A 1,120,603-nucleotide genomic window follows, 5' to 3' on the forward strand; every position below is an offset into this window, starting at 1 on the left:
CACTCAAAGACTTATATAGTTGTAGCATGGAGAGCATTCTGACAGGCTGTATCACTGTCTGGAATGGGGGGGGGGGGGGGGGAGGTGCGGTGTTACTGCACAGGACCAAAAGAAACTGCAGAAAGTTGTAAATCTAGTCAGCTCTATTTTGGGTACTAGCCTACAAAGTATCCAGGACATCTTTAAGGAGCAGTGCCTTAGAAAGACAACATCCATTATTAAGGTCCTCCAGCACCCAGGGCATGCCCTTTTCTCACTGTTACATTCAGTTTGGAGGTATAGAAGCTTGAAGGCACACACTCACCGATTCAGGAACAGCTTCTTCCCCTCTGCTATCCAATTCTTAAATGGACATTGAACTCTTGAACACTACCTCACTATTTTAATATATATTATTTAGAACCATAGAACACTACAGCACAGAAAACAGGCCATTCAGCCCTTCTAGTCTGTGCTGACACTTTATTCTGCTAGTCCCATTGACCTGCACCCAGTCCATAACCCTCCAGACCTCTCCCATCAATGTATCTATCTAATTTATTCTTAAAACTTAAGAGTGAGCCCACATTTACCACGTCAGATGGCTGCTCGTTCCACACTCCCACCACTCTGAGTGAAGAAGTTCCCCCTAATGCTCCCCTAAATCTTTCCCCTTTCACCCTAAAGCCATGTCCTCTTGTATTTATCTCTCCTAATCTAAGTGGAAAGAGCCTACTTGCATTTACTCTGTCTATACCCCTCATAATTTTGTAAACATCTATCAAATCCCCCCTCATTCTTCTATGCGCCAAGGAATAAAGTCTTAACCTATTCAATCTTTCCCTGTAACGCAACTCCTGAAGACCCAGCAACATCCTAATAAATCTTCTCTGCACTCTTTCAATCTTACTAATATCCTTCCTATAGTTAGGTGACCAGACTATTCCAAATTTGGCCTCACCAATGTCTTATACAACCTCACCATAACATCCCAACTCCTATACTCAATACTTTGATTTACGAATGCCAGGGTGCCAAAAGCCTTCTTTACAACCCTGTCTACCTATGACGCTACTTTCAGGGAATTATGTATCTGAACTCCCAGATCCCTTTGTTCCTCCGCACTCCTCAGTGCCCTACCATTTACTGTGTATGTCCTACCTTGATTTGTCCTTCCAAAATGTAACACTTCACACTTGTCTGCATTAAATTCCATCTGCCATTTTCTGGCCCATTTTTCCAATTGGTCCAGATCCCTCTGCAAGCTTTGAAAGCTTTCCTCACTGTCCACAACACCTCCAATCTTCGTGTCATCAGCAAACTTGCTGATCCAATTTACCACATTATCATCTAGATCATTGATGTAGACAACAAACAACAATGGTCTCAGCACAGATCCCTGAGGCACACCACTAGTCACAGGCCTCCAGTCTGAGAAGCAATCATCCACTACCACTCTCTGTCTTCTCCCACACAGCCAATTTTGAATCCAGTTTACAACCTCTCCATGGATACCTAGTGTCTGAACCTTCTGAACTAACCTCCCATGTGGGACATTGTCAAAGGCCTTACTAAAGTCCATGTAGACAACATCCACAGCCTTTCCTTCATCTACTTTCTTGGTAACCTCCTCAAAAAAATCTACAAGATTTGTTAAACATGATCTACCACACACAAAGTCATGCTGACTATCCTTAATCAGCCCTTGGCTGTCCAAATACTGGTATATCTGATCTCTCAGAACACCTTCCAATAATTTACCTACTGGTGATGTCAGGCTCACCAGCCCGAAATTACCTGGTTTACTTTTAGAGCCTTTTTTAAACAACGGAACAACATGGCTAAGGGCATTTTAAATATTCCTGCCAGGGCCCCTGTGATTTCTACACTAGTCTCTCTCAAGGTCTGAGGAAATATCACGTTAGGCCCGGGGGATTTAGCTGCCTTTATTCACTGTAAGGCAGCAAGCACCTCCTCCTCTTTAATCTCTATATGTTCCATGGCAATACTGCTTGCTTCCCTTCCTTCCATATACGCTATGCCAGTTTCCTGGGTAAATACTGATGCAAAAAGCTGTTTAGAATCTCCCCCATCTCGTGAGGCTCCACATGTAGATGACCACTCTGATCTAAGGGACCAATTTTGTCCCTTACTATCCTTTTAATATACTTGTAGAAACCCTTTGTGTTTATCTTCACATTATCTGCCAAAGCAACCTCATGTCTTCTTTCCGCCTTCCTGATTTCCTTCTTTAGTATTTTCTTACATTTTCTATACTCTTCAAGTACCTCATTTGTTCCCAGTTGCCTATACCTGCTAAACACATCTCTCTTTTTCTTAACCAGATCACAAATATCCCTTGAAAACCAAGGTTCCTTATGCCTGTTAAGTTTGCCTTTAATCCTGGCAGGGACATACAAACTCTGCACTCTCAGAGTTTCTGCTTTTTGCACTGTTTCTGTTTTTAATCTATTCAATATGTATATTGTAATCTATTTATTTATCTTCTTCTATATTATGTATTGCATTGAACTGCTACTGCTAAGTTAACAAATTTCTTGACACATGCCGGTGATAATAAACCTGATTCTGATTCACATAAGGGAAGGAAACCAGTTGGAGAGTAGTAGTGATTAGCAGATTGCATGGGTTGTGGAGGGGAAAGAAGCAAGGTATTGGGGACTAGGAAGTGCTTATGAAAATTTGGATGAGACCAAGACAGACATCTTGGTTGGCATGGAAGTATTGGATTGAAGGGCTGTTTCCTTGCTGAATACCTCTATTAATCCACAAGCATTGATTCTATTGTGTTGCTTTGTTTTTAATTCAAGTTCAATTATTATTCAACAAGTATGAATATGGCCAAATGAAACAGTTTTCTTCTGGGGGCAAGGTGAAAAACACATTGCCAACAGTAAATAACACATCCAGTTATGATCGCAGAAAACACACAATCACCAAAAAAATAATATAGCCCAACTCCTTGAATGGTATGATCTGTAGATTGATGGTGCATGGGATATTGTCTTCTTCCACTGTGAATACCCACAAGAAAATGAATTTTAGGGCAGTACATGGTGATATATATGTACTTTGATATTAAAATATATTTAGAAGTACAAAACTGAATTTTTGAACATCTACCCTGTGGAGCGTCCCTTGGTATTTTACACATCTGGTTACATCTCTCACTTTTCTGAAACTCCGAGGAATACAATCCTAGAGCTGTGGAATGGGGCTGAATGGCCTGCGAGTCTGGTCTGTGGGCGTGTTTGCTCTTGCTGAAAAGGGCGGGCACGTTTCCGCCCTCGGCTGCGTTTGCCGTTGTTGGTGCTGCGCTGGAAATCGCCACTGCCGCTTTGCGGCCCAGATCCCGGCTCTTCCCTCGGTGAGTGTCCGTCACCCCCGGGCAACGGGGCCGAGTAGTTCCAGGCGTGGGGGGACTAAAATCTGCGCCGGTCTCAGGCCGGAACCGGAGCGGCGGGATGTTTGGTCGTTAGGGGGAGGGGATCGGTTTGACTGTCACCCTATGCCTTCGCCCGGACGGTGAGGGCGAGGGAATGGGGCTGTTACCGGCCAGGTTCGGGTTCGGGTTCGGGAGTGGTGGTTGGGGGTGGTCTTCCCTTCCGCTGAAACTTACGAGTGCCCCGCTTGCCTGTACTTTTACTTTCGGTTTCGTTTTCCCTCCTTTCCGGGTTTTTTGGTTCCTGCTTCGTGTTTCATCGGTACCGAACTGGAGCCTGGGCTCACCCTCTCCTGGGTGGGAGGAGAGACGGTGTGGGGGGGGGGGGGGGGGGGAGAAGGAGCGATGAAGTGGAAGATATAGATATAGGGGAGGAGCAAGGGATAAGGTGAAGTGTTGGGGTAGAGGAGTAGGTGGAGGAGTAATAAGGCAGGAGAATGGGGTTGAGAGGGATTCTGGCAGACCAGACTGGCATAATTCTCCTATGTCTTATGATCTTTACCATTCACCCTCACCACTTCGTGTTCCTAGTCCAGTGCCTCTAATCCCTATGTTTATTATGGATTTATCTGCTGCCAAAAGAAAGTTATCCTCCCTGATTGTAAACACGAGATTTTGCAGATGCTGGAAACACAGATCAGTGCACACACAAAATGCTGAAGGAACTCAGCAGGTTAGGCAGCATCTATGTAGATAGGTGGGCTGAGATTTGTCCTGATGAAGGGTGTTGGTCTGAAACATGGACTGTTCATTCCCCTCCATAGACACTACCTGACCTGCTGAGATCTCGCAGCATTTATTGTGTTCCTCTCAGATCATGGTTACTCTCCAGGTAACTCATTTTATGAGGCTTGATTACATCTTTAAAGAAAACAATTCAAATCAACCCAATCTTTGCTCATAATTGAAATTCTTCTGCTTTGGCAGCATCTTTACTAATCAGAGCCCCCCTAGTGCTGTAAAATCCTTGTATGTTAGTTTGGTCTAAGAAATGAAATCTCCTTGTCGCCTGAGTTAGCAAGGTAAATAAATACAACAGGCCGTCGGTTAATCACTTACCTGGGACAATTCTTGAAGAATAAATGCTAACTGAGAAAATAGCCAGGATTCCCTTCATTTATTTGGGAGCTATGCTGCTTAATTGGTGTAGGAAACTGTTGCCATCCTATTGCAGTCCTGTCGACCTTTTTCCTGTACTTGGGTGTCCAGAACTGCACACGGTACTCTAGCATCATCTACAACTTCAGCATAACATTCCAGCTCCTGTACTCAGTACTCTGATTAAATTTTTTTTTAAATGTGCCAAAAGCTTTCCTTATGATTTTATCTACCTGTGATGTCACTTTCAAGGAAATATGGATGTGTTCTCTAAAGGCCTGCCTTTAAACCCCAGAGGCAGAGTTTTAATTCCCATAAGACTGTCTGGTCCAGATCCCACTATAAAGTTTCATAGCCTTTCTCACTGTCCACTACACCCCAAATCTTGGTGGTATAGTGGACGGCGATAAGTCCCTGCAAATTTTCTCTATGCTCTTTCAACCTTCTTGATATCCACTTACAGTTCTAGGTACAAAGTGACTGTAGTCATGTTGACAAGGCTGTGGGGACCTAGTCATGAAATAAGTACTGGCCTTGTGGCTCTTTGAAATAGAGGGTGTAGAGAGGAGATTTAATGCACAAAGTGATTAGTGACTGTAATTTTAGACATTTGACACAAAATATTATATATTTACATCCAAAAATCTAAAACACGAGTAATATTCTTCTGAATAGCTGTACATTTGAAAACACTTCTGTTTTCTGTGCAAATGCCATCTTGTCTAGGCACTAAGCTTATGACGGATTTTCACTTAACACTAAATGTTTCAAGGCAAGTTTTGCCTATTGATATTCAGAAAATAATAATGCTCTCTTATGAGATATTTCTTTCCCCACCCCGAATCCCCTTGTTCTTCAATTGATTGGAGGGCTGTGTGGGAGGGAAGGGCGAGATTGACGTCAGAGCAGGTTACAGGTCAGTACAACATTGGGACTGAAGAGTCTGTACTGTTCTTTATTTTATGATTACACATTTAATACACTGGAGTTCTGTGTTTACTTCAATGCGTTTTTCTGGCTATACTCTCATTTAGTGAATCTCAGGCTTGTTTATAGTCATATATACATACTTTAATAATGTTTACTTTGACTTTGATTTAATCATTAGCGCCACATTTACAAAATGCCACTCTGGCTTTTATCCAATTGTGGAAGTTACCAGTTTGGTGACAAGGGATGGAAATTGTAATTATGCTTTTGATTGCAGTTTAACATAAGGATGTGCTTTTTAAAGAATACATTTTAAAAAACCGGAAAAACCCTGAGACTTTAAAGTAGCCAAAGTAAATTTGTTTTCAAAGTACATATGTCACCATATGTATGCCACCATGAGATTCATTTTCTTTCAGGCACTTACAGGAACATAAGGAATTAACGAAAAACAATACATAAAGATTGACAACCAACCAATGTGCAAAAGAAGGCAAATTGTGTAAATGAAAAATAAATAATACTGAGAAAATGGTGGCGTGGGGCCTAAAACTCCTGAATCTCCTTCCTGATGGTAGTAACTTGTTTATGAGGGCAAGTTCGTAAGTGCGGGTGTTGGGAATTTCCCACTTTGCTGCTGGCTTAGCAAGAAGTCCAATGTCATCACAGCTCTGAAATAGCTCCAAAGTTCAGCTAGTGACCTCGGGAGTTCCACTTTCAGTCTTGCTGCACCTGTTGCTATGAAGGTACGTGCTAAACAAATGGGACTTCCCAGCAATGTGCATTCCTGTACCCAGTCCATTTCAGGCAAAGCCCTCCCCACCACTGAACAGATTTAAAATGAGCACTACCACAAGAAAGCAGCATCCAACATAAGGACCCCCCCCCCACCCAGGCCATGCCCTCTTCTTGCTGTCATTATCGGTGGGGGGTGGGGGGGAAATGTATAGGAGCCTTGGGTCATTTTAGTAAGCAGATACTCTCAGTATTATTTTTTATTATTTGCACAATTTGTCTTCTTTTGCACATAGTCTTGTGTATAGTTTTTCACACATTGTATTTATTTGTTTTTCATAAGTGCCTGCAAGAAGTTAAATCTCAAGGTAGTAACATGTGTTCCGGTTAATTGGGACATGACGGGACCAGTACATTTTGCCCAACTAAACAGCTGCCCCAATTAGCCAGTTTCACGAAAGTAGTTTAAAAAGGTATAGATTATCTCCAAAAATCTAAAAAAGAGGGTGGCATGGCTTTACCTAACTTTTGTTTATATTATTGGGCAGCCAATATACGTTGTGCTACCTTTTGGTCTTTTTTCCATGGCCAACCCAAGTGCCCTAATTGGGTGGCAATGGAGTTGAATTCCACTAAAGATTTATCTATCTCTGCACTTCTTGGCTCTGTACTCCCTAGTAGCTTGTCCAGATTAATTGTTAATCCTCTTGTTAGACACACTTTGCGTATATGGGCTCAGTTTAGGAAATGTTATGGTTTCCATGGTTTTTCCTTTTCTAGCCCTATCTTACATAATCACCTTTTTTTTTACCTACTACCTATGATTCAGCATTCCATGATTGGTATAGGAAGGGCATTAGACATTTTGAAGATCTTTTTATTGACAATTGTTTTGCATCTTTTCAACAGCTCTCTGCTAAGTTCAATCTGCCCAATGCTCATTTTTTTAGATATCTCCAAATTAGACACTTTATTAATCCTTTAATTCCTAACTTCCCTGAAATGCCTGAGAAAAATGTTATGGATTTCTTTCCTTCTATTAATCCACTAGGTAAAGGTTTAATATCATTTATTCGTGATAAATTAGCATCCTTATGTGCCCCTGTGGATAAAATTAGAATGGCTTGGGAGCATGATTTAAATATCTCCTTGTCTGATGAGACTTGGGACTCGATTCTCAAATCGGTTAATTAAACCTCTCTTTGTGCTCGCCATTGCCTTTTACAGTTTAAGATCATTCATAGAGCCCATATGTCTAAATCTAAGCTATCTCGATTTTACCCTAATATTAGTACTCTTTGTGAAAATGCAAAAGGGGCGTGGCCTCTCTCATCCATATGTACTGGTTTTGTCCTAGCTTGGAGAAATTTTGGAAAGATGTCTTCACAACGTTATCCTATATTCTGAATCACCTAGAACCTAACCCTTTAATTGCTTTGTTCGGTTTTTTGGGTGAGACAGATTTACGTAGGAGTTCGACCAAGTGTCGAATATTATCTTTTGCCTCTCTCCTGGCTAGACGTTTAATCCTCCTTAGATGGAGAGATGTTGCCCCGCCCACGCATGCTCAATGGCTTAATGATATTATGTCCTGCCTAGACCTTGAAAAAATTCATTATTTAGTTCTTAATTCAGATACAAAGTTCCATAAGGTCTGGGGACCTTTTATTGAGTACTTTCATAACCTTCCTCTTAACTAAGGATTTTTTTTCCGGTCCCTTGCTTTCAGCTCCTTTTTTTTTGGTAGTAGGCATCAATATCTTCTGTTGCTAAGTGTATTTACAGTTTTGGGGGTTTGATTGTCCTGATTTATACTCTCTATATTGTGTTGTGGTTGGTCTGGAGTTCTTTTTTGTTGCGGGTCTTGGGGAGGATACTAATTTTACATGTCTTCAACTTGGGTGCTTTCTCAATTATTTTCTTTTGTATTATATTATTATTGTTTGTTTATTTTTGCACTGTATTAATGCTCTTCATTTCGATCTGGGGTTTTTTTTATCTGTAGCGATGTAGAAAATGTATAAAAAAAAACTAATTAAAAAAAGTATAGAAAAGACAAACTAAGTTACAAATTATGTAAATTATGACGAAGGATCTCGGCCCGAAACATCGACAGCACTTCTCCCTATAGATGCTGCCTGGCCTGCTGTGTTCCACCAGCATTTTGTGTGTGTTGTTACAAATTATGTATCTAAAATGAGATACAGAACAAATTAGAACACTGTTATACTACTACAGTACTATAAAACTGTGCATTTGTTCCTGATACATAACGAGAGGAATTTATCTGCGTCATGTTCTTTTGACTGCAACTGAGCAAGATCAGCGCAGACATCGTCATGCAAAGCTGTCAATGACTACATGCTCAAATCTTTGTTTCCATTGTAATATTCAATATGATTGCCAGTACCTTCAAACTCTTTGTAGTTTTTAACTTATTAAGGTAGTGAAATAATTTCATTTTCACTTCTGGTCATTTCTGGCATCTGCAGGTCTGAGTGCTTGAAACTGAAGTAAGCAAGACAGTTCTAAATTGTCTTACTGCTTATTTCTTGCCAACTATCAGTGATAAAGATCGCTGCTTTTTGAACACAAACATGTTTAACTGATGCTATTTAGAAGCTGTTTGCTCACAGCATTATGTAGTGTCTAATGGCTGCACAAGTGCATGTGATTGATACTAGTGGGTATTTTCTCAATTCATTTTTATTCTTTGAACTGTCCCAGATAAGCAGCTGCCACTGATTAATTGACGGCCCAATTAACCAGAATCAACTATCCAGTCCATCTCAGCCTTTCAATATTCATATGATTTTGCATTTTGTCTTTTACCTGCACTACACTCTTTTGGTAGGTTTTACACTCTATTCTGCCCTGATATTGTTTTCCAGCCTATATAGGCCTTTCAGTATTATTGTGTTCTTTAGCTGTATTATGCTTTCTATCTTCAACAGACAATATTGGGATTTCAAACGGTGGCAAAGAGAGCCTTTTGACTAATCTCTCACCACCCTTAGTGTCACAGGAAGCCAAGATGGGGGAGCAACGTTCGAGTGATGATCGGGTGTTGGAAGTGTGCGGCACCAAGGACATACCCAACGACATTCTCGCCTTGTACTTTGAGTGCAACCGACGCTCAGGGGGAGGACCCATTTCACACATAACTTGGGAAGAAGACCGCGCTGTGATCACCTTCGAGAACCCAGCAGGTGAAATGCCTAGGAGAGGATTTCAGGGAGGGGAGGGGGGAAGAGGGTTGTTGGATAGTAGGCAAAAATGGTGTACGTATGGGAGAAGTGAGATCAGAGTAAAAAGTCAAGCTGTGGTCAAATATCAGTTCTTGAATGTGGAGACAGACTTGAGGGACTGACTCAGAAACACAAAAGGATTCTGCAAATGTTGAAAATCTTGAGCTGGAGGAACTCAGCAGAGCAGGAAGAATCGTCTTAAAATTATGCTCCCTGGTATTAGTCATTTCTACCCTGGGGGAGAAGGGTGCTGGCTGGCTGTTCTATGTTTCCCCAGGCAGGAATGGCTAATATGAGGGGACATAATTTTAAGGTGATTAGAGGGGCATGCTTTGGTGCCAACATAGTAAGTTGAGGGCATGCTAACACCTATTAATGTACATCTTCGGAATATGGCAGGAAACTGGAGCACGGGATGACCATACAAAAGTTGAGATTATTATCACATACATAAGTACACGTATGCACATCATATCTTCACAGGCACATGGCATCAGATAAGCAGCATTTGCAACCAAAGCATATTACATACAGTTTTTACAAGAAAGAACATGAGGGCTGTACTGTAGTATAATAGTGTAAAACTTCACAATGTCAATTTCTGCTGCTGTCTGTAATGAGTTAGCATGTTTTCTCTAGGTGCTCCAGTTTCTTCCCACTTTTCAAAAAGATGTATCATTAAAGTTAGTAAATTGTGGGCATGCTACGTTGGCATTGGAAGCATGGCGACACTTGCAGGCTGCCCACAGCACATGTTTGACACAAGCAAAGCTTTTCACTGTATGTATCCATGTAGCTCAGTTAAATAAAGATGATCTTAATTAGAACAAAAAAATCTAAGTCCATTTGAAGGCAAAGCGGTCATAGTGCTGCTAAACTGTAGTGATTAGGGTTGTGCTGGATGGTTCATGGGTAGGTGTAGGGGGTTATGAGGTTAATGTAGACAAATGGGTTTGTTGAAGGTGGATATTGCAGTCAGCATGGCTGAAAGGATTTGTTTACATGCTGTACAATTCTGATTCTCCATTCCATTCTGAGGCATCCCCTCTTCCTACTGGTTACAGATGCTCAGCAAGTTTTGTCCAGGTCAGAGCACACATTCCAAGACGTCAGGCTCATTGTGAAGAAAGCTGCGCCGCGTGATCCGAGAGCCATACTGATCCGTGACCTGGCCACCGAGATTTCAGATGACATGCTGTTGCTCTTCGTGGAGTTTATCACAGGACTGGACTCTGCACAGTTCACAGTGCACTTAAGCCCGGACAGGACACAAGCGCTTGTTCACCTCCAGGAAGCATTGTGTACAGAGGGTAAGTGTATCAATAAGAGTGGACTCCAGTAATGATGAAGGCCTGCCTATAAACCCCAGGGGCAGAGATCAATTCCCCTAAGACCAGACATGAAATTTGAATTCTGTTCTTAAAAAAAAAAAAGGGGCCCTGGAAAATTGGAGTCACCGTGTACTTGCTGAACTGTTTTCCTGCCAAGGCCCATCAACCCACACCCCTCCCATCTCCTGAATACTTTGTCATCCACACAGAACCGAACAGCTTTCATCACATCAGAATCATTCCAATACATCAGTACATGGAATTGGTATTGGAATTGCTTTATTATTGTCACTGTACAAAGATATAATAAAAAGCTTATCTTACACACTGTTCATACAGATAAAATATTACACGTTGCATTGAGGTAGAACAAGGTAAAACAATAATGCAGAATAAAGTTTAACACTTACAGAGAAAGTGCAGTTCAGGAACAAGGTCATAATCAGCTCGACTGTGAGGTCAGGATGCATTGTATCATACAATACAGGTGTCCCCCGCTTTACAAATGTTTGCTTTACGGCACTTCGCTTTTACAAAAGACCTACATCAGTAACCTGTTCTCGCATTACAAAGAGGATTTTGAAAAATTTTCCCATATAAGTTAATGGTTCTTCACTTTATGCCATTTCGGCTTAAGAAAGTTTTCATAGGAAAGCTCTACCTCTGTGGGGGTGGGGGGGGGGAGACACCTGTAGGTCCATTCAGTAGCCTTGTAACAGTGGGATTGAAGCTGTCCTTGAGCCTTGTGTGTGCTTTTCAGGCCTTTATATCTTCTACCTGATGGAAGAGGGAAGAGAAGAAAAAATTGTCTGGGTTGAAGGGATCTTTGATTATGGTGGCTGCTTTACTGAAGCAGCACAAAATGTAGTCAGATATGATTGAGGCATGGCTGGTTCCTGTGACATGCAGAGCTCAGTCCACAACTCTCTGCAGTTGATTGTGGTCTTGGGCAGAGCAGTTGCCTTGATGCATCTGGACAGATGAGAAAAGCTGCAGATGCTGGAAATCCAAGCCACACACTCAAGATGCTAGAGGAACTCAGCAGGCCAGGCAGCGTCTATGGAAAAGAGTACAGTCGACATTTCAGGCCGAGACCTGGAGAGAAAAAGATGACTAGATTTAAATCTGCTCCTCACCTTTTCTCTGCAGCCTTGCTGAAGGGTCTCGACCCGAAACACCAGATGCATCTGGACGTCTGTGGTGTGTTTGTTTAAAAAAAAATGGTGAGGTTCAATGGGGAAATGCCAAATTTCTCCCTCCGCCTGAGAAGGTAGAGGCTCGGGCACTTTCTTGGCCATAGCATCTATGTTGCTAGGCCAAAGCAGGCTATTGGTGATGCTCACACCTAATCTGAAGTAAGCTGATGATGATAACAGTGATTACAATGACATTGAAATGATTTAGCTGTGACACATGTCCGTCACCCTAGTCTTGGTCATGTGTGATTTGAGTCCCGGTTACTAAGTGCTCTTCAACTTACCCAGCAAGCTCCTCAGTCACATCTGCCAAAACACGTCACCATTGATGTGGTCAATAGACAATAGGTGCAGAAGTAGACCATTAGGTCCTTCGAGCCTGCACCGCCATTTTGAGATCATGGCTGATCATCTACTATCAATACCCGGTTCCTGCCTTGTCCCCATATCCCTTGATTCCCCTATCCATAAGATACCTATCTAGCTCCTTCTTGAAAGCATCCAGACAATTGGCCTCCACTGCCTTCTGAGGCTGTGCATTCCAGACCCCCACAACTCTCTGGGAGAAGAAGTTTTTCCTTAACTCTGTCCTAAATGACCTACCCCTTATTCTCAAACTATGCCCTCTGGTACTGGACTCTCCCAGCATCTGGAACATATTTCCTGCCTCTATCTTGTCCAATCCCTTAATAATCTTATATGTTGCAATCAGATCCCCTCTCAACCTCCTTAATTCCAGCGTGTACAAGCCCAGTCTCTCTAACCTCTCTGCGTAAGACAGTCCTGACATCCCAGGAATTAACCTTGTGAATCTACGCTGCACTTCCTCTACAGCCAGGATGTCCTTCCTTAACCCTGGAGACCAAAACTGTACACAATACTCCAGGTGTGGTCTCACCAGGGCCCTGTACAAATGCAAAAGGATTTCCTTGCTCTTATACTCAATTCCCTTTGTAATAAAGGCCAACATTCCATTAGCCTTCTTCACTGCCTGCTGCACTTGCTCATTCACCTTCAGTGACTGATGAACAAGGACTCCTAGATCTCTTTGTATTTCTTCCTTACCTAACTTTACACCGTTCAGATAATAATCTGCCCTCCTGTTCTTACTCCCAAGGTGGATAACCTCACACTTATTCACATTAAACGTCATTTGCCAAGTATCTGCCCACTCACCCAGCCTATCCAAGTCACCCTGAATTCTTCTAACATCCTCATCACGTCACACTGCCACCCAGCTTAGTATCATCAGCAAACTTGCTGATGTTATTCTCAATGCCTTCATCTAAATCGTTGACGTAAATCGTAAACAGCTGTGGTCCCAATACCGAACCCTGTGGCACCCCACTAGTCACCACCTGCCATTCCGAGAAACACCCATTCACTACTACCCTTTGCTTTCTATCTGCCAACCAGTTTTCTATCCATGTCAATGTCTTCCCCCAATGCCATGGGGGCTTGGTTCTGCACTGTGTGACTGTATGACGAGGAGTTAGCAGTGATTGTTGGGGGGCGGGAGTTGGTGTGTGTGTCTATCTTCAGACTTTTGTACCTCTTCATTGATGCTGGCAATGAGAAGCGAGCATGTCATGAGTGGTGACGGTTCTTGATGATGGATGCTGCCTTCTTGAGATGCCACCTTTTGAAGATGTACTTGTTGGTTAGGGGGTGGGGGGGAGGCTAGTGCCCGTGATGGAGCTGGCTAATCTTTATAGGTTAATGGAAGGAGGACGTCAGAGAGGGGTCTAAGGAAGGACTGTTTCACCCAGAGAGTGATTGGAATCTGGAGCACACTGCAGAGAGCCTCATACAAGAAGTATCTGAATCAGAATGTGAGCTGCCAAAGTAGAGAAGCTTATGGACACATGGAACGCTAGGGGATCTCAGCAAGTCAGGCAGCATCTATGGAGAGAAATAAACATTTTGGGTCGAGACCCTTCATCGGGTTATAGACTAAATGGTAGTAAATGTTATTAGTATTGGTGGGTAAACACAAGGAAATCTGCAGATGCTGGAAATCCAAGCAACACACAGGAGGAATCTTTTTTCTCTCTCTCTGCCCATCACTCTGCCTGTTCTCCATCTCCCTCTGGTGCTCCCCTCCCCCTTTCTTTCTCCCTAGTCCTCCTGTCCCATGATCCTCCCCCTTCTCCAGCTGTGTATCCCTTTTGCCAATCACCTTTCCAGCTCTTAGCTTTACCCCACCCCCTCCAGTCTTCTCCTATCATTTCAGACTTCCCCTCCCCCTCCTACTTTCAAATCTCTTACTATCTTTCCTTTCAGCTCGTCCTGACGAAAGGTCTCAGCCTGAAACATAGACAGTGCTTCTTCCTATAGATGCTGCCTGGCCTGCTGCGTTCCACCAGCATTTTGTGTGTGTTGCTTAGTATAGGTGGGTATTTGATGGTCACCATAGTCAGGTTGGACTGAATGGCCTATTCCTGTGCTATTGGTCTCTATGACATTGGGAGCTTTGGAACATGTGTCAACCCCTTATGCTAGATTTAGAACAGCTACCAGCATGTATGCCTATATCACAGGTGCTGCTATGTGTATTGTACCACACCCATACTTCACATAGGGTACTTTATCATGTATCTAATAAAGTGGCCACTGAGTTTATGTTCCTGATCTGCTGCTGCAGCCCATTCATTTCAAGGTTCAATACGTTGTACATTCAGAAATGTTTTTCTGCACTCCACTATTGTTACGTGTGGTTATCTGAGTTACTGTCAGCTTGAGTCAATCTGCCTATTCTCCTCTGACCTTTCTCATTAACAAGGTATTTCACCCACAAAACTGCCGCTCACTGGAGGTTTTCTGTCTTTTGTACCGTTCTCTCTAGACTGTTGTGTGTAAAAATCCCTGGAGATTGGCAGTTTCTGAGATAGTCAAGCCAGCCCGTCTGGTACCAACAATCATTCCAAGGTCAAAGTCACTTAGATCTCATTTTTTTTTCCCCATTCTGTTGTTGGGTCTGACCAACAACTGAATCTAGTGACCTTGTCTACATGCTTTTATGCTTTGTGTTGCTGCCACATGATTGGCTGATTAGACATTTTCATTGATGAGCAGGTGTATCTGATAAAGTAGCCATTGAGTGTATTTTCAAACGACTGCACTACATGCTATTGGAAAACTTCCAACCAACTTTTAATGTTTCAGCGTTTGAAGAAGTGAAGAAAAAAACTAGCACCAAACGTCTGCAAGGTGCCCTGGTACAAGTGGATCAGCTTCCCCATACAGACCGCATCCTGGTGGAAAATCTCGGCCCCATCGATGATGAGGAGCTTATGCGCCTGTACTTTGAGAGCCGACGGAGCAGTGGGGGAACCGTGCTGAATGCCACCATGATTACAGGAGGAAAAGCCATCGTTGAATTCCAGGATTGGGAAGGTGGGAATTATAGAACTTGGAACATAGAACAGTATAGTCCAGCCCTTCAGCCCATAATGCTGGTGCTGAACCTTCAACCTACTCCAAGATCAATCTTACCCTTCCCTCTCACATTGCCTTCCATTATTCTTTCATCCATGCGTCTCTCTGAAAGTCCCTTTAAATGTCCCTGATTTATCTGTCTCTAACACCACCCCGGCAGAACATTCCATAAACCACTGTGGGGGAAAAAATCTACTTCTGATGTCCCTCCCAACACCTTAACATTATGTCCCCTTGTACTAACTATTTCCACCCTGGGGAAAAAGTCTCCAGCTGTCCACTGTCTCTATGCCTCTGAGTAACACACACAAAATGCTGGTGGAACGCAGCAGGCCAGGCAGCACCTATAGGAAGAAACACTGTCAATGTTTAGGACCGAGACCCTTCGTCAGTCCTGACGAAGGGTCCCGGCCCGAAATGTCGACAGTACTTCTTCCTATAGGTGCTGCCTGGCCTGCTGCGTTCCACCAGCATTTTGTGTGTGTTCTTGGTTTCCAGCATCTATAGATTTCCTTGTGTTTGCTCTCTATGCCTCTTATCATTTTGTACACCTCTATCAAGTTGCCTCTCATTCTCCTTCACTCCAAAGAGAAAAGCACTAGCTCTCTCAACCTATCTTCATAAGACATGCTGTCTATTCCCAGGCAGTATCCTGGTAAATCTCCTCTCAAAAGTTGTGTGAAAGGATTTTTAAATGACTTTCACTTCTGGGCTGGGTCCTTCACCTTGCACTGTACGCTGTTGTGTATTTTTAAGTATTCACTTAGTTCTCTGCCTGTCTTGCAGTTGTGGACAGAGTTCTGCAGAAGGAGCACACACTTCAACAACAGAAGCTGACCGTACGCCCTTATTACAGCTTCCTCCACTCCCTCAATGCTGTTCAGCAGAGTGACAAAAGCGGGGAGGATGTCAGACCCGAGGCGTCGGCCAACGGACGTTCGAGCATGATAAATGTCCCCGATGCTCTGAAGATGAAAGCCCTACATTCAGGTAGGTTGCTGCAGGATCTGATGAAGGACTACCAGGACCTGTCCATGGAGGCAGACAACAATAATGTCATCCGTGTAAGCGGAACGGACTCTCAGCAGGTCCAGGAAGCGGAGAGCCGAATTGTGGAATTCCTCAACAATGTGGCACACGTGGATGTCCATATCAGCCAGGACCTGTCGGAATTCCTTTCCCGAACTGACATTCAGGATTATTTGCAGGGCTTGCTGGCTACAAGGGAACCTTGGTCTTGTTTCTGTGTCTGTGACTGCACGCTGTCAGTGGCTGGTCCGTCAGTCCCAGCTGCCCGTGAGACTGCCTGTCTGCTCGAACAGCAGGTGTCCCAGTTCAGCATCTCGGTCAAGGACCAGCAGCTCTACGTGCTGACCTCTGTGGAGTGGGAGAGTCTGCTGTCGTCACTGAAGTACTGTAGTACCCGGCTGACTGATGCTGGCGACCAAGTGTGGTTCATATCCCTTGCCAGCTTCAGAGTGGAGAATGAGAGACGGGTGGAAAACCTGCTGAACGAGGCGCTGCTCCAGGAATCGGTGATAGCAATGGAGCCTGGCAAGCTGAGATACCTGCAGGATTACAACCAAGACCTGCTCACTGGAGACGGGCAGGTCTCCATCCTCCCACTGGAAGGTGACGTCACTGGACTACGGGTAGGCTTTCATTAAGCTGATCATCTTTCTTTGAATTTCTTTTTTTGAGGTTACAGTTGTTTTAATGAATTTGGTCCTCTTTTAGATCCACCCCTTGTCTATTTTTCATCCCATTACACTTGTGCACCATCATTTCTTATTTATGTAGAGATGCAGTGTCTTCTGGCCCAATGACCAGTGGCACCCAGCAACCCATCTATTTAGCCCTTGCCTATTCAGGAAACAATGAATACTGATAAATTAACCAACTAACTCTTCGGTTATTGCACGGTGGGAGGAAACCTGGAGCTCCCAGAGAATACACCCATGCACACAGGAAGAACGTACAAACTTCCTACCAGTAGCGCTGGAATTGAACTCCGAACTCTGGAATGCCTCGAACTGTAATAGCATTGAGCTAACTGCTGCACTACCACGTTCTTTTGTTCTTATCTCTCCCGGCTCCCACCTGGTCTCGCGCCTTCCTCTCCTCTTCCATCATTTCCGGTTCTGGGAAATCTCCAGAACACTGCGGTCATCAGAGATGGAGCAGTGCTCTCCACCTCAAAGTTGTCAGCCCTAACGCCATTGGAAAGCAGGGAGACCATGACCGCACAACGGAACCCCTCCCACCCTTCATGTCATGACAATTTGATAACTGGGCGTGACCCCTCCCACCTCGAGCACCATGGCAGCCCTGGCTGACCCCTCGTACCTGTGGCAGATCCTCCTCCCAGCTTATGTTTAGCAACAGTGTCACAAATAACACTAGTACTCTGCATACAAGGAAGAGACTTGAGCCTCCTCTGACCTGCACAACTGAGAAGCTGATTTCTGACTGTGCTGATGTCCCTAACCCTGTAACCTGCACCAGATCTACAAAGCTCGCCCGGCCTCCGTTTACATAGGAAGTTCTGCAGATACCAGCAGTTGACCTACTGAGTTCCCCCAGAATTTCCTGTGCGTCCTTGTTCCTCCAATTCTGGCCTTTTGTACTTCCCCTATATCTTTGAATTCCAGATCCCAAGCCCTAAAAAGACTCCATTATAATTCCTTCAGGTGCCCCGAAGCCAATCGTTAGTGCCTACATTAACAATATCTGTTTTTGTGCGCTTGAGATATTTTACATTAGTGTAATTCGTAATTTGTTTACCCGGAGGTTTAGGAGAGAATTTGCCCTGTACAGATCATGCCAGTGGTGAATTGAACAAGTTCCTCTCGCACCCTTTGACAGGTGACCGGTCAGGCCAGTGCCTGTCAGACGATGGACGAGCTTCTCCGCAGCATCATCTCCACCATCTGCTCTAGAACTGTAACCCTGCAGGAACCCGGCGTCTCTCGCTTCCTACTTGAGAGAACCGGAGCTGACATCCTCAGGCAGCTGGAGGGGAAGCATCGATGCACGATTGGGCTGGAAAGAGCTTGCTGGATAAAGCCACAGTCGGAGGTAGAGTATTTTAGAGAAACAGTACTGTAACAGGCCCTTCTGACCCAAAGAGCCCACTCCATTCAGCTAACCTACCAGAGTCATAGGGCATTACAGCACAGAAACAGGCTTTTTGGCTCATCTAGTCCATGCTGTACTGTTACCCTGCCTAGACCTATCGACCTGCACCCGATCATTACTCTCCATAAGCTTCCAACTTCTCTTAAGCATCGTCAGCAAACCCATGTCCACCACTTCTGTTGGTAACTCATTCCACACATGTACCACCCTCTGAGTGAAGCAGTTCCCCTTGAAATATTTCACCTTTCACCTCTGACCTTGGTTCTAGCCTCACCCAGCCATGCAGCCAGATGGGATTAAGTGGAAGACCAGGCCAGCACAGTATAGATGGGCCCAAGGGCCAGTTTCTGTGCTGTGATACTCTTGACTATCCAGTCTCTCCTTTAAATGTTGAGAGGGATAATAAATCAGCCATGATGGAATAGCAGAGCTTACTTGACGGTCTAATTCTGTTCCTATGTCTGATGGTGTGACTTAAGCTGTATAGTCCGGTCTCTGAGAGTTTTCACTAGTGCTGGACAATGAGCTCCACAGCAGCTGTGCTGGGGCTGGGACTACGATGGCCTGGACCCAACCCTGTCACCTCACCATCTCTAACCCTGAATCTGCCTTTCTCCACCAGCATCCTCTGGAAACCCAACGGAACCAGGGAACGCCGAGGTTCGAGAGAAATGCTCCCATTTCTACAGAGTTCACAGTGTTCCAACAGCAAGCGAATGCTATCAAGCTGAATGAGAACCTTCCAGACCTCAGTGAGCACAAAAGTTACTTGTATGAGATGCTCAGATTTTATTGATGAAACATGAAGCAATAATCCAGCATGTGCTTATGATCTTATGGTTTTGGGACATTAAACAATGGTGCTAATAATTGCAGAGAACGTATCACAAAACTAATTTCTTTGCCCATGTTTTTCAGATGAGATCCGAAGTTTGCTTGCATCAGTCAAAGACACTGATCAGAAACGAGGTGAAGATGCAACCACTTTGAATTCTCAAAGAATAGCAGATGTTGGTGAAAATGTTTTGGATGACGAGGATATCTACACTGACCAGACTTCTAACATACTTCCTTTGGTAGATAATGACATTGAGGAACCTGGCGTTGACAATGGCAACAGAAAATTCCAGGATGGAGATGATAATAATAATGGCGCTTGCGGCTTTGGTCCTGAGATGGTGGATGCCGAGGATGATCCACAATTGTACCTCGCGCTGCAGTATTCCATGGACAGCAGGTTACAGCAGACCAAGGAAGATGAGGATCTTCAGAGGGTCCTAGAGCTGTCAAAGATCGATGAAAGAGACCTGGAACTTGCAATTCGTGCATCCAAAATTGAGTCCACTGAAGCTGGGCTCGAAGAGGCTATCAAAATGTCTATGGCCGATGCCCTACGAGCTTCCAATTCTGCCCACTTAACAATCTATGGCAGTGTTGAATTGGATTTCAACCAGATGGTGGACGAACTGGAGAGGAAAATCCGATCTTTTACATGTGAGCAGTCGGTTCAACACTCCTGCCTCCAGAACCTGCCCAGTGAATACAAGAGTTACTTAGAGTATCTTCAGCGCAAGCATGCTGTCTCCATCGTTGGGCAAGGGAATGAAGTCACAGTCCGCGGATTTGTGGAGTATGTCGTGCCCGCCAAGGAGAACATTACTCAACTTGTGCAGTGGATCATCGAAGATGAGGTGGCCAGAGTGGAAGAAGCTTCCTTAGCCAAATCAGTCCAGTGGGTCAGGCATAACTGGCAAGGTGTTGCTATTCCTTACACGTTGAAAGCCAATGCTTTCATTGAGAAAGCCTTTCAATGCAAGCAGAAGAAGATTGATGTGATATTTGACAACCAGCCGTTCACCATTGACTTCGAACAAATGACGGAATACAGTGTTGGGGCAACAGAGACTCTTAAAGTTGAGAGGAAATCTCTGACTAGTTCTTCTGGTAATTATGATTTCTGTGTCTCTCTAAATCAGTTTTGACTTCTTCTCCATAGACAACTGCCTGACCTGCTGAGTTCCTCCAGCATTTTGTGTGTGTTGCTCTGGATTTCCAGTATCTGCAATCTCTTGTGTACAGATCCATAATTCCTTGAAAGTGTTGTCACAGGTAGATAGGGTCATAAATAAATCTTTTGGCACAATTGCGTTCATAAGTCAGAGTTTTTAGTACTCTGTTGGGATGTTATGCCGAAATTGTACAAGACATTGCTTATTTACTTGAGTCCAGACATCCTTGTTGGGGCATAGGCTGCTGGCAGCAACTTTCCAGGGTCCTCATTCCTGAGCCAGTCTTTCAAATTGTCGTCCATCTTCTAAGATCCTTCCTCTCCCAGGGTTGAGATCTTTGGAGCTCCTGCTGGCATGTCTGTAGCTCTGGGTTTTCACACGATGGGTTTGCTAGCCCCATGCCTACTCCTACTCTCACAGCCGGGCTTGAAGGGCTTGGAGTTGTACAAGCTGTTGGTGAGGCCGCATTTGGATTATTCTGTGTAGTTCTGGTCACCTACCTACAGGAAAGATATCAAATCAGATTGCAAAAGTTCCACCTACTTTTCACCACCTTTTGTGCCATGCTAGAGAATTCTGGATAAACTGAACAAGTCAAGCAATATCTATACAGAGAGGAATAGCTGATGTTGCTGGAAAAGTAATTTTTGTAGGCGTGCAAATTACTTTCTCTCGAGTGCTTGTCCATCTCCATCAAGAACCTGAATGCCACCATCATCGCTGCTCTCTGAGGAACATAGTTTACCCAGCTTTTCCACCTATCACCTCCTAGCTTCTTACTTCATACTCCCTCCCTCCTGTTCCCCATGCACCTAACTTCACTTATCATTCTTTCCCCTCCCACCTGCTTATTCTGGCTTCTTCTCCCTTCCTGGCCAGTCCTGATGAAGGGCCTTAGCCCAAAACGTTTACTCACTTCTGTAGATGCTGCCTGACCTGCTGAACTCCTCCAGCATTTTGTGTGTGTTACCCTCCTATCCTGTTTTGCATCACTTGGCCATCGCTTCAAATCAGTGGCCTCTGGTTTGGAAACAGGTTGTTTCCATTAACAAATCGCTCAAGGACCAGTCTTCAAAGTAAATTTATTACCAAAGTACATATGTCACTAAGATTCATTTTCTTTTGGGCATTCACAGTAAATACAAGAAACACAATAGAATCAATGAAAGACGGCACCCAACAGGACCGACACCAACCACTGTGCAAACTGTCCAAATACAAAAAGAAAGAAAGAATAATAATAAATAAATAAAGCAATAAATATTCGAAACATAAGATGAAAAGCCCTTGAAAGTGGATCTGTAGGTTGAGGTCATGCTTGTAGACATGCTTCAAGTCTCCCTTAGTCACCTTGTTCTGGCTTCCTCCAATGAGTCTCTGGTTGAATTATTTCATCCCTGGAGCCATTTCAGTAATTTATTTTTCACTGCCTTTGCATCCGTAAGAGTAGTGTTTAGAATTGTTTTTCAGGTTTCTTTTGGTTTACTATTGCCACGTGTACCAAGATTTGGTGAAAAGTTTGCCTTGCATACTGTCCATACTGATCAAATCGCTACACAGTGCATTGAGGTAGAACAAAGTAAAACAATAACAAAGTGTAAAAGCTACCAAAAAAGTGCTGTGTTGGTAAATGATAAAGTGCAAGATCATAACGAGATAGATTGTGAGGCTAAGAGTCCATCTTACCATACAAGAGATCTGTTCAAGAGTCTGATAACAGTGGGGTAGAAGCTGTCTTTGAGCCTGGTGGTACATGCTTTCAGGCTTTTGTATCTTCTGCCCAGTGGGAGTGGGGAGAAGTGAGATAGGGTGGTGATACTTTTTGGCATGCTGGACTTCATTGGTCAGGGCACTTGAGTGTGTAAGTTGGGATGCTATGTTGCAGTTGAACAAGACATTAGTGAGGCTGCATTAATGTGTTCAGTTTTAATCAGTAAATTGTTTTTATTTAGAGAGCATGTTAACAGGCTCCTCCAGCCCAATGAGGCAACATTGCCTATTTACATCCATTGTAATCAATTAACCAACTAACCTTTGCAATGTGTGAGGAAACTGGAGCACCCAGAGGAAACCCATGCATTCGTGGGGAGAATGTACAAATTCCTTACAGACAGCAGCTGAAATTGAAGCCAGATTGCTGGCACTGTGGTAGTGTTATGCTAACCGCTATACTACCATGCTGCGTGTTATTAGGAAAGGTGCTGTTTAAGGATGGCAAGGTGGAGATACATCTCTAACAAAGGAGGTGTTAGGCACTCTTCCCTTCACTAGCCTGCAGGCCACCCTTGGGCAAAGTGGTAGAACCTGCTTAGCTGCTTCCCCCCCCCCCCATCCCCCCCACTGGAATGAGCTGCCAGGGGAAGTGGATGAGGCAAGTGTATTAACAACATTTCAAAGGTACTTGGACAGGGAGGTGAATAGAAAAGGTTTAGAACGGGTTCCTTAGATGCAGAAAAAGCCTTCGATAGGATTGAGTGGAACTATCTTTTTAAGACCTTAAAGTTTAATTTTGGGCGTAATTTTATTCGTTGGGTTAAATTAATTTACTTGTCTCCTACCACTCAGGTTATTACTAACTCTCAAATTTCTAAGCCCTTTAAATTACAGCGGGGAACTAGACAAGGTTGCCCTCTTAGTCCTTTACTTTTTGCTTTAGCTATAGAACCCTCAGCAATAGCATTTCGAGAATCTGAGGACATTTCTGGTATACTAAGGGAAGGTATGACTCATAAAATTTCATTATACACTAATGATATTTTACTTTTTATCTCTAACACTGAAACTTCTTTACTTTCGGTTCTTTCTTTAATTTCCCAGTTTAGTTTTTTTTTTCAGGATATAAGCTGAACTTACATAAAAGTGAGCTATTTCCTTTAAATGACCTAATGTCATCAAGTGCCAAATTTCCATTCCAAGTTGTTACAAGTCAATTTCATATCTAGGTGTATCAATTACTTAAAAACTTCAAGAATTTATTTAAAGAAAACTTAAACCCCTTATTGAATTATGTGAAAAAGACGCTTTCCAAATGGTCTCCTCTTTCTTTATCCCTAATTGGCCGAATTAATTCGATTAAAATGAAGATTCTTCCTAAATTTTTATATCTTTTTCAGGCTTATTTTTATTCCTAAGACCTACTTTGATTCTTTAGATTCAATTTTAACATCTTATATTTGGAATAATAAACAAGCTCATTTAAGTAAAGTTTACCTACAAAGAAATAGAGATGGGTAGATTAGCCCTACCCAATTTTAGGTTTTACTATTGGGCTGCCAATACAAGGAATATTACTTTCTGGTCCTTTTATATTTATCATAAAGATTGCCCATCATGGGTCTCCTTAGAAGTTAATTCTGTAAAAAAAAAATTCCTCTATTGTCTCTCTTCTTGGATCATACTCTTTCAGCAAATAAAACAACAGATAACATAATTGTTAAGCAAACTTTAAGGATCTGGTCTCAATTTAGAAAATTTTTTGGTTTAGCGAATTTTTCATTATCATCTCCCATTCTCATTAATTATTTTTTTATCCCTTCCATGACTGACAAAGTCTTTAAGGATTGGGATGAACTAGGTATTAAGTGTTTTTGGGACCTGTTTATCTCAGGATCTCTTGCTTCATTTGACCAATTGTCAACTAAATTTGCACTCCCAAAAACACATTTTTACAGATGCCTTCAAATTAGAGATTTCTTACGTTTCCAATTAACTACTTTTCCTATAGGTCCTAATAAAAATTTACTGGACGATCTTTTAAATTTAAAACCTTTTGTTAATGGTTCTATTACTGGTATCTATAACTTGTTGATTGATTCTAGACTAGACTTTTTAGATAAACTTAAAAAAAGCTTGGGAGGATGACCTAAATTGTCAGATTTCTGATGAAAGATGGGATAAAATTCTTAAACGGGTTAGAATGGGTTCCTAGCCTGGGGTCCACAGACCCCTCAGTTAATGGTAGTGGTTCATGGCAAAAAAAAAGGTTGGGAACCCCGGGTTTAGAGGGATATGGGTTAAATAGGACTAATTAGATGGAATCTTGGTCAGCACGGACAAGTGGGCTGAAGGACCTATTTCCGTGCTGTTTCACTGTATGCAATTAGTGGCCTACCAGTATTATCAGGATTAAACACAACCTCTTTGGAAAGATGAGATATGGACCATGTGCAGGTAGATAGGGTAAACTTAAATTGATATCATGGTCGGCACAGATATCATGGACCAAGGGGCCTGAAGTAGAATCAAGATTCAAGTTTCTTTAATATCATTTCCAGTACTCAAGTAGGAAGGAGAGCAAAATAATTGCTACTGTGGATCCAATGCAGCACGGAAAAAAGCATGGAATAAGATAAAGAACATAATAATAGTAAAAAACACAATAAATATAAATACATAAAGTAGCCTCTATACATAGATTAATGTATGTCCATAAAGTGACACCAGGCACAGGGTGTCTGTACATAAGATGTCTGACGGGAAATGATAAAATAGTTGGGTGGGTGGAGGTGTTGATCAGCCTTACTGCTTGGGGAAAGTCACTGGTTTTGAGTCTGACAGTTGAAGAACACTGCAGCTTAGAAACAGGCCCTTCGGCTCTGCTAACCTGGTTTCTGCCTAGTCCCATCTACGTTCATCCAGACCAAAATCCTCCAGACCCCTCCCATCCCTGTACCTATCCAAACTTCCTTTAATTGAACTTCCATCCACCACGCTTCTGCTGCTTTGTGTTCTATGTCTTGTTAACAGCTTTGCCTGAGGGACTGAGGTTGTGTATTTGTTTACTGAAACAGCAATGTCATTTTCCCCACAGTTGCAGACTCGCTGCCTCTGGCTGGATGCGTTAAACTTGTCCAACTGAATGAATCCACTGAGGAATACACCAAAATGACGTCCCACTTCTTCAAAACCCTGAAGGACCTGCATGACAAGATCAGAATTATAAAGGTCAGATAAGTTCCCTGTTAGAACACACTTGGAGTATTGTGTTCAGTTCTGGTCACCTCATAATGGGAAGGATATGGGAACTTTGGGGAGAGTACAGAGGAAATTTACCAGAGTGCTGCCTGGATTAGAGAGCATGTTACATGAGGAAAGTTTGAGTGAACTAGGGTTAAGAGGGGTTAAAACATTGGGTCAATATCGTGGGCCAAAGGGCCTGTTCTGTTCTGTAATGCTCTGTAAGTCTGCTGCCACTGAAGAACAGGCTAGGGCAAATGTTGGCTTGAGGTGGAGTGGTATGATAGTGTGCTGGTTAGTGTAACACTCCACAGTGCCAGCAACCCGGATTCAATTCCCACCACTATGTACATACTCCCCATGACCGTGTGGGTTTCCTCCGGGTGATCTCATGTTCCAAAGATGAACAGGTTAGGGTTAGCAAGTTGCGAACATACTATGTTGTTATGGTGACTTGTGGGCTGTGTCCAGCACATCCTCGGATTGTGTTGGCCATTGAAGCATTTGACATATTTCACTGTATGTTTCAATGTACACGTGACAAATAAAGCTAATTTTTATCTTTTTAAAAAAATTTTCACTTCTAGGATGTGGGCTTGAATCTGGCCACGACTCAGATATCTGATTAAAACTTATTGAATATTGAAAATCCTAAATAGAGTGGATGTGGAGAGATGCTTCCTATAGTGGGGGAGTATAGGGTAATGGATGACAGATGACACATATTGTTCATACATAATTCACAAATGCAGTAATTGAGTTGTGTTCATTTTAAGAGACTGCTTCTGACGTAATGGTCATATTGGAAGCTCGTATTGGAAGTGAAAGGCTGTGGCTTTCATTAAGCACATAAAACAACTCTGCATGTTTATTCACAAAATTCTACAGGAGTCAAGGAACAGAGGGCCCCACCTCAGAATACAAAGACGTCCCTTTAGAACAGAGATGAGGAGGAATTTCTTTAGCCAAGAGGGTAGTGAATCTGTAGAATTCTTTGCCACACATGGCTGTGGAGGCCAAGTCATTGGGTGTATTGAAAGCAGAGGTTGGTAAGTTCTTGATTAGTAAGGGTGTCGAAAGTTACAGGGAGAAGGCAGGAGAATGGTGTTGAGAGGGAAAATAAATCAGCCATGTTGAAATGTTGGAGCAGACTCAGTGGGCCAAATGACCCAGTTCTGCTCCTGTGTCTTATGGACATATGGTCTTATATAAAACTTCAGCCATACAGCATTTGGAGCATTGTGTGCATTTCTAGCCTCCCCATTATAGGAAGGATGTGGGGAGGGTTCAAAAGAGGTTCTCCAGGATGCTTCCTGGTTTAGAGGGCATGAGTTATAAAGAAAGATTGGACAAACTTGGGTTGATTTTCCTAGTGTTAGAGGCTGAGTGGAGACCTAATGAAAGTTTTTAAAATATCATTGACATAGGTAAACAGTTAGAATCTGTTCCTCAGGAATCAGGATCACTGTGGAGGGGCATTAACGGAAGTTAAAGAAATCAGTGTTCATCCCATCAGGTTGGAAAACAACACCTTGTATTCCGACTGGGTCGCCTCTAACCTGATGGCATGAACATTGATTTCTCTTTTTCAATCTTTTTATTGATTTTCACATATACACAAAAAAAATAACATAGTAATAAGTAAATTATAAATACAATAGACTTGAAATCACATTGATAATAAGATAATAATATCCTACTAAACATCAACAAAAGAAAATACCTTAATCAAGTCCACATGATTATATGAAAAAAAAAACAAATAACCATTAAAAAAGAAAAAAAAATATTAAAAAATATGTGAGAAAAAAAAATATATTAAAAAAAATAAAACACTAAACTAAACTAACATAGGCAATAATAACAGTTTACAAGTATAAGATAGTGTCAAAGAACTCCGGAACTCCAACCTGAACATGAATAAGCAGAAAGGTCTGGAGAAGGCCAAATTAATTCATATGAAAATGTCGAATAAACGGTCTCCAAGTTTCTTCAAATTTAATTGATGAGTCAAAAATAGTGCTTCTAATTTTTTCCAAACTCAGACAAGAAATAGTTTGAGAAAGCCATTGAAATGTAGTAGGAGGATTTACTTCTTTCCAATTTTGTAGTATAGACCTTCTGGCCATTAATGTTACAAAAGCAATCATTCGTCTGATTGAGGGGGAAAACTGATTGCCATCTTCACTTGGTATGCCAAAAATTGCAGTAATAAAATGAGGTTGTAAATCTATATTCCAAATTGAGGAAATAGTAGTAAATATATCCTTCCAATAATTATGTAAAGTGGGACATGACCAAAACATATGGGTCAATGAGGCCACTGCTAAATGACATCTGTCACATAGAGGGTTAATATGAGAATAGAATCGAGCAAGTTTATCTTTAGACATATGAGCTCTATGTACAATTTTAAATTGTATTAAAGCATGTTTAGCACATATAGAAGAAGAATTAACCATTTGCAAAATTTTTTCCCATTTATCTGTTGATATGTTGTATTGAAGTTCTTTTTCCCATTCTTGTTTAATTCTAACTGATATTTCTGGTTGTATCTTCATAATCATATTATAAATAAAAGCTACTAATCCCTTCTGACAAGGATTTAAGATAAAGATCAAATCTGTAGTGTCCATCAAAGTTGAATTAGGAAAAGATGGTAAAACTTTATGTAAAAAATTTCTAATTTGTAAATATCTGAAAAAATTAGATTTAGGTAATTCAAATTTATTAGAAAGTTGATCAAATGACATCAAAGTATCTTCAAAAAAGAGATCACGAAAACATTTTATACCTTTCCTTTTCCATATGTTAAAAGCTTGATCTGTCCAGGAGGGTTTGAAAAAGAAATTAAATAAGATAGGGCTATCAAGAACAAAGTTTTTCAAAATAAAAAACTTACGAAATTGAAACCAAATTCGTAATGTATGTTTAATAACAGGATTAAATATTTGTTTATTAAATTTAACTAAATCCGCAGGAAGACAAGAACCAAGAACAGAGAATAGAGAATATCCCTTTACCTCATTACATTCCAAATTTACCCACTGTGGGCACAGTGGTGAATCCAAATCTAATTTCCAATACAATAAATTACGAATATTATTTGCCCAATAATAAAATCTAAAATTAGGTAAAGCTAAACCACCATCTTTTTTTGATTTTTGTAATTGCTTTTTACTTAACCTAGGGTTTTTATTTTGCCACACAAATGAAGAAATTTTTGAATCAATGCTATCAAAAAAAGACTTAGGAATAAAAACTGGTAGGGCTTGAAATAAATATAAAAATTTTGGTAAAATCATCATTTTGACAGCATTAATCCGACCAATTAATGATAAAAACAAGGGAGACCATCTTGTAGTAAGTTGATGAATTTGATGAAGCATAGGTAAAAAATTCATTCTAAATAAATCTTTATATTTCTTGGTAATTTTTATACCTAGATAAGTGAAGTTATCAGTAACAACTTTAAATGGTGTCCTATTAGTCAATAAAGTTTGTGCATTTAAAGGAAATAATTCACTCTTATCTAAATTAAGTTTATAACCAGAAAAAGTACCAAATTGAACCAACAAGGATAAAATAGCAGGAATAGACCTATCAGGATCAGAAATATATAACAGCAAATCATCAGCATAAAGAGATAATTTATATAACTTCTCATTACGGGTAATACCAAAAATATTAGGAGATTCACGAATAGCAATAGCTAAAGGTTCTAATGCAATATTAAATAATAAAGGACTTAAGGGACAACCTTGTCTCGTACCACGAGATAATTGAAAAAAAGAGGATCTGTGGTTATTCATAAAAACAGAAGCAACAGGTTTATGATATATTAATTTAATCCATGATATAAAATTAGGACTAAAATTAAAATTTCTCAATGTATTAAATAAATATATCCATTCAACTCTATCAAAAGCTTTTTCAGCATCTAATGAAATAACACATTCTGGGATTGTGGGTGGTGAAGTATGAATTATATTAATCAATTTTCTAACATTAAAAAAGGAATACCGATTCCTCATAAAACCAGTTTGATCTTCTGAAATAATCTGAGACAGTACTTTTTCTAATCTAATAGCTAAAATTTTTGTAAGAATCTTAGAATCTACATTTAATAATGATATAGGGCGATAAGATGTACATAAAGTAGGATCTTTATCTTTTTTAAGAATTAGAGAAATATTAGCTTCATAAAAAGATTGAGGTAATCTCTTCTTAGCAAACGCATCATTAAAAATTTCACATAACCAAGGAGAAAGCAAAGAAGAAAAAGTTTTAAAAAATTCTACTATATAACCATCAGGACCAGGAGCTTTCCCTGAGTTCATTGATGAAATAGCCTCTCCTATTTCCACTATAGAAATAGGAGCATCTAACAGACTATGATCTTCATCAATCAGTTTAGGAATATTCAAATTGTTAAAAAAATTATCTATCATGGACTGGTCACCATCAAATTCTGAATGATATAAAGATTTATGAACATTGATTTCTCTAACTTCTGTTAATGTCCCTCCTCCCCTTCTTGCCCCATCCCTTATTTATTTATTATCCCCCCTTCTCTTTTTTTCTCTCTCTGTCCCTCTCACAATCACTCCTTGCCTGCTCTCCATCTTCCTCTGGTGCTGCCCTCCCCCTTTCTTTCTCCCTAGGCCTCCTGTCCCATGATCCTCTCCCTTCTCTATCTCTATCCCTTTTGCCAATCAACTTTCCAGCTCTTAGCTTCATCCCTCCCCTTCCTGTCTTCTGCTATCATTTCAGATCTCCCCCTCCCCTTCCCCTTTTCAAATCTCTTACTATCTCTTCTTTCAGTTAGTCCTGACGAAGGGTCTTGTCCCGAAGCATCGACTGTACTTCTTCCTATAGATGCTGCCTGGCCTGCTGTGTTCCACCAGCATTTTGTGTGTGTTGCTTGAATTTCCAGCATCTGCAGATTTTCTCGTGTTTGCGTTTAATATTACTGGCATACATCGTGAAATTTGTTGTTTTGTGGCAGCAGTACATTGCAATACAAAATATTTTTAAAAAGCTGTAAGTTATAATAAGTAGTGCATAAAGAGCACTATCATTTCAGAGGACCTGGCCTAGGGCCAGTACCTAAGGGTAATTACCAGAAAAGCATGGCAGTGTCTTCACATCCTTAGGAACTTGTGAAGATTTGACATATCTAAAACTTTGACAAACTTCAAAGTATGTGGTGCATCACAGTCTGGTATGGAAACAACGATGTCCTTTAATGGAAAATCTTCCAAAAAATAGTGGATATGGCCCAGTCCATCACAGGTAAAGCCTCACCAGCATTGTCACAGGAAAGCAGCATCCATCGTCAGGGACACCCACCACCCAGACCATGCTCTCTTCTCACTGCTGACATCAGGAAGAAGGTACAGGAGCCTCAAGACTCACCTACTAAGAGGTTCAAGAACAGTTATTACCCCTCAGTAATTAGGCTTTTGAACCAGTGGAGATAACTTCATTTGCCCCATCACTGAAATATTCCCACAAGCTATGGACTCACATTCAAGAACTTCTCATGTTCTCGATATTTATTGCTTATTTATTTATTATTCTTTCTTATTTTTGTATTAGCACTATTTGTTGTGCACACTGGTTGTCCACCCAGTTGGTGTGGTCTTTTATTGATTCTGTTGTTATTGGATTTATTGAGTATGCCCACAAGAAAATGAATTTCAGGGTTGTACATGGCGACATATATGTACTTACAATAGATAATAAATTTTCTTTAAGCTTTGAGGTGGGGGTGAAGAGGGACTGATGGCTCAGTGAAATTCACCTTAATGAAATAGTACTGGAGGACTGAGTTGAAGTCCAAAAGATTAATAAGATTTATTTACCCTGTGCTTGTCACCCAGGTGGAAAAGGTGCATAATTCATTGCTGTACCAACAGTACATGCTGAAGAAGACCAGCATGGAAGCCACCCAGACCGACGTTGAGCGAGTCCTGTACCATGGAACAAGCGAGGAGAGCGCCAAAGAGATCTATATGCATGGCTTTAACAGGAGCTTTTGTGGGAAGAATGGTAAGGATTAAAGAACTTGACAGAGCAAGGCCACTCCAGGGAAGGGAGGGGAGGAAGTGGGGTGCTGAAGGGAATCTAGTTGTTCCTAATGTTACAGAATTTTCCCTGTGCCATGTTTGGTTTCCTGCACTGGTATCAAAGATGATCTGCTGCTGTGAACCCACCTGGTTTGCCAATGGCCTTTAGAAAGAGATCACCAGAACATGACCACTGGTGGTAGTGTGATCACTCAAGACAGTATAATGTTCTTCTAAGGGGTTACTCCCCATAATGGAGAACTGCTTTGTGTGATTTTGTTTAACATGGGGAGGCTGATGCATGGGCAACTACCTTGACAAATCGGGGTTAGTGTCCAGTGGCATTGAATGCAAGACAACTGTGGACCTTTCATGGCCACAGCCTTTCACTGGCCTCACAACTGTTGTGATGTGTCATCATGTTCCACCAGCTCTACCATTGAAGTCTAGGACCACTGTCCATCAGTATTTGGTTAAGTTGGCGCAATTAGGGATGAAAGTAATTGCGATCTATATGGTATTCACCAGACTTGTCAGTTGACCACAGGAAGAAGACAGTAGCCTATTCCAAAAGACCATAAGATATAGGAGCAGAAGTAGGCCATTTAGCCTATCGAGTCAGCTTCACCATTTCATCATGGTTGAACCAATTTTCGTCTCAGCCCAAATCCTCCTGCCTTCTCCCTGTATCCCTTCATACATGACCAATCAAGGATCAACCTCTGTCTGAAATGTACATAAAGACTTGGCCTCCACAGCTGCCTTTGGTATAGAACTTCACAGGTTAACTACTCTCTGGCTAAAGAAATTGCTCCTCATCTCCATCCTAAAAAGACACCCTTCCATAGGAAACATCCTTTCCACATCCACTCTATCAGCCCTTTCACCATTCGATAGGTTTCAATGGGGTCACCCCTCATTCTTCTGAATTCTAGTGAGTACAGGCCCCAAGCCATCAAATGCTCTTCACATGACAAGCTATTCAAATAATGGAATCATTTTTGTGAACCTCATTTGAATTGGTCCCAACACAGAACCCCTGTGGAACACCACTAGTCACTGGCAGCTAACCAGAAAAGGCTCCCTTTATTCCCACTCTTTGCCTCATGTCAGTCAGCCACTGCTGTATCCATGCTGAAATCTTTCCTGTAATATCACGAGCTTATAGCTTGTTAAGTAGCCTTGTGTGGCACCTTGTCAAAGGCCTTCTGAAAATTCAAGTACACAACATCAGCTGATTCTCCTTTGTCTATCCTGCTTGTTATTTCTTCAAAGAATTCCAACAAGTTTGTCGGCAAGATTTTCCCTTGAGGAAACCATGCTGACTATTTTTATGATTTTTGATCCCAGTGATACAAAAATCTTAAGTATTCCCTCCCACACCAACTCCTTAGCCATGTATTTAACTGTATAATTTTCCTAGTTCTGGCCTCACTAGCACGTGGCACGGGTAGCAATCCTGAGATCACAACCCTGGAGATCCTGTCATTTAACTTAGCACCTAACTCCCTGAACTCTCTATGCAGAACCTCGTCACACATCCTACCCACATCATTGGTACCTACATGGAGCACAACTTCTGGCTGTTCACCCTCCCTCTTCAGAATGTTGAGGACTGGATCTGAGCTATCCCGGACCCTAGCAGCCAGAAGGCAAAATATCATCCAGGAATCTCATTCTTGCCCACAGGATCTCCTTTCTTTATCTCTAATGAATCCCCTATCATCACAGCATGCCTCTTCTGCCCGCTTCCCTTCTTCTGAGTTATAGAGGCAGGCTCCATGCCAGAGAGCTATCCATTGTGACTTTCCTCTCTTAGGTCATCCCTTTTCCCGCCCTGACAGTTTCCAAAGTGATATACCTGTTGTTGAGGGGAATCGCCACAAGGGCACACTGCACTGGCTCCTTCCTGACTGTTGCCCAGTCTCCGTGTCCTACACCTTGGGTGTAACCACCTCTCTATATGTCCTATCTATCACCCCTCAGCCTCCCGAATGATCCAAAATTCCTCCACTTCCAGCTCCAGCTCCATAACACAGATTGTTAGAAGGTGTAGCTGGATGCACTTCTTGCAGTTGTAGTTGTCAGTGACACTGGAGGTCTCCCTGGCTTCCCACGTCCACAAGAGGAACATTCAACTATCCTGCCTGGCATCTCTACTGTTCTAGCTGAGCAGATTTTTTAAAAAAACCTAACCTTGAGCTTTTCTTTTCTTTGCTTTCTCCGACTGAAGCCTCGAAGAGCTGAAGCCTCAAGATCACCACTCTGACTCTGTCCAATCAGACAATGGCCGCTGCACTAACCCCTGCTTTCCTTTAATTTGCTCTTGCTAATCAATCCCAAATGCCAACTGGTCACAGGTCAAAGCTCTTTTTCACTGTAGTGACCTGCTGTTACCTTTGGTACTCAGGCAGTGGACCTGATTGCAGTCCCCTCCTCTCAAAACTTCTGAATGACCAGATTGGTTGCTGGTCAAAGCTCTTTATTCAATCCTCTGAGCTGATCTGTCATACAGTTGAACCTTGGCTGGGTCCCTTCTACCTACTGCCTCACCTATTCCTTATTCTCTCGGTAAACTAAACTCACTTGTCTTAGAAATTTGAATACATTCAGCAGCTCAGCCTGGAAGTTGCTCCCGTTTGACCCAAGCAATTCCCGAATTGTCTTCTTTGCCTCTTTCCGAGAATGTTTTCCTGCCTCCTTCATTTGCACCTAAGATCCTAGAACAAAGAACATCACAGCACAGTATTTGAAATATTGTGTTCAGTTCTGATCACCTCATAAGAAGGATTTGTAAGTTTTTGAGTGGGTAAAGAGGAGATTTACCAGGATGCTACAAGGCTTTTATCTTAAGAGGATAGGTTGAGTGAGCCAGGGCTTTTCTCTTTGGAGCAAAGGAGAACGCAATATTCCAAGATCATTAAAACGTAGAACTGTACAGCACAGTACAGGCCCTTCAGCCCACTATGTTGTGCTGACCTTTAATCTACTTCAGATCAGTCTAACCCTTCCCTTCCCCACAGCCTTCACTTTTCTTTCATCCACATTGCCTGAGTCTCTTAACTGTGTCTGTCTCTACCACTACACCTGATAGTGTGTTCAGCACACTCACTGTGGGGCAAAAAACCTACTTCTGATATCACCCCCCCCCCCCTATATTTTCCTCCAGTTATAGCTTAAAGTTAGTGGATTGATGTAACTGTGTGTGGATTAGTCATAGGATTATACAGCACAGAAGCAGGTCCTTCGGCCCGACTCATCCATGCCAGCTAATTTGCCTTCCTTAGTTAGTCTAGTTTGCCTTAACCCTCAAAACCTTTCCTGTCCAGGTACCCGTCCAAATGTCTTTTGAACATTGTAGTTGTACCCACCACTACCACTTCCTCTGGCAGCATGTTCCAACTGGATTCTGGCTCTACGCCCCTAATTTGGTCTACCCTCAACTTCCAAGATCCTAACCATGAAGCCGTTTGACACAATCCTTTCCTCACAATCTGTCCTGTGGTTGCCAATATCACTCTAATTAGAGTGATGGTTAGCATGGAAACAGGCCCTCAGCCCCATTCATCTGTGCTGACCAGGATGTCCATCGAAGCTAGTCCCATTTGCCCACGTTTGACTGATATTCCTCCAAACTCTTCTCACCTATGCACTGGGCTCTTCCTGTCCTGGTGTCTTTCCAATGTTGTTATTGTAACTGCTTCTACCAGTGATGGACTGGGCAAGTTGCCAGAGGAAGTGATTAAGTCCTCCACATCATTAAGCACATCTGCACAGAGCACAGGAAAGCGCCATCCATCATAAAGGACCTCCACCACCCTGGTCATGCTGCTGCCATCAGGAAGAAGGCACAGGAGCCTCAGCCCCCCCACCACCAGCTTATTACCCCTCAACCATCAGGCTTCTGAATCAGAGAGGATAAGTTGACTCACCCTAAGGGGGTGGGTGGGGTTTTTGATTATGCTGGCAGTGAGAAGAGTAGACAAGAGTCCGTAGAGGATAGGCTGGTTTCCATGTTGTGTGCACAACTTTGCAGTTTATCACAGTCACGGGCAGCGCGGTTGCCGTACCAAGCTGTGACGCTGCCTTCAATAAAAATGTGGTGAGTCAAAGCAGACGTTCCATTATAGTGACCAAAGCTGTACACAATACTCCAGGGTGGCCTCACCAATGTCTTGTACCATTAATTAACTTGATTCTCACCTCTCCACAGCCAAGTGTCCTCCTTGACCCTGTGCAGAGCCCCTGCCCATACTGAGGAGGGAGGGAACTGACAGGGGAGTGAGAACAGGAAGTGTCTGAATGAATTTCTGTGCTTAACTTTCAGCGGCCGTCTACGGGCAAGGTGTTTATTTTGCAGCAAGCTCTATTGTCTCAGTGGACAACCAGTATTCCCCACCCAACCCCGATGGGTATAAATTTGTGTTTGTGGTGAATGTCCTGATCGGATCCTACACAAAGGGGGATGTCAAGATGAAGACACCACCGCTGAAAGAGAACGGCAATACACTGCTCAGGTACGACTCCCTGGTAGACAACTGTGACAATCCCAAGATATTCGTTATTTTCCATGACACTCAGGCCTATCCTCAGTACCTCATAACATGCCAGTGGAAATGACCCACATCTCTGCCTGAATCGTCCGTGAAGATTGCAGAAACGAATGTGCCTGCCCTGTGAATCAAGATTATCCTGCTGCTGTTTTAGCCCCAGCTGTCCAGGCCTTATCAGGTCCCTGGAGAACTTCATCTAGCCTTAATCAGCTGCCCTGTAAGGGTGAAGAGCAGAATATGATGTTGCTGGGAGCCCACCGATCCTTGGACTTGGTTAACTTTCCCCACCACAAGCCCCGACCTTGTGTGAAGCTGAACCCTCTGCCTCACGGGGAAAGCAAATGGTAGATTGTCACAGGGCTGGGACACTTGACAGAATTCAAAGCTCCTGCCTTACTGCTGTTTTTTCTGTTCATTTTGGAAGTTTATGAAATAGAATACCTGCAAATATTTGTGTTTTTAGAATTGAAGTTGGGCTTTTCGTGGTGGGGTTTGACGGTGAGGTTGTTCTGCTTCTCTGGCACATCTCGGGTCCCTGTTGTATCTTCGCCAATTTCATAAAACATAGAACAGTACAGCAGAGTATGGGTCCTTCAGTCCATGCTGCTGTGCCAACCATTATCATTCTACACCATCATTTCACCTTCTCCAGCCCTTGCCTTTTCCACCTATCACCTCCCAGCTCCTTATGTCATCCCCTCCCCCATTCACCTGGCTTCACCAGTTCGTACTGCTTTCTATCCACCCCCCACCTCCTTATTCAGGCATCTCCCCCCCCTTCCTTTCCAGTTCTAATGAAGGGTCTTGGCCCAAAATGTCGACTGTTTATTCATTTCCATAAATGCTGCCTGACCTGCTGAGTTCCTCCAGCATTTGGTGTGTGTTGCTTTGGATTTCCAGCATCTGCACAATCTCTTGTTTATAATCCTACACCATGATCAATCTAACAGGCTGTAACCTTCCATTTTTCTTTCATCCATGAACCTATCTAACAGTCTATCCACATACCCATCACTCTGTGTTTAAAAACAAAACTACCTCTAACATCTCCCCTAAAATCATCATCCACTCACCTTAGAAGGATGCCCCCTGATATTAGCCATGCTGTCCTGGGAAAAGGCGTTGGCTGCCTACTTGATCTGTGCCTCTCATAATCTTATAAACATCTATCGAGTTGCTTCTCATCCTCCTTCGCTCCAAAGAGAAAAGCTCACCCTTGCCTCATAAGACATGCTTTCTAATCCAGGCAACATCCTGGTAACTCTCCAAAAGATACAGGAGCAGAAGCAGGCCATTTGGCCCATCAAGTCTGCTCCACCATTCAATCATGGTCTGATCCAATTCTTCCAAATCTCATCAGCACCTTCTCTTGATTTTCCACATCCTTCCTAAATGAAGTGACCAGAACTGAATACAAAACTCCCAAGTGTGGTCTAACCAGGATTTTGTAGAACTGTAACATCACCTGGTGGCTCTGGAGGATTGGAGGATTTGAGGATTTACACTATTTGCCACCTTGACAATCATCTTATGCGAAAACTTTGAGGGATCTATGAATGTTGGTTTTGCGATCCCTCTGATCCTCCACACTGCCATTAACCTTGTATCCCCTTCGGGTTTGGTCTTCCAAAGTGTATCCTTACACTTTTCTGTATTGAACTCCATTTGCCATGTTTCTGCCAGTTGTAACCTACAACCCTCCACACTGTCCTCAACATCACCAACCTTCATGTCATCTGCAAGCTTACTAACCCACCCTTCTACTTCCTCATCCAAGTCATTTATAAAAATCACTAAGAGCAGGAATCCCAGAACAGATCCCTGTAGAACATCATGGACGACCGATCTCCAGACAAAATTGATTCCTCTACTACCAAACTTTGCCTTCTGTGGGCAAGCCAATTCCACATTCATACAGCCAGGTTTCCCTGGATTAGCCTTCCAAAGGGAACCTTGTCAAATACATACACACCACATCCACTGTTCTACCTTCATCAATGTGCTTTGTCATGTTCTCAAAGAATTCAGTCATGCTTGTAAATCCTGACCCTGAGAATCCTGTCCATTAGTAGTTGTAAGATTCACTGTTATGTAATTCCTAGGATTATCCCTATTATCTTTCTTAAACAGGACAACATTTGCCAATGGTGTACTTCTCGTGTACTTTCTTCCATTCAATTTTTAAGTATGGCCCTAGTATTAGCCATTTTCACTCTCGGAAAAAGGTGCCACTCTCTACGTTACCCTTGCCTTTTATCATCTTGTACACGTCTATCAAGTTGTCTCATCCTCCCTCATTCCAAAGAGAAACGCCCCAGCTCGCTCAATCTTTCCTCAAGACATTCTCTCTAATCCAGGCAGCATCCTGGTAAAACTCCTCTGTACTCTCTGTAAAGCCTCCACATCTTCTGAACAACATACTCCAGAGTTCTACAGAGCTGCAATGTTATCTCACAGCTTGAATTCAGTCCCTGACTAATGAAGGTGAAAACAGCGTACGTTTTTATTTTACCAATCCTATACTGGTGAGTCACACGTATGAACTTTAGCTTCTGATATCTATGACTCAAAGGCTTGACCCTACTGTATTACATTTAAGTTTAGCCACACAACCTCTACTTCTGGAATCTGTATCAAATCAAGTTTAATTGTCATTCAAACCATACATGGATACAGTCAAATGAGACAGCAGAGCCAAGGTGCAAAAACATACATGCATATTTAAAATAGCGAGGGAGAGAAAAAAGAACATTTTAGAAAAAAGAAAACACATTTTAGTTCAAGACCCTGAGCAACCTCCCGCAAATTAATGGTTCCTGGCAGTCCAGCTTGTAATTCCACTGATCTACTCTGGAGGGCAGCACTGACAGGAGTGGCCACCTCTAGTCAAATCTACAACTACAACATGCTACAACTGTGGTGACCCTGCTTCCTCTCTGTCTGACCCTCACTAAACGAGGGAAGCAAGCCCTCGGCAATGAATGTCCAGCAGGGTCTTGCGATCACAAAAGAAGCATTCACAGTTGAACCACACGCCACCTGCGTGCACCAACACTGGTGCCTTTGAGTAATAGGCAGCACCACGGTCTCCACACAGGTCAGCTTCGGCTCTTCCTGCTGCTCAATGGCCTGACTTGCCTCGCTCAACCCAATGCCCGACTCACCTACTCTGAACTGCCAGCTGGCTCTTACAACAGACACCCTGGCCGACTGCTCTGAATGAGCAGATCACTGGTGTGGTAGATCTGCTGCGCCTGTTGTTCTTGGAATCCAGTATAGTCTTACAATCGTAAAAAAACACATTTTAAAAAGAAAAGTGCACCTATGGTTACCCCCGAGAGGCCGCTGTGTTCGAACGTGCTGCCATCTTACTGGAAGTTATGTGACTGGATCACTACAGTAAGACCCTACACTGTGATGAAAACAAATGAAAAAGCGTAAGTAATAACCAGACATTCATATGTAATTGGTGAAATACTCTCAGCTAATCTTCTTAAAATAAACTAAAAGCCATATGCTTGAAGATACTGAACAGTCAAGCTTGATTCTAACTCTTAGAAAACAGAACAGTACCGTACAGGAACAGGCCAAGCCAAATAAATTAATGGCTAACCATATTCATGTGCCTATCGAAATGTCTCTTAAAAGTCCCTAATGTATCTGCCTCTACCTCCACCCAGGCTCCCACCACTGTAAAAAAGAACGTGTCCCTCACATCTCCTTTTAAATTACCCTCTCTCACCTTCAATGCATGCCCTCTGGTATGAGACATTGAAAAAAGTACTGTTGTCTACTCTATCTATGCCTCTCATAATTCTATGAACTTCTATCAGATGTGCCCTTGGCTTCTGCTGCTCCATAGAGTAGGTAAAAGGTGGAGAGATGGTATGGAAAGCTGATAGAGAAATGGCAGCTGTAAGTGGTTTCAAGGAATTCTCTCAAGGCTTTCTGTATGCAGCAAGTTTGATCATTGGAGCCATTCTAACCTAACTGATACATTAAAGATTTATTTTCAAACTGGATTGTGAATGTTTTTGTGGAGTTTTGTTTCTCCGTGCCTGGGTTGATAATAAGGTTCAAAGTTTTACTTACCGTGGAAGTGACCCTTCAAGAGATTCACCTTGACCTTCCGCATTGCAGCCTCTAGCAAGGCATGGACTTCCTCCTGTGTATTGCCAGCCAGTGGCACAGTTGTGTTGAGGTTATTACAGGGTTTAATTCCCATGCATGTCTGAAAGGAGTTTCAACCCTTTCCCCCTTTATTGCAAGGGTTTCCTCGAAATGCTCTAATTTCCTCCCATGTCCCAGAGACATATGGATTATGTTCAGTAAATTAATGGCATGCTATGTTGGTGCTAGAAGCATGGTGATACTTGTGGGCTGCCCCCAGTAATCCTCAGCATTATAAGAACATTGTACCATGAAGGAACTTCCCTTCAGCCCACAATGTCTGTATCATGATGTCAATCTAACTAATCCCCTCTCCCTGAACATCTTGTATATCCTATTTACTATGTGTTCACAAGAAAAGCAAAGATTATTTGATTTAAATGTTCATTCCTGGCTCCTGTCCATAGTCTGAGCTGCTGGACGGAAATGGGGGAGACAGTGGGTTCACAGACTTCCACAGACACAGCCGGGCTTGATAAAACTAGTAGAGTATTAAGGCCCTCCATTGGTTGGGGTCAACCATGGATGCTGCATCCGAGCTGTCAATGTATGCAAGCCAGAGCAGTACGATATGAAGAGCAAGCTGTTGCCTGTGCAGCAGGTTCTCTCTCTCTAAGCAATTGATGAATCCAAAGGAACAGCAGAGACCGATACAGTTTGGCACCAGCGGCATTACAGGAGTTGCCAGTCAGTGTTGAACTTATTATAGGGTTGTCTCGGGGAGCCCAGGTCTGGATTTTTCCTCTCAGTTTACTCCCAAAGCCTTCCTGTGAGTGGATATAGCTGCAAGGCACAGGGGTTAGAAACTAGCTTTTCTTCTCCTAGATGAGCTGCCACCCATTGCTGATAAGCCCCACTAGATTTACAGGAGGATGGGAACTGAAGTGAAGAGGCAGAAGATGGGGTGGTTGGCACATGTAGAGACAGCCTATAGGGGGTTTGTGAGGAAGGATAAGCATAAGATAGAGCAAAGATGCACTCAGCTAGATGGTTTGAGATGCGTCTATTTTAATGCAAAGAGCATCATAAACAAGGCGGATGAACTTAAGAGCATGTATCAATATGTGGAATTAAGTTGTGGTCATTACAGAGACTTGGATGTCTCAAGGACAGGAATGGCTGCTGAGTGTACCAGGCTTTAGATGCTTCAAAAGCAACAGAGAGGGAGCAGAAGAGGTGGGGAAATGGCATTGCTAATTAGGGATAGTATCACGGCTGCAGAACAGGAGGAAGTCATGGAGGGATAGTCTACTGAGTCAGTGTGGGTGGAAATCAGAAACAGGAACGAAGCAATGAGTAACAGGGACATCAAGGAGCAGATAGGGAGGCAGATTCTGGAATGGTGCAACAATAATGGGTGGTTGTGATGGGAGATTTTAACTTTCCTAATATTGACTGGCAACTCCTTAGAGCCAGGGGTTTACATGGGGTGGAGTTTGTTAGGTGTGTTCAGGAAGGTTTCCTGATGCAATATGTAGATAAGCCAACTAGAGGAGAGGCTGTACTTGATCTGGTATTGGGAAATGAACCTCGTCAAGTATCAGATCTCTTGGTGGCAGAGCATTTTGGAAGTAGTGATCACAACTCCATCTCCATTACTTACCATAGTGCTGGAGCGTGATGGTAGTAGACAATTTGGGAAAACATTTAATTGGGGTAGAGGGAAATATGCTATTAGGCAGAAACTGGGAACATAAATTGGGAGCCTAAGTTCTTGGAAATGCACGGCAGAAATATTGGGAAATTCAGGGAACATTGCATGGTGCTCTGCATAGGTATGTTCCATTGAGGCATGGAAAGGAGGGTAGGGTAAAAGAACCATAGTGTACAAAGGATGTAGAAAATCTAGTTAAGAAGAAAATAAAAGCTGATGAAAGATTCAAGAAACTAGGTACTGTTAAAGCTCTAGAAAATTACTAGGGTGCCAGAAGGAGCTGAAGAATGAAATTAGCAGAGGTAGAAGCAGCTACGAGAAGGCCTTGGTAAGCAGGATTAAGAAAAAGAGGAGCTGAAGATAGCCGGTCAGCTAACACACTATAAAAAAAGATTCGTCTAGTAAAGCGGCCATCAACGGAGTGGACTGAGTCAAAGAGGGACAGTTTTGGCTCAACAGGCAGAGGCAAGGGTAGGTTCTGGTAAGTTGTTATTTTCCTCATTCCATTTCTTTTTTAACTAGTAAGTTTAGAAAGAGTGCCAGGCAGGATGTTGGAATGCTCCTCTTGCAGGATGTGGGAAGTCGTTGTCCAATGTCCCTGACGGCACCTGCAAGAAGTGCATCCAGCTGCAGTTCTTAATACAACCACGTTAGGGAACTGGATGACCTCCGGATCACTCAGGAGAATGAGGAGATTATGGATAGTAGTTTCAGGGAGGTAGCTACGTCAAAGGAGCAGGGCACAGGTAATTGGGTTACCATCGGGCGAGGGAAAGGGAAAGGGCAGGCAGAGCAGGGTTCCACTGTGGCCATTCCCCTCAACAAGTATGCCAATTTGGATACTGTTGGGGGGAGGGGGGATGACTTATCTGGGACAAGCTGTGGCAGCCAGATCTCTGGCACTGAGTCTGGATCTGCAGTGCAGAAGGGAGGGTGGAAGAAGAGGAGAGTGGTAGTGATAGGGGACTCGATCATTAGAGGTACAGGCAGGAGGTTCTGTGGTCGTGACAGAGACTCCCGGATGGTTTGTTGCCTCCTGGGTGCCAGGGTCACGGATGTCTCTGATCGCGTGCACAGCATTCTTTAGTGGGAGGGTGAGCAGCCAGATGTCATGGTACACATTGGTACCAATGATGTAGGAAGAGTGAGGAGGTCCTGAAGAATGAGTATGGAGAGTTTGGTAGGAAGTTAAAAAGCAGGACCTCGAGGGTAGTAATCTCAGGATTACTACCTGTGCCACGTGCCAGTGAGGGTAAGTGTAGGATGCTCTGGAGGATGAACATGTGGCTGAGGAACTGGTGTAGGGGGTAGAGTTTCAGATTTTTGGATCACTGGGACCTCTTCTGGGGCAGGTAGGACCTGTAAAAGACAGGTTACACCTGAACTACAGGGGGACCAATATCCTTGCAGGGAGGTTTGTTAGTGCTATTTGGGGGGGGGGGGGGAACTAGATTTGCAGGGGGATGGGAACCAGAGTGCCAGAGCAGATAGTGGAGCAGGGGTGAAAATAAATGATGTTAAAAGTTTATGCAAAGTCACAAATAGAAGGGTTGTGTGTGGTGGTAATAATCTTCTGAGGTGTGTCTATTTCAATGCGAAGATACTTGGCTACAGGAGGTGCAGGACTGGCAGCTTAATATTCCAGGGTTCCAATGTTTCAGACGTGATAGAGGCAGAGGGGTGGGGGGGGGGGGTGGCATTGCTAGTCAGGGAAAATGCTACAGCAGTGCTCAGGCAGGACAGATTAGAGGGCTTGTCTACCGAGGCCATATGGGTGGAGCTGAGAAACAGGAAAGGTATGACCACATTAATGGGGTTGTATTATAGACCACCCAATAGTCAGCAAGAATTGGACGAGCAAATCTGCAGAGAGATAGCAGACAACTACAGGAAACATAAAGTTGTGATTGTAGGGGATTTTAATTTTCCACATGTTGATTGGGACTCCCATACTGTTAAAGGTTTAGATGGGTTAGAGTTTGTAAAATGTGTTCAGGAAAGTTTTCTAGATCAATATATATATATATATATATATATATAAGTACTGACTAGAGAGGATGCAATATTAGATCTCCTATTGGGAAACGAGTTAGGACAGGTGACGGAATTGGGTGTAGGGGAAAACTTTGGGTCTAGTGATCATAATGCCATTAGTTTCAACTTGGTCATGGATAGAGATAGATCTGGTCTTCAGGTTGAGGTACTAAACTGGAAAGAGGCCAAATTTGAAGAAATGAGAAAGGATCTAAAAAGCGTGGATTGAGACAGGTTGTTCTCGGGCAAGGATGTGATTGGTAAGTGGGAGGCGTTCAAAGGAGAAATTTTGAGAGTGCAGAGCTTGTATGTTCTTGTCACGATTAAAGGCAAAGTGAATAAGAATAAGGAACCTTGGTTCTTGAGGGATATTGGAACTCTGATGAAGAAGAGAGAGATGCATGACAGGGATAGGCAACAAAGAGCAAATAAGGTGCTTGAGGAGCATAAAAAGTGCAAAAAAATACTTAAAGAAATCAGGAGGGCTAAAAGAAGACGAGGTAGCTTTGGCAGTCAAGGTGAAGGATATTCCAAAGAGGTTCTGCAGGTATATTAGGAGCAAAAGGATAGTAAAGGATAAAAATTGGTCCTCTTGAAGATCAGAGTGGTCAACTATGTATGGAACCAGAAGTAATGGGGGAGATCTTAAATGTTTTTTTTTGCATCTGTATTTACTGAGGAAACTGGCAAGGAGTCTATGGAAATAAGGCAAACAAGTTGTGAGGTCACGGAACCTATACAGATTAAAGAGGAGATGCTTGCTGTCTTGAGGCAAATCAGAGTAGATAAATCCCCAGGACCTGACAGAGTATTCCCTCAGAAACTTGAAGGAGGCTAGTGTTGAAATTGCAGGGGCCCTGGCAGATATATTTAAAATGTCGGTATCCATGGGTGCGGTGCCGGAGGATTGGAGGATAGCTCATGTTATTCCATTGTTTAAAAAAAGGCTCTAAAAGTAATCCGGGAAATTATAGGCCAGTAAATTTGACGTCAATAGTAAGTAAATTATTGGAAGGAGTACTAAGAGATAGGATCTACAAGTATTTGGATAGACAGGGACTTATTAGGGAGTCAACATGGCCTTGTGCATGGTAGGTCATGTTTAACCAATCTATTAGATTTTTTTGAGGAGGTTACCAGGAAAGTGGATGAAGGGAGGCAGTTGATATTGTCTACATGGACTTCAGTAAGGTCTTTGACAAGGTCCTGCATGGGAGGTTAATTAGGAAGATTCAGTCGCTAGGTATATGTGGTGAGGTAGTAAATTGGATTAGACATTGGCTTAATGGGAGAAGCTAGAGAGTGGTAGTGGAGGATTGCTTCTCTGAGTGGAGGCCTGTGACTCGTGGTGTGCCACAGGGATCAGTGCTGGGTCCATTGTTATGTCATTCATATCAATGATCTGGGTGATAATGTGGTAAATTGGATCAGCAAATTTGCTGATGATACAAAGATTGGAGGTGTAGTGAACAGTGAAAAAGGTTTTCAAAGCTTGCAGAGGGATTTGGACCTGCTGGAAAAATGGGCTGACAAATGGCAGATGGAGTTTAATGCAGACAAGTGTGAGGTATTGCACTTTGGAAGGACAAACCAAGGTAGAACATACAAGGTAAATGGTAGAACACGGAGGAGTGCAGTAGAACAGAGGGATCTGGGAATACAGATACAAAATTCCCTAAAAATGGCATCACAGGTAGATAGGGTCATAAAGAGAGCTTTCGGCACATTTGCCTTTATAAATCAAAGTATTGAGTATAAGAGTTGGAATGTTATGGTGAGGTTGTACAAGACATTGGTGAGGCCGAATTTGGAGTATTGTGTGCAGTTTTGGTCACCTAGAAACTGAGTTACAGAGAAAGGTTGAATAGGTTGGGACTTTATTCCCTGGAGCGTAGAAGAATGAGGGGAGATTTGATCGAGTTGTATAAAATTATGATGGGTATAGATAGAATGAATGCAAGCAGACTTTTTCCAGTGAGGCTAGGGGAGAAATAAACCAGAAGACATGGGTTAAGGGTGAAGGGGGAAAAGTTTAAAGTGAACATTGGGGAAGGGGCTTCTTCACACGGAGAGTAGTGGGAGTGTGGAATGAGCTGCTAGTTAAGCGTTGAATGCAGGCTCACTTTTAACATTTAAGAAAAACTTGGACAGGTACATGGATGAAAGGTGTATGGAGGGATATGGTCCAGGTGCAGGTCAGTGAGACTAGGCAGAAAAATGGTTTGGCACAGCCAAGAAGGGCTAAAAGGCCTGTTTCTGTGCTGTAATGTCTATGGTTCTAAAACCCATGTGAAAAGGATGAGCCGTAACAGTACAAGCCATCCAGGACAAGGGGCCACAGTCTCAGAATTAGAGGGTACCCATTTAAAACAGAGGTGAGGAGAAGTTTTTTTAGCCAGAGGGTCGTGGATTTATGGAATTCATTGCTACATACAGCTGTGGAGGCCCGATCATTGAGGGTGTTTAAGGAGGAGATTGATAGATATCTAATTAGTCAGGGTATCAAGGGATATGGGGCAAAAGACGGAAATTGAAACTAGATAGAATAGTTTAGCTCATGGTGGAGTGGCAGAGCAGACTTGATGGGCCGAATGGTCTACTTCTGCTCCTTTGTCCTGTGATCTTGTGTGAGAATAGGATCGATGAGGTGCAATAGTGGAAACGTGCATGGAGCAGGAGGAACTTTGCTTCAGTATTCAGCAGTAAAAAAAAACCTCAGTAATTGTGAGGATGACTTACAGCGGACTGAAATGCTTGAACGTTTAGACATTGAGATAGGATGTGCTGCAGCTTTTGAAAGGTATTAAGTTAGTTAAGTCGCTGGACCAGATGTGATATACTCTGGGCTACTATGGGAACCTGGGAGTAAATTGCTGAGCCTCTGGCGATGATCTTTGCATCATTAATAAAGATAGAAGTACCAGAGGATTGGAAGGTTGCAATCATTCCCTTGTTCAAGAAAAGGAGAAGAGATAACCCAGGAAATTATAGACCAGTGGGTCTTACTTCAGTGGTGAGCAAGTTGATGGAGAAGATCCTGAGAACCAGGATTTGATTAGGGATAACATGGGTTTGTCAAGGGTGTAGCATTAATGTGACTCGGACACCGCAGTATATTAAACACACACGTTTATTCACCAGACTTCCATTTTACAAAACCCGCACTCTGACCTACGAATACTCACATAATACATTACATCCCCCTTCTCAAGTTTTTTTTTTACAGTACTGTGAATTACCAAAACAAACTAATAAAAATCTTAACTTCTTATACTGTATTCTACATCGTATCTTACAATACTAACAGCAGTATATTTTCTTTTACTAACAGACTAATAAGCCTTTTATTTTACACCTTGGTGTTTGTCTCAAACTGTGCAAGACTGTAGGTAGATCTAGTCTCTGTATCTAGCTGGAAGTGCGATAGAACTGTGACTGTACTTGTCCTTCAGAGTCCGTCTCTTGAGTAACCACTGTGTCTGCATTTCCACCTCGGTCTGTCTGCGCCGAACTTTCACCGTCATTGTGTCGTGGGGTTTCATCACGCCCCTCACTGTTGGTGTCGTTTGTTTCCATGTCTGTATCTCACCTGTCTTCAGCAGATGCTTCCTGTTCCCCCTGCAGACTCTACCATCCGGCATGCGAACTATGAAGGGTCTTGGTTGCTGATGCCTGTTCACAACCACAGCTGGTTGCCAAGTGTCTCCTCTCTGTATTCTGACATTTTCACCTATATGCAGATCTGGTAACTGTCTTGTATGTCTGTCATAGTAGCTCTTTTGCTTTATTTGCTTGTACTTTAGCTTGTCATGTACTTGAGCATTACTTTCAGGGGTCAGTAGAGTTGTGGATGTTGGCAGCTTGGACTTAAGACGATGTCCCATCAACAGCTGCGCAGGAGAGAATCCCACACCCTCAACCGGTGTGTTGCGGTATTCAAGCAGAGCAATGTACGGGTCACTGTTGCTGCTTTGTGCCTTCTTGAGCATGTTCTTCACAGCTTGTACAGTTCTCTCTGCTTGTCCATTAGACTGAGTGTGCCCAGGACTGGAATTAACATGTTGAAATTCCCAGCTTTCTGAAAACTCTCTAAACTCACCGCTGGCATACTGTGGACCATTGTCACTGATGACAATATCTGGAATACCACGTCTTGCAAATGTCGACTTCATTGTGGTAATGACACCTTGACTGGACGTGTCACTTAACTTGGTGATTTCCGGATATTTTGGATAGTAGTCCACACAAAGCAGATATTCTGCACTATTGTAGTGAAAGAGATCTGTGCCAATCTTCTCCCATGGTCTTCCTGGTAGTGGATGGGGAAGCAAAAGCTCTCTTGGATTGCTGTTTTTATTTTCATTACAGACAGCACACTGAGACACAATGTCCTCTATCTGAGTGAACATACCTGGCCAATAGAGAATGTCCCTTGCTCTTTCTTTACATTTCACTATCCCCAGGTGTGACTCATGAATTCTGTTGAGCATTTCCTGTCTCATTTGATTTGGTACGATGAGTTTTGCCACTTTGAACATTAGTCCTGATGCATAGCTAATTTCTTCTTTAAATGTCCAGTATTTCTGTATTTCTTTTGGAACATCTTTTCTTTCTGTTGGCCATCCATTCATTGTAATGTCTCTTAGCATTTGCATTTCAGGATCTTCTGCAGTCGCTTTCCTGAACATGTTCAACTTCTCCTCAGAAATAGGTAGCTGAGGTGTAACCCAGTTGACCTCCAGCTCTCTTCCTAGCAACTCTTCCTTTTGCTCTTTGAGGTAAAGGCTCAAAGCTTCAGTGATGTGCAGTTCTTTTCCTGGCTTATAGGTGCCTGTGAGAGTGTACCTCTGTAGCCTGAGAAGCATCCTTTGCAGCCTCGTAGGAGCTTGATGAAGTGGCTTTTTGAAGATGCTCTCAAGTGGTTTGTGATCACTCTCAACCTGGATTTCTTTGTCATATACATACTGGTGGAACTTCTCACACCCATAAACTATGGTGAGTAATTTCTTCTTGATTTGAGCATATTGGCGTTAACAGTCCATAAGTGCTCGTGATCCATACGCCACAGGCCTCCCATCCTGCAGTATAACAGCTCCTATTCCTTCCGAACTGGCATCCACAGCCATTGTCACTGGTTTATTGACATCATAGAACTTGAGTGCTGGTGCATAGGTAACCAACTGCTTCAATGTGTCAAAACTTTTGTTCATCTTCCCAATGCCATTCAGTGTTGCTCTCTAGTAGCTTTCGAAGTGGAGCACTGACCTCCACTAAGTTGGGAATGAACTTGGCAAGATACTGTATCATGCCCATGAACCTCAAAAGTCCTTGCATGTCTTCAGGTGGTGGTAGCTGTGCCACAGCCCTGACCTTTTCATTATCTGATTTTAGCCCATCAGCGCTGAGTACATGACCTATGTATTTGATCTCTGTAGTTCTGATCCTACATTTACTTTTGTTCGGTTTTAGGTTGTACTCACGTGCTCTCTCCAGAAGCTTCCTTAATCTCCGATCATATTCCTCAATGGTGTCACCCCATATCAGCAAATCATCAAAGATACTGACCACTCCATCCAGGCCTTCAATCATTTGTGCCACTGACCTCTGGAATACCTCTAATGCAGAAGAAATCCCAAAGGGTAGACGCAGAAAACGATATCTCCCTATGGGCGTGTTGAAAGTGCATAATTTGGAACTTCCTTCATCCAGCTTGATCAGCCAGAAACTTTGATTTGCATCCAACACTGAAAAGTATTTTGCATTAGGCATGCGGGAGATTCTTCCTTGATCTTTAAGTTTTTGAGCCTGTAGCGCTTTATATAGCTAGCCAGCAATCCCTTACGAGACAAACTCCTTCCTCTTGCTCACAACACAAGTAGCGAACGAACAAGACGCGAGGTGAACAATGTTGTTGGTTGAATCCGCACATGCGGAACCTGTGATTAAGGAGGGCCGACTGTACACTACATCCACTGCTCTACCTTCATCAATGTGTTTTGTTACATCCTCAAAGAATTCAATCAGGTTTGTAAGGAATGACCTGCTCTTCGTAATGTATTATGTGAGTATTCGTAGATCGAGTGCGTATGACGTCAGAACATGGGTTTTGTAAAATGGAAGTCTGGTGAATAAACGTGTCTGTTTCATACTGCGATGTCCAAGTCACATTAACGTTACATGGTGTCAGAAGAAAGCGAAAAGGAAAAGAAGAGAAGATTAAGCCTACGAGGTAGTGTTGCTGAGAATTGGAAGTTGTGGCTCCAGCAGTTTGAGCTGTTTTGCACCGCTCGTGGCGTAGATGACAAGACGGAGAAAGTGCAATGTGCTACGTTTCTGCATGTGGCTGGGAGCAGAGGCAATACAGGTTTGCAACACGTTTGTCTTCCAAGAGGGTGAGCGAGATAAAATTGAAGTGTTGAAAAAAAAGTTTCAAGATCACTGCGAACCATGAAAAAACCTACCGTACATTCGACACATTTTTTACGAGGGATCAAGGACCGACAGAGATTGTAGACGCCTACGTAACAGATTTGAAGAACAAGGCAAAAAGCTGTGAGTTTGGACAACTGCATGATTCTTCAATACGCGACAGGATTGTATGCGGCATACGAGATGATCATGTGAGGGGCAGGCTGTTGAGAGAGGCGGAGCTTACATTGGAAAAAGCGATTGATATGTGCTGTGCTAGCGAGATCACGTCGAGTCAGGTTAAAATCTGTTCTGAGACCCCTTCTCTTTATGATTTTTATAAATGACATGGATGAGGAGGAAAGAGTGGGTTAGTAAGTTTGCTGATTACACAAAAGTTGGGGAGGGGTGTTGTGAATAGTCTGGAGGGTAGTTAGAGGTTACAGCGGGTCATCAATAGGATGTAGAACTGGGCTGAGAAGTGGCAGATGGAGTTCAAACCAGATAAGTGTGAAGTGGTTCATTTCGGTAGGTCAAATTTGAAGACAGAATATAATATTAATGATAAGACTCTTGGCAGTGTAGAGGATCAGCACAATCTTGGGGTCCATATCCATAAGACACTCAAAGCTGCTGTGCAGGTTGACTGTGTTATTAAGAAGGCGTATGGTGTGCTGGCATTCATCAACCGTGGGATTGAGTTCAAGAGCCGTGAGGTAATGTTACAGCTATATAAAACCTTAGTTGGACCGCACTTGTAATACTGTGTTCAGTTCTGGTCACATCACTACAGGAAGGATGTGGAAGCCATAGAAAGAGTGCAGAGGAGATTTACAAGGATGTTGCCTGGATTGGAGAGCATGCCTTATGAGAATAGGTTGAGTGAACTTGACCTTGGTGTATAAGCTAACAGGCATTCATCATGTGGATAGCCAGAGGCTTTCTCCCCAGGGCTGAAATGGCTAACACATGGGGGCATAGTTTTGAGGTGCTTGGAAGGAGGTACAAGGTAGATGTCAGAGGTAAGATTTTCATACAGAGAGTTGTGGATGCGTGGAATGCACTGCCAGCGATGGTGGTAGAGGCAGATACAATAGGGTCTTTTAAGAGACTCTTAGATAGCTTAGAAAGATAGAGGGACATGTGATTGGGTGACTCTAGGCAGTTTCTAGAGTGAGTTACATGGTCGGCACAACATTGTGGGCTTACGGGCCTGCAATGTGCTGTAGATTTCTATGTTCTATCTGCCTGAAGTCAGTACTATAGCCCAGAATTTTAATACTATATAAAATATATTCAGTCTCTCAGGTATTCTGAGAGTCACCACCCTCTGACTAAAGATATTCCTCCTCATCTATGCTCTGAAGAGGCTGTGCTCTCTGGTCTTGGGCTCTCCCAATATAGGAAACAAGGTTCACAAAGATCCACGAGGTTAATTCCTGGGATGTCTGGACTGTCTTACACAGAGAGGTTAGAGAGACTGGGCTTGTACACGCTGGAATTAAGGAGATTGAGAGGGGATCTGATTGCAACATATAAGATTATTAAGGGATTGGACAAGATAGAGGCAGGAAATATGTTCCAGATGCTGGGAGAGTCCAGTACCAGAGGGCATAGTTTGAGAATAAGGGGTAGGTCATTTAGGACAGAGTTAAGGAAAAACTTCTTCTCCTATAGAGTTATGGGGGTGTGGAATGCACTGCCTCGGAAGGTAGTGGAGGCCAATTGTCTGGATGCTTTCAAGAAGGAGCTAGATAGGTATCTTATGAATAGGGGAATCAAGGGATATGGGGACAAGGCAGGAACCGGGTATTGATAGTAGATGATCAGCCATGATCTCAGAATGGCAGTGCAGGCTTGAAGGGCCGAATGGTCTACTTCTGCACCTATTGTCTATTGAAACCATCCTCTCCACATCCACTCAATCCAAGCCTTTCTATATTCTATAGATTTCAATGATATTCCCCCTCATTCTTCTATACAGGCCCAGAGGCTTCAAACACTTCAATTGTTGGGGGCAAACAGGATTGGGTAAGCCACAGGCTTGGAAGGTGGAATTAGTCAATTCTAAAATTCCAGAAGGGAAGCACTGTAAGCTACTGACACAAAGACCAAGAGCACTATTGCTGAAAGAGAGAAAACAATCATAGCAAAATTTATTTAAAAAGCTACAAAAAGTTTCTTTTGAGAGATATCTTACCAAAGGCGTAAGAGCTTTGTAGATAAAGAAGGACATAGAGTGTGACTGTAATAGCTGACAGTCCACTGTAACACAAGCTGTCTTCAGACACTGCTGTTTCTTCTATTCACATACAGGCTCTCTGCTACCACAGTGAAGGAGGCAACTGAATAACCAAAGTTGCGAGAGATCAGGAGGCTTTTTAAAACTCTTTATTCTTAAATATGTCACTGTGATCAAAGGAGATTATTAAAAATAACTTTGTCCAAATTGAGAAAAGTAAAATATTTCTACATGTAGAATGTTTTTTTTTGATGTTTTTGATTTGAATCTGTACTTCAGATGGAAGATCTGTTCGCAGTAAAATTAGCTTGCATTTCCTTGTGTTTTCCTCTTTTTAATAGTTCCTGCCTATTACACAGTGATAGCAGGTTTCACCATTACAACACACATTTTGATCAGATGCTGGGAGCTGTTGCTGGACGCTTCCCCTAAACTCTGTGCTGATGTTACCATATTAGCTTTACCCCTCAGCTCCCGATCTGAACCACATCTCACTGGTTACCATCAGTCAGGAGGCCAGGATGGAACCAGTCTCATTGACAATTTCTACTCTGTGAGGATCCCTCCTCCTGCTCCATCGTGACTAAATAGGGCCTTGCTTCCACTGATGTTCCTTTGTCTTTTTTGTGGGTGGATAGACTGAAGTGAACAGGAGCCACTGTCGCAATTCGTTAGTTACCACAAAGTAGGGGCAAGGAAGTGTCCACCTCTCCAATTTCACCTCTGTCGACTGCTGCCAAACCCCTCACCAAACTTGCAGAACATTTACATTTAGACACTCACTGCAGCTGCCTGTAATGGTGTTAGACATTGCAGAATCCTTTGCAATGGGCATCCCTCAACATTTCATCGCAATTATTTCCTCTGTTGCAATCTGTATTATTTGATTGAAGTCAAATTTGAGATACTTTCGCCAGAATCTTCGATCCCGTCCATAAACCTTAGCTGGATAGCAGGGACTCTCTGTGGAGGAATGTGGTCAGGAAAGACTTAATAAAATAGTACTAGTACAACATGGAGCAGGCCCTTCAGCCCACAATGTTGTGCTGGTCCAATTAAATGAGTAATCAAATAGCCAACTAATCTCTTCTGCTCACACAATATGCATATCTTTCCACTCCCCTCACATTCATGTGCCGATCTAAGCATCTCTTAAATCAATGATCATGGCTGAAAGATTAGAGCTGGGAGCTTAATGCCCAAAGATACACATTGTATTGAAAGACAGGAAGACCAAGGGGGTGGCGTTGCTCATTTTAAAAAAAATCAAATCAAATCATTAGAAAGCGGTGAATCATTGTGGATAGAGCAAAGGAACTGCAGGGGTAAAAAGACCCTGATGGGAGTTGCATGCCAAACAGGCAATGTTACGTATAGTCATAGGGGACTTCAATATGCAGGTAGATTGGGAAAATCAGGTTAGTGCATGATTAAAGGAGGGGGACTTTCCAGAGTGGCTACAAGATGGCCTTTTGGAGCAGCTCGTGGTTGAGACCACTAGAGGATCAGGTCTGGATTGGGTGTTGTGCGATGAACCAGAATCTGGTCCCTCTGACCATGTATGTTTCCTCTGGCTGCTTCGGTTTCCTTGCACATTCCAAAGCTACCACCCAAACTAGAGCCCTGACTATTCGCCTACCGACACAACCGATCTACACTGCTCTATGTACCATCCTCACACATCTGGAGAAGAAGGACGCTTATGTGAGAATGTTGTTCTTGGACTACAGTTCAGCATTCAACACCATAATTCCCTCCAGGCTTGACAGGAAGCTCAGAGACCTCGGCCATGACCCTGCCTTGTGCAGCTGGATCCTGGACTTCCTGTCAGATCGCCGGTAGTGGTAAGAGTGGGCTCCCTCACTTCTGCCCCTCAACACAGGTGCCCCTCAGGGCTGTGTACTAAGCCCCCTCCCTTACTCCCTGTCTACCCATGAGTGTATCGCCACTCACAGCTCTAATCTGCTAATTAGATTTGCCGAGGACACTACATTGATTGGCCTAATCTCAAACAAGAACAACGTGGCCTACAGGGAAGAAGTAATCTTTCTGACACACGTGTCAAGAAAACAACCTCTCCCTCAATGTTACAAAAACAAAGGAGCTGGTTGTGGATTACAGGAGGAATGGAGACCAGCTAACCCCCATTGATATCGATGGATCTGTGATTGAGAAGGTAAACAGCATTAAGTTCCTTAGCACCCACTTCACTGAGGATCTCATTTGGTTTATACACACCAGCTGTGTGGTGGAAAAGGCAAATTGCCTCTTTCACCTCAGACGGTTGAGGAAGGTATGGGTGAGAGCATCCTGACTGGCTGCATCATTGCCTGATATGGGAACTGTACCTCCCTTAATCGCAGGACTCTGCAGAGAGTGGTGTGGACAGCCCAGTGCATCTGTAGTTGTGAACTTTCTATGATTCAGGACATTTACAAAGATAGGTGTGAAAAAAGGGCCCGTAGGATCATCAGGGACCCAAGTCACCCCAACCACAAACTATTCCAACTATTACCACAGCATAAAAGCCAAGACCAACAGGCTCCCGGACAGCTTCTTCCACCAGGCCATCAGACTGATTAATTCACGCTGATACAACTGTATTTCTATGTTACATTGACTGTTCTATTTATTATAAATTACTATGATTGCACATTTAGTGGAGACGTAAGGTAAAGATTTTTACTCCTCACATATGTGAAGGATGTAAAAATTAAAGTCAATTCAGATCAAGATGTATAGGTTAGGGTTAGTGCGTTGTGGGTATGTTATGTCAACACCCGAAGTGTGGAGACACTTGCAGGATGCCCCCAGCACAAGCCTTGGACTGTGTTCACTGTTGATGGAAACGACACATTTCACTGTATGTTTTGAGGAATATGTGACAAATAAAGCTCATCTAATCTTGATAAGAGAGGAATGGAAATCAATTATTTTTACCAATCCCATGAAATATCCTCGCGATGGCTCTGCCCGAGAACTTCTCGTCGAGGCGAAGCGACAGCAACAGGCGGATGTCAGCACGGATGTGAGTCTCCCAGTCGCTGAACTGAAAGATAAACACACTTCCATCGTTCAACACTTCCATCCTGTGTGAGCCCAAGTCCAGCCCACCTCTCCTCGTGGCACCTACGGAAGGAAACTGCAGTGTGGAGCCAAAAGAAAAGGAGGGGGGGAGATCATAATGGATATTTTGCACTCGGGATGCTGACACAGAGACTATGGAAGTGAGGCAAAGCAGCAGTTTAGGGATCATGGTCCCTATACAGTTTATACATGAGGAGGTCTTTGCTTTCCTGAGGCAAATCAGGGTGGACAAATCCTCACAGAATGACAAGGTGTTCCTTCAGACCCTGTGGGAGGCAAGTGCAAAAATTGCAGGGACCCTAGCAGAGATAATTAAATCATCCTTAGCAACCGGTGAGGATTCAAAGGATTGGAGGACAGCTAATGTTGTTTAAGAAAGGCTCCGAGAATAAACCAGGAAATTATAGGCCAAGAGGCCTGACATTAGTTGTGGGAAAGTTATTGGAAGGTATTCTAAGGGACCAGATATATGAGTATTTAGATACACAGACTGATTAGAGATAGTCAGTATGGCTTTGTGCATAGCAGGTCATGTCTAACCAATCTTATAGCACTTTTCAAGGAAGTTACCAGGAAAATTGATGAAGGCAAGGCAGTGGATATTGTTTGCATGGAGATCAGTAAAGTACTTTAGAAGGTCTAGCAAGGGAGGTTGGTCAAGAAGGTTCAATCACTCACCATTCAAGATGAGGGAGTAAATCGGATTAGATATTGTCTTTGCGGGAGAAGCCAGAGAGTGGTAGTAGATGTTGCCTCTTTTTTACTGGAGGCCTGGAACTAGTGGATTGCCCCAGGGATTGGTGCTGGGTCCATCTTTGTTTGCCATCTATATCAACAATCTGGATGATAATGTGGTTAATTGGATCGGCAAATTTGCAGATGACACCAAGACTGGGGGTGTAGTGGACTGTGAGGAAGTTTGCAGTGGGATCTGGACCAACTACAAAAATGTGCTGCAAAATAGGACAAGTGTGAGATGCTGCACTTTGGGAGGGCCACCTGGGGTAGTGAGAAATAGAGCTCTGAGGAGTGCAGTAGAACAAAGAAATCTGGGAATACGGGTCCATAGTTAATTGAAAATGCTATCACAGGTAAGAGAGGGTTGTAAAGAAAGCTTTTGACACATTGGCCTCCACAGATCAAAGCACTGAGCACGGAGCTGGGATGTTATGTTGAAGTTATACAAGACGCTGGTGAGGCCTAACTTGGAGTTTTGGTCACCTATCCACAGGAAAAATGTAAATAAGCTTGAAAGGGTGCAGAGAAAATTTAAAAGGATGTTGCCGGGACTAGAGGACCTGAGTTACAGAGAAAGGTTGAAAAGATAATGACTTTATTCCCTAGAACGTGGAAGACTGAGGGGAGATTATTCAGAGGTTTACAAATTTATGAGGGGTATAGAGATGTGAGTTTGAGGTGTGCTTTCTTTGTTGCTCCAGATTCCAATATAACTTGTGTCCCAAATCTTCCCTGGTGACATCCATGGAGGGAAACAACAGTTGAGATGAAGGGCATTGACCTGAAACATTGAGTGTCCATTTTCCTCCATAGATACTGCCTGACCTGTTAAGATCCTCCAGCAATTTGTTCCAAATTCTTGTCTCTGCAGTTGCTGGTGTCTCCATTCTTTCCTGGTAAAGATTTAGGCTTAGCCACATCCTCTACTTGCAAACCCTTGGTGTAATATGGTGACTAGAACTGTACACAGTATACCAATGAGATGTAACCTATGTCAGCACACTTTTAGCCAAGGCAACACCCAAAAGCTAGAATAGGCACTAACCTTCACCCTGTCCAGGTCATTGTCCTCCTCCAGTTCTGGGTAGGCAGCCAGTTGACCCTGGTTGTTTTGGTCAAAGTAATCCTTCAGCAACTGCTTTAACTGTGCACTCTTCTCCAAGTCAATGGCATCGGCACACATACCGCAGTTCCTACAGGCCACACTGGAAAACAGAGATGGTGTGATAGACACAAAGAAGTGGAGAGGCCCAGGCATGAACTAGAACACTTCAGTGACCATATCTCACCAACAGAGAGAATTCTCTCCAAGCTACAAGCAGATGGGGAACGAGGAGCATGACTAACCACGGCATAAAGTGTCCATGAACTCAATGTCTTTAAGGGTGGTGTGGTAGGATAGTGGTTAGCACAACACCTTACAGCAGCAGGGATCTGGATTCAGTTCTCTCTGCTGTCTGTAAAGAGTTTGTATGTTCTCCCCGTGTGACCATGAGTTTCTAATGGATGCCCCGTGTCCTCCCACATTCCAAGACATACAGTTAGGGTTATGAAGTTGTGGGCGTGCTACAGCAACACGTATGGGCTGCCCCCAGCACAATACTTGACTGTGTTGGTCATTGACGGATTTTACTCTATATTTCAATGTACTCGTGACAAATAAAGCTAATCTTTATATTTTCACTTCACTGAATGTCAGTTTCTACCGTCATCCTCGAGAACCCTCAGGCAAGTGGGGAGTGAAGAGCATGACTCGCCATAGTCCATTAACTCATCCTCATTGTTATAACAGACAGAGTGGCACACTGCCGCAGCGGACAGAGCTGCTGTCGTACAGCTCCAGAGACCCAGGGCTGATCCTGTCGAGTTTGTACACTCACCCTGTGACCTGTGGGCTTTCTCCTGATGCTCTGATTTCTTCCCACATCCCAAAGATGTGCAGGTTGGTAAGGTAGTTGGCCAATGGAAATTTCACCCCGCCTCTCCCCTGCATGTAGGTGAGCGGTAGAATCTGGGGGTGGGGAGTTGACAGTAATAGGGGTCTGGTGTAAATGGAGGCTTGATGGTCAGCATAAACTCAATGGGCCGGAAGGCTTGTCACAGCGCTGTGCAACTTCATGACAGCCCCTCCACTTCCTTAATGACCTCAAACAAAAACAGAATATTTCACCTTTCAAGATTCTAGATTGTTTAATGTCATTTCCAGTACACAAGTGTAAAGGAGAATGAAATAATTGTTACTCTGGATCCGATGCAGGAGGAAAAATCACAATGAGATAAAGAACACAATAATAAAAAGCACAATAAATATAAATACATAAGATAACATATATATAGAAAGATAGATTGATTGTATGCCCATAAAGTAACACTAGGCACAGGAGTGTCTGTACATAAGGTGACTGACAGGAAATGATAAAGTAGTGGTGGTTGGGGGTGTGGAGGGGTGGGTTAGTGGGTGGAAATGTTGATCAGCATTACTGCTTGGGGAAAGTAACTGTTTATATCCATGAACAGGGTGGGTGGGATCCTTCATGATGTTCCTGGCCCATTCCAAAACCTTTCTGTATATTTTTCCTTGACTCCGGGCAGGCTAGTGCTGATGACGTTTTGACTGCCTGTTGTTGAAGCCTTCCTGTCCGCCACAGTGCAGTTTACATACCATGCAGTGATGCAGCTTGCTAGGATACTGCTGTGGCCCATCCACTTCAAGGTTTGATGTGCTGTGCATTCAAAGATGCTCTTCTGCACACCACTGTTGTAACTCGTGGTTATTTGAGTTACTGTTGCCTTCCTGTCAGCTTGATCCTGTCTGGCCATTCTCCCCTCACCTCTGTTATTAAAAAGGCATTTTTGCCCACAGAACTGCTGTTCACTGGATGCTTTTTGCTTTTGGCACCATTCACTGTAAACTCTAGAGACTGTTGTGCATGAAAATCCCAGGAGATCAGCAGTTTCTGAGATACTCAAACCACCCCGTCTGGCACCAACAATCATTCCATAGTCAAAGTCACTTAGATCTCATTTCCTCCCCATTCTGATGTTTGCTCTGAAAAATTGGACCTCTTGACCATGTCTGCTTGCCTTTATGCATTGAACTGCTGCCACCTGACTGGCTAATTTGATACTTGCATTAACGAGCAGATGTATCAGGTGTATCTAATAAAGTGGCCACTATTTGTATGTGCTCTAAGCTTAATGTTCTGCTCCAGCAATGTGTTGTTCTGTGCCAACTTCAACAGAGAAAGTCATACAGTTGCACTGACACCCATACATCACACTAACCCCACAAAAAGCTACATTTATCTCCGCAGCACCCAGCTTCCTCTGTAGCCTCTCACTCGCAGCCAGCACTCACCCTGCATCCCTCTCAGAGGAGCTGTCAAGTCAAGTCACTTTTATTGTCATTTCGACCATAACTGCTGGTACAGTACACAGTACATGACACAGTACAAAAACTAGACTGAACTACGCAAAAAACAACACAGAGGAAAAAAAACAGCTACACTAGACTACAGACTTACCCAGGACTGCATAAAGTGCACAAAACAGTGCAGGCATTACAATAAAAAATAAACAGGACAATAGGGCAGTAAGGTGTCAGTCCAGGCTCTGGGTAATGAGGAGTCTGATAGCTTGGGGGAAGAAACTGTTGTTACATAGTCTAGTCGTGAGAGCCCAAATTCTTTGGAGCCTTTTCCCAGACCACAGGAGGGAGAAGAGATTGTATGAGGGGTGCGTAGAGTCCTTCATAATGCTGTTTGCTTTGCGGATGCAGCGTATGGTGTAAATGTACCACCCTCACCTGTGGAAAGACTTGAAGGAAGCCTTGAGGCAGAGCAGGGCAGACTTCTCGTGGGACAGAACCCGCTGGTGCAGGAATTCACAGATCCTATCCAGTTCTTGGTGGTTGAGATCTCCGTAGGACCGGAAGTGGAAGGCAAGGTCGCTGAACTCCACCAGTACTCCACTCTTCCCAGTGCCCGGAATTCCTAGAAAAAAAGTCAGGGCAGGAGGAATAGCAGATGCCCGAGTGAACAAAAGGTGACCCCAGGATGGGGCAGTTCTGAGATTTTGCCAAAGGGGCAAAGGCTTTACCGTGAGGAAGCCCAGAATCAGGGGGCCTGACTGAATTTGATGGATCTCCTGGAGAAACACGTGACCGACAGCTCAGAGACCACAACTGGGACCAATTCCTGGAAAAGATGATTTACACTCTGATGATGAGTGTTTAGCCTACACCCACTGGAAGAATGACTAGAGATCTCTGATAGGTGTAAGACAATGAAGGGTGAAACTACAGAAAAGTATGTCTTCCCTGGAGTTGAGAAAAGATTAAAAAGGGACCCAAGGGGCAGCTTCTTCACACATATGGTGGTGCTCATATGGATATATATATATAAAACATATTTTATAACGTAGTTTAGCGGTTAGCGTAATGCTATTACACTGCCAGCAACCCGAGTCTGTGACTGCCTCTGTGTCCCAAGTGGGAGGATGTACCACAGTAAAAGGACTTTGTGGCGTCAGCTGGAAATAAATAGTAAGGACAAACAATAGGTTAGTGGTTGTAGAAGAATCACAAGGAAAGGTCAGAAGTCCACAGAGAGAACATACTGAGTTATTTCACAGCCTGATATATGGATATTATGGAAAGTAATCTCAGAGATATGACAAATGGACACTGGCTGAACCCTGGGTATTCACCTTTCCTGCAATCAGTCATCCACTGTAGTTGCCTCAGTTCCCGTTTGACTGTGAGCAGCTCCCATCCCATTGAATCCGCCAGCTCCACCACATCAAACTCTATTGAACTGGAGTGGGAATGATCGATGCCGGACAACTGGGCTTTGGCAAGGGCCGCGGCCACAGCAGGACACCTTCAAAGAAAGATGTGAATTGTCACCTGGGCCATCAAACCATCAATGTTATTTCACAAGCAACAAATAAAAGATTAATTTCTCATGGGACAAAAGAACATAAAATAGACAAATTACCTTAGAATACATAAGTTCATCTTGTGGACCAACCTAATATCTTCCACGACTATTTAAAAACTAACAGAATTATGGTTTACAATTCACAATACCCAGCTCTGCAGGTCTTTCCCATCACCTCCTAACAGAGCAGGGACAACGTCATAAACACATGAGATTCTGCAAATGCTAGAAGGCCAAGAGTAGCACTCACAACATTTTGGAGAAACTCATTAGATGAGGGAGCACCTTCGAAGAGGAATAAATAGTCTACATTTCAGGCCGGGACCCCGATGAAGGAACAACGCCTACCTTCTTGCCACGGCTCTGAGCTGTAAGGGTCCATTGTAACAGGTGAGGCGACAGTGTGAATAGGTTGGGTAGATCAATTCCAGCCAGCGTTGGGGGTGAAGCTCCAAGTAGCAGAGCAAAGTCTCAATCCCTGCAAGAACAGAGTGCACAGGAGTCACCACAGCACTGAAAAACCGCACATTCCACCAAACACCACCCTCCCTGACAACACACACAAGATGCTGGAGGAACCCAGCATCTATGCAAGTAAATAGCCAAGGTTTTGTGTGGAGGAGACCCTTCTTCAGGGCTGAGAAGGGGGAAGATGCCCGAATTAAAAGGTGGAGGGAAGGGAAGGAGGCTAACTGGAAGGTGATAGGTGAAACCAGGTTGGTGGGAAAAATCAAGGGCTGGAGAAGAAGGAATTTGATAGGAGAGGAGAGTGGATCACAGGAGAAAAGGAAGGAGAAGGGAACCCAGGGGGAAATAACAGACATGAGAAGAAGTAAAAAGTCAGAGTGAGTAATAGAGGAAGGTGAGAGGGAGTTAAATTTGTTTACTGGAAGGAGAAATTAGTATTCATGCCATCAGGTGGGAGGCTACCAGGACAGACTGTAAGGTGCTGCTCTTCCGCTTTGATGGACAGTTCATCCTGGCACACGAGCAGGCCGTGGATCAACTCTTTGGAACAGGAATGGGAATTGGAATTAAAATTACACTCTCCTTCGTGGGTAAATCTCACAGCAGGAGTACATCAGAAAGCGGATCGTAATCAGGTCGGTTTTCTTTAGTTCACATTTATATTGAATATAAGTTGTTTAAATGCAGAAATTTGACCCCAGGAAAACTGATGTGGAATAATTAATGAACATTGTTTTAAAAGGCCAACTTCATTTGTCACAGGTACATAAAAACATAGAGCAAAATGCATTGTTTGTGTTAATAACAATCCATGGATATGCTGAGGCAACCTGCAAATGTCACCATGCTGTGACCAGTGGTGTGCTATAGGGATCAGTGCTGGGACCTCTGAGGCTGTGTCTCTGGTCTTACATTCTCCCATCACAGGAAACATCCTCTCCACATCCACTCTCAAGGCCTTTTACCATACGATAGGTTTCAATGAGGTCACCCACACCTCATTCTTCTGAATACAGGCCCAGAGTCATCAGACACCCTTCATATGACAAGCCAATCAATACTGTAGTAGATACATTTTCATGAACCTTCTTTGAACCCTCTTTATCCTCTGTAATTCTTGTTACTCCACTGTAATACTGATACATCTGACTTTAGTTTCTCCTCAAATTTGAGGGTGAATTCAATCATCTTATGATCACTTTCCCCCAAGGGTTCTTTGACCTTGGGCTGTCTAATCAATTCTGGCTCAGTACAGAACACCCAAGCTGATCCTTGAGTGGGCTTAACCATGAGTGGCTCTAAAAGTCCCGTGGGCATTCTAGAAAATCCCCCTCCTGGAATCCAGCACCAACCCGATGTTCCCAATATACCTGCATCTTGAAATCCCCATGACTATTGCAACATGGCCCTTTTGGCATGCATTTTCTATCTCCTATTGTAATTCATAGGCCACATCCTTACTACTGTTTGGGGGTCTATATACAACTCCCATAAGGGTCTTTTTATCCTTACAGTTCCTTAGCCCTATCCACAATGATTTAATACTTCCCAAACCTATGTCACCTCCTTAAAATGATTTGATTTCATTTTTTTTTACCAACAGAGCAATGTCGTCTCCTCTGCCTTCCTATCTGTCATTCAGATGCAACATACACCTTTGGATGTTAAGGTCTCAGCTATAATCTTTCAGCCATGATTCAGTGATGCTTATAACATCATACCTGCTAACTTTCAACTGTACTGCAAGTTCACTTACCTTACTCTGTGCATTCAAACACAACACTTTCAGTTTTGTATTCACCCTTTACAATTTTGTCTGCCTTTTAATTGCAACTTTTGCCCTATCAACAGCCTCTCCTCACTACACATTGCCTTTGTTTGTAAACCATCTTCAGCACTATAGTCCGCCTTTCCTACGATACTTATTGCATTGAAATATATTAATGACTTAGACACAAATAGTCATTTAATTATTAAGTCTGTAGATGATATGAAAATTGATGAAAGTCAGATGTAATTCCTAAATATTAAGTCCAGCTGCTTACCTTCTTCCCGGATATCCAACATTTCCACTGTTTTCTGAATCGGCAATGCTCTCTCGTGCTTGGGGCAGATCCTTGGAAGAGTCCTGTCATCTTCTTTGAAAGGCTTACTTTCCTCAGGGAACACCTCATCAGATGGGTCAGGGATGTCCATCATCTCATCGTCTGCAATTTCCCCACACTGTTGGGAGAAAATATGGGCACAATCTCTTTCCCAGGGTACCAGAGTCTAAAATTAGAGGACTTAAGTTTGTTAAAGGGGGTAAAGATTAAAAGGGGACTTGAGGGGCAGGTTTTGCACATACAAGGTGATGGGTACATGAAACAAGCTGCCATTGGCCACCATGGACATGATGGGCCGAATGGCTTGTATCCATGCTGTATGACTCTGACTGCTGTGTTTGAGTCACACACTGACCAGATTTGGGAATGTTGGTAGATTATCACCAATGAATAAAGATTTAAAGATTAAAGATTAGCTTTATTTGTCACACATACATCAAAACATAGTGTGAAATGCATGGTTTGCATTAACGACCAACACAGTCCTGACGACTGTGCTGGGAGACAGCCCATGGGTGTCATCATGCTTCCAGCGACAACACAGAACGCCCACAACTTTAACCCGTACATCCTTGGAATGTGAGAAGAAAACCAGAAAATCCTGAGAAAACGCAAACGATCATAGGGAGAATGTACAACTTCCTTACAGGCAGCGGTGAGAATTGAACACCGATTAGTGGTCACTGGCACTGTAAAGAGTTGGGCTAACTGCTATGCTACCATACTGCCTTTTTGTTTTAGCAATGCTAACTTTTGTTTTGGATTTATTTAATTATGGGAATTTGTTTTCCAGCCTTGGTGGTGGGATTTGAATTCAGTCTCAGATAAGTAACTACAGTCTTTAGTTACTAATCCAGTAATTTAAACATAATACAAATATTTTACCATTAAACTAATCTGATAGTGTTTCATGATCGTATAGACCTATATCACATTTAGAGCTGTAAATGATATAAAAAACTCGGCGGATATAAACCAGAAAATTAAGGATTGTTCCTTCATAGGGTCACTAAGATCAGCAGCAAACTCTTATCATTCTCAAAGGTCAATGTAAATTTATTATCGAAGTATGCATCTTTACACACCCTATAAAAATATTGCACGTGAACAAAGCCAAATCTTTGAGTATATTTCAAGCCGAAGTTGATAGGGTCTTGGTTAGTAAAGGCCTCAAAGGTTATGGGAGAAACCTGGAGAATGGGGTTGAGAGTGATAATAAATCAGCCCTGATTGAATGGTGAAGCTTACTCATTTGAGCTCAATGACCTAATTCTGTTTCTATGTCATATGGTCTCGCATGTGCAGTGGGATTTTATTTCAAATGTTATATAAAAATGAACATGCAAGCTGAACTAAATTTTAAAAATAAACATAAATATATTAAGATGTACAAAAAAGCTGGATGAACTCAGCAGGTCCGGCAGCATCCGTTGACTGCTTCTTTCAACAGATGCTGCCCGACCTGCTGAGTTCATCCAGCTTTTCTGTATGTCTTGATTTGACCACAGGATCTGCAGTGTACTTTGTGTTAACATAAATATATTAATCAGAAAGATTTATTTATAATCGAAAATCAAAGGGAAATGCTTCCTATTAGCTTGTTTGACTTACGCTGTTGATATCCTGCAGTTTCTGGTGGATGTCACGGCACTTGCAGGGAGGGAATACTTTCTGGACCAGTTTTTTGACAGTATAATAATCCACGGTGTCAGCATAGATATGCCGTCTGAGCTCATTCATATCCCCGCCCTGTGCACAAGGTAATGAACAGTGTGATTCCATTGTTGAAATATCAAAACAAAAATTTAAAGGCCTAGATAGAGTGGATGTGGGGAGGATGTTACCAATAGTGGTGGAGTTTAGAACCACAGCTCACAGCCTCATTATACATTCGTTTAGAACAGAGATGAGGAGGAATTTCTTTAGCCAGAGAGCAGTGAATCTGTGCAATTCATTTCCACAAATAACTGTTGTTGCCAAGTCATTGGGCATATTTAAGGCAGAGGTTGATAGGTTCTTGTCAGAGAAAGCAGGAGAATGAGATTGAGAGGGGTGATAAACCAGCCATGATTGTATGGCAGAGGCGGCTTAGTGGGCCAAATGCTTCTATGTCATGTGGTTGACAGTTCAATGGTGAAAATGCACATGTGAACAAAAATAAAACTAAATCCTTCTTTACTTTTCCACAGTACCACACACATTTTACTGACTTTACTGGACAATTCTACTGCCAAATTTTTTAACCATGGTCATCAGTAGAGTTACCATCTTCTCCACCAGTCAACAGCAGTCTGGTTTCTTTTTTTTTAAATTGTTTTTTTAATGCATTTTCTACAACACTACAAATAAAAAAAAAACCCAAACCAAAATAAAAAAAATAATACAGTGCAAAAATAAACATACAAGCAGTCTGGTTTCTCGTCCAACTGGAAGACATTTCATTGAGTCAAACAGCCCAGAAATAGTCCATTCAGCCCTATTCACCCCTGCTGACCAGTGAGCACCCTTCTATACATATCCCAATCACCAAACATGTGGTCCATTTCCCTCTGTGCTTTTATGTTGAGTGATTTAGGGCTTTTCCCTTTGAAGTGAAGGCAGATGAGAGATGACTTGATAGAGGTGTACAAGATGATAAGAAGCATAGACAGAGTGGAAAGCCAGAGACATTTTCCCAGGACGGCAATGACAAATAAAAGAGGGCATAATTTTAAGGTGATTGGAGAGTATTGGGAGAATGTCAGAGGGAGACATAGAGATTGGTGGGTACATAGAACGCAGTAGTAGTGGCATTGCAGACATTTAAAAGACTCTTAGATAAGCTCATGATGAAAGAAAAATGGAGGACTATGAGGGAGGGAAGGAAATTACTTAGAGGCCTCACATTCCAGCTCACTCCCATTACCAGCTTTGCTATTTAGAAAAATAGAGGTCTATGACAGAGGGAAGAAACACATTTTTAAATTAAGGATCGGTAGGGGTTAGGTGTGGTGGTAGAAGCAGATATATTAGGGACATTTAAGCGACTCTTAGATAGGTACATGGGTGAAAGGAAAAATGGAGGGCTGTGTGGAAAGAAGGATTAGATTGAACAGAGTAGGTTTAAAGGTTGGCATAACATTGTGGGCCGAAGGGCCTGTGCTGCGGTGTACTATTCTATGTTCTATAATAAACTAGATTTTGATATTCCAGGAAGGATGCTGAACAAGTCAGAGAGTTCAGAGTTTTTGGTATTGAGAGTCAGTTCCCCACCTCTGGCTCAAGGAAAAGGTGGCAATGGGCTGGTTTTCCATCTCTCCCAGCCCGGCCGATCTCCTGCACGTAGCTCTCAAAGCTCTTTGGCATGTTGTAGTGAATGATCCCTCGGACATCGGACTTATCCAAGCCCATGCCAAATGCCACTGTTGCCACGACAATCCGTAGCTGCCCGCTCATGAAGTTGTTCTGGATTCTCCTTCGCTCACTTGCAGACATTCCAGCGTGATAGCAATCGACAATCCACTTTAAAGGTTGTCTCACCTTCCTCCTGGCTTAGTAGTTTTACAAAAAGAAAGATTAAACAAGGAAATCTCTCCATTTATAACCTTCATTGAAAAAAAAGAGGAATGCCATGTAATGCCATTAATATCTAAAAAACAGAAACACAAAGCCAAAGTTCTCTGAACCTCTTCTGCCATAAGATATGATACAACAACATAATACAGTAGAGACACTTTGGTCCAAGATGTTGTGCCGACCCTTTATCCTACTCCAGATCAATCTAACCTTTCCCTTCCACACAGGCACGTGGATGAAGGAAAAATCGGAGCCTATTTCAGAGACTCTTAAATGTCCCAAATGTATCTGTCTCTACCACCACTCTTGGCAGTGAATTCCATGCACTCACCATTCTGTGTAAAAAACCTGCCTCTGACATCTCCCCTATACCTTCCTCCTATCACCTTAAAATGATTCCCCCTTGTGTTAGCCATTTCTGCCCTGGTGAAAAGTCTCTGGCTGTCTACTCAATCTGTCTCTCGTCATCTTATACACCTCTATCAAGTCACCTCTCACCCTCTTTCACTCCAAAGAGAAAAGCTCTTGCTCGCTCAACCTATCCTCACAGACATGTTTTCTAATCCAGACAGCATCCTGGTAAATCTCCTCTGGACCCTCTATAAAGCTTTCATGTGCTTCCAAAATGAGGGACCCTGACTGAACACTATACTCCGAAGAGTGGTCTAACCAGACTTAAACTCAACCGCAGACTAATTAAGACTAACCCAGTTAACCATCCACTCAGCTACCGCTGCAACTCTGAGGGATCTATGGATCCCTCTGTTCCTCCACACTTTCAGAATTCTGCCTTGAGGTTTAACCTTCCAAGCTGTATCACTTCACACTTTTTCAGCTGCATGCTTTGCAGAGGCTCAGGACCATCTTCCAGGCAATGTATTCTACAGCTGAAGCAGCCGGGAGGCCGGAATGCTTTCCTCACAAAACTCTGATAGGTCTCAACCTACTGGATGCAGAAAGGATACTTCCTCTGGCTGGCAGGGTGGGCGATACAGGATAAAGCATTTATCACCCAGAAGAACCTGTGGCACTGTCCACCAACTGGCCTGTACTATGCCGCACTGTTCTATGCAAAGTTCACTCTGCATCTGGAACTGGTTTACGTGGGAATTAACAACTGAGGCTTGCAATTAAAAGATAAAAATTAGCTTTATTTGTCACATGCACATCAAAACTCTGCAACTCATCTCAGCATTATTAATTTATTATTATTACTTTTTATTTGCAGTTTGTCTTTTTGCAGTTTTTTTGTCAATCTTTGTTTATAGATAATAGGTGCAGAAGTAAACCATTCGGCCCTTCGAGCCTGCACCGCCATTTTGAGATCATGGCTGATCAACTACTATCAATACCCGGTTCCTGCCTTGTCCCCATATCCCTTGATTCCCCTATCCATAAGATACCTATCTATCTCCTTCTTGAAAGCATCCAGACAATTGGCCTCCACTACCTTCTGAGGCAGTGCATTCCAGATCCCCACAACTCTCTGGGAGAAGAAGTTTTTCCTTAACTCTGTCCTAAATGACCTACCCCTTATTCTCAAACCATGCCCTCTGGTACTGGACTCTCCCAGCATCTGGAACATATTTCCTGCCTCTATCTTGTCCACTCCCTTAATAATCTTATATGTTGCAATCAGATCCCCTCTCAATCTCCTTAATTCCAGCGTGTACAAGCCCAGTCTCTATAACCTCTCTGCGCAAGACAGTCCAGACATCCCAGGAATTAACCTCGTGAATCTACGCTGCACTTCCTCTACAGCCAGGATGTCCTTCCTTTACCCTGGAGACCAAAACTGTACACAATACTCCAGGTGTGGTCTCACCAGGGCTCTGTACAAATGCAAGAGGATTTCCTTGCTCTTGTACTCAATTCCCTTTGTAATAAAGGCCAACATTCCATTAGCCTTCTTCACTGCCTGCTGCACTTGCTCATTCATCTTCAGTGACTGATGAATAAGGACTCCTAGATTTTGTATTTCTCCCTTACCTAACTCTACACCGTTCAGATAATAATCTGCCTTCCTGTTCTTACTCCCAAAGTGGATAACCTCACACTTATTCACATTAAACATCATCTGCCAAGTATCTGCTCACTCACCCAGCCTATCCAAGTCACCCGGAATTCTCCTAACATCCTCATCACATGTCACACTGCCACCCAGCTTAGTATCATCAGCAAATTTGCTGATGTTATTTTCAATGCCTTCATCCAAATCGTTGACGTAAATTGTAAACAGCTGTGGTCCCAATACCGAGCCCTGTGGCACCCCACCAGTCACCACCTGCCATTCCGAGAAACACCCATTCACCGCTACTCATAGCTTTCTATCTGCCAACCAGTTTTCTATCCATGTCAATATCTTCCCCCCGATGCCCTGATTTTACCCACCAATCTCCTATGTGGGACCTTACCAAATGCCTTCTGAAAATCGAGGTACACTACATCCACTGGATCTCCCCCGTCTAAGTTCCTGGTTACATCCTCGAAAAACTCCAACAGGTTAGTCAAGCAATTTATGTTCAATGTTTCATACATTCTATTATATTTCTTTTTTTTCCTGTAAATGCTTGCAAGAAAATTAATCAGTGTCGTATATGGTGACATATACAGTATATACTTTGATAATAAATTTACTTTGACCTTTGAAACATACAATGAAATCCATCGTTTGTGTCAATGACCAACACAGTCCAACTGCTCCATAGTTCGATAAGGTGTTTGCTGAATTTCAATACCAACTTACCTGCGCTATTAGCACCCTAAAATTGATTGATCTTTGAATTAAGAGATACCAGACCATAGTATCTACCCAGTTTTCTCTCTCCTTCCTTTCAGCGTCTATTTATTACCTTACAGTCCATGAACTCAATACTGTAGCAGGATTCCAACATCTGAGTAGTGCTCATTGCTCATTCTACCGGTTTACTGCAAAATGAGTACAAAGCCCATTCAGCTAATCACATTCTCCTTTCCCTTTACAGCAGCAACTGCCCCAATATGTATTCCAACTACATCGGGAATGAAAGGGTTAACAACGTATGAGAAGCATTTGGGAGCTTTAGGCCTGTACTTACTGGAATTTAGAAGAATGCAAAGGGATTTCATTGCAGCCTACCGAATAGTGAAAGGACTCGATAAGGTGGATGTGGAGAGGATGTTTCCCATGGTGGGAGTGTCCAGAACTAGAGGGCATAGCCTCAGAATACAAGGACATCCCTGTAGAACAGAGATGAGGTGGAATGATGAATCAGTGGAAGGCCAAATCGTGGCATATACTTAAAGCGGAGGTTGATAGGTTTTTGATTAGCAATGGCATCAAAGGTTACAGAGAGAAGGCAGGAGAATGGGGTTGAGAGGGATAGTAAATCAGCCATGATGGAATGCCAGGGTAGACTCAATGGATCAAATGGCCTAATGTACTCCTATGTTTTATGGTCTTATTTTTGAATGGTCCATGAACCTATGAACACTACCTCACTCTTTTTGCTCTCTCCCTTGCACTACTTATTAAACTGGAGTCTGATTCTTTCCTCGGTATCTCCTGCTCCAGGGGTTTGATGGACTTACCCATTGCTTTCTTCCTTTCTGCTATGAGTTCTTCAGGCATCCTACCCTTCTTATTCAGTTCTGAGGATGGCTCCTTCAGAGTTACTCCCTGAAGGCAGGTCCGAAGCAGAGCAGCAATGCGAGACGTCTCCTCCCGCCGAGTACAGTAGATAATAATGGAGTCCAAGGAGGCAAACCGTTCACCTCGGATCAAAGTCACCAGGGCCTAGGGAAGGAATCAAGTATTTACTGAAAGCCAGCACATCAACAGACAACGCAGCACAGGAACAGCAGTGGACCAGATTCCTACTCTAGACCAATCCACATGTGACCTAACTCCTTAAATCTACGGCCCTGGAAATGTCATAACTTTAGTTAATATTTATTAATATATAAAGTTATATAGTAATATAGTTAATATTTCCGGAACATCAGAGGTGTCCTCCTCTGTCAAAGGGCAGAGTTTCTATTCCTCCACCACTGATGCTGCCCTCACCCAAATCTCTGTTATTTCCCAGACATCCACCTTCACCCAATCTTCCTGCTGCCTTAGCAGGGATAGATAAGAGTTTCTCTTGTCCTTACCTACCACCCCATGAGCCTCCGCACCCAGCAGACCCTCTGCGACTTCCACCATCAGATCCTGCCCCCAAACACATCTTTACCACCGCTCCCTTCCTACTTCATCCCCCTTCAGAAGTGGTGGACACAGCCCAGTCCATCACAGCCAAAGCCCTCAACATCACTCAGCACAGTTACATGGAGCGTTGCCGCACGAAAGCAGTGTCCATCATCAAAGATCTCCACCGTCCAGCTTCGTAAGCTTCTTTAATTTTCCTGAGTGCTTATCTAACTTCTACCACTGTAACTCCTGATCTTATTTAACTTGGCTTTTAACACTACAATGTACCTCCTCCAACATCCTTTTAAACAGTCCACTCAAAGTGCCCACATCAAATAGAGGGCATTAATATGCTTTTGAATTTGCTTTATGGATACCTACACAGAGAAATAAATCAATTTTACACCCGGTAGACTGTCAGTATCAGTGCACTAGGGATGCAGAATCAAAAAGGGGAGCAAATACAACACTTAAAGTGTTTTATCTCATTGCATGGAGTATAAGAAATAAAGTAGATGATCTTGCTGCACTATTACAGATTGTCAGGTATGATGTTGTGGCCATCACTGAATCATGGCTGAAGGATGGTTGTAGTTGGGAGCTGAATGTCTAAGGTTACACGTTGTATTGGAGGGACAGGAAGGTAGGCAGAGGGGGTGGCATGGCTCTGCTGGTAAAGAATGGACTCAAATCAGTAGAAAGATATGACATAAAATCAGAAGATATTGAATCCTTGTAGGCTGAGTTAAGAGACTGCAAGGGTAAAAGGACGCTGATGGCCTCCCAACAGTAGTTGGGTTGTCGACCACAGATTACACCAGGGTATAGAAAAGGTGTGTCAAAAAGACAATGTTATGATAGTCATGAGAGATTTCAGCATGCACATTGATTGGGAAAATCAGGTTGATCTCAAGACAGTGAGTTTGTTGAATGCCTACGAGATGGCTTTTTAGAGCTGTTTGTCGTTGGACCTACAAGGGGATCATTTATACTGGATTGGGTGTTATGTAATGAACCAGAAGTGATTAGGAAGCTTAAAGTTAAAGAACCCTAGGAGACAGACAGTGATCACAGTGTTTCAATGGAGTAAAGGAAATTACAGAAATATGAGAGAGCAGTTGACCAAAGTAAAATGGAAAGAGATGCTGGCAGGGATGACAGCAGAGCAGCAATGGTGTGAGTTTCTGGGAAAAATGAGGAAAGTGCAAGATAGATGTATTCCCAGAACAAAGAAATACTCAAATGGCAAAACTGTACAACTGTGGCCAACAAGGGAAGTCAAAGCTAATGTAAAAGCAAAAATTAGTGGGAAGATAGAGGATTGGGAAGTTTTTAAAAACAAAGAGCAGCTAAAAGAATCATTAGGAGGAAGAAGTAAAATATGAAAGCAAGCTAGCAAACAATATCAAAGTGGATAGTAAAAGGATGTTCAAGTATGTAAAAAATAAAGAGAGATGAGAGTGGATATGGGACCACCAGAAAAATAATAATGGGGAACAAGGAGACTGCAGATGAACTAAACGAGTATTTTGCATCAGTCCACTGTGGAAGATACGAGCAATGTGCCAGATGTTGAAGGATGTGTGGGAAGAGAAGTGGGTGCAATTATTACAACAAAGGAGAAGGTGCTCAAGAAGCTTAAAGATCTAAGGGTACATAAGTCACCCGAACCAGATTAACTGCACCCTAGGGTTCTGGAAGAGGTAGCGGTAGAGATTGTGGAGGCTTTAGTAAAGATCTTTCAAAAATCATTGGACTCGGCATGGTGCCAGAGGACTGGAAAATCACAAATGTCACTCCACTCTTTAAGAAAGGAGGAAGCAGCAGAAAGGAAATTATAGACCAGTTAGCCTGACCTCAGTGGTTGGGAAGATGTTGGAGTCAGTTGTTAAGGATGGGGTTATGGAGTACTTGGTGAACCAGAGGTGATTAGGAAGTTTAAAGTTAAAGAACCCTAGGAGACAGACAGTGATCACAGTGTGATTGAGATCAATTTGAAATTTGATTTGGAGAAAGTAAAGTCTGATGTAGCAGTATTTTTGGATCAAATCTCAAACTTTTGGATTTTCTCCCTGTTTAGAAAATAGTCTTGCACATTTATTTCTACTACCAAAGTGCATGACAGCATTTTCCAACACTGTATTTCATTTGCCACTTTTTTGTCCATTCTCTTCATCTGTTTAAGTCCTTCTGCAGTCTACCTGTTTCCTCAACACTACCTGCCTCTCCAGCAATAAAAGGTATGCTGGCATTGGAGAGGGTTCAGAGGAAGTTTGCAAGGATGATCCGGAAATGAAATGGTGATCATACGAGAAATGTTCCTATAACCACTGGAATTTAGAAGGGTTCATAACATTTCGAATGTTGAAAGGCCTAGACAGAGCAGATGTGGAATTGATGTTTCTCATGGTGGGGAATCTAGAACAAGAGGCACAGCATCAGGATGGAGGGGTGCCCATTTAAAGCAGAGATGTAAAGAAATCTCTTTAGCCAGAGGGCGGTGAGTTTGTGGAATTTGTTACCACAGGCAGCTGTGGAGGCCAGGTCGTTGGATGTATTTAAGGCAGAGCTTAATAAGCTCTTGATTGAACATGTCCTCAAAGGTTACAGGAGAAGACCAGGGAGTGAAGCTGAGGAGGGGATAAAAGGATCAGCCATGATTGAATGGTGGAGCAGACTCGTTGGGCAAGATGGCCTATTCTGCTCCTATGTCTTACGGTCTTTCATTTCACAGTGGAACTACTGCACTCAAAAATCCGTTTGATTATCCCTTTTTTCCACCCCAGTGTGAACAGAAGCCTGTACCTGGTCTCTGTCCCGGTCCGTAGACACGCTGAGGAAAAGATTGGCTGGTACATCAGCAGAGCGTACAGCTAACCCTTCTGCCTCCTGGATCCCGAGGTGATGAGCTACGCTCCGGGCTGTTGCTTGTGTGGCCGTAGCTGTCAGTCCCAGGAGGCACCTCACCCCTAAACGTTCCTTCAGTACCTATTTACCACAGAAAAAAATATATATCTTGTGATGAAATTACAGAGAATTCAGCAAACACTGGTCACAATTCAAACTTTTAAGGCAATAGCTGGAGATCTTTCATTAATTACTGAAATTAATATTAATTAGTCTGCAGGCTAACAGCATCAGCTATGAGTTGGTGGGTCACACTCTCCCACTTCCACGCAATACGCACAAACTGCTGGAGGAATTCAGCAGGTCAGGGAGCATTTATGGAGGGAAATAAACAGTCGATGTTTTGAGTTGAGAGCCTTCATCATTGACTGTTTACTTGAGGGCAAAAATCCATCTCAGCATATACAAGTTCTGTTCAGGAACCCAATCAGTGGGATAGAAGCCATTCTTGAGCCAGGTACTACGTATTTTCAAGCTTTTGTATATTCTGGGAGAGAAGAAAGTACATGCAGAGTGGAAGGAATGTTTGGTTATGCTGGCTGCTTTAGTGGGCCAGTGAGAAGTACAGAGTACTTGCGCATACAATGATTTTGACTCAAATTGTAAAGAGAGGGGCAGATCTAATGAAAATCAAAATAAACAGCAGATGCTGGCAATCCTAAACAAACTTAAATACCACCAATACTACAACGGGTCTACCACATATCAACTGGACTGGGTAAGGAAGGCAGAGTTTGTTCTCTGAGGGGACATGAATGAACCAGATGGGTTTTCCTAACTGACTGGTTATTTCATGATGACTATTCATTCTTAGCTCCAGATACCAGCTCTGTGATTCATTCGGATCAATCATTCACACACGGTTCACCTTCAAGATGGTTACACCAAGCTGACCTCTCTTACCTTACAGAGACGCAGGTAGCATGGCCTGAAGTTATGCGACCACTCAGAGACACAGTGTGCCTCATCAATACAAGCAAAAGCCACTGGGGGAAGATCACGTGCAGGTGGAAGACAGCTTGAGCCAGCTTGGCCGCCCCCAACAAGCGCTTCAGGGGAGAGCAACAGAATGTGGACCTTTCCCTCTTTCACCTGTGGGTCAAAAGTAAATATTGGTGTAATTCCATGGTTAAGATTTTACTGCCAATGTTATGGGGTATTTCACATCATAGCTTTCTGTAGAAGCAGTGTTCTGCAGGTAGTATTTGGGTTAACCTTAACAATAAGGGGTTGTGACGCTCATGCTTAGGAATGTAGTGTCGTCCAATCAGGATGGTGAAATTGGGAGAAGTTTCTAGAGAGGTTTTGTGATGGACACTGGGGTGGGTTGAAGTCTTTTTGGCAGATGGAGAGAGAAGAAGCTCAAGAGAACCTGCTATAGGATTTGATACAACGGGAATGCGCGATTCAATGGAGTCCAAGTGGGGAAGTCCTACCGGTGATCAGTGAACATCAGTTGGTGCTGTGAGTACATTGGACACATCAGCTTTTGGAAAATTTGAGCTCCAACCTGTGCACATTTGACTGTTTTAAATTATGATGGGCCCTTTTAATTTTTTTTCCTTTTTTCTCTTCTTCTTTAATAAGTGTTTGGTAACATTCATAAATATACCTTCTTTATAATTGCACGCAGTGCACTGTCTGTTATTTCTTGCCAATGGGCAATTGCATGGGGGCAGTAATTACACAGTATTCACAAAGATCGGGGTTTGGGTGGGCGAGACACCCCAAACTCCCGAGTTTGGTGGACTCACATTATATCGACCCTAGATGTGGGGATCTGAGAAAGGTGGTTTTCTCATTGCTGATTCCAGTCGCTGTTGGCAAGGGGCTAACAAGCCACATCTCTAGAGATGCCTGGTAAAAAGAGGGTTTCATAGGAATTAGAGGAGAATTAAAAGTTGTCAGTTGACCAACCTCGCAAAGAGAACTCAGCTTTGCGCAGACGCTGGTGACTACAGAGGGCTTTATGAAGTGGTGTACGGCCCTTCGCAGCAGGTCCGGAGTCCCTTGCGCAGTGCAGAAGGCCAGGCGCTCTTCGCAGACAAGGCGTCCATCCTGAACCGGTGGTCAGAACATTTCCAGACTCGCTTCAGCGCCAACTACATGGTCCAAGTCTCAGCAATTCATCGCATCCCACAACAGCCAGAGAAAACAGAACTGAACAAGATTCCAACCCTAAAGGAGACTGTCAAGGCAACAGAGCAGTGGAAAATTGGCAAGGCAGCAGGAGTTGATGGATGGAGTCCCACCAAAGATTTGGAAGCATGGGGGCCCAGCGTTACACACCAAACTCCATGAGTTCTTTGTCTGCTGCTGGGAACAAGGCAAACTACCACAGAACCTCCATGATGCAGTCATCATCACCCTGTATAGGAACAAGGGGGAAAAGTCCGACTGCTCCCACTATCGGGAGATAACTCTGCTCTCCATCGCAGAAAAAATCCTCACAAGAGTACTCCTGAACAGATTGGTACCCGTCATTGCAGAAGGACACCTCCCAGAGAGCCAGTGTGGCTTCAGAGCCAACAGGAGCACCACCGACATGGTATTTGTTCTCAGGCAGCTCCAAGAAAAATGTAGGGAACAGAACAAGGGGCTGTACGTGATGTTTGTCGACCTTACCAAAGCGTTCGACACTGTGAGCAGGGAAGGTCTGTGGCAAATCATGGAATGACTGGGATGCCCCCCAAAGTTCCTCAGCATGGTCATCCAGCTACATGAAGATCAGCGTGGCCAAGTCAGACACAGCAACGACCACTCAGAGCCCTTCCCAACAGGCAATGTTGTAAAGCAAGGCTGTGTCCTCGCACCGACTCTCTTCACCATCTTCTTCAGCATGATGCTCAGAAGAGCCACAAAAGACTTTGACGACGAGGACATCCGACAATCTGAGGTGAATACAGTCCCACAGCAAGACACTGGAGCAACTCATCCGAGAGCTCCTCTTCACCGACAATGCTGCCCTTGTTGCCCACACAGAGACAGCCCTGCGGCGTATAACATCCTGCTTTGCAGAGGCTGCCGAGCTCTTTGGACTGGAAGTCACCTCGAAGAAGACAGAAGTTCTCCATCAGCCTGCACCTCAGGAAGATTATCACCCTCCCCGCATCACCATCGGCAAGGCAGAGCTGAAGACAGTCCACCAGCTCAGCTACCTGGGGTGCACCATCTCGTCAGATGCCAAGATAAACAAAGAGATTGACAACTGACTGGCAAAGGCAAACAGCGCATTTGGCAGGCTGTACAAAAGAGTCTGAAACAACAAGCATCTGAAAAAAGGCTCAAAGATCAGCGTGTACAGAGCCGTTGTACTGACCACCCTCCTGTCCAGCTCCGAGTTGTGGGTCACCTACCATCACCACCTACGACTCCTCGAGTATTTTCACCAGCACTGTCTCTGCACCATCCTTAACATCCACTGGAGTGACTTCGTCACCAACATTGAAGTCCTCAAACAGGCGGAGGTCACCAGCGTCAAGGCCATGCTGGGCAGGGCACGTCTCCAGGATGGAGGATCATCACCTGCCCAAGATTGTGCTGTATGGTGAACTCTCCACTGGCCACCATGACAGGGGGCACCAAAGAAGAGGTACAAGGACTCTCTGAAGGAATCCCTTGGTGCCTGTCAGGTTGACCGTCGCCAGTGGTCTACCCTAGTCTCTGATCACGAGGTCTGGTGACACACCATTCACCAGTCTGTCTCCTCCTTTAAGAATGCAAGCAGGGCTGGCATTGAGGACAAAAGGAGTAGGAAGAAGGACTATGACACAGCAGCACCAAAACCAGAACAGATTTTCCCCTGGAGTTGCTGCAGCCAGATCTGCCTGTCCCGTATTGGCCTCATCAACCACCAGCAAGCCTGCAGCAGACTTGGGCAGCCAGCCCTCTTCCTAAATCTTTGTTCGTGAAGCCAAGCCATGAAAGGGTGTCAATTTTATTGACTGCCGATTTATTCCATGTAGAGATGAATGGTAACAGAAGCTTCCAGTCCAGTGAGCCTGCACCATCTAATTATACCTATGTAACCCACACGTCTTTGGAATGTCGAGGAAACCAGAGCACCCAGTGGAAATCCACATGGTCATGGGGAGAATCTACCAACTCCGAAGCAGTAAGTCCATGAGCCAGTTATCATGAGGGGATCAGCAGCTTTAAGTTCCTGTATCAAAGGACCTGTTCTGCACCAGCACACAAGTGCCATCACAAAAAAAGATATGACTTTCTTAGAAGTTTGCGCAGATTCATCACGTCATCAAAAACTTCCAGGATGCAAAGTGAAGAGTATCCTGACTGGTTGGATCACAGTCTGGTATGGAAACAGGAACAGACAAGGCTACGGAAAATGGCGGGCACAGACCAGTCCATCACTAAGCACTGCCACAAGAAAGTAACTTCCATCATCAAGGGTTCCCACCGTCCAGGCCATGCCCTCTGCTCACTGCTACCAGCAGGTACAGAAGCCTTAGGTCTACACCACCAGGTTCAGGAACAGTTAATACCCTACAGCCATTAGGCTTCTGAACTAAGGTGAATAACTTCACTTACCATAACCCCGAACTAATTCTAAAACCTACAGATTCATTTTCAAAGGCTCTGTAGTATTTCATAAATATTACTGCATTTCTTTATTTTCCTGCAAATGCCTGCAAGAAAATGAATTTCAAGGTAACATATGGTGATACCTACATTCTTTGATAATATATTTTACTTTGACTTTGATAAAACTACTTGATACTCCTGGTAGATGTAGTTTCCACAGGGGATTAATTACATAATTGAATAGTATAAATAAGAGCTTATGGGCATTGATTCAGGGAGAGAGACTAATTAAACAGCTCCTTCAACGTGCTGTCACCACTGTGAAAGACTTGTCACTTGTCTTCTATATGCAATAACTATTAAAAGGGCAAAATACATCTGCAATAATGGTAAACCGCATTAAAGAATCACTATTAACAACTAAATCTCCAGCTGACCTTTTCCACAGCTGCATCTCTCTGTGTTCTTGTCATACCGGAGTGAATGCAAACCGCCTTTAATTTGGAAGGGAGCCCGGATATCTGTTGTAAAGATACAAAGTGTTGCAAATTAGCAGCTCTTTGTCAACCAGAATAACACAAATTTTGACAACTTAAGTTTTTGTGGATACTTCCTAGAGAAATACAAAGTCAAAGTCAAGTTTATTGTCAAATGCACAAGTACATATCTGCATAGGTGCAATGAAAAACTTGCTTGCAGTAGCTAGCACTATTCACAATAATTAAACATATTCCATACACAAGTTTTACAAGAAAAAACACAATTAGAAAATGTAGTTAATAAAATGATAAACTGGTAAATTGGTTTACTTTTGTTATATGTATTGGGATAAAGTGAAAAACTTTACCTGAAAAAGTTGTATACCATCCATTACATTTAAACTGGTACAAGTAAAGCAATAACAGAATGCAGAAGAGCTACAGTTGCTGAAAGTGCAGTACAGGTAGACAAGAAGATGCAAGGCCTTAACAATAAGGTGATTGTGAGGTCAACATTCCATCTTATCATACAAGGGGAATGTTCTGTAGTCTTATAAAAGCTGTCCTTGAGCCTAGTGGTATGTTTTTTCAGGTTTATATATAACTGCAAAAAAAAGTTTGTGAGCCCTTTACAATAACCTGGTTTTCTGCATTAATTACTCATAAAATAGAACCATAGAACACTACAGCACAGTACAGGCCCTTCAGCCCTCCATGTTGTGCTGACCCATATAATCCTTTAAAAAAAAGTACTAAACCAACACTACCCCATACCCTCCATTTTTCTTTCATCCATGTGCCTGTCCAAGGGGCTCTCAAATACCCCTAATGTTTTAGCCTCCACCACCATCCCTGGCAAGTCATTCCAGGCACTCACAACCCTCTGTGTAAAAAACTTACCCCTGATGTCTCCCCTAAACTTCCCTCCCTTAATTTTGTACATATGCCCTCTGGTGTTTGCTATTGGTGTCCTGGGAAACAGGTGCTGACTATCCACCCTATCTATGCCTCTCATAATCTTGTAGACCTCTATCAAGTCCCCTCTCATTCTTCTACGCTCCAAAGAGAAAAGTCCCAGCTCTGCTAACCTTGCTTCATATGACTTGTTCTCCAATCCAGGCAACATCCTGGTAAATCTCCTCTGCACCCTCTTCATAGCTTCCACATCCTTCCTATAATGAGGTGACCAGAATTGAACACAATTCTCTAAGTGTGGTCTCACCAGAGATTTGTAGAGTTGCAACATGACCTCTCTATTCTTGAACTCAATCCCCCTGTTAATGAAACCTAGCGTCCCACAGGCCTTCTTAACTACCCTATCAACCCGTCCAGCGACCTTGAGGGATGTATGGATTTGAACTCCAAGGTCCCTCTGTTCATCCACACCCTTAAGTAACTGACCATTAATCCTGTACTCAGTCTTCTGGTTTGTCCTTCCAAAATGCATCACCTCACACTTGTCCGGATTGAACTCCATCTGCCATTTTTCTGCCCAACTCTGCAGCCTGTCTATATCCTCATGTAACCTTCAACTCCTCCAATCTTCGTGTCATCCGCAAACTTACTCACCCATCCTTCCGCCTCTACATCCAGGTCATTTATAAAAAAATCACAAATAGCAGGGATCCCAGGACAGATCCCTGCGGCACTCCACTAGTCACTGACCTCCAGGCAGAATATTTTCCTTCTACAACTACCCTCTGCTTTCTTCCTTTAAGCCAATTTTTTATCCAAACAGCCAAGGTTCCACTTATCCCATGCCTCATGACTTTCTGGATGAGTCTCTCATGAGGAACCTTGTCAAATGCTTTGCTAAAGTTCATGTAGACCACATCCACTGCCCTACCCTCATCAATTTCTTTTGTCACCTCTTCAAAAAACTCAATCAGGCTCGTGAGGCACGATCTTCCCTTCACAAAGCCATGTTGACTATCCATGTTGACTGTACTTCTCCAAATGCTCGTAGATCCTATCCTTAAGAATCCTTTCCAGTAGTTTGCATACCTCCAACGTAAGATCACCGGTCTATAGTTCCCAAGTTTCTCCCTATTGCCCTTTTTAAACAAGGGAACTACATTTGCCATTCTCCAGTCCTCTGGCACTTCCCCTGCAACCAAAGAGGATTCAAAGATCATGGCTAATGCTCCTGTGACCTCTTCTCTCAATTCCCACAACAACCTGGGGTGTATCATATCTGGCCCTGGGGATTTATCAATCTTAATGTTTTTAAGAAGATCCAGCACTTCTTCCTTATTCTCCACATTGTCCAGCACACAGGCCGGCTCTACTTCAATCTCATCCTGATCAAGATCCTTTTCACTTGTGAATACTGAAGCAAAGTATTAATTTAGGACCTCCCCAACTTCCTCCACTTCCAGGCACGTTGCCCTCTTTATCCTTTAGCAGTCCCACCTTCGTTTTCGTCATCCTCCTATTCTTTACATATGCACAGAACGCCTTGGGGTTCTCCTTAATCCTACATGCCAAGGCCTTCTCATGCCCCCTTCAAACTCTCCTAAGTCCTTTCTTTAGCTCCTTCCTGGCTACCCTATATTTCTCATGAGCCCCTCCTACTTTCTGCTTCTTATATCTAACATATGCTTCCTTTTTCCTCTTGATGAGTTGCCTCACATGTTTCGTCAGGCACGGCTCCCTTTTTCTACCATTTTTTCCTTGCCTCAGTGGGACAAACCTATCCTGAACCCAGCTCAAGTGGTCCCTAAACTTCTCCCACATTACTTCTGTGCTTTCCCCTTTGAACATCTGCTTCCAATTTATTCTTGCTAGTTCCTGCCTCATCCCTGCAAAGTTAGCCCTTCCCCAGATAAGCACTTTACCATTTTGTCTGATTTTATCCCTTTCCATAGATATGCTGAAGCGAAGGGAGCTGTGGTCACTCTCACCAAAATGCTAACCAGATTCATTATCCAGAACTAGAGCCAGTATAGCCTCTCCTCTCGTCAGCCGGTCCACATACTGTGTCAGGAATCCTTCTTGAACACACCTGACAAATTCAGCCAGCTACCTGAAGAGGGCTGGTTCTCCCCAATGAAGGGGCAGGGGTGTGAGGGTGGGTAGGAAGGAGTTTGATTTACTGTTTTTGTGTCTGTCTTGCTGTATGTTGTTCTGCTGAACATTTCAGGCATGCTATGTTGGTGCCAGAATAGGCAGTGACATTTGCCAATTGCTTCCAGCACTTTCTCCGATTGTGATGGTTGTTAATGCAAACAACACATTTCACCGTGTGTACGTGTGACTAACAAACCTAATCTAATCTTTGATCTCACAATCTTCCATGTCTTTCTGATGGCACGGAGAATTCAGATCGCAGCCTGAGTTGCTTGTTTAAAAAGGTATACAAAAGTGGAAGTGAACAAAATCTTTACCTGGTCATCCATAAGTGAGACAAGAGGTGAAATTACCAAGGTGATGCACCTTGACCTCTTGGCATACAGGTATGCAGGTAGCTGGTAGCAAAGTGATTTCCCCATTCCAGTGGAAAGTACAACCAAAGTGGAAAGACCTGGTTTGTAGTAAAAAAAAATCAAATGGTTGGCTTGAAATGTATCCCCGAATTTATATTTAAGTATAACTTAGGCTTTTAATTACCTGGTAGGTTTGAAGTACGTTCAAGTACTATAGGTATTACTCAATGTAAGATATACAGAATTAGGAGCAGTTTAGAATTCACAATCCTCATCGAGCATAGTCCTTCTCAGTTTGTTCACAGAAAGAATTCATCATTTGGCTCCTAGTACCAAGCCAATTCTCCCATATCGCAATAAAAGTTCAAAATAGATTTATTATCTAAGTACATATACGTCATCTTCTTGCAGGCATTCATAGTAAATACAACAAACACGACAGAATCCATGAAAGACCACATCACCAACAGGGCAGACAGCCACTGTGCAAATACAAAAGAAATAAGTAAGAATAATAACAAATAAATTAATGATAAATATCGAGAACATGAGATGAAGAGTCCTTGAAAGTAAGCCTGCAGTTTGTGGGTATAGTTCAGTGATGGGGCAAGTGAAGTTGAATGAAGTTATCCCCTCTGGTTCAAAAGCCTGATGGTTGAGGAGTAGTAACTGTTCCTGAATCTGGTGGTGTGGCAGCACAAAACATAACAGCCCTTCAGCCCACATTGTGTCGATCTTTTAACCTACTCTAAGATCAATCTAAATATTCCCTACTACATAGCCCTCCTTTTTTCTATCATCCATGTGACTCTCCAAGAGTTTCTTAAATGTCCCTAATCTATCTACCTCTACCACCAGAAATCAAGCTTGCCGACTCCCAAAGCTTTCAGACCTTAGAATTCCCCTTCCACAATTCTGTAAGTAGCTTTTTCCCAATGCTTGGGCACTGCCTATTCTCCTTCATCCACATTCATTGACCCCAGATCGCCATTAAACCCCACACACTCCGCCCAGCACACATCATCAACATCACCCACCACCCTGGCCATGCTCTCTTGTTGCTACTGCAATCGGGAAGGAGGTACAGGAGGTCCCACACCACCAGGTTCAGGAACAGTTATTACCCTACAACCATCAGGCTCCTGAACGTACATGGACCCACTTTCAAGAACTCATCTTCTCAGTATTATATGGTGATATGCAGTACACAGATCCAGGCAACAACACAACAGTATGCAATAAGTCCAGCTCCATCGCTATCAAGCAGCCTGCTGATGGGATTGTTCTGCAATACTTGATATGCTTAGTATCCAGTAATAACTTCTGATCATAAGAAGATGTACAAGATGAACAAATACATCTTTCATTGGGCCCGCAGTGGCTGCTGCATCCAAGCACACTGCCTTCTTACCAGTAGTTCTCAGACATATATGTACTTAGAAATTTATTTTCAAAATATCTATATTGTATGTCAACTTCCAGATCTTTACCTCATCCCTCCTCCTCCCAGTTTCACCTATCACCTTGTGCTTCTCTCTCCCCTCCCCTACCTTTTAGATCAACTCCTCATCTTTTTTCCTCCAGTCCTGCCAAAGGGTCTAGGCCTGATACGTTGACTGTACTTTTTTTCCCATAGGTGCCGCCTGGCCTGCTGAGTTCCTCCAGCATTTTGTGTGAGTTGCAACAATAATTTGCTTGACATGCCGAGTTTCTCCAACAGGTTATCTGTGGACTTTTATTTTAAATTCATGTACACTTTCAAATTTAATTGTATTCAACCATAGACATATATCCAACTAAATAAAATAGTGTTCCTCTGGGACCAAGACACAAAACATATAGTCACACACATCATATATAGTTACAAACTCTGTCCATTTTTTACCACAGATGCCAACTGATTGGCAGAGTTCCTCCAAGTCAAAAACACAAGTACATGCATGCAGAGTTGCAATGGAAAACCTATTTGCCACAGCTTCACAGGCGCATTCGTAATGAGTACAGGAGTTGGGATATTGTGGTGAAATTGTATAAGGTATCGATGAGGCCAAATTTGGAGTACAGATATCCCCTGCTTTTCAAAAGTTCGCTTTACGCCACTTCGCTTTTACGAAAGACCTACATTAGTACCTGTTTTCGCTAACCGAAAGAGATCCAGAGGATTTTTGTTTTTATGAAAAAAGTCAAAAAGTGAAAACAGCGTTCAGTGTTGGTTTTGCAGTGAGCCGTTATAGAGACAGCGCACACCCCGAGCAGCGAGAGTGGCGCCACCAAGCTCCTTCACTCAGCATCAAGCTGCCATAGCTTTGAACAGTGCCTGTGAGTACCTGAGCTTTATCTCAATGTGTTGTGTGCATACATTAACAAGATGTGTCCTAAGGTATCAGAAAAGCCTAAGAGAGCTCGTAAGGGTATTATGCTTAGTGTAAAACTGGACGTAATTAAGTGTTTTGATCGTGGTGAATGAAATAAAGACATCGTGCGTGCATTGAACTTGCCTGCATCCACCATTTGTACTACTTACACACAGAGAGAAAGAAAGAATCTTGAAGGCTGCCGATGTTACTATTGGTTCTGCTAGTAGCAAAGTGGTCTCTTTTAGTTGGCATCCAGTAATGTCTTCCTGATTCTGGTAGGTGAAACTACACTGTACATACATTATTTCTACTTAATATAGGCTGTGTATTTATCATATCATTCCTGCTTTTACTAAATATTAGTGTTATTTTAGTTTTTATGTGTTATTTGCTTTGATTTGGTAGGTTATTGTTTGGGTCTGGGAACACTCAAAAAATTTTCCCATATAAATCAATGGTAATTGCTTCTTCGCTTTACACTTTGGATTACAAACAATTTCATAGGAACGCTCTACCTTCAGATAGCAGGGGAAACCTGTACTATGTGTACTTCTGGTCACCTACCTACAAAAATGATATCAATAAGGTTAAGCGAATACAGAGAAAATTTACAAGGATATTGCCAGGACTTGAGAACCTGAGTTATACGGAAAGGTTGAAAAGGTTAGGACTTTTTTCCCTGGAGTGCAAGAATAAGGGGAGATTTAATAAAGGGGCTAAGTGATGAAAATTACAGAATTATTAAGTGCTAAATGCTCATTCCACTCATCTTAATGCCAAACTGTCTCTACAACCTGTAGTCTCACTCTCAAGGACTTTACAATCCAGGTTTTCAGTGTTAGTTAGTTATTATATGCCCATTGGTTGTTTGTCAGTCATTATTATTTACAGCTTTTCATAAGTTCTATTGTATTTTTTAATTTTACTGTAAATGCCTGCAAGAAAACAAACCTCAGGGTGGTTTATGTGTGTGTGTGTATATATACATCAACAATAAATTTACTTTGAACTTTGAACTGAAATGCAAGCAGGATTGTCCCACTGAGGTTTGTTGAGACTAGAACTAGAGGTCAGAGCTTTAGGGTTAAAAGCAAAACATTTAAGGGAAACCTGAGGGGGAATTTCTTCACTCAGGGTGGTGAGAGTGTGGAACAAGCTGCCAGTAGAAGTGGTGGATGCAGGTTCAATTGCAACGTAAGAGAATTCTGGATAAGTGCACAGATGGTGGGGGGGGGGGGGGGGTATGGATGACTAAGATCCATGTATGAGTGGGTGGGACCACCAGAAAAACAGTTTGGCATGGACCAGCTGGGCCAAACAGCCAATTTCTGTGCTGGAATGCATTAGCATCAGAGACACAACACTCACAAGAAAGGGAGAAGGGGGAAGGTGGGAGAGGAGTTCAGAGGTTTAGCAAATAAGGAGCATGCTGAAGAAGTGAACCTGGGATTGGAAGAACCAGGAGTGGTCGATGGGAGTGTGAATGATCAGGTAGGAGGATGACGAAGGAGCATGGGGATCAGTCCCAAGAGCAGGTGCACGCGCCTGAGAGAGGCCACATAGGCACACCAGAGTGTACAAGTATGTGTTAACAGTGCCTTCATACACACCTACCTACATGTAGGCATTAATATCCATGCAGCAGAGTCTGGTCTCCACAGTTTTTAGAACTGCTTGCTGGTGGATCAATCCCGTGAGATAGCTGGTGTGCAACGGCTGACTCAAGTTAACCAGAAATCATTCACAGGCTCCACTCCCACGACTCAGAAATGGAAATGCACAGAGCAAAAAACTTCTTTACTCACATACCTGACAAAATTCTCATCACGGTTAATTCCTGGCCTGGTCTGAAAGACTGGTACCCAAGCTCCAAAAGGGCATCCTGAACCTCTGGCAGAGAAGCTGACAGGGAGAGTAAGAAACATCATTAAACTCTTAACACAGTGGCTACTGGTTAATTGGGACACATCAGGACTGGTCCATTTGGCCCAATTAATTGGCTGCCCCAATTAGCTAAAGTTTCATGGAAATAGTTAAAGATATATAAAAAAGACAAACTACCATTTAACTGAGTAACAAATTATGTATTTAAATGAAATACATAATGAATTAGAACACTACCAATACTACTGGTGGTAGTCCATTGTATCTAATGATGACTGGAAACCTGTGCTAGAGAGTTTTTAAATTGTAAAAGCCATTAGGGAAATTTCATTCTCTACACCTCAGAAGTCCAGGTCCAGTGTTACAAGTGTCACAACTCGGGTCTTCCCTGGTCGCAGTGAATGACCATGATTTCTTCTGAGCCTTGTCATGCCCCTCACTCTCCACAGAGCATTGCAAATCCACCTTCCTGGCTATCGGATCTCATGTAGATCTCATCTACCTAGTCTTATGGAACTGACTTCACATGCTAGGACAAGCATGTTCCTATGTGGTTCAAGACCTGCCAGCTACTCTCACCTGGTTTAGCCCACCTGTCGAAGCAGTATACCGGACTGTGGCCACTGTCTCATGCAAACAACTACTTGCAGCCACAGGTGAGAACTGAAAGTTCAGTGGGAACTAAAGGTAGCATTCAAGATGATTGTCGATACCTTCAAATTCTTCAGAGTTCTTAACTTCTTGAAGTACAGAAATCATTTCATTTTCACTCTCAGCCGTTTCTGGCATCTCCAAACCTCAATACTTGAAACCACAGTGAGCAAAACAGTTCTGAGTTGTCTTCCTGCCTATTTCTCACCAACTATCAGTGACAAAAATCACTGCTTTTTGAACACAAACACATGCAACTGACGCTATTTAAAAAACTGTTAACTTCAAGCACAGTATAGCTTCTAAACGCTACACAAATGTGGGCAACTGACACTAGTCAGAACCTGTTATGCAGATCTCTTGCCCCAATTAAGCAGCATAGTGTCAAAAAATAAATGAAGGAATCCTGGCAATTTTCTTGATTTGTTTTTGTTATGAGTTGTACCAAATGAGCGGCTGTCCCAATTAATCAATGGCCTAATAAACTGGAATCCACTGAATTAGACCATAAGGCTATAAGATATAGGATCAGATGTAGGCTATTCGGCCCCGAGTCTACTCTGCCATTCAATCATTCAATTCTTCCAGTCATTCCCCCTACCCTGCTTTCACCCTATGCCCTTTGATGCCCTGGCTAACCAAGAACCTATCTATCTCTGCCCTAAGTACACCCAATGATTTGGCTTCCACAGCTGCTCGTGGCAACAAATTCCACAGATCTACCACCCTCTGACTGAAGTAATTTCTCCGCACCTCCGTTCTAAATGGACGTCTTTCAAACCTGAAGTCATGCCCTCTTGTCCTAGAATTCCCTACCATGGGAAATAACTGTCAGCTGTCACTCAAGCTAGTAGGTTTCAGTCAACACACACCAAACCTAACTTGATATCTGTGTTGAGAGATGCCAGTTATAAAGATATAAATTAAAACGTCAGTAATTACAAAGTGTGGTCAAGGCTTGTAACATTGTGTAGCAGGTGTTCCTCAGACATTCTGGACAGTAAGTTTAGTATATGATTCATGCACTGATTCTCAACATGGGCCATATGGTCGTTTGGGCGGGGCGGGGGTGGTGGTGGTGGTGGGTGTGTGTGAGAGAGAGAGAGAGAGAGAGAGAGATCTCTCCCCCTCTCTGCTCCTGCTTGACCACGCACATATCACTGTGCGCATCCTGCAAGGCGACCCGCTGAACCCCGCTCTACATCCACCCCTAAATCACAAACTGCAGACTGGGTGAGGCTGTCTGCAGCAAGGCCAATTAGTGAGTATGCAGTATGCAGGAGGTTGTTTACCTTCCACTGACCTGTGCATATTATATTTATAAAACGTGATATGAAGGCTGCAGTTACTGCAGCGGGTCATCTGCCAGAAATGGCAAAACTACAGAGAGGTGAGAACGTATGACATCTACCACGAAAACCTCCATTAAATCCCTGATATTTATAAAACCTAAAGAAACAAAATACCTGATACATATTTTGAAAGGAAGTTCAATTTGCTTTTCTTGGTGAACTGGATAATTAGTGAAGTTCAAAGTTAGTTTCCTCAGCTCTGGGAGAAAGCAAAGTTGTTTTTAATTGGATTTCCCACCTCATATCTAGTTGAATGTAGTTTTAGTCAAGCTCTTCACCTTCTGAAGTTGTGAAAAGAGGTCATCTTTGATTATCTTTAACCAGTTTGCAACCAGATATTCAAAGATTTGCTAGTTTGCATCAGTTGCAAGGATTTCACTAAATACTCAGAGTAACAATATTAAGCACTTTTTCATTACTGGTTCGAAGAATATTATATATATTATAAATAAAGTATCCTACTCAGAGGTTCAAAATAGCTTTATTTTGCATATACACCTGCAATATTATATTTAACATATAATACCTATAATCAGTATCAACATAAATATTGACTAATAATTAGCACAGTTGACAAAAGCAGAACTTCAGCAACTAACAAAGACTATGGAGGCCACAGAGATAAATATCCAGTGCCTATAAAAATTATTCACCCATTCTCCTCTGAAAGTTTTCATGCTTTATTGTTTTACAACATTGAACCACAGTGGATCTAATTTGGCTTTTTTGACCCTGATCAACAGAAGGACTCTTTTGTGTCAAAGTGAAAACAGATTTCTACAAAGCGATCTAATTACAAGTATAAAACACAAAATAATTAATTGCATAAGTATTCATCCCCCCACACACCAAATCGTCACTAGTGCAGCCAATTGGTTTTATATTTCACATAATTAGTTAAATGGAGATCTGTTTTCAGAGACCTGTGTGCAGTCAAAGAGATACATTCGATTGTAGTAAAGATACACCTGTATCTGGAAGATCCAGCTGCTGGTGAGTCAGTATCCCAGCAAACCTACACCACGAAGACAAAATAATTCCGCGGAAAGGTTATTGAGAAGCACAGGTTTTGAGACGGATACAAAAAAGTTTCCAAGTCACTGAATATCCCTTGGAGTACAGTTAAGTCAGTTATTGAGAAATGGAAAGAATATGGCACAGCTGTAAGTCTGCCCAGAGCAAGTTGTCCTCAAAAACTGAGTGAATGTGCAAGAAGGGGACTAGTGAAGGAGGCCACAAGAGACCGTTGACTGCTCTGGAAGAGTTACAAGCTTCAGTAGCTGAGATGGAAGAGACTGCACATACAATGGTTGCCTGGGTGGTTCACCAGTTGTAGCTTGATGGGAGAGTGGCAAAGAGAAAGCCACTGTTGAAAAAAACTCACATGAACTCTTGGTTAGAATTTGCCTGAAGGCATGTGGGAAACTCTGAAGTCAACTGGAAGAAGGTTCTATGGTCTGATGAAACCAAAATTGAGCATTTTAGCCATCAGATTAAACACAACATTTGGCATAAGCCAAACACCACACATCATCCCTACCATGAAGCATGGTGGTGACTGCATCATGCTGTGGGGACGCTTCACTGCAGCAGGCTTTGGAAGGCTTGTAAAGGTGAATGCAGCAAAATACAGGGAAATCCTGAAGAAAAACCTGATGCAGTCCGCAAGAGAACTGTGTCTTGGTTAAAGATCTGTTTTCCAGCAAGACAATGATCCCCAGCATAAAGTCAAAGCTACTCAGTAATGGCTTAAAAACAACAAAGTTGTTAGCCTGGAGTGGCCAAATCAGAGTCCAAAACTCAATCCAATTGCAAATTTGAGGGCTGTTCACTCACAATCCCCATGCAATCTGACATAGCTTGAGCAGTTTTATAAAGAATGGGGAAAATTGCAGTGTCCAGATGTGCAAAGCTAATAAAGACCTATCCACACAGACTCAAGGCTGTAATTGCAGCCAAAAGTGCATCTACTAAATAATGACTTGAAGGGGTTGAATACTTACGCAGTCATTTATTTTGTGTTTTGTATTTGTAATTTAGATCACTTTGTAGAGATTTCTGTTTTCACTTTGACCACAAAAGTCTTTTTCTATTGATCAGTGTCAAAAAAAAAGCCAAATTAAATCCACTGTGATTCAATGTTACAAAACAATAAAACATGTAAAGGGGGTGAATACTTCTTAAAGGCTCTGTAAGTCACTTGGACCATGAGCAGAAAAAATATTGAGAACCACTAGTTTAATGTCATTTCCAGTGCACAAGTGTAAAGGAGAATGAAATAATTGTTACTCCTAATCTGATGCAGCACAAAATGAAAAAAAAACAGTAAGATAAAGAACACAATATTAAAAACACAACAAATATAAATACATAAGACAGTGTATATACAAGTGGATCTTATGTTCATAAAGTGATGCTAAACATAACAGTGCCTGTCCATGAGTGACTTTCACAGAAAATGATAAAATAGTGTGGTGGGATGGGTTAGTGGGTGGAAGTGTCAATTAGCCTTACTGCTTCGGGAAAGTAACTGGTTTTCAGTCTGGTTTAAAGTTCTCAGGCTGTTTCCAAGATACCTATACGTTTTCAAATATTTAATAAAAACATCAAACATCTTGCTCCTTACGTGAAAATTATAGAGACTCCATGTAATGACATAGTTACAGGATATAAAATGCATGGGGAATTAACAGACGACTAATAATAGACAATAGACAATAGGTGCAGAAGTAGACCATTCGGCCCCTCGAGTCTGCACAGCCATTCTGAGATCATGGCTGATCATTCACTATCAATACCCAGTCCCTGCCTTGTCCCCATATCCCTTGATTCCCCTATCCATCAGATATCTATCCAGCTCCTTCTTGAAAGCATAATGAAAGGGAATTTCTGCAACTTGGCCCTTAGGCCCACCAAGACTGCGCCAATTATAACTAATCATTAAGACCATAACACCATGGCATAGTAGCAGTATTAGGCCATTCAGCCCATTGAGTCTGCTCTGTCATTCCACCATAGCTGATTTATTATCCCCCTCAACCACATTCTCCTGCTTTCTTCCTGTAACTTTTGACTCCCAACTAATCAAGAACATATCAACCTCCATTTTAAGTTTACCAATGACTTGGCCTCCACTGCTGTCTACAGCAATGAATTCCACAGATTCGCACCCTCTAGCTAATGAAATTCCTCCCCAGATCTGTTCTAAATGGACATCCCTCTATTCTGAGACTCTAGGCCCCCACTACAGGAAACATCTTCTCCACGTCCATTCTATTTAGGCCTTTCAATATTCAATAGGTTTTAATAAGATCCCCCCTCATTCTTCTAAACTGCAGCAAGTACAGGCCCAGACACTCCAAACACTCCTCATACATTAACCCTTTCATTCCTAGGATCATTTCGTGAACATTCTCTGGACTCCCTCCAAGTACCTCCAGTACTTTTTTTTTAAAGGGCCCAAGGCTGCTCATAATACTCCGTGTATTTATTCCATCACACTAATCCCATTGATCCTTCTCACATTCTCATCAATTCCTCCCAGACTCTAATACTCACCTACACACCGGAGGTAATTCACAGCACCCAATTAACCTACCTATGGGGGGTGGGAAGAGTGCATGCAAGGCAGCTAGTGGCTAACATAATGATTTACGGTGTCAGTGATCAGCAATCCAGGTTCAATTCCAAATGCTGTCTTTAAGGAGTCTGTATATTTTCCCCATTTCCTCTGGTTTGATTCCACATTCCAAAGACATACAGGTTAAGGTTAGTAAGTTGTGGGCATGCTATGTTGGTTCTGGAAGCAAGGTGATACTTTCAGGCTGCCCCAAGCACATCTTGGACTGTACACATGTGACAAAAAAATCTAATCTTTACCAACCTGTCCATCTTTGGGATGTGGCAACAAACCACAGCATTTGAAAAAAACACATACAGTCAGAAAGTGAATGTGTAAAGTTCACACAGACAGTTCAAAATGACAATTGATCCCATGTCTCTGGCACTGTGAAGTCGTGGTTTTATTAGCTGTGCCATTGTACTGCCCAATCTTAACAGCTCCTGAGGTGGGATTGGCCAGCACTGCAGTTACTTCTCATTAAAGCCTCCATTTATAAAACCAAGCTGAAGAGAAGACAGCTGGGGTGTGCTGTGTAGCTAATATTTCAGTATTAGTTCAGTAATCTTGCAATTGTCTTCTCCAGGAAACAGAGTCCACCTCTGCACTTAAGCTGCTGTTGTTAGTGGAACAAGTCAGACTCACATTCCCAGCCCTGCTGTTTTTCTTCCAATTACGCTAGTGTTCTGAAGTTACTAAATATAACAGTGGCAATAAGGTATTTTTAAAACAAGCCTGAGATGGCTATTGGCCAGTTGAAGATCAGCGAAGTTCGAGTGTCGTGTGATCACACTGCAGTGCAATGACGCGTGCAATTCACACATTAACCCATAATGAATTATTTAAATGAACAAGAATGCTTAATCAACCAAAAAATATATAAACATACATACAAGATAACTCAAATATTACAGAGGCAGTGGATACAACGACACTGAGTTATGGTCTGTAGGGTGGGAAGGGTTGGAAAGAGAACTGCAGCAACTGGAAGCTGACACTCTCCATATTTCTGATTGAGGAAGTGAGACCATCTATTTCTCCCAGCACAGTCTGCTTACAAACTCCAGACTAATCTTTCAGAGCAAATCTACTACTTAACCTCATTCAGTCAGTGACGACACCAGGATTTAGTCCCTGAGCTTCCTGTGCTTTAGGAAGTGGATTTTGAATTTAAAATAAACATAATTAATGAGACAGAAGTGTGTTTGAAACAATTGCACTTGAATAATAAACACAGGATTTTGGAAATCCACAGTAACACAAACAAACTGCTAGAGGAACTTCACAGGTCAGGCAGCATCGATGGAAGGGAATGAACAGCTGATGTTTCGGGCTGAGGGCCCTATCAGGTGAGCTAGGGGTGTGTACAGCTATTAAAGCGTCAGCTGTAAGATCAGGGTTCAATTCCTGCTGCCGTCTGTACACAGTCTGTACATTTTCCTCCTGGTGCTCCAGTTTCTTTTCACATTCCAAAGAACATAATAACATAAGCAATAGGAGCAGGAGTAGGCCATTCGGCCGATCGAGCCTGCCCTGCCATTCGATAAGATCATGTCTGATCTGTCTGTAAACTCAGCTCCATCTACCTGCCTTTTCCCCATCACCCTTAATTCCCTATGTAAAAATCTATCTAACTGTATCTTACATATATTTAGTGAAGAAGCCTCAACTGCTTTCCTGGGCAGAGAATTCCACAGATTCACCACTCTCTGGGAAAAGGTTTCTCCTCATCTCCATCCTAAATCTTCTCCCCTGAATCTTGAGGCAATGTCCCTTATTTTTAGTCTCACCTAGCAATGGAAACAACTTTCCTACTTCTATCTTACCTATCCCTTTCAAAATTTGTATGTTTCTATAAGATCCCCTCTCATTCTTCTGAACTCCAGAGTACAGTCACAGGCAACTCAATCTCTCCTCATAGGTTAACCCCTTCATCCCTGGAATCAACCTGGTGAACCTCCTCTGCACTGCCTCCAAAGCCAGTATATCCTTTCTCAAGTATGGAGACCAGAACTGCACACAGTACTCTAGGTGCGGCCTCACCAGTGCCCTGTATAGTAGCAGTATGACCTCCCTGCTCTTGAATTCAATCCCTCTAGTAAAGAAGGCCAACATTCCATTTCCCTTCTTAATAACCTGTTGTAACTGCAAGCCAACTTTTTGCAATTCATGCACAAGCACTCCCAAGTCCCTCTGCACAACAGCATGCTGCAATCTTTCACTATTTATATAATAATCTGCTCTTCTATTATTCCTTCCAAAGTGGATGATCTCGCATTTACCAATGTTATATTCCATCTGCCAGACCTTGGCCCACTCACTTAACCTATCTATATCCCTCTGCAGGCTCTCCACATCCTCTGTACAATTTGCTTTTCCACTCAGTTTAGTGTCATCAGCAAATTTTGCTGTGCTACACTCAGTCCCCTCTTCCAAATCATCAATGTAAATGGTAAACAGCTGTGAGTCCAGCACTGACCCCTGCAGCACCCCACTCACCACTGACTGCCAACCAGAGAAACACCCATTTATACCAACTCTCTGCCTTCCAATGGTTAATCAATCCCCTATCCATACCAATACACTTCCTCCGACTCCATGCATCCGTATCTTATTTATAAGTCTCTTGAGCGGCACCTTATCGAACACCTTCTGGAAATCCAAGTATATGACATCCACCTGTTCCCCTCAATCCATTGCACTCATGTCCTCAAAGAACTCCAGTAAGTTTGTGAAACAGGACCTGCTCTTTTTGAATCCATGCTGCATCTGTCTAATGGAACCACTCCTTTCTAGATGCTTCACTATTTCTTCCTTAATGACAACTTCAAGCATTTTCCCGTCTACAGATGTTAAGCTAACTGGCCTATAGATGCCCATCTTTTGCCTACATCCTTTTTTAAAAAGTGGCATGACATTTGCTGTCTTCCAGTCTGCTGGGACCATATAACAATATAACAATTACAGCACGGAAACAAGCCATCTCGGCCCTTCTAGTCCATGCCAAGCGCTTAATCTCACCAAGTCCCACTGACCCGCACTCAGCCCATAACCCTCCATTCCTTTCCTGTCCATATACCTATCCAATTTTTTTTTTTTTTAAATGACAATATTGAACCTGCATCTACCACTTCTACTGGAAACTTGTTCCACACAGCTACTACTCTCTGAGTAAAGTTCTCCCTTGTGTTACCCCTAAACTTTTGCCCCTTAACTCTCAACTCATGTCCTCTTGTTTGAATCTCTCTTACTCTCAATGGAAAAAGCCTATCCACGTCAACTCGATCTATTTTAAATACTTCTATCAAGTCCCCCCTCAACCTTCTACACTCCAAAGAATAAAGACCTAACTTGTTCAACTTAGGTGCTGAAACCCAGATAACATTCTAGTAAATCTTCTCTGTACTCTCTCTATTTTGTTGACATCTTTCCTATAATTCGGTGACCAGAACTGTACACAATACTCCAAATTCGGCCTTACCAATGCCTTGTACAATTTTAACATTACATCCCAACTCCTATACTCAATGCTTTGATTTATAAAGGCCAGCATACCAAAAGCTTTCTTCACCACCCTATCCACATGAGATTCCACCTTCAGGGAACTATGTACCATTATTCCTAAATGACTCTGTTCTACTGCATTCCCCAATACCCTACCATTTACCATGTATGTACTATTTTGATCAGTCCTACCAAAATGTAGCACCTCACACTTATCAGCATTAAAATCCATCTGCCATTTTTCAGCCCACTCTTCTAACTGGCCTGGCCTAATCTCTCTGCAAGCTTTGAAAACCTCCTTCATTATCCACAACACCACCTATCTTAGTATCAGCTGCATACTTACTAATCCAATTTACCACCCCATCATCCAGATCATTAGTGTATATGACTAACAACATTGGACCCAGTACAGATCCCTGAGGCACACCACTAGTTACCAGCCTCCAACCTGACAAAGTTATCCACCACCACTCTCTGGCATCTCTCACCCAGCCACTGTTGAATTCATTTTACTACTTCAATATTAATACCTAATGATTGAACCTTCCTAACTAACCTTCCGTGCAGAACCTCGTCAAAGGCCTTACTGAAGTCCACATAGACAACATCCACTGCTTTACCCTCATCAACTTTCCTAGTAACCTCTTCAAAAAATTCAATAAGATTTGTCAAACATGACCTTCCACGCACAAATCCATGCTGACTGTTCCTAATCAGACCCTGTCTATCCAGATAATTATATATACCATCTCTAAGAATACTTTCCATTAATTTACTCACCACTGACGTCAAACTTACAGACCGATAATTGCTAGGTTTACTCTTAGAACTCTTTTTAAACAATGGAACCACATGAGCAATACAGCAATCCTCCGGCACCATCCTCATTTCTAATGACATTTGAAATACTTCTGTCAGAGCACCTGCTATTTCTACACTAACTTCCCTCAAGGTCTCAGGCAATATCCTGTCAGAACCCGGAGCCTTATCCACTTTTATATTCTTTAAAAGTGCCAGTACTTCCTCTTCTTTAATCACCATAGTTTCCATAAGTACCTTACGTTTCCCTTACCTTACACAATTCAATATCCTTCTCATTAGTGAATACCGATGAAAATAAATCGTTCAAAATCTCCTCCAAGTCTTCTGGCTCCACACATAGCTGTCCTCTCTGATTTTCTAAGGAACTAATTTTATCCCTCACTATCCTTTCGCTATTAATATAACTGTAGAAACCCTTTGGATTTATTTTCACCTTACTTGTCAAAGCAACCTCATATCTTCTTTTAGCTTTTCTAATTTCTTTCTTAAGATTCTTTTTACATTCTTTATATTCCTTGAGCACCTCATTTACTCCATGCTGCCTATATTTATTGTAGATCTCTCTCTTTTTCTGAACCAAGTTTCCAATATCCCTTGAAAACCTTGGCTCTCTCCAACTTTTAACCTTTCCTTTTAACCTAACATGAACATTAAGATTCTGTACCATCAAAATTTCACCTTTAAATGACCTCCATTTCTCTATTACATCCTTCCCATAAAACAAATTGTCCCAATCCACTCCATTCGCATCTCCTCAAAGTTAGCCTTTCTCCAATCAAAAATCTCAACCCTGGGTCCAGACCTATCCTTCTCCATAATTATATTTAAACTAATGGCATTGTGATCACTGGACCTAAATTGCTCCCCAACATAATCGATATGTGGAAAATTAAAATCTCCCACATAACCCTGTGCTTACTACAAATATCTGCTATCTCCTTACAAATTTGCTCCTCCAATTCTCGCTCCCATTAGATGATCTATAATACACTCCTATAACTGTTACTACGCCTTTCCCATTCCTCAATTCTCCCCAAATATTCTCCCTAGACGAGCCCTCTAATCTATCCTGACAAAGCACCGCTGTAATATTTTCTCTGACAAGCAATGCAACACCTCCCCCTCTTGCCCCTCCATTTCTATCATACCTGAAGCAACAAAATCCAGGAATATTTAGTTGCCAATCACACCCCTCCTGCAACCATGTTTCACTAATAGTTACAACATCATATTTCCAGGTATCAATCCATGCTCTAAACTCATCCACCTTTCTTACAATGCTCCTAGCATTAAAATAAATGCATTTAATAAATTCTCCATCTCTTACTCTCTTTTATTCCTAACGGTGCAAAGAACTTTACTATCTTCTTTTTCTTCCTTCTCCCCTACATCTTCGGTCTGAGTGCTCCCCTTCTCTATCACCTGCCTATCCTCCCTCACACACTGTCTACAAGCTTTCTCTATTTGTGAATTAACCTCCTCTCTCCTAGTCTCTTCAATTTGATTCCCACCCCCCAACCATTCTAGTTTAAAGTCTCCCCAGTAGCTTTAGCAAATCTCCCCGCCAGGATATTGGTCCCCCTAGGATTCAAGTGCAACCCGTCCTTTTTGTACAGGTCACACCTGCCCCAAAAGAGGTCCCAATGATCCAGAAACTTGAATCCCTGCCCCTTGCTCCAATCCCTTAGCCACGCATTTATCCTCGACCTCATTCCATTCCTACTCTCACTGTCATGTGGCACAGGCAGTAATCCCGAGATTAATACCTTTGCGGTCCTTCTTCTCAACTCCCTTCCTAACACCCTATATTCTCCTTTCAGGACCTCTTCCCTACCAATGTCATCGGTACCTATATGTACCATGACCTCTGGCTCCTCACCATCCCGTTTCAGGATATCTTGGACGCAATCAGAAACATCCTGGACCCTGGCACCAAGGAGGCAAACTACCATCTGGGTCTCCTGACTGCGTCCACAGAATCACCTGTCTGACCCCCTAACTATAGAGTCACCTATTACCACTGCCTTCCTCTTCCTTTCCCTACCCTTCCGAGCTGCAGGGCCGGACTCTGTGCCAGAGACACGTGACCTGCCTAGAGTCTAGAGAATTTTGGTAAATGATTACCAACTCGTCTACTATAACCTCTGTCAATTCCCTCAGCACCCTGGGATGCACCCCATCAGAACCAGGGGACTTCGCTACCTTCAGGCATTACTATCTCTTTAGTGACAGTGATTTTATCAAGGTCCTCACCTCCCATTTCGTCCATAACATTGTTCTTTGGTATATTAGACGTGTCCTCCACCGTGTAGACTGACACAAAACAGTCATTCAATGCCTCAGCCATTTCCTTATCACCCAATATCAATTTTCCCTTCTCGTCTTCCAAGGGACCTACGTTGACTTTAGCCACCCTCTTCCGCTTTATATATATGCTTTCTGTGCTAATTTACTTCCATACTCTATCTCCCCTTTCCTTATTTGTTTAGTTGTTCTTTGTTGCTTTTTAAAGTTTTCCCAATCCTCTAGTCTCCCACCACTCTTCGCAACTTTGTACACATGAGCTTTTAATTTGATACTATCTTTTATTTCCTTAGTTATCCAAGGCTGGTTCTCCCCACACATACAGTCCTTACTTTTGACTGGGATATACTTTTTATGAGCACTGTGAAAAATCTCTGTGAAAGTATTCCACTGTTCCTCAACTGTCATACCAATGGGAGCCTGTGCTCCCAATCCACATTAACCAACTCCTCTCTCATCTTGTTGAGGTCTTCCTTGTTCAAGCATAATACACTAGTTTTAGATCTATTTCATCCTCCATCTGTATACAATATTCAATTATACTATGATCATTCTTTCAAAGAGGATCCCTGACTGCAAGATCGTTAATTTACCTGTCTAATTGCACAGGACTCGATCCAAGATAGTATTTTCCCTTGTAGGTTCACTAACATACTGCTCAAGAAAGCCATCACAGATGCATTCTATGAAGTCCTCCTCAAGACCTCCTTGACCAACCTGATTCACCCAATCTATGAGGAAGTTAAAATCCCCCAAGACAACTGCCGTTCTGCTTTTACAAGCTTCAGTTATTTCTTGATTATATAATCACCTCTACCACTGCAATATTTTGTGGCCTGTTGACAATTCCCACCAGTGATTTTTTTCCCTTTACTATTCTTAATCTCTATTCAAATGCACTCAACATTCTGCTCCGTAGATCTTGTATCGTCTCTCACAATCGCCCTGATCTCATCCTTAATTAAGAGCGCCACCCCACCTCCTTTGCGTTCCTGTCTATCTTTCTGTATTACCTGATACCTTTGGATATTTAATTCCAGTCATCTCCACTTTGCAACCAGGTTTCTGTAATGGCCACTAAATCATATGCCTTTGTACTGATCTGTGCCACAAGTTCACTAACCTTGCTTTTAATAGTACGGGCATTTAGATAAAGTGCCCTTGTACTCACTGTCCTTTGAGAATCTAGGGACCCATGTGATTTTTGTGTTTTACTTTTATGCACTCTACTCTTACCTTATTCTTCACTAACTCTAGCTTTGGTCTCTGCATCACTTCCCTCTTCTTTTCTGTGTTGGTTCCCATCCCCCTGCCATATTAATTTAAAACTTTCCCAACAGCACCAACAAACAATCTCCCTAGGACATTGATCCCGGCCCTGCCCAGATGTAGACTGTCGGATGATACTGGTCCCACCTCCCCCAGAAATGTTTCCAATGCCCCAAGAATCTAAAACCCTCCCTGCTGCACCACCTCTCAAGCCACATATTCATTCTCGTTATCCCGCTATTCCAAATTTGGCTATCATGTGGCACCAGTAATAATCCTGAGATTATTACCTTTGAGGTCCTACTCTTTATCTCCTAGCTCCCTAAATTCAGCTTGTAGAACCTCATCTCGCTTTCTTCCTATATATTTAGTATCTACGTGCACCACGACAAGCTGGCTGCTCACTCTCCCCTTTCAGAATACCCTTCAGCCTCTCTGAGATATCTCTGACCCTTGTACCCGGGAGGCAATACACCATATAGGAGTCCCATTTGCAGCCAGAGAAACTCCTCTCTATTCCCCTTACCATGGAATCCCCTACCACAACTTCTCCGCCACTCTTTTCCTTGCCCTCATGCACAGTAGAGCCACCCATGGTGCCATGACCCTGGCTACTGCTGCCTTCACCTGATGAGCCATCTCCCCCAACAGACTCCAAAGTGGTATATCTGTTTTGGAAGGAGATGACCACAGAAGACTCCTGTACTACTTTCCTGCTACTACTCTTCCTGTTGGTCACCCATTCCCTACCTTTCCTTAGATCCTTAAACTGCGGTGTGACCAACTCACTAAATGTGCTATCCACAACATTTTCAGGATCTCGGATATAGTTAGGGTTAGTGAGTTCTGGGCATTGGCAAGTGAAGAATTGCAAACCTTGCAAGCTGCCCAGCACAATCCTCATTGATTTGATTAAATGCAAACAATGCATTTCAGTGTTTCGACATACTTGTGACAAAATAAAGCCTTTTGCCTATAAATCAAAAGGTAGTTTTATCAAAGCCTGTTGATGCTTTGGAAGGAGCTGAGGAAAGATTCCCTCATCATAATTTAACCAGTATCTTCATTAAATGATACAGCATTTGCTGTAGTCTGAATTACTATTGCATAACTATTGAATGTAATATCCTGGCCACATTTAAACCAACACTAACCATCACACAAATACTGTAAATCAGCCAGATTGTACAATTCAGAGTTAGGATTTTCCACATTTGCACAAGGTTCATAGGCACCATCTGGGAAGGAATTTACAGGGTAGGGCTTGAACAATGAATGGAAGGTCCTTGGAGAATGTTATGGAACAGAGGAACCAAGATGTACAAGTGCATAGTTCACTGAAAACAGCATCAGAGGTAGAAGGGGTAGTCTGGTACATTGGCCTTCATCAGTCTGGGCAATGAGAATAGGAGCTGGAAAATTATGTTGCAGCTGCACAACACACTGATGAGGCTGCACTTGGAACACAGTGTACATTTTCAGCCTGTTATAGGTAAAATGTTATCAAATCAGAAAGATGCTGAAAAGGGAGCTAGGGCTTTACTCTCTGGAGAGAAGAAGGATGAGAGGAGACATGATAGAAATATACAAGATATTAAGAGGAATAGATAGAGTGGACAGCCAGCGCCTCTTCCCCAGGGCACCACTGCTCAATACAAGAGGACATGGCTTTAAGGTAAGGGGAGGGAAGTTCAAGGGGGATATTAGAGGAAGGTTTTTCACTCAGAGAGTGGTTGGTGCATGGAATGCACTGCCTGAGTCAGTGGTGGAGGCAGATACACTAGTGAAATTTAAGAGACTACTAGACAGGTACATGTTAGAATTTAAGGTGGAGGGGTATATGGGAGGAAGGGTTTAAGGGTCAGCACAACATTGTGGGCCAAAGGGCCTGTACTGTGCTGTAGTGTTCTATGTTCTAGATCTACATGGATATTGTCTGAACTTGGGAGCCTAAGTTACAAGGAGAGGTTGAGTAGACCAGAACCTGGAACTTGGAAGACTGAAGGGTGAACTGAAAGATTGTGAGGGACACAGGTAGGGTGACAGCACAGTCTTTTTCAAGAGAAAGTGGCAGGGTGCTAAACACAAGAGGGCATAGGTTTAAGATTAGAGGCAAGGGATTTAAAAGGGACATCAGGGCCAGCTTCTTCACGCAAAGGGTGGTGCCTATATGGAATGAGCTACCAGCAATAACAGTTGAGGCAGGTACATTAGCAATGTTTAAAAGCCATTGAGATAAGTATAGGAATTTAGAGGGCTATGGGCCAAACCTTGACTGCTTCCAAGCCATACGACTCTATACTTCATTTAGATGTCATACCTATAACATTTCCATCGTCTCCTCGACTGTACAAAGGTTCCACAGCTGGTGGAGCTTCTGACTGTTCAAATGAGGGACAAATGGTGTTCAAGATCACCTCAGCAGCTGGCTCCTCTAGAGCAGAGATACCTGCAATGAAAATATAACTTATACTCATGCCCGTGTCACAGCTTTATGACAAAGATTCTACATTATGCAAGAACTGAATATGCTGGAAACACACAGCAGGTCTGGTAGCACCTGTGGAAAGGGAGACGAGGTTAAAATGGAAACACAAGAGACTGCAGATGCTGGAATCTGGAGCAACAAACAGAACATTCCAGCACAGTACAGGCCCTTCAGACCACAATATCATGCTGACCCTTTAATCTACGCTAGATAAAGCTAATCCTTCCCTCCTATCTATTCCTTCAAAAGTGTTGCTCCTCCAACTTGAGTGCGGCCTCATCGTGGTAGTAGAGGAGGCCTTGGACTGACATGTCGGAGTGGGAATAGGAAGGAATTAAAATGGGTGGTCACTTTTTCTGGCAGATAGAATGTGGGTGCTCGGCAAAGTGGTCTCCCAATCTCCGTCAGGTCTCACCAATACACAGGAGGCCACACCAGGGCACCAGATACAGTCGATGACCCAAAAAGACACACAGGAGAAGTGTTGTCTCACCTGGAAAGACTGCTTGATATCTAACTATTTATATAAACCTTTTTTTTTATTGGTGTGGAATGCCGTTTCAAGAATACAGAATAATCACCTTTAATGTGAAAGAGTTACAGAAACCAATCAAAAGGAGTAAGGCTATAGCTAAAATGAAGAGAGAAAAGCAAGATATAATTTTTTGGCAAGAAACTCACCTTTTAAAGATAAACATGAGAAGTTACGCAAAATGGGATTTAAAAATTGTTATTACTCTTCTTTTGAGAGGGGAAACACTATATTAATCTCAAATAAAGTAAATTTCTGGTTTTCCTCACAGATTACAGACAAAGAAGGGCATTATTTACTGGTGAAGGATTTTATTGATCATAATGAAGTTACTCTACTGAATGTTTACAGACCACCAGGAAATGATAAAACAGCTGATTAAGAAGGTTTTTAATGATAGCTATGGAAACATCTGGTGCAGTGATGTGGGGGGCGGGGACTGGAATATTCAATTACATCCTTCCCTGGACTCCTCCAATAGAACAAAAAAGATAAACCAGAAACATTACATGTCAAGAAACCGCTCAAAGAAATAGACATGACAGATATATGGTGAGAGTTACATCCACTTGATAGATGGTTCACCTTTTTTTCTCACCCCCACTCTGTGTACTCGAGAATAGATTTTTTTTAATGTTTAGTTCAGAGAAACACAGGATTATAAAATGCGATATAGGGGTATCCGATATCTCTGACCACGCAGGGGTTTACTTAACATTACATTTAGACAACAAACCCAAAGGTACCTTGTCTTTTGAATGCCAGTCTTACCAGTCTTTTGAATGATCCTCTATGTTTAAAATAACTAAAGAAAGAGTTTGAAGATTATATGATATATAATGATAATGGAATGGTGTCCCCAGCACTCTGTGGGATGCTGTTATTAGGGGTAAACTCATGAAGTGGTCAGCTCAGAAGAAAAAGGAAAAAGAGGAACAAATCACGGATCTGATTGAAAACTTAGTTTTTGGAGAGTAAGCATATGGAGTATAATGACAGTAATGTCTTGAATCAAATTTTGGATACAAAACAAATTCTAAATAATATTTATCAAAGTGAAGTTGAGAAGAGAGTCAAGTTTGTTAAACAAAATTTCTATGAGAATGGTCCCAAATCTATTAAATTATTTGCATGGAGAATACGTGAACAACAGGCTGAGAGATCTATACAGAAGGTGAAAGACCCCCAGACTAATAAGATGCTTCATAAATTGGAAGACATTCAAAAATCTTTCGACGTGTACTACACAATGTTATACACTCAGCCCAAAGCTGCAGAGTTAGCAGACATATCTAATTTCTTAACGTCTTTAGATTTACCATCAGTAGGAACAGAGCAAAATAGATGAATAACTCAGGAGATAGCAGAGGAAGAAATAGGTAAGGCTATATCAGCATTAAAAACAAATAAAATCTCAGGTGCTGATGGCTATCCAGCAGAATGGTACAAAACTTTCAGAGAGATAATAATACCAATACTTAAGAAATGTTTTAATTATGTTCTCGGAGGAGGGGAGACTCCATTATCCTGGAATCAAGAAATAATTTCAGTAATTCCTCAAAGTGGTAAGGATTGGACTGAATGCAGTTCCTATAGGCCCATATCGGTTCTAAAAATAGTTTATAGATTATTTGCATCAATATTAGTAAAAAGATTGGAAAATATAATTCCAGATCTAACTGACACAGATCAAACCGGTTTTGTAAAAAGTAGGCAAATCCAGGACAATGTGAGACGGGCCCTTCATCTCATTGACCATATGAGCAATGATAACCTGGAATCTGTCGTTATTAGCCTTGATGCTAAAAAGGCCTTTGACTTGGTACGATGGGAATATCTCTTCTTGGTACTTAAGCTGTTTGGGCTTTAATAATCAGGTAGTTGGATGTCTGAAATCTTTATATTCTTCCCCTACAGCCAGAATTAAAATAAATGGGAATTTATCTAAAACAATATTTTTTGAAAGGGGATGTCGACAAGAGTGCCCTTTAAGCCCCACGCTTCTCGCTCTTTTTATCGAGCGATTGGCCCAGGCAATCAGAGAAGACAAGATTATAACAGGCGTACTGACCAGAGATACAGAATATAAGATTTGTTTATATGCGGGTGACATTCTCGTGACTCTTACCAATCCCAATGCAGGTTTGCCTAAATGATTATCCCTGCTGAAAGGATTTGGTTCCTACTCTGGCTATAAATTAAACTTACATAAAACCCAAACTTTAAATTTTAATTACGAACCACAAGAAAACATTTACAGAATGAGTAAATTCAAACGCAAAGGTAATATTATTAAATACTTAGGAGTGCAAATACCTGAAGACTTGTCTACTATCTATGAACATAATTATATTCCCATAACATTTGATATTAAGGCAGACTTAAATAGATGGTCATTGCTGCAATGAATATGTATAATCAAATAGAAGCCATAAAGATGAATTTATTGCCTAGATTGCTCCTTCGTTTTCAATCATTGCCTGTTGAAGTACCTTTTAAGCAATTTAATGAATGGAAAAGAGTGATTTCAACATTTATTTAGGGAAAACAGAAACCAAGAATTAGATTTCAGACATTACAGCTGCCTAAGGATATAAGAGGATTTGCGGTGCCTTGCTTTGAAGACTTATAGAGCAACAGAGCTGTGCAGTCTGGTCTGTTGGTGTGACCCTAATTGTGAGGCAAAGGGGAAGGATTTAGAACAAAGTCTAATAAATATCCCTCTCCAATTTTTACTGGGGGATAAAACACTCCCAAAGAAGCATTTAAATAAACTGACTAAGTGGACAACAGTCCCTCTAAACATCTGGTATGAAGAATTTAAAGACCTAAAATTGGAAAGAAATATAAGAATACTACGCTGGGTGGCACATGACACAGAATTCCTTCCAGCACAATTGGATGGTAGATTTACACATTGGACAAGTAAGGGAATCACCTCATACTGTACAATATCCTCCATTAAGGGTTTGGAGTCCTTTCAGCAACTCACAGAAACATATCACTTAGAGAAACAACACTTTTTTAGATATCTTCAACTAAGACAATATTTTAATGATAATATTAAAACTATTGGAGAGAAAGGGTTAAGTCTGATTAATATATTCATTGATGTGTATAAAGGAAATATTAAAAAGAAACTGATAACCAGGATTTACTCGATTTTACAATCCAACAGGGGTCTCTCCACAATATATGTTAAATCAAAATGGGAGAAAGAAGCCAACATAACACTGACAGATTGGCTAAACCGGGGGTCGGCAACCCGCGGCTCCGGAGCCACATGTGGCTCTTTTACATCTGTGCTGCGGCTCCCTGTTGCTTTGGGAAATAATTGGTTGTGGCGACCCTTTTCCTGGCACATCCGAACCGACTCACAATTAGATAGCCTACGGGGGTTTGCGAGCACAGAGCTTTGGAGCCTCTGCGCCATGGGCGGCAGGTTGAGGGAGGCTTAAAAGTGAGGCTGAAGATTTCGAATAAAGTTTTTTCCTTTGACTGCAGTTACCGACTCCGTGTCGTAATTTTAGCGCTGTGTGTAGCACACCGCTACATGGTCAGTATTTAATTAAAATGTATTTTATGTTAGTTTGTTAGTTTTTGAAATGTAATTCTAAATTTGAAGATTATGGTGATCTTGTACAATCTAAATAAGACGTTGTGGCGACCCATTTCCTGACACATCCGAACCGGCTCACAATTAGCCAGCGTTCAGGCTAAGGGAGATAGCCTACGGGGTTTTGTGAGTACGTGTCTTTTGCAGCATCTGCGCCCATGGGGGGCGGGTTGAGGGAGGCTTAAAAGCAAGGCTGTTTAGTTCGAATAAAGCTATCTTTGACTGCAGTTTACTGACTGCGTGTAGCACACTGCTACAACGTGTTTTTATCGCTGGCTGTCCAGAGGGGAGGTGCTGAAACGCTTTGTCGCGTGTCTGGAAGAAGTGAAAACTTTCCTGGGCAGCAAAGGGCTCAACTTTCCTGAGCTGGAACAGCCAGAGTGACTGGAAAAGCTACACTTCATGGTAGACATGACAGCGCACCTGAACACAGCTCTTCAACGGGGTAAGGACGTACAGCCCTGCACATGTTGGAGGATGTTTTGGCATTCGAGCGCAAGTTGACGTTGCTTGCCAGAGATTTACAGAAAGGCACGTTGTCTCACTTTCCCAATTTGAGAGAGTTCAAACAAGGTTGCGACATGATAAATTCGGAGTATTTACATTCTGCAATCATCGCAATGCAAACATCGTTTGGGAAACGCTTCTGTGAGTTCAGAGAGGAAAAAAACACATTATCCTTCCCGGTCACTCCCCTAAGCATCGATCCATCCCTACTGAATACGACTGCATTGTCAGGTGTGAGTCAACCTGAACAAGTATGATAAATATTTTAATTGCCTATTATTTTACGTATATTCATATGTTTTCATTGTTCAGTGAAATAGTCCTTTCATTTTTCAGGTTGACAGCTGGCTGACGTTATTTTTGGTTTGCTGCTGGCGGCAAATTTAAGTTTGGCGTTTTTCATAAGTACAAGAAGGACTCAAATAGACGTTGAGTATTTTACTTAAAAGTAACCTTCAACCCAACGTCTTTTTTTCGGAGTTCAAAATGTTTTTGTTGCATGCAGAAATGTAATTTCGTTTTCTCTGCAGGAGTTCATCAATTTCATAAATGCAACACATTATAGTTTGTTTATACATAGCATAAAGGCAAAACAAAACGTTGTATGCAGTGTTATTTCATTATAAATGTCAAACGGGTTTTGCGGCTCCCAGTGTTTTCTTTTCTGTGGGAAACGGGTTCAAGTGGCTCTTTCAGTGGTAAAGGTTGCTGACCCCTGGGCTAAACATATGCAAAACACATTCGACTACTTCAAGCTCAGGCCTGTGGAGGGAATTCACCTGGAAGAATACCTTAAGATTTTTCAAAACGCCAAAAATAAAGAAGTTACAAAGTAACAGACCTGAACAAGGTCAATGTTGGAGAATGTGTGATAATATGTTGGCTGATCATTTTCATATTTTCTGGGAGTGTCCAAAGATTTTATCTTATTGCTTAGATGTAGTAACAGAGATAAGGTCAATAATCAGCCCAGAGATTAATTTTGACTTTAACATTATTTATTCGGGTAATGTACCAAATGGACTCAAAAAACATGAAAGATATTTGTTACAAATACTACTAGCAGCTAGTAAGAAAGCGATTACCAGGAAATGGCTATGCAAAGAGTCTCCTACAGTCCTGGAATGGATAGAAATAGTTCAAGAAATTTATGTTATGGAGCAATTGACTTTCTCACTGAGACATGCTACTAAAAATCTGAAAGATACTGGGAAAATTGGACATTTTATTTGAGCCTGAAATGACTTCTTCACTGTACATTTATTTGGTTTGAAGAACTTTGTTTTATTTTTTCTTATGAGGGAACCTGCAGAATGGTCTTTAAAGTTATGGATCTTAAAGTCCCATGAGACTTTGAAGGACAATTATGGACGTATCAGCTTGGTTGTCCTTGATACAGCAATGTAACCCATTTCGCTATTCATTTTTTTCTATTATAAGATATGAATTTTACTTCACCTATGATGACCCTTTGTTTTTAATCCTGTTTGTTCTGTTATTGGCAAAGCAATAAAAATAAAGTTTAAAAAAACGAAAGCAAAATGGCTGAGGTTGTGGGAGACAATCATCAAAAGCGTAGAAACTAATTCATCAATATTTTTAACTTATCCAGGCTGCAACATGAAGACTATTGCTAAAATAGCTAGTCAGAGGAAGGAGTTATCCTTCCCGAAACCTTTCCGAGCCAGGAGTTTAACAGACTACTTACAATTTGCTTTGATTGGCATAGTTCCAATAATACTCAAGCACTTAGCACTCTTTCAGACAAAGCAGCTGTCTTGAATGATATGATATCAACAGCTTCCACAAGTAGTGGGCACCAGTTTTAGTATTTACTACCTGCCATGTGAAACTTTGATGCCTCATATCATGTAGCATCTCTCATCCACAATCTCTGCTAGCAAGCAACAGAACAGTCTCAGATGTTTTAGAATATCATGACCTGCTATTTTCGTCAAATACCACAAGCCTTCTTTGGCTGAAAATAGTTGCCATTCTAACCCTGCAATTCTTCACTCAATAGCACTCTGCCCATACTTTATGAGAAAGACTGCAGTGTTACAAGAAATGCCTCGCCACGTTTCTCTTTCACATTGGCTGGATAGATTGAATATTTCTTTAGGTACTTTGTCCACTTCATAAATCAAAAGGGATGTGCCTGGAGAAATGGAAAACAAGGACATTTTTCTGCAACTTGCACAATTCAGCACAGTGAACCAGCAAGCAACGTTTGCTGAACTGAAGTGGGCAAGATTACAAAGTATAGTATTCAGCTTGAACCAGCAAAAAGGTTAAAAGACTCAAAATTTTTAAAACAAGAATTCACCAGATTTATATCTACCTCAATAACTTTTATAATTTCATAAATCTTAAGGTTGTATATAATTAAATTAGGTTCATTAAAATAAATTTATTAGCTTTGATTAACGATTAATAAAAATATTTTAATTTGCTTTATTACAGCAAATGTACATTTTCAGCACACAGCAGAGCTGATACAACACTTGATGAAAGTTGAAAGAAACTACACTATGCAGGTATCATGTTTATAATGTATACTTTTATTAGGAGAATAACGTTCAATAGTTTTAAGTCACTGAACAGAGTAATCCTTTTAAATATTGATCTGGAATATCAACTTATTGCTCTTGGAGCCCTTAGACAATGATGTTTTGTCATTTCATTTTATTTTCTTACTTAGTCTGACTTCAGTGGGTGGAAAGACGTTAGAGTTTATTATTAAGGATGAGGTTTCAGGGCATTTAGTAAACTGTCTGAGTAGCCTCCAAACTGATGGCATGAACATCAATTTCTCGAATTTCCGGTAATGACCCACCATTCCCCATTTCCCTGTCTCACCTTATCTCCTCACCTACCGGTCACCTCCCTCTGGTGCTCTGCCCCCTTCCCTTTCCTCCATGGCTTTCTATCCTCTCCTGTCAGATTCCCCTTTTTCCAGCCCCTATTTCATTCACCAATCGACTTCCCAATTCTCTGCTTCAGCACCTCACCTTCCCGGTTTATCTGGGTAGAAAGCTTACCGCTGACATGCTCCCCACACGTCGTTCCAATCACCTTAAAACTGTTCCCCCTTTTATTGCCCAGTTCTGCCCAACAATCTGGAGGAACCCGGGCAAAAAAAATAAGTGTTTCAACCCCAAATGTTGACAAGTCCTTTCCCCGCCTCACACAAATGCTGCTTGACCCACTGAATTCCTCCAGCAGACTGTTAACAGTTCAGGTTTACTGAGTGTATCTAACATCTTATGCTTTAAATTTAGATTTTATTTCTGCACCTGTCTTGTCTTGATATTCTAGATTTGGGTCAATTTTAACTGTTTCAGCCTGACAAGAAATATGCTCCCAATTTTTCATTTGAATGATATCAGTATACAAGCTGATCCAAATGTATTTTATGTCATCTCCCTGACAATATATGAAAAATTACAACACAAAGACCAGAAACAGAAGTGGATTGGTGGGAAATTGGGAGATTTCCAGAACATCCCCATAAAATGTTCAGTAGCAGAATTCCTGTGGGATTTGTATAACCAGTCTGGCTGTGAATCCTACTGAATCCACTTTTCAGAAGGATGACGGGGAACCTCATAGAAACTTCAGGCCTACAAGTTTGCAAACTTGTGGGCCTGAAGCCAGGCAAGTCCTTTGGTCTTGACAGAATGCATCCCAGACTACTGAAAGAAATGGCAGAAGTTATAGCAGAGCCTTTGGTGATGATTAACCAAAATTCTCTGGACTCTGGGCATGTCCTGGTGGATTGAAAGATGGCGAATGTCATGCCACGGTTTAAAAAGGCTGTAGGTAAAAGGCAGGTAACTATAGGCCAGTTAGTTTAACATCTGTAGTTGGGAAAATGCTTGAAGTTATCATTAAAGAAATAGCGAGGCACCTGGAAAGAAATGAATCCATCAGGCAGACAAAGCATGGATTCAGCAAAGGCAGGTCCTGGTTAACAAACTTATGGGAGTTCTTTGAGGATATAATGAGGGCAGTGGATAGAGGGGAACAGATGGACGTTACTTACTTGGATTTCCAGAAAGCATTCGATAAGGTGCCACATAGAAGACTTATTCAGAAGTTATGGATGCATAAAGTTGGGGGTGATGCATTAGCATGGATAGAGGATTGGTTAACTAACAGAAAACAGAGAGTTGGGATACATGAGTGGCAATCAGTGATGAGCGGTGTGCCGCAAGGGGTCGATGCTGGGCTCACAACTGTTCACAATATACTGTATATTAACGATCTGGAGGAGGGGACCAAGTGTAGTGTGTCTAAACCTGCTGATGATACTAAATTGAGTGGAAAAGCAAATAGTGCAGATGACAGGGAGGGGTTGCAGACAGATATAGATAGGTTAAGTGAGTGGGCAAGGGTCTGGCAGATGGAGTACAATGTTAGTAAATGTGAGGTCATCCACGTGGAAGGAAAAATGGAAGAGCAGATTATTATATAAACGGTAAAAAATTGCAGCGTGCTGCTGTGCAGAGGGAATTGGGAGTGCTTATGCATGAATCATGAAAGGTTGGTTTACAGGTGCAGCAGGCTTTCAAAAAGGAAAATGGAATGTTGGCCTTCTTTGCTAGAGGGATTGAATTTAAGAGCAGAGAGGTTATGCTGCAACTATACAGGGTACTGGTGAGGCCACACCTGGAGTACTGTGTGCAGTTCTGGTCTCCTTACTTGAGGAAGGATATACTGGCTTTGGAGGTGGTACACAGGAGGTTCACTAGGTTGATTCCAGAGATGAGGGGGTTAGATTATGAGGAGAGGTTGAGTCACCTGGGACTGCACTCGCTGGAATACATAAGAATGAGAGGAGGTCTTATAGAAATATAAAATTATGAAATTATGATAGATAAGATAAAAGCAGTAAAGTTGTTTCCACTGATTCGTGAGGCTAGAACTAGGAGACATAGTCTCAGGATTTGCAGGAGTAGATTTAGGCCAGACATGAGGAGGAACTGATTTTCCCAGAGAGTGGTGAATCTGTGGAATTCTCTGCCCAATGAAGCGTTCACCATGAGGGTTCATTTCCCGTCAGTCTGTAAGGAGTTTGTAATTTCTCCCCATGACAGTGTATGTTTCATCCCACGTTAGGGTTAGTGAGTTGTGGGCACATGATTGTGGCACCAGAAGCGTGGCAACACTGGCAGGCTGTCCCCAGCACAATCCTCAGACTGTGTTTGTCATTGACACAAATAATGCATTTCAGTTTTGATGTACATGTCACAAATAAAACGAATCTTAATAAATACTTAGCAGATACTGGAAGTCCTGGAGTTGTTTCCATTAGGATGGATGAAAGTCTAAGATCCGAGAGCACAGCATTGAAATTAAGGGACTAAAATGAAAAGGAATTTCTTCAGCTGTGGAGACCAAGTCATTGGGTGTAATTAAGGCAGAGATTGATAGGTTTTTGATTGGTAAGGTGGATAAGTGATACAGGGGGAAGGCATGAGAATGAATTTGAAAAAAATATCAGCTATGATTGAATGGCAGACCAGACTTGACAGGTCAAATAGCCTGATCTGCTCCTATAGCTAATGGATCTTATTAATATTACCAAAGCTTACCTGCCCTCTCCATAAATGGAACCTACCTTGGATTTTTGATTAAATAGAAATATCAACCATTTTTCAGAAGAATGCGGGGCATCTCACTGAAACTCACCGAGCATTGAAAAGACTAGATAGGGTGGATGTGGAGAGGATGTTTCCTGTGTTGGGGTTATCCAGAACTCGAGGGCACAGCCTCAAAATTGAGGAGCAACCTTTTAGAACAAAGGTAAGAAGGAATTTTTTTTTTAGTCAGTGAGTAGTGAAGCTGTGGAATGCTCTGCCACAGACTGCAGTGGAGGCCAAGTCTACAGGTATATTTAATGCAGAAATTGATAGTTTCCCAATCAATCCGGGCATCAAAGGATATGGCGTGAAGGCTGTTGTGTAGGGTTGAGTAGGACCTGGGATCAGCCATGATGAAATAACTGAGCAGACTTGATGGTGTGTCTTATGGTCTTTTACAGGATAACCAACCTTATACTTCATCAAGTATAAGCAATTAATGTGTGCCGTTGATAAATGGTTAGCTGATTAAAAATTAGCTTTATTTGTCACCCATACATCAAAACAGACAATAAAATGTGCTGTTTGCGTCAATGGACAATGTAGTCCGAGGACTGTGCTGGAGACAGCCTGCAAGTGTCGCCGCACTTCCAGCATCAACATAACACGCTCAAAACTTACTAACCTGAACCCATACATCTTTGGAATGTGGGAGGATTGAGAGCACCCAGAGAAACCCAGGCAGTCATGGAGAGTATGTACAGAGAGCAGCAGGAATTGAAACCACATCACTGGCGCTGTAAAGCATTAAGCTAACAAGGCGGTCCACTTTCATATCAGTGAATTAGTTCATCTCTTTCCATTCAATGCACAGCTATAATGTAGTCTCCTAAGCTGTTATGTCTTTTCCTTCATAATTGCTTATTCAAATTAACAAAAAAGTCATTTTACTGAACAAAAGAATAGCAAAGCACTCTTGCCTTCTGTTGTGGATGTCATACGAGCCACTTCCTCGAGAGTTGGCAGTGGAGAACTGTCCTCATCCAGTACGTCAGAGGTCTCCACCTTCTCCTTGGATGTTGCTCTCAACCCAGTGTTACGCCCTGAGGGAACAAGTGATGTAACTAAGGTCATTCGGCTGTAACCATGTTGGCCTGGGGATTCGAAGGCACTTTCAACCCAATCCAGAGCAACGCTCACAAAATGCTGGTGGGACTCAGCAGGTCAGGTAGCATCTATGCAAAAACAAACTGTCAATGTTTCAGGCCGAAACTTTTCAACAGAACTGGAAAGGAAGAGGGAAGATATCAGAATAAGGTGGTGGTGGTGAAGGAGTATAAGGTGGTAAGTGATGAATGAGAGAGGGGTGAGAAAGTGAGAAGCCGGGAGGGTAAAGGACTGAAGATAGAATATGATAGCAAGTTAGTAGACTATGGGAGAAAGGAAAGGAGGAGGGGCATCAGAGGGAAGTGACGGGGAACCAGAATGAGAAATGGGAAAAAAGGGAGAAGAGGGAAAAATGAGAAATTACCAAAAGTTACAGAAACTGATGTTCATGCTGTCAGGTTGGAGGTAACCCAGCCAGAATAGGTGGTGTTGCTCTTCCAACCTAAGAATGCCTCGTCATGGTAGTACAGGAGATCATGGAGCAACATATCATAATGAGAATGGTAAGCAGAATTAAAATAAGTGGCCAACACGAAATTCCACCTTTTGTGTCAAAGTGAAAGTGCATCTGCGTAATCATGTGCTCAACTCAATACAAGCAGTCTCAAAATGAAACTATGCACAAGTTAATATTAAATTTAGATTCTCATTCAGAAATGTCATTCACCTCCCCACTTTCGAGAACATCCTCAACAAGGCGGCATCCATTATTACAGACCCTCACCATCCGACACAACCCCTCTTCTTATCACTACCATCATGGACATACAAGACCCAGAAGACCCGCACTCAATATTTTAGCAACAGCCTCTCCTCTCTGCAATCAAATGACTGAATGGAACACGAAAAATTCTGCAGATGCTGGAAATGCAAAGCTACACACGCAAAATGCTGGATTAACTCAGTAGGTCAGGCAGCATCGATGGAAAAGAATAAACAGTCGACGTTTCGGGCCAACACCCTTCATCAGGCCTTACGGTTACTCAACAATCAGTGAACACTACCTAGCTATTCCTCTTTTGTGCTGTTTGTTTTTTATTGTAGCTTATTTTAAATTCTTATGTCTTCCACTGTACTGCTACCACAAAACAAAACATATCACAACATATGTCAGTTATACTAATTCCAATTCTGATTCCCTTAACCACCAGAAGAGCCACCTCATCGGCGACTGGTGTGTGAAATAGGACCAAAACAAGTTACAGGAACAATCAACATGTTTATTAACAAGTGGTTTCGAGGGAGAAACACTAGATCACATTTTAACTGCTGTCGCTTGGCAGAATTCAAGTCTGACTAATGGAAGAGTTGCAAGGAGAAGGGGAAAATAGTAACATTTTCTTTAACCAATCCCTCTTCCTCCTCCCTGTACCAGGCAGGAAGGAATCAGATCCCATTTTATATTTTGCAGATCACCTTTGATGATATTATGAACATTACTACACCAAAGCAGGCACTTTGGCCCATGATGTCTATGCCAACCATTATGCCAAACTAAACTAATCCCATCTGCCTTCACATTTATGAGGATGTTGCCAGGACTAGAGGGCTTGAGTTATATGGAGAGGATGGCCAGACTGGGTCTTGGAAGGTAGGAGAATGAGGGTGACATTGATAAGGTGATGGTAACAACCTTTTCCTCAGAGTAGGGGAGACCAAAACTAGGGGGCAGACTAAGAACGAGAGAGAAAAGATTTAAAAAGTGGTCACAGGGGCTCTTATTTACACAGAAGGTGGTGAGTATATGGAATGAGCTGTCAAAGGAAGTGATTGAGGGAGGTACAGTAGAATTACTTAAGCAGCACAGGTCCAAGGAGGAGTGCAGCTTCAAGGGTTACAGGCCGAATGCAAGAAACTGGGAGTAACTGGGTAGTCACCATGTCCTGATTGGGCTGAGAGGCCTGTATCAGTGCTGTATTGTTCTCTGACTAGACATGATCCATATTCTTCTGTTCTCTGCCTATTCTTGTGCTTGCCTAAAATCCTCTTAATCGTTGTATGCCTCCACTCCATCCCCTGGCAGCTAAACCTGAGGATTAGCAGGAACAGGGAGGGGAGTTCCAGAATCGAGTAAAATACACTCAATGTTTAATGTCTGTTACATCCTCCTGCCATTTCCTTGAATCCCTGCTGCAGATTGTGGTCTTCCCACACCCTCTTGAATAATGGAGGCACAAGAAATACTGCAGATGCTGGAAATCTCAAGCAACATACACAAAATACTGGAGGAGCTCAGCAGGTCAGGAAGCTGCTATGGAAGAAAGGGAAGGGTCTTGGCAGCGAACACAGTAAATTACCTCTACAGACTCACAGGTGAAATGACAGTGAAGCGGTTGTGGTCTTTCACTGATTCCATTATGGTTTTTGTATTTACTGAGTATGTCTGGAAGAAACCAAACTTCAGGATTGTATCTGGTGACATATATCTACTTCCGTAATAAATTTACTTTGAAGATTGTAGTTTTTATACGATTGCTTTTATACGTATGATGTTATTTAAACTGTGTTCTTTATGCTTTTTGTGTTTTTAGACCGCATCGGATCTGCAGTAATGATCACTTGTTCTCCCCTACACTTGTATACTGAGGCATGACAAGGAACAATCTTGAATCTAGTACTCGTAGTGAAGTCAAAAATTCTAAAATGGAAAAATGTAATCAGTGCGTCTACCCACCCTGAGCCCTGCAGTCCTTTGCCCAATGGCCTGTTGCTCCACAGCGGAAACACGTGTCCCCATTCCGATTTAATCGTCTGCCACCACCAAAACGTTCTCCTTTCATCTGAAATTTCTGCTTCCAGGCCTATGGAAGTCCACAGCATGCACAAAGTGTTAGTGGGTGAATTACAGAGGAACACAAAACTCTCTCACATAGAATTCTGCTCCTATGGTCTTAAATGGAATATATTTAAAGCAGAGGAGGGCTTTCTTTAGCTAGAGGGTGGTGAATCTGTGGAATTCATTGCCACAGATGATTGTGGAGGGCAAGTCACTAGGTATATTTAAAACAGAGGTTGTTAGGGTCTTGATTAGTCAGGGTGTTAAAAGTTACTGGGAGAAAGCAGGAGAATGGGGTTGAGAGGGATAATAAATCAACCAAGATGGAATGGCAGAGCAGCCTCAATGAGCCAAATGAACTAATTCTACTCCGATGTCGTGTGGTCTTGATTAGTGTAACTGAATGGCTGATTGTCGGCATGGATTCAGTGGGCAGAAGGGCTGTTTCTGTGCTGCATTTCTCTATGACTAATACAAATGGCAAAACGGTTCATTTAAAGCCAAACAACAACACACACAAAATGCTGGTGGAACACAGGACCAAGGGGCTCGGCCCGAAACGTCGACAACACTTCTCCCTATAGATGCTGCCTGGCCTGTGTTCCACCAGCATTTTGTGTGTGTTGTTGTTTGAATTTCCAGCATCTGCAGATTTCCTCGTGTTTGCTCATTTAAAGCCAATCATTTATGTATCTGATTAACAGCTGCTGTATACAATATTTCAATAATGTAATTCACCAAATCTCACCTTACCCATAGAAAGACAGACCCGATTAGTCTATTGGGACATTTAAAAAACACTGTCCTGCACAACAGCATGGACGCAAAGGGAGACAGAGCATAAATCAAGTCCACCCTGGCAGAGAGTATCAATTTTTCAAAATTCCAGTAGTGTTTCTCCTCTACCCCATTCTACAGTCTGGCTCCCTTCTTATCTCTTCTCACCTGCCTATCACCACCCCCTGATGCCCCTTCTCCTTCCCATTCTCGCATGATCCACTCTCCACTCTCTCCTATTAGATTCCTTCATCTCCATCCCTTTACCGCCATCATTCCAGCGACCCAATCAGCGGAGGGAGCAGCGCACAGCGAGGAGGTTTCTCGCAGGTTGCTGGTGCTCATATAAAAGGAAAGCTTTGCGGTAGCTGGGTGTCATTCCAGTGGCTCAATCTGCAGAGTAAGAAGCTTTGGAGTGTCAGGGGTGCCTAGTATAGTTTAATCGGCAGTTGTGTGTTCTTCATGTTGGATGTTGGGACTACATCTGCATGAAATGCATCCGGCTGCAGCTCCTTAGAGACCATGTTAGGGATCTGGAGCAGCAACTGGATGATCTTCGGCGTTGTTCGGAGTTACAGGGAAGTAGTCACCCCTAAGTTGCAGGAGGCAGGTAGCTGGGTGACTGGTCAGGAGAGGAATAGGAAATCAGTGCAGAGGACCCCTTTGGCCATTCCCTTTCAATAATAAGTATGCTGTTTTGGATACTGTTATGGGGGATGGAAGGTCATCGAGACCTGGTCACTGGCACTGAGCACGAGTCCATGGTGCAGAAGGGAAAGAAAGAGGGGAGCAGTAGTGATAGGGGACTGAATAGTCAGCGGAACAGACAGGAGATTATGTGGATGTGAATGGGACAGCCGGATGGTTGTTGCCCCCCAGATGCCAGGGTCAGGGATGTCTCAGATCACGATCACAGAATTTTGAACGGGAAGGGAAAGCAGGCAAGATGTCTTGGTACAGATTGGTACCAATAACCTCGGAAGGAAAAACAAAGAGGTCCTGAAGAGAGAATTTGGAGGGCTAGGCAGAAAGTTGAGAAGCAGGGCCCCCAGGGTAGCAATTTTCTGGATTGCTGCCTATGTCACACGCCAGAGAGGATAGAAACGGGATGATTTGGTAGATAAGTGTGTGGCTGAGAAGCTGGTGCAGGGGGCAGGGCTTAAGGTTCTGGGGGAGCTACGACCTGTACTAAAGGAACGGGTTGCATCTGAACCTGGGGGGGGGGGGGCCGGGGGAACCAATATTTTAGTGGGCAGGTTTGAAAGAGCTGTTCAGGAGGATTTAAACTAATTTGGCAGGGTGATGGGAACCAGTGTGAAAGGACACAGGATAGGATGGATGGTAAAAAAGCAAAGATAGCGTGCAGTCACACTGTCAGGAAGGGCAGGCAGATGATAAGATAAAACTGAAGTCTGCAGAGTGAGTATCAGTGCATTAGGGATGCAGAGTCAAAAACAGTAGCATGTACAGTACTCAAAGTGTTATCTCAATGCACAGAGTATAAGAAATAAGGTAGATGATCTTATTGCACTTTTACAGATTGTCAGGTATGACATTGTGGCCATCAATGATTTGTGGCTGAAGGATGAATGTAGCTGGGAACTGAATATCCAAGGCCACACATTGTACCTCACAGCTTCTCACTTCATGCCCCTCTCCATCGACCTGGCTTCACCTACCACCTGTCAGCTTGTACTCCTCCAACCCACCCCAGCTTCTCATTCTGCTTTCTGTCCCATTCCTTTCCAGTGTAATGAAGGGCCATGGCCCAAAATGTCAATTGCTTATTCCCCTCTATAAATGCTGCCTGACTTGTTGAGTTCCTCCAACATTTTATGCTCAAGATTTCTAACATCTGCAGAACTTCTTGTGTTTATCAAGTCCACACCGACCATTTAATGGAATTCTATTTATTAATCTCTGCATGTGTCCATCAACTTCCTTTAAATTGTACAACTCATCTAAGTTCCCTTGGACAATGCCAGCCATATACACACGAGGGGCAATTTACAACAGCCAATTAACCCACCAACCTGCAAGTCTTTGGAATATGGGAAGGAAACCAGAGTATCCAGAGGAAGCCTAAACAGTCACAGGGAGAACTTGCAAACTCCACATGGACAGAACCAAAGGTAGGATTAAACTAGAGTGTCTAGTGCAATGAGGCAGCTGTTACACTATTTGTGTAAGTGTATTCTGCAGCTCTCCAAAGGAAGGTAACATTTTAGACTTGCAAGCTAGAAAAGCAGAACAAAAAATGCATTTCTAAATTGTATTATTTCCAATTTATGTAAAGAAATTATCCATAAGAGCCATTTCAAGATTAAACAACTAAAGTATTTGACTTGTGCATATTAAACAATATACTGATTCCACAACCCATGGACTCAATTTCAAGAACTCTGCAACTCAAGTTCTCAGCACTGTTTATTTGTTGACTGATTGATTGATTGATTGTACTTGCACAGTTTTGTCTTTTTATGCACATTGGTTGTTTGCAGCCTTTGCATGTAGTTTTTCACTGACCCTATTGTATTTCTTTATTTTACCGTGAATGCCCACAAGAAAGTGAACCTCAGGACAGTATGTATATGGTGACGTATACAGGATGTACTTTGATAAGAAATTTATTTGGAACTTTGAACTCTTCTGCCTCAACACTCACTAAAGCACTGTACCTGTTTGCGAAGAAATGCTCCTCTTAACACCCCACCCCTGATGTGTGATTTCTTCTTTAAGTTGATCTTCACAAAGTTTCCATCCTTTTTAGGAGGTGTGACCCTGGATAAACATAAACAATACCATAAAATTAGGTTCTAGGAACATAAATTGGGCAAAACGTTATGCCTGTTCATAATTCAGTTGTATGTTAACATTCAAGATAAAACATTGAAGCTAGTATCACTACTTTTTAAAAAAAAAGAGATACAGCACAATAACAGGTCCGAGCCACTGAATTACACCCATGTGACTAATTAGCCTACTAACTTGTATTTGTTTGAAATATGGGAGGAAACCCATGCAGTCACAGGGAGAACATACAGACCTGAGTTGGTATTGAACTCAGGTCACTAATGCTGTAATAGTGTTATGCTAACCACTACACTACTGTGCTGACTGATACAATGTCAGATATTTCCAGAATCTAGATTTCAAGTTTCCACTGAGTGAAACACAGGATGATGTCTTACTTGTGAAACCATCAGCTCAAAAGGATACAGATTTCATCACCAATGCTCTTGTTCCCTTCTATTGATGTTAATGGTTCTACAAGTTCATAAAATCTAGGGCACTCTAGAAATGAGAAACACAAATAATCTGCAGATGCTAGAAATCTTGAGCAACGCAGAAAAAAATGCTGGAGAAACCCAGCAGATCAGGCAGTGTCGATGGAGGTAAATAAATAGTTGACATTTCAGGAATAAAGCTGGTTTCTCCTCCCCTCCTCCACCCACCCAACTTCCTCCTCACCTGGTCTCGTTTATCACCTATCAGCCTATGTTCCTTCCCCACCTTCATATTCCACCTTTCTAGTCCTGATGAAAGATCTCATCCAAAAATGTCAACTATTTATTCCCCTCCATAGATGTTGTCTGACCATTTGAGTTTCTCCAGTATTTTGTGTGTGTTGCTATAGAACTGAACATTCTATAGGAAGCAAAGCACAAAAAGTAATGGTTTAGCTGTGCTGGGAAACCTCACTCACGTGCCTGATCTATCCATTCCTCCATAGATAATCCCTTAGTCATCAAGTAAATCTAATCCAAGGAGCTGGTCGGATCTTCTGGATTCAAATCACTTGTTTCCTCCAAAATTAACAGCAAAATAACCTTCTTAAAGGCACCAGGGCTGTATTTTTAACAGACCTAATTTTTATTTTCATAAGGGAAGAGTCACAAATGTCAGTAACTTGAATCCAGACAATTCTAAGAACACATCAATGAATTTGGGAAAATAATTAAAAAATAGGATTAGGATAGATATGAACAATCCACTAGAGGAACTCAGCGGGTCAAGTACATCTGTGGATGCGGTGGGGGGGGGGGGGGGGGGAAGATGGGTTGGATGGGAAGGAACTGTCAATATTTTTGTGTCAAACCCTGCACCAGGAGGACCCTCTGGGATTAAAGTAGATTTAATATAAACAGTTCTTTGAGTTTGATAATAGCCAGGAGTGGTGACAGGGACAAGCTCGCACTACCTATTAAATGCTCCCAATGGTGTGCAGCTCAAATAGTCTCTGACAACCAAGTCCAGCTCCTGGCCTTCACATGTGGCTTAGCTACTAAGCCCAGCGGAACTGTTTCTACTGACAAGCGAAGGGGCAAAGGCAGGTTACTGGTGCTCTAAGATCAGTCGTTTCAGGCAGATGGGGCTCATCAGCTGCGGTTGACAGCTCATCTATGAATAGGAAAACTCTGATCTCAAATCTCCGCTACCTTGCGACTATACCCATTCATAGGGAGGACTTTGTGAAGTAAACTCTCGAGGGAAAAATCCAGAGCTGGAGTCCCTAAGACAGTCCTATATTGAGTTCAATGTTGACTGGCAACTCCTGCGATACTGCTGGTACCGAACTGTATCGGTCTTGGCCATTCCTCTGGGGTCTTCAGATGTGTGGAGAGGGGGAGATTGCTACACGGGCAACAACTTGATCTCCATATCGCACTGCCCAGGCTTGCATATCGAGAGAGCTAGGATGCAATATCCATGCTTAACTCTGACCAACAGAGGCCTCAGTGTATAAATGGGTGTTAGATGGTCAGTGTAGACTCAATGAGCTAAAAGACCTGGTTCCGTGATGTATACTTCTATGAAATATAAATAGAGTGGACAGCCAGCAACTTTTTATAAGGTGCTTATGGTTAATACCAAGGGGTGTCATTTTAAGGTGACTGAAAGAAACTATGTGGGGATATGAAAGGTAGCTTCTTTTCTTCCCCCACAGAGAGTAGTGGGTGCATGGAATGCCCTCCCGGGGTGGTGGTAGAGGCAGATACATTAGTGACATTTAAGGGACTCTTAGATAGACACATGGATGACAGAAAAATTGAGGTCTATGTGGGAGGGCAGGGTTAGATTGATCTTGGAGTAGGTTAAAGGGTTGACATAACATCGTGGGCTGTAATGTCCTGTGCTGTTCTATATTCTGTAATAAACCTGATTCTGTTACCCCAGGCAGGATGTTGAACAAATTAAAGATGGCCTTCAAGAACTGACTGTTCGACACAGTGCATGCTCTTACACCAAAATGTTCCATCACTGAATAGCCTTGCCTCTGCCTTTGTGATTTGTTATATGAAGTCTTTAAGAAATGCAGAGAATGCTTCCAGAAATCCAAGTGAGAAGCAAGTTATTCTGAGAACTCTTTGTAACCCAGTGCCAGTGATTTTGGAAATTTGTTTAATGACATCTGATGGGAGAAAGCTGATTCAATAATCCCAAGGGGCCTTAAGTGTAACACACATAATATGCCGGAGAAACTCCGCAGGCCAGGCAGTGTCTGTGGAAAGGAATAAAGAGCCGACATTTTGGCCGAGACCCTTCGTCAGGACTGCCTTAAGTGTGCTAACTTCAGATTGAACCAAGGGTAAAAATTGCAGACAGGAATGATGGAAATAAACATTAAATGAATATCCTCTACCCTGCAATTCATTTCCACTGCAACTCCTCTCAACCACAGTAAAACAATTGGTTGCATTTAAACAAAGTGATATAAGTACAAGAAATCCTGCAGATGCTGGAAATCCGGAGCAACACACACAAAATACTGGAAGAACTCAGTACATCAGGCAGCATTTAAGAAGAAGAATAAACATCTGATGTTTCATGCCAAAGCTCTCCATCAGGATCACTCTGCTCTCCAATCAGATTCCTTCTTCAGCCTTTTAACACCTCCCATCTTCTGATTTCATTCATCACACACAATTTCTCCTCACCTCATCCCACCTATCACCTACCAGTATGTTCTCCTTCCCCCTCCTCTCCAACCTTCTTATTCTGGCTTCTGCCCCCTTCCTTTCCTGATTAAGAGTCTCAACCCAAAACGTCGACTCTTTTCCTCCAACTGTTTGTGTGTGCGCTGCTCTACAATTATACTATGACGTTATTTCTTTGAATAATTAGAAAAAAAGCACAACAAATATCCTTCATGTTTCCTGATGTGTCAGTGCAAAGCCACAGAGTTATTACGTACCTTGCTGCATTGCTCCTTCGAGATTCTGAATGGAGGATCCCCTCTTCTACGTCCCCGAAAAGATTCTCCTGGGGAATCCCAGATTTTGGTTTACTTTTGCCATCGTCCTCGGCACAAGGGCTTTCATCTGTCTCGGGCTTGGAACCAACTTTGAGTGCTTGCCTCTTCTCTATTGTCAGAGCTGAGCAAGTGCCTGAACGCTTGGCTGTCCTTCTACCTTTCTTGATCTCACCCTGACAAGCTCCAGCACTCTGTTTCGCCTCTGTTCTCTGTCTCTTTTTGCCTCTTGTTTTTATATTGTTCAGTTCACTCTCACAGCCAGTCTGTAACTCTTTTAACTCAGTGCCTGAGTCACTGATGTCCTGGGGGCAATTTCGGGCATAAGAAGTTCTCTGCCCCATGGTCACTGAATCGTCGTTTAATGGGCACTCCAGCCCACTTTCTATTGGCTTTTGGATTTTCACTTCAGGAAGCTTTCTTTGGTGAGAAGCAGCATCCATTAAATAGTCATTTCCTGATCCTGCAGGTTTTTGAAGACCAGTTACATGAGGCCCAGAGTCAATGGCATCTTTGAAAGGGTCTTTGCTCAATAACTTAGCGGCTCCATCAACAACTGTAGAAAAGTAGCTCACTGGATTTGATTGTCTATTAACTGGAGGAAATTCATCATTTTGATGCACTCCATTAGCCAAATGATTGCTGTCATTGACGTCCAGAGGTGTGTCACTGGCTTCTGCTGTGGAGTCACTTAAGAAAAGGGACTTGCTGTTGGCTGATGTCTTCTTGTGACCCAAAACAGGATAACACCCCCCACTGTTTGTCCCACTGGCTTGTGACGAAATGGGCAACCCTGCATCCAGTTGTGTTCTCTCCTGGCACCTGTCTAACCAGTCAATGTCAAGCGAGGACATTCTTCTCGATACACTCTGCTGCAATTGTCGTAATTTATTCACTGGCTGAGGGAACTGTGTCTGAGTTAGGAGAATTTTTGAAGGAGCAATCATCTTCATGGCTGGGAGCAGTAATTCAAGCTTTTCAGGCACATCAGGAGAATCTTTGCTTGCAGTCTGCAGACTTGGTGACACCTCAAATGTGGCAGCTTCTGTTCCAACAACCTGATCAATTTTGTTGTCCTTAATCTCTGTGGACATGCGAGGTCTTCTTGGAACTATTGACTTACGTAGGGAGACTGGCCTCTCCTTTCAAAAGGTAACATTTAAAGTCAGAGTTGTAGAGCACAGAAACAGGCCCTTTGGCCCAACTCATCCAAGCCCTCCACGTTTTCAAGCAAGTCCCATTTGCGTGCTTTGGCCCATATTCCTACAAACGTTTCCTTTTTATTAACCTGTCTAAATGATTTTTAAATGCTGTAATTACATCTACTACCTATCAGCTTTATTAACTCATTTGACAGCTCTGTCACCTCCTCTGGCAGCCTGTTCCAACCACTCATAACTCTGTGTGAAAATATCCCTCGGGTCCCTTTTAAATCTTCCCCATCTCAACTTAAACCTACGGCCTATAGTTCTGGAGCTCACGAGCTCTGGGGAAAAGACTGTGGCTATTCACCGTATTGATGCTCCTTATAATCACTAAAAAGGTCACTCAAAAGCCTCGAAAGGAAAAAAAATAGCCAGAAGACCATAAGCCATACGAGTAGAATCAGGCCATTTGGCCCATCAAATCTGCTCCACCATTCCATCATGGCTGACCCAACATCCCTTTCAACCCCCTTCTCCTGCCTTCTCCCGATAACCTTACTAATTAAGAACCTACCAATATTCACTTTAAATATTCCCAATAGCTTGGCCTCCACAGCCATCTGTGGCGATGAATTCCACAGTTCAACACCTCTGGCTAAAGAAGTTCCTCCTCATCTCTGTTCTAAAGGGGCATCCTTCTATTCTGAGGCTGTGCCCTTTGGCCCCAGACACTTCCACTACTGGAAACATCATCTTCCTATCCACTCATTCTGGCCTTTCCCAATATTCTGTAGGTTTCAATAAGTTCCCTTTTAAACTCCAGTGAATATAGGCACAGAGCCATTTAAAGATTGCTCATATTAATTCTTTCCCACCCAGAATAATTCGCATGCGCATCTTTTCTTAGATAAGGGGCCTAAAACTGTTCACAATACACCAGATGTGATCTGACCAATGCCTTATAAAGCCTCAGTATTACTTCCAGCCCATCCAGTTCCTCTTTATATTTTATATATCTCAGTAAGGCTAAGTGTTTTTGGAACAACCCTACTGATTTATTTTCATATTAGGGCAGCTGTAACACATTATTAAGATTGTGAAATAGCAGACTGCTCTGTTATGAGTGACGAGCAGACCTGATGGACAATGGGGTGCAGAGTTAACCATTCCCAACCCCCCTCCTGAGAACTACGAACTATTGCTGTTGCTATGCTGCTGATGAGAGAGAGAGATAAAACACAGGCAAGAACATCTGCTACAGATAAGAGGGGGGAGAGAGACTGGTGATTTACTGTATTTTGACTCTTACTGGATTATTTACCTTCCACTACAAGGACTTTACTTTGCTGGTTAACATTCCTCAGGAGATAGCAGGAGTGGCCTGATTTGATGGACACAGTCATTCATAGTTGATGACCCCGTGAGTAGGGATAAAAGACAGGTCTGGAGAGACACCCTTCAGACACACCAGTGGACACCGACTAAGTGTTGGGAACCCACAGAAAGGTGGGGGCTTCGGAGACCGAACCAGGAGATTGGTCAGTAAAGCTCAATGTTACAGCAAGGAAAGGTAGGGACTTGTGTGTGTGTCCACTCGTGCCAGAGTGACGAGTCCACCACAGAAGAACGATCTAGCTGAAGACCAGAGGGGTCATAACTGAATGGCCACAACGATACAATGGATTAAGAAAGCCACAAAAGGTTTGCCTGCCGCAGCTGTTGCTGTTACATCTCGCTCGCGCTCTCTCTCTCGCTCTCTCTCTCTCTCTCCAACGATATCAATACAACAACCATAACTACCTCAGCATTTATGAACTGAACTCTATACTTTCCTATGGCAATTCATTTACCCCTAGATATCGATAGAGCTTGTTTATTATTATTATTATTCCTACACTTTTAGGTTTATTACTGCTAACTTGTTTTATATGTATATTTGCATTTTTGATATTGTATTGTGTAGTTTACTAATAAACACCTTTAGTTTGGTACCACCAGACTCCAACCGATTCTTCTTTCTCTGCTGGTCAGACACCTAGTTATGGGGTACGTAACACTGTACAAACACACTACTGGGCCAGCAATCATCAATCAGGGTTTGATCCCACCACTGTCTATAAGGAGCTTACACATTTGCTCTCAGTCTCAACGCTTAAGGGCTAATGTTAGGGTTAGCAAGAGTATGTCGGTGCTGGAAACATGGAGACCCTTATGAGCTACCGCTAGTGCAATCCTCGCCTATTTGACAAAACGACACATCTCACCGTATTCTTCACTGTTTATCTGACAATTATATTAATCTTTTAATCTTTATTAACAATTTACACGTGGCTGCCATAAACTCAATTGGGCTGTGATAAGGTTCGTAGGATGGTACCATGAAATCACATCACTGTAAGAAGCTGGGGATGAGAAGGAAAACAAGAAAGAGGAAATAAAAGACTTACTTTTCCTGATGTTCCAAGCTTCTCCTTCAGTTTCATTCCATAATATTGGGCTGATGTGGCAATGGTTATGTGCTCCTTTAGCGTAAGCTCCTGAACACGGTTGTTCTGCCGATTTAGGTGTGATCCCCAGACAGTAGATCCACCAGTCTAGAAATTGAAATCAGCTGACTATAGTCATAAAGATGAAACACTGAACCTGCCATTCAGCCCAATGAGTCTATGGTATCCATCAGCCATCTATTTACACTAATCCCACAAAAAACCCTTCTCTTTAAGCTCTCCTTCAAGTCCCTGTGCTCCTCCCTCCAGGTTCTATCACATTTATACATTAAAAGCACTTCATAGTGAGTAACTCATCCTCCTGTGGAAGAAAACTGGAGCACCCTAAGGAAAGCCATAAACTTCACTCAGACAGCACAGAGGTCAGTATTGAACCTGGGTCTCCAGCGCTACAAGACATTGACTTGTAGCACCGGAGAGGTGGACAGGTACATGGATGAGAGGTGCATGGAGGGATATGGGCCAGGTGCAGGTCAGTGGGACCAGGCAGGAAAATGGTTCGGCACAGCCAGAAGGGCCAAAAGGCCTGTTTCTGTGCTGTAATGTTCTATAGTTCTATGACTGAATGACAATTAAACTTGAACTTATGTCACCTCTGTACCCTCCCTAAAGTTACCACATCCTTTTTCATTTTCTATCCACGGCTGTAGCAGCTCTTAGAACTGGTGGGTAGCCAGGAAAGAACTAAAGAGACTATAAAACTTCACACCCCCTTGGAAGTTTTCATGTTTCGTTATTTTACAAAATTGAATCACAAGATTTAATTTGGCTATTTTGACACTGATCAACAGAAAAAGACTCTTTCATGTCAGTGAAAAAAGATCTCTACAAAGTGATCTAAATTAGTTAAAAATATAAAACACAAAACAATTGATTGCATAAGTATTCACCCCCCCCCCACCTCTAAAATGACACGCCAAATCATCACTGGTGCAACAAACTGGTTTTAGAAGTCACATTATTAGTTATATGGGGATCTGTTTTTGGAGAACATTGTGCAATCAAGGTGTTTCAATTGACTGTAGTAAAAATACACCTGTATCTGGAAGGTCCAACTGCTGGTGAGTAGGTATCCTGGCAAAAACTACACCATGAAGACAAAAGGACTCTCCAAGCAACTCTATAAAAAGGTTATTGAAAAGCACAAGTCAGGAGATGGATACAAGAACATTTCCAAGACACTGAATATCCCTTAGAGTAGTTAAGTCAATCATCAAGAAATGGAAAGAATATGGCACAGCTGTAAATCTGCCAAGAGCAGGCCGTCCTCAAAAACTGAGTGAACGGGCAAGAAGTGGACTAGTGAGGGAGGCCACCAAGAGACCTATGACAACTCTGGGGGAGTTACAAGCTTCAGTGGCTGAGATGGGAGAGACTGCGCATACAACAACTGTTGCCCAGGTGCTTCACCAGCCCCAGCTTTATGGGAGAGTGGCAAAGAGAAAGCCATTGTTAAAAAAAACTCACTTGAAGTCTTGGCTAGAATTTGCCAGAAGGCATGTGGGAGACTCTGAAGACAGCTGGTAGGAGGTTCTGTGGTCTGATAAAACCAAAATTGAGCCAAACACTGCACATCACCAAAAACACACCATCCCTACCATGAAGCATGGTGGTGGCTGCATCATACTTTGTGGGGATGCTTCCCCTGGAAGCCTTGACAAGGTGGAGAGTAAAATCAATGCAGCAAAACACAGGGAAATCCTGGAGGAAAACCTGATGCAGTCTGTGACTTGGGAAATGTATTTTCCAGCAAGACAATGATCCCAAGCATAGAGCCAAATGTACACAGGATTAGCTTAAAAACAACAAAGTTAATGTCCTGGAGTGGCCAAGTCAGAGTCCAGACCTTAATCCAATTGAGAAATTGAGGCTGGACTTGAAAACGGATGTTCACTCACGATCCCCTTGCAATCTGACAGAGCTTCTGCAATTCTGTAACAAAGAATGAGGAAAAACTGTGGTGTCCAGATGTGCAAAGCTGATACAGACCTAGCCACATAGACTCAAGGCTGTAACTGATGCCAAAGGTGCATATGTTAAATACTGATTTGAAGAGAGTGAATACTTCTGCAATTATTTTGTGTTTTATATTTGTAATTAATTTAGATCACTTTGTAGAGATCTGTTTTAACTTTGACACAAAAGGGTCATTTTCTGTTGATCAGTGTCAAAAAAAGCCAAATTAAATCCACTGTGATTCAATGTTATAAATAATAAAACGTGAAAACTTCCTGGGGTGTGGGAATATTGTTTATAGGCACTGTAGCTCACATTAACTACTATTGTTGTGTCAGTTTTCATAGCCCAGTCTGCTACTTAGTTACAATAATGAATCATCATTTATCTGGATAAAGAGGGATCAGGATCAATATTGCTGTGCATTCAGTAAGAGTAATTCTGAATGAGAAAATGTTACAGAATAACACAGACATGATATACGACTGGGAAAACCAGCTTTACCTTTTCTTTCTTCTCATCTTGGCTACTGCCCTGTGAGAGCTTACTCACAGATTCCGAGTGTACGTTTTGATGGTTTTCTGTAGCAAGACTCTCTCTACTTTTCTTTATAGCCCTGTACTCGCTGTATAATTCTGTGGATTCAAAAAGTTTAAGTTATCACTGTGGTTTAGTGTACAAAGTTTTAATTTAACACAGAACTAACTTGGAATGTAGAACAGTACAGCACAGTATGGGCCCTTCAGCCCATAATGTTATGCTGACATATAAACATACTCCATGATCAATCTAACCCTTCCCTCCAACACAGCTCATAACTCCGGTTTGTCTTACTGTAACTCTACGTGCCTAGAAGTCTTTTAAATGGCCCTAATGTATGGTTCTCCCTCACCAGCCTCGTCAGTTCACTCCAGGCACCCACAAAATTTCTCTGTAACATATCTCCTAAATTTTCCACCATTCACTTTCAACGAATATCCTCTTTTATTGTCCATTACTGCCTCGGGAAAAGATGTTGGCTGTTGAATCGATCTATGCCTCTTGTAATCTTATACATCTCTAACAAGTCGTCTATCATCCTCTGTCGCTGCAACAGAGAGAAAGGCCCTCCTAGCTCGCTTAAGCTATCCTTGTAAGATGTGCTCTCTAATCCAGGTACCTATCTGAACACTTTATAAATTCTACGGTTCTATTTAATGTACTGCTTCCACCTCCTCATTCTATATACCCACCACTCTCAGTGAGAAAAACCTGCCCCTCAGATTTCCTGTAATTTTTTTTCCCCTTCAGCCTATAACATTCATAGCCCTTTCACAGAGACACTTCCAAAGATTTGAAAGACATTCTTCATTAGTATCCTGAGGTGAAACATCAATGTTAGAACATAGAACAGTACAGGCCCTTTAGCCCACCATGTTGCGTCGTCCTTTTAACCTACTCTAAGATCAATCTATCCCTTCCCTCCCACACAGACTCCATTTTTCTTTCATCCATGTGCCTATCTAACAGTCTCCTAAATGTCCTTAATATACCTGCTTGTACCACCACCCCTGACTTGTGTTCCTAACTCCTCTCACTGGATTAGAAGCAGCCCTTTCAACAACGTGAATGTTATATTTAGAGACTAACAAATGCTTGTAAACATGGCAATGCATTAACAAGGAAATCTGGTTTCTGTGATCGTTTAATAAGAATAGGACGTCGGAGAAATAGAATGCTGTTTAATTTTCACTCCAGATCTTTCCTGCATGCATCCACTATGTATCTATAAAACACAAACAATATCCTGTTCTACAGAATCAATATTTGTTTTGGAAAGAAAGAGATTCCCTTCACTCACCCTTATTAACCCTTATTAACTCATTAACCCTCAGTTTAATAAAAGACTCAAAAGTATGAATACTTGTCTTTCATTTATTACTTACCTTGTGTCTCTTCTGAAGCTCTGGCCACATCCACCTAAACAAGAGAAAAACAGGGGAACATAATCTTTCCGTGAAGATGTTGTGTGTAGAAGTATCCTCATTATACGTGCATCAGAAAATAGAAATTGACACCCTTGTGCTATCACACATTATTTAATCTTCACAGATACTTGAACACTCTTACCAAGTTTTATACCGTATTGTATAATCTTTTCAAATCACAATAATGCAGATAAATTTTGATAGATAATGGACAACTATGGAAAACAGACTTTAAATAATATGAAATGTACTATTGGGGGGGGGGGGGGAGAGGAATGTAATTATTTTATAGGTTATAATGGTCAGATCACAGCTCAAAATGAGCTGTGTGAGAAGGGTAAAACCACCCTACAAGGAAGCAGTCTTTTTTGCATCACCATCTGGTATAGAGGGGCCACTGCACAGGATTGGAAAAAGCTACAGAGGGATATAGACTAAGCCAGCTTCCATCATGGGCACAATCCTCCCCACTATCGAGGATATCTTCAAGAGGCAATGTCTCAAGAATCCATCATGAAGGACCCGCACCACGCAGAACATGCCCTCTTCTCATTACTATCTTCAAGGAGGAAGAACAGGAGCCTGAAGACCCACATTCAATGTTTTAGGAACAGCTAATTCCCCTCTACCATCACATCTCTGAACAATCTATGAACCCATGAACACTACTTTTGCTCTCTTTTTGCACTACAGTATATTTTAAGTATTGCGCAGTCCTGCAGCCGCAAAACAACAAAATTTATGACATACGTCAGAGATAATAAACCTGATTCTGATTCCAAAATTAGAGCAAAAAACTGCAAATGATGGAAATCCAAAGCAAAAGTAAAATGATGGAAGCACTCAGCAGTTTAAGGCAGCATCCACGGGGATAGAAACAGGGTCTCAGTAGCCCTGATAAAACTGTAGGCAGAGTTCTGAACGAGTATTCATATCTCTGACCATCACAGCTAAATCTCACAACTATCAATGCAGAGACATGAACTTGAATCCCATGACGTATACCAGAGGGAAGTAAAGTTCAAGTAATTAAATAAAATCAACACTAAAATAATAATCACGATAACCATTAGATCTCCTGCATTATTGTAAAAACTTACTTGGCTCGTTGCTGTCCTTCAGAAGAGGAAATCTGCGGTCCCTATCTAGTCAGGCCTCTATGTGGCTCCAGATCCATACTCTTTGTCTACCTCTACAGCTCAGGGCAATACATACCAATCACATCCACATCCAAAGAATGAACAATGTTATTATGCCTCAACTTTTCCCTCACTCAAGAGTTTGAAAAGAGCATGAGAAATAGGTTTTGCTTATGCCAATTGGACTGACAGGACCAAGCTTAAGGAGACATTTTTTATTTGTTTTAGTGATACAGCTCAGTAACAGGCCCTCCAACCCAATGAGCCCACACTGCCAATGTAATCAATTAACCTACTAACCCATACATCTTTGGAATGTGGGAGAAAACTGGAACACCCGGAGGAAACCCAGGTGGTCACGGGGAGAAAGTACAAACTCATCACAGAGTGTGGCGGAATTGAATCTGGGTCGCTGGCACTGCAACAATATTACACAAGCCAGTACTCCTGCTCCTGTTATCTTACCATTATATAAAAAAGTATAAGCTTATATTCTGTAAAATCCCCAACTACATTTGCAGGGTCTGACCTTATCTGGTGTAAAAGGATTCCAAGATGAAAAAAAGCAGGAGATGTATAGTTATACAGCATAGAAGAATGCCAACTTGTCCTCCTGGGGAAGTCCAATCTGCCTGCATCTGGCCCATCTCTCTGAAGCTTTCATATCCATGAAACTGCCTAAATGTCTTTTAAATGTTATTAATTGCATTTCTACCACCACCTCTGGTAGCTTACTTCACATACTCAACAAATTTTCTACGAAAACGTCACGCCTCAGGTCTCTCTTAAATCTTTTGCTTCTCATCTTAACTCTATGTTCTAGTTTTAGATTCTGTATTATAGCCATAGACTATTACAGCAGTCCTTTCAGCCCATCTAGTCCATGCCAAACTATTATTCTGCCTAATTCCATCAACCTGCACCTAGACCATAGCTTTGGGAAAAGGATGTGACCATCCAATTCATATGTGCCCCTAATGATCTTATAAACCTCTATAAGGTCACCGCTCAGCCTCCTACGCTCTAGAGAAAAAGCCCCAGCCCACTCAGTACCTCCCTATAGCTCAAGCCCTCCAGTCTTGGAAACTACCCTGTGCATCTTTTCTACACCCTTTCCCGCTTAATGACATCCTTCCTAGATCTAGGTGACCAATGCTTCACACAATGCTCCAAAATGCTGGCTCACCAACATCTTGTAAAGCTGTCTTAATTCCTGTGCTCGCTAACCTGGGGAGTGAATGCAAACAGGTTAAATGCCTTCAACATTACACTGTCTGCCTGTATTGCTACTTTCAGAGAACTATGTATTTGTACCTGTTGTGGCAATTATTTATTATTATAATACTCAATTTTTAAATTATTGTATTTGCACAATTGGCATTCTTTTGCACATTGTTTGTCTGTGTGTAGTTTTTTCACTTATTTTATTGTAAAGTAAATTCTGATGAATTGGAACACATTGAGACTAGCACATTTTGGCCTAATTAAGGGGTTGCCGGAATTAGCCAGTTTTAAGGAAATAGTTAAAAACATATTTTAAAAAAACCTACTGCTTAACTGAGTTATAAATTATAGAAACATAGAAAACCTACAGCACAATACAGGCCCTTTGGCCCACAAAGTTATACCTAACATGCCCCTAACTTAGAAATAACTAGGTTAACCCATAGCCCTCTATTTTTCTAAGCTCCCTGTACCTATCCAATAGTATTTTAAAAGACCCTATTGTATCCGCCTCCACCACCGTTGCCAGCAGCCCATTCCACGTACTCACTACTCTCTGTGTAAAAAATTTACCCCTGACATCTCTTCTGTACCTACTCCCCGGTACCTTAAACCTGTGTCCTCTTGTGGTAACTATTTCAGCCCAGGGAAAAAGCCTCTGACTATCCACACGATCAATGCCTCTCATCATCTTATACACCTCTATCAAGTCACCTCTCATCCTCCATCACTCCAAAGGAGAAAAGGCCGAGTTCACTCAATCTGTTTTCATAAGGCGCACTCCCCAATCCAGGCAACATCCTTGTAAATCTCCTCTGCACCCTTTCTATGGCTTCCACATCCTTCCTGTAGTGAAGTGACCAGAACTGAGCACAGTACTCCAAGTGGGGTCTGACCAGGGTCTTATTTAGCTGCAACATTACCTCTCAGCTCCTAACTTCAATTCCACGATTAATGAAGGCCAATACGCTGTATGCCTTATTGACCACAGAGTCAACCTGCGCAGCTGCTTTGAGTGTCCTATGGGCTCGGACCCCAAGATCCCTCTGATCCTCCACACTGCCAAGAGTCTTACTATTAATACCATATTCTGCCATCATACTTGACCTACTAAAATGAACCACTTCACATGTATCTGGGTTGAACTTCATCTGCCACTTCTCAGCCCAGTTTTGCATCCTATCTATGTCCTGCTGTAACCTCTGACAGCCCTCCACACTATCCACAACACAAGTTTGTCATCAGCAAACTTACTAATCCATTCCTCTACTTCCTCATTTATAAAAATTATGTAGTTAAACAAAACACAGAACAAATTAGAACACCGCCAGTACTATTACAGTGCTATAAAACTGAATTAGTTTCTAATAATTATTGAAAGTGAAATTCATTCAGTGTGGCTGCCATGTTCTTTTTATGGACTGTAAATGAACAAAATCAGCACATGCAACGGTCTACCTTCATACAATGCTTTTGACGAGAGCTGAATATCCAAGGTTACACGTTATATTGGAGAGATAGGAAGGTAGGCAGAAAGGGTAGCATGGTTCTACTGGTAAAGAACGGCATCAAAACAGCAGAAAGATGTGACATAGGATCAGATGTTGAATCCTTGTGGGTTGAGTTAAGAGACTGCAAGGGTAAAAGGACCCTGATGGCAGTTATACACAGGCCTAACAAAAGGGGCTGGGAGGTGGACTACAATTAACAACAGGACATAGAAAAGGCGTATCAAAAGGGCAATGTTATGATAGTCATGGGAGATTTTAACATGCAGGTCCTCTCCCTCTTCAGTCCTGATGAAGGGTCTCGGCCCGAAACATTGACTGTTCATTTCCACGGATGCTGCCCGACCTGCCGAGTTCCTTCAGCGTGTTCTACATGTTGCTTTAACATGCAGGTCAGTTGGGAAAATCAGGCTGATAATAGATCTCGAGAGAGTGAGTTTGTTGAATGCCTAAGAGATAGCTTTTTAGAGCAGTTTGTCGTTAAGCCTACTAGGGAATCAGCTATACCGTGATGGTTGTTATGTGATGAACCAGAGACGATTAGGGAGCATAAGGTAAAAGAACCCTGAGGAACCAGTGATCACAATATGACTGAGTTGAACTTGAAATCTGATCGGGAGAAAGTAAAGTCTGACGTAGCAGTATTTCAGTGGAGTAAGGGAGATTAAGATGGTATGAGAGAGGAGATGGCCAAAGTAAACTGGAAGGAGCTGCTGGCAGGGATGTCAGCAGAGCAGCAATGGCGTGAGTTTCTGGGGAAAATGAGGAAGGTGCAAGACGTGTATTCCAAAAATGAAGAAATACTCAAATGGCAAAAGAGCACAACCATGGCTGACAAGGGTAGTCAAAGCTAATATAAAAACAAAAGAGAGGGCACACGAAGCAAAAATCATTAGTGGGAAGATAGTGGATTGGGAAGTTTTATAAAACCTACATAGAGCAACTAAAAGAATCAGCAGAAGGGAAAAGATGAAATATGAAAGCAAGCTAGCAAATAATATAAAAATAGATAGTAAAAGTTTCTTCAAGTATGCAAAAAAAAGAGATGAGGGTGGATATAGGACTACTAGAAAATGAGGCAGGAGAAATAATAATGGGGACAAGGAGATGGCAGATGAAGTAAATGAGTATTTTGCATCAGTCTTCACTGTGGAAGACATGAGCAGTAAGCCAGTTGTTGTAGTGTGTAAAGGAAGAGAAGTGGGTGTAGTTTCTTTTACAAGGGAGAACGTGCTCAAAAAGCTTAAAAACTTAAAGGTACGTTAAGTCACCCAGACCAGATGAACTGTACCCTAGGGTTCTGAAGGAGGGAGCAGTAGAGACTGTGGTGGCATTAGAAATGATCTTTCAAAAATCAGTGGACCGTGGCATGATGCCAGAGGACTGGAAAATTGCAAATGTCACTCCACTCTTTAAGAAAGGAGGAAGGCAGCAGAAAGGAAACTATAGTCCCACTTCTTATTTCTCGAACACAAACACACGCAACTGATGCTATATAAAAACTGTTAGTTCTAAGCACTGTGTAGTGGTCTAACAGCTACACAAGTGCATATGACCGACACCGGTTAAAAACCGTCCAGCAAGTTTCCTGTTCCAATTAAACAGCAGAGTGTCCCATTTTCTTGATTAGTTTTTGTTCTTTAAGAGTTGTCCCAAATAAGCGGCTACCCTGATTAATCGATGGCCCTATTATTCGGAATCCACTGCACCCTTTGTTCCACTGTGAATGTCCGCAAGAACATAAATCTCAAGGTATCATATGGTGACATATAAGTACTTTGATAATAAATTTATTGATCTTTGTACCTAGTTCTGGAGGATGGTGTGACCTCTACATAACAGGAGGACATCTGGGACCAATGTCTTCATACAACGGTCTGTTACTGCTAGCAGAGGCGGTTCAAAATTCACTTTACAGTGGCAGCAATCACGGACTGGGATTATATTCCCGCTGCTGTGTGTAAGGAATCTGTACGTTCTCCCCATAACTGCGGGGGTTTCCTTCACATGCTCAGGTTTCCACCCACATTCTAAAGACATACTGTACAAGTTAGGGTTAGTAAATTGTGGGCCTGCTGTGTTAGCACTGCAAATGTGGCGACAGTTGTGGACTGGCTCCAGCACCACTCTCACTGATTTATTCTGACACAAAATGACACATTTCACTGTGTTTTAATAAAACCAATCTTTACCTTATTTGGCTTACGCTTATGTTCCTCAAAGAATAAAGTCTCCCACTTCTTCAGTAGAAGTTTCAGCTCATTGTATCGATCCATCTCCCAGCAACCATCTGTACAGGTCTCTCCTGCACCATGTGACATATCTCTGCAGAGGAAAAAAAATGTTTCATTTCAAATATCATTATGCTATTTTCAGAAAGTTTAGGTCTGGGAGTTTGAAAATTTATCAGATGGTTCAAAAGCTATTTTCCAATTTTGATAAACATTCCCCTACAGGTGCACCAATGAGTGTATCTGCATGTGGAACGCAGAGCTTATCATATGAATTCAAGGCCAGGGCAGCAGCAACATCTCTAAACCAGGACTCAGCAACCTTCAGCAGAAAAGCTGCAGGAGGAACTCAGCATCTGTGGAGGAAAATGGACAGTCAACACGTCAGATCGAGACAAAGCCCAAGCACTGACTGTCCATTCCCTTGCACATATGCTGCCCGACCCACCGAGGTCCTCCACCACTACTCTTGCGCCACATTCCAAAACTGCAGTCTTGCCCCAGCAACCTTCAGCCGGGAACAACACAAATAAAACTAGAACGTGAAAGACAAAGTGCTGCAGATGCTGTAAATAAAAACACAAAATGCAGTGGAACATTCAGGTTTCAAGAGCAGAGTTAAACATGCATTGAAATGTGTCATTTATGTCAACAACCAACACAACCAAAGGATGACCCTGGGGCAGCCCGCTAGTGTTACCACACTTCCTGTCACCTACAAGCATGGCCATAATGTTCAGCAGAACACGAGCAACAGCAAAACAATCACCTTCCCTCTCTCTCGCATCCATACACACACACATCTCTCCAACCTCCAGTCCCTGGCCCAGACTCACAGATATCAGACATCCAACTTTCAGACATGCTGACCCAGTGACCTTCAGTTATCATTTCAGGTCGAAGAAATTTTAAGCCATTTCCAACAGCAATATCATCAGTTGCATACCCCATTTTCCTGTAGCTTTTTTTTGCTTACTTGCGTATCCACTGACCCAATCCGCTAAGCATCTACTTACACCAAGGATAATTTACAGTGACAATTAACGAGTATGCCTTTGGGTCACAGGGCATCACAGAGAAAGCAGACAGTGCTTAATCTGGGTCCCTGAAGCTTCTCAAAGGATAAACCTACCATTCTACATATTAAATTAGCAAACTTTTGCAGTGTTGCTTGCAAGTATATTGTTCCATTAATAGGGTAAGGGGTCAAGATATACACAATATCCCAGATAAAAATTCATGACTTATAGAGGTCATATTTCCACACAACACTCACCAATTATCAAGGCAATGTCAGCATATGGCTGGATTACAGTGTTTCTTTCCAGGGAAAAGTCCCAGCCTGTTTGCTTTCTCCTTCTCACTGCAATCCCAACATCTCTGTGAATCTTTTCTGCTCCTTCTCTACCATAATCACTTTTTTTTTCCTATAATAGAAAACAAAACTGTATACAATATTCCAGGTGCAGTTTCACCAACATATAATATAATGTCCCTTCTCTTGTACTCAATGCTCAGTCTGATGAAGGCAAGCTTGCCATGATGTCCTTTCACTACCACACCTACCTCTGACACGATCGTCGGGGAATTCTGTAATTGTATCCCTGGGTCCTTCTGTTCTACAACAGTGTCCTTTATCTCTCTCATATAGTTCTGTGCAAGTGTCCTATGAACGTGTTAAAAAAAAAAGTCTGTAAAGCAAAGATGCTTTCAAAAATAATGAAAAGTTTGTAAATATCAGAAAATTTACTATAAAGAGCAGTAAAGAGTAAAAAAAAACTAATTAAAAAATTCCTCTAAACTTCCACAGTTTCTGGAAGGATCGTCAGGATCCTGAAGAAATACCAGATTAAGAGCACCCACAAACCCACAAGGAAGCTCAGGTCACAGCTTATGTGGGTCAAAGGTTGGCTAGTGTTTACAGGATTCCCTGTGAATGCAGAGCAGCATATATCAGCCAGACAGGACACATGGTGGAAACCTGCATCAAAGAGCATAGGAGATGTATCTACTTGGATTACCTGCAGAAATCAGTGGTAGCAGAACATTGCTTTTGCGATGGCCATAGGATTGACTTTAATGGCACAAAACTACTATGTGCTTTTAAGACCACCTGATGAATGAAGCCATTGATATAAAACTAGAGAAAAAGAATTTTAACAAAGACAAAGGTCTCGCTCTAAGTAAGAACTGGAATTAACAAGATGAGAGAGCGGAAACCTGATTGGATGAGGACTAACCAATCCGGAAGGACAGACAGCAGGATATACCACCAGTCCAGACATGCCCAGGCATCATCTGTGATGAAGATGGCAGAGTTTGTCATCGAAACATCAGTTAAAATCAATACCTGTACCTGAATGGAAGTCCGAGAAGTGTTTATTCGTTAAAAAATAGTAAATCAAATCGATATTTGGTATGACCACCCTCTGCCTTTAAAACTGCATCTATTTGCTTAGGTAGACTGCCATGTAGTTTTATAAGAAAATCTGATAGAGTGTTCCAAACATCTCAAAGAACTTGCCACAGTTCCTCTTCAGACTTGGGCTGTCTCACTTGCTTCTGTCTCTCCTGGTAACCCCAGACAGCCTCGATGATGTTGAGATCAGGGCTCTGTGGAGGCCACACCATCTGAAACCATTTAAAAATCTAGGGCAGGGGTCCCCAATCCTTTTTGCACCGTGGATCAGTTTAAAATTGACAATATTCTTGCTGACCGGCTGACCGGTTGGGGGGGGGGGGGGGTGTTAACCACAACCGGAATATAGGTGATAAGTCAACTAAGTCACTTATAAGTGGCTAATACACTCAATTTCATTTCTAAAAGGGTTTATCTAATGAATTTAATATTAAACACACAGCACATATTTTCCCCGCATGAACATATAAAATTATTGCAACACACCAATATCGCTGAATCAATGGGAGCCCTGGGCTTGTTTCCCTGCAACAAGACAGTCCCATCGAGGTGTGATGGGAGACAGTGATACTCGAAGGGGGTTCCTTATGTCCAGTCTATTCAGCAATTTAGTTTTCATTGCATTCAGTGTAGAAAAGCCTGCTTCAACAGAGATATGATGTTGGAAATGGAAGCAATGTTTTCAATGCTTTCGTGGCTATCTCAGGATATTCAGTCTTGACTTTGATCCAGAATGCCGGCAGAGATGTTATGTCAAACATACTTCTCAGCCCACGTCATGTGCAAGCTCGAGGAGTTCCCGCGCTGACATGGATGACACATGGGTAATGACCTCACGTGCGTTCAAGTTCCAACAGTGGGTGTGACAGGGAATGAGGAAAGGTGCAGCTGACTCATATCGTTTCATATCGCCAAATCAAGTCGTTTCCTCGCGGCCCGGTAGCACACGCTTTGCTACCACCAAGCTAGGGTGCCTAAGACTTTTGCACAACACTGTATGCATCGAAACACCAAAAGATACAGTGAAATGCGTCACTTGTGTTAACAACGAACACAATCCGCATGTGTTGCCATTCTTCCAGCACCAACATAGCACGCCCACAACTTACTAACCAGAAAGTGAAACTCTTCGGAATGTGGGACCAGGACCACCTACAGGCAACATCACTTCACACTCGCCCGAGTTAAATTCCACTGGACATTCCCTTGCCCACCTTCTCAGATTTAGAACCTTCACTTTATGGCACCCTACCCTAACTTACTAATCACTTCAACATATACAAAATGCTCAGCAGGTCAGGCAACTTCCATGGAAACAAATAAAGGCTAAGACCCTTCATCAGGATTGGAAGGAAAGGGGAAGAAGCCAGAATAAGAAGGTGGGGGAAGGGGAAGGAGGAAAAGCTAGAAAGTGGTCAGTGAAGCATGGTAGGTGGGTGTGGTAAACTATGTATACCCGTCTGGACACGCCCCTCTGCTGACTGCTCCTGTGGCTCTTCCCACAGACCCCTGTATAAAGGCTGTTGGAGGCACTGCTCCCCCCCTCAGTCTCCGAGATGTTGTACTCCGTTTTGCTGCTAATAAAAGCCTATTGTTCGTCTCCCGTCTCCGAGAGTTATTGATAGTGCATCAATTTTAAAACATGGAGAGCATTCTATGACCCGACAGATTGGATATTGACCCTCAATCTCCGGAAGCTAGCATCGCTTCTGAACTCTGGCTTGCATGCTTTGAATCATACCTGGAGATTTGAGTGACCGAGCCTGCCACGATGCACAGAGTTCTCCTCGCCAGGGTCAGACTGTGGGTCTACTCCCTGATCAGAGACCTGCCGACCTACCAAGGGGCACTGGGCGCCCTCAAAAGACAATAACTGCGGCCGGTGAACATCCTCTATGCAAGACATTGCTTAGCGACACGGCGGCAGCGGGCTGGAGAGTCGAGTGCTGAGTTTCTCTGGGCTCTACAGACACTCGTGTGGGCCTGCGACTGCAGGGGACTGATGGTGGAACAGCATACTGAGCTGCAGGTAAGAGATGCCTTCGTTACGGGGATCAGGTCAGTATACATGCGCCTGCGGCTGCTGGAACACACCGATCTTACCTTACATTCGGTGACAGAGCTGGCCGACACGCTGGAGGCCGCTCTGCACGATGCTGACGCTGTCCAGGTGCGCAATATCCTGCCGGCCTCGTGGAGCAGCAGACCCCGCAACCCGCTAGCAAATCAACCTCGGCTGCTGCCAGTCGCGAGTCCGTGAAGTCCCCGCAACCCGCCGGCGAATCGACCACAGCTGCTGCCAGTCGCGAGTCCGTGGTCCCCGCAACCCGCCGGCGAGACAACCACAGCTGCTGCCAGTCGCGAGTCCGTGGTCCCCGCAACCCGCCGGCGAGTCGACCACAGCTGCTGCCAGTCGCGAGTCCGTGGTCCCCGCAACCCGCCGGCGAGTCGACCACAGCTGCTGCCAGTCGCGAGTCCGTGGTCCCCGCAACCCGCGGGCGAGTCGACCACAGCTGCTGCCAGTCGCAAGTCCGTGGTCCCCGCAACCCGCGGGCGAATCGACCACAGCTGCTGCCAGTCGCGAGTCCGTGGTCCCCGCAACCCGCCGGCGAATCGACCACAGCTGCTGCCAGTCGCGAGTCCGTGGTCCCCGCAACCCGCCGGCGAGTCGACCACAGCTGCTGCCAGTCGCGAGTCCGTGGTCCCCGCAACCCGCCGGCGAATCGACCACAGCTGCTGCCAGTCGCGAGTCCGTGGTCCCCGCAACCCGCCGGCGAGACGACCACAGCTGCTGCCAGTCGCGAGTCTGTGGTCCCCGCAACCCGCCGGCGAATCGACCACAGCTGCTGCCAGTCGCGAGTCCGTGGTCCCCACAACCCACCGGCGAGTCGACCACAGCTGCTGCCAGTCGCGAGTCCGTGGTCCCCGCAACCCGCCGGCGAATCGACCACAGCTGCTGCCAGTCGCGAGTCCGTGAAGTCCCCGCAACCCGCCGGCGAATCGACCACAGCTGCTGCCAGTCGCGAGTCCGTGGTCCCCGCAACCCGCCGGCGAATCGACCACAGCTGCTGCCAGTCGCGAGTCCGTGGTCCCCGCAACCCGCCGGCGAGACAACCACAGCTGCTGCCAGTCGCGAGTCCGTGGTCCCCGCAACCCGCCGGCGAGTCGACCACAGCTGCTGCCAGTCGCGAGTCCGTGGTCCCCGCAACCCGCCGGCGAGTCGACCACAGCTGCTGCCAGTCGCGAGTCCGTGGTCCCCGCAACCCGCCGGCGAGTCGACCACAGCTGCTGCCAGTCGCGAGTCCGTGAAGTCCCCGCAACCCGCCGGCGAATCGACCACAGCTGCTGCCAGTCGCGAGTCCGTGGTCCCCGCAACCCGCCGGCGAGACGACCACAGCTGCTGCCAGTCGCGAGTCCGTGGTCCCCGCAACCCGCCGGCGAGTCGACCACAGCTGCTGCCAGTCGCGAGTCCGTGGTCCCCGCAACCCGCCGGCGAATCGACCACAGCTGCTGCCAGTCGCGAGTCCGTGGTCCCCGCAACCCGCCGGCGAGTCGACCACAGCTGCTGCCAGTCGCGAGTCCGTGGTCCCCGCAACCCGCCGGCGAGACGACCACAGCTGCTGCCAGTCGCGAGTCCGTGGTCCCCGCAACCCGCCGGCGAGACAACCACAGCTGCTGCCAGTCGCGAGTCCGTGGTCCCCGCAACCCACCGGCGAATCGACCACAGCTGCTGCCAGTCGCGAGTCCGTGGTCCCCGCAACCCGCCGGCGAGACAACCACAGCTGCTGCCAGTCGCGAGTCCGTGGTCCCCGCAACCCACCGGCGAATCGACCACAGCTGCTGCCAGTCGCGAGTCCGTGGTCCCCGCAACCCGCCGGCGAGTCGACCACAGCTGCTGCCAGTCGCGAGTCCGTGAAGTCCCCGCAACCCGCCGGCGAGTCGACCACAGCTGCTGCCAGTCGCGAGTCCGTGGTCCCCGCAACCCGCCGGCGAGACGACCACAGCTGCTGCCAGTCGCGAGTCCGTGGTCCCCGCAACCCGCCGGCGAGTCGACCACAGCTGCTGCCAGTCGCGAGTCCGTGGTCCCCGCAACCCGCCGGCGAGTCGACCACAGCTGCTGCCAGTCGCGAGTCCGTGGTCCCCGCAACCCGCCGGCGAGTCGACCACAGCTGCTGCCAGTCGCGAGTCCGTGGTCCCCGCAACCCGCCGGCGAATCGACCACAGCTGCTGCCAGTCGCGAGTCCGTGGTCCCCGCAACCCGCCGGCGAGACGACCACAGCTGCTGCCAGTCGCGAGTCCGTGGTCCCCGCAACCCGCCGGCGAGTCGACCACAGCTGCTGCCAGTCGCGAGTCCGTGGTCCCCGCAACCTGCCGGCGAATCGACCACAGCTGCTGCCAGTCGCGAGTCCGTGGTCCCCGCAACCCGCCGGCGAGTCGACCACAGCTGCTGCCAGTCGCGAGTCCGTGGTCCCCGCAACCCGCCGGCGAGTCGACCACAGCTGCTGCCAGTCGCGAGTCCGTGGTCCCCGCAACCCGCCGGCGAGACGACCACAGCTGCTGCCAGTCGCGAGTCCGTGGTCCCCGCAACCCGCCGGCGAGTCGACCACAGCTGCTGCCAGTCGCGAGTCCGTGGTCCCCGCAACCCGCCGGCGAATCGACCACAGCTGCTGCCAGTCGCGAGTCCGTGGTCCCCGCAACCCGCCGGCGAGTCGACCACAGCTGCTGCTTGTCGCAAGTCTGCGCAGCATTACTTCTGCGGACTCTAAAAGCACCCCCGAAAATGCTGCCCAGCCCAAGAAGCTACCTGCTCCAGCTGTGGATAGAAGGGCCACTTCGCCAAGGCCTGTAAGTCCAAACCACGAGCAGGGTCAAGCAGCGCCTCGTGTGAGGCATGAGGGCAGCCATCTTGGTCGCCGCCATCTTGCCTGCCCGCCGCGTGCGAGGCGAGGGGCGGCCATCGTTGTCGGCGCCACCTCGCCCTGCCTCCGACCCACAGGTGCTTACCGGGCACCAAGACGGCAATGCAACTCTGGCCTCTGTGACCCTCGACCAAAGCACTCCACACCAGCTCGCAAGGTCAATGTTGGACATCCTGGTGGAGGGGCACAGGACTAGCTGCCTGTCTGACACGGGCAGCACTGAGAGTTTTATTCACCCGGACACGGTGCAACGCTGTGGACTTGTGACAGAGCCGGTAAGCCAGAGGGTCGCCATGGCTTCTGGGTCTCATACAACAGACATCCTGGGGGGGGGGGGGGGGCGGTTGTGTAGCGACATTGGTGGTGCAGGGCACAGAATATCGGGACTTTGCGTTACTGGTCATGCCTCATCTGTGTGCCCCTGTGCTATTGGGGCTCAACTTCCAGAGCCACCTAGAAAGTGTGGCAATACGGGCCCCTCCCACCAATGATTGTCAGAAATCCTCATTTTTGTGGGACTTCGTCATATACCCCGCTACTGACCACACACACCTCACCCAACACCATGCCAAAGGCCACGCTACTGACACCACTTGCAGCCTCTCCACCCTCAAGATCCCTCCCCCACCGCTGTTCGCCAACCTGACCCCCGTCTGTAAACCTGTGGCAACTAAAAGCAGGAGGTACAGCACAGGGGACAGGGCCTTCATTAAGTCGGAGGTGCAGCGGCTGCTCAGGGAGGGGATCATTGAGCCAAGCACAAGTCCTTGGAGGGCCCAGGTGGTCGTTGTTCGGACCAGGCAGAAAAATAGGATGGTCGTGGACTATAGCCAGACCATCAATAGGTTCACGCAGCGACGCTTACCCCCTACCCCGCATCACAGATATGGTCAACCAGGTAGCTCGGTACAAGGTGTACTCGACAAAAGACCTGAAATCCGCTTACCATCAGCTACCCATCCACCCAGAGGACCGCTCCTACATCGCCTTTGAGGTGGGCGGCAGGCTCAATCACTTCCAGCGCGTCCCCTTCGATGTCATGAATGATGTCTCTGTCTTCTAGAGGGAAATGGACTGGATGGTGGACCAGTGCCAACTAAAGGCCACGTTCCCATATCTGGATAACATCACCATCTGCGGTCACGACTGGCAGGATCACCCAAGGCCCGCGTGGCCTTCAGCCGCATTAAAGGGGACATTGCCAAAGCAAAGATGTATGCGGTGGACGAGACCATTCCCTTCCAAGTAGAGAGTGATGCCTCCGACTTCACGCTGGCTGCTACCCTCAATCAGGCAGGCAGGCCAGTAGCATTCTTCTCTCGTACCCTTCAGGGCCCTGAAATTCAGCACTCCGCGGTGGACAAAGCCCAGGCCATAGTGGAAGCTATTAGGCACTGGAGGCCCTATCTCGCCGGCAAAAGATTCACCTTGCTGACCGACCAGTGCTCAGTTGCGTTCATGTTCAGCAACCAACAGCGGGGCAAAATCAAAAATGATAGAGTGTTTAGGTGGAGAATAGAACTCTCCACCTAAAACTATGACATCCTGTACCGGCCTTGAAGGCTCAATGAGCCCCCTGATGCCCTATCACGGGGAGCGTGTGTCAACTTGCAGCTTGACCGGCTATACGCCCTCCTTGCAGATCCTTGCCCCCAGGGGTCACCCGACTTTACCATTTCGTGAAAGCCCGGAACCTGCCTTACTCTCTTGAGGAAATCAGGACTATGACCAGGGACTGTCAAGTCTGCGCTGAGTGCAAACCGCACTTTTACCATCCTGAAAAGGCACAACTTATCAAGGCCACCCACCCCTTTGAGCGACTGAGTGTTGACTTTAAGGGCCCCCTTCCCTCCACCGACCGCAATGTCTACTTTCTCAACATAATTGACCAGTACTCGCGGTTCCCCTTTGTCATCCCCTGCCCTGATACCACTGCCACATCTGTCATAAAAGCCCTGCGCCAGCTCTTCACTCTGTTCGGATATCCCTGCTATATCCACAGTGATAGAAGGTCCTCAATTATGAGTGACAAGCTGCGCCAGTACCTGCTGGCTAGGGGTATTGCTACTAGTAGGACCATGAGCTATAATCCCTGGGGGAACGGACAGGTAGAGGGAGAATGCCACTGTGTGGAAGACCACACTCTTAGCCCTTAGGTCAAAGGGATTGCCAGTCTCTCGCTGGCAGGAGATCCTCCCCGAGGCACTCCACTCCATCCGCTCCCTGCTATGCACGTCCACCAATGCCACCCCTCATGAGCGACTCTTTTCTTTTCCCAGGAAGTCTGCCACTGGGACACTCTACCAGCTTGGCTGACGTCCCCAGGGCCAGTGCTGTTCCGGAAACATGCGAGGAGCAATAAATACTCCCCAATGGTCGAGAGGGTTCACCTACTTCATGCCAGTATGTCTACGTGGTCTTACCTGATGGGCAGGAGGTCACAGTCTCCGTCTGCGACCTGGCACCCGCAGGAGCACCAGACCCCTACCCCGAACATCCACGGTGACTATGAACCCCGTACCCACAGATGTATATACCCACGAGACACTGCACACACCAAGCCCTACACAGACTCCTCATGACACTCCCAGGCGCCATGCACACGTATGAGGGATTACTGACGCCTAATGGGCTGGCACTTCAAGTCAGGCCGGAGCCAGCACAACCACCGTCACCGGTGCAATCACCACCGGTGCTACGTAGATCGCAGCGACAGACTCGACCGCCTGATAGACTTAACCTGTAAATATACTTGTAAGAAACTTCGCCCCATGGGGACTCTCTTTTAAAACAAAGGGGGGGGTGAATGAGGTAAACTATGTCTACCTGTCTGGACATGCCCCTCTGCTGACTGCTCCTGTAGCTCCTCTCACAGACCCCTGTATAAAGGCGATTGGAGGCACTGCTCCCCCCCTCAGTCTCCGAGATGTTGTGCTCCGTTTTGCTGCTAATAAAAGCCTATCGTTCGCCTCCCGTCTCTGAGAGTTATTGATGGTGCATCAGTGGGCGAGGGGGGATTGAAATAAGACGGGATGTGAAGAGTGGAAAAAGGTAGAGTGCTGAAGAAGTAGGTATCTGTTACGAGAGTAGATCTTGGGAGATAGGGAAGGAAGAGGGGCCCCGGGGAGGTGACAGGCAGGTGATGAGAAGAGGTAAGAAGCCAGAGTGGAAAATTGAAAAAGAGGGAAAAATGCAGCAAGTTGGAGAAACTTCCATAGTTGCTGCCTGACCTGCTGAGTTCTTTCAGCATTTTGTGTGAGTTGTTCTGAATTTACAGCACCTGCAGAATCTGTTGTGTTCCTAATCACTCACATACATTTTCATCTATATCAAGACAAACTACAGTAGGCTCAGCAGATCCCTGTGGCACACCACTGATCAGAAAAACAACCCTCTAACTCCTGAGGCCAATTCTGCCCACCCTAGACACCATTTAATCTCATCTTCTGGACAACTTCACCCATCCAACTCTCAACTGATTTTACAAATGACAGGCTCATTTTCAAGGTTCTTTGCAACTCTTGTTCATTATAAGTATCATTTTATTTTATTTGTACAATTTGATTTCTCTTGCACATTGGTTACTTACTTGTCAGTCTTCATGTTTAGTCTTGTTTGTAAATTATATTGTATTCAATTTTCCTGTAAATGCCTTTAAGGAAATGAATCTCAAGATAGTATATGGTGACACACGGTAACACTTTGACAAAAATAAATCTGACTTTGAACTTTGAGCCTAAACCTAAACACAGAAACTTACAGCAGAATACAGGCCCTTTGGCCCACAATGTTGTACAGACTATGTAACCTACTCTAGAAACTGCCTAGAATTTCCCTAGCAGATAGTCTTCTATTTTTCTCAGCTTTTTAAAATAAACTTGTCAAGAGCTTTATTAGTGACGAGGAGGGTGATGTTTGCTACATAATGTCACGTTATTTGAGAAGCATGTTGCACTTCATTTTAAAAGTATTTTAATACAAAGATTAAATATGGTTATAAATTGATAAAAATTAAACTATTACTTTTAATAAGACTGACAGCAAGATACCAGACATAAGAAAATGATTTAAGTTCACAAATCAAGTACAGTATACGAGAAACAAAATTTTCTGTTTTGCATTTATTGGAGTATAAAATTTGCATTGTTTGCTGTGTAACCAAAACTATGTAGTCAGCTTTGAGGTTGCTATTTGCTATGCATGTATCCAATTTAGTAGGAGAATGAAATCTTACGAATGTAGAAGACAATGGTGGGTTAATGAGAGGTAGCTAAGAGATGTAGATTAGAACATGATTAAGTCAATGGGTAGAAACAATAGTGGCGGATGTACTTGTGATACGCAACTGTAGACAGATTGGATATGCTAATACAACTAAACCAGGAGATTGCTATAAAAAATGCTATGTACAAGGATCCGTGGGCAATCGGCGACTAGCTCAATGACTGTCTCAGCTTTGATTTGCAAATTAAAGTTTAATACTTCTTGAAGAATCTTCTGCGTCTCCTGGTCATTTGTGGGGCACGAGAAACCACGACACATTCTGTTATTGGAAATTATTTTAAAACAAGACCTAGCCAAGGTATTCAGAGGCAATATGGGAAACTTCCCTGTACCGTCCGCGCGTCACCTGTCACTCGTCGGCATGGTAACGGCCCGGTCGGGTTGGCAACACGCATGCGCAACAACTTTTTCCCTCACTTCTCTTCCCCTCCCTCCCCATCGACCGCAGACAGCGGGCAAGCGATGGTCGAGAAGGCCGGAGGAGCCAGCGTGAGGACTGAGAAGTTATGGCCGTTTTTTTAACTTAACATGCAAGCACTTGCTCCGTAAAAGTCTCGCCTGTCAGTGAAAACGCGGCGATGCGTACACAGAACGCCGGACGGACGCAGCAGGTGAGGCAGCACAAGTCCGAGGCCGAGCCCCTTGGTCAGGACACTTACCGCCACGCCAGCGCTCGAGCTTCCCGCCGTCCGCGTCACGTGAGCCTGCCGCGCTTTGGGTCACGTGACGTGAATCCGCTTGTCCATCATTCGAGCCAGGAACTCCCCGGAAGCGGCGCGCATCAGTTACCGATCATCATACTATGTACATTGGCAAAAAATAATACCGTTTTATAAATACACATTTGTAATGGTGCCTTCAAATTAACCACGTAGTTTGCAAAAAATAGTTTTATTTTTATAAATAACCATAATAGTCTTCATACTGTTTCTGAAATTCATGTACACTGCAGCCTCCATCAGTCACAAGGCCTTGGGCGTTCCTTGTTTCCTATACTTCAATTTTGTTCTGAGTCTTCTATAGTTGGTTTCTGTCCTATGTGTTCCTTTAGACACATGAACTTTTTAAATCCTCCCACTGTAGCCCTACAGTCCTGGAGGCAGATTTCTAACCCACCTTCCCCAAGAAGATGTTTTTTTAATTCCTTGGATTTGGAGGGTGGGTACAGTATCTTAGTGGTTAGCACAATGCTTTACAGTACCAGCAACCTGGGTTCAATTCCCACCACTGCTTGTAAGGAGTTCTCCCCATGACCACATGGGATTCCTCCAGCTGCTCCAGTTTCCTCCCATGTTCTAAACATGTGCCGGTTGGTAGGATAATTGGCATTATAAATCGTCCTGTGATTAGGCTAGGATTAAAACGAGATTGCTGGGTAGCGTAACTCAAAGGGTCAATTCTGTGCTGTATCTCAATAAATTAAAAATAAAAAATAAAAAAATAATTTGTAAAGCATCCTTGTTTCCTGACTTCTAACAACTGTTCTTGTTCGTATATGGAATAAAATACATCATCTTTTGGACAAACTTTTGCAGGAGGTAGGAAGAAATTTACAGATAAATCAAGTAGAGAAATAACATTATTATGGAAACTTTTAACTATGTCAGTTGACCAAACTCCTGATGAAGGGTTTCGGCCCGAAACGTCGTCACTACCTCCTCCCATAGATGCTGTCTGGCCTGAAGAGTTCTGCCAGCATTTTGTGTTTTTATTTATTTCCAGCATCTGCAGATTCACTCATTTGACCGGAATTGCTTTTCAAACTATCAAGTTCCGGTTCATTGTCATTCATCCATATGTATGTATATTGCTTAAAAAGAAGCATTCCTCCAGGCAAAGGTGCAAAGCCCAATACATACAGCCACACACAGCACATATAACAATTACAGCACAGAAACAGGCCATCTCAGCCCTTCTAGTCCATGCCGAACGCTTACTCTCACTTAGTCCCACCAACCTGCACTCAGCCCATAACCCCCTATTCCTTTCCTGCCCATATAGCACATAGTCACAAAATAACATCAGCACAAGTAAAATTTATTATCAGGGTACATACATGTCACCACACAACCCTGAGATTCCTTTTCTGTGGGCATACTTAGCAAATCTGTAGAACAGTAACTGTTAACAAAATGAACTGTGCAAATGCAGATATAAATAAAAAGCATGAAATAACAATATTAGAGTCCTTAAATGAGTTTAGCTATCCCCTTTTGTTGAAGAGCCTGATGGTTGAGGGGTAGTAACTGTTATTGAACCTGGTGGTGAGAGTCCTGAGGTGCCTGTACCTTTTACCTGATGACAGCAGGCCAGAGTGGTGAGGATCTTTGATGATAGATGCTGCTTTTCTACGGCAGCATTTCATGTAGATGTACTCCATGGTTGGGAGGGCTTTACCTGTGATGTATTGGGCCAAATCCACTACCTTTTGTAGGATTTTCTTCTCATAAGGTATTGGTTTTCCCATACCAGGCCATAAGTCAGTCAGTCAGCTCACTTTCCACCACACATCTATAGAACTTTGCCAAGGTTTTCGATGACATGCCAAATCTCTGCAGACTCCTGAGGGAGTAGAGGAGCTGTCATGCTTTCTTTACAATTATATGATGGATCCACGACAGGTCCTCTGAGATAGTGACACCCAGAAATTTAAAGTTACTACCCTCTGCTCCTCTGATGATTACTGATATTATTTATTTTGTGACTGTATGTGTTATTGTAACTATATGGGCTAAATGAATCTCAGCATGATGGTAAATTTAATTTAACTTTGTATGTCGTGTTTTCAGATTATTGAAAAGGCAGCTGTTGAGGTCAATGAATTTCTGTGGAATGTTCTGTTTTACTGTTGATCAGAATCAGAATCAGGTTTATTATCACCGGCATGTGATGTGAAATTTGTTAACTTAGCAGCAGCAGTTCAATGCAATACATAATCCAGCAGAGAGAGAAAAGATAATAAATAAAATAAAATATGATAATAAATAAACAAGTAAATCAATTATGTATATTGAATAGATTATAAAAATGAGCAAAAACAGAAATACTGTATATTAAAAAAGATGAGGTAGTGTCCAAAGCTTCAAAGTCCATTCAGGAATCGAATGGCCGAGGGGAAGAAGCTGTTCCTGAATCTCTGAGTGATTCTTTCACATGTATTCTTTCCACACATGCCTCTCCAGTTCTACATGAGGATTTCTCTGTACCACCAGTGATATCAGAGTAGTCACAATTTCATAAAACCTTGAGAAACTAGGGTTAATCTGTTCATTTCTCCTTCACCCTTCCCCCACTGCCTCTGACTAGCTCCACCACTTGTTCCAATATTGTCTGAGTTGTAAGTGTCACTTTGGCCACTCCTGGAACGTCTAAGTTGAATTGGTCAGATAGCTGGTAACTGAGACAGAAATAGCAGACTACCAACTGGACCTGCATGCTCACCAGGCTAAGGAATGTCCTTGAGCACTGTTTTGATTGCTGTACCTGACTCCACCGTCCTCAGTCTACCGTGATCCTGCATTGGCAACAGCTTTCCCATAGTGTTTTAAATTTTTCACTGACTTTTTCAAATTTGTTTGTATTTTTTTTCCGTTTTCATTCTTTGCGCATGTTGTGATTAGTTAATGTGGTGCTGTGTGATCTGTGTGTCATCTGCATCAGAATCAGGTTTAATATCACTGGCATTTGTCCTGAAATTTGTTGATCTGCGGCAGCACTACATTACAATACAAAGTATTTATTAAAAAGCTATAAATTACAATCAGAAATATAAAATTTACAAAGTAGGGGCACAGAGAAATACAGCACAGAAACAGGCCCTTCAGCCCATCTAGTCTAGGCAAAATCCACTTATTCTCATCAACCTGCACCAGGACCATAGCCTCCATTTCCCTATTATCCATGTTCCTATCCAAACTTATCTTAAATGCTGAAATTGAGCTTGCATGCACCGTTTGTGCTGGCGGCTCATTCCACACTCTCATGGCCCACTGAGTGAAGAAGTTTCCCCTCATGTTCCCCTTAAACTTCTGACTTTTCACCCTTAACTCATAACCTGTGGTTGTACTTCCACCCAACCTTGGTGGAAAAAGCCTGTTTGCATTTACCCTATCTATACCCCTCATAATTTTGTATCCTTCTATCAAATCTCCTCTCGGTCTATGTTTTAAAGAACAGTGCAAAATGAGAGAGAACAAAAATACTCAGGTAGTGTTCATGGGTTCATTGTCCGTTCAGAAATCTGATGGTGGAGGGGAAGAAGCTGTTCCTGAAATGTTGAGTGGGTGTCTTCAGGCTCCTGTCCCTGCTGCTTGATGATAGCAAAGAGAAGAGGGCATGTCCTGGGTGATGGGAGTCCTTAATGACGGATGCTTCCTCCTTGAAGCATAGCTTGTTGAACGTGTGCTGGATGCTGGGGAAACTGGTGCTCATGATGGAGATAGCTGAGTTTACAACTTTCTGCAGCTTTTTCCAATCCTGGGCAGTAGTATGACTAGTTAGAATACTCTCCATCGGGTCATCTATCTGCAAAGCTGACTTGATCTGATTATCCATTGAACAGTTGGTTTAGATGAAAGCTTTTTGTATACTATATTTAAATAATGTTTGCCACGATTTGAATTTAGAATGGACTTAGTCATTCACTGGAATCCAATCTGAAAGGGTGGGCAAGGAGTGGGAAACCAAAGGTTCACAATCTTTTTATAAAATCTGAAACCTGCCTTGCTAAATGAGCTTTTCTATCTCTTAAGCAAGTACATAATGCTTATGTAATGGTTGTCTGTCATATCCGACGATGACAGGAAACCTGTCTGGGAGATTCTTTAAAGTGAAAAAGCTGTTGTACTTGGACAATTCCACTGTCTGAACCTCAGAAGCTCAGATTCAGTGGTACAAACTGTGGTTTTCCTTGGATGAGTGGATCCACTTCAGTGGATGACGATGACTTCTCTGTGCCTTGTCATGCCCTTCACTCTCCATAGAGCATTACAGAAACTCCTTACGGCCCGGAGGATCTCACTGTAGATCCCATCTGTTCAGTCTGGCAAGCCATGACCTATGACCCTATCTCACTGGAATATGGGAACTACCGGCTACCCTTACCTGGTTCAGCTTGCCTGTTGACACAATGTACCAGGGTGTGGCCACTGTCACAGGCAAATGGGTAACTGGAGCCACAAGTGAGAGAGCTACAAAGAAACATAGAAAACCTACAGCTCAATACAGGCCCTTCGGCCCACAAAGTTGTGCCGACATATCCCTACTAGGCTTACCCATAGCCCATGTACCTATCCAAAAGTCTCTTAAAAGACCCTATCGTATCTGCCTCCAACACCATTGCCAGCAGCCCATTCCACGCACTCACCACTCTCTGCGTAAAAAAAACTTACCCCTGACATCTCCTCTGTATCCATCAAACTTTACAACTCCTCCCTTGGAGTATCAGACACCCTGAGCCAATAGGCTGGTCATGGACTTATTTCCACTTGGCATGATCAACTTATTATTAATTAATTAATTAATTATGGTTTTATATTGCTATATTTCTTCACCGTTCTTGGTTGGTGCGGCTGTAACGAAACCCAATTTCCCTCAGGATCAATAAAGTATGTCTGTCTGTATCTACTCTACAGCACCTTAAACCTGTGTCCTCTTGTTGCAACCATTCCAGCCCTGGGAAAAAGCCTCTGACCATCTGCACGATCAGTGCCTCTCATCATCTTATACACCTCCATCAGGTCACCTCTCATCCTCCATCACTCCAAGAAAAAAAGGCCAAGTTCACTCAACCTGATTTCATAAAGGCATGCTCCCCAATCCAGGCAACATCCTTGTAAATCTCCTCTGCACCCTTTCTATGGCTTCCACATCCTTCCTGTAGTCAGGCGACCAGAACTGAGCACAGTACTCCAAGTGGGGTCTGACCAGGGTCTTATTTAGCTGCAACATTACCTCTCAGCTCCTAAATTCAATTCCACAAATAATGAAGGCCAATACACTGTATGCCTTCCTAACCACAGAGTCAACCTGCGCAGCTGCTTTGAGTGTCCTATGGACTCAGACCCCAAGATCCCTCTAATCCTCCACACTGCCAAGAGTCTTACCATTAATACTATATTCTGCCATCATATCTGACCTACCAAAATGAACCATTTCACACTTACCAGGGTTGAACTCCATCTGCCACCTCTCAGCCCAGTTTTGCATCCTATCAATTCCAATCAATGTCCCGCTGTAACCTCTGACAGCCCTCCACACTATCCACAACACCCCCAACCTTTGTGTCATCAGCAAACTTACTAACCCATCCCTCCACTTCCTCATCCAGGTCATTTATAAAAATCATGAAGAGTAAGGGTCCCAGATCAGATCCTTGAGGCACACGACTGGTCACCGGCCTGAATGCAGAATATGACCCATCTACAACCACTCTTTGCCTTCTGTGGGCAAGTCAGTTCTGGATCCACAAAGCAATGTCCCCTTGGATCCCATGCCTCCTTACTTTCTCAATAAGCTTTGCACGGGTACCTGAATGTCGAATGGGGACCAAAGCGGAGTAAATTGCCCCAGAATGGACACGACAAGCCCTTTCACCAAAGTTGCTACCCCTCCCTGGACACCCCATACACTGGTGGAGCAAAAATAAAAGCAAAAATTGCTTTTATTTTGTAAGTCATGCTTTTCCTAGGATATGTTTTCTGTTTGGTGTTGGTTTATTGTGATTCCTCCTTGGTATAGACTGAAATAAAATGGAAGTCTGTAAGACAAAATGGTGTTAACTTGGACGGGTTGTTTTGGAAAGTACAACAGAGCAAGTGCACAACAACATTTTAAGAATGTTAAGGGAATACAAGTTTACAGCCTTAACAGTGGAAGATAGTGAAATATGTTTTTCAGGGGAAGACAAGGTCATTATGCAGAGCTAGGGCCAAATGCATGAACAAGTACCGCTGTAAGGGGTTTTGAAGGATACTAAAGAGTAAGGAGGGAAGAGGTTTGTCCTTAGCTAGGTCACAGCTGGTGACTGATAGGGAACAACAAGGTGAGAGAGTAGAGTTTGTCAAGTTGGATTAGACTGAGAAAGACCAAGGAGAGTCTGGATGGAAGCATTCCGCAGATCTGCTCACTTAGAGAATGATAAGTATTATTTTGATTTCTGTTCTGCTACTACTTACTGCTAGAGATTTGTTTTTCCTTTTGTATCATGTTTGTGCTAGTCGGAATTGTGTTTTCTTGTGGCCTTGAACATGTGTGATGTCTCCTTTTGTTTGTGAATACATACTGTATGCGAACACTCAGAGCTGATCCAGGAAAGAACAGTAACAGATTTTAAAATAATTTTCCTTCACAACTGGCGGAGCAGATGGGCCAAATGGTCTAATTCTGTTCCTATGTCTTATGGTCTAACTTGGCACTGCGACCTGGGCCAGCATAATGGGTGCTGTTACAAACAGCAGGACAAATCTGAGGGTGAAACTGAGATTAAGGTACCAGATCGGATGGACATCACCCATGGGTTTGGTGCAGTGGCCAGCATGTTGTCTGAGGGTTGTCCTCCCTCATGTTGGAGAGCTGAAATGGAGAACAGTGGGTGTGACGTTCTGGGCATGGTAGCCACTCTGCTAAATAAGGTAGGGTTTCCCAAATGGGAAGCGACCATTGGGAATGTGGCCTGTTGGATTTTGTTATACCCTATTCTTGGAAAACTGTATTCGACATGTATAGGGTGGCAGAGCAAATGTTTCCTGCTGCTAGTGACAGAATTGGAATCATAGATCAGCTAAATCTTACCTTAGTTGAATCAGCAAGATCGGCCCGCGAACGAGCTGACAAAGTCGAAATCCAGCAAACCAACCTAGTGGGTAAATTGCTTAGAGAACGGCAGGGGTACTGGGTGAACATGAGCGCGTTAATGGCTAAGGGGTGGGACCCTGATATCTGCTAGGGCGCTCAGACCCGGTGTGGTGACGGCCCCGACCCCGACCCCGACCCCGAGACCTGTGCAGAACGTTATACGCGAGGAGCCGGCGGTATAGTGAGGAGTCATGAGGCTACACGGACGCCAGGGGCTGGTCAAACAAAACGGGAGGAAATAATGACTAGGGCATGGAGGACCGAGGTCTCCGAGATTTGTATGTGCAGAAGAACGTCTTGCTGTATGCTTAGCTCGGTTGTGGGATACGGGTGCTGGCACGGTGCACGGAGGAGGCTAACGATTTGCTCCCGTTCTCCACATTAAGTGGTATTAATAACCAGAAGTGGAATGACAATGGCAGCCCCGCAGATTTATAATTGCGGGTCCGCCGCGCGGTTTTCAGACTTGTCGTGAATCAGCGGACAGCTCCGTCCGCCAAAAGCAGGTCAAACATTATAATTCGGATTCCCATTCCCGTTCCGACATGTCGGTCCATGACCCCCTCTTGAGCCAAGATGAGAGGCCACCCTCAGGATGAAGGAACAACATCTTATTTTCAGTCCAGGTTGCCTCCAACTTGATGGCTTGAACATCGATTTCTTTGGTTTAAAAAAAACCTCTCTTCTCCTATTTCCCACTCTGGCCTCTTACCTCTTCTCACCTGCCTATCACCTCCTCCTGAATCCCTCCCCCCCCCCCCTTCTCCTATGGTCCACTCTCCTCTCCTTTCAGATTCCTTCCTGTCCAGCCCTTTACCTTTCCTCCCAAGCTTTTTATTCTGACATCTTCCCCTTTCCTTTCCAGTCCTGAAGAAGGGTCTCGGTGCAAAACGTCGACTATTCATTCATTTCCATAGACGCTGACTGACTCGCGCTGTTCCTCCAGCATTGTGTGTTTTGCTTTGGATTTCCGGCATCTGCAGACTTTCTCGTGATTAAGGATTTATCTTTCTGCAGTTGGCTGGGGACCTCTGCAGGATGCGCCTTGGCACTGTAGACGAAGGGATTGTGATGCTTCCTGCTGTACTATAGTTAAAGATACAGTTTACCACCGATTGGGGTGGGATGGCCGGTATGAGGAGAGATTGAATGAGGGACATGTGTACAGAGTGTCTCAATATGCACACTCATATTTAAAGGGAAATCCGGTGTACCTCTTGGGGATGCAAGTTGAACACCCTGTGGGTGATGCTCTAGACAGGATGGAGGTTGACGAGGGGAAAATGTTTTTAAATCAAAGAAGGGGGCAGAAAGCATTAAAATAACGCGGTCTATAGCTCCATTCAACTCGCAAAAAATGTTCCAAGCACCGTTAAAGACGAGTGGATAAGACGAAGATTGATGGTATGCCCACGGGTGGCATATGCCTTGTGAAAAACCCTCAATGGTGTGCCTGGGCAGTCCATCTCCAGGGCTGAGCTGCAGACGCTGATAGAGGGGGAGAGCGCGAATGACAGGAGTTCGGAGTGGCTCGATCCCCTCCCGAACTCTCATATAGGGGTGGCGCCAGGGTCCCCACGCAGTCAGAGTAATAGAAACATAGAAAAACTACAGCACAATACACAATGCTGTGCTGAATGTAGCCTTTTATTGAGGGGGACATGGTTGGGATGTGGGAACAGACAAAAGGTTTAACTGGATACGTACGGGTGAGGAACATTCCGTTATAAACAGAAAACCTGACAATCATCTGGTGTGAGTCGAGGGAGGAATATAATAAAAGCTCGGGAAACAGCAGTTCGATTGGCTATTGAGGAGCGACCGTCGGTGGAAGCCCGAGTACTGATCGCAAACGAGAAAATCTGCAGATGCTGGAAATCCAAGCAACACTCACAAAACGTTGGAGGAATTCAGCAGGCCAGGCAGCATCTATGGAAAAGAGTACAATCGATGTTTCGGACCTAGACCCTTCAGCCGAGTACTGATAGCCGCCTTACCTGGAAATGTGTGGCAGAGACAGGCAGTGCAGATTAAATTGGAGAAGTTCTCATTTGGTAGCTTAAAAGCAACTGTTTTAGTAGACCTCTTACAATGCAATTAACCATAAAACCATAAAATATAGGAGCAGAATTAGACTATTTGGTCCATCACATCTGCTCTGCCAATCATTACTGATCCATTTCCCTCTCAGCCATATCTCCTACCCTCTCCCCATATTGCCCTGATCAATTAAAATCAGAAAATGCTGTAAACACTCAGTGAGTCAGGCAGTGTCCATGGTAGAGGAGCTGAGACAGAGCTTCAGAAAACAGGCTTAATCATTGGGTGGGTGGGAGGGAGAAAAGGGATTTGTTTTGCAGTTGTTGTGGGCATGCTATGTTGGCACCAGAATGTGTGGTCACACTTGTGGGCTGTCCCTGTGCATCCTTAGGCTGTGTTGGTTGTTAATGCAAACAAGGCATTGCACTGTATGTTTCCATGTACATGTGACAAATAAATCTGAATCTAGGTAACATCATGTTGAGCCTTTGTCCCTGGACTTAGAACTAAAATGCCTATCATGCTCCACACTAAGTTTAGAGTCATAGAGAAGTACAGTAAAGAGGCCATTTGCTCCATCTAGACTATTTAAACTGCCTACTCCCATTGACCTGCACAGGGACCATAGCCCTCCATATCCCTTCCATCCACGTACCTATTTAAACTTCTCCTAAAGGTTGGAATCAAGTTCGCATGCACCACTTGTGCTGGCAGCTCATTCCACACTCTCACAATCCTCTGGGTGAGAAAGTTATCTCTCATATCTCCACTAAACTTACCCACCTTTAACCCATGACCTTTGACCTCTGGTTCTAGTCCCAACCAAACTCAGTGGGAAAAGCTTGCTTGCATTTACTCTATCTATACCCATCAAAATTTTGTACGCCTCTATCATATCTCCTCTCAATATGCTACGTTCTAAAGAATACAGTCCTAACCTATTCAATCTTTCCTTATAACTCAGGATCTTCAGACCAAGCAACATCCTTGTAAATTTGTCTGTGCTCTTTCAATCTTTACATTTTTCCTGTAGGTAGGTGACCAAAACTGCACACAATACTCCAAGTTAGGCCTCACCAACATCTTATACAGCTTCAATATAGCATCCCATCTCCTGCACTCAGTACATTGATTTATGAATGCCAAAGGGCCAAAAGCTTTCTTTACCTCCTTAATCTACTTGTAACAGCACTTAGGGACCTACATTCCCAAATCCCTTTGTTCTACCACACTCCTCAGTGCTCTACCATTCACTCTGTAAGACCTACCCTGGTTTGTCCTACAAAATTGCACCTTACACTTGTCTGCATTAAATTCCATCTGTCAATTTTCAACACATTTTTCCAGCTGATCCAGATCCTACTGCAAGCTCCGAAAGTCTTCCTCGCTGTCCACTACACCCCCACTCTTGGTGTCACCTGCAAATTTGCTGATCCAGTTAACCATGTTATCATCTAGATCCTTGATATGGATGACAAATAAGAGACCCAGCACTGATCCCAGTGGCAATTCACTAGTTACAGGCCTCCGGTCAAAGAGGTCACCTACCCCACTCTCTGGCTTTTCCTACAAAGCCAATGTCTAATTCAATTTACTACCTCATCTTCAATGCCAAGCGACCAAACCTTTCTGACCAATCTCCCATGCAGGATCTTGCCAAATGCTTTGCTAAAGTCCACACAGACAACATGTACTGCCTTACTTTCATCAGCTTTCCTGGTAACTTCCTGGAAAAGCTCTATAGGATTGGTTAGGCACAACTTAACATCCACAAAGCCATGCTGACTATCTCTAATCAGTCTCTGTCTATCCATATACTCATATATCCAGTCCCTTAGAACTTTTCCGAAAGTGATGTCAGATTCACTGGGTTATAATTTCTGGGTTTATTTTTTAAGAGCCTTTCTTAAACAAAGGAGCAACAGTAGCCATCCTCCAGTACCTCACCTGTTGCTAAGGATGATTTAAATATATCTGTTAGGGCCCCTGCAATTTTTGCACTTGCCTCCCACAGGGTCCGAGGAACACCTCGTCAGGCCCTGGGGATTTATCCACCCTAATTTGCCTCAAGGCAGCAAATACCTCTTCCTATGTAATCTGTATAGGGTCCATGAAATCCATGTTACTTTGCCTCACTTTTACAGATCCTGTGTCAGTCTTGTGAGTTAATACAGATGCAAAAACCCATTTAAATCATCCCATCTCTCCTAGCTCCACATTAGAGGACCACTTCTGTCCCTTGCAATCCTTTTGCTCTTAAGAGCTTCCTGTAGAAGTAGTAGAGGCCAGTTCAGTTGTGTCATTTAGGGTAAAATTGGATAGGTGTATGGACAGGAAAGGAGTGGAGGGTTATGGGCTGAGTGCGGGTAGGTGGGACTAGGTGAGATTAAGAGTTTGGCACGGACTAGGAGGGCCGAGATGGCCTGTTTCCGTGCTGTGATTGTTATATGGTTATATGGTTAAGATGTCTGTAGAATCCCTCCCTTCACCTTGTCTGTTAGGGCAAACTCATGCCTTCTTTAGTCCTCCTGATACCTTTATGTGTCCTTTTGTACTTTTTATACATATACTCCACAAGTAACTCATTTGTTCCTCCCTGCCTATACCTGATATGCAGCTCTTTTTTTTTCTTAACCAGGACCTCAATATCACTTGAAAACCAAGTTTCCTTACCTGTTATCTTTACCTTTTATTCTGACAGACACATACAAGCTTTGTACTCTCAGAATTTCACTTCTGAAGGCCTCCCACTTACCAAGTACACATTTGCCAGACAACAGCCTGTTGTAATCCACACTTGCCATAATGTAACAGCAACAGTTCAATGAAAAAAATGATATAAAAGAAAAATAAAAAAGAATCACAATATACATATAATGAATAGATAAAAATTGTGCAAAATCAGAAATTATATATATATATGTTTAAACTTAAAAAGTGAGGTAGTGTTCACGGATCAATGTCCATTTAGGAATCAGATGGCAGAGAGGAAGAAGCTGTTCCTGAATTGCTGAGTGTGTGCCTCCTACCTGATGGTAACAGTGAGAAAGGGGCATGCCCTGGGTGCTGGAGATCCTTAATAATGGACGCTGCCTTTCTGAGACACTGCTCCTTGAAGATACCCAGGGTACTTGATGGAACCAACTAAATTTATGACCCTCTGCAGCTTCTTTTGATCCTGTGCAGTAGCCCCCACCCCACCCATACCAGGCAGTGATGAAGCCTGTCAGAATGCTCTCCACAGTACACCTATAGACGATTTCCTTTTTTTTTGTAATTTATTTTTTATTGAAGTTCATCATCAAACATTTCCATAAGATGTATTTCAGATACTGTACATACATATCATATATTCATATTTGCCACAAATCTCCACATAATATTTATCTGAGGTATACACATAGAAAAGAGAGGAAAGAAAGAATAATCAAAAGGAGAAAACTATGTACAAGTAGGGAGTGATTTTTTTTACAAAATATTCATTAATTTGTGAGGATAAATTCAGGTCAATGAGGTGTTATGTAGTTAAACCATTTTCCCAGTATGAATCAAATTGTTGCAACTTATGATCAACAGATGCTGTTATCTTCTCCATTTTGTAAATGTCCATTGTAATTTCCATCCTTGCGTTTAAGGTTGGGCTCTCCTGTGATAACCATTTCCTAGTAAGAGTCTTTTACCAGCCACCAGCAGTAAATTCATTAAATATTTATCTTTTCAACCATTCTTGAGGTATATACCCAAAATATATGGTCTTACTTTCTAAGGGTATTTCACATTTAAAAATGTCTTGTAGGGCCTTGTGTATCCCACTACAATAGCCTTTGATAAATGGACAATCCCAGAAAATATGGTAATAGTTTGCATTTTGATTTCCACAATTTCTCCAGCAAACAGGGAGGTCACTATCATAATGGGATTTCTGAGAGGATGTAATAAAATATCTTACCAAGTTTTTCATCCGAACTCCCTCCATTTCTGTGAACTGGTATACTTCCATTGATACCTCCATATTATTGTCCATTCTTCCTCAGATATAATTATCCCTCCTTCTTTCTCCCATTTTGTTTTAATGTATGAAGTTGAATATATTTTAAATTTTGACAAACCCTTATACACCCTTATATTCTGCCATTATTTGAATTATGTGCTTTTCTAAATAGCTCTATGGACATGTACTTGCCTTAGTTACATTTATAACCCTCCTATTAACATACTGTCGCATCTGCAAATACCGATAAAAGTCTTGATTTGATAATAAGTGTTTCTCTTTAAGCATTTCAAAACTGAAGTGTTCCTTCTTTCATTATATTGCAAAGAACTGTTATTCCTTTAGTTGTCCAGTCCTTAAATCTAGCATCCAGTTTATTCAGTTTAAAATCTGAGTCATATGCACACCATTTAAGAATTGCAATACCTTCCTCTAGTTTATATTCTTTTATAATAGTTCTCCATATTTTAAGAGTCCATTTCACCCATGGGTTATCAATAGAATTTATGTAACTTTGTAGGTTGCTATCAGCCAAAATTGCCTGTCTGGGAATGGAAAGTATCCTCTCCTCAATGTTTTTCCATTGAGCGTCATATGATGGGTTGCACCAGCATATTACAGCTCTCAACTGTGCTGCAAAATAATAATCTCTAAGAGAAGGTAGGCCCCATTCTTTCCTTTTCCTTGGCTAATTGCAAGTTTTGAGATGAACCCTAGGCTTTTACCTTGCCAAATATATCTTGATAACAACTTGTTCCATTCATTGAATTGATTTTGGTTAATCTCTATTGGTAGGGTCTGACAGAGATAATAGTCTGGGCAATATATTTATTTTAATGGATTCAATCCTTGAACTGAGACTGAAAAAAGGAATTAGGTTCCATCTTGTTATATATTCCTTTTTTTATATATATATATAGGTGGATAATTGCATTCTGATAATTTTGCCAAATCTTTTGGCATAATGATGCCCAAATATTTTAAAGATTCTGATTGCCATGCCCAGGGATATCTACTTTGAATTTCTCTTGGTGGGCTATAGTTACATGAAAGTAATTGGATTTTATTTATGTTGATCTTGTATCCTGATAACTGACCATATTGTTCAAACGATTGCATCAATTTAAGTAAAAAGTATGTTGGTTGCCCTAGGCAGGCAACCACGAAATGTCATCCACGTAACAGGCCAATTTATGCTCTGACCCTTTAATAGCAGTTCATTTCTTCATTTTGTCTGATGTATTGAGCTAGTGGTTCCAAATATAATGCTAAAGAGTAGCAGTGACCATGCACAACCCTGTCTCATGCCACTTTCTAGGGTAAAACTATTTGATAAATATCCATTGATTTTAATCCTAGCAGTAGGATTGTCAAATAGTGCCTGTATAGTTTTAATACAAGGAGCAATTGATAGGTTCATGGCCTAAGGTAGAAGGAGTCAATTTTAGCAAACCTAGCACATTTATTTTTCAACATAGACCCCTCCTACACTTACGCATTTAGTCCAGCAGTCATGTGGATCCTTCTTTGTAAAAATTGGCATCTTGAACCTCCAGAAGTGGTCCATAGCAGGGGTGATTGATAAGCTTGTGGCCTAAGGTAGAAGGACATGAGTTATTAAATTCAAACTTTCTGCATAATCACTCAGAGTTGTACTGCATGTGCATGTAATAAGAGCTGTATAACTCATCTCCCTCTACCTTAGGCCACAAACTTATCAATAACCCCTACTGTGGACCACTTCTGGAGGTCCAAGATGCCGACTTCTTTAAAGAAGGGATCCGTATGCTCCATGATGCTGGACTAAGTGTGTCAATGTAGGAGGTTGTTGAAAAATAAATGTGCTAAGTTTTCTAAAATGGACTCCTTCTACCTTAGGCCACAAACTTATCAATCACCCCCCCATAATTGTCATGTAAATCTATGTAAAACTCTGTAAATTCCAATTAATCAAAACAAATGCCTTTTCAGCGTCCACACTTATCACTATTGCTTCAATTTAATTTTTTTGTACATGGTCCATAATGTGAAGTGTCCTTCTTATATTGTCTTGTGTTTGGTATTGTTGTATAAAACCTGTCTGATCATTATGTATCAGCGTGGGTAGAAATTCTTCTAATCATTTGGCCATGATGGAGGTAAATAATCTATAATCTACATTAAGAACAGATATTGGTCTAAATGACTCGCATTCCATTTTATCCTTGCCTTCTTTCGGTATAGCTGAGATTATCGCCTCCTTCCAGCTGGGTGGCATATGTGCCTTTTTTAGAGCTCAGTTCAGTGTGGGAAGTAAAACAGGAATTAATTCACTTTTAAATTCTTTATACCACTCTGCTGTATATCCATCTGATCCTGGTGACTTGCTTGATTTAAGCCTACTAATTGCAGTTTTTAGTTCAGGTTCAGTTATGTCAGCAGTCATCGTTCTATTTTGTTCTTTGCTTAAAGTAGGTAACTAGAGAATTCAGGATGGTGTCAATTTGGGTTATGCTTCCCCTGGAACTTTGGAATGTAGAGTTTTGTAAAACACTTAAAAAACTTATTGAATTTCACTTAACTTTCTTTTTATCACTTTTGTTCTTGGATCCCTAATTCTATAAATTGTATTTTCTGCTATCTTTTTTTTCCAAGTTTCCACGCCAGTATTTTCATAGATTTAGATCCACTTTCATAGTGTCTCTGTTTCAGAAACATTAGATTTTTCCTCATTTCTTGTGTAGCCAAACTATTAATTTCATTCCTGATTTTTAAAATTTCCTCTAATGTATCCTGTGCCAAACTCAATTTGTTTTTTTTTCTAGATTCTTTCTTATTTTGTAATTCCTCTGTTTTATTCCTTGTTTTCTTCTTTGATGAAGATATCGCTATAATTTTCCCTCTTAAGACAGCCTTCAGAGTATCCCATAGAAGGGGAGCTGAAACCTCTCCATTATCATTGAATTCTAAGTAAAGACCAATTTCTTTTTTAATTTGTTTCTTAAAATAGGGAACATTGAGTAGACTTGAACTTAGTTTCCAAATAGTATTCTTTGGCTGTAGGTCAAAATCAACAGATAAATATATAGATGCATGGCCACTTACATCTATCATCCCAATTCCACAGGTGTTTATTTTGTCTTTATCTTTTCCAAATTTTATGAAATAGTCTATTCTCGTATATAAAGAATGGGGGGGGGGGGAGAATCATGAGTGCAATCCCTTTTGTCGGGGAAAGAGTCCCTCCATATATCATTTAGACCAACATCTTCAGAAAGTGTGTTAACTTTCTTATGTAATTACTTTGTTTCATAGGTTTTTCTACTGAAAGAGTCTAACTTTGTTGTAATTGTAAATTTAAGTCTCCCCCACATATCAAGAGGCCTTCTGTTTCCTGGGGGTGCATATATATTCAAGATTAACTGAATTTCCGTCTATATTCCCCCTTACTAGGATATACCTGCCCTCCTTATCTCCCATTTCAAATGCTTTTTCAAAATTTAGCTTGTTTGAGATGAGAATAGCAACTCCTCTCCTATGTCCTGGTTTATATGAGAAAAACAAATTAGTGAAGACCATTCTGTTTGGTTTTCCATGCTCATTATCAGGTGAGTTTCCTGTAAATATACTACATGGGCTTGTCCTGTCTTAATTTATGATAGAATTTTACTGCGTTTGATTGGATTTAACAGCCCAGTGACATTAAAAGAAATGAATTTTACTTTGTCCTTAGCCACATGAATTTATCTGTCAGTATATCATTAAAATTAGCAAAATAGAACTGAATCAATCTACTCCCTGAACAAATAAGAACCAAGAAACGCAAATGAATAAAAAGGTACTGATGATGTGATTCCAAGGCTGAGGTCTCTAGTACATTACCCTGGGTTGAACTAGGGAAAACGTCTAGCTGTGGGGGGATAGCCTCTCCTACCTGTGAGTTGAGGGCCCCCACTTCAGTACTGATAAAAGTGAGTGAACAAATCTATGTCCATTACACAGAAAAAAACCTCCCTGTGTATTCCTCCCATGTATAGATTCTCATTTAGGTGGGTAAAAAGGAGTGAATGAATGAATAAAAAACAATTGAGTAATATAAAATCCACATTATAATATGTACTTCTAGAGATAAGTATAGCATCGTCTATTTTTCCTTCTGTTTAGTTTATCAACACTTTTGAAATTAGTCGGACCTTAGGGCGCTTCTCAAGTGGATGAGGGCTGTCTTCTGAAAACTCAGTCTCTTCCTGATATTCTTCTCTCACCCGCCTTCCATCCCCTGCTTGCTCGATTCTCTCACTATTTCCCAAGCAAAGCAGGATAGCTGCTCAGCCAAGCTTTCCTTCGGTGTAATCACGCTGACAGGCAACCCTCTGCTATAGAAGGTTTTCAGTGTTTTTGTTGACATTCCAAATCTCTTCAAACTCCTAATGTAAGTATAGATGCTGTTTTGCCTTCTTTGTAGGTTTGTACCATATCTTATATGGGCTCCATGTCTCAGAAAGCATGTTGTTATTGGAGAGAGTCCAGAGGAGGTTTAGGAGATCTGGGAATGGGGTTAACAGATGAGGAGCATTTGGCAGCTTTGGCCTGTATTCACTGGAATTTAGAAGAATGTTTTGTAAAGGGCCATTATTCCTTTTCTAATGTTCGGAGACTGTTAAATGTTATATATTCATCCTTTTCTAAGTCTCCCCAATGTGACGTCTCTCTTGATACTGAAAAGGTATTTGACAGAGTTAAATAGAAATACTTATTTAATGTTTTAGAGAAATTCGGCTTTGGTATTAATTTTAATAAGTGGATTAGAATGATATGTAAAAGCCCTATTGCTACTGTTATTACTAACAATTGCAGATCTCCTTTTTTTCGACTTTCACGGGTACGAGACAAGGATGTCCGTTAAGTCAATAGACAGTAGGTGCAGGAGTAGGCCATTTGGCCCTTCTAGCCAGCACTGCTATTCACTGTGATCATGGCTGACCATACACAATCAGTACCCTGTTCCTGCCCTCTCCCCATATCCCTTGACCCCACTATCTATAAGAGCTCTATCTAACTCTCTCTTGAATGCATCCAGAGACTGCCTTCTGGGGCAGAGCATTCCACATATCCACTACTCTCTGAGTGAAAAAGTTTTTCCGCATCTCTGTTCTAAATGGCCTACCCCTTATTCTTAAACTGTGGCCTCTAGTTCTGGACTCACCCATCAGCAGGAACATGCTTCCTGCCTCCAGGGTGTCCAATCCCTTAATAATCTTATATGTTTCAATCAGATCCCCTCTCATCCTTCTAAATTCCAGTGTATACAAGCCCAGTCGCTCCAATCTTTCAACATATGACAGTCCCGCCATTCCACGAATTAACCTTGTGAACCTACGCTGCACTCCCTCAGTAGCAAGAATGTCCTTCCTCAAATTTGGAGACCAAAACTGCACACAATACTCCAGGTGGGGTCTCACCAGGGCCCTGTACAGCTGCAGAAGGACCTCTTTACTCCTATACTCAATTCCTCTTGTTATAAAAGCCAGCATGCCATTAGCTTTCTTCACTGCCTGCTGTACCTGCATGTTCACTTTCATTGACTGATGTACAAGAACACCTAGATCTCGTTGTACTTCCCCTTTTCCTAACTGGACTCCATTTAGATAGTAATCTGCCTTCCTGTTCTTGCCACCAAAGTGGATAACCTCACATTTATCCACATTAAACTATATCTGCCATACATTTGCCCACTCACCCAACCTGTCCAAGTCACCCTGCATTCTCATAACATCCTCCTGACATTTCACATTGCCACCCAGCTTTGTGTCATCAGCAAATTTGCTAATATTACTTTTAATCCCTTCATCTAAATCATTAATGTATATTGTAAACAGCTGTGGTCCCAGCACCGAACCTTGCAGTACCCCACTGGTCACAGCCTGCCATTCCAAAAGGGACCCGTTAATCACTACTCTTTGTTTCCGGTCATCCAGCCAATTTTCAATCCACGTCAGTACTCTGCCCCCTTTGTTATTTAATTTGGTGCTGGAACCCTTGGCTATTGCACTTTGTGAAGCTAAAGATATTCATGGAATTTTTATAAATGGGACTGTTCATAAGATCTCTCTTTATGCTGACGATCTTTTAGTTTATATTTCGAATCCTGAAGAATTCATTCCTAGTTTATTGAAACTATTAAATAATTTTGGGAAGTTTTTGGGATGTAAACTAAACCTTCATAAAAGTGAATTATTTCCCCTAAATGATTCTGCTTTGCTGCTATATATGATGACATTCCTTTTAGAGTTACCAACTCATTAAGTATTTAGGTATTATCACTAAAAATCATAAAGATCTTTATAAAGCTAATTTGGTTCCTTTAGTGGATTTTATGAAGCAATTATTTTGTAGATGGAATCCACTTAACACTTTTGTTAGTCGGCTGAATTCATGCAGTTAAAATGGTGATTTTACCAAAATTTTTACATGTATTTCAAAATATTCCTTTTTTTTAAACTAAGAAATTCTTTGATCAGGTTGACTCCATTATTTCATCTTTTGTTTGGAATAATAAAAGACCAAGAATTGCTAAATATCATTTACAAAAAGTTTAAAAAGGAACTCTTGCTTTGCCTAATTTAAGAATGTATTATTGGGCCGTTGATATACGTTATGTGTTTTTGGTTATATTGGGCTGATAGAGATGAATGACCACCTTGTGCTGATTTGGAATTGAATGCTATGAAACAGTTTCACGACCTCATTATTAGGAGCTTCTCTGCCTGTAAACTGGCCAAAATTACTAATTTAAATTTATATCCTGTGATTAAGCAGTCTTTACAAATTTGGTTCCAGTTTCATAATTTTTTTTAATCTTAAAAAATTTAAACTTTTTAGTTTAATTTATCGAAATTATTTATTTAAATCTTCATTAGTGATCCTACTTTTCTTCTTTGGAGGAATAAAGGGGTTCATTCCTTCACGGATTTGTTCCAAGATGGCCGACTGATGTCTTTTGAGAAATTAGTAACTAAATAGCCTCTCTCATATTCACATTTCCTGCAATTTCTTCAGGTCAGACACTTCTTACAAAAATACTTAAGTAATTTTCCATATATACAAGATTCTGACCTGTTAGATATTATTTTAAAAATAAATCCTTTAGTGAAGGGTTTCATTGGGAAAATTTATAATTTATTGTTACAGCAGCACAATTACCCTTCACTTAAGATTAAGCAAGATTAGGAGAGAGAGTTCAACATGACTTTGATAACAAAAAATTGGTTGCGGATTTTGAAGTTGGTCAATTCTTCTTCGATTTGTGCCAATCACTCTTTAATTCAATTTTAAATTGTACATCGTTACTATTTGACAAAGGACAGACTGTCTAACATGTTTCCTAATGTTGACAGTCAGTCTGACAGATGTAAAACCGAGAAGAATGCTTGAGAGGGGGCATCTCATTGAAACCTACCAAATGCTGGAAGGACTAGATAGGGTGGACATGGAGAGGATGTGCCCTATGGTGGATGTATCCAGAACTAACAGCCTTAAAATTGAGGGGTGACCCTTTAGAAAAAAAGGAGGAATTTTTTTTTGCCAGAGTAGTAAATCTGTTGAAACCTCTGCCTCAGACTGCAGTGGAGGCCACAGTAGCGTGGTGATTTGCACAATGTTTTACTATACCAGTGACCCAGTTCAATTCCTGCTGCTGTCTGGAAGGAGTTTGTAAGTTCTCTCTGTGACTGTATGGGTTTCCTCCCAACTTACCAGTTGGTAGGTTAATTAGTCATTGTAAATGACTAGGATACGGTTAAATTGGGGGGGGTGAGGTTTGCTGGGCAGTGTGGCTTGAACCAGCCGGGTGGACCAATTCTATGCTGTAGCTCAATAAATCTGTGATAGGTGGAAGCTAGGGTTGACCTGGAAAAGAGCTGTACATGGGGATATAAAAACACAAAATATGGACCACACAGCCCTTCAGCCCACCCTGTTGCTCTAATCTTTTAACCTACTTCCAGATCAATATAACCCTTCCCTCTCACAAAGCCCTCCACTTTTCAAAACGTTTCTAGTTTTCACAGAATAATATTTATTTTTTATCTATCACATCCATAATCTCACCCCTCTTCTTCCTGGCCATAGCAAGGAGAGTGTTTCCCTAGTACTTAGCTCTATAAGCCATATAATGCAAGAAAAACACAAAGGCAAAAAAAAAGGAAATTTACCACCAGTACATTTACACTGAAGCACTGAATGAAAGAAAAAGATCTAAAATATGAGAATAAGGTGATACCTTGATCAGCTGGTGCAGAGATTACTCAGAATATGCAGTAATGAACGAATTCTATTCAAAACTGGCAATTATTCTCAGTTGATTTAATGTATCACGGTGATCAGGTCTTTCTTGCCGTGTGTAAAATTACTGATTCCTCAATAATAACCAGCAGTAATACACCACCAAATCAGAATTTCTAGTACAATAACTAAATGGAATAAAAATAAAAATTAAATAACAAAACAGAATAAAAGTTCATTTTTAATAGATACATTTCTGAAGTGGTACAACATGAATGGACAAGGACACTTAAGGAAAAGGGCTCAAATCTAACACACATTTCTTTATACAGCTAAATGCTTTTGGCCCATTTAAACAGAAACATGCACTATATGCAAACAAGATGATTAATCTGAAATAAAAACAGCAGATGCTAGAAATACTCAGTAGGTCTGGTCCCATCAGTGGAACAGGGCTGAAGTTTCAGGTCAAAGACAGAAAACCTACAGCACAAAACAGGCCCTTCGGCCCACAATGCAGTGCCAAACATGTCCCCACCTTATATATTACTAGACTTCCTCATAGCCTTCTATTTTTCTAAGCTCCATGTACCTATCCAAAAGTCTTTACAACTCTTCTGTTTTTATTTCAGATTTCCAGCATCCATATTTTTTATTTTCACTTACAACATGAACCTCCCCATTAAATTCAAGATTCTAATTCAGATGGTTCACCACTACAGTGGGTTTTATTCTACAGCTAATATAAAATTACAAACTGCTGGAAAATCACAGAAGGTCACATAGCATCTAACATTTCAGATCAAAGCCCTGGAAAAGTTGGGGGATACAGTTTAGCAAGTGAGATGCAGGGACGGGGTAACAGGTAAAGTCACAATGACAACATTTGAAACGTCAGCTGTTTCTCTTGCCATGTTTGCTCCTGAACATTTCCAACATATTCCAGCATCAGCTTACTTTGACATCCAAGGTGGGGGATTAAGTACTTCCCCAATGGTGCTTGACATTCAAGTGGCAGAACGTCATCCTTGCTTCAGGTCTTCTTTTAAACCATGGGATGATTTGGGTGGCTATGTCACCTTTAACCGACTTTCAAAGAAAGAGCAGTGGCTTTATTTCTGGGCAATTGTGACCCAGTTCTCATGCCCTTCTGAGTAGATGCAAGAGCATGTATTTAACCTGCAAATCTGACCCATTTGATGAACTTTGCATTCAACTGTTGAAGAATAGTAAACACCAACCCAGAGCCCTGGTGATGAAGAAATAGTATTAGCTCTTTATGTTAGAATAAGTCTCAGTTGAGTAGTCTGGCTAATTTTTTTTAAATGGATGAATAGTCAACAGTTAAAATACCCTGCCAGGATTCCACAGCTGATTACAGAATTTCTATATTCCTTCTGGGCCTCACTACTTTCTCTGAAACTGTGTTTGTATTTAAAACTTTGTGTCCAGAACTTCCAACTGAGTAAATTCCAGGTTGGATTGGGGTCTCGGAAATCCCAGTTGCTACCTCCTTCTGTAAACTGCATGAACCAGCTGCAAGGCAGAGCATTGTGTTGTCACTGGAGGCCAACCTCTGTTCTAAACATTCCACACTACTACCACTACCACTAGGAAATACTGACATATTCCACTCTGAGCAGATGCAATGACTCTTCCCCTAAATAATTACAACTCAGTACCTCTTGAGATGAACAAGGATCAACCGTAGCACTAGCTACTTAAAAGCATTTGTCAGCAACAAGGCCAACTGTCACCAGAACATAAAATTCACCGGGCAGAAATGCACGGTTTATCAAAGCACCTAATAAAGAGGCTCTTCTCATTATTCTCCTCAAAATACCTGAGGCCCTCCGTTGGTCACAGTTGATCATGGATATTGCACCCCAGCTGTCTTACCTGACATGCAAGTCAGGGAGGCAAATAGCAAGCTGCTACTTAACATCCAGCTGATTCCTCTAACTGGGCGAAGAACAAACAGGTTGTCAGCAACAGTTTAGCAGCTTCAGTTGTAAATAGTTGTGCAGCAAATCGAAAAATGGATTAGGGGCACCAGTAAGCTTCTTCTCCGAGCTGGTGAACCACTGTGGACATTTGAGATTTTTTTTTACACTTTTAGTATCTCAAAATGCACAGATTGTTCAGATGTTCTGCAAAATATTGACCCGGAGATGTCAAGCAGGGGTTCCCAATCTTTTATGATACCACAGATCATAATCATTGAGCAAGGGGTCCGTGGACCCCAGGTTGGGAACCCCTGGAATGTTGGAAACACAAATTTAATCACTTCCACATCTATCCAAAATGACAGAAACAGGCATATTTCTTGCTCAATCAGCTCGAGAGGAAATTCACTGCAAAGAGATCTGTTTAAAAACATGCTACACTTCCCCATCTTACAAAACATGTCAGTGCTCTCGTTTGGACTTCAACATGATGCCTACTCCTGTAGTAGGCACTTCACATCTTTGAGCCAAACCCACTACTTAATAGCCCATCTAGATGGGGAGTGAAAAACAAGATACTTTAGCGTCAAGCATTACGTGCAGGCTAAGCTGGGGAAGGCATTAAGTAAGTTAGTTCAACTTTACGAACTCCTTTAAAAGGTGTCAATGAGATTATTTTTTTAAAACTTTAAGCAGACATCTGTGAATATATAAATATTCATGTAAATGGCATTGTCTCAAACGCATTTAATACAAGCTGTTCCAGTTGTTAAAAATGAAGATGGGTTTGCTTCAGTACAATTGCAACATGTCGAGTGAGAAGTCATTGTATAGCTCAACTGTGGTTACGATATCTGTCCTCACTGCCTTTAAACGTATCTCGTTCAGCTCTGCATCGACCCTACTGAGCTTCTGTTGATCAATACTGTAGTCAATAAGGTCATATGTAGATGGTGGCCAAGGAAGTCCTTCTTCATAGCAGTCAACCGGGATAGGGTGCACGACAATTTTAAGAGATGGCAACTGCACGGCAGTATGCAGCAACGTCTTGAGGCCCTGACTGGAGATTGGGTTGCAAAAACAGCTCAGGTACTGAAGCTGAGAGCAGTGCTTGAGGGCGGGCAGGAAAGAGGTGAGCTGCTGGTCCATCACCCTGCACTCCATGATATCCAGGTACACCAGTGAGTTAGAGGCCTGCTGCAAAATCTGGCAAAAAGGGCCCAGGAGAACATCAGACAAGTTGTTGCCACTCAAATCCAGCTTTCTCAGGAAAGGGGCATGATGGCTGTTGGCCAGATAGGTTGCATCTGCTGGAAGGAGGAAGCAGTAGGGCAGCTCCAAGCTTTCCAATGGCTTCTGCAAAACACTATTTGCACCAAATCATTTCAATTTCACCAATACAATTAATATGAGACAATAATTCTGCACCATATGCAAATCAAACAATAGCTGGAAGTAAATTTCAAACAAAAATGTTTCCTATAATGGGGGAAATCTAGGCCTAGAGGGCACAGCCTGAGAATAGAGGGACATCCATTTAGAACAGAGATGTGAAGTAATTTCTTTAGCCATTCAGTCTGTGGAATTCATCGCACACACAGCTGTGGAGGCTAAGTCGTTGGTGTATTTAAGTTGATGGGTTTTTGATTAGTACCGGTGTCAAAGGATACAGGGAGTAGGCAGAGTAGGGGTGGAGAGGGATAATAAATCAGCCATGATGGAATGGCGGAACAGACTCAATGGGCTGAATGGCCCAATTCTGCTCCTTTGTCTGATGGTCTAAATTTTTACTGCTGATTTGATCTTTCCCCTGTTTTCTTTGTACCTGCAAATTTTTCTTTCAAATACTGATCCTCCTTCTAGGTTGTTATTGCATCTACTTCTCTACCTTTTCAAGCAGAACATACAAGGTGACAGTGTACGAAAGTCTCTCCAAACTAGTTCCTTTGCAAAGTTACTGTCATGAGGAAAAACAAAACAATGCAACATAGGTCCCAATGAAGGGTCTCAGACCAAAACGACGACATCTCATCTTTATTAAAAGCCAAGATATTTTCATATCTGAAGAAGGATAATGACAGAGTTCACTCTTGGGTGGCAGGGTGGAGGTCCATCTCTACCAAAGGAGGTGTAAGGGGTCCTTCCCTCCATTAGCCTGCAGGTCACCCTTCTGCAAGGTCTAGCATCTGCCTAGAGGTCTCTCCCACCCAACCAGGGTTGTATGGGAGCAGCTGGTGCATATCACAAATCCTGAGTACACTCCAATTCACCAATGTGTCAGTCAAGATTAAGGGCCTTTATCACCAAGCTATTTAGAACATAGAACATTACAGAATAGTACAGGACCTTCATCCCACAATGTTATGCTGGCCTTTACACTACTCCAAGATTAATATAAAGCTTCTCTGCCACATAGCACTCCACTTTTCTAAGAGTGCCTATCTGCAAGTCTCTTAAATGTGCTTAATGTATCTATCTCTACTACCACACCTACCAGCACATTCCAAGCATCTACCACTCTAAAAAACTCAGCCTCTGACACCCCACCGATACTTACTTCCAATCATCTTAAGACTTAGCCTCTTGTATTAAGGCAATGCTTCCCTGAGATAAAGTCTCTGGCTGTCCACTCTATCACTGCCTATCATCTTGTACACCTCTATCAAGCCACCTCTATCTTTTTGCTCCAAAAAGAAAATCCCTAGCACACTCAACCTAGAAGCTTTTCCATCCAAAACTCATTCTGAAAACTAAATAGGGAAACTCGTGGAAGAAACGAGAAATGTAATAATGTTTTATTATACCAATTATACCAATTTCCACGGCTATCTTGACTATACCTCTACTCACCATTTCCTGTAAAAATGCTATTCCCTTTTCCCTGTTCCTTCATCTCTGCTGCAATGGTTCCTAGGATGAAGCTTTCCTTTCCAGGACATTAGATATGTCCTCATTCTTCAAAGAATGGGGTTTCTCTTCCTTCACCATTGATGCTGCCCTCACCTGCACCTCTTCCCCATTTTCCAGACATCTGCGCTCAGACCATCTTCCCACGGCCTTAATTAACAGTGATAGAGTTCCTCTAGTACTTTCCTACCACCCCATGAGACTCTGCATTCAACATATTGTTCTCTACAACTTCCACCATCTCCAAAGGGACCCTACCACCAAGCATATCTTTACCCCCCACTTCTCTCTGCTTTTTGCAAGGATCACTCCCTCCATGATTCCCTCGTCCATTCGTCCCTCCTCACAAATCTCCTTACTGGCACTCAACTCTGCAAGTGGCCAAAATGCTTCACCTGCTTATTGACCTCCATTCACAACCTCAAACATTCCTTACAGGCAAGGCAACACTCTACCTGTAAATCTGCTGGGGTTTCATATTGTATCTGGTGCTCCTGATGGAGCCTCCTTTACATTGGTAAGACCCAAGGTAAATTGGGGACTGCTTTGTTCTGCTCCATCCACCAAAAGCAGAATTTCCCAGTGGCCAATTTTAATGTGATTCGCATTCCAACTCCTTTGTTGCCACGTTGAAGCTGCTCTCAGGATGGAGGAGCAACACCTCATATTCCATCTGGGTAGCCTCCAACCTGATAGCATGAACAATGACTTCTCCTGGTAATTTTTTCTCCTTCCCCCTTCGTCTATTCCCACTCTGGCCTCTTATCTCTTCTTCTCACCTATCACCTCCCTCTGGTGCTCTGCCCTTTCTCTCATTGTCCACTCTCCTGTTAATAGATTTCTTCTCCAGACCTAGCTTCACCTACTACCTTCTAGCTAGACCTCCGTCCCATTCCCCTAGATTTTATTCTGGCATCTTTCCCCTTCTTTTCCAGTCCCGATGAAGGGTCTCAGCTCGAAACGTTGACTGTTTATTCACTACCATAGATGCTGCCTGACTTGCTGAATTCCACCAGCATTCTGTGTGTCTTCACTGTTGAGTTGATTTGGAAAAAGGAGCTCCCACCTACAAATTCTTGAATTCTATTCATTATTATCCACTATAAGGTGCAGTTGTAGTTGCCTCATTAGAGAGCCCTGTTCTTTATTAGAAAAATTATGATTTATTTATTTCATTTGGAGATACAGGGCATAAACCCAGCAACCCCAATTTAACCCTAACTTAATCATGCAACAATTTAGAATGACCAATCTACCTACCCAGTATGTCTTTAGAATGCGGGAGGAAACTGGAGCACCCAGAGAAAACTGATGCATTTCACGAGGAGGACAGAGTCTCCTTACAAAGAACACCGGGATTGAACTGATGCCCTAAGCCGTAATGTTATCGCTCCACTGTGACGCCACTGTTACATTTAATGTGGTTACCGTGGTCAACCAGAGGCACTCAATATAAGGAAGTGGGAGGAAACAACATCAAATATTACCTCAGCAGCTCACTGATTCTTCCTGACAGTCTGCAGGATGCCAAATTTAACTCCTTCACATTAGGCAGCTGACTGAACACGGAAACCATGCTTTGGAAGGATTCCTCTATTTCTGGAGTCATGTTTCTTACGTCAATATTACTGTAGGGGAGCTTCAGACTGATCAGATTCTCAAACATGGGCAAGGAAGGGAAGACTGTACTCAGACAGCAAAGACCAAGATTGTTATAGCGTAGCTCAATCTTCCTGAGAACCACGGTGTCCAAAAGCTCCAAGATACTGATGGTTTTCTTGGCAGATAATTCTTCCGCTCGAAGGTCACGACATTTCAGACACAAGGGTGAGGTCTTCCCCACCTGCAGTGCATCCTTCACTGTCCCATAAGAGTTACTTGTGACAAAGAGATTGGCATGTATCTCCACACAGATCGGATTTTCACATGCACCTTCCAAAGGAGCCCCACTCCTCCCCTTCCTCCGTTTAGATGAACTTAATTCATCCCTCCTGCTAGTCCGGGATACTTCAATGCAGGCTTTAGCCAGAGCCACTGTTCGGGACCACTGTCCGATGCTATCTGCAACTTGCTTGTCCCCGTCATCTTGCAGACCAGTGAGATCCACAACACGGAGCGATCGATGTTTCCTGTGGATTAAGGACGAAAGCCATGAGACTTAAGTTAAGGCTCAACATAACCCTATTGTAGCAATTCATCAAATTAGTCATAATCACACTCTACGAATGAGCACGAGAAAATGATATTCTGCACTTAAGTTTGTAAGACATAAACAGTTAAAGGCTCCTTCAAGTTGAATTGTCATTCAATCATATATGAGTACCCATGAATACAGCCAAACAAAACAGTATTCCTCCAGGGCCAAAGTGCAAATACAGTACTAACAGTCACACACAGTACAAGATACATACAACATATAAGACAGCAGTAAAAATAGACACACACAGGAAGTAGAGGCCTAGTCTCTGAGTAACGTGTCCTGCAGATAGATGGTGCATGGATGTTGTTGGCAAGAACGAGCCTGCAGTGATCTGCGGACTGGTGAGGGAGAGAACAGGTGTGTGGTGGGTGTGCTGGAATCCATGCTAGGTTGGGCACTAGCACTTCATTAGTGCTGCGTTGCAGTGTTTGCTCCCAGAAAACAAACTGGATTGCCTTCATCTGTGGCTGACCCAACGCAAAACAGTCTGATGCTTGTTCCTGCAGAAACGTGGCTCCAGGACATCATCACATGCACCATCAACCTTCAGGCCTTGCCACTCAGGAACTTCTTGTGATTGTATGAGTTATCGTAGCTATACATGCTGGATGCTGTGTTACTCTGTATGGACTATGCTTTGCATTTTCAACCCAGAGGAAGGATGTTTTGTTTAACTGTATACATGTGTAGGTTGAATGACAATTAAACTTGAACTTAGACCATGAGAATTAGATAATTTAGCCCATCGAGTCTGCTCCATCATTTCATCATGGCTGATCCATTTTCCCTCTCAGCCAAAATCTCCTGCCTTCTCCCCATATCCCTCTCAGCCAAAATCTCCTGCCTTCTCCCCATATCCCTTCATGCCCTGAATAATCTATAAACCTCTGCCTTAAATATACCCAATGATCTGCCTGTGGTAACTTGAACTAACAAGGTAGTGTTCATGGGTTTATGGACTATTCTGAAATCTGATGAAAGTGTGGAAAGTTTCAACAGTATAATGGACAGCCAGCACAAAGGCATTGCACTAAAGGCATTATCTTCCTGAAGTGAGAGAAAGGCAAAGGGAATGTAGTAAATGAAGTCTCAATATCCAGAAAACATTTGACAAAATTCTACACCAAAGGCTGGCTATCACAATTTAACCCCATGGTATACAAGGGGTTGTGACAATGTTAATGAAAAGATTTCCCCCGAAATCTGAAAGAAAATGATGGTAAACTGGAAGGCGATAGCCGTTACTGCAGCATTGTTTTTACTTGGCTATGGACATGAAGGGCAAAGGTCAAAATTTGCTGACAACACCATAGATGTATGTGAGGATTAACATAGGGGGGTACAAGACCATAAGGCCTAGGAGTAGAATTAGAACATTCGGCCCATCAAGCCTGCCTCACCATTCCATCAGGGGAGCAGACAGGAGATTCTGTGGATGTGAACAAGATACCCGGATGGTATGTTGCCTCCCAGGTGCCAGGGTCGGGGCATCTCTGATCACGCCCACATCATTTTGGAGGGGGAGGAAGAGCAGCCAAATGTCTTGGTACATATTGCTATCAATGACATAGGAAGGAAAAGCAAAGAAGGTCCTGAAAAGAGAATTTAGACAGCTAGGCAGAAAGCTGAAAAGCAGGATCTCCAGGGTTGTAATTTTTGAATTGCTGCCTGTGCCATGTGCGAGTGAGATTAGAAACAAGATGATTTTGGTAGATAAATGCATGACTGAGAAGCTGGTGCAGGGGCAGAGCTTCAGGCTTTTAGAACACTGGGATCTCTTCTGGGGGATTGCAAGACTTGTACAAAAGTACAGGGTTGCCACCTGAGCCCGAAGGGGGCCAATATTCTCACAAGCAGGTTTGTTAGAGCTGTTGATGAGGATTTAAACTAATTTGGCAGGGGGCGGAAACCGGAGTGAGGGGACTCAGGATAGGATAGATGGTAAGAAAACAAAGATAGCATGCAGTCAGACTGTCAGGCAGGGCAGGTAGATGAAAGGGTAAAATTGCAGCCTGCAATTTGACTAACTGCATTAGGGATGCAGAATCAAAATGGGTAAAATACTGTACTTTGTGTTATATCTCACAGCACAGAGAATAAGAAATAAGGTGGATGATCTTGATGCACTATTACAGATTACCAGGTACGATGTTGTGGCCATCACTGAATCGTGGCTGAAGGATGGTTGTAGTTGGGAGCTGAATATTATCCAAGGTTACACATTGTATCAGAGGGATAGGAAGGTAGGCAGAGGGGGTGGTGTGGCTCTGCTGGAAAAGAATGGCATCAAATCAGTAGAAAGATGTGACATGATAGGGAAAAGTTATCATGGTTTCCTTCAGGGAAAATCTTGCCTGACGAACCTGTTGGAATTCTTTGAGGAGATTACAAGTAGGATAGATAAAGGGGATGCAGTGGATGTTATATATTTGGACTTTCAGAAGGCCTTTGACAAGGTGCCACACATGAAGCTGCTTACCAAGAGCCCAGGATATTACAGCAAAGTTACTGGCATGGTTAGAGCATTGGCTGATTGGTAGGTGGGAGCAAGTGAAATTAAAAGGATCCTTTTCTGGTTGGCTGCCAGTGACTAGTGGCATTCCACAGGGGTCGGTGTTGGGACTGCTTCTTTTTATGCTGTATACCAATGATTTAGTTGATAGAATAGATGGCTTTGTTGCAAAGTTTGCAGAGGATACAAAGATTGTTAGAGGGGCAGGTAGTGTTGAGGAAACAGGTAGGCTGCTAAAGGACAAATAGATTAAGAAAATGGGCAAGAAAGTGGCAAATGAAATATACTGTTGGAAAATGCATGGTCATGCAACTTTGGTGATAGAAATAAATCCACAGACTATTTTTTAAACTGAGAAAATTCAAAAATCTGAGATGCAAAGGGACTTGGGAGTCCCTGTGCAGAACACCTTAAAGGTTAACTTGCAGATGAGGAAGGCAAATGCAATGTTAGCATTCATTTCAAGAGGTCTAGAATGCAAGAGCAGGGATGTGATGCTGAGGCTTCATAAGGCACTGGTGAGGCCTCACCTTGAGTACTGTGAAAAACTTTGGGCTCCTCATTGAAGAAAAGATGTGCTGGCATTGGAAAGGGTTCAGAGGAGAGGAAGAAAGGATCAGCTATGATAAAATGGTGGAGCATATTCGATGAGCCAGATGGTCTAATTCTGCTGCTATGTCGTATGGTCTTATAGTCTTTTGAAAAGTTAGTCAAGCATACAAGCTCCTGGTCTTCGAAAGTGCAAGGGAAGATTATACTGAGTTTTTGTAAACCAATTACAGCATCTTAATCTACTGGAATGAAAAAGAAATGCAGATGTTAACAATATGAAATAAAAACAAAGGAATGAAGATACTCAGCAAGTCGGGCAGTGTCTGTAGAGAGAGAAAAATCAAATTCACATTTCAGGTCAGTGACCATTTATCTGATGCCTCATCTGCTGAGTACATAGAACTTGAAAAGCAAGGCAAATGGAAAATTCTGGAATAAGGGAGGATGCTCCAGCCACAGAGAGCAGCAGTGGGTCAGGGCAGTGAATCCACAAAATATCACAGCACATTATGGGCCATTCGGCCCACAATATTATGCTGACCCTTTAACCTACTCTACGATGAATCCAGCATCCCACTTCCAAGTAGTCATCCAGTTTTCTTTCATCCATGTGACCAAGTGTCTCTTAGATGCCCCTAATGTATCTGCCTCAACCACCACCCCTGACCACGTATTCTATATAGTACTTCAGTATCGGTATTCTCTAATACTCAAGTCAATACTCCTTGAGAAGGTTTCAGCGAGGGTTCCGAATGAGGATCTTCAGTTAAAAGGTTAGGTTACAGAAACTGAGTGTGGGAAAGACCAAGTGGAAAAATTGGTAGAGGTTTATAAGATCAATGAGTTTGAGGGTGAGCTAGAAGGAACCTTTCACATTAATGTACAGGGGATAGAGTCAAAGCAATGGGCAAAGACAAGAAATATCATCTACTTGTGAAGTCACAAAAGTGGCAAACGAACAGAGAGATCCGTTCAGGCTTAGTTAGAATGGCGTAAGGATCATCAAGAAAATTGATAGAACTAGAATCTATTTCACCAACTTTGGTTTCTGCAATGGACAACTTTTTGGTCATTTTAGTTTTTACACTGTAACTGTTTTGGAAATCATTAATTCTTTGTTTGAGAAATGCTTTGTACTTTGAAAATGGTTTGTAATTGGGAAATGTTTAAGATAGAATCCTCTGAGTTTTAAATACATTTTAACAATGTGTGGATTTAAATGTGTATCACTGAAAATAAACAAACTGTGATTTAAAGTACTTCGTTAGCTGGAAGTATCTTCTCCTTGGTAGGGAGAAGGGACCCAAGGATTGAATAGTGGGTCCTGGCAACTAAACTCACCATGGAGAATAAACAGGGAAGAAAACGAGTCTTTGAAGGTTGTCTAGTTATGGTATAACCTCCCTTTAGTGAGAGTACTACTTACTTACTGCCCATTACACTACTGGTATTTAGGGTAGCAATGAAGATCCTCCATCTGTGTGTCCATACACACACACACACACACACACACACACACACACACACACACACACACACACACAGATATAGAAAAGGATTTGTCATTGCTGCTTCCGGAACAATTTTGTTTAACCAGTCAAGGCTGTTAACTCTGAGCTGAACCCCTTAACCTGGAAGACTGGTAACCTCTCTTAGTCTGGCCTTTACTCTTTGACCTGTTTAACATGGGTAACCCTACCAAGAGCCAAAGCACCAGGCCTTGATTCCAGCCAACATAGCTCTTTGGGTCATTGAAACACACAAGCCCCCAAACCCTATGATAAGGTTGTGGTCCTCTTGAAGGTTTAGTGTGAGAACTTGTGTTATTTATATCAATAGGGCTTAAGGTCTTCATCTGAGTTTAGAACTTCACGATCAGCAAACCGCGACAATAAGAATAGTGAAAAGAGTCAATTGTAACTTTCAAGTGTGAATGGATAGGTATAAGCAGAAACAATGTGTAAGGCCATGGGTAAAATAGAGAAGTGGCAGATCCAGATGCCTACAAGGTGCTCACAGAGACGCAATGTCTTTTGTGCCATTATTACACACAAATAATGATCAAAGAAATATATTTAAAGAGGACTTTAAAAAAAATTGAAGTGGCAAGGGAGAATAGTTTAACTTAAAGAGGATACTGATGTGGTTGGATGAAGTAGGAGCTTCCTATTGTGTAAAAAGACTAGTCGAACAATCTGCTCCTGCGGATATTCTGTGCAGTTTTAGTAAACAAAAGTGCATTAAGTTCCTTTACAAACTTCTGCTTATTAATTAATGCCTCAAACTTTAAGTAGAAAATGTAGTCAACATCTGAAGAAAAAGCATCAGATCTACAACTATATGACAACCTCAAGGCTCATGTATAACTACCTCATTCTGTGGTAGGCAACTTCAGGGGTGAAAATTTCTCTGCTAGTATTATTTATAAATGGTAAACTCCATGTCCCAAGGTAGTGACCAACGTTTCTCAACTAACCAATCACTAGAAACATCCTCCTTGAATCTATTCAGTCCTGTCAGATTTTTAAAGGGTTCTATGGAGATCATCTCTCGTTTAACAGTCATACATCACGGGGTGCACCCTTACAATCATTTTATTGACCTTACCAATGATGCCCCACTCCCAGGTATTTAATATTTCATCCTTTTAGACCCATTTTCTTCAATCCATTTGTGATTGCAGAGGGAGATAAGTGACACAAATTGAAACAGGTTGGTAAGGTTAACGGGGCATGAAACAACCAAAGTACACTAGCCCAAAGCATGACATTGCAGAGGAGTTGTGATGTGATGTTGAAGTTGTATAAGATGGTGAGGTCATTGTGCACAGTTTTGGTCATCTACCTACAGGAAAGATGTGTCAATAAGATTGAAGGAGTGCAGAGAAAACTTACAAGGATATTGCCAGGATTTTTAGGACCTGAGTTATAGGAAAAGGTTGAATAGGTTAACTCTTCATTCAATGAAGTGTAGGAGAATAAGGGTAAGTTTCATGGAGATAAACACAATTGTGAGGGGTGTACATAGGGAAAATGCAAGCAGGCATTTTCCACTGAGGTTGGGTGAGACTAGAACTAGAGGTCAGAGGTTAAAGATGGAAGGGGAAATACTTAAGGGGAACAAGATGGGGAATTTATTCCCTCTAGGGGAGGGGAGAGTGTCAACAGAAGTGCTGGATGTGGGTTTGATTTCAACATTTAAGAGAAGTTTGGACAGGAACATGGATGGGAGGGGTATGGAGGACTGGGGTCCAGGTGCAGGTCAAATGAACTAAGCAGATTAATAGTTTAGCACAGACTAGATGGGCCAAAAGGCCTGTTTCTGTGCTGAAAGGATCACAATTCTCTCCTTGACCCCTATTGGGATGGAGAAGTGGTGTCACTCTCTCACAAGGATGTGTGGAGGCCTGTGTGCAAAACGAAGACCCCTGAGCCTTCCAAGTGGCTGCAGAGAAAGAGATGTTAGGCACATAATGGGGTGGCACAGTAGCATAGGGCTCTAACAACACCAGCGACATGGGTTCAATTGCTCCCATGGGTGTAATCGAGTGGCATGGGTTTGTCAACTCAGAAGGAACTGTTACCATGCTGTAACTCTATATAAAAACGAACTAATATACCCAGACCCATCAGGCACCCATTTCCCACTGAATCAGCCCTGGCCATCAGACACCCATTTCCTCTATCAATCCCACCTTAACCCCACTCCCTATTTTATGATCGACTCCTCCAGAATGCACCAGTCAGTTGTACATTACGGGAAATTTACAGTGGCCAATTAACCTCCCAACCTGCACATCCTTGGGATGTGGGAGGAAACCAGAGCACGGAGAGAAACCCACACCGTCATGGGGTAGTACTTGAAGGTGGGACTGAGCCCAGATTGACAGCGCTACGAGGGAGCAACTCTATCTATCGCACCATTAAACTGTCCAAGCAGAAAAGTCTCTTTTGCAGAGTGGTTTCAAGGGTCCTTGTGTCGAACACCAACTCTCTCTAGCAATCCAGATCCACAACTCACATATTTATCTTTACAGTGGTTCTTGGGTTGGAGCAGGGGGAAAGAACCATAATTCTCCATCTAGGCTTACCGGAGGCCCAGGTATTGAGGGAACGGCTGTCACTCTTCAACAGGGCTATGTTGGAGAATCCAGGGATGCAGGAATGGGTCTAGAGCAAGGCCAATACCATTAAGCAAAAGGTCAGTGGGGCACAGGTTGGGAATTCCTGGTCTAGAGGGTCCAGCTGGAATGAATGGATGGTCCAGTTATTATGGGAATGGAGGAGAGTGTCTAGAGAATGCAGCTGGGATGAATGGATAGGGCCAGGTGTTGAGGGAATGAAGGAGAGGGCCCAGCTGGGATGAATGGAGACCTAGGTGTTGAGAAAATGGAGGAAAGGGTTGAGAGGATCCTGCTGGAATAAATGGAGGGCAAGGTATTTTAAGTAATATCTGTTACTCTCCCACAGGCCTACTCTGGAGAATACAGGGATGAAGGAGAGGGTCTAGAACAATCCTGTAGTGAGGATTCAAAGGTTTTATGACTCTTGCAATAGGAAAGAGCGGGACCTTTGACTCTCCCAGGCAGAATACAGAGAATGGAGTATCCAGTCAAAGAACCAAAGGATCTCCTCAATAAAAAAAACAACTGGCAGGAACGAGGCATGCAAAAATCATTCTGTGCCTTCTTTCTCGTGCAGATTTTAAGAACATTTGCTGTACCTAAGCTTGAAATCTTTCTGAGACGTTGATGCTTTTGTTTTTCTGCAAGATAATAAAAATAAAATTAACAATTCTAGCTCATCACTTTTGCTCTCCACAATTCCTCCCCTAAATTCAGCAACACACCCTAAGCTCCCTCCACCACACCCATCTCCCAACACCAGCTTCTACACTCTGGCCAAATATACAATAAATAATCACTATGCTAGTGCGTCACCCTGGAGAGCCAGAGATAACAAGGGTGAGACAGTACAGTAGTGGTTAGCGAACCACTCTGCAGGACAACAATCCAGCTGTTGTCTGTGAGGACTTTGTCCGTTCTCCCTGTGATCATGTGGGTTTCCTCCGGGTGCTCCGGTTACCTCCCACAGTCCAAAGATGTACAGGTTAGGGTTAGTAAACTGTGGGCATGCTATGCTGGCATCAGAACACTTACAGACACATCCTTGGTTTGCACTGGTTGCTGAATCTGCACATACACAACTAATCTTTCATCCTTAGATCAATAATGAATGTATGCAACATTAAACTCAGAAATATGTAAGTTATTTTAGGAGAAAGAGTCAGAACTTTTGATATATTACACCCCACCCATTAACTTCCTCACATTGGAAAGTGAGAGCAGCTGAACCCATTAGGTCGCACACTTGTAATTTCAGGGCTAGGTACCTTCTACATTTCTTTCTCTCCTTCCCACATCATTTCCCCACAACAGCATGGTCAAGCTGGAGGACTTCAGCTGAGTCATTAGGCAATGACCAAGACAAGAGGGAATTCGTTTACATCAGACCATGACTGGGGGAGCGTTAAGGAGCAATAGCAGCTCATACTATGCCTGAATGAGAGGCAAAGAGAAAATGGCCTGACCATGGCCAGTAACAGAACCCTTACCTAAGAGAAAGGATGTGCTGGCATTGGATGGGTCCAGAGGTTAACGGAATGAAAAGGTTAACCTATAAGGAGCGTTTGAAGTCTCTGGGCCTGTATTCATTGTTTAGAAGATTGAGAGAGGATCTCATTAAAACATATCAAATATTGAAATAGCTAGATAGAGTGTACATGAAAAGGATGTTTCTTATAGTGGGGAAGTCAAAGACCATAGGACACACCCTCAGAATACAAGGATGTCCATTTAGAACAGAGATTTAGCCAGAGGGAGAGGAATCTGTGAAATTCAGTGACACAAGCAGCTGTGGAGGCCCTTTCGTTGGGTATATTTAACGAACAGGTTGATAGGTTCTTGATTAGAAGGGTGTCAAAGATTACAAGGAGAAGGCTGGAGAGGGATGATAAATAAGGAATGATTAAATGTAGAGCAGACTTGATGGGCTGAATGGCCTAATTCTGCTCATGGACTTGGAACATACTGCAATTCAACTGATACTTGAAAATTCATCTGCTTCCATCATGACTGGTTGCAAGGGGAGCGCAGGTCAAAACATAATTCCAACCCAAGTCTATACTTGTCTGTACTATTTCTAGTGCTAATAGTCCTATTAAGCTGCTTGCCACGATACAAGTTCACAGAACTGTGGCAGCAAAAGTCATTTCAACCAAGACACCTCATGTGTAAGCAGAGAGTAAAGGTCCCTTGTTCATCCACCATTATCGGGGTTTCTGAGAAAAGATGTGGTGGCTTCACAGTTCATGTACACTCTCAGGCAATTTCAGCACAACACACACAAAATGATGGAGGAACTCAGAAGGTCAGGCAGCATGTACGCAGAGGAATAAACAGTCAATGTTTTGGACCGAGACCCGTCATCAGGCCTGGATAGGAAGGGGGAAGATGCCAGATTATGGTAGGGGTAGGGGAAGGAGTACAATTTAGAAGGTGATAAGTAAAGCCAGGTAGGTGGGGGAGGGAAGAATGAAGAAAGAAGCTGGGAGGTGAAAGGTTGAAAAGGCAAAGGACTGGAGAAGGAATCTAATTTCAGAGTGGATCATGCAAGAAAATGATGGAGCAGAGGCAGCAAAGGGAGGTGATAGACAAGTGCAGAGAAGAGGTTAGTGGGGAACTGAAGAAGAGGAAAGGAGGGGAAAATTTCAACAGCAGGTAAGTTTAGTGATGTGTGACTGCACACAGTCTTTCCCCGTGCCCCCAGCAATAGTCATTCAAGAACCAGAGGTCAAAATTTTAAAGTGAGAGGGAGATACTTAATAGAAACCTGAGGGGCAACCTTTTCACCCAGAGGGTGGCCAGCACTTGTGACAAGCAGCCAGCTGAAGTGGTTTAGTCGGTACCAAATAACCATATAACAATTACAGCACGGAAACAGGCTATCTCGGCCCTTCTAGTCCGTGCCGAACGCTTACTCTCACCTAGTCCCACCGACCTGCACTCAGCCCAATACCCTCCATTCCTTTCCTGTCTATATACCTATCCAATTTTACTTTAAGTGACAATATTAAACCTGCCTCTACCACTTCTACTGAAAGCTCGTTCCACACAGCTACCACTCTGAGTAAAGAAATTCCCTCGTGTTACCCCTAAACTTTTGCCCCCAACTCTCAACTCATGTCCTCATCTCCCCTACTCTCAATGGAAAGCCTATCCATTTCAACTCTATCTATCCCCCTCATAATTTTTAATACCTCTATCAAGTCCCCCCTCAACTTTCTACGCTTCAAAGAATAAAGACCTAACTTGTTCAACCTTTCTCTGTAACCTAGGTGCTGAAACCCAGGTAACATTCTAGTAAATCTAGTAAATCAACAAATTTGTTGTTGATTTGTTGTTGATTTTTGTCTAATTTGTTGATATCTTTCTTATAATTTGGTGACCAGAACTGTACACAATACTCCAAATTCGGCCTTACCAATGCCTTGTTCAATTTTAACATTACATCCCAACCCTTATACTCAATGCTCTGATTTATAAAGGCCAGCATACCAAAAGCTTCCTTCACCACCCTATCCACATGAGATTCCACCTTCAGAGAACTATGCACCATTATTCCTAGATCACATTAACAACATTTACAGACACGTAGATAGAGGAGGTTTGGAGGGCAGATGGGATTGGCTGAGGCGGGAACCTTGGTTAGACTGTCCATTTGTGACAAAGAGCCTGTTTCCATGCTGTATGAACATTAGTCAGTGGCCTCACTAAATAACTCCTGAACTCAGGGATCATTGATAGCAAGGCAGGATAGAAAACCATAAAACAAGGGAGCATTGTCGCAGTGGTCCGTGGCAATGAATTCCACAGATTCATCAGTCCCTGGCTAAGAAATTCCATATCATCGGTGTTCTAAATGGACATCCCTCCATTCTGAAGCTGTGCTCTCTGGTCCTACACTGCCACAGTCTAGGAAATGATAGAAGGGAAAGGGATGGGTGATCGGGTAACAGTGATTAAGAGCTAGGCCTTTACTCTTTGGAGAGAAGGAGGATGAGAAGAGACATGATAGAAGTATACAAGATATTAAGAGGAAAAGATAGAGTGGACAGCCAACACCTCTTTCCCAGGACACCACTGCTCAATACAAGAGGACATGGCTTTAAGGTAAGGGGAGGAAAGTCAAGGGGTATACTAAAGGATGGTTTCTTAACTTAGAAAGTGGTTGGTGCATGGAATGCACTGCCTGAGTCAGTGTTGGAGGCAGATACACTACTGAAATTTAAGGGACTACACTAACAGGTATATGGAGGAATTTAAGGTGGGGGGTTATATGGGAGGCAGGGTTTAAGGGTCAGCACAACATTGTGGGCTGAAGGGCCTGTACTGTGCTATACTATGCTATGTTCTATATAGTTCACCTGCTTGGAGAAACAAGCTAAATGGTTTTGATTTTTAAAAAGATAATTTTTGCTTTGTGTAAATTAATAATAGATCATAACATTCCTGCTTTAGTAACACAGAAATCTAGTCTAGACATACAGATTTAAGATTGGTTAATGTCATTTCTTGTACACAAGTATAAAGCAGATGCAATAATTGTTATTCCAGATCTGATGCAACACAATATATACATAAGACAGTTTATATACATTGATAGTATGTCCATAAAGTGACATTAGACACAGGAGTGTCTGTACAGGAAATGATAAAATAGTGGTGGTTGGGTGTGTGGAGGGGTAGGTTAGTGGGTGGAGGTGTTGATCAGCCTTGCTGCTTGGGGGGAAAAAAAATTTGTCTGGTGGTCCTGATGTGGATGCTACATAGCCTCCTCCCTGATGGGAGTGGGAGGAACAGTCCATAAGCAGGGTAGGTGGGATCCTTCATGATGTTATTGGCCCTTTTCCAATACCTTCTGGAACTATGTCCTTTCCATTCACTTCCTCCCTCACCTCCACTCAGGGCTCCAAATAGTCCTTTCAAATGAGGCAACACTTCACCTGCAAATCTGCTAGGGTCGTCCACTGTATCTGATGCTTTCAATATAGCCTCCTCCTCCTCTTTCTGTTTAATTTTTTCCCTCCCTTTCCTTCTTATTCTATTCTTCACTCTGGCTTCCTACCTCTTCTCATCTGCCTGTCACCTCTCCCTGGTGCTCTACCTCCTTTTTCTCTATGGTCCATTCTCCTCTCCTATCAGATTCCTTCCTCTCCAACCCTTTACCTGTCCCATCTACCTGGCTTCACTTCTCACCTTCTAGCTATCCTCCTTCCCCTCCCAGCACTTTTTTATTCTGGTGTCTTATGCTGCCTGACCTGCTGAGTTCCTCCAGCATTTTGTCAGTGTTGCTGAAGTTAAATAAAACGGGAATAAAAAGCAATCATTCGGGATGGTGAGGCTGATCCTTACTATCCTTATGCAGTCTGCTTATATCCAGCTTCAGATCCTTAGCATTGTGGTCAACTCTGAACCTCCCCGCACCCCACCCCCCTCAACACAGGTTCTCAGATCACTCTGTTTAAAGGTTACTAAAAACAGGCGATAAACACCAGCTTTGCCAGCAGTGGCCCAATTTCATAAATAAATAAAATCAAGTACCTGCTGCCAAGGCTTCTGCTCTGTCGTAACTCACTTGTGAGATAGTCCTTCACTCCCATTATTACTGCCTGTAAGCACTGCTTGTTGGGCTTTTCCCGGATCACATCGCGGTCGCAGTGCTTGCAGCTCCTCAGGATGGTGGAGAAGTTGAGGACGCTGAAGGGCCACCTCTGTACCAAGTCGCGCACCACCAGTGTGCGTAGGTCCAGGAATGCTGCTTTGAACAATACCGGGTAGATTTCATTAGGTATGTAGTCCAGGGCTTTGCGAGTCGAGACATGGTCTGAGATCACTTTCTGCGCGCAGAAGAAGACTAGAGAATGCATTCTTCCAAACCAATAGTCCAGGTCACACTGGAGTCACCTTCAAGGGATGGCTGCAGCAAGGGTATAAGTGGAAGGTGGAAAAAAATCACGGTCAGACCACAGATAAAACTCATTTTTATACTACTGTCACCATTTACTTTTTCCAAAGTCATAAGTAAACACAATTAAAAACAAAAACACTCAGTTAAAGTAAAAATCACAGTTAAAGTACAAGTACTAAGTTTCATCACTAAGGACTCCCACCACCCAGGACATGCCCTCATCTCATTGCTATCATCAGGGAGAAAGTACAGGAGCCTGAAGACACACACTCAACGATTCAGGAACAATTCCTTCCCCTCTGGAATCAGATTTCTGAACAGTACCTCAACATCACCTCAGTATTTTCCCTCTCTTTTTGCACTACTTATTTATATTTCTGTTTGTAGCCTACAGTAATTTTTAACACATGCACTGCTCTACTGCCACAGAACAAATTTCACACCATAATAAACCTGATTCTGAAGCGATCAAGACATTAAAGTGCTGCTAAACTGTAGTGATTAGGGTTGTTTTAAGGAACCAAACAGTAAAAGGGAAATAAGTTCTTGAACCTGGTGGTGTGGGACTTCAGGCTTCTATAACTCCTGCCCAGTGGTAGCTGCAAGAAGATGGATGGTGGGATCTTTGACAAACACTCTTGACAAACTTTTACAGATGTGCTGTTGAAAGTATCCTGACTGATTGCGAGTACAACTCTCTTCAGCTTCTTACGTTCCTGTGCCTTTGAACTACCTTACCAGTCAGGATACTTTCAACAGCACATCCGTAAAAGTTTGTTAAGAGCGTTTGGTCTCAATCTCCCGAGAAAGTAAGTGCACTGACACACTTCCCTTGGATCCTGTACTTGTATTGCATACAGGCAAGAAGAAACCATACAGCCAACTAGAGGACATTGTTAATAATATATTACTTGTTTTAAAGAGGTCTTCTGTATTGACTAAAACAGCAACTTCTCTTGAGCTGTAAAAAATCTGCTGTACATAGAATAGTACAGGACAGAAATAGGCCCTTCTGCCCATAAAGTTGTGCTGACCCAATTAGTATTCAAATGATCCCAAAGGAAGTTATGTCACATTACAAATGCACAGATATACAAATATTAGAAAAGAATAAATGAATTTTTTAAAAGTTTAAAATGATCAAGAAATCTCTTCTGCCTATATAATGTCCTTCCAATTTCCTTACATTTACCTGGCCATCTAAATGCATCTTAAAAGTATCAAATGTTTCTGCTTCTACCACCACCCCAGGCAATGCATTCCAGGAACCTGCTGCATGCCTCTGCTATTAGACATTTCAACTCTTGTAAAATGATATTCTCTGTCTACTCTATCTATGCTCCACAGAATGTTATAAACCTCTATCAGATCTCCCCTCAGCCTCCAGAGAAAACAACCCAAGTTTATTTAAGCTCTTGTTATAGCACATGCCCTCTAATCCAGGCAGCATCCTGGTAAACCTCTTCCAGTAGGCAACTAAAATATAAAATCCAACCCATATCAAACATTTCACCTCTTCATTGGTGGCTGATGTAATGGTCTTGAGTAACTGCATCATCACAGTCAAAGGTTTATCCAAAAGTAATTCTCAACCTAGGGGTGTTAACTACACAAAACTCATGCTCAACCTTCTTACTAACTTTCAGGTGAAGTGTTAAACAGTTATATTTGACTGGCTGATGTTCCATGTCAGTAATGGTGAGATTGCAAAGAACAAAAGTTCAAGTTTAATGTCATTCAACCATAAATGAATACCAAACAAAAGTGTTACTCTGGGCCAAAGGGGCAAAACACAGCACCAACAGTCATACACAGCAAAAGGCACATGTAACAGTAAAATACAGTCAGACAAAATAATCCATGATCTTGGATCCTGAGTTGTAGAGTCCTTGAAAGTTCAACTGATTCTATAACTGATGGCCAAAGTTCATAACTCCTTGAAAATGGCTACAAAGGTTGATAAGGTGGTTAAGGCAGCTTCTGGAATTCTTGTTTTTATTAGTCGAGGCAGTGAGTTCAAAAGTCAAGAGGCTGTGTTGCAACTTTATAAACTAGTTAGGCCACATCTAGAGTATTGCGTACAGTTCTGATTACCTCACTATAGGAAGGATGTTGATGCTTAGGAGAGAATGCAAAAGAGGTTTATTGAAATGCTGCCTGGTTTAGAGTGCATGCACTATCACGAGAGTTTGGACAAACTTGGGATTTTTTTCTTTGGAGTGGCAGAAGCCGAGGGGAGACCTAATAGAGGTTTATAAGATGAGAGATGGGGAGTATGCATCCAAGAGTAGAAGTGTCTAATACCAGAGGGCATGCATTGAAAGTGATAGAAGGTAGATTCAAGGGGCACTTTAATTATTTTTTCTGTAATATGCAAACTATGATAATTTAGAATGAAAATTGAAAAATCACATACCTTTAATTTTAATTATTAATTGAAGGGTATAATGAAATACAGTACAAAGAAAATATTTCACATTTTATAAACTTTTAAACTTAGATGGCATCAGCGTTCAGTAAGCCAGGGGTTATTGACAATGAGCTAGTGACTTCCATTCTGTGTTTACTGTTACAATTTATAAGAGTTGTAACTTGAAACACTGACAATATAAATACACTGAAGCTCTAAAGTGTTTCAAAGTAAAGCTTGTGGTACATTTATTATTTATGGATTATGGATTATATTCATTAACGCAATTAATAAGAGGGTATTTCACAATTACATTAACAATTTTCAAAATTATATTAACATATGAACAGTGCAGATGGCTGAGGGGTAATAACTGATTATTTCTACATCACCATAGGCCATATTCCAGGAATTCCCAACCAACCATCAACATCACCTCCAAAATGGTGCATGTACAAAGCCCTCCACTATCTTGGGGAATTCAGGGAATACCATTAAACACTGCATTCAACCAGAAAGTAGTGTTTAGCACAATGCCAGCAATCACTGCTCAGGGTTCAATTCCCACCACCGTCTGTAAGGAGATTGTACGATCTCCCCGTGACCACATGGATTTCCTTTCACATTCTAAAAGATCTAAGGATTTGGGCTAGTAATTTGTGGGCATGCATCACTGGTGCCAGAAGCATAGTGATACTTGTGGGCTGCCTCCAGCACAATCCTCAGATTGTGTTGGTTGTTGATACAAATGACACATTATTTTTAAGCACAACTGACAAATAAAGCAGATGTTAAAAAATATCTTAGCCTGACAATTGGATAACTTAACATAGTAACTTACTTGGAGTACTGTGTTCAGTTCGGGTCACCTCACTACAGGAAGGATGTGGATACTATAGAGAGAGTGCAGAGATCTAAAGGATGTTGCCTGGATTGGGGAGCATGCCCTATGAGAATAGGTCGAGTGAACTTGGGCTTTTCTCCTTTGAGCAACAGAGGATGAGAGTTGTATAAGATGATGAAGACGTTGATTGTGTGGATAGCCAGAGGATGAAATAGCTAACACGAGGGGGCATAGTTTTAAGGTGCTTGGAAATAGGTACCGAGTGGATGTCAGGTTTAAGTTTTTCACACAGAGTAGTGGGAGCGTGGAATGCCCTGCCACTGCCGGCGGAAGCAGAATCAATAGGGTCTTTTAAGGGCACCTTAGATAGGTAAATGGAGTTTAGAAAAATATAGGGCTATGCAGTAGGGAAATTCTAAGCAGTTTCTAGAGCAGGCTACCTGGTCAGCACAACATTGTGGGTTGAAGGACCTGTAACGTGCTGTAGATTTCTATGTTCTATGGTATGTTAATACTGGATAACTCAATGCAGGGAGGCTGGCATCCATGATGTGTACCGTGTTCATACAGAAAACAAACTCCATTCGTGCCAACTCCTTGCAAAACAACCTTGCCAATCGTTCTCTATTGATAAAATATGTACCTTTAATTCCTTCTACTGAAGTGCATGCATTTCCCTACATTTAACTTCCTCTTGCTCAACCTATATATATTCCTTTGCAGATTTCAAATATCTTCATCACAGCTTGCTCTCCCAGCTGCTCATGTCATCACCAATGCTGACACTCTAGCATCAGATTTCTGAATGGACAAAGAATTGTCCAATGAAAATGGACAATAGCTCACTTTCTTCTTTTCTTGCTCTGTTTTTGCACTAATTCAATTTTATTATTCTTTCAATATATATTTTACTGTAATTTATAGATTTTTAATTATAAGCTATGTATTTATATTTATTGTTTCTATTATTGTGTTATCTTACTGTGTTTTGTGCTGCATCAGAACCACAGAAACAATTATTTATTTCTCCTTTACACTCGTGCACTGGAAATGACATTAAACAATCTTGAATTTTTAGTCCTCCCAAAACACATCGGCTCACACTTCACAGAATTAAAATCCACAGGCCATTGTCGTAACCATCAATATCATCCTCACTATCAGCACCCCCAGTAATTTTTAAATATTCTGTAAACATCAATCCTCCGACAATCACTTCCAATTTTTTAATGGAACAATTGATAATTATCAGTTAACAATAACGAATACCGAATATCCACTCCACCCCCACCGTCCACTAGTCCCACCCGCCCCACACGTACCCCAGATCCCTCCTCCAGACCTGGGCCTGGGGCCTGTCCAACCAATCTCTCCCCCCCCCCCCCCCCGTCTCGCCCCCACCCCCACTCCGCACCCGCCATACTCCCCCCCCCCAACCCTAGGCCTCAACTCTGCACCTCCCTCCCCAACCCCGCTGAAGCTGCCCCCAGCTGAGTGACCGTCCATCCGCCTCACAAGCCTCCCCTGCTAGCAGGCCCCACCTTGCCTGTTGTAGGGCCGCGATTGAAACTCGGAATCGGGCGGGTCAGCGCTGAGACTGCTTGGAGACTGACCATAGCCATGTCCCGCAGCAGACGCGCCTGCGCACGCACGGGCCTCTCCTTCCCGTCCTGCTCTCCGCATTGTGACGTCACCAGCCGCGGGCGGCCGGTTGTCCGTCTTCCCCGGTCGGAGGCGCGAGCGTCCGTGAAATGCGCCCTTCAGCAGCCGCAGTGCAGTGCAAGACAATGTTACAATAAATAAATGGTGCAAAAGAGGAGCCTATGCTTCGAAATCGCTGGATTTTAAAATCTTCATTTCTTCCACCCTCACGGGTCACGGGTAAATCCCTCCCACTATTGTGCACGGAGAAATCAGCGTCCATACTCTCTTCTCGCTGCATCAGGAAGAAAGTACAGAGACCCCCAGGACTCACACCGCCAGGTTCAGGAACAGTCACGACCCCTCAAACATCAGACTCTTGAATCATAAGCTATATGAGCAGAATTACGCCATTTGGCCCATCGAGCCATCTCCGCCATTACATCACGATGGATTCATTTTTTTCTCAGCTCTAATCTATTCGTGCCCTGACTAATGAAGAATCTATCAACCTCTGGCTTAACCATACCCAGTGACTTGGCCTCTACAGCTGCTTGTGGCAATGAATTCCACAGACACTCCATTCTCCAGCTACCGAAATTCCTTCCCATCTCTGTTCTAAAAGGAAGTCCCTCTATTCTGAGGCTAAGTCTGGTCTTAGACTTCCCCACCATAGGAAACATCCTCTCCACATCCACTCAATCAACATTCGATAGGTTTTAGTGGGATCCTCCCTCATTCTTTGAATTCCAGTCCCAGAACCATCAAATACTCCTCAATATTATAAGCCTTTCAATCCTAGAACAATTTTTTCACAAACCTTCTTTTAACCCTCTCAAATGTCAGCACATCCTTTCTTAGAAAAGGGGCCCAGTACTGCTCAAAGTACTCCAAATAAGGCTTCAACATTACATCCTGGTTTTTGTATTCTAATCCTCTCAAAATGAATGCTAACATAGTACTTACCTTCCTCACCACAGACTCAACCTGCAAATTTACCTTCAGGAAATCCTGCTTGAGGACTCCAAGTCCCTCTGCACCTCAGATTTTTGAATTTTCTCTCTATTTAAAATATAGTTCAGGCTTTTATTTATAATACTAAAGCACATGATCAGACACTTCTCGAAACTATTCCATTTGTCACTTATTTGCCCATTAATCTGGCTAAGCCTCACCATCACCTGATCTTCCACTATCTTTGTATTGTCCACAAACTTAGCCACAAAGCTATCAATTCCATTATCTTGTTAACTTAAGCAATCTCACGTGTGACAACTTGTCAAAAGCCTTCTGAAGGTCCAAATACACAATATTAATAATTTCTCTTTGTCCTCCTTGTTATTTTTTCAAAGAATTCCAACAGATTTGTCAGTCAAGATTTCCCCTTAAGGAAACCATGCTAACTTTGACCTGTTTTTTCATGTGACTCCAAGTATACCAAAACCAAATATGTAATCCCCAATTACATAGAACATAAGACATAGAAATCTACAGCACATTACATGTCATTCGACCACGATGTTGTGCCGACGATATAACCCACTCTGGAAACTGCCTAGAACTTCCCTAACGCATTATAGGCATCCGTTAGTCTCGTGAGACCATGGATTGGCACCTTGGAAGGTTTCCAGGGCACAGGCCTGGGCAGGGTTGTATGGGAGGCCGGCAGTTGCCCAAGCTGCAAGCCTTCCCATCTCCACACCACTGATGTTGTCCAAGGGAAGGGCACTAGGACCCAAGCAGCTTGGCACTGGTGTCATCACAGAGTAATGTGTGGTTAAGTGCCTTGCTCAAGAACACAACACGTTGCCTCAGCTGAGGCTCGAACTAGTGACTTTCAGATCACTAGACCAATGCCTTATCCACTAGGCCATGCGCCAACACAACCATTCCGCATAGCCCTCTATTTTTCTAAGCTCCATGTACCCATATCTCTTAAAAGGCCCTATTGTATCCACCTCTACCACCACCATCGGCAGTGCACCCACCACGCTCTGTGTAAAAAACTTACTTCTGATATCCCCCTTGTACCTACTTCCAAGCACCTTAAAACTATGCCTCCTCGTGTTAGCCACTTAGGCCTGGGAAAAAGCCTCTGGCTATCCACACAATCAATACCTCTCATCATCTTACACACCTCTATCAGGTCACCTCTCATCCTCCTTCGTTCCAAGGAGAAAAGACCAAGTTCACTCAACCTATTCTCATAAGGCATGCTCCCTAATCCAGGCAAAATCCTTGTAAATCTCCTCTGCACTCTTTCTATAGTACCCACACCCTTCCTGTAGTGATGTGACCAGAAATGAACACAGTACTCCAAGTGGGGTCTAACTAAGGTCTTATATAGCTGTAATATTACTTCACGGCTCCAACATCTTCCCTGAGGTCTATAATTTCCTTTCTTCTGCCTCTCTCCCTTAGAACCATAGAACTACAGAACATTACAGCACAGAAACAGGCCTTTTGGTCCTTCTTGGCTGTGCTGAACCATTTTTCTGCCTAGTCCCACTGACCTGCACCTGGCCCATATCCCTCCATACACTTCTCATCCATGTACCTGTCCAGGTTTTTCTTAAATGTTTAAAGTGAGCCCACATTTACGACTTCATCTGGCAGCTCATTCCACACTCCCACCACTCTCTGTGTGAAGAAGCCCCCACCCCAATGTTCCCTTTAAACTTTTCCCCCTTCACTCATGTCCTCTGGTTTCAATGAGATCCCCCCCCCACCTCACCCTTCTGAAGTTCAGTGAGTACAGACCCAGAGCCATCAAATATTCCTCATATGATAACCTTTTTCATTCCTGGAATCATCCTTGAGAACCTCCTCTGGACCCTTTCCAGTGCCAGCACATCTTCTCTAAGATGAGGGGACCAAAACTGTTCACAATACTCAAGGTGAGACCTCACCAGTGCTTTATAAAGCCTCAGCATCACATCCTTGCTCTTGTATTCTAGATCTCTTGAGGTGATTGCTAATATAGCATTTGCCTTCCTCACCACCAACTCAACCTGCAAATTAACCTTCAGAGTGTTCTGTGCAAGGACTCCCAAGATTCCTGGATTTTCTCCTTGTTTAGAAAGTAGTCCACAAATAGTTACCAAAGTGTATGACCTTGCATTTTCCAACATTGTATTTCATTTGCCACTTTCTTGCCCAGTCTCCTAATTTTTCTAAGTCCTTCTGCATCCTATTTATTTCCTCAACACTACCTGCCCCTCCACCAGTCTTCGAATCATCTGCAATCTTGGCACCAAAGCCATCTGTTCCATCATCTAATTCATTTATATACAGCAGAAAAAGAAGTGATCCCAACATCAACCCCTGTGGAACACCACTAGTCACTGACAGCCAACTAGAAAAGGATCCTTTTATTCCCACTCGCTGCCTCCTACCAATCATCCAATGCTTTAACTATATTAGTAACTGTCCTGTAATACCTGTAACTTGGTAAAAGCACTATCAAAGGCCTTCTGAAAGTCCAGATACACAACATCCACAACATTCCCTTTATGTATCCTACTTGTAATCTCATCAAAGAATTCCAACAGGTTCGTCAGGCATGATTTTCCCTGAAGGAAACCATACTGACTTTGTATTATCTTGTCCTGTGCCACCAAGTACTCCTTCACCTCATCCTTAACAATCGACTCTAACTTCTTCCCAACCACTGAGGTCAGATTAACTGGTCTATAATTTCCTTTCTGCTGCCTTTTTCCTTTCTTAAAGAGTGGAGTAACATTTTCAATTTTACAATCCTCTGGCATCATGCCAGAGTCCAATGATTTTTGAAAAATCATTTCTAATGCTATCACAATCTCCAACATTACCTCTTTCAGAAGCCAAAGGTGCAGTTCCTCAGTACCTTTATGTCTTTCAGCTTTTTGAGCACCTTCTCTCTTGTAACAGTAACTGCACCCACTTCTCTTCCTTCACACACTACAACATCAGGCATACTGCTAGTGTCTTTCACAGTGAAGAATGATGTAAAATACTCATTTAGTTCATCAGCCATCTCCTTATCCCCTATTATTATTTCTCCTAACTCATTTTATAGCAGACCTATATCCTCTCTCATTTCTAACATACGTGAAAAAACTTTTACCATCTAAACATAGAAAACCTACAGCACAACACAGGCTCTTTGGCCCACAAAGCTGTGCTGAACATGTTCTTAACTTAGAACTACCTAGGCTTACCCAGAGTCCTCTATTTTTCTAAGCTCCAAGTATCCATCTAGGAGTCTCTTAAAAAACCCTATTGTTTCTGCCTCCACCACTGCCGCCAGCAGCCCATTTCATGCACTCAACACTCTCTTAACAGCAACAACAACTTACCCCTGATATCTCTCTACCTACTTCCAAGCACCTTAAAAATATGCCCTCTCGTGCTAGCCATTTCAGCCCTGGGAAAAAGCCTCTGACTATCCACATGATCAATGCCTCTCATTATCTTGTAGACTTCTATCAGGTCACCTCTCATCCTCCGTCACTATAAGGAGAAAAGGCTGAGTTCAATCAACATATTCTCATAAGGCATGCTCTTCGATATTATTTGCTAGCTTGCTTTCATATTCCTTTTCCCTTTTAATGATTTCTAGTTGCTCTCTGTAGGTTTTTAAAAACTTCTCAATCTTCTTTCTTCCCACTAATTTTTGCTTTGTTGTATGCCCTTTTACAACAGCTCTCTGGGAGAAGCTTTTACAATAGCTTTGACTTGAGAATGAGAATAACATCAGCAAGTTTGCTGATGATACTAAGCTGGGTGGCAGTGTGACATGTGATGAGGATGTTAGGAGAATTCAGGGTGACTTGGATAGGCTGGGTGAGTGGGCAGATACTTGGCAGATGACGTTTAATGTGAATAAGTGTGAGGTTATCCACTTTGGGAGGAAGAACAGGAAGGCAGATTATTATCTGAACGGTGTAGAGTTAGGTAAGGGAGAAATACAAAGAGATCTAGGAGTCCTTGTTCATCAGTCACTGAAGGTGAATGAACAAGTGCTGCAGGCAGTGAAGAAGGCTAATGGAATGTTGGCCTTTATTACAAAGTACAAGAGAAAGGAAATCCTCTTGCATTTGTACAGAGCCCTGGTGAGACCACACCTGGAGTATTGTGCACAGTTTTGGTCTCCAGGGTTAAGGAAGGACATCCTGGCTGTAGAGGAAGTGCAGCGTAGATTCACAAGGTTAGTTCCTGGAATGTCCGGACTGTCTTACGCAGAGAGGTTAGAGAGACTGGGCTTGTACACGCTGGAATTAAGGAGATTGAGAGGGGATCTGATTGCAACATATAAGATTATTAAGGGATTGGACAAGATAGAGGCAGGAAATATGTTCCAGATGCTGGCTGAGTCCAGTACCAGAGGGCATGGTTTGAGAATAAGGGGTAGGTCATTTAGGACAGAGTTAAGGAAAAACCTTCTCCCAGAGAGTTGTGGGGGTCTGGAATGCCTCAGGAGGCCAATTCTCTGGATACTTTCAAGAAGGAGCTAGATAGGTATCTTATGGATAGGGGAATCAAGGGATATGGGGACAAGGCAGGAACCGGGTATTGATAGTAGATGATCAGCCATGATCTCAGAATGGCGGTGCAGGCTCAAAGGGCCAAATGGTCTACTTCTGCACCTATTGTCTATTATCTAATATCTGTATCATCAGCAAATTTGCTGATCCAATTTACCACATTTATCATCCAGATCATTGATATAGATGACAAATAATAATGGACTCAGCACTTATCCCTGTGGCACACCACTAGTCACAGGCCTCCACTCAGAGAAGCAATCCTCCACTACCGCTCTCTGGCTGCTCCCATTGAGCCAATGTCTAATCCAATTTACTACCTCACCATGTATACTTAGCAACTGAATCTTCCTAATTAACCTCCCATGCAGGACCTTGTCAAAAGCCTTACTGAAGTCCATATAGACAACATCCACTGCCTTCCCTTCATCCACTTTCCTTGTAACCTCCTCGAAAAACTCTAATTGATTTGTTAAACATGACCTACCATGCACAAAGCCATGTTGACTCTCCCTAATAGGTCCCTGTCTATTTAGATACTTGTAGATCCTATCTCTTAGTACCCTTTCCAATAATTTACCTATTACCGACATCAAACTTACGTGCCTATAATTTCCCGGATTACTTTTTGAGCCTTTTTTAAACAACGGAACAATGTGAGCTATTCTCCAATCCTCTGGCACGTTACCCGTAGATAGTGACATTTTGAATATATCTGCCAGGGCCCCTTCAATTTCAACACTAGTCTCCTTCAAGGTCCGAGGGAATACCCTGTCAGGTCCTGGGGATACCTACTCTGATTTTCCTCAAGATAGCAAGCACCTCCTCCTCTTCAATCTGTATATGTTCCATGACCTCACTACCTGTTTGCCTTACTTCCATTGACTCCATGCCAGTTTCCTTAGTAAATACAGACACAAAAAAACCATTTAAGATCTCTCCCATTTCTTTTGGTTCCATACATAGCCAACCACTCTGATCTTCAAGAGGATCAATTTTATTCCTTACTATCCTTTTGCTATTAATATACCTGTAGAAGCTCTTTGGATTATCATTCACCTTGACTAGCAAAGCTACCTCATGCCTTCTTTTAGCCCACCTGATTTCTTTCTGAAGTATTTCTTTGCACTTTTTATACTCCTGAAGTACCTTATTTGCTCCCTGTTTCCTATACATGTCATACATCTCTCTCTTCTTCTTTATCAGAGTTCCAATATCCCTCAAGAACCAAGGTTCCTTATTCTTATTCACTTTGCCTTCAATCCTGACAGGAACATTTAAACTCTGCACTCTCAAAATTTCTCCTTTGAAGGCCTCCCACTTACCAACGACATCCTTGCCAGAGAACAACCTGTCCCAATCTACGCTTTTTAAATCCTTTCTCATTTCTTCAAATTCGGCCTTTTTCCAGTTCAGAATCTCAACCCGAGGACCAGATCTATCTTTATCCATGATCAAGTTGAAACTAATGGTGTTATGATCACTAGATCCAAAGTGTTCCCCTACACACAATTCCGTCACCTGTCCTAACTAGTTTCCTAATAGGAGATCTAATATTGCATCCGCTGTAGTCGGTACCTCTCTATATTGATTTAGAAAACTTTCCTGAACACATTTTACAAACTCTAACCCATCTAGACCTTTAACAGTATGGGAGCCCAAATCAATATGTGGAAAATTAAAATCCCCTACTATCACAACTTTATGTTTCCTGTAGTTGTCTGCTATCTCTCTGCAGATTTGCTCCTCCAATTCTCGCTGACCATTGGGTGGTCTATAATACAACCCCATTAATGTGGTCATACCTTTCCTGTTTCTCAGCTCCACCCATATGGCCTCAGTAGACAAGCCCTCTAATCTGTCCTGCCTGAGCACTGCTGTAACATTTTCCCTGACTAGCAAAGCCACTCCCCCACCCTTCATCCCTCTGCCACTATCACGTCTGAAACATCAGAACCCTGGAACATTAAGCTACCAGTCCTGCCCCTCCTGTAACCAAGTTTCACTAATGGCTACAATGTCATAATTCCATGTGTCAATCCATGCCCTCAGCTCGTCAGCCTTCCCCACAATACTCCTCGCATTGAAATAGGCACACCTCAGCAGATTATTATCACCACACACAGCCCTTCTATTTGTGAATTTGCATGAAACTTTAACATCATTTATTCCCCCCCACCTCCCCCACCGCCGCTCCACTATCTGCTCCGGCACTCTGGTTTCCATCCCCCTGCAAATCTAGTTTAACCGTCCCCCAAATAGCACTAACAAACCTCCCTGCAAGGATATTGGTCCCCCTGTAGTTCAGGTGTAACCCATCTCTCATGTACAGGTCCCACCTGCCCCAGAAGAGCTCCCAATGATCCTGAAATCTGAAACCCTGCCCCCTACACCAGTTCCTCAGCTACGTGTTCATCCTCCACAGCATCCTATTCTTACCCTCACTGGCATGTGGCACAGGTAGCAATCCTGAGATTACCACCCTCGAGGTCCTGCTTTTTAACTTCCTACCAAACTCTCTGTGCTCACTCTTCAGGACCTTCTCACTCTTTCTTCCTATGTCATTGGCACCGATGTGTGCCATGACATCTGGCTGCTCACCCTCCATTTCAGAATACTGTGCACGCGATCAGAGACATCCCTGACCCTGGCACCCAGGAGGCAACAAACCATCTGGGAGTCTCTGTCATGACCACAGAACCTCCTGCCTGTACCTCTAACTATCAAGTCCCCTATCACTACCGCTCTCCTCTTCTTCCTCCCTCCCTTCTACACTACAGAACCAGGCTCAGTGCCAGAGATCTGGCTGCCGCAGCTTGTTCCAGATAAGTCAGCCCCCCAACAGTATCCAAATTGGTATACTTGTTGTTGAGGGGAATGGCCACAGGGGAATCCTGCTCTGCCTGCCCTTTCTCCTTCCCTCGCCTGACGGTAACCCAATTACCTGTGCACTGCTCCTTTGGTGTAACCGCTTCCCTGTAGCTACTATCTATAAACACCTCATTCTCCCAAATGATCCAGAGATTATCCAGTTCCAGCTCCAGTTCCCTAACATGGTTTTTTAGGAGCTGCAACTGGATGCACTTCTTGCAAGCATCGTTGTCAGGGAGACTGGAGGTCTCCCTGACTTCCCACATCCTGCAAGAGGAGCATTCCAACATCCTGCCTGGCATTCTCTCTACTCTAAACGAACAAAAACAAAACTTACTGGGGACCTACCATCGCCTCTGCCTGTTCACGCCAAAGCCGTCTCACTCTGCCTCAATCCACTCCAACGATGGCCGCTACAACAGCCACTGTATATGGCAGTCTTTGGTGCGCTATATCACATGCCTGCGCAGTCTAGCCTCTTTTCCCTGATCAGTTTTAAAAAATGGCTTCTCTCCGAGATGCCTTTACCTCTTCACTCTCCGCCTCTTGCTTCTGCTCTTTTTGAAGAGCAGAGTGACATTTGCAAATTTTAATTCTTCTGTAAACATACCAGAGTCCATTGATTCTTAAAAGATCATTATTAATGCCTCCACAATCTCTGCAGCCAGCTCTTTCAGAACCCTGGCGTGTACATCACTTAGTCCAGGTGACCTATCAACCTATGGACCATTCAGTTTCCCAAGCACTTTCTCCCTAGTAAAGGAAACTTCAGTCACTTCTGCTCCCTGACATTCTCAAACTTCCAGCATACTTCCGCAGTGAAGATAGATGCAAAATACTTATTCAGTTTGTTCACCATTTCCTTGTCCCCTAGTATTACCTTTCCAGCATCATTTTTTCCAGCAGTCCAATATCCACTCTCTTTTACACTCTGTGTCTGAAGAATCTTTTAGTATCCTCTTTAATATTATTGGCTAGCTTAATTTTGTATTCCATCTTTACATTCTTGATGATTTTTTTCATTGCCTTCTGTTGATTTTTTAAAGCTTCCCAATCCTCTAACTTGCCACTCACTAATTTTTGCTCTATTACATGCCCTCTATTTGGCTCTTATGTTGGCTTTGACTTCTCTTGTTAGCCAAGGTTGTGTCATCTTGCCTTCAGAATACTTCTTCCTCTTTGGGGTGCATATATTCTGTGTCTTCCAAATTGCTTGTAGAAATTCCAACCATTGCTGCTCTGCTGTCATCTGTTCCTTTCCAATCAATTCTAGTCAACTGGCCTCTCATGTCTCTGTAATTCCCTTTACTCCACTGAAATACTGATATGTCTGACTTTAGCTTCTTCTCAGATTTAAGGGTGAATTTGATCATATTAGGATCACTTTTCCATGACAGTTCTTTTACCTTGAGCTGTCTAATCAATTCCAGTTCATTGCACAACACCGAATCCAGAATAGCTGATCCCCTAATGGGCTCAACCACGAGCTGCTCTTTAGAAATTCCCCCTCCTGGAATTCAGTACCAACCTGATTTTCCCAATCTACCTGCATAATGAAACCTCCATGACTATTATAACATTGCTCTTTTAGCATGCATTATAATTTGTAGACCATATTCTTACTACTGCTCGGGGTTTGTATACAACTCCCATCAGGGTCCTTTTAGCCTTGCAGTTCCTTAGCTCTATCCGGAATGATTCAACACTTCCTGACCCTATGTCACCTCTTTCTAATGATCTGATTTCATTTTTTACCAACTGCTGCCCCCTCTGCCTTCCTACCCGTCCTTCTCTCTCTCTCGCTCTCCTTTGACATTAAGCTCCCAGCTATAACCTTCTTTCAGCCATGATTCAGTGATGCCTACAACATCATACCTGCCAATCTGCAACTGTGCTACAAGTTCATCTACCTTATTCTGTATACTGTGTGCATTCAAATATAAAACCTTCAGTCTTGTATTCACCCTTTTCATTTTTTTTGCCTTTCATTCTGTTGACTGCAATTTTGCCCTGTCATCAGCCTCTCCTCACTACATATTGCCTTGGATTGTAAACCAACTACCTCATCTTCAGCACTATCATCTGCCTTTCCTACAATATTTCTTGCATTGAAATATACACAGCTCAAGACACTAGTCGCACCATGCTCAACCTTTTGATTCCTAACTTTGTCTGAGGTTTTATCCACATCTGCCTCCACAAACTCTCCAATAACTGTTCTGGCACTCTGGTTCCCATCTCCTGCAATTCTAGTTGAAACCCCACTGTGCAGCGTTAACAAACTTTCCCACTAGGATGTTAGTCCCCCTCCAGTTCAGGTGCAAACTGTCCCTTCTGTACAGGTCTCATCTTTCCTGGAAGTGAGCCCAATGATCCAAAAATGTTATGCCTTTCCTCTTACACTAAATCCTTAGCCATGTATTGAACTGTATTATCTGGCCTAGCCCATGGCATGAGTAGTAACCCTGAGATCACAACCCTGGAGGTACTGCCCTTTTTTATAGCACCCAACTCCTTGAACTCCCCATGTAGAACCTCATCACTCACCCTACCCATATCATTGGTACCTACATGGACCACGACATCTGCTGTTCACTCTGCCACTAAGAATGCTGGAGACTCAATCTGAGAAATCCTGGCCCCTGGCCCCCAGGAGGCAACATACCATCTAGGAATCGCATTTTCATCCACAGAACCTCCTGTCCATTCCTCTAATTAATCCCCTATCACCACAGCGTGCCTCTTCCCTCCCCTTTTATTCTGAGTCCCAGAGCCAGACTCTGTGCCAGAGACCCAACCACTATGACTCTCCTCTGGTTAGATCAACCCCCCCCCCCCAACAGTATCCTGTTGTTGAGGGGATGGCCACAGGTATACACTGCACTGGCTCCTTAACCCCTTTCCACTGTGTCCTGCACCTTGGGTGTAACTATCTCTCTATTTGTTCTATCTATCATCCCCTCAGCCTCCCAAATGATCTGGGAGTTCATCCAGTTCCAGCTCCAACTCCTTATCGTGAATTGTTAGAAGCTGCAACTGGATGCACTTCTCGCGGTTGTAGTTGTCAGGAACAATTGAGATCTTCCTGCCTTCCCACATCCCACAAGAGGAGATTTCCACTGTTCTGCCTGGCATCTCTACTGTCCTGGCTGAGCAGATATAAAGAAGGGAAGGGGGTTAAAGACTTATCCTTGAGCTTTTCCTTCCTTTGCGTTTTCTGACTGAAGCCTCAAAGAGCTAAAGCCTCAAGGTCACCATTCTGACTCCAACCATAGACAACAGTCATTGTGCTTGCCCTGTCTTCCTTTAATTTGCTATTCCAAACCATGATTGGTTGCTGGTCAAATCTCTTTTTCCACTGTAGTGATCTGCTGTTGCCTTTTCTACATGGGCAATAGACCTGAGTGAAATCCCCTCCATTACTACCTCTCCAGCATCCTTTTCTGGCAATATGATATCTACTCTCACCTCTTTTATACTTAAAATGTCCGAAGAAATTTTTGAATCTTAGTATTATTGGCTAGCATACCTTCATATTTGACCTCTTCCTTCTTTATGACTTTTTTAGTTGCCTTTTGTTGGTTTTTAAAAGCTTCCCAATCCTCGAACTTCCCACTAATTTTTGCTCCATTGTATGCCCTCCCTTTGACTTTTATATTGGCTTGTCAGCCAAGGTTGCATCATCCTGCCTTAGAATAATGCTACTTCTTAGGTACATATTTATCCTGTACCTTCCGAATTGCTCCCAGAAATTCCAGCCATTGCTGCTCTGCTGCCTTCCCTGCTAGTGTTCCCTTCCAATCAATTTTGAACAGCTCCCCTCTCATGGCTCTGTAATTCCTTTTATTCCACTGTAATACAGATGCATCTGACTTTAGCTTCTCCTTCTGAAATTGCAGTGTGAGTTCTATCATAGTATGATCACTGGTCCCCTAAGGTTTCCTTTATCTTAAGCTCTCTGATCAATTTCAGTTCATTGCACAACACCCAAATCAGAATACCTGATCAAGTGGGCTCAACCACAAGCTGCTCAAAAAGTCATCCCTCAGCCATTCTACAAATTCCCCCACCCCCTTGGGATCCTGCATCAACCTGATTTCCCCAATCGACCTGCATATTGAAATCCCCCATGACTAATGTAACATTGCCCTTTTGACATGTGTTTTCTATCTCCCATTTTAATTTGTAGACCACATCTTTGCTACTGTTTAGAGTTCTGTACTGTATATATTTCAGGGTGGTTTTATCCTTGCAGATTCTTAGTTTTACCCACAAAGATTCTACACCTTTTGATCCTATGTCATGTCTTTTTAATGATTTGAGTTCATTTTTTTTTAACCAGCAGAGCTATGCTATCCTTTACCTATCTGCCTGCCCTTTTGATACAATCTGTATCCTTGGATGTTAAGCTATAATTTTCTTTCATCCACAATTCAGTGATGGCCACAATGTCAAACATTACAGTCTGTAACTGTGCTACGAGTTTGACTACCTTATTCTGCATACTGCATGCATTTACGTATAACATCTTCAGTCCTGTATTATCATACTTTTTGATTTTGTCCCCCTTTTTACATTGCAACATGTAATTGACACCAATTTTGCTCTTTCATCAGCCTCTCCTTACTAGCAGTCTTACTACACACAGCCTCTATTTATAAACCAGCTACCCTCAGCCCTATCACTCTGGTTCCCATCTCCCTGTCAAATTAGTTTAAATGGTCCTGAACAGCTCTAGCAAACCTGCCCAAAAGGATAATGGTCACCCTTGGTTCAGACGTAATCCATCTAATTTGTACAGGTCATATCTTCCCCAGAAGAGATCCCAATGATCCAGAAATCTGAACCCCTGCCCCCTGAACCAGTTCCTCAGCCAGCATTCATTTGCCAAATCATCTTATTCTTGCCTTCACTGGTGCACGGCATGGGCACCAAACCAGAGATTACAACCTTGGAGAGCTTTCTACCAAGCTCCCTAATATCTCTCTTCAGGCCTTGCCCACCTTTCTTACCCATGTCATTGGTGCCAATATGTACCAAGACTTCTTGCTGCTCACCAACACCCTTTAGAATGCCAGGGACCAAATCTGAGGCATTCCTGGCCCTTGCCTGACGAGCTACTCCAACACTGGCAGACTCACACAATGGCGGCTCCACTTTGCCTTTTTTATATTTGCCTGTTCACTGACTGGGTGCAGTCCAACTCTGAAAACTGCTGCGAAGCACTGACATTTTAATCTTCAGCCACGGACCTAAGCACAATCATCACTTCTACTCGTGCTCCCACTCATTGATTGGGTGAAGTCCAACTAGAAGGGGTAACTTCACTCAACGTCATCACCCCATCACTGAACCCTTCCCACAATCTATGAAATCACTTTCCAAGATTCTTCATCTCACCTTCTCTATATTTATTTATGTACCCCCAGGGTTAATTTTTTTCTGTGGACTGTCACTTTAAAACGCTGAGAGAATGAGACTGACTTTTGGACACTGTTAGAGCTGCTTGAGAGAGGTGGAGTTATTTGATTGACAATTGATGTGGTTTCTCTGCAGCTTGTTTTGAATTTACAAGGACAGTTACAGACACAGAAGCACATAGAGTCAAGATGGATTCGGTCAGTGGAACACACCAGTGAGTTGGTTGCTGGTTTAAACTTCCAGTAGCCCAAAGGTATGAGTTGAGGTCGATCCAGAGTATTGATAAATGACTCTCACAAGCGCTGCAACTAGAAGCAGTTTGCAGAGAAGAGAGGAGAGGAGAGGAAGGTTTGAAACAGAAGAGACCTAGTGACAAAGAGATCACTGTTTGGACTCTCGCTCCAAGTAGTCCATAAGGGTGAGCTTGTTTCCATTCGGCTATGAAAGTGTGATTGTCACTTAGTTAATCTGCAGGGGTGGGTTCTCTGGTGAGGGGGAAAACCTTTGTGAATACCACGTGTGTGTTTACCCTTTGTCTGGGTGTGGTAGTTCATTGAAGAAAGGCACCCCTGTGGTAAATCACTTTTGGAGTTATTTCATATGTCGTGGAACTGGATAAATGGCTATCATGTTGTGTGTGTTTAGGGTAACCTTGTGGAATCTACCAGTGTGTCAACCCTTGCCTGGGTGGTAGTTTCCTTGAAGATGGTCCCCTTTGTGATAAGCTACTGTTGGTGATAATCCATACGTGGATTCTGTTTGAGTATCCTGTGGCCACCACTTTGGGATGTCCTGTAGCTGAATTTGGGTGTGTTACCACTTTTGTTGAAAGGATATTCACTGAAGATCACTGTTGGTGTGGAGTGGAACGACTTTGGAGATAAAATCTACTGCTAATGTTATTTGTATTGCTGTCGTGGAGTATCAACGTAATTTGCCTTCTCACAACGTTCACCTTTGGGTTACAAACATCTCACATTAATTAACCTGTGCACCTGAACTGAACTTTTCTTACATACCATCATAAGACTGTATCACTTACCACCTGAGCTTGAATAAGTTTGGGAACTTTATTTACACCTATATATGCATAACACTGTTAACTCTTGATTTACCTGGTTTAAGTTACTATATTACATAGTTACTAATAAAATGGTGTTTTGTTAACAGCAAAACCAGACTCCAGGTGTGTTCTCTTGCTGCTGGTACTTTTACAGGGTTGCATGTACGTGACATATGTACTTATATATTTTTATTAGTTTTTTTTTGTATTTGCACAGTTTGTTGGGTTTTCTTTTGCATATTGGTTGTTGCCCTCTCTGTTGTGTGTGGTCTTTCATTGATTCTATTGTGTTTCTTGTATTTAATGTGAATGCCTGCAAGAAAATAAATCTCAGGCTAACATATAGGCACTTTGATAATACATGTACTTTGAAAGCCATCAAGTACCTCAAGTACATATTCTTGAGAATGATCCAGGAATTGGTGGCTCTAGGCCTGTACCCACTGGAGTTTAGAAGTATGAGGGGGTATCTCACTGAAGTTCAAGTTTAATTGTCATTCAACCATACATGAATACCACCAAGTGAAACAGTGTTACTTCAGGGTGATCGTATCAACAGTCATACACAGCACAGTACTTGTAAGGTAACAAGAGTCACACAAAAGAATGTACTCCAAGCCCCTGAGTCCATGAATGTGGCAGCAGTGTGCATGCAGTTTGTCTTCCACCATGTGAACACAGGAGGGCAGCACCGATGCCACACTGCGCCACACCACCTCCAGCAGCAACTCTGACGCCTCTCTCCTGGGCAGCTTGAGGTCTAGTCTTCCACTAAACGAACATTGAAGGGCAGCACTGACGCCAGCATGGACACCAATTATAATGCCTCTCTCCTGGGCAGCTACAAACAGGCAACACTGAGCCTTTCAATATTTGTTATGCATAGCAAGGATATCAACAAGTTTTATGCAGATCTTAACAGTGCGTATGAGCAATGTAAATCTCAAGATATAAAACTAGTCATGGGAGGTTTTAACTCCAAAGTTGGACAGGAAAGGGTTGATAACATCATAGGACTTTTTGGATTAGGGGAGAAAAATGAAAATGGAGGAAGGTTTACTGATTGGTGTGTCAGAAACAACCAAGTGATCACCGATACTCGGTATAAAAACCATCCACGTAGATCGTGTACCTGGATTAGCCCTGAACAAGGAATAGAACAAGATAGAACAAGGAATCAAATAGATTTCATTACCATCAATGAATGCTTTAGAAATAATATCACAAATTCTAAAGCCTAACCAGGAGCAGACTGTGGTTCAGATCACCATCCAGTAATAGCTACCATTAAAACAAAACTAAAGAAACTGAAACATGGAAAAAAAGAGAAAGAAGTATATGTTGGGAGAACTAAAAATGATAGCATACTTAAGCAACAATTAAAAACAGCTGTAGAAGAACACCTCAATGAAAACGAAACAACACCTATTTGGGACAGATTTAAATATGCTATACAATAATGATCAGAGGAGGTAATCCCAGTACAAGAAATCCAACACACCAACAAGGGGTGGATAACCCAAGAAATTCTAGATCTGATGGAACAAAGAAAGTTAGTGAAGAATAATGAATGGCAATACAGAGAGCTAGACAGACAGACCAGACAATTGTGCAATATTGCAAAGGAAGAATGGCTGAATCAAAAAATGCAATGAAGTAGAAGGCCTTATTAACAACAGCAAAGAAATGCACAAGAAAATTAGGGAAATTACTGGAATTGAGAAAACCTCCTACAGGATGCATAAGATCAGCAGACGGATCCATACTAACAGATCCAGATAAAGTATGTGCGAGGTGGATTCAGTATATAGAGCAGCTTTTTGAAGATAATAGAGGGGAACCCCCAGATATTAAACACCCTAATTCTGACCCAGCTATTATCAGAGAAGAAATAACTAAAGCAATGAAAAGCATGAAACATGGTAAAGCCACTGGACCTGATGAAATTTCAGTGGAAATGATACAAGCCCTAGAAGATCTGTGCATAGATATTCTTTTTGAACTGTTTAATGGCATATATGAGTCTGGTGTATTGCCTGACAATTTCTTGAAATCAATATTTATAACTCTGCCAAAAATTCCTGGAACTATTGATTGTGAAAATTATAGAACAATCAGTCTTATGAGTCACATAATAAAGATTTTGTTAAGAATTGTTCTGAGTCGAATTAAAAACAAGTTAAGGCCAGAAACTTCTGAACTGCAATATGGCTTTATTGAGGATAGAGGAACTAGGAACACAATTTTCATACTACGAATGCTTTCAGAAAGGGCAATTGAATATCAAAATAATGTCTTTTAATGTTTTATTGATTTCACTAAAGCATTCAACAAAGTGCAACATGAAAAATTATTTCAAATTCTCACTAAACTAAACATTGATGGAAGGGACCAACAACTGCTTCAAAATTTATGTTGGAATCAAACGGTGGTGGTAAAAATTGAAGATAATATAAGCAATTGGACTAAAATTCAAAGAGGAGTTAGACAGGGATGTGTTGCCTCACTGGATTTATTTAATATCTATAGTGAAATGATTCTCAGTGAAATAGAAGACCTAGATGGGATAAAAATTGGAGGTGCTAACATCAACAATAAGATATGCAGACGATACCACCCTAATAGCAAGTGCTACAAATCCTCCTAGACAAACTAGTACAAACAAGTGTAGAATTTGGTCTAACCATCAACTGTAAAAAAAAATGAAATGTATGGTAATATCAAGACAACAGGATACTCCCAATTGCCAATTGTACATCGGTAACCAAGAGATTGAACAAAAGACCAGCTTTAATTACCTTGGTGGCTTTATATCACAAGATGCTAGAAATAAAGTAGAAATAAAAAGAAGAATTGCCATTACCAAAACCAACTTCCAAAAAATGAAACCCATTTTACCAACAGACATATTTCTGTGACAATAAGGATTAGGCTACTAAAATGTTACATCTGGTCAATCTTGCTGTATGCTTCCAAAACATGGACTATAACACCAAAAGTCCAAAGAAACTTAGAAATGTGGTTTCTTAGAAGGATGCTGAAAATATCATACAGAGATAAGGTAACTAATGAGACACTACTCCAATGTGCCCATACAAAAAGATCTTTAATGAGAACATAAAATGAGAGAAAACTTAAATTCCTGGGCCATGTCATCAGAAAGGAAGTAATAGAATGCCTTACATTACAAGGCCGTATGCCTGGGAAAGGCTGAAGAGGAAGGCAAAGGAGAAAATATATGGACATTGTGAAAGAACTAACAGATCTAAGTGTGCAAGTTATCATTGACGCTGCGAGGGATCATTCGATGTGGAGAGCCACGATCGCCTAAGCATGTAACATGCAAGGCACATGAACAAGAAGAAGCCTGGCCTAAGTGGTTTGGAAGATGTTAGAATCAATTGTTAAGGATGAGGTGATGAAGTACTTGGTGACACAGGACAAGATAGTGCAAAGTCAGCATGGTTTCCTTCAGGGAAAATCATGTCTGACAAACCTGTTGGAATTTTTTGAGGAGATTACAAGTAGGATAGATAAAGGGAATGCAGTGGATTTTGTATATTTGGACTTTCAGAAGGCCTTTGACAAGGTGCCACACATGAGACTGCTTACCAAGTTAACAGCCTCTGGTATTACAGGAAAGTTACTAACATGGTTAGAGCATTGGCTGATTGGTGGGAGGCAACAAAAAGGAATAAAAGGATCCTTTTCTGGTTGGCTGCCAGTGACTAGTGGTGTTCCACAAGGGTTGGTGTTGGGACTTCTTTTTGTGCTGTATATAAATGATTTAGATGATGGGATAGATGGCTTTGTTGCCATATTTACAGATGATACAAAGATTGGTAGTAGGGCAGGTAGTGTCGAGGAAACAGGTAGGATGCAGAAAGACTTAGACAGTTTGGGAGAATGGGCAAGGAAGTGGCAAATTAAATACAATGTTAGAAAATTCATGTCATGCACTTTGGTAGTAGAAATAAATATGTGGACTATTTTCTAAATGGGGAGAAAATCCAAAAATCTGAGATGCAAAGGGACTTGGGAGTCCTTGGGCAGAATACCCTAAAGGTTGAGTCAGCAGTGAGGAAGGCAAATGCCACATTAGCATTCATTTCAAGAGGAGCAGGGATGTGATGCTGAGGCTTTATAAGGCACTGGTGAGGTGTCACCTTGAGTATTGTGAACAGTTTTGAGCCTGTCATCTGAGAAAAGATGTGCTGGCATTGGAGAGGGTCCAGAGGAGGTTCACAAGGATGATTCCAGGAACCTCATAGGAGGAACATTTGATGGCTCCGGGTCTGTACTCACTGTAATTCAGAAGGATGGTGGGGGGGGGGGGGGATCTTATTGAAACCTTTCAAATGTTGAAAGAACTAGACAGAGTAGATGTGGAAAGGAGGTTTGCCATAGTGAGAGAGGCTAGGACAAGAGAAAACAACCTCAGGATAGTGGGGCGCCCTTTCAAAACAGAGATGCAGAGAAATTTATTTAACCAAAGGGTAGTGAATTTGTGGAATTTGTTGCCACATGCAACTGTGGAGGCCAGATCATTGGGTGTATTTAAGGCAGAGATTGATAGGTTCTTGATTGGACATAGCATCAAGGGTTACAGGGAGAAGGCTGGGAACTGGGGTTGAGGAGGAGGTAGAAAAAAAAAGGATCAGCCATGATTGAACAGTGGAGCAGACTTGATGGGCCAGATGGCCTAATTCTGCTCCTATATAACCATATAACAATCACAGCACGGAAACAGGCCATCTTGGCCCTCCTAGTCCGTGCCGAACCCTTAATCTCACCTAGTCCCACCTACCCGCACTCAGCCCATAACCCTCCACTCCTTTCCTGCCCATATACCTATCCAATTGTACCTTAAATGACACAACTGAACTGGCCTCTACTACTTCTACAGGATATCTTATGGTTTTGTGGTCTTAAGAAGCTACGTAACATCCACACCAGGACCACCAAGCTCAAAAACAGTTTCTTTCCCCAAGCAGTAAGGCTGATCAACATCCCCACTCACTAACCCACTCGCTGCCTCCCAATGCTTTAACCACCTCCCTCACCAGCAATCCAAGGATTTTGGGTGGATCCCTGAAATTAACAGATTTCTGATGAAGGGCCTTGAAACGTCATCTGCCCTTTTTCCACAGATGCTGAGTGTTTCCAGCAATTATTGGTTTTGTCTGGGATGATCAAAAGATTTTCCATTCAGCAGGAGAAACAATGTAAGCAGGCCAATGAAGCGAAGATTCAAGGTGATGCAGCTGGTTAGGATTCTGACTGGTTGTATCACCATCTGGTGCAGAGGGATCGGAAATGAAGCCACAGACAATTGTAAACTCAGCCAGCTCCATCACGGGCACAACCCTCGCCATTGTTGAGGACACCTTCAAAATGAGGTGCCACAAAAAGTTGCCATCGGCCATTAAGGACCCCATCACCCAGGACGTGCCTGTTCTCAGTGCTATCACCAGCAAGGAAGTACAGGAGCCTGAAGGCACACTTTCAATGTTCTAGGATCAACTTCTTGGCCTCCACCAGATTTCTGAAAGGACAATGAACCCTTGAGCACTACCTTACTACTTCCGCTCTCTTTTTGTATCACTTATTTTATATATACTTATTGTAATTTATAGTATTTTCGCCTTACACACAATAGACAATAGGTGCAGAAGTAGACCATTCGGCCCCTCGAGTCTGCACCGCCATTCTGAGATCATGGCTGATCATTCACTATCAATACCCAGTCCCTGCCTTGTCCCCATATCCCTTGATTCCCCTATCCATCAGATATCTATCCAGCTCCTTCTTGAAAGCATCCAGAGAATTGGCCTCCACCGTCTTCCGAGGCAGTGCATTCCACACCTCCACAACTCTCTGGGAGAAGAAGCTCTTCCTCAACTCTGTTTTAAATAACTGACCTCTTATTCTCAATCCATGCCCTCTGGTACTGGACTCTCCCAACATCTGGAACATATTTCCTGCCTCAATCCTATCAAATCCTTTAATTATCTTAAACGTTTCAAAACAGTATATTTCATGGCATATGCCAATGATATTACACCTGATTCTGATTCAGGGAAAAAACTGGTGCTTCACAGAACCAATGTGACATAGTTCGATTCCGTCCTCCGCTGCTGTCCGCACGTTCTCCCAACGACTGCAGGGAGTTCCAGTATTCTACCACACCCCAAGGACAGCTCTACATTTGGCTGTACTGACTCACTCTGTGGTATAGGTTTAAGAGATGAGGGGAAAGATTTAGATTGAGAGATTTGGGGAGTTATGAAATACAGAAATAGGCCATTCAGCCTAACTTCTCCATACCATAAGACCCCAAGACATAGGAGAATTAGGCCATTCAGCCCAAGGCTGTTCCACCTCTCCATCATGGCTGATTTATTATCCCTCTCAACTCTATTCTCCATAACTTTTTAAATGTCCTAACTAATCAAAAACCTATCAAACTCTACTTTAAATATTCCCAATGAACCTTCACAGCCATCTATGGTGATGAATTCTACAGATTTGTAACTAATTTCTGTTCTAAGGAGATTTTCTTCTGTTCTGACGCTCTGCCCTCTGGACCTAGGCTCCCCCACAATAAGAAACATTCTCTCCAAATCCACTCTATTTAGGCCTTTCAATATTCGATAGGTTTCAATGAGATCCCTTCTCATTCTTCTAAACTCCAGTGAGTACAGACCCAGAGCCATGAAACACCGTTCATATCTTAATCCTTTCATTCCTTGGACAATTCTTGTGAATCTCCCCAGGACCCTCCCCATTTTTTCTTACATATGGGGCCCTAAACTGCTCACAATACTTCAAGTCTATCTGACCAATGCCTTATAAAGCCTCAGATTAATATATAAATGAATCTAAGGGCAGTATATGGTGACATATATGCAGTTCGATAATAAATTTACTTTGAACGTTGACCTTTCTGATCCAAATGATTTTTGTATATTATAATTGCAGCCACCTCTACCACTTCCTCTATCAGTTCATTCCACTCACCTACCACACTCTGCATGAAAACATTGCCCTGAGATCCCTTTTAAACCTTTCTTACTCACCTGAAAGCTACGCCCTCCAGCTTTTGACTGACTGTCTTGGGTAAGACACATTGTGCCCATCTGAGGCAGACTAGCCCAGCAGAAAAGGGAGTGACTGGATTGCCGACTTGCCAAGATGATTATGTTCCTGGATCACATTGGCGGAAATAGGACGGTGTGCTAAGGAATAGGACATGAATGAAAGGGTTACCGTGTGAGGAACTTGGGCTGTATTCCCTGGAGTTCAGAAGAACAAGGGGGGGATCTCATAGAAACATTCCGAAAGTCAAAGGGCCTGAACAGATCAGATATGACAATTATTTCCCATGTTAGGGGAGTCTAGGACAAGAGGTCGTGACTTCAGGATTGAAGGACATCCATTTAGAATGGAGATGCAGAGAAATTACTTTAGTCAGAGGGTGGTGAATCTGCGGAATTTGTTGCCACGAGCGGCAGTGGAGGCCAAGTCATTGGGTGTATTTAAGCCAGGGATAGACAGGTTCTTAATTAGCCAGGGCATCAAATGGTATGGGGAGAAGGCAGGTGACTGGGGATGACCGGAAAAATTGGATCAGCCCATGATTGAATGCTGGAGCAGACTCGATGGGCCGAATGGCCTATTTCTGTTCCTATATCTTATGGTCTAATGGTAACCTAGTGTAATGTTCTATGTTGATGCTGGAATGTGTAGTGACACTTGCAGGCTGCCCGCACCATATTGTTATATCCTGTGAGGAGCTGGGAGTGGTGGTGGGGGGGGGGGGGGGTCGTGTTGGTTGATAACACAAACAATAATTTCACCGTACATGTCAGCGATAAATGAATTTGAATCTGAATCTCGAACAGGGCTCAGTTCTCACTGCTGTCTGTAAGGGAATTTGTATGTTCTCTCCGTGACTGTGTGGGATTCCTCCGGGCGCTCCAGCTTCCTCCCACAGTCCAAAACAAATGCACTGGTAAGGGTTAGTAAGTTGTGGGCAGGCTGTTTTGGTGCTGGAAGCATGGTGACACCTGTGGGCTGCCCCCAGAACATGGCTGATGGCTGTTGATGCAAAACTACGCATTATTTCACTGTATGTTTTGACGTACACGTGATAAAGCTAATCTTAAAATCTTACAATATCTGCCTTAAATTTGAACCGAGGGGCAACCTCATGGAGTGAGGGCTCAGTATATGGGAATACACTGCCAGAGAAAGTGGTTGAGGCAGGTTCAGTATCAATACTGAAAAGACACTTGGGCCGGTACATGGATTGGAGTCATAGGTCAAGTGGGACAGTGGTGGGAATTGAACCTGGATTGTGGACACTGTAAACGTATTGTGTGGCATGGCAGTATGGCAGTTAATATAATGCTTCACAGCAGCCAGCTGTAAGATTGAGGTTCGATTCCTGCCACTGTCTGCAAGGAGATTGTATGTTCTCCTCATAACTGCATGGGTTTCCTCCCACGTTCCAAAGGCGTACAGGTTGGAGTGAGTAAACTGTGGGCATGTGACACTGACACCGGAAGCAGAACAGCACTTGCAGGCTGTCCAGCACAATCCTCACTGATTTAATTTGATGCATTTCACTGTATGTTTCAACGTATATGACAAATAAAGCTAATCATTAATCTTTATCTTTCCACAGAGTGCCACTCTACCATGCTGGCATGGTCCACAGTTCCATTCCATCAGATTCATCTTCCTTAGGCTTTGTCACTTCCCAGCTTCTTCCAACATTTCCACTCTCCCACTCCCTCAGCTGGAACCGCCCATCACCATCAGCTCATGATCCACTTCGTCCCCTCACCTCTTTATACTTGCACCTTTGCGTGTTTTAGTGGATAACCCCTGATCTTTTTGAATGGGGCAGTAGGGATGAAGGGCCAAATGGCCAACACCTATAACTACTTCTTTTATAATGCTGGGGTTAGAATACAGAAAAAGAAAATTGTACATGGAGGGAGGGGAATAAAATAATCACTGACACAAAGTAAAATGTATTGCTAGTGCATTACATAAAGTATACTATAAATTAGAGTAAGAAATATTTTAAACATTATATACTATAGTGCAAAAAGAGAGCAAAAGAGTAAGGTAGGGCTCATTCATTGACCATTCAGAAATTTGATGGCCCAGGGGAAGAAGATGTTCCTAAAATGTTGAGTGTGTGTCTTCAGGCTCCTGTATCTCCCCCGGATGGTAACAATGAGAAGGGGGCATTTAATGGGTGGAGAGGGTCCTTGGTGATGGATGCTGCCTTTTTGACACATTTAAGTATCAGAATGGAAGGCTGAGAGACAATCTCAGGCTCTTCATATGACAACAACAGTCCTTGAAAGCTTCACTGTCCCACATAAACTAACAGACTAATCAGCACAAGACAACCTTCTCTTTGGTTCTTCAACTTTTCCCAAATACACAAATAACTCTTTTCCTCGCTGGGAAAAAATTCCACAAGGCAATGGCACCTTGGTTGCAGAAGTCCCTCCTGAATTGCCTTTTGGTTAGATGGAACATTTCAGATGCTGACAATGAAATAAAACAAATCAGAAAGTTTATGAAAAAAAAAACACTATTTTATTAGCAACCAAATTTACTTTAGGAAGAGCCTATTATAGTGCATTCAGTGTAAGACCATAAGACATAGGAGCAGAATGAGGCCACTTGCCCCATTGCATCTGCTCCACCATTCCATCATGGCTGATTTATTATCCCTCTCAACCCCATTCTCCTACTTTTTCCCTGTAACCTTTGATGCCCTGATTCATCAAGAACCTATCAACTTCTACTTTGAATATACCCAACGACTTAGTCTCCAAAGTTCAAATCCTCTCCACATCCATTCTTATCTTGGCCTTTCAATATTCAGTAGGTCATCTTTCTTTATGAAATGTTTTACATAAATTCCCTTGTATTTCTTTATTTTCCTGTAAATGCCAGCAAGAAAATGAATCTCAAGGAATCTCGTATATGTACTTGGATAATAAATTTGCTTTGATTTTCTGGCCCAGCTCTAGAAAGATGTGGCCTCTTGTTTTGAGACACGGTAGACTGCAGATAGAAGACAGAACATCAAACAAAACAGCACTGTGCAGGCCTTTTGGGCCCATAATGTTGTACCAACTCTTTAACCTACTCCAAGATCAACCCTTCCCTCCCACATAACCCTCCATTTTTATTTCATCCATGTGCCTATCTACGAGGCTCTTAAATATCCATAATATATCTGCCTCTACCACCATCCTCTGGCAGGACATTTCACACACCCCACCCCCACTCTCTGTGTAAAGAACTTGCCTTTGACATCCCTCCTATACTTTTATGCAATCAAATTATGCCCGCTCAAATTTCCTCACTGGAAAAATGTCTATCCATTCTATCTATGCCTCTTATCAAATTGTAACCCTCTCTTAAGTCAACTCTCATCCTGCTTCGCTCCAAAAGAGAAAAGCCCCAGCTCACTCAAGCTTTCCTCATAAGATATGCTCTCTTTTCGAGGCAACATCCTGGTAAATCTCCTCGGCACCTTCTCTAAAGATGCTGGAATCCAGAGCAACACTCAAGATGCTGGAGGAATTCAGTGGGCTGGGTGGTAGCTGTGGAGGGAGATGGGGTCCAGATAAAGGGTCTTGACCCCAATTGTTAACCGTCCAATTCCCTCTGCAGATGTTGTTGACCCGCCGAGTTCCTCCAGCACATTATCTGTCCCTCCGTAGATGCTGCAAAAACAGCCCAGGTCGTCCAGCAGATTGTGCATGGCTCTCACCCCGTTTCTCCTGGACGCTGGACGTTTCAGGATCTTCAACAACTGACCAAGCACTCGCAAGGCCAGACTAGGGGGTGAGGGTTGCAGCTAGCTAGAGCACAGCAAGATCCGGTAGTGAGCTAACGACAAATAACTTGTCCGTAATGCTGTTTAAAGAGTTTTAAAAAGGGATAAACATTGGCTCGGTCCACCTTGCTCTCTGTGTGCCCTGTGTGAGCACACAGAGAGGCCTCACTCCTTGGACTCCAGCAAAACAATTTAGCCCCCGGAGGTCGAGCTCAGCAATGGATCTCATACTCAATCTCCTCCTTGAACACCGCCCCGCGGTTCTCGAAGACATCAGCCTGCTGTGGCTTCCGGACCTCGGCCTCAGCCGTCTGTGTGGCCCGGTCTTGAGGTGGCGATTGCTGCAGTAACCTGCCTGGCTCGGCAGCGTCCTTGTAGGTGCGGATGTCCCTCTTGCTGCGGTCGATGACGAACATCTCCCGGCCAGCGTCATCTCGGTACTCCTCCAGCTGGGCGAAGGTGCTGGGCCCGTCCGAGTAGTCATTGAGGTAAAGGCCACCCACCGCTCCCGGGCCCTCGGCACCAGCCCACTCCGCCTTGTCCCGCCAGCCGCGCCTCCGCCAGATCACAGCCAGCAGCAGCAATAGGGCGGTGAGAGCCAGCAGGCCAATGCCAGCTGCAATGCCGGTCTGGCTGGCGGTGCCCAGAGCACCAAAGTCCACACCCTCTGACAGTGGCTGCCGGCTGAGGCCCGGTGGCAGAGCGGGCCTGAGCGGCCCTGACGTGTTGACCAGCAGGGTGAAGGTGGCGGCAGCCCGCCCGCCGGCGTTGTGGGCCTCACACATGTAGCTGCCAGCCTGCGGGGCCGTCACGTTGCGCAACACCAGCTGAGCCGAGTTTCCGCTGGAGCGAGGAGGAGGAGCCATCGCCACCGCCCGAGCCTCACCTGGGCTCCTCCAGCCCAGCACAGGTGGTGGGTAACCGGAGGCCCGGCAGGTGACGTGAAGTTCATCCCCTGGCCGGGCCACCGCCTCACTGCGGTCCAGCTGAATTGACGGCGGGATGCAGATGAGGCTGGTGCCGGGGACGTCCGGCAAGCTATGGCCGGCCAGCCGTGGTGGCTCGGCACACACCAGGGCCTTGCCCAGCAACAGCCTGTGGCCTTCCCTGACGATCCAGGCCCTGAGCCAGTGCAGGCTGCAGTCACACCGCCAGTGGTTGCCTGTAGCAGGAAGGAGAAAGGAAAAGGGTTAGACTGTCATAGACCCTCTCGAGCTCCTATCAATGGTGCTGAGGAGGGGAGGTTCAAGTACCCAGGAGTTGAATGTCACCAGTAGCCTGTCATACTGTAGATTTAAAAAAAATATATATTTTTTTTATATAAAGAGATTTAGCACAGTAACAGGTCGTTCTGGCACAAGAAGTCTAATCATACCCATGTGACCAATTAAGCTACTAACCCGGAGGAAACACGTGCAGTCACAGGGAGAACATACAAACACCTTACAGACAGCGGCAGTATTGAACCCAGGTTAGCGTCACACTAAACACTACCCTAGTTAGACAGTGTGACTCTCTCTCACCATTACACTGCGGAGTCAGATGGAAAATAAATTCACAGCCAAGAATGACTCTACTTCATGAGAAGGCTAAAGAAATTTGGCATGGAAGCCAATGCACCAAACCTCTCTTGACCACACTCTGTTTACCTGTGACACCATTCCCAAGGAAATATGGATCTGTATTCCCAGGGCCTCTTGCTCTACAGCACACTCTACCGTTCCTCTGCTAGTCAGACATCGGTTTGTCCTTTTTAAACTTTTTTTAGGTGTTGAAGTTTGGGAGGACAAACCATACCTGCTCCACTATGTTTAAAGTTCAAAGGAAATTTATTATCAAAGTTCATATATGCCACCAAATAACCCTGAGAATCATTTTCTTGCAGACATACTCATTAAATCCACAACAGAATAACCATTATAGAAATAATGTAAGACCGCACCCACTGATGCATTCAATAAATGTGCAAAAGACAACAAACTATCCAAATACAAAAAAGAAATAATAATAATAAATAAATGAGCACTAATATTGAGAACATGGAATAAAGAACCCTTGAAATTGAGTCCATAGGTTTGCGAACATTTCAATAATGAGGCAAGTGAAATTGAGTGAAGTTATCTTGGTGGTTGAGGGGTAATAACTATTCCTGAACCTGTTTTAGTGAATCATGAATCACCTGTACCAGCAACGAGAAGGGAGCATGGATACTGCTTTCCTGCAACCACACTTCTTGCTCAATGATGGGGGGGGCTTTACTCATGATGTACTGGGCCATATCCACTACGCTTTGTAGTACTTTCCATTCAAGGGCTTTGGTGTTTCTGTACCAGGCTGTAACACAGCCTGTCAATATACTCTCCACTCTCATCTATAGAAGCTGCTGGCAGTAACAAAACTCTAGGAAACTCATTACCATTGACTTCTTCTTATTTTTAAGTTCCACACATATGATCCCTTTGGAAGAAATTTCCTAAGCCATCCCTCCGAAGACCTATTATATTTTCCCTGATCAATATCTGATGCAACACATAAAAAGCACAATGATAAAAAACAATAAATATAAATGCACAAGATAGCTTATATACATAGATTGATTGTATGTCCATAAAGTAACACTGGCACAGAGTGTCTATAAATAAGGTGACTGACAGGAAATGATAAAGTAGTGGTGGTTGGGAGTGTGAAGGGATGGGTTAACGAGTGAAGGTGTTGATCAGCCTTACTGCTCGGGGAAAGAAACTGCTTTTGAGCTTGGTGGTCCTGGTGTGGATACTACGCAGCCTCTTAAAGACCACAAGACCATAAGATATAGAAGCAGAATTAAGCCATCTGGCCCATCGAGTCTGGTCCACCATTCAATCATGGATGATCCTTTTTTTCTCTCCTCAACCCCAGTTCCCAGCCTTCTCCCTGTAACGTTTGATGCCATGTCCAATCAAGAACATATCAATCTCTGCCTTAAATACACCCAACAACATGGCCTTCACAGCCGCATGTGGCAACAAATTCCACAAATTCACCACCCTTTGGCTAAAGAAATTTCTCCGCATCTCTGTTTTGAAAGTGTGCCCCTCTATCCTGAGGCTGTGCCCTATTGTCCTGGACTCTCCCACCATGGGAAACATCCTTTTCACATCTACTCTGTCTAGGCTTTTCAGCGTTCCAAAGGTTTCAATGAGATCCCCCCCTCATCCTTCTGAATTCCAGCGAGTATAGACCCAAAGCCATTAAACGTTCCTCATATGATAACCCTTTTATTATTGGAATCATCCTTGTGAACCTCCTCCGGACCCTCTCCAATGCCAGCACATCTTTTCTAAGATGAGGGGCCCAAAACTGTTCACAATATTCAAGGTGAGGCCTCACCAGTGCCTTATAAAGCCTCAGCATCACATTCTTGCTCTTGTATTCTAGATCCTTTGAAATGAATACTAGTATGACATTTGCATTCCTCACCATCGGTTCAGCCTGCAAGTTAACTTCCAGTGTGTTCTGCAGAAGGACTCCCAAGTCCCTCTGCATCTCAGATTCCTGGATTTTCTCCGTTTAGAAAATAGTCCGCACATTTATTTCTAATACCAAGGTGCATGACCATGCATTTTCCAACATTGTATTTCATTTGCCACTTTCTTACCCATTCTCCTAAACTGTCTAAGTCCTGCATCCTACCTGTGTCCTCAACACTATCTGCCCCTCCACCAATCTTCAGATCATCTGCAAACTTGGCAACAAAGCCATCTATTCCATTATCTAAATAATTGATGATATATAGAATAAAAAGAAGTGGTCCCAACACCGACCCCTGCGGAACACCACTAGTCACTGGCAGCCAACCAGAAAAAGATCCCACTCTCTGCCTCCTACCAATCAGCCAATGTTCTAACCACATGAGCAAATTTCATGTAAGACCATGGGCTCTTAACTTGGTAAGCAGCCTCATGTGTGGCACCTTGTCAAAGGCCTTCTGAAAGTCCAAATATATAGTGGTATGCAAATGTTTGGGCACCTCTGGTCAAAATTTCTGTTACTGTGAATAGTTAAGTAAGTAGAAGATGAATTGATCTCCAAAAGGCATAAAGTTAAAGATGAAACATTCTTTTCAACATTTTAAGCAAGATTAGTGTATTATTTTTGTTTTGTACAATTTTAGAGTGAAAAAAAAAAGGGAAGGAGCACGATGCAAAAGTTTGGGCACTCCAAGAGATTTGAGCTCTCATAACTTTTACTAAGGTCTTAGACCTTAATTAGCTTGTTAGGGCTATGACTTGTTCACAATCATTGTTGGGAAAGACCAGGTGATGCAAATTTCAAAGTTTTATAAATACCCTGACCCCTCATACCTTGTCCCAACAAACAGCAGCCTTGGGCTCCTCTAAGCAGCTGCCTTGCACTCTGAAAATTAAAATAATTGATGCCTACAAAGCAGGAGAAGGCTACAAGAAGATAGCAAACCAAAACCCCCGTTTGACTGAAAAAGACCTTCAGGAAGATTTAGCAGACTCTGGAGTGGTGGTGCACTGTTCTACTGTGCAGCGACACCTGCACAAATATGACCTTCATGGAAGAGTCATCAGAAGAAAACCTTTCCTGCATCCTCAAAATTCAGCATCAGAAGATTGCAAAGGAACATTTAAACCAGCCTGATACATTTTGGAAACAAGTCCTGTGGACTGATGAAAGTTAAAATAGAACTTCTTGGCCACAATGAGCAAAGGTATGTTTGGAAAAAAAAGGGTGCAAAATTTCATGAAAAGGACACCTCTCCAACTGTTAAGCACAGGGGTGGATTGATCATGCTTTGGGCTTGTGTTGCAGCCAGTGGCACGGGGAACATTTCACTGGTAGAGGGAAGAATGAATTCAATTAAATACCAGCAAATTCTGGAAGCAAACATCACACCGTCTGTAAAGAAAAAGCTGAAGATGAAAAGAGGATGGCTTGTACAACAGGATAATGATCCTAAACACACCTCAAAATCCACAATGGACTACCTCAAGAGGCACAAGCTGAAGGTTTTGCCATGGCCCTCACAGTCCCCCGACCTATACACCATCGAAAATCTGTGGATAGACCTCAAAAGAGCAGTGCATACAAGACAGCCCGAGAATCTCACAGAACTAGAAGTCTTTTGCAAGGAAGAATGGATGAAAATCCCCCAAACAAGAATTGAAAGACTCTTAGCTGGCTATAGAAAACGTTTACAAGCTGTGGTACTTGCCAAAGGGGGTGTTACTAAGTACTGACCATGCAGGGCACCCAAACTTTTACTTCGAGCCCTTTTCCTTATTGTTATTTTGAAACTGTAAAAGATGGAAATTACAAAAAAACTAAAGAAATGTGTCATCTTTAACTTTATGCCTATTGGAAATCAGGCATGATTGTGTGGATAGTCAGAGGCTTTTTCCCAGGGCTGAAATAGTTGCCACAATAGGACACAGGTTTAAGATGCTGTGGAGCAGGTACAGAGGAGATGTTAGGGGTAAGTTTTTTTACTCAGAGTGGTGAGTGCGTGGAATGGGCTGAAAACAACGGTGGTGGAGGCGGATATGATAGGGTCTTTTAAGAAACTTTTGGATAGGTACATGGAGCTTAGAAAAATAGAAGGCTATAGGTAAGCCTAGTAATTTCTAAGGTTGGGACACATTCGGCACAACTTTGTGGGCTGAAGGGCCTGTATTGTGCTGTAGGTTTTCTATGTTTCTATCAGGTCATCTTTTACTTGCTTAGCTATTCAAAGTAACAGAAATTTTGACCAGGGGTGCCCAAACTTCTGCATGCCACTGTGCAACATCTACTGCATCCCCTTTATCTATCCTACTCATAATCTCCTCAAAGAATTCCAACAGGTTCGTTGGGCAAGATTTTCCCTGAAGGAAACCATGCTGACTTTGTACTATCTTGTCCTGTGTCACCGAGTACTCCATAATCTCATCCTTAACAATTGACTCTAACAATTTTCCCGACCACTGAGGTCAGGCTAACTGATCTATAATTTCCTTTCTGCTGCCTTAAAGAGTGGAGCAATGTTTTCAGTTTTCCAGTCCTCTGGAACCATGCCAAAGTCCAATGATATTTGAAAGATCATTTCAAGTGCCACCACAATCTCTAATGCTACCTCTTTCAAGATCCTAGGATGCAGTTTATCTGGTCCGGATGACTTATGTACCTTTAGGTCTTTCAGCTTTTTGAACCACCTTCTCTCTTGTAATAGTAACTGCACCCATTTCTCTTCCTTCACACATTACAACATCAGGCATACTGCTAGTGCCCTCCACAGTGAAGAATCTTCCCTGAAGGGAGTGGGACAAACAGTCCATGAGCAGGGTGGGTAAAATCCTTCATGATGGTACTGGCCCTTTTCCAGCACCTTTCTGTCTACATGTCCTTGATGGTGGGTCGGCGTGTTTCCCAATTTCGTGTGTTTCAAAAAAACCTCTGACACCCAAATCCAGCTCCTGGCCTCCAGATGTGGCTCAGCTACTACACCTGGCAGAACCGTTTCTACTGAAAGGAGATGGTGCTCATCCGCCGTGGTTGCAGTTCATCTGGAAGGAAACTCTGATCTCAAATCTCTACTGCCTTGAAGCTATACCCACTGACGGGGACGGCTTTGGGAGTAAACCCTGAGGAAAAATCCAGAGCCGCAGCCCCTAAGACAGACAGGCAACTCCTGCAACACCACTGGTGCCAAACTGTATCGGTCTCTGCTGTTCCTTTGGATTCATCAGGGGGAACCCACTGCACAGGCAGGTTTGTCATCCATATCGTACTGACCTAGTTGTGCATTATGTAGACAACTAGGACGTCCACGGCTGACCCTGACCAAAGACGGGCCTCATAAAAGTCAAGCCTTCTTCAGCTTCCTCAGAGGGTAGAGGTGTTGGTGAGCTCTTACCTACTTCCATGTTAGAAACCTCTATTCCCTGGAATACTGTTCTGCCGACCCTGCCCCTCTTTCAACCACGTTTCAGTGATAGTGAATAATACTGAATTTTTATCTGGAATCATAGAGTCTTACAATAGCACAGCCCAAAAACAGGCCCTTCAGCCCATGTAGTCCATGCTGAACCATTTAAACTGACTACTCCTGTTGACCTGCACTGGGACCATCGCCATCTATACCTTTACCGTCCATGTACTTGCTGGCAGCTCATTCCACACTCTCACCACCCACTAAGTAAAGACATTTCCCCTCATGTTCCCCTTAAACTTTTCACCTTTCACTCTTGACTCATGACCTCTAGTTGTAGTCCCACCAAACCCAAGTCTGCTTGCATTTACTCTATAATTCCTTCTGCCATTTTTCCAGCTGGTCCAGCTCCTGCTGCAAGCCATGATCTACTGAACAGTTCATCATTATACCCACTACTTGACCTATCCTTTATATCTGACCTCATCTCTCACCACTACTCTACATCCCATCCCGCTGTCAATCGGTTTAATTCCTCCTCCTCCCCCCCCCACCCCACCATTGCAACAGCACAAGCAAACCCCTCCATTGGGATATCGGACCCCTTCCAGTTCAACTGCAATGCGTCCTGCTGCACAGATCCAGCCCAGCCCCACCTCACAACTGGTCCCAGTGATCCGAGTACGTAGAGGTTAGCACAATTCAATTACAGCAGCAGTGCCGCGGGTTCAATTCCCAGCACGGTTTTAATGCTGTCTCTGTGACCATGTGAGTTTCCCCCAGCTGCTCCAGCTCCCTCCCGCACTGCAAAGGCGTACGGTTAGGAAGCTGGGGGCACACCAGAAGCACAGCAGCACTTGTGGGCTGCCCCCAGCAGAATCGTTGCTGATTTGATTTGACGCAAATGACACATTCCACTGTATGTATTGATATAAATATGACAAATAAAGACAATCTGTATCTTATATAACCATATATAACAATCACAGCACGGAAACAGGCCACCTTGGCCCTCCTAGTCCGTGCCGAAAAAATCTTTAAATACTAGAAGCCCTTTCTCCTACACCATCCTATAGCTGTGACCTGCCCTGCCCTGCTTGTGTGGAGCTCTGTGACTCTTTATCTCCTCCTATTTCAACACTCACTAGCTCACGGCACAAAAAGTAACCCAGAGTTTGCAGCCCTTGGTGGTCTTGCTCTTTAACCTTCTACCTGACCCCCCCACCCCCCACCAAGTTCACTCTTCAGGGTCTCATCCCTGCTCATGCCAAGGTCATTGGTACAAACATGGACTACCATCCTCTCCCTTCCCAAGCGTTCAGCAGCCACTCCAAGACATCCCTGCTCCCGCAGCCGGGCAGGCAATGTGACATTTGGATAGTCTCGTGTGAGGCCACTGAAATGCCTGTGTTGGGCAGCGCAGGAGCTTAGCAGTCAAAGTGATGCTTTACAGCACCAGCGATCCAGGTTCAACTTCCACTGCTGTCTGTAAGGAGTTTGTACGTTCTCCCCATGGGTCTCCTCCAAGTGCTCCAGTTCCCTCCAAAGACCTGCGGGTTAGTTGGTCAATAGATTACATGGGTGTAATTGGACAGCGTGAAATCGCCGGGCCAGAGAGGACTGTTACCATGCTGTATCACTAAATTCTCCACTTGCCACCACTATAGATTATATACCACCATACACCTACTATAGCTTGCACTGTATACACCACCATAGGTGACGGGGAGGAGGGAACTGGGGAGGGGAGGGGAGGGGAGATGAAGAAAGAAGCTGGAGGTGGGAGAGGTGAAAGGCTGAAGAAGAAAAAGTTTGATAGGAGAGGACAGTGGACTGGAAGAAAGAGAAGGAAGAGGGAGGTGAGGGTAGGCGAGAAGGAGTGAGGGGGCAGGCAAAATGGGGAAATCGAAAATGAGGGAAGGGGTGGAGGGAGAAATAACCAGAGGCAGTAGAAATCAGTGTTCATGCCATCAGGTTGGAGGCTACCCAGACAGAATATGAGGTGTTGCTCCTCCAACCTGAGTGTGGCATTTTTGTGATAGGACGGTGAAGGTGTTCGGCGTTCGGCTTCATGTGTCAGGGTACCGCGTACAGGAGTTGGGGCACCACATTACAACCGGGCAACTCGTCGGCGAGACTACACCAGGAGCATTGCTGCTGCATGTGCAGGGGATGGGGAGAGAGGCGGGGCTTGGGAGTTCTAACACTGTTCGGGGTTCTTCCGTTTCTCGTGAAGGTTTGTGAAGCCAAGTATTTGAGGTTGTATACTGTATTCATTCTCTGACAATCAATGGAACCACTGGAACCACTTGTGTTCTGGTCACCCATTATGTCATTAAGCTGGAGAGATTCACGAGGATGTTACTGAGACTGGAGGGCTTGAGCTACAAGAAGGAGCTGGATGGGCTGGGTTTTTTCCCTCCTGAAGTGAAGGAGATGCAGGGTGACCAAATAGAGGTGTATAAAATCCTGAGGGAAGAAAATATGTGACCTCTGGCAGCCTTTTTCCCCAGGGCAGGGATGTCTAAAACGAGAGAGCATAGGTTTAAAATGAGACAGAAAGACTTAAATATTGTTTCGATGTGCATGTGATAAATGAATCTGAATCTCATCACCCGGGACATGGAAAACAGGGTGCAGAGGAAATTTACCAGGGTGCTGCCTTGACTAGAGAGCATGTCTTATGAAGATTGGTTAAGTGAGCTAGGGCTTTTCTCTTTGAGTGAAGGAGGATGAGGGGTAACTTGATAGAGGAGTACAAAATGATAAGAGTCAGAGACAGAGTGGACAGCTGGAGACTTTTTCCCCAGTACCGATATGGATAATACAAGGTAACATAATTTTAAGGTGATTGGAGGAAAGTATAGGGGATGTCAGAGATGAATTCTTTACAGAGAGTGGTGGGTGCTTGGAACATCCTGCCAGGGGTGGTGGTAGAGACAGATACATTAGGGGCATTTAAGACACTCTTGGATTGGTACATGGATGATAGAAAAATGGGGGGCTAAGTGAGAGGGAAGGGTTAGATTGATCTTCGAGCAGGTTAAAAGTTGGGCACAACATTGTAATGTTCTATGTTCACTCCACACCCCCATCTAGGGACCATATTCTCACCGATCAGTCGCAGCTCCTGCAGGCTCCTCAGGGGTTGCAGGGATGCATGGTGCAGTGTATGCAAGCAGTTGTCACTCAGGTCCAGCAAGGCCAACGAGGAGAGCCCCACAAAAGCCTGTTCGTCTAAGGACTGCAGGTTGTTTTGCTGGAGATGCAGCTCCTGTAGCCTCTAAAAGCCAAAAACAGACTCTGTTGAGAAAAAAAAATTATCTTCTGGCTTCAATAAAGCAAACTGGACGTAACTCTGTGTAGGGTCTCGTCACTGATGCTGGAGGGAAGTTCACATCCAACTAGTGTGACTGAGTTTCTTTTGGGAGGGTAACAAGGAGGGTCAATAAGAGTAGCATGGTAGAAGTAGTTTACATGGAATTTGTCAAGGAATCACATCATGGGCAGATAGGGAATATACAGCACATCCAGAATTCTTTGTAAGTGGCGTCACAAGGAGATAGGGTCATAAAGAGAGCTTTTGGCACAATGGCCTTCATAAATTAGGGCACCAAGTACAGGAGATGGGATGTAGTGTTGAAGTTGTATGAGATGTTGGTGAAGCTGAATCTGGTGTATTGTATGCAGTTCTTGTCATCTACCTACAGGAAAGATATCAATAAAATTTAAGGTGGTACATAGAGCTCATATGACTAAAGGATGTTATCTCGTTTTTATTCGGATACATCTCCCTACTGTGACAGACGTAATAATGGAGGAGCTTCATTAATTCATCTGTTTTGGACTTGTTTGAATCTTGAAAAAAATATTGGAAGGAAAATTTTCAAACTTTTTCCTTACTTTTTAAAGTCAATTTTAAGCCTAACCCTCTGACAATATTGTTGCAGGACAAGATATTAAGCTGAAGGCATCTGTTTTACATATTTTGGCCTTTAGCTCTTATAGCTGGGAGGCCACTTTTGTTTAAATGGAAAGATGTTTTTCCTCCTACTCGTGCTCAATGGTTATGCGACATTATGTCATGTTTAGATTTAGAGAAGATTTGTCGTTTAATTTCTGAATCTTGTCAAGACTTTCAAACATTATGGGGACCTTTTCTGAATTACCTTCAAAACCTTCAACTCGTTTAAATTCAGATGTTGGCTATTGTTAATTTTTATTATATGAGAAGGTACTTTACCTTTTTTTCTCCTTAATAAACAGCTTCTGTTTCAGTAAGGGTTAGATCCTTTTTTTTGTAATAAATTAGTATATTTCAATATAACTATTGAATAACTTACATGAATATGGGGTAATGAGATTATCATGAACAGATATAATCTAATTGGTAGGTTTTAAAAAATCTTTTTTCACCTTTTTATATATACTTTCTTGTACTCTGTATTCTTCTATGTAGAAACTAATAAAAAATATTGGAAAGAAGGAGTGTGAGGAGGTAGTTAGCGTAATGCTCCACAGGGTCATCAGTCAGGGTTCACTTCCCACCGCCATCTGCAGGAGTTTGTATGTTCTCCCCAGAACTGAGTGTGTTTTCTACAGGTACTTCAATTATTCTCTCATATTCCAAAGAATATATTCCAGGTTAGGTCAGTGGGTTCTGGGCATGATCCCAGCCGTGTGAATTGCTTCTCTCTCTCCCCCTCCCACCTTTCCTGTGCTCTTATTTTGCCTCACTCTCCCACCCTTCTTTACCCTGGCTCATTGCTCCCGCACACCCACATTCTCCCTTGACTTCCTCTCTCCCACAATTCACACTCCCTCCCCAAACGCCTCTCTCCACTGACCCCTCTTTCCCACACCTATGCTCTCCCCTGACCCACACTCTCCTCACACCAATCTCTCCCCGACCCCTTCTCGCTCCTGACACTCAATCTCCACCTCCTCCCCACCCGCAATGTACCTGAAGTTCGTGGAAGGTGAAGCCTGCCAGCCGGCTGATTTGATTGGCTGCCAAGTACAGGACCCGAAGGTGCCCCAGCCCCTGGAAGATGCTGCGGTCGAGCTGCTGGATCCGGTTGCCATTGAGGGCAAGCTCCACCAGGGAGCACTGCTGAGTCAGGGCTCCTGCCTCAATGGTGTCCAGGCTGTTGTTCTGGATGTAGAGGTTCTGGAGCTTGGTAAGATGGGAAAAGTCCTTCCGGCTGATGCGAGTGATATTATTGTCTTGCAAGAATATGGTCTGAAGAAATCGAAGTAGATAAAATGTTCCTTTTAATTATTTGTTCACGGGAGTAGGCCATTGTTAGCTATTGACCATGCCAGTGACCCTGGACTGAGAGGCTGATCTGCTATCAAACCAAATACATTTCTGTGTAACACACACAAAGTGCTGCAGGAACTCAGCACTGGTAGAGTCACACGATAGCACAGGGTTAATATTATATCTTACAGCACCAGCCATCAGAAAACTGCGGTTCAATTCCTGCCACTGCCAGTAAGGAGCTTATATGCTCTCTCCACAGCTGCTTAGGTCTCCGCCGGATGCTCCAGTATCCTCCCACATTCCAAAGGCTCAGGGTTAGGAGGAGGGAGGGGCACAAGGCTAGAAACCCATCTCATAAAAACCCAGAGATAGAGAAATGGCAACAGACTTCATCCCAGCAAGAGGAAGGATACACTAGGCTGAGAAATGGCAGATGGAGTTCAACCCAGATAAGTGTAAAGAGGTTCATTTTGGTAGGTCAGATATGATGGCAGAATATACTATTAATGGTAAGACTCTTGGCAGTGTGGAGGATCACAGAGATCTTGGGGTCTGAGTCCATAGGACACTCAAAGCAGCTGTGTAGGTTGACTCAGTGGTTAAGAAGGCGTAGGGTGTGCTGGCCTTCATCAATCACGGAATTGAATTTAGGAGCTGAGATGTAATGTTGCAGCTATATAGGACCCTGGTCAGACCCCACTTGGGAGTACTGTGCTCAGTTCTGGTTGCCTCACTGCAGGAAGGATGTGGAAGCCATAGAAAGGGTGCAGAGGAGATTTACAAGGATGTTGCCTGGATTGGGGAGCATGCCTTATGAGAATAGGTTGAGTGAACTCGGCCTTTTCTTCTTGGAGCGAAGGAGGATGAGAGGTGACCTGATAGAGGTGCATAAGATGATGGGAGGCAATGATCGTGTGGATGGTCAGAGGCTTTTTCCCAGGGCTGAAATGGTTGCCACAGGAGGACACAGGTTTAAGGTGCTGGGGAGTAGGTACAGAGGAGATGTCAGGGGTAAGTTTTTTACTCAGAGAGTGGTGAGTGTGTGAAATGGGCTGCCAGCAACGGTGGTGGAGGTGGAAATGATAGGGTCTTTTAAGAGACTTTTGGATAGGTACGTGGAGCTTAGAAAAATAGGGGACTATAGGTAAGCCTGGTAATTTCTAAGGTAGGGACTTATTTGGCACAGCTTTGTGGGCCAAAAGGCCTGTACTGTGCTGTGGGTTTTCTATGTTTCTAAGAAGGAGAAGAAAATCACTCAGTCCCCTACGCTCCAATGGAAAGTTGTCCCAACCTGACCAAGCTCTCTCCCTTGAGTCCTGGCAAATCTCTGCACTCTTTCCACCCTAATAAGAACATAAGAAATAGCAGCAGGAGTCGGCCATCTGGCCCATTGATCCTGCTCTACATCATGGCTGAACTGCCCATGGACTCATCTCCACCTACTTGTCTTTTCCCAATCACCCTTAACCCCTCTACTATGCAAAAATCTATCCAACGTCTGAAATATAGTTACTGAGGTTGCCTCAACTGCTTCATTGGGCAGAGAATTCACCAGGTTCACCAGCCTCTGGGAAAAGCAGTTCCTCCTCATCTCCATCCTAAATCTACTCCCCTGAACCTTGAGGCTATGTCCCATTGTTTTTGTCTTATCTATCAGAAGAAACAACTTTCCTGCCTCTATCTTATCTATCCCTTTCATAATTTTATATGTTTCTCCAAGATCTCCTCTCATTCTTCTGAATTCCAGTGAGTACAGTCCAGATGACTTAATCTCTCCTCATAGTCTAATCCCCTCATCTCTGGAATCAACCTGGTGAACCTCCTCTGCACCACCTCCAAAGCCAGTATATCCTTCCTCAAGTAAGGAGACCAAAACTGCACACAGTACTCCAGGTGTGGCTTCACCAGTACCCTGTATAGTTGCAGCATAACCTCTCTGCTCTTAAATTCAATCCCTCTAGCAAAGAAGGCCAACATTCCACTTGCCTCTTAATAGCCTGCTGTACCTGCAAACCAACCTTTTGTGATTCAGGCACATGCAGTCCCAAGTCCCTCTGCACAGCAGCATACTGCAACTTTTTTTTAAATAATAATCTGCTCTTTCATTTTTCCTTCCAAAGTGGATGACCTTGCATTTACCAGCATTGTACTCCATCTGCCAGACCCTTGCCCACTCACTTAACCTATCTATATCTCTCTGCAGATTCTCTGTATCTCCTGCACAATTTGCTTTTCCACACAATTTAGTGTCATCAACAAATTTAGATACACTACACTCAGTCTGCTCTTCCAGGTCATTAATGGCAGGGCGCATCACTCACCTCAGGACCTTACCTGGGTAAAAGCAGGGATATTGGTTGGAACTGCCGTCAAACCCAGAGATCCACATTCCACTGTGGTACTGTAGCAGCGGCATCCCGCGAGGCAGCCCCAGGACCCGAAGACCTGGACACCGAGTAATACAAGTGTGGTGACGAAATCCATTCAGTCAGAGTATTGAGCCTGAGTGAAAAATTAACAGCTGAGTTCTCCAACTTCCATGTAGATAGAGGTGAACAACAGGACTAGAGGGATCGATTGAGTGGATAGCCAGAAATCTTTCTCCCAAGGGTGCAAATGGCATTATTTTAAGGTGCTTACAGGGGTATGGGGGGGGGGGTTGTCATCAGAGCTAGTATTTTTTTAAAAAAACAACAAAAGTGGTGGGTGCGTGGAACACCTCGCCAGGGGTTATGGAGGAGGCAGACACTTCAGAGGCCTTTAAAACAAAAACTTCTTAGATAGGCACACTGGTGATAGAAAAACGGAGAGCTACGTGGGAGGGAAGCATTAGATTGATCTTCAAGTAGGTTACAAGCACAACATTGTGGGCCAAAGGGCCTGTACTGTGCTGTACTGCCCTATCTTTCTATAATAAACCTGATTCTGACACCCCAGGCCCTCCAAGGCGACCAGAACTTTGTCATGGTTTGCAGGCTTGCGAGCCTCAGTGACCCTGACAGCTATGCTGGCTGGAATCGTGGCTTTATACTTTGGCTCTTGGTAGGGTCACCCCTGCCAAACATGTCAAAGGGCAGAGGCCAGAGTAAGAGTGATCCACTTGTCCTCTAGGTTTGGGGGTTCAGCTCAGGGCTAACAACCCTGATGGGTAAAACAAAACTGTTATGGAAACAGCAATGAAAAACCCTTCTACATCTGACTGTGACAGTATTCCTGAGTCTGCACCTGGGACTTGCATGGCTGACAGGAGTGAAAACCGAGAGGAAGCTACAGACTCAATGAAGGAAGCCCTGAACACTGCCAGAGACGGAGGACCTACATTGCCTCCGTCTCTGGCAGTGGAGAATGAACGCCAGCTGTGTAATGGGCAGTAGGTAAGTAAGTGATATCCCAGGCAGGACGCTGAGAAAGTTGGAGATTGCCTTCAGGAGGGTTTGGAGATTTTGGTATCCCCAGTCAATTCCCCATCTCTGGGTCTCTGGCAATGGGCTGACTTTCCATCTCTCCTGCACATTGCTCTCAACGCCCTTCGTTACAGCGTGTGACCAATTAACCTGGACATCTTTGGAACGTGGGAGGAAACCGGAGCACCTGGAGGAGGACTGTGCAGATTTCTCCTTACAGATTGCTGTTGAATTGAACTTGACACTGTTATAGCATCACACTAACTGCTGCACGCTGTGCCACCCAAAGATAAAACTCAGTCAAAATTAAATAGAAAAATGAATCTCTCTGCAGATTTTCTTTCAAAGGAACTTTCACCTTTCCATGTATCCAGCTCCTGACTTGAAGGAAGCATTACAAAAATTGGTACATTGGATTATTAACTTTGACATCTTGAGCAGAAACTTATGTTGTTCTTTCCATCCTCCACTAGATTAATTTATCGAATACACTCACGATCATGTTACCCTTTGGTATTCTCTCTGATGGGGATGAGGTGATTTACACTTCTAATTCTGTCTGCTGGTTTCACACATTTTTGTTCCTGCATGTCCAAACTGTCACTGCAACACCCTCTTTCTGAATGTCAGATTTAATAAGCAGTGTTATCACACAAACCATCACCAGGTTTGATAAGTTTCTCACGTAGTGCAAATCAATTTTATTTCGTCGGACAGCATAAACATTGATTTCTCCAACTTCCTGTAATTTCTCCCCCTCCCCCCTCTCTTTCTCCATTCCTCATTCTGGTTCCCCTCTCACCATTTCTCTTCTCCTCACCTCCCTCTGGTTCCCCTCCTCCTTCATTACCTCCCATGGTCCACTCTCCTCTCCTATCAGGTTTCTTCTTGTTCAGCTCTTTATCTTTTCCACCTATCACCTCCCAGCTTCTTACATCATCCCCCCCTCCTCCTCTCTCACCTAAACACTTTCCCCTTCACTTGGTCTCACCTATCACCTGGCAGGTTGTCCTGCTTCCTCTCCCTCCACCCCCTTATTCTGGCTGCTTTCTTTCTGATCGTGATGAAGGGTCTCAGCCTGAAATATCGGCTGTTTATTCCCAGCACTGATGCTGCCTGACCTGCTGAGTTCCTCCAGCATTTTGTGCATGGATATCCTTCTCTGTATATCCAAGTCTCCAAAATGCTCCAATGCCATCTGCCCTTAACACCGTATCCGGCAGTGCATTCCAGGAACCCACCACTCAAGTTCAAGTTTATTCAACATCATACAGTGAAAACGAAACAATGTTCCTCTAGGACCAAGGTGGTGCAAAACACAACACCTAGATCTCTCACATAGAGCACTTAAAATAATATTAACAGGTAATACTGTGGATGTGCAAGTTGACATAAAGTACGTTTGACATTTTGCTAAATGTACAACAGTATAATGCTACAGGCACTGTCATTAAAATGTGTACAGAGTGATAGCAGGGTGTTCGGAAGCCTCACTGCCTGGGGGAAGACGTTTTTAACCCAGCCTGACAGTCCTTGTTCTAATTCTGTGGTACCTTCTGCCTGATAGTAGGAGATTGAAGAGGTTGTGTGTCCCTGACAATGTACTCTCTGTTTTAAAAAAAACCTGTCCCACACATCTCCTTTGTACTTTCCCCCTCTCACCTTAAATACACGCCTGCTAGCTTTCAACAGTTTAATCCTGGGGAAGAGATACAGGCCGTCTACTCTAGTTATGCCTTTCATAATTATATAAACCTCTATTGAATTTTCCCTCAGCCTCTGCCACTCAGGAGAGGCAACCTCTCCTCCAAATGTCCTTCAAACCAGGCAGCCTCCTTGTAAACATCATCTCCACATCCTTCCTATAATGAGACAACCAGAAATAAAGCCAATATTCTAAATGGAGCAGAACCAGAGTATTTTTAAAGTTATAACATTGACTTTTGAACTCAATGACTTGACTAATGAAGGCACTGAGTCAGCGGTGAGAAAGGTAAATGCAATGTTAGCATTCACTTCAAGAGGACTAGAATACAAGAGGATGTAATGCTGAGGCTTTAAAAAGGCATTGGTTCGACCACACTCAGAGTATGCAAGCAGTTTTGGGCCCCTTATCTAAGAAAAAGATGTGTGAGTATTGGAAAGGGTCCAGAGGAGGTTTACAAGAATGATCCCATGAATGGTAGGATTAATGAGGAGCATTTGATAGCACTGGGCCTGTACTCAGTGGAGTAAGAAAAATGAGGAGGGGGGGAAAATCTACCGAATATCAAAAGGCCCAGATAGAGTGGATGTGGAGAGGGTGTATACAATAGTGAGAAAGTAGGGCCACAAGGCACAGCCTCAGAATTCAAGGACATCCCTTTAGAACAGAGACAAGGAGGAATTTTTTTTAGCCAAAGGATGGTGAATCTGTGGAATTCATTGCCACAGATGGATGTGGAGGCCAAGTCATTGGGAAAGCAGAGGTTGATAGCTTCTTGATTAGTAAGGATGTCAAAGGATACAGGGAGAAAACAGGAAAATGTGGGGGGAAGAGGGTAGTAGATCAGTCATGATGGAACAGATGTAACGGGCCGAATGGCTTAATTTTGAAGTTTTAAGCATGCCGCTTTTAGGGGGCACATACCTGGAGCATAAGATCCCTCAGTCCATTAACATTCAAGGATTCCACCATCAACTCGCTTTCCACTGGGTTTCCCAAAGTGCACTGTTGGTTCACCGGGGATTAATATGAAGTGCACAATGGGTCAGTGAATGCGTTGGCTGAATGGCCTGTTCTCTTGCCGTGCAATTCAAAGACAAAAATAAACCTTATGTCATTCCAGGCACTACCACTCTCTGTGCAAAAGCAAGGCCTATATTAACCACACTCCTCTCACGAGAATTGGATTCATACTGCACAGAAATCGTACGGTGTGTTGGCCTTCATTAGTCAAAGGGATCGAGAGGTAATGTTTCAGCTCTATAAAACTCCGGTTAGACCACATTTGGATTATTATGTTCAGTTCTGCTTGCCTCCCTATAGGAAGGATAAGGAAGCTTTAGAGAGGTGCAGAGGAGATACAGCAGGATACTTGCTGCCTGGATTGGAGAGCAGGGCTTATGAGGACTGACTGAATGAGCGAGGGCTTTTCTCTTTGGAGTGAAGGAGGCTGAGAGTTGACTTGATAGAGGTGTACAAGATGATAAAAGGCATAGAGAGAGTGGGCAGCTGGAGACTTTTACCCAATGCAGAAATGGCTAATATGAGAGGGCATAATTTTTAAGATGATTGGAGGAAATTATAGGGAGCAGGGGAACGATAGAGGTTGGATTATGTTCTTTTTACATGGAGAGTGGTTGGTGTGTGGATCTCACTGCCAGAGGTGATGGTAGAGGCAGATACATTAGGGACATTTAAGAAATTTAGACACATGGATGATAGAAAAATGGAGGCTATGTGGGAAGGGAGGGGATAGCTTGATCTTGGAGTAGGTTAAAAAGATAGCATAACATTGCGGGTCGAAGGGCTGTGCTTTACTGCTCAATGTTACTATAGGACCATCCACTCTACCCTCATTTTTTGGCTGCAAAACGACATTACATTTCATATAAAACAGTGAAATTAATCCAGATTCTGATTTGTTTTGGTGTGTAGCCTTGCCTACCCCAGCAATTGAAGTGTCTGACTCGGACTGAACCAACCCACACTACAAAGGGTATGTGTACCAAAGCGAGCTGACAGATTGGCCCCTGATCCATTTTCTGTAAATCCACGACTGTGCCTATCTCTGCCTCCTTCACCCATGTCCCCACTCCCCACCCCACCATCAGAGACCCTTGAAACTTGCCTGGACCTCCCTCCTCTGGGAGAGTCTGACACCTCTCCCTGTACTGGCCCTTCTTGAAACACCCTGAACTTTGATCAATTGCTCCCTCACACCCAATAATGAAAGATCAGCTTTATTTGTCACATGTACTTTAAAAACACACAGTGAAATGCATTGATTTTGTTAATGACCAATGCAGTCTGAGGATGTGCTGGGGGCAGTCTGCAAGTGTCACCACACTTCCAGCACCAACATAGCATGCCCACGACTTACTAACCATGACCTGAAGCCTGTGGACTGAGGGAGGAAAGCGGAGCTCCCAGAGGAAATCCACACGGTCACGGGGAGTATGTACAAACCTTGTTACAGATAGCAGCTGGAATTGAACCCCAAATTTCTGATCACTGGCACAGTACAGCTTTATGCTAACAGATTTGGAACTGTGCAGCACGTACCACGAGGAGAAAAATTTTTAAAAAGTATAGTCTGCTTGCCTGTTCCTTGTGGGAGAACTTTCCCCTCTCGCCCAGCCCTATGGATTGTCTGGATATTGATGGTTTTGTTCTGGCAGGCTCTGCCAGCAGTACAGCACCTCGCCCTGTCTCAAAGTCCAGGCCCGTCACACCATGCAGTGCTGAGACAGAGGGCTCAGTGTCTGCTCAGTTCCACAGGGACTCGTCTGATCTCAGTGTTCAGTGTTACTGACAAACAACCGGCAGGATCGAATGGCAGCTCACGTCTCTCACCCACCTCTCCTCTCCACATTTGCCCTGCCCTCCCCCCACTCAACAATCGTGCTCCCCCTCCCCAATCACCCGCCACACCCTTCCCCTCCTCAATCGCCCGTCCCTATCGCCCTACCCTACCCTCCTCAATCACCCTCCCCTATCGCCCTACCCTCCTCTTCACTATCCCCCTCTCCCTCCCCTACCCTCCACAGTCTCTGAAGACCAATGCTAAACAATCTAGAACAGCTTCTTCACCACACCTTGTTCCAATTCCAACCTCACTCCTTCCGAACGCTCTGCTCTCCGCTCCCTCTGCACCAATCCCAACCCCACTATAAAACATGCTGATAAGGGGGGGAGCTGTTGTAGTCTGGCGTACTTACCTCTATCTGGCTGAGGCACAGCGACAACTCTCTAATACCTCCTCTTATTTACCCCTTGATCATGACCCCATTAAGGAGCACCAGGTCACTGTCTCCTATACCATCACCAACCTCATCAGTTCTGGGGATCTCCCATCCACTGCCACCAACCTCATAGTTCCCACACCTCGCACTTCCCATTTCTACCTCCAACCCAAGATCCACAAACCTGCCTGTCCAGGTAGACCCATTGTCTCAGCTTGCTCCTACCTCATCGAAATCATTTCTGCATACCTTGACACTGTTTTATCCCCCCTTGTTCAATCCCTTCCCACCTATGTTCATGACACTTCTCACGCTTTGAATTTTTAAAATGATTTTAAGTTCCCTGGTCCCCACCGCCTTATTTTCACCATGGACATCCAGTCCCTATATACCTCCATCCCCCGCCCAGACGGTCGCAAATCTCTTCGCTTCTTTTTTGATTTCATACCTAACCAATTCCTCTCTATCACCACTCTCCTCCGTCTAGCGGAATTAGTTCTTACTCTCAATAATTTCTCCTTTGGCTCCTCCCACTTCCTCCAAACCAAGGGTGTAGCAATGGGCACCCGTGTGGGTCCCAGTTATGCCTGCTATTTTGTTGGCTTTGTGGAATAGTCCATGTTCCAAGCCTATACGGGTATCCGTCCCTCTCTTTTCCTTCGCTACATCAATGACTGCACGCATGCTGAGCTCATTGACTTCATTAACTTTGCCTCCAACTTTCACCCTGCCCTCAAATTTACCTGGTCTATTTCTGACACTTCCCTCCCCTTTCTTGATCTTTCTGTCTCCATCTCTGGAGACGGCATATCTACTGTAAGCCTACAGTCTCTCACAGCTACCTGGACTATTCCTCTTCCTACCCTGTCTCTTGCAAAAATGCTATCCCCTTCTCACAATTCCTCCATCTCCACCGCATCTGCTCTCAGGATGAGGCTTTTCATTCCAGGTCGGAGGAGATGTCTTCCTTTTTTAAACAAAGGGGCTTCCCTTCGTCCACCATCAACTCTGCTCTCAAACGCATCTCTCCCATTTCCCGCACATCTGCCCTCTCCCCATCCGCCCACCACCCCACTCGGGATAGGGTTCCCCTTGTCCTCACCTAACACCCCACCAGCCTCCGGATCCAACGTATAATTCTCCATAACTTCCACCACCTCCAACGGGATCCCACTACCAAGCACATCTTTCCCTCACCCCCTCTTTCTGCTTTCCACAGGGATCGCTCCCTATGCGACTCCCTTGTCCATTCATTTCCCCCCCCCCCCCCCATCTCTTCCCACCGATCTCCCTCCTGGAACTTATCCTTGCAAGTGGAACAAGTGCTACACCTGCCCTTACACTTCCTCCCTCACCACCATTCAGGGCACCAGACAGTCCTTCCAGGTGAGGTGACATTTCACCTGTGAGTCGGCTGGTGTGGTATACTGCGTCCAGTGCTCCCGGTATGGCCTTTTATATATTGGTGAGACCTGACACTGACTGGGAGACTGTTTCGCTGAACACCTACGCTCTGTCCGCCAGAGAAAGCAGGATCTCGCAGTGGCCACACATTTTAATTCCACGTCCCATTCCCATTCTGATATGTCTATCCATGGCTTCTTCTACTGTCAAGATGAAGCCACACTCAGGTTGGAGGAACAACACCTTATATACCGGCTGGGTAGCCTCTAACCTGATGGCATGAACATTGACTTCTCTAACTTCCGTTAATGCCCCTCCCCTTCTTACCCCATCCCTGACAATATTTAGTTTTTTTCTCTCTATCTGCCCATCACTCTGCCTGTTCTCCATCTCCTTCTGGTGTTCCCCTCCCCCTTTCTTTCTCCCGAGGCCTCCCGTCCCATGATCCTCCCCCTTCTCCAGCTCTGTATCACTTTCACCAATCACCTGTCTGGCTCTCAGCTTCACCCCACCCCCTCCGGTCTTCTCCTATCATTTTGCATTTCCCCCTCCCCCTCCTACTTTCAAATCTCTTACTATCTTTCCTTTCAGTTAATCCTGATGAAGGGTCTCGGAGCTATAGATGCTGCCTGGCCTGTTCCACCAGCATTTTGTGTGTGTTGCTTGAATTTCCAGCATCTGTAAATTTCCTCCTGTTTGCCTTAGAACAGCTTCTTTCCCTCTGGCATCAGATTTCTGAACATTTGAACACTCCCTCCCTATTTCTCCTTTGCCGTGTTAGTTACTTTCGTAAATACTGTCATTTTTATTTCTTTGCACTGTACTGCTATCACACGAAAAACAAGCTTAATGACAGAGGTGATAAATGACAGTAAATGATAGTAACCCTGACCAAGCATCGCATCCATCCCCCCCCTTCCCTTAACCTGTTCACTCTTCCCCATATATCCGCTACCCTCACCCTTGCCTCTTCTGTTCCTCTCCTTCCTCTCCTCTCTTATGCTGCATCAGTCATAGAAAAGTACAACATAGAAACAGGCCCTTTGTCCCATCTAGTCCATGCTGAACCATTTAAACACCCTACTCCCATTGACCTGCACTCATACTCCAACCATCCATGTACCAAACTTCTCTAAAACGTTGAAATCAAGCTCACATGCACCACTTGTGCTGGCAGCTCATTCCACACTCTCACCACCCTCCGAGTGAAAACTTCCCTTCATGTTCCCCTTTGACATTTCACCTTTCACCCATGACCTCTAGCTGCAGTCCCACCCAAACTCAGTGGAAAAAGGCTGCTTGCATTTACTCTGTCTATACCTTCATAATTTTCTATATCTTTATCAAATCACCTCTCAATTTTCTACATTTGAAGGAATAAAGTCCTATTCAATCTTTCCTTATAACTCAGGTCCTCCAGTCCCAGCAACATCTTTGCAAATTTTCTTAGAGCTTTATCAACCTTATTTACATCTTTTCTGTCGGTATGTGACCATAAATGCACATAATTCTCCAAATTAGGCCTCCACACCTGTTCTCCTTCTTCCCTGCTTCTCTATCCCCTTTCCCTCCGTCCCACCCAACACACAAAACATTTCCCCCCGCTCTCCCTATCTATCTAACTTAAACATTAGTTTTATTTGTTACATGTACATTGAACATACAGCAAAAATACACTGTTTGTGTCAATAACCAACAGTCCAAGAATGTGCTGGGGGCAGCCGGCAAGACTCGCCTTGCTTCTGGGTCAACGTGACATGCCCACAATGCACTGACCCTAACCTGTACATCTTTGGGAGGAAACTGGAGCACCCATAAATGTTGTAATGTGAGTATTATTAAAAGTAAGTTAATACTAATTGGGGAGCTGTTGGTAGTAAGAGGCGGGATCTGGGGTTGGCGGGGTCTTTACTTACGCTTTTTTTACTCCCAGTATGCATTGTATATAGTTCCTCCACCCAGGCCGCACGAGGTACCGGGAAGCCTCTGTATTGTAAATATCGTTTGCCGTCCCAGATAAAGATGCTCTTTTGGCCATCAAGTTGTCGAGTGGTCTTTTTGTAAAGTAGAAGCTACCACAAGAAGGAATCCATATGGCCTTGGGGGAATCTACAAACTTCTTATAGATTGAACCTGGGTCGGCTGTGCAGTCAAGTGTTGTGCTAACTGCTACCATGCCACCCCAAGGTGCCACTCCCTCCCTACTCCACTACCAGCCCACACCCATTTACCACTCTCTTGCTCTCTCTCCCACTCCCTATTTCCAGTCATAGAACATTCTACAACCCTTTCCCTTTATTTCTCCCACTTCTACTGAACCCAACCACTCTCCTTTCTCTGCTGAATATTAAAATGTCCAGATGGAGCTAACGTTTCCAATCGTGGAAGAGTCAAGGACCAAAGGGCACAGCATCAGAATAGAGGGACGTCCCTCAAGAACAGAGATGAGGAGGAATTTATTTTGCCAGAGGGTGGTGAATCTGTGGAATTCGTTTCCACAGACAGCTGTTGAGGCCAAGTTATTTGGTGTATTTAAAGCAGAGGTTGATGGGTTCTTCATTAGTAAGAGTGTCAAAGATTACAGGGTGAAGGCTGGATAATGGGGCTGTGAGGGATAATAAGTAAATACAGAGTAAATAACTGTCCAGACTGCTCAGTAAAGCAGCCAACATAATCAAAGACTCTCCCCACAGCTAATATTCTCTCTCCTACTTCCTCCCATCAGACAGGAGAGTTCAGTGCTGGGACAAGTGAAGTTGAGTGAAGCTATCCACTTTGGTTCAAGAGCCTGATGGTTGAGGGATGAAAACTGTTCCTGAAGCTGGTGGTGTGAGCCCTGAGGTTCCTGTGCCACCTTCCTGATGGCAGCAGCAAGAAGAGAGCATGACCTGGGCTGTGGGGCTCCTCATCCTAAACTGGATTCTTCATCTCACAATCTACCTCATAATGATCTTGCATTTGATCGTTCACCAAACAGTGCCGATAGCTTCAACACTTCATTCTGCTACTCTTCTGCCTCAAAGCAGTGTGAAATAATCTGATCTGTATGAACAATATGCAAGAAACATAGAAAATAGGTGCAGGAGTAGGCCATTTGGCCCTTCGAGCCTGCACCGCCATTCAGTATGATCATGGCTGATCATCCAACTCAGAACCTTGTACCTGCTTTTTCTCCATACCCCCTGATCAAGCTTCTGACCGCATCTAAGTACATGCGACAATAATAGACCAATTCCAATAATTTCATGTGTTACCACAGCCGGGGTGCTCTGAATGTCAATAGGCAGTTGATGAACAAGGAGATTGAAAGTGCCGGTCCCAGAGCAAAGTCCCAGAAGGACCCGTCAAAGGAAAACACTCGTAGGTTTGAGTTGACAGGCTGAGACTCCCCTTTCAAACGGCTCATGTACAGAAGAGTAGAGCAGTTTTCCTGTGACAGGCTCCATTGGGAGCTGAATGTTATCAGCACCAGCTGGGAGAGTGTGTCTAATAAATTCAAGATTGTTTAATATCATTTCCAGTAGAAAAGAACAAAATCATTACTCCAGGTCCAAAGCAGTAGAAAAAAAAGTAAGATAGGAACTCAATAATCATAATAAAAACAATAAATATTATATATTAGTCTGCCCATAAAGTAACTCTAGGCACAGGAGTGTCTATACATAAGGCAACAGACAGGAAGTGATAAAGTAGAGGTGGATTGGTGGGTGGAGGTGTTGATCGGCCTTACTGATTGGGAAAGTAACTGTTTTGAGTCTGGAGGTCCTGGTGTGGATGCTGCATAGGCTCTTCCCTGATGGACGTAGGACAAACAGTCCATAAGCAGGGTGTTACCGGCCCTTTTCCTGCACCTGTGTGTATACATGTTCTTGATGGCGGGCAGGCAGCTAGATCAACGCCTTTCCCTCAAGACTGCTCTGATGGTTCTTTAACTACCTCACCCGCCACTCTAGAGCTCTGCTCCCTTCACCTTCCAGTCTTTCTTTAACATTAACTTTATTCATCATTGAATAATAGAGAAATGTAATACTTCCATCAATCACCAACACGTAGAGACTCTAAACTGCACTGAGAAGCAGTGGGATCTTTGTATAAAACACAAAGGACCCTGGAGGTGGCAGCACAGATAGATAAAACCTTCATTAGCCAGGCATACCTGAGGACCTCCTTTTAAGGATGGTTTAGAGATGTCTAAGGATTGTCAAAGGTAGGTGTTTTTTTTTTAAAAAAAACACAGAGTGGTGGGAGCCTGGAATGCACAGTCAGGGCTGGTGGTCGAGGCAGATAGATTAGGGACATTTAAGAAACTCAGAATCAGAATCAGGTTTATTATCACCGGCACGTGACATAAAATTTGTTAACTTGGCAACAGCAGATCAATGCAATACATAATCCAGCAGAGAAAAATAATAAATAAACAAGCAAATCAATTACAGTATACATATATTGAATAGATTTGAATAAACACGCAAAACAAAAATACTGTATATTTAAAAAAAGTGAGGTAGTGTCCAAAGATTCAATGTCCATTTAGGGATTGGCTGGCAGAGGGGAAGAAGCTGTTCCTGAATCGTTGAGTGTGTGCCTTCAGGCTTCTGTACCTCCTACTGATGGTAACAGTGAGAAAACGGCATCCCCTGGGGGCTGCAGATTCTTAATAATGGATGATGTCTTTCTGAGACACCACTCCCTGAAAATGTCATGGATACTTTGTAGGCTAGTGCCCAAGATGGAGCTGACTAGATTTACAACCCTCTGCAGCTTCTTTTAGTCCTGTGGAGTAGCCCCTCCATACCGGACAATGCTGCAGCCTGTCAGAATGCTCTCCATGGTACAACTATAGAAGTTTTTGAATGTATTTGCTGGCATGCCATATCTCTTCAAATTCCTAATAAAGTATAGCTGCTGTCTTGCCTTCTTTATAACTACATTGATATGATGGGACCAGGTTAGATCCTCAGCGATCTTGACACCCAGAAACTTGAAACTGCTCACTCTCTCCACTTCTGATCCCTCTATGAGGATTGGTATGCATTCCTTCGTCTTACCCTTCCTGAAGTCCACAATCAGCTCTTTCATCTTACTAACGTTGAGTGCCAGGTTGTTGCTGTGACACCACTCCACTAGTTGGCATATCTCACTCCTGTACACCCTCTCATCACCACCTAAGATTCTACCAACAATGGTTATATTGTCAGCAAATTTATAGATGGTATTTGAGCTATGCCTATCCACACAGTCATGTGTATACAGAGAGTAGAGCAGTGGGTGAAGCACACACCCCTGAGGTGCGCCAGTGTTGATCATCAGCAAGGAGGATACATTATCACCAATATGTACAGACTGTGATCTTCCAGTTAAGAAGTTGAGGATCCAATTGCAGAAGAAGGTCCAAAGACTCAGGTTCTGCAACCTCTCAATCAGGATTGTGGGAATGATGGTATTAAATGCTGAGCTATAGTCGATAAGTTGAGCTGATTATTGACTTCAGGAGGAGGAAACCAGAAGTTCATGAGCCAGTCCTCATCAGGGGATAAGAGGTGGAGAGGGTTAGCAACTTTAAATTCCTTGGTGTTATCATTTCAGAGGATCTGTTCAGGGTTCAGAATGTGCATGCCATTACAAAGAAATCACAGCGCCTCTACTTATAAGTTAGTAAAGATTTAATATGTCATCTAAAACTTTGACAAACTTTTATGGAAGTGCAGTGGAGAGGATACTGACTGGTTACATTGTGGTCTGGTGTGGAAACATCAATGCCCTTGAATGGAAAATCCTACAAATAGTAGTGGATGCGGCCCAGTCCATCACGGTAAAGGCCTCCCCACCGAGCACATCGACATGGAGCATTGTTGCAGGAAAGCAGCATCCATCATCAGGAACCCCCACCACCCAGCCCATGCTTCTCCTGTCACTGTTGCCATCAGGAAGGAGGTACAGAAGCCTCAAGTCTTACACCACCAGGTTCAGGACCAATTATCACTCTACAACCATCAGGCACTCAAACTGGAGGTGATAACTTCACTCAAGTTCACTTGCCCTATCATTGAAATGGCCCCACAAACAATGGACTCACTTTCAAGGACAAGACATTCACTGCTTATTTGGTATTATTATTGTTTCTTTGTGTTAACTGTGAATGTCCACAAGAAAATGCATCTCAGGCTGTATATCGTGACAAATATGTGCTTAGATAATAAATTTACTTTGAGCTTTGGTACTTGGAATTTCCGGTCCTTGTGCATAAAATAATTCCACACCCTGTACTTGTCGCATTCCCACTGTCTGCAAACTGCGTATTCCGTCTCCTCAGCAGTGACAATCCATACACTCCGGGTTTGGAACGCCCCATGTGTTACATGGAGACAGCTCCCATCACCTGCTCACATATTGTCAATAATCCCTATACCAGGAATTTTTCCATATTCTGTACACAGCACATTGTCATGTCCTAAATCTGGGGCATTCCCACTACCTGTACAGGGAATGTTCAAAAGATTTCCCTGAGATATTCCTACACAAAACCCTGTGCACCCCTCATACAAACTCTTCTCCCTCCTGCCATCTGGGAAAAGGCTCCAAAGCATTCGGGCTCTCATGACCAGACTATGTAACACTTTCTTCCCCCAAGCTATCAGACTCAATACCCAGAGCCTGGACTGACACCTTGCCCTATTGTCCTGTTTATTATTTATTGTAATGCCTGCACTGTTTTGTGCACTTTATGCAGTCCAGTGTAGGTCTGTAGACTAGTGTAGCTTTCTCTGTTTTTTTATTATTACATAGTTCAGTCTAAGTTTTTGTACAGTGTCATGTAACACCATGGTCCTGAAAAACGCTGTCTCATTTTTACTATGTACTGTACCAGCAGTTATGGTCGAAATGACAATGAAGTTGACGACTTGAAATACACTCACCGGCCACTTTATTAGATACACCTGTTCATTAATACAAATATATCTCATCAACCAATCATGTGGCAGCAACTCAATGCATTAAACCATGCAGACATGGTCAAGAGGTTCAGTTGTTCAGACCAACCATCAGAATAGGGGGAAGAAATGTGATCCAAGTGAATCTGACGGTGAAATGAGTGGTGTAAGTATCTCAGAAACTGCTGATCTCCCGTGATTTTCACACGACAGTCTCTAGGGTTCACAGAGAATGTTGCGAAGAAACATCCAGTGAGCGTCAGCTCTAAGGTAATGAAAGAGTTCAGAGGAGAGTGGCCAGACTGGTTCAAGCTGACGGGAAGGCGATAGAAACTAAAATAACCTGCCGTTACAACAGTGGAGCATCTCTGAACGCACGACACTTCGAACCTTGAAGTGGATGGGCTACAGCAGCATCACAGGAGGTACCTAACAGTGGTCACTGAGTGTATAACACAGCGTGGAATATTCCCACACCCAACACATGGAAAATTCCCTGCGCCCAGTGCAGGAAGTTTTACCATGGGATACACCCTCGCCCCGTACACGAAGCGGTCCACAGTTACATCTACCAGCCGCAGAGCCGGTCCCCTGTGCAGAACACACGCATAGCGCGCCCGAATCAGACGCACTCTCGGTGTGTGAACAGTTTATTTGTAATTCAGCCTAAACACACCGTGGACGTCGGTGGGTGACTGCACTGCTGTGGGGCCTTTGAACCAAACAAGAGTTGCATGCAGTTAAACGCACTGCCCGATGTCCCGGACCCTGGGTGTGAACTGCCAGGCTGCATTGTGTTAGCATGCGAAGCGCGCACAGCCCTTACCTGAACCGCTGTCCGGGGCTCTGCCTTCTCGTTAATCAGCTGCAGCGCCCATTATGTCTCGGGGCCGGTCACTGGCTCCATTCTCTCCGTCCATCGCATTAACTCTCCCTACCGCACCAACACCCCCCCCCCCCCTCTCTTCATGCCACCAAACATCCCGCCTCCCCCTCTCTGTGATTGGCGGACGCCCGTGGCAATCTCCTTCGTCGCTGCCTACTGTAGGCTCCCGCGCTGACGTCACACAGCCCGCACCTCGCGAAGAAGGTGACGGTTGCCAAGCAACCCCTCTGCGACCGAGGAAGGGAGATGGCTTCCGGCAAGTTTCATCCCTCTTCATTTATCTATTGCCCATGGGCTATGTCCTTACCCATAGCACTGAAACAGCTGTCGGACTCTGTGGCTGTCAACAAAACCTCTCTCTCAATGTCGCAAAAACAAAGGAGCTGGTTGTGGATTGCAGGAGGAATGGAGACAGGCTCACCCCTATTGACATCAATGGTTCTGGGGTTGAGAGGGTGAACAGCTTTAAGTTCCTCGGCATAAACATCACCGAGGACCTCATCTGGTCTGTACAACAGCACCTCTGTTACCTCAGACAGGTGAAGAGTTTGGTCCCCAAATCCCAAAAAATTTCTACAGGGGCACGATTGAGAGCAACCTGACTGGCTGCATCATTGCCTGGTATGGAAACTGTACCTCCCTCAGTCGCAGGACTCTGCAGAGAGTGGTGCGGACAGCTCAGTGCATCTGTAGTTGTGAACTTCCCACTATTAAGGTTAACTTGCAGGTTGAGTTGGTGGTGAGGAAGGCAAATGCCATGTTAGCATTCACCTCAAAAGATCTAGAATACAAGAGCAAGGATGTGATGCTGAAGCTTTATAAGGCACTGGTGAGGCCTCACCTTGAGTATTGTGAAAGTTTTGGGCCCGCCAGCTTAGAAAAGATGTGCTGGCGTTGGAGAGGGTCCAGAAGAAGTTCACAATGATGATTCCAGGAATGAAAGGGTTATCATACAAGGAACATTTGATGATTCTGGGTCTGTACTCGCTAGAATTCAGAAGGATGAGGGGGGATCTCATTGAAACCTTTTGAATGTTGAAAGGCCTAGACAGAGTAGATGTGGAAAGGATGTTTCCCATGGTGGGAGAGTCCAGGACAAGAGGACACAGCCTCAGGAAAGAGGGGCGCCCTTTCAAACAGAGATGCGGAGAAATTTCTGGAGCCAAAGGGTGGTGCCTTTGTGGAATTTGTTGCCGCATGCAGCTGTGGAGGCCAGGCCATTTGGTGTATTTAAGGCAGATATTGACAGGTTCTTGATTGGACATGGCATCAAAGGTTACGGGGAGAAGGCCGGGAACTGGGGTTGAGGAGGAGATAGAAAAAAGGATCAACCACGATTGAATGGTGGACCAGACTCGATTGGCTAGATGGCCTAATTCTGCTCTATGTCTTATGTTCTTTACAAAGGCAGGTGTGTGAAAAGGGTCTGAAGGATCATTGGTGACCTGTCACCCCAACCACAAACTGCTCCAGCCACTACCATCTGGGAATCAGTACCACAGCATGAAAGCCAGGACCAACAGGCTCCAGGACAGCTTCTTCCACCAGGCCATCAGACTGATTAACTCACGCTGATGCCACTATATTTCTATGTTATATTGTCTATCCTGTTGTACATAATATTTATTATAAATTGTGTTTGCACATTTAGACGGAGATGTAACATAAAGATATTTACTCATGTAAGTAATGAAATCAATTCATTTCAATTTATTGTCATCATACATGTATGTTTAAAGTTCAAAGTGAATTTATTATCAAAGTACATTTACATTACTATAGACAACCCTGAGATTCATTTTCATGCGGACATTCACAGTAAAAACAAGAAACACAGTAGAAACAACAGGGCGGACAACAACCAATGTGCAAAAAAATCCCAGCAAACTGCAAATACAAAAACAGAGGAAGTAAAAAAGAAATAATAATGATAACCACTCACTTAGATAACCACAATGTAGTTACAGAGGAGTAGAAAGGATGTCTCAAGGACATGCAAGGATGTCAAGAACAGCTGATAATAGATTCTGTAACTAAATCAAGTCTGGAGGAAAATCAGAGATCTATCATGTTGTTATATTGACTACCAAAAGGCATTTGACTCTGTCCAACTCTATGGTTAATAGAGTTAATATATACAATGCCTATAAAAAGTATTCACACACACCCCCGCATTGGAAGTTTTCATGTTCCAGTGTTTTTCACATTGAATCACAATGGATTTAATTTGGCTTTTTTGACACTGATTAACAGAAAAAGATTTTTGTGTCAAAGTGAAAGATTTCTACAAAATTAGCAGATTTCTAAATTCTTTACGAATATAAAACACAAAATAATTGATTGCATAAGTATTCACCCCCTTCAAGTCAATATTTAGTAGATGCACCTTTGGCAGCAATTACAGCCATGAGTTTGTGTAGTTAGGTCTCTATCAGCTTTGCAATTCTGGACACTACATTTTTCCCCATTCTTTACAAAAATGCTCAAGCTCTGTCAGATCACATAGGGATTGTGAGTGAACAGTCCTTTCAAATCCAGACACAAATTCTCAATTGGATTGAGGTCTGGACTCTGACGTGGCCACTCCTAGAAATTATCTTTCTTGTCTTTAAGCTTTGGCTTTATGCTTGGGGTCATTGTCTTGCTGAAAAACAAATCTTCTCCCAAGTTGCAATTCTTTTGCAGACTGCATCAGATTTTCCTCCAGGGTTTCCCTATATTTTGTTGAATTCATTTGAACTTCGACCTTCACAAGCCTCCCAGGGTCTGCTGCAGTGAAGCATCCTCACTGCATGATGCAGGCACCACCGTGCTTCACGGTAGGAACGGTGTGTTTTTTTTTTGTTTGTTAGTTATATTTATTTATTTATTTATTTTTAGAATTACAAAGAATAAATGTAATGATAAAATAGTAAGGGAGAGAAAAAATTATATTAACCCTCCCCCCTCCCCTTAACCCTTGTCTAAAGAAAGAAAGAAGAGAAAGATTGCCTGGATATCGGAGGATCCCCACAAGCTCCATGGAGTTCAAAATAATTTTAATTTTAATTTTTACTTTCCCCAATTACTTTATAATTTTAACTTCAAAGGACCTATGTATTTAATCCTATCTTTTGTAGGTATGGGAGCCAAATTTTCAAAAATATATCATATTCATTTCTTAGGTTGTATGTAATTTTTCCAAGTGAAATACAACTATATATTTCATTATTCTAACGATCCATAGTTAAATATAAATCAGATTTCCAAGTAACTGTGATTACTATTTTGGCTACTGCCAATGCAAATTTTATAATTTTTTTCTGATACTTATTCAATTTAAGTTTTGGTATTGTCCCTTCAATGTCTCCTAATAAAAATAATATTGGACTATGTGGGAGTTGTACTCCAGTAATTTGTTTCAATAAAAGTCTTAGATTTATCCAAAATGATTGAATTTTAAAACAAGACCAAGTAGAATGTAAAAAAGTACCAATTTCTTGATTACATCGAAAACATTGGTCAGACATATTTGAACTTAATCTATTAACGGTGTGTTTTTGATGATGTGCGGTGTTTGGCTTACATCAAACATAGCATTTAGTCTGATGGCCAAAAAACTCAATTGTGGTTTCATCAGACCATAAAACCTTTTTCTGTTTGACTTTAGAGTCTTCCACATGGCTTTTGGCAAACTAGCTGAGATTTCATGTAAGTTTGTTTCAACAGTGACTTTGTCACTCTCCCATAAAGCTGGGGCTGGTGAAGCACCCGGGCAACAGTTGTTGTATGCACAGTCTCTCCCATCTCAGCCACTGAAGCTTGTAACTCCCCCAGAGTTGTCATAGGTCTCTTGATGGCCTCCCTCACTAAACCTGTGCCATATTCTTTCCATTTCTTGATGACTGACTTAACTGTACTCCAAGGCATATTCAGTGACTTGGAAATTTTCATGTATCCACTTCTTGACTTGTGCTTTTCAATAAACTTTTTGCAGAGTTGCTTGGAGTGTTCATCTTCATGGTGTAGTGTTTGCCAGGATACTGACTCACCAGTAGTTGGGCCTTCCAGATACAGGTGTATTTTTACTACAATCATTCAAAACATCTTGACTGCACACGATGATCTCCATTTAATTAATTATGTAACTTCTAAAACCAATCGGAGGCACCATTGATGATTTGGTGTGTCATATTAAAGAGGGGTGAATACTTATGCAATTATTTTGTGTTTTATATTTGTAATTAACATGAAAGAGCCTTTTTCTGTTGATCAGTGTCAAAAAAGCAAAATTAAATCTACTGTGATTCAATGTTCTAAAATAAAACATGAAAACTTCCAATGGAGGGGGGGTGACTTTTATCAGCACTGTATATAAACTACACCCAATACTTGTGAAATTCCTGCAATATCTGATGAAGTATTGGCGTACTATAATCACCCTATCTATAAATAATCAAAAAAAGAACAACCACCATTAAAAAAATAAACCGAGACACTTTCCAGAGCCACTCTCTAAGCCCACTATGGTTCTGTCTAGCTTTAAACCTGCTCTCTAATTTACTGAATCTGATGAAAATCGATTATCAAACCAGAGACAGCCAGACGAATTACATCTTGACACACTTACCATATATAAGTGAATGATTTCAAATTATATATGCCTTCATCAGTAAAGCTAGAGCAATTAATTCAAATAGTAGAACTATTTTTTAAAGATGTAAGCACGAACTTTGGACTGGATAAATGCAGAACATTAAGCATAAAGAAAGGTGCAATAGAGTACTAGAATACAAAATGGAGCAGCAGAATACAATACAACCAATGGATGAATTATGAATCATAAATGTATTTGGGATATCAACAAGCAAAGAAAATAGATCACAGTGCACAGGAAAGCTTTCCACAGAATTTCCTTTAAGGCTTAAGAAAATCTGACAAAGCTCAATGATTAAAATATATCAGATGGTAAACATTTTCTCTTTATCCATAATTAACACTTTTTTGGCATAATATCTTGGTTTGAAACTGATCTGGAAATAATTACACAGAAGAACAAGAACCGAAATGACCAATTTTAGAAAACACTGTATTTACTCAAATGCACTTAGATTAACACTACTTTGGACAGAAGGAGGAAGAGGAATAATATCGACATAAAAAATTTACACAACAGTCAGATATAACTTATAAGGATATATTTTCATCAACGAAAACAGAATTCAGCACTCCACATGAGCATGTGCAATTCTCTTAAGAACTTAAATGAAAGCACAACCCAGAAAAATGAAGAAATTATCACTATAGAAGAAAAAGTTAACAAATGGAAGAGCATGACCCTCCCCACAATCTGAGCAGACTGGATGTTGATGAGGAAGCATTGAGCCCCTGGCTCAGTGTTGGTGTGGGAGACTTCTTCTATGTTACTAAACACCACAACAATAGTTTGAGAGTTCCCAGCAATTGAGAAATGCCCATACCTCAGGTTTTAACTGAGAAAGGTCAAATATATAATAAAAATAAATATTGAGAACATGAGATGAAGAGACTTTAAAGGTGAGTACATAGGTTGTGGGAACAGTTCAGTGATGGGGTAAGTGAAGTTATCCCCTCTGGTTCAAGAGTCTGATGCTTGAGGGGTAATACCTGATTCTGAACCTGGTGATATGGGTCTTGAGGCTCCTGCACCTTCTTCCCGATGGCAGCAACGAGAAGAGAGCATGGCTGGCATGGTGGGGCTCCCTGGTGGCAGCAGCAATGAAAAAATGAATAGCAGGCACAATGAAAAACACTTGCAGCAATGTCACAGGGACATGAGCAACATTTACCAGAAAAAAAACATGTATACACAATATTTACCAAAAATACCCAAATCCATTTGGGTGCAAATGTTCGTGGGGTGAGAGGGTTAAGAGCTTCAAATTCCTAGTTTCCTGGTCCAACCACATTGATGCCACCAACATCTACTTCCTCAGGAGATTAGCGATATTTGTCATGCCCCCATTGATCCTCACCGATTTTTATTGATGCACTCTATCTGGATGCTTAACAGATTGGTATGGCAACTGCTTTGTATGTGACCACATGAAACTGCAGAGACTTGTGGACACAGCTCAACGCATCACAGAAGTCAGCCTCCCCTCCATGGACTCTGTCTGCACTTCTTGCTGCATCAGTAAAGCAGTCAACATAATTGAAGAACCTACCCAACCCAGACTTTCTCTCTTTTCCCTTCTTCTTTTGGGCAGAAGATACAAAAGCCTGAAAGCATGTACCAGCAGACTCAAGGACAGCTTCTACCCTGCTATTATATAGAATGGTGCCTCAAACAATAAGGTGGACTCTTAACCTCATCATTGACCTTGTTATGATCTTTCTCTTTATCATTACTTGCACTGCACCTTTTTTTTGGGTAGATTTTACGCTGAATTCTGCATTCTGTTATTGCTTTACCTTATTCTACCTCAATGCACTGTGTAATGATCTGATCTGTATGAACAGTATGCATGATGAGTTTTTTGCTGTATCGTGGTACATGTGGCTATAATAAACCAGATCCAATACCAATAAACTGTAGTGAGATAGGGTTGTGCCAGCTAGTTCAAAAATAGAATAGTTGCAGGAAGATACCTATGCTTGGATGCAGTGGTTCAGGCTTCAGGCTTCTGTACTTCCTGCCCGATGACGGCTGCAAGAATTTATCATGACCTAGTTCTCCCCAGAATGTATTGTGCAATTCTACTCTGCCATCATAGAGAGCTCCCTCACATCAGCCATTATTGTCTGGTTTGGTGCAGCATCCTCTCACAATGTACAAGAACCGTCAGGTCAGCAGAAAAGGTCATTGGCTGCAGTCTATCGTCAGTGCAGGGCTTGTATGTGTCCAGGATAAAGAAGCGGGCAGGAAAAGTCATTAGGGACACTGCCCACCCTGCAGCAGCCTTTTGCAAAAGCTCCCTTCTTTGTAAGTGCTGTAGGACTATTAAAACAAAAACTTAATTCCATCTTAAACGTTTCTTCCCCAAGCAGTTAATGTGATCAATCCGAGTTAGCCCACACCCTCCTCTATCAATTACCCCCGTTTCTGCACAGTAAAATACTTTAAATCACTTTTCATAGTAAATACTGTACATGCTGGCATTTATGTATTTATGCACACTTTATTCTGAATAACCCCTAAACTTACATAATTCTTTATTCTTCATAGCTGTTGAATGTTGTTGCATGTTGTGCCCTGACCAGCAAATTCCTAATACACGTAAATGTACTGTAAAGGGCAAATAAGGTTGATCCTTGATCTTTCTGATGATGGATGTTGAGTCATATCTCCTGTGGATGCTTACTGCTGGTGGAGAGGGATGTGTCTGTGATATACTTGGCTGAGACCAATGACGGTAGCAATGAGAACAAGGCACATCCTAAGTGATGGGTTTCTTAATGATGGATGCCGCCTTTTTGAGACATCACTCCTTGATACTATGGAAGCTGATACCCATGATGGAGTTGACTGAGTTTACAACTCTCTGCAGTTTATTTATTTATTTTGATTCTATGCAGTAGCTCCCTACCCCCAAAATCAGACAGTGATGCAACCAGTAAAAATGCTGTCCATGGTTATGACGGACAGACAGACAGACAGACATACTTTATTGATCCCGAGGGAAATTGGGTTTCATTACAGTCGCACCAAGAATAGTGTAGAAATATAGCAATATAAAACCATAAATAATTAAATAATAATAAGTAAATTATGCCAAGTGGAAATAAGTCCAGGACCAGCCTATTGGCTCAGGGTGCCCGACACTCCGAGGGAGGAGTTGTAAAGTTTGATGGCCATAGGCAGGAATGACTTCCTATTACACTCAGTGTTGCATCTCAGTGGAATGAGTCTCTGGCTGAATGTACTCTTGTGCCTAACCAGTACATTATGGAGTGGATGGGAGATATTGTCCAAGATGGCATGCAAATCGGACAGCATCCTAGACATCCTAGACCATTTCAGACACCACCGTCAGAGAGCCCAGTTCCACCCCCACAACATCACTGGCTTTACGAATGAGTTTGTTGATTCTGTTGGTGTCTGCTGCCCTCAGCCTGCTGCCCCAGCACACAACAGCAAACATGATAGCACTGGCCACCACAGAGTTATAGAACATCCTCAGCATCGTCTGGCAGATGTCAAAGGACCTCAGTCTCCTCAGGAAGTAGAGACGGCTCTGACCCTTCTTGTAGACAGCCTCAGTGTTCTTTGACCAGTCCAGTTTATTGTCCATTCATATCCCCAGGTATTTGTAATTCTCCACTATGTCCACACTGACCCCTTGGATGGAAACAGGGGTCACCGGTGCCTTAGCCCTCTGCAGGTAGTAGTTTGTGAGTGTCCTCAAACTCCTAATGAAATAGAACCGCTGTTATGCCTTCTTTGTAGTTGCATTGACATGTTGAGTCCAGTTCTAAAACGTTGAGTGTGCATAATCAGGCTCCTGTACTTGGTGGCCATGATGAGCTGGCAGAGTCTATAACCCTCTGCAGCCTCTTCCAGTCCTACACAATGGAACCTCCATACCCGGCATACAGCCTGCCAGAGTTCACTGTGCAGCTGCAGAAATTTGTAAAGAGTCTTTGGTGACATACTGAATCTCCTCAAACTCCCAGTGAAGTGTAATCAATGAGGTACATGGATAGGAACGGTTTAGAAGGGGCATGATCAGAAAATGGACAAGATTGGAAAAAGCTGCAGAGGGTTGCAAACTCAGCCAGCTCCATCATGCACACATGACTCCCCACCATCGAGGCAATCTTCAAAAGGTAATGCCTCAAGAAGGTGGCATCCATTATTAAGGACCCTCACCATCACGTGCCCTCTTCTCATTACTACCATCTGAGAGAAGTTGCAGAAACCCGAACACCCACACTTAATAATTTAGGAACAACTTCTTCCCCTTTTTCTTTTTCTTAAACCCATCACTCCTTTATTCTGAGGCAAAGGCCACTGACAGAGTCTTCTAGGTCAAGATCCTTCCTCTCCCAGGGATGAGGTCTTTGGACCTCTGAGTTTTTATGGGATGGAGTTGCTAGCCCCAGGCCCAACCCTCCTCCTTTCACAGCCAGGCTTGGGACCGTCCATGGTGGTTCTACCAGTCTGCCACCATGAACCAACAAACATTAACTTGCTAAAGATTAACATTATCAGTCACATAATTTCACTCGCCCCATCACTGAACTGTTCCCACAAGCTAGGGACTCACTTTGAAGGATTCTTCATCTTATGTTCTCGCTATTTATTGCTTATTTATTATTATTATTATTTCCGTTTGTATTTGCAGCCCAAATTGGCATGGTCTTTCATTGATTCTACTACGGTCATTAATCTAATATGGATTTATTGAGTATGTCTGCAAGAAAATGAAACTCAGGGTTGTATATGGTGCCATATATGTGCTTTGATAATAAATTTACTTTGAACATGAAATATTGAAACATACAGTGAAATGTATGGTTTGCATCGAAAATATGGAGAGGGCGGACCGCAATTATCACATTTCTGGCACCAATATAGCATGTCCACAACTCACTAGCACTACGGTAATTGTACATCTTTAGAATGTGGGAGAAAACTGGAGCACTCAGAGGAAACTCATACAGTCACAGGGAGAACGTTAAAATCCCCTTTATAGACAGCGGCAGGAATTGAACCCCGATCTTACAGCTGGCACTCTAGTTTTTATATATTTTACATTGCATCTATCTCCTTTTTATTTATTTGCTAACTTATAGTCAATTTTATGTCCTGCACTGTACTGCTGCCACAAAACAACAAATTTCATGACCTATATTAGAGATAATAAAGCTGATTCTAATTTGATATATCCAAGTGCTGTTACTGAATCAGCCCCAAATACTTTCTCTGGAAGCTCAGTCCACACTCCTCGAACACCCATTGTTCATCAGCCTGAATGAGAAGTGGAACAAGTACGGAACTGTGCACAAATCTGACGCATATATATATAGCTGGGATGCCCAAGACCTTTGCACAGCACTGTGGTAATTTTATGTGTTGCACTGTACTCCTGCCACACAAAAAAACAAATTTCATGTGTTGGGAAAGAGAGAGAGAGAGAGAGAGAGATACCGCTTCTACCTCTTCCAACGATTCTGAGTGAGGCACAGAGAGATCGGTATTTACTGACAATTATTATTGTTCAAACTAACAAATACATGAATTCATACATTAAATACCTTGTGCGTGATGCACCATCAATAACTCTCAGAGATGTGAGGAGAGATATAGGCTTTTATTGTCTGGAAGAAAGAACAAGCAGCAAATGACCACCACACTACATCCTGGAGACTGAGGCCGGGGCTGTGTCTCCAATCGCCTTTATACCGGGGTCTGTGGGAGGAGCCACAGGAGCAGTCAGCGGGGGGGGGGCATGTCCAGACAGGTATATGTAGTTCACCACATTTACCCCCCCTTTGTTTTAAAAGAGAGTCCCCATGGGGCGAAGTTTCTTACAAGTATATTTACAGGTTAAGTCTATCAGGTGGTCGAATCTGTCGCTGCGATCTATGTAGCACCAGCTGTGATTGCACAGGTGCCGGTGGTGATTGCACTGGAGACGGTGGTTGTGCTGGTTCCGGCCTAACTGGAGGTGTCAGCCCACTAGGCATCAGTGATCCCTCATGCGTGTGCGAGGCGCCTGGTATATGCGCGCATGCGAGACGCCCAGCATAGGAGTGTCATGAGGAGTCTGTGTAGGGCTCGGAGTGCGCGGTGTCACCTTGGGTACAGGGTTCATAGTTACCGTGGAGTGTTCGGGATAGTGGTCTGCTGCTCCCGCGAGCGCCAGGTCGCGGATGGAGACCATGTCCTCCCGCCCATCAGGTAAGACCACGTAAGCATACTGGGGGTTCACATGTAGTAGGTGAACCCTCTCGACCAGCGGGGAGTATTTATTACTCCTCACATGTTTCCGTAGCAGCACTGGCCCTGGGGACATCAGCCAAGCTGGTAGGGTGGTCTCAGTGGCAGACTTCCTGGGAAAAGAAAAGAGGCGCTCATGAGGGATGGCATTAGTGGACGTACATAACAGGGAGCGGATAGAGTGGAGTGCCTCGGGGAGGACCTCCTGCCATCGAGAGACCGGCAACCCTTTTGACTTAAGGGGTAAAAGAGTGGCCTTCCACACTGTGGCATTCTCCCTCCCCACCTGTCCATTTCCCCGAGGGTTATAGCTCGTGGTCCTACTAGTAGCAATACCCCTAGCCAGTAGGTATTGGCGCAGCACGTCACTCATAAAGGAGGACCCTCTATCACTGTGGATATAGCAGGGATATCCAAACAGAGTGAAGAGCTGGCGCAGGGCTTTTATGACGGGCGTGGCAGTGGTGTCGGGGCAGGGGATGGCAAAGGGGAACCGCGAGTACTCGTCGATAATGTTAAGAAAGTAGACATTGCGGTCGGTGGAGGGAAGGGGGCCCTTAAAGTCAATACTCAGTCGCTCAAAGGGGTGGGTGGCCTCGATAAGTTGCGCCTTTTCAGGACGGTAGAAGTGCGGTTTGCACTCAGCGCAGACTTGGCAGTCCCTGGTCATCGTCCTGATGTCCTCAAGGGAGTACGGCAGGTTCCAGGCTTTCACTAAATGGTAAAGTCGGGTGACCCCCAGGTGGCAAAGATGTGCATGGAGGGTGTATAGCTGGTCGAGCTGTGCGCTGGCACATGTTCCCCGGGATAGGGCATCAGGGGGCTCATTGAGCCTTCCAGGCTGGTACAGGATGTCATAGTTGTAGGTGGAGAGTTCTATTCTCCACCGCAAAATTTTATCATTTTTGATTTTGCCCCACTGTTGGTTGCTGAACATGAACGCGACTGAGCGCTGGTCGGTCAGCAAGGTGAACCTTTTGCTGGCGAGATAGTGCCTCCAGTGCCTAATAGCTTCCACTATGGCCTGGGCTTCTTTCTCCACCGCAGAGTGCCGAATTTCAGGGCCTTGAAGGGTACAAGAGAAGAATGCTACTGGCCTGCCTGCCTGATTGAGGGTAGCAACCAGCGCAAAGTCGGAGGCGTCACTCTCTACTTGGAAGGGAATGGTCTCGTCCACCGCATGCATCGTTGCTTTGGCAATGTCCCCTTTAATGCGGCTGAAGGCCACGTGGGCCTTGGCAGAGAGGGGAAATGTGGTGGACTTGACCAGGGGGTGGGCCTTGTCTGCGTAATGGGGGACCCATTGGGCGTAATAGGAAAAGAAGCCCAGGCACCGTCTGAGGGCTTCGAGGGTGGTGGGAAGAGGGAGTTCTAACAGGGGGCGCATATGGTCGGGATCAGGGCCAATGACCCCGTTCTCCACAACATACCCAAGGATAGCGAGTCGGATGGTTCCGAACACACGCTTGTCCCTGTTATAAGTAAGGTTCAGGGCTTTGGCCACTTGGAAAAATCGTTGGAGGTTGGCGTTGTGAATCGGCCAGTCACGACCACAGATGGTGATGTTATCCAGATAGGGAAATGTGGCCTTCAGTTGGCACTGGTCCACCATCCAGTCCATTTCCCTCTGGAAGACAGAGACACCATTTGTGACACTGAAGGGGACATACAGGAAGTGATAGAGCCTGCCGCCCGCCTCGAAGGCGGTGTAGGGGCGGTCCTCTGGGCAGATGGGGAACTGGTGATAAGTGGATTTCAGATCTATGGTCGAGTACCCCTTGTACTAAGCTACCTGGTTGACCATATCTGCGATGCGGGTTAGAGGGTATGCGTCAAGCTGTGTGAACCTATTGATGGTCTGGCTATAGTCCATGACCATCCTATTTTTCTGCCCGGTCCGAACAACGACCACCTGGGCCCTCCGAGGGCTTGTGCTTGGCTCAATGATCCCCTCCCTGAGCAGCTGCTGCACCTCTGACTGAATGAAGGCCCTGTCCTCCGCGCTGTACCTCCTGCTTTTAGTTGCCACAGGTTTACAGTCGGGGTCAGGTTGGCGAACAGCGGTGGGGGAGGGATCTTGAAGGTGGAGAGGCTGCAAGTGGTGTCAGTAGCGCAGCTGTCGGCATGGTGCTGGGTGGGATGTGTGGATCGGTGTGTGTGTGTGTGGTCAGTAGCGGGGTATATGACGAAGTCCCACAAAACTGAGGATTCCTGACAGTGAGTGGTGGGAGGGGCCCGTCATATGCCATAGTCACACTTTTGAGATGGCTCTGGAAGTCCAGCCCCAATAGCACAGGTGCGCACAGTTGAGGCATGACCAATAGCGCAAAGTTCCGATATTCTGTGCCCTGCACCACCAATGTCGCTACACAACCCACCCGGATGTCTGTGGAATACGACCCAGAAGCCATGGTGACCCTCTGGCTTACCAGCCGTGTCACGAGTCCGCAGCGTTGCACCGTGTCCAGGTCAATAAAACTCTCAGTGCTGCCCGTGTCAAACAGGCAGCTAGTCCTGTGCCCCTCCACCAGGATGTCCATCATTGACCTTGCAAACTGGTGTGGGGCGCTTTAGCCGAGGGTTACGGAGGCCAGAGTTGAACCGTCGTCTTGGTGCCCGGTAAGCACCGGTGGGTCGGGGGCGGGGCAATGTGGCGCCAACAAAGATGGCAGCCCCCATCCGGGCAGGCAAGATGGCGGCCCTCATGCCTCACACGCAGCACTGCCCGACCCCACTCGTGGTTCAGATTTACAGAGCTTGGCAAAATGGCCCTTCTTTCCGCAGCTGGAGCAGGTCGCTTCTCGGGCCGGGCAGCATTTTCGGGGGTGCTTTTCGAGTCTGCAGAAGTAACACTACGTGTACTTGCGACTGGCAGCAGCTGTAGTCGGTTTCGGGGAGTTCGTGGACTCGCGACTGGCAGCGGCGGTGGTGGATTTGCTCGCGGGTGGCGGGGTCTGCAGTGTCCACGAAACCGACAGGGGATCGCGCAGCTGGACAGCGTCAGCGTTGTGCAGAGCAGCCTCCAGCGTGTCGGCCGTCTTGATCGCTGAGCATAAGGTAAGATCGGCATTTTCCAGCAGCTGCTGGTGCACGTACACGGACCCGATCCCTGTAACGAAGGCGTCTCGTACTAGGAGCTCCACATGTTGTTCCGCCGTCAGTCCCTTGCAGTCGCAGGCCCGCACGAGTGTCTGTAGGGCTCGGAGAAACTCCCTGCTCGACTCGCCAGTTCGCTGTCACCACATCGCTAAGCAATGTCTTGCGTAGATGGTGTTCACCAGCCGCAGGTACTGTCTTTTGAGGGCGTCCAGTGCCCCTTGGTAGGTCGGCAGGTCTCTGATAAGGGAGAATACTTTTGGGCTGACTCTGGATAGGAGGATTTTGTACATTGTGGCAGCCTCAGTCACGGGAATGACTTCCAGGTATGATTGGAAGCATACAAGCCAGGGTTCAAAGGCAAGACCTGCTTCTGGAGCTTGGGGGTCCAAGTCTAATTTTTCCGGACGTAAAATACTTTCCATGTTTTAAAACTTCCAGCCAATAAAATTGATGCACCATCAATAACTCTCAGAGACGTGAGGCAAGATATAGGCTTTTATTGGCTGGAAGAAAGAACAAGCAGCAAATGACCACCACACTACATCCTGGAGACTGAGGCCGGGGCTGTGTCTCCAATCGCCTTTATACCGGGGTCTGTGGGAGGAGCCAAAGGAGCAGTCGGGGGGGGTGGGGGCGTGTCCAGACAGGTATATGTAGTTCACCACAGTGCGCTCACCTGCTGAGTACCCCTGACTCTCTTGGATAGTCAAAGAATAGCAAAGGTATTACCCGGGCGGAGGAATTTATGCTGGCCAGGCGCTCCTTGTTCCTCGTGGTCCTGACTCACGCTCCACATGTTCACACAGGGTTCTTCTCGCTTGTGTCTGCGATGGTTATTCTTTGAAGTTACCGCACACAAAGCATCCACTTTTATATCCATTGCTTATCAATTCAAATGTCGCATTCCCGGGTCATTGGTTGCAGGTCATGTGTCTGGCCTTTAACACCTGGTCATTGGCTCTGGTCCAAGCAGCCTCCATCTATTGTCCTCTTCCCATCAAGGGACAGTTGCTGACTCATGGCTCTTTGTTCTCAGTCAGCAATGAGTTTGAGTCACCTCAGGCATTCACAAGTCAACCAAAGCAAAGAACACCTCACAAACAACTCCCTATTTGGAAATGTCCTCCAGTCCAGCAGATTACCTGGTCTTTGCGTCTTCTTCAAAACACTAATCAAGTCCAGCATGTCAAGCTCACAAAATGGAGAATTGAGTGTCTTCACAAAATGGCAGCCTCCATCCCCCATCCCCCCCCCCCCCCAAGCACACAGCAAGAACAAAGACCGTTTTCACTGTCCTTGATTCATTTGAATTCACTGATTTGAAGATTGTCATTCTTTCTGGCCAACACATGACACATGTGAGTGATGATAAACCTGATTATAGACAATAGACAATAGGTGCAGAAGTAGACTATTCAGCCCTTTGAGCCTGCTCTGATATGAATCTCTATTGTGGACTGTGAGTGTGAAGGATGCAGGGAGAGGGGAAGGGAGTGAGAAGCACCAGACGTTATGTAATGACCAATTGTTTGGAATCAAATTACCTTGCTTGGTGTCTCAGGGCTGGGTGTGTCTGCACCCATGCCACCCTCCAACCCTGGCACTCTTTCTCTGCCACCTGTCCCACCCCCTCCTTTGGCACTCCACCCTCGCCATTCCCAACATACTTCGCTTCCACCAGATTTACAAACTCACCCTCTGCTCCACATTGACTAATGCAGTACTGTGCAAAAGTTTTAGGCACCCTAGCCAAGACTTTTTTGCACAGTTCTGTATTTCACAAAACACCACTTCAAAGCTCAGTAAATGATGAAACATAACCCAATACCCTTGGTGCAAGTATGGTCTCTCGTAACCGGCTCACAAAGGTCTGCATTGAGTGATTCTCTCTCCTTGCTCCTTCATTATGCATACGTACCCTGCCTTGTGTCTCTCTCTGATCCATCTGTCATCCGCCCCACCCCCCACTTCATTAATCCAGATCCTTTGAAATCCTATTAGTCTCATTCGGTGACAGTGTAGCAGATGTAGAGAGCGTCTTCTTATCATTCACTGTGCGTGAGACTGGCTTGTCTCCCAAGACACACATCACCAGTCTCTGGCTCCACAGTAACGGTGCTCTTCTCCCACTAATCATTACATTTCCACCATCAAGCTCAGCCAGATGATTTGTTGTTATTTCAACAAGCCTTTCATCTTCCTGCCAATCCCCTATTGCTTTTTGGAAACTCAAGTTAACTTAATCAGAATCCAATCCACTATCATTGACACATGACATGAAACGTGTTGTTTTGTGGCTGCAGTGCAGCACAGATCATAAAAACCCATAAATTACAACAAAAAGAATAAATAGTGAAAAAAACAACAGATTAGCTTTACTTTCAGTTGTATATTGAAACATACAGTCAAATGCATCAAATCAAACCAGCAAGGATTATGCTGGGACAGCTTGCAACTTCCACCATGCTTATTAAGCATTCCCACAATCTACTAACCCTGCCCTGTATGTTTATGTGAGACGAAACTGGAGGAAACCCACAGGGTCACAGAGAGAACATACAAACATGAGGGTCCAGTCTCCTCACACATCCCAACAACATATGCCGATGATATTAAACCTTATTCTAATTCTGATTCCGAACTCTTTACAGACAGCAGTGGGAATCGAACTCCGATCTTACATCTGCCACTGTGAAGCCTTGCGCTAATTGCTACACCACTGTGTTGCCTACCTATGCTGGCGTGCTGCCCAGGTTGTGCTCATGGGTTAATGGACCATTCATAAATCTGATGGTGGAGAGGACAAGTTGTTCCTGAATCACTGAGTGTAGATCGTCAGGCTCCTGTACCTTATCTCCGATGGTGGTAAAAGAAGAGAATATCTCCTAGATGGTGAGGGTCTGGTTTCCTCCCACACCCCAATGACAACCCAGTTAGTAGGTCCCTATAAATTGCCCCAATGTGTGGGTGAAAGGATCTAGGAGGAAGCTTGTAGGAACATGGAGGGAACAAAATGCATTGGGGAGGATCAGTTGATGGTCAGTGTGGACTCAATGGGCTGAAGGATCTGCTTACGTGCTATATAGCTCTGACTCTAGGACTAATGTAAAGGGAGGATGAAATGGGTCTTGTGGACAAGTTGAGCTCGGCGAGAGTACCTAAGACATAGAACATTACAGCACAGTACAGGACCTTCCCTCCCACATAGCTCTCCATTTTTCTATCATCCATGCGCCTATCTAAGAGTTTCTTAAATGTCCCTAATGTATCCGCCTCTACCACCACCCCCTGGCAGTGCACTTCACATATTCACCACTCTGTGTAAAAACCTTACTTCTGACATCCCTCCCCCCCAATACTTTCCTCCAATCAACTTAAAATTATTTCCCTTTATATTAGCTATTTCAGTCCTGCGATAAGTCTCTGGTTGTCCACTTGACTCCGTCTATACCTCTTATCATCTTGTACACCTCTACCAAGTCACATCTCACTCTCCTTCACTCCAGAGAGAAAAGCCCTAGCGTGCTCCAACTATCTTCAGAAGACATGCTCTCTAATCCAGGGAGCATCCTGGCAAATCTCCTCTGCACTCTCTCTAAAGCTTCCACATCCTTCCTATAATGAGGTGATCAGAACTGAACACAATATTCCAAATGTGGTCTGACCTACTGAACGGCAACATCACTTTGCAATATGGTGGAAGGTTTATAATCTTGGGGGGTGGGGGGAAGAAGGGAGGGTATTGATGAACATGTTAGGAAATTTTAAAAAAGTGGGGTTAATGTAGGATTGGTGTGAAAGGGCAGTTGATGGTCAGCATGGTGTCAGAAGGAGCTGTTTCCATACTGTGTCTCTCTACCACTCTCCGACTCCTCTACAAATTCAGATTTATTTATGACATGTATGTCAAAACAAACACTTCTTGGTCACCTCATCAGGCTGTGTGTGCAGAGATGCTCTTCTGCACATCACTGCTGTAACACCTGGTTATTTGAGTCCCTGTCACTTCCCTGTCAGGTGTCAACTTCCAGTAAAATGGTAGTGTGCATACACATGGTGACCTCTTGGGGCCAACCAAAGGTGTTTTTTTTTCCTTTGTTAAATGTGTTTTATACAGAGCAGGACTATTCTTGACTCCAATAATTATGTGTACAGCAGGTCTACTGCATCAGTGGACCGCTCATTGTTCGAAGCAGACAGCTGGAGTGTTGAAACAGCCGGCCAGTGGTACAGAGAAGATGAGTTGGACTGAGAGAGCTGGGTCAGGCCGCTGGGCTGAGGGATTCGGGCTACAGGAGGAGCTGGATTGGGTTTGGAAGAACTGACCTGGGTGCAGGCAGTGTTGCTGCCTGCTGCTTGGAGCTACCAGCAAAGGCGGTGGGTAGTGAAACTGTGAGTGACTGTCTTTTGTGATCACAAGACCCTGTTGGACATTGATTACTGCAGGCCTGCTTCCCTTGTTTGGTGGTGAGACAGGCGGTGAGGCAACAGCGCTGCCTCGGTTGTACTGAGGACTAGGCCTCAAGCTGTGGGCTTGCATTGACTCTGCGTCTGGGCTCGGTTGGAGGTAGCCTCGCCTATTGGTGCTGCCATCCAGTGTTGGATTGGCAGAATTACAGGTTGGATTGCTGGGAACCAATATGTGTGTCTTGGCGCCCAGGATCTTGGATTAAAATGTGTTTTCTTTTGTGACTATTCTTCTTTCTTTTTATTTTGAATGCGCGTGCATGTTTTTGCACCTTGGCCCCAGTGGAACATGTCTCGTTTGGCTGTATCCATGTATAGTTTGAATAACAATTAAGCTTGATTTGATTTTGAACCAGACTGTCCATTTTCCTCTAACCTCTTTCACTTACAAGGGATTTTCAACCTCAGAACTGCTACTCAATGGATGTTTTTTTTTGTTTTTCACACCATTCTCTGTAAGCTCTAGAGACTTCTTTAGAAGTTTGTGAAGATTCTGTGTGGCATTAAAACTTTGACAAACTTCTAACAGATGTGTGGTTGAGAGTATATAGACTGGTTACATCATGGAAGCACCAATGTCCTTGAATGGAAATCCTATAAAAGCAAGTGGACATGACCCAGTCGTTAATGGGTAATGCCCTCCTCACTGTGCACATCTACACGGAAGGTACAGGAGCCACATTCAGGGACAGTTATTACTCCTTCAACTACTAGGCTCTTGAACCAGAGGGGATGACTCCACTCTACTTACCCCATCACTGAACTGTTTCCACAACCTATGGATTCACTTTCAAGGACTGATGTTCTTAATATTTATTGCTTATTTATTTATTACTTTTTGTATTTGCAGTTTGTTGTCTTTTACACGTTAGCTGTTTGTCTTACTGGGTTCGCTCTTTCATTAATTCTATTGTGGTTCTCGGATTTACTGAGTATGTCTGCAAGAAAACCAATCTCAGAGTTTATAAAAAAATATACACAGTGCTTATAAAAAGTATTCAACACCCCCCAGAAGTTTCATGTTTTATTGTTTTACAACATTGAGTCACAGTGGATTTAATTTGGTTTTTTTGACACTGGTCAACAGAAAAAGACTCTTTTATGTCAAAGTGAAAACATATTTCTACAAAGTGAATTAAATTAATTGCAAAAAATAATTGATTGCCCAAGTATTCACCAACCCCACCCCCCAACTTTAATATGGCACACCAAATCACCACTGGTGCAGCCAATTGCTTTTAAAAGTCACATAATTAATTAATTGGAGATCACTGGCGTTGTAGTAAAAAAACACGTGTATCTGGAAGGTCCAACTGCCTGTGAGTCAGTATCCTGACAAAAACTACACCATGAAGACAGAAGAACTCAACAAGCAACTCCGTAAAAATATTATTGAACAGCACAATCCGGAGATGGGTACAAAAACATTTCCAAGTCACTGAATATCCCTTGGAGCACAGTTAAGTCAATCATCAATGTTAAGAATAACCCACAGCTGTAAATTTCCCCAGAGCAGGCCGTCCTCAAAAACAGTGATTGTGTAAGAAGGGGACTAGTGAGGGAGGCCACCAGAAGATCTATGGTTACTCTGAAGGAGTTACAAACTTCAGTGGCTGAGTTGGGATAGACCAGTGGTCCCCAACCACTGGGCCGCAAAGCATATGCTACCGGGCTGAAAGGAAACAATATGATCTGGCGATATGAAACGCTGAGTCAGCTGCACCTTTCCTCATTCCGTCATGCCCACTATCAAACTTGAACACACGCGAGGCCATCAGTCACCTAAGCGCAGTGATTCCCTTGCGCCAGGGATCACTGGTTGGCCTCGAGCAACCGTGGCGGTGGGAAGTGCCGATGTTACCGGCCTGGAGTGTGGACAGATGGGCGCCACCTCTAAACCTGTTTAGCACACGAAATGTTCTTGAGGAACCCGGTACTAAAATATTCACAGACGACCTAATTTGGGCTCAAGGTTTCGGTATAAACAGAACAGTCTGCACCTGGGCTGGACTGGAACCAATGTCCTAGGGGGAGCGTTTGCTACTGCTTTAAACCTTAAACTTTAAACTAATGTGGCGGGGGGATGGGAACAAGTGCAGAGAGACAGAGGGGTGTAAAATGAGGGTAGAAGCAAAAAGTAGTAAGGTGAAAAGTAAAAGTGGCAGGCAGGCAAATCCCGGGCAAAAAGCAAAAAGAACCACCTTTCAACATAATTGTATAAGGGCTAAGAGTGTTGTAAAAACAAGCCTGAAGGCTTTGTGTGTCAATGCGAGGAGCATTCATAACGAGGTGGATGAATTGAATGTGCAGATAGTTATTAATGAATATGATATAGTTGGGATCACAGAGACGTGGCTCCAGGGTGACCAAGGATGGGAGCTCAACATCCAGGGATATTCAATATTCAGGAGGGATAGACAGGAAAGGAGGTGGGGTAGTATTGCTGGTTAGAGAGGAGATTAACGCAATAGAAAAGAAGGACATTAGCCTGGAGGATGTGAAATCGATATGGGTAGAGCTGCATAACACTAAGGGACAGAAAACGCTGGTGGAAGTTGTGTACAGGCCACCTAACAGTAGTAGTGAGGTTGGGGATGGCATTAAACAGGAAATTAGAAATGTGTGCAATAAAGAAACAGTAGTTATAATGGGTGACTTCAATCTACATATAGATTGGGTGAACCAAATTGGTAAGGGTGCTGAGGACGAGGATTTCTTGGAATGTATGTGGGATGGTTTTCTGAACCAACATGTCGAGGAACCAACTAGAGAGCAGGCCATTCTAGATTGGGTATTGAGCAATGAGGAAGGGTTAGTTAGCAGTCTTGTCGTGTGAGGCCCCTTGAGTAAGAGTGACCATAATATCGTGGAATTCTTCATTAAGATGGAGAGTGACATAGTTAATTCAGAAACAAAGGTTCTGAACTTAAAGAAGGGTAACTTTGAAGGTATGAGACGTGAATTAGCTAAGATAAGACTGGCAAATGATACTTAAAGGGTTGACGGTGGATATGCAATGGCAAGCATTTAAAGATTGCATGGATGAACTACAACAATTGTTCATCCCAGTTTGGCAAAAGAATAAACCAGGGAAGGTAGTGCACCCGTGGCTGACAAGGGAAATTAGGGATAGTATCAAGTCCAAAGAAGAAACATATAAATTAGCAAAAAAAAGCGGCACACCTGAGGACTGGGAGAAATTCAGAGACCAGCAGAGGAGGACAAAGGGCATAATTAGGAAAGGGAAAAAAGATTATGAGAGAAAGCTGGCAGGGAACATAAAAACTGACTGTAAAAGCTTTTATAAATACGTGAGAAGAAAAAGATTGGTCAAGACAAATGTAGGTTCTTTACAGTCAGAAACAGGTGAATTGATCATAGGGAACAAAGACATGGCAGACCAATTGAATAACTACTTTGGTTCTGTCTTCACTAAGGAGGACATAAATAATCTTCCGGAAATAGTAAGGGACTGAGGGTCTAGTGAGATGGAGGAACTGAGGGAAATACATGTTAGTAGGGAAGTGGTGTTAGGTAAATTGAAGGGATTAAAGGCAGATAAATCCCCAGGGCCAGATGGTCTGCATCCCAGAGTGCTTAAGGAAGTAGCCCAAGAAATAGTGTATGTTTTTCAAAACTCCTTAGATTCTGGATTAGTTCCTGAGAATTGGAGGGTGGTAACCCCACTTTTTATAAAAGGAGAGAGAGAGAAACCGGGGAATTATAGACCGGTTAGTCTGACATCAGTGGTGGGGAAAATGCTAGAGTTGGTTATCAAAGATGTGATAACAGCACATTTGGAAAGAGGTGAAATCATCAGACAAAGTCAGCATGGATTTGTGAAAGGAAAGTCATGTCTGACGAACCTTATAGAATTTTTTGAAGATGTAACTAGTAGAGTGGATAGAGGAGAGCCAGTGGATGTGGTATATTTAGATTTTCAAAAGGCTTTTGACAAAGTCCCACACAGGAGATTAGTGTGCAAACTTAAAGCACATGGTATTGGGGGTATGGCATTGATGTGGATAGAGAGGAATTGGTTGGCAGAGAGGAAGCAAAAAGTGGGAGTAAACGGGACCTTTTCAGAATGGCAGGCAGTGACTAGTGGGGTACCACAAGGCTCAGTGCTGGGACCCCAGTTGTTTACAATATATATTAATGATTTAGACGAGGGAATTAAATGCAGCATCTCCAAGTTTGCGGATGACACGAAGCTGGGCGGCGGTGTTAACTGTGAGGAGGATGCTAAGAGAATGCAGGGTGACTTGGATAGGTTAGGTGAGTGGGCAAATTCATGGCAGATGCAATTTAATGTGGATAAATGTGAGGTTATCCACTTTGGTTGAAAGAACAGGAAAGCAGATTATTATCTGAACAGTGGCCGATTAGGAAAAGGGGAGATACAACGAGACCTGGGTGTCATTGTACACCAGTCATTGAAGGTGGGCATGCAGGTACAGCAGGCGGTGAAAAAGGCAAATGGTATGTTGGCATTCATAGCAAAAGGATTTGAGTACAGGAGCAGGGAGGTTCTACTGCAGTTGTACAAGGCCTTGGTGAGACCACACCTAGAATATTGTGTGCAGTTTTGGTCCCCTAATCTGAGGAAAGACATTCTTGCCATAGAGGGAGTACAAAGAAGGTTCACCAGATTGATTCCTGGGATGGCAGAACCTTCATATGAAGAAAGACTGGATCGACTAGGCTTATACTCACTGGAATTTAGAAGATTGAGGGGGGATCTTACTGAAACGTATAAAATTCTAAAGGGATTGGACAGGCTGGATGCAGGAAGATTGTTTCTGATGTTGGGGAAGTCCAGAATGAGGGATCACAGTTTAAGGATAAAGGGGAAGCCTTTTAGGACCGAGATGAGGAAAAACTTCTTCACACAGAGAGTGGTGAATCTGTGGAATTTTCTGCCACAGGAAACAGTTGAGGTTGGTTCATTTGCTATATTTAAGAGGGAGTTAGATATGGCCCTTGTGGCTAAAGGGATCGGGGGGTATGGAGAGAAGGCAGGTACAGGGTTCTGAGTTGGATGATCAGCCATGATCATACTGAATGGCGGTGCAGGCTTGAAAGGCCGAATGGCCTACTCCTGCACCTATTTTCTATGTAAGTAGCAGAGCAGCTACCTCGCTGCGATCTACTGAGAGTCATCCCTCGAGCCAAACTTTTGTCGGTCGATAGATCCTACCTACCTACGGGGGGGGGGGGGGGTGCGTGCCCTGTTGCACTCCTCACATGGTCGGTCACTCTCTCTGGACTGCGACCGCCGCGGCTGAGTAGGGGACCTCCGGCCCTTACCTTGTCCTCTCACTGGTGTGTTGCAATGATTTTATATGTTCATACAAGGAAAATATGCGCTGTGAATAGTATCCAAACGTTACTCAAAATGTTACGATGCTATTGACTTCTAAGTGAGTTATAATTGACTTATCACTATGTCCATGCGAGGAAAATATGCGCTGTATTTAATATTATGTTCGTTAGATAAACCCTTTCAGAAATGAAATTGAGTGTATTAGCCATTTAGAAGTGACTTAGAGTTAACTTATCACCTATATTCTGGTCGATATTAACACACACACCGCCCCCCCGCAAGAATATTGTCAATAATAAACTGGTCCGCAGTGCAAAAAAGGTTGGTGACCCCTGGGATAGACTGCCCATACAATAACTGTTGCCTGGGTGCTTCACCAGTCACAGCTTTTTGGAAGGGAGCAAAGAAAAAGCCACTGTTGGAAAAAACTCACATGAAATCTCAGCTAGAGTTTGCAGAAGGCATGTGGGAGACTCTGAAGTCAGCTGGAAGAAGGTTCTATGGTCTGAATTGAGCTTTTTGACCATTAGACTAAACACTGAACATCATTAAAAACACACCATCCCTACCGTGAAGCACGGTGGTGGCTGCATCACGCTGTGGGGATGCTTCACTGCAGCAGGCCCTGGAAGGCTTGTAAGGGTAGAGAGTCAAATGAATTCAACAAAATACAGGGAAGTGCTGAGGAAAACCTGATGCAGATTGCACAAGAATTGACACTTGGGAGATTTGTTTTCCAGAGAGACCCAAGAATAAAGCCAGAGCTACACAGGAATGGCTTAAAAACAAAATTAATTTCCTGGAGTGGCCAAGTCAGTGTCCAGACTTCAATCCAACTGAGAATTTGGGGCTGGACTTGAAAAGGGCTGTTCACTCACGATCCCCATGCAATCTGACAGAGCTTGAGCACTTCTGTAAAGAATGGGGGAAAATTGCAGTGTCCAGATGTGAACAGCTGATAGAGACCTATCCACACAGACTCAAGGCTGTAATTGCTGCCAAAATTGTATCTACTCAATACTGACTTGAAGGGGTAGATAATTATGCAAGCAATTATCTTGTGTTTAATAATTGTAAAAAAAAAATTTGTAGAAATTTGCTTTCAGTTTGACACAAAAGTCTTCTCTGTTGACCAGTTTTAAAAAAAGTCAAATTAATTCCACTGTGATTTAATATTGTAAAACAATAAAACATGAAAACTTCCGGGGGGGGGGGGTGAATACTTTTTATAAGCACTGTACGTAATTTGATAATAAATTTACTTTGTGCTTTGTTTTGTGTGAAAAGCCCAGAAGATCAGCAGCTTTTGAGATACTTGGCCACCTCTATGACAGGTGTACAGGTGTACCTAATAATAGGCATCTGTTAGTCTCGTGAGACGATGGATTTGCGCCTTGGAAGGTTTCCAGGGCACAGACCTGGGCAGGGTTGTATGGGAGACCAGTAGTTGCCCAAGCTGGGGGCCTTCCCCTCTCCACACCACCGACGTTGTCCAAGGGAAGGGCACTAGGACCCAAGCAGCTTGGCACTGGTGTCGTCGCAGAGCAATGTGTGGTTAAGGACACAAACACGCTGCCTCAGCTCAGGCTCGAACCAGTGACCTTCAGGTTACTAGTCTGATGCCTTGTCCACTAGGACATGTGCCAACACACAGCTATACACACCCTACAGGTGTACCTAATAAAGTGATCATTTGTGTTACAATCAACACAACCGAAGGACATGCTGGGGCAGCCCGTAAAGAGTCGCCACACGCGCTGGTGCCAACACAACAATGTTCAGTAGACATACCAACCGACACAGCAACAACAGCGAAACAAGCCGTTTCTCTCTCCCCACACACCGCTGTAAACCCAGGATCGGCCGTTTCTGGCCTCCATCCTCCAGCAGCCGTGGATTCACACGCACTGGTGCTCTGGCAGAGAACTGCAGAAGCGGGCTAGTACAAGTTAATCACCCCCATCCAAAATTCCAAAACCTCCAAAATCTGAAATTATTTTGATCGCTGACGTGACGAGACAAATGACAAACTCCACAAGGTGCTGGGAAAGTTCCCAAGCGATGTGCAGGTCTCTGTGCACCACAGATAGTTCTGAGAAGTGACCTCACAGATATAGTAGAGAAACAATAATAAAAAATAGAAAAACACTGCATAAAAATAATATCGTGATCGGGTATTGGAAGTGGATTCGTTAGCACCAGAGTGAACATAACGGTGTATCGATCATGAAACAAAGAAAGATCTATCACGATGAACTGAAAACTGAAGGTAACTGAATATTCAGCAAGCTAATTGAGGAACTGAAGAAAAGGCACAGTATTAAATTTATAAAGATTTGTGGTGATTATGCATCCGCTAATTACCAAGTAGCAGAGAAATTCATTGATGAGTTTGCCAAATTCTAACACATTGAAGGACTGCATCAGTACCTATGTGTGATGAACAAGTGCAAGATAAAGACTGCCTACTGGGAACACATAAATTCAGAGCTGGGAATGACGACAATGCCAAACAGCCTCTGACTGTCCACTTGGGCAGCCGAGGTAGTGATAGCTTACCTTTCTGATGGTTCAATGTGCACATTATTGTTTCATGCAAAAAATTATTAGAAATATATAAAACTACCTTCAATGTATTTGTATAAGCCATATACGTAACATAAATGGTGTAACCCCCTGGGTCGCCTCAGGCTCGCTCAGCTTATTCTCGTCTAGGGGGAGCAGCCTTTGGCCCCGCCAAACTGGGTAATCAGCTGGTGTGGATGCTGTGTGATGTCCCCGCCTCGCCCAAAACCAGACAGTACACCATAAGCGATTAAATGAGTACAATTTATAAAGGTTACTATAACTAAATGATTAATAACGATACAGTATGTATGAAGAAAAAATAAAGAAAAGGCGCCAAACTTATCAAAGTCCAAACCACTTCGTGCACAGCCGTTGGAGCTCAATTACTGAAGTCTTCTGGCCACCATTCGATCCCCTCCGAACTCCTCGACTCGCAGCTCAGGACCCTCCGAACTCCTCGACTCGCAGCTCAGGACCCTCCGAACTCCTCGACTCGCAGCTCAGGACCCTCCGAACTCCTCGACTCGCAGCTCAGGACCCTCCGAACTCCTCGACTCGCAGCTCAGGACCCTCCGAACTCCTCGACTCGCAGCTCAGGACCCTCCGAACTCCTCGACTCGCAGCTCAGGACCCTCCGAGTGGTCAACCAAGCACATCTAGCTTCATCCCCCCCCCTCGGAGAACCGTCCGGCCTCGGACCCCCCTTTGGGGTCCGATCCTCACCCAGCTTAGAGCATTGCGTCCTCTCTCTCGACCCCCTCGCGCCGATCTGCCCAAAAGCCCGTCAACAAAAGCTTACAGACTCAGAAGAAAGAACATTAATCCCCATTTGGTTTACAAAGGAATACCATTCTCATTATCAGTAAATTAGCATTCCTGCTAGTTAACAAAAAGAAACCCTTTCCCAACAGTAACAAAGAAAAAAGAAGAAACCCCCTTTACAATGGATTTTGTGTTTAGAGTTGGGTCCCATCCCAAAAGGTCTCATTATATAGATGCAAATAATCCAAAAAAAATCTGATATCCAAAACACTTCCAGCCCTGCCCAAACATTTCAGATAAGGGGCTGTCAACCTATACTACCAACTTGATTAATCCCATCTACATATATGTTAAAATTACCCTTATTGTACCACCTCCAATTCCCTGTTTAATCCCATCATCAATGTCATCACAGTTTGGGGTCAATGTGTGTTTTCTGTCCCTTGGTCCCGCTTAACTCTACCCACACAGATACCACACCATCCAATCTAAACACCGTCCCTCAGATACCGGATTAATCAACAACACTCTCCCACCTTCTTGCCTGTCCTTCCAAAATATTGCATTCCTGCTACTGGTCTCCTGGCAACCACATCTCCATAAACTTAATTATATCACATCTTTCTATGATTAATTTATCCACCTTGCTGTGAGTGTTCCGCATACTGAGACACACATTGTTTAGGCCTGACGTTTTAACATTTGTTGGTTCCCTGATCACCATTTCTCAGGTTCCAACAGACAGTGCAAATAACCCTGGCTTGATGAAACCTGTTTGAAGTCCTTGAGGATTCTGAACTGGGATTCTCAAAGATTATGAGGAGTGTGAAAAGTTACAAGAGAAATGGGTAGGTGTGAGCATCGATTTCTCTAATTTTCAGAAGTCTCTCCACAATCCCTCTTACTTCCTTTTCCATTCTGAAAGCCCTTCCTCCAGTTCCCCATCTCCTTTGGTCCACTGTCCTCTCCTATCAGATTCCTCCTTTCTTTCACTCACACTGTTCCCACATCCTAAGGACTCTTCATCTCATGTTCTCTGTATTTATTGTTTATTATTTCCTTTTTTTCTTTGTATTTGCACAGTTGGTCTTTTGACGTTGGTTGTTTGTCCATCCTGTTCAGTGTGGCCTTTCACTGATTCTATTACGTTTCTTGACTTACTGAATATGCCTGCAAGGAAATAAATCTCAGGGTTGTATTGGGTGATATATACAGTATTTACTTCAAACTGTATTTATTTATTTTTTATTTAGAAATACAGCATGATGACAAACCCTTCTAGTCCACAAGCTCGTGCCTCCGATTTACTGCCGTGAAACCTGCTAACCCATACCTTTCGGAATGTGGGAGGGAACTGAAACACCCAGGTGGCCACGAGGAGACCACACAAGCTCCTCGCAGGCAGCAGGGGGAACTGAACCCCGGTCACCCGTACTGTACAGCATTGTGCTAAATAACCACCACGCTACCTTGCCGCCCATTCAAAATTTGGAAGGCTCATTTTCACAGAACATCGAACACTACAGCACAGTACAGGCACATCGGCCCAGTGTTGTGCCAACCTTTTAGCCCACTCCAAGATCAATACAACCTTTTCCTCACACATAGCCCTCATTCTTCTATTGCCCACATGCAGCACGGTACCGTAGTGGTTAGTGATAGCTGTAAGACCAGGGTTCGATTCCTCTGCTGCCTGTCAGGTGTTTGTACGTTCTCCACGTGGGTTTCCTCTGGGTGCTCCGGTTTCCTCTCACGTTCCAAAGACAAACAGATTAGGATTCGTGAGCTGTGGGCATGCTACGCTGGTGCCAGCACTGTGGTGACCCCTTGTTGTTCAATGATGTATTTCACTATATATCTTACAAAATGATGTATTTCATTGTATATTTTGATGTACTTGCTACAATTAAGCTACTCTTTATCTACATTTTAGTAGTTTCAATCCAGGTTCAATATTGTCGTCTGCTGCTGTCTGTGTGGAGTTTGCACGTTCTCCTTGTCACCATAAGGGTTTTCCACAGGTGTTCTAGTTTCATCTCAACCTGAGAGACATGCAGGTTGTTAAATTAACTGCTGCTGCTGTGGCATGGACAGATGACAGAAGAAATGGTATGGGGAGAGAATGAAGAGGCAGAATGGGGTTAATGGAAAACCCTTGAAGGGCCAAATGGTCTTTTTCTGGGAAGGAAAATATGGCAAATTAAGAGGGAATTTAAATAAGGAAATATGGCAAATTAAGAGGGAATTTAAATAAGGGCATACAATTTCAAGCACTGCTTTTAAGATGAAATCAAAAAAGATGTGAAAAGGCACACTGGGATCACAGAGATTGGAGGATGGTCTGGAGAAATCAATATTTTCCCACTGGAGCTAAGGAGATTAAAGAGAGACCTGATACAGGGTTTTAAACTGATTATGATGCAGAAAAGAGAGATGGGACAGGGCTCTGCCTGTATAAGATCGCCACAAATGGAATTGGTCACAGAAAATATCTCAATACCGAGTGCAACTGGACTAAGCAATTTCATGTTCCACTTCACTGGCGGAGGGGGATGCGATTATCTCCTGGCTCGAAGGAGACAATACCTTGGAGAAAGGGGAGGGACTGCAGGGAGTGTGATTACAATAGCTCATGGACTGGAGAAGGAAGGCAAGCCTTGGAGGAAGGGGAGGGACTGCAGGGAGTGTGATTACAATAGCTCATGGACTGGAGAAGGAAGGCAAGCCTTGGAGAAAGGGGAGGGACTGCAGGGAGTGTGATTACAATAGCTCATGGACTGGAGAAGGAAGGCAAGCCTTGGAGAAAGGGGAGGGACTTCAGGGAGTGTGATTACAATAGCTCATGGACTGGAGAAGGAAGGCAAGCCTTGGAGAAAGGGGAGGGACTGCAGGGAGTGTGATTACAATAGCTCATGGACTGGAGAAGGAAGGCAAGCCTTGCCAGAGCTCGTTTATTTATTTATTGTTGTTTACTTATTTGTACTTTTGTGGCGACCCATTTCCTGGCACATCCGAACCGGCTCACAATTAGCCAGCGTTCCGGCTAAGGGAGATAGCCTACGGGGGTTTGCGAGCACAGAGCTTTGGAGCCTCTGCGCCATGGGGGGCCGGTTGACAGAGGCTTAAAAGTGAGGCTGAGGATTTCGAATAAAGTTTTTCCTTTGACTGCAGTTACCGACTCCGTGTCGTAATTTTAGCGCTGCGTGTAGCACACTGCTACAATTGGTGACCCCGACGGTCCAAACGATTTTTGGACCAGAAATGACCGACACCGCCTCTGTTCATGCGGTTTCATTGAAACTGCCGGGTTTCTGGACACAGCGACCGAACCTATAGTTCCAGCAAGCCGAAGCCCAATTCCACGTTCGCCGGATCACCTCAGAAGACACCCGCTACTACTACGTGGTGAGCTCCCTCGACCAGGACACAGCGGCCCAGGTCGCGGAGTTCGTGCAGTCGCCCCCGGCAGACGGCAAGTACAAGGAATTCAAAGCCCTGCTCCTCAGGACTTTCGGACTCTCACGGTGCGAGCGGGCTGCACGTTTACTGCACCTGGATGGCTTGGGCGACAGACCTCCATCGGCTTTAATGAATGAGATGTTGTCTCTCGCCGACAGACACACACCCTGCCTCATGTTTGAGCAGGCATTCCTGGAGCAGCTGCCCGAGGACATACGCCTGCTGCTGTCCGACGCGGATTTCAGTGACCCCCAGAAGGTGGCAGCCCGGGGGGACTTGCTGTGGAACGCCAAAAAGGTGAGCGGGGCGTCCATCGCACAGATCTCCCAGCCACGCTCCCGGCAGCAAACCAGTCCAGGCCCGGCCACAGAGTCCGCCAACCCCCGGCCCAATGAACACTGGTGCTTCTACCACCAGCAGTGGGGCGCAGAAGCCCGCCGTTGCCGCCCGCCCTGCAAGTTCCCGGGATACCCCAGGGCCAGCCGCCGCTGATGGCTACGGCGGCTGGCCATCAGGATAGCCTCCTGTATGTGTGGGATAGAAGGTCGGGACGCCGGTTTTTGGTCGATACTGGGGCTGAGATCAGCGTTTTACCCCCGACGAGTTACGACACCCGCAGCAGGGCACCGGGTCCCCCCCTGAGGGCCGTGAATGGCAGCACAGTAAGGACCTATGGCACCCGTCAGGTGCAGCTACAGTTCGGCTCCAGCCAGTTCACGTGGGACTTCACACTGGCCGCCGTAGCCCAACCGCTTCTGGGTGCGGATTTTTTGCGAGCTCACAGCCTGCTGGTTGACCTGCCCAGGAAGAGACTGGTACACGCCGAGACCTTTCAGACGTTCTCCCTGGGTGCAGCCCAGTTGCCAGCCCCTCACCTCGGCTCCATCACGCTGTTTGACAACGACTTCACCAGGGTCCTGGCGGAGTTCCCATCGGTTCTGGCACCGCAGTTCACAGCGGCCATGCCCCGACACGGCGTACAGCACCACATCCCGACCCAGGGACCACCCCTCCATGCCCGTGCTCGGCGGCTTCCCCCGGACAAGCTCCGACTGGCGAAGGAGGAGTTCCAGAGGATGGAGGAATTGGGGATCATCCGGCGGTCCGACAGCCCATGGGCCTCCCCCCTGCACATGGTGCCCAAAGCGACGGGGGGCTGGAGACCGTGCGGCGACTACCGCAGGCTGAACGAGGCTACCACACCGGACCGCTACCTTGTGCCGCACATTCAGGACTTTGCAGCAAACCTGCATGGCGCATGGATCTTCTCCAAGGTAGACCTCGTCCGAGGGTACCATCAAATCCCGATGCATCCTGAGGACGTCCCCAAAACGGCTCTCATCACCCCGTTTGGCCTTTTCGAGTTCCTCCGCATGCTGTTCGGCCTGAAGAATGCCGCACAGACGTTCCAGCGGTTAATGGACGCGGTGGGATGGGACCTGGACTTCGCGTTCATCTATTTGGACGACTTCCTCATAGCCAGCAGCAGTCGTCAGGAGCATCTGTCCCACCTCCGTCAACTCTGCGCCCGACTGAGTGAGTACGGTCTTACAATCAACCCCGCCAAATGCCAGTTCGGACTCGATACCATTGACTTCCTGGGCCACAGGATTACTAAAGACGGGGCAACCCCTCTGCCCGCTAAGGTAGATGCGGTCCGCCACTTCCCCCGACCCACCACGATCAAAGGCCTTCAGGAATTCGTAGGTATGGTCAATTTCTACCACCGCTTCCTCCCTTCAGCTGCCCGGATCATGCACCCCCTGTTCGCCCTGCTGTCCGGTCCGGGCAAGGACATTACCTGGGATGAGGAGTCCGCCACCGCTTTCGTTCAAACGAAGGAAGCTTTGGCGAACGCCGCAATGCTAGTACATCCCAGAATGGACGCCCCTACCGCCCTCACAGTGGACGCATCAAACACGGCAGTCGGTGGGGTGCTGGAGCAACTCATCGCAGGTCGCTGGCAACCCCTGGCGTTTTTCAGCAAACACCTGCGGCCACCCGAGCTCAAATACAGTGCTTTCGACTGGGAACTGTTGGCGCTCTACCTGGCAATCCGGCATTTCAGGTACTTCCTAGAAGGTCGGCCCTTCACCGCGTTCACGGACCACAAACCGCTTACCTTTGAGTTTACGAAAGCGTCCGACCCCTGGTCGTCCCGCCAGCAACGCCACCTGTCCTACATCTCTGAATACACAACGGATGTCCGGCACGTCTCGGGTAAGGACAATGTCGTGGCCGATGCGCTCTCTCGCCCTACCGTTCATGCCCTTTCCCAAGGGGTAGACTTTGAGGCGCTGGCAGAGGCGCAGCAGGCGGATGAGGAGATTCCGAGTTACAGGACCGCAGTCTCCGGTTTGCAGCTCCAGGACCTCCCCGTGGGCCCGGGTGAGAGGACCCTACTCTGTGATGTCGCCACAGACCAGCCCCGTCCAGTCGTCCCGACAGCATGGCGGCGCCACGTTTTCGACTCCATTCATAACTTGGCGCATCCCTCCATCCGGACGACTGTCCGGATGGTTTCCAGCAGGTTCGTTTGGCACGGACTCCGCAAACAGGTCAGTGAATGGGCCAAAACGTGCATGCACTGCCAGACGGCCAAGGTGCAGCGGCACACCAAAGCCCCACCGCAGCAGTTCCATCCCGCCCACCGGCGTTTCGACCACATTCATGTGGATATCGTGGGCCCCCTGCCAGTGTCGCGAGGAGCTCGGCACCTCCTGACTATCGTGGACCGGTTCACAAGAAGGCCAGAGGCGGTCCCGCTCACCGACACCACCTCCGAATCTTGCGCCCGAGCCCTGATCGCCACCTGGATATCCCGCTTTGGTGTACCAGCCCACATTACCTCCGACAGAGGCGCCCAGTTCACCTCCAGCCTGTGGTCAGCTATGGCCAGCCTTTTGGGGACTCAGCTGCACCACACCACTGCCTACCACCCACAGTCGAACGGGCTAGTGGAGCGTTTCCACCGTCACCTGAAGTCGGCTCTCATGGCCCGCCTGCGAGGAGCCAACTGGGCGGACGAGCTTCCCTGGGTCCTTCTCGGCATCCGCACAGCGCCCAAGGATGACCTGCACGCCTCGTCGGCCGAGTTGGTATACGGCGCGCCCCTGGCCGTCCCCGGGGAGTTCCTACCAGCCCCAAGGGGGCAAGAGGAAGATCCCGCAGCAGTCCTGGGCAGACTTCGCGAGAAGCTCGGTAACCTGGCCCCCATACCCACTTCACAGCACGGGCGGCACCCGACCTGCGTACCCAAAGACCTACAGAACTGTAAGTTTGTGTTTGTACAAAGGGGTGGGCATCGGCCACCGCTGCAGCGGCCATACGAGGGGCCGTTTATGGTGCTCCGGAACAACGGGTCCACGTTCGTGCTGGACGTTTGGGGGAAAGAGGAGGTTTTCACGGTGGACCGACTCAAAGCGGCCCATGTGGACCTGGTGCAACCGGTCGAGTTTCCGGCACCTCGGCGCAGAGGCCGACCTCCTAAGCAGGTTCCGGCCCAGGCTGTGGACATTGGGGGGTGTATCGCCGGTTCTGGGGGGGGGGGGGGTTATGTGGCGACCCATTTCCTGGCACATCCGAACCGGCTCACAATTAGCCAGCTAAGGGAGATAGCCTACGGGGGTTTGCGAGCACAGAGCTTTGGAACCTCTGCGCCACGGGGGGCAGGTTGAGGGAGGCTTAAAAGTGAGGCTGAGGATTTCGAATAAACTTTTTCCTTCGACTGCAGTTACCGACTCCGTGTCGTAATTTTAGCGCTGCATGTAGCACACCGCTACACTTCTGTATTTGCAGTTTGCCCTCTTTTCCACATTGGCCGTCAGCATTTGAGCGTAGATTTTCATTGATTCCATTGTACTGCTTGGTCCTACTCTGAATGCCTGCAAGAATCTCCGGGTAGTATATGGTGATAACATCGTAATAAAGTTTCTTTGAACTTTGAAATAATTCAGGGTCAGTGCCACAGACTATCAGTAACCCTGTCTGTTTGTCTTGGAGTTCTCTGACTTGGAGCATTAGGTGCTGAAGGGAGCCCTGACAGAAGTCCACTGGGGCACTCAGAACCTTGCACCTGCAAATCCACATCTGCTGGAGACTGAAGACTAAAGACAGCTTGTCCCTAGCATTAGAGGACTACATGTGTAGGCGGGTGGGTAAGAGGGGAAAACGTTCGTTGCTCCTTTGCTTCTTGGGGTATGTTCTGTGTTGCTCTGCCAAGCATCGTGGGCATGCTGTGTTGGCACCAGAATGTCATAAATTCATAGAACATACAGCACAGAAACTGGCCCTTCAGCCCATCTAATCTATGCCAAGCTATTATTCAGCATAGCTCCACCGACCTGCACCTGGACTGTAGCCCCCCACTCCTCCCCCATCCAGAGAGCGATGTGGTGACAGTTGTTGGTTGCCCCCAGCACACGTTTGGGTGTGTTAGTTATTAACACAAACAACACACTTCTCTGTATGATTTGTTGTACATGTGATAAATAAATCTGAATCTGGAAATGATGAGAGACATAGGTAGGATAGACAGTATAATTCTCACAGGGCAGAATGTTGAATAATGTAGGATATCGCTTTAAGGTGAGCGGGGGAAAGTTTAAGGGAGCCATCAGGACACAGTGTGTGGTAAGCAGCTGTGGCTCCAAGTTGCTGTTTGCCCGCAACAGCGGCCACACTCTGGTACATGCTGTGATAGGCGGGCCTCACATCCAGGTGAGATAGGGACATGCCTGTCCGAGCTCCGGCAGACTGGGGAGATGAGATCCGTGAGATTCAACAGTCAGGAAGGCAGTTCTGCAACGCTCCATGGAATTCGAAGGGCAGGACGGGGCACAGAAGTCATGGTCGTCCACTGCAACAGGGAAGATCCCAGTTGTGACGACTGGACCCAGACTTCTGAAGCCAAGAGAGGCACAACACAACTGCTTTTCCACTTCAAAAACACTGCCCGACAGGTTTCCTGTCATTGCCGGATATGATGGACATCCTGACACGCCAATGTGATCATACTACCACAAGCAGGGGTACACATGAGGTTGAGAGGGAAAATAATACAATCGAATGGTGGGGTAGACTCGATGCCCTAACTCCAGAGGAGAATACAAACGTACTTCATGTTTGCTTACACAATCATGTGCATACACACTCAGATACCTACTTTCACAACTGTATATTCATGCTTCTCCAAAGTTTGTCACCTTGTCATGGTGAGCTCCTGAGATCACGAGAGTATTGCCATCTAGAACTTAGCTCCTGGTGGGTTCATCCATGGTCGTCAGGTCAAGGGGTGGGGTTCCAGACAAAGAGCGATCCAACCACGACCTCAATGGTGGAGCTGTCAGAGGATGACGACGCATCGCAACAGCAGTGATACTACTGTTGTAGATTAAACCTGTTGATGATACTACACTTCTCAAATAATAATGAGGCAGCCTACAGAGAAGAAGTCATCACCCTGACACAGTGGTGTCAAGTAAACAATCTCTTCCTCAATGTTGCAGAAACAAAGGAGCTGGTTGTGGATTACAGGAGGAATGGAGACAGGCTTACCCCTATTGACATCAATGGATTCAGAGTTGACAGGGTGAACAGCTTCAAGTTCCTCAGTATACACATCACCGAGGTCTGTACATACCGGCTGTGTGGTGAAAAAACCAAAAATGCCTCTTTCACCTCAGACGGTTGAAGAAGTTTGGCTTGAGTCCCCAAATCCTACGGACTTTCTACAAGGGCACAATTGAAATCATCCTGACTGGTTGTACCACTGCCTGGTGTGGGAACTGTACTTCCCTCAATCGCAGGACTCTGCAGAGAGTGGTGTGGACAGCCCAGCACATCTGTAGATATGAGCTTCCCACTATTCAGGAGATTTACAGTGACAGGTGTATGAAAAAGGCCTGGAGGATCATTGGGGACCCGAGTCACCCCAACCACAAACTGTTCAGGCTGCTACCATCTGGGAAACAGTACCACAGCATAAAAGCCAGGACCAACAGGCTCCGGGACAGCTTCTTCCACCAGGCCATCAGACTGATTAATTCACATTGATACAATTGTATTTCTAATCTATATTGACTGTTATGCTGTATATCTTGCTGTATATATTTTTTATTACATATTACTATAATTTGTACATTGCACATTCAGACAGAAATGTAAAGATTTTTACTCCTCATGAAGGGTGTAAGAAATAAAGACAAATCGATTCAGTGAAGGCGGAGGGTCTCCAGTCACCTTGCAGGCCATGCCACTGGACCCTGACCCTGCTCTGTCCAGTACTCTGCATCAGCCTCCTCACGTTAAACAAAGTCACGCACAGAAATTCTCCATCAAGGGAATCCACCTTAACATTCCACCCACCAACAGACAACCATTTAGGATATCATTTTCGACTTGAGTGACACCCAACCAGAAGCAGGGGCAGACACATGCACAAACACAGAGACATATCACACCAGCGTTTTGTGTGTTGGTCTAGATTTCCAGCATCTCTGGTTACTTGCACCTTCAGGGTCAAATAAGTCTGGTATTATTCCAATGAAGCATACTTGGGATTATATGTACAGGTTCAAAAAAATTATTTATTGAGATACATGTTGAGGCAAGCAGCCCAGCTACTCAGTGATTTAAACCTAGCCCTAATCACGAGACAACTTACAATGATCAATTAACCTACCAACTGGTACATCTTTGGACTGCAGGAGGAAACCTGCACAGTCACAGGCAGCGGCAGAATTGAGCCTGTGTCGCTGGTATGGTGAAGTGCTGAGCTAACCACTAGATGCTGCTCTTATATTGAAGCTGGTGTGCAGTGAGACATCGACAAGCTTACACTTCTCAAACACACACACAAAATACTGGAAGAACTCAACAGGTCAAGCAGCACCTGTGGAGCGAACCAAACAGTCAATGCTTTGAGCTGAGGCCGTTTAGCAGGACTGGAAAGGAAGGAGGAAGATGCCAGAATAAGAAGTTACATCCAAGGACGTCTGTTGCATCAGCAAAAAGTGGAATTTCTTTGTGGCAACCATTTTAATTCCCATCCCCATTCCCGTTCCAACATGTCAGGTCATGGCTTCCTCCTCTGCCGTGATGAGGTCACTCTCAGGCTGGAGAAGAACACCACGTATTCCTCCAACCTGATGACATGAACATCAAATTCTGAAACTTACGGTAATTGTTTCCCTCTCCCCCTTCCTGCTCCTGCAATTCTCCACTTTGACCTCTTGCCTCTTCTTCTCACTTTCCTATCACCTCACCTGGTGCCCCTCCTCCTTCCCTTTCTCCCATGGTCCACTCCCCTCTCCTATCGGATTCCTCCCTCTCCACAAAATGCCTGAGGAACTCAGCAGGTCTGCAGCATCTATGGAGATGAATAGTTTTGGGCTGAAACCCTTCCTCATGAGTTTGTGACTGCTCATTGTCTGTGTCTTGACTGACTGCTTTGCTGCACACTTGAGTGCCCAGTGGGGGCGCCGATGCGGTTTTGCTGGTGGGGGATCGTTGCCTCACTGTTGCTTCTGCATGGGGGGGGGGCTTTGGGGTTCTAATGTTTAACTGTCATTCATTCTTTGGGGCACTCTGTTTTTGTGGATGTTTGGGAAGAAAAAGAATTTCAGGATGTGTATTGAAGACATTTCTCTGACATTAAGTGTACCTATTGAAAGATCACAGAATCAGGTTCATTATCACCATCTTATGTGACGTGATATTAAGTATTGCGGCAGCAGTACAGTACAAAATTTACTATAAATCACTAAAATAAATAAACAGTGAAAAAAGCAGAGTGACAAGATAATTACTGTTCATGGATTATTCAGAAATCTGATGACAGAGGGATACAAGCTTTTCCAAATACTTTGGGCCTGTAATGCGCTCTGCCTATATTGAACCATTGAGTGTTGGTCCTGAGGCTCCTATGCCTCCTTTTCGATGGTAGCACAAGAAGAGGGCTTTGTCCCGATGGTGAGGGTCCTTAGTGAGGGATGCCGCCTTCTTGAGGCTCTGCTTCTTGATGGCAGTGAGGGTTGTGACCATGATGGAGCTGACTGAGTCTATAAAACTCAGCAGCCATTTGCAATCCTGTGTACTGGAACCTCCACACCAGGCTGCGACAAAGCCAGTCAGAATGCTCTCCACTCTACTTTGACAGAAACTCCAAAGAGCCTTTGGTGCCCTAACACAGTAGAGCTGCTGGTGTGTTTACCTCTTCTGTTCTGATCTATCAGGTTACGAAAAGAATGGAGATGATCTGATAGTCTACAATAACAGGCTTCCAACAGATCTTACAAAATAACCAATAACTAACTGATTGGAAGATCGTGGTCCAATTCCCACTGCTATCTGCCACCAGATTTCTAAATGCACTATGTACACTAACTCGCAATTCCACATTTGCACTTTCCTTTGTAACTGACAGTAATATTTTATGCCTGGCACTATACTGCTGCTACGAATGTCTTGGCCTGCGTCAGTGCTAATAAACATGAATCTGACACTGGAGTGATGGGGGTTACACGAGAGGAGGGTCATCTGCCAGGTTAATGAGATGCAATGTAGCAGCCAGGATTCACAGTTATCTATGTCCTCTGAGCTATGCTCTTTCACATATTAATATATTTTAATGTAATGCCTGTTTTCCCTTATCTGAGAACGCTTTTTCTTAAGGAGAAATGAAAACATGCACAGTGATTTTAAAACAAACTGTTTCTAAATCGTACTTCACTGAAGAGTGACAGATGTTTGGAAATTAGGTCATTGGAAGCAGTAACACCAGGAACGAGCAAAGATGAGATGATAATGGGGGGAGGGGAGGGTAAGGGGTGAGGAGAGGGGGGGAGGAGGGGAGGAGAGGACAGAGAAGCCATCCAGATAAATAATTGATCTGACAGACATTGCGCTTGTAAATAAGTGGGAGTGGGACCGGTCCACCCTGGTGCAGCGGTGGGGGGTGGGGGGAGTGGGATCATGCCCCACTGGTGAAGGGGGTTCCACTCCCTCCACTTGTTTTTGATTAATTTATCTGCCTAAGTTTCAGAGGTTGTTTTGTTCCCAGTGATGTTTCCCAGCAGAAACCTTAGTCTCTGAATAAGTCAAGGGGTAAATATTAGAGACCATGGCTGGGACAGGACCCTAATGGGTGCGCCAACAGAAGTTTATAGAAAACTCCATTCCAAACTGCAGATTGGCTCAAGAAAGCAGTGTACCTCACTAAGGACTCTCAATATCCAGGACATTACTACCACTAGAGAGGAGGTACAGGAGCCTGAAGACCACCCCCCCCCCCCACACACTCTCAGTGATTCAGGAACAGCTTCTTCCCCTCTGCCATCAAATTTCTGAATGATCTATCAACAGCACCTTGTAATTGATTACTTTTTCACTATGCATTTAGCTTTGTAATTGATAGTAATGTTACCTCTTTGTACAGTACAGATGCTGCAAAACAACAAATTTCACATCGTATGTCAGTGATACATTCAATGTGTCCGTTTGTGGTCTGCTGCTGTAACTATCCACTTTGAGGTCTGGCATGCCTGCTCTGAGATGCTATTCTGTACACCACTGTTGTAATACATGATTATCTGAGTTCCTGTCAGCTTGAACCAGTCTGGTTATTCTCCTCTCACCTCTCTCATTAACAGAACTGCCACTCACTGATTGTTTTCTGTTTCTTCTACAGAGACTGTTGTGTGTGAAAATCCCAGGAGATTAGCAGTTTCTGAGATCCTCAAACCACCCCATCTGGCACCAACAATCATTCCAAGGTCAAAGTCACTTGGATCACAATTCGTCCCCCATTCTCTTGTTTGGTCTGCATTCTGTAATTGTTTTACCTTATCCTAGCTCAAAGCACTGTGTAATGATCTAATTATTCTGCATGAGTAGTCTGCAAGAACAGCTTTTCACTGTTCAAAAATACCAATAATAAATAAACCTGAGTAACACACACAAAATGCTGGAAGAACTCAGCAGGTCAGGCAGAACCTATGAAGGGGAACAATAAGTCAACATCTCAGGCCGAGACCCTTCATCAGGACTGGAGAGGAAGTGGACAGAAGCCAGAATAAGGTGATGGGGGAGGGGGGGATGAAGTGAGGAGGTGGGAGGTGATGGGTGAGACCAGGTGAGGGGGAGATGGTGAGGTGGGAGGTGATGGGTGAGGGGCGATGAAGTGAGGAGGTGGGAGGTGATGGGTGAGGGGCGATGAAGTGAGGAGGTGGGAGGTGATGGGTGAGACCAGGTGAGGGGGGGATGAAGTGAGGAGGTGGGAGGTGATGGGTGAGACCAGGTGAGGGGGGAAAGGTGGGTGAGGGGGATGAAGTGAGGAGGTGGGAGGTGATGGGTGAGACCAGGTGAGGGGGGAAGGTGGGTGAGGGGGGGATGAAGTGAGGAGGTGGGAGGTGATGGCTGAGACCGGGTGAGGGGGGGATGAAGTGAGGAGGTGGGAGGTGATGGGTGAGACCAAGTGAGGGGGAAGGTGGGTGAGGGAGGAATGAAGTGAGGAGGTGGGAGGTGATGGTGGAAAAGACAAAGGGTTGGAGAAGGAAACTGACAGGAGAGGAGGGTGGGCCAAAGGAGAAAGGGGAGGGGGAGAAAGAGGGGCAGAGGGGCACCTGATGGAGGTGATGGGCAGGTGAGGTGAAGAGAAGGGGTAAAAGAGCAGCCAGATTGGGGAAGAGGCAACAATAAGACTGTTCCAATTCCACCAACTTTGCTTCAGAATAGGTTATACACACAGCGCTCCAGCCACAGCTGTGCTGATCACTTAATTACTCAGCTGCTAATTAGCATAACTTTTATGCAAATATTCACTTTCTGCATCACTAAATAAACAAATTAGTGTTGCATTCAATATTAAAATGATTTCCTTTATTACACCAATGAAGCACTAACCAGGGCTGTCTGAACAGGCAGCTACTGTTGTGAGAAAATAGTTTCATCTCCTGTCTGCTGCATGCTTGAGGGATCATCTCCGGGGAGTGACATCAATATGTCAATCAGGAACACAGAAATCAGCCAAAATAAATCCACTGTGAGCTGGAACCATTCCTCCAGAGTAACATCCGCAGCTGAAATTAGTCGTGGTAGACTCGGTCTGGATCACCGTCAGGAGACCTGCAATCAATAACCAGGCAAAGTGTCTGCAGACTGAACACAGTACAGGGCAGGCTCTTCAGCCCACGTCATGCTGACCTTCTGATCTACTCTAAAATGACAGGAGGATGATGCACAGTATTCTGGCAGGTTTGAGTATGGTCTGGTATGGAAATCACCAACGCCCAGGAACAGAAAGGCTTACAAAAAGTGGATACAGCCCAGTTTGTCACTGGAAAAGCCCTCCCCACCACTGAGCACATCTTCAAGAGACATTGCCACAAGAAAGCAGTGTCCATCAAAATAGATCTCCACCTTCCAGGCCATGCTCTCTCCTCACTGCTACCATAAGAAAGGAGGTACCATGTTCAGAAACGGTTATTACTCAACAACCTTCAGGCTCCTGAACCAGGACTCACCACAACCCTGAACGGATTCCACGACCTACAAAATAACATGATCTACTGATTCCACTCACCTTCAAGGACTCTACAACTCATGTTCTCAGTATTATTTATTAACTTATTATTTTTAGTTTCTTTTTCTTGTATTTGCACAGTTTGTCTTCTTTTGCACATTGCTCGTTTGTCAGTCTTCGCTTGGGCGCAGTTTTTCTTTGATTCTATTGTATTTCCTTGTCCTACTGTGAATGCCCACAAGAAAATAAATCTCAGGGTAGTAGAGGGTGACATACATGCACCTTATTAATGAATTTGTTTGGAACTTTAAACTGATGTGGGAAATCAGAAGGTCACTAATTGTGGTAAACATAGTCCAGTGGTACGCACACCAGAGGGTGCCGGCTGCCTTTCACCACATGCTAGCCAAGGTATAGCACATCCCGTTCACACGAGAGAACAAGGTGCTGACACTGCTGTGGTGGTCATAGGGGGTCTTGAAGGGTAATAAAGGGGAGCAGATCCATCACTCGAAGTTGCAGCACAAGTTGAATTACAAATTATCATGCAAATTGACAGGATGGTTAAGAAGGTATATGGTGTGTTGGTCTTCATTAGTCAGGGGATTGAGCTCAAGAGCTGCAAAGTAATATTGCAGCTCTATAAAACCTGTCTCTGAATGTGGACAAAGGAGATGGTTGTCGACTACAGGAGAGCACCGACAACCACTCTCCGCTGAACATCGACAGCTCCTCCGTACAGCACCAAATTTCTTGGTGTTCACCTGGCGGGGAATCTCACCGGGTCCCTCAACACCAGCTCCATAGCACTTTATGTAGTCCCGTGTAGGTCTGAAGTCTAATGTAGTTTTGTGTTGCTTCACATAGTCTCGTGTAGTTTTGTGTTGTTTCATGTAACATCAGAGTCCTGGAGGAACGTTTTTTCGTTTTTACAGTGTACTGTACCAGCAGTTATGGTTGAAATGACAATAAAAGTGACTTGACTTGACTGAGACCACATTTGGAGTATTGTGTTCAGTTCTGGTCGCCTCATTATGGGAAGGATGTGGAAGCTTTAGAGAGGGTGCAGAGGAGATTTACCAGGATGCTGCCTGAATTAGAGAGCATTCCTTATGAGCAAGCTGGGGCTTTTCTATTCGGAGAGATGACTTGATAGAGGTGTACAAGATGATAAGAGGGAGTGGTCGAGAGGACAGGGTGGAAATGGCTGATATGACGGGCATCATTTTAAGGATAGTATGGAGGGATGTCAGAGGTAAGTTTATTGGTAGGGGTGTAGAACTCACTGCCAGGGGTGGTGGTAGAGGCAGATACATTAGGGACATTTAAGAGATTCTGAGATAGGCAAGTGGATGAAAAATGGAGGGATACGTGGGAGGAAAGGATTTGATTGATCTTAGAGTAGATTTAAAACATTAGTAAAACACCATCGGCCGAAGAGCCAGTACTGTTAAAGTTCTATGTTTTAAGAGGCAGGATCTCACTGAAACCTACCAGAGACTGAAAGGAAATGAAAGAGTTAATGTATCAGGAGCACTTGCAGGGCTCTGGACCTGTACTCCTGGAGTTCAAAAGAAAAAGGGGAGATCTCACTGAAATACTGCCAGGCTGTGACAGAGTTAACACAGAGAGGATTATTGTGGGGGAGTCCAGGACCAGAGGGCACAGCCTCAGAATAGGATGTCCCTTTAGAACAGAGATGAGGAGGAATTTCTTTAGCCAGAGGGTGGTGAATCTGTGGAATTCACTACCACAAACAGCTGTGGAGGCCAAGTCAGTGAGTACATTTAAAGTGGAGGTTGATAGGTTCTTGATTAGTAAGGGCGCCAGGGAGAAGACAGGAGAATGGAGTTGAGAGGGAATACATCAGTTAGGATGGAATGTGGAGCAGGCTCAATGGCCTAATTCTGCTCTTGTAGTCATTTAGAGAATGGGGCTGCATTAGGGATTCAGACATGGGCGGCATCTTGACCCATCACTGATTCCCTTAGATGGATGGGTCTTTGTTCAGGTAGATCAATTGGGCTTAATTTCAGCATCCCCCTCTCCTCCTTGAACCTTACTCCCACTCAACGTACTGCCCTCCACTCTGTCCAAACCAATCCCAACCTTCCCGTCAAACCTGCAGACAAAGGGGGTGCTGCTTTAGGGTGGCAGAATGACCTCTACTTTGAGGTCAGGTGGCAACTCCCAGACTCCTCCTCCTAATTAACCCTTGAAAAGGACCCTACTCCAGATCATCAGAAAATTGTCTCCAAAACCATTACTAACCTCATCAACAATGAAGATCTCCCTCTACTGCCACCAGACTCACTGCTCTCTTACCCTACACTGCTCGTTTCTACTTCCTACCCAAAATCCACAAACCTGTCTGCCTGGGTAGGCCCACGAATCTGTGCTGAGTTTGTCCATTTCATCAACTTTGCCTCCAACTTCCACCCTGCCCTTAAATTCACTTGGTCCATTTCTGACACCCCCCTTTCTTTATCTCTCTCTCTCTCCATCTCAAAACAAACCATCAACCTACGTCTTTTATAAACCGAGTTACATGGCTATCTTGACTATATATAAAAACTGGAAAAAAACAAGAGCTTTGGGCAGCAACCAATCCAGACGTCGGAAGCTTTGAGAGGAGGGGATTTCACTCCAGTCCACAGCCCATGTTGAGAAGGTAGCAGCAGGTCGCTATGGTGAAAGAAAGCTTTGACCAGCCACCAGCTGCAAGAGCAAATTAAACGAGGGCAGGGCAAGCACAGTGGCCATCATCTGAGTGGACAGAGTCAGAGTGGTGATCTTGAGGCTTCAATCAAGAGAAAGCAAAGAAACACTCCAGGTGAAGTTTTTTCCCCTTCCCTTCTTTATATCTGCTCAACCAGGACAGTAGAGATGTCAGGCAGGATAGCGGGATGCTCCTCTTGTGGGATGTGTGGAAGACAGACAGACCTCCAGAGTCCCTGACCACTACAACTGCCAGAAGTTCGTCCAGCTGCAGCTTCCAACAATCCACATTAAGGAGTTGGAGCTGGAAATGGATGAACTCCAGATTATTCGGGAGGCTGAGCCGGGGGGGGGGGGGGGGGGAGGAACAGATAGGACATTCTGTAGAGAGGTAGTTACACCCAATGTGCATGACACAGGAACTAGTGACAGGAAAGAGAAAGGGAGTAAGGAGCCAGGACAGAGTGCCTGAGGCCATTCCTCTCCTCAACAACAGGTTGCTACATTTTGCTTGCTACTGGGGGTTGGGGCTGGAATGACCTAACAGATGAAAGTTACCTTGGTCGGGTCTCAAGCACTGAGTCTGGTTCTGTGATCCGGTGACTCACAATTCAGAGAAGGAGCAGGGTAGGGTAAGGGAACAGTGAGTTTGGGGGATCTGGGTAGGGGGTAGAAACAAGCGGTGTAGGGTAAGGGAGAGAAGAGGCATGCTGTGGTGATAGGGGATTCATTAGTTAGGGGAATGGACAGGAGGGTCTGTGGACAAGAACAAAATTCCCAGACAGTACATTTCTTCCTGGGTGCCAGGTTCCAGGATATTTCGGATTGAGTCCTCAACATTCTTAAGTGGGAAGGTGAACAGCCAGAAGTTGTGGTCCATGTTAGTAACAATGACACGAGTAGGATATGATGAGGTTCTGCATTGGGAGTTCAGGGAGTTTAGATGTTAAATGGCAGGACCTCCAGGGTTGTGATCTCAGGATTGCTACCCGTGCCGTGTGCTAGTGAGACCAGAACTAGGAAGATTTACAGTTTATTACAGTTGGCCCTCCTTATCCGCAGGTTCCGCAAACGCAGATTCAACCAACCATGGATCGGGAAGACCCGGAAGTTCTCTCTCCAGCATTTGTTGTTCAAGCATGTAGATTTTTTTTCTTGTCATTATTCCCTGAACAATACAGTATAACAACTATTTACGTAGCATTTACATTGTATTAGGTATTATAAGCAATCTCGAGATGATTTAAAGTAGTGGTCGCCAACCAGTCGATCGTGATCGACAAGTTGATATTTGAGACTTTCCCAGTAGATCCTGAAAAAAAAAGAAAAATGTGCATCAGGCAGAAAAGACTGGAAGCAAAACCCCGCAACCCGGAAACAACCTCTCTTTACAAACAGCTCTCCGCAACAGGAACACCATTACATCACCATTATCCTAATCGGCATCAACCTATCTTTATAATGCTCACATTACAACACTTCTCCCCCTTTAAATTCCATCATTCCCCAAATGTAAAGGAACTAGGAAACAAAAACCAATGGTGTCATTAGCTTGCGTACCTCTGAAACCTATGCTAGTGTCTCAGTAACAGTTTACCAATACAAAACACCTGAAAAACGTGGCAGATTCAACATTCAGTTTAACAAAGGAAACTGTCCATTCAAATATTCAGTCTGTCAGGAGGTTTGCGAGGACACTGTGCTGCAACAGATGAGAATTATTAAATCTAAGTCCAGGAGCTGTCTTACTGATAGACACCTCACAGACTGTCTCAGACTGGCTGTCTGTAGTTATGAGCCAAATTTCGGGGAACTAGCAGAAAGTATTCAGCCCCAGTCATCACACTGAGCGCAACAGTCAATTTTTATTCATTTATTTTTTGTGTTGAAATACAATTAAATAATGAAACATAGAATTAAAGGTGTTGTAATGTGAGCATTATAAAAATAAATACCAATTAATAGTAACATAGCAACATTCCTGCTATGGAAAGCTGCCTGCAGAGAGAGACTGCTTCCAGGGCTGTGGAGCTCCACTGCCCAGTGCGCATGCGTGCGTTTAAATGATTTAGTAGGTTGATCTTGCCTTTCACTAAAGCCGAGGTAGGGGATCTTGGGCTTAAAAAGGTTGCCGACCATTAATTTAAAGTATACGGGAAGATGTGCATAGGTTACCACGGATCGGGAATGGGAAAAAAAATGGAAGTTCTCTAAGTCAGTATTATTTAGCCTCAGTTAGTCAAACATTTGATTTGGTATATAGTATATATTATACCTTTCTATGCATATAAAACACTTAAGAAATGTATGTATTTCAATAATTAAACTACTGCGTTGCCTAGTAGCTTGTACCATTCATCCGGGCAGGGCCTTCACATGCTCCATTATTCTCACTTTATCCTTTAAAATTGTTCCAATCATTGACCAACTGTAGCCTAGTGCTTTCCCAATGACCGATGGCGTTTCATCTCTTTCCGTTCGCTTTGTTATTTCCACTTTATTTTCAATCGTGATCGTTTTCCAGAACAGAAACACTGTGGGCGGTGGGTCCCAAAGTCCACCGCATTGAGACAGGATAAATAAGCTCTGGAGCTCCGCCAGGTCCTAAAGTCCACCAACTTGAGCATCTGTGTTTTTTGGTATCCGGGGGGGGGATTGGTTCCAGGACCCCCACAGATAAGGAGAGCGACTGTTGAAGTTGATGTATGAGGGAAGGCATAAGATATTTGAATCATTGGGCTCTCTTCCAGAGAAGATGTGACCTGTTCAGTAGGGAAGGTTTGCACCTAAAATAGAGGGGACCTAATATCCTAGCGGAAAGGTTTGTTAATGCTGCACGGTGGAGTTTAAACTAGAGTTTCAGGGAGATGGGGACCAGAGTGCCAGACAGTTAGTGGAGCATTTTTGCTTTCTGAGATACAGCACAGTAACAGGCCTTTCAGGCCCAAAGGGAAGGCACCAGCCAAATACACCTACGTGACCAATTAACCTGCTCACCCACACAACTTTGGAATGCTGGAATTTTGAAATTCAGAAAGCGATGCCTCGGAAAGGCAGCATCTATCACCCAGGGCACGCCCTCTTCTCTTTGCTACCACTAAGGAGGCGGTAGAGGAGACTGAAGGCACAAACTCAATGATTTAGGAATAACTTCTTCCCCTCTGTCATCAGGTTTCTGAATGAACATTGAACCCATGAACACTACTTCACTATTTTGCTTTTTTTATTCTCTTGTTGCATTACTTATTTATCTTTTAAAATATGTTTCCTATCATCATTTATGGCTTTTTATTAGTTTTTACAATACACTGCTGTCACAAAACAATAAATTTCATGACCTATGCTAGTGACATTAAACCTGATTGTGTGGGAGGAAACCCTCAGGGTCACAGGGAGAACGTACAGTACAAACTCCTTACACCACAGCAGGAACTGAACCCGGACGACTAGCACTGTAAGCAACACAGTAGATTGTAACACAGAAGCAGTGAGCTGTCGGTCTCCCATCTCGTTACTGCAGGAGCAGCATCTCTCTCTCTCTCTCCCTCCCTTGCTCGCGTGACAGAGAGCCTGGGTGAGACGTCAAAGTGTTGGGAGGGACTTTGGTTTTCAATGGACTCCAGATCATGGTCTGTTTCAGGACTTTGCTATTGCTTGCATGGAGGGTGGCGGTGGGGGGGGCTGATGTTTTTGTTTGAGCAAGTAGGGAGAGGGAAGGGGGGGTTGACACTTTTGTTGCTGCTTGAGCACAGGAGAGGGGCCTTTGGGGGGGGTTCTAAAGTTTTCTGTCATTCATTCTTTGGGGTCTTTTTCCTGCTTTGTGGATGTGTGCAGAGAGTAAGAATTTCAGGTTCTGTATACATTCTTTGATATTAAATGGAACCATCGAACACTGTTACACTAACTGCTGCACTAACCCTGACTCATTCTAGTTATAATTTTGGTTGGTATGGATGAGTTGAACCAAGGGGCCTGTTCCTGTGTTGTATAAAACTCTACAAAGTAACAACACGTTCCCAATCTTACCACCAGCTGACCGTAACCTCCCTGGAGAGATGGTCCTAAGTGGGTTTTTCGATCTGAACGTAGGCAGCCAGTTCATTGGTCAACGTGTGTCGCCGCCCGTTCCATTGGAAATGGGATGGTGGTCCACTCTCAGGGCTGCCGCTGGCATACTCAAAATGGCCACTGAGCTCAAAGGCCAGAGAAGACTTGACCAGCCCCACGCTGCCTGCCCTCTCTGGGGCTGGATGGTACACTCTCCCATTCACCGGCATGAACAACCTCTCAGGTTCAAACCTCACCGCCAACTTGTCACCCCCGCCACAGTAGGACAGGAGCTCCCCCTCTGGACCCTCGCCTCCGACCAGGTGGGTGAAGACAATCGGCAGATCCTCACAGCGAATGAAATTCCGCTCCCTCCCACAGAGAGAGAGGTACGGGAACTCCTGGTAGCGTCCCGTGACGTTCTTCCTGAGTTGCTTGAAGAAAAAAATCAGAAACTCTTTATCTAATGACCAACAGAGAGACAGAAGTTTAAGTGAAGGTGGTGCCGTCAACAGACAGACAGATTTATGGTGGAGAACATTCTGAATGGTTGCATGATGTGGAGGCTCCAATGCAAAGATTTGCAAGGAGCTGCAGAGGGTTGTAGGCTCAACCCCCCCCCCCACCCCACCATCAAAGACTCTCCAAGAACAAGTGTCTCAAAAAAGTCCCAGATGTCACCATCTGGGACATTCCCTCTTCTCATTGCTACTGTCAGGGAGGAGGTACAGAAGCCTGAAGACCCACACTCAATGATTCAGTAACAACTTCTTCCTCTCTGCCATCTGATTTCTGAATGGACATTATATCCATGAACATTTGAACATTACTTCACTTTATTTTTATTTTTGCAATACTTATTTAACATGTATATACACACACACTTACTGTAATTAACATTTTTTCTCTATTATTATATACTGCACTGTATTGCTGCTGCAAAGACAACAAATTTCACAACAAATGTCAGAGACAACAAACCTGATTTTGGTTCTAATTTCCAGTTGCCACCATAAGGCAGCTCATTTGATTCCGCTGTCAACAAATGCAATGACCAAATGAGGAGGAACGGAGGTGGAGGTACACAAGATCAGAGGGCAGTTGTTCCAGTACTGGATCAGATACTGCCAGGGTCTTTTTCTCACTTTGTACCTCCAGGTGACCTGCACTGTTTGTTTTAATCCCAGCAGGTTAATCGTTGCTTTATGCATATAAACAGGTTCAAAGGGCACTGGAGCACAGAGACAGGCCCTTTGGCCCATCTAATCCATGCCAAACTGATATTCTGTGTATTCCCATCGACCATTGCTCTCCTGTCAGTCTACCTATCCAAACATCTCTTAATTGTTGAAATCAAACTCACATCCACCACCTCTACTGACAGCTCATTCCACATTCGCACCACCCTCTGAGTGAAAAAGTTACCTCAATTTCCTCAATATTTCATCTTTCACCTTTGACCCTTGACTTCTAGTTCTAGTTTCACCCAACCTCAGTGGAAAAGACTGATTCAATTTACCCTATCTATACCCCTCATAATTTTGTATACCTCCATCAAATCTCCCCTCATCTTCCTACGCTCCTGAGAATAAAGTGCTAACCTATTCAATCTTTCCCTGTAACTCAGGTCCCCAAGTCCCAGCAACATCCTTGTAAATTATCTGTGTACTCTTTCAATCATATTGGTATCTTTCCTGCAGATAGGTGACTGGAACTGGACACAAAACTTCAAAATTGGCCTCAAACAACGTCATTGGCCTTCAACAAAACATACCAACTCCTGCAACCAATACTTTGATTTATGAAGGCCAATGTGCAAAAGCTCTCTAACTCTTGATCTCACAGACTGTTAGTCTGATTCGTTAAACATGTGAAATCTTAGGATGTCTGTTCATGTTTTTCAATTCTGGTATAAAACCTTTCTCTTTGGTACTCTGATTCAGGTCTCGTGTGGGGTCAGCCGACTGAGGGAACGCTCACCTTTAAAGCAGGTGATGAAATTCTTCACCTTCGTGTCATCGAGAAAGAGCTGCAAGAGAGAAGTCAGGAAGTCACACCATATCTCGCACAGACTGAACATCAGGACACATGCAGCCAGCTGTTGGTTCTGACACATCTCCACACTCTGACATTCAAACAGACTCCCTACAACCCCAAAGCTCTTCATGCTTAGAGAATAAAAGGCTATTCAGCACACCAATTCTGGTTCGTGAATCGATGAGAGTGGAGTTTGAGGCCTAGTATTCGGAGTCCCATCACTGCTAAGAACAGTGTTTGGTGATCGACATGCCCTGGGATCGATGCTGAGGATTGAAGCCCAAGGATGAATCGGAGTTGCGGAAATTCAGGCAGGAGCTGAGGGTGGGTCTGCAAATCTCTGCAAGCCCCTTGATCCTGGTGTCTGCAGCCCAAGTCACCTCCACAAGACAGGGTGGAGGCCTGTTGTGTGGGTGAGTAGGAGGAAGGAATGGGGCTTGTTTTGCTGACGTTGTGTTGTTGCTTGTTGTGTTCTCTGTTGTTCTGCTTGACATTGTGGGCATGCGATGTTGGTGCTGGAATTTTGCCCTCAGCACACCCTCAGATGGGGTAAAAGGAATTGTTGGCATTTCAGCTGAAACCCTGCATCAGCAGCCTGAGAGATCACTGCCTGGTATGGGAATTACGAAACATCTGACCAGAGGATCCACAAAGGATTGTGAGAACTGCTAAGAGGATCACTGAGGTCTTTCTTCCACCCATCAGAAGTGCAGCGTAGACAGGGCCCTTAGCAACGATCCCTCCCATCCTTTCAACAATCTCTCTGACCCCTTACCATCAGGCAGGAGGTATCACAGCATTAGGACAAGAAGACAAGAACTGATGGAAGGGAAACAGCTTCTTTCTCAGGTCATGAGACTGCTGAACTCCCTGCCACGTTTGAGATCACATCATGCATGAAGCCCAAGTAGCGTTATACTGTTTATTTTTTAAATTTGTGTCATAAATGCACCTATTTGTTAATTTATTTGTGGTAACATTACTTTATGTGTTGTGGGTGTGAGTTATATGTACTGTGTTGCACATTGGTCTGGAGGAATGTTGTTTGTTTGGCAATATACATGTTCACGGTTGAAATGACAATAAACTTGAGCTTGAAATACAGTGTAAACCATTGATAGTGCAGTGGTTTATCATTAACTCAGTGACATTCACTGTCTGGTTAATGATAGACGACGGCCCTACTCCTGTTGGCTACAGCACCACAGCTCCCTCTACTGGCCATGCATGAAATACACTGTCACTCTGCATGCCAGTTTCAGCCATGCATTAACAGTTTAACACACGGCGGAAGAACTCAGCAGGTCAGGCAGCAGCTGTCAAGAGGAATACAGTCAATGCTTTGGGCCAAGACCCTTTATCAGGACTCCTCTGTAACTGGTGAGAGGGACCCTATCCGAGATCTAACAGGAATCATCTCAGGAGAGGGAAGAAACACAAATGATTTCCTCTATTCTGGTCTTGGAAGAGATCATTTAACTTTGTACAGACTGGTTTTCAATTTTACATTCCATGTGCTGACTATGCCTACGTGCCAGCAATGCTGCAGCAAGCAATTTAAAAAGTATATCTGTACTTCACTGTACTTGTGCACAGGACAATAATTGATTTTATTGAGAGATTTATTTATTATTTGTTGAGATACAGCAAGGAATAGACTCCCAGCCCTCCGCATCGCACTCTGATTTAACCTCAGAGTGCCTCAGGGATCTGTTCTGGGACCTTTACTCTTTGTGATTTTTATAAACGACCTGGATGAGGAAGTGGAAGGATGGGTTAGTAAGTTTGCTGATGACACAAAGGTCAGAGGTGTTGTGGATAGTGTGGAGGGCTGTCAGAGGTTACAGCGGGACATTGATTGGAATTGATAGGATGCAAAACTGGGCTGAGAAGTGGCAGATGGAGTTCAACCCTGGTAAGTGTGAAGTGGTTCATTTTGGTAGGTCAAATATGATGGCAGAATATAGTATTAATGGTAAGACTCTTGACAGTATGGAGGATCACAGAGATCTTGGGGTCCGAGTCCATAGGACACTCAAAGCAGCAGCGCAGGTTGACTCTGTGGTTAAGAAGACATACAGTGCATTGGCCTTCATCAATTATAGAATTGAATTTAAGAGCCGAGAGGTAATGTTACAGCTATACAGGACCCTGGTCAGACCCCACTTGGGAGCACTGTGCTCAGTTCTGGTCACCTCACTACAGGAAGGATGTGGAAACTATAGAAAGGGTGCGGAGGAGATTTACAAGGATGTTGCCTGGATTGGGGAGCATGCCTTATGCAAATAGGTTCAGTGAACTCAGCCTTTTCTCCTTGGAGCGATGGAGGATGAAAGGGATGGTCGTCGGCTCGGAGGTTCGACGGACTCAGGTCACTTTTGGTGTGCGCTGCGTCTGCGAGGCTGAGTCGGGCGGCGCTTCCATTGTGTGCTGCTTCTGCGAGGCTGAGTCGGGCGCCGCCTTGGAAGTTCATAGCGGGGGTACTCCCTTCTGCCGCCGGCGTGGAATGGCGAGTCTGTCGGGACCCTGGGGACCTGTGGAAACTGTGCTGATTTCTTTTGAACTTCCAGTCCTTTAACATCTTGGACTATTTTTACTGTGCCCATAGTCTGTTTTTTTTATCAATTATGCTATTGTTTGCACTGTTGTAACTATATGTTGTAATTATGTGGCTTTGTGCAGGTCTTGTAGCTTTAGTTTTTGGTCTTGTTTTTGTCTAGTGGATTTGAAGCTCCTTTCTAGGGAACATGCTAGACAGTAGCGCGATATTAATACACAGCAGCCTCTCCGGATTCTGGATTGGGGATTGCCAAATGTTACATGGATTTTCTGGTGTAGTCTGTTTTGTCATATACTTTTGTGATATCATTCTGCAGGAATGTTGTCTCGTTTTTTAACTGTATTGCATTTGTGGTTTCTAAATGACAATAAACTGAATCTGAAGGTGACCTGATAGAGGTGTATAAGATGTTCAGAGGCATTGATTGCGTGGATAGTCAGAGGCTTTTTCCCAGGGCTGAAATGGTTGCCACAAGAGGACACAGGTTTAAGGTGCTGGAGAGTAGGTACAGAGGAGATGTTGGGGTAAGTTTTTTTTTTACGCAGAGAGTGGTGAATGCGTGGAATGGGCTGCTGGCAGAGGTGGTGGAGGCGGATATGATAGGGTCTTTTAAGAGACTTTTGGATGGGTACATGGAGCTTAGAAAAATAGAGTGCAATGGGTAAGCCTAGTAATTTCTAGAGGAGGGACATGTTCGGCACAACTTTGTGGGCCAAAGGGCCTGCATTGTGCTGTAGGTTTTCTATGTTTCTAACACCAGCCTAACTGGAGTTCAATTTAGTGCTGTTTATAAAGAATTTGTATGTTCTCCCTGTGACTGTGTGGAATTCCTCCGGGTGCTCCGGTTTCCTCCCACAGTCCAGAGATGTACTGGTTAACTGGTCATTGTAAATTGAACTGTGATTAGGCTCGGGTTAAATAGGTGGGTTGCTGGGAGGAGTGGCTCATTGGGCCAGAAAGGTACGTTCCACACTGTATCTTGAAATAAATAAAACGGTGGAGGAACTCAGCAGGTCAGTCAGAATCAATGGAGCGAAATAAAGAGGCATGCAGTCTTAGCCCGAAACATTGACTGTTTATTCCTCTGCATAAACACTGTATGATCTGTTGAGTTCCTCCAGCTTCAAGAGCTATATTTGTCACATAGATCGAAACATACAGTGAAATGGGTTGTTTGCAGCAAATCAGCGAGGACTGTGCTTCTGCCATCAACACAGCATGTCCACAACTCACTGTACGTCTTTGGAAAGTGAGAGGAAAATGGAGCACCCAAAGAAAGAGCACGTGATGGGGAGAATTCCTTACAGGGAACAGCAGGAGTCGAGCCCATGTCTCGGTGCTGTAACAGTGTTACTCTAAACACTGCGCTACCGTGCCACCAGTTTGAATAATCTTCCTTAGCTACTTCTGTACAACAGAACTATTTTCAAACATACTTCATGCCAATGTGTGCCACTACTTTCCATTTCAAACCAGAGCCACAGCACAGGAGCCCACTTGCTCCGTACCATTCCTGAGAGTCATTTTCTAGAACAGCTTCCAACTAATTCCACTTCCCCAAATCCTCTTGCATTTTCTCTGCTCTCACTGTTTATTTAATTCTGCCTGAAAGGATGCAACGACCTCTGCCTCAAACACACCAGGAATGTTCCACAGTACAACAACTCGATGTGGAAAATTTTAAGCTGATAATGTCGAACCTAGAGATGACTGGTTGTGCTCGTCACGGCTGACAATGACAGGAAACCAGTGCAGGAGGGTTTTTAAAGTGGAAACCCTAGCACTGGGGCAGTTCCACTGTCTTGACCTCGTCACTACTGGGAACTTCCTTGGTTGCAGTGCTTGACCATGACTTTTTCCGTGCCTTGTCATGTCCTTCACTCCCCATGAAATGTTGCAGAACTGCCCTCCTGGCTGTTGGATTCCACTGTTGATCTTGGATGCCAGAGCTGACTTCACAAGTTGGGAAAGGCATGACCCTACCTCACGGGGGTGTGAGGCCCGCCAGCTACCCTCACCCAGTTTAGCCTGTCAAAGCAGTGTACTGGGCTGCAGCCGCCATCACACACAAGCAGCTATTTGATGAGAATGATACCAGAACTGAATGGCTTGTCATGTGAAGAGTGTTTGATGGCTCTGGGCCTGGAATTCAGAAGAATGAGGGGTTTTCTGTGGTGGGAGAGTCTAAGACCAGAGGACACGGCCTCAGAATAGAGGAGCATCCTTTTAGAATAGAGATGAGGAGGAATTTATTTAGTGAGAGAGTGGTAAATCTGTGTAATTCATTGCCTTAGGTAGCTGTGGAGGCCAAGTCTTTATGTATATTTAAGGCAGAAGTTGATAGATTTGTGACTGGTCAGGGCATAAAGGGGAAAAGGCAGGAGATTAGGGCTGAGAGGAAAATTGGATCAGCTACGAGTAAATGGCGGAGGAGACATGATGGGCCAAATGGCCTAATTCTGCCCCTGTATCTTATGGTCTTATAGGAGCCATAGTTGAGAGCTGAGTGCCCAGAATGGGCAAAAACCCCTTCACCACAGGTGCTACCCCTCCCTGGGCACCCTATGCACCCCACAGATGACTACAGAGTTTAAACCTTACTTTAGGTTTGAACTGATGCCAGCTACTCTCTCACTTGTAATCCAGCTGGCACCCCGCTTGGGCTGCCTTACGACCAATAGCACTACAGCACAGTGCAGGCTCTTCGGCCCACGATGTTGTGCTGACCTTTTCACCCACTCTGAGGACAATGCCTCCCTCCCATAGAGCCCTCCAATTTTCCATCATCCATATGACTATCTAAGTGTCTCTTAAGGTTTCCAATCAACCCCAAACCTGGCAGTGGGTTCCATGTATCCCCCATTCTCATCTCTGTGGTATTTTTGTCACTAATGCACATCGTTATAGACGTGTGTGGCTCATTATACCTGTCAATCGGCACTCCTCCCTGAGGCATACTCCTAAATAAAAAAGCTTCCGTAAGTAACCATGATGTTCAATTTCACCGGGGGGGGGGGGGGGGGGGTAGATTTGGAAACAGGAGGACAAGACCTGCTGCCCTCTTGAACCTTCCTCGGATCATCCAGCCACCAGCATTAGGTACCCCAGGGTTCCACAGTGAGAATTGTACTCTTTCACTGTACATAACCAACCTGACCGAGCTTTTCAAGATTGCTACCAGAAAAGCTGATGAAGACGAGGCAGTGGATGTCATCTACATGGACTTCAGCAAGGCAGTTGAAAAGTTGGCATGCAGTTGACATCTTCCAGTCAACTTGGTGCCAGTGAACAATGAATCTTCGGGTGACGTCTTACAGATAGCAAATCTTTCACTTCTTCTCCGCCTTCTGCTTGTTCCTTTTGTCTGGTTTGTGTTATGGAAACTGGTGGAGCCTGTGATGTACAGTTTGGAACTCCATCGAAGGATCCAGTGTGAGTCTGTGTCCGGAGAGCTGCCACGCAGAGATCAGACGGGGGGGGGGGGGGGGGGGGGGCCGAAAAGACCAAAAACACAAAAACAAAAGACCCGTAGGCGCAGGGTCATGAACGACTCCCTCTCCCAGCGGCGAGGGAAACCGAAGCATCAAGGTGAATGCAGAGGGGGTCAGCGATGGCTCGGCACAAGGTGGCCAGCAGACAGATCGGCCCCATGTTGGCAGCATTCGGACTCAGGTCAGCAGTCACTCCTTATGGGAGGATTTTGTGCAGACAAAAATACATTTCCCATATTCTGAGATTTATGTGATTGTGTGACTGTACTTTATATTGGTTTCCTTCAGTTTTGTCTTTCTTGCGTGTGGGTGATGTGTTATTTTTTGTGTGGGGGGGTTGGAGGTTTGGTGTCACTGCTCTTTTCTACAAGTGAGGGGTCAGTGATTGTTATTGTGGCTGTTTTTTTGCTGCAGAGGAAGGGGGATTTTTGGGGTCTGTGAGATTTGTTTCTTTCCTTTTTCATGTTGGTTGGGGGGGAATTGATGTCTTTTCTTTCATCAACACCCGTGGTCTTTCTGTATTCAGTGGCTATCTGGAGAAGACAAGTATCAGGGTTGTATCATACGTGCCTACTTTGACAATAAAACAAACCTTTAAAGGCCCTGCATGGGAGGTTGGTCAAGAAGGTTCAATAATGTTGGTACTTTATAAATAACTCACTTGGAGTACTGGGAGCAGTTCTGGGCTCTTTATCTTAGAAAGGATGTGCTAAAACTGGGGAGGGTTCAAAGGAGGTTCATGAAAATTATTCCAGGATTAAACAGCTTGTTATATGAAGAACATTTGATAACTCTGGGCTTGTATTCACCGGAATTTATAAGAATGAAGGGTGATCTCATTGAAACCTATCAAATGGTGAAAGGCCTTGACAGAGTGGATGCGGAGAGGATGTTTCCTATGGTGAGAGTGTCTAAGACCAGAGGACACAGCCTCAGAATAAAGAGATGTTCTATTAAAACAAAGATGAGGAGGAATTTCTTTAGCCAGAGAGTGGTGAATCTATGAAATTCGTTGTCACAGGCAGCTGTGGAGGCCAACTGTTTTTGTATATTTGATGCAGAAGTTGATAGATTCTTGATTGGTCAGAGCATGAAGGATTTGCAGAGAAGGCAGGAGATCGGGGCTGAGAGGATCGGCCAAGAGACCCAAGATCTTTGGGCACAGAACTTGGAAAAAACAATGCAACGCCTTTTAACACCGTAATCCAGCGAACTGTTTGTTATGTTTCCCCTCTCGCTATGAAACGGGAGACAGAGAGAGAGAGAGCCTGTGGTCTGTCGAATACTGGGTGAATGAGTAGTCTTTGGGGTACTGCAAGTCAGTGTCTTTGCTGCACGCTTGAGTGGTCGGTGGTGGGTGTCAATGCTTTATTTTGCTGGTGGGAGGGGGGATCGTTGTCTTGCTGCTGCTTACGCATGGGAGTGGGGAGCTTGGGGGGCTATGGAGCTCTAACATTTAACTGTCATTTATTCTTTGAGGGCACTCCTCTCTTTTCATGGATGGGTGCAAAGAAAAAGTATTTCAGGATGTATATTGTATACATTTGTCTGACATGAAATGGCAGAGCAGGCTCGATGGGCCGAGCCGCCAGATTCTGCTCCTATACCTCATAATGGTTAGTCACTTGGCATTTAAGATGACATAGTTAACTGGATTAGACATTGGTTTTGCAGTAGCAGGTGGTTGCCTCTCTGACCAGACGCCTGTGACTAGTGGAGTGCTGCTGGGATCGGTGTTGGATCTCTTGTTGTTTGTCATCTATATCAATGATCTGGATGATAATGTGGTTAACTGGATCAGCTATGACACCTAAATTGGGGGTGTAGTCGACAGTAAGGAAGGCTATCACGGCTTGCAGTGGGATCTGGACCAGCTGGGAAAATAGCAGTGGAATTTAATGCAGACAAGTGTGAGTCTTTGCACTTTGGAAGGATCAGTTAGGGTTGGTCTTACAGAGTGAAGTGGGGCACTGAGGAGTGTGGAAGAACAACGGGATCAGGGAATACAGGTCCATAATTCATTGAGAGTGGCATCACAGGTAAAGAAAGCTTTTGGCACGTTGGCCTTGATAAATCACAGTGTTGAGTACAGAAGATGGGACATTGTGTTGAAGATGTACAAGGTGTTGGTGAGGCCTGATTTGGTCACCTATCTACAGGAAGGATGTAAACAAGGTTTAAATAATGCAGAGAAAATTTACAAGGATGTTGCCAGGTCTGGAGGTTCTGAGTCATAATGTAAGATTGAATAGGGTAGGACTGTATTCACTAGAACATAGAAGGTTGAGAGAAGATTCGATAGAGATATTGAAAATTATGTGGGGTATAAATAGGGTAAATACAAGCAGGCTTATTCCACTGAGGTGGGGTGGGACTAAGACTAGAGGTCATGGGTTAAGGGTGGAAGGTGAAATGCTTAAGGGGAAGATGAGGGGAAACTTCTTTACTCAGAGTGCTGAGGATATGGAATGAGCTGCCAGCACAAGTGGTGGATGTGATTTCAATCTTCTCAAAGTTTAGGAGAAATTTGCATAGGTACATGGATGAGAGGTCCCATTGCAGGTTGATGGGACTAGGCAGATTAAATGATTCAGCATGAACTGGGTGAGCCAAACGGCACATAACCCTTACCCAGTGTGAGAGAGATTAGGGTAGGGTTAAATCAGGGTTGTCACGGGTTGCTGTGTGGCATGGCTTGAATAACCTATTCTGCACTGTATCTGCAATGTTGGTATTTACTTTCTCCCTTGTGTCAATGTGAGTATTTATCCTTCCTGATGCATAAGTGAGTATTTAACCCCTCCCTCCAGTATAACATCCATGTGAACACTCTCCCCCTCCCCCAGAGTTTGTCTATTTAATCCCTCTCCCCAAAGGCAAGTCAGTATATAACTCCTGTCCCCAGTGTATACGTTGGTTTTTAATCCCCTCCCTAGTGTAAACACCAGAATTTACCCCTCCCTGGTGTACAAGTCGATATTTACCCCCCTCCAGTGTATACATCCATATGAACACCCTCCCCCCCAAGGGTTAATGTCTACTTAACCCTTCTCGCTGAGAGCATATGTCAGTGTACAAGTCCTCTCCTGTGGTGTATGTACGAATTCCCTTTCCCCAGGGATATATATCTATTTACCTCCTCTCTCTAGGGATAGCTTTCGGTACATAAACATTCTTCCCTAATGTAAACACATTAGGGAGGCACATTTGCCCCCTCCCCCTGCAGTTCTCCCGGCCTCAGAAAAGTCCGGCACAGAAACAGGTGCTTCGGCCCATCTAGTCCATGCAGAAACATTGAGACTGCCTACGCCCATCGACCTGCACGCTCTGGGTGGAAAAGCTCCCCACTCTGCCGGTCCATACCCCCCTCGTTGTGCTTGCCGTATGTCACACCTCTCCGCGGGTGTATATGGCGGTTTACCTGGCCCTGGTGGTCAATGTAGTAGAAGTATTCGCGGATGCGGGGTTCCGGGCTCTGGCCCTGGCGGTAACTCGCCCACCGACACAGAGCGGGCCGCAATGCGCGGCCGCCCACCTTCCCCAGCAGCGCCATGGCCCCGACCTCTGGCCTTGGTCCTGGCCCCGCCCCCGCCCCGGCCCGCTGACGTCACCGCACCTGCGCGTCATCCCGGCCGAGGCTCCTGATTGGCGGCTCCCTCCCGCCCAGGACCCTGTCACTGCAGCCCCGTTGTCCGAGCAGAGTCCCGGAAAACCAGTTTCTTTCCTCACAGAATGGCGACGGTTTAAACACTGACTAACATGTCATCGTAGATACAATAAAGGATGATTTGTTCACATTGTCATCTTACACGAGATGAAGTCTGAACAAAACTGTTATGTCCTTATATCACACATCACTCCACTCTTTCAGAAAGGAGGGAAGCAGCAGGAAGGAAATTATAGACCAGTTAGCCTGGCCTCAGTGGTTGGGAAGATGTTAGAGTCAAGGCTGAGGCGATGCAGTACTTGGTGACACAGGACAAAATGGGACAGAGTCACCATGGTTTCCTTCAGGGAAAATCTTGCCTGACGACCCTGTAGGAATTCTCTGAGGAGATTAGAAGTAGGATAGAAAAAAGGTTGTCACACAAGGTGCCACACATAAGGCTGCTTACCAAGTTAAAAGCCCATGGTATTACAGGACAGTTACTAACATGGTTATAGTGCTGGCTGATTGGTAGGAGGCAATGAGTGGGAATAAAAGAATCCTTTTCTGGTTGGCTGCCAGTGACTAATGGTGTTCCGCAGGGGTCGGTGTTGGGACCACTTCTTTTTATGCTATATATCAGTGATTTAGATGATGAAATAGATGGTTTTGTTGCTACGTTTGCAGATGATATGAAGATTAGTGGAGGGGCAGGTAGTGTTGGGGGGATCAGGTATAGGGGCAGGCTGGTGATCTGCCACTGGCGTAAACTTTTGTCTGTAGAGGTAGTGGTGGAACTTTATTCCCCACACTAGACCAAGGGCCTCTCAGTCAACCTGTGCAAAATTACATTCTGCACTCGTCAGTGATCTTGAAGCAAATGCAATTGGATGTTCAGATCCATCTTTTATAGTGTGTGACAAAATGGCACCAATACCATAACGGGATGCATTGTACATCAGTCTTATGGGCAGGGATGAGTCAAAATAGGTGAGCAGTTCATCTGATGTTATTAGTCTCTTTGTTTCCTTGAATGCTCTTCCACATCTTACTGACCATTCCCACTTTGCTCCTGTCTGTAAAAGTGCATTCACTGGGTGCAGCACCGTAGCAATATTTGGGAGAAACTGATGCTAGTAGTTTTGTCTTTTTTCCGGGTGCCTCTAGAAATGCAGCTCGTTAGCCCCTTGCAAACAACCATCGAACTCCGCGGTGAGAAAACCACCTTTCCCAGATCCTGTACGTCTGGAGTCGGTATGACTTAGGTCCCAAAAAACCCAGGAAGTTGGGTTGTCTCGACCAACCAAACCCCGATCTGTGTGAATACAGTGTAATTACAGCCCCCATGCAAATTACCGTTGGCAAGAAATAACAAATCGTACACTGCAAACAATGATAAAGAAAATATATTTCCAAGTTTTAGCTTTATCAAACAGTACGTAGGAATAAGAAAAGGAAAAGCAAATAAAAAGGGCCCATTACAGTTAACCCAGCCCAAATACGCACTTAAGTGGGAGCTCATCTTGAACTTGTCTGTCACTCACGCGCTGAACTCTCTGTGTGAAAGCACACACCACTGTCTGAATATCGCTCGAAATCCATCTCGAGCAAATGGGTCTCCCATGGGAGGATTGGTTCTTCTTCCTTGAAGCCATTCATCTGCACAACAGGGACGGCATCCTGAGCCAACTTTCCCCCGTCTTCTCCCAGCTCCCGCTAAAAATACCTCAACCCACACCCGCGTCCATCACAAAAACCTCTCTGCCCAGCGTTCTCTAGAACCTTCTCCCAATTCCACTAGCGTGGTTGGCTGACACATCATTCCTAAGTTGAACAGCATAGCCCCTTATTAGACCATAGAGCATAAGACATAGGCGCAGAATTAGGCCATCTGGCCCATTGAGTCTACTCCTCCATTCAATCATGGTTGATCCTTTTTTTTCTATCTCCTCCTGGCCTTCTCCCCATAACCTTTGATGAGAACCTATCAATCTCTGCCTTAAATACACCCAACGACCCAGCCTCCACAGCTGCGTGTGGCAACAAATTCCGCAGATTCACCACCCTTTGGCTAAAGAAATTTCTCTGCATCTCTGTTTTGAAAGGACACCCCTCTAATCTCTGCCGAATTACCTCCCTCCAAGTTCCCCTTACGCGCTGCCGACTGATGTAAGGAAGCAAACAAACTCTATCAGTGTGGTAGAAAATTGGAGGGAGATTTTTATTCTGAAGGAGGAATTTTTACACGCCATGACTCGGCTGCTGGCCTTCCACTATGCTGTAGTTGTAAACATTGCAAAAGGTGGATTGCATAGGTTGGAAGTGAATTGTGTTGTGAAGTTTTTGTGTTTTTTTTGCAGTTTTTCATTTAGTTACTTATAATGCCATTCTTATCATGCAACAACGGATACAAAAAAAAGTCTGTCTTTACAATGACAGCTACTTATCAATGGGTTTTACATGGACTGGTGATCCAAGTTGTCCTGTTCCATTGTGCCCAGTCTGTGCAAAAACTTACAAATGTACCAATGGCTCCAGCAGAATTGAAATGACATTTAGCTACAAATCACAGCCATATGACATGTAAAAGTGATGAATATTTTAAACAACTATTGGAATCTCAAAACAAACAGAATAAAGCTTTTGTTAATAAAGTTACATTAAAAGAATTCAGAAAGCAAATTATTTAGTATCAGAACTTATTACCCAGAAAAGGAAAAGTCACACAGTTGGAGAGAACCTAATGATGCCAGTATGTTAAATTATAGTGGGTAAAATGCTAGGAAAGATGCAGTACAAGAAATTAAAAAGGTTTCACCCTCAAACAGTACGATAAGTCAATGTATTGATGACATGTCACGATGCTGAAGAGGCTTTGTGTGATAAACTGAAAAACAACAGCTTCTCTATCCAGGATGACAAGCCAACAGATTCCACCAATAAATGTCATGTTGTAGCATTTGCAAGATTTATAAAAGATGGTGAAATTCAAGAAAACTTTTTCTGTTGTAAAGAGCAGTCCAAAACAAGTAAAGGCCAAGATATGTTTAGTGTGTATTCATATCTGGAAAACAAAAGTTCCTCCTTGGAGGAACTGTGTTGGCATCTGTATTGATGGTGCCCCATGAGGGATTTCGTTTCTCTTGTAAGACAAAACTCTGACGTTGTCAGAATACACTGCTTCAACATTGTCATTAAATTTTCATGTTGCATATAACATTAATTAAAATCAATTTACAACCTTCATTTGAGTTAGATTTACCAAGCCTACATTAAAAAAAATTAAATCCCATTTTGGCTTAAGTCAGTTATTTAACAGAAATTTATTCAGTTTGCCTTATGAGTTTTTAAAATTTATGAAGGGGAAAGGAAGGGATTAATTTCAAGAAAGGTAAGCTAAGCTTAACTACCTGTTTACTTTCAAGAAAGGTTGGCTAAAAGTTCATTCCGTACTCAGAAGAGCTTTGGATTATTATATCTACAATTCACTGATCTTGCTAACATACCTTGAGCTGCAGATTTAGCTCAGGTTCCTTGAGACCTGAAAATTATTTCAAGGTTCCTCCAGGGCAAGACGGTAGGGAGAGGCTGAACAAAGCTGAGCCTGTATTCAGCTCCATTTTCAGTTTTACACCAGACGTATTGTGATCCAACTGACTGTGTGATCTGCTTCAGTAATACAGTGCAGTTCTCAGCATGACAGCACACCTTCATCAGACTGGGTCTGGTCTGTTTCACATTCGGTCTTTATGCATTTGCTTAGTTTTGTGTGAGAAACTCTTCACTCAGTGGGGCTTTTCTCTTTGGTTGTGCCTTTTCTCTGACTTGCACACTCTCTCTATGTAATCTTGCCTGTGACACTCTCTGCAAACCTTTCCCTGAACCAAAAGCCATTTGCATCATGGGAGGATTTGCCACATCGATAACAGTTTTGGGTTTTTGCTCCATTCAGGGACGTTTTGTGCGTTTCACATTTTTAACTTTTCTGTAGTTCTGCTACAATCTCTAACGATATTGCAATGGTCAATGCCCATTCTAAGGTTAGGTTTCTTTCTACCAGTGGCCTTGTATGAGAGTTTTGACTATGCGTGCCACATAACCATATATATATCATATATCAATTACAGCACGGAAGCAGGCCATCTCAGCCCTTCTAGTCCGTGCCAAACACTTACTCTCACCTAGTACGATCGATCTGCACTCAGCCCATAACCCTCCATTCCTTTCCTATCCATATACCTATCCAATTTTACTTTAAATTACAATACCGAACCTGCCTCTACCACTTCTACTGGAAGCTCATTCCACACAGCTATCACTCTCTGAGTAATGAAATTCCCCCTCGTGTTACCCTTAAACTTTTGCCCCCTAACTCTCAACTCACGTCCTCTTGTTTGAATCTCCCCTACTCTCAATGGAAAAAGCCTATCCACATCAACTCTATCTATCCCCCTCATAATTTTAAATACCTCTATCAAGTCCCCCTTCAACCTTCTAAGCTCCAAAGAATAAAGACCTAACTTGTTCAACCTTTCCCTGTAACTTAGGTGCTGAAACCCAGGTAACATTCTAGTAAATCTTCTCTGTACCCTCTCTATTTTGTTGACATATTTCCTATAATTTGGCGACCAGAACTGTACACAATACTCCAAATTTGGCTTTACCAATGCCTTGTACAATTTTAACATTACATCCCAACTTCCATACTCAATGCTCTGATTTATAAAAGCCAGCATACCAAAAGCTTTCTTCACCACTCTATCCACATGAGATTCCACCTTCAGGGAACTATGCACCATTATTCCTAGATCACTCTGTTCTACTGCATTCCTCAATGCCCTACCATTTACCATGTATGTCCTATTTGGATTATTCCTACCAAAATGTAGCACCTCACACTTATCAGCATTAAACTCCATCTGCCATCTTTCAGCCCACTCTTCCAACTGGCCTAAATCTCTCTGCAAGCTTTGAATCTCACATACAAGCCTGTCTCGTAATACATCAGAAAGTCCATCTAGAAAGCAACAGTACTGTAAATGTTTGTGCAGTTCTCCAATGTGTCAGAAATGCTTTCATCCTTTGACTGGTTTCTTTTATAAAATCTAAATCTCCCAACTATTACCAGCAGTTTAAGGCTCAAGTGGTTTTGTAAATTTGTAACAATTTTCTCATGCTGGCTTTGCAGGGATTACTAAGTTGCGTAAGAGACTGTACGTTCTTGCACCCCTTAAGTTAAGAAGTGTGGGGGCTTTCTTTCACTCAACCACATCATTGGCCTTACGGTTCAGCCCTCTCAACAGGCGACTCCCAGCAAATTCATCAGCTTTCCCAACTGAAGCCACTGGCATGTCATTTTCACTCGTCACCAACTTGTGGTGTCTTTGCAACTACATAACAATTAAATAAAAGCATGTACGTGGGAGAGGCTTTAACTGGTGTGTTCACATTGTAGCGGGAAGGAGAGAGAGAGAGAGAGAGAGAGGGAGGGGAAACACAGACAACAGATCAATACATTGTGCTAAGGGAGTCATTGCACTAAAAGAAATAGATCCATACATTACATGTTATGTTTTGTAACTCAAAAACGTAAATCTGATTGAAAATAAAGGGAGCCCGAGAGCTGTGCGTAAACTTTGATGTTACTTTTAGTCAGGTGCACGCTTATAGTGTAGTTGCATACTTTTACGTATAACCGGTAAGAAATTATATAAACAAAGAATGTTTAATCAAACAACACATTTACAATATTGCTCAAGTATTGCTGAAATATTAAAGACACAATATTCCTCCCTGCTTAGCTATATAATCCAACTCAGCATAGAATACATTTCAGTATAGTTAAGTACACACATATATTACTATATACAGTATGCTATATAATAAAACCACAATATAGAACTCACAGCATAGTAAATTTTAAATTGTCTCATTCAGGCCAAAGATTAATCACTGAGGAGAATTTCTTCCTCTTGTGGGTTGCAGTCCTTCTTGACGAGTAGGGGAGAAGGCTCCTCTGCCTGGAAAGTGAGACTTGTGGCCGTGAAACGATCTCAGGTTCTGGGGCCTCCTCCGCGGTTAGTGGTAGGAGTTGACTCTGGGGCTGCAGGAAGTGGTTCTGACAGCTCTCTACTTTCTACTTGAACAGTTGACCCTGCTCTCCTCAGCAGATCGATGTGTCGTCTCCAGATAACATCAGACTCAATCTCCACTGTGTAGGAGAGTGGTCCGATTCTGTCTTCAATCTTTCCAAGTACCCACTTCCGATCACCGCTGTCGTCCCTCGCCAGGAGTGAAACATCAAACCTCCTTGTTTGAGGAGCCCTCAACTTGTCTCCGTGGTTTGCCTTGCAAACTCCTCCTGAGAGTGGGTTTGAGAAGATCCAAGTCTGAATGAGAAGAACAACCCAGGTGCTGGATAGCCGGTGAGCTGTTGGTTGTGGAGTGTGCTGGATCGCAGTATGTAAGGAGGAAATTGGTGAGTTTCTGATTCAGGGTCAGTGTAGCATGTTACACTCACATTGCCCGCAGTTTGTTATTTAGACTCTGAACAAACCTTTCTGTCAAGCCTTTTGTAGCTGGGTGGCATGGTGCAGATGTAATATGTCTCATTCCATTCATTTTCAGGAACAACCGAAACTGTTCCGTAACAAACTGTGCTCCATTGCCACTGACTAAGTGATCTGGAACACCTGTCCCTGAGAGGAGGCTTCTCCACACATCAGCAGCGGGCGAGGCTGGAGTGGAATCTATTGGGATCACCTCGGGCCACTTCGTAGCTGCATCCACTACCACCAAGGAACTTGTGTCCACGAGTGGTCCGGTGAAATCCACATCAATCCTCCGCCAGGGTGATGCTGCCCTTCCCCAGGGATGGAGAGGAGCTGCTCTGGGCATTTTCTGGACATGTCGGCATCCTGAAAATTGTATGGCAAGCTGCTCAGTCTGCAGATCTATTCCCGGCTACCAGGCAAAGCTTCGAGCCAATGCCTTTATTTTGACCACGTCTAGATGACCAGCAAGTAGCTCCTCCAACACTTTGGCTCTCAGCTCTCAATCCCCACAGAAGGCAACCCCTGTCAAGGGCAAGTTCATCCCAGCACTGATAAAAATGGGGGAACTGGGATTTCTGCTGCACACTCCAGTCATTTTGGGTGGCCATGTAGACCTGAGACAGTTTCTGTTTCCCTTTGGATCATCTCTGCCGTAACAGGGAGACCTTTGATCAGTGTTAGGGAGAATAGGTCAAGAGAAGTACCCTCTTTTGTAAAATTTTCAGGTATTCCCTTTACCAAGGGAGAATGGGACAACCCATCAGCATTTCCATGATTAGCATTCCTCTTGTATTTGATCTTGTAACTGCATCCTCCAAGAAACAGAGGCCATCTCTGCACTTGTGCTGTTGTAAGTGGATTGAAGATGGACACCAGTGGTTGATAATCAGTAATGAGGGTAGACTCTCTCCTGTACAGTACTAGTTAAAATGTTTTACACCACAAACCAGACTCGAGGCCTCTCTGTCAATCTGTGCATGATTTTTTTCTCAGCAGCAGTAAGGGAACGTGATGCAAGGGCTCATTTCCATCACTCATCAGGTGTGACATGACTACACCTACACCATAAGGCAAGGCACCACAGGGAAGCTTCTCTAGACAATCTGGATCAGAATGTGAGAGTACAGAGTCTGCTATCACCATTTCCTTCACCTTTTGGAAAGCCACCTCACACTCCTTTGTCCATTGTAATTTCTTCCCGATCTGAGTTCGGGGGGGGGGGGGGACACAGGAGCCGGGTTTGGCTGCAACCTGTTGTAGTCATTGACAAATCCTTAAAAGGACCAAAACTGTGACACATCCTTTGACCTTGAGGTATCCACCACTGCTTGAATTTTCTCAGCACACTTGTGCATTAATGGTGTGACCATAGTGAGCGATGCTTGGTTTGAAGAATTCACACTTGTTGCATTGTGCTCTGAGCCCATAATCTTCTAATATTTTTTACACTGTCTTGAGATTTTGGAGATGCTCCTTGTCCTCCTCACTGGTAACATTGAGTGCCTGGGCAGCATTTCAGCACCTGATCCACAGCTTTCTGCCAGAGGGTAGGTGTAGATGCTACTCCAAAAATAAGCCTATTATAGTGATAAAACTCTTTGTGAATACTTAGGGTGAGAAATACTTTGGACTCATCTTCCATCTGTAAGTAAGCCTCAGCTAGGTCCTCTTTTCTGAAATCTTTTCCTCAAAAACGGTTTTCAAAGACGTCCTCTATCCTGGGCAGAGGGTGTAGATCTATTTTCAGTACCACAGTACATCGTCTATCCTGGGCAGAGGGTGTAGATCTATTTTCAGTACCACAGTACATCGTCTATCCTGGGCAGAGGGTGTAGATCTATCTTCAGTACCAAAGTACATCCTCTATCCTGGGCAGAGGGTGTAGATCTATTTTCAGTACCACAGTACATCCTCTATCCTGGGCAGAGGGTGTAGATCTATTTTCAGTACTACAGTACATCCTCTATCCTGGGCAGAGGGTGTAGATCTATTTTCAGTACTACAGTACATCGTCTATCCTGGGCAGAGGGTGTAGATCTATTTTCAGTACTACAGTACATCCTCTATCCTGGGCAGAGGGTGTAGATCTATTTTCAGTACTACAGTACATCCTGACAGACCCATTCTTCTTGGCTACTGGGGCCACTGGCATTGCACATGGGCTCCACTCAGCCTTGGAACGAACTCCTTCACCCTCCAAGCGATCTAACTCACCGGCTACTTTATCACGGATGGCATAGGGAATTAGGTGTACTTTGTAAAACTTAGTATGGCATTTTCATTGAACACTCTTTTACCCTTGGTATGCTTGAGTTTTCTAGTGTCGTCCTCGAACACCACTGTGGCATTGTCCAGAACTTTTCTTAGTTTGATTTTCATTGGCTCTGTTACAGGGATGTTGCATGTGAATGGTGGATGGATCTCCAATCGTTGTAGCTGTCTCAGCCAATTATGGTCCTACAATGCTGGCTCTTCTGTTTTTTTTTACCATGTACAAGCCAAATATGACCTGTTGGTTGTTGTATTTCACTGTTACAGACGTCATTCCCCCAGGAAACATCTTTTCTTCAATTTAAGTTCTTAGTTGGATGTCTGCAGGCATCAGTTCTGTATCTTTGAAATGCCATTCACTCATTTTGTGGAGTGGCTGAAACAGCCCAGTCAGTGTCCTATTGAATTTTATTTAATTTGCCATTCACTTCTGGTGTAAGCCATATTGCTTGTCTATTGTTAGTGTTTACAAGGCTACCCAGTCCCATGTCGCTCTCATTATCAGATTTTTCACCAGCAGCATGCAGACTAGTGTTACTGTTGAAACTACAACTTGACTTTTCATCTTTCTCTTTTCCCTGTGTAGTCCATTTATTTAGTCTGCTTGACATGTAAGTTTTGCCTTTAAACCTTCGTCGGTCTGATGTATGTGAGCCCCTGCCATAATGGTATCACTATTTGTTCAGCCAGGCAGGCTTCTGTTTAAATGTTGCCATTTTGTTCACGCGCACTTTCATTCCTCAGTGGCATCTCTGTTTACAGTTTCCATTGATACAGCGATTTCAACTGCTCTTTTAAATATGTGCTGTACTTCAGTTGGAAGCCATTTTTCAATGTTTCCTTCTAAGATTCCACAAACTAAACGATCTCCCAGTGTACCATTCAGCCCATCACTGAAATGACAATGTTCAGCCAACCTCTTCAATTCAGCTATACACGTTGAAATGGACTCCCCTTCCTTTTGATTCTGCTTATGAAACTCAAAGTGTTCTGCAATCAGCAATGGTTTTGGCTCTAAATGTTCATGCATTACTTTCATGATTATCATTAATTTCATTTTGGTGGGTTTGGTTGGAGTGGTTAAATTTCTAAGCAAACTGTGTGTTTTCCCACCTTTTACACTCAGTAAAGCTGGCATTCGTTTCTCATTGGCTATTTCATTTGTTTCAAATTTTTACTCAATGTGTTCTATATACATCAGCCAGTTATCCATTGAGCAATCAACTGCGTCTGTCTTTCCAACATAGCTAGGTATCCCTACTCTTTTTTTATTTATGATTATTATCACCTGGTACTCATTGTTTACGAACCTGTGAATTTAGTCCTTTTTCTGCCTTTATTTAAACTGAACCATCACTTGCGAAGAAAAGAAAGTGCCATGATCTTTTTGAATGGTGGAGCCAGATGGCCTGTTTCTTGTGTTCTTTTTGTTAACTTGACCATTTTGCTTTTTTCTTTTAGCTTAAACATCTTGCTAAACTTCAACAGATAGGTAGTCACCTCGGGTTTATTTAACACTTCCTCGTAGCCACTGTCATGTTTTGTAACTCCAAAACATAAAACTAATTGAAATAAAAACAAGGAAGCCCGAGAGATATGTGTAAACTTCATTTTTACTTTTAGTGAGGTGTGACGTGTTGGCATGATGACATATGCCATTCACATACTTTTACATATAACCCACAATGAATTATGTAAAGAAACAAAACATGCTTCATCAAACTATATTTACAATCTTACTCAAATATGACTGAAATATTAAATACACAACAAACTGCATGACCTCCATCACCGTCTGATATGGGGCTGGGGTGGGGGGGGGGGTACACTGCACAAATTCGAAAGAAGTTGCAGAATGGTGTGAACTCAGTCAGCTCCATCGTGGGTACAAGCACCAGGATTTCTTTAAGGAGTGAGGCCTCAAAAACGTGGCATCCATCATTAAGAACCCCCATCACAGGACATGCCCCGTTCTCATTGCTACCACATGTTGTCCACGGAGACAGAGACAGAGTTAACGACCCAGGTCCAGGACCCCTCAGCACAACGGAGAAAGAGAGGAACAAGCTGTTCAAAATGCATCGAGGAAAGCCATTCAGCCAGCTGATCTGGGTTCATACGGAACCAGAATCAGGTTTATTTCACTGTCTTATATTTCAAACAAGGGAAATCTGCAGTGCAAAGACATAAAATTACTATAAATGACAAGGTAACTACATTTTGCAAAAAAGAACAGAATAACAATTCATGGGTTCACAGGCTATTCATATATCTGACAGCAGATGGGAAGCTGAATCATTAAGTGTGCATCTTCAGACTCCCGTACCTCCTCCCTGATGGAAATGATGAGAAGAGGGCATGTCCTGGATGGTGAGGGTCCCTAATGGTGGATGCTACCTTCTCGAGGCAGTTTCTGTTGAAGATGTCCTTGATGGTGGGGTGGGTTGTGCCCGTGATGGAGCTGAGTTTGTAGCCTTTTCTGATCCTGTGCATGGGAGCCTGCACACCAGACCAGTTACCTGTCAGAATACTCTCCACGGTACATCTGTAGAAATTCATAAGAGTCTTTAATCTCATACTCCTAATGACAGGGATGTCAGAGGGGTAAAAGCTGTTCCTCAAACGTCAGTTGTGGTTCTTCAAGCTCCTTTACACACCCACTCTAACAAGAAGAAGGCACGTCTCGGATGGTGAGAATGATGGATGCTGCCCTCTCGAGACACCTTGGTGAAATGCAAGGCTGCAGCTCCAGGAGCCTGAAGACCCACACTCAATGATTGAGAAACAACTTCTCCCCCTCTGCCACCAGATTTCTGAACGGTCCACGGACCCGCGAGCATTGCTCCATTACTTCTTCAGTAACACACAGAAAATGCTGGAGGAACTCGGCAGATCAAGCAGCTTCTATGGAGAGGAATAAACAAGTCAACATTTCGGACTGAGACCATTCATCATTGCTTCTGTTCTTTTTACACTGTTTATATGTTAGTAGTTTGCAGTAAGTTTATGTCTTTGTACTGCTGCAAAAGCCACAAATTTCACCATATATGTCAGTAATAATAAACCTGATTCTGATTTCCTAAAAGGGCCCATTATACATTGGTCAGGAACAGTCGCGGTACATAATGCTTTAGAGTGCCAGCAATCCCAATCAGGGTTCAATTCCCATCACTGTCTGAAAGGAATTTATGCATTCTCCCCGTGACTGAAGTGGGTTTCCTCCAGGTCCCCTGGTTTCCAAAGATGTACGGGCTAGGGTTAATGAGTTGTGGGCATGCTGTGTTGGCATTGGAGGCATGGTGACACTTGTGGGCTGTCCCTAGACATCCTTGGACTGTGTTGGTTGTTGCCACAAATGACACATTTCACTGTAGCAATCTACACGTGGCAACAAAGCTAACTGTAATCAATACAGACCCAACCCACCAGAGGGCAGCAGAGTTCCAAACAGCAGAAGCCCCTGCCTCCGTGAAAAGGGAGGCAGGGATATGGTAAGGTATCTTGTAGGCAGTGTGAGATGAGTGTGAATGAAAATGATACCTTGGGTATCTTTCAAACCTTTCCCCTTTCAGTTTAAACCTATGTCCAATTATTTTTGGACTCCCCTATCCAGGGAAGAAGACTGTCACCTTACACCCTATCTACACTTTGCAATTTTGAACTCTTCTTTAAGGTCACCCCTTGTTCTCCTACAATGTGGGGGGGGGGGAAAGGAGGAGGAAGGAAAGGGAGAAGGAGAGGGGGAAGAGGAGGAGAGGGAGAGAGGGAGAGGGCGAAGGCAAGAGAGAGCAGAGGGAAAAAGAGAAAGGGAGAGAGAAGAGGGGGAGAGAAAGAAATGGGGTGTTGTTGATGTGCTTTTGGATTTAATTGGGAGAAAAACACACAGCAGCCGCTGTTGTAACTGGTGCATTCATTAATTGTCTTTGACAGCTGGGAAGATATTTTCTTTGCTAAAGCTCACACGCCTAATATTTCAGTGTGAATTCCTATTAAGGCTGGTGCAGAGAAGAGGACAATTTAGATGCAAATGAGTTCCTCATTTAGCATGGGGTAGGCAGCTCAGGTGCACCACGGCTCTCGTTATAGGCCAATTAAACTGGCAACTAGGTTAATTGGGAATGGGACTGACACAGGGGCAGCAAGGTGACTGGGGAGGGCGAGGGAGGAGGGGGAGGAAGGGAAGCAGGAGGGTCATAGAATTATACAACATGAAAACAGGTCAGTTGGTCTACCTCATCCATCGGACACCCATCTGTATTAATACCATCTCCCAGCACTTGGACTGTCAGCTCCTGTACCTGGGTGACTCAGTGATCCTAGAAACCTCCTAAATGCTGTTAGCATCTCTGTTTCCACTGGTCTCTCAGGCAGTGTCTTCCACGTTCCCTCCCCTCTCTGGGTGAGGAGAGCTCCCCCTCAGATCATCTCTGAATCTCTTCCCTTTTACCCTGAATTTATTCAGAGTTACAGCACGGTAACAAGTCCTCCCATCCCAATGAGCCCCTGCCACCCAGTTAACGTACTAACCTGGACGTCCTGGCCATGTGGGAGGAAACCCGAGCACCTGGAGGAAACCCCCACAGTCATGGGGAGGACAAGCAAACTCCTCACAGACAGCAGTGGGAATTGAACCTGGGTCGCTGGCACTGAAATAGTGTCACGCTGACCGCTATAGTATCCTGCTGCCCTGTCTCAAAGGTAGTTTTATCTCCCTCTGACACGGGGGAAAGTTTCCAGTAGTTTGCCCTATCTAATTCTGTATTTCTCAGTCATGTCTCCTCTTAACGTCCTCTGCTCCAGAAAGAACAGACTTGACCTCTCTGATCTCTCTTCATAACTGAACTGCTCCGTCCCAGGCAACAGAAGACCATAAGACCACAAGATTTAGGAGAAGAATTAGGTCATTTGGCCAGTTGAGTCTGTTCTGCCATTTCATCATGGCTGATCCAGAGATCCTGGCGAATCTTCTCTATGCCGTCTCTCGAGCTATCACATTCCCAAAGTCCAAAGTAAATTTATTATGGAAGCACTGTACATATACGTCAGCATGTACAGCCCAGAGATTTGTTTTCTTGCAAGTGATGGGGAGGGAAGGAAGGTGAATGTGGAAGTGTGGGAATGGGTTTCGGTGCACTCTTTGGCAGAGACCCACATGCAAGGCTGATACCAAAGGTCAGAGCCAAGGCAGGTTAGAATCAAATTTGGTTTGGTCATCAGAGACAGGGAGTGATTGTGGCGAGTTGCTTTTGTGATTGGAAGTCTGTGACCGTGGTGTACAACAAGAAACCAGTATTGGGGACCTTGCTGTCTGTTGTATGCATGAATGATTTGGGTGTGAATGTAGGAGGCATGATTTGTAAGTTTTAAACTCAAGAAAGACCGCAGATTCTGGAAATCCAGAGCCTCACACTCAAAATGCAGAGGAACTCAGCAGCTCAGGCAGCGTCTATGGAAATGAATAAACAGTCAGTACTTTGGGCCAAGACTCTTCTTCAGGAATGGAAGGGGAGGGGGAAGGTGACGAAATAGAACGGTGGGCGGAGGTGAAGGTGACAGGTGAAGCCTGGTGGGTAGGAAAGATAAAGGGCTGGAGAGGAAGGAATCTGACAGGCGAGGAGAGTCGGGCCACAGGAGAAAGGGAAGAAGAGGGGACGCAGGGGGAGGTAATAGGCCAGTGAGGGGAGGCCAGACTGGGAAATAGAAGAAGAGGGGAGTGGGAGTGAGAGTGGAGAAATCAATGTTCATGCCGTCAGGTTGGAGGCTACCCAGACGGAACATGTGGTGTTGCTCCTCCACCCTGAGAGTGGCCACATCCTGATTTGTAAGTTCATGGATGACGTGAACATTGGTAACTTTGTAGGTAGTGAGGAGGACCATTGTGAAGGATGATACTGATCATTTGATAACATGGGCAGACCAATGGCAGATGGAGTTCAATCCTGATTGTTTTTGGGAGAATTAATAAGGGTAGGACATACACCATACACAATGAATGGTGAGGATCTTGGTCTACAAGTTTAAGAATCCCCAAAGGGGACAATGTTCTTTGTCCTATGTAATGCCCAGGTTCATATTTTTAATGTTATGCTGTATGTATTTCATTTTCTGCTGTTCTGTGAGAGCTAATTGTTTTCAGCTGATGTTTAGGTTACTGCTGAAGATAAGTGTGGTGAACTATGTGCCTGTCTGGACACGCCCCTGCTGACTGTTCCTGTGGCTCCTCCCACAGACCCCTGTGGACACGCCCCTGCTGACTGTTCCTGTGGCTCCTCCCACAGACCCCTGTGGACACGCCCCTGCTGACTGTTCCTGTGGCTCCTCCCACAGACCCCTGTGGACACGCCCCTGCTGACTGTTCCTGTGGCTCCTCCCACAGACCCCTGTGGACACGCCCCTGCTGACTGTTCCTGTGGCTCCTCCCACAGACCCCTGTGGACACGCCCCTGCTGACTGCTGACTCCCACAGACCCCTGTATAAAGGAGATCTGCGGTCTGACGCTCGGCCTCAGTCTCCAGGACATTGTATGATAGACACTCACTCCTGGTTCCTTCTTCCAGTCAATAAAAGCCGATATCTCACCTTACGTCTCAGTGTGAGTTATTGATGGTGCATCAATAAGAGATGAGGAGAAATGTCTGCCATCCGATTAGGGTGGTCGGATTAAGGGGAGGTTTCTCAGGTGAGGGACACTAAGGTTGGGCTTGGGGTTTTTGTTCGAGAGGAGATGAAGAGAGAAGTCACTGGGGAGAACCGGTTGTAGTGTACGATCCGGTGGGAGGACCGTTTGTTCGAGATGGATTGCGAGTGACATTTGGAAGGTGGTGTGTGCTTTCACGTTGACCGAGGGCCCAGTGTGTGAGTGACAGAGAAGTTCAAGATGAGCTTCAACTTGTGCACACTCGACAGTTTAATTAGAATTGGCCCTTTTTCATTTTGTTATTCTTTACTAACCCTTTAGTTAAGATTCATAAATATAATTCCTTTAATCATTTGCAGTGTACTGTCTGTTATTTCATGGTATTAGTTTGTAACAGGGTAGCAAGTGACACAGCGTCCACACAAACCGAGGATTTGAGGGGAGCTTGCGCCTCAATCTCACAAGTTTGGCGGGGCAAAGATTGTCTCCCCTAAACTGAGGAAACCAGGGTGTTTCACTAGTACTATGAATGGAGACTTTACACCAGGACTTCGACCCATTTCCATGGTTCCATCAACCTGTGTTGATGATGTCACCTCTCTCATGAGATACAAGGAAGGAACTGTATGGGGAGTTGTGACAGGATGTCAAATTACACAGCCTCATCCCACCTTGTCCATACAACTTCCCATTCTCCCAGACCCCCTCTTCCATTTCTCCTGTCACTGTGGCAACCTCATCTCCATGGTAGCACACCAAATATGGATGCAGCCCAATTCCTCATCTACAGTTTCCATAGAAGATCGTGAGTACTTGCAACAGAGTTGTACACTTACCCTCCCCCTCCCTCAGCTAATTTATTAAAAGACTTATTTGAAGTATATCTTGCTAGGAGTGACTTTGAATTATATGATCAGATTTTCTATGCTTATGATTTGTACTCAGTAGTCGGTAATATGTATGAGTCTGGAATTGAAGGAATGCAGAGGGCCGAGGGCTGGTGATTGGATGGAGGTGGGGGGGGGGGGCACAACAGATTGGAAAGCAAGACTGATAATTTCAAAACCTAATCTCCCAACTATCAAGTTGAAGTTCAAGTTTATTGTCATCTGACTGTACATATATACAAACAAAGGAAACAATGTTCCCCCGGATCACAGTGCGCCCACACGACATATATCAAACACAGCATACAAAACAAAATATTACCACAAATAAGTTTAAAAAAAATCATCCAAAGTGTGCAGCCCAGGTAAACAGTAAGTAGCTCGCTGTCCTGGTGACGAGACCTCGGAGTTGGCAGGGTGGTCATTAGCCTCACATCCCAAGGGAAGAAGCTGTGGCCCACCTCCTTCCTGACAGTAGTGGGTTAAAGAGACTGTGGGATGGGTCGTAGGGATCGTCAGTGATGCTTTGGGCAAAATATCTCTGAAATACTCCAGTTACTGACATCAGACTTCAAGCACTGATCTCAAAATTAGAGTTACAGCTCAGTTCAGGGGGGTGAGCCTGGGATCTTTAATCACATGTGGGCTTTCACCGGTTTACAGGTTGAATGGGAGACAGTTTCAGGTTGTGGTGTCTCTCAGTGCCGAATCCAGTTGTCAGCCTGCTCTGTGCGGTTGTGGCATGGGAGGACGATAATGATCCTGACAACATCATTAAGGAGCTAATTTCTAGCTTATTGCTGGCAAACGGCGGCTCCGGTGATTGTTGCAACTCATCAGAATGTAAAGCTGCGTTCCCTGGTTAGCAGAGGACTGAGAATAATTAGACGACAGCACACACACTCAGTGGGTTCCCGCTGGGTAGGTGCCCTGGCACTCGGTTACTGCACACAGTGAACATTGATCACAATTTGGGATTAGTGTCGATGATTACTTGATAGTCAGCTTTCTTTTTCAAAGCTTGGTGGAAAGTTCCCGAGATTGATGCTATAGGGAGCTTAGCTCCTGGGAGGGCCACCCACGGTGATAAGGCCAAATTTATTTTTTTTATTTTTATTTTTATTGAGATTCTGGCCCTGTGAGCCACACTGCCTGGCACCCTCTGATTTAACCCCAGCCTAATCACGGGACAATTTACAATGACCAACTAACCTACCAAACGGTACGTCTTGGGAGAAAACTGAAGCACTGTGGTCACGGAAAGAATGTACAAACTCCTTATGGACAGCAGCAGGGATTGAACCTGGTTAGCGTTATGCTAACCATTACGCTACCGTGCTGCCCCAAAGGGAAGGTTCCAGACAAAGAGAGATCCAACCAAACCTCACCGGTGAACCTGGCAGATGACGATGACACATCACAACAGAAGTGAACGCAGAGAAAGGTTGCAGGTGAATAAGTCACCTGGACCAGACGGACAACATCCCAGAGTCCTGAGAGAGGTGGCTGAGGACATAATGGATGCATTGCTCATGATTTTTCAATAATCATTTGATTGTGGCATGGTCTCAGAGGACTGGAAAATTGCAAATGTCACTTTACTCTTTAACAAGGGAGGAAGGCAAAAGAAAGGAAATTATAGATCAGTTTCCTAATCCCAGTGGCTGGGGAAGTGTTGGAGTTTATTATTAAGGATGAGGTTTTGGGGTATTTGGAGACTAATGATAAAATAGGTCAAAGTCAGCATGATTTCTGCAAAGGGATATCTTGCCTGACAAATCTGTTAGAGTTCTTCGAGGAAGTAACAGGCAGGATGGACAAAGGAGAGGCAGTGGATGTCATTTACTTGGATTTTCAGAAGGTGTTTGATAAGGTGCCACATGAGGCTACTTAACAAGATAAGATCCTGTGAATTTACAGGAAAGATACTGGCATGGAGAGAGTAATGGCCGACAGACAGGAGGCAGCGAGTGGGAATAAAAGGGGCCTTTTCTGATTTGCTGCCAGTGACTAGTGGTGTCCCTCAGGGGTCAGTATCAGGACCGTTACTTTTCACATTGTTTATCAATGATTTGGATAATGGAATTGATGGCTTCGTGCAATGTTTGTGGATGATCTGAAGATAGGTGGAGGGGTAGGTAGTGCATATAAATGGGGAGAAGGTTCAAACATCAGAGGTGCAGAGGGACTTAGGAGTCCTCGTGCAAGACTCCCGGAAAGTTAATTTACAGGTTGAGTCTGTGGTAAAGGATGTAAATACTAGGTTGGAATTTATTTCAAGCGGAATGGAATATAAAAGCAAGGAAATAATGCTGACACTTTATTAGCCAGGCTGCAGTTGGAGAATTGTCAACAGTTTTGAGCCCCATATCTCAGAAAAGATGTGTTGTAATCGGAGAGAGTCCAGAGGAGCTTCACGAGGATGATTCCAGGAATGAAGGGGTTAACATATGAGGCGTGTTTGGCAGCTTTGAGCCTGCACTCACTGGAATTTAGAAGAATCGGGGGGATTGGGGGGATTTCATTGAAACTTACTGAATGTTGAAAGGATCCAATAGGGTGGATGTGGAGCAGATGTTTCCTATGGTGGGGGTGTCCAGAACTAGAGGGCACAGTCTCAAAATTGAAGGGCAATCTTTTAGAACGGAGGTAAGGAGGAATTTTTTTTAGCCAGAGTGTAGTAAATCTGTGGAAAGCTCTGCCACAGACTGCAGTGGAGGCCGAGTCCCTGGGTATATTTAAGGTGGAAGTTGGTCATTTATTGACCAGTTGGGGCATCAAAGGATATGGTGAGAAAGCAGGTGTATAGGGTTGAGTGGGATCTGGGATCAGCCATGATGGAATGGCAGAGCAGACTTGATGGGCTGAATGGCCTAGTTCTGCTCCTCTGACTTATGTTCTTAAAATGTCAGATTGAGATTTAGATTCGTTTATTTATCACATGTACATGGAAACGTGCGTACTGTACAGTGAAATGCATTGTTTGAGTTAACAACATAACCGCGGATGTGCAGACGGTAGCCAGCCAGTGTTGCCACACATTCCAGCACCGAATATTTATTGTTAATAATCATTATAAATCACCAACTGTAATTGTTATGCCTGATCTGCTGAGAGTTCCTCCAGTCTTGTGTGTCTTCCATTACGTTACCCTGAGAAACAGCATTTGCAATCCCTTTTATCTCCAGTTGGTGGGGCTGCTGACTCACAGATCCAACTGTCCTGGGGTTAAAGGACTGTGCAGGCGTGTGTAGGTGGGAAGAATGGGGCTTGTTTTGCTGCTGTTGTTTTGTTGCTTGTTGTGTTCTCTGTTGTTCTGCTTGACACTGTGGGCATCTTATGTTGGTGCTGGAATGTGTGGCGACATTTGTGGGCTGCCCCCCAGCACATCTTAGGGCTGTGCTGGTTATTAAATGCAAATAGTGAATCTTACTGTGTGTTTTGACGTAAATCTGAATCTTTCCACTATTTCCAAGAGAGATCTCCTCATCTGTTTTTGCTAATTTCATTGTTTGACAGATGTTTTGATAATTCACAATTCCACTTCCCCTTTCCTTATCAATGGAGTTAATTACACTGGTGCTCCACAAGGTTCCATCCTCAGCCTCTGTACTTTCATTGTGCCTTTATGCTGATTGTGTCTTTTTGTGCTGTGTTGGATCCCGAGCAACAATCATTTCGTTCTCCTTTACACTCCTGTACTGAAATGAGAATGAACTATTTTGAATCTGAAATGGCGGACACCATCTCCCTGGCCCTGCACTGATTTCTGGAGCGTTGGGACAGTGAAGGCATCTATGTCAGGCTACTGTTTACTGACTGCAGCTCTGCCTTCAATTCTATTACTCCGAGCAAACTCATCACCAAACTCCAGGCCCTGGGAGTCAACACCTCCCTTTGTGACTGGATCCTTGACTTCCTGACCAACAGACCACAATCAGTAAGAACAGGCAGCAACACCTCTGCTACAGTTATTCTCAACACTGGTGCTCCACCAGGTTGTGTCCTCACCCCACTTCTCTACTCCCTGTATACTCAGGACAGGTCCTGCTCTAACTCCATCTACATGTTTGCTAATGATACCCCTACAGTGGACCGTGTCTCATAACGATGAGTCAGAGTACAGGACAGAGATAGAGAGCTTAGAGACATGTTGTCATGACAACAACCTTTCCTTCAATGTCAACAGGAGAAAATAGTCGGTCATTGACTTCAGAGAGGGGTGGGGGTGCACATGCTCCTGTCTACATCAACGACGTTGAGACTGAGAGTGTTGAAAGGTTCAAGTCCTGAGTAGTAAACCACCAATTGCTTGTCTTGGTCCAACCAGGGCCAGGAAAACTCACCAACACCTCTACTTCCTCAAGCGACTATATCAATTCAGCATGTCCCCATTGATCCTTACCAATTGTTATTGATGCACCAGAGAAAGCAATTTGTCTGGATGCATGATGGTTACTACGGCAACTGCTCTGTGTATGACTGTAAGAAACTGCAGAGAGTCATGGACACAGTTCAGCACGTCACAGAAACTAGCCTCCCCTCCACGAACTCTGTCTATACTTCTTGTCGACCCAGTACAATTAAAGACCACAATTCTTTCTTCTTCCCTACCCCATCGAGGAGAAGATACAAAAGTCTGAAAGCACATACCACCAGGCTCAATGACAAATTCTACCAGATTCTTGAACAGACCTCCTGTACAATAAGAAGGACTCTCGGCCTGAAAGTCTACCTCATTATGATCTTGCACATAATTATTTACCTGCACTGCGCTTTCTCTGTCACTTTTACTTGTGTTCTCAACATTATTTCTTACTTATTTATTAACCAGTAATATTATTTATTTTTGTAATTGCACAACTTGTCTCCTTTTGCACATTGATTGTTTGTCCATCTTTGTGTGTAATTTTTCATTCATTTTATTGTGTTTCTTTGTATCCACCATGAATGCGTGTAAGAAAATAAATCCCAGGGTTGTATATGGTGACATATACATAGTTTGATAATGAAATTTACTGCGACTTTGACTTTATTCTGCATTGCTATTGTTTTACCTTGTTCTACCTCAGTGCGTTCAGTGTGATGATCTGATCTGTATGAACGGTGTGCAAGACAAACCTTTCACTGTATCTTGGTACATTTGACAATAATAAATCAATACCAAATAATGATTTCATTCTTCTTTGTAGAATTGTGAAACTTTCCCAAAGCTTTGGTTTGTTGCTCATGTTCAACATTGTTTAATGTCATTTCCAGAACACGAAATAATAAAGCACAAAATAATTGTTACTCCAGATCCGATACAGCACAAAAAAAACATAATGAGATAAAGACAAAAAAAAAACCCAAATATAAAGAATTAAGATAGCATATGTACATGGATTGATTGAATTTCCATAAAGTGACACTAGGCACAGGAGTGTCTGTACATAAGGTATGAGGAGAAGGCTGCAGAACTGAGTTGAGAGGGAAAATGGAGATGGAATAGAGAAGCAGACTTGATGGGCCAAATGGCCTAATTCTGATCCTATCTCATGAGGGGTTGTAAGGGATGGCACTGGGAATTGGCTGTAAGATATAATTCTATGAGTACAACTATTTTTCAAACTGTTGCATGATACCTGTGAAACCTCTCTCCCATTCTGATGCCAGTCCTCCATTGTTGCTGAAAATAACTTTGCAACATGAACTGAACTGGAAGCAGCTCTGCTAAAGTTTGTCAAAGGTTATGGGGAGAAGGCAGGAGAGTGGAGTTGAGAGAGAAAACCAGCTGTGATGGAATGAGGAGCAGACTCGATGGGCTGAATGGCTTAATTCTTCTCCAACATCTTAAGGTCACATTTGGATACAAATCAGAATCAGATTTAATATCACCCTCGTATATAATGTGAAATTTACTTTGAGGGTCTTCAGGCTCTTGTACCTTTCCCCTGATAAGTGGTAATGAAAAGAAGGCATGTCTCCGATTGTGAGGATCTTCAGTGACTAACTTCTTGAGGTACCCTCCAGAGCGGGGGGGAGGGGAGGGTTGTGTCCGTGACGGAGCTGGCTGAGTCTAGAACCCTCTTCGGCCACCGCAGCAGGCGGTGATGCGACCAGACAGAAACCGCTCCTCCATACATTGACAGAAATTTGCAAATCTTGGGTGTTCACCCATCAGTAAAATTCCCAGAGTTCCTACACATCAGAAAGTTACAGAGTAATTCAGCTTGGAAATAGGCCCTTCGGCCCAACTGATCCATGCTAACCAAGATTCTCATCTAAACAAGTTCCATTTGCCATGTCCCCCTAAACCAGGGGTTCATGGTCCACTTGCTTAATGGTATTGGTCCATGAAATAAGAAAGGTTGGGAACCCTTTCTCTAAACCTTTCCTTTCCATTGTACTTGCCTAATGTGTCTTTTAAATGCTGTTAACGTACCTGTTGTTTGATGTATCGTCGGTACAGAGTCCAGGTCTCACATCGATATAGGAGAGAAGGGATGACCACAGCTCTGTAGACTTCCAGCTTTGTGGAGAAGCGGACGTTGTGTTGATTGAGCACTCTGGTACGCAGCCTCCCCAGAGCCTGGCTGGCCTTGCTGACGCTGGAGTCAATTTCTTTGTCCAAAGAACCATCACTTGAGATGATGATTCCCAAGTATTTGAAGCTGTTTACACTTGTCAGCTGGTCTTTGGTTCTATGGGGTTGGTGTTTGGCACAGGCTGGCAACTGGAGAGATTCCACATGCACACTCTCTGCTCCATCCTTGGCATTCGTTGGCAAGACCGTGCGGTGGGTGGGACACGTCATCAGAATGGGCGACCACCATATGCTTCGCCAGCTGCTCTGTGGTGAACTGGAGACCGGAAAGAGACCTCAAGATCACCCACGCAAGCGCTACAAAGACACCGTGAAGGAAACCCTACACTACTGTGACATCCAGCCAAGGGAACTAGAAGCTGACAGAACCTGCTGGTGAGCCCTGTGCTATGAAGCTTACAGCAGTTTTGAAGACAGGTGCTGCTAAAAACTGACAGAAAACTGTGAGCGGTGTCACAGAACAGCAGCCACAATTATTACAACAATGGACTTCCAGTGCCCCCATTGTGCTAGACTCTGCGCTTCCAGACTGGGACCGCAGAGCCACCTCCACGTTCACAGATAAACTGCACAGCAGCATATTGTCTTTGAATCCAAAGGACTACCACTAAGTGTACCTGGCTCATTTCTTCTCGCAGCTCGACACAGACACTGACTACCCTCTGGGTGGAAAAGTTATCTCTCCAGTTCTCATTTAACCTCTCCCCTCTCATCTTAAACCTATGACCTCTAGCTTTTGATTCCCAACCTGGGAAAGGGGACTTCTCATCAGAAACACAAGAGATTCTGCAGATGCTGGAAGGGCCTGTTGCCATTCTGAATCTCTACATAGCATAAATAAATGAAGTGAGATCACTCCCCATTCTAACACATAAGAACATAAACCCAACCTGTTTAGCTTCACTTTATAGGCCAACTCCATTGACACAAGATTTGCAGATGCTGGAATTCTTGAGCAACAACACAAAATGCTCCAGGAACTTGGCAGGACAGGCAGCATCTATGGAGAGGAATAAATAAATGACGTTTCAGGCCAAGACCCTTCCTCAGGATTCCACAGATTCTCCTGACGTCAGTATTTCTGTTTTCTCATCAGATTTCCTGGGCCCGCTGATGAAGTAACTCCTTCACCTCACCACCTGGTCCTGTTAAGATGTTTGATAATCTTCTCCATAGACACTGCCTGACCTGCTGGCTTTCTCCAGCATTTGGTGTGCTTTGCTCATTCACCCTATCTACACCTCTCACAGTTTTATAATTGTGGGGCACAAGGACCATGGCCGTTGAAGATGACCCACCATGTGCTCATTGCAAACACAAAGAGACAACTTACATTATCTGTAACAGAATAATTTTATGGCTTTCTGCACCAAATGCAGCCCTTCTCTTCTCCCTTCAATACAGGTTCCATCTCAGAATACATCAATAACTTACCTTTTTGTCCCTCTGGCAACCAATTTTCTTTGAAGGTTTTGATTGGTATCTAACTGATTGCATCCTTGTCTTACACTGGATTTGAAATTGCATCAGAGGGTTGTTAATTCAGCCCATGGAGCTGCATCATGGATACACGACTCCCCACTATTGAGGATGTTGAACCCATCATACTGATGCGGCTACAAAGAAGGCGTAACAGCGGTTATATTTCATTAGGAATTTGAGGAGATTGGGTTTGTCACCAAAAACACTCGCAAATTTCTACAAATGTAGTGTGGAGAGCTTTCTAACTGGCTGCATCACTGTCTGGTATGGAGGGGGGGGGAGCTGCTACATAGATCGAAGTAAGCTGCGGAGAGTTGTAAAATTAGTCAGCTTCATCATGGTATTAGTCTCCATAGCATCCATGACATCTTCAAGGAGCAGTGCCTCAAAAAGGCAGCATCCATCATTCAGGGCCCCCATCACCCAGGACATGCCCTCTTCTCATTGCTTCTATCAGGAAGGAGGTACAGGGGTCTGTACAGAAGGCACACACTCAGTCATTCAGAAATACCTCTTCCCCTCTGCCTTCAGATTTCTGAATGGACTTTGAACGCATGAAAACTACCTCACTACTTTTTAATTTTTTTTGCACTACTTACTTATTTACTATGACTATTTCACACACACACACACACACACACACACACACACACACACACACACACAGACACACACACACACACACACACACACACACACACACACACACACACACCACACCACACCACACCACACCACACCACACCACACCACACCACACCACACCACACCACACCAAATAAATGCTGGAGGAATTTAGCAGGCCAGGCACTATCAATGGAAAAGAGTACAGTCGACATTTCAGGCCCAGACCCTTATGACCAATGTCAGTCCTGCTAAAGGGTTTCAGCCTGAAATATCGACTGTTTATAGACGCTGCCTGGCCTGCTGAGTTCCTCCAAAATTTTGTGTATGTTGCTTGGATTTCCAGCATATGCAGTTTTTCTCTTGTTTAACATATGTGTGTGTGTGTGTGTGTGTATATATATATATATATAAATCTATATATATAGTTACATATATATATATAGTAATTTAGACTTTTTCTTTCTCTATTATTATGTGTTACATTGTACTGCTGCCACAAAGTTAACAAATTCCATGACATATGTGGATGATAATAAACCTGATTCTGATCTTCAAAAGGCAACGTGTCAAAAAGGTGCCATTCTTTGTTCAGGACCCTCACCACCCAGGACATGCCCGCTTCTCATTGCTACTATCAGAGAGGAGAGGAGGCACGGGGCCCTGAAGACACACACTCAGCATTTTAGGAACAGTTTCTTCCCTTCCACCATTGGGTTTCTGAATGGACAATGAACCCATGAACATGCCTCACTATTTATGCACTACTTATTTAATTTATATATAGCTTACAGTAATTCATTGTATACTTTATGGACTGCACTATACTGCTGCCACAAAACAATAAATTTCATGCCAGATGTTGGTGGTAATAACCCTGATTCTGTATCGCCACAAGTTTTGGATTCAATTGGTGATGAAAGAAAGGAATAAAGATTGGATTTATTTGTCACAGTGAAATGCTTCATTCATGTTACAACCAAAGCAGCCTGAGGATGTGCTGGGGACAGCCCGCAAGTGTTGCCACACTTGCCCATAACTTACTGATCCTAACTCATGTGTGGTGATGGTTGCAACTGTGGTTTATTTCAGATCAAACCTAGATGTCTTATTGCAGGGGTGGAGAACTTTTCTGGGAGAATGTACCCAACTGTAATGCAAAAATGCACCCGGGATATCCTCTCTTCTCGCTTCAGGAGCCTCAGGTCCCACACCACCAGGTTCAGGAACAGTTATCACCCCTCAACCATCAGGTCCCACACCACCAGGTTCAGGAACAGTTATCACCCCTCAACCATCAGGCTCTTGAACCAAAGGGGATAACTTCACTCAAATTCACTTGCCCCATCACTGAACTGCTCCCACAACATTCAAGGACTCATCTTCAAGGACTTTTCACTTCATGTCCTTGAAATTTATCTATCTATCTATCTATTTATTTATTTATTATCATTCTTTCTTTTTTGTATCTGCACAGTTCGTTATCTTTAGCACTCTGGTTGGTGCAGTCTTTCATTGATTGTATTATGGTTATTCTATTATGGATTGTTTGAGTATGCCCACAAGAAAATGAACCTCAGGGTTTTATATGGTGACATATATGTACTCCAATAATAAATTTACTTTGAACTCTGAATTTGAACAGAGATTATCATTGATTAACAACAACTGTGGACTTTTGTTTTAGGAAAAAAGGATGAGTTCTTTTTGTTTATTTATGTGTTTTCATGTTTTACCATTAATATAAGTTTAATCAAGACAGATTAAATAAGGAACATTTTAAAAAACCTGTTCAAAACTTATTAATATTATTTTTTATAAAATACATTCAAAAATAATATAATTTCCAAATAGGATTGCTATTGTAACCATTTACTACTGAAACACCGATGTGTACACCATGTCTGTGAGGATTTCAAAACAAATCATCCAACATCACTTTTTTCACAACTGTCTGGCACGAGACATTTCCTATGAAAATATGGCTCTGCTTTTATGTTGTAAAAAATCATCTGCTGCTTCATTTGGCAGTAAAGATAATCATAATGTATCTTTTTATTAAGGGTGGATTTTAAGGAATTGAGGGGCAGCACTGAGTGCTTACAAAATTTTTGAGCGTGTCATCTTGGGTATGTGTGTCATAGTTCACCACCCCTGCCTTGGTGTTAAAGGCTTAGTGGGGCTGGAATGTTTGAGGTGTGCGTGGGAGAGCTTTTGGACGCAGTATGTAGATAGACCAACAAGGAAAGGAACATTTTTGGAGCCAGTTAGGTGGAAGAAGTGTCAGTGGGGGAGATTTTTGGAAATAGTGATCATAACTCTGTATATTTCAAAGTGGTTATGAAAAAAGGTAAGGATAGACTGGGAGAATCTTCTCACAGATATACAGATATGTCCACATTTGCACATTGGGAAGTATTAGAAGAGGAAATAGCAAGAGTTCAACATGTTCTTTTAAGGATAACAAGTGCAAGGATCCTCAACATCAAAGGGGCATATTGAGGGTTAAGTGAAGAGAAATAAGGATGTATCAAAAATTCCTTCCCCTCTCCTCTTCCATTCCCACTCTGGCCTCTTACCTCTTCTCATCTGCATCTTATCTCCCCCTGGGTCCCCTCCTCCTGCCTGCCTTCACCTATCATCATTTAGCTATCCTCCTTCCCCTTCCTTCCACCTTTTTATTCTGGCGTCTTCCCACATCCTTTCCAGTCCTGATGAAGGGTCTTGGCTAGAAGCGTTGACTGCTTATTCATTCCCATTGATGCAGCCTGACCTGCTGAGTTCCACCAACAATTTGTATGTATTGCTAAGGACATACACGCCTGGTATACAGAACCGATGACGGGGAGTCCTGTACAGTGTGTAACAAGTGTAGGAAAATGACCTAGGATGTCAAAGATAGATAACAAACTATTTTTTTTCCAGACAGGGTTAAAGTAAATCGAAAGATATTTTATAAATATATTAAGGATTAAAGAATAACCTGGGAAAGAATGGGTCCTCCTACAAACAGCAGGGACAATCTGGAGCCAGAAGTTATCGGCGAGGTCCGCAAAGACGATGTTGTATTGGTATTCCGAGGGAAGCGACGGGGAAAGTGATGTTCTGGAGAGAGTCTACATTAATAAAGAAGAATTACTTAGCGGTTATTAAGTTGGCTAAATTCTCAGGGCCGGTTGGGACTAATCTAGGAAACGGGAAGAGATCGGTGGAGCTGTGATTGAGATTTTTACATACTCGCTGAGGTAGCAGAAAACAACAAAAATGCGGTTCCCCTTTCCCAAGAAAGGCAGTAGGGATAACCACAGAGGTGTGAGTGACTCCCTGCCTACCTCATACTCGCTCCCTGCTGAGTTAAAATTTCTGGAGGTCCGAGGACTACAACTCCCAGAATACTATGCCGGAAAGCGCTTGCGGACATACGACGGGCGAGCCGGGCAGGGCGGGGCCCGGAGCCGCGTGCCGACGTCGGGCGGGGCTGTGAGCAGCGTGCTGACGTCAGGTTGTTGTAGGGACGGTTGTAAACGCGGCTCTAATATTAATGATGCTCGAGCCGGTGGCTGAGGAGAGTGGCGTCTCGGATGGATCCGTTCCTTGCTGTCTCTGAACTTTACGTGCGCTGATGTGAAGATGGCAGAGAGGTCGGTTGATTTTTAAATGCAAATGTATCCGACTTTTATTCCATTTGAGGTGATTTAATATTTTTCGTCCGGGTTTTCTGTGACTTTTCCCGTTAACCCCTCAGATGCGCTGTTTGTGAAACTGGCACGTTTGCAGGTGGCGAGCCGGTCCTTGGTGAAGGCTGTGGGCGTTGGGGTGGAGGAGGTGAAGGGAACGGGCTCGGTCGCCGATCCGGTCGGTGATGCCGAGCGCGCTTGACACCGAGCATCAGCCCTGCTTCCCTGGCGGGAGCGACTGCGCATGCGTAGGCGCCAGCCTCCCACTGGGCCTGTGCGACTCTCGGACAGGTGCAACGGTATGCGCATGCCCAGCACTACTGCTGATGGATTTCAAGCATCCCGTTTTACCCGTTAGAGCCCGTGTCTGCGAACCGCCTACACGTGAGCTAGTTGAGCCTAAGACCAGTCTGCATATCAGTTACTCAGTCCCGTCTTGGAACGAATATCTATTGCTTGAGCAGCGATTTGTGTTGTTGAATTGGGGAATTGCAGCATGGTGCATCAGTAACAGGGTTGATAGGTAATCCAGCCAAACACTCAATCCATTAGTCTGCAGAAGACACAGGCAGAAGGGATACAGGGTGTGGGAATCACATCCATCGTGCCCTATTTCTCCCTAGCATGTTTCATCTGTCTCAAATTGTGTAAGAAAAATATAGGTATGCCTAATTTGCATTTGAATGAAATGATACTAATTACCACCGTCTTCAGCTTTTCTTATTTGCGCTCTAATGAAATATTGCTTCTAAAGATAAGCTTTGAAATATGAACTATGGCTCCTCTACCGTAGCATCCTCCAATTCTACTGCCCGATCCTCTTAAGAATCTAAAACAGCAAAATCATATCACAATGTAATCTCTCTTCCATTGGCTTGCATAATCACTCCTGCTTAGGTACCACCCTACACACTCAACACATTCTGATCAAAAGTATATATTAAAAAAATCTAACTTGAGTTTCTGATGTCTTCAATTTGGGTATTTTATTTATTTTTCTATTTTATTGAGATACGTCATAGAGCAGGCCGCCCAGCAACCCCTGATTTAATCCTAGCCTAATCACAGGACAATTTACATGAACAAATAACCTACTAAACAGTACATCTTTAGATTGTGGGGGGAAAACCAGAGCACCTGGAGAAAATGCATGTTCCATGGGGAGGATGTACAGACTCCTGACAGATGACAGAGTTGGAATTGAACGCTGAACTCTGATGCCCTGAGTGGTAGTGTTGTGCTAACTGCTACATTACTGTAGCACTATTTATATTGATCAATGTAAATAATATATCATGATTTAGTTGATGTATAATCCTTCATGCTTGCAAATCCCTCTATGGAGTTCTGCTTTAAAGCTTTTCTGTTCAGTGTGGGTAGGAGTAAGTCTTAATTCTTGAGTCTTTGCTGTTGATTCTTCTTATCATTGGTCAGATGCTAGTCAATCTACCCTGGGGCTTTTCTTCCTCTACTGTAATGTTATCAAATATAAAACACACTGGGCCTGCAACCTATTGAATATAACCTTTTGTTTAAGCATTCTGTGTCTTGAGTCATGAAACCAAAGGTACATGTGAATGATGCCATTGTCTCTTTTGAATATTAAGTTGTAATCACAAATTGTAGCATATCATGCATACCCATTTTGTAATCTGCTTAGTGTCAAAAAGTATAGAAATATTGCCCTTAGGAAATAGGTTTTATCTTGTGCCAGACAGTGTCACTCTAAAATCTCAAAGTAATTCACAAGGAATGCAACATAATGACTGTTACATTGGCAAAGATGGAAAATGTTGTTCATAATGGTATTCCGAGGAAAGATCTATGGAACCGAATAATTGGCTATACGGGGAATGCCAAGGCATCTTGATCGCAAGACCTCACAAAGGATTGTAAGGACTGCTGAGAGGATCATTGGATCTTTCTTCCACCCATTCAAGATATTTATCAGGAGTGCTGCATTTGCAGGACTATTAGCATTGTTAATGATCTCTCACATCAGTCCAACAATCTCTCTGACTGTCTATCATCAGGCAGGAGGTACCATTACATTAGGACAAGAACTGTTAGGATTGGAAGCAGCTTCATCCCCCAGGCCGTGAGACTACGGAACCCTCTGCCATCAGCCATGTCTCATGATGTATGAAGAATCAGAGGTGTTATACAGTTTACTTTTAACTTGTGTTGTAAATGCACTTTATGATTTGTTAACTTACTAGTGGTAATATTACTTTGTGTTGTGTGTGAGTTGTATGTACTGTGTTGTGCACCTTGGTCCAAAGGAATGTTGTTTTACTTGGTAGTATGCATATGTATGGCTGAATGACTATAAACTGAACTTGAACAAATAGAGAATATTCTGATGCCATTCCTTGACTGCAAGACTCTCTCATTCTGTACTCTGCACCTCACCCTTTCCAGGTCTTGGCCTGCCATATATATCAGTGGTAAGATGGCTGACAAGCTCTCCCTCACCCACCAACTCCATAATTTATTTAAACCTAATTTGCTTTTAAAGCTGTCACAGCAGGAAAGGCTTTGTTTTACTGAGAAAAGAAATGCTTGTTGTTCTTGCATCCATGTCTGGGATCAAATGATATAGCCTATTGTGATAATACTACTTTGAACACTTACTGGATGCCTCTGGTACAAAACTGTTCCTGTTCCAATATTTACTGAGAACTTCAGTTTAGTTATTGTTGTTCTTTCCGCGCATTGGGCAGCAACCCTGCCATTTCTTTAGCACATTTGTTTTTTTTTATGAGGCTGAGTTGCTAGCTTGACGCTCAACCCAACACGGATGGAAAGTGTGCAGAGGGCCAGCTGGATTCAAATCTGAGACCACTCACCTTGAAGTCCAATGTGGATGCCACCACACCCCCAGCTGGCTTAGGGTTAGTTACCCGATTCCATAATGCAGCAGTCCAACTAATGCACCAGAACATCTGAGCTATTGGTTTCTGTTCTAGAGTAATTTATTTGTTTTAAGAGACTTTTAGATAAGGACATTTGTGGAAGGATATGAACATTGTGTAGGCAGAAGGGATTAGTTAAGTTGCCCATTTGATTGGATTGGCACAACTCTCTGGACCGAAGGGCCTGTTCCCTTAGTAGCAACCTCTCTGAATTGATTTTATTTTGTGACAATGACAACATGATTGTCTTCTAAGCAGTCTTGTATTTGGAGCTGAGTTAGTTACTTTAGTTATGGGTGAAAGTGTTGAAATATTGTGATTATTATGATATCCCACTATTTCGATGGTTGGTTTATTGTTGTACATTGTAATTTATGGATGAGTTTATTGCCATTTCCTTAATCTCAGTCCTGTTGATCTTTTGCAGTTCTTTTCTTTATTGTTTCATGTGTAATCAATTTAGTAGGAAGATTCTGACCTCATTTCAGCAAGTGATTGAGCAATTAATTTTCAGAGGATTATTAGATTTTTTGCAGATATTGTGCTTAACGCATAATGCTTAACAGCTGTGGTGAACCATTCCTCATTCTGCTGACCTTTTTAAAATTAACGTGATGCAAGGTTATAGTCTTTTGAGAAGAAAATATTTGGCATTCTGTGCATGTCCTTTGATAGTCTGTAAATTTTTATCACTGTTTATTAGTAAATCAATTACTGCATTTCCTGGCTACCCCTCCATTTGGAAATGATAGAAGACAGCAAGAAAATGTATTTTTAAAGACCTAAGTGATTATTATTTTGCAGTGATGTTCTTTCTAGTACAAACCATGGCATAACTTTGAATAGGTCTGATTAAAGATAGAAGGGGAAAAGTCCAACTGGGTGTGTAAGCAAAATTTCAGACCAGAATCATGGCTCTGTGTAGACTTATTCTTCCATCGTTCTTGGTTATTGACAACTTTTCTGTTCAGATGTGAAACTAATTAACAAACTTAGCAACTTATGGATGAGTTGAAAGCAGGTGTTGGAGGGTGAGACTCTGCTCCAACTGGCTTTTAAGCAGTTGTATTTACCTGAAGTTTCTCATTTCACTCTACTTCCCCCAAAAGATGGGAAACTTTCCAATCTTTTGGTAAAACCAACTGACCAGGTTAAACCAGAAGCTTAATAAAATATTAAAATTGTCAACCTTCTTGGTAGTTGGTTAGCCATTCCTCGTTGGGATTGTATTTTTGCTTTCTGTAAGAACATAAAAATAGTGAACTGCAAAGCCCAAACAAGAGTACATTTGGTGCTGGGATATATGGTGACACTCTCAGCACATCTTTGAATGTGTTGGTTGTTAATACATTTTCCTGAATGTTTTAATGTGCATGCAATAAATAGATTTGAATAAATCAATTAATGTTATGGTAACATCCAGGTAGTTCTGTATCTACTGGTGTATAGAAAGTACCATAGATTCTGGGTTTCTCCATGAGGACATTGGAAAAAAAAAGTGTATTATGTAGAAGTAATTAAAATAAAATGTCAAGAGCAGGGGTTCCCATCTTTTTTTTTTAATGCCATGGATCAATGCTATTAAGCAAGGAGTCCGTGGACCCTGGGTTGGGAACGGAATGGCTTGAAAATATAGAGTGTCTATAGAGTATAGGAAGCCAGTGACATGCTTTTGAAATGATTGTGCATACCATTGCATCTGACTAATCGTTATTTTTTTTAATAATAATTATCTGCTGTTTAGTATGTTTCCTAGTGGTTACATTTGTATGATGCTGGAAAGCTCTCAAAGCTTCACTTTGAATTGCGTTATTCGAATAGGAGTGGCTGACTCTTATCTGTGAACTTAAATGGAATTTTTCTTATCAATGGAGTATAAGAAGATCTGCTCGTGATGCAAAGTCTCTGTTCTACCTTCTGCTACTGGCTTCTGTTGTTACTGTCAGCTTTAAAGTTTTCTTTGTTCTATTAACACTTAATAAAATGATTGTGAAACAACAAATTTTGTGTCTCTTTCCTGACTTCTGAAAGAACCTTGGATTTTAAAAACATCAGAATCCAATAATTTGTAGAAGTGTTTGTGAACTGTTTCACAACAAACTCCTATAACGGTAGTGAGCCACATCCAGGCACTTTGGTTTGGGTATTGAAACTTTCAACATTACTTTGAATGCTGCAGCATCCTTTACATACACCTGTGATGGAGCTGAGTTTTTGATCTAACATCTCAGATCAAAGGGCCCACTGCTGAGCCAAGACTAACATTCTCAGTTCAAGCTACACTGCATGTATCAGAAGTTCAAGTTTAATTGTTGTTTAACCATACACATGAATAGGCAAGTTCCTCTGGGGGCAGAGAGCAAAACACAGAACCAACAGTCACACACAGCACAAAGCACATTAGCATATATAATTATGATAGCAGAAAAATATACAGGTTAAAAAAAGAAGTAATAATGTAGCCCATGTCATGGCCTGTAGATTGGTGCACGGATGTTGTCCTGGAGCCATGTTTCCTGAAGAACAAGCCTACAACAGTTCCTCATCTTGCACAAGTGCAGCCACAGACAAAGGCAATCCAGCTTGTCTTCTTGAAAGCAAACACTGGAGGGTAGCACTGACATGAGTGGCCACATTACAGGAAGGATGTCTGATCCAGTGAAAGAATATTGGAAGGGTTCAGATGAACTGCATGTGGTTGTTATGACAAAGTTTTTGCTGGAATGTAGTCAAGTGAAATTTAGGTTTTTGTGATTAGAAAGAATGAAAACAGGTTATTTCAATTGGTTACAAAGAAGCACTAAACAAGAATTATCTCCAGGTGACTGAACACCACCTCATGGGTTATTAGAATTCTTTTCTAGTATCTGTTGAATTTGAGATTATAATAACTTTCAAAATGGAATTGGTTAAATATTTAACAGTGAGAAGCATTAAAGAGTTAACAATGGACAAGGAAACATTGCTGGAAATTTAAAGATCAGGATTGCTTGAACTATCAGGTGAAGTCTTTGCAGTAAATATTATTGGTTGTGGTTTTTGGTGGACAGTGTCAGCTAAATCCTGCGTATTTCATATTTCCTTTTGATTTGGGAAGGGTCCGTTTGGCCTTTCAAATTGATGATAGTTCTTGGAACGATTCTAGCAACTAATTATCCCAGTAATAGTGCACATGCACATTAACATCGCTTGTTTCTACCACCATTCACCTGTACTGGGGCTAATTTTACTATAAACAGTTAACGTACCAAGCACAAACAAGATAAAATCTGCAGATGCTGGAGGAACTCATCAGTCCTCTGGTCAGTAGAGCTGTGAGGTAGCATCACTGATCCTTAAATGCATCTCTATTTCTGGAATTGCTTCCCTTTGCTAAATGTACATTGACAGTATAGATCAAGAGAAAATCTGTGCATACTGGAAATCCAAGTAACACACAAAATGCTGGAGGAACTCAGCAAGCCAGACAGCATCTATTGGGGGGCGGCGGGGGTGGGGGGAAGTACAGTCAACGATTTGGGCTGAGACCCTTTTGCAGGACTGAAGAAAAAAGATGAGTAGATTTAAAAGATAGGGGAGGGAAGAGAGAAAAACACAAGGTAGGTGAAACCGGGAGGGGTAGGGATGAAATTAATAGCTGGGAAGTTGATTGGAGAAATAGATACAGAGCTGGAGAAGAGGAAGTCTGATAGGTAGGAATAGAACGCCATGGAAGAAGGAAAAGGGGGGAGGAGCACTAGAAGGAGGTGATTGGCAGGCAAGGAGATAAGGTGAGTGAAGGAAAAGAGAATGTGGACTGGTGAAGGGACATTACTGGAAGTTTGAGAAATCAATGCTTCTGCCATCAAGTTGGAGGCCACCCAAATGGAATATAAGGTGTTGTTTCTCCAAACTGAGTGCGGCCTCATTGTCACAGTAGAGGAGGCCATGGATTGACATATCGGAATGGGAAGTGGAATTAAAATGGGTGGTCAGTGGGAGATCCCACTTCTTCTGGTGGACAGAGCACAGGTGCTGGGCAAAACAGTCTCCCAATCTACGTCGGGTCTCACTGATGTACAGGAAGCCACATTAGGGGCATTGGACACAGTATATGATCCTAACAGACTCATAGGTGAAGTGTTGCCTCACCTAGAAGGACTGTTTAGGGGGCACTGAATGGTAGTGAGGGAGGTGGTATAGGGCAGGTGAGGAGAGACAAAGGAATCGTGTAGGGAGTGACAGAAAGTGGGGTGGGAGGGAAGATATGTTTGGGATCCCGTTGGAGAAGGTGGAAGTTCTGGAGATATATGCACTGGACGCAGAGGCTGGTGGTGTGTTTGGTGAGGACAAGAGGAACCCTATCCCTGGTAGGATGGTGGGAAGATGGGGGTAAGAGTAGATATATGTGAAGTGGAAGAGATGAGATTGAGGGCAGTGTTAATGGTGGAGGAAGGGAACCCCCTTTTTGAAGGAGGACATCTCACGAGTTCTGGAATGAGAAGTCTCATCCTGAGAGCAGATACGGAGAAGATGTAGGAACTGAGAGAAGGGGTGGCATTTTTACACGTAACAGGTTAGGAAGATGTATAGTCCAGGTAACTGTGAGAGTCTGTGGGTTTATAGTAGACATCAGTAGATATTCTGTGTCCAGAGATAGAATGGTTGCCTTCAACCAGTTGGTTTTTGAACCAACCAGTAAAACCCTTTTTACTACAGTTTAGCATTGCTGTTAGTACTATAACCATAAAACAATTACAGCATGGAAACGGCCATCTTGGTTCTTCTAGTCTGTACTGAATGCTTACTCTCACCTAGTCCCACTGACCCGCACTGAGCCCATAATCCTCCATTCCTTTCCTGTCCATATACCTATCCAATTTTACTTTAAATGACAATACCGAACCTGCCTGTACCACTTTTACTGGAAGCTCATTCCACACAGCTACCACTCTTTGAGTAAAGAAGTTCCCCCTCGTGTTTCCCTTAAATTTTTGCCCCCAACTCTCAACTCATGTCTTCTTGTTTGAATCTCCCCTACTCTCAATGGAAAAAGCCTATCCACATCAACTCTATCTATCCCCCTCATAATTTTAAATACCTCTATCAAGTCGTCCCCCCCCCCCCCAACCTTCTATGCTCCAAAGAATAAAGACCTAACTTGTTCAACTTTTCCCTGTAACTTAGGTGCTGAAACCCAGGTAACATTTCAGTAAATCTTCTCTGTACTCTCTATTTAGTTGACACTAAATAGGGCAAATCTGGGCGTAGAAACAATGTTATTGTTCTAATTGTGTTCTTTCTTGTAAAAATGTGTGTAATTTATGTTATTCTTTTGAATGCTACTTGATCTGATGCAGTGTGCCTGTGATGCTGCTACAAGTAAGTTTTTCACTGCACTTGTACGTACCTGTACTGTACTTATGCATGTCAATAAACTTGACCTGATGTTTCTGATTCAAGAACACAAGAGCAAAATACTGCAGATACAAGAAGTCAGAAATAAATCCAAATGCTGGACTATTTCAAGTCAGAGGACTTCTTTGGAGAGAAAATGACATTAATTCCTTGAAAGGTCATTGATCTGAATTTCTTCTCTCTCCATAGATGTTGCCTGACTTGCTGAGTATTGAGCATTTTCTGTTGTTATCTCAAATTCAATATTTGCCAATCTGATAGACCTCTTTTTTTTCTTCCACACTGGGATATTTTTGCTTTGCAGATTGAGAAATGTTAACAAGTTAGGATGAAAGTAACACTTGTAAATTCAGGTTCCACTTCACAGGTGTGTATGTAATGTGAATTGGCACTCTAATGCAGAGTTAAGATTATAAAAGCCACTGTTAATTTTATACAAATGATTTGGGACCTGTGAAGTGAAGATTCAGATTTATTTAACCAGTGTACGTCAAACCATGAAGTGAAATGCATCTTTTAAGAATCACCCAAGGATGTACTGGGGGCAGCTTACAAGCGTTGCCACATTCCGGTGGCAACATTGCATGCCGGCAATCTTCAGCAGAATAATGTAAACGCAGCAGCAAACAGCAGAACAAAAGAAGCCTCTTTCCCACACACCACCTCCAACCCCGGTACTGGGCTTCCAGTCCTTGGCTTTGCAGTCTCAGACTTGCAGACCTTGTACTTCCATCCTCCAGTCCCTGATCCACACTCTTAGACTTGTCCTTTTGTGTTTTCTACCTCTGGACTCACTGACTTCTACCTATGACCTTTTGGGCTTTCTACCTCCAGACTTGTGAGCTTTGAACTTTGACTTATGGCTTTGCCCTCTGGACTTCGCTGACCTCTAAGCCTTGAACAGAGGATGCAAATAATCCTCTGATCCTGAAGGCCTGGGTGGCGGAGGGGGGGTCCAGGGGGCCTTGTGACTCATGCACATATGGACCTCCCATTCAGGATTTACAGACATACTTCATTGATCCCAAGGGAAATTGGGTTTCGTTATAGCCACACCAACCAAGAATAGTGAAGAAATAGTGAAGAATCACTGGTCTCGTCTAGACTAGAAACAACATCCAGGAACAGTGACATTCTACTGCAGACCTTTCAAACTAGACTCTGCACACAAGCCGGAGGGCTTGTCATCTCCCTTATCCTGATCCTTAAGCCCTAATCTGTCCCCTAAAGTATCTACACACCTAAAGAAAATAACTAAGAGTGAACCATTACATCGATGAATGTTGCAACTCGGCACCATCTTGATCCGAAAACCAGCTCTAGCCCCTAACTCTTTATTTACTGCCCCTGACCTTGAGCTCTCTTTGTCCCTGAACCCTAACCTGCCTCCTAACTCCCGTTGCTGTCCTCAAAACCATACCTAAAAACCTAAGAAAAACTATGTCTGATACATGATATCAATGGACATCCTAGCTCTTGATTGGCAGAGTTTGTATAAATGCATGTTCTTCAGTAAAAAACAGTGTACTAATTTACTGAGCTTTTCATTTCCCAATGAAGGCATGAAGGCTGCCTTGTACTATATAACATGTGTAGTACTTTAAATGCCTGAAACCAGAATGTGTAATGGGTGTGTCTACTTTTGGGATGCCATTTAGTCAGCTTGCTCATATAAGGATACATCAGGCCAATGAAGTTAGTCAGTTTTGAAACCTTTACTCAGAAATCTTTTCTCAATTTTTTTATTGAGGCAAGATATGGACTTCAAATTGCTAGAGTTTCTTTTAATTATGGTGTATCATTATTTTAATTGAACATGGCACTAAAAAATCACTCTTTACTTAAAAATCCTTGGAGTCTGTTGCTGGGCTGCTACTGCAAACTTGGTATCTAATTAAATGTCCTACTCTCCAGATTAAGGTAATATATCCCTGAATTTATGTCATTACTTTAATGTCTTTGCGATATTACTTTTAGAATGTCCCATAAGGTGTTCATTTCAATTTTCCCGGTTGGCTTTGTAATTTGTGTAACACTAAATCCACTAATTAGACTGTGAGATTAAATTGCTAATTAAAAGTTGGTTCTCCTTTTATGAAAAAAATCTTCAACAAATCTCTTGTTCTTTGACTGCACTGTGCACTTAATTTTGGGTCATTCCTCACTTGCTTCGATTTTACGCTTAACAGTAACTTGCATTACGTGTAAATAGTTCATTATTGTCATGTACCCAGGTACAGTGAAAAACTTTGTTTTGCATGCCATCCATATAGATAATTTTGTTACAACAGGGCTTTGAGGTAGTACAAGGGAAAGCAACAATGTGGGATATGTTACAGAAAAAGTGCAGTGCCTCTAGACAGTAAGTTGCAAGGCTAAGAGTCCAATTACTAGGGACTATTCAATAGTCTTATTCCAGAATCTGTCCTGGAGCCTGGTGGTATGAGTTTTTGGACTTCTGTGTCTTCTGCCTGACAGTAGGGTGCAGAAGAGAGAAAAGTGCCCAGGGTGGATTGCATCTTTGATTCTGTTGTTTGCTTTACTGAAGCAGCAGGAAGTATAGGCTGAGTCCATGGAGATGAGGTTAGTTTCTGTGGTGAGCTAAATCGTCTTCACAATTCTGTTTTCTTGTTGTCATGGACAGTATAGTTGATATACTAAGCAAAGAAATATCTAGATAGGATGCTGTCTATGGTGTGTTGATTAAAAATTGGTAAGGGTCAGCAGAGGCATGCCAAATTTCTTTAGCCTCATTTAGGCATTGGTGAGGTTCCTTGACCATATGAGCTAACTAAATGAACCCATAGAATTAATAGTGAGCTACATATTGGCCTTTGTACATTTCTTTTCCTAGTAAACTGCATCTTTACAGACAAAAAAGAAGCAACAAATAATTACTTGTCCTGCTCCCCATTATATTCAGTTTTTAAAATCATTTCTTTTCTTTCAACTAAATTATCCCTCTAGATTTGAAAAAAAATATTTAGAGTTAAGTGCGGAATAGGCCCCATTGGGCCTTCAAGCTGAGCTTCCAGCAACCCTGACTTAACCCTAGCCTAATTACAAGACAATGTATAATGACCAATTAACCTACTAACCAGTACCTCTTTGGACTGTGGGAGGAAACTAGAGCACCAAGAAGAAACCCATGTGTTCATGGGGAGAACATACAAACTTCTTTCAGAGGATGCTGGGATTAAACTCTGACCTCCACTCTGAGCTGTAATAGAGTCTTGCTAACTCCTGTGTTATGTAAATAAAAGTCTGAAGGGTCACTAAACAATGATTCCCTATTTCTTTACAATAGTTTGCAAATCTTTCGTATTCTCTATTTTGGAGAAATGTGGAGGTCGGGATATTTAATATCATGGTTATTAGGCTAAAATATAACTTTGGACCAATGAGGAGTTGATTGTTATGGAGATTGGGCATGAAAGTGGTACCAGTTTATGATCAATCCTGATTTTATTGAATGACTAGGTGGCTTTAGCCAGAGGGTGGTGAATCAGTGGAATTCATTGCCACAGACAGCTCTGGAGGCTATGTCATTGGGTAGGAAGGAGAATGGGGCAGAGAGGGGTAATAAATAAGTCATGATGGTATGGCAGAGCAAATTCGATAGGCCAAATGGCCTAATTTTGCTCCTATGTCTAACGGTCTTGTGTATGGTTCACTCCAATTCCTGTGTAAATATAATATGTTGATTAGAAAAAGCAACCTGTGAAGTACGAGCCAATGCAAATGATGATTAAACATCTATATTCAGCAAAGTTTGCAAATAAAAGGCTGGGAAAACAGTTCTTTCCATTGTTATGTACCCCAAGGGTTCATTTTGTCTGTGGACTGTCACTTTAAGCCAGAGAGAGAATGAGAGTGTTTGAGGTGCTCCATAGAGAGAGAGAGGTGGAGTTATTTGATGGACAATCAATGTTATGGTTTCTCTGCAGTTTGTTTTGAATATATAAGGACAGTCACAGACACACAGCTCAGAGTCAAGATGGATTTGGTCAAAAGAAGACACCAGTGAGTCAGTCGCTGGTTTAAACTTTCAGTAGCCCAAAGGGGTGAGTTGAGATCGATCCTGAACATTGATAAATGATTCTTTCTCCAAGTAGTCTGAGGGTGAGTTTGTTTCCATTCGGTTGCAAAAGTGTGATTGTCACTTAGTTAATCCACAGGACTGGGTTCTCTGGTGAGGGGAAGACCTTTGTGAATACCACGTGTATGTTTACCCTTTGTCTGGGTGTGGTAGTTCACTGAAGAAAGGCACCCCTGTGGTAAATCACTGTTGGAGTTATTTTGTATGTCGTGGAACTGGATAAGTGGCTTCATGTTGTGTGTGATTGGGGTAACCTTGTAGAATCTACCAGTGTGTCTACCCTTGCCTGGGTGGTAGTTCCCTTGAAGATGGTCCCCTTTGTGATAAGCTACTGTTGGTGATAATCCATACGTGGATTCTGTTTGAGTATCCTGTGACCACCACTTTGGGATGTCCCGTAGCTGAATTCGGGTGTGATACCACTTTTGTTGAAAGGATATTTATTGAAGATCATTGTCGGTGATATTTTGTGTGTGGAGTGGAACAACTTCAGAGGTAAAACCTACTGCTATTGTTATTTTGTATTGTTGTTGTGGAATCTGTGGAATATCGACGTAATTGTCTTCTCACAACATTCGCCTTTGGATTACAAATACCTCACAGTAGTTAACCTGTGCATTTGAACTGAACTTTTCTTACACATCATCGTAAGACTGTATCACTTACCACCTGAGCTTGAAGAAGTTTGGGGATTTTATTTATACACCTGTATAGACAAAACACCGTTAACTCTTGATTTACCTGGTTTAAGTTACTATATTATGTAGTTACTAATAAAATAGTGTTTTGTTAACAGCAAAACCGGACTCCAGGTGTGTTCTGTTGTTGCTGATACTTTACAGGGTTGTATGTACCATTCTTTAATTGCCATTTTGCTTTCTCCCAAAGGTGGAATTGCTAGCAATTGAAATGAGGTTTCCACTGAATAGCAGTAACTTACAAAATCAACTGGAAAGTTTTAAAAATCATCTACTCACAACAATTTTTAATTTGTTTAAAACATACTCAAATATAGAACACAGAACAAAATGGTACGGTACTGTACTGGTACTTCAGCAAATAATGATTTACCTTATTCCATGATCAACCTAACATTGCCCTCTCACATACTGCTCCATTTTTTTTTCTTTCATCCATGTGCTTATGTAAGAGTCTTTCAAATGTCTTTTAATATATCTGCCTCTACCTCCACCCCTGGCGCGTGTGTGTGTGTGTGTGTCACCGGCTTGTGACATCAAATTTGTCTACTTAGCAGCAGCAGTTCAATGCAATACATAATCTAGCAAAGAAAAAAAAACAAGTAAATCAATTACGTATATTGAATAGATTTTTAAAAATGTGCACAAACAGAAACACTGTATATTTTTTTAAAAAAACAGTGAGGTAGTGTCCAAGGGTTCAATGTCCATTTAGGAATCAGATGGCAGAGGGGAAGAAGCTGTTCCTGAATCGCCGAGTGTGTGCCTTCAGGCTTCTGTACTTCCTACCTGAGAAAAGGGCACCCCCCCCCCCCGGGGTGCTGGAGGTCCTTAATAATGGACCCTGCCTTTACACCACTCTCTGAAGATGTCCTGGGTACTTTGTAGGCTAGTATCCAAGATGGAGCCAAGATGGAGTATCCTAGATTTACAGCCTTCTGCAGCTTCTTTCAGTCCTGTGCAGTAGCCCCTCCATACCAGGCAGTGATGCAGCCTGTCAGAATGCTCTCCACAGTATATGTTTGTATTTGTTGATGTGCCAAGTCTCTTCAAACTCCTGATAAAGTATAGCCGCTGTCTTGCTTTCTTTATAACTACATCGATATGTTGGGACCAGGTTCGATCCTCAGAGATCTTGAAATCCAGGAACTTGAAACTGCTCACTCTCTCCACTTCTGATTCCTCTATGAGGGTTGGAATGTGTTCCTTCGTCTTACCTTTCCTGAAGTCCACAATCAGCTCTTTCGTCTTATTGACGTTGAGTGCCAGGTTGTTGCTGTGACACCGCTCCACTAGTTGGCATATCTCACTCCTGTACACCCTCTCGTCACCAACTGAGATTCTACCAACAATGGTTGTGTCGTCAGCAAATGTATAGATGGTATTTGAGCTATGCCTAGTCACACAGTCATGTGAATATAGAGAGTAGAGCAGTGGGCTAAGCACACACCCCTGAGGTGTGCCAGTGTTGATCATCAGCAAGGAGGACATGTTATCACCAATCCACACAGATTGTGGTCTTCCAGTTGGGAAGTTGAGGATTCAATTGCAGATGGAGGTCCAGAGGCCTAGGTTCTGCAACTTCTCAATCAGGATTGTTTTAAAAAAACAGTGAGGTAGTGTCCAAGGGTTCAATGTCCATTTAGGAATCAGATGGCAGAGGGGAAGAAGCAATCAGGATTGTGGGACCGATGGTATTAAATGCTGAGCTATAGTTGATGAACAGCATCCTGACATAGGAGTTTGTTATTGTCCAGGTGGTCTAAAGCCGTGTGGACAGCCATTGAGATTGGATGTGCTATTGACCTATTGTGGCAATAGGCAAATTGCAATGGGACCAGGTCCTTGCTGAGGCAGGAGTTCAGTCTAGTCATGACCAGCCTCTCAAAGCATTTCATCACTGTCGATGTGAGTGCTACCGGGCGGTAGTCATTAAGGCAGCCCACATTATTCTTTTTAAGCACTGGTATAATTGATGCCTTTTTGAAGCAAGTGGGAACTTGCACCTGTAGCAGTAAGAGGTTGAAAATGTCCTTGAATACTCCTGCTAGTTGGTTTGCACAGGTTTTCAGAGCCTTACCAGGTACTCTATCGGGACCTTTCACCTTGCGAGGGTTCACTGTCTTTAAAGTCAGCCTAACATTGGCCTCTGAGACAGAGATCACAGGGTCATTAGGTGCAGCAGGGATCTTCACAACTGTAGTTGTGTTCTCCCTTTCAAAGCGTGCATAGAAGGCATTGAGTTCATCTGGTAGTGAAGCATCGCTGCCATTCATACTATTGAGTTTTGCTTTGTAGGAAGTAATGTCTTGCGGACCCTGCTGGAGTTGCCGTGCATCTGATGTCACCTCCAATCTCGTTCGAAATTGTCTTTTGGCTCTTGAAATAGCCCTCCGCAGATCATACTTGGTTTTCTGGTACAGACCTGGGTTGCCAGACATGAATGCCATAGATCTAGCCTTCAGTAGATGACGTACCTCCTGGTTCATCCACGGCTTTTGGTTTGGAAATGTACAGTAAGTCTTTGTGGGCACACGCTCATCCACACAGGCTTTAATGGAGTTGGTAATAATTGCAGCATCTCATCCAGGTTTGAAGATGAATCCCTGAGTACAGTCCAGTCCACCGATTCAAAGCAATCCTGTAGGAGCTCCTGTGCTTCCCTTGTCCATACCTTCTTGGTCCTCACTGCTGGTGCTACAGTCTTCAGTATCTGCCTATACTCGGAGTAGAAATACAGCCGGGTGATCAGACTTACCGAAGTGAGGGCGTGGAATAGCACGGTAGGCATTCTTGCTGGTGGTGTAGCTATGGTCCAGTGTGTTGTTTCTTCTGGTATTGCAAGTGATCTGTTGATGGTGGTTGCTTAGTGATTTTTTTTTCAGACTGTCTTGTTAAAGTCTCCCAAAACGATGGTGAAGGCATTAGGGTGTGCTGTTTAGTGCATGTTGATCCCATTACTCCGTTCATCAAAAGCCTGCTTGACATTGACCTGAGGTGGAATGTAAACTGCTACCAGAGTGACCCCAGAGAACTCCCGGGGTAGGTAAAAAGGACGACATTTAACTGCTAGATATTCTGTGTCTGGTGAGCAGAATTGGGACAACACTGATATATTTGTGCACCAAGAAGAGTTGATCACGAGGCATACTCCTCCATCTCTGCTTTTGAGAGACTCTATAAATCTATCCTGATGGTGTATAGTAAACCCATCGATATGAATTGCTGCATCTGGTACGGAACGGGTTAACCAGGATTCCGTGAAACAAAGGACACACGAGGTTCTAATGTCCCTCTGATTTAGCACCAAGCTCTGAGATTATCGATTTTATTCATGTTTGCCAGCAAGTTAGTAGGTGTAGGGAGTTTAAAACCCCATTTCCTTAAAAAATAACACACACACACACACACACACACACACACACACACACACACACACACACACACACACACACACACAATATTTTATTTACAGATGCAGCACCGTAGCAGGCCCTTCTGCCCCAACGAGCCTGTGCTGCCCAATTACACTGATGTGTCTAACTAACTTACTAATCCAAATGTGTTTTGGATATGGGAGGAAACTGGAGCACCCGAAAGAAAACACGCAGTCACGGGGAGAATGTACAAAACTCCTTATAGACGATGGTGGGAATTGAACCCAAATCGCTGGTGTTATAAAGTATTATATTATTTGCTACTTTTCTTCAATCATGTTAAAATTATGTCCACTCATATTAGCCATTTCCGCCCTGGAAAAAAATCTCATTGGCTGCCAGTCAATGCATGCTTTGCATCTTGTATGGCTCTGTCAAGTCAGTTCACTTGAATCTCAAAGGTTTCAGAGATTTCTAACGTCAGAGAAATGTGTATAATATACATCCTGAAATGGGTTTTCTTCGGAACCATCCACAAAAACAGGAGTGCCCCCAAAGAATGAATGAGAATTAAATGTTAGAACCCCACAGCATCCCCCCAGCTCCCCCTCCCACATGTAAGCAGCAGCAAAGCAATGATTTCCCCCTCTGCCACCAGCAAATAAAACATTGGCACCCACCACCAAGCGCTCAAGCGTGCAGCAAAGACACTGACTTGCAGTACCTTGAAGACTACTCATTCACTGGTATTCAACATATCACAGGCCCTCCCCCCTCCTAAGGGAGAAAGAGGTGTCTCTGTTTCACAGTGAGAGGGGAGACGTAGCAAACAACTCACTGATTTATGATGTTAAAAGTCCGTTGCGTCACTTTTTCCAAGCTCTATGCCCAAAGATCTCGGATCTCTGGCCAGAGGTCTTCTGTCTCCCACAACACACCAATTTCCTGCTGGGACACTGACCTTTAGTCTGCCCATCTCCAGAGCCACGATATCCCAGAACTCCAAAGGCAGGCTAATCTCCTAGGCCGCATTCTTGGCGTATTGAATAATGGCCAGTCATGAAACCCTGAGAGCGAGTCCCAGTACCACAAAGAACCAAAGTCAGCCTGTAACTCCAGGTCAGGGTTTTCAAAAGGATCCTGAAAGGGAAAAATAGAGATATTAAAGATGAAATAGAGCTGTTTCCGAAGATGCAAGCAGAAGAGTCGCTGTTAGGGTCATTGTCTCCTTCTAAGTTCTACCCTATCTTGTCATTAACCATTAATCCCTTGAGCAGCTTTGAAATTTTCGATGTCTTTCCTCCTGTATGTGCAACCTCAAGTTTTTGCTAGGCGAGAAATCCTGGAAAAGGGTTGTAGACACCTGAAAAGCTGTCTTGAATTCTTGTCTCCAGTCTACATACAGTATGTTAATTCATCTGAAACAGCACACACAAAATGCTGGAGGAACTCAGCAGGCCAGATAGCTTTGGTGGAGGGGAATGAACAGTTAATGTTTCAAGCAGACACCCTTGATCCATCGATTGTTCATTTCCCTCCAAAGATGCTGCCTGGTCTGCTGAGCTTCTCTGGCATTTTTGTGTGTGTTACTCAAGATTTCTAGCATCTGCGGAATCTCTCACATCTTCATCTGAAGCAGTTTGTGTTTAATTGGTACATCTTTGGAGAGGAGAGAATGGGACAAGAAATTAATTTATTGTTGTTGCGTGCCCTGAAGTACTTTGTTTTTATGCCATTAGTACAGATACTTCATCATATCAGTACATTAATAAAGCAATAACAGAATAAAGCATTATAGTTAAAGAAAAATTGCATTCAGGAAATAAGGTGCAAGGTCTTGGTGAGGTAGATTTTGAGGTCAAGGGTCCATTTTATCTACAGGTAGTCCCTGAGTTACGAATGTCTGACTTATGAACGACTTGTATTTACGAAACGAGGAAGGAGTACGCCGTTCACCATTTTAAGTCAGATTGCGATGCTGTCTGCCATTTTAAGTCGTTGCCGTTGACACTGTGTTGAGTGTGTAACTTTGTATTTGGCTTAAAATTTTCTTAGCAAGATTCACCCTGGCCCCGCCCCCCACCGTTCCGGTCAGCTGGTGGCACAGTCCACTTCTGTGCCAGGTTGATGTTGATCCAGTGACTCCCGTACCATCCGTGCCAGGTTGATGTTGAGCTCGCAACTCGACATCGTAAAAAAACACTGTCACCTCTGGTTTAAATTCCCATGCAGAATATTGAGGAGGATCAAATACCCAAACCCAGTACAGCCCCCACTTGTCCCATTTAACCTGTCTCAGTGCAGTGGAGTTTAGGACCCAGGGAATTCAGTGCGGTGGTCCTTAGGACCCAGTGGACCTCGGGAGCTGGCGGAGGTTGGGACCCGCGGCTCGCACTGTTTCTGTTCCATTGACAGGAAGTGATCATGATTGAAAATAAAGTGGAAATAATAAAGCGTTTGGAAAGAGGTGAAATGCCATCGGTCATTGGGAAAGCATTAGGCTACAGTTGGTCAACGATCGGAACAATTTTAAAGGATAAAGAATAAAGTGAGAATAATGGAGCGTGTGAAAGGCCCTGCCCCGATGAAAGCTACAGTTATTACTAAGCAACGCAGTGGTTTAATTATTAGAATACAGATGTTTCTTGTGTTTTATATGCATAGAAAGGTAAAATATATACTATATACTAAGACAAACGTTTGACTAACTGACGCTAAATAATACCGGATGTACTTGTTCCGATTTACGTACAAATCCGACTTAAAGACAGACTCAGGGACGGAATTCGTTTGTAACCCAGGGACTGCCTGTACAAGGAGACCATTCCTAATTTAATTGTGAGATAGAAGCTGTCTTTGATCCTGATGATACATGCTTTCAGATTTTTGATCTGACTGATTGGGGAAGGGGAGAGAAGGGAAAATGTCTCGATTGGATCCTTGATTATGTTGGCTGCTTTAAGACAGCATGAAGCAGCCTTGGTAAAGCATCAACATGACTGAGCCAATGATTTTGGAATCTGGAGCAACATACAAACTGCTGGAGCAACTCAGTGGGTTGAACATCTGTTTGGGGAGGGGGTGGAGGATTGAAGGAATTGATGCTTTGGATTTTTTCATCGGAGCTTGTACTGCTTTTATGTTTCTGCTATAGAAACCTTATACAGCAGGAATATTTTATATTCTGTGATACAGTTGCCTGAGGTAGTGGGGTGTAGAGAAATGAATTGCAAAATTCAGAGTTGTTAATTTGAAGTGTTTAATATTTTAGAGGTGAAATTTAGCACTTTTGAAATATGATGATTTAATCTTGTAAACATTGTTATTGGTTGCAACACACACAAGATGCTTGAGGAACTCAGCAGGTCAGGTAGTATTTATGAAAATGAACAGACAGTCGATGTTTTGGGCTGAGGTCCTTCATCAGGACTGGAAAGAAGGGAAGATGCTCGAATAAATAGGTGAAGGGAAGAAGGACAAGCTAGAATGTGATAGGTGAATGTAAACACGAGGAAATCTGCAGATGCTGGAAATTCAAGTAACACACAAATGCTGGTAGAATGCAGCAGGCCAGGCAGCATCTATAGGAAGAAGTACAGTCAACTTTCCAGCTCTTAGCTTCATCCCTCCCCCTCCTGTCTTCTCTTATTATTTCAGACCTCCCCCTCCCCTTCCCATTTTCAAATCTCTTACCACCCCTTCTTTCAGTTAGTCCTGACGAAGGGTCTCGGCCAGAAAAATCAACTTTACTTGTTCCTGTAAATGCTGCCTGGCCTGCTGCGTTCCATCAGCATTTTGTATGTGATAGTTGAACTCAGGTTGGGTGGGAAAGGTGAAGCGCTGGAGAAGAATGAATCTGATTGGAGAGTAGACCATAGCGGAAAGGGAAGGAAAGGCATTAGGGATAGGTGAGTAGAAGAGGTGAAGAGTTATTATTGTTATATTATTGTGTCCTAAAGATGCCAGTGCATATTTTAAGCCTGTGTTTTAGGGAAAGAAATTCTGTGTTAAGAAAGATGTAAGCTTATGTAAAGTCTGTAACATTATGCCTGTCAGGAGAAAAATTGTGAGTACAGGTTCTGAATGTACAATTTCTTAGTTAATCTAAATAACCAAAATCTTTTGTATTTCTTGACATTATCCATTCTTATTTCTTGTGTTAAAGTCAAGTATGGACATTTGTGATAGCAGCCCCTCACAATCAAAAAAATAAAAGTGACCAGTTCACTCCTGTTGCTTGATGATTATGGTTAGTTGAACGTGAAGTAAAGCTGTTTTTTGTTTCTTCTTAAGACATAGGGAATCTGGCCATTTAGTCCATCTACCCTGCTCCACCATTCCATCATGACCGATTTTATTATCCCTCTCAACCCCATTTTCCTTCCTTCTCCCTGTATTATTTGAAACCCTGACTAATCAAGAACCTATTAACCTCTGCTTTAATTATACCCAATGATTTGAGCTCCACAGCTGTCTGTGGCAGTGAATTCCACAGACTTGCCATTCTCTATTTAAAAAATTCTCTTCATTTCTGTTCTAAAGAGATGTCCTTCTATTCTGAAGCTGTTCCCTCTGGCCCTCAACTCCCCACTATAGGAAGCATCCTCTCCACATCTAAGTCTTTCATCCACTGTTACAATGAGTTTTTTTTTAACTTGCTGAACAGAGCTTTGCCTCGATCTCATTGAAAGAGTCACCAACTATGAGCATTCCTCACTGGATGTGCCAGAGAGATTTCAGTGCTGGAATTACTGCAGTAAGGTTTGTACCTACAGCCCTCTAACTGAGTGCTGAGAATAGTTGTGATGTGAGATTTGTTTACTTAAGGGAGGAAATCTAGCCTGTATTTAATGTTTAAATATTATGTTCATATAATGAATATTAGTGGTTTGATCCTGATTTAATATTTGGGTCTGAGGAAAAATTTGACGTAAAATCAGTGTTGGGTGCATTAAAAAAAATGTTCAAAGGCCTTTGACAAATCTTATTGAATTTTTTTGATGAGGTTACTGGGAAAGTTGATGAGGGTAAAGCAGTGGATGTTGTCTATATGGACTTCAGTAAGACCTTTGACAAGGTTCCGCATGGAAGGTTAGTTAGGAAGGTTCAATCTTTAGGTGTTAATATTGAAGTAGTAAAATGGATTCAACAGTGGCTGGATGGAAGATGCCAGAGAGTAGTGGTGGATAACTGTTTGTCAGGTTGGAGGCCGGTGACTAGTGGTGTGCCTCAGGGATCTGTACTGGGTCCAATGTTGTTTGTCATATACATTAATGATCTGGATGATGAGATGGTAAATTGGATTAGTAAGTATGCAGATGATATGAAGATAAGTGGCATTGTGGATAATGAAATAGAAATAGGTTTTCAAAGCTTGCAGAGAGATTTAGGCCAGTTAGAAGAGTGGGCTGAAAGAAGGCAGATGGAGTTTAATGCTGATAAGTGTGAGGTGCGACATTTTGGTAGGAATAATCCAAATAGGACATACATGGTAAATGGTAGGGCATTGAAGAATGCAGTAGAACAGAGTGATCTAGGAATAATGGTGCATTGTTCCCTGAAGGTGGAATCTCATGTGGATAGGGTGGTGAAGAAAGCTTTTGGTATGCTGGCCTTTATAAATCAGAGCATTGAGTATAAGGGTTGGGATGTAATGTTAAAATTGTACAAGGCATTGGTGAGGCCAAATTTGGAGTTTTGTGTACAGTTCTGGTCACCGAGTTATAGGAAGGATGTCAACAAAATAGAGAGAGTACAGAGGAGATTTACTAGAATGTTACCTGGGTTTCAGCACCTAAGTTACAGGGAAAGATTGAACAAGTTAGGTCTTTATTCTTTGGAGCGTAGAAGGTTGAGGGGGGACTTGATAGAGGTATTTAAAATTATGAGGGGGATAGATCGAGTTGACGTGGATAGGCTTTTTTCATTGAGAGTAGGGGAGATTCTAGCAAGAGGACATGAGTTGAACGTTAGAGGGCAATAGTTTAGGTGTAACATGAGGGGGGAACTTCTTTACTCAGAGAATGGTAGCTGTGTGGAATGAGCTTCCAGTAGAAGTGGTAGAGGCAGGTTCGATATTGTCATTTAAAGTAAAATTGGATAGGTATATGGACAGGAAAGGAATGGAGGGTTATGGGCTAAGTGCAGGTCGGTGGGACTAGGTGAGATTAAGAGTTCGGCACAGACTAGAAGGGCCGAGGTGGCCTGTTTTCATGCTGTAATTGTTATATGGTTATATGGCCTTCTTGTTTCATGCCCTCCACAGTAACAAGTCTTGTCGTCAGTCAGATAGAACATATCATTGCAAATGCCTGTTAAAACCAGGTCAGTTAATGACATCTTAAAAGAGGACCAGTTGCTTTCTAGTAGGATGTCTGGAACATAGCTGTGATATTTATCTACTAATATAAAGCTTTTCCTTATGAAAGTTCACTCTGAGATCTGTGTGTCTAGGGACTGATTAACTGTGGAAATCCAGGACATTCCCTCTTCTCATTACTATCATCAGAAAAGAGGAACAGGACCCTGAGGATGCACACTCAATGTTTTAGGAACCACTTCTTCTCCTCCACTATCGGATTTCTGGACTTTGAACACTACCTCACCATTTTGCTCTCCTTCTGCACTATTTATTTTTATATATTGAAGCTTACAACAAGTTTCACAAAATGCTATATATGATAATAAACCTGATTCTGATTACTTTAATTGCAAATCCTTTGGCTCAACATTAGTGGAAAAAAACCCAGTTTGAAGTTCATTGGGAATGGCTGACTTCTAGCTTTTATTTGCTTTTTGAATTATGGAAGTTTGTCATTCTCATTAAATGTTAGACATGGAATTTTGAGAGGAATTGAAAAGATTGGGATTACAGCAGATTTTTGGTGTCACAAGTATTGCCTCAGCAGACCAAAGGCTAACTAGTGAATCAGTATCCAGTAAAACATTGGAGCAAAATTAAGTCATTTGGCTCATTAAGTCTGCTTTGCCACTCTATCATGGTTGATTTATTTTGCCTCTCAACCCCATTCACCTAACTTCTCTGCAGAACCTATAAATCAAGAACCTATCAACCTCTACCTTAAATATATCCAGTGACAGGCTGTATCATTGTCTGGTGTGGGAAGGAGGGCTACTGCACAGGACTGGAAGAACTGTGGAGGGTTGTAAATTTAGTCAGCTCCATCTTGTACAAAGCCTACAAAGTACTCAGGATGTTCTCAAAGAGTGGTGGCTCAGAAAGGCAGTGTCCATTATTAAGGACCTCCAGCACCCAGGGTATGTTCTTTTCTCATCAGGTAGGAGGTACAGAGGCTTGAAGGGATGCACTCAATGATACAGGAACAGCTTCTTCCTCTCTGCCATCTGATGCCTAAATGGACATTGAACCTGTGGATACTACTTCACTTTTTAAATATGTATTATTTCTGTTCTTTGCACGATTTTTAATTTATTCAATATATGTGTGCTGTAATTGATTTATTTACAGTACTACTATTATCTTCTTGGCTGCTGCTAAGTTAACAAATTTCATGATACATGCTGGTGATAATAAATCTGATTCTGACTTGATTTTCACATGTGTCTGTGGCAATGAATTCCACAGATTCACCACCCTCTAGCTAAAGAAATTCCTCCTCATTTCTGTTTTAAGGGGGCATCCTTCTATTCCGAGGCAGTGCCTTTTGGACCAAGACTCTTGTTCTAGTTGAAATATCCACTCTATCATGGCCTTTAACTCTAGAGTTAATGTTGCAACTCTGTAAAACTCTGGTTAGACCATATTTGGAGTCGTGTGTTCAGGTTTGGTTGCAATATTATCGGAAGGATGTGGAAGCATTTAAAGAGGGTCCAGAGGAGATTTAGCAGGATGCTCCCTGGATGAGAGAACTTGACTTATGAAGAAAGTTTGAGGGAGCCAGGGCTTTTCTCTTTGGAGTGAAGGAATATGTGAGGCAACTTGATAGAGGCATTTAAGATGGGAAGCATAGGCAGAGTGGATGGCCAGCACCTTTTCTCCAGAACAGCACACACAAAATGCTGGAGAAACTCAGCAAGTCAGGTAGTATTAATGGAAGTGAATAAACAGTCAACGTTCCAGGATGAGACTCTTCTAGACTGGCAAGGAAGAGGGAAGATGCCGGAGTAAGGTGGTGCGAGCAGAACCCGAAGTACAAGCTAGAAGGTGACAGGTGAAGCCTGGTAGATGGGAGAGGGGGAAAGAAGTAAGAAGCTGGGAGGTGGTAGGTCAAAAAGACAAAGGGCTGGAGAAGAAGGAATCTGAGAGGAAAGTGGACCATGAGAGGAAGGAAAGGAGGAAGGGCACCAGGGGACGGTGATACGCAGGTGAAGAGAAGAAGTAGGAGGCCAGAGTGAGGATTGAAGAGGGAAGGGGGAGGGTGAAAATAATTACCGGAAGTTGGATAAATCAATGTCCATGATACAGGTTGGAGGCTACCTAGATAGAACATGAAATGCTGCTCCTCCAACCTGAGAGCGGACTCAATATGACAGAAAATGAGCCTACGAACCGACATTTCAGAAGGGGAATGGAGATAAGAATTAAAATGTTGGCCGCTGAGAAATCCTTTTTTTTTTGCGGATGGTTGTGGATCTGTGGATCTGAGTGGATAGATTGTTGGGGATCTTTTCCTCAAGCAGCAATGGCGAATACCAGAGGACATCCTTTTAAGGTAAGTAATTGAAAACTTAGGGGGAATGTTAGAGGTAGATTTTTTTAAAGCAGGCAATGTAAAATTGCTTAGTTGCAGCCTGGAGCCTCCTAAAAAGAACAGTTATACACTCTGTGGTGCACCAGTGTGAAATGTTCATTGTCAAATTTCTATGCAGCCAGTTGGGACATGGGGAGCCTCAAATGTATCAGCACTGAACTAGAAACATGAAAGAACGAGTGTCCAATTTTCACATGGCACTCCACAAAATTAAATTTAGCCATTTTGGCTGTCTTGAGCCAGTGTATTACTGGTTCTGCCTGCCTTTGTGATCTGTGAACATCAGTATGGTACCAAGGGAGATGTTGTACTGCTGGCAATGCTGAAGGTTTATTTAAAATATTTTTCACAAGTTAATTAGTGGAGTCTTCTATCCGAGGAAAATATTTGTTCATTATTTAGAATATTTCCTTGCATTTGTCAGTTCATAATATCCCTGACTGGGAAGATGCAAAATATTAGAGACTGGGAAACATTTTTGTAAATAGCCCGCCCTTTTGTTTTGGCAGATACAGAAAAATTCCTGCTGATGCTTATGTCTCTTGACCTCTGCATGCTCAAGGTACATTAATTAAAACTTGTGACAAAATAATTATTTTTGACTATCCTCATGAGTGACAATTTTCCCACGATTATGTGTTACATTTTCTAAATTGTTGCACGTTTGTTGATTAGGTCAGAGATTATCCGCAGTGTGTAACTGTGCATGTTTCAACATGACCTAGGATGTAAAAAATCAATTTTTCCAATGGATGTGTATGCGATGTATGTGCTGTACTTTACGGTACTCGATAAGCACACAGGTTCTTGGATTGTGCAGTTCCAACCACCTTTTGTGTGAATGCCGGCAGTGTGTGTGCCTGCTGCCTGGAAGAGCTCCATGCAGTCACCACCCTGCAAATGAGATGTGGCATCTCAGCTGTGCACCTTGGTAAAGTATTTTCAATCTGTAAATACTGTAAATGGGAAACTGATTAGCTGTTGATGGATTTTTGTTTTTTCAAGATTGTTCTAATCAGTCTTGGGTAGATGTAGCAGATTGCAATAGTGTGGCGTTGATTTCACTACTGAATATTGAATAGCGATGTGACTGCAGATGCTGCTTTTAGTGCTGTATCAATTTTCAAATCTTTTAAAATGCAATTCTTTAAAATATTTCTGAATTATTTTATGCCAATGGCTAAAAAACAATTGCAGCATGGTTGAATGTTATTTAACTCTTTTTTTCCATGATGTATTTAGATCTTGGAAAATTGATGGCAGGGTGTGGGGTGATGAAATGGATATATGAATGTGGATTTGGTGTGGAGCTATGCTGTGTTGTGGTGTGGCCGGTGTTGCACTTGAAGTCAGGTGAATGTATGTCTGGTTTTCCTTTACCTTTTCACAAAGGGCACCATGGAAGTGTAGCAGTTAGCGCAATGCTATTACAGCTTGGGGCGTTGGAGTTCAGAGTTAGATTCTGGTGTTCTCTGTAAACAAGTTTGTACATTCCTTCCCGTGTGTGCGTGGGTTTGCTCTGGATGCTCTGGTTTCCTCCCACATTCCAAAGACGTACCGGTTAGGAGGTTAATTGGTCATTGTAAATTGTTCAGTGATTGGGCTAGGGTTAAATAGGTGGGTTGCTGGGTCATAAGGGCCCATTCTGAGCTGCATCTCAAAATAAATAATAAATAAATCTGAGGGGAAGTCATTCAGGTTAAGATTATAAAATGCACATTGAGTATAGTTGATGGATGTTAGAATATTGCCTGTAGTCTTGGTGTCAATATCACTCTTGATCTGAGTGAGAGGGCCTTAGAGAAAGGAATACATTTGAGTCTTAAATAGCAGCGATTTAAAAATTTGATTTGGTGTTGCGTTGAGGCATTCTAAACCATCTCTCCTTTCCTTCTGCCATCAATACATCCACTCCAGCAGTTCTACCTCTGCAACACTTTTCTCTCGTCTCTTACTGAATGAAAACCATTGCAACTCTGTGTCTGTTCCAAATTGAATCATATTCTAGTGAGAGCAAGGAGATAAGAAATGTATGTGATCTGTGGAAGGAGTCAGGTTGATGGATTATCTGGTCTATTTTTATATTTTACCCGCAATTGTGCAACCACAGCCATGTCGATGGCTTTCTCAAATAATTATTGAGCTGAACCAGTTTTGTATCCTCTGAGAATAGGGTTGAGGTATGCCACACTTGCATTTCTTTCCCCTTTGGATTTTGACCCTGTCCCCTTTTTTTTGAAAGTTACGAATGAATCTGCTTCCATAGCACATTTCTTGTTGCATTGCATTTTTTAAACAACATGGCATTTAATTCATATTAATGTCCTTCTACAAAATTGCTTCACACATCTATGCTCATCTCCCACATATCTAATCATTTTATCAGTTTGATGATCTCTTAAGTCTTGAGTATTTCTCTTGCTCTGGACTTCATATCTGACCTTATTGTCATTTGTAGCTTTTGTTAAGGTACCCTAGTGTAGATTCAGATTTAATTATCACATTGAAACATATAGTGAAATGCATCATTTGTGAGAACAACAGCACACCCAAGAGTGTGCTGGGGGCAGCCTGCAAGTGTTGTCACACATTCCAGCACCACATAACATGTCCACAATGCTTGGCAGCACAACTTAGAACAAGGACTCCCAAGTTTCTGCAGCCTTTCATTGATTCTGCTATGGTTATTTTTCTATAGATTTATTGAGTATGCCCACAAGAAAATGAATCTCAGGGTTGTATATGGTGACGTGTATGTACTTTGATAATAAATTTACTTTGAACTTTGGACAACAAAGCAACACAACCAGTGATAGTGATACAAGTCCCATTCCTCTCTCCTACACACATAAATAGTATTCTAACTCCAGGGCAAGCCGTCTTCATTGATTCACAGACACTGGACCCTGACTGTTAATATCTATTAGAGAGCAATAGTCCCAACACTAACCTTTGGGGCTTCTATTTTCTTCGAGTCAGTAAAATAATCTCTTAATTTTTCCATTTTGTTTTCTTTTCTCATCTATGCTGCTACTACCCCTTATAATCTAGTAAATTTCAATGTTGTTGATGTCTATTTGGAATTCCTTTATCAAACACCTTTGCGTGCATATGCAAAATATCAACTGTATCCCATTCACTGTTACTTTATCAAAATGCTGAGCTATTTGGAAAACTGTGATTCCCCTTAACAAATCAGTGTTGATATCTTGAATGGGGGGGGGGGGGTGGCGGTGAAATGTGCTACCAGAAGAAGGGTTGCATTGGGGGAGAATGGTTTCTCAGTGAAGCCTGTCAAATATTGAGAGTGGATGTGAAGCGGATGTTTCAATACTGGGAGAGTCCAGAACTATAAGGCACAACCTCAATATGAGGGTGTCCCTTTAGAAAACAGATGAGTCAGGGCTCCAAAGGTTATGGGGAGAAGGCAGGAGAATGGTGTTGAGAGAGAAAATAAAGCAGCCATTATTGAATGGCAGAGCAGTTTCGATGGGCTGAATGGTCTAATTCTGATTCTATGTCTTGTGTACTATACTAATACACAGTTTTACAAATGCTGTTTAATATTTGCTCATGTTATTATCATTGAAGGTTTTACCACTATTGAGAGACATTAGCCTGACTGTTCCACACTTGCTGGATCAAAGCCTCCCCTCTTTGCTTTGTGTAAATATTTAAAGGAATAGTAAGTCAAGAAATTGATTAGAAAGAAATGTCAAAAGGTTGGTGGTGGACAGAGATGAATCATCAGGTACAAGTGGAATAATTCCACAACCTTTTTGTATTTTTACCCTTACTGCTCAGTTTAAAACATTCTTTTTAAAGATCATTCCCAAGCAGAACTCAATTTGAAAACAGAAAATGATCTAAATAAATGAACATTAATATTTGGAATTCTAGTTCTATTAGAGAAAACGCTGTCTCATTTGGCTGTACTCATGAGTATTCATATATTCAAATCTGAATTTTAAATCTTACACCCGTTCCACAACTTGAAGGAGTGAAAACCTTTGCGTTCTGACTCTGTCGCAGTGTACAGACATGTGAATTTATAAGTCTAATGACTTGTAGAAAGAAGCCTGTTGGTCCTGGTTTTAATGCTGTGGTGCCACTTGCCAGACAGAAGAGCTGAAACAATTTATGGTTGGAGTGACTGGCGTCTCGTATGGTTTGCCAGGCCTCCTTTACACACCTGTTGCTGTGAATATCCTCAATAGAGGAGTTCACATCCACAGATGTCTGGGCTGTCTGCACCACTTTCTGTTGTGTCCAGTGATAAAGGTTGGTGCAGTTCTCGTACCAGGAGGTGATACAGCCAGTCTGTATGCTCTCAATGGTGCCCTTGTAGAAGGTCTTGAGGATCTGGGGGCTCATGCTTCAATCGCCTGATGTGGAAGAGATGTGCTTTTTTTTTGACACACAGCCGGTGTGTACAGTCCAGGTGAGATCTTCAATGATGTGTATACTGAGAAATTTGAAACTACTTACCCCTTCAACTGCATTCCATTGATGTTGATTGGGGCGTGCTGGTCTCTGTTCCTCCTGTATTCACAATCGGCTCTTTTGTTTTTTGGACATTGAAGGAGAGATTGTTACCTTGGCATCACTGTGTCAGGGTGTTAACCTCTCCTTTGTAGGCTGCCTCGTCACTGCTAGAAATAAGGCCAATCAATGTAGTGTCATCTGCAAATTTGATCGGCAGATTGGAGCTGTGTGTGGCAGCACAGTTGTGGGTATAAAGGGAGTAGAGGAGGGGAGTCCAAACGCAACCCTGGGGGTGTTGAGGGGCAGAGATGAGGGAGCCCATCCCTCACCACTTGTCAGTGATCCAATAGGAAGTCTAGGATCCTGCTGTACAAGGTGGGGAGCGGGCCAAGGTCTCTGAGCTATCTGTCAAGTCTAGAGAGAATTATGGTGTTGAATGCTGAACTGTATTCCAGGAACAGCATTCTAACGTACATATCCCCCATAAGGATGATGTGTAGTGCTGTGGCTATGGTGTCATTGGTTCCGTCAGTAGGTGATCCTCATTCATGGTTAAGTAGCACTTAAGCTTGAATTGAATTGAATAATTTTCAATCCTTTGGCAATACCATTGTTCTTGAGGAGGATTGGAAGGATATATCCAGAGTGTTTGGAACTTCCACTTCTCAGTCTCTTAGTACTGTCTGATACTGGGTAACTGTTATACTTTGAATGTTCTGTTAAATCATTTGGGTAGTCTTATCCAATCCATTTCTGTCACTGCCCTTTTCTGATATCAGTAGCATCTTGCTTATTATTGAAGTTGTGCAATTCATTCTACTTCAGTGAGACCTTTTTATTGTGTGAACACTGCACACAAGAGTTAGAGGGTACAGGAGCTGACAGCATGGAAACAGACCCTCTGGAACTCAATCATGCCACCCAAGGTGTCTTCTTGGGATAGTCCCATTTAACCCACATCCCTCTAAACTAGGGGTTCCTAACCATAGACCCCTTGGTTTAATGGTAGGGGTCAGTGGCATAAGAGTTTGAGAACCCTTGCTTTAAACCCTTTCTTTCCATGAATCTATCTAAATATCTTGTAACCATTGAAAATGTGCCCACCTTTACCACTTGCTCTGGCAGCTTGTTCCAAATACCCTTTCACCTTAAACCTATACCTGGTTTTAGACATTCCTGCCTGGGGAAAAAAGACTGTCCATCTATCTTATTAATACCTCTCAGATCTCCCCACCGGTTACACCTCCGCCACACTGGCTCTAGGGAATATGGTCCCAGCCTATTGAATCTATTGTTTCAAGTTCCTGGATGTTAAGATTTCTGAGGACCTAACCTGGTCCCTATATATCGATGCCATTATAAAGAAAGCAAGGCAGTGTCTATACTTCGTTAGGAGTTTGAAGAGATTTGATATGACAGCAAATACACTCAAACACTTCTATTGATGTACCTTGGAGAGCATTCTGACAGGCTGCATCATTGTCTGGTATGGAAGGTGAGTGGCTACTGCTCAGGACCAAAAGAGGCTGCAGAGGGTTGTAAATTTAGTTGGCTCCATCTCGGATATTAGCCTACAAAGTACTCAGGACATCTTCAAGGAGAGGTGCCTCAGAAAGGCAGCGTCCATTATTAGAGACCTTCAGCACCCCAGGGGATGCCCTTTTTTCTCACTGTTACCATCAGGTAGGAGGTACAGAAGCCTGAAGGCACACACTTAGCAATTCAGGAACAGCTTCTTCCCCTCTGCCATCTGATTCCTAAATGGACATTGAACCCGTGAACACTACCTCATTTTTAATATATATTATTTTTGTTTTTTAGCACCATTTTCAATAAATTCAATATATGTATACTGTAATTGATTTATTATTATTTTTTTCTATATTATGTATTGCATTGAACTGCTGCTGCTAAGTTAACAAATTTCACGACACATGCCGGTGATAATAAACCTGATTCTAAACTCAAGCATTTCAGTCTCAGCAACATCCTCGTAGATCTTTTTGTGGTGACATGGTAGCGTAGCAATTAGTATAACGTTGTTCCAGCATCAGTGATCAGGGTTCATTCCCATTGCTGTCTTTAAGGAGTTTGTAGCTTTTCCATATGACCATATGGATTTACTCTGTGCGCTGCAGTTTTTGCACAGATTCCAAGCACGTATGGGTTAGGGCTAGTAAGCTGTGGCCAAGCTATATTTGTGTCAGAAGCATAGCAACAGTTGCGGGCTGACTCCAGCACATATTTGGACTGTGTTGGTCGTTGACACACATAATGTATTTTCACTATGTTTTAATGTACGTGTGACAAATAAAGTTTAACTTTATCTTTACCCTCTCTAGCTTAATCACATCCATCCTATAGCGTAGCAACTTTTTCTTTAATGTTTACAAATTACCTTTTTTGGATTATCCTTTAATAACACCATCTATCCTACTTTTTTTATAGCTGGATATTTGAAGTACCTCATTATCTCTGCTCTCATTTCTTGCATCCACCTACAATTTAAAGTTCAAAGAAAATTTATTATCCAAGTACATATATGTTACCATTTTCAACCCTGAAATTTGTTTTCTTATGGGCAATCTCAATAACTCCAATAACCATAATAGAATCCATGAAAGAGCACACCAATCAGTGTGCAAAAAACAACAAAATGTGCAAATACAAAAAGAAATAAATAATAATAAATAAGGAATAAATATCAAGAACATTAGATGGAAGAGTGCTTGAAAGTTGTTCCACAGGTTGCAGGAACAATTCATGATGGGGCAAGTGAAGTTATCCCCTCAGGTTCAAGAGCCTGATGACTGAGGGTGTTAACTGTTCCCAGACCTGGTGATGTGAGTCCCGAGGCTTCTGTACTTCCTTTCTGAAGAAAGCATAAACTGTGTGGTTGAGGTCCCTTGTGATTGATGCTGCTATCCTGCGACAGCATTCCGTCTAGATGTGTTTAATGGTGGGAAGGGCTTTACTCATGATGGACCCGGTGGTATCCACTACATTTTGTAGGATTTTTGGTTCAGGACCATTGGTGTTTCCTTAACAGGCTGTGACGCGACCAATCAATTTACTCTTATTGTTATATATATATATAGATACGGATATAAATATTGCTTTTCTATATCCTTCCCTTTACATCATAGCCAATCTTGTATCCCATGATACCGCTATTGTTTCTTTGAACGCTCAACTATATAATTCCTTTTATTGGTCAGAAGGTAAGGATGTTCTGCGGAATTTGCTGACTCCATTGGTGGGCGGGTGATACTTGGTGAGGCAGCCAAGTGGATTGGTTGTTTGGGACATAATGTACTGCATCTGCTGTTTGTGCTGAGCCTCCATTTGCAGAGACTGAAGGTGTTCAGTGCCTTCCTAGATGTTTCTTCACCACTGAGTGTGCATGAGCCAGGAATTCCCATGAGATTGTCACTTGATTCCAAGGGGACTTCGGGAATGCCCTTGAATCACTTTCTCCGTTCTCCCTGAAATTACCTGTGGTGAAAAAGCTCTTGTTTCAGGAGGATGGTATCCTTTCAGCATACACAACATGCTGGAGGAACTCAGCAGGCCAGGTAGTCAACATTTCAGCGTGAAATATCGACTGTACTCTTTTCCTAGATGCTGTCTGGTCTGCTGAGGGGGGGGGGGGGTGTGTGTGTGTGTGTGTGTCTGTCTTTTCCAGCATCTGCAAGTTTTCTCTTGTTAGTCACTGGTTTCCTATGCTCTTTATGTTGCCTTGCAAGCACAAGCAGATCATAATTTGTTCTGGCAATGGATATCAAAATCAGGTCTATTATCATGGTTGTATGTCATTAAATTTGTTGTTTTGTGGCAGTAGTACCATGTCATACATAAAAAAACTTACAATAATAAATATTAAAAAAAAAGTGCAGAAAGTGAGCAAAGTATTGAAGTAGTGTTCATGGATTGATGGACTGTTCAGAAAACTGATGGCAGAGGGGAAGAAGCTGTTCCTGTATCATTGAGCGTATGTCTTCAGACACCTGTAGTAATGTGAAGAAGGGATGTCCTGGGCGGTGGAGGTTTTTAAACGATGGATGCCATCTTTTTGAGGCATTACCATTTGAAGTTGCCCTCGATAATGATAATGATGAGGTACAGAGGGTTTTACAGAGATCATATTGATGCACTGTCCGTGTATCCGAAGTGTCCAGGAGAGTGTAGATCACTGCTTGCCTTGGTGTAAGGTCTTTAGTCTTTAATGTTCAAGTGCTGTACTGGAGAATTAGGAACTACCTTGATGATATAAAGCTGAAAGATACTGCTGACCTAGAGAAGTGATTCAATTTTTCCAGGGTTTGTTCTGGATGTTTAGGGTAAGGCCTATCCTCTCAATGGAGTTATTGTAAGTTGGCTTGTGAAAGGGCATTGCACATGTCATCAGCATGCTGCAATTTGATCATCTTGGTTTGGATGGTAAAAATATCCCCAATTGTTCAGTAAATGAACCAACATCACTAGGAAGTTTGTTGGAAATACAGTAGAAAATTGGAGTTAGAAAAATATGAGAATGTGGCGACCCATTTCCTGGCACATCCGAACTGGCTCACAATTAGCCAGCGTTCCGGCTAAGGGAGATAGCCTACGGGGGTTTGCGAACACAGAGCTTTGGAGCCTCTGCGCCACGGGGGGGCAGGTTGAGGGAGGCTTAAAAGCAAGGTATTTCGAATAAAGTTTTTCTTCGACTGCAATTACCGACTCCGTGTCATAATTTTAGCGCTGCATGTAGCACACCACTACAAGAAGCAGATTCAAACTTGGTGCCAGTCTGGGCTGGAATGATGGGATTCATTGGTTAGGATATTGGTTTGTGTGTGAATAGATTGGTAATAGATGTCTAAAGATAGCTATTATTAGCTTTTGTGAGGTGAAAAAGGTAATAGTTGATGGTTAGTCATGTGTACCTTTTTTTTGCACTATATTATAACCTGACATAGTTACTTATGATGACGCAAGTAGACAAATTGGTGGGGAGGGGAGTGCATGGAGTGCTTGCTTTCATCTGCCAAAGAGTTGGAGTGTCATGTTACAGTAATGTAAAATTTTGGTTAGGCTGGAGTATTGTGTGCATTTCTGGTTGACACACTACAGGAAAGATGTGATTTAGCAAGAGAGGGTGCAGAAAAAGATTCATACATATGTTACCTGGACTGGAGGGCTTGAGTCATTGGGAGAGATTTGATATACTGGCTCAGTTTTCCCTGGAGTGAGATAGATTTATAGCCAGAATCTGTTTCCCATGATCAAGGGTTCAAAACTACTGGTCTTAAATTTAAGATGAGAGGGTGGAGGTTTAAATGGGACTTGAGGGGTAAATTTGTGACACATGGAGTAGTTGGTACCTGGAGTTGATTGCCAGAGGCAGTGGTGAAAGCAGGAACAGTAAGAACACTTAACAAGTATCTGGACAGGTGCTTGGATAAGCAGGGCACAGAAAGATTTGGAATGAATGCCGGTAAGTTTGATTGGCATCAATGGGCCTGATAGCATAGGGTTGGAAAGGGCATGTTTCTGTACTGTACGCTTCTATAGACATTTATACAGCATGCTTCAGCAGGTACATTTGTACTAAACCCATCTTGCATTGCCCCCCTCTCCACTGGCATTCATACTTATTTCTTAACTATTCTTTTGTGAGATCATGGTCATTCTGCACCCTTGGCCCATGTACTTTACTTTAATTAGTACTTTCACAGGAAGGGGAAGAATGCAGAAGCTATTTGCATTTTAATAGTGTCACCATAACTACCTAAAAGATCTGTTCTACCCAGTTGTGTAGCTCTAAGCCTGGGAATAGGAAATCTGGGTAGAATTTAAATGAGGAGAAAGGTTTATATCTTTATAACTCCTTTTAGTAAAGTCAGGATATCTGAAAGCCAATGAAATGATTTTAATGTATAATCACTGCTGTAATATAGGAAATAAAGGAGCCAATTTATGCACAGAAAACTCCCATTGACAATAGTATGATGGTGCCAAAATAGATGAACAAAAGATTCTGCAGATGCTGGAAATCCAAATTCTGCAGATCTTGGAGAATCTAGGGAGAGGAATGAGCACTCAGCGTTGTGGGCCTCCTGATGAAGGATCTCGGCCCAAAGCATCAACTGTTTATAACAGCCATAGATGTTGCCTGACTTGCTGAGTTCCTCCATGATTTTGTGTGCATTACCAAAATAAATAATTTAGTTACTCTTGACTGAAGGGTGTACATTGGCCAAGACACGAATGAGTAATTCTGTCCTCCCTCAACTGATGAATCAGTATTTCTCCATGTCGAGCAGCACTTGGAGGAGGCATTGAGGGTGATAAGGGCACAGAATGTACTTTGGGTTCCAAGAGCACTCATCACACTATCTGGGTGACTGAGGACACCCTATTTAGAGAGATGTCATGGAGACTGGCCCTTACAAAGGTAGAAGACATTTGGCAGCATTTGTGTAAGTTGAAGGAAGCTGGGATCATCACTGAGTTCTGACGCCCCTATGCATCCTCAATAGTAGTGGTCGGAAAGAAGAATGGGAAGGTATGGATGTGTGTGGACTATAGGACCCTGAATAGGTGCTCTGTCCCTGACCAATATACGCTCCTGAGGATCAAAGGCGCACTGACCTGTCTGAGTGGTGCAAAGTGGTTCATTGTGCCGGACTTGAGTGTTTTCAGTTCGAAAGGATGCCCCAGGACATATCGGGAGCCCCAGCAACCTTACAGTGGGTCATGGAGAAGACGGTGGGGGATATAAACTTGCTTGAGGTATTGGTGTATCTAGATGACCTCATAGTGTTTGGATCCACCTTGGAAGACCATGAAGTGAGGCTACTGAAGGTGCTGGGCCACCTGAAAACTGAAGGATTAAAACTTTCCCTGGACAAGTGCCAGTTCTGCCAAATGTCTGTTAGCTATGTGAGTTATGTAGTCTCAGCGGATGGAATAGTTACAGATCTGGCTAAGATAGAGATGGTTACCACTTGGCCAAGACCCCAGATTGTGAGCGCTCTGTGCTTGTTTCTCGGATTCTGTGGTTACTATCGGAGGTTCGTGAAAAGCTAGGCGATAGTGAGTCACCTGTTGAATAAGCTTCTGTGCGGTTACTCTCCCTTGGGGAAGAAAGAGAGGGGGAGAAAAGGACAAGAGGGTGGAGAGTATTTTAGCCCGTCAGAGCCCTTTGGACTGAGGTGGGATGCAAAATGTGAGGAGGCTTTTCAGTCGCTGAAGGAGCTGCTGACCCAGGCACCGGAGATGGCTTTTGCGAACCCCTGATTGCTATATGTACTGGACATGAATGTCAGTCGACAGGGCTTAGGGGGTGTCCTTTATCAGGATCAGGACACCAGGTTGAGACCCATTGCGTTTGCCAGCTGGAGTCTGTTGCCCTCCGAGGAGAAACTATCCCATGCACAGGTTGGAATTTCTGGCGTTGATATGGGCGATGGTGGATAAACTGAGTGATTACCTTTACAGGGTGAAGTTTGAGGTGAGGATGGACAACAACCCCCTAACTTGTATCCTGACCTCAGTGAAACTGGATGCCTTAGGCCGGGGGTCGGCAACCCGCGGCTCCGGAGCCACATGTGGCTCTTTTATGTCTGTGCTGCGGCTCCCTGTTGCTTTGGGAAATAATTGGTTGTGGCGACCCTTTTCCTGGCACATCCGAACCAACTCACAATTAGATAGCCTACGGGGGTTTGCGAGCACAGAGCTTTGGAGCCTCTGCGCCATGGGGGGCAGGTTGAGCGAGGCTTAAAAGTGAGGCTGAAGATTTCGAATAAAGTTTTTTCCTTCGACTGCAGTTACCAACTCCGTGTCGTAATTTTAGCGCTGTGTGTAGCACACCGCTACATGGTCAGTATTTAATTAAAATGTATTTTATGTTAGTTTGTTAGTTTTTGAAATGTAAATCTAAATTTGAAGATTATGGTGATCTTGTACAATCTAAATAAGACGTTGTGGAGACCCATTTCCTGACACATCCGAACCGGCTCACAATTAGCCAGCGTTCAGGCTTACGGGGGTTTGTGAGTACGTGTCTTTTGGAGCATCCGCGCCCATGGGGGGCGGGTTGAGGGAGGTTTAAAAGCAAGGCTGTTTAGTTCAAATAAAGCTATCTTTGACTGCAGTTTACTGACTGCATGTAGCACACCGCTACAACGTGTTTTTATCTGTCCAGAGGGGAGGTGCTGAAACGCTTTGTCACGTGTCTGGAAGAAGTGAAAACTTTCCTGGGCAGCAAAGGGCTCACCTTTCCTGAGCTGGAACAGCCAGAGTGGCTGGAAAAGCTACACTTCATGGTAGACATGACAGCGCACCTGAACACGCTGAACACAGCTCTTCAGGGGTAAGGACGTACAGCCCTGCACATGTTGGAGGATGTTTTGGCATTCGAGCGCAAGTTGACGTTGCTTGCCAGAGATTTACAGAAAGGCACTTTGTCTCACTTCCCCAATTTGAGAGAGTTCAAACAAGGTCACGACATGATAAATTCGGGGTATTTACATTCTGCAATCATCGCAATGCAAACATCGTTTGGGAAACGCTTCTGTGAGTTCAGAGAGGAAAAAAACACATTATCCTTCCCGGTCACTCCCCTAAGCATCGATCCATCCCTACTGAATACGACTGCATTGTCAGGTGTGAGTCAACCTGAACAAGTATGATAAATATTTTAATTGCCTATTATTTTACGTATATTCATATGTTTTCATTGTTCAGTGAAATAGTCCTTTTATTTTTCAGGTTGACAGCTGGCTGACGTTATTTTTGGTTTGCTGCTGGCGGCAAATTTAAGTTTGGCGTTTTTCATAAATACAAGAAGGACTCAAATAGACGTTGAGTATTTTACTTAAAAGTAACCTTCAACCCAAAGTCTTTTTTTCGGAGTTCAAAATGTTTTTGTTGCATGCAGAAATGTAATTTCATTTTCTCTGCAGGAGTTCATCAACTTCATAAATGCAACACATTATAGTTTGTTTATACATAGCATAAAGGCAAAACAAAACGTTGTATGCAGTGTTATTTCATTTTAAATGTCAAACGGGTTTTGCGGCTCCCAGTGTTTTCTTTTCTGTGGGAAACGGGTCCAAGTGGCTCTTTCAGTGGTAAAGGTTGCTGACCCCTGCCTTAGGCCATCGGTGGTTGGCGGTGTTGTCTACCTATGATTTCAGCCTGAAGTACCGGCTGGGAAGCAGGAACATTGGTGCCAATGCTTTGTCCTGACGGGCGCATGAGGGACCGGACAGGGACAAGGAGTGGGAGAGTGTTCCCGCCCCGGGGATGAGGCCATGTGTCAGTTTGCCATCACCGTGAAGGCAGAGGGAAAGAAGGGGCAGGATCAAGCCGTAGATCAATTGGGAGCTTCTGATGATGCCATTCCCCAAGCTTACTGTAACCTAACTGCTCTAAAGACAATTCAGCTGCCAGAATTGAGTTCTGGGGAAGTGGCAGCCACTCAGCGAGTGAACCCAGGCATTGGTATCATTTGGTCTGTGGTCGAAAGGGGAGACATGGCTCAGGCGGAGAAGACAAAATATTCGGCGGTACCTCCACTAGTGAGAAAATGACCTTGGTTGGAGTTGCAGAGCTAGATCCCATACCGGGTCACGCCACTCCTGGACTGACCTTGGTGTTGCCAGCTGCTTCTGTCGGAGAAGTGTATCAGAGGATTGCATTGAAATCACTTCATGATGATTCTGGGCACGTGGGGGTTGAAAAGACCTATGGATTGCTCAGAGACTGGTTTTACTGGCCCTGAATGAAGTTGGAGGTTGAAGAATACTTCAAGTCATGCATTCGATGCATATGGCGGAAGATGCTGCCTACGCGGGCAGCTGCCTTGTCCCACTTGCAGAGTGCGGGGCCCCTGAACCTGGTGTGTATGGATTTCCTGTCAATAGAACCCGATGCCAGCAACATGGCGAATGTCTTAGTCATCACGGCCCACTACACCAGATATGCGCAGGCTTTTCCTACCAAGGACCAGAGGGCGTCCACAGTGGCCAAATTGTTATGGGAGAAGTATGTCATTTATTATGGCCTCTCCAGGCAGATACATAGTGATCGGGCATGGGATTTTGAGAGCAGACTCATCCATGAGTTACTGAGTGTGCTTGGAGTCGAGAAGTCGAGAGCTACGCCCTATCATCTGCGGGGTGCTCCCCAGCCCAAGAGGTTTAATCAGACCTTGCTAGACATGCTCAGAACCTTGGAGATCAGCAAGAAGAGCAGGTGGAGTCAACATATTGGACATCTGGTTCACAGTTACACCTGTACTCGAAATGAAGCTACTGGGTACTCGCCGTGTTATCTGATGTTTGGGCACGAAGCAAAAGGTTGCCCATTGACCTTTGTTTTGGGACTGATGAGGGTGACTTACTACTGAAGACTTATCTGAAGTATGTGTCTAACATGAGAAGAGAACTGAAAAAGGCTTATGAATTAGCTGTGGTTGTGGCTGCCAAGCAGAATCAAGGAAAAGTGAGGTTCTTCCAACTCCTGCTGGGAGACTGAGTCCTCATAAGGAATTTGGGGCTACCTGGGAAACATAAATTGGCAGACCGCTGGGAAGCTAAGCCCTATGTGGTGGAGAGTGAAATGCCAAACCTACAAGTTTTCTGGGTGAAACCAGAGGATGGGAATGGGCTTGTCAAGATTCTCCATCGGAACCACCTGCTGCCTCTGGGACAAGAGATGCAGGTAGGCCCAGAGCCCGACTTGGAGCCTGCACCTAGTAAGAGGACTCTGTGGAAATGCAGGGTAACTGCAGGGCCCACAGCAGGAGAGGTTAGGCTGGCCCCACCCATGAGAGGGATCCTCATTCAGAGGATGAGGACCTGGATGTGTGGTATTTGCTCCCTTTTGCTAACTCTCCATTGATTGAGAAGACTCCCAGTCCTTCTCCCACTGAGTCAGGTGACGTGGGGGGGGGGGCTGTGGGCAGCCTGGGTTGCAGTGGGACTCTACAAAGAATGAAGTGGGTCTTGGCCATGGGACAGAGGGGCCCAAGTTGCAGGTGAGCACGAGTGATAGATCGGGGGAGACATCGCCAGGTAGACCGGAAGTATCCACAGTAATGTCTGAACATGAAGAGTTGGGTGAGGGGATATGGTGATCTCAGAGAATTAGGAGACCCCTGGATAGGCTGGCCTATGTGGCACCAGGGGAATAAAGTGTGACCCTTACTATTTTGGAGAGCTATGTCACTGCCTTTTACACCTCGATTGGACTTCGTGTTTTGCAGGAAGGGTTGGCGAATTATCTCAACGTCATGAAGACATGACTAAATTTGGTGAGGGGAGGAGAGTGTAATGCACTGTAAGGTTTCACTGCTAATGTAATAGCCTCTCTGTACTGTTTCACTGGTAAGGTAATGGTTTCTCTGTAGCAGCAACGTTTGGGTTATGACTAGAGATAATAGGGCTTTGGAATGTGGGCTATCCAATGAGAGGCATGTTGTTCTTTCTTGTGGGTCAGGAAGCAGAGATTTCACGGTCTTTGGTCAGTGAGAGATGACGAGAGAAGATGCAAATGGAACGAGTTGGTAGACTGGCTGATGGAGTGGACTCGGAGTGAGAGTCTGACGGTCAGCAACACTTGGAGGAGGTCGATGGGGAAGGAATGGAGTAATCTGTGGGCTCCAACGTGCACATTAGACTGTTTCATTAAAATGGGTTCTTTTTCTTTTTCTTTTCTTTACTAACCCTATAGTCAGATTAAGATTTATAAAGTTCAGTTGTTAAATCGCATATGATGTACTGTCTGATATTTTGCAGTTTGGATTTGTAACCGGGCAACCCTTGTGCACCACCCACACAAATGAAATTTCTCAGTTTGGCTGGGCCAGAGGCTGTCTTCCCTGAGACAAATGCATGCTGGCTGAACCTGAGGGTTACACTGCACAATGTTCTGCACCTTTCGTGACTCCTCAGATAGTGAAGCAGTTCATACGCAATTGCAGCAGGACCTGGACAATATCCAGGCTTGGGCTGACAAGTGGCAAGTAACATTCAAGCCACGCAAGTGCTGGACAATGACCATATCCAACAAGAGAGGCTCTAACCATTATCCTTTGACATACAGTAACATCACAATCACTGAATCCCCTACTATCATTATCCTGGAGCTTGCCATTGGCAGGAAACTGAACTGGTCTAGCCATATAAAAATCATGGCTACCAGAGCAGATCAAAGGCTATGAATCCTGTGGCATCTAACTCACCTCCCAACTCCCCAAAGCCTGTCCACCATCTACATTGATCAGGAGTGTGATAGAATTCTTGCCATTCACCTGGATGAGTGCAGCTCTATCAACACTCAAGAAGCTTGACACCATCTAGTACAAGGCAGCTCACTTGATTGGTATCTCTTCCACAAGCATCCAATCCCTCGACTGGCAATGAACCGTTGCAGCATTGTGTACTATACTGTCTACAAGATGCACTGCAACAACACACCAAAGTTCCTAAACCAGCACCTTCCAGATACTTGGCAACACCACCACTTGGAAATCCCCCTCCAAGTCACTCACCATCCTGACTTAGAAACATATCACCGTTCCTTCATTGTTGCTGTGTCAAAATCATGGAATTCCCTTCCTAACAGCACTGTGGGTGTACTTACACCTCAGGGTCTGCAGCGGTTGAAGAAGGGAGCTCATCACCACTTTCTCAAGGGCTGCTAGGGGTGGGCAATAAATGCTGGCTTAGCTGGTGATTTCCACATCCTGTAAATGAATAAGTTAAAAATATTCTTATAAAGGTTCATTAGTGCAGCACTACAAAATATGTAAATAAAAACTGCCTTTGGAAGATGAACAAATCACAAAGGAGCTGGAGGAACTCAGCAGGTTAGACAGCCTCTGTGGAAAGAAATGAACAGTTGACGGTTTGGGTCAAGACCGTTCTTCAGAAAGATGAATTGTGTCTATTATTGAACAAACACATTTTTTCAAACTGTATTGCTAGGTCAAACAATGAACATTTGAGCAGTTTGTTGAGCTTTCAGAGTAGCTTCTCAGCAGTCAGACAAATATTATGCTAAGCAAAATTTTAAAAAAGCCTTCAATTGTTGGAAATTTGAAATGTAAACTGAAAATGCTAGTTGGGCTGCATCTGAGGAAAGAGAAACGATTAATGCTTCAGATCTTTGTTTCAGAAATCATACATAATCTTTCATAATCATTGGGGAATAGGATGGTTGTAACTAATTTCTGAAAAACACAAGATTTGAATTTTAGGATTATTCATTTCTGTAAAATCTTCTCCAGCTAGTTCCCTTAAAGCTGTGATACCAAAGAGTTGTTGAAGAATCAATAGCTGCTTAAGTTTATAGCCCTGGTGAAACTCGTATTTGGATTTAAAATGTTCAACATCATAAAACTGCCTTGGGTAATTCTCAGGTATGTCAATTTGAGCTGTATTTTTATTAAGTATGATTAAAACGAGTGCTACCAGATTCTCAAAAATGAGGTGATCAGAAAAGTGACACAGGGTAATGATTTAAGGGTGATTTGAAATTCCAGATTCTTTAGCCCTTTAAGTGGGATATTCATTTTTTGTTTGCCTTACTGTTTGAGGAAGGATTTTTCAAAAATTATCTCAATGTAGATGATACCAGAAAGATTACATTAAGTAATAACTCTGTTTATTGTTAATTTGGGAAGTTGTGCTTCTTCCAGGTTAAACCTTTGCAAATGGCGACTCTTCCTCAAATGTTGGAAAATAATTCCAGGATTTTGATTCAGCATGCCTAGAATGGACTGATGTTTACTTTGAAGGTAATGATAATGTCTTGAGACCATTTCTGTCTTTGATTCAAAGAGGGTTGTGTTGTTGAAGTGAGTTCATTGTCTTGGATAACAAGTTGCAGTCATGGTAGTCTTTGATGGAATAGAGTGCAAAGTCCAGAATAGGAGAGTTGATCAACATTTGGCCTAAATGGTGTTGCGTAGAACTCAGTTGGGAGTGTCTTGACCAGCTGCATCACCATCTGATTCAGGAACTGCAAGACATCTGACAGCAAGACCCTTTGAACCATTGCAAGGACTGCTGAGATGATCCTTGGGGTCCCTCTTCTACCCATCCAAGATATTTATTAGGAGTGCTGCACACACACAGGGTCTTTAGCATTGTTAGTGATCACTCCCATCCAGTATTCTCTTTGACTCCTTACCATCAGGCAGGAGGTACCTTCATTAGGGGAACTATTAGGATGGGAAACAGCTTCTTTCCCCAGACTGGGAGACTACTGTACTTCCTGCCACCACCCAGGTCAAATCACTTATGTAGCACCAACTGCTAAATTTTTGACTTGTTTTGTAAATGCACCTTATTTGTTCCTTTAGTTGTAATATTACCATAAATGTGTGAGTTATTTGTATTGTGTTGCACACCTTAGTCCAAAGGAACATTGTTTTGTTTGGCGGTATATCTATATGGTAGAATGACAAAATTTATCTTGAACAGTTGTTGGAACTGCATTCAGACAAAGGGATGTTATTTCATCGTGCCTTTACGTGATTGGCCAAATAATTAATGCAAGAGATTCTTCAAATGCTGAAATCTGGAGCAACACGCACAAAATACTGGAGGAACTATGAAAATGTACAGTCAATGTTTCAGGCCTAGACCGTTCATCAGGATTGGAAAGGAAGATGGAAGATGCAGAGTAAAAAGGTGGAGGGAGAGGAAGGAGGACAAGCTAGAAGGTGATAGGTGAAGCCAGGTGGACAGGGATTAACATGAGACAATAAGAAATGGGAGCAGGAGTAGGCCATATGGCCTGGTGAACCTGCTTTGCCATTCAATAGGATTACGGCTGATATGGCCATGGACTCATCTTCACCTGCCTGCCTTTTCCCCATAACCCTTAATTCCCCTACTATGCAAAAATCTATCTAACCTTGTCTTAAACCTTGTCTTCACTGCTTCATTGGGCAGAGAATTCCGCAAACTCAACAGCGTCTGGGAAAAGCAGTTCCTCCTCATCTCCACCCTAAATCTACTCCTGCGAATCTTGAGGCCATGGCCTCTAATTCTAGTCTCACTTACAACTTTCCTGCCTCTATCTTATCTATCCCTTTCATAATTTTATATGTTTCTATATATGATTGTAAAGGGCTGGAGAAAAAGGAATGTGATAGGAGAGGAGAGTGGATCATGGAAGAAAGGGGAGAAGGAAGGACACCAAGGAGAGGTGATAGGGAGGTGAGGACAAGAGGTAAGAGACCTGTGGGGAAAAGAGGTAAGGGGGAGGAGGAAAAGAAGAAAAAAAAATGATCAAGAGAAATCGACATTCATGCATTAGGTTAGAGGCTACCTAGACAGAATATGAGGTGTTGCTCCTCTCCCTGAGGATGACAGCATCATGGCAGAAGAGGAGACTATGGACTGCCATGTCAGAACGGGACTGGGGTTAGGAATTAAATTAGTTGACAACTGGGTAATTCTACTTTTGGTGGATGGAGCTGAGGTGCTCAACAAAGGAATCCCCAATTTATGTCATGGAGGCTACATCGGGAGCACCAGATATAGTAGACAGCTCTAACAGATTTGCATGTGAAGTGTCGCCTCACCTGGAAAGCCTGGGGCCCTGAATGGAGCTGAGAGAGGAGATGAATGGGCAGGTGTAATATTTCTGTTGTTTGCAGGGTTATGTGCATGGAATATGAGATGTTGATCAAATAATTAATGATTTATGTAGGCACTATAGTGAAGATGTTACCCAGTGCAGTATCATACCATTCAGACAAGAAAGTCATTTTACTCCTTGATCCATGTAGATATTAATAGAAGTAGTTATGGCTGTACTAATGCCCCTCCGTTCTGAGTTTTGGCTGGAAACTGTCCATATAACATTGCTATCCCACCCCTTTAGAAATTGATCAAAGAACAAACTGCTGGAGAAACTCAGTAGGTTAAGCAGTAACTGTAGAGGGAAAGGGATAGTCACGTTTTGGTTTGAGAGGTCTTGATTATTTCTGTGCCTTGATCTACAGATTCCCACTCCAGGTTCCAGAAACTATATTCTCTTGTTTCCACTGAAATAGGTTTGGACTCAGAAGCAAATCAAGTTAGTCTTTATGACTAAGTAGTTTGTCAATTTGCGTATGTGAATTATGGACATTTCTTTGGGGTGATTTTCATTGTGTGCAGAGTTAAGTATCATTACAGCGAGATAGAGGAAGAATGTGTATATGTGACACTACTATTTATATCCTAGCAAAACAAACAAAATGTTGGAGGATCTCAGCAGCAAGGCTGCATCTATGGAAAAGAGTACAGTCAGTGTTTCAGGCAGAGACATCTGTACTCTTTTCCATCGATGTTGCCTGACCTGAGTTCCTCCAGCATTGTGTGTGTGTGTGTGTGTGTGTGTGTGTGTGCAGATTTTCTCTTGTTTATTTATATCCTTGTTGTTTATCATCCCTTGGATCAATCTGGAACTTGGTAGAGCAAAGCCAATATTAAAATGCAGATTTTGGTATTTGCTTCACATCCTCATCAAAGCTTGCATTTATAGAACTACTTACTTTACTCTGAATGAGTCTTCTTTCTCCCATTACTGGTGGCTGTGTCTTCAGATAGCTAGGGCCAAATCTTGGGGATTTCCTCTACTTTTTAACGGGTCTCCACTCCTTAATACACATATAACACCTAACTGTTTGGTTAAGACTTTGGTTATTTCTACTGACATTCTCTTTAGTTTGCTGTCAAACTGTTATTTATTTCGTCTCATTTTATCCCTCAGTGTTTCCTTTTATTAAAGGACAGTATAAATACAAGTCATTGTTAACTCCGTACACTGTTTCGGACTTGTATTGGAAATGCAGTGTTGTAGATGTATAAACTGAGCATGTTTGAAGCAGTCTGTAATTACTGTTTAGTATGGGCTTAAATATTGTTAATGGTATCCAGTCACTTACTATCTCATTGAACACAAATATGGGACTTAAGCTGACTTAGATATCAATACACATTCTGGGCTCTGATTTTGAAGAAGTGTACAGATAGGTGACAAAATAAAGTTTGTAAATATATAATTAGTTACCTTTTAATAATATATAATTACCTATGGACTCACTTTCAAGGACTCTACAATTCACGTTGTCAGTGTTATTTAGAGTCATAGAAAAGTACAGCATAGAAGCAGGCCCTTTAACCCATCTAGTCCATGCTGAATCATTTAACCTGCCTACTCCCATCAGCCTGCACCACGATCATAGCCCTCTAAACCCCTACCTTTCATGTACCTATACAAACTTCTCTTAAATGTTGAAATTAAGCTCACATGCACCACTTGAGCTGGCAGCTCGTTCCACACTCTCACAATCCTCTGACTGAAGACATTTCCCTTCATCTTCCCCTTAAACATTTCACCTTTCACCTTAATGAATGACCTCTAGTTGTAATCCCAGTGGAAAAAGCCTGCTTGCATTTACCCTATCTATACCCCTCACAATTTTGTACAAATCTACTAAATGTCCCCTCAGTCTTCTATGTTTCAAGGAATAAAGTCCTAACCTATTCAACCTTTCCTTATAACTCAGATCCTCTAGTCCTGGCAAATTCCTTCTAATTTTCCTGTTATTTATTTATCTATCTATCTATCTATTTATTTATTATTAGTTTTGTATTTGCAGTTTGCCTCTTGCATGTTGGTTGTCAGTCTTTGTGTGTAGTTTTTCACTGATTATATTGTGTTTATTTGTTTCCTGTGAATGCTTGCAAGAAAATGAAGCTTGGGATAGTATATGGTGACATGTATGTACCTTGATAATAAATTTACTTTGAATTTGAACTTCTTTACCTTGTACCTGAAGGTATAGCAGGAAGTTCCACCCTTGCTAGTCGGCTCAGGAAGTTCCTCCCTTGCTAGTCGGCTCAGGAAGTTCCTCCCTTGCTAGTCGGCTGATGATATAACAGGTTATATGTACCTGCCAATGAAAGCAGTACTGCTGTGGTCCTACTGTGGTGTTTTGTAAGATTAAATTGTCTGATGCAGTTACCTCTTCTCTCAATCCCACTAATCAAAACATTGCAGCTTTAGTAAGTGAAAGGGTGAAAAGAAAACTCCAGAGTAACATCACAGATAAAAATAACAAAAAGTGGAAGACGAGTCTGAAATTTGTCATAAGTACAAAATATCCTGTAAAATTATATATCCAGCACGTGGTATGTTTTTAAAATTAACAGTACTGCTTAAACACTACCATGTAACAACTGATATAGTAATCAGGAAATGCTGTTGTTTTAGGTTTATTTGATATTAAACTTCAATCAGAGTGAAACAGATTTAACAGGCTTGATTTTTTTTTAGTCTTTCATTACATTTGGGGTGGGGGGGAGGAATGATGCTCTTTTAGACCTTAACAATTTTTGTGCACAGTAGATCACTGTTCTGAAACATGTTTTGTGTTTGAGATTTTATATAGTAGAGGCACAATTGAAAACTCTGTCAGTAATGTTTTTCGCTGTATTTATCTTTCTTCTAAAGAGGGTCAGAATCTGTTTGACTCTATATATTCTTGATAATATATTACCTGAACTCTACATCTTTTTATTTTCTATCCTGGTGATGATACTGACACATAGTTGAACAGTCTTTCATTGCAAGGTTATACAAAATTAGGAACTAATCCTATACAAGATGAGGTTTATAAATCTGTAATTTATCAACTCTATTTGTTTAGGAATTGGAGTAGCTTCTGCAATCAACATTTCCTTGTGGTGGGGTTTAGTGGGAATAAATTGTTAACAGCTATTGCATTTGAAGCCAGTTGTTTTGTCTGAGATATTCTGTCTGGATACCCTCCAACTTGAAAGAGTGAATATTGATTTTTCCTTCTGGTAAATAAATTACCCTCTCCCAATTCCCCACTTTGACCTTTCACTTCTCACCTGCTTATTACTTCTGCCTGGGTCCCGTCCTTCTTTTTCTCCCATGATTCGCTCTCCTCTCCTATCAGATTCTTTCTTCTCCAGCCCGTGGCCTTTCCCACTCACCAGGCTTCACCCACCACATTCCAGCTAGCCTTTTCCACTCCCCTCACCTTTTTCTTATTCTGGCATTTTCCCCCTTCCTTCTCAATCTCGAAGAAGGGTCTCAGCCCGGAACATCAACATTCATTTCCATAGAACCTGTCTGATTTGCTGAGTTCCTCTAGAATTTTGTGTGTGTTTGTCTGAAATCTTTTTTGTAAAATGAATAATATTTCTTGGAAAAATTTCATCATCTCTGTTCTGATGGGGTGTTCTCATAATCTGAGGCTGTACCCTCTGGTCCTAGACATTCTCACTAGAGGAAAAGTCCTCACCACATCTACTCTATCTAGGCCTTCTAATATTCAATAGGTTTCAATGAGATTCCTCTTCAATCTCCTAACACCCGTCCCATTTTATACTCTATTACTGTTCAGACAATGAAATTACTTCCAGTTTTTTGCAGATATATCTGCTGTGTTTTTTTTTAACCATGGGTCCCTATCATTAACTGAGGGGTTTGTGGACCTCAGGTTGGGAATCCCTGTTGGAGATCATTTGAAGCTTCTCTGTTAGCTCATAGTGCCCAACCAGTCATTTTTATGCTGAACTATGTTACCATCATTCTTTGAGGATGCACTGATGATTTTTCTATATATTTGGAAGTATCTGCATTAAACTTAATCAAATCTTTATCTTTTACATTCTGTACTTGTCCTCAGTTTTGTAAAGCTTTGTAAGGGTACCATTTTCAAACAGATTCTACTTTACATTATCTATATTCCTGCAATCAGCAGCAGTCTCATCAACAATACTGGCAAACGTTTTTTCCCCCTATCCTCACTCACCATTATTTGTCTTCTCTAACAAATCAGAATCTGGTTTATTATCACTGACAATTGTTGTGAAATTGTTGTTTTGCCACAAAGGTACAGTGCAGTAAATGGAAATATATAATCAATTACAAAAAGAAATATATAAAAAATTAAATGTAGTGCAAAAAGCAAGCAAAAATAGTGAGGTAGTGTTCATCCGTTCATTGACAGTTCAGAAATCTGACAGCGGAGGGGAAGAAACTGTTTCCAAACATTATGTTTGTGTCTTCAGGCTCCTGTAGCTCCTCCCTGATGGTAGTAATGCAATGAGGGCCTATCCTGGGGTGGGGGGGGGGGGGTCTAACAAATCTCTGCCTTCTACCCTTGCATCAGTTCTTTTCCAGTCCCAGGACTTTCAGTTTAATCAATAGTCAACAGTGATTTGAAACCTCTTCTTGTCCAGCCATATGGAAATACTGGTTACAACAGCTGGTCTGAGGCTGTGCTGTACCAACCCTTTCCATTGTCTACATGATATGAGAAAGGAAATACTCTTTATATACCTAAATTAGTTTAACTCAGAACTATCAGGTAGTTGCACACGATCGAGGCAAAGCAGCCTACTTAGTTGTTTTATTTATCATTCTAAGCAGAGTACAGTGCATCATAGTTACTCCCATACACACTCTGATTGCACTTCCAAACTCTCAGAGTTTTGGCCGGCAGGTCGCATGGTGATTAGCATAACACTATTGCAGTGCCAACGATCACTGATTGGAATTCAATTCCATTCCCACTGCTGCCTGTAAGAATTTTGTACATTCTCCTGTGACTGCATGGATTTCCTTTGGGTGCTCTGGTTTCCTGAAGATGAGCTGTGGGCATGTTATGTTGGCAGCAGAAGCATGGCATAACCCTTAGTGAATTGAATTGACACAAAAGACACATTTCACTGTATGTTTTGATAACAGTGTGACAGAAAAGCTAATCTTTTAAAACCATGACTTCAAGCCTCAAAAGGACAAGGCAATTGGGAAAAACTACCACTTACACATTATCACAGTCATGAGCCTGCCCAACTTGAAAATTAATGATAAATTGGGTTATTACTGTTACATGTACTGTTCATACAGTACATTAGGTAGTTCAAGGTAAAACCAGTAACACTGTTACAGTTACAGAGAAAGTGCAGTAGGTAAAGGCCGTAAGGTGCAAGGGCGCAATGAGGTAAATAGTGAAGTCAAGAGTAAATCCTTTCATACTAGGGAACTATTCCGTAGTTTTATAATAGCAAGATAGAATCTGTTCTTGGACCTTGTGATGTGTGCTTGTAAATTTTTGTATCTGTTGACTTATGTTACGGGGAGATGAGAAAATATCCAAGGTGGGTTGGGGCAAAGCAAATGGGATGCATTCTAAAAAGAAAAGTAACATGTTAAAGTTTAAATTTCTAGCAACTTAAAAAGCAATGAAGCCATGGATTTAGAGCAACTGTCAAAGAAGATGAGAATTTTTGTAACTTTCGACAGAAATGTTGCAGGGCAAGTATCAATATTTGATATCAATTCACTGGATCTTTCATCTCCTGGTTCAGGTAATTAATTACTAGAGGTTAAGTTAAATAACGTCCTTTTAAAATCACTGATTACTTTGTTTTTGAATTCTACTCAATTAGTTTATAACTAAATGGGAAGGATTTGGAGGGCCATGCTCTAGGTGCAAGTCAATGGGACTATCAGGATAACAGTTTGGCTTGGACTAGATGGGCCAAAGGGCCTATTTCTGTGGCTGTAGTGGTCTATGACTTTAGAATGCCTCTATTATTGTAACCTGAACAATAAGTGGAAGAAACATTCACTTACAGAGGGATCTTGGTAAGGGCAGAATATTGGCTTCATTGGTCAAGGTATTGAGTTAATACTTCAGAAGTCATGTTGAAACTGTATTACATTTAGGTGAGGCCACATTTCCAGTATTGCCTGTAGTTCCAATTACTGCATTACTAGATGGATGTGGAGACTGTGGAGAGGGTCCAGAAGAGGTTCAGCTGGATGATGCCTGCATTGGAGAGCATTAGGAGAGGTTGTTTTCTCTGGAGCTTTGGAGAAGTATATCAAATTAAGTGCCAGAGATGGGGTAGATGGTCAGAGTGTTTGACTCAAAACTAACAACTAAATATGCCAGGGATGGGGTAAGAAGGGGAGGAGGGGCATTAACGGAAGTTAGAGAAGTCAATGTTCATGCCATCAGGTTGGAGGCTACCCAGCCAGTATATAAGGTGTTGTTCCTCCAACCTGAGTTTGGATTCATTTTGACAGTAGAGGAGGCCACGGATAGACATATCAGAATGGGAATGGGACGTGGAATTAAAATGTGTGGCCACTGGGAGATCCTGCTTACTCTGGCAGACAGAGCACAGGTGTTCAGCGAAACGGTCTCCTAGTCTGCATCAGGTCTCACCAATATATAAAAGGCCACACCGGGAGCACAGTGAGAGCACCGGACGCAGTCTACAAGGATAAATGTCAGGAGGAGATCGGTGGGAAGGGATGGTGGGGGGGGGGGGGATGAGTGGACAAGGGAGTCGCGTAGGGAGCGATCTCTGTCCCACTTGGGATAGGGTTCCCCTTGTCCTCACCTGCCACCCCACCAGCCTCCAGATCCAACGTATAATTCTCCATAACTTCCGCCACCTCCAACGGGATCCCACTACCAAGCACATTTCCCCCCCCCCCCACTTTCTGCTTTCCGCAGGGATCGCTCCCTAGGCAACTCCCTTGTCCACTCGTCCCCCCCATCCCTTCCCACTGATCTCCCTCTTGGCACTCATCCTTGTAAGCGGAACAAGTGCTACACCTGCCCTTACACTTCCTCCCTCACCACCATTCAGGGCCCCAGACAGTCCTTCCAGGTGAGGCAACACTTCACCTGTGAGTCGGCTGGTGTGGTATACTGCGTCTGGTGCTCCCGGTGTGGCCTTTTATATATTGGTGAGACCCGACGCAGATTGGGAGACCGTTTCGCTGAACACCTACGCTCTGTCCACCAGAGAAAGCAGGATCTCCCAGTGGCCACACATTTTAATTCCACGTCCCATTCCCATTCTGATATGTCTATCCATGGCCTCCTCTACTGTCAAAATGAATCCAAACTCAGGTTGGAGGAACAACACCTTGTATACTGGCTGGGTAGCCTCCAACCTGATGGCATGAACATTGACTTCTCTAACTTCCATTAGTGCCCCTCCTCCCCTTCTTACCCCATCCCTGACATATTTAGTTGTTTGTTTTTTTTCTCTCTCTCTGCCCATCTCCATCTCCCTCTGGTGCTTCCCCCCCCCCCACCTCCCTTTCTTTCTCCCGAGGCCTCCCGTCTCATGATTCTTTCCCTTCTCTAGCTCTGTATCACTTTTGCCAATCACCTTTCCAGCTCTCAGCTCCATCGCACCCCCTCCGGTCTTCTCCTATCATTTTGCATTTCCCTCTTCTCCCCACTGCTTTCAAATCTCTTTGTATCTTTCCTTTCAGTTAGTCCTGACGAAGTGTCTCAGCCCGAAACGTCGACAGTGCTTCTCCTTATAGATGCTGCCTGGCATTTTGTGTGTGTTGTTTGAATTTCCAGCATCTGCAGATTTCCTCGAGTTTGCTCTAAGCAAAAATAAACAGTATTTTTCTTTTTAGAATGCATCCTATTTGTTTTACGTTATAGATTTAAAAAAATTGTTTCCTAAATCCCCAGTGCATCATGTAGAAGAAGGCAAATGTATAAAAGATGTACAAAACAGGATGGAAATGTCATAGACTAGTAGACATAACTTTTAAGATGAAATGGTGTATTTTCAAGAGAGTGGTAATTGCCTTGAACACACTAACAGCAGAGGTGATGGAAGAAGATATAATAACAATGTTTAAGAGGCATTTAGAAATGTTCATGAATAGGCAGGGATGTAGACTGTGGCATTTTGGTCAGCACAGATATTGTGGACTGAGGGGCCTTTTCTGTTGCTGTACTGCTCTAGGCTCCAATTCATCAAAGGCAGGATCCTCAGTTTCCTTCAATTACATTTCCAAAGTCTCATAAAGCCCAGTGTAGTGTATGACAAGGAAATTGTAGCATTCTTCCCATGTGTTGCACACATCAAATGGTTTACACCAACAATGTCATGGATATTTGAGCATAATGATCTTAAGTAAAGATACTAGCCTCAGCAGAGAGGGGAAAAGAGGTAGACTTGACCAGGGGGCGGGCCTTGTCTGCATAATGGGGGACCCATTGGGTGCAATAGGAAAAAAGACCCAGGCACCGTCTGAGGGCTTTGAGAGTGGTGGGAAGAGGGAGTTCTAACAGGGGGCGCATATGGTCGGGATCAGGGCCAATGACCCCGTTTTCCACGACATACCCAAGGATAGCGAGGCGGGTGGTTCCGAACACACACTTGTCCCTGTTATAAGTCAGGTTCAGAGCTTCGGCCACTTGGAGAAATCGTTGGAGGTTGGCGTTGTGAATCGGCCAGTCGCGACCACAGATGGTGATGTTATCCAGATAGGGAAATGTGGCCTTCAGTTGGTACTGGTCCACTATCCGGTCCATTTCACTCTGGAAGACAGAGACACCATTCGTGACACCGAAGGGGACGCGCAGGAAGTGATAGAGCCTGCTGCTCGCATCGAAGTTGGTGTAGGGGCGGTCCTCTGGGCGGATGGGGAGCTGGTGATAAGCGGATTTCAGATCTATTGTCGAGTACCCCTTGTATTGAGCTATCTGGTTGACCATATCCGCGATGCGGGGTAGGGGGTACGCGTCAAGCTGCGTGAACCTATTGATGGTTTGACTATAGTCCATGACCATCCTATCTTTCTGCCCAGTCCAAACAACAACCATCTGGGCCCTCCAAGGACTTGTGCTTGGCTCAATGATCCCCTCCCTGAGCAGCCGCTGCACCTCTGACTGAATGAAGGCCCTGTCCCCTGTGCTGTACCTCCTGCTTTTAGTTGCCACAGGTTTACAGTCGGGGGTCAGGTTGGCGAACAGCGGTGGGGGAGGGACCTTGAGGGTGGAGAGACTGCAAGTGGTGTCAGTAGCGCAGCTGTCGGCATGGTGCTGGGTGGGATGTGTGGGCCGGTGTGTGTGTGTGGTCAGTAGTGATGAAGTCCCACCAAACTGAGGATTCCTGACAGTGAGTGGTGGGAGGGGCCCGTCATATGCCATAGTCACACTTTTGAGATGGCTCTGGAAGTCCAGCCCCAATAGCACAGGTGCGCACAGTTTAGGCATGACCAGTAGTGCAAAGTTCTGATATTCTGTGCCTTGCACCACCAATGTCGCTACACAACCCGCCCGGGTGTCTGTGGAATGCGACCCAGAAGCCAAATTGATTCTCTGACTTACCGGCTGTGTCATGAGTCCACAGCGTTGCACTGTGTCCAGGTCAATAAAACTCTCAGTGCTGCCCGTGTCAAACAGGCATCTAGTCCTGTGCCCCTCCACCAGGATGTCCATCATTGACCTTGCAAGCTGGTGTGGGGCGCTTTGGTCGAGGGTTACGGTGGCCAGAGTTGAGCCGTCTTGGTGCCCGATAAACACCAGCGGGTCGGGGGCGGGGCATGCTGACGCCGTCAAAGATGGCCGTCCACATCCGGGCATGCAAGATGGCGGCCCCCATGTCTCACCGTAGCACTGCACTCTGCTCGTAGTTTAGACTTACAGACCTTGGCGAAATGGCCCCGCTTTCCGCAGCTGGAGCAGGTCGGGCAGCGTTTTCGAGGATGTTTTCCGACTTCACAGAAATAACACAGCACGGGCTTTTGACGGGCCGCAGCCGTGGTCGGGTTCGGGGAGTTCGTGGAATCGCGACTGGCAGCAGCGTTGGCAAATTCACCGGCGGTGGCGGGGTCTGAGGCGTCCACGGAACCGGCGGGGAATCGCGCGGCTGGACAGCATCAGCGCTGTGCAGAGCAGGTTCCAGCATGTCGGCCATCTCAATCGCCGAGCGTAAGGTAAGATCGGCATTTTCCAGCAACCTCTGATGCACGTACACTGACCTCAGTCCTGTAACAAAGGCGTCTCGTACTAGCAGCTCTGCATGCTGTTCTGCCGTGAGCGTCTTGCAGTCACAAGTTCGGACGAGTGTTTGTAGTGCTTGGAGAAACTCGGCGCTCGATTCTCCAGGCCGCTGTCGCCGGGTAGCTAAACGATGTCTTGCGTAGACGGTGTTCACCGGCCGCAGGTACTGTCTTTTGAGGGCGTCCAGTGCCCCTTCGTAGGTCGGCAGGTCTCTGATGAATGAATAAACTTTTGGGGTGACCCTTGAGAGGAGAATTCTGTGCATAACAGTGGGTTCAGTTGCACGAACCTCCTCCAAGTATGATTGGAAGCATGCAAGCCAGAGTTCAAAAGCAAGAGCTGCTTCAGGGTCTTGGGGGTCCAAATCCAATCTTTCCGGATGTAAAACAGTTTCCATGTTTTAAAACTTCCAGTCAATAAAATTGATGCACCATTAATAACTCACTCTGAGACGTAAGGCGAGATATCAGCTTTTATTGACTGCAAGAAGGAACAAACAGTGAGTGACACCATACTACATCCTGGAGACTGAGAGGCTGAGCTCAGGCCTTGATTGCCTTTATACCGGGGTCTGTGGGAGGAGCCACAGGAGCAGTCAGCAGGGGGCGTGTCCAGACAGGTATATGTAGTTCACCACAAATCATAGAGGAATGGTTGATTGACAAGAGGCAAAGAGTTTGATAAAGGGGGCCTCATCTGGTTGGCTGCCGGTGACAAGTGGTGTTCTGCAGTGGCCGGTACTGGATTGCTTCTTTTCATGTTACATGTCAACGATTTGGATGACAGAATTCATGGTTTTGTGGCCAGGTTTGCAGATGATACAAAAATAGGTGGAGGGGCAAGTTGAGGAAGCAGTGAGTCTGCAGAAGGACTTGAACAGATTGGGAGAATGGGCAAATAAGTGGTAGATGGAATATAATGTGGGGAAGTGTATGGTTATGTAGTTTGGTAGAAGGAATAAAGGCGTGGCTGTTTTCTAAACAAAGAGAAAATCCAAAATTCAGAGGTGCAAATGGACTTGGAAGTCCTTTTGTAGGATTCCCTAAAAGTTGCCCTGAAGGCTGAATAGGTGGTAAGGAAGGCAAGTGCAATGTTAGCATTCATTTAGAGAGGACTAGAATATATGTAAGAGCAAGGCTGTGATGCTGAGGCTTTATAAGGCATTGGTCAGACTGCACTTGGAGAATTATATGCAGTTTTAGGTCCGTTTTTGTAAGAAAGTATGTGCTGGTGTTGGAGAAAGTTCAGAAGAGGTTGATGAGAATGATCCTGGGAATGAAAGGGTTAACGTATGAAGCATATGATTAATGAGTGTGTATGATTAATCTGGGCCTGTACTCACTGGAGTTTAGAAGAATGAGAGGTGATCATGTTGTAAGGCATAGATAGAGTGGATGTGGAGAGGATGTTTAATCACAAACGAGAGAAAATCGGTAGATGCTGGAAATCCGAGCAACACATACAAAATGCTTGAGGAACTCAGCAGGCCAAGCAGCATCTTTGGAAAAGAGTACAGTCAATGTTTCAGGCCGAAACCCTTCAGCAGACCATCTGTTCTATCGATGGTGTGAGAATTTAAGACCGGAGGACATGGCCTCAGATTATAAGAACATCTCTTCAGAACAGTGATGAGGAGGAATTTCTTTAGCCAGAGAGTGGTGAATGTGGATTTCAATGCCACAGATGGCTTTGGAGGACAACTCATTGGGTATATTTAGAGTGAAGGTTGACAGTTTCTTCACTTGTAAGGGTGTCAAAGGTTACAAGAGAAGGTAGAAGTATGGGATTGAAAGTATCTGTGCTGCAGTGTTCTACCTCTGAGAAGGATAATAAACCAGCCAGGTAGGTAATTTAGAAAGTGGTGTGTTGACCTTCATTGCAAGAAGAATTAAAATACATATATACAGAGATGTCTTGCTGCAATTATACAAAACATTGGTGAGACCACTCTTATGAATATTGTTTGTCCCTATATTTGAGGAAGTATGTTCTAGTTATGTAGGGAGTTCCACAGAGAACTCCCATAGAGTGGATCAGTTTCTGAGATGGCAGGACCAAAATGAGAAGACAGAGTGGGACAATTGGGTTTACTTTGACTAGAGGGGATCTCATTGAAACTTAAATTTTGACAGGACTTGGCTGATTAGATGCAGGAAAGAAAAACCGAAATTAAACAATTATACTCAGTTTTTACAAGAAAGGGCGCAACAGAATCAAAGTCATTTTAGTGATTAAAGTGTTATAAACTTTAGTGATTAAGGTTGTGCAAGTTGGTTTAGGAACTGAATGGTTGAAAAGTAGTAGTTGTTCTTGATCCTTGTGATGTGGTAGTTCAAGCATCTGCCTGATGGTAGCTGCAAAAAGATGGTGTGGCCTGGATGGTTGGGATATTTGATGGATGTTGTTGCCTTGAGGCAGGGCCTCCTGTAGATACTACCAGTGGTGTGGAAGAATGGCCTTGTGATGTACTGTGTAGAGTCAACTACCCTCTGCAGCTTCTTTGGAACTGTATCCTTGAATATATTTACTAGCTGAAGAAATCAAGGGATTTCGTGAGAAAGCAGAAACAATGTGAATTGGTGGTGATTAGCCTTATCATTACTAAATAGTGGTACAGGCTTGTAAGGCCAGAGTGGCCTTCTCCAAATTTCCATGCGGTTGAGTGTGCAATCCACATTGCTGAAACTTTAATCCTAACCACTGCTTGTCAATGATGTGACAATATTTTGAGTATCTTGTCCTCTAAGGCTTTGCCAAGATACTTGAGTGCTGGGTGGAAAGACTGCAGTAAGAGTTACCAGGCTGATTCTTTGTTCTGGAGATTTAACATTTAAACTTCCTGTAGAGGAAGTATATGTTGAAAGTAAATTTATTATCGAAGTATATATGTGTCACCATATACAAGATTCCATTTCTTGTGAGCATTCAAAGTAAATAAAAAGAAACACAAAAATCAACAAAAAGATAAACAAACTGTGACACTACAACACAAAAACACTAATAATAATAAATAAGCAATATTGCGAGCATGAGTTTTAGAGTCCTTAAAAGTGAGTCCATCAGTTGTGGAAACACTTCATTGTTGAGGTCAGTGAAGTTATCCATGCTAGTTTAGGAGCCTAATGGTTGAAGAGTAATAAGTGTTCCTGAATCTGTTGGTATGAGTCTTGAGGCTCCTGTACCACCTCCTCAATGGCAGCAGAGAGAAGAAAGCATAGTCTGAATGGTGGGAATATTGATGGATGCTGTTTACTAGTGACAGCACTCCTTGTAGATGTGCTCAATGGTGGGGAGGCCTTTCCTGCGATGAACTGGATTGTATCCACTACTTTTTTTTTGGTAGATATTTGTGTTACTGGGGATTGTGAAGTGACTTGACCACTGAATGGGAAAAAATAAATCCACAGAACCACTCTGCATTGAAATATGAGGAGACTCAGAGCTGCTCTTTTTTGGTTCCTGTGTCACGTATCTAATTGTATTTCTGGCAAGAATACCATTTGTGACCACACAACAATGCGTCCTGAGAGGTGTCAGGATAAATCCATGTCATCTTCTATTGGTGTCATTATTCAGAAATGGGGAGGGAGAGGTAGGCTCCAAAATTGTCTTCCTGTTTTTTTCTCTCTGAACCTCCTCTTTGTACCTCTATGCTCGACTGATTGTTTAACAATCTGATGCACCATCAATAACTCACACTGAGACGTAAGGCGAGATATCGGCTTTGGAGTGAGTGTCCATCATACTATGTCCTGGAGACTGAGGCCGAGCGTCAGGCCTCAGATCGCCTTTATACAGGGGCCTGTGGGAGGAGCCACAGGAGCAGTCAGCAGGGGGCGTGTCCAGACAGGCACATAGTTCACCACATTCACCCCCCCTTTGTTTGAAAGAGTCCCATGTGGCGAAGTTTCTTACAAGTCAAGCCTATCAGGTGGTCGAATCTGTCGCTGCGACCTACGTAGCACCGGCTGTGATCGCATGGATGCCGGCGACATTGGTGATTGCACAGGGGACGGAGGTTGCGCTTGTTCCTGCCCACTAGGCGCCGGTGATCCCTCACGCATGTGCAAGGCGCCTGGTATAAATGCGTACGAAACGCCCGGTATACAAGTGTCGTGAGGAGTCTGTGTAGGGCCTGGTGAGCACGGTGTCAACTCTGGTGCAGGGTTCATAGTTACCGGAGAGCCTTCAGGGTAGCGGTCTGCTGCACCTGCGGGTGCCAGGTCGCGGATGGAGACCGTGTCCTCCCGCCCATCAGGTAAGACCACGTAAGCATACTGGGGGTTCGCATGTAGAAGGTGAACCCTCTCTACCAGCGGGGAGTATTTATTGCTCCTCACATGTTTCCGGAGCAGCACTGGCCCCGGGGACGTCAGCCAAACTGGTAGGGTGGTCCCAGTGACAGACTTCCTGGGAAAAGAGAATAGGCGTTCGTGAGGGGTGGCATTGGTGGACGTACATAACAGAGAGCGGATAGAGTGCAGTGCCTCAGGGAGGACCTCCTGCCATCGAGAGACCGGCAACCCTTTTGACTTAAGGGCTAAAAGTGTGGCCTTCCACACTGTGGCATTCTCCCGCTCCACCTGGCCATTACCCCGGGGATTATAACTCGTGGTCCGACTGGTAGCAATGCCCCTAGCTAGCAAGTACTGGCGCAGCTCCTCACTCATAAAGGAGGACCCTCTATCGCTGTGGATATAGCAGGGATACCCGAACAGAGTGAAGAGCTGGTGCAGGGCTTTTATGACGGACGTGGCAGTGGTGTCGGGGCAGGGGATGGCAAAGGGGAACCGTGAGTACTCGTCGATAACACTGAGAAAATAGACATTGCGGTCAGTGGAGGGAAGGGGGCCCTTAAAGTCAACACTCAGTCGTTCAAAAGGGCGGGTGGCCTTGACAAGTTGTCAAGTCAATAAAATTGATGCACCATCAATAACTCACACTGAGACGTAAGGCGAGATATCGGCTTTTATTGACTGGAAGAAGGAACCAGGAGTGAGTGTCCATCATACTATGTCCTGGAGACTGAGGACGAGCGTCAGGCCTCAGATCGCCTTTATACAGGGGCCTGTGGGAGGAGCCACAGGAGCAGTCAGCAGGGGGCGTGTCCCGACAGGCACATAGTTCACCACACAATCCAAGCTAGAAAAGCCACAGCCACTGACACTGAAATATGGGATGGCAAAGTCGATGGTGTTTGGCAGCTCTCCCAAATGATCACTGTCATCATTTTATCTTGTGTCATCATCATGGTACTATTTCCATCTCCCTCTCTGAATATCATTTTGGATTGAGCCATATTGTTCACAAGAACAAACTAATGAATACCTGCCACCACTGAGATCTCATCACTTGGTCAGGGATCTAAACACTACATGAACTTTGAAAAAATATATATATTTGTGCTGTGTGTGATGTGTTTTCTGGGTGTAACATGGTCTGGAGGAATATTGTTTTGTTTGGTTGTACAATCAAATAGCAATAAACTTGAAGATTGGGGGCCTAGTCATGAGGCAATGTAAAGGCAGGTTGTGAAAGTGCCTGAGTGTTTGGAATCCTGGGCTTTATATATGAAGGCGTTAAGAGTGGCACTCAGTAGCAGTTGGTGTAATGATTTACAGCACCAGCAATCAGAGTTTAAGTCCCGCTGCTGTCTGTAAGGAGTTTGTTCATTCTCCCCATGAATGTGTGGGTTCCCTCCAGGTGCTCAGATTTCCTCCCATACTCCAAAGATGTGCAGGTTAGGATTAGTAAATTGTGGGCATGCTCTGTTGGTGCCTGAAGCATGGTGATACTTGTGTAATGTGCTGGTTGTTGAGGCAAACTGCACACTTCACTGCATGTTTCAGGATACATGTGACAAATAAAGTTGATCTTTATCTTTAAAACAAAGAATACAAGAGCAAAAAAGTGGTGTTGAATCTTTTTAAAACAATAGTGTAGCTATAACGGAAGTATTGTGTCCAGTTTTGAACACAATAGCATAGAAAAGCTGGAAAGGGTGCTGAAGAGATTTATCAAAAAGATTTCAGAGATGAGATACTTCCATGTGAATATCCAGGAGAAACTGGAACAAAGGAATCTGTGCAGAAATCTGACTGGTATGTTTGAAGTCACGGGGTGTAGGTGGAGAGAAACTATTCCATTGATTGAAGGATTGAATCTGGAGACAGAATAAATAATGAGTGTGACATGAGAAATGTTGTTTTGCAAGTGTGGTTCAGGTCTAGAAAATGCTGCCAGAAGTAGTGATGGAAGCAGATTCAACTAACCAGAGAGCTGGATAAGTATGTGAAAAGAAAGAATTTGTAAGGCTGTGAGAAAGGGTGGGGAAATAGTGTGAGCTGAAATGCTCTTGCATAGAGCTGGTATGCATTTGGTCAAATGGTCTGCTTCCTTGCTGTTACCAGTTTGTGAAACAAAAGTGTCAGACTTAATCATTCCTGAATATTTAAATCGCTTGAAATGTCTGGGACTGACACCAGGATTTGGGAAGATGCCAGTATGTGCCGCTATGACACGCTACTTGCATATGGCCATGTATTTCTGTTTTGTACTCCTCTTTTGTTAATAGACTACTCCAACAACAGATATCTTTGAGATGCACATTGTTTAATAAGAAAAATGAGTATTTTTCCTCCAATTGTAAGCAGCCTTCTTTCTATGCCTGCAAAACTTTTGAGATTCTGAGCACTCAAACCATTTTATACCTTTGTACATTTAAAGAGGAGTTGAGGAGTCTGGTGAAATTTTGTTTATGGCTTGCTTAGTGGGTGTTTTTTGCTTGTGGAATTCATATTTGAGACCAATGCACAGCATCCTACTGAGATCAGAATCAGGTTTAATATCAGTGACACATGTCATGAAATTTGTTGTTTTGCAGCAATGAGTATATAGATATCCCTTTCCCCCATATATATGTATATTGAATGTAATTAATTAATTTTTTTCTCTATATTTGTAATGTATTGCAGTGAACTGCTGCTGGTAAGTTAACAAACTTCATGACAGATGGCAGTGATATTAAACCTGATTCTGATTCTGAAATGTCTAATTCCCAGAGAAGTTTAATTCCTATTAATTGGAAAATAAACATCTATATTTCTTATCGTTGTTTCCATCTTTAGAACTGCCTTAGTGAATTTTCTCTTTCATCGCATGCATGGCTTTGGGGTTCTGGAATCATTCTTTCCCTAACATTAATCAGAAATCAATTATTCAAAGTTCAAATCTTCAAAGTAAATTTATTATTAAAGTATATATATGACACCATATACAACCCTGAGATTCAATTTCTTGGCATACTTAATAAATCTATGGATTAATAACCAGACAGAATCAATGAAAGACCATCTGACTTGAGCATTCAACCAGTGTACAGAAGACAAAAAACTGCAACTACAAAAGTTCCCTCTCAGTCCTGAAGAAGGGTTACTGCCTGTAACCTCGACTGTTTACTATTTTCCCCAATGCTATCTGACCTGCTGAGTTCCTCCAGAATTTTGCATGTGTTGCTTTAGAAATTTGTCAAAGGTTTAGATATCATGCTGAATCTCCACAACTCCTAAGGAAGTAGAGGCAGTGCTGTGCTTTCTTCGTAATTGCACTTGCATGCTGAGCCCATGACAGCTTCTCCAAAATAGTGACACTGAGGAATTTAGTTGCTTATCTTCTTTTCCTGTGATCCTCGGATAAGAACTGGCTCATGGACTTGCTGTTTTTTTCTCCTGAAGTCAATAATCAGCTAGTTGGTCCTGCTGACACTGAGTGAAAGGTTGTTGTTATGGAACTGCACAGCCAGTTTTTCAATCTTCCTCCTATATGCTGATTCATCACCACCTTTGATATGGCCTGTGACAATGGTGTCATCAGCAAACATGAAAATGGCATTGGCTCTGTGCTTGTCCCTCAAGCTACTGACGTCTCTGGTGCTTGACTTGGTCTTGCATTATATAGTGCAACTGACCACAGACTTCTTTGGAAAGCTCGAGGAGAAAAAAGTAAAGACAAATTTCTATTTATACAGGACTATGTGAAAGGCTTTTAAATTAAAAACTACTTTCAAAAATATACTTGCTGTTGTAAAATAGGAAATACAACACCCATGGAGTGCCACAGTGATGTAGCTAGTAGAATCTGCTGCTCCAGCGACTGGTGTCATTCCTGACTTCTATTGTTGTCTGTGTGGGGTCTGCATGTGGTTCCCATGATTTTATGGGATTTTCTCAGTGCTCTGGTGTTGTCTGACATACAGTAGACATAAGGGTTACTTTGCTACTAGGTGTGTATGTGTGTGGAAGATTTGTTGGGAATGTGCAAGATAGAATAGATGGGCCAAGTGGTCCCCTCCAAATGATGCAAGAAAATTTGAGGGCAAAGAATAAGGTATGTTTTAATACATTGACCTAAACTGGAATTGAATGCATATTTTATAATCAACATAAAGAATGTGTTAATAATCAGAAAGAATAATCTATACTTTAGAGGTGGAAATTGAGGGTGAAGGAGAAGGAAATCAGAATTCCCATCATGAATTACTCTGCAGCGAGTCCTGCTGGGATTAGACGTCTGAATTGGCTGAGAGTAGGATCAGTACTGTCAAACAAGTCTAGGATCAGAATCTGTTCAATGGCTCATTGACTGACATTGGAATAATACTCCAGTGAGGGTCTGTGTCTTTGGGTGATGGTTAAGCAGTGACTGAGGTTGCCAGGACAGCTACGACTGAGCCTTTTTATGTGTGAAGTGATGGTAAAGTGAGGCTGTTAGGCTTTATTTTCACGGTACCATTCTCATCTGTCTTTCATCCAAAATTTTCTTGAGCACCAAAGAAAATAATAAATGTCTAACAGTTTAAGCTTCTTAAACACTGTACTCTAATGGTTGTAAAATTTTCTACTTGAGTGCTTTGTGCCTGTTCAAAGCTGGCAATGTATATGGATCGAATAGCCTGGGGTGATAATTACCCCATTTAACAGCAAAATATTGCACTTGAAATTGCATAGTATCCTTGCCATGTCACTTGTCAATCTGAAAGGTGAAAAAATAACACACTTAAAACCTGAGCACTGTTAATTCCAGTTATTTACTAATGAAGAATCTATACTACCAAATTAATGCTGCATGTTACGATAATGGTCAGCAGAAGCTGCTTGCAGATGTTTCTTTTTATTCCTCTTGCATCTCAGTCTTTAAGTAGACCAAACCAGTAAAATGTCTTTTCCTGGGTGAACTTGAAGATTCCTGTTTTATTCCTTGAATTAAAGTACATTTTCCGGTGAGGTAGAACAATGGTAAATATTGTCATATACGGAGGTACAGGGAAAAACCTGACTTGTATACTGTTCATACAGATCAGAATCACATTTGTTGTCACTGTCTTGTATGATATGAAATCATAAACACATGAAATTCTGCAGATGCTGGAAATCCATAGAAACACATACGAAATACTGGAGGAACTCAGTAGGTCAGGCAGCATACATGGAAATGAACAGGTCTGAAGAAGAGCATCAGTCAGAAACATTGACTATTTATTCATTTCATGGATGCTGCCTGACCTGCTGAGTTCCTTCAGCAATTTGTGTGTGTTGACGTTGAATTATTTGTTCTGCAAAGACATAGTTTACCATTAATTAACAATAAATTGTGCAAAAAAGTCAGCGAGGTAATGCTTACAAATTATTCAGGAATCTATTGGCAGAAGGGAAGAAATGGTTTCTGAATCATTGAATGTGGGTCTTCAGGCTCCTGTACCACTTCTGCGATGGTGGTAATGAGAAGAGGGCATGCCCTCTTTAGTGATGGGTGCCACCTTCTTGAGACACTGCATCTTAAAGATGTCCTCGATAGTGAGTAGGGCTAGTTGCATCCTCTTGTGATTCTATGTATTGAAGCCTCCATACCAGGCAGTGGTGCAGATAGTCAGAATGCTGGTAATGTGGCAAATCTGCTTAAATTCCTAAAGGAGTAGAGCTACTTGCCTGCTTTCTTCATGATTACATCAATGTGTTAGGCCCAGGATAAATCTTTTGAGATGTTGACATCCAGGAATTTGAAGCTGCTCATCCTTTTCACCACTGACCCTCAATGAGGGCAGGAGTTTTCCCGTTTTCCTCTTCCTGATGTCCACAATCAATTCTTTGCTCTTGCTGAGGTTGACTGTAAGTTTGTTGTTGTGACTTCACTTAACCAGCTGATCTATCTCACTCCTGTACACCTCTTTGTTACCATGTGAGATTTTGTCAGCAACAGTGGTCTCATCTGCAAATTTATAGATGGTGTTTGAGCTGTACAGTCAGGAGTTCATTAAATCAGTATATTGAGGTAGTATCAAGGAAAACAATAATGCAGAATAAAATGATACAGTTACAGAGAAAGTGCAGTCATTTAGTAAGGTGCAAGATTAGAGCAAGGTAGATTGTGAGGTCAAGAGCCAATCCTATTGTACTGTGGGACAGCTCAGTAGTCTTATAACAGTGGGGTAAAAGTATTCCTTGAGTCTGGTGGTACATGCTTTCAGCTTTTGAATCTTCTGCATAATGGAACAGAGAAGAGATGATGTCCAGGGTGGATGGATGAAGTCTTTGATTATGCTGGCTGCTTTGTGGAGATAGCAATAGGTGTAGTTGGAGTTCATGGATGGGAGGTTAGTTTCTATGATGTGCTGAACTACGTCCACTCCAGTTTCTTTCATTCACAAGCAGAGCAGTTGCCATAGCAACTGTGATACATTCAGATAGGTTCTTTCCCTGGTGCATCAATTTAAAAATATTGGTCTGATTCAAATTGGATGTGGCAAATTCCTGAGGAAGTAGATGCACAGGTGAGCTTTCTTGGCCCTATATTTTGCCCACACATTTGCCATGTTCCTGAGCATATCCATGCCAGATGTCAGGACGACTGATTGTTGAATGAATTCTGTGCTTTACACTACTAATTTCCTTGAAGTTGGAATGTTGATCAATCCTGATCAAAGGAACAGCAACTCCAGTTCATGGTGTTGAATTACTGTCATGAAACTGTTGTGGATTGTTTGAGAAGTTGTTTATAAGTTCAACAAGTTCAAGTTTATTGTCATCTTGACTGCACATATATACAAACAAATGAATCAATGTTTCTGTGGACCATGGTGCACCAATAATACACAAAACCATAAGCTATAAGAGCAGAATTAGGCCATTTGGCCCATCAAGTCTGCTCTGCCATTTCATCATGGCTGATCTATTTTCTCTTTCAACCCCAATCTTCTGTCTTCTCCCCATATCCCTTCATGCCCTGACTAATCAAGAATCTATCAACCTCTACCTTAAAAATACATAAAGACTTGGCCTCCACAGCTGCTGGTAGCAACAAATTTCACAGATCTCCATTCTAAAAGGACGTCCCTCTATTCTGAGCCTCTGTCCTCTGGTCTTGGACTCCCCCACTATAGGAAACATCTTCTCCAAATGCACTCAACTGGGAAACACAAGAAAATTTGTAGATGCTGGAAATCCAAAACAACACACACAAAATGCTGGAGGAACGGAGCATTTATGCAGGCAGCATCTATGGGAAAGAGTAAACAGTCGACTTTTCAGGTTGTGATCCTTCATCAGCGCTTCAAAGGAAAGGGAGAGAGTCAGACTAAGAAGGTGGGGGGAGGGGAGGAAGAAGAAGTACAAGGTAGCAAGTGACAGGTGAAACTAGGGGAGGGTGAAAAAAGAGGTGGGAAGTTGATTGGTAAAAGAGATAAAGGGCTAGAAAAGGAGAAATCAGTTAGGAGAGGACAGAAGACTGTGGAAGAAAGGGAAGGGGGAGGAGCACCAGAGGGAGGTGATGGGTAGGTAAGGAGGCAAGGTGAGCGAGGGAAACAATAATGGTGAAGGAATGGGGATAATTACTGGAAGTTCGAGAAATTAATGTTCATGCCATCAGGTTGGAGGCTACTCAGACACAGTATAAGGTGTGAGCTCCTCCAAGCTGAGCATTGCCTCATTGTGGCAGTAGAGGAGGCCATGGATTGACATCTCAAAATGAGAATGGAAGTGGAATTGAAATGAGTGACCAGAAGAAAATACCAATTTTTGTGGTGCATAGAGCGAAGGCACTCAATAAAATGGTCTCCCAATATATGTCGGGTCTCTCCAATATACACGAAGCCACAGACAGCAGGAGCACTGGATATAATAGATGACCTCAATAGACTCACAGGTGAAGTGATGCCTTACCTCTAGGGACAATTTGGGGCCCTGAATGGAAATGAGGGAAGGGGTGTAGGGGTATCTGTGGCACTTGTTCTACTTGCAAGAATAAATGCTAGGAGGGGAGATACAAGTGGACAAGGGAGTCACGTGGGGAGTGATTTCCTGTAGAAAGTAGAGGGGAGGGAAAGATGTGTTTGATGGTGAGATGCCATTAGAGATGCTGGAAGATACTGAGAATTATGTACTGGCCGCAGAGGCTTTTGGGGTGGTAGGTGAGGACAAGGGGAGCCCTATCCCTGGGGTAGCAGTGGGAGGATGGTGATGAGGGCAGCATTGATGGTGGAGAAAGGGAAGCTCCTTTCTTTGAAGGAGGAGGACATCTTAATTGTTTCGGAATGAAAAGCCTCATCCTGAGAGCAGATGCAGCAGATACAGCGGAACTGAGGGGAGGGGAATGGATCTTTACAAGTGGCAGGGTGGGAAGAGGTATATAGTCCAGATAGCTGTGAAAGTCAATAGGTTTATAAAAGATATCAGTATCTGTCTGTTGAGGCCTTTAAACATTCAAAGGGTTTCAATGAGGTCACCCTCATTCTTCTGAGTACCTGGGAGCGGAGAGCCAAAGCCATCAAACACTCCTCGAATGACAAGATTTCAATCCCTGAATTATTTTTGTGAGCTCTTTTGAACCCTTTACAATGTCAGTGCATCCTTTCTTGGAAGGAGGGCTCAAAATTGCTCAGTACTCCAAGAGAGGCCTCAACATTAGTTCCTTGTATTTCACAATCAGCTTTTAAAACAATATATTTCCACAATAAATAAAATACAGTTCAAAGTTAATAAAATATAATTCAAAATGCACAGGACAGGTAAACATTACAGTAAACAGCTGGCTGTCCAAGTGAAGAGACCTTGGTGGTGGCCAGATATCCATTAGTCTCACAGCCTGAAGAAAGAAGTTGTTACCAAGTCTGTCAGTTCTAATCTTGATGCTCCTGTACCATCTCCCTGATGGTGGTGGGTCAAAGAGATTGTGGGATGGGTGGTGTGAATCCTCAACAATGCTTTCTGGCATCTGATATAACTTTGATTCACATTAAACTATACTGAATAATCTAATTCCCACTTGCATCAAAGAACTTGCTATTTCTGAGTAAATTACTACCCTGAACAGTCATATTTAATCCTAAAAAGAAATGGGATTAATTACAATTATTTTTTTAAAAAAAGGCAAGGTGTATAAACTAGGTGAGAGTACTGTTCCCACTCCTCTTCTTCAATTTCCCTACTCTGGCCTCTTAACACTTCTTGTCTGCCTCACAACTACCCCTAATGCTTCCCTTTCTTCTCTTTCTCCCATGCCCTACTCTTCTCCCATCAGATTCCTTCTTCAGCCGTTTACGTTTCCCACCTGGCTTCACCTATCACCTTCTAGTTCCTCCCCATCTTCCTCCCCATCCCCTACCTTTTTATTCTGGCATCTTCCCCCTTCCTTTCCAGTCCTAATGAAGGGTCTTTGCCTGAAACATTGACTGTTTATTAATTTCATAGATGATGCCTGACCTGCTAAGTTCCTCCAGCATTTTGTGTTCGTTGCTTTGAGTTTATCATACTGGTTTTCCTGGTGCAAGGAAAGTAAAGAAGTCTCAGAAAGGATAAATGCTGGAAATGGGGAAAGATAACTAAAGTGAATCATAACTCTAGGTGATCTTTTTAAAAGCTAGCTCTTAATGCAGTTATTATCACTCACCCAACAGGCTGTTGAACCAGAGGGAATAACTTAACTCACCCCAGCACTGAATACACTTTCAAGAACTCTTCATCTCATGTTCTTGATATTTATTTAATATTATTATCATTTTTTTTGTATATACACTTTGTCTTCTGCATATTGGTTCTTTGTCTTGTGTAGTTTTTCACTGATTCTATTGTGTTTCTTTGTATTTACTGTGAATGTCTGCAAGAAAATGAATCTCGGGGTAGTATATGGTGACAGACGTACTTTGATAATACATTTACTTTGAACTTTGAAAACCACATTTTATCGGTTATAGCTTTACAAGAATGTAAAGTCAAGCATTACTTTTCTCTAAGACCAGTATGTTTTTCCCCAAGTTTCAAAAAATGACTCACTAAGATGATGTTAAGATGAAGGCAAAAAAATATAATGAATAAGGGTAGGTTTTATTTTGGGTGTTACCTAATTTGAAGTGTTTAAAATTTTATTGGGCATTGATGTGAAATGACATATTGAAGTTAAGCTGGGTAGTAATAAACTGAAGAAATAATAATCTAGCACTTAAGCTTGTGAAAATTTACGGGCACAGTTCCAAAAGGCTATTGAGGCTCCCAAGTAGGTGTAAGAGGCAGGTACCTTGGTAACTGTCGAGAGTGAAAGGAAATAGGCAGCCAGTGCAAAGTACCCTTGTGGCCGTTCCTCTCAATAAAAAGTATACTGCTTTGGATACAGTTGTGTAGGGGGGCACCTATGAGGGGGAAGCTGCAACGACCAGGTCTTGGGCACTCTGTCTGGCTCTGTAGCTCAGAAACAAAGGGAGGGGGGAAGAAGAGGAGTGTACTAGTGATGGGGTATTCCATAATTAGAGGAGCAGAAAGCAGATTCTGTGGACATGAAGGAGACCCTGGATGGTATGTTACCCGCCAGGTGCCAGGTCAGGGATATGGTAAATTAGAATGCACTGCACCCAAACAGGGAGAGTGAACAGCTGGAAGTCATGGTGCATATTGGTTCCAATAACATGGGTTGGAAAAGGGAGGAGGGCCTGAAGAGCAAATGTAGGGAGTTAGGCAGAAAGCTGAAAAGCAGGACCCCAGAGTAGTAATCTCTGGCTTGCTGTCAGTCACATGCCAGTGAGGGTAGGAATAGGATGATTTGGCAGATAAATGCCTAAGAATTGGTGCAGGGAAAGGGTTTCAGATTTCTGGATCACCGGGATCTCTTCTGGGGAAGGTATGACCTGTACAAAATGATGGGTTACACCAGAATCTGAGGGGTATCAGTATCCTTGCTGACAGTTTTGCTGGAGCTGTTTGTGATTGTTTAAACAAATTTGACGTGGAGGGGGGGAATTTGAGAAGAGTAATAGGGCTGAGGATTGGGTAGGTGGTATTCAAGTAGATGCAAAGTGTTGTTAGACTGTGAGGAAAGACAGGGACATGATGGGGCTAAATCACAATGAGTGGGATAACAGGAGGCCTAAGTCAAAAAGGGTGATGAATATAGGACTGAAGGTGTTGTATTTGAATGGACACAGTATCGAGAATAAGGAAGGTGATCTTGTAGAGCAGTTGGAAATTGGCAGGTATGATGTGGGCATCACTGAGTTAAGGCTGAAGGAAGATTATAATTGGGAGCTTAAAGTTCAAGGATACATATTGTATTGAGAGGACAGGCAGGTAGGCAGAGGGGATGGGGTGACTCCGTTGGTTAAAAAAATGAAATCACATCCAAAAGAGATGACATAGGATCAGAAGGTGTAGAATCCTTGTGGTAGGATTAAAGAACTACAAGAGCAAAAAGAACCTGATGGGAATTGTATACAAGCCTCTGAATAGTAGCTAAGATGTGGGCTGCAAACTCCAACGGGAGACGGAAAAGGCATGTAAGAAGGGCAATGATACAATAATCACAGGGGATTTCAATATGGAAGTAGAATGGAGAAATCTGGTTGGTGCTGAATCCCAAGAGAGGAATTTCTTTTGGCATGCCTATGTTACATACCCTGTGGGTATCTTGTGACTGTCTTATGACCATGATGTAATTGAGTATCTAGTGAGCATGATGCAATGGTCTTGTGATGGTGGGGTGATGTAAATTCCCACCAGTGTGAGGTCTCATGATGAAATTTTCCCACCAGAGAGAGGTCATGTGATGGCCTGTTTCAACAGGTATAAAACAGGAAAGCCCTGCGGTTACGAAGGTCAGTTCGTTGTTTAATTCATCAGTTTTTCCGTTAGGCTGCGTATTCGTCTCATGACACAGTTTTGTTTTAAAGTGGAGTTTTAATTTCTATCTTAAGTCACAAAGGTTATTGTCGGCAGTTTCATCACAACGCTGCCAGTTTTAGTCCAGTCGGAGAGTGAAAAATTTATTGAAGTGCAGGAAAACCCGAAGGATCAAGTAAAGTTGGTATCATCAGCGGTAATACAGGATCGACCTTATTTAATCTTCGTTCAAGGAAGTAGTAACCTGCATCCGAAATAGCCCCTGCATTGTGAAAGTAGAAAGGGCTGGGCGCAGTGTTATTCACCAAGGATAATGTCAGTTTCTTTAAGCTGTTTTTATTTCCTTCATCGTAAATCCTTCGGGCAAGGCATATTTCGGCTGGGATCAACAGTAACTTCATGTCGTTGAGGAATTCGTTACTTCAGGGAAGTCTCTCCTAATTGACCGTGTAAATCATTTGGACTTTCACATTCACCATTTTTAAGAATTGGGTTTGCATTTATCGCTTTAAGAACTGTTCGAATGGCCGTATAGCAGTTAACTTCTGGTTAAGTTAGTCATTTGTTTACTTTTCATTTGTTGTTGAGCTGAGTTTTAAATAAATGTTTCTTTGTTTATAAAAACCTGTCTTAATTCTATATTCATTGTTGCCGTATCATAACACCTATAAGGTGGCTTTTTTTTAGAGCAGCTTGTAATTGATTCCATTAGGGGAATGACAATTCTAGATTGGGTGTTATGTAATGATCCAGATTTGATTAGGAAGCTTAAGGTAAAGGAACCCTTAGGAGACAGTGATCATAATATGAGAGAATTCACCCTGCAGTTTGAGAGGGAGAAGCTAAAATCTGATGTATCAGTATTACAGTGGAGTAAATGGAATTACAGAGGCATGAAAGAGGAGCTTGACCAAAGTTGATTGGAAGGGGATGCTAGCAAGGATGAGGGCAGAATAGCAATGGCTGGATTTTCTGGGGGAAATTCGGAAGGTGCACGATGGATACGTCCCAAAGATAAAGAGGATGAGGAGAGTAAATGAGAGGTATGAGTGGATATTGGACTGCTAAAAAATTGTTCTGGAGAGTTAGTAATGGGAGACAAAGAAATGATGGACTTTCCCATCAGTCTTTGCTGTGGAAGATACTGAGAGTGCCAGAAATGCAAGAACGTCTGGGCAAAAGTGAATGTTGTTGCTATTACTAAGGAGAAGGAGCTTGGGAAATTACAAAACCTGAAGGTAGATAAATCACCTGGACCAGATGGAATACAAATTCTGAAAGAGGTAGTTGAAAAGATTATGGAGGCATTACTCATAATCTTTTGAGTCATTAGATTCTGGAATGATTCTGAAGGACTGGAAGATTGCAGATGTCACTTCACTCTCCAAGAAAGGAGAGAGGCTTAAGAAAGGTAGTTATAGACCAGTTGGCCTGACTTCAGTGGTTGGTAAAATGTTGGAGTCTACTATTTGGGATGAGGCTTTGGGGTGCTCAGAGGCACATGATTAAATAAGCCAAAGTCAGTATGGTTGGGAAATGGACAAAAGTGGCAGATGGAATATAATGTTGGGAAGTGTTTTGCCTTGCATTTTGGTACAAGAAATAAAGGACTATTTTCTAAATGGAGAGAAAATTCAAAGATCAGACTTGCAAGAGACCCTTGTACAGGATTTCTTAACTTGCAGGTTGAGTCAGCAGTAAGGAAGACAAATGCAATGTTAACATTCTGAGAGGACTAGAATGCAAAAGCAAGGATGCAATACTTAGGCTCTATAAGACATTGGTCAAACTGCGCTTGGAATATTGTGAGCAGTTTTGGGCCCTCCTTGTCTAAGAAAAGATGAACTGGCATTGGAGAGGATCCAGGGGAGGTTCATGAGAATGATCCCAGGAATGCAAAGGTTAACATTTGAGGAGCATTTGATGGTTCTGGTCTTGTAGTTACTGGTATTTAGAAGAATGAGTGGGTGCATCTCATTTTAACCTATTGAATATTGAAACATCTGGATTGAATGAATGTGGAGAGGATGTTATCTAGAGTGGGGGATACTTGAGTTTCCTCTGGGTATTCCAATTCCCCTCCCCCACATTTTTTAGACATGCAGGTTAACAGGTTAATTGGTCACATGGGTTGTAATTGGATTGTGCAGGCTGATTGGCTTGTTACCGTTCTGTATCTCTAAATTAAAAAAAAATTAAAAAGGGAATAAAATAAGATCAATTCTCACTCTTCTAAACACCAAAAAATATTATCCCAACCTATTTAGCTTCACTTGATAGGACAACCCTCTCATACATTGACAGAACATTTGCAGATGCGGAAAATCTTACACAATAGCACAAAATATTGGAGGAGCTCAGCAGGCTTCTATGGAAGGGAATAAACAGTCAATTTAAAGTTGAGGAACTGCTATCTACTCTATTTATTCCTCTTATAATCTTATACACTTCTATCAAATTGCCTCTCATCCTACACGCACAAAATGTTGGTGGAACACAGCAGGCCAGGCAGCATCTATAAGGAGAAGCACTGTCGACACTTCGGGCCGAGACCTGACAGTTGACAGTGCTTCTCCTTATAGATGCTGCCTGGCCTGCTGTGTTCCACCAGCATTTTGTGTGTGTGTTGTTTGAATTTCCAGCATCTGCAGATTTCCTCGTGTTGCCTCTCATCCTCCTCCTTTGCTCCAAAGAGAAAAACATTTCTTCATAAGACATGTTCTCTAATCCAGGCAGAATCCTGATAAATCTCCTCTGCACCCTCTTTAATGCTTCCACATCCTTCCTATAATGAAGCAACCAGATCTGAACACACTACTCCAATTGTGGTCTAACTAGAGTTTAATAGAGTTGCAGCATCAACTCTAGAGTTAAAGGACAAGATAGAGTAGATGTTTCAAATAGTGTGAGAGTCTTGGTCCAAAGGGCACAGCCTCAGAGTAGAAGGATGCCCCTTTAGAACAGAGATGAGGAGGGATTTATTTGGCTAGAGGGTGGTGAGTCTGTGGAATTCATTGCCACAGACAGTATATTTACAGTGGGGTTGATAGGTTCTTGTTAGTGAGGACATCAAAGGTTCCAGAGAGAATGAGGATGAGAGAGATCATAACTTGATGGGCTGGATGGCCTAATTCTGTTTCTATATCATATGGTCTTGTATGTGATTTTAGATGTATTAATACATCTAGAATCCTTGATGCTTTCTGAAATGGCCCACTGAACCACTGATAGGGATGGGCAATAAATACTACCCTTGCCAACAGTTCCTGGATTATATAAAGATAGTTTTATGTACTGCTGATACTTAAATGCTCACTTCAGCCATAAGCTATCTTGATTTCCACCCCCTTAAATTGTTTCATTTTATGTGTTATGATTATTGCCTAGAAACCTATAAACTCTGTGATACCACTTTGGAATTTCCTATTTGCAAGCTGTGCATTGAAGGTTTTTTGTCCCGTTATAATTAATGGGGATAATTTAATTAAGGCAGCAAAAATCAACCTTTACTTAACAAAATCATTTGAATTATTTATAAGAGTTTATTTGAGTTAGTCCTGACGAAGGGTCTCAGCCCGAAACGTTGACAGTGCTTCTTCCTATAGATGCTGCCTGGCCTGTTACATTCCACTAGCATTTTGTCAGTGTTGCTTGAGTTATTTATTGCTCTGTTTGCACACTTCACATTTTTGCAATGAAGTATAGCTTGCATTTTGAGTAGGCTGCTGAGAGTCTGATATATCCTTGCAGGAAAGTTTTAAAACTTATTAACACATACAAAATGATGGAGGAACTGAGCAAGCCAGGCAGCATCTGTGGAAAAGGGTACAGATGATGTTTCTGCAGGACTGGAGGTAAAAAAGCTGAGGAGAAGATTTTAAAAAGTGGGGGAAGGGGAGAGAGAACACAAGGTAATAGGTGAAACCTGGAGGAGGAGGGATGAAGTGAAGAGCTGGGAAATTGATTGGTGAAAGAGTCAAAGGCCATGGAAAAAAGAAAAGGGGAGAGGAGCACCAGAGGGAAGCGATAGGTCAGCCTGGAGATAAGTTGAGAGGAAAAGGGAGGGGAAATGCTGAAGAACAGCGGACGGTGGGGGTTATTACTGGAAGTTTGTGAAATTGATGTTCATACCACCAGGTTGGAGGCTACCTAAATAGAATATAAAGTAGTGTTCCTCCAATCTAAGTGTGGCCTCATCACGGCAGTGGAGGAGGCCATGGGTGGACGTATTGGAATGAGAATGGGAAATTAAAGTAAAATGGGCAGCCAATGGGAGATCCTGCTTTTTCTGGTGGATGGGAGTGTAGGTGCTTGGCGAAGCTGTCTTCCAGTTTACGTTAGGTCTCACCAGTTTACAGGAGGCCACACCAGGAGCACCAGACACAATAGACGACCTCAACAGACTCACAGGTGAAGTGTCGCCTCATCTGGAAGGACTGATTAGGACCCTGAATGGTAGTGAGGGAGGACGTGTAGGGGTGGGTGTAGCACTTGTTCTGCTTGCAAGGATAATGCCAGGAGGGAGATCAGTGGAGAGGGACAAATGGACAAGGGAGTTTCTTAGGGAGCTATCCCTGCGGAAATCGGAAAGTGGGGGGTAGGGAAAGATGTGCAAGGTGGTAGGATCCCATTAGAAATGGTGCAAGCTTTGGTGAGTTATGTGCTGGACCCAGAGCCTGGTGTGGTGGTAGATGAGGACAAAAGGAACCCTTTCCCTGGTAGGGTGGCAGGAGGATGGGGTAAGAGCAGACGTGCGTGAAATGAAAGAGATGCAGTTGAGGGTAGCGTTAATGGTGGAGGAAGAGAAGCCCCTTTGTTCTAGAATGGAAGAAGCCTCATCCTGAGAGTAGATGCAGCGTAGACAGAAGAATTGAGAGAAGGCGGTGGCATTTGTACAAGTAACAGGGTGGGAAGAGGTATAGTTCAGGTAGCTGTGAGAGTTCATGGGATTATAATGGACATTCCAGAACGAAGGAGGTGTCTTCCTAGTCTGCATTTAACCCATCCTTCCACCACCCTACCAGGGATAGGGATTGAATTGACTTTATTTCTTATATCCTTCACATACATGAGGAGTAAAAATCTTTATGTTATGTCTCTGTCTAAATGTGCAATTTATAGTAATTTGTAATAATTTATAATAAATAGAGCAGTCAATGTAACATAGAAATATACTCAGATCAGCGTGAGTTAATCAGTCTGATGGCCTGGTGGAAGAAGCTGTCCTGGAACGTGTTGGTCCTGGCTTTCATGTTGCGGTACTGTTTCCCGAATAGTAGTAGCTGGAATAGATTGTGGTTGGGGTGACTCGGGTCCCCAATGATCCTACTGGCCCTTCTTACACACCTGTCTTTGTAAATGTCCTGAATCATGGGAAGTTCACAACTACAAATGCGCTGGGCTGCCCACACCACTCTCTGTTGTTGTGTGATTAAGGGAGGTACAGTTCCCATACCAGGCAGTGATGCAGCCAGTTAGGATGCTCACAATTGTGCTCCTGTAGAAATTCCTTAGGATTTGGGGGCCCATACCAAACTTCCTCAACTGTCTGCTGTGAAAGAGGCACTATTGTGCCTTTTTCACCACACAGCTGTTGGGTACAGACCATGTGAGGTTCTCAGTGATGTGGATGTCGAGGTACTTAAAAATGTTTATCCTCTCAACCCCAGATCCATTGATGTCAATAGGGATTAGCCCGTCTCCATTCCTCCTGTAATCTATAACCAGCTCCTTTGTTTTTGTGACATTGAGGGAGAGGTTTTTTTGACACCACTGTGTCAGAGAGATGACTTCTTCCCTGTAGGCCACTCGTTATTGTTTGAGATTAGGCCAATCAATGTATTATCGTGGGCAAATTTAATCAGCAGATTTGAGCTGTGGGTGGCGACATAATCATGGGTATACAGGGAGTAAAAGAGGGGACTTAGTACACAGCCCTGAGGGGCTCCTGTATTGACTGTCAGAGGGGTGGAGGGCCCACTCTTACCATCTGCTGGTGATCTGACAGGAAGTCCAGGATCTAGCTGCAGAAGGCAGGGTCACGGGGTTCCTTATCCTCACCTACCACTCTACCAGCCTCTGTATCCAGCACATAATTTTCCCAAACTTCTGCCATCTCCAACAGATCCCATCATCAAGCACATCTTTCTCTTACCCCATTTTCTGCTTTCTGCAGGGATTACTCCCTACACGACTCCCTTGTCAATTTGTCCCTCCCCACTGATCTCCCTGCTGGTTCTCATCCTTGCAAACAGAACTGGTGCCACACCTGCCCTTACACCTCCCTCATTCAGGGTCCTAAGCAGTCCTTCCAGGTGAGGTGACACTTCAGCTGTGAGTCTGATGGGTTCATATACTGCATCCGCGGCTGCTGGTGTGGCCTCTTGTATATTGGTGAGACCTGACATAGATAGGGAAACCACTTCTCTGAGGTCCTACACGCTACCTGCCAGAACAAGTGGGATCTCCCAGTGGCTGCTCATTTTAATTACACTTCTCATTCCCATTCCAATATTTCCATCCATGATCTCCTCCACTGTCATGGCACTTAGGTCGGAGGAACAGGACCTTGTATTTGTTTGGGTAGCCTCCAACCTGATGGCATGAACAATGATTTCTCAAATTTCCACTAATGCCCACCAATCCCACTCCGTCTCCATTTCCCATCCCCTTTTTTCTCTCTCACCTTATCTTCTTGCTGGCCCATCACCTCCCTCTGGTGCTCCTCTCCCCTTTTTCTTTCTTCCATGGTCTCTTTCACCAATCAACTTCCCAGCTCTTTACTTCATCCCTCTTCCTCCAGGTTTCACCTATCACCTCGTGTTTTTCTCTCTCTCTCCCTCCCCTTCCCCCACCTTTTAAATCTACTCCTCAGCTTTTTCTCTCCAGTTCTGCTGAAGGGTTTCGCTCCGAAACGTGACTGTACTCTTTTCCATAGATGCTGCCTGGCCTGCTGAGTTCCTCCAGGATTTGGTGTGTGTTGCTTGGATTTCCAGCGTCTGCACATTTTCTCTTGTTTATGATTTTAAAACCTGTGTCTTTTTCATATTTTACAAATGCATTTTACATTGCTAGTATTGTTTTAGTATAAAATAATTGTTACAGATTGTTCCAGTCAAGATTCCAGATGAGTTGAACTTGAATTCTGGGGGACCAATATCCTGGTGGTAAGGTTTGCTAAGGCTTTTGGGGAGAGTTTAAACTAGGATTGCTGGGGGGTTGGTGGGAACCAAACTGAAGAGGCAGAGCAAGAGATGGTTGGCTCATAAATAGAGAAAGCTTGGAGACAGTGCAAGAGGGAGGATAAGCAGATGATAGATGGTTTGAGATGTGTCTACTTTAATGCAAGGAGTGTTGTGAACAAAGCAGATGAGCTTAGAGCATGGATCAGTACTTGGAACTATGATGTTGTGACCATTACAGAGACTTGGATGGCTCAGGGGCAGGAATGGTTACTTCGAGTGCCAGCTTTAGATGTTTCAGAAAGGACAGGGAGAGAGGCAAAAGAGGTGGGGGCGTGGCAGTGTTTATCATGGGTAGAGATCTGCTGCAGAAGAGGAGAAAACATGGAGGGATTGTCTATGGAGTCTCTGTGGGTGGAAGTTAGAAACAGGAAGGGGTCAATAACGCTACTGGATGCTTTTTATAGACCACCCAATAGTAACAGGGACATTGAGGAGCAGATAGGGAGACAGATTCTGGAAAGGAGTAATAATGACAGGATTACCATGGTGGGAGATTTTAATTTCCCAAATATCAATTGGCATGTCCCTAGAGTGTGGGGTTTAGATGGGGTGGAGCTTGTTAGATGTGTTTAGGAAGGTTTCTTGACACAATATGTAGATAAGCCTACAAGTGGAGAGGCTGTACTTGATCTGGTATTGGGAAATGAACCTAGTCAGGTGTCAGATCTTTCAGTGGGAGAGCATTTTGGAGATAGTAATCTCAATTCTATCTCCTTTACCATAGCATTGGAGAGGAATAGGAACAGACAAGTTAGGAAAGTGTTAAATTGGGGTAAGGAGAAATATGAGGCAGAAACTTGGAAGCATAAATTGGGAACAGATGATCTCAAGGAAATGTACGGAAGAAATGTGGCAAATGTTCAGGGGATATTTGCATGGAGTTCTGCATAGGTATGTTCCAATGAGACAGGGAAAGAATGGTAGGGTACAGGAACCATGGTGGACAAAGGCTGTTGTAAATCTAGTCAAAGAGAAAAGAAGTGCTCACGAGAGGTTCAAAAAACTAGGTAATGATAGCGATCTAGTAAGTTATAAGGCTAGCAGGAAGGAGCTTAAGAATGAAATTAGGAGAAGCAGAAGGGGCCATGAGAAGGCCTTGGCAGACAGGATTAAAGAAAACCCCAAGGCATTCTATAAGTTTGTGAAGAGCAAGAGGATAATACATATAAGAATAGGACCAGTCAAATGTGACAGTGGAAAAGTGTGTATGGAACCAGGAGAGATAACAGAGGTACTTAATGAGTACTTTGCTTGAGTATTCACTATGGAAAAGGATCTTGGCGATTGTAAGGATGACTTGCAGTGGACTGAAAAGCTTGAGCATGTAGATATTAAGAAAGAGGATGTGCAGGAGCTTTTGGAAAGCATTGAGTTCGATAAGTCACTGGGACCGGACAAGATGTAACACAGGCTATTGTGGGAGATAAGGGAGGAGATTGTTGAACCTCTGGCGATGATCTTTGCATCATCAATGAGAACGGGAGAGGTTCCAGAGGGTTGCAGATGATGTTCCTTTATTCAAGAAAGGGAGTAGAGATAGTCCAAGAAATTATAGACCAATGAGTCTTACTTCAGTGGTTGATGAGTTAATGAAGAAGATCCTGAGAGGCAGGATTTATGAACATTTGGAGAGGCATAATATGATTAGGAATAGTCAGCATGGCTGTGTGAAAGGCAGGCCGTGCCTTACAAGCCTGGTCGAATTTTTTTGAGGATATGACTATTCACAAAGGTAGAGCTGTAGATATAGTGTATATGGATTTCAGCAAGGCTTATTGAGAAAGTAAGGAGACATGGGATCCAAGGGTACATTGCATCCAGAATTGGCTTGGCGACAGAAGACAAAGAGTGGTTGTAGATGGGTCATACTCTACCTGGAGACTGGTGACCAGTGTTGTGCCTCAGGGATCTGTTCTGGGACCCCTACTCTTTGTGATTTTTATAAATGATCTGGTTGAGAAAGTGGAGAGATGGGGTTGGTAAGTTTGCTGATGATGCAAAGGTTGAGGGTGTTGTGGATAGTATGGAGGGCTGACAGAGGTTACAGCAGGACATTGATAGGATGCAAGAGAACTCTACTGGCTGTCAATGGAGTAGCTGTGTTTTTATAACTGCTCCTACTCTACTTAATTTACTGTTTCCAACTTGTTTTGATAAGTTACTTATAAACGCAATATTGTTTTACGATGAGGGTTTCCAAAGCTGCTACAAAAGAAGAGGACCCTCCTATAACTTTGGAATCTATTATGGAGGCATCTCGGAAGCATAAAAATGAACTTTCAGAGGAGTTCCAGCAGAAATTCAAGCAACTCAGTGCTGAATTTAAACAATTGGATGTAAAATTGGATTCTATTTCAAAAAACTTTGTGAACACGATAAATGGATAATAAAGAATGAAGACACTTTGACGATGTTGGATGTGAAGATTGATGACCTGGAAATGATCTGTGATAAACACTCAAAGGTTAATGAAAAATTAAGACAGAAGATTATCGACTTAGAAATAGAAGCAGAAGAAATAATTTATGAATTCTGGGTTTTAAAAAGTTAATGGAAGGCAATCAGCCTTCAGAATTTTTTACAAACCGTTTGGCTAACTTATTTCCGAATATTTTAAAATCGCCACCCAAAATATACCCAGCTCATAGACCGCCATTACCGAGACCTCCTCCAGAAGAACAACCCCATTCAATGATAATCTGTCTTCACGACTTTCAAACAAAGGAACTTTTAATTTGTGAATCTTGTCGGAAATGTATGATTGATTATGAGGGCCAGAAGATCAGAATTGTGGAGGATTTTTCACCCGAGGTGTTGAATGAAGGCTTCAAGTTTAAAAAGATAATGTCTGAATTGTATAATAAAGGTTTTAAACCTACTCTTTGTTACCCCGCTCATCTTAGAATCATTTTGAAAAATGCCTCTCCGAAATGGTTCTGTTTGACTCAAGAAGTGCAGGATTTTTAAATTTCTGAATTAGTATCAGAAATTTAACTGTTCAGTCATTCCCTACATAAATCATGTTGCGTCTGCCTGATGGATCCACTGTTCATTACTTTCTTTTCTGAATAATTGTGTTTTTTTTACTTTTGGTATACCTTCATATCTAATTTTTTTGTACTTTTATTTCTTTGCTTATAAAATTAAGGATTTAACATTGGTAAGTTTTCTTTGAGTTAATAATTTCCAAGTTAATATGTTCTGAATTTTCTTAGTTCTTTCTAATATTTTATACTATATTTTTTCATGTGTTTTTTTAAATAAGTTTAATTTTGTTCTATTTTTTATTGTGCCTTGTTGGAATGCAGTTAGCCTTGAAAATTTTTTGGAGCTCAGCCAGCAGATTGTTTTGGGAGGGTAATGTGGGTAGATTTAGCTGTGGACTGCCCTTTGGTCGGCTTTCTGTCTTTGGGTGGGGGTGGGGGGGTGAATTTCTTCTTTTCTATCAGCTGTTTGATTCTTTTAGCTTCATTTGTTGCTTGGTTACTTTATCTTAAAGCTCATTGTTTGGATTTAATATATATTCCAGCGGTTTTTATTCTAGACTCTCTTTTAAGTAATATTTAAAATGGATCATGCTACTAATTTACTTAGTTTTAATGTGAAAGGATTAAACCACCCTGTGAAACATAATAAGATATTTAATTAAGAAATTGAATGTCTCAATTATTTTTTTACACTAGAAACACGTGTTTGTAAATGTGATAATTTACATCTTTTCAGCCGTTGGAAGGGCTTATTTTTTCATTCCTCCTTTCAGGCTAAGGCCAGAGGAGTTTCAATTCTTACAGACAGTTCAGTTACTTTTGTTCAACATAATGTAATGTCTGACACCAATGGGCATTTTGTTATAGTCTCAGGGAAATTAGATAATAAATTAATGGTTTTTGCTAATTTGTATACCCCGAATATAGATGATCCAGGCTTTTTTGAACTTTTTTTTCACTTTTACCAGACTTAAGTTTATATTTTTTGGTTTTAGGAAGAGACTTCCACTGCTGTTTAGATCCTGTTTTAGATCTCTCATCTTTTAAATGATTGACTTTTAGCAGATCTGCCTTCTTTATCCAATCTTTTCTAATGAAATGTGATAGTGTTGATATTTGGCACTTTTTGCATCCAACAGATAAAGTGTATCATCTTTTTCTCATGTTCATCATACGTATTCCAGGATTGATTATTTTTTCTGTTGAGTCAATTGATTCCATTGGTTTCTTTTCTTTTTACAATATCTTTATTCAGAATTAAAAAACAAGATTTACAGAGTGCAGCACATAGATACATTTCAACATAACTTGTGTACATTCATATATTGTAATGAAATTGATCAAAATGTTATAGCATAACACATAAAGGTATACCACTCTGTAATCAAAAATTTAAAGATAGGTCATACATCATAAAAGAAATTTTTATATAAAAAATGTCAACCCCCTACCAACTACCAAAGAAAAAAGCTGATGGATGATAATGGATAATTAGAAAAAAGAACATATTCGCTTAAGAAGAGAAGATAAAAATATACATAAAAGTCTGTGCACTGTTAAACTTTATAAATTGGAAAAGTAATTTAGGAAGGGTCCCCAGATATCATAAAAAGATTGTTTCGAATTTAAGACTGAGCGGCGGATCTTTTCTAAATTTAAATAAGACATAATATCATGTAGCCATTGAAGATGTATAGGAGGGATAGACTCCTTCCATTTAAGCAAGATTGCTCTTCTTGCTAAAAGAGAGGTAAAAACCAAAACCTGCAGGTTAGGAGTATTTAAAGTTATATCTTCACTTGCAATAATACCAAACAAGGCAGTAAGGGGATTTAGGTCAAATTGGACCCTAACAAGTTGGTTTGATCCTATGAGTATAAAGAAATTGTTGCTTCAGATCATGCCCCTATGTTTTTATTTTTAAATCTTCCGGGTGTCTCCAAAATAAACAGATTTGGCGTTTTAATCCAACTCTGTTATCTGATAAGGATTTAAAAATTTTTTTGGAGAGACAAATTACTCTTTTTATTTTGAAGAGAATATACTGAGAGAAAAGCTAATAAGGAGAAAATTGAATTAGCCAATCAATTGAAACAATTAGACCAAAAATATGCTTTGGCTCCAGATCCTGTTTTATAGAAAAGACATGTTGAAATTAAAAATAAATATGATCTGCTTTTAACTTATCCAATTGACACTCAACTTTTAAAAGATAAAAGTCAGTTTTACGTTCATGGAGATAATACAGGTAAACTATTGGCTAACCAATTAAAGACCTTTATAGTTAAACGCCAAATTAAAGAAATTTGTAAAACTAATGGTGTTAAACATCTGATCATTTAGAAATAAACGATACTTTTAGAGAGTTCTATTCTAAACTTTATAGTTCTGATCCTCCTAAAGATAATACTGTCATGAATAATTTCTTAGGTCGATTAAACATTCCTACACTTTCTGATGATAATCAAAAATTGCTGGATCAACCCATTTCTTATGAGGAAATTGCCGAGGTTGTTCACTCTTTGCACTCAGGGAAGGCTCTGGATCCTGATGGATTTTCTGGAGAGTTTTATAAGGCATTTGTCTCTTTGCTTAGACCTCATTTATATTCAGTCCCTTCAGACTCTTTTAAATTAGGTAGGTTGCCACAATCTTTTTATAAAGCCTCTATTTTGCTTATTCATAAAAATAATAAAGATCCAACTGAATTTTCTTTTTACAGATTCCTAATTTTTAAAATTTCCCTGAATGTATTCTGTGCCAAATTTAATTTGTTTTTTCTCTAGTTCCTTCAGCCTATTTTGTAGTTCCTTTAATGTTTTATTCCTTTTTTTTTCTTATATGAAGATATCACTATAATTTTCCCTCTTAAGACAGCCTTCAGAGTATCCCATAAAATGGGAGGTGAAACCTCTCCATTATCAATAAATTCTAAGTAGAGACCAATTTATTTTTTTAACTTGTTCCTTAAAGTACGGATCATTGAGTAGACTTAAATTTGGTTTCCAAATAGTATTCTTTGGTTGTAGGTCAAAATCAACAGATAAATACATAGGTGCATGGTCACTTACATCTATTGTCCCAATTCCACATCTTTATTTTGTCTTTGTCTTTTCCAAATGTTATGAAATAGTCTATTCTTGTATATACAGAATGGGGAGCAGAATAATGAGTGTAATCCCTTCTGTCAGGGAAAAGGTCCCTCTATATATCAATTAAACCAACATCTTCAAAAAGAGTATTAACTTTCTTATGTAAGGATTTTGTTTCATAGGTTTTTTTTTATTGGAAGAGTCTAAGTTTGGTTGTAATTGTAAATTTAAGTCTCCCCCACATATCAGGAGACCTTCTGTTTCCACTACCATAACATCAGTAATTTTCTGAAAGAAACCAGTATCACTTCCCAGGGATGCGTATATATTCAATAAAGTAACCGAATTTCCATCTATATTCCCCCTTACCAGAATATATCTGCCCTCTTTATCTCCCATTTCGAATACTTCTTCAAAATTTAGCTTACTTGAGATAAGAATAGCAGCTCCTCTCCTATGTCCTGATTTATATGAGGAGAAAAACAAATTAGTGAAGCCCATTCTCTTTAGTTTTCTATGCTCATTATCACTTAAATGAGTTTCCTGTAAATATACTACATTGACTACATTGGCTTGTTCTTTTTTCATTTTGGATAAAATTCTATTATGTTTGATTGGATTTAATAGCCCATTGACATTAAAAGAAATTAATTTTACCTTGTCCTTAGCCGTCTGTATTTATCTGTCAATGTATCATTGAAATTAGAATAAAACTTCGATCTACTCCCTGAACAAATAAGAACCAAGAAACGCAAATAATCACAAAAATGGCAACGAACATGTGATTCCAAGGCTGAGGTCTCTGGTAGATGACCCTGTGTTGAGCTAGAGGAAATGTCTAGCTGTGGGGGATAACCCCTCCTACTTGTAAGTTGAGAGCCCCCATTGCAGTATTCATAAGAGTCAGTGAACAAATCCATTACACAGAAAAGGTTTCCATGTGTACTCCTCATATACATACATACATACATACATACACACACACACACCACACACCACACACTCACACCACACACTCACACCACACACTCACACCACACACTCACACCACACACTCACACCACACACTCACACCACACACTCACACCACACACTCACACCACACACTCACACCACACACTCACACCACACACTCACACCACACACTCACACCACACACTCACACCACACACTCACACCACACTCACACCACACACACACTCACACCCATTTTGGTGGGGCAAAAGAAGTAAGTGAGCAAATAAAGAAGAACAACTAAGTAATATAAAATCCACATTATAATAAGTATTTCTCGAGATAGGTATATAACCGTCTACTTTTGCTTCCGCTTAGCTTCTCAACATTTTTAAAGTTAACCAAACCTTATGGCTCTTCTGGAGGGGGTGAGGACTGTCTTTGGAAAACACCCGGTCTCTTCCTGATATACTTCTCTCGGCCTCCTCCCGTCTCCTGCCTTCTCGATTCTCGCACTATTTCCCAAGCGGAGCGGGATAATTCCTCTGCCAGGCTTTCCCTCAGTTTGATCACGCTGATGGGCAACCCTCTGGCCTTTGAGTCTGTAGTCGCCTCTTCCACTGTCTGGTACAACCATGTACCATCTTCATAAAACACTCAAAGTTTAGCAGGGTATGGAGTTTGAAATCTAATCCTTTCTTGCATTAGTACTCGCTTTACTTCAGAGTATTCTTTAAGTTTCTGCAGGACCGCGGGGGGAGGGGGGTAATCTTGATCGAATTATATTAATTTATCATCTAAAAACATCCTCTTCTTAACCCAGGCTCTTCATAGAATTTCCACCTTGGTACTGTACTGAAGGAATTATTAATGAATGTGGCTTATCTCTGGTAAGCTTCAGGACGAGCACGTGATGCACTCTCTTGATTTCCAGCTCCATAGTCGAGGGAAGCTCCAGTGTGTCCTGCAGCAAGTTTCCGACAAACTCTGTCATAGACAAGCCCTCTGCTCCTTTGGGAACGTTGTATATTCTGATATTTTTCCGCCGTGATCTTCCCTCCAGGTCAAGCAGTTTACCTTCTTGGTGATTTAATATTTTTATTGTCTTACTCAGTATTCGTTCCACGTTTTGAATGCGATCTTCCACCTTCTCAATTCGAGTCTTTGCCACCGCTATTTTTTGATTGATGTTGGCGAGTTCTGACTTAATATCATGTAGCTGCTGCTTTATATCTTTCTGGAACTCTCTTATCTCTTTCAGAATTTCGATCATATTCACCGCTTTGCCTGAACGAGGCCCAGCGTCCACCTCGCTAGCACGCAGTCGAGTAGGAGAGCCGCTCGCTGCACTCCTCTTGGCCGCAGGCTCCGCAGTGTCGCTTTTTTAATTTCCATTCTTTTTCCCCATTCTTGCTCCTCTTTTCAGTTCAAATATTTTTAGAAAAATACTATATTTGATGGGTTAACAGGGCTTAATACGTGTTTTTCTGGAGGAGCTGGTGACTTAAGCTGCCATTCTTGACGATGACATCACTGGAAACCCTCACCTGTTTTTATTCCTAAATCCTTTTTTGATTCTCTGGATTCTATTATATCTTCTTATATATATGGAAAAATAAAATTTCTCGATTAAATAAAGTTCATCTTCAAAAAGCTAAAAAGAATGGAGGTTTAGCCTTACCCAATTTTAAGTTTTATTACTGGGCAGTCAATATATAGAATCTTACGTTTTGGTTTCATTATATTAATCGAGAGGACTTGTCTGGTCTGGGTTTCTTTAGAAGCTAATTCTGTTAATATATTTTCTATCATTTCTCTTCTTGGATCCTTAATTCCTTTATCTTTAAGTAACTTAACTGATAATTTTGTACTTAAACACACTTTGAGCATTTGGGTAAAATTTAGAAAATATTTTGGTTTATTGAGTTTTTCACTTTCAAGTCCCTTTTTTTTCTTTTTTTTAAACCTTCTATGATTGATGTAGTTTTTAAAGAGTGGAATAGATTGGGTATTAAATGTTTTCAGGATTTGTTTGTTGGAGATAGTCTCTCTTCATTTGAACAACTGTCAGCTAAGTATAGCCGACCCAAAACCCACTTTTTTCAATATTTACAAATTAGAGACTTTTTGCATTCTCAAGTACATACATTTTCTAAAAGTCCAGATAAGAATTTACTTGATACAATTTTTAATTTGAAACCCTTCCATAATAGATCTATATCTAATATTTATGGTATGTTGGGAATGAGAAATATTCCTTAAGACAAAATTAAAAATATCTGGGAACAAGATTTACAGATTCTAATTTCTGAGGATACTTAGAATGAAATTTTTAAATTGGTTAATACCTCAGCATTTTGTCCCTGTCATTCCATTCTACAATTTAAAGTGGTTCATAGGGCCCACATGACTAAAGATAAGCTGTCTCGTTTTTATTCTGATACATCTCCCTATTGTGATAGATGTAACAATGGAGAAGCTTCGCTAATTCATATATTTTGGACTTGTCCGAGTCTTGAAAAATACTGGAAAGGAGTATTCAGTGCTTTTTAAGGTAAATTTTAAACCTAATCCTTTGACTGCCTTATTTGGTATTGTTGGAGGAAATTATATTATTTTGAAGACACATGATTCGCACATTTTGGCTTTTATTTCTCTTACAGCTAGGAGGGCATTGTTGCTTAAGTGGAAGGATGTCACTCTGCCTAATCACACTCATTGGTTAAATGACGTAATGTCATGTTTAAATTTAGAGAAGATTAGCTGTTCAATTTCTGAACCTAGACAAGATATTTTAACATTGTGGGGACCTTTTTTTTTGAATTATTTTCAAAATCTTTGATTTGCTATTAAGCACAGATGTTGACTAATAATATGTTTTACTATATGTTAAGGATTTTTTTTCCCTTTTTTAACCAAACAGCTGTTTTTTTTCTGGTAGTGGGTTTAGATTCTTTTGTATAATAAAATTATCTTTTTTCAGTATTATGTTTAAATTTAATTTATACATTACATGAAGTAATGAGACTATATTTGTGATTCCAATATATTGTAATCAATATTATATATCCTACTGTACTCTGTATTCTTTATGTAAGAAATCAATAAAAATATTGAAAAAGAAAAAAGGATGCAAAACTGGGTTGAGAAGTGGCAGATGGAGTTCAACCCAGATATGTGTGAGATGGTTCATTTTGGTAGGTCAAATATGATGGCAGGATATAGCATTAATGGTAAGACACTTGGCAGTGTGGAGGATCAGATGGATATTGGGGTCAGAGTCCATAGGACGCTCAAAGCAGCTGAGCAGGTTGACTCTGTTGTTAAGAAGGCATAAGGTGTATTGGCCTTTATCAATCGAGTGATTGAGTTTAAGAGATAATGTTGCAGCAATAGAAGGACCCTGGTCAGACCCCACTTGGCGTACTGTGCTCAGTTCTGGTCGCCTCACTCCAGGAAGGATGTAGAAGCCATAGACAGGGTGCAGAGGAGATTTACAAGGATGTTGCCTGGATTGGGAGCATGCCTTATGAGAATAGGTTGCGTGAACTTCGCCTTTTCTCCTTGGAGTGATGGAGGGTGAGAGGTGACTTGACAGAAGTGTATAAGATGATGAGTGGTATTGATTGTGTGGATTGTCAGAGGCTTTTTCCCAGGGCTGAAATGGCTAGCATGGGAGGGCACAGTTTTAAGATGCTTAGAAGTAGGTACAGAGGAGATGTCGGGCAAGTTTTTTAGTAGAGAGTGGTGAGTGCATGGAATGGGCTGCCAGTGATGGTGGTGGAGGCAGATACGATAGGGTCTTTTAAGAGGCACCTGATAAGTACATGCAGCTCAGAAAAATAGAGGGCTATGGGTAACTTCAGGTAATATCTTGGGTAAGGACATGTTCAGCACAGCTTTGTGGGCCGAAGGGCCTGTATTGTGCTGTAGGTTTTCTATGTTTCTAAGATGCTACCCAGCTGCAGTTTCTGTTGGTGTCATGGCTCAGACTTGGTGTCTCTTGTAGGGATGGTTTTGAGGACAGAACAGTGAATTAATGGTCAGATTAGGGTTGAGGAACAGCAAGTGTGTGATAGTTCATACCGGAGTCCACGTCTGAATCCTTCATGATCTCTGTGGATGGATATCAGGATGGTAAGTGCTATGATGAAGACCATTGAGCTCAAAGGCTGATGACCCCCAGGTCAGCAGGCCCTGGGATCTGAGGTCTGTGTAGACAGGAGGCATGAGGCCAACTGATCCCCTAAGTCAGTAAGTCTGGAGATCAGGCTCCCATTAGTGGTGAGTCCTAGAGTCTGTACTGAAAATTGAAGCCTGAAGTCAACGAGTTTTTAAGTCGAGGCCTGAAGGCAAATTCCTATGTGAGAGTCCACTGGGAACGTCAGATTTGCCCTCTTGAAGAAGAGGCTTATTTTGCAGTACTTGTTTTGTTGTTCTGCTCAACATTGTGGGGATGCTGTGTTGGCAACAGAATGAGTGGCAACACTTGTGTGGCTGCCTCCAGCACATCCTTGGTGTGATGGTTGTCAACACAAATGGTGCATCTCACTCTATGTCTTGGATGTATATGTGATAAATACTGTAAATGAATCTGAAATCATTTCAATTGACTATCTACAGGTAGGACTTGTTCAAGGGATAGGTTTTCAGCTGTTAATCACAGTGAGTCACAAGACTATTGTCAAAATTCATGACAGCGCAATATTTCAGGTTATGTCCACATCTGTCAGAAATGGAGCCCTTTTGATACCTCTGCATCTCCACTGCCTCTGCAGACTCTGATTCTGTCTCCAAGTGCTCATCCATTCTCATCAGTTGATATGTCGCTGATTGAGTGACCCAGGAATGTGGCAGAGATCCAGTTAAAGTACCTTTGAGACAGTCTGCTTTCAGAAAATGTTGAATAGTAGTTACAGAGTCATTAATTTCCATGTCTCTATGATGGTGTTTATGTTCTAAGCAAGCCTTTGTTTTGTGGTTGCAGATTGTATGCATGCTTAGATAATAAATATACTTTAAATTTTGAACTTTTTCCATTTATTATCTAGAATAACCTGTACTGGACAGATTAATTGAGGAAATATAATGATGTGGCTGCTGCTTTAATATAAAAGTAATTAGACCTGCAACCAGTTTTTTATCTGGATGATTTGTGGGGTTTTTTTGGCAGATGAATAGTTGAATTGAGTTGTGTAGGTAACCTATAATTCTTTACTTTGTTCCTGTCCAGGTTATCAGCCATTCTTGGGTTGAGTTTTTAATTTTGCAATGCAGGTCCACAATCCCTTATCTGAAATCCTTGGGGCCAGTTGCATTTCGGAATTCAGAATTTTTCAGATTTTAGAAAATTTATAATTGTGTTGATAATTAATCTTTCTCAGTGTGGGTGGACTTTAGGACCCGGGGGAGCTCCGGACCTACGCACATCTTCCTGTGTACTTTAAATCATCTCTAGATTACCTATAATACCTAATACAATGTAAATGCTATGTAAGTAGTTGTTATACTGTATTGTTTAGGGAATAATGACAAGAAAAAAAGTGTTCATGCTCAAACAACGAGTGCTGGAGAAAGAACTTCCGGTTTTCCCGATCTGCGCTCTTTTACAAATACTGTTACAGTCTATTTATGGAGTAATATACTGATAAATGAAATAGTGGGATAATTATAGACCATAAATACACTAGTACATTTTATTTCCAACAAAAACATTCAATAAAACATAGAAATATACAGCTTCAAATGAACCAAATCAAACACATGGTAAATGACTTATTGGAATAATTGGAGAACGTAAATACTCTAGGATGTATACAGGTTCAAACTAAGCTAAATACATAGAGATATCTGCAGCTCTTTTTGACATTTTCACAGTGAAATTAAACACAAAGTCAACAATGAACACAAAATATCAGTGAACAGCAAATGTACGTGTAACCAGTACGAGAGCTGAGCCACAACTGATATCTGGCGGCCTCTGCTAGTGCTGCCATGTCACACCTGAGTGGTGTCAGCTGTTGGATTGCCAAACAAGGTATGTTATGACATGCTCCACACTCCACGAAGAAAACTTAGGTTTCTGAAGCTTTTTGGATTTCAGAATTTTGGATAAGGGATTGTGGACCTGTACCTGTAAGTCTGCTCCTGGCAGCATTGTGAGCTTGGATGTTCAGCATCAACCTTGACCCATTTGTTTATTTCCCCACCCTTCCTTTATTGTCATTTCAAAATGTGCACAAGGCTGATGTTTATGCCTCATCTGCTCTTGAGTAGGTGTGAAGGGGGGGAACATTGTCGTCCTGTTCAGTTTTGAAGGGAGTACCACAATGAACTAAGGAGGGAGTTCTCAGATTTTCCCAGCAACGGCAAAGCAATCTCAGGATGTTTTGACACATGACGTAATGTCCAACAGAGGAGAATCACAGCCTTCATCCATCAGGAACCAGCACTGCCGACTTCACTCACCTCAACTCTGAACCGATACCATGACCTATGGACTCACTTTCAAGGACTCAACAGAAGTGTTCTCGGTATTATTTGTTTGTTTATTTTTGTGTTTGTACAGTCTGTATTTGCTTGGACATTGGTCTATTTAACCTATCCTAACATATAGATGCAATTATGAAGAAAGCACAAGCAGTTATATTTCATTGGGTGTTTGAGATTTGATTGGTCAGTAAAGACTCCAGCAAATTTCTATAGCTGTACTGTGGTGAGCATTCTAACAGGTTGTATCACTGCGTGTTGTGGAGGCCCACTGCACAGGATCAGAAAAGCTGCAAAGGGTTGTAAACTCAACCAGCCCCATCACTGGCACTCGCCTCCCTTCCATCAAGGACATCTTCAAAAGGTGATGCATCAAGAAGATTACATCTATTTTTAAGGGACCTCACCCATGCAGGACATGCCTTCTTCTCATTACTGCTATTAGGGAGGACATGCACACAATGTTTCAGGAACAGCTATTTCCCCTTCCCATCAGATTTCTGAACAGCCCATGAACATGACCTCACTTTTTTAAATGTAGATAGATAGATAGATACTGTATTTCATTGTACTACTGCTGCAGGGCAACACATTTCACGGCATATACCAGTGATAATAAACCTGATTCTGATTCTGAGGGTGGGATATGTGCAGTATATTTATGATTGTTCTTGATGGATATGCAAGCGTCTTCCCTCGAACTAGTGCTGTGTCTTTTAAATTGGAGAAGTGTGTCTAGTAGTTAGGGAACAGGATAGAATCAAATTGAGCTTTCTTTTGGGATTTAAAAAAAACAATTTTGAGGTAGAAGTAAATATATTACAGTTTTATGATCCTATTAAGAATAAATCAGTATAACAGGCTGTGTAAAGACATTGCAATAATGCTACATTTCAGCATTAAATGAGGTAGTGGCAAATGCATTTAAAATAGAGGAAAATATGTATCACTTAGTAGAAATGGTTGTTAACACCATCACCTCTGGTTCAACAGGTTGTGTAATTAAATGTCTTGACAAACCACAGAACACACCTGATGTATTTTGTAACAGTTTTAATCTTCTTGTGTTAAAGGGAGTATACTTGCTATATACAGTACTTGCAAAGATTCGCCAGACCAATTCCTGGGGTTAATAGGTTGTTGTAGGAGAGATTGAGTAGGGACGTAATTTCGATTTGATCTCTTGAATTTAGAAAAAAATAACTAACAAGGTTAGTTGTATTATTGTTTATGGTTTGAGTCAGTTCACAATTCTTTGAAAAAAGGTACATTAATTTTTTATAAATTTGAAATTGCTAGATATTTCTAAAGGAATTTGTATAGCAACTTAGTTTGATTCAAAATGGTTCTGGGATATTTTTGAAGTTCAGGCACCCTTGTCAGAGAAGAATACAGCATGAAACAAGTCCTTTGGCTCAAATAGCCCATGCTGAACAAGATGCTAACCCCAATTAAGTGTGTTTGGCCCATCTCCCTCTCAGCATTTCCTATCTGTGTATTTGCAATTGCCTTTTAAATGTTGTTAATGTACCTGCCTCAACCACTTCCTCTGACCATATACCGATCACACACTGGGTGAAATTGTAGCCCAAAGGTTCCTATTAAATCTCTCCACATTCACCCCCAAACTTTTGTCTTCTAGTGCTTTGCACCTATCTAAAGTTGGGAAGGCAGCATATGTGTATGTGAAGCTCCTGCAAACATATAATTGCAGAATCATTAAACCTTTATGCCACAGAAGAAGGCTCTTCAGCAATCATTTTCATGCTGGCTGACAGTGGACTCCAGTGTAACTTCTCTTCCCAACTCTCCGGTCAAGAGAGCTTACAGGTTCTGGCTCTCTTCTAGGTACAGTGTTTAAGAAAAGTGTGTGACAGGGGATTCTGCCTCTTCCTCTTTGTTAGTTAGTGACTTCAAGATCCCGCTATTCATTGAGTGAAACATTTTTTTTCTTTAATCTTCCCAATTAACTGCACTCCCCACCCATTTCTGACTTTTCTGTTGAGGGAAATAGGTCCCTTTCATAATTTTATATACATGAATGAAATCTCCCATGTTCCCAAGGGGAAAATGCCTCTGTTACTATTTCTTCAACTTTAATTCTTCAACCCTGGCATCATCTTTGGAAATCTCTTTTCCACCTTTTCTAATGCTATTACCGTTTCTCATGATATTTTCCTAGATCAGCATTCAGGATTCAAGCTGTGGCCCAAGTGATGTTTTGTACAATTAGGGTTTTGGCCTAAAACATCGACTGTACTCTTCCACAGATACTGGCTGGCTTGCTGAGTTCCTCCAGCATTTTATGTGCGTTGCTTGGATCTCCAGCATCAGCAGATTTTCTCTTGTTTGTTACTAAATATACTTTATACTCTTGTAGGACTTAGAACAGTTCAGCTCTGGACAGGTCATTTAGCCAATTTTGACGTCAGTTCTCCCTCCCACCCTCCTCTTCATATTCACATGCCTTTACAAAAGCATCTTAAACTCCACTAAACTGCCTGCCTCCCTCTCTCCTTTCCTCCTCACTGTAACTCATTCTATGCACCTGTCTTTCTGCAATCAAAGAAGCAACAAAAAACTTGGCCCCATGCTGCCTTTAAATTTACACCCCCAACCTTCAAAGAATGACTTCTGGTGTTTCAACCTGGAGGAATTCATTTTGACTGTCATAATTCTAAAGTAACAAAAATCCATTAGATCTCCTTGCAGCCTTCAGCTCTAGAAAGAACAACCCAAGTTTGTCCAACCTCATACCCTTTAAAGAACTTGCCTATGTGCCTTACTACATTTAGGAATTAATGATCATGCACCCTAAATCCTTCTGTTCCTGCACACTTGGGCTCTAATGTTTATCCTGTACTCCCTTGCCCAAAGCCTGGTTCTTAGCTTCTCATCATTAATTTACACTGCCAAATTTGGTATTGTTGGTAGACTTTTTGTGACTTTTTCCAAAATAAATCCAAATGCCATAAACAGGAGTCTATCGTATTGATCTCTACCTTGCTGAGGTACAGCGCCAACTCCCAGATACCACCTCTTAATTAGCCCTCGAACAGGACCTCACCAAGGAACACCGGGCCATTGTCTCCCACACTATCACCAACCTTAATGACTCTGGGGATCGCGCATCCACACCAACAACTTCATAGTTTCTGCACCCTGCACCTTCCGTTTCTACCTCCTACCCAAGATCCACAAACCCGCTTTGTCAGATTGTTCTTGCCCCACTGAACTCGAATCTGCATACTTTGACTCTGTTTGATTCCCCTCTAGTTCAGTCCCTTCCTATCTACACCTGTGACACTTAACATACTTCGGATCTTTTCAAGGATTTCAGGTTCCCTGGCCCCATAATCTTATTTTCACTATGGATGTCCATTCCCTATACACCCCCATCCCCCAGGAAGGCCTCAAGGTTGGTTCATTTTGGTAGCTCAAGTTTGAAGACAGAATATAATATTAATGTTAAGACTCTTGGCAGTGAGGAGGATCTGAGACATCTTGGAGTCCATGTCCAAAGGACACTCAAAGCTGCTGTGCAGGTTGACAGTGTTGTTAAGAAGGCATATGGTGTGTTGGCATTCATCAACCATGGGATTAAGTTCAGTAGCCGTGATGTAATGTTAAGCTATTTAAGACCTTGGCCAGACCCCATTTGGAGTATTGCGTTCAGTTCTGGTCATCTCGTAGAGAAAGGATGTGGATACTATAGAGAGATTGCAGAGGAGATTTACAAGGACATTGCCTGGATTGGAGGGCGTACTTTATGAGAATGGGCTGAGTGAACTTAGCCTTTTCACCTTGGAGTGATGGGGGATGAGAGGTGACCTGATAGAGATGTATAAGATGATGGGGGCATTGATCATGTGGATAGCCAGAGGCTTTTTCCCTGGGCTGAATTGGCTAACATGAGGAGGTATGGTTTTAAGTTGCTTGGAAATGGGTACCGGGAGGATATCAGGGGTAAGCTGAGGAAATTCTAGGCAGTTTCTAGAGTAGGTTACATGGTTGGCACAACATTGTGGGCTGAAGGGCCTGTAGTGTGCTGTAGACTTCTACGTCCTATAAAGTTCTGTTTTTTTTCTGGACACCAGACCTAACCAGTTTTCCTTCACCACCACTCCTCTGCCTAGTGGAACTGGTCCTCACTCTAAATAATTTCTTCTTTGGCTTCTCCCATTTCCTTCAAATAAAATAGGTAGCCATGGGCACTCACATGTGATCCAGCTATGCCTGCCTGTTTGTTGACTATTTGAAACAGTCTGTGTTCCAAGCCTACACTGGTGACTGTCTTGCAATTTTCATACAGTACATTAACGACTACATGGGTGCTGCTTCCTGCCACATGCGGAACTCATCGACTTCATCCACTTCGTCACTAACTTTCACCTTATCCTCTGGTCCATGTCCGACACCTCCCTCCCCTTTTTTGATCTGACTGTCTCTACAGAGACAGCTTATCCACTGGTCTATTATAAACCAATGGACTCTCACAGCTACTTGGACAGTACCTCTTCCCACCCGGATACTTGTAAAAATGCCATCCCTGTCTCTCAATTCCTCTGTCTCCGCTGCATCTGTTCTCAGGATGAGACTTCTCATTCTGGAACGAAGGAGGTGCCCTCCTTTTTCAAAGAAAGGGGCTTCTCTTCCTCGACAATCAACACTGCCTTCAACTGCATCTCTTCTATTTTATGCACGTCTGCTCTTACCCCATCCTTCTGCTACCCTACCAGGGATAGGGTTCCTCTTGTCCTCATCTACCACTCCACCAGCCTGAAGAGCACATAATTCTCCAAAACTTCTGCCATCTTTCACAGGATCCCACCACCAAGCACATCTTTCTCTCCACCCACCTCCCCACTTCCTGCTTTCCGCAGGGATTGCTCCCTATGCGACTCTCTTGTCCATTCATCCCTCCCCACTGATCTCCCTCCTTGCAAGTGGAACAAGTGTTCCACCTGCCCCTACACCACCTCCCTCACTATCATTCAGAGCCCTAAACAGTCCTTCCAGGTGAGGCAACACTTCACCTCTGAGTCTGTTGGGGTCATATACTGTGTCTGGTGCTCCCAAGTGTGGCCTCCTGTATATTGGTGAGACCTGATGTAGATTGAGAGTCTGCTTCGCTGAGCACCTATGCTCCGTCTGCCAGAAAAAGCACCACCCATTTTAATTCCAATTCCCATTCCTATTCTGATATGTCTATCTATGGCCTTCTGCACCGTTGCGATAGCCATGCTTGGGTTGGATGAACAACCCTCCACACACCCACTGCTCCAATCTGCTAATTAAATTTGCTGACGACACTACATTGATTGGCCTTATCTCAAACAATAACAAGGTGGCCTACAGGGAAGAAGTCATCTCTCTGACACAGTGGTGTCAAGAAAACAACCTTTCCCTGATTGTCACCAAAACAAAGGAGCTGGTTGTGGATTACAGGAGGAATGGAGACAGGCTCACCCCTATTGACATCAATGGTTCTGGGGTTGAGAGGGTGAACAGCTTTAAGTTCTTCAGCATCGGCATCACCGAGGACCTCACGTGGTTTGTACACAACAGCTGCGTGGTGAAAAAGGTACAACAGCGTCTCTTCCACCTCAAGACGGTTGAGGAAGTTTGGTATGTGCCTCCAAATCCTAAGAACTTTCTACAGGGGCACAATTGTGAGCTTCCTCACTGGCTGCATCACTACCTGGTTTGGGAACTGTACCTCCCTTAATTGCAGGACTCTGCAAAGAGTGGTGTGGACAGTCCAGAGCATCTGTAGCATTGATTTTTACTCCTCATGTATGTGAATGATGTAAGAAATAAAGTCAATTCAATTCAACTAATTGTGTTGAATTGCAATTCCAACCTTACCCCTTATCTCTAATTGCCGTCGGGATGTTAATCGTCTCGACTTCACCACCCCTTGCTCCAATTCCAACCTTACCCCCTCCTGATGAAGGGTTTTGGCCCGAAACATCGTCACTACCTCCTCCCATAGATGCTGTCTGTCCTGCTGTTCTGCCAGCATTCTGTGTCTTTAATTGTGTTCTATTTGGGTAGCCTCCAACTTGATGGCACGAACATCGAGTTCTTGAACTTCCTGTAATGCTCCCCCCCACCCCCTCCTTCAACATTTCCCATCCCCTTTTCCCTCTCTCCCCTTATCTCCTTGCCCACCCACCCCTCCCTCTAGTGCTCCTTTCACTTCCCCCTTTACTTCCTTCCATGGTCTTCTGTCTCTTTCACTAATCAACTTCCCAGCCCTTTACAGGTAGTCCCTGAGTTACGAACGTCCAACTTACAGCCGACTCGTACTTACAAATCGAGAAAGGAGAACGCCATCTGCCATTTTAAGTTGTTGCCGTTGACACTGTGTTGAGTGTTTAACTTTGTATTTGGCTTAAATTTTTCTTAGTAAGATTCACCCTGGACACCCTCCCTCCCCCCCCCCCCCCCCCCCCCGGTTTGGGGTTGGCTGGTGGTGCAGTGAGATCAGCGAGTTTGATAAAGTAACAGACCGCTCCCGTGCCGGGTTGATGTTGATCCAGTGACTCCCATACCATCCATGCCGGGTTGATGTCGAGCTTGCAACTCGACCTTGTTTAAAAAAAACCCACTGCCACCTCCAGTTTAAATTCCCACGTGGAATATTGTGGATGATCAAATACCCAAACCCAGCACAGCCCCTACTTGTTCCATTTAGCCTGTCTCAGTGCGGTGGTCAGCAGACCTCGGGAGCTGGCGGAGATCGGGACCCGTCGCCTGCAGTGTTTCTGCTCCATTGATGGGAAGTGATCGTGAGTGAAAATAAAGTGGAAGTAATAAAGCGTTTGGAAAGAGGTGAAACGCCATCGGTCATTAGAAAAGCGTTAGGCTACAGTTGGTCAATGATCGGAACAATTTTAAAGGTTAACGGATAAAGTGAGAATAATGGAGCATGTGAAAGGCCCTGCCCTGATGAAAGCTACAATTATTACTACGCAACGCAGTGGTTTAATTATTGGAATACATATGTTTCTTAAGTGTTTTATATGCATAGAAAGGTAAAATATATACTATATACTAAGACAAACGTTTGACTAACTGACGCTAAATAATACCAGATATACTTGTTCTGACTTAAAGTACAAATCTGAGTTAAAGATGGACTCAGGAATGAAACTCGTATGTAACCCGGGGACTGCCTGTACTTCATCCCTCCCCTTCAGGTTTCATGTATCACCTTGTGTTTCTCTCTCCCCTACCCCCACCTTTTAAATCTGCTCCTCAGCATTTTTTTCTGTTGTCCTGCAGAAGGGTTTTGGCCCAAAACACTGACTGTACTCTTTTCCTTGGTGCTGCCTGGTCTGCTGAGTTCCTCCAGAATTTTGTATGTGTTGCTTGGATTTCCAGTATCTGCAGATTTTGTCTTGTTAGCAGCACTAGAGGGTATAGATGTGCTTTCTGCAACTGAAGCTATTTTAATTCCAAGTTGCCACATGCTTCACAACAATGTCATTCAAGAGCATAAAATCAGAATGTGACAGATGATGGAAATTTACATGAAATTTTTTTTTAAATGCAGAAGCTGGAAATCTGAAATAAAACCGAATTGGTGGGTCAGGCAGCAAAGTGAAACAAAAGTCAGATCTTTCTAAAGTTTTCTATTTTTATTTCTGGAAACATTGCCATAGATGGCTGTGGAGGGAGTCACTGGTATGTTTAAAGCAGAGGTTGTTAAGTTCTTGATTATTGAGGGCATCAGAGATTACAGGGAGAAGGCATGAGAATGGAGTTGAGACAGGTAATAAATCAGCCATGATGCAATGGGGGAGCAAACTTAGTGGTCCAAATAGCGTAATTCTGCTTCTATATCTTGTGGTCTTATACAGACTTTCACTTTGCATGGAAAGAAACCATTTGGCTGATTGAGTGGCTCTGCATTCCCTTATGGACATGTGTATGTATATATGTATGTGTTTATATGCACGTGTGTATGTGTATGTGTGTATATATATATATTGATAAGACCATAATATATCGGAGCAGAAGTAGGCCATTCAGCCCTTAGAGTCTGCTCCGCCATTCAATCATGGCTAATCTAATTCTTCCAGTCATCCCAATTCCCCTGCATTTTCCCCATACCCTTTGATGCCTTGGCTAATCAAGAACCTATCTATCTCTGCCTTTAATGCACCAAATGACGTGGCCTCCACAGCCACTCATGGCAACAAATTCCACAGATTTATCACCCTCTGACTGAAATAATTTCTCCACAACTCTGTTCTAAATAAAGGTCCTTCAATCCTGAAGTCCTGCCCTCTTGTCCTGGAATCCCCAACCATGGGAAATAATTTTGCCATATCTAACCTGTTCAGGCCTTTTAATACTCGCAATGTTTCTATGAGATCCCCCCCCCCCCCCCCCCATTTTCCTGAACTCCAGGGAATACAGCCAAAGAGCTCTCAGATGTTCCTCATACAGTAACCCTTTCATTCCTGGAATCTTTTTCGTGAATCTTCTGAACCCTCTCCAATGTGAGTATATCCTTTCTAAAATAAGGAGCCCAAAACTCCACACAATACTCCAAATGTGGTCTCATGAGTACCTTGTAGAGCCTCAACATCATATCCCTGCATTTATAATCTATACCTCTAGAAATGAATGGCAACATTGCATTTGCCTTCTTCACGACTGACTCAACCTGGAGGTTAACCTTTAGGGAATCCTGCACAAGGACTCCTAAGTCCTTTTGCATCTCTGCACTTTGAATTCTCTCTCCATCTAAATAATAGTGTCCCCATTTATTTCTTCCATCAAAGTGCATGACCATACACTTTGTATTTCATTGGCTCCTTCTTTGCTGATTCTCCTAAACTTTCTAAGTCTCTCTGCCGCTCTGTTTCCTCTACCTGCTCCTCCACCTATCTTTGTATCTTTGGCAAATTTAGCCATGAATCCATTAATCCCATAGTGCAAATCATTGACATACATTGTTAAAAAGCGGCGGTCCCAACACTGACCCTTATGGAACTCCACTGGTAACCGACAGCCAGCCAGAATAGGATCCCTTTATTCCTACTCTCTGTTTTCTGCCAGTCAACCATTGCTCCACCCATACTAGTAACTTCCTTGTAATTCTATCTGCTGTTATCTTGCTCAGCAGCCTCATGTGTGGCACCTTGTCAAAGGCCTTCTGAAAATCCAAGTACACCACATCCACTGCAACTCCTTTGTCTACCCTGCTTGCAGTTTCCTCAAAAAATTGCAGTAGGTTAGTCAAGCAGGATTTTCCTTTCAGGAAACAATGCTGGCTTTGGCCTGTCTTGTCATGTGCCTTCAGGTATTCCATAATCTCATCCCTAACAATTGATTCCAACAACTTTCCAACCACTGATGTCAGGCTAACAGGTCTATAGTTTCCTTTCTGCTGCTTCCCACCCTTCTTAAATAGTGGAGTAACATTTCCAATCTTCCAGTCACCCAGTACAATGCCATAATCTATCGGTTCTTGAAAGATCATTGTTAATGCCTTTGCAATATCTCCAGCTACTTCCTTCAGAACCCCAGGGTGCATTCCATCAGGTCCAGGAGATTTATCCACCTTCAGATCATTAAGCTTCCTAAGCACCTTTTCAGTCTTAATTTTCACTGTGCATACTTCTCTGACACTCCTGAATGTCCGGTATACTGCAGATGTCTTCCACTGTGAAGACTGATGCAAAATATGCATTCAGTTCCTCAGCCATCTCTGTGTCTCTTATTACGATATTTCCAGCGTTAATTTCTATTGGCCATATATCTATCTCTAACTCTCTTTTACCCTTTCTATACTTAAAAAAGCTTTTAGTATCTTCTTTGATATTAGTCACCAGCTTCCTTTCATAATCCATCTTTTCCTTCCTAATGACTTTTTTAGTTTCTTTCTGCAAGTTTTTAAAAGCTTCCCAATCCTCTATCTTCCCACTAGCTCTGGCTTCCTTGGATGCCCTCTCTTCTGCTCTTAATTTGGCTCTGACTTCACTTGTCAGCCACGGTAGTGTCCTTCTTCCATTTGAAAATTTCTTCTTATTTGGAATATATCTGTCTTGCACTTCTCTCATTTTTTTTGCAGAAATTCCATCCATTGCTGCTCTGCTGTCCTTCTTGCTAGTGTTCCTTTTCAGTCAAACTCAGCCAGTTCCCCTCTCATGTGATTGTAATTTCCTTTATTCCACTGAAATACTGACATATTGGAATTTAGTTTCTCCTCAAATTTCAAAGCGAACTCAATCATATTGTGATCACTGTTCCCTAAGGGCTCCTTAGCCTTAAGCTCTCTTATCACCTCTGGATCATTCCACAACATCCAATCCAGCGCAGCTGATCCCCTAGTGGGCTCAACAACAAGCTGTTCTAAAAAGCTATCCCTTAGACATTCTACAAATTCTCTCTCTTAAGGTCCAGTACTGGTCTAGTTTTCCCAATCCACTTTCATGTTAAAATCCCCAACAATTATCATGACATTGCCCTTCTGACAAGCCTTTTTTATCTCTTGCTGTAATTTGTAATCCACGTCTCGGCTGGGATGTATGTATTTATATTTATTGTGTTCTTTCTCTTGTGTTTTTTTTGCACTGCATTGGATCCGTTGTAACAATTATTGCATTCTCCTTTACACAGTGTACTCGAAATGAGATTAACCGATCTTGAATTCATGTGGAATACTTTTGGTAATGTAAAGTGTTTTTTTGCATTGTTTCTTTATTTAAAAAATCATGAATAAAATTTTTATCTGAAAACATTCCTCCTCCTCTTAGACCTTGAGCTTTAAAGTACTCAAATGATTATAAATGTCAACTCATACCCAACTATTAGAGCATATACACATAGTCCATCATCTCGAGATTCTTAAAAAAAATTCCCATTGCACCATTTTCGAAATTAGTAGGGGAATGCACTACATTTGTCCTTCAACCAACTCCCCTTAAAAATTACTGACATTCTATTATCTTATTGCTTTTTCTGCGATTTTGGTGGCTATAATTCAAGAGCACATTATTTCAAAAGCATTTCATTAACCATAAAGGCATTTTAAGGTTGTAAAAGGTGCAAGAAATTTTTGTTCTTTCCGGGGGATGGGGGTTAGCTAGATTCAGTTTATTAAGGAAAGAAAAGTGGTCTGTACATATGAAAAAGCCATATGTACATTAAAAAAGACCATCTGTCTCAAACACACTGCAGAAATCCTGCGGAAGAATAAAGCTTAGCAACCACAAAGCTTGCTCTATTCATCCTACCGATAGACTGTTAACACTTACATACTTGGAAACTGGCCCACAACCAAAAGACATGTCTGGCCACCAAAGTTCTTAAGTAAGTTTAAGTCTGGTTGTACTTAGGGAAAGAAAGCTAATTGAAAAGACTGGATACTAAAACTTGCACGGTGGTGGGAGGTGACAGGAACAAGAACCTTTTATTTTATTCCCCGCTCAATAATTTTTCTGTCGACATCTGCAAGAGACTGGTACAAACAGCACAAGTCATCTTGCTGTGTCTCTCCTGCGTCCCAAAGATGTATTGGATGATTGCTTAATTGGCTATTGTAAATTGCCTCTAATGTGGGTGGGTAGTAGGAATACCAAGGAGTTGATGGGTATGTGAGAGGGAATAACTGCTGGCAAATAGGACTGATAGGGTTGTTCTGAGAGCCATCATACATTCAATAAGGCAAATGGCCACTTTTTATGCAATGCGATTGTCTGGATAAGACTATGAGGCAAGGGGCAGAATTCTGGCCCTTTTGGCCTATTGAGTCTGCTCTGCCATTTGAGCATGGCTGATTTATTATCCCTCTCCACCCCATTCTCTTGCCTTCTCCCCTTAACCTTTAGTGTCCTGACTAATCAAGAACCTATCAAACTCCACTTTAAGTATACCCAATGACTCAACCTTCACAACCATCTGTGGCAATGAATTCCACAGATCACCACCGTCTGGCTAAAAAAATTCCTTCTCATCTCTGTTCTAAAGGAATGTCCTTGTATTCTGCTTCCTGGTTCTCAGTTATGCTTTTTTCAAATATGGAAGATGATCAATAAGTCAGTGTTACTATATCTCCTTATTGTTCACCGATGATCGTTGCTCGATGCTCACATTCAGATACAATACTACGTGGCTCAATTTCCTGTTGCTGCTTTCCAGGATTGTGGGAAGGCTGAAAGTGCCTATAAATGTTTCCTGCAGCAAGAGAATGTAGGCAGTTTCCCGCCTGTTATGGCTGTTTGAATGATGGAAATTTACCCTTGTAGAATGTACAGATCGCTACACAAAAATATCAAAATAAAATTCACTCTTTTGGAATTATGTACATTATTTTTATTTACAACTCATTTTTCTTGATACATGTACAGTTGACATGACTTTGTGTTATGGAAAGTCAAAATGTACATAGTTTTCTGAGACCACAGTTCCTTCCCTCATTTCCTCCCCCCCCCCCCCCCACCAATAATAGAAATCTAAGAAGAGTAGCTCATAAAAATTGCTGGAGGAACTCAACAGGTAGGGCAACATTTTGTGTGTTGCTCTGGATTTCTGGCATTTGCAGAATCTCTTCTGTTAAGAAAAGTAGACTTTTAGTCTTTTTATATTATTATTGATTCTGCTGGACGTGTTGAGCCTTTCCCACATTACTGTCTTTATTCAGGTGATTAAAGGACTAAGTAAACATGATTAGATGTGGAGCTCCTTTTATTTTACTGTCAGTTCTTGTGGACCAGTAGAATGCAATTTTGAGTTGTGCACATGCTATCTATCAGGCAAAAGCTTGCAGGCACCCAGCACTGATCACCTCACTGATTTGATTTGACAACATCAGGAAGATGAAAGAGCTGATTGTAGACTTCAGGAAGGTAAGACGAAGGAACACATACCAATCCTCATAGAGGCATCAGAAGCGGAGAGAGTGAGCAGTTTCAAGTTCCTGGGTGTCAAGATCTCAGAGGACCTAACCTGGTCCCAACATATCGATGCAGCTACAAAGAAGGTAAGACAGCTATTATACTTCATTAGGAGTTTGAAGAGATTTGGTATGTCAACAAATACACTCAAAAACTTCTATAGATGTACTGTGGAGATCATTTTGACAAGCTGCATCACTGTCTGGTCTGGGTGGGAGGGTGGAGTTACTGCACAGGACTGAAAGAAGCTGCAGAGTATCTTCAATTTAGTCAGCTCTATCTTGGGTACTAACCTACAAAGGAGCAGTGTCTCAGAAGGACAAAGACCATTATTAAGGGCCCCCAGCACCCAGGGGATGCCCTTTTCTCACTGTTACCATTTGGTAGGAGGTACAGAAGCCTGAAGGCACACACTCAGCAATTCAGGAACAGCTTCTTCCCCTCTGCCATCCGATTCTGAAATGGACATTGATCCCGTGAACACTACCTCACTTCTTTAATATGTATTATTATTTCTGTTTTTGCACGATTTAAAAAAATCTACTCATTATACATATACTGTAAATGGTTTATTTATTATTTTTTCTATGCCAGATTATGTATTGCATTGAACTGCTGCTGCTAAGTTAACAAATTTCATAACACATGCTGTTGATAATGAACCTGATTCTGATTATAACTTGTTTCACTGTATGTTTCGATATACATGTGCCAAATAAAGCAAATCTTTATCTTTCTCTTTTTTTATATAATTATGGCAATGATCTTGGCACTGTCAAGTCTTCTAATGTTAGACACAAACCAGTCACAGAAAGTACTATGAAAGTGATATTTTGTGTGCCACAGTCCTGAAGGTGCATTGGATTGTAGATAATTAGGCACGGAGAAGACCAATTAAGTGGTGAATTGAGGATTTAGTTCATTGAGACTTTGATGAGGAGAGGCTAGGCCATAGGTAGGTAATTATTTTTTCATTATTTGTTCTTTCTTTATTTCTTACTGCACATTTAGAACAGTGGGAATTCCAGACAGGATGCTGGAATGCTTCTCTTGCGGGATGTGGGAAGGTAGGGTGACCTCCAGTGCCCCCGATGACAATACCTGTAAGAACTACATCCAGCTGCAGCTTCTAACTGACAATGTTAAGAAGTTGGAGCTGGAACTGTATGAACTCCGGATCTTTGGGAGGATGAGGGGTAGATAGAACATATTGTGAGGTAATTACACCCAAGGTGCAGGACACGGATAACTGGGTGACCGTCAGAAAATGGAAAGAGGTTAGGCAGCCAGTCCAGAGTACCCCTGTGGTTATTCCCCTCAACAACAGGTATACTGCTTTGGATACTGTGGGGGGTGGGGGAATGACATGGCAGGGGAAAGCCACAGTGTCTGGCTCTGCGGCTGAGCAGGGAAGGAGGAAGAAGATACGAGCTGTAATGATAGGGATTTGTTGGCTTGGGAAACGGAAAGGAAGTTCTGTGGACAAGAACAAGATTGAGATTCCCGGATGGTTTGTCGCCTCCTGAGTGTCAGAGTTAGGGCCATCTTATATAGAGTCCATGGAATTCTTAAGAGGGAGGATGAGCAGACAGAGGGTGTGGTCCATGTCCGTACCAATAACATGGAAAGGAAGGGTGAAGAGGTTTGGCAAAATGAGTTCAAGGAGTTGGGTGATAAATTAAAGGACAGGGCCACCAGAGTTGTGATTTTAGGATTGCTACCCATGCCACATGATAGTGATGCCAGAAATAGAAAAATCACATAGCTTAACACATGGCTAAAGAGTTGGTGCAGGAGGGAGATCTTCAGATTTTTGGATCATTGGGCTCTCTTTCAGGGATGATTTGTGCCTGAACTAGAGGGAGACTAGTATCCTTGAGGCAGGTTTGCTAGTGCTGCATGGTGGGGGGGGGGCGGTGTTTAAACTAGATTTGCAGGGGGAAACCAGAGTGCTGGAACAGTTAGTGAAGTGGTGTGGAGAAAGATGTCCTCTAGAACACATCCTCAGGGTAGAGGGGCACCCTTTCAAAACAGAGATGCGGAGAAATTTCTTTAGCCAAAGGGTGGTGAATTTGTGGAATTTGTCGCCACATGCAGCTGTGGAGGTCAGGTCTTTAGGTGTACTTAAGGCAGAAATTGATAGGTTCCTGATTGGACACGGCATCAAAGGTAATGGGGAGAAGACTGGGAACTGGGGTTGAGGAGGAGATTAACAAAAAAGGATCAGCCGTGATTGAATGGGGGAACAGACTCGATAGGCCAGATGGCCTAATTGTGCTGCTGTGTCTTATGGTCTTGTTAAGCCTACATATAAGGTCAGAAATTGAAAGGTGGAACATGTTGGGACTAATATTCTGAGCTGCAGTTACTGTATTTCCATACAAGGAGTATTGTAGGAAAGCTTAGGGCATGGATCAGCATGTGGAATTACAACATTGTAGCCATTAGTGTGACTTGGTTGCAGGAAAGCCAGTCCTGCCCCTCCATGTTCTGGGAATTCTGTTGTTTTAGATGTGATAGAGTGGGAGGGAATAAAGAATAAATGTTGCATTTTTTGTCAGGAAAAGTATCACAGTAGTGCTCAGTTTGAACTGACTGGAGAGGGCTTGTCTAGTGAGGCTTTATGGATAGAACTGAGGAATAAGAAAGATAAGGCCACGTTAATGGGATTACCTTATAGACCACCCAACTGTCCATGGAATTTGGAGGAACAAATTTGTAGAGAGAGAAACTTTCCACATATTAGAACATAGAAAAATACAGCACAGTACAGGCCATTCAGCCCACAGTGTTGTGCCGACCCTTAAACCCTGCCTCCCATATAACCCTCCACCTTAAGTTCCTTCATATACCTGTCTAGTATTCTCTTAAATTTCACTGGTGTATCTACCTCCACCACTGTCTCAGGCAGTGCATTCCATGCACCAACCACTCTCTGAGTAAAAAAACCTTCCTCTAATATCTCCCTTGAACTTTTCTCCCCTTCCCTTAAAGCCATGTCCTCTTGTATTGAGCAGTGGTGCCCTGGGGAAGAGGTGCTGGCTGTCCACTCTATCTATTCCTCTTAATATCTTGTATACTTCTATCACGTCTCTTCTCATCTTCCTTCTTTCCAAAGTGTAAAGCCCTAGCTCCCTTAATCTCTGATCATAATGCATACTCTCTAAACCAGGCATCATCCTGGTAAATCTCCTCAGTACCCTTTCCAATGCTTCCACATCCTCCCTATACTGAGGTGACCAGAGCTGGATACAATACTCCAAGTGTGGCCTAACCAGAGTTTTATAGAGCTGCATCATTACCCCACGACTCTTAAACTCTATGCCTCGACATATGAAAGCCAACACCCCATTAGCTTTCTTAACTACCCTATCTACCTGTGAGGCAACTTTCAGGGATCTGTGGACATGTACCCCCAGATCCCTCTGCTCCTCCACACTGCCAAGTATCCTGCCATTTACTGTCTACTCTGCCTTGGAGTTTGTTCTTCCAAAGTGTACCACCACATACTTCTTTGCAACTGCTAAACTATAGACGTTTACCATTCAAATTGGTTACGGACCATTTTACTTATCTGGGTGTTAAAATTACTAAAAAGCATAAGGATTTATTTAACGCCTTTTGATCAATGTGTATATGTGGACATTAAGCTCCCAGCTACAATCTTCTTTCACCCATGATTCAGTGATGCCTACAACATCATACCTGCCAATCTGCAACTGTGAAGCAAGTTCATCTACCTTATATTGTATGCATTCCAATGCAACAACTTTGGTCCCGTTTTGATTTTGACTGCCTTTTATGTTGCAACATATCTTGTTGACTGCAATTTTGCTCTCAATAGCCTCTTCTCACTACACATTGTCTCTGTTTGTAAACCAACTACCTCATCTTCAGCACTATTATCTGCCTAAAAGCCCAAGAGATGGCTTTTTAGAGCAGTTTGTTGTTGAGCCTACTAAGGGATCAGCTATACTGGATTGAGTGTTGCGTAATGAACCGGAGGCGATTAGAGAACTTAAGGTAAAAGAACCCTTAGGAACCAGTGGTTGCAATATGATAGAGTTCAACTTGAAATTTGAAAAGGAGAAAGTAAAGTTTGATGTGGTAGTATTTCAGTGGAGTAAGGGAAATGACAGTGGATGAGAGAGGAGTTGGTCAAAGTAAATTGGAAGGAGCTGCTGGCAAGGATGTCAGCAGAGCAGCAATGGTGTGCGTTTCTGGGAAAAATGAGGAAGGTACAGGACATACGTATTCCAAAAATGAAGAAATACTTCTATGGTAAAATAGCACAATCATGGCTGACAAGAGAAGTCAAAGCTATTGTAAAAGCAAAAGAAAGGGCATAGAACAAAGCAAAAATTAGTGGGGAAAATAGACGATTGGGGAGTTTTTAAAAACCTACAGAGAGCAACTAAAAGGATCATTAGGAGGGAAAAGATGAAATATAAAATCAAGTTAGCAAATAATATCAAAGTGGATAGTAAAAGTTTTTTTCAAATATGTTAAAAATAAAAGGGAAATAAGAGTGGCTATAGGACCGCTAGAAAATGAGGCAGGAGAAATGATAACTGGACAAGGAGATGGCTGATGAACTAAATGAGTATTTTGCATCAGTCTTCACTATGGAAGACACTAGCAGTATGCCTGATGTAGTATGTGAAGGAAGAGAAGTGGGTGCAGTTACTGTTACATGAGAGAAGGTGCTCAAAAAGCTGAAAGACCCAAAGACCTAAAGGTACATAAGTCACCCAGACCAGATGAACTGCACCCTAGGATTCTGAAAGAGGTAGCAGCAGAGATCGAAGTGGCATCTTTCAAAAATCTTTGGACTCTGGCATTGTGCCAGAGGGCTGGAAAATTGCAAATGTCACTCCAGTCTTTAAGAAAGAAGGAAGGCAGCACAAAAAAATTAAACAAAATATATATATAATAGACCAGTTAGCTGACCTCAGTGGCTGGGAAGATGTTAGACACAATTGTTAAGGATGAGGTGATGGAGTACTTGGTGACATAGGACAAGATAGTGCAAAGTCAGAATGGTTTCCTCCAAGGAAAATCCTGCCTGATGAACCTGTTGGAATTCTTTGAGGAGATTACAAGTAGGATAGATAAAGGCGATGTAGTGGATATTGTAAATTTGGACTTTCAGAAGGGCTTTGACAAGGTGCCACACATGATGCTGCTTACCAAGTTAAGAGTCCATGGTATTACAGGAAAGTTACTAATGTGGTTAGAACATTGGCTGATTGGTCGGAGGCAGTGAGTGGGAATAAAAGGATCCTTTTCTGGTTTATCTACTGATACATTTTACAAACCCACAGATTCACACAGCTACCTGGACTATACCTCTTCCCACCCTCTCACTTGTAAAAATACCATCCCCTTCTCTCAGTTCCTCCATCTTATCCGCATCTGCTTTCAGGATGAGGCTTTTCATTCCAGAATTCATGAGATGTCCTCCTTCAAAGTAAGGGACTTTCCTTCCTCCACCATCAACGTTGCCCTCAATAGCTTCCCATTTTGCGCACGTCTGCCCTCACCCATCCTCCTGCCACTCCAATAGGGTTCCTCTTCTCCTCGCCTACCACCCCAGCAGCCTCACATCCAGCAACATCCCCCATCTTCAACAGGATCCCATCACCAAGAACATCTTGCCCCCTCCAACCCAACTTTCTGTTTTCTGTAGGGATCACTCTCAGTGATTCCTTTGTCCATTCATCCCTCCCTACTGATCTCCCTATTGATACTTATCCTTGCAAGCGGAACAAGTGCCTGCCCCTGCATCTCCTCCCTCACTACCATTTAGGCGACACTTCACCAGTAATCCTGTTGGGGTTGTCTGCAATATCTGGTGCTCCTAGTGTGGCCTCCTATATATTGGTAAACCCCAATGTAGATTGAGAGACCACTTTGCTGAGCACCTACGCTCCACCCACCAGGAAAAGTGGGATCTCTCAGTGGACACCCACTTCAATTCTACTTCCCATTCTCATTCTAATCTGTCAGTTCATGGCCTCCTCTACTGCCAGGATGAGGCCACACTTGGGTTGGAGGACCAACACCTTATATTCCATCTGGGTAGCCTGCAACCTGATGGCATGAACATCGATTTCTTGAACTTCTGGCAATTGCCCCCTCAAGTTCACCATTCCCATTCCCGTTTTCCTCTCTCACCTCATCTCCTTACCTGCTCACCACCTCCTTCAGTTGCTCCACTTCCTTTTTTTGCATGGTATTCTACCCTCTCCTATCAGCTTCTCCCTTTATCGATTTTGCCTATCAGCTTCCAGCCCTTTACATCACCCCTCCCCCTCACGTTTCACCCATTACCTACAACCTTGTACTACTCCTCTCCTCTCCCCTCCCCACCTTCTTGCTGTAACTTCTCACTTTTTCCCAGTCCTGATGAAGGGTCTTGGCCAGAAATGTCAATCATTACTTTCTTACATAGATATTGCCTGGTCTGCTGAGTTACTCCAGCATTGCATGTGTGTTGCAGATGGGACATCATATTGAAATTGTATAAGAAATTGATGAGGCTTAATTTGGAGTATTGTGTCAAGTTTTGGTTACCTACCTACAGGAAAGATGCAAGTAAGATTGAAAGAATGCAGAAAAAAATTATGAGGATGTTCCTGGGATTGGAGGACCTGAGTTATAGGGAAAGGTTGAATGGGTTAGGACTTTATTCACTGAAACGTAGAAGATTGAGGAGAGATTTGTTAGATATATACAAAATTGTGAGGGGTAGCGATAGGGTAAATGTATGCAGGCTTTTCCCACTGAGGTTGGGTGAAGCTACAATTAGAGGTCGTGGGTTAAAAGTGAAAAGTGAAATGTTTAAGGGGAACATGAGGGGATATTTTTTTCACTCAGAGGGTCGTGAGAGTCTGATATGAGCTGCTAGTGCAATTGGTGCGTACAGGGTCGATTTCAAAATTTAGCAGATATTTGGATAACTAAATGGATGGGAGGGGTATGGAGGGCAATGGTCCGGGTGCAGGTCGATGGGTCTAGGTGGATTAATGGTTCGGTAATGGTGGACTGAAATGCAGTTTTCTGTGCTGTCATGTTCTGTGACTACTGCATCAGTGGAAGGCATGACGAATGACATGCTATGGGCCTTTACAATTTATCCACTTCCTTTTTTATTTTTATTCCTTTTTAAAAAGAGCATTGACTATAATTTTCAGCGTTTAAGAATTTTGCCCAAGTGGACCTTTCATTATCAATAATTGGTCTCGAGGCACGTGGAAAGCTTATTTTGTTCTCTCTCTTGTCAGAGGTATGCACAGCTTATAATTTGATGCATCTTGCCTTGTTAGAATTAATGGGTAGTCTGCTGTCCTGTAATTCAGTGGAAGTGGAGAGACTCAGTCTGTGGAAGGCACCTTGACTATTTTACTTGAATAATGCATCAAACTAAATGTCGGCCCAAGTTCTCGTGCAGATAGCCTGGATTTGCTGTATTCAGCATGTGAGTTGAATCATTTATTAAACAAACCACATCTTTTCTTTTATTTCTTGATGTAGGTAGCATGGCCTTTTTTTATGACACAGTTTCCTTAAAGTCATCATGAAGAATGGCAGGTAAAGAATAAATGATGACTTAGTGGGTGTTTAATTATATTTCCAGAGACATCAAGTTGGATATAAATGACTCCTTTTTTATTTTAGACCATCTTAGTTGTCATCTCTTTCTTTCCTTCTCTCATCTGAAGCTGTGCTCTCCTTTCCTGATGTTCTCTTATATTGAAATAAGGATTTGGAAGTCGGTCTGTGCCTGCTGATATTAAACACTGAGTGAATCCAATTTCTCCAACTGATGAAAGTAAACATGCATTTTATTTTGCAATCTGACTTTGAGTTCCTCCAGCACATGCATGTGTTTCCAGCATCTATAGGTTCTCTTGTGTTCAAGTATTTGTTTTAGAGCTTTTGTAGATTACAAACATGTACCTCAGGTACATTCCAGATCTGCTGAAGGTTTTTGCGCAGTGAGTTTTAGATCATCTAATAACAAGCTTTCGCATTTAGAAAGTTCCCCCATTCCTTTTTAATACTTCTACTAGTATGTTCAGTTCAACACACAGTGACTTATTTAGATATAAATTAGGTGTCTTTGTCATTTTCATTCTTTCATCTTATTTCAATGCTTTCAAGTCTCGTGCTTCTCTCCTCTTCCTCAACACTATCTGCCTCTCCGCCTATCTTCGTATCATTCACAAACCTGTCCACAAAGCCATCAATTCTGTCATCTGAATCATTGATCTATAACAGGAAAAGAAACAGTTCCAACACAGACCCCTGTGGAACACCACACGGTACCAACAGCCAACTAGAAAAGACCCCCTTTATTCTTTTCGTCCTGCCAGTCAGCCAATCTCCTATCCATGCTAGTATCTTTCCTGTAATACCATAGGCTCTTAGCTTGTTAAGCAGCCTCATATGTGGCAGCTTGCCAGAGGCTTTCTGAAAATCCAAATAAATAATATTTACTGACTCTCCTTTATCTATCCTGCCTGTTATTTTCTCAAAGAATTCCAACAGATTTGTCAGACAATAACTCCGCTTAAGGAAATCATGCTTAACCTATTATTATAAATACTACCTCATTACTCCATTTTCACATGATTTATTTATACTGTAATTTATAGTGATTTTTATGTCTTTGCTCTGAACTGTTGCTGCAAAACAGCAAGTTTCACATCATATGTCAGTGATAATAAGCGTGATTCTGATTCTGTCCCTGTCCCCACACACACAGTCTCTGGCAAATCGAAATGAGGGACAAACATATTTAAACTTGTCTTTACCATTCTACCTGTTCTACCTATGGTGGAAGAAGTCAAACTGCTGTTATTGCACTGAGGATGTCTTTTCTTGCTTTATGTTGCACGAACATGTGAAATTGGATAGATTCAGCATAGGTGTGGTTGCCTTGTACAACTTCGGTGAGTATTGTAGAAGCAGTGTCCAGTACTGCACTTTTGCCAGAAAATGAGGAAAAAAATGAAGCATTTGAGGTGGTGAATTTGTGCAGTTCCCTACTGCTAAGGTTGTGGAGGCTAGATCACTGGGGTATTTAAGGAGAATCTAGATAAATTGTTGATAGAGTGGGGAATTGAGGTGTATGTGAAATTGACGCAGAGTGCAAGGAGAGGAACGTAGCAGGTCAGGCAGCGTCTGTGGAAGGAAATGGACTGTTATCATTTCAGATCAGGACCCTTCATCAGTTCAAAATGTTAGCTGTCCATTTCTCTCCACATTTGCTTACTTGACTCATAGTTCCTCCAGCTATGTGTTTGTTCCTGATTCCAGCATCTGTAGTCCCTTATATTTCTACAGAAGAGGTTTGGGGTAAATTGGGTATTATCATTTTAAATGGAAGGGCAAACTTGTGGGTGATCTATACCTGCTGCTATTTTCTCATGTTCTTGTGTTCATTGGAAAAGATTTTAAAGCATTCAGATGCACTAGCTCAATCAAATCCCTCTGTGTGGTTTTGCACTTAAAACAAGGAACTGGGAAAGCTAACAGAACACTACTAGCGGTGCTGAATACAAAAGAATGGAGGTTGTGCTTCAGTAATATAAGGCACTGGTGACATCACATCTGGAACACCTATATACAGTATTGCTTTGTTCAAGGAATGATAATAGTGCATTGGAAGCAATTTCGAGAAGGTTTGTTTCACAGATTCCTGGAGCAGACAGGTTATCTTAAAAATGAAAGGTGGAGGAGACAAGGCTTTAATCCCTGGACTTTAGAAGAGTGAGGGGGAACTTAATCGAAATGCATTGTCCTATGATACCTTAGCAGTGCTGTTAAGTGGCTGCTGTTTGTGGAAGAATCTGTAACTAGGCGTCACTGTTTCAAAGGGTCGCCCATTTACTACAGAAAGGTGGTTTTTTTTCTGAATATTACCTGGAATTCTCTTCCACAAACAGCACTGAAAACAGGGTCTTTGAATATTTTAAATTAAGGGGGAAGGGTGAGAAAGGTTACCAGGACTAGGTGGGAATGTAGAGTTGAGGTTACGATCAGATCCACCAATGAGATTTACAGGAACATGTTTCCCGCTTGGCAATGCTGCCTGCCAGACCTCCAGTAGTGCCCTTTGGTCAGCTGTAGGGTCATCAGCCAGGGCACACCATTTATTAATGTTTCACTTTCAAGGCTCTGGTACGTCTGGTGCAGAGCAGTGGCCCTGCCACACCCTGCAGCTTTCAATGGGGTTGGTCAGTCCCTCAATTTCTGTCCTTCTTCATCAGCCACAGCCAAAAGCTGTCCTTTTCTGTCATCTCTACGGTGGCCCTTTTGAGCCTCACTCCATTCACTGCCATATCACAGAGTAACCTTGTTGTTAATGTACTGGCGAAGCCTCGGCATCCTACCTCCACAGGGTAAATGATGGTCCTCCAGCCAGCTTTCTTACACTCAGTTGCCAGGTCTGAGTACTTCAGCCTCTTTTGCATGTGGGCAGCCTCCACTCCTTCCTCCCTTGGGACCTTATTAAGTGAAAGAGCAATCTTGAGGGACCAAATATCTTTTTTCTTTACCTACTGGTGAATGAGGTTCCAAAGTGAATATGCTGGCATTGCTAATTTTGATAAAATTCTGTCACCTGGAATGGACAGAAGTGTTAGTTCCTCTCTGTTTGTACTTGTTCTTTAAATGTACTGGCCCTGAAAACTTTGGTGATTCTCCTGTCTCAAATACTGTAATGGAGTTGCACTAGTGTGAGAACACTCTTATTTTGCATTGAATAAGCGCTCACTGCATGGTACTAGCTGAGATGTCTACTGTATTGCATTGACGGGTGAGGGCAAATCAAAAGCCATGGCTTACTGCAGAGGTCCATGACAAGCTGAGGGATCGTGATAAGTCCTTTAGATTTGTGGTTGTGTTAGCTCTCAGGGAAGCAAGAACTGTGCTTTTCTGCTCCATCAGGAAGGTGAAATGGGCGCATTCCCGGAGAATTTACAGCCACTTCTGTGATACCACTCTGTGAGACATGAGGTGTATGTGGCAAGGAATTCAGAGGATTGCAGACTACAAGTCTACCCTGTGTGTCAGTGACCAGGATGCTTCACTCCATGAGAGGCTGGACGTCTTCTACGCATGGTTTGATGCGCAGACCTCTCCGCACCCCCCAGGGAGCAGACCCTCCATCTGGCTGAAGCTGAGGTGAGGAAGACCCTGACCAGAATCAACCCACGCAAAGCTGTAGGGCTTGAAAATATACCAGGTCAGGTTCTGAAATTCTGCTCAGCCCAGCTGACAGATATATTCAACATCTCTGCAAGGTGGCAACCATCATTCCAGTGTCAAAGAAGGTGACAGTAACCTGCCTAAATGACGATTGAATGGTGGCATTAACATCAACCATTATGAAGTGTTTTGAGCAGCTGGTCATGGAACACATTAAAGCCTTTCTCCCAGCTATATTGGACCTTTTCCAGTTTGTTTCATCTCTCCAATTGATCCACTAATGATGCAACAACCTCTGCCCTCCACTCTGTCCTGTCCCATATACCATTCTGCTGTTTATAGACTTCAGTATGTTGTTCAACAAACCCCAGAAACTGCTAGGGAAACTGTCATTGGGTCTCAACACATCCTTCTGCAGTTGGATACTGGACTTCTTAACAGGAAGGCCACTGTCAGTCCACATGGGCAGCCATGTCTCATGTCCCACTATACTGAGCACTGGTCCTGCCCAAGGCTGTGTGCCTCAGCCCATTGCTGTTCACACTGCTGCCTCATGACTGTGTTGCAGGATCCAGCTCAAAATATGTCATTATGTTTGTGAATGACACAACAGTGGTTGGCCTTATCAAGAACAATGACGAGACAGCGTATAGAAAGAAAGTGAAGTGACTGGTGTGAGAAGGACAACCAGAGCGTGAATGTAGATAAGACCAAGGAAATTGACTTCAGGAAGCTGCAGGCTAATCATCTGCCTCTGCGATTACATGGCTCCTCCATAGTGCAAGTTACGTGCATCAAGTTCGTGGGAGATCACATCAAAGATGACTTCACTTGGTCCCTTAATATCATTGCTAGGCACAGCAGCACCTCCACTTAAGAAGATTGAAGCAAGCAAGGCTCCCACACACCCCCTCCCCCATCTTAACAGCATTTTACAAGACCGTACAAAGAACTGTGAGAACAACTGAGGGAATCATAGGGATCTCCCTACCATCCATCCGGGACATTTATCAGGAGCACTGCGTAAGCAGGACCCTTAGTATTAGGGATCCAACCCATCCATCCATCCATCCATCAGGCAGGAGACTACAATGCATAAAAACAAGAACAGTTAGAATGAGAAACAGTTTCTTCCTCCAGGACATTAGGCCACTGAACTCCTTGCTGCATTGTATTCGAAGTGTCATTGGTTAATTTATTCCATAACTTGCAATATTTAATATTAATGCACTTTAGTTTGTTATTTATGTGTGATTCATCTGTAGGTTTTATCCTTGCATTCATAAGATATTGGATGCTATGTGTGTTAATACTACTGTACCTGGTTCAAAGAAATGTCTGGTTTCTATGTGTATTATATGGTTGTATGCAGTTAAATTACAATAAACTTGACTTGATTTGACTTTCAGAGTGGGAATCATTGTTGTCTTGGTATCTAGAAAGGACTGGATGACAATGAGAAGGTTTGACTCCAGTGAAAATCCATGCTAACTGTCTTCTCTGGCTCGAACATAATCTCTTTTGCCATGTATCTGGCTATAGTTCCAGTACGTCTGTTGTACCAAGTGTGAGTTGTAAGGGGGAGTAAACGAGAAAGAAGGAATCTAGCTATGTAAATTATTAGGAAACTGTCACAATGTAAAGCAGGTAGAAAAATTCAACTCATTTTGAATTTAATCTTAGCTTTATTTGTAAACAAGACGTTCATTGAAAACTTGAAAACGTTTTAATTGGTAGGAACCACCAGGCTATAAAAAGTCATAAATGGTCAAATGTAGCAGAATGGTTAGCACAATTGCTTTATAGCCCCAGTGATCACCAATCGGGATTCAATCTGAATCTGAATTCTGTCAGTCAGAGGTTGGTATTTTCTCCTTGTGACCGGTTTACTACCATGTTGCAAAGATGTATATGTTAGGGTTAGCAAGTTGTGGGTATGCTATGCTAGTCCTGGAAGCATTGTGGCAACTGCGGGCTGCCCCCTGCAAATTCCTGCTGGCTTAATGCAAACGATGCATTTCACTATATGTTTCGATGTACATGTGATCTTTATCTTTTTACTGGCTTTTTACTGGCTTTAATAAAAGGAAGCAAGCTGAAACTGAATATCCATTGTCTGTATTTTTGGTCCACATGGAGGTGTGCCCATACCAGCTGTATGTTTGACCTTGTATTTCATATCATGTTTTTGGCCAAAATCTAGCTACTTAAACAATCAACAAGCCATACAGCAAGGGAACAGGCCCTTTGCTGCAACCACTATTAAAAGGACGCTATGGTAGTGTAGCAGTTAGCACTACACTATAACAGCTTGGGGTGTTCCAGAGTCAGCATTCACTTCCAACAATGTCTGCAAGGGTTTTTGTGCATTCTCCTGTGACTGCATGCGATTTCTCTGGGTGCTCCTGTTTCCTGTGATTAGGTTAGTGTTAAATACTGCAGGTAGATTGCTGGGTAGTGTGGCTCATTGTGCCAGAAAGGCCTGTTTCACACTGCACCTCTAAATAAATAAATTACTTTCCAATATTTTATTAATTTCTACATAGAAGAATACAGAATACAGGAAAGTGTACAGGTAGTCCTCTGGTTACGTATGAGCTCCATTCCTGAGTCCGTCTTTAAGTTGGATTTGTAATTAAGTCGGAACAAGTACATCCGGTATTATTTAGTGTCAGTTAGTCAAACGTTTGCCTTAGTATATAGTATATATTTTACCTTTCTATGCATATAAAACACTTAAGAAACGTATGTATTCCAATAATTAAACTACTGTGTTGCTTCATCGGGGCAGGGCCTTTCACATGCTCCATTATTCTCACTTTATCCGTTATCCTTTAAAACTGTTCCGATTGTCGACCGACTGTAGCCTAACGCTTTTCCAATGACAGATGGCATTTCACCTCTTCGCAAACTCTTTATTATTTCCACTTTATTTTCAATCGCGATTGCTTCCTGTCAGTGGGTGGTGGGTCCCGACCTCTTCCGGCTCCCGGCTCCTGAATTCCCCGGGTCCTAAACTCCACCACACTGAGACAGGTTAAATGGGACAAGTGGGGGCTGTGCTGGGTTTGGGTATTTGATCCTCCACAATATTCCACATGGGAATTTAAACTGGAGGTGGCAGTGTTTTTTTTCACGAGGTTGAGTTGCGAGCTCGACATCAACCTGGCACAGATGGTACGGGAGTCACTGGATCGACATCAACCCAGCACGAGAGTGGTCTGTCACTAAATCGAACTCGGAAACTTCCGTTCTCCAGCCCGGCGCTGATCTCACTGCGCCACCAGCTGACTGGAATGGGGTGGGGCGGGGTCAGGGTGAATCTTAATCAGAAAGTTTTAAGCCAAATACAAAGTTAAACACTCAACACAGTGTCAATGGCAATGACTTAAAATGGCGGACGGCGTTGCGATCTGACTTAAAATGGCAGATAGCGATCTCCTTCCTCAGTTCGTAAGTATGAGTTGTCTGTAAGTCGGACGTTCGTAACTCGGGGACTACCTGTATATAAAAGGTCAGAAAAGATTAAAAGAAAAGTTCCTTGAGACAGAATTAAGAATCTCTAGAAACAAGATTCACAGACATCAATATCTGAGGAAACTTGGAATGAAATTTTTAAACTGGTTAATACTTCATTGCTATGTGCTCGTCATTCCCTCATACAATTTAAGGTGGTACATAGAGCTCAGGTGACTAAGGATAAGCTATCTCATTTTTATTCGGACATACCTCCCTACTGTGACAGATGTAATAATGGAGAAGCTTCATTAATTCATATGTTTTGGACTTGTGTGAATCTTAATCTTGAAAAATATTGGAAGGAATTTTTTCAGACTTTATCCTTACTTTTTAAAGTCAATTTTAAGCCGAACCCTCTGACAGCCCTATTTGGTATTGTTGCAGGACAAGATATTAAGTTGAAGGCATCTGATTTACATATTTTGGCCCTTAGCTCTCTTAAAGCTGGGAGGCCACTTTTGTTTAAATGGAAAGATGTTTTTCCTCCTACTCATGCTGAATGGTTATGCGACATTATGTCATGTTTAGATTTAGAGAAGATTCGTTGTTCAACTTTTGAATCTCGTCAAGACTTTCAAACATTGTGGGGACCTTTTCTGAATTATTTTCAAAACCTTCAGTTCGTTGTTTAAGGTCGGATTTTGGCTATTATTAATTTTTATTATATAAAAAGGCATTTTACCTTCTTTTATCCTTAATGAACAGCTTCGATCGTGGTAGGGGTTAGATTCTTTTTTCTTTTGTAATAAATTAGTACAGTTCAATATAACTATTGATTAACTTAAATGAATATGGGGTAATGTAATTGTTATTATGAACAGATATAATGTAACTGGTAGTTTTTTTAAAATAAATAAATTAAATCCTTCTCAAGGTACAATATTCTACAAACCAAAGCATTGAACGCCTTCATAAATTGCTTCTGGGTTTGGGTGGAGCTGCAGTGATCTGCCTGTGTTTTGCAGTTTTTACATTGGAGCCAGAGTAAAAACAAACCTGTGAAGGAAGGGGAAGCAGTTGGCAAGGTGTAAAGCAACACTCAGTGGGCACTTTATTAGATACACCTATATACCTTGTTAATGCAAAATCTAATCAGCCAATCATGTGACAGTTATTCATTTCATAAAAGCATGTAGACATGGTCAAGAGGTTCAGTTGTTGTTTGGACCAAACATCAGAATGGGGAGGAAATGTGATCTAAGTGACATTGACATGGAATGATTGTTGGTGCCAGACGGGGTGGTTTGAGTATCTCAGAAACTGCTGATCTTCTGGGATTTTCATGTACAACAGTTTCTAGAGTTTACAGAGAATCGTGTGAGAAACAAACAACTAGTGAGAGGCATTTCTGTCGGCAGAAATACCTTGTTAATGAGAGGAGGATGGCTAGATTGGTTCAAGTTGACAGGAAGGTGACAGTAACACAAATAACCACGAGTTAGAACAGTGGTGTGCGGAAGAGTATCTCTGAAAGTACAATATGTCAAACTTGAAGTGGATAGTCTACAACAGCAGCCAAAGACCACACTGGCTTCCACTTCTGTACCTAATAAAGTGCTCAGTGAGTCTATATTCTACCAAACAACCTCAGGAGATTTGTGGCAATTCCACTGGATTGGCAAGGAAATACTCAGTGACAGAATTTTTGAATGGCCCTTTTTGAGTTGATTGTAGAGTAGTGGTCGCCAACCCGTCGATCGCAATCAACTGGTCGATCTTTGAGACTTTCCCAGAAGATCCTGAAAATTTAAAAAAAAATACACAAATACTGTGGAGAGATTGTTTCCGGGTTGCGGGGTTTTAGTTTCGTTCTTTCTGCCCAGTGTGCATGCGTGTAGCTCCCCCGCCACGCACCACACAGTGTACTTCAGTGGTCCCCAACCACCGGGCCGCGAGGAAACAATACGAGTCAGCTGCACCTTTCCTCATTCCCTGTCATGCCCACAGTTGAAATTGAACCCACGTGAGGTCATCAGTTGCCTAAATGCAGTGATACCCTTGCGGCAGGGATCACTGGTTGGCCTTGGGCGGCCGGTGGGAAGTGCCGTTGCTACTGGCCTGGAGCGCGGACAGATGGGCGCCACCTCTAAACCTGTTTAGCACACCGTGGGGAACCCAGAGCTATTCGCAGAGGACCTAATTCGGGCTCAGCGTTTCATAAGTATCAGAGCAGCTACCGCGCTGCGATCTACCGAAACAAACTTTTGTTGGCAGATAGATCCTACGGGGGAGGGGGGGGGGGAGAGATCCTCTTACCCCACCCACAACCAGCCGCACCTGGCCAAGGCAGCTGGCGGCGGGCGGGTGGGAAGCTGGAGTTCAGGCCCGGAGGCTGTCCAATGAGGCAATGAAGTCCTCAAAACTGCTTCGGCACCCTACGTCCAAGCACCCTGCACTTAAAGACAAACCCGCAGAGTTTTTTTCAGCGGAAAAAAACATGAGCAAGCGGGACAGCAGCCGAGAGCCGAGAGCTGCGAAAACTAAATTGCGGAATAGACTGGACATAAGGAACCTGCTTTGAGTATCGCTGTATTCTGGTCGTGTTTAACACCCCCTCCCCCCGTTGGCCGGTCTGCAAGAATATTGTCAATATTAAACTGGTCCGCTGTGCAAAAAAGGATGGGTACCCCTGGTGCTTATACATTATTTCTGCTTCCGGGTTGCGGGGTTTTACTTACGTTTTTTTTCTGCCCCAGTGCGCATGCGTGTAACTAATCGATCTGGGGTTGATCTTGCCTTTCACTAAGGCCAAGGTAGGGGATCTTGGGCTTAAAAAGGTTAGTGACCACTGTTGTAGAGGGTGGTGGTAGCAAAGTGATTTGATGCTAGTTGTGTAGCTGTGAGAAAGCTGAACTGATAAATTGAGTGCTCCACAACACATTGCTCAGTATTGCTGTGGATTAGTTCAAGTGTAATTTCTCCAAGAACATATTGTCTGCAAGCTAAAAGGGACAATGACAACACCAAGGTATTCTAAGAACAAAACGAGAAACTAGGAAGAAAAAACTAGAGGTCTGGATTAATTTATTTGTGTTTTTCTTGTGTAATTCCAACCCCATGTGTATCCGTCTCTCCCCCACACACTGAATTGTCTTTGTCAATTCAGACTCAGTAAGAAGCTGGGAGAGGATAGGTGGAAGTGTCAAAAGGCAGAAAAAGATGTTACCTAACAGGAGTGGACAGTGCAGTTAAGTGAAGGAAGTGAGGAGGGGAACTGGAGTGAGGAATGTATGAGTGATGGGCAGAACGAGCAGGTAGGAGAGGGGAAACAGAAAGAGTGATGGGCCATTGAAGTAAGATAAACAAGGGGAGAAGAGAAGACAGGGCAGTGCTTACTGGAATTTAAAGAAATCGATGTTCACGCCATTAGGTTGGAATCGACAAAGGCGGAATATAGAACATAGAAATTTACAGCACATTACAGGCCCTTCAGCCTACAATGTTGTGCCAACCATGTAACCTACTCTAGTGACTGTCTAGAAGTTCTCTGGTGCATAGCACTCTATTTTTCTAAGCTCCATGTACCTATCTAAGATGCTCTTAAAAGACCCTATTTTATCTGCTTCCACCGGCGCCGGCAGCAGTGCATTCCATGCACCCACCGCTCTCTGTGTGAAAAACTTACCCCCAACATACCCTTGGTACCTGTTTCCAAGCAGCTTAAAACTTTACCCCCTCATGTTAGCCATTTCAGCCCTGGGAAGAAGCCTCTGGCTATCCACACGACCAATGCCTTTCATCATCTTATATGCCTCTATCATCTCTCATCTCTGTCACTTCAAGGAGAAAAATGCCAAGTACACTCAATCTATTCTCACAAGGTACACCCAATCTATTCTCACAAGGTACGCCCTCCAATTCAGGCAACGTCCTTGTAAATCTCCTCTGCACTCTCTCTATTGTATCCACATCCTTCCTGTCGTGAGATAATCAGAACCCAGAACTGAACGCAGTACTCCAAGGGAAGTCTGACCAAGCTCTTGTATCGCTGCAACATTATTTCATGGCTCTTGAACTCAGCACACCATATGCCTTCTTAACAACTCTGTCAACCTGCGCAGCAACTTTGAGTGTTCTATTGACACGGACCCCAAGTTCTCTCAGATCCTCCACACTGCCAAGAGTCTTACCATTTATATTATATTCTGGCTTTAAATTGGACCTACCAAAATGACCCACTTCACACTTATCTGGGTTGGAGTCCATCTGCCACTTCTCAGCCCACCATGAGGTGCTCTTTCTCTATTCTGCATCTGGCCTCAACTCAGCAGTAGAGGAAGCCACAGACAGATGAGTTGGTGTGGAGCTGGAAGTGGAATTAAAATAGCTGCCCCCCTCAGTTTCCTTGTAACCATATCCTCTTGTTTGTGACTTTTCCACTGGTGAAAACACCTCAACATTTATCCTGTCATGACCCTGAAGGAACTTGTGTGTTTGAATAAAGTTATTTATTTTTTTAAATCAAAGGAATAATACAGACCCAAATTATATGGCTTCTCTTCATTGGACAGCCTATTCATCCCAGGAGTTAGACTTAAGAATCTCCTTTGATCTCCGGTGACAAGTTCCATCAAGCAATATTTGCTCGCCAATAACTTGATCTTTGATTTTCCCTGGCTTTTTGTCCAAATATTGTCCAAATATGGATCAAAGAGTTGAATTCCAGAGGTATAGTAGGAGAGACAGCTTTTAACAGCGAGCCCTGTGACTGGAGAGGTACCACAGGGGTAAGTGCTTATGCTCCAGTTAGTCAAGATCCATTTAAGGTAGGGGTCCATGGCATAAAAATAGTTGAGAACCCCTGATTTAAAGGGACCAAGTCACCAAATGTCATATTTCGAAGTTGGCTGATTATAACAAGATAGAGGCTTTAAGAATACAGATAATCTGAATATATTGTGCCATGTTCTTACCAATCCATGAGACACTGGAACAGAATTAGGGAATTTGGCCTATTGAATCTGTATTGCATTTGATCATCCCTGATTTACTATCCCTCTCTACCTCATTCACATGCCTTCTTCCCATAACCTTTGACATCCTTATTAAGTCAGACCCTAACAACCTCTGCTTTAAATATACCCAATGACTTGGTCTCCACGGCCATCTGTAGCAATAAATTCCACAGATTCACCACCCTTGGGTTAATTAAATTCCTCCTCCATCTCTGTTGTAAAGAGATGTTCTTTTATTCTGAGGCTGTGCCCTCTGGTCCTCAATCCACCCACCATTGGAAACATCCTCTCCATGTCTACTCCATCTAGGCCTTTTACTATTATAGGTTATCGAGGGCTTGGTGAGGCTGCCAGGAAGGGAGTATTGTCAACTGCTTAGGTCTTCTTATCTATCATGAAATTAGTTGCTATAAAGAGATTGTTTCAGGGGTAGTGGGTTTGTTGAATGAGGAGAATTTGACCAGGCTTGACTGGTGTTCTCTAGATATCCCACTGAAGCATAGAAAATTCTCACAGAGCTTGATAGGGTAGCTGTAGAGGAAATATTTCCCATGTCTGGAACCAAATTTGTAGGCTTAGAATAAGGGAAGTGGCTTTAGGGCCATGAGACATGCAGCAGAATTAGGCCATTAGGCCCATCAAGTCTGCTTTGGCATTCCATCATGGCTGATTCATTATCCCTCTCAACCCTATTCTCCTACCTTCTCCCTTTAACACTCAAATCACTACAAATGTACTATGCAGAACATTCTGACTGGCTGTATCACCATCTGGTATGAAGGGTGCTACTGCACAAGATCAAAGTAAGTTGCAGAAACTTGTAAAGTTAGTCAGCAGTGTCATGGATACCAGCCTCTGCAGCATCCAAGATGTCTTCAATGAGCGGTGCCTTAGGAAGGTGGCATCCATCATTAAGGATTCCCACCATCTAGTATATACTCTCTTCACACTGTTACCATTGGGAAGGAGGTATAGAAGCTTGAAGGAACACATTCAGCAATTCAAGAACAGCTTCTCCCCCTCTACCATCTGATTTCTAAATGGGCATTGAACCCATGAACACTACCTCACTACTTGTTTATTTCTGTTATTTTGCACTGCTTATTTTAACTTAACTGTTTAATAGGCACATATAACATAACTCAGGTTTTCCCTTCTATATTTATTTATCATGTATTTCATTGTGCTGCCACTGTAAAAATTACCAAATTTCACGACATTTACCAGTAATATTTATTCTGATTCTGATTAACCTTTGATGCCTTCACTAATCAAGAGCCTATCAACATCGGCTTTAAATATACTCAATGACTTATCCTCCACAGCCGTCTGTGGCAATGAATTCCACATACTACCATCTGGCTAAAGAAATTCCTCTACATTTTAAAAAACAAAGGAAATGAAAGCCCATCCTGAGTGAGGGGAGGGAATAATTGAGAGCTGAACTCAGATGGGAATCTAAATACAGAAAGTTGTACTTTGGAATTCTCTATACCAGAGGGCTGTCGAGTCTTTGTCTTTGAGCTGATTTGAAACTCAGATCAATAGAATTTTGTGTATTGAAGGAAGTGAGGAATATGGGATGAGGCAAGAAACTGGCATTACAGTAGGAGATCAGCAATGGTCTTGATAGATGATAGAGTTGACTTAAAGGCCTATATCATTTGTACAATATTTAACAGTGAGCAAGAAAGATGAAGAGGAGGAGTCCAGGTAAAATTGGAAAAAAGGAACAGAATCCAATTGCTGGAGTCACACACAAAGATTGTTGAAGGTCATTTATCTCAGCTCAGGGCAACACTACAAGTGATCTTCAGGACAGTTTCCTAAGGCCAACAGTGTTCAGCAACTTTGCTAATAACCTTTTTTCCATAATACAAAGTGGAGCTGTTCATCAGTGTTCAATACCATTCACATCTCCTCAGGAAACAACAGTCCCATGCCTACATGCAGCAAGACTCCGAAAATTTTCAGCATGGCTGATAATTGAAAGACAGTGACTATCTTCAACAAGAGAAATTGAGAGAACCATTATTTATTTACTTAGATATACAGTGCAGAACTTGCCATTCTAGCCTGTGCTGTCCAGCAACTGACCTACTTAATAGCCTAATCACAGGACAATGTACCTTCTAGCTAGTCCATCTTTGGAATGTGAGAGAAAACCAGAGCACCTGGAGGAAATCCATGTGGTTGCAGAGAGAATGTATTGCAAAAACTCCATGTAGACAGTGCCGGAATGGAACTCCAGAATAATATCCAAGAGCATTAACCAGTATGCTACTGTGGTGACCAAGTGAAGATAAGTGATGACTAACATTTTATGAATGAATGCAGGAACTGTGTCAGTTTTACATTTTGAGAGCAGAAACATAGAAGGAAAAGCAACCCAACCAAGGCACTCAAAAGTAGTTAAAGATTGTGTTCAATCCAAAGAGGAACCTTTTATAAAGTTGCAGGCCTGACGATTTGGAGGACTTCAGAATTAAGGACCATGGATTTGATTGAGAGAGGAAAGGTAGAATATGAGAGCAAATTTGCAAGGGATATGAAATAGATAGTAAAGCTTCTACGAATAGATTCTCTTTGACCCACTGCTATCAGGAAGGAGATACAGGAGCATCAGGACTAGGACTACCAGACTTCTTGCCCCAGGCTGTGAGACTAACAAATGTCCCGCCACTACCGAGGTCTCATCATTAGGATAGCGAGTTTCCTGTTTATTCGTGTTACACACTTCACAAGCATTTTGAATTATATTTTATTAATTTACTGGTTGTAATATTTAGTTTTATGTGTTTCACTGTGGCCTAGAGGAACATTGCCTCACAGACTCATAAGGGAGCTTCCTGTCACAGCTTATTGAGGGTCAAAGATGATCTGAGACTTAGTACACCTGGTGTTTACGGGATTTCTCGTGAATGCAGAGCAGTGTATATTGGCAGACAGGATGCCCAGTGGAAACCTGCATCAAGGGGCCTTGGGGGTGTATCTGTTTGGGTTACTTGGAGAAATCAACGGTGGCAGAACATTCCATTTGCAATGGCCATAGGATTGACTTTAATGGCACAAAACTACTGTTCTGGTGAAGGAAGCTGTTAAACTAAAATGAGAGGAATAGAATTTTAACAAAAACTGGAATTTGATTGTAAAAGGTGGGTGAGCGGAAATCTGATTGGATGAAGACTAACCAAACAGGAGGGACAGACGATGAGAGTCTATATACCACTGGACTAGACATGCCCAGGCATCATCCCTGATAAAGGTGGCAGAGTTTGTCATCGAAGTATTGGTTAAAATCCATACCTGTACCCAGCTAGAAGCTTGAGAATAGTTTATTCATCTAATACACCAGTAAAGCACCAGATCCTTTTTTATTGTTTTGTTTGGTTGTATATATTACAGTCAGATGACAATAAACTTGAACTTGAAATAGATAAAAAGAAAATGATTAGTAAAACTCACAAAGACAAGAAAATCTGCGTTGCTGGAAATCCAAAACAACGCACACAAGATGCTGGAGGAACTTAGCAGGTTAGGCAGCATCTATGGAAAAGAGTAAATGTTTCAGGCTGAGACCCTTAATCAGATCTGCAAAGAAAGAGAAGTCTGAGAATGTATAATGCAAAACAGAGAACAAGATTTCTTAAACAAATATTTCAGTCCTTCTTTTCAGAACAAGATACAAATAGCTTCCAGAAGTGCTAGGGAGTCAATGGTCTAATGAAAAGAATAAATTATAGGACACTTAGTATCTTAATAAGAGTAAGTAGTGCTGGAGAAACTAATAGCACTGAAATGGAATGAATCTCTACAGGACCTGATAATCTATATATCAGTATTTTTAAAAAGAGTAGCCATGGGAAATCATGGATACATTGGTTGCTTTTTCCAAACTTCTTTAGATTATAGCACCATTCCTAGACCTGTACTGTATAACTAAGCAGAGTAAAAAAGATCTCATAGAAATGTACAAAGTTCTGACAGGAAGAGATTGACTAGATGTGGGGAAGATTTTCCCCATGACTGGGAATGTGAAAACTAGAACAAATGGCTGTCGCCTCTGGTTACAGGGTAGTTGCATCACGGCCTGGTCTGGAAAATGCCAATGATCAAGAATGGATTAGCCTACAAGAAGTGGTGAATACAACCCATTCCATCGCAGGAGAAACCATTCCTGCCACTAGGTACATCTACAAGCAGTTTTGCCATAAGAAATGGACATCCATCGTCAAAGAGTCCCAACATGCAGGCCATGCTCTCTTTGCACTATTATCTTTGGGCAAGAGGTACAGAAGCCTTGGGACCTCCACCACCCAATTCAGAAAGGTATTACCCTTCAACTGTCAGACTCCTAAACCAGCATGGATAACTTCATACACCTCAACACAGAACTGATTCCACAACTTACGGTCTCACTTTCAAGGACTCTACACCTCCTGTTCTCACTGCTATTTATTTATTTGTTGATATTTTCATTTTTATTACATTTGCAAAGTTTGTCTTCAAATTACAAATACTTTATTGTCACCAAACAATTGATACTAGAGCGTACAATCATCACAGTGATATTTGTTTCTGTGCTTCGCGCTCCCTGAAGTACATATCAAAGTAAATATAATAAAAATTTGAATTATAAATCATAGTTAGAAAATAGAAAAGGGAAAGTATGGTAGTGCAAGTCAGGTCCGGATATTTGGAAGGTACGGCCTAGATCCGGGTGAGGAACTGTTCAGCAGTCTTACCACAGTTAGAAAGAAGCTGTTCCCAAATCTGGCTGTACGTATCTTCATGCTCCTGAACCTTCTCCTGGAGGGAAGTGGGACAAAAAGTGTGTTGGCTAGCTCGCTTGCACAGGCCTGGAGAACCCGTCCTGGGATGCCATCTGGGCCCATCGCCTTCCTTGGATATATCTTCAGGAAGGTTCTTCTAACGTCTTCCTCGGTGACGATGAATCTTGATGCCACCAGGTCCAGTTCATCCAGAGGGGGTGGGATGCTCCTCTTCTGTTCAAATCTTGTGTAGAATACGTTAAGTTCATCAGGAAGAGAAGTGCTACAGTTTTTGATATTCCCAGCCTTTTCTTTGCGCCCAGTGATCTCATTTAGACCCTGCCATAGTCTACTGGCATCCCTCTGGTTAGCCTGGGCTTATTAAATTCAAAGTTCAATGTAAACTTATTATCAAAGTATATATATGTCACCTTATACAATCCTGAGATTCATTTTTTTGTGGACATGCTCAATAAATCCATAATAGAATAATAACCATAATAGAGATAATGAAAGACTGTGCCCAACAGGACAAACAACTAATGTGTAAAGATACAAACTGCAAATACAAAAGGAAAGAATAATAATAAATAAATGAGCAAACATACTGAGAACAGATGAACAGTCCTTAGAAAGTTAGTCCATAGGTTGTGGGAACAGTTCAGTGATAGGGCAAGTAAAGTAATGCCCTTGGTTAAGAGCCTGCTGGCTAAGGGGTACTAACTGTTCCTGAACTTGGTGGCTTGATTCCTGAAGCTCCTGTTGCTTTGTTTTGATGGCAGCAGCAAGAAGAGAGCATGACCTGGATTGGGGGGGGGGGGGAAGGGATCCTGATGATAGATGCTGCTTTCCTGCAGCAGTACTGCATGTAGATTTGTTCGATGGTGGGGAGGGTTTAATTGTGATGAAGTGGGCCGTATCCACTATTGTTTTGGAGGATTTTCCATTCAAGGGTGTTGGTGTTTCCATACCAGGCAGTGATGCAGCCAGTCAATATACTCTCCATATACATCTGTAGAAGTTTGTCAAAGTTTTAGATGTCATGCTGAATCTTTGCAATCTCTTGAGGAAGAAGAGGTGCTGCCGTGCTTTCTTTGTAATTGCACTCCTTTTGCACATTGTTTGTTCGAAAGTCTTTGTAGTTAATTTATTCTATTATATTTCTTCTACTGTGAATGCCCACAAGAAAATGAATCTTAGTGTAGTATATGCTGACAAACATATTTTGACAATAAGTTTACTTTGAACTTTGGATGAAGTCCTAAATGTCCTTAAAGTTCAGTCTGACAAACCTGAGGCATTCTGTGCCATTGTAGAGCCACTGAATTTATTTCAGAAGGAGACAGATCTCTAGACTTAAAAGGTCCCTAGGAGTGAGGGAAGACAGCAGGAATTTTGTTTTGAGATTCAGGATCAGCTATGAATAACAGTGCGGGCTTGAAGGGAGAGTGACATGCTCCTATCCCTATTTCTATATTTCTAAATGTAGTGAGCACATTAGAGAAGTCTGCTCATGATGTAAAACAAAATATCTTTGTTCTTGATGGGCAAGAGAAAAACTGCAGGAACATCTTAATAATCTGAATTAAATTCCATTTTCTCTCACCATCTGAGCAGCGAGGTTCAAGGTGATGCATTTAAGGAGGTGAAGTGGCTGGAGGTAATGTTCCTGAGGAACGATATTGTCTGGAGCGCACAAAAGGATTTGGAATTCATTAAAACAGCGGGATGGGTCGATAAAGTGGCTAAGAAAACAGGTACTTTCTTTAGTAAGCCAGCTCGAGGAACGTAACAGTAGAGTGGTTCTGTTTAAACTGTATACAGCATTAGTTTGACTGCAGCTTCAGTCCTGTGTGCAGCATAATTGCACTTAAGTCCGCACGGAGAGGGTTTATAAAGGGATTGCCAGGAGTGGAAAGTTTTTGCTGTGAGGGAAGAATGGATAAGCTAGGGTTGTTTTCTTTGCAGCCCGAGAGGAGACTTAACTGAGGAGTATAGAATTCAAGGACAAAGCAGAAGTATAAGATAGATTTAAAATGTTTGGCACATGAATTTTCCATTATTCTTTGAAGCATACTGGGATGATTTTCTGCTTTTGAATGTATATTATATAAATACTTCCACGGCCCTGGAGGTACTAAATGAAGAGGCTTCAACAACATATACACTCAGTGGTCGCTTTATTAGGTACAGGAGGTACCAGATAAAGCGTACACTCGTAGTCTTCTGCTGCTATAGCCCATCCGTTTAAAGGTTTGACATGTTATGCAATCAGGGATGCTCTTCCACACACCACGGTTGCAACACATAGTTACTTGATTTACTGTTTCCTTTCTGTCAGTTTGAACCAGTCTGGCCGTTCTCCTTTGACCTCTCTTGTTAACAAACCATTTTCACACTTTTTTTCTCACCTTTCTCTGTAAACGCTAGAGACTATTGTGCATGTAAACTGCAGGAGATCAGTGGTTTCGGATATCCTCAAACCCACCCTGTCTGGCACCAGCAATTATTCCATGTTAAAATCACTTGGATCACATTTCTTCCCCATGCTGGTATTTCATTCTGGTATACAACAACTGATCCTCTTGACTATGTCTGCATGCTGTTATGCATTGAGTTGTTGCACATGATTGGATATTTAAATATTTGCATTAATGAGCAGGTTACAGGTATACCTAATAAAGTGGCCTCTGAGTGTAGAGTGGCTGGGGGATAGGTAAGGGTGTGGCGGATGGAATATAATGTTGAAAATTTTAAGTTAATTCAGTTTGAAAGATGGAGCATTTTTTAAATGGTCAGTGAATGAAAGGTGTGTTCAGAGAGACCCTGTGATCTGGTACAGAATCATTGAAAACTTAATGTGCAGTAACTGCAAACAATTAGAAAAGTAAACAGAGGATTTGTTTCAATTATGCAGAGCCCTCATGGAATATTATCTGGTTTGGGCTCCCTACCTATGGATAGGTAGACTTGCTGTTAAGAGAGTGCAGAGAGGATTCATTGGATTGATTCCTGGAATGGTTGATTTGTCTTATGAGGAGACATTAGGCTAGGCCTAAAATCTCTTGAGCTTAGAATAATGAATAGCAGAGGGCATGCATTTAATTTCAAAGATATGTGAGAGGGAAGTTTTTTTTTGCACAGAGTGGTGTGTACTAGTTAAGATGAAAGTTGATCTTGCTAAAATGTAAAATATTAATAAGGGGCCTAACAGGCAAGACAGAGAGTTGTTGTTTTTCTCAGGTTGGGGTGTCTGGGATCAGGAGTCGCAATCTCAGGATGAGAGGTTCTCCATTCAGCACTGAGGTGTGGAGAAATTTCTTCATGCAGTTGGTGGAGAATCTTTGGAATTTTCTGCCTCCTTTAAGAAAACTGCCATCATCCCAGTGCCAAAGACAAATAAGGCAATGTGCTTTAATGACTACACCCTGGTGGTTCTGACATCCACTGTCATGAAGTGCTTCAGGAGGCTGGTTATGGTACATATTGACTCAGTTTTCCCAGAAAACTTCAACCCATTGCAATTTACTTACTACCAAGGGAGGACTATGGTTGATGAACTCTACCTGAGCCTACATTCATCTCTGGAGCTTTTGGTCAGTAAAGGTACCCATGTTAGACTATTGCTTAACAGCTACAGCTGTGCATTCATTACTAAAAATCCAAGGAAACTCGAGTCCAAACTTCTACACCTGGGAGTCAGCACCTCCTTTTGCAACTGAACTTTGAATTCCTGACCAACAGACTGCAATCAGCTAAGGATGGGCAGCAATACCTCTGGCACATCAAAGAGGCTGAGGTTAACAGGGTTGAGAACTTCAAGTTCCCAGGAGTGAACATCATCAATAGCCTGTTCTGGTTCAACCATGTTGACACCATGGCCAAAAAAAGCTCACCAGTACCTCTACTTCTTCAGGAGGCTAAAGAAATTTGGTATGACCCCCTTGACCCTCACTAATTTTTATCAATACACTATAGAAATCATCCTATCTCGATGCATCACAGCTTGATATGGCAACTGCTGTGCATGTGACTGTAAGAAACAGCAGAGAGTTTCTTTGCCTACACTCGTTGCCTCAGTAAAGCAGGCAGCATAATCAAAGACCATATGCAACTCAGGCATCTTCTCTTCTCCCCCACCCCCCAATCCCAATTCCATTGAGCAGCGCATACGAAAACCTGAATGCACATACCACCAGGCTCAAGCACAGCTTCTATCCCACTGTTACTTGACTATTGGATGGTGCCCTAGTATGGTAGGATGGACTATTTGCCTCACAATCAACCTTGTTATTACCTTGCATTTTATTGTCTGCCTGCACTGCTCTTTCCACTACCAAGCACATCTTTCCTTCCCCCCCTCTTTCTGCAGGGATCGCTCCCTACGTGACTCCCTTGTCCACTCGTCCCCCCCCCCCACCATCCCTTCCCACCGATCTCCCTCCTGGCACGTATCCTTGTAAGCGGAATAAGTGCTATACCTGCCGTTACACTTCTTCCCTCACCACCATTCAGGACCTCAGACTGTTCTTCCAGGTGAGGCGACACTTCACCTGTGAATCGGCTGGTGTGGTATACTGCATCTGGTGCTCCCGGTGTGGCCTTTTATATATTGGAGAGACCCGATGCAGTCTGGGAGACCGTTTTGCTGAACACCTACGCTCGGTCCGCCAGAAAAAGCAGGATCTCCCAGTGGCCACACATTTTAACACCACGTCCCATTTCCATTCTGATATATCTATCCATGGCCTCTTCTATTGTCAAAATGAATCCATACTCAGGTTGGAGGAACAACACCTTAAATACCGACTGGGTAGCCTCCAACCTGATGGCATAAACATTGACTTCTCTAACTTCCATTAATGCCCCTCCTTCCCTTCTTACCCCATCCCTGACATATTTAATTGTTTGCCTGTTCTCCATCTTCCTCTGGTGCTTCCTTCCCCCCCCCCCACCTTTCTTTCTCCCATGATCCTTTCCCTTCTCCAGCTCAATATCACTTTCACCAATCACCTTTCCTGCTCTTAGCTTCATCCCACCCCTTCCGGTCCTCTCCTATCATTTTGCAATTCCCCCTCCCCCCACTACTTTCAAATCTCTTACTATCTTTCCTTTCAGTTAGTCCTGATGAAGGGTCTCGGCCTGAAGCGTTGACAGTGCTTCTCCTTATAGATGCTGCCTGGCCTGCTATGTTCCACCAGCATTTTGTGTGTGTTGTGATTGCAGTGAGATTATTTGTACGGATGGTATGCAAGACAAGTTTTCCACTGTACCTCGATATATGTGACATTAAACCAGGCAGCTCAATCACTTAGTACATTCATGGAATCATAAAAACTTGCAGCACAGAAACAGGCCCTTAGAGTCCACCTCATCTATGCCAACTGTAGTATATCTATTTCTGCTAATCTTATTTGTCTGTGTTAGGCCTTCATTCCTCAGGCTTTTTTTTAATCCAAGGACCTGTCTGAATGATTCCTGAAGGTTGTCATAGCTGTGGGTGGAGTAGATAGTGGCGATGAATCCAACTACCTATTAAATGCTCCCAGTGGTGTGTGTCTCAAACCTCCGCTGCCTTGTGGCAATACTCATAGGGAAGGTTTTGGGAGTAAGCCCTGAGGAAAATTCCAGAACTGGACCCAGGGTTGAGATTTTTGATTGGAGAAAGGCTAACTTTGAGGGGATGCGAAAGGACTTAGAAGGAGAGGATTGGGACAATTTGTTTTATGGGAAAGATGTAATAGAGAAAGGGAGGTCATTTAAAGTTTTGAGGGTACAGAATCTTTATGTTCTTGTTAGGTTGAAAGGAAAGGTTAAAAGTTTGAGAGAGCCATGGTTTTCCAGGGATATTGGAAACTTGGTTCGGAAAAAGAGGGAGATCTATAATAAATATAGGCAGCATGGAGTAAATGAGGTGCTCGAGGAATATAAAGAATGCAAAAAGAATCTTAAGAAAGAAATTAGAAAAGCTAAAAGAAGATATGAGGTTGCTATGGCAAGTAAAGTGAAAATAAATCCAAAGGGTTTCTACAGTTATATTAATAGCAAAAGGATAGTGAGGGATAAAATTGGTCCCTTAGAGAATCAGAGTGGACAGCTATGTGTGGAGCCGGAAGAGATGGGGGAGATTTTGAACAATTTCTTTTCTTCGGTATTCACTAAGGAGAAGGATATTGAATTGTGTAAGGTAAGGGAAACAAGTAGGGAAGTTATGGAAACTATGACGATTAAAGAGGAAGAAGTACTGACGCTTTTAAGGAATATAAAAGTGGATAAATCTCCGTGTCCTGACAGGATATCCCCAGGACCTTGAGTGAAGTTGGTGTAGAAATAGCAGGGGCTCTGACAGAAATATTTCAAATGTCATTAGAAACGGGGATGGTGCAGGAGGATTGGTGTATTGCTCATGTGGTTCCATTGTTTAAAAAGGGTTCTAAGAGTAAACCTAAAATTATCGGCCTGTCAGTTTGACGTCAATGGTGGGTAAATTAATGGAAAGTATTCTTAGAGATGGTATATATAATTATCTGGATAGACAGGGTCTGATTAGGAATAATCAGCATGGATTTGTGCGTGGAAGGTCATGTTTGACAAATCTTACTGAATTTTTTGAAGAGGTTACGAGGAAAGTTGACAAGGGTAAAGCAGTGGATGTTGTCTATATGGACTAAACCCATGCTACCCCATAACCCTCTATTTTTCTTTCATCCATGTGCCTGTTCAAGAGGCTGTTAAATACCCCTAATGTTTTACCCCTGAATACAGTCCAGTCCACCCGATTCAAAGCAATCCTGTAGGCACTCCTGTGCTTCCCTTGTTCCAACCTTCTTGGTCCTCACTGCTGGTGCTACAGTCTTCAGTATCTGCCTATACTCAGGGAGTAGAAGTACAGCTGGGTGATCAGACTTACCGAAGTGAGGGCGTGGAATAGCATGGTAGGCATTCTTGATGGTGGTGTAGTAATGGTCCAGTGTGTGGTTACCTCTGGTATTGCAAGTGATCTGTTAATGGTAATTGCTTAGTGATTTTTTTCAGACAATGCTTATAAAATCTCCCAAAACAATGGTGAAGGCATTAAGGTGTGCTGTTTCATGCATGTTGATCCCATTGAGCCTTCCAATCAATGATACTTAGATCATCTAAAGCCTGCTTGACTTTGGCCTGAGTTGGAATGTAAACTGCTACCAGAGTGACCCCAGAGAACTCCCGTGGTAGGTAAAAAGGACGACACTTAACTGCTAGATATTCCAGGTCTGATGAGAGGAATTAGGACAGCACTGATATATTTGTGCACCAAGAAGAGTTGATCATGAGGCATACTCCTCCATCTCTGCTTTTGAGAGACTCTATAGATCTATCCTGACGGCATATAGTAAACCCGTTGATCTGAATTGCTGTGTTCGATGCAGATTCTTCCCCTTCCGGTATGGAAGGTGGACGAGAATATACTGTTTCTGAAATGTTGAGTGTGTGTCTTCAAGTTCTTATACCTCCTCTTTGATGGTAGCAATGAGAAGAGGGCAAGTTGTTGGTGATGGATGTTGCCTTTTTGAGGCATCACATTTTGAATGTGTCCTGGATGCTTGGCAGTGGGTGGGGGGGGGGGGTGCAGAGTGGGTGGAGGCTAGTGTCCATGATTGCAGAGTTTACAATTTTTTGCAGTGTTTTCTTCTGATCCTGTGCAGTGACCCCTCCATACCAGATGATGGTGCAACCAACTAGAATGCTCTACACAGTACATCTGTAGAAATTTATGTGTCTTTCCTGACATAGTAATTCTCCTCAAACTCCTAATGAAATGTAGCTGCTGCTGTGCCTTCTTTGTAAATTGCATCAATATATTTCCCCAGGATAGATCCTCAGACTTGTTGACACCCAGGAGCTTGAAACTGCTCACACTTTCCACTGCTAATCTGTTAATGAGGACTGGTATGTGTTTCCTTGACTTCCCCTTCCAGAAGCCTTCCAATCAATTCCTTGGTCTTACTGACATTGACTGTAAGGTTGTTGAGGGTAAGAGGTTAGAGGAGATTTGAGGAACAGCTTTTTTTAACCAAGGTAGATTTCACTCTCTGTTTGGTGAAGGCTGGTGCTCTCACAACATTTTAAAAGTATTTGGGTGAGCACTTCAATTGACGGGATAAAAGGCTATAGGCTAAATACTGATAAACTGGATCACTCTGGTTGACGTGAACACAGTCAAAGAGCTGCATGACTCGACTCCATGAGAATACTTTATTTGTTTGAATATGGATTTTATGTGAAACACTGTGTTGGTAATTCTGTAGGTAAGAGTAAATGGAATGTGATGGTCCATTGGATTTGTGGAACTGCTATAAAATGATTTTTAAGTCTGATGGAGCTGATCTAATTGCTTTTCCTTCAAAAATTCTAAAAGAACTACTCAAAATCAAAGCACTCCAAACTCACACAGCCAAGATGTTTGCACTCATTTTAATGGAAGCTATCCCATGGGAATGTAGTGCCCTACAAAACATCTCTTCATACTTGTACCTAATAGGCTTTAATCTGACTATACTGTTTCATTTTTAATGTGCGGTATAAACAATTGTGTTGTGATATAATTTATATCCCACTTACAGTACTTACTAGAACCTGACTTCAATTTCTTATAAGCTATCATGTTGAAATATATTAATCATAGCGTACACATCTTATTTTTCTTGCTAGTTTCTTTTGTCTGGTCCCAATAGTGGTGATTTTGTTGAAATACAATTCTGTTGCTTCTTTACCTTATTAGTGCTTCTAATCTGCATGTACCAGTAAGATATTTGAGTGCGGAGGGCATCTTGTGTGATTTGGAGTCCATTAACACCAGGTGTACTCATGAGCCCAATGATTTGAAGGTGACTGGGGATAAATTTTTGACTTTTTATTTCCCATGTTTATACTACACATTTTACATCAAACAGTGGAAATTGTTCAAAAATGGCTCAGCTTTTCCTTCTCCATGAGCACAGCCTGAAAACTTGGCCTACCACTGCAATTCTTATTTTCCTTTGCATGTAATTTCACTCTCACACTGCTTCCACAAATTCAGTCAAGGTTCAAAGTATATATATGTCACCATATACAATTCATTTTTTTGCAAGCGTTCACAGGAAGTACAAGAAACACAATAGAATCAGCGAAAGACCGCACCCAACAAGACAGACAAACAACCAGTATGCAAAAAAAAACAACAAACTGTGCAAATACAAAAAGAAAGTGAAGAAAAGGGTAGTAGTAGTAATAATAATAAATAAATAAGCAATAAGTACTGGAGGACCCTAGATGAAAAGTCCTTGAATGTGAGTCCCAAATTGTTTTCATGATCTCTACAGCTTAAGTCTAGTTTGTTTTCTTCCTTTCCTGATTTTGATGAAATATAATTAACCTGAAACATTAACAGTGCTTCTTTCCACAGATGCTGTCTGACCTATTCTGTGTTCCCTGCTCTTTGTTTTGGTTCTAAAGTTGGCCTAATGATAGGAGTCAGAGGGTACAGTTGAGGGTCGTGTTGTGATTGGAAGCCTATTGTTCCATTGGGACCAGTACTAAGGTCCTTGCTTTTTAATGCAGGAGGTATTATTAGTTTATTTATTTCATTTTAATTCAAGATTTAATGTGGATCAGGCGCTTCTGGCCAAATGTGTCACACTGCCCAGCATCTGACCTATTTAACCGTAGCCTAATTGCAGGAGAATTTACAATGACCAATTACCTACCAGGCTGTATGTCTTTGGATAGTGAGAGGAAACTGGAGTACCCAGAGTAAACCCACGTAGTCACGGGAAGAACATTCAAATTCTTTACAGATGGTGCCAGAATTGAATTACGAACTCTGGAAGCCTCAAATAGCAGTAGTGTTATCCTAATTGCTGCCCCACTGTGGCACCCATTTGCATGTTTGCAGATATTATGGAAAAATTATGGTTATTGAGAGTGAGGAAGGTAGTTGTACGTTACAGAATGAATTCATAAAATGTGCAGAGCAATGAAATATGGAATTGAATCTTAAAATGTGAGATGGTGCATTCGGAGATGATGTATAAGTCTAGAAAATTTAAAGTGAATGGTAGGACCCTAGAAAAGAATGAGGAACAGAGGAATCGTGGTGCATGTGTCCAAGGATCCCTGAAAACAAAAATGCAGTTAGACAAAATGGTTAAGAAGGTATGTTGGTTAGTTGTAGCAGATTTAAAGGAGATCTGGGGAAAAATCACCCAGATTATGGTTGAGATGGAATGTCTGAGCAGGTTGTCTCGCAGCAGTGTTCTTTGTTTCAGTAAACGCTTGGCATAGAAAGCTGTAAGTTGAGTGCTGTGAAATGGTGTTGGTATAGATAGGTGGGCTGACATGACAAGGGTTTGAGGTTGGTAGCTCCCTGTTTTCTCTCTCCCAATAGTGGAGTCATATTAACTGCTCTTTAATCTGCAATTACAATTTCTCTTTCTTTCCTTGTATTTTTTCAGATAATGCAGGAGGCCATTTACCCATTGAATCAATGCCAGTTTCTACATCAAATCCATATGCCAGTTTATCTTCTCTGTATTTGTTCTCTTTTTCATGCTCATCAGCTTCGCTCAGATTCTCCTGCCACCTTCCTACATTAGGGGTAATTTCTAATAACTAATCAGCAAATGTTTGGGATGTTGGAGGAAACTACAGAACCAAAGGATGGTGACGACAATCCGAGACAGCACTGAATATGGACTGCTGGCATTGAGGCAGCTACAGTACCTGGCTAATGAATCATAGAACACAGGAAACTACAACACAGTACAGGCCCCTCGGCCCATGATTTTGTGTTGATCTTTTAACCTACTCCAAGATCAATCAAATCATTCCCTCATACATAGCCCTCTATTTTTCCTTCATCCATGTGCTTATCGAAGAGTTTCTTAAATGCCTCAAATGTATCTGCCTCTGCCACCACACCTGGTAGAGCATTTCATGCAATCACCACTCTCTCTGTGAAGAATTTAATCATCTGACATCCCCCCCCCCCCCCCATTGTACTTTCCTCCAGTTACCCTAATGTTATGCCCCCTGGTATTCACCATTTCTGTGCTGGGAAGAAAGTCTCTGGCTGACCATTCTTTCTATACCTCTGATCATTTTGTACACCCTTTCAATCACCTCTCATCCTTCTTCACTCTAGAGAGAAAAACCTTAGCTTGCCTAACCTGTCATTACAAGATTGGTCCTCTACTCCAGGTGGCATCCTGGTAAATCTCCTATGCACCCCATCTTATGCTTGCAAGAATTCAGGAATCATTTTTGTAGCAGGTGGTGATGTGAGTGTGGGTCGTAGGACAAAACCAAAGCAGCTTTAATTTTGAAAAAACATTTCCACCTTGTCTTTGTTCTGTGTGGCCAGGTGTTTGAACTCTCATCCATACTTGATGTCAGTTCTTTTCTCTCCAGGCTCTACAATTGCAATTTTTAGGACATACAGAAGCAGATAAAGAATGTAAGCTTCCTTGTACCATTCTTTTCTCCAAAGCTGGTGAATCAAGAACTAGAGGGTGTAGGTTTAAGGTGAGAGGTGGGATATTTAATAGAAGCCTGAAGGGCAACCTTTTTTTACACGAAGGGTGGTATCAATGTGGAATGGACTGCTGGAGGAAGTTGTTGAGGTGGGTACATTAACATTAAAAATCCTGAAGTGTCCTGATGAAGGATCTCGACCCAAAACATCGACTGCTTATTCCTCTCCTGGCCTGCTGAGTTCCTCCAGCATTTTGTATGTTACATTAAAAGGTACATGGATAGGAAAGGTATGGGTGAATATGTGCAAATTGGACTTAATTTTGGTGGGAATCTTGGTCAGTATGGATCAGTTGGGCTGAAGGGCTTGTTTCTGTGATGTTTGTCTCCATGATATGCAGATTCTGAGATTTGAATAGGTTTATTCTAAACTTATTTTTTTCAGTGCCTTAAATGGGGAAAGATAAATCTGAAGCTAATGAATATTTTTGCTAGTGCAGAAATCATCAAACTCAATTTGGGTAATGCCTCTATCCAGTTATGGAGATTATCCAGCAATGTCCCTCAGTTAAATCAATAATAACAATTGACAATCTGAATTTTATAATTATGACAAAATAAAATGGTAAACTTCACAATTATACCATTTTAACTTGTGTTGGAGGCAAAGAGCTTTATGGAAGATTGAGTGGATTTCACATTATAACACTGATTACAAATGTTCTCCATGGTTATCAGTTGTACTGAGTAGTACACACCATATTAAACAATGAGAGCACAATATATAGAGGCACAGTATATTAATGTATGTTCACATCTCCTCATGTGGCTCAGATTGAAGCAATGTTTCACAAAGTGCTGTCGTTAAAATTTCAGAATGAGTTAAGCAATTTGATATTGGTATTTTACACTTGATCAATATGTATATTAAATATAATCAATCCTTTTAGGTTTGGAAGTGAGAGAAATGTTTTTAAAACACTGGTTTAAAAAAGATAATAAGTCCCTGATTATTGAAAATATTTGCATAAGGGGAAGTAACACGTTAGAGTTTCTTTATACTATGTTTATTGAACAAAAACCTTCCATGGGGTGATCGGGTAATGAATTGTACCATAGGAAATAATGAGGCAGGAGTAAGATGCTATGTTGTGGAGTGATTAGTGATTGCTTAGAATCTTGCCCTACACAATATCTTTCTTTAATGTATATATAAAACAAACACAAATGCAAACACACACACCTTCAGCTGGTCCACGCCGATCAAGCTAGTCCCATTTGCCAGTGATTGGTCCATAACCTTCTAAATCTTCCTAATTCATGTCCTTGTCCAACTCTCTCTGAAAGATGATTGAACCAGCCTTAACTCTTCTTCTGACAGCTCTTTTCACATAAATACCACCCTTTGTGTTAAACAAAATGTGCCCCTCAAGTTCATCAAAAATCTTTTCTCTCTCACCTCAAGATGATGTCTGTAATTCTTGATTTGCCAACTCTGGGGAGAAAAAAAGATATTCTTTCACCTAGTTGGAGGAGATGACTACCAGGAAGACTACCTTGATGAATGTGCTAGTGACGAGAGCATGATGAATAGAGGTTGAATGATTAGTTTTGTGTCTTCAGCAATTTTTCTTCATTTCAAAAGCATTTATGCAAATTTAGCAAAAGGTACAGAGCTACACTGCCTTGCATTAACTACACAGTACTTGCACATTTAGATGGCTGCGTAAGTTCCTCCTGACAGGAAAGTGCATGCTTGATTTCTGTCGTTTACTGAGTCATTTGACTTCTGTGAAACTGCCACTTAAAAGGCCATAGTTATCTTTAGTATCTAGTTCTAGGGAAAAGCAAGCAATTGTCCAAGTTTTCTGATTCAGATTCATTTATTTATCACATGTACATTGAAACATACAATGAAATGCATCATTTGCATTAACAACCAACACAACAACAACATCAGAACACCACAAAACAAAATACGACAAGTAATAAAACAACAGCAGCAAAACTACTCCCTTTCCTCCCTCCCAATTACCTCCCCACAGACAGTTCTTTATCCCCCCCCCCCCCCCCCCCAGCATAGGTCTCCAGGTTTCCAGGCTCCAGTAGACTTGTGAATTTGCAGAGAACAGGCCTCTGACTTCCCCTGTAGATTTACAGTCTCGTAGACTCAGGAGGTCAACCATTGGGCTTGAACTTCCAGACTTCCAATCGACTTTTGGGCTTCAATCTTTGTTATTGACCCCAGGATTAACTAATGAAGGGATCCGGAACCCCAGGCCTTGAATTCTAGATTTATCGACACACATTACTGAGTAGATAGCCTGCGGCACTCACTGCTATAATTCACCAATGGAGCACAGCCACTTGTGAATGATATTGAAGGTCTCCTTGGTTCTATGCAGTAAGAGCACAGCACTGTTGATGCCTTCAGGAGAGGTGGGAAGAAGATCCTCGATGTTCTAATTTCAGAGGACTTGCCTTTGACCGGAAGTCAATGAGCCAGCCTTCATCAGTGGATCAGAGGTGGAGAGGGTCAGCAGATTTAAATTCTTTGATGTTATCATTTCAGAAGACCTGCCCTGGGCCCAGCACATCAGTACAATAATGAAGAAAGCCCAGCAGTGGCTCTACTTCCTTAGAAATTTATGAACATTTGGCATGACATCTAAAGCTTTGACTAATTTCTATGGAGGTGTAATGGAGAGTATATTGACTGGCTGCATCACAGCCTAGTATGGAAACACCAATGCCATTGAACATAATATTCTACAAAATGTAGTGGATATGGCCCAGTCCATCATGGGTAACGCTCTCCCTAGCATTGAGCACATCAACACGGAATGTTGTTGCAAGAAAGCAGCATCCATCATCTAGGACCCCCACCACCCAGTGTGGAAGTCAAATCTGAATAAAGTCACTCAGAGACCGTATAAGTACAAACTCTTTATTCAATGCACCCAGGGCTTACTCAGTTAGTTGCTCAAACAGGAACAGTCTGTGACTGTTCCTATCCGATCCACCAACTAACTCACAATTCCCCTTACGAATGGATATATTCATTCAGATACCCCCACACAAAACAGGCTGGAGCCAAAGTTATCTACTACATGACAGTCCAAAAAGATAAATTACAGAATAGGCATAATGGCCTCAAATACACGAAACAGACTGGAACTGTTCTAGTTCTACGCATGACTACACAAGGAGATCAGCATCCTGAAACCCTAACATGAGGAAATCTGCAGATGCCTAGCTGGCTATCTTCGAAAAGAAATATTGCTCAGCATTGAATAACAAAATCAACACATCTGTTGATCATCAGTGGTTTCTTTCAGAAAAACAGGCTGCTTTGATTAATGAAGTGGTAACCCTTTTACATACTTTATCACCAGGACAGGCTCTCTTCTTGTGGTTGGCATCAGAAACAAGGTATAAGGGCCTCAGGACCTAAGACCAAGTTCAAAACAGTTATTACCCCTCAACCATCAGGCTCTTGAACCGGGGGATACCTTCACTAAACTTCACTTGCCCCATCACTGAACTGTTCTTACAACCTATGGATTCACTTTCAAGGACTCTCATGACTTTATGTTTATTGCTTTTTTTTCTTTTTGTATTGCACAGATTGTTGTCTTTTGTCTTTTGTACACTGGTTCTCTGTTCTTTTGGTGCCATCTTTCATTAATTGCTTCTATTATGGTTTATGGATTTTTGAGTATAGCTGTAAGAAAATGGTGACATATATGTACTAAGGTAATAAATTTACCTTTGAACTTTGAGTGTACAAAGAAAGAAAATAAGAGAAGATTTTTGTATGCCATGCATCAGTTTATTCCGAAGGGTGAGAGAGAGAGCCGAATGCTTAATGTGCGCTTGTGTCCTTGGCCTTTAGACCATGTAACACACACATAATGCTGGAGGAACTCAGCAGGTCAGGCAGCATCTAGAGAGGGGAATAAAAAGCCAAACATTTTGGGCCAAGACCTTTCATCAGGACTGATTTTGTGTGTTGCTCTGGATTTCCTGCATCTGCGGAATCTCTTGTGTTTATAATGTTATAAAGAGAGATAGAAAGTGCATGTTAAAAGGGCAATGTTACAATAGTCAGGGGGGCATTTCAGTATGCAAGTAGATTGTGAAAAATCAGATTGTTGTAGGATCCCAAGAGAAAGATGGCTTTTTAGGGCAGCTTGTTGTAGAGCCCTCTCGGGGAAAGGCTATTCTGGGATTGAGTTTTGTGTAATGAACCAGATTTGATTAGGGAGCTTAAGGTGAAGGAACCCTTAAGAGACAGTGATAATATGATAGAATTTACCCTGCAGTTTGAGAGGGAGAAGCTAAAGTTGGATTTATCAGGATTATATTGGAGTAAAGGCATGAGAGAGAAGCTGCTAAATGTGATTGGTAAGGTACACCAGCAGGGATGACAGCAATGGCTGGAGGTAGCTTCTGAGGGAAGTTTGGAAGATGCAGGATACGTACATCCCAAAGAAGTAATATTTTGAAAGCTGGATGACAATGCCTTGGGTGATGAGGAAAGTCAAAAACAGAAAGCAAAGGAGAGCAAATAAAAGCAAAAAGCAAAAAGAGAGTATAATAGAGCAAAAAATTAGCAGGGAGTTAGAGGACTGGGAAACTAAAAATAAACATCAGTAGACATTAGTAAGGCATTTGACAAAGTTCCACACAGTAGACTTATTCAGAAAGCATGGGATCCAGGGAAGTTTGGCCAGGTGGATTCAGAATTGGCTTGCCTGCAGAAGGCAGACGACCGTGGTGGAGGGAATACATTCAGATTGGAGGGTTGTGACTAGTGGTGTCCCACAAGAATCTGTTCTGGGACCTCTACTTTTCATGATTTTTATTAACGACTTGGACGTGGGGGTAGAAGGGTGGGTTGGCAAGTTTGCAGACGACACAAAGGTTAGTGGTGTTGTGGGTAGTGTAGAGGATTGTCGAAGATTGCAGAGAGACATTGATAGGATGCAGAAGTGGGCGGAAAAGTGGCAGATGGAGTTCAACCCAGAGAAGTGTGAGGTGGTACACTTTGGAAGGACAAACTCCAAGGCAAAGTACAAAGTAAATGGCAGGATGCTTGATAGTGTGGAGCAGCAGAGGGATCTGGGGGTACATGTGCACAGATCCCCGAAAGCTGCCTCACAGGTAGATGGCGTATTTAAGAAAGCTTATGGGGTGTTAACTTTCATAAGTCGAAGTATAGAGCTTTAGAGATGCGAGGTAATGATTCAGCTCTATAAAACTCTGGTTAGGCCACACTTGGAGTACTGTGTCCAGTTCTGGTCGCCTCACTATAGGAAGGATGTGGAAACATTGGAAAGGGTACTGAGGAGATTTGCCAGGATGCTGCCTGGTTTAGAGAGTATGGATTATGATCAGAGATTAAGGGAGCTAGGGCTTTACTCTCTGGAGAGAAGGAGGATGAGAGGAGACATGATAGAGGTGTACAAGATATTAAGAGGAACAGACAGAGTGGACAGCCAGCACCTCTTCCCCAGGGCACCACTGCTCAATACAAGAGGACATGGCTTTAAGGTAAGGGGAGGAAAGTTCAAGGGGGATATTAGAGGAAGGTTTTTCACTCAGAGAGTGGTTGGTGCATGGAATGCATTGCCTGAGTCAGTGGTGGAGGCAGATACACTAGTGAAGTTTAAGAGACTACCAGACAGGTATATGGAGGAATTTAAGGTGGAGGGTTATATGGGAGGCAGGGTTTAAGGGTCAGCAGAACATTGTGGGCCAAAGGGCCTGTACTGTGCTGTACTATTCTATGTTCTAAGGCAAGTAAGAAAGCCATAAGGAGGGAAAAGATGAAATATGATGAAAAGATGAAATAACCAATAATATGAATGAGAATATCATACCAAAAGTTTTTTCAGATATATAAAGAGTAAAAGAGAGGCAAGAGTAGATATCAGATTGCTGGAAAATAATGCTGGAGAGGTAGTAATTGGGGACAAGGAAATGGCGGGTGAACTAAATAAGTATTTTTCATCCATCTTCACCATGGAAGATAGCAACAGTTTGCTGGAATTTTAAGAGTGTCAGAGGGCAGAAGTGAATGTAATTGCTATTAAGAGGGAGAAGATCTAGATAGTGGACATGGAGATGATGTTTCTGATAGTGAGTGAGTTCTGAGGCCAGAGGGCATAGCTCAAAACAGTTGGGTGTCCCTTTAAAACAAAGATGAGGAGGAATTTCTTTAGCTAGAGAGTAGTGAATCTGTGGAATTCATTGCCACAGGAGGCCGTGGAAGACAAGTTCTGTGAAGCAGACATTCAGAAGTTCTCAAAATCCCCATTAGTAGATTGAGTTGGTTAGGTTCTAATCCTGAACAAAAATGAAAAGAGCAGTTTGATAACTGCTTTATGCATTATAGAGTCCTCATCATGCTGGATATTACATTGTTGGATACTTCTTTTCAGGTAATAGATTCTAAGGTGTGAGCAAGTGACACAAAGTAAATGTGTGCAGTGAGCTGCAAAACAGCCTTCTTATTGTGTGCAGAATAGTGTGTGTGATGTCTACTCTTCGAACTGTCAGTTCTTCCAGCTGTAGCTCTGACTGCCTCCGACATGCATACAAATTACACAAATCTTCCAGCAAATTACTGCAGCTGAAACAGCTATTTAGTTGTTGAGTATTTGGACTGGAAAATCCATATTGATGCGGTTTATATGAAAGCAGAGCTTGCTGGAAAGGTATCATTAATATTGAAATAATTCAACTATGCTTATACTTGCATGTGTCCCTTAATCCATTTACAGCTTTTCTACTTTGTAGCTTATTGAATTGCATCAACAATACAGTTTATCTTGCTGAATATCTTTGAGTTATTGGCATGAGAGGGGGACTGGCTGAAGTTGACTGGAAAACGACATTTGCAGGAAGGACAGCAGAGCAGCAATGGCTGAAGTTTCTGTGAAAAATGAGGGAAGTGCAAAACAGATATATTTCAAATAAGAAGAAATTTTCAAAGGGAAGAAGGACACTACCGTGGCTGACAAGTGAAGTCAGAGCCAAAGTAAAAGCAAGAGAGAGGGCATACAAGGAAGTCAGAGCTAGTGGGAAGATAGAGGATTGGGAAGCTTTTAAAAACTTGCAGAAGGAAACTAATAAGGTTATTAGGGAGGAAAAGATGAATTATAAGAAGAAGGTGGCGACTAATATCAAAAAAGATACTAAAAGCTTTTTTAAGTATATAAAGGGTAGAAGAGAGTTGAGGGTAGATATAGGACCAATACAAAATGACACTGGAGATACTGTAATGAGAGATGCAGAGATAGCAGAGGAACTGAATGCATATTTTGCATCAGTCTCCACAGTGGAAGACATCTGCAGTATACCAGACATTCAACAGTGTCAGGGAAGTGAAGTATGCACAGTGAAAATTACGACTGAGAAGGTGCTCAGGAAGCTTAATGGTCTGAAGTGGATAAATCTTCTGGACCTGATGGAATGCACCCTCGGGTTCTGAAGGAAGTAGCTGGAGAAATTGTAGAGGCATTAATGATGACCTTTCAAGAATCGATAGGCTCTGGCATTGTACCGGATGATGGGAAAATCGCAAATGTTACTCCGCTATTTAAGAAGGGTGGGAGGCAGCAGAAAGGAAACTATAGACCTGTTAGCCTGACATCAGTGGTTGGGAAGTTGTTGGAAGGGATGAGATTATGGAATATCTGGAGGGACATAACAAGATAGGCCAAAGCCAGCAAAGGAAGATTCCTGTTTGAGAAATCTACTGCAATTCTTTGAGGAAATTACAAGCAGGGTACAGGAGATGTAGTAGATGTGGTGTACTTGGATTTTCAGAAGGCCTTTGACAAGGTGCCGGACATGAAACTGCTTAGCAAGATAAGAGCCCATGAAATTACACGGTAGTTACTAGCACGGGTGGAGCATTGGCTGGTTGGCAGAAAACAGAGAGTGGGAATAAAGGGATCCTACTCTAGCTGGCTGCCAGTTACCAGTGGAGCTCCACAGGGGTTGGTGTTGGGACCACTGCTTTTTACGATGTGTGGCAATAATTTAGGCTACTGTTGTAATGGATTTGTGGCTAAATTTGCTGATGATACAAAGGTGGATGGAGGAACAGGTAGTGTTGAGGAAACAGAGCCTGCAGAGAGACTTAGATAGTTTAGGGAAGTGGACAAAGAAGTGGCAAATGAAATACAATGTTGGAAATTGTATGGTCATGCACTTTGGTGGAAGAAATAAACAGGCAGACTATTATTTCAATGGGGAGAGAATTCAAAATGCAGAGATGCAAAGGGACTTAGGACTCCTTGTTCAAGGCACCCTAAAGGTTAACCTCTTGGTTGAGTTGGTTGTGTAGAAGGTGAATGCAATGTTGGCATTCATATCTAGAAGTATAGAATGTAAGTGCAGGGATGTGATGTTAAGACTTTATAAGGCACTCGTGAGACCACACTTGGATTATTGTGTGCAGTTTTGAGCTCCTTATTTTAGAAAGGATACACTGACATTGGAGAAGGTTCGGAGAAGGTTCAGAGAAGATTCACGAGAATAATTCCAGGAATGAAATGGTTACCATTTGAGGAATGTCTGGCAACTCTTGGGCTCTATTCCCTGGAGTTCAGGAGAATGAGGGGGAATCTCATAGAAACATTCTAAATATTAAAAGGCCTAAACAGATTAGATATGTCAAAGTTATTTCCCATGGTAGGGGATTCTAGAGCAAGAGGGCACGTCTTCAGAATTGAAGAATGTCCATTTAGAACTGAGATGCGGAGAAATTACTTTAGTCAGATGGTGGTAAATCTGTGGAACTTGTTGCCACGAGCAGCTGTGGAGGCCAAGTCATTGGGTGCATTTAAGGCAGAGATAGATAGGTTCTTGATTAGCCAGGGCATCAAATGGAATGGGGTGAAGGTAGGAGAGTGGGGATGACTGGAAGAATTGGATCAGCCCATGATTGAATGGCGGAGCAGACTCGATGGGCCGAATGCCTACTTCTGCTCCTATACCTTATGGTCTTATGGAGTTAAGAGACAGGACAGAGTCATCAGAGTAAAATCATAGAATGGCTCCTAAACGTCTGTGGTAACTTTACTCACCTCAACTCGGTACTAATTTTGCAACCTGCAGGCTCACTTTCAAGGAATCTGCAACTCGTATTCTCCGTATTATTTATTTATTGTTTATATGTTTATGTATTTGCAGTTTGTCTTTTGCACATAGGTTGTTTCTGCAATTATGTGTACTTTTTCATTGATTCTATTGTGTTTCTTTGTTCTACGATTACATTCAAAAACTTTTAAAAATGTACCATGGAGAGCATTCTGACAGGCTGCATCGCTGTCTGGTATGGGGGGTGGGGGATACTGCACAGGTCCGAAAGAAGCTGCAGAGGGTTGTAAGTTTAGTCAGCTTCATCTTGGGTACTAGCCTACAAAGTACTCAGGACATCTTCAAGGAGCAATGTCTCAGAAAGGCAGCATCCATTATTAAAGATCTCCAGCTCCCAGGGCATGCCCTTTTCTCACTGTTACCATCCGAAAGGAGGTACAGAAGCCTGAAGGCACACACTCAGCAATTCAGAAACAGTTTCTTTCCTTCTGCTGTCCGATTCCTAAATAGACATTGAACCCTTGGACATTATATCACTTTTAAAAATATATAGTATTCTTTTTTTTGCATTATTTTTAATCTATTCAATATGCCTACAGTGGTATGCAAAAGTTTGGGCACCCCGGTCAAAATTTCTGTTACAGTGAATAGTTATGTGGGTAGAAGATGAACTGCTTTCCAAAAGTCATAAAGATGAAACATTCTTTTCAACATTTTAAGCAAAATTAGTGTATTTTTGTTTTGTACAATATTAGAGTGAAAAAAGGAAAGGAGCACCATGCAAAAGTTTGGGCACCCCAAATAGATTTGAGCTCTCAGAAAACTTTTACCAAGGTCTCAGATCTTAATTGGCTTGTTAGGGCTATAGCTTGTTCACAGTCATTGTTAAGAAAGGCTTGGTGATGCAAATTTCAAAGCCTTATAAATACATTGACTCCTCAAACCTTATGTCCCAACAATCAGCAGCCATCGGCTCCTCTAAGCAGCTGCCTAGCACTCTGAAAATTAAAACAAATGATGCCCACAAAGCAGGAGAAGGCTATAAGAAGATAGCAAAGTGTTTTCAGGTAGCAGTTTCCTCAGTTTGCAATGTAATTAAGAAATGGCAGTTAACAGGAAAGGTGGAGGTCAAGTTGAGGTCTGGAAGACCAAGAAAACTTTCTGAGAGAACTGCTCGCAGGATTGCTGGAAAGGCAAATCAGAACCCCCATTTGATGGAAAAAGACCTTCAGGAAGATTTAGCAGACTCTGGAGTGGTGGTGCACTGTTCTACTGTGCAGCGACACCTGCACAAAGATGACCTTCATGGAGGAGTCATCAGAAGAAAACCTTTCCTGAGTCCTCACCAGAAAATTTAGTACCAAAAGTTTGCAAAGGACCATCTAAACAAGCGTGATGCATTTTGGAAACAAGTCCTGTGGACTGATGAAGTTAAAATAGAACTTTTTTGCCGCAATGAGCAAAGGTATGCTTGGAGAAGAAAGGTATCCTTTTTCTCCAAACATACCTTTGCTCATTGCGGCCAAAAAGTTACCATCTGTAAAAAAGCTGAATATGAAAAGAGGATGGCTTCTACAACAGGATAATGATCCTAAACATCTCAAATTCCACAATGGACTACTTCAAGAGGTACAATCTGAAGGTTTTGCCATGGCCCTCACAGTCCCCTGACCTAAACATCATCGAAAATCTGTAGATAGACCTCAAAAGAGCAGTGCATGCAAGACTGCCCAAGAATCTCACAGAACTAGAAGCCTTTTGCAAGGAAGAATGAGCGAAAATCCCCCAAACAAGAATTGAAAGACTCTTAGCTGGCTACTGAAAGTATTTACAATCTGTGATACTTGCCAAAGGGGGTGTTACTAAATACTGACCACGCAGGGTGCCCAAACTTTTGCTTCGGGCCCTTTTCCTTTTTTGTTATTTTGAAACTGTAGAAGATGGAAATAAAAAAGTAATCTTGCTTAAAATATTAAAGAAATGTGTCATCTTTAACTTTATGCCTTTTGGAAATCAGGTCATCCCATCTCCTTAAGTCCATATTCTAGTTCTTGATTTCCCTGAACCTAGGAAAAAGACTGGTGTGCATTCATTCTAACTCTGCTCCTCGTGATTTATACACTTCTAGAAAAGCACCCCTCAATCTCCAACATACCCAGTAAATAAAGTAATATAGCTGTTAAACGTCTCCCCATAACTCAGGCTCTCAAGCCCTGACAATATCTTCATAAATATTCTCTGCACTCTCCAGTTTAGTGATGTCTTCCCTGTAATTGGATGACAAAAACTGCACACAATACTCCAGGTATAGTCACAATAACGTCTTATACTGCACCACTACAATATAACATATTACCATATAACCACATAACAATTACAGCATGGAAACAGGCTGCCTCGGCCCTTCTAGTCTGTGCCAAACGCTTAATCTCACCTAGTCCCACCTACCCACACTCAGCCCATAACCCTCCATTCCTTTCCTGTCCATATACCTATGTAATTTTTAAAAAATGACAATATTGAACCTGCCTCTACTACTTCTACTGGAAGCTTGTTTCACACAGCTACCACTCTCTGAGTAAAGAAGTTCCCCCTCATGTTACCCCTAAACTTTTGCCCCTTAACTCTCAACTGATGTACTCTTGTTTGAATTTCCCCTACTCTCAATAGAAAAAGCCTATCCACGTCAACTCTATCTATCCCCCTCATAATTTTAAATACCTCTATCAAGTCCCCCCTCAACTTTCTATGCTCCAAGGAATAAAGACCTAACTTGTTCAACTTTTCTCTGTAACTTAGGTGCTGAAACCCAGGTAACATTCTTGTAAATCTCCTCTGTACTTTCTCTATTTTGTTGACATCTTTCCTATAATTTGGTGACCAGAACTGTACACAATACTCTAAATTTGGCCTCACCAATGCCTTGTACAATTTTAACATTACATCCCAACTCCTATACTCCAATGCTCTGATTTATAAAGGCCAGCATACCAAAAGCTTTCTTCACCACCCTATCCACATGAGATTCCACCTTCAGGGAACTATGCACCATTATTCCTAGATCACTCTGTTCTACTGCATTTCTCAATGCCCTACCATTTACCATGTATGTCCTATTTGATTAGTCCTACCAAAATGTAGCACCTCACACTTATCAGCATTAAACTCCATCTGCCATCTTTCAGCCCACTCTTCTAACTGGCCTAAATCTCTCTGCAAGCTATGAAAACCTACTTCATTATCCACAACACCACCTTATCTCAGTATCATCTGCATACTTACTAATCCAATTTATCAGCCCATCATCCAGATCATTAATGTATATGACAAACAACATTGGACCCAGTACAGATCTCTGAGGTACACCACTAGTCACCGGCCTCAAATCTGACAAACAGTTATCCACCACTACTCTCTGGCATCTTCCATCCAGCCACTGTTGAATCCATTTTACTACTTCAATATTAATACCTAATGATTGAACCTTCCTAACTAACCTTCTGTGTGGAACTTTGTCAAAGGCCTTACTGAGGTCCAGAAAGACAACATCCACTGCTTTACCCTTGTCAACTTTCCTCATAACCTCTTCAAAAAGTTCAATAAGATTTGTCAAACATGATCTTCCACACACAAATCCATGTTGACTGTTCTTAATCAGACCCTGTCTATCCAGATAATTATATATACCATCTCTAAGAATACTTTAAATTAATTTACCCACTACTGACGTCAAACTGACAGGCCGATAATTGCTAGGTTAACTCTTAGAATCCTTTTTTAACAATGGAACCACATGAGCAATACGCCAATCCTCCGGCACCATCCCCGTTTCTAATGACATTTGAAATATTTCTGTCAGAGCCCCTGCTATTTCTACACCAACTTCCCTCAAGGTCCCAGGGGATATCCTGTCAGGACCCGGAGATTTATCCACTTTAATATTCCATAAAAGCACCAGTACTTCTTCCTCTTTAATCGTCATAGTTTCCATAACTTCCCTACTTGTTTCCCTTACCTTACACAATTCAATATCCTTCTCCTTAGTGAATACTGAAGAAAAGAAATTGTTTAAAATCTCCCCCATCTCTTTCGGCTCCACACATAGCTGTGCACTCTGATTCTCTAAGGGACCAATTTTATCTCTCACTATCCTTTTGCTATTAATATAACTGTAGAAACCCTACGGATTTATTTTCACTTTACTTGCCAAAGCAACCTCGTATCTTCTTTTAGCTTTTCTAATTTCTTTCGTAAGATTCTTTTTACATTCTTTATATTCCTCGAGCACCTCAACTACTCCATGTTGCCCATATTTATTGTAGATATCTTTCTTTTTCCTAACCAAGTTTCCAATATCCCTTGAAAACCATGGCTCTCTCAAACTTTTAACCTTTCTGTTCAACCTAACAAGAACATAAAGATTTTGTACCCTCAAAATTTTACCTTCAAATGACCTCCATTTCTCTATTACATCCTTCCCATAAAACAAATTATCCCAATCCACTCCTTCTAAATCCTTTCACATCTCCTCAAAGTTAGCTCCAATCAAAAATCTCAACCCTTGGTCCAGTCCTATCCTTCTCCATAATTATATTGAAACTAATGACATTGTGATCACTGGACCCAAAGTGCTCCCCAATACATACCTCCGTCACCTGACCTATCTCATTCCCTAACATGAGATCCAATACTTCCCCTTTTCTAGATGGTAGCTCTATGTATTGCTGCAAAACACTATCCTGTACACATTTTACCAACTCCAAACCATCCAGCCCTTTTATAGAATGGGCTTCCCAGTCTATGTGTAAAAATTAAAATTTCCCTCAATCACAACCTTGTATATACTACAAATATCTGCTATCTCCTTACAAATTTGCTCCTCCAATTCTTGCTCGCCATTAGGTGGTCTATAATACACCCCCTATAAGTGTTACTACACCTTTTTCATTCCTCAATTCTCCTCAAATAGTCTCCCTAGACAAGCTATCTAATCTATCCTGCCAAAGCACCGCTGTAATATTTTCTCTGACAAGCAATGCAACACCTCCCCCTTTGCTCCTCCAATTCTATCACACCTGAAGCAATGAAATCCAGGAATATTTTGTTGCCAATCACACCCCTTCTGTAACCATGTTTCACTAATAGATACAACATCATATTTCCAGGTATCAATCCATGCTCTATGCTCCTCCGCCTCTCTTACAATGCTCCTAGCATTAAAATAGATGCATTTAAGAAATTCTCTATCTCTTACTCTCTGTTTATCCCTAACGGTGCAAACAACTTTACTATCTTTTTTTTTCTTGTCCCCTACATCTTCGGTCTGAGCGCACCTCTTTTTTTTATCACCTGCCTATCCTCCCTCACACACTGTCTACTAGCTTTCTCTATTTGTGAACTAACCTCCTCTCTCCTAGTCTCTTCAATTTGATTCCCACCCCCCAACCATTCTCGTTTAAAGTCTCCCCAGTAGCCTTAGCAAATCTCCCCGCCAGGATATTGGTCCTACTAGGATTCAAGTGTAACCTGTCCTTTTTGTACATGTCACACCTGCCCCAAAAGAGGTCCCAATGATCCAGAAACCTGAATCCCTGTCCCCTCCTCCAATCCCTCAGCCAAGCATTTATCCTCCACCTCATTCCATTCCTACTCTCACTTGTCACGTGGCACAGGCAGTAATCCCGAATTTACTACCTTTGTGGTCCTTCTTCTCAACTCCTTCCTAACTCCCTATATTCTCCTTTCAGGACCTCCTCCCTTTTCCTACCTATGTTATTGGTACCTATATATACCACGACCTCTGGCTCCTCACCCTCCCACTTCAGGATATCTTGGATGTGATTAGAAACATCCCGGACCCTGGCACCAGAGAGGCAAACTACCATCCGGGCCTCCAGACTGCGTCCACAGACCACCTATCTGACCCCCTAACTACTGAGTCCCCTATTACTACTGCCTTCCTCTTCCTTTCCCTTCCCTTCTGAGCCACAGGGCTGGACTGTGCCGGAGGCACGGCCACTGTTGCTTCTCCCAGGTAGGCTGTACCCCCCAACAATACTCAAACAGGAGGACTTATTGTCAAGGGGTACAGCCACTGGTGTACTCTCTAGTACCTGACTCTTCTCCTTCCCTCTCCTAACCATGACCCACTTGTCTGCCTCCCATGGCTCCTGTGTGACCACCTGCCTGTAGCTCCTCTCTATCAACTCTTCACTCTCCCTGACCAGACGAAGGTCATCAAGCTGCAGCTCCAGTTCCCTAACACGGTCCCTTAGGAGCTTCAGCTCGACACACCTGGTGCAGATGTGGACGTCCGGGAGGCTAGGAGACTTCAGGACCTCCCACATCCGACACTGAGAACAAAAAGCTGCCCTCACTCTCATAATTCCCCCTTTCCTCAAATAATAGGAAAAACTGAAACCTTAACCTAAACCTACCTTGCCTCGCCTGTTTCCGCCTAAGCCCGTTGAGCCAAAGCCCTTAAGCCTTCACTCTGTTCAAATGATGCTGCCTGCTGTATGAGGCTGTGTTCCTTTTAAATTTATCGTGCTTCACTGCCCGACATCACATGCCTGCGTAGTCCCGCCTCTCTTAACTCTTAAAAAAAATCAAAATGGCTCCCACTGCTCTCCCGTTCTGATTCTCAGACTTCCTTCTCCAAGTTAAACATCTTAGCCTGCGTACTCAACGCACTGACTGAAGAAGGCTAGCATGCACTGTCTACCTGTGAAGTCACTTCAGTGAACTAAGTACTTGTACTTCAAGATCCCTCTGTTCCACATCAATCATCAGGGCCTGACCATTCACTGTACAAATCCTACCTTTGCTGTTTGACAATCTTCGCTCCATTTACCTAGATGATCAAGATCCTCCTTTAATTTTTAATTATATTTCACTGTTTAAAATACCACTTATTTTATTATGATCTACAACCTTACTGTACCTTGTACATGTATGTCCAAATCATTTATATAAATAAGAAGCAAAACTTCTGGACCAAACTTGAATCAAAGAGGCATGCTTGACAGTTGTGGCAGGACTTGAATGCTATCATCTCCTACAAAGATAAGTCAGACAACCTGGGAGACAGCAGGGCTTTGCTTCCAGGTAAGCTCAATGTTTTCTAGGCTCACTTTGACAGTAGAACATGGAGAAACCATCAGAAACCCCTACATCTCCCAATGATCCTTTGATCTCAGTACCTGAAGCTTCAGGAGGGTGAATCCAAGGAAGGCATCCTGATCAAACAAGGTACCTAGTCACATACTGTAGACCTGTGCTGACCATCTGGCTGGTGTGTTCACTGAGATCTTTAACATCTCACTCTGGTGGTATGTGGCACCCACTTGCTTCAGCAGGGTTCAGTTATACCGGTGCTCAAGAAGAGCTGGTGACGTGCCTCAATGACTATCACCCAGTTGCACTTACATTCACAGTGATGAAGTGTTTTGAGAGGCTGTTGACCAAAGCAGTTTGCCTACAGGAGTAACATATCCACAGCAGATGCCATCTTATTGGCTCTTCACTCAATCCTGGAACATCTGGACAGCATAGGTTTCTCAGAAACATCAGGTTTCTCCTTATCAACTACAGCTCAGCATTCAGTACCATAATCCCCTGAAAACTGATCAATAAGGTCCAAGAACTTGGCCTCAATACCTCCTTGAGCAATTAGATTTCCACACTTGGAGTTCAGATTCAGTCAGTTCAGATGGGCAACAACATCTCCATGATCTCCATCAGCATAGGTGCACCACAAGGTTGTGTGTTTAGCCTCCTGCTTTACACCCATGACTATTTGGCTAAGCACAGCTCCAATACCATGTTCAAGTATGCTGTTGACACCACTGGTGCAGGCTGAATTAAAGGTGAAGCAGCAAACAGGAGGGAAATTGTCTATTTGGCTGAATGGTGTCATAACAACAGCCACTCACTCAATGTCAGCATGAGCAAGAAACTGATTGTAGACTTCAGGAGAGGGAAACCAGAGGTCCATGAACCAGCCCTCATCAGAGATTAAAGTTGGAGAAGGTTATCAACTTTAAATTCCTGGGTGTTCATATTTCTGAGGATCTGTCCTGGACATAGCACATAAGTGCAATTGAGAAGAAAGTACAGCAGCACCTCTACTTCCTTAGGAGCCTGTGGAGATGTGGCATGACATCTAAAATTTTGAAAAACTTCTGTAGATATGTAGTGGAGAGTGTAATAACTGGTTGCATCACGACCTGATATGGAAACATGAATGCCTTTGAATGGAAAATCCTACAAAAGGTAATGGATTTGGCCCAGTACATCACAAGTAAAGCCCTCCCAACAACTGAGCACATCTGCATGAAATGCTGTCATAGGAAAGCAGCATCCATCATCAGAGATTCTCACTATCCAGGCCATGGTCTTTTCTCACTGCTGCCAGCAGGTAGAAAGTAGAAGAGCCTCAGAACTCTCACCAACAGGTTCAAGGACATTTACTACCCCTCAACCACTAGGCTGTTGAATAAAAGGGGATAATTACTCTTACTTGCCCACCCATTGAGATGTTCTCACAACCAATGATCTCACTTTAAGGACTATTCATCTTGTTACCTAATGTTCTTGTTATTTATTGCTATATATTTACATTTGCCTTTGCACAATTTGTTTTCTTCTTACTCTGATCTTTTATTAATTCTGTTATAGGTACTTTTCTATAGATTTGCAGAGTATGCATGCAGGAAAATGAACCTCAAGGTTGTATTTGGTGACATGTATGTATTTCTATGACGAAATTTACTTTGAACTTTGTACAACAAAGGTTCCAGTATGGCTATTGTGGCGAACCACTATTCACAGGCCTCTAATCTGAGAAGCAATCTCTCTGTAGAATTTCTGCTTCCTGTGATTGAGCCAATTATGAATCCAATTAGCTTCCTCTCCCTGGATCTCATATGATCTAACCTGCCAGACGAGCCTACCATTTGGGATTTGTCTAAGGCTTTGCTGAAGTCCATATATATTATGTCTATTGTCTGACCCTCACTATCCCCTTGGTTACATCTTCATGTCTAACAAATCTCTAAAGCTGTGCTGATTATCCCTAATACCTTGCCAATCCAAATTTTGATTGATCCTGTCCCTCAGAATCCCCCTCAGTAACTTACCCACTACTGAGGTCAGACCCATTGGTCTGTATTTGCTGCCCTCCTTAAGAATTGATACAGCATTAGCCACCCTCTCTGGAGCTTTAATGCTAGCTAATGATGAAGCAAATATTTCTCCAAGGACCTCTACAGTTCTTTTCCCTAGCGTTCCATGAGGTGTGAGGATGCACTTGATCGGGCCCCGAGGCCCTTAGTACACTTTAAAGCCACCAGTACTTCCTCCCTGGTAATTCATATGTGGCCAAGATATCATTTCCCTCATTTCTTTAGCATCCATCATTTTTTCCCCCACAGTAAAAACTGATGAGAAATAGTCACAAAAAATCTCCATACATAGATGCCCTTGTTGATCTCTAAGTGGGCCTTTTCTCTTCCTAGCAAATCTTTTACTGTTCATGTAATCAAATCTCTTGTAACCTTCCTTAATCCTGTATGTCAGATCTGTCTCATAATCTCTCTTTGCCGTCTGGGTTTTCCTCTTAAATCTATTCCTACATTTCTTGCAATCATTGAGGGATTCACTTGTTCTCTAGTCCCCAAGTATGTTGCCTAATCAGGTTTCTGATTGCTTCTGTAAATCCACAGAGTCTTGATGAGAATCCTATTGTTTCTTCTGGGGCAGTCTCTGAGTCTATCATAACCTGCTTCCACTCCATTTGTTTTGATTTGTGTAGATTCATAGAGCACTACTGCACAGAAACAGGCCTTTCCATCCATCTCAATGTGCCACCCTAGTCTTTTGCCTAGTCTCATCTCCCTGCACTCAGACCATAGCCCTCCAAACACCTCCCATTCATTTATTTATCAAAACTTTTCTTAAATGTTGAAATTGAACCTGTGTTCACCACTTCCACTGGCAGCTTGTTCCACACTCTCATCACCCTCTGAGTGAAGAAGTTCCCCCTCATGTTCCCTTAAATATTTCACCTTTCACCCTAAAACTATAACCTCTAGTTCTATTTTCACTCAACCCAAGTGGACGAAGCCTGATTGCATTTACCCTAGCTATATGCTCATAATTTTGCATACAGTGCAATGCTTCTCTTGTGGGATGTGGGAAGGCAGGGAGATTTCCAGTACCCCTGAGAAGAAGTGTGTGTAGCTACAGCTTCTAATAAACCACATTAAGAAGTTGGAGCTGGAACTGGATGAACTGATCATTTGGGAGGCTGAAGGGGTGATAGATAGGACTTATAGAGAGGTAGTTACATCTAGGGTGCAGGTCCGCAGGAAACTGGGAGGTAAGGAACCAATGCAGAGTACCCCTGTGGCCATCCCCCTCAACAATAGGTATATCACTCAATAACAGGTATAGAGGGATCAGATAGGGGGACAGATTCTGGAAAGGTGTAATAATAGCCAGGTGGAGTTTGTTCAGTGTGTTCAGGAAGGTTTCCTGACACAATATGTAGATAAGCCTACAAGGGGAGAGGCTGTATTTGATCTGGTATTGGGAAATGAACCTGGTCAGATGTCAGGTCTCTCAGTGAGAGAGCATTTTGGAGATAGTTATCATAATTCCATCTCCTTCACCATAGCATTGGAGAGGGATAGGAACAGACAAGTTAGGAAAGCGCTTAATTGGAGTAAGGGGAAGTATGAAGCTACCAGGCAGGAACATGGAAGCATAAATTGGGAACAGGTGTTCTCAGGGAAATGTATGGTAGAAATGCGGCAAAAGTACAGAGGATATTTGAGTGACGTTCTGCATAGGTATGTTCCAATGAGACAGGGAAAAGACGGTAGGGTACAGGAACTGTGGTGTACAAAGGCTGTTGAAAATCTAGTCAAGAAGAAAAGAAAAGCTTACAACAAGTTCAAAAAGTTAGGTAATGATATAGATCTAGAAAATTATAAGGCTAGCAGGAAGGAGTTTAAGAATAAAATTAGGAGAGCCAGAAGGGGCCATGAGAAGGCCTTGGCGAGCAGGATTAAGAAAAACCCCAAGGAATTCTACAAGTGTGTGCAGAGCAAGAGGATAAGACATGAGAAAAAGACCAATCAAGTGTGACAGTGGAAAAGTCTGTATGGAAACGGAAGAGATAGTGGAGGTACTTACTGAATACTTTGTTTCAGTATTCACTTTGGAAAAGGACTTTGGCCAATATAAGGATGACTTACAGCGGACTGAAAAGCTTGAGCATATAGACATTAAGAAAGAAGATGTGCTGGAGCTTTTGGAAAGCTTCGTTGGATAAGTCACCAGGACTGGACGAGATGCACCCCAGTATACTGTGGGAGGTAAGAGTGGAGATTGCTGATCTTCTGGCAATGATCTCTGCATTGAGAGGCAGGATTTATGAACATTTGGAGAGGCATAATATGATTAGGAATAGTCAGCATGGCTTTGTCAAAGGCAGGTCATGCCTTACAAGCCTGATTGAATTTTTTTAGGACGTGACTAAACATATTGATGAAGGTAGAGCAGGAGATGTAGTGTATATGGATTTCAGCAAGACATTTGACAAGGTACCCCATACAAGGCTTATTGAGAAAGTTAGGAGGCATAAAATCTAAGGGGACCTTGCTTTGTGGTTCCTGAATTGACTTGCCCACAGAAGGCAAAAGGTGGTTGTAAACGGGCCATAGTCTGCATGGAGGTTGGTGACCAGTTCTGTGCCTCAGGGATCTGTTCTGGGGCCCCTTCTCTTTGTGAATTTTATAAATGTCCTAGATGAGGAAGTGGAGGGATGGGTTAGGAAATTTGCTGACGACACAAAGATTGGGAGTGTTGCTGATAGTGTGGAGGGCTGTCAGAGGTTACATTGGGACATCGATATGATGCAGAACTGGACTGAGAGTTGGCCGATGGAGTTCAACCCAGATAAGTGTGAGGTGGTTCATTTTGGTAGGTCAAATATGATGGCAGAATATAGTATTAATGGTAAGACTCTTGGCAGTGTGGAGGGTCTGAGGGTCTTGGGGTTCATGACCATAGGATATTCAAAGCTGCTGCGCAGGTTGAATTTGTGGTTAAGAAGGTGCATTGGCCTTCATCAACTGTGCAATTGCATTTAAGAGCCAAGAGGTAATGTTACAGCTATATAGGAATCTGATCAGACCCCACTTGGAGCAGTGTGTTCAGTTCTGGTCACTTCACTACAGGAAGGATGTGGAAACTATAGAAAAGGTGCAGAGGAGATTTACAAGGATGTTGCCTGGATTGGGGAGCATGCCCTATGAGAAGAGGTTGAATGAACTTGGCCTTTTCTCCCTGGAGTGACAGAGGATGAGAGGTGACGTGATAGAGGTGTATAAGTTGATGAGAGGCATTGATCATGTGGATAGTCAGAGGCTTTTTCCCAGGGCTGAAATGGCTAATACGAGAGGGCATAGTTGTAAGTTGCTTGGAAGTAGATACAGAGGAGATGTCAGAGGCAAGTTTTTTGCACAGATGGTGGTGAGTGCATGGACTGGGCTGCCGGTGATGGTGGTGGAGGTGGATACGATAGGGTCTTTTAAGAGACTCTTAGATAGGTACATGAGCTTAGAAAAATAGAGAGCTATGGGCAACCCTAGGTAATTTCTAAAATGAGTATATGTTCAGCACAGCGTCGTGGGCCAAAGGGCATGTATTGTGCTGTAGGTTTTCCATGTTTCTATGTTCTATTTTTCTAAGTATTCCTGAACCTGGTGGTATTGGACTTAAGGTTCCTGTACCTCCTGTCCAATGGCAGCAATGAGAAGAGAGCATGGCCTGCCTGGATGGTGGGGGTCCTTGATGATCTTTGATTACTTCTTGTGGTATGCCTGTTTGATAGAATAGTTGCATGTCATAGTGTTGCAGATGCAAAATAGACAAGAATTCCTGAGATTGGTTAAATTGAAAAAGGTTTTTTGATCATCTCTCAGACCATTTAAGTGGTTGGTGCTAAAGACAACGAACAGTCAAAGATATTGCAAAAAAAAATCTGCTGGAGGAACTCTGAGTTGAGCAGCATCTATGGAAGGAAAGAAGTTATTGACACAAGAGATTCTGCAGATGCTGAAAACTTATAGTACCACACACAAAATCTTGGATGAACTCAGCAGGTCAGGCAGCGTCTATGGAGGGGAAAAAAGAAACCTTGAGATCTTTATTCCCCTCTATAGATGCTGCTTGACCTGCCGAGTTCCTCCAGAAAGAATCAGTTGGTCATGTTTCGATGATGGCATTCTCCTTTGATTTGCATTTCCAGAAGGAGCATCAGCCAAGTTATTCTTTGAGCTATCCTTCTGCTCAACACATCTCATACAAGGTAGTGAAATGGTGGTTAACGCATCAGTGCTTCTGAATTTCAGAGAGTTGAGCTTGCCTGTGTATGATTTTCATTGTGATTGCACACCAGTTATCCATGTTTGTCTTGGCAGGGCAAAATCTTGGTTCAATGGCAGGAACATCTGAAACAAAAAACAAAAGATTCTGTTAATGCTGGAAATCCAGAGCAACACACAAAATGCTGAAGGAACTCAGCAGGACAGACTGCATCTATGGAAAGGAATAAACAGTCAATGTTTTAGGTTGAGACCCGTCTTTAGCACCTGATCAGGTCCTGATGAAGAGTCTTGACTCAAAATGTCAATTGTTTATTCCTCCCTATGGATACTGACTGACCTGCAGAGGTCTAAAACAATGGCTCTCTGTCTGGAGTTAATTCACTGACATACTTGGGCATGCAGTTAGTTGACATTTTCTTTCACATTCCTCACCCTATTGCTGTTACCCCTTTACTCCCTCTCTTCTTTCACATAATCACCTTTCCTGAACTTATTCTACCTCCCTCAATCCCCTCATCCTTAATTTAAAGTATCATTTTGCAATACATGCTGACATTTTTGCTCTTTAAAAGGCTAGATGATTAGATTAAAGTGTTGTTAATTTCTCCACATATCCTGGTGCTGACTTTGAGATTCCATTGTTTGTACAGATGTGAAGTTGGGTCTTGATCTGAGATCCTGGATCTTGGCTTAAAGAAAGAGCACTGAAGTATCTGACTGTTCAATCATTCCTCTGGGCAAATAACCAGACAAAGCATTTCAAGATTGTTTAATGTAATTTCCAGTACAGAAGTATAAAGAGAATGAAACATTTGTTACTCTGGATCTGATGGACCACAAACAAACACAGTAAGATAAATAACATAATAATAAAAAGCAATATATATAAATACATAAGATAGCTTATATGCATTAATTGATTGAATGTCCATAATGTGTTGCTAGCACAGGAGTGTCTGTACGTAAGGTGACGCTGACAGGAATTGATAAAGTAGTGGTGGTCGGGGGTATGGAGGGGTGGGTTAGTGGGTGGAGGTGTGATCAGCCTTACTGCTTGGGGAAAGTAACTGGATTTGAATCTAGTGGTCCTTGCGTGGATGTTACGTAGCCTCCTCCCTGATGGGAGTGGGATAAACTATAAAGTTGTTATGTCGTGACGAAGGGTCTTGGCCCGATACGTCAACTTTTCTTCTCCCTATAGATGCTGCCTGGCCCGCTGTGTTCCACCAGCATTTTGTGTGTGTTGCTTGAATTTCCAGCATCTGCAGATTTCCTCGTGTTTGAAGTTGTTATGGTTTTTTCTTTTTTCTTTGGTAGATGTAATTATAACCTATTATTGATAATATAGTCCTAGCCAGCAATCTAATACTGGATGCAATTCAGAGACTGATAATAGCTGATTAATTCTTCTGCACTAGCATTAAACTATTTGATTGTCTTTTTCAAACAAGAGAAATTGACTTCTGTTTTCCAAAGATGTCCCTTTGACTGCTTTTATTGTGTGTGTATTTGGTGCTGTTCTACTGTAAATAGCATTGAATGTTTGTCTCGAGCATTTATTTATTTGGTGGAACTGATGTCAAATCATAAAGGAAAACTCATTGGTTTGTCAGATCTTCTTGCAAGATGTTAATTAACACTTCCAAATTCCTCTCACCAATGTTCTCACCTCCTGAATCTCACTTTGGTGCTGTGCAGATCTCAATATCCTCTACCAACGCAGCTCCGATTTGGCAGGTTAAAATCTACAGCATGGTCTGAGAATATTTAGAACAGTTTAAATGAGTAGTGATATGGATGTTTCATTTGATGGCTTTAAAGCTTTCTGGGGTCATAAAAGGAAAAGTTGAATGTTTAGTCATCAAAAGAGCCAACATCATTTGCCAAACAAAGATTAAAAGATGTGTTAGGAGATGTTGAAGAAGGAAAGAGCATGAGGGTATTCTAATAATGGGAGGGCTTTAAACAAAGTGATACAGACTAAATAAACATTGAGTTACAGATTGGCATGTATGATGTTGGCATCACTGAATCATGGCTGAAAGAAAATTACAGCTGGGAGCTTTATGTCCAAGGGTACACGTTGTATCAAATGGACTGGTAGGTAGGCAGGGGGTAATGAGGCTCTGTTGATTTAAAAATGAAATCAAATCATTAGAAAGTGGTGACATAGGGTCAGAAGTTATTGAATCGTTGTGAGTAGAGCTAAGAAACTCTACTTAGGTAAAAAGACAGTGATGAGAATTGTACATAGACCCCCCCAAACATTAGCAAGGAGGTGGTCTAAAAACAGGAGATAGAAAATGCATGGCAAAAGACCGATGTTACAATAGTCATGGAGGATTTCAATATACAGTCAATTGGGAAAATCAGGTTTGTGCTGGATCTCAAGAGAAGGAATTTTTAGAATGACTGCAAGATGGCTTTTTACAGCAGCTCGTGGTTGAGCACACTAGGAGATCAGCTATTCTGGATTGGGTGTTTTGCAATGAACAGGAATTGAATAGAGAGCTTAAGGTAAAAGAAGCCTTAGGGGAAAGTGATCATAATATGATCAAATTCACCCTGAAATTTGAAAAGGAGAAGCTAAAGCCAGATGTATGAGTATTACAGTGGAGTAAAGGGAATTATAGAGGCATGAGAGAAGAGTTAGCCAAAATTGTTTGGAAAAGAACACTGGTTGGGATGGTGGCAGAACAGCAGCGGCTGGAATTTCTGGAAGCAATTCAGAAGGCACAGGATATATACATCCCAAAGAGGACTAAGAATTCTAAAGGCAAGATGACATGAGAGAAGTATCATCTTGCCTTTATGGCTAACAAGAGAAGTCAAAGCCAATATAAAAGTCAAAGAGGGGGCATATAATACAGCAAAAATTAGTGAGAGGTTAGAGGATTGAGAAGCTTTTTAAAAACCAATAGAAGGCAGCTTAAAAACATTAAGGCAAAGCTGGAATATGATAGTATGCTAGCCAATAATATTAAAGAGGATGCCAAAAGTTTCTTCATAGCCATAAATTGTAAATGAGAGGCAAGACTGGATCTTAGACTACTGGAAAACTATGTTGGAGAGGCAGTAATAGGGGACAAGGATATGGCAGACAAACTGAATAAGTATTTTGCATCAGTCTTCACTGTGGAAGTTGCTAGCAGTATGGTGGAAGTTCCAGGTCTTGGGGGTCATGAAGTGTGTGAAGTTACCATTACTAGAGAGAAGGTTCTTGAGAAGATCAGTGGTTAGGAAGATAGAGTCAATTGGTAAGGATGTGGTTTCAGGGTACTTGGAGGCACATGATAAAGTTGGCCATAGCATGGTTTCCTCAAAGGGAAACCTAGCCTGACAAAACTGTTAGAGTTCTTTGGCTTCTGGTAACTAGCGATGTTCCACAGGGTTCTATTTTGGGACCAGTTCTTTTTATGTTATATGTTTTGGATGATGGAATTGCTGGCTTTGTTTTCAAGTTTGCAGATGATATGAAGATAGGTAATACTGTATTGTAGGTTTTCTGTGTTTCTAGGTTTCTATATAAAGATAGTTTTGAGGAAGTAGAAAGGCAATAGAAGGACTTAAACAGGTTGAGAATGGGCAAAGAAGTGGTAGATGGAGTACTGTGTCGGGAAGTGTATGGTCATCTTCTTTGGTAGAGGAAATAAAAGGGTAGTCTATTTTCTAAGTGGAAAGAAAATACAAAAATCTTAGGTGCAAAGGGACTTGGCAGTCCTTGTGCAGGATTCCCTAAATGTTAATTTGCAGGTTGTCTGTGGTGAGGAAGGCAAATATGATGTTGAGGCCTCACGTGGAGTATTGTGAGCAGTTTTGGGCTCCTTATCTTGGAAAGGCAATGCTGAAACTGGAGAGGGTTCAGAGGAGGTTCACAAAAATGATTCCAGGATTGAATAGCTTGTCACATGAAGAGCATTTGATTGCTCTGTGCCTGTGTTCACTAGAATTCAGAAGAATGAGGGGTTACCTAATTGAAACCTATTGAAAGGTGAAAGGGTTTGATAAAGTGGATGTGGAGAGGATGTTTTCTGTGGTGGGAGAGTCTAAGACCAGAGGACACAGCCTCAGAAATAGAGGGGTGTCCTTTTAGAATGGAAATAAGGAGGAATTTCTTTAGCTAGAGAGTGGTGAATCGATGGAATTCTTTTGTCGGTTGTGGAGGCCACGTCTTTATGTATATTTACATAAGAACATAAGAAATAGGAGGAGGAGTAGGCCATCCAGCCCAATGAGCCCTCCACACTATTCAATAAGATCATGGCTGAGCTGTCCGAAAACTGAGCTCCATCTACCTGCCTTTTCCCCCATCACTCTTAATTCCCCACTATGTAAAAATCTAACTGTATCTTAAGTATATTTAGTGAAGAAGCCTCAACTGCTTCCCTAGGTAAAGAATTCCACAGATTCACCACTATCTGGGAAAAACAGTTTCTCCTCATCTCTGTCCTAAATCTTTTCCCCTGAATCTTGACTAGTCTCACCTACCAATGGAAACAACTTTCATATTTCCATCTTGCCTATCCCTTTCAAAATTTTGTATGTTTCTATAAGATCCCCTCTCATTCTTCTGAATTCCAAAGAGTATAGTCCCAGGTGACTCAATCTCTCCTCATAGGTTAACCCCTTCATCTCTGGAATCAACCTGGTGAATCTCCTCTGCACAGCCTCCAAAGCCAGTATATCCTTCCTCAAGTATGGAGACCAAACCTGCACACAGTACTCCAGGTGCAGCCTCATCAGTGCCCTGTATAGTTGCAGCATGACCTCCCTGCTCTTGAATCAATCCCTCTAAGGCCGACATTCTGTTTGCCTTCCTAATCACCTGTTGTACCTGCAAGCCAACTTTTTGTGATTAATGCACAAGCACTCCCAAGTCCCTCTACACAACAGCATGCTGCAATCTTTCACCATTTAAATAATAATCTGCTCTTCTATTATTCCTTCCAAAGTGGATGACCTCACATTTACCAACATTGTATTCCATCTGCCAGACCTTGGCCCACTCACTTAACCTATCTCCATCCCTCTGCAGACTCTCCACATCCTCTGTACAATTTGCTTTTCCACTCACTGTGGTGTCATCAGGAAATTTTGATGCGCTACACTCAGTCCCCTGTTCCAAATCATCAATGTAATGGTAAACAGCTGCGGGCCCAGCACCAACCCCTGCAGCACCCCACTCACCACTGACTGCCAAATGGAGAAACACCCATTTATACCAACTCTCTGCCTTCTGTTGGCTAACCAATCCACTATCCATACCAATACACTTCCTCCGACTCCGAGGCTGAGGTTGATTAGATTATTGATTGGTCAGGGCATGAAGGGATACAGGGAGAAGACAGGAGATTGGGGCTGAGAGGAAAATTGGATCAGCCATGATAGAATGGCAGAATAGACTCGATGGGCCAAATAATCTAATTCTGCTTCTATACCTTATGGTCTCATGGGCTTATGTTTCCAGCATCTACAATTGTTGGTTGTGGATTGTTGTAGTGACATTTAAATCTAGATTTATTGGTGCAAAGAAAGATTAGCAACATCATCAGATCAACCAAATGAGGTTGAAATGAAGTCTTAAAGGTTTTCCATTTTACAACATCACTGCATAAAAAGAATAAAATGGTTGTGCTTTTTGTATATCACATTTTAGTATGCTGAAGTTTGCTCTGAAGCTTTTGAAGTTTCTTGAAAGTTTGTGTGGATTCAGTATGTCACCTAAAACTTCAGCAAACTTTTAGAGATGCACAGTGGTGTGTTTCTTAACTGATTGTATCATGGTCTGGTATGAAAACACCAATGCTCAGGAACGGAAAAGTCAGAAAGTGGTGATATAGCCAGTCCATCACATGAAAATCCCTCCCCACCATTGAGCACATTTATAAAAAGCACTGCCACAAGAAAAATGCATCCATCATCAAGGACCCCGCCATTCCAGGCTATGCCCTTGTGTTGCTACTACCCTTGGGTAGGAGGTATAGGAGCCTAGGATCCCTCACCACTAGGTCCAGGACCAGTTATTACCCTTCAACCATCAGGCTCATGAACCAGCATGGATGACTTCACTTACCATAACAATGAACTGATTCCACAATCAACGACTCTGCAACTCATGTTCTCAGTATTATTTATTTTTATTTGCATAATTTGTCACATTGGTTGTCAGTTTTTGTTCATGTATAGTTTTTCATAAATTCTGTTGCATTTTTTCCTGTAAATGTTTGCAAGAAAACGAATCCTATGGTAACATATATATACCTTGATAATAAATTTACTTTGACTTTGAAGTGAACCAGAAGGCCATCATGTTATGATCTATCCTTGCAGCTGACCAAAAGCTAGATTGATTTCAAAAAACACCTTAAGAGCTAAAAGGCAGTAGAAGGGTTTTAGCTGAAGGCATGGCAGCCTGTGGAACAACTAAAATGGGGGATGTATGAAGCCAGAAGGGAGAAGCCCAGAAACCATAGGAGGAGTGAGACCACAGAGTGATTTGAAAATAGGCATCAGAATTTTAAATTGGAGGCATTGCATCTACATAGCATCCACACCAGAACCAACAGACTTTCCCCAAGCATTAAGACTGATGAACACCTTCAGCCACGAATGCACTCCTCCACTCACCCACCACTGCTTTATCATTTCCTGTCACGGTCACCATATGTACAGATGTCCTGTGCCTAGCATTCCTTTATGGACATACAATCTGTATCGTAAGTTATCTTATGTATTTATTCATTATTGTGTTTTTAGTCTCATGTTCTTTATCTCGTGTGTTTTTTTTTCTCTGGATCAGATTTGGAGTAACAATTATTTTGTTTTCCTTTACACTTGCGTGCTGGAAATTAAACAATCTTGAATCTTGCCCATCAAGAGCCAGTATAGATTGGCAAACTGCATTGATGAGGAGATGATTGAGTCATACTTGGAATGAACTAAGATGTTTCAACAGTGTTTTGGATGCTTTATCGAGTGTAGAATGTGAGAGGTAGGTCAAGCACCTCCTGAAATAGTCATTTCTAGATGCAGCAGGAATATGGACGAGATGGTGATTGGAAATTCATGTGATAGTCCAAGTGGGTCCTAACCTGTGTTTTTTAATGTTGCGACGTAATGTCCCAACAGGCGCACCTGATGAAGGGTCTCTGTTCAAAATGTTGATTGTTTATTCCTCTCCATCGATTATTACTTGCCCTGCTGAGTTCCTCCAGCACATTGTGCATTGCTGCTCTGGATTTTCAGCATCTATAGATTCTCTGGTGATTATGTCTCAACTTATGAAGGCAAGCATGTTATGTGCCGACTTTACCACCCCATCAATCTATGTTGCCACTCTCAGGGAACTATGGATCTCAGGCCTCTGTTCATCAGCATTCCTTAGTGCCCTACCATTTAGAATCAGTGGTGGCATTCGTCAGTCCCGAGAGACCATGGATCTGCGCCTGGAGTCCAGGGTGCAGGCCTGGGCAGGGTTGTATGCGAAACCAGCAGTTGTCCAAGCTACAGGCCTTCCCCTCTCCACGCCACCAATGTTGTCCAAGGGAAGGGCACTAGGACCCATGCAGCTTGGCACCGGTGACGTCGCAGAGCAATGTGTGGTTAAGTGCCTTGCTCAAGGACACAAACACGCTGCCTCAGCTGAGGTTCGAACCAGTGACCTTCAGGTTACTAGTCTGATGCCTTGCCCACTAGGCCACGCGCCAACACAAATTAGAATCAGTATCTGATTTATTATCACTGTCTTATAACATGAAATGTGTTGTATATGGCAGCAGTATAGTTGCAAAGACTTAAAATTACTATAAACTAAATAAATATTTCAAAAAATGAGGAATAATGAATTAATTAGCCTTTGTGGTTCATGAATCATTTTTAGCCTTTGTGGTTCTGATGGCAGAGGAGAAGAAGCTGTTCCTAATATGTTGCATCTGGGACTTACCTGATGGGAGTAATGTGAAGAGAGCATGTCCTGTGTAATGGGGGTCTATAATGATGGATGGCACCTTTTGAAGATGTCCTTGAATCTGGGGAAGCTCTGTCGGGTACGCTGTATACAGGCGGTTCCTGTTAATTGGACCATCAGTTAATTGGAGCAGCCACTGATTTGGGATAACCCTTTAAGTTCAAAAACTAATCAAGAAAATAGCTGGGATTTCCTTTGTTTATTTGGGACACTATTCTGTTTAATTGGACAGCTGACTATTACCGATCAGTTTCTAATTAGCATCAGTTGCATATGCACTTGTGTAGCTGTTAGACACTATGCCATACTTGGAGAGAACAGTTTTAAATAATGTCAGTTGTGTGTGTGTGTGTGTTTGTAAAGCAGTGATTTTTGTCACTGATTTGAGAAATAAGCACTAAGACAATTCAGAACTGTTTTGCTCATTGTGATTTTAAATATTCAGGCTTGGAGATGTTGGAAATGGCTGGGAGTGAAAATTAAATGATTTCACTGCTACAACAAGTTAGGACCTACAAAGATTTTGACGGTATTGACAATCATCTTGAATGTTTCAATGAAAATAAAGATTTGGAGGTGCAATCATCAAAAGCATTGTATGAAGGCAGGCTATTTATTTGCACTCAGTATCTGTACTGATTTTGTTCATTTATGGTCAATCAGAAGAACAGTAGTGTACACTGGGTGAATTTGTCCATTGATAACTATTAGGAACTAATACAGTTTTATGGTACTGTAATAGTATTGGTAGTGTTCTAATTTGTTCTGTATTTTGTTTAAATATATAATTTGTTACTCTTATATCTTTTAAAATATTTACATGAAACTTTGGCTAATTGAGGCAGTTACTTAATTGGATCAAAATGTACTAGTCCCAATGTGTCTGTATTAACCAGAATTAACTTGCATTTGTTGAAATTAATTTCCATCCGTTAATACTCCACCCAGCTTTGCATCTGATGAATGGGCTAATTGTAACTTTAGATAACCTTTCTCCACACAAAATGCTGGTGGAACACAGCAGGCCAGGCAGCACCTATAAGGAGAAGCACTATCAACGTTTTGGGCCGAGACCCTTCGTCAGGACTAACTGAAAGGAAAGATACTAAGAGATTTGAAAGTAGTGGGGGGGGGGGGGTGGGAAATGTGAAATGATAGGAGAAGATCGGAGGGGGTGGGATGAAGCTAAGAGCTGGAAAGGTGATTGGCGAAAGTGATATAGAGGTGGAGAAGGGAAAGGATCATGGGACGGGAGGCCTCGAGAGAAAGAAAGGGGTGGGGACCACCAGAGGGAGATGGAGAACAGGGAAACAACTAAATATGTCAGGGATGGGGTAAGAAGGGGAGGAGGGGCATTAACGGAAGTTAGTGAAGTCAATGTTCATGCCATCAGGTTGGAGGCTACCCAGCCAGTATATAAGGTGTTGTTCCTCTAACCTGAGTTTGGATTCATTTTGACAATAGAGGAGACCATGGATAGACATATCAGAATGGGAATGGAACGTGGAATTAAAATGTGTGGCCACTAGGAGATCCTGCTTTTTCTGGAGGACCGAGTGTAGGTGTTCAGCAAAACGGTCTCCCAATCTGCGTCGAGTCTCACCAATATATAAAAGGCCACACCGGGAGCATCGGACGAAGTATACCACACCAGCCGACTCATAGGTGAAGTGTCGCCTCACCTGGAAGGACTGTCTGGGGCCCTGAATGATGGTGAGGGAGGAAATGTAAGGGCAGGTGTAGCACTTGTTCCATTTACAAGGATAAGTGCTAGGAGGGAGATTGGTGGGAAGGGATAGGGGGGACAAGTGGACAAGGGAGTCGCGTAGGGAGTGATCCCTGTGAAAAGCAGAAAGAGGGGGCAAGGGAAAAATGCATTTGCTAATGGGATCCCGTTGGAGGTGACGGAAGTTACAGAGAATTATACGTTGGAGCTGGAGGCTGGTGGGGTGGTAGGTAAGGACAAGGGGAACCCTATCCCGAGTGGTGTGGCGGGTGGATGGGGTGAGGGCAGATGTGCGGGAAATGGGAGAGATGCGTTTGAGAGCAGAGTTGATGGTGGACGAAGGGAAGCCCCTTTGTTTAAAAAAGGAAGGCATCTCCTTCGTCCTGGATTGAAAAGCCTCATCCTGAGAGTAGTTGCGGCGGAGACGGAGGAATTGTGAGAAGTGGATAGCATTTTTGCAAGAGACAGGGTGGGAAGAGGAATAGTCCAGGTAGCTGTGAGAGTCTGTAGGCTTATAGTAGGTATCAGTAGATAGGCTGTCTCCAGAGATGGAGACAGAAAGATCAAGAAAGGGGAGGGAGGTGTTGGAAATGGACCAGGTAAATTTGAGGGCAGGGTGAAAGTTGGAGGCAAAGTTAATGAAATCGACGAGCTCAGCATGTGTGCAGGAGGCAGTGCCAATGCAGTCGTCACTGTAGCGAAGGAAAAGAGGAGGACGGATACCCGTATAGACTTGGAACATGGACTATTCCACAAAGCCAACAAAAAGGCAGGCATAACTGGGACCCATATGGGTGCCCATGGCTACACCCTTAGTTTGGAGGAAGTGGGAGGAGCCAAAGGAGAAATTATTGAGAGTAAGAACTAATTCCGCTAGACGGAGGAGAGTGGTGTTAGAGGGGAATTGGTTAGGTCTGGAAAATTCCTGAACGCATGCTGAGCTCGTCCTGACGAAGGGTCTCGGTCTGAAATGTCGACAGTGCTTCTCCTTATAGATGCTGCCTGGCCTGCTGTGTTCCACCGGAATTTTGTGTGTGTTGTTTGATTTTCCAGCATCTGCAGATTTCCTCGTGTTTAACCTTCCTCCCTATCTGCCCACCTCTAGTTTTCATGACATCTGTAAACTTACTATGCGCTTCTCTTGCACTAACATTCAAGTCACAAATAATAAACATCACAGCACCAATCCTTGTGATACACCACTAGTAGCAGATTTTTAATCATAGAAACTTCTTTTATTTCTACCCTTTGCCTCCCATCACCAAGCAAATTTTGGATTAAATTAGTTAACTTGCCTGGATGCTATGTGCCTTAACCTTCTAGACCAGCAGACTATATGGGAACTTGCAAAATGCTTTATTATAGTTAATATGGACAGTATCTACCACTGTCTCTTCAAACTCCTATGTTATCTCCTCAAAAAAAATTCAATTAAGTTTGTGACACCAGAATCAAATTCGTGAGACAAGCAACCAGTTAGATTTTCATTTTGATAAGAACAGAGGTCAAATAAGATCTGTTACTGAGGTTCTTTCAACTCAGGACTATTCCCGGTCCTTCAAATCTATTATCATTGTTACAGATGAAAACAGATGCTCAAAAATGAGGATATTGGTTTGGGCTTGGTGGAATTCAAAAATGGAATTCATATATTTTAGGCATGACAGCAGCTTTAACACATTTGAGGAGGGATTAGGAGTTTTTTTTTTCCAAGTGGTTATTTTTTAGATTTGAGGAAAGCATTAGAGTCGATGGTTATATAGGAGCTAGGAAGTGAGGTTGTACAGTTGACCCCCCTTATCTGCGAGGGATTGGTTCCTGGACCCCTCGTGGATACCAAAATTCGTGGATGCTCAAGTCCCTTATTCAACCTGTCTCAGTACGGTGGACATTAGGGCCCAGTGGCAGAGATCTGAATCCGCAGTGTTTCAGTTCACGAAAATAATCACGATCACAATTGAAAATAAAGTGGAAATAATAAAGCAATCGGAAAGGGGTGAAATCGGTCATTGGAAAAGCGTTAGGCTACGTCGGTCAACGATTGAAACAATTTTAAAGGTTAAAGTGAGAAAGGCTCTGCCCCGATGAAAATTACAACTATTACTAAGCAACGCAGTGCTTTAATTATTGGGTTTTGGGCTTTTGATCCTCCACATCAACCCGGCACGGTGCAGAGCGCACTCAGGAGCGATCTGTTCCGAGTCCCGAGAACTTCCGTTCCTGAGCCCAGCGCTGAAACGTACGTTCTTAAGTGTTTTATATGCATAGAAAGGTAAAATATATACTATAAACAAAGGCAAACGTTAGACTAACTGACGCTAAATAATACCGGATGTACCTGTTCTGACTTACTGAGTAGAAACTTCCGACATTTTTCGATCCCGATCCATGATAACCCACGCACATCCTCCCGTATACTTTGAATCATCTCTGGATTACTTATAATACCTAATACAATGTAAATGCTATGTAAAATAGTTGTTAGACTGCATTGTTTAGGGAATAATGACAAGAAAATAGAGTCTGTACATGCTCACAAAATGCTGGTGGAACACAGCAGGCCAGGCAGCATCAATAGGGAGAAGCACTGTCGACGTTTTGGGCCGAGACCCTTCGTCAGGACTAACTGAAAGGAAAGATACTAAGAGATTTGAAAGTAGTGGGGGAAGGGGGAAATGCGAAATGATAGGAGAAGACTGGAGGGGGTGGGATGAAGCTAAGAGCTGGAAAGGTGATTGGCGAAAGTAATACATAGCTGGAGAAGAGAAAGAATCATGGGACGGGAGGCCTCAGGAGAAAGAAAGGGATGGGGGGAGCACCAGAGGGAGATGGAGAATGGGTAAACAACTAAATATGTCAGGGATGGGTTAAGAAGGGGAGGAGGGGCATTAACGGAAGTTAGAGAAGTCAATGTTCATGCCATCAGGTTGGAGGCTACCCAGCTGCTATATAAGGTGTTGTTCCTCCAACCTGAGTTTGGGTTCATTTTGACAATAGAGGAGGCCATGGATAGACATATCAGAATGGGAATGGGACGTGGAATTAAAATGTGTGGGCACTGGGTGATCCTGCTTTTTCTGGCGGACCGAGCGTAGGTGTTCAGCAAAATGGTCTCCCAATCTGCATCGAGTCTCACCAATATATAAAAGGCCACACCGGGAGCACTGGATGAAGTATACCACACCAGCTGACTCACAGGTGAAGTGTCGCCTCACCTGGAAGGACTGTCTGGGGCACCTGAATGGTGGTGAGGGAGGGAGTGTAAGGGCAGGTGTAGCACTTGTTCTGTTTCCAAGGATAAGTGCCAGGAGGGGGTTCGATGGGAAGGGATGGGGGGGACGAGTGGACAAGGGAGTCGTGTAGGGAGTGATCCCTGCGAAAAGCAGAAAGGGGGGGGGGAGGGAAAAATGTGTTTGGTAGTGGGATCTCGTTGGAGGTGGCAGAAGTTACGGAGAATTATACGTTGGATCTGGAGGCTGGTGGGGTGGTAGGTAAGGACAAGGGGAACCCTATCCCGAGTGGTGTGGCGGGTGGATGGGGTGTGGGCAGATGTGCGGGAAATGGGAGAGATGCGTTTGACAGCAGAGTTGATGGTGGACGAAGGGAAGCCCCTTTGTTTAAAAAAGGAAGACATCTCCTTCGTCCTGGAATGAAAAGCCTCATCCTGAGAGCAGATGCGGCGGAGACAGAGAAATTGTGAGAAGGGGATAGCCTTTTTGCAAGAGACAGGGTGGGAAGAGGAATAGTCCAGGTAGCTGTGAGAGTCTGTAGGCTTATAGTAGATATCAGTAGATAGGCCGTCTCCAGAGATGGAGACAGAAAGATCAAGAAAGGGGAGAGAGGTTTTGGAAATGGACCAGGTAAATTTGAGGGCAGGGTGAAAGTTGGAGGCAAAGTTAATGAAGTCGACGAGCTCAGCATGCATGCAAGAGGCAGCGTCAATGCACCTCTTTTCCTTCGCTACATCGACGACCTTGACTTCACCACACCCTGTTCCAATGCCTGCCTTTTTGTTGGCTGTGTGGAACAGTCCATGTTCCAAGTCTATACGGGTATCCATCCCCCTCTTTTCCTTTGCTACATCGACGACTGCATTGGCGCTGCCTCTTGCATGCATGCTGAGCTCGTCGACTTCATTAACTTTGCCTCCAACTTTCACCCTGCCCTCAAATTTACCTGGTCCATTTCCAACACCTCCCTCCCCTTTCTTGATCTTTCTGTCTCCATCTCTGGAGACGGCATATCTACTGATACCTACTATAAGCCTACAGACTCTCACAGCTACCTGGACTATTCTTCTTCCCACCCTGTCTCTTGCAAAAAGGCTATCCCCTTCTCACAATTCCTCTGTCTCCGCCACATATGCTCTCAGGATGAGGCTTTTCATTCCAGGACGAAGGAGATGTCTTCCTTTTTTAAACAAAGGGGCTTCCCTTCGTCCACCATCAACTCTGCTCTTAAACACATCTCTCCCATTTCCCGCACATCTGCCCTCACCCCATCCACCTGCCACCCCACTCGGGATAGGGTTCCCCTTGTCCTTACCTACCACCCCACCAGCCTCCAGCTCCAACATATAATTCTCTGTAACTTCCGCCACCTCTAAAGGGATCCCATTAGCAAACGTATTTTTCCCTTACCCCCCTTTCTGCTTTTTGCAGGGATCGTTCCCTACGCGACTCCCTTGTCCACTCGTCCCCCCATCCCTTCCCACCGATCTCCCTCCTGGCACTTATCCTTGTAAATGGAACAAGTACTACACCTGCCCTTACACTTCCTCCCTCACCACCATTCAGGGCCCCAGACAGTCCTTCCAGGTGAGGCGACACTTCACCTATGAGTCGGCTGGTGTGGTATACTGCGTCCAGTGCTCCCGGTGTGGCCTCTTATATATTGGTGAGACTCGACGCAGACTGGGAGACCGTTTTGCTGAACACCTACGCTCGGTCTGCCAGAAAAAGCAGGATCACCCAGTGGCCACACATTTTAATACCACGTCCCATTCCCATTCTGATATGTCTATCCGTGGCCTCCTCTATTGTCAGAATGAATCCAAACTCAGGTTGGAGGAACAACACCTTATATACCAACTGGGTAGCCTCCAACCTGATGGCATGAACATTGACTTCTCTAACTTCCGTTAATGCCCCTCCTCCCCTTCTTAACCCATCCCTGACATATTTAGTTGTTTACCCATTCTCCATCTCCCTCTGGTGCTCCCCCCATCCCTTTCTTTCTCCTGAGGCCTCCCGTCCCATGATTCTTTCTCTTCTCCAGCTCTGTATTACTTTCGCCAATCACCTTTCCAGCTCTTAGCTTCATCCCACCCCGTCCAGTCTTCTCCTATCATTTCCCATTTCCCCCTTCCCCCACTACTTTCAAATCTCTTAGTATCTTTCCTTTCGGTTAGTCCTGATGAAGGGTCTCGGCGCGAAACATCGACAGCGCTTCTCCCTATTGATGCTGCCTGGCCTGCTGTGTTCCACCAGCATTTTGTGTGTGTTGTTGTTTGAATTTCCAGCATCTGCAGATTTCCTCGTGTTTGCTCTGTACATGCTCGAACAACAAGCGCTGGAAGAACACTTCCGGGTTTTTGCAATTCGTGGTTGGTTGAATTTGTGCATGTGGAACTCGTGGATAAGGAGGGCTGACTGTATATAATGAAGTACGTTGACTATGTGAGAGGGTGGAAGTGGTTTCTGTGACAAGTCATGCTCAAAGGGGCTTTAAGGGAAGATATGAAAGAAGCTAGAAGATGATATGATTCAGGTCTAGGTCAGTAATTCATTACTTACTTGTCAATTAATTAATTCTTTGTGATTTTTGTAATTTGTATAAGATTTCCCAAGTGTTGCTCAGCAAGTAAGTAGCTGATGAATCTGAGGATTTGTGAATAATTCTGAAATTTATCATGTTAACAAACCATAATTTTGCTTACACACTGAGGAGCTGAAGCCTTATTAGGAGGTGCTTTGTGTTGAATACAGTTTCCGGAATAAAATTCTACTTGCTTTCTAGCTGTGAAGTGCTTGTTAAATGCATGTAAGAAGGCTAAGCACAATACAGAATAATGATCAACGGGGTATTGCCCATAATTGCCACAGTAATTGTCTTCTGCACAAAGAGGTCATGGTTAACTGGTCTAGCAAATGCAAATGTTGCTGGTACAGTGTGGGGCATCACGTTGCGATAAATTGTGTACAGATTGCTATAGTCGACAGCTACTCTGTGTGATGCCAGCCAAAGTGGCAAAAATTAGAAAAATGTTCTGTACTTAAATTTAGTGTCATCATTATGACAGCAAAGAGTAAAACCAATTCCAAAAATAGAGCGGTGTTTATAGTGACCATCAGGCTGTACATTATCTGGGCAGCATTAATTGGCTAAAATGCTTTGTTTCCTTCTCAAGAGAGAATCCTGGAAGGTGACAGTTCGTTTTGGGTTTACTAAAGACTGGTTTTAATTAATTAGAATCCATACCCACTGCAGTCAGAATGGAGCCAACCTTTCAGCAGTTAAACTGTCCAAATTCCTTTTAAAACTCAGAGGAATATTGGACTTTTTTTCTAGGTTTTATTCACACAGCTAACTAACCCACTTTCACACATAATTAACTTGTGTGTTGGTTTAAGGTGTTGTATAATTTTGGGCAAAGAGTTACCTTTGTACTCCAGCACATGTCAACTTCACTTTTTCATTCAATGTTATCCACTGAGACCATAGAATAAATAGTAGTTGTATGGTCTGGTAGTTATAGGTAGTTCTTTTTAAAGAAACATAAATGATTTACACACTCCCATGTTATAGAGTTTATAAATTGAGATTGTTTTTGGCCACCTAATTTGAAAGCATAGTAACCTCTTCTGTCAGCCCCTTTGGGTCCGGCAGAGAGCCGCTATCAGGCTGACATGTTTTTGAGGAATAAAATGTTCTCTGAAATGGAATTGTTATTTGTTTATTATTGTCACATGTACCAAAATACAATGGAAAGTTTGTCTTGCATACTGTTCATACAGATCAAACCATTACACAATGCATTGAGCTAGAATAAGGTAAAACAATAAAAGAATGCAGAATAAAGTGTAACAGCTACAGGTAGAGTGCAGTGCAGGTAAAAGATAAAGTGCAAGATCATAACAGGGTAGCTCTTATACAAGAGGTCTGTTCAAGAGTCTAATAACAGTGGGATAGAATCTGTCCTTGAGCCTAGCAGTACATGCTATTAAGCTTTTGTATCCTCTGCCTGATGGGAGTGGGGAGAAAAGAGAATGTCCGGGGTGGGTGGGGTCTCTAATTATGCTGACTGTTTTACCGAGGTAGTGTGAAGTGTAGACAGAATCCCTGAAGGGAAGGCTAGTTCCTGTGACGTGCTGAGCTTTGTCCTACTCTGCAGTTTCTTGAGATCATGTGCAGAGCAGTTGCCGTACCAAGCCATGATGCATCCAGGGAGATTGCTTTCTGTGGTATATTGAGAAAAATTGGTAAGGCTTGTCAGGAATGTTAGAAGTAATTTATTATCAAAGTACATTTATGTCCCCATATACAACCCTGAGATTAATTTTCTTGGGGCATACTCAATAAATCAATAATAGAATAATAACCATAATAAAATCAATGAAAGACCACACCAACTTGGGCATTAACCAGTGTGCAAAAGACAACAAACTGCAAATATAAAAAGAGAATAATTTAAAAAAGGATTAAATATTGAATTCATGAGATGATGAGTTGTAGAAAATGAGTCCATATGTGGTGGGAACAGTTCAGAATCAGGTTTTATATCACTGGCATATGTCGTGAAATTTGTTAATTTCTGTCAGCGATGGGGCAAGTGAAGTTGACTGAAGTCAGCCCCATCAGTTCAAGAGCCTGATCATTGAGGAGTAATAAATATTCCCGAATTTGGTGGTGAGAGTCCTGAGGCTCCTGTATCACCTTCCTGTTGGCAGCAGTGAGAAGAGAGCATGTCCTGGGTGGTGGGTTCTTGATGGTGGATGCTGCTTTTCTGCAACAGCACTTCGTGTGGATTGCTCAGTGGTGGGGAGGGCTTCATCCATGATGGACTAGGCCATATCCACTACTTTTTGTAGAATTTTATGTTCAAGGGCATTGGTGCTTCCATACCAGGCTTTAATGCAGCTAGTCGATATACTTTTTGCAAACTTCTAAAGAAATAGGAAGCACGCTGCCCTGCTCTCTTCGTAATTGCATTTATGTGCTGGGCCCAGGACAGGTCTTCTGAAATATTAACACCAAGGGATTTAAAGTTGCTGACCCTCTACATTTTTGATCCCTTGATGAGGAATGGCTCATGGTCCTCTAGTTTCCTCCTCCTTAAGTCAATAATCAGCTTCCTGGTATTGGTGCCATTGAGTGAGAGGTTGTTGTTATGGCACCGTGCAGCCAGATTTTCAATCACCCTCCTGTGTGCTGATTTGTCATCATCTCTGATTCGGCCAACAACAGCGGTGCTGTCAGCCAACTTAATTATGGCATTGGAGTTGTGCTTAGCCATACAGTCATAAGTGTAAAGTGAGCAGTACTGATGGAGATTCTGTAAGTGATATTGTTGCTAATTCAAACTGACTGGGACAAATTTCTTTAGTCCCCCTGAGGAAGTTGAGGCGTTGGTAAGCTCTCCTGGCCAGGACAGGCTATTGGTGATGTTCTCACCAGACGCTTGAAGCTTGCAACTTCAACTCTGCTAATGTAGACAGAAATATGTGCACTGCCCCCCTTCCTGAAGTCAGTGACCAGCTCTGGTTTAGTTGACCTTGGCAGAAAGGTTGTTGTCATGACAACATGTCTCTAAGCTCTCTATCTCTGTCCTGTACTCTGACTCATCGTTATGAGACACGGTCCACTGTAGGGGTATCATTAGCAAACATGCAGATGGAGTTAGAGCAGGACCTGTCCTGAGTATACAGGGAGTAGAGAAGTGGGGTGAGGACACAACCTGGTGGAGCACCAGTGTTGAGAATAACTGTAGCAGAGGTGTTGCTGCCTGTTCTTACTGATTGTGGTCTGTTGGTCAGGAAGTCAAGGATACATTTGCAGAGGGAGGTGTTGACTCCCAGTGTCTACAATTTGTTGATGAGTTTTCTTGGAATAATAATATTGAGGGCAGAGCTGTAGTCAATAAATGATAGTCTGATGTAGGTGTTTTTACAGTTCAGATTCTCCAGGGTTGAGTGTAGGGCCAGAGAGATGGACCTGTTCTGGTGGTAGACAAATTGCAATGAGTCAGGGTTGTCTGGAAAGCTGAAACTGATGTGTGCCATGACCTGATTCTTGAAACATTTCATGTTAGAGCTAGTGCGCTGTAGTTAAGGTACATTATCTTGTTTCTCTTGGGTACTGCATGATAGTGGTCTTCTTAAAGCAGAAGGGAACCACTGATTAAAATAGGGAGAGGTTAGAACTGTCTACAAATACCCCTGCCAGTTGATCCACATAGGATATAAGGATATGGCCAGGGACAGCATTTTATCATGTTGTTGAGTCTGTGGTCCTTCAGTAAATATATAGTGGCCCTTGTTGAAGAACAGGATGGATTTTAGTGATGCTTTCACTGGAGAAGATGCTGAAGAGAATTGGAATGTAAGTACTTGTGTTCCTATTTTTTACTTGCCTGTCTTTGTTCTACTTCAAGCCTGCAGCTCTGTGGTATCTCAGCAGGATTTTGACAATAGCTATAAATTTACCTTCTACCCTACCTCTTTCCCGTTCTCTTTTCCATAGTGGGATGGTAGTGTGTTGATATTGCAAGGGTGAAGTGTGAAGGAGAGGAATAATTTTGGTTTTTGTGTGGGGAAAAATGATCCACACTTTTTTGTTTGCTCTATCCCATCTATGTTGAGTGGGGTGGGGGAAGCAGAATGACTGAATGTGATTTTTGATATGAACAAGTGTGTAACGGGAAAACAACTGTTATGAGTTTGCTATTTGTTAAACCTCAAATGTATCCACTTTTGTTTGGTTCAGGAGTATTTTAATGGTCTGATTACTTTGATGTTGGTTCTTTTTCCTTCAAATGTTCATATTTTAAAGCTGTTAATTAGAATTCCTCAAAAAAATTGATGAATTTGGATAGTAGTACTATCCTCACAGCTTAAGTGGCCCTACTTTCAAGTCTACTTAGAGGATTGTGTACAGCTTTGATCACCCTATTATGGACAATATTAAACAGAAAGGAGTGAAAAGGGATCCCTGGAATCCACTGTAGAATTGGGGGAGTTGATGTAATTTGGGGAGCACAAACTCAGTGGGCTGAATAGCCTGTTTTCCTGCAGCCCAACTTGACCTGTGGAGATTTGAGAATGTTGCCAAGATTTGAGACCGAGTTGAAGGGAAAGGTTGGACAGGCTAGAGCTTTATTCCTTGGCGTGTAGGAGACTGAGGGGTGACCTTGGAGTACAAGTATGTACTTTGCTGAAAGCGACTTCAGAGGTAGATGGGGGGGGGGGTGGGGAGGCGAAGAAAGTGTTTGGCATGTTGGCCTTCTTCAATCAGCAAATTGAGTAGAGTTATATTGCAATTGTGTCAGACATTAGTGAGACTGTACTTGGAGTATGGTGTATAGTTTTGGTTGTCCCATATTTGGAAAGACATCATTAAATTGCGGCGATTGCAGAGCAGATTTATGAGGATGCTGCCATGATTTGAGGGCCTAAGTTATAGCGAGAGGTTTGGCAGGCTGAGGCTTTATTGCTGGGAATATAGGAGATTGAGGGCTGCCCTAATAGAGATGTGTAAAATAATAAGGTGAATGCACACAGTCTGTTTCCCCAGGGAAGGGGATCTAAAATCTGAAGGCATAGGTTTAAGGTGAGAGGTGAAAGATATAAAAGGAACCTAAGGGATAAAAGCAAATTCTCATGGACAAAAACCCTCCAACGACACTGCCAAAATATAGACTAATGTTAATCATATCACTGCCATTTGTGTGATTCTGATTTTGTAAAACAATTGCTGTCTGCACATTTTTCATTTTCTCATGACACCACAGTTCCTTTTGAAGTTCTAGGATTATTTCTGAGAGGTTCAATGTAAGCCACCTCACTTTAAGTTGTGAGATCAAGATTTAGATATTTCAAGTGACTTGGGGTTATTACTTCAGACTTAATTTTTGGCAGTAATCTTAGGAAATCTGGGAAGAAAAATTCTCTTTCTCTTTGCCAATTTCCTTTTCCTATATTTCAATTTCAGAGAAGAATTTAATTTTCCATTTGATATTTAAAGTCTGAGTATCACAGTAAATGTTGTTCAGTCTAATTGGCAATTTCTGCCCTTGCCTGCCTATTCACACATGTCCCAAATCTCCTTTGAATGGTACCATGGTGTTTAATCGTTACTCACTGTACAGTGCCTATAAAAAAGTATTCACCGCCCCCCCCCCCCAACTTGGAAGTTCTCATATTTTATTGTTTTACAATATTGAATCACAGTTTAATTTGGCTTTTTTTTTTGACACCAATAGTTCCCTTGTTTAAAAAAGGTAATAGGGAGAAACCTGGGAACTATAGACCGGTGAGTCTTACATCAGTGGTATGCAAACTACTGGAAAGGATTCTTAAGGATAGGATCTGTGAGCATTTGGAGAAGTACAGTCTACTCATGGATAGTCAACATGGCTTTGTGAAGGGAAGATAGTGCCTCACGAGCCTGATTGAGTTTTTTGAAGAGGTAGCAAAAGAAATTGATAAGGGTAGGGCAGTGGATGTGGTCTACATGGACTTTAGCAAAGCATTTGACAAGGAGAAACACATCCAGAAAGTCATGAGGCATGGGATAAGTGGAACCTTGGCTGTTTGGATAAAAAATTGGCTTAAAGGAAGAAAGCAGAGGGTAGTTGTGGAAGGAAAGTATTCTGCCTGGAGGTCGGTGACTAGTGGAGTGCCGCAGGGATCTGTCCTAGGAGCCCTGCTATTTGTGATTTTTATAAATGACCTGGATGTAGAGGCAGAAGGATGGGTGAGTAAGTTTGTGGATGGCATGAAGATTAGAGGAGTTGTGGATAGAGCTGTAGGTTGTAGAAGGTTACAAGAGGATAAAGACAGGCTGCAGAGTTGGGCAGAAAAATGGCATATGGAGTTCAATCTGGACAAGTGTAAGGTGATGCATTTTGGAAGGACAAACCAGAAGACTGAGTACAGGATTAATGGTCAGTTACTTAAGAGTGTGGATGAACAAAGGGACCTTGGGGTTCAAATCCATATATCCCTCAAGGTCGCTGCACAGGTTGATAGGGTAGTTAAGAAGGCCGAAGGGATGCTAGGCTTCAATAACAGGGGGATTGAGTTCAAGAGTAGAGAAGTCATGTTGCAACTACAAATCTCTGGTGAGACCACACTTAGAGAATTGTGTTCAATTCTGGTCACCTCATTATAGGAAGGATGTGGAAGCTATGGAGAGGGTGCAGAGGAGATTTACCAGGATGTTGCCTGGATTGGAGAACAAGTCATATGAAGCAAGGTTAGCAGAGCTGGGACTTTTCTCCTTGGAGTGTAGAGGAATGAGAGGGGACCTGATAGAGGTCTACAAGATTATGAGAGGCATAGATAGGGTGGATAGTCAGTACCTGTTTCCCAGGGCACCAATAGCAAACACCAGAGGGCATATGTACAAAATTAAGGGAGGGAAGTTTAGGGGAGACATCAGGGGTAAGTTTTTTACACAGAGGGTTGTGAGTGCCTGGAATGACTTGCCAGGGATGGTGGTGGAGGCTAAAACATTAGGGGTATTTAAGAGCCTCTTGTACAGGCACATGGATGAAAGAAAAATGGAGGGTTATGGGGTAGTGTGGGTTTAGTACTTTTTTTAAAGGATTATATGGGTCAGCACAACATGGTGGGCTGAAGGGCCTGTACTGTGCTGTAGTGTTCTATGGTTTTTCTATGGTTAAACAGAAATAGTCTTTTGTGTCAAAGTGAAAACAGATCTCTACAAAGTGATCTAAATTAATTACAAATATAAAACACAAAATAATTAATTGCATAAGTATTTACACACCAAATCACCACTGGTGCAGCCAGTTGTTTTTAGAATTCACATAATTAGTTAAATGGAGATCTGCTTTTGGAGACCTGTGTGTAGTTAGGGTGATTCAGTTGATTGTAGTAAATACACTTGTATCTGCAAGGTGCTGCTGAGTCAGTATCCTGGCAAAGACTACACCATGAAGGTAAAAGAACACTCCAAGCAACTCTGCAGAAAGGTTATGTTATTGAAAAGCACAAGTTAGGAGATGGATACAAGAAAATTTCCAAGTCACTGATTATCTTTTGGAGTATAATGTGCCAAGAAATGGAAAGAGTATAGCACAGCTGTAAATCTGCCTAGAGCAGGCCATCCTAAAAAACTTGAGTGACTGTGCAAGAAGAGGACTAGTGATGGAGGTCAAGGGACCTATGTCAACTCTGGAGGAGTTGCAAGCTTCAGTGGCCAAGATGGGAAGGACTGCATATACAAAAACTGTTGCCCAGATGCTTCACCAGTAACAGCTTCATGGGAGAGTGGCAAAGAGAAAGACACTGTTGAAATAAGCTCACATAAAATCTCGGCTAGAGTTTGTCAGAAGGCATGTGGGAAACTGAAGTCAGCTGGAAGAGGGTTCTATGGTCTGATGAAACCAAAATTGAACTCTTTGGCTTGATTAAATGCTATATTTGGCATAAACCAACACTGCATGTCATCAAAAACACACCATCCCTTATGTGAAGAATGGTGTTGGCTGCATCATGCTGTGGGGATGCTTCTCTGCAGCAGGCCCTGAAAGGCTTGTGAAGGTAGAGGGTAAAAGATACAACAAATTGTAGAGAAATTCTGAAGGAAAACCTGATGCAGTCTGCAAGAGAATTGGACTTGGGAGAAAATTTGTTTCCCAGCAATATGATGACCTCGAGCATAAAGCCAAAGCTACACAGGAATGGCTTAAAGAAAACGTTAATGTCCTGGAGTGGCCAAGTCCTCAATCCAATTGAGAATTTGTGGCTGGACTCGAAAAGAGCTCACAGTGAAAAAGGGCTGTTCACTCACAATCTCGGTGCAATCTGACAGAGCTTCAGCAGTTTTGTAATGAAGAAAGAAGAAAAATTGCAGTGTCCAGATGTGCAAAGCTGATAGAGACCTATCCATTGAGACTCAAGGCTGTAATTACTGCCAAAGGTGCATCTACTAAATACTGACTTGAAGGGGGGAGAATAATTATGCAATCAATTATTTTGTGTATTATATTTGTGATTAATTTAGATCACTTTGTAGAGATCTTTTTTTACTTTGACACGAAAGAGTCTTTTTTCTTTGATCAGTTTCAAAAAAGCCAAATTAAATCCACTGTGATTCAATGTTGTAAAACAATAAAACATGAAAACTTCTGGGGTGGGGGGAATACTTTTTCTAGGCATTGTAAATCATGGTGCCTGTGGGTAAGCAAGAGTATACTGGATAGCTCACACTTCTTGTTCACTGCTGACCCTGGTTGTCACTGTTTCATCCGAACTGGGAGACAGGCCATCAAGTCCTTCACGTCTCTTTCACCATTCACCAAGATTGTGGCTAATATTTGACCTCAGCATCCTTTTTATCAAGCACTCAACAAATCTGTCAGTGTCTGCTTTGAATGGATTTAATGGCTGAGCCTCCAGTGCTTTCTGTTGCATTGAAGGCTGTCCTCGGTTTAATGGCATAAAGTACTTGGAATATCAGAAGGGAAAGTTACAAGGGTAATGCAGGCCATTCTTTTCTATGTCTGGTGCTGAAGAGGAGTGCTGAGCCAATAACTTTAAAGATCAACCTTGTCCTGATAACAGCGAACCGAAGATCAGCAGAAAAAGTCTACAGTCACTGCAGAATTTGTATGTGTCCAGAACAAAACACAGGCAGGAAACATCATTGCTGACACTACCCAGTTTGCAAATTGCCTTTTCCAAATGCTCCCTTCTGGAAAGTGCCATAGGGCTATTAAAACGAAAACTTCATGCCTTCATAAAACTTTTTTCCTACCAGGTAGTTAATCTGATCAACCATTTTAGTTATCCCCCACCCCTTTTATCTATTCACTGCACTGTAAACACTTAGACTATTTCATAATACTGTTTAAATTGTAAACATATGCAATTACTTATGTATTTATGCACATTTATTCCATATTAACATTTTAACCTTTAACTTATTTTAATATAATTCTTTATTTTTTTATAATTATTGAGGTGTGTTAGTGCAACTTGCAATAAAACAAAGTCCAGTAAATTCATAATGTGTGTAAATGAATATGGCAAATAAAGTTGTCCTTGATCCTTGATTTGGGGAATATTTGTGTGAAATAATTCCTGAAAATGACATTTAAGAAACCTATTCACTAACATTGAATACAATGCACTTTTTTACAAAGCAATTGTATAACAAGAACAATGAATTCAGTTTTTTCCATTCCCTTCCAGCACTCCCATTCCATATCTGGACAGCACTGACCAATCTGCATATGTAGCCATCAATAGAAGAGATAAAGATTTGGTTTATTTATCACATATATATTAAAACATACTGTGAAATGTGTCGTTTGTGTGACGCACAATATGGTCCAAAGATGTGCGGGGGCAGCCTGCAAGTGTCACCGTACTTCAGTGCCAATATAGTAAGCCCACAATTTACTAAGTTGAACCAGATGAGAAAACCAGAGAATCTAGGGCAGAGGTTCCCAACCTGATGTCCACAAACCCTTCAATTAATAGTAGGGGTCTATGGCATGAAAAAAAAACGTTAGGAACCTGTTGTCTAGAGGAAACACACATGGTCATGGGGAGAACATATAAACTCCTTACAGACAGCAATAAGAATTGAACCCCAATTGCTTGCACTGCATTAACGTTATGCTACTGTGTGCTCCTAAACAATGTGACAGGAACTTTCCTAGATTAGTCATGAATAATAAAACCATTGCCAGCTTTGGTTGTATACAGAGTAATTGGATTTGGCAAGTTGAAATAAGAAGTAGTTAAGTAAAAATATACCCAATTCTGATCTGTTTAGCAGCTCGGATGTCTTAGTTTGTAATTTTATTTTGTTGGTCAGGGTGCAGAGTATTCAGAAAATTAGCCCATGGTTAAGACAAAATCCATTTACAATTCATTATTCTAGTGCATCGATGGAAAAGAGAATATTTTTCTCTCATCACTGCTGCAGCTGAATTTTATTCTTGAGTGCAGTATCCACAGAATAGAGGTTGGTGATGACCGTCTTCCACCCTGAAATTAATTTTCTTGCAGGCATTCATAGTAAATACAAAGCAACAAAAGTTTTTTTTATTGATTCTATGTGATTCATTGTGTTTACTGTGAATGCTTGCAAGAAAATATGGTGACATACATGTACTTTACTTTAAACTTTTGAACTTTACAGCATCTTCATTTATTGGAAATTATAATTACCCACTGACATTTTAATTTAATTTAAAATTGTTTTTGCTTACTTTTTGTTTCCTTAAATTTTATTGTTGTGTTCTCTGAACTTTTTAAGCTTTAAACTGAAGTGGTAGTTTCTCAGTTAATCAGTAGGTACATGTAGCTGGAACTGGTTAATTGAAGTCAAGTGATTCAAGTATACTCCCACCAAAACCCACTGCATCTTGTGAGTGCACCCTCCATGATATGTGGGTTTCAAGTAAGGGGCCTTGGTGAGATAAGGCCAAAAGTGACAGAATTAAATAAATTAATTGAATTAAATGTTTGGAGCAGACTTTGCAGGTTATGTAATGTAGCATAATCAAATATGTGGGAGGTGATGATAACCATTGGGATCCATTGCAACTATTTCTATAGCTAAGGAACTTTGAGCTGATGAGCTGGAGTCTAAGATTCAGATACTGGGGTACATCAGGGATGAGCAGAATCACTAAGGTAACTCCCAGCAGACAATCACACCTATTTGATCAAACGTAGAGTTAGTCAGTCAGGTATGTATATGTGTATGTGTATATGTATGTGTGTGTCTGTGTGTATATATAAAATACACACACAAAACAAAATATACATTTTGTGTATAGTTTTTCATAAATTCTATTATATTTCTTTATTTTCCCATGAATGCCTGCAAATAAATGAATCTAAAGGTAGCATACAGTGACATAAACATTGTTTGGTAAGAAATTTACCTTGACATCAAGGATATACAAAACAGAAAGGTGATGGAAAAGGGCCAGTAGCATCATAAAGAATTCCACCCACTCAGTTCATGGACTGTTTGTCCCACTCCCATCAAGGAGGAGGCTACATAGCGTCTACAAAGGACCGTCAGACTAAAAAAGTTACTTTCGCCAAGCAGTGTTGCAAATCAATACCTCCACCTACTAACTCACCCCTCCACACCCCCAACTACCACTACTTTATCATTTCCCGTTAATCGCTTTATGTACAGATGCTCCTGTGCCTAGTGTCACTTCATGGACATGCATTCAATTTATGTATATAACTATTTTATGAATTTATATTTGTTTTTATTACTATTGTGTTCTTTATCTTATTGTGTATTTGTGCTAGATTGGTTCCAGAGTAACAATTATTTTATTTTCCTTTACACTTGTGTCCAAGAAATGACATTAAATAATCTTGAATCTTGACTTTGAAATGGGAAAGTTTGGCTGCAAGTGAAGCAGGTATAGGGATCCAAAAACAAGCACAAAATGCTAGAAGAAATCAACAAGTGAGGCAGTAACGGCAAAAAGAAACAGTTTAACATTTCAGATTGAGGACCCGACACCAGAATTCTGGTCAGTTTCTGATGAAGCATCTCCATCAGCTTCTATGTTTTTGCAGACTGTGAATGAGGCTGCAGGGTGGGAGCACACTGACCACAAACTGGGAAGGTGGATGCATTTCAATTCGGTGAAAAAAATGCAATATTGCAGTAATAGTAGTGGTCTGGTAGTAATAGGCATGTGTTGTAGGTTACAATGGGTCATAGACAGGATACAGAGCTGGGCTCTGAAATGGCAGATCAAGTTCAATCTGGGAAAGTATGAAGGGATACACTTAGGAAGGTCGAACTTGAAGGCGCAGTACAAAGCTAATGGCAGGATTCTTTGCAGTTTGGAGGAACAGAGGGATTTTCAGGTCCAAGTCTATAGATCCATTAAAGTTGCCATGCAAGTTGATAGGGTGGTTAAGAAGGCATATTGTGTTTTGGCTTTTGCTACATGGGGGATTGAATTCAAGAGCCACGAAGTAATATTGCACCTCTATAAAACCCTAATGGAACCACGCTTGGAGAGTCCTGTTTAGTTCTGGTTGCCTCATTGTAGGAAGGTGCAGAGGAGATTTACCAGAACACAGCCTGTATTAGAGAGCATGCCTGATGAGGAAAGCTTGAGCAAGCATGGGCTTTTCTCTTTGCAGTGAAAGAGGATGAGAGGCAACTTGATAGATGCGTATAACATTGAGAGGCATAGATAGAGTTCACTCCTTGGCAGTAATAGCTAATGCCAGAGGGCATCCTTTTAAGGTGAGTGGAGGAAAGTGTTGGGGAGATAAGAGAGGTAGGTTCTTTACACAGAGAGTGGTGGGTACATGGAATGCCATCCCAAAGATGGTGGTAGAAACTGATACATTAGGGACGTTTAAGAGACTCTTAGAAAGGCACATTGATGAAAGGAAAATGGAAGGTTATCGGCTGTGTAAGAGTTAAATTGATCATGGATTTGGTAAAAGATTGGCACAACATCATGGGCTGAAGGGCCCATTCTGTGCTGTACTGTTCTATGTTCTATTCTTCTGAATATACTTGAAACAAGGTCAAGAGAAATTAATGGAAATGGTGGATTTAAGATTAGTGCAGGAATGTGATTCTGAGCTAAAAGGTAAACCATATTAATGCAAAGCTAAAGAGCCTATTCCTGCTTTTATTTATGTAATACTATCAAAGTATCAGTCCAAATTGGATATGGCTCAGTCACCACGGATCTGAAGATATGAGCCTGTGAAGCTTCAGAACACTTGTTTTATTCCCAGCCCTGTTGAGGAGTTTGGCATGCATATCCTGATTGTTATTCATGATTTATTGGTTCACCACAGGAAGAAAATGAGTGCATGGCATGATTCAAGGCTTTCACTGTATGACAGTTCCTATTCATTTCTCTTTCCCACCTCCTTTCTAAACTTGAAAAGATTGCTTTCATTGTTGGTATAAATATGTTAACAATTTTATGTTTTGGCATGGAGATGACATGAAGTTCCACTGAAGTTCCCACCATTACATCCCTGACCTTCAGCTTATTTCAGTACAAGTGGGTCTGTAACTTAATCTGGTTCTTTCCCTCTCCCCCTCCCCATATCTATCTTTTATCAATAGCACAATTGTGACTTTAAAGTGGATGGATGTGCTAACACAATATTTATGGGTATTAAATGCCAAGATACTTTTGCCACTCTGCTGCTACCTTGCCCAATGACAGAGTTCTCCAAATACCAGAAACAAGTTGATGTCTTTTGATGATCTTGAATACGGATGGAAAAAGATAGGTGTCTGTCACATGAACATTGAAATGTCAAACCGTGCAAAAGTCTTAAGCAAATATATATAGCTAAGGTGCCTAAGACTTTTGCACAGTACTGTATTTGTCAATGTGGAGCAGAGAGCGAGTTTGTAAATCTGGTAGGAACAAAAGATGTTGGGAATGGCAAGTGTGGATCGCCACGGGTGGGGTGTTGGGCAGATGGCAGAGAAGTGCTGCCAGAGAGAAGATCCTAGCTTTTATATTCTAATCCTGTCAAGTGCTAACATTGCATTTGCCTTGCATTGTATTTACCAATCTGAAATCTGATGACAGAGAGGAAGAAAAGCTGTTCCTGAGTATGGGTTTCCAGGTTTCTGTACTTCCTCCCTCCCTGATTGCATCTCCCAGGAGGTGGGGATCATTAGTGATTTGTGCTGCCTTCTTGATGCATCACCATTCAAGTATGTCCTCAAGGGTGGTCAATAAGCAACAGGGGACTAAGCACTGATCCCTGTGGCATGCAATGGATCATAGGCCTTCGATCCCTTCCACTACCACAAAACCAGTTCTGTATACATTTTGGCTTGGATACCATGTAATCTAACAATCCAGACCAGCCTACCATGTAGCACCTTGTCCATTTAGATAACATCTATCACCCTGCCCTTATCAATCCTCTTTGTCATAACTCAGTTAAATTCAAGAGGCATGATTTCCCATGCACAAAGCAGTGCATACTATCCCTAGCCAGTCTTTTGCCTTTACAAATAAAATAATTCTTACCTCTCAAAATATTAGGGTGCCATGGTAGCATCACAGTTAGCACAACACTATTACAGCTCAGGTCATTGGAGTTCAAAGTTCAATCTTGGCATCCTCTGTAAGCAAGTGACTGCATGGTTTCCTTTGGGTGCTCCAGTTTCTTCCCACAGTCCAAAGGTGTACTGATTAGTAGGTTAAATAGTCATTCTAAATTAGAGTCATAGAAAAGTACTGCACAGGAATAGGCCCATTTAAATTGCCTACTCCCATTGACCCGTACTGGGACCATAGGCCTCCAAGTCCCTACCATCCATGTACCTATCCCAATTTCTCTTAAACATTTAAATCAAGTCCACATGCACCACTTGTGCAGGCAGCTCATTCCACCGTCTCATGACCCTTTGAGTGAAGAAGTTTCCCCTCATGTTCCCCTTAAACTTTTTACCTTTCACCCTTAACCCATTACCTCTTATTGTAGTCCCACCCAACCTCAGTGGAAAAGCCTGCTTGCATTTACCCTATCTATACCCTCATAATTTTTTATACTTCTATTAAATCTCCTCTCAATCTTCTATGTTCTAAGGAATAAAATCCTAACATATTCAATCTTTACTTTTAACTCAGTTCTTCCAGACCCAGCAACATCCATAAATTTTATCTGTACTCTTTCAACCTTATTTTCATCTTTCCTGTAGGTAGGTGACCAAAACTGCACACAATACTCCAAATTAGGCCTCAGCAATGTTTTATACAACTTCAGCATAACATCCCATCTCCTGTACTCAATATATTGATTTATGAAGGCTAATGTGCCAAAAGCTTTCTTTATGACCCTATCTACCCATGACACCATTTTCAATGAATTATGGACCTGTATTCCAGATCCCTTTGTTCTACCACACTCCTCAGTGCTCTACTGTTCACTGTGTAAGACCTACCCTGATTGGTCCTACTGAAGTGCAAAACCTCGTACTTGTCTGGATTAAATACCATCTGCCATTTTCCAGCCCATTTTTTTTTTTAGCTGATGCAGATCTCTCTGCAAGCCGTGATAGCCTCCCTCTACACCCCTAATCTTCGTGCCATCCACAAATTTGCTGATCCAGTTAACCATATTATCATCCAGGTCATTGATGTAGATGACAAACAACAAAGGAGCCAGCACTGATCCCTGTGGTACACCACTAGTCACAGGTCTCCAGTCTGAGAGGCAACCATCTACTACCACTCTCTGGCTCTGTGGGAGAAGCCAATGTCTAATCCAATTTACTACCTCATCTTGAATGCCGAGTGAGTGAACCTTCCTGACCAACCTCCCATGTAGACAACATCCACTGCCTTGCCTTCATCTGCTTTCCTCAAAACTCTGTAAGATTAGTTAGACGTGACCTACCATGCATGAAGCCACACTGACTATCCTTAATCAGTCAATGTCGATCCAAATACTTATATATCTGGCCCCTTTAGTAGAATACCGTCCAATAACACTGATGTCAGACTCACTGGCCTTCAATTTCCTGGTTTATATTCAGAGCCTTTTTAAAACAGTGGAGCAACTTTGGCTATTCTCCAATCCCTGGTACCTCTCCTGTCACTAAGGATAATTTAATTATCTTTGGTAGGAACCTGACAATTTCTGCATTTGCCTCCTATAGGGTCCGAGGGAACACCTTGTCAGGTCCTGGGGATTCATCCGCCTGATTTACCTCAGGATAGCCGACACCTCCTCCTCTGTAATCTATACAGGGTCCATGAAATTGAAGCTGCTTTGCCACACTTCTGTAGACTCTTTGTCCACCTCCTGAGTAAATACAGATGCAAAAAAATTATATAAGATCTCCCCCCATCAGTTTTGACTCCACACATGGATTTGTGGTCACTAGATGCAAAATGTTCCCCTAGACAAACTTCTGTCTCCTGCCCTGTCTCATTCCCTCATAGCAGATCCACTATTGTGTGCTGTCTTGTTCGGATTTCTATGTACTGATGAAGGAAACTTTAGAAACATAGAAAACCTACAGCACAATACAGGCCCTTTGGCCCACAAAGTTGTGCCAAACATGTCTCTACCTTAGAAATTACTAGGCTTACCCATAGCCCTCTAATTTACTAAGCTCCATGTACCTATCTAAAAGTCTCTTAAAAGACCCTATCATATCCGCCTCCACCACTGTTGTTGGTAGCCCATTCCACACACTCACTGCTCTCTGAATAAAAAAACTTACCCCTGACATCTCTTCTGTACCTACTCCCAGCACCTTAAACCTGTGTCCTCCTGTGGCAACCATTTCAGCCCTGGGAAAAAGTCTCTGACTATCCACATAATCAGTGCCTCTCATCATTTTAGACACTTCTATCAGGTCACCTCTCATCCTCCCTCGCTCCAAGGAGAAAAGGCAGAGTTCACTCAACCTGTTTTCATAAGGCATGCTCCCCAATCTAGGCATCATCCTTGTAAATCTCCTCTGCACCCTTTCTGTGGCTTCCACATCCTTCCTGTAGTGAGGCAGCCAGAACTGAGCACAGTACTCCATGCAGGGTCTGACCAGAGTCCTATATTGCTATAACATTAGCTCTTGGCTCTTGTTCAATTCCATGATTGATGAAGGCCAATACACCGTACACCTCCTTAACCACAGAGTCAACCTGCACAGCAGCTTTGAGTGTCCTATGGACTCAGACTCCAAGATCCCTCTGATCCTCCACACTGCCAAGGGTTTTACCATTAATACTATATTCTGCCATCATATTTGACCTACCAAAATGAACCACTTCACACTTATCTGGGTTGAACTCCATCTGCCACTTCTTAGCCCAGTTTTGCATCCTATCAATGTCCTACTGTAACCTCTGACAGCCCTCCACACTATCCACAACACCCCCAACCTTTGTGTCATCAGCAAACTTACTAACCCATCACTCCACTTCCTCATCCAGGTCATTTATAAAAATCACAAAGGGTAAGGGTCCTAGAACAGATCCCTGAGGCATTCCACTGGTGACTGACCTCCATGCAGAGTATGATCCGTCTACAACCACTCTTTGCCTTCTGTGGGCAAGCCAGTTCTGGATCCACAAAGCAATGTCCCCTTGGATCCCATGCCTCCTTACTTTCTCAATAAGCCTTGCATGGGGTACCTTATCAAATGCTTTGCTGAAATCCATATACATGACATCTACTTCTCTTCCTACATCAATGTGTTTAGTCACATCCTCAAAAAATTCAATCGGGCTCGAAAGGCATGACCTGCCCTTGACAAAGCCATGTTGACCATATTATACCTCCCCAAATGTTCATAAATCCTGTCTCTCAGGATCTTCTCTATCAACTTACCAACTACTGAGATAAGACTGACTGGTCTATAATTTCCTGGGCAATCTCTACTCCCTTTCTTGAATAAAGGAACAACATCTGCAACTTTCCAATCCTCCGGAACCTCTCCCGTCCCCATCGATGATGCAAAGATCATTGCCAGAGGCTCAGCAATCTCCTCCCTCACCTCCCACAGTAGCCTGGGGTATATCTCATCTGGTCCCGGTGACTTATCCAACTTGATGCTTTCCAAAAACTCCAGCACATCCTCTTTCTTAATATCTACATTTTATCTGTACAGTTGGCCCTCCTTATCCCCGGGTTCCGTATGCACGGATTCAACCAACCGCAGATCAGGAAAACACAAAGTTCTCTCTCCAGCACAAGTTGTTTGAGCATTTACAGACTTTTTCTGTCATTATTCCCTAAACAATATAGTATAACAACTATTAGCATTTACATTGTATTAGGTATTATAAGTAGTCTAGAGATTATTTAAATTATACAGAAGGATGTACATAGGTTACTGCGGATCAGGAATTGAAAAAAACCAGAAGTTCACTAAGTCGGAACTGGTACATCCGGTATTTTTTAGTGTCAGTTAGTCAAACGTTTGTCTTAGTGTATAGTATATATTTTACCTTTCTATGCACTTAGGAAACGTATATATTTCAATAATTAAACCACTACATTGCTTAGTAATAATTGTAGCTTTCATTGGGGCAGGGCCTTCACATGCTCCATTATTCTCACTTTATCTTTCAAAATTGTTCTGATCGTTGACCGATGATTGTAGCCTAACGCTTTTCCAATGACCGATGGCATTTCATCTCTTTCCGATCGCTTTATTATTTCCACTTTTTTTTTCAATTGTGATCGTTTTCCAGAACAGAAACACTGTAGGCGGCGGGTCCCAAGCTCCACCAGGTCCTAAAGTCCACCACGTTGAGACAGGTTAAATAAGGTCCAGAGCTCCACAGGGCTCGTAAGGTCCAGAGCAACGCCAGGTCCTAAAGTCTACTGAATTGAGCATCTGTGTTTTTTGGTATAAGCAGGAGGGGGGGGGGGGGGGTCCTGGAAACAATCCCCCACAGATAAGGAGGGCCAACTGTATCTTAATATCTAATGTCTACTTTCCTGAACATATTTTACAAACTCTGTGTCTTCTTGTTCTTTTACTATATGGGATTTCCAGTCAATATGTGGAAAATTACAATCATCTATTATAACAACCATAAGTTTCTTTCAACATTCTGTAAACACGAGGAAATCTGCAGATGCTGGAAATTCAAACAACAACACACACAAAATGCTGGTGGAACACAGCAGGCCAGGCAGCATCTATAAGGAGAAGCACTGTCGATGTTTCAGGTCGAGACCCTTTGTCAGGACTAACTGAAAGGAAAGATACTAAGAGATTTGAAAGTAGTGGGGCAAGGGGGAAATGCGAAATGATAGGAGAAGACCGGAGGGGGTGGGATGAAGCTAAGAGCTGGAAAGGTGATTGGCAAAAGTGATACAGAGATGGAGAAGGGAAAGGATCATGGGATGGGAGGCCTAGGGAAAAAGGGGGAGGGGAGCACCAGAGGGAGATGGAGAACAGGCAGAGTGATGGGCAGAGAGAGAGAGAGAGAGAAAAAGACAACTAAATATTGTCAGGGATAGGGTAAGAAGGGGAGGAGGGGCATTAACGGAAGTTAGAGAAGTCAATGTTCATGCCATCAGGTTGGAGGATACCCAGCCGGTGTATAAGGTGGTGTTCCTCTAACCTGAGTGTGGCTTCACCTTGACAGTAGAGGAGGCCATGGATAGACATATCAGATTGGGAATGGGACGTGGAATTAAAATGTGTAGCCTCTGGGAGATCCTGCTTTTTCTGGCAGACTGAGCGTAGGTGTTCAGCGAAACGGTCTCCCAGTCTGCGTCGGGTCTCACCAATATATGAAAGGCCATACTGGGAACACCGGACGCAGTATACCACACCAGCCGACTCACAGGTGAAGTGTCGCCTCACCTGGAAGGTCTGTCTGGGGCACCTGAATGGTGGTGAGGGAGGAAGTGTAAGGGCAGGTGTAGCACTTGTTCCACTTACAAGGATAAGTGCCAGGAGGGAGATCGGTGGGAAGGGATGGAGGGGACGAGCGGACAAGGGAATCAACGTATAATTCTCCGTAACTTCCGCCACCTCCAACGGGATCCCACTACCAAGCACATTTTTCCCTCCCCCCCTTTCTGCTTTTCGCAGGGATCGCTCCCTACGCACTCGTTCCCCCCCCCCCCCATCCCTTCCCACCGATCTTCCTCCTGGCACTTATCCTTGTAAATGGAACAAGTGCTACACTTGCCCTTACACTTCCTCCCTCACCACCATTCAGGGCCCCAGACAGTCCTTCCAGGAGAGGCGACACTTCACCTGTGAGTCGGCTGGTGTGGTATACTGCGTCCGGTGCTCCTGGTGTGGCCTTTCATATATTGGTGAGACCCGATGCAGACTGGGAGACCGTTTCGCTGAACACCTATGCTCAGTCCGCCAGAGAAAGCAGGATCTCCCAGTGGCCACACATTTTAATTCCCATTCCCATTCTGATATGTCTATCCATGGCCGCCTCTACTGTCAAGATAAAGTCACACTCAGGTTGGAGAACAACACCTTGTATACCAGCTGGGTAGTCTGCAACCTGATGGCATGAACATTGACTTCGCTAACTTCCGTTAATGCCCCTCCTCCCCTTCTTACCATCCCTGACAATATTTAGTTGTTTGTTTTTTTTTTCTCTCTCTTTGCCCATCACTCTGCCTGTTCTCCATCTCCCTCTGGTGCTTCCCCCCTCACCCTTTCTTTCTCCTGAGACCTCCCATCCCATGATCCTTTCCCTACTCCAGCTCTTTATCACTTTTGCCAATCACCTTTCCAGCTCTTAGCTTCATCCCACCCTTTCTGGTCTTCTCCTATCATTTTGCATTTTCCCGCTTGCCCCACTACTTTCAAATCTCTTAGTATCTTTCCTTTCAGTTAGTCCTGACGAAGGGTCTCGGCCCGAAATGTCGACAGTGCTTCTCCTTATAGATGCTGCCTGGCCTGCTGTGTTCCACCAGCATTTTGTGTGTGTTGTTTCAACATACTGTGATCTCTTTACAAATTTGTTCTGTAAATCCCTGGGACTGTTGGGTGGTTTGTAATGTAACCTCATTAACATGGTCATACCTTCCTTATTTCTCAGTTCCACCCATAATGTCTCACTGGACGCATTCTCTAGTCTGTCCCCCCGTGACATTTTCCCTGACTAGTAACACCAACCCCCTGAATATTGAACTGCCAGTCCTGTCCCTCCTGCCACCAATTCTCACGAGAGGCTACAATGTCATAATTCCAGGTATTGATCCATGCCTGGAGCTCATCTGCCTTTACTATGATACTTCTTGCATTGAAATATCCACAGCTCAGAACTTTAGTTGCACTATGCTCAACCTTTTGATTCTTGATCTTGCCTGAAGTCTTTTCAACACCTGTCTCCACAACCTCCTCATTAATTGTTCTGGCGCTCTGGTTTCCATCCCCCTGCACCTCTAGTCTAAACCCCACCGTGCAGTATTAGCAAACCTTCCTGCTGGGATATTAGTTCCTCTCCAGTTCAGGTGCAAGTTGTCTTTTCTGTACAGGTCCCACCTTCCCTGGAAGAGTGGCCAATGATCCAAAAATCTGATACCCTCCTTCCTACACCAATTCCTTAGCCACCTGTTAAACTGTCTAATCTTCCTAGTTCCGGCCTCACTAGCATATGGCATAGGTAGCAATCCTGAGATCAAAACCCTAGAGGTTCTGCCCTTTAGCTTAGCACCTAACTCCCTATGCAGAGCCTCATTACTTATCCTACCCATGTCATTAGTACCTACATGGAGCACGATCTCTGACCGTTCACCTTCCCACTTGACAATGCTGAGGACTCAATCTGAAATGTCTCAAACCATGGCACACAGGAGGCAACATACCATCTGGAAATCTCATTCCCGCCCACAGAATTGTCCAATAATTAGGCTTGGGTTAAAATTGGTGGTTTGCTGGGTGGTGTGGCTTGTTCCATGCTGTATCTCTAAATACTAACATTTTAAAAATACTACTCCACAGCAGGGGTTCCTGACCTTTTTTTATGCCATGGATCCCTATCTTTAACCGTTGGGAATCCCTGCTGTACAGCAACCTTCCCACCACTGATGTAAGACTCACTAGAAGTAGTCATTGTTTGGTACTTTTACATTATAAAATTATACTTGGCAGGACTGAATTTTGTCTAGATATCATTGAGTGCAGCCATGGGTCACTTCATTTGCTGAGGAGTTGTGAATGGAACTGAATGTTGAACATCAGAGGATATCCCCAGTTTCTGGCTTTATACAGGAAGGACAATCCTTAATGGTGGGCCTGTGATGTGCAACTGAGGTTTTCTGCAGGATGTGCTGGGGCTGGGATTATTGACTCTGACATTTTTCCTTTGGATATGGCTCCCATCTCTAGGATGTTCTATATCCTTGACTCATTTTTCCCAGGTTGCCTGCATGCTATAATTGGTCAAAGGAAGCCTCAATATTAAGGGCAGTCACTCTAACCTCACCTCTGGAATTCAAAGCCAAAATCCATATTTTTTGTGGGATATCAGTGTTTCTAATTGGCTGGAGGTGCAGCTATTTCTTGAGTGCAGATCTGAAGTACTATAGGTGGGATGTTTTCTGGTCCAGTAAACTTCCAGTTTCCAGTGCTGCCAGCCATTTCTTGATATTATGTGTAATTAATTGAATTATCTGAAGGTTGGTTTCCGTGAAATCTTGGGAGTAAGTTGAGATGGATAGAGAATTCTGACTAAACATAGCTGAGAATGCTCCAGCCTTTAGAACTGACATGCCAAGCCCTGCCATTGTGATGGGGATGCTCTTAGAGTCCCCCATAGGCTGTTTCCTGACTAAATGTAGAGCTTTGATTTCATCTGCTGGTTGTGTGATTACTTTACTCTGTCTATTGTATGCTGGTTTTACCGTTTTGCTCATAAACTGTACTTTATTGCAGCCTTGCCAGGCTGGCAGCTCATTATTTTTATGTGCGGCTGGTACTGCTCCCGGCATGCCCTCCTACACTCTTTATTGATCTGGACTTCTTTAAATAATTATAATAAATTACTCAAGCTTCTTTTCCCTTTTTCACAAAAAAATCATTGACCTTGCTTGATTACCATAATTTTTGTTTTAGAGTCTTGCTATAATAGCTTCCAACATTTTTCCCATGATTGATGTTAAACTAGCTAGCCTGTGATTTCTTATCGGCTGTAAGGCGTAGGGAGTGATCTGGCGATCACAGTACATATTAAAAATCTGCTTGTACGACCTCATCCCTTTCTTTTACTGAAGTCATTGGTTTTGAGATGGAAATGGAAAGGCACTGTAATCTGGATGGAGCAACACACACAAAATGCTGGAGGAACTCAGCAGGTCAGGCAGCATCTATGGAAATGAACAAATAGTCAATGTTTTGAGCCAAGACCCTTCATTGGGATTGGAAAGGAAGGGGGAAGAAGCCAGAAGAAGAATGTAGAGGGAGGGGAAGAAGTACAAACTAGAAGGTGAAGCCAGATGGGTGGGGGAGAAGGAAAGAAGCTGGAAGGTGATAGATCTCTACTGACTGTGGCAGTAGGGAGGCCTTAGGCCACTCTCAGGTTAGAGGAACAACACCTTGTATTCTGTCTGGGTAGCCACCAACCTGTATTCATGAACATCACATACTCTGACTTCGAGTGTTTATTCCCACACGCCTTCCTTCTTTCACTCCCCACTTTGGTTCCATCCCACTCACCTCTCCTCCTCCTCACCTGCCTATTCCCCTCTACCTTTCCTTTCTCCCATGGTCCACTCTTCTCTCCTATAAGATTCATTCTTCTCCAGCACCTTTATCTTTTCCAACTATCTGGATTCTTACTTCCTCCCATCTGCCCTCCCCCACCTCCACCTATTACCTGCCAGCTTGTACTCTTTCCTTCACCCCAGCTTCTTATTCTGGCTTCTTCCGCCTTCCTTTACAGTCCTAATGAAGGGTCTTGGCCTGAAATGTCAGCTGTTTGTTCATTTTCGTAGATGCTGCCTGGTGTGATTAGTTCATCTAGCATTTTGTGTGCATTGCTCTGGATTTCCAGCATCTGTAGAATCTCTTGTGTTTATAAAACAAAATCTGTTTTGGGGACTCAGGAAAGGTCACAAACATGAGAAAATCTGCAGGTGCTGGAAATCCAAAGCAACACACACAAAATGCTGGAGGAACTCAGCAGATCAGGGAATGTAGTGAAGATTCACCAGCATCCATGGGATTGCATCTGCGTTACTGACCACTTCCTTAGGAGCAGCAGATGGAAACTGAGAAGTAACAGAGAGAAAAAACTTAACCTGAGGTTTTAACATTATTATTGTACTGCTGTTGTAAGACCAGAAGTGAGATCAGGAATAGGCAATTGTGCTCCTTGTGCCTGGCTTACTTTTCAAGACAATCCTGATTGATCTGATATTCCTCAAATCTACTTTCCAGCCCTTTCTCAGAACTTGCACTGACTAGAAATCCATCTATCTCTGTGGGAAAGGCTTTGAATGTGATGGGCTGCTGAATACTTGTTTCTAAACTGAGAAGAAGTCATAAGACACAGGAGTAGAAATAGGGCATTCAGTTTATTCTGATCTGCCATTCCGTCAAGGCTGATTTATCATCCCCCTCAACCCCATTCTGCTGCCTTTTGTCTGTAACCTTTGATGTTCTTACTAATCAAGAACCTATTAATCTCCACATTAAATATATCCAATTACTTGGCCTCCACAGCCATCTGTGACAATGAATTGCGTAGATTCACCACCCTTTTGCCTAAGGAAATTCTTCCACATTTCTGTTCTAAACAACCTTATGTGCTGTTTTCCATCCACCTGTCCATAGATGCCGAAAGTGTTTGTTCTTCCTGTTTGTAACTTGCAACAACTTTCCACAATGCTTGGTTCACTGATGCAACAGTGAAAATGATCGGCTTGCTGCGGAGTCAGACTGATTTCTATAGACAGTTTAATCCAGTCCTATATACAATAAAACAAATTATCTTTTATATATCTGTAGTTGTGAACTCTGCCAAATGTTAAAAAGATATGTGTGGGAACATGTGTGTTAAGCATATCAAAGGACAGATGAACACTATTGATTAACAGAACAATGACGTGTATAGTTACATTATGTAAAACCATACAGAACTCTATTGTTATATACCTGTACTTTACACTATGCAAAAAAAGCTAATAAGATCTACTATCTTAGCTGCTGAAATGATTTTCTTTGTAGTTCTATCAATTGTTTGTTATGTCTGCTGTGCATGCATTCCTATGTCTGAGAGTTGTGTGGTTGACTGTGGGGCAATTGCACTGATCTCTTAGAATGATCTATTTGTGCTGAGTGATTGGTACAAGATATTGAGAGATGTGGATATATATAAAAATGAAAGTTTGTAAACTCTCCATTTCATATCTTCTTAAGTATATCTTATTCTTATGGGTGGTTGGCAGGGTGGCAATACATCTCTACCAAAGGAGGTTTAAGGTGTGCCTTCCCTTTGTTAGCCTGCAGGCCACCCTTGGGCAAGGTGTAGTACCTGCTCATCCACCAACCCCCCTCCCCCTGCAAAGATGGTCACAAGAAGCCATGTGAGCAGGTGGTGGATGGTTGTATGAGCCGCTGGTACATATCACAATTCCTGGTTATGCAACCACTGACACCAGGCGGACAATCTCTGAAGTGTATTGATAATGGCTGGGGTCACCCATCTCGTAAAGACACTACACAGAAGAAGGCAATCGGAAACAATTTCTGTAGAAAAATTTCCCAAGAACAGTCATGGTCATGGAAAGACCATGATTCTCCACATCATACGACACGGCACATAATGAACAAATATACATGGATGATAGAGGTATGGAGGGATATGGTCTGGGTGCGGATAGATGGGACTAGGCAGACAACCAAACTAGCATGGACTGGATAGGCCAAAGAGCCTGTTTCAGTGCTGTAGTGCTCAATGACTCTGACTCTTGTTGACAGAAGGATGGTCCTGTGAGTCAGTCCTTAACTTTGGTACTTGACCAGATCCAGGTCGAGTTCACAGGCCCTTCTTTGGAATAACATCACTATTTTAATTGAAGATGGAAAAGTGACAAAGTAGGTCAGCATCCTAGTGGCAATGCCATTCTTCTTCTTGGGAAAATCTTTAGGCTTGAGGGTAACTTCTCTCCTGTACTGTGAGTTCTCATGCAAACAGTGAGGCCAATGTGGGCAAAAGATAATCTCCTGGAGGAACACATAAAAAATAATGCTAGAGGAATTTAGCGGGTCAGGCAGTATCTCGGGATAGAAATGGAGATTAAATTTTTTTAGGTTGTGACCCTTCATCAGGACTGGAAAAAAAGACGGCAGAATAAAAGATTTGGAGGAGGGGGAGGAGCATGCGCTGGCAGGTGATGGGTGAAATGGAGAGAAAATACAAAAAACTGAGGTGCAAAGGGACTTGAGAGTCCTTGTGCAGGATTCCCTAAAGTTTAATTTGCAGGTTGAGTCTGTGATGAAGAAGGGAAATGATATTTCAAGAGGACTAGACTATGAAAGCAAGTGTGTAATGTTGAGATATTATAAAGCACTGGTGAGGCCTCACTTGTGAGCAGTTTTGGGCCCTTTATCTTAGAAAGGATGTGCTGAAACTGGAGAGGGTTCAAAGCAAGTTCACAACAATAATTCCAAGATTCAATGGCTTGCCATATGGTGTTTGATGGCTCTGGGCCTGTATTTGCTGGAACTCAGAAGAATGAGGGGTGACCTTTTTGAAACCTATTGAATGATGGAAGGCCTTGATAAAAAGTGGATGTGGAGAGGATATTTTGTATAGTGGGAGAGTCTAAGACCAGAGGGGATAGCCTCAGAATAGAGTGGTGTCATTTTAGAATGGAGATGAGAAGGAATTCCTTTTGCCAGAGGGTGGTGAATCTGTGGAATTCTTTGCCACAGGCAGCTGTGGAGGTCAAGTCTTTATGTACATTTCAGGCAGAAGTTGATAGATTCTTGATTGATCAGGGCATGAGGGGATATGGGGAAAAGGCAGGAGACTGGGGCTGAGGGAAAATTGGATCAGCCATGATGTAATGGTGGAGCAGACTCGATGGGCTAAATGGACTAATTCTGCTCCTATATGTTATGGTCTAGTGGTATCTAGGTGGGGAAGGGTAAATCCGAATGATATAAGAAAATGGGAGGCACTACTCGGAGGAGGTAAAGGGTTGACCAAGATGGTGTAAAGGGAAAAAGGTGTGTGTGATAGGCAGGTTGTGAGGGCGGGAGATAGCAAAGAAAAAGGGTGTTAGGACCAGAGAGATAAGAGAAAACAAAGAGTGTTGGAGTGGTGGGGCGGTGGTAGCGGACTTGAGAAGACAAAGAGGAGTGTTTACTAGAAGATCAAGATATCATTGGTGATGCCACTAGGCTGAAGATTACCAAGGCAGAGTATGAGTTGTTTTTCCTCTAGTATGTGTCTAGTACATAAAAGAACCATACAGGATCCAGGACTGGTCTATAGTTAGACTAATTTATTATTTATTCAGCGATCCAACGTGGAACAGGCCCTTTCTGCTCAGTGAGCCATACCACCTACACCAACCTACCTGTTTAATAGTATTTAATCACAAGATCGTTTACAATGACCAATTAATCTACTAGCTGGTATATCTTTGGAATGTGGAATGAAGCTGGAGTACCCAAAGGAAACCCACAAGGACTTCACCAGCAGTAAAATCCAAACTCTGACACCCCAGCTGTAATAGCCTCACTCTAATCTCAGTGCTACCATCTACCCTAATTGAATTATTCACTTAATTGGATGTAAATAACCATAATGTCAAAGATATATTTAAGAAAAATATCACAAATCAGAAACACAAATAGAAAATGATGGAAATCCTCAAAAGATTGGGGGGCATTCATTGAAAAGGCACTGGAAATGGCTACATATTCAGACCCCTAACTACATAAATGAGTTATATTGTTACATTAGCACATTGAACTTTGCTTTTAAAATATAGCTCACTGAAAGATAATTGGATCAATGAATATAATTCACTGACTTATCAAGTCAAGTCAAGTCACTTTTATTGTCATTTGGACCATAACTGCTGGTACAGTACATTGTAAAAATGAGACAGCGTTTTTCAGGACCATGGTGTTACATGACAGTACAAAAACTAGACTGAACTATGTAAAAAACAACACTCAGAAAAAAGAAACAACTACACTATACTACAGATGAGTCAGCTTATAGAGAGGAGGTGCAGCGGCTAACAGACTGGTGCAGAGCCAACAACCTGTCTCTTAATGTGAACAAACAAGAGATGGTTGTTGACTTCAGGAGGGCACAGGGCGACCCACTCCCCACTGAACATCGACGGCTCCTCGGTAGAGATCATTAAGAGCACCAAATTTCTTGGTGTTCACCTGGCGGAGAATCTCAACTGGTCCCTCAACACCAGCTCCATAGCAAAGAAAGCCCAGCAGCGTCTGTACTTTCTGCAAAGGCTGAGGAAAGTCCATCTCCCACCTCCCATCCTCATCACATTCTACAGAGGTTGTATTGAGAGCATCCTGAGCAGCTGCATCACTGCCTGGTTCAGAAATTGCACCATCTCAGATTGCAAGACCCTGCAACGGATAGTGAGGTCAGCTGAGAAGATCATCGGGGTCTCTCTTCCCACCATCACGGACATTTACTCTACACGCTGCATCCACAAAGGAAACAGCATTATGAAGGATCCCATGCACCCCTCATACAATCTCTTCTCCCTTCTGCCATCTAGGAAAAGGCACCAAAGCATTCGGGCTCTCACAACCAGACTATGTAACAGTTTCTTCCCTCAAGCTATCAGACTCCTCAATACCTGAAGCCTGGACTGACACCTTGCCCTATTATCCTGTTTATTATTTATTGTAATGCCTGCACTGTTTTGTGCACTTTACGCAGTCCTGTATAGGTCTGTAGTCCAGTGTAGCTTTCTCTGTGTTGTTTTTTTTACATAGTTCAGTCTAGTTTTTGTACTGTGCCATGGTCCTGAAAAACATCATCTCATTTTTACTATGTACTGTACCAGCAGTTATGGTCGAAATGACAATAAAAGTGACCTGACTTGACTTGACCTATCCATGACTGCATAAAGTGCACTAAACTTGCTGCAGTTTAGAAGAATGGGGGTGGGGGGGAAGAATCTCATTAAAATCTATTTATATTGAAGGCCTAGATAGATTGAACATGGAGATGTTTCCTAAAGTTGGGGAGTCTTAGACCAGAGGGCACAGCCTCAATAGAAGGACTTCCATTTAGACCAGAGATGAAGAGAAAAATTCTTTATCCAGAGAGTGGTGAATCTGTGGAATTCACTACCACAGATGGCTGTGCAGGCCAAGTCATCTGGGTATATTGAAAGTGGGAGTTGATATGTTCTTAATTTGAAAGGCAGCTGGGAGAAGGTAGGAGAATTAGGTTGAGAGGAATAATAAATCAGCTGTGATGGAATGGTGGAGCAGACTTGATGGGCTGAATGGCCTAATGCTGTTCCTATGTCTTATGGTCTTATACTGTCTGAAAGAGGATGAGAGGTGACTTGGTAGTGGTGTACAAGATGATAAGTGGCATAGGTCGATTGGACAGCTAGAGACTTCTTCCCTGGAGTGAAAATGGCTAATACATGAGGTCATAAGTTTAAAGTGATTGGAGAAAGGTATGGGGGGGATGGGAGAGGTGAATTCCTTACATAGAGGGTGGTGGGTGTATGGAACTTCTGGGGTGCTGGTGGAGGCAGGTACATTAGGTGCATTTGGATGCTCTGAAATTGATCGGGAAGTCCAGAACGAGGAGTCACAGTTTAAGGATAAAGGGGAAGCCTTTTAGGACCGAAATGAGGAAAAACTTCTTCACACAGAGAGTGGTGAATCTGTGGAATTCTCTGCCACAGGAAACAGTTGAGGTCAGTCCATTGGCTATATTTAAGAGGAAGTTAGATATGGCCCTTGTGGCTAAAGGGATCAAGGGGTATGGAGAGAAAGCAGGTACAGGGTTCTGAGTTGGATGATCAGCCATGATCATACTGAATGGCGGTGCAGGCTTGAAGGGCCGAATGGCCTACTCCTGCACCTATTTTCTATGTTTCTATGATTGGTACTTGGGTGGCACAGGCATTGTTACCCCATACGATAGCTCCAAATAAATAAATATCGACTGAATAGCTGCAGTCCTTAAAAGGTGGAGAATTTCACTGGATAGTATCTTCCAAAGGAAATCTTCCTCAAATCCTAAATAGCTGATCTCTTTTCCTGATTGGTCCCTTGTTGGGTGTTCTGCTCCATCATTGTCATGAAGGTAAAAGCAGATACAAGTAGGGGTATTTAAGAGACTCTTAGATGGGCACATGGATGAAAGAAAAATGGAAGGCAATGTGGTGGGGGAGGGGGAAGGTCAGGTTCATAGGTTGAAAGGTTACCACAACATTGTGGGCCAAAGGGCCTGTACTGTGCAGTAGTGTTCTATGTTTTAAACTGCACTCCACTGGTAACTTCCTTTCAGGATTAAAAACTGATAGCATGATTGTTCTTTGCTTCATGCTACTGTCAGCTTTGGATCAAGTTTGCCAAAGTTCTTTGAACAACATGGACTTTTTGTTAAACGGCCTGTGGGACCCGTTTAAAAAAAGAGATTGCATCCAAACAGACAACATAAATTATTTTCACATTACATACAGTTCACTCACATTATAAAGACCTTTCTGGAGCAAATTGCTGATCACGGAGGAATGACAGGTGATTGAAGATGCTGGATCCTAGAGCAACACATAAAGTGCTGGAGGAATTCAGCAGATCAGGCAGCATTTATGCAGGAAAATGGATAGTCAGCTGTCCAGATGAAGGGTCTTGACCAGAAATTCAACTGCTCATTTTTCTCCTTAGATGTTGCCTGACTCATTGAGTTCCTCCAACATGTTGTGCATTATTCCTAATTTTATCTATGCTTTTGTAAAGAAAGGATCATTCTTTCTGAGAAAATAGATATAAATAATTTGTCACCACAGAAGTGAAGCAGTAATTATTTGGTTTATCCAAAACACAGGGAAAAATGATTAATATCTGAGTAATTTCTTTACTTTTAATAATAATTTTACCTCATTGTTACTGGGACCCACACATTTTTAACTCTTTTTATCTTGTGGGATCTGTTCTCCATATTTTACAGTAAAAATGTATCCGCTCCCTCTTCATTAAATTTCTGGTCATTTGCTGCTCATTCTCAAACCCTGTCAAGTCCCCTGTGATATTTATTTCCAATTGTGGTCAGCTCTGATTAAAGTCACATGATGGCTCAAAGGCCATGTATTGTTCTTTAACAACAATGGTTGCTTTTGTAAAGGGTTTAGTGGCTAATGTCTTCACTCCCAAAGCTTTTTTTATTCCCTGTGCAGCTGGATTGCTAATGGGTCATCTCCGTGGTTGGCTTTAATGTCTAGAGTTGTTGCCAGCTGCACAGGATGTGCCTTTTAAGCCTGGGCAGGACAACAACCCACTAAAGCCAATATTAAAACAATTAAAGACCTGGTGATCCATTATAAAGTATCACCGAGTCTTTATATCCCTGATCCTGGGAATTAATTTCTATTCATTCTTTCTTGGGTTGCTGAGAAGACCGGTGTTTTCTTGCACATTACCCAAGCTCTGTTCAGAGGGTTTGTATTGGTGTGGCGCACTTGTCGCATAAAATGCTTCCGAGCACAATGTCATTCAACATTTATGACGGCAAAGGAGGCCTTTCAGCCTATTGTGGCTGCATCAGTTAAAGTCCTATCTCCCAAATGTCAAGCAACTAAAGAGAGAACAGGCTATTTTTGGTTTAGCATTGTGTAATGAGACGAGATTAATTGGTAAACATGAGAGTTTCTGCAGAAGCCAGAAAACCAGAGCAATGCACGCACACAAAATGCTGGAGAAATTCAGCTGGTCAGGCAGCATTTATTGTAATGAATAGATAGTCAACGGGTTTGAACCGAGACCCTTCTTCAGAACTGGGAAAGAGAACAAGCTAGAAGGTTATAGAAGCTGAATGGGCAAGGTGATAGGGATAAAGTATGAAGCTTGGAGGTAATAGGTGCAAAAAGTAAAGGTCTGGGAAAGAATGAATCAGATAGGAGAGGGCAGTGGAGCACCAGGTGGAGGAGATAGGCAGGAGAGGAGAAGAGGTCAGAGTGGGGAATAGAAGAAGAAGGAAGTGGGAGGAAAAAATATTTCTGGAAGGAGCAGTCGATGTTCGTGCCATCGGGTTAGAGGCTACCTAGATGGAATGAGGCATTGCTCCTCCACCCTAAGAGTGTCCTCATTGTGGTAGAAGAGGCGACCATGGATTGACATGTTGGAATAGGAAACCAGATAGAAATTAAAATGGTTGGCCATCAGGATATTCTGCTTTTTCACAGATAGAGCAGAGATGTTTAGAAAAGTGGTCTGCTAGTTTACATCAGGTTTCACCAATGTAGAGGAAGCTACATCACGAGCACCAGATACAGTAGATGACCCCAACAGATTTGCAGATAAAATGCTGCCTCAACTGTAAGCACTGTTTGGTGCTCTGAATGGAGGTGAGGGAGGAATTGAATTTCTGTCGCTGGCTTGCATAAGTGCTAGGAGGGAGATTAGTTGGGAAAGATGAATGGACAAAGGAATTAAAGAGGGAGCAATTCCTGAAGAAAGCGGAGTGGGGGGAAGGGGGAAGGTAACGATTCTGCAGATTCTGGACATTCTTAATGATACACAAAAAATGCCGCCGGAGTTTAGCATGTCAGGCAGCATCTATGGAGAGGAATAAAGAACTGGCATTTTGAGCTAGGATCCTTTATCAGGACTTCATTCATTAGTTTAATTGGTAATCTTTTAGGAAAGGATCCTGGGGAAGAAATGGTCATAGTATGATAAAGTTAAAAACCGTAAGATGTAGTAGCAGGAGAAGGCCACTTTGCCATATGATTAGATCATGACTAATCAAATCCATTTACCTGTCATGTCCCAAATCATTTAGTTTCCAAAAATCAATTTGTCTGTGTTTAAAATTCATTCACTGCTTGAGCATTTAAAGCCCTCAGGGTTATAAAATTTGAAGAGTCATAATTGCAAGTTATAATTGGGATTTTTATAAATATATTTGATGAAGAAGTGGAAGGGTAGGTTACTAAATTGGCAGATGATACAAAGATTGATGATGTTGTGGGTAATGTAGAAAGCCGGCTGACCCGGTTGCTCTGTTTTGTGTTTGTGAGCTTTGCGGCGACTTGCCCCACTGATATGATGAACTGATACTGAGACTTTGGGCCTACATCAGGCTGTTCCGAGGAATTGGATCGAAGGACTCAATTTGGTTTGGAGTGCTGTTGATGTTCACTCCTATTGTTTGTATGATTTGTGATTTTTTTCCTCTTCCTCTGAAAATTGGGGGGAGGGGAGTCTTTTTTTTTTAAATTGGGTTCTTTATGGTGTCTTGCTTTGTGGCTGCCTGTAAGCAGACAAATCTCAAGGTTGTATAATTTTTGCATTCTTTGATAATAGATGCACTTTGAATCTTTGAATTTGTTGTAAGTTACAAAGGGACATCGATGCAGAGTTGGGTGGAGAAATGGTAACTGGAGTTCAGTCCAGAAAAGTGTGAAGTGATTTACTTTGGAAGATCAGACTTAAAGGTGGAGTACAAAGTTAAGGTAGGATTCTTGTTGGTGTGGAGGAACAGATACTATCTGGGATCCAAATCCCTTGACCCCCTCAAAGTTACCCTGTACATTGATAGGGTGCTTAAGAAGCTCTAAAGTGAGGTGTCCTTCATGAATTGGGGGACGGAGTTCAAGAGCCGTGAGGTAATGTTGCAGTTCTATAAAAATATTGTTCGACCACACTGGAGTATTGTGTTCATTTCTGGTTGCCTCATTCTGGGAAGGATGTGGAAGCTTTAGAGAGGATGCTGAGGAGATTAACAGGATGGAGTCTGGACAAGACAGCATGTCTTATGAGGATAGGTTGAACAAACTTGGGCCTTTCTCTTTGGAATGAAAGAGGGTAAGAAGTGACTTCATAGAGGTATACAAAATCACAAGAAATATGGATAGAGTGAATAGCAAGCAACTTTTTCCCAATCACTATTTCTGAACTCTGCCCCTTCCCCTCAACCACATGCCTTTGGTCCACCGATTACCTTCCAACCCCCGTGTCACTCCTTTCTGTCCATCTCTCCTCCTCATTCTCAGTCCCAATGCAGAGTCTCAACCTCCATAGATGCTGTTTGACCTACTTGGTTCTTCCAGCAGTTTGTTTTGAGTTAGTTTAGAGCACTGGTTCTGAGTCAAAAGTGATTGGAATTTTATTTATGTAACAGCTTAATTAAAAGTTCATATTGAAGTTAATCCCTGGACATTCCCTTCTGATGGAATGTAGGCTTTAAGGTAATCTGTTGGAGTTCGTCTTTGGTGAGGGAGCAGTGTCCCACATATTCAGATCATGTCCATACTTGCTTCTGTTGCTTGTAGATGATGTTATGTGACACCCCATTAAGCCAAGTTTTATGTATTTCTGGAGCTCAATATTTTGTGCTACAGTGAAGAAAAGGAACCAGATGGGTGCAGTTTTAGCTAGAGACGATCCTGCTGGTAGCAATAGTCATAATGATGTAATAGCTCAGCATTTGCTGAAGAATCTCACCTTGTCATGGTGGAGGGGTTTATGAGTTCCAGAGATCCTGAGAACAATGCTGGCTGGAGCTTAACTCCTGGTAGGGCCACCCACGGCAGTAGGTCAAGGGGGAGGTTCCACACAAAGAGTAAACCAACAAAGACCTCAGCGGTGGAGTTGGTGGAACATGATGCTACATCTCAATGGAGGAAGGCTGCAGCTGTGAAAGGTCTCCAGTCATCTAGGATGCCATGCCAGTGCACCATGACTCTGATCTGTCAAAGACCTTGCGGATACTGACCGTGCATCAACCTCTCCATGTTAAGCAAAATCATGCATAGGTGTTCCCATTAAGGGAAATTACCCTAACATCTTAGACCTATAGCTACCTGAAGTCTCACCAATGGATAACTGGTTTGGATAACATCATACTCGAGTGATCACACTACCTACTGAAATAGTTCAGCATAGTTTGGGTAGTAGAAACATGATTCCTTTATCACTCTCCTAACATCTCCATTTTGGAAGGGTGTATTTAGAAGTTCAGTTAGGGCAGGATTGAGCTTCCCTGTGATATTACCTGTCTAAACTGGCTACTGGTTTATTTTCAGACTCATACATGAGCAGTGATCAATTTATATAGCAGAATTGCTGGTTTTGTGTCATATCTACCCAGCTTGGTGCTCTGCCGAAGACTTATTTGCATATTATTTTCATTCTTTTTATTTAAAAATCACTGTTAAGAAATCTGAATCTAAGACAGAGTAAACTGTTGAGTTTTTGCCCACTTTTTATGGATTTGAATTCATTTTAGTTCTCCTCATGCATTTACCTGTGGCAAATCCCAATCGTGCCGGAAAATTCATTGAGTAAAATGATAATGTTTTGAAAGTTGAGGGAAGCTCTTATTTAAATAAAAATGTGTGTTTTGGGCCTTCCATTGGAGGTGTGTTTGCACGCACACAATTCATTTCAACCCTATCACAGAGCAGTACAACATAGAAACAAGCCCTTTGACTCATTTAGTTCATTGAAATCTGTTTTTCTGCCTAGTCCCATCTATCTGTCCTGGACCAAGGAGAATTACACAAAAAGAGTCTTTATCTTTTAATTCCTTCCTTTTATTTTCCAGCCATGATGAAATGGTGGGGAGACTCAATGGTACCTGGTACTTTCCTTATAAACAGATTCTAACATCGGCAGACTTGTGTCTCCACATTACATTCTAGCCTCTTTGTCAGGCAACATTATGGAGGGGTATAAACAGTCAATGTTTCAAGCAGACATTCTTCATCAGGACTCTTTCTTTGTGTTGTCATTGTACTACAGCATGGATGTAGGTGCAAAATTATAGTGCAGTGATTGTGTTACTTAAGTAGTGGTCCTAAGGCCTGGACTAATAATAAGACCTAAGATATAGGAGCAGAATTAGATCAATTGGCCCATTGAGTCTCCCCACCATTTCATAATGGCTGATCCAATTTTCCTCTCAGCCCCAATCTCCTGCCTTCTCTGCAAATCCTTCATGCCCTGTTCAATCAAGAATCTATCAACCTCTGCCTTAAATATTCATAAAGACTTACCCTGTGGCATTGAATTCCACAGATTCACCACTCTCTGGCGAAAGAAATTCCTCCTCATCTCCATTCTGAAAGGACACCCCTCTATTCTGAGGCTGTGTCCTCTGGTCTTAGACCCTCCCACCATAGGAAACATCCTCTCCACATCCACTCTATCAAGACCTTACACCATTCAATAGCTTTCGATGAGGTCACACTTTGTTCTTCTGAATTCCAGAGAACATAGGTGCAGGGCCATCAAACGCTCTTCATATGACAAGCAGTTCAATCCTAGAATTATTTTTGTGAACCTCCTTCGAACCCTCTCCAGTTTCAGCACATCCTTTCGAAGATAAGGGGCCCAAAACTGCTCACAGTACTCCAAGTGAGGTCTCACCAGTGCTTTATAAAGTTTCAACATTATATCCTTGCTTTTATATTCTAGTCCTCTTGAAATGAATGCTAACATTGTATTTGCCTTCCTCACCACAGACTCAAACTGCAAGTTAACCTTTAGGGAATCCTGCACAAGGTCTAGCAAGTCCCTGTGTGCCTCAGATTTTTGTATTTTCTTTTCATTTAGAAGATAGTTAACCCTTTTATTCTATTGAAGTGCATGACCATACACTTCCTGACACTGTATCCCATCTGTTATTTCTTTGTATATTCTCCTAATCTGTCTAAGTCTTTCTGGAGCCACTCTACTATCTCAAAGCTACCTGCCCCTCCACTTATCTTCATATTGTCTACAAACTTTGCAACAAAGTCATCAATTCCATCATCCAAATCATTGACATATAATGTGAAAAGAATCGGACCCATCAGAGACCCCTAGTCACTGGCAGCCAGCCAGAAAATGCTCCTTTTATTCCCATTCTTTGCCTCCTGCCAATCAGCCTCTCTTTTATCCATCCTTCCTGTAATATCATGGGCTTGTGTTAAACAGCCTCGTGTGGCCCTCTGTCAAAGGCCATCTGAAAATCCAAGGCTTGTTACTTCTTCAAAGAATTCGAACAGATTTATCAGGCAAGATTTCCCCTTGAGAAACTATGCTGACTTTAGCTGACTTTATCATGCCTCCAATTACCCTGAGACCTCATCTTTAATAATCAACTCCAACATCTTCCCAACCACTGAGGTCAGACTAACTGACTTATAGTTTCTTTTCTTCTGCCTCTCTCCCTTCTTGAACAGTGGAGTGATATTTGCAATTTTCCAGTCTTCCAGAACCATTCCAGAATCTAGTGATTCTTGAAAGATCATTAGTAATGCCTCCATGATCTCTTGAGCCACCTCTTTCAGAACCCTGGGGTGTACACCATCTGGTCCAAGTGACTTATTGACCTTCAGTTTCCCAAGAACCTTCTCTCTAGTAATAGTAACTTCACACTCTTCATGCCGCCTGACACCTGGAACATATTGCTAGTGTCTTCCACAGTGAAGACTGATGTAAGATATTTATTCAGTTCGTTTTGTTGTGACTAAATAGTGTTCAAAGCCACTATTGCAATTTTAAAATGAAATGTTCAACATTAATCAGAATCAAAATCAGGTTTTATTATCACCGGCATGTGTCATGAAGTTTGTTAACTTAGCAGCAGCAGTTCAATGCAACACATAATATAGAAGAAAAAAAATTAAGTTATTAGTAATAATAAATAAATCAATTACAGTATATGTATATTGAATAGATTTAAATTGTGCAAAAAAACAGAAATTATATATATTTGAAAAGTGAGGTAGTGTTCAAGGGTTCAATGCCCATTTAGGAATCGGAAGACAGAGGGGAAAAGCTGTTCCTGAATTGCTGAGTGTGTGCCTTCAATCTTCTGTATCTCCTACCTGATGGTAACCGTGAGAAAAGGGCATGCCCTGGGTGCTGGAGGTCCTTAATAATGAATGCTGCCTTTCTGAGACACTGTTCCTGGGTACTTTGTAGGCTAGTACCCAAGAGGGAGCTGACTAAGTTTACAACCCTCTGCAGTTTCTTTCGGTCCTGTGTAGTAGTTTCCCCCCCCCGCACCCCCCAACCCCACCACCACCACCACATCAGACAGTGATGCAGCCTGTCAGAATGCTCTCCACAGTACATCTATAGAGTGTATTTGTTGACATACCAAATCTCCTCAAACTCCTAATGAACTGTTTTGCCCTCTTTGTAACTGCATCGGTATGTTGGGACCAGGTTAGGTCCTCAGAGAGCTTGACACTCAGGAGCTTGAAACTCATCAAGCTTTCTGTCATGAAGCTGTAGATTGTTGCAAAAGTGCAACAATGTAAAAATAAGTCTCACTGATGTACCTTTCGGGAAGGTAACTGCAGTAATTAACTCTGAACAGTCTGGCCTATAGGTGTCTTCAATCACAGACCACTTGCTTAACTCATCTCCTCTTAAATAGCTGAGCTATCTGAACCACTTCTATAACACATAACAAAGATGTCCCACCACTACCTTTCCAAAGCAGCAGGAGGTTGGGGGTTGTGGTGGTGAGTGCAATGGATTTCTTGGGATTCTACTTGTAGCACGTGAGATGAACTGTTTTTGAAAGCTACCAAACATTAGATGGGCCCTCTTGCATCACCAGTGTTCAGTCCGTAGGGGCAATTCTGAAGTTCCAGTTGCCTGTCATTTTAATTCTCCATCCCCTCCCACTCTGACTTGTTGGACTGAAAGGCCCGGATCAACTGAATGTACACAGGAGAGCTGTATAGTTGGAGAGTCTAGGTTCAGAAGACACAGCTTCAGAATAGAAAGACATCCCTTTAGAACAGAAAAGGGGGAATTTCTTTAGCTGAGGCAGGTGAATCTAAGGAATTCATTGCCACAGCTGGCTGTGAAGGCCAAGTCATAGGGCATATTTAAAGCGGAGGTTGATAAGTTCTTGATTAGTAAGGATGTCAAAGATTATGGGGAGAAGGCAGGAGAATGGGGTTGAGAATCAAGTCAAGTCAAGTTTATTGTCATTTTGACCATAAACTGCTGGCACAGTACACAGTAAAAACAAAACAACATTTCTCCAGGACCCTGGTGCTACTTGAAACAGTTATGATGAAATGGCAGAGTTGATTAGATTGGCTGAATGGCCTAATTCTGCTCCTATGTGTTGTAGTATTCTGGAAATAAATCCCTGTGTCTGTTGGTTTAGCATGTCTTTTTGAACTGGTATCAGTTTGAACACATGCAATGTAATCCTTGTTTAATCTTAACGTTTCCTTATTTGGGCTAATCAGTGCAGAAATTCACAGAAAAGGAAACTTCAGTTAGCAGGACAATATGTTGCAACACACAAAGGAGTTGGAAGAACTCAGTGGGTCAGGCAATGGCAACTACACGGGAAAAGAGTCCATGTTTCTGGTTGAGACTGTTCATCTCTGTTAGTTGGATAGGGTAGCAGCTTTGCAGCTCCAGTGATTATTGATCTGGGTTCAATTTCCACTGCTCTCTGTAACGAGTTTGTACGTCCTCCCCATGACCACGTGGGTTTCCTTCAGGTGCTCTGGTTTTCTCCCACATTCCAAAGACCATGGTGACACTTACGGGATGCCCCTTGCACATCTTGGACTGTGTTGGATGTTGATGCAAACACTGCAATCACTGTATGTTTCAATGCTTTGATGCACATGTGATAAATGGTTGCTCTGGCAGTGTGCTTTGGTTCATTGTCCTGCTGAAAGATGAACTTCCTTCCTAGTTTAAGCTGTTTGGCAGAGGCTAGCATGTTTTTATCCAGTATCTCTCTGTATGTAGCAGCATTCATCTTCCCATCAATGCTGACCATACTTTCAGTCCCTGTTGCTGAAAAGCATGATGCTACTTCCACCATGCTTAACAGTAGAGTTGGTGCCAAAAAGTTCCACTTGTGTCTCATCCAGCCACAGCACCTTCTTCCACATCTTTACAGTAACTTCAAAGTGATGCCTTATAATGTCTTAACAGACAGGGAAAATGCTTTTCTTTAGCCAGGACTTCTTCCTTGCCTCTCTTCGATAAATATCCTTTTTGTGCAAGACCTTCAAGATTGTGGAGCCGTGAACTTCACCTCCAGTTGCAGCCACTGGCTTCTGCAGCTCTCTCAGAGTGACTGTTGGCATTATAGTAGCCTCTCTTACATGTGCCGTTCTTCTCCAGTGATGAAGTTTAGAGCAGTGGCCTGACCTAAGCAGAGTGGGTGTGGTTTCAGATATTATTCACTTTTCACACTAGACAATAAGTTAACAATAAGTACACCTTTTTGAGTACTGTTGGGGGAAACAACCTACCTGGGAGATGCCTCTGGCACAGGGTCTGGCCCTGTGGCTCAGAAGGGTAGGGAAAGGAAGAGGATGGCTGCAGTAATAGGGGACTCTATAGTTATTGGGACAGACAGGCAATTCTGTGGATGCAGGAAAGTAACATGGATGGTAGTTTACCTCCCAGGTGCCAGGGTCTGGGATGTTTCTGATCGCGTCCACGATACCCTGAAGTGGGAAGAACAGCCAAAGGCCGTGGTACATATTGGTACCAAGGACATAGGCAGAAAAAGGAGGAGGTCCTGAAAGCAGACTGCAGGGAGTTAAGGTGGAAGTTGAAAAGCAGGACCACAAAGCAGGACCTCGGGGGTGGGAGTGGTTCTGGAGGTTTGGAGGGTTGCAGATGTTGTTCCCTTATTCAAGAAAGGGAGTAGAGATAGCCTGGGAAATTATGGCCCAGCGAGTCTTAATTCAGTGGTTGGTAAGTTGATGGAGAAGATCCTGAGAGGCAGGATTTATGAACATTTGGAGAGGCATAATATGATCAGGAATAGTCAGCATAGCTTTGTCAAAGTCAGGTCATGCCTGACAAGCCTGACTGTAATTTTTGAGGATGTGACTAAACACATAATGAAGGTAGAGCAGTAGATGTAGTGTATATGGATTTCAGCAAGGCATTTGATAAGATACCCCATGCAAGGTTTATTGAGAACGTAAGGAGGCATTGGTTCCAAGGGGACATTGCTTTGTGGATCCAGAACTGGCTGCCCACAAAAGGCAGAGAGTGGTTGTAGACGGGTCATATTTTGCATGGAGGTTGGTGGCCAGTGGTGTGCCTCAGGGATCTGTTCTGAGGCCTCTTCTCTTTGTGATGTTTATTAATGACCTGGATGAGGAAGTGGAGGAATGGGTTAGTAAATTTGCTGATGACACAAAGGTTGGAGGTGTTGTGGATAGTGTGGAGAGCTGTCAGAGGTTACAGCGGGACATTGATAGGATGCAAAACTGGGCTAAGAAATGGCAGATGGAGTTCAACCCAGATAAGTGTGAAGTGGTTCATTTTGGTAGGTCAAATTAAATGGCAGAATATAGTATTAATGGTAAGACTCTTGGCAGTGTGGAGGATCAGAGGGATCTTGGAGCCCATAGGACACTCAAAGCTGCTACGCAGGTTGAATCTGTGGTTAAGAAAGCATACGGTGTATTGGCCTTCATGAATCATGGGATTGAGTTCAAGAGCCAAGAGGTAATGTTACAGCTATATAGTACACTGGTCAGACCCCACTTGGAGTACTGTGCTCAGTTCTGGTCACCTCACTACGGGAAGAATGTGGAAATTATAGAAAGGGTGCGAAGGAGATTTACAAGGGGGTTGCCTGGATTTGGGAGCATGCCTTATGAGAATAGGTTGAGTGAACTTGGCCTTTTCTCCTTGAAGCGGCGGAGGAAGAGAGGTGACCTGAAAGAGGTGTATATGATGAGAGGTATTGATCGTATCAGAGGCTTTTTCCAAGGGCTGAAATGGCTAACACCAGAGGGCACAGTTTTAAGGTGCTTAAAAGCAAGTATAGAGGAGATGTCAGGGGTAAGTTTTTTTACACAAAGAGTGGTGAGTGCGTGGACTGGGCTGCCGGGAATGGTGATGGAGGCAAATACAATAGGTTCTTTTAAGAGACTCTTGGATAGGTACATGGAGCTTAGAAAAATGGAGGGCTATGGGTAACCCTGGATGATTTCTAAAGTAAGTACTTTAGAAATTAAAAGTAAGTGCTTCTTTATTGTCATTTCTATGACTTGTCTTAAATGCTCTTTTATTTTTATTTTGGTTTGGTCTGTTGAATATCTGCCATCCTGTTGAACCTTACAGTGAGAAAGGGCATTTACTCTTATGAGTTAATTGAAAACAGGTGATCCTCCAATTTTCTAGATCAACAAAAGGTGTGAGTTGTCAAGGTAGGAAGGTTAGCATAGTAAGTATAAAGAGGATGAATACTTTTTACACCCTCACAATTTTTGTTTTTATTTTTAGCAAATTATTGACAGGTTTTTGGATTCTTTTATTTGATATGAAGCTCGGTGTTTTGCAGATTAGCTCAAAAAATCCTAGAAAAGGAGATAGTAAAATGTGAAAAAAGGTCTGGGTGCTGAATACTTTTTCAAGACACTATATATTCACACAGTGGATTCTGGTTTATTGGGATACCTTGGGACCAGTACGTTTTGGTCCAATTAAACTGCTGTCCCAATTAACTGAAGTTTCATAGAAATAGTCTAAACATAGGAATAGTTTAACTGAGTAACAAATACTACATTTAAATGAAATACTGAACAAATTAGAACACTACCAATACTACTACAGTATTGTAAAAAAAAGCACAAGTTCCTCGTAGTTATCAACATAGTGTGTTCATTTGATTGGCTCTAAATGAACAAAATCAGTGCAGAGATCTAGTAGAAGTAATGGACTGCCTTTATTGCCTTTCTGCATAAAGTCAAAAGAAAAAACAAAATGATGAAAAATGGCTGCTTTTTGAACCAGCATCCATTGTCCTAAATACATAACATAACAAAAGCACATGCAACTGACGCTGTTTAAAAACTGTTCACTCAATAATGTCTGACAGCTGTTTCTGGCATCTCCAAACTTGAATGCTTGAAACCACAGTGAGCAAAACAGTTTTGAATTTTTGATTTTTTGAATTGTCTTACTGCTTATTTTCACCAACTATCAGTGACAAAAATCACCGGTTTTTGAACACAGACACAACTGACACTATTTAAAAACTTGGCTCTAAGCACGGTGTAACGTCTAATAACCATATAAGTGCACATAACTGAGGCTAGTTAGAAACTGTTTGGCAATAGATTACTCAATTAAGTGGCATCATTTCCCAAATTAACAAAGGGAATGTTACCAGGATTGGATATGGCCCAAGTGCGGAGTGAGAGACACTGAAGCAGGTTGATGGTTTACAAACTTTAATGCAAGCAGGAAAATAAAACAATAAATGCTAGGCCAAATAGGGCCTTTAACTAAAACTCTCAAATGGAAAATGAAGCCACACTGCAGCTGAAAAGAAAATCAAAACATTAAATGAATACCACTAGTCTTCAGAGTCAGTTGACTCGGAAGTCCAATTTCTCAGGGAAGACGTAAAGCAAACAGGCAGCAAAACATTGCTGTGCTCTGCTCAAGTCTCGACAAGCACTACAACGACAAGTATGGAGGTAAGTGCAATCACGATTAAATAATTAGCTAACACGTGCAAATTCACAAGTGCAATTGCCGTATCTACTGTGCTGCCAAATCCGTGGTTGTGACAGGGAATCCTGGCTATTTTCTCGATTAGTTTTGACCCAAGTAAGCGGCTGTCCCGATTAACTGTTGGTCCATTTTCTGGAATCCACTGTATAGAATGCATTTAGAATTAGGTTACTGTATATAACCTGATTATAGTATTACACGACACATGCCAGCTCTGAGTTTCTCCAGAGTTTTTTGAATTGCTCCAGACTCCAGCATCTGTATTCTCCTGTGTCTTGATTCCTTTCATTGTAGAGACAGTTTCTGGTGGTGAACACACACTGCTACTTGGTTTGTGGTTGCCTGTCCTCAAAGGTACAGAAGACTGAATATTTGGGCTTCATCACTGGATCCCAAGTATGCAGCTTTTTTTTTGGTCCTTTTGGAGTAGAGTTTTCAACCCAGAGTCCATGGACCCCTTGCTTAATGGTATTGGTCCATGGTGTAAAAAAAGGTAGGGAACCCCTGCTTTAGAGAATGCCCTCAACAAAGACCTCCTGACAGTAAAGCATCTCGGTAGTGAATGAGTTAACAGTCTAGAAAACCTATCTGTTTCTTAGCCCTGTCCATATCTGTGACATACGCTAATGGAAGAAATTAAATTCCAAGACAGCTATAGCCACGAGAAATTCACAGAAAGGTGCAAAGCATACTGAGAATGGATTATGTTTCAGTTGGTCGGGCAGAGATTGAAACAATGCTGAAATCTCCTTCAGGCTTGATACCCCATTCAGTACAACTTGTGTGATAGTTTGATGCCCATCATATCCACAGAATAGCTTTCTCACTCAACAAAGAGAATTAATGTATATTACCAGAGGCACAGCTGGTTGAGGCTTATTTACATTGGAGCTTGCCTGTCTAAACTCTTACAAAGACCCCCGTTTCTATAATGGTTTGTATAGAAGCATATTACTGGCACCTGCAGACTTGCCCTTACAATGAGAATTCATTCATTTATTCATCCTGTTTACTAATACTAGAAATTGATCTTGGGGCAAGAAAGCAAACACTTTGCTCTGAACAGATTTGAGGTTTTCTTCAGAACAAAATGAAAACAAGCCCTTCCCCCTCACGTAACTTCACCCATCATCATACAACCCTCACCTCACCTTATTCCAGCTTCTTCCCCCTTCCTATTTCCAGTCCTGACAAAGAGACTTGGCCCGAAACATTGACTCTTTATTCCTTCCCATAGATGCTGCCTGACCTGTTGAGTTTCTCCAACATTTGAGGAGTGCAGTAGAACAGAGGGATCTGGGAATACAGATACAAAATTCCCTAAAAGTGGTGTCAGAGGTAAATAGGGTCATAAAGAGAGCTTTTGGCACATTGGCCTTTATAAATCAGTTTAAGAGTTGGAATGTTATGGTGAGGTTGTATAAGGCATTGGTGAGGCCGAATTTGGAGTATAGTGTGTAGTTTCGGTCTCTGAATTAACATAGACATAGATTAACATAGAATAGTACAACACATTACAGGCCCTTCAGCCCATAATGTTGTGCTGACCCTCAAACCCTACCTCCCATATAACCCCCCCCCCACCTTAAATTCCTCCATATACCTGTCTAGTAGTCTCTTAAACTTCACTAGTGTATCTGCCTCCACCACTGACTCAGGCAGTGCATTCCACGCACCAACCACTCTCTGAGTGAAAATCCTTCCTCTAATATCTCCCTTGCACTTCCCTCCCCTTACCTTAAAGCCATGTCTTCTTGTACTGAGCAGTGGTGCCCTGGGGAAGAGGCGCTGGCTGTACACTCTGTCTATTCCTCTTAATATCTTGTACACTGATTGAAGAGACTGAAGTCCTTTAACATCTGCCGGACGATGCTGAGGATATTCTACGAGTCTGTAGTGGCCAGTGCTATCATGTTTGCTGTTGTGTGCTGGGGCAGCAGGCTGAGGGTAGCAGACACCAACAGAATCAACAAACTCATTCATAAGGCCAGTGATGTTGTGGGAGTGGAACTGGACTCTCTGACGGTGGTGTCTGAAAAGAGGATGCTGTCCAAGTTGCATGCCATCTTGGACAATGACTCCCATCCACTCCATAATGTACTGGTTAGGCACAGGAGTACATTCAGCCAGAGACTCATTCCATCGAGATGTAACACTGAGCATCATAGGAAGTCATTCCTACCTGTGGTCATTAAACTTTACAACTCCTCCCTCGGAGTGTCAGACACGCTGAGCTAATAGGCTGGTCCTGGACTAATTTACACTCGGCATAATTTACTTATTATTTAATTATTTGTGGTTTTTATATTGCTATATTTCTACCTATTCTTGGTTGGTACGACTATAACGAAACCCAGTTTCCCTTGGGATCAATAAAGTACGTCTGTCTGTACACCTCTATCATGTCTCCTCTCATCATCCTTCTCTCCAAAGAGTAAAGCCCTAGCTCCCTTAATTTCTGATCATAATGCATACTCTCTAAACCAGGCAGCATCCTGGTAAATCTCCTCTGTATCCTTTCCAATGCTTCCATATCCTTCCTATAGTGAGGCGACCAGAACGACACAGTACTCCAAGTGTAGCCTAACTAGAGTTTTATAGAGCTGCATCATTACATCGTGTCTCTTAAACTCTATCCTTTGACTTATGAAAGCTAACACCCCATAAGCTTTCTTAACTACCCTATCTACCTGTGAGGCAACTTTCAGGGATCTGTGGACATGTACCCCCAGATCCCTCTGCTCCTCCACACTACCAAGTATCCTGCCATTTACTTTATATTCTGCCTTGGAGTTTTTACAGGAAGGATATTAATAAAGTTGAAAGAGTGCAGAAAATGTTTACAAAGATGTTGCCGGAACTTGAGAAATTGAGTTACCGAGTAAGGTTGAATAGGTTAGGACTTTATTCCCTGGAGCCTAGAAGAATGAGGAGAGATTTGATAGAAGTATTTAAAATTATGATGGGTATAGATAGAGTGAATGCAAGCAGGCTTTTTCCACTGAGGCTAGGGGAGAGAAAAAAAAACAGAAGACATGGGTTAAGGGTGAAGGGGGAAAAGTTTAAAGGGAGTCTGGAATGAACTGCCAGATGAAGTGGTAAATGTGGGCTCACTTTTAACATTTTAGAAAAACTTGGACAGGTACATGGATGAGAGGTGTATGGAGGGATATGGTCCAGGTGAGGGTCAGTGGGACTAGGAAGAAAAATGGTTTAGCACAGCCAAAAAGGGCCAAAAGGCCTGTTTCTGTGCTGTAATGTTCTATTTCTCCAACAAGAATTCTTGAAAGTGAATTAGTGTTCTTGCAAATCAAGGAAATATTTTTTTAAAGAATGTTCATAAAGTGCTGGGGAGTTCAAATGGTTCCATTGATTAGCAAAGAATGTATACAATATAAGACCTGAAATACTTAATCTTCAGAAACATCCACGAAAAACAGAAGGATCCCAAAAGAATGAACGACAGAAAAATGTTAGAACCTGTGCATGGAAGGTCATGTTTGACAAATCTTATTGAATTATTTGAAGAGGTTACTAGGGAAGTTGACGAGGGTAAAGCAGTGGATGTTGTCTATATGGACTTCAGTAAGGCCTTTGACAAGGTTCCGCACCGAAGGTTAGTTAGGAAGGTTCAATCTTTCGGTGAAAATATTGAAGTAGTAAAATGGATTCAACAGTGGCTGGATGGGAGATGCCAGAGAGTAGTGGTGGATAACTGTTTGTCAGGTTGGAGGCCGGTGACTAGTGGTGTACCTCAGGGATCTGTACTGGGTCCAATGTTGTTTGTTATGTACATTAATGATCTGGATGATGGGGTGGTAAATTGCATTAGTAAGTATGCAGATGATACTACAATAGGTGGCGTTGTGGATAATGAAGTAGGTTTTCAAAGCTTGCAGAGAGATTTAGGCCAGTTAGAAGAGTGAGCTGAAAGATGGCAGATGGAGTTTAATGCTGATAAGTGTGAGGTGCTACATTTTGGTAGGAATAATCCAAATAGGACATACATGGTAAATGGTAGGGCATTGAAGAATGCAGTAGAACAGAGTGATCTAGGAATAATGGTGCATAGTTCCCTGAAGGTGGAATCTCATGTGGATAGGGTGGTGAAGAAAGCTTTTGGTATGCTGGCCTTTATAAATCAGAGCATTTGAGTATAGGAGTTGGGATGTAATGTTAAAATTGTACAAGGCATTGGTGAGGCCGAATTTGGAGTATTGTGTACAGTTCTGGTCACCGAATTATAGGAAAGATATCAACAAAATAGAGAGAGTACAGAGGAGATTTACTAGAATGTTACCTGTGTTTCAGCACCTAAGTTACAGAGAAAGGTTGAACCAGTTAGGTTTTTATTCTTTGGAGTGTAGAAAGTTGAGGGGGGACTTGATAGAGGTATTTAAAATTACGAGGGGGATTGATAGAGTTGACGTGGATAGGCTTTTTCTATTGAGAGTAGGTGAGATTCAAACAAGAGGACATGAGTTGAGAGTTAGGGGGCAAAAGTTTATAGGTAACACGAGGGGGAACTTCTTTACTCAGAGAGTGGTAGCTGTGTGGAACGAGCTTCCAGTAAAAGTGGTAGAGGCAGGTTCGATATTGTCATTTAAAGTAAAATTGGATAGGTATATGGACAGAAAAAGAATGGAGGGATATGGGCTGAGTGCAGGTCAGTGGGACTAGGTGAGAGTAAGTGTTCCGCATGGACTAGAAGGGCTGAGATGTCCTGTTTCCATGCTGTAATTGTTATATGATTATATGGTCAACCCCAAAGTGCCCTCTCCCCCTCCCCTGCAGAAGTATCAATGCATCAACCTCCCCTCTGCCCCCCACCCCCAGCAAGAAATAGCAAGGCACCCAAACAGAGACCATGATCTTCAGTCAACAAAAACTGAACTGAACTGAAGAGACTAGGGAAGAGGAGGTTAGCTCACAAATAAAGAAGGCTTGTAGACAATGCGAGATAGGCAGGTGATAGAGAAGGGACATACTCAGACCTAAAGTTTGAGATGCGTCTGTACTGCGTATATTAATCAAAATGGCTTCTTTGTTTGTTAAAAGTAAAGCTGCTTCTTTGTTATGCTAACTGGTGAGGGAGTGTTTTTCTTGCAGAACATTCTTGAAGCTTCTCGAAGCTTGTTTAGGTTAAAGTTGCTGTTAACGGGGATTGTATTCATTTGTTAACCAATTGGGTTGGATGTTATTTTCTCTTGTGAGTCTGGGAGCTGGGATTGCGCAGTTCTTTTGGGAGTTGGGAAGAAGACGGCGAGGAAGGTGGACAGGTGTGGCACTGATGGTTGATCACTGAAGGTGGTCCCAGGTGCACGGGTCATGGAGATCGGAGAAGAGTGAAGCGTGGTTGGCGGGTCGAGGATTGATCTCCAACGATGTGCACAAATGAACTCTGACAGCTCTGAAAAGTTTTGGCGCCTTTTCTTTATTTTCTTTCCCTTCATATCTATTGTATCGTTATTAATCACTAAGTTCTAGTAAAATTTATAAAGTGTATTCTGTAACTGTACCTTGGTGTGAGCTTGATATTGTCTGTGCGACTTTGTACTAGTGTGTATTCCACAGCATACACGTATACAGGATGCGGGGGTTTGGCAGGTGGCTAGACCTACAGCAGCCTGTCGCATAAGCATTACACATCTAATTTAACGCAGGGAGTGTTGTGAACAAAGCAAATGATCAGTATTTGGAGATATGATGGGGTGGCCATTACAGAGACTTGGATGGCTCAGGGACAGGAATGGTTACTTCAAGTGCCAGGTTTTAGATGTTTCAGAAAGGACAGGGAGGGAGGCAAAAGAGATGGGGCATGGCACTGTTAATCAGAGATAGTGTCACAGCTGCAGAAAAGGTGGACGCCATGGAGGGATTGTCTATGGAGTTTTTTTGGGTGGAGGTTAGGAACAGAAAGGGGTCAATAACTTTACTGGGTGTTTTTAATAGGCCACCCAATAGTAATAGGAATATCGAGGAGCAGATAGGGAAACAGATCCTGGAAAGGTGTAATAATAACAGAGTTGTCGTGATGGGAGATTTTAATTTCCCAAATATCAATTGGCGTATCCCTAGAGCAAGGGGTTTAGATGTGGTGGAGTTTTTTAGGTGTGTTCAGGAAGGTTTCTTGACATAATATGTAGATTAGCCTACAAGAGGAGAGACGGTACTTGATCTGGTATTGGGAAATGAAGCTGGCCAGTTGTCAGATCTCTCAGTGGGAGAGCATTTTGGAGATTGTGATCACAATTCTATCTCCTTTACCATAGCATTGGAGAGGGGTAGGAACAGACAAGTTAGAAAAGCATTTAATAGGAGTAAGGGGAATTATGAGGCTATCAGGCAGGAAATTGGAAGCTTTAATTGGAAACAGATGTTCTCAGGGAAAAGTACAGAACAAAGGTGGCAAATGTTCAGGGGATATTTGTGTAAAGTTCTGCATAGGTACGTTCCAATGAGACAGGGAGGTTATGGTATGGTACAGGAACCGTGGTGTACAAAGGCTGTAATAAATCTAATCAAGAAGAAAAGAAAAGCTTACAAAAGGTTCAGAGAGCTAGGTAATGTTAGAGATCTGGAAGGTTATAAGGCTACTAGGAAGGAGCTTAAGAAAGAAATTAGGAGAGCCAGAAGGGGCCATGAGAAGGCCTTGTGGGCAGGATTAAAGAAAATCCCAAGGCATTCTTCAAGTATGTGAAGAGCAAGGGGATAAGACGTGAAAGAATAGGACCTATCAAGTGTGACAGTGGGAACGTGTGTATTGATCCAGAGGAAATAACAGAGGTACTTAATAAATACTTCAGTATTCACCATGGAAAAGGATCTTGGTGATTGTAGTGATGACTTGCAGCAGACTGAAAAGCTTGAGTATGTAGATATTAAGAAAGGATGTGCTGGAGCTTTTGGAAAGCAGCAAGTTGGATAAGTCGCTGGGACCGGACGGGATGTACCCCAGGCTACTGTGGGAGGTGAGGGAGGAGATTGCTGAGCCTCTGGCGATGATCTTTGCATCATCAATGGGGACAGGAGAGGTTCTGGAGGATTGGAGGGTTGCAGATGTTGTTCCTTTATTCAAGATAGCCCAGGAAATTATAGACCAGTGAGTCTTATCTCAGTTGTTGGTAAGTTGATGGTGAAGATCCTGAGAGGCAGGATTTATGAACATTTGGAGAGGTATACTATGATTAGGAATAGTCAGCATGGCTTTTGTCAAGGGTAGGTTGTGCCTTACAAGCCTGATGGAATTATTTGAAGATGTGACTAAACACATTGATGAAGGAAAAGCAGTAGATGTAGTGTATATGGATTTCAGCAAAGCATTTGATAAGATACTCCATGCAAGGCTATTGAGAAAGTAAGGAGGCATGGGATCCAAGGGGACATTGCTTTGTAGATTGAGAACTGGTTTGCCCACAGAAGGCAAAGAGTGGTTGTAGATGGGTCATATCCTTCATGGAGGTTGGTGACCAGTGGAGTGCCTCAGGGATCTGTTCTGGGACCCTTAGTCCGTGATTTTTATAAATGACTTAGATAAGGAAGTGGAGGGATGGGTTAGTAAGTTTTCTGGTGCCACAAAGGTTGGAGGTGTTGTGGATATTGCAGAGTGCTGTTAGAAGTTACAGCGGGACATTGATAGGATGCAAAACTGGGCTGAGAAGTGGCAGATTGAGTTCAACACAGATAAGTGTGAGGTGGTTAATTTTGGTAGGTCAAGTATGATGGCAGAATATAGTTTTAATGGTAAAACTCTTGGCAGTGTGGAGGATCAGAGGGATCTTGGAGTCCGAGTCCATAGGACACTCAAAGCAGCTGTGCAGTTTGACGGTGTGGTTAAGAAAGCATATGGTGTATTGGCCTTCATCAATCATGGAATTGAATTTAGGAGCCGAGAGGTAATGTTGCAGCTATATAGGACCCTGGTCAGACCCCACTTGGAGTACTGTGCTCAGTTCTGGTCGCCTCACTACAGGAAGGATGTGGAAGCCATAGAAAGAGTGCAGAGGAGATTTACAAGGATGTTGCCTGGATTGGGGAGCATGCTTTATGAGAATAGGTTGAGTGAACTCGGCCTTTTTTCCTTGGAGCGGCAGAGGATGAGAGGTGACCTGATTGCAGTGTATAAGGTGATGAGAGGTATTGATCATGTGAATAGTCAGAGGCTTTTTTCCCAGGGCTGAAATGGTTGCCACAAGAGGACACAGGTTTAAGGTTCTGGGGAGCAGGTACAGAGGAGATGTCAGGGGTGTTTTTTACTCAGAGAGTGGTGAGTGCGTGGAATAGGCTGCTGGCAAAGGTGGTGGAGGCGGATATGATAGGGTCTTTTAAGAGACTTTTGGATAGGTACATGGAGCTTAGAAAAATAGAGGGCTATGGGTAAGCCTAGTAATTTCTAAGGTAAGGACATGTTTGGCACAACTTGTGGGCCGAAGAGCCTGTAATGTGTTGTAGGTTTTCTATGTTTTCCATGTTTCTATGCTGTTGACCCAACATTTTGACATGCCACAGGTTTTCTCTCACTCTTAGAATGGACAGAGAGATATCATGCATTTCATAGCGAGAGAGGAGACGAACAGTCGCTGTTATGACATTATGGTGTGCCGCATAGCTTGTATTCCAAGATTCTTCAACTCAAGAATTGGCAGCAAAATCTCCTCATCATCGAGAGAAAGAAAAAGAGTATGATCGCTCAACTACAGAGACCTCTGTCCATACATCTGCCACAGCGAAATCTTGATGTTCCTTCTCCCGTAATGCCTCGATTGGTAACAACAGCAGGAATCGGTTGTCCACAGGGCTGTGCCCCAGAAGCACTATCTTCCATGCCTCACTTGTTAGAAAGCAGTCAGCCAGTGAGCTCCAGTAGCAGGGACTCATCTGCTGTGAAAAACCACAGTTTTGAGTGATGTTTGCAGTTCAGAGACCTCAATAGAGCCCCAGCCACCTTGAAAAGGGAAAAAGAGACTTTAAGGAGAGGAATTTAAGGTGTTTCTGCAGATGTGCTCAAAGAGGCACTTGCATGGCGCCATCTTAACTCCAGCCATCTTGGTGTCATCTTAACTTCTCAGTAGTTCAGGCAGCATCTGTAGATTGGAACAAACAGCCAAAGTTACAGGCTGAGACCCTTAATGGTCTCAGATTGAAAGGTTTATTCCTCACCATTATAATGCTTGACTAGCTGAGTTCCTCCAGCATTTTGTAAGTGTTCCTCAAGATTTCCAGCATCTGCAGAATCTCTTATGTTCATGATTAATTTTATTTTACTGGTTGTTAGGATCCATCATCAATGGCAAGGTTAACTGTGCACCCTTAATTGGTGATGAGCTGCCACCTTGAATTGTGAAGCCTGTCTGGTGAAGGTCCTTGCTTGGTGCTGTTGCTGCTGAGTTCGGGGATGATAGGATGAAACTCAATGGGCAGAATAGCCTAATTCTGCTCTATGTTTCATATGGAGGAAACCACGGAGTCACAGAGAGACATACAGGCAGAGGCAGGTATTGAACCCTGATCGGTGATTGCTGACAGATCTAAAGTGATTACACCAGCTAGGATGCTACTATAACCTTCTGAGACATTTCTGGCATCTGCAGAATCTCGTGTTTTAGTGTTAGAAGTCCCTGAGTTGTGTGGTGCTGTCCCAGTCACTCTGCAAGGAACTGCAGTGCACTTAGTGAATAATGCACATTGCACCACTGCATTGGTAATGGAGGGAGTAAATACTTACTTAAATCAACCTGACTGCTTCCTTCCAAATCACTTGGATGTGTGATGTTGTTCCATCACACTGCTGCCCTTTTCCCTGGAGATGGCAGGAAGACTAGGGTTCCAGAAAGTGCGTCATTTACCAGAGGCTACTCAGCTTCTGACCTGCTGTTTCACATTCTGCCCATCTCTATGTGCTTTCGGCTCTCTCACACTCTCCCATGAGGCTGTACATCATGTGTTGAGAATAGAAGTGGTACGAGTATGATTTGCTGCAAAGGTGTTGTTTATTAGTGACTGCAGAGGCCAAAGCAGAATGCACACGTTCTAGTGCAGTGAGGGCAAGAGTAAGTGGCAGCTGTGGTTAGTGGTTGGGTTGTTTGGTTGTTAATTTTTTCTTTTTGCAGCTGCCACTTATTACCTGCAGTACAACGGAGGTCGTTCTCCTGTGGTACAGCTTCCTCTTGAACAGATTTCCTCCAGGTATATCTATAGAGTTCAATGTCTTCCCAGTTTTCGGACATAATGTTGAATTTTTGTAGGCTGATATTGATGTTATCTTTGAAGTGTTCCCTTTGCTCATCAGGGATTTGCTGACCTTCAACTGGGAGTAAAGGATCTGTCTGGGTAGATGTGATCACATGGAATTGGTGTTGCTTCATCATGGTGGAGATGCTGTTTATGTTGGGCTCCTCCAGTACTCTGGTGTTAGTATGTACATCCTCCTCAGAGTTGTTTATTGAGCAGGGCAAAGAGGCATATGGAATTAATACAAACAAGTGAAATTGGTATATATAGGTGTGGTTGGCTGAAGGGCATAAAAGAAGTGAAGGGCTGTCTTTTATTCTGGTGTTTCCAATTTTCCTCAGTTTGTCTGACTCTTACATTTTCAGATTTCTAAGACCTACCTGCACTTTTCCTGAGTCCTGATGAAGGGTCTTGCCCAAAACATCAACTCTGTTGGAGAGTAAAAAGACACAAAATGCTGAAGTAACTCAGCAAGTCAAGCCAAAACAGTTGACATTTTGGGCCAAGACCTTTCATCAGGACTCGGGATAGCAACAAATGAAGGGTCTTGGCCCAAAATGTTGACTATTTATTGTTTCTATTGATGCTGCCTGACCTACTGAGTTCCTCCAGCACTTTTTGTGTATTGCTACTGTAGGTAGTCCATGATTCAGCTCTATACAGTAATGTAGGAAAGACAACTACTCTATAAACCAAAAGTTTTGTTTGGATCTGTAAGTCATGGTCTTCAAAGACCTTTTTCCTTAATCTTGGATAGGCTCCAGATAGGCACCACTGCTTGTGGTGGTTGATCTCTGAGTCGACACCTGCTTTTGAGGAGAGAACGCTGCCGAAGTAGGGGAAGTGGTCCTCATTTTCAAGGGTAAAAATGTGACTAAAAATGTCAGTCACATAGTTCAATTTACATATTTGTGGCAGAGGCTTTGCAACAACATTAGGATGCATAGCTCATCTTGCCTCTGGCAGGAAGAGTTCTTCCTTTAAATGTTTTTTTTATTTGCAAATTTTCTCCCTTCAGGAATGCTTCAGAGGGTGTCGACTTCTGCTGGGGTCCGAGTTCACAGTTTCTGGCTGCCCTCTGGAATCTCGCTTAAGGTATCTCGGTGTTCTTCCTGTGTGAACCCCGGGAGGGTGGATCTTTCTGCCAAAGTGGGTATTGCTGCCCCTTCTGATCTTGCTGTTGCTTGATGTCCAGTGAAGGGGACAGGTTTGTTCAGTAGCAATGAATTGAATGGTCTTTACATGCCCCTATCCAATGCTGAGGTGATTCTAGCACTCCCACTAGAAGGGAACCTGAGACATTTCAAGGGAAAGTACAGCACAGGAGGAGAAATTTCCACTCACAATGAGAACAATTCCTGAGTCTACACCTCCTTTGCAGCTCCCAGTACTTCGCCTTCTATGTCGTGGCACATCATGTGCTTGTTCAGTTGTTTGAAGATTTCTGTTTGAGCCTCTTTTTCAGATGGTGAGTTACAGATTGCCAGCAGCTTTTTTTTCAGAACTTATCTCTTCTCCTGTTTCCTGAAATTTGTGTCCTTGACCAAATACATACCTGAACCTTTCCAATTGTTTTGGCCTATCAGTTTAAATGAGCATTGAAAGAAAGGTTTCTGAACTTAATGACATTATTCACCACAGCCTGTGCCTTGCCCATTTTCCCTAAAATTGGCAGTGTTGTGTCGCATTGAATTGATAGAAGCAGAGAAACTTAGAGCATAGAAACAGGCCCTTTTTGGACCTCTTCGTCCATGTTGACCATGATGCCTATTCTGTGATAAAATCCATTTGCCTGCATTGGGCAGAATATTAATTTGACACAGACTAGATGGGCCAAAAAGTCTATTTCTTTGCTGTTGTGCTCAATGACTCTATTGTCTCTCTCTGCCTTTCCTATCCAAGTAACCATCAAGTGCTTTTCAAATGGTGTAAATGTTGTTTTACACTGCGACTACCGCCTCCTCTAGCAATTTGTTCCTGATATTCATTAACCTCTATTTTGAAGAACATAGTCTTCACATCCCCCTGACATTTCACCCTCTTACCTTCAACCAATGCCCTCTAGTTTTAGTCCTGATGAAGGGCCTTGGTCCAAAACATCGGTTTTCTCCTCTCCATTGATGCTGCCTGACCTGCTGCATTTTGTCCTCCAGTATTTTTTATCTGTTCGTTGCTCAAGTTCTAGGCTTCCTGCTCTGGGAAAAACATTCTATTTATACTATTTATGACCCTTATAATTTCATAAATCTCTAAAAGGTCACCCCCTCAGCCCCCTACATTCCAGTGGGAATAAACTAGCCTATTGCCTATCCAAACTTTTTTTTATAGCTACAGTCCCAGTGAATTTCTTCTGAGTTCTCACTATTACTACCACTGCCATTCTGTAGTGTGGTGACCAGAATTGTGCACAATACTCAGAGTGTGGACTAACGGGTTCTCTGGTTTCCTCTCACATCTAAAGTTGTACCAGTTAGTAGCTTAATCAGTCACTGTAAATTGTCCTATGATTAGGCAATTGATGGGCTGCTGCACAGTACGGCTCATTAGACCAGAAGATCCTGTTCTGTACTATATCTCTAAATAAAAAATAAATAAAGTTCAAAGTTCAAATGAGTAAAATAATGTTTTATATATCTACACCATAATGTCCAAATCTTAAATTCAAATTGTTTGTTAAACCTAACTAGCTTTGCAGTTTTAGTGCTCGTATTACATCCTAGCGTCTTTCACACTGACCAGAATTGCCACTGATTTTGTTTTGGGGGTTTCTCTGTACTTTTCTTTCTTTTTCAATTCTTCAGTCTGCTCTGACTTGTGCTGTTCTTTTCTCAAAAGGTGATAAACCTAATGAGTCAAATGTTTTGTCATATCTCATCATTCAAATTCTGATCCAGAGACTCAAGGAGAAAAATATAAGCTCTGGTTCAATAGTTCCTAATGAAGAAGCCCTACACAGTCAACATGCTAGTTTTCAAATTTTGTGCTAAATTATTGTAGCTTTACCCTGTCACATGGGTATAAAAATTATTTAGTACTATTTCTTATAGAAAAGAAGAGGGATCTTACTAGTGTTCTACTGCCGGGTGGCACAGTAGCTTAGTGGTTAGCATAATGCTATTACTACACCAGCAACCCTGGTTCAATATCTGCTGCTGTCTGCAAGGAGTTTGTACGTTCTCACCATGACCACATGGATTTCCTCTACGTCCTCCGGTTTCCTCCCCCTACGTTCCAAACACATGTAGGTTAGTAGGTTAACTAGTCACATAGGATGTAATTGGGCAGCGTGGGATTGCTGGGCCAGAAGGGCCTGTTACTATGCTGTATCTCTAACTAAAAGGCTAAATAAATAAATCCACCATTCCTCAACTAACACTGAAAGTAACTGCGGAATCTTGCAGTGTTTGTCTGTTGGTTGCAGTTTTACAGAGACTACACTTCAGGGTAATTTCTCTGGCTGAGAAGCATTTTGTGGTGAGCTGAGGTTACAATATATGCTTTATAAATGCAAATTTGTTTTCTGCAGACAATCCCTCCACCATGGGATTTGGGTCACCAATAAACCTTAACTGGAATACTGCCTGTGAGAGGTTTAGCTTCTGTATATAAGAAGGTGTTCATAAGATTTTATTGATTAAACAAAAATAGAAAATGATAGAAACAATATGCAGGGAGCATCTGTTACCTCGCTATCCTTCTCTTGCATTATTTATTTATCTATCCACCTATTGATTGTAACTTACACTAATTTTTTAATGCCTTACACTGTACTCTGCCGCAAAATAACAACTTTCACAGCATATGTCAGTGATAATAAACCCTGATCCTGATCTGTGGAAGGAGAAACAATTAATGTTTCCAGTCCAGGACCCTTCTTCTGATACAGGTCACATACCCAAAATATTAACTGTTTGCTTCCACAGACGGTGCCTGTCCTTGTTTCAGATTTCTAGCATCTGCATCATTTTCATTAATATTCATTAATTGTGATATATCGCATGCAAAGCAACCTGAGTGACCGTTTTTCTTTGATAATTTCTTTTGTCTTCTGTTATGTTATTTCCCTTCATTGACCAGTTGATTTGCAGCAGTGCTGGTTCTAACAGGCAGGAGTTCGCATTCATTTATGTATCACGTGTACATGGAAATGTGGTAAACTGTGTCATTTGTATTAACAACTGGCACAACCTAAGGATGCTTTCCCAAAATGCTCAGCACAACAAACAAACACATCAGAACAAAGCCCAAAAGCAACAAAACAACAACAGCAGACTTTTGAAGTTTGATTCATGCTTTCATAGAGTTTTAGAATTATACAACATGGAAACAGATCCTTTGGCTCAATTCATCCATTGCTTTCCTGAACTAGCCCCATTTGCCTGTGCGCCTCTGAATCTTTTCTATCCAAAATCCTGTTTAAAGGTGTTGTAATTGTGCCCATCTCTACCATTTCCTCTGTGTGCTTGTTTCATATACCCACCACCCTCTGTATAAAAGCATCAACCCTTTAAATCTACAACCTCATAGAACACAGAACAGTACAGCATAGGAACAGGCACTGTGGCCCACAATATTGTGCTGAACCAATTAAACTAGTAATCAAATGACTAACTAAACTAATCCCCTCTGCCTATACTATATCTATTTCCGTCCATTTTCCTCATGTTCATGTGCCTATCTGAACACTTTTTAAAATTAATATATCTGCCTCTATCACCACCCCAAGCAGCACATTCCAGGTACCCACCACTCTCTGTCTGAATAAAAAAATTGCTCCTCACATCTCATTTGAAATTATCCCCTCTCACCTTAGTATTAGACATGCCCTTTACTATTAGACATTTCAACCCTCTCATTGTTATAAGACTATAAGATTCAAGAGCAAAATTAGGCCATTTGGCCCATTGAGTCTGCTCCATCATCTCATCATGGCTGATCAATTTTTCCTTTCAGGCCCAATCTCCTGCCTCCCCCCGTATCCTTTCATGCCCTGATCAGTCAAGAATCTGTCAATCTCTGCCTTAAAAATACATAAAGACTTGACCTCCACAGCTGCCTGTGGCAATGAATTCCAAAGATTCACTACCCTCTGGCTAAAGAAATTTCTCCTCATCATTCTAAGAGGATGCCCTCTGTTCTGAGGCTGTTCCTTTGGTCTTAGACTCTCCCACCATAGGAAATATCTCTCCACATCCACTCAAGGCTTTTCACTGTTCAATAGTTTTCAATGAGGTCACCACTCATTCTTCTAAATTCCAGTGCCATCAAATTCTCTTCATGTGACAAGCAGGAATAATGGAATCTGGAATCATTTTCGAGATCCTCCTTTGAAACCTCTCCAGTTTCAGCACATTCGGCGAGCATTGTTGGGCCAAATGACCTGTTCTTGTCAAAAGTTTTCTGCTCACAATACTCAAGTGAGGCCTCATCAGTGCTTTATAAATTCTCAACATTACATTCTTGCTTTCATATTTTAGTCCTTTTGAAATGAATGCTAACATTGCATTTGCTTTCATTGCCGTAGACTCAACCTGCAAATTAATCTTTAGGGAATCCTGCACAAGCCCTCTTAAGTCCCTTTCACCTCAGTTTTTTGTCCATACATTCACCCCTTCATATGAAAATACATATTCTTATCAGATTTGCTCCTGTGTCATAGCTGATGTTGTTAAGGCTGCCTTGAATTTGTGGCCTTTGAACAGCTCCATTCCCTGTACTATGGAGCTCCCACCATTTGCCCAATAAAGATATATTGTGTAATTTAGATTAGAATGTATTAGAATATTTAGAAGTCTTTTCTAAATAGTTGTTATAATTTGATTTAGTAGCTTAATTATTATATGCTGTTGAGAAAATAGTGTGCTAATTGTATACTTACTAAGTTTATGAAATCAATGTTCTTTCAGGTCTTACGACATGCAGCTTGAAAGTGAGACAGAAAGTGCTACCACATGGTAAGAAGATGGCAAAGAAAGATTCAGGCTATTTCTTTATGTGATTTATGATGTCAATAAAATTATACCTTACAGTTTTGTAATTTGTAATAAAGCATTTTTTTTTCACCAGGAATTAAATGTTAATTGATTCCCAATTTTAAGCTCTTTGTGATTGGATCTACCCAGATGGATTAACAGGCTCTTGAGTTACTGAGTATCATGGTAAATTCACAGACCTGAGACATCATTTACATGCAAGATAGCCCACATCAGCTGCTTAGCTGCCATAGGCCACTATCACAGCCGACACTCAGTGGCCACCTTATTAGGTACAGGAATGGAACCAGATGTGGTCTTCTGCTCCACTTCAAGGCTCGACATGCTCTGCGCACCACTGTTGTAATGTGTGATTATTTGAGTTACTATTACCTTCCTGTCATTTAGAACTAATCTGGCCATTCTCCTCTGACCCTCGTTATCAAGGCATTTTCACCCAGAGAACTGGATTTTTTTTGTTTTTCACACCATTCTCTATGAACTCTAGAGACTGTTGAGTGTAACAATCCTGAGAGAGCAGCAGTTTCTGAGATACTCAAAATCATCCCGTTTGGCACCAACAATCATTCCATTGTTAACATCACTGAGATTACATTTCTTCCCATTCTGATGTTTGGCCTGAACAAGAATTGATTAAGTCTGCATATTTTTATGCATTGAGTTGCTGCCACATGCCCACTGAGTGTATGTGCCCTCTTTATTGACCACAGACCCTGAGGCTGAATTTTTGGTGTTATTGCTCATGATTGATAATTCATGAGTTTAAATTGCCACACCATGTCTTTGATAAGGGAATGAGATAAAATGGAGCAGTGAGAGGTAAATAACCACAAATTATGTCCTCCAGATGTGGCTGGTTAGACCACATTAGAGGTATTGCATTCAATTCTGGTTGCCCCATTATTGGAAGGATACAGAAGCTAAGGGTCCTGAAGTTGGGTCTTGACCCAAAACGTTGACTGTTTAGTCCCTTTCATAGATGCTGCCTGACCTGTTGAGTTCCTGCAGCTCTTTGTGTGTGTATTGGTCAAGATATCCAGCAACTGCAGAATCTCATGTGTTTATGTTGAAGCCTCAGAAGAGATTTATTAGGGTGCTGCCTGGATTAGAGGGCATATACTTTCAGGAGAAGTTGGTCGAACTTAGGTTGTTTTCTTTGGAGCTGCGAAGGCTGAGGGGAGATCTGATAGAAGTTTATAAAATTATAAGAGCCATAGATAGACTTTTTCCCAGGCTGGAAAGTTCAAATTTTGGAGGGCATAGCTTCAAGGTACTTACAGCCTGTTACGCCACTGGTGTTCAGGGCATCAATGAAGGTCCTCCTCTCTGGCGGTGTTCAGGGCTTCCATCATTGTGCCAGTAGCTTCTTCTCGGTTTTCACTACTGTCAGCCATGCAAGTTCCTGGTGGAGACTCAAGAATACTGTTGCACTCAGATGTGGAAGTATTTCTGTTCACAGAAGAATTTTGTTTTATGAGTCAGAGATGTTAACCCTGAGCTGAACACCCAAACCTGGAGGATTGGTAGACCACTCTTAGTCTGGCCTCTGCCTGTTTGGCATGGGTGACCATACCTTGGGCCAAAGCATATAAAGCTTTGACTCCAGCCAGCATAGCTACCCAGGTCATTGAGGTAGACAAACCTCCAAACTACGAAAAGTTGTGGTCCTCTTGGAGGATAGCTTTAAGGGAGAAAGGGAAAACTTAAAGGGGATTTACAAGCCATATTTTTATTTACACAGATTCTGGAATGTGCTGCTAGGGCAAGTGGTGAAAGCAGAGTCAGTAGCATTGTCTAAAGGGCATTTGGACAAGCAGCAAATAGAGGAATCGAGAGCATGTTCAGGCAAACGGGATTAGTCTGGAATTGCATCGTGGTCATCACAGACATGGTAACTTGGCTTATTATTGTCACACGTACTGAGTTACATTGGAAAACCCTGTCTTGCATAGCACCCTTTTAGATCAATTTATTATACAATGTGTTGAAGTAGTATGAGATAAAACAATAACAATGCAGGGTGAAGTGCTACAGTACAGAGAAAGTGTAGTAAAAGTAGACAGTGAGGTGCAAGGTCAGAACAATTTAGATTGTGAGGTCAACAGTCCATTTTATGCAAGGGGGACTGTTCAGTAGTCTTACAACACGGGATAGAAGTTGCCTTTGACCCTGCTGGGACATTCTTTCAGGCTTTTATATCTTCTGCCTGATTGGCGTGGGAGGAGAAGAGAGAATGTCTGGCGTGCATGGAGTTTTTGATTATGCTGGCTCAGGGGTTCCCAAGCTGGGGTCCATGGACCCTTGCTTAATGGTATTGATCAATGGCATAATAAAGATAGGGAACCCCTAACTGGCAGCTTCCCTGAGGCAGTGAGAAATCTAGTCATTGTCTTGGAAAGGAAGGATACATGGTTCAAAGTAAACTTAATATCAAAGTACATAAACCTTGAGATTCACTTTCTTGCAGGCATTTACAAGAAAGAAATACAATAGAATTTACAAAAAAAATTATACACAAACAGCCTAAGACTGACAAACAACCAATATACAAAACAAGACAAACTTTGCAAATGTAAAACTAATACTGAGAGCATAAGTTGTAAAGAGTCCTTGAAAGTGAGTCTGTAGGTTGTAGAATCAATTCAGTGTTGAGATGAGTGAAGTTATCCACACTGGTTCAGGAGCCTGGTGGTTGAAGGGTAATAACTGTTCCTAAACCTGGTGGTGTGGGACCTAAGGACTTCTCCTCCTGCCTGATGATAGTAGCAAAAGAGGACATGGTAGGCTGAAAGGTGTGTTCCTGTGATGTCCTGTATTCTAAATGGATTTGAAGTATTAGATCTATTGTAATGCAGCTGAATGGCAAGTAGACAGGGTGAAATGGTCCCCTAATGTTATATGAATAATATATTGTTCATATAATGTAGCTTCTTATGAACAATTTCTGTTAGTGTATTATCTGTTAGCCTAAGGGTCAAGCAGAAACTTCTCTAATAAACTTTATGTTTCCTGACTGTTCAGCTAATGGAATAATAAATGTCTTTACAAGACTACATTATTTGGGATAGAACCTCAGATCTGGTTTATCACAAGTAAAATTGACCCTCGTCAGATAATCAGAGTTGCAGAATCTCTATTATAAAGAAATGCAGCTACTACACTTTTTCAGGTACATCAGATAACAACAGCTTTTCAGTACTAAATCACTTGGTAATATGAGGCAAAGTCAGCCTGTGACCTGATATTTACACCCAGAGCTTTGAACAAACAGCAAGGACAGTATCTTGTATCTACTTCACTGGTGAACAAATTCAACATGTTGCCTGAGGCGATCAAAGCTTCATCGAAAATGACAGGGTAAATACATTCAGTGGCCACTTTATTAGGGACCTCCTGAACCTAATAAAGTGGCCACTGAGTGTACATTTGTAGTCTTCTGCTGCTGTAGCCCATCCTCTTCTAGGTTCAATGTGTTGTGCATTCAGAGATGCTCTTCTGCACAGCACTGTTGTAACATGTGGTAATTTGAGTTACTGTTGCCTTCCTGTCAGTTTGAACCAATTTTGCCATTCTTCTCTGATCTCTCTTATTAACAAGGTGTTTTCACCCACGGAACTGCTGCTCACCAGAGGTTTTTTGTTTCTCACATCATTCTCTGTAAACCCTAGAGACTGTTGTGCATGAAAATCACAAGAGATCAGTGGCTTTGGAGATACTCAAACCACCCCATCTGGCACCAATAATCATTCCACAGTCAAGGTCACTTTGATCACATTTCTTCCCCATTCTGATATTTGGTCTGAACAACAAATGCTATCTGCATGATTTTATGCATTGAGTTGCTGCCCCATGATCGGCTGATTAGATATTTGCATGAATGAGCAGGTGTATCTAATACAGTGGCCACTGTGTATGTAAGTGAAAGGTCAATGTGGAGAGTGACTTTGAATTAAACTGGGAGTTAGACAGATTTAAACAAAAAAAGGCAAATTTAAGATTGAACACAGATTCTGCAGATATTGGAAATCTAGGATAACACACACAAAGTGCTTGAGGAATTCAGCTGGTCTTCTGGTCTCTATGGAAAGGAATAAAGGGTCAATGTTTCGGGCTGCGACCCTTCATCAGGACCTGTTAAAAGTTCCTTTCCATAGATGCTCATAACCTGCTGAGTTCCTCCAGCATTTAGTGTGCGTTAAATTTAAGACTGAAATCATTGAGATATTCTTACAATAGCAACACTGAGTAGACTCTATTGTAGTGAAAAGTAATGGAATAGTTGTAAGAACTCATTAGTATGTTAAGCTATTCCTAGGGGTATGAACTAATAGCCTGAGTAACATACTTTGTTAGAAAGAAAGTCTCACTTATTTATAGAATTTTTTACACCCTCAGGGCATTGAAAAGGATTTCACAACCATCTTTGTTCTTTTGAAATGTAGTAAATGTTATAAATTAGGAACCACAGTGAATACTTTAACTAACACCTATGTGACAGTAACATACACAGTGCTGGAGGAGTTCAGCAGATCATGCAGCATCTATGGAAAAGAGTAAATAGTTGACATTTCAGGCCGAGGCCCTTTGTCAGGAGTCCTGGTAAAGGGTCTTGGCCTGAACCGTCGACAGTTCACTCTTTTCCATAGATGCTGCCTGGCCTGAGTTCCTCCAGCATTTCGTGTGTGTTGCTTAGATTTCTGGCATCAGCAGATTTTCTCTTGTTTGTGATTCTCTTACCTGTGTGACAGTGATCAGATAATCTATTTCAGTGATGCTGTTGGACAGAAAACCACATCAAGGATGTACAGTGTATACAGAAAGGTGCTGGAAAAGGGCCAGTACCATCATGAAGGATCCCACCCACTCTGCTCATGGACTGTTTGTCCCACTCCCTTCATGGAGAAAGCTACGTAACATCTACACCAGAACCACCAGACCAAAAACAGTTTCTTTCCCAAAACAGTAATGCTGATCAACACCTCCACCCACTAACCCACCCCTCCACATCCCCAGCCACCATTATGTTATCATTTCCTGTCAGTCACCTTATGTACAAGCACATTTATGGCTAGTGTCAGTTATTTATTGTGTTTTTTATTATTATTGTATCTTTATCTTACTGTTTTTTTGTGCTGCACCGGATCTGGTGTAAAAATTATTTTGTTCTCCTTTGCACTTTTCTACTGCAAATGACTTTAAATAAATTTGAATCTTGAAGATTGCAGGTGCTGGAATCTGGAGCAACAGAGGAATTCAGTGGCTTGGGCAGGCTCTATGGAGACTAAAGGATGGCTAGGGTTTCAGGTTGATGCCCTGCATTGGAACTAAGAGGGGCGAGGGAAGATATTTGTTATGTAGAGGAGAGATTGAGGGGTGAGATGATGGCCCATGGTGACAGGTGGACCTGGGAAGGAGTGAGGGATGATGGCAGAAGGAGCTAAGTGGGGGAGGGGTGGGTGAAAGTGGAGACAGAGACTGAAGAGTGATATGTGGGGAAACAAAGATTCACAGTACTGGAAACTGATAAATAAGGGTGGTGATAATGATGTGGCCCAACTCAATTTAGAGGAAGAACTCCATATATTTTGTCTGGGTAGCCTCCAATCTGATGGCATCTTTCTCCATTTCTGGCGACTTTTCCCCCTTTTCTTACCCTTTGTCTTTTTTTTCATTCCCCATTCTGGTTACCCTCTCACCCTCTTCTCACCTGTCCATCACCTCCATCCTCCTTCCCTTTCTTCCATTGTCCTCTGGGTCTTCCTACTAGATTCCTCCTTCTTCAGCCCTTTACCTTTTCCACCTATCACCTCCCAGCTTCTCTCATAGTCCTCCCTCGCCCAGCCACACACCCATATTCTCCCTCACATGGTCTCACCTATCACTTGCAAGCTTGTATTCCTATCCTCTTCCCACCACCTTATCCTGGCTTCAGCCCTTTTCCTTTCCAGTCCTGATGAAAGGTCTTGGCCCAAAATGTTGACTGTTTGTTCCCATCCATGGATGCTGTCTGATCTGCTGAGTTGTACCAGAATTTTGTGTATCTCACTCAAGTTGCCCAGCAAGTTGTCCAGATGACAGGCAGGTGGAACCAGATGGGGGAGGAGATATGATGGGTAAAGTTAGGATGTTAGGTGGATGGAACAAGTTGTGGGATGGGGAATATAAATGGGTGATGGGTGGGGGAAGGTATTGGAAAGGAAACAAAAAGGGGAGGAGCAGAGGTAGGTAGGAAGGAGAGGTGGAGATGATGATGCAAGAGGAGAGTTATATTGACCTGGACACCAAGTTACTTACCCTATGCCGATGGAAAGTATTGGCTAAAAATCTTGACCGTGTATTCCTCTCCGTTGATGCTGCCTGATCTGCTGAGTGCCATCAGCATTTTGTGTGTGTTGCACTATATTTCCAGCATCTTATGTTTGAGCTACTTACCCTGCTGTTTTCCTTTTGTGTCTATCTGAAAGAGCAGACAAGGGCTTGGTTTTAACCTTCATACAAAATCCCCACACATTGGAACACCTTACTGCTGACCTGGGATTTCAGCCTAGATTTTAGGCTTAAGTGTCCACATTGAAATTTGAAGCCTTTCCCTTACAAAAGGTGAGGGTGAAATCAACTGAGCCAGGGCTGACACTATCCTTTCTGCTGATTGTATCGTTTAAATAGAGGGAGCCAACAGGTTCCATCCATAGCTGAATAAAGGTAATAAAATAATCTTATTAAAGTAAAATTTATTATCAAAGTACATATATATCACCATATACTATCTTGAGGTTCATTTTCTTGCAGGCATTGACAGGAAAATAAAGAAATTCTATAGAATTTATGGGAAAAAACTATACATGAAGACTGACAAACATCCAATGTGCAAAAGAAGGCAAACTGTGAAATAAAAAAAGATAATCTGAGAACATAGGTTATAAAGAGTCCTTGAAAGTGAGTCTGTAGATTGTAGAATCAGTTTAGAATTGTGGTGAGTGAAGTTAGCCATGCCGGTTCAGAATCCTGATGGTTGTCGGGTAATAACTGTTCCTGGACTTAGTGGTGTGGGACCCAAGGCTATTGTACCTCCTGCCCAATGGTAGTTGTGAGAAGAGAGCATGGCCTGGATAGAGGGGATCCTTAATGACTGGTACTGCTTTCTTGTGGCAGTGCTCTGTGTAAATGATATCCAAATTTAAACCAGATACCAGGCTGAAGGCCTCTTGAACCATCTGACTTTAGCCCTCCGTCTTATATGAATTTAACTCAGGACTAAGCAAAGAGTCTGTGTTGAGCAGTTTCCAAATGAACTCTGCCATGGACGGTCCCAAGCCCAGCTGGGGAAGGAGGAGTGTTGGGCATAGAGCTAGGGACCCTATCTTGTGAAAAAGCAGTGTGACAGAAATGGCAACAGAAGCTCCTGGGAGAGGAAGGATCTTCAAAGATGGATTACACCTGGGAACAAATCAAAAGACTGGCCCAGGACAGAGGACTCTGGCGAGCTGTTGTTGGTGACCTGTGCTTAAGAAGAAGTAGTTTCCATTTGCTTCACATTGATTAGAAAGGAAAAATGTCTTTGAAGTGTCATTCTGCATACCAGACAACATTGTGTATCGTCTTCAGCCAAGCAAAAACAAATCAGCTGGACAACGGGCAGCTGGCTGCTTTGCAACAAGCAGTAATAGAATTTAAAATTACCACCCACTTCCCCATAAATTGATATTAAATATATATATAGTCTGTAATCTGCAGTGCAACAAGTCTTTTATTTCTTCTCCCCACATGTAATTTCATAGTTTCCAGTTCACTTATATTAAATATTTTATTGCAGATTCAAGGTTACGAATTTCTTTGAAATATACTCATGCCATTCTACAGCCCAACTGCATTTCAAAGAAAACTTGTGAAGGAAGAGATACACTAGTTGTAATGTTTGGTTTCACTCTGAGCAGCAGAATCTCCTAACCATTTTCCTTCAGACTTAATCTACAGTCTTAATCTACAGTCTTCTATTACGGTCATGTGCTACTTGGTTAATATTATTTTTTAAATCACTACCCTGATAAGTTAGAAGTATCCATTTAGAACCCACTAGTATTTAAGAATTTCCTTTGGGATGGATGTTGCCATGAATGAAATAATCAGTATACAAATAAAAGATGAGGGAATTCACAACATTTCAAACTATTTTCCTGTTTTACCAGATTTCTGATTAACACACAGTACATGAAGGGATTTGAAGTTGAGATAGAGGCGGTGCAGAATGGAAGCTATCTTTTCTGCCCAACTCATCCTGTTTGGCTGTTTTTGCCCCATATCCTTCTAAACTTCTCCTATCCATGTACTTATCAAGTATCAAGGAAGTAAAGTTGAGACTTTACAAAGCACTGGTGTATTGGAGATTTGGGAGTAGTTTTATCTTGGAAAGGATGTGCTGAAACTGGAGAGTGTTCAATGGAGGTTCATGAAAATGATTCCAGGATCGCATGGCTTGTCATATGAAGAGTGTTTGATGGATCTGAGCCTGTATTCACAAGAATTCAGAAGAATGACGAGTGACTTAATTGAAACCTATCGAGCGGTGAAAGGCCTTGATAGAGTGGATGTGGAGAGGATGTTTCCTGTTGTGGGAGAGTTGAAGATCAGAAGACACAGCCTCAGAATAGAGGAGTATCCTTTCAGAATGGAGATGAGGAGGAATTTCTTTAGCTAGAGAGTGGTGAATCTGTGGAATTCTTTGCCACAGGCAGCACTGGAGGCCAAGAATTTATATATATTTAAGACAGAGATTGATAGATTCTTGACTGGTCAGGGCATGAAGGGGTATTGGGAGAGGACAGGAGGTTGGGGCTGAGAGGTAAATTGGATCAGTCATGATGAAATGGCGAAGCAAGCTCAATGGGCCAAATGGCCTAATTCTGCTCCTATATTTTATGATATGGTTTTTTGAATGTTGTTATTGTACCTGCCTCAATCATTTTTTCTAAGAGCACATTGCATGTAAGCATCTCCCTCTGTATGAAGAAGTTGCCCCGAAGTCCTTTTTAAATCTCTCACATCTTATCTAGTTTTTGGTCCCTCTTCCCTGGTGTAAAATAAAGAAAAGTTGATGCATTATATTCACTCTATCTGTGCCTCTCATGACTTTAAACAGCTCTGTAAGGTCATACCTCAGTCAGGCCCTTGAGCTCTGGCAACATTCTTGGGTGATGAGTACATAAAACTAGTGTCATTGAAAAGTACAACACAGAAACAGACCCTTTGGCCCATCTAGTACTTGCCAAATCTAATGGAATTTCCATGATACATTGAAACTGAATTATTGGCTATGATGATGGTATCCGTAAGTCCAGAAGGACAATGGAATGTGGCACTGGAGTGACCTCTCCAGTTCACCAGCCTAGGCAAAAGGTAGGAGATCCTGGGCCTCCCTGGTGTAGTCTAAAGGAAAGTGAAGCAATGCGTTTAGCACCTGCTTGGCTGGAGGAACTGTTGGAAGGATGTTCTGTGCCCGCAATGTTGTGAGACTGTTTACCCATAGCTGGAGATCTGGTTCACAATGGGAAATATTGGCTATATTTACACTTAATATATGGACAATACATTTTTAAAGTGTTTCCATAATGTGTGAAAAGGAAGGAATGTAAGTCAAAGAAATCCCAGATTCCAAGGGATATTGAGAGGGGGGGACATGGCAGTTATTGAGGACAGAAAATGGTGGCTGAAAGAATACGTGCAAAATGCTGGAAGAACAGGGGATTCATCAGGGGGTCTTGGCCCGAAATGTTGGCTACTCTTCTCTCACTGATGCTGCCTGACCTGCTGAGTTCTTTCAGCGTTTTGTACGTATTCTTTGATCTGCAGCAACTGCAGTTGTATTTTTGTGTTTAGAAAATGGTGGCTGCTCTTCGAGTATATAAAAAATGTCAAGGGTAAATTGAATCCACTGATATTCTTCAGAAGATCAAGAATGAGGCATAAATCTTGTTATGAGGCATGCATCTAAGGTTCGAAAGAGTAATTTTTTTCAAAAGAGATGTGAAGGGTAGATTTTTTTATACGGGGAGTCGTGGGTGTCTGGAATGTGCTGCCTGGGGTGATGGGAGAAGCAGAAACATTAGAGACTTTTAAGAGTTGTTAGATAGACACAAGAATGTGAGGAAAATGGAAGGTTATGGATGTTGTGTTAGCAGAAGAAATTAGTTTAGTTGGCCATTTGGTTATTAATTGAATTGGTTCAGCACAACATTGTGGGCTGAAGGGCCAGTTCCTGTGCTGTACTGGTCTGTGTTCTATTGCCGTTTAATTATTGAAGGTGTTCACACAATGTCATAACCAGCTCTCTTTGAGGTAAGGATGAGTGAGAAAGTGAAGGAGAAAAATAAAAGAATGAACACAGGCAAATTGTGATCATCCTATACTAAAAACTACTTAAGTAAAGAGATGAAGCTCATTCCAGCAATAAGAGGTAGTCTATGAAATCCTCCACTATCACCACTGCCCTTATGCGCACATGTCTTCCCTCACCCCATCCTTCTGCTATTCACCAGGAATAGGGTTCCTTATCCGCACCCACCACCCCACTAGCCTCCACGACCAGCACATAATTCTCCGTAACTTCTGCCATCTCCAAAGAATTCCCACCACCAAGCACATCTTTCCCTCCCCCCCCACCCCCCCACTTTCTGCTTTCTGCAGGGATTGCTCCCTATGTGACTTCATTGCCCATACATTCTGTCTGGGTCATCTCCAACCTGATGGCATGAACATTGACTTCTTGAACTTCTGATAATTACCCCCCCCCCAACCATTCCCCATTCCTGTTTCCCTCTCACATGTTATCTCCTTACCTGCCCATTAGCTCCCTCCCCCTTCCTGGAATTCTGCCCTCCCCTATCAGATTCCCCCTTCTCCAGCCCTTTATCTCTTCCACTTTTCAACTTCCCAGCTCTTTACTTCACCCCTCTCCCTCTCTTCCAGTTTCACCAGATTGTAATTCTTCCTTTCCTCCCTCTCCTCCTCCTTCTGACCTCATCCTTTTTCTCCAGCTCGGCCCAAAATGTCGACTTTACTCTTTTTCATTGAATCTGCCTGGCCTGCTGAATTCCTCCAGCATTTTGTGTGTAGCCTATGAAATATTCAGGTTCAAGTGGTGTGACACCTGCTGCAGAAAGACTGAGAAGATTGTAGAAAATACAGAATCAGCCATTCTACAATTACTGAAAATTCACTGAACAATTATACACATATAATCAATTATGTTATAATATAAGCAAGCAGAGAAAAGTTAAACTATGAGAAAAATAACAATTTTACACTGTAATGAACAGTTGCCACTTTGGGCCAGGATCCTTCATCAGAAAGAAAGAAATCAAGAAGGTAGAAAGAAAAAGGTGGGGAAGGGGGAAGAGCACAAACTTGAGGCTGGTAGGTGGATTCAGGTGAGGGGGAGAGATAGATGGTGGAAATTTAACAGTGGAAGTAGATAAATTCTTGAAAAGGAAATACTCGCAGGGAGTTTGGAAAAGGGTAGAGCTGTTTGAATGACTCTTTAAGAGCTGACACAGGTAGAATGGACAGAACGGTGTTCTCTGACATGACACTGCATAAAAATCAGGTTTTTGTTTGATGTGGGTGACATTTTCCCGATTACTTTTTTTTGATGTGTGGTTTACTTTTTGATTCTCTTTCAATAGTGAGCATTGTGCGCCAGCCAGCTGTTCTGGTTGTGCTGTTTGGAAAAGCTGAGAGTGTTTCAAATATACAATGTTCAAATGATGTACTTTGTTCACTTTACAATGCCTTGTAAGTGGAGTCATTACAAGTGTAAGATTCTAAACAGAACACCCCAGAACCTAGCATATCACTTAAATACAGATGCCTTTGTCTCTTTAATTTCAGATGGCTGCCCAAACCACCTTTGTCCCTGATAAATTCTACCCTTCTGAGTTCACTGTTATTCGTTCTTTCCTCTCAGCTGACAGTGAAGCAAAGAAAGGGATTATACTGCAGTGTCTATCTAACCTCGCCTCCACTGTCCTGTATAAAAAATACTGCTTGCATGATTATATTCTCAAAATGATAATAAAGGTCACCCAATAGAAGTTTTTAGATGTATGAATAAAGTTGCATAGAATTTGTCTAATATTTAGAATTTAGATTTTCAAAAGAATGTACCACATAAAAGGTTTTTGAACAAAGTAGGAGTTCATGGCAATAAGCCTAAATACATAGGCCAAGAATGGGCGAACTAAAGCACAGTGGAGAGGCAGAGAACATAGAACATTATGAAATGAACAAGCTCTTCAGCCGTCATGCCTGTGCTGACTACCTTGCATGCCATATCTGGCTGTATATTACCCATATCCCTCCATTCTCTGTCTACTCAAGGCCTTTTAAATTTTGCTTTTGTATCTTCTCCTACTACTCCCCCGGGCAGCATGTTCCAGTACGGTTAAACAACTAATAGTGGGATGCAGCAGGGGTCAGTGCTGTTGCTTCCATAAAACCATAAGATATGGAGCAGAATTAGGCCATTTGGCCCATTGGGTCTGTTCTGCCATTCCATCGTGGCTGATTTATTATCCCTCTCAACCGCATTCTCCTGCCTTCTTCCCATAATCACTGATGCCCTTACTAATGAAGAACCTATGAACTTCTGCTTTAAATATATCCAGTGACCTAGCTTCTGTATTCTGAGGCTGTGCCCTCCAGTCCAATCCTTTCCCACTGTTGAAAGTGAGAGCAGGGGGAAGATGGGTGGGTGAGAAGCTGGGAGGGGATAGGTAAAGAGCTGATGAAAACTGACAGGAATGGAGAGTAGACCATAGGAGAAAGGACCACATGAGATTGATCTATGAGTTAGAAACGTAGAAAACCTACAGCACAATACAGGTCCTTTGGCCCACAAAGCTGTGCCGAGCATGTCCTTATCTTAGAAATACCTAGGCTTACACATAGCCCTCTATTTTTCTAAGCTCCATGTATCCATCCAGGAGTTTCTTAAAAGACCCTATTGTTTCTGCCTCTACCACTACCACCTGCAGCCCATCCCACACACTCACCACTCTCTGCATAAAAAAATTAGCCGACATTTCCTCTGTACCTACTTCCAAGCACCTTAAAACTATGTCCTCTTGTGCTAGCCATTTCAGCCCTGGGAAAAAGCCTCTGACTATCCACACGATCAATGCCTCTCATTGTCTTGTACACCTCTATCAGGTCACCTCTCATCCTCCTTCGCTCCAAGGAGAAAAGGCCGAGTTCACTCAACCTATTCTCATAAGGCATGCTCCCCAATTCAGGCAACATCCTTGTAAATAATATAGCAATCAATATTGTCTGTTATTACTTCATGTAGTCTAGGTAATATTTGATACTGGTTTAAGATTAATTTTCCACCTTTTGATCCCAGCTCAGTATGTTTTCTATTGTACATCCTCAATGAGGTGATCTACCTTGCTGGGTATAATGGTACAGTTACTAAGGCTGTATGTATTTCCTGGACACACTCTTAATTCCTGTTGCAAATACACAGTAATATAGTTGTCTATCAGCTAATTCTTTGATGTTGCCCAATTCCCAATGAATTATTAAATATATCTAATTGTACCTCTGCCGTCTCTTCCCTAGATATTTTAAAATGCATGGATGCAATCAGTCACGACCGATGACTTTAATCCAGTCTGAGACTCGGTTTGTTTAACGTTTCTCAACTTTTTAATAAGGTTATGCCATTTCTAATCTTACCTTCTGATACCATGTCCTTTTGGTACATTTTAAAGTTAAGATTGTAATTTTTCTTATGCTTATAATAACATAATGTGGTGAACTACATATACCTGTCTGGACACGGCCCCCGCTGACTGCTCCTGTGGCTCCTTCCATAGACCCCGGTATAAAGGCGATTGAGGCCTGAGCCCGGCCTCTCAGTCTCCAGTATGTAGTATGGTGGTCAACCACTGCTTGTTCTTTCTTCCAGTCAATAAAAGCTGATATCTCGCCTTCACATCTCAGAGAGAGTTATTGATGGTGCATCACATAATAACCCTATTCAGCTCATTGTCTTCATGTTGGTTCCCAGAGGAGGAATCCCATTCCCCCCACAATATTTCCCTCCACCCCACAACGTCGTCTCTCTCATATTGTTGGATCAATATTCATCCACAGGTTATTCAGAAGTCAAGAATGAGGCATTAAACTTGGTGGTTATGATAATTTTATTAAGAGTTACAAAAACAAAGGAAAAACAAGGAAAATGAAGCCATGTTTATCACATACTCAGACTAGAGATAACAACGTTCCAGTGCAAAGAAGCCAGATTCAAGTGGCATGATATCTGCTTCTGAAAAACTAAGAAGCTACGGTCCAAAAAAGTATGACAGTTACAAAGAGCCAGTAATAATGGGGCGGCTTGGTAGTGTTGTGTTAGTGCTATTACAGTGCCAGCAACCTGAGTTCAATTCCTTCTGGTCTGTAGGGAGGTTGTGCATTCAGTCAAAGCTGATTTACCTGAGCATGAATTTGGTACAACTTTTACATTCTCAGTGATGAGATTACCAATAAAACAAAATTTTGATAACAGAATAGCGGTAACACACTAGGTCCTGATTGCAGAATAAAATGATTGTCTACAGGTCAAACAACAAATCCAATTTTCTATCACAACAATGGATGCACACTATAACATAATTACTGAAGTTACTGAAATGTGAGTGTTGCCTCTGCTGCGTTCCATGTTTCTACTAATAAGCTTTGTTTAAGGTTCCCTCTTACCACAGTAGTGCAATCCACATCCCTGTTTACTAGTTATTAGCCCTCACTGTTCTTTCCCTTACTACATATGGTATATTTAAATCCTAGGATTATGGTAAAGTTTTCTCTGTCTGGAAACTCAACACTTAAAATAATCTACATTATTTTCTACTTTATGTTGAATTCTGCAAGGTAAAGTCACAGGAAAAAGGATCTCAGGGTTGTAGGTGGTGACATATATATATATATATATATATATACACTCTGATAATACAATTTACTTTCAACTTGGGAAAAACCCTGCTTGCATTTACCCTATGTGTACCATTCATAATTTTATATACCTCCATCAAATGTCCCCTCAATCTCATTCATTCTAGGGAATAAAGTCCTAGTATATTTTTAGTATATTCCTGTAGTCTTAAAAAGTCTGGCATGAAGCAGCATGATGATACCCCTTTAGATTTTACATTTGCCCTTGTGTAGATCAGTGAACTATTTGAAATACTGATGGCATTTGACTTTTAGTTTAGGAGTAGTACTGATTCAGCACTCTGCTATATAATGTAAGGAAGTAGTAATTCATATTGATATTTCTGGGGGGGGTCCAGTGGAATTGAATTGAATTGAAATGACTTTGTTACTTACATCCTTCATGTACATGAGAAGTTAAAATCTTTAAGTTACGTCTCCATCTAAATGTGCAATGTGCAATTGATAATAAATAGTATGTACAACAATATAACACAGAAATTCAGTTGTGTCAGAATGAATTAATTAGTCTGATGGCCTGGTGGAAGAAGCTGTCCCGGCGTCTGTTGATCCTGGCTTTTATGCTGCGGTACTGTGTCCCAGACGGTAGCAGCTGGAACAGCTTGTGGTTGGGATGACTTGGGTCTCCAATGATGATTCGGGCCCTTTTTACACACCTGTCTTTGTAATTGTCGTTATTAGTGGGAAGTTCACAACTACAGATGTGCTGGGCTGTCTGCACCACTCTCTGCAGGGTCCTGCGATTGAGGGAAGTACAGTTCCATTAGCAGGCAATGATGCAGCCAGTCAAGATGCTCTTAGTTGTGCCCCTGTAGTAAGTTCTTAGGATTTGGGGGCCCATACCAAACCTTTTCAACCTTCTGAGGTGAAAGAGGCGCTATTGTGGCTTTTTCACCACACAGCTGGTATGTACAGACCATGTGAGATCCTTGGTGATATTTGTGCTGAGCAATTTAAAGCTGTTCACTCTCTTAACCCCAGATCTATTTCTGTCAATAGGGGTTAGCCTGTCTCCATTCCTCCTATAGTCCACAATCAGCTGCTTTGTTTTTGCTACATTGAGGGGAAGGTTGTTTTCTTGATGTCACTGTGTCAGGGTGATGACTTCTTCTCTGTAGGCTGCCTCATTATTATTTGAGATTAGGCCAATCAGTGTAGTATCATCAACAAATTTAATTAGCAGATTGGAGCTGTGAGTGATGATACAGTCATAGGTATACAAAGAGTAAAGGAGGGGCTTAGGACACAGCCCTGAGGGGCACCTGTGTTGAGAGTCACCTGGTTCACATAAGTGATGTTTGGATAAGCATGCACCACTGTAGGTTGGTCTGTATTCTATCTTTCTGGAAGATTATTGATTCTGCATACAACATAATTACAAAACATAAATACAAAGTTCCAAGAACTTCTTGCCTCAAAGCTGTCCTGTTGCCTCTTTAACTTCAAACTCTGGCATGTAAGCAGCTTTATTCACTAAAGCCATGAATGTACTTCCTAGGCCTTTCTTCCTGTCAGACTTCCTAATGCTTCCATCTTTGTCCACCTGTTCTGATATCTTCTCAAGTAGAACATTGTCAGATCTTGTTTGGCATTTTCTTGAGCTGTGCTGTAGGGAGGTTATGATGTTCTACAAATAGAAACTATTCAGGGATAAGTAATTTTTAGAAGTGACCATGGCTTCAGTACACACTGGATGGGATAGGAGAGTCAAGGGGAAAGGAGAAAGAAAGCGTACAAAAAGTGTGGATACAGCCCAGTCCGTCCCCACTGAGCACATGTACACGGAGCACTGCCATAAGAAAGCAGCATCCATCATCAAGGACAACCACCATCCATGCCAGGCTCTCTTCTTGCTGCTGCCTTCATGAAGAATGTACAGGAGCCTCAAGCCCCTCATCTCCGGTTCAGAAACAGTTATTACCTTTCAACCATCAGGCTCTTTTTTATTTTTCATTAATCTCACTATTATTTTTATATTTGCTCCAACGTCCTACACTTCTGTGCACTGACTCACTGACTCAATGCCTGGCCCAGGTACGTAGCTTCATCTGTTGGTGGAGTGCAAGAATACTCCCCGGACTTTACATCTGTTAAACTTGTTGGTTGGAGAAACATTGTGAATGCACCAGTGCACTCCCAGCTAGTGAGGCATTACATTAGAAATTGTGTCTCATATGTGTATTCTAATGTGGTCCAGTTAGACATAGTCCAGGAACTTGCACTCTGTATTTGGAAATAGCGTTTATTGAAAGGCCTAGATAGAGTGGACGTGGAGTGAAATTTTCTATTTGCTGGGAAGTCAAGGACCAGACAGCACTGCCTCAGAATAAAAGGATGTCCCTTTAGATGAGATGGCATTTCTTTAGCCATAGGGTGGTGAATCTGTGGAATTCATTGGCACTGGTGGCTGTGGAGCCCAAGTCATTAGCAATATTTAAGGAGCAAACAAGGGCCAAAGTAGCCTCCAATCTGATGGCATGACTATTGACTTCTCTAACTTCCGTTAATGCCCCTCTTCCCCTTCTTACCCCTTCCCTGGCATATTTAGTTGTTTGTTTTTTTCTCTCTCTCTGCCCATCATTCTGCTGTTCTCCATCTCCCTCTGGTGCTCCCCTCCCCCTTTTTCCCTAGGCCTCCCATCCCATGATCCTTTCCCTTCTCCATCTCTGTATCACTTTTGCCAATCACCTTTCCAGCTCTTAGCTTCATCCCACCCCCTCTGGTCTTCTCCTATCATTTCGCATTTCCCCCTCCCCTTCCTACTTCCAAATCTGTTAGTATCTTTCCTTTCAGTTAGTCCTGACAAAGGGTCTCGACCTGAAACATCGACAGTGCTTCTCCTTATAGATGCTGCCTGGCCTGCTGTGTTCCACCAGCATTTTGTGTGTGTTGTTTGAATTTCCAGCATCTGCAGATTTCCTCGTGTTTGGCCTATAATTTCCTTTCTTTTGCCTTCCTTCCTTCTTAAAGTGTGGAGTGACATTTGCAATCTTCCATTCCTCCAGGACCATGTCACAATTAAGTGATTCTTGAAAGATCATAACCAATGCATTTACTAGTGTCTTCCACAATAAAGGCAAATGCAAAGTACTTATTAAGTTCATCTGCCATTTCTTTGTCCCTCTTTACTACCTCACCAGCTTCATTTCCTAGTGGTCCAATATCAACTGTCACCCCCCTTTTACTCTTTATTTAACTGAAAAAAAAACCTCTTGGTATCCTGCTTTATATTATTGGCTAGTTTTTCTTTGTATTTCAACTTTTCCCTTCTTATGGCTTCTTTAGATGCCTTTTTGTTGGATTTTAAAAGCTTCCCAGTCGTCCAACTTCGCACTCACTTTTGCTACCTTTCCTTGGCTTTCATGCAATCCTTAACTTCCCTTGTCAACTTTAATTGCCTACCCCGCCCATTTGAGAACAACTTTTTCTATGGGACATAACTATCCTCTGCTTTGTGAAATATTGTGAAACTTCAGGCACCTCTGTTCTGCTGTCATCCCCATCAGTATCCCCTTCAATCCACCTGGCAAGCTCTCTCTCATGCCACTGAAATTCCCTTCTTTTCATTGCTACAGTGATACACCTGACTTGTGCTTCTCCCTCTCAAATTGCAATATGAATTCAATTATGTTATAATCACTGTCTCCAAAGGGTCTCTTTAGCTTAAGTTCATAATAAAATCTGGATTATCACACAACACCCAATATAAGATAGACTTTCCCTGAGTTGGCTCAAGCACAAGCAGCTCTTAAAAGTCATCTTGTAGGCATTTAACAAATTTCCTCTCTTGTGACCTGACACCAACCTGATTTTCCCAATCCCCTTGTGTATTGAAGTCCCCCATTACAAATGTGACATTGCCCTTATTACATGCCCTTTCCAGCTCCCTTTGCAATCTCAACCCCATCTTGGCTACAATTTGGAAGCGTATATATGATTCCCATAATGGTTTTTTTCCCCTTGCAGTTTCATAACTCCACCCACAAAGATTCAACATCTTCTGACTCTATGTCAGCTCTTTCTAAAGATGTAATTCTATCTCTTACCAACAGAGCCACACACTGCCCATGCCTTCCTGCCTGTCCTTTTGATACAAAGTACGTCCTTTGATGTTTAGCTCCCAATTATGACCTTCTTTTGGCCATGACTCAGTGATGCCCACAATGTCATACCAACTAATCTCTAATTGCGCCATGAGTTCATCCATCTTTTTTGGCATATCATGTCCATTTAAATACAGCACCTTCAGTCCTGCATACTTCATCCTTTTGAATTTTTGCCTCTGTGGTACAATTTAACTCTTTGCTCTCTCTGCATTTGTACCCAATTATTAACTTGTCCTTCCTTACATTCATATTACACCCATCATCTTCTTGTAAACCTGTTGGCTCATCCTCAGCTCTGTCACTGATTCCTCTTGTCAAAACTACCTTACACGAGTTTTGCTTTGCAATGATATAAGACAAAAATGTTTTGTAAGGGCTTCTACTAAATCATTTAACACTGTGAAAGAGGGTTGTGCTCTTGTTTAGTAGCCCTTATATCCATTGGGTTTGAATATTGGTAGTCTTTACAGAGACTTCCAACTCTGACTACCTTCAAAAGTACTATATGCTCAAAAGTCTTTGCTTTAGTTACCATGTGTAATTAATTAGCAATGAGCTTTATTGGTCATATGTGCATGAAACATACAGTGAGATGTGTTGTTTGTGTCAAATCAAATCAGCATTGATTGTTCTGGGGGCAGCCCACAATTCTCCATGCTTCCTGCACCAACATAGTATGCTCACAACTCACAACCCTAACCCGTACATCTTCAGAATGCAGGAGGAAATCGGAATATCTAGAGGAATTCCACTCAGTCATGGAGAGAACATACAAATTCATTGCAGACAGCCGTGAGAGTTCAACCCTGCTCACTTGTGCTTTAACAGTGTTACACTAACTGCTATGTTACCATGCCACCTTAGAAGACAATGCAGCATTAGAAGATTCTGAGTAAATGTATCTCCTTCCAGAGGAATGTATAACTGCTGGATGTTGGGGGTGGGTGGGGAGTGGCAGGTTGCAGAGGGCAGAGGGAAAACAGATTGGTGTGCAGAGTTCAGGATATAGGGTGAGCCATTTAAATCTGTGATGCAGGAGAATTGCATCTCAAGTTCAAGTTTAACTGTCATTCAACCATACACACAAATGCAGCCAATCTAAATTGTGTTCCACAGGCCAAGTGTAAAACACAGCACCAACAGTCACACATAGTACAATCACACATAGCACAAAGCACATATAGCACATACAGTTATGTTAGCAATAAAGCATACTGTCACACAAACAAAATAATATAGCCCAAGTCCCCAAGTGTCATGGTCTGTAGACTGATGGTGCATGGGGTGTTGTCCTGGAGCCACGTTTCTGCAAGGTCGTGATTGTGTGAATTTCTCTGCTAAAAAAGCCATTTGAAACTGAATCGTTAAATATATTCAAGGCTGAGATCACACACTCTTTGGTTAATAGGAGAGTTGAAGGTTAGAGAGAGGGGAGCTGAGGCAGGGATCAGATCAGTATGATCTATTGGCTGGCAGAGCGGATTCAGAGAGCAGATCTCTGACCCACTCGTGTTCCTTATGTCCTTCTTGATTTAGCTGATTCCATAGATGAATAGAACTAAAGCATTACTTAAGGGAATACTGACGGCTTTAGGGAGCAAGCAGAACAGGATTAAGTTTAAATAGCTCGTGAAGAAAACACATCAGTACGGAGATGACAGGCCTTGCCTATGCTGAAAAGTTATTGTATCCATGAAGGTTCATCTATTTTAATATTGTTACTCAGGACAGGTACATTGAGAACTTCACTCACCTCAACACTGAACAGATTCCACAACCTATGGACTCACTTTCAAGGACTCTGCAACTCATGTTTTCAATATTATTTATCTATCTATTTTAGTATTTGCATAGTTTGTCTTCTTTTGCACATTGGCTGTTTATCAGTCTTTGTGTATAGTATTCAATTGATTCTATTGTATTTCTTTGTTCTGTTGTGAATGTCTGCAGAAAATGAATCTCAGGGTAGTATATGGTGACATGTATGTACCTTGGTAATAAATTTACTGTGAACTTTGGACGGGAGGTTTGGATAAGTGTATGGATGGGAGGGCTATGGTCCAGGTGTGAGTCGATTCGGTGAGGCAGAATAACAGCTTGGCACAGACTAGATGGGCCACAGGACCTGTTTCTGAGCTGCGGTTTCTATGACTCTGGTCTATTATGATCTCTCATGCTCTGGTGCTCACTTTCTTGTGATCTATCAGGATCCTGATGTGAGCTTGTGATCCAACAAGATCTGGTATTTACATCACCATCTGGAATTTCAAATTGTCTTCATGCATAAGCATTAACAGTGGGGTTTCAGCCACACTTGATGTGACATATTCACAAAAAACAATTGCTTTAAAGAACATTGGCATGTATATTCAAGTTTCAAGATTGCTTAATGAGAAGTGTAAGGAGAATGAAATAATTGTTATTCCAGATACAATGCAGCACAAAAGATAAAGAACACAGTAATAATAAAAACACAATAAATATAAATACACCGTATAAAATAGCTTATATACATAGACTGATTATATGTCCATAGAGTGACTGTCTGACTGACTGAATATAATAAAGTAGTGGTGGCGTTAGTGGGTTGAGGTGTTGATCAGCCTTACTGCTTGGGGAAAGAAACTGATTTTGAGTCTGGTGGTCTTGGCGTGGATGCTGTGCAGCCTCCTCCCCGACGGGAGTGGGGCAAACAGTCTATGAGCAAGGTGGGAGGGATCCTTCATTGTGTGTGTGTATCTATGCTGCAATAAACCTTTCATTTATCTTTAAGGCTGGAATGGGTGGAAATCATTGAGCCTCGAACTCGAGAGCGCATGTATGCGAACCTCATCACTGGAGAATGCGTCTGGGATCCACCTTCTGGAGTCCGAATAAAGCGTACCAACGAGAATCAGTGGTGGGAGCTCTTTGATCCCAACACCTCTAGGTTTTATTATTACAATGCCACCACTCAGAGGACAGTCTGGCACAGGCCTCAGAACTGTGACATCATTCCACTAGCCAAACTTCAGACATTAAAGCAGAACACTGACTCACCAAGCCGAGCTTCTGCCGACAACAGCCCCGGCCGCAGTAGCAACATCAGCAGAGAAGGGAGTACCAGCTCCTCACTGGAGCAGGAGCTGGAGGCTGATCGGACTCAAGAACAAGCACGGACGAAACAAGCCCAGCAGATCATCGGGAAAGAGGACGCGGAGAGGTAAGATTAAGAGCTCCGGCATGCTCTTTATGGTACGTGTATGCAGTTGCTGTAACGTACTCATTCCACAAACTAACCAAGCCCTTCCACAGCTTTTTACCAAACTAATTTCTGATAACTTGCCACTCAATGAACAGAAGGTTGGTTTCTATTTGGTTGTTGGAATGCATAAGATAAAGAACTGATTTGGTAAGGGTCGATGTTAGTTGTTGGACTGCGTATGATAAAGGACCAGATAAACGTTGCCAGAATATCTTTGGGTTAGGATGTGCTGTGGGTTAATATTGGTCGCCAATAGTTGGGCTCACAGCCTTCCTCTATCTTGACACTAAGCATGGCAGTTAATGTAAAGCTATTATAGTACCAGTAACCCAAGTTCAAATCTGCCACTGCCTGTAAGGAGTAGGTACATTGTCCCCATGTGTGGTTCCTCTCGGTGCCCTCGTTTCCTCCTATGTTCCGAAGATTAGTAGGTTAATTGGTCACATAGGTTTTATAGGGTGGATTAGGCTCACTGGGCAGTGAGTCTCTGATACAGTGTTGATTCTATAAATAAATATTTTTTTTAAATGACTAAATGTGAAAGCTAATGCTACCTGTGCATTTAATTAGTTCATGCTTGGGACTCAATCAAGGGTGATGGCACATGTGCTAGTGAACAACTTCGGGAACTGATGTTATGCCACAGTTCATTTCTTGTGATGTTCTTTTGAGACACAACTCAGTATATCAGAAGCTGAAAGATGTGTCAGAGAACCCTGAGGATCAATGTAGATTTGTTTGCACAGGTTTCTTTTCTTAGTGGAACTAGCTTTCCACAGTAAGAGAATAATGTGAATTGGAGATATCCATGAGGCAGTTTTTACACAGGAGTGGTAGTTGACCTGAATGTGTTGCCAGGCGAGGTGGTAGAAGCACATGCAATAACAATGCATTTAGATGCATTTAGACAGATATATGAACACACATACAAAATGCTGGAGGAACTCAGCAGGTCAGGTAGCATCTGTGGAAATGAATAAACAGTTGCTGTTTTGGGCTGAGACCCTTCATCAAGACTGGAAAGGAAAAGTAAAGATGCCAGAATAAGAAGGTGGGGGGGGGAGGAGAGGAAGGAGGACAAGCTAGAAGGTGATAGGTGAAGCCAGTTAGGTGGGGGAGGGGAAAGATTTAAGAAACTGGGAGGTGAAAGGTGTTAACTGTAGAGGGCTTGTGAAGAAGGAACCTGATAGAAGAGGAGAATGGAGCATGGAATTGAAATGCTTAGCCACTGGGAAATCCCACGTTTTTAGATAGAGCAGAGGTATTGTATCTCCTGATGCAGTCTCCTCTTCATTGGTGAGACCTGATGTAGGTTGGGGAACAGCTTTGTTAAGCACCTCTGCTCCATCCACAAAAAGTGAGATTTCTGGTGGCTAACCATTTTAATTCCTCTCCCCACTCCCATTCTGACTTGTTGGTCCATGGTCTCCTCTTGTGCCACAATGAGGCTCCTCTCAGGCTGGAGGAGCAACTCCTCATACTCCACCATGGACATTGATTTCTCCAACTTACAGTACTTTATTCCCTCTTCTTTGATTCTGTGCTCTGGCTTCTTATCTCTTCTCCTTACCTGCCAATCACCTCCCCCTAGTTCCCCTCCTCCTTCCCTTTCTCCCATGGTCCACTCTCCTCTCTTATCAGATTCCTTCTTCTCCAACCCTTTACCTTTTCCACAAATCACTTCCTAGCTTCTGACTTCATCCCCTCTCCCCTGCCCACCTGGCTTCACCTATTACCTTCTATCTTGTCCTACTCCCACCTTCTGATTCTGGCATCTTCACTCTTCTTTTCCAGTACTGATGAAGGGTCTTGGCCTGAAGCATCGACTGTTTATTCCTTTCTATAAATGTTGTCCCAATTCAGGGACAGTTTATTCCCTTCCGCCATTGGATTTCTGAATGGTTCATGAACCAGTGAACACACCTCATTATTCCTTTTTCTAAAACTATTTATATTTTTGTAATTCATCGGCCCTGCAGGTTATTCACCGCTACAGAACAACAGTGATAATAAATGTGTTTCTACTTCTCCTGAGTGCCAAAAGATCTGTTGCTCAGAGCTGTGAGTGTTCGCAAACTCATAGATTTATAGAGTACAGTGACCAGCCCAACTGGTCCATGCTGACTAAGATGTCTATCCAAGCTAGTCCCATTTACTTGTTTTTGGCCCAAATTTCTGTCCATTTATCTGTGTAAAAAATTTTCCCTCAGATCCCTCTTAAATCTAAAGTCTGAGCATCCACTACCTTCTGGGAAGATGAAGGGAAGAAGTTTAGGTCTCACTGACTTATTTTGACTGCAGGTTTGTATTTTACTGATAGGAAAACTGATCAATGTTGGATTCCCTCTTGAATCTCCTCTGCATTTTTCAAAATCCATAAAATCATGGTAGCACTTAGAATGTAGAACTTAATATGTACAACTAAGAAGCTAGAACTTAGAACATAGATCATAAAACATAGATAATAGAACATTGCATAGCCCAGTACAGGCCCCTTAGCCCATGATGTTGGGCTGACATTTTAACCTACTCCAAGAACAATCTCACCATTCCCTCCACATTGCCCTCTGTTTTTCTTTTATCCATGTGCCTATCTAAGAGTGTCTTAAATGCCACTATTGTATCTGCCTCTACCACCAACCCTGGCAGTGCATTCTACGTACCGAACACTTTCTGTGTAGAAAACCTACCTCTGATATCCCCCTTGTACTTTCCCCCAATAACCTTAAAATAATGCCCTCTTGTATTAGCCATTTCTGCCCTGGGAAAAAGTCTCTGGCTGTCCACTTGATCTTCTGTATATCCCTAATTATCTTGTACACTTCTGTCAAGTCACCTCTCATTCTCTTTTGGTTCAAAAAGAAAAGTCCTAGCTCACTCAATGGATCATCATAAGACATGCTCTCTAATTCAGACCGCACCCTCATAAATCCCGATAAACACCCAATAAACAAAAAGCCCTCATCCATTTTGACCTTGATTTCAACCTATATTAATCTCATTCACCCTGTATTCCTCCACATCTTTCTGCTCTAAGTACCTGTTCAAAAGTCCAAGATTTCTCCAGTTATAAGTTCCCAATCTTGGTCATGCCCCTGTATAATCACATTGTGGAGACCAGGCTACAAGAAGTAGAAAATGAAAAGATGAACCACCAAACTTGCTTCAATGCAGCGCCCAGCAAAAAGCTGAAGTGCATTTTGAGGGAGACTGATTCTTGACACTCAGATCTTTTAGGACTGGTGCTTTGTGCTGAGGTTGGTGGAAGGGGACCACAGATTTCTTGAAGCTGCAGTATGATGAAGCAATGGAATCATTTTAAAGATTAGCTTTATTTTTCCTCTGTCCATTGAAACATACAGTGAAATGTGTTGTTGGCATTCAGGGTGTGCTAGGGGCAGTCCGCAAGTGTCACCATGCTTCTGGTGTCATTGTAGCATGCCCTATCCTTCAACTCAGCAAAGGAAATCCATGCATCACAGGGAGAACCTACAATCCCCTTATAGACTGTGGTGGGAATTGAACACTGTAAAGTGTTACTCCGACTGCAGGCCATTTTGTAAATGGGAGAAATTCCCTTGGTTAACCACATCTGTAAAAAAAAAAGGATTTGATTGTTTGAGTCATCAGCTGTGTAATTTTGGGTGTAAGTTTTAAAAATTGTTTATGTAAACTTCAGGAAAATGGCTTCAGTCTCCAAGAGTAAAGACAGTAAATGTGGTTCTTCTAGGCCACTGCAAAATGATATCATCACATTAAAAAAAAATAAGCCAAAGGCCAGTTATGTTAAGAGTGGGAGGATGACAAAACGATTACAGTTCCCAATCTGTTTCAAAATAGGGTTTTTCAGGAGATGAGAAGGGAGTTTGCTGATTACATTGTAACATCAACCACCCATCAGCCTGATTGGTACTTAGGTGATATTCACATTCTGGACAATTGGTTAAAAGTGCCATAGATGTGACAATTTAAAACCATAAGACATAGGAATAGAATTAGGTCATTCAGCCCATCGAGTCTGCTCCATCATTCCAACACGACTGATTTATTTTCCCTTTCAATCCCATTCTCTTTCCTTCATCCTGTAACCTTTGATACCCTTACTAATCAAGAACATATCAACCTCTACTTTAATTATACCTAATGAATTGGTCTCCACAGTCATCTGTGGCAATGAATTCTACAGATTCACCACCCTCTGGCTAAAGAAATTCCTCTTCATCTCTGTTCTGAAGAGATGTAATTCAATTCTGAGACTGTACCCTTTGGTCCTCGCTTCTCCCACATCCACTCTCCTTTCCACATCCACTCTCCTTTCCACATCCACTCTGTCTAGGACTTTCAATATTCAATAAAGAGAGAGAAGGACTGTTACAAAAATCAAATTGTAAAGGTAAGGCTTATTCATTACAGAATCAGAATACAAATTAGAATCAGGTTTATTTTCACTTACATACAGTATGTCATGGAATTTGTTATTTTGTGACTCTATGTCTATGTCTGTCCATGTCTTATGAAGATAGGTTGAGTGAGCTTTTCTCTTTGGAGCAAAGGAGGATGAGAGGTGCCCAAATAGAGTGTGCAAGAATATAGGAGGCATGGATGAGCGGATAGACAGAGACTTTTCCCCAGGTTGATAAAGGCTAATACAAGGGGGGTATAATTTTAAAGTAATTAGGGGAAAATAAGAGGATTTATCAGAATTAAGCTTTTTACCCAGATTGGAGGATATGTGGGTAGATGAGTGATGGTAGAGTCAGATATATTAAGGGCATTTAAGAGGATCTTAGATAGGCACATGGTTAATAGGAAAATGGAGGGTTATGTAGGAGAGAAGCATTACATTGATCTGAAAGTAGTTTGAAAGGTCAGCACACTATCATTGACTGAAGGGCCTGTACTGTCCTGAAATATTCTGTGTTGTTTTACGTGTAGCTCAAGAAATAATCTATATTACAGTTTTTGAGCAACGCACAAAAAATGCCAGACAACATCTATGGAAAAGAGTGAACAGTTGACGTTTTGGGCCAAGACTCTTCATCGGAACATCATACACTCAGAGGCCACTTCATTAGGTACTGGAGTGGAACCTGGTGTGGTCTTCTGTTGCTGAGGTCCATCCACTTCAAGGTTTGAAGTATTGTGTGTTCAGGGATGCTCTACTGCACCCACTGTTGTAATGCATAGTTATTTGAGATACTGTTGCGTTCCTGTCATCTTGAACTAGTCTGATCATTCTCCTCTGACCTCTCATTAACAAGGTGTTTCCACCCGCAGAACTGCCACTCACTGGATGTTCTGTTTCTCGCACCATTCTCTGTAAACTCTAGAGTGTTGTGCATGAAAACCCCAGATCAGCAGTTTCTGAGGTACTCAAACCACCCTGTCTGGCACCAACAATAATTCCATGGTCAAAGTCACTTTGATCACATTACTTCCCAAAATTCTGATGTTTGGTCTGAATAACAACTAAACCTCTTGACCATGGTGACATGCTTTTATGCATTGAGGTGCTGCCACATGACTGGCTGAATAGTTATTTACATTAACGATGAGGTGTACAGGTGTACTTCATAAAGTAGCCACTGAGGGTATATTCAGAAAAAAACACACACTTGGGTCTTAAAATGTTTTAGCGTGTTCACAGATCAGAAAAAGCACTCTGGAAATAGAACACACGTGAAGGGCTGAAGGAATTCAGCAGTCAGGCAGCCCAAAAGATGCTACCTAACTTGTTGAGTTTCTCCAGCATTTTGTGTGTGTTGCCTTGATTTTCCAGCATCTGCAGAATCTCTTGTTTGATATAAAGGTTACTTTTCTATAGTTGTGGACTTCTCTGTCCTAGCTGCCTCAGACTGTGCACTGTTCATTTATTTAGTGATACAGTGCAGAATGGTCCTTTCCAATCCTTTGAACCCCAGCAACCCCACAACCCTGATTAATCCAAAATGAATCATGGGGCAACTTACAATGACCAATTAACCTACCCAGTATATCTTTGGACTGTGGAAGGAAGTCAGAGCACCCGAGAAAAAGCCACGTATTCCACTGGGAGGATATACAGAAGCTCCAGAATGGAATTCCGAACTCTGGAACGCTCCAAGCTGCGATAGCTTTGCACTGACTGCAACCTTACTGTGGGGATGTACAAGCACACTAGTGAAAACTGGACATAAAAATCACTGCTTTCCATCAACACCCATTCCTCCTTAACCCTTGGAAAATGCCTTATCTTTCTGACACCTCTTGAGATCTTTAGTAAAACCGTGTTTTAAAATTGAATAGTTTTTCATTTAGTGTTCTGACCATCTACTTTTCCTTGGAGTTACAGCTGTTCTATTACTAATCTTTGTAGTACACATTGTGGAGACTAAGATAACTTAATTCATTGTTTGACACGACCCCTCGCCACAAAGGGCAATCCAATATTTTTACAATCTTTTTTTTAATATTCTTAATATTCTATTTTTGCTTGCGGAAAAGGAATGAGAAACCAAGGTTTCTCTCATTAATTTGTTAATGCTTTTCTGCCAGCTGCGTATCTGTAGCAAATTGATTGAGGCTGAAATGCAATGTACCTCAAGAGTAATCTCAGCAACTGGTCCGCTTAAGTTACATTTTCTTTATTGATGGGACTCAAAGCTGAACTGAAGAGCCATATTTTGTCATTTACCACTCTGGAAGAGATGTATCAAATCATTATTGCAAAAAGTGCACTCAGTGTTCTCTTTAAGCTGTACACCTGCTCGTTAAGGCAAATAGGTGGCAGCAACTCAAAGCATAAAAGCATGCAGTCATGGTCAAGAGGTTCAGTTGTTGTTCAGACCAAATATCAGAATGGGGAAGAAGTGTGATGTAAGTGACTTTGACTGTGGAATGATTGGTGGTGCCAACGGGATGGTTAGAGTATCTCAGAAAATGCTGATCTCCTAAGATTTCCATGCATAACAGTTTCTAGCATTTACGGAGAATGGTGCAAAAAAACAAAAAAAAAATCCAGTGAGCAGCAGTTCCGTGGGCGAAAACGCCTCGTTAATGAAAAAGATTGGAGGAGAGTTGCAGGACTGGTTCAAGCTGACAGGAAGGTGACAGAAACTCAAATAATTTTGTGTTACAACAGTGGTGTGCAGAGGAGCATCTCTGAATGCACAACATGTCAAACCTTGGTGGATGGGCTACAGCAGCAAAAAACCATGAATATGCACTCAGTACAAGAGGTACTTAATAAAGTGGCCACTGAGTGAATAAATCAAATTCCAGAGTGCCCAGTCAAAACAATTTTGAAGATCAAGCCATTAAAATGGCATAACAGTAGTCTTGATCCTTGTTAGTTCTGAGGAATAATTATGCATTACTAATTGGCAGCTGGTTTCGGGATGTGATTCAGCCTGAAGTTCTGCTGTCGTTTTGTAATCTGCTCAAGCTTTAATATCACAGCTGCTAGAATTAACACTCAAGCTCACTGTCTGGTTTAATTATTTATTTTTGCTATTTTTTTTTCTTTTATATTTATAGGGTTTGTTGCCTTTTGCTTATTGGTTGTTTGTCTTTCCTGTTTGGATACAGTCTTTCATTGATTCTGTTATGTTTCTTGGATTTACTGCACGATAATGAATTTTTGGGTTGTATGGTGACATATATGTACTTTGATTATAAATGTACTTTGAACATTAAACTATAAGATACTCCTCAAGAAACTTCTTACTTAAATTTACAAAACTTTACACACAAGGTGTAATGATAATATGAAACTTGCCCTTAAAGCTGTTACAACTAGAAAATTTTCAATTTTTATGTCCCTCTCTGGTATCCCCACACAAGGCAGAATTATTCTTGAAATTGGGGGGGTCCGTAGACTTTCAGCAAAATGACTCTTGGGAAGGGCTGTTGTATGATTAGATTAGATTAAAAGATTAGCTTTATTATATATAATTGAGTCATTGAAACACGCAGTGAAATGCGTTGTTTGCGTCAACACCCAACACAGTCCAAGGATGTGCTGTTCACAGTCCGGGTTAGGGTTAGTAAGATTTGGGCATGCCACGCTTCTGGCACCAACACTGCATGCACGCAATTTACTAACCCTAATTTGTACATCTTTTGGAATGTGGGAGGAACCCGGAGCTCTCATGGAAACCCATAGTCACTGGGTGAATGTATAAACTCCTTCCAGATGGGCAGGAATTGAACCACAATCTAATAACTTGTGCTGTAAAGCATTACTACCATGCTGCCCAGATGAAACAAGAAAGACTGGGTCTAAGTATCTGGTTTGTAAGAATGAGAGGCCTTATTGAAATATGTAAAATCTTTAAGGGGTTGACAGAATAGTTGTAGGGACAAGGTTACACCTGATGGGCAAGTTAAAAGCCAGGGGTGCACAGACTGCTTAGAGCTGGCAAGAATAATGGATGTGTCAGTATAGATAACTGCAAGATGGTGCATTGGGGTCTGAGAATTAAAGAGACCCAGTGTTCCTTGAGTGGGGTAGAGGGAATTAACTAAAGGTACGGCTGCAAATCATTTAGAATAACAAGGCAAATCAACAAAGACATAAAATACAGATTAAGCACTGTGGTTTATTTGTAGAAAATTCAAGTAGAGAAGTAAATTATCCTAAACTCATCCAGACAGTATGGAACATGATACTAAAATATTTAAAATAAAAACTGAAAATAATGAATGAGAATCATATTTTGTTTTCACTTATTATATGATGTGAAATTTGCTGTTTTATGGCAGCAGTACAGAATAAAGACAGAAAATCACGACAAATTACAAAAATAAAATAAAGCTAAAGAAAGTATAACCAAGTGAAACAACTTTCCTCTGGAGTACGCACAATACATATATCACCTGCAATACATAAAACAAAATATTACTACAGTTAAGTTAATAAAATATAATTCAAAATGCATATAGTGCACAGCACAGTAAATGGTAAACAGCTCACTAACCTCGTGACAAGACTTTGGTGGTGACAGAGTATTCATTAGTCTCACAGCCTGAGGAAAAATGTGCTAGTGAGTATGAAATTTTATGGTGGAGTGGAAAAATCTGTACTTGAGTATACCTGCAAGAAAATGAATCTCAGGGGTGTATATGGTGACATATATGTACTTTGATAATAAATTTGCTTTGAACTTTGCGCTAAAACATTGAGTGTGGGTCTTCTGGATCTTGTAGCAATAGATCCTTCCTTACAATAGCAATGAGAAGGCACGTCTCAGAGATTGAGAGCACAAATGTTCAGATGTTTGTGATTCCTATAATATGGGTGTCTAGGATCAGAGACCACAGCCTCAGATTAGAAGGGCGTCCCTTTAGAACAGAGGCGAGGAGGAATTTCTTTAGCCTGAGGGTGGTAAATCTGTGGAATTCATTGCCACAGACAACTGTGGAGGCCAAAACATTTTGTATATTTAAAGTGGAGGTTGATAGTTTATTGATTAGTAAGGGTGCCATAGGTTACGGGGAGAATGTGGGAGAGTTACGTTGAGAGGGATAATGAATCTGTCATGATGGAATAGTGGAGTAGATTCAGTGGGCAAAATGGCCTAATTCTGCTACTGAGTCTTACAGAATTCCACAGATTTACTGTCATCTGGCTAAAGAAGTTCTTCTTTATATCTGTTCAAAAGGGCCATTCTTCTAAAGGCAAAAGGTAAAATTGTTGGATTCTAAACAGTTGGTTTATTGATCATTACAGACTGTCTCTTTGGGCTTCCTGCTCCCTTCGTTCTCCCTTCCCCTTTTCCCAACCATGATACCCCTCTCCCTACCCCCTTCCCATTCTCAGTCTGCAATAGAGACCCATATCACAATCAGGCTTATCATTACTCACATATATATGTCATATATGTGAGGCTGCAGGAGTTAGATAAGTGGGCAATGGTCAGAGGAGGGAAGTGCTCAGATAGTAGAGTAGAATGAGAGACGCAGAGATGGCAGAGGAACTGAATGCGTATTTTGCATCAGTCTTCACAGTGGAAGACATCTGCAGTATACCAGACATTCAAGAGTGTCAAGGAAGTGAAGTATGTGCAGTGAAAATTACGACTGAGAAGGTGCTCAGGAAGCTTAATGGTCTGAGGGTGGATAAATCTCCTGGACCTGATGGAATGCACCCTCGGGTTCTGAAGGAAGTAGCTGGAGAGATTGCAGAGGCATTAACGATGACCTTTCAAGAATCGATAGGCTCTGGCATTGTACCGGGTGACTGGAAGATTGGAATTGTTACTCCACTATTTAAGAAGGGTGGGAGGCAGCAGAAGGGACCTGTTAGCCTGACATCAGTGGTTGGGAAGTTGTTGGAATCGATTGTTGGGGATGAGATTACGGTGTACCTGGAGCCATATGATAAGATAAGCCGAAGCCAGCATGGTTTTCTGAAACGAAAATCCTGCCTGACTAACCTACTGCAATTTTTTGAGTTAATTACAAGAAGGGTAGATAAAGGAGATGCAGTGGATGTGGTGTACTTGAATTTTCAGAAGGCCTTTGACAAGGTGCCGCACCTGAGGATGCTTTGCAAGATAAGAGACCATGGAATTGCATGGGTGGAGCAATGGTTGATTGGCAGAAAACAGAGAGTGGGAACAAAGGGATCCAATTCTGGCTGGCTGCTGGTTACCAGTGGAGTTCCACAGGGGTCGGTGCTGGGACTGCTGCTTTTTACGATATACGTAAATGATTTGGACTATAGGATTAATAGATTTGTGGCTAAATTTGCTGACAGTACAAAGATAGGCCTGCAGAGAGACTTAAATAGTTTAGGGGAATGGGCAAAGAAGTGGCAAATGAAATACAATGTTGGAAAGTGTATGGTCATGCACTTTGGTGGAAGAAATAAATGGGCAGAGTATTATTTAGATGGGGAGAGATTTCAAAATGCAGAGATGCAAAGGGACTTGGGAGTCCTTGTGCAAGATAGCGTAAAGGTTGACCTCCAGGTGGAGTCGGTGGTGAAGAAGGGGAATGCAATGTTGGCATTCATTTCTAGAGGTATAGAATATAAGAGCAGGGATGTGATGTTGAGGCTCTATAAGGCACTCGTAAGACCACACTTGGAGAATTGTGTGCAGTTTTGGGCTCTTAATTTTAGAAAGGATATACTGTCATTCACGAGAATCGTTCCAGGAATGAAAGGGTTCTCATATGTGGAGCTTCTTGCAGCTCTTGGGCTGTATTCCCTGGAGTTCAGGAAAATGAGGGGTCTCATAGAAACATTCCAAATGTTAAGAGGCCTGAACAGATTAGATATGGCAAAGTTATTTTCCATGGTAGGGGATTCTAGGACAAGAGGGCACAACTTCAGGATTGAAGGATGTTCATTTAGAACTGAGATGCAGAGAAATTCCTTTAGTCAGAGGGTGGTAAATCTAAAATTTGTTGTCACGAGTGGCTGTGGAGGCCAAGTCATTGGGTGCATTTAAGGCAGAGATAGATAGGTTCTTGATTATCCAGGCATCAAAGGATATGGGGGAAGGCAGGGGAGTTGGGATGACTAAAATAATTGGATCAGCCATGATTGAATGGCAGAACAGACTCGATGGGCCAAATAGTCTACCTCTGCTCCTATATCTTATGGTCTTATGTCATGAAATTTGTTTATATTTGTGGCAGCGGTACAATGCAATACATATAATTACTATACTACTATGCAGGCAGGAGGTACAGAAGCCTGAAAGAACACACTCAGCAATTCAGGAACAGGAATCTTCCCCTCTGCCATCCAGTTCCTAAGTGGGCATTGAAGCTTTGGACACAACCTTACTTTTTTTTAATATACAGTATTTCTGTCCTTGCATGTTTTTTTAATCTATTCAATATACGTAATTAATTTACTTGCTTATTTATTATTATTATTATTATTGTCATTTTCTCTGCGAGATTATGTATTACATTGAATTGCTGCTATTAACAAATTTCACGTTACATGCCAGTGATAATAAACCTGATTCTGATTCTGAGAAGTCTTAGATACTCTAGCTATATATATATATGTGTGTGCATAAGACTTTTGCACAGTACTACGTATAAATAAAATAAATAACTAGTGCAAAAAAAGAGCAAAATAAAAAAAATAATGAGGTCGTGTACATGGGTTCATTGTCCATTCAGAAATCTGATGGCGGTAGGGAAGAAGCTGTTCCTAAACGGTTGAGTGTGTATCTTCAAAATCCTGTAGTTCCTCCTTGACGAGAGGGCATTTGAAGGTGGTGAATGATCTGTGTGAATGCCCCTTCCTGGGCAGGTAGAGTAGGACCTCAGTTATTTATTCTCAAGCCCATCTTATGTTAGGAAACAATAGGCAAGTTGGAAAGAGCAGTGCATTTAGCAACAGGTTAGCAGAGCCCTGTGGTTTGACTGACAATGCGTGGGTGCTGGCAGTTTTATCTAATGGAAGCTTTTCATAGCTTCCAGCCTGCTGCTGTTCCCTTGGAGACTGCAGCTTGGTTTGAGAGGGGAACAGTGCTGACTGGTATGCTGACAAGCTGTATTCTGAATGATAGGCTGAGGTATAATCCATACATTGTTGATGTTTGGCTGCATTGTTTTCTCTCTCTCACCTCCCGCATATAAAAATATCTTTAAGACCAAATGTAATGCAGTAGTTTGCTCTAAGTACAGCTCAGAGCTTGTGTTTGTACATTTTCTGGTTTGATGAGTAATCTGTAATGTTCATCTGACTATATGTCCTTTCAAAGGAGAGGATCATCGGGGTCTCTCTTCCACCCATCCGAGATATTCATCAGGAGTGCTGCATACGCAGGGCCCTTAGGATTGTCAAGGATCCCTCTCATATGTCTAGTAATGTCTTTGACTTCCTACCATCAGGCAGGATGTCCCATAGCATAAGGGCAAGAACTCTTAGGATGGGAAACAGCTTCTTCCTCCAAGCTGTGAGACTACTGAACTCCCTGATGCCTCCCAGGTCTCATCACTGATAAAGCGCCAGTAGCGTTATACTGTTTACATTTTAGCTTGTATCGTATATGCATTTTATTACTTGTTAATTTATTTATGGTAATATTACTTTGGGTTGTGTGTGTGAATTATAGGTACTCTGCTGTGCAGCTTGGTCCAGAGGAACAATGTTTTGTTTGACTGTATACATGTATATGGATGAATGACGATAAACTGAACTTGAACTGATTTTACACTAAAGGAATCTGAAGGCAGGAAAATTAAGTTGGGAGGGAAAATAATTCAGCCATGATCAAATGGCAACACAGACTTGATGGCCCAAATGGTTCCTCTGTCTTGTGGTCTTATTTAATTACATTACATCTGCATGTAGCGAGTGAGTAATGCTCTCCATTTTTGTGGCTAATTTTATTTTCAAGTTTTTCTTTAACTTTTGAAAAAACTATATTTACAGCCCTGCATGTACATATTGAGTTTGGAGCCCCAGCATGTAGCGAACTTGTAAACTCAATATATTGATGGGGGAGTGGAGCGGGGTAGACCATCTGGTACGATATGTGATGCTATTTGTAATATAGTACATATAGCTCATTGCCAGCTACAGAATATGCGCCCGCTGGGATTTTTATTTCACAGAATGTGGATGGGGCACAAGCCTCCCAGCATTGAGAACATCTTCAAAAGGTGATGCCTCCAAAAGGCAGCATCCATCATTGAGGTCTCCCATCACCTAGGGCATACCCTGTTGTTACCATCAAGGAGGAGGAACTGGAGCCTAAAGATACACACTCAATGATTTAGGAACCGATCCTTAACTCTCCACTACCAAATTTCTAAATGGACAATGAACCAACCCATGAATACTACCTCGATAGTTTTGCTCTCTATTTGCACTACTTATTTAATTGAAGTTTTAAATATATTTCTTACTGTAATTTGTAGTATTTTTGTGTATTACAATATAGAACTGCTGCAAAACAACAAATACCATGACATGTGATTCCGATTCACTCATTGACAATGCCATCATAATCGATCTACTGTTGCCCCGGAAGCAGTTAGAAGTCGATCACATCAGTTGATCTAAGTATCTAGACTAGGTAAAGATGGAGGTCTTCACCACCAGCTAAATATTAGTGAACTAGGTTTTTCTCCCCACAAAATTTATAATTTCAAGGTCACCATCACTGAGGCTAGATTTGTTTTAATTGGATTTGGTTTCCCCAGCTGCCACATTGGAAATTCACTTCATGTTACAGGGTTAATAGCAGATCCATTCAAAAATAGTCTATACCTTTATTTCTTATAAGACAGGAGAATGGAGTTGAGAGGGATAATGAATCAACTATGATGGAATGGCTGAGCAGATTTGATGGGCTGATGGCCCGATTTTCCTCTTTATGGTCATGGGTATTTAAGACCATAAGATATAGAACATAGAACAGAATAGTACAGCACATTACAGGCCCTTCGGCCCACATTGTTGTGCTGACCCTCAAATCCTGCCTCACATATAACCCCCCCACCTTAAATTCCTCCATATACTTGTCTAGTAGTCTCGTAAACTTCACTAGTGTGTCTGCCTCCACCACTGACTCAGGCAGTGCATTCCACGCACCAACCACTCTCTGAGTGAAAAACCTTCCTCTAATATCCCCCTTGAACTTCCCTCCCCTTACCTCAAAGCCATGTCCTCTTGTACTGAGCAGTGGTGCCCTGGGGAAGAGGCGCTGGCTGTCCACTCTGTCTATTCCTCTTAATATCTTGTACACCTCTATCATGTCTCCTCTCATCCTCCTCCTCTCCAAAGAGTAAAGCCCTAGCTCCCTTAATCTCTGATCATAATCCATACTCTCTAAACCAGGCAGCATCCTGGTAAATCTCCTCAGTACCCTTTCCAATACTTCCACATCCTTCCTATAGTGAGGCGACCAGAACTGGACCCAGTACTCCAAGTGTGACCTAACTAGAGTTTTATAGAGCTGCATCATTACATCGCATCTCTTAAACTCTGTCCCTCGACTTATGAAAGCTAACACTACCATAAGCTTTCTTAACTACCCTATCTACCTGTGAGGCAACTTTCAGGGATCTGTGGACATGTACCCCCAGATCCCTCTGCTCCTCCACACTACCAAGTATCCTGCCATTTACTTTGTACTCTGCCTTGGAGTTTGTCCTTCCAAAGTGTACCACCTCACACTTCTGTGGGTTGAACTCCATCTGCCACTTCTCAGCCCACTTCTGCATCCTATCAATGTCTCTCTGCAATCTTCAACAATCCTCTACACTATCTACAACACCACCAACCTTTGTGTTGTTTGCAAACTTGCCAACCCACCCTTCTACCCCCACATCCAGGTCGTTAATAAAAATCACGAAAAGTAGAGGTCCCAGAACAGATCCTTGTGAGACACCACTAGTCACAGCCCTCCAATCTGAATGTTCTCCCTCCACCACAACCCTCTGCCTTCTGCAGGCAAGTCAATTCTGAATCCACCTGGCCAAACTTCCCTGGATCCCATGCCTTCTGACTTTCTGAATAAGCCTACCATGTGGAACCTTGTCAAATACCTTACTAAAATCCATGTAGATCACATCCACTGCACTACCCTCATCTATATGCCTGGTCACCTCCTCAAAGGACTCTATCAGGCTTGTTAGGCACGATCTGCCCTTCACAAAGCCATGCTGACTGTTCCTGATCAGACCATGATTCTCTAAGTGCCCATAGATCCTATCTCTAAGAATCTTTTCCAATAGCTTTCCCACCACAGACATAAGGCTCACTGGTCTATAATTACCCAGACTATCCCTACTACCTTTTTTGAACAAGGGGACAACATTTGCCTCCTTCCAATCCTGCGGTACCATTCCCGTGGACAACGAGGACATAAAGGTCCTAGCCAGAGGCTCAGCAATCTCTTCCCTCACCTTGTGGAGCAGCCTGGGGAATATTCCGTCAGGCCCTGGGGACTTATCCGTCCTAATGTATTTTAACAACTCCAACACCTCCTCTCCCTTAATATCAACATGTTCCAGAACATCAACCTCACTCATATTGTCCTCACCGTCATCAAGTTCCCTCTCATTGGTGAATACCAAAGAGAAGTATTCATTGAGGAACTCGCTCATTTCCACAGCCTCCAGGCACATCTTCCCACTTTTATCTCTAATCGGTCCTACCTTTACTCCTGTCATCCTTTTGTTCTTCACATGATTGAAGAATGCCTTGGGGTTTTCCTTTACCCTACTCACCAAGGCCTTCTCATGACCCCTTCTTGCTCTTCTCAGCCCCTTCTTAAGCTCCTTTCTTGCTACCCTATATTCCTCAATAGACCCATCTGATCCTTGCTTCCTAAACCTCATGTATGCTGCCTTCTTCCACCTGACTAGATTTTCAACTTCACTTGTCACCCATGGTTCCTTCACCCTACCATTCTTTATCTTCCTCACTGGGACAAATTTATCCCTAACAACCTGCAGGAGATCCCTAAACATTGACCACATGTCCATAGTACATTTCCCTGCAAAAACATCATCCCAATTCACACCAGCAAGTTCTAGCCTTATAGCCTCATAATTTGCCCTTCCCCAATTAAAAATTTTCCTGTCCTCTCTGATTCTATCATTTTCCATGATAATACTAAAGGCCAGGGAGCGGTGATCACTGTCCCCCAGATGCTCACCCACTGAGAGATCTGTGACCTGACCCGGTTCATTACCTAATACTATATCTAGAATGGCATTCCCTCTAGTCGGCCTGTCAACATACTGTGACAGGAATCCATCCTGGACACACTTAACAAACTCTGCCCCATCTAAACCCTTGGAACTAATCAAGTGCCAATCAATATTAGGGAAGTTAAAGTCACCCATGATAACAACCCTGTATTTTTGCACCTTTCCAAAATCTGCCTCCCAATCTGTTCCTCGGTATCTCTGCTGCTACCAGGGGGCCTATAGAATACCCCCAGTAGAGTAACTGCTCCCTTCCTGTTCCTGACTTCCACCCATACTGACTCAAAAGAGGATCCTGCTACATTACCCACCCTTTCTGCAGCTGTAATAGTATCCTTGACCAGTAATGCCACCCCTCCTCCCCTTTCCCCCTCTTTCTATCCCTTTTAAAGCACTGAAATCCAGGAATATTGAGAATCCATTCCTGCTCTGGTACCAGCCAAGTCTCTGTAATGGCCACAACATCATAATTCCATGTATGTATCCAAGCTCTCAGTTCATCACCTTTGTTCCTGATGCTTCTTGCATTGAAGTATACCTTTATACCCTTTATTCTGCTGCTCTTTCCTCAAAGCCTCTCTATATGTTAGATCTGGCTTTACTCCATGCACTTCTTTCACTGCTCTATCGCTCCGGGTCCCATCCCCCTTGCAAATTAATTTAAACCCTCCTGAACCATGCTAGCAAACCTATCAGCAAGGATATTGCTTCCCCTCGAGTTCAGGTGCAACCCATCCAATCTGTACAGGTCCCACCTTCCCCAGAAGAGATCCCAATGATCCAAAAATCTAAAACCCTGCCCCCTGCACCAACTCCTCAGCCACGCATTCAACTGCCATCTCCTCCAGTTCTTACCATCACTATCACGTAGTACTGGCAGCAATCCTGAGAACGCCACCCTTGAGATCCTGTTCTTCAGCCTTCTGCTTAGTTCCTGAAACTCACACTTCAGGACCTCATTCCTCTTCCTGCCTATGTCATTGGTCCCAACATATATCACGATTTCTGGTTGCTTTCCCTCTCATACCAGGATGTCATGCACCTGGTCAGAGACATCCCAGACCCTGGCACCCGGGAGGCAACAAACCATGCAGGTTTCCTTCTCATGTCCACAAAATCTCCTGTCTGCTCTCCTGACTATAGAGTCTCCAATGACGACAGCTCTCCTCTTCTCCGTCCCATCCTTCAGCACCACAGGGTCAGACTCATTGCCAGAGGCCCGGCCACCGTGGTTCACACCTGGTCGGTCGTCCTCACCAACAGCATCCAGGACAGTAAACTTATTATTCAGGGGAATGGCTACAGGGGTGCTCTGCACTACCTGTCTACTCTCCTTCACTTTCCCCCCTCGGACTTTCACCCAACGACCTGCTTCCGGCAGCCTAGGAGTGACTACCTCGCTGTAGCTCTCATCTATGACTGCCTCATTCTCCCTTATGAGTCGAAGGTCATCCAGCTGCTGCTCCAGATTTCTCACACAGTTTTCCAGATCACCCAGCCGCAAGCACTTCTGGCAGATGTGACTCTGTGGGAGAGGGGAGTTCCCCCAAGACTGCCACATCTCACAGGAGAGGCACAACACTGTCTCAGGAGGCATTGTAATGACTAACTGGGAACAAGCTTGTCCTCCGCCTGTTCTTGTCGAAGCCTCTTGAGTCAAAGCCTCAAATCTCCACTCCTTCACTGGCCCACTCAGTCAGAAATATAGGAGCAGAATTAAGCCATTTAGCCCATCAAGTCTGTTCCACCATTTCATCATGGCTGATCAATGTTTCCTCTCAGTCTCAATCTAATGCCTTCTCCCCATTTCCCTTCATGCCCTGACCAGTAAAGAATCTATCAACCTCTGCCTTAAATATACAGCTGGCTGTGGCAATGAATTCCACAGGTTCACTACTCTCTGGCCAAAGCAATTCCTCTTCACCTCTGTTCTAAAAGGATGCCTCTCTATTCTGAGGCACTGTCCTCAGGTCTTAGACAATCGTACCACAGGAAACATTCTCTCCACATCTGCTCTGTCAGGGCCTTTCATCATTCGATATGTTTCAATTAGGACACCCCTTATCTTCTGAATTCTGGTGAATACAGGCCCAGAGCTATCAAACAGCCTTCATATGATAAGATGTTTAATCCTGGAAACATTTTTGTGAACTTCCTTTGAATCCTCTCCAGTTTTAGCAAATTCTTCCTAAGGTAAGGGGCCCCAAACCGCTCACAATACTCCAAGTGAGGCCTCACCAGTGCCTTATAAAGTTACAACATTAGATCTTTGCTTATATACTCAAGTCCACTTGAACTGAATGCTAACATTGGGCTTGCCTTCCTCACCACAGACTCAACCTGCAGATTAACCTTTAGGGAATTCTGCACAAGGACTCCCAAATTCCTTTGTGCCCCAGATTTTGTTTTCTCTTCATTTAGAAAATAATCAACCCTCTCCTTTCTTCTACTGAAGTGTTCTACCATACACTTCCTGACATTGTATTCCATCTGCCACTTCTATGCCCATTCTCCTAATCTGTCTAAGTCCTTCTGTAGCCTATTTCTTCAAAACTACCTGCCCCTCCACCTATCTTCATATCATCTGCAAACTTTGCAACAAAGCCATCAATTCCATCACCCTAATCATATAACGTAAAAGAATCAGTCCCACACAGACCCTTGTTGAACATCACTAGTCACCGGCAGCCAACCAGAAAAGGCTTTCTTTATTCTCGCTCTTTGCCTTCTGTCAGTCAACCTGTTTCAGCCTTGCTAGAATCTTTCCTGGAATACCATGGGCTCATAGCTTGTTAAGCAGCCTCATGTGTGGCACCTTGTCAAAGGCCTTCTGAAAATCCAAGTACACAATATCAACTGAATCTTCTCTGTTATTTCTTCAAAGAATTGCAACAGATTTGTCAGGTAAGATTTTCCATTGAGGAAACCATTCTGACTATGGCCTACTTTATAATGTGCCTCAAAGTACCCCAAAGCACATCCTTAACAATCGACTCCAAAATCTTCTCAACCACTGAGATCAGACTAACTGGCCTATAATTTCTTTTATAACCATATAACATATAACAATCACAGCATGGAAACAGGCCATCTCGGCCCTCCTAGTCCGTGCCTAACTCTTAATCTCACCTAGTCCCACCTACCCGCACTCAGCCCATAACCCTCCACTCCTTTCCTGTCCATATACCTATCCAATTTTACCTTAAATGACACAACTGAACTGGCCTCTACTACTTCTACAGGAAGCTCATTCCACACAGCTATCACTCTCTGAGTAAAGAAATACCCCCTCGTGTTTCCCTTAACTTCTGCTCCCTAACTCTCAAATCATGTCCTCTCATTTGAATCTCCCTTACTCTCAATGAAAACAGCCTATTCACGTCAACTCTATCTATCCCTCTCAAAATTTTAAATACCTCGATCAAATCCCCCCTCAACCTTCTACGCTCCAATGAATAGAGACCTAACTTGTTCAACCTTTCTCTGTAACTTAAGTGCTGAAACCCAGGTAACATCCTAGTAAATCGTCTCTGCACTCTCTCTAATTTATTGATATCTTTCCTATAATTCGGTGACCAGAACTGTACACAATATTCCAAATTTGGCCTTACCAATGCCTTGTACAATTTTAACATTACATCCCAACTTCTGTACTCAATGCTCTGATTTATAAAGGCCAGCGTTCCAAAAGCCTTCTTCACCACCCTATCTACATGAGACTCCACCTTCAGGGAACTATGCACTGTTATTCCTAGATCTCTCTGTTCCACTGCATTCCTCAATGCCCTACCATTTACCCTGTATGTATATTATTCCTGCCAAAATGTAGAACCTCACACTTCTCAGCATTAAACTCCATCTGCCAACGATCAGCCCATTCTTCTAACCGGCATAAATCTCCCTGCAAGCTTTGAAAACCCACCTCATTATCCACAACACCTCCTATCTTAGTATCATCGGCATACTTACTAATCCAATTTACCACCCCATCATCCAGATCATTTATGTATATTACAAACAACATTGGGCCCAAAACAGATCCCTGAGGCACCCCGCTAGTCACCGGCCTTCATCCCGATAAACAATTATCCACCACTACTCTCTGGCATCTCCCATCTAGCCACTGTTGAATCCATTTTATTACTCCAGCATTAATACCTAACGACTGAACCTTCTTAACTAACCTTCCATGTGGAACTTTGTCAAAGGCTTTGCTGAAGTCCATATAGACTACATCCACTGCCTTACCCTCGTCAACATTCCTCGTAACTTCTTCAAAAAATTCAATAAGGTTTGTCAAACATACTGCTTCTCTCCATTCTTGAAGAGTGGAGTGACATTTGCAATTTTCCTGTCTACTGGAATAAAGTGATTCTTGAAAGATTTAGTAAATGCCTCCATGATCTCTTCAGCCATCTCTTTCAGAAACCTGGGTTGTATACCATCCAGTCCAGATGACTTTACCTACCTTCATACCTTTCAGCTTCCCAAGAACCTTTTCCCTAGTAATGGTAACTTCACACCCTTAATGCCCCTTGCCACATGGAACCTCCACTATACTGCTAGGGTCTTCCACAGTGTAGACTGATGCAAAAAACTTATTCAGTTCATCCGCCTTTTTGCTCTCTTCCACTACTACCTCTCTAGCACCATTTTCCAGCAGTCGGATATTCTCTCTCATCTCTCTTGTTCTGTCACGTTTGTGTCATCTTGCCTTTAGAATATTTCTTCCTCTTTGGGATATATATTTCTTGTGCCTTCTGAATTGCTTCCAGAAATTTCAGCCATTGCTGCTCTGCCTTCATCCCTGTCAGTGTTCTTTTACAAACAATACTGGCCATGTCATCTCTCATGCCTCTGTAATTTCCTTTACTCCACTGTAATACTGATACATAAGACTTTAGCTTCTCCTCAAATTTCAGGGTGAATTTGATCATATTATGATCACTTTCCCCTGAGGGTTCTTTTACTTTAAGCTCTCTGTTCAATTCTGGCTTATTGCACAACACCCAATCCAGAATAACTGATGCCCTAGTGGGTTCAACCATGAGCTGCTCTGAAAAAACCATCCCATAGGCATTCTAGAAATTTGCCCTCTTGGAATCTGGCACCAACCTGATTTTCCCAATCTACCTGCATATTGAAGTCCCCTATGACTATTGTAACATTGCCCCTTTGGCATGATTTTCTATCTCCCGTTGTAACTTGTAGAGCACATCTTTACTACTTTTTTAGGGTTTGTATGTAACTCCCATCAGGATCTTTTTATCCTTGAAGATTCAACACCTTCTGACCCTATATCACTTCTTTCTAATGACTTGATTTCATTTTTTACCAACAGGACAATGCCCCCTCTCCCTTCCTGTCTATCCTTTTGATCAATGTGTATCCTTGAACATTTAGCTCCCAATTAAGTTTCTCAGCTTTCTACCTAGCTCCCTAAAATCTCTCTTCAGAACTCCTCACCTTGTCTACCTATGTCATTGGTGCCATTATGTACCTAGACTTCTGGCTGCTTACCCTCAACCTTGAGAATGCCATGGATACGATCCAAGACATTCCTGATCCTAGCACCAGAGAGGCAACATACCACCCGGGTGCCTCTATTGTGCCCATAGAACCTCGTCTCTGTTCCTCTGACTAACGAGTTTCCTTTCAACACTGTAGTCCTTTTCACCTCTCTGCTCTTCTGAAACTCAGTGCCAGAGACCCGGCCACTGTGTCCTCCTCAGTAGTATCTAAAGTTATCTACTTTTTATTGATAGCAATGGCCACAGGTGTACTCTGCACTGGCTATGCATTTCCCCTCCTTCTCCTGACAGTCACCTAGTTATCTGTCTCCTACAATCTAGGGGGACTGCATCTATGTAGTTCCTATCTATCACCTCAGCATTCTCCTGTATGAGTCATAGGTCATTGAGCTGCTGCTTCAGTTCCTTAATACGTTCTCTCAGGACCTGTAGCTCAGTACACCTGATGCAGATGTGTTTATGTGGGAGACTGGAGTTCCCCAGACTTCCCACATCTCACATGCAGTACAAAATGCTGCTCCTGGAGCCATTCTCACTATACTGTGCATTAATAGATGAGGACTGAACAGATAAGAACACAGAGGGAATAACTTACAGGGCAATCTACCTCGCTCAAGTCTGTTAAGTCAAAATCATTCTAAAGACGTTCAAAATAATGGCTGCTGGCTTAAACTTGAATTATTCTTATTGGACCTTTCTAATGAATCCCTCCTCAAACCAGAGAAACTGCCACAATACTCTGTTTTTGAAATCTCGATCATCGTCCTAATTAAAAAATAGCTCTTTTTACTCATCCCTGGTGCGGATTGTCCAACTCAGAGTAAACTGGCTCAAAGCTCTGCAGAGTTCTGGCTGCTAGTGTAGTAACATATCCATGGTGCTCTGGATTCTGATGTACAGGGGTGTACATCACTTCATGTAACTGGGAAACTCTGTAAATGGACAGTTAGCAAATGTCACCATGCATCCAACTCTCCTGTCTTTTAAAGATTTAAAGATTAGCTTTGTTTGTCACAGGTACATTAAATGTACATTTGTGTCAATGACCAATACAGACTGAGGGTGTGCTGGGGCAGCCATGGTGATTTGCCATGCTTCCAGTGCCAACATAGCATGCCCACAACTTAATAACTCTAATGCAAACATCTTTTGAATGTGGGAGAAAGCCGGAGAACCTGGAAGAACTCCGTACAGTCACGGGGAGACCATACAAACTCCGTACAGACAGTGGTGGGAATTGAACCCCTACTGCTGGTGCTGTAAATTGTAACTGCAACACTGCTGTGCCATGCCTGTAGGTAAAGTAATCACAGTACACCATCAGATGCGATCATTTCTTTTAGACATCCAAGGAAGAATGTAAAACTGGCTTTTAAAATTTTGGGCTAAGCTTTCTTCTAGAACATGTATGCTGCTGTATTCAAATTTAAAATGTTTTAGGGGAAGAGTCTGATCACTGAATTGTAATGAGCTGTTTGAGGAAACCAGCTGTGCCAAGAAGCACATTCCAAAGTTATCTGTGGGGGATTATCCATAGCATCAAAATTGAATGCTTAAGAACTAATAAATAAAAACCTAAATCTGTTCCAGAGATGACCCTTCCTGACATATTTACTTAGACAGTAACACCAGAGATTCTGCTTTATGATGGAAATCTAGAACACCTTACACAAAAATCTGGAGGAACTCAGCAGGTCAGACAGCATCTACGGAAAGGAATGAACAGTCAATGTTTCAGGCCGAGGCCCTTCTTCAAGACTGGAAAGGGACGGGGAAGATGCTGGAATAAAACAGTTGGGGGGAGGGGGAGGAAGTTAGCTGGAAGGTGATAACTGAAGCCATGTGTGTTTGGAGAAGAAGGGCAAAGAGAGTGAGCTATGGGAGAAAGAGAACTAGGGTCCCGGGAGAGGTGATAGGCAGGTGATGATGAGAAGTAGTGGGGTCCCAGGAGGAGGTGATAGGCAGGTGATGATGAGAAGTAGTGGGGTCCCGGGAGAGGTGATAGGCAGGTGATGATGAGAAGTAGTGGGGTCCCGGGAGAGGTGATAGGCAGGTGATGATGAGAAGTAGTGGGGTCCCGGGAGAGGTGATAGGCAGGTGATGATGAGAAGTAGTGGGGTCCCGGGAGGAGGTGATAGGCAGGTGATGATGAGAAGTAGTGGGGTCCCAGGAGAGGTGATAGGCAGGTGATGATGAGAAGTAGTGGGGTCCCGGGAGAGGTGATAGGCAGGTGATGATAAGAAGTAGTGGGGTCCCAGGAGGAGGTGATAGGCAGGTGATGATGAGAAGTAGTGGGGTCCCGGGAGAGGTGATAGGCAGGTGATGATGAGAAGTAGTGGGGTCCCGGGAGGAGGTGATAGGCAGGTGATGATGAGAAGTAGTGGGGTCCCGGGAGAGGTGATAGGCAGGTGATGATGAGAAGTAGTGGGGTCCCGGGAGAGGTGATAGGCAGGTGATGATGAGAAGTAGTGGGGTCCCGGGAGAGGTGATAGGCAGGTGATGATGAGAAGTAGTGGGGTCCCAGGAGGAGGTGATAGGCAGGTGATGATGAGAAGTAGTGGGGTCCCGGGAGAGGTGATAGGCAGGTGATGATAAGAAGTAGTGGGGTCCCGGGAGAGGTGATAGGCAGGTGATGATGAGAAGTAGTGGGGTCCCGGGAGAGGTGATAGGCAGGTGATGATGAGAAGTAGTGGGGTCCCGGGAGGAGGTGATAGGCAGGTGATGATGAGAAGTAGTGGGGTCCCAGGAGAGGTGATAGGCAGGTGATGATGAGAAGTAGTGTGGTCCCGGGAGAGGTGATAGGCAGGTGATGATAAGAAGTAGTGGGGTCCCAGGAGGAGGTGATAGGCAGGTGATGATGAGAAGTAGTGGGGTCCCGGGAGAGGTGATAGGCAGGTGATGATGAGAAGTAGTGGGGTCCCGGGAGAGGTGATAGGCAGGTGATGATGAGAAGTAGTGGGGTCCCGGGAGGAGGTGATAGGCAGGTGATGATGAGAAGTAGTGGGGTCCCGGGAGAGGTGATAGGCAGGTGATGATGAGAAGTAGTGGGGTCCCGGGAGAGGTGATAGGCAGGTGATGATGAGAAGTAGTGGGGTCCCAGGAGGAGGTGATAGGCAGGTGATGATGAGAAGTAGTGGGGTCCCGGGAGAGGTGATAGGCAGGTGATGATGAGAAGTAGTGGGGTCCCGGGAGAGGTGATAGGCAGGTGATGATGAGAAGTAGTGGGGTCCCGGGAGAGGTGATAGGCAGGTGATGATGAGAAGTAGTGGGGTCCCGGGAGAGGTGATAGGCAGGTGATGATGAGAAGTAGTGGGGTCCCAGGAGGAGGTGATAGGCAGGTGATGATGAGAAGTAGTGGGGTCCCGGGAGAGGTGATAGGCAGGTGATGATAAGAAGTAGTGGGGTCCCGGGAGAGGTGATAGGCAGGTGATGATGAGAAGTAGTGGGGTCCCGGGAGAGGTGATAGGCAGGTGATGATGAGAAGTAGTGGGGTCCCGGGAGGAGGTGATAGGCAGGTGATGATGAGAAGTAGTGGGGTCCCAGGAGAGGTGATAGGCAGGTGATGATGAGAAGTAGTGGGGTCCCAGGAGGAGGTGATAGGCAGGTGATGATGAGAAGTAGTGGGGTCCCGGGAGAGGTGATAGGCAGGTGATGATGAGAAGTAGTGGGGTCCCGGGAGGAGGTGATAGGCAGGTGATGATAAGAAGTAGTGGGGTCCCGGGAGAGGTGATAGGCAGGTGATGATGAGAAGTAGTGGGGTCCCGGGAGAGGTGATAGGCAGGTGATGATGAGAAGTAGTGGGGTCCCGGGAGGAGGTGATAGGCAGGTGATGATGAGAAGTAGTGGGGTCCCGGGAGAGGTGATAGGCAGGTGATGATGAGAAGTAGTGGGGTCCCGGGAGAGGTGATAGGCAGGTGATGATGAGAAGTAGTGGGGTCCCAGGAGGAGGTGATAGGCAGGTGATGATGAGAAGTAGTGGGGTCCCGGGAGAGGTGATAGGCAGGTGATGATGAGAAGTAGTGGGGTCCCGGGAGAGGTGATAGGCAGGTGATGATGAGAAGTAGTGGGGTCCCGGGAGAGGTGATAGGCAGGTGATGATGAGAAGTAGTGGGGTCCCGGGAGAGGTGATAGGCAGGTGATGATAAGAAGTAGTGGGGTCCCAGGAGAGGTGATAGGCAGGTGATGATGAGAAGTAGTGGGGTCCCGGGAGGAGGTGATAGGCAAGTGATGATAAGAGGTAAAAGGTTAGAGTGGGAATAGAAGAAGAGAGAAAGGGGAAGAAAAGAAATCATTGGAAGAAGAAATCATTGTTCATGTCATCAAATTGGAGGCTACTTAGACAGTATTAGGTGTTACTCCTCTACCCTGAGAGTGGCTCATCATGGCAAAAGAGAGGGCCATGGACCTACACATCAGAATGGGAATGGGGATAGGAATTAAAATAGCTGGCTACCAGGAAATTCCGCTTCTGATGATGGAGCAGAGGGGTTCCACAAAGTGGTCTCCCAATTTGTGTCGGGTCTCACCAACGTAGAGGGGGGCACACCAGATAAACAGATGACCCCAGCAGATTGCAGGTGAAGTGCTTCCTCATCTGGAAGAACTGTCTGGGGCCCTAAATGGAGGTAAGAGAGGAGGTAAATGGGCAAGTGTAGAATAGCTGTTGCTATCAGGGACATGTGCCAAGAAGGAGATTTAGTGGGGGAGGGACATATACTCAAGAAAATCACAGAGTGAGTGATCTCTACGAAAAGCAGAGTGGAGGGAGGGTGGGTGAAGGTAAAGATATGTTTGGTGGTAGGGTCACTTTGGAGATGGCAGAAGTTGCAGAGAATGATGTGTTGAATGCGGAGGCCCATGGGCTGGTAGATGAGGATAAGAGGAACTCTATCCCTGTTAAGGTGGCAGGCAGATGAGATGAGCACAGCTATTTGGGAAATGAAGGAGTTGCAGCTGAGGGTAGCATTAATGGTGGAGGATGGGAAACCCTGTTCTTTGGAAAAGGAGGTTATCTCCTGGAAAGGAAAGCCTCATCCTTGAAAAAGAAGTGGTGGAAATGAAGGAACCGATAAAAGGGAATAGCATTTTTACAGGAGACAGTGTGGGAAGAGGTATAGTCAAGATAGCTGTGGGAATCAGTAGGTTTATAAAAGATGTCAATAGACAGATTGTCTCCACAGATGGAGACAGAGAGATCAAGAAAGGCGATGGAGGTACCAGAAATGGACCAAGTGAATTTAAGGGCAGCATGAAAGTTGGAGGTAAAGTTAATGAAATTGATGAGCTCAGCTTGGGTGCATGAAACAGCTCCAATGCAGTCATCAATGTAGCATAGAAAGAGTTGGGGAGCATTACCAGGGAAGGATTGGAACATAGACTGTTCTAAATCACTGTTTACTTAGGCAGTGTCTGTCAGATACAGGCTAGAATGTTGAAGACTTTCACAAGCTCCTATAACATTTTTTCCCTGTCTCAAAACTACATGTTTTAAGCACTTCTCTGTGAATTAATTTGTGGTGGGCATATCACACAAGGATTGCAGTATTGCTTTAGTTGGTAAAGTCTGAGTTGTAATGATGTCTTTGCATTGTATGCTGTTTTGCTTAGTGTTTTTTATTCTCTGATCAGTGCCTCTCCCAATCAAATTCAAGTTCAAATTTATTGTCACCTGACACTAACAAAACAATGTTCCTCCAGACCACAGAGCACCCACAAAACATATGTCACACACAGCACATAGAACAAAATATTACCACAAATAAGTTAATAAAATATTATTCAAAATGCATATAAAGTGCACAGCACAGGTAAACAGCTCACTGTCCTACTGACAAGACCTCGGTGGTGGCAGGGTATTCATTCGTCTCACAGCCTGAGGGAAGAAGCTGTTACCCAGTCTAGCAGTCCCAGTCCTGATGCTCCTGAACCTCCTTCCTGATGGTACTGGGTCAGAAAGATTGTGTGATGGGTGTCAGGGATCCTCAACAATGCTTGGGGCCTTTGTATACAACACTCCCAGTAAATGTTACAAATAGTGGGGCGGGAGAACCCGCTGATCCTCTTGGTGGTTTTTACTATCCTCTGTAGGGTCTTGCAGTCCAATGCCTTTTAGCTTCCGTACCACACAATGATGCAATCAGTCAGGACACTCGATGATGCTCCTGTAGAAAGTTGCGAGAATGCTCGCATGTGTCATTCTGTAGTGTGAATCCAGAGGCTATTGGCTTAGAAAAGAACTTTTGTTGTAGTTCATAGGCTGTTTAATGAAATTAACTCTCAAGAGCTAGGTATCATCACTAAAGCAAGCATTATTGCTGTTGTTAGTTTTCCCAGAGGGACAATCCGTGTCCAATTCAGTGAACAGTTACGAGTTAGTGTCAACTCAGAGTTGCATCATGGACATAGCTACTAAAAAGCGACAGGGTATCTTCCTAAAAGGAAATTAATGAGCATCCTAGATTATAATGACTATACAACCCCTTTATTTTCATTTTTACTGTTATTAGCTTTTTATTTTCAGAATTCACTTCAGGATGATAAACATTTTCATAAGTATGTTGCTGGGACTTGAGGACCTGTGTTATAGTGAAAGACTGAATAGGTTAAGACTTTATTCCCTAGAGTGTAGGAGAATGAGAGGAGATTTGAAAGAGATATGCAAAATTCTGAGATGGGGTAAATGCAAGCAAGCTTTTCTCCCCACTGAAGTTTGGTGAGACTAGAACTAGAGGTCATAGGTTAAGGGTAAAAGGTAAAATATTTAAAGGGGAACCTGAGAAGGAACTTCTTCGCTCAGAGGATAGTGTGATTGTGAAATGAACGCCCAGCGGGAGTGGTGGATGTGGGTTTGATTGCAACATTTTAACAGAAGATGTAAATGGGTAAGAGGTATGCCACAAGGCAAAATAATAGTTTGGCACAGGCTAGATGGGCTAAAAGTACTGTTTCTGTGCTGTAGTACTCTATGAATCTGCTGTTATATATATCCACCGTCCTCTGTGAAATAGTTACCCCTCAGGTCCCGTTTAAATCTCTTAAACTGCGTAGTGCTGTAGTGCTCTATGACTTTACTTAAACTGAATTCATACTCTCAAATAGTCACATTGAGGTTTGAAAGTGCAATATCCAGATTATTAGTCCAGGCTTCTTAATTACCAGTCCATTAACAAAACTGCTTCACTCCATTCCTGACAGTTTTTTTCTTCTTTTTTAAAATTCTCCTATATATTCCCTGCTGAACACAGAAACTGCAGTACAGAGCAGCTAGATAAGCATTATCTAAAGATTAGACCTGACATTGCACATCTGTAAATTTCTGACTCTGGAATGAGGGGAGAATGTCATTGAAACCTATTGAATATTGAAAGGCCAAGATTGAATGGATGTGAAGAGGATGTTTCCTATAGTGGGGGACTCTAAGACCAGAGGGCACAGCCTCAGAATAGAGGGACATTCATTTAGAACTGAGATGAGAAGGAATTTCTTTAGCCAGGGGGCAGTGGAATCTGTGGAGTTCATTGTCACTTTAGTGAGTGATAATAAATCTGATTTTGGAAAGATAAGAATTTAGCTAGCATGATTTGTACACCAAAATTGGTGGTATATTGGACATTGAAGGAGGTTGTCTAAGATTACAGTAGGATACTGATCAACTGGGTAAAACCAGAGCAAGACTTACACAGACAATGACAGGATCTGGGGAAGTGGGAGGTGGTGATGTGGTGATGTAGAACAAATACCTAAGGGTACAAGTAATCTGTTTCCAGAAATTGGTTACACAGGTATTCAGAGTAGTGAAGGCATATGGCAGGCTTGTCTTCATTGGACAGGGTATTGAGTATAGAGTTGGAACGTTGGGAGTTTTGTGCATAGTTCTGCTAGCCACACTTGCAGGAAAGATGCATTTAGAGAGGGAGCAGGAAAGATTCATGAGGAAGTTGCCTGGAGTGGAAGGCTTGAATTATAAAGAGAAATGGATGAGTAGGGACTGTATCCACTGTTGCAAAGGAGGTTGGAGGGTGAATCTTATAAGATAATGAGGAGCATAGTTAAAGTGAATGGTGATTTCATTTTTGTCTGGCTCATTCGTGGCACTTAAGGCACAGTTGGGACTGTGAAGCAAACTAGCAGCTGTTAGCACTTTGCCTTCTCCTTTGATTGGAGAAGTCTACAAAAAGAAGTGATTACAGCCCAGTCCATCACAGGTGAAGCCCTTCCCACCACTGAGCACATCTACAAAGAGTGTTGTTGCAGGAAAGCAGTAACCATCATCAAGGACCCCCACCATCCAGGCCATTTTTTTTTATCGCTGCTGCTATCAGGAAAGAGCATCAGGACTCACAGCAACAGGTTCAGGACCAGTTTATATCCCTCAGCCAACAGGCTCTTGAACCAAAGGGGATAACTTCACTTCCCCAACACTGAACTGATTTCACAACCTGTGGTGTCACTTTCAAGATCTCGGCAGCTCATGTTCTGAATATTTATTGTTTTATTCCTCTTTTGTATTTGTAGTTTATTGTATTTTGCTCATTGGTTATTTGTCTCTTTTCGTTGTGTGCGTTATTTATTGATTCTATTGTGTTTCTTTGTATGTACTGTGAATGCCTGAAAGAAGATGAATCTCAGGGTAGTGTATGGTGTCCTATCATCTTATGGAATTCCTTCACTGAGCTGCTCATTGGTTCTGATAAATATTTGCACATGATGCATTTTGTATGTACTTACTTCATAAGTGGAATAAACGATGTATTCAGCAAATTCATGAGCAGCTTTCTATTTATGCCTCAAAGATTGATTCATTTGTTAGTTGCAGCTAAAAACATTGAAATGAGTTTGCGTATCTAGGTAATTATACAACCCATCCTGCAAAGCTCTGCTTGAGGAATGGATGGATTTCTGGTTATAGGGAAGGTGCGATCCCAGTGGTAACAATCAAACTCAGCTAGTTCCATCACAGACACAAGCTCCCCACCATCAAGGACATCAAAGGCAACATCCATGAGTAAGGACCCTCACCATCCAGGGCATGCTGTCTTCTCATTACTACCATGAGGGAGGGAGGAGCCTGAAGACTGAAGCTCAGTGTTTTTGAACAGTTTCTTCCTCTCTGGCATTAGATTTCTGATTGAAAATGAACCCATGAACACTACCTTACTATTTTTATTCTCCTTGTCCACTACTTACTTAATTTACTTAAATATATTTCTGATCATAATTTGTAGTATATTTTATATAATGCACTGTACTGCTGCCACAAAACAACAAATTTCACAACACATTTCAGAGACGAGCAGATTAATTGTTCAGAATTTCTTCATGTCCTCTCTAGCCACAAGCGAGGTTCTAGAGGACTGATAAGTGGCTAATGTTGTACTTCTATTTAAGAAGGGAACAAGGGAGAATCCTGGGAACTATGGACTGCTGAGTCTCATGTCAGTTACAGGGGATGTCGGGTGGGGTGGGGGAGCTGGTTTACCATAAAACATTCTAGTTGGTAGCGGCACCAGCCTTGGAAGATTAAGGCATTCACTACCTGAGAGGGCAGAAGAAATTGATTCAGTAAGAGCTGTCTGAAGGGAATGGGGCCATGTATCCGAGGCAGGAGAAATGGAGTAGAAAAGAAATCTGCAATCGTGTAAAACGAATGGCATAGGGAAGGAAGATGAATTAGTACTCACAAGCACAATTGTTGAACCTGTTGCACAATCTGCCTGTAGTAATTGCCCCCCCATTTATTATATACTCACTTACTGCCCCTCCCATAATGCATTCTCTCTCTTTTCTCTGGATTACATTTCATTTACCCTTCCACTGATCTGTAACTAACTGATGTCTAAGCTTTTCTTCTCCCTGTCAGCCAAATGCATCAGCATGCCTCTTTTATCGTCCTTTCTACGTCTGTGTCTGACTCGTAAATTTATGCAGCATAAAAACAAGCTCTGAGCCCTGCTGAATCCTTCTGGTGGCAGAAGCAGCTGTCTGGTATCATTCACTGCTTCCTATCTTTTTTGTGTCCAATTAGAAACTCCTTGAATATAACAGGCTTTTATGTTTTGTGGGCCTCACTCAAATTCATATTTCATCACTACCTCGATATAGGGGCACTGTGACCACTTTGCACTAGAAAGGACTATTTTTGTCTTAATTTTGTTCTTTTTTGTATAATTTTATATCACTTATATTTTTTTTAAATAATGTGAAATTCATTGCCATGGAGGGCTGTGGAGGCCAAGTCACTGGGTATATTTAAGACAGTGATTGGTAAGGGAGTTTCGAGGTACAGTGAGAATGCAGAATAATGGGGTCGAAGATGATAATCAACAGTGATTGAATGATAAACCAGATTCAGTAGGCCGAATGACCTAATTCTGCTCCTATATCTTATAATCTAATGGTCTCATTTATTTTTTTCTTGTGAATATTGGGAGTCTAATGCTCTGTGCCTGTGATAATGGTGTAAGTAATTTTTTTCATTGTATCCGTGCATGAGGCATACACTATTTTCTAAATGGGGAGAAAATGTAAAATTCAGTGGTGCAAAGGGACTTGGGAGTCCTTGTGCAGGATTCTTGGTTAACTTGCAGATTGAGTCAGTGCTAAGGAAGGCAACCAGAACATTAGCATTCATTTCAAAAAGACTAGAATATAAAGGCAAGGCTGTAATGTCATAGAGTAAGAGAACACTACAGAGAAATGGGCCACTTGGCTATTCCAATTTGTGCTGAACCATTAATATGCCTAGTTCCATTGACCTATACCCATCCTATAGCCCACCATACCCCCTCATTCATGTACCTATCCATATTTCTCCTAAATGTTATAATCAACCCCGTATCACCATTTGCACTCGCAGCTCATTTCACACTCTCACTATCTTTTGAGTGAAGAAGTCACTCCTCATATTCCCCTTAAACATTTCACTTTTCACTCATAACCCATGACCTCTAGTTGTAATCTTGCTCAACCTTAGTGGAAAAAGCCTGCTTGCATTTATTCTATCTATACCCTTCATAATCTTGTATATGTCTATCAAATCTTCAATACATTCCAGGAAATAAAGTCCTAACCTATTCAACCTTTCCGTATAACTCAGGTTCTCAAGTCCTGGCAACATCCTTGTAAATTTTCTCTGTATTCATTCAATCTTACAGTCATCTTTCCTATAGGTAGGTGACCAAAACTACACACACTACTCCAAATTAGGACTCAACAACATGTTTTAGAATTTCAACTTAACATCCCAACTCCTGTATGCAATACATTGATTTACCAAGGCCAATGTGCCAAAAGCTTTCTTTATGATCCTATCCACCTGTGACGCCACTTTCAAGGAATTATGGGTTTGTGCTTCCAGATTCCCCCATACGACTGCTGTCCTCAGTGCAGTACCTATCTCCTGGTTGGTCTTCCCAGAGTGGAACACTTCACAGTTCTCTGTATTAACTTCCATCTGCCATTTTTCAGCCCAATTTTACAGCTGGTTCAGATCCTGCTAGAAGCTTTGATAATCTTCCTCACTCTGCACTACAGCCCCAATCGTGGTGTTATCCGCAAATTTGTTGATCCAGTGCTGAAGCTTGAAAGGAATCGGTCACACCACATTTAGAGCAATTTTGGGTCCTTCATCTTTTGGAGGAGATTCACAAGAATGATCCCAGGAATGAAAGGGTTAATATTTGCGTAGCAATTGATGGCTTTGGGCCTGCGTTCATTAGAATTTAGAAGTGGGGGGGAACCCCATCAAATATTGAAAGGCCCCTAGATGGAGTGAATGTGAAGAAGATGTTTCCAATAGTGGGAGAGTCTAGGTCACATTCTCAGAATAGAGGGATGGTCAATTTAGAAAAGAGATGAGGAGGTATTTCTTTAGCCAGAGGGTGCTGAATCTGTGGAATTCATTGCCACAGGTGGCTTTTGAGGCCAAGACATTGGGTATATTTAAAGTGGAGGTTGATAGGTTCTTGATTAGTCAGGGTATCAAATGTTACAAGACCATGAGACATTGGAGCAGAATTAAGCCATTTGGCCCATTGAATCTGCTCCACCATTTAATCATGGCTGATCCTTTTTTTCCCTTCTCAGCCCTACTCCCCAGCCTTCTCCATGTAAACTTTGATGCGATGTCCATTCAAGACATCAAGACAAAGCTCTGCTTTTAATACACACAACAACCTGACCTGCATGGCTGCCTGTGGTAATAAATTCCACAAAATCAACACACTTTGGCTACAGAACTTTCTCGCATCTCTGTCTTAAACGGACACCCCTCTATCATGAGGCAGTGCCCTCTTGTCCTATACTCTCCCACCATGGGGAATATCCTTTCCACATCTACTCTGTCTAGGCCTTTAAACATTCAAAAGGTTTCAATGAGTTCCCCCCTCATCCTTCTAAATTCCAGTGAGTGCAGACCCAGAGCTTTTAAACATACCTTGAAGGATAACCTTTACATTTCACGAATTATCCTTGTGAGCCTCCTCTGAACCTTTTCCAATGCCAGCACTTTTTTTTTGGATGAGGAGCCCAAAATTGTTCACAATACTCAAGGTGAGGCCTCACCAGTGCCTTCTAAAGCCTCAGCACACCAGGAACACAATGTGCAATGCTGAAGGAAGTGGAAAAAAATCCAAAGGTAACAGTGTGCTAAAACTGGAGAGGGTTCAGAGGAGATTCATGAAAGTAATTCCAGGAATGAACGGCTTGTCATATGAAGAGTGTTTGATGACTCTGGGCCTGTATTCACTAGAATTCAAAAGAATGAGGAGTGACCTCATTGAAACCTATTGAATTGGTGAAAGGCCTTGATAGAGCATATGTGGATAGGATGTTTTCTGTGATGGGAGAGTCTAAGACCAGAGGACACAGCCTCAGAATAGATGGCCCACTTTTAGAAAAGAGGTAAGGAGACATTTCTTTAGCCAAAGGGTGGTGAATCTGTGGGCTCTGCCAAATGGACTAATTCTGCTCCTATAACTTACGGTCATATGATATGCCAAGTCTATGCAAGCTGCTAAGAAAGTAGAGGTGCTGTTTGTGATGATGCTTATGTGTTGGTCCTTGCACAGATCCTCTGATATGTAATCCCCTTCCATCCTCAGGCACTTCATGGCAGCATTAACGAACTATTTTTAACATCTGTATAGTATGATATTAGAGCAACTGTCCAAACACTGAATAAAAGGGCTTTCAGAAAATGTCTGAAAGGAGAAGAGAATCAAAAAGAGATAGAGAGGTTGCAATAGTGGTGCTCTGCCTTTGGCTATCAAAATCAGGACTGCAGAACAGGCTAAAATTGCAGGACAGGTGATGTCACTGAGAAGTGTTGATCTATAGCAGGTTGAAGAGACAGTGACAGGTGTTGTCAGAAAGATTTAAAACATAGATTAACTATTGGTTAACTGTATGTCAGGAAGCATGGATGATATTAAGTGCAAATTTTAACACATGACAAGGGCAGAAGACTTAAAGTCCATAAAGTATTTAAGCACGGCTACAGGCTTTGTGGCTGTTATCTCTCTCAACCTTTCCTATTCATGTACCCGTCCAAATAAACTGTTGGTTTTGGTCCTATCAATCAATTTCACATTAGCAATCAATAATTTACAGCTGCAACAAAAAAATTGTGTACATTTTGCAATTACCTGCTTTTCTGCATTAGTTACTCATAAAATGTGGTCTGATCTTCATCTTCATCAAAAAAGGTACCCTGCCCTTTAAAAACAAGACACACCAAGTCAAGTTACTGACAGAGCCTGTGCTTCTCAAGAAAGAACTCTTTATGTGCACCATGCCTCAATCAAAACAACTTTCAGAGGACCTTAGAAGAATTGTAGAGATGTATGAAGCTGGAAAAGGCTACAAAAGCATTTTAAAGACCTGAGTGTGTTTTAGTCCACAGTAAGAGAAATTGTTTACAAATGGAGAAAATTCAGTACTGTTGCTACTCTCCCTAGGAGTGGGTGTCCTGCAAAACCCATACCAAGAACACAATGTGCAATGCTGAGGGAGGTGGAAAAAAAACCAAGGGTAACAGCAAAGGACCTGGCAGAAATCTCTAGAACTTGCTAAAGTCTCTGTACATTTGTACACCATAAGAAAATCCCTGAACACGAATGGTGCATGTGGAAGGACACCATGGAGGAAATCACTGCTCTCCAAAACAAATTGCTGCACATCTCAAGTTTGCAAAGATGACCTGGATGTTCCATAACGCTCTGTGAGCAGATGAGACAAAACTTGAACTTTTTGGTAGAAATGCCCCTGCTGTGTTTGGAGGAAAAAGGACACTCAACACCAACACCTGAAGAGTGCATTAATGCAAGTATCTCAGAAATACTGATGAACTAAACCAGTTTTATATGGAGGAAAAGTGTAAAATTCCTCCAAGCCGATGTGTAGGACTGATCAACGGTTACCGGACACATTTAGTTGAATTTATCGCTGTACAAGGGGGCCACACCAGTTACTGAAAGCAAAGATTCGCATACTTTTTCCAACAAATACATGTAATATTGGATTTTTTTTTGATAAGTAAGTTAACAAGTATAATATTTTTGTGTTACTAGCTCTAGGACTTGTGTAAAGATCTGATTACATTTTAGGTGATATCTATGCAGAAATAGAGGAACTTCTAAAGTGTTCACATATCTTCTAGCACTACTGTACTTACTAACAAATGCATTTGCAGAAGGGTGTTCCAAATTTCTACTGTGATTTCCAAATTCATTCCTGAAAGACCTTGCTCTAACTTTTAAACACAAGAGATTCTTCAAAGACTGGGAATCCAGAGTAACACACACAAAGCATCCGGAAGGTACATAGCTGGTCAGGCAGCATCTATGGAAAGGCATGAAGAGCCAGTGTTTCGTGCCAAGACTCTTCATCAGGACATGTCTCTGCCTGAAATGTTCTCTCTTTATTCCTCTCCATAGATGCTGCATGACCTGCTGAGTTCCTCCAACATTTTGTGTGCATAGCTCTAACATTTATAGAGGTCAAGACTCTCCAATCAACAGAAGTAGATTCTCTCTGTCTAAGTTATCAGTTCTTCCTAACATGTTTTTCAGCCTTGGCCCTTCCAATGCTTGTCCTAGTACATGGGTAGTGTGGTGAGGATTTCTAGTTTATAGTTACAATACTAAATAATTGTACTCTCATTGCTTGGCAGAACAAGCTTGAAGGGCTAAACACTCTACAATTTCCTCACATTCCTGTGCATGCCTAATAGTTCTGAGGGAGTCTTAGCTCTGCACAAGTTGCAAACTCAATGACCATCTTTAATATCAACTCCATATCAGCCTCAAGACTTCCTAAGGAAATACAGTTTTTCCCAACTTTGAGCTGCTATTGAAAATGAGTCAATATTTAATACAGAATTAAATTCTGCATAGAAGTTGTAACACTTAACCAAAAGGCTGGTGTATGTCTAGGGGAAAAGGAGATCCAGCCACAACCCACCCCCACCTCCCGTACACGCAGGTGCTGTGAGAGTCAAGTTTATGCCTCGTGCCCACACACAGTGTCAAATTCACACCAGATACCATTATGAAATACACTTTAAAGAGTTTACTAAAACTAAAAGAGTACTAGGCAATACAATATATATGAAAGAAAAGAAAAAACAAAAGGCGCTAACTTATCAAAGTTCAGTCAGTTTAGTGCACATCGTTGGAGCTCAACCATCGAACCATTCGACCCCTCGTCGCTTGCCTCCGACCTCCACGTCTTCGCACCCGGGCCCACCCCTGGTGGTCGACCAAGCAGCGCACGTCCGCCTTCCTCGGCGTCTTCCTCCCAACTCTCTCGAAAACCCGCAAACCCCCCCCCCCAAGTTTCTAGCCTCACAAGACAAAATAACATTCCCCATTGGTTAACAAATGAATACAATCCCCATATCAGCAAGTCTAAAGCTAAACAACTGCAAGAGAAACACTTATCAGACAAAGAAGCATTCCTACTCTTAACAAACCAAAGAAGCCATTTTGGGTAACATACACAGGACATTGTACAAAGTCAAAACCAGAATATTGGAGCTGATTCATTCTGATTTGGAGTTGGTGCTGGCTCTGTAATAAAACCAGCACAATTCTCATAGGCATCTTTCAGCCAAGTTATCAATAGTCAGGAAGTTATATTGCAGCTTTATAAATCTCTAGTTAGGCCACATCTGGAATATTGCATACAGTTCTGGTTGCCCCATTATAGGAAGGATGTCGAGGCTTTGGGGAGGATGCTGAAGAGGTTTACCAGGATTAGAGGGCATGTGCTACAAAGTTGGGTTGTTTTCTCTGGAGTAGCCGAGGCTGATGGGAGACCTGATAGAGGTTTATAAGATTATCAGAGGCGTAAAGTAGATAAGACAGAACCTTTTTCCCAGGGTTGAAATGTCTAATACCAAAGGGCATGCATTTAACCCTATCGAATGTTGAAAGGATTTGATAGAGTGGATGTGGAGAGGATGTTTCCTATGGTGGGGGAGTCTAAGACCAGAGAACATAGCATCAGAATAGAGGGATGTCTGTTTAGAATTGCAGATGAGGATTTTCTTTAGTCAGAGAGTGGTGAATCTGTGGAGTTTGTTACCAAAGGCAGCTGTGGAGGCCAAGTCTTTGGGTATATTTAAAGCAGAGGTTGATAGATTCTTGATTGATCAGGGAATGATGGGATATGGGGGGGGGGAAGGGAGGGGATTGGGTCTGAAAGCGAAAATGGATCAGCCTTGATGAAATGGCAGAGCAGATTTTGAGCCAAATGGCCTAAATCTGTTCCTATATCTTATGGTCTTTAAGGTGAGAGGGGGTAAGTTCAAAGCAAATGTGAAGTGAAGTTTTTTTTAGAGTGGCGGGTGCCTGAAATGCATTGTCTGAGGTGGTAGTAGAAGCAGATGAATTAGGGACTTTTAAGAGAAGTTTAGATTGGTTCATGAATGTTAGGAAGGATATGGACATTGTGAAGGCAGAAACAATTAGTTTAATTGGCCATTTGATTATTAATTTAATTGATTCAGCCCAACAATGTGAGCCAAAAGGCCTGTTCCTCTGCTGTTCTTTTTTATGTTCTGTGTTTTCTCATCAGAAGTCATAAGATGAGCATTGTAGAAATTACCTGCACAAATTAAGTTGTCATTAGTGACTTTCTAAAATTACAATAGAGAAAGTAGCTTTGATTTCTAGCAAGGTAATTTTGCTTTTGTGCTCCAGAGTATTTGTTTCAGCCTCATCCAGGATTTGTGTGTGAGGGTGGGTTTTCTATGTACACTATATTAATAATCTACTTCTAAATACAAATTCAAAATGTTTATAAAATGGTCAATGAATATCAGTATTTCAACACCTGCATATCCTCCTTGGGAGAGATATTCATTTAATTCTCAAAGCAGGTAATTGATGCCTTATTATAATGTGTGAGGATATCAAAAGCACAACTGTGGAAAACTGCAGACCACAGAACTCAGCGTTTTGCCCTTAAAATTTCAGTAACTGCATAGAGCAAAGAAACTGAAGCAAGGTTCAGTTGTTCAGCTCTGTATCACAGGTGATCTTCTACTCAGTACCATCTTCCTGTGTTAATGTCACATACGTAGATGCCCTTAATATCAAAAAATCTATTGATCTCTGTCTTGAAGTACTTGAACTACTACTTTGGCTATGATCAATTGGAGGGGTAGATGGAGCAAATCATTTCCGAGAGACATTACAGTCAGGACCGCCTGTAACCACTTTGCAATGTTCTCTGTCCCTCATTGTATATCCCATTATTCCCCTTGTGATTACCTATTAACAAAAACCTGTCTCCCCTCCATGGACTCTGTCTGCAATTTTCACTGTCTCAGTAAAGCAGCCAACATAATTAAAGACCCATCACACCCTGTGAAAGCACATAACACCAGGTTCAAGAACAGCTTCCCCACCACTATAATAAAACTATTAAATGATCCCTTGCTATGATAAGATGGACTCTTGACCTCATAATCTACCTCATAGTGGCTTTGCACTTTATCATCATGTAACACTTTATTCTTGCTTTCCCTTGTACTACCTCAATATATTATTGTAATAAAACATTATTTTTAATTTGGTTTTTTTGCTCAGCATAACAAAACTTCCAATTTCCAGATACACTTACATTTACATTTCTTCCCCTCACAGATATCAGCATCAGAACACTTCCATCAAAATACAGACATCACCACAACATCCTATACAAAATCCCTATACAAAAGGTTTACATCTATATACTGCAGAAAGGGTTGCCATGTTTTATGAAAACTGTTTGTTTTTGAGTGTACCGTACATGTCAAAAAGTCCAAAGGAATGTATTCTATGATTAATTTATGCCAACCAAAAACTCCAGGGGCCTAATCAGATATCCAACAAAGTAAAATGTTCTTCCTCACACAACAAGTCAGGATGTTAAAAAGATTTTTCTGATGTGCATTAATAATACGAATGCTGGGTAAGCTTAAGAGAAAAGACACTGGGTCCAGTTCAAGCTCCATCTTCAGAATCTTTTCCATTTCACCCAAAATATCACTCCAGAATGCCTGAAGTTTGGGACAAGTCCAAAAACAGTGGGTGAGAGTTCCAGTATTTAGAACACATTGCAGAAACCCCCGTCTTAAATTTCAAGAAACGATCTGGAGTCAGATGGGCTGTATGCAGAATTTTGAGTCGCAATGCTTTAGTTCTATTATAAACTGAAATCTTCTTTGCATTATCACAGATGTCTTCCCATGTTTCAGCTGTAATTTCTACTCCCAGCTCTTCCTCCCAGACCCTTCCCAGCTGCTCAGCCTCTCCACAAGAACATTCCCTCAGGATGCTGTAAAAAGTACTGATGGAGACTTCACCCTTAGAACAAAACACCCTCTTTTCTATGTCAGAACTATAGAAATCAGTTAACAATGATGTTTTTTTCTGTATATAATCTCTTATCTGAAAGAAACGAAAAAGATCCTTGTTGGGTATGTTAAATTTCTGTACCATTTGACTAAAAGACAGCATCGTTACTTCATCAAACAAATCTCCTAGATGGAAAATACCTTAGAAATCCAAAGTTTAAATCCAGAATCCATCATGCCAGGCTGAAAATCTGGACTGCCGGTTATTGGAGTGAAGGTGATATTTTTGCTGCGTTGCCCTCAATTTGTCGCACCACCCTCCAAGCCCTGACTGTATTAATTATTATTGGATTGCGACAATATTCCCTAACTAGTTTCATCTTATTGAGGAAAAGCAAATTAATAAGAGGGCATTTTGCTTGTGAAGCTTTGATGTCTAGCCAAATTGAGGAGGGGTCCCTGCAAACCCAGTCAACCACGTAAGATAAAAAGGAACTTAATTGATATTTTCTGATGTCTGGAAAATCCAGGCCCCCTAGACTACTGGGAAGCTGTAACTTAGACATTTTAATACAGGGTCTTTTTTTGTTCCAGATGAAAGAAACAAACCAGCCATTTATTTTTTTAAGTATTTGTTGGGTAAAAATGACTGGAATCATTCATACTGGGTAGAGCAGACGAGGAAGAATGTTCATTTTGAGCAAGGATATTCGGCCAAGCCAAGAAATGGGAAGAATGCTCCATCGCTCAAGATCCTGTTTGAATTTGTGAAATAACTGTGTAAAGTTGGCTTTGAACAATTGATCAAACGTAGGTGTAATGAATATGCCTAAGTAAACAAAACCCGTCTGTGACCATTTAAAGGGGAAAACACCCTGAGTGTCAGGTATCTGCTGCGGATTCCCCAGAGGTATAGCCTCTGATTTAGTAAAGTTAATTTTATAACCTGAAAGGGCGCTAAATGAATTGATGCATTGTATAAGGTGGTGCACTGATATAGCAGAATTTGATAAGAAAATTAGAACATCATCCGCATACAATGTAATTTCAAGTCGTCACTTTTATTGTCATATTGACCATAACTGCTGGTACAGTACATACTAAAAATGAGACAACGTTTTTCAGGATCATGGTGTTACATGACACATCACAAAAACTAGACTGAACTACGTAAAAAAAAACAACACAGAGAAAGCTACACTAGACTACAGACCTAAACAGGACTGCGTAAAGTGCACAAAAACAGTGCAGGCATTACAGTAAATAATAAACAGGACAAAAGGGCAAGGTGTCAGTCCAGGCTCTGGGTATTGAGGAGTCTGATAGTTTGGGGGAAGAAACTGTTACATAGTCTGGTTGTGAGAGCCCGAATGCTTCGGAGCCTTTTCCCAGATGGCAGGAGGGAGAAGAGATTGTATGAGGGGTGCATGGGGTCCTTCATAATTCTGTTTCCTTTGCGGATGCAGCATATGGTGTAAATGTCCATGATGGCAGGAAGAGAGACCCCAATGATCTTCTCAGCTGACCTCACTATCCGCTGCAGGGTCTTGCGATCCGAGATGGTGCAATTTCCAAACCAGGCAGTGATGCAGCTGCTCAGGATGCTCTCAATACAACCCCTGTAGAATGTGATGAGGATGGGGTGGGGGGGTAGGAGATTGTCTTTCCTTAGCCTTTGCAGAAAGTAGTGACACTGCTGGGCTTTCTTTGCTATGGAGCTGGTGTTGAGGGAACAGGTGAGATTCTCCGTCAGGAGAACACCAAGAAAGTTGGTGCTCTTTATGATCTCTGCTGAGGAGCCGTCGATGTTCAGCAGGGAGTGGTTGCTCCGTGCCCTCCTGAGGTCAACAACCATCTCTTTTGTTTTGCTCACATTAAGAGACAGGTTGTTGGTTCTGCACCAGTCTGTTAGCCACTGCACCTCCTCACTGTAAGCTGACTCGTCATTCTTGCTGATGAGACCCACCACGGTTGTGTCATCCGCGAACTTGATGATATGGTTCGAGTCACATAATTTTATGTGACTTTAGATCTATGTCTGGAGCAGATATTTTGGGATGTCACCGAATAGCCTCAGCCAATGGCTTGAACACTAGTGTGAAAAGTAGTGATGATAAAGGGCAGCCCTTTATCATCACTACTAACTTTAGAATACTAAAATTATCTGACCTACTACCATTAGTGAGAATTGCAGCTGAAGGGTAATTATAAAGAACCTTCACACACTTAATAAAACTATTGCCCAAACCAAATCGTTCTAAAGTGAAAAAAAGATACAGCCATTCGACACAATCAAAAGCCTTTTGTGCGTCTGAGGAAACCACCAAGCCTTCCAATGTAAGGGTGGTGTAATGAAAAATCCTTGTGATTATATAGAAAAACTGATGTTGCAACGGAGGAGATTTGGTACCTCTAAATGGCCAAATTGTATCCTTCAATTATAGTTACTTCCTGATGTTTGGGTGGCTATAGCAATATTAGTTAAAGTGTGTAATATAGATGCCCTGTCATACATCGTGATATTTGTTTAGCAGCAGCAGAAATAGTAAAAGCAGTTCCTTTTCCCAAGTAGTAAGGCTCATCAACACCTCCATACCCCTAACCACCACTACTTTATTATTTCCTGTCCGTCACCTTGGTGTTCACCTGGTGGAGAATCTCACCTGGTCCCTCAACACCAGCTCCATAGCAAAGAAAGCCCAGCAGCATCTCTACTTTCTGCGAAGGCTGAGAAAAGTCCATATCCCACCACCCATCTTCATCACATTCTACAGGGGTTGTATTGAGAGCATCCTGAGCAGCTGCATCACTGCCTGGTTCGGGAATTGCACCATCTCAGTTTGCAAGACCCTGCAGTGGATAGTGAGGTCAGCTGAGAAGATCATCGGGGTCTCTCTTCCTGACATTACAGACATTTACACCATACGCTGCATCCGCAAAGCAAACAGCATTATGAAGGATCCCATGCACCCCTCATACAAATTCTTCTCCCTCCTGCCATCTGGGAAAAGGCACCGAAGCATTTGGGCTCTCACAACCAGACTATGTAACAGTTTCTTCCCCCAAGCCATCAGACTCCTCAATACTCAGAGTCTGGACTGACACCAACTTACTGCCCTATTGTCCTGTTTATTATTTATTGTAATGCCTGCACTGTTTTATGCACTTTATGCAGTCCTGGGTAGGTCTGTAGTCTTAAGTAGTTTTTTGTGTTGTTTTACGTAGTTCAGTGTAGTTTTTGTATTGTTTCATGTAGCACCATGGTCCTAAAAAATGTCTCGTTTTTACTGTGTATTGTACCAGCAGTTATGGTTGAAATGACAATAAAAAGAGACTTGACTTGAACCAGTATGGTACATTACAATAGACTGCAATAAGAAATATATTAAAAAGTAGTGCAAGGAGAGAGCAAATTTGTGAGATAGTGTTTGTGGATTGTTCAAAAATCTGATGGTAGAGGGGTAGAAGCTGTTCCTGAAACATTGAGTATGGGTCTTTAGCTCCTGTGCCTCTTCCTTGATGGTAGTAATGATAAGGCATGTCCTGAATGGTGAGGGTAAGGATGATGAATGCCACCTTCTTGAAGCATCGTCCTTTGAAATTGTACTCAGTGGTAGTGAGGCTAGTGGCCACAACGGAGTTAGAAGAGTTGACAACTCTCTGCATCTATTTCCAATCCTGTGCATTGGCACCCCCATACCGATGGTGATGCAACCAGTCAAAATGCTCTGGAACTGCATCTGGAACAGCATCTGCAGATTTCCTCGAAAATGCTCTGGATGAAACAGCTGAAGAAATTACCAGATATGGATGAAGTACGAGCGCAGGTTTGTGCTCCTTGTGATTTTAGACACTGGCTTTCCCTTTTCCCCTTGTCCTCTGTCCAAGAAAGCAGTTGGAAGGAATGAAAAGTCATTGGCATATGGCCCCCATTTTAACTCCAAGCAGTTCTTGGCTGAATCAGATTCCAGAAAGAAACCCATAACTGGGGGCTGACCTTGTTGCCCATTGTAAGTGCGCGTTTTTGTAGGGTGTAGCAGTTTATGTTTGTGTCAGCTGTTTCTTTTACCAAATCATTGGTGCTTCTGAGTGCTCACGTCTTGGAAGTGACAGATTGTTGTCAGCAGGAAGCACGGTCTTTCTCAGAGTCCAATTTCCCTCGACTTAACACTGTGCTGTCCATCTCAACTGATGTTAGTGGCGGATGGTATCATTATTCCCTTTTATACAATCTTTTACAAAACATCTCTTGGAGGGATATTTATCCTTTTTACAAAACAGCTTTCAAACAGCTTGCAGTTTACTTTTTCAAACCAGCTTTCTCATCAACGACACATATCTGAAATCAATCAGCCAGCAATTGGAGTGCTTCAGCATATGTCATCCATGTATGCATTTATATTCAACAAATTCCTCTCGCACAATTCAGCTCCTCTGTTTTGACTGATCAGTATGGTTTTGTCCTTTGTATAAAAGAACCTTTTTGAGTGGAGTTTTGTGCTCGTCTCCTGGGTAAGCAATGCTTTCCCACTTTTGTTATTGCAGCGCTGTGAGGTGCAGAGCAGATCTCCTTTATGTTATGCTTGTTTCATAAGAGTCTTTCCGCTACGCCAGGATGACATTTCCCTGTCCTCCTCCGGCTCCCTCACCAGCCATGAGGAAGGCTGTCAATCTAGAGACAATTTTTTGCTGAATTATGGACAATTTTATGCTTAGACCCACTCTCATTAGGCCTTATTGAGAGTTCTGCACATTCATTCGCTACAGATGATTGCAGTTGGCAACAAAACAAAGCTGTTTTGTCAGCCTGGTTTGGATTCAAATCCACCTGATAGATGTGAAAGGGCAATTTTTCTTAGAATAATTTAACCTATTTACTTTCTGCGCTTCATTGGCAAGTAAAGATTTTTTTAAAGGTTAGCTTTATTTAGCACATATTCTTCAAAACATACAGAGAAATACGTTGCTTATGCCAACAACCCTCACAGTCTGAATGAATATGTGCTGGGGACAGCCCAATGGCAACATCGCACAACTCACTAACCCTAACCCATCTTTATGGGAGAAAATCCACATGGTGACAGGGAGAATGTGCAAACTCCATATAGACGGTGGCAAGAATTAAAACCCAATCACTGGCACTGTAAGGTGTCACGCTAACCACTGCATTACCTTGCCACGCTTTGGTGCCACCATGTCAGCTTGCCTTACTCATGGTGTGGTATTATAGTAGAATTCCAGCCTCCCTTCTTATTTTTTTATCTCCTTCAAGTAGCCAAACTAATTCACCTTATTACCCTGATTGTTGTGATACCAGGCAGGCAAGGTTGCACTTACTGAACCTACCTGAAGAGCCACACTTGGTAGCGTCTCATCCTGAGCATCTTTCAGATAATAGCGGGATTTGAACCCTGATCTTTCGGTCACTGCAACAGGTACGTTATCAAGCTAAATCCTCGGTGAGAGAATACTGCATTGTCTTTAACCTGATTCTATAGTCAGGTTGTATGCAATTCTGAAAGATTCTAAATTTATATATTCAGGGAAAGAGTAGATCCCGTTAAGGATCAACATGGTAATTGATGTGTGGAGCCAACAGAAACAGGTGAACTTTTAAAAGAATATCTCTCATCTGTATTTACCATGGAGAAGAATGATTAAAGTTCAAAGTAAATTTATTATTAAAGTACACTTGGCCATTAGGCTATATAATGAGTTAACCTATAGCCGGAGAAGTGATGACCACCTCCTGTTAGACTGCTTGAGGTAACTTATTTTTATTCTTTCTTACTTCTTTTCTAATATTTGTATATCTGTGCACTTGTTGTGCTACTGTGACACTGTAATTTCCTCTTGGATCAATAGAATATTTATCTATCTATGTCACCACATACAACCCTGAGTTTAATTTTCTTGCAGGCATTCACAGCAAATACACTGAAACACAATAGAATCAATGAAAGACTGCATACAAAATGGTTAAACAATCAATGTGTAAAAGGCAGCAAACTGTGCAAATACAAAAGGAAAGATTATAATTAATAGATAAATAAATACATACATACATATGCACGCAATAAGTATCAAGAACATGAGGTGAAGAGTCTTGAAACTGAGTCCATAGGTTTTGGGAGCAGTTCGGTATTGAGGTGAGTGAAGTTATCCCCTCTGGTTCAAGACCCTCATGGTTGAGGAATAATAACTGTTTCTGAACCAGGTGATGAATAGGATAGGGAGTTCAGGGAAGGTAACAATGATATTCTGGAACATATCAACATTATTAAGGAGGTGTTGGAGGTGCTGAAGCGCATAAGTTGACTTTTAAGTACTTGACTTCGTTGGCTGAGTTACTGAGAACAAGAATTGGGGCATCAAGTTACACTTGTGTAAAATGTTGGCAAAGTTGCACTTGGATTATTACAATGCAGCTCTGGTCACCCCACAAAGCAAAGACATGATCAGGGTGGAGAGGATGCAGAAAAGATTCACAAGTATGTTGCCTGGATTAGAGGGCTTGAGCTATAAGGGTCTGTCATCCCTGGGGCAAAGAAGGCTGAGGCACGTGTAATTATGATAGGGGAGATAGCTTAAACTTGTTTCCCATTGTGGGGGTGTCTAAAACTTAATGGCATAGGTTTAAGGTGAGAGGGAGGAGGTGCAAAGGGGACCTGAGGGGTAAATTTCACAAGAGTAGTTCTGGATGAGGAGGTGGTGGACATTCCAATGGACTTGGGATTCCCAGTGTAGGATTCCCCAAAGGTTAACTTGCAGGCTGCGTCAGTAGTGAAGAAGGCAATGCAACGTTAGCATTCATTTTGAGGGCACTAAAATATTAAAGCAAGGATATAATGCTGAGGCTTTATAAGGCTTTGGTCAGACCTTATATGGTGTCGGGAGTATTGTGAGCAGTTTTGGGCCCCTTATGTACGAAAGGATGTACTGAATATTCAAAGCCCGGCCTAGATCAAGTGACTGTGGACAGGAAGCTTCCAATAGTCAGAGGGCCTAGGACCAGAGGGAATAGCTTCAGGGCATCCCTTTAGAACAGAGGTGAGGAGAAATTTCTTTTAGCTGGAGAGTGGTGTATTTGTGGAATTCATTGCCACAGACAGCTGTGGAGGACAAATCATTTGGTATATTTAAAGTGGAGATTGATAGTTTCTTGATTTGTAAGGGTGTCAGGAGAAGCCAGGAGAATGGGGTTCAGAGAGCTGATAAATCTACCATGATAGAATGACAGAGCACACTTGATGGGCCAAATGGCCTAATTCTTCTCTTGTCTTATGATCTTATTTAAGAGGCACCTAGACAGGTACTTGAATGAGCTGAGCATAGAGGGATACAAGCATGATGGTTGGCATAGATGTGGTGGGTTGAAGGGATTGTTTATCTGTTCAGCTCTAAAACTCCATGGCTGTAATTACCCTCTGAGGCTGAGTTAAAGAATTAGGCAGCTCTCCCAGAATTTTCCCTTCTCTTTCCATTTAGAATGTACAGCCTTGAGTGCATTAGACCTGAAGTCTTATTTAGGCTTAGAATAAAGTTTTCTCTTTTGATGTAAAAAATCAGAGGGCTATCTTTTTTAAACTACCAACTCAGACTGAGTTGGAATCAATTAAGAGTTAGTATTAGATAATCGAGTTGATCAGAAGCGGAGGATAATGTGGGCGTGGTTGGTAATGGAAAGCAGTAAGTGGTGGAATTTGGAAATCTCAAAGATAAAATAAGTTCAGCAAATAGGACAGCTTCCGCACAGAGAGAAACAAAGGGTTCAGGCTTCAGCTTTTAATCTGAATCATTTGAGTTTTCTTAATTTTACTGAGTGAGCTTTGCATTTTTTCAAGTAATTCTTTCATATTTTAGGATTCTGGAACCCAGAATTAACAAAATAAATGAGTGGCTCATGCTTTTAGATGACCTTGAAGAAGTTTAAAAATTTAAATCCAGTGTTTGGTAGTAATGCAGTCACTCGTGTTCAGTAAGGTGTTCCCCTAAGGATTGTCTTTTGGTAGGTCCTCAAGTGGCTGTACAGGCTGATCTGGGATCCACATATTCCGGTGCAGTGTGGACACGAGTGAGTGGTGACTGTGGTCGGAGGCTGATCCGGGATCCACATATTCCGGTGAGGTGTGGACAAGAGTGAGTGGTGACTGTGGTCAGAGGCTGGGTTTATCGGTTGTTCAGTCTCTCCTTTCACAGCTGCAGCTTGTTCTCTGTGAGACAGTGAACACACTCTCATGTAACGCAGCTCCCACTTGAACAGATTTCATCCAGGTACCTCTATTGATTGCAATGTCTTCCCAGTTTTTAGATGTAATGTTGAATTACTTCAGGCTGATTTAGATGTTATCTTTGAAATGTTTCCTTTGCCCACCGGGGGCTCGCTGACCCCCTTCAACTGGGAGTAAAGAATCTGTTTGGGGAGAGGTGAAGTAGGCACCTATTTGATAGAAACATTAGGGAACAGGGGTATTGAGAGAATCAACTAGCTCTGAATTCCTAATTATCATGAATGAAGTATCTTTACTTTTTTCTAAAAAACTTCTCAGATGCTGAATTGCACCCATTTCTGAACATCATTATTCAGATAATCTGGTTCATTAATCTTTCATTGCTCACTTTCTCAAATTCGATAAGAATAACGCTAACGCGAATAACACGACCCAATGCTGCCACTGTTTGCAGAGTGTTTTCATGTTCTCCCCATGACCATGTGGGTTTCATCCAGGTGCTCTGGTTTCCTCCCACATTCTAAAGAAGTATGGATAATTAGGTTGATTGGTCACATAGGTGTAATTGGGCGACACGTGCTCGTTAGGCTGGAAGAGCTAGTTGCCATGTTGTATCTCTGAAGAAACTTAAGTTATGCTGTCACTTTTTTTTAACCTATTTATTGATTATGTTCATGTTTCAATATATTTTCTGTGAGAGCGTGTTCAGTCTGTATTTGGTAATTGAACAAAGGCTCTGTCTGTCTTTTGTACAAGTTCTTTATCACCATCTTTGTATTCTGCTCCTCTCCGGCCCAGATTCCTTTTTGCATATTCCAAAGGGATTGACTTTCATTGAGATTTTTATCTTTAGCATTCTGGGCCTTAACATTCACAGCAAGTGGTGTCTTGTCGAACACTATTCCAAGTGATACTGTAACACATCTAATAAATTTATTTCCCTTTAGTGCAATAGAAATTATAGACTAAGATCTACTATTGTTCTGCTGGACTGTAATCTTTACAAGATAATACGAAATAGAGGACGATGCTGGACCAGCTACGTTCCAAGTTTTGAACATTAGTTCACCTTATATAAAACTGATAATTCATTCATAATTTTAGCTTAATTTTTAGAACCATTTCTAATTCCTACTAGAATCTCTCCAGCATTACAGAGTACTTAGCAAAATTGCTGTCAGTAGGATGACACGGAAGTACAAATCAAAGTGTGCATAATTTTTAAGACAAGGTTCGTCTGAAGGGTGAAAAGGACCCACGGGTACAATTGTAGATTTTTTTTCCAAGCGTTGGCTATGCCTAGAGGGAGCATTTGAGCTACTACTATTGTCGTATGACATGGTGAATTTCTCAAATCATATAATGATATACAACATAAGGAGGCTGTTTGATCCATTCCACTTTTCTTTTCCCATAGCTCAACAAAGAACATAAGTATCCATTGCATTGCCTCCTTCCTGCCGGCATGAACATCCAACTTACTGACCTCCGTTGATACCCCTGCCCCCCCCACCCTTACCCTCGTCCCTATCTATTATTTTAGTCTGGTTCTCTTTCTCTCTCTTTTTCCTCCCTCACTATAATCTCTCCCCCCAGCCCTACCTTTCTTTCTCTTTTATTTCCCATAATTCTCCACCTTCCCCCTAGCCCATTTCCCTCCAGCCTATCACTTCCCAGCTCTCTACTTTATCCCTCCCCCCACTTCTTATCCCCCCTCGACCATCCCATGTTACTTCACTCCTGATGAAGGGTTTCGGCCCGAAACGTCGTCACTACCTCCTCCCATAGATGCTGTCTGGCCTGCTGAGTTCTGCCAGCAATTTGTGTTTTTTTATTTTTATACATTGCATTGTCCAGTTTTCTTGTATTTCTCAAGGTGTTTAATGTTTTTCAGTCATAGAGTCATAGACCAATATAGCATGCCCCAACTGGTCCACACCAACTCCAGTGCCTAACCAGCAAGTCCAAATTTTCTTTTGTTTGTCCCCAGCCCTCCATTTATCCTAGTGCTTCTGAAATGATACTATTGTACCTGTTTCAACCACTTCCCCTGGCAGCTTGTTCTATATACTCACTTCCTTCCATTTGAAAAAGTTGCCCCTTGGGTCCCTTTTAAATCTTTCCACCTTAAGCCTATTTCTCCGAGTTTTGGGCAACACACACAAAATGCTGGAGGAACTCAGCTGGTTAGGGCAGTGCCTGTGGAGAGCAGCCTGCAAGTGTCAACAAGCTTCCAGACTCAACATAACATGCCCAGTAACCCTAACCATACTTCTTTGAAATGTCATAGAGAACCAGAGCACCCAGAGGAAACCCTTGCTGACACGGGGAGAATATATAAACTCCTTATAGACAGGGAATTGAACCCTGATCAGAGATCACTGGTAATGTAAAGCATTACGATAGCAAGTAATGACAGCATGCTGTAAATTTCAACATGATAAGCAAGGAAAGAGGGGTATATTAGTCCAAGAAATGGCTATGATGGGGAAAAGGAACTCATGTCCAAGGCACAAAACACAAGAAATTCTGCAGATGCTGGTAATCCAGAGCAAATACAAAGAAAATGCTGGAGGAACTCAGCAGGTCAGGCAGGATCTATGACGAGAAATAAAGAGCTGACATTTCAGGTCAAGACCCTTCCTGATTTATTACCTTTCTCAGCCCCATTCTCCTGGCTTCTCCCAGTAACCATTACTCCCTGAGTAATCAAGAACCTCTCACCTACACTTTAAATATATCCAATGACTTGGCCTCCACAGCAGTCTGTGACACTGAATTCCTCAGATTTATCACCATCTAGCCAAAGAAATTTTTCCTCATTTCTGTTCTAAATGGGTTTCTTCTGTTCTGAGGCTGTGCCTCTGCTCTTAGATTCCCCTACTATCGAGAACATCCTCTCCACATACACTCCATCTAGGCCTTTCAGTATTCCATAGATTTCAAGGAGATCTCCCCTCATTCTTCTAAACTCCAGTGAGTATAGACCCAGAGCAGTCAAATGCTCCGTATATGTTAACCCTTTCATCCCTGGGGTAATTTTTATGAATCTCCTCTGGACACTGTCCAATGGCAACACCTTTTCTTAGTTAAGGGGTCCAAAACTGCTCGCTATACTCCAGTGTGGTCTGCCCAATGCTTATAAAGCCTCAGTACCACATCCTTGCTCTTATATTTTAATCCTCTCAAAATGAATACTAACATTGCATTTGCCTTCCTTACCACTGACTCAACCTGCGAGTTAACCTGTAAGGAATCCTGTATGCAGACTCCCAAATCCCTTTTGCACCTCTGATTTTTGAATTTTCTCCCCATTTAAATCAGAATCAGAATCAGAATCAGATTTAATATCACTGGCATATGTCGTGAAATTTGTTAACTTTATGACAGCAGTAGAATGAATTACAAGATAAATAAGTATAGAGAAAAAACTGAACTACATGAAGTGTGTATATATGTATTAAATAGTTAAATTAAAATAAATTGTGCAAAAAACTGAAATAACAAAGTAGTGAAGTAGTGTTCATGGGTTCAGTGTCTGTTTAGAAATCGGATGGCAGAGGGGAAGAAGCTGTTCCTGAATTGCTGAATTCTGGCTTCTGTAGCTCCTTCCTGATGGTAACAGTCTGAAGTGGGCATTTCCTGGTTGGTGGGGATCCTTAATGATAGATGTCACCTTCCTAAGGCACTGCTCCTTGAAGATGTATTGGATTCTACGGAGGCTAATATTCCTGATGGAGCTGACTAATTTTACAAGTTTCGCAACTTTTTCCGATCTTGTGCAGAAGCTCCCCCCCCCCACCCCACAGTGAAGCAGCCGTCAGAATGCTCTCCACAGTACATTTATAGAAATTTTTGTGTTTTAGTTGACAAACCCAATCTCCTTAACTCCCAATGAAATATAGCTGCTGTATTGCCTTCTTTATAGCTGCATCAATATGTTGTGTCCAGGTTAAAATAGATTATGCCTTTATTCCTTCTACCAAAGTGCATGATCATGCATTTCCCTATACTATATTACATCTGCCACATTCTCCCAGTCTGTCTGAATCCTTCTGCAGATACTCTTGTTCCTCAACACTACCTGCCCCTCCACTATCTTTGTAACAACTGCAAACTTGGCCAAAAAGCCATCAATTCCTTCATCCAAATCATTGATGTATAACATGAATGGAAGCAGTCCCAACACAAACCTCTGCGGCTCACCACTAGTCACTGACAGCCAACAAGAAAAGCCCCCTTTATTCCACTCTTTTCCTCTTGCCAGTCAGCCAATCTTCTATCCATGCTAGTATCTTTCCTGTAATACCATAGGCTGTTATTTTGTTAAGCAACCTCATGTGTGGCACCTTCTGATAATCCAAGTAAACAACATTTGCTGGCTCTCCTTTGTCAATGCTGCTTGTTATTTCCTCAAAGAATTCCAACATATTTGTCAGGCAAGATTTCCCCTTAAGGAAACCATGCTGATTTTGGCCTCTTTTGTCATGTGCCTCCAAGTACCCTGAAATCTCATCCTTAATAATAGTCTCTCTCCACCATCTTTCCAACCACTAAAGTGTTGATCGTGTCCAAAGTCATGGATGAGGAACAACATGGAGTGGAGTTATTTGGGAATAAGGGAACTGTAGAAATGGGGACCCAGTACCACACTGCAGAGCTGGATATGCGATAGTTAGTTAGTTGGTTAGTAGACCAGCTGTCTGCCCCACCCAACTGCCCTCTCTACAAACCACTTCACTACTGCACACTTCACACCTGTCGCGTTTCACATTACAGGAGAGAGTGTTAAATTCAAGCATCTCGTGACTACATTCTCCAGATAAAAGCCATCCTATTGGGATAGAGAAATAGAGAGATGTGGTCATTGGTGAGGTTTGGGGAAGAAGCAAGAGGGGAGGGGGATAAAGGACAGAGTGGAGGGTGAAGTTTTGGAGGAAGGATTGTGAAGGAGGGCAGAAAACTGTTGGGAAAAGAAAGGGACTGCAGAATAGGAGATAAAGCAGCCATATTCAAAAGTTCAAAGTAAAGTTCTTTGGAGCATAGAGGTATTTAAAATTATGAGGGGGATAGATAGAGTTGATGTGGATAGGCTTTTTCCATTGAGAGTAGGGGAGATTAAAACAAGAGGACATGAGTTTGGAGTTAGGGGGCAAAAGTTAAGGGGTAACACGAGGGGGAACTTCTTTACTCAGAGAGTAGTAGCTGTGTGGAACGAGCTTCCAGTAGAAGTGGTAGAGGCAGGTTTGATATTGTCATTTAAAGTAAAATTGGTTAGGTATATGGACAGGAAAGGAATGGAGGGTTATGGGCTGAGTGCAGGTCGGTGGGACTAGGTGAGAGTAAGTGTTCGGCATGGACTAGAAGGGCGGAGATGGCTTGTTTCCTTGCTGTAATTGTTATATGGTTATATAAATGCATTTTCATAGTTTGTATGTGTCATCATATACTGCAGTGAGCTTTATTTTCTTCCAGGCTTCACAGCAGAACAAAGGAAATCAATAGAGTCAATGAAAAACTACACACAGAGACTGTCAAGCAATGTACAAAAGAAGATAAACTATGAAAATGCAAATAATAACAATAAATAAATAAGTAAATAAATAATATTGAGAGCTTGAGTTGTGGGTTGTGGAATCAGTTCACTGTTGAGGTGACTGAAATTAATTACCCCAGTTCAAGAGGCTGATATTTATAGGGAAATAACTGTTCATTAACCTGCTGGTGAGGGACCCGAGGCTCCTGTACATCCTTCTTGATGGTAGCAGCAAGAAGAGAGCATGGCCTGGATGGTGTGGGTCCTTGATGATGGATGCTGCTTTCTTGTGACAGCACTCCTTGTAGATGTGCTAATCACGGGCTTTTCCTGTGATGGACTTGTCTGTATCCACTATGTTTAGTTCGCTCTTTTGCTCTTGGGCATGGTGTTTCCATACCAGACCGTGATACAACCATTCAGGATACTCCATTGTGCATCTGTTGAAGTTTGTCAAAGTTTTAGATGACATACTGAATCTATGCAAACTTCTAAGAAAGGAGATACACTGCCATGCCTTCTTTGTAATGATATTTATGTGCTGCTTCCAGCCAGGACAGATCCTCCAAAATGGTAACGTCATGGAATTTAAAGTTAATAACCCTCTCCATCTCCCATCCCCTAATGAGGATTGGCTTATGGACCTCTGGTTTCTTCTCCTGTAGTCAGTAATCAGCTCTTTGATTTTGTTGACATTGAAGGAGAGGTTGTTATTGTGGCACCATTCAGTCAGATTAAGAGAGAACATATGATTACATTATGCTTACATTATGATATATTAGATATTATAACAAACACATCAAATAATAAAATATTCTTACTGCAGATTTTGTTTAAAGTTCTGTACACCTGTACTTTACTGCCACAATTTTGCATTATCTTTGTATTTCAATACATACTTTTCAGTTTGCAATCTGATTTCTTAAGGGCTGAAGCAATTCCTGAAAATTCCTCTGTGTATTAAGCTCAAAAAGAATGGAAGTGTGTGAGTGTTACAAATATGTTTTGAACTGCAGAAATGGATTGCTGCAGTTGGTCACCACGACACTCACACCTCTAACACACCCATCCACCCTGACTGCACAGCCACTTCAATGTCAGGCCATCCACACCTGCATAGAACCAAAATGACAGAGAATAGGAGACCCTTACAGATTTCTATAACTTGACTGCTTTCCGACCGTTTCGAGATTCCAATGCACAGGATCACAAGAGGATTGTAGGCTCACAGCCACAACCCACACCGTCAATGAGGACCCCTTCAAAAGGCAGTAGGCGGCATCCGTCACTAAGGAGCCTCATCATCCAGGATATGCTGTCTTCTCATTGCTACCATCAGACTGGAGGAACAGGAGTCTGGAGATCCATAATCACTGATTCAGACACAGCTTCTTCCTCCCTGCCATCAGATTTCGGAACAGTCACTAACCACCACCTCAATTTCTTTTTTTTTCACATGATTTATTTATTTTGTAATTTATAGAAATTATAAGTCTGCTGCCACAAAACAACAAATTTAAGTCAGTGAAAATAAATCTTATTCTTTATTCCTGAATGTGATGATCTAATTTCACTCTGAAAGTTATTAAATTCATTTGCACCATCTTTTCAAATGGTTCACTCCAAAAGAAAACGATCTGCTACATAAAAATAAATCTCATTCAGTCCAGCTACATTAAAACAGATCAATCTGGTTTTGTTGTGAAAAAATCAATATTATTTCTCTTACTCATCTGTATTTCCATTTATCGAAATGAGAATCAAGTTTATTATCACCAAAGTGTGATGTTAAATTTCTTGTTTTTACAGCAGCAGTGCAGTGTAAAGAGATAAAAATCCAGTCTGCAACAGTACACACCCATTTTGTGTTTATTGCTGGTGCTGAGAGTATTGGATCTATCCTTAGACAGAAGGATATGCTAATTTGCTTGGTAATGGCCTCTGATCATTATAAACTGCTTGTTTGGATTCCCAGATTGCAACTTGATTGTTTTTATTGTTATTTGCCATGTACATCTTCACTAAGGTTATCAAATGTCGGTGGCCCAAGGGATCAGCTTGAGGTCTGGAAGAGAATGCATTTGGATATCTTGAATAAAAGTGTTCTGCATACACTTGGAATACTCATTTCTGATTGTTTACAAGGATCATGAATAAAAAGCATGTTGGATTTTCTTTAACTTCTGATCCATTAGCATCAAAGCAGACATTTTTGTTTTCATTCTTGATCCATTTTGGGAATTCAACACATCTTAAGAATGATCAGTGCACTGATGATATCTCCTCATACAGTGATGAAATATTTGCAAATGGATTGCCAAGATCAGAGAATAATTTAACCCAACCATCAATGTGTCCTGTTTGTCCCTCACCAATTTTTATTGCTGCTCCATAGAAAGCTTCACAGTTTGGTATGGCAAATGCTCTTCCCTTACATGCAAAAAACTGCAGAGAGTGTGGATACAGCTGAGCAAATCATAGGAACAAACCACCCTGGAAATTCTCTCTTCTCTCCTCTCCCATCGGGCCTGAAGGCATGTAACACCAGGCTCAAGGACAGCTTCTAGGATAGAACACAGAGCTAATGGCAGAATTCATAACAGTGTGGAGGAACAGAGGGCCCTTGGGGTACATGTCTGTAGTTCCCTCAAAGTTACTGCTCAAGTTGATAGGGTTTTTATCCGGCTTGGTGGTGCAATAATATGTTGGCCTTCATTAGTCAGAAGATTGAGTTCAAAGGCACCAACGTAATATTGCATCTCCGTAAAACCCTGCTTAGACCACACTTGGAATATTGTGTTCAGAAGCATTGATTGAGTGGACAGCCAGAGACTTTTTCCCAGGGTAGAAATGGCTACCCTGGGAGGTATAATCTTAAGGTGATTGGAGGAAAGAATAGGTGGTATATCAGAGATAAGTTCTTTACACAGAGAGTGATGGGTGCTGGAATCCGCTGCCGGGGTGATGGTAGTGGCAGATACATTAAGAACATTTAAGAAACTGTTAGATAAGCACATGGGTGATAGAAAAATGAGACCATACAACATAGGAGCAAAATTAGTCCATTCAGCCCTTCAACTATGCTCCACCATTCCCTTGTTGCTGATTTATTATCCCTCTCAACCCCATTTTCCTGCCTTTTCTCTGTAACCTTTGTCACCCTTACTAATCAAGAACCTATGAGCATCCATTTTAAATACACCCAGTGACCTGGCCTCCAGAATCATCTCACTGATTCATCATCCCTTGGCTCCTCCTCATCTCTGTTCTGAAGGGACATCCTTGTGTTCTGAGGGTGTGCCCTCAAATGGAACGCCACGTGAAAGGGAATGATTAGGTCAATCTTGTTCCTCTCTGCAACTTGTGATGCACTGGGCAACAATCTTGCTGTTTCTTTAGCATTTGTCTTTTTTTTAATGAGGCCGAGTTGCTAGATCGACACTCAACCCAGCACTGATGGAAGCATGCAAGGAGCCGGTTGGATTCGAAACCAGGAACACTGCCTTGAAGTCTGGTGCGGATGCCACTAAACCACCGGCAGTCTAGATCAATCTTAGAGTATGTTAAAAGGTCTGCACAGCATTGTGGGCCAAAGGGCCTGTACTGTGCGATACTGTTCTATGTTTTAAGCAATGGACCTCTTTGCTTTCACATTTATGGAAATTCATATTACTCTTATTTTTTTGATAACACTCCTACTATATCTTGGCTCACTGTACACAATTCAAGATGCTTTGTCTGTATCAGCTGCGGCCCTGCATGTAATCTCTCTGCTACTGAGTTGAAAAGTTGCAGCTTTGGGCCCACTGCAGAGGTACAGTGCACACAGATCCCTTACAACAGTGGGAGTGTGAGAGGGCACTGCACTGTAATGTCACCAGTCAAACGGGTGGTTAAATCGATCTCCTATCTGCTTGCTTGGGCCCATATCAGTATCCAATGGTGTTATTCTGAAGAAGTGCAGGAGAGCTATCGCCAGTGTTATGGCCAATATTTATTCCTCAAATAATATTTCCAGCACAGTTTATTTCATTACTGTTACATAACAATTTATGGAGTATGCTGAGGGCAAGTCTGCTGCCGCATTTCCTACATTGTAACAGTGAATGTCTTCGATATAATTGAAGCATATAAATTTCAGTTGAAATTGCCCATTCAGCATCAATGGTGGGCTTCTAATTGAAAGGCTCTTCAACCCTTTGAGACATTCTAAAGCTGCAGGTGATTTTTTTTTATTGTATATGAAGATGGTTGTTGAAGAGATGTTCTCCCCATAGGCAACAGCACTATAACAATATTATGTGTTTGAGAGCAGCATTTGAAAAGCTTCTACTATTTAAATTATTCTTTATGTCCTTGCACAACAATCCCTCTACCTCACCATTGACCCCACACCTACACAGAGTGCAGTAGCAGGAAAACCGTATCCGTCATCAAGGACCCCCACCATCCTGGCTTTGTTCTCTTCTCAGGAAGAGAAGGAAATACAGGAGCCTCAGGACTAACACCACCAGGCCATTGAACTAATGGGCTATCTTCACCCTTGAACTGATCCCACAACCTATGGACCCACTTTGGGGACATGTGTTCTCGAAGTTTATTGCTTACTTACTTATTATTATTAATATTTTATTTTTGTATTTGTACAGTTTGTTGGCTTTTGCGCATTGGTTGTTTGTCTCTGACATGAGTGGGTTTTTCATTAATTCTATTGTATTTCATTCTATTTACTATGAATGCCTGAAAGAAAATGAATCTCAGGGTTATATATGTTGACATATGTATACTTTGATAATAAACCTACTTTGAACTTTGAATCCTTAAGATACAAAAACAAGAACAGGGTATCAGTCCTTCCCATCCGCACTGCCATTCAATAAGGTTATGGTTGGTACAATTTTAGACCATAAGACAAAGGAGCAGAAGTCGGCCATTTGGCCCATTTGTAACCTTTGATGCCCTGGCTACTCAGATACCTATCGATCTCTGCCTTAAATACACCCAATGACTTGACCTCCACTGGTGCCTGTGGCAACAAATTCCACAGATTCACCACCCTCTGGCTAAAATATTTCTTCGTATCTCTGTTCTGAGTGGATGCCCTTCAATCCCTAAGTCATGCCCTCTCGTTCTAGACTCCCCCACCATGGGAAACAATTTTGCCACATCCACTCTGTCCATGCCTTTCAACATTTGAAATGTTTCTTTGAGGTCCCTCCTCATTCTTCAGATTCCAAGGAGTACAGTCCAAGAGTGGTCAAACGTTCCTCATGTGTTAACCCTCTCATTCCTGTAATCATTCTAGTGAATCTTCTCTGAACCCTCTCCAATGTCAGCACATCCTTTCTTAAATAAGGAGCCAAAACTGCACACAGTACTCCAAGTGAGGTCTTACCAGTGCCTTATAGAGCCTCAATATCACATCTCTGATCCTATACTCTATTCCTCTAGAAATGAATGCCAACATTGCATTCACCTTCTTCACCACCGACTCACCCTGGAGGTTAACCTTAAGGGTATCCTGCACGAGGACTCCCAAGTCCCATTGCATGTCAGAACTTTGAATTCTCTCCCCATTTAAATAATAGTCTGCCTATTTATTTCTTCTACCAAAGTGCATGACCATACACTTTCCAACATTGTAATTTATTTGCCACTTCTTTGCCCATTCTCCCAACCGATCCAAGTCTCTCTGAAGACTCTCTACACTACCAGCCCCTCTACCTATCTTTGTATCATCAGCAAACTTAGCCACAAAGCCATCTATTCCATAATCCAAATCGTTGATATACAACGTAAAAAGAAGCAGCTCCAACACGGACCCTGTGGAACACCACTGGTAACTGACAGCCAACCAGAATGGGATCCTTTTATTCCCACTCTCTGTTTCCTGCCGATCAGCCAACGCTCTATCCACATATGTAACTTTCCCGTAATTCCATGGGCGCTTATCTTGTTTAGAAGTCTCATGTGTGGCACCTTGTCAAAGGCCTTCTAAAAATCCAAATACACAACATCCACTGCATCTCCCTTGTCTAGTTGACTTGTAATTTCCTCAAAAAATTGCACTAGGTTTGTCAGGCAGGATTTTCCTTTAAGGAAAGCATGCTGAGTTCTGCCTATCTTGTCATATGCCTCCAGGTACTCTGTAACCTCATCCTTGACAATCAACTCCAACAACTTCCCAACCACCGATGTCAAGCTAACAGGTCTATAATTTCCTTTTTGCTTCCTTGCCCCCTTCTTAAATAGCAGAGTGACATTTGCAATCTTCCAGTCCTCTGGAACCATGCCAGAATCTATTGACTTTTGAAAGATCATTACTAATGCCTCTGCAATCTCCACAGCTACTTCCTTCAGAACACAAGGGTGCATTCCATTTGGTTGGGGAGGTTTATCTACCCTTAGATTATTCAGCTTCCTGAGTACTTTCCTGAGTACTTTTAGAACAGATTAGGAAGAATTTCTTTAACCAGAGGATGTTGAATCTGTGGAATTCATTTCCATAGATGGTTGTGGAGGCTAAGACATTGGTTATATTTAAGACCGAGATTGATAGGTTCTTAATTAGTAAGGATGTCAAGGGTTATGAGGAGAAGACGGGAGAATGGGTTTGATAGGGATAACAGAGCCGTGGTGGAATGGTGGAGCAGACTCGATGGATCAAATGGCCTAATTCTACTCCTATATCTTATGGTCTTTTCGTGAGTTAAGATGAGGAGAGCATGTTCAAAGGAAAGGTATGATGCAATTTTTTTAATACGGTGTGGAGGGTGCTTGGAAAACCCTACCGGGGTGGTGATGGATGCAAATATGATAGAAGGATTTAAATAGTTCCTAGATATGCATGAGACCATAAGGATCTATTTGATAACACAAATAAAAGGATAAAATTTAATTGTCTAATTTGTCTTAAAGGTTGAGAGAATTACAGTCGTATGTTCTGACCGATTACCAAGACATGTGTACAACAAGTGCTCTAGACCCTGTGGCCATTTTGTAATTTAATAGCCTCTAGTTCACACATCAGTGTACATTTGGACATTAACACAACTTAATTCCACTAAGTTATTAAATCCAAACCAACGTGGATTTATGAAAGGCAGACCACGCTGTATAAATTTATTAGAATTCTTTGAGGACACGATGTTGGATTTAATACCTGACTAATAAGTGCATTGTGAAATCATTTGAGTCCTTACTGAGGATTTGTAGATTGAAATCAAGTCTCGCAGGATCCAAAATGAAACTATAAATTTGGGTTATTAATTGGCATTAGAATAATAAATAAAACAAGGGCACCAATAATAATTGGGAAGCTGTGGCTGGTGGAGTACCTGGAGGTCCATTCTAACATCCCCGCTGTCCATGTACAAAACACATTTTGAAATATCGTTGCCAAGATTTTACAAGGTTAGGCCAGCAATGTTTTAAAACCATAAGATATGGGAGCAGAATTAGGCCATTTGACCTATCTAGTGTGCTCTGCCATTTCATCAAGGCTGATCCAATTTTCCTCTCAGCCACAATCTCCTGCCTTCTCCCTGTAACCCTTCATGCCCTGACTAATAAAGAACTTTATCAACCTCTGCCTTAAATTTACATAAGGACTTGGCCTTCACAGCGACCTGTGGCAAAGAATTCCACAGATTAACCACTCTCTGGCTAAAGAAACTCCTTCTCATCTCTATTCTAAAAGAACGGCCCTTTATTCTGAGGTTGTGTCCTCTGATCTTAGATTCTCTCACCATAGGAAACATCCTCTCCACATCCACTCTATCAAGGCTTTTCAGCTTTCGATAGGTTTCAGTGAGGTCACCCGTCATTCTTCAGAATTCCAGTGAATACAGGCCCAGAGCCATCAAATGCTCTTCATATGACAAGACATTCCAATCCTGGAATCATTTTTGTGAACCTCCTTTGAACCTTCTCCAGTGTCAGCACATCCTTTCTAAGATAAGGGGCCCAAAATTGCTCACAGTGCTCCAAGTGAGGCCTCACCAGTGCTTTATAAAATCTCAACATTTCATCCTTGCTTTTATATTTTAATGCTCTTGAAATGGATGTTAACATTGGATTTACCACTGACTCAACCTACAAATTAACCTTAGGGAATCCAGCACAAGGACTCCCAAGTCTCTTTGCACCTCAGTTTTTTTATATTTTCTCTCCATTTAGAAAATAGTCATCCCTTTCATTTCTTCTACCAAAGTGCTTGTCCCCACAGTTCCCAATGCTGTAGTCCATCTGCCATTTCCTTGCCAAGTCTCCTAATCTGTCTTAAGTCCTTCTGTAGCCTCTACTTCTCAAAACTACCTACACTTCCACCTAACTTTTTGAGGAAGCTGTCAGGAAAGTTGATGAAACCAAGGCCGTGGATGTTGTCTAAATGGACTTCAACAAGGTATTTGACAAGGTTTCACATGCAAGGTTGATCAAGAAGGTTCAGTCGCTTAGCATTCAAGATGAGGTAGTAAATCAGATTAGACAATGGCTTTGCTGGAGAAGACAGAAAGTGATGGTAGATAGTTGCCTTTCTGACTGAAGGCCTGTGACTAGTGGTGTATTGCAGGAGTTGTTGCTAAGTCCATTTGTTATTTGTCATCTATGTTGACAATCTGGATGATAATATAGTAAACTGAATCAGCAAATTTGCGGACCATGAGAAAAGCTATCAAAGTCTGCAGAGGGGTCTGCACCAGCTTGGAAAATGACAGATGAAATTTAATGCAGAAAATTGTGAGTATACTTTGGGAGGACAAATCAGGTCGGATTTGAGAAGTGTTGTAGAATAGAAGGATCTGGGAATACAGATCGATAATTCCTTGAAAGTGGCATCACAGGTAAGACCATAAGACATAGGAGCAGAATTAGGTTATTCAGCCCATTGAGTCTGCTCTGTCATTCAATCATGGCTGATCCCAGATCCCATTCAACCCAATACACCTGTTTTCTCACCCTGACCAATCAGGAAATGATCAACTTCCACCTTAAATATACTCATGGATGGCCTCCACCACAGTCTGTGGCAGAACATTCCACAGATCCACTACTCTTTGACTAAAAAAATTCCTCTGTTAAAAAGGTCGCCCCTCAATTTTGAGGCTGTGTCCTCTAGTTCTGGATATCCCCACCATTGGAAACAACTTCTCCATATCCACTCTATCTAGTGTATTCAACATTTGGTAGGTTTCAATGAGATCCCCACGCATTCTTCTAAATTCCAGTGAGTACAGGCCCAAAGCTGACAAATGCTCCTCATCCGTTAATCCTTTCATTCCTGAAACCATCCCCGTGAACCTCCTCTGGACTCTCTCCAATGACAACACATCCTTTCTGAGATATGGGGCTCAAAACTGTTGACAGTACTCCCAAGTGTGGCCTGATGTGTGTTACAGATTCAAGCAACAATAAATATATGAGTGAGACAGGGGTTTTTATAACAAATAACACGTTTATTAAACACTGAAAACAAACCCCCCCCCAAAAGTAAACAAATCACTAACGTAACCGGAAATCAGCTGCTGTGCGGCAGCTTAAACAGTTCTTAAAGGAATGTTGCAAAAACAGTTCTTCAAAGTAATTTTGCAAAAGTTCAAAATGCTCACAGTCCATTTAAAGGAGAGACTTCTTAAGACGATTTAAATTCTCTTTCACGTCGTGTTGTTGCAATTCCCAGCCGAGCTACTTTTCCCACGAAGAATTTTACGAAGATGAAATGTAACGGCTTAAAGGCACTGACCTTTCCTTTACAACACTGTACTCAATCCTTTCTGCTATTCACAGGGATTAGCATGAGTACAGTCAACGAATTCCATCCGAATGAGGATCAAACAAGGTCGAACCCATTTCACCATCAAAATTGACTTTCCTTGATCTTTTAACTCCCGAACTCCAGTCTTCACTCTCCACTGATTCTCAACTAGCAGTATTATAAAGAAACTGCTGGCAATGACCTTTTAAATTTTAGGCATTAAATAAAACTTCATCTTTCAACTAAACTGCGTCATAACATTAAATCACGCAGTGGCATGAAGTCAACATGGCAAATCCAGCCACGAACTGCCCCTCCTCACAGGGAGGGGTCCTCCTTTTATACCCTGTAAAAAAAAACCTGTCACATGACCTCTACTGGCAGGAAAATGACGTCACTCCACCATCCCAAGACCATTACCTCAAGTCCAGTATAGCTTCAACACCTGTCATGTGACAAGTACACCACTGTCACGTGTCACGGGTATGTAACACAAGTGTTTTATGAAGGCTCAGCATTATGTCCTTGCTTTTATATTCTGTTCCCCTTGAAATAAATGTCAACATTGCATTTGCCTTCTTTACCACAGACTCAACCTGTAAATTAACCTTCTGGGAGTCTTGCACAAGGACTCCTAAGTCCCTCTGCACCTCTGATGTTTGAACCTTCTCTCCATTTAGATAATAGTCCATGCTATTGTTCCTTTTACCCAAATGCATTATCATACACTTCCCAACATTTATTCTATCTGCCACTGCTTTGCTCATTCTTCCAATTTATCTTAAGTCCTGCTGCAATCACATAGCTTCCTCAGCACTAACTAGCCCCACCTATCTTTGTATCATCTGCATACTTTGCCACAAAGCCATCAATTCCATTATCCAAATCATTAATAAACAATATGAAAAGCAGCAATCCCAATACTGACCCCTGAGGAGCACTAGTCATTGGCAGCCAACCTGAAAAGGCCTCTTTTATTCCCATTCACTGTCTCCTGCCTGTCAGCCATTCCACTATCCATGCCAGTATCTTTCCTGTAACACCATAGGATTTTATCTTGTTAACCAGCCTCATGTGTGGCTCCTTATTAAAAGCCTTCTGAAAATCCAAGTAAATGACATCCACTACCCCTCCTTTGTCCACCCTGCTTGATACCTCCTCGAAGAACTCTTAACAGATTTATCAGGCAAGGAGCCTGGTCTGCTGAATTCCTCTGTAATTTTGTGTGTATTGGTCTATAATTTCCTTTCTTTTGCCTTCCTCCCTTCTTAAGGAGTAGAGTGACATTTGCAATCTTCCAGTCCTCTGGGACTATGCCAGAATCAAGTGATTATTGAAAGATCATGACCAATACATCTGTTATCTCTTCAGCTACCTCTCTCAGGACCCTGGGATGTAGTTCATCTGGTCCAGATGACTTATCCGCCTTAAGACCTCCCTCTCAAATTGCAGTATGAATTCAATCATATTATGATAGGGTTGCAAAGAAAACCTTTGGGACATTGGCCTTCATAAATCAAAGTATTGAGTGCAGTTGGGACGTTATGTTAAAGTTGTATAATACGTTAACAAGCCCTAATTTGTGCTTAGTTCTGGTTACGTACCTAAAGGTAGGATATCAGTAAAATTGAAAGCGTGCAGAGAAAATTTACAAAGGTGTTACTAGTTTTTGTACTGTGTCATGTAATACCATGGTCCTGAAAAACGTTGTCTCATTTTTACTATGCACTGTACCAGCAGTTATGGTTGAAATGACAATAAAAGTTGACTTGACTTGACTTGACTAAGAATTAAGAACCTGAGTTATAGGGAAAGGTTGAATACCGTAGAATGTAGGAGAAGGGGAGATTTGATAGTGGAATCAGAATCAGGTTTAATATCACTGGCGAAATTTGAAATAATAATTATGATGGGTATAGATAGGGTAAATGCAAGCAAGCTTTTCCCACTGAGGTTGGGTGACACTAGAACTAGGGGTCATGGGTTAAGTGTGAAAGGTGAACTATGTAAGGAAAACACGAGGGCTAACTTCTTCCCAATCCATCACCATAAGATTTCTGAATAGACAGTGAACCCATTAACACTACTTCAGTATTCTGTCCTCTCTTTTTGCACTACTTATTTCATTTATTTTCTTTATATATAATAATAATAATTTGATTTTATTATTATGGTGCGAAATGAACTGCTGCCATGAAACAACATATGCCAGTGATGTTAAACCTGATTCTCATTCTGATTCACTCAGAGGGTGGTGTGAATATGGAATGGTTGCTAGCAGAAGTGGTGGATACAGTTTTGATTTCAAAAATTAAAGAGGTATTTAGATAGGTACTTGTATTGGAGGTGTATGGAGAGCTGTGATCTTGGTACAGGTTGATAGGATGAGGCAGCAGGAATAAGATGAGCTGAAGGACCTGTTTCAGTGCTATAGTGCTCCATTACTCCAGTTTATGAATTTACAATAAGCACTTTTTTCTCTGAGCCCCACATTAAATATAGAATAGACATTCATGCTGGCAGGATGCCAACTTTACCAGGCCACCTGACCTCTTAAAATCTCTTATCATTCGAATAACAAACTAATGTAGTTAAATTGGTAGCTTAGTTTGTTATTGTCACTTGTACCGAGGTAAGTGAAAAGCTTGCATGCCACGCATCCAGATTAATTCATTACACAGCGCATTGAGATACAACGAAGTAAAAGAACAATGCTGAATGAGGATTGAAAAGCCTCAGATTTAATGTCACTCTTCAAGAAAATGGGAAAACAGGAAACCATAGGCTGTCTACCCTTGCATGGGGGCCAGATGAAGGGTTTTGACCCAAAAAGATGACTGTCTATATCCTTCCACAGATGCTGCCTGACCCACTGGGTTCCTCTCGCAGTTTGTGTGTTTTTTTCTTAATGTCAGCATCTGCAGTCTCTTAATTCTCCAGCCTAACATCTGTTTCTGGAATGCATTATTAAAGAGGTCATCAATAGTCAGAACTTCAAGCAGAGTCATCAAAGAGAAAAACGTGTCTGACAAGTTTGAGGATGTTTCACAGTGTAGATAAAATGGATGTAATGTATTTGGATTTTCAGGGAATTATCAATAAGGTGCCACATAAAACATTACTGCAGAGGAGGATTGATCATCCAGAATCAGAATCAGGTTTAATATCAGTAGCACGTCATGAAATATGTTGTTTCGTGGCTGCATTGCATTGTAGTACATAATTTACAAAACTATAAATTACAACAAGAAATATAAAGTCAAAGTAAAATTTATTATCAGAGTACATACATGTCACCACACACTAACCTAAGATTCTTTTTCTGTGGGCATACTTAGCAAATCTATAGACCAATGGATAACAAATTGCAAGTGCAGATATAAATAAATAGAAATAAATATCAAACATGAAATAGCAAGATAACAGAGACCTCAAATGAGTCTATTCATCCCCTCTTGTTCAAAAGCCTGTTGGTTGTGGGGTAATAACTGTTTTTGAATCTGGTGGTGTGTGTCCTGAGGCTCCTGTACATTCTACCTGGTGGCAGTAGCGAGAAAAGAGCGTGGCCTGGGTGGTGAGGATCTTTGATGATGGATGCTGCTTTCCTACAGCAGCGTTTCATGTCAATGTGCTCTATGGTTGGGAGGGTTTTACTTGTGATAAATCCACTACCTTTTGTAGGATTTTCTGGTCAAAGCATTGGTGTTCCCATACCAGAGCATAATGCAGCCAGTCAGCACACTTCCCACCACAAACCTATGAAGGTTTGCCAAGGTTTTTGATGACGTGCCAAATCTTCACAGATTCCTGAGAAAGTGGAGGCATTATCAACATAAATATGTTGAGTGTGTATCCTCATGCTCCAATACCTCCACCTTGATGATACCAATGAGAAGCAGCATTTCCTTGGTGTTGGGGGTCGTTAATGACAGATGCTGCTTTTCTGAGGCATTGCCCTTAGAAGATAATCTTCAATCAGGGGACAAAGTATAGGAATTTTTCTGAATCTTTTGAATTCTCTGCCCAAGACAGCTGTAGATAAATCCCAGGTGGTGACAGGGTTTAAAGTACAAAGGGGAAAATTACACTAAGGCCAAAATTGAATCATTATCATCTTAATAACTACTGGAGCAAACTTGAGGACTAATTGGTTTACTCCTGGCTTCTTCCCCCTTTCTTCAGTCCTGATAAAGGGTCTCACCGTGAACCATCAACTGTTCATTCCTTTCCATAGAAGCTACCTGGCCTGCTGAGTTCCTGTAGAATTTTGTGTGTGTTCCAAGCATGAGAAAATCTGCAGATGCTGGAAATCCAAAGCAACACACACAAAATGCTGGAGGAACTCAGCAGACCAGGCAGCATCTATGGAGAAGAGTAAACAGTCAACATTTCGAGCTGAGACCCTTCCTAAGGACAAATTGAATACCTTTTCTTTCTTTTTCAATTTTTTTATTGATTTTCATATATACACATAAAAAAACATAACATAATAATGAGTAAATTATGAATACAATAGACTTGAAGTCACGTTGATAATAAGATAACAATATCCTATTAAACATCAGCAGAAAAAAATACCTTAATCAATCAAGTCCATATGATTATATATGAAAAAAAACAAAAATAACCATTAAAAGAAGAAAAAATTTGAAAATATGTGAAAGAAGTATATATTAAGAAAAATAAAACACTAAACTAAACTAACATGGGCAATAGTAATAGCTTACACGTATATGATAGTGTCAAAAAACTCCAGAACTCCATACCTGAACATGAATAAGCAGAAAGAAGGTCTGGAAAAGGCCAAATTAATTCATATGAAAATGTCGAATAAACGGTCTCCAAGTTTCTTCAAATTTAATTGATGAGTCAAAAATAGTGCTTCTAATTTTTTCCAAGCTCAGATAAGAAATAGTTTGAGAAAACCACTGAAACGTGGTAGGAGGATTTACTTCTTTCCAGTTTTGTAATATAGATCTTCTGGCCATTAATGTTACAAAAGCAATCATTCGTCTGATTGAAGGGGAAAACTGATTACCATCTTCATTTGGTATGCCAAAAATTGCAGTAATAAAATGAGGTTGTAAATCTATATTCCAAATTGAGGAAATGGTAGCAAATATGTCCTTCCAATAGTTATGTAAAGTGGGACATGACCAAAACATATGGGTCAATGAGGCCACTTCTGAATGACATCTGTCACATTGAGGGTTAATATGAGAATAGAATCGAGCAAGTTTATCTTTAGACATATGAGCTCTATGTACAATTTTAAATTGTATTAAAGCATGTTTAGCACATATAGAAGAGGAATTAACCATTTGCAAAATTTTTTCCCATTTATCTGTTGATATATTATATCGAAGTTCTTTTTCCCATTCTTGTTTAATTCTAACTGATATTTCTGGTTGTATCTTCATAATCATATTATAAATAAAAGCTACTAATCCCTTCTGACAAGAGTTTAAGGTAAAAATCAAATCTGTAAAATCCACTAAAGTTGAATTAGGAAAAGATGGTAAAACTTTATGTAAAAAATTTCTAATTTGTAAATATCTGAAAAAATTAGATTTAGGTAATTCAAATTTGTTGGAAAGTTGGTCAAATGACATCAAAGTATCTTCAAAAAAAAGACCACGAAAACATTTTATACCTTTCCTTTTCCATATGTTAAAAGCTTGATCTGTCCAAGAGGGTTTGAAAAAAAAATTAAGTAAGATAGGGCTATCAAGAACAAAGTTTTTCAAAGTAAAAAACTTACAAAATTGAAACCAAATTCGTAATGTATGTTTAATAACAGGATTAGATATTTGTTTATTAAATTTAACTAAATCAGCAGGAAGACAAGAACCGAGAACAGAGAGTAGAGAATATCCCTTTACCTCATTACATTCCAAATTTACCCACTGTGAATCCAAATCTAGTTTCCAGTACATTAAATTACGAATATTATTTGCCCAATAATAAAATCTAAAGTTAGGTAAAGCTAAACCACCATCTTTTTTAGATTTTTGTAATTGCTTTTTACTTAACCTAGGGTTTTTATTTTGCCACACAAATGAGGAAATTTTTGAATCAATGTTATCAAAAAAAGATTTAGAAATAAAAATTGGTAAGGCTTGAAATAAGTATAAAAATTTCGGTAAAATCATCATTTTAATAACATTAATCCGACCAATTAATGATAAAAATAAAGGAGACCATCTTGTAGTAAGTTGATGAATTTGATGAAGCATAGGTAAAAAATTCAGTCTAAATAAATCTTTATATTTCTTGGTAATTTTTATACCTAAATAGGTAAAGTTATCAGTAACAACTTTAAATGGTATCCTATCACTCAATAAAGTTTGTGCATTTAAAGGAAATAATTCACTCTTATCTAAGTTTAGTTTATAACCAGAAAAAATACCAAATTGAACCAACAAAGATAAAATAGCAGGAATAGACCTATCAGGGTCAGAAATATATAACAGCAAATCATCAGCATAAAGTGATAATTTGTATAACTTCTCATTACGGGTAATACCAAAAATATTAGGAGATTCACGAATAGCAATAGCTAAAGGTTCTAATGCAATATTAAATAATAAAGGACTTAAGGGACAGCCTTGTCTCGTACCACGAGATAATTGAAAAAAAGAGGATCTATAATTATTTGTAAGAACAGAAGCAACAGGTTTGTAATATATTAATTTAATCCATGATATAAAGTTAGGACTAAAATTAAAATTTCTCAATGTATTAAATAAATATATCCATTCAACTCTATCAAAAGCTTTTTCAGCATCTAATGAGATAACACATTCTGGGATTGTGGGTGCTGAAGTATGAATTATATTAATCAATTTTCTAACATTAAAAAAGGAATACCGATTCCTCATAAAACCAGTTTGATCTTCTGAATAATCTGTGAAAATTGAATACCTATGAGTCCTGCTGAAGGGTCTTGGCCTGAAACATCGACTGTTTATTTATTTCCATAGATGCTGTCTGGCCTGCTGAGTTCCTCCAGCATTTTGTGTCTATTGGCTTTTGTGTGTGTTACTGTGGTTTACTCCTGTTCCTGCTTCTTACATCTTTAAGGGCCTGGATTAAGAGGTTTAATGGTGGATTCATCTCAAACTTGACTTTCCACAAATATTTCAGTGTACTCCCTGCTTCATTATGATGTGAAGGCCATGATCTTCCACAGCGATTACTTGAGTTGAGCATGATGTTATCCTTACTGGTTATTCACTTAGTGGAGAGTGCTGGTTTGTCACTGTGTTTAAAGTGGGGTGGCTGATGCATGGGCAGCTACTACACAGTCCTTGACAAATCAGGGTCAGGGTCCAGTGGCATGGAATGCAAGATGACAGGGATCCTTCACTGCTACAGTTTTCTTCCACCTGTACACCATTGTGACGTGTCAACATCTTCCGCCAGCTCCACTGTTGAGGTCGCTGTTTGTTTGGCATTTTCCCCTTGACCTTACTGCCATGGGTGATCCTATCTTGAGCTAAACCACAAACGATAAAACTCTTGGGATCTCAAGAACTTACAAGCCTCTCCACCAAGAAAAGATGAAGATCCTTGGATAACATCATTCCTCATTCTAGTACTTAATCTCACACCCATCAAGCTCCCATCCATAATATAAGTCGGAAACTCTTCAACTTCTGTTGCCTCTGCTTCAGAATTGAGGTCACTACAACTTCAGTCATCAAGTTACAGTACCCAGACCGGTTAACCCTAACCTAACCTTGGGATAATTTACAATTACTAATTAACCTACCTGGTACGTCTTTGGACTGTGCGAGGAAACTGGAACACCTGGGGAAAACCCACGCATTCCACAGGGAGGATATATAAAGACTCCTTACTGAATGGCACTGGAATTGAACTCTGAACTCTGGAATGGCCTAAGCTGTAAAAGTGTTGCACTAACCACTATGCTACAATGGCGCTTAAGGACAGCCCGTCAGGGAGGAGGCCATGTAACATCGTGTCAGGACCCCCAGCCTCTAAAACAGTTACTTTCCCCTAACAGTAAGGCTGATCTGTACCTCCATCAACCCCTCCACACCCCCAACCACCACCACTTCATCATTTCCTGTCAGTCACCTTAGGTACAGACACTCCTGTGCCTAGTGTCACTTTATGTAGAGTTGCACAAAAAAGTTTGTGAACCCTTTGCAATTACCTTGTTTTCTGCATTAATTTCTCATTAAATGTGGTCTGATTTTCATTTAAATCACAAAAATAGACAAACACAATCTACCTAAACTAATAACACACAGACGATTGCACTTCTTGTCATTACTGGATGCACCATTTAAAGAATCACAGTCATGCCTTCTACAAAAGCTATCTGGAGTCAGATGTTCCTTTTTTTTCCAGTTCAAGAATTTTATTCACTAGTTTATACTTCCAGTATAAGTGGAAACTCCTCAAAACAGGATAGAGAAACTTCAGGTTTATTGTTGATTTTATTGTACTGTACCAAAGTTCAAAATAAAAGTGATTTACAGACTGGAATGAAAAGACAAGTAGTTCACAGAATGGTCAGCAACATCCAACGTCTATTCTGTGTATTTTCCAAGAATATCTCCGTCCCTGAACAAGAAGTAATCCTTATCTCCTAAAACCACTTTAGTTCCTCCATATTCAGGGAGTATAACAGTTTCACCAACTGCTACGCTAACTGGCTATACATCTCCATTCTTTACTCAACTCCCTGGTCCAACTGCTACCACTGTTGATTGCAAAACTTTTCCCTGAGACTTTTCTGGAATCGTAATGCCACCTTTCATCATGGTTTCTGCCGCAACTTTTTCCACCAGAACACAGTCAAAGAGGGGAAGAAACCTTTTAAGTGCTTAACCTGCCATTTCTGCTCTTTCTCTTCGAGCAAGCTCTGTAAATCACACAGCTTGTCTGCAGCTTCCTCTCCGCAGCGGTTGGAGTCAGGTGTTCCAATCAATGAGTTGAGATTGGAGATGTGGGTTGTAGAGGTGCCCTGCCCTTTAAAACGACAAGCAAAGTCAGGTTATTAACAAAGCCTGCGCTTCTCAAGAAAGATCTCTTTATTTGCACCATGCCTCAATCAAAACAACTTTCAGAGGGCCTTAGAAAAAGAACTGTAGAGATGCACGAAGCTTGAAAAGGCTACAAAAGCACTGTTAAAGAACTGAATGTTCATCAGTTCACGGTAAGAGAAATTATCTACAAATAGAGGATATTCGGTGCTTTTGCCACTCCATCTAGGAGTGGGCATCCTGCAAAGGTCATACCAAGGGCACAATGTGTAATGCTGAAGGAGGTGAGAAAGAACCCAAGGGTAACAGCAAAAGACCTGCAGAAATCTCTAAAAGTTGCTAAAGTCTCTGTTCATGAGTCCTCTATAAGAAAAGCACTGAACACGAATGGTGTTTATGGAAGGACACCATGAAGGAAACCTCTGCTCTCCAAAATAAAAATATTTCTACATGTCTCAAGTTTGCAAAGACTACCTGGATATTCCACAATGCTTCTGGGACAATGTTCTGTGGACAGATGAGACAAAAGTTGAACTTTTTGGCAGAAATGCACACAGCTATGTTTGGAGGAAAAAGGGCATTACACACCATCACCAAAACCTCATAAAAAAACTGTGAAGCATGGTGGAAAGAATGCCATGCTTTGGGGCTGCTTTGCTAGCTCAGGGCCTGGACAGCTTGCAATCATTGAGGGAACAATGAATTCAAAGTTGTATCAAGATATTTTACAGGAGAATGTCAGGGTTGCGGTCTGTCACCTGAAGGTTAATAGAAGTTGGATGATGCAACAAGACAATGATCCAAAACACAAGAATAAATTAATGACAGCACAGTTTAAAAAGGAGAAAATTTGTGTTTGAGTCAGAGTCCAGATCTGAACCCAATTGAGATCCTGTGGCATGAAGGTATCTGAGGAATACTGATGAACTGAAACAGTTTTCTATGGAGGAATGGTCAAAAATTCCTCCAAGCCAATGTGCAGGACTGATCAACAGTTACTAGAAACATATTGCTGTACAAAGGGGGTCACACCAGTTACTGAAAACAAAGGTTCACATACATTTTCCAACAAATACATGTCATATTGGATCATTTTTCTCAATAAATAAATGAAGAAGTATGATGTTTTTTGTGTTATTTATTGGGTTCTATTAGTCTTGTTCTAGGACTTACATGAAGATCTGATCACATTTTAGGTATTTTTTGCAAAAATACAGAAAATTCTAAAGGGTTCATAAACTTTCTAGCACTGCTCTATTTATGTACATAATCTGTGTATTTATATTATTTGCGTTTTTTATTATTGTGTTCTTTATCTTATTGTGTGTGTGGGTTTTTTTGCGCTGTATCGGATCCAAAGTAACAATTATTTCGTTCTCCTTTACACTGTGTACTGGACTTAACATTGAACCTTGAATTGGGCTCTCACTCTATGACTTGTATAGTCGTAATGAGGTATCCCAACTCGATACTCAATGCCCTGGCTGGTGAAGGCAAATTCCCTCTTCACCACTTGTTCTACCAGTGTCACCACTTTCAGGGAACTACGTACATAGGCAGTAGCCATTTTATTAGGTACACCTGTAGACCTGCTCATTAATGCAAATGTCTAATCAGCCAATCATGTGGCAGCAACTCAGTGCATAAAAGCATGCAGACATGATCAAGGAGTTCAGCTCAAAGATAAGAATGGGGAAGAAATGTGATCCAAGTTACTTTGACCATGGAATGATTGTTAGTGCCTGACAAGCTGTTTTGAGTATCTAAGAAACTGCTGATCTGGGATTTTCACACACAACCGTCTCTGGAGTGCGAAAAACAAAAAAATCCAGTGAGTGTCAGTTCTGTGGGTGAAAACACACATGAGAGACGTCAATGGCCAGACTGGTTCAAGCTGACAGGAAGTTGACAGTAACATTTGGTACTTCTACACTTAATAAAGTGGCCACTGAGTACATATCTGTTTTACAGTATTGCCCAATTTACTCTGTATGTCCTGACCCCGGTTTACTTACCAATATGCAACTCTTCACACTTGTCTGAGTGAAATTTTACAATGTGGTCATTAAAGCATTTCACTTCCTATCTCCATATTTTGGCATGATAGAGTAGGTAAAATAAAATATTTACAAATATTTCGAAGTGGAGCTTTGAAAGCATGCAAAATGAGAAGTTACTTTGTGTATCGAGAAGCTGTTTTTCAATTTGAGCCCAAGGTTCAAGGATTGAAGCAAAGAACCAGTGTGTGAAATGGAATAGTAAATGAAGGATTTTTCTCTGAGTAGTTGTATCAGTGCCCAGAAATTCATTTGCATAATGCTTTTTATTTCAGAGTTATGCAACTAACAATAGATTTTTTTCCGGAGTGACAACTATTTCCAGAGCAACAAACAGTCTGCTGGAGGAACTCAATCGGTTGTCTTTGTGGGGTGAATGGGAGAGATGGAATTCAGTAAGTTCATAAGACATAGGAACAGAATTAGGTCGATCATTCCAACGACTCTGCTCTACAATTCAATCAATGCTAATTTATTTTCCCTCTTAACCCTTCTTCCCGTAACTTTTGATGTCCTTACTAATTAAGATCCTATCAAGCTCCACTTTAAATATACCCAGTGACTTGGCCTCCACAGCTATCTTAGGTTCTGAAGAGATGTCCTTCTTTTCCGAGGCTGTACCCTCTGGTCTAGATTCTCCCACTATTGGAAGCATCCTCTCCATGTCCACTCTGTTTAGGTTTTTCAATTTTCCAGAAGTTTCAATGAGATGCCCCCTCATTTTTCTAAACTCCAGCAAGGACAGACTCAGAGTGATCAAATGCTGCTTTTCAATTAATGGTTTCATTCCTGGAGTCATTCTCATAAACTCTTTCCAATGACAGCATATTCTTTCTCAAATAAGGAGGCCAAAACTTCTCAATACTCCAGTCGCAGTCTGACCATTGCATTACAAATCCTCGTCATTACCTTGTTTCAAGTTGCTTTCCCCCGGTGATACTGTTGGTCCCACTGAGTCCCTACAGCAGATTGTCTGTTGTTCCAGCTTTCAGCATCTGCAGTCTCTTGTGTCTCCAATGACTATTGGTAGCATAGCAGTTCGTGTGATGCCTTTATAGCTCAGGGTGTCAAAGTCTGGAGTTCAATCCCTTCATCTTCTATGCCCTCTGTGTGTAATATGTGAGTTTTCGCCAGGTACTCTCACAGACATACTGGTTAGTAGGTTAATTGGTCATTGTAAGTTGTCCCATGATTAGGTTAGAGCTAAATCAGGGGTTGTTGGGGATTGCTGGGTGGCATGGCTCTAAAGGACTGAAAGGCCTATTCCATGCTGTATCTCTAAACAGATAAATAAATACATTCTTAGAAACCTTGCATCGATACAGAGATCTGGTGGGGGCACTTGCTAGGGTTAATGCTCCACATTAAGGATGTTAAAGCAACATCGTTTCTGTATAACGCTGTACTTAGAACACTGGACTGGGATGATATTGTCCTAAGCACACTTATCATTAAGAGCTCCCAGGACAATATTGTTGTCTTAGACTTACAGCAGATATGCTGATTGTTTGTTTCACTCTTGGTCAAGTCAAAGTCAAGTAGAGTGAAAGGCTTGTCTTTCATACTGCTCACACAGATCGGATCATTACACAGTGCATTGAGAACAACAACGCAGAATAAACTGTGAAAGCTACTAAAAGAGTTTATGGGGCCTCCGTCAGTCAGGGTTAATCATGGATGTTGCGTGTTAGCTATCTAAATATCCAAGCCAGAGCAATACAATATGGAGAGTAAGCTGATGCCCATGTAGCAAGTCCTCCCTTCTACATATCTGATGAACCCCAAGAAATAGCAGAGACCGATACAGTTTGGCACCAGCAGCTTCGCAGGAGTTGCCAGTCAGCAATGAACTCAACACAGGACTGCCTTAGATAGATCCCAAAGGAAATTATAGTGTCACAACAGCATTACAAGTGCACAGATATAAATATTGGGAAAGAAGTAGAAAGTATAAAAAATAAGTTACCACCGACAGTTTAACAGGAGAGGGTCATCACTTCCCCTGCTATAGGTTGACTCATTATGGAGCCTAATGGCTGAGGGTAAGAATGACCTCATTAGTGCTCTTTGGAGCAGCGCAGTTGTCTTAGTCGATTATTAAAAGTGCTCCTCTGTTCAGCCAAAGTGGCATGCAGAGGCTGAAGCTCCAGATTTTTCCCTCGGGTTTACTCTCAAAGCCTACTCATCAGTGGGTTTCGTTGCAAGGCAGCAGAAGTTTGAGATCAGAGCTTTCCTTCTCCTAGATGAGCTATCAACTGTGGCTGACAAACCCCATCTGCCCAAAGCAACTGGTTTTAAGGTGCCAGTAACCCACCTTTGCCCCTTCTCCTGTCAGTAGAACTGGTTCCACTGGGCTTACTAGCCAAGCCACACGTGAAGATCAGGAGCTGGACTTGGTTGTCAGAGTCTATTTGAGTTGCACGGCATTGGGAACATTTAATAAGCTTGCTCCCACTACCATTCCCAGTTATAATAACTTTAAGGAACTGAAAGAATGCAGCGCAGGTAAATGATCATAGTGCAAGATAATAGTGAAGTAGATTATGATGACATCATATATGCAGCATTCACAAGAAAAACATAAACAAAAATTATACACAATATTTACAAAAGAACACAACTATTTGGCTCGAGAATCAAGTGGATGAAGGAAAGTGGCTGTTCTTGACCCCGACGGTGTGGAACTTCAGGTTTCTGTACCTTCTGCCTGATTGCAGCTACTGAAAGTTGCCATGGCCTCTAAATTCTATAGAGAAAAAGTACCTATGGTTTTGAAGATGCTTTGCTTGGACCCTTTTTATTGATGTCTCTGAATTTATCCTTGGGCATTGGGAATAAGCCAGACTCAAAAGACATTAGGTATTAGGAGTTTGTTGGGGTCAAATTCAAGGTCAGTCTGTCACCTTGATTTCTTTTATGACATTGCCAGACAGACAGAAACCTCCTCTGTGCTATTGTTTCCTCTACACCTCTTCCTTCCAAAATCCTCCTGACCAACCTCTCAACTTCCACCCTTGAACAAATGTTCATCCAAGAGTCTGCTGTTGGCATGTGAACCTGCCAAGCCCTATTCACCCATCACACAATTGGTATTGATCTCTGTTGGCTTTTGATCTGATCCCACATGTCACAGTTATCTCCATGGGTTTTCCCTTCACTAACTCTGCTTGCTACCCTCTGGAACCCATCTAGATCACAGCAATCCTCTGACCGCTTGACCATTTAATTTAATCATGCCAGCATGCCATAAAGGCCAAAATTCCTTTCAATATGCACTGCTTCTTTTGCTCTCTTTATGCTGTTCTTTAAAACCTTTTTTCTTGACCAACTATTTGGTCCTCTGGCATTCTTCTTCAATAGACCATATGATATAGAAACAGAATTAGGCCATTCAGTACCTCGAGTCTGCTATATCATTCCATCATGGCTGATTTATTATCCTTCTCAACTCCTCTCTCCCTGCCTTTTCCCCATAATCTTTGACATCCTGACTAATCAAGAACCTATGTACCTCCAATTGGGGCGGCACAGTAGCGTAATGATTAACACAATGCTTTACAGTTCCTTAGCTGCCTGTAAGGAGTTTGTAGGTTCCCCCTGTGACCATGTGTGTTTCCTCCCACAGTCCAAAGACGTACCAGTTGGTAGATTAATTAGTCATTGTAAATTGTCAACTTGGTTTAAATAGGCGGATACCAGGTGGCATGGCTTGAAGGGCCTATTCCGCGCTGTATATCAAAAAAAATGTTCCTTTTAAATCTACTGACTGACTTGACCTCCACAACTGTCTGTGACAATGAATTCCACAGATTCATCACTCCAGCTAAGTTTTTATTTTTTAAAATTGCTTATGCAGCCCTGAAGCAAAGTATTTTTCCTCATTAGCTGTATTATATAAATGAAACTTGTGAATGGAGGGATTCAGTCTGTTCTACCATGCAGTAATACTCTCCTAGCATCCTTCATTATTAAAATTTTTAAAATTGCAGCCCTCAGTGGAAAGTCATCATTGTACACCTTCACAACTATTGTGAATAAGAAAACACCTCTTCTAATGATTGGTAATTGCTCAGTAGAAGGTGCTAGGTTAGTAAACATTGCAGCTCCCATCCTATCTCTGAGTGTATTGAGTAAATCAAATGAAAAGGAACAATGTTGTAGATCAGGCTGCGCAGGGCCTGTGTAGCCTGTGTGAACAACCTTGATTCTGAAGATAAAGATTAGCTTTATCTGTCACATTTACTTGGAAACATATAGTGAAATGTATTGTTGAATCAATGAATAATGGTCCGCAAGTGTCACCACACTTCTGGTGTCAACGTAGAATAGCACAATTTACTAACCCTAAAGTGTTTGGAATGTGGGAGAAAACCGGAGCTCCTGGAGGAAGCCCACACAATCATTCAACATTCAAGATTGTTGATTGTCATTCCTTAGTATATGAGTGCAAGGGAGAGTGAAATTTTTGTTACTCCGATCTGATGCAGCGTAAATAAAGCACAATAAACATAAAGAACACAAAAAACAAAAAAAGCAATAAGTAAACCTAAAAACATTGAAATCTACAGCATATTACAGGCCCTTCAGCTCACAATGTTGTACCGACCATGTGACCTACTCTAGAGACTGCCCAGAACTTCCCTGGCGCTTAGCCCTCACTCTATGTACCTATCTAAGAATCTCTTAAAAGACCCTATTGTATTCACCTGTACCACCTTCACTGGCAGTGCATTTCATGTATCCACCACTCTCTGTGTGGAATTAATATAAAAGGGGAGAAATTACAAACTGTTTACTGTTAGCAGTGGGAATTGAAGAGCAATCATTCGCACTGTGAAGCGTTACATTAGCCTTTGTCTTTGCATCTTGGTTATGTAAGCTTTCTGCGACAGCTATCCAATTTAACAAATTCCCTTTGCCTTTCCCTTAGTCCCTCAAATTTTCCGCTATTTTCATCCATGCTGTTGTGGTTGGTGAGTTTGTGAAGTTGTGACTTAAAAATTAGATGTTTGAGAAATCTGGTCCATTTATTGACAAATCTCATTGACCCAATCAACACACACAAAATGCTGGTGGAACACAGCAGGCCTGGCAGCATCTATAAGGAGAAGCACTGTCGACGTTTCGGGCCGAGACCCTTCATCAGCCTGGATTCCATATCAGTCATTGTCTCCACAAATGACCTGGTCAGTGACTGTTGTGGTGAGAATGGCTCAGAATAAAAAGAGATACGAGTGATTGGTGATTGCTGGTGTAAATACTGAAGATTACAGACTGAATTTGACAAATCCAAAAGCTCAGAAAGGGTAATTCAAAATTAGCTTGTCTGGATATTGGGATTTCAATGTGTGTGATCTATGTCTGCGAGTCTGGGCCCAATGTCTGTAAGTCTGAGAGTCCAGGGCCAAGGACTCCAGAGGCTGCCTATTCTGAGAATGGAGACCTGTCTGTGAGCGTGGAGTGGGTGGCAGGGTGGGAAAGGGGCTTATTTTGCTCTTGTTATGTAGTATCGTTGTTTGGTTCGGTGTTATTCTGCCGGACATAGTAGGCATGCTATATTGACTCCAGAATGCGTGGCAACACTCGCGGGCTGCCCCCAGCACACCTTTGGGTTGTGTTGGTTGTTAATGCAAATGACCGATTTCACTGTGCTTCGATGTACGTGTGATAAATAAATGAATCTGGATCTGATCTGAGTATAGACTGTTAAAGATTCAATCCGGCTGCAGTAATCAACTTAAAAGTGTTCTGAGCTGTGGATCACTCTAATGTCACATTATTGAGACAGGTAGTCCTGACAGGTACACTCGGTTGTGCACCGGAATGTTAAAGTCTTTCTGCACCATGTTGTTGGAAATACACAAGATGGATATTACAAGAACATGATACAGGGCATAAAGTGATATGTGAGTACAAGAGCAAGGATGTCCTTTTGCATTTGAACAGGGCCGTGGTGAGACCACACCTGGAATATTGTGTACAGTTTTGGTCTCCAGGTTTAAGGAAGGACATTCTGGCAATTGAGGAAGTGCAGCGTAGATTCACTAGGTTGATTCCTGGGATGGCAGGGCTGTCTTATGCAGAGAGGTTGGAGAGATTGGGCTTGTGCACACTGGAATTGAGGAGATTGAGAGGGGATCTGATTGAAACATTTAGGATAATTAAAGGATTTGATAGAATTGAGGCAGGAAATATGTTCCAGATGTTGGGAGAGTCCAGTACCAGAGGGCATGGATTGAGAATAAGAGGTCAGTTATTTAAAACAGAGTTGAGGAAAAACTTCTTCTCCCAGAGAGTTGTGGAGGTGTGGAATGCACTGCCTCGGAAGACGGTGGAGGCCAATTCTCTGGATGCTTTCAAGAAGGAGCTAGATAGATATCTGATGGATAGGGGAATCAAGGGATATGGGGACAAGGCAGGGAGTGGGTATTGATAGTGAATGATCAGCCATGATCTCAGAATGGTGGTGCAGACTCGAGGGGCCGAATGGTCTACTTCTGCACCTATTGTCCATTGTTATAAAAAATTACTGTTTGTTAGAGAATTGGAACTAATTTATTTATACATTAAGAAAATTATGTTTACTCACCCCAGAGAATTAATGTTTAAATTCTATTTGAAGGTTTTGAGGTTGCTACCTGGCATCTTTATTAGATTTTCAATTATCTCCCCCGGGCACCTAGAACCGTGAACTATTAGGCATCTGCATTGATGTACTCCTCCCACCCCCACCTGGATCCTTAAGGTCAGCTAATAACTGGATGAGGTCTCACAAGCTTTTCATCATAAAACCAAAAGAAATAGGCCATTAGGTCCTTCGTCATGACCTGAATCTGTGTCTCTGATGAATCTCCAACTTTGTACAGGTTATTGGATGAAAATGAGGTATCCCAGCTATGCATATCCCTCTTGTATGAAAGTCTGACAGTGTTGTCCAAATAATTGTAACAAGTCACTATTAATGCTTTATGTACTATTAACTGTCAGGACCTTAGTACTGTGCCCTGAACAATATTGCTGCCGCCTTAAGGAGCTTATGTTGTGTGAGCTTCCTCTGGGTGCTCTGGTTTCCTCCCACATTCCAAACACGTACGATTAGGACTAGGGTTAGTAAGTTGTGGGCATGCAATATTGGCACTGGAAGCATGTCAACACTTACGGGCTGCCCTCAGCACATTGTCGTTTGACACAAACAACATGTTTCACTGTATATTTCGGTATAGATGTGCCAAATAAAGCTAATCTTTATTTGAGCTTAAAAAACAGAGAATTCTGTAAGTATTCACCAGATCAGGGAAATCTGAAGAGACTAAAGAGAGTTAACTTATCACATCAATGAACTTTTAAGTTAGTTAAATCTTTGTAGATGATCTTAACTGGACATTTGTTATGTACAATGGCTCTGTACATTTGGGGGATAAAAGAAGATATAGCTATTTCTGAATCTTCTTTGTCTGTGTTGAATTGAATTGGTGTTGAATATGACAGAGTGGAGAGGCTATTTAAAAGAATTTACAGAATCCAAAGTAATAGACGTAAAATGCTGGAGGAACTCATCAGGTCAGGCAGCAACAATGGAGGAGAATAAACAGTTGACATTTCAGGCCAAGACCCTTCAGCAGGACTGGAAAGGAAGAGAGAAGAAGCCAGAATAAGAAGGTGGGAAAGGGAAGGAGTACAAGTTGGCAGGTGATAGGTGAGAGCAGGGGGAGGATGGGTGAGTGGGTAGGGGAAGAGATGAAGTGAGAAGCTGTAGGAGGGGATAGGTGGGAGAGGTAAAGACCTGATGAAGAAGAAAACTGACAGGAACGGAGAGTAGACCATAGGAGAAAGGACCAGGCAAGATTGATCTGTGAGTTAGAAACATAGAAAACCTACAGCACAATACAGGTCCTTTGGCCCACAAAGCTGTGCTGAACATATACTTACCTTAGAACTATCTAGGCTTACCTATAGCCCTCTATTTTTCTAAGCTCCATGTATCCATCCAGGAGTCTCTTAAAAGACCCTATAGTTTCCGCCTCCACCACTGTCGCTAGCAGCCCATTCCATACACTCACGATTCTCTGCGTAAAAACTTACCCCCGACATCTCCTCTGTACCTACTTCCAAGCACCTTAAAATTATGCCCTCTTGTGCTAGCCATTTCAGCCCTGAGAAGAAGCCTCTAACTATTCACACAATCAATGCCTCTCATCATCTTGTACACTTTTATCAGGTCACCTCTTGTCCACCTCTCATCCACCTCTCATCAACTGCGTACTAAGCCCCCTCCTTTAATCTTTGTATACCCATGACTGTGTCACCACCCACAGCTATTCACTCAACCTATTCTCATAAGGCATGCTCTCCAATCCATGCAACATCCTTGTAAATCTCCTCTGCACCCTTTCTATGGTTTCTGCATCCTTCCTGTAGTGACGCGACCAGGATTGAGCACAGTACTCCAAGTGAGGTCTGACTAAGGTCCTATATAGCTGCAACATTACCTCTTGGCTCTTAAACTCAATCCCATGATTGATGAAGGCCAATGCTCCGTATGCCTTCTTAACCACAGAGTCAACCTGCGTAGCAGCTTTGAGTGTCCTATGGACTCGGACCCCAAGATCCCTCTGATCTTCCACACTGCCAAGAGTCTTACTATTAATACTATTTTCTGCTATCATATTTAACCTATCCAAAGGAACCACCTCACACTTACCTGGTTGAACTTCATCTGCCACTTCTTAGCCCAGTTTTGCATCCTATCAATGTCTCGCTGTAACCTCTGACAGCCCTCTATCCTATCCACAACACCCCCAATCTTTGTGTCAACAGCACATTTACTAACACGTCCCTCTACTTCCTCATCCAGGTCATTTATAAAAATCACAAAGAGTAGGGATCCAAGAACACCACTGGTCACCGGCCTCCATGCAGAATCTGACCTGTCTACAACCACTCTTTGCCTTCTATGGGTAAGCCAGTTCTGGGTTCATAGAGCAATGTCCCCTTGGATCCTTGGATTCTCAATAAGCCTTTGCATGGCATACTTTATCAAATGCCTTGCTAAAATCCATATGCAGTACACCTACGGCTCTACCCTCATTGATGTGTTTAGTCATATCCTCAAAAACTTCAGTCAGGCTCATGAGGCACGACCTGCCTTTGACAAAGCCGTGCTGAATATTCTGAATCATATTATGCCTCTCCAAATGTTCATAAATCCTGCCTCTCAGGATCTTCTCTATCAATTTACCAACCATTGAAGTAAGTCTCACTGGACTATAATTTCCTGGGCTATCCCTACTCCCTTTCTTGAATAAGGGAACAACATCTGCAACCCTCCAATCCTTCGGAGCCTCTCCCGTCCTCATTGATGATGCAAAGATCATTGCCAGAGGCACAGCAATTTCCTCCATTGCTTCCCACAATTGCCTGGGGTACATCCTGTCCAGTCCTGGTGACTTATCCAACTTGATGCTTTCCAAAAGCTCCAGCACATCCTCTTCCTTAATATCTACAGGCTCAAGCTTTTCAGTCCACTACAAGTCATTCTTACAATCGCCAAGATCCTTTTCCATAGTGAATACTGTAGCAAAGTATTCATTAAGTACCTCTGCTATCTCCTCCAGTTCCATACACACTTTCCCACAATCACACTTGATTGGTCCTATTCTCTTACATATTATACTCTTGTGCTTCACATACTTGTAGAATGCTTTGGGGTTTTCCTTAATCCTGTCCACCATGGCTCTCCTAATTTCATTCTTAAACTCCTGCCTGCTAGCCTTATAATCTTCTCAATTTCTATCATTACCTAGTTTTTTGAACCTCTCGTAAGCTCTTCTTTTCTTCTTGACTAGATTTACAACAACCTTTGTACTCCACAGTTCCTGTAAGCTACTATCCTTTCCCTGTCTCTTTGGAACATATCTGCTTAGAACCCCATGCAAATATCCCCTGAACATTTGCTACATTTCTTCCGTATGTTTCCCTGAGAACATCTGTTCCCAATTTATCTTCCAAGTTCCTGCTTGATGGCCTCATATTTCCCCTTAATCCAATTAAACACTTGCCTGACTTGTCTGTTCCTATCCCTCTCCAATGCTATGGTAAAGGAAATAGAACTGTGATCACTATCTCCAAAATGGTCTCTCACTGAGAGACCTGACACCTGACCAGGTTAATTTCCCAATACCAGATCAAGTACAGCCTCTCCTCTTGTAGGCTTATATACATATTGTGTCAAGAAACCTTCCTGAACACACCTAACAAGCTCCACCCCATCTAATCCCCTCACTCTAGGGAGATGCCAATCAATATTTGGGAAATTAAAATCTCTCACCACAACAACCCTGTTATTATTACTCCTTTCCAGAATCTGTCTCCCTTTCTGCTTCTCGATGTCCTTGTTAGTATTGGGTGGTCTATAAAAAACACCCAGTAGAGTTATTGACCCATTCCCGTTCTGAGCTTCCACCCACAGAGACTCTGTAGACAATCCCTCCATGATTTCCTCCTTTTCTGCAGCCGTGATACTATCTCTGATAAACAGTGCCACACCCCCACCTCTTTTGCCTCCCTTCCTATTCTTTCTGAAACATCTAAAGCCTGGAACTTGATGTAGCCATTCCTTTCCCTGCACCATCCAAGTCTCTGTAATGGTCACAACATCATAACTCCCAAGTGCTGATCCACGCTCTAAGCTCATTCATTTTATTCATAATAGTTCTGAAAATAAACTTGTTGCCCAAAGGAAACTTGGAACATCCTTTAAATTTTACAATGTAGTAATTCAAGACATCCTTTAAATAATTTGTAACTAATCTGATCGGTCAAAAACATTTCCAGAAACTGGTGATTAAACACAGTTTCTAAGTGAATGGCATGTTAAGACAGTTACTGAATAAATGAATGAAGGTAATAAGTTGGTGCATCCAGAATTTCAATGATTTAACCACAATATTGATAAATATCTGCATTTCTCTTATTTTTTTCATGTATTAGAGCATGTAATGGGTTTGAGAGATGTTATTTATCACAGTAGCGCAGCAGTTAGTGCCAGCTGTAACATCGGGTTTGATTCCTGCTGCTGGGTACGAATAGAAAGCTATTAGATCCTAAGGCATTAGAGCAATATTAGGCCATTCGACCCATCGAGTCTGTTCTGCCCTTCTACCCAATATACCCAATGACTTGGCCTCTACAGCTGACTGTGACAATGAATTCCACAGATTCGTCACCCTCTGGCTAAAGAAATTCCTCCTCATCTCTGTTCTAAATGGACTTCTTTCTTTTCTGAGGCTGTGACCTCCAGTCTTAGATGCCCCCACTATAGGAAACACCCTCTCCACATCCTCTCTATCCAGCCTTTCAATATTTGATAGATTTAAATGAGATTGCCTCTCATTCTTCTAAACTCAAATGAGTAAAGGTCAGAGCCATCAAATGCTCTTCATACATAAACACTTTCACTCCCGGAATCATTCTTGCGAACCTCCTCTGGATCCTGTCCAATGCATGCAATTTATTGGATGATCTGAATGATGGAGGAGATGTCTGATTTAAAGAAACATAAGTAATTGTGCGGAGAGGTGGCAGGACAGAATACTAAAACAATTATAATAGATGGAGTAAATGTACACAGTTCTCCCAGGGTTGGAGAATTAAGAACCAGAGGGCACAGGTTTAAAATAAGGGGGGAGAATTTTTTTTTTAATTTAGGGATACAGCACAGTCTTATCCGTGGATTGTCACCTTGTCGTGGTGGAGAAACTTGTGTGGTCCTGAGATCCTGAGAGCGATGCCATCTGGAGCTATGCTCCTGGTAAGGTCACCCATGGTGGTAAGGTCGAGGGTGAGGTCCCTGACAAATAACAATCCAACCAAGACCTCAACGGTGGAACAGGCGGACGAAGTTACTACGAATTCAACGGCAGTGAAGGCGGATGAAGGCTGCAACAAATCCATCAGCTCCAATCGGCGTGGCTTCCATGCCATTGGAATCAGTTGGTTGATTTGTGAAGTATTGTGTGCTTCTTGGAGTGCAACATCAAGTACACGTTAAACAAATACACGCACAGGCATGTTCGCTCTGTGATAGATCAACGGAATGAAGATCATCATCCTCGACCTCAAGGGATAGCCACAATGACGATGACGACAGCACAGTAACAGGCCCTTCCAGACTAACAAGTCCCCACCACTGAATTACACACACGTGACCAATAATTACCTATACGTCTTTAGGGTATAGGCGGAAACCGAGCACAGGAAGAACATATCACCTCCTTGCAGATAGTGGTGTAATTGAACCTGGTCATTTGTATTATAATAGCTTTGTGCTAACTGCTATGTCACTCAATTTAATAGGAACCTGGGGATAACTTTTTCACCTAGAGTTGGACAGAATATGTAACAAGCTGCCAGAAGAAATAGTTGAGGCTGGTACGTAAACGAGATGTAAAAGGTATTTGGACAAGTACTTGGACTGGAAAAGTTGGTTCAAATGTTTCAGTTTAATGGTAAAATATGGATATAAGCCAAATGTGGGAAACTGAGACTAGCTTAGATTGTAATCATGGACTAGTTGGGCTGAAAGGCCTGTTTCCATGCTGTCTGACCGATTTGTTTGTTCCTTCATTATGAGCCTTGTCACATGATGTTTGCGATCATGGTCTTCCCATGACCATGATTGTTTTTGGCAAATTTTTCCACAGAAGTTATTTGCCATTGCCATTTTCTGGGCAGTCTTTATAAGGTGGGTGATGCCAGACATTACTAATACTCATCAGAGATTGTTTGCCTGGTATCAGTAGTCACATAGCCAGGACTTGTGATATGCACCAACTGCTCATTTGACCTGCTCCCATGGCTTCACCTGACCCTGATCAGGGGGCTGAGCAGGTGCTACACCTTGCCCAAGGGTGACCTGCAGGCTAGCGACTGGAAGGAGTGCCTTACACCTCCTTTGCTAGAGACGTATCTGCACCCCACCACCCAAGTATGACTGATTAGAAGATTAAAAAGGAAGAAAAATTTAAGTTTGAGACAAAGTTAGCCAGAAATATAAAAGAAAATAGAAGAAACACCTTTAGATATTTGAAAACGGAAAACATTAACAATGAGAGCACTACTAGTCCTACAGGGAGTGAGTGTGGGGTTTAATCATGGAGAAAGGTCAAAGGTAGATCAATTAATCAGCTACTTTGCATCATTCTTCACCATGGAGTCTAGTAGCAATAAGGAAGTATGAACACTGGGGCTGTGGCACTGAGCTCTGGGCTGACAGGTTTCTGGGTCCCGATGGATTTCCTCCTTGGTTCCTAACCGGTGAGAGAATTTCCCATTTTCAGGGAAGAATCTATTCAATGTGTACCTTTATTCAGAAAAGGGAGGATACGAAGAAACTGCTTAAAATCTGCCATTTGGAAAATCTTAGTTGTTATAAAGAGTGAATAACTGGATACATAAAATACATAAAGCTAGCGTAGCAGTTGGTGCAACACTTCACAATGCCAGTGATTATTGATTTGGGTTCAATTCATGCCACTCTGTGGAAGGAGTTAGTATGTTCTCCCTTGGACCACATAGTTTTCACCTGGGTTCTCCGCTTCCCTCCCACATCCTAAAGCTGTGTGGTTAGGGTTAGTGAATTGTGGGCATGCTATGTTGGTGCTGGAATGTGTGGTGACACTCGTGGGCTGCCTGCAGCACAATCTTGTTGATTTGTCTTGGCACACCGAGCTGCAGTGAGCAGAAAACTGATTTTCTGATCCATCAAACAAATGGATCTCAAAAGAATGAGTTTGTTGAATGCCTATGAGATGGCTTTTCAGAGCAGTTTGTCGTTGAGCCTATTAGGGGATCAGCTATACTGGATTGGGTGTTATGTAGTGAACTGGAGGCAATTGGGGATCTTAAGGTAAAAGAACCCTTAGGAGCCAGTGATCCCAATATGATTGAGTTCAACATGAAATTTGATTGGGAGAAAGTAAAGTCTGATGTAGCAGTATTTCAGTGGAGTAAAGGAAATTCCAGTGGTATGAGAGAGGAGTTGGCCAAAGTAAATTGGAAGAAGCTGCTGGCAGGGATATCAGCAGAGCAGCAATGGCGTGAGTTTCTGGGAAAAATGAGGAAAGTGCAGGATAGATGTATTCCAAAAAATGAAGAAATACTCAAATGGCAATATAGTACAACCGTGGCAGACAACGGAAGTAAAAACAAAAGAGAGGGCATGCGACAAAGCAAAAATTAGCAGGAGGATAGAGGATGAAGCTTTTAAAAACCTACAGCGAGCAACTAAAAGAATCATTAGAAGGGAAAAGATAAAATATGAAAGCAAGCTAGTAAACAATATCGAAGTGGATAGTAAAAGCTTTTTCAAGTATGTAAAAAATGAAAGAGATATGAGAATGGATATAGGACTACTAGAAAATGAGGCCAGAGAAATATTAATGGAGGACAAAGAGATGACAGGTGAACTAAATGAGTATTTTTCATCGGTCTTCACTGTGGGAGACTTTTGCACTGTGCCTGATGTTGTAGTGTGTGAAGGAACCGAAGTGGGTGCAGTTACTGTTACAAGAGAGAAGGTGCTCAAAAGCTGAAAGACCTAAAGGCAGATAAGACACCTGGACCAGATGAACTGTACCCTAGGGTTCTGAAAGAGGTAGTGGTAGAGATTGTGGAGGCATTAGCAATGATATTTCAAAAATCAATGGATTCTGACATGCTGCCAGAGGACTGGAGAAATGCAAATGTCACTCCAGTCTTTAAGAAAAGAAGAAGGCAACAGAATGAAAATTAAAGAGCAGTTAGCCTGACCTCAGTGGTTGGCAGGATGTTGGAGTCAGTTGTTCAGGATGAGGTTATAGAATACTTGGTGACACAGGGCAAAATAAGACAAAGTCAGCATGGTTCCCTTAAAGGAAAATCTTCCCTGGTGAACCTGTTGGACTTCTTTGAGGAGATTACCAGTAGGATAGATTAAGAGGATGTAGTGGATGTTGTATATTTTGACATTAAGAAGACTTTTGACAAGGTGCCACGCTTACCAAGTTAAGAGCCCATGGTATTACAGGAAAGTTACTAACATAGTTAGGACATTTGCTGATTGGTAGGAGGCAGCAAGTGGGAATAAAAGGATTTTTGTCTGGTTGGCTGCCAGTGATTAGTGGTGTTCTGCAGTGGTTGGTGTTGGGACCACTTCTTTTTATGCTGTATATCAATGATTTAGATGATGGAATTGATGGCTTTGTTGTCAAGTTTGCAGATGATATGAAGGTTGGTGGAGGGGCAGGTAGTGTTGAGGAATCAGGTAGGCTGCAGAAGGATTTAGACAGATTAGGAGAATGGGCAAGAACATGGCAAATGAAATACAATGTTGGAAAATTCATGGTCATGCAATTTGGTAGTAGAAATAAATGTGCAGACTGTTTAATAAACGGGAAGAAAATCCAAAAATCAGAGATGCAAAGGGACTTGGGAGTCCTTGTGCAGACCACCCTAAAGGTAAACTTGTAGGTTAAGTTGGTGGTGAGGAAGGCAAATGCAATGTTAGCATTTATTTCAAGAGGTCTAGAATACAAGGGCAGGGATGTGATGCTGAGGCTTTATAAGACACTGGTGAGGCCTCACCTTGAGTATTGTAAACAGTTTTGGTCCCCTCATCTTAGAAAAGATGTGCTGGCATTGGAGAGGGTCCAGAGGAGGTTCACAAAGATGATTCCTGGAATGAAAGGGAATGAATGAAATGGAATGAATGAAATGAGGAACATTTGATGGCTCTGGGTCTGTACTCACTGGAATTTAGAAGGATGAAGAGGGATCTCATTGAAACCTTTTGAATGTTAAAAGTCCTCAAGCCTGAAGTCCCAAACTTGCAAGCTTCAGACCCCCAACTTCAGACCCTGCAGATCTCTGTGCATTGACCCCAGGACTCACCATCACTGGTTTGATCTTCCAAACTCACACAGACCTCCAGTGACTTGGAGTGGGAGCGTTACCAGCCCTCATAACAACATGAAATGCATGGGACAACACGGGGGAGTCTTATATTAGCATGGGTGGAGCATTGGCTGATTGGCAAAAAACAGAGAGTGAGAATAAAGGGATCCTATTCTGGCTGGATGCCGGTTACCAGTGGAGTTCCACAGGGGTCAGTGTTGGGACCACTGCTTTATACAATGTATGTAAGTGATTTGGACTATGGGATTAATGGATTTGTGGCTAACTTTGACAATGATACCAAGATAGGTGGAGGAGCAGGTAGTGTTGAGGAAACAGAGAGCCTGCAGAGAGACTTAGATAGTTTAGGGGAATGGGCAAAGAAGTGGCAAATGAAATACAATGTTGGAAAGTGTATGGTCATGCACTTTGGTGGAAGAAATAAATGGGCAGACTGTTGTTTAGATGGGGAGAGAATTCAAAATGCAGAGATGCCAAGGGTCTTGGGCATCCTTGTGCAGGATTCCCTAAAAGTTAACCTCCAGGTTGAGTCGGTGGTGAAGAAGGTGAATGCAATGTTGGCATTCATTTCTGGAAGTATAGAATATAAGAGCAGGGATGTGATGTTGAGGCTCTATAAGGCACTCAGGAGACCACACTTGGAGTATTGTTTGTAGTTTTGGGCTCCTTATTTTAGAAAGGATATACTGACATTGGAGAGGGTTCAGAGAAGATACACGAAAATGATTCCAGGAATGAAAAGGTTACCATATGAGGAACATCTCTTGAGCTGTACTCCCTGGAGTTCTGGAGAATGAGGACGGATCTCATAGAAACATTTTGAATGTTAAAAGCCTGAGCAGATTAGATATGGCAAAGTTATTTCCCATGGTAAGGGATTCTAGGACAAGAGGGCACAACTTCAGGATTGAAGGATGTCCATTTAGAACACAGATGCAGAGAAATTATTTCAGTCAGAGGGTGGTAAATCTGTGGAACTTGTTGCCATGAGCAGCTGTGGAGGCCAAGTCATTGAGTGCATTTAAGGCAGAGATAGATAGGTTCTTGATTAGCCAGGGCATCAAGGGGTATGGGGAGAAGCCAGGGAAAGGGGGATGAATGGAAGAATTGGATTAGCCGATGATTGAATGGCGGAGCAGAGTCAATGGGCCAAATGGCCTACTTCTGCCCCTATATCTTATGGTCTTACACTAAAAAATGTAACAAAAAGAGCAAAAATCAAACTGGGAAATGAATAAATAGGTTTCCCTTTCAGCAGAGAGAAATCTGTGCAAAATTGCTGTCTTCTGAATTAACCTGATTTTCAGTTGCATAGCACTTATTGTAAAGTTGCCTAAGTGAATTTATAGCCTAGGATTTGGAATGTTCTGGAAAGCATGTACTAGCTTTGCTTGAAAATTTGAATCTAGTTGGACTTCACATTGTGTACACCTAGTGTGCACCTTCAACTCATTTATGAGATCACAGTTCTATTGTTGTCCTTTATGTAATTTTGTTCACTGTAATGAACCTGGTTTGCAAATGGACTCAACCTGTATATAAAACACATCTTTCTGGATTGTGCTTGTGTAAGGTAAGGTGCTTGAATTATGTAATTATGGTCGCTGGGAACAATTGTTCAACCATCTATATTAATCTATGTTTCACTTGTGTTAGGATGTTTAAACGTGATTTCTCTTTCATTGTATGTATTACATTCCTCAAGTGAAATGAGCTTCGCAGCTTTCCCAGGGTGATCAATGGCCCTATTTTTCTGTAATACTGTACCATGAAATTCTCAGAATGTGTCTTTTTTTAAAGTAATAAAAATACTCTGGACAACTGGAAGTATCTTTTCAAAATTTTAGGGAAATACTGCAACACAGGTTAAACAATATGAATACCAGGCACAAACAGTGGTGAAATGAAAATTTATTTTCTTACCTATATGCAAAGTGCATTCTGTCTTGAATTGACTCATCCACGTTAGCTGGGAGTGAGTTGCATTCGGAGTTTTTGGCACCCAGTCAGATAATGGGAGCTAACTAGAACTATTGAACACTAACACTATGGGTGGGATAACAGCGTAGTGGTTAGACACTGACCTGGGATTAATTCCACTGCTGTCTCTAAGGAGTTTGTATGTTCTGCTCAGGATTGCGAGGCTTTCCTCTGGATGCTCTGGTTTCCTCCAACATTCGCAAGATGTTTGGGTTAGGGTTAGTAAGCTGTGGGCATGCTCTGTTGGTTTCAGAAGCATGGCAACACTTGCGGGCTGCCCCCGGCACATCCTTGAACTGTGTCGGTCGTTGACACAAGCAGCACATTCCACTGAATAGTTCGACACACTTGTGACTAATCTATCCATTCTGTTTACCAATGATGCACAGGGACTGCAACATGTACCGGTCACAAAAAGCAAGCATTGGCTTGGCTACTCTGATATCCCCTCCCAAAGCCTTAATCTAAACCACCAAGCAGGTGGCATATGGAATCACCACCATATGTGGTTGCCCATCATCCTGACTTGGAAATACAGTGGATTACGGTTAATTGGGACACATCGAAACTAGTATATTTTTGGTACAATTAAGCAGCTGCTCCAGTTAACCAATTTCATGGAAATAGTTAAAAAGGTATAAAAAAGAAAAATTAAAGTTTAAATGAGTAACGAATTATGGATTTAAATGAAATTTAGAACCAATTGGAACACTACTAGAACCGCTACAGTACTATAAAACACTGCTGTGTTCTTTTTATTGACTGTGATTTAACAAAATCAGCACAGACACCTAGTGCAGATAATGGAATGCCTTCATACACTGCTTTCATGTGATTGCATTCTCCAAATATTCACTTTCAGTGTAACATTCAAAATGACTGTCAATACCTTCAAAATCTTTGTAGTTATTAAGTTGTCGAAGTAGTGAAATCTTTGAATTTTCACTCCCAGACATTTCTGGCATCTCCAAGCCTGAACGCTTGAAACCCCAGTGAGCAAAACATTTTCTGAATTGCCCTACTGCTTATTTCTCACCAACTATCAGTAACAAAAATCACTGCTGTTTGAACACAAACATTTGCAAATGATGCAATGTAATAACTAGCAACACACGCAAAATGCTGGTGGAACACAGCAGGCCAGGCAGCATCAATAGGGAGAAGCACTGTCGACATTTCGGGCCGAGACCCTTCGTCAGGACTAACTGAAAGGAAAGATAGTAAGAGATTTGAAAGTAGGAGGGGGAGGGGGAAATGCAAAATGATAGGAGAGGACCGGAGGGGTTGGGGTGAAGCTGAGAGCCGGAAAGGTGATTGGCAAAAGGGATACAGAGCTGGAGAAGGGTAAAGATCATGGGACGGGAGGACTAGGGAGAAAGAAAGGGGGAGGGGAGCACCAGAGGGAGATGGAGAACAGGCAGAGTGATGGGCAGAAAGAGAGAAAAAAAAGGAGGGGGGGAAAACTAAATATATCAGGGATGGGGTAAGGAGGGGAGGAGGGGCATTAACGGAAGTTAGAGAAGTCAATGTTCATGCCATCAGGTTGGAGGCTACCCAACCAGTGTATAAGGTATTATTCCTCCAACCTGAGCATGGCTTCATCTTGACAGTAGAGGAGGCCATGGATAGACATATCAGAGTGGGAATGGGATGTGGAATTAAAATATGTGGCCACTGGGAGATCCTGCTTTCTCAGCCTGAAACGTCGACAGTTCTTTCAATTAGTCCTGATGATGCCCCTCCTCCCCTCCTTACCCCATCCCTGATATATTTAGTTTTTTCCCCCCTCCTTTTTTTTCCTCTTTCTGCCCATCATTCTGCCTGTTCTCCATCTCCCTCTGGTGCTCCCCTCCCCCTTTCTTTCTCCCTAGTCCTCCCATCCCATGATCTTTACCCTTCTCCAGCTCTGTATCCCTTTTGCCAATCACCTTTCCAACTCTCAGCTCCACCCCACCCCCTCCAGTCTTCTATCATTTCGCTTTTCCCCTCCCCCTCCTACTTTCAAATCTCTTACTATCTTTCCTTTCAGTTAGTCCTGACGAAGGGTCTCGGCCCGAAACGTCGACAGTGCTTCCCCCTATAGATGCTGCCTGGCCTGTTGTGTTCCACCAGCATTTTGTGTGTGTTGTTTGAATTTCCAGCATCTGCAGATTTCCTTGTGTTTGCAATGTAATAACTGTTCAATTTAAATATAGTGTAGTGTCTAACAGCCATGCAAGTGCATACAACTAATGCAAGTTGGAAACTGTTTGGCAGCAGTCTCTTGTCCCTGTTAAGCAGCGTGATGTCCCAAATAAATTAAGAGAATCCTGGTTATTTTCTCAATTTGTTTTTGTTCTTTAAGATTTTTCCCAAATAAATGGCTGCCTGATTAACTGACGGCTCAATTAACTGGATTCCATTGTATTGCTATTTTTTCATCATTGCTGGTACTAAATTTTATAATTCCCAACCCAATGGCACTACTGGAGTGCCTTCACCAGGAGGATTACAGTGCTTCAGTAGGAAACTTCACCATCTCCTTCTCAAGGATGGTTAATAATGGGCCATGAATGCTGGCCTTGCTGGCGGTGACCATGTAACTAGAAAATCAACAAATAAAAGAGAAATGCATTTCCTACTTCCTTGGGTTCAGTTCCATCATACAACTGACTCCTGTACAACCTTTCCTGATGTCCGTGGTAGCTGATATTGTAAGTTCTCCCCTCTCCTTGGATACAGCCCCCTTTCTTTTCTAAAGTGATATCAACTTTCTTTACAAATCTGTACCTCAAACTACTTCTACAATCGCCATCTCCCTTCCTTGTCCAAAGTCTTTGGGTGTGTTGCTGCTACCCTTGTCTAACTCTTCTATCCCATTATTTTGACTGAATTTATTTAGTCTTGTATTTTATCCCAGCCATAAAATATTTCAAAGCTATTTAAAATGTTGCTACTCTATTTAACTTCGGAATGTTGTGTTCTGTTCTGGTCATTTCATTATAGGAAAGATGTGGAAGCTTTAGAGAGGGTGCAGAGGAGATTTACCACGATGCTGCCTGGATTAGAAAGCATGTCTGATGAAGAAATGTTGCAAATGCTACAGTTTTTCTCTTTGAAGTGAAGGAAAATGATATAGCTGTATAAGATGATAAATGGTAAATATTAAGTGGACAGCCAGAAAGCTCAGAATTTTTTCCCCAGGGTGGAAATGGCTAATATATAGGGGAGGAGGTGCCTAGTTTAAGGTGATTGGAGGAAAGTATAGATCGTATGTCAGAGGTAGGTTAATGTGCCGCCAGGGCTGGAGGTAGAGGCAGATACATTAGCAACATTTTAGAGTCTCTTAGATAAGCACGTGGATGAAAGGAAAATGGAAGTTAATGTGAGAGGGAAGGGTGAGATTGATTTTCGAATGGGTTAAAAGGTTGGCACAGGATCGTACATGTTACTTGTACATCTTGTTGTTAGTATAAATAAGATGTGTGAAAGCGAAGAGAGTATAAATTAGTGCAAGGCATCTGTATGCCATTGGGCAACCAATATTGAAAAGCTATAAAGCCACAGAAAGTATATTAAATCTAACTAACCAGTGGTCATCGGCATTTTCTATCAGTGTTTTTATGATGTCAGCAATAATGCTGTTTTTCTCACCATCTGTAGGCTCTTCACTATTGAACATAGACTTTCAAAAAGCAGAGCAGGAAGGTGAAGACTATTTTTTTATTAAATTGCACCGAGTATCATCCTGGAGTTGAATGGCAGAGTGGATGTGAAGAAAGTTAAGGTCAGCTTGTCCTCTCTCTGAGTGGCTGATTGGCTTTCACAGACAGCCCTGACCGGCTAATTGAGTTATTGTAATTGACCAGGAAGCAATTTCAGAAGTCCTTCTTAAATTGGCTCTAATATTTTGGATTTGGGTTTCAGGTTATTAAAACTGACAGTAACTGATGAAGATTGGAAAAATAGTGGGATCAATTTCTTTCCATGTGAAAATTTTATTTCAACTATCTAAAAACATATGAAGCATACATTCCGACATTCGCCCTCCCTTGAGAAGTTATGCTATATTGCTTATTAGTTAATATGTGCTTGAGGAAATTTTATAATATACTCAATATACACAGTGGTTTCTGGTTAATTTGGACACGTCGGGACCAGTACATTTTGCCCCAATTAACCGAAGTTTCATAGAAATAGTTAAAAAGGTATATAAAAAAAAGACAAACTGAGTAACAAATTATGTATTCAATTGAAATACAGAATAAATTAGAACACTACCTAATACCTCTATAGTACCATAAAACTGTATATTAGTTTTAATAGTTATTGAAGGAGGAATTCAATGCTGCTGTGTTTTTGATTGATTGTAAATGAACAAAATTAGCACAGACACCTAGTACACCTAGTACATACAGTACCTTCATATGATTTTATCAATGATGCATCCCCCAAATCTTCAATTTCATTGTAACATTCAAATTGATTATTAACGCCTTCAAATTCTTTATAGTTTTTAACTTGTTGAAGTAGGAAATGGTTTCATTTTCACTCCTGGCCATTTGTAATATCTCCAAGCCTGAATGCTTGAAATCATAGTGAGCAAAGCAGTTCTGAATTGTCTTACTGCTTATTTCTTGCCAACTCCTTGTGAAAAAAAATCAGTTTTATGAATACAAACACACACAGCTGATGCAATTTAAAAACTGTTCACTCTAACACAGTGTCGTGTCTAATAGCCACACTAGTGCATTTGACTGACATTAGTTAGAAACTGTTTGGCAACAGTTTCCTGTCCCAATTAAGTGACATAGTGTCCCAAATAAAGAGAATCCTGACAATTTTCTCAATTACTTTTAGTTCTTTAAGAGTTGTCCCAAATAAGCAAACTGCACTGATTATTTGATGGCCCCATTCAATATCCACTGTATTACTAATTCCTTCCTTTGTTTTGTCAAGCTTTGACACACCTATTGAGTAGTTAATGCTAGTACATCTACTTAAGCTGCATTATAGGTTAATTATGAAAGTACTGATGATTATTAATGCATATTACCAAAATTTATTATTCAGTTATTTAGAGGTACAGAGTGGTAACAGGTTATTTAGAGGTACAACTTCTGGCCCTATGAGCCGCGCTGCCCATTTAGAGTCATGAGACTAATTAACTTACTAACCCATGTATCTTTGGAATGTGGAAGGAAACCAGATCATCTGGAGGAAACCTATGTGGTCATGAGGTGAACGTACAAATTCCTTACAGTCAGTGGCAGGAATTGAACCTGGGTCGCTGATGCTATAATAGTGCTACACTAATCACTATGCTATCATGACGTATGCCTTCTAGTAAGAATCATATCAGGGTTTGAAATTTGATAATATCAAAACTTTACATAAACCACAAGGAATACTGGAGCCACTAAACTTATATCTTAATTCTCCCATTGGTCATTATAACTGTCCTAAGATTTAACTATGTGTTTTATGAAAATGGAGGAGGTTAGTTAATGTGTACAAGATCATAATCCAGTAGGGAAAAGCTCCTTCCTCCCCCTTCCCTTCCATGGAGCACATCTACATGTAGTGCTGTCACAGGAAAGGAGCATCCTTCATCAGGAACTCCCACCACCCAGGACATGCTCTCTTCTCATTGCTGCCATCAGGAAGAAGCTGCAGGAGCCTCAGGACTTACACCACCAGGTTCAAGAACAGTTATTACCCCTCATCTATCAGACTGTTGAACCAGAAGAGAACACTCAATTTCACTTGTCCCTTCAATGAACTATTCCCACAACCTATAGACTCACTTTCAAAGCCTCTTCATCTTATGTTCTTGATATTTGTAATCAACCTCTTGACCATGTCAACATACTTTTATGCATTGAATTTCTGCCACATGGTTGGTTACATTAGGGGCATTTAAGAGACTCTTAGATAAGCACATGAGTGATAGAAAAATAGAGGACTGTGTGGGAGGGAAGGGTTAGATTGATCTTGGAGTAGGTTAAAGGGTCTGCATAACATTGTTGGCCTAAGAGCCTGTAAGGTGTTGTACCACTCTATGGTATAATTTCTTAATCCCCAAGGTCCTCGCCAAGAAACTTTTAGTTTCATTCCTTGAATTTAAAATTCAAGCGGATTCAAAATAATATTTTGGCTGAACTCTAAAGCAGTTCAAAGCAGATTCTAATTGTCCACTCATTTAGGACGATGTTCTCTGGCAAGTATGCTGATTCAGTGAATAATTGCAGTGACTGCTGCCATCACCCAGTTTAGTAGAAGGCAGAGTAACCATTAATGACATTGAATCATAAATAAAGACTATTCGTCAATCTAGAGAACAGAGAACATATGTTGCATTGAAAATTAAATTGTCATACTTGATTTCAACTTCCCATACAATTGGCATTTCACTGTATGTTTCAATGTACAGTATATGTGACAAATAAAGCTAATTTTATCAGTTCTATTCACATAAAAGCCAGTCATTTATTACAGACAGCTTACTATTTCTGACAGTTCTGGTTTGATTGCCATGTCCAGAAAATAGTGTTGCATGATTCCTAGAAGATTTATAAACATAGCCTGTGGTATCTGGAGATAATTTCAATGCTAGAAGGTTAAATGTTGCCAGCAGAGTCTGCTTGTAATGGTGGGAAGAGCTTGGCCTAGGGCTTTATAGGTAACTTGGCCTTTGGTTGCAGCGAATATTAAAGCATCTTCTGTGACATCAACTTCCCAAACAATTGGCAGTTCTCAAGAATCAGGCTAATACGAAAGGATTAAACTGCAGTCTCTATGGGATTTGGGAGTTCCTTAGTGTTAAGTGCACTGATGTTATTCAGTTATTGCTTCAAGGTCATGTTGATATTACAAATACAACTTAACCATTTAAAGTAGGTATGCATGATCTGTGCTGCATACATCTATAATGGGCAGAACAGATCTGATAAAGAAGAGACACCTCCAACATTAATCAGCTACTCTCCTCTGTATTAGAGAAGTGCTATACAGTCCCAAGATGCTGCCTTATTAGCGCTCCATTGGGCCAAGAAACATTTTATTGTAAGGAGTCACATCCAGTAATTTCAAGAAACAAATTTACAAGAAATACTTCTTACATTAGATTTACAACAGCATATAGTTTGTACTTTATTAGTTGTAAGACAGTTTGGGATGTTGTGATGTCTTCAAGGTGTGAAAGCTGTCAAAGTAGGTCCTATTTAGTTCAATTCAATAGATCATCAGTGATGTTCCATCATCCAGGTCATACTCTCTTCTCATTACTACTGTTGGACCGGAGATATGGAAGCTTACCACCAGGTTCAGACTCAGAATCGGGTTTAATATCTTCAGCATATATCGTGTAAATTTGTTGACTTTTTGGCAGCAGTACAATGCAATACATGATAATAGAGAGAAAAACAACTGTGAATTACAGTAAATATATTTAAATGAGTAATAAAAGAAATACTGAGGTAGCATTCATGGTTCAGTGTCCATTCAAAAATCGATGGCAGAAGGGAAGAAACTGTTCCTAAATTGTTGAGTGGGTGACTTCAGGCTTCTATACCTCTTTCTAGATGGTAACAATCAGAAGAGGGCATGTTCTGGGTGATAGGGGTCCTTAATGATGGATGTCGCCTTTTAGAAGCATTGCTCCTTGAAGATGCTCTGTATCAGGAGAGGGAAGGGAGAACATCAGATAGTGGAGAGCACCCCTGTGGCCATCCCTCAACAATAAGTACTCCATTTTGAGTACTGCTGAGAGTGGGTAATGACCTATCTGCCTCTGGCACTGAGTCTGGCCCTGTAGCTCAGAAGGGTAGGGAACTGAGAGGATGACAGCAGTAATAGAGGATTCTGTAGTCAGGAGGACAGATTGGCAATCCTGTGGACTGCAAAAAGGAAACATGGATGGTAGTTTGCCTCCCAGTTGCAGGGTGCATGATGTTTCTGAATGCATCCACAATACCCTGAAATGGGAGGGTGAGCAGCCAGAAGTCATGGTACACATGGTACCAACAACATAGAAAAAGGGAGGTCCTGAGAAAAGAATACAGGGAGTTAGAAAGGAAGCTGAGAAGTAGGACCTCAAAGGTAGTAATCTCAGGATTTCTGCCTGTGCCATGCCACAGTGAGGATAGGAATAGAATGAGGTGGCAAATAAATGTGTGGTTTAAGAATTGGAGCAGGGTGCAGGGATTCAGATTTCTGGGGCGGGTGTGACCTATACAAAAGTGATGGGTTGCACTTGAATCTGAGGGGAACCAATATTCTTGCGGGCATGTTTACTAGAGCTGCCGGGAGTGGTTTAAATAATATAGCAGGGGGATCGGAACCAGTATGATAGAGCTGGGGATGAGCCAGCAGGTTTACAAGTAGATGATGGCTGTAACATGAACTAAGGAAAGACAAGGCAACGATTGGGTACAAATGCAGACAGAGCAAAGAGTTAAATTGTATCACAGAGGCAAAATTCAAAAAGGCGAAGAATACAGGACTGAAGATGCTGTATTTAAACGTGTGTAGCATTCGGAATAAGGTGGACGAACTTGTGGCGCAATTTCATATTGGTTGGTATGATGTTATGGTCATCACTGAGTTGTGTCTGAAAGAAGGCCATAGTTGGGAGCTTAACATCAAAAGATATACTTTGTATGGAAAGGACAGGCATGAATCATAGGTGGTGGTGTGGCCCTGTTAGTAAGAGATGGAATTGCATCTTTAGAAGGATGTGACACAAGGTCAGAGAATGTTGAATCTTTGTGAGTGGAGTTAAGAAATTGCAAGGGTAAAAACCATTATGGGAATCATATATAGGCTTCCAAATAGTAGCCAAGATGTGGGGTTGAGATTGCAAAGGGAGCTAGAAAAGCATGTAATAAGGGTAATCACACAATTGTAATGAGGGATTTCAATGTAAAGGGATTAGGAAAATCAGGTTGGTGTCGAATTGCAAGAGAAGGAATTTGTTGAAGGCCTTTGAGATAGCTTTTTAGAGCAATATCAGCTTGAGCCTGCTCGGGGAAAAGCTATCTTAGATTAGGCATTGTGTAAGAACCCAGATCTTATTTGGGAGCTTAATGTACAGGAACCCTCAGGAGGCAGTGATCATAATATGATTGAATTCATACTGCAATTTGAGAGTGAGAAGTGTAAATCATATGTATCTGTATCACGATGGAATAAAGAGAATTACAAAGGCATGAGAGAGGAGTTTGCCCAGGTGGATTGGTGAGGATACTGGTGGGAATGATGGCAGAGCAGAGGTGGCTGAAGTTTCTGGGAATAGTTCACAAGACTATGTCCCACAGGGAAGTTCTCAAATGGCAGGGTAGGAACCATGGCTGACAAGGGAAATTAAGGACAGGCATAAAAACCAAGGAAAAGACATATAAGGTAGCAAAAGTGAGTGGGAAGTTGGATGATTGGGAAGCTTTTAAAATCCAACAAAAGGCAACTAAAAAGCTATAAGATGGGGAAAAAATGAAATACAAGGGCAAACTAGCCAATAATATAAAGCAAGATACCAAAAGTTTTTTCAATTGTATAAAGAGTAAAAGGAAGGTGAGAGTTGATATTGGACCACTGGAAAATGATGCTTGTGAGGTAGTAATGGGGGACAAAGAAATGGCAGATGAAATTATTGAGTACTTTGCATCTGTCTTCACTGTGGAAGACACTCGCAGTGTGCCAGAGGTCCGTGAGTGTCAGGGAACAGGAGTGAGTGCCATTGCTATTACAAAGGAAAAAGTGCCAGGCATGCTGAGAGGTCTTAAGGTGGATCAGCCACCTGGACCAGATGAACTACATCCCAGAGTCCTGAGAGAGGTTGCTGAAGAGATAGCGAATGCATTGGTCATGATCTTTCAAGAATCACTTGATTCTGGCATGGTCCCAGAGGACTGGAAGATTGCAAATGTCACTCCACTCTTTAAGACAGGAAGAAGGCAAAAGAAAGGAAATTCTAGGCCTGTTAGCCTAACCTCAGTGCTTGGGAAAGTGTTTGAATCAATTTTTAAGGATGAGGTTTTGGGGTACTTGGAGACTAATGATAAAATAAGTCAAAGTCAGCATGATTTTTGTAAAGGGAAATCTTGCCTGACAAATTAGATAAGATTCTTCGAGGAGGTACCAAGCAGGGTGGATAAAAGAGAGGCAGTGGATGTCATTTACTTGGATTTTCAGAAGGCTTTTGATAAGGTGCCACACCTAAGGCTGCTTAACAAGATAAAATCCTACAGTGTTACTGGAATGATACTAGCATGGATAGAGGAATGCCTGACAGGCAGGAGGCAGCGAGTGGGAATAAAAGGGACCTTTTCTGGTTGGCTGCCAGTAACTAGCGGTGTTCCTCAGAGGTCAGTATTGGGACTGCTACATTTCACATTGTTGGCCCATGCTTTGGTTAATGGAATTGATGGCTTTGTGGCAAAGTTTGCAGGTGATACAAAGATAGGTGGAAGGATAGGTGATGCCAAGGAAGCAATGCAATTTCAGCAGGACTTAGACAAATCGGAAGAATGGGCAAAGAAGTGGCAGATGGAATGGAATTGAACCAAATTGACTTTATTACTTAAATCCTTCAAATAGTTGGCCTGGTGGAAGGAGCTGTCCTGAAGCCTTTTGGTCCTGGATTTTATGCTGCAGTATCGTTACCTGGATGATAGCAGCTGGAACAGTTTGTGGTTTGGGTGACATGGATCCCCAATGATCCTTCAGGCCCCTTTTACACACCTGTCTTTGTACATTTCCTGAATAGTGGGAAGTTCACATCTACAGATGTGCTGGGCTGTCATCACTACTCTGTGCAGAGTCCTGCAATTGAGGAAAGTACAGTTCCCATACCAGACAGTGATACAGCCAGTCAGGATGCTCTCAGTTGTGCTGTGTTGGGAAATGTATAATAATGCATTTTGGTAAAAGGAACAATAGTGCGGACTATTATGTAAATGGGGAAAAGTTTCAAACATCAGAGGTGCAGAGGGACTTAGGAGTCCTCGTGCAAGACTCCCAGAAGGTTAATTTACAGGTTGAGCCTGTGGTAAAGAAGGTAAATGCAATGTTGGCATTTATTTCAAGGGGAATAGAATATAAAAGCAAGGAGATAATGCTGAGCCTTTATAAGACTCTAGTTAGGCCGCACTTTAGGGTATTGTCAACAGCTTTGAGCCCCAGAAAGGATGTATTGGAGAGAATCCAGAGGAGATTCACAAGGATGATTCCGGGAATGAAGGGGTTAACATATGAGGAGTATTTGACAGTTTTGGGCCTGTACTCACTGGAATATGGAAGAATGTGTGGGGATCTCATTGAAACCTACATAATGTTGAAAGGACTAGATAGGGTGGATGTGGAGAGGATGTTTCTTATGGTGGGGGTATCCAGAACTAGAGGGCACGGCCTCAGAATTGAGCGGCGACCTTTTAGAGCAGAGGTAAGGAGGAATTTTTTAGCCAGAGAGTAGTGAATCTGTGGAATGCTCTGAGACGAACAGCAGTGGAGGCCAAATCTGTGGATATACTTAAGGTGGAAATTGATCGTTTCCTGATCGGTCAGGGCATCAAAGGATATGGCGAGAAGTCAGGTGTCTGGGGTTGTATGGGATCCGGGATCAGCCATGATGGAATGGTGGAGCAAACTTGATGGGCTGAATGGCCTAATTCTGCTCCTGTGTCCTTTGGCCTGTGGTTTTATGCTATGGAGGCTAGTGCTCATGATGGAATTGACTAATTGTATACAGTAGCTTTGCCCGCCCCCCCCCCACCCCCATAACAGATGGTGATGCAGCCAGTTAGAATGTTCTCCATGGTATATCTGTAGAAATTTGCCAGTATTTTTGGTGACATACCAAATCTCTTCAAATTCCAAATGAAGTACAGGAATAGCCACTGAATTTTCTTCTTTATAGCTACATCGATATGTTGAGTCCAGCTTAGGTCCTCAAAGATATTGACTTCCAGGAACTTGAAATTGCTCACTTTCTCCATTTCTGATCCCTCTATAAGGACTGGTGTGTTCCCTCATCTTATTCTTTCTAAAGTCCACAATCTTTTCTTTGTTATTAAACTGAGATTGAGTGCATTTTTGTTGCTGCAAGGTATATCTTGCTCAGGAACAGTTAATACCATTCAGCCATTATGCTCCTTAACTTCAATCACCACTATTCTGAACTGATTCTACAACCTGCAAGCTCACTCTCAAGGACTCTTTGTGACTCATTCTCACATCTCAGGAGTTGTGGCCGTGCTATGTTAGCAGCAGAAGCATGGCAACATGAGGGCGATGGGGCCCAGCACAACCCTCGCTAGTTTGATTTGACATAAATAGCTCAAATCACTGTTTTGATGTGCAAGTGACAAATAAAGCTAATCTTTCTTTCTTGCCTTATTTTTGAATGTGTATAATTTATCCTCTTTTGCACATTGGTTGCTTGTCAACCTTTGTTTATGTATAGTTCTTCCATAAATTCTATTGCATTTGGAAGTTTGGTGGTTTGCCGAGCTTGGCAAAATGTTTGCAGACGTTTCGGCTCTAATCAAGAAACCATCATCAGAGCACACGCTTCCAAGTAGTCAACCCAAACTACCCATATTCTGCAAAATCCTGCTGTATTTCTTTATTTTCCTTTAAATGCCTGTAAAAATGAATGTCAAGGTAGTATATGATGACATATATGTACTTCAACAATAATTTTTTTAACTTTGAAATTTGATATTGAGAATTTACATTTTTATATTCCGCTGCCTGAGTATTTTTTTAAATCAACTTTTCAGTATTATGTGATTATGATTGCCAAGTTGTTTTTAGTGAGTTTTTCATGTTTGGGCTGAGAGAGAACCGTAGGCACAAGAAGACAAATAAGCATGATCATGAAATTTAGAAAGTGAGCATTGTTATATATGTGCAGCAGAGCAGGCCAACCACCTCCTTGAAACTACTCTGCCATTCAATAACATCATAGCTGATTCAGACTTGTCTTCAACACCACTTTCCCCTCTCTCCCCTTACTCCTTGCCCTGGTAGCGTTTCAGATACCTGTCAATCTCCCCTGTGAAGATGTTTGGTAACTCTGCCTCTCACACTCACTGAGATACAGAATTCAGGACAGTCTCAACAAATTCCTCAAAGTCTAAAATGCTGTTCTGAAATCAAACTCAAAGTCAAGCTTATTGTCACACATACAAGTACATGGTTGCACAGGCACAATGAAAAACTTATTTGCTGCAGCATCACAGGCACATGTAAGCAGAATTCAAAAGAAAAATATAAATTATACTCATTTTTTTTATAAGAAGGAACACAGTTGGAATAAGGAAAACACAGATTCTGCAAATGCTGGAAATCTTCAGCAACACACACAAAATGCTGGAGAAACTTAGCAGGTCAGGCAGCATCTATGGAGGGAAATAAACATTCGACATTTCAGGGATGCAATGTTGTATGGAAACCCTTGCTGGCTGCCCTCAGCACATCCTCAAATTGGGTTGGTTATAGAAGTAAATGACACATTTCACTGCATCTTTCAATATAAATGTGATAAATAATGCTATTTTTTTCTTTCTTCTAATCTTTCATCAGTTCTGATGTCCTGATGAAGGGTCTCGGCCTGAAACATTGATTGCTTAATCCCTTCTATACATGCCGCCAAACTTGCTGAGTTCCAGCAGCATTTTCACTGTGAACGTATAACAGAAAAACCTACAAAAAGTAGTCGACACAGCCCACTCTATCACAGGAAAAGCCTCCCCACTATTAAGCATATCTGCAAGGGATACCACCACAAGAAAGCAACATCCATCATCAAGGATCCATGTTCTCTTCTCACTACTGTCACTAGGAGGAAGATACAGGAGCCTTAGTTCCTACACTACCAGGTTCAGGAACAGTTATTACCCTGCAACCATCAGGCTTCTGAACCGGAGTGGATAACTTCTCTCAGCTCAACACTGAATAGATCCCACGTCCTATAGGATCACTTTCATGGATTCTACAACTCATGTTCTTAATATTATTTATTTTATTTAAAACCTGAGATACAGGCATAGCCAAGCACACTCATTTATCAGTTGCTAGGAACTCTCGGATTATTCTAGTGGTGTTTAGTATTGTGGCTTTCTGAAGATTTACGTAGATATTATGTGTAGCCCTAATTGTTTAATGCTATTGTGCAGTGACTTTGGGATGACACTAGTTGTAGATATTACTATTGGGACAATGTATACCTTATTCATGTTTCAAAGACTTTCAATTTCTTCTTTTAATTTAGCATATTTCTGGTGATTTTTATGTATTGATTTCTCTAAGATATGTGCGTTTGGGAATGGCTATATCTATCAAATAAATAGTTCTTGGTTGTTTATCCTGTATTATTATATCTGGATGGTTATTATGGGTTGTCCTAGTTGTAATAACTGATCGGTCATAATGTAATTTGTGGTATTCTGACTCTAAAACTGGATCAGGCTTGTATTTATAGTAAGGTGTGATTTCTTTTGTAAGTTTGTATTTTCAGGCAAGATTTTGATGAATGATGCTTGCCACTTGATTGTACTTGTGTAAGTAATCAGATTCTGCTAAACTGCTACAGGATCCTGTAATGTATTGTATTGTTTCTGGTTTCTTTTGGCATTTTCTGCATTTATGTCTTATTATTATTATTTATTTTTATTTGTACGATTTGTCCTTTGCGCATTGGTTGCGTACTTTTTCATTGATTCTGTTGTATTTCTTTGTTCCACTGTGATTGCAACTGTGCACTTTCTGTTGCACTGGCTGAGTTCCTGGGACAACTCCTCCTCTCCGTCTCCCTTCACAGCTCTTAATGCAGGAATTCGGAAGTGAAATATTGAAGGGATTATGACACACTGCTGTGCTGTTGTGTATCTCTTTCCCCTACAAAAGGTAAATAATGAGCCCCCGCTATCAGCAGATCACTTCTTGAGTTTCAGATGACAACCAGAGAAAGGGTATAAATCTCAGGTTCCAACAGGTCACCAGCCCTCTTGTTGAAAGTAACAAAAGGAATAACCTCTCCATTAAGAGGATTAATGTGCTCTGTATAGAAGCAAATTTATTCTTATCTTGGGCTACAGAACAGAGCCAGTATGTGTACTTGTGGCTTTGTATGTGGGGGGGCAGAGGCAAACACAGATGTCTTCCATTTCAATTGTGCAGTTTTGCTTTAGTAAATTTCCTTAGATTCCCAGCAGAAAGGACTTAAGCAGGGTCGAAAATACTTAGACATTAAGGCTGGGGTTTTCGTTCTACTTCCGTGTAGGTCAGATCACAGTATTGCTATGTCATATCTGCCTCACCATTCTGTTCTCTCCTTACTCTTCTTTGACAGAATAGACATTCCTTTAGAACAGAAATGAGGAGGAATTAATTACCACAGATGGCTGTGGAAACCAAGTCATTGGGTATATTTAAAGCAAGAGATTGATACGTTCTTATTTAGTGAAGGTGTCTAGGGTTACAGGGGAAGGCAGGAGAACGGGGTTGAGAGGGAAATAAATTGGCCATTGAAAGAATAGTGCAGCATACTGGCCTAATTTGCTCCTATGTCTTATGGTCTTTAAATGTAGCATGACCAGATTTCATTAGCTCTCATAGGAATTCACAGATTGTCCTCAAACTACATATGATAAACAAAACTAATCTGTATCTTGGTACAACTGGAACATCTTGCATCCAGTGCCACACTGATGAGAGGAAAGTTACCATATGACTTTGTCAACACTGTATATCTGCATTGCCAGTTTCAGGAAAATATGAACTTGTACCCCAAGGTCTTGATGTTCAATAGCACTCCACAGTTCAAGAGCCACAAGGTAATGTTGTTGCTCTATGAAAGCCTGGCAAGACCTCACCTAGGGCATTGTGTTCAGTTCTGGTCACGTCATTGTAGGAAGGATATGAAAGTTTAGAGAAGGTACAGAGGAGATTCACCAGGATGCTTCCTGGATTACAGAACATCTTTAATAACGACAGGTTGAGTGAGCCAAGGCTTTTGTTTTTGGAGAGGAGGATGAGAGGTAACAAGAAATGTACAAGACGATAAGTGGCATAGAAGAGTGGATAGTCAGAGACTTTTTCCAAGGGTTGAAATTGCTAATTCAAGGTGCATAATTTTAAGGTGATTGGTGGAAAGTATAGGGAGGATATCAGAGTTAAGCTTTTTACAGAGGGTGGTTGGTGCATGGAATGCACTGCCAGGGGTAGTGTTAGAGACAGATATATTTGGGGCATTTAAGAGACTCTTGGACAGGCACATGAATGATAGAAAAATGGAGTGCTATGTGGGAGGGTAGGGCTAGGTTGATCTAGGTTGGTACCATGTCTTGGGCCAAAGCTGTACTGTGCTGCAGTGTTCTATATTCTGTGATGTAACCTCAATCCAGTCAGTAATTGGAGCAGGCATTTTTATGCTCTCTGAAGCCTTGTCATCAACAAAAGCCATCCAAAAAGGGAAATAATTTTAAAAGCTGCGAAGTATAAGTGGTGAGAAGTTGACTCAGACAGAGGGATGTGAGACAACAGCAAACTGATCAAACAATTAACTGTTTGAAAGAAAAGGTTTGACCAGCAGCCAGTCCAGATATCAGAAGTTTTGAGAGGATGGGACTTCAATCAGGTCCACTGCCCAAGTACAAAAGTTAGCAGTGGGTCACCATAGCGAAAAAGAGCTTAGACCTGCAACCAATTGCCGTTTGGGATTGATTAGCAAGAGCAAATTAAAGGAAGGCAGGAGCAAGCACAGCAGCCATCATCTGAGTGGACAGAGTCAGAGTGGTGATCTTGAAGCTTCAGCTCTTCGAGGCTTCAGTCAGAGAAAGCAAAGGAAAATAAAGCTCAAGGTTAAGTTTTTTTTTCCTTTCCTTCTTTATTTCTGCTCAGCCAGGACAGTAGAGATGCCAGAGAGTATAGTAGAATACTCTGCTTGCAAGATGTGGGAAGGCAGGGAGACCTCCAGTGTTCCTGACAACTACAACTGTGAGGTGCATCCAACTGCACATATAGAGAGGTAGTTACACTCAAGGTACAGGACACAGGAAACAAGTCAAAAGGGGAAAGGGGGCAAGGAGCCAGTGCAGAGTACACCTGTGGTCATTCCCCTCAACCACAGGTAGACTACTTTGGATACTGTTGGGAGGAGAGTGACCTAACAGAAGAAAGTCACAATGGTTGGGTATCTGGCACGGAGTCTGCCTCTTGACTCAGAAAGACATGGGGGAGAAGAGGGACACTGTGGTGATGGGGGATTCTTTAGTTAGGAGAATGGACAGGAGGTTCTGTGGTTGAGAACAAGATTCCCAGATGGTATGTTGCCTCCTGGGTGCCAGGGTCCAGGATATCTCCAATCGAGTTCTCAAGTGTTCTTCAGTTGTGGGGGGGGGGGGTAACAACCAGAAGTCATGGTCCATGTAGGCACCAATGACACGAGCAGGATGAGTGGTGAGGTTCTTCATGGGGAGTTCAGGGAGTTAGGAGCTAAGTTATAGGGCAAAACCTCCAGGGTTGTGATCTCAGGATTGCTACTCATGCCATGTGCTAGTGAACTAGGAACTAGGAAGATTATACAGTTTGTTATGTGGCTAATGAGTATTGTAAGAGGGAGGGCACAAGATCTTTGGATCATTGTGCTCTCTTCCAGGGAAGGCAGGACCTGTACAGAAGGGACAGTTTGTACCTGAACTGGAGAGGGATTAATATCCTAGTGGGAAGGTTTTATAATGCTGCATGGTGGGGTTTAAACTAGAGTTCCAGGGGGATGGGAACCAGAGTGCCAGAACAGTTAGTGGAGAGTTTGTGGAGGAAAATGTTGGTAAGATCTCACACAAAGTTAGGAATCAAAAGATTGAGCATGGTGCGACTAGTATCCTAAGTTGCATTAATTTCAATGCTGAAGTACCATAGGAAAGGCAGATAATAGTGCTGAAGATGAGGTAGCTGGTTTACAAACAGAGGCAATGTATAGTGAGGGGAGGCTGTTGATAGGTCAAAATTGCAGTCAGCAGGATGAATTGCAACAGAAAATGTGAACAAAATCAAAAAAGAGTGAATACAAAACTGAAGGTGCTGCATTTAAGCATGTTCAGTGTACAGAATAAGGTAGATGAACTTTCAGCACAGTTGCAGATTGGCTGAAAGATTATAGCTGGGAGCTTAAGGTCCAAGGATACACATTGTTATTGAAAGGACAGGCAGAAAGGCAGAGGGGTGGCATTGCTCGTTGGGTAAAAAATGAAATCAAATCATTAGAAAGAGGTGACATAGGGTCAGAAGGTGTTGAATCATTGTGGATAGAACTAAGGAACTGCAAGGGTAAAAAGACCTTGATGGGAGTTGTATACAGACCCCCAAACAGTAGTAAGAGTATGGTCTACAAACTACAATGGGAGATGGAAAATGTATGCCAAAAGGGCAGTGTTTCAATAGTCCTGGGGGGATTTCAGTACACAGGTAGATTGGGAAAGCAGTTTGGTGCTAGAGTCCAGGAGGAGGAATTTCTAGTATCCCAACGAGATGGCTTTTTAGAGCATCTTGTAGCTGAGCAAACTAGGGGATCAGCTATTTTAGACTGGGTGTTGTGCAGTGAACCAGAATTGACTAGAGAATTTAAGGTAAAAGAACCTTTAGAGGAAAGTGATCATAATATGATTGAGTTCACCCTGAAATGTGGAAACCATAGGAAGTAGGTGCAGAGAAGATTTACAAACATGTTGCCTGAAATGGGGAGCATGCCTTATGAGAATAGTTTGAGTGAACTTGGCTTTTTCTCCTTGGAGCGACAGAGGATGAGAGGTGACCTGATAGAGGTGTACAAGATATTGAGAGGCATTGATCGTGTGGATAGTCAGAGGCTTTTCTCCAGGGCTGAAATGGCTAGCAAGAGAGGGCACAGTTTTAAGGTGCTTGGAAGTAGGTACAGAGGAGATGTCAGGGGTAAGTTGTTTACGCAGAGAGTGATGAGTACATGGAATGGGCTGCTGGTGGTGGCAGTGAAGGCAGAAACAATAGGGTCTTTTTAGAGACTCCTGGATGGCTACATGGAGCTTAGAAAAATAGAGGGCTATGGGTAAAGCCTAGATAGTTCTAATGTAGGGATACGTTCGGCTCAGCTTTGTGGGCTGACGGGCCTGTATTGTGCTGTAGGTTTTCTGTGTTTTCTATGAAATTTAAGAAGGAGAAACTTAAGTCAAATGTCTCAGTATTACAGTGAAATAAAGGAAATTACAGAGGCATGAGAGTGGAGATGGCCTGAATTGATCAGAAAAGAACACTGGCGGGGATGAGAATTTCTGGAAGCACTATGGAAGACACTGGTAGTATTATGAAAGTTCCAAGTGTCAGGAGTCATGAATTGTGTGAATTTCCCATAACAAGAAAGAAGATTCTTGGGAAACCAGAAAGTCTGAAGGTAATTTAGTTACCTGAATCAGATGGTATACACCGCAGGGTCTGGAAGAGGTGGCTGAAGAGATCATGAAGATCTTTCAAGAAACATTTCTGGAATGATTCCAGAAGACCGGAAAACTGCAAATATCATTCCACTCTTCTAGGGACGAAGAAGAATTATTAGCCAATGTGGATTTGAAATATAGAAGAGAACATTGAATTCGAATTAGTCAAGGACAATAGAAGCAAACAGATCAATATGTCTTTGTTCCTGCCATGTGCTTGGAGATGGAGGCTGTCATTTTGTGGAACTGTTTTATGTCCTCCATTTTGTGAGATGAAGTTACTTTACTTTCAGTGCTTTAAAGAAGGTGCAGTAATGCTTCAGGTAATCGGAAGGACTAGAGATAATTTCCAAATAAGAAGCTATTTGTGAGATACTCTTTGGTTGGATATAACATGCAGGTTTATGAATGTTGGGGTTGGTGACTGCCAGCAATGCTTTGAGCTAATTGCTGATTAAGAACAAAAAGCCACAAATTACCAATGGTCACTTCGATTGCACTATCTGCAATAACTCCAGAGAATCACCACTGTGAGGAAGAACCCCAACGCCAGGGACTAGGAAAAGGAAGGATCAATCGTCTGGCCAACAGAGATCCCCTATTTCAGTGCTATAAATTGGACAAGTGGTTTGAGTGAGTATTGGTATGGGGGAACAGTAGAACTCATGTTTAAGTTGTTGGCCCAAGGTTAACTTAGTTACGTTGTTCTTTGTACAGAGCCAATGAAGTATGAATTTTGATTAATTACGAGCTGCATAGTGAATTTCCTAACCTAGTTCCGTTGACGAATGGTCAACAGAATGGAAACTATAGGCCAGTTAGTCTGACCTCAGTGGTTGGCAAGATGTTGGAGTTGATTATTAAGAATGAGGTCTCAGGATACATGGTCGCACATGTTAAAATAGGCCATAGTCAGCATGAGAAAATCCTGCCTGACAAATCTGTTGGAAATCTTTGAAGAAATAACAAGCAGGATAGACAAAGGGGAATTGGTTGTTGTGTTCTTGAATTTCAGAGGGACTTTGACAAAGTGCCACATATGAGGTTGCTTAAGAAGCCACGAGCACATGGTATTACAGGAAAGATTTTAGCATCAATAAAGAAGTGGCTAATTGGTATGAAGCAAAAAGTGGGAATAAAGGGAGCCTTTTCTGGTAACCTGCCAGTGATCAGTGGTGTTCCACAGGGTTCTGTGTTGGGATCAAATCTTTTTACATTATTGGTCAATAGTTTGGACGATGGAATTGATGATTTTGTTTTGAGGATGTAGAGAGGCAGCAAAAGGACTTAGACAGATTAGGAGAATGGGCAAAGAAATGGCAGATGGAATACAGTCAGGAAGTGTATGGTCATGCACTTTGGTAGAAGAAATAAAAGAGTTGATTATTTTCTAAATATGGAGAAAATACAAAAACCTGACGTGCAAAGGGGTTTGGCAGTCCTTGTGCAGGTTTCCTTAAGGTTAATTTGCAGGTTGAATTTGTGGTAAAGAAGGTAAAAACATTCATTTCAAGAGGACTAGAATATTAGAAGTAAAACTGTAACGTTGAAACTTTGTAAAGCACTGGTGAGGCTTCTCTTGGAGTATTGTCAGCAGTTCTGGGCCCTTTATTTTAGAAAGGATGTGCTGAAACTGGAGAGGATTCAAAGGAGGTTCACGGGAATGATCCCAGGATTGAATGGCTTGTCATATGAAGAGAGTTTGATGGCTCTGGGTCTGTATTTCTTAGAATTCAGAAGAATGAAGAGTGACCTCATTGAAACTTATGGAATGGTGAAAGGCCATGATAGAGTGGATACGGAGAGAATGTTTCCTATGATGGGAGAGTCTGAGATTTGAGGATGTGGCCTCAGAACAGAGGGCTGATCTTTTAGAACGGAGATGTGGAGGAATTTCTTTTGGCAGAGAGTTGTGAATCTATGTAATTCTTTGCTACAGGCAGCTGTGGAGGCCAAGTCTTTATGTATATTTAAGGCAAAGGTTGATAGATTCTTGATTGCTCAGGGTATGAAGGGATACGGGGAGAAAGCAGGAGATTGGGGCCGAGAGGAAAGTTGGATCAGCCATGATGAAATGGTGGGGCTGACTTGATTGACCAAATGGTATTACATTTGGAGGCATATGACCTTTATTCTTTTCCCATTATTAGCCTTTCCATACCCAGTTTTTAGGATGTATGGGGTCTTCTGCTGTTTTCAGCTGAACACAGCTTTAAATACTCAATCCTCCAGGATTTAGTAATATTGAGGCTTAGTCTTGTAATTTAAAGAAGACAATTTCACCACCAACCTCCCACCCCCAGCCCCTTTCTCCCCTCATCCACTGTGGCCAGATTTAAGAATTTAAATTTATTGTTTAAAAATAAATCCTTCCCCTTGGGCCAGACTGAAGGTAAAGGGGAAATTTGGTCAACATAACAGTGGGGGGGGGGGGGGTAACCATTTCTATTGGTAGCAACTCATGAATAAGCAGATACCAACTAAATATAATTGGTGAATGAAGCAGTGGGGACGGAATTTTCTCAGCAGCTTTTGTGGTTTTGAAATCTGGGATGAGGGGTGGCCATGGAAAATTCTATAGTAAACATAGAAGGCAGGAGAATAAGGTTCAGAGGGATTAATAAGCCATAATCAAATAGTGGAGCAGACTCAATCAGCCTATGTCTTACGGTTTTATGGTCTAAACTTCCATGGTACATGTCAACCTGCCCCATTCTACTGGTTTAGACCATAAGACATAGAAGGAGAATTGGGTCATTTGGCCCATTGAGTCTGCTCTGCCATTTTTCCATCATGGGTGAATTATTATACCTCTCAACCCCATTCTCCGGTCTTCTCCCCAGAATCTTTGATGCCCTGACTAATCAAGAACCTATCAACCTCCACTTTAAATATAAAACATAGAACATTACAGCACAATATTGGCCCTTTGGCCCACAATTATGTGTTAAACTTTTAATCTACTCCAAGACAACATATGTCTTTCTTGCAACATCCAATGGTTTAGCCTCCACAGATGTATGTGGCAGTGGATTCCACAGATTCATAACCCTCTGGTTGAAGAAATTCCTTCTCATCTCTTTTCTAAAGGAACTTCCTTCTCTTCTGAAGCTGTGCTCTATGGTCCTAGACTCTCCTGCTATAGAAAACATCAACTCCACATCTACTCTATCTAGGGCTTTCAATATTCAATGGCCATCAAATGCTTCTCATATATTTCTCCTTTCATTCCTGGGATCTTTCTTGGGAACTTCCTCCGGACTCTCTTTTAAGCCAGCACAGCCTTTCTTGGATAAGGGGCCCAGAACCAGCGTGTCACTTTTGGCTCTCCCTCCACTAACATGCCACCTTTCCAGCTTACGCACAGCACTCTCCTGAACCCTATCCCTCCTCCCTGTATCCCCATCACTATCAGATTTACTACCAATGAATTATATGACATGAAATCTGTTGTTTTGCAGCAGTAGGGCAGTACAAAGATAAAATTACTATAAATTGCAAATATAAATAAATAATGAAAACCTAAAAACAAATATTGAGGTCGTGTTCATAGGTTAATAGACCACTCAGAAATCTCATGGTAAAGGGGATGAAGCTGCTCCTATATCAACAAGTGTGTGTCTTCAGGCTCCAATACTTTTCCCCAGTGGTAATACAGAGAAGAGGCGTGTTCTGGATGGTGAGGTTTCTTAGTGATTGATGCCACCTCCTTGAGGCACTGCCTCTTGATGATGTCCTCAATGGGGGGGGGGTGTTGGTTAGGTCCATGATGGAGCTGGCTGAGTCTATAACCTTTTGCAGCGTCTTGTAATCCTGTCCATTAGAGCATCCATACCAGACTGTGGCACAACCAGTCAGAACACTCTCCACCATCTGATAATGGAAAATTGTAGAAGCTTCTGATACTCCTCTCAAAGTAAGGCAGCTAGAGGATTGCATCAATGTGTTGCACCCAGAACAGTACCTCCAAGATGTGGATGCCTAGGAACTTGAAGTTGCTCACGTTTTTCACCAATGACCCCTCAATGAGGATTAGTGTGTGTTCCTTCGACTTCCCCTTCCTGAGGTCCACAATCTTTTCCTTGGTCTTGTTAGCACTGAGTGTGAGGTTGTTCACATTCAGTTGTCCAAAAATCATTCCTTACTGCACCTAGATGAAACTTGTTTTTATTTGGCTTGGTGATTTGAATGTCACTAATGCAGCATAGAGAGCACCACTGAAGCATAGCTATTACAGCTCGGGTGTTCAAGTTTGGAGTTCATCACTGCATTCTCTGTAAGGAGTTAGTACATTCACCCCGTGGAATGCATGGGACTTGTCCAGGTGCTCTGGTTTCCTCCCAAGTGTAATTGGTCATTGTAAGTTATCCCATGATTAGGTTAGGGTTAAATCGGGGATTGTCAGGGAACGATGGGCAGCATGGTTCGAAGGGCCAGAAGAGTCTATATTCTGAACTGTATCGCTACATAATAAATAGATACTGAAGATAACTTTTAACAGTTGATCTCATGGGTCACACTTCACTGCTGCATGGATCAGTGCACCTTGAGCTGCCTGTTCCTGCAGTGCACAGATATCCATTTTAACATGAATCTTGACATTAAGTTTTGGCATCCTTTTACACAGTGTGGGCTTCACACCAAGTCTGATGTTATTCTCTGCTGCCGCACAAGTACATTTCTCTGTATTGAACCCCATTTGATCTCGCTCTGCTGAGGCTGGTTCAGACACACTTAATATTGCTGTGCTGGGCACCAACTGGAATCAAACCTGCAAGGCTTCCAAGTTTGTTGCACAGATATTCAATTGGATTTTATGTTGCTGATATAATTGTGGGATTGCCTCTTCCACATTGATTAAGAGAGCACCACACACAAAACGCCGGAGGAACTCAGCAGGTCAGGTGGAATCGAGGGGAAGGAAGAAACAGAACTAGTGAAGAGTGTCAGCCTCCTGACCTGCTGAGTTCATCAGGCATTCTGTATGTATTGCTCAAGTGTTTCCAGCATCTGCAGAATATCTTGTGTTTTTGATTAAGAGAGCTATTGATTGGGAGTTGATTCGAATCTGAGTACGCAGCAGTATTTCACTGTGGGATTTAGAAGGATCAATTGTGATTTAGCCATTAGATTGTTCAAATAATCATCAGCTGAAAGACTGGTGTTCAATTCCCACGACTGTCTGTAAGAAGTTTGTACATTCTCTCCACGATTGTGTGCATTTCTTCTGAGTGCTCTGGTTTCCTCCCACATTCCAGAGATCAGGTTAAGTCAGTGAGTTGTGAGCAATGCTGTGTTGGTGCCAGACGCATGGTGACAGTTGCAGGCTGCCCCCAGTACATCCTCAGACTGACACAAAACAATGCATTTCACTATACATGTGACAAATAAGGCTCTTCTTTTACATGGAGAAAATGGCCCCATTCTGCAGTGTTGGCTGTTGTTATAGGGCCTGTGACAACACTTGTTGGTGATGATTCAGGCACTGACGCACAATCAGTAACAACAGGGTAGGAAGTGTACATAGAACGAGAAATAGATCCACGTTCTAAATCTGAAATAGCAGCAGGAAATATGCAGCAAGTGGAGCGGCAACAGTGGAGAAACAATTCATAGATACACAGTTTTGCAGATGCCAGAAATCCAGAGTAACACACCGAAAATGCTGGAGGAACTCATTAAGTCAGGCAGTATCTCTGGAGGGGAATACACAGCGAATGTTTCCCTCTGAGACCCTTCAACAGGACTGAAAGGAAAGGGGAAGACACCAAAATAAGAGATGGAGGGAGAGGAAGGAATTCAAGCTGGCAAGTGATAGGTGAGACCAGCAGAGGGGGAAGGTGGCCGGGTGAGTTAAAGGGGATGATGTGAAATGCTGGGAAGTCAGGAAATGAAAAATTAGTTACAAACTTACTGTCCTCTACCTATTAAATGCTCCCAAAGGCAATACCCATATAATGCTACTTTTTATTCTCTCCACATACCCATCAATCATCCCTCCCTCCCCCAGACCAGGATTCTTAACAATGACCAATTAGCCTACTAATCTGAATTACTTTTAGCACTTAGAGGAAAGCTATGCAATTGCAGGGAGAACATGCAAACTCCACACGGACAGCACAAAATGAACCATGGTGTCTGGTGCTGAGAGGCAACAACTGAACCAGATGGTCACACAAACAGTCTGCTTCATTGGAGATGTTTAGCCTGATCAATGGTAGTTTAGTTGACTTTTAACTACCCCCTGAAAGATCCAGTAAGGAAGTTCATAGAACATAGAAAGTAGTGCAGCACAGTCCAGGACGTTCAGCCCACAATGTTGTGCCAATCTTTGAATCTACTCCAAGATCAATCTAACCTTCCCCCACACACACGCAGCCCTTTCATCCAAGTACCAATCTAAGAGTATCTTAAATGCCCCTATTGCATCTGCCTCTACCACCACCTCTGGCAGGGCAATCGCATACCCCATACCCACCACTCTCTGTGTTAAAAAAAACTCTGACATCTCCCCCCCCCCCCATACTTTCCAACAATCACCTTAAATTTATGCCCCATTCTATTAGCCATTTCTGCCTTGAGAAAAGTCTGGCTGACCTTTCTATCTGTGCCTCATAATTTTGTACACCTCTGTCATGTCACCCCCTCCCCCAATCCTCCTTTGCTCCTCAGGTCTTGCAGAGCAATCGGTGATGGTCCATAAAAGGTGGCATTTACCAGCAACACTGCTATTCTGAGTGCTGGTGGGAAGGTCATCTGCTGCTGTCGACCTATCTGGCCCACATGTTATTCCACATCTCCTGATGATATCTGGCCCCCATGTGACTCCACATGCCTCTATCTGAGATCCCACTCTGTTCAAGAATAGGCAGCAAGGTTTAGAGGTTTGAACTAGAAGGTTCAGAGGAATATGGGCTAAATGGCACTAGCACATATAGGTGGGCTGAAGGGCTTGTTGTTTAATTCTATGCCCTATGACTCTGTGACATTTAGGGATGGGGAGGGGGGCGACGTAGTGAATGTTGGCCTCCATGGTGATGTTCAGAATGTGAAAAATGAATTAAACAAAATCTTATAAATAGAAATAATAAGACCGTAATCTATCATGGCTGATCCATTTTTCCTCTTAATCCCAATTTCCTATCTTTTCCCTGTATCCCTTCATGCCCTAAGCAATCAAGAATCTATCAATCTCTGCCTTAAATAAACATACAGACTTGGTCTCCACAGCTACCAGTGGCAAAGAATTCCACCGATTCACCATTCTCTGGCTAAAAAATTTCTCCTTATCTCCGTTCTAAAAGGACACCCCTTGATTCTGAGGCTGTGTCCTCTGGACTTAGACAATCCCACCATAGGAAGTATCTTCTCCTTATCCACTCTATCAAGGCCTTTCACCATTTGATAGGCTTCAATGAGGCCACCCTTCATTCTTCTGAATTCCAGTGAATATAAGCCCAGAGCCAACAAACACTCTTCATATGACAAGCCATTCAAATCTGGAATAGTTTTCGTGAATGTTCTTTGAACCCTCTCCAGTTTCAGCACATCCTTTCCAAGATAAGGAGCCCAAAACTGCTCAGTGCTCTAAGTGAGGCCTCACCAGTACTTTCTAAAGTTTCAACATTACATCATTGCTTTTATATTCTGATCCCCTTGAAATGAATGCTAACATTGCATTTGCCTTCCTCACCACAGACTCAATCTTCAAATTAACCTTTAGGGAATACTGCACAAGGACTCCCAAGTCCCTTTGCACCTCAGTTTTTTTGTATTTTCTTTCCATTTAGAAAATAGTTGACCCTTTCCTTTTTTCTACCAAAGTACATGACCATACACTTCCCAACGCTGTATTCCATCCACCATTTCTTTGCCCATTCTCCTAATCTGTCTAAATCCTGCAACCTCTTTACTTCCTCAAAACTATATGCCCTTTCACTTATCTTTGTATCGTCTGCAAACATTACAACAAATCCATTAATTCTGTCATCCAAATCATTAACGTATAACGTATTTAGAATCAGTTCCAACACAGACTCGTGAGGAACAATCCAGAATCTAGTGATTATTGAAAAATCATTAACAATGCCACCATTCATCCACATCTTTCAGAACCCTGGGGAGTACATCATCTGGTCCAGGTAGCTTATCTACCTTCAGACCTTTCAGTTACCCCAAGGACTTTCTCTGTAATTATGGTAACGTCACACACTTCATGACCACCGTACTGTTAATGTGTTCCACAGTGAAGACTAGTGCAAAATACTTATTCGGTTTATCTGCCATTTCCTTGTCCCCCATTACTACCTTTCCAACAGTGTTTTCCAGCGGTCCAGCTCTCGCCTCTTTTACACTTGATGTATCTGATGAAACTTTTTGTATCCTTTTTAATATTATTGAGGAATACTATATTAAGGCAAATAAGTCCAAAATAATCTGACACATGACTTTTGTATGAGGAAATGGTGCAGCAGATTTTGCACAGCACAATTCAGCAAATGACAATAAGATAATAGCTCACAAATCCACTTCAGTGAGCTGGTTATGTTGTATACACTCAGAAGCCAGGGTATAAAGATTCAAGGTTCAAGAGTGTTTAATGTCATTTCCAGTACACAAGTGTAAAGGAGAATGAAATAATTGTTACTCTGGATCTGATGCAGCACAAAAAAAAATGAGATAAAGAACACAATAATAATTTTTAAAACACAATAAATATAAATACTGTACAAAGATAGCTTCTATAGTTAGATTGATTGGATGTCCATAAAGTGGCACTGGCACAGGAGTATCTGTGCATAAGGTGACTGACGGGAACTTATAAAATAGTGGTGGTCGGGGTGTGGAGGGGTGGGTTAGTGGGTACAGGTGCTGAACAGCCTTACCACTTGGTAGAAGTAACTGTTTTTGAGTCTGGTGGTCCTGGGTGTGGATGCTACGTAGCCTCCTGCCTGATGGGAGTGGGACAAACAGTCTGTGAGCAGGGTGGGTGGGATCCTTCATGATGTTACTGGCCCTTTTCTCATACCTTTCTGTAAACACAGATGCCCTTATTGGCGGGTAGGCTGGTGCTGGAGATGCATTGGGCGGTTTAAACTACCAGTTGTAGAAACTTCTAGTCCGCCGCAGTGCAGTTTCCGATACCATGCAGTGACGCAAATTTTTAGGATGATCCCTGCTGAGCATCTGTAGAATGACATGAGTACAGATGTGCATAGTCCAGCTCTCATCAGCCACCTCAGAAAGTAGAGGGGTTGGTGAGCTTTCCTGATTGTGTAGAATGTATTCTGGGACTATGAGAGGTTGTGTGAGATGTGCACTTTCTGGAGTTTGAAACTGCTCACAGTTTCCACTGCTGTGCCACCAACGTAAAGAAACATGTGAATGGTGCAAGCTCTCCTGAAGTTGATAACCATCTCCTTTGTCTTGTTGACGTTAAGGAAGAGGTTATTTGCCTGGCAACAGGACTTGAGCTCCTCCACCTCTTCTGAAGGCCATCTTGTCATTGTTAATTGCCCTGCTCTGTAGCAAAGTACGCTGTGTGGCTACTTTATTAGGTACACCTTGAAACCTGGCATGGTCTTCTGCTGCTGTAGCCCACTCACTTCAAGGTCCAATGTATTGTGCTTTTAGAGATGATCTTCTGCACACCACGGTTGTAACATGTGGTTATTTGAGTTGCTTTCCTGTCAGCTTTTATTAGACAGCCCATCCTCGTCTGAACTCTCTCATTAACAAGGCATTTTCGCCCACAGAACTGCTGCTTACTGGATGTTTTATGCTTTTCGCAACATTCTCTGTAAACTCTAGAGAGTGTTGTGCGTGAAAATCCCAGATCAACAATTTTTGAGATACTCAAAACGTCCTGTCTGGCACCAAAAATCATTCCACAGTGAAAATCACTTACATCACATTTCTTCCCTATTCTGATGTTTGGTCTGAACAACAATTGAACCTCTTGACCATGTCTACATGTTTTAATGCATTGAGTTGTCATCATATGATTAGCTGATTAGATATTTGCATTAATGAGCAGGTGTTCAGGATTACCTAATAAACTGGCCACTGAGTGTAATTGTGGTATTGCATCTGCAACATTGATTAATATCATCTAGAATGAGATGAGTGCCAGAATCTATGGGAAGGAATAAACAGGACTACTACTGAGTCTCGGCCCAAAATGTTGACTGTGTATCCTTCTCTATAGATGCTGCTTGACCTGCCGAGATCCTCCAGTATTTTGTGTCTGTTGCTTGGAATTTCTGGCATTTTCAGAATTTTGTGTGTTTTTGATTTAAGAGAACTATTGTTTGGAGGTTGATAGGAGACTGAGTATCCAGAGTCATTTCACTGTGGGATTTGGAAGGATCAGTTATAGATTTTGCCTGTTAGTTTGTTTACATAAGCATTAGGTATAAGATTCAAGTCCAAGTGCCACTTCTGTCTGTAAGGAGCTTGCACATTCTTTGGTGACTGGGTTTCTCTGGGTACTCAGTTTCCTCCCACATTCCAGAGATCAGGTTAAGTCAGTGAGTTGTGAGCAATGCTGTTTTGGTGCCAGATGCATGGTGACAGTTGCAGGCTGCCCCCAGGACATCCTCAGACTGACACAAAACAATGCATTTCACTATACATGTGACAAATAAGGCTCTTATTCTGCAGTGTTGGCTGTTGTCATAGAGCCTGTGACAACACTTGTTGGTGATGATTCAGGCACTGACGCACAATCAGTAACAACAGGGTAGGAAGTGTACATAGAACAAGAAATAGATCCACATTCTAAATCTGAAATAGCAGCAGGAAATATGCAGCAAGTGGAGCGGCAACAGTGGAGAAACAATTCGTAGGTACATGGTTCTGCAGATGCCAGAAATCCAGAGTAACACACCGAAAATGCTGGAGGAACTCATCAAGTCAGGCAGTATCTCTGGAGGGGAATACACAGCGAATGTTTCCCTCTGAGATCCTTCATCAAGACTGGTAAGTAAGGATGCAGAAGCCAGAATAAGAAGATGGGAGAAGAAGTCATCCAGGTCATGCTTTCTTCTTACTGCTGCACATAGGAAGGCAGTACAACGAGCCTCAGGTCCCACACCACCAAGTTCAGGAACAGTTATTAACTGTCAACCATATTCACGCCACCAGTGAAATTTTCCCATAGCTTATGGACTCTCTTTTATGTTCAACTCAAGTTCAAGTTCAGGTTGAGGGAAGATGGGTGGGTGGGGAAGGTGACACCAGCTGAGAGGGAAGGTGGGTGGGTGGGGAACGGTAAGACCAGCTGAGAGGGTAAGTGGGTGGGGGGGTGGTGAGACCAGCTGATAGGGAAGGTGGGTTGTAGGTGGTGACACCAGCTGAGAGGGAAAATGGGTGGGTGGGGAATGGTGAGACCAGCTGAGAGGGAAGGTGGGTGGGTGGGGGGGGGTGGTGAGACCAGCTGATAAGGCAGGTGGGTGGTAGGTGGTGACACCAGCTGAGAGGGAAGCTGGGTGGGTGGGGAACGGTGAGACCAGCTGAGAGGGAAGATGGGTGGGTGGGGAACGGTGAGACCAGCTGTGAGGGAAGGTGGGTGGGTGGGGGATGGTGAGATCAGCTGAGAGGGAAGGTGGGTTGTAGGTGGTGACACCAGCTGATAGGGAAGGTGGGTGGGTGGGGGAACAGGGATGGTGTGAAAAGCTGAGAAATAAGGGGGAGAATAACGAGTTAAAGTTACAAATTCCTGCTACCCGTCATGGCCCAGGTAGCACAGCAGTTAATTACTATCTGAGTGTTAATTACAACTTCACTGTATGCTGCATCTTTAGTGTAGAAGACACCTCTAATTACTTGAAGGGAATAAGCTTTTGAAGATAAGGCTGACCAGTGCTAAAAACTGTGCCCATCTCAATCATCAATTATGTTCAAATTTCTTTCTTCCTGCCCATTACGCCACTATCATGTAGGGCAGCAGTGAAGGTCCTCCATCTCTGGTGGTGTTCAGGGCTTCCTTCCTCATGGTTTTTGCCACTTTCAGTCATGCACATCCCAGGTGGATATTCAGGAATACCAGCACTCATAGATATAGAAGAATTCTTCATTGCTGTATTCGTAACAACTTTGTTTTACCAGAATGGGTTGTTAGCCTGGAGCTGAAACACTGACTCTGGAGGACTGGTGTATCACTCTTAGTCCAGCCTCTACAATTTGACCTGTTTGGCATGGATGCCCCAACCAAAGGCCAAAGCATAAAGCCCTAGCTCCAGCCAACATAAGCTGACTGGGTCACTGAGGCACGCAAGCGTGCAAACCGTGACAAGATTGTGGTCCTCTTGAAGGAATTATGTTCAAAGTTTAAATAAATGTATTATCAAAGTACGTAAATGTCACCATTTCCTCCCTTGAGATTTCAGAGTAGAGCAAAAAAATACAGCAGTATCAATGAAAAACTACACACAACCAAGGTACAAAAGAAGACTGTGCAAACACAAAAAAAACAAGTAATATTGAGAAACTGAATTATAGAGTCCTTCAAAGTGAGTCCATAGGTTAAGTGCAGTGATCAATTCAGTGCTGAGGTGAGTGAAGTTGTCCATGCTGGTTCAGGAGCTTGGTGGTAAATATCGATTATGTAGATGATCCACAGCATTTGGGGAATTGAAAAGAACTGCGATCATTTGAATGCTGAGTTTTCAGATTAAATGATAAACCCGTAATCCAGGCTCAGTGCAAAAGCTCCGGCTTCTTCACTGTTTAGTGATTGTAAAGGTAGAATGCTTTGTGCAGCTTTAATGATCACATGGCGGGTCAGTTACTCGTATCCAGAGGCATGGGCAGTTGATCTTGAGACCATGGCCAATAAAAAGACCATAAGACAGATTAAGCCATTTGACCCATTGAGTTTGCTCCACCATTCCATTATGGCTGATTATTTTCCCTCTCAGTCACATTCTCCTGCCTTCTCCCCATAACCTCTGATGCCCCTACTAATTAATTAAGTACCCAGAAACCTCTGATTTAAATATATATATATATAAAGATAAAGATTAGCTTTATTTGTCACATATATATTAAATCATCTCAAAACATACAGTGAAATGCATCATTTGCGTCAACGACAAACAATCTGTTTGTGTGCTTGGGGGCATAAAGTCATACGGGTTAGATAGTGAGTTGTGGACATAATATGTTGGTACCAGAAATGTGGCATCACGTGTGATCTGCCAGCACAATCCCCTCTGATATAATTTGACACAAACAATGCAGTTCACTGCATATTTCAAAGTAAATGTGACAAATAAAGCTGATCTAGATTTTAAATTTCTCTTCAAAATCTTTAACCTATTTCTGACATCCCTTCTATACTTTTTTCCACTCGCCATTAAATTAAGTCCCCTTATACTGTATTAGCCATTTCTGTCCCGGTAAAATTCTTTGAGTGTCCACTCTATGTATGCCTTTTATCATCTTGTATGTCTTTATTGCCGTTGTCCCTATACCTAGAAGGACCAAGGTAACATGTCTGAATGACTGGCATCTTGTTGCACAGACCTCAATAATAAGCAAATGCTTTGAGAGGCTGATCAAGGACTACATATGTAGCATGCTACCACCCACACTGACCCCCTAAATTTGCCTACTGGCACAGCACTTCGACAAATGACGAAATAGCCACAGCTCAACACACTGTCTGTACACACCTGGAGAGGTGGGATGCTTATGTGAGAACGCTGTTCTTGAACTAGAGTTCAGCATTCAACATCATAACTCCCTCCAGACTTGACAAGGAGCTCAGAGACCTTGGCCTTCACTCTGCCTTGTGCAGCTGGATCCTGGACTTTCTGTCAGGTTGCCGGCAGGTGGTAAGAGTGGGCTCCTCCGCCTTTGCTCCCCAACACAAGAGCCCCCTAGGGCTGTGCTAATTAAATTTGCAGATGATACTACATTGATTGGCCTTATCTCAAATAATAACGAGACAGCTTACAGAGAAGTCATCAGCCTGACACAGTGGTCAAGAAAACAATTTCTCCCTCAAATTCACAAAAACAAAGGAGCTGGTTGTGGACTGCAGGAGGAACAGAGACAGACTATTGATTTCAATAGATCTGGGATTGAGAGGGTGAACAGCTTCAAGTTCCTCAGTATACACGTCACCGAGGATCTTACTTGGTCTGTACATACCAGCTGTGTGGTGAAAAAAGCACAACAGCGCCTCTTCCACCTCAGATGGTTGAAAAGGTTTGGCATGAGTCCCCAAATCCTGAAGACTTTCTACAGGGGCACAAATGAGAGCATCTTGACTGGCTGTATCACCGCCCGTATGGGAACTGTACTTCCCTCCATCGCAGGGCTTTGCAGAGAGTGATGTGGACAGCCCAGCGCATCTGAATCATAATCAGGTTTATTATCACTGGCATGTGATGTGAACTTTTTTAACTTAGCAGTTCAATGCAATACAATAATCTAGTAATCTAGAATAGAAAAGTAATAATAATAAATAAAGTTTTAAAAAATAATAATAAACAAGTAAATCAATTACATATATTTAAAAATTACATATATTTAAAAATGTGCAAAAATGGAAATACTGTATATTAGAAAAAAGTGAAGTAGTGTCCAAAGATTCAATGTCCATTTAGGAATCAGATGACAGAGGGGAAGAAGCTGTTCCTGACTTGCTGAGTGTGTGCCTTCAAGTTTCTGTACCTCCTACCTGATGGTAACAGTGAGAAAAGGGCTGGAGGTCCTTAATAATGGACGCTGCCTTTCTGAGACACTGCTTCCTAAAGATGTCCTGGGTACTTTGTAGGCTAGTACCCAAGATGGAGCTGACTAGATTTACAACCTTCTGCAGCTTCTTTCAGTCCTGTGCAGAAACCCCTCCATACCAGACAGTGATGCAGCCTGTCAGAATGCTCTCCATGGTACAACTATAGAAGTGTTTGAATGTATTTGTTGACATGCCAAATCTCTTCAAACTCCTAATAAAGTATAGTCACTCTCTTGCCTTCTTTATAACTACATCGATATGTTGGGACCAGGTTAGATCCTCAGAGGTCTTGACACCCAGGAACTTGAAACTGCTCACTCTCTCCACTTCTGATCTCTCTATGATTGGTATGTGTTCCTTTGTCTTACCCTTCCTGAAGTCCACAATTAGCTCTTTTGTCTTACTGATGTTGAGTGCCAGGTTGTTGCTGCAGCACCGCTCCACTAGTTGGCATATCTCACTCCTGTACGCCCTCTCATCACCAACTGAGATTCTACCAACAATAATTGTATCATCAGCAAATTTATAGTTGGTATTTGAGCTGTGCCTAGCCACACTGTCATGGGTATAGAGAGAGTAGAGAAGTGGGCTAAGCACAAACCCCTGAGGTGTGCCAGTGTTGATCATCAGCAAGGAGGACATGTTATCACCAATCCACACAGATTGTGGTCTTCCAGTTAGGAAGTTGAGGATTCAATTGCAGATGGAGGTACAGAGGTCCAGGTTCTGGAACTTCTCAATCAGGATTTTGGGAAGGATGGTGTTAAATGCTGAGCTATAGTTGATGAACAGCATCCTGACGTAGGTGTTTGTGTTGTCCAAATGGTCTAAAGCCGTGTGGAGAGCCATTGAGATTGTGTGTACCATTGCCCTATTGTGGCAATAGGCAAATTGCAATGGGTCCAGGTCCTTGCTGAGGCAGGAGTTCAGTCTAGTCATGACCAGCCTCTCAAAGCATTTCATCACTGTCGATGTGAGCACTACCGGGGCATAGTCATTAAGGCAGCCCACATTATTCTTCTTAGACACTGGTATAATTGTTGCCTTTTTGAAGCAACTGGGTACTTCTGCCCTTGGCAGTGAGAGGTTGAAAATGTCCTTGAATACTCCTGCCAGTTGGTTGGCTCAGGTTTTCAGAGCCTTACCAGGTACTCCATCGGGACCTTCTGCCTTGCGAGGGTTCACTCTCTTTAAAGACAGCCTCTGAGATGGAGATCACATGGTTATTAGGTGCAGCAGGGATCTTCATAGCTGCAGTTATGTTCTCCTTTCAAAGTGTGCATAGAAGGCGTTGATGTGAACTTCCCACTATGCAAGACATTTACAGTGACAGGTACAATGAAAGGGCCCAAAGGATCATTGGGGGCCTGAGTCATCCCAGCCACAAACTGTTCCAGCTGCTACCATCCAGGAAATGATACCGCAGCATAAAAGCCAAGTCCAACAAGCTCCGGGACAGCTTCTTCCACCAGGCCATCAGACTGATTAATTCATGCTGACTCAATTGTATTTCTAAGCTATATTGACTGTTCTGTGTATGTTCTTGCTGTATATGCTATTTATTACAAATTACAATAATCTGCACATTGCACATTCAGATGGAGACATAACGTAAAGATTTTTATTCTTCACATATGTGAAGGATGTAAGAAATAAAGTCAATTCAATTCAATTTAATCATGTCACCCCTCATCCTCCTTCATTCCAAAGATGTTGCAGAGTAATCAGTGATGGTCCATAAAAGGTGGCCATTACCAAGAACACTCCTATCCTTTGTCCAGATGGGAAGGTTATCTGCTGTCATTGGCTGATCTGGCCCACATGTGACTCCACATCCCGGCGGTATGGTTAGCCTATGAATGCCCTGTGTCTGAGATCCCACTCTGTTCAAGAACAGCGAGGTTTAGAGGGATATGGGCCAGCACGTATAGGCAAATAGGAGGGCACTACAAGGTGGGCCTGGTTCCATGCCGTATAACTCTGACTGTAATAATAAGTGGAAGTGTAAATGCTGGCCTCTGTGAAGATGCTCAAATGTGAAAAGTGGATTAAAAAAGTATTAGTCAACACATACAAAATGCTGGTGGAACACAGCAGGTCAGGCAGCATCTATAGGGAGAAGCCACTGTCGATGTTTCAGGCCCGAGTCCTGACGAAGGGTCTCGGCCCGAAATGTCGACAGTGCTTCTCCCTATAGATGCTGCCTGGCCTGCTGCGTTCCACCAGCATTTTGAGTGTGTTGCTTGAATTTCCAGCATCTGCAGATTTCCTCGTGATTGCTTAAACAAGTATTAAATAATTTAGGATGGCACAGTGGCATTTGGTAAGCACAATGCTATCACAGCACCAGCAACCCAGGTTCAAATTCACCACTGTCTGTTCAGAGCTTGTATGTTCTCCTTGTGACCACTTGTGTTTCCTCACTGTACTCTGGTTTCCTCCCATGTTCCAAAGGCATACAGATCGTAGGTTAATTGGTCACACGGCATGGGCTCGTTGGCTTGGAAAGGTCTGTTACTATGCTGTACCTCTAAAAGATATATATAAAATTTAATAAGGCAAGTAATAAATCCAAAGTATTCTGACCCATGGCTTTTGTATGAGGATTGTTGCAGCTGGTTTAGTACAGGACAATTCAGCAAATGATGATAAGATATAGACTTGCTAATTGGCTTCAGTGAGCTGGTTGTGTCATAAATATTGGCCAGGGTATCTCAGGTAATTGCCCTACTCTTTAGTAAAGTACACTCATTGGCCACTTTATTAGGAACTTGGTGTGGTCTTCTGCTGCTGTAGTCCAGCTCTTCAAGGTCCAATGTACTGGGCATTCAAAGATGCTCTTCTGCACACCACTATTGTAACACGTGGTTATTGGAGTTACTACCACGTTCTTGTCATTTTGAACCAGTCTAGCCATTTTCCTCTGACTTAACCACAGAACCATAGAACATTACAGCACAGTACAGGCCCTTCAGCCCTCCATGTTGTGCTGACCCATATAATCCTTAAAGAAAGTACTAAGCCCACACTACCCCATAGCCCTCTAATTTTCTTTCATCCATGTGCCTGTCCAAGAGGCTCTTAAGTACCCCTAATGTCTTAGCCTCCACCACTATCCCTGGCAAGTCATTCCAGGCACTCACAAGCCTCTGTGTAAAAATCTTACCCCGATGTCTCCCTTAAACTTCCCTCCCTTAATTTTGTATATATGCCCTCTGGTGTTTGCTATTGGTGCCCTGGGAAACAGACACTGATATCCACCCTATCTATGCCTCTCATAATCTTGTAGACCTCTATCAAGTCCCCTCTCAATCTTCTATGCTCCAAAGAGAGAAGTCCTAGCTCTGCTAACCTTGCTTCATATGACTTGTTCTCCAAACCAGGCAACGTCCTGGTAAATCTCCTCTGCACCCTCTCCATAGCTTCCACATCCTTCCTATAATGAGGTGACCAGAATTGAACACAATTCTCTAAGTGCAGTCTCACCAGAGATTTGTAGAGTTGCATCATGACCTCTCTACTCTTGAACTCAATCCCCCTGTTAATGAAGCTTAGCATCCCTTAAGCCTCTGACTATCCACACGATCATTTTGTACACCTCTGTCAGGTCACCTTTCATCCTCCGTCGCTCCAAGGAGAAAAGGATGAGTTCACTCAACCTATTCTCATAAGGCATGCTCCCAAGTCCAGGCAACATCCTTGTAAATCTCCTCTGCATCCCTTCTATGGCTTCCACATCCTTCCTGCAGTGAAGCAACCAGAACTGAGCACAGTACTGATCAGGGTCCTGCAACATTACATCTCGGCTCCTAAATTCAATTCCACGATTGATCAAGGACAATACATCATACGCCAGAGTCAACCTGCGCAGCTGCTTTGAGCATCCTATGGACTCAGACCCCAAGGTCCCTCTGATCTTCCACACTGCCGAGAGTCTTACCATTAATACTATATTCTGCCATCATATTTGATCTACCAAAATGAACCACTTCACACTTATCTGGGTTGAACTCCATCTGCCACTTCTCAGCCCAGTTTTGCATCCTATCAATGTCCCACTGTAATCTCTGACAGCCTTCCACACTCTCCACAACACCTCCAACCTTTGTGTCATCAGCAAACTTACTAATCCATCCTTCCACTTCCTCATCCAGGTCATTTATAAAAATCACGAAGAGTAAGGGTCCCAGAACAGATCCCTGAGGCACTCCACTGGTCACCAACCTCCATGCAGAATATGACCTGTCTACAACCACTCTTTGCCTTCTGTGGACAAGCCAGTTCTGGATCCACAAAGCAATGTCCCCTTGGATCCCATGGCTCCTTATCTTCTCAATAAGCCTTGCATAGGGTACCTTATCAAGTGCCTTGCTGAAATCCATATACACTACATCTACTGCTCTTCCTTCATCAATGTGTTTAGTCACATCCTCAATAAATTCAATCAGGCTTGTAAGGCAGAACCTGCCCTTGACAAAGCCATGCTGACTACTCCTAATCATATTATACCTCTCCAAATGTACATAAATCCTGCCTCTCAGGATCTTCTCCATCAATGATTAGGCACAGCCAAGAAAGACCAAAAGGCCTGTTTCTGTAATATTCTACGGTTCTGTGGTTCTAACTCACCAGTCACTGAGGTAAGACTCACTGGTCTATAATTTCTTGGGCTATCTCTACTCCCTTTCTTGAATAAAGGAACAACATCCACAACCCTCTAATCCTCCGGAACCTCTCCTGTCCCCATTGATGATGCAAAGATCATCGCCAGAGGCTCAGCAATCTCCTCCCTCGCCTCCCACAGCAGCCTAGGGTACACTTCATCCGGTCCTGGCGACTTATCCAATTTGATGCTTTCCAGTAGCCCCAGCACATCCTTCCTTAATATCTACATGCTCAAGCTTTTCAGTCTGCTGAAAGTCATCACTACAGTCACCAAGATCCTTTTCCATAGTGAATACTGAAGTAAAGTATTCATTAAGTACCTCTGCTATTTCCTCCAGTTCCATACACATTTTCCCATTGTTACACTTGATAGGTCCTATTCTTTCACATCTTGTCCTCCTGCTCTTCACATGCTTGTAGAATGCCTTGGGGTTTTCCTTAATTCTGCCCATCAAGGCCTTCTCATGGCCCCTTCTGGCTCTCTTAATTTTCTTCTTAAGCTCCTTCTTAATAGCCTTATAATCTTCTAGGTCTCTAACATTACCTAGCTTTCTGAACCTTTTGTAAGCTTTTCTTTTCTTCTTGACTAGATTTATTACAGTCTTTGTACACCACGGTTCCTGTACCCTACCATAACTTCCCTGTCTCATTGGAACGTATCTAAACAGAACGCTACACAAATTAATTAATTAATGGCTCTGCCTGTCTAAGTAGACAATGTATAAGCCCAGTTTAGGTCTCAGTCGGCTGTGGCTGAATAAGCCGGTTCTGGAGCGGCAGTCCTGCTGCACACAAAGGCTGATGGCTGTGGCTGGGTAGTCACTGCCGCAGCATTCCTTCTCTCTCTTCTATCCAACCACAGTCGAGTTCATTTTTCCTCTGTGGGGCGCAGACCTGGCGATGAATATGGAGATCCTGGGCTTCCCAGACATCAAGAACCCCCTCTCAGCCTCGCGGATGTGGTCCAAAGGAATGCGATGCAGTACATTTGGCATCTGCTTGGCTGCAGGAGCTGCCGGGTGGTGATGTGATACGTCATCCAACCGCCTTAGGGGCTCCACTCTGGATTTGTGTAGGGTTTACTGCTTAGTCTTCTCTTCATCTGAAGATACCCACAAGGCAGTGGGATCCATATGGATAGGAGCCCATACCCAGTACTGTCAGCCGGAGCCAACTGAGCCCGGGACTCGTGTAAGGCAGGGTTGTCACACCCTTTAGTAGTGACATATGGAGCCACTACCCACTACCTATATCTACACAAATATCCCCTGAAAATTTGTCACATTTCTTCCATACTTTTCCCTGAGAACATCTGTTTCCAATTTGAGCCTCCAATTTCCTGCCTGATGGCCTCATAATTCCCCTTACTCCAATTAAATGCTTTTCTAACTTGTCTGTTCCCATCCCTCTCCAATGCTATTCTAAAGGAGATAGAATTATGATCACTATCTCCAAAATGCTCTCCCACTGAGAGATCCGACACCTGACCAGGTTCATTTCCCAATACCAGATCAAGTACAGCCTCTCCTCTTGTAGGCTTATCTACATACTGTGTCAAGAAACCTTCCTGAACACACCTAACAAACTCCACCCCATCTAAATCCCTTGCTCCAGGGAGATGCCAATCGATATTGTTCATGTGACAAATAAAGCTAATCTTTCTTTAATCAATCTCTGGATTTATTTTCCAACGGCCACGCAAGACTTGTCAAGCATTTGCATATTTCATCAATGTATCAGAACTCACCAAGTAGATAATTACATTCCAGTGCAGTCCCCTGCTTCCTGATACATCATCACTGGTTTCTGTTAGAGGTTGATAATTCACTTGCTTGCCCAGTTGAAGGACTAACTGTGGGCACAAATGCATGACAGACTGCAAATAAGGGTATCGTTAGGCTGTAGCTTGGGTGACCTATTGTGACTGTGTGTGAACTGGAACTAGTTAGATATATGTGAGGTTGTGCTGCTGTCTTGTTAAGTTTTTAGAGTTCCAATAACTCAAAAGGACAGAGCAGTTTCCATACAGTGGAAGGTTTTGACAAAGTAATTAGAATCTGTGACTTACTTTTAGGCAGCCAAGTGTTAAGCTTTCATTGTTTGTCAATCTAAATATACTGAATTCTCTTATTTCAACTTCACTCCCCTCCCCCATTTATAGATCTAATTTAATACAGAAACAAATTATTGTGTCCCTTGTCAGAATTCTCATTCAATAATTCTCTAACTGTGGGCATGTCGTATGTTAAAAATTTTAGACTAGCAGCATCTAACTCTCATCAGGGACTCTAACCATCCCAGCCATGCTGACTTGTTGCTGCTGCCTTCAGAAAGGAGGTACAGGAGCCTTAGATCCCACACCACCGAGTTCAGGAACAGTTATTACCCTTCACCCATCAGGTTCCTGAACCAGATTTCTAACTTTCTAATTTCTCACCCGAACAATAAACTGATTCCACATAGATTGACTCACTTTTTAGGACTCTACAACTAGTGTTCTCAATATTTATTGCTTGTTTATTTATTATTATTTTTGTATTTGCACATTGTATGTCTCTGTCATTTGTGGTTTTTCTTTGGTTCTATTGTTATTTTCTATTTAAATTGAATGACCACAAGAAAATAAATCTCAGGGCAGTATATGGTGATATATATGTACTTTGACAATAAATTTACTTTGACCTTTGAACTTTACTTGGCCAACTGTATATAATGACTGTAATATCAGATCATTGGCATTGTTTTCTAAGTGTTAACCTGGTTTGAGGGAATCCACAGAACAGAATGGCTTAATAACATTTGAGTTAACCGTGGATATAATGTCCTAGCTGTCTAAGTACATAAGCCTGGGCAATACAACATGGAAAGCAAGCTGTTGCTCGTGTAGCAAACTCCCCATCTCCATGCATCTAATGAACCCAAAGGAATGGCAGAGTCCAATACAGTTCGGAACCAGCAGCAACAGTTTGGCCTTAGTTCTTAGAGGCTATTTCAGGTGCATGCGACTGGGGGCATTTAATAGCTTCTCCCCATAACCACCCCGGTTACGTCAACCTCAAGGAACCAATGACATTACATTGCCATTATAAACACAAGATACTGCAGATGCTGGAAATCTTAAATACACACAAAATGCCCTGAAGAAGGGACTTGGCACAAAGCATTGAATGTTATTCTCCTCCATGAATGCTACCTGACCTGCTGAGCTCCTCCAGCATTTTGTGTGAGCTTACCATTATGCATTTTACCATTATTTCTCTGGAGTCCTGGGTGCAGGGAGGATTGAAGGAGATATGCAGCGTAGCAAATATCTGGAAAACACTGTCAGGGGTGATAATGGAAACAGACGCAAAAATGGCATTTAAGAAGAATTTATTCAGGTATCTGCACCAGCAGGGATGGGAGAAAGATGAATCATGTGTAGGCATACTTTTGTGAAATCAATTCAGTGTTGAAGTGAGTGAAGTTATCCACGCTGGTTCGGGAGCTTGCTGCTTTAAGAGTAATAACTATTCCTGAACTGGTGGTGTGAGACTTAATGCTCCTGTACCTCCTATCCAATGGCAGCAGAAGTGAGAAGAGAACATGGCCTGGATGATGGGGGTCCTCGATGATGAATGATGCTTTCCAGTGTAGCACCCCGTGTAGATTAGTGGGGAAAGCTTTTCCTGTGAGGGGCTGGGCTGTATCTAACACTTTTTGTAAGCTGGTCAAGGACACAACATAAATTTAAAGGGATGTACAGAAGATGCTTTTCTACTTGGAGAGAAGGAGGCTGACAGGTGACTTTATAGAGGTCTATAAGATGATAAAAGGCACCAATCAAATGGACAGCTGGAGGCTTTTTCCAGAGTATCATTTTCAGGTGATTGGAGGAAAGTGTAGGGAGGATGTCAGAGGTATGTTTTTTTACACAGAATGGTGGATATGTGAAAGGTGCTGCCTGGAGTGGAGCTAGAGGCAAATTCATTAGGGACATTTAAGAAATTCTTAGATAGGAACATGGATGAAAGAAACATGAAGAGGTATGTAGAAGGGAAGAGTTAGATTGACCTTAGACATGGTTAAAAGGCCGTCACTACATCATGGGCTGAAGGGCCTGCTGTGTTCTGTGTTCCATGTTAAGATACAGGGGCTTGTGTGGTAACAGCTTTCCATGAGAGATTGCTGGTGACGCTGAATGTCGAATGCATGGACGATGATGGAAACAGATCAGTCAAGGGCTTTAGGTGCGAATTCGATAGGCAGTGAAAGGAAAAGAAACAGCAAGACTACAAGGAATGAAGAGGGAATGCAGCTAATGGATAGCTATTTGGTTTGTGGAAGTATTGTATCGGTAGTAGTCATGTGTCATTACATGACAGACCTCATTATTTACTGGTCCTTCGCAATTATAAGATAACACTGACTGTGAGTATCGCTGGGCAGCTTGAACTGATGCTGCTTTGGCAGCAAAAAGAAACCCTTTAAAAATGTGTTACCATAGTAACAGAGCGAATAAGAACAAAACCAGGTGAACAATGGGAACAAAGGAAAAGCATGAAAGCGACATAGGATCACATGCGTTTTCATGTCTGAGGCTGCATTCAATTCCAGAGCACTACTGCAGTCAGACAACCAGCTTACAGAGAAGCTAAAGGCACATGCCATTTGTAACCTTCCAGTCAATATTTTAATGCTTCCCATAATAACACAGTAGCTTCTTTTACAGAGTGGTGGCTACACCAAAGGCATTGATCAGCAAAAAAATAGATTCACTTGTTTATCATGACAGTTCCCCTCCCCACCCTGCACCCTAACCATTCCCCACCACCACTACGTTACTGACTTAGAAACATCACAAAACATACTGGTAAACCTCTACTGTCAAGAACTTGCATACTTTCCCTAAAAGGCTGTCTAAAAGTCAACACATCACCAGCATCAGCCTGCCCACCATCAACGATGTATATTTACTGGAAAAGGACCAGTAACATTATGAAGGATCCCACCCACCCTGTTCATGGACTGTTTGTTCTGCTCCTATCAGGGAAGGGGCATCCATGCCGGGACCACCAGACTCAAAACAGTTACTTTCCCCAAGCAGTAAGGTCTGGAGGAACGTTGTTTCGTTTGTTTGTGTATATGTACAGTCAGATGACAATAAACTTGAATTTAAGATTACAGAGAAGACTGATAGTGTATATGTCGAGTAGGTGCTTAGAGGGATGAATGAGAGGTTTAAAGCTGGGGTTCATAAATATTAGATAGTCCTTAACAAACCTCTTTTTCCAGAGATTGTCTAGCTTACAGTATGCAACTTGTTTCTCCTGGGAAGCCCAGGTGAATTGGCTGTATTTAATGGGAAGCTGGTTGAGGAAGCATGGATAGGGTGAGGAGGGTTATGTGGAGAATGAACACTGGCTGAGGCAGGTTGGGCAGAATGACTTCTTTCTCAGTTTTAATAAAAATAGCATTTGTCTTTACATGATTAGGATCTGAATTGGGCCATTAGCAGAAGCACCTTTCTTGGACATGTAATTTATCTGTGGTAACCACATAGAACATTACATCACAGTACAGGCCCTTCAGCCTACAATGTTGAGCCAACCTCTTAACCTACTCTGAGAACAATCTAGGTGTTTCTTAAATGCCCCTAATGTATGTGCCTCTACCAATACCCCTGGCAGCAGTGTTTCACACACCATCACTCTGCATAAAAAGCCTACCTCAGAATCAGAAACAAGAAAAAATCTGCAGATGTTGGAAATCCAGAGCAACACACACGAAATGCTGGAGGAACTCAGCAGGTCAGGCAGCATCTATGGAAAAGAGTAAACAGTAAATGTTTTGGGCCGTGACCCTTCATCATGAAACGTTGACTGTTCACTCTTTTCCGTAGATGCTGCCTGACCTGCTGAGTCCCTCCAGTATTTTGTGTGTGTTGCTCAGAATCAGAACCAGGTTTAACATTACTGGCATTCATCTTGAAATTTATTGTTTTGATGCAGCAGTTCATGCAAGAATTAATGATAAAAGAGCTATAAATTACAGTGAGTATATACATATAAAAAATAAATGAAATAAGTAGAGCAAACATAAGGGGTGCCAGGGTAGCATAGCAGCTAGTATGATGCTATTATAGCTCAGGGTGTCGGAGTTTGGAGATCAAATCCGGCGGTGCCTGTAAGAGTTTGTATATCTTTCCAGTGTGCACATGGGTTTCTTCCAGGTGCTCCAGTTTCCTCTCACAGTCCAAAGACATGATGAATAGTAGGTTAATAGGTCATTGTAAATTGTCCCATGGAGAAGGCTATGATTGAATCAGTGGCTTGCTGGGAGGAGCAGCTCAGTGCACCGGAAGGGCCTGCTCCACACAGTACCTCTAAATAAAATGACGAGAGGGAAAATAGTGAGGTAGCATTCATGGGTTCATTGTCCATTCAGAAATCTGATGACAAAGGAGGCTAAGCTGTTCCTGAATTGTTGAAAGTGCCCTGTTCCACCTCCCTGATGGTAGCAATGAGAAGAGGGCATGCCCTAGGTGATGGGGGTCCATGCTGCCTTCTTGAGACATCACCTTTTGAAGATTTCCTTGTTGGTGGGGAGTCTAGTGCCCACGTTGGAGCTAGCTGAGTAAAACTTTCAGCAGTTTCTTCTGATCCATACCTGGCGGTGATGCAACCAGTTAGAATGCTCTCTATGGTACAGCTGTAGAGATTTGTGAATGTCGTTGGTCACATACCAGGTCTCCTCAAACACCTAATGAAGTATAGCCACTGTTCTTCACACATTCTTTGTAATTGCATCAATATGTTGAGCCCAGGATAGATTATCAGAGAGGTTGTCATCCAGGAACTTGAAACTGCTCATCCTTTCCACTTGTGGATCCCTCGATGAAGACTGGTAAGTATTCCCTCGACTTTCTCTTCCTGAAGTCTACAACCTTACTGACATTGAGTGAAAGGTTGTTGTTGCAATGGCACACAATATAGATGGTGTTTGAGCTGTGCCCGGCCAAATGGTCATGGTGAAGAGAGAGTAGTGCAGTGGGCTAAGCACCGATTGTTGATTTGGACTGTTGTCATTTCTCATCCACACAAGCTGTGGTGTGCTGGTGAAGAAGTCAGGGATCCAGTTACAGAGGAAGGTACAGAGGCCTAGGTTTTGGAGCTTGTTGCTTAGAACTGAGGATATAGTTGTTGTTGAACACTGTCACCTGTTGGTTGGTACAGGTTTTCAGAGCCCTACCAGGCATACCATCAGGGTTCATCCTCTTGAAGGATGTTCAGACATCCCACCTATACTTTCCTTCAATTACCTTAAAGTTATGCCTCTTGTCAGTCAACATAGTGACTAGAAATGGTAGCTGTTAGTTCAGGGGTTACTAAGATAAATGAGGAATTTGCTGGAAAGCACTAAGAAAAGGAGAACCGGAGAGGGATGGAGATAGAAGAAAAAAAGATTAGCTTTATTTGTCACATGTACATTGAGATGTCAAAACATATAATGAAATGTTTTGTGTCAGTGAACAACACAACCCAAGGATGTGCTGGGGCCAGCCTGCAAGTGTTGCTGCCAACATAGCATGCCCACAACTCACTATCCCTAACCCATATGTCTTTGGACTGTGGGACAAAACTGGAGCACCCAGAGGAAACCCACGCGGTCATGGGGAGAACATATAAACTCCTTACAGACAGTGATGGGAATGGAACTCCAATCGCTGGTGCTGTGTAGTGTTAAGCTAACAGCTAAGCTATTGTGCTGTCCCTGCTGCATTAATCGGGGGATGAGTGGGGTTTTATTGTTTTTACCACACATCTAGGGGTAGGAATGAGGTGCAAAGGAAAAAACTACATGGAGATTCGTTTTGACAGATTAGGTGATATGGGGCATGGATACTGACTGTCAGGGAGGTATATCATGAGAATGGGAGGATAAACATGACAATGGGGAAAAAAAGGAGACATTTACAAACGAGAAAATCTGTAGGTGCTGGAAATCCAATCAACACACACAAATTACTGGAGGAACTCAGCAGGCCTCCATGGAAAAGAGTAAACAGTGGACGTTTTGGGCCGAGACCCTTCCTCAAAGGAGACGTTTACCTGAGTTAATATGGAGAGTTATATCTTCATTGCTGAAGGTTGCTGTATGCCCTTGTTCTGCAATAAGAGAATCAATTTGGTCTTACCACAATTCAGCATCTTGGTTATTTTTTGGGATGAGTAGTGTTGATGGCTGAAGTAATTTCAAGATCATTGAATTAGTTTCGGATTCAGATTCAGATTTATACATCATCTGTACCTTGAAACATACAGTGATATGCATCCTTGTGTTAACACCCAACACGCCTAAGGCTGCAAGTGGAACCACACGTTCCGTCACCAACATAACATACCCACAATGTTCGGCAGAACTTCACAGAGTAACATATACACACACGCACACCCACAGTTCTTCAACATATACACACATGCACACTCACAGTTCTTCAATCCCAGGACGAGCCACCTCTAGCCTCCAGCAGACTCATGGATTTACAGACATTGAGCGCACACCCAGGGCTCTGGATCTCTTGAATTGTTATTGAAAACCTCTGCACTACTAATCCAGTATCATAACTTCCAAACTTCTTGAGCCAAGTAGTATGAGCAGGTTAGACTACTGTGGTCATTTCAGGTCAGACCCTGCACCTGAATGTAATGTTGTGGCATGGGCGTGAGCAGAAAGCTCTGAACACACACTGTAAGCCTTCCCCACAGGTGACGTAACTAACCAGGTGAAGGTCAGTTCTGACTTTACTGAGTGCTCCTTGCATGATGCTATGTTTGTTTCAGACGGACACAGCAGCAGATTGATTTCCAGTACAGAAGACCATAAGACCAGAAGAATTAGGCCATTGGTCCATCAAATCTGTTCTGCCATTCTATTACAGCTGATTTATTATCCCTCTCAACCCCACTCTTTTGCCTTCTCCCTGTCACATTTGCCACCCCTACTAATCAAGAACCTGTCAACCTCCACTTTAAATATACCCAATGACTTGGTCTCCACAGCCGTCTGTGGCAATAAATTCCACTGATTCACCACCTTCTGAGTAAGGAAGTTCCTCCTCATCTCTGTTGTAAAGGGATGTCCTTGTATCCTGAGTCTGGTCATAGACTCTCCCACGATAGGAAACATTATTTCCATGTCCACTGTCTCTAAGCCTTTCAATATTCTGTAGGTTTCAGTGAGATCCATAGACCATAGCTTTGGTAGATTTCAACGGGAAGCTAGCTCAGAGCTGTTACAGAACCAGCTCTGTCCCTGCTATGCATTAAGGGATTGCTCTTTCTCAGTTTTGCTTCTTTTTGGCATGGCAAGTAAATATGCAGGATACAGTGAATCAAGCTGATTTTCAGCTTCCAAATTGTTTCTTTAACAAAATAGTTTATTTATGATGAGCAGATCTCAAACCGTGCATCAAGGAGAGCAATGTGGAAGCTGTAATAAGAGCCTTTCAGAGACACACAATGTGGCCATTGACAAGTTCAATAACAGGAGACACTTGCTTCCTGAGAGCACTGATTAAGCTTCTGCTTGTGGGCTTAAGTGACGCAAAGGCATAGCAGAGTCCTGGGTCTTGTGCTTTATATTTAAATTGGCTGCATTCCAGCAGCACGTTGTAGACCTCGTTTCTTTTATGCATGTTTCTTCAAATATTACTGCAACATCAAGTGTATAGATTGCAAACAAATCCTTTTCAGCACAGATCAGTAGTATCACAACAACCTAACTGCTGTTTGAGTGTCAGTCCATTTCAAGAGAGTTATAGAGTTGTGGAACACTACAGCACAGAAACAGGCCCTTCTGCCCTTCCAGTCTGTGCTGAACTATTAATCTGCCTAGTCCCATTGATCTGCACCTGACAGTTGCCCTCCATAACCCTCCCATCCATGTACCTATCAAAATTTCTCTTAAATGTTGCAATTGGTCCCGCAAACACTGACAGCTTGTTTCACGCTCTCACTATCCTCTGAGTGAAGAAATTCCACCTTGTGTTCCCCTTAAACATTTCATTTTTCACCTTTAACCCATGACATTCTCTGTGGAAAAACCTGCTTACGGTGTATTTACCCTATCCATGCCCCTCATTATTTTGTATTATCGCTGTCAAATCACCCCTCATTCTCCTAGGGAATAAAGTCTTAACTTATTCAACCTTTCCCTATACCTTAGGTTCATAAGTCCTGGTAATATCCTTATGAATTTTCTCTGCATCCTTTCAATATTATTGATAACTTTCCTTGTAGGTCGGTGATCAAAACTGCACACAGTACTCCAAACTAGGCTTCAATATGCCTTATACAACTTAAAATAACATTCCAACTCCTGTACTCAACACTTTTATTTATGAAGGCCAATGTGCCAAAAGCTTCCTTTATGTCTCTATTGAACTGTGACACTACATTCAAAGAATTATGGATCTGTGTTCCCAGATCCCTATGTTTGAGAAAAATAAACTACTTCTCTCAAGCAACACACACAAAATGCTGGTGGAACGTATCAGGCCAGGCAGCTTCTATAGGAAGAAGTACAGTCGACATTTCGGGCCGAGACCCTTCGTAAGGACTAACTGAAAGAAGAGATACTAAGATATTTGAAAGTGGGAGGTGATCTCTTCCTCCCCCTCCCACTTTCAATTCTCTTACTACCTCTTCTTAGTCCTGACGAAGGGTCTCGGCCCGAAATGTCGACTGTACTTCTTCCTATAGAAGCTGCCTGGCCTGATGCGTTCCACCAGCATTTTGTGTGTGTTTCTTGAATTTCCAGCATCTGCAGATTTCCTCGTGTTTACTTCTCAAATGTTGCTTTAAATTTTAAAACTGTGCATTAACTTCCATTTGGATTGAACCTCATTAACATTCATCCCAGCTTGCAAAACTAACTTTGAATTCCAATTTGCTTTAATCAAATGGTTTAATATAAACATAAGATATTCTGCAGATGATAGAAATCCAGAAGTCAGTGTTTCGAGCCAGACCCTCTTAATGATACAAATAAAAAAATTAATAATACTGAGAAGATGAGTTGTTAAGTCCTTGAAATGTGAGTCTGTATGTTGTGGAAACACGAGGAAATCTGCAGATGCTGGAAATTCAAACAACACACACAAAATGCTGGTGGAACACAGCAGGCCAGGCAGCATCTATAGGGAGAAGACCCTTCATCAGGACTAACTGAAAGGAAAGATAGTAAGAGATTACTATTCACACAAAATGCTGGTGGAACACAGCAGGCCAGGCAGCATCTATAGGGAGAAGCGCTGTCGAAGTCCTGACGAAGGGTCTCGACCAGAAACATCAACGGTGCTTCTCCCTATAGATGCTGCCTGGCCTGTTGGGTTCCACCAGCATTTTCTGTATGTTGTGGAATCAGTTCAGAGTGGAGGTGAGTTAAGCTACCCATGCTTGTTCAGGAGTCTGATGGTTGTATGATAATAACTGTTTCTGATCCTGATGGTGTGGGATCCTTTATGATGGACACTGCTTTCTTGTGGTGGTCCTCCTTATAAGTATGCCCAATGGTGGAGAGGGTTTTGCCTGTAATGGACTAGGCTATATTTACCATTTTCAGTAGACTTTTATGTTCCTGGGCATTGGTGTTTCCATTGTCAGGTTGTGATGAAATGAGGAATCCCAGTGTTCTGCCTTAATCTCATCTACCTTGGTTGTAGTTCCACTGAGTGTTCAAATTCTATTGCAATTCTATAAAGTGTCCAAACATTTATCAAAATCAACCTTGAATATATTCAATAACTGAGCTTCCATAGCTCTCCAGGATGCACAATCTCCTGAGTGAAAAAATGCCCTTTTTACCTCAGGCTGAACGTTCTTAACCTGAGACTGTGCCTCTGGGTCTCTACTTCAACCAGAGAACATTACCTTTTTGCTTTGAATTAGTAAATGCCTTTCATTATCTTGTGTTAAAAAACACTCTCTTCTTGTTCTCCAAATTCCGGAGACCACGGTAACAAGTCACTTGGGAAAACAAGATGAATTGTTTCTCAGAATAGGACAAGATTTTTTGTTTTTATTTGAGACAACGTTCTGGTGGGAGAGTGGAGTTATGGTGATGATTTGCCAAGTCCTATCTAATGACAAATCAGGCCAACTCTTGCTTCTATTCTTATAACATTTATGTTACCGTAGTAACATGGCTGCGAGGTGAGTGGTTTCAATATTAATACATCTCTAGGAGCAAGTTGTTCTAAAGCACAGCAGAAGAGCTTGGTAGCATACCTACATCTTACTAACCCTCGCCCGTATGACTATGGAATGCGGGAGGAGACCAGAGCACTTGGAGGAAATCCACACAGTCATGAGGAGAGCATATAAACCGCTTACAGAGAGTGGCCAGAATTGAACTCAGGTTGCTGGCACTTAAAGCATTACACTATCCACTACATTACCATGCCCTACTTGGCATATGCATGGAAATTTTGCAACAATCAAGGATCTTTGGCTTAACAGCTTTGTGCCATTGCTTCTTTTGCAAATAGATATCCAAGTCCTACGTTCCTTGTCCTTTTATCTTTTCCTTCATCCACCTATTCAATCTAACTTATCTTTTTGCAATTACAAATAAGGCCTATTCCATCATATGTTCTTTGTACTTGCCTGTCACGTCAGTCACTGATGCACTGTAATTCAGAATAGAAGTCACGTGATGCATGTGGCTTGTAGTCTAAAAATAAATCTGATGGGAGCCAGATTTGAGCATGAAAGTGTAATTACAAAACAGAGGTACAGGAACAAGATGTAATATAGTGCAGTGGTCCCATTTCATAATACTTAATGTGAACGCTAAATTCAACTCTAAAAAAATCATCTTTTGGTGGCATGCAAATCATCATGTGATGGCATGAACATCAATTTCTCCTTCTGGTAATTTTTTCCCCTCCCCTTCCCCTCGTCTTCTATTCCCCACTCTGATACAGAAACATAGAAAACCTGTTGCACAATATAGGCCCTTCAGCCCACAATGCTGTACGGAACATGTACTTACTTCAGAAATTGCTTAGGGTTACCCATAGCCCTCTATTTTTCTAAGCTCCATGTGCCTATCCAGTAGTCTCTTCAAAGGCCCTAAATTTCCGCCTCTACCACCATTCCCGGCAGCCCATTCCACGCACTCACCACTCTCTGCATAAAAAACTTACCCCTGACATTTCCTCTGTATCTACTTCAAAGCACCTTAAAACTTGGCCTTCTCATGTTAGCCATAAATGAGAGAGAGACCTCTCAACTCATGTCCTTGCCTCCCCTTGAGTTCCCTCCTTCTGCCCTTTCTCCCATGGTCCACTCTCTTGTCCTATCAGATTTCTTCTTTTCCAGCCTTTACCTTTCCCACGCACCTGGCTTCACCTTCCACCTAGTCCTTTGCACACCCCATCCAATATTTTTATTCTGGTGTCTTCCTGCTTCCTTTCCGGTCCTGAAGAAACATCTTGGTCTGAAACCTCGGCTATTCGTTTATTTCCGTTGATGCTGCCTGATCTGCTGAGTTCCTGCAGCATTTTGTGTAGGTTTTCCAAATTTCCAGCATCTGCAGAATCAGATGTTTAGACAATTATAAGATATAGGAGCAGAATTAGGCCATATGGCCCATCAAGTCTGCTCTGCCATTTCATGGCTAATCCATTTTCCCTCTCAGAACCAATCTCCTGACTTCTCTCCATATCCCTTCATGCCATGAACAATCAAGCATCTATCAACCTCTGCCTTAAATATACATACAGACTTGGCCTCCACAACTGCCTGTGTCAAATATTTCCACAGATTCACCACTCTGGCTAAATGAATTCCTCCTCATCTCCATTCTAAAAGGACACCTCTTTATTCTGAAGCTGTGTACTCTAGTTTTAGATTCTCCTGCTATAGGAAACATCCTCTCCACATCCACTCTGTCAAGGCCCTTCAACATTTGATTGGCTTCAATAAAGTCACCCCTGATTCTTCTGAATTCCACTGAGTAAAGTCCCAGAACCATGAAACTCTCTTCGTATGACAAGCTTTTCAATCCCGGAATCATTTTCTTGAACCTCCTTTGAACCCTCTCCAATGTCAGCACATCCTTTCTTAGATAAACTGCTCAAAACTGAGGCCTCTCCTGTGTTTTATATCCTTGCTTTGATATTGTAGTCCTCTTGAAATGAATACTAACATCACATTTGCCTTCCTCACCAACCTGCAAATTAACCTTTAGGGAAGTTCCTCAGAATCACCTGCCCCTTCAACTATTTTCATATCATCTGCAATCTTGGCCACAAAACCATCAATTTCAACATCCAAGTCATTGATGTATAACTCAAAAAGTAACGGTCCCAACACAGACCCCTGTGGAATACCATTAGTTATCATCAGCCACTCAGTAAAGGCTCCCTTTATTCCCACTTTTTGCCTCCTGCCAATCAGCCACTGCTTTATCCATGCTAGAATCTTCCCTGTAATACCATGGGCTCGTAGCTTGTTAATCAGCCTCATGTGTTGCACCTTGTCAAAGGCCTTCTAAAAATCCAAATACACAACATCAACCAATCCCCCTTTGTCTATCCTGCTTCTTATTTCTTCAAAGAATTCCAACAGAATTTAAGATCACCACTGTCCTGTGTTCCCATTTGGAAAATGTTACAAAGGATAAACTGAAGTTCAACAGTCTCTTGAAAAGCATGAGTGATGAAGAGGAGGTCAATTGCATCAAATGAAGTGAGTGATTGGAGAGGTTGGATCAGATCTTCTCAGCAGTTGGGAAATAAATGAGTCAGGCAATGTAGCTCTAACAAGATCTTCCATAAAAATTCAGTGCACATCAGAATCTTAGAAATGGGTTTCAAAGCTGGAGGCAGGAGCCACATGATGTTCTTACAAGACTGAGAAGCCCAGTCGATAAAAGCAAATGGATGAAATGCTGCTGTGCTGGTGCTTTTCAGCTTATCCAGGAAGCACAGACTAATGGTCCACAGCCATAAATTAAGGTAGTTAGCAGGATGCAGGACAGCCAACCTCCTGATTATTCTGGGCAAGGTAGTGGTGTTATCGAGTCAAAGGATACTACAGCATCTACTCTGTGCCAAACTATTACTCTGCCTAATCCCATTGACCTGCACCCAGGCTATAACCTTCCTTACCACCTCCCACCCCCATAGATGCTACCCGAAATGCTGAGTTCCACCAGTCTGATGCAGTGAGAAGCTTAGTTTTGTATGTCATTCTTACAGATCATTTCATCATGCCAATGCATGGAGGCAGTACAAGGTAAAGCAATATCAGAATGCAGACTAAAGTGTTTCCGTTGCAGAGAAAGTTTAGTGCACAGATAATTAGGTGGAATTTCGTAATGAGGTAGATTGTGAGGTTAAGAGTCCGTCTTCTTACCCACACTGCACCACCAGAGTACGTGGGTGCCAAATCGGCCTCTACAGCCATCTGAGGACCCACCAATTGACAATCCCTTAGGACAGGGGTTCCCAACCTTTTTTATGCCGTGGACCAATACCATTAAGTAAGCGGTCCGTGGAGTTGGGAATCTGTGCCTTATCATACCCTATTCGAATGATCCCACAACTATTGCACAAGCGGACCATTCAAGTGGTCTTTTATGATAAGGCCATTAAAAGGTGCACATGTATGATAAGATGGACTTGACGTCTTAGCGGATTGGTATAGGATACTAGTGAAGGACAAATCCTTGAGGTTTATAGGGGATATAGGAAAGGAATTATGAAATAAATTAGGGCAGAAAAGGGGCCATGAAACGTCCTTGGCAAGTAAGATCAAGAAAAATCTGAGGCTTTTATTAGAAGCAAGAGTGTAGCTAAGGAAAGAATAGCTCCCTTAACAGACTGAGGGGTAAAACTAGGGAATACAAGTGAGCCTCTAAATTAGTATTTTTCACTGGTATTCAGAAGGAAAAAGAATGCAGAGGCTGAAGAGTGAAGGGAGGGTATCTACGTCTGTAAGAATTATTAGAAAAATATTGGCACTCATTAGGATAGATACTGTAAATTCCTAGGGCCTATCCAGATCTATTCCAGGACTTTGTTGATGCTCTGATGGAAATTCTTGTATCTTTGTTAGCCATAGGTGAGGTACCAGACAAATGGAGGACAACTATTGTTATCACTTTGTTCAAAACAGCCATCAGAGACAAAGCCTGGAGACTACAAACCAGTGAACCTTACTTGTTGGAGAAGATTCTGAGGCACAGGGTTTATGTTTACTCGGAGAGGTGGGAAAAGATCAGGAGTCAGCATGGTTTTGTGCAGGGGAAATCGTGCCTCACATATCTGATTGAGTTTTTTAATAAAGCAACAAAGAAGATACATGATGGCAAAGTAGTAGATGAGGTTTGGAAACATAGAAAATCTACAGCACAATACTGGCCCTTCAGCCCACAAAGTTGTGCCGAACGTGTAGTTACTTTAGAAATTACCTAGGGTTACCCATAGCCCTCTATTTTTCTAAGCATCTTGTACCTGTCCAAGAGTCTCTTGAAAGACCCTATTGTTTTCCCTGCACCACTGTTGCTGGCAGCCTCTCCCACGCACTCACCGCTCTCTGCATAAAAAAACTTACCCCTGACATCTCCTCTGTACCCTGTTGTGTTAGCCATTTCAGCCCTGGGAAAAAGCCCCTGACTATCCACACAATCAATGCCTCTCATCATCTTATACACCTGTATCAGGTCACTTCTCATCAGGTTTACAAGAACGGTAGGCTGGTACAGAACATTAAGGCACAAGGAATTTGAGGCAAGTTGGCAAACTGCATCTAAAATTGGCTTAATTTTGGTGAATGGGTGTTTTTCTGACTAGTCATCTGTAATGAGCAGTGTACTTTGGGGGATTGTTACTAGGATGTTATCTCCAGGGACCTCAAGAGTGCTAGAACCTCTGTTATTTGTAATATATATAAATTACATAATGAAAATATTGATGGTCTGATTACTAAATCTGAGGATATCACAAAACTTAGTGGAATTATGGGTAACAAAGAAGGTTATGTAAAGATACAATGGACATAGATCAACTGGAAAGTTGGACAGATGAGTGGCAGATGGAGTTTAATCCAGACAAGGGTTAATGTGTCTGAAGTAAATAGGAGGGACCTTAGGAGAAAAGTGGTGAAAGTTTACAAGACAAGAGATTACATTTATTTGTCACATGTATTATACATTGAAACATCAAAACATACAGTGAAATGATTCATTTGTGTCAAGTCAAATCAGCAAGGATTGTAACAAGGCAGTTGTAGGTGTTGCCCGTATGTGAGAGAAAACCGGAGCAACTGAAGGAAATACACACAGACATAGGGAGAGCGTACAAACTCCTTACAGTTAGCAGTGGGAATCAAACCTTGATTGGTGTTCACTGGCAGTGTAAAGCGACTGTGCTAACTGCTACACTACTGTGCCACCTTCACTGGCCACAACTCAGTGAAGATGGCGACTTGTGGACAGGATAGTGAAGACTGCTGCAAAACAAAAAATTATATGTCATATAAGATAGTGGAGATAAACCTGATTCTGATTCTGAAGAAGGCATTTGGTATTTTCATAGGCTAAGCCATTGAGTATAAGATTTTGAACATCATTTTATACAAAACATTGGTTACACTGCATTTGGAGAATTGTGCGTAGATGTGCCAGCTCTACTGCAAGAAAGATGTGGTAACAATAGAGCAAGTACAGAAGAGATTCACCAGGATGTTGCCTGGAAAGGAGAACTGTAGTTACAAGGAGAGATTGGATTGTCAGAATTCATTCTCACTGGAACGTTAGCATCTGATGGAAGTTTATAAAATTATGAGGGGCGTGGATAGGATAGATAGAGTCATTTTCCCAAGGCAGGGGAGTCTGGAACTAAAGGGCACAGGAACATTTTTTCACACAGAAGGTGGTGGTTAATTTAGACCAAACAGCCAGAGGAGGGTATAGAGTAGGATTTCTCAACCATTTTTATGTCATGGACCCCTACCATTAATCAAGGGGCTCATGGACCAGGTTGGGAACTCCTGGTAGAGACGCTGTAGTGTTACTTGAAAACGAACCAAAAACATTCAGAGCCTATGCACAGGGGTTGACACTGTATGACACGCTATCCACAGTAACAAAGTCTAAATCGAAGAAACTATATTCAATCCTTTATTAAGAAATGGTTGAAAATGAATAGTCACGTAATGATAAAAAACTAATGAAACTAAAAATAGCGATATAACAAAATAAGCAGTCTAAGCATTCAACAAAATCATATAATTCCCTGGAATACTCCTGAGCTCTAAACAGACTAAACTGACTTCGACAAAGTGTGAATATGTTACTATTCTTATTTATTTCTACCATGCCCCAACTTACATGACAAATTACCCATAATAAATGCACAATCACAAAATACAATACAGAGGAGGAAATCTACAGATGCTGGAAATTCAAACAACACAATACAGACGGACAGACAGAAATAGATCCATGACTCCTACAGAAGCAGATACAGCTACAAGGTTTAAAAGGTATTTGGACAGGCACTTAGGCAGGAGAGGCATAGGAGAAATGTTCTAGTGAAGGAAAATGGGATGAATGTAGCTAGGTGTCAAGGTAGGCCATAGGGACCGGTTTCTGTGCTGTACAATTCCATAGTGCAACTAACCGAAATGGATTAGGATATTAGGATTATTATGGATTATTTGAAAGGTTGAGTGAGCTAGGGCTTTTTCTTTGGAGCAAAGGAGGATGAGAGGTGTCTTGATCGAGGTGTACAAGATGATAAGAAGCATAGATTGAGTGGCCAGATAGAGATTTTTTCCTAGGGTGGAAATGGCTTATACAAGGGGACATAGTTTTAAGGTGATTAGAGAAAAGTATAAAGGGATGTCAGAGACAGGTTTTTTTTTAACATAAACAGGGCTGGGTACATGGAATGCACTACCAGCATGGTAGTAGAGGCAGAAGCAATAAGGACATTTAAGAGACTCTTAGATAGGCACGTGAATAATAGAAAAACGGAGGGCTATGTGGGAAGGAAGGATTAGATTCATCTCAGAGTAGTTTGGACAGGAGGGGACTTCAATCAGATCCACTGCCAAGGATAAAAGGCAGCTGCAGGTCATGGCAGCATAATAGAGCTGTGACCAGCAACCAGTCGGCGTTTGGGATTGATTAGTAGAGTAAATTAAAGGAAGGCAAGGTAGCAAGCGCAGCGGCTGTTGTCACAGTGGCTGTTGTCTGAGTGGAAAACGTCAGAGTCGTGATCTTGAGGCTTTCGCTCTTTGAGGGTTCCACAAAGAGAGGCTTTAGTCAGAGAAAGCAAAGGAAATAAATGCTCAAGTTTTTTCCTTCTCTCTTTTATATCTGCTCAGCTAGGACAGTGGAGATGGCAGGCAAAATGGTGAAATGCTCCTCTTGTGGGATGTGGGAAGGCAGGGAGACCCCCAGTGTCTCTGACCACTACAGCTGTGAGAAGTACATCCAACTGCAGCTTCTAACAATCCATGTTAAGGAGTTGGAGCTGGATCTGGACGAACTCTCGATCATTTGAGAGGCTGAAGGGGTGATACATAGGATATATAGAGAGGTAGTTATACCCAGGGTGCAGGACACAGGAAACTCAGTGACAGAAAGGGGAAAAGAACCATTGCAGAGTGCCCCGGAGGCTATCCCCTTCAACACCTTGTAAATCACTTTGGATACTGTAGGGGGGGTGATGGTGGGTGACCTAACAGGGGAAAGACACGTTTGATCAGGCCTCTGGTGCTGAGTCTGCCTCCATGACTCAGAAGGGGGGGGGAACGAAGAGGGACTCTGTGAAGACAGAGGATTTGTTAGGGGAATGGACAGGAGGTTCTGTGGGTGAGAACGGGATTTCATGATGGTTTGTTGCCTCTCAGATGCCAGAGTCCAGGATATCTCAGATCGAGTCCTCAGCATTCTTAAGTGTGAGGGTGAATAGCCAGACGACATGGTCCATGTAGGTACTAATGTCATGGTTAGGGTGAGTGACAAGGTTCTGCATAGGGAGTTCAGGGGCTAAATTAAATGTCAGGACCTCCATGGTTGCGATCTCATGGTTGCTACCCATGCTACGTGCTAGTGAGGCTAGAACTAGGAAGACTTGCGGTTTAACACATGGCTAGGAGGGAGGGCATAAGATTTTTGGATTATTGGGCTCACTTCCAGGGAAGGTGGAACCTGTACACAAAAGACAGTTGGGGGACTAATATCCTAGCAGGAAGGTTTGTTAATGCTGCGTGGTGGGTTTTAAGCTAGAATTTTAGGGGGATGGAAACCAGAGTGCCAGAACAGTTAGTGGAGGCAGATGTTGGTAAGACCTCAGACAAAGTTAGGAATCAAAAGGTTGAGCATAGTGTGACTAGTGTCTTGAGTTGCATATATTTCAATGCAAGAAGTATAGTTGGAAAGGCCAATGATAGTGCTGAAGGAGAGGTAGCTGGTTTACAGAGGCAATGTGTAGTGAGGAGAGGCTGTTGATCGGGCAAAATTGCAGTCAAGAGGATGAGTTGCAATGTAAAGGGCGGACAAAATCAAAATGGGTGAATACAGGACTGAAGGTGTTATATTTAAACCTGCACAATGTACAGAATAAGGTTGATGAACTTGCAGCACATTTGCAGATTGGCTGTGTGGTGTTGTAGGCATCAATGAGTCATGGCTGACAGATTATAGCTGGGAGCCTAATGCCTAAGGATACACATTGTATCGAAAGAATAAGCAGGAAGGCAGAGGGGGCCACATTGCTCTGTTGGTAAAATACAAAATCAAATCATTAGAAAGAAGTGACATAGGGTCGGAAGTTGTTGAATCATTGTGGATAGAACTAAGGAACCGCAAGCGTAATAAGACCCTGATTGGAGTTATATACAGTTCCCCTAAACAGTACTAAGTATGTGGTCTGCAAATTACAACAAGAGATAGAAAACGCATGCCAAAAGGGCAGTTTTTCAATAGTCATGAGAGACTTCGAAACACAGGTAGATTGGGAAAATCAGGTTGGTGCGGGATTCCAAAAGGGTAAATTCCTAGAATGCCTATGAGATGGCTTCTTAGAGCAGCTCCTAATTGTGCCCACTAGAGGTTCAGATATACTGGACTGGGTGTTGTGCAATGAATCAGAATTGATTAGTGAGCTTAACATAAAAGAACCCTCAGCGTCAAGTGATCACAATATGATCAAATTTATCTTGAAATTTGAAAAGGAGAAGCTATAGTCAGATGAATCAATATTACAATGGGGTACAGGGAATTGCCAGAACTGATTGGAAAAGAACACTGGCAGGGATGATGGCAGAGCAGCAATTTCTGGAAGCAATTCAGAAGACACACAATATATGCATCCCTAAGAGGAAGAGGTATTCTAAAGGAAAGATGACACAACTGTGGCTAACAAGGTAAGTCAAAGCCAACATAAAATACAAGGAGAGGGCACATAATTAGGAGAGAGCAAAAATTAGTGGGAAGTTAAAAACCAACAGAAGGCAACTAAAAGAAAATCATTAAGAAGGTAAAGATGGAATACGAAAGTAAGCTAACCAATAATATTGAGGAGGATACCAAAAATTTCTTCAGATACATAAAGTGTAAAAGGGAGGATGGATATCAGACTGCTGGAAAATTATGCCTGAGAGGTAGTAATGGGGAACAATGAAATGGCGGACACTGTGGAAGACACTAGCAGTATAGTGGAAGTTCTAGGTGTCAGGGACATGAAGTGTGTGAAGTTACCATAACTAGAGAGAAGATTCTTGGGAAACTGAAAGGTCTGAAGGTAGATAAGTTACTTGGACCAGATGGTGTACATCCCCAGTGTTCTGAATGAGGTGGCTAAAGAGATTGTTGAGGCATTATTAATGATCTTTCAAAAATCTGGAATGGTTCTGGAAGAGAAGGGAGAGAGGCAGAAGAAAGGAAACTATAGGCCAGTTAGTCTGACCTCTGGATGGGAAGATGTTGGAGCCAATTATTAAGGATGAGGTCTCAGACTACTTGATAAAACAGGACATAGTCAGTATGATTTCCTCAAGGGAAAATCTTGCCTGACAAATCTTTTGGAATTTTTTGAAGAAATAACAAGCAGGATAGTCGAAGGAGAATTGTTTGATGTTGGATTTTCGGAAGACTTTTGACAAGGTGTCACACACGAGGCTGCTTTACAAGCTATGAGCCCATGTATTGCATTGAACTGCTGCTGCTATGTTAACAAATTTCACATGCTGGTTATAATAAACCTGATTCTGATTCTGATGATATTCCAACATGGATAAAGCAGTAGTTGATTTGCAGAAAACAAATAGTGGGAATAAAAGGAGCTTATTCTCGCTGGCCACCACTGACTAGTGGTGTTCCACAAGGGTCTGTGTTGGGATTGACTCTTTCTATGTTATATGTCAATGATTTGTATTATGGAATTGATGGTTTTGTTGCAAAGTTTGCAGATGATATGAAGATAGTTGGAGGGGTAGGTAGTTTTGAGGAAGTAGAGAGGCTACAGAAGGATTTAGACAGATTAGGAGAATGGGCAAAGAATGGTAAATGGAATTCAGTGTTGGGAAGTGTATTGTCATGCACTTTGGTGGAAGAAGTGAAAGGGTTGACTATTTTCTAAATGGAGCGAAAATCCAAAAAAAAACTGAGGTGCAAAGTGACTTGGGAGTCCTTGTGCAGGATTCCCCCAAAATTAATTATTGTTCGAACTGTGGTGAGGAGGGCAGATACAATGTTAGCATTCATTTCAAAATGACTGGAACATAGAAACAAGGATGTAATGTTGAAACATTATAAGCACTGGTGAGGCCACACTTGGAGTATTGTGAGCAGTTTTGGGCCCCTTATCTTCAAAAGGGTGTGCTGAAATTGGAGAAGGTTCAAAGAAGGTTCACAAAAATAATCCCAGGATTGAATGGCTTGGCATATGAAGAGTGTTTGATGGCTCTAGGCCTGTATTCAATAGAATTCAGAAGAATATGAGGTGACCTTATTGAAACCTATTGAATAGAGAAAGACCTTGATAGAGTGGCTGTGGAGAGGATCTTTCATATGGCCGGAGAGTCTAAACCAGAGGCCTCAGATTAAAGGAGTGTTCTTTCAGAACAGAGATTAGGAAGAATTTCTTTAGCCAGAGTATATTGAATCTGTGGATTCTTTACCACAGGCAGCTGTGGAGGCAAAGTCTATATGTATATTTAAGGCAGAGGTTAATAGATTCCTCATTGGTCAGGGCATGAAGGTATACAGGAAGAAGGCAGGAGATTCAGGCTGAGAGGAAAATTGGATCAAATTTGATGAAATGTCGGAGCATACTCAATAAGCGAAATGGCCTAATTCTGCTCCTATATGTTATGGTCTGAAAAGGTTGGCACAACATTGTTTCCCGAAGGGCCCGTACTGAACAATGACAAAGTGATTTCAGACTGCTAGAGCAAATGTACAAGAAAAACCTGATTAACATGTCAGCAAGGCTGTAAAGATCAGTCTTACGGCTTCAGACTAATGACTTCACTGTGAAATATAATCCATAAAAAGAAATGGTGCTAACAGATGCATTTATCTAGTCTGTTGGCACAGGAGAAGCAGTAGAAAAGAGATCTAGATGTGAAAATTCCTAATCATTGTAACACCGTGAAACCTGAGGACGATCAGAGAAATGACAAATAAATACAAGGAGTTACAAGGATATCAAGTGCCTCAGGGTTGCAGGAAAGGTAGAAGGAATATAGCCCATGATAAGACATTACTGTTCAATCATGGGCTGCACTTGACATTAGTATGCCACTGGCTAGATCTAAAGAGATTAATCCAGAATGGTGTAGAGAAGTGCAAGATGAGAACTAGATTGGTTGCATATTGGATTTGCATCTATAAGATATAGATTAAAGATTATCTTTGTCTCATGTACCTTGAATTATCGAAGCGTATAGTGAAAAGTATCATTTGCATCAATTGACAGGTAACTATGCCCTTCCACATTCTTACTTCATCTGACCCACCCACCTTCCCCCTCACCTGGTCTCAACGATCACCTGCCAGCTTGTATTCCTTCCCCTCCCTCTGCCTTCTTATTCTGGTTTCTGTCCCCTTCCTTTCCTGTCCCAAAGAAGGGTCTGGCCTTGAAATGTCAGTGGTTTACTCCTGTCCGTGCATGATACCTGACTTGCTGAGTTCCTCCAGCATTTTGTGTGTGTTGCTTTGGATTTCCAGCATCTGCAGAATCTCTTGAGTTAATTCTTACAATGAGCTGTCATAGGCATGATGGACTGAATGGTCTCCTGAGTTCTATCAGTCAGTGATTTGAATGACAGTAACAAAGGAAGAAGCCCAAAGCCTCTTCTTAAGATGAGTGACTCTGTTTTAAAATTATATATTCTTTCAAAAGTAGACCTTTAATTTCCACTCCCTGTAAAAAAGAAGTGGCTTTCTCCTGTGACTGTTCTCAGCACAGTCTACAAATAACTTAAAAAAGAACATGTTTTAATCTAAATTTAAATCTGTCCTCATGATGGAAATGGTGGTGTAATTGAGGGTTCTATCAAATGATGAGGAAGAACAAAGCAACATGGATCTAAATCTGAAACAAAACAAATCCAGTTAAAGAATTATTTTTTGTACATCATGATACAAGTAAACAACATGTTTGTTGAGATTGTACCAGGTGGTTCAGTCAAGCATACGAGCTGCAAACTGGCACGGGCAGAGAAGCATTTAATCTTAAAAAGATCAGCTTTATTTCTCAGATCAGAATCAGATTCAGGTTTATTATCACTGATATATGTGGTTTTGTAGCAGCAATGCTGTGCGATACTTAAGAATTATGATAAATTACAATAAGAAATATATATATATATATATATAAATTAAGTTAAATAAGTAATGCAGAAAGAGAGCAGAAATAGTGAGGTCGTGTTCATGGGCTCACAGTCTGTTCAGAAATCTGATGGCAGAGGGGAAGACGCTGTTCCTAAAACGTTGAGTGTGTGTTTTCAGGCTCCTCTACCTCCTTCTTTGATGGTAACAATGGAAAGAGGGCACATACTGGTTGATAGGGATCCTTAATGATGGATGCCAGCTTTTTTTTGTGGGACTCTATTATGTGCTAGATGTGCCTTGTGCTGTGTGTGACTGTTAGAACTGTGTTTTACACCTTGGCCCTGGAGGAATGCTGTTTCGTTTGGCTGTATTCCTGTATGGTTGAATGACAATTAAACTTTAAGGCATCACCTTTTGAAGATGCCCTTGTTGCTGCCCTCAGCACATCCTCAGACACAAACAGTGCATTTCATTGCATACCCCAGTGTTTCAATGTACATGTGTAATCTCAGCCAGCTCCATCATGGACATCAGCCTTGTACATTGAAACATCGGGGTATACAATGAAATGCGCTGTTTGTGTCTGAGGGCAGCCCACAAGTGTTGCCATGCTTCAGGTGCCAGTGTAACATGCCCACAACTTACTAACCCTGACCCGTAAGTCTTTAGAGTGTGGGAGGAAACCCACGTGGTTGAACTCCTTACAGTCAGTGGTGGGAATTGAAACCTGATGGCTGACGCTGTAAAGTGTTGCAATTAACTGCTGCACTGTGGTGCTGCTCTAACGCTGACCCTCAGGCACCAATGTGACAGTAATTTCATATACCGTGGCTGTAATCAGTTCCACTTGTATTAAACCCTTCTCTCCTCTGTGCTCTCTCTGTGCAGGACATCGCCTCACCGATGGATGACAGGCACTAGGGAGCGCATGTTGATCAAAGTCACAGACCGGGAACCAAGTTACCTCCTGCATCAGGGTAACGGGAATGTGGAAAACCAGCCCGGGACACGGCCGCGGAGACCCTCGGGCCACCAGCTGCCTCATGCTCACAGCTTTGCCTCAGACAGTGACAACCAGGTCTTCTTCACAGAGCGCAAGCCATCCCCTTACCTGAAGAGGGCTGAGCACATTGGCGGCTGCTCTCCAGTGCTCGCCAGAGGAGAGCCCTATCACTCCCCGATCCATTATCAACATCGCAAGTACTCCTTTGAATCCCAGCCCTCGTCTCCTCGCTACGGCTATGAGCCCCCTCTCTATGAGGAGCCCCCTGTGGAATACCAGGCTCCTATTTACGATGAGCCCCCTATGGAGGTGCAGTGTGAGGGAATAAGCTATAAAGCAGGGTCACCTCAGAAGTCCCCAGTTCGGAAACCGCACCCAATGCTTCACTCCCCCAAACAGGGCCAGAATTCCCCCTACCAGCACCTCGTGTTGACAAAGCAGAAATGTGCAGAGAGATCTATGAGCCTAGAGTACAGCCCGGCAGGCAAGGAGCTTGTGAAACAGCTGGTGTACGTGGAGCAGTCTGGCTCCAGCCCGAAATTCAAGTCAGGCACAAAACATCGGTATTCGCCAAGTGCTGCCTCCACTATTTCTTACACATTGCAACATAGCCCGTCACTGGGGAGGGACTTCCAGCGGTCAGAGTCAAGATCTGCTGACTACAACGGTCTGGAGGAGTCGGAGGCCAGGTTTGTCCACCAGGGTGGCTCACTGATCCATGAGGACTCGATGTCATGGTCCAGCCAGCACGACTCACTGTCCTCCATGGGTTACTCACCCAGCACGAGGAAGAGGAAAAGCAGGAAGCCCTCGCTTACGCAGGAGGGCTGCGGCGTGGCGGGGGAGAGCTGTGGCGAGGCGAGCCCAGCACCCGAGCATCTGTTAGCGGAGGAGAGGCACTCGCCGGGCCAGGCCGAGGGCAAGGGAGCGGAGGTGGATTCACTGCGGGGCTACTCAGATGTACATACAGCCCAGAGCCGGCTTGCACGCGAGGCTCAGCAGCTCCACCACATCAAGCAGCGCAGCAGCTGGGACTCGCAGAAGGAGGTGTCGGGCTACGAGAGTGACGGGGCCCTGCCACTGCCAATGCCAGGTCCTGTGGTGCGGGCTTTCAGCGAGGATGAGGCCCTCGCCCAACAAGACAGCAAACACTGGAAGAGGAACACGTTTGAGAAGCTCGGCTTTCCTCAAGTGCTGCTGGAGAAGAGTGTATCTGTGCAGACCAACCTGGCTTCACCGGAGCCTTACTTACACCCATCACAGGTAGGCCTTCCGCACAGGCAACCTCATAATAAGTGCAAGGGTGGTGTATGGAGAGACCACGTTGGCCACGTCCATAGAAAGGAGGAGCTCAGCAGGTCGGGCAGAGGGGAATAAACAGTCGACACGAGAATCAGAATCAGGGATAGATATATGCCCTGAAGTTTGTTGCTTTGCAGCGGCGGTACAGCGCAATACAGGTGTCCCCCGCTTTACGAATGTTCACTTTATGCCACTTCACTTTTACAAAAGACCTACATTAGGAACCTGTTTTCTCACTACAAAGTGGATTTTCACTTTTACAAAAATTTTTCCCATATAAATTAATGGTTCTTCACTTTACACCATTTCAGCTTAAGAAAATTTTCATAGGAACATTCTACCTTTGTAAGGGGGGGGCGCCTGTACATTAAAATACCAAATTGCAATAAGAAATATATAATTTATAGAAAAAATATACATAGTAGCCACTTTATTAGATACTCCTGTACACCTGCTTGTTAATGCAACTCATCTAATCAATTAGTCATGTGGCAGCAACTGGATGCCTAAAAGCATACAGACATAGTCAAGAGGTTCAGCTGTTGTTCAGACCAAACATCAGAAAGGGGAAGAAATGTGATCTAAGTACTTTGACTGTGGAATGTTTGTTGGTGTCACAGGGTATCTCAGAAACTGCAATCTCCTGGGATTTTCATGCACAACAGTCTCTAGCATTTACAGAGCAAAAACAAAACAAAAATCCAGTGAGTGCTCTTCTGTGGGTGAAAATGTCTTGTTAATCAGAGAGATCAGAGGACACTGACTAAACTGGTTCAAGCTGACAGGAAGGCGACAGTAACTCAAATAACCACACATTACAACGGTGGTGTGTGGAAGAGCATCTCTGAATGCACAACACATCAAATCTTGAAGTGGATGAGCTACAGCAGTAGACATCACTAAGTTCCACTCCTGTACCTAATAAAGTGGTCACTGAGTTAAAAATTAAATAAGTAGAACGTAGAACATAGAAATCTATGGCACATTACAGGCCCTTCAGCCCACAATGGTGTGCCAACCACTTAACCTACTCTAGAAACTGCCTGAAATAGTGCAAAAAGAGAGCAAAAAGAGTAAGGTAGTGTAGATTGTCCTTTCAGAAATCTGATGACGGAGGGGAAAAAGCTGTTCCCAAAAGACTGAATACATGTCATGTGTGTCCTGATGAAGGGTCTTGGCCTGAAATGTTTACTAACATCTACAGATACTGCCAGACCTGCTGAATTCCTTCAGCATTTTGTGAGTTGCTCTACATTTTCCACATCTGCAGAAACTCTTGTGTTCAAGAAAGAAGATTAGCTTTATTTGTCACTTGTACATTGGAACATACAGTGAAATGTGTTGTTTGCATCAATGACCAACACAGTCCGAGGATATGCTGGGGGCAGCCTGCAAGCATTGCCATGCTTCTGGTGCCAACATAGCAGGCCCACAACTTACTAAGCCTTAGTAACCCTTATGAATTTGTAGTATGGAAGGAAACCAGAGCATCTGCAGGAAACCCATGCTGTCAGGGGGGAGTACATAAAAACTCTACAGACAGCAGTAGGTCTCCAAAAGTAGCCATGCAAACAGTGTGGTTAAGAAGGCTAATGCCATACATGCCTTCGTTGGTCAGGGTGCTGAGTGTATGAGTCAAGAGGTCATGTCGAAGGCAAAGTGGAGTTTATTGTCAGATACTGAAAACATGTCGACGCAGCTGCAATGAGAAAGAAACCTACTTGTAGCAGCATCACAGCACACAGCATCAGGCAAGCTGCATTCACCAGAAAAACATCAATTAAGTGTAACTTATACACAGTTTTTGCAAAAACACAATTAGAAAAAATGTCAATTTCAGTGCATGGTGTTGCTGAAGTTTAGTGATCAGGGTTTTGCTGTTTGGTTCAAGGACTGAATGGTTGAAGGGAAGTAGCTGTCCTTGAACCTGTTGGAGTGGGACTTTAGGTTTCTGTAACTTCAGCCTGATAGTAGATGAAATAAGACAGCATGGTCTGGATGGTGGGGATCTTTGATCATAGATGTTCCTATCTTGGTACAGTGCCTCCTGTAGACACGACTGATGGTGGGGAGAGATATACCTGTGATGCTGAAAGTAGAGCCAACTACGCTGTGAAACTTTTTGCGCTCCTTCTCATCTGAAGTGCTGTCCAATACAATGCTGTAACTAGCTAGGATACCTTTGACAGCATATCTGTAGATGTACAGAGGTAACTTGGTGTCCGTGTCCATAGCGGACTCCAAGTGGACAGACAAGGAGATTGGGTTATGAAGAAGATTTCTGATGGGTCTTCAGTGGCCGAGGCATTGAGGTCATGTGGCAGCTACACTTGGAGTATGTATGCATTTATGGTTGCCCCATTCCCATAAGGTTGTGGAGGCTTTGGAAAGGATGTTTAGCAGGATGCTGCCTGGATTAGAGGGCTTGAGCTTTAAGAAGAGATTGGTCGACTTGGATTATTTTCGAGTCTGTATTATAGCTCTCTTTCCTTCTTCTGGACTATTCCAGTGAATCTGTAGCGTCTCAGTATTTGTCTGATGTTGTGAAACCCCATGGTAAAAGTGGAAGCAGAAGCAGATCAGAACCAGCATCTGTTTTAAAATTTGTTGTTTTGCAGAGCAGTACATTGCAACACATAATCATTAAAAAAAAACTATAGTGCAAAAAGAAAGCAAAAACCATAGTGAGGTAGTATTCATCAGTTCATGGTCCATTCAGAAATCTGATGGTGAAGGGGAAGCTGTTCCAAAAATGTTTGGTGTGTGTCTTCAGTCTTCTGTATCTCCTCCTTGATGGCGGCAATGAGAAGAGGGCATGTCCTGGTTGATGGGTGGCGATGAGCAGTTGTCTGACTGAGATTCTATTAACTGTTTTATATAGACTCTTAGTGCCACTTGGCTGTCATTCTTCACCTTGCAATGCAGTTTAAATCTGAAGTAATCTCACGACTTGATCTAAGTAAGATCCTTAGAGGAGCCTTGCTGTTAGACTGATGGTTCCAGACCATTCTTCAGCTCTGAATTGTGCCTACGTAGGTTAATATTATAGATGGCAAACCAAAAATCATGAGAAGCTGTTCAGCCCATTCACTGCACAGCTTTCCCAGAGCAGTTGAATTTCTTTTTATTTTTAAATGTTTCAAATGTTTATCCTTTTAAAAAATGTAAATACAAGAGCTTCTGCAGATGCTGGAAATCTGGAGTAACACACATAGAATGCTGTAGGAATTCAGCAGGTCAGGCAACATCTGTGCAGAGGAATAAACAGTCGACATTTTGTGCTGAAGCCCTTCATCAGGACCCTTAATAAGAAGACTTAAGGAGCGTTTTGGTTTCTGTTTCCTCTGCTGTTTCTGATGGCACCTAATGTGTAGCATGAAGTAAACTCTCCTACTTGTGCACTTTATGCTTCTGTAATGATCTGGAATTTATGACCTCTAGTTATCAACTCAGCAACTTGAAAATGAGAATTCCCCTTTAACCTTATGAAAGCTCTCATAACTTGCAATATTTTTTTTATCACCACTGTTATCATGAAAGGCCTCTTGGTCCATTTTCATTACTAATACCTGTGATTCTCAATATCCTCGCTCTAATTTACCTCCCTGTTATCAGTCAATGAAGGTGTCTAAAAATGGCAGATTAAATACACCCTGACCATTAATCAAGCTTCGACATGTTATTTTTTTTAAACCGCTTCAACTACTTAACCTTATTAAGGATTTGTGTATCTGAGAATCTGTCCATTTATGTTTTAAATGTCCATCTATCCACACAGAATGTGTTATGTCACATTTTTCTGCACTAAACCAGTATCAGTGGTTCACACATGAACTTGAACCAACATCCTATACAACTTCACTATAACATCCCAGCTCCTGTACTCAGTACTCTGACTTATGAAGGCCAATGTTTAACTTAATTCAACCAGTAATGGTTAATTGCTCATTTATATTGCTCTAAAGAGCCCTTCAAGCTGCACCGTGCAGCAACCCATGGATTTAACCCTAGCATAATCACAGGACAATTTACATCTTACTGACCTTTACATCTTTGGACTCTGGGGGGAAGCACATACTCAGATGGGAAGGAACATACATACTTGCTTAAGAGAATGCCCGAATTGAACTCCGAACTCCGACACCCCGAGCTGTAACAGTATCGCGCTAACCACTGCATTACCACAGCACACCTTAGCCAAGCTATCCAGTCTTCTCTTTTCTGCATGTTTTGATTTTTAACTGCATTATTAACTTTGTGTTTGGATATTTAATTAGTTGGCACGGCCCAGTGGATAATTGAAGGAGGGAAGTGATGTCTTCTTTTTAAGCATAACACCCATGAAAGTATATCAAAGTATTGTTTTAATTGCAACTTCCTAGTGAGTAATGACTGTCAACCAGAGCTGTTGTATGGATAGTTCCTAAATGGTATTGTTGATGTCTTGAATTGCCCCCCCTGTTTGAGGGATGCTTTTGCAGATTGGCCTTCATAAATCAGAGTGTTGAGTACAGGAATTGGGATGTTATGTTGAGGTTGTATAAGACATTGGTTCAAGTTCAAGTTCAGTTTATTGTCATTCAACCGTACACATGTATACCGTCAAATAAACAATGTTCCTCCAGACTTTGGTGCATAACACAGTACATAAAACTCAAACGAAACACATGAAGTAATATTACCTTGAGTAAATTAAACAATAATAAGATGCATATACAACACAAGTTAAAAAGCAAACAGTATATAACGCTACTGACTCTTCATATGTGATGTGGCAGGGAGAAGAAGCTTGGGGGAAGAAGCTGTTTTCTATCCTAAATGCTACGGTACCTCCTGTCTGATGTTCGGGGGTCAGAGATAGTCGTACGGATGGGAGGGATCATTGACAAAGCTAAGGTCCCTGTGTATGCTGTGCTCCTGATAAATATCTGGTGACTTGGAGGCCTAATTTGGAGTATTGAGTGCAGTTCTGGTCACCTGCCGACAGCAAAAATATCTATAAGATTGAAAGAGTACAGAGAAAATTTATAGTGTTGCCAGGACTTGAAGACCTGCGTTACAGGGAAAGGTTGAATAGATATTCCCTGGAGCACAGGAGAATGAGAGGGGGATTTGATTGAGGTATACAGAATTATGAGGGGTACAGACAAGAGTAAATGCAAGCAGGCTTTTTCCACTGGGGCTGTGTAAAATTAGAACTAAAGGTCATAGGTTAAGTGTGAAAGGTGGATTATTTAAAGGGAGCCTCCTGAGGAGGCTTATATTCTCTTTGATCAGTGTGATCAAACTTTCTTTGACTTCTTATCCTGATCTCTTCCACGGGGAGATGCCACTGAGATATTGAATTGAACTAAATATGGGCTTCTTGGTCTTCCAGCTCAGTGTCTCTTGTATCATGTCGTTGCCTTTTTAAAATAACCAAGGAAGGAAACGACCGTGCAGGATACGAGACTCCATTGCACAAAGCAAGGGTTGCAGATTTAGAACTTAATCGCTTCTTGTAAGAGTGAATACTTCCAGAATTTTCTGTTTTTGAAATGGAATTGCATCTCAAGTCACCTCATTTATTACAAGGTGAATTTGTTACAACTAACCAATGTGCTAAGTTGCTATGGTTACTGAAGATGGTGGAACATCTCAAGGAATATTGATGGGAGACTAGTACTGTTTGAAAACTTTAATCACTTCAGAGATCTCAGAATCAGGTTTATTATCACTGACAATGTCATGAAATTTGTTGTACAGTACAACACATAAAATATAATGTAAATGACAATAAGAAATATATAAAGTATTAAACAAGCAGTGCAAAAAGAGAGCAAAAATAATGAGCAAACACGAGGAAATCTGCAGATGCTGGAAATTCAAACAACACACACAAAATGCTGGTGGAACACAGCAGGCCAGGCAGCATCTGTAGGAAGAAGCACTGTCGATGTTTCAGGTCGAGACCCTTTGTCAAGGAGTCCTGATGAAGGGTCTCAGCCGGAAACGACGACAGTGCTTCTCCTTATAGATGCTGCCTGGCCTGCTGTGTTCCACCAGCATTTTGTGTGTGTTGCAAAGATAATGAGGTTGTGTTTATGGATTCATTGTCTGGTTAGAAATTTGGGTTAGGGTTAGGGTTAGGCAGAGGGGAAGAAGCTGCTGCCACAAAACAACAAATATCAGTGATGATAAACCGGATTCTGATTCTTAGTTTGTCCCTGAATACTTGCCACTGTTTTCTAGTTATTTCAATTTGCTAGACTGCAGTCAGGTATGTTTTAGAGCTTGAGAGTAATATGGTGTGGATAAAGGCCCTTCAGCCCAACCAGTCCGTGCTGACCATGGTGCCCGTACACCTGGTCCCAAAACTTCCTGGGTATGACACTTATCCCTCCAAGCCCTGTGCCTCCATGTACCTATCCAAGTGCTTCATAAATTATACTATTTTACTTGCTTCAACCACTTCCTCCCAGCTCATCCCATATATTCACTCTGTATGGGCAAAAAAATTGTGTCTCAGATTTTCTTTTAAATATTTCCCCTCAAACCCTAACCCTCTAGCCCCTAGTTTTCTTCTCCTCTATCCCACCCTGGGGAGAAAACTGTTACCACCCACCTATTTCCTGCTGTTGTCATGTACAGTTTCTGGTCTTATTTGTCTCACCAAAAAGTTTACATTTCCTCAAGCATAGAACAGACAGCACAGTGCAGGCCATTCAGTCCATGATGTTGTGCCAACTTTTTAACCTACTCCATGTTCAATCTCACTCTTCCCTGTCTTATTTAAGGTGAGAGGGTGGGTTTTCTTCTATTCCCCACTCTGGCCTCTTACCTCTTCTCACCTGCCCATCACCCTCATCACCCCCTTCCACTGCGGTCCACTCCTCTTCCCCTTTCTTCTATGTCCACTCTCCACTCCTATCAGATTCCTTCCTCTCCAGCCTTTAATGTTTCCTATCCATTTGGTTTTATCTATCGCCTTCTAGCTATCCTATTTCCCCTTCCCCTACATTTTCATTCTGGTGCCTTCTCCCTTCCTTTCCAGTTCTGAGAAAGGGTCTTGGCCCGAAATGTCGACTGTTTACTCATTTCCATAGATGCTGCCTGACCTGAGTTCCACCAGCATTTTGTGTGTGTTTTACTGGATTTCCAGTATCTGCAGAATCTGTTGTATTTATAAGTTTAAAGGAGATGGGTGGTCACTGGGAGATCCTGGTTATGGCAGACAGAGCAAATTTGCTTGAAAATGCAGTTCTTCCAACAATAGAGAAAGGCAGGACCTCCCAGTGACCACCCATTTCAATATGGCTTCCCATCCATGGCCTCCTCTACTGCCACGGTGAGGCCAGTCAGACCAGGCCTCCTCTACTGCCACGGTGAGGCCAGTCAGACCAGGCCTCCTCTACTGCCACGGTGAGGCCAGTCAGAACAGGCCTCCTCTCCTGCCACGGTGAGGCCAGTCAGACCAGGCCTCCTCTCCTGCCACGGTGAGGCCAGTAAGACCAGGCCTCCTCTACTGCCACGGTGAGGCCAGTCAGACCAGGTCTCCTCTACTGCCACGGTGAGGGCAGTCAGACCAGGCCTCCTCTACTGCCACAGTGAGGCCAGTCAGACCAGGCCTCCTCTACTGCCAGGGTGAGGCCAGTCAGACCAGGCCTCCTCTCCTGCCACGGTGAGGCCAGTCAGACCAGGCCTCCTCTACTGCCACGGTGAGGCCAGTCAGACCAGGCCTCCTCTACTGCCACGGTGAGGCCAGTCAGAACAGGCCTCCTCTACTGCCACGGTGAGGGCAGTCAGACCAGGCCTCCTCTACTGCCACGGTGAGGCCAGTCAGACCAGGCCTCCTCTCCTGCCACGGTGAGGCCAGTCAGACCAGGCCTCCTCTACTGCCACGGTGAGGCCAGTCAGAACAGGCCTCCTCTACTGCCACGGTGAGGCCAGTCAGACCAGGCCTCTACTGCCACGGTGAGGGCAGTCAGACCAGGCCTCCTCTACTGCCACGGTGAGGCCAGTCAGACCAGGCCTCCTCTACTGCCACGGTGAGGCCAGTCAGAACAGGCCTCCTCTACTGCCACGGTGAGGCCAGTCAGACCAGGCCTCCTCTACTGCCACGGTGAGGCCAGTCAGACCAGGCCTCCTCTACTGCCACGGTGAGGCCAGTCAGAACAGGCCTCCTCTACTGCCACGGTGAGGGCAGTCAGACCAGGCCTCCTCTACTGCCACGGTGAGGCCAGTCAGACCAGGCCTCCTCTACTGCCACGGTGAGGGCAGTCAGACCAGGCCTCCTCTACTGCCACGGTGAGGCCAGTCAGACCAGGCCTCCTCTACTGCCACGGTGAGGCCAGTCAGACCAGGCCTCCTCTACTGCCACGGTGAGGCCAGTCAGACCAGGCCTCCTCTACTGCCACGGTGAGGCCAGTCAGAACAGGCCTCCTCTACTGCCACGGTGAGGCCAGTCAGAACAGGCCTCCTCTACTGCCACGGTGAGGCCAGTCAGAACAGGCCTCCTCTACTGCCACGGTGAGGCCAGTCAGAACAGGCCTCCTCTACTGCCACGGTGAGGCCAGTCAGAACAGGCCTCCTCTACTGCCACGGTGAGGCCAGTCAGACCAGGCCTCCTCTACTGCCACGGTGAGGCCAGTCAGACCAGGCCTCCTCTACTGCCACGGTGAGGCCAGTCAGACCAGGCCTCCTCTCCTGCCATGGTGAGGCCAGTCAGAACAGGCCTCCTCTACTGCCACGGTGAGGGCAGTCAGACCAGGCCTCCTCTCCTGCCACGGTGAGGCCAGTCAGAACAGGCCTCCTCTACTGCCACGGTGAGGCCAGTCAGACCAGGCCTCCTCTACTGCCACGGTGAGGCCAGTCAGACCAGGCCTCCTCTACTGCCACGGTGAGGCCAGTCAGACCAGGCCTCCTCTACTGCCACGGTGAGGCCAGTCAGAACAGGCCTCCTCTACTGCCACGGTGAGGCCAGTCAGACCAGGCCTCCTCTACTGCCACGGTGAGTCCAGTCAGAACAGGCCTCCTCTACTGCCACGGTGAGGCCAGTCAGACCAGGCCTCCTCTACTGCCACGGTGAGGCCAGTCAGAACAGGCCTCCTCTACTGCCACGGTGAGGCCAGTCAGAACAGGCCTCCTCTACTGCCACGGTGAGGCCAGTCAGAACAGGCCTCCTCTACTGCCACGGTGAGGCCAGTCAGACCAGGCCTCCTCTCCTGCCACTGTGAGGCCAGTCAGACCAGGCCTCCTCTACTGCCACGGTGAGGCCAGTCAGACCAGGCCTCCTCTCCTGCCACTGTGAGGCCAGTCAGACCAGGCCTCCTCTACTGCCACGGTGAGGCCAGTCAGACCAGGTCTCCTCTACTGCCACGGTGAGGGCAGTCAGACCAGGCCTCCTCTACTGCCAAGGTGAGGCCAGTCAGAACAGGCCTCCTCTACTGCCACGGTGAGGCCAGTCAGAACAGGCCTCCTCTCCTGCCACGGTGAGGCCAGTCAGAACAGGCCTCCTCTCCTGCCACGGTGAGGCCAGTCAGACCAGGCCTCTACTGCCACGGTGAGGCCAGTCAGACCAGGCCTCCTCTCCTGCCACGGTGAGGCCAGTCAGACCAGGCCTCCTCTACTGCCACAGTGAGGCCAGTCAGACCAGGCCTCCTCTCCTGCCTTGGTGAGGCCAGTCAGACCAGGCCTCCTCTCCTGCCACGGTGAGGCCAGTCAGACCAGGCCTCCTCTCCTGCCTTGGTGAGGCCAGTCAGACTAGGCCTCCTCTACTGCCACGGTGAGACCAGTCAGACCAGGCCTCCTCTACTGCCACGGTGAGACCAGTCAGACCAGGCCTCCTCTACTGCCACGGTGAGGCCAGTCAGACCAGGCCTCCTCTACTGCCACGGTGAGGCCAGTCAGAACAGGCCTCCTCTACTGCCACGGTGAGGCCAGTCAGACCAGGCCTCCTCTACTGCCACGGTGAGGGCAGTCAGACCAGGCCTCCTCTACTGCCACGGTGAGGCCAGTTAGACCAGGCCTCTACTGCCACGGTGAGACCACTCTCAGGTTGGAGCAAAACCTCATATTCCATCTGGGTAGCCTTCAACCAGACAGCATGAAAGGTTTAAGGCTTTATTTTAACAACAGTGAGTCCAGCCTTATAATGTTAGCTTAATTCTAAAATCAAAACAGCTAAAAACTGCAGATGCTGTAAATCAGAACTAAAAAGAAATAAAAATTCTAATATACTGAACAAATCAGGCACATTCTACAGAGGGACTAAAACTGAGGTAATGTCTCAGAACATACAAATAGGAGTAGGCCATTTGGCCTTTCATCCATAAGATTAGCTTGCAGTCACTGACTGGCTTCATGTGCATAAAGTGTCGCTAGATGCTTCTCCCACCAAGCTCAGTGTAAGTAATCTACAACACACCTTCTCTCCTGCATTTCTCAGAGCTCAATTTAGTTATTTGAAGTAAATATCATGTTACCTTCTTTTCTCAGCTTTAGCTCCGCTGTTCCAGCGTTTGGAAAAGGTAAGATCTGCCTATTGTGGGGTTGAATTTGTGAACTAGAGGTCCCAGAACCGATCTTTGTGGGACACCACTGGTCACAACCCTCCAATCTGAATGTACTCCCTCCACCACGACCCTCTGCTTTCTGCAGGCAAGCCAATTCTGAATCCACCTGGCCAAACTTCCCTGGATCCCATGCCTTCTGACTTCCTGAATAAGCCTACTGTGTGTAAGCTGAGTCTGCATCTCTTATAGTTTTAGGTATTGAGCTCCAGACTTTAGGAGCATAGTTCAATAAATCTGACCTGCCTGCTGCATATTTGTATCAACAGCTAACACAATCTGATGCTGTGCTGGGGGCAGCACGCAAGTTTCTCCACACAGTCTGAATCAACATAGCATACCCACCCTGCTCTGTCCTGATCAAAGTTTTGTTCTGGTTATCTCTGGTTATATAACCATATAACAATTACCGCACAGAAACAGGCCATCTCGGCCCTTCTAGTCTGTGCTGAACGCTTACTCTCACCTAATCCCACCTACCCGCACTCAGCCCATAACCCTCCACTCCTTTCCTGTCCATATACCTATCCAACTTTATAGCTCCTTGATGCGGGATTTCAACCCTTTGTCACTGCTTCTACCTTCTTCCTTCCACCTGCCTCTGACCACTCCTCACCTGGATCCACCTACTGCCTGCAGCTCCTACTCAACCCCTTCCCCTTACCTTCACCAAAGAGCACTATATGAGATTATTCTTACATCTGGCCATTAGGCTCTATAATGAGTCAACCTATAGCTAGGGAAGTGATGACCCCCTCCTGTTAAACTGTGTGAGGTAACTAATTTTTTTTATTCTTTCTTACTTCTCTTCTAATATTTGTATTTTGTATATCTGTGCACTTGTAATGCTGCTGTGACACTGTAATTTCCTTTGGGATCAATAAATATCTATCTATCTTTTCATACTTGCAACCCCTCTTCTCATTTTTGAATCGCCAACCCAGGGAAAAGGACTGTGCACATTAACCCTCATGATTTTATACACCTCATTAAGATTCATGCTCCTATGCTGCAGTGAAAAAAGTCCCAACCTGCTCAACCTATCACCATAACTTAGTCCCCAAGTCCCATCTGTTGTGTATTTAATATTTCAATAATATTATAAATATATGTTATGATTAATCATTCTTTGTTGTTTACATAATTCATTATGTGTTATATATATGAAATAAGCGGATGGCGTACATCACTACGCCACCATGCATCATCCCCGCTCCCATGCTTTTATGTCAATTAGTTTTGGAGTTACAAAACATAACACCATCAACATCCTCATAAACCTCCTCCGCACTCTTCCTAGTTTAATGGCAACTTTCCAAGCAGGTTGATCAAAGGCATTTTTCCTAAGGCAGGGAGAGTCCACATTTGGAACAGAATTCCAAATGCATCTTTGACAGCATTTCATAGAAGTGCAATGTGACAGCTTGTGTACTCGATACCCTTCTTTTTGAAGGCCAGCATGACAAAAGCCCTCTTTGCTGTCCTGTTTACCTGTGACACTATTTCAGGGAACTGTGTATTTGAATTCCTAGAACCCTCTGTTTTGTGGAGGAAATATTTAGTTAATGTACCTGGTCAGGAAAGTAACGCATCATAATATCCAGCTGACTCTGCGTTGTGGCAGTTTGAGGAATGGAATTCGCCCTTACACAGTTCTCTGAGCACCACCCAAAAATTTGAGATGTGGGAAAAGTATACAACTTTCTTTTTCAACTCTCACTTCTTAATGCACGTGAGAATAACATGGCTTTGCATAGTGGAAAATCATGATACAAGGTAACACACAAAATGCTGGAGGAACTCAGCAGGGCAGGCAACAACCATGGAGGAGAATAAACAGTCAACGTTTTGGGCTGGCACCCTTCATCAGGACTGGAAAGGAAGGGGGCAGAAGCCAGAATAAGAAGGTGCGCAGAGGGGAAGCTGGCAGGTGATCGGTAAGACCAGGTGAGGGGAAAGGTGGGTGGGTGGGGGAGGATGGTGAGAAGCTGGGAGGTGATAGGAGGATGAATCTGGTAGGAGAGGAGAATGGGGAAAGGGAAGGAGGAGGGGCATCACAGGGAGGTGATGGGCAGGTGAGAAGAGAAAGGTTAAGAGTGGAGAATTGCAGTGGAGATACAGAATGCAAAACCTCAACAATTTGCTTTTGTGGCTTTCCCATAATGTATCCTCCAGACAGATCCCTATCGTTCTTCCCCAGGGAAACACAAGAGGCTGCAGTTGCTGGAATCTACTACAAAAAAGCAGTCTGCTGGAGGAACTCAGTGGGTTGAGCGGCATCTATAGGGGGAGAGGAATTACACAGAACGGAAAAAACCTTTGCCCTATGATGTTGTGTTGACCTTTTAAACTACTATAAAATCAATCTAACCCCTCCCTCCTACATAACCCTCCATTTTTCTTTCGTCCATGTGCCTTCCTAAGAACCCCTTAAGTGTCTCTGATGTATCTGCCTCTACCATCACCCCTGGTGGTGCATTCCATGCATCCACCACTCTCTGTGTAAAAAAAACTTAACCTCTGACATCCCCATTTTCCTCCAATCACCTCAAAATGATGCCTCCTTATATTAGCTACTTCCGTCCAGTCAATCTGGTTGCTGTACTATAGAAAGGATGTGATTAAGCTCGAGTAGATTCATATTCAGAATTTGAGGGCTTGAGTCACAAGAAGGGAGTGGGACTGTTTCCCTGGAGTGAACAAGGCTGTGGGGGTGACTTTACAGAGGTTTATAAAATTATGGAGGACATAGATTAGGGGTTCCCATCCTGAGGTCCATAGACTCCTTAATGGCCTATGGTATAAAATAAGGTTGGGAACCCTTGACATAGATACAAGCAAATAATATAAAAGGATCTTATGTATGTAAAATAATATAAAAGAATATAAAAGCAAGTATGTAATGCTGAGGCTTTATAAGGTATTAGTCAGACCATATTTGGAAAATGGTGGGCAGTTTTGGGCCCCTATACCTGAGGGACTGCAGCAGTTTAAGAAGGCAGCTCAGCATCACCTTCTCAAGGGCAACTAGGGATGGGCAATAAATGAAGGCTTAGCTGGCGATGCCCACATCCCATAAATGAATAATTTTTTAAAAATTCTAAGAAAGGATATGTTGGCATTAAAGAGGGTACAGAGGAGGTTCACGAGGATGATCACAAGAATGAAATGGTTAACATATGAGGAGCATTTGATGGGCTTGGGCCTTACTCCTGGAGTTTAGAAGAATGAGAGGAGATCTCATTGAAACTTATCAAATGCTGAAAGGCCTCGATGGAGTGGATGCGGAGAGGACGCAGCATGAAGCTGGGGAAGATGCATCATTATTAGGGAGTCTAGGACCAGCGAGCACAGCCTCAGAACAGAAGAACATGGCTTTAGAACAGAGATGAGGAGGAATTTCTTTAGCCAGAGAATGGTGAATCTGTGGGATTTGTTGCCATCAATGGCTGTGACAGCCAAGTCATTGGATACATTTAAAGTGGAGGCTGATAAATTCTTGATTAGTAAGATTCTCAAATAAGGTTACAGAAAGAAGGCAGGAGAAGGTGGGGGGTGGGCGTTGAGAGGGATAATAAATCAGCCATGATGGAATGGCAGAGCAGACTCGATGAGCTGAATGACTTGACTCTGCTCCTGTGTCTTATGGTCTAATATGGTGGTTGAACAGTCTCTCTCCCAGAGTTGGGGAGCCCAGAACTGGAGGGCATAAGCTTAAAGTGAGGAGGGAGTCTGAAAGGTCACCCATGCGGCAAATTTTCCACTCAAAAGCTAGTGTGTGTGGAATGAGCTGGCAGAGCAGGTGATATTGGGTAGTTACAACTTTGCTAGTTTCACTCAGTTGTGCAGTCATGTGCTAAGGGCATAGGTTGCCAACTAAAGAATTACGGGCAATTTGCAGCAAGCCGATAGCAGAGTTTCTCAGGCAGACAATTTGTAAAATCGGCGTTACAGGAGCTGGCATCTGTGGCTCAGTCTGAAAGCAGCTTGAGAGAACCCACAGGGTGTAATGGCATGGCAGGAGTGCAATGAGAGATAAGACCATAGGACATAGGAGTATAATTAGGCCATTTGGCCCATCAAGTCTGCTCTACCATTTGATTGTGGCTAAGTTATTTTTTCTCTCCATTCTTCTGCCTTCTCTTCGTAACCTTTGATGCCCTTACTAATAAGAATCTTTCAACCTCTACTTTAAATATACCCAGTGACTTGCCTCCATAGCCATCTGTAGCAATGAATTCCATAGATTCACCACTTCTGGCTAAAGAAATCCCTCCTCACTTCTGTTCTAAAGTGTCATCCTTCTATTCTGAGGCTGTGCCCTCTGGTCCTAGACTCCCCGACTATAGGCAATATCCTCACCATGTGCATTTTGTCTAGGCCTTCCCATATACAATAGGTTTCAATTAGATCACCTCTCATTCTTCTAAGTTCTTGTGAGTACAAGCCCAGCACCAACAAACTCTCCTCATTCATTAACCCTTTTAGTTCCAGAATCATTCTTGTAAACCTCCTTTGGACTCTCTCTAATGCCAGCACAACTTTTCTTCGATAAGGGATGCAAAACTGCTCACAGATGTGGGGAAAACTCCGACATGAAGAACACAGTAATTATACTCCATAAATCCGGAATGCAACATGACCACTTTTCCTAAGACTTCAAAAAGGAATATTCCTGTGCCATTTAACCAGATTTGGGTTGAAGGTCGTTTGTTCCATTTCTTGTCCCACAGGAAGAGACAGTAATCCCTGTGGTCCTGACTTAATGGTGCAGTTTATTACTACTGGCTAAAACCAGGATAAAGGTTAATCCAAATCAGCAGGAGCTGTTGAATGGTTTCTCTCGCTGGGTGATTTTGTGAGTCATTTGATTGTATGCGTTGGCGTAGTTCTTGCTTTAGGTAGGAGGAGACCAATTCCAGCAGCTTGTCATATTGCTTTGAAGGTGAAGATACGCACATGAATCTTGGACACCTCGGGCTTCAGTGGAAAAGTGTTAAGATTTGAAACTGTTTCAAAAACTGCTAGAAGCATGCTGTGAGTCGAGCATCTTCCATCAGGAGAGAGAAGATTGTTAATGTTTCATGTATAATTTATCACCAGCCTTTCTCTCTACAGCTGCTAACTGGCCTGCTGTGCTTTCACATTTTATTTTGCATTTCCTTTTCTCCATACTCTTAACGGTTTCTCAGTGGGAATGTGGCTTATGCTAATGCAATCTATCACATTATCTGAAACATTGATGAATCATTTCTCTCCCTGCAGTCCGAGGATCTGGGCACTTGCAGTCAGTACGATGTTGGGAGGCAGAACAGGAACATGATGCCCAGCGCCAGCTGCGTCTTCCCCGGCTTCATGCTGCGTAAGCCTTCCTCCGAGACCGACATCGAGAACTGGGCTTCCAAACACTTCAACAAGCACACGCAGGGCATCTTCCGCCGCAAGGTCTCCATCGCCAACATGTTAGCCTGGAGTAGCGAGTCCATCAAGAAGCCCATGATAATGACTGCCGACCGGAGCGTGAAGAAGGAGGCCTGTGAGGTGTTCAAGCTCATTCAGATGTACATGGGTGACCGACGGACCAAGGCGGATCAGCTTAATGTGGCGCTGGAGATCGCCACGAAGGGCTGGAGCATGCAGGGTCTGAGGGACGAGCTCTACATCCAGCTGTGCCGGCAAACGACTGAGAACTTTAGATACGAGAGCCTCGCCAGGGGCTGGGAATTAATGGCCATCTGCCTGGCCTTCTTCCCCCCAACTCCCAAATTCCACTCTTACCTGGAAGGCTACATCTACAGGCACATGGATCCCGTGAATGATGCTAAAGGTAAGTCCCTTGTAACTGGAAAATCTCCCAACCTCACAAGATCACTGAAAATCCTTTTTTTTATAAGCTGTTGAAAATGCACAACACTCTAAAACTATTACATCTTTTGTTGGTTTTATCAGCTACATCTCCACTTAGCTCCCTAATTTATTCATTAGAACTGATAGGTTACAATAGTTATGGTTTTCCTTTTGCCTAATATCTGTATAAGTATTGCACACAAAATGCTGGAGGAATTCAGCAGGTCAGGCAGCATCTATGGAGGGGAATAAACAGCCGACATTTTAGGCCAAGACCCTTCATCAAGACTGGAAAGGAAGAGGTAATTAGACAGAATAAGGTGGGAGAGAGGGAAAGGAGTACAAGCTGGCAGGTGATAGGTAACACCAGGAGAGGGGAAGGTGGGTGGGTGGGGGAGGAGGGACAAAGTAAGAAGCTGAGAATTGATAGGTGGAAGAGGTAAAGGGCCGAAAAAGAAGGAATCTAACAGGAGAGGAGAGTGGACCATGGGAGAAAGGGAAGATGGAGGGGAACTGGTGGAAGATGAGGGGTAAGAGAAGAGCCAGAATGGGGAATTGAAAAAGGAGGTGGTGATGAAATTATCAGAAACTGGAGAAATCACTCATCATATCATCAGATTGGAGCCTACCCAGACAGAAGGTTGTTTCTTCATCCTGAGATAGGCCTCATTATAGCAGTAGAGGCCATGACCAACTTGGCAGAACAGGAATGGGAAGTAGAATTGAAACAGGATGCCTACGACTGCACCCTGGCCCATGATGTGTCCCAAAAATCAACAGGACTGTCAAGTGTGGGGGATCCAGCTCTGGGTTAAGTAAAATATTATCCTCTGTTAAGATAGAAATGACTCATCCAGCATTGATTTAATTTCATATTTTAGTTTCTCGTCTCTCTTGGCTTCAATACCCTCCCTTAATAAAACCTTTGGTCCCTCCAGAATGCAGTTTTTTGGGAAGAACTAAGTCATAAATTGTCACCTGCGTGAAGGTGTAATTCCTGATCTCACTGTTGGGGCCTCTCTCCAGTTCAGGAATTATGCCTCCATTTCTGGAGTTCTCTGATGTGAGGAAATAGTTTCCCACTGTGCACCCTATCAAAACTATTAAACATTTTAAACAGGTTTCACCTGAAAATTCATTTGTCTGACATACTGATTTAAATTTATGGGGTCACATAAGCGACATATAAATTCTTAATATGGTAGAGTAAATGAAATCTAGCTATTTATTTTGATTAAATTAAAACTCCCATCGTTAGCATAAATCGACTATCCTAACAGTACCATCTGGTTGAAATCATCTCCTCTGGTTCCCCGGAGTACAGCCTGGGCTTTGCCAGGACAACGACCTCCAGAACATACATCCTCAGCCTTGCTCTGAGCATGGGCAAGAACCAAATACCAAAATACTAAAAACTGGAATCCAAACTAAAAGCAGATGTTATTTGAAATACTCAGCAGGTCAAGCAGCATCTGTAGAGAAAGAAACACAGTTAACATGCAACATTAATTCTGTTTTTTTTATACACCAGATCTTATTTAGAGATACAGCATGATAATAGGCCCTTTCAGCCCAATGAACCCACACTGCCCAGTTACACCCATGTGACCAATTAACCAGATAACCTGTATATCTTTGGAATATGGGAAGAAACTGGAGTACCGGAGGAGACTCACACAGTCAGGGGGAGAATATGCGGTACAAATTCCTTACAGGCAGCGACAGAATTGAACCTGGGTGGCTGGCACTGCAATAGCATTATGTTAACCGCTGCACTACTGTGCTGCCCCTAGATGCTGTCTGACCGGCTGAGTGCTGTCAGTATTCTCTCTGTTTCTTTAAATTGATCGCTGGAGGTTAGGAAGAATGAGTGCCCTTGGTTTCAAGACAACATCTGAGTAAGTGTGGCTTGAAGGATAAAGTGGAAGCCAGTGAGATGACTCTGCAATGGATGGAGCTGTATTTAGCAGGTAGGAAGGTGGATATACTTGTTGGATGTTATGCACCCTAGCCACAGGAATTACTCTTTGGTCTAAAGCCAACCATGTTCAGCCACATAGAGCCTAGATCAGAAGTGGAGATGTTCCATTTCCATTTGCTTGTACAGTATGAAGAAGCAGAAAATGTAGCAAGATGTAGACAAGATTCAAGCAGAATGTGTAATGGACAAGTAAAATTCACACCACACAAGCACTGGGCAATAGACATCTCCAAAATAAATACTAACCCTAGATGATCAGTGGTATGACTGTTGCTGAGATCCCATAGCAGTTATCTTGGGGACCAGCAACATAACAGCACCAATCACATGTGGTTACAAAGTTCAATGTTCAAAATAAATTTATTATCAAAGTACATACATGTCAACATATACAACCTAGAGATTCATCTTCTTGCAGACATTCACAGTAAATACAAAGGAACACAATAGAATCAAAGAAATCTATACACAAGCAAAGATGGACAAACAACTGTGCAAAAGACAATAAATTGTGGAAATACAAAAAGAAAAATAGTAAGTAAATAATTAAATAAATAATATTGAGACTGTGGGTTGTAGGGTCCTTGAAAGTGAGTATATAGGTTGTAAGTCAGTTCAGAGTTGAGGTGAGTGAAGTTATCTACTTTGGTTCAAGAGCCAAAGATTGTTGTAGGTTAATAACTGTTCCTGAAGCTGGTGGTGTGGGACCTAAGATTCTTGGACCTTCTTCTCAATGGCAGCAGCAAGAAGAGAGTGTGGTCTGGATGGAGGGGGAGCTCGATGATGGATGCTGCTTACCTGCGACAGGAGCTGCAACGATAACACACACCCCCACCCTTTCCAACACCCCTAACCCTCACCACTTTCTACAAAGCACAAGTTAGTCTTGAGTGCAGCGCCAATGATAATCGAGAGTTCAGCATGTACCTATCTTCCCCTTGTACCAAGAATCACCTGCTCTCACCTGCTACCTGTCAGCTTATACTTCTTACCCTATCCCTGCCTTCTTATTCTAGTTTCTGACTGCTTCCTTTGTCATCTTGATGAAGGGACTCGGCCTGAAATGTCAATTGATTATCTTTCCTCCCCCTCACCCATAGATACTGCCTGATTTTGTGTATGTTTTGTTCACCTCCCACTTTCTAACTTCTCACATAATTTACCTCCTCACCTGGTCTTAACTATCGCCTGGCAGATTGTGCTCCTTCCCCTTGTTCCACCTTGTTATTTATTTATTTATCTGTTGAGATACAGGATGGGGAGAATGGGCTCTTTGAGCCACGCTGGCCAGCAACCCTAAATTTAACCCTGGCCTGATCATAGGGCAATTAACCTACCAACTGGTACATCTTTGGACTGTGTGAGGAAACCAGAGCACCCAAAGGAAACCCACATATTCCACAGGGAGGATATACAAACTCCTCACAGACAGCAGCGGGAATTGAACTCAGTCATTGGTGCTGTAAAACATTGTGCTAACCACCACACTACTGTGCCACCTTATTCTGGCTTCTGCCTTGTACTTTTCCAGTCCTGATGAAGGTTCTTGGCCTGAAACATCAACTGTTTATTCCCCTACATAAATGCTGCCTGATCTGCTGGGTTCCTCCAGCACTTTGTGTATGTTACTTATGATTTTTCTCTGTCTGTTGACTTCATCCAATGTATACAATCAGAGGGATCACAGGTTCACAAGAGCTGCCACCCCATCCCATCTTCCAACACTGGCTCAGCAGTCCTGCAGCTTACAGCTTTTCAATTATACTTCCAAGTACTCTTCAAATGTGGTAGGGATGCCTGCCTTCACCATCCTTTTGGAGGTGAGTCCCAAACTCCTGCTGCTCTCTGACATTGATTGAGTACTGAGCCCAAATGAACTCAACCTTCCAGTCATACCATTACCTGCCAGTTATTACCCTTTGCTTCCTGTCATTGAGGCACACTTGAAGTCAATTTACTACTCACCTGTTGAGTGACATGGTTAGCACAACACTTTTCAGCACACTGTAAGATCGGGGTTTGATTTCCACCATTTCCTGTCAGGAGTTTCTACATTATCCCCTTGATTGCTTGGGTTTCCTCCAGGTACTTTGGTTTTCTCTTATATTCCAAAGACAGACCAGTTAGTTGTAGGCATGCTATGTTGGCACCAGAAGTGTCACAACACTTGTGAGCTGCTGAACATTATCTACACTGATTTAATGCAAAATGACACATTTCACTTTATGTTGCAATGTATATGTGACAAATAAATCTGATCTAATCCCTTAAATCCCATCAAGGTGCAATTTAGGACCTTGTCAGAACTGTTGCAAAAATGTATCTGACCACAGCAAATGCAGTATTCTCATTGGTATCTCCTCAAAAATGTCAGTCACTAATCATTCAGTCTTCCCTTAATAAATCCATGCTGATTGTTGCTAATTAACATGGTGCCTTTTTAAATGAAGGATTATTCTTTCCATAAGAATGGATTCCAATAATTTACCTACCATTAGAGTTTAAGCACTTGGTTTATCCCTTTCTACCTGTTTTTTAAAAAGCAGTACCAGGCTTGCAGATCAAAGCTACCCAAGTGTTGTGATATCTACCATCCAGAGAGCAGAGGCAGCCGGCTCAGGATGACACCGTCACCAGCAGGTTCCCCTTCAAATTGCACTGTTTCCTGTCTTAGATCGAAATCCTGGAACTCCCTGTCAAAAAACACAATGAGTGTCCCTTCACCAAGCCACAGCAGTTCAGGGGCATTTGGGAATAGGACATGATTTCTGGGTGCACCATCAACAGCCATATCTCATAAATGGATACAAACCACATTTGTTCATTAATCAGAATCAGGTTTAATATCACTGGGATATGTCATGAAATGTGTCATTTTGCAACAGCAACACAGTGAAATACATTAAAAAATTACTGCAAGTTACAATATGAAATATATATGTACTGCAAAAGGAGAGCAAAGTAGTGAGGTAGTGTTTGTGGGTTCTTGGACCGTTCAGAAAACCGATGGCAAAGAGGAAGATGTTTTTTCCATAAACATTGAGGTAGATCCTTCAGGCTCTTGTACCTCCTTCCTGATGGTAGTAATGAGAAGAGGGTATATCCTGGATGCTGAGGGTCCTTAATAAGACCATAAGGTATCGAAGAAGAATTAGGCCATTTGGCCCATTGGGTCCACATCATATTTGCATCAATATATTGGGCCTAGGATAGATGTTCAGCGATGTTCATGCCCAGGATCTTGAAGCTGCTCACTCTTTCCACTACTGACCTCTTGATGAGGACTGGCATAAGCTCTCCCGACTTCAACACTTATCCTTTGGTTTCATGACCAGAAGCAGCTGCCTTTGTAAATATCTAAGGCGTCTAATAAGGAGTGTTATAATTAAATGTAGACAAGGCTGGATGATTCAAAGCTTCTGTTGCCACCTCATCTGATCAGCTCTGTAAGAGAAGCATCTGTTAAGTCTTTTTTCAAATTAATTCTTGATTCAAGCTTGAAATGTTTTTCAATTTCATTTCCCTACCTAGAATGGGGTATTAATTAAAGAGTGCCTTAATTTCTACATCTGTATATTTTGGATGATGAATTATCGGGGCAGTTCAGTCCATCCTGCACTACACATGTGTTCCATGTCTTATTATACATTCACACATTGATGCCATTGCTCATGCAGGTTATTGGAATGACTTTTTGTTCCATCACTAATTTATTTGGGTATGAGAAGCTGGACTAATTTTCCACTCAGTCTCTAGAAATTATTTCTAACCACCAGGTTTATTATTCACATGTACCAAGAAACAGAGAATTCCTCACTCAACCCTCAACCACCACTCAGTGATAACTTCACAGAACTGTTCCCACAACTTATGGACACCCTTTCAAGGACTCTTCATCTCAAATTTTCAACATTTATTGTTTATTTTTTTCTTGTGCATTTACACAGTTTGTTGTTTTTCGCAAATTGGTTGTTTGTAAATCCTGTTGGATGCAGACTTTCATTGATTCTATTATCTTTCTTGTACTTACTGAGTATGCTTGCAAGAAAATGTACCTCAGGGTTGTATGTGGTGACGTATTTGTACTTTGATACTAAATTTACTTTGAACTTTGCAGAAGGAAAGCAGCTTTAGTAATTGATCTAGTGCTAGATTGAAATTGAGAAATGCTATAACTGAGGCATGGAACAACGCACTAAGTGGCCACTTTATTAGGTACATGTGTGCACCTACTCGTTAATGGAAATACCTAATCAGCCAGTCATGTTCCAGCAACTCAGTGCATAAAAGCTTGAAGACATGGTCAAGGGGTTCAGTTGTTGTTCAGACCAAACATCAGAAAGGGGAAGAAATGTGATCTAAATGACTTTGAATGTGGAATGATTGTTGGTGCCAGACAGGGTGGCTTGAGTATCTCAGAAACTGTTGCTGTCTTGGGATGTTCATGCGTAAATCCCAGAACTTACAGAAAAAGGTGTGAAACAAAAAGAAATTGAGCAAGTAGCAGTTCTGTGGGTAAAACGCCTTGTTGAGCAAAGTCAGAGGAGAATGACCAAACTGGTTCAAGCTGACAGGAAGTTAACAATAACTCAAATAACCATGTGTTATGACCAGGATGTGCATAAGAGCTTCTCTAAATGCACGTAATGTTGAACCTTGAAGTTGGTGGATTTTAGCAGCAGAAGATTACAACCATACATTCAGTGGCCTCTTTATTAGGTTCAGGAGGTACCACATAAGGTGGCCACTGTCCACATATATTTATGTGGATGGCAGTATTTGCATTTATCACTTCCCTGTTAAACAGAGTGCTGCCAAAGTACTTTTGTATGTGACTCCTTTAACCATTTGTTCATTTGTCCGTCTCCACTGATCTCCATCCTTGCACTTAACATTGCCAGCAGGATAATGACTACACCAGTCCCTACACCTCCTCCTTCCCCACCATTCAGCGCCCCAAATAATCCTTCCTGGGGAAGCAATACTTCACCTGGCAGTCTGTCAGGATCGTCTACTATAATTGGTCCCCTGATGCATCAGGGGAACCAAGGTAAAATGGGAGACTGCTTCATCAAGCGCCTTTGCTCTGTTGACCACAAAAGAGGGATTTCCCAGTGGTCAGCCATTTTAATTCAACTTCTTATTCCCATCCAACATGTCTGTCCATGGCCTATTCTACTGCCACAATGAGGCCACACTAAGGTTGGAGGCGTAACACCTCATATTCCATCTGGGTAGCCCCCAATCTGATGGCATGTGCATTGATTTCTCTAACTTTCTCCCCCTCCCCCTTCTCTCTTTTGCCATTCTCCATTATGGCTACTCTCTTGCCCCTTCTCTTCTACTTACCTGCCCATCACCTCTCCCTGGTGTCCCTCCTCCTTCAGTAACTTGCTTTTCTACAAATGATCCTTTGTGTAACAAAGAGGAGGTGCTGGTATTTTGGCAAAGACCATCCTTCTGTCCATCTGTTCTCTTGGTTTTTACTGATAGGATAACTGAGGAGCATCTTTGAAACGATTCCATTAGTTATTCATTCAAAATGAGGAACAAGACATTTGTAAATTGTGACTGTATTGCACCACATTAGGATGTGTTTGCTTTTCAGAACTAAAACTACACAACATGTGTTCAACTTTGAACTGGAAGCTAAAATGACAGGGGTGATGGGGAGAACATACAAACTCCTCAGGGGCAGTGCTGGAATGAACTGTGAACTCTGATCCCCCGAGCTGTATTAGTGTTGAGCAAACCACTACACTACTATGGCTCTGCTGCTGTAGCCCATCTGCTTCAAGGTTTAACGTGTTGTGTGCTTAGAAATGCTCTTCTGCACACCGCTGTGTAACACATGGTTATCTGAGCTAGTGTCACTTTCCTGTCAGCATGAACCAGTCTGGCCATTCTCCTCTGACCTCTCCCATTATCCAAGTCTTTTTCGCCCACAGAACTGCCACTCACTGGATGTTGTTTTGTGCACCATTCTCTGTAAACTCTACTGGACTGTTGTGCATGAAAACCCCAGGAGATCAGCAGTTTCTGAGATACTCAAACCACCCAATATGCCACCAACAATCACTCCACGGTCAAAGTCACAGATTGCATTTCTTCCCCATTCTGATGTTTGGTCTGACCAACAGCTGAACCTCTTGATCATGCCTACATGCTTTAATGCATTGAGTTGCTGCCACACAATTGGCTGATATTTCCATTAATGATCAGGTGTACCTAATAAAGTGACCATTGAGTGTATTTTTAAATTTTACTGTAACTTGCAACTGGTAAATATGGGACTATATCTGAAGCAAATTTATTGCTTCTCACTGTAGTTCTTTTATCTACCTTTCCTTTCTTCTAAGCTTTAATTTCATACTGGCTGCTCTATTTTTCTCATTGAAATCGTGATCTGTAAAACAATGAAAATCAATGGGCTTCAGCTGTCTGGGACCCCTTGACTGAATGTTAAAATCAATTCTTGTTCCTCGTCCTTGGTGAAGGAAAAGGCTTTCAGGTAGTCATTGTTCACTTCTTACAGCACCGTGGCACAGGACAAGCCCAAGATTAAAAGTTTAACCATTTCACTGCTGTAAAGGGGATTAATTTCTCCCCTAATTTTCTCCATTTTTTTTTTACTGTGTTCTTGTTTTTATGTCAGTGGAGACTCAGCTGTAGCAGTCTCGATGGTTTGTGAATTTGAGTTCCACTTTGTATCCTGAGTGTGTGCTATATGGTCAAGTTTGTCACCTCTATAAAATACACACTGAAAATTTCAACTTGTGAAGCTTTGGTCACGTTGGATGGTAGTTGTTGTGGCAGCAGTCTCACCCAATCTGAGGGGAAAGGCCTGTCTGCATTTACCCTATCTATGCCCCTCATAATTTTGTATACTTCTATCAAATTTCCCCTTATTCTCCAACATGCCAGGGAATAAAGTCCTAACCTATTCAACCTTCCTTATAACATAGGTCAGCAGAAAAGGTTATTGGCTGCAGCTTACCATCACTGTGGGACTTATACATGTCCAGGGCAAAGAAGTGTGCAGGAAAAATCATTGCTGATACTACTGTCCCTTCAAACTGCCTTTTGAAAAATCTCCCTTCTGGAAAGTGCTAAAGGGCTATTGATGCCTGCATCATACCAACTTAAAAGCTTCCTCCCCCAGGCAGTTACTGACCAACCATTCTAGTTAGCCCACCACTACCTCAGTGTCTGCAGTCCACAGTAAACACTTTAATCCACATTTAATAATGTTTCTTACATTATAAATACATGTTGCTATTTATTTATTTATGCACATTTTATTCCATATTCATCCTTTAGCCATTAACTTCATCACCTTTTATTTATTTATAATTCTTTATAGAATTCTATTTTCTTTATTTAATTGTTGGTCATTGTTTTTTGTTGCACCAACACATCACAGCAAATTATAAATGTATACGGCAAATAAAGGTGATCCTGATTCTGATACTATTTCAAGCAAAATGTGGAGGGTTTCTTCTGCTGCCAATATGGTTCACAGTCAATTTTTCATAGTGGCTGACTGTAAATTCTGGTTCCCCTTATCTTTAGACAGGGTCTGTGAGATGTCACTCCTAGTGCTCCCGAGCCATGGGGTATGGGAGTAGTTTAAAGAGTCTCCCTAATAACACATCAGCATAAAGACTGAGGGAGTTCAAGATGGCAACAAGATAATCAGCCTCTTCTCAAGATAAATAAAATTGTCTATGCCAATCATGTTCAGATCTCAAAGGAAAGAAAATCAGTAAGACTGATTATAAGACCATGAGACATAGGAAGGAATTAAGCCATTCAGCCCATTTAGTCTGATCTGCCATTCCATCATGGCTGATTTATTATCCCTCTTAAACTCATTCCCCAGCCATCTCCCCATAACTTTTGATACGCTGACTAATCAAGAGCATATCAGCCTCCGCTATAAGTATACCCAGTGAACTGGCTTCCACAGCCATCTGTGGCAATTAATCCCCCAGATTCAATATCCCCTGGATAAAGAAATGCCTCCTTATCTCTGTTATAAAGGAACATCTTTCAATTCTGCGGCTGCGCCTTCTGGTGCTACACTCCTCCACTGTAGGAAACATCCTCTCCATGTCCACTCTATCTAGGCTGTTCAGTATTCAATAGGTTTCAATGAGATCGCCCTCATTTTTCTAAACTCCAGAGAGTACAGGCCCAGAGCCATCAAATGCTACTCATACATTAACCCTCTCATTCCTGGAATTAGGAGTCCTAAAAACAAGAAAATCGATAAGGTAGATCATCTGCAAGATGGGGAACACCTTGCAGCTGAATTTGGCTATTTGTCAAAGTGCATTTCTTATATGCATTGGGTTTTCCCAATGGGCACACCATAAGCACTGAATGCCATATTACAGATTGGAAGAGGTGCATTGAATTGAAAGTTGTGACACAGTAATGTAGTAGTTAGCGTAGCACCATTACAATGCCAGTGGCCCTGCATGAATTATGCTACTCTCTGTCAGGAGTTCGTACATTCTCTCTGTGACCACATGGGTTTTCTCCATGTGCTCAGGTTTTCTCCCACGTTCCAAAGACATACAGTGCAGCAACACTCCCATGTAGAAACAGAAACAAGAGATTATTCATAGTAATTCCATAAGAACATCAATGACTGACTGAGCAATATTGTGACACGAATCATTCTCAAAACACAAGGACATTGCAAAAAGTGCTAACTGGGAGTCTGCTTTAAGTAATCATAGCATGCTGGCAACCCATGTCAGATTAAACAGAAAGCACAAAGGCTTCTGCAGCCTTAGTCAGTCAGAGTTGACCATGGATGTTGTGTCCTAGCTGTCTAGATACACAAGCCTGGGCAGTACGATATGGAGAGCAAACTGTTGCCCATGTAGCAAGCTCCCCCTCTCCACACAGCTGATAACCCAAAGAAATGGCAGAGACCCATAGAGTTTGGCACTAGCAACATTGCAGGAGTTGAAATAGAACCATAGAACATTACAGTACAGAAACAGGCCTTTTGGCCCTTCTTGGCTGTGCCGAACCATTTTTCTGCCTAGTTCCATTGACCTGCACCTAGACAATATCCCTCTGTACCCCTCTCATCCACGTACCTGTCCCAAGTTTTTCTTAAATGTTAAAAGTGAGCCTGCATTCAACACTTCAACTGGCAGCTCATTCCACACTCCCACCACTCTCTGTGTGAAGAGGCCCCCCTCTAATGTTCCCTTTAAACTTTACCCTTTTCACCCTTAACCCATGTCCTCTGTTTTTTTTTTCTCCCAATAGCCTCAGTGGAAAAAGCCTGCTTGCATTCACTCTGTCTATACCAATTATAATTTTATACACCTCTATCAAATCTCCCCTCATTCTTCTATGCTCCAAGGAATAAAGTCCTAACCTATTCAACCTTTCTCAGTAACTCAGTTTCTCAAGTTCCACCAACATCCTTGTAATCCTTTTCTGCACTCTTTCAATCTTATTAATATCCTTCCTGTAGTTAGGTGACCAAAACTGCACACAATACTCCAAATTCGGTCTCACCAATGCATTGTACAACCCCACCATAACATTCCAACTCATATACTCAATACTTTGTTTTATAAAGGCCAATGTGCCAAAAGCTCTCTTTATGACTCTATCTACCTGTGACGCCAGTTTTAGGGATTCCCAGATCCCTCTGTTCTACTGCACTCCTCAGTGTCCTACCATTTACCTTGTATGTTCTACCTTGGTTTGTCCTTCCAAAGTGCAATACCTCACACTTGTCTGCATTAAACTCCATCTGCCATTTGTCAGCCCATTTTTCCAGCTGGTCCAAATCTCTTTGCAAGCTTTGAAAACCATTATCACTGTCCACTACACCTCCAATCTTTGTATCATCAGCAAATTTGCTGATCCAATTTACCACATTATCATTGATATAGATGACAAATAACAATGGACCCAGCACTGATCCCTGTGGCACACCACTTGTCACAGGCCTCCACTCAGAGAAGCAATCCTCCACTACCACTCTCTGACTTCTCCCATTGAGCCAATGTCTAATCCAATTTACTACCTCTCCATGTATACGTAGCAACTGAATCTTCCTAACTAACCTCCCATGCAGGACCTTGTCAAAGGCCTTACTGAAGTCCATGTAGACAACATCCACTGCCTTCCCTTCATCCACTTTCCTGGTAACCTCCTCAAAAAACTCTAATAGATTTGTTAAACATAACCTACCATGCACAAAGCCATGTTGACTCTCCCTAATAAGTCCCTGTCTATCCAAATACTTGTAGATCCTATCTCTTAGTACTCCTTCCAATTTACCTACTAATGACATCAAATTTACCAGCCTATAATTTCCCAGATTTAAACAACAGAACTACATGAGCTATCCTCCAATCCTCCGGCACCTCACCCATGGATACTGACATTTTAAATATATCTGCCAAGGCCCCTGCAATTTCAATACTAGTCTCCTTCAAGGTCCGAGGGAATACTCTGTCAGGTCCTGGGGATTTATCTACTCTGATTTGCCTCAAGACAGCAAGCACCTCCTCCTCTTTAATCTGTATAGGTTCCATGACCTCACTACTTATTTGCCTTATTTCCATAGACTCCTTGCCAGTTTCCTTAGTAAATACAAATGGAAAAAAACCCTTTTAAGATCTCCCCCATTTCTTTTGGTTCCATACATAGTTGACCACTCTGATCTTCAAGAGGACCAATTTTATTCCTTACTATCCTTTTGCTCTTAATATACCTGTAGAAGCTCTTTGTATTATCATTCAGTTTGACTGCCAAAGCAACCTCATGTCTTCTTTTAGTCCTCCTGATTTCTTTCTTAAGCATTTTCTTGCACTTTTTATACTCCTCAAGCACCTTATTTGCTCCTTGTTGCCTATATCTGTCATGCATCTTTCTCTTCTTCTTTATCAGATTTCCAATATCCCTCGAGAACCAAGGTTCCTTATTCCTTTGCCTTTAATCCTGACAGGAACATACAAACTCTGCACTCTCAAAATTTCTCCTTTGAAGGCCTCCCACTTACCAATCACATCCTTGCCAGAGAACAAACTGTCCCAATCCACACCTTTTAGATCCTTTCTCATTTCTTCAAATTTGGCCTTTTTCCAGTTTAGTTCCTCAACCCGAGGACCAGATCTATCTTTATGCATGATCAAGTTGAAACTAATGGTGTTATGATCATTGGAACCAAAGTGTTCCCCTACACACACTTCCATCACCTGTCCTAACTCATTTCCTAATAGGAGATCTAATATTGCATCCTCTCTAGTTGGTACCTCTATATATCGATCTAGAAAAGTTTCCTGAACACATTTTACAAACTCTAACCCATCTAGACCTTTAACAGTATTGGAGCCCAAATCAATATGTGGAAAATTAAAATCCCCTACTATCACAACTTTATGTTTCCTGTAGTTGTCTGCTATCTCTCTGCAGATTTGCTCCTCCAATTCTCACTGACTATTGGGTGGTCTATAAAACAACCCCATTAATGTGGTCATACCTTTCCTGGTTCTTAGTTCTACCCATATGGCCTCAGTAGACAAGCCCTCTAATCTGTCCTGCCTGAGTACTGCTGTAACATTTTCCCTGACTAGCAATGCCACCCCCCCAACCCCACCCTTCATCCCTCTGCCACTATCACGTCTGAAACATCAGAACCCTGGAACATTAAGCTGCCAGTCCTGCCCCTCCTGTAGCCAAGTTTCACTAATGGCTATAATGTCATAATTCCATGTGTCAATCCACGCCCTCAGCTCATTAGTCTTCACAATACTCCTCGCATTGAAATAGGCACACCTCAGAAGATTATTGCCACCACATGCAACCCTTCTATTTCTGACTTTGCATGAACTTTTAACATCATATATTTTCACCCCCGCTCCACTATCTGCTCTGGCACTCTGGTTCCCATCCCCCTGCAAATCTAGTTCAAACCCTCCCCAAAAGCACTAGCACACCTCCCTGCAAGGATATTGGTCACCCTGTAATTCAGGTATAACTCATCTCTCTTGTACAGGTCCTACCTGCCCCAGTGATCCAAAAATCTGAAACTCTGCCCCCTACACCAGTTCCTCAGCCACATGTTCATCCTCCAGAGCATCCGACACTTACCCTCACTGGCACGTGGCACAGATAGCAATCCTGAGATTACCACCCTCAAGGTCCTGCTTTTTAACTTCCTACCAAACTCTCTGTGCTCACTCTTCAGGACCTCCTCACTCTTTCTTCCTACGTCATTGGTACCGATGTGTACCATGACATCTGGTTGCTCACCCTCCAGTTTCAGAATGCTATGCACATGGTCAGAGACATCCTGGCACCCGGGATGCAAAAAACCATCCGGGAGTCTCTGTCACGACCACAGAACCTCCTGTCTGTACCTCTAACTATTGAGTCCCCTATCACTACCACTCTCCTCTTCTTCCACCCTCCCTTCTGCACTGCAGAAGCAGACTCAGTGCCAGCGATCCGGCTGCCACAGCTCATCCCAAGTAAGTCATCCCCCCCCCCCCCAACAGTATCCAAATCGGTATACTTGTTGTTGAGGGGAATGGCCACAGGGGAGCCCTACTCTGCCTGCCCTTTCCCCTTCCCTTGCCTGATGGTAACCCAATTACTTGTGCCCAGCTCCTTTGATGTAGCTACCTCCGTGAAACTACTATCTATAAACTCCTCATTCTCCTGGATGATCCGGAGGTCATCTAGCTCCTGCTCCAGTTCCTTAACGTGGTTTGTTAGGAGCTGCAGCTGGATGCACTTCTTCCAGGTGTCGTTGTCAGGGACACCGGAGGTCTCACTGACTTCCCACATCCTGCAAGAGGAGCATTCCAACATCCTGCCTGGCATTCTCTCTAAACTTACCAGTTAGAAAAGAAATTGAATGAGAAAAAACAACAACAACAACAACATACTGGAACCTACCCTCGCCTCTGCCTGTTCACGCCACAGCCTGTTGAGCCAAAGCCGTCCCACTCTGACTCAGTCCGCTACAACGATGCCCGCTTCGCTAGACGAAACTTCTTTTATAGTGCACTAGCTAACAGGCTGTCTTCAGCTCCTCCACTCCCAATTTGTTGGCCATTTAAAGAACTGAAAAAGCTCGCGAATCCTCTCCTTAAGTTCTGACGATCAACATTGAACTCAATATTGGACTGCTTTAGAGATTTTTCCCTCATGGTTTACTCTTGAAGCTTTCCCCATGAGTGGGCATAGCCGCAAGGCAGTGGAGGTTTGAGATCGGAGTTTTCCTTCTCCTAGATGAGCTGCCAACCGCGGCTGATGAGCCCTATCTGCCTGAAGCGACTGGTTTTAAAGCACCAGTAACCCACCTTTACCCCTTCTTCTGTCAATAGAAACAGTTCCGCTGGGCTTAGTAGCCAAGCCACACATGAAGATCAGGAGCTGGGCTTGGTTGTCAGAAGCTATTTGAGGCACACACCACTGGGAGTATTTAATAGATAGTGGGAGCTTGTCCCCATTACCACCTCCCAGCTATAACAGCCTTAAGGAACAAGGGCTTAACAACTCTAGAAAAGACAAAATTCAATGCATAAAACCATGCAGACACAGTCAAGAGGTTCAGGTGTAGTTCAGAACAAACATTAGAATGAGGAAGAAACATGATCTAAGTGACTTTGACTGTGGAATGATTGTCGGTGCCAGATGGGGCACTTTGAGTTTAACCTTTGCAGGTTCGATATTGTCATAGCAGGTTCAATATTGTCATTTTAAAAAATTGGATAGGTTATGGACAGGAAAGGAATGGAGGGTTATGGGCTGAGGGCAGGTCGGCGGGACGAGGTGAGAGTAAGCTTTCGGCACAGACTAGAAGGGCCGAGATGGCCTGTTTCCGTGCTGTAATTGTTATATGGTTATCTGAAACTGCTGATCTGCCGGGATTTTCATGCATAACAGTTTCTAGGGTTTATAGAGAATGGTGCAAGAAAGAAAAAACATCCAGTGAACAGCAGCTTTGTGTGTGAAAGTATCTTGAGAGGGACCAGATGAGAATGGCAAAATTGGTTCAAGCTGACAGGAAAGCAACAGTAACTTAAACAACCATGTATGTGGAAACAAAAGAAAATTTGCTGATACTGGAAATCTGAGCAACACACACAAAATGTTGGAGGAACTCAGCAGACCAGGCAGCATCCACGGAAAAGAGTATAGTCAACGTCTCAGGCTGAAACCCTTTGGCAGGACTGAAGAAAAAAAGCTGAGGAGTAGATTTGAAAGGTGGGGAGAGAGGAGAGAGAAACACCGAGCGATGGGTGAAACTTGGAGGGGGAGGAATGAAGCAAAGAGCTAGGAAGTTGATTGGTGAAAGAAACAGAAGGCCATGGAAGAAAGAAGAAAAGGGTGGGGTGCACCATAGGGAGGCGATGGGCAGGCAAGGAGATAACATGCTAGACTGACATTGTAATTTGTCCTCTACTGTGCCTATTTCTTGTTCATTAATTATTGTGCTGCCCTGCACTGTTTTGTGCACTTTATGCAGTCCTGTGCAGGTCTGTAGTCTAGTGCAGTTTTTATGTTGTTTTACGTAGTCCAGTGTTGCCTTGAGCTGTCTCACATAGTCTAGTGTAGTTTTGTGTTGTTTCTTGCAGCATCAAGGTCCTGGAGGAACGTTGTTTCATTTTTACTGTGTACTGTACCAGCAATTTATGCTCAAAATGACAATAAAAGCAACTTGACTTGACTTGAGGGACAAGGGGATGGGAAATGGTGAAGGGGGGTGGGGTGGTGGAGGCATTACTGGAAGTTTAAGAAATCAATTTTCATGCCATCAGGTTGGAGGCCACCCAAACGGAATATAAGGTGTTGTTCTTCCAACCTAAGTGTAGCCTTATCCCAACAGTGGAGGAGACCATGGGTGGATATATCGGAATGGGAAGTGAAGTGGAATTAAAATGGGTGGCTACTGGGAGATCCCACTTGTTCTGGCGGATGGAGTGTAGATGCTCGGCGAAGCAGTTTCCCAATCTACATCAGATCTCACCGACATGTATGTGCAGAAGGGTGTCTCTATGCACAGCACACCAAATCCTGAAGTGGATGGGCTACATGAGCAGAAGAACATGAACACACAGAAATGCACTCAGCGGCCACTTTATTAGGTAGTGTACCTAATAAAGTAGCCACTGTGTGTATATTCATGACAGTTCTGCTCCCCAAAGCAAAATATCAAATGTCCGGAGAGGCTTTTTTTTTAGAACCATTGGACCGCGCCTCAATATCAGGAGCCAATCTGGTCAATTGTTGCTTCATTCCCTCTGAGGTACTTCTACCTCCTTCCCTGGGCATGGAGAATTCTCTAGTTATAGTCTCACTGTGTCATTTGTATTCCAGTACTTCATAATAAAGCCTAACATATCATTTGTTTTAACTAATTGCCTACTGTGACTGTATATTAGCTTTGTGATTCATGTGCACTCAACTTCCTTCTAATGCCATCAAGCTACTTGCTCTATTTAGAAGCACTCTAATTTGTAATTTTTACTGCCACAGTTGATTTCAAGTATCCATTTGAGCACAAGTTAAAAACATTTAGTTTGTTTCCTTTGGTAGAGATTTCAAGATGATGATTTCAAGATGATTTCACAGACAGTCCTCCTTGATGTCCATTTCGTGAAAATTTTTGTTTTTGTGGCAGCAATACAGTGCAATATGTAGAAAATCTATAAATAACAAGAAATATATATTAAGATATAATAGACATGTATAATAAGATATAATATAGATTATTAATATATATAAGAAATATATGCATATATTAAAATTTAAATTAAATAAGTAGGGCATAAAGAGAGCAAAAAAATTAGTGAGGTAGTGTTCATGGATTGGCTCATTTTCCATTCAGAAATTTGATGGAAGATAGGAAGAAGGTATTCTTAAAATGTTGAGTGTGTGTGTGTTTTTTCACCTTGTCCTGTACCTCCTCCCTTATGGGCAATGAGAAGAGGGCATGTCCTGGATGGTGAGGGTCCTTAATGATGGGTGCAGTCATTTTAAGGCATCATCTTTCAAAGTTGTCCTCGATGCTGGGGAGGCTAGTGCCCGCAACGGCGCTGAGTGAGTTTACAACTTTCTGCAGCTTTTTCTGATCCTGTATAATAACCCCTCCGTACCAGACAGTGATGCAATCAGTAAAATGCTCTCCACGGTACATCTATAGAAATTTACTGGAGTCTTTTGTGACATACCAAGTCTCTTCAAACTCCAAATGAAATATAGCCACTGCCATGCCTTCTTTGTAATTACATCCACAAAATGCTGGAGGAACTCAGAAAGCCAATAAGTATCTATGGAAAAAAGTACTATTGACGTTTTGGGTTGAGACCCTTTAGCAGGATCTTCCGAACCGTCCTGCCGAAGGGTCTTGGCCCAAAACATCAACTGTACTTTTTTCGACAGAAGCTGCCTGGCCTGCTGAGTTCCTCCAGTATTTTGTGTGTGCTTCTTGGATTTCCAGCATCTGCAGATTTTCTCTTGGTTGTAATTGAATCAATATTTTGTGCCCAGGATAAATCCTTAAAGATGTTGACAAGAGGTGTTTAAACATTTGTAAACAATGAAGTACCATGGTGGTAAATATAGGACGGTACAGGCCCTTCGGCCCACAATGTTATGCTGACCTTTTAACCTTCTCCAAGACAATCTAACCCTTCCCTCCTACATAGCCCTCCATTTTTCTTTCATCCAGCTGCCTATTTAAGAGAAGCAGTTGGGGTTCTCAGTTGAAAGTGAGGATAATAAAAGTAAGTGGGCAGATTGAATTAGAAAAGTGTGGTATTACATGTAGAGAGAACTAATAGTTAATGTTTTTCCTGTAAAATTTTCCATATATTGATCCTGCTGTTTGCATTAGCTTTATAATATGAGCATTAAAAAATGTGTCTGCTGTACAGTTCAGTATGATTGTGACTAATCTTTCATCTCCACCACATGTTTACACTAACCCTTGATTCCATTAATATCTACGATTCTATCGATTTCTGCCTTGATTATACCATCCAATTGAACTTCCTCAGGCCTCCTGATACCAAAGATTCAGCAACCACTGGATAAAGAGATTTCTCCTCATCGCTGCCTGGAATTAGATAGAGACAGCACAGAGGCCTATCACCTTCCAGCTTGTGCTTCTTCTCCTCTCCCACCATCTTATTCTGGCTTCTTCCCCCTTCCTTTCCAGTCCTGATGAAGGGTCTCAGCCCAAAATGTGATCAACATTTTTAGTCACATTTTTACCCTTGATAATGTAGACCACTTTCCCTACCTCAGCAGCATTTTCTCCTCAAAAGCAGACATCAACTCAGAGATCAACCAGCACAAGCAGTGCTACTGGAGCCTCTCCATGATTAAGGAAAAGAGTCTGTGACTTACAGACCCAAACAAAACTTTTGGTTTACAGAGCAGTCATCTTCCTACATTACTGCATAGAGTTGAATCCATTAGCAACGCACACAAAGTGCTGGAGGAACTCAGCAGGTCAGGCAGCATCTATGGAAATGAGTAAACAGTGGACAATTCAGTCCGAGACCCTTCATCTGTAGCTGTCCTGAGTCCTGATTCTACCAAGATCCTGACCATCAATCACTCAGCTACACCAACCCCATTTTAATCTTCCCACATTGCCATCAACTTGTTACCTCCTCCCCCTGCTCCCATCCCAATTGTACCACTCACCTGGACAGAGAGGCAATTAGCAATTTATAACAGCCAATTAAACCATCACTAATCATAAAACCATAAGACAAAGGAGCAGAATTAGGCCATTCAGCCCATCGAATCTGCTCTGCCTTTCCATCATGGCTGAGCCCAGATCCCATTCAACCCGATACACCTGCCTTCTCACTGTATCCTTTGATGCCCCGACCAATCAGGAAATGATCAACTTCCGTCTTAAATATACATACGGACTTGGCCTTCACTGCAGTCTGTGGCACAGCATTCCACAGATTTACTACTCTCAGGCTAAGAAAATTCCACCTTATCTCTGTTCTATAGGGTCACCCCTCAGTTTTGAGGCTGTGCCCACTAATTCTTTATTACCATAGGAGACATCCTCTCCACATCCACCCTATCTAGTCTTTTCAACATTCAGTCGGTTTGATTGCGATCCCCCATATTCTTCTAAATTCCAGTGAGTACAGGTCCAAAGCTGCCGAGCGCTCCTCATATGTTACCCTCTTCATTCCTAGAATCATCCTCATGAGCCTCCTATGGGCTCTCTCTAATGACAACACATCCTTTCTGAGATATGGGGGCCAAAACTGTTGACAACACTCTAAGTGTAGCCTGACTAGCGTCTTACAAAGGCTCTCCTTGCTTTTATATTCTATTCCCCTTGAAATAAATGCCAACATTGCATTTGCCTTCTTTACCACAGACTCAACCTGTAAATTAACCTTCTGGGAGTCTTGAACAAAGACTCCTAAGTCCCTCTGCACCTCTGATGTTTGAACCTTCTCCCCATTTATATAATAGTCTGCACAATTGTTCCTTTTAGCAATTAGCATTATCATACATTTCCCTACATTGTATTCCATCTGCCACTTGTTTGCCAATTCTTCCAATTTGTCTAAGTCCTGCTGCAATTGCATTGCAATTGCATTGTTTCCTCAGCACTACCTACCCCTCCACCTACCTTCACGTCATCAGCAAACTTTACCACAAAGCCATCAATTCCGTTATCCAAATCATTGACAAACAATGTGAAAAGCAGCAATCCCAATACTGACCCCTGAGGGACACCACTAGTCACTGGCAGTCAACCAGAAAAGGCTCCTTTTATTCCCACTCGCTGCCTCCTGCCCGTCAGCCATTCCTCTATCCATGCCAGTATCTTTCCTGTAACACCATAGCATTTTATCTTGTTAAGCAGCCTCATGTGGCACCTCATCAAAAGCCTTCTGAAAGTCCAAGTAAATGAAATCCACTGCCTCTTCTTGTTCCACACTGCTTGTTACTTCCTCGAAGAACTCTAACAGATTCATCAAGCAGGATTTCCCTTTACAGAAACCATCTTTGGGATGTGGAAAGTAACTGGAACACCAAGACAAAGCCCGCACGGTTACAAGGAGTAGGTGTAAATTTCACCCAGGCAGCATTAGCAAATGGTCTGTACTCGCTGGAATTTCTTTAAAAATGCTCCTGATATGTAAAAGTTTTGTCGCTCCTTTAACTATTCTAACCTTTCAAGCTACCAACTGACATCAATATGGGAACAACATGCACAAAATGCTGGAGGAAGTCAGCAGGTTAGCCAGTGTATATAGAAGGGAATGTACAGTTAATGTTTTGGTCGAAGGCCCTTCATCAGTACTGAAGAGGAAGGGGGAAGAAGCCAAAATAAGGAGACGGGAGGAGGGGAAGGAGTACAAGCTGGCAGGTGATAGTTGAGAACAGGTGAGGAGGAAGGTGAGTGGTGGGACTATGAGAGTCCCAGAATGATTGTTGCACCTTGAGGTGGTTTGTCATCCTCAGTTCAAAGGCAGTTAGGGATGGGCAATAAATGCTGGCCTTTGATATTGATAGGATGCAAAACTGGGCTGAGAAGTGGCAGATGGAGTTCAATCCAGGTAAGTGTGAGTTGGTTCATTTTGGTAGGTCAAATATGATGGCAGAATATAGTATTAATGGTAAGACACTTGGCAGTGTGGAAGATCAGCGGGATCTTGGGGTCTGAGTCTATAGGACATTCAAAGCTACTGCGCAGGTTGACTTTGTTGTTAAGAAAGCATACGGTGCATTGGCCTTCATCAATCGCGGAATTGAGTTTAGGTAATGTTGCAGCTATCTCGGACTCTGGTCAGACCCCACTTGGAGTGCTGTGCTCAGTTCTGGTCGCATCACTACAGGAAGGATGTGGAAGCCATAGAAAAGGTGCAGAGGAGATTTACAAGGATATTGCCTGGATTAGGGAGCATGCCTTATGAGAATAGGTTGAGTGAACTCGGCCTTTTTTCCTTGGAGCGAAGGAGGATGAGAGGTGACCTGATAGAGGTGTATAAGATGATGAGAGGCATTGATCGCGTGGACAGTCAGTGGCTTTTTCCCGGGGCTGAAATAGCTAGCACGAGAGGGCACCGTTTTAAGGTTCTTGGAAGTAGGTACAGAGGAGATGTCAGGGGTAAGTTTTTATGCAGCAAGTGATGAGTGCATAGAATGGGCACTTTTAAGAGACTCCTGGATAGGTACATGGAGCTTAGAGAAACAGAGGGCTATGGGTAACCCTAGGTAATTTCTAAGGTAAGGACATATTCAACACAGCTTTGTGGGTCGAAGGGCCTGTATTGTGTTGTGGTTTTCTATGTTTCTGTGTTTTTGCCAACATTGACCAATTTTGACAGAAGAGTAAATCTAAGGTCACCATCATAATGTAGGTTTCTTGAGGCACTGCCTCTTGAAGATGCTCAACGCAATCTAGGACAGAAAAATAATTTCCACTGGTGTTCCACTGCCACCAGCACACAGTGTGGAAATGTGCTGCTGCTGCTACTCATTTGGGAAACTCAGTCAAAACCTTACAAACCCGTGACCACTCCAACCAAAATACACATTGCTGGCAGAACCCCGTGAGTCAGGCTGGATCTGCCCTCAATTCGCTAACCCTATGCCATATGTTTTTGGAATGTGGAAGGAAACTAGAGGAAACCCAGCTGGTTACGGGGAAAACGTGCAAACTCCTTACAGACAATGATAGGAATTGAACCCAGGTCTCTGCCACTGTAAATTGCTACGGTAAATCCTACACTACCCTGTCACTCTCAAACAGTATTCTCCATTTAAACAATAGTTAGCTTTTATATTCTTCCTATTGAAGTGGATATCTTTAAAGTTCAAAGTAAATTTTATTATCAAAGTACATATATGTCACCATTAACAACACTGAGATTCAGTGTCTTGTGGGCATGCTCAAACAATCTATAGAATAGTAACGATATCAGAATCAATGGAATACTGCGCAACTAGGGTGCTCAACCAGAGCACAGAAGACAACAAACAGTGCAAATACAAATATAAATAGATAATCAATAAATACCGAGAACATGAGATGATTATTCCTTGCCAGTGAGTCCATTGGTTATGGGAACAGTTCAGTGATGGGGCGAGTGAAGTGAAATCACAAACAGGAGAACATCTGCAGATGCTGAAAATCCAAGCAACACACAAAATGCTGGAAGAACTCAGCAGGCCAGACGGCATCTATAGAAAAGAGTGAACAAATGAGTCCTGATGAAGGGTCTCGGCTTGAAATGTCGACAATATTCTTTTCCATAAATGTTGCCTGGCCTCCTGAGTTCCTCCAGCATTTTGTGTCTGTTGCTTGACTGAAGTTAGACCCTTTACATTGTAATCCCCACCAAAGTTTTGTTCAGTTGTTTAACGTGCCAATCTGCCTTTTCAGGTGTTTTTCATCTCTCTCAGTGACCTGTCCACCACATGATCAGCAAATTTGGCTCCAGCAAACTTAGCACCTTCAACTCGATATCAATAGTGTTGAGGTCCCAGCAGTGATCTTTGTGGCATCTCACTAATCATAAACCTGAAAATTATCTACATATCACAGCATAGAGGCCAGCTCATTGGGTGTGTTTGTTTGTTTATTTGGCGATGCAGCATGGAGAAGGCCTTCTGGCCCTTCAAGCCACGCTGCCTTAGCAACCCCTGACACCCCAATTAAACCTAATCGCGGGACAATTTACCTACCCCGTATGTCTTTGAACTGTGGGAGGAAACCAGAGCACCCATGGAAAGCTCACACAGGGAGGACATACAGACTCCTTACAGATGGTGCCAGCATTGAGCTCCAAACTCAGGAATGCACAGAGCTGTAATAGCATTGTGCTAATTGCTATGCTACCGTGGTACCCCGAAAATGCCATGCATAAGTTGATAGATTCCTGATTAGTCAGAGCATCAAAGGTACACGTATGCCTAGGTGCAATGAAAAATTTGCACCAACGTCACAGGCACGTAGCATCAGGTAAGCTGTATTCACAAGAAAAGATATAAATTATACACTGTTTTTACAAGAAAGCATAATTCGAATAAAAGAAAACGATAGCCGTTTTAGTGCAAAGTGGTCTTAGTGTTTCTATACTGAAGTAGTGATTTAGGGTTTAGCTAGTGAGTTCAAGAACCGACTGGTTAAAGGAAAGTAGATGTCCCTGAACCTGACAGTGTGGGACTTCAGGCTTCTGTACCTTCTGCCTGATGGGAGATGTGAGCAGATGATGGCGATTTTGAGACAACGCCATCTGTCAATACTCCTGGTTGTGGGGAGGGATGTGCTCTTGATGCGTATTGGTAGAGTCCACAACTATCTGCAGCTTCTTACATTCCTGTGCTTTTGAATTGCCGTACCAGACTGTGATGCAACCGGTCAGGATACTTTCAACAGTACATCTGCAGAAGTTGAAGTGCTTAATGACAAGTCCATGCTCTTTAACCTCCTAAATATGCTGTACTTCCCTTATGATTATGACCGAGGCCAGGAAAGTTCATTTGATATGTTAACTCCCAAGAATTTAAAGCTGCTGACTCTGTCCACCACCAATGCGGACTGCAGCATATTCACCATCTTTCCCCTTCCTGAAGTCAACAATAAGCTCTTTAGTTCTGCTGATGTTGCTTAATCAGCCTGTTTAATCTTCCACCAAGAACACTAATAATTGTAAACAAATACAAGTTAATTCATGTTGACTCTTCTTAAATTTATGTTTTAGAAATGTCCCACCACAACTGCCATAATAAGGGATTCCAGCATTTTTTCAATGGCAGATGACAAGCTAACTGGTCTATAATATTCTTTCTGTTTCCATTTTCTTTCTGTCTGCAAAAGTGTACTGAGGTTTTATAAGGCATTGGCCTTGAGGTCCAGAGGAGGTTCATAAGAATAATTCCAACAATGAAAACATTAGTGTATGGGGAGTGTTTGATGGCTCTGGGCCTGTACTCACTGGAGTTTAGTAGAATGAGGGATGAGATCTTATTGAAATCTATCAAATATTGAAAGTCCTACCTAGAATAGATGTGGAGAGGGTGTCTCCGATTGTGGGGACGTCTAGGACCAGAGGGCACAGCCTCAGAATACAAAGATGTCCCTTCAGAACAGAGATGAAGGGGAATTTCATTAGCCAGAGAGTGGAAAATCTGTGGAATTCATTGCTGTGGAGGCCATGTTATTAGATATATTTAAAGTGGAGGTTGACAGGTTCTTGATTAGTAAAGGCATTAAAAGTTATGCAGAGAAGGCAGGAGAACAGGGTTGAGTGGGATAATAAATCAACTATGATGGAATGGTGAAACAGACTTGAGGGTCAATGGACTAATTCTGCTGCTGTTGTCTTATGGTTTCTCTCATTCCTTGAAGAGGAGCATTACACTATACTTGTCCAGTCTGAAGCAATCTTCCCAGAACTGAGATAACTTGGAATATCACGACCCAGTGCATACTCTCCTATTTCACATTTTAAAATCCTGGGATGCAGGTCCTGGGTCTGAGGACATCTCAGGCTCTCATAGAGGACAATACATAGAACAATACAGCACAGTACAGGCCATTCGGCCCACAATGTTGTGCCAACTCTTAAACCCTGCCTCCCATATAACACCCCACCTTAAATTCCTCCATATACCTGTCTAGTAGTCTCTTAAATTTCATTAGTGTATCTGCCTCCACCACTAACTCAGGCAGTGCATTCCACGCACCAACCACTCTCTGAGTGAAAAACCTTCCTCTAATATCCCCCTTGAATTTTCCACCCCTTACCTTAAAGCCATGTCCTCTTGTATTGAGCAGTGGTGCCCTGGGGAAGAGGCGCTGGCTGTCCACTCTATCTATTCCTCTTAATATCTTGTATACCTCTATCATGTCTCCTCTCAACCTCCATCTCTCCAGAGAGTAAAGCCCTAGCTCCCTTAATCTTCTGATCATAATGCATACTCTCTAAACCAGGCAGCATCCTGGTAAATCTCCTCTGTACCCTTTCCAATGCTTCCTATAGTGAGACGACCAGAACTGGACATAGTACTCCAAGTGTGGCCTAACCAGAGTTTTATAGAGCTGCATCATTACCCCACGACTCTTAAACCCTGTCCCTCGACTTATGAAAGCTAACACTCCATAAGCTTTCTTAACTACCCTATCTACCTGTGAGGCAACTTTCAAGAATCTGTGGACATGTAACCCCGGATCCCTCTGCTCCTCCACACTCCCAAGTATCCTGCTATTTACTTTGTACTTTGCCTTGGAGTTTGTCCTTCCAAAGTGTCCCACCTCACACTTCTTCGGTTTGAACTCCATCTGCCACTTCTCAGCCCACTTCTGCATCCTATCAATGTCTCTCTGCAATCTTTGACAATCCTCTACACTATCCACAACACCACCAACCTTTGTGTCATCTGCAAACTTGCCAGCCCACCCTTCTACCCCCCACATCCAGGTCGTTAATAAAAATCATGAACAGTGGAGGTCCCAGAACTGATCCTTGTGGGACACCACTAGTCACAACCCTCCAATCCAAATGTACTCCCTCCACCATGACCCTCTGCTTTCTGCAAGCAAGCCAATTCTGAATCTACCTGGCCAAACTTCCCTGGATCCCATGCCTTCTGACTTTCTGAATAAGCCTACCATGTGGTACCTTGTCAAATGCCTTACTAAACTCCATGTAGATCACATCCACTGCACTACCCTCATCTATATGCCTGGTCACCTCCTCAAAGAACTCTATCAGGCTTGTTAGACATGATCTGCCCTTCACAAAGCCATGCTCTCAATTTATCATTTTGTATTTACCTTCTTTCCAGAGATTGTATTTGGATTTCCTCCTTCCCTTGTGCCATTGGAATACTTAGAGAGCTTTCTGTATCTTCCAAAGTAGAGACAGATATAAACCCTTGTTCAGAGTCTCTCCTGTTTCCTGATTTCCTAGCCTGATCCTCGATGGGTTTACAGCCTTCCCTTTCATATTTTTGCAGAAGGTGTTTTTGTTATTCTTGTAGACCATAAGACATAGGAGGATATTTAGGCTATTTGACCCATCAAGTCTGCTCCAGCATTCCATCATAGCTGATTTATTAGCCCTCTCATCCCATTCTCCAGCCTTCTCCTTGTAACCTTTGATGCCCCGACTAATCAAAAACCTATCAACCTGTGCTTTAAATATATACCCAATGACTTAGCCTCCACAGCCGTCTGTGGCAATGAATTCCACAGATCCAGCACTCTGGCTAACAAAACTCCTCTTCATCTCTGTTCTAAAGGAATGTCCTTCTATTCAGAGGCCACGCTCTCTGGTCCTAGATTCCCCAACTACAGTTCACTTTATCTAGACCTTGCAATATTTGGTAGGTTTCAAGGAGATTCCCCCTCATTCTTTCTATAGTATTAGCTTACTATCATTATCTATTTTCCCCCTCATCTTTTTTTGTTTATAAACTATCTGTTTGTAGGGTTCCCTTGACCTTCTGGCTAATCTTCACAATGTTATATGCCTTCCTTTCAAGTTGATATCATCCTTAATGTTCTTAGTTATTCACAGAGAAAACAGTATTAGAATGGATCTTTATTGACAATTATGAAATAGACTTATACGCAAAACAAGGGATCTGATCCAGTCCCTTCCCAACACTGTCAGTTTCCTGGTTTAGTCTGCAGCAGTTATCACCAGCCTGATTGCCCTGTCGCCTTCAGCAACAATGCACCTCATCTCTCTTCTGTTTCTCTAGAGAGTGTGCACAGTAAGAAATTTCTGTTAGTTAGTGAAATTGGATAAGATGGTGCCTGAAGGTGTCTTACCCCATTACTGTGCAAACTGATGCTGTATCAATATTCATTACAGCATGCTGAACCTTTACCTTGCTGGTAGTTTTAAATTCACTGCCGTTTTCTCCTCTCTCACTGTCTGTGCCGTCAATACCATTTAAATTGCTCTCATCCTTGTCTTTATTTACTTCTGTGATGTTCAAAGCATTCCTCTGGGTTTGCTCGGTACTTTTGTTCCCTTGCCGACGAGATGTGCAGACTATAACCTTCAATATTTGTTAAATATTTCCAGCTCTTTGCAGATTTGTGCAAGAGGTTGATTTCATTCAAGTTCAAATTATTTATCATTCAACCATACATGAATATAGCCAAACGAATCAGTGTTCTTCAGGGCCAAGGTGTAAAACACATTACCAGCATATAGTACATAGTAGCACAAATAGGACATATGGTTACAATTTCAGAAAAACAATCACAAGGACAAAAATTATAACCCAAGTCCCTGAGTGACATGACTATAGAATTGATGGTAAGTTGTCCTGGTCCAGCATGTTCTGTTGTTGCATTGGAATGTTCAGACATGTATTGATGTACGCCTTCTGAAATCATGTGACTTACAGGTGTCTTGCCTTACATGACTACATTCTCAATGAAAATGACTTTAACATTCATGTGTCTAGGTTCCCACAAAGAAACAGTCCATACTGCCATTGCCACCCTATGAACATTGCACAATGTTCTCATATCTGTGCCTTGGACCGAGAGAGTCTCGCCCACTTTATTAAGTGGCGTTTCACAATGGCAATCCTATTTACCTCTTCTAAATTAATCTGTACACAGTCCTGTATCCCGCACAGGTTAACCTACGCCTTCTGTTAGTATTCAGTCTAAGTAAGTCTGTTGTGTCACTATGTCCCTCAAATGTACCATGTAATCAACGAGTGCCTGCGCATTACATCCACCAACATCTGCAGTTCTAAACTATTTCAATCGGTGCGGGATTGAGGTGTGGCTTTAATTATCGACTGCTTCATTAAAGGGATCATCAACTGTACTAGCTGGTGCCAACAAGTTCACTAATGTTGTGGATCAGTACACTCAGTTTTTGGAATTTTTGACTGTACTTCTGATAGATTTTCAAGAACATATCTGGCATGGGTTGCACAGCAGTTAGTGTAATGCTATTACAATGCCAGCGACCCAGGATTAACTGTCGTTGGTGTCTGTCAGAAATTTATCTTATCTTAATTTGGAGATACAGTATGGTAATGGGCTCTTCCGGACCGATGAGCCCACACCATCCAATTACACCCACATGACCAATTAGCCTACCAATCCATACATCTTTGGAATGTGGGAGGTATCCCACATGGTTGTAGAGAGTACATACAAGCTCCTTGCAGACAGCAATGGGAATTGAACACAGGTCGCTGGCACTGAAATAGCATCATGCTAGCCACTACACTACAGCGCCATCCCATTTTGTATGCTCCCTCATGTAGATTTCCTCCAAGTACGCTTGATTTCTTAACCGGATTATAAAATATGAAAACCCACCCAGTGCTCAAAAGAGCTCCTTTCAGAGAAAGGCTTTCACTTCTGCTGTTTGTAATGGAACACAACGGGAGGGAAGAATATCTTCAAATGCTTCTCCTTTGAGATTGTCAAAGTAAGAGCATGTGGACAATAGAAAAGCAGCAGAGGGTGAGGTGTGTGTCAGTGAGTCCAGTGCTCTACTGCTGATAATCAAGTGCTTTTTTCACACTTTGGAAAATGGATTAACCAATTATTTTAATTCAATGATTTAAATCAGAAAGCAGAGGACTAGAGAAGACTAAGTCATCAGAGGATTTGAGTTCATAATAGATTTTGTCCATAAGTTAGAAAATACACAAAATCGCTCAATGCTGTAGCCATACCATCTCAGAGGAATGAGAAGAATCAAAAGTGCATAGAATTGATAAGAAAGAACCAACTACCAAAGGGGACACAGAGAGGGAGGAAGGAAGGGAACTCTGTTGCCTCTAAGTTGCTCAGTGTGCAGCCATGCAGTACCTGCACAGATAGCCTTTGTTGCCACACAGCTGGAATTTTCTTTTATGTGATTATGTGTTCATTTAAAGAGCCATCCAGTTTTCAGGCCTTGTAATAATTTCCTGCTCAGAGGAATGGTTGGTCTGCGCAGCTGTAAAAAATGATCAGAGGGAACGTTGAGAGGGAGGGAGGGAGGGAGAGAGAGAGGGAAGGGGAAGAGGGGAGACAGAACTTACCTACGATTGCAGAAATTAACATTATACATACCTACATGTTGGACTTTTGAATTTAATAATATTATGGCAGCTATTTTGGACAGGTGTCTGTAGGTCAGGAATTGTCCGTAATAAATTGAATGATCAGCACAACGTTCAATGCATTCCCTTGCTTCATCCCAGTGTGACTGACAATTGTAATCCACTCTGACTCTTGCTGGGAGACAGTACCTGAAATTGGAGCTTCCTCCTCTGCTTTGACAAGTATCCCTTCTGCATGTGTAAACCGATTCTCAATTGTAGAGTCATAGACAGATGCATCACAAAAACAAGCCCTTCAATGTATGCAGTCTACTTTCCCTCAATCACCGATTGACACCAATGAAATGGGTAGGAGGGTGACAAGGTCCTGCAAAGAGAGTTCGGGGAGTTAAGTGCTAAGTTAAAGGACAGGACCTCCAGGATTGTTACCCTTGCCACATGCTAGTGAGCCCAGAAATTGGAAGAATATACAGTTTAACATGTGTCTAAAGGAATGATGCATGAGGGAAGGCTTCAGAATTTTGGATCATTGGGCTCTCTTCCAGGGATGGATGGTATGCCCCTCAACTCCAGGGGGACTAATATCCTAGTGGAAAGGTTTTCGGTGGTGGAGATTAAGACCACAGTTGCTGGAGAATGGAGACAAGAGTCCCAAAACAGATGCATGGAGTTATAACATTGTAGTCATTAGAGAGACTTGGTTGCAGGAGGGGCAAGGCTGGCAGCTCAATGTACTGGGGTTCCATTGTTTTAGAGGTGCTAAAGAGGGAGGGGTGGCATTACTAGTCAGGGAAAATGTCACAGCAGAGCTCAGACAGGAGAGCTCAACTGGTGAGGTTTATGGGTAGAAATGAGGAATAAGAAAGGTATGACCACATTATTGAAATTATAAACTAATTATTCAATATATGTATACTGTCTTTAATTTACTTAATTATTTTTTTCTATATTATGTATTGCATTGAATTGTTGCTGCTAAATTAACAAATTTCACGACACATGCCGGTGATAATAAACCTGATTCTGATTCTGAACAATCGACTGGATTTAAAGGAGCAAATTTATAGAGAGATTGCAGACCATTGCAAGAAACATAAGGTTGTGATAGTAGGTGAATTTAACTTTTCACATATTGACTGGGACTCCCGTACTGTAAAAGGGCTGGATGGGAAAGAGTTTGCCAGAAGTGTTCAGGAAAGTTTCCTTAATCAATACATAGAAATCCCAGCTAGAGAAAGTGTGACGCTGGATCTCCTATTAGGGAATGAGACAAGGCAAGAGAAAGAAGTTTGTGTAGGGAAATACTTTGCATCTAGTGATCATAATGTCATTACTTTCAAGGTAATTGTGGAAAAGGATCGGATCTCAAGTTGGAGAAAGGCTAATTTTGATGGTATTAGAAAGGATCTGGCAAGTGTGTTTTGCAACACGTTTTCTGGCAAAGGTGGGAGGCCTTCAAAAGTGAAATTTTGAGAGTACAAAGTTTGTATGTTCCTGTCAGAATAAAAGGCAAGGATAACAGGTTTAGAGAGCCTTGGTTTTTGAGAGATACTAGGCCTTGGTTAAGAAAAAGGAGGAAGTGAATGGCAGGTATAGGCAGATAGGAACAAATGAGGTACTTGATGAATATAAGCAATGCAAAAGAACACTTAAGAAAGAAATCAGGGGGGCTAAAAGAAGGCATGAGCTTGCTCTAGCAGTCAAGGTGAAGAAGAATCCTAAAGGCTTCTACAGATAACTTAAGAGAAAAAATATTGTAAGGGTCAAAATTGGTCTTATGGAAGATCAGAATGGTAATCCATGTGGAGCTGAAAGAGTTGGGGGAAATCTTAAATGGATTTTTTTGCATCTATTTACTAGCAAGACAGCACAGAGTCAAAAGACGTGATGTAAAGCAGCAGTGAGGCCATGGAGGCTATACAGTTTACAGAGGAGAAGACATACACTGGCTTGAGACAAATTAGGGTGGGTAAATCCCCAGCGCCTGATGAGGTGTTCCCTCAAACCCTGTGGGAGGCAAGTGCAGAAATTGCAGGGGCCTTAGCATATATATTTAAAACATCTTTAGCCATGGGTGAAGTGCTGGAGGCTTGGAGGATAGCTAACATTCTGCTATTTAAGAAACGCTCTAAGAATTAGCCCGGAAATTATAGGCCAGTGCGCCTGATGCCAGTAGTGGCAAAGTTATTGGAAGGTATTCTAATGGACCATATATATATAATTATTTGGATAGACAGGGACTGATTAGGGCTAGTCAACATGGCTTTGTGCGTAGTAGATCGTGACTAACCAATCTGATAGAAATTTTCAAGGAAGCTGCCAGGAAAGTGGATGAAGGCAAGACAGTGGACATTGTCTACATGTACTTTAGTAAAGCATTGACAAGGTCCTGTATGGGAGGTTGGTCAAGATGGTTCAGTCACTTGGCATTCAAGAAGAGTTAATAAATTGGATTAGACATTAACCTTATAGGAGAAGCCAGAGAGTGGTGGTAGATGGTTGCCTCTCTGACTGGAGGCCTCTAACTAGTGGAGTGCAGCTGGGTCCATTGGTGTTTGTCATCTTTATCAGTGATCTGGATGACAATGTGGCAAAATGGATCACCAAATTTGTGAATGACAGCAAGATTGGGGGTGTAGACAACAGTGCGGAAGACTATCAAAGCTTGCAGTGGGATCTGCATCAGCTGGAAAATAGGCTGAAAAATGGCAGGTGGAATTTAATGCAGACAAGCACAAATTTTTGCATTTTGGTAGGACCAACCAGTATAGTCTTACACAGTGAATGGTAGGGCACTGAGGAGTGTGGTAAAACAGAGGGGTCAGGGGATACAGATCCTGAATTCCTTGAGCTAGCATCACAGTTAGATAGGTTTGTAAAGAAAGCTTTTGGCACATTAGCCTTTATAAATTAAATTACTGAGGACAGGAGTTGGGATGCTATGTTGAAATTGTATAAAACATTGGTAAGGCCTAATATGGAATATTTTGTGCAGTTTTCTACCTATAGGAAAGATGTAAATATGATTGAAGTAGTGTAGAGAAAATTTACAAGGATTTTGCTGGTCTTGAGGACCTGAATTATAGCGAAAGGTAGTATAGGTTTGGGCTCTATTCCCTGGAGCATAGAAAATTGGGGGGAAATTTGATAGAGGTATACAAAAGTATGAGGTCTGCAGAAAGGGTAAATGCAAGCAGTTTTCTCCCCACTGAAGTTGGGTGAAACTACATCTGGAGATAATGGGTTTAGGATGAAAGGTGAAATGTTGGGGGAACTTAATCACTCAGAGGGTGGTGAGAGTGTGGAATGAGTTGCCAGCACAAGTGGTGAATCCGGATTCCATTTCAACATTAAAGAGAAGTTTGGATAGGTACTCTGATAGGAGGGATATGGAAGGCTATAGTCCAGGTGTAGGTCTGTGAGTAGGCAGATTAATGGTTCAGCATGGACTAGATTGGTTCTGTGCTGTAGTGTTCTATGACTCTGTAACACCCATCCTACATCAATCCCATCTTCTCTTCTTCTCGCATTCTCCCCCCCCCCCCCCCACACACAAGACTCTACCCTTCAACTCACCCTGGGACAACTTACAGTAGCCAATTTACTTGTCAACCTGTATGTCTTTTGGAAGTGGGAGGAAGCCATGTGGTGCCTGGAAAATGTGCAAGCTCCACACAGACAGCACCTGAATGTGGTTGTTAGTGGCGGCTCCACCAGCTGCATCACTCTGCCACCCTTTGATCTTTGAACTCACAGAAGAACACCATGCCAATAGCCTCATACCTACTGGCAGGGATTACTGGATAATATCACTGCTCTAAACTCTAGACAGTGCACTTTCTGGGAATTATAGGATGTTATCAATCTCATTAGAGGTCTTTCGGCCCAGTATGGCAGTGCATGTTGCGACAGTGTTTATTTGCTTGAGTCCATTCTCAATTTTTGATGTGAGGTAGAAAAGGCCATTGATAATTGGTGAGTGCTGTATTGCACGGAGGGGAGGACAGTAGGTTGATTGGGAGCATGAACTGCATTTTCCGAGCATTGAATGGTCTCACCCAATTGTGATGTTAGCCTCTCCCTCTCGAATTAGTCAACAGATTCCACTAATAAATGTCATGTTGTAGCATTTGTAAGATTTGTAAATGATGGTGAAAATGTTTTCTGTTGCAAAGAGCTGCCCGAAACAAGAAAAAGCCAAGATATATTTAATGTTTTGTATTCATATCTGGAAAACAAAAGGTCTGTCTTGGAGGAACTGTGTTGGCATCTGTATTGGTGGTGCCCCATCAATGGCTAGCTCCATGAGAAGTTTCATTTCTCTTGTACAAATGAAATTCCTGATGGTGTCACAACACACTACTTTCTTCACAGGGAGGTGTAATGTCAAAAACTTTTGGAGGTGAAATGAAAAAAGTTCTGGATGATGCTGCAAAAATGGTTAACTTTATTAAACAAAGACCAATTCACTCAATGCCAGCCGTATAGTGGCATCAGCGCTGGACTTCAGAGCGAGGGCTTCTGAGTTTGAATCCAGCCGGCTCCCTTGCATGCTTTCCATTCATGCTGGGTTGAGCGTCGAGCTAGCAACTTGGCCTCGTAAAAACACGAAAGCCTGCTGAAAAAACGCTGTTGCAACAGCGTCCTAATGACTACATTCGGAGTTAAGGGCTTTCTTCTTCTTTACTTCATTCAAGAATGTTTAAAAAACTGTGTGAAAACCTGGACAAAGAGCGCACCAGTCTCCTACGTATGGAAATCCGGTGGCTTAGCAGAGGAAGAGTTCTCAACAAGGTGTTTGAGCCAAAAAGGTGAATTGCAGGAGTACTTTCAAGAAAGCAGTGGGCCAGATTTTGCTGAGTGCTTTGAAAATGAAGAATGGCTGCAGACTAGCCTACTTAGCAGAGATTTTTCATCATATGAAAAATGAACAAATGAACCAGTTGAACAAGTCTCTGCAAGGCCCTGGAGAAAATGTTTTGACTTCAAGCTTCAAGTGACAAGATTCTTAGATTGAAAAGGAAACTGAATCTTTGGAAAAATCATGTTGGAAAAGGAAATCTTGAAATGTTTCCACTGCTGCTTGGGCTTGACAGTGAGGAAGGATCAGAAAGTCTTTTTGAAAACCACCTGGAAGAACAGCAGAAAACTAAACAGTATTTATCTTACCTTTCAACACAAATGTATGACTGGATACGGTACTCTTTCTCTGGATCTTCTGCTCAGCCTGAGAACTTGACTTTGAGAGAAGAGGGAAAACTTTGTGAACTGCAATCTGATCATGCACAGAAGATGAGATTTACTGACCTGCCCCTGATAAGTTCTGGATTTCTGTAAAAGAAGAGCATCCTACCATTCAATGAGCATTTTGCTGCAGTTTTCAACTTCTTACATGTGTGAGCAAACTTTTTTCTTCTTTAAGGAAAACTCCAAGTCATTTTGTAAAATGTGAAGACCAAGAGGATAAGATGTGAAAGAATAGGACCTGTCAAGTGTGACAGTGGGAAAGTATGTATGAAAGTAAGTGCGGAGGAAATAGCAGAGGTACTTAATGAATACTTCAGTATTCATTATGGAAAAGGATCTTGGTGATTGTAGTGATGACTTGCAGCAGACTGAAAAGCTTGAGCATGTAGATATTAAGAAAAAGGATGTGCTGGAGCTTCTAGAAAGCATCAAGTTGGATAAGTCGCCGAGACCGGATGAGATATACACCAGGCTACTGTGGGAGGCGAGGGAGGAGATTGCTGAGCCTCTGGTGATGATCTTTGCTTCATCAATGGGGACGGAAAAGATTCCAGGGGATTGGAGGGTTGCAGATGTTGTTCCTTTATTCAAGAAAGGGAGTAGAGATAGCCCAGGAAATTATAGACCAGTGAGTCTTAACTCAGTGGTTGGTAAGTTGATGGAGAAGATCCTGAGAGGCAGGATTTAAGAACATTTGGGGAGGCATAATATGATTAGGAACAGACAGCATGACTCTGTCAAGGGCAGGTCGTGCCTTACAAGCCTGATTGAATTTTTTGAGGATGTGACGAAACACATTGATGAAGGAAAAGCAGTAGCTGTAGTGTATCTGGATTTCAGCAAGGTATTTGACAAGGTACCCCTTGCAAGGCTTATTGAGGAAGTAAGGAGGCATGGGATCCAAGGGGACATTGCTTTGTGGATCCAGAACTGGCTTGTCCACAGAAGGCAAAGAGTGGTTGTAGACGGGTCATATTCTGCATGGAGGTCAGTCACCAGTGGTGTGCCTCAGGGATCTGTTCTGGGGCCCTTACTCTTCGTGATTTTTATAAATGACCTGGATGAGGAAGTGGAGGGATGGGTTAGTAAGTTTGCTGATGACACAAAGGTTGGAGGTGATGTGGATAGTGTGGAGGGCTGTCAGAGGTTACAGTAGGACATTGATAGGATGCAAACTGGGCTGAGAAGTGGCAGATGGAGTTCAACCCAGATAAGTGTGAAGTGGTTCATTTGGTAGGTCAAATATGATGGCAGAATATAGTATTAATGAAAAGACTCTTGGCAGTGTGGAGGATCAGAGGGATCTTGGGGTCCGAGTCCATAGGACGCTCAAAGCAGCTGTGCATGTTGACTCTATGGTTAAGAAGGTGTATGGTGTATTGGCCTTCACCAATCGTGGAATTGAATTTAGGAGCTGAGAGGTAATGTTGCAGCTATATAGGACCTGGTCAGACCCCACTTGGAGAATTGTGCTCACTTCTGTCCTCCTCACTACAGGAAGGATGTGGAAGCCATAGAAAGAGTGCAGAGGAAATTTACAAGGGTGTTGCCTGGATTGGGGAGCAAGCCTTATGAGAATAGGTTGAGTGAACTCAGCCTTTTCTCCCTGGAGCGACTGAGGATAAGAGGAGACCTGATATATGTGTATAAGATGATGAGAAGCATTGATCATGTGGATAGTTAGAGGCTTTTTCCCAGGGCTGAAATGGTTGCCATGAGAAGACTCAGGTTTAAGGTGCTGGGGAGTAGGTACAGAGGAGATGTCAGGGGTAAGTTTTTTACTCAGAGAGTGCTGAGTGCATAGAATGGGCTGCCAGTGACGGTGGTGGAGGTGGATATGATAGGGTCTTTTAAGAAACTTTTAGATAGGTACATGGAGCTTAGTAAAATAGAGGGCTATAGATATTACTGTTCTATACCCTAGACAGTGCATTGCATCCAATTCAGCAGTGCTTTGTAATTTTCAGATAGAGATATGGTTGCAGGACAGACTTGTAATCATGAGACAAACAAGAGAAAATCCACAGATGCTGGAAACCCAAGCAACGCACACAAAATGCTGGAGGAACTCAGCAGGTCAGGCAGCATCTATGGAAAAAAAGTACAGTCAACGTTTTGGGCCGAGACCCTTCTGCAGGACTGGAGAAAAAATGCTGAGGAGTAGATTTAAAAGGTAGAGGAGGGGAGAGAGAAATACAAGGTAATACGTGAAACCTGAAGGGGGAGGGATTGAAGAGCTGGGAAGCTGATTGGTAAAAGAGATACAGGACTGGAGAAGGGGAAGTCTGATCGGAGAGGACAGAAGGCCATAGATGAAAACAAAGGGGGAAGGAACAACAGAGGAAGGCGATGGGCAGGCAAGGTGATAAAGGTGAGAGAGGGAAAAAGGGAGGGGGAAGGTGACTGGGGGGGGGGGGGGGTGCATTACCAAAAGTTCTAGAAGTCGATGTTTATGCCATCAAGTTGGAGGCTACCCAGACAGAATATAAGGTGGTGTTCCCCCAACCAAAGCGTAGCCTCATCACAACATTGGAGGAGACCATGGATAGGCATATCTGAATGTGAATGGGAAGTGGAACTAAAATTCCAGAATGAAGGTGATGTCCTCCTTATTCAAAGAAAGGAGCTTCACTTCATCCACCATCAGAATCAGAATCAGGTTTATTATCACCGGCATGTGACATGAAATTTGTTAACCTAGCAGCAGCAGTTCAACGCAATACATAATCTAGCAGAGAGAGAAAAAATTATAATAAATATAATAAAACATAATAATAAATAAACAAGTAAATCAATTATGTATGTAGAATAGATTTTTTAAAATGTGCAAAATCAGAAATACTATATATTAAAAAAGTGAGGTCGTGTCCAAAGCTTCAATGTCCATTTAGGAATCGGATGGCAGAGGGGAAGAAGCTGTTCCTGAATCACTGAGTGTGTGCCTTCAATCTTTTGTATCTCTTACCTGATGGTAACAGTGAGAAAAGGGCATGCTCTGGGTGCCGGAGGTCCTTAATAATGGACACTGTCTTTCTGAGACACCGCTCCCTGAAGACGTCCTGGCTACTTTGTAGGCTAGTACCCAAGATGGAGCTGACTAGATTTACAACCTTCTGCAGCTTCTTTCAGTCCTGTGCAGCAGCCTCTCTGTACCAGACAGTGATGCAGCCTGTCAGAATGCTCTCTACGGTACAACTATAGAAGTTTTTGACTGTATTTGTTGACATGCCAAGTCCCTTCAAACTCCTAATAAAGTATAGCCGCTATCTTGCCTTCTTTATAACTACATCGATATGTTGGGACCAGGTTAGATCCTCAGAGATCTTGACACCCAGGAACTTGAAACTGCTCACTCTCTCCACTTCTGATCTCTCTATGATTGGTATGTGTTCCTTTGTCTTATCCTTCCTGAAGTCCACAATTAGCTCTTTTGTCTTACTGATGTTGAGTGCCAGGTTGTTGCTGCAGCACCGCTCCACTAGTTGGCATATCTCACTCCTGTATGCCCTCTCATCACCACCTGAGATTCTACCAACAATGGTTGTATCATCAGCAAATTTATAGATGGTATTTGAGCTATTTGAACAGTCATGTGTATACAGAGGGTAGAACAGTGGGCTAAGCACACACCCCTGAGGTGTGCCAATGTTGATCGTCAGCAAGGAGGAGTTGTTATCACCAATCTGCACAGACTGTGGTCTTCCGGTTAGGAAGTCAGAGGGAGGTACAGAGGCCCAGGTTCTGCAATTTCTCAATTGAGATTGTGGGAATGATGGTATTAAATGCTGAGCTATAGTTGATGAACAGCATCCTGACGTGGGTGTTTGTGTTGCCTAGGTGGTCTAAAGCTGTGTGGAGAGCTATTGAGATATTGACCTATTGTGGCAATAGGCAAATTGCAATGGGTCCGGGTCCTTGCTGAGGCAGGAGTTCAGTCTAGTCATGACCAGCCTCTCAAAGCATTTCATCACTGTCGATGTGAGTGCTACCAGGCGATAGTCATTAAGGCAGCCCACATTATTCTTCTTAGGCACTGGTATAATTGTTGCCTTTTTGAAGCAAGTGTGAACTTCCACCCGTAGCAGTGAGAGGTTGAAAATGTCCTTGAATATTCCCGCTAGTTGGTTGGCAGAGCTTTTCAGAGCCTTACCAGGTACTCTATCGGGACCTTCTGCCCTGCAAGGGTCCTCAACTGCAGCTCTTCCATTTTACCCATATCTGCCCTTACCCCATCCTTCTGCCACCCTACCAGGGATAAAGTTTCATTTGTCCTCACCTACCACCCCACCAGCCTCCGTGGTCCAGCACATTATTCGCCGCAACTTCCGCCATCTCCAATAGGATCCCACCACCAAGCACATCTTTCCCTCTCCCCCCCCCCTCCACTTTCTGCTTTCCACAGGGATCACTCTCCACGTGATTCTCTTGTCCATTGGTCCCTCCCCACTGATCTCCCTACTGGCACTTATCCTTGCAAGTGGAACAAGTGCTACACCAGCTCCTACACATCCTCCCTCACTACCATTCAGTGCCCCAAACAGTCCTTCCAGGTGAGTCTGTTGGGATGATATACTGTGTCTGTGGCTCCTTGTGTGGCCGTCTGTACTTTGGTGATGTCTGACTTAAATTGGGAGACCACTTCACCAAGCACCTCTGCTCCATCTGCCAGAAAAAGTGGAATCGCCCAGTGGCCACCCATTTTAATTCCACTTCCCATTGCCATTCAGATATGTCTATCCATGGCCTTCTCCACTGTCATGATGAAGCCACACTGAGGTTGGAGGAGCAATAGCTTATATTTTGTCCGGGTAGCCTCCAACCTGATGGCATGAACATCAATTTCTTGAGCTTCTGTTAATGTGTTCCCCCTCCCACTTTTCCTTTACCTTTCCCCATCCCATTTTCCCTCTCTCACTTTATCTCCTTGCCCACCCATTGCCTCCCTCTTGTGCCCCTCCCCACTTTTCTTTCCATGGCCTTCTGTCCTCTTCTATCAGATTCCTGTATCTCTTTCACCAATTAACTTCCCAGCTCTTTAATTCATCCCTCCTCCTCCAGGTTTCGCCTATCACCTTGTGTCTCTCTCTCTCCTCCTCACCCCTTTTGAATCTACTCCAGTTCTGCTGAAGGGTTGCAGCCCGAAATGCCAACTTTACTTTTTCTCATCGATGTTACCTGGCCTGCTGAGTTCCTCCAGCGTTTTGTGTGAGTTGCTGTAATCATTGGGCAGGCATTCCTTGTGTATGGGGCACAAGAATGCAGTACATTTTACCATTTATGATGTTTCAGAAATGCTTAATAATTCTGGCAATGTACTGACATTCCTACACTCTCTGCTAACCCCATTGTCAGGATTGATTTTGAAAGATCATTAGAATTCCTTCCCTATCCCACCCTACCCACCTCCACAACATCTGTTCTCCAAAAATGTTCTCTCCTCTATTCCTCATACATACCATAGCAGAACTTCCACTTTTTTTTCCAAGAAAGTACAAGACTACTTTTGTTCTAATTCAAACAGAGAAGATTGTAAGCAGTTTCAAAATGAGCTTTTTGTACAAGGCTATATCCTGTTCCCTTGTCTGTTTTCATTTTTATTGATGCATCTTATTCCTTTCTTTTATACAAATGTTTTTCAAAGTTGCCAAGATTTTAATTTTAGTCTTGACATTTCAGGAAATGTCCACAATAATCTTGTGGTCAGCACATAATCTTGTGCTGACCACAAGATTAAAGACTGGGTATTGCCCAGAGTATTTTTGTGACCTTGTGATAATCTCATTGATTACAAACTGCACTAAATGTTGTAATTTCTGTTCTGAAGTGATCTGTGTGAGCAGTTTGAGTGCGTAGTTAACCCTTCTCTGGGTATTAAAAGCTTAGCTCAATATCATGACAATTAAACCTAGACAAATAATGCTGGAAACACCAACAGGTCAGGCAGCATCTGTGGAGAGAGAAACAGATTCAATGTTTCAGGTCAAAGACTTTTCACCTGTACTGGGAAAGAGAGTAAACCAGTTAGTTTAGATTTAGAATTAAAATAATAATCAGCTTTAATATCACTGGCATATGTTGTGAAATATGTTGTTTTGCAGCAGCAGTACGTTGTAATATATGATAAAAACTATAAATTACGATAAGAAATATGTATAAAAATAAATTTAATATGTACTGCAAAAAGAGAGGGAAAAACTGATGTAGTCTTCATCGGTTCCTTGTCCATTCAGAAATTTGATGGAGGTGGGGAAGAAGCAGTTCCTGAAACAATGAATGCTCCTATGCCTTCTCCTTGACGTTAACGAAGAGAAGAAGTCATGTCCTAGGTGATAGAGGTCATTTATGATGGATGCCACCTATTTGAGGGATCGCCTTTGGAAGATGTCCTCGATGCTGGGGAGGCTCATGTCTGATGGAGGTGGCTGAGTTTGCAACTTTCTCCACAGTACATCTGTAGAAATTTGCGAGAGTCTTTCATGACATACCAGTCCTGCCAAACTCCTAATGAAATATTGCCACTGTTATGCTTGCTTTTTAATTGCATCAGTATTTTGAGCCCTGGATAGGTCCTCAAAGATGCTGACACCCAGGAATTTGAAACTGCTCACCCTTTCCACTGCTGATCCAGCAATGAGGACTGGTGTGTGTTCCCACAATTTCCCCTTCCTGAAGTCCACAATCAATTCCTTGGTCTTTACTGATGTTGAGGGCAAGGTTGTTGTTTTGACACCACCCAGCTGACTGAGGAACAGAGGAAGGGTGGGGGGTAACTAAATAATTACAAGGGTGTTCCCAGGACTTGAGGATCTGAGTTGTAAGGAAAGGTTGAAATCGTTAGGAGTTTATTCCCTGGAGAATGAGGGGAGATTTGATAGAGGTATATAAAATTATAGAGGTATAGGTAACGTCACCACAAGTAAGGTATTTCCATTGAGATTGGTAAGACTAGAACTGGAGGCCTTAACTTAAGGGTGAATGGTGACATAGTTAAGGGGAGCATGAAGGAGAACTTCTACACTCAGAGGGTGTTTACTGTGGAATGAGCTGCCAGCAGAAATAGTAGATGTCCATTCAAATTCAATGTCTAAGGGAAGTTTGGATAAGTACATGGATGTGAAGGGTATGGAAGACTATGGTCCAGGTGCAGGTCAATGGTCTAGGCAGAATAATTGTTCAGCATGGATTAAATGGGCCAAAGGGCCTGTTTCTGTACTGTAGTGCTCTGTGACTAGGACAAAGGGCGGGGGATGGATAGGACAATACTCTGATAAGGTGAGACCAGGGTAGTTCTGGAGATAAGTTCAAAGTTCAGAAGTTCAAAGTACATTTATTACCAAAGTATATGCATTATACATCCCTGAAATTCGTTGTCCCCACAGACATTCACAAAGCAAAGAACCTGTTCACAGAAAAACATCAAACACTCCACCACCCCTACGAAAACAAAAAAAAACAATCAAAAACAGAATATAAAACACAAAAGGCTTATTTCAATATGGTTCGGTTCAGTTGTAGATATCACTGAGTCAATGGATTAATGGGGTGGTTAAACAGAGAGAAAGGTGACAAAAACTGTGTGAGGGATTGAGAATACCCACAGTGTCACAGGTGGACAGGATGGTGGAGAAGGCTTCTGGCATACTGGCTTTCATCTGTCAGGATACTGAGTACCGCAGTTGAGATATTACCTGCAGTTGAACAGATTTTGGCGATGTCACCCTTAGAGTATTGTATTCAGTTTTGGTCTCGCTGCTGTAGGAGCGATGCCATTAAACTGGAAAGAGTGCAGAAAACATTTGCTAGGATGTTGCCAGGGCATAAGGAATGAGTTGCAGGGTGCGGTTGGGCAGACTAGGACTTTATTCGTTGGAGCATAGGAAACTCGCAAGGTGATCTTATAGAAGTGTATAAAATCATGAGAGGCATTGACAGGGTGCAGTCTTTACCTCAGGCGTGAAGAGTTACGAACTAGCAGGCATAGGTTTAAGGTGAGGGGAGAGAGATTTAATAGGAACCTGAGGGAATGAGCTGCCAGAGGAAAAACATTAGACTTTAAAAGATGTTTGGAGAGGTACATGGGCTGGAAGGGTTGAGAGGGAGCGACATGGGTCAAACATGGGTAAATGGGACTAGCTTCGATGGGCACCTTGGTTGGCATGGACAAATAGGGCCGAAAGGCCTGTTTTCGTGCTGAGTATCTCTAATACAAAGAAATGTAGAAGTTTTAAAACTCCCAGCAGGTCAGGCCACATGACTGGAGAGAGGCAAACTCAACCAATGTCACAGTCAGGTGGATGAAAACGATGACTCCAGTATGTTCAGTTCGGTGCAGAAGTCTCAGGTATATATATATATATATATATATATATATATATAAAGAGCTGGAGAGCCAACAACTTTTGCACAATACTGTAGTAATTTTATGCATTGCACTGTACTGCTTCCATAAAAAACAACAAATTTCATGACAGATGTGAGTGATGATAAACCTGATTTTGATATGGGTCTCTATTGTGAACTGTGAGTGGGAAGGGGGCAGGGAGAGGGGAATCATGGTTGGGAAAAGGGAAAGGGGGACAGGAAAGAGCAGGAAGCACCAGAGAGATATTCAGTAATGGTTAATAAACCAATTGTTTGGAATCAAATGACCTTGCCTTGGTGTCTCAAGGCTGGGTGTGGCTGCGCAACCCCCACCCCCTACCCCTGGCACTCCCATATCAGGATCGGGTTTATCTTTGCTCATATATCTTATGAAATTTGTTTTCTTTGAGGCAGCATTATAGTGCAATACATAAAACTATGACAATACTGAGAAAAAGTCATAAGCTCGATAGCTCTCTACATATGTGTCTAAGACATTTGTACAGAACTGTATGTCATCAGGTCCTTGGGATTTATAACCTTTAGTCTCTCCAGCTTTTCTAACACTTTTTCCTACTCAAACATTTTCTTCATTTCCTTACTCCACTGTGCTCTATCACAATACTTATTCTTCATCCCGTTACCTTTTTCAACTACCCCTCCCAGTTTCTCACTTCATTGCCTCTCCCCCACCCACCCACCTTCCCCCTCACCAGGTCTCACCCATCACCTGCCAGCTTGTACTCCTTCCTCTCCCCTCAATTTCTTATTCTGGCTTCTTCCCCCTTTCTTTCCAGTCCTGATGAAGGTTTTTGCCTGAAATGCTGATTGTTTATTCCTCTCCATAGATGCTGCCTGGGCTGCTGAGTTCCTCCAGCATTTTTTGTGTGTGAACTCTAGTATTTCCAGCAGATTTTTGTGTCTTCTGTGAAGAGAGAGACACAAGATAGTTGTTTAATTCCAGTGTTATTTCTTTATCTCCCATTATAAATTCTCAGTCAAGTCAAGTCACTTTTTATTGTCATTTCGACCATAAATGCTGGTACAGTGCACATTAAAAAGAAGACATTTTTCAGGACCATGGTGCTACATGAAACAGTACAAAACTACACTGAACTACAGACCTACCCAGGACTGCATAAAGTGCACAAAATAGTGCAGGCATTACAATAAATAATAAACAAGACAATAGGCACAGGAGAGGGCAGTAAGTTGGTGTCAGTCCAGGCTCTGGGTATTGAGGAGTCTGATGGCTTAAGGGAAGAAACTGTTAAATAGTCTGGTCGTGAGAGCCCGAATGCTTCGGTGCCTTTTCCCAGATGGCAGGAGGGAGAAGAGATTATTTGAGGGGTGCGTGGGGTCCTTCATAATGCTGTTTGCTTTGCAGATGCAGTGTGTAGTGTAAATGTCCGTAATGGCGGGCAGAGAGACCCCGATGATCTTCTCAGCTGACCTCACTATCCGCTGCAGGGTCTTGCGATCCGAGATGGTGCAATTTCCGAACCAGGCAGTGATGCAGCTGCTCAGGATGCTCTCAAATCAACCCCCGTAGAATGTGATGAGGATGGGGGAGGGGGGGGAAATGGACTTTCCTCAGCCTTCACACAAATAGAGACACTGCTGGGCTTTCTTTGCTATGGAGCTGGTGTTTAGGGACCAGGTGAGATTCTCCGCGGGGTGAACACCAAGAAATTTGGTGCTCTTAATTATCTCTACGGAAGAGCTGTCGATGTTCAGCAGGGAGTGGTCGCTCCATGCCATCCTGAAGTCAATAACCATCTCTTTTGTTTTGTTCACATTCAGAGACAGGTTGTTGGCTTTGCACCAGTCTGTTAGCTGCTGCACCTCCTCTCTATGCTAACTCATCATTTTTCCTGATGAGACTCACCACGGTCGTGTCATCAGCAAACTTGATGATATGGTTCGAGCTGTGTGTTGCAGCACAGTCATGGGTCAGCAGAGTGAACAGCAGTGGATTGAGCACACAGCCCTGGGGAGCCCCCATGCTCAGTGTGATGGTGTTGGAGATGCTGCTCTCGATCCAGACTGACTGAGGTCTCCCAGTCAGGAAGTCTAGGATCCAGTTGCAGAGGGAGGTGTTCAGGCCCAGTAGGCCCAGTTTTCCAATCAGTTTCTGAGGGATGATTGTGTTGAATGCTGAACTGAAGTCTATGAACAGCATCTGAACGTATGTGTCTTTTTTGTCCAGGTGGGTTAGGGCCAGGTGGAGGGTGATGGCAATGGCGTCGTCTGTTGAACAGTTGGGATGGTACGCAAACTGCAGGGGGTCCAATGAGGGGGCAGCAGGGTCTTGATATGCCTCATGACGAGCCTCTCGAAACACTTCATGAAGATGGTTACGAGTGCAACGGGCTGGTAGTCATTAAGGCAGGACACTGAAGACTTCTTCGGCACAGGGACGATGGTGACGGCCTTGAAGCACGTTGGAATGGTGGCGCTGCTCAGGGAGATGTTGAAGATGTCAGTGGGGACATCTGCTAGCTGGTCTGCCATCCTCTGAGCACTCTACCAAGAATATTGTCTGGTCCAGCAGCCTTCCGTGGGTTGACCCTGCACAGGGTTCTTCTCACATCAGCCACAGTGAGACACAGCACCTGGTCATTTGGACTTCCTCGCCACCACATCATTTTCCGCCTCAAAACGAATGTAGAAGTTATTCAGCGCACCTGGGAGGGAGGCATCACCCGCACAGTCAGGTGATGTTGTCCTGTAGTTGATGTCCTGAATGCCCTTCCACATGTGCCACGTGTCACCGCTGTCCTGGAAGTGGCTGTGGGTTCTCGGGGCATGTGCACGCTTTGCCTCTCTGATGGCCCGGGACAGTTTGGCCCTCACTGTTGTTAGGGCTGCCTTGTCGCCTGCTCTGAAGGCGGAGTCACGGGTCCTCAGCAGCGCACGCACCTCCGTGGTCATCCATGGCTTCTGGTTAGTTATCCTTATTTTACTTTTCCACCAATACCCATTCCTTTTTTTCTGGCATATTTTTATGCAACCACCCTTTTACTTCCCTTTGCCTTTCCTAGAGCCATAGCTTCATACGTCCTGCCAGGTGAAGTGGTGACCTGCTGGTGTAGCTGCCAGATTAATGTACTGTATTCTGTACTGAGGTGTTAAGAAACAGGGCTGTCTGAGACCTTAGTTCCTCATTTCTGACCTCTGACTCTAATAACTCCAGTTCCACTTGTAAGGACGCAAAACAACACCTCATCTCCCAGCTGCCCTCTGGACTGTTTTAGTGATTTCAAACAACCTTCCACACCATTCTCATGTCTCACATTTCTGCCATTACGGTTTTTTTCTGAATTCTAGTATTTCTGATTTCCATGAGGCCATAAGTCATTGGAGCAGAAATGGGCCATTTGACCCATTGGGTCTATTCTGCCATTTGATTATGTATGATTTATTCCCCTCTCACTCCCATTTTCCTGCCTTCTCCCCATAATCTTTGACACTCTTACTAATCAAGAACCTAATTGATGGTTCAGTGGCTCCATTTAACATCAGAGAATGTATACAGTTTACACCTGAAATTCTTACTCTTTGCAGACATCCTCGAAATGAGAAAAACTCAAAGGATGAATGACAGGAAAATATTAGAACCCTGAAGTCCCCTTCCCCCCTCCCCCCTGCCTCAGCAAAAACTTCAGCCCCCACTATCCACCATACAGGCAATAACAAAGCCCCCAAAGAGAGCCTGATCTAGAGTCCATCAAAAAAAACACTGTTCATCCCAACACTTCAACATCCCACAGGCTCCATCTCTCTCACTAACGAGGGAGAGAAAGGGATCATTCCTGCCACAGCAAGAGGGGAGACCAACAGCTTGCTGTTTCGGTGTTACAGTCAGCAGCATCGCTGATTTCAACAGCAATGTACACTGCCGACTCGACATTCCGATCGCCCACGACACTGGCCAGGAATTGGGCCATCCACAGAGCCACACAAGACGCATGTCTTCCGGGCTGCTCCTGGAGATGCTAGCATGCCGGGGAGCTCCCAGAGCAGGAACCCACCGCTGTGGAGAACCGCAGTTTTGATAGGACCCCAGCCACCTTGAAAAGGAAAGAAGAGACATTAAAGAGAACAACTTAAACTTTTTCACAGATGAACTGGAAGAAGTTGACTTCTGGCGCCATCTTTAGCTCCTCCTCCTCAACCTCCACTTTAAATATAGCCGATGATGTAGCAATGAATTCCGCAGATTCACTACCCTCTGGCTAAAGAAATTCCTCTCATATCTCCTCAGGCATTCATCACCTCCTATTTAGAGTTGTACTTCATAGTGTTGTAGAGCAATACAGTATGGATACAGGCCTTTTGTCCCAACCAGTCCATGCTGACCACCTTGCCCGCACAGTTAGTCCAAATTTCTTGTGTTCGGGCAAATATCCCTCCAAGCCCCGCCCCTCCATGTAACTTTCCAAGAGCTTCTTAAATGCTTCTAATATACCTGCCTCAAGCACTTCACTGACAGCTCATTCCATATATGACCACCCTCTGAGTGAAAACGTTGCCCCTCAGTTCCCTTTTAAATATTCCCCCTCTCACCGTAAACCTAGTTTTGGTCTCCCCTACCTTAGCAAAAAGACTGTAACCATCCACCTTACCAACCTTTCCTTATAACTTTTTCACCACCCTGCCTACTTATGATACTGCTTTTAATGAACTATGCACTCATACACAGTGGTACCTCTGTTCCATTACATTCCCTAATGCCCTAGAGTTAGTGTGGAATAGGTCCTTCTGGCCCTTTAAGTCACGCTGCTCCAGCAGCCCCTGACTCAACCCTAGCCTGATCATGACACAATTTACAAAAGCCAATGATCTACCAACCAGTACATCTTAGGAATGTGGGAGGAAACCAGAGCACCCAGAGGAAACAAATGCCTTCCACAGGAAGCACGTACAAACTCCTTACAGATGATGTTGGAATTGAACTCTGAACTCCAACGCCCTGAGCTATAATAGCGTCACACTAACCACTACACTAGCGTGGCATCATAATTTCATAGTGTAAGTCCTAGACTTTCCAGAATGCCGATTTTCATGCTCTCTGAGTTGGCATAACTACTCCTTGCAACATTCAGTCTCCCCAACTTTTTGTTCCCTCCGTCACTCATTTCACTGCAACGTTAGATGTGTTTCATTTAAAACAGTCCCCAGTCAGAACAGAATCAGATTTATTTGTCACATGTACATTGAAACATACAGTGAAATGCATAATTTGCATTAATAACCAACAGACCCAAGGACATGCTGGCAGCAGCCCATAAGTGTCGCATAAGTGTTAACATTCCAGCGCTAACATATCATGCCCACAATGTTCAGCAGAACACAGAACATGACAAATGTCAGAGCAAGCCAAGTTCTTCCCTCTAATGCACCCACACACATACACAGTTGTCTTGTCGTCGCCAATAATAAAATAACATAACTAAAATAACATTACACACAAAATGCTGGAGGAATCTCAACAGTTCAGGCAGCATCTATAGAAATGAATAAACAGTGAAGCCCGGTGGATGGGAAAGGTAAAGGACTGGAGAGGAAGGAATCTGATAGGGGATTGAGAATGGACTGTGGGAGAAACGGAAGGAGGAGGGGACCCAGTGGAAGGTGATAGGCAGGTGAGAAGAAGTAAGTGGCCTGAGTGGAGAATAGGAAAATAGGGAGGGGGAGAGAATTTTTTTTACCGGAAAGAGAAATAGATGTCCATGCCATCAGGTTGGAGGTTACTTGGATGGAATATAAGATGTTGCTCCTCCTCTCTGAGGGTACCCTCATTATGGCTCAAGAGGAGGCCATGGACCGACACGACAGAATGGGAATTGGAATTAAAATGTTTGACAACCAAGAAGTTCCACTTTTGGCAGATGGAGGAGAGTGTTCAACGAAGCTGTCCCCCAATTTACAATGGGTTTCACCACTGTAGAGGTGGCCACATCGAGAACACCAAACACAATAGATCTCCGGACTTCTCCTTGAGGCAGCTTGTCCTCTCCTGGAAGTTTCTTGGGGACAGTAGAGCACTAGATCAAACTCCAAACTGTAAGTCCCAGGCTGCGACAATTTCTGAAACACATTTAAGATAAAAAGAACAAGTAGAAGTCAAAGAAAAAGTGAAATAATTGACTATGTGGAAGCTATCTCCTGAGGATACTTTATTTGCTTTTGCTATCTTGCCCAAAAGTCTTGAGTATGACGAGTACACACTAGTGCTGTCAACCCCAAAGGTCTCACTTGACTACAACTGCTCAAGAATGGGAATTGGAATTGGAATGGGTCTTGTCTTGATATTGTCTTTAACCATTGCCTTTCCACAACTTCCACACTCTAACCATAAGACAGGCCGTCTCTCTCGGCCTCCAGTTTCCAAAGAACATATGAAAGTCACATGAAAGGCCACTGACTTAAAACTCTCTTTCTCTCTCTGCAAAAGCTGCCTGACCTGCTGAGTATTTCCAGTGATCTCTGTTTTCATTACTTATTAATAATGTGCTGAAAAATGTCTAGAAACAAGAAGTTATCATTCTCCCAGTTAAGATGTGGTCCCCTTGCAACAGGTCTAGACGTAATGTTTAAAAGTCTGCCCTTCACACAGAAAACTGAAATACAGTCAAAAGTTGCATGTGAAACAACTTGTAATCTGGAATCATTGCCTTGAAAGGGGTGTGGAAGAAGTTTAGTATGACCAGAAGACAGCAGAGTAAAATTAAGCCATCTGCTTTACCATTCCATCATGTTGGTTTATTACCCCCCCCCCCACACCCAACCCTGTTCTCCTACTTTCTCCCCATAACCTCCACTTTAAATATACCCAAAGTCTTGGCCTCCACAGCTACCTGTGGTAATGAGTTCCAGAGATTCACCAACCCGTGGCTTAAGAAATTCCTTCTCATTTCTGTTCTAAAGGGATGTACTTTTATTTTGAGTCTATGCCCTATGGTCCATTATAGGAAAAATCTTCTCCAGGCACACTCTATCTCAGCCTTCCAACATTCAAAAGTTTTCAGTGAGATCCCCTCATTCTTCTAAACTCCAGGAAGTACAAGCCCAGAGCCATCAAATGCTCCTCATACACTAACCCTTTAATTCCTAGATCATTTTCATGAACCTGTTCTGGACTCTCTCCAATGCCAGCACATCCTTTCTTAGGTTATGGGCCCAAAACTGTTCACTGTATTCCAAGTGTGGTCTGACCAATGCCTTATAAAGCCTCAGCATTACATTCTTGCTTTGTATAGGTATGGTGACAAAATGGTTAAGAACTGCATCTTTAACCCAGATGTCTGGACCATATTGGATCTGAAGGTCAAGACTGAGGCGTACTTCTTGTAATTAATTGTTATATTAGGGATTCATAACAATAAAAGGTAAAAGTGACAAACTCTAAGAGAGTGAGAGGAAGCGAAGAAGGTTATCAAAGAAAAGGACTTCTGATCAAGATGGTGCCAGTGGACAACGATTCCTCAGGTGACATCTTTCAGATAACAAACCTTTCCAATTATTTCACTTCTCCTCCTTCTGCTTGTTCTTCTTGTCTTGTTTGTGTTACGGAAATTACTGGAGCCTGTGATGTATAGTTTGGAATTCAGTTGAAGGATTTGGCGCGATGTTGTGTCCAGAGAGCTGCCACATGGAGATCAGAGACGGGGGACCAAAAAGAACCAAGGATACAAGCTGACTCGTGGAAAAGGCCAGAGAAAAGGAGTGGGGTCATGAACAACTCCATCTCGAAGCGAAGAGGAATATTGAATTACCGAGGTGAATGTGGAGAGGGTAAACTGCTGGATCGGCACATTCAGCCCAGGATCGGCAACATTCAGACCCGGGTCGGCAATTACTTTACGGAAGGACTGAGTTCATATGGCTGCTCTCCTCGTATGTTTCTGACAAAAAGTCTCCGATATTCCAAAATTTATGTGATCATTTGCCTGTACTTTATATTGGTTTCCTTCAGTTTTTCACTGTCTTCTTTCTTGTGGAGATTTATTAGTTTTTTGTGTGTAGGGGGAGCACGATGAAGGTTTGGAGCTACTGCCACTGTTTTCTGCAAGTGTGGGGGTCAGGGTTGTTATTGTCGCTGTTCTTTTCTGTGAGTGACAGGGTTGGGGGAGATTTTTGGAGTCTGTGAATGTTCTTTCTTTTTTGTGCTGTGGAGAGAGTTGATGTCTTCTTTCATCAAGACCCATGGTTTTTCTGTATTTAGTAGCTATCCGGAGAAGATAAATGTCAGAGCGGTATTGTACGTGCATACTTTGACAATAAAATGAACCCTTGAACCTTTGAAACAACAAAGTCATGATGGTCTCATACTAAAACTAGCTCACTAAAGAGATAAAGTATGCTGCAGTGGCAAGTAGCAGCCCATGAAATAGTCACGTTCTGGTGTGGCACATGCAGAGAAATGAAGAGACAAATTCAAAGTAAATCTATTATCAAATTATATATACAATAAAATGAAATACAATAGAATCAATGAAAAACTATGCACAAAGATTGACAAATAACCAATGCACAAATGAAGACAAACTGCAAATACACATAAAAATATTAATCAATACATACATAAATAAATAAATAACAATAAGAACATTTGCTGTAGAGTCCTTGAAAATGAGTCCATATGTTATGGAATCAGTTTAGTGTTGAGATGAGCAAAATCTTCCATAACAATTTAGGAGCCTTATAGCTGAGGGGTAAGCATTGTTCTTGAACCTGGTGATGTGGGACCCTCCTTCCTAACGGCAGCAGTGAGACGAGAGGCCTGGCCCTGGATGGTGGATGTTGCTTTCTTGTGGCAGTGCTCCTTCTAAGTGTGCTCAGTGGTGGGGAGGGCTTTTCCTGTGATGGACAATACAAAAACAGAATTAATTAAATGACAAATTCACTGAAAAATTACACATATATAGGTGATTATATAAAATACAAGCAAACAGAGGAAAAGTTAAAATACAAGAAAAATAACAATTTTACAATCTAATCCAACAACTGATTATCTGGAAACATGAGTTTGATTCATGTTAATGCTGCTGAGGAACTTAAATTTACTTATTTTATCTATTTATTGAAATACAATGCAGAAAAGCCCTTTGAGCTGTGGCACCCATCAATTCACCAATTTAACCTTCACCTACTCACAGGACAATTTACAATGACCAATTAATCTACCAACCAGTACACCTTTGGACTGTGGGATGAAACCAGAGCACCCAGGAAACCCATGTGGTCACAGGGAGGATGTACAAATTCCTTACAGACATCAGCGAGAATTTTACCCTGTCACTGATACTGTAAAGTGGCATCTAAACCACTGTACTACTGTGCCACCCAAAATTTAAGTGGTAAAATAAATATGAATTTAAAATCTCACATCAATAATGACTTTGTTTATTACCAGACAGCTGTAACATCCCATCCATTTCACACCTTTAGTGAAGGGGATCTGTACTCCTTACCCTGACTGGCATTAATGTGGCCCCAGGTTCTAAGTGATTAATTCTGAACTGCCCACTGAAGTAGAAGAAGCAGACACACCATTATCTAGAGCAGGGGTTCCCAACCTAGGGTCCATGGATCCCTCAGTTAATGGTGGGGGTCCGTGGCATAAAAAAGGTTGGGAACCCTCGATAGAATGTTCCTCACCACTTTCAGAAGAGGAAAGTGCCAATCTTGCTTGTGATTAACTTCTTGAATATTTTTTTAAATTAGTGGATTCTGAAATATATTAGATAATTATTTGTGGGGTCTGGGTACTGGAGGGCTAACAAGGAAGAAGCAGGATATTTGGATATATTTGGTAGCAACGTCAAAAGGATTTATCTCTATTTCACTTTATGATATCCTGTTCGAACAGCAGATCCTGTATTTTTTGGGGGGGGGTTTTACATTTTGTTGAAACTTTCATTTATTTTGCCAGTGACACAGCACATAACAGAGCTCCAGGAAAGGAAAGATAAGAAGAGAGTGAAATTGCGAAAGAAATCAAAGCCTTGTATTGCGGATGCCGATGGTAGGCCTTGAGGCTGAAAGCCAGCGTGATTCGGCCCAGTGTCCATCTGCATGTGCTTGCACTGCTCTTCCTTCCGCTTTGCACCATCTTACGATGCAGCGCAAGGGTCACAGGGCAACAGGGTAGAGGAACGGCCCATTCCGAAGGCACACAGCTAGGGCTGTGAAGCAAATCTTGATTAGCCCCTCTGCTAATTTAAGGTATTGCTGAAAGGTTTTGGATTTCCTGAGCCAGATGGTGAGATGTGATCTCTTCTTTGAGACAATTTTGAAAATGTTATTGTTCCAGGAAATAATTTCACCATAATGTTCATTTATATCCTCAAAAAGAAGTTTGTCACAAATGGGAGTCCTGATAGAAAGATGTTATTTGCATCTCAAATTGAAATCTTTCCCATTATACTCTCTATAATTGTCTCAAATTCCCTTTCCCCACATGGATAACGCTCCCTAACATCACCTGAAATACCTTTTTCACCATATGGATAATGCTCCCGAACATTATCTCCAATTCCCATTTCTCCACATGGATAACGCTTCCTAATATCACATCAAATTCCCTTGTCCTCACATGGATAATGTTCCCTAACACCACCTCAAATTCCTTTTTCCCTGCACGAGTAACACTCTCCAACACTGCCTCAAATTCCCTCTTTTCCCCTTAGATAACATTCTCTAATATTGCCTCAAATTCCCTTTCTCTCTGGTTTTCCCTTTGGTATTGATAATTCATTTTCAGAAAGCAAAGTGGAATTAAGAGAAAACCATTTCAAAGAAATGCTAAAACATCATGAAATAATTCAGAGATCCATCTGTAAAGATCAGGCTGTTGGTGAGAGGTGGGAATTCCAAGCATGCTGGACATCGATATTTTCATTACAGAAGTGTATTGCTTAGGAAGGCTGGATTTCTACAGAGGTGATATTGTATTAGTGAGCTTGCCAAATTAAGAAGGTCCGTTTATCTTAAGTTCAGTGAAGCTTGTAGGTTTAGTGTGAGTTTTGCCATTATAAAACAATTCAGCAAAGGAAAAGGCCCTTTAGCTAACACGATGCTGAATTAAACAAAATCTCATCTGCCTGTAGATAATCCATATCTCTTCATTCTCTGAATATTCATATGTCTAACAGCCTTGTAAACACCACTAATATATATGCTTCCACCACCACCCCTGGCAGCCCAATCCAGGCACCTTTCACTCTCTGTTTATAAAAAAATAGCCCACACACCTCCTTTAAACTTTCCTCCTCTCATTGTAAGTGCATGAATTCAATGAATTTGACATTTCTACCCAGGGTATAGGATTCTGACTTTACCATAAGACAAAGGAGCAGAATTAGGGATTCAGCCTATTAAATCTGCTCTCCCATTCCATCATGGCTGATTTATTATACCTCTCAACCCCATTCTCTTGCCTTCTCCCCGTAACCTTTGACACACTGACTAATCAAGTACTTATCAGCCTGTGCTTTAAACATACTGAATTTCTGGCCTCCACAGCTGTCTGTGATACCCTTCTATCAGATCTCCCCTCAGAGGCTCCTGAGAAAACAGCCTAAATTTGACTAATTCTCCCTGTAGCTCATACCCTCTAATCCAATCAGCATCATGGTAAACCTCTTCTGCACCTTCTCCGAAGCCTCCACATCCTTCCTGTCATAGGGTGACTAAATGCCGAGATCCAGATAATGTTACTTACTGGCTGTCAAATTTCTCCATTGACACAAAAACTGGATACCACTCCTCATCACTTTTCTCCCCATAACTCATCCTCCTTCTCCAAAACAATTCCCCAGAACTATTCCCCTCCACCACCATCTCTCCCCCACCCCACCCTCCAGCTGGGACAGTCCATTGCAGCTTTCTTTGTGAGCCAGGAGCTATTTTTCAGTGGAAATGTAAAATGAAGAATATAGGATTAAGATTTTTAAGACTATCTTTATTTGTCACATGTACATGTAACACACAGTGAAATGATTCATTTGCATCAATGACCAACAGAGTCCAAAGATGTGCTGGGGCAGCCGGCAAGAGTTGCCATGTTTCTGCCTCCAACATAGAATAGTCGCACCTTACTAACCCTTACATCTTTGGATGTGGGAGAACATACAAAGTGCTCACAGACAGCAGTGTGAATTGAACCAGTGTTGCTGGCACTGTAATAGCATTACACAACTCTGCTGTCCCATCAAGGAGAAAGTTTCACTTCCATTTTGTGGTTGAAGAGAACTGTGTGTGAAAGGCAATCTCGAGTGGGAAATCCAAACCCTTTGTGCACACCCAGCCATCCATCTGTCGTTGCATATTTTATGGAGTCTCTGCTGCTTCTCTCAGGCCTGTGGTGGTTGAGCCATGGTAAAACAATGGAATAGTTCCGTGTTTTGATTCTGTTCAACATTGTGTCCATGTGTCCCTGTGTTTGTCTCAGCTTGGCATTTTATTGGGGAGTAACTCTTTCCAAATCTGTTGCTATTTCTGCACTTTGGCAATTTGCAAGTTGGGGAGAGGTTGGGGGTGGTGAGGTGGGATCCCAGGGGAGATGGTGGGGGTGGTATCGTAAGTAACGCTTGGGTAGTTTGTCTAATGGAATTGAAAGTCCATTGTTAAAGATAATTTGCAGGTTTAATTTACTGGCTTGATGAAAGGATATCCTAATTGATGCATGAGTTGTCTCAGATGTCAGTTTCTCCTCTATAATCTCTGTAAATTTGCCTTTGTCTGAATGCTGTTGCAATTTTTAACCACCCAGTCTGGATCAGGACGATGAGCGGGTCGACCCCTTTATAAACGTCAATACTTGTTGATTGGTGGAAGATTTTATGAACTCAACAGATCATCTTTATGTTGACCTTCAGCAAGGAGGCATGGACATAAAATCAGATTCCCCTTATCATGCTAAGGTCATTTTCAGAGAGGGAATCATTAAATGAAAGGTTTCCTCACAGTCCAGGCTTATTGTCTGTGCAGAATCATGTCCTACTTGCCTTCAGCTAAAATGAGTTCATCAGCTATTTCTAGATGGATTTTAACAATGTCAGAATCATGTTTATTATCACTGACATATCTGTGGCTCCAAGTAGCTGTTTGCATGATATGTCATTTTGACAAGTAAGCTAAGTCAGGTGAGGGTAACCAGCAGGTCTCAGACCTGGGAAGTCAGAGACACACCTGTCCTAGCGTACAAAGTCAGCTCTGGTGGGCAGGGCAGATGAGATCTGCAGTAAGATCCAATGGCCGGGAAGACAGTGTTGCAATGTTCTGTGGAGAACGGAGGGCACGGAAAGGCACAGGAGAGATCATGCTCATTCACTACAACTAAGGAAAATCCCAGCTGTGAAGACTACTTGTACCACTGCACCTGGACTTCCAAGGTCAAGTGAGCGGAACTGTCCCGGTCCAACAGCTTTTCCACTTTAAAAACTCTCCCACACATATAACAGGCAACCAGCACCACCATAATAAAATTTGTTTTCTTTTTGCAGCAGTACAGTGCAATACATAAAATATACCATAAGTCACATATATGAAAAAATTAAATAATTAGTGCACAAAGAAGGCAACATAGTGAGGTCATGTTCACTAACTGTACAGTGATGCTAGAAAGTTGTGAACCTGTAGAATTTTATCAATTTCTGCATAAATATGACCTAAACTGTGATTACATCTTCATGTAAGTCCTAAAACTAGATAAAGAGAACCTAATTAAATAAATAAGAAACCATTATCTTTATTTATTTATTTATTTATTGGAGGAAAATTATCCAATATTACATGTATTTGTTGGAAAAAGTATGTGAACCTTTGCTTTCAGTAACTGATGTGACTGATGTGAGCAAAACTTCAAATGTTTCCGGTAACTGTTGATAAGTCCTGCACATTGGTTTGGAGAAATTTTAGGCCATTCCTCCTTACAAAATTGCTTCAACTCTGGGATGTTGGCGGGATATTGCATGAACTACTTGCTTCATGTCCTTCCACAATGTTTCTGTAGGATTAAGGTCAGGACTTGGACTCGGCCAATCCAAAATATGAATTTTCTTCTTTTAAAACCATTCTGTTGATAATTTACTCTTATCTTTTGGATTATTGGCTTGTTGCATTATCCAGCTTCTATTAAGCTTCAGGTGACAGACTGCTATCCTGTAAAATGTCTTGATACAATTTTGAGTTCATTGTTCCTTCAGCAATTGCAAGCTGTCCAAGCCCTGAGGTGGCAAAGCAGCCCCAAACCATGATGCCCCTTCTACCAAGCTTTTTAGTTTGGATGATGTACCCTTTTCCCTCCAAACATAGCAATGTGCATTTCTGCCAAAAAGTTCAACTTTTGTCTCATCTGTCCACAGAACATTGTCCCAGAAGTGTTGTAGAACGTACAGGTGGTCTTTTGCAAACTTCAGACTTGCAGCAATGTTTTTATTTTGGAGAGCAGTGGTTTTCCTCCGTGGTCTCCTTGCATGAAAACCATTCTTGTTCAGTGTTTTTATTTTAATGAACACATGAACATAGCAAGTTCTAGAGATTTCTGCAGGTCTTTTGCTGTTACCCTTGGATTCTTTTTCACTGCCCTCAGCATTGCACATTGTGCTCCTGGTGTGATCTTTGCAGGATACCCACTCCCGGGAAGAGTAGCAACGGTACTGAGTTTCCTCCATTTGTGGACAATTTCTCTGACTGATGAACACTCAGGTCCTTCGAAATGCTTTTGTAGCATTTTCCAGTTTCATGCATCTCTACAATTCTCCTTCTAAGGTCCTCTGAAAGTTGTTTTGATCGAGGCATGGTGCACATAAACAGATCTTTCTTCAGAAGAGCAGCTCTGTCAATAACCTGACTTTGCTTTTCTTTTTAAAGGGCAGGGCATCTCTACAACCCACACCTCCAATCTCATCTCATTGATTGGAACACTGACACTGAACACTGAGGTTTACATTCTTTTTCCAACAAATACATGTAATATTGGATCATTTTTCTGAATAAATAAATGAACAAGTATAATGTTCAGTAAGGCCTTTGACAAGGTCCTGCATGGGAGGTTAATTAGGAAGATTCAGTCACTAGGTATACATGGTGAGGTAGTAAATTGGATTAGACATTGGCTCAATGGGAGAAGTCAGAGAGTGGTAGTGGAGGATTGCTTCTCTGAATGGAGGCCTGTGACTAGTGGTGTGCCACAGGGATCAGTGCTGGGTCCATTGTTATTTGTCATCTATATCAATGATTTGGATGATATTGTGGATCAACAAATTTGCTGATGATACAAAGATTGGAGGTGTAGTGGACAGTGAGGAAGGTTTTCAAAGCTTGCAGAGGGATCTGGACCAGCTGGGAAAATGGGCTGAAAAATGGCAGATGGAGCTTTTAATACAGACAAGTGTGAGGTATTGCACTTTGGAAGTAGAACATACAAGGTAAATGGTAGGGCATTGAGGAGTGCAGTAAAAGTGGCGTCATATTGTAGTAAAGAGATATTGTAGTAAAGAGAGCTTTTGGGACATTGGCAATAAATCAAAGTATTGAGTATAAGAGTTGGAATGTTATGGTGAGGTTGTATAAGGCATTGGTGAGGCCGAATCTGGAGTATTGTGTGCAGTTTTGGTCACCAAATTACAGGAAGGATATTAATAAGGTTGACAGAGTGCAGAGAAGGTTTGCAAGGATGTTGCCTGGACTTGAGAAACTGAGTTACAGAGAAAGGTTGAATAGGTTAGGACTTTATTCCCTGGAGCGTAGAAGAATGAGGGGAGATTTGATAGAGGTGTTTAAAATTACGATGGGTATAAATAGAGTGAATGCAAGCAGGCTTTTTCCACTGAGGCTCGAGGAGAAAAAAACCAGAGGACATGGGTTAAGGGTGAAGGGGGAAAAGTTTAAAGGGAACATTAGTGGGGGGGCTGCTTCTTCACACAGAGAGTGGTGGGAGTGTGGAATGATCTGCCAGTTGAAGTGGTAAATGCAGGCTCACTTTTAACATTTAAGAAAAACAGACAGGTACATGGATGAGAGGGGTATGGAGGGATATGATCCAGGTGAGGGTCAGTGGGACTAGGCAGATAAATGGTTCGGCACAGCCAAGAAGGGCCAAAAGGCCTGTTTCTGTGCTGTAATGTTCTATGGTTCTAATGTGTTTTGTGTTATTTAATTGGATTTTCTTTATCTAGTTTTGGGACGTGTGTGAAGATCTGATCAAATTTTAGGTCATATTTATGGAGAAATAAGAAGATTCTGCAGGGTTTGCAAACTTTTTAGCACCACTGTAAATGAATGCGAGCCTAAGAATGTGGTGTGTTAATGTCACCTCTGTCAAATGGAGCTACATCAGACAGGCATGTTGGACCAAAGAGCCTGTTTCCACGCTATGTGAGTCTGTGACTTTGGAAATGTCAATGCAAAATCGAGACCAGCTTTCTGAGGGAACATTGGTATATTGAAATTACAGAAAGTGCTAACTTTCCAATGAGGCCTTAAACCAAAATATTACTTACTCAATATCTTGTTGAATTTTTTGGAGCTTCCTGTGTAGACATCCACTCTATTTTCTACTTTAAAACCGTGTCTGGGCTTTAAGAAAGCACCAGCTTTGAACGTCAGAATATAAAAGCAAGCTTGTTTCTCTTTCCCTGTGGAATACAATCTTTGTCTCCTTTCCAAGAAATGGACCATTCTGGTAAAAGGAGCAACCCTTTTAGTGTCTGCTTAATCCGATGAAGTTGTGGAGTATTAGATGAGACAGCTTTGGGACCTACAGAGGGTCATATCATGACAGCTGTCCTCTAGCTGATAGAACACTGATTGTTTTCCCTGCTTTGCAATGTATGAAGTAAAGTCTAGTTTGCCAGACCATTCCTGTATTTAAAGATCTGTTTATTTACAATGTGACAAGAAGTTATTCTATATTTTTTCTCTACCCTTTCCACAATCCATCAACTGTACCACCTTGCTTTTTGTTCTCACTTTGCTGTCTTCCTGGCTTCCCCTGGCTGGTCTTGCACGTACTTTTCCAGGAAAAGTGAGAAAGAATATTTCATTAACCCAGAGAGCCGTGACTTCCTGTCCAAGTGGGTGTGGCAGAAGAAATAAAGAAAGATCTAAGGCCTTTCGGCCCACGGTGTTTGCTAATCTTTTGACGAACACTAAGATCAATCTAACCCTACCTTCACACAGATCCCTCTAGAATTCTACCATTCGTGTGCCTGTCAAAGAGTCCCTCAAATGTCTCTCATGTACTTGCCTCTAACACCATCCCTAGCAGCGTAATCCATATGCCCACCACCCTCTAAACAAAACCTACCTTTCACATCCCTATACTTTCTTCCAATTACCTTAATTAGGAGGAACTGTCTTTTCATATTAGCCATTTCTGCCATTGAAGCAGAAATTCCATTCTCTCCATGCCTCTTATCACTTTCTTCACCTTTCATTCCTCCTTCGCTCCAAAGAGAACAGCCGGAGCTCACGCAAACTTTCTTCATAAGACATGCTCTCTAATCCAGGCAGCATCCTGATAAATCTCTTCTGCACCCTATCTGAAGCTTCCACATCCTTCCTATAATTAGGCCATTAGAACTGAACACAAAACTCCAAATGTGGTTTAACCAGAACTGGAGCATTACCTCATGGCTCTTGAACTCAATCCCTCGACTAATGAAAGCCAACAGAATCAGAATCAGGTTTATTATCACCGGTGTCTGACGTGAAATTTGTTAACTTAGTAGCAGCAGTTCAATGCAATACATAATCTAGCAGAGAAAAAATTAATAAATAAAATTTTAAAAAGAATAATAATAAATAAACGTAAATCGATTACGTATATTGAATAGATTTTTTTTAAACGGGCAAAAACAGAAATACTGTATATTAAAAAAAAGTGAGGCAGTGTCCAAAGCTTCAATGTCCATTTAGGAATCAGGTGGCGGAGGGAAAGAAGCTGTTCCTGAATCTCTGGGTGCTGGAGGTCCTTACTAATGGACACTGCCTTTCTGAGGCACCGCTCCCTAAAGGTGTCCTGGGTACTTTGTAGGCTAGTACCCAAGATAGATCTGACTAGATATACAACCTTCTGCAGCTTCTTTCAGTCCTGTGCAGTAGCCCCTCCATACCAGACAGTGATGCAGCTTGTCAGGATGCTCTCCACGGTACAACTATAGACGTTTTTGAGTGTAATTGTTAATATGCCAAGTTTCTTCAAACTCCTAATAAAGTATAGCCGCTGTCTTGCCTTCTTTATAACTACATCGATATGTTGGGACCATGTTAGATCCTCAGAGATCTTGACACCCAGGAACTTGAAACTGCTCAATCTCTCCAGTTCTGATCCCTCTATGAAGATTGGTATGTGTTCCTTCGTCTTACCCTTCCTGGTCCACAATCAGCTCTTTCATCTTACTGATATTGAGTGCCAGTTTGTTGCTGTGACACCACTCCACTAGTTGGCATATCTCACTCCTGTATGCCTTCTCGTCACCACCTGAGATTCTACCAACAATGGTTGTATTGTCAGCAAATTTATAGATGGTATTTGAACTATGCCTCGCCACACAGTCACGTGTATATAGAGAGTAGAGCAGTGGGCTAAGCACACACCCCTGAGGTGCGCCAGTGTTGATATTCAGCGAGGAGGATATGTTATTACTAATCCGCACAGATTGTGGTCTTCCAGTTAGGAAGTCGAGGATCCAACTGCAGAGGGAGGTCCAGAGGCCTAGGTTCTGACTCTTCTCAATTGGGATTGTGGGAATGATGGTATTAAATGCTGAGCTATAGTCAATGAACACTCTGACATAGGTGTTTGTGTTGTCCAGGTGGTCTAAAGCCATGTGGAGAGCCATTGAGGTTGCATCTGCTGTTGACCTATTGTGGTGATAGGAAAATTGCAGTGGGTCCTGGTCCTTGCTGAGGCAGGAGTTCAGTCTAGTCATAACCAACCTCTCCAAGCATTTCATCACTATAGATGTGAGTGCTACCGGGCGATAGTCATTAAGGTAGCCCACATTATTCTTCTTAGGCACTGGTATAATTGCTGCCTCTTTGAAGCAAGTGGGCACTTCCACCCGTAGCAGTGAGAGGTTGAAAATGTCCTTGAATACTCCCACTAGCTGGTTGGCACAGGTTTTCAGAGCCTTGCAAGGGTCAGCCTTGCAAAGTCAGCCTAACGTCAGCCTCTGAGATGGAGATCACAGGGTCATCAGGGTCGGCTGGAGTCTTCCACATCCTTCCTATAATTAGACCATTAGAACTGAACACAAAACTCCGTGTCAGCAGGGGTCTTCACAACTGTAGTGTGTTCTCCTCTTCAAAGCATACATCGAAGGCATTGAGTTCATCTGGTAGTGAAGCATCGCTGTCATTCATGCTATTGAGTTTCGCTTTGTAGGAAGTAATGTCTTGCGGACCCTGCCAGAGTTGCTGTGCATCTGATGTTGCCTCCAATCTCGTTTGAAATTGTCTCTTCGCCCTTGAAATAGCCCTTCACAAATCATACCTGGTTCTCTGGTACAGGCCTGGGTCACCAGACTTGAATGCCACAGATCTAGCCTTCAGCAGACAATGGACCTCCTGGTTCATCCACAGCTTTTGGTTTGGAAACGTACAGTAAGTCTTTGTGGGCACATGCTCATCCACACAGGCTTTAATGGAGTTGGTAACACAGTGTATGCATTCTTAACAACCCTATCAATTTGCATAGTAACTCAGAGGAAGCTATGAACGTGGACCTCAAGATCCCTCTGTTCTTCCACACTACTGCCATACTGCCATTAACCCTGTATTCTGCCATTAACCCTGTATTCTGCCATTAACCCTGTATTCTGCCTTCAACTTCGACCTTCCAAGGTGTATCACTTCATACTTTTCCATTTTAAACTCCATCTGCTTCTTCTCAGGCCAGCTCAATGTCCCGTTTTAACCTACAGTACATTTAACAACATTCTACATTATCTACAGCACCTTTGTAGGTAAATCTGGACTTACATTTCTATAGATTAGGCACAAAAGTCTGAATAAATTTCAGGAGATACACAGACTACAGAGCTGGAATCTGGAGCAAAAAAAACATTCTACTGGAGAACTCAGCAGATGAGGTAGGATCTGTAGAGGGAAAAGTCCACTTCCCATTACAGATGCTGCCTGACCCACTGACTTCCTCCAGTAGTCCTTTTAGTTCCAACAGATTTCGGTGTCCAAGTTATGGACAAATCTCTTATTTCCAAATCCAGAGCAAATGTTCTCATCACCTGTCACTTACACTTCTGCTGAGAGCAGTCAGTCAAAGTATATTCACGTAATTCTAAATAGACAAAATCTCCTCCGTAAACCCAGACAATGTCTGCTGACTTCTGTTCTGAATCTGTTGTAAAAATGAATAATTAATTGTCAAGAATTCTGGTATGAGATCGCTGAAAATTTCAGGTAAAGCACAAGTTGAAGTTTATTGTCATCTGACTGTACGTACGTACAGCTAAACAAAACAATGTTCCTCTGGACTATGGTGCACACAATACATATAATCACACACCAGATAAAACAAAATATTACCACATATATGTTAATTAAACAAAGTCCATTTGAATAATCAATTGAGCTGAGTCTACTCCTTGAGCTCTGTGTAGTCTCTGTAAGTGTAGACAGAGAGGTAGTACAGATTACATTCATTGATTTAGAACAGAAACAGGCCCTTCAGCCCACAATGTTGTGTGAAGCCCAATCTCTTCTGCCTGTATATGGTCCACATATCTGCATATTCACACACATATAGGGATCTGGAGCAGCAGCTGGATGACCTTCGGCTTGTACAGGAGAGTGAGGAGATCATCGATCAGAGTTACTGGGAAATAGTCACCCTAAGTTGCAGGAGGCAGGTAGTTGGGTGACTGTCAGGAGGAGAAATGGGAAGACAAATAGGCAGTTGGCACAGAACACCCCTGTAGCCATTTTCCTCAATAAGGAGTATCCTGTTTTGGATACTGTTGTTGGGGGGGGGGGGTGATCTCCCAGGTGAATGCCATGGAGACCAGGTTACCTGCACTGAACAATGGTGTAGAAGGGGAAGTGGGAGAAGATGGGAGCAGTAGCGATCGGGGACTCGATAGTGAGGGAGCAGACAGGAGATTCTGTGGACGGGAACAGGACATCCAGATGGTATGTTGCCTCCCAGGTGCCAGGGTCAGGGATGTTTCAAATCATGTCCACAGCATTTTGGAGGAAGGAGGAGAGCAGCCAGATGTTTTGGTACTTAATGGTACCAGTGACATAGGAAGGAAAAGCAATAGGTCCTGAAGAGAGAATTTGGAGAGCGAGGTAGAAAGCTGAGAAGCAGGACTTCCAGGATAGTAATTTTTCGATTGCTATCTGTGCCACGCACCAGTGAGGGTGGAAACAAGATGATTTGGCAGATAAATGTGTGGCTGAGAAGCTGGTGCAGGGGCAGGGTTTCAGATTCTTGGATCATTGGGATCTCTTCTTAGGGAGGTATAACCTGTACAAAAGAGACAGATTGCACCTAAACCCAAGGGATACCAATATTCTTGCGGGCAGGTTTGTTAGAGCTGTTGGGGAAGGTTTGAACTAATTTGGCAGGGGGGTGGGAACTGGAGTAAAGGGACTCAGGACAGGCAGATGGTAAAAAAACAAATTTGGCGTGCAGTCAGACTGTCAGGAAGGGCAGGCAGATGAGAGGACAAAATTGCAGACAGCAGGGTGAATATCAGTGTATTAAGGATGCAGAATCAAGAAGGTAGCAAATACAACACTCTCAAGAAATAAGGAGGATGATCTTGTTGTACTTTTACAGATTATCAGGTATGATGTGGTCATCACTGAATCGTGACTGAAGGGTGGTTGTAGTTGGGAGCTGAATGTCCGAGGTTAACATTGTACTGGAGGGATAGGAAGGTAAGCAGAAGGGTTGGTGTGGCTCTGCTGGCAAAGAATGGCATCAAATCAGCAGAAAGATATGACATAGAATAGGAAAATGCTGAATCCTTGTGGGATGGGTTAGGAAATTGCAAGGATAAGAGGACTTTGATTGCAGTTACATACAGGCCTCCCAACAGTAGCTGGAATGTGAACTACTGATTACAATGGGAAATAGAAAAGGGAAATGTTATGATAGTCATGGGAGATTTTAACAAGAAGATACTAGCAATGTGCCAGGTGTTGAAGGGTGTGAAGAAAGAGAAGTGAATGTAGTTAATATTACAAGGGAGAAGGTGCTCAAAAAGCTGAAATATCTAAAGTCAAATCAAGTCACTTTTTATTGTCATTTTGACCATAACTGCTGGTACAATACACAGTAAGAACGAGACAACATTTATCAGGACCAGTGTTACATGAAACAATACAAAAACTACACTGAACTATGTAAAACAATACAAAAAAACTACACTAGACTGCAGACCTACTCAGGACTACATAAAGTGCATAAAACAATGCAGGCATTACAATAAATAATAAACAGGACAATCGGCACAGTAGAGGGCAGTAAGTTGGTGTTAGTCCAAACTCTGGGTATTGAGGAGCCTGATGGCCTGAGGGAAGAAACTGTTACATAGTCTGGTCGTGAGAGCCCAAATGCTTCAGTGCCTTTTCCCAGATGGCAGGAGGGAGAAGAGTTTGTATGAGGGGTGCGTGGGGTCCTTCATAATGCTGTTTGCTTTGCGGATACAGCGTGTAGTGTAAATGTCTGTAATGGCGGGCAGAGCGACCCCGATGATCTTCTCAGCTGACCTCACTATCCGCTGCAGGGTCTTGCAATCCGAGATGGTGCAATTTCCGAACCAGGCAGTGATGCAGCTGCTCAGGATGCTCTCAGTACAACCCCTGTAGAATGTGATGAGAATGGGGGGTGGGAGATGGACTTTCCTCAGCCTTCGCAGAAAGTAGAGACAATGCTGGGCTTTCTTTGCTATGGAGCTGATGTTGAGGGACCAGATGCATAAGTCACATGGACTGCACCCTAGGTTTCTGAAAGAGATAGCAGTAGAAATTGTGGAGGTATTAATAATGTTCTTTCAAAAATCATTGGACTCTGGCATGGTTCTGAAGGAACGTAAAATTGCAAATGTCATTCCACTCTTCAAGAAAGGAGGGAGTCAGCAGAAAGGAAATTATAGACCAGTTAGCCTGGCCTCAGTGATTGGGGAGATGTTGGAGTCAGTTTTTAAGGATGAAGTTACGGTGTGCTTGGTGACACAGGACAAGATAGAACAAAGTTAGCATGGTTTCCTTAAGGGAAAATGTTGCCTGATGAGCCTGCTGGAATTCTTTGAGGAGATTGGATAGATAAAGGTTTACAGTGGATGATAAATATTTGGACTTTCAGAAGGCCTGTCACAAGGTGCCACATATGAGGCTGCTACCAACTTAAGAGCCCATGGTATTATCTCTCTCTCTCTCTCTCTAGCTATCCATCCCATAGGATGATGATGGTTCCTTTCAGTCAGTTAGTGGGGTGACCCCACTCCTCAGAAAGGAACAGCATCTGCGCAAATGGATTTTAGGTGAGCAGGGGGTTGCACAGGTCCAGACCCACCCTCTCGACATCCCCTCCCATTTCCAGCGGCATGGTGGCATCCAAGACAGCTGGGGGATGTTCTGTTGCAGTGAATGGCCAGACCAAGCTTCGATGCAAGGGTTGCCCTTTCCGCCCTTCACAGCAGGTGTTTGCTAGATGGCCATGACCCTACGAGAGGGTTCATCCGCCCTTCGACAGGTCTTGTTTTTCGTCCTGCAGGGTGTCCAGTCACCCTCCTCACCAGGCAAGCCGACCATCCAACCATGCGACAGGTAGAACTGGGTTACATGGTACCAGTAACATTCAGACGACCGACCTGGCATATATTATAGGTATTATAGGAAAGTGGGAATAAAAGGATCCTTTTCTGGTTGGCTGCCAGTGACTAGTGGTGTTCCGCAGGTATCGGTGTTGGAACCACCTCTTTTTATGCTGTAGTTCAATAACTTAGATGATGGAATAGATGGCTTTGTTGTCAAGTTTGCAGATGATACGAAGATTGGTGGAGGGGCGATTGTGATGAGGAAGCAGGAAGGCTGCAGAAGGACATAGACAGAATAGGAAAATTGGTAAGAAAGTGGCAAATGAAATACAGTGTTGGAAAATGCATGGTCATGCACTTTGGCAGTAGAAATAACCGTGTGGACTATTTTCTAAATGGGGAGAAAATCCAAAAATCTGAGAAGCAAAGAAATTTGGGGGTCCCTGTGCAGAACATCTTAAAGGTTAATTTGCAGGTAGAGACAGTGGTGAGGGAGGCAAATGCAATGTTAGGATTCATTTCAAGAGGTTTAGAATATAAAAACAGGGATGTGATGCTGAGGCTTTATAAGGTACTGGTGAGGCCTCACCTTGAGTATTGTGAACAGGTTTGGGTTCCTTATCTTAGAAAGGTTGTACAGACATCGGAGAAGGTCCAGAGATGGTTCTGGGAATGAAAGGGTTATCATATGAAGAATGTTTGATAGCTCTGGGTCTGTACTCCTTTGGCTGTCCATCGATTTCGATGTTGACTGTGCTGAGAGTTTAGTCTCTACAGGCACATTTATGGGCCACAAGACCAGCATAGGGTCTGCACTCACTGGAATTTGGAAGGATGAGGGGGGATCTCATTGAAACCTTTCAAAAGTTGAAAGGTCTAGACAGAGTAGATGTGGAAAGGATGTTTCCTATGCTGGGGGAGGGGGTCTAGGACAAGAGGGCACAGCCTCAGGATAGAGGGGTATCCATTTAAAAACAGAGATGTGGAGAAATTTCTTTAGCCAGAGTGTGGTGAATTTGTTATCACAGGCAGCTGTGGAGGCCATGTTGTTGGGTGTATTTAAGGCAGAAATGGATAGATTCTTGATTGGCCACAGCATCAGAGGTTATGGGGAGAAGGCCAGGCGGTTGGGCTGAGGGGTGTTAAAAAAAGGATCAGCAATGATTGAATGGTGGATCAGACTCAATGGGCCAGATGGCCTAATTCTGCTTCTATGTCTTATAGCCTTATGGGCTTATTTAAGATCCTCTTAAAAGTTTTTATTGTATCTACCTTCATTGATACTCTATTCAGTGCATTCGAGGCACCACCACTCTCTGTATAAAATCTTGCCCCACACATCTTTTTTGAACTCTCCCCCCCCCCCCCAGTTTAGATGCATGTTCTCTGGTATTCGACGTTTTGACCTGGTGGTGAGGGGAGGGGTGGAACTGTCAACTCTATCTATGTCTCTCATTATTTTTAAACCTGTGAGGTCTCTCCTTCAGCTTTTATCTCTCCAGTAAAATCAAACTCTCCTTATAGTGCCTGCCCTCCAATGCAAGCAGAGTCCTGGTGAATCTTTTCTGCACCATCTGTGCATCCTTCCTACAACAGGGCAACCAGAATTGAATGTAATACTCCAGATGTGGCATATCCAACCACATCTGGAGGACATAATTTGTGGGATGATGGGATTGTTGCATTAAGTAACATTGACCCATACTCACTGGAGTCTGGTAGAATGCAAGATTCCTTCACTGAGACTTGTAAGATTTGGACAGGATTTGAGAGGGTAGTTGCCAAGAGGCTGTGTGTCTGAAGCTAACGAGTCTCATCCACTTGGGTTAAGATGAGGGGAAAAAATTATTTAAGCTTTTTTTATTTATTAATTGAGATACAGTACAGAATAGGTCCCTCTGTCCCAGCAACCCCTGATTTAACCCTAGCGTAATCACAGGGCAATTTACAATGGCCCAATTAATCTACCTTTCAATATGTCTTTGGACTGTGGGAGGAAACCGGAGCACCTGGAGGAAACCCATGCGGCCACAGGGAGAACGTACAAACTCCTTACAGACAGTGACGGAATTGAACCCGGATCTCTTGTACTGTAAAGCATTGAGCTAACCACTACACTACCGTGCCGCCCACAGCTATGCAGAGGTTGTTCATTTTTTGGAACCTTTCATCCAAGAGTGCCATTTAATGTTGGTTGCCGCTGTTGTAGTTGACGTGGACCTTGTTGTGGAAGTTCCCTGTTGCGTCTTCATCACAGATTCAGGGGAAAGACCAATGGGTGTATTAAACTCTCAAGGAATTGAAAGATAAGAGGATAGGAACATGGAGTTAAGGCCTGATTGACCATTTAGGCTGTTTGTATGCTTCGCGCATCTATTCCGTATGTTCATCCAGGAAACATGCCATTTATTAGTCAATATCAGCATTCATTTTGAGAGGACTAGAATATAAAAGCAGAGTTGTATTGCAGAGGCTTTAGAACCAATAGGCCAGACCCCATTTGGAGTATTGTAAGCAGTTTTGGGCCTTTTTCTCAGAAAGGATGTGCTGGCATTGACGAGGCCCAGAGGAGGGTCACAAGAATTATCCTGGGAATGAAAGAGTTAACATATGAGGAGCATTTAATGGCTGTGGACCTGTACTCAGATGTTTTCTATAGTGATGGAGTCTAGGACCAGAGGGCACCTTCAATTGAGTATAGGAGTAAAGAGGTCCTTCTGCAGCTGTACAGGGCCCTGGTGAGACCCCACCTGGAGTATTGTGTGCAGTTTTGGTCTCCAAATTAGAGGAAGGACATTCTTGCTATTGAGGGAGTGCAGCATAGGATCACAAGGTTAATTCCCGGAATGGCGGGACTGTCATATATTGAAAGATTGGAGCGACTGGGCTTATATACACTGGAATTTAGAAGGATGAGAGGGGATCTGATTGAAACATATAAGATTATTAAGGAAACAACAATACACACAAAAAGCTGGTGGAACTCTTTCAAGAGAGAGTTAGAGCTCTTATAGATTGCGGGGTCAAGGGATATGGGGAGAGGGCAGGAACGGGGTACTGATTGTGTATGATCAGCCATGATCACAGTGAATGGCGGTGCTGGCTAGAAGGGCCGAATGGCCTACTCCTGCACCTACTGTCTACTGTTTATTGTCTATTATCCCTTTAGAACAGAGAGTGGGAGAAATTTCTTTGGCCAGAGGGTGGTAAATCTATGAAATTCATTGCCACAAATGGCAGTGGAGGCAAAGTCATTGGGTATTTTTAAAGCAGAGTTTGGTAGGTTTTTGATTAGTCAGGGCATCAAATGTTACGGGGAGAAGACAGTCAAATGGGGTTGAGAGGGAAAATAGATCAGCTATGATGAATTGGCAGAGCAGACTCAATGGGTCAAAGTCTTCTGCTTTGTCTTATGGTCACATCTCAGTTGAACAGAAGCTCTTTAATCTGGTTTCTTCTTCTGTTTGAAATGTGGAGCTTCGTTGATGCTCTGCTCCCACCCTAAATCCTCACTGGAAGGCATCTTGGAACATAAGTATTCTAAGTGCCATTAGTCCAGTACTGGATAAATAGAAAACTATCTCACAAAGGAATCAGCTTAAGGCCGGTTTCAAACTGGGCAGCCACAGGAGTTTTTCCGAGGGACCTGAAGGAATGCCATCATTATGAGAGCCTGACACCTTTGTTCAGCAATATACTGATGTAGTATGCTGGAAATGGAAGAGGGTTGAACTGTAAACGAATGTGACGCGTCCAGTGAAGCAGTCTGATAGAGAGTGCTCCAGTGCTATTAATGGAAGTCACTATTCATCCATATCTGGCACAGTCACTTTGATGTCACACTAATGTCCCTATAAAGCAGAAACTCACCCAGTCTCTGCTATGAAGATTGAACCAGCACTGACCTTCAGAATCTTTCCTTTGCTGGTGTTGTAGCAGATGGACCTTGTTTGTATGTCTGCCCTGTTCTGTCTTTATCACAACTGGAACTGTAAGCACGCATAATCCCGATGTTTATAATTCTACAGATAACATCTTAAGTGAGATGATCCAGCCCTCTGTAACACATACAAATAAGACCATAAATAGAAAAGTAGAATTAGGATCTGCTGATCCATTTCCCTCTCAGCCCCAATCTCCCACTTTCTCACTATAACCCTTCATGCCCTGACTAATCAACCTGTGCCTTAAATATAGACAACAACTTAGCCTCCACAGCCACCTGTGTCAAAGAATTCCACAGATTCACCACTCTAGCGAAAGAAATTCCTCCTCATTTCCATTCTAAATGGACGTCCCTCTATTCTGAGGCTGGGTCCTCTGGTCTTAGGCTCCCTCACCAAATGAAGCACCCTTTCCACGTCCACTCTACCAAGGCTTTTCAACATTCGATAGGTTTGAATGAGCTGCTGGACGATCTCAGCAGGTCAGGCAGCATCTATGGAAAGGAATAAACAGTTGACATTCTGGGCCAAGACCCTTTATCAAGACTGGCACTCTATGATCTAGCCCACTTATTTATTATGCATTTTTTGAGTGTGTGGGTTTCCTCTGGGTGCTCTGGTTTCCTCCCAAGTTCCAAAGACATGCCGGTTAATAGGTTAATTGGTCATTGTGATTGGGCTAGGGTTAAATAGGTGAGCTGCTGGGCAGTATGGCTCATTGGGTCAGAAGGGATGTTCCACATTGTATCTGTAAATAAAAATAAATAAATAAACACCTTGATGTACCGTATAATAATGTATATATGGTTGGCATACAAAGCAAACTTCATCACAGTACATTGGTAAATATGACAGTAATAAAACAGTTTGCCAAATTTACCAGTATAACCCAAGTTGCCATGGAAAGAGAAAGGAAGTTGGACAATAGCCAGGGTGTTAGCTTAGCTTCTGAGAACAATGTAATAAGTTTTGATTTCATTACAAGTAACAAAACAATTTGCATTAATGTATCCAGCTGCTTGACACAGGGTAGCATGGTCGCAGCACCAGCTGTAAAATTAGGGTTTAGTTCCCACCCCTGTCTGTAAGAATTTTGTATGTTCTGGGTGCTCTGGTTTCCTCCACATTTCAACAACTTACGAGGTAGCATTAGTAAATAGTGGGCTCACTATGTTGATGCCAGAAGTGTGGCGACTCACCTACGTTTCTTTTTGAGAGAAAGCTTGTTGCTCCTTCTGAAGAAATAACAAGTTTGAATCTTACATCTAAAAGTCAGTTTCTCCGGTACTACTTGAAAGCATCAACCTGAGGAGAGGGGAAATTATAACCTGTATTTCAACACATGTGGATAGGAAGGTTAAGAAGGTGCATGCTGTATTGGCCTTCGTTAGTAGGAGGATTGAGTTCAATAAGCACGTGATAATATTGCAGCTCTACAAAAACGTTGGTTAGACCACACTTGAAATATTGCATTCAGTCCTGGTCACCTCATGATAAGAAGGATGTGAAAGCTGTAGAGAGGATGCAGAGGAGATTTACCAGGATGCTGCCTGGATTAAAGGACATGTCTTATGAGGATCTAGGCTTTTCTCTTTGCAGCAAAGGAAGTGAAAGGCAACTTGATAGAGGTGACAAGATGATAAAAGGCATAGATAGAGTGAATAATCAGAGACTTTTTCCCAGGCTAGTGGCTAATAAGAAGGGGCATAATTTTAAGGTAATTGGGTGAAAGTTTGGGAGGGTGTGGTGTCGGAGGTAAGTTGTTTTACACAGAGAATGGTGAGTGCATGGGAAGCCCTGCCTGAAGGGTTGATAAAGGCAGATACATTAGGGGCAGTAAAGAAACTCTTAGATATGCACATGGAGGACTGTGGGAGGGAATGGTTAGACTGATCTCGGAGTAGGTTAAAAGGTCATCACAATATTATGGGCTGAAGGGCTTGTACTGTGCTGTAATGTTATATGTTCTAAGGTTTTCTGACTCAATGTTTCCACTGGAACTTGTAGTGGGGCAAGCTAGGATAGGATGAAGAATTTAGGTTTAAAAGAGGAAAAAGATGTGTAATCAATGGAGACTAGAAAGGCAGGAGAGAAAGAGAGTGGCTAATTCTGGAGACGCAAGAGATGCAAATACTGTAAATCAAGAGAAGCACACAATGACACTGCAGATGCTTGAATGCTGAAAGGCCTAGATAGAGTGGGTGTGAAGAGGATGTTTCCTTTGGTGGGGGAGGCTAAGATCAGAGGGCACAGCCTCAAAAGAGAGGTGTGTCTATTTAGAACAGAGATGAGAAGTAATTTCTTTAGCCAGAGGTGGTAAATCTGTGGAATTCATTGCCACAGACTGATGTGGAGGCCAAATCACTGGGTGCATTCAGGGCAGAGATAGGCTCTTGATTAGTCAGGGCTTGAAAGGTTATGGGGAGAAAGCAGGAGGATGAGGTTAAGAGGGAAATGGATCACCCATGATGAAATGGCAAAGCAGACTCAAGATTCAATCGACCAAATGGCCCAGTTCTTTTCCTATGTCTTCTGGTGTTATTGTCTTATAGTCAGTGGTTGAGGCAGCATCTGTGGAGGGAAGTGTGTAGTCCACCATTCTGGAGCAGATTATAAGGTATTCTTCCTGCTAGTCCACTCCCAGAATCATCCTTTCTCCAGTAGCTGTAGGGAGCCAGGAGTCTATCAGAGGCTCCCAATAGCTCACCTCCCCTAAAGTTTCTATCTAACTACGTCATCTGCTGTCTAATGAGCCTACTCCAACGGCAGGTGACTCTGAGGTCCTGGAGTACCACAGTGCATAGATTTAGGCTTTGCTTCTGATGCAGGGTGTCTATTGATCCAGCTTTGTCGAGCCTGGTGCAGATCGTTTATGAGTGTTAAACCAGCCGATAGTTGTACAGAAATCAGTAATCTTTTAGCAAAAGTAGTCAAAGTTTAAAGTTCAAAGTAAATTTATTATCGAAGTACATAGATGTACAACCCTAAGATTATTTTCTTGTGGGAATACTTAGTTAATCCAAGAACCATAATAGAATCAATAGAAGACTGCACCCAATAGGAAGGACAGTCAATCAAAGTGCAGAAGACAACAACCTGTGCAAATACAAAAGAAAAAGAAGAAATAATAATAAATAAACAATAAATATTGAGAACAAGAGATGAAGAGTCCTTGAAAGTGGGAACAGTTCAGTGATGGGATGAGTGAAGTTGAGTGAAGTCATCACCTTTGACTTAAGAACCTGATGGTTGAGTGGTAATAACTGTTCCTGAACCTGGTGCTGCAAGTCCTGAGGCTCCTGTACCTCCTTCCTGATGACAGCAGTGAGAAAAGAGCATGGCCTGGGTAGTGGGGATCCCTGATGATAAATGCTCCATCTAGATGTGCTCAATATGCTCATATGGGTACAACACACATGCACCTGTTTATTCTCCTCATTAAATCTAACATCAATTTTCATGTCTAATGGTTTCCTGTTTTTTTTTTTGGTAGGTGTTGCTATCAGCACATATGCCAAATACTGCTACCGAAAGCTACAGAAATCAGCTCTGACTGGAGCAAAGAAGGTAAATGTGTTTCCTAATTCTCTTTCCTGATATGCATTGTACTGTATTGAAATGGACATGTAGACTTGTTTTGTTGGTTTTTTTGTTGTATCTATGGGAGGTCAAAACTGCCAAAGGTTTGAAAGGGCCCTCACTACATGGGAGACGTGTTGGTTAATGTCCAGGAGGTGATCACTTTGATGGCAATTTGAGCAAGGGATTCTGCTCTTCAGTCTGAACATAGAACAGTACAGCTCAAGAATTTTCAGTTTTATATAACCTCAACATGACTTCCCGACTTTTATACTCAGCATCCTGACAGATGAAGGTGTATAATGTGGCTTCTTTACCAACCTATTTACCTGTGTTGACACTTACAGAGAACTATAGATTTACACTCCAAGATCCATATATCCATCAATATTCCTAAGGGTTTTGCCATTTACTATATACTTCAAGTTATTTATATAAGGTATATCTCAAACAGCAGAGGTCCCAGCACTGATCACCACTGGTCCCAGACCTCCTGTCAGAATGATGCACCTCCACTATTGCCCCTGTATTCTACTGCCAAATCAATTCTGAATCCAATCTCTGTGGATTTTGTAAGCTTTAATCTGGGTCAGCCTACCAGCATCCACTACTTTACCATCATCTGTGATCATTGCTACCTTCTCAATAAACTCAATCAAATTTTTAAGGCATGACCTATCCTGTACAAAGCCATGGCCACTATCTCTATTAAGTCCATAGAACATAGAACACTACTGCCCAGTATAGGCCTTTTGGCAACCCTTTAACCTATTCCAAACTCAATCTAAACTTTTCCTACTACATAGCCCTCTGCTATTCTTTCACGTGTCACTAAGAGTCTCTTAAATGTCCCTAATGCATCTGCCTCTACTGCCATCCCTGACATCCACAATCTGTAAAACAGCTACCTTTGACATCACCCCTACACTTTCCTCCAAACATCTTAAAATTATGCCCCCTTGTATTAACCATTTCCGTTTTGGGTAAAGGGGACTAGCTGTTCACTCTATGCCTTATCCTCTTCCACACCTCTACCAAGACGTTTCTCATCCTCCTCACTCCAAAAAGAAAAGTTCCAGCTCGCTCAACCATAGAACGTTTCCAAATGTGAGTCAGTCCTATCCTTATAAACATTGAAGATTAAAGATTAGCTTTATTTGACATGTACATCAAAACAAACATGCAGTGAAATGGATAATATACTAACCCTGATCTGTACATATATTGACTGGCTGCATCACAGCCTGGTATGAAAACACCAATGCCCTTGAGGAGAAAATCCTACTAAAATTCATGGATACGGCCCAATCATCACTGGTAAAACCCTCCCCACTATCGCGCACATCTCCATGAAACGCTGTTGCAGGAAAGCAGCCCCCATCTTCAGTGACCTCCACCACCCAGGTCATGCTCTCTTCTTGCTGCTGCCGATAGGAAGTATGTACAGCAGCCCTACAGCTCACACCACAATGTTCAGGAACGGTTACTACCCTCAGTCATCAGGCTCTTGAACCAAAGGGGATAACTTCACTCACCCCATCACTAAACTGTTCCCATTTTAATGATTCTTCATCTCATATTCTCAATATGTGTAGCTTATTTATCATTATTATCATTATTTATTTTTGTATTTGCTCAGTTTGTTGTCTTTTTAACACTGCTTGAACACCAAGATTGATGGTGCGGTCTTTCATTGATTCTATTATGGTTATTATTCTATTTATATTGAGCATGCCTGCAAAAACTGAATCTCAGGGTTGTATATGGTGACGTATACATACTTGTGGTGAACTACATATACCTGTCTGGACACGCCCCCCCCCCCCCCCCCCCCGACTGCTCCTGTGGCTTCTCCCACAGACCCCGATATAAAGGTGATTGGAGACACAGCCCCGGCCTCCGTCTCCAGGATGTAGTGTGTTGGTCAATTGCTGCTTGTTCTTTCTTCCAGCCAATAAAAGCCTATATCTCGCCTCACGTCTCGGAGAGTTATTGATGGTGCATCAGTACTTTAATAATAAATTAACATGCTTTGTGAGTCAGGATTCCTTTCTGCACAATAGCTTGAGTGAAATTGTAAATTGGTTTGAGTGGTGGTGTGAAAATTTTAGCAAGATAAGGATTAAGGTCATTTCCAGGCAAGGATAGTTTACAGAGTCCTGACGAAGGGTCTCGACCCAAAACGTCAACAGCGCTTCTCCCTATTGATGCTGCCTGACCTGCTGTGTTCCACCAGCATTTTGTGTGTGTTGCATAGTTTACAAATAGTGTGCAGTCAACCCAGACAAGTGAGGCCTCTGAAGAGAGGTCTTTGTAGAGTGTGAGTTCCCTTTGCACAGCATTTGGCAGATAGGGATGTAATCGAACGATGCAAGACATACTCCAACTAGAGGACCATTACTTCACTAATTTCAAAATTTCTATTGACAGCTGATTTGTGAATGATGATTGACGTTGCAGATAAAGAATTTGAACATACACAGATGACCAGCTGGTCAATTATATATGAAAATAGCATTTCTCTACTCAAACTTCTGAACAATGCGGTGACAGGGGCCTTGTGCACAGTAGGATTGAGGAATAGGCATGAGTTCTCAGAGTTCACTTAACTGTGACAACAGTAGAGTTGAGGTGTTGATAAATAAAACATAGAACATACAACAGTACAGGCCCTTCGGTCCCAAAACAACAATCTTTTGTTGAACTATATGTCCACAGTGGTCATCCGCACTAATAAGATCTGTCGATACAAGTTGGTAGTATTTTAAAACTTCAATGGTCTGTTATATTCTCTCTCCCTGGGTAACTCTCAATCCTGTGCAGTTCCAGGAAGAACAGGCAGTCTAGGAACTCATCAGAGTGGCCAATCCTCAAATGTAAACTGAGACAGGATGGGACAACAAACAAGGCACATTCCTTCCTCACCAATGTACAATCTCCTTTTACCTCTAATCTAGAACTATTCAACCATCCAGCCCATGTTCTTTTCATGCGGCTCCATCAGGAAGAAGCTAATGGGGCCTCAAGACCCACACCACAGTTATTACCTCCTCAGCCATCAGGCTCTTAAACCATCCCACAACCTAAGGGCTCATGTTCAGGACTCTTAGGCTCATGTTCTTGATATTTATTGCTGATGTATTTATTTATTATTATTTTTACTGTTTATTTTTTCTCATCTCCAGCTGATAAAACCTGAGATACAGGCACAGCATTTGTCAATTGCTAGGAACTCCCGGACTGTTCTAGTGGTGTTTACTATTGTGGCTTTCTGAAAATTTACATAGATATTGCTGTGCAGTCCTAATTGGTTAAAGCTATTATGTAGTGGTTTTGGGATGACACCAGTTGTAAACATTACAATTGGGACAATATATAGCTGTTATTATTATTATTATTATTATTATTATATCTTTCTTTAGTATTTGCAGTTTGTTGTCTTTTGCTCATTGGTGGTTTGACCATCCTGTTGGGTGTGGCCTTTTATTGATTCCACGTCCCATTCCCACTCTGATATGTCTGTCCATGGCCTCCTCTACTGTCAAGATGAAGCCACGCTCAAGTTGGAGGAACAACACCTTATATTCCATCTGGGTAGCCTCTAACCTGATGGGTTGAACATTGATTTCTCTAACTTCCGTTAATGCCCCTCCTCCCTTTCTTACCCCAATCCTGATTTATTTATTTCCCTCTCCCTTTTTTTCTCTCTCTCTCTCTGCCCATCACTCTTTGCCTGTTCTCCATCTCCCTCTGATACTCCCCCCTCCCCCTTTCTTTCTCCTGAGACCTCCTGTCCCATGATCCTTTCCCTTCTCCAGTTCTGTATTCCTTTCACCAATCAGCTTTCCAGCTCTTAGCTTCACCCCACCCCCTCTGGTCTTCTCCTATCATTTCAGATTTCTGCCTCCCCCCCACCTACTTTCAAATCTGTTACTATCTTTCCTTTCAGTTAGTCCTGACAAAGGGTCTTGGCCTGAAACGTCAACTGTACTTCTTCCTATAGATGCTGCCTGGCCTGCTGCATTCCACCAGCATTTTGTGTGTGTTGCTAGAATTTCCAGCATCTGCAGATTTCCTCGTGTTTGCGCTTTCATTGATTCTATTGTGTTTCTCATATTTGCTGTTAATATCCTCAAGAAAATGAATCTCAGAGTTGTAGATAATGACATTTATGTACTTTAGTAATAGACTTACTTTGAACTTTGAAATTTTAGTTAGAAGAAGCAAATTGTGTTTTTTTAGAGATTAGCTTTATTTCTCACATGTACAGCAAAACATACAGTGAAGCGTGCTGTTTCGCATCAAATCAAATCAACAAGGATTGTGCTTGGCAACCCACAAGCGTCACCAAGCTTCTGGCTCCAACATGGGATGCCCCCAGTTCAAAAATCCTAACCATACATCTTTGGAAGGTAGGAGGAAAATGGAATACCATCTGGGGTCAGAGAGAGGAAGTATAAACTCCTTGCAGACAGACAGCAGCGGTAATCAAACCCCGACCTTACATCTGGCACTGTAAAGTGATGATGCTAACTACTATTCTACCATGTTCACCCTCATTAATTGAATACCAACGTTATTCTTAATTTGTATTCTGCATATTCTATGGTGTTTTACAGGGATCTGTTCTGGAACCCCTCCTCTTTGTGATTTTTATAAATCAAGTCAAGTCAAGTCACTTTTTATTGTTATTTCGACCATAGCTGCTGATACAGTACACAGTAAAAACGAGACAGTGCTTTTTAGGACCATGGTGCTACATGAAACAATACAAAAACTACACTGAACTACGTAAAACAACACAAAAAACTACATTAGACTACAGACCTACCCAGGACTGCATAAAGTGCACAAAACAGTGCAGGCATTACAATAAATAATAAACAAGACAATAGGCACAGTAGAGGGCAGTAAGTTGGTGTCAATCCAGGCTGTGGGTATCGAGGAGTCTGATGGCTTGGGTGAAGAAACTGTTACATTGTCTGGTCGTGAGAGCTCAAATGCTTCAGTGCCTTTTCCCAGATGGCAGGAGGGAGAAGAGATTGTATGATGGGTGCGTGGGGTCCTTCATAATGCTGTTTGCTTTGCGGATGCAGCATGTGGTGTAAATGTCTGTAATGGCGGGAAGAGAGACCCTGATGATCTTTTCAGCTGACCTCATGATCAGCTGCAGGGTCTTGTGATCCAAGATGGTGCAATTTCCAAACCAGGCAGTGATGCAGCTGCTCAGGATGCTCTCAATACAACCCCTGTAGAATGTGATGAGGATGGGAGGTGGGAGATGGACTTTCCTCAGCCTTCGCAGAAAGTAGAGACACTGCTGGGCTTTCTTTGCTATGGAGCTGGTGTTGAGGGACCAGGTGAGATTCTCTGCCAGGTGAACACCAAGAAATTTGGTGCTCGTAACGATCCTGAAATCTCATCTTTAATCACGGGCTCCAATACTTACTAACCACTGAAGTCAGACTTAGTCACTTTCACCTCTAATTTAATTTTTTTTTCCCTCCCTCTGCTTAGAGAGAGTGCAGAGACATTTGCCAATCAAACTGAGGAGCCGTCAATGTTCAGCGGAGAGTGGTCGCTCAGTGCCCTCCTGAAGTCAACAACCATCTCTTTTGTTTTATTCACCTTCAGAAACAGGTTAAGAACATAGAACATAGAATAGTACAACACATTACAGGCCCTTTGGCCCACAATGTTGAGCCAACCCGGGGAAGAGGTGCTGGCTGTCCACTCTGTCTATTCCTCTTAATATCTTGTACACCTCTATCATGTCTCCTCTCATCCTCCTTCTCTCCAACGGGTAAAGCCCTAGCTGCCTTAATCTCTGATCATAATGCATACTCTCTAAACCAGGCAGCATTCTGGTAAATCTCCTCTGTTCCAATGCTTCCACATTCTTCCTATAGTGAGGCAACCAGAACTGGACGCAGTACTCCAAGTGTGGCCTAACTAGAGTTTCATAGAGCTGCATCATTACATCGCGTCTCTTAAACTCTATCCCTCAACTTATGAAAGCTAACACCCCATAAGCTTTCTTAACTACCCTATCTACCTGTGAGGCAACTTTCAGGGATCTGTGGACATGTACCCCCAGATCCCTCTGCTCCTCCACACTTCCAAGTATCCTGCCATTTACTTTGTACTCTGCCTTGGAGTTTGTCCTTCCATCCAAAGTGTACCACCTCACACTTCTCTGGGTTGAACTCCATCTGCCACTTCTGCATCCTATCAATGTCTCTCTGCAATCTTTGTCAATCCTCTACACTATCTATAACACCTCCAACCTTTGTGTCATCTGCAAACTTGCCAACCCACCCTTCTACCCCCACATCCAGGTCGTTAATAAAAATCACGAACAGTAGAGGTCCCAGAACAGATCCTTGTGGGACACCACTAGTCACAACCCTCCAATCTGAATGTACTCCCTCCATCACAACCCTCTGCCTTCTGCAGGCAAGCCAATTCTGAATCCACCTGGCCAAACTTCCCTGGATCCCATGCCTTCTGACTTTCTGAATAAGCCTACTGTGTGGAACCTTGTCAAATGCCTTACTAAAATCCATGTAGATCACATCCACTGCACTACCCTCATCTATATGCCTGGTTACCTCCTCAAAGAACTCTATCAGTCTTGTTAGACATGATCTGCCATTCACAAAGCCATGCTGACTGTCCCTGATCAGACCATGATTCTCTGAATGCCCATAGATCCTATCTCTAAGAATCTTTTCCAACAGCTTTCCCACCACAGACGTAAGGCTCACTGGTCTATAATTACCTGGGCTATCCCTACTACCTTTTTTGAACAAGGGGACAACATTTGCCTCCCTCCAATCCTCCGGTACCATTCCTATGGACATAAAGATCCTAGCCAGAGGCTCAGCAATCTCTTCCCTCACCTCGTGGAGCAGCCTGGGGAATATTCCATCAGGCCCTGGGGACTTATCCATCCTAATGTATTTTAACAACTCCAACACCTCCTCTCCCTTAATATCAACATGTTCCAGAACATCAATCTCACTCATATTGTCCTCACCGTCATCAAGTTCCCTCTCATTGGTGAATACCAAAGAGAACTATTCATTGAGGAACTCGCTCATTTCCACAGCCTCCAGGCACATCTTCCCACTTTTATCTCTAATCGGTCCTACCTTTACTCCTGTCATCCTTTTGTTCTTCACATAATTGAAGAATGCCTTGGGATTTTCCTTTACCCTACTCGCCAGGGCCTTCTCATGCCCCCTTCTTGCTCTTCTCAGCCTCTTCTTAAGCTCCTTTCTTGCTACCCTATATTCCTCAATAGACCCATCTGATCCTTACTTCCTAAACCTCATGTATGCTGCCTTCTTCCACCTGATTAGATTTTCCACTCCACTTGTCACCCATGGTTCCTTCATCCTACCATTCTTTATCTTCCTCACTGGGACAAATTTATCCCTAACATCCTGCAAAAGATCCTTAAACATCGACCACATGTCCATAGTACATTTCCCTGCAAAAACATCATCCCAATTCACACCTGCAGGTTCTAGCCTTATAGCCTCATAATTTGCCCTTCCCCAATTAAAAATTTTCCTGTCCTCTCTGATCCTATCCTTTTCCATGATAATGCTAAAGGCCAGGGAGCGGTGATCGCTGACCCCCAGATGCTCACCCACTGAGAGATCTGTGACCTGACCCGGTTCATTACCTAATACTATATCTAGTATGGCATTCCCTCTAGTCGGCCTGTCAACATACTGTGACAGGAATCCATCCTGGACACACTTAACAAACTCTGTCCCATCTAAACCCTCGGAACTAATCAAGTGTCAGTCAATATTAGGGAAGTTAAAGTCACCCATGTTAACAACCCTGTTATTTTTTCACTTTTCCAAAATCTGCATCCCAATCTGCTCCTCGGTATCTCTGCTGCTACTAGGGGGCCTATAGAATACCCCCTGTAGAGTAACTGCTCCCTTCCTGTTCCTGACTTCCACCCATACTGACTCAAAAGAGGATCCTGCTACATTACTCACCCTTTCTGCAGCTGTAATAGTATCCCTGATTAGTAATGCCACCCCTCCTCCCCCTTTTCCCCCCTTCCCCCCTCACTATCCCTTTTAAAGCACTGAAATCCAGGAATATTGAGAATCCATTCCTGCTCTAGTACCAGCCAAGTCTCCGTAAAAGCCACTATATCATAATTCCATGTATGTATCCAAGCTCTCAGTTCATCACCTTTGTTCCTGATGCTTCTTGCATTGAAGTATACCTTTATACCCTTTATTCTGCTGCTCTTTGCTCAAAGCCTCTCTATCTGTTAGATCTGGCTTTACTCCATGCACTTCTTTCACTGCTGTATCACTCCAGGTCCCACCCCCTTGCAAATTAGTTCAAACCCTCCCGAACCATGCTAGCAAACCTACCAGCAAGGATATTGCTCCCCCTCGTTCAGTTGCAACCCATCCAGTCTGTACAGGTCCCACCTTCCCCAGAAGAATGATCCAAAAATCTAAAACCCTGCGCCCTGCACCAACTCCTCAGCCATGCGTTCAACTGCCATCTTCTCCAATTCTTACCAACACTATCACGTAGCACTGGCAGCAATCCTGAGAACACCACCCTTGAGGTCCTGTTCTTCAGCCTTCTGCCTAGTTCCCGAAACTCACACTTCAGGACCTCATCCCTCTTCCTGCCTATGTTGTTGGTCCCAACATGTATCATGACTTCTGGGTGCTTTGCTTCTCGTAACAGGATGTCATGCACCTTGTCAGAGACATCCCGGACCCTGGCACCTGGGAGGCAACAAACCGTGCGGGTGTCCTTCTCACGTCCACAAAATCTCCTGTCTGCTCCTCTGACTATAGAGTCTCCAATGATGGCAGCTCTCCTCTTCTCCATCCCATCCTTCTGCACCACAGGGTCAGACTCAGTGCCAGAGGCCCTGCCACCGCGTCTCACACCCAGTTGGTCGTCCTCACCAACAGCATCCAGGACGGTAAACTTATTATTCAGGGGAATGGCTACAGGGGTGCTCTGCACTACCTGTCTACTCTCCTTCGCTTTCCCCCCTCGGACTGTCACCCAACGACCTGCTTCCGGCAGTCTAGGAGTGACTACCTCCCTGTAGCTCTCATCTATGACTGCCTCATTCTCCCTTATGAGTCGAAGGTCATCCAGCTGCTGCTCCAGATACCTCACACAGTTTTCCAGATCACCCAGCCACAAGCACTTCTGGCAGATGTGACTCTGTGGGAGAGGGGAGTTCCCCCAAGACTGCCGCATCTCACAGGAGAGGCACATCACCGTCTCAGGAGGCATTGCAAAGACTAACTGGGAACAAACTCGTCCTCCGCCTCTTCTTGTCGAAGCCTCTCGAGTCAAAGCCTCAAATCTCCACTCCTTCACTAGCCCACCCACTCACTGGCCGTTTTCCACAGGTTGTTGGCTCTACACCAGTACGTTAGCCGCTGCACCTCCTCTCTGTAAGCTGACTCGTCATTCTTGCTGATGAGACCCAGCACGGTCGTATCATCGGCGAACTTGATGATGTGGTTCGAGCTGTGTGTTGCAGCACAGTCGTGGGTCAGCAGAGTGAACAGCAGTGGATTGAGCACACAGCCCTGGGGAGCCCCCGTGCTCAGTGTGATGGTGTTGGAGATGCTGCTCTCGATCCAGACTGACTGAGGTCTCCCAGTCAGGAAGTCTAGGATCCAGTTGCAGAGGGAGGTGTTCAGGCTCAATAGGCTCAGCTTTCCAATCAGTTTCTGAGGGATGATTGTGTTGAATGCTGAACTGAAGTCTATGAACAGCATTCGAACGTACTTGTCTTTTTTGTCCAGGTGGGTTAGGGCCAGGTGGAGGGTGATGGCAATGGCGTCATCTGTTGAACAGTTGGGACAGTACACAAACTGCGGGGGTCCAGTGAGGGGGGTAGCAGTGGTGGAAGTGGATACAATTGGGTCTTTTAAGAACATCTTAGGTAGGTACATGGAGCTTAGAAAAATAGAGGGCTATTTGCTAGAGATATTCTAGGCAGTTTCCAGAGTGGGTTACATGATTGGCACAACATCGTGGACCAAAAAGCTGTAATGTGCTGTAAATTTCTCTGTTCTATTAAAACAGTGAACTAGGCTTCTACTTCGCACAATTATGAGGTGATTTAATTGAAGAATTTTAGACAACTAAATGATTTAATGGTGTCGAGAAAAGCTCTTTCCTGGGTGAGTGTGTTCAGATCATAACATGAAGTTAAAACCAGGCAGTTGAAGGGCGATGTCACAATCATTTCTTCACACAACGGTAGAAGTGAGGTGTGAGATCAGTTGAAAACGTCACAATTGAGAAGTTTGGACTTCTTTTGATTAAAGGTACAGTATTCAGAATTAGATTTGTGGCATTTATTTAGTCACCATAACTCCTAATGTAATTGTGGTGTAACACACACAAAGTGCTGGAGGAACTCAACATGTCAGGCAGCATCTGTGGAAAGGAATAAAGAATCAACATCTTAGGCCGAGATCCTTCTTCAGGATCTTTAGGTTTCCAGCATCTGCAGAATCTTTTCTGTTTATGATATGCTCATGGAATTGTGGGTGGCAGGGGGGAGATATGTCTCAACCAAAGGAGGTGTAAGGCACTCCTACCCTCCACTAGCCTGCAGATCACCCTTGGGGAAGGTGTAGCATCTGCCTAGTCCTCCAGTCAGGGTCACGTGAAGCCTGGGGACCAGGTGGTGGATGGTCATGTGAGCAGCCGGTGCATATCACAAGTCCTGGTTATGTGACCACTGACACCAGGCAGACAATCTGTGAAGAGTATTGATATTGGCTGGGGGGTCACCCATCTTGTAAAGACACTGCCAATGGCAAACACTTCTGTAGAAACGTTTGCCAAGAATGATCATGGTCAAGACCATGATTGCCCACGTCATACAACACGGCACAAAATGAATGAATGAATGTAATTGTGGATTAAGTTTTAGGAAGCAAATGGATATATTCTTGTTCATATATCCCTAGATTCTACTCTGCATTTACTCTCAGCTTTGGTAATTCAAGTTGAAGTTACCTCCATTTACTCTCCAAGGGCTTCACAAAAATTGGATTCTATCAATGAAAATCCAAAACAAAAAGAACCACTGATGCTGCCTGGCCTTCCAAGTTTTTCAGTATCTTCTATTTTTTTGAGGATTTTAATTGCAGGAATCTTATAATCAGCCCGCTGAGGGAAACTGAGTCAGTGCACATAGTCAGAGCCAATTGGGGTGAATAAATCAGAATCAGAACTAAGAGATTAGTTTTATTTGTCACATATACATCAAAACGTACAGGGACATGTGTAATTTGCATCAAATCAAATCTGCAAGAATTGTGGTGGGGGCAGCCACAAGTGTCAACATGCTTCCAGTGCCAAAATAGCATGCCCACAACCCACTGGCCCTGACCCGTAGATCTTTGGAATGTGGGAGGAAACCAGGGCATCCAGAGGAAATCCACATGATCACAGGGAGAATGTACAAACTTCTTAATAACCGTGGTGGAACTGAACTCCGATCTTGCAGCTGGCGCTGTAATAGCGTTATGCAAACTGCTACGCTGCCATGCAACCCAAAAGTTTCTTATCACTGACAGATGACAGTCAAATGAAAAGAATAAAAATCTATAAAGTACAAAAGTCGTAGAAAAAAAGGAAGACGTGTTGTTTATGAGTTCATGGAGCAATCAGAAATCTGATGGCACTAGGGAAGAAGCTGTTCCTAAATATCGTGTGTCTTTAGGCTCTTATTACTATCAACAAAACGTACTATATGTCTTCTCTAGGGGCGGCATGTTAGCGTAGCAGTTAGCATAATGCTTTACAGTGATAACGAGCAAGGTTCATTTCCCAACACAGACTGTAAGGAGTTTGTATGTTCTCTCTGAGGCCACATGTCTTCCCTCCAAGTTCTCCGGTTTTCTCCCACATTCCAAAGATGTGTGGATTAAGGTTAGGAGTTTGAGGTCGCGTCATGTGCTGAAAGCATGGCACAACTTGCAGAATGTCCCCAGCACATCCTTGGACTGTGTTAGTTGCTGATACAAACGATGCATTTCACTGTATGTTTCAATGCACATGTGAAAAATCAAGTTGATCTGTTTTCGTGTTAAGACGACTTGTCCCAGATGCCTCAGATAGGATTCAGTTACCTCAGCTGCCTGGAGCTATGACACAAGCTACAGAACAGGTTCAGGGGGCAGAATGACTTAACCCTGTAACTCTTTCTGATGTTTATGGGGGAAGTGATTAACCTGCTCTCTGTGAGGCACACTGATACAGAGGATTGCAGCTGGCTGCTGAAATCAATGAAAAGTTATCCTCTCCAACAGGATGTAATCCACATTCGACGCTTTGAATGCCAATTTCCTATACATCAAACAGGAGAAAGTGATTGAAATCCCTGACCTGGGAGTTGCCTTTAATCTGAGTTTATAAACCCCTCTGTAATGAGGAGCAAAAGGCCCATCCCGCAGAACCTGAGACTGCACTCTGGATTTACGGCATTTAATTGCTTATTCAAAGCAGAAGTGGGAATTGAATTAGACACAATCTTGCTGATTTACTCGGCCAGGTTTGAATTTACCCATAAGACCATAGGAGCAGAATTAGGCCATTTGGCCCATCAAGTTTGCTCTGCTATACCATTGTGGCTGATTTATTATCCCTCTCGACCCCATTTTCCTGCCTTCTCCCTGTAACCTTTGACCACCTTACTAATCAAGAACCTATCCTGTCCCTTTCACCTTAAACCTATGACCTGTAGTATCTAAAACAGATTATATGTCATCCCAAAGGATGTAACATGAGGATCTGTATAATTCACCTTTAGTGCAGATAGAAGGGATAACACAGAAACTGAGCCATTCAGCCCATCAGTTTTCCACAGTCCCCTCCTATCTCATCACTTCAGAATCACCGTCCATTCATTCCCCTCTCATTCACTAATCCAGCTTTCTCTTAATCCATCTAAGATGTGTAACAGAGAGGAGTGTCTTTCTGAATTCTGAAATGCAAGTTTATACCCAGAGTTTTCTCTTGTACTTTCTTACATATGGACACTGGGTGAAGCAGCAATGTTATTTAGGAGTTAAAAGACAATAAATAAAATTGTTCTTATTCATTTTATAACATCACGTTACAAAATATGATAGTGAAGATTAAGAGGAATCCAGACAGCCACATGTATGGGCAGGGAATGGAGGGATACGGATCATGTGCAGGTCAAATTTTTATCACGGACAGCAGAGATGTAATGGGCAGAAGGGTTGTACCATCCTGTGTTCCATTTCTGAACGTACAGACAGTATTGTGTGTAGTTAAGAATAATATCCAAAGGATAGATGAGTGTTTTATTAATGGGAAGTGAATTATTGTCATGAGGAGACTGTGAAATAAGCAAAGGGATTGCAGTGTAGCATCTGCTTTTTAACTTAAATGTCTGGATTGCATTTTCATCTAGTTACTGGAGTATGAAAGGATCTAAATGCAGAGTGATGTGTGGATGAACCTGAGTATATTCAAGAAAGATAAAGATTAGCTTTATTTGTTACATGTACATCGAAACATTGAAACATCCAGTGACACAAGAGATTCTGCAGATACTGGAAATCCAAAGTAACATGCACAAAATGCTGAAGGAACTCAGCAGGTCAGGCAATATCTGTGGAAAGGAATAAAGGGTTGATGTTTCAGACTGAAACCCCTCATCAGGACTTGCAGTGAAATGCATTGTTTGCATCAAGTCAAATCAGTGAGCTTATGCTGGGGACAGCCCACAGGTATCGCCATGCTTCCTGCACCAACATAGCTTGCCCATATTTCACTAACCCTAATGTGAATGTCAGTGGAATGTGGGAGGAAACCAGAGCACCTGGAGGAAACCCGCATGGTCAAAGGGAGAACGTACGAACTCCTTACACACGGGGGTGGGAATTGTACCCCAAACAGTGACCACTGGCATGATAAAGTATTGAGTTAACTGCTACACTGCCTTTGTGAAGAAGTTAATAGTTTTATCAATTGTTAACACTTGAAAACCTGTTTATCTATTAATTCTAACCAGCTCAGTGTAGTGCTGATCACTATTCTGCAAGAATCCTGTCAAACTGAATTCTTGCTGATTAAACTGTTGGAATTATGGACTGTAGTCTCGTGTTGATGGCTTGTCTTGTTTAGTACTTTGTCCCAGAAAGCATTCAAAATTCAAAGTTTATTTATTATCAAAGTACGTACAGTTGGCCCTCCTTATCTGCGAGGGATTGGTTCCGGGACCCCTCGCAGATAACAAAAAATGCGGATGCTCAAGTCCCTTATTCGACCTGTCTCAATACGGTGGACATTAGGACCCAGTGGAAGCCCAGGCCTTATTTAACCTGCCTTAGTGCGGTGGACATTAGGACCCAGCGGTAGAGCTCTGAATTCGCAATATTTCAGTTCACGGAAATAATCACGATTGCAATTGAAAATAAAGTGGAAATAATAAAGCAATCGGAAAGAGGTGAAACGCCATCAGTCATTGGTAAAGCGTTAGGCTACGTTGGTCAACGATCGGAACAATTTTAAAGGATAAAGTGAGAAAGGCTCTGTCCCGATGAAAGCTACAATTATTACTAAGCAACGCAGTGGTTTAGTTATTGGGTTTTTGATCCTCCACATCAACCCAACATGGTGGAGAGCGCACTCGGGAGCGGTCTGTCACTGGATCGAACTCAGCACTGAAACATACATTCTTAAGCGTTTTATATGCATAGAAAGGTAAAATATATACTATATACTAAGACAAGCGTTTGACTAACCGATGCTAAATAGTACCGGATGTACCTGTTCCGACTTACTGAGTAAGAGAACTTCCAATGTTTTTCGATCCCGATCCACGATAACCCACGCACATCCTCCTGTATACTTTATACTTTAAATCATCTCTAGATTACTTATAAAACCTAATACAATGTAAATGCTATGAAAAATAGTTGTTATACTGCATTGTTTAGGGAATAATGACAAGAAAAAAAGTATGTGCATGCTCGAACAACAAGTGCTAGAAGTTCCAGGTTTTCACGATTTGCAGTTGGTTGAATTCACGGATAAGGAGGGCCAACTGTATACAGTATACAACCCTGAGATACATACTCCCGCAGGCAGCCACAAAACGAGAAACACCACGGAGCCCATTAAAACATCAAATACCCAACATGCAAAAAAAACCAAATTATGCAAACAGCGAACAAGTAACACACAGAATATGAAACATCAAACCACGGTCCAGGAGTGACAGCCACTGAGTCAGTTCAGCTTGGTGCCATATTGATGTCTGTAGACCTCAGCTGCAGACCAGAGTGACCAACATAGACATCCTGCAGACAACTCACGAAACTACTTCTTTTAAATATACTTCTCCTGATCTGTGATCAATTACAGTCTGTAACTTCCAGTTTAATTATGCATACTGAGCCAAATGAAACGCCTTGATCAAATCATGCAAATAGCCAAAAAGAGTAAGCAGAAACACATAGAACATAAACCAAAGAGTCTTCCAAAAGTGAGTCAGCGGAGTACGTTCAACACTGAGGACGTTAAACACCAAGAATACGTACACAACGCTGGAAGAACTCAGCAGGCAGCATCCATGAGAAAAGAGTAGCCAACAGTTCAGGCCAAGACCCTTCATCCGTAATCGGGGTAGGAAGAGAGGGCCGAAGCCCAGTAATAGAGATAGGGGAGGGGGTAGGGCCTAGAGGCACCAGGCGGAAAACCAATCAGAGGAAAGATAAAAGGGGAGGTGATAAGCATGAAAGAACTGTAGAGATAAAGAAGCAGAAAGTTGAAAGGGGAGAGAGGCAGAGAGGGACCTGGGATAGGGGGAGGGGGAGGAAATTACCGTAAATTGGAGAATTCAATGTTCATACCACTGTCTGGAGGCTACCCAGACAGTAGATGAGGTGTTGCTCCTCCAACCTGAGTTTGGCCTCACCATGGCAGTAGAGGAGGCCATGTATGGACATATCTAGATGGGAATGAGAGGCAGAGTTGAAGTGGGTGGCAACCAGGAGGTCCTGTCTGTTGTGACGGACGGAGCGTAGGTGCTCGACGAAGCGGTCCCCCAATCTGCGTCAGGTCTCATTAAACACCAAACTGCAGGTTCGCCCCGAAAAGAATCCCATGCCACGAGCCGTGCCATTGGGGCGAATGCCAAGACACCTGTGCCTGTCTCCAGCAGCAGTACAAAGGAGGCCAGTCAAATGCAGGCAGATGGCGCAGGACACCTGCTTGCCTTCCACTCCCGTCCTCATCAATTTCACTTTTGCTCATCATTTTAGTCGGCACGGAGTAACAGAGCCGACCATGGGTTCATTAGGAAATGATGGCCACGTGCTCTGTTCTCAATCTTGCCGAATTCCTCAGGAGATAGCAAAAGCACCAGATCACTCAGCTGGGACAAAAATACATAATTAAAATAGATCACAGTTCAGGAACAGAAGGATATTTAAACGAAGAAGCAGTGGTTTTGTGAGCTGTCTGCAGGATGCCGTCAATGGTCACATTGATCACTGGCACCATCTTGTTCCAGATTGTTCCAGGCACTCAGAGAATATAGGGGAAATTGCTGACAGTGTTATTGTGTGAACATTTGAAAGGTTCACTGTGAGGGAGATCAGAAATTGAAATAGTGATGCGCCCAGAACTCAGAGTGGTACAGGAAAGCAAAGTCATTGGATATGCCTTCTAGTGAAGGACGACAGTCTGTCATTGAACAAACTGAACAATGAGAAAATAAACAAAACATGTAATTGTCTTATTTTCGTAATACAGTGTTGAGATTCATCAAACCTTTGTGCTTCGGATCACTTCAGCTTATTGTTCTAGGCTGCATGTAGTCCTAAAGCAGGGAAAGAGACCCTTCAGTCCAACTGGTCCATGCTAGCCAAGGTGCCCATCCAACCATTTGCCAACATTTGGCCCATATCCTTCTAATCCTTTCCTATCCATGTAGGCCAAGTGTCTTTTACATGTTTAAATGTACCTGTCTTTCTGGGTGGAGAAAGGTTCCCCTCAAGTTCCTATTAAATCTCCTCCCCGCCCTCCACTTTAAACGTAGATCCTCGAGTTCTTGATTTCACAACGCTTGGGAAAAGACTGTGTGCATTCATCCTACCTATATCCTTCATCATTTTATACACCTCTAATATCTAAAACAAATGAGATGTCATTCCAAAGTTAGAATATCATCATGCTCTTGTGATTCTGTGTTTAATTGGAGCTCTAGTTGCTGATATTGCTTCTGCAGAATCTCTTATTAAATATATAAATTATCCCATGGTAGTGTGACACTATTACAGCTCAGGAGTTCGAAGTTCAAATCCCGCGCTGTTCTCCAAGTCTTCCCTGTGGAATGCATGGGTTTTCTCCAGGTAAAACACACACACACACACACACACACACACACACACACACACACACACACACACACACACACACACACACACACACACGTCATTTTATATAAGACCATTGATATGAGCAGAATTAAGCCACTTGGCCCATCAAGTCTGTTCTACCATTCCATCATGGCTTATTTATAATCCCTCTCATTCACATTTTCCTTCCTTCTCCCATAACTTCTGCTGTCCTGACTAATCAGGAACCGATCAACCCTGCTTTAGATATACCCAATGACTTGTCCTCCACGACCATCTGTGGCAATGAATTCCACAGATTTGCCACCCTCTAGCTAAAGAAAATCCTCTTCATCTCAGAGAAAAATGAATGACCTTCTATTCTGAGGCTGTGCCCTCTGGTCCTAGACTGCCCACTATAGGAAACATCCTTTCCACATTCACTCTATCTAGGCCTTTCAATGTTCGATAGGTTTCAATACGATCCCTACTCATTCTTCTAAACGCCAGTTGAGGACAGGCGAAGGATTATCAAATGCTCGTCATACATTAATCCTTTCATTTCCAGAATAGTTTTTGTGAACCTCCTCTGGACTCTGTCTAATGCCAGCACATCTTGCTTATCTAACGCCCTGGGAAAGGTTTCACTGCTAATGTAATGGCTTCTCTGTAGCTGCAGGGTGTTTGGGTTATGACTAGGATAATGGCTTTGGAATGTGTGGCATCCCATGAGGGGAGCAGTTTTCTTTCTTGTCTCCCCGAGAGTGGGGAATTCACGGGTTTTGTTCGGGAGAAGATGGAGAGGGAAGATGCCAGAACGGGGAAGTCGTAGACTGCAAGACTGAGCGGACTTGGAATGGGATTGGGAGTCGACGACGCCCAGGGAAAATCGATGGAGATGAACATATGGGAGAACTGTGAGCCCCAACGTGCACATTACACAGTTTCATAAAAATTGGCCCTTTTTCTTCTTGTTTTTACTAACCCTATAGTCAAATTAAGAATTATAAAGCTCAATTGTTTAATTGCATATTGAAAATGTTTGTTATTTCGTGGTACTGACTCGTTACAGGGGAACACATCATGCAGCATCCACCCAATAAGGATTTCTCAAGTTTGGCTGGGCAAAAGGCTGTCTTCCCCTAGATTAATGAGACTGACCAAACCTGAGGGTTACACTTAGATAAGGGACCTTAATCTGCTCACAAGTGGGTCTGACCAATGCCTAATAAAGTCTCAGCATTGCACCCTTGCTTTTATATTCTAGTCCTCACCAAATGAATGCTAAAATTGTATTTGCCTTTCTTACCACTGATTCAACAACCTGCAAGTGAACCTTTAGGGAATCCTGCATGAGGACACCCAAGTCTCTTTGTGCCTCTGATTTAGGATTTTCTTCTCGTTTAGAAAATAGACTATACCATTATTCCTTATTAGTTTAGATTAGATTAGATACAAATTTATTGTCATTGTGCTAAGTACAGATACAAAGCCAATGAAATGCAGATAGTTTCTAACCAGAAATGCAAAGAATAGTGTTATTTACAAAATAATTCTGAATAAAAAATTAAGTGCTACAGCACACAAATATAAAAGTACTGAGACAGTACAATATTGGTGTCCTGTAGCGCCTACTGGACGGGAGGAGAGTAAAAGTCCATGGTTAGGGTGAGATGCATCCTTGATAATGCTTTTCGCCCTGCTCAGGCAGCATTTATGCTAGATGTTCTCAGTGGTGGGAAATTGGGTGCCAATAATCCGCTGGGCAGTTTTCACCACACACTGGAGTGCTTTGCAGTCCGATACGGGACAATTGCCATACCACACTGAGATGCAGTTGGTGAGTCTGCTCTCAATGGTACAGTGGTAAAAGTCCGTCAGTATCCTGGGACAGAGGTGAGCTTTCTTGATGCTCCGCAGGAAATAAAGGTGCTGTTACACCTTTTTGATCAGGATGGAGAAGTTCAGGGAGCAGGTGAGATCCTCAGAAATGGGGACACCAGGGAATACCAAAGTGCATTACTATACACTTCCCTACACTAAATTCCATCTGCCACTTCTTTGCCTTTTCCCCTTATGTGTTCAAGTCCTTCTGCAGAACCCCTGCTTCCTCAGCACTACCTGCCCCTCCACCTATCTTCATATCATGCTTAAACTTGGCCACAAAACCATCAATTCCTTCATCCAAATCATTGACATACAATGTAAAAAGAAACAATCCCAACACCAACCCCTGAGGAACGCCATTAGTCACCGGCAGCCAACTAGAAAAAGTCCCCTATATTCCCATTCTTTGTTTCCTTCCAGTCAGCCAACCTTCTATCCAGGCTAGCATCTTTCCTGTAATACGATGGGCTTTTATCTTGTTAAAGGCCTTCTGAAGATCCAAGTAAACAACATCCATTAACTCTCCTTTGTCTACCTTACAATTATTTAGATCATAGGACCGTAAAATATAGGAGTAAATAAAGCCATTTGGCCCATCAAGTCCGCTCCACCATTTCATCATGGCTGACCCAGTTTTCCTCTCAGTCCCAATCTCCTCCCTTCTCCCATATCCCTTCGTGCCTTGATCAATCAAGAATCTATCAACCTCTGCCTTAAATATACATTAAGACGTGGCTTCCACAGCTGCCTGTGGCAAAGAGTTCCACAGATCCACCACTCTCTGGCTAAAGAAATAACTCCTCATCTCCATTCTAAAAGGATGCCCCTCTTGTCTGAGGCTGTGTCCTCAAAGAATTTCAACAGATTTGTCAGGCAATTTCCCCTTAAGGAAACCATGCTGATTTTGGCCTATGTTACCACAAGCCTCCAAGTACCCTGAAACTTCGTTGTTTAATAATGGACTTAAGCATCTTCCCACCACCGAAGTCAGGCTAACTGGTGTATAATATCCTTTGTTCTGCCTCTCCCCCTTCTCGAAGAGTGGAGTGACATTTGCAGAATCTATTGATTTTGAAAGATCACTACTAATGCCTCCATAATATCTTCGGATATGTCTTTCAGAACCCTGGTGTGTAGTCCATCTGTTCCAGGTGACTTATCGAATTTCAGACCTTTCAGTTTCCCAAGCACCTTCTCCTTAGTAATACCAAATACATTCACTCCTGCCCCCTGAATTCTGCCCTCTTGAATTTCTGGCATACTGATGGTGTCTTTCACAGAGAAGACTGATGCAAGCTTCAACTAAGTTCGTCCACCATTTATTTGTCCCCTATTACTACCTCTTAGCGTCATTTTCCAGCAGCCCAATATCCACTCACCTCTCTTACTCTTTATGCTGTATATCTGAAAGAAAACCTTTTTGTATGCTCTTTCATATTATTAGCTAGCTTATCTTCTTATTTCATCTTTTCTCTCCTTATGTTCTTTTTAGTAGCCTTTTCTGTTGGTTTTTAAAAGTTTGTAAATCTTCTGACATCGCACTAATTTTTCTATATTACATGCCTTCTCTTTTACTTTTATGCTGTCATTGACTTCCCTTGTCCACCTCATCCTCCCTATAGAATACTTCATCTTTCGGACATATGTCTCTTCTGAACTGTGGAAGGTGTGGAAAGTCATATTTGGCAAATCTTATTGAATTTTTTGAAGAGGTTACAAGGAAAGTTGACGAGAGTAAAGCAGTAGATGTCTATATGGACTTCAGTAAGGCCTTTGACAAGGTTCCGCACAGTAGGTTAGTTAGGAAGATTCAATCGTTGGGTATTAATATTGAAGTAGTAAAATGTATTCAACAGTGACTGGATGGGAGATGCCAGAGAGTAGTGGTGGATAACTGTTTGTCAGGTTGGAGGCCGGTGACTAGTGGTGTGCCTCAGGGATCTGTACTGGGTCCAATGTTGTTTTTCATATACATTAATGATCTGGATGATGGGGTGGTAAATTGGATTAGTAAGTATGCAGATGATACTGAGGTAGGTGGCATTGTGGATAATGAAGTAGGTTTTCAAAGCTTGCAGAGAGATTTAGGCCAGTTAGAAGAGTGGGCTGAACGATGACAGATGGAGTTTAATGCTGATAAGCGTGAGATGCTACATTTTGATAGGAATAATCCAAATAGGACATACATGGTAAATGGTAGGGCATTGAGGAATGCAGTAGAACAGAGTGATCTAGGAATAATGGTGCATAGTTCCCTGAAGGTGGAATCTCATGTGGATAGGGTGGTGAAGAAAGCTTTTGGTATGCTGGCCTTTATAAATCAGAGCATTGAGTATAGGAGTCGGGATGTAATGTTAAAATTGTACAAGGGATTGATGAGGCCGAATTTGGAGTATTGTGTCACCAAATTATAGGAAAGATATTCAACAAAATAGAGAGAGTACAGACAGGATTTACTAGAATGTTACCTGGGTTTCAGCACCTAAGTTACAGGGAAAGATTGAACAAGTTAGGTCTTTATTCTTCGGAGCGTAGAAGGTTGAGGGGGGACTTGATAGAGGTATTTAAAATTATGAGGGGGATAGATAGAGTTGACGTGGATAAGCTTTTTCTGTTGAGAGTAGGGGAGATTCAAACAAGAGGACATGAGTTGAGAGTTAGGGGGCAAAAGTTTAAGGGTAACATGAGGGGGAATTTCTTTACTCAGAGAGTGGTAGCTGTGTGGAACGAGCTTCCAGTAGAAGTGCTAGAGGCACATTTGTTATTGTCATTTAAAGTAAAATTGGATAGGTATATGGACAGGAAAGGAATGGAGGGTTATGGGCTCAGTGCAGGTCAGCGGGACTAGGTGAGAGTAAGCGTTCAGCATGGACTAGAAGGGCCGAGATGGCCTATTTCCGTGCTGTAATAGTTATATGGTTATATAACTGCCCCCAGAAACTTCAGCCATTACTGTTCTGCCATCATCCCTTCTAGCGTTTCTTTCCAATCAACTTCATCCAGCTCCTCTCTCAAGCATCTGTAATTCCTTTACTCAACTGTAATACTGATACATCTGTTTTTAGCTTTTCCCTCTCAAACTGAAGGGTGAATTCTATAAAATTATGATCAATGTCTCCAAAGCATTCCTTTACATTAAGCTCCCCAATCAGAATCAGAATCAGGTTTAATATCACTGGCATACATCATTAAATGCAGCAGTGCTATAATGCAATACATAATAATATAAAAATTGTTAATTACAATAAATATATATATATAGAAATAAAAATAGCAGTGAGGTAGTGTTCATGGGTTCAGTGTCCATTCAGAAATTGGGTGGCAGAGGGGAAGAAGCTGTTCCTGAATCGTTGAGTGTGTGCCTTCAGGCTTCAGTACCTTCTCCTGATGGTAACAATGAGAAGAGGGCATGTCCTGGGTGACAAGGGTCCTTAATGATGGATGGTGCCTTTTTGAGGCATCTCTCCTTGAAGGTGTCCTGGATACTACAGAGACTAGTACCATAAAATCTGGTTCATCACACAACACCCAATCCAAAATTGCCTTTACCCTAGTGAACTCAACCACAAGCTGCTCTAAAAAAATCTCAGAACCTTTCTACAAATTCCCTCTCTTGAGATCCAGCACCAACCTGATTTATCCAATCTCCCTGCATGTTGCAATCCCCCATGACTATTGCCTTTTTTACACGCCTTCTCTATCTTCTGTTGGAATTTGTAGCCCATATCCTGGCTACTATTTGGAGGCCTGTATATAACTCCCATCAGGCTCTTTTTACATTTGCAGTTCCTTAACTCTACTCACAAGGATCCTGTATTTTACAACCCTATGTCACATCTGAGGATTTAACCATATATAACCATATAACAATCACAGCACGGAAACAGGCCATCTCGGCCCTCCTAGTCCGTGCCGAACTCTTAATCTCACCTAGTCCCGCCTACCCGCACTCAGCCCATAACCCTGCACTCCTTTCCTGTCCATATACCTATCCAATTTTACCTTAAATGACACAACTGAACTGGCCTCTACTACTTCTACAGGAAGCTCATTCCACACAGCTAACACTCTCTGAGTAAAGAAATACCCCTTCGTGTTTCCCTTAAACTTCTGCCCCCTAACTCTCAAATCATGTCCTCTCATTTGAATCTCCCCTACTCTCAATGGAAACAGCCTATTCACGTCAACTCTATCTATCCCTCTCAAAATTTTAAATACCTCGATCAAATCCCCCCTCAACCTTCTACGCTCCAATGAATAGAGACCTAACTTGTTCAACCTTTCTCTGTAACTTAAGTGCTGAAACCCAGGTAACATCCTAGTAAATCGATTTGATTTCATTTTTTACCAACAGAGCCACCCCACCTCCTGTGCCTACTGCCTGTACTTTAGATACAATGTGTATTCCAGGATGTTAAGCTCCCAACTATTATCTTTTTTCAGCCACAACCCAGAGATGCCAATCACTCAACTTCGTAACTGCCAATGTCTAGATGTACCACAAGGTCACTTACCTTATTCCAGATACTGTGTGCATTCAATTATAACACCTTCACTCCTGTATTCATCACCCTTTTCAATTTTGTCCCCATGTTAAACTTCAAACCATCCCACTGTCAACAATTTAGCCCTATCATCTGCCTGACCTTCCTGACAGTCTCACACACTGGCACCAACTATCACTCTGGTTCCTGTCTTCCTGCCAATTTAGTTTAAACCTTCCCCAACAGCTCTATCAAACCTGCCCTCAAAGATATTGGTCCCCTTCTGGTTCCGGTGAAACCTATCCTTCTTGTTCAGTCCATACATCCCCAGAAGAGATCCCAATAATCCAGGGATTCGAAACCCTGTCCTCTGCACTATTTCTTCAGCCTCGCATTCATCTGCCAAATCATCCTATTCTTACTTTCAGTGGGGCCTGGCACAGACACCAATCCTGAGATTACTATTTTTGAGGTCCTGTTTTTCAGCTTTCTGCCTAACTCCCGATATCCTATTTTTAGAATATCCTTTTATCCTTCATCCTTTTTCCCACCTATGCAGTTGGTACCAATATGTATTGTACCACAACTTCTGGCTGTTCGCCCTCCCCTTTTAGAATTCTCTGGACCCCATCTGAGACATCCCTGAACCTGACACCTATGGAGGCAAAATCCAATGTAGGAAAAACCCCCACAAAAGACAAAGAACAGAATAATAATAATAATAATAATAATAATAATAATAGAACACAATAAATATAAATGTCTCTTTCACATTCACAGAATCTCCTGTCTGCTTCTTTAACTACCCACTATCACTGCCGCACTCCTCTTCTTCCCCTTCCCCACTGAGCCACAGAGCCAGATGAAGTGCCAGAGACCCAGTTGCTGTGGCATTTCCCTTGTTATCTCCCTGGTAAGTTGTTTCTCCACCAACAATATCCAAAGTGGTCTCATATATACTGCTTACTATAGTTACTTTCCCCAAGCAGTGAGGCTGATCAACACCTCCACCCACTAACACAAACCTCCACACCCCCAACCACCACTACTTTATCACGTCTGTACCTCCTGTGCCAGCGTCACTTTATAAACATACAATCAATCTACGTATACAAGCTATCTTATACATTTATATTTATTGTGTTCTATTATTATTATTCCGTTCTTTGTCTTTTGTGGTGGGGTGGGGGGGGTTTCCTACATCGGATCCAGAGTAACAATTATTTCATTCTCTTTCACACGTGTACGGGAAATGACATTAAACAATCTAGAATCTAAAGAAGAAATAGTGCAAAACTTAACATCCATGTTCATAATGTTCAGTAGTGTTAATTTTTTTTCTATATAAATTTTTAATTCCCACTCTGAGCATGACAACTACCCACCCCAAGTACCTCTTGATTGCCAAGGAGATGTCCTGAGCTCAGGAAAGCATTGTACTCATACTGGCAACCTTAACAGGCAGTATTATAAGTACACTATACAAAGTTCATTCCCTGAAGTTTTAGATCTGCCATCTAGTTTTTGAATTTCAGATGCCTTCTGCAGCCCGGTTAAATTTGTTTAACGTGTAAGCTTCATTTTACAGTGGTAAACATGTAATTGGATATCAAGTGTTTTCATCGGATCCCGCATACCACAGCTGCTACACATCTCCTGCCCAGCCATAATCACAAGAGATTCTGCAGATGTGGAAATCCAGAGCAACACACACAAAATGCTGGAGGAACTCAGCAGATCAGGCATTATCTATGGAGAAGAATAAACAGTCAATATTTCAGGCTGAGACCCTTCATCAGAACTGGAAATGAAGGGGGAAGATATCAGAATAAGAAGGTGGGGGAGAGGAGAAGGAGGACAAGCTAGAAGGTGATAATTGAGGGTGGGGGAGGGATGAAGTAAAAAGCTGGGATGTGATAAGTGGAAAAGGTATAAGGGCTGGAGAAGAAGCAATCTGATAGGAGAGGAGAGTGGACCATGGGAGAAAGGGAAGAAGGAGAGGAACTAGGGGCAGTTGAGGAGAAGAGAAGAGGTAAGAGAAGGGTCAGAAATGGAGAATTCAAAAAGAGGGAAGGGAGAGGGAAAGATTACCAGAAGTTGGAGAAATTGATGTTCATGCCATCAGATTGGAGGCTACCCTCATGGAATATGAGGTGTTGCTTATCCAACCATGCCTGCTTTGCCCTAATTAACATAATTAATTGTAGTAATTTATCTTTTAAAGATGGATCTTCACCATTGTCCATTGCATATCAAGGTCCCCTGACCATAGACAAAGCACTGAGTAGGCACTGCACACTGTACTGAATCACGTTCGCCTTTGCAGAGCCCATGGTGTTGTATTCCCTTGTTGCATGCTCTTGAGGCTTACCTAATTACCCAGTGGATTACTTGTTTACCACTCATCAAACTGATGAGGTTCAAAAATGCAACTGCAGTTATAGAGTACACGTCCTGCAGACGCCACACTCAAGGGGCATTAGTGAGAGGCCTCCTTTCTGTAATTTCTCTTTCAATCTCCTTCACAGTATGGTGTGAGTTTGTGTTATGCAGTCATAGAGCACTATGTCACAGAAACAGGCTCTTCATCCCATCTAGTCCCTACCAAACTGTTATTCTGCCTGGTCCCATTGACCCTCACGTGGATCAGACCCTTCATCCATCTTGTCCATGCTAACCAATATGCTCCATCCAAGGTAGTCCCATTTGGCAGTGTTTGGGCCAAAACCTCCTAAATCCTTCCAAGCCATAAAACTGGCTGTCTTTAAAAAAATGTTATTGAACCTTATTGTTATGGGACCTACCTCAATCTTTTCTTCTGGCAGCTCATATGTGTGAGTGAGTGAGTGAGAGAGAGAGATCCCATCATTGCTGCTAGAAATTTAAATTAAAGTAATTAAAAATCCAGAATTACCAAGTTTGTATCAGTGACCCCAACTGCAAAACCATCAGATTGTCATTAATGTCCATCTGGTTGATTGATGTCCTTAAAAGAAACAAATCTGCTTTTAGAATTGGAATCAGGTTTAATATCACTGGCATATGTTGTGTGAAATTTGTAGTTTTGCAGCAGCAGTATGTTGCAATATGAAGTAATAAAAACTATATATTTCAAAAAATTAAATAAGTAGTCCAAAAAGAGAAGGAAATATAGTGAGGTTGTGTTCACAGGTTCAATGCCCATTCAAAGCTGTGATGGTGGAGGGGAAGAAACTGTTCCTGAAACGTTGAGTATCTTCAGACTCCTGAACCTCCTCATTGATGGTAACAATGAGAAGAGGGCACATCCTGGATGATGGGGATCCTTTATAATAAATGCTGCTTTTTTAAGGCATCTCCTTTGGAAGGTGTCCTGGATGCTAGAGAGGCTGGTGCCCATGATAGAGCTGGCTGAGTTTATAACTTTCTGCAGCTTTTTTTCTGATCCTGTGCAGTGACCCTTCCATACCAGATGGTGATATAATCACCTTGAATGCTTTCTATGGTACATATGTAGAAACTTGCCGGTGTCTTTGATGACATAACAATTCTCCTCAAACTCCGAATGCAATATAGTCATTGATGTGCCTTCTTTGTAATTGCATCAATATGTTGGGGCCAGGAAGATACTCAGAGATGTTTTCACCCAGGTGCTTGAAACTGCACACCCTTCCCTCTGCTGATCCCTCAAGAAGGATGGGTGTGTGTTCCCTCGACTTCCCCTAGTCCACAATCAATAGCTTGGTCTTCCTGATGTTAATGCAATATTGTTGCTGCACCACCTCATTGTTACATAACAGGTAAACATAAAGCATAGGAACAAATTAGGTAATTCTGCCCATCCAGTCTGCTATGCCATTCAGTCATGGCTGATTTATTTTCCCTCTCAACGCCATTCTCTTGCTGTCTTCCATTAACCTATGACACCCTCATTAATCAAGAACCTGTTAGTCTCCACTTTAAATATGGTTGGCCTCCACAGCCATCTATGGTAATGAATTCCACAGATTCATCACCCTCCAGCTAAAGAAATTTCTCTAATCTCTGTTCTAAAGGGACATTCTGAGGCTGTGCTCTCTTGTCCTAGACTCTCACTATTGGAATCATCCTATGCACGTCCACTCTATCTAGGCATGAATAGGTACTTGATGGTTGATACAGACACGCTGGGCATAGGTGCCCATTTCTATGATGTATGACTATATGTGACTCTGGAACCAGCAATGTATGTAGGTCCTAACTAGCTCCTCAAGTTGAGCTAATTAGGACTGACAATAATTATAGGCATTTGCCAACTTCATATCCTGTGAACACCTTAGAAAAAGATATTTTTCAGACCTCAAGATGAATATGAGCCTCTTTTCTTAAGAAACTAGGTCCAAACCTGTCATTCTTGCCATAAACTGATAACCTCCAATTTTGTAACATCCTTGGAAATAATTTTGTCTGAGTAGAAAAAGATAGTCCATGCTTGGAATTGATTATTAAGAGCAAATTAAAGGCAGGCGGGGGGGCAAGCACAGTGGCCATCGTACAAGTGGACAGCATGGTGATCTTGAGGCTTTAGTTCTTCAAGGCTTCAGCTAAGAGAGGCTTCATTCAGAGAAAGCGAAGAAAGCTCCAGTTTAGCCTTTTCTCCCTTCCTTTCTTTATACTTGCACAGTTAGGACAGTAGAGATGCCAGGCAGGATAGTTGAATGCTCCTCTTGTGGGATGTGGGAAGACAGGACAACTACAACTGCAAGGAGTGCATCCAGCTGCAGCTTTAAGCAAACCATGTTAAGCAGTTGGAGCTGGAACTGGATGAATTCAGGATCACTCAGGAGGCTGAAGAGGTGATAGATAGAACATACTGTATCGAGAGGTAGTTACAGTCAAGGTCTGGGACACAGGAAACTGGGTGACAGTCAGGATGGGGAAAGGGATTAAGGAGCCAGTGCAGAATACTCTTGAAGCCATTTCCCTCAATAACAAGTATATCACTTTGGATACTCACAGGGGAGGTGAGCTAACAGTGGTTGGATCCATAAGATCATCAGCTATAGGAGCACTATTAGGCCATTTGGCCCATTGAGTCTGCTCATGGCTATTCCAATTATCCTCTCAGCCCCAATCTTCTGCCTTCTCCCCATATCCATCATGCCCTGACCAATCAAGAATCTATCAACCTCTGCCTTCAATATACATAAAGACTTGGCCTCCACAGCTGCCCATGGCAAAAAATTACACAAATTCACCACTCACTGGCTAAAAGAATTCCTCCTCATCTCTGTTCAGGGACACCCCTCTATTCTGAGGCTGTGTCCTTTGGTCTTAGACCCTCCCACCAGAGGAAACATCCTCTCCACATCCACTCTATCAAGGCCTTTCACCATTCGAAAGGTTTCAATGAGTACACCCCTCACTCTTCTGAATTCCAATGAATACAGGCCCTGAGCCATCAAACACTCTTCATATGACATCATTCAATCCTAGAATCATTTTCGTGAGCCTCCTTTGAACCCTCTCCAGTTTTAGCACATCCTTTCTAAGATAAGGGGCCCAAAACTGCTCTCAATGCTCCCAAGTGAGGCCTCACCAGTGATTTATAAAATGTCAACATTATGTCTTTGCTTTTACATTCTAGTCCTCTTAAAATGAATGCTAACATTACATTTGCCTTCTTCACCACAGACGCAACCTGTAAATTAACCTTTAGGAAATCCTGCACAAGGACTCCCAAGTGCTTTAGCACCTCAGTTTTTTGTATTTTCTCTCCATTTAGAAAATAGTCAGCCCTTTCATTTCTTCTACCAAAGTGCATGACCATACACTTCCCCACACCGTATTCCATCTGCCATTTATTTGCCCATTTTCCTAAGTCTTTCTGTAGCCTCACTACTTCCTCTAGGCTACCTGCCCCTCCGTCTATCTTCATATCATCTGCAAACTTTGCAACAAAGCTACAAATTCCATCATCCAAATCATTGAAATATAACATAAAAGGAATCGGTCCCAGCTCATACCCCTGTGGAACACAACTAGTCACTGGCAACCAGCCAGAAAAGGCTCCCTTTATTCCCACTCTTTGCCTCCTGCCAATCAGCCACTGCTTTATCCATGCTAGAATATTTCCTGTAATACCATAGGCTCACAGCTAGTTAAGCAGTCTCATGTGTGACACCTTATCAAAGCCCTCTGAAAATCCAAGTACACAACATTAACTGATTCTTTTTTGTCTATCCTGCTTATTATTTCTTCAAAGGATTCCAACAAATTTATCAGGCAAGATTTTCCTTTAAAGAAACCACGTTAACTACAGCCTAGTTTAACATGTGCCTCCAAGTATTCTGAGACCTCATCGTTAATAATTGACTCCAACACCTCTGAGGTCAGACTAACTGGCTTATACTTTCCTTTCTTATGCCATTCCCCCTTCTTGAAAAGTGGAGTGATATTTGCAATGTTCCAGTCTTCCAGAACTGTTCCAGAATCTAGTGATTCCTGAAAGATAATTACTAATGCCTCCACGATCTTTTCAGTCATCTCTTTCAGAACTCTGGGGTGTACACCATCTGGTCCGGGTGATTTATCTACCTTCAGACCTTTCAGTTTCCCAAGAACCTTCTCTCTAGTAATGGTAACTTCACACGCTTCATGCCCCTGACGCCTGGAACTTCCACCGTATGGCTAGTGTCTTCCACAGTGAAGACTGATGCAAAATACTTATTCAGTTAATCCACCATTTTGTTGTCCCCCATTACTATCCAGTATTGTTTATCAGTGGCCTGATATCCACTCTTGCCTCTCTTTTATACTTTATGTATCTGAAGAAACTTTTAGTGTCCTCTTTAATATTATTGGCTGGTTTACTTTCAATTTCCATCTTAATGACTTTTTTAGTTGCCTTCTGTTGGTTTTCAAAAGCTTCACAATCCTCTAACATCCCATTAATCTTTGCTCTATTATATGCCCACTCTTCGGCTTTGATGTTGGTTTTGACTTCTTTTGTTTACCACAGTTGTGTCATCTTTCCTTTAGAATACTACCTCCTCTTTGGGATATATATATCCTGCGCCTTCTGAATCACTTACAGAAATTCCAGCCATTGCTGCTCTCCCGTCATTCTTTTCCAATCAGGTCTGGCTCCTCTCTCATGCCTCTGTATCTCCCTTTACTCCACTGTAATACTGATACATCTGACTTTAGCTTCTCCTTCTCAAATTTCAGGCTGTATTCGATCATATTGTGATAACTTTCCCCTAGGGGTTCTTTTACCTTAAGCTGCCTAATCAATTTTGTATTGCAGAACACCCAATCCAGAGTAGCTGATCCCCTGGTAGGCTCAACCACAAGCTGCTCTAAAAAAGCCATCTTGTGGGCACTCCAGAAATGCCCCTCCTGGAATCAAACACCAACCTGATTTCCCCAATCTACCTGCATATTGAAGTCCCCCATGACTATTGTAACATTGCCCTTTTGGCATGCATTTTCCATCTCCCATTGTAATCTGTAGGCCATTTCCTTACTACTGTTTGGGGGTCTTTTTACCCTTGCAAGTCCTCAGCTCAATCCACAATGATTCAATACCTTCCAGCCCTATGTTATCTCTTTCTAATGATTTGATTTATTTTTTTTACCAACCGAGCAACGTTGCCCCCTCTGCCTTCCTGCCTAGCCTTTCAATACAATGCATATCCTTGAACATTTAGCTCCCAGCTATAATCTTTCAGCCATGATGCCCACAATATCATACCTGTCAATCTGCAACTGTGTTGCAAGTTCATCTACCTTATTCCATATACTGCGCGCATTTCGATACAACACCTTCAGTCCTGTATTCACCCTTTTCAATTGTGTCCAGTCTCAGGTCTCAGGCTCTGTGACTCAGAAGGGAAGATGGGCAGAAGAGGTGATAGGGGATTCATTAGTTAGCTTAGTAGGCAGAGGGGGTGGTGTGACCCTGTGTGTAAGAAATAATATAAAATCATTAGAAAGGAATGATATAGGATCAGAAGGTGTAGAGTCTCTATGGGTTGAGTTAAGAAATGGCAAGGGTAAAAGGACCCCAATGGCAGTTGTATACAGGCCTCCAAACAGCAGCCGGGATGTGGATTACAAATTACAGCAGGAGATAGAAAAGGCGTGTCAGAAGGGCAATGTCATGACAATTGTTGGGGATTTTAACATGAAAGTGGATTGGGAAAACTGGATCTCAAGAGAGAGAATTTGTAGAATGCCTAAGGGATGGCTTTTTAGAACAGCTTGTTGTTGAGCTCACGAGGGGATCGGCTGTGCTGGACTGGGTGTTGTGCAATGATCCTGGAGTGATAAGAGAGCTTCAGGATAAGGAAACCTTGGGAAACAGTGATCACAATATGATCGAATTCACTTTGAAATGAAGAGACTGGGGAAGAGGCGGTTGGCTGACAAATAGAGAAAGCTTGGAGACAGTGTGTTAGGAAGGATAAGCGGATGATAGAAAAGGGACGTGCTCAGACTGACGGTTTGAGATGTGTCTGTTTTAACGCAAGGAGCGTTGTGAGCAAAGCAGATGAGCTCAGAGTGTGGATCAGTACTTGGAGCTGTGATGTGGTGGCCATTACAGAAACTTGGATGGCTCAAGGACAGGAATGATTACTTCAAATGCCAGGTTTTAGATGTTTCAGAAAGGACAGAGAGGGAGACAAAAGAGGTGGGGGCATGGCACTGTTGATCAGAGATAGTGTCACAGCTGCAGAAAAGGTGGACATCATGGAAGGATTGTCTATGGAGTCTCTGTGGGTGAAAGTTAGGAACAGGAAGGGGTCAATAACATTACTGGGTGTTTTTTATAGACCACCCAATAGTAACAGGGATATTGAGGAGCAGATAGGGCAATAGATCCTGGAAAGGTGTAATAATAACAGTGTTGTCATGATGGGCAATTTTAATTTCCCAAATATCAATTGGCATCTCCCTACAGCAAGGGGTTTAGATGGGGTGGGGTTTGTTAGGTGTGTTCAGGAAGGTTTCTTGACACAATATGTAGATAAGCCTACAAGAGGAGAGGCTGTACTTAATTTGGTATTGGGAAATGAACCTGGTCAGGTGTCAGATCTCACAGTGGGAGAGCATTTTGAAGACAGTGATCATAATTCTATCTCCTTTACAATAGCATTGGAGAGGGATAGGAACAGACAAGTTAGAAAGACATTTAATTGGAGTAAGGGGAATTATGAAGCTATCAGGCAAGAAATTGGAAGCTTAAATTGGGAACAGATGTTCTCAGAGAAAAGTACGGAAGAAAAGTGGCAAATGTTTAGGAGATATTTGTGTAAAGTTCTGCATAGGTACATTCCAATGAGACAAGGAAGTTATGGTAGGGTACAGGAACCATGGTGTACAAAGGCTGTAATAAATCTAGTCAAGAAGAAAAGAAAAGCTTATAAAAGCTTCAGAGAGCTAGGTAATGTTAGAGATCTAGAAGATTATAAGGCTAACAGGAAGGAGCTTAAGAAGGAAATTAGGAGAGCCAGAAGGGGCCATGAGAAGGCTTTGGTGGGCAGGATTAAGGAAAACTCCAAGGCATTTTACAAGTATGTGAAGAGCAAGAGGATAAGACGTGAAAGAATAGGACCAATCAAGTGTGACAGTGGGAAAGTGTGTATGGAACCGGAGGAAAGAGCAGAGTACTTAATGAATACTTTACTTCAGTATTCACTATGGAAAAGGATCTTGGTGATTGTAGTGATGACTTGCAGCAGACTGAAAAGCTTGAGCATGTAGATATTAAGGAAGAGGATGTGCTGGAGCTTTTGGAAAGCATCAAGTTGGATAAGTCACCGGTTCTGGATAAGATGTACCCCAGGCTACTGTGGGAGGCGAAGGAGGAGATTGCTGAGCCTCTGGCAATGATCTTTGCATCATCAATGGGGACAGGAGAGGTTCCAGAGGATTGGAGATATTGTTTCTTTATTCCAGAAAGGGTGTAGAGATAGCCCAGGAAATTATAGGACAGTGAGTCTTACTTCAGTGGTTGGTAAGTTGATGGAGAAGATCCTTAGAGGCAGGATTTAAGAACATTTGGGGAGGCATAATATGATTAGGAATAGTCAGCACGGCTTTGTCAAAGGCAGGTTGTGCCTTACAAGCCTGATTGAATTTTTTGAGGATATGACTAAACACATTTATGAAGGAAGAGCAGTAGATGTAGTGTATATGGATTTCAGCAAGGCATTGGATAAGGTACCCCAAGCAAGGCTAACTGAGAAAATAAGGAGACATGGGATCCAAGGGAATATTGCATTCTGGATCCAGAACTGGCTTGCCCACAGAAGGCAAAGAGTGGTTGTAGACGGGTCATATTCTACATGGAGGTCAGTGACCAGTGGTGTGCCTCAGGGACCTGTTCTGGGATCCTTACTCTTCGTGATTTTTAGAAATGACCTGGAGAGGAAGAGGAGGGATGGGTTAGTAAGTTTGCTGATGACACAAAGGTTGGAGGTGTTGTGGATAATATGGAGGGCCATCAGAGGTTACAGTGGGACATTGATAGGATGCAAAACTGGGCTGAGAAGTGGCAGATGGAGTTCAACCCAGATAAGTGTGAAGTGGTTCATTTTGATAGATCAAATATGATGGCAGAATATAGCATTAATGGTAAGACTCTTGGCAGTGTGGAGGATCAGAGGGATCTTGAGGTCTGAGTCCATTAGACACTCAAAGCAGCTGTGCAGGTTGCCTGTGTGGTTAAGAAGGCATAAGGTGCATTGGCCTTCATCGTCATGGTATTGAGTTTAGGAGCTGAGAGGTAATGTTACAGCTATACAGGACCCTGGTCAGACCCCACTTGGAGTACTGTGCTCAGTTCTGGTTGCCTCACTACAGGAAGGATGTGGAAACCATAGAAAGGGTGCAGAGGAGATTTACAAGGATGTTGCCTGGAATAGGGAGCATGCCTTATGAAAACAGGTTGAGAGAACTCGGCCTTTTTTCCTTGGAGCGGCAGAGGATGAGAGGTGACTGGATAGAGGTGTATAAGATGATGAGAGGCATTGATCGTGTGGATAGTTAGAGGCTTTTTCCCAGGGCTGAAGTGGGTGCCACGAGGACTCAGGTTTAAGGTGCTGGGTAGTAGGTACAGAGATGTCAGGGGTAAGTTTTTTACTCGGAGAGTGGTGAGTGCATGGAATGGGCTGCCAGCAATGCTGGTGGAGGTGTATACGATAGGGTCTTTTAAGAGGCTTTTGGATAGGTACATGGAGCTTAGAAAAATAGAGGGCTATGGGTAAGTCTAGTAATTTCTAAAGTAGGGACACGTTTGGCACAACTTTGTGGACCGAAGGGCCTGTATTGTGCTGTAGGTTTTCTATGTTTCTATGAAATTTGAGGAGAAACTAAATTCCAATGTGTCAGTATTTCAGTGGAATAAAGGAAATTGCAATGGCGTGAGAGAGGAACTGGCCAAGGTTGACTGGAAAGGGACACTAGCAGGAAGGACAGCAGAATGGCTGTAGTTTCTGCGAAAATGAAGGAAGTACAAGACAGATATATTCCAAATAAGAAGAAATTTTTTAATGGAAGAAGGACCCTGGCGTGGCTGACGAGTGAAGTCAGAGCCAAAGTAAAAGCAAAAGAAAGGGCATAGAAGGAAGTCAAAGCTAGTGGGAAGATGAGTATTGGGAAGTTTTTAAAAACTCGCAGAAAGGAACTAATAAAGTCATTAGGAAGGAAAATATGAATTATGAAAGGAAGCTTGCGACCAATATCAAAGAAGATACTAAAAGCTTTTTTAGGTATATAAAGGGTAAAAGAGAGTTGAGGATCGGTATAGGACTAATAGAAAATGACGCTGGAGATATTATAATGTGAGACATAGAGATGGCAGAGGAACTGAATGCATATTTTGCATCAGTCTTCACATTAAAGAGTGTCAGGGAAGTAAAATACGTGCAGTGAAAATTATGACTGAGAAGGTGCTCAGGAAGTTTAGTGGTCTGAGGGTGAATAAATCTCGTGGACCTGTTGGAATGCGCCCTCGGGTTCTGAAGGAAGTAGATGGGGAAATTGCAGCGGTACTAACAATGATGTTTCAAGAATCGATAGATTCTGTCATTGTACCAGATGACTGGAAAATTGCAAATGTTACTCCGTTACTTAAGAAGGGTGGGAGGCAGCAGAAAGGAAACTATAGACCTGTTAGCCTGACATCAGTGGTTGGGAAGTTGTTGGAATTGATTGTTAGGGATGAGATTACGGAGTACCTGGAGGCACATAACAAGATAGGCCAAAGCCAGCATGGTTTCCTGAAAGGAAAATCCTGCTGTTGGGACCGCTGCTTTTTACAATGTTTGCTAATGATTTGGACTATGGGATTAATGGATTTTAGGCTGAATTTGCCAATGATACAAAGATAGGTGGAGGAGCAGGTAGTGTTCAGGAAACAGAGAGCCTGCAGAGAGACTTAGATAGTTTAGGGGAATGGGCAAAGAAGTGAAATGAAATACAATATTGTAAAGTGTATGGTCATGCACTTTGGTGGAAGAAATAAACAGGCAGACTATTATTTAGATGGGAAGAGAATTCAAAAAGCAGAGGTGCCAAGGGACTTGGGCATCCTTGTGCAAGATACCCTAAAGGTTAACCTTCAGGTTGAGTCAGTAGTGAAGAAGGTGAATGCAATGTTGGCATTCATTTCTAGAGGTATCGAGTATAAGAGCAGGGATATGATATTGAGGCTCTATAAGGCACACGTGAGACCACACTTGGAGTATTGTGTGCAGTTTTGGGCTCCTTATTTTAGAAAAGATATATTAACATTGGAGAGAGTTAGCAGAGAAGATTCACGAAAATTTTTCCAGGAATGAAAGAATTACCTTATGAGGAATGTCTGGCAGCTCTTGGGCTGTATTCCCTGGAGTTCAGGAGAATGAGGGAGAATCTCATTGAAACATTACAAATGTTAAATGGCCTGAAGTTATTTCCCTTGGTAGGGGAGTCTAGGACAAGAGGGCACGACTTCAGGATTGAAGGACATCCATTTAGAACAGAGATGCAGAGAAATTGCTTTAGTCAGATGGTGGTAAATTTGTGGAATTTGTTGCCACGAGCGGCTGTGGAGGCCGTCATTGGGTGTAATTAAGGCAGAGATAGATAGGTTCTTGATTAGCCAGAGCATCAAAGGGTATGGGGAGAAGGCAAGAGAATGGAGATGACTGGAAAAATTGGACAGGAAGTTCCATGGGCGAGAAGGAGACTCCCAGATAGAATGATGCTCCAGGGTGCCAGGGTTCAGGACATCTCAGATCGAATCCTCAGTATTCTGACATGGGAGGGTGAACAGCCAGTAGGACAAGTGACAAGGTTCTGCATAGGGAGTTCAGGGAGTTAGGTGCTAAACAATGCTTCCTCTAATTTGTAACGACTAGTGTACACAAGAATCTTGACCTGTGCAATTTTTAGCCCGGTGACAACATCTGTGCACACTAAATTTTCAAGTGGAAGTAAACCTGAAGCTATTCTGAGGATAATAAACTACCAAGACCAGTTTGTGGTTCATTGTTTAAAAGAAATAAAATAATGCACATCAATGAGTCTTATTTCTCATATACTATACGACAGCATGTAATAATATCAATCTTTCACGTTATTACAATTGTTTGAAATGGTCAAACAAAATTACAAAGCTAGTTGACAAAGTATCAAGATAGCAGTTTCTACTGTTTCATTAAGCCATTCTGTTTTAAATGAACTACCTGTTCTTTTCTGCTTTGTGCTCTTTGTTTCTTTGGAATTCAATATAGTGATTCAATAATTTCTTCAATAAAACAGAATAAATAAGGCAATTCTAAATTCCACAGACAAATCACAAAGTCCACGTTGTTAACATCAGAAGCCGGAAAAGAAAATGTAATTGTGTAGAATTGTGAAATATATTTAGCATGCCATTGAGGTAGAGGATGACAACTTTTTTGCGCAGTTTAAATTCCTTTGTGCGCTAGTAACAGAAGATGTGTGCGCATGCCCACATGCATACCTTAGAGGGAACATTTGTGCTAAGTTCATGGGCAGGAACTTCAGGAATGTGAGCTCAGGATTGTCATCCATGCCATATGCTAGTGAGGCCGGAACTAGGAAGATTATACAGTTTAACACATGGCTAAGGATTTGGTATAGGAGGGAGGACATAAGATTGTTGGATCATTGGGCTCTCTTCCAGGGAAGGTGGGATCTGTACCGAAGGGACAATTTGCACCGAAACTGGAGTGGTCCTAATATTCTAGCTGGAAGATTTGTTAATGCTGCACGGTGCGGTTTAAACTAGAGTTGTAGGGGGATTATTAAACACAAAATAATTGGTTGTATAATTACTCACCCCCTTCAAGTCAGTAGTTAGTAGATGCACCTTTGGCAGCAATTACAGCTTTGAGTCTGTGAGGATAGGTCTCTATCAGCTTTGCACATCTGGACACTCCAGGTTTTCCTCATTCTTCTTTACAAAACTGCTCAAGCTCTGTCAGATTGCATGGGGATCATGAGTGAACAGCCCTTTTCAAGTCCAGCCACAAATTCTTGATTGGATTTAGGTCTGAACTCTGACTTGGCCACTCCAGGACTTTAAATATGTTGTTTTTAATCATTTCTGTGTAGCTTTAGCTTTATGCTTGGGGTTATTGTCTTGCTGGAAAACAAATCACCCAAGTCACAGTTCTCTTGCAGACTGCATCAGGTTTTCCTCTAGGATTTCCTAGTATTTTGCTCCATTCATTTTACCCTCTACTTTCCCAAGCCTTCCAGAGCCTGCTGCAGGGAAGCATTCCCAGAGCAAGATCCAGCCACTACAATGCTTCTTGTAGGAATGGTGTGTTTTTGATTATGTGCGGTCTTTGGTTTATACCAAACATAGGATTTAGTCTGATGGCCAAAAAGCTCAACTTTGGTTTCATCTGACCAGATTTCATGTGAGGTTTCTCAACAGTGCCTTTCTCTTTGCCACTCTCCCATAAAGGTGTGACAGTCTCTCCCATCTCAGCCACTGAAACTTGTAACTGCTCCAGAGCTATCAATGGTCTCTTGGTGGCCTCCCTCACTAGTCCCCTTCTTTAACAGTCACTCAGTTTTTGAGGACAGCCTGCTCTAGGCATACTTACAGCCTACAGGCCATGTTCTTTCCACTTCTTGATGATTGACTTAACTGTACTCCCAAGGGATTTTCAGTGACTTGAAAATTTTCTTGTATCCATCTCCTGACTTGTGATTTTCAATAATCTTTTTGCAGAGTTGCTTGGAGTGTTCTTTTGTCTTCATGGTGTAGTTTTTGCCAGGATACTGACTCACCATCAGTTGGACCTTCCAGATACAGGTGTATTTTCACTACAATCGGTTGAAACACCTTGACTGCACATGGTGATCTCCATTTAACTAATTATGTGACTTCTAAAGCAAATTGGCTGCACCAGTGATGATTTAGTGTAGTGAGGGTGAATATTTATGAAATTGAGTCCTGCCAAAGCGTTTCCACCCAAAACGTCAACTATACCCTTTTCCATAGATGCTGCCTGACCTGCTGAGTTCCTCTGGCATTTTGAGTGTGTTGATGGGATTTCCAGCATCTGCAGATTTTCTCTTGTTTGCAATTAATTATTTTCTGTTTTATATTTGTAATTAATTTTGATCACTTTGTAGCACTATGCTTTCACTTTGATACGAAAGTGTCCTTTCCTGTTGATCAGTGTCAAAAAAGCCAAATTAAATCCACTGTAATTCAATGTTGTAAAACAATAAAACATGGAAACTTCCAAGGGGGGGGGGGGATAGTAAATACTTTTTCTTGGCACTGTAGCAGGTGATTTTAATTTTCCACATGTTGACTGGGACTCCCATACTGTAAAAGGACTAGATGGGATAGAGCCTGTCAAGTGTATATGGGAAACTTCCCTTCATCAGTGTGTAGAGGTCCCAATGAGAGAGCATGTGATACTGGTATTAGGGAATGAGACAGGACAGGAGACAGAATTTTGTGTAAGGGAACACTTTGCATCCAGTTACCACAATGCTATTAGTTTCAAGGTAAATATGCAAAAAGATTGGTCTAGTCCGTGGGTTCAGACTGTAAATCATAGAAAGGCCAATTTTGATGGTATCAGAAATAATCTTGCAAGTGTGGATTAAGACAGGCTGTTTTCTAGTTAAGGTGTACTTGGTAAGTGGGACCCAATAAACTGAAACTTTGAGGGTACAAAGCTTGTATGTGCCTATAAAAGGTAAAAATAACAAGTGTAGGGAACCTTGGTTTTCAAGGGATATTGAGGCCCTGGTTAAGAGAAAAAAAGAGGTATATGGCAATTATAGGCAAGTAGGAACTAATGAGGTACTTATGGAGAGTGCAGGAAATGCAAGAGAACACTGTAGAAAGAAGTCAGAAATTAATCTAGAAGAGAGGGTTGAAAGGTTACTGCTCCTCCCATGTATGATACTCTTACATTCAGTTCCATGACACATGAAGGGAAACAGAATGCCTTTTCTCTTATAAAATAAAGACCCATTTATGAAGCACCTTTCATATTTTCATATTTATGAGCCTGCTCATAAGCACAGGCTCCAGAAGAAATGCTTTTGAAGTGTGCTCCCAGCGTAAAGTAGGAAAATTGGCTGCCAGTTTGAAAACAGCGCAGTTCCACAATCAACAGAGTGATTATAACCAGAATAAAGGTTTTAGTAATGTTGTTTGAGAAATAAACATTGGCCAAAACACAAGGAGAAACTCTTCTGATCTTCTCTGAAATGGTGCCATGGAATTTGTGACTTAAACCTGACACCATAGACAAGCCTGAGTTCTCACCTCCGAAACGTAAATCACTCTCTGTGCTGACATCCCTTCCTCAATGTTTATCCTCACGTCTCTGTGAATTTTAATTCCATAACTTCCTGAAAAGACAACTGAGGCTCAGTTCAACACATCCTCCCTTCTTCTGAATCCTTTTTATCCTACTTCACAGTCTTTGTTCCTCACCCTGCCCTCATCTTCAGTACCTCCTGGCCCCCTCCTCCGCAGGTCCTTCAACCCCTCCCCCACCAATACCTTCACCTACTTTTCCTCATTCCCCTACCATTTCTCCCTACCCATTCATTCCTACTCCACCAAACTACTCTCCCCCTTCAGTCCCTCCTTGCCAAGCATAAACTCCCAATTTTCTCCCAACAATTACCCCCTCCTCCCGTTCTCCCCCAAGTGGACCACAATCCCTCTTCAGTGTGTCTTCCACATCCCATAACTCCCGTCCCCAATGTTTCTGCTCCATCTCCTCTGTTCACCAACAGAACAAAAGCCCACTTAAGCACCCTGTTTACTTGCATATCAACATTGAGTCTTCTCTGTGTGTGGATCCCAAAATCCCTTTGTTCCTCCGTACTGCTGAGTATCCTTCCATTAATCTTGAAACCAAGGTGATCCTGTTCTTAACCAAGCACAAACACAACTGACTCTGCAGATGCTGGAAACCCAGAGTAAAACACACAAAATGCTAGAGGAACTCAGCAAGTCAGGCAGCATTTGAAGATCTTACTTTTAGCAGCATCAGGCATATGGATTCAGATAAGCAGCATTCACAAGAAAAACATAAATTTTACAAGAATTGCGATGAGGCCACCCTCAGTGTGGAAGAGCAACTCCTTATATTCCATCAAGGTAACCTCCCACCTGATGGGATGAATATCAATTTCTCCTTCTTGTAAAACAATTCCCTCCTCCTCCCCTCTTCTTCTAATCCCCACTCTGGCCTCTTACCTCTTCTCACCTGCCTATCACCTTTCCCTGGATCCCCTCCTCCTTCCCTTTTTTCTATGGTCTACTGTCCTCTCATCAGATCCCTTCCTCTCCAGCCCTTTACCTTTCTCACCCATTTTATTTCACCCATCACCTTCTAGCAATCCTCCTTCCTCTCCCCCCACATTTTTATTCTGGCATCTTCCCCCCTCCTTCTAGTCCTAAGACAGGTCACAACCCAAAACATCAACTGATTATTAATTTCCATAGCTGCTGCCTGACCTGCAGAGTTCCTCCAGCATTTTGTGTGTGTTGCTCTGGATCTGCTGAATGTTTATAATTATACACAATTTTTACAAGGAGACACAATGTGGACAGTGCAAAGTGATCATCGTGTTGCTGTACTGAGGTAGTGATTCAGCTTGTGCTGGTCTGTTCAAAAACTGAATGGAAGATGGAATTCAGTGTCGGGAAGTATATGGTCATGCACTTTGTTAGAAGGAATAAGAGTATAGATGATCTTCTAATTCTGAAACTAGAGATGTAAAGGGACTTGGGAGTCCTCGTGCATGATTCCCCAAAGGTTAACTTGCAGGTTGACTAGGTAAGGAAGGCAAGCGCAATAATAGCATTCAAACTCGGAGGACTAGAATATAAAAGTAAGGATGTAATGTTGAGGCTTCATAAGGGACTGCACGGAGTACTGTGAGGAGTTTTAGGCCCCTTTAGGCCTTAGAAAGGATGTTTGGCATTAGAGAGGATCCATAGGAGGTTCATGTGAATTATCCCAGGAATGAAAGGGTTAACGTATGAAGAGCTTTTGATTGATCTGTACCTTTACTCACTGGAGTTCAGAAGAATGAGGGGGAGTCTCTCAGAAACCTATTGAATACTGAAAGGGCCTCCCTGGATTGAGAGGATGTGGAGAGGATGTTTCCTATAGTGGGGGGGTGGGGGGGTGGTGGGAGTCTAGGACCAGAGGGCACAGTCTCAGAATAGTAGGATGACTCTTTAGAACAGAGATGAGGAGGAATTTCTTTAGCTAGATGGTGATGAATCTGTGGAATTTATTGCCATTGATGGCTGTGGAGCCCAAATTATTGGGTATATCTAAAGTGGAGGTTGATAGGTTCATGATTAGTAAGTGCATCAAGGTTACTAGGAAAAGGCAGGAGAATGGGTCAAGAGGGATAATAAATCAGCCATGATGGAATGGCAGAGCAGACTCAATAGGCCAAGTGACCTCATTCTGCCCCTATGCCTTATGGTCTTATGATACCAAGTGTGTGCTTGAGACCAATGCTGGTAAAGTGACCCCATTCTGTAGATTAACCAGACATCGCTGGAGAATGTAATCTGGCTGCAACGTTTTGTAGGCAGTGTGTACTTACTGTAGGTCACGGTACATAAATGAACATAGAAAGCAGCCTCCTGTCGTCCCAGCTGCAAGTCATTTACACTGTAACCGTTTCTCTGGCAGGGGCAGATGCGCTGACTGCGTCCTAATAAGCAATTCGCCTGAGCAGACGTGCAATTTGACTGGAATCAGCTGCAAATTGCTTTGCCATGAAGCTGCAGCAGAGTAATGAAGCCCATTTATCCGTCATCGCCTATCAAAATGCTGGGCCTGCTAGCACTCAACACCTGCCTATACCACAACATGTACAGTCACAATGATCTGCTTGGTTAACAGCCATCCACAGACTAATCTACTAATTAGTTCTATGAGCCAGGAAGTCCCTGATTGGATTGATACCCTGTGGTACTGTCAACTCAACAGCAGCTATCTCATTACTTCAGGCCTCATGAAGAGAGTAGAAAAATGGGCCTTTATAAAACATTAGTCAGTCTGCATTTGGAGTACTGTGATCGGTTTTGGGACCCTTATCTAAGAAAGGATGTGCTGGCATTGGAGAGAGTCCAGAGGAGGTTCACGAGGATGATCCCAAGGCTAACGTACAAGGAGCATTTGATTGTTCTGGGCAATCAAGTTGAGAAGAATGAGGGGGATCTCATTGAAGCCGACCAAATTTTGAAAGTCCTGGATAGAATGGACTCGGAGAGGATGTTACCAATAATGGGAGAGTCTAGGACCAGAAGGCACAGTCTCAGAATATGAGGGCGTCCCTTTAGAACAGAAATGAGGAGGAATTCCTTTAGCCAGAGGCTGGTGAATCTATGGAATTCATTGCCATAGATGGCTGTGGAGGCCAAGTCCTTTGGAGGTTGATAGGTTCTTGATTTGTCAGTGTGTCAAAGGTTACAGGGAGAAGGCAGGAGACTGGGACAGAGAGGGAAAATATATCAGCCGTAATAGAATGGCAGAGCAGACTGGACAGGCCAAATGGTCTCATTCTGCTCCATTGGCAAATGTTCTAATGGTCTAATTAGTTATATGAGCCAGGAAGTCCATAATTGGATTGGTGACCTTGTGACACTGTCAACTCAACAACAGTTATCTTGCTCTGGTGAACCTCATGTAAGGAGAAGAAAAATCTGCCTCAGGATGGATAGAGCACAGACAGATAGATGGATAGATACTTTATTGATCCCAAAGGGAATTACAGTGTCACAGTAGCATTACAAGTGCACAGATATACAAATATTAGAAGAGAAGTAAGAAAGAATAAAAAATAAGTTACCTCAAACAGTCTCCTTAGTCTAACAAGAGGGAATCATCACTTCTCCTGCTATAGAGCCTATTGGCAAAAGGTAAGAATAACCTCTTTGGAGCAGTGCAGTTGTCTTAGTCTATAACTAAAAGTGTTCCTCTGTTCAGCCAAGGTGGCATGCAGATGGTGAGAAACATTGTCCAGAATTGCCAGGATTTTCCATTGGGTCCTTTGTTATATCACAGCCTCCAGTGTGTCCAGTTTGACTCCTATAACAGGAGCTAAGCCATTCTAATCAGATTATTGAGCCTGTTGGCATCATCCATGTTGATCCATTGCCCCAGCACACCACCACACAGAAGATTGTACTGACAATAACAGATTGGTAGAACATGTGAAGGAGAGGCCTGCATACTCCAAAGGACCTCAGTCTCCTCAGGAAGTAGATGTGACTATGATCCTTCCTGTATACAGCCTCTGTGTTGGTGCTCCACCCAAGTTTGACATCCATCTGCACCCCCAGATAGTTGTAGGCCTTCACCATATCCAATTCTTCACGGTCAACAGTAACAGGGAGCAGTGTAGGCTTAGTCTTCCTAAACTCCATCAGCCTCTCCTTTGTTATTGAACTGCAGATAATTCAGCTTGCACCATTTGAGGAAGTCCTCCATGAAGGCCCTGTATTCATCCTCCTGTCCTCCCTTTATACACCCAACTATTGCTGAGTCATCAGAGAATTCCTGCAGGTGACATGACTCAAGTGTTGTATCTAAAGTCCAAGGTATACAGGGTAAACAGGAAGGGAGCCAATACAGCCCCCTGTCCGGCCCCAGTGCTGTTTATAGCTATGTCTAACACGCAGCTCAGAAGCCGCACAAACTGTGTTCTGCTAGTCAAGTAGTCCGTTATCCAGGATACAATGGAAGTTCTAACCTGCATTGAACAGAGCTTTTTCCCCCAGCAGTGAGATCTGTATGCTATGGAAGGCACTTGAGAAAACAAAAAATATAATCCTCACAGTGCTGTCCTGCTTATCCAGATGTTCAGTTCATTGAACATAGAACAATACAGCATATTACAGGCCCTTCAGCCCACAATGTTGTGCTGACCCTTAAACCCTTCCTCCCATATAACCCTCCACCTTAAGTTGCTCCGTATACCTGTCTAGTAGGTAGACAACAGCATTTTCAACTACTCTCAGCTCTCTCCTGTATTCCTCTTGATCTTCTCCTTTAGCTCCCTCTGCACATGTTTCAATTCCTCCCCATCTCCTGATCTGAAGGCTATTTCTCGGTGATTGAGGAGAGCCTTTAGATCACTGATGACCCATGGTTTGTTGTTAGGGAAGTAGCGAACAGTCCTTGATGGTATAAACAGTGCCCACGCAGAAACTGATATAGCCTCTGATGCAATCAGAAAGTCTGTAATGTCCTCCCCAAAATGATACTGCAGCTTCAAGGGTTAACTAGGACAGGTATAGAGTCAGTTGAAACTTTTTTCTCTGAATCTGACAATCTGGAACAATGTCTCTTTTCTTTTTCCATTCTCCATTCTGGATCCTCTCTATGTGTTTGAGTTGCACTTGTGTACTCAGGAGAATGAAATCTTACTCCCTTGGTCTTTGTATTGAGAAATTAGCTCCTTTCCCCACTTTAAAACCGTGCTTCACTTGCGCCCTCACCTAATCTGAGCCCAGCTGGTCCACCGTGGAACAGATTTCATCCCTTCACCAGTGCCTCTTCTCCATGACTGGCCAAAAGGAGGCAGGTTGTGTGCTGCAGATGCTGAGAAGTGGAGTGACCTGGCCGGGAAAGTACTGGTAAAATGGAGTGGATTGATGAATACATCAGCATTCCAGGTCAACTTTCTGGTTGAAGACTTAACCGTTCTGATGACTTAGATTCATAGTCATAGAACGCTACAGCTCAGAGGCAAACCCTTCAGCCCGTCTAGTCTGTGCCAAACTGTAATTCTATTTAGTCCCATAGACCTGTGCCCAGACCATAGCCCTCCATACCCGTCCCATCCATGTATCTATCCCGTTTTTCTTTAATGTTGAAACTAAACCAGCATCCACCAGTTCTGCTGACAGCTCATTCCGCACTTTCACCACCTTTGAATGCTCAGGTTCCCCTTAAACAGTTTACCCTTCATCCTTTTCCCATGACCTCTAGTTCTGGCAACACACACAAAATGCTGGAGGAACTCAGTAGGCAAGGCAGAATCTATGGAAAAAAGTACAGTTGACGTTTCAGGCCGAGTCCCTTTGACAGGACTGGAGAAAAAATGCTGAGGAGTAGATTTAAAAGGTGGGAAAGAGAAACACCAGGTGATAGGTGAAACTTGGAGGGGGCGGTACAAAGCAAGAAGCTAGGAAGTTGATTGGTGAAAGAGATAAAAGGCCATGGAAGAAAGAAGAAAGGGGAAGGAGCACCAGAGGGAGGCGATGGGCAGGCAAGGAGATAACATAAGAAAGGGATGAGGGGATGGGAAATGGTAAAGGGGGTAGTGGAGGCATTACTAGAATTATGAGAAATCGATGTTCATGCCATCAGGATAGAGGTTACCCAAAAGGAATATAAGGTGTTGTTCCTCCAACCTAAGTGTGGCCTTATCTCAACAGTGGAGGAGGCCATGGATGGACTGTCAGGAACCACTTCCCATTCCCATTCCGATATGTTCATCCATGGCTTCCTCCACTGTCAGGACCACTTCCCATTCACATGGCCTTCTAGGAAGTTGATTGGTCTCTTTCACCAATCAACTTCCTAGCTCCTTGCTTCATCCCTCCTCTCCAAGTTTCACCTATCACCTTGTGTTTCTCTCTCGCGTCTCCCCAACTTTCAAATCTACTCCTCAGCTTTTTTTTTCTCCAGTCCTGTCAAAGGGACTTGGCCCAAGATGTTGACTGTACTTTTTTCCATAGATGCTGCCTGGCCTGCTGAGTTCCTCCAGCATTTTGTGTGTTGCATGGATTTCCAACATCTGCAGATTTTCCCTTCTTTCTGATTTGACCTCTAGTTCTAGTCTCACCCAACCTCAATGGAAAACGCCTGCTTGCACTTTCCCTATCTATAACCCCCACCCCATAATTTTGTATACTATCAAATCTCCTCTCATTCTTCTATGTTCTAGGGAATAAAGTCCTAACCTATTCAACCTTTCCCCATACCTTAAGTCCTCAAATCTTGGTAAGATCTTTGTACATTTTCTCTGCACTTTTTCAATCTTACCTGGAGGTAGGTTTCCAAAACTGCACACAATACTCCAAAGTAGCTCTCACTAGCACCTTATACAACTTCAACATAACATCCCAACTCCTGTACTCAATACTTTGATTTATGAAAGCCAATGTGACAAAAACTTTTTTATGACTCTATCTACTTGTGACGTCACTTTCAAAGAATTATGGATCGGTATTCCCAGATCCCTTTGTTCTACAGCACTCCTGCACTCTACCATTCACCATGTAAGTCTTACCCTGGTTTGTCCTCCCAAAGTGCAACATTTCACACTTGTTTGCACTAAATTTTATCTACCATTTTTCAGCCCATTTTCGATCTGGTCTAGATCCCACTGCAAACTTTGATAGTCTTCCTCACTGTCCACTACACCCCCAATCTTGTTGTCATGTGGTGACATGTCCCTCCCAGAACATTATGATGCCACATCTATTTCAGCAACTGGATCAAGTTTGCCCAAATCCTTTTGCAGTCAGCACCCTTGCAACTATATGAAAGAGGGAGAATGTATTTCATCTTGTGCTGTATCATATTGCTTCAACACTTGGGCTCCAGTAGGATTTGTGTTCATATAACAACTCAAGCTCAGATTGCTGCTTAGGGAATATATATATTATATATAAAAGTCACAAGGCTCTCATTGTGGAGCACATAGTACTTAATCAGTGCCAGCTGTTGCATGGAAAATGATGTATAGAATCCAAAGTGAAGAATTTTTCAGAAATTGTTCTCTTTATAAACCCATTATTGTCAGTCCACAGCAGTTTGGGAAACATTTTCTGACAAAAGCAAGGCAGTATTTTTTTGTATTTGACTGCCTAGAACAACAGAATCCCACATAGGCGATTCTGGGCGGCACGTGGCATAGCAGATAGCGCAATGCCTTACAGCGCTGGGGATTAGGGTACAATTACCACTGTCATCTGTGAGGCGTTTGTTCGTTCTCTGATTGACTAAATGGGTTTCCTTTGAGTGCTCCAGTTTCCTCCCACATTCCAAAGACACATGGGTTAAAGTAGGGGTTAGCATGCTTTGTTGGCACCAGAAGTATAACAACACCTGCAGTAAGTCCCCAGCAATCATCAGACTATATTGGTCATTGACGCAAATGAAGCATTTCAGTGTATGTTTCAATGTTTTGATATGCATGTGACAACTTCTCTGAGGATTGTCACCTTGTCGTGGTGCAGTGGCTTGTGAATTCCTAGGTCCTGAGAACGATGGCGTCTGGAAGGGTGGTTAGGTCAATGCTGGAGCTGGCAGATGGTGACACATTACAATGGCAATGGCGCAGCAGTAAAGGGTCCACTGTCATCTTGCACCTGACCCCAATCTGTGAAGGACCATGTGGTGACTGCCCATGCATCAACCTAAAACAAAGCCACACACAGGCGTACTCCATTAAAGGAGAACTCCATATTAGGAGAACATCATTTTCGACTTGAGTAATCACACTAATACGTGTGACAAATAAAGCTAATCTTTCTCTTTCTCTTTTTCATAGAAACATAGAAAACCTACAACACAATACAGGCCCTTCGGCCCACAATGCTGTGTCGAATATGTAATTACTTTAGAAATTATCTAGGGTTACCCATAGCCCTCTATTTTCCTAAGTGCCATGTACCTATCCAGGAGTCTCTTAAAAAGACCCTATCGTATCCGCCTCCACCACCGTCGCTGGCAGCCCATTCCACGCACTCACTACTCTGCATAAAAAACTTACTCCTGACATCTCCTCTGTACCTACTTCCAAGCACCTTAAAACTGTACTATGAATTTAAAGTACATCCATTATACAAAAAAAGAATCAATTGATCATAAGTGCAAGAGGTGGCCCTAGTGTTCTGTTGTTGAGGTAGGGTTAGGGTTGCTGAGGCAGATCGACAAGGTCATCAGAAAGTAGCTGTTGCTGAACATGGCAGTGTGGGACTTCAGGCTTCTCTACATCCTCCCTGATGGTAACAGGGAGAAGAGGGCATGACATAGGTGGTGGGGATCCTTGGTGATAAACGTCACCTACCTGAGGCAGTACTCAATACCGAAAGAATAGAAGGGTTTTAAAGTTCAAAGTAAATTTATTATTATAGTACGTGTACTTATGCTAACATATGCTCCCGTGAGATTGATTTTCTTGCAGGCATTTGCAGGGAAAATTAAATACAATATAATTCACCAAAAAAACTATACATAAACAAACAAAGAAATGAGGTGGGTTCAACAGTTTGGAAAATTATGGATAAACAGGAGAAAATCTGCAGATGCTGGAAGTCCAAAGCTACACAAACAAAATGCATAAATATTAACAAGCAAACACGAGGAAATCTGCAGATGCTGGAAATTAAAACAACACACACAAAATGCTGGTGGAACACAGCAAGCTAGGCAGCATCTATAAGGAGAAGCACTGTCGACGTTTCGGGCCGAGACCCTTCGTCAGGACTAACCAACAGGAAAGATAGTAAGAGATTTGAAAGTAGTAGAGGGAGGGGAAAATATGAAATGATAGGAGAAGACCGGAGGGGGTGGGATGAAGCTAAGAGCTGGAAAGGTGATTGGCGAAAGTGATACAGAGCTGGAGAAGGGAAAGGATCATGGGACGGGAGGCCTCAGGAGAAAGAAAGGGGGAGGGGGGAGCATCAGAGGGAGATGGAGAACAGGCAGAGTGATGGGCAGAGAGAGCGAAAAACAACAAACAACTAAATATTGTCAGGGATGGGGTAAGAAGGGGAGGAGGGGCATTAACAGAAGTTAGAGCAGTCAATGTTCATGCCATCAGATTGGAGGCTACCCAGCCGGTGTATAAGGTGTTGTTCATCCCAACATGAGTGTGACTTCATCTTGACAGTAGAGGAGGCCATGGATAGACATATCAGAATGGGAATGGGACGTGGAATTAAAATGTGTGGCCACTGGGAGATCCTGCTTTTTCTGGCAGACCGAACATAGGTGTTCAGCGAAATGGTCTCCCAGTCTGCGTCGGGTCTCACCAATATATAAAAGGCCACACCCGGAGCACTGGACGCAGTATACCACACCATCCGACTCACAGGTGAAGTGTCACCTCACCTGGAAGGACTGTCTGGGGCCCTGAATGGTGGTGAGGGAGTAGGGAGCAATCCCTGCAATCCCTGCGGAAAGCAGAAAGAGGTGGGAGGGAAAGATGTGCTTGGTTGTGGGATCCTGTTGCAGGTGGCGGAAGTTACGGAGAATTATACGTTGGACCTGGAGGCTGGTGGGGTGGTAGGTGAGGACAAGGGGAACCCTATCCCGAATGGGGTGGCGGGCGGATCATCACTCTGCCTGTTCTTCATCTCCCTCTGGTGCTCCCCCTCCCCCTTTCTTTCTCCCGAGAACTCCCGTCCCATGATCCTTTCCCTTCTCCAGCTCTGTATCACTTTTGCCAATCACTTTTCCAGCTCTTAACTTCATCCCACCCCCTCCAGTCTTCTCCTATCATTTCGCATTTTCCCCCTCCCCCCACTACTTTCAAATCTCTTACTATCTTTCCTTTCAGTTAGTCCTGACGAAGGGTCTTGGCCCGAAACATTGACAGTGCTTCTTCTTATAGATGCTGCCTGGCCTGCTGTGTTCCACCAGCATTTTGTGTGTGTTGCGTAAATATTAACTCCAGCTTTGTTTTTTAAGGTCATCAAGCACGCTTCTGTTCTGTAACTCTGCAAACTGACTTAGATTCCACAAGGTTCAGTACCTCCCACCTTCCAGCCATACTGGTAGGTAGCTGATAGCTTCATAGAACGTTGCACATAGTCCAGGCCCTTCAGCCCACAATGTTGGGCTGATCATTTAGCCTACTCAATAATCAATCTAACCGTTCTTTCCCACATAACCCTCAATTTTCTATCATCCATGTACCCATCTATGAGACTCTTAATTGTCCCTATTGTATCTGCCTGTACCACCTTCTTCATCAGTGCATTCCACACTCCCATCACTCTCTGTGTATCAAACTACCTCTACATCTCCCATATACTTTCCTCCAATCACTCCAAAATTATGCCCTCTTATATTAGCCATTTCTGAAAAAAGGATGCTGGCTGTCCAGTCTATCTACAGTATGTCTCTTATCATCTTGTACACCTCTGTCAAGTCAGCTCCTATCCTCCTTCCCTCCAAAGAGAAAAGTCTTCACTTGCTCAACCTTTCCTCATTAGACATGCCCTCTAATCCATGCAGCATCCTGCTAATTCTCCCCTGTACCCTCTGTAATGTTTCCACATCCTTCCTGTAATGAGGTGACCGGAGCGGAACACTTTGACAGGCGTCACCAGAAATTGCCCCATGGAGGAAGTGCAGCCCCACCCCAGGTACCATTGCAGAACTGCCAGACTGGATCACTGCTCAGATCTCTGGAGAGTGAATCCAGCTTCTGGGTTCTGGATTCAAACGTGATCACAGTGATAACTCCTCATTTTAATCTGTTTTGGCAAATGTTTCTTTTGCAGTATGAGCATTTGGGAGCGTGCACTGCTGTTTGCTAAGCATAGAACATGACTGTTGTTCTAAAGAGGCCAACTTTAATTAGAAGTGCTTATTGTATGTCATCATTCCAGATATCCTGCTGTTACCAACTAAGAAATAAACATTTGGACTTCTTTGGTCATTTAGTAGCTTACCTGAGAACGAGTTCATCACATCCAAGACAGAGGGTATTCTCCAGCATTATTCCCAGTCCTCCTGAGCTGTAATGTACATGGTAGTACAGCAGTTAGTCCAACACTATTACAGTGCTAGCGATCACTATTTGGGTTTCAGTTCCTGCTGCTGCCTGTAAGGAGCTTGTACATTCTCTCTGTGATGGTGTGGGTTTCCTCATGTGCACCAGTTTCCTCCCAAGTTCCAAAAGACATACAATTTATTCATTCATTACGTGCCGTGTCGAACGACGTGGGCGATCATGGTCTTTGCCCATGATTGTTTTTGGAAAAATTTTTCTACAGAAGTGGTTTGCCATTACCTTCTTCTGGGCAGTGTCTTTACAAGATGGGTGACCCCAACCATTATCAATACTCTTCAGAGATTGTCTGTTGGTGTCAATGATCACATAACCAGGGCGTGGTATGCACCAGCTGCTCATATGACCATTCACCACCTGCTGCTATGGCCTTACATGATCTTCATCGGGGGCTAAGCTGGTGCTACACCTTGGTCGAGGGTGACCTGCAGGCTAGCGAAGGGAGGAAACGTCTTCCATCTCCTTCGATAGAGACGTGTTTCTACCCCACCACCCAAGATGCACAGTTTGGTTAGGGTTTCAGTATGGAATTGTGGCATGCTATGTTGGTGTTGGAAGTGTGATGACACTAAATAATTTTATAAGGTCACCCCTCAGCTTCTGTTTATTACTCAGTCTCTCCGACCTCTACAGTGGTCACTGTTTTACAGAGAAAGTGAGCTGTAGGCAGTCAGTAAGATGCAGTTAATTAAATGAATCTAGAACTAGAATCAGTAAACCTCTTTCCTCCAACAGTTCAAAGTTCAAAGTAAATTTATTATCAGAGTATATATATGTCACCATATACAACCCTGAGATTCATTTTCTTGCAGGCATACTCAATGTCCATAATAGAAAAATTACCATAATAGAATCAGTGAAGGACCACACCAACTCGGGCATTCAACCCTAATGCAAAAGATAACAAACTGTCCAGATACAAAAAGAAAAAAATAATAGTAAGAAATAAACCAGCAATAAATATCAAGAATTTGAGATGAAGTGATCTTCATATATTGTGCATATAAGTCCATATGTTATGGAAACATTTCAATGATTGGGCAAGTGAAATTGAGTGAAGTTATTTTTGGAAGTCCTTGCTACACCCCTCTCCCCTTGCTGCCCCCAGCTGTTTACTCCTGTCTCCATACTGCTGTCCCTGATGTTTAATAGCCCAGGCTTATTGTCTCCAAATAACCCCCTCTGGTCCCTTTCCATAGGAGATTAGTGCTCCACGTTGCAACGTTGGCCTGAGTTGAAGCTGGGCACATACGAGGGATTTGCTGATTGTTATTTACTGGCAGACACTGGGGAAATAGACAGTTCCTCTGGATTAATAAACTGCAGAGCTGTTTATTGCTTTGCAAGCTCTGGGCCCCCTACATTTATCAGCCCAGTATATTACCAAGCAGTAAGTCAGGGCCTTCCAACGATGTCATAAATCACCAAGAGTGGTTTCCCCTCATTGATGAAGATTGGATTCCAGTCTCAAGTGTACTTATGGCTCTCTAACGGTTGTGATGTACATCAGGCAGTAGATCGTAAAGATTTATTATTGCCGTTATGTCAGGACTTTGAAACTGCTGCATTGAAGTCCGCATCCTTGTTATGACATTGTAGAACCCTATTTCTCTGCCTGTCCTGTCACAGTACAGTGAAACACTGGAATCAGGCACAGGAACAAGTCCGTTCAAGTTCAAGTTTATTGTCATCTGACTGTACATATATACAACCAAATGAAACGATGTTCCTCCAGAATAAGGAGTCCCACAATGCATATATCACACATAGCACCCAACAAAATGTTTCTATAAATAAGTTCATAAAATATAATTCAAAGTGCATGTTGAAAAGTACAGGTAAACAGTAAACAGTTCGCTTTCCCAGTGACGAGACCTCAGTGATGGCAGAGTATTCATTACTGTCACAGCCTGAGGGAAGAAGCTGTTATTCAGCCTGGCAGTCCTAGTTCTGATGTCCCTGTACCTTCTCAGCCCACCTTGATCATGCTAATCCTGATGCCATTTCACCCTAATCCCATTTGCTCTCTTAATCTAATTCACTTGGATTTGTGAGACGTGACCTACCCTGCACACAATCATGCTGACTCCTCCTAACCTGACCCTGCCTTTCCACATAAACATAAATCCTGTCACTCAGAATCTTCAACATCCTCCTGTCTGAGGAAGAAATTTACCCCCGAAAATGGTCTGCATTGGCAAAATGCTAGAGCCCTAAGCCATGAGGGAAAAAAATATAACTATTACTGAAGGGGATTTGCAAGTGAAAAGAGTTGGAGTTCATTATTTCTTCTCCAACAAACATGGCACAGTAGTGTAATGGTTAGCATGACAATTCACAGCACCAGCGATCACAATCAGGGTTTGTTTCCCACCGCTGTCGGTAAGGATTTGTATGTTCTCCTTGTGACTGCATGGGTTTCCTTCAGGTGTTCTGGTTTCCTCCCACATTCCAAAGATGTACGGGTTACTCAAAGTCAAAGTTTGTGGGCACGTTATGTAGATACCAGCAACACTTGTGAGCTGCCCACAGCACATCCTTGGGTTGTGTTGGTCATTGATGCAAACAATGTATTTCACTGTATGTTTTGATGAACATGTGACAAATAAAACTAATCGAATATATCCCACCTTTGGTGTAAGGCTGATCAGCCTCCACTTTCTGGGCTTTACCCCTACTTCAAAAGTTCAAAGTAAATTTATTATCAAAGTATGTATATGTCAGCATGTACCTGAGGTTCGTTTTTATGTGGGAGTTCACAGTAAACACAAAGAAACACTATAGAATCAGTGAAAAACAGGGCATAAAGGGTTATGGGGAGAAGGCAGGAGATTGGGGCTGAGAGGAAAATTTGATCAGCCGTGATGAGCATACTCGATTTTCTAACTCTGCTTCTATACCTTAGGGTCTTATGGTAGAAACAGGAAGAGAGCCTGGCCTGAATGGTGGGGGTTCTTGATGATGGATGCTGCTTTCTTGTGATAGTGTTGATTATAGGTATGCTCAGCAGTGGGGGTGGGCCTTTCCTGTGATGGATTGGATTGTATTCACTACCTTTTGTAGGCTTTTCCATTCCTGGGCATTTCCATACCAGCCTATGATGGAACTACTGGACATTTGTATAAGTTTGTCAAAGTTTTAGGTGACATGCCCAATCTGCGCAAACATTGAAGAAAGTAGAGATACTCCTATGCCTTCTTTGCAATGGTCCTTACAGAATGGTCCCAGGACAGATCCTCTATTTGTGTTGAACAATGGGACAATACTTAGCCATCTCCCAGTCATCTGGTATCTCACCCGTTGCAAACTATGATGCTGAATTCTTCATCCCAGACTTAGCAATGTCCTCCTGTGTTGTCAGGCTATGGAGATTTTTCCACCCTCATGTGCTCCTATGTTTCCTTCCTTTTGCAGGCCTATAGCACTGTGCTGCAGTATTCCTGCACCAGGATTATTAATGCAGTGCCGCACCAGCCTTGCATGTCACTGTGGAACTGAGTCACAAAGTGGTGAAACGACAGGGATGGCCAGTCTGCAGCTTTGGTCTGTAACCACTCAGTTGATTCCAGCTGGATCCCAACTGCCTTCCATGGCTCCTTAAATTCTTTCATTTCAGACACACATCCACCTCCCTTTTGAATGCTCCAGTTAAATTTCCACCTTTGCTTCCATCTCCAACAACCAGAATGTAACACCTATGGTGTGAACTAATCACGTATATCATTCCTACACTAGACACTAGACCCATTAGACATACTGTAGGAGCAAAATCAGACTATTTGGCCCAATAAGTCTGGTCTGCCATTCCACCATAGCTGATTTATTATCCCTCTCTGCACCATTCTCCTGCTTTCTCCCTGTAACTTTAGACAAGCTCCACCTTAAATATACCAAGTAACTTGACGTCCACAGCCATCTTTGGCAATGAATTCCACAGAATCACTACCCTCTGCTTAGCTAAAGAAATTCCTCTTAACCTCTGTTCAAAAGAGACAACATTGTATTCTGAGGCTTTGTCCTCTGGTCCTAGACTCCCCCATTACAGGAAGCATTCTCTCCACATCTACTCTATCTAGGCCTGTCAATACTTAATACGTTTCTATGAGATCCTTCCTCATTCTTCTAAACTCCAGCGAGTGCAGACCCAGAGCCATCATGCACTCCTCATAAATTAACGCATTGATTACTGGGATCTTTCTTCTGAACCACCTCTGGACACTTTCCAATGCCATCACAACCTTTCTTAGATAAAGTGACCAAAATGTCACAATTCTCCAGTTGCAGTCTGACCAAAAAAGGCCTCAGTATTACAACCTTGCTTTTATATTCCTGTTCTTGTCGTGGTTTCTTTAAATAACCAGGAGACGCAGAAGGTTCTTCGAGAAGTTTAAGCCTTTATTTGCAAATAAAAGCTGAGACAATTAATGAGCGTATCACTAATTGTATGCCGAGCCTAGTTCACAGTATTCTTTATAGTAATTTCTTATCTTAGTTTCATTGGCATGTACTTGTTCTAGTGCCTTGACTGGTTCTCATACCATCACACCATCGCACAATCCTGTCTAGTCTACTCCTTGGAACACGTGTCCCCCTTCCCGGCCTTGACTGGTTCCCATACCATCACACCACTCCACGATCCCGTCTACCACCGTTATCTCTACATGCTTACTTTCACTGTTAGCTACATTCTCAAGGCACTGATGCATTCAATAGTACAGAGACAATACAGAGATTACATTCTGGCTAATAAGTTGGATACATAGTAAATAGCAAACACAAGGCTGGTCACATAGTTCTGGCCACACAGCAAACGTTGCAACTTTATTCTCCAATATAATCTCAAAATGAATGTTAACATGTTTAATGCTTAACATGTTTAATTTCTAAGGTAGGGACATGTTTGGCACAACTTTATGGGCCAAAGGGCCAGTACTGTGCTGAAGGTTTTCTGTGTTTCTATGTCTTATAATAGAACACCAGTGTGTGCTTTTGTAGTGTCTGCTCCAATGTATTAGACTGGTACTTGGTTGCTGGTCCTACTTTCTTCTTAATCTGTCTTTTGTCATGACACTTTGACACCACTGAGTGATTTTACTTGGCCATTGTAGAGAATAGCTGAGGGCAACTTATGTCACTGAGGATCAATGTTCCCACAAGGATGATGGAGACTGATTGCTTAACAGTCTAATGATCGCCATTACTCATTTTCATTTTTATATCACTGATTTATCTTATTTAACTTTCAACACATCTCTCAGTCATCCCTCCTGGTTTATAACCATATAACAATTACAGCACGGAAACAGGCCTTCTAGTCCGTGCCGAACTCTTAATCTCACCTAGTCCCACTGACCCGCACTCAGCCCATAACCCTCCATTCCTTTCCTGTCCATATACCTATCCAGTTTTACTTTAAATGACAAAACCGAACTTGCCTCTACCAATTCTACTGGAAGCTCGTTCCACACAGCTACCATTCTCTGAGTAAAGAAATTACCCCCTCATGTTACCCTTAAACTTTTGCCCCCAACTCTCAACTCATGTCCTCTTGTTTGAATCTCCCCTACTCTCAATGAAAAAAGCCTATCCACGTCAACTCGATCTATCCCCCTCATAATTTTAAATACCTCTATCAAGTCCCCCCTCAACCTTCTACGCTCCAAAGAATAAAGACCTAACTTGTTCAATCTTTCCCTGTAACTTAGGTGCTGAAACCCAGGTAACATTCTAGTAAATCTTCTCTGTACTCTCTCTATTTTGTTGATATCTTTCCTATAATTTGGTGACCAAAACTGTACACAATACTCCAAATTCAGCCTTACCAATGCCTTGTACAATTTTAACATTACATCCCAACTCCTTTACTCAATGCTCTGATTTATTAAAGGCCAGCATACCAAAAGCTTTCTTCACCACCCTATCCACATAAGATTCCACCTTCAAGGAACAATGCACCACTGTTCCTAGATCACTTTGTTCTGTTGCATTCTTCAATGCCCTACCATTTACCATGTATGTCCTATTTGGATTATTCTTACCAAAATGTAGTACCTCACACTTGTCAGCATTAAACTCCATCTGTCATCGTTCAGCCCACTCTTCTAACTGGCCTAAATCTCTCTGCAAGCTTTGAAAACCTACTTCATTATCCACAACGCCACCTATCTTTGTATCATCTGCATACTTACTAATACAATTTACCACCCCATCATCCAGATCATTAATGTATATGATAAACAACATTGGACCCAGTACAGATCCCTGAGGCACACCACTAGTCACCGGCCTCCAACCTGACAAACAGTTATCCACCACTACTCTCTGGCATCTCCATCCAGTCACTGTTGAATCCATTTTACTACTTCAATATTAATACCTAACGATTGAACCTTCCGAACTAACCTTCCATGCAGAACCTTGTCAAAGGCCTTACTAAAGTCCATATAGACAACATTCACTGCTTTACCCTCGTCAACTTTCCTCGTAACCTCTTCAAAAAATTCAATAAGATTTGTCAAACATGACCTTCCACGCACAAATCCATGCTGGCTGTTCTTAATCAGACCCTGTCTATCCAGATAATTATATATACCATCTCTAAGAATACTTTCCACCACTGACAATTTAGCCACCACTGACGTCAAACTGACAGGCCTATAATTGCTAGTTTTACTCTTAGAACCCTTTTTAAACAATGGAACCACATGAGCAATACGCCAATCCTCCGGCACCAACCCCGTTTCTAATGACATTTGAAATATTTCTGTCAGAGCCCCTGCTATTTCTACACTAACTTCCCTCGTGGTCCTAGGGAATATTCTGTCAGGACCCAGAATATTTATCCATTTTTATATTCCTTAAAAGCGCCAGTACTTCCTCCTCTTTAATCGTCATAGTTTCCATAACTTCCCTACTTGTTTCCCTTGCCTTACACAATTCAATATCCTTCTCCTTAGTGAATACCAAAGAAAAGAAATTGTTCAAAATCTCCCCCATCTCTTTCAGCTCCACAAATAGCTGTCCACTCTGATTCTCTAAGGGACCAATTTTATCCCTCACTATCCTTTTGCTATTAATATAACTGTAGAAACCCTTTGGATTTATTTTCACCTTACTTGCCAAAGCAACCTCGTATCTTCTTTTAGCTTTTCTAATTTCTTTCTTAAGATTCTTCTTACATTCTTTATATTCCTCGAGCACCTCACTTACTCCATGCTGCCTATATTTATTGTAGATATCTCTCTTTTTCCGAACCATGTTTCCAGTATCCCTTAGTTTCTGGATTACCAGTCCAATAGTCATGACTCTAACCTTCTAGTTGAGCCCCATGTCCTGTCTCTGCACTGTAGATTTTTGCTATTCTGTTCTGCTCTCCCTCGTTTATGTAGCCCTGGTTTCATAGAGTTACAGAACACTACAACACAGAATCAGGCCCTTCAGCCCATCTAGTCTGTGCCAAACCGTTAATCTCCTTAGTCCTATTGACCTGCACCTGGACAATAACCCTCCATACTGCTGACTTCCATATACCTATCCAAATTTCTTTTATGTGTTGAAATTGATTCCACATCCACTGGCAGCTTGTTCCACACTCTCAAAATCCTCTGTGTGATGAAGTTCCCCTTAAAAATTTTACCTTTTACCCTTAACCCATGACCTCTAGTTCTAGTCTCACCCAACCTCAGTGGAAAAAGCCTGCTTGCATTTACCCTTTTTATATCCCTCATAGGTTTGTATACCTCTAACAAATCTCCCCTCAATCATCTACATTCCAAGCCTAACCTAACCATTCCCTATAAATCAGGTCCTCAAGGCCTGGCAACATCCTTGTAAATTTTCTCTGCACCCTTTCATCTTTTCTATAGGTAAGTGACAAATCTGCTCACAATACTCCAAATTAAATCTCACCAACGCCTTATACAATTTGAACATAACATCCCAACTCCAGTACTCAGTACTTTGATTTATGAAAACCAATGGGCCAAGAGCTTTCCTTCTACTATCTACCTGAGACACCACTTACAAGGAATTGTGAATCTGTATTCACAGGCCCCCCTGTTCTATCACACTCCTCAGTGCCCTATTGCTCATCGCATAAGACCTACCCTAGTTGTTCTTCCCAAGTGCAACACTTTACACTTGTCTGCATTAAGTTCCATCAACCACTTTTCCATATGGACTAGATCCTGCTGCAAGATTTGCTAGTCTTTCTTGTTGTTCACTACACCCCAAGTCTTGATGTCATCCACAAATTTGCTGATCCAGTTTATCGCATTATCACCTCCCCCATTATCACCTCCTTTACTTAACACACCCCAGCACTGGTGATCTTTATACTCCTGCTTATCTCCTTCCAGTATCTACCTCAACCTTCACCTTACCCTCTCTGCCCATGGCTCCATTTTCTTTTTCTTTGTTGCCTCCCTCCCATCTATCAGCCACTTTACCCATCCCTCTCCCCTACCTAGCTCCATCTGCCATTCATCCTTCAACCTCCCTAGCTCCACCAATTACCCACCAACCCCTCCCCATCACACCCCTCATCATCTCCCCTCTCTGCACGCAGTCCTGATGTAGGGCTTTGACATAACGCATCGACAATTCAGAATCAGGTTTATTATCACTGAGGAAAAAGAGAAAATCTGCAGATCCTGAAAATCTCGGCCCTGTACTTTTTTCCATAGATGCTGCCTGGTCTGCTGAGTTTGTCCAGCATTTTGTGTGTTGCTTTATATTAGTGGTCACCAACCTTTTTAAGCCCAAGATCCCCTACCTCAGCCTTAGTGAAAGGCAAGATCGACCCCAGATCGATTAGTTACACGAATGCGCACCGGGGCAGAAAAGACCAGAAGTAAAACCCCACAACCCGGAAGTAGAAATAATGTACACCCAGGGTACCCGCCCTTTTTTGCACCGCGGACCGGTTTAATATTGACAATATTCTTGCGGACCAGCCAACAGGGGGGTGGGGGGGCTGTTAAACATGACCGGAATACAGCGATACTCGAAGCAGGTTCCTTATGTCCAGTCTATTCCACAATTTAGTTTTCACGGCTCTCAGCGCTTAGCTTCTGTCCCGCTTGCTGACGTTCACAAAACTCAACGAGTTTGACTTTAAGTGCAGGGTGCTTGAACTCAGGGTACCGAAGCAGTTTTGAGAGCTTCATTTCCTCATTAGACAGCCTCCAAGCCCGAACTCCAGCCTCCCACCGCCTTGGCAAGGTGCGGCTGGTCGTGGGTGGGGTGAGAGGACAAGGTCAGGACTGGAGTCCCCATGCCGGGGCCGCAGCGGTTGCAGTCTGGAGAGAGTGACCGACCGAGTGAGGAGAGCGACAGGGTGCGCACCCGCCCCCCCACTGCAGGATCTATTGGCCGACAAAAGTTTGTTTCAGTAGATCACAGCGAGGTAGCTGCTCTGCTACTTACGAAACCCTGAGCCCGAATTAGGTGGTCTGCGAATATTTTGGCACCGGGTTCCCCACAAACATTTGATGTGCTAAATAGGTTTAGAGGCGGCACCCATCTGTCCGCGCTCCAGGCCGGTAGCAATGGCAATTCCCACTGGCCCCACGAGGTGGCCGTTTAGCCAAGGCCAACCAGTGATCCCTGGCGCGAGGGTGTCACTGCATTTAGGCGACTGATGACCTCGTGTGCGTTCAAGTTCAACAGTGGGCGTGACAGGGAATGAGGAAAGGTGCAGCTGACTCACATCGTTTCCTCACGGCCTGGTGGTTGGGGACCACTGAAGTACACTGCGTAGTGCGTGGGAGTTACACGCATGTGCACTGGGCAGAAAAAATGGAGCTAAAACCCCGCAACCTGGAAACAATCTCTCCATAGTATTTGTGTATTTATTTTTCTTTTTTTTCAGGATCTACTGGGAAAGTCTCAAAGATCGACCAGTCAATCACAATTGACGGGTTGGCGACCACTATTTTATATCATTGAGTGTATGTTCGTGGTCTTCTGCTACTGTGGCCCATCAATGCATTGTGCATTCAGAGATGCTCTTCAACACACCACCGTTGCAATGAATGGATATTTGAGTTACTGTCTCCTTTCTGTCAGCATGAACCAGTCTGGCTGTTCTCCTCTGACCTCTCTCATTGACAAAGTATTTTCACCTACAGAACTGCCACTCACTGGATTTTTCTTTTGGTTTTTTTACACCCTTCTCTGTAAATTCCAGAGACGGTTGTGTGTGAAAATCCCAGGAGATCAGCAGTTTCTGAGATCCTCAAACCAGTTGTCCCTGATGACCACACCTGCAATAGGTGCATCCAGCTGCAGCTCCTATCAGACCAAGTTAGGGAATTGGAGCAGGAGCTGGATGAACTACGGATCATTCGGGAGGCAGAGGCAGAAATAGATAAGAGTTATCTGAAGGTAGACAACTGGGTGACAGTCAAGAGAGGCAGGGGGAGCAGACAGAGAGAGAAGAGCACCCCTGTGGCCGTTCCCATCAAAAATAAGTATACTGTTTTGGATACTGTTGGTGGGGATGACCTACCAGGAACAAGCTGCAGTGGTCCTGTCTCTGGCACTGAGGTTGGACCCTCAACTAGGAAGGGGAGGAGGGAAGGGAAGAGAGCGGTATTGATAGGGGATTCTATAATCGGGGGCGGATGGGAGATTTTGTGGGGAAGATCGGGAGTCTCGGATGGTATGTTGCTTCCCTGGTGCCGGGGTCCGAGACATCTCAGATCGGGTGCAGGTTATTTTCGAGAGGGAGGGCAAGAATCCAGATGTTGTGGTCCATGTAGGGACCAATGACATGGGTAGGATGAGTGAGGGGGTCCTGCGTAGGGAGTTCAGGGAGTTAGGTGCGAAGCTGAAGAGCAGGACCTCCAGGGTAACAATCTCAGGATTGCTACTTGTGCCGCGTGTGAGTGAGGGAAGGAACAGAAAGATTATAAAGATTAATACGTGGCTGAGAGGATGGTGCAGGAGGGAAGGCTTCAGGTTTGTAGATAATTGGGCTTTGTTCCAGGGAAGGTGGGATCTGTTCTGAAGAGACAGTTTACACCTGAACTGGAGCGGTACTAACATTCTTGCAGGGAAGTTTGCTAGTGCTTCTTGGGGGGAGGGGGGGGTTTTAATTAAATTTGCAGGGGGTAAGTGTCCAGAATGTGAGAGAGGGTAGCGAGAGGAAGAATAAAGGACAGGTGGGGACTACACGGTTCCGGAATATTAAGTGTGTAGTAGAGAAAGGTGAGGCGGAACAAGTAATAAAGAGGATACATGTACAGAGGGATGGTCTGACAGAACATGGAGTTAAATGTGTTGAAAGAATAAGTAAATTTAGGAAGGACAACAAAATTCTAGGGGCGTAAAGCCCGATAGGAGTTTGGGGAGCTGTGTTAAGCACAATAGGCAGCAATTCAAACAGAGAGAGGAGAAATGGGCTAAAAATTCTATATCTGAATGCACGAAGTGTCAGAAATAAGGCGGATGAACTTGAAGCTCAGGTGCGAATGGGTAACTAGGATGTTGTTGGGATAACGGAGACATGGCTGCAGGGAGATCAGACCTGGGAAATGAATGTACAAGGGTATACAAAGGTGCTATCGTAGGGACATAAATGTGGGCAGAGGGGGTGGGGTGGCCCTGTTGGTGAGGAATGAGATTCAGTCCTTTGCAAGGGGGGACATAGGGTCAAGAGAAGTAGAGTCTGTGTGGATAGAACTGAGGAACCGTAAGGGCAAAAGGACCCAAATGGTGTTGTCTACAGGCCACCAAACAGTAGCATAGATATTGGGCGCAAGTTGAATAGGGAATTAACATCGGCATGTGGCAAAGGTAATGTCGCAGTAGTTATGGCGGATTTCAACATGCAGGTGAACTGGGGGAATCAGGTTGGTGCTGGACCACAGGATAGGGAGTTTGTAGAGTGCCTACGGGATGCATTCTTGCAACAGCTTGTACGAGAGCCAACCAGGGACAAGACTATTCTGGATTTAGTGTTATGTAATGAACAGGATTTGATAAGCGATCTTGCAATAAAGGAACCATTAGGAGGTAGTGATCATAATATGATAAGTTTTTATCTGCAGTTTGAGAAGGATAAGGGCAGCTCGGAGGTGTCAGTGTTGCAGTTGAACAGGGGAAACTATGGAGCCATGGGGGAGGATCTGGCCAAAGTTAACTGGACGGATATCCTAGCAGAAAAGACAGTGGAACAGCAATGGCAGGTATTCTTGGGAATAATGCACAAGGTGCAAAATCAGTTCATCCCCCGGAGAAGGAAGGATTCAAAGGGGAGAAAGGGGCCACAGTGGTTGACAAAGGAAGTCAGAGATTGCATAGCATTTAAAAAAAAGGAAGTACGACAGAGCTAAGGTGAGTGGGAGGACAGATGATTGGGTAGTTTTTAAGGAACAACAGAACTTAACTAAAAAGGCAATAAGGGGAGGAAAAAAATGAGGTACAAACACAAGCTAGCCAGGAATATAAAGGAAGATAGCAAAAGCTTTTTTAGGTATGTGAAGAGAAAGAAGATAGTTAAGAACAATGCTGGGCCCTTGAAGAATGAATTCGGTGAAATTGTTATGGGAAACAGAGAAATGGCAGAAGAATTTAATGAGTACTTTAGATCTGTTTTCACTAAGGAAGACACAAGCAATCTCCCAGATGTATGGATGGGCCAAGGACATAGGGTAACAGAGGAAATGAAACAGATTGACATTAGGAAGGAAACGGTGATGAGTAGACTGATGGGACAAGGCTAACAAATCCCCAGGTCCAGATGGTCTGCATCCTAGGGTACTAAAGGAGGTGTCCCTGGAAATTGTGGATGCATTGGTAATCATTTTCCAATGTTCCTTAGATTCAGGATCAGTTCCTGAGGATTGGAGAATGGCTAATGTTATCCCACTTTTTAAGAAAGGAGGGAGGGAGAAAACAGAGAACTATCGACCTGTCAGCCTGACATCGGTGGTGGGGAAGATGCTAGAGTCCATTATTAAAGATGAAATAGTGGCATATCTAGATAGCAGTGATAAGATTGGGCCGAGCCAGCATGGATTTACCAAGGGTAAATCATGCTTGACTAATCTATTGGAGTTTTTCGAGGATGTAACCAGGAAGTTAGACAAGGGAGATCCAGTGGATGTAGTATACCTCGATTTTCAGAAGGCATTTGATAAGGTCCCACATAGGAGACTGGTGGGTAAAATCAAAGCTCAGGGCATCGGGGGGAAGACATTGACATGGATAGAAAACTGGTTGGCAGATAGAAAGCAAAGGGTAGCGGTGAATGGGTGTTTCTCGGAATGGCAGGTGGTGACTAGTGGGGTGCCACAGAGTTCGGTATTGGGACCACAACTGTTTACAATTTACGTCAACAATTTAGATGAAGGCATTGAGAATAACATCAGCAAATTTGCTGATGATACTAAGCTAGGTGGCAGTGTGACATGTGATGAGGATGTTAGGAGAATTCAGGGTGACTTGGATAGGCTGGGTGAGTGGGCAGATACTTGGCAGATGACATTTAATGTGAATAAGTGTGAGGTTATCCACTTTGGGAGTAAGAACAGGAAGGCAGATTATCATCTGAACGGTGTAGAGTTAGGTAAGGAAGAAATACAAAGAGATCTAGGAGTCCTTGTTCATCAGTCACTGAAGGTGAATGAGCAAGTGCAGCAGGCAGTGAAGAAGGCTAATGTAATGTTGGCCTTTATTACAAAGGGAATTGAGTACAAGAGCAAGGAAATCCTCTTGCATTTGTACAGAGCCCTGGTGAGACCACACCTGGAGTATTGTGTACAGTTTTGGTCTCCAGGGTAAAGGAAGGACATCCTGGCTGTAGAGGAAGTGCAGCGTAGATTCACGAGGTTAATTCCTGGGATGTCTGGACTGTCTTACGCAGAGAGGTTAGAGAGACTGGGCTTGTACATGCTGGAGTTAAGGAGATTGAGAGGGGATCTGATTGAAACATATAAGATTATTAAGGGATTGGACAAGATAGAGGCAGGAAATATGTTCCAGATGCTGGGAGAGTCCAGTACCAGAGGGCATGGTTTGAGAATAAGGGGTAGGTCATTTAGGACAGAGTTAAGGAAAAACTTCTTCTCCCAGAGAGTTGTGGGGGTCTGGAATGCACTGCCTTGGAAGGTAGTGGAGGCCAATTCTCTGGATGCTTTCAAGAAGGAGCTAGATAGGTATCTTATGGATAGGGGAATCAAGGGATATGGGGACAAGGCAGGAACCGGGTATTGATAGTAGTTGATCAGCCATGATCTCAAAATGGCGGTGCAGGCTCAAAGGGCCTAATGGTCTACTTCTGTACCTATTGTCTATTGTCACCCTGTCTGGTACCAATGACACTGGACGGCAAATTTTTTCGGAAGTGTTGCTCCCTCAGAAATATTTTGTGGTAGTGATAGGCCACTTGAAGCTGAATACAATTATAATTTCAGACTACTTGTATCACATAGAAATTCAGAGAAACAAGAAATTAATTTTTATTGAATATAATGCATCTAATTTCATAACTGTACTGACACTTTGCATTAGTCCAATTAAGCTAAAAATGTTTTGTTGATGATTTTCATTTGTACTCAGTGTCTGAGGCTTTTCACATAAGTGTCCAACAATAATTAGCCAGCATTTCACCCTGCTCGAAACTGACAACACCAAGACTTGCAGGGAAGAAGTCTAAATGGGAATGCGGAAAATGAATCTTCAGTGACATATTGCACTTCATATGTTTTGTATGCTTGAAGCATGTTGTCAACATATAGTTTGGAGCTCTGTAATTGCCAAGGACATTTTCATCAAAAACCTTGAATGCCTTCCGTGTGGTTTTCTCCGGTCCCATGTGAAGTTCTTCAAATTGCCTGTCATTGTTCACCTGTTTGATTTGTGGACCAACAAAAATGCCTTCCTTAATTTTGGCATTAGTTATTCTGGGAAACATCTGTATCAAATATCGAAATCTTTCACGGAAATTTTTGTGTTTGGTGACTGCAGATTTCACCCTTTCAATCTTAAATCTAGTAATTCTCCTTAAGAATCAGAATCAAAATCAGGTTTATTATCACCAGCATGTGACATGAAATTTGTTAACTTATCAGCAGCTGTTCAAAGTAATACATAATCTAGCAGAGAGAAAAAAATAATAATAAATAAAATAAAACATAATAATAAATAAACAAGTAAATCAATTACATGTATTGAATAGGTTTTTTAAAATGTGCAAAAAAACAGAAATACTGTATGTTAAAAAAAGAAGTGAGGTAATGTCCAAATCTTCAATGTCCATTTAGGAATTGGAAGGGAAGAAGCTGTTCCTGAAGCGCTGAGTGTGTGCCTTTAGGCTTCTGTACCTCCAACCTGATGGTAACAGTGAGAAAAGGGCATGCTCTGGGTGCCAGAGGTCCTTAATAATGGAGCTGACTAGATTTACAACCTTCTGCAGCTTCTTTCGGTCCTGTGCAGTAGCCCCTCCATACCAGACAATGATGCAGCCTGTCAGAATGCTCTCCACGGTACAACTATAGAAGTTTTTGACTGTATTTGTTGACATGCCAAATCTCTTCAAACTCCTAATAAAGTATAGCCACTGTCTTGCCTTCTTTATGACTACATCAATACATTGCAACCAAGTTAGATCCTCAGAGATCTTGACACTGAGGAACTTGAAGCTGCTCACTCTCTCCACTTCTGATCCCTCTATGAGGATTGGTATGTGATCCTTCGTCTTACCCTTCCTGAAGTCCACAATCAGCTCTTTCGTCTTACTGACGTTGAGTGCCAGGTTGTTGCTGTGGCACCATTCACCACTTGGCATATCTCACTCCTGTACACCCTCTCGTCACTGGCTGAGATTCTACCAACAATGGGTGTATCATCAGCAAATTTATAGATGGTATTTGAGCTATACCTAGTCACACAGTCATGTGTATACAGAGGGTAGAGCCTTTGACCAACCCAAGTCTCTGACCAGGTTATTTAACTCAGATTGAGTTATCAGATGAGGCTCACGCGACATAAAGTGTCTCAGTATCAGTGTCGTTTTCCATCCCTGGCCCGTGCATCATGGCATCTCCGTCTGCCTGCTCTAGACTCCATCTGTCTGGTGGCTTCAGTACTGGAGACTATCGTCACGCACCACAGGTCTCACAGCTGAAGGGAGATTGGGTATTCAATGGGTTTCTTGTTCTGAGCAGATACACGCGTCAGACAGAAGTCACAGTCATCGGGACAGTGAATGGCATTGACTTCCGAGCACATCTAAGTCAAGCTCTAAGATCGACAGCACCTGCTGCGCAACAAATGTGAGAAGCCCAGGCTTTGTCTCGGTCGCCAAGTTTACACCCAAAGTAGAACTCACAGGCTTTCTTAAAAAGAGGAGTCATGCTCCATCTTTGAGATTTAAGCTTATACTCACCACAAATATAAGTCAAGTCAAGTCACTCTTTATTGTCATTTCGACCATAAATGCTGGTACAGTACACAGTAAAAACGAGATAAAGTTTTTCAGGACCATGATGCTACATGAAACAGTACAAAAAACTACACTGAACTACGTAAAAACAACACAGAAAAAAAACTACACTAGACTACAGACCTACCCAGGACTGCATAAAGTGCACAAAACAGTGCAGGCATTACAATAAACAATAAACAAGACAATAGGCACAGTAGAGGGCAGTAAGTTGGTGTCAGTCCAGGCTTCGGGTATTGAGGAGTCTGATAGCTTGGGGGAAGAAACTGTTATATAGTCTGGTTGTGAGAGCCCGAATGCTTCGGCAGGAGGGAGGAGAGTTTGTATGAGGGGGTGTGTGGGGTCCTTCATAATGCTGTTTGCTTTGCGGATGCAGCACATAGTGTAAATGTCCATGACGGCGGGAAGAGAGACCCCGATGATCTTCTCAGCTGACCTCACTATCCACTGCAGGGTCTTGCAATCTGAGATGGTGCAATTTCCGAACCAGGCAGTAATGCAGCTGCTCAGGATGCTCTCAATACAACCCCTGTAGAATGTGATGAGGATGGGGGATGGGAGATGAACTTTCCTCAGCCTTCGCAGAAAGTAGAGATGCTGCTGGCCTTTCTTTGCTATGGAGCTGGTGTTGAGGGACTAAGTGAGATTCTCCGCCAGGTGAACACCAAGAAATTTGGTGCTCTTTACGATCTCTACCGAGGAGCCGTCGATGTTCAGTGGGGAGTGGTCACTCCGTGCCCTCCTGAGGTCAACAACCATCTCTATAACAGAAAGTATCACTGCTGTTGCAACATTGGGAGTCATTTTGCTGTCACAGCACTCCTGAAAATACAATTACTTTATTATAATGAGTACACACAATATGCGAGGCGCATAGAGCATTCACATCAATGTGATCACAAACTGATATATGTGTGAACACAATGCTTAGAACAGCCTTTTTAAAACCTGCCCTGCCTACGCATGCCTGGACAGGATAGAAAACTTTTCAGCTTACATTCTGGGCATCGTTTTAATTGACTTGAATTATGAATCAAAATAACAAATATAGGCAATTTCATTGTTATTTCCATGATCAACAGCCCAGAATCCATAAGATACACCCAAAAGTAATCAGGAAGCCAAATCTTTGTTTTCCAGTGTAATGATTCCACACTGAAACTCACTTAGATCGCAGTTCTTCCCCATTCTGATGTTTGGCCTAAACAACAACTGAACATCCTGACAATGTTCACGTGCTTTTTCACATTGAGTTGCTGCTCGGTGATTGGCTGATTAGATATTTGCATCAACAAGCAGATGTACAGGAGTAACTAATAAAATGGCCACTGCGTGTATGTCATGAACTTCGTTGCTTTACAGCAGCAATACATTAAAAAAAATTCAAGTTACCATAAGAAATATTTTAAGAATAATCAGTGACTAATTAGTAACTCATACAAAATTGATAAATTATATTCTAAAAACAAATAATAAGATAGTGTTCGTGGACCATTCAGAAATCTGATGGCAGAGGGGAAGAAGCTGTTTCTGAATTTTTGAGTATGGGTCTTCAAGCTTCTGTACCTCCTCCCTGATCGTGGTAATGAGTTCCTCCCAAGGATGCTTATGAGGATAGGTTGAGCGAGCGAGGAAGGCTTTTCTCTTTAGAACAAATTAGGATGAGAGTTGACATGATAAAAGTGTACAAGATGATAAGAGGCAAATATTGAGTGGATAGCCAAAGGCATTTTCTCGGGATGAAAATGGCTAATATGAGGGAACATAATTTTAAGGTGGTTGCAGGAAAGTATAGGGGCTTTTTTTTTACACAGAAAGTGGTGTGTGTATGGAATGTGCTGCTGGGGTGGTGGTAGAGGCAGATACAACTGGGACATAGATAGGCATATGGATGAAAAGAAAATGGAGAGCTATGTGGGAGAGAATGCTTAGATTGATTTTAGAGAAGGTTCAAATGTCAGCACAACATCATGGGTCAAAGGGCAGGTAGTGTGGTGTAATGATCTCTGTTCAATGCTGTTCATGCCATCGAATTTGTCCAGTCAGTTGTTTATTGCTCCAGAATAAAGGAACCATTGCTGTTTTTTTTATCCCCACAGGGTCTCCGTAAACCAAGTGCAGATGAGATCAGACATGCCACCAATGCCGTTTTCTGCCCCTCCATGTTCGGCAGCTCCCTGGAAGAGATCATGAACATGCAGAATGATCATTACACAGACCGACAGCTACCGTGGGTGCAAACCAGGCTCTCAGAGGAGGTGCTGAAGCTCAATGGAGCTCAGACTGAAGGCATCTTCAGGTAGCTTTTTGTGGCTCCACTAACTCGTTTCTTCAGTTCAAACTTGTCTTTGGATTTGTTTATTGTCATATACACCAGGGTGCAATAAAATTCTTTACTCAAATGAGTCAACAGTCTACATGGTAATAATATTTATTTTAATTAGAGTTACAACTTCCAGCACCCAACAATCCCCAATTTAACCCTAATCTAATCACAGTCCAAATTACAATGACCAATTAGCTTACTAAGCGGTATATCTTTGGACTGTGGGAGGAAATCAGAGCTCTCAGAGAAAATCACACATTCCACAGGGAGGACATTCAAACTCCTTACAGAGGACAGCAGGTTTAAATTTCAAACTCCAAACCTCTGAGCTGTAATAGTGTCACACTATCACTGCTGTGGCACCCCATAGTTATTCTGTGTAATAAATTCAAAAATAACTAGAGCGACACTGCAAAAATTGTAGCACTACGTGAAGTAGTACAAGAAGAAGTACTAAAGTGACGCGTAGTGGTTAGTGTAACGCTCCACAGCACCAGCATCACAAGTTCAATTCCACCATAGTCTGTAAGTGTGTACATTTGTACACATGGGTTTCCTCCAGGTGCTCCAATTTCCTCCCTCATTCCAAAGATGTAAGGGTTAGGATTACTTATTTTATTTAGAGATACAGTGCAGAGTAGGCCCTTCCCTCAGTAAGCTGGGGGTATGCTCTGTTGGCACTGGAAGTATGGCAACACTTGTGGACTGTCCCCAGTACAATCCTCAGTCTGTGTCGGTCATTGATGCAAACAACTCAGGTCACTGGATGTTTCCATGTTTTCATGTACATGTGACAAATGAAGCTAATGATTAAAACAGAAAGGCAGGATTTCAAGAATATGGTAATGCCACTGGGAAAGGGATGTGAAAGAGGCAACTGTTCAGAAGTCTTACAGCATTGAGGAAAGAACTGTACCTGAACTCCATCACTTGGATTCCCTTGGCAATCCTCCCAGCACGTGGGCCATGGTCAGAGGGACTGGTGGAGGATGTGCTGCCCCATGAACTTAGACTGTGGCTGATCAGTCCCCAACATAAGCTAGCTACCACTATTGATTTGGAGCTGTAATATTCCGAGACTAAGCACCATCTCTTCCCCATGTACCTTTCCAGTAGGTTGTGGAATCAGTGCAGAGTTCAGGTGAGTGAAGTTATCCATGTCGGTTCAGAAGACTGATTGTTCTAAACCTGGTGGTGTGGGACCTAAGGCTCCGTGTCTCCTTCCCGATGGCAGCAGTATGAAGAGAGCATGGTCTGGGTGGTGAGAGTCCCCATCTACAGCAATGTTGTAACTAGAGATCAAATTTTTCAACAAAAATGGAAAAGTGCTTATACAATGTCCCATCACATTTCCCACATGTCACACTTATTCATATCCCAGGGGTACTTTACAGGAGAACCAACAGACCCAAATGCAGAGACACAGCTCACCATCCTGCGGTTATTATGAAGGAAGCACACTATCTTTTATTAGGAGTTTGAGGAATGCCTTTCCAAGGATGTACCTCAGAGAGCATTCTAACTGGCTGCATCACCATCTGGTATGAAGGAGCCACTGCACAGGATCAGATGAGGTTCTGCAGATGCTGGAAATACAGAGTAGCACACACACAAATGCTGAAGGAACTCAGCCCATCAGGCAGCATCTACAGAGAGGAATAACAAGCCAAGGCCATCAGAAAAGGCTGCAGAGGGTTGTAACCTCAGCCAGCTCCATCATGGGCACTAGCATCCCCACCGTCGAGGACATTTTCAAACGGCAATTCTTCAAGAAGGCAGCATCCATCAGTAAGGATCCTCACATTCCAGGATATGCCCTCTTCTCATTACTATGGAGGTACAGGAGCCCAAAGATACACATTCAACATTATAGGAACAGCTTCTATCCCTCCACCATCAGTGTTCTGAAGGATCCATGAACTCTTGAACACTACGTCACTATGTTGCTCTCTTTCTGTGCTGCATTATTTATTTTGTATGTTTATTGTAACATAATATTTCTTATATCTTGCACTGTACTGCTGCCACAAAACGACAATTCCACAACGTGTATGCCAGTGGTAATAAACCTGATTCTGATTCTGAGCATTAGAGAGATGCAAAGGCTTTTAAAAATGAAATATCATTTCAGACACACATCAGTTATACTGTTTGTTTTATGATTTGCAATGTTCCTCCCTGCCCTGGCCTATCAATCTGCTATTAGCAACGCTGTGGCTCACAGTCATGTTTCACATTCGGTTGGGAAGGGAGAGTGGTGGGGGCGGGGGGTGCGTGTTGCAGTTGACTGAAGGTGGTTAGTTGAAATGCATTGCATCGTGGGGGGGGGTGCAGGGGAGGCTTTTCATAGGGGAGCTGATCATTGTCGTATGGGGCTCGGAATAAAATTCTACCTCTGCTGATACCTGTGTGCACCTTCTTCTCTCTGCAGGGTCCCTGGTGACATCGATGAGGTCAATGCTCTCAAGCTGCAGGTGGATCAGTGGGTTATCCCTCAAGGGCTGACGGACCCCCACGTACCAGGTAATGCCACGTTTCATGGCTGTCTGATTGAGGTGAAGGACATTCACTTTCAACCTAATTGCACAGGAATGTCAGCATTAGCACCACAATCATTGCCCCCTGTTGACTAGGCAACCTCAAGTTCCTTCCTTCAAAGAGTTGTCCAGAATATACCTGAGAGTAGGAGCATAATGGTCGTATTACTGAATGTGCATTCCAGAACAACACGCACAAAATGGTGAAGGAACTCAGTAGGTCAGGCAGCATCTATGGAAGGAAATAAACAGTCAACGTTTCAGCCCAAGAGTATGGGTCACTGATCCAGTGGCATTGAGTACACATTCGACATTTCAATGAAGTAGTATTAAAAAGTATAATAGTAGTTCTGATCTCGTATGACCAGTATCTCCCCACCACTGGAGACGTCTTCAAGAGGCGGTGCTTCAAGAAGGTGCCATCCATAAGTAACCTCACCATCTAGAACATGCCTCTTCTCATTACTACCTTGAAAGTATAGATGAACTTTCAGGAACTCGACAACCCATAATTTCAGTGCCATCAGGGAGGAGATGCAGGAATTTGAAGACATGCACTGAGTGATTCAGAAGCAGCTTCTTCCCTTCCACCATCAGATCTCTGAAAGGTCCACGCGCACCACCTCATTATTCCTTTCTTTTGCACTTTGCATTTTGTAATTTATAATAATTGTTTGTCTTTACACTGTACTGCTGTCTCAAAACAATGAATATAAACCTGTGATAATAAACCTGTTTCCGATTCTAATGATGTTCTAGAACAGCTACAACATTAGCATTTGTCCAGCAATGTGGAAAATTGCCCAAGTATTCCCTATCTACAGAAGGCAAATCCCAAAGAAAGAAATTCTGCCTAAATTGTAAATTGATTTATTATTGTCACATGTATTGAAGTGCAGTGAAAAACCTGTCTTGCAACACACTCAAAATTCTAGAAGAATTCAGTAGGCCAGGCAGCATCTATGGAGAAGAATAAACTGTTGATGTTTTGGGCCGAGACCCTTCATCAGGACTGGAAAGGAAGAGGAGAAGTCAGAATAAGAAGGTGGGGGAAGAAAGGAAGAAGTACAAGGTGGTAAGTGATATTGAAACCCAGAGATGGGGATGGGGTGAAATAAAGAGCTGGGAAGTTGATTGGTGAAAACTTGTCTTTCATACAAGACAAGTCAGATGTACTGATCAGTATTACAGTGGAGTAAAGGGAATTACAGAGGCATGAGAGAGGAGTTCTCCAGAATTGATTAGTAAACAGGTAAGGACATGTTCGGCACAGCTTTGTGGGCCGAGGGGTCTGTATTGTACTGTAGGTTTTCTATGTTTCTAACACTGGCAGGGATGATGGCAGAGCAGCATTGGTTGGAATTTCAGGAAGCAATTCTGAAGGCACCGGATATATCCATCCCAAAGAGGAAGAAGAATTCTGAAGGCAAAATGACACAATCATGACCAACAAGAGAAGTCAAAGCCGAAGAGAGGGTGTATAATAGAGCAAAACTTGGTGGGAAGTTAGAGGATTGGGAAGCTTTCAAATATCAACAGAAAGCATCTAAAAAAGTCATTAAGAAGGTAAAGATGGAATATGAATTTAAGCTAGCCAATAATATTAAAGTTTCTTCAGATACATAAAGTGTGAAAGAGATGTGAAAGTGGATATCGGACTGCTGAAGGCACAAGGAAATGACGGATGAACTAAATAAGTATTTTGCATTGGTCTTCACTGTGGAAGATACTAGCAGTGTGGTGGAAGTTCCAGATGTCAGGGGTCTGAAGCATGTGAAGTTACCATAACCAGAAAGAAGGTTCTTGGGAACCTGAAGGGTTTGAAGATAAGTCACCTGGACCAGATAATGTACATGCCAGCGTTCTGAAAGAGGTGGCTGAGAAGATTGTGGAGGCATTAGTAATGATCTTTCAAGAAACCTGAGATTCTGGAATGGTTCTGGAAGACTGGAAAATTAGAAGTGCCACTCCACTCTTCAAGAAGGAAGAGAGGCAGCAGAAAAGAAATTATAGGCCAGTTTGTCTGACCTCAGTGGTTGGGAAGATGTTGGAGTCGATTGTTAAGGATGAGGTTTCAGGGTATTTGGAGGAACATGGTAAAATAGGCCATAGTCAGCGTAGTTTCTTCAAGGGAAAATCTTGCCTGATAAATCAGTTGGAATTCTTTGAAGAAATAACAAGCAGGATAGACAAAGGAGAATAGGTTGATGTATATTTAGATTTCGGAAGGCTTTTGACAAGGTACCACACGTGAGGCTGCTTAACAAGCTACGAACCCATGGTATTACAGGAAACATTCTAGCATGGATAAGGCCGTGCTGACTGGCAGGAAGCAAAGAGTGAAAATAAAGGGAGCCTTTCTGGTTGGTTGCCAGTGACTATTGTGTTCCTCAGGGTTCTGTGTTGGAATCGATTCTTTTTACATGACATGTTAATTATTTGGATGATGGGATTGTGCTGGGCAGCCCACAAGTGTCGTCACACTTCCAGTGCCAACATAGCATGCCAGCAACTCACTAACCATATGTCTTCAGACTGTGGGAAGAAATACGAGCACCCCAAGGAAGCCCATGCAGTCATGAGGGAAATGTACAAACTCCTGACAAGCTGCAGCAGGAATTGAACCCTGATTGCCAGCATTGTAAAGCGTTGTGCAAACTGCTTCTCTATCATTGGCAACCAAGCTTCAGCAGACCCTACGCCTGTCACCATTACTGTTCCACCGAACTTAAATATGAACTCTTGCTTTCAGCAACTGCCATTCACCTCTCCCCTGTGGTCCCCATCCTCACCTCCTTTGCAGAATCCAGCACTGGTAGCTGTGATCCTGCTTATCTCCCTCTCGCAGCTGTCTCCAACCTTTACCCTCCCTTCCCCCCCTACTCCATCTTCCTTCATCTGCCTCTCAGTTTTTCTTTTCTCTCATTGTTTGCCTCTGTCAGGGAAGTCAGGGGCTGGGCAGGGAAGTTTTGATGCCCTTACAATTGGCCCTGGGTGCAAGGTTGGATCACTCTGGGTGCAGAACTAATTTGAAGAGCTTGAGAATGGCTTTGGGCTGGGTGACAAAACCTGGGCCAGGAGCAGGTCACTGGGCAGGGCGGTCTAGCCGCTGAACCTTCCGCAGTAGCTGGGTCCTAGTGTGAGGTATGATATGTTATTTAGACAATTTAAACAATGGTCCAGTTCAGAGGCAAGAGCCAATTTTGCTCACTCTCCACATTCTTCACCTCCTCTCTTAAGGGCACCAGAGTCAGGATCGGAGGTGAGAGCCAGTTGCTCTCCACAATGTTCATTCATCTCTCCAGGGTGCCAGAGCTTTTCACTGTTCTGTTGTTGGGTCAATTTAAATGCCAGCTCAGATAGATTGACAAGACAGAGTGTCCGTCCGGATGAGAGCTGATTTCACTCATTTTCTGATGGCCACTGAGGCTATGAAAGTTGCCCCGGCTGCTGTGCTCAGTGTTCGCTAATCTGATCAATTGAGCAAGGCTTTTGGCCTACTCCGGGCTGCTCTGGTTTTGAATCAGAATGCTATTGTTCACTTCAATTAACCATATAACAATTACAGCACGGAAACAGGCCATCTCGGCCTTTCCAGTCCGTGCCGAAATTGCTTGTGTTATTTTTCCTCCCACAGTTCAAAGACATACTGGTTTGTAAGTTAATTGGTCATTAATTGGTGGGTTAATTGCCCTGTGATTAGGCTAGGGTTAACTGGATGGGTTGCTGGGTGGCACAGCTCAGTGTGCCAAAAGGGTCTGATTCCTGCTGAATAATATAAATAAAATAAAATTCTTAGCCGAATCAGGCAGGGGAGTAGCAGAGACAACAGCAGTCAGAAGAACAGTATTGTACTGCCTGTGGGGACTGTGCCTTCATAAGGAGTGGGGGGGGGGGGGGGGGGGGTGGCAGGGAGAGAAGGGAAGCAGATTTTGTCTTCCAGAATAGATTGCAGTGATGACAATCACTCACAGAAACTAGCAGCAGCTGCATTGAAAACAGAATGGCAATCGTGTCACCCTGCGAGAGATGAGAAAGCAGTTCGCTCAGAAATGGCGCGACATTACATTGCTTTTCTTCTGTTCTGAGTGTGCACTATTAAAGAAGCTGGTGCTTTGTTGTCACTCTAACAAATTAAATATAAGGCACCTTTTGGCATGTGCTGTCCCCCGGGAGACTATTAACTCGGAAAGAGTTGCTTTGCATTTGAAGGCACTAAGTAACTGTATAGCACTGATGCAATTAGTTAGGCAGCTGGTTAGAATTCCTGCCGCGATTTTGTTCTTGCTTTTGTAATAACTCTTTAGGTCCCAGAGAAGATTTTCTTTCCTCGTTAGGTGTAGACATGCAGCGAGTGAGCACATCACTTACCTTCCCCTCTGCCAGATTAGATGTGTGCTAAGGCATGTCAAAGTCAAAGTAAATATATTATCAAAGTGCGTATACGTTGCCATATACTACCCTGAGATTCATCTTCTTACAAGCATTTCAATGCCCATCAACCTACTGGGGCATAGGCTGCCAACAGCAGCTTTCCGGAGCCTTCTGTCCTGGGCCAGTCTTTCAAGTTGCCCCTAGGTGTAGCCCATCTTCTTGGATCTTTTCTCTCCCATGGAAAGATGAGCTTCTGTTGGTGTTTCTGTAGCTCTGGGTTTTTACGGGATGGGTTGCTAGCCGCATGACCAAACCTCCTCCGTTCGCAGCCAGGCTTGGGACTGTCAATGGTGGAGTTGCAAACATTTCAAAGTTCAAAGTAAATTTATACTCCGAAACCTCCGTTAGTTAGAGTTCACCGTGGATGTTGCATCCTAGCTATCTAGATGTGCAAGCCAGGGCAGGGCAGTATGGACAGCAAGCTTCCCCCCCCCCCCCCACACACACACACATCTGATGAATCCAAAGGAACAGTTTGGTACCAGCAGCATTGAGGAGTTGCCAGTCAACGTAGGACTGCTGCAGATTCTTCTTGGGGTTTGCTCCCAAGGCCTTCCCCATGAGTGGGTACAGCCACAAGGCAGCTGAGGTTTGAGATCAGAGTTTTCCTTCTCCTAGATGAGCTGCCAAGCACAGCTGACGAGCTCCATCTGCCCGGAGTGACAGGTTTTAAGGCACCAGTAACCCGTTTTCTCCAGTCGGTAGAAACAGTTCTGCCAGGCTTAGTAACTAAGCCACCCGTGAAGGCCAGGAGTTGGGCTTGGTTGTCAGAGGCCATTTGAAAGCATGCTAGTGGGAGCATTTCATAGGCAGTAGGAGCTTGTCCCCACTACCACCCCGACTACATCAACCTCAAGGAACCAAATTTATTATCAAAGTACATGTATGTCACCATATACCCTGAGATTCATTTTCTTACAGGCATTCACAGTAAAACAAAGAAATACAATAGAATCAAAACTACACGCAAAGACTGACAAACAGCCAATGTGCAAAAGAAGACAAATTGTGAAAATGCAAAATTAAGTAAATAAATATATCAAATAAATAAACAAACAAACCAAAAAATAGATAGCATTGAGAATATGAGTTGTAGAGCCCTTCGATGTGAGTCCATAGGTTGTGGGAAATAAAGAATTACAATAGAATTTCTGAAAATTAGATTAGATTATGAGGACACTCAGTCCTTGTTTATTGTCATTTAGAAATGCATGCATGCATTAATAAATGATACAATGTTCCTCCGGAGTGATATCACAAAATAAAAAAAAGGACAAACCATGTCCCACACTAACAAAACCACATAATTATAGGATATAGTTACAGCAGTGCAAAACAATACCGTAATTCGATAGCTGCAGACTATGGACACGGTTTAAAAGTCTCAAGTCTCAATCGACTCCAATAGTCCAATCAGGCAGCAAACGGGAGAATTCTCCCTGCCATAAACTTCCAGACACTGACAATGCCTCGGAAGCAGCCGACGACAGCAGACTCTGAGTCCGTCCGAAAACTTTGAGCCTCCGACCAGCCCCTCCGATACAGCCTCCCAGACGCCATCTTCTGCTGAGCGCCTTCGACCTCGTCCCGGCTGCCGAAACAAGCAAAGCCGAGATCTCAGAGGCCTCCTCCGGAGATTCCGGACCACACAGTAGCAGCGGCAGCGAAGCGGGCATTTCAGAAGTTCCTCCAGATGTTCCTCCACGCTCTCACGTCTGTCTCCATCAAATCAGGATTGTGCACGGATCCCTACTTAACACGGAACAAATATCCATTCTCCAGAGAGGCCGCGCGCGCTGCGTCGCGCTGCCATCTTCTCCTCCTCCTCTGTATATAAACAAAGACTGACAAATAACCAGTGCACAAGGAGATACTGAGAAGATGGGTTGTGGAATTGTGGTGAGTGAGGTCACAGCCCCCGTGTAGAAATGGGGATGGGCAAATTGGGGCTTCAGCAGCTGCCTTCCGCAGGACTGGGACTTAATTTCAGAGAACATATTTTCATTTTATTTATTTATTTAAAGATATGGCATGGAACAGGACCTTTTGCCAAGTGAGTTGCGTCATCCAGTAACTTAGCTATTTAACATAAGCCTGATCACAGGACAATTTACAATAACAAACTGTTTTTTAATCGAGATCCTGCACAGCACAGGCCCGTCCAGCCCTTTGAGCTGTGCCACCCAGCAGTCCTCCATTTAATCCTCGCCAAATCATGGGCTAATATACAATGACCAATTAACCTACTACCAGTACGTCTGTAATAGATAGATAGATAACTTTATTGATCCCATAGGAAGTTACAGTGTCACAGTAGCATGACAAGTGCACAGATATACAAAAATGGAAATATTAGAAGAGAAGTAAGAAAGGATAAAAAATAAGTTCCTGAAACAGTCTAATTGGAGGAAGTCATCACTTTCCTGGCTATATGTTCACTCATTATGGAGCCTAATGACCGAGGGTAAGAATGACCTCATATAGTGCTCTTTGGGGCAGCAGAGTTGTCTTAGTCTATTACAAAAAGTGCTCCTCTGTTCAGCCAAGGTGGCATGCAGAGGGTGAGAAATATTGTCCAGAATTGCTGGGATTTTCCAGAGGGTCCCTTGTTCCACCACTGCCTCCATTGTGTCCAGTTTGATTCCTGTAACAGTGCCATCCTTTCTAATCAGTTTATTGAGCCTGTTGGCATCACCCGTATTGATGCCATTGCCCCAGCACACCTGTACTGGCAATAACAGACTGGTAGAACATGTGAAGGAGAGGCATGCATACTCCAAAGGACCTCAGTCTCCTCAGGAAGTAGAGGCGACTCCAGCCCTTCTTGTACACAGCCTCTGTGTTGGTGCTCCACCCAAGTCTGTCGTCCAGGTGCACCCTCAGGTACTTGTAGGTCCTCATCACAGTAGAACAGGGAGCCAGCAGTGCAGGTTTAGTCTTCCTGAAGTCCATCACCATCTCCTTTGTCTTACTGATGTTGAGCTACAGACGATCCAGCTTGCACAATTTGATAAATTCCTCCACCCGGGCCCTGTATTCAAACTCCTGTCCTCCCTTGCTGAATCATCAGAGAATTTCTGAGGATGGCATGACTCAGTGTTGTATCTAAAGTCCAAGATATACAGGGTAAACAGGAAGGGAGCCAGTGCTACTTATCGGGTAGTATTCTCAGGGTTGCTGCCTGTGCCATGCCACAGTGAGGATAGGAATAGAATGAGGTGGCAGATAAATGTGAGGCTGAAGAATTGGAGTAGGAGGCGGGGATTCAGATTTCTGGATAATTGGGATCTCTTCTGGGGCAGTTGGGACCTGTACAAAAGGGACAGGTTGCACTTGAATCCAAGGGGGACCAATATATTGCGGGCAGGTTTACTGGAGCTGTTGGGAATAGTTTAAGCTAATATGGCAGGGGGATGGAAACCAGGATGATGGAGCTGAGGATGAGCCAGCAGGTTTACAGGTAGATTATGGATGAACATGAGTGTAAGGAAGGACAAGCCAATGATTGGGTACAAATGCAGGCAGAGTAAAGAGCTAGATTGGGTGTTGTATAATAGCCCAGATCTTATGAGGGAGCTTAACGTAAAGGAACACTGAGGAGGCAGTGATCATAATATGATTGAATTCATACTGCAATTTGAGAGGGAGAAGCGTAAGTCACATGGATCAGTATTGCAGTGGAATAAAGGGAGAGAGGAGCTTGCCTGGGTGGATTGGAGGAGGATTCTGACAGGGATGACAGCAGAGCAGAGATGGCTAAAGTTTCTGGAAATAGTTCACAAGGCACAGGATAGATATGTCCCATAGGTGAAGAAGTTCTCAAATGGCAGGGTAGGCAACCGTGGCTGACAAAGGAAGTTAAGGACTGCATAAAAGCCAAGGAAAGGGCATATAAGTGTTGGTTCTTGTAACATAAGGTAGCAAAAGTGATGGGAAGTTGGATGATTGGGAAGCTTTTAAAATCCAACAAAAGGCAATTAAAAAGCTGTAAGAAGGGAAAAGATTAAATATGAGGGCAGACTACAAATCAGGATACCTGAATTTTTTTAGTTATATAAAGAGTAAAAGGGAGGTGAGAGTTGATATCGGACCACTGGAAAACTATGCCGGTGAGGCAGTAATGGGGGACAAAGAAATGGCAGGTGAACTTAATGAGTACTTTACGTCTGTTTTCACTGTGGAAGACACTAGCACTGTGCCAGAGATCAGTGTCAGCGAGCAAGTGTGAATGCCATTGCTATTCAAAAGGAAAAAATGCTAGGCAAACTCAAAAGTCTTAAGGTGGATAAGTCCCCTGGGTGAGATGGACTGCATCCCGAAGTCTTGAGAGAGGTTGCAGAAGAGATAACGGATGCATTGGTCATGATCTTTCAAGAATCACTTGATTCCAGCATGGTCCTGGAAGACAGAAAGATTGCAAATGTCATTCCACTCTTTGAGAAGGGAGGAAGGCAAAAGAAAGGAAATTATAGCCTAACCTCAGTTGAGTAAGTTTGGAGTCTATTATTAAGGATGAGGTTTTGAGGTACTTGGAGACTAATGATAAAATAAGTCAAAGACAGCATGGTTTCTGTAAAAGGAAATCTTGCCTGACAAATCTGTTAGAGTTCTTTGAGGAAGTAACAAGCAGGGTGGACAAAGGAAAAGGCAGGGAGGTTATTCACTTGGATTTTCCAAAGGCATTTGATAAGGTGCCACACATGAGGCTGCTTAATAAGATAAAATCCTATGGTGTTACAGGAAACGTACTGGCATGGACAGACAAATGGCTGACAGGCAGGAGGCAGTGAGTGGGAATAAAAGGGGCCTTTTCTGGCTGGCTGCCAGTGACTAGTGGTGTCCCTCAGGGGTCAGTACTGGGACCAATACTTCTCACATTGTTTGTCAGTGATTTAAATAGTGAAATTGATGGCTTTGTGGCAAAATTTGGATGTTACGAACATAGGTGGAGAGGTAGGTAGTGCTGAGGAAGCAATGTGATTGCAGCAGGACTTAGACAAATTGGAAGAATGGGCAAAAAAAGTGGCAGATGGAATACAGTGTTGGGAAATGTTTGGGTAAAAGGAACAACAGTGCGGACTATTATCTAAACGGGGAGAATGTTCAGAGGGACCTCATGCAAGACTCACAGCTGGTTAATTTACAGGTTGAGTCTGTGGTAAAGAAGGCAAATGCAATGTTGGCATTTATTTCAAGGGGAATAGAGGAGAAAATACTGAGCCTTTATAAGACACTAGTCAGGCGGCATTTAGAGTATCATCAGCAGTTTTGGGCCCCATATCTGAGAAAGGATGTGTTGTCATTGGAGAGAGTCCAGAGGAGGTTCATGGGGATGATTCCAGGAATGAAGGGGTTAATATGTATGAAGCTTTTGGCAGCTTTGGGCCTGTATCACTGGAATTTAGAAGAATGCATGGAGATCTCATTGAAACCTACTGAATGTTGAAAGGACTAGATAGGGTGGATGTGGAAGGATGTTTCCTATGCTGAGGGTATCCAGATATAGAGGGCACAGCCTCAAAGTTGAGGAGCAACCCTTTAAAATGGAGATAAGGCGGAATTTTTCTAGCCAGAGGATAGTGAATCTGTGGAATGCTCTGTCACAGACTGCAGTGGAGGCCAGGCCTGTGTGTGTGCTTTAGGCAGACGTTGATCATTTCCTGATCGGACAGGACACCAAAGGATATGGTGAGAAGGCAGGTGTATGCGGTTGAGTGGGATTTGAGATCAGCCAGGAAGGCTGGAGCAGACCCAATGGGCTGAATGGCCTAATTTTGCTCAGGCCACAATGTCTATACTGACCATGATCCCATCTGCCTATCCATGGTCCATGTTCCTCCATTCCCATCGTTCATGTATGCATCTAAAGGCCTCTCAATATTACTGTCATACCTCTATCCATCATCTCCTCTGGCAGCACCACACACTCTGTGTTCAAACTTGCTTCACAAATCTCCTTTAAACTTTTCCCCTCTCATCTTAATGTGATGCCCTCAAATACTTGACAATTCTATCTCCTGAGAAAGACCTGATCTACACTAAACCCTATCTATCCCTCTCACAATCTATATACTATCAAGTATCCAAGTCCCAAATACTTGACAATTCTATCTCCTGAGAAAGACCCGATCTACACTAAACCCTATCTATCCCTCTCACAATCTATATACTATCAAGTATCCAAACTTCCAATTTCCAAATTTGCTCCCCATTTAGAAAATAGTTTACATCTTTATTCCTTCTACCAAAATGCATGACCATACGCTTACCTACACTTCCTTGCCCCTCTTAAACTATCCAAGTCCTTCTGCAGACACCCAGCTTCCTCAAAACTACCAAATCAATCCTGTCATCCAGATTATTGTCATATAACATAAAAGAACCAGTCCCAGTACTGACCCTTACAGAACTGAGATGTTCCATCCCATAAATCTCAGTAAATCTCCTCTGCACCCTCCTCATACTTCCTATGATGGCGTGAGCACACATTAATCCACCTGTGGCCTAACAGCTCTACAGAAGAAATATAACCTCTCTGCTCTTGTATTCTGTGCCCCAGTTAATGAAGGGAAGTATCCAGTCTGCCTTGGTAATCAACTTGTTTACCTGTACTGCTGCCTCGGGGATCAGTGGACAGTCACGTTGAGGTCCTCTGCTCTCATTACTTGTTGCCATTCATTGTGTTAGCAGTATCTTGTTAAATAGCAAGATAGTTTTAGCTATCTGCTCTCTAGACTCTGTAATTCACCTCTCCTCTTCCAACCACCCCCTCTCTATCTCTATCTCTCTCTCTTTCTCTCTCCTCTTCCCCTCTCCCTCCCTCTCTCTCTCTATATATCTCTCCCCTTCTCCCTCCCTCTCTCCTTCTCTCCCCTTCTCCTTCCCTCCCTCCTTTCTCTATTGCCCTCTCTTCCTTCCTTAACACCTACCCCTAGCTTTAGACCTCAGTGACCCACTATTATCTCTCATCCTGTTTACTGCCTCTGAATTACCTTGGCAGTTTCTACAACGTTAACAATTCTGTATTAATACAAATGATTGTTTTCTGGGTCAGCTGTACCTAAACCACAGTGTGATCTCAAGCTCGACTACAACAGACTGCCAGCAACAGCTCATTGCAGCCTTGTTGTGACTCCCAGAGATAAATAAACTCCTGATTGTTTCACTTGATAGAAAACCCCTTCATGCTGAGAGAAAAGATTGTTTATTTTTTCCTCACTGGAACTTCATCTCAAGTTCTGTAAGAAGATTTGAAAGGGCCTTCTGGAATTAATCCCTTGAAAATCCTGCAGAATCTCTCTGTCTGGTCAATACCTCATCTATAATTACTTTGTAATTAATTCTACATACATAATTCTGAGTAATATTTACTGTTAATGCTGATAGCCTCTTTATGTCCCTGTCAAGTAATTTGGATTATTAAACTCCAACAAAGCCCAGGGATTTTGTTTCACATTTAAGGTGCCACATACAATTTAGTGGCCACTTTATTCGATACCTCCTGCATCTAATAAAGTGACCACTGAGTGTACGTTCCTGGTCTTCTCCTATAGCCTATTCACTTAAAGGTTCAACATATTGTGTGTTCAGAGATGCTCTTCTGCACAGCACTATTGTAATATGTGGCGACTGTCGCCAGTCTGGCCATTCTCCTCTGACGTCTCTCATTAACAAGGTGTTTTCACCCACAGAACTGCTGCTCGCTGAATTTTTTTTTACTTTTCACACCATTCTCTGTAAACTTGAGAGACTGTTGTTTGTGAAAATCTCAGAAGATCATTGATTTCTGAGATACTTGTATCACCCCAACTGGCACCAACAATAATTCCATGGCCAAAGTAACTTAGATCACATTTCTTCCCCATTCTAATGTTTGGGCTGAACAACAACTGAACCTCTTGACCACGTCTACATGTTTTAATGCATTGAGTTGCTGCCACATGATTGGCTGATTAGATATTTACATTAACAAGCAGGTACATGGGTGTACCTAATAAAGTGGCCTCTGAGTATATGGATCAGTGAATTTGTGGAACCTGGTATCTGTATGCAGCTGATGATACTGAAACCTGAAAATAGACTGAAGTGGGATTTCCTCACCTCGTTCTCTTTCTCTGTGACACTTTCTGACAGCTTCGTTGTTGAAATTGTGGTATCGTGAACTGGAGGATCCACTCATCCCACACGAATTTTACGAGCAGTCAATCACTCACTATGAGAACCCGGAGGCAGCCATCGCAGTTGTCCACTCCTTGCCCAAGCTCAACCGCCTAGTCCTCGGTTACCTCATCCGGTTTCTCCAGGTAAAACCACCCAGCCCTGAAGCACACCCTCAAAGTGGTGGGAAAACTCCATGGGTCAGGCAGCATTTACAGAAATAAATACAGTCAATGTTTCAGGCTAAGATGCTTCACCAGCACTGGAAAGGAAGGAGTAAGAAGCCAGAATAAGGAGGTGGGGGGGAGGGGAAGAAGGACAGGCTAGAATGTGATAGGTTAAACCAGCCGGATGAAGGAGAGCGGATGAAGTAAGAAACTGGGAAGTGATAGGTGGGAAAGATAAAGAGCTGGAGAAGAAGGCATCAAATTGGAGAGGAGAGTGGACCATGGGAGAAAGTGGGGGGGGGGGGGGAGGTGATAGGCAGGTGAGAAGAAGAGGTAAGAGGCTAGACCCGACCCTTAATGCGGCCATTTGCCCAGCCAAAGAACCACAACCATCACCCACTAGCATTGCAAGTTTCTGGTTAAAACAACTTCCCTTATCTCAAAATTCAGAGATATGGAGTGCTAAAGCTCACCAAAAGGCCTTTTGGTCTATATAGTCCATAGGGAACTATTACTCTGCCTATTCCCTGATGCACCATCAATAACTCTCCGAGACGTGAGGCAAGATATGGGCTTTTTTTGGCTGGAAGAAAGAACAAGCAGCAATTGACCACCTCACTACATCCTGGAGACTGAGGGCAGGGCTCAGGCTCCAATCGCCTTTATACCGGGGTCCGTGGGAGGAGCCACGGGAGCGGTCAGCGGGGGGGGGGGGGGGGGGCGTGTCCAGACAGGTATATCTAGTTCACCACACTCCCATTGACATGCACCCAGACCAGAGCCCTTCATATGCCTCTCATCCATGAACTTACCCAAACTTCTTTTAAATGTTGCAATCGACTCTGTACCTACAATTTGTGCTGACAGCTCATTCTACACTCACACCACCCTCTGAGTGAAGTGGCAGTGCACCTTGTAAATGTGCTCATTGGTGAGCAGTTTTGGGCCTTTAATCTGAGGAAGAATGCGCTGGTATCAGAGAGAGTCCAGAGGATGTTCATGAAAATTATTCTGGGAGTGAAAGGGTGAACTTATGTGGAGAGTTTGATGGCTCGGGGCCTGTAGTTGCTGGAACTTAGAAAAATGAGGAGGGATCTCACTAAAATCTATCAAATTTTGAAAGGCCAAGATAGGGTGGGTGATTCTAATAATGGGAGAATCTAGGAGCAGAGGGCACAGCCTCAGAATAGAAGAGTTTCCCTTAAGAACAGAGATTAGGAGTAATTGCGTTGGCCAGAAGGTGGCAAATCTGTGGAACACATTACCACAGACGACTGTGGAGGCCAAGTCATATTTAAAATAGAGGTTGATAGGTCCTTGATTAGTAAGGGTGTCAAAGGTTATGAGGAGAAGGCAGGACAGTGGGGTTGAGAGGGGTAATAAATCAGCCTTGATTGAATGGCAGAGCACACTCGATGGGCCAAACTGTCTAATTCTGTTTCTATGTCTTATGGTCTTACTAATTGTGTTTTCCCCTCTCTCCTCGACCACTGGCAATCAGATTTTTGCCCAGCCAGCTAATGTCTCTGTTACCAAGATGGACGCCAACAACCTGGCAATGGTCATGGCGCCCAACTGTCTGCGCTGCCAGTCCAACAACCCCAGGATAATATTCGAGAACACTCGGAAAGAGATGTCCTTCCTGCGAGTGCTGATTCAACACCTGGACACAAGTTTCATGGAAGACGTGCTATAGCGAGGCCAGTTCACCAGTCAGAGCAGAAGAGATCTCATCAACAAACGTACAAAGATAAGCCTTGTATAAAAATGTGTCTGCATTTGTTTATACCGAATTGAGGTCTTCTTGCCAGTCCCTTACTGGTTGGTGTTGTCTAAATTATAAAAAAAAAGGGAAAAATGGAAAAAAAAAGTATTATATGTACATTTTGATGCTGGTTTTGAAGCTGCTTTATTTGTTCTCTGTGTATGATGCTCCCATCCAGGTCCATCGCCAACTGTGGCACACTTTACTAATAGTTTATTTTTTAGTTTAGCATTCGTACTTGGGTTTTTAAACCACTTTATAAAGTAACTTTATTTTTATAGCATTTAATTATACAGGGCTAAAGCAAAACAAAGGACACCCTTCATGTGGAGAGATGCCCTCATTCCATTTTCTTCACTGTTAATTCTTCCATTCCACATGTTCTGCTGTGAATTTTAGCTGAGATTATTCTAAGCCTTATGTCGTTCCTACCCTTACTTGTACAAAGTTCAAGGTATTGGACTTTTATTTTTTAAAGAGAATTGGTTCATTCCATTTGTTCAATCTAAATAATCTGGAACTTCTCTCGACCAAGTATGAATTTATTTCTGGTTTGAGTTTCTGGTAATGGAGCATTGCCCCTGTGAGGTGCAACTCCCATCGGGTCTGGTAGTCTGTCCACTCATGTTTATGTCCAGGGGCCTGATTCAGAGATTTCAGGGTTAGGCTGTTGGAGAGAATGCAACACTTCCTTGTATTAATACTGATTATTAGGAATTGGGCATAGGTATAAATTCTGGGCCTATAACTCATTCACTTGCTTATCATGAATGAATTCTACATTTTATAAGAAAATGGTTACTTGCAATGTCCTCCCTGTGTTTAGTTGGGAAAATAACATTCCACAGACTTCTAGAACAGAAAGTAACTGATAGAACATTGAACATTACAGCACAATCCAGGCCCTTCAGCCCATGATGTTATGCCAACCTTTTAGCCTACTCTAAGATCAATCTAACTCTATTTTTCTATCATCCATGTGCCTATCTAAGTGTTTCTTAAAAGTCCCTGCTGTATCTGCCTCCACTGTTAGTCCTGGAAGGGCATTCTGTTAAAAAAATGACCTCTGACATGCCCCCAGACTTTCTTCCAATCACCTTAAAGTTATACCACCTTGTAGTAGCCATTTCAGTCTTGGGAAAAAGGTGCTGGCTGTCTAGTCTGCATATGCCCACGAAGTTGTGCTGACTTTTTAAACTTACTCCAAGGTCAATCTTACCCTTACCTCTTAGGTTTCTGCAACTCTCCTTCAGGGGGTAATCCCACCCTGGTGTAAGCAAGAAGACCACTGTATGTGCAGTGGGCCACAGATCCTTGTTTTCAGAATATTGATCAAATCTGATTTCTTGACTTACATATAATTGTAATGGGGGGATCATGTCAGGACTTATCTGAGCAAATGTGTACACACATTTTCAGCTGTGGAAGTGGAGGTGAGTTCAAAGGTAGCCAAACAAAGAATTAGCAGGGTTATGGGTAGAGTGTAGTGGAGTAGAATGATGGATTGCTCGTAAGGAAACCTGGTATAACTCAGTGGGCTCCTTCCATACTGTAACCATTCTGATTATCTAAGGACCCACCCTAAAATCCCCATCCAGCCTAAAAATCCTCATCTTCGCTAATATCCCCACCCACCCTAAAATCCCCATCCTCCCTAAAATCCCATTCACCCTAAAATCCCCATTCACCCTAAAATCCAGATCCTCCCTAAAATCCAGATCCTCCCTAAAATCCCATTCACCCTAAAATCCCCATTCACCCTAAAATCCCCATCCTCCCTAAAATCCCATTCACCCTAAAATCCCCATCCTCCCTAAAATCCCCATCCTCCCAAAAATCCGCATCCTCCCAAAAATCCCCATCCTCCCAAAAATCCCCATCCTCCCAAAAATCCCCATCCTCCCAAAAATCCCCATCCTCCCTAAAATCCCCATTCACCCTAAAATCCCCATCCTCCCAAAAATCCCCATCCTCCCAAAAATCCCCATCCTCCCTAAAATCCCCATTCACCCTAAAATCCCCATCCTCCCTAAAATCCAGATCCTCCCAAAAATCCCCATCCTCCCTAAAATCCCCATTCACCCTAAAATCCCCATCCTCCCTAAAATCCAGATCCTCCCAAAAATCCCCATCCTCCCAAAAATCCCCATCCTCCCTAAAATCCCCATCCTCCCAAAAATCCCCATCCTCCCTAAAATCCAGATCCTCCCAAAAATCCCCATCCTCCCTAAAATCCCCATCCTCCCTAAAATCCAGATCCTCCCAAAAATCCCCATCCTCCCAAAAATCCCCAGCCTCCCTAAAATCCCCATCCTCCCTAAAATCCCCATTCTCCCAAAAATCCCCATCCTCCCAAAAATCCCCATCCTCCCTAAAATCCCCATCCTCCCTAAAATCCCCATCCTCTCTAAAATCCGCATCCTCCCAAAAATCCCCATCCTCCCTAAAATCCCCATCCTCCCTAAAATCCCCATTCACCCAAAAATCCCCATTCACCCTAAAATCCCCATTCACCCTAAAATCCCCATCCTCCCAAAAATCCCGATTCACCCTAAAATCCCCATCTTCTCTAAAAATCCCCATCCTCCCTAAAATCCCCATTCCCCCAAAATCCCCATCCTCCCTAAAATCCCCATCCACCCTAAAATCCCCATCCTCCCTAAAATCCCCATTCCCCCTAAAATTTCCATTCACCCTAAAAATCCCCATTCACCCTAAAAATCACCATCCACCCTAAAATCCCCATCCACCCTAAAATCCTCATTCACCCTAAAATCCCCATCCTCCCAAAAATCCCCATCCACCCTAAAAATCCCCATTCACCCTAAAATCCCCATCCTTCCTAAAATCCCCATTCACCCTAAAATCCCCATCCACCCTAAAAATCCCCATTCACCCTAAAATCCCCATCCTCCCTAAAATCCCCATTCACCCTAAAATCTCCATCCTCCCTAAAATCCCCATCCTCCCTAAAATCCACATCCTCCCTAAAATCCCCATTCACCCTAAAATCCCCATTCACCCTAAAAATCCCCATCCACCCTAAAATCCCCATCCACCCTAAAATCCTCATTCACCCTAAAATCCCCATCCTCCCAAAAATCCCCATCCACCCTAAAAATCCCCATTCACCCTAAAATCCCCATTCACCCTAAAATCCCCATCCTCCCTAAAATCCCCATTCACCCTAAAATCCCCATCCACCCTAAAAATCCCCATTCACCCTAAAATCCCCATCCTCCCTAAAATCACCATTCACCCTAAAATCCCCATCTTCTCTAAAATCCCCATTCACCCTAAAATCCCCATCCTCCCTAAAAATCCCCATTCACCCTATAATCCCCATTCACCCTAAAATCCCCGTTCACCCTAAAATCCCCATCCTCCCTAAAATCCCCATTCACCCTAAAATCCCCATCCACCCTAAAATCCCCATTCACCCTAAAATCCCCATCCACCCTAAAATCCCAATCCACCCTAAAATACCCCATTCACCTTAAAATCCCCATCCTCCCTAAAATTCTCCATTCACCCTAAAATCCCCACCCACCCTAAAATCCCCATCCTCCCTAAAATCCCAATCCACCCTAAAATACCCCATTCACCTTAAAATCCCCATCCTCCCTAAAAATCCCCATTCACCCTAAAATCCCCATCCTCCCTAAAATCCCCATTCACCCTAAAATCCCCATCCTCCCTAAAAATCCTCATTCACCCTAAAATCCCCATTCACCCTAAAATCCCCATCCTCCCTAAAATCCCCATTCACCCTAAAATCCCCACCCACCCTAAAAATCCCCATTCATCCTAAAATCCCCACCCACCCTAAAAATCCCCATTTATCCTAAAATCCCCATTCACCCTAAAAATCCTCATCCTCCCTAAAAATCCCCATTCACCCTAAAAATCCCCATTCATCCTAAAACCCCCATCCACCCTAAAAATCCCATTCACCCTAAAACCCCCATCGACCCTAAAATCCCCATCCACCCTACGATCTACATCCATTCCCAAATATGAACCATCCTATCTGAATACCCGCTTTCCCATCCTAAATATCCCCTTCCCTAGACACACTGCAGGCTTCTTGAACCAATACTAGAAACCAACGTAGGTCCTTTCTTTCTGTGTGATTTTAGCCATCCACTTTAGCTTTCCCATTTTTACCTTTTCTGCCCACCCTCATCTGAAAACTACTTCCCCCACCCCACACTCTAACATGGTGGCTTGGATTGTAAAGCCAGACGTTCCTGCAGAAAGTTGGACCAGAATTTGGGCTTTGGGCTCAGCTGGCCCCTATCTGTCATGACCACAGTGGTTCTGCTGCCTGAACCAGCTCAGGTGGACACTGACTATAGCCTAGAGACCTATGAGTACATTGTGAATTTTGTCAAGATTTGGGAGTTGGACCTCCACTGTTGATGCGCAGTGAGTTTGTGCCTATGAGACCCATGAGTACATTGTGAATTTTGTCAAGATTTGGGGGTTGGATCTCCACTGTTGATGCCCAAAACAGTTAAGGAAAGCAGAGATTGCCACCCCTAGATTGAAAGACTTTATCTTTATCATCAGCTATCATGGATCACCTGAGTCCTACCTTCCCTATTCAGCCATTCTAAAGTTCAGCTGTGCCTTTTGACAGTCGGTGTGAGGCCTTCTAACCATGGAGGTTGAAGCAATCAGGCACTGTTCCGCAGAAAATGTCGAGTAAATATAACTGAGGGAAGTCTTCTGCACCTTCTCAGCCCAGCCCGTTTCTGACGTGAATTATATGTCTAATTGTCTGTCACTTCAGGATTTCATTGGATGTGGCCTGCAGGAGACAGAGACCGTCCAACAGCACCCTGTGATATGTTACCAGTCATTCAGGTTCTAGACAAGAGACACTTGTTTTTTTTCTTTGTTACACAGAGATGTGCAGACGTTCCTCATGGGGCCTCTGTCACCAGCATTGATATCAAAAAGTTGCATGATGTACTGACATTTGAATGCTAAAATCACTTTGCTGTTCTCCGACCCAGTAAGGCACCTGTACCGGGCCACTGAGCTGAATTATTCCCCATATCCCAGTGGGTGCCATGGTAACATAGCAGTTAGCATGACTCTATTACAGAGTTTTCAGTTCAGTTCTGACATCCTCTGTAAGCAAGTCTGTACGTTACCTCCCATCTGAGTGTGGATTCCCTCCGGATGCTCTGGTTTTCTCCCACAGCCTAAAGGTCATTAATTGATCTTTGTAAATTGACCTTTGAAGAGGTGAGGGTTAAGTCGGTGGGTTGCTGGGCAGCATACCTTGTTGGGCCAGAGGGCCTGATCTGTGCTATATCTCTAAATAAATAAATCTAGTCTGCTATTCGGCCATAAATGAGGTCATTCAACCCATCATGTCCATGCTAGTCACCCCATTTCCCATACCCCAGTTCCTCCATTTATAGAACATAGAACAGTACAGTACAGTGCAGCCCCTTCGGCCCACAATGCTATGCCGACCATGTAACCCACTCTAGAACTTGCCTAGAAGTTCCCTGTCACATAGCTCTCTTATTTTCTAAGCTCCATGTATCTATCTAAGAGTCTCTTAAAAGACTCTATTGTATCCACCTCCACCACCGTCGCTGGCAGTAAAAAACTTACCCCTGACATCCCCCCTGGACCTACTCCCCAGCACCTTAAAACTGTGCCCCCTCGTGTTAGTCATTTCAGCCCTGGGAAAAAGCCTCTGACTATCCACACGGTCAATGCCTCTCATCATCTTGTTCACCTTTATCAGGTCACCTCTCATCCTCCGTCACTCCAAGAGAAAAGGCCAATTTCACTCAACTTATTCTCATAAGGCATGCTCTCCAATCCAGGCAACATCCTTGTAAATCTCCTCTGCACCCTTTCTATGGCTTCCACATCCTTCCTGTAGTGAGGCGACCAGAACTGAACACAGTACTCCAAGTGAGGTCTGACCAGGGTTGTCTCCACCCACTTCTGATGTCCCAGGTTCAGTTTCAGATGCAGATCCAGATCACATGTACATTGAAACATAAAATTAAGTCTGTTGTTTGGATTAACAACTAACACACCTGCAGATGTGCTGGACGCAGCTTACATGTATCACCGCACATTCTGATGCCAACGTACCATCCCTATAATGCTGGGCAGAACAACACAAATCACAAGAAGTGACAAAACAGCAACACCCAATGCAATACGGAGTCCTCTGTTCTCAGCACAGGCCATCTTCAGCCTCCAGCCTTACAGACATTGGACCTCAGCTTGGGAAAGTAACTAATGAACTGTCTGCTAGAAAACTCTGGGCTTGGGATACAATGTTCTCACTTCCACATATTTCTGAATTAATTTTATAAAGCTTTCTGCAGATATGGGAAATCCAGAGAAACACACACAAAATGTTGGAGGAACTCAGGGCAGGCAGCATCTATGGAGGGGAATAAACAGTTGACATTTTGGACCACCAGGACCAAATAATTTGACGACACAATTCATCCGATTGTAGCACTGTCCCTCAGCAGCACCGAGCCAGAACGCCCACTGAGTGGTTATCTAGTGTGTCAAGTCTGGACTTCACACAGAGAGGACAGCCTAACATCTCAGATTCAAATTTATTATCAGTGACGTAAGCCATGAAATTTGCTGCTTTGTGGCAGTGGTACAGTACAAGTTCAAGTTTATTGTCATTCAACCATACACATGTATACCTTCAACTGAAACAACGTTCCTCTGGACCAAGGTGCACAGCACAGTACATACAACTCAGGCACAACACATAAAGTCATATTACATAAATATATAGTTACATAAAGCCTGGAGGAAGAAACAGTTCTTGAGCTAATGCTCTAGTACCTCCTGCCTGATGGTAGGGGGTCAAAGGGATTGTGGGACAGATGGGAGGGATCCTTAGCAATGCTAAAGCCCTGCATACACAGCATTCCTGATAATATCTCAGATGGGTGGAAGAGAGACCCCAATGGTCCTCCGTGCAATAGTTTAAAATATTATTATAAACTACAATAATAAATGTATAAAATTGAGTAAGTTGTGCAAAAAGGGAGCAAAATAATGAGGTAGTGTTCATGGGTTCATTGTCTGTTCGGAAATCTGATGGTAGAAAGGATGAGGCTGAGAGGTTAAGTGTGTGTCGTCAGGCTCTTGTGCCTCCGGTTGCCACATAGCAACAAGTTTCATGACATACTGGTGATATTAAACCTGATTCTGATTCTCCCTCCTGATGATAATAGGGCAAAGAGTGTGTCCTGGGTGGCAGGGGTCCTTCATGATGATTTTGAAGATGTCCTGAATGCTGCCCCTGATGGAGCTAACTGAGTTTGCAACTTACAGCAGCTTTTTCCAATTCTGTGCAGTGGCCCCTCTATGCCAGGCAGTGATGAAACCAGTCACAATGCTTTCCACGGTACATCAGCAAAAATTTGCAGGCTTTGGTGACATTGTTTTAGAGTGGTCACCTTCTAAAACAGGGTAAGACTCTAGTGACACAGAAAGGCATTGGTCACTGTCCACTCATTTAAGGTAACAATAATGAAGAATCACTTACAGCCCTACCAATACAAAACAATAACCTGCTTCCACACAACTAATAGCAGAGAAAGAGAGACTTGGCCATGGTGGCGTTTAAGCTGTACATGAGTCTTCCCCCACTTCCTATCATCTTTTGCAACCACCATATTCTTCTAATCCTTTCTTCCTCAGGTATTTTTTTTTTCCATCTTAGCCTTAACTCTCCCTGTACAAAGTGTCCACATCTCTGACTGGAGTAACAGCACCTCATGTTCCACTTGGGTCATCTACAGTCTGACAACATGAACATTGCATTCTCCAATTTCAGGTAACCTGCACCCCCCTCCCACCCCGTCCTCCTGATCTCCTACATCCCAGTTCCTCCTACACCCACCCCAGCTTCATCACCCTGTTTCTTTCCCCTTTTCCTCTGACTGTGTCTGCCCATCACCCACTGGATCCCTTTCTCACACTGTTCCCATCTGCCCTCCACTGCTCCCTCTTTGGTTCCATCTTCCACCTTCCTTTCCCATCAGATTCCACCATCTGCAGTCCTTTGTGGCACCCCCACCTCTCATCCTATTTCTACTCTCCCTTCCTCTATCTGCCCATCACCCTTCTCACCTGGATCCACCCATTACCTGCCAACTATTGCTCCATCGCTTTCTCCCACCTCATTATACTCACTATCTCCACTCTTATCTTCCAGTCCTGATGAAGAGTCTCAACCTGAAATATCAACTCTCCATTTCACTGCTGACCCACTGAGTTCCTCCAGCACCTTGTTTCGAGTTCCAGGTTCCAGAATATGTAGTCTAGTGTGTCCCCGACCTGTCCTGATGCTAACACTTTAATCACTGGCTTTAACCAAATAACCTCTGAAGCTTTGCATCTTGGCAGCAAAATATACATTTAATATACATTTCATAGTTTACACGTCCAATCTTCTAAACAGTAGATGGGAAATTAGCCAACATTGACATGTTTAAATGCATGTGCATTGTACATCCTAGCCACAAACATTCCGTAAATCATCGTATTTAAAATATTTATAAATTGTCCTATCTCACAAAGCATCCTGCTTGAGAACAACCTGCGATTACAGAGAGGGATTTACAAGTGCTGCATTTTCTTTGGTAAAATACAAGGATTTATTGGACCTGCCTCTCTGTAAAGCATCCTCAACAACAGTCTACAGCTGTAGGATTCTGAGATTGTGGAGGTGACCGAACAGCGCTCGGGGCACCCATCTTCTCAGTCTCCGAGAGTTCATTTGGGAGCCTAACCCACAGGGGCACCCATCTTCTCAGTCTCCGAGAGTTCATTTGGGAGCCTAACCCACAGGGACACCCATCTTCTCAGTCTCCGAGAGTTCATTTGGGAGCCTAACCCACAGGGGCACCCATCTTCTCAGTCTCCGAGAGTTCATTTGGGAGCCTAACCCACAGGGACACCCATCTTCTCAGTCTCCGAGAGTTCATTTGGGAGCCTAACCCACAGGGACACCCATCTTCTCAGTCTCCGAGAGTTCATTTGAGGCCCCAACCCACAGGGACACCCATCTTCTCAGTATCCGAGAGTTCATTTGGGAGCCTAACCCACAGGGACACCCATCTTCTCAGTCTCCGAGAGTTCATTTGGGAGCCTAACCCACAGGAACACCCATCTTCTCAGTCTCCGAGAGTTCATTTGGGAGCCTAACCCACAGGAACACCCATTTTCTCAGTCTCCGAGAGTTCATTTGAGACCCCAACCCACAGGAACACCCATCTTCTCAGTCTCCGAGAGTTCATTTGGGAGCCTAACCCACAGGGACACCCATCTTCTCAGTCTCCGAGAGTTCATTTGGGAGCCTAACCCACAGGGACACCCATCTTCTCAGTCTCCGAGAGTTCATTTGAGGCCCCAACCCACAGGGACACCCATCTTCTCAGTCTCCGAGAGTTCATTTGGGAGCCCAACCCACAGGGACACCCATCTTCTCAGTCTCCGAGAGTTCATTTGAGGCCCCAACCCACAGGGACACCCATCTTCTCAGTATCCGAGAGTTCATTTGGGAGCCTAACCCACAGGGACACCCATCTTCTCAGTCTCCGAGAGTTCATTTGGGAGCCTAACCCACAGGGACACCCATCTTCTCAGTCTCCGAGAGTTCATTTGAGGCCCCAACCCACAGGGACACCCATCTTCTCAGTCTCCGAGAGTTCATTTGGGAGCCTAACCCACAGGGACACCCATCTTCTCAGTCTCCGAGAGTTCATTTGAGGCCCCAACCCATAGGGACACCCATCTTCTCAGTATCCGAGAGTTCATTTGAGGGCCCAACCCACAGGGACACCCATCTTCTCAGTCTCCGAGAGTTCATTTGGGAGCCTAACCCACAGGAACACCCATCTTCTCAGTCTCCGAGAGTTCATTTGGGAGCCTAACCCACAGGAACACCCATCTTCTCAGTCTCCGAGAGTTCATTTGAGAGCCTAACCCACAGGAACACCCATCTTCTCAGTCTCCGAGAGTTCATTTGAGGCCCCAACCCACAGGGACACCCATCTTCTCAGTATCCGAGAGTTCATTTGGGAGCCTAACCCACAGGGACACCCATCTTCTCAGTCTCCGAGAGTTCATTTGGGAGCCTAACCCACAGGAACACCCATCTTCTCAGTCTCCGAGAGTTCATTTGGGAGCCTAACCCACAGGGACACCCATCTTCTCAGTCTCCGAGAGTTCATTTGAGGCCCCAACCCATAGGGACACCCATCTTCTCAGTATCCGAGAGTTCATTTGAGGGCCCAACCCACAGGGACACCCATCTTCTCAGTCTCCGAGAGTTCATTTGGGAGCCTAACCCACAGGAACACCCATCTTCTCAGTCTCCGAGAGTTCAGTTGAGAGCCTAACCCACAGGAACACCCATCTTCTCAGTCTCCGAGAGTTCATTTGGGAGCCCAACCCACAGGGACACCCATCTTCTCAGTCTTCGAGAGTTCATTTGGGAGCCTAACCCACAGGAACACCCATCTTCTCAGTATCCGAGAGTTCATTTGAGGGCCCAACCCACAGGGACACCCATCTTCTCAGTATCCGAGAGTTCATTTGAGGGCCCAACCCACAGGGGCACCCATCTTCTCAGTCTCCGAGAGTTCATTTGGGAGCCTAACCCACAGGGACACCCATCTTCTCAGTCTCCGAGAGTTCATTTGGGAGCCCAACCCACAGGGACACCCATCTTCTCAGTCTCCGAGAGTTCATTTGGGAGCCCAACCCACAGGGACACCCATCTTCTCAGTCTCCGAGAGTTCATTTGAGGGCCTGGAAACAAACTACAGGTTGTGTTGTCAAATTTCTTGTACTGCAGCCAGGAGCAACCAAGAACTTTTTTATTAGTGACTGAATTTCCTAATCTCTAAAATAAGGTTTTAAACAAAATAAAATTATTAAAAGTTACACCAAAAATGCTGGGGGACTAGCAGGTCAGGCAGTATCTACAGAAAGGAATGAACAGTTGACGTTTTGGGTCAAGATCCTTCATCAGGACTCAAAATTATTAAAACATTAAATACAATAAAATTTTCTCATGGTCAGAGGTTTTGTGTTCCAGATACTTGGACAAAAATACATGGATTGACAGAAGAGTTTTTTTTATCTTTTGGACGTGGCCTTTACTGATGTCTCGGATGGACATAACAAACTCGTAGGGACGGTTTAAAGAGAAGAGGGGAATTTTGTTTTTCATTTGTAGTAGTCTATTCATCCCATTTATCACCAACGGGATCGAACTGAGTGCTTTTCATAAACATTTCATAGGACCCTGGGTGCAAAGCCACACACAACCAGGCTGGGTACTGACACAAATGGGTTTTTATCTCAGTCCAGTAGGTTCATGGTTACGAAGAGAAGTTTCTATACCAGATTTGTTCATTACACTGAATTTGGGTTCCCCAGCTGGTTGAAACAGATTTATGTCACTAGATACAAGTCTGATTACTTAGCCATTCTGTAACTGGGCTCTGTCGTGCCCAGGGTGCCACTCTGAACAATATTTACAGTATCTCAGCACATTTCACGTGGTTCTTATCTCAGCACATCTTGCTGGGCACAAGCTGCGTACTGCATTACTGTAGCACTAAGTGTAATGCTTTTTCAGCGTGAGCAATCTGTGTTCAATTCCTGCCGCTGTCTTTAAGGAGTTTACTCATTCTCCCTGTGACTTTGTGGGTTTCCTCCAGGTGCTGCAGCTTCCTCCCACAGTCCAAAGGCATATGAGTTAGGGTTAGTAAATTATTCACAAGGGGTGTAATTAGGTGGCATGGGCTCTTTGGGCTGGAAGAGCCCATTACCCAGATTATAAGTGGCTGCATCTTACAAAGCATCCCACTTGAAATGGCCTGAGATCACAGGGAGGGATATACAAGAGCTGGGGTTTTCTCTCATCAAGTTCAAGGATTTATTGGACCTGCCTGTCTGTAAAGCATCCTCAGAACAACAGTCTACAACTGTGAGAGTCTGAGAGTGTGGGAAAACGACCCAGCGATGCTCAGGGCACCCCATCTTCTCAGTCCCTGAGAATTCATTTGAGGGCTTTACCCACAGGACTTGGAAACACACTGCAGTTTGTGTTGTCAAATTTCTCATAGCACAGCCAGGAGCAGCCGTTAGATAAACCTCCCAGCCAGCGGCACATTGCTGGCATTCACAGCGCACTGCCGGGAACAGATACTGTCGAGATCCACCTTCCTGAAGCTCCATCAAATTGTGAGTTTTGATTTCTTGTTGATAGGCATATCTGAAGATTAAGGCCCTGAGTTTGGGTATCAACACAGGCTGGGGCCAAGAGGTAACCAAGGACTCCCAGACTGGAGACAGGAGACACTGAAGATTTGTTCTTGTATCTTACTAACTCGCTGCCCCAGCTCTCTCCCAAAACAAAGGAGGCCCTCTTCTCATCTATTTGCCCCACCCTCAGTTTGCATTAGACTAGAACCAGAGGTCATGGGTTAAGGGTGAAAGGTAAAATATTTAGTGGAAACCTGAGGGGAGCTTCTTCACTCAGAGGATGAAGAGCATGTGGAATGCGCCACCAGCAGAAGAGGTGGATGTGGGTTCGATTGCCACATTGAAGAGAGGTTTGGACAGGTACTTGGACGGGAAGGCGAAGGTCAGTTCAGCACAGACTAGATGGACTGAAGGGGCTGTTTCTGTTCTGTAAGGCTCTGTACGTACCCAGGTCCACTGTGCCCCACTAGGGAGCAATATCCCTTCTGCTCACAGCCTCTGGGACACAGATTAGCAAGGGTGCTGATGACTACGGGAATCCAGCTCGCTGACCCAGTTTTGATGGCCAGAGTTTCCACCTGATCCAACAGGGACCTCTCGGTGATCTCCTCATCGTCCACAGAAGTCACTCTGCCCGGCAGCAGGAGTGGCGGCCCTTGAAGTAGCCTTACCCGTCCCATATTCCAGTGCAAAGGAGCTGCAACAAAGGAACTACAATTACAATAAGGTACTCGGGCAAATCCCCACAGCTCCCAAGTATTTTGTCCTTGTGACATTTGGCTTGGGCATCAGAGTGAACCATCTGCCCCAAGCTTAAACTTCATCAGCTTCATACATCAAAACAAGCAGTGAAATCAGGATTGTGCTGGGGGCAGCAGCAAGTGACACCACACTACTGGTTCACACAGCTCACTAACCCGAACCCGAACGTATATGGGATGTGGGAGGAAGCTGGAACGCCCAGAGGAATTCTGCACGGTCACAGGAAGAGGGTACAAACAGCGGCAGGAATTGAACTCCGATCTGAACAGTGACTGTGCCACCCACTGGAGTCCTGCTGTTTGCTTCTTGTCCATTACCAAGAGTTCCACTGCTCTCAGGTGTGACACATTACTGTCCTCTTCAGAGTAACTTCAATTAGCCCCAAGTAACAGGCCTAAATAACATGGATGAACAGTACTTTCAATACATTCCAAGTAGTATTTCATCTCATTTAGGTAGTGTTTTAGAAAAATTGAGCACAATTGGAAATAATGACAAGCAGAGATTATGTGAGTAATAACCCTATGGAAATTAGGAGACATGATATCTATTGAAATTCATTACAACAAGAATGCTTTTAAAAAACTCTTCATAAATATGCAGTGTGACAATTGATATTTGGAGCACTTTTTGATACAGAGATACTTACAGAGTAATTTCCTTTGAACTTTGAACTTCCCTCCATTAACAGTCCTGGTGTTTACAGTGACTGTGACAATGCATGAATTGCCAATTTGATGAAAAATTTTGACTATCACATCAAAGTAGTTTATTTGTGTACATAAACACTCAAAATATCCTAAAGGCTGGGAAAATATACCAACAATAACACAACCACACAGACAGTTAGAACTCCTGTGGCCCCTCACACTGAGAGGGCAGAGCCCAGCCTGAAGCAGATAAAAGCTCTTTTAACGGCTCCCCCAACCCTTTACGTCACTTGCTCCTTCCCCTTATCTTCACCACGTTCCCATGTCGTCACCGTCTGTTTTCACAGCCGCGTTTACAGCAGTAATCACCTCTCCGTTGTTGCGAGGAGCACACAGAGGCAGTCCTCACCCCGCAGCTGGACAGCTCATCTGAACAGCTGCTGGCAGGGAGTGTCAGCAGAGTTAGAACACAGAACTTCGGCCCACCATGTTGTGTCTATCTTTTAACCTACTGTAAGATCAATCTAATCTTCCTCCCCCTATGTAAAGAAAATACCTCTGTCAGCCTTTGTTACTTTCCTCCAACATTTTAAAAGTATGTCCCCTCATTTTAACCATTTCTACCCTAGGAAAAAGTCTCCGGCTGTCCACTCAATCTATGCCTTTTATCATCTTATACACCTCTATCATCACCTCTTATCCTCCTCCGCTCCAGGGAGAAAAACCCTCAACCTACGTACAGTACATAAGACATGCTCTCTAATCCAGGCAAATCTCCTCTGCACCCTCTCTAACATTTCCACATCCTTCCTTTAGAGAGGTGACCAGAACTGATTACAATATTCCAAATGTGGTCTCACCAGAGTTTTATGGAGCTGCAACATTACCTCACGGTTCTTGAACTCAATCCCCTGACTAATGAAGACAACCATTCCATATGGCTTCTTAGCAACCTATCAACCTTCTCAGCAACTTTAAGTGATCTATGGACATGGAACTGTTCCTCCACACTGCCAAGAATCTTGCCATTAACCCTGTACTCTGCCCTCAAGTTCGACTTCACACTTTTCCAGATTGGTCTCTAGTTGCCACTTCAGCCCAACTCTGCATCCTGTCAGTGTCCTGTAGGAACCAATGGCAACTTTCCACACTATCCATATCTCCAACCAATCACCCTTCCACTTCCTCATCCAAGTCATTTATAAACATCACAAAGAGCAGGGGGTTGCAGAACAGATCTCGTGCAGAGCACCATTGGTGATCAGTTGTTAAAGAGTTGCTGCCTCAAGCACCTTAATGCATGAAGGGATGGGGTTGCGCAGATGGAACCCTGTTATCACCCATTCTTCACGCCATGGGGTGTCCGATCTGAAGTGTGTTTGTGTCAGATCTTCCTATCATCTGTGTGTTTTGTAGCAGGTGGACAATGGTTTCATACTGCTAATGGGACCTGCCTGGCCCAGGACCACAGCTGCCTGCTTCCATTATTCAGGTCTGTGCACGGCCGCCGATTCTGGGTGTGAACACACAGTGTGCCGAGGGGCAATTGGGAGACCTTGTTTTCTCTCCCACTGAGATGCAGCATTGCCAAATGGTTTGCCCCCTCAGAGGACACAGTCCTAATGGGGGCCAATAGGATTAGTAGGTCACCACAAATAATGTGGGCCGAAGGGCCTGTTTCTGTGCTGTACAACTCTGTGACCCTCGTCTTTTAATGTATAAAACAAGTATAACATCTCCTCACAGAATAATCGTGTAAAGAAAATGAAGGTTTCTCAACCCACGGGAAAGCACATGAACAATTACCTGCATGTAAGGGCATTTTTTAAGGAGATTCGGATTATACAGTACATGTACCTTTGTAAATGTTTTGTTGTTTAATTTCACTGTAAAGTTTCTCCAATTTTATATGTTGACTTTGAAGAATTGAAATTTATTATTTATTAAGACAGATGTCAGCAGAAATACAGAGGGGTTGGCGAGGAGATATTCGATCTGCAGCTGCTCCCAAGTTGATGGTGGCCAGGGGTGTTCAGGCACAGTGCTTGACCTTCGAGCTGAGGTTGGAGAGGGCTGAGGGGGTTTAAAGCAACGTGTTGTGTCAGCCAGACTCTGTAATTAGAACACATGGAAATGTAGAGGCTCCATGTTGTGTGAATAATGAATAAACAAGTTAAGAAAGCCTTGCTTTGTTCAACTTCAAGTTATTGCCATTTAAACATGCACATGTATACAGCTAAACAAAACATCGTTCCTCTGGGGCCGAGGACAAAACACAGCACACCTTGTCAGAATCAGGAAAGCACAACAACTTTCTGAGGAGGCTGAAGAGAGCTGGACTGTGCACATCCATACTCATGTCTCTCCACAGACACGAGATTGAGAGCATCCTGACAAGCTGCATCACTGCATGGTACGGAAACTACACCTTGGCAGACAGGAAGGCTTTACTGCCGAACACATCACCAACACCAGCCTACCCACCATCAAGGTCATGTATACGGAAAGGTGCCGGAAAGGGGTCAGTAACATCATGAGGATCCCACCCACCCTGCTGATTACTGTGTATCTCACTCCCATCAGGGAGCAGGCGGCATAACATGCACACCGGGACCACCAGACTCAAAAACAGTTACTTTCCCCAAGCAGCAAGGCTGATCAACACCTCCATCCACTAACCCACCCCTCCACACCCCAACCACCACCACTTTATCATTTCCTGTCAGTCACCTTATGTACAGACACTCCTGTGCCTAGTGACACTTTATGGACATACACTCAATCTATGTATATATAAGCTATCTTATGTATTTATATTTATTGTGCTTTTATTATTGTGTTCTTTATCTCATTGTGATTTTTTTCTCCTGCATCGGATCCAGAGTAACAATTATTTCATTCTCCTTTACACTCACTGTCTGAAAATGACATTAAACAATAATAACTACAGTCCAGCAAATACAGTCACTAAATAATGTTAGCACAAGTCCCAGAGTGGATTGGCCTGAAGATTTTGTGTCCTTTGCCCTGGTGAGTGGATGACGCCTGTCTGCAGTGAGGAATGTGGGTCACCTGATGCCAGATGTGGAAAACTGCAATAAAAAGAGAGAAGACCAGAGGCAAGCTGGGTGACATCAGCGGAGAGTTCATATTTCAGTGCCATGCATAAAAGGAAACAGCAGGTGTCAGAAAAGAGCCAAAACGCAAGCTGCTTCATTTACCCCTTCACCTCCCAGATTTGTTTCATCTGCTGCCTTCCTGTCCTGTCTGCCCCCACCATCTACACCTCACCTCCCTCCTCTCAGCCTCTGTCTCTATCTCCACCCTTCCTCTCCCACCTGACTCCATCTACACAAAAGAATCTGCAGATGCTGGAAATCAGAAGCAACACACACAAAATGCTGGAGGAACTCAGCAAGTCAGACAGCATCTATGGAGGGGAATAAACAGTCGATGTTTTGAGCTGAGGCCTTTCATCAGGACTGGAAAGGAAGGGGGCAGAAGCTGGAATAAGGTGTGGGAGGGGAAGGAATACCCACTGCCAGGTGATAGGTGAGACCAGGTGAGGGGAAAGATAGGTGGATGGGAGGGAATAGGTGGCCAAAAGACATGACTACCCAGTGGCCACCCATTCCAGTTTGACTTCCGATTCCCATTCTGACATTCTGCAAGGAAGTGATCCTGAGACCGGAGAGGCCTCACCTTGAGTATTGTGAACAGTTTTGGGCCCCTCATCTCAGAAAAGATCTGCTGGCATTGGAGAGGGTTCGGAAGAGGTTCACAGGGATGATTCCAGGAATTAAAGTGTTATCATACAATGGCCCTGGGTCTGTACTCACTGGATTTCAAAAGGATCGGGGGAGGATCTCATTGAAACCTTTTGAACATTGAAAGGCCTAGACAGAGTAGATGTGGAAAGGATGTTTCCCATGGTGGGAGAGTCTAGGATAAGAGGACACAGCCTCAGGATAAAGGGGCACCCTTTCAAAACCGAGATGGAAAGAAATTTCTTTAGCCAAAGGTGGTGAATTTGTGGAATTTGTTGCCACGTGCAGCTGTGGAGGCTGGGTCGTTGGGTGTATTTAAGGCAGAGATTGATAGGTTCTTGATTGAACATGGCATCAAAGGTTATGGGGAGAAGGCCGGGAACGGGGGTTGAGGAGGAGATAGGAAAAAAATCAGCCATGATTGAATGGTGGAGCAGACTCGATGGGCCAGATGGCCTAATTCTGCTCCTGTGACTTATGGTTTTTTTGCTGGTCCATGGCCTCCTCTACTGTCAAAATAAGGCCAAACTCAGACAGAGAAAAGAACACAGTGTGTCCTGTCTGGGTAGCCTCCAACTTGATGGCATGAACATCAATTTCTCCAACTTCCAGCAATTTCTCCCTCCTGGTGTCTACAGTGTGCACAATAATAATGAATTCAACATTAAATACAGTGATGAGCACAAAGCAGCAGGCTGGTGCAAGGGTAGAGGGCAATGTCAGATGTTTTAAATAGAAATGTTAAAGTGGTAACTTTAAAGTAGAATTAAATACATAATTCTCCATTTCTACCATCTTCTACAGGATCCTACCACAAAACATATCTCCAGCCACTCCCTCCCCTTTCCACAGGGATTGCTCTCTCCATTTTCCCCACCCCACTAATCTCCCCTACCACTTATGCCTACAAGCAACAGAAATGCTACACCTCCTCCCTCATGTCCACTCAGGGCCTCAAACGTCCTTCCATGTACGGCAAGACTTCACTTGTGAGACTTTCGGGTAGTCTGTTGTATCCGGTGTTCTCAGTGAGACCCAACGTAGATTGGGAGACCGAGCACCTTCGCTCCGTCTGCCTCTAAAGGAGGGATTTCCCTTACCACCAATTTTATTCTACTTCCTATTCCCATTTCAACATGTCAGTCTATGGCCACCGGCTGCGTTTTGTATATGTTGCTGAGGTTGAATCAAGTGACATGACAACATCACCAGGAAGGGAATCTAAAATTGGTGCAGGAGTCTGATCTCAGTGGGGAAGAATCTGTTCTCAAGGCTTCTCCCCAAGGCTTTTGAGCTCCTGCATTTCCCCTGGAAGGGGAGAAGAAATACCCTGTGGATTGGTTCTGCCAAGTAGCCAGTTCCCATACACAGTCTTCTGTGATTAAAAGCCATCCAGAAGGACCCAGTCATATCTCCTCAGTTCTCCTGAGGAGATAATAGCAAAGAGCGGTGGGAGGGACAGTGCATTTCCACCATTGGGGGGGGGGGGGTTCCAAACCCAAACTTCTATCAAAATTTGCCCCCAGCCCAGTCAAACTTTACTTTCCATTACAAGAGGAACCAGAAGCAAACGATGCGTGCATTTGTGAAACCGAGAATTTTCCGAAGAACCCGGTAAGTGTGAAGGATGTGTGGATAACAAGACCCCGGTGAGTCTCTTAGGGACCACAGTAGGAAGCAGATACAAAACCACTGGAACTCCCAAATAATCAGACAGCAGATTATCGGAGTTTTATTGGACAGCAAAGGCGAAGGCTGCCCCAGAGGCATCGTGGTTAGCGCAACACTATTACAGCTTAGAGTGTCCTGGAGTTCAGAGTTCAGTTCCCACTGCCACAGTGAGGAGTTTATACATTCTCCCCATGGAATGTGTGGGTTTCCTCCCACAGACACACACGTCAGTGGGTTAATTGGTCATTGTAAATTGTCCTGTGATTAGGTGAGGGTTAAATGGACATGTTGCTGGGTGCTGCAGCTCGTTGGGCCTGAAGGGTCTGTTTCTGTAAATGAATAACAAACATAAATGTACTTGGCCGTGCAATCTGGAACTGGGCCGACGGTCTGAGAACGACGGACAGACCGTGCCCAAATGAGCCAAGAGGCTGGTGAATCCGTGGAATTCTCGGAGGTTTCTGAGGGGTCAGGTTTCTTGTCACAGGCGTACACAGACACAGTATAAACATCATGAAAATTAGCTTTTTGCAGCGGCAGCGCAGTACATGACAAACATAAATTGCACCACACACACAAAATGCTGCAGGAACTCAGCAGGCCAGGCAACATCTGTGGAACACGCACAACACACTGGAGGAACTCAGCAGGTCAGGCAGCATCCGTGGAAACGAACAGTCAACGTTTTGGGCCGAGACCCTTCGTCAGGACTGAAGAAGGAGGGGGCAGGGGCCCTATAAAGCAGGTGGGGGGAGGGTGGAAAGTGCCAGGTGAAAAACCAATCAGAGGAAAGATCAAGGGGCAGGAGAGGCGAAGCAGGGAGGGGATAGGCAGGAAAGGTGAAGAAGGAACATCTATGAAAAAGAGTACAGTCGACGTTTCAGGCCCAGACCCTTTGGCAGAGGTCTCGGCCCAAAATGTCAAATGTTTTATTTTCCACAGATGCTGCCTGGCCTGCTGAGTTCCTGCAGCATTTTGTGTGCGTCAACCTGATCATGGGTGCTGCCCTCCTGAGGCACCACCTTTCTCAGAGTCCCTGATGGAGGAAAGAGATCCCACAGGGCAGCAGGTTTAGCCTGTGGGGAGGGGGACTAACCATTGAACAAAAAGGGAGCCCATAGAGGAGTGGTGGGAAGGGCAAAGGGTGCAGACTATGGTGTTGTCTGAACACATAAACAGGCAGGTAGTGTTCAGTACAGTCAGTGGCCAGCTGATTAGGAAACAACAAAGTGGCCGCTGGGTGTATGTTCATGGTCTTCTGCTGCTGTAGCCCATCCACTTCAAGGTTTGACGTGTTGTGCATTCAGAGATGCTCTTCTCCACACCACTGTTGTAATGTTTGGTTATTTGAGTTACTGTCGCCTCCCTGTCAGCTTGAACCAGTCTGACCTTTCTCCTCCGACCTCCCTTATTAATAAACAAGAAAAAATTCTGCAGATGCTGGAAATCCAAGCCACACATACACAATGCTGGAGGAGCTCAGCAGGCCAGGCAGCATCTGTGGAAAAGAGTAAACAGTTGACATTTCGGGCCGAGACCCTTCATCAGGACCAATTAACAAGATAGTTTAATGCAAATGTCTCTCATTAACAAGGCATTTTCACCCACAGAACTCACTGGACTTTTTTTTTGTTTTTCACACCATTCTTTGTAAACTCTAGAGACTGTTGTGTATGAAAAATCCCAGGAGATCAGCGGTTTCTGAGATACTCAAACCACCCCATCTGGCACCAGCAATCATTCCAAGGCCAAAGTTACTTCGATCACATTTCTTCCCCATTCTGATGTTTGGCCTGAACAACACCTGAACCTCTTGACCATGTCCGCATGCTTTTATGCACTGAGTTGCTGCCACATGATTGGCTGATTAGATATTTGCATTAACGAGCAGGTGTACAGGTGTACCTGATAAGGTGAAATGCGGAGCCTACGGCTCATTACAATAAGCAATGTGTTGAATCAGGCAGAAGGCCAAGTCGTATAATTAAATTAAAACCACTTACACCTCTCAAGCCAGAACCTGGGAGACCGTACCAGTGGAGGGACTCGGATCCCTTTCGGTTTACACCTGTGAACTGTGACAGAACAGCATGCACCGCACACACACACACACACACACACACACTCATGCACAGACACACACTCACACACACACACATACCACTGATGTAGGGTGACACCCCAAGTCATTGGCCATCCCTGTGTCTCCACCAAAGCTGATCGATCCAACAAGTTCCTCCTCCACGTCAGTGAGACCGACACAGACTGGGAAACAGCTTCGTCAAGCACCTTCACTCCGTCTACCAGAGAAGGGAGATCTCCTAATGGCCACCCATTTAATTCGACTTCTCATTCCCATTCTGACATGTCGGTCCACGACCTCACCTACTGCCACGGTGGGGCCCCCCTCAGGCTGAGGAGCAACACTTTATAATCCATCTGGGTAGCCTCCAACCTGATGGCGTGAGCATCAATTTCTCTAACTTCTCTCCCATTTTTTTTCATTCCTGGTTGTCCTCTCACCTCTTCTCCTCACCTGCCCAAAACCAGAATCAGGTTTATCATCATGTTGTGAAATTTGCTGCTCTGTGGTTCCCCTCCTCCTCCTCCTTCTCCAAGGTCCACTCTCCTCTCCAGTCAGATTCCTGCTTTTCCAGCTCTTTACCTTGTCCACCTACCACTTCCCAGCTTCCGACCTTTCCCCTCACCTATCACCTGTAAGCTTGTCCTCCTTCCCCTCCCCCCACCTTATTTTGGTTTCCTCCCCGTCCCTTTCCAGTCCCGAAGAAGGGTCTTGGCCCAAAACATCGACTGTTCATTCACTTCCATAAACACTGACTGACCTGCTGAGTTCCTCCCGCAACTTGTGTTAGTTCAGCCCGGAGTCCGGGTTTGCCGGCAGGACCTGCCCTTCGTGGGGAAACATCACCACCTGCTGGCGACCTGTGGATGTGCAGCTGCGAAAAACACTCGAAATGCTGCAGGAGACAACATTTCAGGCTGAGACCCTTTTCACCCCAAATAACCAACATTACAGCTGAAAGAACCGGCTGTTGCTTCAAGAATATGTATTGTGTTCAGCACAGATATTGTGGGCCGAAAGGCCTCCTCCTGCACTGTACCGTTTGGTGTTTTAAGTTCTGTTGTGTAAGGTGTTTGGGCAGTTTGAGCTCTTCCCGCCCCCCCATAAAAGGTTACCCTGGGTCAGAAGAGACACAGGACTTGAGTCACTAGGAGCCTCTGTCCACATGTAGCAACCAATGAATTAACTCAGACTGAAGGCTTTGTCACATTTACTTATATAATGTAAACTATCGTTTTTTAAAATGTTTTTGTGTTGTACTACTGCAAAAAAAACAAATATAAGCCAGATCATCAGTTTTCTGAACTGATCACAAACCCATTAAGTCAAGTTTATTGTAATTTAAATGTATCCATGTATATAATGTACAGAACCTATTAAAAATATACAACTCCCCCCCCCCCCCCCCGGATGTTTTCATGTTTTATTGTTTTACAACATTGAATCACAATTGATTTAATTTGGCTTTTTTGACACTGATCAACAGAAGACTCTTTTGTGTCAAAGTGAAAACAGATCTCTACAAAGTGGTCTAAATTAATTGCAAATATAAAACACAAAATAATTGATTGCATAAGTGTTCATTCCGTTTAATATGACACCCCAAATCATCACTGGTGCAGCCAGTTGGTTTTAGAAGTCACATAATTACGTAGTTAAATGGAGATCACCTGTGTGCAGTCAAGGATTTTCGATTGATTGTGGTAGAGATACACCTGTGTCTGGAAGGTCCAACTGCTGGTGAGTCAGTATCCTGGCAAAAACTACACCATGAAGACAAAAGAACTCTGCAAGCAACTCTATGGAAAGGTTATTGAAAAGCACAAGTCAGGAGATGGATACAAAAAAATTCCAAGTCACTGAGTATACCTTGGAGTACAGTTCAGTCTGTTATCAAGAAATGGAAAGAATATGGCACAGCTGTAAGTCTGCCTAGAACAGGCTGTCCTCAAAAACTGAGTGACCGTGCAAGAAGGGGACAAGTGAGGAAGGCCACTGAGGATAACTCTGGAGGAGTTACAACCATCAGTAGCTGAGATGGGAGAGACTGCACATACAACTGTTGCCCGGGTGCTTCACCAGTCACAGTTTTTTGGGAGTGTGGCAAACAGAAAGCCACTGTTGAAACAAGTTCACATGAAATCTCAGCTAGAGTTTGTCAGAAGGCATGTGGGAGACTCTGAAGTCAGCTGGAAGAAGATTCTATGGTCTGATTAAATCAAAATTGAGCTTTTTGGTCATCAGACTAAACGCTTTGTTTGCTGTAAGCCAAACACTGCACATCATCAAAAACACACCATCCCTACCGTGAAGCACGGTGGTGGCTGCATCATGTTGTGGGGATGCTTCACTGCAGCAGGCCCTGGAAGTCTTGTGAAGGTAGAGGGTGAAATGAATGCAGCAAAATACAGGGAAATCCTGGAGGAAAACCTGATGCTGTCTGCAAGAAAACTGTAACTTGGGAGAAGATTTGTTTTCCAGCAAGACAATGACCCCAAGCATAAAGCCAAAGCCACACTGGAATAGCTTAAAAACAACAAAGTTAATGTCCTGGAGTGGCCAAGTCCAGACCTCAATCCAATTGAGAATTTGTGGCTGGATTTGAAAAGGGCTGTTCACTCATGATCCCCATGCAATCTGACAGAGCTTGAGCAGTTTTGTCAAGAATGGGGAAAAATTGCAGTGTCCAGATGTGCAAAGCTGATGGAGACTTATCTACACAGACTCAAGGTTGTAATTGCTGCCAAAGGTGCATCTACTAAATACTGACTTGAATAGGGTGAGTAATTATGCAACAATTATTTTGTGTTTTATATTTGTAATTAATTTAGATCACTTTGTAGAGATCTATTTTCACTTTGACACAGAAGAGTCTTTTCTGTTGGTCATGTCAAAAACAAATTAAATTCACTGTGACTCCATGCTGTAAACCAATAAACCATGAAAACTTCCAAGGGGTCTACACATTTTATAGGCAATGAATATAGAAATGAGACATAATTCTTTGAACCAGGGTGTAAAGCACAGTAATACTCTCAACAAACATAACACATGAACACTTCTGAAGGTTGGATAAAATCTACGGATGAATCACATAAATAACAAACTGAAGTGCATTAGTATTAAATGTTGTAAGTTACAGAACAGATTAACCAGTGACTCACTGAATACAATGAGACGGGGAGTTTAGAAGCCTGATGGCCTGGGGGAAGGAATTGTCTCTCATCTTGTTTTTATGCATTGTAGTCTCCTGCCTGATAATAGACTGGATGGACGGGTGGGATCCTTAATAATACTGAGGGCCCTGCATACGCATCGCTCCTGATAAATGTCCCCGACGGATGGTAGGGAGACCCCTATGATAATCCTTTCAGATGTTCTCACCTTCATTGGGTCTTCCGGTCTGAATCCTTGCTACTCCATACCAGGTGGAGATGCACCTGTCAGGACGAGTCACCAACTCCCAATGGTGCTCAAGTAAAATGTAGTTAAGATGGGGGAGGGGAGGCCAGGCCTTGCTTGCCTCATTCGTCCTATGAAGCGGGGGCTGTTGTGCCTTCTAGTTCAGGGACCAGGCGAGGTCACTTGTGAGATGTGAACTCCCAGGAACTTGGTGCAGTTAACTCTCCCGACGGAGGAGCCAAGTATTTGCAGAGAGGGTTGGTTTGTTTGCCTGCGCCCTCCTGAATTCCACAATGATCCCCTTTCAGGCTTGGGTTGTTCTTCTCACACCAATCCACCGATCGCTCCACTTCCTCTCTGTACTCCGTCTTACCATCGTCCTTGATAAGGCCAACCACTGTCACGTCATCCACACACCTGATGGCTCCTCGTGCTTCAGTTGTTTTGGAATTGAGAGTGACTTTTAGCTCTTGCACTGTACTGCTGCTGCAAAACAACATACATCAGAGGTAATAAAGCTGATTCTGATAACGGCTTGGTATTGGAATTGGTTCATTATTGTCACATGTACTGAGATGGTTGTTTCAGGTTGTCACAGCCAGGGGGTGGGGGGGGGGGAGAACGGGAGTGGGGACGAGCTCCCACTACCTATTAAATGCCCCCACTGGTGTGCACCTCAAGTGGCCTCTGACGACCAAGCCCAGTTGCCAGCCTTCACGAGCGGAACTGTTTCCACTGACAGGAGAAGGGCAAAGGCAGGTCACTGGCGCCTTGAAACCAGTCACTTTGGACAGATGGGGCTCGTTAGCCATGGTTGGCAGCTCATCCAGGAGAAGGAAAACTCTGATCTCGAATCTCTGCTGCCTTGCGGCTATACCCACTCGTGTGGAAAGGCTTTGGGAGTAAACCCCGAGGGGAGAATCCGGAGCTGGAGTCCTACTCTGAGTTCAACACTGACCGGCAACCCCTGCGACGCTGCTGGTGCCGAACTGTCTCAGTCTCTGCTGTTCCTTTGAGTTCATCAGATGTGTGGAGAGCAGGAGCTTGCTCTATCGGTTACAGATTGCTCTCCATATCACACTGTGCCGATTTGTGCACTTGCTTTGACAGCTAGGATGCAACATCCACAGTCCAATTTCCTGAGAGAGTGAAGAGCTTGTCTTGCAGACTGTTCACACAGATCAGATTATTACACGGAGCATTGAGCTGGAATAGGATAAAGCAACAACAGAATGCAGAATAAAGTGCTTTTCAAACACATTCAGGACTCTTTCCTTAATCAGAACATAGAAGCCTGTTTGGAGAGGTCAAGAATGGCTTCAGGCTGGGCAGCAAGGCCTGACCCAGTGTCTGGACGATTAAACACCAGCCCAGTGATGCACCATCAATAACTCGCTCTGAGATGAGATATCGGCTTTTATTGACTGGAAGAAGGAACCAGCAGCGAGTGACCATCATACTACATCCTGGAGAATGAGGGATCAGACCTCGATCGCCTTTATACAGGGGCCTGTGGGAGGAGCCACAGGAGCAGTCAGCAGGGGTCGTGTCCGGACAGGTAGACATAGTTCACCACACCCAGGTAGACTGAAGAGGCAGGGTGTTGGGACCAGAGGTGAGGATTGGGCCAATTTCACTCACTCTCCCGCAATATTCACTCTCTGTGATGCTGAGACTGTGGGACTGCCCCCGGCTGCCGTGCTTCATGTCTGCAAGCTTTGTGATGATTTGCCTGGCTAACACGATGAACTGAGACCAAGGCTTTGGGCCTACTCCAGGGATTCGGATCCAGGGACTCAATTTGGTTTGGAATGCCAATGCCTGCTTCTATTCTTTGCATGATCGTGTTCTTTCTCTCCCCCTTTCTCTGCACATTCGAGGTTGGTCTTTCATTCTTTATAATCGGCTTCTTTTGGGTTTCTTTGCTGCCTGCAAGCAGACAAATCTCAAGGTTGTGTAATTGAATCCTTTGCAGTCCCAACTAGAGGAAGAGCGATACTGGATCTCCTGCTAGGGAACGAGATGGGGCAGGTGGCAGAAGTTTGTGTTGGGGAACACTTTACGCCTGGCGATCATAAAGCCACTAGTTTCAGGGTAATTATGGATAGAGAAAGGTCTGCTCCTCGGTTGAGATTCTAAGTTGGAGAAAGGCCGATTCTGATGCTGTCAGAAAGGACCTGGGTCCGGCAAGTGTGGACTGGGACCGGCTGTTTTCTGGTGTACTTGCAGAGTGGGAGGCCTTCAAAAGTGAAATTTTGAGAGCAGAGTTTTACATTCCTGTCAGAATAAGAAGCAAGGGTAACAGATCAAGAGCAAACACGAGGAAATCTGCAGATGCTGAAAATTCAAACAACACACACAAAATGCTGGTGGAACACAGCAGGCCAGGCAGCATCTACAGGGAGAAGCACTGTCGTCGTTTCGGGCCGAGACCCTTCGTCAGGATCAAGAGAACCTTGGCTTCAGAGAGATATTGAGGCCCTGATTAAGAAAAGGGAGGTGAATAGCAGGCAGGAATAAATGAGGTTTGAGGAGAATAAGAAATGCAAGAGATCACTTACAAAGGAAATCAGGAGGGCAAAGAGAAAACACAAGGCTGCCCTGGTAGACAAGGTGAAGGCCTGTGACTAGTGGTGCACCGTGGGGATCAGTGCCGGCTCCTTTGCTGTTTGTCATCTGTATCAATGATCTGGTTCACCGGATCAGCAAATTTGAGGATGACACCAAGATTGGGGGTGTAGTGGACAACGAGGAAGGCTTTCAGAGCTTGCCGAGGGATCTGCATCAGCTGGAAACATGGGCTGAAAAATGGCAGATGGAATTTAATGCAGACAAGTGTGTGAGGTTTTTGCACTTTGGACCAACCAGGGTAGGTCTTTCTTAGTGCACTGTAGGGCACTGAGGAATGCTGCAGAACAGATGAATCAGGGAATACAGGTCCATAATTCATTGAAAATGAGGTCACGGGTAGATAGGGTCATGAAGAAAGCTTTAGGCACATTGGCCTTCATGAATTAGGGCAAAGATGGGATGTTATGTTGACGTTGTATGAGACATTGGTGAGGTCCAGTTGGAGTATTGTGTGCAGTTTTGGTCACCTACCTACAGGGACAATGTAGATAAGGTTGAAAGAGTACAGAGAGAATTTACAAGGATGTTGCTGGGACTGGAGGGCCAGAGTTATAAGGAAAATTGAATGGGTTAGAACTTTATTCCACAGAATGTAGAAGATTGAGGGGAGATTTGATGGAGGTATACAAAATGATGAGGGGTATAGATAGGGTAAGTGCAGGCAGGCTTTCTCCACTGAGGTTGGGTGAGACTAGAACTAGAGGCCATGGGTGAAAGGTGAAATGTTGAAGGGGCCAATGACGGTGAAATGAGTTGCCAACACAAGTGGTGGATGTGGGTTTGATTTCAACGGTTTAGAAAAGTTTGGGTAAGTACATGGTTGGGAGGGATATGGAGGGCCATGGTCAGCGTGTAGGCCGATGGGACGAAGCAGATTGATGGTGAGACATGGACTAGATGGGCCGAATGGCCTGATCCTGTGCGGCAGTGGTCTGTAATTCTATAAAGAACAAAGGCCGGAGGTTTCTAAATCCTTGCATGCAAGAATTGGGGACGAGATGCCGGAAGGAGTGGTTGAGCTGGGCACAGCAACCACATCTGAAAGCCATCTGGGCAAGTACACGGACAGGAGGCTTACAGGGCTGTTTGGCCAAGTGCTCTGTGGGGAGGGCTGGAGGGTCTGGTTCTAGGAGCGAGAATATGGATTTGAATGAGTAGTGAACACAGGGGCCGGTGCTTTATCTGAGGCAAGCACTTGCTCCGTCAGGTTGCCGTTATGGGATCTTTCTGTGCAGACTGATTCCTGTTTCATCGGCGACTGTGATCTTTAAAAAATGCATTGGCTGGAAAACAGAGATTTGTAAAAAGCGGCCTTTCGGGGTTGGGCCTGCGCCTGCGCCTGCGCCTGAAAACTACAACTCCCATGGGACACCGCGCGGGGCGCGCAAGTGCGTGAGCGGCGAATCCGGCGATACGTCCGCGTCACGTGGCGAAGCAGGAAGCAGGTCCGGGAGCTGCAGCGGGTAGGTGTGAGGGCTGACAGAGGAGGGAGGCTTGAGGGAAGAGGGAATGAGACGGAGTAAGGAGGTTGTGGGAGAGGAAAGAGAACAAGCTGGCACACAGGTGGGCAAAAAGCGGCATCTCCAGGTGACCACCCATTCCAACTTGACGAGGTCACTCGAGTTGGAGGCTCGGTCTGGGTAGCTTCCAACTTGATGGCATGAACATCGACTTCTGGAAATTTCTACACCCTCCACCCTCTCTCTTTTTCCATTCCCTATTTTGGCTTCCACCTCAACTGGCCATCACCTTCCCTGTCTCCCGTGGTCCACTCTCCTCTCCTATCAGATTCCTCCTTCTCCAGCCCTGTGCCTTTTCTAACTATCACCCCCCAGATTCTTACTTCATCCCCTCTCCCCCACCTACCTGGCTTCACCTATTACCTTCCAGCTCATCCTCCTCCCTCCCCCTCCACATTCTTCCGCTTCCTTTCCACTCCTGATTAAGGGTCTCGGCTCCTCATTCCCCCTAGACCCGCTGCCTGGCCTGCTGAGTTCCTCCAGCGTTGTGTGTGTGGCTCTGGATTTCCAGCATCTGCAGAATCTCTTGTGATTATGATTCCATTCAATATCACTGGTCACCACGCAGTGGGAAGGTGCGCTCGGTCTCTGCCCCTTGTTACCAGTGCAGCCGCTAGTGGGACCAGGCAAATCCAGTGGTGGGCTTTGGAGATTGGGAGGGTGCCAGTGGGTGGAGTGGATGGGAGTGTGCTTGTCTCCATGGAGAGCCCGATGTCCCTCCTCCTCCCCTTCCTCCAGGGATGAGCGGTGGAGCCGGGCCGCACCCCCGGCGGGTGCTGGTGACTGGGGGTTCCGGGCTGGTGGGCCACGCCCTGCAGCAGGTGGTGAGCGAAGGAAAGGAGCTGACCAGCGAGGAGTGGATCTTCCTGTCCTCTGCCGACGCTGACCTGACGTAAGTCTGGGTGGGGAGAGGGGACAGCGTTCGTTGTGTGGGGGTGAGGCACTAGCTGAGGGCAACTGTAGGGGAGGGGTATGGAGACGTGGAGAGGGGTGGTGGGGTAATGCTTTGGGACAATGAATGCCTGGTGGCCCAGCCCTCATAGGGTGCAGGAGGTATTCGCCTCCAGCAGTCCACTCGGCCTATCGCCTGGATCCCATCCCCCCTCCCCCGCTGCGCCAAGCCTCTTAGTGGTAACCCTTGGGTCGTGGGGTTAGTGGTTGTTGGTATGGTGGTAGAGTGATACAGCAGGCCAAAAGGCCATTCAGCCCAATATGTCTATACTACATTGTATGTGAACTGGTCCCAATTGCCCTGTTGACCCATAACCCTCTAAACCTTCCCTATCCATACTCTTGAGAAGTACCTTTTGAAACCATTTCCTTTGGCATCTCATTCTGTAAACCCAACACCCTCTGTGAAGAAATTGCCCCTCAAATTCCTTTTAAATCTCTCCCCTCTCACCTTAACCCTGTGCCCTCTAGTTTTTGGTTCCCTTTTTCCTGGGGAAAGGTCTGAGTGCTCTGCTCCTCCTCAATTTCTACGTGGTTACAGGGTCACCACTCAGTTTTCTAAGCTCGACGCTTGCTCAGCCTCTCCCTGGACCTCGAGTCCTGGTGACATCTTGCTATTCTCGCCAGCTCACTGGCATCCTTTAAACAGGGTGACCAAAACTACACACGACTATCTCATGTGTGGCCTCTGCCACTGCAGTGTAGCATCCCGGCTCCTGTACTGAGCACCCTGGTCGATGAAGCCCCTACACCTTCACTGACCTGTCCACCAGCAGCCTCTTGAACCAGAGGGACAACTTCACTCATGCCAGTCCTGCCGAAGGGTCTCGGCATGGACACTGCCTGGCCTGCTGAGTTCCTCCAGCATTTTGTGTGTGTTCCCACAATCTATGGACTCACCTTCAAGGTCTCTACATCACATGTTCTCAATATTTATTGTTCTTTTTGTATTTGCACAGTTTTGCACATTTTTTGTGTGTCTTGCAGTCATTCATTGATTCTATCGTGTTTCCATTGTATTTACTGTGAATGCCTGCAAGAAAATGAGTCTCAGCGTAGAGTATGGTGACAAAAATGTTCTTTGAATTCTGATCTACTTCATACCCGTGACTCCACTTACAGGGAATCATTTACTCTTCGGCCTGTTCTCTGTTCTGCAACCCTACCCATTGTCTAGCCATTCACAATGAAAGTCCAGCCCTCCTTTGACAATACCGGAATTAAACTCCATTTGCCAGTCCTTGGCCCACGTAGACATCTGATCAAGATTTCCCTGTAATTATAAAGATTAGCTTTACTTGTCACATGTCACAGCATAGTGAAATGTGTCCGCTGTGTCAACGATTTCAGTTGGAGGTTGTGCTGGGGGCAGTCTGCAAGTGTCTCCATCCTTTCAGCAGCAACGTAACATACCCACAACTTACTAACCAAACCAGTACGTCTTTGGAATGTAGGAGGAAACACACACGATCATAAGGAAAACTTACGCACCCCTTACAGAGAGTGACGGGAATTGAACCCTGATTGCTGGGGCTATACAAACCATTTTGTTAACCACTCTGACAGCCTACTTAAGACCATGAGACAGGAGCAGAACTAGTCCATCCAGCCCACCGAGTCTGCTGCACCATTCCATCATGGCTGACTTATTACCCCTCTTAATCCTATTTTCCTGCCTTCTTCCTGTAACCTCTGATGCCCTGACTAATCAAGAACCTATCAACCTCCACTTCAAATATACCCAGTGACTTGGCTTCCACAGCTGCCTGTGGCAATAAATTCAAACGATTTGCTGTTCGTCGTCCTCTCTGTTCTAAAGGGGTGCCCTTCTATTCTGAGGCTGTGCCCTCTGGTCATAGGCTCCCCCAGTGTTAGAAACATCGTCTCTACATCCATTCTATCTAGGCCTTTCAATACTCGATAGCTTTCGATGAGCTCCCCCAGCATTGTAAACTCCGCTGAGTACAGGCCCAGAGCCGTCAAACGTTCCTCATGCTTGGCTGTCAATGATTCTACCTATTTTAGTGTCACCACAAACTCTTTAATGTTCTTCCATCATTACTGTTTTATCTTGTCTCAACTCAATGCACTGAGTAATGAATTATTCAGTGTGCAAGACAAGCTATCTCGGTACATGTGATGATAATAAACTACATCCAATTACACCTTCTCGTCTTAATCCTTGAAACAGATGACAAACAACCGTGGGCCCAGGTACGGGAACAGTTTATCACCCTACAACTATCAGGTTCCTAAACTTCACTTGCCTCCTCTGAACTGATTCCACAACCTACAGGCTCACTTTCAAGGGCTTTTTACCACTCATCATTACTTATATTTGCACATTTTAGCTTCTGCTTTTATCCGTCGTTTATGCATAGTTTTTTTGTAAATCTTTCTATATTAATTTATTTTACTGTGAATGCCCACAAGGAGATGAATCTCTGGGTAGTATATGCTGATGTATACATAACTTGCTAATAAGATTACTTTGAACACCAGTCCAGTCCAAAACAACCTGTCACCATCCCTCTCTGCTTCTCGCTATCGAGCCTTTGGCACCTTAGCGTGTTCCTTGGTGTCCGCTTCCGGTGGAGGACGGGTTTTCCCATGGTGGGGGCAAGTGTGGGGTGGGAGGGTCTGCGGTGCTGCCTGTGGCATAGCTGGTCAGGGGTACCGTGGCAAATGCCTCTGCTCTCTATCTCCCCCGGTGCAGGAAGGCAGCAGAGACCAGGGCAGTGTTCGCTCGCTGTCAGCCCACCCACGTCATCCACCTTGCTGCCAAGGTGGGAGGGCTCTTCCACAACATGACGCACAACCTGGACTTCTGGGTGAGTAATGATCCCGTGGTGGAGTGAGAGGGAGGTCTCCAACCATGGGGAAGGCCTGGATATCAGGGTTTAACCTCAGAATAAAGGAACCTGCTTTTGGATGACCATAAGACATCAGGGTAGAATGAGAGCATTCGGCCCATTCCATCCCTGCTGATTTATTATCCTTCTCACCTCCATTCCCCTGCCTTCTCATACAACACGGAGCAGAAGAGCACAGCACAGGCCCTTTGGTCTGGGATGTTGTATTGATCTTTAATGTCCATGATCAATCTAACCCTTCCCACCCACACAGCCCTGCATTTTTCCATCATCCATGTACCAATTCAGAGCCTCTGAAATGTCGCTAAAGTATCTGCCTCTACCACCCCAGCAACGTGTTCCACACATCTACAACTCCGTATTTTTTTAAAACTTGCCTCTAACATTCTTCCAATCACCTCAAAATTATGCCCCTCCCCCATATTCATGAGGGTGTCATGGGTCTCCCTGTGACCTTTGACACCCTGCCTAATTAAGAACCGATCAATCTCCACTTTCGACACACCAGTGACTTGGCCTCCAGTCACCTGTGGCAAAGAATTCCCCCGATTCACCTCCCTCTAGCTAAAGGAATCCCTCCTCATCTCTCTTCAGAAAGGGAAGTCCCCTGGTCCCAGCCATCCTCTCCATGGCCACCTTTCATCGTTCGGTAGGGTTCACAGTCCCAGTGGAGTGAAGAGCTCTGTGTATGGCAGATCTAAGAGGTTATCATCACATCAGGGTATTCCAGAACTAACACTGACATATGTCATGAAATTTGTTTTGTGGCAGCAGTACAGTGCAAGACGCAAGAAATATTTCTTTCCGATATTTTTAATTTACATATAAGAATACAGAGTAGAAGAGAAAATGTACATCAATACATTATGCTAAATCGCATATAGACTCCTTATCCTATATTCATACAGATTGATTAAATCGTAACATTGAAATATACTGATTTTATTGTATTAAAATAAATCTAACTCTCTACCAAGACTGAAGCTGATTAGTAAAGATTAGCTGATTAGTAATGCTGTGCTTTAACAGCAAATCAAAGGTTTTAAAAATAATTCAAAAAAGGTCCCCACAATGTTTGAAAGTCTTGGCTAGATTCAGAGATTGAATATCGAATCTTCTCTAAATTTAAACACGACATCACATCATGTAACCGCTGGGTGTGAGTAGGAGGGGCCGCATCTTTCCATTTAAGCAAGAGCATCCTTCTGGCCGGAAGAGAAATAAAAGCCAAAATGTGAAAGTCAGATGACTCCAAAATAATATCCTTTCCTCCAACAATACCAAATAAAGAGGTCAAAGGATTAGCCTTAAAGTTTACTCTGAAAAGTATCGAGAAAATTTGAAATACCTCTTTCCAATATTTTCCAAGACTCGGACATGTCCAAAACATATGAATGAGTGAAGCTTCTCCATTATTACATTTATAACAATACGGAGATGTATCTAAATAGAAATGAGACAGCTTATCCTTGGTCTTATGGACCACTTTAAATTGTAGGAGAGAGTGGCAGGCACATAACCAATTAAAAAATTTGATTCCAAGTCTCCTCAGAAATTGAAGTCTGTAAATCTTGTTCCCAAAGATTTTTAATTTTATTTAAAGGAACACTTTTAATTCCCAACAGCATATTATAAATATTAGATATAGATCCATTATAAAAAGGTTTTAAATTAAAAATTACATCTAGTAGATTCTTATCAGGATTCTTAGGAAATGTACTTATTTGAGACCATATAAAATCTTATTTGTAGGTATCAAAAAAAATGAGATTTGGGTAAACTATATTTAGTTGACAGTTGTTCAAACGAAGACTTCCCTCTACAAGCAAGTCCTGAAACAATTAATACCTAAACTATCCCATTCTTTAAAAGCCACATCAATCACAGAGGGTTTAAAAAAACATTAGAACAAAAATGGAGCTCAAAATAGAAAATCTCAATAAGCCAAAGTATTTTCTGAATTGTATCCAAATTCACAAAGTGTGTTTAACTACCAGGTTATCAGTTAATTTACTCAGAGACAGTGGGAGTGAGGATCCAAGAACAGAAGTTAAGAAATATATACAGTGCAAAAAGAGAGCAAAATAGTGAGCTTGTGATCATGGACTGCTCGTAGGAGCAGAGTTAGGCCATGATCTCTGCCAGTGGTGAGGGGCCTGAGTGATAGGGGCTGCCTGTTGACAGTATCGCTGCTGGAGGTGGGAGTGGGGTAGTGCCCGTGATGCAACTGGCTGTGTCTCCATACCAGACTGTGTGTTGGGGGGGGGGGGTGGGTTCCTGGGTTTCAATCCAGCAATGGAGGGGATTCACACGGGTACTGCTCAGGCACAAGAGCAAGGCTCGGAGAGTTTGGGCTGGGACGGGACGGGACTTCATTCTTTCCAAGAATGGGTTTGGTTTAGGTGGATGGGTGAGTGGGGGTGAAGTTGGAGAGGGGGAATTGAGGAAATGGTGTGGAGCTTGGGTTGCGGAGGAGGCAGTTAGTGGGATAGGTGGGGTTGGGATGGAGTTGGGTTCGGGAGGGGGCATTGCAGAGGCAAGAGTCGGCCGGAGAGGAGGATGGAGGGGGTGAGTGGATCGGGTTGCTGCAAGGGGTCTGGGTGGACCCAGGTGGACGTGCCCCCCAGGACTGACCTCCTGTGTACCCATTCCCAGCGGCAGAACATACAGATAAACGACAACGTCCTGCAGATGGCCCACGAACACGGAGTGTCCAAGGTTGTCTCCTGCCTCTCTACCTGCATCTTCCCTGACAAGACCACCTACCCCATCGACGAGACCATGGTGAGTTCCAAGTCCCCACTGCCCCTCCCTCACACAGCTTTCTGTGGTGCATCAGTAGTAACTGGTGAAGGACAAAGGGTCGTACTGAATTACTTCAGCTCCTGAAGTAGAGGTCCTGACATTAGAACATTTAAATCAGAATCAAGATAAATATCACGGGACATGTCGTGGAGTTTGTTATGCAGCAGCAGTACAATGTTTACAATAAACTAATATACACTAACTGTACTTTACAGCTTTTATTGAAACTTTATATTGCTATGTTGTAATAATACATTTAAAAAGTTAAATAATAGTACAAAAAGAGAAGAAAAAAGTAGTGAAGTAGTGTTCACGGGTTCAGTGTCCATTCAGAAATCGGAAAGCAGAGGGGAAGAGGCTGTTCCTGAATCGTTGAGTGTGTGCCTTCAGGTTCCTGTACCATGATGGAGAAGAGGGCTTGCCCTGGGTGATGAGGGTCCTTAATGATGGACACTGCCTTTCTGAGGTACCGCTCCTTGAAGGTGATTTGGATACTACGGAGGCCAGTGCCCATGAGGAGCAGACTGAGCTCTCAACTTTCTGCAGCTCACTTCGATCCTGTGTATGCCCCTCCCTTGCCCCCATCCTAGACGGTGATGCAGGGCACATCAAGACGTATAGAACATAAAGCAATACAGCTCTGGAACAGGCCATTCGGCCCACAGTGCTGTGCTGAACCAGCTAAAAGGCAAATCTAAACCACCCAAACACTAATCCCTCGTGCCTACACAGTCTTTGATCTTAGAGCATGTTAAAACCCCAGCAGCACATCGTGGGGGCAGAAGAGCCTGTACTGTTTCTGTTCTAAATAGTTGTAGATATCTATACCAGGGGACTGGAAGCTCCCTACCATGACCTCTCTCTCTCTCGTTTAGATACACAATGGGCCTCCACACAGTTCCAATTTTGGATATTCCTATGCCAAGCGCATGATTGACGTTCAGAATCGGTAATCATTGCTTGTTTGTGTCTGTGCTCTCGTCTCCTGCCGCCTGCCCTCCTCGCCCCTGTGCCTGCCCCGTCCCGTTAACTGTCTGACCACTTTTGCAGGGGCTACCATGAGCAACATGGCCGCATGTTCACGGCGGTGATCCCCACCAACGTCTTCGGCACTCACGACAACTTCAACATCGAGCAGGGCCACGTCTTACCGGGGCTGATTCACAAGACCTACTTGGCACAGAGTTGAGTCTTGGCTGTCGGTTGTTATTAGTGTCTGCACATAAGTATGAAGGGTAACCCTTTCCTCTCTGCCTTCTGGCCTTTCATTTTCTGTCCCGTTTGGGGAGAATGGTTTATTGTTGTCACAGCTCAAGCACCACAGCACATAAATGGTCCCTTTGGCCCATCTAAAATGTGATAGCCTGTTCCCTTCTACCTGCATCCAGGCCATATCCCTCCCATCCATATACCTATCCAAACCTCACATAAGTGTTTCAATCGAACCACCATCCACCATTTGCACTGGCACTTTGCACCATCCTCTGACTGAAGAAATTCCCTACCAGGTTCCCCTTAAACATTCCACTTTTCACCCTAAATCTATAACCTCTATTACCAGTCCCTTTCCAACCTTGGTGGAAAAAGCCTGCAAGCATTCACCCTATCAAATCTTCCCCTATTCTCCTGCGCTGCGGGGAGAAAAGTCCTAACCTGTTCAACTTTACCCAGTAGTTCTGGTCCTCAAGTCCTGACCACGTCCTTGTAAACTTCTCCTGCACTCCTTCGACCTCATTGATGTCTGTCCAGAAATGCACACCATTCTCGGAATTAGGCCTCACAATGTCTTGTACAATTTCAACATAACGTCCCATCTCCTGTACTCAGTAGTTTGATTTATGAAGGCCAATGTGCCAACAGCTTTCTTTACGACCCTGTCCACCTGTGATGCCACTTCCAATGGATTATGGGCCTGTGGTCTCGGATCATTTTGTTCTGCCGCACTCCTTCCGTGTCAGGTGCAACCTGGTCGGTCCTCCCAAAACCCCTCACATTTGTCCCACGTTTTAGCTCATTTATCCCTCTGCGAGCTCTCCTGGTCTGCCTCGCTGTGCACTACACCCCCAATCCTGGTGTCATTGCAAACTTGTTGATCCAGTTAACCACACGATCATTGAAAGCATGAGTAGAGATGGTCATCAATAATGGACCCAGCACTGAGCTAACGGTGAAAATCTTTTAATTGTGTGTCACTCAGACAGAATATTCCCTGTGGGGTGGCCCAGAAGGGAAATGGTGCAGAGTGAAGTGTTGCAGTTACAGAGAGCGCAGTGCGGGGCCAGGCTGAGGTAGACTGAGCTAACTAGAGTCTGATAACACCGGGATGGATTTGGTCCTTGAGCCTGGTGCTACGAGCTTTCAGGCTTTCGTATCTTCTGCCCACTGGGAGAGTGTCCTGGGGTCTGTGATTACACTGGCTGCTGTACTGAGGCAGTGAGAAGTGTAGACGGGGGAGGCTGGTCCCTGTGTGCTCTGAGCTCTCCACAACTCTCTGCAGTTACGCAGAGCATTGCCACACTAATCCATCCAGGATGGTGCATTTCTACAGATTTGTGAGGGTCAATGAGGAAGTGTTGAAATGTGTCTGGCAATGTGGCATTTTAACTTTTGCTGAATGCCACCAGCCTAGGGCTGTTAAAGAGTGGGTGGCGGGGGGGTTGCCATCCCATCCCCCCCCTCCCTGTCTGTGGAGAAAGGGAGGGTGTAAGGGCAAGTCTGGTCTGGGTTTGAGTGAAGAGGGAGCCGGCCCTGTGGGCGGATCCAGCCTGGCTCTAACCTTTTTCTGTTTGCTTCACTTGCAGAGAACAACACCCCCCTGGTGGTGTGGGGCTCGGGAAAGCCTAGGCGACAGTTCATCTATTCTCTGGTGAGGAGCTGGGCTCAGCAGCAACTGGGGTTGTGGGGCAGCTCCCGGGTCTCCCAAGGGGGAAACACCCTCTCCTCCCCACACTCTCTGGAGCCATGTCCCAGGGTCCCCTCACTACACCCCCTTCCCCCAATACCATTCCGGGAGTCAGTCAGCTTGCGTATTACTTACAGATACAGTGTGGTCATCCCTTGGAGCTCATGGGAACCCACTGACGGGTACGCCTTTGGACTGTGGGAGGGAAGCCACACGGAGACTCCTCGCAGAGGATGCCGGGACTGAACTCCGATCTCCCCACCCCTCTCAAGTGAACAAGTCCAGTCCCGGGGATGAGGCTGGCCACCCGGGTCCATTTCCCACCACTGTCCGTTCTCCCAGGTTTCCTCTCGCAGTCGCTCCCTGTAAACTGTGCTGTGACTTGGGCTTGAAGGGTTTGCTCTGTGCTGTATCTCAGAGAGCGAATCATAGCATCACAGTGTGAATACAGGCCCTTCGGCCCACTGATCCCATGCTGGGTACCAATCATCCATTTACATGAATAGCATTTTACTTCCCCCCGCTCACCATTCTCCCACTCATCCCCACCCTGGGCAATATAGAGCAGACATTCCAAGCCATACAGTCAAAGCAGTGCAGAAGGCCTTTTGGCCCAACTCACCCATGCTGACCAACGTGTCTACCTAAGCAAATCCCTTTTGAAAATTACAGCACAGGCCCTTTGGCCCACAATGTTGTGCCAACCCATTAACCTACTTTCAGAACTAACCCTTGCCTTACCATAGTCTTCCGTTTTTAGTTCATCCATTGCCTCTTCAAGCCCATTCCAAATACCTACCATTCTCTGTGGAGGTGGGGTCGAACTTGCCTCTAACATCTTTGAAATTACCCTCTTTCCTTAAATGCATGCCCTCTGGTATTTCAACCCTGGGAAAACATACTGTCTGCCTACCCTATCTATGCCTCTCAATTTTAGAGACCTCCATTTCCACCCTGGGAAGAGTCACTGGCTGCCCACTGAATTGATGCCTCATCAACTTGTACACCGCTATCAGGGCTCATCCACAGTGGGTTTCTGGCTAACGGTGGTTCCCTTCTCTTCCAGGATTTAGCTCGCCTCATCATCTGGGTCCTGAGGGAATACCAGGAGACCGAGCCCATCATACTGTCAGGTGAGCGGCTCTCCATGAAGGATCCTACGCCCCTCTCACCGTTTCTGAGGCGCTATACAAATGCAGGCCCCCGCAACATCAGGTCCACTCTCTTTCCCTCTTCCTTTCCCCCTCCCATGTCCGTCAGATATTCCTGTCAGCATTCCGTGTGTCCTCTTGTTTGGAGCTGTGGTGTATGTGGGGGCTTCGGCGGGGGGGGGGGGGTCTTTCCCGTGTGTCCGGACAGTGTCGGGGGAGGAGGGGGTCTTTCCCGTCTGTCCGGACAGCGTCGGGGGAGAAGGGGGTCTTTGCCCGTGTGTCCGGACAGTGTCGGGGGAGGAGGGGGTCTTTCCCGTGTGTCCGGACAGTGTCGGGGGAGGAGGGGGTCTTTCCCATGTGTCCGGACAGTGTCGGGGGAGGAGGGGGTCTTTGCCCGTGTGTCCGGACAGTGTCGGGGGAGGAGGGGGTCTTTCCCGTGTGTCGGGGGAGGAGGGGGTCTTTCCCGTGTGTCCGGACAGTGTCGGGGGAGGAGGGGGTCTTTCCCGTCTGTCCGGACAGCGTCGGGGGAGGAGGGGGTCTTTCCCGTCTGTCCGGACAGCGTCGGGGGAGGAGGGGGTCTTTCCCGTGTGTCCGGACAGTGTCGGGGGAGGAGGGGGTCTTTCCCGTGTGTCCGGACAGTGTCGGGGGAGGAGGGGGTCTTTCCCGTGTGTCGGGGAAGGAGGGGGTCTTTCCCGTGTGTCCGGACAGTGTCGGGGGAGGAGGGGGTCTTTCCCGTGTGTCCGGACAGTGTCGGGGGAGGAGGGGGTCTTTCCCGTCTGTCCGGACAGTGTCGGGGGAGGAGGGGGTCTTTGCCCGTGTGTCCGGACAGTGTCGGGGGAGGAGGGGGTCTTTCCCGTCTGTCCGGACAGTGTCGGGGGAGGAGGGGGTCTTTCCCGTGTGTCGGGGAAGGAGGGGGTCTTTCCCGTGTGTCCGGACAGTGTCGGGGGAGGAGGGGGTCTTTCCCGTGTGTCCGGACAGTGTCGGGGGAGGAGGGGGTCTTTCCCGTGTGTCGGGGAAGGAGGGGGTCTTTCCCGTGTGTCCGGACAGTGTCGGGGGAGGAGGGGGTCTTTCCCGTGTGTCGGGGAAGGAGGGGGTCTTTCCCGTGTGTCCGGACAGTGTCGGGGGAGGAGGGGGTCTTTGCCCGTGTGTCCGGACAGTGTCGGGGGAGGAGGGGGTCTTTGCCCGTGTGTCCGGACAGTGTCGGGGGAGGAGGGGGTCTTTCCCGTGTGTCGGGGAAGGAGGGGGTCTTTCCCGTGTGTCCGGACAGTGTCGGGGGAGGAGGGGGTCTTTGCCCGTGTGTCCGGACAGTGTCGGGGGAGGAGGGGGTCTTTCCCGTGTGTCCAGACAGTGTCGGGGGAGGAGGGGGTCTTTCCCATGTGTCCGGACAGTGTCGGGGGAGGAGGGGGTCTTTGCCCGTGTGTCCGGACAGTGTCGGGGGAGGAGGGGGTCTTTCCCGTGTGTCCGGACAGTGTCGGGGGAGGAGGGGGTCTTTCCCGTGTGTCCGGACAGTGTCGGGGGAGGAGGGGGTCTTTCCCGTGTGTCCGGACAGTGTCGGGGGAGGAGGAGGGGGTCTTTACCGTGTGTCGATCAATTGTTAGAGGACAGTGTAATTTAGCCTTTCTCAACCTTTTTGCCCTGCAGGAACTCTTGAAATAATTTTCAGGTCTCAGGGAACTCAGGCATGAAAATTATTTTATCTACAGCTCACGGGACATTAGCGTGATCATCAAGTTGTAATCCGAAAATAGTTGTCAGTAGTCTTTTGAGTAGGGTGTTAATTTTTCAGTCAACCTTTCTTGGAAAAATAAAACAGATAGTTAATCTTGCCCTACTTTTCTTGAAATTAATCTCTTCCTTTCCCTTTCATAAATTTTAAAAACCCATAAGGCAAACAATAAATTTCTGTTAAATAACTGACTTAAACCAAAACGGGATTTAATTTTTCTAAATGTAAGCTCAGTAGATTTAGTTTGAATAAAGGTTGTAAATTGATTGCCAATAAAGTTCCATGTTGTAAATAGTATTAATTACAATGTTAAATAGTAAAGTTACTAAAAACCATAAGCCAAAGCAATATGGATAAAAAACTTAGTCTGACAATTTTATACAAGGCTTTGAAAAAGCATTTTCTTACTAAGTGACATGATCAGGCTCAAATCTCGGCCTAGCATCTGAAACCTGTGCTTGGTTTTTGCTGCACAAACACTCAATTCTGGGCCGAACTTGAAATCGGTGCACACAGATTTCACCTTCAACTGAAATGAGACAACTTCTATCCTTGCTCTTGATGTTTGTTGAACAAGAAAAAGCTTGCTCACACATGCAAAAAGTTGAAAACTGCAGCAAAATGTTCATTACTCTCCTATGAAAGGCAGGATACCCTTCTTTCACAGAAATCCAGAACTTGTCCAGGGGCGGGTCAGTAAATCTCATCTTGAGTGCACGGTCAGAGTGCTTCCTGTTCTCTCACAGTCAAGTCCATCACCCAGTCATACACTGCTGTTGAAAGGGAGGAAAAATACTGTTCAGTTCTGTGCAGTTCTTCCAGTTAGTTTTCAGTAAAACTTGAGACTTCCTGATCCTTCCCCACTCTCAAGCCCAAACAGCAGTGGGAACATCTTCTGCAACATGATTTTTCCAGATATTCAGTTTCCTTTTAAATCTAAGAATCTTGTTAGTTGGAGTCAAAACATTTTCTCCGGGGGCTCGAGAGACTTGTTCAACTGGTTTATATGGTGAAAAGTATATGTTAAGTAGGATCATTTCTGTAGCCATTCTTCGTCTTCAAAGCACTCAGCAAAATCTGGTCTACTGTTTTCTTGAAAGTACTCCTGCAATTCATCTCTCGGCTCAAACACCCTGTTGGGAACTCTCCTGCTAAGCCACTGGATTTCTGTATGTAGCAGGAGATTGATGTGCTCTTTTCCAGGTTTTCAGCTGTTTTTAAACATTCTGGAGTTAATCATTTTCGTAGCATTATCCAGAATTTTTTCATTTTATCTCCAAGAGTTTTTGACATCAGCATCTCTGTGAAGAAAGCAGTATGTTGTAACAACGTCAGGACTTTCTTTTTTTAAACGAGAGAAATGAAACCGCTCATGGGGCTCCATCATAGCAGATGAAAATGCAGACCTTTTGTTTTCCAGACATGAAGACAAAACATTAAATATATCTTGACCTTTGCTCGTTTCAGGCAGCTCTTTGCAACAGAAAACTTTTTCTTGAATTTCACCATGATTTACAAATCTTTCAAATGCTATAACATGATACTTATTGACACATCAACCTGGATAGAGAAGCTGTTGTTTTTCAGTTTATCACACAAGACCTCTTCAGCATCGTGACATATCAACTTATCGTGCTGTTTTTGAGAGCGGCTGCCATCTCACCCAAACTAAGACCGTGCAAGAGCCTGTTCTCGAGCTGCCGTGTGCAGCCGACTGCTCACACAGGACGAGCTACAGGCTGCAGTCACACTTCGCCAAGTCTGCAAGAGCTTTCAGGTTAATTGTCCATCTGAAGTAAACAATGATCCTCCAGGTGGTCAGGGCTGCCGTTGTCACAATACCGCTATGCGGTTCCGAATCCTCGGTCTTGTACCGTGAGCAAATCCGGTTGTTTGAGCACTTCCACCAGCGCTGCCTCCGCTCCATCACGGGAATCAGCTGGCGGGATCATGTCTCCAGCAACGAGGTCCTGGAGAGGGCTCAACCCTCGAGCTTTGCAGCTCAGGCACTCCGCTGGCCAGGCCACGTGTCCCGCACGGACAACAGCAGGTTACCGAAAGCTCTACTCTACGGAGAACTCTCTCGGGGCAGGAGAGATCGTGGTGCCCCACGCAAGAGGTACAGAGACCCAATTAAGCAGAAGCGCTCTCAGGCAAATATCGAAGTCAATGAGTGGCAGCAGCCGGCTCGTGACGGAGACAGCTGGAGAACGCTGATCCAGAACAGTGACCGTTGAAGAGGAGATGGAGGAAGGACCCTACTGCCCAAGTGCCCCCATCCAGACTGTTCCCATGTCCCCATTGGTACAGAGTTCAGACCCAGATTTGGTCTCTACAGTCACCAGTGATCTTGCCGTCACTCCTGAGGACTTCTTCCCTCCTCTTCTTCACAAGGGAAGAACCAGCCATAATCATCGTTGAATGTGAAACCTTTTCAATGTCTCAAACTGCATCTTGTCCTAGTGTTTTATCCACTATAATTTTACATGCTGGAGTTAATTAGGTTCTCATCTACTGTGTGACTTTACCTTTTCTGGATAAAAAGTTCTACTCATTAACACTTTTTACTGACTTTATTAACAAAAGCTTTACTCTTTGTTTTGAGATTCCAGTAGTCATTTAAAATCTGTGCTTTTATGTCATATGGCTGTGATTTATAGCCAAGTGTCATTTGAATTTTGCTGGAGCCATTGCTACATTTGTAAGGAGGCACAATGGAATAGGACAACGGATCACCAGTCTGTGAGACCCATTGATAAGTCGCTTTCATTGGCAAGATGGACTTTTCCCTGTGTTGCACTGCTGCAGTGAAATGACTAAGGGTTGTAATTTTAAAGTCACCACATGACTGTCAGATATTAGACAAGGGGCTAATAAAAAATAAAAATGGGTCAGTCCATTCAGCGCTTTGAAAAGACACTTCATGCTCCTCACCCGCCCACTGCCCTCCCCTCCATACAACACTCACCAATTACCAGCCTTCCATTCTCCTCTCCGTGCAATACAGCACTCACCGGTTATCAACAACCTCCGATATCTCATGTCAAAAACTGACGTTCAAAAACTGATGCTTTTTTTAAAAAATCACAATTCTCGCAGAACCCTGGTGTAGAAGGAGTTTACTGTTTCTCTAACCCATGTGAAGGGACTGTTAGAACATCGGTTCCCTTTACTCTGTCCAACCCATGTGGCAGGACAGTGTTCCCCAACAGCCCCAAGCAGGCTGCAGGGGTGATGAACGTCTGGCCCAGTGAACATAATGTTTTTTTGTTTCTGTCCACAGTGGGAGAAGAGGAGGAGGTGTCCATTAAGGAGGCTGCGGAGAGTATTGTGTCGGCCATGGGGTTCAAAGGCGAGGTGGTTGTATCCTTCACTGTGGGTGTGACCCTTGTTCAATGTTCTCATAGGTTTGACCGTGGCTGCTGCTGAATGGGACAGGGTACAGCCCTACCCACTGACTGTCAAGCCTTCTCCTCAGCCAGCACCAGCAGCTCTTTCACTGTTTGTTGGAGTGAATCAGCAGGGTTAGCAGCGTGCACATGCACAGAGCACTGGGAGGTCTCGGCAGGGCAGGCAGCATCTGTGGAAGGAAATGGACTGTTAACGTTTCAGGCAGAGACCCTTCATCCAGACTGGAAAGAAAGGAGCACATGGCCAGTATAAAGAGGTGAGGGGAGGGGAAGGATGGGACGGGTGTGATAGGCAGATGAGGGGAATGAAATGATGGAAGTGACAAAGGACTGAGTGAGATTGAATCTGGGAGGAGAGGACAGTAAATCATGGAATGGGGGGCGGTGGGGGGAAGAGATCTGGGAGGAGGAATGTGTGTGATGGGAAGACAGCTGCTGGGGAAAGAAGCGGTGGGATAAAAGGGTAAAAGAGGAGAGTGGTTACTGGAAGTTGGAGAAATCGACGATTAAAGGTGGGATTAACTTTCTTTGACAATGGATGTTGGAACGTGCAGTGAAAGGTGTCATTTTGTGTCAACGACTGATGCAGTCTGAGGCAGTCTGTAAGTGTTGCCATGTTTCCGGCCCAACATAGCGTGCCCACGATTTACTAATCCTAACCCGCATGTCACTGGAATGTGGGAGGAAACCCACGCGGTCACGGGAAGAACGGACAAACTCCTTACAGACAGCAGTAGGACCTGAGCCCAGGTCACTGGCACTGGCACCCAAACCCCTACGTTACAGTGCTGCCCATCTCTCCACTCGGCATTCTTGTGCTTCTGGTGGGTACGAGCTTTTGCTTCACACACCTGGAGCCCACCACCCCTGTTTAAAACAGAAAGAAACGTACCTCTGATACCCCTCCTGCAATCACCTAACATTTGCCCTGTGATATTAGCCATCACTACCCTGGTAAAAGTCTTGCACACTTCTCATCTCCTTTGCTCTAGTTTCCTCCCACATCCCAATGAGGTGAGTTTGGTGGGTTAATTGTCTGCTGTGAGTAGTCCCTGGGGGGGTCGTTAGTAATGTGGGGATAATTAACCAGGATTAGTGTAGGTAGGTGGGTCAGCACAGGATCAAAGGGCTGATGGGCCCAACTCCGCGATTCTTTAATGCCAAGCCTCCAGTTTGACACAAGCAAGTCCGACGGTCAGTTCAAGAAGACAGCAAGTAACTGCAAGTTGAGGAAGTACCTGCCCGACTTCCAGTTCACCCCCTTCAGCCAAGGTGAGTCACCCCGTCATTTGCCCGTTCTCTCTGTCGCCAGATCCAACCCTGTCCCATGCCACCCCACCCCCTACCTGGCCCACAATACGAGGCGTCTCCCCGTCACAGGACACAGTCACCTGCTTTGGGACATACCAGCAGCTAAAGTGCCCTATTGCCCAACTCGTTTATGCTGTCCAAGGTGCTTACCCTGAGGCTTCTAAACCTTTCCTATCCACGTACCCGTCCACTTGTCTTAATTGTAGCAGCCCCTTCAAAAATCAGGTTCATTCCCACTGACTGGTAGGATGTGAAATTGCTTGTTTAATGGCAGCTGTAAAGTGCAAAGATACAAAAGTTGTGAAATAGTGCAAAGGAAAGAATAATGAGGTGTGTTCATGGATATTTTTGAAGTCTGATGAACATAGCCCCTTCGACCCACAATGTTTTTAACCTACATGAAGATCAATCTCCCACAGAGCCCTCCATTTTTCCAGCATCCATGTTCCTATCTAAGAGCCCAAGCCTCTTCAATATCCCTAATGGAAGCTTCTTCCACCATCTTTGACAGGACATTCCACACAGACACTCTGTTTAAAAAAAAAAGTGACATCCACCAAACAGTCCTCCAATCACCTTAAAACTAAGCCTCCTCTATTAGCCATGTCCACTATCGATGCACCTCTCACCCTCCTACAAGAGCAGAGCCGTAGCTCACTCAGTCAATCCTAAGCAGAACAATATTCCAACTCTTACAACACTTCTAGGAGCTGTGTTGTTCTTACTGACCAGAGCTCAGCCATCAATTTATTATTGTGACAGGTACAGTACAGAATTTCTATTTGTTTGCCCCAAGTATAGCAAAGTAATTAAAAGGGAAACAAAATGCTGAAGGATCTCTGTGTGAAACAGCGACTGTTTATTCATTTCTATAGCTGCTGCCTGACCTGCTCGGTTCCTCCAGCATCTACAGAATCTGTGTTACAGTTGGGGCAGTGATAGAGGCTGCTACATGAGGGATGTTTAGACAGGCACACGAATGTGAGGAAAATGGAAGGATATGGACATAGCGTGGGCAGAGGGGATTAGTTTGCTTCAAAATAAATTTATGATCAATGTCACCATAATTACACAGAGATGCACGGTGGAGCAGTGGAATCAATGAATAGAGCCAGAAGTTCAATTGTCATTCAAGTGTACATAAATAGTTTCAAAACCGCATTCCAAAAGGCTTAAACCCAATGTACAAAAGATGACAAACTGTGCAAATGCAAAAAGAAAAACAAATAACTTCAGGAAATTCTTGCTGTTCTGCTGAAACTTGTGTTTTCATGAAACAAGCAGTTAGCCTGTTTCTCTGCTCAATAACGGACCGTTACTCGTTCTGTTGCAGCTGTCAAAGAGACCTGCGAATGGTTCGTCGCCAATTACGATGCAGCAAGGAAGTGACAGAGGGCCGGCTGCTCATTCACATGGATCTGGGTGTGAAGATAGTTTGGGAATAGATATAGATACAATTCACTCTAGTAACGGGTCTGATCTGAGAAGCAAGCAAGATAGCAAACCCAGGTTTTTCTTGTATGGAATCTTCCAAAACACCCCCCCAAAAAAGACGCCTGCTCTATGCTGCACCTCAGAACAGTCACAACAACTCCGGTCAGACACAGTAGCGCCCCTGCGGAGTGTGGCCGAGAGGGATTTTACTGCCTGCTATCGCCATAATAAAGGGATTATTTAACCCCCTCCTTGTACTGCTCATTCACTGATTTAGTAATGCTGACTCCGTGTAACACTACTCTGGCTGTGGGCTTCACTGTATGGCGGTGCCCACTATCCGCACAGCCCCACCCCTCTGCTCTGAGGGACAATGCAGTCCTAGGGGTGGTGATCAGGCAGTCACTGGAATCTGTGGCTGTTCGGTAATGTTCACCATGCCTTCAGAAGGTTGCTGTTTAAGGGTGGAGCACAATCCTTTTCAGCAGTTCCACTTTTGTATAGGGATTTAAATATTAAATGTTGGTTACCAATCCAGTGTCTGACTTGCCTGAATTTATTTATAGAAACCTTTGGCCCACAAAGCTCTGCCAAACATGTCTTAGAACTACCTAGGCTTTACCTATAGCCTCCATGAGGGACTTAGTCAAAACACATTATTAAAATCCAACACCTTGCCAAAAAACTCAACCAAGTTGGTAAGACACAATCTGCCATAAAGCCATGCTGGCTCACCTTAGACCATGGGTTCCCAAGAATTTTCTCCAGCAATTTCTCTACAACTGACACAAGACTCACCAATCTATAGTTCCCAGGAACTTCCCTTGTTTCCTTCTCAAAGAGAGGTACAACATTTGCCTCCCACCAGTCTTCTGGGACCTCACCTGTGGCTACAGACACTGGACAAGATCTCAGCAATCTCATCTCTTGCCTCCAATACCCTGGAGGTTCACCTACTTAATACTCATCAGGAGGCCCAACATTTCCTGCCCTTGACCTCTAAACACTCCAATGTATTTATATACTCAGCACTGATCTGCTGGTCCTTCACATCCTTTTAGGATGGAATTCATCCAACAATTGAAAGGCCATTCTCAGCTATTGGACTGTGGTGTTGCTCACATGCTGGTCTAGGGCCAGGATGTTGCCAGGCAAAAATTCTTGGGTGTCAACCTCTATTGGAACATCTAAATCCACAGCCAAGGTGTTAGAAAATATACATTTATTACATAATTAAAACATTACACAGGTCCAGCCTGGTGGTAGCCCCTGTTTTACCACAATGAACTGGTTACAGCATGACCACACTTCATAGCCAAGTACCCCATTGGGATTCGAATAGACCCAAAACTGATCAGTTACTAAGATTCCTCCAAAAAGTGTAAAATTGGAGTTCCCCGTTACACAGCATTTTACACAAGGCCAGATACAATCACCAGGGTTTGACCAAAAAGTGAAATTAGGTGTTTAAAATAGGATTTCACGGTACAATTGAACAAAGCAGGCAGATAACAAGGTGGATCACAGTGTCCATGGTACTTGTCTAAATATTATTTAATGACCATAGAACCCAAACAGGTTCGGTTGAGGATTACGTCCAAGCACCAGCTCATTCCAGTCAGTATCAGCAGGTAGGTGTTCAATCCTATATTTATTCAAAGAAACCGCAGAACTGCTCTATGAATTCACAGTGAGAATGCTCCAATACTTTGTTTAGAAATCTTGAAATACAGATCCTCCAAGCTGCCAAACTAAAAATCCTCATGAGGATAGACCTCTATTAAATTGTGTCTTGAAATTTGGTGTTAGGTTGGCAATTCCAACGCGTACCAAGTATTTAATGTCCACAGGGAACACAGTCCAATCGAGGCCAACCTCCTCATGTGCCAGGACACCAACACTTGGATTTTCTGATCCTCGTTGGAGATAAATATTCATCGGTTAGAAACCAGCTTGGCTCTTGTGCATGTTATTAGGACAGTTTTTGCTGTGCAGACTCTGATTTTCTCTTGAGGTGATCTGTTACACAGATGAACACAGAGCCTAGGATCTAAACCTGGGTATTCCCGCCTCTTACAATCCGGCAGAGCACCCAGCCAACGGTGGTGTCAGAGGGGAACAGCAGGGTAGTGACAACTCAGCGAACCTGGATAAACTGTGCCAGCAGCCCGTTTCCTGCGCTTAGTGCTGTTTCAGCTCACCAAGCAACAGATAAATTGCTGGGCAGCAGAGAAAACCAGTTTAAATTGAAAACGAGTCCAAATACACGATTCAAGCCTTCAAAGATTTAAAAAGTATGGAGCACACAGGTAGAGATGTTTCTACAGGCCAAACTCGATTGGCTGTGTAGAAGACACAACTAGTCCTGGTTTGTGTGGGGTTAAACCAGTACATTTAGCATTTTCTACAGATGACAGCCACATTCTTAATTCACTGAAAGAGAAATGTAATTTTGCAACAAGAAGCCAACCAACAGGTTCCTACTGCCCAATCTCCATCTTTCAAAGTACAAAACATTGCCCTGTGCAGATTACCCAAGGGCAGTAACAGTCACCACAGCCATGTTTTAATTTGATACTCAAAAAGGATAAAAATCAGTGATAAAATGCCTTACTGTGATACACTGCAGGTTTGACAGTATTGAGAGATGAAGCTCCACTGCCAGCGATCTTGCTCCAGTGGAGGTTGACTGTTTCCCCAATGCACGGGTTTCACGTAACCACAGTCCTGCTGTCATGTTCAGACCCAGACTGCTGGTGGGTTTACTCAGAGACGTCTGAACAATGTAAATCGATGAACTTCATGAACCTAGACTGCTGGAGTAATTGGTCAGTTTTAAACCACAAAATGGGGATTTTTCAGTTTTACCTCGATGACCACGTAATGCAGGTGGAGATGTACTTAACTGTACGAAGTCTGTCCCAAATTGTGGACTCTGCACAATTCCTGACCTGTGGCTGCTCTATTGCGACAAGGTTGCCCATTCCTGGTAACGCCACTGCACGGTTGTCTCCAAGAGACAGATCTGGCATTAGGAAGGAAAAGTTAATTGTTTTTTCTTTAAACACAGTACATTAAGGTACAGGGTCTTCAGCCCACAATGTTATGACAACCTTTTAACCCGCTCCATATCAATCTAACCCTTCCCTCCCACACAGCCCTGCATTTTACTTTCATCCACATCTTTTCAATATCCCCAACGTATCTGGCTCTACCACTGGCCGGGCAGCGTGACCTGGCTCTACCACCGGCCGGGCAGTGTGACCTGGCTCTACCACCGACCGAGCACCGTGACCTGGCTCTACCACCGACCGGGCACCGTGACCTGGCTCTACCACCGACCGGACAGCGTGACCTGGCTCTACCACCGACCGGACAGCGTGACCTGGCTCTACCACTGACCGGGCAGCATGTTCCACACACCCACTACTTTAAAAAGGGAGAAAACTATCTCTGACATTCCCCCCTATACTTTCCATCCTCCAGCACTTTAAATATGAATTAACTGGGTTACTGTTGAATCAGCCCTTTGCTCCCCGTGTCTATGCCAACTTTTAGTGCCCATTTATACTGATCCCATTTACAGAACATGACCTTCAGCCTTCCGTGTCCTTGAAGATTCAATTGTCACAGTTGATGACAGGATATACAGCATGGAAACGGGACCCTGGTCCAATCAGTCCCGCCAAATCGATTTTGCACTAAATCCTGTGCTAATCTATTTTATTCACCCTGCTAACCCATTCCTAGATTCTGTACCTCTGACACCAAGGCAAGCTGATGTAGCAAACCGCATTTTAGGGATGTGGGAGGAAACTGGATCAGAGGAAACACATGTAGTAGTAGGGGGAGCCGGCAAACTCCACTCAGACAGCGCCCACAATAAGTAATGGAATGTGCTAGCTACAAGATGAGATAGACATTATTTCCTCTGGAGAATCAGAGAAAGAGACGATAGAAATTAATAAAACTGAGAGGCAAAGAGAGTAGATAGTCAGTGTTTCACATGGAGTGGAATTGTCAATTACAACAGAGCATGACGACTGGAATTACAAGGTCACCAGGGAGATTAAGAATGAATTTAGGAGAGCTAAAAGTGGACATGAGAAGGTTTTGGTGAGTAGGATGACGGAAAACCCCGAGGCACTCTATACATAGATGAAGAATGGAGGAGGTTTGAAGTGAGGGTAGGAGGAAATAGGAAATGTGCCTGGAGTCAGAAGTAGGGGAGGTCCTGAATGAATACTTTGCTTCAGTATTCACCAGTGAGAGGAACCTTAACAAAAATGAGGACAATGTAAAGAAACTAACATGCTGGAACATGTTGACTTTAAGAATGATGATGTGCTGATGTTATTTATTCAAGAAAGATAGTAGTGATGATCTGAGAATTATAGACCAATGAATCCTACATCAGTAGTGGGCAAACTATTGGAGAGGATTTATTCACTGCGATTAAAATGTCACCCTTATGGTATTCCTAGATTCGACCTGCACCAAGCCAGGTACTCACCTAGTGCTGGCGGCTGAATCATCATGATTAAAGGTTTCAGCTGCAAGTACACGGGCACAATGTTTGAGATGATGGTCTTCAACTGCAACCTAAAACCAAAGATCAAAGCCGATGCGGAGGCATAATTCAGAGCAGCTGGGCTCACAACCATCTCCTGCAGCCCGAGGCTGGTCCTGTCGGAGTGGCAGTGAATCGTAGGCACACAATGGACACTGAAGTCCCATAGCCTAATGTTTGAAATTCAGCATTAAACTTGTTCACCATTACATCTGGTGGATTTGCAGTCTGGCCTGATATTTCAGTTAGAATACCATAGCGGTTAGCACAGAGCCAGCGATTTCCGATCAAGGTTCAAACCTGCCAGTTTGCACGTTCTCCCGTGACAACGTGGGTTTTCTCTGGGTGCTCTGGTTTACAACAGAACAAACATCAGATTCAGGTCCTTCGGCCCATGATATGCTGTCCCTTAAACCTACTCCAAGATCCACCTGATCCTTTCCTCCTACACAGCCCATAACCCTCTGTTTCTCAATTGTCCATGTGCCTAACTGAGATTCTCTTAAATATCTCTCAGCTGGTGCCTCCATCATCCCCCTCAGCAGTGCAAACCCAGCATCCACCACTGTGTAAACACAAAGGCACCTCAGACTTTTCTTCATTCACCTCCAACAGATGTCCTCTGCTATTGGCCGTTACCACAGTCGTCCTTATCATCTTATACCCCTCTATAAAGTTACCTGTCATCCTCCATTACTCCCAAAACCCTAGTTTGTCCAACCTTTCCTCATAAGGCACATTTTCTAACCCAAGCAGAACGTTAGTAAGTCTCCTCTGCACCCTCTCGAAAGCTTCTGCATCCAGAGTTTTATAGAGCTGCAACATTACCTCATTGCTCTTGAACACAATCCCTCAAATAAATGAAGGCCAGCACACCTTATACTTGTGCAGCACCTTTGAGGGACCTAAGGAGTAGGAGACCAAAATCCCTCTGTTTCTCCATACTGCTAACAATTCAGCCATTAACCTTGTACTCTGCCTTCAAGTCTACCTTCCAGAGGGAATCATCTTCCAGATCGAACTTCATCTATGTCCAAACCCAGCTCTTAATCCTATTAATGTCCTGCTGTGACCTATGACACTATCCAAAATACCACCAACCTTCATGTCATCTGTAAAGTTACTAATTGCATTTTATCCCCTCATAATTTCCAAGTCCATGAACTAACCAATGATCAATTATGCTCTATAAACAACATAAGAGTTAGAAGTTTCCCCAAACACAAGAGATTCTGCATATGCTGGAAATTCAGAGAGGAATAAACAGTCAACATTTTGAGCCAAGGCCCTTCGTAAGAACATCACAGGTTTCCCGACCATTAATTTAAATTAGACTTTAAACCCAGTTTCTAGAAGGGGTGAGTGGTAGCTATGTTTCATTCCTCTCAATTATTGTCTAGATTTATTAATGTTTAAATATAAAACAGCAAGAACATACATTTCTCTCAGCAGCCTCCCATCGAGCAGAGTTGGTCAACCTCGGTCTTTTTTTCAGAATGGGCACTGAACTTGCGGGGATTTTGAAGGAGTACTGCACATGAACTGTAGGCCAGAGCATTGCCTCACCAGGAGCAGTTATTAGTGCACTGCTTCTGATAAAGTCACCATTTTCCAAAGCATACTCTCCTGCAACAGAAGAAATAGGTTAAACAACTCCTGTCTGATCATCCTAATAGTGAAGAGGTCTATATAAATGCATCCTGGTTTAAAACAACTCGTGGAGCAGACTAATTTCTTTAAAGTGGATGGTGAATCTGTGGAATTCAATGCCACACAGCGGTGGACGCCAAGTCACTGGGTACTGTGTATTTAAAGCAGAGGCTGATAGGTTCTTGACTACTAAGGGTGTCAAAGATTACAGGGAGAAGGCAGGAGAATGGAATTAAGAAGGATCAGCCATGATGGAACAGCAGATCAGACTCGGTGGAACGATAAGCCTAATTCTGCTTGTGGTCTTAGAATGAAGAACATTTAAACCACGGATTCCCAACCTTTTTTTTATTTTTAAATGCTGTGGACCCCTACCATTAACCAAGGGGACTACAGACCCCCAGGTTGGGAATCCCTGTTTTAGACCGAAAGAACTGGAACTATAACCAGAGGGGGCCCATGAGATTAACTTCACTCTCTCCACTTTCTTTAAAGATGCAAGACTGAAGGAAGCACATTGAATTGACTCAAGTTGCCTAGTTTCATCCAGGTGAATGAAAGGGTTAAGTGAACTGCAGCTATGAAGTCAGTATCAGCTGCACCTCAGCCGGAATGAGTCACTGTTTAACTGCTTTGTAATACCTCCACCCTTCGTAACTCACAGGGCACCAGCCCTGTAGCTGGACCTTCCTCGGTTTGGAGTTTCTCCTCCCGAGTCACTAGGGGAAAGTAAGGCTCTATCCTTCACCAGTATAACAAAAACAGATTGATCGACCACACACAGGCAAATGGGACTTGCTTGGATGGGCATCTTGGTCAGCAGAGTTAAGGTGGTTGGAGGATTTGTTTTGGCACTGTATTACTCTAACTAGGTAGTGTAGCAGTAAGCACGATGCTATTACAGCTCGGGGCGGAGTTCAGAACTCTGACACTGCAAGAAGTTTGGTCGCCCTTCCCATGAGCGCGGGGGTTTCTTCTGGCATTCTGGTTTCCTCCCACGATCCAAAAAATGTACTGGTTAGTTGGTCATTGCCAACCGTCCCGTGAGTAGGCTAGGGTTAAATAGGTGGGTTGTTGGGTGGTGCAGCTCAAAGGGCCTGTTCAACACTCATCTCTAAATAAATAAAAATAATAAATAAATCCTGCATTCCCAGTGTTGCAAGCTTTATTCTAAGCCTACTTCTTCCTTGAAGATTAAAACTGGCGGCGATTGGGAATAATTCTCACTAGCACCCTCAAGAAATCTAAGTAGAGATCTAAGTTTTCTTGTGATTACAGGCATTGTAATTCATTTCATAAGACAAGGGAGAAGACAAAGAAAGATTACCGGTACCTCTACTTCCTCAGGAGGCTAAAGAAATTTAGCCTGTCCCCTCTGACCCCGACCAACTTTTAATCGGCCGGCGCACCATAGCAAGCATCCTATCTGGCTGCATCTGCTCTGCCCATCACTATGGGAAACTGCAGAGCTGTGAACAAGTCATAGAGCCACCTGCTCTGCCTGGACACTGTCTACACTTCCCACTGCCTCTGTAAAGCAGCCAACATAATCAAAGACCCCTCCCACCTTGAACGTTCTCTCTACTTGCCCCCTCATCGGACACAAAAACCTGAAAGCACTACCACCAGGCTCCAGGACAGTATCTACCACGCTGTTATAAGACTATTGAATAGTTCCCTAGTACAACAGGATGGGCTCGTGACCTTGCAATCTACATATATCATTATGGCCTAGCACCTCATTGTCTACCTGCACTGCACTTCCTTTGTAAGTGACACTTCATTCTGTTATTGATTTACCTCAATGCACTGCTGTGATGAATTGATCTGCATGAACTGTCTACAGGACGAGTGTTTCCCAGTGTACCTCGGTCCACGCGACTCAATAAACCAAACTTTTACAGCTGTTTTGGACACCTTTCCCTGGTTTCCACCTTAGCCACCAGTTATTCTTATCAAGCAATCTGCTCCATCTTTCAAATCAGCCATCAATCCCTCCTGCACCAAATCCCTATTCAACGATTAATATAAAATGAATATGATTAATATAAAAAGGTTTGTTTGTCACGTGTATATCAAAACAGACAGCGGAATTTGCCATTTGCATCAAATCCAAAACGACTAGCAGGGGGCAGCCCATAAGTGCCACCAAGCTCCCATCGTCAACATAACTTACTAACCCTAACCTAGGAACAGAATTAGGCCATTTGGCCCATCGAGTCAATGCCATTTCATTGTGGCAGATCCATTCACTCCCCATAACCTTTCACACCCTGACTAATCAGGAACCTACCAACCTCCACCATAAATACACCCAATGAACTGGCCTCCACTGCCACCTGTAGGAACAAATCCCAGTTGAAGAAACTCCTCCTCATCTCCATTCCAAATGGATGTATCTCTGTTTGAGGCTGGGTCCTCTGTTCTAGACTCCCCCACCACAGGAAACATCCCCTTCGTTCTTCTAGACTAGACTCTGGACTCCCCCTTCACTGGAAAGATCCCCTTCGTTCTTCTAGACTAGACTCTGGACTCCCCTTTCACTGGAAAGATCCCCTTCGTTCTTCTAGACTAGACTCTGGACTCCCCCTTCACTGGAAAGATCCCCTTCGTTCTTCTAGACTAGACTCTGGACTCCCCCTTCACTGGAAAGATCCCCTTCATTCTTCTAGACTAGACTCTAGACTCCCCCTTCACTGGAAAGATCCCCTTCATTCTTCTAGACTAGACTCTGGACTCCCCCTTCACTGGAAAGATCCCCTTCATTCTTCTAGACTAGACTCTGGACTCCCCCTTCACTGGAAAGATCCCCTTCATTCTTCTAGACTCCAGCGAGTAAAAACGCAGAGCCATGAACCATAGCCCAAATGATAAACCTTTCATTTCCAGAATCATTCTCATGAACCTCCTCAATGCCAGCACGCAAGTCGATCGGAGTATTGCACAGATGCAACAGGAGCGAACCCATGCTGGTCCAGCAAAGAGCTTCAAAACCCAGTGTCTATAAAAGAGAGCAGTCACTGTTGGAATAGTCCGGCGTAGAGTAGCAAGGCTTTGCTGAACAGGGTTTCAGCGAGAACAGGCAGTGGCAAAGTTAGTTCATTCCTTATTTAAATCTTGCGAGAATAGGATTATGTCTACAGAGCCAGTGTTCTGTTCTGGTGTTAGATTTCCGGGACACTTCCAGCCTCCCCAGTGGCCACATCTGCACCAGGTGCATAAAGATGCAGCTCCTTAGAGACCGATTTAAGGAAATGGAGCTGCAGCTCAATGACCTTCAGCTTGTTTGAGGAAAGTGAGGCAGTGATAGGAGCTACAAGGAGCTGGTCACCCCAAGGCTACAGGAGACTTATAAATGAGTGGATGTCAGGAGAGGGAAGGGAGAACTTCAGACAGTGGCCATCCCTTTCTGTTGGGGGTGGGGGGGGGTGAAATGACCTACCTGGGGGGAAGCAACAGTGGCTGTGCCTCTGGCACGGAGTCTGGCCCTGGGAACTGAAGATGAAGACCGCAGTTATAGGGGACTCTAGTCAGGGGACAGATAGGCAATTCTGTTAATGTGAAAAGGAAACACGAATTATAGTTTGCCTCCCAAGTGCCAGGGTCTGAGATGTTTCTGAATGCTTCCACAATATCCTGAAAAGGGAGGGTGATCGGCCAGAAGTCACGGTACGTATTGGTACCAACAACGTACCAAGTAAAAGGAAGGAGGTCCTGAAAACAGAGTATATGGTGTTAGGAAGGAAATTGAGAAACAGGACCTCAAGGGTAGTAATCTCGGGGTTACTGCCTGTGCCAGGCAACAGTGAGGATAGAAGTAGAATGAGGTGCAGATAAATGTATGGCTGAAGAATTGGAGTGATTCTGATTTCTGGATAACTGGAATGTCTTCTGGGCCAGGTGGGTCCAGTACAAAACGGGTAGGTTGTACTTTAATCTGAAGGGGACCAATATCCTTGCAGGCAGGTTTACCAGAACTATTGGGGATGGTTTAAACTAATATGGCAGGGGGATGGGAACCAGGATGATAGAGCTGAGGATGAGCCAGCAGGTTTACAGGTAGATTATGGATGAACATGAATGTAAGGAAGGACAAGCCAATGATTGGGTACAATGCAGACAGAGCAAAGAGTTAAATCACGCCACAGAGGTAAAATTCAAAAGGGTGAAGAATGCAGGACTGAAAGTGCTGTATTTAAATGCACGTAGTATTTGGAATCAGGTGGATGAATTCAAAGTGCAATTTTAAATTGGTCTGCATGGCATTGTGGGCATCACTGAAAGAAGGCCACAGCTGGGAGCTCAGCATCAAAGGATATACTTTGTATTGAAAGGACAGGCAGGAAGGTATAGGTGATGGTGTGGCTCTGTTGGTAACAGATTAAACTATATCTTTGGGAATCTTATATAGGCTTCCAAATAGTGGCCAAGATGTGGGGTTGAGATTGCAAATAGAGCTGGAAAAGGATAATGTCACATTTATAATGGGGGACTTCAATATGCAAGGGGATTGGAAAATCAGGTTGGTGTCGGATCACAAGAGAGGGAATTTGTTGAATGCCTACGAGATGGCTTTTTAGCGCAGCCTGTGCTTGAGCCTGCTTGGGAAAAGGCATTTTTAGATTGAGTGTTGTGCAATAACCCAGATCTTATTAGTCAGCTTAATGTAAAGGAACCTTTAGAAGACAGTAATCATGATATGATTGAACTCATACTGCAGTTTGAGAAGAACAAGCACGTCTGATGTGTCAGTATCACAATAGAACTAAGGGAATTGCAGGGGCACGAGAGAGGAGCTTGCCCAGGTGGATTGGAGGGAGATTGACGGCACAGCAGGGATGGCTGAAGTTTCTGGGAAAGTTCCCAAGGCACAGGGTTGATATGTCTCACTGAGGAAGAAGTTCTCAAATGACAGGGACAGGTAACTGTGGTTGACAAGGGAAGTTAAAGACTGCATAAAGGCCAAGGAAAAGGCATATAAGGTAGCAAAAGTGAGTGGGAAGCTTTTAAAATCCAACAAAAGACAACTAAAAAAAGCTATAAGAAAGGAAAAGATGAAATACAAGGGCAGGCTAACCAATAATATAAAGCAGGATACCTAAAGCTTCCCCACCCCAGTAAAAGAGAGGTGAGAGGTGCTGTTGGACCACTGGGAAATGATGCTGGTGAGGTAGTAATAGGGCTCAAAGAAATGGCAGATGAACTTAGTGTGTACTTTGCATCTGTCTTCACTGTGGCAGACACTAGCAGTGTGCCAGAGGTCTGTGAGTGTCAGGGAGTAGGAATCAGTGCCATTGCTTTTACAAAGGAAAAAGTGCTAGGCAAGCTCAAAGGTCTTAAGGTGGATTAGTCGCCTGGACCAGATGGACTACATCCCAGAGTCCTGAGAGAGGTAGCTGAAGAGATAACGGATGCATAACAGATGTTATGATCTTTCAAGAATTACTTGATTCTGGCATGGTCCTGGACTGGAAAATTGCAAATGTCACTCCACTTTTTTTTTTAAGGGAGGAAGGCAAAAGAAAGGAAATTCTAGGCCAGTTAGTCTAATCTCAGTGGTTGGGGAAGTGTTGGTCCATTATTAAGGATGAGGTTTGGGTATACTTGGAGACTAATGATAAAGTAAATCAAAGTCAACATGGTTTCTGTCAAGGGAAATCTTGCCTGAAATCTGTTAAGAGTTCAAGAAAGTAACATGCTGGGTGACAGTGGATGTCATTTACTTGGATTTTCAGAAGGTGTTTGATAAGGTGCCACACATGAGGCTGCTTAACAAGATAAAATGCTATGGTGTTACAGGAAGGATACTGGCATGGACGAGGAATGGCTGACAGGCAGGAGGCAGGGAGTGGGACTAAGAGTGTTTGGCAGCTTTGGGCCTGTACTTGCTGGAACTTATAAGAATGTGGGGGGGGGGGGGAGGGGGAAATCTCATTGAGACCTACCAAATGTTGAAAGGCAACCCTTCAGAACAGAGGTAAGGAGGAATTTTTTTTTAGCCAGAGAGTAGCAAATCTGTGGAATGCCCTGACACAGACTGCGATGGAGGCCAAGTCCATGGGGATATTTAAGGAGGAGGTTGACCGTTTCCTGATCGGTCAGGGCATCAAAGGATATGGCGAGAAAGCAGGTGTATGGGGTTGAGTGGGATCCAGGATCAACCTGGAATGGCGGAGCAGACTTGATGGGCTGAATGGCCTAATTCTGCTCCTATGTCTTATGGACTTATCCTTTTAAGGGGTCCAGAATTGCTCACAATACTCCAAGTGAGTCCTCACCAGTGACTTTATAAAGCTTCAGCATTACATCCTTGCTTTTATATTCTAATCCTCTAGAAATGAATGTCTACATTGCATTTGCCTTCCTTACCACTTACTCAATTTGCAAATAAACTTTGAGGGAATCCTGCACAAGGACTCAAGTCCCTTTGCAAAGTGTTTTTTTGAATTATCTCCCCCACTTAGAAAATAGTCTGTGTTTTTATCTTCTACCAAAGTGCTAGGCTACACACTTCCTGCCACTGTATTCTATCTGCCACTTCTTTGCCCCTTCTCCTAATCTAAGCCCTCCTGTAGCCTCCCCGCTTCCTCAACGCTACCTGCCCCTCCACCTATCTTTGTACCATCCACAAACGTCGCCACAAAGCCAGCAATCCTGTCATCCAACTCATTGACATATAATGTAAAAAGCAGTCCCAACACCACCAGTCCCTGGCAGCCAATCAGAAAAGGCTCCCTTTATTCCCACTCATTGCCACCTGCCAGTCAGCCACTGTTCTATCTTTTCTGTATTACCATGGGCTCTCATCTTGTTCAGCAGCCTCATGAGTGGCACCTTGTCACCCACTGACACAGGAGCAGAATTAGGCCATTCAGCCCATCAAGTCTGCTCCACCATTCAATCATGGCTGATCCCAGATCCCACTCAACCCCATACACCTGCTTCCTCTCCATATCTTTTGATGCCTTGACTGATCAGGAAATGATCAACTTCCGCTGTAAATATACCCACGGACTTGGCCTCCACTGCAGTCTGTGGCAGAGCTTTCCACAGACTCACTACTCTCTGGCTAAAATAAATCCCTCCTTACCTCTGTTCTAAAAGGCCACCCCTCAATTTTGAGGCTGTGTCCTCTAGTTCTGGGTAGCCCCACCACAGGAAACATCCTCTCCACGTCCATCCCACCTCGTCCTTTCAACATTCAGTAGGTTATTTCATCAAAGAAATCAGCAGATTTGTCAGGTGAGATCTTCCCTCGAGGAAACCATGCTGACTATGACCCATTTTAAAATATACCTGTAAGTACCCCAAAACCACGACTTTAATCAACTCCAACATTTTCCCAACTGCTAAGGTCGACTACTGACCTATGATTTCCTTTCTTCTGCCTCTCTCCCTTCTTGAAGAGTCAAGTGAAATTTGAAATTTGTCAGTTCTCCAGAACAATGCCAGAATCTATTGATTCTTGAAAGAACATTACTACTGCCTCCACAGTTTCTTCAGCTACCCCTTTCAAAAACCTGTGGTATTGTCCATCTGGTCCAGGTGATTTATCTACCTTCAGGCCTTTCAATTTGCCAAGCATCTTCTCCCTAGTGATAGCAACTGCACTTTTGCCTCCTGACTCTCTCAAACTTCCGGCATTCTGCTCACATCTTCACAGTGAAGACTGATGCAAAATACTTATTCAGTTTGTCCGCCATTTCCTTGTCATTTTCCAGTAGTCCAATATCTATTCGCCTCTTATTCTTTACATATTGGAAAATCTCTTGGTATCCTCTTGTTCACTAGCTTACCTTCATATCTCATCTTTTCTCTCCATATGTCCTAAGTTGCCTTCTGTTAATTTTTAAAAGTTTGCCAATCCTCCATCTTCCCACTAATTTTTGCTTGATTCTACGTCTTCTCTTTGGCTTTTACTGTATGTTGGCTTTGACTTTCCTTGTCAGCCACTGTTTTGTTATCCTGCCTTGGGATGAGTCTATCCTGCACCTTGCAAATAGCTCCCAGAAGCTCCAGCCATTGCTGTTGTGTTGTCATCCTTTCTAGTGTTCCCTTTTCAAATAACTTTGGCCAGCTCCTCTCTCATGTCTCTGTAATTCTCTTTACTCCATTGTAATACTGATACATCTGACTTGCTTCTCCCCTCTCAAATTGGAAGGAGAGTTCTATCATCTCATGATCACTGACTCTCAAGGGTTCCTGTACTTTAAGCGCCCCTAATACAGTGCAGTTCGTTACACAACACCTAATCCAGAATAGCTGATCCTCTAGTGGCTTCAACCACAAGCTCCTCAAAAAAGCCATCTTGTAAGTATTCTACAAATTCTCTTTGGATCCAGCACCAATATGTAGTTGTCTACCTGCATATTGAAATCCTCCATGACCAAAAAATTGTCCTTTTGACATACTTTTTCTATCTCCCATTTACAGCCCACCTGGCTACTGTCCAGAGGCCTGTGTACAAGCCCATTCAGAGTGTTTTTACTCTGTATGTCTTTGGATTGTGGGAGAAAACCGGAGCATCCAAAGGAAACGCACAGGACCGGGAGAATGTACCAACTCCCTACAGTCTACAGACAGCAGCAGGAACCAAACCCCGATCTTACAGGCAGTGTGGTAAACTGTTGCAGTAGCTGCCACCATGTTGCCCACATACTGACAAGCCATTTTACTCATGCCAAAATCACCAGCATCCCCCATCCTTCAGCAGTAGAAAACGTAACGTCACCACCCATCAGCGGAACCAGCCCACTGGCTAGAACTCCCTCAATTGCGAGTCTGTCCCTCAATACAACAAGAGCATAGGACAATCGCTGCAAGATCACAGAATTCCACGGCCAAGTGATTCCTCCACAGCAACATGAAGTAAAACTACTTTTGCAATTTTCAGCCTCGAGTTATTTGCAACAAACTTTTTACCTTGCAAGCCACCTTGATCTAGTTTATCCAGTTCTTCTCCCAGCCTGGAAAATGAACACTTACTGGGGAAAAAAACAAAACCAACAAGATTAGCTTTCAAGTTTATTGTCATCTGCCTGTACATATATACAAGCGAACAAGAAAACAACCCTCTACACCACGATGCACCCACAAAACGTATCACACACAGCACGTAAAACAAAATATTACCAGAAGTTAATGAAATGCAATGCAAAATGCAGAGCACAGTTAAACAGCAAACAGCTCCCTGTACTGGTGATAAGACTTCAGCGATGGCAGGTACATCAAAACGGACAGTGAAGCATGTCAATGACCAACACAATCTGAGGATGTGCTGGGGGCAGCCTGCAAGTGTCACCACACTTCCAGCACCAACACAGAAAGCCCACAACTTACTAACCCATGTCTTTGTATGTGACTGCCTGCATTTGAGGTGTGCTGGTTTACTCCCACATTCCAGCTGGCCGCTGAACTGTAGCACCGTGGTTAGTGTAACACTTGTGCCGTGCCAGCGAACCAGGCTCAATTCCTACCACCGCCTGCAAGGACTCTGCATGTTCTTCCCATGACCATGCATTGCTCTGGTTTCCTCCCACATTCCAAAGATGTACCGGTTAGTAGGTTAATTAGTTTCATGGGTATAACTAAGCAGCGTGTAAAGCATTATGCTAACCACAATGCTACCATATTTAGTAACTTTCAGAAACACGCATCCTGCCACCTACAGCAGGAATAGTTCGCTACAAAAGACACTAGCAACACGCACACACACACAAAATGCTGGAGGAACTCAGCAGGCCAGGCAGAATCTATGGAAAAAGGTACAGTCGACATTTCGGGAGCACACAACACAGAAAATGATCCCAACAGACTCACTTGGAAGGACTGTTTAGGCCCTGAATGGTAGTGAGGGAGCTGGTGCAGGGACAGGTGAAGTACTTGTTCCTCCCAGAGTGGCCTCACATAGATTGGGAGACCGCTTCGCCAAACACCTACATTCCGTCTGACAGAAAAAGTGGGATCTCTCAGTGGCCACCCATTTTAATTCCACTTCCATAAGGCCACACTCAGGTTAGAGGAGCAACACCTTGTATTCGTTTGGGTAGCCTCCAAACTGATGGCATGAACATTGATTTCTCAAGCTTCTAGTAATGCCCCCACCCCCCCCCCACCTTCACCCCATCCCCTTTTCCCTCTCTCACCTTATCTTCTTGTCCTCCCATTGATTCCCTCCGGTGCTCCTTCCCCCTTTTCTTTCTTCCACAGCCTTCTGTCTTTCACCAATCAACTTCCTAGCTCTTTACTTCATCCCCCGCCCTTCAAGTTTCACCCATCACCTGGCGTTACTCTCCCCCCCCTTCACCCCCTACCTTTAAAATCTACTCCAGCTTTTTTCCTCCAGTCCTGCCGAAGGATTTCGGCCCGAAACGTTGACTGTACTTTTTCCCATAGATGCTGCCTGGCCTGCTGAGTTCCTCCAGCACTGTGTGTGTACTCAGATTTCCAGCATCTGCAGACTTTCTCTTGTTTATTACAAGAAGCATTGTCTATATACACATGTACTGGACAGAAAACAAGAGCACTCGTCCTTGCCTGCTCTCCCAGATTCAGTGGTCAGAACATTGAGCATCTCACCTCAGATCAGATTTCATGATACATATCAGTGATGATAATTTCTGATCAATTAAGGTCACATTGACGAGTGGCAGTACAGGGGTCAATGGTCAGTGCCACAGGGGCCTCATTCTGTGTCATTAAGGCTAGATTACAAATAGGTATAATGTGAAATGCACACTGCTGAGGAGTGGAGGTGAGAAACTCTGGCCCCTCCGATGACGTAACTGGAGTAGATGGGCGAACTGGTAAAGATTTCCTCTTCTGGGCACCAAAGCAATTAACCAGCAGCCAGTTGCCTAGACAAAATAGTTTAACAAAGTTCACCTGTTAAACAAGTCAAAAAATCTTACTTAGAGAAACATCGCCCTTTCAGCCCACCAATTTGACCTGTCTAATCACAGGACAATTTACAATTAACCTACTAACCAGTACATCTTTGTACTGTGGGAGGAAACCAGAGCACCCAGAGGAAACCCACATGTACACAGGAAGGACATATAAACTTTCTTAAAGGACACCAGAATTTAACTCTGAACTCTAACGCCCTGAGCTGTAATAGCATCATACTAACTGCTATATTGCTGTGGCGCCCTTGATTTTTGACAGTCAGAAACATTTGGAAATGAATTTGGGAGAAAAGATTTTTTTTTTAAAGAAGATGTGCTCAGTGAATAGGTCAGGATCAGTTAACAATTCAAAACAAAAAATGCAAGAACTAAGTCAATTTTCAATCTTCACACCATTTGTCAATGAGCATTAATCTTCACTTACCAGCCTCCGTCAAGGTCAGGAACAGATTGAAGTCCAAGGAAATGCAGCCGTTGAACTCGGACAAGGCATTCAGCACAACCAAGACCAATAACACTGCTCGGGAGAAGCCTGGAGTTTGCAGAAATGCCATGATGAGGGCAGAGGTCAGGAAGTAACTGACGTGTACAACGGAGGTGTAGATCACATGTAGGTTTCCCCCCGTGAACATCAAGTTATGAGTTACCCCAGTATAGAAAATTCCATAGACCATAAGATATAGGAGCAGAATTAGGCCATGTGGCCCATTGAGTCTGCTCTGTCGTGGCTAATCCATTTTCCTCTCAGCCCCAGTCTCCTGCCTTCTCCCTGTATACATTCATGCCCTGACTAATCAATAACTTATCAACCTCCACCCTAAATATACCCCATGACTTTGCCAACACAGCCGCCTTTGGCAACAGATTCCACAGATTCACTACCCTCTGACTCAAGAAATTCCTCATCTTTGTTTTAAATAGATGCCCCTCTATTCTGAGGCTGAGTCTTCTGGTCATAGACTCCCCCACCAGAGGAAACATCCTCTCCACATCCATTATCAAGGCCTTTCTGCATTTAATAGATTTCAATGAGATTTCGCCCCCTGCCCCACCCCAGCACCATTCTTCTGAATTTCAGCACGTACAGGCCCAGAGCCGTCAAACATCCTTCAGATGGTAACCTTGTCATTCCTGATATCAGTGTAATTGAGACTGAAAACTGTTCGCAGGACCAAGTGAGGCCTCACCAGTGCTTTGTGAAGCTCCAACATTACATATTCTAGATTACACATTCTATATTTCAGTCAATTCGCAATAACCACCAGTCCAGCAGACAATACAAATTGGGTAATCTGAAGACCATATTAAATTCCACCAACATCTCGACTCTTTTGGTCTCCAATCCATTATAGTTCCTGTGTTCCCTCAACAGGTTGAGGGAGGCTTAAAAGTGAGGCTGAGGAGTTCGAATAAAGTTTTTCCTTCGACTGCAGTTACCGACTCCGTGTCGTAATTTTAGCGCTGCGTGTAGCACACCGCTACAAAAGCACATTTTTCTGTTAATATAGATTGTTCATGTTGTGTCTGCAAGGAGTTTAAACGTCCTCTGTGGCCACATGGATTTCCTCCGGGTGCTCTGGTTCCCTCCCAGTCTAAAGACATGCCAGTTGGTAGGTTAATTGGTCATTATAATGTGTTTAGGCGAGGGTTAAATTAGGGATTTGCTGGGCAGTGCAGCTGGAAGAGCTTGTTCCATCTTAGTTTCTCCTACTCTCACTCAGCTCCCTCTACTTTACCTTGCAAAAAAAAAAGGCCACATTTACCAAAAACAAGAGATTTCTCAGATGCTGGAAATCTTTAGCAACATGCATGAAATGCTGGAGGAACTCAGCAAGTCAGGCAGCATCTATGGAGGCAGTACCAGGACTGAAGGGTTTCAGCTCAAACTGTCGACTGTTTATTTCCCTCCATAGATACTGCCTGATTTGCTCAGTCATATTTAACAAGCCGTTATTACCATCTCTATGACATCATCAAACTACACTTCATTCCATCCCTATCCCCAGACAGTTTCTTTGTTCCTTGAAACCCATTTTCTCACCTTCTCCCCCCCACCACCGGGAGGGACCACTGCACACTTTTAGCTATTATGCTTGTCTTTCAAATTTCCAACAGTTTTGTTTGAACTCTGTAATGTTAAAATTTAACTGTATCCGAGTAGGGGGACAGCACCCTGGTACAAATGCACGTGGCTGCGTATCTGTCCACTGGAGGAAGCTGTTCAGTCTCTGGTTCACTCCTTTCTCCAGCTGGGCGAGCACGTGCACCACCACAGTAACCGTCTGCAGCTTATCCATCAACTGGTCATAGTGGTTGGCCGTCTGGGACTGCTGGGCAGCAAAATGGACCAGGTTCGACTCTAGGCAAAAGTATTCGATGTCAGCAGTTGTTCAAAACTCAAGAGACAAGAGCACAGAAACAAAGTATCTGAGTCACTGAATCCCTGAATTTCTTTTTGTTACAAGACTATAAGACAGGAGCAGAAATAGGCCACACAGCTATTCGGTTTGTTCATTTATGGTGTGCAAAAATGCTTTAGAACATAGCACATTACAGGCACTTCAACACACGATGTTGTGCCGATATTTTAACCGACTCCGAGATTAATCCAACTCTCCCCAGCCCTCCATTTTTCTATCATCCATGTGGCTAAGAATCTTTTCAATGTCCCAAATGTATGTGTCTCTACCAACGCCCCTACTAACACATTCCACACTCCTGTCACTGTTTAAAAAATTACTTCTGACATCCCCTCCACACTTTACTCCAATCACTCCGCTGCTGCCCTGGGGAAAAGCTGCCAGCTGTTCACCGCCTGTGCCTCTTACCCCTTTTTCTCAGCGACTGATTACCAGGTCGTTACCTTTATAAATTGGTGCAACATTTAATAGAAGACATGGGTCCTGTATGAGGCAAAGCTTTACCATATAAAACAAAGTATGAAAACACAGAAGAGATTTACTGAATGGTTTCAGGGATAAAGGGGTTTGAGTTCAATGGATAAACTGAAGAATCCAAGGGTTCGTCTCTTAAGGAGAAAGACAGCCAAGAGGACTTCAGTTGTCAGAAATGAGTTAACACGATTTTTACTTTTGAATGATAACCAGATTGTACAGATTTAAAGAGGTTGCCAAGATACCTTTTTTTAAAGCAGTACTTGTGGTGAACTACATATACCTGTCTGGACACGCCCCCCCCCACCCCCCGCTGACTGCTCCTGTGGCTCCTCCCACAGACCCCGATATAAAGGTGATTAGGCCTGAGCCCTGCCCTCAGTCTCCAGGATGTAGTATGGTGGTCAATTGCTGCTTGTTCTTTCTTCCAGTCAATAAAAGCCTATATCTTGCCTCTCGTCTCTGAGAGTTATTGATGGTGCATCAATACTGATTAGGATTTGGAGCATTACGAAATGCTGAAGGAACTCAGCAATTCGGGAAGCAACTAAGGAGAGGAATAAACAGTCGATGTATTGGGCTGTGACTCTTCAACACCAATCCTGATAAAAAGTCGCAGCTGAATAAATCAGTTTATTCCACTCCATAGATGCTGCTGGAACTACTGAGATGCCCCAGCATTTTGTGAATGCTGCTCTGGATTTCCAGCATCTGCAGAATCTCATATTTACGATTAGGATTTGGAATACATTGTCCACAAACAGCTGGTGGGAACAATAAAAGGCCCGGGAGGTGGGGGCTGTGAGAGATTCTCCTTTGGTCTCACGTTTCTGTGGGGATATCCGTTGTTATTATCAGCTGTTTTTTTGTCTTGTGTTTTGTTGCATCTTGGAGGATTCAACAAGCTGTATTGGTCTCTTTCGTCCCCCTTGCCCAAGGAGCACTGTTAAACTTCTTTCAAGTACCGGAAACCTGAAAGCCCACTATCTGGGCAGTGAGTTTCCAGCAGCCCGCGTTGAATTCCCTCAGCAGGGAGTCTGCACGTTCCCTGTGACTGCGTGGCTTTCTTCCGGGTTCCACCCACACTCCAAAGACATACGTTCATCGATCGCAATTGAATGGTGTGTGTTACCATGCTTAGCTCTTGTGACGAGATCTGAAGGGTTCTTCTAAAGTGGACTGTTTCTTTAAACGAGAGAGAGGGAGCGAACAGCTTGTGTGCTAATTCAGCAGCAGGGAGAGAGGGAGAAAGTCTGAGTTGACTTGGAAGCTGCAAGGCAGAGCTATACAATGGACAGCTGGTGTTCAGCACTTGGAGATATATGCAAGGTCAGTCGACTTTTTAATCAGACACACAAGACACACTACGCCAGAGGCAAGGCAGACACTGGTGAGCTGTGTGTGCCCACAAGGATGGGGCTTTTGCTCACAATGTGGACAAAGGAGTGACCAGTGGAATGCAGTCAGTGTGTTTAAACCCTGGCCTGGGGTGATAGTGTTACCGTGGAAACAGCCACCTTTCTGTGGTCACAAGTTGGTGACTTTAGATAAGTTTCGGGAGCAGGATGACGTGGAGGATCGGTTTCGGCATTTGGAAGTCTCTCTCTCTCTCCCTCCCTCCCCCTCCCTCTCCAACTCTACTCAAATCAAATTCCAGAACTGAACTGATTACTTACCATCCCACCGTGAGACTGTATCACCTATACCAGGGGTCAGCAACCTTTACCACTGCAAGAGCCATTTGGACCCGTTTCCCACAGAAAAGAAAACACTGGGAGCCACAAAACCCGTTTGACATTTAAAATGAAATAACACTGCATACAACGGTTTTTTTTTGCCTTTATGCTATGTATAAATAAACCATAATGTGTTGCATTTATGAAATCGATGAACTCCTGCAGAGAAAATGAAATTACATTACATTTCATGCAACAAAAACATTTTGAACTCCGAAAAAAAGACGTTGGGTTGAAGGTTACTTTTAAGTAAAATACTCAACGTCTATTTGAGTCCTTCTTGTATTTATGAAAAACGCCAAACTTAAATTGTCCGCCAGCAGCAAACCAAAAATAACGTCAGCCAGCTGTCAACCTGAAAAATAAAAGGACTATTTCACTGAACAATGAAAACATATGAATATATGTAAAATAATAGGCAATTAAAATATTTATCATACTTGGTTAATGGGATTTCTGCTCCTGGACCTCAGCGAACAACGTCTGCACATTAGGGCTGTATGACGTCACCTTCATCTTTACACAGGATCGCAAGCTGTCATCTGTGAGGCGTGCGCAGTGTTTGTTTTTAATAAAGTTCATGTTGGAGAACACCTGCTCACGTTCATATGTGGTTCCAAAGATCGACAGGACTCCAAGTGCATAATGTTTACATAAATGTCGGGGATAGCATTCCATGTTTCGAACACAAGTTTGTCCGGTTAGGGGAGGTTTTCAATATCACTCCGTTTGTGATTCTGAGCAAGAACGGCCTTCTGACGGGCAACATCTTCAAGGTCTGCTGTCAAGCGTCTAAACTTGGACACCCATATGTCTTTGTCGGCGATGTCGGCCAGTTCCATCTCAAGATCAGGTTGACTCACACCTGCCAATGCAGTCGTATTCAGTAGGGATGGATCGATGCTTAGCGGAGTGACCGGGAAGGATAATGTGTTTTTTTTCCTCTCTGAACTCACAGAAGCGTTTCCCAAACTACGTTTGCATTGCGATGATTGCAGAATGTAAATACTCTGAATTTATCATGTCGTGACCTTGTTTGAACTCTCTCAAATTGGGGAAGTGAGACAATGTGCCTTTCTGTAAATCTCTGGCAAGCACTGTCAACTTGCGCTCGAATGCCAAAACATCCTCCAACATGTGCAGGGCTGTACGTCCTTTCCCCTGAAGAGCTGTGTTCAGGTGCGCTGTCATGTCTACCATGAAGTGTAGCTTTTCCAGCCACTCTGGCTGTTCCAGCTCAGGAAAGTTGAGCCCTTTGCTGCCCAGGAAAGTTTTCACTTCTTCCAGACACGCGACAAAGCGTTTCAGCACCTCCCCTCTGGACAGCCAGCGATAAAAACACGTTGTAGCGGTGTGCTACACGCAGTCAGTAAACTGCAGTCAAAGATAGCTTTATTCGAACTAAACAGCCTTGCTTTTAAGCCTCCCTCAACCCGCCCGCCCATGGGCACAGATGCTCCAAAAGACACGTACTCACAAACCCCCGTAGGCTATCTCCCTTAGCCTGAACGCTGGCTAATTGTGAGCCGGTTCGGATGTGTCAGGAAATGGATCGCCACAACGTCTTATTTAGATTATACAAGATCACCATAATCTTCAAATTTAGAATTACATTTCAAAAACTAACAAACTAACATAAAATACATTTTAATTAAATACTGACCATTTATTTTCCAAAGCCACGGGGAGCCGCAGCACAGAGATGAAAGAGCTGCATGCGGCTCCGGAGCCGCAGGTTGCCGACCCCCGACCTATACCATCTGAGCTGGGGAAACCTTGGGAACCTTATTTACTCTTATATGTATATGCATATACCTTGCTAACCTGTTTACCTTACCTTGTTTTATATTACTTATTCACCTAGTTACTAATAAAATAGTTTATAATGGAAGACTCAGACTCTAGGTGTGTCCATTTCTGCTGGGGGGGTTTTAAACCCGTTACGAGGTACGTAACACTCTAAACAAGATAAATAAATTATTCAGAAATGCTGATGGTTTGGCATTTGACTCAAAAGGTTTGTTTTTTGGTACTCCTGCAAACTCATCAGGGTGCTATTTTCCACATCCTGCGAAAAAAGCCTGATTTCCCATCTACAGAGGGGAATAAACAGTTGATGTTTCAGGTTGAGAGCCTTTGTCAACTGAACCGAATTGCTTACTGTTTATTCCTCTCCAGAGATGCTGATTGATTTGCTAAGTTTTTGTTTACTGCTCAAGGTTTCCAGCATCTGCAGAATCTCTTGTGCCTCCCACTAACACAGCTCTGCGACATGAAACAATGAACATACTGGTGCCCGAGGGACATGGTTACGTGGAGCTCTGCGACGTGAAACAATGGACATACTGGCGCCCGAGGGACACGGTTACGTGGAGCTCTGCGACATGAAACAATGGACATACTGGTGCCCGAGGGACACGGTTATGTGGAGCTCTGCGACATGAAACAATGAACCTACTGGGGCCCGAGGGACACGGTTACGTGGAGCTCTGCGACGTGAAACAACGGACATACTGGTGCCCGAGGGACACGGTTACGTGGAGCTCTGCGACATGAAACAATGAACCTACCGGGGACCGAGGGACACTGTTACGTGGAGCTCTGGGACATGAAACAATGAACATACTGGTGCCTGAGGGACACGGTTACGTGGAGCTCTGCAACATGAAACAATGAACATACTGGTGCCCGAGGGCCGCAGTTACGTGGAGCTATGCGACGTGAAACAATGAACATACTGGTGCCTGAGGGACACGGTTACGTGGAGCTCTGGGACATGAAACAATGAACATACTGGTGCCCGAGGGACACGGTTACGTGGAGCTCTGCGACATGAAACAATGAACATACTGGTGCCTGAGGGACACGGTTACGTGGAGCTCTGCAACATGAAACAATGAACATACTGGTGCCCGAGGGACACAGTTACGTGGAGCTCTGCGACGTGAAACAATGAACATACTGGTGCCTGAGGGACACGGTTACGTGGAGCTCTGCGACATGAAACAATGAACATACTGGTGCCCAAGGGACACGGTTACGTGGAGCTCTGCGGCTTGAAACAATGGACATACTGGTGCCCGAGGGACACGGTTACGTGGAGCTCTGGGACATGAAACAATGGACATGCTGGTGCCCGAGTGACACGGTTACGTGGAGCTCTGGGACATGAAACAATGGACATGCTGGTGCCCGAGGGACACGGTTACGTGGAGCTCTGCGACGTGAAACAATGGACATACTGGTGCCCGAGGGACACGGTTACGTGGAGCTCTGCGACGTGAAACAATGAACATACTGGTGCCCGAGGGACACGGTTACGTGGAGCTCTGCGACGTGAAACAATGGACATACCGGTGTCCGAGGGGCACTGTTACGTGGAGCTCTGGGACATGAAACAATGGACATACTGGTGCCCGAGGGACACTGTTACGTGGAGCTCTGCGACTTGAAACAATGAACATACTGGTGCCCGAGGGACACGGTTACGTGGAGCTCTGCGGCGTGAAACAATGTACATACTGGTGCCCGAGGGACACGGTTACGTGGAGCTCTGCAACATGAAACAATGAACATACTGGTGCCCGAGGGACACGGTTACGTGGAGCTCTGCGGCGTGAAACAATGAACATACTGGTGCCCGAGGGACACGGTTACGTGGAGCTCTGCGGCTTGAAACAATGGACATACTGGTGCCCGAGGGACACGGTTACATGGAGCTCTGGGACATGAAACACTGGGCATACTGGTGCCCGAGGGACACGGTTACGTGGAGCTCTGCGACGTGAAACAATGCACATACTGGTGCCCGAGGGACACGGTTACGTGGAGCTCTGCGATGTGAAACAATGAACATACTGGTGCCCGAGGGACACGGTTACGTGGAGCTCTGGGACATGAAACAATGGACATACTGGTGCCCGAGGGACACGGTTACGTGGAGCTCTGGGACATGAAACAATGAACATACTGGTGCCCGAGGGACACGGTTACGTGGAGCTCTGCGACGTGAAACAATGGACATACTGGTGCCCGAGGGATACGGTTACGTGGAGCTCTGCGACGTGAAACAATGAACATACTGGTGCCCGAGGGACACGGTTACGTGGAGCTCTGCGACGTGAAACAATGGACATACCGGTGCCCGAGGGACACGGTTACGTGGAGCTCTGCGACGTGAAACAATGGACATACTGGCGCCCGAGGGACACGGTTACGTGCAGCTCTGGGACCTGAAACAATGAACATACTGGTGCCCGAGGGACACGGTTACGTGGAGCTCTGGGACATGAAACAATGGACATACTGGTGCCCGAGGGACACTGTTACGTGGAGCTCTGCGACATGAAACAATGGACATACTGGTGCCCGAGGGACACGGTTACGTGGAGCTCTGCGACATGAAACAATGAACATACTGGGGCCCGAGGGACACGGTTACGTGGAGCTCTGCGACGTGAAACAATGGACATACTGGCGCCCGAGGGACACGGTTACGTGGAGCTCTGCGACATGAAACAATGGACATACCGGTGTCCGAGGGGCACTGTTACGTGGAGCTCTGCGACGTGAAACAATGGACATACTGGTGCCCGAGGGACACGGTTACGTGGAGCTCTGCGACGTGAAACAATGCACATACTGGTGCCCGAGGGACACGGTTACGTGGAGCTCTGCGATGTGAAACAATCGACATACTTGTGCCCGAGGGACACGGTTACGTGGAGCTCTGCAACTTGAAACAATGAACATACTGGTGCCCGAGGGACACGGTTACGTGGAGCTCTGCGACGTGAAACAATGGACATACTGGTGCCCGAGGGACACCGTTACGTGGAGCTCTGCGACATGAAACAATGAACATACCGGTGCCCGAGGGACACTGTTACGTGCAGCTCTGCGACATGAAACAATAAACATACTGGTGCCCGAGGGACACGGTTACGTGGAGCTCTGGGACCTGAAACAATGGACATACTGGTGCCCGAGGGACAAGGTTACGTGGAGCTCTGCGACGTGAAACAATGGACATACTGGTGCCCGAGGGACACGGTTACGTGGAGCTCTGCGACGTGAAGCAATGAACATACTGGTGCCCGAGGGACACGGTTACGTGGAGCTCTGCGACGTGAAACAATGGACATACTGGTGCCCGAGGGACACGGTTACGTGGAGCTCTGCGACGTGAAACAATGGACATACTGGCGCCCGAGGGACACGGTTACGTGGAGCTCTGGGACATGAAACAATGAACATACTGGTGCCCGAGGGACACGGTTACGTGGAGCTCTGTGACATGAAACAATGGACATACTGGTGCCCGAGGGACACTGTTACGTGGAGCTCTGCGACATGAAACAATGGACATAATGGTGCCCGAGGGACACGGTTACGTGGAGCTCTGCGACATGAAACAATGAACATACTGGGGCCCGAGGGACACGGTTACGTGGAGCTCTGCGACGTGAAACAATGGACATACCGGTGTCCGAGGGGCACTGTTACGTGGAGCTCTGGGACATGAAACAATGGACATACTGGTGCCCGAGGGACACTGTTACGTGGAGCTCTGCGACATGAAACAATGAACATACTGGTACCCGAGGGACACGGTTACGTGGAGCTCTGCGGCGTGAAACAATGGACATACTGGTACCCGAGGGCCGCAGTTACGTGGAGCTCTACGACTTGAAACAATGAACATACTGGTGCCTGAGGGACACGGTTACGTGGAGCTCTGCGACATGAAACAATGGACATACTGGTGCCCGAGGGACACGGTTACGTGGAGCTCTGCGGCTTGAAACAATGGACATACTGGTGCCTGAGGGACACGGTTACGTGGAGCTCTGGGACATTAAACAATGAACATACTGGTACCCAAGGGACACGGTTACGTGGAGCTCTGCGACTTGAAACAATGGACATACTGGTGCCTGAGGGACACGGTTACGTGGAGCTCTGCGACATGAAACAATGGACATACTGGTGCCCGAGGGACACGGTTACGTGGAGCTCTGCGGCTTGAAACAATGGACATACTGGTGCCTGAGGGACACGGTTACGTGGAGCTCTGCGACGTGAAACAATGAACATACTGGTGCCCGAGGGACACGGTTACGTGGAGCTCTGCGACGTGAAACAATGGACATACTGGTGCCCGAGGGAAACGGTTACGTGGAGCTCTGGGACATGAAACAATGAACATACCGGTGTCCGAGGGACACGGTTACGTGGAGCTCTGGGACATGAAACAATGAACATACTGGTGCCCGAGGGAAACGGTTACGTGGAGCTCTGCGACGTGAAACAATGCACATACTGGTGCCCGAGGGACACGGTTACGTGGAGCGCTGCGATGTGAAACAATCGACATACTTGTGCCCGAGGGACACGGTTACGTGGAGCTCTGCGACATGAAACAATGAACATACTGGTGCTCGAGGGACACGGTTACGTGGAGCTCTGCGATGTGAAACAATCGACATACTTGTGCCCGAGGGACACGGTTACGTGGAGCTCTGCGACATGAAACAATGAACATACTGGTGCACGAGGGACACGGTTACGTGGAGCTCTGCGACGTGAAACAATGGACATACTGGTGCCCGAGGGACACGGTTACGTGGAGCTCTGCGACGTGAAACAATGCACATACTGGTGCCCGAGGGACACGGTTACGTGGAGTTCTGCGATGTGAAACAATCGACATACTTGTGCCCGAGGGACACGGTTACGTGGAGCTCTGGGACATGAAACAATGAACATACTGGTGCCCGAGGGACACGGTTACGTGGAGCTCTGGGACATGAAACAATGGACATACTGGTGCCCGAGGGACACGGTTACGTGGAGCTCTGCGACATGAAACAATGAACATACTGGTGCCCGAGGGACACGGTTACGTGGAGCTCTGCGACATGAAACAATGAACATACTGGTGCCCGAGGGACACAGTTACGTGGAGCTCTGGGACATGAAACAATGGACATACTGGTGCCCGAGGGAGATGGTTACGTGGAGCTCTGCGTCTTGAAACAATGAACATACTGGTGCCCGAGGGACACGGTTACGTGGAGCTCTGCGACGTGAAACAATGGACATACTGGTGCCCGAGGGACACGGTTACGTGGAGCTCTGCGACGTGAAACAATGAACATACTGGTGCCCGAGGGACACGGTTACGTGGAGCTCTGCGACGTGAAACAATGGACATACTGGCGCCCGAGGGACACGGTTACGTGGAGCTCTGGGACATGAAACAATGAACATACTGGTGTCCGAGGGGCACTGTTACGTGGAGCTCTGGGACATGAAACAATGGACATACTGGTGCCCGAGGGACACGGTTACGTGGAGCTCTGCGACGTGAAACAATGGACATACTGGTGCCCGAGGGCCGCAGTTACGTGGAGCTCTGCGACGTGAAACAATGAACATACTGGTGCCCGAGGGACACGGTTACGTGGAGCTCTGCGACGTGAAACAATGGACATACTGGCGCCCGAGGGACACGGTTACGTGGAGCTCTGGGACATGAAACAATGAACATACTGGTGTCCGAGGGGCACTGTTACGTGGAGCTCTGGGACATGAAACAATGGACATACTGGTGCCCGAGGGACACGGTTACGTGGAGCTCTGCGACGTGAAACAATGGACATACTGGTGCCCGAGGGCCGCAGTTACGTGGAGCTCTGCGACGTGAAACAATGAACATACTGGTGCCCGAGGGACACGGTTACGTGGAGCTCTGCGACGTGAAACAATGGACATACTGGTGCCCGAGGGCCGCAGTTACGTGGAGCTCTGCGATGTGAAACAATGGACATACTGGTGCCCGAGGGACACGGTTACGTGGAGCTCTGCGACGTGAAACAATGCACATACTGGTGCCCGAGGGACACGGTTACGTGGAGCTCTGCGACGTGAAACAATGCACATACTGGTGCCCGAGGGACACGGTTACGTGGAGCTCTGCGACGTGAAACAATGGACATACTGGTGCCTGAGGGACACGGTTACGTGGAGCTCTGCGACGTGAAACAATGCACATACTGGCGCCCGAGGGACACGGTTACGTGGAGCTCTGGGACATGAAACAATGCACATACTGGTGCCCGAGGGACACGGTTACGTGGAGCTCTGGGACATGAAACAATGGACATACTGGTGCCCGAGGGACACTGTTACGTGGAGCTCTGCGACATGAAACAATGGACATACTGGTGCCCGAGGGACACGGTTACGTGGAGCTCTGCGACATGAAACAATGAACATACTGGTGCCTGAGGGACACTGTTACGTGGAGCTCTGCGACTTGAAACAATGAACATACTGGGGCCCGAGGGACACGGTTACGTAGAGCTCTGCGACGTGAAACAATGGACATACCGGTGTCCGAGGGGCACTGTTACGTGGAGCTCTGGGACATGATACAATGGACATACTGGTGCCCGAGGGACACGGTTACGTGGAGCTCTGCGACATGAAACAATGGACATACTGGTGCCCGAGGGACACGGTTACGTGGAGCTCTGCGACATGAAACAATGAACATACTGGGGCCCGAGGGACACGGTTACGTGGAGCTCTGCGACGTGAAACAATGGACATACCGGTGTCCGAGGGGCACTGTTACGTGGAGCTCTGGGACATGATACAATGGACATACTGGTGCCCGAGGGACACTGTTACGTGGAGCTCTGCGACATGAAACAATGAACATACTGGTGCCCGAGGGACACGGTTACGTGGAGCTCTGGGACATGAAACAATGGGCATACTGGTGCCCGAGGGACACGGTTACGTGGAGCTCTGCGACGTGAAACAATGGACATACTGGTGCCCGAGGGACACGGTTACGTGGAGCTCTGCAACGTGAAACAATGCACATACTGGAGCCCGAGGGACACGGTTACGTGGAGCTCTGCGATGTGAAACAATCGACATACTTGTGCCCGAGGGACACGGTTACGTGGAGCTCTGCGACATGAAACAATGAACATACTGGTGCCCGAGGGACACGGTTACGTGGAGCTCTGCGATGTGAAACAATCGACATACTTGTGCCCGAGGGACACGGTTACGTGGAGCTCTGCGACATGAAACAATGAACATACTGGTGCTCGAGGGACACGGTTACGTGGAGCTCTGCGATGTGAAACAATCGACATACTTGTGTCCGAGGGACACGGTTACGTGGAGCTCTGCGACATGAAACAATGAACATACTTGTGCCCGAGGGACACGGTTACGTGGAGCTCTGGGACATGAAACAATGGACATACTGGCGCCCGAGGGACACGGTTACGTGGAGCTCTACGACATGAAACAATGGACATACTGGTACCCGAGGGACACGGTTACGTGGAGCTCTGCGACATGAAACAATGAACATACTGGTGCCCGAGGGACACGGTTACATGGAGCTCTGCGACATGAAACAATGGACATACTGGTGCCCGAGGGACACGGTTACGTGGAGCTCTGGGACATGAAACAATGGACATACTGGTGCCCGAGGGCCGCAGTTACGTGGAGCTCTGCGACGTGAAACAATGAACATACTGGTGCCCGAGGGACACGGTTACGTGGAGCTCTGGGACATGAAACAATGGACATACTGGTGCCCGAGGGACACGGTTACGTGGAGCTCTGCGACATGAAACAATGAACATACTGGTGCCCGAGGGACACGGTTACGTGGAGCTCTGCGACATGAAACAATGGACATACTGGTGCCCGAGGGACACGGTTACGTGGAGCTCTGCGACGTGAAACAATGGACATACTGGTGCCCGAGGGCCGCAGTTACGTGGAGCTCTGCGACGTGAAACAATGGACATACTGGTGCCCGAGGGCCGCAGTTACGTGGAGCTCTGCGACATGAAACAATGGACATACTGGTGCCCGAGGGACACGGTTACGTGGAGCTCTGCGACATGAAACAATGGACATACTGGTGCCCGAGGGACACGGTTACGTGGAGCTCTGCGACATGAAACAATGAACATACTGGGGCCCGAGGGACACGGTTACGTGGAGCTCTGCGACATGAAACAATGGACATACTGGTGCCCGAGGGACACGGTTACGTGGAGCTCTGCGACATGAAACAATGAACATACTGGTGCCCGAGGGACACGGTTACGTGGAGCTCTGGGACATGAAACAATGAACATACTGGTGCCTGAGGGACACGGTTACATGGAGCTCTGCGACTTGAAACAATGAACATACTGGTGCCCGAGGGACACGGTTACATGGAGCTCTGAGACGTGAAACAATGGACATACTGGTGCCCGAGGGACACGGTTACGTGGAGCTCTGCGGCATGAAACAATGAACATACTGGTGCCTGAGGGACACGGTTACGTGGAGCTCTGCGGCATGAAACAATGAACATACTGGTGCCTGAGGGACACGGTTACATGGAGCTCTGCGGCATGAAACAATGAACATACTGGTGCCCGAGGGACACGGTTACGTGGAGCTCTGAGACATGAAACAATGGACATACTGGTGCCTGAGGGACACGGTTACGTGGAGCTCTGCGGCATGAAACAATGAACATACCGGTGCCTGAGGGACACGGTTACGTGGAGCTCTGCGGCTTGAAACAATGGACATACTGGTGCCCGAGGGACACGGTTACGTGGAGCTCTGCGGCTTGAAACAATGGACATACTGGTGCCCGAGGGACACGGTTACGTGGAGCTCTGGGACATGAAACAATGAACATACTGGTGCCTGAGGGACACGGTTACGTGGAGCTCTGCGACGTGAAACAATGAACATACTGGTGCCCGAGGGACACAGTTACGTGGAGCTCTGCGAAGTGAAACAATCGACATACTGGTGCCCGAGGGACACGGTTACGTGGAGCTCTGCGACGTGAAACAATGAACATACTGGTGCCCGAGGGACACTGTTACGTGGAGCTCTGCGACATGAAACAATGAACATACTGGTGCCCGAGGGACACGGTTACGTGGAGCTCTGGGACATGAAACAATGAACATACCGGTGCCCGAGGAACACGGTTACGTGCAGCTCTGCGACATGAAAGAATAAACATACTGGTGCCCGAGGGACACGGTTACGTGGAGCTCTGCGACATGAAACAATGAACATACTGGTGCCTGAGGGACACGGTTACGTGGAGCTCTGCGACATGAAACAATGAACATACTGGTGCCCGAGGGACACGGTTACGTGGAGCTCTGCGACGTGAAACAATGGACATACTGGTGCCCGAGGGACACGGTTACGTGGAGCTGTGCGACATGAAACAATGAACATACTGGTGCCCGAGGGCCGCAGTTACGTGGAGCTCTGCGACGTGAAACAATGAACATACTGGTGCCCGAGGGACACGGTTACGTGGAGCTCTGGGACATGAAACAATGGACATACCGGTGCCCGAGGGACACGGTTACGTGGAGCTCTGCGGCGTGAAACAATGTACATACTGGTGCCCGAGGGACACGGTTACGTGGAGCTCTGCAACATGAAACAATGAACATACTGGTGCCCGAGGGACACGGTTACGTGGAGCTCTGCGGCGTGAAACAATGAACATACTGGTGCCCGAGGGACACGGTTACGTGGAGCTCTGCGGCTTGAAACAATGGACATACTGGTGCCCGAGGGACACGGTTACATGGAGCTCTGGGACATGAAACACTGGGCATACTGGTGCCCGAGGGACACGGTTACGTGGAGCTCTGCGACGTGAAACAATGCACATACTGGTGCCCGAGGGACACGGTTACGTGGAGCTCTGCGATGTGAAACAATGAACATACTGGTGCCCGAGGGACACGGTTACGTGGAGCTCTGGGACATGAAACAATGGACATACTGGTGCCCGAGGGACACGGTTACGTGGAGCTCTGCGACGTGAAACAATGGACATACTGGTGCCCGAGGGATACGGTTACGTGGAGCTCTGCGACGTGAAACAATGTACATACTGGTGCCCGAGGGACACGGTTACGTGGAGCTCTGCGACGTGAAACAATGGACATACCGGTGCCCGAGGGACACGGTTACGTGGAGCTCTGCGACGTGAAACAATGGACATACTGGCGCCCGAGGGACACGGTTACGTGCAGCTCTGGGACCTGAAACAATGAACATACTGGTGCCCGAGGGACACGGTTACGTGGAGCTCTGGGACATGAAACAATGGACATACTGGTGCCCGAGGGACACTGTTACGTGGAGCTCTGCGACATGAAACAATGGACATACTGGTGCCCGAGGGACACGGTTACGTGGAGCTCTGCGACATGAAACAATGAACATACTGGGGCCCGAGGGACACGGTTACGTGGAGCTCTGCGACGTGAAACAATGGACATACTGGCGCCCGAGGGACACGGTTACGTGGAGCTCTGCGACATGAAACAATGGACATACCGGTGTCCGAGGGGCACTGTTACGTGGAGCTCTGCGACGTGAAACAATGGACATACTGGTGCCCGAGGGACACGGTTACGTGGAGCTCTGCGACGTGAAACAATGCACATACTGGTGCCCGAGGGACACGGTTACGTGGAGCTCTGCGATGTGAAACAATCGACATACTTGTGCCCGAGGGACACGGTTACGTGGAGCTCTGCAACTTGAAACAATGAACATACTGGTGCCCGAGGGACACGGTTACGTGGAGCTCTGCGACGTGAAACAATGGACATACTGGTGCCCGAGGGACACCGTTACGTGGAGCTCTGCGACATGAAACAATGAACATACCGGTGCCCGAGGGACACTGTTACGTGCAGCTCTGCGACATGAAACAATAAACATACTGGTGCCCGAGGGACACGGTTACGTGGAGCTCTGGGACATGAAACAATGGGCATACTGGTGCCCGAGGGACACGGTTACGTGGAGCTCTGCGACGTGAAACAATGGACATACTGGTGCCCGAGGGACACGGTTACGTGGAGCTCTGCAACGTGAAACAATGCACATACTGGAGCCCGAGGGACACGGTTACGTGGAGCTCTGCGATGTGAAACAATCGACATACTTGTGCCCGAGGGACACGGTTACGTGGAGCTCTGCGACATGAAACAATGAACATACTGGTGCCCGAGGGACACGGTTACGTGGAGCTCTGCGATGTGAAACAATCGACATACTTGTGCCCGAGGGACACGGTTACGTGGAGCTCTGCGACATGAAACAATGAACATACTGGTGCTCGAGGGACACGGTTACGTGGAGCTCTGCGATGTGAAACAATCGACATACTTGTGTCCGAGGGACACGGTTACGTGGAGCTCTGCGACATGAAACAATGAACATACTGGTGCCCGAGGGACACGGTTACGTGGAGCTCTGCGACGTGAAACAATGGACATACTGGTGCCCGAGGGACACGGTTACGTGGAGCTCTGCGACATGAAACAATGAACATACTGGTGCCCGAGGGACACGGTTACGTGGAGCTCTGGGACATGAAACAATGGACATACTGGTGCCCGAGGGACACGGTTACGTGGAGCTCTGCGACGTGAAACAATGGACATACTGGTGCCCGAGGGCCGCAGTTACGTGGAGCTCTGCGACGTGAAACAATGAACATACTGGTGCCCGAGGGACACGGTTACGTGGAGCTCTGCGACGTGAAACAATGGACATACTGGTGCCCGAGGGACACGGTTACGTGGAGCTCTGCGACATGAAACAATGAACATACTGGTACCCGAGGGACACGGTTACGTGGAGCTCTGCGACATGAAACAATGAACATACTGGTACCCGAGGGACACGGTTACGTGGAGCTCTGCGACATGAAACAATGAACATACTGGTGCCCGAGGGACACGGTTACATGGAGCTCTGCGACATGAAACAATGGACATACTGGTGCCCGAGGGACACGGTTACGTGGAGCTCTGGGACATGAAACAATGGACATACTGGTGCCCGAGGGCCGCAGTTACGTGGAGCTCTGCGACGTGAAACAATGAACATACTGGTGCCCGAGGGACACGGTTACGTGGAGCTCTGGGACATGAAACAATGGACATACTGGTGCCCGAGGGACACGGTTACGTGGAGCTCTGCGACATGAAACAATGAACATACTGGTGCCCGAGGGACACGGTTACGTGGAGCTCTGCGACATGAAACAATGGACATACTGGTGCCCGAGGGACACGGTTACGTGGAGCTCTGCGACGTGAAACAATGGACATACTGGTGCCCGAGGGCCGCAGTTACGTGGAGCTCTGCGACGTGAAACAATGGACATACTGGTGCCCGAGGGCCGCAGTTACGTGGAGCTCTGCGACATGAAACAATGGACATACTGGTGCCCGAGGGACACGGTTACGTGGAGCTCTGCGACATGAAACAATGGACATACTGGTGCCCGAGGGACACGGTTACTTGGAGATCTGCGACATGAAACAATGAACATACTGGGGCCCGAGGGACACGGTTACGTGGAGCTCTGCGACATGAAACAATGGACATACTGGTGCCCGAGGGACACGGTTACGTGGAGCTCTGCGACATGAAACAATGAACATACTGGTGCCCGAGGGACACGGTTACGTGGAGCTCTGGGACATGAAACAATGAACATACTGGTGCCTGAGGGACACGGTTACATGGAGCTCTGCGACTTGAAACAATGAACATACTGGTGCCCGAGGGACACGGTTACATGGAGCTCTGAGACGTGAAACAATGGACATACTGGTGCCCGAGGGACACGGTTACGTGGAGCTCTGCGGCATGAAACAATGAACATACTGGTGCCTGAGGGACACGGTTACGTGGAGCTCTGCGGCATGAAACAATGAACATACTGGTGCCTGAGGGACACGGTTACATGGAGCTCTGCGGCATGAAACAATGAACATACTGGTGCCCGAGGGACACGGTTACGTGGAGCTCTGAGACATGAAACAATGGACATACTGGTGCCTGAGGGACACGGTTACGTGGAGCTCTGCGGCATGAAACAATGAACATACCGGTGCCTGAGGGACACGGTTACGTGGAGCTCTGCGGCTTGAAACAATGGACATACTGGTGCCCGAGGGACACGGTTACGTGGAGCTCTGCGGCTTGAAACAATGGACATACTGGTGCCCGAGGGACACGGTTACGTGGAGCTCTGGGACATGAAACAATGAACATACTGGTGCCTGAGGGACACGGTTACGTGGAGCTCTGCGACGTGAAACAATGAACATACTGGTGCCCGAGGGACACAGTTACGTGGAGCTCTGCGAAGTGAAACAATCGACATACTGGTGCCCGAGGGACACGGTTACGTGGAGCTCTGCGACGTGAAACAATGAACATACTGGTGCCCGAGGGACACTGTTACGTGGAGCTCTGCGACATGAAACAATGAACATACTGGTGCCCGAGGGACACGGTTACGTGGAGCTCTGGGACATGAAACAATGAACATACCGGTGCCCGAGGAACACGGTTACGTGCAGCTCTGCGACATGAAAGAATAAACATACTGGTGCCCGAGGGACACGGTTACGTGGAGCTCTGCGACATGAAACAATGAACATACTGGTGCCTGAGGGACACGGTTACGTGGAGCTCTGCGACATGAAACAATGAACATACTGGTGCCCGAGGGACACGGTTACGTGGAGCTCTGCGACGTGAAACAATGGACATACTGGTGCCCGAGGGACACGGTTACGTGGAGCTGTGCGACATGAAACAATGAACATACTGGTGCCCGAGGGACACGGTTACGTGGAGCTCTGGGACATGAAACAATGGACATACCGGTGCCCGAGGGACACGGTTACGTGGAGCTCTGCGGCGTGAAACAATGTACATACTGGTGCCCGAGGGACACGGTTACGTGGAGCTCTGCAACATGAAACAATGAACATACTGGTGCCCGAGGGACACGGTTACGTGGAGCTCTGCGGCTTGAAACAATGAACATACTGGTGCCCGAGGGACACGGTTACGTGGAGCTCTGCGGCTTGAAACAATGAACATACTGGTGCCCGAGGGAGATGGTTACGTGGAGCTCTGCGTCTTGAAACAATGAACATACTGGTGCCCGAGGGACACGGTTACGTGGAGCTCTGCGGCTTGAAACAATGGACATACTGGTGCCCGAGGGACACGGTTACATGGAGCTCTGGGACATGAAACACTGGGCATACTGGTGCCCGAGGGACACGGTTACGTGGAGCTCTGCGACGTGAAACAATGCACATACTGGTGCCCGAGGGACACGGTTACGTGGAGCTCTGCGATGTGAAACAATGAACATACTGGTGCCCGAGGGACACGGTTACGTGGAGCTCTGGGACATGAAACAATGGACATACTGGTGCCCGAGGGACACGGTTACGTGAAGCTCTGCGACGTGAAACAATGGACATACTGGTGCCCGAGGGATACGGTTACGTGGAGCTCTGCGACGTGAAACAATGAACATACTGGTGCCCGAGGGACACGGTTACGTGGAGCTCTGCGACGTGAAACAATGGACATACCGGTGCCCGAGGGACACGGTTACGTGGAGCTCTGCGACGTGAAACAATGGACATACTGGCGCCCGAGGGACACGGTTACGTGCAGCTCTGGGACCTGAAACAATGAACATACTGGTGCCCGAGGGACACGGTTACGTGGAGCTCTGGGACATGAAACAATGGACATACTGGTGCCCGAGGGACACTGTTACGTGGAGCTCTGCGACATGAAACAATGGACATACTGGTGCCCGAGGGACACGGTTACGTGGAGCTCTGCGACATGAAACAATGAACATACTGGGGCCCGAGGGACACGGTTACGTGGAGCTCTGCGACGTGAAACAATGGACATACTGGCGCCCGAGGGACACGGTTACGTGGAGCTCTGCGACATGAAACAATGGACATACCGGTGTCCGAGGGGCACTGTTACGTGGAGCTCTGCGACGTGAAACAATGGACATACTGGTGCCCGAGGGACACGGTTACGTGGAGCTCTGCGACGTGAAACAATGCACATACTGGTGCCCGAGGGACACGGTTACGTGGAGCTCTGCGATGTGAAACAATCGACATACTTGTGCCCGAGGGACACGGTTACGTGGAGCTCTGCAACTTGAAACAATGAACATACTGGTGCCCGAGGGACACGGTTACGTGGAGCTCTGCGACGTGAAACAATGGACATACTGGTGCCCGAGGGACACCGTTACGTGGAGCTCTGCGACATGAAACAATGAACATACCGGTGCCCGAGGGACACTGTTACGTGCAGCTCTGCGACATGAAACAATAAACATACTGGTGCCCGAGGGACACGGTTACGTGGAGCTCTGGGACCTGAAACAATGGACATACTGGTGCCCGAGGGACAAGGTTACGTGGAGCTCTGCGACGTGAAACAATGGACATACTGGTGCCCGAGGGACACGGTTACGTGGAGCTCTGCGACGTGAAACAATGGACATACTGGTGCCCGAGGGACACGGTTACGTGGAGCTCTGCGACGTGAAACAATGGACATACTGGCGCCCGAGGGACACGGTTACGTGGAGCTCTGGGACATGAAACAATGAACATACTGGTGCCCGAGGGACACGGTTACGTGGAGCTCTGGGACATGAAACAATGGACATACTGGTGCCCGAGGGACACTGTTACGTGGAGCTCTGCGACATGAAACAATGGACATACTGGTGCCCGAGGGACACGGTTACGTGGAGCTCTGCGACATGAAACAATGAACATACTGGGGCCCGAGGGACACGGTTACGTGGAGCTCTGCGACGTGAAACAATGGACATACCGGTGTCCGAGGGGCACTGTTACGTGGAGCTCTGGGACATGAAACAATGGACATACTGGTGCCCGAGGGACACTGTTACGTGGAGCTCTGCGACATGAAACAATGAACATACTGGTACCCGAGGGACACGGTTACGTGGAGCTCTGCGGCGTGAAACAATGGACATACTGGTACCCGAGGGCCGCAGTTACGTGCAGCTCTACGACTTGAAACAATGAACATACTGGTGCCCGAGGGACACGGTTACGTGGAGCTCTGCGACGTGAAACAATGGACATACTGGTGCCCGAGGGACACGGTTACGTGGAGCTCTGCGACGTGAAACAATGGACATACTGGTGCCCGAGGGACACGGTTACGTGGAGCTCTGCGACGTGAAACAATGGACATACTGGTGCCCGAGGGACACGGTTACGTGGAGCTCTGCGACGTGAAACAATGGACATACTGGTGCCCGAGGGAAACGGTTACGTGGAGCTCTGCGACGTGAAACAATGCACATACTGGTGCCCGAGGGACACGGTTACGTGGAGCGCTGCGATGTGAAACAATCGACATACTTGTGCCCGAGGGACACGGTTACGTGGAGCTCTGCGACATGAAACAATGAACATACTGGTGCTCGAGGGACACGGTTACGTGGAGCTCTGCGATGTGAAACAATCGACATACTTGTGCCCGAGGGACACGGTTACGTGGAGCTCTGCGACATGAAACAATGAACATACTGGTGCACGAGGGACACGGTTACGTGGAGCTCTGCGACGTGAAACAATGGACATACTGGTGCCCGACGGACACGGTTACGTGGAGCTCTGCGACGTGAAACAATGCACATACTGGTGCCCGAGGGACACGGTTACGTGGAGTTCTGCGATGTGAAACAATCGACATACTTGTGCCCGAGGGACACGGTTACGTGGAGCTCTGGGACATGAAACAATGAACATACTGGTGCCCGAGGGACACGGTTACGTGGAGCTCTGGGACATGAAACAATGGACATACTGGTGCCCGAGGGACACGGTTACGTGGAGCTCTGCGACATGAAACAATGAACATACTGGTGCCCGAGGGACACGGTTACGTGGAGCTCTGCGACATGAAACAATGAACATACTGGTGCCCGAGGGACACGGTTACGTGGAGCTCTGGGACATGAAACAATGGACATACTGGTGCCCGAGGGAGATGGTTACGTGGAGCTCTGCGTCTTGAAACAATGAACATACTGGTGCCCGAGGGACACGGTTACGTGGAGCTCTGCGACGTGAAACAATGGACATACTGGTGCCCGAGGGACACGGTTACGTGGAGCTCTGCGACGTGAAACAATGAACATACTGGTGCCCGAGGGACACGGTTACGTGGAGCTCTGCGACGTGAAACAATGGACATACTGGCGCCCGAGGGACACGGTTACGTGGAGCTCTGGGACATGAAACAATGAACATACTGGTGTCCGAGGGGCACTGTTACGTGGAGCTCTGGGACATGAAACAATGGACATACTGGTGCCCGAGGGACACGGTTACGTGGAGCTCTGCGACGTGAAACAATGGACATACTGGTGCCCGAGGGCCGCAGTTACGTGGAGCTCTGCGACGTGAAACAATGAACATACTGGTGCCCGAGGGACACGGTTACGTGGAGCTCTGCGACGTGAAACAATGGACATACTGGTGCCCGAGGGCCGCAGTTACGTGGAGCTCTGCGACTTGAAACAATGGACATACCGGTGCCCGAGGGACACAGTTACGTGGAGCTCTGCGACTTGAAACAATGGACATACCGGTGCCCGAGGGACACGGTTACGTGGAGCTCTGCGACGTGAAACAATGAACATACTGGTGCCCGAGGGACACGGTTACGTGGAGCTCTGCGACGTGAAACAATGGACATACTGGTGCCCGAGGGACACGGTTACGTGGAGCTCTGCGACGTGAAACAATGAACATACTGGTGCCCGAGGGACACGGTTACGTGGAGCTCTGCGACGTGAAACAATGGACATACTGGCGCCCGAGGGACACGGTTACGTGGAGCTCTGGGACATGAAACAATGAACATACTGGTGTCCGAGGGGCACTGTTACGTGGAGCTCTGGGACATGAAACAATGGACATACTGGTGCCCGAGGGACACGGTTACGTGGAGCTCTGCGACGTGAAACAATGGACATACTGGTGCCCGAGGGCCGCAGTTACGTGGAGCTCTGCGACGTGAAACAATGAACATACTGGTGCCCGAGGGACACGGTTACGTGGAGCTCTGCGACGTGAAACAATGGACATACTGGTGCCCGAGGGCCGCAGTTACGTGGAGCTCTGCGACGTGAAACAATGGACATACTGGTGCCCGAGGGACACGGTTACGTGGAGCTCTGCGACGTGAAACAATGCACATACTGGTGCCCGAGGGACACGGTTACGTGGAGCTCTGCGACGTGAAACAATGGACATACTGGTGCCTGAGGGACACGGTTACGTGGAGCTCTGCGACATGAAACAATGCACATACTGGTGCCCGAGGGACACGGTTACGTGGAGTTCTGCGATGTGAAACAATCGACATACTTGTGCCCGAGGGACACGGTTACGTGGAGCTCTGGGACATGAAACAATGAACATACTGGTGCCCGAGGGACACGGTTACGTGGAGCTCTGGGACATGAAACAATGGACATACTGGTGCCCGAGGGACACGGTTACGTGGAGCTCTGCGACATGAAACAATGAACATACTGGTGCCCGAGGGACACGGTTACGTGGAGCTCTGGGACATGAAACAATGGACATACTGGTGCCCGAGGGACATGGTTACGTGGAGCTCTGCGTCTTGAAACAATGAACATACTGGTGCCCGAGGGACACGGTTACGTGGAGCTCTGGGACATGAAACAATGAACATACTGGTGCCCGAGGGACATGGTTACGTGGAGCTCTGCGTCTTGAAACAATGAACATACTGGTGCCCGAGGGACACGGTTACGTGGAGCTCTGGGACATTAAACAATGAACATACTGGTGCCCGAGGGACACGGTTACGTGGAGCTCTGCGACGTGAAACAATGGACATACTGGTGCCCGAGGGACACGGTTACGTGGAGCTCTGCGACGTGAAACAATGGACATACTGGCGCCCGAGGGACACGGTTACGTGGAGCTCTGGGACATGAAACAATGAACATACTGGTGCCCGAGGGACACGGTTACGTGGAGCTCTGGGACATGAAACAATGGACATACTGGTGCCCGAGGGACACTGTTACGTGGAGCTCTGCGACATGAAACAATGGACATACTGGTGCCCGAGGGACACGGTTACGTGGAGCTCTGCGACATGAAACAATGAACATACTGGGGCCCGAGGGACACGATTACGTGGAGCTCTGCGACGTGAAACAATGGACATACCGGTGTCCGAGGGGCACTGTTAGGTGGAGCTCTGGGACATGAAACAATGGACATACTGGTGCCCGAGGGACACTGTTACGTGGAGCTCTGCGACATGAAACAATGAACATACTGGTACCCGAGGGACACGGTTACGTGGAGCTCTGGGACATGAAACAATGGGCATACTGGTGCCCGAGGGAAACGGTTACGTGGAGCTCTGCGACATGAAACAATGAACATACTGGTGCCCGAGGGACACGGTTACGTGGAGCTCTGCGATGTGAAACAATCGACATACTTGTGCCCGAGGGACACGGTTACGTGGAGCTCTGCGACATGAAACAATGAACATACTGGTGCTCGAGGGACACGGTTACGTGGAGCTCTGCGATGTGAAACAATCGACATACTTGTGCCCGAGGGACACGGTTACGTGGAGCTCTGCGACATGAAACAATGAACATACTGGTGCCCGAGGGACACGGTTACGTGGAGCTCTGCGACGTGAAACAATGGACATACTGGTGCCAGAGGGACACGGTTACGTGGAGCTCTGCGACGTGAAACAATGCACATACTGGTGCCCGAGGGACACGGTTACGTGGAGTTCTGCGATGTGAAACAATCGACATACTTGTGCCCGAGGGACACGGTTACGTGGAGCTCTGGGACATGAAACAATGAACATACTGGTGCCCGAGGGACACGGTTACGTGGAGCTCTGGGACATGAAACAATGGACATACTGGTGCCCGAGGGACACGGTTACGTGGAGCTCTGCGACATGAAACAATGAACATACTGGTGCCCGAGGGACACGGTTACGTGGAGCTCTGCGACATGAAACAATGAACATACTGGTGCCCGAGGGACACGGTTACGTGGAGCTCTGGGACATGAAACAATGGACATACTGGTGCCCGAGGGAGATGGTTACGTGGAGCTCTGCGTCTTGAAACAATGAACATACTGGTGCCCGAGGGACACGGTTACGTGGAGCTCTGCGACGTGAAACAATGGACATACTGGTGCCCGAGGGACACGGTTACGTGGAGCTCTGCGACGTGAAACAATGAACATACTGGTGCCCGAGGGACACGGTTACGTGGAGCTCTGCGACGTGAAACAATGGACATACTGGCGCCCGAGGGACACGGTTACGTGGAGCTCTGGGACATGAAACAATGAACATACTGGTGTCCGAGGGGCACTGTTACGTGGAGCTCTGGGACATGAAACAATGGACATACTGGTGCCCGAGGGACACGGTTACGTGGAGCTCTGCGACGTGAAACAATGGACATACTGGTGCCCGAGGGCCGCAGTTACGTGGAGCTCTGCGACGTGAAACAATGAACATACTGGTGCCCGAGGGACACGGTTACGTGGAGCTCTGCGACGTGAAACAATGGACATACTGGCGCCCGAGGGACACGGTTACGTGGAGCTCTGCGACGTGAAACAATGGACATACTGGCGCCCGAGGGACACGGTTACGTGGAGCTCTGGGACATGAAACAATGAACATACTGGTGCCCGAGGGACACGGTTACGTGGAGCTCTGGGACATGAAACAATGGACATACTGGTGCCCGAGGGAAACTGTTACGTGGAGCTCTGCGACATGAAACAATGGACATACTGGTGCCCGAGGGACACGGTTACGTGGAGCTCTGCGACATGAAACAATGAACATACTGGGGCCCGAGGGACACGGTTACGTGGAGCTCTGCGACGTGAAACAATGGACATACCGGTGTCCGAGGGGCACTGTTAGGTGGAGCTCTGGGACATGAAACAATGGACATACTGGTGCCCGAGGGACACTGTTACGTGGAGCTCTGCGACATGAAACAATGAACATACTGGTACCCGAGGGACACGGTTACGTGGAGCTCTGGGACATGAAACAATGGGCATACTGGTGCCCGAGGGAAACGGTTACGTGGAGCTCTGCGACATGAAACAATGAACATACTGGTGCCCGAGGGACACGGTTACGTGGAGCTCTGCGACATGAAACAATGAACATACTGGTGCTCGAGGGACACGGTTACGTGGAGCTCTGCGATGTGAAACAATGGACATACTGGTGCCCGAGGGAAACGGTTACGTGGAGCTCTGCGACATGAAACAATGAACATACTGGTGCCCGAGGGACACGGTTACGTGGAGCTCTGCGACATGAAACAATGAACATACTGGTGCTCGAGGGACACGGTTACGTGGAGCTCTGCGATGTGAAACAATGGACATACTGGTGCCCGAGGGACACGGTTACGTGGAGCTCTGCGATGTGAAACAATCGACATACTTGTGCCCGAGGGACACGGTTACGTGGAGCTCTGCGACATGAAACAATGAACATACTGGTGCTCGAGGGACACGGTTACGTGGAGCTCTGCGATGTGAAACAATCGACATACTTGTGCCCGAGGGACACGGTTACGTGGAGCTCTGCGACATGAAACAATGAACATACTGGTGCCCGAGGGACACGGTTACGTGGAGCTCGGCGACGTGAAACAATGGACATACTGGTGCCAGAGGGACACGGTTACGTGGAGCTCTGCGACGTGAAACAATGCACATACTGGTGCCCGAGGGACACGGTTACGTGGAGTTCTGCGATGTGAAACAATCGACATACTTGTGCCCGAGGGACACGGTTACGTGGAGCTCTGGGACATGAAACAATGAACATACTGGTGCCCGAGGGACACGGTTACGTGGAGCTCTCGGACATGAAACAATGGACATACTGGTGCCCGAGGGACACGGTTACGTGGAGCTCTGCGACATGAAACAATGAACATACTGGTGCCCTAGGGACACGGTTACGTGGAGCTCTGCGACATGAAACAATGAACATACTGGTGCCCGAGGGACACGGTTACGTGGAGCTCTGGGACATGAAACAATGGACATACTGGTGCCCGAGGGAGATGGTTACGTGGAGCTCTGCGTCTTGAAACAATGAACATACTGGTGCCCGAGGGACACGGTTACGTGGAGCTCTGCGACGTGAAACAATGGACATACTGGTGCCCGAGGGACACGGTTACGTGGAGCTCTGCGACGTGAAACAATGAACATACTGGTGCCCGAGGGACACGGTTACGTGGAGCTCTGCGACGTGAAACAATGGACATACTGGCGCCCGAGGGACACGGTTACGTGGAGCTCTGGGACATGAAACAATGAACATACTGGTGTCCGAGGGGCACTGTTACGTGGAGCTCTGGGACATGAAACAATGGACATACTGGTGCCCGAGGGACACGGTTACGTGGAGCTCTGCGACGTGAAACAATGGACATACTGGTGCCCGAGGGCCGCAGTTACGTGGAGCTCTGCGACGTGAAACAATGAACATACTGGTGCCCGAGGGACACGGTTACGTGGAGCTCTGCGACGTGAAACAATGGACATACTGGTGCCCGAGGGACACGGTTACGTGGAGCTCTGCGACGTGAAACAATGGACATACTGGTGCCCGAGGGACACGGTTACGTGGAGCTCTGCGACGTGAAACAATGGACATACTGGTGCCCGAGGGACACGGTTACGTGGAGCTCTGCGACGTGAAACAATGCACATACTGGTGCCCGAGGGACACGGTTACGTGGAGTTCTGCGATGTGAAACAATCGACATACTTGTGCCCGAGGGACACGGTTACGTGGAGCTCTGGGACATGAAACAATGAACATACTGGTGCCCGAGGGACACGGTTACGTGGAGCTCTGGGACATGAAACAATGGACATACTGGTGCCCGAGGGACACGGTTACGTGGAGCTCTGCGACATGAAACAATGAACGTACTGGTGCCCGAGGGACACGGTTACGTGGAGCTCTGCGACATGAAACAATGAACATACTGGTGCCCGAGGGACACGGTTACGTGGAGCTCTGGGACATGAAACAATGGACATACTGGTGCCCGAGGGACACTGTTACGTGGAGCTCTGGGACATGAAACAATGGACATACTGGTGCCCGAGGGAGATGGTTACGTGGAGCTCTGCGTCTTGAAACAATGAACATACTGGTGCCCGAGGGACACGGTTACGTGGAGCTCTGCGACGTGAAACAATGGACATACTGGTGCCCGAGGGACACGGTTACGTGGAGCTCTGCGACGTGAAACAATGAACATACTGGTGCCCGAGGGACACGGTTACGTGGAGCTCTGCGACGTGAAACAATGGACATAATGGCGCCCGAGGGACACGGTTACGTGGAGCTCTGGGACATGAAACAATGAACATACTGGTGTCCGAGGGGCACTGTTACGTGGAGCTCTGGGACATGAAACAATGGACATACTGGTGCCCGAGGGACACGGTTACGTGGAGCTCTGCGACGTGAAACAATGGACATACTGGTGCCCGAGGGCCGCAGTTACGTGGAGCTCTGCGACGTGAAACAATGGACATACCGGTGTCCGAGGGGCACGGTTACGTGGAGCTCTGCGACGTGAAACAATGGACATACTGGTGCCCGAGGGCCGCAGTTACGTGGAGCTCTGCGACTTGAAACAATGGACATACCGGTACCCGAGGGACACGGTTACGTGGAGCTCTGCGACGTGAAACAATGAACATACTGGTACCCGAGGGACACGGTTACGTGGAGCTCTGCGACATGAAACAATGAACATACTGGTGCCCGAGGGACACGGTTACGTGGAGCTCTGCGACATGAAACAATGGACATACTGGTGCCCGAGGGCCGCAGTTACGTGGAGCTCTGCGACATGAAACAATGAACATACTGGTGCCCGAGGGACACGGTTACGTGGAGCTCTGGGACATGAAACAATGAACATACTGGTGCCCGAGGGACACGGTTACGTGGACCTCTGCGACGTGAAACAATGGACATACTGGTGCCCGAGGGACACTGTTACGTGGAGCTCTGCAGCATGAAACAATGAACATACTGGTGCCTGAGGGACACGGTTACGTGGAGCTCTGAGACATGAAACAATGGACATACTGGTGCCTGAGAGACACGGTTACGTGGAGCTCTGCGGCATGAAACAATGAACATACTGGTGCCCGAGGGACACGGTTACGTGGAGCTCTGCGGCTTGAAACAATGGACATACTGGTGCCCGAGGGAGATGGTTACGTGGAGCTCTGCGTCTTGAAACAATGGACATACTGGTGCCCGAGGGACACGGTTACGTGGAGCTCTGCGACGTGAAACAATGAACATACTGGTGCCCGAGGGACATGGTTACGTGGAGCTCTGCGAAGTGAAACAATCGACATACTGGTGCCCGAGGGACACGGTTACGTGGAGCTCTGCGACATGAAACAATGAACATACTGGTGCCCGAGGGACACGGTTACGTGGAGCTCTGCGACATGAAACAATGAACATACTGGTGCCCGAGGGACACGGTTACGTGGAGCTCTGCGACGTGAAACAATGGACATACTGGTGCCCGAGGGATACGGTTACGTGGAGCTCTGCGACGTGAAACAATGAACATACTGGTGCCCGAGGGACACGGTTACGTGGAGCTCTGCGACGTGAAACAATGGACATACTGGTGCCCGAGGGACACGGTTACGTGGAGCTCTGCGACGTGAAACAATGGACATACTGGCGCCCGAGGGACACGGTTACGTGGAGCTCTGGGACCTGAAACAATGAACATACTGGTGCCCGAGGGACACGGTTACGTGGAGCTCTGGGACATGAAACAATGGACATACTGGTGCCCGAGGGACACTGTTACGTGGAGCTCTGCGACATGAAACTATGGACATACTGGTGCCCGAGGGACACGGTTACGTGGAGCTCTGCGACATGAAACAATGAACATACTGGGGCCCGAGGGACACGGTTACGTGGAGCTCTGCGACGTGAAACAATGGACATACCGGTGTCCGAGGGGCACTGTTACGTGGAGCTCTGCGACGTGAAACAATGGACATACTGGTGCCCGAGGGACACGGTTACGTGGAGCTCTGCGACGTGAAACAATGCACATACTGGTGCCCGAGGGACACGGTTACGTGGAGCTCTGCGATGTGAAACAATCGACATACTTGTGCCCGAGGGACACGGTTACGTGGAGCTCTGCGACTTGAAACAATGAACATACTGGTGCCCGAGGGACACGGTTACGTGGAGCTCTGCGACGTGAAACAATGGACATACTGGTGCCCGAGGGACACCGTTACGTGGAGCTCTGCGACATGAAACAATGAACATACCGGTGCCCGAGGGACACTGTTACGTGCAGCTCTGCGACATGAAACAATAAACATACTGGTGCCCGAGGGACACGGTTACGTGGAGCTCTGCGACATGAAACAATGAACATACTGGTGCCCGAGGGACACGGTTACGTGGAGCTCTGGGACATGAAACAATGGACATACTGGTGCCCGAGGGACACGGTTACGTGGAGCTCTGCGACGTGAAACAATGGACATACTGGTGCCCGAGGGACACGGTTACGTGGAGCTCTGCGACGTGAAGCAATGAACATACTGGTGCCCGAGGGACACGGTTACGTGGAGCTCTGCGACGTGAAACAATGGACATACTGGCGCCCGAGGGACACGGTTACGTGGAGCTCTGGGACATGAAACAATGCACATACTGGTGCCCGAGGGACACGGTTACGTGGAGCTCTGGGACATGAAACAATGGACATACTGGTGCCCGAGGGACACTGTTACGTGGAGCTCTGCGACATGAAACAATGGACATACTGGTGCCCGAGGGACACTGTTACGTGGAGCTCTGCGACATGAAACAATGGACATACTGGTACCCAAGGGACACGGTTACGTGGAGCTCTGCGACTTGAAACAATGAACATACTGGTGCCCGAGGGACACGGTTACGTGGAGCTCTGCGACATGAAACAATGGACATACTGGTGCCCGAGGGACACGGTTACGTGGAGCTCTGCGACATGAAACAATGAACATACTGGGGCCCGAGGGACACGGTTACGTGGAGCTCTGCGACGTGAAACAATGGACATACCGGTGTCCGAGGGGCACTGTTACGTGGAGCTCTGGGACATGATACAATGGACATACTGGTGCCCGAGGGACACTGTTACGTGGAGCTCTGCGACATGAAACAATGAACATACTGGTGCCCGAGGGACACGGTTACGTGGAGCTCTGGGACATGAAACAATGGGCATACTGGTGCCCGAGGGACACGGTTACGTGGAGCTCTGCGACGTGAAACAATGGACATACTGGTGCCCGAGGGACACGGTTACGTGGAGCTCTGCAACGTGAAACAATGCACATACTGGAGCCCGAGGGACACGGTTACGTGGAGCTCTGCGATGTGAAACAATCGACATACTTGTGCCCGAGGGACACGGTTACGTGGAGCTCTGCGACATGAAACAATGAACATACTGGTGCCCGAGGGACACGGTTACGTGGAGCTCTGCGATGTGAAACAATCGACATACTTGTGCCCGAGGGACACGGTTACGTGGAGCTCTGCGACATGAAACAATGAACATACTGGTGCTCGAGGGACACGGTTACGTGGAGCTCTGCGATGTGAAACAATCGACATACTTGTGTCCGAGGGACACGGTTACGTGGAGCTCTGCGACATGAAACAATGAACATACTGGTGCCCGAGGGACACGGTTACGTGGAGCTCTGCGACGTGAAACAATGGACATACTGGTGCCCGAGGGACACGGTTACGTGGAGCTCTGCGACATGAAACAATGAACATACTGGTGCCCGAGGGACACGGTTACGTGGAGCTCTGGGACATGAAACAATGGACATACTGGTGCCCGAGGGACACGGTTACGTGGAGCTCTGCGACGTGAAAAAATGGACATACTGGTGCCCGAGGGCCGCAGTTACGTGGAGCTCTGCGACGTGAAACAATGAACATACTGGTGCCCGAGGGACACGGTTACGTGGAGCTCTGCGACGTGAAACAATGGACATACTGGTGCCCGAGGGACACGGTTACGTGGAGCTCTGCGACATGAAACAATGAACATACTGGTACCCGAGGGACACGGTTACGTGGAGCTCTGCGACATGAAACAATGAACATACTGGTACCCGAGGGACACGGTTACGTGGAGCTCTGCGACATGAAACAATGAACATACTGGTGCCCGAGGGACACGGTTACATGGAGCTCTGCGACATGAAACAATGGACATACTGGTGCCCGAGGGACACGGTTACGTGGAGCTCTGGGACATGAAACAATGGACATACTGGTGCCCGAGGGCCGCAGTTACGTGGAGCTCTGCGACGTGAAACAATGAACATACTGGTGCCCGAGGGACACGGTTACGTGGAGCTCTGGGACATGAAACAATGGACATACTGGTGCCCGAGGGACACGGTTACGTGGAGCTCTGCGACATGAAACAATGAACATACTGGTGCCCGAGGGACACGGTTACGTGGAGCTCTGCGACATGAAACAATGGACATACTGGTGCCCGAGGGACATGGTTACGTGGAGCTCTGCGATGTGAAACAATGAACATACTGGTGCCCGAGGGACACGGTTACGTGGAGCTCTGCGACGTGAAACAATGGACATACTGGTGCCCGAGGGCCGCAGTTACGTGGAGCTCTGCGACGTGAAACAATGGACATACTGGTGCCCGAGGGACACGGTTACGTGGAGCTCTGCGACGTGAAACAATGGACATACTGGTGCCCGAGGGCCGCAGTTACGTGGAGCTCTGCGACGTGAAACAATGGACATACTGGTGCCCGAGGGCCGCAGTTACGTGGAGCTCTGCGACATGAAACAATGGACATACTGGTGCCCGAGGGACACGGTTACGTGGAGCTCTGCGACATGAAACAATGGACATACTGGTGCCCGAGGGACACGGTTACGTGGAGCTCTGCGACATGAAACAATGAACATACTGGGGCCCGAGGGACACGGTTACGTAGAGCTCTGCGACATGAAACAATGGACATACTGGTGCCCGAGGGACACGGTTACGTGGAGCTCTGCGACATGAAACAATGAACATACTGGTGCCCGAGGGACACGGTTACGTGGAGCTCTGGGACATGAAACAATGAACATACTGGTGCCTGAGGGACACGGTTACATGGAGCTCTGCGACTTGAAACAATGAACATACTGGTGCCCGAGGGACACGGTTACATGGAGCTCTGAGACGTGAAACAATGGACATACTGGTGCCCGAGGGACACGGTTACGTGGAGCTCTGCGGCATGAAACAATGAACATACTGGTGCCTGAGGGACACGGTTACGTGGAGCTCTGCGGCATGAAACAATGAACATACTGGTGCCTGAGGGACACGGTTACATGGAGCTCTGCGGCATGAAACAATGAACATACTGGTGCCCGAGGGACACGGTTACGTGGAGCTCTGAGACATGAAACAATGGACATACTGGTGCCTGAGGGACACGGTTACGTGGAGCTCTGCGGCATGAAACAATGAACATACTGGTGCCCGAGGGACACGGTTACGTGGAGCTCTGCGGCTTGAAACAATGGACATACTGGTGCCCGAGGGACACGGTTACGTGGAGCTCTGGGACATGAAACAATGAACATACTGGTGCCTGAGGGACACGGTTACGTGGAGCTCTGCGACGTGAAACAATGAACATACTGGTGCCCGAGGGACACAGTTACGTGGAGCTCTGCGAAGTGAAACAATCGACATACTGGTGCCCGAGGGACACGGTTACGTGGAGCTCTGCGACGTGAAACAATGAACATACTGGTGCCCGAGGGACACTGTTACGTGGAGCTCTGCGACATGAAACAATGAACATACTGGTGCCCGAGGGACACGGTTACGTGGAGCTCTGGGACATGAAACAATGAACATACCGGTGCCCGAGGAACACGGTTACGTGCAGCTCTGCGACATGAAAGAATAAACATACTGGTGCCCGAGGGACACGGTTACGTGGAGCTCTGCGACATGAAACAATGAACATACTGGTGCCTGAGGGACACGGTTACGTGGAGCTCTGCGACATGAAACAATGAACATACTGGTGCCCGAGGGACACGGTTACGTGGAGCTCTGCGACGTGAAACAATGGACATACTGGTGCCCGAGGGACACGGTTACGTGGAGCTGTGCGACATGAAACAATGAACATACTGGTGCCCGAGGGCCGCAGTTACGTGGAGCTCTGCGACGTGAAACAATGAACATACTGGTGCCCGTGGGACACGGTTACGTGGAGCTCTGGGACATGAAACAATGAACATACTGGTGCCCGAGGGACACGGTTACGTGGAGCTCTGGGACATGAAACAATGGATATACTGGCGCCCGAGGGACACAGTTACGTGGAGCTCTGGTACATGAAACAATGAATATACTGGTGCCCGAGGGACACGGTTACGTGGAGCTCTGGGACATGAAACAATGAACATACTAGTGCCCCAGGGACACGGTTACGTGGAGCTCTGCGACATGAAACAATGGACATACTGGTGCCTGAGGGACACGGTTACGTGGAGCTCTGGGACATGAAACAATGAACATACTGGTGCCCGAGGGACACGGTTACGTGGAGCTCTGCGACATGAAACAATGAACATACTGGTGCCCGAGGGACACAGTTACGTGGAGCTCTGCGACATGAAACAATGAACATACTGGTGCCCGAGGGACACAGTTACGTGGAGCTCTGCGACATGAAACAATAAACATACTGGGGCCCCAGGGACACGGTTACGTGGAGCTCTGCGACATGAAACAATGAACATACTGGTGCCCGAGGGACACGGTTACGTGGAGCTCTGCGACATGAAACAATGGACATACCGGTGCCCGAGGGACACGGTTACGTGGAGCTCTGCGACATGAAACAATGAACATACTGGTGCCCGAGGGACACGGTTACGTGGAGCTCTGCGACATGAAACAATGGACATACTGGTGCCCGAGGGCCGCAGTTACGTGGAGCTCTGCGGCTTGAAACAATGAACATACTGGTGCCCGAGGGACACGGTTACGTGGAGCTCTGCGACATGAAACAATGGACATACTGGTGCCCGAGGGCCGCAGTTACGTGGAGCTCTGCGACGTGAAACAATGAACATACTGGTGCCCGAGGGACACGGTTACGTGGAGCTCTGCGACGTGAAACAATGGACATACTGGTGCCCGAGGGACACGGTTACGTGGAGCTCTGCGACGTGAAACAATGGACATACTGGTGCCCGAGGGCCGCAGTTACGTGGAGCTCTGCGACATGAAACAATGAACATACTGGTGCCCAAGGGACACGGTTACGTGGAGCTCTGGGACATGAAACAATGAACATAATGGTGCCCGAGGTACACGGTTACGTGGAGCTCTGGGACATGAAACAATGGACATACTGGTGCCCGAGGGACACGGTTACGTGGAGCTCTGCGACATGAAACAATGGACATACTGGTGCCCGAGGGACACGGTTATGTGGAGCTCTGGGACATGAAACAATGAACATACTGGTGCCTGAGGGACACGGTTACGTGGAGCTCTGCGACGTGAAACAATGAACATACTGGTGCCCGAGGGACACGGTTACGTGGAGCTCTGCGACATGAAACAATGAACATACTGGTGCCCGAGGGACACGGTTACGTGGAGCTCTGCGGCGTGAAACAATGAACATACTGGTGCCCGAGGGACACGGTTACGTGGAGCTCTGAGATATGAAACAATGAACATACTGGTGCCCGAGGGCCGCAGTTACGTGGAGCTCTGCAGCTTGAAACAATGAACATACTGGTGCCTGAGGGACACGGTTACGTGGAGCTCTGTGGCATGAAACAATGAACATACTGGTGCCTGAGGGACACGGTTACGTGGTGCTCTGTGGCATGAAACAATGAACATACTGGTGCCCGAGGGACACGGTTACGTGGAGCTCTGCGACGTGAAACAATGAACATACTGGTGCCTGAGGGACACGGTTACGTGGAGCTCTGCGACGTGAAAGAATGAACATACTGGTGCCCGAGGGACACGGTTACGTGGAGCTCTGGGACATGAAACAATGAACATACTGGTGCCCGAGGGACACGGTTACGTGGAGCTCTGCGACGTGAAAGAATGAACATACTGGTGCCCGAGGGACACGGTTACGTGGAGCTCTGCGACGTGAAACAATGAACATACTGGTGCCCGAGGGACACGGTTACGTGGAGCTCTGCGACGTGAAACAATGGACATACTGGTGCCCGAGGGACACGGTTACATGGAGCTCTGAGACGTGAAACAATGGACATACTGGTGCCCGAGGGACACGGTTACATGGAGCTCTGGGACGTGAAACAATGGACATACTGGTGCCCGAGGGACACGGTTACGTGGAGCTCTGAGACGTGAAACAATGAACATACTGGTGCCCGAGGGACACTGTTACGTGGAGCTCTGCAGCATGAAACAATGAACATACTGGTGCCCGAGGGAGATGGTTACGTGGAGCTCTGCGTCTTGAAACAATGGACATACTGGTGCCCGAGGGACACGGTTACGTGGAGCTCTGTGACTTGAAACAATGGACATACTGGTGCCCGAGGGACACGGTTACGTGGAGCTCTGAGACGTGAAACAATGGACATACTGGTGCCCGAGGGACACGGTTACGTGGAGCTCTGGGACCTGAAACAATGAACATACTGGTGCCCGAGGGACACGGTTACGTGGAGCTCTGCGACATGAAACAATGAACATACTGGTGCCCGAGGGACACGGTTACGTAGAGCTCTGGGACATGAAACAATGAACATACTGGTGCCCGAGGGACACGGTTACGTGGAGCTCTGCGGCTTGAAACAATGGACATACTGGTGCCCGAGGGACACGGTTACGTGGAGCTCTGGGACATGAAACAATGGACATACTGGTGCCCGAGGGACACGGTTACGTGGAGCTCTGGGACATGAAACAATGAACATACTGGTGCCCGAGGGACACGGTTACGTGGAGCTCTGCGACATGAAACAATGAACATACTGGTGCCCGAGGGACACGGTTACGTGGAGCTCTGGGACATGAAACAATGAACATACTGGTGCCCGAGGGACACAGTTACGTGGAGCTCTGGGACATGAAACAAAGAACATACTGGTGCCTGAGGGACACGGTTACGTGGAGCTCTGCGGCTTGAAACAATGGACATACCGGTGCCCGTGGGACATGGTTACGTGGAGCTCTGCGACATGAAACAATGAACATACTGGTGCCCGAGGGACACGGTTACGTGGAGCTCTGCGACATGAAACAATGAACATACTGGTGCCTGAGGGACACGGTTACGTGGAGCTCTGCGACGTGAAACAATGAACATACTGGTGCCAGAGGGACACGGTTACGTGGAGCTCTGCGACATGAAACAATGAACATACTGGTGCCCGAGGGCCGCAGTTACGTGGAGCTCTACGACTTGAAACAATGAACATACTGGTGCCCGAGGGACACGGTTACGTGGAGCTCTGCGACATGAAACAATGAACATACTGGTGCCCGAGGGACACGGTTACGTGGAGCTCTGCGACATGAAACAATGAACATACTGGTGCCCGAGGGACACGGTTACGTGGAGCTCTGCGACTTGAAACAATGAACATACTGGTGCCCGAGGGACACGGTTACGTGGAGCTCTGCGACATGAAACAATGAACATACTGGTGCCCGAGGGACACGGTTACGTGGAGCTCTGCGACTTGAAACAATGAACATACTGGTGCCCGAGGGACACGGTTACTTGGATCTCTGCGACGTGAAACAATGAACATACTGGTGCCAGAGGGACACGGTTACGTGGAGCTCTGCGACATGAAACAATGAACATACTGGTGCCCGAGGGCCGCAGTTACGTGGAGCTCTACGACTTGAAACAATGAACATACTGGTGCCCGAGGGACACGGTTACGTGGAGCTCTGCGACATGAAACAATGAACATACTGGTGGCCGAGGGACACGGTTACGTGGAGCTCTGCGACATGAAACAATGAACATACTGGTGCCCGAGGGACACGGTTACGTGGAGCTCTGCGACTTGAAACAATGAACATACTGGTGCCCGAGGGACACGGTTACGTGGAGCTCTGCGACATGAAACAATGAACATACTGGTGCCCGAGGGACACGGTTACGTGGAGCTCTGCGACTTGAAACAATGAACATACTGGTGCCCGAGGGACACGGTTACTTGGATCTCTGAGACGTGAAACAATGGACATACTGGTGCCCGAGGGACACGGTTACATGGAGCTCTGAGACATGAAACAATGGACCTACTGGTGCCTGAGGGACACGGTTACATGGAGCTCTGAGACATGAAACAATGGACATACTGGTGCCCGAGGGACACGGTTACGTGGAGCTCTGCGACATGAAACAATGGACATACTGGTGCCCGAGGGACACGGTTATGTGGAGCTCTGGGACATGAAACAATGAACATACTGGTGCCTGAGGGACACGGTTACGTGGAGCTCTGCGACGTGAAACAATGAACATACTGGTGCCCGAGGGACACGGTTACGTGGAGCTCTGCGACATGAAACAATGAACATACTGGTGCCCGAGGGACACGGTTACGTGGAGCTCTGCGGCGTGAAACAATGAACATACTGGTGCCCGAGGGACACGGTTACGTGGAGCTCTGAGATATGAAACAATGAACATACTGGTGCCCGAGGGCCGCAGTTACGTGGAGCTCTGCAGCTTGAAACAATGAACATACTGGTGCCTGAGGGACACGGTTACGTGGAGCTCTGTGGCATGAAACAATGAACATACTGGTGCCTGAGGGACACGGTTACGTGGTGCTCTGTGGCATGAAACAATGAACATACTGGTGCCCGAGGGACACGGTTACGTGGAGCTCTGCGACGTGAAACAATGAACATACTGGTGCCTGAGGGACACGGTTACGTGGAGCTCTGCGACGTGAAAGAATGAACATACTGGTGCCCGAGGGACACGGTTACGTGGAGCTCTGGGACATGAAACAATGAACATACTGGTGCCCGAGGGACACGGTTACGTGGAGCTCTGCGACGTGAAAGAATGAACATACTGGTGCCCGAGGGACACGGTTACGTGGAGCTCTGCGACGTGAAACAATGAACATACTGGTGCCCGAGGGACACGGTTACGTGGAGCTCTGCGACGTGAAACAATGGACATACTGGTGCCCGAGGGACACGGTTACATGGAGCTCTGAGACGTGAAACAATGGACATACTGGTGCCCGAGGGACACGGTTACATGGAGCTCTGGGACGTGAAACAATGGACATACTGGTGCCCGAGGGACACGGTTACGTGGAGCTCTGAGACGTGAAACAATGAACATACTGGTGCCCGAGGGACACTGTTACGTGGAGCTCTGCAGCATGAAACAATGAACATACTGGTGCCCGAGGGAGATGGTTACGTGGAGCTCTGCGTCTTGAAACAATGGACATACTGGTGCCCGAGGGACACGGTTACGTGGAGCTCTGTGACTTGAAACAATGGACATACTGGTGCCCGAGGGACACGGTTACGTGGAGCTCTGAGACGTGAAACAATGGACATACTGGTGCCCGAGGGACACGGTTACGTGGAGCTCTGGGACCTGAAACAATGAACATACTGGTGCCCGAGGGACACGGTTACGTGGAGCTCTGCGACATGAAACAATGAACATACTGGTGCCCGAGGGACACGGTTACGTAGAGCTCTGGGACATGAAACAATGAACATACTGGTGCCCGAGGGACACGGTTACGTGGAGCTCTGCGGCTTGAAACAATGGACATACTGGTGCCCGAGGGACACGGTTACGTGGAGCTCTGGGACATGAAACAATGGACATACTGGTGCCCGAGGGACACGGTTACGTGGAGCTCTGGGACATGAAACAATGAACATACTGGTGCCCGAGGGACACGGTTACGTGGAGCTCTGCGACATGAAACAATGAACATACTGGTGCCCGAGGGACACGGTTACGTGGAGCTCTGGGACATGAAACAATGAACATACTGGTGCCCGAGGGACACAGTTACGTGGAGCTCTGGGACATGAAACAAAGAACATACTGGTGCCTGAGGGACACGGTTACGTGGAGCTCTGCGGCTTGAAACAATGGACATACCGGTGCCCGTGGGACATGGTTACGTGGAGCTCTGCGACATGAAACAATGAACATACTGGTGCCCGAGGGACACGGTTACGTGGAGCTCTGCGACATGAAACAATGAACATACTGGTGCCTGAGGGACACGGTTACGTGGAGCTCTGCGACGTGAAACAATGAACATACTGGTGCCAGAGGGACACGGTTACGTGGAGCTCTGCGACATGAAACAATGAACATACTGGTGCCCGAGGGCCGCAGTTACGTGGAGCTCTACGACTTGAAACAATGAACATACTGGTGCCCGAGGGACACGGTTACGTGGAGCTCTGCGACATGAAACAATGAACATACTGGTGCCCGAGGGACACGGTTACGTGGAGCTCTGCGACATGAAACAATGAACATACTGGTGCCCGAGGGACACGGTTACGTGGAGCTCTGCGACTTGAAACAATGAACATACTGGTGCCCGAGGGACACGGTTACGTGGAGCTCTGCGACATGAAACAATGAACATACTGGTGCCCGAGGGACACGGTTACGTGGAGCTCTGCGACTTGAAACAATGAACATACTGGTGCCCGAGGGACACGGTTACTTGGATCTCTGCGACGTGAAACAATGAACATACTGGTGCCAGAGGGACACGGTTACGTGGAGCTCTGCGACATGAAACAATGAACATACTGGTGCCCGAGGGCCGCAGTTACGTGGAGCTCTACGACTTGAAACAATGAACATACTGGTGCCCGAGGGACACGGTTACGTGGAGCTCTGCGACATGAAACAATGAACATACTGGTGGCCGAGGGACACGGTTACGTGGAGCTCTGCGACATGAAACAATGAACATACTGGTGCCCGAGGGACACGGTTACGTGGAGCTCTGCGACTTGAAACAATGAACATACTGGTGCCCGAGGGACACGGTTACTTGGATCTCTGAGACGTGAAACAATGGACATACTGGTGCCCGAGGGACACGGTTACATGGAGCTCTGAGACATGAAACAATGGACCTACTGGTGCCTGAGGGACACGGTTACATGGAGTTCTGAGACATGAAACAATGGACATACTGGTGCCTGAGGGACACGGTTACGTGGAGCTCTGAGACGTGAAACAATGGACATACTGGTGCCCGAGGGACACGGTTACATGGAGCTCTGAGACATGAAACAATGGACATACTGGTGCCCGAGGGACATGGTTACATGGAGCTCTGAGACATGAAACAATGGACATACTGGTGCCTGAGGGACACGGTTACGTGGAGCTCTGCGGCATGAAACAATGAACATACTGGTGCCCGAGGGACACTGTTACGTGGAGCTCTGCGACATGAAACAATGAACATACTGGTGCCCGAGGGACACGGTTACGTGGAGCTCTGGGACATGAAACAATGAACATACTGGTGCCCGAGGGACACTGTTACGTGGAGCTCTGCAGCATGAAACAATGAACATACTGGTGACCGAGGGACACGGTTACGTGGAGCTCTGCGACGTGAAACAATGGACATACTTGTGCCCGAGGGCCGCAGTTACGTGGAGCTCTGCGACATGAAACAATGAACATACTGGTGCCCGAGGGACACGGTTACGTGGAGCTCTGGGACATGAAACAATGAACATACTGGTGCCCGAGGGACACGGTTACGTGGAGCTCTGCGACTTGAAACAATGAACATACTGGTGCCCGAGGGACACGGTTACGTGGAGCTCTGAGACGTGAAACAATGGACATACTGTTGCCCGAGGGACACGGTTACATGGAGCTCTGAGACATGAAACAATGGACATACTGGTGCCTGAGGGACACGGTTACGTGGAGCTCTGCGGCATGAAACAATGAACATACTGGTGCCCGAGAGACACGGTTACGTGGAGCTCTGGGACATGAAACAATGAACATACTGGTGCCCGAGGGACACGGTTACGTGGAGCTCTGCGACGTGAAAGAATGAACATACCGGTGCCCGAGGGACACGGTTACGTGGAGCTCTGCGACGTGAAACAATGAACATACTGGTGCCCGAGGGACACGGTTACGTGGAGCTCTGCGACATGAAACAATGAACATACTGGTGCCCAAGGGACACGGTTACGTGGAGCTCTGCGGCGTGAAACAATGAACATACTGGTGCCCGAGGGACACGGTTACGTGGAGCTCTGAGACGTGAAACAATGGACATACTGGTGCCCGAGGGACACGGTTACGTGGAGCTCTGAGATATGAAACAATGAACATACTGGTGCCCGAGGGACACGGTTACGTGGAGCTCTGCGGCGTTTAACAATGAACATACTGGTGCCCGAGGGACACGGTTACGTGGAGCTCTGAGATATGAAACAATGGACATACTGGTGCCCGAGGGACACGGTTACGTGGAGCTCTGCGGCATGAAACAATGGACATACTGGTGCCCGAGGGACACGGTTACGTGGAGCTCTGTGGCATGAAACAATGAACATACTGGTGCCTGAGGGACACGGTTACGTGGTGCTCTGTGGCATGAAACAATGAACATACTGGTGCCTGAGGGACACGGTTACGTGGAGCTCTGCGACGTGAAACAATGAACATACTGGTGCCCGAGGGACACGGTTACGTGGAGCTCTGGGACATGAAACAATGAACATACTGGTGCCCGAGGGACACGGTTACGTGGAGCTCTGTGGCATGAAACAATGAACATACTGGTGCCTGAGGGACACGGTTACGTGGAGCTCTGCGACGTGAAAGAATGAACATACTGGTGCCCGAGGGACACGGTTACGTGGAGCTCTGGGACATGAAACAATGAACATACTGGTGCCCGAGGGACACGGTTACGTGGAGCTCTGCGACGTGAAAGAATGAACATACTGGTGCCCGAGGGACACGGTTACGTGCAGCTCTGCGACGTGAAAGAATGAACATACTGGTGCCCGAGGGACACGGTTACATGGAGCTCTGAGACGTGAAACAATGGACATACTGGTGCCCGAGGGACACAGTTACGTGGAGCTCTGCGACGTGAAACAATGAACATACCGGTGCCCGAGGGACACGGTTACGTGGAGCTCTGAGACGTGAAACAATGGACATACTGGTGCCCGAGGGACACGGTTACATGGAGCTCTGAGACGTGAAACAATGGACATACTGGTGCCCGAGGGACACTGTTACGTGGAGCTCTGCAGCATGAAACAATGGACATACTGGTGCCAGAGGGACACGGTTACGTGGAGCTCTGCGACATGAAACAATGAACATACTGGTGCCCGAGGGACACGGTTACGTGGAGCTCTGCGGCTTGAAACAATGGACATACTGGTGCCAGAGGGACACGGTTACGTGGAGCTCTGCGACATGAAACAATGAACATACCGGTGCCCGAGGGACACGGTTATGTGGAGCTATGCGACATGAAACAATGGACATACTGGTGCCCGAGGGACACGGTTACGTGGAGCTCTGTGACTTGAAACAATGGACATACTGGTGCCCGAGGGACACGGTTACGTGGAGCTCTGCGGCTTGAAACAATGGACATACTGGTGCCCGAGGGACACGGTTACGTGGAGCTCTGCGGCTTGAAACAATGGACATACCGGTGCCCGTGGGACATGGTTACGTGGAGCTCTGCGACATGAAACAATGAACATACCGGTGCCCGAGGGACACGGTTATGTGGAGCTCTGCGACAAGAAACAATGGACATACTGGTACCCGAGGGACACGGTTACGTGGAGCTCTGCGACATGAAACAATGAACATACCGGTGCCCGAGGGACACGGTTATGTGGAGCTCTGCGACATGAAACAATGGACATACTGGTGCCCGAGGGACACGGTTATGTGGAGCTCTGCGACATGAAACAATGGTCATACTGGTGCCCGAGGGACACGGTTACGTGGAGCTCTGTGACGTGAAACAATGAACATACTGGTGCCCGAGGGACACGGTTACGTGGAGCTCTGCGACATGAAACAATGAACATACTGGTGCCCGAGGGACACGGTTACGTGGAGCTCTGCGACATGAAACAATGAACATACTGGTGCCTGAGGGACACGGTTACGTGGAGCTCTGCGACGTGAAACAATGAACATACTGGTGCCCGAGGGACACGGTTACGTGGAGCTCTACGACTTGAAACAATGAACATACTGGTGCCCGAGGGACACGGTTACGTGGAGCTCTGCGACTTGAAACAATGAACATACTGGTGCCCGAGGGACACGGTTACGTGGAGCTCTGAGACGTGAAACAATGGACATACTGGTGCCCGAGGGACACGGTTACATGGAGCTCTGAGACATGAAACAATGGACCTACTGGTGCCTGAGGGACACGGTTACATGGAGCTCTGAGACATGAAACAATGGACATACTGGTGCCCGAGGGACACGGTTACATGGAGCTCTGAGACATGAAACAATGGACATACTGGTGCCTGAGGGACACGGTTACGTGGAGCTCTGCGGCATGAAACAATGAACATACTGGTGCCCGAGGGACACGGTTACGTGGAGCTCTGCGACATGAAACAATGAACATACTGGTGCCCGAGGGACACGGTTATGTGGAGCTCTGCGACAAGAAACAATGGACATACTGGTACCCGAGGGACACGGTTACGTGGAGCTCTGCGACATCAAAACAATGAACATACCGGTGCCCGAGGGACACGGTTATGTGGAGCTCTGCGACATGAAACAATGGACATACTGGTGCCCGAGGGACACGGTTATGTGGAGCTCTGCGACATGAAACAATGGTCATACTGGTGCCCGAGGGACACGGTTACGTGGAGCTCTGTGACGTGAAACAATGCACATACTGGTGCCCGAGGGACACGGTTACGTGGAGCTCTGCGACTTGAAACAATGAACATACTGGTGCCCGAGGGACACGGTTACGTGGAGCTCTGCGACATGAAACAATGAACATACTGGTGCCTGAGGGACACGGTTACGTGGAGCTCTGCGACGTGAAACAATGAACATACTGGTGCCCGAGGGACACGGTTACGTGGAGCTCTACGACTTGAAACAATGAACATACTGGTGCCCGAGGGACACGGTTACGTGGAGCTCTGCGACTTGAAACAATGAACATACTGGTGCCCGAGGGACACGGTTACGTGGAGCTCTGAGACGTGAAACAATGGACATACTGGTGCCCGAGGGACACGGTTACATGGAGCTCTGAGACATGAAACAATGTACCTACTGGTGCCTGAGGGACACGGTTACATGGAGCTCTGAGACATGAAACAATGGACATACTGGTGCCCGAGGGACACGGTTACATGGAGCTCTGAGACATGAAACAATGGACATACTGGTGCCTGAGGGACACGGTTACGTGGAGCTCTGCGGCATGAAACAATGAACATACTGGTGCCCGAGGGACACGGTTACGTGGAGCTCTGCGACATGAAACAATGAACATACTGGTGCCCGAGGGACACGGTTACGTGGAGCTCTGCGGCGTGAAACAATGAACATACTGGTGCCCGAGGGACACGGTTACGTGGAGCTCTGCGACATGAAACAATGGACATACTGGTGCCCGAGGGACACGGTTACGTGGAGCTCTGCGACATGAAACAATGGACATACTGGTGCCCGAGGGACACGGTTACGTGGAGCTCTGCAGCTTGAAACAATGAACATACTGGTGCCTGAGGGACACGGTTACGTGGAGCTCTGCGACATGAAACAATGAACATACTGGTGCCCGAGGGACACGGTTACGTGGAGCTCTGCAGCTTGAAACAATGAACATACTGGTGCCTGAGGGACACGGTTACGTGGAGCTCTGCGGCATGAAACAATGAACATACTGGTGCCCGAGGGACACGGTTACGTGGAGCTCTGCAGCTTGAAACAATTAACATACTGGTGCCTGAGGGACACGGTTACGTGGAGCTCTGTGGCATGAAACAATGAACATACTGGTGCCTGAGGGACACGGTTACGTGGTGCTCTGTGGCATGAAACAATGAACATACTGGTGCCCGAGGGACACGGTTACGTGGAGCTCTGGGACATGAAACAATGAACATACTGGTGCCCGAGGGACACGGTTACGTGGAGCTCTGTGGCATGAAACAATGAACATACTGGTGCCTGAGGGACACGGTTACGTGGAGCTCTGCGACGTGAAACAATGAACATACTGGTGCCCGAGGGACACGGTTACGTGGAGCTCTACGACTTGAAACAATGAACATACTGGTGCCCGAGGGACACGGTTACGTGGAGCTCTGCGACTTGAAACAATGAACATACTGGTGCCCGAGGGACACGGTTACGTGGAGCTCTGAGACGTGAAACAATGGACATACTGGTGCCCGAGGGACACGGTTACATGGAGCTCTGAGACATGAAACAATGTACCTACTGGTGCCTGAGGGACACGGTTACATGGAGCTCTGAGACATGAAACAATGGACATACTGGTGCCCGAGGGACACGGTTACATGGAGCTCTGAGACATGAAACAATGGACATACTGGTGCCTGAGGGACACGGTTACGTGGAGCTCTGCGGCATGAAACAATGAACATACTGGTGCCCGAGGGACACGGTTACGTGGAGCTCTGCGACATGAAACAATGAACATACTGGTGCCCGAGGGACACGGTTACGTGGAGCTCTGCGGCGTGAAACAATGAACATACTGGTGCCCGAGGGACACGGTTACGTGGAGCTCTGCGACATGAAACAATGGACATACTGGTGCCCGAGGGACACGGTTACGTGGAGCTCTGCGACATGAAACAATGGACATACTGGTGCCCGAGGGACACGGTTACGTGGAGCTCTGCAGCTTGAAACAATGAACATACTGGTGCCTGAGGGACACGGTTACGTGGAGCTCTGCGACATGAAACAATGAACATACTGGTGCCCGAGGGACACGGTTACGTGGAGCTCTGCAGCTTGAAACAATGAACATACTGGTGCCTGAGGGACACGGTTACGTGGAGCTCTGCGGCATGAAACAATGAACATACTGGTGCCCGAGGGACACGGTTACGTGGAGCTCTGCGACGTGAAACAATGAACATACTGGTGCCTGAGGGACACGGTTACGTGGAGCTCTGCGACTTGAAACAATGAACATACTGGTGCCCGAGGGACACGGTTACGTGGAGCTCTGGGACATGAAACAATGAACATACTGGTGCCCGAGGGACACGGTTACGTGGAGCTCTGGGACATGAAACAATGAACATACTGGTGCCCGAGGGACACGGTTACGTGGAGCTCTGTGGCATGAAACAATGAACATACTGGTGCCTGAGGGACACGGTTACGTGGAGCTCTGCGACGTGAAAGAATGAACATACTGGTGCCCGAGGGACACGGTTACGTGGAGCTCTGGGACATGAAACAATGAACATACTGGTGCCCGAGGGACACGGTTACGTGCAGCTCTGCGACGTGAAAGAATGAACATACTGGTGCCCGAGGGACACGGTTACGTGGAGCTCTGCGACGTGAAACAATGAACATACCGGTGCCCGAGGGACACGGTTACGTGGAGCTCTGCGACTTGAAACAATGGACATACTGGTGCCCGAGGGACACGGTTACGTGGAGCTCTGCGACGTGAAACAATGGACATACTGGTGCCCGAGGGACACGGTTACGTGGAGCTCTGCGACGTGAAACAATGAACATACTGGTGCCTGAGGGACACGGTTACGTGGAGCTCTGGGACATGAAACAATGAACATACTGGTGCCCGAGGGACACAGTTACGTGGAGCTCTGGGACATGAAACAAAGAACATACTGGTGCCTGAGGGACACGGTTACGTGGAGCTCTGCGGCTTGAAACAATGGACATACCGGTGCCCGTGGGACATGGTTACGTGGAGCTCTGGGACATGAAACAATGAACATACTGGTGCCTGAGGGACACGGTTACGTGGAGCTCTGCGACGTGAAACAATGAACATACTGGTGCCCGAGGGACACGGTTACGTGGAGCTCTACGACTTGAAACAATGAACATACTGGTGCCCGAGGGACACGGTTACGTGGAGCTCTGCGACTTGAAACAATGAACATACTGGTGCCCGAGGGACACGGTTACGTGGAGCTCTGAGACGTGAAACAATGGACATACTGGTGCCCGAGGGACACGGTTACATGGAGCTCTGAGACATGAAACAATGGACCTACTGGTGCCTGAGGGACACGGTTACATGGAGCTCTGAGACATGAAACAATGGACATACTGGTGCCTGAGGGACACGGTTACGTGGAGCTCTGAGACGTGAAACAATGGACATACTGGTGCCCAAGGGACATGGTTACATGGAGCTCTGAGACATGAAACAATGGACATACTGGTGCCCGAGGGACACGGTTACATGGAGCTCTGAGACATGAAAGAATGGACATACTGGTGCCTGAGGGACACGGTTACGTGGAGCTCTGCGGCATGAAACAATGAACATACTGGTGCCCGAGGGACACGGTTACATGGAGCTCTGCGACATGAAACAATGAACATACTGGTGCCCGAGGGACACGGTTACGTGGAGCTCTGGGACATGAAACAATGAACATACTGGTGCCCGAGGGACACTGTTACGTGGAGCTCTGCAGCATGAAACAATGAACATACTGGTGCCCGAGGGACACGGTTACGTGGAGCTCTGCGACGTGAAACAATGGACATACTGGTGCCCGAGGGCCGCAGTTACGTGTAGCTCTGCGACATGAAACAATGAACATACTGGTGCCCGAGGGACACGGTTACGTGGAGCTCTGGGACATGAAACAATGAACATACTGGTGCCCGAGGGACACGGTTACGTGGAGCTCTGCGACTTGAAACAATGAACATACTGGTGCCCGAGGGACACGGTTACGTGGAGCTCTGCGACGTGAAACAATGGACATACTGGTGCCCGAGGGACACGGTTACGTGGAGCTCTGCGACGTGAAACAATGGACATACTGGTGCCCGAGGGACACGGTTACGTGGAGCTCTGCGACTTGAAACAATGAACATACTGGTGCCCGAGGGACACGGTTACGTGGAGCTCTGCGACATGAAACAATGGACATGCTGGTGCCCGAGGGACACGGTTACGTGGAGCTCTGCGACATGAAACAATGGACATACCGGTGCCCGAGGGACACGGTTACGTGGAGCTCTGCGACGTGAAACAATGAACATACTGGTGCCCGAGGGACACGGTTACGTGGAGCTCTGCGACATGAAACAATGGACATACTGGCGCCCGAGAGACACGGTTACGTGGAGCTCTGCGACTTGAAACAATGAACATACTGGTGCCCGAGGGACACGGTTACGTGGAGCTCTGCGACGTGAAACAATGGACATACTGGCGCCCGAGAGACACGGTTACGTGGAGCTCTGCGACTTGAAACAATGAACATACTGGTGCCCGAGGGACACGGTTACGTGGAGCTCTGGGACATGAAACAATGAACATACTGGTGTCCGAGGGACACTGTTACGTGGAGCTCTGCGACGTGAAACAATGAACATACTGGTGCCCGAGGGACACGGTTACGTGGAGCTCTGCGACATGTAACAATGAACATACTGGTGCCCGAGGGACACGGTTACGTGGAGCTCTGCGACATGAAACAATGAACATACTGGTGCCCGAGGGACACGGTTACGTGGAGCTCTGGGACATGAAACAATGGACATACTGGTGCCCGAGGGACACTGTTACGTGGAGCTCTGTGACATGAAACAATGAACATACTGGTGCCCGAGGGACACGGTTACGTGGAGCTCTGCGACATGAAACAATGAACATACTGGTGCCCGAGGGACACGGTTACGTGGAGCTCTGCGGCGTGAAACAATGGACATACCGGTACCCAAGGGACACGGTTACGTGGAGCTCTGCGACTTGAAACAATAAACATACTGGTGCCCGAGGGACACGGTTACGTGGAGCTCTGCGACGTGAAACAATGGGCATACTGGTGCCCGAGGGACACGGTTACGTGGAGCTCTGCGACATGAAACAATGAACATACTGGTGCCTGAGGGACACGGTTACGTGGAGCTCTGCGACAAGAAACAATAGACATACTGGTGCCCGAGGGACACGGTTACGTGGAGCTCTGCAACATGAAACAATGAACATACTGGTGCCCGAGGGCCGCAGTTACGTGGAGCTCTGCGACATGAAACAATGAACATACTGGTGCCCGAGGGACACGGTTACGTGGAGCTCTGGGACATTAAACAATGAACATACTGGTGCCCGAGGGACACGGTTACGTGGAGCTCTGGGACATGAAACAATGGACATACTGGTGCCCGAGGGACACGGTTACGTGGAGCTCTGCGAAGTGAAACAATGAACATACTGGTGCCCGAGGGACACGGTTACGTGGAGCTCTGCGACATGAAACAATGAACATACTGGTGCCCGAGGGACACGGTTACGTGGAGCTCTGCGACATGAAACAATGGACATACTGGTGCCCGAGGGACACGGTTACGTGGAGCTCTGCGACATGAAACAATGGACATACTGGTGCCCGAGGGACACGGTTACGTGGAGCTCTGCGACATGAAACATTGAACATACTGGTGCCCGAGGGACACGGTTACGTGGAGCTCTGCGACGTGAAACAATGAACATACTGGTGCCCGAGGGACACGGTTACGTGGAGCTCTTCGACGTGAAACAATGGACATACTGGTGCCCGAGGGCCGCAGTTACGTGGAGCTCTGCGACATGAAACAATGAACATACTGGTGCCCGAGGGACACGGTTACGTGGAGCTCTGGGACATGAAACAATGAACATACTGGTGCCCGAGGGACACAGTTACGTGGAGCTCTGCGACATGAAACAATGAACATACTGGTGCCCGAGGGACACGGTTACGTGGAGCTCTGGGACATGAAACAATGAACATACTGGTGCCCGAGGGACACGGTTACGTGCAGCTCTGCGACATGAAACAATGAACATACTGGTGCCCGAGGGACACGGTTACGTGGAGCTCTGGGACATGAAACAATGGGCATACTGGTGCCCGAGGGACACAGTTACGTGGAGCTCTGCGACGTGAAACAATGGACATACTGGTGCCCGAGGGACACGGTTACGTGGAGCTCTGGGACATGAAACAATGAACATACTGGTGCCCGAGGGACACGGTTACGTGCAGCTCTGCGACATGAAACAATGAACATACTGGTGCCCGAGGGACACGGTTACGTGGAGCTCTGCGGCTTGAAACAATGAACATACTGGTGCCCGAGGGACACGGTTACGTGGAGCTCTGCGACATGAAACAATGGACATACTGGTGCCCGAGGGACACGGTTACGTGGAGCTCTGCGACATGAAACAATGAACATACTGGTGCCCGAGGGACACGGTTACGTGGAGCTCTGCGACATGAAACAATGGACATACTGGTGCCCGAGGGACACGGTTACGTGGAGCTCTGCGACGTGAAACAATGAACATACTGGTGCCCGAGGGACACGGTTACGTGGAGCTCTGCGACATGAAACAATGGACATACTGGTGCCCGAGGGACACGGTTACGTGGAGCTCTGGGACATGAAACAATGAACATACTGGTGCCTGAGGGACACGGTTACGTGGAGCTCTGCGACGTGAAACAATGAACATACTGGTGCCCGAGGGACACGGTTACGTGGAGCTCTGCGACGTGAAACAATGAACATACTGGTGCCCGAGGGACACGGTTACGTGGAGCTCTGCGACATGAAACAATGGACATACTGGTGCCGGAGGGACACGGTTACGTGGAGCTCTGCGACGTGAAACAATGAACATACTGGTGCCCGAGGGACACGGTTACGTGGAGCTCTGCGAAATGAAACAATGGACATACTGGTGCCCGAGGGACACGGTTACGTGGAGCTCTGCGACATGAAACAATGAACATACTGGTGCCTGAGGGACACGGTTACGTGGAGCTCTGCGACATGAAACAATGAACATACTGGTGCCCGAGGGACACGGTTACGTGGAGCTCTGCGACATGAAACAATGGACATACTGGTGCCCGAGGGACACGGTTACGTGGAGCTCTGGGACATGAAACAATGAACATACTGGTGCCGGTGGGACACGGTTACGTGGAGCTCTGCGACATGAAACAATGGACATACCGGTGCCCGAGGGACACGGTTACGTGGAGCTCTGGGACATGAAACAATGAACATACTGGTGCCCGAGGGACACGGTTACGTGGAGCTCTGCGACATGAAACAATGGACATACCGGTGCCCGAGGGACACGGTTACGTGGAGCTCTGGGACATGAAACAATGAACATACTGGTGCCTGAGGGACACGGTTACGTGGAGCTCTGGGACATGAAACAATGAACATACTGGTGCCTGAGGGACACGGTTACGTGGAGCTCTGCGACATGAAACAATGGACATACCGGTGCCCGAGGGACACGGTTACGTGGAGCTCTGGGACATGAAACAATGAACATACTGGTGCCTGAGGGACACGGTTACGTGGAGCTCTGCGACATGAAACAATGGACATACCGGTGCCCGAGGGACACGGTTACGTGGAGCTCTGGGACATGAAACAATGAACATACTGGTGCCCGAGGGACACGGTTACGTGGAGCTCTGCGACATGAAACAATGAACATACCGGTGCCTGAGGGACACGGTTACGTGGAGCTCTGGGACATGAAACAATGAACATACTGGTGCCCGAGTGACACGGTTACGTGGAGCTCTGCGACATGAAACAATGGACATACTGGTGCCCGAGGGACACGGTTACGTGGAGCTCTGGGACATGAAACAATGGACATACCGGTGCCCGAGGGACACGGTTACGTGGAGCTCTGGGACATGAAACAATGAACATACTGGTGCCCGAGGGACACGGTTACGTGGAGCTCTGCGACATGAAACAATGGACATACTGATGCCCGAGGGACACGGTTACGTGGAGCTCTGGGACATGAAACAATGAACATACTGGTGCCCGAGGGACACGGTTACGTGGAGCTCTGCGGCGTGAAAGCAGCATCCATCAGGCAGGAGGCACAGAAGCCTTGGGTCCCACATCATCAGCTTCTTCAACCATTCTTACCATCAACCATCATGCTCCTGAACTAAAGTGGATAACTTCACTCACCCAGACTCACAACTGATTCCACCACCAAGACTCACCTTCAAGGACTCTTCACAACTCTCCTTCTCAAGATTATTATTATTTTTTGCACAACTTGCCTTCTTTTGCATATTGTTTGTCAGATTTTACATACGTATATTTTTTTGGTAAAATTCTATTGCATTTCTTTGTTCTCCTGTAAATGCTTGCAAGAAAATAAATCTCAAGGTACCATATGTAAATATATACAGCACATACTTTGATAATATTTTTTTCTTTGACTTTCACCATTTCCTTACAATATATAAGGCCATTCAACCCATTGAGTCTATGCCAGCTTTGCTACCTGGTCTATCAATAGCATTCTTCCACACTTCCTCTCACTTGCCCAATGGGTATTTTACAGTGGCCCTCCCAGGGTACAAGAGAGGAGCATCTGGAGAACCACACAAGTTCTCAGGGAGAACGCATGAACTCCACCAATGATCAGAATTGATCTCGGGTGAATGGAACTGGGAGGCTTTGTGAACAGAGAGGCAGAAGACCCATCACAGTGAAGACAGATCTGAGAACGCAGGAAACTTACCCAGTTTGGTGTAGATCTGTCGAGCACGTGCTCTGACCTCCAGGAGGTCAGTTAGAATTGCTTGGTGACTTTCTTGGAGCTGCAAGTCCTGGTGAGTCAACCGTTTACTGACATTTTCTAAGGTAAAAAAATTAAAACAAGATACTTTTACATACAGATTCTGCAGAATAAATGCCATTCATGATTCTCCTGCAGTAGAGTACGCCCAATCAGAAGCAAAAGTGAATCACTGCTTAATCTCTCTCCGCAGTTGCTGCCTGACCTGTTGAGTATTCTGCTTCATCTCATCTTTCTTCAAATTTCTCTAACAATTTTTTGTGACTTGTTTTCAGCATTGCTTTGCCATCCACATCTCGCCCCACAGAAGCTCTCAATCATCTTTCAGGTAGATCTAACCTTGGTCAGTCTGCACAGATTGCTTTCACCAGCCCCTCTGAACCAGCAGCACCAACTCTCTCCTGGTCTTCACCCCTGTGGTGAACTATGTGCCTGTCGGGACACGCCCCTGCTGACTGCTCCTGTGGCTCCTCCACAGGCCCCTGTATAAAGGAGACCTGCGGCCTGACGCTCGGCCTCAGTCTCCAAGACATTGTATGATAGACACTCACTCCTGGTTCCTTCTTCCAGTCAATAAAAGCCGATATCTCGCCTTACGTCTCAGTGTGAGTTATTGATGGTGCATCAATTTTATTGACTGGAAGTTTTAAAACATGGAACCCGTTTTGCGTCCGGACCGGTTGGATTTGGACCCTCAAGACCCTGACGCAGCTCTCGCTTTTGAACACTGGCTTGCATGCTTCCAATCGTACTTGGCGGAGCTTCGTGCGACTGAACCCGCCGTTATGCACAGAATCCTACTCTCAAGGGTCTCCTCCAAAGTTTAGTCCATTATCCGGGACCTGCCGACCTACGATGGGGCACTGGACGCCCTCAAACGACAGTACCTGCGGCCGGTGAACACCGTCTACGCAAGACATCGTTTAGCTACCCAGCAACAGCGGCCTGGCGAATCGTGCGCTGAGTTTCTCCGAGCACTACAGACACTCGTCCGAGCTTGCGACTGCAAGACGCTCATGGCAGAACAGCATGCGGAGCTGCTGGTGCGAGACGCCTTTGTGACGGGACTGAGGTCAGTGTACATGCGCCAGCGGCTGCTGGAAAACTCAGACTTTACCTTAAGCTCGGCGATCGAGACGGCCAACGCTCTAGAAGCTGCGCGGCATAACGCCGACGCTGTCCAGTCGCGCGATTCCCCGCCAGTTCCGTGGACGTCTCAGACCCCGCCACCGCCGGCTCCTGGGAGCAAATTCGCCAACGCCGCCGCCAGTCGCCATTCCACGAGCTCCCTGACCCTGACCACGGCGGTGGCCCGTCAGAAGCCCGTGTGTTATTTCTGTGGCCAAAAGAAACATCCTCGACAACGCTGTCCAGCGCGAGAAACGACCTGCTCCAGCTGCGGAAAGCGTGGCCATTTTGCCAAGGTCTGTAAGTCTCAACCTCGAGCGGAGTGCAGCGCTATGGGTGAGACGTGGGGGCCGCCATCTTGCATGCCCGGATGTGGGCGGCCATCTTTGTCGACGTCAGCACGCCCCGCCCCCGATCCTCGGATGCGTACCGGGTACCCCGGATGTGGGCGGCCATCTTTGTCGGCGTCAGCACGCCCCGCCCCCGACCCTCCGATGCTGACCGGGCACCAAGACGGCGATTCAACTCTGGCCACTGTAACTCTCGACCAAAGCGCCCCACACCAGCTTGCAAGGTCCATGATGGACATCCAGGTGAAGGGGCACTGGACTGGATGCCTGTTTGACACGGGCAGCACTGGGAGTTTTATTCACCCGGACACAGTGCAACGCTGCGGACTCGCAACGCGGCCGGTAAGTCGGAGGTTCCATTTGGCCTCTGGGTCGCAGTCCGCAGACATCCGGGCGGGTTGTGTAGCGACATTGGTGGTGCAAGGCACAGAATATCAGAACTTTGCGCTATTGGTCATGCCTAATCTGTGCGCACCTGTGCTATTGGGGCTGGACTTCCAGAGCCATCTCGAAAGTGTGACTATGGTGTACGACGGGCCCCTCCCACCACTCACTGTCCGGAATCCTCAGTTTTGTGGGACTTCTTCACATACCCCGCTACTGACCACACACACACACGGGCACACACGTCCCATCCAGAACCAGGCCGACAGCTGCGCTACCGACACCACTTGCAGTCTCTCCACTCTCAAGATCCCTCCCCCACCGCTGTTCGCCAACCTGACCCCCGACTGTAAACCTGTGGCAACTAAAAGCAGGAGGTACAGCGCGGGGGACAGGGCCTTCATTCAGTCAGAGGTGCAGCGGCTGCTCAGGGAGGGGATCATTGAGCCAAGCTCAAGCCCTTGGAGGGCCCAGGTAGTTGTTGTTCGGACTGGGCAGAAAAATAGGACGGTGGTGGACTATAGTCAAACCATCAATAGGTTCACGCAGCTTGACGCATACCCTCTACCCCGCATCGCGGATATGGTCAACCAGATAGCTCAATACAAGGGGTACTCGACAATAGATCTGAAATCTGCTTATCACCAGCTCCCCATCTGCCCGGAGGACCGCCCCTACACTGCCTTCGAGGCGGGCGGCAGGCTCTATCACTTCCTGCGCGTCCCTTTCGGTGTCACGAATGGTGTCTCTGTCTTCCAGAGGGAAATGGACCGGATGGTGGACCAGTACCAACTGCAGGCCACATTTCCCTATCTGGATAACATCACCATCTGTGGTCGCGACAGGCCAGATCACGACGCCAACCTCCAACGATTTCTCCAAGTGGCCGCAGCTCTGAACCTTACTTATAACAGGGACAAGTGTGTGTTTGGAACCACCCGCCTAGCTATACTTGGGTATGTCGTGGAAAACGGGGTTATTGGCCCTGATCCCGAACGTATGTGCCCCCTGTTAGAGCTCCCTCTTCCCACCACTCTCAAGGCCCTCAGACGGTGCCTGGGTTTTTTTTCCTATTACGCCCAATGGTTCCCCCATTACGCAGACAAGGCACGCCCCCTGGTCAAGTCTACCTCGTTTCCCCTCTCTGCTGAGGCCCGCGCGGCCTTCAGCTGCATTAAAGAGGACATTGCCAAAGCTACAATGCATGCAGTGGACGAGACCGCTCCCTTCCAAGTGGAGTGTGATGCCTCCGATTTCACTCTGGCTGCTACCCTCAATCAGGAAGGCAGACCAGTAGCATTCTTTTCTCGCACCCTCCAAGGCTCCGAAATTCGGCACTCCGCGGTGGAGAAAGAAGCCCAGGCCATAGTGGAGGCTGTTAGGCACTGGAAGCACTATCTCGCTGGCAAAAGGTTCACCTTGCTGACCGACCAGCGCTCGGTTGCGTTCCTGTTCAGCAACCAACAGCGGGGCAAAATCAAAAATGATAAAATTTTGTAGTGGAGAATCGAACTCTCCACCTACAACTATGACATCCTGTACCGGCCTGGAAGGCTCAATGAGCCCCCTGATGCCCTATCCCGGGGAACATGTGCTAGCACACAGCTCGGCCAGCTGTACGCCCTTCATGCACAACTTTGCCATCCGGGGGTCACCCGATTTTACCATTTTGTGAAAGCTCGGAACCTGCCATACTCCCTGGAGGACATCAGGACGATGACCAGGGACTGCCAAATTTGCGCTGAGTGCAAACCGCACTTCTACCGTCCTGACACGACACAACTTGTCAAGGCCACCCGCCCTTTTGAACGACTGAGTGTTGACTTTAAGGGCCCCCTTCCCTCCACTGACCACAATGTCTATTTTCTCAGTGTTATCGACGAGTACTCACGGTTCCCCTTTGCCATCCCCTGCCCCGACACCACTGCCACGTCCGTCATAAAAGCCCTGCGCCAGCTCTTCACTCTGTTCGGGTATCCCTGCTATATCCACAGCGATAGAGGGTCCTCCTTTATGAGTGAGGAGCTGTGCCAGTACTTGCTAGCTAGGGGCATTGCTACCAGTCGGACCACGAGTTATAATCCCTGGGGTAATGGCCAGGTGGAGCGGGAGAATGCCACAGTGTGGAAGGCCACACTTTTAGCCCTTAAGTCAAAAGGGTTGCCGGTCTCTCGATGGCAGGAGGTCCTCCCTGAGGCACTGCACTCTATCCGCTCTCTGTTATGTACGTCCACCAATGCCACCCCTCACGAACGCCTATTCTCTTTTCCCAGGAAGTCTGTCACTGGGACCACCCTACTAGTTTGGCTGACGTCCCCGGGGCCTGTGCTGCTCCGGAAACATGTGAGGAGCAATAAATACTCCCCGCTGGTGGAGAGGGTTCACCTTCTACATGCGAACCCCCAGTATGCTTACGTGGTCTTACCTGATGGGCGGGAGGACACGGTCTCCATCCGCGACCTGGCACCCGCAGGTGCAGCAGACCACTACCCTGAAGGCTCTCCGGTAACTATGAACCCTGCACCAGAGCTGACACCGTACTCACCAGGCCCTACACAGACTCCTCACGACACTTGTATACCGGGCGTTTCGTACGCATTTATACCAGGCGCCTCGCACAAGCATGAGGGATCACCGGCACCTAGTGGGCAAGAACACGCGCAACCCCCGTCCCCTGTGCAATCACCGATGTTGCCGGCATCTATGCGGTCACAGCCGGTGCTACGTAGATCGCAGCGACAGATTCGACCGCCTGATCGGCTTGACCTGTAAGAAACTTCGCCACATGGGACTCTTTCAAACGAAGGGGGGGTGAATGTGGTGAACTATGTGCCTGTCGGGACACGCCCCCTTCTGACTGCTCCTGTGGCTCCTCCCACAGACCCCTGTATAAAGGAGATCTGAGGCCTGACGCTCGGCCTCAGTCTCCACGACATTGTATGATAGACACTCACTCCTGGTTCCTTCTTCCAGTCAATAAAAGCCGATATCTCGCCTTACGTCTCAGTGTGAGTTATTGATGGTGCATCAACCCCGTCACAGGGATTAATGATCTCTTCCTTTCCCAAAGATTATGTCAAAGACTCTAGCAAATGCGTGCAGATATACTGTGGAGAGCATTCTGACTGGCTGTATCACCATCTGGTACGGGGGCTCCGATGCATGGAATTTGAAAAAGCTGCAGTGGCTTGTAGACTTAGCCAGGTCCATCAGAGGCACAATCGAAAACATCTTCAACAGGCAATGACTCAACAGGCGGCCCCCATCATGAAGAACCTGTACCACCCAGGACATGGCCTCTTCTCAGTGGTACAAGAGATACTCAACATTTTTGAAGCAGTCTCTTCCCTTCCACTATCAGATTTCTGAATGGATGATAAACACTACCTCACTTACTGCATTCATTCTGTACTACCTGCTTTTAAATATCTTGCTTATTGTAACTCAGCCTTTATTTGTACATGTGTATTGCCACGAAACAAAATTTCACAATACACGTCAGTGATAATAAACTGGATTCTGATTCTCACTTCTGCGACCTAAAACACAATTAATCTGAAGATTTCCCAGTTTGGACACAAGGTCATTGACGCCAGCACTTGAACTTTTTAAATATCTCCTCATAATTTCAATAGTTCAGATCTGGAATCATACTTGAAATTAAAAGGGGTGGGACCATTATTTACCCAAAACTAAAATTACTTCCATTACAGAAGTAATTTATAACTCACAGAATGAAGGAGTTTTATGGTACCGAGCCACACGAGCAATAGAAAGAAATCTGCTATTTGAATACAATGTCACGCAGTCAAGGTGGTAATGGATACAAGCCCAATTCTGAGATCAATGATCAAGGCAAACAGGCAGTTCAATAGCTTGATAGCCACAGGACTCTAAACCAGAACCATCTGATTAGTAGTGATGTCAAAGGTTAAGGCAGGAGAACGGGGCTAGGAGGGTGTGGTGAACTACATATACCTGTCTGGACACACCCCTCTGCTGACTGCTCCTGTGGCTCCTCCCACAGACCCCGGTATAAAGGCGCTTGGAGACTCCGCCCCGGCCTCAGTCTCCAGATGTAGTGTGGTGGTCATTTGCTGCTTGTTCTTTCTTCCAGCCAATAAAAGCCTATATCTCACCTCACGTCTCCGAGAGTTATTGATGGTGCATCAGAGGGATAATCAATCAGCCATGATGGAATGGTGGAGCAGACTCGATGGGTGGAATGGCCCAGTTCTGCTCCTACATCTTAAGGTCTCACTCTTCTCAGCTTCAGCAGTTGCAGTCACAGAACTATCAAACACTCCACATCCATTACCCCTCCACTCCTGGGATCATTCTCGTAAAGTTAGCTTAAATAAAATCAACTCGGGAGGTTGGGGGCATCTGTGGAAAGAAACATCCTGTAGTTGAGGATTTGGAACCCTCCATCTGAACTGGGAAGCGTAAATAAGTTGGGTTAGCAGAAAAAGTAGAGAGCTGATGTGTGGAATGGGGATTTCGGGGTAATGTTGGGGGTAATCTATTGCATCCGGTGCGGCCTCCTCTACATCGTTGAGACCCGACGCAGATTGGGGGACCACTTCATCGAGCACCTCCGCTCCTTCCGTCACAATAGACAGGACCTCCCGGTTGCCACCCACTTCAACTCTGCTTCACATTCCCATTCGGATATGTCCATACATGGCCTCCTCTACTGCCATGATGAGGCCAAGCTCAGGCTGGAGGAGAAACACCTCATATACCGTCTGGGTCGTCTCCAGCCCCTTGGCATGAACATTGAATTCTTCAACTTCCAGTAATTCTCTCCAATGATTCTACCTTCTTCTACTGCCCATAGTGTTTTCCCCTTACATTCCTTCTTCACCTCTCCTGCCTATCCCCTCCCTGCTTCCCCTCCCACACCCCTTGATCTTTCCTCTGATTGGCTTTCCCCCCGCCCCTCACCTTCTTTATAGGGCCCCTGCCCCCTCCTCCTTCAGTCCTGACGAAGGGTCTCAGCCCGAAACGTTGACTGCTCCTTTCAACAGATGCTGCCTGACCTTTTTGAACATTGCCTTCTCTAACTTCCGTTAATGCCCCTCCACCCCTTCTTACCCCATCCCTGACATATTTAGTTGTTTGCCTGTTCTCCATCTCCCTCTGGTGCTCCCCTCCCCTCCTTTCTTTCTCCTGAGGCCTCCCGTCCCATGATCCTTTCTCTTCTCCAGCTCTGTATCACTTTTGCCAATCACCTTTCCAGCTCTTAGCTTCATCCCTCCCCCTCCTGTCTTCTCCTATCATTTCGCATTTCCCCCTTCCCCCACTACTTTCAAATGTCTTACTATCTTTCCTTTTGGTTAGTCCTGATGAAGGGTCTTGGCCCGAAACATCGACAGCACTTCTCCCTATAGATGCTGCCTGGCCTGCTGTGTTCCACCAGTGTTTTGTGTGTGTTGTCTGCTGAGTTCATCCAGCTTGTTTGTACGTGTTGATTTGACCACAGCATCTGCAGTGTACTTTGTGTTTAGAATGGAGATTTACCATGTCAGATCATTTGGCTATTTCCATAAGACATAGGAGCAGAATTAGGCCACTCGGCCCATCAAGTCTGCTTTGCAAATGTCTTTGTTGTGTTTTTTTTTAAACCAGAGGTTTAGTTTCTGGGCGAGAAGATTTTGGCAACATCGAATCAAAATATTGCAGACACCAGACAAGGAAAGAGGAATTGAGGTACAGTTTGAGCTCTAGGCTTGCAGATTAGCACAAAAGGAGGGCCAGATAATCTACCCCTGCTTCCAATTCCCACTCTTATCCAAAGATTTCCTAAAGGAAACCAGAAAAAAGTGGGACAGCTCATTAGAAAGCTTCTGTGGAGAACACCAACCCTTCAATAAATGACGAGTGGATTGATAGCCTGTGCATAAATACACAATGGCAGGTGAGTGGCAGCATACAGGGTGAATGACGGGATTCCCCAGTGCGGGAAACAGAATGATCTTGGAGTCCACATCCTTTGACCCCTAGAGTTGCCACGCAAGTTGACATGTTGCTTAAGAAGTCACATGGTGTGTTAGCCTTCATCTGTCAGGAGACTGAGTTATAGAGCTTAAAAGCCCAGGAAAGAGCAAACGTGAGCGGGAAGTTGGATGATTGGGAAGCTTCTAAAATCCATCAAAAGGCAACTAAAAAAGCTATAAGGGAAAAGAGGAAATCAAGGGCAAATTAGCCAATAATATAAAGCAGGATACCAAAAGATTCTTCAGTTATATAAAAGAGTAAAAGGGTGATGAGAGTTGATATTAGACCACTGGAAAATGATACTGGTGAGGTAGTAATGGGGGACAAAGAAATGGCAGATGAACCTAATGGGTATTTTGCATCAGTCTTCACTGTGGAAGACACTAGCAGTGTGCCAGAGGTCTGAGTCTCAGGGAGCAGTGAGTGCTATTGCTATTACAAAGGAAAAAGAGCTAGGCAAACTCGAAGGTTTTCAGGTGGATAAGTCACCTGGGCTAGATGGACTACTTCCCAGAGTCCTGAGAGAGGTTGCTGAAGAGATAACAGATGCATTGGTGATGATCTTTCAATAATCATTTGATTCTGGCATGGTCCTGGAGGACTGGAAATGTCACTCCACTCTTTAACAAGGGAGGACAGCAAAAGAAAGGAAACTGTAGATCAGTTAAGGAAACTGTTCCTTCCTCAGTGGTTGGGAAAGTGTTGGAGTCTATTATTAAGGATGAGGTTTGGGGGTACTTGGAGACTAATTATAAAATAAGTCAAAGTCAGCATGGTTTCTTTCAAGGGAAATCTTCCCTGACAAATCTGTCGGAGTTCTTCGAGGAAGTAACAAGCAGGGTGAACAAAGGAGAGGCAGTGGATTTCATTTACTTGGATTTTCAGAAGGCTTTTGATAAGGTGCCACACATGAGGCTGGTTAACAAGATAAAATCCTATGGTGTTACAGGAAAGATACTGGCATGGATAAAGGAATGGCTGACAGGCAGGAAGCAGCTAGTGGGGTAAAAAGGTGCCAGTGAAAAGTGGGAAACACAAAGTACACTGCAGATGCTGTGGTCAAATCAACACGTACAGCACGCTGGAGGGACTCAGCAGGAGGCCAAAGTACAGGAAATGGAGGAGATGCGGGTAAGGGCATCATTGATGACTGTAGAAGGGAAACCATGATTCTTAAAGAAAGAGGATATTTGAGATGCCCCGGAAGGGAAAGCCTCATCCTGGGAGCAGATGTGGCGGAAATGGAGGAACTGGGAATAGGGAATAGCATTTTCACATTTGGTAGGTTAGGAAGAGGTATAATCAAGGTAATTATGAGAGTCAGTGGGTTTATAGAAGATGTCAGTGGACAGTCTGTCTCCAGAGATGGAGACCGAGAGATCGGTCTTATCAGTGAAAAGTGGTGTTCCTCAGGGGTCAGTATTGGGACCTCTACTTTTCAATGATTTAGATAATGGAATTGATGGCTTTGTGGCAAAGTTTCCAGATGTTAGAAAGATAGGTGGAGAGGTAGGTAGTGTCAAGGAAGCAACGATTGCAGCAGGACTTAGACAATTTGGAAAAATGGGGAAAAAATGTGGCTGATGGAATACAGTGCTGTGAAATGTATGATAATGCATTTTGGTAAAAGGAACAATGGTGCGGACTATTATCTACATGGGGAGAAGGTTCAAACATCGGAAGTGCAGAGGGACTCATGTAAGACTCCCTAAAAGTTAACTTACAGGTGGAGTTTGTGGTAAAGGCAGCAAATGCAGTGTTGGCATTTAAGGGAATAGAGCAAGGAGATAATGCTGAGCCTTTATAAGACTCTAGTCAGGCCACTCTTGTAGGATTGACATCAGTTTTGGGCCCCATGTTTCTGAAAGGATGTGTTGTCACTGCAGAGTCCAGATGAGGTTCAAGAGGATGATTCCAGGAATGAATGGGTTAACATAAGAGCAGCATTTGGCAGCTTTGGAACTGTACTCACTGGAATTTAGAAGAATGCAAGGGGGTCTCATTGAAACCCACCAAATGATAAGGTGGATGTGGAGAGGACATTTCTATGGTGACGGTATCCAGAACAAGAGGGCACAGCCTCAAAATTGAGGGGCGACCTTTTAGAACAATGTTCGGGAGGAATATTTTTTAGCCAGAGAGTAGTGAGTCTGTGAAATGCTCTGCCACAGACTGCGGTGGAGGCCAAGTCCGTGGGGATATTTAAAGCAGAAGTTGATAGCTTCTTGATTTGTGAGGACAAGAAAGGATATGTATGGCTGGTGTATGGGGTTGAGTGGGATTTTGGATCAGCCATGATGGAAAGGCAGAACTGATTTGATGGGCTTAATGGCCTACTTCTGCTCCCATGTCTTATGGTCTAAATGCTCTTCACGTTAACCCTTTCATTCCTTACCCATGAAGTTAATAATAGGTGATTGTCAAGACTGCAACAACAAAAAAAAGCAACTCTGATGACTTAATATCGACTTGAACCACTAATGGGGATCTGTTTGGGATAGAGACACCCTTACTTTTGGGATGTGCTACTTTTAGGTTGGAACAGCATGTTGTCAGTGTACAAAGGCAGCTGGTCCCAACCAGTGAGTTACAACAGTGTATAACACTCCTTTGACTTTGCAGTAGGCCTATGCAGACACCTGAAACCTTGGGTGGGAGGTTGAGATCTTTTAAAGATCCTGACCCTTTCTGGGCTGCTACCAAAGTGTTTGAGATTCCATCATTTTCCAGAGGTAGCTTCGTTGCAAGTTTTCATCCAATCTCTTCCTGTCAACGTCCTTGGCCTATGAACCCTACTCTTTGCCTCACACACAACCCCATGTTCACATGATCTGCTGAATCCGATTGCTCCAGCCTGGTCTCCCTCAATCCTTTGACCCGAGTCACCTGCAACGGTGGGACATTGTACAAGAATGACCTTCTGTATCCTGTGAGCAGACCCTGGCTGTGATGAGATCTGGAGCCAAGCGGTCCTGTTGAAATCTGAACCAGGCTTCAAGGAGCAGGTTACCTAGTAGGTGCCAGTCAGTAGCACTGTTGGGATGGGTTCAGGAGAACGAGTGGGGATCTTAAAGAAACAAAATTATGAAAAAGGGGTAGGAAAGTTGTTTCCATTGCTAGGTGAAACTAGAACTATGGGACAGCCTCAAGATTTGGGATAATAGATTTAGGATGGAGATGAGAAAAGACTACCTTCCCCCCCCCCCCCCAGAGAGTAGTGAATCGGTGGAATTTTTCACCCAGCGAAGCAGTAGAAGTTACCTTATGAAATACATTTCTAACACAGATAGATTTTTGCAAAGCAGGGGAATTAGGGGTTATGGGGGTGGAGGTAGGGTTTGAGTCCACAGCCAGATCAGCCATGATTTATTGAATGGCAGAGCAGGCGCGATGGGCCAGATGGCCGACTCCTGCTCCTGTTCTTATAAGCCCTGTGGGCATGAACCTGGTGGGATTCAGCTCCTCACCTGGCCACTGGGAGACCAACATGGGCCAATGAAGTTGGGAGAGAAAACTAACCGGTGTGATCCAATGGCAAGCAGACTCGATGAGCTGATGGTAATTCTGTTTCCGTGTCATGATTTAACTTACCCATGGTTAGTGTGATGCCATCAATCAGCTTCGTGACTTGCTGGTGGCCGCTAGCAATCAGCTCCTTTTCTTCGGTCAGCCTCTCCAGATTTCCATTAATGGAGGACTCCAGGTCTTGCTGTCCGCCTTGTAGCTGTTCTTGCTGCAGCAGTGAAGAATCTTCTGTAACGAAGAGGCAGTCAGCTCTCACAGCTCTTTTTGTCCATCCTGTAATAGATTTGAGGCACTTGGCATGCATGACCAACGACACACTCCAGACATGCAAGGACAGTTTGAGGTAGACATGGAATCCAGTCATATGGAGGATCTGGTACTTGGAATCAGCCCCATGGAAAAGCAGCAAGGCTAAAGAATAACATTCTAGCAATCCAAAGTGTGCTGCTCACTCCGAGTACAAATGTTCAACCAAATAAGCCATGTACCTTCTTATTCTGACTGCTCCCTCACTTCCTGCCACGACGTCTGCTTTGGTGCAGCATCCTCTCACAATACACAAAAACTAGAGCAAACTGTCTAAGCAACACACACAAAATGCTTTCGTCAAGACTCGGGTCTCGTCCTGAAACGTCGACAGTTCTTCTCCTTATAGATGCTGCCTGACCTGCTGTGTCCCACCGGCATTTTGTGTGTGTTGCTTGAATTTCCAGCATCTGCAGATTTCCTCATGTTTGCTCAGCAAACTGTCCAGTCAGGCTAATTGGTTACCATCACTGCCGGACATGTACATGTCCAGGATAAAGGAGCAGGCAGGAAAATCATTGTGGACATCACCCACCCTGCTAACTGCCTTTTCCAAACGCACCCTTCTAGAAAACACTATAGGCCTATTTAAACAGAAACACCATGCCCTCTTAAAAGCTTTTCCCGCCCAAGCATTTAATCTGATCAACCTTACTAGTTAGCCCTCCCCCACCCCTTCTATTACCTCCATCACTGCACTGGAAACACTTTAAACCATTTTATTGTTTACATTGTTAATACAATGCTTGTACTTATAATGCACATTCTACTCCATATCTGCACTTTAACATCCATCTTTATTTTCATACATTTCTTTAATATTGTTGAATGTTGTTGGGTTTTCTTTCAAGTCATTCCAACACGCAACAGCAAATTCAAGTACATGCAAACGTATGTGGTGAATAAAGTTGATCCTTCCTCTCCAGTCCTGATGAAGGGTCTCTGCCCGAAATGTTAACTGTTCATTTCCCTCCATAGATGCTGCCTGGCCTGCTGAATTCCTCCAGCACCATGTAAGCCTTGCAACTTCAAGCAAATGTATCTGGTCCAACTCAAATCAAATTCCAATAATCTTGCCATGAAGTAAGTTAAAATTAGCTATTGATTCTATAATAGGAAAAAAGGCCAAGATGCTTCAGCCCAGGAGAGATTTTGAAAGAAAAGCACATTTACCTTCAGAAGTGTCATGACTTCCAACTGACTGGAAGCTGAGGCCGCTAAAGAGTTCACTGTCATCTCTGTCCTCCTCCTGAACTCCTGCTGCTGGGCCGTGTAGCACAGAGAGCAGGCCTGGTTGCTGACAATGTGGTAGGCATTCCATGTGTCGGGGTCCATTTCCTTTGTGCATTCTGCTAATGTCTTGGGGGCACCAGAGGGAGAGAGAACAATGCAGACGTACAGTTTCAAGGCCTGGGTCTTTTTTTTTTATTAGTTTTTCAAAACATTTTACAAATTAAAAACCCCAAATCCCAATGAAGAACATTAAAACAGTGCAAAATTAAGCATACGATAACAATATGCTACAAAGGAAGAGAATTTAGCAAAAAAAAAGCACCTGAATTAAAGACAAGTAAGCTTAGTGTCCTCCCCAAGCCCCACAACACAAGAAAAAACAACAGCAACTCCAGACCAACCACAACACAATATAGAGAGTGTAAGTCAGGACAGCCAAACTCCCAGACTGTGAATACACTCAGCAACAGAGGATAATAATGCCTTCTACCAGAGAAAAAAGGAGCTGAAAGCAAGGGACCGAAGAGAAAAAAAAACCCTAGTCAAGAGGAAGGTTATGAAAGTGCTCGATAAAAGGTCCCCAGACCTTATGGAACTTTAGATCCGAATTGAGAACTGAATAATGAATTTTTTCGAGGTCCAAACAGGCCATGATGTCGTTAAGCCATTGAGCATGAGTGGGCAGGGCAACATCTCTCCATCTGAGGAGGATCAAGCGTCTAGCCAGGAGAGAGGCAAAGGATAATATTCGGCATTTGGTCGGACCCAGACATAAATATGTCTCGCCCCAAAAACCGAACAGAGCAATTAAGGGGTTTGGTTCTGGGTGCTGATTCAGAATATACGATAACGTAGTGAAGACATCTTTCCAGAATTTCTCTAAGCTAGGACAGAACCAGTACATATGGATGAGAGAGGCCACGCCCCTCTTGCATTTATCACAGAGCGGACTAACGCTAGGGTAGAATCGAGATAGTTTAGATTTAGACATATGGGCTCTATGAACAATCTTAAACTGTAAAAGGCAGTGGCGAGCACAAAGAGAGGTTGAGTTAACCGATTTGAGAACTGAATCCCAGCTCTCCTCAGATAAGGAGATATTTAAATCCTGCTCCCAGGCCATTTTGATTTTAACCATGGGGGCCCGTCGTAAGGCTGCTAGTTTATCTCGGATGATTGATAATAAGCCTTTACCTAGTGCAGGGGTCAGCAACCTTTACCACTGAAAGAGCCACTTGGACCCGTTTCCCACAGAAAAGAAAACACTGGGAGCCGCAAAACCCGTTTGACATTTAAAATGAAATAACACTGCATACAACGTTTTTTTTGCCTTTATGCTATGTATAAACAAACTATAATGTGTTGCATTTATGAAATTGATGAACTCCTGCAGAGAAAACGAAATTACATTTCTGCATGCAACAAAAACATTTTGAACTCCGAAAAAAAGACGTTGGGTTGAAAGTTACTTTAAAGTAAAATACTCAATGTCTATTTGAGTCCTTCTTGTATTTATGAAAAACGCCAAACTTAAATTTTCCGCCAGCAGCAAACCAAAAATAACATCAGCCAGCTGTCAGCCTGAAAAATAAAAGGACTATTTCACTGAACAATGAAAAAATATGAATACACATAAAATAATAGGCAATTAAAATATTTATCATACTTGGTTAATGGGATTTCTGCTCCTGGACCTCAGCGCACAGCGTCTGCACATCAGGGCTGTATGACGTCACCTTCATCTTTACACAGGATCGCAAGCTGTCATCTGTGAGGCATGCGCGATGTTTGTTTTTAATAAAGTTCATGTTGGAGAACACCTGCTCACTTACATATGTGGATCCAAAGATCGACAGGACTCAAAGCGCATACTTTTTAATGTTTACATAAATGTTTCGAACACAAGTTTGTCCGGTTTTGGAAGGTTTTCAATATCACTCCATTTGTGTTTCTGAGCAAGAACGGGCAACATCTTCAAGGTCTGCTGTCAAGCGTCTAAACTTGGACACCCATATGTCTTTGTCGGCTATGTCGGCCAGTTCCATCTCAAGATCAGGTTGACTCACACCTGCCAATGCAGTCGTATTCAGTAGGGAAGGATCGATGCTTAAGGGAGTGACCGGGAAGGATAATGTGTTTTTTTCCTCTCTGAACTCAGAGAAGCGTTTCCCAAACGATGTTTGCATTGCGATGATTGCAGAATGTAAATACTCCGAAATTATCATGTCGTGACCTTGTTTGAACTCTCTCAAATTGGGGAAGTGAGACAAAGTGCCTTTCTGTAAATCTCTGGCAAGCACTGTCAACTTGCGCTCGAATGCCAAAACATCCTCCAACATGTGCAGGGCTGTACGTCCTTACCCCTGAAGAGCTGTGTTCAGCGTGTTCAGGTGCGCTGTCATGTCTACCATGAAGTGTAGCTTTTCCAGCCACTCTGGCTGTTCCAGCTCAGGAAAGGTGAGCCCTTTGCTGCCCAGGAAAGTTTTCACTTCTTCCAGACACGCGACAAAGCGTTTCAGCACCTTCCGTCTGGACAGCCAGCGATAAAAACACGTTGTAGCGGTGTCAGTAAACTGCAGTCAAAGATAGCTTTATTCGAACTAAACAGCCTTGCTTTTAAGCCTCTCTCAACCCAGCCCCCATGGACGCAGATGCTGCAAAAGACGCGTACTCACAAACCCCCGTAGGCTATCTCCCTTAGCCGGAATGCTGGCTAATTGTGAGCCGTTTCGGATGTCGCCACACTTAGATTGTACAAGATCACCATAATCTTCAAATTTAGAATTACATTTCAAAAGCTAACAAACTAACATAAAATACATTTTAATTAAATACTGACCAATTATTTCCCAAAGCCACAGGGAGCCGCAGCACAGAGGTGAAAGAGCCACAAATGGCTCGGGAGCCGCAGGTTGCCGACCCCCGACCTAGTGGATTCATGGAAAGAAATAGGTCCATAGCATTTTTCGCAGGCATTTCAGGGAAGTTGGGAATTAAAGGAGCAATAAAGTGTCGGATTTGGAGATATCTGAAAAAATGAGCATTGGGCAGATTGAACTTAACAGAGAGCTGCTGAAAAGAAGCGAAGCGATTATCAATGAAAAGATCTTCAAAATGTCTAATGCCCTTCCTATACCAAACCTGGAATGCTGAATCGTATGTAGTAGGTAAAAAAAGGTGATTATGAGCAATAGGGCTGGAAACAGAAAACCCCTGGAAACCATAGCATTTCCTGATCTGAGCCCATATATGCAAAGTGTGTCTAACAAGAGGATTAGCTATTGATCTGGGCAGACTACTAGGGAGTGCAGAGCCAAGAAGTGCAGAGATAGATAATTCTTTGGTGGAGCTCAGCTCCATCGCCACCCAGTTAGGGCACTCGGGTTGGCCATGGAAGAAAGACCAGAAGGAAGCACAACGTATATTAGCTGCCCAATAATATAAACGAAAGTTAGGTAAAGCCATGCCACCCTCTTTTTTAGATTTTTGGAGATGGATTTTATTAATTCTAGAGCGCTTATTCTGCCACAGATATGACAAAATAATAGAGTCTAAGGAATCAAAAAAAGATTTAGGAATAAAAATTGGGATAGATTGAAATAGGTATAAAAATTTGGGGAGAACATACATTTTAACAACATTAATACGACCGACCAAAGACATAGATAGAGGTGACCATTGTACCAGACTCTGTTTTATAGTATATGAAAGATTGGCAAAGTTTTCACGAAAGAGATCTTTAAACTTCCTTGTCACTGTAATTCCAAGATAAGTAAATTGATTATGGACTACTTTAAAAGGGAGATCATGAAATGTTAGTTCTTGTGCTTCTTTATTAATTGGGAGAAGTTCACTCTTATGCAAATTAAGTTTATAGCCAGAGATCTGGCTAAACTGGTCAAGAAGTGAAAACATTAGAGGTAAGGATGTAGATGGATTTGAGAGAAAGAGTAATAAGTCATCAGCATAGAGAGAAACTTTATGCTCAACACCCCCTCTCCAAATCCCAGTCAATTCAGGGCGGTTTCGAAATGCTATCGCCAGAGGTTCCATAGCCAAATCAAAGAGAAAGGGACTTAAGGGGCATCCCTGGCAGGTGCCACGTTTGAGATTAAATACTTGGGATTTCTGAAAGTTGGTTAAAACAGAGGCAGTAGGACATAGGTACAGCAATTGGATCCAAGAGATGAAACTTTGGCCAAGGTCAAATTTTTCTAAAACTGCAAAAAGGTAATTCCACTCTATACAATCAAATGCTTTCTCCGCATCGAGGGAAATAACACATTCAGGAATCCCAGTTGGAGGTGAATATAAGATATTAAATAAATGCCGAATGTTAAAAAAAGGAAACTGTTTTTAATAAAGCCTGTTTGGTCATCAGAGATAATGGAGGGAATGATGGTTTCTAATCTATGAGCCAAAACTTTAGCTAAGATCTTTACATCAACATTGAGCAGAGAGATCGGCCTATACGAGGAACACTCTGTTGGGTCTTTGCCCTTTTTTAAAAGAAGAAGAATAGATGCCTCATTGAAAGAGGGTGGCAATTTGCCGTAATTAAACGAGTCAGATAATACTGAAAGTAACCGAGGAGAAAGAAGAAAAGAGAATGATTTATAAAATTCTACAGGGAACCCATCAGGTCCAGGAGATTTCCCTGAGGACAGTGCAGAAATTGCAAAAGATATTTCTTCTAATGACATAGGCGCATTGAGTTTGGCTTTGAAATCAGATGAAAGTGAGGGGATATTCAGATTCTGTAAAAATTGATCAACAGAGATATTGTCATTCAGAGATTCAGAGGAATAAAGCTGAGAATAAAAATTTTTAAATGCGTCATTAATTTCTAAATGATCCGATATAAAGTCTCCGTTCTCCTTCCGGGTCTTTGTAATACGTTGTTTGGCTTTGGAACGCCTCAGTTGATTGGCTAGGAATTTACCAGACTTATCCCCATGAATGTAAAAGCGACTCTTGCTTTCGAGAAGTTGGCGTTCGACAGGTTGAGTGGACAGAAGGTTAAATTTAGTTTGGAGTTCAACACGCTTCTTGTATAATTCAGGGTTCTTAGTTTGGGCATATATTTGATCCAATTCTTTAATCTGGTTAATGAGGTCTAATCGATCTGCACGGGATCTTCTGTTGAGATTTGCTGTGTAAGAGATTATTTGCCCCCTCAGATATGCTTTCATGGCATCCCAGACAATCTGGAATGGCACTTCAGGTGATGTATTAGTGTTAAAATAAAAGGTTATCTGATCCTTAATAAATTTTTAAAAATCATCATCCGATAGTAAGGTTGAATCAAACCGCCAGTGTTTATTCCTCTGAGGGAGACCAGGCAAATTCAGAGGGAGAGTAATTGGGGCATGGTCAGAAATCAGTATACTCTGATAGTCACAAGAGTGGGCAAATGGAATAAGTTGGTTATCGAGTAAGAAATAATCAATTCTAGTGAAGGTATGGTGAACATGTGAGAAAAAAGAATAATCTCTCTCCGTAGGATGGAGGAAACGCCATATATCAGAGATACCATAATTAGAGAGAAACGATTGGATAGCTAAGGCAGATTTAGTAGGTGATCTAGTAACAGAGGATGATCGATCCAAATTGGGATCTAACCAACAATTAAAGTCACCACCCAGTATAAGAGAGTATGAGTTTAGGTCTGGTAGTGAGGAAAAAAACCGTTCAAAAAAATTAACATCATCAAAGTTGGGGGCATACAGGTTTGCTAGTGCAACTTTAGTGTTATATAGTTAACCAGAAACAATAATAAAATGGCCATTTATATCAGATATTTAGGTCTGGGTCTTTGAACATTGAAGATTTACAGTGCAGTGCAGACTGTTCAGCTCACAAACCTTTTAACCCACTCCAAAATCAATCCATCTCTTGCTTCCTACATAACCCTCCATTTTTCTTTCATCATGTGCCTATCTAAATACCCCTAATGTATCTGCCTCCACTACTACCCCTGCAGAGGGTGCTTCATGCACTCAACACTCTAAAGAGCTATTCTTTGACATCCACCCAACCCTTTCCTCCCATCACCTTGAACTTAAGTTCCCTGGAATTAGCTATTTCTGCTCAGGGGCGGGGCAGTCTCTGGCTGTCCACTTGGTGGATGACTCTTTGAATCAAATAAAGTGGCTATAAATTTTTTAAATGCTCAACTTTAGCACAAGCATGTCCCAAGGGAAATATGGAACACTGCAATAGGTATTCCAACTGCTCTCAAACAATTGGAGACAAGCTCCTAAAGTTAAGAAGCCTTGTCTGTGTAGGCCAGTAACTGAATTTTAGTGTCAACACCAAGTTCATTCTTCAGAAATTTTGCAGAACAAACACACACACATGCACGCACACTCACGTGCCCTGGGCCTAAGGACTCAATTTGGTTTAGAATGCTGTTGCTTGCTTTTATTGGTTGCATGATTTGTGTTTATTCCCCCTCTTTGTCTGCATATTGGATGTTGGTCTTTTTTAAAATTGGATTATTTCGGATTTCTTGCTTTGTTGCTGCCTGGAAGCATATGAAACTCAAGGTTGTATAATCTATTCATTGTTTGATAATTAATGTAACTTCAATCAGGAAATGTTTTGGGCAGAGGCATTTTGTTTGTCACATGTGCATTAAAACATACAGTGGAATGCATTATTTGTGACGATTACACTGGGCAGCCCACAAGTGTGATGATTCTGGCGCTAACAACGCATGCACACAACTCACGAACTATCCATATGTTTTTGGAATGTGGGAGGAAATCTGAGCATCCAAGGATGCTCTGGTCACTGGTGGGATCGCTCTGCTGTTGGAGAAGGAAAGGCTGCCACTGGGCCCAGAGGATGTTACCCAGGTCTTCAGTGTTTTGGAGGTGGACTCAGCTTATAGGTTTCCATCCACACCACCACCCCCACAGATTTTGTTTTAAATATTCTGTTTTTTGTCCAATCTTTCTCGTTATTTAGTGTGCCGGAGATTTGGGGGTTGATGTGCCTGTTCCATTTTTGTGCAGGGAGGAGGGATTTGGGGGTTGATGATTGTGCTGTCGTTCTTTTCTTTCTCGGTTTCATGGTTATCTGGAGAAGAAGAATTTCAGAGTTGTAGACTTTGATAATAAATGAACCTTTGAACCCACACAGTCACGGGGAGAACATACAGGCTCCTAACAGACAGCAGCAGGATTCAAACACCGTCTTATACGGAGCAGAGGGAGACAGAGTAGGAATGCTTTGTCTCCAGAGGCTTCGACAAGAAGAGGCTGAGGACGAGCTTCACTCCAAGTGAGATGAGGCCGGGTAAATTCCTTTAAAAGGAGAAAGTTTCAAAAGTTGAGGCAAGTATTGGGTAGGTCATGGCGGCTGAGATCAGCCCAGCAGCATGTGGGAAATCAGGGATACTTCCAGTGTCCCTGACGACTATCTGTGCAGGAAGAGTGTCCAACTGCAGCTTCTGGCAGACCGCACTGAGTGTCTGGAGCTGCGATTGGATTCATACTGGAGCATTCGCGATGCTGAGTAAGTCGTGAATAGCACATTCAGTGAGTTGGCCACACCGCAGCTAAAGGCTACACAGGCAGAAAGGGAAGGGGTGGCCACTAGACAGTGTAGCAGTAGGCAGGTAGTGCAGGAGTCCCCTGAGGTCATCTCCCTCCTAAACAGATATACTGTTTTGGATACTGTTGGGGGAGATGTCTCATCAGGGGAAGGCAGCAGCAGCCGAGTTCATCGCACCATGGGTGGCTCTGCGGCACAGGAGGGAAGGAAAAGGAGTGGGAGAGCTATAGTGATAGGGGATTCAATTGTAAGGGGAATAGAAAGGTGTTTCTGCGGCCGCAAACTAGACTCCAGGATGGTGTGTTGCCTCCCTGGTGCAAGGGTCAAGGATATCTCTGAGCGGCTGCAGGACATTCTGGAATGGGAGGGTGAACAGCCAGTGGTCGTGGTCACATAGGTACCAACGATATAGGTAAAAAACGGGATGAGGTCCTACAAGGTGAATTTAGTGAGTTAGGAGATAAACTAAAAAGTAGGATCACAAAGGTAATAATCTCTGGATTACTACCAGTGCCATGTGCTAGTCAGAGTAGAAATAGGAGGATATTTCAGATGAATACGTGGCTTGAAAAATGGTGCAAGGGGGAGGGATTCAAATTTCTGGGGCATGGGAACCAGTTCTGGGGGAGATGGGACCGGTATAAACAGGACGGTCTGCACCTGGGCTGGACTGGAACCAATGTCCTAGGGGGAGCATTTGCTACTGCTGTTCAGGAGGCTTTAAACTAATGTGGCGGGGGATGGGAACAAGTGCAGAGAGACAGAGGGGTGTAAAATGAGGGTAGAAGCAAAAAGTAGTAAGGTGAAAAGTAAAAGTGGCAGGCAGGCAAATCCAGGGCAAAAAGCAAAAAGAGCCACTTTTCAACATAATTGTATAAGGGCTAAGAGTGTTGTAAAAACAAGCCTGAAGGCTTTGTGTGTCAGTGCGAGGAGCATTCGTAACAAGGTGAATGAATTGAATGTGCAGATAGTTATTAATGAATATGATATAGTTGGGATCACAGAGACATGGCTCCAGGGTAACCAAGGATGGGAGCTCAACATCCAGGGATATTCAATATTCAGAAGGGATAGACAAGAAAGAAAAGGAGGTGGGGTAGCATTGCTGGTTAGAGAGCAGATTAACGCAATAGGAAGGAAGGACATTAGCCTGGAGGATGTGGAATCGATATGGGTAGAGCTGCATAACACTAAGGGGCAGAAAACGCTGGTGGGAGTTGTGTACAGGCCACCTAACAGCAGTAGTGAGGTTGGGGATGGCATTAAACAGGAAATTAGAAATGCGTGCAATAAAGGAACAGTAGTTATAATGGGTGACTTCAATCTACATATAGATTGGGTGAACCAAATTGGTAAGGAAGAGGATTTCTTGGAATGTATGTGGGATGGTTTTCTGAACCAACATGTCGAGTTTGAGTATTGAGTATTGAGTTTGAGTTTGAGTAGATTGAGTATTGAGCAATGAGGAAGGGTTAGTTAGCAATCTTGTCGTGCGAGGCCCCTTGGGTAAGAGTGACCATAATATGGCGGAATTCTTCATTAAGATGGAGAGTGACATAGTTAATTCAGAAACAAAGGTTCTGAACTTAAAGGGTAACTTTGAAGGTATGAGATGTGAATTAGCTAAGATAGACTGGCAAATGATACTTAAAGGGTTGACGTTGGATATGCAAAGGCAAGCATTTAAAGATCGCATGGATGAACTACACAATAGTTTATCCCAATTTGGCAAAAGAATAAACCAGGGAAGGTAGTGCACTCGTGGCTGACAAGGGAGATTAGGGATAGTATCAAGTCCAAAGAAGAAACATATTAATTAGCAAAAAAAAAGCGGCGCACCTGAGGATTGGGAGAAATTCAGAGACCAGCAGAGGAGGACAAAGGGCTTAATTAGAAAAGGGAAAAAAGATTATGAGAGAAAGCTGACAGGGAACATAAAAACTGACTGTAAAAGTTTTTATAGATACATGAAAAGAAAAAGATTGATCAAGACAAATATAAGTCCGTTACAGTCAGAAACAGGTGAATTGATCATAGGGAACAAAGACATGGCAGACCAATTGAATAACTACTTTGGTTCTGTCTTCACTAAGGAGGACATAAATAATCTTCCGGAAATAGTAAGGGACTGAGGGTCTAGTGAGATGGAGGAACTGAGGGAAATCCATGTTAGTAGGGAAGTGGTGTTAGGTAAATTGAGGGGATTAAAGGCAGATAAATCCCCAGGGCCAGATGGTCTGCATCTCAGAGTGATTAAGGAAGTAGCCCAAGAAATAGTGGATGCATTAGTGATAATTTTTCAAAACTCCTTAGATTCAGGATTAGTTCCTGAGGATTGGAGGGTGGCTAATGTAACCCCACTTTTTAAAAAAGGAGGGAGAGAGAAACCAGGGAATTATAGACTGGTTAGTCTGACATCAATGGTGGGGAAAATGCTAGAGTTGGTTATCAAAGATGTAGAAACAGCACATTTGGAAAGAGGTGAAATCATTGGACAAAGTCAGCATGGATTTGTGAAAGGAAAATCATGTCTGATGAATCTTATAGAATTTTTTGAAGATGTAACTAGTAGAGTGGATAGGGGAGAGCTAGTGGATGTGGTATATTTAGATTTTCAAAAGGCTTTTGACAAGGTTCCACACAGGAGATTAGTGTGCAAACTTAAAGCACACGGTACTGGGGATATGGTACTGATGTGGATAGAGAATTGGTTGGCAGACAGGAAGCAAAGAGTGGGAGTAAACGGGACCTTTTCAGAATGGCAGGCAGTGACTAGTGGGGTACCGCAAGGCTCAGTGCTGGGACCCCAGTTGTTTACAATATATATTAATGATTTAGACAAGGGAATTAAATGCAGCATCTCCAAGTTTGCGGATGACACGAAGCTGGGCGGCGGTGTTAGCTGTGAGGAGGATGCTAAGCGGATGCAGGGTGACTTGGATAGGTTTGGTGAGTGGGCAAATTCATGGCAGATGGAATTTAATGTGGATAAATGTGAGGTTATCCACTTTGGTTGCAAGAACAGGAAAACAGATTATTATCTGAACGGTGGCCGATTAGGAAAAGGGGAGATGCAACGAGACCTGGGTGTCATTGTACACCAGTCATTGAAAGTGGACATGCAGGTACAGCAGGCGGTGAAAAAGGCAAATGGTATGTTGGCATTCGTAGCAAAAGGATTTGAGTACAGGAGCAGGGAGGTTCTACTGCAGTTGTACAAGGCCTTGGTGAGACTGCACCTAGAATATTGTGTGCAGTTTCGGTCCCCTAATCTAAGGAAAGACATTCTTGCCATAGAGGGAGTACAGAGAAGGTTCACCAGATTGATTCCTGGGATGGCAGGACTTTCATATGAAGAAAGACTGGATCGACTAGGCTTATATTCACTGGAATTTAGAAGATTGAGGGGGGATCTTATTGAAACGTATAAAATTCTAAAGGGATTGGACAGGCTAGATGCAGGAAGATTGTTTCCAATGTTGGGGAAGTCCAGAAAGAGGGGTCACAGTTTAAGGATAATGGGGAAACCTTTTAGGACCGAGATGAGGTAAAACTTCTTCACACAGAGAGTGGTGAATCTGTGGAATTCTCTGCCACAGGAAACAGTTGAGGCCGGTTCATTGGCTATATTTAAGAGGAAGTTAGATATGGCCCTTGTGGCTAAAGGGATCAGGGGGTATGGAGAGAAGGCAGGTACAGGGTTTTGAGTTGGATGATCAGCCATGATCATACTGAATGGTGGTGCAGGCTCAAAGGGCCGAATGGCCTACTCCTGCACCTATGTTTCTATGGTTAGAGATGACTGCTTTAAGGTGTCATGCTAGCATAACCACTATGCTATGTGCTACCCCACATGGGAATACAATTAAATTTATGAAAAGCTATGCACAAATAAAGGCTAACAAACCACTGTGCAAAAGATGAAAAATTATGCAAATAAAGCGATCACCAAAACAAAACACATAACATCTCAATGTAAGCACATAATTAGATAAGCAAATAGCAAGTAGACAAAAATATTTAACTGAAACTTTAAACATTAATCTACTTTACTGTGATTTGTAAAAATAGCTACCATCAGTTCATGATCAATTGGATTTGGAACAAGGCCCTAACTCAGTTACATGGCTGAACTGAGTAACAAAAAGGTTGGTGTTTTAATATAAACACGAAGAAGTCTGCAGATGCTGGAAATCCAGAGTAACACACACAACGCTGGAGGAATCCAGCATCTATGGAAATGAATAAACAGTCAACATTTTGGGCAGAAATGCTTCTTCAGGACTGGAAAGGAAGGGGGAAGATGGCAGTTCTGTTAATGTCATTGATTTCTCTAACTTTTGTTAATGCCCCTCCTCCCCTTCTTACCCTATCCCTTATTTATTATTCCCCCCCCCCTTTTCTCCTCTCCTTTTTTTGTCTCTCTCCACCCCTCCTTGCCTGTTCTCCATCTCCCTCTGGTGCTTCCCCCCACTTTCTTTCTCCTGAGGCCTCCCGTCCCATGATCATTTCCCTTCTCCAGCTGAGTATCTCTTTTGCCAATCACCTTTCCAGCTCTTAGCTTTATTCCTCCCCCTCCTGTCTTCTCCTATCATTTTGGATTTCCCCCTCCACCCCCCCATCTCTTACTATCTTCTCTTTCAATTAGTCCTGACCAAGAGTCGCGGCCTGAAACGTCGACTGTACTTGTTCCTATAGATGCTGCCTGGCCTGCTGCGTTCCACCAGCATTTTGTGTGTGTTGCTAGAATAAATCATTGACTGCTTTATTCTATAAATGCTGCAGGACTTGCTGAATTCCTCCAGCATTTTATGCATGTTGCTTTGGTGTTTTATGCGCCATTTCCATCCTCCCACCCACAGAAGACAGCTCCATGGCCTGTGGTTTTCCTCATTATCCCTCTCTCACCAATATCAAAAGAAGCCACTTTTACCATGTCTGCTGTGCAGAGGTGGGTTTGACGATGCTCGGCAGCTGCTTGGCAGTTGGACAAGGACACCCTAAGTTTGGAAAGCTCCTCTTCTGGGAGATCACTGCAGGAGGATGTTAATCCAGCTATCACCTACATTAAAAGAATACATTAACTCTAAGTGAGCAATGTTAGAGCACAATGTCAGAGGAACTCAGCAGGTCAGGCAACGTGTATGTTGATGAATAACTGATTAATGCTTTGGGCCAAGACCCTTCATTGGGACTGGAAACAAAACTAGAATAAGGTGGGTGGTGCAGGAGAGGGGATGAAGTGAGCAGCTGGGAGGAGTTAGTGGAAGAGTTAAAAGGCTGAAGAATTTGGAACCAAGCAACTGAGACGATGGAATAAATGCTTATCTGTGCCCAAACCCATCGTGTGGAACCACCGATAATCACAATGCTGGAATGGGCAGGAAACAAAATTGTGCACAGTTCTCTTTTGTCAAATCCAGCCTGAGATTGGTGCTGATTAAGGAGAGCACACAGACAGCAGTTACAACAGCATTGTCACAGAAACAAAGGAGCTGGTTGTGGATCACAGGAGGAATGGAGACGGGCTAATCCCTATTGGCATCAATGGATCTGGGGCTGAGAGGGTGAACAGCTTTAAATTCCTCGGTATACACATCACTGAGAATTCCACGTGGTCTGTAAACCCCAACTGTGCGGTGAAAAAGGCACAACAGCACCTCTCACCTCAGATGGTTGAGGTAGTTTGATATGGACCCCCAAGTCCTAAGAACTTTCTACAGGGACACAATTGAGAGCATCCTGACTGGCTGTATCACTGCCTGGTGTGGGAACTGTACTTCCCTCAATCGCAGGACTCTGCAGAGAGTGGTGTGGACAGCCCAGCACTTCTCTAGTTCTGAAATTCCCATGATTCAGGAGATTTGCAGAGACAGGTGTGTAAAAAGGGCCTGAAGGATCATTGGGGACCCGAGTCACCCCAACCACAAACTGTTCCAGCTGCTACCATCTGGGAAACAGTACCACAGCATAAAAGCCAGGACCAACAGGCTCTGGGACAGCTTCTTCCACCAGGCCATCAGACTGATTAATTCACACTGATACAACTGTATTTCTATGTTACATTGACTGTTCTATTTATTATAAATTACTATGATTACACATTAAGACGTAGACATAAGGTAAAGATTTTTACTCCCCATGTACGTGAAGGATGTAAGAAATAAAGTAAATTCATTAGAGGGGATTACAGGCAATTATCACCTCCATAGCACCAGTTAAGCACCATGAGCACAGAACATTTGCAATGCCATGCAGTCAAGTTGTTATCCTTTCAGTATTATGAATATCACGGTTTCCTATAACAAGTGGGAGATGCAGTCATCACCAGTTCTATTTCGACACTTTCATAGAATCAGTTGTACAATGTTGAAATAGGCCCTTCAGCCCACTGTGACCATGCCCATTTCATACCAACCCCAGTTGCATTAACTCCATTGTATTAATTTCATACCAACCCCATTGTATTAACTCCATGTCCACACGTGCTCTGCTCATTCAAGTACCTGTCCTGGTCCCCTTAAATGTTGTTACTGTTCCTGCCTCCACCACCTCCCCTGGCAGCTCACTCCAAATACAAACCACTTGACCTTCAGATCTGCTTCAAACCTCCTCCCTCACCTGAAACCCATGTCTTTCAGTTTTAGACACCTCTACATAGGAAACAGTCATTGGCCTTCTCCCCTACCTCTCAATTATAATTTCCCTATTATTTTACCTTTTAGCCACCTCTATGGGTGGTGGTGTGGAGATACGTCTCTACCAAAGGAGGTGTAAGGAGCTCCTTCCCTCCACTAGCCGGCAGGTCACCGTTAGGCAAGGTGTGGCACTAGAGTATCCCCTCAGTCAGGGTCACGTGAAGCCGTGGGAGCAGGTGGTGGACGGTCATACGAGCAGCCGATGCAGATCACAAGTCTTGGTCATGCGACCACTGACGCCAGGCAGACAATCTCTGAAGAGCATTGATAATGGCTGGGGTCACCTGCTTGTAAAGACACTGCCCAGAAGGCAATGTCCAATCACTTCTGCAGAACGATTTGCCAAGGAGATTGTGGTCTCCATAACTGGCTAAATCACACAGCACATAATGGCTATGATGAGTCTTCTTCACACCAGGGAAAACAGGGCTATCTTGTCCAATCTCTCCTGATAACTCGAGCCTTCCAATTTACAATATCCTTGTAAGTCTTCTCCGCACCTTCTCTAGTGTAATCACACCCTTCCTGAAGCCTGGCAGTCTTCTGCACCACAGACTGAAAACCTACTAAAGTCAGAAGATTTACAAGAGTGAGATTTTAACCCAGGAAAGGTGGGGGGGGGGGGGGGGAGATGTAAAGCTTTATCCATAGTTGGGGGGTGGATCTATGAAGGTGTGAAGAATCTGGTCATTAATTTATAACAAGCTCATGGGAAGTAATCTGACGGATAGAAGCAGTAATTTAGCTGAACACTTCGTGAAGATGTTAAGTATTCAGGGGAGGGGGAAGGGAAGGCGGCTCAAAATAAATAGAATCAGCCTGACCTGAAAAAGTGAGTAGCGTTTGGTTAATTCAATTTCTGCCACTCTCTGTGAGGAGTTTGTACGTTCTCATTACTGCCCTGGTTTCCTCTCACATTCCAAGACACACCAGTTAGTAGGTTAATTGGTCACAAGGGTGTAAAAGGGCAACACAGGCTCACAAGCTAGAAGGACCTGTTACTGTGATGAATCTATAAAATAAAAACTCAACTATTTATTCTATCAGGATGAGGAACTCCAGCCTCTGTTACTTGCCTGGGGATCTATTGTAGTGTCAATAATCAGTCTGAACTCCATTACAGACAGACCCAACCCCACCAGTGAAAGGAGGAGCGTAGGACACGAGGCCAGCAACCCCATCCCACAAAACGCCACAGCTACAGGAACACCAACAGAAGCTCCAACGACATCATCCCTGGGAGAGGAAGGATCTTCCGCCCAGGACAGAGGACTCCAGTGAGCTGCTGTCAGTGGTCTATGCCTTGGAAGGGGTGATGGGCTTAAAACGGCGGCAATCAGTGAGATTCAGTCAGCCTGCAGATATCAGAGGCTTTTATGCCATTTGCAAGCAGCCCTGCTATTCACCAGAGTGTCGCAAGAGATTGCTCACTAAACTTGAGAATCACAAGATAACTTTTACAGAAAGTTGACCAACTGTAGGGGCGGTTAATGACTTTAAAAAGTTAGAGAATTTGGAAATCAATTTTCAGCTCAAATTCAGCTCAAGGTTTTCCCAAAAATCCAGAGCCAAGATTGACCACTACAGATACAGATGGCAAATTCAATAGTTTTGATGTTAATTCTTGATAACAAGTTCAAAGCCGGTGTTTAATGGAGAAAACAAATTCAATATGCCAGTCTTATTTACTTAATGGTACAATGATTTTGGATGAAAATGTTCCTTGCTGTATTTCTCTCCACTAGACAATCGAGCAGAATACAGCAAAGGTAAAAACAAACTTCAGTTCCCAACAATTGATGTTGTTTCTCAGAAGGAGAATGGTTTTCATAAGGCAACAGCTGACCATAGCTCTGGAGAGGTACCAAGAGCACATTTTTCAATGAAATACGTGCCAATGAGAGTTATTCCTTTTAGAATCATGTATCAGGATTCAGGACAACCATTTCAGGTTACCAAGACAAATGGGGAGGTCTCAACTTTCGGAAGTTATTTGGGAGCTTTCAGTTAACCACAGTGCCCTTCACAACCCTAAATCTGATTCAATTTGATCAATGTTTGCTGGGCGACTTTGAAGGATCTCTGTTCCAGCTTTCTTCCTGTGCAGGGACCAACGTTCTGGAACATATTAATTAAGAACAGGAATTGGCTATTTAGCCCTAAAAACTGCCTTACCAAATAAACTGATTGTAACCTCAAACCCACATTTCCGCCTGTCGTTAGTAATTTTGCAACTGCTGCTTTATCAAACAGTTACTTTTGCCTTAAAATATTCAAAGAATATTTCCGCCATCCTTTGACGAAGAGAGTTCCAAAGACTCAAGGCTTTATAAATAGTTTATTTCATCAGGATTTTCAACAGGCAACTCCTAGTTCTGGTTTCTCCCACAGGAGAAAACACTCTGCATTCACCCTGAGCTCTCTCTCATCCTTCTAAACTCATACACAAGCCTGGTATATCCAGTATTTCCTGAGGGGAATATGCCCCATACCAAATCAAAACATGAGATTCTGCAGACGCTTTGCAAATCCAAAGCAACACAAAAAAAAATGCTGGAGAAGTCAGCCAGCAGCTGTAAAGAGGAATAAATAGTTGATGGTTCAGGCAGAGATCCTTCAACGTCAACTGTTTATTCCCCTTTATAGAAGCTGTCAGACCTGCTGAGCTCCTCCAGCATTTTGTGCATCATTCCAGGAATAGTTCTACACAATGTTCATAAATAGTTCCGAAAATCATCCACTTTTTTGCCTGTGCCCCATAGGAGTCCAGGGACAACAGGGGTTTTCTCCCAAAGAGGCATCGTAAGCAAACAGATCTGCTGTGCCTGCAGCTCTGATTCATCACAACAACATGCAATTTGACCCCTGCAAACAGTCTAACTTCACTGAACTCCCCTTGACAGCTCACTTGCAGTGAAAGGGACACAGAAATGCCATCGGCAGATGGATGCAAGCCAATTTCCGTGCCCTTGGGCAGCAAAGGGAGCCCAAGCAGATGTTGGCTGGCTCAGCAGAGCCTACAAGAGCACAGACACAGATCAAACCATAGGCAGTCTATCTTCCAAAGTGTTTCCTTCGAAGACAGTGAACCGGCAGGTGTTTGTGCTTCAAATGGAGACCAGGGACTGAAAGTGCTAGAATCCAAAGCAGCAGACTACATGCTGGAGAAACTCAGTGGGTCCAACAGCATCTGTCGTGTTTGTGCTGGTGTGAGGGGGTGGAAAACAGAGCTATTGTTGATGTCTTATGTCAACAGTTCCTTCCCACCCACCATCTTCAGCTCGACCAGAGTTGCTCCAGCAGATTTTATTTTTATTTAGAGATACAGTACGGTAACAGGTGCTTCTGACCAAGCCTGCAGCATCCGATCACACCCATGTGAACAATTAGGAATGTGGAAGGAAAGCAGATCACCCGGAGGCAACTCACGTTGTCACGGGGATAGTGTGCAAACACCTTGCACACTAATGAGCCGTGCCGAATTGTGTTGCTGTAGTGGCTAATGTTAGTTCGTCAATACAAAGAAGGCATGACAGTGGCTAAATTTCATTAGAAGTTGAGGAAATTTGGTATGTCAAAGACACTTGCAAATTTCTACAGGCGTATCGCGGAGAGCATTCTAACTGGCTGAAGGGAGAGGGCCACTACACAATTAGAGAAAGCCGTGAAAAGTTGTAAACTGGGCGCCAGTCTCCCCAGCGTCCAGGACGTATTCAAGCAGCAATGCCTCAAAAAGGCAGCACCCTACATTTAGGGACTCCCAACACCCTGGACATCCCTTCTCCTCATTGCTATCAAGGTACGGGCACACATTCAGGAACAGCTTATTCCCCCGCCATCTGATTTCTGAACGGACATTGATCTGTGAACACTACCTCCTTACTCTTTTTGCATTTCTTATTTAATTCAAAATTCAACCTTTTTAAAAAAAATACATACACATTCTTATCATAATTTACAGTTTTTATAATGTATTGCACAATACTGCTGCCGCAGTCAACAAATTTCACAACATATGCGAGTGATATTAAACCTGATGCTGACCCGAAATTGATTCTCTTTCCTCCTTTAAAGTGCTCCATCTCCACACACACACACGTCTGGTCATGCTCCCTATCTAAAAAAAATGTAAGCTAACAAAGCAAAATGACTGCTTATTTACACATGAAACTATATTAACATTACCACAATTCCCAGGATCCCCCAGCAAACGCTAATCAATTGCTCTAAGCAATTAACTCAATTGGTTAAACAAGGCTACCCAAGGAGCTGCATGTAACCAACGAGGTAACAGGGTTAGGGGGGTGAATTTACATTGGCTAAGTGCGTGTTACTCAGGAATGTGATACAGCACATACGCAGCAGGTTACTCAAGAAAGTTAAACATCCACGGAGTCCGAGGGAAACAGTAACTGAATTATAAATTCAGGCGCGAAGCAAAGGCTGGTTGGGGTTTAAGTGACTGGAGGTTTCTGGCAGTGGGATTCGGCAGAGTTCAAACTGGACCTCACTTATAACGTCCGTACACCGTTCTAATCACCAACCTATCGGCAAGGTGCTGAAGACAGTCAAGGAGAGAAGGAAGGGAAATAGAAGAATTGAAAACAATTTTGGTCAGTGGGACTCTGAAGTGGGGTTATGCTGAAATGTGGGTATGTGGGTTCATTTCAGCATGGGAAACATAGCTGCAGACCACCTGCACAACTTTATAATACATGTTTCACTCTCTTTGACCAACCCCCCCCCCCCCCCCAGAGATACCAAGAGACGCAGACCATCTAGCATTCTGCGTACCACTGTACAGCTCCACAAGACATAGGAACAGACCAGCTATCTACCATGGCAGATTTATTTTCCCTCTTAATATTCTCCTGTAACTTTTAACATCATTATTCATCAAGAACCTTCCAACCTCCACTTTAAATATACCCAATGACTTGGCCTCCACAGCCACCTGGAGCAAAAATGTTCACAGATTCACCTTCTTCTGGCTGAAAAAAAATTCCTTGATCTCTGTTCTAACAGGATGTCCGAGGCGGTGCCCTCTAGTGCTAGACTCTCCCAATCCAGGCCTTTCAATGACACACACACACGGAGCAACTCAGGCAGCATCTATGGAAAAGATTAAACCGTTGATGTTTTGGCCGAGACTACTGGAGAAGGATAGAAGTACAAGGTGGTGGGTGATCGGTGAAACCAGGAGGGGGGCAGATGTGAAGTAAAGAGCTGCGAAGCCCAATAGTAAAAAAAAATGAAGGGCTGGAGAAGGGGGAATCTGATAGACGAGGGTAGACCACCACAGAAGAAAGGGAAGGAGGAGCAGCACCAGAGAGGGGTAATAGGCAGGTTAGGAGATAAGGTGAGAGGGGGAAATGGGAATGGGAAATGTTGAAGGAGGTTGGGGGGGGAGGCAATTACGGGAACTTTGAGAAATCGATGTTCAGGCATCAGATTGGAGGTGTAAGGTGCTCCTCCTCCTCTAACCCAAGTGTGGCCAGACTGCAGCAGACGAGACCGTGGATGGATATGTTTCTACGTGTGTTGCTGTGGATTTCCAGCATCTGTAGATTTCCTCATGTTTGCCAGGTCTTTCAATATCCAGTAAGCTTCAATGAGATCTCTCTCCCCCCCCTCACCTTATTTTTCTAAACCCTAGATTCTGATAAGTGTGGACCAGCAAGAATTTTAGTTTTAAACAAGCACATTGGGGATACAAGCTGACTTTAGCTGTAAAATTGGTTATAGTATCAGTCTGAAAAGTTTACATAGAAGATGTATGAAAAGGTGCCTCAGGAGTTGACCAATAACAGTAACTCTAGAGACCAATAATTACAGAAGACTCCAATTTGAACTCGCATCAAATTCGACCCAGGCTCACCTGGAGTGGGTAATAGCCAAGTGTTACGAACCCTGTAACTGGGTCACTTACCAGCAAAGATAGAGAGGTCCGTTGAAGTCTGATGATACGATTTTTAACAGTATTTATTGGTAAAAATACACAAAAATAATATCAATGCAAATATACAGATAATATCCGTCGTCAATACTAAATCTAAAAGTGCGGGTATAATAATAATCAATAAGAAATAGCTCTATCGTTGTCTAGGGGATAATGTATTGTCCGATGGAAATATAAAGTTCACTCAGTTCATGCAGGCTGCAGCCTTTGGGGACCGCCGAGTTTGCAATGGTTGGAGAGAGAGAGAGAGATTTGGAGAAAAACTTGCCGGCTTTCCTTTTATGATTTCGATCTGTCGGAGTCTCGTTGGTGTGGCCGTTCACTTGTGGCCTCTCCTTTAGTTAAGCCGTTCTTCCGTGATGAGGCCGCCAATCCCAGGCAAGGGAAGGATGCACACGAGCCCCCCACCGGCTGTCGCTATTAAACGCTGTCACGGGATTTCGAGCGTTTCTCCTGGTGCGTCTAAAGGGGTTGTTCCCCAGACCCTCTTTTATCCTTACTCACAGGGTCTCAGATGTCAATCAGGTTAGGATGATGCAATCCCTCAACCAGCCCACTCTGGTCATCCCCGAGGGGCTTCAATGAATAGTACAGTACTCAATACACAATTCTGTCTCCAAGAGACAATGGCCGTTATCAGGGGTTTTTGTTTCGCTGAGGCCAGGACACATTCCAAACCTTGTGGATTCTCTCTCATTTCCTGGGTCCCAGACCTGAATTAATAGCCATCTTGCGATTCTCAAAAAGGAGGGGGCAACTCTGTACCCTTCGGCCCCTCAGAGTTGCTGCACATTCGTAACACAAGTAAGCTTATTGAGTTTGAATTGTGAAACTGCTGAAAGAAAGTGTAACCAAAGTCATAGAGCACTGCAGAACAGAAACAGGCGCTTTGGCCCATCTAGTCCGTACCAAGCTTATTCTGAATAGTCCCAATGAAATGTACCTGGACCAGATTTAATGAAGTTTTAGTACTATACAGTGAATTTGAGTTTGAGCTAACTGTGAGCAAGCGATACAGGTAATGGGCAAAGTCATTGTGTTTGTCATGTGCTGCTTTTAATTTGTTTTCATTGGCAATGCTCCAAGACTGAAGAATTATAGTTATGAAGAGAAAACAATTGGGCCCTGCTTGTTTACTCTGTTACACCTCCTCCGGGCCTCTGCTTTCTAAATGAGGAACATAAGCAGGAGAAAATAAGGAGTATAAAAAATCCCCTGGAGAGGTGACAAGGAGCACAAATTCAACTTTCCAGCTGATTTGCATCACAATGTAGCCCAAGATAATCCTCCTCATAATTTATGTCACCAATTTTTTTTTACATCTGCAGACTTCCTAATCGCATTTGCAAAATTTGCATCCAGGTTGTTGATGTATTATCACAAACATTACAGGGTTCCAGCACCAACCCTTCCCATCACAGGCAAAGCCCTCATCATCACTGAGCACATTTTCACCACTGACTGCGGGGGTTTCCTTTGGGTGCTCCAGTTTCCTCCCGCGGTACAAAGGAGCAAGTTAATTGGTCATTGTAAATTGTCACACGATCAGGCCAGGGTCAAGTCAGGTTGTTGGGTGGCATAGCTTGAAGGGCCAGAAGGGCTTATTCTGCAATGTATCTCAATAAACCGATAATTTACATGGAAATTACGCTGCCACAGAAAAGCAGCATCCATAGGCTGTGCAACACACACAAAATGCTAGTGGAACGCAGCAGGCCAGGCAGCATCTATTGGGAGAAGCACTGTCGATGTTTCAGGCCGAGACCCGTCCTGACGAATGGTCTCAGCCCGAAACGTCGACACTGCTTCTCCCTATAGATGACAATAGACAGTAGGTGCAGGAGTAGGCCATTCGGCCCTTCTAGCCAGCACCGCTAGCTACTGTGATCATGGCTGATCATACACAATCAGTACCCCTTTCCTGCCCTCTCCCCATATCCCTTGACCCCACTATCTATATCTAACTCTCTCTTGAATGCATCCAGAGACTTGGCCTCCACTGCCTTCTGGGGCAGAGCATTCCACATATCCACCACTCTCTGGGTGAAAAAGTTTTTCCACATCTCTGTTTTAAATGGCCTACCCCTTATTCTTAAACTGTGGCCTCTAGTTCTGGACTCACCCATCAGCGGGAACATGCTTCCTGCCTCCAGCATGTCCAATCCCTTAATAATCTTATATGTTTCAATCAGATCCCCTCTCATCCTTCTAAATTCCAGTGTATACAAGCCCAGTCGCTCCAATCTTTCAATATATGACAGTCCTGCCATTCCGGGAATTAACCTTGTGAACCTACGCTGCACTCCCTCAATAGCAAGAATGTCCTTCCTCAAATTTGGAGACCAAAACTGCACACAATACTTCAGGTGTGGTCTCACCAGGGCCCTGTACAGCTGCAGAAGGACCTCTTTACTCCTATACTCAATTCCTCATTATAAAGGCCAGCATGCCATTAGCTTTCTTCACTGCCTGCTGTACCTGCATGCTTGCTTTCATTGACTGATGTACAAGAACACCTAGATCTCATTGTACTTCCCCTTTTCCTAACTTGACTCCATTTAGATAGTAACCTGCCTTCCTGTTCTTCCCACCAAAGTGGATAACCTCACATTTATCCACATTAAACTGCATCTGCCATACATTTGCCCACTCACCCAACCTGTCCAAGTCACCCTGTATTCTCATAACATCCTCCTGATATTTCACACTGCCACCCAGCTTTGTGTCATTGGCAAATTTGCTAATATTACTTTTAATCCCTTCATCTAAATCATTAATGTATATTGTAAACAGCTGCAGTCCTAGCACCGAACCTTGCAGTACCCCACTGGTCACAGCCTGCCATTCCGAAAGGGACCCGTTAATCTTTACTCTTTGTTTCCTGTCAGCCAGCCAATTTTCAATCCATGTCAGTACTCTTCCCCCAGTACCATGTGCCCTAATTTTGCCCACTAATCTCCTATGTGGGACTTTATCAAAAGCTTTCTGGAAGTCCAGGTACACTACATCCACTGGCTCTCCCTTGTCCATTTTCATAGTCACATCATGCTGCCTGGCCTGCTGTGTTCCACCAGCATTTTGTGTGTGTTGCTTGAATTTCCAGCATCTGCAGATTTCCTCGTGTTTGCCTTCTAGGCCATGCCTACTGGCAACTAATAATGGGTAGGAGGTCCAGAAGCTTTAAGTCCCCAAGCTAACAGGCTTAGTAATCACCTTACAATCATCAGGCTCCTGAACCAGCATGAATAACTTCACTCACAACTCTGAACTGATTCCACAACCGATGGACCCACTTTCAAGGACTCCATACAACTTGTGTTCTCAGCTTCTCTCCCCTCCCCACTTTATTTCCAGTTTGTCTTCTTCTGAACATTGGTTGTCAGTTTTTTCATAAATTCTACTGTATTTCTTTACTTTCATGTAAATATCTGCAAGAAAATGATCTCACGGTAGTATCTGGTGACATACATGTACTTTGATAATAAATTTACTTTGACTACCATCAGAGACAAGTTCAGGAGTCTGAAGACATGAACTCAGTGATTCAGAAACAGCTTCTTCCCTTCCACCATCAGATCTCCGAGAGGTCCACGTGTACCACCTCATCATTCCTTTCTTTGGCACTATGCATTTCGTAATTTATAACAGTTATAATAGTTTATAATTTATAATAGTTATATAATATATAACCCTCATGAAGGGTCTCAGTCCAAGGCATCAACTGTTTATTCATTTCCATTGATGCTGCCTGACCTACTGAGTTCCTCCAGCATTTTGTGTGTGATGTATAGCCTCCTTGACGTTTTGTGGTTCTCTAGTGACAAACATCTTGTACTAAAGTACAGATCTCAGATTGAATTTTGCACAAGTTAGTAACAAAGTTCAAAGTAAAATTTATCATCAGATTACATACTTGTCCCACATACAACCCACACTCTTTCTGTGGGCATGCAGTAACTGTAACAAGAGAACATTTGCATTCAGTGCCATCGTGGGGCGTCACAGATCAAAGCCAATGTGATTAGGGACAACAAAGCCTTCCGAGTGTGTTCATCCTTCCTTTACGGAAGATCGATTACCAACAATTTGAAAACTACCAGAGATTTTAAGGAAACTTTTCCTCTGTGGGAATAAGTGAGCCTCAGTTTCAAACATTACTTAGAAAAATGTTATGCGATTTAATCAAAGCTTTTTAACTAAATTCAGTAGATGCAGTATTGTCTTAGCCATCTGGCATCCATGGGGAATACAAGCTGCCAAACACAATATGAGAATTGCCTTAATATTGCTGTGTCTCAGGTAATAGCATTCTACACACGAACCTTAATATTGCAAAATACAGCAATTCTAAATCAAATTATCATAATCACCATGACATGGTGCCAAACCTTTAGAGAAAAAGCAGCTGTTGATCAACATACAATTACACTGTCCTAAAATACTATAAATGTAAACAAACTCCAGGGATTCTGTAAATGCTCTGGATTTCCAGCAATACACACAAACTGCTGGAGGAACTCAGCAGGTCAGGCAGCATCTGTGGAGGGGATTTGGCCAAGACCCTTCCTCAGGGCGAAATAATTTGATGACACAATTCATCTGATTGTAGCACAGCCCCTCAGCAACACCGAGCCTGAACACTCAGAGTGGTTATCTAGTACATCAAGTCTAGACCTACACAAAGAGCAGATACCTCAGAATTAGAAAGAAGTTTTTTTTTTAAAAATCACTGACGTATGCCTGTCGTGGTTTCTCGTGCCCCACAAATGATTAGGAGACGCAGAAGATTCTTCAAGAAGTATTAAACTTTAACTTGCAAATCAAAGCTGAGACAGTCATTGAGCTAGTCACTGATTGCCCACCCATCCTTGTACATAGCATGTTTTATAGCAATCTCCTGGTTTAGTTGCATTAGCATATCCAATGGTCTATAGTTGCGTACACAAGTACATCCGCCACTATTGTTTCTACCCATTGACTTAATCATGTTCTAATCTACATCTCTTAGCTACCTCTCATTAACACACCATTGTCTTCTACATTCTTAAGATTTCATTCTCCTACTAAATTGGGTACATGCATAGCAAATAGCAAACTCAGATTTTCGAATCTACATCTCATAGCTTCCTCTTATTAACACAACATTGTCTTCTACATTCTTAGGATTTCATTCTCTAGCAAATAGCAAGTTGCAACTTTTATACTCCAATATGCCATGAAATGTCCTCTTTTGCAGCAACAATACAGTGCAAGTTCAAGTTTTTTTTTTGACATTCTATGGAAATGGGAACCATTGACATTTGGGCCAAGATCTTTCACCAGGACATGAAGAAAATAATTCTCAGAAATTTTTGATGGTTGCATGAAAATTCAGAAGCATAAAATACCAGATAAACAAGTGGTTACGACTGCACACCAAGAAATCCACGTGGCATGAATCTGGAACAAGATCAGATGAAACCGAAAATCAGGAGTGAAATCTGCAGTGGTGAACCTAAGGCATTAACGCCGGGACCTTGTTTCCAAAATGACTTGGACAGGAATGTAGGGAACAGGATTAGTAAGTTTCAACTGACACAAGAATTGGATCCATAGTAAAGAACATTGTTTAAGGATGAAGCTGGACATACATTAGCTTTCTTCACCAAGGATCATCACCTTGTCAGTGGAAGAGTTTGTGAGCTCCTGAGATCCCAAGAGCATGTTGCCTGGCACTCAGCTCCTAGTAGGGTCACCCATGGTGGCAAGGTCAAGGGGGAGGTTCTGGACAAACAGCAACCCAACCACGACCTCAGCAGAGGGTAATGACACATCACAACAGCAGTGAAGGGTCCTCCATCATCTTGCATTCCATGTGTGAGACCCTGATCTGTCCAGGACCACGTGGTGGCTGCCCACGCATCAGCCTCCTCACGTTAAGCAAAGTCACGCACAGCTGTTCTCCATTAGGAGAACATCGTACTTAACTCAAGCGATGACACGACTAAATCAGCTAGGAAGCTGGGCAGAATAGTGGCAGGTAATGTAATTCAGATGTGAGCTCATGCTCTTTGGAGGTCCAATTCTGGCAGAACAGAGTAAGTGTCAGGGACACTGCTGAGGTACAAAGAAACCCAGGGGTGCATAGCTCCCAGAAAGCAAAGTTGAAGAACATAGTGAAAAGCGGTATAATAATCTTCATAGGCAAGGCACTGAGTACAAGAATAAGGAGTTCAGATTATAGTTGTACAAATATTGGTTCACATATTTCTGGTCACAACACCACTTCAATGTGATAGCAGTATAGATTTCAGAAGTCTTTCTCAGATGTTTTGTGGAGCAGACACAGCAGCTATGACAGGGAACTGGATATAAACTGTTTATTCTCACTGGAATCTAGCAGACTGAGGGGTGACCATCTGGAATTTTATAACATTACGGAACAGAGGAATAAAATAATTTTCCCTCCCGCAGAGAGTGGTGGGTACATAGAACAAGCTGCCAGAAGAAGCTCAAAGTGGATTTATTATCACAGTATATATGGGTTGCAGAGTGGAGATACGTCTCTATCAAAGGCTCTTCATCGCTGGCCTGCTGGTCACCCTTGGGCAAGGTGTAGCACTTGCTTAGGTCTCCCCCCTCCCCCTCGATCAGGGTCACGTGAAGCCATGGGAACGGGTGGTGGATGGTCGTGTGAGCAGCCAGTGCAGATCACAAGTCCTGGTTATGTGACCACTGACACCAGGCAGACAATCCCTGAAGAGTATTGATAACGACTGGGGACCCATCTTACATTGACACTGCCCAGAAGGCAGCAATGGCAAACCACTTCTGTAGAAAAATTTGCCAAGAACAAACATGAAAGTTGTTCTATGGAAAGATCGTGATTGCCCATGTCATACGAACAAGCATGATTCTCAAACTAACTTGAGAATCCGTTTTCTCCTGGTTTTTACGATAGAATTTACAAAAACTACACAGACAACCAAGAACCAATGTGCAAAAGACAAACTGTGCAAATAAAAATTAATACTGTGAACACAAGCTATAGAGTCCTTGAAAGTGGGTCACTAGATGGTAGAATTGATGATGAACAAAGTTATCCACACCAGTTCAGGAGCCAGATGGCTGTAGAAACTGATAGGTGGTCTGTGGAACCTACTTGGCCCAATAGTAGAGGCAAGAGGAGGACATATCCCAGATGTGAGGGCTTTGATTTTGGATGACTTGGAGAGTCGGACAATGACTTGGCTTCTACAATCATCCATGTCAATGAATCGCACAGAATACATGGATAAAGAAATTCCTCCTCATGAGAGTGTGTCCTCTGAAGACAAGCACGTCTTCCTTGCCATCCCATCTCCTTGTACAGTCAGGTCCGGTGAGCTATGGACACTTCTTCAGCCTTTCAATCCATGGTAGTAGGGAATTGATTACATTCTGGCACATATGACAATAAGGTTATCCAAATCTATAGATAGATAGATACTTTATTCATCCCCAAGGGGAAATTCAACATTTTTCCAGTGTCCCATACACTTATTGTAGCAAAACTAATTACATACAGTATTTAACTCAGTATAAATATGATATGCATCTAAAATCACCCTCCCAAAAAGCTTTAATAAATAGCTTTTAAAAAGTTCTTAAATAGTTACTAAAGTGCATTGCGTGGTAACTTAAGCTCAGTCCTAACCCCAGCACTTTAACATGTCTTGCCCCTGGTGGTTGAATTGTAGAGCCGAATGGCGTTGGGGAGTAATGATCTCTTCATCCTGTCTGAGGAGCATTGCATTGACAGCAACCTGCCGCTGAAGCTGCTTCTCTGTCTCTGGATGGTGCTGTGCAGAGGATGTTCAGGGTTTTCCATGATTGACCGTAGCCTACTCAGCGCCCTCCGCTCTGCCACCGATGTCATACTCTCCAGTTCTGTGCCCACGACAGAGCCCGCCTTCCTTACCAGCTTATTAAGACGTGAGGCGTCCCTCTTCTTAATGCTGCCTCCCCAGCACGCCACCACAAAGAAGAGGGCGCTCTCCACAACTGACCGATAGAACATCTTCAGCATCTCACTACAAGCATGGAATGACGCCAGCCTTCTTCTGTCATTCCCCTGGCCACAGTGCCCACCAACCATCTCATCGCTTCTGAATTACTAGTAGAGGCCATTCAGCACATCAGGTCCATGCTAACTGTCCCGGGGATCAGTCCGGCCTCCCATCCGTCACCACGCCGGTTGGCAGCGGCGCAACTCTGGCCGGAGCGACTCGGCCGCGACCCGTGGGTCATCTCGGGGGCTGGGTCTAGGGCTCGGCCACCGGCGGACAGGAACCAGCCACGGACAGCGAGGGCAGAGGCCGGTCGAGCGCCAGAGCCGCTCAATGGCGATGCCTCACGGACCCGTCCGTTTAAACCGGCCGCGCCATGACCCAGGTCAGGTGCTCAAACACAGCCAATCAGGTGCGAGTTTCTCCGGAGACCCGCCCCTCAGCTCTGCACCTGCAGATATTGGCATTGACGGGCCAAATGCACGTTCGCTGTGGGTTGTGTACAGATACACCGACCCGGGCAGGCTGCGGGGTGTGTAGATACTCTGACCCGGGCAGGCTGCGGGGATCCGCGGATTATTTTCAAGAAGGGAGGGAAGGAGAAAACGGAGAACTATCGCCCTGTTAGCCTAACGTCAGTCATGGGGAAGATGCTTGAGTCCATTATTAAGGACGAAATAGTGGCACGTCTAGATGGCAGAAATAGGATTAGGCCAAGCCAGCATGGATTTGCCAAGGGTAAATCATGCTTGACTAATCTGTTGGAGTTTTTTGAGGGTGTAACAAGGATGTTAGACGAGAGTGGATGTTGTGTACCTAGATTTTCAGAAGGCATTCGATAAGGTGCCACATAGGAGATTGGTGAGTAAAATCAGAGCTCATGGCATTGGGGGCAGGGTTTCAACATGGATAGAAAACTGGTTGGCAGATAGAAAGCAAAGGGTAGCAGTGAATGGGTGTTTCTCGGACTGGCTGGAGGTGACTAGTGGGGTACCACAGGGCTCTGTATTGGGACCACAGCTCTTTACGATTTATGTCAACGATTTAGATGAGGGCATTGAAAACTATATCAGCAAGTTTGCTGACGATACTAAACTGGGTGGCAGTGTGACATGCGAAGAGGACGTTAGGAGAATACAGGGAGACTTGGATAGGCTGGGTGAGTGGGCAGATACTTGGCAGATGTCATTCAATGTGAATAAATGTGAAGTTATCCACTTTGGAAGCAGGAACAAGAGGGCAGAGTATTGTCTGAACGGTGTAGAGCTAGGTAAGGGAGAAATGCAAAGAGACCTAGGAGTCCTAGTTCACCAGTCAATGAAGGTGAATGAGCAAGTGCAACAGGCAGTGAAGAGGGCAAATGGAATGTTGGCCTTTGTTACAAGGGGAATTGAGTACAAGAGCAAGGGATGTCCTTTTGCATTTGTACAGGGCCCTGGTGAGACCACACCTGGAATATTGTGTACAGTTTTGGTCTCCAGGTTTAAGGAAGGACATTCTGGCAATTGAGGAAGTGCAGCGTAGATTCACTAGGTTGATTCCTGGGATGGCAGGGATGGCAGGGCTGTCTTACGCAGAGAGATTGGAGAGATTGGGCTTGTACACGCTGGAATTGAGGAGATTGAGAGGGGATCTGATTGAAACATTTAAGATAATTAAAGGATTTGATTGGATTGAGGCAGGAAATATCTTCCAGATGTTGGGAGAGTCCAGTACCAGAGGGCATGGATTGAGAATAAGAGGTCAGTTATTTAAAACAGAGTTGAGGAAGAGCTTCTTCTCCCAGAGAGTTGTGGAGGTGTGGAATGCACTGCCTCGGAAGATGGTGGAGGCCAATTCTCTGGATGCTTTCAAGAAGGAGCTGGATAGATATCTGATGGATAGGGGAATCAAGCGATATGGGGACAAGGCAGGTATTGATAGTGAATGATCAGCCATGATCTCAGAATGGCGGTGCAGACTCGAGGGGCCGAATGGTCTACTTCTGCACCTATTGTCTATTGTCTATTGTCTATTATTCCTCTTCACGCTGCCTGACCTGCTGTTCCTCCCTGATTCTGTGGATGTTCCTCTGGATTTCCAGCTTCTGCGGAATTCCTCGAATTTGTAACCCCGAGACCCATTCACCTGGACATCCCAGGTACAAACGCCCGCACACTTGCAACACTCTCACAGGGTCAGAGCCGAAGTTTCCCCACCCTGGGTTGGTGTTGAACAGCCAGCTTTGCACCCCGGGAGTGCCACGGTCGGCCAGCGGTGGCTGGGAACCGCCGGGTGCGCGTCTGGTCGGCCAGCGGTGGCCGGGAACCGCCGGGTGCGCGTCTGGTCGGCCAGCGGTGGCCGGGAACCGCCGGGTGCGCGTCTGGTCGGCCAGCGGTGGCTGGGAACCGCCGGGTGCGCGTCTGGTCGGCCAGCGGTGGCCGGGAACCGCCGGGTGCGCGTCTGGTCGGCCAGCGGTGGCTGGGAACCGCCGGGTGCGCGTCTGGTCGGCCAGCGGTGGCTGGGAACCGCCGGGTGCGCGTCTGGTCGGCCAGCGGTGGCTGAGCGTCTGGGCGGTTGTCATGGAGGACGAGCGGGGAGTGGGCTTCATCGGCGCGGGGAAGATGGCACTGGCCATCGCGTCCGGCCTCCTGGCCTCGGGTAAATGGCCTGTGCTGGAGTGAGGGGTAACCGGGGGTTGGCGGAGCTGAACCAGCGCTCTAATTGTTGGCGGTGAGGGTGAGGGGATGTGGAGGCGATGGTCTCTGCTGGGTTGGGGAGGTAACTCGGGGGGTGCAAGGGCAGAGAGGTGTTGGCGGTGAGCGGGAGGTCGCCAGCCCTCTTTATTGCCCTGTCTTTCGTGTAACCGTCACCCTCTGCAGTGTTACATTTGTCACCTTCCCCTGGTTCTCGGAGTCTCCACGTTTATCACTCCCATACAGTATTCTTTCTTGCAAAAGAGTCTCTAGGGAGTTTCCGGAAACACTTTGAATATTGCATATTGCTATATTCAACTGTTAAATTTGCATGAATATTTCCGGTACAGTGTCGCAAAATCACTCGTGAACCCTAAGTGAGATTGGCTTTTACCTCTAGTTATATTTTAAACTTCACCCTTTCCTCAGCGCATTGGGAGGCTTTGAATCCCCCCCCCCCCCCACATTTTGGTCCTGTATTTTAGGGTTGAATCACCCGCGCCCTCTACCACTGTGTGTGTGCTGCCCAGGGATGCAAGGAGGTTTTGCCATTGAACACACCTCCAAAGACCGCTGCCACAAGAAATCAACACCCATCATCAAGTACTTCTTGCTGCTGCCATGGAGAAGGAGCCCCCCCCCCCACCCCCCAGGTTCAGGAACAGTTGTAATCTGTAATCAGGCTCTTGTACCAGCGTGGATAACTTCACTCACCTCAACACCGAACTAACATCTGATGAAGGGTCTTGGCCCAACATACCCACTCTATTCATTATCATAGATGCTGCCTGACCTGCTCAGTTCCTCCAGCACGTAGTGTGAGTTACTCTGGATTTCCAGTGTCTCTTGTGTCCACCAGCCTATGAGCCCACTTTCAAGGTCTCTCCAACTCATGGTCTCAATTGTATTATCATTTGTTGGTACTTGTACCGTTTGCCTTTTGCACACTGCTTGTGTGGCATTCTTTTGTTGATTCTATCGTGTTTCTTTGTATCTGCAATGAATGCCTGCAAGAAAATCACATGTATGTACTTTGATAATAAACTTACTTTGAGCTGTGTGAACACAGGCTCCGAGGGTCCAGAGTCCAGAGGTTGGAATTTAAAGCCAAAGACCTTTTCTTTCTTAGGAAATGTAAAGCCTGAACAAGTGATAGCTTCTGCTCCCTCGGACAAGAACTTGCAAAAATTCAAGGTGAGATTCAGTGAGCGCCCAAAGTGCCATTTGGGTTGGGGACATTGGCAGGTACAACGCTGAGTAACGAGGAGATTTACTAGGATTTTGCTGGGACTTGGGGACCTCAGTTATTGGGAAAGACTGAATAGTGTAGGGCTTTATTCCCTGGAGTGTAGGAGAATGAGGGGAGATTTGATAGAGGTACATTACAGTGCAAAATTGGTGGATCCAGGTAAGGAGAGGTGACAGGCAGGTCGAGGAGGGGTGAGTGAAAATAGCAACAGAAGCTGAGAGGTGATCGACACTAGAGATTTTGCAGATCAGAATCACTGGCAGACACTCAAATGGTCACTTTATTAGGCACCTCCTATACCTAATAAAACGGTCTTCTGTTACTGTGGCCCATTCACTTCGAGGTTCAACGTGTTGTGCATTCAGAAATGCAAGACCGAGGAGCTGATTATTGACCTCAGGAGGAGCAAACCAGAGGTCCATGAGCCCGTCCTCATTGGAGGATCAGAGGTGGGGAGGGTCAGCAACTTTAAATTGCTGGGTGTTATTATTTTGGAGAACCTGTACTAGGGCCAGCACACAAGTGCAATGATGAAGAAAGCCTGGCAGCATGTCTGCTTCGTTAAGAGTTTGCGAAGATTCAGTAGGACATGTAAAACTTTCGACAGACTTTTATAGACGTCCGGTGGAGACTAGCTGCATCACAGCCTGGTATGGAAACACAAGGTTCGGGAAGAGTCCTGACCCTGCAACTAACAGGCTGTTGAACCAGACTGGACAGCTTCACTTGACCCATCCCTGAAATGTTCCACAGCCTATGAACTCTTCATCTCATATTCCAGATTTTTGTTGCATATTTATTTATTTTTATTACTATATAATTATTTTTGTATTTGCAGTCTTTTGCACACTGGTTATCCACCCAGTTGCTGAGGTCTTTCATTGATTCTGTTATGGTTATTGGATTTATTGACTATGCCTGCAAAAAAATGATGAATCTCAGGTTGTATATGGTACCATATATGTACTTTGATAATACAGGCAGTCCCCGGGTTACGAACGAGTCCCGTTCCTGAGTCTGTCTTTAAGTCGGATTTGTACGTAAGTCGGAACAAGTACATCCGGTATTATTTAGTGTCAGTTAGTCAAACATTTGTCTTAATATATAGTATATATTTTACCTTTCTATGCATATAAAACACTTGAGAAACATCTGTATTCCAAAAATTAAACTACTGTGTTGTTTAGTAATAATTGTAGCTTTCATCGGGGCAGGGTGTTTCACATGCTCTGTTATTCTCACTTTATCCTTTAAGATTGTTCTGATCGTTGACAAACTGTAGCCTGACACTTTTCCAATGACCGATGGCGTTTCACCTCTTTCCAAACGCTTTATTATTTCCACTTTAATTTCAATCGTGATCGTTTGTCGTCACCAGAACAGAAACACTGCGGGCGGTGGGTCCTGAGCTCCGCTGGGTCCTAAGGACCACTGCACTGAAATTCCCCGGGTCCTAAAGTCCACCACACCGAGACAGGTTAAATGGGACAAGTGGGGGTTGTGCTGGGTTTGGGTATTTGATCCTCCACAATATTCTGCGTGGGAATTTAAACTGGAGGTGGTAGTTTTTTTTACGAGGTTGAGTTGCGAGCTCGACATCAACCCGGCACAGATGGACAGTGCGCTCGGGAGCAGCCTGTCACTGGATCAAAATCAGGAACCTCCGTTCTTGAGCCCGGTGCTGATCTCACTGCGCCACCAGCTGACCGGAAAAGGGGGCGGGGGGGTCAGGGTGAATCTTGCTAAGAAAATTTTAAGCCAAATACAAAGTTACACACTCAACACAGTGTCAACGGCAACAACTTAAAATGGCGGGCGGCATCATGATCCAACTTAAAATGGAGGACGGCGTTCTCCTTCCTCGGTTCGTAAGTACAAGTTGTTCGTAAGTCAGACGTTCGTAAATCAGGGACTACCTGTACATTAACTTTGAACTTCCTGTCAGCTTGAATCAGTCTGGCCATTCTCTGACTTCAAGGTTTGACGTGTTGTGCATTCAGAGATGCTCTTCTCCACACCACCGTTGTAATGTTTGGTTATTTGAGTTACTGTCGCCTCCCTGTCAGCTTGAACCAGTCTGGCCTTTCTCCTTCACTCATTGACATGGCATTTTTGCCCACAGAACTACCACTCTCTGGTTTCTCACACCATTCTTTATAAACTCTAGAGGCTGTTATGTGTAAAAATCCCAGGAGATCAGCAGTTTCTGAGATACTCAAACCACCCCATCTGGCACCAACAATTATTCTGTGGTCAAAGTCACTTAGATCACATTCCCTTCCCCAAACTGAACCTCTTGACCTTGTCTACATGCTGTTATGTATTAAGTTCCTGCCACATGATTGGCTGATTAGATATTTGCATTAATCGAGACATAGAAAACCTACAGCAAAATACAGGCCCTTCAGCCCATGATGCTGTGCCAAACATGTACTTACTTTAGAAATTACCCAGGGTTACCCAAAGCCATCTATTTTTCTAGACTCCATGTACCTATCCAGGAGTCTCTTAATATACTCTATCATATTCGTGCCTCCACACTGTCACCGGCAGCCCATTCCACACACTCACCACCCTTGGCATAAAAAACTTGCCCCTGAGTACCCCTCTGTACCTGCTTCCAAGCACCTTACAACTGTGCCCTCTCGTGGCAGCCATCTCAGCCCTGGGAAAAAGCCTCTGACTACCCACTGAATCAATGCCTCTCATTATCTTGTACACCTCTATCAGGTCACCTCTCATCCTCCGTTGCTCCAAGGAGAAAAGGCCGAGTTCACTCAACCTGTTTTCATAAGGCATGCTCCCCAATCCAGGGAACATCCTTGTAAATCTCCTCTGCACCCTTTCTATGGTTTCCACATCCTTCCTGTAGTGAGGCGACCATATACAGGTTTACCCAATAAAGTGGCCACTGAGTGTTCATGGAAACAGACAGTGAAGCACGACTTAAGGACGTGCTGGGAAAAGCCTGTAAGTGTCACCACACACTCCAGCACCAATGTGGCATTTCCACGACGCTTGGCAGATCAACACAGAACACAAACAAAAACAAAACAAGCACTGAGTATTGCCCGTCACAGCCAGCAACATGGCGATGTCCATTAAAGCTCTTCACCCACCCACCCTGGCATCGATGTGGTGGGCTGAATGGCCTGTTTCCGAGCAGTGGGGTGGCCTACCTTTCCTCCCTCCGGACTTCCTTCTTTTCCTCTGTGTCCAATAGGAAGCTGGGATGCAGACGACACACGACAACGTCAGTGTGGTGAAAAATTGTACTGTCCTTTTCCTGGCCGTCAAGCCACCCATCCTGCCTCATGTCCTGGAGAGCATTTCGCATTTCGTCACACCCGAGCACCTCATTATCTCTGTGGCAGCTGGAATCACCGTCGAAACACTGGAGAACGTGAGTAGGCAGCTGTGTGCTGGAGTCACTCAGCCCACTATTTTGCCGAGTAAGCTGGGGGGAGATTTGCAATAAATGGACATATGCTTTTAAGAACATGAGATATAGGAACAGAACTAGGCCACTTGCCCCATTGAGTCTACTCTGCTATTCCATCATGGCTGATTTATTTCTTCCCCCCCCCCCAACCCATTTCTCCTGCCTTCTCCCCATAACCTTTGACCCTGGTGAATCACAAACCTATCAATCTCTACTTTAAATATGGTCAATGACTTGGCCCCAACAGCCATCTGCAGCGTTGAATTCCACAGATTCATCGCCCTCTGGCTGAAGAAATTCCTCCTCCTCTATTCTAAATGAACATCCTTGTATTCTGAGGATGCACCGTCTGGTCACAGACTCCCCCACTTTAGACTCCTGCACTTTAGGCACTGCCTTTTTAAGGTGTCCCCAATAGCTGTCCGCCTTGAATTTTAGCCTCCCCTGACTAATGAGGACGACCTTTCCACACCCCCTCTATCCCGGCGTTTCAGTTTGCTCTAACTGTGGAGCGATTAACGAAGCATTGGACTTGTATTGCAGAGACTCCTTGGTGACAGTGCAGTAATTTTCTCCTCAGTGCCTGCCTGCGGACAGCAGGGTAGTGCGGATGATGCCAAACTTGCCGTGCGTGGTGCAGCAGGGCACGATAGTGTTCTGTCGTGGAACGAACGCCAAGGAGCAGGACGGGGCTCTCCTGAAGAGCCTCTTGTCTTCCCTCGGTGTGTGTGAGGAAATACCGGAATCCTACATCGACATCCACACGGGAGTCAGCGGGAGCGGCGTGGCATACGTACGTACAGAGGGGGCAATTTCTCTTTTTACTTCAAAGTCCCAGCATTTGCAGTTTCTGATTTTTAAGGACCGTAAGACATAGGAGTTGAATTAGGCCATTCGCACCGCTGTGTCTGTCCGCCACCCCATCGTGGTTCATTTATTATCCCTCTCAACCCCCTCCTCCTGCCTTGTCCCCGTAATCTGTGGTGCCCTGACTAACCAAGAACCTCTCAACACCCTCTTTACTCTTAAATATACCCAACGACTTGGCCTCCACAGGTGTACATGGCAGATTCACCATGCTGGTAAAGAAATTCCTCCTCATCTCTATCCTAAAGGGATGCCCCTCTATCCTGAGGCCATGCTCTCTGGTCCTAGACTCCCTGCTAAGGGAAACATCCTCTCCACATCAGTTCTATCTAGGTCTTTCAACATTTGATGGCGATCTCCCCCCCCCCCCGCCCCCATTCTTCTAATTTCCAGCGTGCACAGGCCCAGACCAATTCCAATGCTCCTCATACATTAACCCTTTCATTCCTGAGATAACTAGTAAAATAAAATAAATTATTCTATTTATAATGCAATTCTTCCTCTGGCTCTCTCTTTCCCACAGGTTTACATGTTTGCTGAGGCTCTGGCAGACGGGGCTGTGAAGATGGGAATGCCATACGAGCTGTCGAAGAAGCTGGTAGCGCACACACTGATGGTAGGTGACGTTTGGCCGTTTCTTCAGTTCTGGTTGCCTCATAGGAAGGATGTGACCATAACACATAGGAGCAGAATAGGCCATTATTCAACCCATCGAGTCTGCTCCACCATTCCATCAAGATTGAATTATTAACCCTCTCAACCCCATTCTCCTGCCTTCTGCCTGTAACCTTTGTATCCTTACTAATCAAGAACCTATCAACCCCCAGTGACTTGTCCACTACAGATTCACCACCTTCTGGCCAAAGAAAATCCTCACCTATTTTCCAAATGGGCCTCCATCTATTTCGTTCTAAATGGGCATCATTCTATTTTGAGGCTGTGCCCTCTGGTCCTATTTTCCCTTGTTATAGGAAACATCCTTTCCACATTCACTTTGTCTAGGCCTTTGAATATTCCAGACATTTCAGTGAGAACCCCATCATTCTTCAGAACTCCAGTGAGCACAGGCCCAGAGCCATCAAACATTCCTCATACATTAACCCTTTCATTCCCATGAACCTCCTCTGGACTCTCTCCCATGACTGTACATCCTTTCCTGGATAAAAGGCCTAAAGCTGCTCACAGCCTCGGCATTACATCCTTGCTTTTATATTCCAGTCCTGAAATGAATACTAACATTGCAATTGCCTTCCTTACCACTGACTCAGCCTCCGTGAACCTTTAGGGAGAGCTGCACAAAGACTCCCAAATCCTTCTGATTTTGTGGAAGCTCTAGGGAGGATGCTGAGGAGATTTGCTAGGATATCATTCAACCTATCCTGTCATGAGGATAGGCTGAATGAGCGAGGGCTTTTGTCTTGGAACTGAAGGAGGATGAGAAGTGACTTGATAGAGCTGTATAAGTTGATAACATTTCCCCCTCACCTCAAGCCTACGCCTCTAGTTTTTATTCTCCTTTGTTGTAGTAAGTGCCCTGACTAACCTGCTCATCGAAAGCCTCTCCCCTTAGCGAGGCAGGCGCTGGCCTGCGTAAAGGAGCACTGCAGAGGAAGACAAGTACAATAACAAGATTTAAAAGGCATTCGGACAGGCAGATGGGTGCCACCACAGCGTAGCAGTTAGCACAACACTATTACAGCTCAGGGCATTCGGATTTCGAGTCTTACATCATCTGTGAAGAGCCTCCGTGGAGGGCGTGGATTTCCTCCTGGGGCTCTGGTTTCCAACCACAATCCAGAGACGTTCATGATTAGTAGGTTAATCGGTCATTGTAAATTGTCCCATATTTGGGCTAGGGTTAAATCGGGGGTCGCTGACACAAACAACGCATTTCACTGTAAGTGTTGTTGTACAGGTGACAAACAAAATTAAAATCAGGCTGAATTTGCTGTCAGTAACCTCTTTCTCTCTCTTTGTGCTGTGTGTTTTTCCCAGGGAGCTGCAAAGATGATTATGGAGACTGGGGAACACCCGGCAAAATTGAAGAGTGACGTGTGCACCCCAGGTGGGACCACCATCCACGGCCTGTATGCGCTGGAGAAGGGGAACTTGCGTAGCACCGTCATGAGTGCTGTAGAAGCTGCAACGAACCGGGCCCGTGAACTGGGTAAACAATAAGCACCCGTTTTGCAGGCTTCAGCTTCAGCGATGTGGGAGAGTGGGGTGCAAATCCTCCTGATCCACATGAACTTAAGCTTTATCTTCATCAACCATCTGATCTCATTATTATAAATACAACATACAGTGACGTCGTTACTGATTATCTCCTACCCGTGACGCAAGGCACCATGTTTAGGTAAAACTACCTTTTCTCAAATTGGGAGATCATAGAGTCATACAAAGCCCTTCAGCCCATCTATTCTGTACTGAACTGTCATTCTGCCAATGACCTGCATCCGGATCATAGCCCTCCCACTTATGTAGTTATCCAACTTCAACGTTGAAATCAAACTTGTATCCTCTGCATCTGCTGGCAACCTATTCAACATTCTCACCACCCTCTGAGTGAAGGAGTTTCCTTTAAGTGTTTCACCTTTCACCCTCAACCTATGACCTCTAGTTCAAGTCATCCAACCTCAATGGAAAAGGCCTGCTTGCATTTACCCTATTTATACCCCACATAATTTTGAATACCTCTATTAAATCTCCCCTCATTCTCCTATGGTTCAGAGACTAAAGTCCTAACCTACTCAACCTTTCCCCATAACTCGTGTCCTCAAGTCTTGGCAGTGACATCGCCTGGGACAGTCAGTGGACTTTATTTAAATTGAGCCTCCCAAGGATGGGAGGCACGGTAGCATAGTGGTCAGTGCGATGTTATTACAACTCGGAGCATCGGAGTTGGGAGTTCAAAGTAAGGAGTTTGTACGTTCTCCCCTGAACCATGTAGTTTTCCCCGGGTGCTCCAGTTTCCTCCCACAGTCCAAGGATGTACCAGGTATGTCAATTGGTCATTGTAAATTGTCCTGTGATTAGGTTAGGGTTGCTCGGGTTTGTCAGAGGCTGCTGTGGCAGCCCAGCTCAAAGGCTCTACTTGACACTGCATTGCTAAAATTAAAAAAAAATCAGCGATGGTGATTGAATGTGAAGGCCTGGTTTCTATCTGATTCACTTTCCTTGGCAGTGCTGTTATTGGAGCTTGGTGAAGCCGTGTCATTAAAAGCTGGAAATTTCTCACAGTTTGTCCTTTTAGCAACAGTCCTCTGCTGGTTTTAAGAAAGGGGGAATTTTTAGAATTGTTCCCCCCCCACCCAATTCTTCAGTTAACATACAGTTAGTAGGGGGACTGGTTCCTTCAGGTTGTCATAGCTGGGGGAGGGGGGGTGGTGGCTGGTCGTGCGGATAGGCTCCCCTGACCTATTACATGCTTCCAATGACATGCATCTCAAACCAACTCCAGCTCCTGGCCTTCACGTATGGCTTAGCTACTAAACCCAGCAGAACCGCAGAAGGGACAAAGGTGCTTCAGACAGGTGAGGCCCAGCCGTCTTTGCGGTTCCTTTGGGTTTGTCAGCTGTGAGGAGGAGGGGAGCCGACTTCATGGGCTTGCTCTCCATATTTCCCTGGCTTGCGTATCACGTAGACAAGTGGGATGCGACATCTGTGGTCAACCCGGACCAACAGACGGCCCTCAGTAGGAGGTCTACACCTCCCCACCCCTTCAGTTAACACAGGGATAGTACGTTGGAGCACTCCGCAGACTAAGATCAGCAGGTGCTCAGGACAAAGTCCACCGTGGTCAGTGGGGTGTGAGACAGAGTTCAGAGTCCATCAATGGTGAGTCCTGGAGTTAATAGCAAAGATTGAAGACCAAAGTCGGTGAGTCCAAAAGTCAAGGCCCAATAGTCAAAGCCATCGGAGGTCATTCTGTGTGGGTGGGTGGGAGGGAGGAAATGGGATTCTTTTGCTGCCGTCATTGTCGTTTCTGCTGAACATTGTGGACGTACTATGTTGGCAGCAGAACACGTAGCAACACTTGCAGGCGGCTCCAGCACACCCTCGGTCGTGTGGGTTGTTAACACGGAGGGTTGGAGGATAGCCAGTGTCATTCCACTGTTGAAATAAAGGTTCTAAACATAAACCAGGAACTTTTACACTGGTGAGTCTGACTTCAATTGTGGGAAAGTTATTGGAAGGTATTCTAAGAAACTGGATGTATAAATATGTGGATAGATAAGGACTGATTAAGGACAGTCAGCATGGCTTCATGTGTGGTAGGTCATATCTAACCAACCTTATATAGAGTTTTCAAGGAAGTTACCAAGAGGGTACCAGAAGTTTCTTAAGATACATAACGTGTAAAAGAGAAGCAAGAGTGCGGACAACAAAATGGTGGACAAACTGAGCATTTTGAATCAGTCTTCACTGGGGAAGACACAAGCGGTATGGTGGAAGTTCCAGTTGTCAGGGGTCATGAAGTGTGTGAAGTTACCATTACAAGAGTATGTAGGTAGATAAGTCACCTGGACCAGACAGTGTACACCCCAGGGTTCTGAAAGAGGTGGCTGAAGAGATTCTGGAGGTATTAGTAATGATCTTCCCAGAATCAGTAAATTCTGGAATGGTTCTGGAAGACTGGAACATTGCAAATGTCACTCCTCTCTTCAAGAAGGAAGAGAAACATAAGAAAGGAGATTACAGGCCAGTTCGTCAGACCTGGTTGGGAAGATGTTGGAGTCAATTATTAAGGATGTGGTTTCGAGTGACTTGGAGGTACACGATAAAACAGGCTGTAGTCAGCCTGGTTTCCTCAAGGGAAAATCTTGCCTGACATATTTGTTGGAATTCTTTAAAGAAATAACAAGTAGTTATGGACAAAGGAGAATCAGTTGATGTTGTGTACTTGGATTTTCAGAAGGCCTTTGACAAGGTGCGACACACGAGGCTGCTTAACAAGCTATGAGCCCATGGTATTACAGGGAAGATTCTAGCATGGATAAAGCAGTGTCCTGCGCTTGGGTTCTCCTCGGTCACCCCCGTGTAACAGAAGATTGCAAAGAAGCACTGGTCATTTGAAAACGCTGTAATACTTGATCCCGCAATATTCCCGTTTCCAGCTTCATCATGGTTGAAAGTAGTCCACGAGCCTGTTGTCGACACTCTGCCTTCTGATCATTGTCATTTGAAATGTCATCCAAGACTTGTTTTATTGCAGAAAAGCTGTGTAAAAGTGCTTTTGTTGCATCTGCACGAGCTGATCACCTGGTATCTGACATTCTTTTCACAACGGGCAAATGAGCACCACCATCATATAATGAAGCAGAAAGGAGATCCCACCAATAAACAGAAACAGAAAATATGTCTGTAGGCTTTCTACAAATTGAAAGAAGATTAATACTTCTTGACAACATTCAGCAGCACATCTTCCAAGCAAATTTAGTGAATGTGCAAAACATGGAATGTGCAAACTCATTCAGCTCTTTAATTCATGCTCATAAGCCTCTGTACTTGCCACTCATGTTGCTGGCATTGTCATAACTTTGACCAAAGCAGTCTCTTATATCAATGTCATTTTCCTTCAAAAAGTCAAGTAAACTTTGTGTGAGCTGTTCAGCACTATGACCTTCCATATGCAAAAACTTCACAAATATTTCAAGTAGAACAGAGTGACCTAGGAATAATGGTGCATAGTTCCCTGAAGGTGGAATCTCATGTGGATAGGTTGGTGAAGAAAGCTTTTGGTATGCTGGCCTTTATAAATCAGAGTATTGAGTATAGGAGTTGGGATGTAATGTTAAAATTTTACAAGGCATTGGTGAGGCCGAATTTGGAGTATTGTGTACAGTTCTGGTCACTGAATTATAGGAAAGATGTCAACAAAATAGAGAGAGTACAGAGGAGATTTACTAAAATGTTACCTGGGTTTCAGCACCTAAGTTACCGAGAAAGGTTGAACAAGTTAGGTCTTTATTCTTTGGAGCGTAGAAGGTTGAGGGGGGACTTGATAGAGGTATTTAAAATTTATTAGGGAGGTAGATAGAACTGACGTGGATAGGCTTTTTCCATTGAGAGTAGGGGAGATTCAAACAAGAGGACATGAGTTGAGAGTTAAGGGGCAAAAGTTTAGGGGTAACACGAGGGGGAACTTCTTTACTCAGAGAGTGATAGCTGTGTGGAACGAGCTTCCAGTAGAAGTGGTAGAGGCAGGTTCGATTTTGTCATTTAAAGTAAAATTGGATAGGTATATGGACAGGAATGGAGGGTTATGGGCTGAGTGCAGGTAGGTGGGACTAGGTGAGAGTAAGTGTTCGGCACGGACTAGAAGGGCCGAGATGGCCTGTTTCTGTGCTGTAATTGTTATATGGTTATTAAAAACTGGTCCAGACGGCAAAACATAACGCACAGTCAAAGTCAGCTGGTCCACATTAGATATATCTGGAACAGAATCCAGTGAAACAGAATAATACTTGTATTTCTTCACTTCACCGATAATGTGATCCAGTATGCTGGATCCAATCAAACTGATGAATTCCTCACATGTTGTTTTAGATAGGTGTGATTTATGTCCCCTTCCTTGGCTTGCATGAGCATTTATATGCTCTGCCAGAAAAGGGTCAAACTAAGCCAGTAATTCTAACAACCCCAAGTAATTTCCATTATGAGGAGGGCCAACAGTTTCATAACTACCACGAAATGAAAGGCCTCATTCTGCTAAAAACTTTACAACTTCAATTATTCGCTTTAGAAGTGTGCGCTAATACTTTTGTTCGGTCTCCATTTCTTTCACAAGGTGGGAACAGACTCGTTTAGCGACACAAAACTCGCTGGCTAATCCGATCTTGTATGTTCATGACCTGGTTCGGACTACCTCAAATCAGGAAAAAAGTGAGGAATCATGAACTGGGTGACATAAAACTTGAGTCGCACATCCCTTGTCGCAGGCTCACCGCGGCGGCGCAGCCTCCAGCGGAGTAACAGCGCATGCCGCAGCGGCTTGGGAGCGTGGGAGGTAGCACAAAGGGTCACCACGACGCAGCAAGGAGCCAACACACGCCCGCGTACTCACACCATGCAGCTCCCCCGACATGGAAACAGCATCGCCAGATCATCGTGAGAATACGGTGAGATGCCGATTTCACCAGACTGCAGCTCGCAAGCATTTAGTGCGGGGTCCATAGCATATGCTACTTTTGCTACTAGGTTAATCCAGCCCTGAACATGGTTGGACCAGGACAGACTACAGTATGTTCCTCACTGGAAACCCAAAGCTCTCAAACTCAACACCATTGATATAGACAGGAGCATGTGCACCCCCCACCCCCACCCCCACCCAGAGCCAATAACCAGCTCTTTGTTTCGCAGATATTGAGGAATAAGATGTCACTAAGCTCTCTCTTCATCTTATACTCCACTCGTTATTTGAGAAATGGCCCACCGCTACAAAATCATAGATGGAATTAAGAGCAGAAACTGGCCACGCAGCCATAACCATACATGGACTAGAGTAGGGGGCTGAACGTCTTATTGAATTTAACAATTTCTAATAACCATCTTTTGCACTCTGTGAAGATGGATGTACAGTACTTTTATTTTTCTTTTGAATTAATTTCAGCTTTCCCCTATGTCCAACGCTGCTTTTATTAATAGTACTGTATTGGTTATGCAAGCGATTGGTTATGGCAAACATCAACCATAGCCTACTGGTCAACCTCGACGCTTTTCAATTCGCCTACCGGAGCAACAGGTCAATGGCAGATGCCATCTCTCTGGCACTACATTCCTCCTTAGAACACTTGGAGAATAAAGACACATATGTAAGACTCCTTTTCATCGACTACAGCTCTGACTTTAATACCATCATTCCAAATAAACTGATTCCTAAGCTCCGGAACCTGGGTCTCAGCACTCAGATCTGCAGCTGGATCTTCAACTTCCTCACAGACAGGACCCAGGCTGCAAAAAAATAGGGGGCAAGGTCTCCTCTACAATCACTCTGAGCACCGGTGCCCCACAAAGCTGTGTACTCAGCCCCCTGTTGTACTCACTGTACACCCATGATTGTGTCGCCAGGTTTCCATCGAACTCAATATATAAGTTTGCTGATGGCACCACAATTGTAGGCCATATCTCAGGTAATGATGAGTCTGAGTACAGAGAGGAAATTAAGAAACTGGTGGCATGGTGCGAAGACAATAACCTATCCTGCAATGTCAGCAAGTCAAAGGAATTGGTTGTTGACTTCAGAAGGAGTAGCGGACTGCACGACCCCATCTACATCGGTGGTGCGCAGGTGGAACAGGTCAACAGCTTTAAGTTCCTCGAGGTGAATATCACAAATGACTTGACTTGGTCTAACCAAGCAGAGTCCACTGCCAAGAAGGCCCACCAGCGCCTTTACTTACTGAGAAAGCTGAAGAAATTTGGCCTGTCCCCTAAACTCTGACTAATTTTTATAGATGCACCGTAGAAAGCATTCTTCTAGGGTGCATCACAACCTGGTGTGGAAGTTGTCCTGTCCAAGACCTGAAGAAGCTGCAGAAGATCGTGAACCTAGCCCAGCACATCACACAAACCAATCTTCCATCCTTGGACTCACTTTACACCGCACACTGTCGGAGCAGTGCTGTCAGGACAATCAAGGACACGACCCATCCAGCCAACACACTTC

The 1,120,603-nt window shown here is 43.7% G+C and overlaps 9 protein-coding genes and 1 pseudogene across 28 annotated transcripts; 4 read left to right on the forward strand and 6 right to left on the reverse strand.

Annotated features, from left to right (window-relative positions):
* Positions 1–3,230: 3,230 nt before the first annotated feature.
* parp10 (poly(ADP-ribose) polymerase family member 10) lies at positions 3,231–40,167 on the forward strand. 3 transcript variants are annotated; one of them, XM_059971671.1, is made up of 12 exons: positions 3,231–3,367; positions 9,223–9,414; positions 10,518–10,763; positions 15,146–15,376; positions 16,205–17,070; positions 18,284–18,496; positions 19,179–19,308; positions 19,475–19,525; positions 19,637–20,500; positions 25,376–25,509; positions 31,407–31,575; positions 35,920–40,167. In XM_059971671.1, the coding sequence occupies exons 2-12, from the start codon at positions 9,240–9,242 to the stop codon at positions 36,210–36,212; spliced, it is 3,372 nt and encodes a 1,123-aa protein (XP_059827654.1). In that variant the 5' UTR covers positions 3,231–3,367; positions 9,223–9,239; the 3' UTR covers positions 36,213–40,167. The 3 variants fall into 3 exon arrangements, with proteins under 3 accessions (XP_059827654.1, XP_059827652.1, XP_059827653.1); XM_059971669.1 differs by having other exon boundaries at positions 19,475–20,500; XM_059971670.1 differs by having other exon boundaries at positions 3,264–3,367; positions 9,160–9,414; positions 19,475–20,500.
* An 11,958-nt stretch (positions 40,168–52,125) lies between these two features.
* Positions 52,126–150,538, reverse strand: recql4 (RecQ helicase-like 4). Of its 4 annotated transcripts, none has more exons than XM_059971674.1 (26): positions 150,495–150,523; positions 139,490–139,640; positions 138,175–138,307; positions 132,070–132,103; positions 130,649–130,779; positions 128,129–128,275; positions 124,480–125,678; positions 120,962–121,064; positions 117,405–117,531; positions 114,544–114,666; positions 103,156–103,284; positions 87,237–87,329; positions 83,032–83,168; positions 79,604–79,687; positions 75,528–75,716; positions 74,523–74,705; positions 71,117–71,321; positions 67,244–67,521; positions 65,603–65,740; positions 63,932–64,109; positions 61,767–61,896; positions 61,186–61,358; positions 60,284–60,470; positions 57,524–57,683; positions 55,594–55,702; positions 52,126–53,616 (listed from the first exon to the last, which is right to left on the reverse strand). In XM_059971674.1, the coding sequence occupies exons 3-26, from the start codon at positions 138,301–138,303 to the stop codon at positions 53,492–53,494; spliced, it is 4,491 nt and encodes a 1,496-aa protein (XP_059827657.1). In that variant the 5' UTR covers positions 138,304–138,307; positions 139,490–139,640; positions 150,495–150,523; the 3' UTR covers positions 52,126–53,491. The 4 variants fall into 4 exon arrangements, with proteins under 4 accessions (XP_059827657.1, XP_059827656.1, XP_059827658.1 ...); XM_059971673.1 differs by lacking the exon at positions 150,495–150,523 and adding an exon at positions 139,780–139,894; XM_059971675.1 differs by lacking the exon at positions 139,490–139,640 and having other exon boundaries at positions 150,495–150,538.
* Positions 150,539–172,210: 21,672 nt separating this feature from the next.
* On the reverse strand, positions 172,211–197,052 carry LOC132395297 (leucine-rich repeat-containing protein 14-like). Of its 3 annotated transcripts, none has more exons than XM_059971679.1 (5): positions 196,923–197,052; positions 191,761–192,136; positions 186,822–186,863; positions 178,323–178,964; positions 172,211–175,294 (listed from the first exon to the last, which is right to left on the reverse strand). In XM_059971679.1, exons 2-5 carry the CDS (start codon positions 192,084–192,086, stop codon positions 174,721–174,723), a joined length of 1,584 nt encoding a protein of 527 aa, XP_059827662.1. In that variant the 5' UTR covers positions 192,087–192,136; positions 196,923–197,052; the 3' UTR covers positions 172,211–174,720. The 3 variants fall into 3 exon arrangements, with proteins under 3 accessions (XP_059827662.1, XP_059827663.1, XP_059827664.1); XM_059971680.1 differs by having other exon boundaries at positions 196,928–197,049; XM_059971681.1 differs by lacking the exon at positions 186,822–186,863.
* A 24,448-nt stretch (positions 197,053–221,500) lies between these two features.
* On the reverse strand, positions 221,501–252,599 carry lrrc24 (leucine rich repeat containing 24). The gene is made up of 5 exons (XM_059971672.1): positions 252,471–252,599; positions 237,292–237,459; positions 234,655–234,933; positions 232,806–232,974; positions 221,501–223,940 (listed from the first exon to the last, which is right to left on the reverse strand). Exons 2-5 carry the CDS (start codon positions 237,439–237,441, stop codon positions 222,991–222,993), a joined length of 1,548 nt encoding a protein of 515 aa, XP_059827655.1. The 5' UTR covers positions 237,442–237,459; positions 252,471–252,599; the 3' UTR covers positions 221,501–222,990.
* Positions 252,600–289,681: 37,082 nt separating this feature from the next.
* Positions 289,682–313,086, reverse strand: c6h8orf82 (chromosome 6 C8orf82 homolog). 2 transcript variants are annotated; one of them, XM_059971682.1, is made up of 4 exons: positions 312,910–313,086; positions 303,381–303,429; positions 301,380–301,863; positions 289,682–294,238 (listed from the first exon to the last, which is right to left on the reverse strand). In XM_059971682.1, the coding sequence occupies exons 1-3, from the start codon at positions 313,039–313,041 to the stop codon at positions 301,415–301,417; spliced, it is 630 nt and encodes a 209-aa protein (XP_059827665.1). In that variant the 5' UTR covers positions 313,042–313,086; the 3' UTR covers positions 289,682–294,238; positions 301,380–301,414. The 2 variants fall into 2 exon arrangements, with proteins under 2 accessions (XP_059827665.1, XP_059827666.1); XM_059971683.1 differs by lacking the exon at positions 289,682–294,238 and adding an exon at positions 298,371–298,665.
* Positions 313,087–396,962: 83,876 nt separating this feature from the next.
* On the forward strand, positions 396,963–958,235 carry arhgap39 (Rho GTPase activating protein 39). Its single transcript, XM_059971678.1, has 13 exons — positions 396,963–397,362; positions 576,069–576,145; positions 580,957–581,004; positions 602,932–603,360; positions 761,559–762,936; positions 778,791–779,352; positions 832,991–833,083; positions 854,289–854,362; positions 925,026–925,225; positions 927,684–927,775; positions 940,357–940,526; positions 942,049–942,289; positions 957,970–958,235. Exons 1-12 carry the CDS (start codon positions 397,333–397,335, stop codon positions 942,241–942,243), a joined length of 3,348 nt encoding a protein of 1,115 aa, XP_059827661.1. The 5' UTR covers positions 396,963–397,332; the 3' UTR covers positions 942,244–942,289; positions 957,970–958,235.
* Positions 676,528–676,836, reverse strand: LOC132395299 (10 kDa heat shock protein, mitochondrial-like; annotated as a pseudogene).
* Positions 958,236–970,954: 12,719 nt separating the features above from the next.
* On the forward strand, positions 970,955–990,195 carry gfus.1 (GDP-L-fucose synthase, tandem duplicate 1). Of its 2 annotated transcripts, none has more exons than XM_059971693.1 (11): positions 970,955–971,038; positions 971,834–971,987; positions 974,763–974,877; positions 977,575–977,703; positions 978,600–978,673; positions 978,775–978,908; positions 980,526–980,590; positions 981,693–981,759; positions 986,787–986,866; positions 988,086–988,185; positions 989,558–990,195. In XM_059971693.1, the coding sequence occupies exons 2-11, from the start codon at positions 971,836–971,838 to the stop codon at positions 989,611–989,613; spliced, it is 972 nt and encodes a 323-aa protein (XP_059827676.1). In that variant the 5' UTR covers positions 970,955–971,038; positions 971,834–971,835; the 3' UTR covers positions 989,614–990,195. The 2 variants fall into 2 exon arrangements, with proteins under 2 accessions (XP_059827676.1, XP_059827678.1); XM_059971695.1 differs by lacking the exon at positions 970,955–971,038 and adding an exon at positions 971,039–971,138.
* Positions 990,196–990,863: 668 nt separating this feature from the next.
* Positions 990,864–1,093,872, reverse strand: bmb (brambleberry). Of its 9 annotated transcripts, none has more exons than XM_059971687.1 (10): positions 1,093,761–1,093,830; positions 1,087,952–1,088,080; positions 1,075,399–1,075,584; positions 1,073,986–1,074,192; positions 1,062,476–1,062,592; positions 1,008,958–1,009,144; positions 1,004,801–1,004,862; positions 995,667–995,854; positions 994,172–994,260; positions 990,864–992,683 (listed from the first exon to the last, which is right to left on the reverse strand). In XM_059971687.1, exons 3-10 carry the CDS (start codon positions 1,075,571–1,075,573, stop codon positions 992,560–992,562), a joined length of 1,149 nt encoding a protein of 382 aa, XP_059827670.1. In that variant the 5' UTR covers positions 1,075,574–1,075,584; positions 1,087,952–1,088,080; positions 1,093,761–1,093,830; the 3' UTR covers positions 990,864–992,559. The 9 variants fall into 9 exon arrangements, 8 of the variants coding, with proteins under 8 accessions (XP_059827670.1, XP_059827671.1, XP_059827669.1 ...); XM_059971688.1 differs by lacking the exon at positions 1,087,952–1,088,080 and adding an exon at positions 1,089,737–1,090,282; XM_059971686.1 differs by lacking the exon at positions 1,087,952–1,088,080 and having other exon boundaries at positions 1,073,986–1,074,147; positions 1,093,761–1,093,872.
* Positions 1,093,873–1,106,008: 12,136 nt separating this feature from the next.
* Positions 1,106,009–1,115,861, forward strand: pycr3 (pyrroline-5-carboxylate reductase 3). Of its 3 annotated transcripts, XM_059971696.1 has the most exons (6): positions 1,106,009–1,106,342; positions 1,107,507–1,107,571; positions 1,110,850–1,111,029; positions 1,111,649–1,111,861; positions 1,112,459–1,112,551; positions 1,113,931–1,115,861. In XM_059971696.1, exons 1-6 carry the CDS (start codon positions 1,106,264–1,106,266, stop codon positions 1,114,111–1,114,113), a joined length of 813 nt encoding a protein of 270 aa, XP_059827679.1. In that variant the 5' UTR covers positions 1,106,009–1,106,263; the 3' UTR covers positions 1,114,114–1,115,861. The 3 variants fall into 3 exon arrangements, with proteins under 3 accessions (XP_059827679.1, XP_059827680.1, XP_059827681.1); XM_059971697.1 differs by lacking the exon at positions 1,107,507–1,107,571 and having other exon boundaries at positions 1,106,190–1,106,342; XM_059971698.1 differs by lacking the exon at positions 1,107,507–1,107,571 and having other exon boundaries at positions 1,106,298–1,106,414.
* The last annotated feature ends 4,742 nt before the right edge of the window (positions 1,115,862–1,120,603 follow it).

This window comes from Hypanus sabinus, chromosome 6 (genome assembly GCF_030144855.1).
Source record: "Hypanus sabinus isolate sHypSab1 chromosome 6, sHypSab1.hap1, whole genome shotgun sequence".
Lineage (NCBI taxonomy): Eukaryota > Metazoa > Chordata > Chondrichthyes > Myliobatiformes > Dasyatidae > Hypanus > Hypanus sabinus.

What these genes read in the sequence shown, in the direction of transcription:
- parp10 (XM_059971669.1), top strand. Translation starts at nt 9,240, where the DNA reads ATGGGGGAGCAACGTTCGAGTGATGATCGGGTGTTGGAAGTGTGCGGC. An exon ending in GTGACGTCACTGGACTACGG is followed by an intron (nt 17,071 to 18,283) that starts GTAGGCTTTCAT and finishes ACCCTTTGACAG; the next exon opens with GTGACCGGTCAGGCCAGTGC. An exon ending in GGATAAAGCCACAGTCGGAG is followed by an intron (nt 18,497 to 19,178) that starts GTAGAGTATTTT and finishes TTTCTCCACCAG; the next exon opens with CATCCTCTGGAAACCCAACG.
- recql4 (XM_059971675.1), bottom strand. Translation starts at nt 138,303, where the DNA reads ATGTCACATGGTGCAGGAGAGACCTGTACAGATGGTTGCTGGGAGATG. An exon ending in AGCTTGGAACATCAGGAAAA is followed by an intron (nt 125,679 to 128,128) that starts GTAAGTCTTTTA and finishes ACCTTTTGAAAG; the next exon opens with GAGAGGCCAGTCTCCCTACG. An exon ending in GAGCATTTCTTCGCAAACAG is followed by an intron (nt 117,532 to 120,961) that starts GTACAGTGCTTT and finishes GGACTTCCATAG; the next exon opens with GCCTGGAAGCAGAAATTTCA.
- LOC132395297 (XM_059971679.1), bottom strand. Translation starts at nt 192,086, where the DNA reads ATGCATTCTCTAGTCTTCTTCTGCGCGCAGAAAGTGATCTCAGACCAT. An exon ending in CAGAAAGATTTCAAGCTTAG is followed by an intron (nt 178,965 to 186,821) that starts GTACAGCAAATG and finishes CTTAATCCACAG; the next exon opens with GAAACATCGATCGCTCCGTG. An exon ending in AGAATCAGTGAGCTGCTGAG is followed by an intron (nt 175,295 to 178,322) that starts GTAATATTTGAT and finishes TGGTGCAAATAG; the next exon opens with TGTTTTGCAGAAGCCATTGG.
- lrrc24 (XM_059971672.1), bottom strand. Translation starts at nt 237,441, where the DNA reads ATGGATTTCGTCACCACACTTGTATTACTCGGTGTCCAGGTCTTCGGG. An exon ending in ATATCCCTGCTTTTACCCAG is followed by an intron (nt 234,934 to 237,291) that starts GTAAGGTCCTGA and finishes CGATTTCTTCAG; the next exon opens with ACCATATTCTTGCAAGACAA. An exon ending in TCACCTTCCACGAACTTCAG is followed by an intron (nt 232,975 to 234,654) that starts GTACATTGCGGG and finishes TTTGGCTTTTAG; the next exon opens with AGGCTACAGGAGCTGCATCT.
- c6h8orf82 (XM_059971682.1), bottom strand. Translation starts at nt 313,041, where the DNA reads ATGGCGCTGCTGGGGAAGGTGGGCGGCCGCGCATTGCGGCCCGCTCTG. An exon ending in ACATTGACCACCAGGGCCAG is followed by an intron (nt 303,430 to 312,909) that starts GTAAACCGCCAT and finishes TCTCTCTTGCAG; the next exon opens with CTCTTTCTCGATGACACGAA. An exon ending in TTTCATCACCTGCTTTAAAG is followed by an intron (nt 301,864 to 303,380) that starts GTGAGCGTTCCC and finishes GTTGGTCATTAG; the next exon opens with ATAAAGAGTTTCTGATTTTT.
- arhgap39 (XM_059971678.1), top strand. Translation starts at nt 397,333, where the DNA reads ATGTCGGCCATCTCAATCGCCGAGCGTAAG. An exon ending in CTTACTTACACCCATCACAG is followed by an intron (nt 762,937 to 778,790) that starts GTAGGCCTTCCG and finishes CTCTCCCTGCAG; the next exon opens with TCCGAGGATCTGGGCACTTG. An exon ending in CTCTGACTGGAGCAAAGAAG is followed by an intron (nt 854,363 to 925,025) that starts GTAAATGTGTTT and finishes TTATCCCCACAG; the next exon opens with GGTCTCCGTAAACCAAGTGC.
- gfus.1 (XM_059971693.1), top strand. Translation starts at nt 971,836, where the DNA reads ATGAGCGGTGGAGCCGGGCCGCACCCCCGGCGGGTGCTGGTGACTGGG. An exon ending in TCTGCCGACGCTGACCTGAC is followed by an intron (nt 971,988 to 974,762) that starts GTAAGTCTGGGT and finishes CCCCCGGTGCAG; the next exon opens with GAAGGCAGCAGAGACCAGGG. An exon ending in CGCACAACCTGGACTTCTGG is followed by an intron (nt 974,878 to 977,574) that starts GTGAGTAATGAT and finishes ACCCATTCCCAG; the next exon opens with CGGCAGAACATACAGATAAA.
- bmb (XM_059971685.1), bottom strand. Translation starts at nt 1,093,824, where the DNA reads ATGACCAGACGTGTGTGTGTGTGGAGATGGAGCACTTTAAAGGAGGAA. An exon ending in GGAAAGAGAATCAATTTCGG is followed by an intron (nt 1,075,585 to 1,093,760) that starts GTCAGCATCAGG and finishes GGTGCCCCCAAG; the next exon opens with ACATTAGCAGAATGCACAAA. An exon ending in CCACGTGCATTTGTACCAGG is followed by an intron (nt 1,004,863 to 1,008,957) that starts GTGCTGTCCCCC and finishes TTTTTTCCCCAG; the next exon opens with TAAGTGTTCATTTTCCAGGC.
- pycr3 (XM_059971696.1), top strand. Translation starts at nt 1,106,264, where the DNA reads ATGGAGGACGAGCGGGGAGTGGGCTTCATCGGCGCGGGGAAGATGGCA. An exon ending in GTCCGGCCTCCTGGCCTCGG is followed by an intron (nt 1,106,343 to 1,107,506) that starts GTAAATGGCCTG and finishes TTTCTTTCTTAG; the next exon opens with GAAATGTAAAGCCTGAACAA. An exon ending in GCGGGAGCGGCGTGGCATAC is followed by an intron (nt 1,111,862 to 1,112,458) that starts GTACGTACAGAG and finishes TCTTTCCCACAG; the next exon opens with GTTTACATGTTTGCTGAGGC.